Source organism: Sphaerodactylus townsendi, linkage group LG10 (assembly GCF_021028975.2).
Source record: "Sphaerodactylus townsendi isolate TG3544 linkage group LG10, MPM_Stown_v2.3, whole genome shotgun sequence".
Taxonomy (NCBI): domain Eukaryota; kingdom Metazoa; phylum Chordata; class Lepidosauria; order Squamata; family Sphaerodactylidae; genus Sphaerodactylus; species Sphaerodactylus townsendi.
In genome coordinates, this window is record NC_059434.1 from 36985851 (window position 1) to 38139283 (window position 1153433).

Below are 1153433 nucleotides of genomic sequence, written 5' to 3' on the forward strand. Positions count from 1 at the left end.
TGTCTACCAAGCTTGTCACTCTAGCAAAAAAAGAGATTAATCTGGCATGACTTGTTTTTCAGCAACCCATGCCGACTATTTGTGATCATAGTATTCCCTTTTAAGTGCTGGCAGACCATCAGTTTAATGATCTGCTCCATAATCTTCCCTGGTATTGATGTCAGGCTGACTGGATGGTACCGTAATTATTGGGGTCCTCTTTTCCCGTCTTTTTGTAGATGGGGATAACATAAGCCCTCTTCCAATCCACTGGGACTTCTGTTCTCCTGGAGTTTGCAAAGATTATAGCAAGTGGTTCTGAGATCACTTCTGCCAGTTCTTTTAATACCCTGGGATGTAGTTCATCAGGTCCTGGAGATTTGAATTCATTTAAAGTCGCCAGGTGTTCCTGCACTACATTTTATTTATTCTGTGCTGAATTTCTCCTACTGTATCTTCTGTGTCATTTCCCCTTGGATGAGTAATCGTACCCAGTAGATTTAATTTGAGTTAATGTAGACAACTAAGGAGATTGTTGACAAAAATCAAAGCATTAAACAAACACATGCCTAAAGAAGCTGTAGCAAGACTGATTCCGCAGAAATGTGTAGGTTTTTTTTACAAAAAAAAAAGCTTTTGGTGCAACTGTATAATAAACCCACAAGTTAAAATATTTATTTTCCTCACCTAAAAAACAAGGAACCCGGGATTAAGATATACATAGGATACCCAGATTTATCCCTAATAAAACCTCTGAAATTTATACAATCTTTACAGAAACATACAGTGTATCAAAATCTGCATAAATCAAATTTATAAAATGTGTAGAAATGCATAGTGATCAACTTACAAAGCAAGGATATGGAAACTACTTTTTAAAAGCAGGTTACAGTAGGAAAAGTCATTTAACAGTTTAAGATGTCTTGTAAGATTTGGAATTTAAAAATACAGATCCGTATTCACAGAAAGTATTGGATTTTAATGACATTGCACACCCATTTAACACAAACGTGCACAATCTATGTGCAATTTCTTCCACTTATGCATAGTAATGTGATTAAATTAAACTCTAAACAAAGAAAATGAATCAGTTTTCATATACACAACTAATGAGCATCCCCACACCCTTCATTTCCTAATGTAATTATTCACACCTTTTAAAAAGGAGGCCAGAAAAGACTCAGGCCAGAAAAGATCCTAGGCCTTATGTTCCTGGCCTTTGTAAGGCCAAAATTCTGTGTTCATGAAAGTGTTATTTGCTACTTGGAACTGAACCTAAGGGGGGGGGGGGGGGGAGAGACCTTATAATGGAAGCATTTCCATTACCTCTTTTTGAGTTCTTTAACCTTCATTCACAGAATTATGCTATTGAAGCCAACGCGTCTACTTGTGATACCAGTCAAATAGGAATTTAGTTTCCATCTAAAATATGCAAAGTCACATGCACAGATATCCAGCTGAAATCAGTGGAATGGTTTGTGTAAAACTGCTTACAGGACCCATGGTCCAATGCAGCATGCTTAGATGGAAATCTGTCTGGGATTGTGTCCAGCAAATCACCCTTCCGATAAAGTCTTAAAGTAGGCTTAGCTTTTCACATTGTTAAAAATAAAAATTTAAGATTGTAAAAAATAAAAATTTAAGATTACCCTAAAAGCAAAAACCTTTTGCACAAACATTTAGGAAACCATTCCCTAGTCTGAACGTCTTAAGACAGTTCTCTTTTCTTTCCACGCTATGGCACAATTATGGAATTTGGAATCACAACACCTGAAAAGTGTCAACATAAATCTCAGTGTCAAAAATACTTATAATTTCTTTCAAAGACATGAGGGAGAATGAGTCCGACAAGGATGCTTTTGTACAAAATAATCAGTCTGGCCCCACCCCCTGCCCATTTCTAGCATATGTATGATCCTCTAACTTGATGCATCCACTTTGCACGCTGCCTGCTAGCAAAATAATTGCGAAAGAAAATGTTTCAGTTCTCCAGCCAACTTCCCTTTGTCACAAGAAAAGTGAAGGATGAGATCAATTTGATTCTTCTGTGTTATGAAGATGCTGATATATTTCAATTCTGACAAATACAGAAGATTTGTAAGGCTTTGATACAGCAGGAAAGTTAGTCCTGTGTTTTAGCTGTAATTTGGAGTGCTTACTTCCACTGAATGCATAAGATAGTGCTAAGTTTCAGCTTGATATTGCAATACGAAAGATATGAGCTGCTTTGATGCGATTTCACACAAGTGGTTCATGGATTTAAGTGCTACCCAAGATCCAACCTTCTTTAAAGATCCTGTTGGAGTAACAGGATCCCTGTCTTGGGTTCCTCCTGCGGCATTCATAGTAGCCCTATACAGATGATGCTGATCACAGGGAGGGAATATGCACACAGACACTTTCTTCACACATTTGAGCTCTACAGAAATGAAGCCCAGACACATGCCCGGTCTTCCACCCCGTGTGATCAGTCAAAGCATGGATAGATAATCTGTGGCAAGCTAATAAGACTTGTGCCTCAGCAGGTTATTTTATCAGGAAAGAATATGCAGAACTCTAGAGAACATGGCAATATTTTTTTCTTTAAGTGTAATGTGGGCAATACCAACTCATCTAAGTTCAAAAAGGAGATACCTCAGCATGCCCAATACGAGAAAACAAACAAAAAGCTTTCTTGTGGAAAAGACAGAATTAAAATTAAAGAGGCACTAAACATGTTGAAAATTCACCTTTCAAAAAAGCAGCATGACTGTGAAAGAAGGCCACCCTGGCTAAAAACCTGTGGCAGTGCTTATAATATGTAAAATCAAAACAACGTACAACAGGTTGATAATCACCACGTTATAGCAAAATCTGGTTACTCCAACCTTTTTCAAGTGTGAGTGTGTTAACAAACAAACAAAAAACTGCCTGCAGACCCCTGAGTGTAATCCCAAAGAAGACAAGAATTGCTTGGATCTGAACCCTTCACCTGTGCATGAGCATAAGGCACACCTGCATGCACAGGAAAGGTGCATATGTTGCTAGCTCTCCTGTGGGCATAGCCCCTTGGACCCCTGAGGGGCCTTTGGGGAGACCCAAGGAGACGTTGCCAGGAGGGGTAGAAGAAAATTCCCCTTGAACAAGCAGAAGCAACTACGTTTTTTTTCCTCAGATCTAAGCATTTGCTTTTAACTTTGTTCCAGTAAATATGGAAACACAGTCAAAAGCACATTAAATTATCGCCTGTTTAAAACATCTTTTAAACAAAACACACACAAATAAAGATGTAAACATCTATAAAGTTTAAGGTAAGAGCAGTTTTGTAAACATTAACTGCAGATGATAAATCTATTGAAGTTCATCTCTGTCCTTCATCCAGATCAAGAGGTTCTGGGCTCTCAGCTGTACTAAGTTAATCATTGCAGCAGTTTTCAGGCTATCTTCAGTCCTATATGAATTAAATTTGTCAGTAGGTAGGTTCCGGGCTGTTCAGTCTACACGCTAAGGATATTGTTCATTTCCCATTTTTGTGTTGGTTTGCTAGAGTCACAGTCTGAGATGAACACTTGATGCAGAACCTCTGAACGGTCCAAACATTTCCCTGAAGGAATATGGGTAAATCTATGTAGATTCTGGAAAACAAAATCCAAGCAAAAAGTTATAAACGACGAAGAAATTTCTCAACAGTAAGTCGTTAATTTAATTTAACTGTCTCATGGAAACCATGTTAACTTTACTAATTTAGAAACAGGCTAGGATCCAAGAATTGTGAAAACTAGTTATGGGAGCACCAAGAGGGCTTTAATTACTAAGGGGTCAGTGAGATGGCTTTTGTGCAGCATGCAAGGCAACTGAGAGAACTTTCAACAGCAGTTTGTGATGTAACGGGCCACTCTGAAAGGTCATTCCATTCTGAAAGGTTCTTGTCTCAGTGGCTCTGTGGGTCGTGGATGTATCTTGAGAGTCATTGTGCTGCACGGGCTGGATTATTGGACCTGGATATGGGAGAAACAGGTTTGAATCCCCACTCTTCCATCCAAGTTCACTGGGTCAGCTTGGCCCCATCCCTCTCTCTCAGCCAAACCTACTATCTCATGCCTGTTGTTGTGAGGTTAGGTTAGAATAAAAGAGATCAATGCTGCTTTGGGTTCCAGTTATGGAGAAAAAAATCAGGTATAATTAATAAATAAATAAAATTTTAATCCCAAATTTATTGGTTGCTACTAAAATAATTTCAAGAAGATCTGTGAGTGCCTTGGCCATCGTGCTGCAATCAAAGAAGCACATTCTGTTTTTGATCAATGGTATTATCTTGCAGCAGGACTTCAAAAGGATATTCTGGCATGAAATTGCTGAATTAGACGTCTGACACCAGTTCCCAAGGACTTCACTAAGTACTTGGAATCCCTCGGCCTTTACAGGTACCATATAGTCTGCTCTGTAAGATAGGGACCAGCTATATTTACTCAGTTGTAAGGGAAATGCACACTGCACATGGATTTCCTTTCTCATCAATACATCCAGATTTCTGACTGTCTTTTTCATTCCCCCTCCTTTTCCCCTGGCTTTCAGGAAATCCATTTGACTCCTACATCTAAGCGAATAAGATACCTTGAAGTACTGCCACTCCTTGTATTCGTTAAGATTGCAGTGTGTAATCATGACTTTTGATCCATCTGGTCCTTTTGTCAAGCACTGATCATACTGCATAAGCTGATTTGCTTCATTGATTCTGAACAGCTGACATGGGAGAAAAACACTGTTCAAATAATGAAATATTTTGTAACAATTAACACTGAAGTAGTACATGGATACTTTCGTGACAAGACAGACAAGTAAAAATCCAACCTACTATGACTGAAAATGCATAAATTATATACTGTCATATAGTGCATCCTTTAAATCAAATACAAAAGCCTTTTCCTCACAAATGAAAGCAATTTATCATAACCTTGTTTCCAGTTTTTCAAGTTTCTCATGCTTTTTTGGCAGATGGTTCGTCGATCTTACAGAAGTCCACATTCATTCTTTTTATCATGTCATGTAACATGGGAAGTGGTTCTATTGTTCCGTAAAAGGATGTTTCTTGCATCAACACCCCTAACAATCACCTCAATTCCACAACTTTGACAGTAGAGCAAATAGCCTACCCTGGAGAATAGAAGACTGCAGCAGAGCAGCTTACTAACAGAGGAGAAACATGAAGCTGTAGCCTAAACGTTCTCTTCCAATCAGCAAGCAGACGGCCCCTTCCAACTAGGGAAATCAGTCATGGGTTCAGAATGGGCCCAATGAGATGGAGGCCTGTGAAGGTCTCCTCTCATGTGGCTTACTGAGTATTTCAAAAGGCATCACCGCACATGAACTGCAGGCCTGCCTTGTGGGCAGTTGAATCCAAAACTGTGTTGTTGACTAGGTAGGATAAGTAGGTTCTAATTTCACTGCCAACTGACCAGTTTCTGCCACTGACTTGTTAAATTTAAAATTAACCATCAGCAATAACACACTATCAATTTGGTGGGGAATATATCAACTGAGGACAAAAGTTAGATCTGAGAGAATATTTATTCTAAATAGAAAGGGGGTGGGTGTGGATGAATATTTTAAAACAGAATTTGGGCATCACCTAATTCAAAGCATCTTATACAAAATTGACTTACTTGATTTCCTCCCATTCTATGGCATGGTCCAAGCTCTACAAAGCCTCCATTGGTGTGCCCCATGCTATCTATGCAGTAACCAGTTTCATAGCCTCTAATCTGGAATATAAATATACATAGCTTATATTATATTACAACTTCTAGCTACTAAATTCTAGTTTTGTAGAGTTAAGTTTGTTCCCTCTTTGCGCAAAGAAATAAAAGCAAAATAACAATAAGGCTTAAAGAGAGATTTTCAAACAAGCTGTAGCACAATTACCCTACCCAAAATTATTTTTTTAATGGAAGGCACTGCATGATATACAATCACTACAGTACAGGAGAGAAAAGGGGGATTATACAAAGTGAGTCATCTACTCTAGGCAGGCGTTTTTCTACATGCACTGAAAAAGCAGCAATCACATAGAAAGGGTAATTCCCTGCCCCCCCCCCTTTTTTTTTGTAAGATTGCTTCTCTTTAATGTTATTTACTGTGTATATTTGACAATTGTTAAGAGGACAATTACATGCATCGTTGAATCGTTCAATGGACTTGACTGTACCTGTTAGATTTACTGTAGAATTTGCTAGCTACATATGCACTTGTGCTTCTTGCCTATGGTGAAAATTCAAATCTTTCTGTTCCTGTTCCGTAAACTAGGCCTTTCCTGCTTGGTGTGCTTCAGCGCTTATTGATTTCTTTGGTTTCCATCAAATGTGAAGATTGATGGATGAATCATGAATCGTGGCTCCTGAAGCCCTTTGAGCTCCTACCTCCTCAGCACCAAAATTAGATTCCTTCAGGACCACTCAAGTTTTAACTGAAGACTTCTGCTGGCTTATTTCTTGCACATCACACTATGATATTCTAAGGGGGAGTGTTGTGATCAGCAGAAGCTGTACATTTGCAACAACAAGAACGTTTGGGTGAAGGTTTGGAAACTCAAAACCAGTCTGGCAAATACGCACATATATTATTTGTGGAGGCAATGGTACAACTGTAGCTGTTTGTTGGCATTGTTAGAACTTTCTCCGACATGATAGTGCAGTTCAAAATAGGAACTGCACCCACAGAAGTCAATGGGCTTGATAAAGGTTATAACTCTCCGTAGGATTGCATGGGAAGTCTCTCAGCCACATTCCACCCCTTTTTCATAGTTAAAAAAACAGAATTGGGTGCTTTGTAAGTTCTGGGCAATACACAGATGCAAACATTACTTTAGAGACTGGAAGAGGCCTGCTTCTAACAGGTAGCTCAGATACATCTTGTGATCAGCTAATTTCTTCAATACATGAATTCTAGGAAATATTGTGCAAGAAATTTCTGGCAAGGAAATAGCTATTTAATAGTATTGTTCAAGGAAATATAATTCCTCATTTAGGACAGATCAAATAACAGCCATTTGGGTATCTTGGCTCACCTGTTTGAAGAAACATGTTTTCTAAATGTATTCGTTGTTTTATGTCCCCTGACCCTTAGCCTGCAACCATAGAGATTTTTACTGGCTCCAGCTGTCTGATTTTGATACTCTGCATCTTGAATTATAGCATCTGCATCTTGAATTATAGCATTCATGGCATCTGAGCATGGAGGCCCCTTTCCCAGTGCAGGAAAGTTAGCTACATGATTCAAAGATGCTTTGAGACCTACAATTCTCTGGTCCTGTTGCCACCATGCCTCGGTTTGGGGTTTTCTTTCTATCTCCCTCCATCTTGACATGGAACCAGTTTCCTTTTTATAGTTTTACAGGCCAGATTTTGGCCATTATCACATCAAAAGACTGGAAATTGACAGAAGAAATAGGCCCCCGCCCAGAGGCATGCTGGGGGTAAATGGTGCCTGGAGACAAATTTCTCTGGGTGCCCCTTGGGGGCGGGGCTCTGCCCCCTCGCTGCCACCCTGCCCACACCGCACCCAGCCAGCAGCGGGCAGTCCCTGATGCCCTCCCCTCTGGGAAGGCCAGAAGAGACTGCGGTCCCCGACCTCAGAGAGCTACTTTTATAAGCACTGAGGCCGGGGGGCTCAGGGACGGGGCCACACCCCTACCCATCTCTGGGGGCGTGACCACGCCTCCCCAAGCCCCACCCTCAGCCTCAGCGCTTATAAAAGCAGCTCTCCATGGCTGGGGATTGCAGTCTCTTCTGGCCTGCCCGGAGGGGAGGGCAGAAGGGACTGCTGGCTGCTGGGAGCCCTTCCGGCAGTGGGGGAGGGGGCACGGAAGGGGGCCTCCTCTACCCTGCCCATGTTGATGATGACATGGATGGGGTTGAGGGTGCTCGGAGACAACTGCAGCAGGAAGTCCTGATGCCTCGTCGTCTTTGAGTGCCCTTGACCCCGCCCATTTGTCATCGACATGGGCAGGGTCAAGGGCGTCTGGCTCCACCCCCACTGCTGTCTTCCTGGTCACATGGAGGGACGATTTTGCATCCCCATGTGACCAGAAGAGTGGCGCACTGGGGGCAAGGGGCACCCCTTGGCCTTGGCAAATATGCCACTGCCCCATCTAATCTCATCCCAAATAGCCATTCCAGAAAGAAGCTGAGCCTCAGCCAGTATCAGACCATTAATCAGACAATCAGTGTCCTTTTAATATTGTGAGCCAGCTTTCTCTGACAGAGAAAGAAGAACAGCCACATCAGCATATCCCACAAACAGGTCAAACTGCCCCTATCATGTAATCTGAAATGCTTGAATTGTCTGCCAAGGCTGCTCCAAGAATTACCTCCTCTCTACCTGGAGACCTTTCCTCCGTTTCTTTATTCAGAAATATTCCCAAGAGGTCCCTGAATCATCCTCTTCCTTCTCTTTGGCCGATCATGTAAAATGCCTAACCCACTCTCTTCTTTCAGCACAGGGCGCGGGGGGGGGGGGGGGATCTTTTGTTTTTGAAGCAAGCTGTTTACAACTGAGGCCAGAATCTGCTTCAACATTTGCTGCCACAGAAGAGTCCTATTCTGACATAAGCAATGCTTGTTTGCCTTTCTTACCCTTAAGGTTACTTTTTTTTGTAACCTTAAGGTTGTTAGGATGCCTAGAGCCTGATTTGGGAATTTTACCTTCCCTGACCTAAAGAAATAGGTAGATTTAGCCAGTCGCGAAGCTACAAGGGGATAGGGGGGGCGCACACAAAATTGCCCCCAGGCCCCTCCACCTTTCCCCGCCCCCCCCCTGCAGTGCGCCCCCTGCGGCGCCCCCCCAACCCTCCTTTCCACACTTACCTTAGTTCCTATCCTTTTCCAGAACTTTTTCAGGCTGCAAAAGGCCTGTTTGCATTAAAAATGGCCTGAGGAACTACAGTTCCCAGGAGATCTTGGGGCTCACAAGGTCTCCTGAGAAGTATAGTTCCCATCAGGTCATTTTTACTGAGAACAGGACTTTTGCAGCCTGAAAAAGTTATGAAAAAGGAAAGGAACTAAGGTAAATGTGGGAAGGGGGGAAGCGGGGGCGCTGCGGGGGGGGGAATGGGGGGGTAAAATTAGTATGCGCACCGGACGCAGTTTGGCCCAGCTACGCCTCTGGATTTAGCCCTTGCTCTACTTCACTATCCTTTTGAGCAGAGTATGATACACATTGCAAGAGTGCTTGGAATACATGTTTTCTTTTAACAGATCTTCTGGAGTTTAGTACTGACTACCTGAGTTTGCTAAATGAGTTTGCTAAAGGAAAAGCTGCTTGTGGTGTTTTTCTTATTTCTGTTTTCACTCTGACCAGACTCTCAAAGTGTGTTTCCAGCTTGTACTGGTATCTTGCAGCATTGCTGAAGATCCCTTGTAGCCCTTTGTTTCTTCCATGTGTTCAAGCTACTTGTGTGAACAAAACAGGCTAGCCTAATTCAGAATGATATGTTTCTAGTGTACATTTGTTCACCTTTGTCATATATTAATAAATAGTGAAATGGTAAGCACATAATTCCCAAGCTGATGAGCTGGAAAGGTAGACAGGAGATATCTGATTATAGCGCCATATCTCTCCACAAGCAGTCAACAAAATGAACAACTAAAAATGCTTCATTTTTGTCTCCAAAAGCCTTCAAGGATAAGTTATGAACACAAAAATAAGTCTATTCATTCCTGAGAAGTGTTCATCAGTCATATGTTCAACAAGGAGTATTTTATCCTCTTTAAGTCCATACAAAACTAAGAGATTGAAAAAGATGTGAAGCAACGTTTTTACAACTTTCTGCACTGCTAGTGTGCTTGTATCTGTCTTTGATATTCACACAAATGAACAGCAACAATAGCTCAAGCACTTTATGAAGCTCAATTCTCGCAAAACAAATAAATCTGACAGCAGTACAGGAACTTCGTGTTGAGATAATAATCATAACCATCTGCAAAAATGCCTCACAGATCTGAAGCTTTAAATCAATGAGTTACATTACATACAGATGCTAGCTAGACTTCTAAGGATCAAACTGCATGATACATTTGGCCAGAGGCGGCGGTGTCATGGCTCCTCTGAACTGACTCACTTTCCCTACAGCCACTTTCCCTACAGCCAAATGACCCAAAAGGCTCAGGGCCCAATTCAGAATGGGACTATGGCATCAGGCGAGGTCTCCTCTTTCAGTTTTCCTGAACAGAAATGGCACTGCAGTCTCAATCCAAATCAAGCACTTGGGCAAGTAAGTTTCCCACAGCAACCATGTGACTACATAGAAAGTGAGTCGGGTTGGGGACCCCCCCCCCCCGCCCCCGCCCCCGCCCCCGGTCATGGATAAGCATACTGTTTATTTTAGCCCTAATTCCTATAGGTAACCTGAACTGATTTGAGGACTTACCTCACCCCACTCCACATTTTTTGGTGGTAAAGGATAGTGTGATGTGATATCATAAGCTATTTCTTCCATGAACCATTTAAAACCTTTGCACTGATGATCTTCACGAAATTTCTTCAGTTCAGATATATCGCCAAAAGCTAGTGCTTTCGTCTCAGGACGACTAGCATAGAAGTAATCTTTGTATTCATCCCACCAGACCTCTACAACTCTGACATAGTTCTGTAAAAAACAGAGCAGAATTCTAATGTACCATATTAGCAAAAAACAAACACATTTTACATTAATTACTTTATGTATCCCCATTTCATTTTGGGAGTGTACTTCAGGAGGAGAATTTAGTTATTCTAGGATAGTTAACCCCAGAAAGTTAAATGAAAATTTTTCAAGAGTTATACGTCATCACCATTCTGGCATTTTAAATTTAAAATACTATGGTATTATAAAATGCATTAAATAAGACAGAATAACTGTGTGACACACACCAAGTGAGCAGAATCAGTTTAATTTTTGGATTCATTGACAGTATTTACTAGACAAGATCCTTTGATAAATACTCATCATTAACATGAAAGAAAGAGAGCTGTATATTTTAATCCATGTACAGACATAATCCTATGAACACTTACTTGGAAGTAAGACCTACTGAGTTCAATAGGCTTTATTGCTGAGTAAGTGTGTATAGGATCACAACCTGATACTTTTAATTTAGCCATTGAAGAGAATGGTGTTTTAATGACACAGGTCTCACTTTTAGAGTGGGCGATGATCCAACATACGCTGGAGGTGGATTCCCTTGCCATCCCTGGAGACGATAAATGTGTCCAACACGAGAACAAGGAACAAACAGCAGCTTCCCTCCACACTGCCAAATCTGTAAATTAAAACAAAAAGTAGATTAAACATTCACAGAGTTTAGAATATCAAAAGACAGTGGTAAGTAACAAGCTATTGACATTGAAAGCGGGTGTTAGCAACTACTTCTCAAGTCTTTCAGCATAACATGGTCCCATGGTATCACATTCAATGCTCTTACATCTTATTTGTGAGGATAAAATGTCCAATAATTAGCGCATAGCATTAATAAGTAGTCAAGACTGAAACAACTGAATTTCAGCCAATTTCTGGTAATGTCAGCATGCAGCATTATAGAAACCTCTTTCATTTAACGTTCTTATAAAATTGAAAGGATACAAAAGTAACTGAAGAGGGAAACAATCTAACAGATCATGTTAGTGTATCCATTAAGGTATACATTGAAATATTAAATAACTATTCATTTGTGCACATTGAGTAATTTTAACTGCAACTTTCTACATTTTTGAGTGTGTTGTGTGAACCTTTTAACTTGAAATAAACTCAGATTTAGTCTCAGCCTCAAACCTGTTTTCTTTATCACAAACAGTTAAACAAAATATTTACCTTGGGACATTCCAGAGTTTATCAAAATGAGCACAGACCCAAGATTGCCAATATGTATTATTATATTATTTCATCATCGCATGGTAGAATGCAACTATGGTTGAACTTATAAATCAACAGTTTATTTTTCAATTATCTAATTCACAATTGCACTGCAAAACAGGTAGAACATTTAGTGTTCTTTACTATGCAAAGGCCTTAAGTTCAGAGCAGAAATGAAAAAGTGGCATTTTCTATGATTTCTCAGAGAAGAATATAAGCGCTTGGGTCCAGATTAACACTTCCTATTTCTCCAGGATCATGATTTGGGGTCATTTCAGGCCACTGTGTGTGTTTGTGGGGTGGGGGGGACTGTGCTTGTACCCCGGGAAACATTAGTCTGGATCCAACACAAGGGAGCAGATAACAATTGAAGGCAAGTAAAAAATACAATATGGAGCACAAAGAAAAAGGGAGCCAATCCCCCCCCAAAAATACTTGTCTGTATAACACTACACAGGAATGGGACTATAGTTGAGATGACTGTGCTCCAGTCACTGGACCAATGAAGAACTGGGTTAAAAGTAGATTTAGGTTGAAAGTATTGAAGAATTAAAGTTTCATTCATTATTTAGGAAGGAACGAAGACACTTATTTTTAATTAGGTAGCATTGCTGACCTTGTATGATATTTCAAAGTTTTCACCACCCCAGATTTGTAGACCTGGGTCGTAGAGACCTAGTTCAAAAAAATAATCACGTTCAATGGCAAATAATCCACCAGCCATTGCAGGGGATCTAGGAGAAAGAAAACATAGTTCATAAGGCATGGCTGTGAAACAGAAGTGCCTACATGTAGAGGCATATACATCTTTAAAAATATATAAAGCAACTAGACATTGTCTTAGATTGGAAAGAAATTATAAAGCTTTGTTGTTGGCTAAAAAAGGTTGAATCAGAAGTTCTGGCAGTAGGCTATGATTATCACAGTTTTGAAATAGTAGCTATCAAAGGAAAAGACACATGATGGTCAACTGCACAACTCTTTTCCCTTTATGTTTTTAGACAAAGCAGAATTGGAGGCTGCGATTTAGAAAACAAAGAGGAATAGGCAGAGGGTCTGCTTAGCCTTTAATGTCGCCCACGGTGAAAAAGATATGGCATCCACTCATTTGTTCCCACACAAGCTAAGATTTTTAGAGACACTCCCTCACTAGCTGATCATTTCCTTCTCCACTGCAGTTTTCAAGGCTGCTCGGCATTAAAAATACAAAAGCTTTTACAGGAAACAATCCCAAAGCTTGAGTGTCACTTAATGTTTGGCCCTAAGGTATTGTAAAGGTATTTTATTTTTAGTTCAGCAACGTTGTACAAAGCAATTTTCCTTTAAAAGATAGTCATATCACGCTTGTTACCATTATGGTTGTGAAGAAATGTTTTCATATTAGGCCCATAAATAGCCTTCTTCACACAACATATGCATATAGGAGGAGAAAGGGTTTCTGCTCTCCCTCTACATACATTAGCATCTACCTACATATGTGGTTGAATGAGTGCAACTGTGTGCTCAGATCATAATAGCAGAAATCTAAATGAGAACATAGTATTTGGTTGCATGAATCAAGGTCTCCTGAACTTGGCTATTCTGCGGGTCATTAATGTGATAATTCTGCTGAATACTGAGATAATGGACTGGAAGTTGGTGGGTTCGTGGCAATATTGTGCCTTTCAAGGATGAATCGTAGCTAAACTTGTGTATACATGTTCAAGGGGACCTGGAAATATATATAGCAAAATGCAATTCAACATCTACCTAGAAGATGGAATTAAAGTTGGAATGCATGTCCAGGATGCAATTACATGTTTTATCTCCACATTCAAGCTCCAGTCCTCATACCTATTTAACAGGCCTAAAAGTAAGCCAGGCTTCTCAGATCCTGCCCTTTGTCAATTTCAAAGTTTGTTTTACTCCCGCTATTGTTTAGCAATTGGCATCATTTTTAGGTATTCTGCAACTAGAAAATACCAGGCGTACCAAGTACAGCAGGTAGGTGTGCATAAACAGCCTTAGATAACTCCTCTGCTATATGACTATGCTAGGAATACTTTTAAATAAGTATACTTGGTTAAAAGGAATCAATTAAAAAGACAAATACAGCCCAATCCAAAGGGGAGGGGGGAATCTGCTCTGCACGCTGGCTATGCCAGCAATTTGCCCTCCCTGAGGCACTTATCCCCCGGCGGAGGGGTGATCTTGCCAGCATGCCACCACTCCCCAGCACTGGAACGCAATGCTGGATGCCGCATCAGTGTCTCAGCACCACTGACATGGGGGGGGGGGCAGGGAGGAGTTGGTATTAGTCGGTTCCCTCCTGGCCTTTGTCAGCATTCTGCCGGTGGGCCATGGACTGCACGTAAGCCAGCCTTCTGGATGGTGTAAGTCCAGTGCGGCCCATTGAGGCTTCTCAGCAGTGTAGGGACTTTTTCATTTCCCCAAACCACCAGGAAGCCACTTTTGTGGTGGCAGCTGGATGGATAGGACTAGATACACTTTTTCCTTTTCAAGAATTCATTCCAAAGGCCATTTGAGCATTTCAGCTCTTGGAGTTTCAACTATACTTGTGATGTGTAAAGTCAACTTGAACATTTTCACATCAAACTCTTTCCATGAAACCAGAAACTAAGTTTGTCGTTTGAATAAGTTTGTACATCTCCCCTAGAGTTCTAAATCATTGAGAGGTGTGCCTGTGTGTCTTTATGGAGGAGTCAGTGAAGACAGCTACAAAACATTAGCACATAATATGCTATTCCAGGCTTTTATTAAAAGCAGCCTCTTAGAACACTTCTATTATACATGTACCTTTTCAAACTTGGGCTCATTCCGCACATGCAGAATAATGCACTTTCAAACTGCTTTTAGTGCTCTTTGAAGCTGTGCGGAATAGCAAAATCTACTTGCAAACAGTTGTGAAAGTGGTTTGAAAACGCATTATTTTGCATGTGCAGAAGGGGCCTTAGATACAACCCCATGAAGAGAGTTGGGAAAGTTTAAATTCATCATGGATTGTAATGTTTACTAGAAATATAATTTCTTTTAAAATAATTTATATTATGCAATTCCATGTTTTATCGCAAGACTCAAGCATTTCTGGTTCTTGCAGCACTCAGCATGTTTGGTTAAATTTAGGTGGAAGTATACTGGTCAGTATTAACACATTTTTATGTTCTTTCTCCAAAATCATGAGAAGCAGGAATTGTGCTTGAAGAAGTAGAAGATGATTTGTGGAAAGTCCGATTTCAGCATGCAGAACATGTATTGCTAAGTATGCATTGCTGTTTTTTCCTTGTTAGCAGTTGTTTTATAGTTGTGCCAGAATCCTAACAAGACATTTAATTCTGTAACGGGGACAGCATTTTTATTTTCAGTGTCTAAAACTGTCCAAAGCATAATAATTTCTTGGGAATATTTTGGAAATGTTAGCGAACACACCAAAAAGTAGGGTCAACAAATATCTAGACTCTCAGAAATTGACATTCAAATAATACAACATTTAAGTTAAAGTACTTCTGGTTGCAAGGTTAGTTAGTCAAAGCAGAACCACTGCTTCACTAGTTTAGGGAGTGGGAGAATGAGGAAAAAATTCAGGATTTTCTAGACAAATATATTTTGTTAAAAAACACATATCATTAATGAACCAAAGAAAATGGACAGGGAAAAACTGAAAAAAAGAATATTTCCCAAATAGAACTGGTGGCAGCGTTCAGGTAATATATAATTATTTTCAGTACATCTCCAACTATCCTATTTTCAATTGTCAATTCAGCTAAGCAATACCCTCTTTAACTCACTACTCCAGTTAGCAAGAGCTGTAGGCATGCATGGGAATCAGTGGGCTTAGATCTGAGCAACTCTGCATATTACAGCACTGTTGTGAGTATGTGATTCATAAAAAGCACACTAAGCAACTTCTGCAGCTATTCCAAAAGGCAGAAAGGTTTAACATGAACATTCATCCTACAGTTTACTTAGAATGCTACAGCATGTGGCAGAGAGGAACAAAAGAAGTTAGTGAAGCTACATTAGAAGAGCTGGCGTATGTATTAGTAGAACGAATGATGAGCGTCCGCATCCAATAGAATTGGCTTAAAAATCTGCAGAGTCCATGCAAGTATTTAATAGTTCAGGTACATCCTTAAGAAAAGGAGAAATTGGTAAGTGGTTTAGTGATTACCGATACGGCTCAGATTTTGTCTTTCTCAATGCCTTCTCACGTTTGGTCAAGGGCACCCTCTTCCAGAGCATACTCCAATCCCATGCTCCTCTAGCAAACCCATCTTCGTCACCACCCCCTTGGGGTACAATCTGATAAGTGTTGCCATCTATGACATCTATAAGCGGCACAGTGCATGTGGTTCTGCAGGATTATGGTGGCGGTGAAGATGAGAGCAGGTACATGACACATTTAAACGAACCATGGTTCATGGAAAAGAAAGGGGGGAAAAATGAAAGGATTTAGATAAACATGAGTTCTAAAAACAACAGGAGGAAAACAACATTCTTTACCGATATGGCTCAGTTTTATATTTTCTTTTTGCCTTTTCCTTGTGGCTTAATGGGATGCGTTTCCACAGCAAGCTCCAGTCCCAGGCCCCTCTGGCAAAGCCATCTTCATCCCCACCTTGCTGTGGTTCAATGGAATAGTCATTCCCATCTATGTAATCTATTAGAGGCACAGTGCATGTCGTTCTGAAACATTCATGGGAGGGGAAGAGACAAGTTTCAACTGTCTAATCCAATCAGTCAGCTGCTACCTTTTGTACTTTATTCTAACTAGAGCAATACACTACAACAAATGTGCTGCTTTTCTTACAAAAGGAAGGGGAGCAGTAAGGTAAGAACCCAACAAATTTAAATTATTAAAAGTATAAATCCATGGCAAAAGCAGAAATAGCAACAAACCATTCAATCTCTTCCTTTTTCCCCTGACAAAACATTGTCAAAAAGAATGATAGAAGCCACAAGTTTCTTTTCCCCCCCAAATATATTTTTGTACAACTAAGAGCAACATGGTTGTTGACTCCTGTGGGAAGGTGAAAGGGAAGAAATGACTATCTTTTTAGACAGGGAAAAAAACCTTAATTTGTGCCATTTCTTTTTTTAGGTCTGATGTGAAGCTAAACACTTTACCTTTCCCAATATCAATATTTAGCATATAGACAATAAAAAGGAGACCTGGAAGCTCACAATAATACTATTACCTGTCTCTAGATATAGGAGCTATTAGTGGTGCATACCAGTTTACTGCCACCTCACAGTGGGCATCAAGGTAAATCAAAACCTATAAAACAAAGAGGAAAGGATATTTCAACTCAAGATTTCCTTACAGAACACAAATTGATCTACTCGAGTATTTTTCATTTTATGTTGGAATCAGTTTATCACTTTCTTTATATAAACTCTATACCAGAGTTCCCAACCTTTTCAAACCAGTGGGCACCTTTGTAATTCTGACACAGGATGGTGGGTGCAACCCTAAAATGGCCGCCACAGAAGTTGGTGAGAACCACAAATGCCTGGGGATGAGATTATACATAATTCTAATAGTGACTGTTCAACATTTCAGGCAGAATTTTAATTTAATAGGATAACTTTTAAAATGAACTCATGCAGTAACTGAGTGAAGATCCATAAACTATGGCAGCAGCTGTTATTTAAGCAATTTAAAATCTTCACAGCCCATCAGAAGCCTGCTTTGCGCGCGCACACACACACCCACCCTGAGGATCCTGTCCCTTAAAAAAACACTTGGCAGCAGTGGCGAAGCCACCAGGGGATAGGGGTTGCGCCATGCACCAATCACACCCGCCCCCCCACAGCACTCCCTCCCCACACTTACTTTAGGAAACCAAGCAGGCTGGAGAACAGGCCTGCCTGTGTGGGAACTACATTTCCCAGGAGACCCTGGGAAATGTAGTTCCCACCAGAACAGGAAGGCCTGTTCTCCAGCCTGCACGGTTTCCTAAAGTAAGTGTGGGGGGGCACCGTGGGGGGGCATGATTTCCCCCCCACAGCACCCCCCCACACACACACACTTACTTTAGGAAACCGAGCAGGCTGAAGAACAGGCCTGCCTCTGTGGGAACTACATTTCCCAGGAGACCCTGGGAAATGTAGTTCCCACCAGAACAGGCCTCCAGCCTGCTCTGTTTCCTAAAGTGGGGGGGAGGCGCCAAAAAGCCAGAGTGCGCTGGGCGCACTCTGGCCCAGCTATGCCTCTGCTTGGCAGACATCAGCAAATATGTCAGCGGGCACAATGGATTTCATGGGCACTACATTGGGGACCCCTTGCTATGTACCATTGTGCAATGTAAAGAACAGTTATTGAAATAATCAATGGCTTTAAGATCAAGTTCATAGCAAAATTCAGACCACAGAAAGACAAGTGTTTTATTTAGCAAACATTTTCTACCTGTCCAAGTTTAGCCTTCTGGGCTCCAATGCTTCTAGCTTGAATTAAACCTTCTCTCCGTTCATTTCGAAAAATCTTAACAAGGCCATTCCACTGCTTAATATAATCCTCTAGTCTCTCTTTTAAGTGTGCTATCAAATAATAAAAATATATGTTATAAATTATATCACTTTGTGCTTGCAATACAATAAATATCACTGACTAAATATGGAGATGTTGCAGACGCCGAGGATCTTAACCACTGTTGGATTTATTGGACAATGACAACTGCAAGCTAACTTAACAGACACTTCCACATCACTTGCATTTCTAAAAGCCATCCTGAGAAATACAAAAGATGTATGTCTTTAAGGCCAGATCTGAAAATGTGACTGGAGAGACACAGGTCTCATGCTTACAACTGACCTTTTTGGCAATAAAAAGGAACAAGCCTTCAGTCACTTTCCAGACACTTCCTCCACATACCTTTAAAACTTGAGTATGAAAATATAACAAAAATTGCCTTTCTGTAGTAAATGCTCAGTCCCTCTTCTAACATTCAAATTTGAGGACCTCAGCTCATGCTCTTACGATAAAAAGTTGGACTATGAAAGTCTGAGGCAATGAAAATGCAAGATTGACTGATGAAAGATCTATGGATGCAGAGGTACACTTCTAATTTTGTACCCTATGCCTGACTTGAATGTAGGAAAGCACTGTGTGAATAGGTTTTTGGCCATGAAAGCTACTGTGATTCAATTACTTCTCAAATGGGGTTGCAACGGAACTTCTGTGCTTTCTCTGAATAACAGTAGTCTTGATTAGGTATGAAATCTCAAGCCTACAAAGTCATCATTACTATTTGGAAAGGAATAGCAGTCTAATATGGCAAGAAATCTCAGTTCAAAGGAAGTTAGAGTCAGACATTTGTCAAATCCTTCAGCACTTTATTTTTCTTCATTTAATAATCACTGAGCACTTTTTCAAATAATTTCCTAGGAAAATTAATGATTTTTAATACAGCGAGGTGTGTCAATTTATTCATTTTCAAAATATTAACCCATCACACTAATACATTTGTATGAAAAATGTGCTACAAACTCAATTATTTATGTTACATATTACCTTTATTGCTGAAATCATCAATCAGAACAATTTCAGCTAAATACTTCCTTGGTGTTCTTTTAATGACACTGTGAACTGTCCTCATGAGTGTGGACCATCCCTCGTTATGGAAGACAATGATAACACTGGAGGTGAGTAGGTTTTCATCATAATGCCAGAACTTGCACCTGCAAAAAGATAACTATGTTATACTTCAGTGTTTTTCACATATTATCTGGTGCAAAAGGTGAATATTTTCAAAACCATCTATAGTGAACAAAACCATGTAGATCTAGTAACTTGGATTATTAGTTCTATTTCTAAAACAACACACCACAGCTACTGACAATAGTTTTGTCTGATTTATCTAGTATATTATTCTTGAAGCAGTGGTTACTCAGAGTAGACCACCTTGTAGGATGCAATGTAGAAAGAACTGACAGACACACAGTCACCAGAGCAGTTCTATTTATTGCTATCAACTAACAAAGTGCTTCGCCAGACCACAGGTGTTTTCAGGCACACCTCTCTCTGTTGTCTGTGCTAACTATATACATGTAGAGCCCTTTGGGGATGGGGCGGTATACCAAATCAAATAAATAATAAATAATGTCTGGTGCCAATCAGTTACTCTTGCCTTATCAGGTTTGCACACGGCACACTCTGTGCACTCAGCACCAATACTGCACACGGCACCAGTTTGGAGGAGGGTACAACTGTCATTTAGATTTTGCTCATCTAAACATTTACACATGTTCTAACAATTATTGCTATAGAAAATCTACTATTTTGAATTTTTCGATTTTTAGAAAAACCAACAAAATTTTCATCAACAGCTTCTGGAATACGCATATTTTATTTTATTAATTTTATGCCTTGCTGTCACCCAACACAAATCAGGCTTAAGGTGACTTCTGTCTTCTGAGCAGAATCTGGAAAATACGACATTGGAATAGAAATGTAAATGCATAGTAGACTACGGTTTCTTGAATTTCAGGCCCCTTTGAAATGTTTTTCCCCAAACAAAACAGACAGCATTTCTATGTATATTGTAAATTTTCAAGGATATGATTATTGTTTGAGGGTGAATAATTTTGGGAATAATCTATAATGTGTTTAATGAGAATTATTAACAAGAGCTCAGTGTTTTAAGTGTTACAGAAGCTGATATCCAAAAATATTAGTACTCTTACAGTGAATGCAGTGATTTTTCCAAATACTACTTCCTTTTGTTTTAATACAAGTTTGTTTTCCAATTTAATCTTCTATTCTTCTAAGTTTTCAGATGGTGAGAATTAAGATGCATGTGCTAAAAGAGCACAGGGTGAAGCAGTTTGTGACTCTCTTCAATAAAGCAGTTTGTGACTCTCTTCAATAAAGTTATTCTGTAAGATAGAAGGACTATTTATGTCTGGTTCATTTAGCATATTGTCACCCCAGGGGACTATTGGTCTGGTGAAATTTGACAGGATAGCTGAGGACCTGATAGCTAAGCATATGGGTTCATGGTTTGTTTGTTTTTAAGCCATATTGCTTTTCTTGTCTACTTGTTCTTTAAAGGCATTTTCCCCATCTTTGGATAGAACTACACCTGAATGCAGAGCTACTACAGAAATGTCCTCTAGGGGGACCTTTCGATCCTCCATGGTTTCTGCTAATAGGTTGTAAAAACTTTTGGGTATGGCCCCTGCTGAAATGTTGCTGCCAGGGTAAGCCCATTCTGCTTTTATTATTTTTTCAAAGATTTCAGGGAAAGAGCATTCTTGAGTGGAATTTGCGGCAGTTTTAAAGTCTCCTGAGTTCAGTTTTGGGAACTTAGAAGTGCTTTATTCAGTTTTCTCAGTTTGATACTTGAGGATTGCAACTACTTTTTTCAGCAGTCTACAGAAATGTTCTTGTTGAAAAAGCCTGGAGAAGACATCACTGAACTCTGACTCCCTCGTGGCGCCTGGCTGCCAGATCTTTCCCCCTCTTCTTTATCTCAGAGGGAGCTCTACACTATCGTGGATTGTTCCAATCTTGATTGAGAGGCTTGGAAAATAGCACCTGTTTTTTGAGTGCCTTTTTGCTGGGGGGAATTTTAGTTTTGCAGAAGGCTTCCTCATTGGAGGCATCTTCATCTGATCTATAACGGGGGTCAGGAGAGAGCCTGTGTCTCTTTTGCCTCCTGAGCTGCCTGGGGGTTGATTGCTCTTCCCCTATGTCTGAGCAGGGCAATCTGGATAACTCTGGGGACACGCATCCCATTAACTGCCAGCCTCCTGAGCAGCAGAGGCGTAGGTTAAGAGCAGGTGAATTCTAATCTGGAGGAACCGGGTTTGATTCCCAGCTCTGTTACTTGAGGTGTGGAGGCTTAAATGGGGAATTCAGATTAGCTTGTGTACTCCCACACATGCCAGCAGGGTGACCTTGGGCTAGTCACAGTTCTTCAGAGCTCTCTCAGCCTCACCCACCTCACAGGGTGTTTGTTGTGAGGGGGGAGAGAAAGGAGATTGTAAGCCCCTTTGAGTCTCCTATAGGAGAGAAAGGGGGGGATATACCAGTTCCCCATACTGACTGCTATCACCTACTGATGTCTCAGGTTACATTATCAAACAGCGTGACTTAGACACTAGATAAAAATTCTCTCTCCAACTTTAGTTATGTAGAGAAACAGTGACATCCAGTGGCTCTCTAAACTAATACAAGCAATCCACCTATGTCTATTTTCCATCCTATTTTATACAGCTCACTAAAATAGAAATAAGAAAAGGCTCCATGTGTTATTGGCCCCGTGTAGTTAAACTTCATGTAAGATGTATTGTCGAAGGCTTTCACGGCCGGAATCACTTGGGTGCTGTGTGGTTTCTGGGCTGTATGGCCGTGTTCTAGCAGCATTCTCTCCTGACGTTTCGCCTGCATCTGTGGCATGATCCTCTGAAGATGCCAGCCACAGATGCAGACGAAACGTCAGGAGAGAATGCTGCTAGAAAACGGCCATACAGCCCTTCATGTAAGATGCCGAGTATTGTATATAAAAATATGAACAAAAAAGCCAAATTAGATGTCAGAAGCTCAATCATGTCTCAGACTGAACACTGCTGTATTAAACATGATATGACTGTTTCCCTTGGGGCATTGTCTTTCTCCGCTATATGTTTGCTACATCTTTCCCAATTGGTAGCAGGTGCGTAACATTTATTTTCTCAAATGGAACTTTGTGCTGACTATAGGGAAAGAATTGTCTACCCACCCAAAACAAAATCTGTAGAATCCAGCAATGGTATTCTACAGGCTGGACAGTTCTCTGTCACTTACTCCTAATGTAAATATACAAGGGTTCAGAATAATCAACCCTCGTGTAGACCAAGCTTCAAAAAGATGCCGAACATTACCCTTCATCACTATTGAGCATCTTTGCAAAACAAAACAAAAAAAAAACTGTCAGGTATACAAATTAGAAGATCTGATCATTACCTATGAGAGCCACTTATGAGCTGACATGTAGGATTTTCAAGTACATGTAGGATATTAATTTAAATTAAATGGAAAGAACAGCATTTCTGAATGGGAAAAGGAAAACTTCAGGAATGCAAGATACATTTTAAACAGCATTGTGTTGTAAAGTTAGATGCACCCTGCCATCTAGTGACATATCTTTAGTACTGCTAAGACACAAAGTGAAGGTTTAGAACAATACTCGAACAACAAGAGCCTAATCACTCATTCTGAAACAGCTTGTTATTTACTGGTTAATTACTGTGTATTTTTTCTGTCAAGAAAGAAAGGAAAATTCGTAGTGAGGTAGGCAGGCACTGGTTTGTATATATAAGGTTGCAACAACTTTCATCAATTCCCCCAGGATTTAGTAGAGCCCTCAAAAAAGGTCCTGGGACTCACTACCAGAGAGTGTGTCTGTGTTAAGTACCACCAAGTCAGTTTTGACTTATGGCAACCTTATGGATTAATGACCTTCAAACCTTCTTGTTGACAGCCTTGCTCAGATCTTGTAAACTGAGGGCCATGGCTCCACCTCCTTCAATCCATCTCATGTTGGGATTTCCTCTTTTCCCGCTGCCTTCAACTTCTCCTAGCATTATTGTCTTTTCCAGTGACTCTGGTCTTCTCATTGTGTGTCCAAAGCATGACAGCCTCATTTTAGAGTCATTTTAGCATTTAGGGACAGTTCAGGCTTAATTTGATCTAGAACCCAGTTATTTGTCTTTTTGGAAGTCCATGCTATTCATAAAACTCTCCTTCAATGTCCCATTTCAATCAAATTTCTTCCTGTCAGTTTTCCTCACTGTCCAATTTTCGCACCCATGCAAAAGCAATGGGGAATATTATGGCATGAATTATCTTGATCTTGATTACCAGTGCCATATTCTTACATTTAAGAATCTCTTCTAGCCCCTCTAATTTCTTGGTTGCAATCTCCCTGAGTAACACCATGCAAACGGGAGCCTTGGTTAAATGCATTTATATACTGTACTGTCAACTAAAAAAAATAAGGCAGTGTACAAGAATAAAATATTACATTATTAAAATCAATTATAACCCCAATATAAACAACAAGTGTAGCAACAAAGCAAAATAAATAAAAACCAATTTGATACATAAATATATTATACATCATTGTTGGAACAAAAAACGTGTGGCTTTTGCCCAGCTCATATAAAGGAATAGCCAGGTCAGATGCCTGAAAAATAAAGACAGATACTGCCAGACGAGAGACTCTCATTCGCTCAGTGCATACACACTGCAGTACAAGGCCTGTTGCTTACTGATGGTTAAGTTGTGAGTATGCAACAAAATACGTCTAAAGATTATGTTCCTTTTACAAGGCATCTTGAAATACTGAAGACTTACTAGCAGTTATGCATAAACTCACTCCCTGACATTTTGTGGCTGGCTCTGTCTTCTGCAGCAACCCATTTTGTGGTTGTGCTCACTATCTTGTGTCTGAATTCCAAAGGTACCCATAGGCCTAAAAAATGTGGCGACCACTGGATTAGGGCATCTCACAAAGATTAAGAAGTCATGCAATACAAATCACCCCCCTCCCTCCCTAAGTTGAGTGGGCTCCCTTCCCCTTGAATTTCAGCTGGAACACAGACTTCCCAAACTGAAGCTAAAGCTGCTGACTTCATCATCATGAAGTATCAGACTTACACTAAAGCTGTAAATGCAAATATATAGGAAAAGCTTCACCCCAAAAGAACAGCAATAGGAGACTCATATGAGAAAAGCAACAGCAACTGTAGCAACAGTTTGCAGTGTTGATATCTTTGCCCACAATGCAAGATACTACAGTTATCTAGTGATTTTCTGACAGCCAAATATGATAGTTTCCATTTATCATGAAACATGAGAGAGATAAACACAGAACAAAAACATTGCATTAGAGAACAGCAAATATACAGTCTAAATGAAACACTGATAACATTACTCCAAACAAATTGATAACATTACCCTATGACTCCTCTGGTAGCCAGGCATTTCCTTGGCCCACTAAACCACCAACAGGAATCTCACTCAACTCTGTCTGGGCTCTAGCAAGTTGGGACATGCCACTGGGCATGCAGCCTGGAGCTGGTTAGGTGCCTTCAGGCTGATGTACTCCAACCCTGTTTTGTCAGGGCCATGATTGGCTGCCATCTCTCCAATGGGTCCCCCAGTGTTAGGGCATGCTGGTGTGGTACGTTTTTGGTGGAGCCAGCAGCCCCTTGGGAGTAAGTGCAAAATTGGAAGCACAGACACTGGACAAATGCATTTTATAGGAAATGGAAATAAGCCCTCCTTCATTCATAATGAAAGAAGTCAGACTGTTTCATGGAAGGCCAGGAATCTATTTTACAAAAAATAGCTTCACACAATTTCAACACTATGCCACTCACACATGCAAATCCCCACAGCTCAGCTCTATGTAGGAATGGGTAATGGCACCTCCACAAAACATACATAGCAAATAACTGAAAAATTCAATGTACAGATCAATTTCCACGTCTCTGCTTACTTATTATCGCCAGATGTGCAGTTATTATTAGAATCTGGCTACAAGTTCAGCAGGTAGAGAGAGCGTTGATTATATATAACAGATGATATATAAAAATTTACCACCTGCTCTGCAAGTGTTCACATGCATATAAATAAATACATTCCGGAAAATGGCTGAGCCTGCCAACCACAAAACAGACTTTGACAGAATACAAATATTGTATATAAATAAAATTCATTCAGAGGAGGGTGACTGGGACTTATTTATTCAGTCCGTCAATATGAAATAAGCCAAGATTATATTACCTGTGAAAATGCATCTTGCAGACACCTTACTTAGAATTAACAACATGTGTCCAACCATTCTTAGGATGGGGCAGTGATTTCTGTTGATTCCTCCCATCCACTGCAGACCCCTATTATATTGTTCTTGAGAGTCCAGTGGTCTTTAGAAACAAAATAACATGTAGGGGAGAAATCAACAGAAATTGCTGTTCACTCTTAAAAAAAGGGCACAATTTTTCTTAACCACACGGCTGGGTGTTTTATAGATGCCTCCACTACTGATGCATACTAGGTTATTTTCCCAGTCAAACACGCCAACTAAGAAAATATATACATTCCTCAAACAATCAAGAAAAAAATAAAACATACAAGGCACAAAAATCGTACTGTCAACCACACACAACAAAGGTTCTGTGAAAATTATGAATGTAAGTGATTGGTTTCCTGTCGGTCAAAGCATTGTTGTATTATGCAGGAAGAAAAGAACAGAGCTTAAATTTTTAAGATTTCTGATAGCAAGAGAGAAAGGGAATAACTTGTATTTCATAACCAAAACACAAAACATAGTCTCCATACAATATTTACCCCAATATTTTTGCATGACAGAATGAGGGTGAAAGAGGAGCATTAAATGAAACCATTATGCTATTTTGTACTGATTTCACTCAGACAGACTGCATCCTGTATTCAAAAAGTCAGAGAACAAAAGGCAAAACAGAAGCATAAGTTAAGCTAGCAACTGGCTGATTATGTTCCCAGCTCGCATATTGGAAAAAACAGACAGTTGATTCTCAGCAGCGATTGATGATGATAGTGGTGTGGTTACTATAGCCTGGCAATGTGTCTTATGGAAGTGACAAGAGCTGTATGGTAGTCTTCAAGAGCGAGAAATCAAGGGACAAGAGACTGAAAAGTCTTGAGCGGCAATAACCATTTTGTGCTGCCCACTGCAGAAAAAGAACTTCAACTTAAATGCGAGTCAGGCTTAGAAAGTTGTAATGTATTATTTATTGTTCGAATCCTTGCCAGAAAGGATATCATCTTAAATAAGGAAATTAAGTTTGAAGCACTGGGATGTGATCAGGCTACAGTGAAGCACATTTAAATCCCATTGATTTCAATGGGAAAACTACACTGCAATCCTAAAAACTCTCTCCTGATAGTAACCCCGTTGGATTACTGAGTGGACTTCCATCTCTCCTATAAAGTGTTTTTTAAATTTAATTAGATGTAATAAGTTGCCTTTTTAATAAGATTTAATAAGAGCCCTTTTCAGGTTTGGACTGGCTTACAATATTTCATGATACAAATTACAACATTAAAAATGACAAAATTATCTATATCTACATTCGACATTCATGGCTGTCTCCAAGATGGTGAAAAACAGTAACAGATTTCATTGAAGGATTAATGGTGGACTTGATGGAAAGGGGAAGGGGTTTTTAAGAAGTGCTGAGCCATAACTGAACTGCATACCCCTATTTTCCTGTTTAAAGCAACACTCCATGGCATCAATATGAACAAGGTATTATATAATGCATGAATGCTAAACAGCACTGTCAGTCATATCCTCCTGGGAATACAAACATTTTCCTGGAGCGGAGTGCACACACAGAGAAGTAAAAGTGAATTAATGGGGTTCCTGTTTCCATTGGAAGAAAGGCAATGTAGGAAAAAAAAACAAATGAGAGTAACAAAAGAATGAATACCAAGAATCTGGTAACACAAAGGGACAATATTTATCACAACAAACATCTGAAGAAGGTAGAAGCAGAACAAACAATCTGCACAAAGTTGTGTTTGTTATTAGAATGTGGAAGGAATGAAATAAAATTTAAAAAGATTAGATAAAGCATAAGCCTTAATAAAAAAAGGAATGAAAATGGATTAGTTTAATTACACTCCAGGAGTTAAATAAAATATGCACGAGAGCTGCTCATTCCGTCCTATTAAAAATGCAACCCCCCCCCCAAAAGCTACCAAGGCAGAAGGGTACTTACTCTTCATCACGCAAGTCATTAACAGTTCGATCGAGCGAGATCATGTCACTTGCTACCATGTTAAAGCCAAACTCTTTAATACTGGCTTGAACCGATTCTTTATACTCTGGTCCTAAAACATATGGCTTGGCTTCCTCTCCAGGGCCACCTACAACTCCATGGGGCTCAGGTTCTTTGGGTTCAAAGTTACCAAGAATTCCAGATCGCAATATGGGATCATGGTAGACAAATGTCTGTGGCTTGAATGTGAGATACTGTCGTTGCATGATGTTTTGCTGATCGTTATTGCCACCAGCATGAGGATTTCCTTCATTTTTGGCCTTATTCCTTCGCCTGATTGATTCCAAGTCTACTTCCACCCCTTCGACGTGAGGCCACGGCAACACAGGCTTGAACTTGTCGATTCCGGGACCCAGCCCTCGGTCTCCATTGTTTGGCAAGAGATTACTGGAATCTTTGTCATCCTAGAAAAAGGGGTGGATGATAAGATAAAACAAAATCATTAACAAACTTTCAGACATAGCTTCGACTCTCAGTACCCTTTTGGCTGCGAATTCTGAACTTTACCCACCAAAGCAGCTTACGTCATTATCCTCTCCTCCACAACAACCCTGCGGGATGGATACATTAGGCTGACAAGAGTATGACTGTCCAAAAGTCACTGAGAGAGCTTTCAGGGAATAAAAAGGGATTCAAGCCCAGGTCATCCAGTCCAACACTCTTAACCACTACACCACACTTGCTGTCCCCATTCACATCTGGCTTCTTAAGCCCCATTTGTTCTGATGGGTTTTCCTGGCCTAATATATCCTGCCTTGCTCAGTGGCATATTGTTAAACTTGATTGTGGTAATTTAAGTAGGTTGTTTGATCTAACAAACTTCTAGAATTAGTTACCTGGTCCTTAAATGACATTCGCAGCCTTTGTAATCCACCCTGCCTTTCAAACATGGCCTTGATAACTTGCCATGTGTACACAGTCTAGCAGCAACTGTTTTATATTCTCTGCTTTGAAATGCTACGAACTTTCAATGTGACAGCAAAACTAACAGGAACAGAGGAGGTACCATTCTTAACACTAACTAATTTTTGTGTAAGTGTCATACTTGCGTGCAAAGTGCAACCGACCTGAAGAGTTGTAAATAAAGTTTTCACCATACTTGTTAGATTTATTTGCAGTGCCACCAGAAACTCTGAAATCAGGATTCCTGTACACTCTGGACAGAGGAAAATTTTAAGAGCATACAGGCAGCTCTTCTTTAGCATTACATATTTGTACTGCAGAGTTCAACCCATGAACAGAAAGGCCTCTACATCAGAGCAGAGGAAAGACCTTTGTTAACTATTTCAATATTTGCATCCTAGTTTTCTCTCCAATGCAGAATCAAGGTGACTTACAGCATCATTCTCCTTCCCTTTGTTTTCACCTTACAACAGCCATCCTGTGAGGCAGGTTAGGCTGAGAGATTGTGACTGGCTCCATTTCACCTGGTGAACTTCCACAGAAGAGTGGGGATTGGAACTTAGGTCTCCAGGATCCAAGTCTGGCATTTAAACCACAACATAGTGCTAGCTCCCTTACTTCCTTACATCATTTGTGTACACTGCCTCTGTAGAAAAGAGGATGCGATCTCATGTTACGGATCATTCAAAATTAAATTCTGCATCCACTAGGTAAGCCATTCTTGGGGATTAGACATACCACAGGAAAAAACCTGTTCACTTAGCTGTTGCCATATAGACAATCCTAAAAAAAGGACACTACAACAGTGCAGCAGTGGCGTAGTGGTTAAGAGCAGGTGCATTCTAATCTGGAGGTACCAGGTTTGATTCCCCGCTCTGTCGCTTGAGCTATGGAGGCTTAAATGGGGAAATCAGATTAGTTTGTGCACTTCCACACACGCCAGCTGGGTGACCTTGGGCTAGTCACAGCTTTTCGGAGCTCTCTCAGCCCCACCCACCTTAGGGTGTTTGATGGGGGGGGGGAGGGCAAGGAGATTGTAAGCCCATTTGAGTCTTCTACAGGAGAGAAAGGGGGGATATGAATCCAAACTCTTCTAAGCTGTGAATTAGTATTTTTTTATTCATGAGTGCGTCTTGGAAAGTAGCAACTTGTTCATTACTAAAAGGCATACTACCTTATATTGCAGTTTAGAACATAGTAGCTTACTTGTCTATTTCACTCAATAGTACATCAACTGTACTGTTTTCTTCTGGATCTAATTCAAATTGTTGGTTAATACCTTTAAAGACCTTCACAGCCTAGAACCCTCATACTTCCTAAACCCATCTCTTGATACACTCCCATATGCCAGCAATGTTCCTTGGACAGCTTTTCTTTGTAGAAGAATAATAATATTGCTTTTCTTATTCAGCCACCTAAAATTGCAAGGAACGTTCATATAGCTCATTTATGGTTAGCATATCAACCAAATATTCATGTCAGGTAGTGATGCTGTGTGAGCGTTTCATTACTTTTAAGTTACAACAGCAACGATACAACTGGTGTGGAAGCACTTGGATTGTATAGGGCAATATTTGCCTCTTAAATACATACAGCTTTTGCTGATGGTTTGAAAAGATTAAAACAATGTCATAGTTTACAGCTGAAATTACATGACACTTCCAGAGGTTGCAGTGATTCTCAAACAGATCCAGTTCTATATGTCTGAACTCATCAAAAACATGACAAGAGACAGTCAACTATGACAAGAATGCAGGAAAAACATGATCATAACTGGCAACAGATGCAGAAGATGGCCTATCTATGATTCTCTATGGCCCTTTCCGCACAGGCCTCCGGGCGCCCTCACGCTGGCAAGAATTTTGCCGGCGTGGGGGTGGAGGCCGTTCACACGCAAGCGTGCGAGCGGCCCCAGCAGAGGCCGGCTCAGGAGAGGCGGCTCCACATGGAGCCGCCTCTTCCCTGTCCCTCGCTTACTTGCCTTGTCCCCGTCGTCGCCCTGCTGTCTTCCTAAGCCCCGCCCATGCTGCCCTCCGACCTCCAGGGGTCGGAGGACAGCGCTTAGGAAGACAGCAGGTTTACCCACGGGACAAGGCAAAGGCCAGGAAGGGGAAACAACGGTTCCTCGCGTGCCGCGACCGGCCACGCAGGAACATGCTGTTGTTTTCTCAAAACACCCTTTTAAAATGGGTGTTTTGAAGACTGCCTTGACGCCACCCTGAGGGAGGAAGGGGAGTTAGGTCAGGCGCCGCGCCAACAGCCGCCGCCAGAACGGGCACTGAATGCGGCGTTCAGTCCCTCCCAGGCAGCCATGGGGTCTCGCAAGGAAAGGCCTATGACAATAAGGATCTCAGCTGTAACATCGTGAGAGACATCTTTTAATTTAAGTAGCTATTACTGACTTACTTTAAATATGAATAATGAAATAACTTTCAGAAAATATATCAGTGAGAAAGTGAGATCACAAGCTGACAAAATTGATAAAAGTTGCAATGTACAAGTACAAGGAAAAGACGTGACCATTCGCTCTCCCTTCCTCACATGGAAGACTTTGGTAGAACTTGTGGTCACAGATGAATGAATTCTATGAAATGGATAGACGCTCTATACATTTCCGTGCTATCATAGCAAGACCTTTTATAGTATTTATACTCTTGCTAGAATTTTAATTTTAAAACATCACTGTTACTTTTATACAATGCAATACTGAACTTTACTATTTATTTATTGAGACTGGGATAAATTCACATTAGCAGTTCCGTACTCATCACAAATGATGAATCATTTTATTTGGCTGACTGCTTTGAATCCCCAGCAAATGACAATTCCCATGGCTGCCCAAATGAAAAACCGCAACATAAAAGTACGAGCACTTACATACTTTTGAAAAAAAAAAGATCTATTTATATGGTACATCTTACTCTTATCTAGGCAAAGGAAAACACTTTTCAGAACGTGCTCTCTAGAGATTTTGTAGTAGTAATTAAAAAAAGAATAATCAGCATAAATCTTACAGGCTGAATATTAGTTTCTTTACAAGAGCTGTTCCTGTTTGATACACATAGAGCACATACTGGATCATACAACAATGGATTAAAATGAGCAACACCATTTTCTCAATCTAAGAAATATATAAGATAACAATTATATATGAGCCTCAAGTATTTTTGACAAAATCTTTGTTGACATGACAGTTACGGCTTGATAGGCAGCGTCACTGGGAGAGAGGAACTACCACTCTTGTCCAAGGAAGCAATTTCTGGCCAAGATTCTTTCAATGTTATTTATGTATACTGGCTGAAGTCCCAATTATATACTTAGATGTGCTGGGAAATAAGTAGCTACAATAAAGGTAATGAAGAATAATCTTGTGTCTAACCTGTTGTGCCGGGTCAATGACATGGGCCAATAAAAATGTCATACAGGTAGAGCAAGGCTATGTTGCATAAGAAATAAACTGATATGGCCTCATAGATGATCACAGAATTATGAAGCAGGTAGCAGCCATATAGGCCATCTAATCCAACCTCCTGTTCAATGCAGGATCGGTCTACAATATCCCTGACAAGTGTTTGTCTAATCATTGCTTAAAGACTGCCAGAGAGGAGAAGCTTCTGTGATGAACAGAATAAAGGCAACTTTCAGTCCAGGCCACTCTTTAGGACTGGCAGTTGCAGTATTATATGGCTCATTTCCTTCACCACAAGCAGAGACCAATGCCCACACTATGGTCAGGTATACATCACCAGGTACAACTTTGTCCTCTAATGTTATGTCAACAGGAAAAGCCATACTGTAGTTAAGCACAGTGGGGCAAACCTGGAGAATTAGCCTGTATGAAGCAATAAACTCCACACAGTGTGTAGTATATCATAAATATACATTCCTACACACTACCAATTTGGTTTTTAAGACTTTTAAGATCTTTCTCTTCCACAGCTGTTTAAATCCTAAGTACTCTTTCAGATCCAACAAGATATGGATTGACTCATTAATGGAAGCCATGACCCTTAGTTTGCAAGACTTGAACAAAGCTGTTAACAACAGGATTCTTTGGAGAACATTGATTCATAAGGTTGCAATAACTTGACACACATGCTTTAAAAGTCCAATGAAAGTTGTGCAGACACTTGAACACAGATATCAGAAACACAGATGCAATCATCCACACAATGGTATAAGTCACATTCATTATGACAAGTTGGTAAGACCAGCAGAAAATATCGCATCAATATTAAAAGAATTCCCTTTGATTTTTTTCTCAAGATTACTGATGTCTTTGCGATTCCTCTCTACAACATCCCAAAATTTCTATTTGCAGATCTATTTTTCAAATGTTGAAAGGCACTTCTAGTAAGTTTCCTCTGTTGTTTATGTGGTATGTGTATGTGGGCACATGGATGTTCAAACATAGGGATATAACTTTGAAAGAAAACAAACCATGAACTCTCTGCATTATACTTCCAAAATAATGAGTTATTTGACAGAGTGTACTTATAAAATGGGGGGGAGGGGGAGGAACCCCTAAGCTTTGTTCTTTCTTTTGACTTACTTCATCTGATTTTCCAAAATCTTAGCACATTTGTTGCTTTAATAAATCAAATGCACTATTGATGATACTATCTATTTGCTGGCAAGCAAGGTGTTATTACTCAACTTCACATCCCAGCTGTCAAAGAAGGCCACTTATGATTACACCTCATCACCCCAAAAGACTGCCCTGACAAAATGTTTGCTGCTTTTTCAGCATAGCTTAAAAGACAGCTGGCTAGAATCCACATCTTAACTTTCTCAAACGTCTCAGTAGCACTGTACTTTTTATGATACTTCAATAAAACACATCTCTAATGAATGCCACCCAATCCCATTTCAATACCAAAACCTTTACTGGCATAGTAATATCTTGTCAAAATCACCACGTTAAGAAATTAAAATGTTCTATAGAAGATCTAATTTCCATTGCTTTCATTAAAAACAAGCCACATCTAGAGTTCTCTGGTGATTAAAATAAAAAAGAAGCTTTTGGACAATCTCAATGTCTGAAGAAGGGTGAAGATGGTTTAAATGTATCCCCAGGTGCTGCACTCAGACATCAGTATGTAATTCACATTCAAGCAGAATGTGAGAAACTGTTTCTGGTCAGTTGGAGGCACAAGGACACAGACTTTGATCTGCGAATATCGACCAGTTAACATTATGAATGCCACCCATAACAATCCATTTGTCACTATAAAACTGAAGCTAGTTGCATGACATTTCAAAGTTATATGTGTTCAAAAGGTGTGCAGATTCTAGAGCTAAACAGAATAGTGAAACCTGAGGTATAACACTTGCAAGTCACTAGTTCTGCACATTATAAGCAGACAGGAAATCTAATCCTGTTTGATAAACCAGGGGTCTGCAACCTGTGGCTCTCCAAATGTTCATGGACTACAATTCCCATCAGCCCCTCTCACAATGGCCAATTGGCCATGGTGGCAGGGGCTGATGGGAATTGTAGTCCATGGTTATCGAGGTCGCAGGTTGTGGCCCCAGCATCCGGTAATACTGTAAGAGTTTTCAAATAAAACTAGTAACTCATTACCCACAACGTAATCTGACATCCTGGGTTTGGTTTATGGTATCTGTCATAGCAGGCTTTTTTCCTGCCCTTTCCACTTCGCTATCAATCTCTTTCATCCTATTTGGCTATCCCTGCTATTTCTGATCCCATTCCATTTTTTTCCTGCACTGACTTTTTAGCAAACATTCCCATTCTCTCCCTCCCCCAGCTTTCTGCCCTCTTTTCCCTGCAGACCTTTTCTTTTTACCTTTCCTTTACCTACTTCAAGCTTTAAAAAATTCTCTCTCTGAATATTTCTTTCACCCTACATGTACAGTTAATTTTGAATGTGTTTTGGGTTGGGTGCAAACAGTTATGTTTAAAATGAACATTTATTCTCATTCTGGACTCAAGAAGACTCGGCCCTGACCTGAAAGCCTTCCATTTGTATGGTAGTTCCCTGCATAGGCCAAAAGGTCTTCATAACCACATAGTCCAAGGTCTGAGCTGTTGTACTAAAAGTAGGCTCTAGAACCTAGTTCTACTTAAATTGCACATCACAGTCTATAAAATGTCTCCATATAGTGAAATCAGTTAAACCTGCAACCCATTCATCAAAATTAGAGCTCAAAGCATCAAGCAATTTATTCTTCATGCACCTTTCGCTACAGCTGTTTTCCATTTGCAGTGCAGGGAGGTAAGGGTTGTGGAAGAAAATCTAGAATTTACTTGGGTACAGATAGGTAAATTATGCAGCTTTTGTACAAATAAAGTGACTATTTGACCTGTGGATCCATGGCGGCTGCACACCAATGATTTCACCGCTCTGCCGGGGCACGTGCAGAGGGGCAAAAAATTTTCTTGCAGAACTTAAGGTACTTTACAGCATATGTAATGAAAGAATTATAAAAACACAATAAAAACACACACAATATAAAAATTATAAAACCTATAAAAGTCACAGTTCAAAAACTCCAAATAGGACTGCCAATAGCAAAAATTAAGTCAATCAAAATATAGTCCCAAATAAAGCGGTCTTCAACTGCTTTCTGAAGATCAACAATAAGGAAGCCAGGATTTTTACTAATATTCATCACAGCTAATTGTCTCAGCATCGTAACATCCCTATGAAATGATAATTATTAATCCATTTTACAGGTATGTCACCAATGAGATAGTGATTTGCTCCAGGCTGCCATGGTGAAGAGAGGCAGTATCTCAACTCTGCTGAGCTCAGACATATATAATATGGTTAATAGGAGGGGACCCTGAAAGATTCCTGAGGGAGGGCAAATCCACTAACCCCTACTTCCTCTTATCTGCCTTTCCCCCCCCCCCCACACCATCCCAACACCAGCACCTGCTTCCCCTGTCACCATAACCTCCTCTACCCTCACTCTACCATTGCCTCCAGCCTCTTTCATCCCCTCCTCCTTCCTCCTTCTGCCTCTCTCTGCCCCTTCCCCTGGAACTTCACAATCTTTTATTTGTTTTTTAATGTCTGATTGATTAGGGCTTTCTAGCCACCCCATAGTGTCTACTGTGATCTCAAAATCTTGGCCAGTGTTTTTTTAGGGGAGGGGGTTAAATCCCCCATTTTATTTTTCACTGCTGGGTTGTTGTTGTTTTTTAAAACCTGAGGATTTCTCTAGGTTTGCAGAAACATCTTTGCTTTCTATATCAGGTCCCATTTGTTGACTTGAGCTCATGTTTTGCCTTTTATCACCATCAAAGAACAATATATTCACCTACAGGTGTAGCTGGGTGCGGTTACATGCTGCAGAAAAATCTGGCAGCTCCAATAACACTGTTCATTGTGAACCTAGAAAAGAGAGGCAGGGAAGACAAATGAAAGCTATTATTCCCTGCCATAAGTAAAGGTCAGGTAAGAGGATCTTTCTACGGTTTTAACTAGGAACAGAAAAGTGTGCATAATTAGCACACTATTTACATAAAATGCAAAAAACTGGAGACTCCAGGACTGAGATTTGGGGATATTATAGGTAAGGTGACCAGATTTTGCTAACACTGAGTAAAGTGGGACACCATTGACCTTCGCTACCGGCCAAGCATAGACCTACTCTGTGGCTCAGGGATCCCCTGGAGAAGCAAAACATGTCAAGGGAACTTGACACCCTGAGGCACTCGGCTTGTTTCTCCGCTTAACCCCGGAAATGGACTTTATAAGAAAAGGATTAGCTTCAGATCCTTTTTTTTCAACATACCTTAACTTTGTTCAGCAGAGCTTGGCAGCCCTCTTAACATCACTCCCGTGAACCTCGCTCATGAAGCCCTTTCTTCTGGGCGCAGAGGGTGTAGCTTAGGGGAAATGGAGCCCAGTGCAAAAATCTTGAGTTTTCATGCGTTTCAAATCCTCTGTGGACGGCTTCCCCAAGACCAAAGGCCGCTTCAGCCTCCCTGTACACTATGGAATTCAAAGAACAATTTTTTGCACCGCGGTCATCTCAAAGTCACAATCAACATTATAGAACATGCCGCGAACTCTTTAAAGCCAAATCTTGAAACATTTATGTCTCCAGAAACTCCACAAATCTTTGAGCTCCCTAAGGTTGAGTTTAGTCATTGAAGTGGAGTGATGCTGCTTTTAGGTGAGGTGGTTGGAGGAACTCCACCCTGAAAGCAGCATCCACTTTTAATTTGCTTGTTTTAGATTTAGAAGAGTCCTTTCAGATTCCTCCTTTTAAATCCAAAGTTTAAAGGGAGAATCACCTTTGGCTCAGTTCGAGTTAAACAATATTAGAAAATGCCATGCTGTTTCAGGGTAGATTCCCCACCCACCCTGCACAAACAGCACTCCACTTCTTTCCTAATGTTGGTTGTTATGTAGTTTTCTCCAGGCTTCAGAATCCGTGTGATCCCTGGTATGACTTGATCTTGTTTCCCTAATGTTTCACTCTGCATCTAAGTGCTGCAGCATGCTTCAGAGGTAGAGTCAGCCAAGAGAGAAGTCTGTTTGCCACACTCATTTGGGGTCCCAGACTTCTCTTATTACAGACCCTCTCTGTGATGCAGCTTCTGAAGGACATGCCAGCCACAGGATGGCAGGCTAAAACATTAGGAACTGAAGATTCTACCAAACTCACCTACATCGAATAACGCCTCAGAACCATCGGACAACCAGTTGAATCCATCCTTGTGGAAGCTCTCTCAACACATACTTTCAATTTTTTTTTTTTTTTTTTTTTTTTTAATCTGAGGGAGCTCCAGATTCCTCCTTTTAAATCCACCTCAAGAAAGGACCAATATCTGGGGAAAATTGGAGTGGAGCTCTGTCAGTGTAGAACAACAAATGGTTACAGTACCAAAATTTTCCTCAGGTTACTTTCAGGAGACTATCTCTGATGGATACTCAATTTCAGGTTTAGTGAAGCTCTTGGTTCAGGGAGTCCAAAGTTAGTGGACCCTGTGCAAAAGGGTTCTTCCCATTCCCCATTTGTTTCCAACTTCTGGAGCTTGAATAGGTAAACCATAAACCATACTTAAATTCTCAAACCTGGGTGGATATCCTGTGCAAGAGCTCTATCCCACAGTGATGATACTCATCTCATACTTCCAATTCCAAACTCCATTGGCTGGGTATCAGGCCTAAGGTGAGTCTATCCTGATGGTGGATACCACCCAGGGTTTCTGGTGGAAAGTTTGGTCTCAGGAGTCCAGTTATGGACCCCTGTCAAAGGGAAGCCTCCATCTTCACTATTAAAGCTCCCATTGGAAACAATGGGGAATGGTGGCATTCACGGGGTCCTTTAAATCCTTAATAACTTTGGATCCCCTTGAACCAAACTTCAACAAATCTTGGCTGATATCACTCAGGAATGTCACCTGATGGATAAACCTGAAATTTTGGTGCCAGCCTATTCTAAACATTGCACTCCCTTGCAGGCCGCATACTAAAGAAAAAACACTAAAATATTTTTTTAAAATGCATTATTTTGAGGGTTTAAGCAGCCCCTTCAAGAGGGTGATAAGCCTCGTGCATCGCGAATAATTCCCCTCGGTTCCCCTGGTGGCTAGTGCCACTGCTCCCTAGTGCCTCACCAAATCTAAGGCTTTTCCCTTCTTCAGCATCACTTCCCTCATCATGCATTGAGTCCCCTAATTTCTGCCTGCTCAGTGGATTCTAGTGTATGGAACTGATATAGTTCTGAGGAATGCTATCTTGGAGATTCCTTGGTCTTTAACTTTCTACCTGGAACTGATGTAACCTTTCTTCCTCCAGGGCTACACAACCTACAATAAGCAGATTGCACTGACATCTTTTCTTGTCCCTCCTTAGGCAGGACAAAAGTGAAGCCCTTTGAAGGTTTCTTGTCAAACGCTTAAAAGTTTCCTACAGCCTTTGGCTACATAAAGCTCCCCAGTAACCAGGGAGTTCTCTGGTGAAACATGCATAGGAGAGAAACCTGCTGGGGCACTAAATTTCTAAACTTGGATGCTTAAATATACAGGCCAATCCGGGCCAGATTCCTAAGGAAAGGGCCTTTTGGAAAAATTGGTGCTGGCATTGAGCAGGCTCTCTCCAAAGAAGTCCTGAGTCCCCTCCTCAGACTTCACAGAAAAAAAAACACAAGAATCTCTTTTGTGGTGGGGGGCTGTGGGTGAAAATTCCTGATGCTAAACCTGATGCTTAAATATACAGGCCAACCCTGGGCCAGATTCCCACACAGAAAAAAAAATCCCCAAAACTTCTTATTTTTTTGAAGGAAAAAGCTCTCTCTCCAAAACTCCTCAAGCCTCAACTGGGTTAAACAGCTCCAAGGGTAGCCTTTGAGAAGGGACAGCCATTCATATGGCTAGCTTATTTCTAAGCAGAAAACTGGAAGGGGGACTCAAGCGAAGGTCTCTCAGTACCAAACAGTCGAGTAAAAAACATAAGAAAAGAGCCTGGGCTGGATCCAGGACCAGAGTTCCATTCTAGTCCAGCACTCTCTCTGCTAGCTCGTAAGAGGGCTCCGCCCACCAGGTGCCTTTGGGAGCTCACATGCAGGATGGGAAAGCAATGGCCTGCTACTGCTGCTGCTCCTGAGCACCTGGTCTGCTAAGGCCTTTGCAATCTCAGATCAAGGAGGATCAAGATTGGTAGCCATAGATCGACTTCTCCTCCATCAATCTGCCCAAGCCCCTTTTAAAGCTATCCAGGTTAGCAGCCATCACCACCTGCTGTGGCAGCATATTCCAAACACTAATCACGTGTTGCGTGAAAAAATATTTCCTTTTATTAGTCCTAATTCTTCTCCTAAGCATTTTCAATGGATGCCCCCTGGTTCTAGTGTTCTGAGAATAATAATGGAAACTCTTCATAAGCTCAGAAGCCTTCACTGAACTGGGTCAGGCACCATAAAAGCAAAAAAGCAAGAACTGAGAGTCTCTGCTAAGCTAACATTTAATACTAGCAACAATCCAAAGTCCCCCCCACCCACCCATTCAACCAGCATCTTCCAGAATACCACAACAGAGACCTTGGTTTAGAACAACACAAACGAGAAGGAGAATTATTTTAGCAGTCATCACCTATGAATTGCCATTGAAAGACACAGCAATTAAGACTGGAAAAGGGCTAAGAGAAAACGAAACTGGTTTTTCCCCCAGCAAACAACACAAAGCGCCCATGAATTTCACCACTCCACCCCCCTCCTCTCAACTCCCAATCTTTCTTACCCTCATTGGGGAGATTGTGAGGAAGTTCTCTCCCTCTCCTTCCATCCACCAGCAAGCAAAGCAGCCGAAGGAAAACCAGAGCGGAGATCCCAGCCCACAAAAAGTCCCGACTCCTGTGCTTGCTAGGCTAGCTGTGGAGACTGGAGTGAGTCGTCAGGCTCCAAGTCTCTGCAGGGAGGGGGGGAAAGGGGTGTTGAGCAGTCAATTGCTCCTTTTGCTTAGGGCTGCTCAGGGCTCTCACCGTTGATTGCTCTGGCCTGGCTGCTGAGCTGGCTGCTGCCAGCTTGGCGAGGAGCCGGAGGCCACAGCTGAGCAGCAGACTGACGAGGGGGAAGGGAGAGCGGCCGGGGAGAATTTTGCGCCCCCCACGTGACCCATAGCCGTGCGCCTGGTGCGTTGGGCACCCCCTATCACCGTCACCAGCACGAGACAGCCAAGGAGAGCCAGCAAAAATCTGGACTTTTTAACAAGGCGGAGGGACGCGGGAGAAATTGTTAAAAATCGGGTGGGTCCCGCCAAAAGCGGGATGCCTGGTCACTATAATATAGGATAATCCTAATTACTGAAAAACTATTTTGAGGTCTAAGTATTCCTTTGCCCTCATCTTAAATGCCATGTATTACAGATCATGATTATTCATTTCAAAGAATTCTATCCATCAATATTTATACGTTTTACCCTACCTAACCCAATAAGTGATCTAAAATAGCTGATAACAAATAAATATAGTCTAATACATCAATGATGTCATTTTAAAAATCTTTCCCTAACAATAGTGTTGGTGTTTGTTACAGATAAATTTACTCTTCTCATTGCCAAACAACAGCAGAAAATACTTTTATCAGAAATGGGTATCTCATGAGTTTATCATACCAACCTAACAAAGCACTCCACCCACAACTAAAACGGGTAGATCTACATTCCAGGGACAGGCAACTATCATTGTCCCATAAGAATAAAGTTTTTTTAAAAAGATGATTTCTTCAGTTACCATATGAAGTCTGAGGTCAAGAAAGCAGATTGTCCTGGTGTAACAAAGGAATAGATAGAACACTCCAAAAGTCTGAGCAAACAGATGCTCTTTAGCAAACTGCTGCTATGTAAGATATTTTAATGATTTATTCATACATACATGTAAAATGTCCTAGGAACATGTTCCATGTCTCTCATTCCATAGAGACAAGTTTTTGCTTACTATACACGTGCAGGGGTCAAGGAAGTGTTTTCCAGACATTTCCACAGCTAACATTATATATTATATATTTTTTCAGAAGGAAAACCATCTTCTGACAATAAATGACAAAAAATCTGACAATAAATGACAAAAAATCCAAAATTATGGTATTTTCCAAATGTGCTAAAAACCAGACAAAATTTGGATAATTGGTATACGTAAATTCCAACAAGTAAATGAATTTGTGTACTTAGGAATAGTTTGCCAATCAAATATACAATGTTGAATGCTTTCACAGCCGATTCAACTAGTTGTGGTGGGTTTTCCAGGCTGTGTGGTCGTTGTCTGGTTGATCTTGTTCCTAACGTTTTGCCTGCATCTGTGGCTGGCATCTTCAGAGGTATCACAGAGGGAAGTCTGTAACAGCCCTGCCACAGCCAAATATACAATGGTTTAAACAAAACAGAAAGCAGATTTAACACAATTGGCTTTAAGGAATTTTTTCTATGTTAAAGGTGCTCAGTATATTCCATATTTTAAAAAGTTTAAAAGACCTTGATATTACCACATATTCTATATGGTTCCCAGATTTGGTTTCAGGGTCCACTCACTGGCGTAATGCCCATTGGGCAAGGTGGGCAGCTGCCCAGGGCATCACCTTGTGGGGGGCATCAAAATGCTGGGTTCGTTTTTGGGTATTTTAGCGGTTTTCCATTTTTGGCCTGCAGGGGGCGCAGTGTTTAGGTTAGCGGCACCAAAATTTCAGCGTATCATCAGGAGACTGTCCTTATGCTACCCCCCAAGTTTGGTGAGGTTTGGTTCAGGGAGTCCAAAGTTATGGACTCCCAAAGGGGGTGCCCCTATCCCCCATTGTTTCCAATGGGAGCTAATAGGAGATGGGGGCTACAGTTTTGAGGGTCCATAATTTTGACCCCCCTGAACCAAACTGCACCAAACTTGGGGGGGGTATCATTAGGTTAGTCTCCTGATGAGACCCTGAAAGTTTTGAGACTGTGTCTTCAGAAATGTGCCCCCCACAGCCTGCAACCCCCATTGACAGCAATGCAGAAAACTCAATGCAGAACAAAGATTCTTGGGCAAATTTCTAGGATGTTCCTGCAGGGGTGCATTTTTGGATGTATCGGCACCAAAATTTCAGGGTATCATCTGGAGATGATGGCACCCCCCAAGTTTGGGGAGTAGCATAAGGACAGTCTCCTGATGATATGCTGAAATTTTGGTGCTGATATGTCTAAAAATGCACCCCCTGCAGGCACCAATGTCCTGGTGCAAACAATTTTTGGTCATGGTGGAGTGGCCGCCCATGGGAGGGGGCATCCAACTCAGGTTTTGCCCAGGGCTACAGTTTGCCCAGGGCTGCCTCGTTACACCCCTGGGTCCACTAGAGCAACTTTTAAAAACTGCAATTAACCTTCCTCCATAAATTACTGGTCCTTTCATCATAATAGCAGGAAGAGCTACGGTTGCAAACCCTTGGGGTCCACCCTCCAAAAGTGACTATTATAATAGGAACTGGAGCAAACTGCCACCCTTGGAGTCCATGCACTGACTGCTGCTCCATGGAGAAACAGGAGCCAAATGAGAGGGGAAACTGTTCAATTCAATCTAATAATCAACTTTTTGATTTCACATTCCAAGTGCAACCTGGAGATATTCAGACAATAGAGACCAGTTTCCCTGCTGGGAAAGGGCTGCTTTGGAGGAAGAACCTCATGGAATTATACCTCATTAAGGTCCTTCCAGTCACCAAACCTTGTTTTTCCCCTGACTCCACCCCCAGAATCTCCAGGAATTTTCCAACCAGGATTTAGCACTCTAATGTAACCATTAGAGATCACACTGAAATGTGTCATAGATGGTAGGAGCACAGTTTTCTCTTACCCATCCCCAAAAGCCCCTTCTAATAACACTCATCCTTGAGGTATGGGAGATCTTCCACAGAATAGTATGAAGAGGGAACTGTGAGGGGGGGGGGATTTGGAGAAATCATCCTCTCCTGTGCTTACAGATCTGTTTGACAATATCTAACCCACTGACTTCTAAACTAGTCACAGTCTGACGCCTGTTCTCATCTTCTCTGTTCTTCACATCAATACACTTTTCAGAGGTGAAAATTTCATATTTAAGTAGCTGGGCTGAGAATAACAGCACCGCTTATTTTAAGGTCCAAGGTTGTGCTGCCATAGCATGATAAACTGGAGGGAGGCGGGTGTCGACATATAAGAGTGGGGAAAGCATCTTACATGTTTGGCAAGTTCCCATGGAACAGGGGCTTGTGAACATACCAGATGAAGCAATCGAAAAGAATGTAAAATATTATTTATCATAAACCTATCACACATAGGCGAGCCATGCCAGGGTTAGTGCTATGTTTCATCTCAAAACTCAGCAATGGAACAGACAGCAAAAGATAAACAAGCCAACCGAGAGACCCATCCATCCAATAACAATTGTGTTGCCTTTCATTGTACTATTTTGATCTTTTAATTACACCTCCTATCTGTGGAGATAGTCTCTATGGTCCAGTGCTACTCATTTTGCATATTTAAAAAAAAATCACCATGCATTTGCTTCAATTGCGCAGTCAACCTCCTTGTTCATTTCATACACAAAATTATTAAGCATCTCTCTTCAATCTAAGCAAAAGACAGGGAATCCTCTTATGTCTAGTATCAAGGGCTCAAGGTCATACGCAACAGCCATCTGCAATATCTATCAGACAGACAAAACATGGAAGGACTTAATGTGCAACATCTGTATTAAAAGACTAATATCACAAACAATGCCACAGGGTTTTTTCAGGTAATATTATTCTGAACCTCACTGTTAAAAACTGCTTCCTGCCTCATCTGACATTCAACACTTCTTTGAGACAGTACATATGTTTAAAAATATCTACTCTAATTTTTAAGAATCCTTCAATGAATGAGGAATAGGGCTTATAAATAGACTTCACAAAAGCAAGCCTTCTGGGGAAGAGTCGTTATTCTGTGCTGTGACAATTTAAATAGTACTTGAGAGACCTTGGTAAGTGGACATTTGGCAGCAATCTCAAAAGAACATCCTAGCACCTATAGATTCCTTAACAATTCTCAGTTTGATCTCATCTCCCCCTCCGATGTTGCCAATATCCACAGAAAAGGTTACCTTCACCTTCCGTAAAATGTACTATAACCATACAAATGCAGGCATACAGAAAATTGCTTACAGAAAAGTCTTCTGTCAATAATTTGATCTCTGCAGAATGCTAAACCTAAAGGCAGAGATATAGAATGAAATCCATGGCTTGCTAACATGGCCCAAGCCACATAGCCTTGAAAATACAAGGATAAGTTATCAGAGGACTCTTGCTGCATGCTGGTGATCACACATTCGCTGAACTCAGATGGCACTCCTTAATGCAAAATGACAGGATCTATGTCTTATTTTATCAAATTCCAGACAAGGTTTAGAGAAGCCTGATAAAGTGTTTAGCCTTCTCAGCAGCATTAATACAGTCAGCGCCAACAAAAACTTTCAGAAATAACAGAACATTCGATGTAAAAGAAAGCTCCAGGGAATGTCCGTTCCGAGTTCAAATTTGACCTTAGCCATCAACAGACTGGGTAGCCTTCAGCAGGCCACTAGCTATCAGCAGCACACCATCCATCTGTAATACAGTAATAATGGAAGCCTTTAAGGAAAGCACTATATCGATACTAAGTATTATTAATTAAGAAGTCCTTTTGCTGTCCCCATTTTCAATCCTTTTTAAAGCAAGCACAATGAAGCATTTGGTCAAGCATTACCATACATTAAAGTTTATACTGCCAGGGCCACAAATAAGTTGTCTGCCTGGGGTTGTGGAGCACCACAATTACACCTCCCGGCACCCACACCTCACCATATCTATACCATAGATTTTACTTCTGGGTCAAAAAAAAAATGGTCAGTATCAGTTTTTTTTTAAAAAACCTCTATAAACATAATAATCACATTTCCATACTTGTCATGTGCCCTTAAAACCACACTGCTGGTCAATGGGATTAAAAACATATCTGGATCTAGTACTCGGGGGTGAGATGTTAGCTACCTTTCAAATACAGGCTAATGTCAACAGAACAAGATCAGTTATACAAAGCAAGATCATTTCACTGTTTTGAGCCTGTCTGGGCAGAGACACTCGCCAGAAACTCGTGGGGCTCTGAAGCTGCCTCTAGGAAATTGTAGATAAACAGCCTTGTTCCATGGAGGTTTTCCCAGGCCAGAGCTGTGTGCAAACTGGGAAAGGTAGGAAGACTCTGGGTACAGCTTTCTCTTCCTCTAAGGCCTGAGACTAGAAGAGCTATTCCTCCAAGTATCTGCTTTTAGGAACAGCAGTGGCGCAGTGGTTAAGAGCAGGTGTACTCTAATCTGGAGGAACCGGGTTTGATTCCCCACTCTGCCGCCTGAGCTGCAGAGGCTTATTTGGGGAATTCAGATTAGTGTGTGCACTCCAACACATGCCAGCTGGGTGACCTTGGGCTAGTCACAGTTCTTCTCAGCCTCTCTCAGCCCCACCTACCTCACAGGGTGTATGTTGTGAGGGGGGAATGGAAAGGAGTTGGAAGGAGAGAAAGGGGGGATATAAATCCAACTCTTCATCTTCTATTGTAGTGCCTGTCTGGCTCTCCCACAGGCCTGGGTAAGGTTAGAAGATCTTGCTGCCTGTCAGCAGGCAAAGAAAAACCTGTCCCCTATCAAGGGCAGAGCAAAGCAGTATCCAGTTTCTCAGCCCTGCTCAAGCACACAGCAGACAGACAGACAAATTGCACACAAACACCGCTCTTCCCCTTCACACCAGCTGACAAGAGTTATCTAGCAAGGAACTCTTAGCTGTTTGTTTTTTGCTGTGCAGGCTTGGGGAGTCACTGAAATCCTGTACAGACTAGTAATTAAACCTGGGTGGTAAGAAGGTGTTTTCCCTGGCAGTTAAACCCATTCAATCAAGCTGGCCATTGAAAAAGCTATCTAATTATTATCTAATTATTTACCCAGACAGACTCTTTTTCATCAGTTTTTCCTCCTCTCTGCTGTAACTTGATCAGCAGATCAAGTTTTCTTAATAGAACCATCCTTTGTATGTTTACTCAGAAGTAAACTCCACAGACATCAATCCAACAAGGGTTTGTGGGTTGTGTGTGTGTAGGAGAGACAAGGAAAAAAAAACCCAGAACCCTGGTGTATCACTCTGATTGTCCTTCAAGAAAATCATTGTGATGAACAGCACCCAGTTTTTCATGAAAAAACGTTACTGTTCACATGGTGCCTCTCTGAAAATCACCCCAGTGCGTGTAGTAGGCGGATCACTTGGGGAAAAGAGTCTGTTTTTTTTTTCTTACTTATGTAACAAAAGATCCAGCACACTCTTAGGGTTTTCATTTACATCAAACCATTCCAGCAAAGTACCCACATTGCACAACAAAAGTTTTCCAAATCAAACATAGTAGTCCAAGAGAGAAAGGTGAGTGGTATGTTAGGCTGAGAGACTGAATGCATGGCTTTGCGATGCATCGGTTTGTGGTTCTGCTAGATTCGTTTCTGGTTTGTTCTTCTGGGCTTGTGCAAGTTCTTGGGGTCAGAGATATTTCTGTTGACATATGGTGGCTGCTCATAGGCAAGCCTCTTTTCTTTTCCCCTGGAGGAAAAGAAACAACAGGAGCCTGGGAAAATATTGTTGCTCCAATTTCATTTAAGTGGAGATCTTTGCAGGGCTTGGAGGGGAGTCAGGTTAGAGGCACCAAATTTGCAGCACCTGAGCTGGTGACTCTCCTCTGAAGAACCCTTCTGAGGAGCATTACCAAAAGAGCCGCGAACGGTATCGCTACCTGGAAGCAAAGCCACTGAGCAAAGCAACATTTTCCTGCCTCCAACTGGAAGCCACGTAACTTCTCCTATATGATGTGATGATTGTGTAGTAATGCACCGGCTGACCTACGCAGCACCGCGGCTCTTCCAGCGCTGGAACACCTACTCCTACGCCTTCTCTGGTCGCATCATCCGCATCTCTAATTCTCATTCCTATGAGTCGGGCCGAACCAGTCTGGTCTTAAATACCGGGCTTAGGGACAATGGTCTTGCCCCAAGCGAGTGAGGGCTTAGGTCTTCAGACGCTTTATCAGCCTTTCCAAGATCGTGACAGCCAGGTGAGATCATGCATCGCTACGACATCTCCCGACCTCCTGGCTTCCGGAACTCCTCCCGCCCCTCTTCTCGAGCAGAATCCCAGCGCCTTCAAAGGTGCCAGGAAATCCAGCATCGCGAGACTCGCCAGGAACACGGACTTCCGCTGGCCCCGCTTTGCCGGGCGACATCTCCACCAGATAAGCCATTCCCGCTGCCCTGGCTCGCTTCCGCGCCTGACCACGGGTCGACGCTGGTACAACCAAAATCCTCGAACCTCCAATTGCCTACCGCCGCCTGGGAAGCGCGGTAATTCGGTCCGATCGGGCGCTGGCCCAGACCACGCTGCATCGCTTGTCCTCTGATCGGGCGATCCAGAGACTCGGCCCCAGGACACTTCCTCTTCAGTCCGAATGGAACACCGGTGAGTATGGGGAGCCGGGTAAAAGCAGGCTTTGCGACAAGCACGCTAACGGCAACTGTTTAAATGCGCAGGGTTCCAGAAGAGAGGGACGCGAACTGGTTGATGAGATCAGCTCAATGTCCATGGTACCCAGAGGCAGGACATTGAATCTTTAAGGACCGGGGAAAAACATCGGGTGCACTCTTCGCACAGAGCCTTGCCGATAAGTTACCGTTACTGACGTATTAACGTTATGTCAGCATTAGCCTGCAGAGACCTATGGCTCCCTTTGCCGTAGGGCCGCCTCCTTTCGATCTTTTCACTCTTCAATTTCAACTCCCCGAATTTCTATCCTCTAAAATTGGAATTTCAGTCCTCCTTCTGCCCTTTGCTCCTCCATTTATTTCTAAATTCTCCTGCTCAGCCTCTCCCTTTGCTCTGCCTCATTTTCCTCGAAGCATCAAGACTCATTGCTTATCGTACGCTGGTTTCGTAAAACTGCAGAGCGATTAGCCACGATTCAGCATGAGGAAAGAAAACCCTGACGGAAGACGCATTTTATATTCTCGTGACTGTGCCCTGGCCCATTCTACAGATAATGAGGGGAGGATGGCATTGTTCAAGCGGGTTGTCGAAGTACCGGCCTTTAAGCCATAATATCCTCACTGAGTTCGCAAAGCGACATGCGGACGAGGGAATCACTTAGCCCCTAATACGGAGAGGCAGGCATGCTAGAGGCAACGCGAGGAATCACTTAACGGTTCCGACGACTGGAAGACCACCTTCCGCATGCCCTGAGCCCTGCACAACGCCAGATCTGGGAGAGCGAAGTTCACCAGCAATGCTTTAGCAGGGCAGTCGTGATCCGGGCGGCCATAATCACAAGAGATAGCCAGATGGGTTTCCGATGCCTTCAGTAACTCCTAATAATCAGATTGTCCTACCTGGAGGCCACTCCGCCTCTGAGTGCGCCATGCTTGTCAAGGTCTCCCTAATCTCATTGGCTAGCCCACGAGAGTTTTCCTCCCTATTGAAGGGTAAAAGCCCTAAGAATTAGATGCCGAGTTTGTGAACAGGCTCCAGGAAGCCAAGAGGCAGGTAGATAGCTAAGAGGCTCCTTAAAAACGAAGCCCTCATGCGCTCGCTAAGAAGAACTCTCCCACGGAGTGCCCAGGAGCAATCACGGCCTGGGCAAAGCACCCTGAACTGGCCGACATGCTTAAGGCTTGCTAGATATCGATCTTCCGCCTCCCACCTCAAGCTAGCCTCGGCCGCGAGCACTTCCACCGCCAGGGACAGCCCTCTCAGGATGATTGCTTTAACTGCGTAGGCCCGGACACTTCCGAAGGGAATGGTGGCAGCCTGGGGGCCGAGTAACTCCCTATGGAGGAGGGTCCTCCCCAAGAGGAGAAGGCCAAGACCCGGTGCCCACGATGCCAGGAGAGGCGTTTCCATTGGAGAAGCGACTGCCCGCCGGGAAAACCCCCCGCGCTCATGCCTCCCAGCCCAGGACCAAGGAGGAGAATACTAGAGCAGACCCAGACACCAAGGCCCACGCCCCAAATCACTCCCCACTCGTGGCATCTCGCCCACGCACTCCAGCCTATCTCTTCAAGTTCTACATTTATGTCCTTGTCGCCTCTCAACCAGTATGGCGACCCTATCCCTACCGGGACTATTGGGCTGGCAGGCGCCTGCGCCTCCGCTGAGCAGGAGTGTTCATCATTCCCGAGTAATCGACTCCACGCATTCAGGGACTCCTAAACTTCATCAGAACTTTGGACGTAATCTTTCCTGAGGAGCATTTTACCGGAACCAGCAGCTAAGCGCATAGCTGAATCCTCCTGCCTCTATGCGCTTGCCCGCTTCACCTAATAAAGTGCGCAAAGCTCACTTTTCAGGAGCAAACATGGCGAGCGCCAGCACTAATTATCAGCAAGTGTGGAAACATCTCCATCGAAGCTCCTGCCTGCATCTGGAGCTCGCTTATAGAGGGATGCGGTTTAAGGGCCTGGTAGACACTGCTGATGTGACTGTCATCAGGACAGCTTTATGGGCTCACCAGTGGCCGCATCGAGGCTTTAAGCCCCTCATCTGTGTAGAAAATAAACCGCCGGTGACGAAGCATCCGCTCAGCCACGGTCCACAGCCTAGACTGGAGCTACAGCTCACGGTAATGCCTCTATCGTTTTGGATATCCATGTTAATCTCTGGGGAAGAGGACTCATGAGCCAGGTCAAAACGACCTTAGTCTGGGATGGATAATCCATCACGCAGGTCACTAACTTGATTGTACCCGAATTGCCTTCAACTTCCGCAAGGAGCCTGCCCCTCCTGCCTCCTCCCCTTCCATTCTTCAACCAGGCAGGAGGGCCAATTGGCTGACTGGCTCCTCCTGACAATCTGGGCCCATCCTGGTACCGAGCACTGCCAGGATAGGCCCCAGGTTAAAAGGAGGCCGCGACCAAATTCACTCCACAACCCGTTTGGGCCTCCAGTAGTCATGGTATTATAGCACCATCATCACTTCTAAGACGCTTTGGGCTCTAAAACCGCCTCTTTAAGGAGTGGTTTCGCATGCATTTCCCAAGATAATTCGGGATCACAAAATCCTAGCACTATCCAGCCCTATGTACACAGGCTTTCATATCAAGGTCAATACATTTCCCTTTACAAGGAAACCTCTGCATGTGGAGTCCTCTGCCTCCAACCGCCTCTAATTTTGTTCTGACGCACTCCATCCCCAAAGAGCTCCAAAGCCCTCTTTCAAGACTACTGATTAAGCATGCATACTCCATATTCTCTAGGTCCAGCATCCCTGCCCTAACTGTCAAGCCTGGCTCAATGGTGGAGAAAGAGGATAGGCGGCTCCCCAGCAGAATTGCATTAAAGCACGCAGCTAAAATAGCCTCTACATTAAACTCTAACTCAAATAAAACTCCGATCTTGATCTCCTGGCCACTTACCTGCTCTAGAACCGAGCCTGGCGGGACCCGCCCCTCCCATAAGCACCTAAAGGAAGGGGTAGTGTTTCAGTCCTTATTCCTACAGGTCCCCTGTGGATTCCAACTCGCCATGACGGCCAGCCTATGGAATGGCGCCTAGGAGGAAATCAACTCATCCTAGATGGAGCATTATCTCTGAAGGATCCCAGTTGCTCACCGGAACGCTGAATGACGCTTCAGACGGCGTCCAAAGGCCTGGATGACCTGGGAACGCCAAAGCAACCAAGCTCAAGAGCCGCTGGCGCCAGCAAGGCCACCCTTTAGACACCCGGAACCTCTGTGCCGCCTTTGTAATCACCGCCAACTCAAGGCTACTCATTCTTTACTCCAGTTCTGCTGCCTCCTCTGCCGATGGCACCGCCACCCCCCTGACGAGAGCTTTCACTCAGACTAACATCTGGGAGCAGTTTGCTGCTGCCAGCTAACGCCTTCATCTTCTGCCTGGGCCAGTACTCTAGGAGCCGAGTTTGCTAAGCTCCTGCCTGCTCCCGCTTGCAGTCTCTGAGACTTCCTAGCTGGAATCTGGCTTAAGCCCTCCCTATGAATGCTTCATCCATCAAGTACTCTATGAGCGCTGACTGGGACTCCGCTGCCCAAAACCCTCCCGACCGGGCGCGCTCCTTGTCACCAAGACTGTCGCTAATCACGTAGTCCAACACCGCGCCTCCCCGCATCTCCTCGCTGGATGAGACGCAGGAACTGACCCGGCCCAGTATTCCACCGTTCGCTAACTGGAACTGCACGCGATACAGAGGACATTCTCTCTGCAATGGAACAACATCTTGCTCCCGAAGGGTTGGTTCTGGACTTTATGAGAGAACTTTCAGCTACATCCCTCTCGCCCTCTGCCGGGACTCTCTGTTGCCTTAGTCAGCTTCACCATCGTCTCTGCCTCAGGCTCTCAGGAGTCTGGCGCCACGCCTCCACTCTGCCCTCACCCTCTTGCCGAGCGATGCGTTGCCCTCTCCGGCCGGAGTTCGCCTCGCGAATCTCCTAGTGGGAGTCCCCTGATCGCTTTCATAACGCTTAAGACCATTGGTCAGGCTGGCCTGCCCCTTGGCGGTCCATCAATCCTCCTCCATATGCTCTGGATGCTCTGGCCTCCGAAAGCAGCAGGAATCCTCGGGCCGGGTTTTAATTCCTAGATAATCGTACGCTTACGATTACTTATTGTTGTTTGGCATCACCAAGGTTGTGAGAATGTGCTATTAATATAACGTAGTTGTTTTAATCTCTCTGATAACTCCTAAATTGATTCATATATGAAAGTGCGTGAATTGCAAAGGTTGTATCCAGCCCAAAGTATGATGTATTGCCCTGATTGCGGTCAGCCCCGGAGCCGCTGCCGAGGGATGGTTGCGCGCTATCATACAGCTCTGCATTGGTTTGATTGTATGCCTCATCGCCGTGGGTCTTGCTTCCGCTCACGTATCTAATATTGCCTGTAACGTGTAAGAAGCCCTCGGTTCTCCTGCCCCGCAACCAGTTCTCCCAATGCCGTACGCTTGCGCCCGGGTCAACTTCACTCAAACAGCCGAGGGGACAAGCGCCCCTAAATCGCCTCAGCATTTCGGCCTCCTTCTAAAATGTAAAAGGAGGAGATGTAGTAATGCACCGCTGACCCAGCACCGCGGGTCGAGCGCTGGAACACCCACGCCCTACGCCTTCTGGTCGCACCGCACTTCTACCTCTCATTCCCTATGAGTCACGGGTCATGAACTGTCTGGGCCTGGTCAATTGCGGACAATGGTCTTGCCCCCCAGGTGAGGATTAGGCCCAGACGCCACGCCTCCACGTATCGTGGGTGAGATCATGCATCACATGATGATCTCCCGAATTCCCGCCTCCGAACTCCTCCGCTCCTTCTGCACGCTCGAGAATACAATAAAAGGTGCCAGGAACCAGCACGCTGAGACTCGGCTAGGAACACGGGACTCCTCCATACCCCGCTGCTGGCTAGGGCTACATCTCCACCGATGTTATCTCCGCGATTCGCCTCGCTTCATGCTGACCACGGGTCAATTTGCTCAACATTGGCCAACTAAAATCTATGGGAAACTTTTATGGGGGGATGGGGTATTTTTCAAGGTAGAGATATCAAATTTGCAGCACAGTTGCAGGTGAGTCTCTTTAGAAGAACCATCAAGGGGTTCAATTCTATAGGGTCCCAAAGGGGCTAATACTATCTTCCATTGGAAACAATAGTAAACTCCATTGTCGAGGTGAGGCACTTTGGGTGCTCACAGAATTGGATCCCTTAAGTCAAACTTCACCAAACTTGTGGGTTCTTCTAAGGATAACAACCTGAAGCTATGCTGCAAATTTGGCGTTTCTACCTTGAAAAATAGTCCCTTAAGACCTGCAAAAAAATTCCCATAGACTTTAAGGGAGTTGAATTTTTTTTAGATATCTGCAAAAAGCTGAAGAACATCATTTACCAGTATAGGTATGCAAATTTTGTTGGCTTTTCTGAACCTCTTGGGATCCAATATACCCAAATAAAAAAAATTGAAAAAATGGTGAATACCCTAATTTTCTTTAATAATAAAGTGCTGAAGGTTTTCTCTAAGGACAATCACTGAGAACCTTCATGGGATTTTCAAGACAAGAGACAAGCAAATATGATTTGCTACTTCCTTACTCTGGTATGTTCATTACCATTTTTTTTAATCTTGGAAAAGACCCCTTCTGTAGTGCAGGTAGGAGGGGCAGAAAAGACACCACGGGAACTGGGTCAGAAATAGGTTGCCATGCTCCTGTGGGGCTGGGGGACCTTCTGCCCCAGTATGCCTTTCTTGATGCTGCTCAACAGAGAAACAACAAGCAAAAAGAGAGCAACAAGAAAAAAGTAGGGAAATGCGGAGGGGACTGTCAGCATCCCAATGTACTGATGTCACTTCCAGTTTGGCCAGAAGTCACTTCACTGTACCACTAGTGATATTCTAGCATTCAATCCAAATGGTTAAACCACAGAGTGTTGGTCAATGTCTACAGTCACTAGCAATGCCCAGACATCACTTCAAGGTGTGCCAGAAGTCACGTCAGCGAACTGCCAGCAACAACATTATGTTTCCGATGAGAATCTCCTCCCCCAACAACGCATCTCCTACCAACTGCCAGCCTACTGTCAATCCTAGATACCATTTAGAAGCCTTGCTGCCATGGTGTTGCATTGACAGCTGAAGGAACACAGGTGTTTACGTAGGGAAACACTGCCTTGTAGCGTCCTAAACACTGCATCACGCTGGCAACATGGAGGAGGGAGCAGGGAGAGCACAGTGTACCCACCAAGATTAGCTGCAGCTCCAGCAGCATTTAGCCCAGACTCTTCTCCCTAGACTTGCTGAACGTGAACTAACTGCACAGCTGCCAAATTCTCCTCCCATTCTCAGCCCAGCAGGACTCTGCTAATCCTTCCATAGCCAGCACTTTAACTTTATTGGGGAAGTAGGGAAAAAAATTAACCAAGTAATGTTAAGGCTGAATTCTTCTGGATGACTCACTTCCTGATTTCTGGAGGTACAATTGCATCTGATGCACCCAAGTTAATTACAGGCAAGACTCCTGCAAGACTACATGTGCGATCGTTCTTGTATGAGATTTGCTCAAGTTCTTATGTTCAAAAATCTGAACTACTGAAAAGACGCTACTACAGGAAGTAGTTGTTAATTTACTTTTTTTTTTTTTACAAAAAATGACTTAAAACTAAATAACAATCCAAATAAACATAAATTATGGATTATTTTGAAAAATTAAAAATTAACAAAAATTAACAATACTCAAGAGCATATGGAGATGATCCTAAAACCTCTAAAGTTGGGGTGGCCAACCTATGGCCCCTTCCACACAGGTAAAAAACAGCAGTTAAAGGATGGTAAAAGCACCATTTCAAGAGAGAACTTCGCACAGCCACCGTTGCTGCAGTGAAGCTGCAATGCTCTATTTTTCCGAAAACGATGTATAGATTCTTTCCAAAAATGGCGAATTCTCTGCAACTGGCGCTGAGCGAACGGCCGGGCAGGAGGCGCTTCTGCTACAGCCACGCTTGCATTTTTTGGAAAAATCCATTTCAGCCTCTCCAAAGAAATAGCTAAGCAGGCACACAGGGTCGACTAGGGTCCTCAACGGACAACAACGCGGCTGAAACGTTGGCCATGTGTACATTCCTGCGTAGCTACGCAGAAATGAGTGGCCAAAAAGAAAAAGAAAGTCACACAGCCATGCGAAGTCTCGCAGCCCTGCCAATACACTTGCTGTCAATGGGAGGGCCGGCTGTGCGAATGGATTGGGGTGACACTGGAGTTTACACTGTTTACACAGTGCTGTATTTGGACCATGCAGAAGGGGCCTTAGGTGCTCCAGATGTTCATGGACTACAATTGGCCATGCTGGCAGGGACTGATGAGAATTGTAGTCCGTGAACATCTGGAGCACCATAGGTTGGCCACTTCTGCTCTAAAGCCTAACACAAGATGCTGTTCTCAGAATTAAACTTATAAATGGATTTGCAACTATATTAGCTGTAAAGATGTTCAAATGACAGGTAACCAGTCTTACACTTTTCACACAACAATGCAGATAGTTAATTCCATCTGTATTCTGTATTGAATGGAATCCTAGGGCAGTATGCACGGAATTGCAACCATAAACTGCTAGGCACTAGATCATAGTTCATTTAACAGCCCATAGGCCACACACCAATGTTTGTTTGTTTTTTAAAAAAACTTTGACAACAAACTGCAAAACAGAATTTTGTCACATCTACTCCACTAGAATTACATTTTGGAGAGCTCAGATAGCCATAAATGTAGAATTTTTCTGCACTATTGAGGACATGCCACTCTGCAACAGTTTTAAATCGCTAAAAACAATTCCAATTACAGTTTCTCCTGCCATATTGTTTTAGAATAGTAAATACATTTCATTACACATTTTAACATTTACTGTTAGCACTGACAAACTGTTAACAGGTAAAATAAACACTGGCTGGGATCCAAAGCACCCTGCTTATAATCAGCAGGTGGTTTGACAGGCAAACAGGAAGCTACCATCATACAGTAGTGAGTCTTGTTCTGGAGGATTTCTTGGCCTTCAGAAGTCACTGGGGAGCAAGCTATGGGGGTTAATGGAAAGAAGGCTCAGAAGAATTCCACTGTGAACCTGGACAGCCTGTGAACAGTCCTTTGAATTCTGGCTATTGCCACACTGTGGTGGCATCGCAAATAATTAAAAAGTATGCACTTAGAGCTCTCTTCCTTATTTCATTTGCCTCCTACCCTTCCTCTAGGATTTTCTAGTCCTCAAGTTGTATCCTCAACCTGTGGCATAAGATACTGACTGGCCCAAGATCATATAGCGAACTTCATGGCCAAATTGACATCTGAAGCCAGGTCTCACTGGCTTGAGTCTGCCAATTTTGCACACTTTAAATTCATTGTGTTCAAAACCAGTTGGTAACACAAACCACTTCCTTGCATATTCCTGTTTCTCTGCTCCTCCCATTTCAGATCCATTTTAGGCAGCAGTGGGTGGAGGAGAAAAAGAGATCCGTGCCAAGGGGCAGCATGACTTCCACAGAGGCCCTGGGAGTGTTACTGCAGCAACCCTCCGACAAAGACCCACAAGCCTAGCCTTTAACTTTAGGAAACAAATGAAACATTTTGATCACAGCAGTCTTGCGCAAAGCCTTTTCTAGCAGCAGAACAGGAGCTTTCCAGCCTAGGGCTAAATATAGATGATTGAGGTGACAAGAAGGTCATCTCCTACACACCCAACGGTAAGACAGCCATCACTGATACACCATATAGGTAGTTAGGAAAGAACGCACTATAATTGTTTTCTATTTCAGACCTGTTCTAACATTGCTAAAAAAAAAAAAAATCCCACATGAGACTTCTTACAAATGACCCGGGATGGCTTTCACGGCTTGAATGCAGCTGAAAGTGTGAACTCAGGGAAACACGTAAGTAATCCTGTTGCTTTTGCCCGACATTCAAATTTAGTACAGTCTTAGTGCTGACATTAAATATCTTGTTTTGCAATCATTGTCAGTGTTTCGTCATCTGTGTTATCCCTTCAAAATTACCACAAAACCTCACTGCTGTATTAACCGAAGAGCACGAGTATGGTAGCACCTTAAAGACTAACAACCTTTCTGACAGGGTAACCACTGGATGTGAACTGGATGTGACCACCAGGATTACTGTCTCATTACCAATGCAGATTTCTCCAAGTCTGCTACCCCTCTGTGAACCACACCTAATCCAATAAAGTCTGCTGTTGACATTCACCTGCAACTGACAGTTACATGCTATTACCATTGGGTGTCTGAATTCACTCTTCTCTGTTTAAGGACAGAAGAACTTGCATTACAGCTGTACCTGAAGGAGTGACTCATACCCTGCCAGAAATTTTGTTGGTCTTTAAGGTGCTCCTGGACTCTTGCACTTTTCTGTTACTACAGACAGACTAACATGGCTACCCATCGTGATCTGCCTGCTATATTAGCAGACAGCATTTTAAGACAGCAACAGAATAAATATATGCTGCATGTAATTACTGTGATGTTATGCACATAATGGATGTAGCACTGTGGCACAGAGCGGTAAGCTGCAGTACTGCAGTTGCAAGCTCTGCTCACGACCTGAGTTCAATCCCAACGGCAGTCGGTTTTAGGCAGCTGGCTCAAAGTTGACTCAGCCTTCCATCCTTCTGAGATTGGTAAAATGAGTGTTTAGCTTGCTGGGGTAAACTGCAGCCAACTGGAGAAGGGAATGGCAAGCCACCCCATAAACAAAGCCTGCCTAATAAATGTGATGCAATGTCACCTCTTGGCTCAGTAATGCCCCGGTGCTTGCATAGGGGATCATCTATGCATGCAATAAGATGCTTGTTAAAAATGCAATCCTATATTTTATTTCCACAATAATATATGACAGTCAGTGTGGCGACAGCCAATGTGGTGTAGTGGTTAGAGTCCTGGACTAGGACCGGTGAGTTTCCAGGCTCAGATCCCCACTCTGCCATGAAGGCTCACTGGGGACCTTGGGCCAGTCACACACATGCAGTCTTGCCTACTTCAGAGTTGCTGTGAGGACAAAATGGATTACAGGAGAACACTGTAAACTATTTTAGCTGTCTCCTTTTCAAATTTCTGGTACAAATTAAAGTTATAAAGAAATAAGCTAACATTTCTACCATTTGCATCCCCTTCCTCTTCTCTCTCCCAATATAAATTCTTACTCCAGCTTATGGAAATAATTCAAAATCTTCCATAACAGAAATGTCTTCTCTCTACCCAAGCCCTAAGCATTCCTATGGATAATCTGCAGTGGCTCACCTATGCCTATGGGTAGTGAACTGTGGCTGTATAGAAAAGCAAAATCAATTCTTCTCCAATTCGCAAAAACTTCTGACTGGCCGCCTAGGAGCAAATCTTATTGTCTAGGCAAATAGTCAGCAGCTATTTACGAGCCCGCCTTGGTTAAACTAGCCTTCAGAAACACTTTCCATGCAGAAGACATTCCACTAACCTAATATCAAAAGCACAGAGCAGAATTTTTCTTCTCCATTCACTGCTGTGCAACTCTACCTATTTTTATAAAATACCATTATTAAAAACAGATTTCAGCTATTTCCAGTGAAAATGTCACATGGCTACATTAATACCTCTTCACACTCAGGGAAATAAAAGGAAAAAAATACCCAGAGTTTCAAACAAATTAATGCGTTTTGCAAAACAAACTCTCCCCGTCTGCATCCCTCAAATGATCACTAGTCCTAGATCTACAACCAAAGGATCACCTATATCAGCTTTTTAACATACAAACTGTTTTACAGGGTTTCCCCCCCTTGTTTGCCCCAACAAACTGCAATTTTTATTTAAACCTTTCCGACTCTAATCCTCAGCTGAACAAAAGCAGCTCCTACCACAGATGGTCATAACAGAGAAATATTTCAATTCCTATTTTCAATCTATATTAAACCAAAACAGCTTATTCTAATCCATAGTGATTCCCTACAAAAGGACACAGAACTGTTGAATCTGCAGATCTGTTTCCTTGTCCCGGCCTCATGGAGTAGCATGTTTTCAAGCTGCCAGCAATACACAGTTAGAAAGAAACTTTTGCAACCAAGGTAATCAGCTGTCCAGGATTTCACAAGCCATCCAAATGTCAGAAAGCAGTGATTTATAGACTTATTTGAGGCTTGTTCATTCTCCCCATTTTTAAAAAAAAAATATATGGAAATATCATCAGTAGCAAGTTTCTTGTGGGTGTGACCTCTACCCTCTCAATCAAATTCCTATCAAAGCAACTGGAATTCTTGTCCCATTGAAAAGAGGTTATTTTTTTCTTGTGAGCCTATTGGTGAGGTTATTTTTCCTTGTAAACTAATTTCATGGCACACTGCCCTCCAAAAGAGATAGTTTCTGTTAAACAACTATTTTTAGAGAATAGTTTTGTCACACTGAATGCTTATTTACAACACATCATATACAATCCAGCACAGGCCACAATCTGGTGTTTCACCTACATCTTATTGGATTGGACTGCAGCTATGATCAGCAAGTATAATCAGTGCTTTCCTTAAAAAAAAAACCCTAAAGTTCACCTAGTTAAACTTTAGGTAATAATCATGACTATTAAGGCTTTTACTGCCCGATAATATGCATCCTAGCCAAATAGATCCTGTAAATGAAAAATGTGATGGGACTTTTCATATCCTTCTATTCAGATTTATATATTGAACGGTGATCTTGTGTCATGTCGAGGATTATAAGGAAAGAAATAAAATGCAAGTTATTCTGATCATAGTTATCCTGAAAGAACTGGATTCCAATTTCGGGGAGCATTCAAGGCATCAAGGTTACAGCCTCACTGGTGACAGCTGAATTAGGACAGCACAATAGAGTTTGAGGACTGTGGTTGTTATAGTAGCAGTTAAGACTTTTCCACAATTCTGCACTAGGATGGAAAATCCGTTGTTGTTTTATAAGCCAAAGCAGAGACATTTCTCTCAGAGATCCCTAGGGCTGAATCCAGTCAACTGTCTCACTCAATCTAATCCAATTGTGTTCTCCTTACTATAGTTCTCATCCCATGTGACTGTTAACCATGCATGTTTCATGATCCCCATTGTAGCTTGGGAGGTTTTTTTTTGGGGGGGGGGGTAGTCAGCTGAGACTCCCCTATTTCAGCATTGGAAATGCTGGCGAGATCTAAAACTGATTACATTTATCTTTGGTGCAAGAAGTGGTTTGTTTAACATCCAAATTGCTGCATTAAGGAAGGGGATATGCGTACAACCACTGACAAAGGACATTCCAGCACATAATATTCTCTACAAAATAGTTCCCTCTCTCCCCTTCAGACTTCCCAAAGAGTGATTTGTGTTGGAACCAGCAACCTCTGGTATACAAAGATGAAAAGGAGACCCTACAGGGGCCCACAAGAGGGCAGTTAGATAGGATAGTAAGGTCTGCACCTTCTCTCCTGTTCAATATCATTCCTTGTCTATTTCAAGATTGCTACTCTGCTTCTGCTTGGCAGTTTCATACTTACACTTTCTCTTAGCAAGTGATGTAGTTCAATGTGCCTCTCCTCTTCACTATCAAATATGTTAGTTCCTGAATAAAGCTTTATCTATCTAAAGGCTGTACACCCTTCCTGTGTTAATACTCTGCCAACAATTGGAACCTCAACAAGCGATATATCCTTGAAATGCCAAGGGGCTAACATATGCTTAATGTAGCACCTTCAGTCAAGGGGCTAACATACGCTTAATGTAGCACCTTCAGTCCCTAGCTGAGTTGCGAGAAAAGAAGGCAAACAGTTTTAAGCATTGCTGAACAGTAGAGACATAAAAAACATATTCAATTAATAGTCCTTAAAGAAGAACTATAATTTACCTAACAAATATTCTGTTCAATGATGCCTCAGTAAGGATAAGTCTCCAAAAGCCTTTTACTTTCCAGCTAAAATAAATCTCCTGGCAGGATAGAAAACAGTCTATTGGGTGTGCATTAGAACTTGGACCTTGGGAAAGAACTGAAGCTTCGTCCTTCATATCTCCTATTAAACAAGCAAAGTAAAAAGGGAGGTACCTCTCTGTAATTAACCAGTTATGTCCTGGGTTTAAATCTTCTGTCAGTGACACTAGTGCAGGTGCACAAAAATCTGTAAAAGTTAACTCACACATACATGAAACTAACTTGTATGCTCCTTCAAATACTAAACCTCAGAGTTCTTAAATCTTTAAAAGATAAATTTGTAGTCCTTACTAATATAAGCACGATGGATAAATGGGAAACTGCATCCATTTATTTAAACTGCTTAAAATCAAAAGGACAAATAAAATGATCTCAGGAGATACTTTGAATTATCATGATTCCAAAGCTTCCTCATAACAAATTAACATTCGGGCCCTGTAGCTCTGAGCTTCTTGACTATCCCAAGCAGCATTTAGAGAAGAACTGCTTAATAAAAACTGAATACTTCACAAGATAAAGTCAAAGTATTCTGGTTGATGTGGCAACAAAGACCATTGATAATCTCATGACTCCTACATACTTGTACATGTTCTGTTGTGCATTAAGTTATTAAAGTTAGCAGGGCGGTGCCATTTAATGAACAACTTGGCCAGTCCTGCTCTGATTCTAAACACATAGTTGAATACAAATCTTAATTGAGACATTATAGAACAAGGCGATTGCTTTCAAGGAGCTTCAGACAAAAGGAAAAAAAACTGTGTTCAACTCTTTCTACAACTGGGCCTTAGGATCAAAACATTTCCTGAGGGAGTCAATTCTAAAGGTGCTGATCTGCATCAAAACCAACCCTCAGGAGATAAAGAACAAAGTATGTCCCATTAGGAGTTAAATATTGTGTTAATTACATTGGCTGCGTGTGCTTGAGTTGGAACCTTACCATTAAGATTAAAAATCAGAACATATCTTCACCAAATAACCACCATAAAAGAAGCTAAATCCAGCTGATACGCAAATGACCATGCACAGTAACAGGAGTATCGAGAGAACCTGTGTGTGTGTATACCCAAGTGAGCTAATTTGTTCAAGAGGAAAAGAATCACATTTATTTCAACTAGTTCTCGCACATTTATGATAGAAGAGAATTTTTGCTTTCCCTTTCCTTTGTCAAAATTGTCAATTAAAATAAACAAACTGCAAAGCAAAACAGGTTCTATTTCTGCATCTTTAACAACGTTATAACACAGAGAAATTTAACTCCAGGTTTGGGGATCTACGCTGGAACAATTTCTTCATTTGCTGAATTTCTGTATGTTAGACCACTATGTACAGTAGCATGACAAACAAAATAGGTTACAGTCCTAACTAAAGGGTATTAGCATAACAAAGTTTATACTTTGCATATATGCATATTAGCATATACAAAGTTTATATGATCCTCTGAAGATGCCAGCCACAGATGCAGGCGAAACGTCAGGAGAGAATGCTGCTAGAACACGGCCATACAGCCCGGAAACCACACAGCACCCAAAGTTTATACTCAAGGTTACTCAGTACTACCCAAATGGGTTTACTCAGGTCCAATGAGATACCAGCTGAGCAAGTACTGCATGAACCCAGTAGTTTATTTAAATCAGACCTTGGATTCTTCATGTGAAAAGTTAGCACAGTAATTTACCAAAAACAGACATAGGCAAGGCATTATATTAAAACAAGTCTCTGAACAAGTGAGTAAGCTCTTCTTGTCTACCAAGCATCACACCAAAGTCAAGTTGTCACATTCATGCGGTCAGGAGTAAAATTTTCCTTAATCCTTCTCATACACAGAGTTGGCTGAATTGGGCTTATTTACAATCCAATGCTGGCAAACATCTATGTGAGAATAACTTTGCAGTATCTTTAAAATAACACATTTTAACAGAACCCCATTTTAAAATTTTGTTTTGTGGACCTGAAGCCCATTTCATCAGATGGGAGGATTTTAATCTGCCAGCATTACCAAAATTAAAAAACCCCACCAAAACTCACTAGTGATCTGCCACAGGAATATACAGTTACCAGACTCTGCAATATGAGAAAAGAGCGAATGGCCCCTGCTCGCCCCCCTCAATCTATGGGGAAAGGGAATCATCCAACGAGCCAAGGGAAAGTGGGCTGGTGAAATCCCAGGAGGCTCTGGGTCATGCCACTCTCTCCTCCTTCTAGCCTCCTCTGGGGGTTCATATGCGACCACTTACTCCCCTTCGAGGAGAGTCCCTCCTAATCGGGGCGAGGAGAGTTTCTCCTAACCCCTCCCCCCAGCATCTCTAAAGGCACCCGGACGATGTACAGGTGCGACGCCCGCCCCCCAGGGAGCGAGAGGTCGCCGACGGAGCCCCGTCCGAAGCCGCCAGCCTCCCCCTCGCAGGCCTCGCCAACGCCACAGGCCGCAGCCCGGGCAGGGACAGTGACAGCAGCCGCGACCTGGAGGGGAGGACTCTGGGGCCTGGAGGCTCTGGAGGCAGTTTGCCTATGGGAGGGCTTGCCGCTGCCACACTCTGCCTTCCTCTGCACCTGGGAGCCCCCTTCGGCAGCCTCCTTGGGATCTCAATTCCCCTGACCCTGCCCAGAGGGCTGGGCTCCTCGGCACGAGGCGAGAGCGACGACCAGAGCAGCAGCAGCCCCAGGAAGGAGCCGATCAGCAGCACAGCGCGCAGGAGGAAGCCCAGCTTCAGCCGCATCCTCGGCCCTGGCCCGGCCCGTGGACTCTCCTCCTCCTGAGGCCAGTGTGCTGCCTCGTCCCTGCCCGCCCCCACCCCTCCTAGTGCCTTGCTTAAGTTAAGCTGCTCCTCACTTGCGCCGAGCTCTGCGTGTGTGTGTGTCCCCCCCGCCTCCCCTCCTCCCGCCGCCTCTCCTCCCTCTGCTAGGCAGGCGCCTGGCGCCGAGCCCCGCTCTTGCTCTCGCTCCCCTCCCTGCAGCTTCACTTCTCCTGCCTCAGCCTTCCCCGCTGCTGTCTTGTGCTGCAGCCGCCGCCCCCCCGTTCCCGACTCCTGCTGCTCGCTCTGCTCCCTCCCTGCAAACCCGCAAACTTTTTTTTAAAAGCTCCTTCTTCCCCCCGCTCTCCTTTCCTCCCAGCCTGGCTTTTCTCTTTCTGCGCTCTCGGCGTCTCCGGGCTAATCTTCCAGCTCCACTTGCGAAAAAGAAGCAGGAAGTCACCCCTAGGAGCGAAGGCTCCACGTGGCCGCTGTGCAGCCTAAAGGGCTGTTTCGGATTGACTAGAGAGGCTGCCTTTTTTTGACACGTCTCCTTAAAGAGGTGGATTTGTCAGAGTAAACCTGCCACGAGCTGTGTAAATACCTGGCTGCTGCTCATGGCTTTAGCAAAGTGGGAAAAAAAGATCAGCAGGTTTGCCTGGTTTCTCCGTGCAGGTCTTTATCTTGGCTGGGTCAGGAGGAGGCAAAAGTCCTATAATAGGAGGTGCAGTCCAGAACTAACACTGAAAGAAGGGCAAGAAACAACTGGGCATTGTAAACAAACGTGACAAGGAAAAGCTGGCACAGGAAATCTAGGTGGTCTGCATTGTAGCAGCCTGTCAAATGTAGCTGTGTGTAACAGTGTAATATGAGTTGCAAGTCTGGCAAAAGCCAGATGTCCAAAAGGAAGATTGATTGATTGGAATTGAGAGGTCTCAGGGCAGCTTACAAAATTAAAAGCAATGGTAAAACATAATTGTATAAAACAATAATGAAAGTAATGGTTTTACCCACCCATATACCCTCCCCCTTCCCAGACTGGCAGCCTTTAGAGGGGGCATCGAGGTGATCAAAGGCCAAAAAAATGGGTCAATAGGAAACTATTTGCCAGATGCTGAAGCACATAAAGGGTTGGCGCCTGACCAATTTCCACAGGGAGGCTGTTCCATACTCCGGGGTTAGCCACAGAGAAAGTTCTCCTGCATACTCCTCCCTCTCCCCTTGACAGGGGAAGGGACCACAAGAGAAACCTCATCCCCTTGACCTCAGTGTTTGGGCAAGTTCATATGACCGCAGGCGCTCCTTCAGATAGGTGAGTCCCAAGCCATTAAGGGCTACAATTGGCCATTGGTGGTTTTGCCACACTACCATAGGGTCTGCACTGGGCACTAAGGAGCGCTGATGGACAAGACAGGGATAGGAAGGATCCTTAGGCAGATGCAGAAAAATAATGCATCAGTTACTTCCTTTAAGCCATTGATGAGTGGGACTTACATATGGTTTTGCACACCCACTCACTTTTGTTGATATCCACAATACATTACTGTACTGATCCCTGCAAGTATATAAGTGGGGCTGTAGCTCAGAGGTAGAGCATCTTCTTGGCATCCAGAAGATCCCGGCTTCAGTGCCCAGCATGTCAAGTTAAAAGGATCAGGTAGAGATGACATAAAATCCTTCATCCTGGAGAACCACTGCCTGGTTGAGTAGACAGTATAGACACTGATGGACCAGTAGTCTGATTCAGAAGGCAGATTTGTGTGGCATCTCAGTAGGTTTGCTGCAAATGGCACAGCTGAAATGAAGGACTGTTGTGGGGAACTTTCTTACTTCCTTTTCTTAACAGCTGCTGCTTTATAAACAAGTCTTTAAACAAATAACTGAATCATAGAGTTGGGTGTATTTCTTTGACTCATTTACACCTAATGCTTTGCTGTAATGGCAGAAATAGCAAAGTTGATTTTAAATTAGATGTGTGGGAAGGTTCAGCCACAACCTGTTCTTCATGCAGTTGTAGTCAAGAGGCACAAGTCATGCTTGAGACCTGATTGCCTTTGTGGTCTCTTCAAACTCTATGATTCTATGACTGACACAATAGTATGTTTATTGTGCATGAAGTAGCATTGTTGCTGACTATGTCATGTCTTGAAATTTATTATTTGGAAAGTCCAGTGGATTTGCCTCAACTAGATGATGGGCTCCCTCCCCCCAAGGTGGCTGGGCCACAACCAGATACTGGGTCTCCTCCCCCTTCTCCCCAGGGTGGGTGGACCCTGACCAGATGCCAGGCCCACTCCCCCTCCTCCCCATCTCCTCAGGGTGGCTAGGCCACTGATAAGTGCCCCAGAGAGAGCAAATCCACTGGTGCAGCCCTGCATTGCTTCCATAGGTGGATTCAGCCCCTCCCCCCCCCCACACACACACAATTAGGTTGTGTACAGAGCACCTTCCAAATTAAATTTTTCTGTTCCGGCAGAATTACAGTTTCCTAGTGCCCTAATTCTTATATTGCAACAATAGTCAATTATTACTCCAGAATGTTAGAATGAATGTTGTTCTAAAATTCTTCTCACTGGCATTAATAGGGAAGGGGAGTTTTGGAGGAAAGAGGTTGTATTGGATGCATGGGTGTGAGAATATTATAATTGTTTATGTCTAGCATAAAATAGTACATTCTAGGAACATTTGTCCCATTTTCCACTTTTTGCACGTTTGTTTCCTCTTTTCTTTAACTATACAGAAAAATGTGGAGTTACAAAACTGTGTTTAGTACAAGGGTACAGTATCTTCCAATCTGGCTATAGAATGGCCAAATTTTATGCTCAAATGCTTTGTATTTACTTTTGGTGTAAAACAAACCAGTCAAAGAAAATGGATATTTACTGAGGAGGAGTCACTTTTGCACATTAAATAGCACTAAGTAACTAACTAAAATGAGATCTTGTGTTGGTTAAACAGATGAATGAAGGGGGAGAGAAACATGAGTATATTGAAAATTGTAGGTTTAGACTGAAGTTTGAAGACTGAAGTGCAATAACTTTGCCTACACTCTTTTTCTTGCCAGTAGGGGTTATCTGCAGGAGAGCATGCCACATGCAGTAGCTGAGCCAATTCAGCAGAAATCCACTAACAAGACATTTGTTTCTTTTACATGCACATTCCTATGTCAGGCTATGTCACTTTAAAACAGACTACTGTTTTTTTCCTCTTACCTGTGCCAACAAATATATTGACACAAGCTGTCATATTGACAAATGTATTGACACAAGCTGTACTGGATCTAAACGTGATACAAGAAAAGGTTGACATAAAGAACCATTGCACACCAACTTAGACTGGTTTGTGTACACAGATTTAACCATGTCTTAAAACTATTAAAGTCTGCGAATAAATGTATCACATGTATTTTCTGTGAGGATTTAAAGGATTGCTGGAAGGATTGCCAAATGAAGAAATTCAGTACTAAGATTTTTTAATGTGCTGCTGAATGATTTTCAAATGGTATTGTAATCATTAGTAATGCTGAATTTGGGAACTTGTTGTAATCTAGAGGTGAAGTATCCCTTTCCTAATTTCCTAAGCCATTCAAGTGTACCTTCTGTGCAGAGGAGGTAGCTAAAAAATCGCTGTAGTAAAATATGCCTCTTGTCTTGCCAACATTGAACTAGAACTCCTTATAAATGTGATGCTATAGTTTAAAAAGTCAATAACATTTTATGTTGCATCAACAGGAACATTGTTTCCAAGATTTAAGAAAATTATTGTACAGCTCTACATGATACTGGTATGACCTCATTTAGATTACTATTTTTAGATCTGGCCACCAGAGGAAAGTTACAAAGATACTGAAGAGTTTACAAGGCAAACCTTATGAATACAGGTGGAAGGAACACAGTCTACAGAACAAGAAGATTAAGGAAGGAATACTCTCACAGACTTCAAATACTTAATAGAATTTCAGAAGAAGTGAGACAACAGCAGCATAGTTCACACAATCTAACAATAGTAGAACAAGAAGCAAACAATTTAGCCACAGGGAGGAAGATTTAGGTTCATGTTAGAAAGAATGCCTCTGCTGTAAAAAAAAATCATTAGTGGAAGCGTCTATTGATTCAGGCCGTGTTTCTCCACAGTAGTTTTGAAAAAAATGTTTTTGTTGGTTTTATTTTGTGTATCATCAGCATGTCTTGCTTCCCTGAGCAAGACTTGGGTAACCTACTGATTCTTCCCTAACCCTCTGTTTGTTTGTGTTTGTTTTTTATTGCTCTGTGATATACCATGCATTTTCTACTGAGTGTGGGCAGAATATATGTGCCCTAGACGTGTTTCCATGTAGAAGTCTTTATTTACAGTCAGTGACCAAATACTGTTTCCATATGGATGAGACCTACTTTCCAATTTGGCCCATGTTTGCGTTGCCTGAGCCCAAAGTTTGTGAATCCCGGTTGTTCATCCAATATAGCAAATGGTCAATGCAAGTGGCCAGTGGCAAAGTTACAGGGCTTTTAAGACAAGTTTGAAAGGAGTACCTTAGTCCTTGAGTATGATGGCATCGAACAGTTTTATTGAAGGGAATAATTAGCAGGGTCATGGTAATATTGAGTTTACAGTAATAATACTTCAACACTAAAATGCTCACACCACACTAAAAATAGGCCAGTTGTCCACAAACACTGTGGAGTATGTATCACTCAAGAAGGGGAAGCAACAAGCCAAAGAGCTAAGCAGGTCACTGGCAAAATGTCTAAATTCAAAGCAGGAGTTCCACGTTGTCTAAACAGTCATAGTTGCCTGACCAGCTGAGCACAGTACAAGCATACAACAAGTAGCATGCTGATTACTCACTACCCAGACTCAAAGCAGTAGCCAAAGTACAGATGCAGAGGGAAGCATGTAACTTGCCAAAATGCACAGGAACTTCAGTTTGGGCCCAGATCCTATCTTGAGTTACAAGGCTGGTTATGCACAATGTGTTTACTGTGTGGTACAGGTGAATGTCAGTCGCAGCAAGATTTCTTGCATGGGCATATTTCTTCAAGGCCTTCTTTCACTTTTCATTCTCTCCACAGCAAGCGAGACCACTTCTACCCCAATTTTAATTTTGCTTTGCCTCCAGAGTGGGCAGATTTGCCAGTGAGCTCAGCTTTGCCCTGGACATCTTCTTTCTGCCAACAGCCAGCCTTTCCACTCCCTCCCACTGCTATCCACACTTTCCCCTTGCCTTCTTTCCATAAGTTGCTGGAATTCCTTCCAAGGAAGTCTAAAAAAAGAAGTTCTAACTCCATATGGGCTTTTGAGCCAAACATTACATGCCAACACCCTGTATCTTATTGACATGAGCATTGAGATTATTACGGTATATCTCAAGTGCTTGGAAATAACAAGTCTCTGTGTTCCCACAGCAGCAGAAAGTGAGTGGAGGGGGGCGAGACTATCAGCTGGAGCACAACAACCCCTTTAGCAGCATGTGGTCCCAGGAATTGTTTTCCCCTTTCATTTGGGCGAAAGTGTGTGTGTTATTTTTGGAACAGTAATATCGGTAAAAGTGCAGTTGAAATACTAAGCCAGCAATCTTGAGTATAAATTGTAATTAGATCTGTAACTTTAAGAATAAATGCCTGAAGGCCTGTGCCTTTAAGAATAAGTTGATGGGCAGAGTAAAGAGAACCAGGCCAGGAGAGTTCTCTGCAGAAAAACTGTGCACCCAGGAGGCAGTGCTTCCTTGCATGTAAACAGAGAAAGATCAGGAGAGCCCTCTACAAGCCCACTGCGTAGAGAGGAAGAGAAGAAGAAGGATGTGTCACTGGTGACCAATATTAAATTAATTCATGCTGTAATATTATTCCCTATTACTGTGTATGGCTGTGAAAGCTGGGCAATGGAAAAAAGCTGGTAGGAAGTGGGGTTGGGGGAGAGTTTTACGGATACATGGATTATCTAAAAGGACAAATACCGTATATACTCATGTATAAGTCGACCTGCATATAAGTCGAGGCACCTAATTTTACCACAAAAAACTGGGAAAACTTATTGACTCACGTATAAGTCAAGGGTGGGAAATGCAGCAGCTACTGGTAAATTTCAAAAATAAAAATAGATGCTTGCCCTCCATCTATTTTCCTGCACCACACACGTCTCCCAACCAGCTGGCCAGCAACTCACTCCTGAGCACTGCTAGCCAGCCTCCTTCCCCAGGCAGCACCAGCCTGAACGCGTGCGTACACAGCCCCTGCCTGGATTGTCCCACCACCAGCCAGTCTCCTTCCCCGGGCAGCACCAGTCCAACCGCCTGACGCTAGTACCAGCCCCCGCTCTGGTTTGGTCCCAGCTTTATGGGAGGAGCTGTAGTGGAGGTGTCTTGGTAGCTGCGTGGCACTGCTTTCGTGGCACGCTTGCCCACAAGACCTTCTTGCAAACCCTGACCTGCTCTACACACAAGCAAAGGTGAGGGGGGAGCATCTCTTAGGCTGCCCTTGTGTTAAGGGTTGCAGGTGGGAAAGGCGTCTGAGGGGGGCTTTTTTCAGGGCTGAAAAACTCGACATACGCGAGTATATACGGTAAGTGGTTTCTCAATCAAATCAAGCCTGAATGGTCCCAAAGCTAAAATGACTAAGTTGAGGCTATTGTACTTAAGTTACATTATGAGAAGGCAACCGTCACTGGAAAAGACAATAATGCTCAGAAAGACTGAAGGTAGCAGAAAATGAGGAAGACTTCACATGAGATGGATTGATTCTGTAAAGAAAACTATGACTGTTAGTTTGCAAGACTTGAGCAAGGCTGTTAACGATATGACATTTTGAAGGACATTAATTCATGCCATGAGTTTGAAGTGACTTGTCAGCACTTAACACACACAAAAAGATAGGTTTGTTGCCCTCTGAGGCTGTCTTCATTTCTAGTGACTGTCATGAAATCATGCAAAATGAATTCCATTCCTGCTCCTCCTCTGCTGGCTCTTAGTTGTGTTGTAGAAGCCCAAATTCACTCACTAGGCTTCTCATAATGGACAGATAAGAATTGGTTGTGGTTACCAAAATGAAGGCAAATAGAAAGGCTAGCAAAATTGAGACTTCACAGCAACATCCTGTATTGTTTGATACGGCAATTCTGCAGTGTGAGAATTGCCAACTGGTTGCCAACTGACCGGAGAACAAAATCCTGTCTCTTTATTACAGGTTCAATGGGATACTATTTGCCTCCATAGCATGAAAAGCTTTTGCTGCCATCTTCGCCCACTGAGCTCCTATTAAAGAGATAGTTTTTCCCCCTTCCAGGCACTGTAAAAACGATAAAATGTATAAATATAAACATTAAATTGAAATTTGTTTATTTAAATCTTGCTATGCTGCTTCTCTCCTGTCCAAGGAATTTAAAATCTCAAGATTAGGTTGTTTATAAAAGATAAATTAACACTCCAGTATCACAACGTTTAAAAAACCCTATTTGAACAGAACTAAAATGTGTGTGTGTGTGGGGGGGGGGAGGATTCTTCTGGAAGACCTATAATAAGGGGGCATAATAGAGCATCTGGGAAAGGCAATTCTGGAGTTTAGGCATAACTATTGAAGACACTTTCATGCAGCTCTCTGCTTAGGGTATGTGTGAGTTCCCAGATAGCCTTTCCACACAAACTCCCCAAAATGTTTCTAAAATGTTTTCAATACAAATCCTGGCTGGCATTTTGTGATTTTCGCTCCTTTTATAGTACATTGTTGATTCCTGCCATCCATGCTTCACAGCTTTGTGCTGTGATTCTCTATGCCTTCTGTGCAGCTTCCAATACCACCACCACCACCCCCAATGGCAAACAACAGAAATAACAAAAAGGCTCCAAAAATAGGAGAGGAGGAATGGAGACTGAACACAGAAAATGGCACTAAGGAAAAAGTCCGAGATTGCAGAGAGGCTTGGAAAATGTTTTAAAGAGATATGCACAGCAACTGAAGATGTTTTAAAACCTTTCCGCCTGAAAAATCATTTTAAAAGGGGATTCATTTTAAAAGGGGATTCATTTAAAATGTTTTGAGGCCTGAAATAAAACATTTGGGGTTTAAAACAATGCCAAACTCCATGGAGGAAATGTTTTACGTCCTGCCTCAAAAAGTTTTAAATTAATTGTGTGAATCCAGGCCCAGTGGTTGATGTCTGAGCATGGACCAGTGCATATGGATAGAGGTGATCCTTCAAAAATATTGAACCCAAGCCATTAAGTTCTGAGTCCATCTTCAAAAGCAGACTCACACAGAGCACATTGCACTGTTCCAATGTGGATGTCACCAATGTGTACATGACCTTTGTTCTTAATAGAACCATCATATAGATTGATGTCACTGGTGCCTAGAAATGATTCTCTTGGTTTTTGTCATGGGAATCGTCAGTATTTGACTCCTTTTGTAGGTGGGGAACAAGGGACTGCCCAACTAAACACAGTGATTTGGTGGCTAGTGCAAGCTGGGAAACTTTGAATTCTGTGTTTGAGGAAGCTTTTGAATTCCTCTGGGCAAAACCTGATGCTGAGTCTGGGGAAGCCTTTACATTAATGCCCTCCCCCCAATGTCATTCTGCCTGTCTCTTTAGACTGTTGAGATGCTGCATTTGGAACATTTTTTTCAGTCTACTTTGATTTTGCCTGACAACCACTTACAGTTTTGATCCTACACTGTACACAATCCTACATTTAGTTCTTCTGCTTGATAAAGAACAAAGCAAGCCACCCAAGCAATCTAATGCAGCTAGGTCAAACCTGAAGAGTTTTTCATTAATTTTTTCAGTCAGAAGCATGTGTTCATCAGTGCTTACCATGAATGTGAATGAACTATCTTACTTTGAGATAATACAACCTTGCATCTACAGATTTTTGAAGTTTGACTTTACGTTTAGTAATTTTTAGCTATGCAGCATTTCCCACCAAGAACGGTGGTAACTTCCATTTAGGAGCCAGAGCCTGTTGAAGCTCTTGTCAATCCTAAGACTGAATTTTTAAGAGGCCAAAATGCATGCATGCTTAAACAAAGCCAGTCTAGAACTACTCGGAATCTGTATGGTGTGGAATGCCTCTTACACATTATGATCTTCTCCTCTTGGGACTCTGGAAGCAACAGAGAAGAAGCTGGCTGGGGACTCTGTCTAGACTAGAGCATGACAGCATGTTTATTTTGTTATTTGATTAGCGGTTAGCTAAAGAGGGGTGGAGTTCGTACAGCAATGATGGTGATGGTCATCTCATTTTGGAGGCAGCTTCACCCAAACCACGACTCATGCTCTACTTTGTTTTTTTACCATATGGGTTGCTGTGCAATCAGGTATGAAATCTGCAACAGAAAATCTTTTCCTGTTCAGTTTTCCAAAATCTAAGCAAGGGGATTTTTTTTTTTTAAAAAGCAATCTGTAGATACTTCAGCTCCCTGTTTTGAGTTTCAGCTTCTTTAAATCCTGTCTCTCCCTATGGCCACTTCAATATCTCTTGTGGCTTGTCTTAGTCTTCAGTTAAGGATAGCTAAGCAATGGAGTTTGGATTTGATAATTCCATTTTTCTCTCCTAGTTAAGTTTAGTCTCAAAGTTTAATTTTACAAACTCTGAAGAATTGTGACTAGCTCAAGGTCACCCAGCACCCTTCATGTGTAGGAGTGGGGAAACAAACTCAGTTCACCAAATTAGAGTCCACTGCTCATGTGGAAGAGTGGGAAATCAAACCTGGATCTCCAGATTAGAGTCCACCATTCTTAACCACTACATTACACTGGTTCAAGAAGTTTTCACATGTGTTTTTGCTTGTGGGCCTCACAAACCACAGGGTTTTGTTTGCTAGAGCTGTATATAGATTGTATATGTGTCATACATGTAGTATTGCAGGATTTGACAAGACACCAAGAGATAGCTTGACACTGAAGTGTTAAAATAGCTTGAAAATGCAGCTAATGAGGGAATACATATCAATGCTTGATATAAGCGTGATAACAATAAACGTGATATAAGCATGATAACAATAAGCGTGATATAACAATAAGTGTGATAACATGATAACAATAAGCATGATAACAATAAGCATGATAACAATGCAAATGTAAATGTTTGCATCCAGGCTGCACTGGTTAAGATATTTGTTAAAAGCAAGCTATATTTGGGTTTGGCCAAAAGAATTTTCAGGGCAGAATCTAGAAATAGAAATAATGTATACACATTTGTATTTGTTTTGCAAATGTTGCTGGCAAGTGTGGCAGGATGACTTTGGCATAAATGTGTTCCTTTTCAGTTGACTCATCTTAATATAAAACAAGCAAACAACTGCCAATTTCTAGATACAGGCTTGTTTTTATCCCCTCTGAACTGTTGATTTTGGTATTCTCTGTTTCAATTAGTGGCCCTTATTATTTATTATTGTTTCCCTTGTCTTGACAGAGGGATTATAATCATTTCAACGTGGCTAATGAATGAATGGGAAGTTTGTCTAGTTTCATTTTAACTTCCATTGATTCTAATGACGGCATCTTTTGTTAAGATAATATTAAAATTTGCACTTCAATACTGCCTTCCATTTGTGAAAGCTCAAATAGTTCTGCAAGTATTAAACAATCCAGTCTCAAGAGTGGAGGGTGAAATGTTATTCCCCTCATTTTGCATCAAGGAAAAGTGCTGTTGCACAAAGTAGAAGCCAGTCACAGAAATAAAGGCTGGAATCCATTACTGTGCATCAATTACATTAAGCACACAAGGTCCCTTTTGTGCTCTTGGCCCTCGGCTACTATGTCCATGTAGACTCTTGTGGACTGGGCTTGTACCTGGGCGCCACAGCAAACAAGTGAACTTGAATGGACATTATGTTGCATCCCTCTTTTCAAGCTTCCTCTCTTCCCCTGTAAACATAAGCTTGGAAATGACATTATGAGAAGAGGATCCCATTACCTGCAGTGCTGCAACCCTGAGTCCCTGCCCTCCATCAGCCTCTATTCTCTCCCCATTTGTGGCAGATTTGTTTTTGTTGCTTCATTTCCTTTGCTAAACCGCATACTCCACTCATCACTGGATGATTCTAACGGGATATGAGCACCCCTTTATCCCTCGGCTGCAATTTTGGTCACGGGGTCACGTGGGTTTCTGCTTCTGCAACGCACTCTCACACACAGACTGCAACCACCATCATGGAGCTGGCGGGTTATTGCACAGGCAGAAGTCGGGTTCTCGGGCTGGTCTTAGCCTCCTGCTCACTCTAGCACGTGGGCTCACTCTCAGTCAGTTCCAGCTCTCAGTTCATTAGCAAGCTCCACCTCCCTTTGACCGGAAGTGTGCGTTGCCTTCTGGCCAGGGTCGGGATGTGGTTGCACAGACAAACCCTCCTCCCCTGCTGCTGACTTCAGCCAGTGGCCACCAGCACATGAAGGGAAAGAAAGGTGAGCAGGCCCCAGGAGGAAGCCCTCACAGCAGCTGCCTCGTCAGCAGCCCTGAGAAAGGCTTTGTTTTTAGTCCCTCCATTGTTTCCCCCACTCCCTCCCTCCCTCCCGCCCGCCCCAACAGGGCTGAAAAGAAGTTGGATTTTGGGACCTCTTACGTAGAAACCAGCCTTTGGCTGGATTGGGTCCTGAGTGAGCTTAAAGGACATGTTATTGTATTGTGGGGTGGAGGGCAGGGCATTAAAGGCCAACTATTTTTGGCTGTTGTGGGTTTTCCAGGCAGTTTGGCCCTGGCTGGTCTGCGAGTTTTTGCTATTGCTTTCGCCCGCATTTACGCCCGTGGACTGAAGATGCCCCAATGCCCGGGGAAACCCACAACAGCCTGTTGATTCTGACTCTGGAAGCGTGCAAAATACAGCCTGGTGTTTTAGGATTAGAGAAATCCGACAATACATTCCAAGCAAGGAGAAAACGCTCATTCCAAAGTGTGCGTTACTCTCTGCTCCAGGCAACTGGCTTCAAGCATCGATGGGAAGCACCTGGCTGGGGGGGGGGTGCCCTCCTTCCTGAAGCAGCTGGGATCCCGAGCACAAGGCTCCAGGCGTTGCAAAGGCAGAGGCAGGCAGAAGCCCCAAACTCCCTTTCAGTGCCAGGACTCTGCCCTGGAAATGGCCCTCTAATAAAGAAGAACGAGCCTCTGGGCATGTGCAGAATATGACCAGTCAGAGTGCTGCTGGCATAGAGCGGGCTTCTCCGTTGGCATAAGTGGCTCCGAGAAGGAGAGGAGAAAGACAAAGGACAAGCTCCAGGGGTGGGGTGGGCGCCAAAGTCCTTGGAGAGGTGGGCTCAGGTTTCTCATGAGTTGGAGGTCGGGAGGAAGTGAATCCCCTCCCAAGCCCAAATGAGTGAATCCCTCCCCAGCCTCCCTTCTCTCTCTCTCTCTCTCCCCCCCCCCCCCGCAGCAGCACATCTGCAGATTGTCACTCAGCAACGGTGCTGATTTCCAAATCCGGGTGCCTTATTGTTGTAGGAACCTCACCCCCCCCCCCGCCTCATTGTGTGCCCCCCCCAAAAGACCCGCCTTGATGGGTTTACTTTTCTTATTTTCCAGTTTTGTTTCCTTGGATTGGTTGCCCGGCGCATCAGGGGGGACAAAATGCCCCTTCCTTTGGATCTGAAAGCCAGAGACGCCCCGCTGGCTCAGCTCCCAACTTTTTCCCCATCCGTTTTTTTTGCGGGGGAGGCACCCTGTTAGTCTGTTGCATCAAAGTCAAATAGTAAAAGAAAGCAGGCATCTAGGGGCACCTTATGGGGAGAGCCTAATCAAGACTCCTCTGAAGTAAATCCCAAGATCCCTTCTGCACATGCAGAATAATGCACTTTCAGTCCCTTTCACAATTGTTTGCAAGTGGTGTGATGTTCTGCACAGTAAAATCCAGCTGCAAAGTGCACTGAAATTGGATTGAAAGTGCATCATTCTCCATGTGTGCAAGAGGCAAAATGGTGCAATGGGCTAAGCCTTTACTCCCAGACAACAGTCATTCAGATCCCGGCAACCAGTCCAGTGGGATCCACTTCCAAGTTGACTGGTGTTAGTGAAGCTATATAAGTAGACAGACACAGGTCTTGGTGGTTATAAATATCTAAGGTGCATTCTTTCAGGCTATCACCTTATGTTCACTTACCTGCATCAGGAAGGCACTGGAAAACCACCCGGTTAACAGAGTCTGCCTGGTAAAGGTAGTGATGTGATGTCTGTTAATGAAAGAAGAGTGCACCCGCCAGCCCATCACTTCTCCCCCCTCCCCCCCCAAAGCCTTCCTGCTTCCAGGGCCAGGGGCTCCAGCTGAAGGGGGAAGGTTTGTTGTTGTGGGGGGGGGGGGGGGGGAGTGATGGGCCAGCAGGCACATCCTCTGTCATTCTGAAGAGAAGAAACCATTTTTTGTCTTGGGAGGGTTAAGCAGAGACACATGAGCAGGTGCTCTGTTTTCCCAAAGACAGATTTTTCCCCTCCCATAAAGACCAACAAAAGCGGCACCTCCTGTACTCATCTGATTTGGGAATTAAAATGACTCTCTTCCCACCCTGTGCTCATCCTTCTGCTATTATCTGTGCTCTTTTACACATAAAGACAATACTGAGTTGTCATCCTGGGCTTTTTAAACACTAATTCTGTACAGTTAATTGTGGAGTCCTCTGTTGGTTAGGACTGTGAGAATTTTTTTGCTGGATCAGATGAGCTCAGTCCTCTGCCTCCAGTGGCCAGATACTGTTGGATAGCTCAGACACAGAACGCTATAGCAATGACTATTCTGTTTATACCAAGTGTGTGTTTAATCAGAAGAATAATTCTTCTGAACATAGAGGGTTTGTTTCTCCATTATTCTGCCTAATAGCTTGGTTGCTGCACATTCATGTTTTACTTCCTTTTATAAGCATAAAAAAAACATAAGAACGAACCTGCTAGACTTCCAGACCAGGAGTCCCATCTTAGGTCCAGCACCTCTGCTACTCAGAATGGTGGCCCACCTTAGGTGCCTTTGAGAGCCTCACATGCGGGATATGAAAGCAATGGCCTCCTCCTGCTCCTGCCTGCTCCTGAGCACCCTGGACCTAGATGAAAGCAAAAGTTTCATCCTAAAACATCTTGTGGCAATGAATCCCATAGAATATTTTCTTACCTATCTGCTACATTGTAAATCCAGTCCCTTCCTCTAAAAGAGCTGACTGTGGTTCTCCCTCATCTGGTGAATACATTTCTCTCTTGGCCCACCCAAAGGTTACCTGAAAGTGTGAAGTGAAGAAGAAGAGTTTGGATTTATATCCCCCCCTTTCTCTCCTGGGGAGACCTCAAAGGGAGCTTACAATCTTCTTGCCCTTTCCCCACTACTAGCAAACTTAAACACCTCCTGTGAGGTGGGTGGGAACTAGAGAGCTAAGAAGAACCCTGTGGACTAGCCCAAGGTCACCCAGCTGGTGTGTGTAGGGAGTGCATTGAGTGCTGAAATTTGAATTCCCCAGATAAGCCTCCCACAGCAGAGCCCCGAGGGGGGGAACTCCCAGGAACCTGGTTCCTCCTGGGGATTCAAATGCACTTGCTCTTAACCTACTAGTGCCACCTGCATAGGAAGTAGCTTTGTTTGTTAAGTTGGCTGGGGGGAGGGGGAAGAGATGTAACAGTTTTAAATCGAATTTAATTTAATTTGAGTACACCTGATGGCCCATTGTTCCCCACCCCTAGATTTGGAGATATGAGGAAAGGGGAGTGGGCACCACACAAAATGACAGGCATGGATTTTAAATTTCAACTAAAAATACTGGAAAGGTTGGAAGATAGCTGAATCCTTTTTTGCAGATGTAAAAGGTGATGCTTTATGGGTTTTTCACAAGCACTTAGTGTGCCACCTATGTGGAAGAAAACTCTGACATGACAGGAAAACCCAGTGGAGGGGCACTTTGGTTAGGTTGAACTAACTTCTTGGAGGAAAATCCTGTCCCTTTATTAGAGGCTTAATGGGTTGCATGTGAAGGTTAGTTGGTAATGTGATGGTGATTTAGAAATGACCTGGTAAACCCATTGTTTGGTCAGGGAGGGTGGTTGTCTATATGGGGGGGGGGGCAACCAAACTCTACCTTTGTCCCCTGGCTACATTTTGCCTAGGCACTGTTTCCTGATAATTTGACCCATCCACACTGGTGCAGCAACTGAACATAATTTGTTTTCTAAGACTAGCAACGGGGGTTGCTGGTGGTAAAAAGGAAAGAGGCAGATGTGGGAAACTCTGCCTGCTACATATTTTGAGAATCCTCTCTTGGCCTTGCACTCTATGCATAAAATATTATAGTTTACACCCTAAGGCTTTTGCAGTACATGTGTGCAAGGAATTCCATCTGTAATGTGTGCACAGGAAAGAGAATTAAAAGTGGAGTGTATTATGCCATCAAGTCACTTCTGAACTTACAGGTAAACCTTCTTTGATGAATTAATGTGATCCCCAAAACATCCTATTGTTAATTAGTCTTGTTTGGTCTTAGTAAAACCTCTTTACTTGAGTTATTAATCCATCCTCATGTTGAGGCTTTCCTCTTTTTCCTACTGTCTCTCAACTTTTCCTGTTAGCACTATTTAATTTTTTTTCAGTGAATTTTTACATTCCTCATAAACCCATGTTTTATATATCGTGAGCAGTGAATTCTCAAATCCTACCATCATTTCCTAGGAGTAGGTTTGAATTGTGTGATCTGGAACTCTTCAGTGGGTGATTTCTTCTGGCCTTCATTGCCAGGATTTTGCTGCTTATTTTGAGTTCCCAGCTGTGCTGTTCTTTGATTTAGCATAGTGTGTGGCCTGAAAATTCTCAATGATGCAGAGAGGTGGGATTTGTTTAGCTTCTCTGCATTTTATATCTTAAAAGTCTCAAGTGGGCTCCGGCTATGCATTTAATCTCCATTTAAAAACCATGCCATGGGACTATCATAATTTGGAGGTTGAGATTTGTTCTGCTTTCCTGTGCCTGTCAACATTAGCTGTCACATGCTTCATAATATCTCTAGACATGTAGTCACCATGTCTCCTATTTCTTCTCTGACAATTTGGTAAAGATCCTGTTCTTGTATGTTGACATTCCCCTTGCTCTCTGGAAGTTCTGAAAGCCCACTAAACTTCTTTTCATGACTCTAGTGCCTTCTCTCTCAGCTTTCCTTAATTCCTCCTTTCCTGCAACATAAACTCTAGCTCACCCTTTATTTCCCTGTTCTGTCTCTTTTTATACTCTATATGTATTTTCTTCACTCCTGGAGTTTCTCCTATATAGACCCTTCCCCAGTCTTGTCAGTCTTCTTATTATTACTGTGCAGACTTCAGGGCATCTAGGAAAAAAGAGAAAATGTTGTAGAGGTTTTAGCTACCTGTTATATTTTGAACGGTTATTACTGGACAGAATGTTGAGCTTCAACATATGCATGAGGAAGAGGCTGTAGCTCAGTAGAAGAGAATTTACTTTGTATGTAGAAAGTCCTAGGCTGAGTTTCAGTCATCTCCAGTTTTTAAAAAGGGCCATGTCATAGTTATTGATGTGAAAGATCTCCACTTCAAACCCTGGCCCCTTCCGCACACGCAAAATAATGCGTTTTCAAACCACTTTCACAACTGTTTGCAAGTGGATTTTAATGTTATTCCAAAAGACAGCTCTTTTCAGCAAGAGCACTGAAAGCAGTTTGAAAGTGCATTATTCTGCATGTGCGGAATGATCCTCTGTGACTTCCAAAAATGTAGCTACACACAAAGTTACTTGTTTATCTTCCTCTCATAGCAACCAAAAAGACAGTCTCTAGTCCTTTTTACGCAAACGAAAAATCAGTTCAGAACTCAAATCTGAAAATTCAGGGCAATCCAAAAGAACATGATCTATATAGTTTGGAGGCGAGCATTCTTATACTTCCAGTGATGTTAGGAGGATCGACAATTCCTCACTCAGCCCCTGCCAGCATGGTCAATACCAGCACATGGAGTGGCAGAGGCTGATGGGAATTGTAGTCCATAACATCTGGAGTGCCAAAGGTTCGCCACCACTGATATAGAGTCAATCTGATTAGTACCACATCTGCAGAATCTATTAGAATATGGAATACCATTAAATCTTCCTAACAGCACCTCTGATGGTGAGGCATATATGCCCTTCTATATCTTGGAAGAGATAATTCAAACAGGAAATTTGGCATTTTGTTGGGAAAAGAGTGCTAATTGAAAAGGATGGATATACTCCTCACAATCTAACTAGCATACTCTAATAATCAGGATCCCTCAGACATCTTTTAATTGATTGACTCAATTCACAACCATTCATAGGTCCAATCATATCACTGATTCCATAGTGCACTATGGAATCTATCCTGAAATTATCCTGAAATACTGTCTTGTATTTTGTATTTTTACTGATATGCCTAATAAAGGTCAGTTGAAGTTGATAATGTCCCATTGCAATAACTTAAATTCCAAGTATCTGTCCCAGTCACTTGTGACTAGCATAACTAATCCAAGAAGACTTGATTCTAAATTTTATTTCTTAGTGTTGTAATTTTCAGAATAAATACTCTCCATCAAGATCTTGCTTCAAAAGTCATTTCCCATTCTTGCTTTCCAAGATATTCCTGCTATACACCTTAGGATTCCCAGGAAATATTATCTGTTACTACAGTAATCTGAACCCCTACATCATACAATAACTGCCCCAAAACTTTGGCATCGGATGCTTTTAACTGTTGCAGGAACATGGTAAAATCCCAGTACTTCCCAGTACTCATGGCTGTTTTATAACAGTTCAAACACAACTTTCAAGAAAGATTAACTTGAAATACATCTGTTAAATACTTCAGTTGCTCTAGTTGTTGTTATTTGTTATCTGGCCAGCACTTCACAACTGGGCCATAGTTTTCTGAGTTGAGGATAACGGGGGAGAGAAGAAAAGAAAGCTGAAAATGAGAGGAGAGATGAAGATAAAGGCAGACAAATGTAGATTGGATTGTTAGTGGGAAAGAGGAAAAAGCAGAAAAAAGGAGAAACTAAGGAGTTCAGTTCAGTTTTATTACGGCCATTAGGCCAGCAAAAAAGAGCAGAGAAGAACAAGAAAAAGGAGGAACAAACAAAAGAACAATCGAATTTGCACTGAAATCCACGATACAGAAATCCACACAAAAAATATCATCAGCTTGTAGCATTCTTACGGTCACCCTCATGTGGTCTGGCTCTTGGTCCCAACATTTGGTTCTTTTTCTCTTACTATATGCCAGCATACAAAATTTAGCTACCTGCTGAGATATAAGAGAAACTCGGTCTTCCAGCAAAAAAAATTCTTCACAAGTGAACCGAAATGTCGGAATTGAACGCTTGTGAAGTTTAAATTCCTCTCTGTACTGGATAAACAATGGATGAATTAACGCCTCCCTTTCCCCTTTATGGAGTTCACAATGCAATAAAATATGTAATACAGAGTCCACTTCCCCTGAGTTGCAAAACAATCAGTTTATAGTCTCCTATGTCAAAGGATTTTTTTTGAAATCCTGCCCATTAGGGATTGGCTGGATGGAAATGTACAAACGGGGTCCCTTTGAAAAGGCCCAGCCGCATTTCTACGTGAGAGGATGTGCTATGGCTTTGGACAGTGTAAGGGGCAAGGGAGGACCTCTTTAAATGGATAGATGAAGTTGTGGGGGAGAGGAACATAAGATGCTTCCCTTTTAGTCCTTATGAGTCCCCTACTTGTCAAGATATCTAATACTCAACACGGCCTCATCTGTGGATATTTAAATTTGTAGATCAGGTTGCAAAAATCTGAAGACTTTTAAAAATGGAAGGTTTTTTAAAATTCCTCCCAAAATAAACATACTATTAGCAGGGCGAGGAGGAGAAGAAGAGAAGAAGAAGAGTTTGGATTTATATCTTCCCTTTCTCTCCTGCAAGGAGACCCAAACGGGCTTACAATCTCCTTTCCCTTCCCCCCTCACAACAAACACCCTAGCCCTTTCTGCACGGGGCCAAAAACAGCAGCCCAGGGACAGAAAAACACTGAGGTTTTTGGAAAGCGGCGCCTTCCCATCAACGCGGTGTGAAGGCACCGAGCTCTCCTGTTCTCTCTCATCTCAACTCCTCGGTCCTCCAGCGTCGGGTCTGAGGGAATGCTTTGCTGAGACTCTGGGCTCTCTAGAGGCCGGAGGGCAGCATGGGTTGGTCCCTGCAGCCCTCCAGACCGACGCTGGAGGACAAGGTGAGTTTGGGGGGACGCAGAAGAGGCGGCTCCATGCTGGGGCTGCTCACATGCTCCCATGCGAATGGCCCCCTCCCCTCCACTGGCATAAGTCCTGCCGGTGGAGGAGCCCCCTTTCTGCTGTGCGGAAAGGGCCCCTGTGAGGTAGGTGGGGCTGAGAGAGCTTCAAAGAACTGTGACTAGCACAAGGTCACCCAGCTGGCATGTGTTGGAGGTCACAAGCTAATCTGGTTCACCAGATAAGCCTCCACAGCTCAAGTGGCAGAGCAGGGAATCAAACCTGGTTCTCCAGATTACAGTGCACCTGCTCTTTACCACTACACCATGCTGGCTCCCTACCACCAGCTAAGCCTACTGTCAGCTCAGGCCCTGTGGCAAATGCTAGCTCTGCCACTGTTCCCATCCTCTGAAGACTGGTGGGGAAAGAGGAGGGGGAACTGCTGTTGTCCCCCACCCCCTGTTATTAATTTGGCAGCCCAGCAAGCAGGCAGGTGGAGGAGGAGGAGGAGGAGGAGGAGGAGGAGTGGGAGGTCAGGAACCACCAACTCCCCCCACCACCACTGATGAATGCAGGCCCAACAATGGCAGTGGGGGAACAGGTGGAGAGCCAGACAGGCAGTACAGGTGTGAGAGAAGTAGGTGTGAGAGTGAAAGAACACTGCTGACAGCATCTCTCCCCCCCTTTTTCATTGGTGAGAAGATAATTATTTTTATGCTGTTGTAGCAAATCTTATGCAATTTTTTAACTTGAAAGTAAATCCAAGTGAATTGCAGGGTACTTACAAGAAAATGACACCTAGATTTCCCACACAATTAACCCAAGAAAAGTTTGAAATAACATTGGCTAGGAAGGAGGAAGCGAGATTGCCTACCAACTCTCATCCACCGTCCCAAGTATGGGAATCTCACATTTGCAGAGGCATACTGGGGTAAATGGCACCTGGAGACAAATTGTCTTCAGGCGCCCCCCCTGCCTGCGGGTGGGGCTCCACCCCCTCGCTTCTGCCCCACCCCATGCCTGGGGATGGGGCTCTGCCCCCACTCTGCCATGTCCACATCGATGATGACTTGGGCGGGGTTGAGGACGCTCAGAGATGACAAGGCAGGAGGACTGCTGCCTCATCGTCTTCGAGCACCCTCGACCCCACCTATGTGTCATCAACATGGATGGGGTCAGGGGTGCTCAGAGATGAGGCTGCAGGAAGTCCTGCTGCCTTGTCATCTTCGAGCGCCCTCAACCCTGCCCATGTGTCATTGGATTATAGGGCAGAGTCGGTAGGGCGCCTTGGCCTCCCACTGTCATGTCTTCCCTGGTCTACATGGGGGTTGATTTTGCTTCCCCATGCATGGACTCTAGAAGGAGTGGCTTTCCCAGGGACAAGGGCTACTCCTTGTTCCTAGGCAAATATGCCACTGCCACATTGAGATGATACAGTGAAATGATGACATCATGATATTGTTACTCCTTGATAAGTTTTAACCAGTGTAACTGCCATGATGTTGCAGTTATGATGGCATTAAAGGAGTGTACTTGGGGGGTGACCAGTTATGTCAAGACACTGACCTAATACTTCCACTTGTGCAGAGCTCGATTAGTTGAAGTGTGGAGTAAGGGCAGTTGATGCTATTGGTGACTACTGGGTGAACAGTGGTAGATTATAGGTTAAGAACCACTGGACTGATGCCTTCCATTCCTGGTTCATGGAGGCCTGTCATGGTTAGTCACTGACCACAGGATTGCTAAGAATGCTGCTACGTTGCTTCTTTATCACTGCCATTATTAAATAGTCCTTTTGGGGGGCGGCTGAGAGTGTCGGACAGCTATTAGCAATATCAAACCAAGTACTGGCATAGCTTGCTATGGGTTTTGCATTTCTAAACATATTTTAATGTCATTAACAAGCCACCCTGTTTTGCTGTAATCCCCATTTTTTTACTTTGTAAGAGTGTCATATATCTAATGAATCACTAATACACACCCCTGTTTTGCTGTCATTACATTAATGTTGCAACATGTTTTCCATTTAGAAAGAACATTTTAAAGCTCCTACCCATCCCTGTATTATGAATGGGCTCTAAGTTTAATCAGCATAACACTTGAACCGTAAACAATCTTGGGAAAATTATGACTAACTGCAGCTTACTTTCAATTTATTATAGTCCTTTGAGTTACTAGTCTTTAAGGTTTCTAAAGGTTTGAGTTACTAGTCTTAAGTATAATTACCCTCGAATGGGTTTGTCATATGTGTATTTCAGATATCAATCAACACACAGGCCCTTTTCAAAAAGGATGACAATTACAGCGTAGGCTCCTCACACTTGATCGTATCAGCACTGACAAATGGTTCCATATTTCAGTGTTCAAACTCAGGCTTAAACTAGATGTTAGAACGTTTAACAGGTTGCGTGCAGGGAAGCCAGCAATTCCACAGGAGCTTTAGGGAACTGCATTTTAAAGACTAGAAGGGGACTAATTCTGTTCAGGATCACTATGCTGGATTCCGCACAGCAAATGTATATCAGGTTGTAGTCATTATAAAGGGAACTGTTTTCCTTTTTCCTGTTCACATGTGTGCCGTACAAGCAGAGACTGGAGCCCATGGAAACAATCCAGGTTGCTTTCATACTTTTGCACAGAGATGCTTCTCTCTCTCTCTCTCTCTCTCTCTCTCTCTCTCTCTCTGAGTATTTTTCCTTAGTTAAAATGGCCAGGGGCATTATTTGACATTTTTGGACCTGCACATGCAGTATTCTTTATAAAATGGAGCAAGTACTGCCTCTCAGGATATTTCAGCTCAGGAAAATACTGGGGAGGCAAAAACCCCTCCTCTCCCTACATCGTGGTCTCAAACAGAATTGGCTCCTTGCAACTTTTTAAGAAGGCAGTTCCCTGAAGATCATTAAAAAGTCTCACTTGGTCCTGTCTCTTTCAAGGAAGTAACACTGGCCAAAGAAAATGTAGCCCTAGGACAGGATTGCTCTAAGTATGTCAGGTTTGACCCATGCTGCATTTACTAGGTCATTGCCTCCAGTGGAGGAGTCTGCTTGTAATGTCATGGTGTTTTTACATACAAATGTAATCAAGGTATAGCTGATTAACCCCATTCCTTCTTCCCAATACAGTCTAAAGAAGATCAATAGTTTGGCTGAAGGGTGAGTGATGGAGTCAACATCCCTGCCAATCAGCAAGGATTACTTACTGGCTCAGTTCAAATTCCTGATAAGCAGTGTTGTCAACTTTTTATTTTTGAGCCACAGTAATTCAAGGCCCCAAAACATCATCCATTTACAGAAAGATTGGTTAAATCTGCAGGTGGATCCAATGCTCTTTTTCTCCTTTCGGTTGTCCCTTTGGATATTTCCTATATGAATATACAAAAAATATCTTACAGGTATTAAGGGGGGGTCTACTTGAGATATCTAGATGATGTTTATGGTTTTTTAGGGATATTGGCAAGTCCCGAATATCACCAAAATATCTGGGAATAGCAGGTAGCAGACAGTTCTCTCAGGCAGTGGGATTAGTCATTAAGGAGATCACTTGAACTGCCCAACCTATTATGATGATTCTCCCTTTTCTTCACAGATCTCTGAGCATGTCAAACCACAAAAGCCAAACCAAACCATCTGCCAGCAAGGGACACTGCAAGCTAAGCAGAACCAGTGTCAAGCCACAGAAGCCAGGCAGAATCAAGGGCTAATGCATCAGTGTGCCTTGCTTAAATTGGATTCTTGGGATTGTGTTTGGTTGTGTTTTGCTTGCCACATTTCTCCATGGTTCTGCTGAGATTCTCTGGTTTGATGTTGGTTTTGTCTCCCTGTTGATTCTGTTTGCATTTGGAGGCTTTTGGCCTGTAGCTGCTCTTGTGTGTTTGGCTATTTGTTTGCATTATTGTGGAATTCAAAAACAAACAAGCAAGCCCTGAATGCTGAAGGTATATGGGGGACATGAATTACCTGAAAAACCAGTTTCTGTATCCTTCCCAAAACCTGAATCGAAAAATGCTTAATTTTTTTCATCACTATGTTCAGTTTTTGAGATACATACTGGTGGAGTAAATTCTGATGTCAATAGTATATTTTAAAAAAAGCTTGTGGGCATATCTAATTTTTCCAACTTAAAAAAAACCCTGATATTGACTCAAGGAAAAATAAGATGGGGCAATCTTTTAAATGGCCATTCAATCCCCGAGCTTTTTAGCTGCATTCAGACATCACAACAGTCTATTATTAAGCCAGGATGTGGAAAAACTCGGCTTGTTGCCAGCCTTGTGAAAACACTTCACTTTTCACCCCTCTCCTTCCATTCTTGGCAGTATACATGACAGGAATGCTACTGGCATATGTTGGTACAAAAACCTGGAATTCAGTCATTGCTCCAGCATGTTGTGTGGCCAAATGTTCTTGGAATTTCTGCCTCCTTTTGAGTTTATCACACAAACAAAAACAATCCACATATTTTGTTGCTGTGTCTTATAGCCATGATACTCTAATGTTTGGTTCATGAGTCTAGATAGATTTATTACCTGCTAGGCTGTCAGCAAGTAAAAATCAATATGGATGGCTTGCTGGTATTAAAGAAGAATGTGAAAAAATCTAAGCAAAACATAGTTTTAAAATGGAGGTTTAAAAACAACAACAGAAGCATTCTTCATGTTTATCTCTCCTTATACAGAAACATGCATTTTCTTTCTGGCAGGTGGGTCTCATTAAATTGACTGCTGGCTCCTGAGCCTGGTTTTATGAACATATATTCCTTTGATCTGCAAGGCACTTTTTAAAGTCCTTAGGTTGCAACTGGGCAGCAAAATCCTACAGATTGGCAGCACAAGTAGTGGCTGATTCTACTGCAACTGCAGCAGCATTTTAATCTAGTAGATAAAACCTCAGAGGACAGTTGATAAATTAGACACCAGCCCATTGATCTTGACACAAATCCACACATGGTTTGTGGATTAGGAGCATTGGAGGAGCCCTGCTGAATCAGCCCAGTGGTTCATCTAGTCTAGCATGCTGTTTCACACAGCAGCAAACCAGTTATCCCAGAGGGCCAGCAAATGGGGCAGAGGGGCCAAGGCCATCCTCTGATGTTGCCTCTTAGCTCTGGTATTCAGACTTTTGCTACTTTACATCTTGAAGTTCCCTTAAGCCAACATGGATAATAGTCATTGATGTACCTATCCACCATGAGTCCATCTCACCTAGGGTTGCTAACTCCAGGTTGGGAATTTTGGGGCAGTGGAACCTGGGGAAGGTGGGATTTGGGGAGAAAGGGGATCTTGGTAAGGCATAATGCCATGGAGTGCACCCTCCAAAGCACCTGTTTTCAGCCGGGGAACTGATTTTTATTGTCTAGAGATCAGTTGTAATTCTGGGAGATTGCCAGACCTCACTTAGAACCTGGCAGACCTAATCTAACCCCGATAAAGTCATCCATTCTTGGCAGTGAATTTCACAACTTAATTATTTGTTAAGTAAAGAATCATTTCCTTTTGTCTGACTTGAATTTATTGTCAATCAACTTAATTGAGTGTCCCTGAATTCTAATATTATGGGAGTGGGAGAAAAAAATTCTCTAAATCCACTTTCTCTACCTCATGCATAGTTTTATAAACCTCGTCATGTCTCCACCCTGATCCTCTCCCCACCCCCTAACCCATGAAAACTCACAGACTCTTTAGCCTTTTTTCCTAGGAAAGGTGCTCTTAATCATGTTTGACTCCATTAATCCCACTGAAATGACACTCTTTCTCCCCAAATAATGTTCCGCTTATATCCACAGGCCAGCCTCCAAGGCTTGTGGGTGCCTCCACAGGATGAGATCTATGTCCATGTTCATATCTACCTTGTTAACAGTATTCCCTGACATGCATTATTCAACATTACCCTGTTTCCTGTTTGAGATTCAGGGAAGTATTGAAGCCACTGTTTATGCATGGAGCAGCATGTGTTGAATAATACCAGTGGGCCTTCAAGTCTACTTATCTATATCTACCAGTGGGAAGAATCGGTGATCACAGGATGCATGTGATGTCATTTGTTCCCATCAGCCATTATTTTAAACCTCTTGCCGACTGTACCCTTCAGCTCCTTTCATCTAAGTACAGCCGTACAGCAGCCCTTCATTCACCTTTTCCGCACAATTCATGGCCATATTTATTTCTCTCAGATCCTCTTCTCAGCAGTCTTCTTGATGAAAAGACCTTATGGCACATGGACATGCGCTAAATCAAGATTACTTTTGAACTGGAATCTGAAGGATGAGATAAAATAGCTGGATCTCTCCTTTTAAAACAGGATTGAGACAATGAAAATCTTTGAGCTATACAGAACATACTCAGTTTTTTTAAAAAAATCTACAATTCTGTTTCAAACGGAAGCACCAACTTGCAAGGATGATGATAGTAGGGATATGCATTCATTATATCCAATTCATTATATCCTTACCTTACTAATATTTTCAGGGTGTTTTTTCAGCTAAATATATATCAAAGGGCAATTTATTTATTTATTTATTTATTTATTTATTTATTTATTTATTTATTTATTTATTTATTTATTTATTTATTTCGATTTTTATACCGCCCTGTCCCCGAGGGGCTCCGGGGACAGGGCGGTATTCTACACGAACTAACAAACACTGGTGCAGGGTGTTATGTAACCCATTGGGGCATGGATTTCACACCAATGCCCCCAAAACTGCTCCCAATAAGCCTGCCCCATTTTATTTTCCCCAACCCAGGTTTTTTTTTAAATAGTTAAACTAGCAATCCTTTTGAAAAATCCCATGTTGGAGCTACTCCAGAGAGAACTGCCTGGCAGAAGGCTCTTTATTTCCCTGGCTTCCACTGCATGTCCGTGACAAGAATAATCCGACTGCCATTGCAACTGCACGGAGGTCCTCTTTCCTGTTTTTTTTTTTTTAATTTGAGGGTTGCATCTGCATAGCTATACAGGTTCAGTCGGTTATATCGTGGGATCATCAACAGGGCTGTGGGGGTTCATTTCTGCATGCCAGCATAGCTACACATGTTTTGCTGGAAACTTTTTTTAAAAAAGAAGCGTTTCTGTGCGAAGGCACAACAGCAACCCCGATTGTTTCTGTGGCCTTCAGTTGCTGCCTGCACAAAACACAGGTGAACAGGAAAGCAGGTTCCTTTATCAATACTGTGAGCTATTATTCATTTGCTGTGCAAAGAATCCCCCATGCTGAAAAAAAGATAAAAAAGATTCTAGTTTATTTGGGATTATTTGGAAATGTGAATCAGCAGCTGTTAAAGGGCTCTAAGGTTGCCCTATGCTTTTTCCTTTGGGCTCATTTCCAGGGCAGCAGGAGGAAGGGGGCATGAGGCATTTCTCACATTAGGAGTTAGCTGCACTATTTGCTCAATTATAGCTGTTGTTTTACAAGCTATTTGGCTTCAAATTTGAAGCTCAACAACCTTGTCCTTTATTAGCAGGTTCCCAAGGAAACAGTAAGAAGGAGGAGGGAGGCAGTGGCACATAGGATTGCACTCTGGAGGTCTGCTGCTGCCTGTAAGCTGCATTGGAGTCTGCCTGTAAGCTGCATTGGAGTCTGCCTGGAGAAGATCATCAGTCATTGACTAGTTTGAACAGATTGGTTCTTTTTAAATTTATGAAAAGTTTTCTTTATTTTCACAGTTGTTCTTTGAGCCTGGAAGGGAGCGAGGGCCTAGTTTCTATTTGTTGGTTTGCTTTTTTTTTCTGTTGAATTGCTTGCATTGTGGTTGAACTTGGGTGGGTTTTTTTGTATTTTTTGGCTTGTGGCTGAAGGGGGCTCTACTTGCTTTTTTAAAAAGAAAAGTCTCACTTATTCCCATCTTTGCTTTTTTTCCCCCTTTTCTTTTTTAGGGCCTCGTGGCAGGGCCTTGTTGCTTAAAAGAGAATGCATTTAAAATGTTTTGAGGCTGGAAATAAAATGTTCAGGGGTAAAAACAATGTGGAACTCCATGGAGGAAACATTTTATTTCCTGCCTCAAAACATTTTTATTGAATTGTGTAGAAAAGCCAGTGAGCAGCAGGAAAGAAACACAGTGGGGCCTTTGGGGAAAGGTAAAGAAGAAGACCAGAGATAGAAGGAAAGGAGAGAGCTGCAGCTTTCCCCACACCTGTGCAGAGGCCTGCTCCTTACCACCTTATGCCACGCTTGATCTCTGACTGGGGTTGTGCAATGAAGAAGCTTCACAAGGCCTTCTTCATTGAGGCTGCTGTTGGAGCTCTACCTCCAGGAGTCCCTTTTCCAGCTGTTGTTGAGCCTTCCCAGCAGCAAGAGGAGTAGTAGCCTGAACTGTCATTTTGGGTGAGCTTGGAGGATGAGAGTGTTCTAGCTCTACAGCTCACCTCAGGGACCTAGAGGCTACTGAAGGAGCTAGAGAAGAGACTGGTGCCCTAGTCTCCTCCCTGATCCCTCCAGAGTCCAGCAGGCCTTCAAAAGACAGACAGGAAGGAAGGCCAGCGGTGGTGCAAGAAATGGAGATACATCATAAGACACTGCCTCTTAACCCCTTCTCTCACAGGCATCTCTTTCTGTCCCACAATATATATTTTTTCTGCCATGTGCTCTTCACAGGAGGCAACTCTATCAGTGCCCGTAGCCACTAGTCAGTGTGGGTTCTCCTACACCTTCATAGTCTGGATCTACTTCCAACTGATGTAGGATCTCCAGTTTTCCCAGTGCCATCTCTGTAGGGTTGGGAACAGTTGAGGGACCTGGCTCATCTCTCAACTACCAGCATCAGGAACCATCTTCTTCTGGTGACGGAGAGGGTCTGATGGGGGTAGCCATGAGGCCACCTGCCAACCAAAGAAGGTGTAGGAAAGAGATGCCAAGCATCTCTAGTGGAAATGTTCAGTGGGGTTGGAACTAGGATTCATAAGATTTGTGAGACAGTAGGCACAGAAGAAGGCAAGATAGTTGCTGTAACCCCTTATCTGTAGTTGAAGATGTCAGCTTCGGTGGCTTGCTCCAGGATTCATATCCCAGGTACACCATGGTGAGCAGGAACATGTGGCCTCATTGTATAGGGCTGCCAGGGATTATGTGAAGTTGTCCTGCACTTCCAATAAATGTGGACAGGCACCAGCAGCTCTGCTGAGAATTTTGTGCCTCTAGCTTAAAACATAACCCCCCACACCCCTGGATAACTTACCCATGGAGCCAAATAAATTATAATGGAGCCAAATAAATTTGAATTCCCAAAAGAAAACCTAATATGAATATCATACAGTTATTGGAATTCAGGGATATCAAGAATACCAGTATTTTTTTGACTCCAATATACCCAAATCTGAAAAATATGCCCCTTGTTGATACTGAAGGGATGAACTTTGAAATGGGATAGTGTTGGACACTAGATTTTAGACTTCTATCATCCATTTAGTACTGGAGCAAACCATTCAGCCTCTTCAAGTGTGAAGCCTGTAACTGCCTAAGTCATAGTATCAGCTGATGCCCTGTCCACCATTTCCCCTTTTGTTTGGAGAGAATAGTGTGTATGTGAATTGGTGGTGGTCGCAGGGCTGAGGCAACTACTTCATCCACAGAACTGAGGCAACTACTTCATTCTGGGCCCCTTTATTATTTAAACCTGTTTTCCACTGTCAGGAAATCAACTGGAACCTATTACGTGGCTGAATGGCAAATCTTCTTTCTGTTCAACATTTGAATGTCTATGATGAAAATCCTCATTCTATTGAATACTATCACTGGGATTTGTGTTACAGATTGAATCCTAAAGAGGTATTTAGGTCAGTTCTGTTTTGCACAAAAGTCACACGAGGAAGCGATGCCGTGCACCATGCATTCCCTGATCTGTCACTATGTGCTCCTCCACTTCTCTTTTTTTTCTCAATGGAAAGCAGCCATTTCATTAGAAAGATAAACTTCCCTGTGATTGTTCTGAATGAGAAGTCTAGCAGAGGCTCTCTTCTTGGCTACTGTCCCAGTCTTGCTTGAGACATTAACCACAGGACATACATGAGGATGTGGTTCAAGGACAGCCTGAGACAAAATGTGGTAGTTACTCTAAAAGAACCACACCTAAGTTTGTGGTGTTAAATTTACCCAATTGTCAAGTATTATCACCCTTGCACCAAAAAGGCACAGCTCCAGTTTCCCAAATTGTAATATGGAACAAATGCTGGGACAGCTTTGGCAACATCATTTCTGAGCTGCCAGCATATTCAGCTAAGCGGTCAGTCAAATGCTACCATCAGATATGTTTCTGCAGGCCCTGTTCTTTTTGCATTCATAGATGGAGGCTGATATCCACAAATCAATGTGATGCTAAACTAGAGGATCTGCTTATGTCTACATCCCATGACGTTTTTTAAGCTACAGAAATATGCCTTCCTGCTATTATCTAGACTAACATCATAGCATCAGAAGGATTTATGCATGTGTTTACCATCAGGAAAGGATTGTTTTATATCTGAGAATTCAGAAGGGGTTTAATCATCTCTATGCCCTTCTCTCTGCAGCAGCAACGTATGCTGGCCTTCCCTGCATTTTATTTTTATGAAGCAGTTGAAGAAGCATATGAATGACAGAGCAATGCACACACAATAGAGTAACTTAAAAGCTCCTGCCAGCTCTCAGAATATTTTTTTGTGATTATTGCTGGGATGATGCAGTTATCTCAGAGTGTTTTGGGGTGGAGGCTGATGGCTGGTTTTTGGGTGCAGCTGTGTCACATCACAGAGAGGTGGAATGACCAGTTTTGTAAGGGGAAGAAAAGGATTCTGGTATCTGGACTTTGCATAGGTAGTGTGGTGGATCAAATCATCAAAGAGCTCTTCAGTAATCAATGCCATAATGTCTCAAAAGGGGGCAAGGGCTGCAGTTCTGTGACAGAGCATCTGCTTTGCATGCAGAAAGTTGCAAGTTCAATCCCGACATCTCCAATCAAAATGGTCAGGCGATGTAAAGGCCTCAACCTCAGACCCCAGACAGCCATTGACAGTCACAGTAGTAATAGAACTGTGATTACAAACCTTTTTTCACTTGTATACCACTTGGCAGCCCATTTCCCTAAATTGTACCCCCATATTTGAATTGAAAAGTTAATTTTAAAACAATAACAAAAACTGCAGTTTGTAGAGAAAACATGCAACAATTACCTCACAGGACACTGCAAAAAACCAGTCTGTGCTTGAATGTTTTTAATGTGGAGAAGAATGAGAGCCTGTGACAAGGTGCATGTGTGCTGCAGGAGCATGTTCACCAAAATAACAAAGTTAGGGAATGCAAGCTTTCCTCCATGTTAAATAAAAAGTAAACCCGCACCACCACTCCTCATAACATTAAATTAATTTCACAATTTAATTTCACAATGTAGGAGTGGGGAAACAAATGCAGTTCACCAGATAAGAGTTTGCCACTCATGTGGAGGAGTGGGGAATTAAATCTAGTCCTTTAGATTAGAGCCATACCAGCTGACTTTGGTAGATCAATGATCTGATTCAGTAGAAGGCAGTTTTTGTATTCTTGTGTAACTAGCATTTTGGCTGAAGTTTCCATCAGAATGGATTCCCCAAGATATATATCTATCAGCCCATCCCACATAGGGGGAGGACAGATTGGGCTGTGGAACCATAGAGGGCCACACTGCACTTTCCTCCCTACTGATAGTGCAAGGAGCACTCCACTGGTGGCACTGGCAGTGAAACGTGGAAGTCCAGGTGGCACTGGCAGTGAAACGTGGAAGTCTAGGCCACCACAGAGCTCTGCTGGCATCCTGATTGGACACTGGTGTGTGAGGTGGATAGACTGGAGTGTTTTTTGGGGCTGGGGATCTGACATTAGCCAGCTTCCACGGGGCATTTGTGGCCAATTGCGCTGCAGCCTAGGTCCTAAACTTATGCTACGTTTTTGGGTGGTGTAAGTCCATGAATTATTAGGGGGGGGGGCTTTCTGGTGGTGGCAGCGAGGGGAAGGTTGAGGTTTTTTCTTCCTTCACCACTGGGAAGCCCTCTGGAGGTGGCCGGGTCATGGCAATCCTCAGGCTGAGGACTGGGCTGTAAGTGTAAGACTGACTGTGCTTTGGTGGTGTGTTCATTCTTGTTCTAAACACTATTTGTATGCAACAAACTATGAAACTTCTGTTTCTTTAGCATGTCTGCTGAATCTTAGACTGGATAGCAAGAGCTGCAGTATGTCATCCACCTGCATCAAAATGAATAAAATTCAACACATTAAAACATCACACTCTCTTTGCTTATCTCCCAGGACTGTTGAGAAGATAAAATGGAGGACAGGAGAACAACATATGCTGCTTTAGGGAGAATGGTTGGGTGTAAATTAAGTAAATAAATGAAAGCCTTTGACAATACATTAAAATGAATAGCTTATTTCATACAATTGTGGTTGATCTAGGAAAAATATAATCTTTATAGATTAGATAACAATAGTGGTCAGTTCAGCTAAAATTGACTGGATAGTAACCCTGATAGTCACATGCACTTTTTGCTTGATCATTGATTAACGAGAACTGTTTGTTTAAAATGTGCTGTCTTTTTCCTGTGAGGAGGAGAAAGCACCTGTTTTTAATGTCTACCAATTATATATCAAAATCACAACAACCCAAACATTTTTGGTTGCATGTGTGATTTTTGTTTTTCTATGGCACCTTCTGTTTTGAAAATATATCAGAGAAATCTCAAGAGTTATTTTTAATCAAAGATTTTTTGTTGCATGTTAAACAAGTCAGTTGTCAGAGAAAACCCTTTAAATAGCTTCAGCCGTTGGCTTTTTGAATTGAAAAAAATTACAAATGCAAATGGGATGCAGATTGTTTTACAGATTACTTATGTTTTTCCCCTGGTGTGTTGTTTAGAGAAAGGAGATGCGATTAAAAATACTCAGGTTGCGCGTCTGCATTTCTTTAACTGTCAAATGTCAGCAGCACTGTGTCTAAGAAAGAACAACCTTTCTACACAATGTGAAACATTTTGCCTAAATGATGAGCAGACCTGAATTTATTGAAGCATTCTTAGACCATTTTGCCTTTGACCAACTAACTGTAACTGGATATTTGTCTCATGGTCCCTTGAGAAACTGGTTAACCTGTTCTTACAGCTCTACAATCTCACAGGTTTTGGTACGGCTGAGTATATTTGTAGCAAATACGCAAAGCATATCCAGAGATGGATACCAGAGCTATCGGTACCAAAGCTGTCAAAGGTCACATAGTAGGATCCAGCAAACACAAAGTAAAGTGAGAAATGGTGACAATGGAAAGAAATGGGAACTTTGAAGTAAAAATACCATTTTTCTCTAAAAGTTTAACACAAAGCATGAGGACTGAAAGGAAGGTCAGAATCTCACACTGATTTTCGCCACTTCCTTAATGAGAAATGGTGGCAATACAAATGTAGCTAGAAAAGCAAATGTGGGCTTGGGGCAACCCTAGTTCCACTTCAGCCAGCCCATGTTAGTGATAGAATTTATCATTTAGAGGCATTCTGTTATAGGGAATAGTGTCAAGGATCTGGAAATTTGTGGACTTGCCCTGTGATCAATTGACCATAGTCAGTTATAGAAAGATGTTCTGGTTTCTCTTTCTTTTAGTTTTCAAGCCATTTTTACTCTGGTAGTCTTTATGTGTGGGCCCAGGAATATTACATGCCAAGACCTACCCAGCATCCTAGGATGTGAAAATGTGTTGCAACCATATTGCAGGGTGGTAGCTATTTAGGGAGCTGTCCAAGATGATAGCAAAGACATAGAAATAATGCCCAGTTTAGCAGATTGGAATTTCAGTAATATAAGTGGCAGACACTACTGATGCCTGACCCAACCCTTTGATTTTATGGTTTTAATTTTGTTTTGTATTGTTTTAATGTTTTAATTGTTTTAATTTTGAATTGTAGTATTCACATACTACGGGCTTTGTAGTTCTAAAGGTCAAAGAGTGGGGAATAAGTTAAATCCATAAAAATATGCAGAAAGCAGAGGTTTCATACATGGAGATGTATTTGTATTTATATATTATGGTATTCATATTGTGTACATGAACTTACTGTTCAATACTATGTGGTATTCTAAATTAGACATAGGCAAACTTTTCCATACACTATCTGTTCTGTTGCTGACAACACTTTCCCAAATGCCCAAATAATTATTCACATAAAATTGCTACTCCACAGCTACCACTAATTTATTTGTATCTTATACAGGGAGGTCAGCACATACCATTTAAAAATAAATTGAGTTTGAAATGCATCTTTCTGAATTTGATTGTGCCTCTATAGAGAATCACTTCCTCCAAATATCATGGCTTCCTCGTGTAGTCAGCCAGGCACTTCGGATTTATGCATACACCTGCTCAGTTCTTATGTCTAAAATTACTTTTCTTTTTTCCCACTTAATTTATGATTGCTTCAATCACAGCCCTTTCCTGTTGTACCCGTTCAATCCTTTTGAATTACCTCCTTCTTAACGTATAAATCTTCTGTAACTCTTTCCTTTCAAATCCTCACAAATCCGTCTTGCCTTTTTTCCCTTAAATAAATTAACTAATTGTTAGAAGCGTCTCTAGCCCTTTTGAAATCATGTTTCTAACTGTTCTTTGGTATGTTGACTTGGAAGGCTAAGTAGCTTTTCAAATAATAAGATTTGCATACAAGGCTCCCATGTCTAGCTTTGAAGATTGGCTCCAGTTAATAACTTTGGCACAAATCAGTTTGCTTGCTGTGGTCTTTCATTGAGAGTGTGCCCACTGTGTGGAAGATGAGCAAGGAAGGTGTTTTTTTTAAAGAACTCAATAACATTATTTGGAAGAATGCAGGACAGAGACCAGTTTTTGTGGATACCGGGACGTTGTTTTGTGGCAGACATGTAGCTCTTTAAAATACTAGTGCGTAGGGTTTTTTTGGGGCAATGTAAATTTTGAAACCCAGTTGAAGTCTACATTGTAAGTAAATTATAAAACTTGGGTGTATCTGGTTATGCCTTGGAAATAGTAAGATGATAACTTAAATCAATGAAGCAGAATAGAAAATGGCTGCTGTGAGCGATGGAGGAATTTGGGTTTTCTAAGCTATCTATGTTGCCAGCCTAAGCAGAGTTCCAGCCTTCTAAGTCAATGGGCTTAGAAGAATGTAACTTTGTTTAGGATTACAGTGCTAGTTAGGTGCACCATTGTTCTTCCAGTCTAGCCCTGAGACTCAATGACTTGGAGTCCAGGACCATGTTCTGAGTGTTGCTTCATTCCAGCCACAGTACAGCTCTCTCTTTCTGCTGCTAGTACTTTTGTTGATCGTGGGCAAATCATAGTACTAAAAGCTGAGAGAGTGAGCTGCCCTGCAGGCCAAGCAAAGTGCATGCAGAATGTGGCCATAGGATCCAAGCCGATGTTTTTAGTCAGTGCTTTAACATCAAGAGAGTAGAAATATGCCTCCAAGGAATTATTCAGATGTGTCCAAAGTTGACATGTCTGCCATCTGCTACAGAAATTAGAATTTGCCTCATCTAGATTCTTTAAAAATCTGTTGGATTTTGCCCAGCACTGGAAATGAAACAAGTATGGCATTATGACTGAAGCCCATAATCTGTTGTACTTCCCTATTGTATGGAACATCTACCAATCTGCGCCAGTAATCTCCAGAAACATGCAGGATGTGTGTATTAATATAGTGGGTATTAACACAGAAAAATGGCTTAAATGAAAGATGCACCCCCTTTCATGTTTCACTTGGATATGTGCAAGACCATGTGCAAGGTAGGAAAGAGGACTGTTTTCTCATTCCCCTCTCCTTGTCAGGCTCAGTGAGGCCTACAGGACACTGGCAATGTTCTATTAGGTTGCATTTGTCGACAGAACCACATTCGGCACCCTTTAAAAATATATCAAGAATTCCTAGCCAAATGGCTGGATTGTCGTGTGTGTTTTAATGTCAGACCCATAAATCATCCTTGATATGGCATTTCTAAACATTTGCAGTGAGGGAAGCATATGCTTAATAAGTCACTCTGCCCTGCTGAAATGAATACTAAGTCTCAAAGTGTCTGCTTAAGATGGGATCTTGTCGTTTTAGAGAGCAGGCTTGCCTACAGTTTGTTTGCTTTAGTTGCTTCCTTTTCCCTCATCAGTGTCATTGCAAATGAGTTTATTTCACCCTGAGGGGCTTGCTGGCTCATATGCCAAAGATCATCTTGTTGCTGATGTTTGATCCTGCCAGCTGGTCATCCGGCATTCAAGTGGTCTTTATTAACTCTCTCCAGTGTGACCATCTGCAGCTCACCGTGTCCTGAGATTTACCACCAGAGTATAAATTTCCCAGCTGAAACTAGTTGCTGATTGCAAATGCAGCTTAGACTCAAATAACATTGTCTTTATATCAAATGGTCAACTGTTCAGGGGCTTGAAATATTCTGGCATGACATTTTGATGTGTCTTGGATATGAATTCAACTGCAGGCAGTTAATAGATGCTAGAGACCAACCCACAGGCAGAGGAAAACATCTGCAGGGTGGGGTGAGGGAAGCAAAATCAGTACCTTTCCCCCAAATTAATACAAAAGTGGTATTTTCCTGAGAAATATGTGATGCAGTCTATGTGATTCAGGATAATGTACCATCATGGCTAGTATATACACTGCCCTGAAAAATGTGCATTTGTACTAGCTTCCATTGTCATGTGCAAAATACATGAGGAAGCAGGTGCATCTTTGCTGGACTGAGAATGGAATATGCAGAGGGGTGATAAAAACATGGTTTGAGGCTCATATCTTCTAGTGCTGCACATGTAGTGCAATCACTGGATTAGGAAAAGCAACTGTTGCCCCCCTAAACACAATAAGAGATAACAATGAAGAAGCAACGCAGAGTGTAAAAACACACAAATCCAAAATGCTATCAAGCATCAAACTGTAATGAGGAACTACATATACAACAAATATAGAATGTGATACATATTTAAATCCTGGAACATATATACGGTATGTTGTAAAAGGTGATACATATACATACGGACATAATGATTTACAACATGTATATTACTCAGTGTTTGAATTTTTGTCACTTACATTTTGAATAATCTGTCTTTGATACATATACTGGTCTTTATTGTAGTGTATGCAGTATGACACTCATTAGCATTTTGGATTTTGATTTCCAGCTAACACAGTCGGAACAATCAGCACTGAGGGTGCTGGTTGCTTGTTTGTGGGTGGAGGGAAATGAATCCAAATTTTTCTTCCTCCAGGGCATGGTTGGGACTGTCCAAGCTGGTCAAGCCCAGTCACCTCGAGTGTCAGAACAGTGTGTTCAGCTATGGCATCCTTGGCCAGAGTTGGGATGATGTCAGCGCTCCACCTTGAAACTTCTCCAAAGTAAATTATTTTGGAGTTGTACCCTAAAGTAGTTAGTTTGGCAAAACAGAATTTTGTGGTGTCCTTTGAGTTTGCAGCTTTCTTTGCAGCCAACCTAGAGATCAGATCTTTGCTGATGCAAAAATTGAGATCAGGGCCATTGGAAGTATTACTGTGTGTAGAAAGAAAGATACTTTCAGCCTCAACCATGGCAAGTATTTGCATGGGAGACCTCTAAGGAATACCAGGGTCATGACAGGCAATGGCAAACCACTTCTGACCATCTCCTGCCTGGAAAACGTCATCAGGGGTTGCCATAGGTTGAGGCAGCTACAACTTATCCATCTAGCCTCCTCCATTCTATTGCAGTCCACTCCATTTTATACCATCCCTTTATTACATAATTTGATCCTCGTACCATTTAGTTGAAAACGTCTGCTATCTGCATTGTTTTCTGTTTTTAATATTTTTTAAATCAGTGGATCTTATTTATTGTTTTGTAATTGCTGGAAGCTGCTCTGAACCCGCAAGGGGAGGAGCAGCATACAAATCGAAGTAAATAAATAAAAAATCAGCTGTGTCTTGACAGCAAAAACACACACAAGGAGAACACTGACTTGCCCTAATGATCCAAGCACCACCACGTCTCGCTGACAAGCAAGATTAGTGGTGGTGTTTATGCTCTCTTATATTCCACACATTTGCAAGTTCTCTGTATAGCATTCTAAAGAGTGTATTGCTATAAAACATGTCCCTGAGACTTTTTTTAAAAGGGAAATTATTCACTCAGGTCAATGAATGCATTTGATATTTCAAGAAACCCTGCCAGACCTCTGATCACCACTTCAGGTATGGAATCTCTGCTTTCATGTATTCTTTAAAATGCAGAATTTCCATGGCAACAAATGGGATTTGATATAAATGCATCAATTGAAACATACTCCTGAAATAAATGTGGATAATCCTGAAGCCGGGATGCCACATGCTATGAGTTCACATTTCTTCACTTTTTCTGTCACTTAGAAAATATCCTGTATTGAATATAGATGTAGTATTTATTAGTGACATTATTAAACTGCTGGATGCTTCTTCTTGCATGCCGTTTTAATCACTATTTTATTCTAACTTATTTACAAACTTTATCCCCTGCCTTTCTCTCTCTGCATGAAAATGAGGTACCGGTAGGTATAGTCCCTCAAGTCTCATCGCCACCATTAACTTAAGTAATATTGCCAGCTTGGTGTCCAGTACCTGTAAAACCACACAATAGGTTTTCCTCTCTCAGAGGCCCCTTCCGCACATGCAAAATAATGTGTTTTCAAACCACTTTCACAACTGTTTGCAAGTGGATTTTGCCATTCCGCACAGCTTCAAAGAGCACTGAAAGTAGTTTGAAAGTGCATTATTCTGCATGTGCGGAATGAGCCAGAATTTCAACAAATCGCTCTTTTGTCAAAAACAACCATTGTGCCTAAGTATGGCTATAATCTCATTCCTTGTTGATGAAAATGTTAGTTCTGCCTCAGGTCCATCAACTGAGTTACAGATGATTCAGTGACATAATCTATTAAGAACTTCAATAATCTTCCTAGTTCCAGTGTGGTGTAGTGGTTAAGAGCAGGTGGATTCTAATCTGGAGAACCGGGTTTGATTCCCCACTCCTCCACCTGAGTGGCAGAGGCTTATCTGGTGAACCAGATGTGTTTTCGCATTCCTACATTCAGCTTCACCTACCACACAAGGTGTCTGGTGTGGGGAGAGGAAGGGAAAGGAGCTTGTCAGCCACCTTGAGTCTTCTTACAGGAAAAAAAGGTCCAAACTCCTCCTCCTTCTCTGAAGTCCTCTTTCTCAGTAGTCATATTCTTCCATATTCTTTCTACACACAGTTATACTTCCAATGGCCCCGATTCCAACTTTTGCATCAACAAAAATGTGCTCTCTAGGTTGGCTACAAAACTGCAAACTCAAAGAAAAGCCCAAACTGTCATTCCAGTAAGGCTTGTAGAGAATGAGTTCTGTTGGTCTGGAACATCAGACTTTCCCTCAAGAGGTAATATGGCTTGAAATGTCTAATCAACATGTTGTTTCTCAGTCCATAAAGTAAAAGGTACATCCCTGAATGAACACATCCTTCCTTTCACTGAGTGCTTCTTTTTAAAAATAGTTCTTGTGGTGCATGCAGATGCATTTTTTTGAAAAGCACTTGCAGCATTTTTCCTCTGTACATTCAAAACGCTTTAACAGTCATCAGCTTGATGTACTTCTGTGTTGTACTTCTTCCTGTGCTTTAGGCATGCAATCCACTTTTAAAAAATAACTCTTTTGAAGGACCATATCCATGTTTGTCTGGTTTTATGCTTTTTCAGGGTTTTCTTTTCATTCATAAAACAGCAGCAATCCTGAACTCAGTTTATAAAGACTTGGAAAATTTACTGGACAGATTGGGGTTATGATAGTTTACACCCTAGCCAATTGGTGCACTGTACAGTAGGCTCTTCCCCAAATGCACAAAGCTGTTTTTCCTCCAAGCTTTATTCTGAAGAGAAGATTAAACATATGGCCAAGATGACATCATTTCTCAAAGTATAATTGTCTGGAGCCACCTATCAACTGGAGGCACCTGTTCCATGTCTGGAGGAACCTAAAGTTGAGTTTTCACATTCTTCTATATAACATCTATATAGTGTGCAAAACATTTCACCTCTGTCTAGTGCAATGACTGCATCTTGCTTCATCTGACATGAATGCCTTTTTGCAGGCAAGACTTATTGGATGATTTTTTCATCTCAAAAAGTGCTAATGTTTTCAGCTACTGAGAGGTATATCCTTTCATGCTGTTGCTTCACAGTGTCTTCTGTTTCTCTGTTAGTCATGTTTGGATTGAAACTTTTCATATTGGTTATGGCAATAACGTAAATATAAACTGTAATATTGAATTTATTTGCATCAAAGTCCATGGATTCTAATGAGCCTGGGGTAAGCAATGTTGTATGGTCCTATCACATTACTTTTGGACTGTTTCTTCCACATGAGATTCATGTTGGTGATGGCATGTGGTTTACAAAATTCATAGTCCAGATGATGCACATATGTCTTAAAATTATCCAAGGTGAAGAAAAGTCTATAAAATGATTGCATTTAGCAAAAATTTTGGGGTGCCCCATTGCATGCACAGTGTGACAGCAGGATTAACTGGAAGTATGAATTCTCCAGACAGAAATTTTTGCTTGGAAAAGTATGAAGTTCCTAAAAGTTTGAAAATAAGATAGAAGAGGAAATAAAACACCTACTACTGGTTACTGCAATTCAAATATTTAATAAAGGAAAGCCCACCATGACATGCAATTCCAAAGACAAGTTCTCTGACAGTAATCATACGCCTAATTCCCATGGAAGCCTAACCACGCAGAGAGAGAAAAAAATCTACTGGGTGGGGGTAGATACGCAATGCTGGACTACACCTTTCTGCAAACCTGGGTTAATTTCACCTCCCCTGCCTATTAGCGAGTAATGCCTGAACTTGTGCAAATATCAAAAAATATTCTGGGTGATTATCCAGCAATGCTGAAATGCCCAGTGAAAAAGAAAGCAAGGCAATGATCAGGTGAGGAGAAGGGGAAGAAAATGGGCAATTGGATGGGATGAGGAGGTAAGAGGAAAAGAAGAACAGAATCACAGTAAGGGGGGGGGGGAGAAGAAGGTGCTAGTAAGGTGTGTATGTGTGTAATAGGATTTGCCCCTCCCACAGAGTCTTCCACTTTTTGTGATTTTTTTGTTTTGTTTTTGTATATCCCTTCAATAAGCATGGTGTGGCTGGGCAATGTGTGTTCTAACAGACCATTTGAGTTATTAGTTTGCTGATGACAGCCACTTTGCTATGTAAGGCACTCCAGGCTGCCCTGGTGGGGGTTGAATGGTATTATGTTCTTTTGTCTGAGGGCCTAATCAAATATTATGTTTTCCACATGAGCCAGCAGGATGTGGTGATTGTGGACATGAGCAGAAACAGCAGCTTAGGTAAATCACTTGGTGCTGGTCTGAGCAGGGAGCCACTCTGAGACATGGCACTGGGCAGTGTGAGGTCCTTGCACACTTTCTGAAACAGTATAGCTTATAGCAGAAGGTTCTCAGCTCCCTGCTGCATTCACAAACACTATAAGCTGCATTTGCGCACAAGATAGTCCTGCCACCACATTTGCTTTGATTGCAAAGTTCTCCTCCCTTCTCTGGACTTAGTGCCATAAGCTGTCCTTCAGCACTTTGACTCTCACCATTCCCTGGCAGTCCACACTGCATGATCAGCAGCATCACATTTTTGCTGCAAAGGGCAACAGGAAATAATATGTATACAGCTGTTATGTCTCAGTCCAGCATGGCTAGGGACTCCTCAGATGAGGATTCAAATGCAGGAGAGTGCACTGGCATAGCTATGGGGGGGTATGAGAGGGCTGGAGCACCAGGCACCACTTCTTGGGGTGCATTGATGGCCACTTCCCTTGTAACTACACCCCCATCTGGAACTCCCTGAGGAGTTTATGACAATGTCACAGTTGAAAGCCGGCAAGCAAGGCTTGCTCCCCCTGCAATCTCCATGTGGTGATCGGAAACAAAGCCAGCTGAGCTCACTCCACCCCCATCTCCAAATGGAGGTTGGTTGGGTCCAGCTGGCTGGCACTACACTCAATATCCACATGGAGATGGAAGCGGCAAGGGCCCATTTGAGCTTAGCCTCAGCCAGGCTCAGACTGAAACTGGCTGATGTTGAGCCTCTAGTTTTATACTGTTGGCCCCACCCTCAAGCTTCACCTCCAATCAGGAACCCTACAGTTTATAGCAGAATCCAAGCCTGGCTTAGGCCAAGCTTAAATGGGCCCTTGCTGCTCCCATTTCCACATGGAGATTGGCCATAAGGCCAACTGGCTGAACCTACCCGATCTCCACATGGAGATGGGGGTGGAGCAAGCCTGGCTGGCCACATTCCCAATTTCCACATAAAGATGTGGGCAGGACAAGCCCTGCACCCCTTCAATTGCACCCCTGTCCCAACAAGGGTGAGGTACATCTGTGGGATGGGCACGCAGCACCTGGGTTAGCTCTGGGCACCATTTTAAGTAGCTATGCCCCTGGGACCTAGGGCCTGATTCCACAGTAGTTTCCCCTTTCTACACATTAAGCTGCTAGGAGACCTTGGATCAGTCACAGTTCTCTCGAATTCTCTCAGTCCCATCTATCTCATAAGGTATCTGTTGTAGGGAGAGGAAGGAAAAGAGTTTGTAGTCTGCTTTGAAACTACTTACAGTTAAGAAAAGTGGGGTATAAATCCAAACTCTTCTTCTCTTCTATATAAAACTGAGGAAAGCTGTCCTACAGACATGTTGAACTTTGCATTTTATATGTTAGGATGCATTCCAAAACAAATTAGTATTAGTTTCACCCAGAATGTTTTGTAGAATGTATTGGGTAGGGTATCTGGAGTTCTGGATCTGGAGTTCAGAATGTGCTGTGGCAGGTACTTTCTGGTTTGAGGCCAGCTCAGTTGAATTGTGCCCCTTTCCCTGTAAAATGCAAAGAAAAGAGTGGGAAGCAGTATTTTGATCAACGAAACAAAGTGGCATGTTGAAGGGCTAATCCCGTCTCCTCTCTGCATGTGTCCTCCAGACTGAAAACTGGCTGCTTAAAAGAGATCTTTGTCATGCCTGTTTAGGCCTTTTAGTTTTATGGGTTAGATTTACGGTTTAGATAAGAAAGATTCTGATAAGAAATAATGCCATTTGTGCAGAAGAATTTTCAAGGTATAAAGTGTTTTGATCTATGGTATCTTATCTAGCTAGCACAAATTTTAAGAAGGAGCTGCTTAGTACTCATTGCTGATTCACCCTCAAGCTACCCTTGCAGAATGTCTTCTTTGTGAACCATTTGGAGATTTATTGTCTGCCTTATGAACAAAGATGATGCAAGAAATGGGAAGATAATGATGGGACAATGAATGCAGTGGCACAATCATTTTTCTGCAGATGTCATGAATTCTCCACAAAATATTTTTCATCCCAAAATAATCCTGTGCAAAGGAGAGAAGAAGAAAAAAAAAGATAGAAATGGGAGTCTCAGTGAGGGAGGATTTAAAGCAGCTTGAGTGGCCTTAACCCATTTTAGTTCATTCCTATATTTAGCTTTTCACTCAGTCTTTGCTGCAATTGTGTTTCTCTTTTATCATTACACAGCAATAACAGTGTGTGTGTATGTGTGCGCGTGCGTGTGTGTATCTCTGGAATGTTCATCAGGGGATTAAAAATGATTGAAAAAATTCATTTTCTAATATCCTGGCATCCATCTGTACTTTTATATACCTCTATCATTGTCTTTGAAAATTGAGCCCAGTTCACTGATGTCCGTTCAAGTTTTCTTGTCATGGATAAAACCTTTTTTTTTTATTTGCCAGGAAATTAGTATTGTTAATAGTTGTTTTAAACTGGTGCAGGCTAGCATGGAGTAGCAGTAAGAAAGTAGACAAACTAAAGCACGAGTAACACGTAAATGCATTGAACCTCCTGACAGACAGTACTGATAAGAAGTTTTAAGTTTCTTATCCCTGGTTGTGATTCTAAAGATTTGCTTTAGCTATAATTGTGTAATTTCTTATATTGCTTGACTTTTTGATATGACTCTGTAAAAAATATTCTTCGTGACCTTCTCTCTGAATTTATAAGTATATACACCTTCCTTTTATAGTTACAGCTTCATGCTTCTGACAAAGAAGATTTTGGCCTACGACATCATACGCCACAATAAATGTGCTAGTCCTGTTGTTGGAGTTTACTGCACAAAGAAGTGGCTGGTACACTGATTAAAGGGTCAAAACGTAAATGTTTTTAGGAAATACATTTAGGATAGGAAAGGAGAGATAGAATGCTTCTATCTTTCTAACTTTTTTATTACTTCTGAGAAGAAGTAGGATATTAGACATGAGAGTATCAGTCTAAGGACAGACAAGAGATGACACAAAAGGACAGTCACTAATTTCACAGCCATCTCCCAATGACCACTTGCCCACTTCCTGCTGGGTTTTCTTCTCAGTTCCTTCGCTCATTAGACTTTGCTACATCTAACACTTATACAAGTTGTTATTTATGTCTTCTGCTTAGTTTCTTGCCATCCACTCATCCCTATGTATTGCCATGACTGAGCATTAAAGATTGCCATGACTGAGCATTAAAGGCTACTTTATTAGCACCAGTTACTACAGCTGGGCAAATCCTGGAGTGCAGTTGTCAAGACAAGGGGATATTTTTGTGCTCTCATAGTGGACAAAGAGACCTGTGGTAAGCTACAGTACTACAGATCAACCTCTGCTCATGAACTGAGTTTGATCCAGTCACATTACCACAGGGCAGAGGGGCGCTGTGGGGCCAGGCCCCTCCCCGGAAAATTGCCCTACACCCCTCCCTCTCCCCCTTGCTCTGCCTCGCCAGGCTTGGCAGCAGCTGCTGCTGTGCACCCTTTGTGGCCTGTAGCAGCCTGGTGGGGACAGGCCGTGGGGTTGGGTGGCTGCCCAGACAGGCTGCTTTTTCAGCTTGCTGCTCTTTGCAGCCAACTGAACTAAGGTAAGTGGGGGCAGGACGGGGTGCAGAGGGGGTGCATGTGGCAGGGCCTAGGCACCATTTTGCCCCAGGCACCATCCCCCTCTCACGCCACTGGTTTGATTCTAACAGAAGTTGATTCCAGATAGCTGGCTCAAGGTTGACTCAGCCTTCCATTCTTCTGAGGTCATTAAAATTAGTACTCAGCTAGCTGGGGGTAAAGTGTAGACAACTGGAGAGGCATTGACGAATTACCCCATAAACAAAGTCTGCCTAGTAAATGTTGTGATGTGACATCACCCCATGGGTCAGTAATGACCCAGTGCTTGCACAGGGGGCTATCTTTACCTTTACCACACTGGACAAAACAGATCCTGAGGGCTGCTTGATCAACCTGTAATTCTTCTCCTTAGCACATGAGAACTTATTGCGTAAAACTAGCAGTTATCTTGTAATATAATCTGCTTTCAAACTGGGAGTGACCTCTTGTTCCTGTGAATACTTCCTTGTTGGAATTCAGTAAGCAAAGGTGTGTTCTGCAGTTCTGTGAATGGAATCTGTTTTTTTGCTTTGCCTTCTGCCGTCTCTAAAAACTGTGGGGGAGGGAGCGGCAGTGGCAGACTGTCACATTTCCTACTTGAAAAGACATTTAAAAGCATGCTGAAAAGTACTTTAATTTATAGCTATAAAAATAAATACCATATCTGCCCATTCATTTGATTTTCAAATAAAAGATTGCCAAAAATGTATTCTGTCATCTGACAGAACATTTTGTATTACCAAACTTGCAATTCAGTCGTTTATAATGTTCCTGTGTTGCTGCTTAAGCATGGAAAAGTTACATTTTCCCCCAAACTACTTACAATATCTTATATAACAGTGGTTGTGCTGGCTCTCCTGAGGGGCGGCATCTCAAGGGCTTCTCTGGAGACCTGGTGCAGTACCAGTGGTTGAGGTAACCACAGAAGAAGGACTAAGGTGTAGTTGATGCTATACCCCAGTAAGGCTAGAACACCCGTACTAGGATGCATGCACAGATGCTGCCAGCACAGGCACAGAATCAGAGACATATGAAGTCAGAGGACTTTGAGTTTGTGAATGAAAGGATCTCATGGTGGAAAAGCTGATATCATACAAATCTCACTCTGCTACCCACCCATCCTCTTCCAGTTTGCTACAGCATCCTTAACATTGTTGCTTTTGTAAAGAATTTATTTAGGCAATCCATTGGGATACAGTTTTTTGACAGCTATTTCCATTCTTTAGCATAAAGGGGTAGCAGAATCTCGAGTGTTTGATAGAATGACAGGAAACAGTGTTCACTGGGGTGAAGGAGAGCATCACTTCCTAATGTGAAGACCACAAATCTTGGGACTGCAATAATGACAGGTTGCCACCGTATCTTTACTATAACTTGTGATGTGATCTGAAAAGTTTGAAAAGATTAAAAGTATTCAGCAAGTTGAAAATACTTAAGTGTTACCTGGTCTGTGCATTTGCCCCCACAAATCTGTAACTATGGTTTTTGCAGAGTTTGCTTGTGTGTATGTGGGCTACAGTTACATAGATACAGATTGTGTGGGGAAATGCATTGTGTGCTTATGGGTACACGGGCTATAAGTAGGCCTTTGATGACTGGACTATTGTAAAGTTATAGTTGTTGTTTACTGGTAACTGAAGTTGGCAACGTGCAAATGTAGACTTCCTTTCTGGCTGGTATTGGGTATTCTCCCACTGCCAATTCAAGCCTGAAGAGACAGCAGAACTGCAATGACCCAACTTCCTGTCCTGTTTGAAGCTTGGCTTGCTAACTGGGTTGGAATGCTGTCATCTGTAATGAGGTTGAGAGAGTTGAGTGTGCAAATATGTCTCTTTTTTAGATTTTTCTATCTAGAGTAACCTACAGACTTTATTGAACTGCAAGTCATGGCAAGGTTTGATGACACAACTTGCCACCTCTCCGGATCCTTCCCTTGTATGGCATGCTTCTATGTGGGTGGCAGAACTTGGAAGAGCTGGCCAGGTGCAATGCTCTACTTCAGGAAGAGAGCTGGGATTGCAGACTGAGCAGAATGGGAGAGGGATTGAGACACTGGCCATGCCCTAAGATCTCCCTGCTGAATCATCACCTGCAGGAAAGCAAAACAGCAAAATGGCAACTGGGTACAAGGACTATGCTGGGCTCCACCAGGTCTCTGGTACCCTGACAAGGTCCACAATCCCGGGGATCTTTGCATGTCTGGGAACATTGTACGAGGGGTCATGGTCCTTGCCTCTCTCACATGAACACAATGCTGGGCTTGGGTGGGAAGTGTCATTGCCAGAGCAGTGCCCTGTCTCATGTACGGGGAATGGGAAGCAGGTTTGGGTACCCTACCTTGCTTACCTATCACTACATTTTTGCCCTTTTGGGTTGAATCTCTGGAGCTGGAGTAGTTGTGAGGATTCTGCAGTGAGACATTAGCCAGACTGCCTTGGGTGCTAGTGCTAAGTGTTGCCCAGTTCTGCTAAGTGCCCTCTCTGCTCTTTCTCCTAACAACAGAGTGTCATGCTGCTCACTTTAAGTTCACATGGCAGTAAAATCCATGACAGAGTTCTATGCCATGCACTCTATCTAAGGAGTTCTGGGGCATCCTAGCTGAGGTTTCTGTAGTGATTGGCTGCTGGGAAGGTGGTTTGGCTGCCACAGGGGAGGGGGTGAATGGTTGTGCCCATAACTGGCAATCTGTACTCCTCTGGGCCTTTTGGGCATGGCCATACCAGTGGGCGTGGCAGTTGAGTTTTTGGCTTGCATGGGCACCTATGGGCTATGCCATATTTTTCTCCCACTGATGATGTGAATATTTTTGAGCTGAAACTGTAGGGAGCCAACAGCCTCCCATCATGACCCTGGCTGGCTCATCTATGCCACTGGTTCACCAATGAGCTGCTACCACAGGGCTGCATTGGGGTGCTGCCTCAGTATAACTCTAACTTACACTGGCATATCTCTGACATACGCCAATGTAATGGCTAGTCAGTTCTGTCAGCATCTTCCCCCTCCTTAGGATTGCACAGTTAGCATTCTCCATATGTATTTCCCACTTGAAAGCAATAAAGAGACCTATTATTAAAGCTACCAGAGTCTTCTGAGTAAGACTGAAAAGTGAAAAAAAAATCCTTAATTTTCATTCCTCAGAGGATATTACATGGTGGCAGCTTGCAGAAGGACTTCCAGGTCCAAAATCCTGTATTACATAGAAATGATGACACAGCTTAAACATCCTACCTTGTGACAGAACTGGAGAAAATGGGAACAGAAATTAAGACTGTATCCAGCATTTACAAAAACTGAGAATGAATCAGAAGGTTATACAATCTGGGTAATGCCATCCTGCATTGGACACAAGGCAACAGAAATATGCAACAGCATGCTTCATATCTATGCAGACTTTGCAAACAAGGTTGTAGCAGAAGCCTTTGCTGCACTCAAGAATTATTGTGAGTGCAGAAAAAATCTATCAGTTTTTGAATGTTTCCAGTCCTGGCAACTTCTTTGTGATAAAAAAACCCCCGTGGACTTTATTTTTACTACAAAGCTCAGGGTGAAATCTCAGCACTTTGAATTTGGAAGTTCCACAGACTAGATGTTACGATACAAGGTTGTCTCCAACATTTCAAACACCAATTTAAAGGAAAGGCTTCTGTAAAACACCAGTTCAACCCTCACCCAAGCAATTGATATTTGCAGAAAAAAAGCTCAAGCAACAGCAATAGCAATACAACACAGACATAAACAACCTAGGTACTTTTGCAAAGAAAGAAAGCTGCTAGGGCATTCCTACCAAGCAGAAGTCTTTTCGAGTGCTAGGAGCAATTTCTGCAAAACATGTGGCACGTCCACAAGCCCAGGCAGTGTCCAGCTTTTGGAGAAACTTGCAACAAATGTGCAGGAAGGAGTCGTTTTGCAAAAAGATGCAAAGCACAACACACACCTTCTCATCTTGCTAAAGATATGAATGCTCTACTCATAGGAGCAAACGCCAGCAAACGAAGCATGTGGGGAGCCCAGATGATGCTTAGAATAGCATGGTCACTGTGGCTGGTTCACCAGTTCTTTTCAAGCTAGATATTGGAGCTGAAGTCAATCCAGTCCCCCAGGATACCGCAGAATGCCTGTAAGGCAAAGACCAGAGAACAAGGACAACATTTCACACTAGCTGCTTTTAGGGGTGCAAGAATCAAACTAAGAAGTGCCACTGTGGCTCTCTGCAAGAATGATTCTGCCACATGCAGTCTCACATTCTGTTTACAGACAAAGGGGATACATCATTATTGGTCATTATTGGTCAGCTCAACCTTCACTGCCCTTGCAACTTGATCTGGCACATAATGATCTAGTGCTGCATTCTCCTCTTTGAAAAGAAAGACCTTTCCAAATATGATTCTGAGGTTTTTAAAGGTCTTGGGTGTTTTCCAGATGTACATAATACCAGTGGTGGGATTCAAATAATTTAACAGCCGGTTCCGAAAGGACTCAGTGGTGGGATTAAAACCAGTTCTCTGAACTAGCTACCGGTTCTATGGAACTGGTGCGAATAGGCTGAATCCCACCACTGCATAATACTTATGTAGACCCCCATATTACTGCTGATATGCACTGGTGCAAACAGATCCCATATACTATCCCTGCTCTTGTCAAATTGTTCCTAAAATGTTTTGCGGTGAAAGAGTGACCAGACCAACAGTGTGATAATAACTAAAGAACAAAATGGGTTGCTTAGGCTATTGCTGACACTTTGGGGATTCCAACAAGGCAGTCTAGTGGCAATACTTTCCATCATCTACAGTATACTCTGTCTCAGATAAAAATGTTAGTATGGTCAGTCGAGGTGCAGCGGTTGAGAAAATTATATGCTTTCACATTGGAATATAGTCCCCAATGAATATGAGAATTATCATCCATTTTTAGGTGCTGCATTTGTCAAAACCATTATTTTGTGTATTATTGAATATGGTACTTTGAGACAAGAGCATTTATAGTTTATTGAATGACTATCATTGAACTTTCAAATGGATTGGGGGGAACAGAGATAAATGGGCACTAGGATAAAGGCAGAGCATTCTACAACAAAGAAGATCTGACATGGTGAATTCTGTGGAGAAATATACAATGGTCGGGAAATATACAGTCTACTAACATCTTTTTGTGAAAGTATAGAAAATGTGAAGAAGAACCTGTGAGGTTGTTTTTTTTTAAAACTATTTACCATCCTGGATTAAAAAGATGGCTTCCAGAAACTGGCTCTGGATAAAGAGTCTGCAGAGTTCTGCAGTTTCAGCCTCCGATGGGGGAGATCTTTTGACATTAAGTTTGCCAAAATGGTCTTTCAACAGAAAACTCTTAAGTGTTTTAAGGGTATCCCAGGTGTTCACCAGAGAAGCACTACTCTCAAGCTTTGCTCCTCATTGGATCCTAGCTGTGAGCCACACGAGTTTTAGCCAACTCATTGCCATTAATTCACCAAACAAGTTCAGAAATGGGAGTGGGATGGCCGGCATTCTGTCCTCTCCGCTAAAACATATTGGTGGCTTTAAAATAGGATTCAGTGGAGCAGTGTCAGTAATATTCAGACAACTGATAATGAGGTTGCAATCATATGAAGAGGCAAGGTGCTGTTTTAATATTCTTCTGTGGAAGAAGTAGAATAATTTTCATCATTTGGCAATATTTTCCTCCATTGTAACTCATTATGTATCACACTCTCCAGGTGAGGAAGAGTCTTCCCGATCACTGCTGTGGCGTTAGGAAGAGTGGTTATTTTCTTTTTAGCTTGACCTTTTCGAACAGCAATGATTGTCCCAGCATGACTCATTATCCTGCATGGAGGAGCACTCAAACCAGCTATGACTGAAACTACTGGCTTGGCATTCAGGCCAGAATTAACTTCCTTTGAGATAGTGGCAGCATCCTTTTTTGGCACTGCCCCTGACCTCTCCAATCAATATAATCCCCTCTCTTTGAAGATCACTCAGGAAAGCATCAAGGCAATCGATAAAATTCATTCCACTGGATGGATCTCCTCCAATTTCAACCCAAATAAACAGCCACAATCAAAACTTTCTGCAGCTGATGAACAGCTTGGGCTGTGCCTGTGTTGCAAGATTTCCAATTAAATGTTGCACACTGTTCCTTTCAGTTGACATTTATCATTGGATTTATCACCTGCTTTTCATCATATTTATTAATATGTAATGTGCATTTTTCTTTGACCCCTGTCTGCTCAAGCTAAATAATTTCAGTGTTCCTGTGATGGTTCATCATTCTTAGAGATTATTTTTACAGGTCAGTCTCATGACAGATATGAAGCTACTGGAGTTTTCCAAAATTGTGCTGGCGTTTGATTGCCAGTAGGCATGGAAAAAATGTCAAACTCATATACTCATATTTCACATTGAGATGGTTTCTCCACAAATATGTGCAAGGAGAATGAAGATGGAAACACTAAGGTTCTTATTCACTTTTTTTTTTTAAGTTATTTATCGTCTGCCTTTCTCACTGGGACTGAAAGTGAATTAAATTGAGTGAGTCAATACGATCAACAGGATTGGACATTCAATAAACAATGAGAAAAGATCCTCTGAAGATGCCAGCCACAGATGCAGGCGAAACGTCAGGAGAGAATGCTGCTAGAACACGGCCATATAGCCCGGAAACAACACAGCACCCAAATGAGAAAAGATTTAGGTTGTAGAACCAACCACAAATACAAACAAACAAACAAACAAACAAACAAACCTGAACCCTGGCATCAGTGTGAACATGACACATAAAATGATGAAAGATTACATAGCAAGATCCAATTTACAGCAGATTATACATAGCAGTTTTGACTGGAATCCCTAATTGGTTGTCCAAGTAACTCTGTGAATCATTAGCACAGTGCTGTCCTATTGCCCATATAGAAAAGCCCCTATGGATAATTCAGTTTTGCATATGTTGCAGAAAGTTAAGAGAGTAGGAGCCTTCCTAATCTCAGTCAGACCATTTCACAGGGAAGGCACATATATGGGCAGTTGTTGATTTTGAAGGTTGGTACCTGAAGAAGGCCCTGTTCAGATGAGTGAAGCTGTTGTGGTAGACCATAGGGCTGTTGATGGTCCAAGGCCATGAAAGGCTTTATATGGAATAGCTAATATCTTACATTGAGCCAGGTACCTGATGGGTAGCCAGTGGAGTGACTGCAGAAAGGGACAAATAGACATGCTCCATCTAGTGCCTGATAATAGATAAGCAGTGGTATTCTGCACCAACTGGGATTTCTGAACTGCTCTTGAAGGAAGATCAATGTACAGTTAATTACAGTAGTCTAGTCTTGATGTCAGTATGGCATGGATCCAGGTGGCCAGATCAGCCATGTCAAGGAAAGGGATCACTTTTGAGTGGGAATGAGTTGGAAGAAGTCTTTATTGCATATATGATAATTTATTAATCCAACAATAATATTAGATCCAGTATAACCACAAGTCACTTGACTGGGTTGGCAAGGGTCAGATTAATCTCATCAAATGTGAAAACCACAATATACTTCAAGACTTCCACCTTCCCAACCAGCACTACTTCTGTCTCTCCAGGATTTAATTTCAGTTTATTCACTTTTAGCCATTTCACCACAACAGTCAGACAGTGATTTAAGACCTGTACCACATCACTAGATTTGGACAAAGATATACACAGTTGTGTATATTGATGACCACTAGCCTCAAAATTAAGGGATTTATATAAAGATTGAAGAGTATGGGGAATAGGATTGCACATTGTGGGACCTCACAAGATAGGACCCACACTGGTGAGAATTAGTCTCCAATAGCAATATTTTGGGTCCAGTCCATGAGGAATAATTTGAACTAGTCCAAAACACAACCCCTGATGTTGCTTCTAGGTGCCTCAACAAAACTGCACTCTGTCAAAGGCAGCAAATAAATCCAGCAGGAGCAACAAGGACCAACAAACAACCTTTGTCTGCATTTAGATAGAGATTGTAAACTAAAGACACTCGAGCCATCTCAGTTTCATAGCCTGGTCTGAAACCAGGTTATAGGGCAAATGAGTTATCCAAGAAGATCTGGAGTTGGTCTGCTACTGCTCTGTCAAATTCAGTCACTTCACCTAGAAAGAGCAGATTAGAAATAGGGTGATAATTGGCTGCATCATTTTTGTGAGGGGATGAGGTTTTAGTAGTGGATGGATAGCCACTTCCCTGGAGCAATGGGAAGGAGTCCTGAGTTAGTGACTGATTTATAATAGATACCAAGGATTCATTGATGCATTTTTACATGATTTTAGAAGCCAGGATGGACAAGGGTCCATGATATAAATAATGGCCCAGTAGTTTATCAGCACCCATCATGAAACTGGGTTACAGTGGTCCATAAACAGAACAGATGGTGTATTAGGCATTTCTTCCAGTGGACCTATGTTTCAGTCAGCATCTATATCACTCTGTATTCTTGATATTTTATTAGCAAAAATCTTCATAAAAGAAGCTGGTCCTGATACAATGAAGGTTCAGTTTTTGGAGTCAGCAGATGCCATGTCACCTTAAACAACTGGGATGGTTGAGAACTATTTGATGCAATAGTAGCACAGTAGTAACATTTCTTAGCTGCTGTCACTACCTCTCCATAGGTTTTACAGTAAGCTCTATAACATGATCAGATAAGATCAGTGCAAGTTCTCTCCCATTCTAGACTTCTCCCAGTTCTTTTCAGATCACCCTGCTCAGTGGCAAACCAAGGGGTTGGGTTTCATCCCAAGAGCTTCTACTGCAAGCTCAACAGAGTACATATCTGGAATTCTAGAATCCCTAGAGCACTCTGGAATCCAGTAGGATTCATGAGCCTTCATGGGCAGACCATTTTGACAGGTTCCCTCTTGTGTGGGGCGTTGATGCCACATTGACCTTGGTTTTGAACAGGTGGTGATTTGGATTCACCTGAAAGTTTCCACAGATTTTCATCTGCAGAGTGTAACTTTCTTTCCTCCTCCTCCTCCTCCTCCTGCTGCAGCCCAACATTCACCCCAAATTCTGGAGGATATTTTTTGGCTGCAACAAGAGCATAGGGAGATGAGGTGATGCACATGGAAATTCTTCTGGCCATGGAAATACAGTGGTAGATCCAAACTCTTATCTTTAGGCATAAAAGCCCCAACTTGTCCTGCCTAATTTTTAAAAAAGCACCCTTGGCAATTGTTGGCAACAGCCTGTGCCTGTCAGAGTTAAATTTAAATGCTGTAAATGACTGTTACTATCCAAACAGCCAAAAAGACATTTAGCTTTCATGGAACAGTTCCCAAGTAAAACAGATGATCAGGAGGTGGGAAGAGGATGTCTGTATTGAGCCCTCTGTCCCCAGCAGGTTAGAAGGATTGAGAACTCATCGGAAAACAAGAAGGGAACAATAGATGAGATGGTGGAATTTTCAGAAAATGTGCTCAGGTTAACATGAGAGATACCACAGGAAGTTCAAAGGAGTAATGGGACATTTTAAAGGCTAACAGATTCACACCTCTTCTATGAGATATTAATTTTAACACAAAATCAGAAGAACTTTCCCATGATGAATTCCCAGGATTGGGGATACAATGTAGATAGTTTGCAGCATGGTTGGATGTGAATCATCTGACAAATACACAGTAAGTGATAAGATGGGGGATTGGATGGCCCAGGCCAGCATGTGCTCAACAGATCTCAGAAGCTAAGCAGAGTTGGCCCTGGTTAGTATTTGAGTGGGAAACCACCAATGAATACCAGGGTCACTATGCAGAGGCAGGCAATGACAAACTATCTCTGAGGGTCTCTTGCCTTGAAAACCCTACATGTCGCTGCATTTAGAAAGAAAAAGAAAAAGAAGTGAAAAAAGATGGGAATTAGGAATCTTTGCAGGCCAAGTTGAGAATTACTTTTAGGTCTCTGTCTCCATGACTGCAGTGAAACTATTTGCCAGCTCCAGCTAATAGCTAAAATGCTTCCATTGTGAGTTTGTGTATAAGAACAACAGTACCAAGATAAAACGTGCATTGATTCAAATCACTCAAGCTTAAAAACCTGATAAAGCAAATTCAATTAAAAAGAGGGTAGGGCATGCATGCAAGTAAAGCTCAGCTGGCTTCTTCACATTCCCCCAGTAGTCTGTCAAGTACAAAGAACCTGACACTTTCTAGTTCCCAAGCAACATTTTGGTCTGTAATTTCCTCTTCTATATCTGAGAAATAATTACTGTTCCTGTTCTCACTTACTTCGTGCATGCAAGAGCACTACAGTATGTGCTTCCAATTTACAAGCAGGTAGATCATTAGATAATGGAGTTATGTTGATCGATACTATTTATTGCAAGTTTTTCAATATATTCAATTGAAAGGCACAATAAAATCATTGAAAACAATTAAAATCAGTTAGGCAATAGGTAAAACATACAAAAGTTGCCTAAAACAATAAATAGGTCATTTTGGTAGAACATATAATAGTAGCTAAATATTAAACAGCAACCACAACAACAAAAAGTTTAAAAAGAGGCAAGGTGTTGGCCAATGACAACATTCTAATATTTTAGGATGGAAGAAAAGGCGAGCCTTTCAGTACCTTTTCCTGGGGAAATAAAAACATTTTTGACCTGACATCTAAACGATAACTGAGCCCTTTGGGGGTAGGGCGGTCTATTAAATGTAATAAATAATAATAATAATAACTTTGTGTGAGGTGAATCTCTGTGGGGAGGCGTTCAACAGAGCCACCACTGAGAAAGCTATCTCTGGTGGCCACCTTCCTAGAAGTTAGAGAGAATGCCTTCCTTTGCAGAGACTTCCTTGGTGGTTTTCTATCCCTGATTAACTTCAGAGATCTGACATGATAAGGCTATTCTATGCCACCTTTCCTCCCATCCTCAAAAGGTACAGGCACAGAAAATAGGGTTATGATGCTCTTATTTGCAGAGTAAGAAAATTGGAAAGGTGAACATGCCCACCAACTGGTTCCCTACCTGTCTCATTCAGACTTTACCAGTGATTCAAACAATGGTTACCTCCAGATTAACCTAATGTAAGGCCACATAGGGCTACCCTTGAAGATGCTTCAGAAATTGCAATTCATCTAAGAATATAGCAGCTAGATTACATTGATAGGAAGATCCGAGAATCCAACTGAGAATCCAACCAAGGTTAAGGCAGAGAAGTCCGGCCTAAAGCTATCAGGTCAGGAGAACATGATGTGTTCAGGGGAGTCAGTGTAAGTAGGGCAGAAAGAACAGTGCCTACATGCCGAGGGATGTTTAAGAACTGGCCTTGAAGTAAAGACGATGGAAAGGAATTGATCTTGCTCTAGAGAATGCCCATCTGAGTTTATGGTTAGAAAGTTGGTTCAGATAATGGGCAATACAGAGCTTTTGGGGAATAATCCCAAAGTACAAGGGTGAACAGGAACTCTGTGCCTTGTTCAAAAGATATTGATATTCCTGCTCAAATAATTTGTTTTTTAGTTGAAGATAAACCTCATTGGCAGTGAGCATGAGCAAGGAGTCCCAGGCAAGGCCCAATGAGGAGATCTTAGCCTTGATTAAACTACCATGTTTTGGATTGCATCTGTAAAGAAATTCAAGCAGTTGATAATAGTCTCCAATCCCCAATTCTACCTCCTTTTCCAAACAGATTTTAAAACTTCCACAATGTTTCCTCTGAAATTGTTGTCTTAATAGTTGATTTTAAGCTACTTTGATCTTACTCTGATCAAATTTCTTTAGGCTATGAATTCTTTAAAAAGATAAATGCTTTTGTTAGTTTAATCAGCTCTGCTTCTCTTTTTCCTCTTTAAAGGCTTTGTAATTTATTTTAAAGTTGACAGGCGACTATTTTTAGATTGTTCTAAAATGAATCAGATTTTTATTTTAATAACATGATCTTTGTTCCAATTTATTTCTTTGTAAAGGGTGGCTGAGAAATCATAACTCCTCCTGCTTCCTTTGGGACCTGGTGCATATTTTTGCCCTGGCATTGTTATTCACAAAACATCATTGTTTAAAAGCAATCACTGAGATATTAATCAAAGCAAACACAATTGAACTGCCTATAAAGAATTAAGCTCAGACAATTGAGTAATTGTAGTGATTAAAATGGCTGTCAACCTGATAGTTATCTTTCATGAACTGCTGATATTTTTGGTTAGCATTTGATTACAGGCATCTCTGCTGCTGCCCAGAAAAGCATCAATATGTTATCTTAATGGCAGTTTCTAGCCACCTATATTTTTAAGGGTATTGATAGCAAATGCTTGCTTAATTGAAGCTTCAGGCAGGAAAAATGCTTCAGTAAAGAGGCACGTCCTGGAAGAGTACCAAATTTGTCTTCCAATTCTCACTAAACTCAATAGTAAAAAGGGCTATTAGATAACAGTTTCCTTCTCACGTGATAACAGAGGAAGGAAGGGGAAGGGAGAAAGAAACCCTCCAGCATCCAGACTTGGCTCCAAACGTGGGGCTTCATGCTGTGACTAATGTGGCTCCAGTATTCATTCTGCGAGCCTGTTATGTGCAGTGAGGGGATTTGCACTGTGACAGAAAACCTAATACCTTACTAGGGCATCACCTTGAGTTTCTGGGATCTTGGGCTGTTGGAGTTTACATTAGAATTACCCATTCACTTCCATTTTACATTGGACCATCTTGGCAGACTTAATCCCTTTTTGATGGAGGTCATTCTGGTTTAGATCAAACCACCTATTAGTCATCAAAGTTCAGAGCCATTATCAGATATCTGATGGTGGTAGTGTAACCCCTGTGTCAGAATGGGATGACCCAGAAAGGGGTGGAGTCTGAAAAGAAGCAGAATGCTGCAGAACTCATGAGGTTGGAGGAAGCAAGGCTACCAGGCTGGGACCTTGATTGATTTTATTAAGCCCTTAACACCTTGTTTAAGGTAACTGCAATGTTGTGGGGAACTAGTGGGAAGGGAGTTTATTTTTTTTTTGCTATATTTTAAATGTTAGAATTTATTGTTTCAGGGTTTTTGTGTATGTAAATGGTGAGAGTTTTTCTGGGAACCTTCATCATCTTGAATCCCGTTCACCAAGCCTTTGAAGTCTTCAAAACCAACCACCAGCAAAGAAGAATTGGACTTGGCAATATCAGTAGACTGTAAATATAAGGACTTGAAATGCAAACCTGAACAGGACCTTGAATTGTAAATGTTGAATGTTGATGTTTAATGTTATTTGTAAAGAGAAGTAAACTGTATTTGTTTAAATTTGGTTCTTTGCAACTCCTTCCAAGTACTGCCCCACAGAACCCACAAGCTGAGGTTACAGTAGGACACTATTTTCTATGGCTCTGATAGACAATAGGAGTCTCTGACATCAGTGATGGAACTTTGCATGGAATTTGTCAAAGCAGTTCAATCCTCAGGTATTAACTTAGAAAAACCAAAGATATATTTTTTCTCAGGCCAAATTCAGAGGTTCTTCATTTGGTAGACAGCATATTCCCTTGCCCTTGCTAATATTTAAAATGAGAGTCATGACCCAGCTACTATGCTTAACCCCAATTTGGATCCAGATTGTTAAACCTTCTATTGCACCTATCCAATACCTTCCTGCATGTCCTTTTTGGAACATCTAGAATGGTGAATAGTCTCATTGGCATTCAACTAGAAACAGGTGTGAACGAAATTTCAACTCAGCTTGGTCTGCTGCAATCAAGTTCTGGCTGTCTCTGTCTCATTCCCTCCCAACTATGGCGAGCTGGTTTCAATCTCCTATTCAAACCCTTGGAACTACTTCTCTATAACCTATTTATCTGAGCTGGGATTAAGCAAAGTCTGTGCAGTAGTAACAGAAAGTCTGAAGAGCTGGACTAGCAAATGCTCATAAGCTGATGCCAAGCGAGTCTGCTCACCTATTTATCTGGGTTTTGTGCCTTCTATTTTCCTATAATAAATCTTTATCCTATTTTATGGTTCCTGCTTTATTGTAGGTTGTTCTCCTTAGCCCGTTTTAACACACTCCCTTTAGCAGAGCTAACCAGTAGATTTAGGGGAATCCCACAATAGCAGAGGTTATGTCCCTGTAGAGCTCAAGGTGTTGAATCCATTACACATTTTTTGTTCTCTTCCATGATTTATGCAGAGCAAAGAGTAATTATGTTAACTCCGCTTGTGGCTACCTATCCAGCCTGCTCTGGGGATTGTTAAACCCCCTTTCAGGGTCTGATGAGAGGACTACAGAATCAGGGGCAACGTTCATCTCATGGGCACTAAAACATGACATAGTCTTGAAACCATCCTGATTGAGTGAGTTCAGAGGACTCATCTAATTTTGATAGTGGGCTTATTAATATTTTACTTAACTTTTAAAATGTATTAGTTCCATCCTTTTATGATGTCAACTTTTGAATTTGAAATGTGTACTACTACTTATTGAATTTTATTGAATGCTTTAGGCTAGCCTCAGTAAGTTCAACAACCTGTTGTGCTTTATGGTCTATTTTATTCAGAATAAACTACAAATTGTAGCTAAAGCAGACTGTCATTCTCAGAAGGAGGCTGGCTTAGGTCTGGCTTCATTGACCACAAATATTTAGACATTCGGGATTTTCCCTTGTCTTCCGCTGAAAACAAGTCAAAAGGAAGTTGGGTAGGTGTTAAACCCCCACCTCTTGTTATTGTGAGAAACTTTGTGTATGCTTTGAGGAACCTTACAGCCTAGATAATATGTGTTAGCTTAGTTGATTCAACTGTATTGCTTTTCATTTGACCATCTGTATGTTGTTGTTGTTGTTGTTGTTGTGTGAATTCCCTGCAGTTTGTTTTTGTACCGCCCTTTGAAATACAACTACCCTTTTTCTTTTTTCTTCTCTCTTTGATAATGAACCTTTTTATAATGACTTTTTAAAGGCTTTACTTAGTACAATTTGTTTCTCTGGATATTTTTGTTAATCTCTTCTGCGCTAGATTGTATTGGTATTACGTAGTTGATTACAAGGTATTTTTAAAGGGTTTCTATGCTGTTATTTCATTATTGCTCTAGTACTGTGCTGGAAGAATACCTTCTCAGCTGGTCAGGCTAGATATTTTCAAGAGGTCCTGAGTGTGGGGCCTGGTTACCAGGGTGCTTTTCAGGAAACTCTTGGTTGAAGGAGTTTCCTACCAAGCAAAGGCATTGTTTCCCCACTTCCCACTGTAATATGCACAATGATCACTTTCCATTTTGATGAAATGACTGTCACTAGTCACTTAGAAACCTTTCTCCCCACATATACATGAAAGACAGGAATAATGTTTCCTTTTATTCCCAATATAACTTCAGTTAAAGAGACAGCTTTATGGATTGGTATGATTCAGTAACTAGCAAATGTTTGTATTGATTTATAAAGACTTTTAAGGCCTGGAACTGATCATCTTCTGCAGGTATTTGGAGGCTCATGATAAGTATAGCTTCTATCCTACCACTCTTCTCAATGTTTGAAACCTTCCTCCAGCCAAACAACCTTCCTCTGGCCCCTTCCGCACAAGCAGAATAACACACCTTCAATTCACTTTCAATGCACTTTGGAGCTGTGCGGAATGGCAAAATCCACATGCAAACAATTATGAAAGTGAACTGAAAGTGCAATATTCTGCATGTGCGGAAGGAGTCTCAGCTGGACATTTGGAGTCCAGAGACAGGCACAGAGTTGAATGCTTGACCCAGCCTAGTTGAGCCCAGTGCTGAACTGTGGAAGGAGCCTGGCCAGATCCAAGTTTATACTGCTGACTCCACCTCCAAAGTCCACATGACCTTCAGAGGCAGGCCAAGCCCAGAATTGAATTGTGACATTTATCTGGCCAGGTCCAGTGCTTTGGAGGCAGCACGCACAGTTCAACGTTAGTTCCAGCCAGTTGGCAGGCTGAATAGGCCAGAAAAATAGCCAAAAAAAAAAAAAAAAGAGCAAAGCATTTTTCAGGATTTGATTTTTGGCTTCCTTTTTTGGCCACTTTTTTGGATTAAAAAACCCTGAAAAATACCAACAAGGTATTGTGGGTGGTGGTGGTGGTGGTGGTTTGGGTTTACTGAACACAAACTCCTAGTGAACAGCAGCAAGTAGCCAGATCTAGTTAAGCCATGCAGGTTGGGTGGTCTCAAGTAATCTAGGGGTTATTTTCATCCCAAGGGCTGAAAAACTCCATGTGGGACCTGGATATTTCTCAAAATTACATCTCAACTCCAGATCATAGAGATCTGTTCCCCAGGAGAGAATGGCTGCTCTGGAGAGTAGACCCTATGGCATTATATTTGGCTCAGGCCTCTCTTGCCCTACATATATACTACCAAAATCTCCAGAAATTTCTTGACAATTCTAGAGAGGTCTGGCCAGAGAATAAAATAGGTCTGGAAAAGACCCAGCCCCTCCCGCTGCCCTTTTACTCACCGAAGCCCTTCCTGGAACAGTGTGATTGCCTAAGAATGGCCACTGAGGGAATCAATTTGTTAAAACTACCAGTGCTCCTTGCACTTTGTTTTAAAAAACCTCTTAATGATGATTTTTTTAAATTTCACATTTTTTTCTGCAAATCTGGGGTTATTTTCAAGTTTGCAGAAAGATTTGTGTTACACAGGCCACAGAGAGAAACACATCTTATCATAACATACCTCTGAAGATGCCAGCCATAGATGCAGGTAGAACCTTAAGAGCAAAAACTACTAGACCATGGTCACACAGCCTGGAAAACCCACAACCACCAGTTGATTTCAGGCACAAAAGCCTTCCACAACACATATTCTTCCAACAATTCCCTCCATATCTTAATGAATGCAGTTATGAAACAATAAGAACAGAAGTGTAATTTTATTCCTTGTTAAAGAGTCTTCAGTTGAATCTAATAATTTATAGGCATGTGCTCTTAGTAAATCCTATAAGCTTGTCATTAAAATGTTATTTTGAGGAAACAGCATTTTCACAACGTCTAAAGCCTGCTCACTGGCTAGCCCCATTTGGGTATTTTCTCATATTTTACAAGATCTATGTTACTGGATATAAAATATTAAAATGTCTTTGCTACTCATGCTCATAAAAATAACATTTTTCATAAAAAGATATCACTAGCTAACAGAGTATTGTAACAGATGTTTACCAGATTTATTTTGACTTACAGGAACAGAAGAATTTGTATTGTGGAAAGACAGTTTCAACCCCAGACTAGCTTCCCCACTTCATAATTTCTTTTGTCTTGTGATATTTCCTATTGGTTTACCTTTGCACCTCATGGGACATCAGCTCAGTGGTTATTTTGGGGACCAGGTGTGCTTATGAAATGTATCTAGCCTCTGAAGTCCATGTACACAGTTTCTTTCCACTGGTTCCTCACTGGTTCCTTTCTGGCAAAAAATATTTACAGGACAGTGTGCGATCTGCAGTTTGGCAAATATGCCAGTTGGGATGTTTCAGATGAAAAGTATTTCTGTTCTGTCCTTTCTGTTCTTTCCAGAGACATTCCTTGCACTTCCAATTGTGTATCACAATACTGAACTGTGAACATCTTCAGTGGAATGCGCCCTATGCCAGGAATGAAAACATTTTAGTCGTTTTGTCGTGGTAGCTGTTACATGACTAACTTTTCTTGCATAGTTTTGCAATCTGAGAGTTTAAGGCCTATTCAGCTGTCAACGAACTCAGTTTGCTCAAAGTTACTTTCATCTTGGATGGTTATTTAAAATAGTTACAAAAAAGATTAACTGCTTTTTAAAAGAGATTAAGAGTTCATATTGGCCTTCTTATCTTGCTATATCAGATGTGACTCATATGTACTTGCTGACTGGATCATTTGCACTTGTGTTGATTATCTCATGTTTAGATAACAACCAATCACTTATTGAGATATTAATCACATGATTATGATAGAACAGATTTAGAGAAAAATAAGATTGATAACTTTCTATAAAAATGAACTATTGTGATAAATCAGATTTCTTTGGATGGAAGTTTCAGAAGAAGGCTAGGTGAAATTGCTGGAAGAATAACTTGGGCTTTGTGATAAAAGTGAGTATTCACTACTTACTGATTAAGCAATTCTAGGAACTTTGAGAATTTTAGCACTTGTTTTTATGGTAATTGTAAGGTTAATGTTTTACATGCTTGTATTTCCTATTGTCTTAGGCCTGTTCTGCATGGGTCAATAAACACGGGTTATGGACGGTTTAAAAACTGGGGGTTTTTTTGAGGGGGGGGAGAGAACTTCACATGGATCCCACCCCTAAAGCGAGCCTTTCCTGTGTTATTTTCCCCAAACCAGGTTTTTCGAGAATTGCATTATTTGCAAGTCTTTTGAAAAATCCCAGGTTGCAGCCGCTTCTGAGTGAATGGCCGTGCAGGAGGTGCTTTATTTGGCTGCACTTTCCTTTTTAAAAAAATTCCCAACTTACATCTGCATAGCCACGCATGTGCAAATGGTCATATTATGGTATTGTGAGATGTCAGCATGGCTGTGGGGGTTCATTTGTGCATGCCTACGTAGCTACACATCTGTCGGAGGTAAATAAAAAAAGATGTATCTCCATGCGAAGATGCAACAGCAACTTGCAGTTTCCATGGCCTCCAATCACTGCTTGCATGGGTGCATGCAAACACAAAAACAGGAAAATGGATTACCGTATTTTCCGACGTATAAGACAACTGGGTATATAAGACGACTCCCAACTTTTCCACTTAAAATATAGAGTTTGGGATATACTCACCATATAAGACTGTGGCCAACCCACCTACCCCTTCCTGGGTGCTGGGATCCCTGGCCTCACCCCTGTTGTTAGGGGGTGGACTAGCTGTGACAGCCTTCAAAGCCACAGCATGCTAAGTTGTTGGGTAAACCAGCACACCCAAGCCTGTCTTGCCTGGCACTGCTGTCCCTGAGAGAGAGAGAGCATGTTAGCTTCACAGATCTCTTCCCCTTCTCTCTCAGTCCCTTCCTCCTTCCCCTGTATATGGTCTTCTCCTGCCTCTTCCTTTCTCTCCTTGTCTCTCTTTCCTTCTCTCCTTCCTACCCTCCCCTCTTCTCTCCTTTCCAGCCTCCCCATATTCAGCCGTCCACTTCCCTCATTCCTCTCCCTTCGCGGCCCCACCTTTTCTTCCTCCACACTTTTTATCCCCTCCTGACTCTGCACCGCCAATAAAGACCCCTCCCCTGCTCTGCCCCACCTGCCTCCCGACCTCCTCACCCATCCAGCCAGCCTCGGTGGTCCCAGAACCCTGCCTCCCACTTCATCACAGGCCTGCGTGCTCACTCGGGTGGCACCCGGCCCGCCTTGTCAGCAGCACCTGGCTCCATCCTCTCGGACCTGCCGGTTCCCGGCCCAGGAGAACGGGAGGGCTGGCTGTCTGCCACCTCCCCTCCACGTGCCTGCGCCGGCCTGGACCTGCTGCAACAGGGTCCCGCTGGCAAGTCTGCTGAGTCCGGCCAGTCTGGAGAGGGGTTGGTACCCTCCGGCCAGTCCAAGGTGGGGAACCCCTCCCGCGAGTCCAGGGAGGGGAGGTTCCCTGCTCCCAGACAGCCGCATATGGTGGGGATACGGCCGTGGCTGTTTTTGAGCTCCTCCCACCATATGCGGTGACTGCAGATTCTCCAGTCTGGCTCGGAAGTTTCAGCACCCGCCCTATAAGGCGACACACAGTGTATAAGACGACTCCCGACTTTTGAGAAGATTTTCCTGGGTAAAAAGTAGTCTTATATGCCAGAAAATACAGTGCTTTATCCTGACTGCAACCTGCTATACATTTGCTGTGTGGAAAGCACCTTACATAATGAAGAGAACTTGGCATATCAAGGAGCCTGATCAGAGTGCTGGTGCTGGGCCATTCCATCTTCTGGGAAAGCAAGACAGCAGAGACGCAGTTGTGACTTTATCCCTTGGCCTGTGTGCAGTGATGGTGCCTTCACAGAATGCTATGGAACTAGCTCCTGCCTTCTCTTCACCAGGTTTTGAGTGACGGCAACCATCTCAATGTTTTCATCCTGCACCCAGCTAAAAATGAGGCTAAAGAGAACAGCCTTAACATCAAGAATCCTCATGGACTTAATAGGATAAGATCTTTTCCTGCAGACCATCATTGCATGGTCAGATTTCTTGCAGAGAAGACTTCTGGAAAGGAGCTAGGAAGGCAGTCTGCATAGGGCCAACATGAATAAAGCAGTTTGCATTTGGGTATTGGAAGAAGGCGGGTATACAAACCACATTAGTTTATCAAGCATAATAGGCACGACAGTATGTATCTCTCTACTGAGGGACATAGATCTGCAAGATGTGGTAATCAGCAGGTGGGGCAAGGGGTGTTAAACTAGGTTAATCCCCCCTGTGTATCAGACTTCGGGTGCGGTGATCATGATATGTATGGATGTTTGGCATGCACCCAGTCACATCTGAAACTGTGGAGGGTGTTTCTGGAACAGTGCATCCCTGGCTGTGTGGTGGAGTGCAGCTGGGAAGGAGTGGCCCATGGTGATGAGTAACATCTTTCTGAATTTGGTAATTGCAGTGTCTCAGGTACAGGGTCTAGGGCTGGGCCCTTCTCAGCACATTGTGTGCAGGTGATGCTAAACAAAGCTAGCAGAAGATGCTGGCTGTGTTTGGGGTCAGAATATGTCTGCCAGAAAAGGCAGCCTTGGGCAGGTTGCCTTAGCACATTTAACAAATTTAAATGATGCAGATAGTTTTATTAATTAAATAAACTAGTAAAACCCAAGCTGTTTTCTCATGCTTCCTATGATTGGGTGCCTGGGGCGAAAGATAAAAGTCTCTACAGGTTTCAGTTGGGTTTCCTGATTATAATTCAAAGAACTGAATTCACCCTTTATTAATTTGTATTACCGGATCTAAAGGTTGATAACCACCCTTTAATAGATAAATCCTTTGCTAAACAGTTTACATTGGCAAAGCCTTTAAACAATTTTCAATCCAAATTCTCTAATTGGACATGGGAGCATAACCTCTCATCACACTCTGCCTATGGCCGCACAGAGATATGGCCATATCAGTGATTTAGAAGCCCTGGAAACTGAGGGACATTTTCCTGTATCATGAAGTGGATTTAAATGACTGTGGATTTTACCATGCTACGATCAGTCAAAGGCAAGGATATTTTGGGTGGCATACTGCAAAATGGTGTTTGGTTTAGTGGTGGTTCCTCAGGCTCCCTGTTTGGCTGACTAATCAGCTGAATCCCATATGAAAAAGATCTTGCCAAGTGATGGTGGTGAAGTCTCCCACCATAAATTCTGGAAGAACTATTAATTGGCATGTGTGGCAGCAGACCTTTCCTTGATTTCCTGTTATGAAATTAAAAGCAGTATTATTGTGATTGTGCAGTGTTTCCCTCCCTTTCTCAACAAACCTGTAAATTTTGCTTTCCCATTTCCTTAGGCATTCCAGCAAGAACTTTTTGGCATGGCCAAATGTTTATATCTAATACCTGAGCCTAAACTATGCCATGCTCTTTTACTTGCAAGATGCAACATCCTTCTTTCTTCTTTGAGGCAGGGGAGGGAACTGAAACTCCCTCACCATGAAAGACTGTGCATCTGCAAAATGATAAGTCAAGAAACAGTTGATCATGTGCTACATCATTGCCCCCTGTACAGTATTGCTAGGTCTAGGTTGCTGGAACCTTTATTATTGGGTAGCAGTGAACTTATTGAGCAAGAAAAGACTGTATTTCTTTTAAATAATGAAGTTACAGATGTTCTTGAACAGACAGCTAAATTTCTTTGCTTTGTAATTCTTAAACATTCTTAATTATATAATGTTAGTTCTATGGTTATTTTAATTCTTGTTGACTGTCTTAGTCTGCTATGGATAAGTTTTTTAAAGAATAACCTCCTACTTTCCCTGGTGTGGGCTGTCATCTAACTCAAGTGGTGGCCCCCCGGAGGTGAGAAGAGATTTGGAGGGAGGGAGTGCATCCCTCCCCCTCAGTCATGTGATCCTGGGCAGGAAGAGCAGCTAGTCCAGGGTTGTAACTGGGGGAAGGGGAGCACTCAACTAGCAACTATAAGCTCTTACAAAACTAACTAAAATGCTCCACAGCTGGCCTGCACAAGTTCAGTCCCATGTGTGCCTCCACAGAGAGACACTAGATGAACAAACAGTTACAGTGAGCAACATTGTTTTTTGACCACATTCCAGAAACTTTGTTTGCTTAGAAACCATATGGTCTTTGTTTGCTTTAAACCTTTCTGTTCCTTTGACAGCTGGCTTATCATTTTATTCATTCATATACAGTTTAACTCTACAGTAAGGATCTATGATGCCATAGCCAGCATAAGAGAATAAGAAAAGGCTGTGGGGTCAAAGAAGATCACAATAAGACTTTCAAATAGAATCAGCTGGTTTGACTCAAAGTTACTTATGCTGACTGTCAGTGTTGTCACATAATATCTGAAAATCCTTACTTTGGTATGGGTTTGATATAGCATTAACCTAGGAAATATAAAAAGTCAAATAAATGGATTGAATTTCAGTAGTAAATATTCTCCTTTGATATTGTCTTGAGAAAAACACGAAAGTTTGGAAGAACCTGGAATATCTTTTGGTTTGTCTCAAGGTGAACACTCTTGTCTGTTCTCACCAAACCGTTTTCCAGTAGATATGTACACCTATTAACTGCCCATTTAATGATTTCACAACTTTTAGTCTACAGTTGCCTTTTAAACATGATTTAAGTAACTCCATCTGCTAAAGATGTATCCAACTTTCATCCAGATACAGTAGATAATTCTTATAGAAAACGTATCATAAAATGTTTGGCCTGCCAAAGGAAAAAGAATTCTGTGGCAAGGATCCAAAAATGACTCAGTTCCACATGTCCCTAGGGATGTCAGTCTTGTATTTCTTGAGAGCAGTACACAAAACCATGTGGCAAACCTCATTTGAAACTGAGGAGAATTTGCAGTTTAAGACATGGCCCTAGCATCTCCCATTCAAAAGAAAATTAGTCGAAGATATCACTGGATACAACGAAGACTCTAGATGTGCCTGTATTGGTTTTTGGGATTCTGGACTTTGAGTTAAATCAAATGGATATCAGTGGATGATTCCCCATGGTCAAAAAATCATGTGATACTCATGGTAAAAGTCCCGGTTTGGGCAAGGAGTCCTCAAGGCTTCAGTGCCCAACTCGGCTCCATCCCAGCCCTGGGGAGCATTCTCCCCCTCATCCCGCATTTTTCAAAAACTGGCAAAAGGTACACCTTTTTGAAAAACATGGGCCAAGGCCAGAGGTGGGATTCAGGGGGTTCCGAAGGTTCTGTAGAACCTGTTGTTAAAATTTTCTTTTTCACTTTTTTAATACTTACAATATTTTATTAAGTATTAATATTTTTAATACTTAAAATAAAAAAGTGATATTAAAAATATTTTAAAATACTTTTTAATAGTCATTATTTGAATCCCACCACCATTGGAACCTGTTGTTAAAATATTTGAATCCCACCACTGGCCAAGGCCGCATTGGTGGGGAGGCAGTAGAAGAAAATATGGTTCATTTTTCCCACCCTAGGAGGCACGCACCAATCAGAGTGCAGTGGGCTGGGCACAGTGCGCGCAAAGGGTTTTTTTTTGCTGGTCATGGCTTTGTAGGCATGAACCTGCAAAGAGAAGGAGAGGTAGTGCAGAGTGTGCATACCAACAAAGCTGCACAGTTAAAAAGTTAAAACATAAAACTTCCTATGTTTCTACAAAGCTGTGCAACCAGATTTAAGAAAAAAAAACTTCCTCAAGCAGAGCAGAGTCACGTTCCTGCCCCAACACAACAGCCAATCGGAAAGAGCTGTAGAGCAGATCACGGACTCATGGAAATAGTTACAGTTTTTGATTAACTTTGACCTGCTCAACAGATGCCCGCTGCGGTAGGGAGGCAGAGACCGGGATGAAAAGGTGCTGTATCTTATGGAACTGGGGGGGGGGGGGGGCAGGGAGAGCCATAACTTACATTGATCTAATTTTTCCCAGTAAAGAATCTATGGAAATAAGATTGGAGAAGTATGGCACATCTTGGAAATTAGAAGGCAAACCTGTATAACTGTAGGCAGTTTTTACCATCAGTGTCTTAAATGCAGAGCACATTTTAAAGACAATCTGTTTTAAATGGTTTTTCTCCCTACAGAGTGAACAGAATAATGGCATAAAGGCATATGTTCAAATGCTTTAACTGAACTGGGATTAGTAAGACACCCATTTGGAAAGTTTATAACTCTTTAATGAGATGGGTAAGAATTTTTTAAACTGATGTAGAAGTATTCTGGGGTTTCTGCTCTTTATACAAGCAAACATAAAACACATTGGGGTGATTGCTATGTAATTCAGGGTTCTTAATTCTTTTGGGGCTTGTTGGAAGAACCTTACAATGCTACCAACCTTGACAAAACAAAATGGCTGGAGTTCAATTTTCATCTTCACCATTGTCAAGAAATATTTTCTTATTGTGCTTGCTTTTTAAAATACACTTTATATTGTTTCTTGTTCAGAGCTCCTAAAAACAGATGAACATACTGCTGTCAAGACAGACCTTTTCTGCTTAAGGGAGGGGCGGGGGAAGCATATTAAAAAAACAAAGAGATCCTTGGCTCCAATACTGCCCTGTGAACATGTCATTCTTACTTTCTACTTACTCTGAATAAACAGCTCTGCATTTTTTCCCCAGCACATTAGCCCTGAGCCACTTGCAGTAAGTCTGCCAGTCACAGTAATGCAACCCAGCTGGGGCTTACTACAAAGGGAACACCTGTCCACTGTATAATAGACCAACACCACCATATTCATTGCACTGAGCTGGTATACAACCATTTTTAAAGAGTCAACACGTCAGAGAAATCAATGGCTATTTTATCAGTGCCTATCTATTTGAAGAGATGCCATTTGAAACTCTGAAAACAATTCTGAAGAGTAAACACATTTCACAGATTTAAAGGGCAGGTCATCTATAAACTGAGTATCGACACATGAATTGCAATCTGCTATGCAGGCAACCAGGCATTGCTTCTCATACCCGTGGTGACTTGAAATCATTCCCACCAGTCTCAAATCATAAGAATGGCCATTTGGTTATTATGTTGGGCTTTGTGCAGCAAAATATCGATCTTGCCAAGTCAGTCACTGGGACGTATTAAAGAGTTGCGCATATTGCTGTGGGTGGGGGTGCAAGGTCTACTTGAAAGTATATCTGCAGTACAATCTAAGTCCACTGAAGATAATAAGTTTAGAAGGGTGCAATTCTGCTTAGGATTGCACTCTTACTATAGTTGAATCAAAATAAAATAGCCCACAATAGGTGGTTTGTAATTCTATTGTACATTCCTCTCACAGTTCTAAAGGACTATGTTTCATTTTAACAATAATCTGCTTTATTGCTGCCAGTCTTTGCTGACATGGGATTAGAAAATATGTACAAGGAGATGACAGCTCTGATGAATTACAGGTTATAATGGCACATCAGTACCATGACCCTGTTTGAGTAATAATAAGAGAGGAGTGTCCAATGGAACGCCATTGTTTGTGGAACTCAAGAAAATAATTACCGTAGGCGTCTGAAACAGTTGCCATAGAATGAAGCAGGCTTAAGTCCACAGAACTCAATAGATCAACATTTGCCAATGATGGCAAATGTATCAAGGGAAATCCTAATGAGGATCAGATGAATTAAAAAGCAAATCCTAGGCTTTGGCTGAAGACACCATGACTCCCGTCAATCACTTTCTCCTGCCCATTTGCTATGCCCTGTTCAAACCAGAAAACAGTTCATTTTTTAAAAAATCTCAGCCATAATGTAACTGCTTTGAGATGATGGAGTAGGGTGAGGGGAGCATGTGCACTAACTTTTACCTTCTGTAGTTTCTCTTTAAGGAAGAGTCTAAACTTCTTTCTTCAAGCTGCATTGTTCCTGTTATGGTTCAAGAAGGCAAGGCTTGGGGGATTCTGAATTGGCTCAAAATTTGGTGTTGACCTCCATTCATACAGATCAGTACCAGAACTGCAGTAGTGGTCACTGTCATTTGTCTTTTGAAATTCCTAACAATGATTGTCACTTGCTTATCTGAAATCCCCATCCTACTACCAAGGAGATTCTAAAAAAAAAAATGATCTACAGAAAAATAATATGGATGCTAAGACAGATACCGGATTTATCAGCTCAGTTAAGTTGCTTAATTTACATTAACTTCCATACAAATTCTGTCATCCTGGGTGCAGGATTTTGACCTAACTTGATAAATATGTCTCACTGGGACTTGGAAACAAATCTGTACTTGTTGAAACTTATGAAAGATTTTAACATCCTATCATAGGGATGGCGAACCTTTTCGAGACCGAGTGCCCAAATTGCAACCCCAAACCCACTTATTTATTGCAAAGTGTCAACATGGCAATTTAACCTGAATACTGAGGTTTTAGTTTAGAAAAAACGGTTGGCTCCAAGGTGCACGTTACTCGGGAGTAAGCTTGGTGGTAGTCAGTGACTTTGCTTTGAAGCAACTGTGCAACACTTTGAACGGGTGAATCACGACCCTAGGAGGGTTTACTCAGAAGCAAACCCCATGCCAGCAACCAAGCTTACTCCCAGGTAAAGGATCACACTTTGGTTCTTCACATGAAAATCAATTGGGTTTAACAGCGCTTAACAGGGTTACCTACACTGCTTCCCCTAAACTAGGTCTTAGGTTTAATGCTAATAATCTCCCTGAAATAATTACACTATTATCACATGACGAACTCTGTGCACGCATGCCCACAGAGAGGGCTCTGAGTGCCACCTCTGGCACCTGTGCCATAGGTTCACCACCACTGTCCTATCATATGCATGTGAGTGCCACAGATGGCATTGATCTCTTCTAAGGTTTCTTTCAGTGATATCCTAAGCAGAGTTATACTTTTTAAACCCATTGACTTCAGTGTGGTTAGAAGGGCGTAGCTCTGCTTAGGGATGCTCTATTGGCCACCTAGGGCTCATGCCTGCATTGTTTTAGGCAGATTTTTTTGCTCCTACTCTGGCACTTCCTGCCCACACAAAGCTGATGAATTTGCCAAAACCTCTGGCCAATTATGCACCCATGTCACATTTTGCCTTTTTCAGCAATAAATTTGTGCTGTCGCCATGACTTGCTGCCTATGGGTGTTTCCACATCTACAAAGTTTGCATAGGGAATTAGCATGGTGAAGTTGTACTGCATCTGTGCAGATCTATGTCTGGGACACATGTACCTTATATTTCCCCCTCATACAACCTCTAGTTTCATTACCTAAAAGCCAGCTTTTTTGGGGGGGGGGGGATACAAAACTTATTAAACATATTTTGAAGGAATGTAACATTAATATATGGATACATTGATATGAAGGTCTTTTCTGACAAAATGTTTAGAACATTTTCAGAATGTTTTTGATCCCCCTCTTTGCCACAATGTTTGTCCACACTCACCTCTTCCAAACATTTCATTCTTTTTATTGATCCATGCATTCATTGCCCTGTCAAACTGTTAAATCATTGCTTCGTGTAATCATGGGTTTACAAATTTACCCATGCGTAGAAAAAAGGAGAGGAGGAGAGGAGTGAAAAAACAGCCAAAATGAAGAAACCCAAGAGACAAAGGAGAAAGGAGAGAGGGGAGGGACATGAAAAAATGGCAGGCCAGGCTCCCAGGGGGAAGTTGAGTGAGGGCACAGGGGCTTGAGAAATGGCTGGCTTTTTGGCAGGAAATTTAAAACATTGATACATTTATTTATTTAATTAATTTGTATACCGCCCTCCCCCGAGGGGCTCAGAGCAGTGTTCAACAATTGTATATCTAACGTTTAAAATCAGCTAAAAACAATCAATCCCCACTAATCCCCATTGTTGCTATATTGATACACTGATGTTAGTGCCAGTGGGAAACGATGGATTCTATAGTATGGATGAAGGCGGTGGCAAAAACACTTCTCCCATGCCACAATAATGGGACTTTTTCTGCTGGGAAACTGCTTTGATCACACACAAGATTAGGGAAACTTGGCAAGGGAAGTAAGCTTTTTCGCCAGCAGGATTGGCGGTGCCCTACAAACCTGCTGCTGGGGACAGTGAAAACTCTTAGTGAAAGTTGATTTCACAAAATAAGCATTTCTGTAGTATTATGTAGTGATCCACTAATGGTTGCTAATTGAGCAAAGGGTTTCAAGTTGGGATTGGTGAGATTTCCTCCCAAGTTGGTGCAGACATGGCAGGCAACAAGCTCTCCAGGTTTGGCAGAAACCAGCATGAATCTCCAGACTCCCAGACAAACAGAGGTCTTATGGTTGTAGTTCACAGGTATTTGGCACATTTTTCACATCATTATTGCATCAATATATAGATGTATTACAAATAAAAGAAAAATAATAAAATCCATTGTAAGCCACTCAATGAGTAAAAAGAACAATAGTGGAGTTTGGAGGGAACCAGTAGAGCGTTATCCAGAAAAGTGGGAGCAGGGTGGGACGGCGCAAGTATAGGAGATACTGTTATTGATGGGGAAAAGGAGCAGAGGGGAGGGAGTAAAAACCCCAAAGGAGGCATTACACATACATCCTTGCGAAGTGGGGGAAAAAAAGGTCAGATATTACCAGCATCTGGAAAATGTGGGGCTTCCCCTTAAAAAGGCATGATCACTTCAGAGCAGCTGCACAAGGGAAAATTGAACCTGAATCATATATTGAATCTGTTGCATAATTAAAAATCTGATTTGAAGCAAAGGCTGATTGAAGCGGGGAATATATCTGTATCTATACACACATATTTGTGTGTAACGGGCCTCTGATGTGCTTGCTGTTACAAACCTCTACTACCCTGTTTCCCCGAATAGAAGACATCCCCTGAAAATAAGAAATAGTAGAGGTTTTGCTGAAGTGCAAAATATAAGGCATCCCCCGAAAGTAAGATGTTTCAAAGTTTTTGTTTGGAAGCATGCCCGACAAACAGAACACAGACAAATAAGACATCCCCTAAAAATAAGACATAGCGCATCTTTGGGAGCAAAAATTAATATAAGACACTCTCTTATTTTCGGGGAAACACGGGATGTGGACTAATAGTATGATGTGGAATGCCATGTCCCATTTGTGGCGAATGAGTAATTTGTGGCAAATGAGTCACTATGGTGATTTTCTCACTGGCGAGTAATCCTGGGATAGTCACCCAAAATATCCAGGTTCCCTCAAGATCTCCTCACAGCTGAACAGATCTCCTCACAGTTCAATCCCATTTCTGGTGCTCCCTCCACCCTTATCACGGGATTTTCCTGGACCTGCTTGTATATGCACATTTTTGAAAAAAAAAACACTCCAAAGGGAGCTAATAGATGGGGGTTACACATTTGAGGGTCCATAACTTTGGCCCCCATGAAACAAACTTCACCAAACATGGGTGGTAGCATCAGGAGGGTCTCCTAAAGATACTCTGAAATTTTGGTACTGCTAGCTTAATAATTGTACCCCTGATAGCATGCACCCCCCCAAGGGGTAGGCCTAGATGTCTTCACTAAAAACATGCTGCAGTGAGGATGTTGGAACCTGGATAAAAAGGTGCCGATTCTTTTGAAATTTGGTTGTATCTAGATTAAATTTTCAGTGGGAATTCGGCCTATGAGCAGAAGAAAGAAGCTGTGAGCAGATGGGTTGGCAGTACCAAATCCAGCATTCTGAGAAGTCTCGACTGCAAAAATGTCCCAACACTACTGCTCTGTAAAAACAGTGTTGCAGCACCTTAAGAAACCAGTACAAAATGGCTCTTTTCTTAAGTGCATCTTACAGTTAAGAAATACAACTTGCTCAGAGCTAACTCAGTGCTGGACATATTTGAAAGTGAAAGATGCATTTTCTCCATTTTCTGCTGATTGCAGTATCTGCCTCCTTGGCTCCTTCAGTTTGCAGTTTTTGTTTTCAAGTACAATCAGGCAGTCAGAGGATATGGGCTGTTAATTTTAGAAGTCTCATTTTAGAAATCAGGGCCTGAATGGGAGTCTTGCTGGAACTGTACATAACTCTTTTGAGGTTTCAAAATAAGAAAGGCAGGATCTAAATGTAATAAACAAGATTTGTCTGTTCATTTATTTCTGTTAAGAACAATGATTTCCAAACCATTTTTAAATCTCCTCCTCATAGGGTCAGAACATGAACCACACTGTTTTTTGCTGTAGAAACAGATGTTAAGAACTAATCAGAACAAGACTATTCTGGCTTGAACATACTATTAAAAGACTCAGTGCTTCTCAGTTGCAAAACCATACCATTTCTCTTCCAGCTTCTTATTTTCCCTGACTCTTGGACAGCTTTTAATGTTCATTTACTGCTTAGCAGTGTACTCTCTCTGCACATTGCTCATACATATGCAAGTATATATCCAAAGAGAAGATCTCTGCTTAAAGGTGCATTCAAGATCTTGCCACCTGCTCAGCAGTTCTTCAGTGATACTTCACACAGCTTCCTCACATGAAAAAATAGACTAGCATTCGCTTTGCATGTTATTGGGGGATAGGGTTACCATCCTCCAGTTAGTGTCTGGAGATCTCTTCTACTACAGGCCACAGTTCACCTAGAAAAAATGGCTGCTTTGGAAGGTGGACTCTATGGAATCAAACCCAATTAAAGTCTGTCCCTTAACTCCCATGTTCCCCTTGCCAAATCTCCTGGTTTTTCTTAACCCACACCTGGCAGCCCTATTGGGGGGAGGACATTCAAATGATTAAATTTCTCTTCCATGCAAATTTCATAAGATGTACTATGTAGTTCTCTTGATCATGAAACTTAGTTCCCAAAAGCAGTCTTCTTTTCAGGGAAGCATGACCTTTGAGATGTTTATAGAAAACACAGATGGTAGGGAGCAGCACACGTACATCCCCCCACAGTCTGTTAATGCTAAATGTATGGTATTAACAGAAAATGGAGACAGTGCCCCGCAATTTTAGCCATTGCTTCCCAGAAGGCCCAGCTAATTTCCTGGAAACTTCTCAACTGCTTGAAACATTTTCCTCCTTCCATAGTCATTCCTGCAGGGCTACGCAAATACATGTAGACGCTCAAGACAGTACACCATTTCTTAACTGGCCACAAGACCACCTTGTCAGATTCATCATGCCCTTTCTGCTGGTGACTGCATTGATCTAAATCAATGCAGGAATCTTATAATAAAAGATTCCTGAAAAGGAATGTAGACTTCCCAGAGGAAATCCTTTTAGGCAAACCTTGCTTTGTGCTGCTATTATAAGTCACGTATTTCATTTTTATGGTAATGAACGATGTGACCACCTTGCCATTTTCGGCTTGTCCTATAGATGATGACTAGGTATGAATAATTGCGGATGATTGTTCCATAGCACTGTGTAAAATGGATGGGAATTTTTTATTTAATTGCTTTGACAGAAATGATTTTTTTTCTTCAACTGCAGAAGAGAAATGGTAGTTTGACACCTTACAGTCATTTTCATGCTTCATTCAAAATGCAACTCTAAAATTACTCTTACATTTAAAAAACACCATTCCCATTTCAACAGTGAAAGGAATGCAATGGGGTGGTTCTTCTATTTTAATTAACCCTCATAAATTTGACTTTCTCCAATGGGTGAAATGATACCAGAACATACAGCTTGTCCTCAGTTCTGGAACACTCACAATATCCCAGAGGGCTTGCTAGGACTACATCTGTGGTATATGCGGTTTCCCACAGGAATCATGCGTTCTGTGAAGCCCCCCCATAAGTAATAGCAACTATTCATAGCTACTCACTATAGCAGGGTTTGACCTGAGACTCTAAAACTCTGTTTTACTTTATTAACATGGAGTGTATTGAAACATTCTTTAAATAAAGTTTTCCCTTGACCAGCAAGGGAATTGCTAACTGGAAAGACCTCAGTAACAGCTGGTGAAGTCTCTCAGCTAAGTTCTTCAGATATCATCCATCCTCAATGACAGCCTGTTAGCTTTTGCCCTGGCATTTCTTTAATCTTCAGAAGTGGTTTCCTGGATCTAGGAAACATAATTTCTGACTCCTTCAACCCAGATGCTGGCAAGGTGTTGTTTGCAATCTGTACAGAACAGTTTCCTCTTCCTAAGAGCTGGTTTTGCTATTAAATTTTGCTAAAACAGTCGTATTAATATGCTCAAAAATCCACTGTTGAGTTTCAGATAAAGGATCACATCTGTTCATGAAAATCTTCTTCTCTGCTGGGTTGCAATCTATGCAGCTGCTGCTCACTGGATGGAATAAAGTTTTGTCCTATGGGAATAAAAACAAAACAAAACAAAAATTAAGAAGCAAATGCTGGCTGATTAAAAACTGCCACTGTATTCCGGAACATGGATTAACGCAACTCTAGTCAAGCTTCTTTTAATTTTGTATAGTTTCTTTGCACAAAATAACTCAGAATGTGAGGGGAACCACCTAGCTCCCATATCTATTTCTAGTGAATTGTGGGGTTAGGTGGTTGCCTAGGTAAGAATTTTCTTAGATGCAAGGAACAAAGAGCTCTTTCCCCTCAAATGCCATGCAGGGAGGTTCAGATTTTCTGCTTTCTATAATCATTACTCATGTTTAACATACACAATCACTCTCTGTTGGGTTAGTTCTTATGAGATGTGCTTAGAGCAAACACCCCTAACCAATCCAAACTGGGCTGAATGGTAATTTGCAGTGGTGTAATTCATATGAATATCTTGTAGCTGCAAACATGATGCAATCCATCAGCAAGAAAAGCACAGTTTTGGACAAAGCAAAAGTATACAACAGCCTTTGGAAAATGGGTTTCTGTTTCCACACCCTGCAGCATAGCTATTGTCCAATCATGTTTCTTCTCTTCTTTATATTTTCACTCTTGGCCTCACGTTTCCCCAGCCAAATCTGTGCCTCCAAAAGCAAAAATTGCTTTCAGCAACCAGCCTTACCTGACCAAGCCTTGTAACATGGCATTTATTTATTATATATGTATAAGTTGCTTTTCAAATACAAGAAGCTATAAAAGGAACTTATAAAATGAAAGACTGCATTAGCATATGTTGAATACTTCTGCATTTTAACAGTTTCAGACTGGAAGACTTTGCCCACAGGAATTCTATAGAAGATTGTAAAACAGAGAGGAAGACACTAACTTTGAAAAGCCAGTTACATTTTGAGGTCTGATACGTTCAGTTTTATTCTGTGCACAGTGCTATCCTAAGCAGAGTTTTGTTTTCCTGAGCCCATTCACTTCAGCAGACATGAAAGGCCATAGCTCTGCTTAGGATGCTGTTTGAATGTCCCAATGTCAGCCAATGCATTTCCAGTGCACTTTGCTACTGGATTTTACTGTGGGAAACAGCAAAATCCACTTGCAAATAACCTCTAAAATGTATTAAAAGAAGGGCCTTTCCCCACTTACTGTAACCCCCGCGCTACTTGAGAAGAGTAGCGCGGGGTTCCTCCTCCCTCCCCACGGCAGGGGCGGCCACAGCGCAGCTGCCCCGACGCTGCCGCTGTCGTGCCCCCTTAGCGCGCGGCATCCCGGACGCTCTTCCGAACGGCGCCTTTTGACGACCCCGCACAGAGCGCGGGGTCATGGGGATGCCTGGGTGCGCGCCTGGGATGCCGTGCGCTGAGAGCAGCGCGCGGCATAGGGGAGATGGAAGGGAGTGGGGAAAGGCCTGTAGACTGAAAGTGCACATGTGAAATAGTCGTTTCCATCTTGGCTCACAAGCCTGACTGTGCCAAGGAAACTTTAACATTTCTATAAAATAATTTAGGTACATTTGTACTGCTTGCAGAGTCATGAAACTTCACAACATATTTCATGCTATTAGTGCTGAAATACTATATTCATGGTAGCAGAAACCTACATGCTTTAAATTGATGCTGTGGTGGTGGAAAACGCCATCAAGTTGCTGCTGACTTACGAAGACCTTGTAGGGTTTTCAAGGCAAGAGATGAACAATGTGATAGCAATCCTGGACTTCCTCAGTGTTCTCCCATGCAGGTACTAACTAGGGCTGACCCTTTGAGCTTTTGTGATGCAATAAGTGGGCTAACCTCGGTCACTGAGGTCAGCGCAACTGATCCGGTATATTATTATTAGCAAGAATTGTAATCCAGAAGAAGGCAATATGCCTGAATGTCCTCTAGAAGCCTGACTTTTTTGCATTTGTATACTATCATCCACAGATAATCCTGAATGTTGAAAATATCTTTTTTTTCCTTTTACAATGAAGGTTAGTATTCTTCCCCACATTTCAAACATTAGGAAGTTCAAAACCATCATGCTCAGTGAATTTCATTGGGTAGAGACTATGTGGGAGAGGTAGCCATGCATTTATAATTTCATAGATAGCAGAGTGATCAAGGTATATAAAGGAGTCTAGATGGTTAGTTGAGGTTCCCTGACTCAAGTAATTCTAAGTCCAAGCAGTGTGTCTTAAAGCATGTCTTAAAAACTCTCCTCTCCCACTGCTTCCACCGTCCTGTGTCCTAGTTGCAGTTTTCTTTGATGTAAGAAAAAAAGCACCATTCCCAAATTAGTTTAGGTGCTAACTACCAGCAGGATTAAAATCTAGGATGTTGTTGTCTATCTCCCTTGCCACATCTTTTTTATGGATCCCAAGTACAAAATGCTTTGCTTGGCACCACACTTGCCAGATGAGCATCAAGGGGCAACACATTCTGTAAATGAGGTATACTAGGTAGCCCTTGAATAAGGAATGGTGATCGCCTATAGATGCTTCTTGCACTATATAAGAACCAGCACAGCATTTGCACTCATGAGTGTGATGACCTGCAGTTCAGATGAATGAGCTGCATTGATTTCAACAGGGCATAGGTGCAAGAGCTTTCTCAGAATCTGACTCCCACCACATAGTGTGGGTTGTCTTGGAGAAAGGTCAGTTTCTGAGAACCAAAAAGACAATTGGGGGAAAAATTAGAATACTTTTATTTCAAGAAATGAACATGTGAATTTTCAGGCAGCCTGTCCCCCCCCCCCCCCCCCGCCAAGTTTTAAAATGAATCCACGTACATATGCCAGCTACAAGATGTATTTGGCTCTGTACTTGAAACTCCACCCGCCCCACAGTCGATTTTGATAGAAGCAGAATGAAGCCCATTTGGAAGAGTAGCAAACTGTGGCCTTCAGTATAATTTGCCCTTTCACTGCTGCGATAAAAGGTGTGAAGAAATGATGAGCAAACTCCTGTAAGTTGTAGTCATTTCTGGGAAGGGGAAAGAGACTTTTTTCTTCTTTTTCTTTTTGGAAGGAAGTCAAATTATTTCAGAAATATAACCTTTCCCAGAAGATAATGGACCTGCAGGCAGGCCTGGGCAGTTCACATAACTGGTAATGAGACAAAGCTCCTTTCCCCTCGTCTCGGTCATTGCTTTAACTATGGCCAAGGTCGTAGTCAACAAAAGCCATTATCTTCTGACGGCTGCAGTCATTTCTGTGAAACGAATTGGTAGTTGCAGTATAGTCCCAATAAGGCCAGATGTCGACATGATAAAACACACCATTACAATTGATATTCGGTCTTCTCAGAGATGCTGAGGGTGGGATTCACAAGACACTCCTAGGCATATTCTCAAGGTGTTTCCAAGAGAGCTTGATCTAATAGGTCTAGATGGAGAATGGCTGGATTTATTGCTTTAGTGGGATAGCAGTTGGTGATTGGAATGTACCCGGAGGCTGGATTCCTTTTAACCCTTGCATCTGCAGCTCTTTGTATGGTAGCCCAAGCCATTTACAGAACCTTCATGACTGGAACTCCTCATAGCATCAGCTCTACCCTCTCCCACTTTTTTAAGCATCCAAAGTAGAAGTATTCCACACAGGGATTCTATTATGTGGAAGTAAGAAATCATGTGAAAATCAAGAAATTGTGTAGAAGTCAGTTCCACAAATGACCTTACTGTATAGACAATCACCTTAAATATATGGGGATCTAGCTGTCTGTAGAAAGGTTTGTGGAGAAGAATCAGTCCTGACCTGCATAATCTCTGCTCCTGTATTGGTGCTTCTGCTTCTGGAAAGAGTCTGCTTTTTGTCTTACTACCACTGCTGAGGCCAAGACAATCAAAATTGCCATTGACTTTGGCCAGGGAACAGCACAATTTCAATTAGCCCCCTCCTGTGAGGATTCTAATTGCCACTAAGCCCCATTATGTCCCCAAACCACCTTTGCTATAGCTATTTAATAGGAATTTGGTGGATTATACACTGCTGCTCTGCAGCAAGGAAACATTTCCTTCATGGCAGAGATTTCCTTGCAGACACACTCTATATTGTGGTGCCACAGACCCCAAAAGCCCCATGGTTGGTGAGAGCAGGAAACCCTGATGCCTTCCCTCACTTTGGGGTTTTCCCTCCTTCTATTCTCCCCCCTTTATTCCTCGCTCCCTGTTCTGTGAGGGAGGGACAGAGGGAGAACTGTCAGTGAGAAAAAGATGAGGCAGACGCAGCGGCAGCAGCAGCCGTGAAGGATGAGCCAGAATGAGCTGAGCAAAACTGCTGTGCTCCAGCATTAGCAGAGCACGCCTGGCAGCCAGTTTCTCCACTGGAAAGAATGGAGAGGAGGGGCCTCATCAGGGTGCACAAGCAGTCCACCAGTGCTCTTCCAAGGCCAACTGGATCTGCTTCTTTTGTTTCAAAAACACAGCAATATCGATATAATAGCAATTTACAGGGCGTTAACAAAACTGGCAATCTTGCTGCTACCGGGAGTGACCTGGAACTGGGGGCAGGGAAGCTGCGCAGCAGGCAGTGTGGCACGTCCTTATGTGTAAACGGAGAAATGGGAGGAGACCCCACTGCGCAACAAAGAGTCCCAAAGAAAGCATTCCATACATAATGGGCTTTAGGATGCCCAAAAAGGCTCAGGCTGCAAATTGAACCCACATGCAATAAATGTTCATGAGGTGATGGATTTATTTTAGGCACACATATTATACATTCAAACTTGAGACAAAATTGTTAGCTTTTATTAATGCTTGCTGTGGCTTTCATTCAGACAAGTCTAATAAACCAACACAAAATAACCCCTTAATTTTCCTAGTTATCCCTTAGCTGCACTTACATTAACTGCTTTTTCTGTATTGACGACAATTCTTTCTCAGTCTACAGAGATCTATTACAGCCCTTAACAACTATGTCTGATAGATTTGTCTATTCCTTCCTAGCTCAGCTGTTTTTTCTAGCTGCTCCCCACTCCAAATTTATTTATGTATTTAGAAAATGTACCTGCTGCCTTGCCAGGGACTTGACCAAGATGGATTATATATCTGTATATATCTAATTCAGTATTTGGCCACAGAATGCTGATCAAAATCTACACAATTGTGCCAGAGATAGCTAGGGACTTTTCACTACAAAAACCTTAAATGAAAAGAATGGGGCAGTTAACTGCATTTTATATGCCCAGATTATATGAGTTATGTCTGTACATCTAAGGAAAGAAAAATGGTGCCAAACAACATTTTAAGAGACTACTAGTGGGGCCCAGCCACGCGTTGCTGTGGCAATTGTCCTTCTCATTACAGTCCGCAACCCACACAGATATCCATGCAGGTCCAATGATCCCCAGCATAGCCTTTTGAGAGCAGCAGTGGCGTAGTGGCTAAGAGAAGTGCATTCTGATCTGGAGGAACCGGGTTTGATTCCCAGCTGTGGGTTTGATTCCCAGTTGTGGAGGCTTATCTGGGGAATTCAGATTAGTCTGAGCACTCCCACACACACCAGCTGTGTGACCTTGTGCTAGTCACAGCTTTTTGGAGCTCTCTCAGCCCCACCCAGCTCACAGGGTGTTTGTTGTGAGGGGTGAAGGGCAAGGAGATTGTAAGCCCCATTGAGTCTCCTACAGGAGAGAAAGGGGGAATATAAATCCAAACTACTACTACTACTACTACTACTACTACTACTACTACTACTACTTCTTCTTCTTCTTCTTCTTCTTCTTCTTCTTCTTCTTCTTCTTCTTCTTCTTCTTCTTCTTCTTCTTCTTCTGGGGTGGTCAAATGGAATTCCTCTTTCCCTTTTCAGTTCACATTATTATATGGTGCTGGTTTGGTTTTTAGTATAAGGTAACCCTTTCCATTCCACAACGGAACTGTCCAGAGTGCGAATCCCGCTGTCCATGAGGCTGGTTGACATGCACAGCCCTGGCTTGGGTAAGGCAGAACTGGGGCAAGCAGGCTATCCCAGTCAGGCTGCAGAGGCAGGGTGGTGAGGCGCTCAGATCGAGGCCAGCTCCCTGGGTTCTTAAAGGGTCACATGCAAAAGAAGCGGAGCCAGTAGTGTTGGTTCGCCCCCACCCCACGGATTTTATTAGAAGAAAAAGGCAAACTCCAGTTTGCTTTTAGTAAAAGAGAGCTGTGGCGAATATGGGTGAGAAAGTGGGTAAGTGGTGGTTGGATGTGAGAGAGGGCAGAGTGAGGTGTGTGAGGATGAAGTGGATGTGTATGAGAGTATGTGTGTTGTGTGTTAGTATTGGGTGAGGCACAGAGAGTGAAAGTTACCTGCATGTGTGTGTGTGGGGGGAACCCCACCTGACGTCTCACACAGCAAAGTGTGTATGGGTTTCACTTCCACTCATATTACCGACCAGTATTACCTATTTACCATTTTCACTGCTCATCTCTGGCCATCTCTGCAAACATTCTAAGGGCATACCAAGGCCTCAGGTCATGGACAGGCTGCACGAACATTCTAAGGGTGACAGTTAAAACAGAGCCTGCTTCATGGCCTGGTGCGCCAGGAAAAAGACGTTTTACCTGGCTCAGGTATGGTCTTTTGGCTATTTGAAGGTCCAATTACCAAATTTGGGTGGGAAGGGAAAAGCTGAAGGCCAAAGGGTGGAAAAAAGACAAGACAATGTAGCTGCTAGGGGTAGAGTAGGAAATAAAAATGGAGGACTATGGAGAGCAGATGAAGGTAGGTAGATGGGGAGAAGGGCTATAGGAACTGCGGATAAGAGAAGGAGGAAAAGCTGAAGGCTAGGGGATGAAGAAAAGGAGAGGCTGTGGAGTTGCCAGGCAGAAGGGAAACAAAAAGGCTATGTAGCAGGGAATATAAGAGGGGAAATGGGAAGACACCTGCAACTTCTCCAGGATTCCCCTGGTTGTCAGATTCTGATTTGATCAGTATGAGCAATTCATAACACTTCTGTCACAATATGATTAAATTAATCTACCTAATAATTTTACACATCAATGCTTAGAAGGCTTATCTTGTGAATACAGTTTCTTGTGACTCAAAGAACTTTTCCAGTATTAACAATTGGCTTCTTTTCTCTGTGTATGGTTAAGTGCCTCATTTGGATAGTACATTTCAGTTTCTCAAGGAGACTGTTGGATTGTTAAACATTTCACAGAAGCAATTACTAGACTATTACAAATTTATTCAAACACAATTTAAATACTAGGACACTGAAATTATTTATATCTGTGGTGGGGAAACCACCAAGACTGAGAAATGTAGGGAATAAAAGGTTTCTACATGAAAAGTAATTCTATTTGCTACATAAACTATATAAATGTTCTGTAGATGTCACTGATAGGTAGAAATGAATTAAAGTAGCATTCATTTCAAGAAGTCTGGATTATTTCTCCTGAATTTCTTAGGTCAGGGCTGAAATGTCCACAGTATGAGAAGTTTGACATAGTAATTCACATGTCTACAGAATTTGCTTTAGCATAGTACATTCACATTCCTAGTATTTTAAAAAGTTGCATGGTCAGGGGTGAAACTATAAAAATATCAAACCTAACATAGAAGCACTAAGTTAATATGTCTGTGACTCAGATTTTCCAAACTTTTTGAAGTTGGCAATGCAACCCCTGAGAGTCTATGATGGCCATAGTAAACAGATTGTATTTCAATGATAAAAGTGATTTACCCATACTCCTTTGTGGGTTGTCAGTACAACTCCCTACAGGTTCCTGCTCAGCTTGCATCAGCACTGAGGGGTCTTGAATCCACACAGTGAGTCTCCCTGACCAGCTTTTTACCTGATGGAGCTCTTGCAGATGTTCCACAATGCAAGGATTATTTCTTTTGCCAGCATGTTTGGTCAGCCCTGCTATCAGAAATCTCCTAATTCACCACTAGTAACCCTTCCGAGGATTTATGCTTTCAGGCTAGGGCCAAACTGTTTGAGCACCCACTTTCTGGCAGCATTTTCAAGCACGAGCTTGTCCTTTCCGCATACATTCCCTCTGACCTTATGCTATTTTCAGTTGCTATCTTTTACTTTGAACAGGTATGATCTTGGCTTTTCTTCATTCTAATACCAGCCTAGCCTGAACTCATCAGAAGCTAAGCAGGGTCATTCTGGATTAATAACTGGATGGGAGACCACCAAGAGATGCCAAAGTTGTGCAGAGTCAATGGCGAACCACCTTTGTTAGTCTCTTGCCTTGAAAACCCTACAGGGTCGCCATAAGTTGGCTGTGACTTGATGGTACATTATACACATACAACACTAGTAGTCAAGTTTCTAGAGATGGACTATCCACCAGGGTGCCTGACTCTGGACACACACACACACACACACACACACACAGAGAAAAGTCTTTTCCCACTGGTGGAAGACAACAATAGATGGAACCAGATGAACTTCCCCGGGGTGGAAGTTTCAAAATACTGGTATCTTGACTAAGAAGGCCCTTTCTTGGGTTACCGTCCATCTGATGTCAGATGACCATAAACTCAGTGACAGTCCTGGGCATACTATAGCAGTTTCGTATTCCGTAAAGCGGGCATGATAATAATAATCAATGTTAAGGGATTGATGTAAGGAATGTTCAAAAATACTACTACACACATAATGCATTAACAAAAGCTATGGAAAAGCTTTAATAGTGTGAGACAAACAGAAAGCTTTCAGCTTAGACGAAAGAATCAATTTACACATTATTTTTACAATGGTTGTGGCTCTTTGCTGCATCAATTTATAGCCATAAGTGTTTTGCTTAACTGTATGATTTGAAAAGATTGATTGCTGCCAATGTTATATAGCATTGACTATGTCAGCATTTCTTTTATAACAACGTTTTTTGGGAAGAATTTCTCACTCAGAAATATAGATTTTTGTCTTGGAACGAGAAACTTCATGTACTGTCTCAGCTCTGCAAGTGGCACAAATAAATCAGCGGCGAGGAGAGTGCTTTATCTAGCAGCAGCTAGCGTATGCTGCATGGTTGCTGAATACCCTGTTGTTTCACTGATCATCTGCTAAGTTCCAAATTAAAAGGGTGATGGGCCAGGATCAGAGGACAGCGCGAAAGCTGCATTTGTCACACACGCACCCCTGGTACATTAGGCACCAATGAACTGTTGCAAGGCATTGAGCTTCTCTCCAGCAGCTTGGATAAGCTAGGAAATAAATTGACTTTGGTGTTTTGAACAAGAGGCTGCAGGTGGAGCAGACTGGAGTCAGATCCTTATCTGGCATGTATGCAGCTTTCTGCACTGACTTCAAATGAATTGTGCTAACTTGTATTATTTGAAGATCCAACACTTATCGTCTTGCTGGCCTGCAGATTGCAGCTCATTCTGGATGAGAATCCATATCACTTATAAGTCTATTTGGTGCTTCTCTGGCTGCAGTGCAAACAGTAAACCAATGGGTAAACCAAACACTCAGAGAGTGAGTGACAAGCTATAGAGTTCCTTTAAGATAGAATTCCACAGAAAAATTATACGCACACAGACATATATATAGGGCTGTGGGATCTGTAAGGGCATCAATCTGTAAGGGCAACAGTGATTTTGAAATGGAGAGGGCAAGCCACATGTATGTATGTATGTATGTATGTATGTATGTATGTATGTATGTATGTATGTATGTATGTATGTATGTATGTATATGGCTTGCCCTCTCCATTTCAAAATCACTGATGCCCTTACAGATTGATGCCCTTACAGATCCCACAGCCCTGCACTTGATTCTAAAATTCAGAGGTCAGAACCATTTCCCCACTTCTCCAAATATCCATCATAGACAGACAGTTGCATGCAAAGGGGTACTAAATGATCCTATGATGCCTGTAGTCTATCACTGATATTCCCAATGCGTTCTGTCTTCCTTCTCTGAATGAAAAGTAGCAGAAAGAACCCTAAGAGCTGATATCTTCACAACCATCTTCAGTCGTTACCATAAAGTAGGCATAAAGGGTGCCAGAATATTACACGATCCTCTGGGTGGAGCAATGTTTATATTTTTCAGCATTGGCAGACATGAACTGATAACCTCAAAAATTTGGTTTTTCAGGTCATGCATACTGAAGCAGTAAAATACATGTGTTGGTGTGTTCACATAACATGGGGACCATGTGTATTGAAAGGATGTGTGATTTCACCTTACTGCTGATTGTTAATAATTAAAAGCAGCGCATGTCCTTGACCTTTAACTCTCAAGGTTCCTGGGAAAGGGAGTGCTTGTTAATCTAGTTAAAGTAACATTTTTATTCTGCAATTGCACTGATGAATGCTAGATCGCACATCGTTAAGGCCAAAACTGTGACCAGGATTCAGGCTCACTGATGGTGCAGCCTTTGTGAGATACAAGTTATTGTAGAGACGTGTATACAGGTGAGAAAACCTAAGCAGAGATTAGGAAGATAGCTCTGCCATCTCATTCTCTATGTCTGGCTGCGTGCATGCAGAAGGGTAGAGCAAGAAAAAGCCCTGGGGGAATACTTCACATGCAGGTGTGGCTATCTTCTTGTACAGGGATAGGCTACCCCAAGCATGGGTCCCAACAGTGACATGGCAGACTATTTTCCTTGGCACCTAGGGTCAGATATTCTCCCAAGTAATGGAGGCACTTAGCAGGGAGGAAATTTACACATGGTGTAAAGTTTGAGTAACTACCAAATTTAATTAGTTGGAAACCCCCATTCTCCACAAAGGCCAGATAACAAAGCTTGTACTGTCATTTGAAATGCAATTGGTTTCTTGACCCCATTATCCTTGAATTGTAAATCGCTAGTCTCATTTAGTATGCGGAACTGAGCTTTGCGCTGTTTTGTATGTCTACCAGTTGTAATCCTTTTAAAAATATTAAATCATATTGCTTTTCATTGGGAGCTTTTTTTGTAACTTATTTCCAGTGCTGCTTTTGTTTATTATTATTATTATTATTATTATTATTATTATTATTATTATTATTATTATTATTATTATTATTATTATATACATAACAACACAGCACAAGTGTCTGGAATTCAACTCTGAATATCGAGTTGTTGTTGTTGTTGTTGTTGTTGTTGTTATTGTTGTTATTATTGATTTCACAGCTGCCAGATATTTAGCTGGTTGTTGGCCTTCATTACAATTTGAGCCTTACCCAGAGGTCTAGGATGGCCCAGGAAGTTGTAATATATCAGCGTAGTATTCGTGCAGATCCCAGCAGGGCTGCCTTCAGAATTCGACATATGTTAATTTTGTCAATTCGAAGATGTTTCAACTGCTGCCCTAGTGTTTTGGGGATGGTGCCCAACATGCCGATTACCACTGGGACGACCTCAGCTCATTTGTGCCATAGACACTGAAGCTCAATTTTCAAATTGTGGTATCTAGTGACCTTTTCGTGTTCTTTTTCAATGACCCCGCTGTCACCAGGTACTTCTAAGTCGATGATGGTCACTTTCTTGTCCTTGATCATGGTGATGTCTGGTGTATTGTGTTTCAACACTTTGTCCATTGGGATTCGAAAGTCCCTCAAGATCTTGACCTTCTCATTTTCCATTACTTTATCTGGACAATGTTCCCACCAGTTCTTAGCTGTTCTTATGTTGTAATTCTTGCATAAATTCCAGTGGATCATCTTGGCCACTGATTTGTGCCTCTATTTGTACTCAGTCTGGGAAATCTTTTTGCAGCAGCTGAGGACATGATCTACAGTTCCATCAGCTTCTTTGCACATCTGCATTTTGCATCATCCGAGGATTTTTCAATTTTGGCCTTGATCGAATTTGTTCTAATGACTTACTCTTGAGCGGCTAAAGTCAGGGATTCAGTTTCCTTTTTCAGAGGCCCTTTCTGCATGGGCCATTTACGGCGCCCTGGGGACGGCAAAAACGCCGTCCCTGGGGAGCCGTTCGCACAGGCGGTGCTGTGAAAACGCAGCAGCGCTGACCTGGGTCCCCTCCCCCTCCCCCAGGGTGGCGTCAGGCCGCCTCCAAAAACTTCCCTCCTGGAGGGAGGTTTTTGGAAAACAGAGCATTCCCGGCGGCGTGGTGCGAACGGCACCGCCGGGAACACGCTGTTTCCCCTGTCCCTCTCCCACTCACCTCGTCGCCTTCATCGGTCGGAGGGCAGCGTGGGCGGGTCTTAGGAGGCCAGCAGGGCGACGAAGGCGACGAGGTGAGTGGGAGAGGGACGGGGAAGAGGGAGCTCCATGCAGAGTCGCCTCTCCTGCGCCAGCCTCACCGGGGGCCACTCGCACGCTCCCGTGTGAATGGCCCCCACCCCTCCACCGGCAGAATTCCTGCTGGTGCAGGGGCGCCCTTTTGCCCATGCGGAAAGGGCCAGAGTTCCAGTTGTTAACCACAGCCAGGTCTTTTCATTGTCCACCTTGTCTTTGATCTTCTCCAGAAATTGGCCATGCAGTGCTTTGTTGTGCTATCTGAAATAAGCTTTCAGTCCTTATTTTAATCAAATTTTTCTCTATTCTTGTTTGCTTTTCTGGGTCTTCAGCAAATGTCTGTTCTTCACTTCAATCAATGCCTGTTCTTGACTTTCCTTTACATAATCGGCCAGTGCATGCTTCTCCTCTTCCACTGTTTGCTGTACTTGCAGTAAGCCTCTGCCACCAGATCTCTGCGGAAGGTATAATCTATCAGTATCTTTGCGTGGGTGTAAAAAATGGTGCATTGTCATAAGCTTCTGAGTTTTTCTATCCAATGCATCCAACTCAGCCTGTGTCCAGTTGATGGTTCCCACAGTGTACTGATGATGGGTATGGCCCAGGTATTGATGGCCTTGATGGTATTCCTGCCATTTAATTTAGATTTCAAAATTTTCCTGACCTTCGGTGTGTTTTCCCTGCTGATGACAGTCTTCACTTGCCCGTGCTTGATGTTCAGCTGTAAAATGCCCAGGGATTTATAAACTGCCTCCTGGTTGCATTTGATGAGTTGGCCATCAGGCATTTCAGTCCCATCACTCTCGGTGATCTTGCCCCTCTTTATTGCCACAGTATTATTACACAGTATTATTGCCACAGTATTGCCCCTCTTTATTGCCACTTTTCCAGGCCAAATGCCATTGAAATATTTGTGCTGAATATTCAGACTGTGTTCACTAGTGACTGGATTTCTGTGTCTGATTTCCCATACAGCTTCAAATCAGCCATGTACAGCAAATGTGAGATTTTTTCCCGAGTCTTTGGCCATTTGATAGCCCAGCTTTGTTTTCTTTAAAATTACTGTTAGTGGGATCATGGCAATGATTAACAGTAAAGGTGATAGTGAATCATCTTGGAAAATTCCTCGCTTAATGTTGATTGTTCCGAAGTTTTCATTTCTGACTGTCAGTTCAGTTTTCCACTGTCTCACTTTAAACGACCAAAAAATAGGCTGTAGATTGGGGGGAGGGGACTGCAGGCAGGGGACTGGGCGGGCTGGTGGCAGATTTTCCTGCCTACTTGCTTTCTCTCAGTGCTTCTCCTGGTGCTTCTCTCACCTCTGCCAACTCACTCTGGGGTCACTGTGGCTGGGCCTGCTCCATCACCTCTGTGTTGCTGTCCCTCACTGCTGTAGCTCTTCTGGGCCTCAAAGGTGGGTTTTTCTACCAGACCAGATTGGATGTTGGAGGTGGTGGGAGTGTTACCTAGCTTAACAGTTATTAATATATTTTTCAAAGTAGCGATGGGGAATAACTCGGCTTGGCAGTGCAAGAGACAGGCTAGGTGGGATCTTTTAGACAACTATACCAGAATTGGCTTTTGAAACGTTCTACAGAGAAGGCAAAAGAGACCAAATTGTAGTTTTGAATATTTTTATATAAGTTTTGGTTGCAAGCAATCATACAGTGAGACGTTAAGGCTCAGGGAGGAAAAGATAGGTTTTGGATGATAGAATAGAAGGGGAAGCAGGGGACTTATAAGTTACTTAAATTCAGCTGAAGAAGTTCTTGAAGCAGGCAAGGATCCCTATGCCAGCATGGGGACCCAAGCGAAGGAGGATATATCGCGTCTCAAACCAATGTGACCAAGAGAGGTTCAGGCTAGTATTGAGCACTGAGGCTTGGGTGTGCAGTATTTTTATACCCCCTTGTGCAGGTAAGGCGGGAAATTCAAACTTAGTTTTCGTTTCTATGCAACTGCTTTGGGTTTCCTTGCTGGACTTGCCGGTTTGAGCTAATTAGTAGCTCATCTACTGTTGCTAAGTGTTGGCATAATAGAGTCAATTGTTCTTGATTACATCAGTGAAACCTTGAATGGTTTATGCAGAGGTACTTCCTAAAGTCTCTGCCTAGAGTATTCCAATTTGGCTGAGGCGTTTGTTATCAGGAAGGGATCGTTTTGTTAGGGAGAAAATACAAAGAGATACTACAATCTCAGGGCAGGATGTTCCTGTGCTATTTGCATAGCTGCAACCATGGCAAGGTGTGGTATCCAGGAGTTCTACAGATTCCATTATGTTAACGGAATGCTCTGGCAGGGTAGGATAATCAAGATGCATGTCCTCGTCATGATGCTTCCAGATTGTATCACTGGAGTAACTCATAGATCTAACTTTTGCAAACAGACCGTTTTGCCTTAGGCTTGCTTTCAGCTTGGACACTCTGCTATTCACCCATACCAACATGGAAACTGGCATCTTATAGCACACTGTGTAAGAAATAATATGAAAATCCAATATTTCATAAGGCAGGGGATGAAGGCCATGCTAACAGGAGGCTGAAGGTAGGGGGAAGAAGCTGGAGGGTGGTCTCAGGCCCAGTGGAGCAGTAGGCTGCAAAGCATCACTGCTCTGTCAGGCTGGGTCTGCGGGGATAGTGGGCAGGAGAGGGGCAAGCAGGAAAGTGGTTGTGGATGGGGACACTGGTGGTGGGCCCAGTGGGAAGGGTGTCTTCCTGGAAGCCTGGTCGCTGGGCCAGGTTTGCTGCTGAGTCAGTGGAAGATGTGCGGGTGAGTGGCTGGAATGTGAGGGATGATCTTCCCACCAATGGACGTGTAGATTAGGGAATAATATATGATAAGATGATGATGATGATGATGATGATGATGATGATTATTATTATTATTAAGGTTGGAAAACATACACAGATCAAACGAACAAAAAGAGAGAAAAAACACAAATGACTCACATGTCTGGAAGTGCTGCAAAGGCGAAACATCTTTCAGAGAGTAAGTGCCTCATACTGTGTTGGAGGCAATCCATAGAAATGTAATTTTAACCTAAACAATAATTGCTCTACATGAAGTCACTCGCTACTGTATACAGAAAGGAACTAAAGTCTCCAAAAGTTCAAGTTTCAGATTTTTAAGTATATACATATATTGTGTTAAGATGGCATTGAAATAAATGACTTTTGCTGAAACCAACATAGTTGTCACTGTTAGTTGCTAAAATCTCAACATAGCTAATCTAAAATGTCTCAAAACATCACCAACCTTCCTATAGCTCCAATGTTGGTTGCCTTTCATACCATGACAGTCATAAAGTGTAACAGAACTACTGTGTGAAACAGCATCAAAGCAGAATTTCCTGGTGTGAAGAGGCTCTCCCGGACGGATGTCTTCTCTCCAACCAAAGGTGAACAGCTAAGAAAAATATTCAAGTAAAAGAGTCATATGTGGCCTTTGAACTGAACTGGCAGAAGGGAAGTAAAGGTCGGAGCTGAGAGAAGGGGCATTCTGTGATATAATCTAAGGGCCAAAATGACTGAAGTCAGTGACCTATACCCTGTTCCACATAAAGACCTAAGTAAAAGTGTAACCTCACCTGCCATTTTTTTCTTGGCCTTCCTCCATGTGCTCCACACTCCCATTCATCTAGTCCAGACTAGGCTGCAAAGAGGAGAGAGGCCTGGAGCACGTTGGAGGGTGGGGGCGGAGGAAATGGCAGATGAAGTTCCAAATTTACTTAGATCTTTATGTAGAGCAGGATATAGCTTAGTTAGGACTGCATTGTTGGTTATTGTTGACACAGCAAAAAAAAAATGAACACCAGATTGTTAGCACAGAATTATATGATTAAATATTCTTCCATATAACAATGTCTTCCACACATAAAACTAAATATTAGAGTGAATGCTTCTAGGCTAGCCTTCTCCTTGAAATGTTCATTTGCGTTACATAGGACCTTGTTGTTGGGACAGAAAATCAGTCAGTCGTGGCAAATTACACCTGTAGTCTCAAGGGGTATAGCCCAGCTACTGGTTACCACTTCAGTCAGAACTAGGCCTCTCAAGAAGCTGCTCTCAGTTTGGCCTGGATAGTTCATTATTACAACTGATCTCCAGGACAGATCAGTTTCCCTGGAGAAAATGGCTGCTTGGAAGGTTGGAATCAATAACATTATTGGAATCAGTGACCCTGCTGAAGACCTTCTATTCCCCAAACCCTGCTCTCACTAGACTCCAGCCCCAAATCTCCAGGAATTTCCCAACCCTTATTTACTTCTTTTATAGCTCACATCTTCCACTGAGATGCAAGGCAGACGACAAAATTTAAAAACAGTCCAATCAGTCAGCAACGAGCACCAAAATCAATGCTGGAGGACTTGGAGAACCAGTATGCTATATCAGTTAGAATACTGGGGGACAAAGATATGAATCCCCACTCAGCCAGGGAAGCTTGCTGGGGGCGGGGGGCAATCATATATTTCCTGAATTGTTGTGAGGATAAATGAAGGGGAGGAAAGTGATGCAAAGTGCTTTGGTTTTCCCATTGTGTAGAAAGGCAGGATATAAATGAAATAATAAAAAAGAGAGATCTCCAGTGCAGATAGGTTATTATCACCCTTTTTTTTCCAGTTCAGCATTCCTTCATTGTATGGGAGCACTGTGGGATGAAAAGCATCACCGTGTGCCTGAAGCAGTTTCCAATAGCTTCTTCTCTTGTCCTGACTTCAAACTCCCTTAGATTTTTTTTTTAAAAAAGTGAGACTGAAGTTTCCAAGTGTGACCGACTTTTTTTTCATTCTGAAGGTGCTGTACGTTTTCATTCTGAAGGGGCTGAATTTCATTCAACCTTCTTCAAATTGTGCTGGGATCTCTCAAGGCTACGAATTGTCAATTTAATTTGTCTCTTTTGTCATTTCTTTCTCCAAACCAGAGCCATAAAACTCACTTAGTATCCTCACTTCTGCAGCTCCCGACTCCATTACAGCTCATCAGAGCCCTTCATGTGGTAGTTTGAGCCATCACAGAAGTTTATGGCAAAGAAGCTGCATCTTGCTCAGTTAGGTGTTGACTAGAATGGATCACAGAGCACATCATTTTCAAACATGATGAAAGAGGGCTTAAGGCCCTTCATGGGTAATTCAATTTACTCCCAGACTAACAGGGGATGCTTTAAAGAGGGGGAAAAAAAGCTGTGGCAGTTTAAAATTAAAATGAGATACAGTTAAGAATTGATTAGCTAGTCAACCTCTTACTATTCCATGGGCCTTCTGGACAAGCCATTTATAGCACGGCATTAGCATAGCTAATACACAGATGCTACTCGTTTGCCACACAGATTCAAGTGAGTGCTTCTCCTGACAGGGTGGTCTCATTTTCTCAGCACTCAACTTGCATTAGTTTGAGGACTGTAAAAATGAAATTATTCCCTTGGCTAGTGTGTCCATTATTATTAAAAACTGCTATTAGCAAAAGTTAACATCTGGAATAAGCTAACATAAATTCTTTTATATAATTAATGTGGCACTTCAAAAGGGGAAAGAGAGAAGTACCATCCCATCTCCTCTCTGCAAAACCAGTGTTTATCATATACCTAACTAACCCATCCTCATTACCCCACATCCTGCGGCTATGTTGAACCAGCTATCACTTTGTGAATGCTGTGCCTCATTTTGTCATTAGCATATACAACAAGTCAACTCAAGATGGCACCTGTAGTCCATTAGGCAGCAAGACTCTTACTGATCTCAACTGTTGCATGATTTCTTTAGCATTGAAGCTAAAACAAAACTTATATGGAGAACTGATAGGCTAAACTATATTGACGGAGCAGAACTCAGGTAGGGACGACAACACTGCAGGTGCCACAGGGTTGTAGATGTGCATGAGCTCCCAAGATGCACTTCCTCATATAGGGGTGAGCAGCATATTAGCTATTTATTGAATTCGTTAATATACCCTACCTCTCTCCTCAATGAAAATTCATGGCAGCTTATAGCATTTCCCTTCATTTTTTCCACACAGCAACATTGAGATGTAGGTTAGATTGAGAAGGTGTGATTGACTCAAGGTGAATTTTGAACACTTGACAAATACTTTGAAGGCAAATGGATGAATACTGATTTCAAATGTCAAGTGATAACTGTTCACATTAAAATGTGGTTCGTTGCAGCTGCATCCAAGGGGTGAATGTGTTTGCCCACTTAAGAATGGATGAAATACTTTCTCCTGGGACTGACATGGGAAGCATTGCTCTTGGTGCCTATTTGTGCTTATGTGGTCAAAACAGATTGGTTATGAAGCATAGCAACATCATCTAGAGTGTGGAAACTGACTTCTGGAACTGCAGTAATCTGAAGAATAAAGTAAACCAAAATAGATGTTGAATGGAGACACAAGTGAACAGGCCATAAGAGTTAACATTACCATCATGCATTTTTTCAGGAAACATTTTCTAATCCAAAAGTACTATGTTAGCCTGCAAAACTGAAATAGCTGAACATTCAGCACAGCCTGATTTATGTTTTTTAATCTCTTCCCACAAGCGATAAACTTATTGTTCAGGTTATCTTATGCATTATTTTAGAAGTCCAGTACAAATACAGATTTGCATAGCTTCTTTGGTACAATAAAATCCTCTGTAGTTTTAGTTGCTTAATTAAAGCTGAATAAATTGAAAAAAAACAAAGCAGACTATAATATTCAAAACCTGAAATTCATTTTCAACTAATTTGAATTGTAAAGTGATTATTTTGTCCATCCTTCTCCTCCATCCCACAGTCTACTTTAATCTTGGATAAGCTCTCCATCCTTAAAGGCTTTTGGAGAAAAATCCATTAAGTTTTCTATCTTGTTCTAGTCCAGGGTGAAGATCTGCTTGTCTAGTGCTGCTCTCTGCTGACTATTATTGGAACTACATAATTCAAATTACCACCGTTGAACAGAGATGGAAATCCTACATTTGACAAGACAAAATGCTTCTGAAAATATCTGCAGTGTTCCTGAAATATAGTTTCATGTCTACATGTAGCAGAAAGAAAATCAAAGATTTACCAAATTTGGCTGCAGTTAATGGAATTGGTCTCTTGCTTCAATTACTATGCCTGACAATGAGGTGTCTCAGAATCTGTTATGTATGTGTGATTAAATCTAATAATGACTGTTGTGTAACAATATTTCTGTCTACAGATGGTTTAGTGCTGCTAGACACCGCAAACTAAAATACGCTTGGGATTGTTTTTTGTTTCCTGGAGACAGATTGGTTGTATGTATAAAGTATTAGAGAATAGGTGTCAAACTCATGGCCCTCCAGATGTTATGGACTACAGTTCCCATCATCTCCTGCCAGCATCATGCTGACATGGGATGATGGGAACTGTAGTCCATGAAATCTTTGACACCACGAGTTTGACACCCGTGCGTTAGAGAGAGGAAAATCAAGTGAATGGCCAAATACCTGCTCATGTGACCACGTCCGTTCTGAGCCATCCTTCACGCAGATATCCAGCCTGAGTTCAGTTCCTGTGCCTCCGTGTTTACTGTCCACACAGAGATTTGCTGCCACATTTCGAATCTGCCAAATGAATTAGCTTCAAAATTATTTATTCTCATATATATCTATATCTAATAATGCCTTTATTAAATCTAATAATTAAATCTAATATTTTATATATACCGGTATGCTTTTCTCCACAATGGGAACCCAGAGCACCTTACAACATCACTCTTACTCCTCCATCCTTACAAATAAAATTCTGTGAGGTAGGTTAGGCCAAGAGAAAGGGACTAGCCAGCATTCATGGCAAAGTGGGGATTCAAATCTAGTCCTCCCAAATCTTTACCTGACTCTATTACTACTAATGATGCATTATGGAAGAGCTTAGAATGATACTGATTTTTCTGAATGTGGAAGAGAGACAGAGAGATGAGCAAGTAGGATCTCAGTCTTGCTCTAGTCGAAATTAGCTTGTTAGAGATATCAGCTGTTTTTGTCTATACAGCATTGTAAACTCCCAGGCCAAGTAAGAAGTTAGCAAGTTAATTTACATTATTTGTGCACCATAGTTGCAAATCTCAGTTCTACATATCCCAACATTCTTTGGAATAGCAACAGGAGAGCATTTAGCCATTGCTTTTCACAATATGGATCAATATATATGTAACATGAAGTGGCATCAAGCAAGCCCACTGCAACACTTTATAGAAGGTGAGATTCATCAGATGAGGACTGATTCATACAACTATTTTCTACTTTAGTGCAGTGTAGTCAAGTTCAATATACCACTTCAGTCATTTCTCATTCATGGGACTGGTTCGGTGAATTTTCCCAATGAGAATCGATGCTCAAGTTGACATTCTGTAATTGACTCATTTGCTGATTATGCACAATGTGCTTGCTGCGTGATAGCCAGATTTTTTGTATGGACCTGTTTTTTAAGTCCCGCTTTCATTCTGCATTCTCTCTGCGGCAAACAAGACCACTTTTAGCACATCTTTTAATTTGCTTTGCCACCAGACCAGGAAAATTTGCCAGTGAGCACAGTTTTGCCCTGGTTCTTCCTCTGCCCACAGACTTCCTTCTCCATGGTACTGCTTTACACACCTTCCCCCTTGCCCCCGCCCGCTTCCATATTGCCAGCTGCTTCAACAGAAAAAGCTCACTCATACAATGCTGACCTCTAATTCTCTTGATATTTTTAGATATTGATATAAGAAAGCTTGGAAATAACAAGCCTTTGTCCTCCAGCAGCAGCAGCACCAGCAGCAGGAAGTGTTGTGTGGAGGGGAAGGGAAGGGTTCCTTAGCATCCTGTAGTCCAGGGAATTGTGTTGCCTCTTTCATTGGTGTGGGGTGGGGAGATTACTTTTGGAACAGAAATATCAATGTAAGTGCAGCTTAAAAGGCTAAGTATTGACTACTGGATATAATTAGATCTGTGCCTTTTAAGAATCACTTGATGGATGGAGTTAAGAGAACCAGGCCTGGAGAGCTCTCTGCAGAAAAATGATGGAGAAAGGAGGGAGTGCCTCCTCATGTGTAAACAGAGAAACACTAGGAGAGCCCTCTGCTAGTCCAACGTGCAGAGAACAATCCCAAGATAAGTGTTCTATGTGTAATTGGTCATTACCTGAGATGAACTGATAGATTGATTACCTTGGGAAACAGGACACTGGGCTACATGGACCATTGAGCTGATCTAGCAGAGTTACGCTAATGTACTTTTATGTGCTTTGAATATGTAAGTTCATTTTGGTTTTAATTGTTGCTATGAATTGTTCATTATATATTTTATTAGGTTCTATTAAAACTGTTAGCTATCTGGGTGGCCCATATTGAGCAGAAAGGCAACATGCATATTTTGTAATAACAAATAAATGAAGAACTATGCAAGTTGGGAAAGACTGTTTTGGAATCCTAGGGCAGTTTGTGGTCTTTCTGTAAAATGTTTTAGTTGCAATAGGCAACACACTCTGAAAACAACTTGAACACTTCTGAGAACTTCAACATGAGCTTCTCATTTCCCTAACTATTTTAAACCCATCCCAAACACTTCAACCCTTTTGGGGGGAAATGAAATGTAATAAATACAAATGAGTGTTCTGCAGTTAAAACTAATGATCCACAACATCAACGGATCATACAGTGAGCAATGTAAACTATTCTGTCTGCTATTGAACTCAGCATGACATCCCAGCCATTGTCCTTGTTAAGCAAATTTGCCTTTATTTAGAATGAGAAATATTTTTGCTGAGAATGAACAGCAAAACTGTCAGGCTAACACAATTTAAAGTTTTGCTTTGATTAGATGGAAACACAACTATGTTTGTTACCCTGTACTTTCTAGGACCAAAATCTTGATCCTGCTGTCAGCTTTCGTGACTGGAGACTTAAAATAACTGTGATGGATCCAATGGTTCTCTTTTGCTAAATCAGGAATCTTTCATCAGAAGCAGAATTTCTCTTTATACAGCGAGCTGTTGGAGCCAACTACCTCTCATGTTAGATTTTAAAGTCACTAGCATATTCATAAAAGTCCCTTCCAAACTCTAAAACCAATGAATGCAACTAGCTGAGGTATAAAACTGAGCTAGCTATTTTCAGTACGGTCTTTCGGGTACAGGAAGCTCCAAATGCCAGTGTGTGATTGATACACCTGCCCTAGGACTGATTGATTGATTGAAGTGAAACTTGTGCACTGCCTTTCTTTTTCAAATGGACTACCAAGGCAGTTAACTGGTTAAAAAGGTATAAAAAAACATTGAACCGAATAAGAGTTTTGAGTCAATCTGCTTGGGATTGCTCTCTATCTCCTGAAAGACATGAAGTAGTTCTCTGACATCAAGCTTTGATGTCTAAAAGAAATGTCCATATTCAGAGGTGGCATATCTCTGAATTCCAGATGCTGGGTATAAACAGCAGGGAAGGATTGTTTTCTTTATATTCTCATTGAAAGTTTCCAGAATGACTTGGAACAAATGCACTGCCAGATGAGATGGACCTTTGGTCCCGGCCAGCAGGGCTGTTGGATTTTTATCCATCTATCTAGGACTAGCAGAACACACTGTTATTCTGTTGTTACACATGCCCTTATTTTTAGACAGTACAGTAACTCCTGTAGAATGTATATTGAAAAAGAGTATCAGAAAGGGGAAGAAATACATCCAGGAAAAGTGTTACATTTCCTAAATGTGCTGTGTTTACTCAAGAGAAAGCCAAGATTTAATGTAAGACTGTCGCTTTAAAAAGAAGTGTTATGCACAGAAATCTATTTATTACTGGACACAACTGTAACTTGTTTGCAAATGTAAGATGGACACATCTTTGTTGATGGCATATGTGTGAAAAAACTGAGCTGTGCATTTGTGTAAGGGGCTTAAGAGCAGAGACGGCTGGTTGCAGGAAGCCTAAGTTCTGTCTGCAAGCAAAGATCAGACCATGAAGTGGTTAACCAAAATGATGGATTCGTGAGTGTTTTCAGCCTGATTATTGTTAATTGAAACACCAGCTTATGTGGTATTAAAAAGAATACCGTGCATCTGTTGATGAATGCTGATGTCCAGCATGGCAAACACTAGCTGAAGCTTCTTAACTGAAGCAATTGTCAGTGGGAAAAATATGTCTTAAATCAAGTCAGAGCTATTGCTCAATTAAATCATCTATTCAAATGATGCATTGTCCTTGAGTACCGAAGTTGGTGCCCCAATTCATTGTCAGGGTCACAGCAGTGCAATCCAGCCTCATAAAAGGCTTCCATTCCCCTTTCACGTAACAAAGCATCAGTGGCTTGAATGAACAAGTGTCTGTGTTGCATTAGGTAGCTCTTAGAGAGTGCAAAACACACAAAAAAGGAAGGTCACTCTTGCTCTCTACATTTAAAGCAGTATGGAGACCGACTTAGCTACAATTATTATTGAGAAAGAGAGCAATGCACATTTCAGACATCCACATTAATACACTGTGTCTAAGACGTCACCTTTTAAACTATTATCTAATAAGTTTCTTTTTTAAAAAAGAACCTACTTATATGCAAGGTTCTTCATGCAAACTATTAAACGAAAGAAGGCACAGAATAGAACGAGGTCAAGACCAAACTCTGCAGCATAACAAAACAGAAAATGTGCAGTTCAGAAGGACACTATTTTTGGTGGGAATGGGAGTGAAATAGAAGTTGTGTGACTTTCAAGAATCTTTTTAAAATACTGATTTTATACCAACTAAAAGATGGGCTGAGATAGAGTCATTAAAGCTGTGGAGGTGATGTGGAAAAGGACTCACTTTTTGCCTAATAAAGAACTTGTCAGTTATTCGTTCCTATGTGGATTACTTCATCCACTTCAGAAGTTTCTTTTTTTGACATTCCCATTATTGCTATATCTGATACAAACCCCAAAGATTAAGATCAAGCGGCCTCATTTTATTTCAGTTAGCTCTAGAACACTGGTGAACACTGCTAGAAAAATTGAGCAGTTAGGTAGTGGGGTTGCAATTTGCCTTAATGGGTCTGGACATCTTTTAAAGCAAACAAGAATGACTATTCTCTTATTTCATTTATATTTTGCTTTTGTCCTTAATGAAGTCCCAAATTGGCTTGCATAGTTTATCTCTCCTCTGTTTTACCTCTTCTCCTCTTCAACAATGCTGTGAAGTAGATTAGGATGACTGAGTGACTGGCCCAAGGTCACCAGCAAGTCTCCCTGGCAGAGTGGGGATTCAAACCTGCGTCTCTCAGATTTTAGTATAACACTATAGCCCCTTCACCACACAGTACATGATAGGAGCTGAAGATCCTGAGGGGGAAAAAAAGGCCACAACATATTTTTTTCACACTTTGTTGGATGTGGCTTTTGCTCACTATGCAACTTATGTTCTTATGTTCTTAACTGAGACCTTTTCTGTACACTTGAGTTACTCCTAATTTTCTTGATCTGTTTGGGCAGGGTTCTTCCGTGCATCTACCTTCTCTGTGCATTTTGACAGTTATGAAGTCAGTTTATTTTCTTTCACACATGGCTTAAATAATAAGACTTTTCAAAGGAGGCACAGGCCAATTAAACCAAGATAACAGCAGTAAAAAAAATCTGGGGGTGGGGGTAACTTTGCATGGATTCCGATACTAACACGGATCCACGCCATGTTTACCCCCCCAACCCGGATTTTTCAAGAATTGCGTTATCTGCGATTCTTTTGTTTTGACGTGGCTTGCAGGCGCGGCCAAGCGAATGGACCATGGCCCATTCAAACAAGAGAATTGCATATAATGCAATTCTTGAAAAACCCTTCCCTGGATCTCATCTGCGGAGCCATGCAGGGGAAATGGGCTGTACCATGGACTGGGGGGGGGGGGGCGACCCTGCCTTCACAGGCAGGCAGGGAAGAAAAAGGCTGGCAGGGAAGAAAAAAAAGCTGCGCCTTCATCTGAAGGCACGTGCCCTGGCCAATGTGAAGGGGCCGGGGTGAGGGTGGGTTCATGTAACCCACCTTTTTCTGATTTTATTGGCCTGTGTGGAAAGAGCCATTATCAGTTTTGTTACTGGTGATGTCACATTATTCCAATTTTTAAAAATGGCATGAAAATATCATTATATCACTGTAGTGTTTTAATAACAGCTACAGCAGCTTCTCTGAATCCCCAGTTTTCATTTTCTTTTATAAAAGTAAGTCACCATCTCCTTCCCATGTGGAGTTATAAGGAAAAGGAACATCTCCCTGAGAAGAGCTGGAGACTTACTTTAAAAAAAAAAAGCTGGAAATTCAGAAAATCCACTTAAGTTATTACACCAGAGACATGGCTGGGCCAGAGTGCGCCCAGGGCACACTCTGTGTTTTCTGCCCCCCCTCCGCAGTGCCTTTCCCCCCACCCCCTTACCTTAGTGCAGGCTGGAGAAGCGGCCTGTTCTCTTCAGGCTGAAAACGGCCTTGTGGGAACTACACTTCCCATGAGACCCTGGGGCTCGTGAAGTCTCCTGGGAAGTGTAGTTCCCACCAGACCGTTTTCAGCCTGAAGGGAACAGGTCGCTTCTCCAGCCTGCACTATTTTACGAAGGTAAGTGTGTGTGTGTGGGGGGGTGCTGTGGCGGGGGTGGTGGGGCAATTTTCCGCCCCCAAGCATGCGCCCAGTGCAATGTGCATCCCCCAGCAGCTCTGCCTCTGCATTACACTACTACAATGATATATTGATATCTTAAGGTCTTTTTAAAATTGAAATCACTCATCTTCAGGAAAGTGGAAGAAAAGGGAGTAGTTTAATGTTAAAAGTCCAATAATTGAAAAGTGGGCTGGAGGAGGGTGGAACAAAAAACCAACAGAAACATACTATGAAAAAAGCCAACTCAAAATACTTCCAGAAAAACACTGAGGTAAAGTGATCTCAAAACAGCCAGAAAAAAAATGGCCGGGGGGGGGGGGGGAGGGAAGGAGGGAAAACCAAAGGCAGACAAATCAGGAGATAAACCAAAGCATTACAGGGGTAGAACCAGTGAAAAGCCCCTTGTTGAAAAGCCCCGAAAGAGAATACGAACACTCCTCCCACATAACCACTAGCCGACAGGATGAACATTCCAGTACCTGTCTATATTCCAGTTGTGCAAAACTATCAATTGTACATTCAGCTCTCCAAGCTTCAGTAATCTGTCAATCAGGGCACTGTGGAGAACAGCAGTGGATGAGCTGAAACAGCCTGAGTAACGGCCAGGATGATGCGTTGTCTACTGCTTACTATTTTATTTCAACATTCTGTTTTTTTTTTAATTTACACCCCTCTTTTCTCCTTGTGGGAACCCAAAGTGGCCAATCACATTGTCCTCCAATCTTCCACCTTACTCTTACAACAGAGCAGGGATGCAAACTTACTGTCACATGTCTTGGTCTGCTAGTCTAGTCACCATGCCACACCAGCTAAAGGCCAGCTGGAAATGGAACAATGGGGGTCTTATTGAGCCTGTGCTAACCTTTCCATATGTGTGCTGCTGTGTCCATATGGGGATGGAATACATGCCAAGTTTTTTTTAAAAAACTGAAAGGAGTGATTCTCATTCATAAGTAAGAAGGGTAGCAATGAACTGAGTTTCTTTCACTTCACATCCCTATGCAAGCCATCTGCCATACTGCATTTACCTCCAGTGATGAAAAGGCAAAACAGGAGACCAGATGGAGCATGTATCCTCCAGCAAAGCATGGTTGGAACCACAAAGAAATCCAATACCTAGAGGTTACCTCAAGGACAAACTTGACAGTTTTTAAAAGTCTCTTTAGTCGTTGCAAGAATGTATACTGCCAAGGAATTGCTAATTTGTACTAAAGGGATTTGAAAGAAGAAAAATTAAATTTCATAGGCAGTTTGCACATTTACTACTCAGTTGTTATTGAAAAACTGCCCTCAAACTGGCACAGAGAGCCAGATTGATAAATATCCTTTCCAAGTGGAAATGGAGAATACACTGAATGACAATTCAGGTTGACATTAACAAATTTCTACTGGTTCAACTGATTGAGAATGTACTAGAGAAGTAGTGAAGAGGAAATACATTTCCTCTCTTTTTTCAATGAACTATTATAAAATTTACTGATTGTCAAATGCTGTTTATCATCAAAATCACTAAGAAAACCCCCCAGTCACAATACTGGACTGAAACCACAGGCTTTAGAAAGCAGGTGTCAGGAAGAGAGGCTGTTTAGGAGACAATCTCACCAGTGGCCACCATTTAGATTTAGACAATCACATTTCCAGAGCCAGGAGAAGACGTTCCTACATTCTTAGGACTCAGTTCTGCACTGGAAGTGCAATCATCCATCAAGTGGAATGCACAGGAATCAGACAGCAAAGGAAAAACTTAATTCCTTTTTACATTGTGCAACAAAAATTGAGAATGTGTGCAGAAACATGAATGTGTTTTGAAATTTTGAATTTTTTTTGAAAAACAACAACAACAGTAGGAGTTTTCATGGCATGCCAGACAAGTCAAAGATCACTGCTGCCTGTTTCACAAAATAAGTCATGCTGAATCAAATCAATCGTCCATCTAGTCCAGCTTCCTGTTTCTCACGGTGAGAGTTACTCCACCATGTACACCATCTTTTTTTGTATCTACAGCACACAGGGAAAAGCAGCTTTAGCCCCACCCGTGCCCTATTTTCACATCTGCAAACTGCCCCATTGGACTAGCTGTTGTGGGTTTTCTGGGCTGTGTGGCCACAGTCCGGTGGGTGCAAAGACTACCAGAGCATGGCCACATAGTTAGTTGATTCTGGTCGAAAAAGCCTTCAACATTACACTGCCCCATTGTGGTTGATGTTGTTTCTGCTATAAAAAATCATGCCATGTGCATAGCTACATGTAAGTTTCATCACAGGGCCAAAAGCGGCCAACAGTTTCCGGATGCAAAAACAGCAGGGAATGGGTGGGAGTGGTCTAAAGTAGCTTCTCTGAGTGCTGCTGATCAGAAATGCAAATGAGCTGATGTGCATCTAGGAAGCCTAGAACTCCAAGGGTGATACAAAGTCCTTGAGTTGTTCCCCAAGAAACTTAAGTTTACAATGTGTAGATGGAGCTGTAGACTCAACAGGGAAAGAAGCAAGCATCTGACATTTGTTCTTGGGCCCGTGGACTAAATCATGGGTCTGCAACCACATCTCCGGAGCCGCATGCGGCTCTTTCAGCCTTATACTGTAGCTCCACATAACCTGGAGGCCCAAGGGTAGTGTGGGCGTGTCCCTCCAGCCCTCCAGAGAAGCACTGGAAGGAAAGGTGAGTGGAGGGGCTGAACCGGAAGTGGCTCTGTACGTGAGGGTGCTGCTTTTCGTGTCCCCTCTACTCACCTCTCCTTCCAGTGCTGCTCTGGAGGGCTGGAGGGACACTCCCAAGCTGCCCTCCAACCCCTGGAGGTCGGAGGGTAGTGTGGACATGTCCCTCCAGAGCAGTCGCCATCCCCCTCTGCCATCCCTGCAGCTGCCATCCCCACTCTGCCCCACAAAGCAGGCAGCTGCTTGCTCTGTCGGGCAGAGGGGCTTTCCCTGCCCGGCGCCTCTGCCTCCCACAGTGCGAGAGGCGGTGGCACCAGGCAGGTTGTAGCTGCCATTCCCCCTCTGCCCCACAGAGCAGGCGGCTGCCTGCTCCGTTGGGCAGAGGGGGTTTCCCTGCCCGATGCCTCTGTCTCCCAGCGCTGGAAGAAAAGGTGAGTGGAGGGGCCAAACAGGAGGTGGCTCCATGGGGAGCTGCCTCTCCGGCTTGGTAGATCTTCTGGTCGAAGAAAATGGGTCCAAATAGCTCTTTGGGTGGTAAAGGTTGCCGACCCCTGGACTAAATCATTATTTAATCATTACGACCATGTGCATTTTCCTTCGTCAAATATTTGCATGACTTAAACAAAATATATTGAGTGGGCAAATTAAAATGGAGAATTCTAGATTGTTTCCACTTGGTTTGGAGTATCTAAGTAGGTGTCCACATATGCCTCCTGTAGCATCTTCTCCATGCGACAGCCGTGGGCATGTAATTATGTCGGGAAATATACAACCTGCATTCAAAAAAATAATTTCAGCAGCTCTTCTGACTCCAGTTCTGCATCATACCTTATATTTCCTTGGGAGCTACTGGTTACTAGTTAGAAAAAAGCTAGTAGGCTACATGTACAGACTGACTTCATATTTACTATTGCAGATTTTTTAAAAAATAAAATGTGTTTCAAATGAAACTGTGACATTTAAAAAAACTGATTGTCAATTGCTGATTGATGTGAAACCACAAGATAACTAAATATTTTTGTTGCAGATTCTGATTGGAGTAAAATTTCTATTTTAAAACATTTTTTAATGCAAAAATGGGCAAAGCTAGGAGGGAGCTGACTACAGATCAAGTCATTTCTTGCAGACAAAAATCTTTCCATTTTTGTTCAGATGCTAGAAAGTGCACATAATTTGGTAGCAGAACATATGATAGTCTGTAAAATCAAAGAAACCCAGAAACAAGTATCTGTGCATTGTCAAAACGAGTTTTCTGGTAATGCAGTATGGTGTCAGAGAGTATACAGATAATTATAATGGATTGTACACATTTCAGTCAGACAGTTCCTCTTTTCAACGGCTGCTTTGTAGGTGGTTCCAGTTGCTACCAGCGCCAATGATCCACTAGCCATGCAAGTCAGAACTAATTTTGTGAAAGCTTTATCATAACAGCAGCAACCTTGCTGGAAATGCAGCAGTGCCATATATACTCGGAGGCAAAGGGGGGACCATGTTGTTCAACTGGGTTGTATTAAAGACATATTCCTCACCTCTCCCCAAGAAGCAGGTGGGGGCTCCACTGGTGGAAAGTATTTAGGGACATCCCAAGCCACAGCAGCCATGTACCACTTGAAGTCTCTGCACTTCAGGTGCTTTCGAAGCTCCTTTTGGGCTGACAGGTCACCAGTGGAGAGATGTCTGTACTCAGGCCGCCTCTGGTAAACGTACTCTGCGAACTCATCCATCCATGTTTCTGCCACGCGCTTCAGGTTCTGAGCAGAAGAAAGTAACAGTCAGACAATTCCTGAAGCTTAGCCTGGATTTTACTATTAGCACCCATGTGAAATTACATTACGCCATTCCTTATAGTTTTCGGATGGCTGTGCATTAAGCAACAAAAGCTTCTCACATTTAAATGCTATTAGGAGCATGATAAAAATCAGACTGATGGCTTCATTCTCCATTTGTAAACACTTTGTTGCAATTACTGAAAGGGATTTAATTAACTAGATACAGTAAAGATGTGGTTAATTATTTCGGCAGGATTTTACACCAAAGATCTCTCACTTTTTACATGATTTGATGAGTCAATATTCCATAGTTTCTGTTCAGAAATACTTAGTGTTTAATGTCTATTTATTAAATACAGTACATATTTTTATGTTCCACAAATTGCCTTTAATTCAAAGCCTAAATATACCTGATTCTGCAAAGAGGATTTGGAAAACAAGACTCTATTTTTCATCTCCAATAGAACATAAATCACAAGTCATTACCCTGTCTAATATGAGATTTTGCTTGTTGTATGCTGGAATGCAATACACAATATTTCATATATTGAGGTTTCAACTGTTAGATATAAAATATCTCTTAATTTTTCCCTGTAGTCATTTGGATGGTTTCTTTAACCCTCTTTGGCTTATGAAAGCATAGGTTTCATATACCTTAATGTGCAACAAGAGTACAACAAAAACCAGCCAAATAAAAAGGTTTTAACAAACATGGGTTAACTTTTCATTAATTGTAGGAAGATAGCATTTTAACCTTAAGCAGTGTGAAAACTTTTTTAAAAATCAATTTGCCTTCAGAAGCCAAAGACTTCCTTTGAAAGGGACCTTAAACTCTACATATACCAAATTTCAACATTCTGATTATCATTGATTGCAAATAAATGATTTTGTGTCCATCATTTCAAACAGAGAAGACTAACCAGTGTACATTTGCATTTTTCTCTAGTAATCAAGATGCCTTGAACTGTTGTATAAAATACAGTTCTCAACATTCAGGTGGTGACTGAAGATCTCCCTCTATTACAGCTGATGTCAAGGCAAGAGGAATCAGTTCATCAAGAGAAAATGACCACTTTGGAAGGTGGGCTGTATGATAGTAGCTTTAATAAATATATATATGTAAAAAAGAAATTTCCAGGCTTTTACGTTTCAACACAGGAAGCCATGGGACCAAAAGCAGAAAAAAAGAAATGACAGATGATTTCTACTGAACACATTTGTCAGAAAATCTAAAATTAAATCTTAATTGTGCTATATTATTGTGTAATGTGCCAGTCTTACATTGTTTCGGTATCTGAGAAATATGTACAGTCACCATTTAACATTGCTCTAATATCAACAGTGTGTCTGCCATAACAAAACAACAGAAATGAGGGTATGTCCCCACCTACACGGTCCATAGTCTTTATAAGGGTAAAACAGAGGCATTTGGAGAAGTTGGCCATTGACCGCCAAGTCATGTGAGGTGCACGGGAGAACTATACTGCAAAGTAAAGTTAGGTGCTTGGGAAGAAACATTGCTGAGGAAATGGGACCTGGCAAGAAAGAGAAAGTTGGGCCAAGTGGAAAGGAAAGATGCAAAGTGATATAATACTTACATTGGAGGCTCAGTGATACATATTTGGGTGCCATTATGCAAATACAATTCACAGACTGACATCAAGAAGCAATAATGCTAGTGAATACATCAATCCCTAACAACTTCCAGTCCAAAACAAAAGCTATAAAGATTGCATGAGCTAATGTGGCTTAAGTGGATTACATATTTCTGTGTATTTTCATATTTCAATTTGGACTGTTTTCTCCTGTGCAAAACTGTCCTTAATACCATTTGCCAAACAAAGAGCAATTTACAGGGTGTGCATTTTTGCTTTGATAACTGATCTGAAGAAAGCAGGATTGTGCTGCATTTTTTATTACACCTAATTTTCCTTCTTTTGTGATTCAAAGATCTGCCTACTTATCAATTGTCATTTACTATATAGAACATATTTTCAAGAGGCTGACTTTTTGTACCCAAGTGGATCATTCATAAAGTACATATACATGAATGGGAAAGGAGGGGAAGTAATAAAGTAACAGCAGTTTATGTAGGGTAGGCAGATGAATACTTGTTGAAATGTGATGTGACACATATATATTGCATCTCTGGTAAAATAGTTTAGTAGATTGCTATTTAGTGGGCTGTTTCATATAGCTAAAGGCTGCCATATGATAGGTATCAACAGTCCCAGACAGGATGTGGGTGGCCCGATGAACAGAGACCTCTACATGGGGTAGTGACTACAATTTACATTACTGTGCATCTTGAAAAAATACTGTGGTACAAATTGTGGTGTCTGTTGTTCATAGGGAATCATACTGCTGAAATCTCCATAAAATCTAGAAGAGTTATGAGATTTCAGGCAACTTTAGGTGTTTCAGGAGGCCAAAACATTTTGAGGCTGTAAATATAACATTTTCAGAACATTTTGGGGTTAAAACCATGCGGAACTCCTTGGAGGAAATGTTTTATTTCCTGCCTCAAAATGTTTTATTTTGGTTATGCAGAATGGGCCACCAAGTCTCCATTTTTTCCTGAATACCAAATGATCAAATTTAAGGCGTTTTTGCAGATATTTTGCTGCTAGGTTTGTTAAAGTGGGTTAAATCTGGTCTGTGTAGCTTTGGAAACAAGCACCTTTTAGGATGGACGGGAATCATTCACATTTTTTTTTCTGGATGCTGTGCTGCAGGATTCAATTGACAGTTAAGCAGAAAACTTGCGAAGTGTGCCTGGCAAAGTGAGCTAAGAAGTGCAACAGATTTGAACCTGATTCATAAAATAAATAAGCATTGCATTCCTAAGCTTGTATATTCAGAAGTAAATTCATTGGGACTTACTTCTAATAAGTGTGTTTAGGACTGCATGCCAGATCTTCAAGTTAGTAGCTTGGGGAGAAGCCCCCATGCTTCTCACATTGTTTTTTTTCCTCACAGGACTATACCTGCAACTCACACTCCAATGAAAATTGACACAGACTGCTATGATATGGAGTAATCAGGAAATCCTCCTAAATCAGCAAGTTTGGTCACAGTTCAAGAGGGTGAAATTCATCTGAGTGTCTGGCCAGTTCCTGCATTTCATATTCTGAGCCAGCTACCGTACGAAGGAGTGTGAATTACAGAAGTGATATCATAAGTATTCTTTATCAAATCAATGCAATGCAAACTCACAATCACTCTTTTCAGGCTCTTCAATGTTAAAAGGTGTATGAAAGAGTTCTGTTTCAGGCACTGTTCCCAACATAAAACCAGAGATTCTTCCAGAGTCTTCCATGACACTATAGCACAGGTGTCAAACTCGTGGCCTTCCAGATGTTAAGGACTACAGTTCCCATCACCCCTGCCAGCATCATGCTGGGAGGGGTTGATGGGAACTGTAATCCATAACATCTGGAAGGCCACGAGTTTGACACCTGTGCACTAATGGGTCTGTGGCCCTTCTGCACATGCAGAATAATGAACTTTCATAATTGTTTGCAAGTGGATTTTGCTATTCCAGTCAGTAAAATCCAGCTGTAAAATGCATTGAAAATGGATTGAAAGTGCATTATTCTGCATGTGCAGAAGGGGCCTGTGGGATGATCTCCCATTCCTATGGAAGCAGATGGGTCAGTTATAGTCTACAGTCGGCCCCTGGCAGATGTTTCATCATAATGATCCTTAACGCTGGTCCTGTTTGCACTTTGAAACAAAGCTTTGTACCTAAACCTCTAACAGCTTTCAATTGTCACTTACTCTTGCAAGGCTGGTACCAGATGGGACCTTGTAAGGGACATACTTCCTGTAGATGTGCCCAACTCTTGAACATGGAACATCAAACATGCCACCTCCGCACATCCAGACCTGAGGCAGAAACAAAAAAAAAAGGAAGGAGGTGAGTGACCATCAAGAGAAGCTATTTTTGGGGAAGGTTCATGGGAAACCAAAAACTAGAAACCCAGAATATGTGTGAAAAATCTATACTTTTCTGTACTTATTCCTCTGAGGCTGTTTTCGCACAGCCAAAATATCCCAGGGTGAGCAAGAAAAATACCCCTGTGCAGCCGAGAATTCTACATGGTTCCTGGTGCTAAAGCAGGCCTGCTCCGGTGTTGCCCCATGATATTTACTTTAGCCCGGTATTTTCAAAAATCGCCAGTTTGTAGGTTCTTTTAAAAAATCCTGGTGTGATCCTGTTTGTGCCTGCTACCATGCAAAAACAATTGGGAGCAGGACCAGTTTATTTTTCCCATCCAGCCACCTGATCTCCCCACCTGACTTCATTCAAGCTGCCACTCAAAAGCAACAGCCAATCAGAATGCTGGACACCAGGCATGCTCAGATATGCTTCTGAAGTAAATACAGAAGTTCCAGGCTCGAGTGGAGCAAACTGGAGCATTTCCTTCTGGTCCTAATTCTGCTCCTGGGAAGAACTGGGGAGCCTTGCAGAAGAAGAAACAGGGAGAAATTAGACATGGTATGTAAGACCTTGTTTCAAACCTGGTATAATTGTGCCATGAGGAAACGGCCTTAGAATGACTCTGACTGGGAAAAGGAAGTGTAATTGCTTTGAAAGATAAAATGTGTTCTGAAAATAGGTTACTTAGAAAACCCCCAGAAGGCTAAATAAACTATAAGGCAATAATTAATACAGTTATTAAGGTTGGATTCTATTATAGAAATGCAAGGCCTTGCTCCAGGAATTTCTAAGGCAGAAAAAACTGCAGAGAACCTTGTGACTAATCCCTTGCATTGCCTTGCAGATCAGTGTAATGTCTTTTGCAGTTTACAAGCATCATACATGCTATGGCCTTTCCTCGCTTTTCTAGAGGTAAATGTTTGCACCTTTCAGAAAGAGAGAATAGAAAAATTGAAGAGATAACAAATGATGCCCAAAGGACAGTGCAATTTGCTGATTGCATTTGTTCCTGAAAATTAGAAAAATACTTGCACTGAGGTTATTTTTAATCTAATGAACAAAAGTCTGATTACTTAAGAGATCAAAACAAGCAGACACTTTGCAGATGAAACTGTTAAAAGTTTAAAGTCAAATAATCAGGTGCGTAGCTACAGTTTCCATTATAAACTCAGCGGTTTGATGTCTGAAGACCAATTTAGATGCAATTTCAATAAACAAAGCTCAGCGGATATCTACAGTGGTTGGCCCACTGGAAAGAAAAAAAAATCTCACTTCCTCACGAAACATTCAGGTTAGTCAAAATCAAGGTAGTCAATGAAATGAGGCTTCTTTGACTGGTCTGTGCTTCTCACAGGGTTGGTTCATGCATAATATTCACAATTGTCCAAGCCAGGGTTGGGAAGAACAAATTAAGAATGAACCTTGTCTCCATCATCCACTTGTATGCTCACACTGAGTTACTTTCTGTTACCTGAAAATCATAACTTGTAACCTCTGAACTAGGCAGCTATGGTGTAGATATGTCAACAGAAGCAGAACTAGAAGCCACCTTCAAGAACAGTATGTTTAACTAGCAAGTAACTAATTTATGCTGAGCACATGGGGGGAGGGGTATCATAGGAGGAAGAACCTGAGCACAAGGCTTCTTCTCAGTCCTCTAAGTGGCATTAGTTTCTCTTCATCTTTTCTTTCTCCAATACCTGGAGATAGTCACTGCAATATAGAGTTTACTTTGTCTATCACACTTTTATTCCACTCCTTTGATGACAGAACTCAGAGCAGTACAGCTTAGAAACCAAATCCTAGTTGAGTTTCTTGGGGTGGACAGAGGTTTGTTGCGATTTGATGGCACTTAAAATATGTAATTAGTTTCCCATCAAAGTAGATAACAGAGGTTCAGTGGCAGAGCTGTGCATCTTAGATGGTTATTTAGACCCATATTTCCCTATCAAATTTCTATCCCCTTCTATCTATGTAGATCAGAAGCTGGCAAACATGGCACCATTTCATTGTGTCCCCACAGAAAATCAGTGAATAGAACATGGATCAGTGGATGGAACATAGTCCTATTGTGGGCTTCATAAAAAGCAGGGATCCTGACCCATTGTTGTGTATCCACAATAAGTATTGCAAGGATAATTTAAAAATGCCATATTGATCATAAATCACAGCAATAATGTATTTATTTTCTTGAGGCTGCATAATATCACAAAAAACCCCATACAACCTGAAATTTCTTTTGGAAAGGTGTTAGAGACACTGAGGAGATAGCAATTAGGGAAAAAAAACATTTGGCATACATGGTAGATATAAAATTGAAGCACTCTGCAGTGCACACTTGAGGTGAATTTCTTCGGGTAATTGAAATGAATTTCAGACTGGGTTGTTGGACATTTAGCAGCTGTTCCTATTTGTTGATTAGTTTCAGCAAGGTCACACAGGCTTACTTTGGGAAGATCATAGCTCCTTAAAAATCATTTTGATGTCACCAGGCCAACATTGCATGGAACTTGAGAAAGAATCTCGATTTAAACATTTTTTTCTGTGTAAAATGTTACAGACCTGACAGGAACTGTGCTGTGTGAAGCTACCAGACTGAATTGCAGATATGAAATTCTAGATAGTCTGCAAGAGTGAGCTGTAAAACTCAAATGCCATCTTTTATATCAACAAATCTGCAGCCAATATAAATAGCAGTGAAAGATACTTTCCTAAGCCCTGTTTAGAATACAAGCGTTTTTCTACAAGATAATCAACTACGCAAACAACTGTGAACCACATTTGGAACATATACACTAAATACCACATTTGGAACATATACACTAAATACCAAAAATACCATATAGAAGGAAAGGAAATTAAAAGGAAACTTTCAATAAAGGTGTTGGAAATTCACCCTCAAGCTCAAAATTAGCCACAAACTCATCAAGATAAATCTCTGAACACTCATTTCTGAAGAATGAAACAGAAAAACAATTTACCAGCATTTTACCAGTGCAAGGCCCCTTTTGCACAAGTTGTTTACCTTGTATTTTAGGAGGCCTTGATCTCATTGTTTCCTGCGACATTTGACTACATGCCTCCTCTCCAAACATTCTCCAACTGTTCTGTCCTGATAAGTTACTATGTTTCTGTTGTCAGGCTACATGTAATTACATGCCCAGCACTCCCCCCTTTTTTTGCACATGCTATGTATTGCTGATTCGTTGATTCAATTCAACAAACCATTGAGCATACAACAACAAAAAAGAAAAAAGCAGTAAATGCTGAAAATGAAGTGAGATTAGGGATGGGAATGGGAATAGGGTAAAATGGTGGACACTCAAGGGGAGATAGGATGATCACACAGGGAGCATGGGCTTTTTGGAGATGTGGGAAAGATCAAATGGATATGTTCACACTGTTAAGGGAAGGTAGCTCAGAAACGTTTCAGGAAAAAGCATCAGGGTAAGAGGAGTCTTGTAAGCAACAAAGTAAAAGTTGTTTGGAAATGTTTCTGGCACCAATCTGGGGAGGGGGTAAAAGTGTGGAACTCCACAGAGAACCTGTTCTATTAGTGGGCTGGATACAAGGTGGAACACTTGTGTGGGAAGGGCCCAAACTGTTCTTGTTTCAGAGATTTCATTCTAATATGCTTCATTTTGTTATTATATATCTTCATTCTTGTTAGCCCAGTGCTGTGGGTTTATATTGCTGTGGCAGGAATATCTCTCTCTTCTCCCCATGCCCTGGTGAGGATGTCAGGAATCCTGAGGACTCCATTTCCCAAGATGCACCAAGCTGTGATGGCTTGTACACATCTAGGTGCCAGGAGAGATTTGAGAGTTAGTCTTTTGTCACCCACCTAGCTGTTGGCTCACTGGACATTTGCTACTGCAAATGTTAACAGCTGCCCACTGCCAAGGAAGTGCAGACAGGTCAGAAAGAAAAGAGATGGTTTCCATTCTATGTGACAACCTTGAATTGTCTATGGAAAAATGTCAGGTTTTATATAAACAAATGTACAGATGGCATTTGTTCATTAATTATTCTGTTTAGTCTTCATTGTCCACATGAATGAAACAAGTTAGGCTTTTCTAAATTTCATTTTTTTTCATTGTCTGGAAACAGATGCATATCCATACTTTTCCACAATAACCCTTGAACAGTAGATCTTAAGCAGCTGCTAAGTGCATTTTTATTTAGAAGTAAAACTATCAAAATATATTGTCAAAGGCTTTCACGACCGGATTCAACTGGTTCTGGTGGGTTTTTCGGGCTGTGTGGCCGTGGTCTGGTGGATCTCGTTCCTAACGTTTTGCCTGCATCTGTGGCTGGCATCTTCAGAGGTGTATCACAGAGATAAGTCTGTTACACACTGTGTCCAGGGAGAAGGGAATGTTTGGAGTATATATTGTCCATGTCCCAGGGTGGGGAACCAATCAGTAAGTGTTTGGGTGGAACTTGTTATGCAAAGATGTAGTTGATAGTATTGTATTGTGGGTGGGGCTTAACAGTCCAGGAAGTTATTCACATTTTCATGCCCTGCAGCAGCAGCAGCAGCAGCAGCAGCAGCAGCAGCAGCAGTACTGGTGAATGCAAATCCTGTGTTTGGGTGGAGTCCATTGTTCATGAACTTAGCATGCTCTTGGGGTTTGCTTTTGGTGTTTTTAAGTACTGGTAGCCAAGCTTTGATAATTCTCAGAGTCTCTTGTTGAAGTTGTCTTGGTGTTTGTGAATTTCAATGGCCACCCTGTGCAGTCTGACAAAGTAACCTTCTGAATTTTCCAGAATTTCAGTGTTTTCAAATAAATACCAAAATATGATAGCACTGTCTTCCAATATATCTTTATGCCAAACATGAAGTGAAATCAGGCCATCCACAAGCTAAAGGTCACCACATTACACAGGAGAATGTCAAAATATGCATAAAAATATGGTGTGGTAAATTACTCTTAAGAAAAAGGACAGCCCACTGGGGCCAAAGAACTGAATATGTTCCAGGAGGCCCAGAACACTGAGAATAGCTGAGAAATAGGAGCTGTAATATTGCTAATGATCTGAGGTGTTTTAGACTGAAAATAACTTGTGGTTGGAAGAACCACTGGATTCCCTTCTTTCAATAAAACCAGCAATCAGCTGAGTGGGAGGAAACACTTCACTCATATGAACGAAGCCTTCTTAAAGTAGCATATGGGTAAGATTGACACCTGCCCAAACAAGTATACTCTCTGCTGTGGCCCCCATCTTGTGTCTGGAAACTTTAATAAAAATGAAAGCTAAAGTTGGGAACTCTAAAAGAGCAGTGATTCCTAGGGGTTGCCCCTTTTCTGTGCTGCCTAGTTAATTTGTCCCTGTTTTTATGAGTATGAGCTAGTATAAGTCAAAGAGCATGATCTGGCATTAATGAAATGTGGATGAGCATAAAAAGACAACAATGAATAACCCAACCTCAACAGCACAGTAAAGGAACCGTGCATGCATGTCATGTAAGTAATTAAGGCTTCCTTTTCTCTGAAAATGAAACAATACCAGGTGTGAAGGACAGTTTAATATTAGGAATATATTATCGTCCCCCTGACCAAAGTGCACAAGAGGATTCTGAGATGGAAAAAGAAATTAGAGAGGCCAACAAAAACAAAAATGTAGTGGTAATGGGTGATTTTATCTATCCCCATTTAAACTGGAAAAATGCATGTTCAGGTCATAGTAAGGAGAGAGCATTCCTGGATATGCTAAATGACTGTGGCTTAGAGCAGATGGTTGTGGAACCAACCAGGGGAGAGGTGATCCTAGATCTAATTCTATGTTGGACCCAGGACCTGGTGCAGGAAGTCAGTGTTGTTGAGCCGATAGGGAACAGTGACCACAATGCTGTCAGATTCAGTATCTCAGCATGCGAACAAGTGGCAACTACTAATGTAGTTACATTCGCCTTCAGAAAGGGAAATTTCTCAAAGATGAGGGGGATAGTGTGCAGGAAGCTGAAAGGGAAAATCAAGAGAGTCAAAACTGTCCAGGATGCTTGGAGGTTATTTAAAAACACAGTAATAAAAGCTCAGCTGGAATGTGTTCCACAGGTTAGAAAAGGCAGCACCCAGTCCAAAAGAAAGCCACCATGGTTAACAAGAGAGGTTGAGGAAATTATCAGAAAAAAGAAAATGTCTTTTAGAAAATGGAAGTCCAGTTTGACTGATGAAGAATATGAGAGGGAACACAAATGGTGGCAAAAGAGAAGCAAGTTAGCTGTAAGGGAGGCAAAAAAGGATTATGAGGAACGCATGGCTGCGAACATCAAGACCAGCAACAAACAGTTCTTCAAGTACATCAAAAGCAAGAAGCCAGCAAGGGAAGCAGTAGGCCCATTAGATGACAAAGGAACAAAGGGTGTGCTAAAAGATGGCAGGGAGATTGCAGAGAAGCTGAATGAATTCTTTGCATCTGTCTTCACCCAAGAGGAGGTGAGGAAAATTCCTGCTCCTGTACTACGCTTCTTCCGGAGAGGCGAATCCGAGGAACTAGCGAAGATAGTGGTAGACAAGGAAGAAGTTCTGGCAGCCATTGATAAAACTAAATGTTACCAAATCCCTAGCCCAGATTGCATTCAATTCAAGAGTTCTTAAAGAGCTCAAGCATGAAATTGCTGATCTTCTCACTTTAATATGCAACTTATTCCTGAAATCAGGCTCCATCCCTGAAGACTGGAAGATGGCCAATGTCACACCAATCTTTAAGAAAGGATCTAGAGGGGACCCGGGAAATTACAGGCCAGTCAGTTTGACATCTGTTCCTGGTAAATTAGTAGAATCTATCATTAAAGATAAAATTATTAAACATGTAGAAAGCAAGACCTGCTGAGAAAGAGTCAGCATGGCTTTTGCAGAGGCAAATCCTGTCTTACAAACTTACTAGAGTTCTTTGAGGGTGTAAACAGGCATGTGGACAGGGGTGAACCGGTGGACATTGTCTACTTGGATTTCCAAAAGGCTTTTGACAAAGTTCCTCACCAGAGACTGTTGAGAAAACTCAGCAATGAAGGAATAAGAGGGGAAGTCCTCCTATGGATTAAAAACTGGTTGAGAAACAGGAAACAAAGAGTGGGTGTAAATGGGAAGTTCTCACAATGGAGAGATGTCGGGAGTGGTGTCCCCCAAGGATCCGTTTTGGGACCAGTGCTCTTTAACCTATTCATAAATGACCTGGGTGGGTAGCGTGGTGGCCAAGTTTGCAGATGATACCAAATTATGTAGGGTGGTGAGAACCACAAAGGATTGCGAAGAGCCCAAGCGGACCTTGATAAATTAGGTGAGTGGGCTCAGAAATGGCAAATGCAGTTCAATGTAGCAAAATGTAAAGTGATGCACATAGGGGCAAAAAATCCAAACTTCACATAAGACGCTACAGGGGTCAGTGCTATCAGTCACAGACCAGGAAAGGGATTTAGGCGTCTTAGTTGATAGTTCCATGGGAATGTCAACTCAATGCATGGCAGCTGTAAAAAAGGCAAACTCTATGCTGGGGATCATTAGAAAAGGAATTGATAATAAAACTGCAAAGATTGTCATGCCCTTATATAAAGCAGTGGTGCGACCGCACTTGGAGTACTGTGTCCAGTTCCGGTCGCTGCATCTCAAAAAGGATATTGAGGAGATAGAAAAAGTGCAGAGAAGGGCAACAAGGATGATTGAGGGACTGGAGCATCTTCCCTATGAGGAGAGGCTGCAGCGTTTGGGACTCTTTAGTTTGGAGAGGAGGCGGCTGAGGGGGGATATGATTGAAGTCTACAAAATTATGCATGGGGTAGAAAATGTTGACAGAGAGAAAATTTTCTCTCTTTCTCACAATACTAGAACCAGGGGGCATACATTGAAAATGCTGGGGGAAGAATTAGAACTAATAAAAGGAAACACTTCTTCACGCAATGTGTGATTGGTGTTTGGAATATGCTGCCACAGGAGGTCGTGATGGCCACTAACCTGGATAGCTTTAAAAGGGGCTTGGACAGATTTATGGAGGAGAAGTCGATTTATGGCTACCAATCTTGATCCTCCTTGATCTGAGATTGCAAATGCCTTAACAGACCAGGTGATCGGGAGCAACAGCCGCAGAAGGCCATTGAGTTCACATCCTACATGTGAGCTCCCAAAGGCACCTGGTGGGCCACTGCGAGTAGCAGAGAGCTGGACTAGATGGACTTTGGTCTGATCCAGCTGGCTTGTTCTTATGTTCTTATGTTCTAAGATAATTGAGTAATCTTTACATGATTCTCAAGCTCTATATAATCGGATATGTTTGCAGGAAGAAATGGATATTGCTTCCTTTTCGAACAGTGGCTTTTACCCACAACTCAAATGTGGCTCTCTGTCCTGAGCTGACCTGCAGAGCCAACATGCTCCTTATGATTAATGCGTACTATTTTTATGGCTTTGCCACCAACAAAAACAATATTTCTTACCGCACATAAGCATCCTGGCTATAATAATGACAGATCCTTCTGAGCTAACTGCTTTCACTTTATGCACTTGTGGGGGAGGGCTGTTATTAATTATTTGCATAGCGATTGTACTAGCCTTTCTCAAAGTCTTAAACTGTTAGGAGATAGAATTAGCATTTTTATGTTGTTTATTGTATTATGCTAATGAAAATATATACTGACATTTCATTGCCTTTGTAATTGGCTTCTGCTAAATGGCAGTGCTGAGGTAGGACAGATAAGGGGAGAGAGAACGTTTTGGCATCCTTCCAAGAAAAGTTGCTGCAGCCTCACTGCGAGCTGATCTTGGTTGCTGTCTGACATAGGGACCTGCATGGGTCTTGCTGTACGGTAAAATATAGGTGTGAGCAGTGGTGGGATCCAGCAGGTTCACACCACTTCGGCAGAACCAGTTGTTAAAATGGTTCTTGTAAACAACCATTTGTTAAATTATTTAAATCCCACCACCAGAACCAGTTGTTAAATTATTTGAATCCCACCACTGGGTGTGAGGCTCCAGGTCCTACCTTGGCATAATTCTTTTCAGGCATTTGACATGGATGTCCAGTGCAGCTTTAAAGTACAAAATAACATGTGAAAGAAATTTCCATACATTTTCTGTTTCTAATTAACCACAGAAATTAGCAGGGATGTTCCAGTAAATAGTTGAATCTTGTCACTTGTTACAGGCATCAAAATTCTGTTGTCACACTAAACAATCAACTTCCACCATCTGTGGTTAAATAGGAATGATGTATTTACAACAGTGGCTCATTCCACACAACACAAATAAAATCTCTTGGAGCATTTTAAAAAGAACTGTTTTCGCTTTTTAGTTTGCATAGTACTTTTTAGTTTGCAAAGCATTTTGATTACTGATTCCATTTTGACTGCCAATTCTGCACACAGGTCATTTTTCCTTTTCACATGTTTGTTTTCAATGAGAGATCCGCAGAGCTACAAAGGATATGAGAACTGATTGCGATTTTCATCACATTGCAACTGATTTGACCCTAGCAGTGGCTTTCAAGGCAAGTGAGAAGCAGAGTTGATTGGCCATTGTCTTCTGCTGCAGAGTCTTCCTTGGTGGTCTTCCATCCAAGCACTGCCTGTGCTTAGTTTCCAAGATCTGATGAGATCAGGCTATATACCATGATGTTTTCCCTCCATCTGTGCTAAATTAGGAGGTCTGTAATAGCAACTATAACTTAACTCTTGCGTTTAAACATTTTGAGGATTCTTTTAGCCATCATATTATTTTCTAGAAGAGCATTTTATTTCTAGATCCAAAGAAAAGTGGAGACAATTGCTGAGAAGTTTACTAATATCTTCTTCTTCATATGATTAGCATGCTTATTAATAGCTCACAGAGTCTATACTAAATTGATTCCTGGGCTTCACTTATGTCTTATCTTTATATATTTCGAAATTAGCACATCAAACCGGTTTCTCTTACATATGTAAATATGGGACTTAAGCCGTCGCTTCATGGGGGTTGTTTTAAAGCTATGCCATAATCGTATTTAGCCTGATTAGCTTTAAACAATATTATTTGAGGAAAAGTATTACAAACTATTTAACTTAACACACACACACTCTGTAGTATGGGGAATTTAGGCTCTGATTCTGATCCTATTTACTAACTAATGTCTATGTACCAATAGTTTGCTCGGCAAGATTGATTCTTCAATATTCAATGTTTGAATATTCGTTATATACAATTACACAAAGCTAAGGTTCTGTGTGGTCCAGTGGAAAGGCATTCATTGTGACTTTTGAGAACTGCAGTTGCAGTCCTGTCACAGATATGGACTAACTATGTAATCTTGTGCTTTTCCTTTTCCACTTAGTTTTAATGACCCAAATGAAAAATTAGAATAATATTCCCATGCTTCATCAATTGTGAGACTTTAATGTGAGCTTATAAAACAGGTGACAAGTCTTTAATTAATAAAAAATGGCTATACTGAAAGAATGAATATATATTTGTCCTATCCAAACATATATATAAAAGCACTTTGAACATATCAATGAACAAGGCTTCTGTACTGACAGTCACGAAAAATCATTAGACATTGGTAATGTCCCCAAGCAAATCCATCCAACTCACTAGTTTTGCTTGAGAACAAGAAAACAGGGTTCCCCCAATCAAAGTTCACGGTAGATTACTCCATCCCAGTTGATGATTTTTTTCTGTTGAGTTTCTTGGAGGAAAATAATAGACATTTTCATTCCAACCAACAAGGGAATAATGATACTCACCTATTTTACAACACTGTTGTAAGGTTTGAGATAATGTATATGGAGCACTTTGTTCAACATAATCCACTGCTGCCTGTGGCGCTTCCCCTCCCTGCGCAGGACCCTCGGGCGTGGGGACCTTCCCTCCCTCCCCGTCCTGGGGGTTGTCCTTCCCAGAGATGTCCTTATCCAATTGGCCCAAGGGGCCAAGAAACGATTTTGCCCACAGGGCGCCTGATGGTAGAGGCTGCCCTTCCCTGGTTCCCTAGTTGCCTTTTCCCAAAGACACTCTCTGCCAGGCTCAGCCCCGCCGCAGTTGCCTCACTAATGGCCGAAGCTGCCTAGCCCCTGAAGTGCCTCGCCCAGTTGCCTCACTGGACGAGCGGCTGCTGTTTTGCGGAAGATGGACTCGCCACACCCTCTTCCCACCCTCCTTCCAGGACCTGACTCCCACATTCACCAGACTGTGCCCCTCCCAAGTCACCCCGCTGCAGCGGCAGCTCTCGAGCTCTCCTTGGCTCTTCCTTAAATCCCCTTGCCTGCTTCAAAACCCTTCCCCTCCCCAGCTGTAGCCTGTTGATTCTGAGCCGAGCGGGCTCAGCTGTGCTCTGGGTGCGGCCGGAGCCACAGCTCCTTGGTTCTTTCTCCTTTAGCTTCAGTTCTTCCTCCTTCGGCTTCAGGCCACAGCTCCTTGGCTCTTCCTCCTTCGGCTTCAGTCCGGGTGCGGGCGCCGCATCCGGACACTGCCTTTCTACTAATATGTAGCATTCAGTAAAGTTTACACGTAAATACTATTAAGACAGAAATAAAAAGGCCCAACAGCCCACCCACCCCAATTGGCCATTGCACACATTTCCCAAGAATAGCTGAACAGAAGGTTAAAACATTGATCACATTATGCACAACGTATCAGAAAGAAATAATCCTCCAAAAATGTGGTTACAGAACAAAATCTGGGCAGTACCTAAAAGAGGACAAAAGGGAAATAGGTGAGCATCCTTGAGAAGAGAATTATTTTTAAAAGCCCCGTTTCCCATAGTTACCTGCCTAACTAAGTAGGGATACCTCCAGTGATGAACAGCTGGGAAGGTTCCTGTTGGAGAAGAGAATCCTTTGGGTGCTTTGAACACTCCATAAATGTACAAAGAATTATAAATGTAATTATTTACTATACTCACAATATTATACTACCCATATTTTAGACAGTTAGATTAGATTAGATAAGATATTTAATTTATATACCGCCCTCCCCCCCATGTGTGTGACTTATATTAAAGACACATTCTCTGACCACAGAATAAAAACCTAAAATTAGAATTATGTTTACAAAGCCTTTCATTACTATTGGACTTATTATTTCCTAAACATACACAAAGCCTCTGTGTTTCTCATCTCTCCTTGTCTAAAACGGCACTCGTGTGTGTGTGTTTTGTTCTCTTTCTCCCTTACTGAGCCCTCTATGACCCTATAAGGGAGAGATTATTTCTTTTAGCAAATATTACAAAATAGTACTGAAAGTTATTTCAAAAGGAGAACAGTGAGGAGCTGAATGAGGAGATATGGCTCCAAAGAATCTGTCACTTGAACAAAACAGGGAAGACAATTTAGTGTCAGAGCTCACAGTATGATTACCATGGTTTCTGGGCAGAGAAGAATGGGTCGCCTGGCAATTATATTCCTACCATTAACAAATAACATGGAAATAGGAAATGAGATAAATACAGTGTTCAGGTTTCCTGTCAAAATGTGGAATGCAAGAGATCACTTTCATTTGCCTCCAAAACGACCCTGCCTATGGAGGGTACACGCTGAGGGGCGCAAAGCAAACAGTCCATTCAGTTAGCTTTTGACATTCAGTTTTGTTTTCTTTGCATGCAGAATTAATTCAAAGTTACATGACACCAGTTTGGTTCATGTAAGTAATTTCTAAGTCTGCTGAAAATGCCCTCCAATACATGTTGGCTGTCAGGAATGGACACAACCCCTGCCACTGTCTGTGTTATTCATTCACTTCATTTTTTTAGAATGTGTATTAATAAAGGAGGACATAGTTTATGCTCTTTTATGTTTGGGAAAAGAAACTAAGTTTGCAATATAACCAATGACTAGGGCTGCTGTGTCACCCGGATTAGCAAGAGACCTCCCACTGGCAGCTCTTTTGCCCTGCTGCCACTTGGTGGGTCAGCAAGGGGGAAATGGAGGCAGGGATCACTAATGATGTGGTAATGTCACTTGTGGTTTGACCCTCAAGTGATACTACCATGTAAGGGTGACGCACTAGCATTCATCCATCATTCTATGGTTGTGTCATAAAGTTTGAGATGAATGCTAGGGTGTTGCTGTGACATCACTTCTGGGTTGCACCAGAATTAGTGTCACCATGTCATTGGTGCATAGCTGGAATTATGTGATCACTTGCCAACAAATGGCAGCTGTTGGTGGGTTCACTCACAGTGGTGTCTTCTTGCAAATGAAGGAGGGAATCTGGAGGAATCAGCTGAAAGCCGAGGGGCTGTCTCTTTCCCAGTTCCCCAATACCTTCCCTGCTTCCTTCCCCCCCACTCCCAGTTTCCCCCTCTCTGCATGCTTGGAAGGATTGGCTGTATTTTCTGCTGGACACTCTAAAATGAAGGACAGGATTGCCCACTGGGAACACTGGGAAAGGCTTGAAGGCTGATTGGATCTAATGGGAGTCAGGAGGGCCAATTGACTTGGATGGGCTGCATTGAAATACATTACAGCACAAAAAAGTTGAAGTGAAAATGCAAAATGGATTTAGCATGAAGGTCAGATTAAAGCTGCCAACTTCCAGGTAGGGCCTGGAGATCTCTCACTATTACAACTGAACGCCAGACAACAGAAATAAGTTCCCCTGGAGAAAATGGCTGCTTTGGAGAGTGGACTCTATGGAATTAGACCCTACTGACATCCTTCACCTCCCCAAATCCTGCCCTTTCCACTAAACTCCACTCCCAAAATCTCCAGATATGTTTCCAACAGAGAGCTGGGAACCCTAACCCAGGTAGACTGCCCTGGGACTGGAATAATGGCCTGCAGAATGGAATGAAAGCCCCTGGGAGTAGCATGAGTGTTCTGGGCCTGGAATGACATCCTCAGGGAACAGAAGAAATGTTCCAGGATTGGAATGATGGCCACTAGGAGTAGAAGAAGTATCTGTGCCTGGAATGACAGCCCCCAAAATAGAATGACGGTGCCCAGAAGTAGCAGAAGTGTTCTGGGACTGGAACAATGGCCCCTGAGAATACTAGAAGAGTTCTGGGCCTTGAATGACAACCCCCAGAATAGAATAACAGCCCCTAGGAGTAGTAGAAGTGTGTTGGGTCTGAAATGACAAGTCCAAGGGTGTAATGTGATTGAAATCAGTGCTCTGCACCTGTAATCACAAACCTTAGGATGGAATAAAATACACTGATTTCAATCATGGGCACTCATTCCACTCTGGAAATTGGAATTGCTGTATTGGAATGGAAAAGTGATGAATGAGAACCATTTGATCATAGTGTTAGACATGGATCTCTGAGGGTAGGTTTAAAGAACTCAACTCTCAGCTTTTATCTAGGCTGTTGACCAACCACTATAGTTTTTTCTAACCTAAGACTTCTTTTGAGATATTTATTTAAGAACATTAGAACAAGCCAGCTGGATCAGACTAGAGTCCATCTAGTCCAGCTCTCTGCTACTTGCAGTGGCCCACCAGGTGCCTTTGGGAGCTCACACGCAGGATGTGAAAGCAATGGCCTTCTGCGGCTGTTGCTCCCGAACACCTGGTCTGCTAAGGCATTTGCAATCTCAGATCAAAGAGGATCAAGATTGGTAGCCATAAATCGACTTCTCCTCCATAAATCTGTCCAAGCCCCTTTTAAACTTAATTTTACTTAATTTTACTTCATTTGCACCATGTCTTTCTTACCGACAGAGACTCAATGTGTGAAAGGGGTCTACAAAAACCTGTAACTGGCCAACACTGGTAACATCACCACATTCCATCCATGTTTGTGATAGAAGTGATATCATGGCATTGGCACAATGCTGATAAACAGGAATCTGCTCCACCCCTCACCCACCAGTGTCTCCCAGAAGTTGCCAGCACTGGGCAACTGGGCCCTAACACAGGGCTAGCAACCCTAGGAGAGGTGATTTTGATGCCAAAAATGATGGGAGAGGAAAGCTTGTAGTCCCTCAAGGCTGTAAAAGAAATCAGTGAACTAGTATCCAAGATTGTGAGTCAGGTCCAGTTTGGAAATTAAAACAGGAAAACAAAGATGTGAAACTATACCATACAAAAATAGTGTGCACTGTGACAAAACGTTTGGACAGCTTACCTTGAAGGAGATTTCATACTGCTCCCCACCCCAGATTTCTAAACCTGGATCGTAGCCACCAAGATCCCAAAACCACTTTCTGTTAACAGCAAACAGACCTCCAGCCATAACAGGGGATCTGGAGAGGGAATATAGCAAAATGTAAATGAAGGATATCATCGTGATATGGAAAAAAAATGACAATCTATTTTGACAGACACTGCCATGATGTTCATTTTCAGCTTTGTATGTATGGCATGGCTCCCATCAGTATACAACTCAGGTACTGATGGTTTCACTCATGAAAAATAATAAATCTTCCTTCAGGCATAAATAGATTGGAATAAGGGACAGGTTCAAATTCAAACAAAGATAGCTCATGGTGAATCATGTTCTAGCGATTAATGGCTGTAAGTTGTATTATCCACTGAGTACTCACGGCTTTTAAACTTTATTAACTTTAAGAATATTGACAGTCTTTTCCTGTATATGAATAAATTGATCAGCATTTTATTGAATGTTTTTCCTCAGGTATTTTGATTTCTGCTCTTCTTTTCCATTTCCAGCCAAGGTAAGCTAATTACAGCAATGCTCTTTTGCTGGCCTTCAGCATCAACATAATCAAATATGATGTTCACTTAGTACACAGATGAGCTTGTAAGAGAGAAGCTTAATAAAAAGATCTGTATTTGCACAAGAAATAAACCTGAAGAATTCTGGGATTTCACAAAAGATCTTTTATTCAAAACTCTTGAATGTTGGCCCAGACAAATATGTACTTGGTCAGGGCTATCTCTTGTAATTTGAACAAGACAAACAGATTCAAAGGGATAATTATTTCACAATGGCATCAGGATAAAGTTAGATATTTTCATTTATTTATTTCAGTTTACAGCACAGTGATAAATATCATGTCCTTAGACCTGATTAAGTACTATGAAAAGTGCAGCTAGATGCATAAGCTAAGTCAGCCATGGTTCAAGGCCCTACAAATAGCTCCCTCCCAAAACTACTAAGTGTGAGGGGTTTTGAAGATGCAGAAAGACATGGGCACCCATTGTGATCAAGTTCTCTCTTCTTTCCTGGGGAGGGATCAATACTTGGGAAGATCCCTGCTTCTTTGGGTAACCTGGAGAAGATAATGCCCATCAGGTCCTATCCTTCATTTAACCTTTTTTCCCTTTGCCCCACAGATCTTCTACCTTCTCCTTGACATTCCACATTGAACCCCACCCCTGCTGGTGTCAGCTTCTTCCCTCCCTTTGCCCAGTTGTTCCTCTTTTGAGGAGTGCCGAGCTAATCAGGTTGCCTTAGCTGAGCCTTCTGGGGTTGCCACCTGTGGGCACAGACTGGCTGACAGGACATCATCACCAGGAAGGTACAGGACTCCTAGCCTTTGGTTAGTTAAGAGAGTTAAGTCTTCATTGCTGGGCTGAGTTGCTGCACAGCAGAAAGGGTTAACTATCCACTATCACAAGCACCGGGCTCACAACCCAAATCAGCCTTCCTCCACACCTGCTTTTTAATGTTTTATGAACATCGGAAGATCCAACCACATATATAAAATGTAGCTTGACTCTCACTCACTTCAAACTCCACTAAACAATTCTACATTGTTACTAACAGCAGTGGGTATTGCCAACTCCATTCTGGGAAATTCCTGACATTTGGGGTGGACCCTGGGAAGACTGGGGTTTGGCAGGGAGTTCACCGAGGATGTGATGCCACAGAGTCCACTGTCCAAAGCAGCCATTTTTTCCCCAGTGAATGGAGCTAATCTTGGTTTGTAGATTGATTTATAGTTTTAACTGGTTTTGGAAGTTATCATGGTAATTGATATTTAATGTTGGAAACTGCCCGTAGAATGAAAGGGAGGAGCTGTCTAGAAATTTAATAAAATAAAATAGAATAAGTCTGGAGATCAGTTGTAATTCCTGGAGATTGGCAACCCACATTAACAACCAGTAAGTTGCCAGCAGAAAACAAATCAGTGGAGTAGTATACTGCTACTCTTACAATGATTAATGGACACGTTTAGAATATTGCATGCATTTTTGGCTCTCGGGAAAGGATTTAGCAGAGCTTGAGAAGATCTACCGGATGGAGAGGGTGATTAAGGCTGGAAAGAAATAATTGATCTTTCAAAAAGGTTGAAAGTAGAAGGCTGATGGCATGCACTGTACACTCCTTTCTTAGACCACAGTATCATTTTAGGTCAGACAGGTCTAGCAGGTACTTGTTTGAAGCACAACAAAAACCTATAGGAGTCGTTTGGCCAGACATTTTAATGAGAACAAAGAAAGAAGTGTTCCCATCACTATGCCTGTGTCCTTTTCATATTACCATCCAGCTGTGCACAATTAAATTATTTTATTTATTCATTTATTTCATTTTTATTTTATTTTATTTAATATCCTGCCATCCCCAGCCTAAGCTGGGTTTAGCTGAACATGCAGGAGTGAGCCTGCACTCATTGCCTACCCACCCCTGACCTCTATCCTTTGCATACTGACTAAGCTGTGTCTGTGGGAAAAGAATGCATGTGCATCAATCCAGCTTTGTACACACTATAGAAGCCTTTCAAAATATAGATTTTAAATCACATGTGCAGGACCCATTTAGATGTCACAACATGATATGATTAAGTGAAAACCAGACTGTGGTTGCAAACTTCCTTCTTCCACCACTCTCCTCCTCTTGCATGTACAAAGCTTGATTTAATACTTCCTGGTTTGATTAAGCTCTGGTGTGTCTGACAGGCAAATGTAGGTGCTCTGGAAAAATCAAAGGGTTTCTAAATTGGTACTGAAACTGATTTGGCAGACAAACTCCAATTTATTGGATGTCCTGCATTTGCCCCGGATAATTGACTGGATCTTGATCAGATCAGGAAGCTTTCAGTGAAGCTCTGCATGTAAGAGGAGGTGGTGGAAGACAGAGGTAAGTAGTTCAGCACAATACCAAGATGGGTTTATAACTGACTGGACCTCAGTTAAAACTTGTTGTGAGATCTGAATGTGACCATGCAAGTGCAATGCCACTCCCTCCTCATATGCTCAAGAAACACAGTTGGAAGATAGTGTGAAATGAGCCCAAATTATCTGTGAATAGGGTTGCCATATGGTTTCAACACAAATATTGAGCACACTTGATAAAAAATCATTGCCCCCTCCCCCACCAGATGATATGGGATGTTTAATGACAACATTCTACATTGCATTAATAAAATAATTACAGATCACAACGAATCACATTACCAATTACAAATGAACAAATTCAAATAGAACTGGCCCTAATTTTCACTGTACCAGAATATAATAAATTAGTTCAGCAAGATAAGTTAACTACCACTAAGCAAGTATCAGCCCAATCCAAAACAGGCTGGGGGATGGGGATAGCGCCACTTTGGCACTGCCCCGCCCTCTCCAAAAGGCTTTCCCATGGTGCATAATTCCCAAAATTGTAAAAAACCAAAAAAACCCACCCCCGCCTAAGAATCCCTCATAGAGGTTACAGAGTTACACCTCAAAAAAGTGGCTATCTTTGTCACTGGCTTCAATGGTGCACACTGTCTAGGCGGGCAGTAGAAGCCGACTATGGTCAGCTCCACCCCCTGGCCCACCCCCAGAATGCCACGAGCCATTTTGTGCTGGCAGGTCTGGGGGCAAGTGTCTGGGTCAGGTGCCACAGAGCTGTGTGATACCTGCCCCCCAAGTAAGTAGCCCCCCACTGGCTCATTTGCTCCTTGCACCAGCAAGGTGGACACCCATGCCAGAACAGAGTGCACCAGCTCCTGAGGGGATTTCCCTCCCTCCCTGGACGGGGTTGCCCATCATCTAAGATTCAGTGAATGAAGAAGACTATAAATATGCTCAGCACTGATCCAGATTTTCAACAATTTGCCAAAGAGATTTAACTAGGCTAGAACATAATACATTCTACAGTAAACATATTTGGGGAGTTTTGTGCTTGGAAGTTAATTCCAAGTGTGTGGGGGCCCAATTTGGATCAGGACCATGGTGCTTAAGAGTTATTTTGTCAACCTGTAATGGCCCTGGGGAACTGCTATTCATCTAATTGGGGACATTAGGCCTTGATAACATGTGAACCTATGCTCAACCTTGCACAGGTACAGTGTTCTTTGCTACCAAGATTTTTCCTGTATATGGTCTAGTTTTACAAAACAGTTTATGAAAATAAATTTTAAATCAATTTAATATTAATAATATTGATCAGTATTAGGTCAATTTAGTAGGTGCAGTATCCATTAGAAAATGTGACAGTAGAAAACAAACACCTGTATTATGCTGTATATTCATTATTATTGTTGTTGTTAATGCAGGCATACACAGAATAGCCTTGCCCAAGGTTTAAGTCCACACCCCTAACTTTCTGAAAGTAAAATATTTTCTTCTCTTGTCAGTGCCAGGACAAGAGAGAAGCCATCTTAAAGGAATTTTCCAGCTATCTAGGGTTTTTACAGTTCTCTGGTTCTTTGCAAGTGCCCGCCATAAAGGAAGTTACTTGTCCAAGTAATCTATTCAGGTCTATTAGCTAGGCCACAAAGGTCAGCTATAATTGGGGAGCCTGCTTTCACCCTAGAAAGCTCCATGGACACCAGCCAGTGATTCGTTGAGGAAGTCAGGTTATGGCTACCAGTTTTCTATAAAATATAGGCTGAGGCCCATTCAACACAAGCCCCTGAAAACGTTTTGCAAACTTTTTCAAAACTTTTTCAACCCTCCACCCCTGGTTTGGCTGCATTAACCCACTCAAAAACACTTCCTGGTCACCATTTTGTGGTCATTCCATTTTTAAAAACTTAGATTCCTAGCTAATGCTGCAATTCTCATGCTGAGATTCTCTGGGGTCATGTCCACATAGAATTTCATTCTTTTAAACCTGCTTTCTATGTATTTCAGTTCACCTAAGCTGCTTAACATTATTTTGGAATATGTTACAAACATAGATCACATCTTACACGGAGCCAGCTAGTGGCCTACCCTTTGCCAAGCCACATTAAGGTCCATATTGCCTACTCTGACTGGCAGCAATTTTCCACAGTCTCCCATAACAATCTTTCAGATCACCTACTACCTGATCTTTTCAAAACTGGAAATACTAGGGACTAAACTGGGCAGTTTCTGCAGGGAAATGAGAAAATCTGTGACTGAGCTGCAGACCCTCCATCATTGACATAAGGCAAATACCCCTGACAAACACCATTTGCATGTGTACCTAGGATTCTCTCTATCTGCTGCCCTTGTGTAGACTTTTAAGACCATGCCAAAAGGAACACTTCGTATGTAAAAAATAAAAATAAAAATAAAGTTCTAGCTAAGAGAAAGCTTGTGATTTTTCACCAGACCTTCAAGATAAAGTTCAACTGCCAACTGCAAGCAAGGCTAGCAATTTTCCAGCCAGATGATCCATCTGAGTTGCACAATATCCTCCACCCCTGTCATGCTGCAAGCCTTAAGAAAGATAATCATAGCTCAGTAAGCCCCATCAATATTTTCATGAAAATGAACTCTGAATATACAAAGACTGTATTTCAGGAGGATTAATATCCAATTACAACAATATCTACCCTCACTGCAGAGGGGAAGTGAATATATCAAAGGACTATCTTCCTTGCCCAGGGGGCTCGTTTGGGTTTGTTTAGGATTATAGGTGGCTCATTACAATTTCATGAGCGATGCTAAAACATGCAGAAATATTTTGCCAGCTTCTGCTGAGAATGGCTCCCTGCAAGTAGATCAATAGACAGATGTCTGATTCTTCTCCATAAGACTGGGCTCTAAAACCAATTCAAACACACCTAAAGTAAAAGCTTATCTTACTGACTGTCATTTTCAAACCACATCTATGTATATTTTGCTTTCTGTCCATGATGATAGTCTTATATCTGGATCAGGTCCAATTAACATAAGGAAGAAGCTGTTCCAAAGAATCAATCAAACACATCACAAAGAAGGTGCGCTGCATAGCCAGCCTTTGCTGGGAGATACCAGAAGAAAGGAAGACTTTGAAACCTTTTCTGAAAGCAAACAAAAGCCCACTGCACACTTGGCATAGATGGGGATTGAGAGACTAGGTCCAAATTTCACAGTAACTCCATGGAGATATGAAACATTGCCTTAAATAGACAGTTTCCTGTTCTTCAGAGTTGGAGTATTTCAGGACAAGTCCCTAATATCCTAGGACAGTGATGGCGAACCTTTTTGAGACCGAGTGCCCAAACTGCAACCCAAAACCCACTTATTTATTGCAAAGTGCCAACACAGCAATTTAACCTGAATACTAAGGTTTTCGTTTAGAAAAAACGGTTGGCTCGGAGGCGTGCGTTACTCAGGAGTAAGCTTGGTGGTAGTCGGTAGCTGTGCTTTGAAGCAACTGTGCATCTCTTCCAACGGGTGAATCACGACCCTAGGAGGGTTTACTCAGAAGCAAGCCCCATTGCCAGCAACTGAGCTTACTCCCAGGTAAAGGATTGCGCTTTAGTTCTTCGCATGAAAATCAGTGGGGTTTAACAGGGTTATCTACACTGCTTCCCCAAAACTAGGTCTTAGGTTTAATGCTAATAATCAAGCCCAGCAGCCCAGGCCAGCCTAGTTGTGCGGGGGTGGCACTCTGTTTGCGCATGCCCACAGAGAGGGCTCTGAGTGCCACCTCTGGCACCCGTGCCATAGGTTCGCCACCACTGTCCTAGGAATTTGCAGTGCCCTATGAATACGCCCTTTTCAAAATGAAAGCACAGCTAAAGAGTCAGCACATGCCCAATCACCTACTAAGCTGTTATACTACAGCAATAGTTGTTTGAAGAATGGGAAATCTTTACTGATGGGAAATCTTTGGAAGAGGTTTTATGTTTAGTAATGCAAGCCACAAATAAAAGTAATTTGGATCTCTCATTAACAACAGTGCCTAATATCAGCAGCTTGAAGCTTACAAAGTCATTTACTGCATGATCCTAAGCAGAGTTACATGCTTCAAAGCCCACTGACCAATACACATGGAAGAGTACATTTTTGCTTTGGACTTCACAGTTGCAATGAGAAGTGTATTTCAATGTCTGGCCAGTGCTCCTTAGTTTAAACCAGGTTTTAATTATGAACAATAGGCAGGACTCTTAAAATTTGTTCATTTTATTAAATATCAAAAGCTGTTCTAAACTCTACTGCAAATATTTTTCAATTGCATCTTTGTGCATTGCTTTCCCATGGGTGTCTCTGTTCATTTACCATTCAGACAACCCACTCAACATTCCTGCTGGATTGGTAGTGATGGTGGAGAGCAATGTGGCTTGCCTCTGTAGAAGCCTTGGCTACTTTGCCTGCCTGATTTCCATAGCTAAGCATAAACCTGATGAAGTGTTCTAAACTGGATCAAAAATACTTCGCATGCTCTCACTCTTCTACCTGTGAGCTGTAGTTTGATGTAATAAAGTACTGAGCAGGTGCCAATATGATGAATACTGATATCCAATAAATGCTTCCAAATGCAGAAGCACAAAAGCATTACATGTACTTGAATAATGTATGCATGTGTTCAGTGCTGTCAAGTCACTTCCAAATCATGGTGACCCTATGAATCAATGTCATTAACGGCCTTGCTCAGATCTTGCAAACTGGGGGTTGTGGCTTCCCTTATAGAGTCAATTCATCTCATGTCGAATCTTTCTTTTTTCTTGCTGCCTTCTTGTTTTCCAAGCATTATTGTCTTTCCCAATGAATCTTGTTTTCTCATAATGTGACCAAAGTATGATAGCTCCAGTTGAGGAATTTTAGCTTCTAGGGACATTCAGCCTTGATTTGATCTAAAAGTCACTTATCTTTTGTTAGTTGGTTACCTATCGAATTCCGAATCATGTTCAAGGTGTGGGTGTTGACCTTTAAGGCCTTACGCGGCCCGGGACCCTCGTACCTTCGGGACCGCATTACCCCATATGTCCCAGCTCGTCCTCTGCGATCAGCAGAGGCGAATCTACTGGAGATCCCTGGCCCCTTGATGACGCGGCTGGCCTCCACACGGGCCAGGGCCTTCACAGCCCTGGCACCGGCCTGGTGGAACACATTACCACCAGCTATTCGGGCCCTGCGGGACCTTGGAGAGTTCCGCAGGGCCTGTAAAACCGAATTATTCCACCGGGCCTTTGGAGAGTCCAGCCGCCGATAATGCCCCCCCCCTGCTAGTAGGGTCCCCTAACATCATTGGGACCCCTCCTCATTTTGGAAGAGGGTGGTATATGGGTCTCAAGGGCCCTATTGTTGAATGTACCTTTTTTTACATTTTTATGTTTTTTGTATGACTTTATGTTGTTCACCGCCCTGAGCCCTCCGGGGATAGGGCGGTATAGCAAGTTTAATAAATAATAATAATAATAATAATAATAATAATAATAATAATAATAATAATAATAATAATAATAATAATAATAATAATAATAATAGTTCATGTTATCTGTAAAACTTTCCTCCAACCCCACATTTCAAAGGAATCTACTTTCTTCCTGTCAGTTGATTATAAATGATTCCCTACCTGTTTTGGTTATATGTAATCCAGAAAAGCAATGACTACCTGGCAAGCTGCCGTATTGAATATCATCAACTGAACAGGCTCAAAATTATTCAAAACGCTGCTATTATTAAGTTATTCAATGTTACTGAATCTTCACTAGTTTCATTTGGAAGAAAAGGTATGGGAAATTCATTGTGGTCTTTTTATTATATTACTTGAATTATAAATACTCATGGTAGGAGGCAAACAGACACTAGTAAGAGGAAGTAAATATGTTACCCTGAATTATAGCTTCATAGTGACACCATTCCTACAAGCGAACTGCCTGATCTATGAACATCTGCAGATATTAAAAAACATAAAAGTTATTTTATGTGAAATCCTTGATTCCCATTCAGAGTCACTACAGGAAAAAACTAGAGACTCATTCACAGTAAACAAATAGCAGAGTTCGCATTCTGAAAAAATTAGTGCCACTAGTTTCATATCTATGAAAAACTGTGTGAGAAAGGGACTAATACCACATCCCGCAAGTCCACAGCTAAAGCTAGGACTGTCCTATTAGTTCTCAGTTCCTACTGTGATTCTTTCTCCACTGAAGAACAAGACTTCTTACATCCTTTTGTCATGAGTAACATAGTAGCATATGATTCTGGATTTCTATACGACAAACTTTACAAATTTCTTTCAAGATAAACAATTTTTTGAAAGCTGGATTTTAACCCACCTCAATAAAACTGCATTCTCAGACAGATTATCTTTTTGGAATACAACATTATCATCTCTAAAACAAGATTTATGTTACATGGCATATATTAGCAACATTACATACATTGGATTTGTAACAAAAGCAGAAAGAATAACAATTGTTTGCTTCCATCTCTCTCCAAACCCATTGTCGCTGGATTAACTCGAACAATGAAAATAAAGTAGGCGCAAAGCTTGAATAACTTGCATGTTTTCATTGGAGGAGTCCTTTTAAATCGAACTGTGCAGCACATATTCTCAGATAGAGTTGGTTGGCTTTTCTCGGGGCTCTCCAAAACCTGCACATTGTGACACTGATCTAAGCTGACAAGGGCCTTGCATTTTGCTAAGTGGATGAGACATTCAGTTAATGATACGGCCTGTGATCTATCAGGGAGTAAAGGCAGTCAATGAATATTACTTCTTTGATCTGTAATGTGGTCAAAGACTAGAAGGCAGCCTCTTTTTCTTAGTTGCCCCATCCCCAGCTAGGGGAAATTTTGGGAATAAAAGATCAATTTTTAAATATTTCATTTTGTTCTCAGTCTCCGGAGATTAACATGGCCATCAGAAGCAATTATTTGGTGGCGAGGCTGGAGTCTAAAGCTCAAGCCATGCCATGGCACTGCTGCACAAAGCAGGCCAGTTGGTTATCACTGGATAGCAAGTCCCAGAAAACGCAGTAATTAGGTTGTAGAAAAGGCAGCACGGAGGATGAGAATGAAAAGGTAACTAGGTGGCCTGAAGTAATTTGGCTTCCGGAGATGCGCTCCCACCTTCCTCTTTCCAATTTTATTAAAGCTCTATAATGCGCTGTGTTACGCTCTTATGGAAGGTAATGGGGAGGCAGGCACTTAACTGTAATGAAATTAGATTCCTCCTCCTCTGCACCAGAGGCACAATGACATTTTCTTGTAAAAGCCATGAAAGCTGTTTTTAAAACTGAAAGGGACAGAAAAACACTGGAAACCACTTTCCAGCAAAGGATGAAGGAGCTGAAAGCTGATGAGGTTGAGCACTTTATTGTCCTGAGTAGTGTCTGCTTTTTATTTGAAGTCGCTGTGGAGAAGGGTGGGCAACGCTGTCAAAACTGAAGGAAATGAACCTTCTTGTTTTATCACCCCACAAAAGAGAGATTGTTTTCCCATTCCCTCTAAATCAAAAATAAAAAGGGTCTCATTTCGGTCATAAAAATGAAATGAAAGCCATCTCTCCACATTTACACAGGCTCATTTGGCTGGATGGGGAACTATATGGAAATGAGTTTTCCTAATAGCATGCCTTATTAAAAGGAAGTCAGATAGAAGAGCAGAGGATCAGTGTGGTGAGGCCTGGCAAGTGAATGCCTTTGATCATTCTGCAATCAGCATGTTAAGGTATTTTGCTTCAAGATATCCATTATTCCAATATATTTGACTGCTAAAGTCAAAGTTAGTCACACCCGAAAATCTGTCACCTCAGCAGCAGAAAAGCAAAGGATGAGCCACTGGATCGCCAGCAGTGGGACATGGGACATGTCATATCCTGGGGCTTGGAGCAGTCTCTACTTTGCATCTTACTCCCACCCCCACCCCCATTTGTTAAAGAAATATTGTAGATGTCAGGATTTTTTTTTCCCCAGGGAAAGGAGAAGAAGGGAAAAGCACAGTAAGAACAGCTGTTGGACTTTATATGAATTCCCTGGCCTTACATTGTGCTGCTTAGGAAAATGTATCACAGGAAGGTTTCAGGATTGTATGAAGGTGTGGGCTCAGCTTTTCAGTGAATCCAGAGGACAATGTCAGCTGGTGAATTTGATTCCCGATAATACTGGATTAAGATGTAAATTAAAAGGATTATAAAGAATTAGGTTAGTAGAAAGGCATTCAAGTTCTTCTTTTTGAACTTCCAGAACAAGGAACAGCAATCCACATGTATTGTATTCTGTTCCACAGTGTGTAACCATGATATGTATTATTGCCCTCAATTCTGAGTCCCTCCACCATTAACCAATCAGAACCCTGCCTCTTATCATCTTCATGGGTGGGAATTTGAGAATGGTCTTCTCTGTTACGGCATCAAAACTTTGCAATCCCATTCCAAGGAGATCTGTCTGTCTCCCTCCAGAAGGTGAAGACTTTTTTAATTTCAACTGCTGTACCCCCCAAAATGTTTTTGGGCCTCCTTTTGTTTCTGTATGTATTTTAATTGAATTATATATATTTTAGCTATATTTTCATTGTTTAAATATGTAATTTTTTAAAAAAGTTCACTGCCTTGTGCATTCTGATTGATGAAAAAGTGGCATAAAAAGTTCTAATTAAATCAATATAAAAATGTCAGTCTTCATTTTCTTGTAACTGTGTGCCTTTTGACAGTGGTCAGTAGATCTTTGGTGGGGAGATGTCTAATCATGCAAAGGTCAGGCATGCCCACATTTATTTGAATGTATCCAAAGAGTTTGACAAATGATTGTCTCTGTGATCATATCCAGCAAGAAGGGCATGAGCCAAACCTGTGGTCGATCAAACATCCCTGACTGAAACTGCTCAGGTGCTGCTTTTTTCTTTCAAAGTCTCACAGAAGGAGACTTGAAGAGTCAGAAAGAGGTGGGGTGTGATTTTGATAAACAAACCTCTCCTTGTTCTATCACCTTGATCCAAATCTCAATTCCAGCCACCTGAGATGTAGCTTTAAAAGATGGTGGGAGATCTGTGATCTCTATGCCATCTAGCTTGACCCTCAGCAATATCTTTTGCAAACCCTTGTGCTGTGTGGCAACATCAAGGCAAGGCTAACATTCAAAAAGGCAGGTGGAAAATGCCAAACAGGAATGGATTAAAAGTAAATGAAAATAATTTGCAATATTATTAAAGAGCCCTATTCAGAATGCCATATACCAGGCTTCCATCTTTCACTGGAGATTGAAAAGCAATATAGTCAAAACTAAGTGGTCTTTGGGGCTCAATTAGACTGGACTCTTGACAAGGCTTTCCATCTTTTATGAGTATAGCAGTCCTGGAAGAGCAGGACCTTGATTAGTTGGAAGACTCAATGTCTTGGCAATGAGTAATAGAAAGACAGAAACAGAGTGCATTTCCTTGAAGAAACATGAGCCCTGAAGAAGTCAGCATTCTGTCTCTGTCAGTTCTGTTCCCAGGAAAGAGACAACAACTACAAGCAAATCTGACATAGTGTGCTCTGTTTTAGTGATTTTCCTCCTCTCGTACATCACCCTGTCGGCATCAATATCCTTTGGATACCTTTCCCTGCTTATTATTCTGGGAGTGGCACACAGTCTTGAATTTCCCAAGGTGACAACTCTGCACAGTCAAGAGCTCCCTGTGTAGAGATGTAAAATGAAAGGACCTCCCTCTGTCACTGTTGAGAAATTCATCATGGGGCTTGATTTCAAATTCCTGCTGCACTGGCAAGATTAGCAAGCAATGCACCATGGGGGATGCAGGAGTCTCCTCCTGTTTAGGTTCCATTTTTGAGATCAGATGAGATAGAATACCCAGGGATCAGATTCTGGCAAATGGGAACACAGCATCTAAACGGACGTGGGAAATGAAAAAGAAAACTCATTATTGTCTGTAACCTTACACTTCAGTGGGATTTAAAAGCTACTACACAGTCTGTTGTGAAACAAGAAAAAAAGTGATAAGCAGCAACAGACCAACTGTTTTCTATGAAATCATGAGAATTAATAATGTGCTAGTCACAGGTGCCTGTATCTGTCAAACACCAGCTGAGAAGATTCCATCTGTGCCCCGTGAGCAACAATCGGAACAGAGTTTTTAATGTTGTATTCAGAAAAGTTAACCTTAACATAGGAGGAGGATGTGTACAGAGGAGAAAGCAGGGACAAAACAAATGAGATAGACAACCGATCAGCTTTTTCAAAAGAACATTTCTACCCCCCCACCCCCCAACCCTATGTTCCAAAAATACTAGATAGCCGTTTGGGTGAAGTTGTGCCTCACACTTGCTTTCCTCATTTGGGACATCCCATAAGGGACTTGGGAGGGATCAGTAGAAAGCCCAGCTCAGTGGCTGGTTGCTGGGTCTCACCACCGGGTGGTGAAAGAACCATTCAGAGGCTCATGGCTGTGTGGATCCTGGGTTTGCCATTCCCCAGGCAGGGTGAAAGAGGAAGACATACTGGACCAGGACAAGCTGCCCAATGCAGGGATACATCTCCCTGGTGCGCAAGTGCTCCTGCGGCTGTACTCAATAAAAGCTGTGGTCTAATTCCTTCCAACTTAGACTGTCTGATTCATCCACCTCAAAAGCTGTTCCCCTTTTCTAGACCCTGGGCTGCAAACTGATAGGAAGTAGACTCTGCTCTTGAAATGAGGTGGAGACCAGAAGCAGCAGGAAAGGGCTGTCACCCGCATGCCTAGCTTGTGGTATCCTTGAGAAAAATGTTCTGTCCTTCTCTTTTAATATCAGACAAGACAATTTCAAATACTTCAACTCAACATGTAATTGTACCAGAATATAGATAGAGAGCCCTGAGTCTGGTCAATGCCTGGATGACAGGCCTCCTGGGAATGCCACATATGCCATCTTGGATTCCATGGTGTAAGAGAGGTGAGATTTAAATGTAATATTTAAAATAAGCAGAAAATGCATTTAGGAAATGCTAGCATGATTTTAGATCATTTCAACCACAGATTAGATGAATTATAGAAGTTATTCAGTAATCAGAAGAACAAGGAGCATTCATAGAGTGAAACAAGTCTGGCAACATTTTTCATCATCCAAGTTACATTCTCCTCTCCATGAAGAGAGGCCATTTGACAAGTGCTACCAAAGTGCCTGCAGAAAATGCAATCACCTGAAAGCTGCTATGAGTTGTTTGTTGTATTGTCGAAGACTTTCACAGCTGGAATTTACAAGCCATTGTGAGTTTTCCAGACTGCATGGCCACGATCTGATAGTTTTAGCTCCTAATGTTTTGCCTGCATCTGCAGCCATGGACAGAAACACATCTCTTCTCAACCTTTTGGCTAATATCATGTATAATGTGTAATATCTTACCATATACCTCTAAAGATGCCAGCCAGAGATGTGGGTGAACCATTACAAACTAAAACTACCAGACCCTGGCCACACAGTCTAGAAAACCCACAAAAGTCAAACAAGTTGTTTGCTTGCAGGGTCTCATCCAATAAACCTTCCTTTTTTTAAAAAAAACCAGATGGCCTCAAAATACCCCCCAAAGTGCTTAGCAGGCCAGCATTATGATGCATTGAACATCAAAGGTTTACTCCATGGAGCAATCTCTTTGTGATTGCATTTCAAGTGACCATTTTGATGCTGCTTATTGGAGAGCATCAATCCCAAAGTCTGTGTCAGGGGAGGCATTCAATATAGATCCTGGCAGAACATGCATAGTTAAGAATTAAAATATCAGCTATAACCATCTGTAAATGGACTAATTATCTATCAAAGATCCCACGTTTTCATAGAATGTAAAAAGTACCTATTTCCAGCTATGGCTTTCTATTTTCTGTTTGGATTGTTCATCTTTGATTTTTCAAAAGTGGGAAAGTGTATCTGAGGGATGCTGCATGACCATAATCAGTGAAGATGAATGTAACCTGTTCCTAATGCATACATTTTTTCTAAATTAAAAACATTATTATTGCCATCCATGCCTAATGCAATGCTCTTTATATATAAAAGGTAAAAATAATATTTGCCAGGCGCCCGACTTGAAGGCAATTGAAGATGCTGTCTCCCACACACGATCAATTTATCCTGGCTATATTTTACTTAGCGTTACTGATTGCTATTTTGAATCTTAATTTTTTTTTTAAAAAAAATAACACATTGTGAAATAAAAGCTTTTGCACTTTGGCCTGCTTAGCAGGGCAGCTATAACTCCCAAAGTCTAATTGCTATGCTGGTCCTTCTCCCCCTCAGAGACACAGACCCTTAATAAACTCTTTTAGAGATTTCTGAAACCTGCATTCACAGCAAACTATTCTAAATTACGTTCCTTGACTGTGTTAAATAACTGAACAAATCACTAAAGGCTGTTCTTTATTACAGAAAAAGGTCATTTTCATAGTAAAATGCACAGAGGTTTGGTGTGAATTAATTACACTGGAAACATCTAACCCTTCAGAGAACATTTATCAAATACTACCTATGCATAATTGGGGTTGATATTTACCTTCCACACACCATGCTATTTTGCCTCTGTAGCCTATTTGGCCAAACTCTATAATTTGCAATAATTGGCTTGGACGTTAGTTGCTTGCAATACATGGTATCATGATGCCTGGGTATCCCTGGCGGGCTTCTTGCGTTCAGTTGCCTGGCATTCTTCTTTGGGAAATATTGCATTGCATATGCATGCAGTTGATCTTGCTACTGCTATGTTGTAAATTTTTTAGAAGTGCCATATGTTAATGGATTGAAATTCAGCAGGTTTCACCTCACATTAGTTCCCATTAAACTATTTTCTGATATTATACAGGGTAAGATTGTGCAACTGTTGTCCAAAAGGCAAGCATACAGTTACTTGATATACGTCATGTGTAGCTAAACTGTGATCAGTTCTAATCACTGCAGCAGTTCTGGAAAAAAAAATCATGCTAATCAGATATTCCACACAGGCAACTACAGTTAATGGAAAGATTTGGCAAGAAAATCTAATCATACTGTGCACACAAATAATGATTCATTCTCACATATTCTGTTTTACTAAATGTACACAGAAAAGAAGACAACTGGCTACACATATTTTGACTGAAGCTTCAAAAAAGAAAAATAGCTGAAAAGACTTCTTAACAAATGTCCAACATCAACACAATGAAGGAATCCTCTTTCTGCAATTTCAAGCATGCAAAAATAGTGGCATGACAGTAATTCACTCTTTCTGCAATAGAAGATAGTTATATAGTACAAGTGAGGACTGATGAAATTCACAGTGGGGAGTTCCATGTCCCATTGCTGACCCTGGCATGGCTCCAGGCTCCCCAACCACCTGTGAGCCTACCTGCAGAGGCAGTGATGAAGTCTGGGAAGTGCTGTGGGCCTGGTGGGGTTTCCTGTGTCTACCACCACTGAGACTGGGGGCAGAGTGGCTCCTGGCATCTGCTGCCGCCACAGGGACCAAAACTCCCAAGCATCTGCTGCTACTGCAAATAGGCCCAAAACAATTCCAAGGGTCCATTGCTATGACCAAGCCTGGTGCAGGTCCTAGCTGTCTATCTGGAATTTAAATTCCCCAAAATGTGTGTTTTAAGATTTCAGATCTTCCTGCAAACCTGAGGGATTCCCGGCCCTCCAAGTTTGTAGGAAAATCTGTTTAGTGTCTGTGTGGCCCCAAACCATGGATTTAAACATCCACTTATGGGGTGGGTGGGAGACACATGTTGCTATTGCACATGTTGCTATTAGATATTTAGATAAAAACTCTGTAAAATGAACACATCAATAAGAGGTTTATGGATTAAAGAGTTCCTCAGTTGACTTACTTTTACCAACTTCTCTGCTTTCCTTCATTAACTTATTCTGTTGCTTCTCACAAAAGCTGCTTTAAGGTGGAAGTGTAACCCATGCCATTTTAGTATTTTTTGGTTTTGTTGGATCTTAGGGCCCAGGGGATAAAAGCTCATTGAGCATGTGCAGTTGGTAAGCTTGCTTACTTATTACCATCTGCAAGGGCCCCACACTCCTCAATTGATCTGGCCTGCAGCAGGAGAAGGAAGGCCTACAGCTTAATTGAGGGAATGACTTATTTTTTTACAGGCCCAAATTGAGGGAAGACCTGCAGCAACTACATCAGATGCAGAAGGCCAGATGAGAGAAAGAAGACCTGCTTGATTAATAGTTTGGACTTTATTGCTATTTTTTCATTACTGGACACTGTTAGTGGTGGTAACTGTTCTGAGTGCTTTTTCTTAAAACAGCACTGAAAATTTTGTACAATTGAGTTGTGCTGTATATATATACTCACTGTATATTCACTATTATTCTTAAATGATAGAAAGTTGTGTGAAGATTAAAAGTTTGTTAATTTGTTCAAGCAATTTCATATTGGTTTGTTAAGCCACAGGGTGCTGTCATATATTATTTCCTAAGTCTCCAATGGAGATTGATGTGGCCAAGGATAAGTAGGTTACAGAAGTGATACTACATAATTTCTCATATTATCACATCATTTCTCACACCAGTACCAGTACTGTCAGCATGGTTGATAGGGTCATGACTCTTGCAGTGGAATCCAAATGCAATCTGTCTTTATTTTCTTTTTGACATTGTCATCATGATGATAAGGCTTAGTAGTAGTTGATTTATGTGATTGGCTTTGGTTCTTAGTAAAATTGAGTCCAGTTTTTTTAACCAATATGGTGTAGTGGATAAGAGCAGGTGGACTCTGATCTGGAGAACCAGGTTTGATTCCCCACTCCTTCACCTGAGCAACAAACCCTTATCTGGTGAACTGGATTTGTTCCCCCACTCCTACATTCCTGTTGGGTGATCGTGGGCTTGTCACAGTTTGTTCAAAACTGTCTCAGCCCCACATGACTCACAAAGTGTATGTTGCGGGGAGAGGAAGGGAAATGACTTTGTAAGCTCCTTTGAGTCTTCTTACAGGAGAGACAGGAGGAATACAAATCCAAACTCTTCTTCTTAATATTGGAATTAAAACTGGTTTTGATGGGGAAAATTTCTGGGTAATCATTGTCTCATTGGAAGTAGCTGGTTGATAGGCAGTGTTGAAACAAAGCTGTGATGTCGTCTGGCAAAATCTGGCCAATGACTGCAAGTGTGTCTCACTGGAACTCTGATGAACTCCAGTGGGACAATGATTACTATGAGCAGACAAATAGGGTAGCCATGGGAAGCCCCCTCAGCCTGGTGATAGCCAATTTTTACATGGAACATTTTGAGAAACAAGCCCCCAAAACAGCACCCAGGAAACCTGCAACCTGGTTCCGATTTGTGGATGACACTTTTATAGTCTGGAGCCATGGTGAGGAGGAACTGCTGAATTTTCTGGACCACCCAAACATCCAATTTACCATGGAAACTGAAAAACAAGGAAAACTGCCTTTTTTAGATGTCTTGGTCTTTCGCAGACCTAACCATCAATTCGGCCACACAGTATACAGAAAACCCACACACAGAGAAAACCCACACACACCGGTATCTACATGAAAACTCCAACCACCACCCACAACAAAAAAGAGGTATAATCAAAACTCTGATAGATTGTGCAAAATGAATTTGTGAACCTTATCTCCTCTCTGATGAAATTAATCATCTAAACTGGGCTCTGCAGGCTATTGGCTACTCCACAACAGAAATAAGAAGAGCTTTAAAACCAAGAGAAACCCAGAGGACTGAGGAGAAACAGCCCACCACAGGAAAAATATTTCTACCATACATCAAGGGAATCACAGATCAAATAGGAAAACTGATGAAAAAACATAACCTACAAACCATCTTCAAACCTACCAGGAAAATACAGCAGATGCTATGTTCTGCAAAGGACAAGGGAGACCCCCTCACTTCTGCAGGAGTCTATTGCATACCCTACAGCTGTGGAAAGGTCTACATAGAAGAAGAAGAGTTTGGATTTATATCTTCCCTTTCTCTCCTGCAGGAGACTCAAATGGGCTTACAATCTCCTTGCCCTTCCCCCTCACAACAAACACCCTGTGAGGTAGGTGGGGCTGAGAGACCTCCAAGAAGCTGTGACTAGCCCAAGGTCACCCAGCTGGCATGTGTGGGAGTGTACAGGCTAATCTGAATTCCCCAGATAAGCCTCCACAGCTCAGGCGGCAGAGCTGGGAATCAAACCCGGTTCCTCCAGATTAGATACACGAGCTCTTAACCACCCACGCCACTGCTGCTCCTAGGAACCACAAAACACATAGGAACCACAAAACACAGCATTCAGACTCGTATTAAGGAGCACAAAAGACACTGTCGGCTTTACCATCCTGAAAAATCTGCAGTAGCAGAATGTGTCCTAAACAAGACTGGACATAATATTTTATTTGAAAACACTGAAATTCTGGACAGTTCAGAAGGTTACTGTATCAGACTGCACAGGGAGGACATTGAAATTCACAAACATCAAGACAACTTCAACAAGAAAGAAGAGACTCTGAGAATTAACAAAGCTTGGCTACCAGTACTTAAAAACAGCAGAATCAAAGCCCAAGGACATGCTAGGTTCATGGACAATGGACTCCACTCAGACACAAGATTTGCATTCACCAATACTGCTGCTGCTGCTGCTGCTGCTGCTGCAGGGAATGCAAATGCAACTACAATGTAAATGGACTGATAACCCCACCTGCAATACAATGCACTCAATCACAACTTTGCATAGCAGTTTCCAGCCAAACACTTACTGATTGGTTCCCCACCCTGAGACATGGACAATATATACCCCACTAAACATTCCCTTCTCACTAGATACAGTGTGTAACAGACTTATCTCTGTGATACACCTCTGAAGATGCCAGCCACAGATGCAGGTGAAACATTAGTAACAAGATCCACCAGACCACGGCCAGACAGTCTGGAAAACCCACCAAAACCAGTTTAATCCAGCTGTGAAAGCCTTCAACAATACTACAGCAACATGTTTATTATTGTACTCCCATTGCAGGGAAGTCCCTCCTTTTTTCCTCCTTTTGTGTGTTGCACATCTGCAGCTATGCAGGTGCAGCTGATAGGATTGAGGGAGAATTGACATGGCTGGGGGGATTCATTTCTGTAGCCTGTGCAGCTTTACATATGTTGCAGGACATTTTTTTTTAAGTGAAAAATCTCCATGTGAAGGTGTGAAAGCAACCCAGATCGTTCTGTTCACTGCCTGAATAGGTGAAGATCACACAGGTGAATGGGAAAAGGAAAAATGGGTTCCTTTATAGTGAATACACTGGTTATACATACACTGTGAGGAATCCACCTAGCTCATTTCCTGTGCTGCCTGTTACACTGTCAGAAAATGAAATCAGAGACATAATCTGATATGAGGATTTTCAGCCACTCTAGAATGTTGGAAATAATTGCATGGATTCAGAGCATTTGTTATATTTATGACTGGGCATGGTTCAAGTTAAATTGCTATTAGTAAAGTTCCACCTACCAATTCAACACAAACACCGCAATGTAAATAAAGTGTGGAAACTAAGACAAGTGAGAAACAGAGATTTGGCTCTACTTTACTTGCTCAGCAGATGGTATTACCAGTGACATTTTGTGTCATTATTACCCATCCTTCTCTTTATGAACAGATCTTTATTTGTGAGTTGAAAACTTATCAGAAATGTAGTTTGTCCATATATTTTATGAAGAGTTAACTTCAATAACATTTATTTAATGTGCCAAATAAACTTATAGATTCAAGAAAACATGTCAGCAGTTTGCATTTAAAATACTACTAATAATAATAAAAGTAATTAAAATATTATTGTTTTGTGAAAATATGAAGTGTAGAAGTATTACTTCATTAGTCAATCCCATTTAGAAAATGTAAACCTCTGTAGGTTAATAAGGGAGTGTAAAGACCGTTACACATTTTCCATCCTGGTTAGAGATGTACAGCAAAAAGAAATAAAGAAACAAAAATCAATATTTTTCATATTTTAATATATTGGAGCAGAAAAAAAGTATTGGTATTCCTGGGTTCTAAATACTGGTATGGCATTCAGATCCATTTTTTTCCTGATAGATTACCCAATGGAGAATCTTTAAGGCTGGGGGTGTTTTAAAGGTAATGGCACCAAAACTGCAGGAGAGCTGCTGGTTCCTGTTCTTTAAATAATCACTAAATTTAAAGTCAATTGTACTAAAAGGTCCAATTTTATGGGCCCCTGAACATAGTCACCCCAGTCATCTCTTACTGTTTCCTATGGAGGGAAAAAAATTCTATGAAAATGCAAAATTTGAGAATCTTCTTCATTGCAATAACTTTCTTAAGCCCAACCAATATAAAACTTGAGAATCTGAATCCATGTAAAACTTGACAACCTTAAACTATGTAAAATATGAGAATCTTGACCTATCTAAAACACAAGACCCTTGACCTGTGTCAAACCCATGAATCCATAAAAAATACGAGCACAACGCAAAGTAATTTCAGTAAACAACAAACTTATAAGACCCAAAAACACTTGAAACTGGCAAAATCTTACCTAACACAGTTTGGCAAACTGATAAAGCAGTCTAGCAAGCCCCAGGGATCAAGACTAACATTGCTGTGGTAACATGACAAAACTTAGATCCAGGTTGGTTTAAATCACTCCCCACTAACTTGCATGGAATTAAGCAAAATAGTTTTATTGAAGAAATTCAGTAGAACTTTAATGCAAATCAAAGAACATGAAAGTCACTGCAGACTAATTCAGCCAGAAAAATCAGCAATAGCAGAACTTGTGATAAACCAAGCTGGGCACAGAATATTATTTGAAAACATAGAAATTCTGGACCACTCTGACAAACACTATGTCAGACTACACAGAGAAGTCATTGAAATCCACAAGCACATGGACAGTTTCAACAGAAAGGAAGAAACCATGAAAATGAACAAAGTTTGGTTACCAGTACTGAAAAAACTAGAATCTAGACAATGACTAATGAACACCACCCAGACACACAATTTCTCCAGGCAGTAAGCAATCAAAGGGCTATTGAACACCACCCAGACAAAGGATGTCTCTAGTCAGCGAGCAATCAAAGGGATCAAAAGGCCAGGCTACTACTATGTAGATGCCCTCACTAATTGATTATGCTTTCTTCATGGTTACTCAAATGCTAAAATGAGTGAATCCCACTCAACACATGCAAATCAAGCTTGCTAATCGCACCCTTTACATTTGTTAAAACAAACAAATGGTTTTTTCTCCCACCCTCGACTCCACTTGTTTTACTACCATCAGATCCTCTGAAGATGCCAGCCACAGATGCAGGTGAAACATCAGGAGAAAATGCTACTAGAACACGGCCATACAGCCCTGGAAACCACATAATACCCCAGTGATTCCGGCCGTGAAAGTCTTCAACAATGCAGTTCAGTATAAGTTCTTTAAAATGAAGCATATAGTTCATTAGAACTAGAAGGCACATAAAATAATAAAAGCTAACTCTCTAACTGGCTTGCTTACTCCTAACAGCAGCAATACTGGCTCTTACGCTGAAGGATGATGTTCCAGAGTATACAAAGAGTAGGTAGGTGGAGGAAAGGAACATTTTTTTCTGTATTATAGTCTATATTATGCAGAAACTGTTGGTGATAACTTCCTGATCTTCCCAACCTATCACAGTGCTGTCTCCAGGACATTTTCTGGAAAAGAGCTTACCCTTTCATACCAGATTCACAGCAGAACTGTATGGACTAATTACCTTGCTGATAAATAGGTTATGCTCTTACCTGACAATGAACCTTTTATTACTTATAATGTCTCACTTTTTATTGTCTCACTTTTTGCTTCGGCTGATGAAAAAGACAAGGGCCAAAGTAGTTCCAAGGAGTATGACGTGATTTGGATTTTTATTTGTTTTTGTAGATTTTTGCATTATCTAACATGTATTATTTTAATTACTTAAATCATGTGTTTTGATTTTATACTTTTGTGGGTAATTGTAATAACCTGTGGTCAGAAAGAATGAATATGACTTGACTAATTATCAGCTTTTGGGATGACCTCGGGGGTGAGGGGTTGGCTGACACTTGTAGAGCAGTCTGAATGCAATGAGGTGAGAGTTTAGCTGGAATTTTCCCCTAAGATGGCTTCTCTCTTGTGACTGGGAGACATAGAAACTCAAGGGAGAAAAAAGGGAGGAAAAACTGTCTGGGGAGCCTGCAAGGACAGACTCATGGCATTTCCAGTTAATCTTGAATATTTCTGGAATTTTTTGGGACCCATTTTTCACCATTCTGAAACATTCCAGATATATTTAAGAGACTTGATTATATCTGAAATATACCAATAAGGTGTTTTTGGGTATGTGTAACTTGTTTATACCCAAGCACACATCATCATCATAAAATAAAAATAACAAAAATAAGGGAATTAGGATGACAAGTAAGACAAGTTCCCCCGCATTTTGTCATGGTGAGATGATTTTGCCCACTGATAGGATGAATGGTTTGTCTGTTTGTAACTTGCTGGGTTAATGGGAGGCTCCCTTAGCTATTACCACCACACAGATCCTTTAGCATCACGCTACTCTACTTGTTATGATTCCGGTGAATATTTGTGAATCACTTTTAGTGACACTTTCTTATCTCAAAAGGCATGTTGGGTTGGTGTTCAGTTGCTGTCAGGGGCATTGAAAAACCCTGAGAAATCCAATAATAAAGGCCTTTTGTGTCAGGTCAAACAGAAATATTCACACACACACACACACACACACACACACACACACACACACACACACACACACACACACACACACACACACACACACACACACACACACACACACAGAATTGTTAAACCGAAAGAGGTTCATTTACTTACTTGAAACTATAGGACAAGAAACAACAAAAGTCCAAAGCTATACAAGCAGAATAACCATTTCCTTAAAGATGCCAGACGGCTCTCCTGAGACCACTTTCCTCCCTTGACTGGATATTCAGTACTGCAAGCTAGAATTGTAAAGAAGCAAACCTGTAATGGAGTGGATCTGTGACAAGAAAGCCAGAAAATAATATTCTGGAATCTGGACTTTTCATTCCACATCCAGTTAACATAACTGTAGACCTTGACTAATGATTCCGAGGAAGCTTCCATTCCTACAATCTTGGGCCATTTTTGATTTGTTAACAATTGATGAACAATAGCACCAGGAATACTTCAATCAATTTTTTTTTACAAATGTATTAAATGCATTCAGTTATTCAAAATGAATTGGCAATTTGTTTTATGTTTTAATGTTTTAATTAATACCCTAAATGATTATTTGTCTTTAACAGGAATACCATAAAAAATTTCAGACTGATGATGGTGAAAGATGTCACAATATGCCTTTGACATCCTGTCAAGTGTAAGAAAAGCTACACATGCTAATCCAGATTGGGGGGGGGACTCTGCAGCAGTGGGGGCCAGCATGATGATGGTGGGGGCTCGCTGCCTGTAATGGTTTGGGTGGAACAAGAAGGAGGGCAAAAAGGAGGCTAAACAGGCTTTCACCACACTTTATGGTGGTGTAATTCTGTGGCTGCGAAGTGGGGCATTCCTGGGCTGGAAACCCAGTGGAAGCACCAGCATAGGGGCTACCTACCACAGTGGAGTGGGCAGACATACTGGTATGGGGCCTGAGTTGCTCCCACAAACTGTTTCCTTCCTCATCTGCATTGGGCTCATAGTCACTAAAGCCAAAGCAAGAGCAGGAGGGTAAGGGGGGAGTGGCTAACACACATTCTTGATCAAGAACTACTTTACAGTCGGTTGATCCAGAGTACTTTGTGGTGTGAGATGCATGCTCAGGCTTTCGCTATGGCAGTTCATAACTCTGTGCGTTCCAGAATAGCTAGTCAGTCCACAGGCTAAGCATTTTTTTTTATCCAGTTGCTAGACTGGTATAGAGTTGCTGCTTTTGAGCAATATGAATCATTTCACAGGTATTACTAGTTTGACCAATCACATGCTCATTTCCTCCAGATATGTGAAAAAAACTGCTGATCTAGGCAGATAGAAAAGAATTCCTGTGAGCCAAGAAACAAATCATGACCTTCTGGTTAACACTGCACTTGACTTAAACGCACTGAAAATGTACAAGGAAAACCAGAGTCTCAAAGCATGTTTCATTATCAAAAGCCCTTTCCTAATAGTATTCTCCCTAGCATACTTCCAGTTGGCAAGATAATATCTGCAGCAAGCCATCAGCGTAATGTGCTAAAGCTCCTACCATCTTTAGAGCCATCCACAAGATGAATTTCTATAATCCCTTCTTCAAATATCTGTACAATATTGTGAGATAGATATAAAATAAATGTTCTAAAAATACATGCTTTCTATCTCATTTACACTAAGTTAAAGGGATGCTGTCTGGCTATAACTTTACCAAGAAATAAAGTTCCCTTTTTCTGAGACAAATGGCAGAGATAATTCAGAAGTTGAATAATTCCTAAAAATAAAAAAAAGACTTTGAACGTCTAGCTCCATCACAGAATGTTATATATTCATATGAAACAGTGAACCAAAGGCAATTCCTCCAGCCCTGAGAGAATGTTCAGCAATCTTGTTTGCAAAGAACTAAACAAAAAATATGCTAATTTCAAACCTTGGTACAACCCATATCCCCCTTAATTCCCCAGAAAAACCCCACATTGATTTTAATATTTATGGGCTGTAGTATTGTTACATTCAGATATCTGTACACACATACTTCTGTGCTTATGGCCTTCTAGAATCCTGCACTGGGATATAAATTTGATAATGCATGCAGGTCTATGCACATTACCTTGACTGTTCATTCAGTTTAGTTTTCCCTACCCTGCAGTCTGTTTTGTTCCTGCTTCTATGGAAAGAAACTGGTTGCTCCAAACAAGCTGATATTGTTGGAAGTTATATTTGCTGAATGGTAATGAGTAGAAGAAATGTTAAGGTTGAGTCCTTGGGTAATCTGAAGTATGTATCTGTTTAGACGGAATGAAATACCACAGTTGAAATTAAGACTCATTCCGCACATGCAGAATAATGCACTTTCAAACTGCTTTCAGTGCTCTTTGAAGCTGTGCGGAATGGCAAAATCCTACTGTTTCACCTGCCTTCATGGCTGGCATCTTCATAGGCATGTCACAGAGAAACACATCTTACTATGACATGCCTCTGAAGATGCCAATCATAGATGCAGGTGAAATGTTAGAAGCGAAGTCTATCAGACCATGGCCACACAGCCTGGAAAACTGACAACAGCCAGTTGATTCTGGCCATGAAAGCCTTTGATAGTATCTATTTTCAAGGTTGCTTTCATTGTGGTGGGTCCAACCATTCTCCAAAAAGCCTTGCTCTATCCTAAGGAGCCTTCTTCCAATTTAAGTATAGTAGTACCTTGGAAATTGATGCCTTCGGTGATCGCCGATTGTCAGGCTCTGACTTCCACACTCGAAAGTTGTTGGAAGCCTCGGCTTCCGTGACTATGCAAACACTGTTGTGTGTGCACAAATGGCGTTGCATGTATGCAAACAGTGGCATACTTCAGAGTACACGGTTTTCAGTGTTTGCCGGCCGTTGCCGGACTGATCCAAATAAACAGGACCAGACAGTGCTCCAGACACCTCCACAGGACACTGTTCAATAGCAGAATCCAATTCTTTGCAGATCTGAATGACTTTATCCTTAAAGTGCACAGCAAAACTGTCACAGCAGATATCTGGGGGCATTTGGTTCTTCCATGACTTGGGATTGCTCAGTTCCCTAGGGCACATTACAGAAAAGACTGTCATATCAACTTAAAGCAGGGGTCCCCAAACTTTTTAAACAGGGGGCCAGTTCACTGTCCCTCAGACTGTTGGAGGGCCGGACTAAAAAAAACTATGAACAAATTCCTATGCACAAATGATTGTAAAATGTTTGATTTCACCTTTCAGCCTTTCTATCATGGTCTATTTTTAGAACAGTGACCAAAATATGTCAAGTATAGGGTGGGCTCCAAATATTGTTGGGGAGGCTGTGGAATACCTTCCCCTGTAAAAAAAAAAGAAGCAGAACTTTCCCAATGAACCATTCCATCTAACCCAGTATCAGGTATCTTCCTGGGTTCTTTCCTCCCTAGCAGCCAGCGAGCGATTTGCCAGCCTGGCTGATGCCAATGGGAGTGAGGCGGAACAGAAAGCCTGAGAGCAACACATGTTGTAGCTGAGAGGGAAGGGCGGAGCAGGCGTTGCCACATGTAAGGTTTCCAACTCTGGGTCAGAAAATGCATGGAGTGGGGTGCCATCATGTAACTGCAATCAACAGCCGTTGGGGCCGGTTCCTCCTCTCCCTCGAGCCCCCACTGCACATGAATGGAGCCATCGCCGCCATGCCTGGCGGGCCGGATAAATGCCTTCAGGGGGCCACATTTGGCCCCCGGGCCGTAGTTTGGGGACCCCTGACTTAAAGACTTAGCAAGCCTATATTTGTAAACGTCCGCTTTATTAAATGAACAAACCCTTAGTTGCTAGTAATATATATGCAAAGGTAAAGGCAAAAGAAAGACAGGTAGATGGTTGTGGTGATGGTGTTATTATTACAAAATGGGACCAGAAGGAGCAGATATGCAAGATAATAGCATCACATATTATTATGCAGGGCGCAACTGAGAGAGAGATCCAGTCAAAAAAGTAACTGACCCAATCAGGATGGATGTGGACCACTCCCAGCAGATGAGCAAGATGACTTGCCTATGTTATCTGGCATATATTTGCATGAACACCACAAAATGTCACTGTCGACATTTTGAAACCCTGTGGTTTTTTAGCCTGGAGCCCCTTGGTTGTCATTTTCCCCTCCCTCAGAAGAACAACTCAATAGCCAATTGTCAAATATTTTGCTAAAACAGACGTATTTCATGGCTTACATAAAACCAAAACACCCCCCTCTTGTCCTGTTGTTAATTGTAAAGCCAATCAAGGAGAAAAAACACTTTTACATGGAAATCTATGGCTTTTTTTAGTGGACTTTAGCTGGCAGGATATTTGTTTTCTTTACCAAACCAGCACATTAGTGATACCGCTCCAAATAGGGTGTCCGTTTCAGCCCTTGAGCCAAAGGAGCAAGGAACCCTTTTCTCCTCAAGCCAGAGGAGAAGTGGACAGACAGATTTCCCAGCTAATAAGCCACAGCCGAATTTAAAGAAAATACTTTGGCTGATTCTGCATGGGCCAAAAACAGCAGTGTGAAAATGGTGTGAAAACAGTATAAACCCTTTTACACCATTTTAAACCCTTTTACACCATTTTCACACCGTTTTCACACTGCTGTTTTTGGCCCATGCAGAATCAGCCTTTATTTCTTAAACCAGCATAGGTCTTGTCAGCACCAGGAGAGCTGCCCTGGACTGTTGAAAGTCCAGGGCTTTTAAGGGGTTTCGACTGGCTATATCAAAGCAAATGCCATATACATTTCAAAGAGATTTAGGATTGCAACAGATTATCACACGTCAAACATCTTCAGGAGCTCCCAACCATCCAGGATGTTCTTAAACAATGTAAGCTGTAAGTGTAAGACTGTCTGCTCATCTACATCCTGATTGCTACATTCCTGCATCGATATCAGCGTTTTTATGGTACTCTGTATACAAGTGATAAGACCATTATGTTCTACAGTGTGGGCAAGAGGTGTCAGACCTCTGGGCTGTTTACAGGAATGTAGGGGTATCCAGGAGCTGTTATCATTCTCGCTGCCATGGGTAAATACATTTGCTAGACAAAGGGGCTCCTCTGGGTCTGACGGATATATGCGGAACGGATATATGCGGATGTAGCATCTAAAACTATCAGCAAAAGAATGTGACCTGTGGTCTTATAATTCAGTCTCTAGCTCTGGGGTATTGCTCACATTAGCATCTCACATGTTCCATTTCCCATGCGCTAAATTCTCATACTTATAGAGTATTAAGGTAGCAGCCACGTGGGAAAAGAATGTCTGAGCCTATAGGAACATGCAACCTTCCAGTGGTTATGTATATGAAGATACGTAGGCTTTCCATGCAGTTCCCAGCATCTCCGGTTTAAAACATATCAGGCAGAACAGCTGAGAACAACCTCTTTCTTTCTGTAATAATTAAAAAGACGAGATAAATGAATGGTCTACTTTAGTGTGGAAGGACACATTTTTTACCTATTGCATTTACACACACATACACACAACACATACACACAGACTCTTCCAGTAAGCTTCATGGACTAGTCAGTGCCTATTTTTCCTCCTTCACACAGCTATGACCTCAGGATCATTTGTATGACGGATTTTCTGATTTTAGTGGACAAGAACCAGATTAGTGTTTCAGTTCAAAGCTGGCCAGCTCTATGCAGACAATGGACAAGTGACTATTCTTTCAATTTAATAGACTTTGAAATCTGATGTGAAATATTAAGACCAATAGAATATTTCCAACATAGCTTTCAACTAAATTTCACTGTTTTTTACCAGTAGGTGGGGATACAAGCCTAGCAATTTGCCACCTGAAAGCTTTCTAGGTTTATTCCTGCAATTGGATATGTGAAAATTAATTGCGTTTAGACTTCCTTACAGTAATTAGATTAGGAAGGTGGGCTTTGCCTTCAATTTAAGCCTGTAAATCATGCATGGCAAATATTCTGACACATTACAGAGCCTTACTATCCAATTTAAAGTCCTGTCCTGATAGAAGGGGGAGAATAATACCACGTACACAATTCAGAATAAATTTATATGTAAAGTTGTTAGCTTTCTACCATGCAAAGGGCATTCAGTTCTTTACAATGGACAACCTAAGCTTAGTGTAATCACAAATTAAAACATGTAGTACACACAGACTATGAAGCCTGGAGCTTGGATATTTGAAACAGTTTACATAGTTCCAGTGTGGTCTGGCAACATGTCTGGGAGACCTATGTTCAGCTATGGCTGCCATTTACTTATTACTATTAAAATGTTTGTAGACTTCGATCCATTACTGGAATCACAAGGTAACTTACAATAGATTTCAGACATTACATAAAATAATGACACCCCAAATGTCCCCAAACAGAAATTAACCAGAAACCCCAAACAAACAAAAAATTCCACAGTTTTTTTAATGAAAAAACTCAAATAAGGAATTACTGAGCATTTCAAATAGAAAAGCCACTTACGATAAAATAATTAGGTTGGCCACAAAACCAGCAAGTGTGGGAGGTGGGAAGAGAAAGAACCATAAATTCTGCACTGAACCCCTCAGAGGGATATTAAAAACAAACACCCAACTAATCAAGTAATTAAATGTGATTGTTACACAGACTTGAGTGGGACAGTGAAAGGCACAGCAATGATGCCATTGTTTAGGGCAGGGGTGCCCAACTCTGGCCTTTCAGAGGTTCATAGACTATGATTCCCATCTGCCCCTGCCAGCATGGCCATGAACATCTGGAGGGCCAGAGTTGGACACTCCTGGTCTAGGTATCAGATATGCAGGGCTACAGACAGTCCCTGATGCATTTGATTCTACCCAGATTTGCTCTCTACGCACCAGTCTTGAATCCTGTCTAACCAGTATGCACTGATGGTGTTCTGTTCACTTCAACACCCTCCTCATCAGTTAGGTCCAGATTCCAAGGCCAATTTAGGAGAAAAACTAGATGCTGTTTTTTTGTGTTTGCATACAAGTGCACTCAACTGCTCCCCATAGTCACACACATGAAAATAATCACACTTGTGGAGAAATTTGCTTCTAACTTTAGTATTACTATTGATTTTATGGGGTATGGGGAAACATGCAAGCCATGGGATTTACACCTAATCTAGGGTGTAAATCAGACTGTCAAACTGAAGAATAAAACATTATACTATATTGTATTGTCAACATGTTGAAGATGGTTTCTGGGAGAGAGGAAAGATTACCCATTCTAATCGGAGAAGGGTAACAATTCATTGAGCAGATGCAGGGCGTAGCTGCAATGGGGACATCCAGGGTGACTTGTCCCAGGTGCTGCCATTGCAGTCACATGGGGAGGCGGGATGGGGGCATTTCTGGGGCGGGAGGTTGCACATGTGCAGTTCATGCTCTGGGTGCAGTTCGCCCTCCCTTCATCACTGAGCAGATTCCAAAAGTCTCAAGGTCAATCACAGACATCTCCACTTAAAAGATCTCAGAATAGCTTCTGCTAGAGGCTGGAGAAGTATGGTTATGTGGAACAGTCTAAGGCTACATGGTTCAATATGGTTGGTCTTAGCTGAAGACAGATTCGTGTTCAAGCTGATAGCATCAGTCACCAAGTAATAACATTCTGTTTAGTAGTATATACAAGAAGCGTGATGATCACTGGTCATCATGTAGTTAGTGTAACCCACAGTTTAACCCTTAGCCTCTTGGTGGGAGAAAGTGTAAGGATCTCAGTCGTTCTTGTTTCCCTTACAGCCTAACGTGGCCTTGACGGAGATTCTTTTGGCCGGGCGTCCGGCCAAAACCTGCACCAACCTTGTGAGAATGCTTATCTCGCTTTTGCATAGTAGAATTCCGTTCTCATGAGAACGGGGCAGGGGGGATGGGTTAGTCAGCATTATAACCTGTTGTTTGAGCGGGGTTGCTCATTCCTGCCATGTCGTGTGTGTGTGCTTTCCAGGATGTCTGAATAAACGGACTTATAATCAAAAGCCTTTTTATTTCTGCTCTTTGGAATTCCTTACAGAAAGGAACTCAGCTATTGGTTCTGGTGGGGTTTCTGTGCTGTGTGGCCATGGTCTGGTGGACCACACAGCCCGGAAAACCCACTAGAACCAGTTGAATCTGACCATGAAAGTCTTCGACAATACACTGAACTTCGCTATTTTCTTTCTCTGTCTACAAACCACTGCCGACCTTACTGTGGAGCAAGGGAAAGGAAATCTGGAATAAAAGTACTTTTTAACAAAGGGGTTTAATAGTTTACCATCATATCTCATTGCATTTTACTGAGAGGTGTATATATGGTTGCTGAAACACATATTAATATGCAGTGGGGTTGGCCATTTGTTTTTTAACTTTGTCAGTGCAGTAGGTATATAAATCATGCCACTTTTGAAACGTTGCAGTTTTAGCCAAATATTTTGCTAAATTGAAAAACCAACACTCCAGATGGGGTGACATGAATCTTTTACAGAATTGGTATAAACTACCTATTAAAGTGATTACAAATTCAATTTTCTCCATATAGATTGGCTCAAATCACATTTAAAAGTTTGAATCAACTAACTTAAATCAATATGTTATTGGCAATTCCAAGTTGTTTGGCCAAGGGAAACAGGGTAACATGTCCGTTCCCTACTGATTTTCTTCCATTTACATTTTAGCAGAAAATGTGTTTGACTCAAGGGCTTCTCCAATATAAACAGCATTTATTATTGTTATTTTCCTCCTTTTTGCCATCAAGTCACAACTGACTGATGGTATCCAAGTAGGGTTTTCAAGGCAAGAGATATTCAGAAGTGGTTTGCCATTGCCTGCCTGGTGTTCCTTGGAGGTCTCCCATCCAAATACTAGCCAGGGTCAGGACTGAGAGTGTGTGACTGGTCCAAAGTCACCCAGCAATGTATACACATACATGCATAATATCTGTCCTTGCAAGAGTAAAGCCACTTTTCATGTGTGGTTAGTACGGCCCTGCATTGACATCTAGGTAGTTCATTGACAGAATTCTGCAAAATTCTCCAAACTTCTGCAGAGATGCTTTTCCAAAGACTATGAGGAGTTTGTCTCTCACTATCAGTGCATAACTAGCTAATACAGGACAATGAAGACTTGCCAGCCAAAACCACAATATTTATCATGAGAGTTCTGTATCACATAGCAACCAGTTTACTGCTTTGACGCGCTCAAAATTAGCCATTGGCGCACATGTGTTGACCTGATTCTATACCAATTGCTTGATATATGAAAGTATCCCTATATATCCTTTCAAGTTAATGGAATGTAGCAAGGAATTGACAGCTCTGGAAAGAAGCAATTTATTTTTACTTAGAAAAGGAGAGAACAGAGTCATAGGACCATGGAAAGCAGAAACAGAAGCTGAGAAGCTTCAGTGCCTTTCCCAACATATCAGCATTCATCCAAAGGGCATGCTTCAAATGGAAAGTTTTGAAAATTTTGGAAACAGATTTCTACATTTAAATAAACAAATGTCTGTGTTATTTTTCATTTATATAAATATAATTCCCTGACAGTGCTATTTTAGGCTCTTCTATTTTACCAGGAGTAATATATTATGTTTGTTTCAACCACCGCATTGCCAGGTTTAATACAATTTCAGGAAACTGATTTTCTGCAACCCTCACAAATACATGCGTTTTGTATCCTCTGCTATCACCCCAAAATTTGGCACATGCCAGGAATTGGTACATACAGTGACAAAAGAAGACCTTTAGCATCTCAAATGATATAGCAGGATATTATATTCAATAAAGCACAGTTTTTAAAAGTGAAACTTTGGCCGTTTCCGCACAGGCATTTAATGGCGGCCTGGAGACGGCAAAAACGCCATCTCCAGGCCGCCATTCGCACAGGGGGCGCAGCTGCATCGTAGCCGCGCCGCCCTTGCGCCGCCCTCACGCTGCGAAGCTGGCGTTTCCCCAGAGCGCTCGGAAGCGCTCTTGTTGGGGAAACGCCGCCTCGAAGCTGCTGCCGAGCGAACAGCAGCGGCTTCGAGACGCCTCCCCCACCCGGCACTTATCTTGTCCCTTGCTGGAGCAGGCACGCAGGGCCAGGGGGCGTGTCCCCAGGCCTCGGCGATGTGCCGGAGGCCCGGGGACATGCCGGGTCGGCCAGGTGCCAGTGCTCCGTGGCGCCCGCTGCCCGGCTGTTTCCAGGACCGTCTGTGCGGACGGTCCCAGTGTCGTCGGGTCGGCGTCAGAAACGTCGACCCGGCCGCTTCCACATTCGTGCGGAAACGGCCTTTGTGATGAACATCTCTTAACAGGCTTACAAAAACATCTTTCTCAGAAACACTAAGATGAGGAATGGTAATATTTTATCTATTGATAACACACAGCCTTGTCTCCTGTCCTAAATAACCCTGCTTTGGCTCAGGAGAGTTGAAGAAACAATGTCCAGTCTCAAAAGCACCATTCTTGAGCAAGGTGACTGAACTAGTGATGGCTGAGAGCCAGCCTGGTATAGTGGTTAACAGTGGTAGACTCTAATTTGGAGAACTGGGCTTGATTCTCCACTCTTCTACATGAAGCCTGTTAGGTGATCCTGGGCTAGTCACAGTTCTCTCACAACTCTGTCAGCCCCACCTACCTTACAAGGTGTCTGTTGTGTGGAGGGGAAGGGAAAGAGTGTATAAGCCACTTTCAGATTCCTTATGGTTGAGAAAAGTGAGTATTAATCCAGACTCCTCCTCCTCCTCTTCTTCTTCATGGACAAAGCAGATTATTTTGATCCTTTACAATCTGCTTTCAGGCCTGATTATGAGGCTGAAATGGCTTTGGTCAGCCTGGTAAATGATTAAATATATTTCTGAACTCCCATTCTGGTTTGGACCTGGGCAGCATCATTTAGTGGTGGTTGCAGTCATACTTCAAAGATAGGTTTCAGAGTGTGGTGCAAGGAGAACTGCTTTGGCCCCTTGGCCTCTGCTCTATGTGTTCCCACAAGGTTCCATCTTGTCTCTCATGCTTTATAACATCTAGAAGAAGCTGCTGAGGCAGGTCGTATGGAGATTTGGACTGAGTTGCTACTGATATATGGATAACACTCAGCTCTATTTTGTATTTCCAGCAGATCCCAAGGAGGCTGTGGAAACTGTGAAACAGTGCCTGAAGGCAGCTTTGGGATGGATGTAGGCAAATGGGCTGAAGGTTAATCCCAACAAAACAGAGGTGCTATTGGTGGTGGGAAGATCTCATCCAGAAACAGGCATAGTCATATTCTGGATGGAGTTACACTTCCCCTAGAGCAGCATGTCCATAACCAGATGGATGCAGACCCAGCAGTCTTCTATTGGTGGGCTGCTTCTATTGGACAAATAAGGAGGCAGAAAGGATCATGCCACTGTAGTGCATGTCATACAGACCTGGGTGCAGAAGCTTAGGAGGGCAAAATGGCCCCTGGGGTAAAATGGTGCCTGCCCCCCCGCACACCTCCCCTGCAACCCCTCTCAATGACCCCACCCCCTTACCTTAGTTTCTCTCTCTTGCCCCTTACTTCCTCTCTCCTGCAGCCTGGGTGAATTACACTTCCCACCAGGAAGTTCCTCTCTCCTGCAACCTGGTGGTCTCCTATGAAGTGTAGTTCCCACCAGGCTGCAGGAGAGAGGAACTGAGGGGGAACTAAGGGGCAGGAGAGAGGAACTAAGGTAAGTGGGGTGGGGTGGTGGGGTGGTGGAAGGGGGATGGTGAGGGGGGCAGGGGGTGATTTTCCAGCCTCTGGTGCATGCCTGGTGCACAATGCCCCCATGTCCCCTTATACCTCTGCCACTGCCTGGGTGGGCGAGTTGGGGGGCCCAGTGCTTACCCAGCGCAGTGTGCAGCATCTGCCTGGGCTAGTGGGGTTGGGTGGTGAAGTGGCTGTGATCCATAGAGATTCCATTATCCTCATCAGATGACCCTCCTGCCCTGTGGGAGAGTTTGTTCTTGGTGCTCAGCCAGAAGGACAAATTGGGACTAATGCTGGTGTACTACTCACCCCACTGCCCAGCTTCCTCTCTAACTGAGCTGGCAGAGGCAGTCACAGAGGTGGTGTTGGAGGGTTCCAGTATAGTGGTTCCAGAGGATTTCAATCTCCATTTCAAGGATGCCTCTGATGGTCCAGCTCAGGACTTCATGGCTGCCATGGCAACCATGGGGCTGTCTCAGTTTGTTTCTGGCTCAACACACTCAGTTGCACATGCTCTCAACCTGGTCTTTGTGATGGGGTGGATTGGAGGTTATGTTGCAGCCAGAATGCTGACTGAAGTGGGTTGTAAGAATCATACCACTCCAATCTGTTTTTTTTGTATTCTCTCACTAATTCTTATTATCTCTCTCCCTATGTGATTTCATGTATGTGTATTTGTGTTCATGTTTTGTTAGTTCTAAATATTTTATATGTTTTTGTATTTTAAATGTTTTTATGTTTAAAATGTCTTCATGTTTGAAATATTTTAATGTTCACTACCTTGGGAACACTGAATTGAGGAGGAAAAGAAATGTTTAAAATAAACAAAATAAATATTCAACAAGCCCAAGAAAGAAATTATGCTGCTCAATTCACCAAGGATCAGTACAGAGAAGATCAACCACTGAGCACTGCCTGATTCTGCAACGTTTAATTGAAAAATACTTGTCTAAAGGCCCAACTTCATTATAAGCAGCCTTCATGGACTTAAAGTTGGCCTTTGATTCTATCTCAAGGCAAAAGCTTTAGGAAAAATTAGAGTCCTCCACTATAGACAAAAGGCTAAAATTTCTTATTCAAGAACTGCATGATTTATCTTCACTGCATGTGAGATACAGTCCTAGTGGCCTACTTTCTGATTCAATAAAAATTCATAAAAGAGGCAGACTGGGTTGCCTGCTAGCCCCTACCTTGTTTAATTATTGCATAAATGGCATAGTCAATCACCTGAGGTTCACTGACTGCCATCCCCCAAAGCTGGTCACATGTCACCTCTCAATATTATTGTATGCGGATGATGTGGTCCTTTTATCTCCCTTGGTCTTAAAAGAGCGCTAAACTCTCTTATAGAATACTGTGATAATGAAAATCTGGTAATAAATTATACCAAGTCAAAAATGATGGGTTGTGGTACACATCCAGAGAATCTGGAGGATGAGAGAAAATGTGATTGCACAAGTTGACAAATTTAAATACCTTGGTCTAGTGGTACAGGCCTCAGGATCATCTGCAAGGAATCTTAATTTACTAACTGAATGTGCTGAAAGGATGCTACATTCCATAAAAAAAATTCGCTGTAAGGGAAGCTATTATGTGCCTGCTGTCTTAAAACTTTACCAAGCCAAAATTCTGACCCAACTTACATATGGTATGTACTCTAATTTCCATCTGAGCCATATAAGATGGAGAACATTCAAACAAAATGGCTTAGAGCAATTTTCCAGGTCCCTACAGGTGTATCTAACACCTTTCCTGGGCCTGGAAATTTTTTATTGTCAGCTTACCAGTACACTCAAATCATCAAGGGTTTTAGCCCTTATTAGCTCAAGACTCATTCTTGCCTACTTGGCTATGTGCAGTTAATGAGAAGCTAAACAAGATAGGCTTTTCACATAGTACCCTTTTGTCTCAAAATGCTATCTCAGCTAAACTAGTTCTTAAACAAAGGGTGCAAGACTTGGCAAGAAACAAGATCTCGCAAAAGTTCCAGGTTTTATGCTTTCCCTTCCTCAAAAATATGTTTTGTTCCCATCCCCTTATTTATTGAATTTAGATAGCCAGCCGCTTAGAAGAGCTTTCACTTTAGCCAGGGCGGCAGCTCTGCCATCAGCAGTATTGGAAGGCAGATATAAGAGAATAGCACTCTCAGTCAGAATTTGCTCTTGCGAGTTGGTGGAAATAGACACCGCCAGACACATTCTTTTACATTGCCCTCGTCTAAAAGATGTGAGGACAAAGCTGTTAGTTCCCTTCCTTAATAAATTTCAATATTATCAAGGAAAATGTTTGGAAAAGCTGCTGGAGAATGAAAATCCTAATATATCAAGGTGCATTTATTTAGTGCCTATGTTGTCAAAAGTCGCAGGCAAGTCACTTGATGGTCTTTTTATATGGTGGGAAATATTTTTGTAGGTAAAAGCTTATCTGATATATATTTAGCATTATATCATCACTATAATCTACATTGCCTTTTTTATATGCATTGGAAAATGTAGTTTTAGTTGGAATTTTAAAGGATTGGGGTTTTTTTGTTGGTCTGACTGTTAATAATAAAGTCATGTCATGTCCTTTTATATGTGTTTTATTTCCTTATAATGCATTAACAAGAGATCCACATTAAGCCTAATATTATTAATATTTGTATGTAATGTTGTGGTAGAGTATTAATAGACTCATAATATTTCAGCTTTTCTTTTTCTTTCTTAATGAAACAACTTTCCCCCATTAGTAACATTTTGCTGATATTATCTTTTATGTGTATTTTGTTTTTTGACAGCTCATTAAGTATTCATCTATTTTAATCATGTCTCATTTGAACTGTATGCTCTAACATCATGAATAATTTAACAACATCTATTGTATTTTATTTCACTTTCTTTTTGCATTGTTTCTACTAGCCAGATATTTTTAAAAGCATTTTAAAAAGTAAAGGATGTGTTGTTATGTGTTTTTCAAATCAATGGGTATCATGAAATGACTTATTGGATAATGATTTTTATCAGTGATATGATCACCACATGAATGGATAAGAACATAAGAACATAAGAAAGAGCCTGCTGGATCAAACCAGAGTCCATCTAGTCCAGCACTCTGCTAATCACAGAGGTCCACCAGATGCCTTTGGGAGCTCACATGCAGGATGTGAAAGCAATGGCCTTCTGCTGCTGCTGCTCCTGAGCACCTGGTCTGCTAAGGCATTTGGAATCTCAGATCAAGGAGGATCAAGATTGGTAGTCATAGATCAACTTTTCCTCCATAAATCTGTCCAAGCCCCTTTTAAAGCTATCCAGGTTAGTGGCCATCACCACCTCTTGTGGCAGCATATTCCAAACACCAATCACGCATTGAATGAAGAAATGTTTCCTTTTATTAGTCCTTCCCCTCCAGCATTCTCACAATCATTAGCATTCCAATTTGGTCATGGCACCCATGCCCTTTGAGTGTGATAGATAATGCCTAGAGAAGCTGTAGGTATTTGGTCCTTTGTACATCATTATCGTCTGTGCCCTAATAAAGCTGGAATTAGGCCTTAATGGCCAGACAGTGAAAGAGGTTTCCTGGAGGAAACATTTTTTTCCTGCTAGATCAGTGAGTAATGTGTCTAAATATTCCCTGAATAGTTTCTACCCTATAAAAGACAGAATAAGGAGATGGGCATGGTGTGTGAGTCTCAGACTCCAGAATACGGGAGAAAAGCGATTCTTAGCCAGAATGTCTGAGCACATAATGCACACAACCAGTCACGCAAACCTCATGTCCTTCCCTCCCAGGTAAGAAGTAGACAAAGAGAGTTTGTTAGTGATTAGGCTGACCTTTCTCTTCCTCTGAAACTGAACTGTCAGTTCATCTAACCAGAATATAAGAACTCTGGCAAAATAAAAGCTTACTGCAAAGGTCAAGGGCAGCACAAGGAGAATAAACATTTATTTTTTCACAGCATTTTCTAACTTACATTCTATAGGTTGTTAGATGATGCCGCCAATAGACACCAGATTGCAGTGTCTTTCGATTAAGTTGTTGCAGGCTACTTTGAGTGAAGAACAGAGCTCAGTTTTGTCATGAGAAAAGAGATAAAGCTCGAGATTAGAGTTACTGATCCTGAGAAATTCAGCTGGTTTCTCCTACTCACTTTGGAGCACTTTCAAAGGGAGAATCAAGTGGAAGAGCCAGTTCATGCTTACAGAGTCTTGGGAACTGAACAAGAGAGTGACGACATTATGAGAAGCAGACAAGCACATAGTCTTGCAGGACTATCCTATGCAGAGTGACACCCTTCTAAGTCCATTAAAGCCAATGAGCTTGGGAGAGAGTCACTCTCGTTTAAGACAGCAGCATAAATTATCTTACTGAAGTCCTGGTCTGCATCGTGGGCTAGAGGTCATGTTTGCTAAGAATCCTTTTTGGAAATTGTTTTCATTTACTAAGATGGGGTATGTTTGACAAGGGTCTTGGACCTTCTTGTGTTGTTAATCTTCGCTATGCATAATGGAACAGTGTAGAGTCAGCAGAACCCAAAATGAATACCAGGAAGAGATATAAGAGTATGAGGCTATGATTATATCATATATTATTATATTAGATGTGGTTGTTTTAACATTTGTATGGTAGTGAAGTATTTTTATGTATGTTTATCAAAGTCCTTTTGGCTCAACAGATGATATTTAAATAAAATGTATTTGTATGTACTGTGAACATGTATTTTGACAATGTCTCTGTAACACAATTTACATGAAAAGGTTAGAATTATGAAAGGATTTCAGGGAGCCAGTAAGACACAAAAGATTTCCACAGGACAAAAAAAGTGACGTGGGATTTGTTCTATGTATCTAGCAACACATATTTAGAAGGCAACATTTCATTTAATCTGATAACACTGTATCCAGTGTAGTTTTGGAGTTTGGATTTCTGTCTCATTTATGCAGTCTACATAATCATAAAGCAGATACCTGTCCCACCTGACCTTAGTCATTATGTTGGCCACCACTCATTCCGGGCAACCTAACCTCAGCTTGTAGTGTGATTAGATCCTAGACTGTGCAGGTGGAAATAATAAGAAACATGATCATGAGAGGTTTGTACTTACTCTTCTTAGGGTTTTCTTAGGAGAAGAAGATACAGCAATCTATTCATCTATTACCATGAGGGGTAATTCTACAGTTTTATTTCCTTACCACTAAAATCTGGATTAACTGTTTTCTGAAAACAGATGGGCCAAACATTTGCAAAGTTCTATTCTTCACTAGGTTGATAGGTGATTGCAGGGTAGGAGACTTGAGCAGCTTATAGGATTGCAGGACACATCTGAGTTTTAAGCATATGTATCTTAAAAGAGGGAGCAATCCTAAACAGATCTACTCAGAAACATAATTCAATGGGTCTTACTCTCAGGAAAGTGTTTCTATGATTACAGACTCCTGTCACGTTCTTAGATGGTTGGGGAGAGACTAGTGCTTCCTTCTGTTTCCTGTGCATTCATGAGGGAGAAGCATATAGGCAAAGCTGCAACAGGGTGGGGGTGGGGGGTGCTGTGCCCCTAGTGCGTGTCATTGGGGTTACGTGGGAAGCAGAAAATCACCTCGTGCCCCACCCCTTCTCCCACACCTCTCATGCCCCCCACTTACCTTAGTTTGAGTTTCCTACTAAGAGTTTGCTGCGACCTTAGAAAAAGCATCCTACTGGGAATTACACTTCCCAGGAGACCTTGTGAGCCGCATAGGTGTTTGGGCTTGCAAGGTCTCCTGCGATGTGTAGTTCTCACCAGGCTGCTTTTTCTAAGGTGGCAGCAAACTCTTAGCAGCAAACTCATGAATTTATAGGACATCTTCGGTACTAAGGTAAGTGGGGTGTGTGTGTGTGTGGAGGGCTGGCACTGTGGGGGATGGGTGGTGGGGCCAGGCACCATTTTGCCCTGGGTGCCATTCCCCCTTCCCCCAGCACGGGAGAAGCATATACATTCGCTTATGAATAGACTGTCTGTTGTATGGTTAAACTTCTTCTGCTTTCACCTGTTCACGTCAATGTTGAGAAAGCAGCAGAAAATTCAATGAAAACAGGTCCATCCAGGCTTCCTTCTGGCGGGGCCTCTGTCTTTCAGGCTGCTGGCTCAGTGTAATAGAAAGCATAGGAATAAGCCTCTTGGTCAGGAAAGATACTAACTATATAGGGATGCTCTTCTCACTGACAGCTACTTAATGGAAGGCTTCTGTGGACTATGCCTACCTTAGAGCAGAGGCTGCTCATCTCTTGGGGCACTTTCACACATGCAGAATAATGCACCTTTGCAGCTGGATTTTACTATATGAAATAGCAAAATCCACTTGCAAGCAATTGTAAAAGTGTATTGAAAATGCATTATTCTGTATGTGTGGAAGTGCCTTAGGTCTACCAGAGCAAACATAACAGACTAATCTATTACCAGTGACAAGTGGGTGACTGCAGAAGAGGTGGAACAATCCTAAAGGTGGCCTTTCTTCTTTCCTACGTGTCTCCCTTTTGTTTGATCTGGTAGCAAAAGCCGTATTCTCTCCAGTATTATTGGGGATAACTTAGAAGACAAAAACAAACAAACCCACAAACCACTTCCTTTGTCTTCTCTTCAAACCATAATTAAGCACTGAATGAATAGTATGAAAAATAACTGGATTGTTCAAAGCCGTTAAGTTTTCACCTAAAACTATTTTTCTTGAACAGATTACAACAAAAGCGGGAAATTAACTCCAGACCACATTTTCTGTAGCTGGACTCTTGTTTCCACCGTAATCAGGAAGCAATCTGCTAGTTGAGTGGCAATGTGGATGTAAGTACAATACAAAGTAACAATTCTTATTTCGGGGCCATCAGGACTTCCCAATTGTCTACAATCAAGCATTTCTGCACAGCAATACGGTGTCCAGTAGCTCCCACTGGCCATCAGCTGCCAAACAGGATGATGGCAAAAGGGTAATTTAATTCTAAATGTTACCTGCTTGGTTGGGTGTGACGTTCAGCCAGCTGCCTGGTCCTGTCACAGCAGAAACTTTATCGGGCAAAATGGCTCCGATTGTTCAGGCAGAAGCAAGACATACTCATATAATTTTCTTGGCTTACCTCCTCTTCAGTAATAGTTGGGCAGAAAGAAAACTAGTATTGCTTTTTGTTTTAAGGGACGAGGCTCTGATTGTGGTCTCTTTTCAGCAGCCTATCACATTAATGCTAGTTGTGACCTACATCTCTTAAAGTATGAGTTGTCTGAGTTATTCCTAAGCAAAACATAAACAGCAATTGCAGCATCCATCCTCCTAAAAATTAGTTACCCATTATACTTGATAACAGAGGCAAGTCAAAGCTATATATGCTTGTCTTTGAAGAAAATATTTTTGAATGAGCCAGATCAGCCCATACATTTTCCTTTCTTATAAGCAGTCCTAACCTTCTGCCAGTATACGGCAGATCACAAACATGATCAGTGGCAATTCCTCTGATCAAGATGGACAGAATAATCCCTACTTTGGTTATAGGAACTAGTGTTGACCATAATTTTGATCTGCTAATTCAAGCATTACCTTCCTCCAGCAAACATGAATAAAACTTGAGAGCAACTCAAGAGTCCTTCAGTAAGGGTGTGACAGAGATACTGTGGCCTCAGACCAGGAGCTGGGCCTTTAAACTTGGGCTCCACTGTTATTGAGCACCTTCCTTGGCCTTTCCATGGTGCCGTGCTCCCTACCTAGGTATCCTCACCTCTGCTGCCTGTCAGATCTCAGTCCTCAGAGCTCTGCCTGTGCCTGCCTTGCAGCCTCATAGTGTACTCTGTCACCCCCTCAGGCTGTTGTGCCTTCCTCTTGCTCTTCCTAGGCCTTCCAGTGAAGCTACTGCCTCCAGTATGATAGGCCTCAGCTTTGTTGTTTTGATTATTTTGCTTCCTCTCCAGCCAAGTGCAACTTCCTCAGTGCCTATGACTTTTGTCTCTGCACCTCCTCCATCAGCTCACTGTTTTCTTTTAACTGTGCAGCTTGCCAACACAGATTCTTATTCCCCCTCCCACAGTGTAGCTTCATCTCCTGCAGCCCAGCTGTATTTTCTTTCAGTTGGGCTGTGAGAACCTCTTGATACCACTGAGGCTTTGCAGGCCTACTTAGGTGGCCACACAAGGGAATAAAATTAACTGTGTTAGTCACCCCTAAATACATGCTGACATCGGCACCACCATGTACTGCAAAATGAACTGTTCATATAAACAGGCAAGGATATATTTTCTATCAAAGAAGCTAGAACCATCTTTCACAAGTGTTAGTCTTGGTTGCATTATTTATTATGTGTGTATTATATATACAGCCTTTCTTCCCTTACAGGGTTCCTGGAAGATCTACCATCCAGGCCTTCATCCTACTTAGAGCGGCCTAATTTCAGCAGATCAGCTCTATCAACTGCTCTCAACTATAGTTTTACAATAAATACATCCCCAAGGAAATAATGTATTGATTAGGGTTGCTGGTTCAGGGTTGCAAAATACCTAGAGGTCTAAGGGGTGGAGTCTGAGGAGGGTAGGTTTGAAGTGGGGAAGGACTTCAGTGGGGAATAATATTGTGGGGATGGACCAGAATGTCTATAAATTGTATTTGATCAAGAAATATGGAAGTCATATGAACCAAAGATATGAAGAATCAAAATGGAGCTTCTGTATAGTGACTAGCAAGACTGCTTGTTTGCACCAGGTCAAAAAGGCATGTTATAAGCTTGTCAGTGAGTATGCAGGCAAGCAAAGATAACATCTTTAAGATCTTGTCACTAAAGGCCAACGTGACAGCAGACATATGCATTTTATAACTCTGTTTTGGTTAGAACTAGAAATGAATGTGATTAGTTAATAGGAAAAAGTGTTTTTCTATATAATGTTAAATGAACACAGAAATGATAATGAGTGATTCATATTTACTTGTATTTTACCATAATTCTATTGTCTTAGAATCGAAGGTATAATTGTTGTTAGAATCAATATTTGTAAATCATTTGAAGTTAAATCATTTCAAACTGGGAGAAAAGGGAAGTTTTATGATCCTAAAGAATGTATATCAACCTGCATGCCCTAGGGATATATCTCTCTCTGGGAGCAAACTTAGAAAAACAGGTTTTTCTTGGAAACAAGAAAGGCAGAAGTTAGTTTTATTGCTGCCCTTTGCATATGGGTAGAGGGCCACGAGCTAACAGCATGCAGCGTTTGAATAACAGAAGGAATGTAACATGTAGAATAGAGGCTGTCTTGATGTGACAACGAGACAGATCTATCCAATAAGATTTTAAGGTTCATGCTTATAGCACGTGAAAGGGGTATGGATTATGTACGTGAAACTTAAGGGGATGAACTGTGTGACGTCTGTATTTCTGTATCTATAAAGACTAAGGTCTTTCGTATGGTGGGCGTGTCTCTTTCGAGAGCCACTCGGAAGGGTTTACCTTCTGTAACTTTCTAAATTTTTGTGTCTATAAAATTGGTCCTTTTGTATGAAGTGGGGGGTGCCTCTTACTTAAGGGGACACCCTGGTCAGATACTTACGCTGTCCAGTAAACTTATCTTCTGTTTCAAAACTGCTTCTTGGGTGTTTTCTAACTTAGTCTTAAACTAATTCAGCTGTGTAGGACCAGAGACGCGGTCCTGGCCTCACAATATCATAAACTCCACCTTCCAAAACAGCCATTTTCTCCACATGAACTGACCTCTGTCACTTGGAGATCAGTTGTAATAATGGAAGATCTTCAGCCACCACCTGGAGGTTGTCAAACCCATCAATAGTGCAAAAGCTACTTAAGCTAGACTGCTGATGGCCACATGCTGGAAATAAATTTACAGTTAAACTGTGAATATCGAGGTGTGTACTTCTGGCCAAATAAATCACTTGTAACACATTTCATAGGATCGTGCACAATTTCTGTCTGCACAGAGATTGTTCTAGTTTATTTTCCAGTCCTAAAATACTCCAGATAGAATTTTAAATTTCTACTTGGTCTGGTTAAGTGAATCCAAAATCTTCTTTAAACAATACTGTCAACATAGATTAGAAATCTGCTTGGGATTTCTGAAGGAAAGTCAGAAAAGGGAAATGTTTTGAATAGCACCGGAACTTTTTCTTATGTTTTTAAAGGGAGAAAACCTGATTTTTAAAGAAAAAAATCATTCACAAGCCTCTAGGACAATGTAATCGAATTCCATGTAAGCCTAACCAGAGTTACATCCTGCTAAGAGCCAAAGAAAACATAATAGGATCCATGAGGCTGCTACAAGGATGGCGCTGCCATTTTAAAGTCATTTTAAAATGCTGCAATACAATACAAATGCAGCCTGGTTAGCTTATTCCTTCCCCTGTGCTTTTTGAAAACATGTGAGATGGGGGAAAGAGCATTGTGCTATGGCCCTCATGGCATTTTAAAATGTCTTTAAAATGGCAGTGCCATCCTCATGGTGGCCATGAGGATACTGTCACATTTAGTTTGACTCTAAGTCCATTGAAGACAGTGAACTTAAAACAGTATAACAGTAAAACAGTATAACTGCCCCACCAGTCTGAAACACCAGCTGAGTTTCAAGCAAGCCATGAATTGCTGACCTTGGGTCATGCCAACATGCTCAGAAACAACAGTTTCCTGCTGATACTCTCTGTTGTCCACTGCTACTCTGAGCAGTGGCAGCAGTGATGTAGGTATAGATTTTTAGGGGGGGGGGTTGGGGGCATGACCATGCCTCCCCAAGCCTCACCCCCAGCCTAAGTGCTTATAAAAGCAGCTCTCTGAGGCAAGGGATGGCAGACTCCTGTGACCCGCCCGCCCCGCCTCCCCCACTGGCTGGGCTCCCAGCTGGCAGCTGGAAGTCCCTTCTCTCTCCCCTCCAGGCAGAGGGGTAGCTTGGGAAAATGAAGCTCAGTGCAAAATGTGAGGTTTGCGCACCCTCCCCCCCCCATGGGCGACTGCTGTGATGCTGGAATCCACCCCCAAACAGCATCACTTTCAATGGTGTTTAAATTAGGGAGCCCAGATTCTCCTTTTAAATCCACCTTAAAGGGAGAATCTGGGTCCCCAGATAAAACAATATTGAAAGTGATGCTGTCTTGGGGTGGATTATTCCCCACCCTGAAACAACATCACTTTCAATGTTTAAGCTGGGGACCTCAGATTATCCCTTTAAATCCATGCAGAAGGGGGTGGATTTAAAAAGACAATCTGGGAAAATTTGGGGGGGTGCCTGCTGTCAGGGGTACAATTGTTAAGCTAGCAGCACCAAACTTTCAGGTTATGTTTGGGAGACTCTCCTGATGATACCACCCAGGTTTGGTGAAGTTTGGTTCAGGGGGTCCAAAGATATGGACCCTCAAATGGGTAGACCCATCTATTATTAGCTCCCATTGGAAACAATGGGAGATGGGGCACCCCTTTTGGGGGTCCATAACTTTGGACCCCCCAAACCAAACCTCACCAAACTTGGCTGGTATGATCAGGAGTGTCACCTGACAATAGCTTGAAATTTTGGTGCTGCTAGCATAAAAACTGCCCCCCTGCAGGCCAAAAACCACAAAACACTTTAAAAATACAAAAACCCACAAACAGGGTGGGGTGGAGCTTCGGACATGCAATGGGGGGTGGGGATTTGAACCTGAGAACCCCCCCCTTACCTATGTCCTTGAGTGGCAGGAAACAAACAGAAATATTGATACTGTCCTCTGTGTGGATGCATCTGGGTATAATATGGAAGTAATAATGCATAGGTCTTGGAATTACCAGAAATGCTATGATTATTCTACAGAGTTTGCAGAGATTCCTAGAGCTACCCATCATTACTTCTGGGTTGTTCCGGGTTGGCACAGAAGCAGCATAGTGATGTTGGCTTCATCCCATGCCCTTCATGTCCTCGCCTCCCAACACCTGAAACACCTTTCTCTGCCTTTCTTCATTTTTTTCTCCCCCTGTCCTTGTAATGAACATGTAGCCTGATGAAGAAACTCAGAAGTTTCTGATCACTATTTAGTGATTGGGCGGGGGGGGGGGGATAATGTCAGTATTACAGGACTTCTATAAAACATAGGAAGCACAATGAATAAAAGAGATTTCATTGGAAAGGGGAAAAAAGTCTTTAGCATTAAACCAAAGAATAAGATACAGAACAGCTATTTTAGAACCATGTTAACAACTTACTTTTTTCTATTTTATGTTGGTAATGGAAACCGGGCAGATCAGCAGTTTACATTAAAAAGATTCAGGATTCATGTTCTCAGAGTGCCAAGAAACAATCTTCTTGGAGTCCATTAACCAAAGGCACATCAAACATTGGGGACAATTACATGTTTGGACCTTGCAATGAATACTTTAACCTTGAAAAGGGTTAAATGGCCATTAAAGCCATACTGCTGGTATGGACAAGAGGTTAGTCCTTTATGTCCTGCTGTTTTTCTGATAGAAATTGCTTCACCTGAGTTGCTAGTAGTGGGGGGGGGGAGAGAAAAACAGACCCCCCCTATTTTATTTTTTTCCTCTACTGGGGCTAATAGCAGCTTGTGGGGTAGGGAATTTATCAGAAAAAAAAGCACAGACAGGATAATGTCCCATATTGCAGTGTTGTGGCACCAATCCAAATTCCACCCTATAGCTGTTTTAAATGACCCTGAGTTGACTTGAGTCACATTCTGATTAGGATTGCATTAATCTTATTGCACTGAAGGTTGAGCCAGATGATCAGTGAGGCTTCATTCAGCACTATGACCTTTTAGAAACTACCATCAATTTGTGAAGCTTAATCTACAACAGGCGGTTGCTGTTTAGATGTTATGCAATTGCGCACTTGCTATTTTATTACAGCAGGTTGGTTTTATAGAGTAGTGCAAGGCCATGAAAGCCAAAGTGCCTGGGGAGGCATTGATTGTTCTTGGGGCTTTAAACCAAATATAAAAAGTTTTAATCTCTTGCTTAACTTTCACTTTTCTGTCCTCTGGGACTTAAGAGTAACTTCCAATTTTAGACAAAAAAATGGATATCTGAGACAAAGAAAGCTGTAGACCACATTGTTTTTTCTAAGAAAAACCCTTGATAATCTCATACAAATGCACTGATCATTGCCATTCAAGGCAAACATGCTGTTTGTGGAAGTCTGAGATAAAATTTTCCTCACGCTTTGAAACTGTGAGGCCGTTTATGCATGAAGTGCTTACCTCACAGCTGTATACTTTACAGCGACTTCCTGCAGTTTTTTGTTTAAGTGGGAAAAAACCACAGGCAATCTGATCTGCCATTTGGCCTGGCCCTCCCACTTCCTTGTTCGATTCATGAAGAAACTGCTCTTGTGTGGCCCTAGAAGCCCCTCCCCCAGGAGGCAGTGAACCCAGAAAGAAAGTGAGTGATGGGAGGGACAGCAGATGCAACCCTTTGTGTGTGCCCATTGGACCATTGCTGCTGTGCCCATTGGACTACTGCTGCCAAAGTTTTAACTATTATTAGTAAGTTAGTGTAGAACTCTTAATCAAGTGTGTTGTTTATGATAAAAAGGGGGTGAGGGAGAAAAAAGTTGTTTCAGGGTTAGGATATGGTAGAAAAGCTGTGTTATTGTGCTGTTACCCTGTTAGATTGCCTGTCGATTATCAAATGGGCCACAGAAAATAAATTGAAAAACAAAAAATGTGTATTAAGAACACCCAAAATATGATAAAATGTGATGCAAGATTCCAAATATTCATGAACATGCTTGGAAAAGGAAATCTCCTTGAAAAGAAAGTATGTTCTTCATGGAATATTTGCACGGCAAAACCTCAAAGAAATATAACAACCAGCTATTAATTTACATTTGTTGTGACTGGCTTAAGTTGATTTGGTTACTTGGTGTGTTCTGTAAATTTAATTTACCTTTAACTTCTTTCTCTGTGTGTGCCTGCACTTGTTTTGCAATTTCTTCTTTTCCATGATGTCTTTCTAAAATTTGTCCTTTTATTTTATAAAGAAAAAAAGGGTGGGAGGGAGAGTTGAATAACTTTTTCCATTCAAAGGCTGAGAATTACCAGCTAAATATCTCAGAGTTGGCAACAGCCCTAAATCAGCTAAAGTAGTAGAACCAGTAGAGGTAATAAGTGTGGAATGCCCAAGTCTCATTTTCTAGATATATTCACAAAGTGAAACATTCCCCCATACTTTCAGGCAGAAGATTTATGTAAAGACCCACACTGTGATGTCTGATATTTAAAAAGGAAGAAAGAGGTAATCTAGTCTAAGAGTTCTGTATATTTTATAATTCAGGTGTCTGGATAGCTTTTAAAAAGGTTCAGTGATTTACCTTAAATATACATTTGGGAATGCCATTGCAAGAATCCATAACAGATAATAGGTCTCAAACAGAGACCTATAACTTCATTCTGGATTTTTATTTTTCAGCTTAAGTACCACTTATGTGAAGAATTATGGATTCAATGTGAAAAATACATTTCTCTCAAAATTGTTTCAATTCGGACTACACAGCAGGTCTAAAATGTGTCCTGATGTGGACAGGATGGTTGGAACTGCAGCTAGAACTGCACCAAAGCTAAAACAGCAACAACCACCTTTCTTCCATTGTCACTGTCCAGTAATCACATTCTAGTGTTTTCTATGATTTCTTCCCATCTATTTTTAGACTTGATTTAGGTCAGTATTTTTTAAGCTTTGGTGCAATCACAATTCTAACCATTCTGTCCACATGGAGACTACCTTATTAAAGTTGTCCACATGAAGACTACTTTATTAGAGTTGCCCAGGATGATGATCCCTTTAAATTTGATTCTTACCTTGTTTTATTTAAAACAGTGGTGGCGAACCTTTGGCACTCCAGATGTTATGGACTACAATTCCCATCAGCCTCTGCCAGCATGGGCAATTGGCCTTGCTGGCAGGGGCTGATGGGAATTGTAGTCAAATACAAATACAAATACAAAACCTTTAATGGCATATAAAGAGTGGTAAAATACAAATTATGTTAAAACCAATTGACTAAAATTTACACAAAGGTTTCACTCTTGATCCAAGTGCCTTTGTTAAAAACCTGGCAACTGATTCTGTAGTGTGGGGATGATGGTCACTTAGCAAGTATGAAACTATTTCCTTGTCTGATCTCACTGAAAATTTCTTCAAGATGGCCTCGAGAAAAAGCAACCGATAGACTGCCAAATCTTTACAATGAAGGAGCACATGTTCAGTTGTTTCGGGTAGGCCCGCTGCACAGGAACAAGTCCTGTTCTCCTGTGGGATGCCATGATATCTGCCTCTTGTTTGGGCAGTCGGTAGCACATTAAGCCGAGCAAGCATAAAATATCTACGGAGATGTGGATTGATTAAATTACTCATATATCTTTATTAACCTTTAATAGGCATAAAGTTACTAATATATTTAGCCATAAAACCCGGCAATGGTGGTGAAATGCCATAAAATGTGGGAGAACAAGTTCTGCAGGCTCCAGCTGTGAGAAGCTGCCCTTCAATGTCAAGAGTGCGTTGTTTCAAAACTCCGAAAGCCTGTCTTTCGTCCATCAGTAGGAGTTGGTCAAAAGATACACCTATGTTGTTTATTTGATTGATAATTTTGGTGTGCCAGGTGGAGTGGAAGTGGTCGCTTAACAGAAGATATGTCAGACTGCCCGGGAGGGCTCTAAAATGAAGGCGAAGCCAGTATTTAAACAAAGAAAGCCAAACCCGGGAAAAAATTGTCTTGGCTCGGAATTGTAGTCCATAACATCTGGAGTGCCAAAGGTTTGCCACCACTGATTTAAAACAACTTCTGCTAAGATCATTTTTTTTGCTGATTACTGGGACGATGTGGCATTTCTGAGTTAGTTCTTAATCAGTCCTTGTTTGGAAGGGGGGGGGTTCATTATTGCTAATTGTGCAATTACACAATTGAATTGGATGTTGGGGTGGTGCAATTTCACTGTTTGCCCCATGTGCCATTTTCTGTAGATACTCCCCTGTGTACACTTAATGCAAAGGAGACCACAAGTGCACAAAATCCCTGAGAGTTTGAATGATGTCTGTGTACACAACAAAAGGATTCAGTGATTGCTTGAACACAAACTATACATTATGTTTTTTCCGAGGATCCCACATGTTGGATAGAGAAGCATGTTCTAAGTTCAGTACTTGCCAGGACATATATGAGCCTCTTTGGATTGGGACCACAGCACTCAGAGAAAGGGGGATCAGACCCTTCTCTCCTGTATTGTTTTTCTATCCTGAAATGGTCTCCAGAAGACACTATATGCTCTGTTGTGGAAACCTAAGATATAGCTTGTCTGTGCACACATGCAGCTTCCTGAATGGGGAACAGTGCCGTTTGCTTCATTTCAAGTTGGGTGCATGGGGGAAAAGAGCAGAAAAAGGAAAGTCTAAGCTCCCTCTCCCAATACATGGTTCCAATACAAATTGGGCTTCTGCACACCTGATCGGGGACATCGCTAGAAAAAAATGCAAGAATACCTATGGGTAAAACTGCATGGATGTGAATGAATCCTGGATTACATACTGAACTGTTTCATAGTTCTGATCTTCCTCTAATCCTTCCTCTGTTTGCAAAATCAGATGAGAGGGTATATGAAAGGAAATATATGTATATATGCCACTGTTTTCTACCATTTCTATTCAGCCATGTTCCCTTTGACAGCTCTCACCAAATCTTCTCCTCTTGCTTTATCAGAAGAGTTCACCAAGAATGGAGAGGAAAAATGCTTCCAATAGGTTTGTAGTGTCATTCATTGAGACCAATTAAAATGCAAAATAGTGTATAAGCTTTTGACTGTTTCAGGCCCTGATATTAAGCTTTCTTAAGATTTCTGAAGAGAAAATGGCAGTGTCCAGCTGAAAATATAAAAACCAATTCATCAAATGTCTTTCTAGCATTAACACACACACACACACACACACACTCCTGAATTTTTCCTCTGTAGTGGGGAGGAAAGGAGGATTAAACAGCCTTACTCCCAGGGTATCTTGGGCTGTGTCCACATACTGAAGGATATTGTGCTGTTGTTGAGCTATAGCAGTCATATGCAACTGGATCAGCTTGTTCACGCTGGATAATCCAGTTATGAATGACTGCTAAAATGTAGTGATAGTGCAATATCCACTGTTGTGTGGATGCATCTTTAGCCGACAAAACAACTCTCAGGAAGGGAGGAAAGGAAGAATTAGGGAATTACATGGAATATAAAATTTTGCCATGATCCTTGGTATCAAAAGAACACACAGCCACAGTCAAAGAGAACTTAGTCGTGATCATCACATATTGTCAACGCAACTATCTTCTATTACCAAATCTTTGACATTAGCATTATTATACTAATAGGATGAAAGGAAGGCTTGTAGTTATAATGTGTGCCTGTTGACTAGTACAGAAATTGCAATAAGTACAACTAGTGTCTATGTCCAGCTCATTACACTTGTGCTACTTGGTCATGAATATGGGGACATTTAATTGAAATGAACTTGATCTGGTTTAGTTCCTCTGAAGGGAACAGAAATGAACTGTTTTTTGACTCTTAGCATTCAATGTAACTGCACAGTAGTTTCAATTCATAACTCCATTTCCAGACCCTTGATACCCTTTCCTGTCATTTCATCAGCTGCTCCAGATAAATCCCAGCTTGTCTTTCAATGTTAGAAAAAAATACAATCAAATAAAAATGGACTTTACTTTGCAGAGACTTGGGAGATTGTTACTGTGAATTATTTGATCCACACAATACCAGGGATAAGAAGGGGGCTTATCCAAGATTATTCACAAATCAGCTGGATACCCTTCTGCATTATACCCCTGCGTTTAAATTACAGCACTACGTATACAGTAGCAACACCATCAATCATGCATAGGACCAATGCTGGCAGAAAGCAGCTCATTTTTTATTCATCTGTGGCATCGCTCTCTAGCAAAGAAATAATAAACTAATGTAGTAAAGTGAATCGGCACAGATACACTTATTCCCAACTCTCAGCCAATTTTTCTTTCCTGCAGACTGAGCTGAACTTTTGCAAACTGGATTCTTCCTTGTGTGGGCCATAGCAGCTGGCCACTGGAGATCTTTACATCCATCCCCCAGATTCCACATCCTGACCTTTTCTACTCCTGTTTGTTGCTCTCTTCTTTTTGCCTGCCACCTCTAATTTGAGGTTAATTGCCCGAAGGCCCTGCTGCAACCCCGTTTTTCTCTACTGCTGTCTGTTGTATCTCATTCCTAGGCTTGCCTTTGTTGCTACTTACTCAAAGGGGTCACTGGGATCAGCCCTCTGGAGCTCTGGTGGAATTGGTATTCTTTTGTAGTACATCTCCCAGTCAAAAGCTCCACGCATGGCATCCCCTGCTTGTGCCTCATAGCCAAAGTGATTGTGGTCAATGACATCGATCATGGGACACACAATGGTTTTGTGGTTGAGCACAATTTGATCTGAAAGATGAGAACAGAAAATTATAAAAGAAAAAGCAGGTTTAGTCAAGCCATCTAGCGTATTATCACAAAATGAATATCTCTCTCTCTCTCTCTCTCTCTCTCTCTCTCTCTCTCATTCTCTCTTTCTCTCTGAGCTTGAAGACTGTCTAGGTAGTTCCCTATGGCCCTAAAGACATTTCAGTTTTCAAATCTGCATCGGGCTTCTATCTGAAATGGGTTGGATGCACTCGGTCAATGATTAAAAGCAATTATAGTCCTTCAAAAAGAGTCACATCCCAGTGGGACCCACACAAGTCAAGTCATCTATATTTCTGTCATTTTGCTGTTCTAAGCTGTCCCCAATCTGTCATCTAAGAAGTCAGCTACTAAGCAGTAACATAAAATGAAAACACTACTGATTTTAGCTTCAAGTGAGAGCAACAGAAACATTCTGGGAAAATGCTGCCCATTATGAATATCCTCTCATGTAACTTAGCTTCTGCTCTGATAGCACTTGAGGGCACTAAGTAATTCTCTTTTGAAAGGCCCTTCAATTGCATCTTGACCTTGGTCATTTTGACCTTTATGCATTGGTGTCCGCTGTACTTTACAGTTTGAGATATCTTAATTATATACATACAATCTAAGGCATAAAAGGGACAAATACACATTTTCAAGCACACATTATCCAAGTACTTTCATGACAGAGACAGTTTTAGCCACATATAGGACACCCTCTTTTTGGCATGAATTTTACATTGGATGATAACTAATTTTTTAATAGTTACTAATATGCTTTTAAAAGAAAAAAACTTTGTAGTAAATAAATAGTCTTTTTGTCTTAGTCTTACTTATCTTGTCTTAGCCTTAGCTTACATGGTTGATTTTCTGTTGTTTATTGTCTCTACCATAATCTTTGGCTTGGTGACTGTATCTGTTAATTATTCAAAGGGCTCCTCTGGCTTTATATAAACCTCAAAAAATTAATGTGTGAAGAACCATGGAGAAATATAAGGTGTTCATTAAAAAACTGGAGACCAGTCAAATGCATTAGGAAAAGTGAAGGTCATCATTTTACCACTTTGATGCCCTCAATAGATACAACTGCTTATTTGTTTCTCTCCTTGAATAGTGGCATAAGTGCTGTAATGGACCTAACTTTTCCAGAGCCTTGACTACTACTTAGAATGTATAGGAATTTAGCTTCTGCTTCACTGCATTATGCCTAGGCATAATGGAGCTTTGCCATTTCTTTGAATCTTTCTTCCTGAGTTTGCTGTTCTAAAAACAGTGGTGACTAGTTTTCACTCTGGAGATCAAGCTAATGGAATGTGGAAAATCCAAAAGGGGAAAGTTCTTCAAATGAACAATTTCATATTTTTTCCAGCTTTCTCATGATGGTACCCATGAGATAAAGACAAAACCAAAATGTTATAACAGATGTTAATGACATTCTAGAAATATATCAGAATCATCAGATTGTGTAATTCGTATCTTCCTTGATAGTGGTGCCTCATTCTGAGCTCTAGGAACATAGTAGACTATTAAAAAATTGAACTGATTGAACTGAAATAAAGAACATTCATATTTCCCAATTTCTACTGGAAGATCAGGGTTGCAGCAGATTTTTTAGTGAACCTGTCTGGCATATACCTTGTTTGACACTCCTTATGAGACTGTGAGCTAAACAGGGATATATGCAGATTGTACTGAGCAACTGGAACAGCTGCCAAACAAGTTTTCACTTGTTTCACAGCTAATCGGAAGATCATCCAGGAATTGAGTTCTTATCCACTCTGGTTCCTCAGAAAAACAGCCACACAGTGAAGTTAGAAAAAGAAGCTTTTCCTTCATTTCCAAACTGGATGGGGACAAATGGAATGTTTTGAAAGTCTGCATTGCAAAAGGTAGAGACAAAAAGGCTCCTTTCCTTTTCTCTGTAGCTCAGGTTTGGGGTGGGGAGGAGAGAAGGAAAATTAGCTGGGCTTCTGATTATTCCCCCCCCCCCCCAAACACACACACCAAATCCGTTGCATTCAGAAAACCTGGGTGGCAGTTAAGTTTTTAGGATGGGAACTTGACTTTCAGAGGAACTTGACTTTTTGCCTATCAGCTGAGAGTCAGCTCCTGGTTCCCCTTCCCTAAAACACTTTGCTGGGCAGTGGGCCCTAAGCAAAATTTCCCCAACAGGAGATCAGAAGCTCTCTCAGCACACCCCTTGTCAGCTGTGAGTCAGCTTCCAAAGACTGTAAATACTCACAAATAGGTTCTGAACAGTCAAATGGCCTGTTGATTAATTGGCTGCCTGATCACCACTGGAGAATGGAAAGTGGGCTGAACTGGCATGTGTTCAAGCATCTCTATGAAAAATAGTGGCAAATTATCTCTGAACAGACCCAAACATTTTGGATTAATGTTTCCTGAAAGAAGGTCAAAGAGCCACCTATAGACCATTGGCCCTTTTTGCATGGGCCATTTGCACGGGCAAAAACACCGTCCCTGGGCAGCTGTTCGCACAGGAGGTGCTGCTGGATCGCAGCAGCGTCGTCCTGGCCGCCCAAGAGCGGTGTGAAGCTGCTCCTAATAACCTCTCGCATTGAGCAAGGTTATTCTAAAACACTGTCTTCCCATTGGCGCGCTGCAAACCACACCACTGGGAAGACGGCGCTTTCCCCATCCCCTCCACTCACCTCATCCTCCAGCGTGGATGCAGGGGGGGGGACGCAGAAGAGGCAGCTCCGTGTGAAGCCACCTCTTCTGTGCCGGCTTCTGCGGGGTTGCTCGCATGCTCCCGTGCGAATGGCCCCCACCCCTCCACCGGCATAATTTCTGCCACTGTGCAGAAAGGGCCAAACTCTCAGTGCTGAATCCTAAGCACATTTAATCCCATGGATGTCCTGCCTGGTAATTATGCTTATGTTGTAGTCTAGGAAGCTTTACTTTCAAGTTAAAAATCCAAATGAACTGGTGACTTACAAGCAAAGGCATAATGCTGTTGCTGGGTCCCTCTGGGACCCCATTTTAACTTAACCCATTTAATTGGTTTTTGAAAATGGATCACATTTTCTAATACAACAAATGTTGCTGCAGTGCAAGTTTTGTCACATTTAGTCCATGTGATTGATTTTGAAAATGGATCACATTTTCTGGCCACGGGAATGCAGAATCTGGCTCTCTATATGTAGTATGGGAATTTAGAACCTCGCGGCTCTCTCAGATGTTCAGGAACTACAATTCTCATCCCAGCAGCCCCTACCAGCATGTAGCCAATTGGCCCATGCTGACGAAACTTGATAGGGTAATTCATGGTTCCAGGCAGAACATCTGGAAAGCCTTGCGATTACCCCTGTTCTAATATAACATGTTGTTGTAGTGCAAGTTTTAATGTCACTTACTAAGTAAGGGAGGTAGCCAGTTCACATTGACTTCACAATGTGAGTCCAGGAAGGTTAAGACTTCTCCTTTAGCTATCGATGCTCCAAGTAATCTGGTGCGAATGAGCCCTTCTCGTTTCTTGGTGCGCACAATTCTCACTTTAACAAACCGAGCCATATATTCCTCCAGCCTCTCTTTCAAATGTTCTATAAAAATAAGGGGAACACGGAAACACAAGCTGTGAAAAGCTGACCCAAGAACACACGATGCAACACATCATCTATATGCTGCTTAAGTCAGCAGCCTTTTCCCCCCCAATTTAGTTCATTTAGTGTTCCTCATTATTTGCAAGCCTGTTCCGAGACACTTCATAAATTGCAAATGTTCTTTGTTTAAACACACAGAGCAAGCGACTGACATTTTACACCTTTTCACGGCACATTCACTGTTGGCAAACTTCCACCTACCATATAATCACAGCCAAAATGAATGCAAGAATCCTCTGGTTCATGCTGCCTGAGGCCAGATGAACATTCTGGCATATGGTTTTGTAAATGATGCCCTTTCCAAGTGGGCTTTTCTCTCATATTAATTATCCGAAAGATGCATGAAAAACATTTTTTTTACAAAATAAGAACTGTGAAGTCAGCATTACTAAAGGGCTCTGACAAGTAGGAGCATGGGGGAATCAACTTTAGAGCAACATCAGCAACTGGCCACCAGCTTGCAGTAAATGAACAGTTGCTATGGCTTTTCTGACTAGGATCCTGATTCTGAAGAATAGGGAATGAATGATTGTTTAGTCAGTCTACCCATAGAGTAATATCTTGAAAGTAGATCACATGACAATACCCCATGCCATTCAATACCCTATGCCATTCACCATAGGTGACAAAGTTTAGATTTGAAATAAACCATCATTTTCTAGTATCAGGAGAGAGGGATATAGTGTCTGGACAAATTTTCTAAAGCAGCTATATTGCTATGTAGAACTGAGAAACTCAACTGAAATGAAATGACCATTAAATCTTTGGACGACAAAACATCTAGGCTATTTATTATTGGCGGAATCTGTTCAGGAAAGCTTGCCATGACAATATAATATTCAGAGAGGATGGGTTCATTTATATGCTGGGATACTGCATAAATTTTCCTTCTGAGGAGAGGCTGGAGAGAAGGAGGGGGGAGGGGAGATCAGTCAGTATTTAGGTTTTTTTCTGCAACAAATGGCACAGCTCAAATGCAGAACCCAGAGCTCTTTTCAGTAAAAATGGAAAGAAGGTACCTAATTTGTAATTTAAGAGGAAAATATCTCATTCTTTTCTGCACATTGTTTATTAAATGAGGTAATAAATCATAGCGCTGATTCATGCCATGCATCTGCCAGGTTATAAGTTGGCACGGAAACTGACAAATAAAGAGTTATGCAAGAGAAGGAGCTTTTTTAGGCTGTCACTGCTACAACAAGCAATGATAAAGGGTAGCATTATGCTGCCTCTACTGATAGTCTATAAACAAATTCTCCATTGTAACTTTTTGTGTGACCCTCTTTATCTTAATTTAAAGCCAGCAGGAGTCTACAGAAGGAATAGCAAAGAGGTAGTCGTGTCCCTACTCCCAGTAATTAAGTGTGCCCAAGCATAATACTCAAATGCTTTATTCAACCACCCAGGATGCACTGAAATCAAGGCTGCTCACCTTCTTGCTCATTTAGAGGTGCCAACTTTTTGTTTTTTTTCCAAAAAAGAATCTTTGCCTTGTAATGGCTCCAAGTCCAGAAAATCGAAATAAATACATCATGAAGTGATAGTGAGAAATGTGCATGCTAAATTTCTGCTGGTCATGAAATTAGTAAAGACCCAGATGTAATGAGAAAGAAACTGGTTTCAATCACATTTGAGGTCCTCATAATTGCTTAGAAATTTCTGTTAAGCTGACAAATTGGGTGGGTGTATGGATCTTATACAGTAGTCTTTTTATTATCATGTGCTGTTATGGAATATATAAACATTTTCAGAATCTGCTGAGCAGTGCAGTAGCCAAGGCTGTGGATGATGTTCAGTTATTCAGGAAGGTGCAAATCCTAGCGGATTGGGCACAGGTGCAGGAGTATCTTTCTAAATTTTGTGAATGGGTTGCAACAGGTAGCTTGATGAAAATATTGACTTGCTGTACAGCACTGATGAAAAAAAACAAAGTCCAGACAAGGGAACACTAGGGAAGGGAGTAGTAATAATGGTCAGTGCTGTAATGCCTTGGTATAGAGTTATGGTGTAACTTAATTTAGAACACTGTGCTTTGGAAGATGGGCTGTATGGCATTATACCCTAATGAAGTCCCTCCTGTTTCCAAACCCTGTTCTCCTCATGTTCCACCCCCAAAATCCCCAGATAATTCCCAACCTGCAGCTGGCAAGCCTAACCACTCTGCTCCTCTTGCATGTACAGAGCTTGATTGAATACTTTGTTGGCATCACAACTGAAAAGGATGACATACATACTGGTGGGTCAAAATATTCTTCAGCCCTTAAATTCTGCTGTAAAATACCATCACTTCAGAAACAAGAATCTAGTGATTCCCAGACACAGGATAGCTTTCATTGTAGCCTGTCTCCATGTTCTTCTGTCCACACTATTAGAAGGGAGACTCTGTGGTGTGCCACTTCAGGAGCCCTTGTGCCCTTGCTCAACTGGGGAAATTGCAATAGCTGAACATGCACTGACACTCCTATAATGACCTTAGATATATATTTCTTATACTCATCCTCCAAAAAAATCTTGGGACAGTTGGAGGAATGCTTTTTTTTTGTTTTTTTCATCCCTTTGTTTTTTCCCCAGACCTTGAATCTGATTGCCAGATTCCGTACAGCTGCCACAGTCCACCAATGTACAGTGCTGAGTCACTGACATATATGTGCTTTCGTGAGTGTGTCTGTGTATGTATATATCCTGTCAATGCATGGCCCATGAACATAATAAATTATTGATTGATCTTTGTGTTGAACAGTCCAAACCAGAGTGAGCAGCAGTCAGGGAAGATCCCACTGTCATATTGCTGCACAACCTCCAATGGGCCTCTTGGCAGCAAGGCAAAAAAATAAGGGGGAAAAAACCAGCTGCTGAAGAAGTCCCATGGAGGAAAATGGCCAACTAAAGTCAACTCTACCCCTGGGAACATACCAGCCTATCTCCCCTTGCACTGGTGTCTACTTGGACACCAGCATAGCATCACAGTAGTGCCCACTTCCAGGTTTAGCTGCTGCAGAGCTTTGGGATAGCCAGACACTGACATCTTTGCCCTCTCCACTGATCTGGGTGCCCCATATACCAGTGGAGGGGGCAAATGCATCTGCACAGCCCTTCGCCACTCCTGGATGCCGCCCCCCCCCCCCGGATTAGGCCAATAGCGTATCTGCCATCAACATAACTTTAAAGTATAGTATTACTAATCATATACCAATGGCACTCCTGGAATCCATGTGTGCATGTATAAAGTGATACCCTTTTGTAGCTGGCTTATGGTGACCTCATCAAGAAGCTTTCAAAGCAAGTGAGAAGCAGGGGTGGTTTGCCATTGCCTTCCTTGCAGGGTCTTCCTCAGTACTCTCTCTTTCAAGAACCAAACCTACTTAGCTTCTGAGATCTGACATGCTGGGCTACATTATTCCACCTTCCCCCCCCCCACCCCAGAATCCACATACTGAAGACATGTTAGTGATCACCTGTAAATATTTGATATTTATAGTGAGTACCCAGCAGACTACATCCAGATCAGAGGATAACAAGGCCTCTTACTCCTTTCATCATTAGGACTACGTTTTTGACTTTAACAGAAGTGCAGTTAATTAAGAAATGAAATATATATCTTCATCATTGTGCCTGTTGTGAAGGATTTGGAAGCATTTTAAGCTACAAGCTTCTTGCACAGAGGCAGGGGAAATCACTCTCGAAATAAAAGAGAAATGCTGAGAAAGTATCTGCTTCTCAACAGAATCAAATTGCTACAAAGGATCTAAAAGCACTCTGCAAAAAACAGTTCAATGTGCAAAATCCCCATGAAAGTGCAAGTTCTCTGGTTTTTGATAGAGATAAGAATCGGTCAGTCAATTCTGGTGTATTTCTTTCCCCTTGGAAGAATATAGATCAGTATACATTCTACGACAGCATTTTCCAAAAATAGTCTTCTTCATTAGAATTCTCTCTAATTGGGTACACAATAAAAAGGGGTCAAGCTAGACGTTACGTACAGATCAAGGGGTTATTGATTGATTGATTTTTAAAAGTGAAGATTTCCATGAGGCTTCAGTTGGGAGGAGAAAAATGGTCATGGAGGGCACTTTCATTATGGGCTCTTTTTCTGCTCAAACTGAGCACCTTCCTGCTTTGATTATGGGCACAACAATGAAAAAAATAATTCCTGCATTAGGAAGTGACTTTTTGTTACACTATAACAGCAGTCCTGTTCAACTTTGTGTGAGGATGCCATGATGGCACTCTACATAAGAAGCAGCCTAACAGAATTTGAGAAATGCTTTGTTATTCCCCATTGTTGTAATTATAGGAACCACGCTCAGTCCCCACCTCAGCTGTACAAAAGGAGTTTTTGCCTCTGTCCCTGTTAGTAAAAGAAGTTTTCTTTTGCCACGGCTGATAGGATAGACACCGTGTATGAACAGGCGATTGGCAGGGACCTCCTGCATCTTGGTGAAATAGACCACATCTCCTGGCTCCAGGCTTTCGGTTGCAGTATCCCAGCTGATATACTTTTTTAACATGGTAGAGCTTTGATGCAGGAATGTTTTGTACTTCATCCCTAACTGGCTGCGGTTCCTTTCACACGTGCAGATTAATGCACTTTCAATCCACTTTCAATGCACTTTGCAGCTGGATTTTACTGTGCAAAATAGCAAAATCCATTTGCAATCCACTTGTGAAAGTGTATTGAAAGTGCATTATTTTGCATATGCAGAAGGGGCCTAGGAGTGATGGGACTTGGTTGCTAGAATGAAAGAGAAAAATATGCACTGATGTAATTATGTCACATGATGGTTAGGCCTTAACTGAGAGCAGAGAGCAACAGTAGTATGAGTCAGTACTTCCCCCTGCTCCAAATCAGACCCTTGGTAAGTACCCTGAGGCCTCTCTAAAAGAGTTTTTCCCCAGACCAAGCTGTCACTACTGACTGGCTCAAGGAGAATTGGCAAAGGGAATGTGTTTGGGCTGAGCAATATCATCATACCTTTAAGTTAATCATCAGGATTTAGCTGGGTCCTTTTCAGCACATCTTTAAATGTGCAAGGTGATAAGCACCCATGTTGTGTTGTTTACCTGGGTAGCTAGGTACAGATCCATGAGGGTCTCTGGGTGATAGGTAAAACAGAACAGGAATCCAGGGACACTTTAAAGAGCAACAACATTTATTCTAGCAGAAGGTTTTGTGTGCCAGAGAACAGTTCATCATAATAGTGCAGATGCATAATTGTTTAAATCCATCACACTGATTTATATGCCCAACACCTGAAATGGAGTGGGATGTTATAAAGAGATGTTGTTTCAAAAAAAGATCCAATCTAAAGAGCAACTAGTTCATTCAACATAGACATTAGCCCCTATCAGCTATTGTTAGGCAGAGTGTAACTCCTGATACCAAGCAGAGCCATGCACACTTTAGGAAGTTACAGATGTATGGCTGCAGTAATTAATTTCCATGGTGTAGTGGTTAAGAGCGATGGACTCTAATCTCGAGAACCATGTTTGATTCTCTTCTCCTACATATGAGCAGCAGACTCTTATCTGATGAACTAGAATTGTTTCCCCACTCCTACATATGAAGCCTGCTGGGTGACCTTGGGTTAGTTACAGTTCTTCAGAACTCAGGCCAACCTATTTTACAAGGTGTCAGTTGTGGAGAGAGGAAGGGAAGGCTTTTGTTAGCCTCTTTGAGACTCCGGACATCTGAGAAAAGCAGGGCATAAATCAAAACTCTTTTTTCCTATAGGTGCCCTGTTCACATTTACAATGCATTCATGTATATCCTGCATATATGTCCATATGTCTGTGTCTAAGAAACAGCCAATGCCTGTTCATTTTACAGGTGAAACTTGAGATGAGTACTTGGATAAACATAGGGCTTAAATCTCATGTTGAGCTGTACTTATGTTGAGTGTAACACATAGATTATTCAGTGCATGTACAAAGAAACTCCATACATGGATTGTACATGTGTTCACTATAATTTGTGAACAGGGCTATATAATTAAGAATTCAGGGCTCCTGTCAATTCCTTTTCAATAGTCCACAGCAAAGCTGGAGCTGTCCAGAGATTCAAGAGCAGAGTCTGGAGAAATCCACTCAAAACCCTCTGCAGGGAGCTGTCCAAGGTGATGCTCAAACAGTTTGACAGTTCAAATCAGAAGAAATTAGGTCTCAACTGGGGATTTCTAGAGGGAGCTAACAGCTGCATCTTTAATGCTGCCAGAGTAGCAGCTCTAACCTGGCCAAATGTACAGTGTCATGTTCTCTTCATGAACCGGACTGGCTTGCCTTATGCCTCAAACTGTCACGTATGCACTTCTCCATCTGGTCAAAGCCTCTGCTTGGACTCACTACTTTTTTCGTATTGGATTTCTGAGGGAGATCATACTAATTCTGGAAGCAGAAAGACGTACTTTGGGGCTTTACATTGCCCAGTAGAATTTTAACTGAAGCCTAGGATTGTGGAATGGACACGAGGCCTTTCCGTGAGGCCTTACTCTGGAGATTTCGATGCATGGAATATCCTGTGCAGTGGGAACTGTGGAGAACAACTCTCGCTCTGAGGAGTCTTCCATCCCTGTCAAAATTAAGCCAGAGCAGGCCCTGATATTGGTGAAGCAAACCTTAATATACATAATTGGAAGGCTGTGGAATAATGCTGTAAAGGACTGTATTGTGTATCTATAGAACAAGGTAAAACTACATGTTACAAAACAGACCTGGAGCTCCCAGTCAGTGTTTGCTTCATAATGTTAATTTTGGGCATGTTCAGAATATAATCCTTGTAGGGGATTGCTGAACTCTTTATGTGCCCCACAGTCTTTTATTGTGCTATTTACAGAACTCTTTAGGTGCCCCACAGCTTTTTGTTATACTATTTACAGCCCCCCGTCCCCTGTCTCCACTCAGTTCCAGACCAGAGAAACCTATTGGTGAACATGGTCTGGATTCATTTCTAGATGAGAATCTGTATGCTCAGGAGCATTCTTCTTCTCTTCTTCTGCAAACTGATTCATCTTAGCAATGCCCTCTTTTACCTTTGCATCTATATTAACCATCAGACATTTATTTGAGAAACACAGGTTTGCTCACAACAACATGTAGGTCTGCCCAAAGGAAGCTTACACAGGCATGAGAAATGCATTAAAGTATTAGAGTTGGCAGATATAGCCAAGCTAACCTCATTACTCAAAGAAAAGACTTAATTAAGTTGTTGGACAATAGGAAACCCTTGATAGAGTATTTGGATAAAATAGAAAAAATAAACTGATGATTGGTGGTTTTGAGGGTTAAGGATTGTTAAAATAAGAACCAATAGAAAAAAAATGAAACTTTTATTTGTAGTACCTCTAAAGATCCAATTTTACCTAGGTGGTTAAAGACAAAGTGGTAAAAAAGTTACTTTTAGTGTTACTGTTCAATGCAGAAGAAACTGGGACTCCTAATGGAATATGTACTTTGTACTTCGGTGAATTTCTTTCTGTGTGTTTCTGGTGATATAAAGACTTTTAAGTACTAATAAAATGTTAATTAAAAAAGAAATGCATTCACAATACTCTATTAGTCATTTTTAATGCATAGAGCTCTATTTAAATACATGGAAGGAAGGGCAATTTTTTGTAATCAGACAAAATTGTTGTGTAATCAGTTGTGTAATCAGACAAAATTTGTAAAGTGCTTTCATAACTGAACCTATGGATGCAATTGTGCAAAATGTTTCTAACAGTGAAGGAGTACTTGAATGAAGCTGATTAAGCAATCTTGGCAATGTGGATCTCCAGCTGTTCGCAGAGGCTGTTGAGTTGCAGGCCGGCCATGCCCCCTCTAACCTGTTATTATATAATATAATACTATTGATATATCGATAGGAACCTCTGGAAGGAGCCAGCAACATGGAAGGGAGGGTGAGGGGAAAGGTGTGGATAACATTGGGAAGGGGAGTAGGAGGACTGGTTGTGGGTAGAGGGAAGAAGAGGTCCAGGGCAAAGTTGTACCAACTGGCAAATCTGCCCACTCTGACTGTGAAACAAAATCAAACTTGTGCTAGAACTGGTCTCACTTGCTGCTGGAAGAATAGAAAGTGAAAGCAGGGCTTTAGGTAACATGTCTGCACAAGAAATTTTGCAGTGATGCACATTTGCCCCCATTGCCATGTGTGTAATCAGCCAGAGAATAATCCAGTCAAGTTAAGCACTGCAGTCTCATTTATTTCAACAGAAGAGATAAACATCCACTTAAAATATTCCAGTGAAGGAATGTGGGACTGAAAAGTGCTTACTTTTGACTGGGTTGCACCCTTAGCCTTTAAAAAAAAATTACCAACTGAATATTAAGTTTTAGGGGGAAAATGTGAACAGAAACAAAAGAATATTATCTCAAACTGTCAAGAACAAAACAAAATGAAATGTGACTGAAGTGGTGAGGTGGATGCATCCTTACTCAATTGTTTTAAGGAAAGTTGAAATGTTGACATTTCCACTTGGTCTCAGTGTCCAAAAAATGCTGCAATGTCTGTAGGTCATATATTTTCTACCCCAGGGCAAGTATATGGAAACAAGGAAAAAGCACAGTAAGAATATGTTAGCAAATGAGATCGATGGCATCCCTGCAGGTGCCTTTACTTGAGAACAATTATACAGCACAAACTGCCTCATAAATTGCTCTCCAAGGAATATCAGTTTTAATGTGCATAAGCATAACTAAACTATTGTGTAAGCTATGAATATAGAGGTGGCATGATTTTCTGTGATAGGAACAAATACGTCATTAATGTCAAACATTCATTGCTAATCACTGTTAACACCAATGTCTAAATAGCATCAGAATAATATAAACAATGGTAACTATTTCAAATTGTTCTTGACAATAACATACCAACTAAACCCAATTTTACATATTTATGACATTGTGAGAAGTCACTCAAATTTTGCAACCTGTCATTAGGCTGACATTTTCTTTGCTTTGCCTGAAAACCTCTCTGACACAGTTCTGATTTCCCCCTCTCTCTAAAACCTACCTCAAGCTATTCCTTGCTTTGTCATAGATTTTCTCCATATCATTCATTTAACCCTTAAAAGACAACAGCATATAAGTTAGAACCTATTCCTATTCAACACCAACAGCTAGGAAAGATGCATAGTAGCATTTTAAGGGGGGAATGCCCTGTTTCCAGTGAACAATACCACATCAAAATCTGAGCACCATTTCTAAGTTATTTCTAAACTCTACAATTATTTTAATTTCCACTGAAATTTCTACAGAACTTTTAGATGAGCAGGACTAATTGTCTTCAAATTTTGGAGCAAATCCATGTGCTACAAAGATATCATTAGACATTGTGTTGTATTAATTTCCCTTTTTTTTTAACTTGTCAGATTTCCCAGAAAATGCAGGGGCCCTCTCAAGTTTGTAGAAAGATCTCCTTTCTCTCTACATGATCTTAATATATAGATTTAAGTATTTGTAGATGGCACTATGTTGAGAACTAGATATATTAACTACACTCAGCAGCAATCTTATTTCACACTTATCTGGGAGTAAATATTGGTGAATACAGTTGGACTTTCTTCTGAAGACATGTGAATAAAGATCAGGCTGTTAGCTGTAGTAGTCAGATAACTTTAGGAGAGCTGTCCGCTTTGGGTTGGGTGGAGCCTGAGGAGGGCAGGATTTGGGGAGGGGAGGGTCTTCAGTGGGGCATAATGCCATAAAATCCATCTTTCAAAGCAGTCATTTTCTCCAGGTAAACTAATCACTATTGGCTGGAGATCATTTGAAATCCCAGGAGATCTCCAATACCTGGAGGTTGGTAATCCAACACACTAGTGATAGATAGGAAATAGCCAGGGATAGCAGCAGGCAAAGATCATATGGAAGAGAGGAGGACAGTAAGATTTGTGAACCATTCTGGGGGAAGGGCATATTCATTATTCAAACAGGTCCTGATGCCATGCAATAGCCCTAAGTAACCACCTTACTTGGCTCCAGTGGTCCCAAACTAGTGAAATGCTGTGGTGCCAGGACATTTCTGTCAATGCAAGAGGCTGTTCTGCTGGTGGAAGAGTCTTTTCTATGGTTGAAGGGCTCCTTGTGCCAGAAGAACAGAATGGTGGAAGCCAATCCTGTGTCACGCTGATTCAAATTAGCAATGTCACTGAAATTATTTCCTTTGTTCAGAATATGAACTTCAGAAACTATTAATGAACGTCTTATATACAAAGAGAACATCATAACCGAAGTCTTCTGCCACTTTGATTTCAAATGAACTCTCCACAAATCTGCTTACCTGGCTTTTGGGGCAATGGTGTAGAATTAGCTAAAGAGGGAAATTTCTCTTTCTTCCTCCTTCCCTGCTCCCTCTAATGTCAATTGCCCTGAGAAAACTTCATTTCTAACTATTTCAGATGCCAGGAGATAGGGGGAGGAGGAGGAGTGTGGAACTTCAGAGCAAGACATTGTCATCTCTTTTGCTTAGTTTCTGTCAGATAATGTAATTCATTAATGGGTGAGATAGAAATAGGGATAAATCCAACCTCATCATATTCCTAACAATGTCATCAGAATATAATGGTTTGCGCATTAATGTTTTCATTAGAAAAAACCAAGCTATTTTTTAATTTTTGTTTTGGTTCATCAATCTCCAATATGTTCTGCATGTGTGTGACCAGTCATGAATTTGAATCTATATTATTTCGAGTGCTTGAATTATGTTTGAAACAATGAATATTGTATTTGACTACTTATCTTCTGCTGTGCACAAAAATATCCCGATGTTCCCTTTCCTGTGTGGCCTACAATTGTAAGTGCAAACCCTTTCCCACTTCATTGAATCATTTTCAATATAGCTTCATCATATCAGGAGCACTCTAATTAGTTTCTCATTCATCAAAATGGCAATCTAGGGAGACTTGTCTGTATCTTGATTGCTGCTACGTTGTTAACTGATTTCTCACTATCATTTCAGGCCTAGACCAATCCTTTAACTCAGCATGCAAACCAATCGGTAAAATAGATGCACGTGCTCTTGTGAGGATATAAAAGTCTAGAAATATAAAAGTGACAGGACTTCTTTCAAAAACTTACAGTGACTAAAACAAAGAAAAGCATTCAGTTCCAAGCAGATGGAAACAATCTTTTGTAATCATTCATACAAACTGGTTTGAGTATGTAGTAATTGTGAATATTTAGGGTTACGAGAGCCGGAATAGTGTCGAAGTTAAACATTGTCAGTCTAGGATCTAGGAAACCCAGATTCAATTCCCTGCTCATGCCATGGAAGCTTGCTGGGTGACCTTGGGCCAGTCACACACTCTCAGCCCTGACTCTGGCTAGTAATTGGAAGCAAGACCTCCAAGGAATACTCAAGTCATACTGCAGAGGCAGGCAATGGCAAACCACCTCCAAATATCTCTTGCCTTGAAAAATCCGTGGGCCACCCATAAGTCAGCTATGACTTGACTGCAAAAAAAAAAAAAAGAGAGAGAGAGAGAGTTATGACTGGTTTGGTTAGCTACAGAACTAAATCCATCTCAAGTTTTTAGTATTGTAATTTAAAAGAACAAAGAAGCCCAAGGACGTGTTGTGAAGAAGGCATCACGTTCTCAGTTCTCGACACTGCTATGATTGAGCTTTTCTGCTTAATGGGGTAAACACTGATACCTAATTAAGTATCTTCTAACAATAGTGTTTTCTGTTAATCAGACAAGAATTCCATCTATTTTTAAATCACTGATCTTATCTTCTTTCCTCCAATTATTAAACTTATTAAGAATCATTTTTTTAAAATCAATCACTGCTCATCTCCCTCTTCACTACACCCTCTGGTTAGTCATCATTCTGGTTAAAAAGAAGCCCTTAGCCTTTCGGGGGAAGGTGCCCTATAAATTAATTAAATAAATAAAATACATATCTGAGAAGCAGGAAGAGATATTTCACAATGCTAAATAGGCAATGGTGTCTGCAATCCCAGAGTCTTATTAAAATTCCCAGGCAAGCCGCATATAGGCTACATCTTCTCCCCCTTTGACCCAATTACCAACCATTAGAAGACTGGGAAGACCAGAATTAAAATTTCCACTCAGCCATAAGGCCCATTAAGTGACATGGGGCAATTGTAAGGTTCATGCATGTCACCTAAGATCCTTGGAGGAAGTTCAGGATGAAAATGTGATTGGTTTTGGGTTCTAGGATTCCTACAAGTCTCTGTTTTCAATTAGAAACTATTATTTCAGAGACTATGGTGTTTTGCTGAAAAACACAGATCTGGAGGCTTAGCACCTATAGTTTTAAATATACCTCTGCTAAATATCAGTCATACTACCAAGTCATTCAATTTCACTGTTGATTTCTCATATGGATGTGGGGGGGGGGGGGAGCTTAAATCAGAAGTGAATAGGTAATCAGATTTCCAGCTGCATTACAGAGGAAAAGAGGAAGTTTCAGGGTGAATCATGACTTGAAAAATCTAAGCAGGCAGTGGAACATTTGCTGAACTGTCATATTTCTTTCATCAGAAGGCAAGCTTTTGCCTCAAAGGCACCGAATAAAATGGGGGATCTCCGGCAGGAAATCAGTGAGAGAAGATACAAGCCTTTATCCATTAATTTCTGTTTTCCAGATTCTCATCTGAAGGGGACAAACTTGCTGAAGAAACAGGCCTTCAAGGTGAACAGCTCCTTGACCTCTTTCATTGAGATTACTGTTTCATGATTAATTGTTCTATATGAAAATTAGCAACTAAGCTAAACTAAATTGTGCTCTGAGAATCATTCTACGCTCAGGTGCATTCTGGAAATTTTTTCATGTAATTAGAAATGTAATTAGAAAAGGTAAAGGTGCAAGCACTGGATTTCTGACCCATGAAGTGACATCACATCATGACCTTTATTAGGCAGACTGTGTTTATGGAGTGGTTTGCTGTTGCCTTCCTCAGTCATCTACACTTTACCCCCAGCAAGTTGGGTTCTCACTTTACTGGCCTTGGAAGGGTGGAAGGCTGAGTCGACTTTAAGTTGGCTACCTGAAACCAACTTCCATTGGGATCAAACTCAGGTTGTGGGCAGAAACTGGACCACATTACTGCAGTTTACCACTCAGGGCTCATATCCATGTAACTGAGGTAAAATTCTTATTGAAGTTTATGTACCAGGAAAGTTCTATAAAGTCATATAACCTGGTGTCCAAGTTCCTTTTTCCTGGAAGGGTTATTCCCTGCACGAGAATTAAAAGACCCCTATTGCAGGGCAGGGTTCACCTGGAAAATATGCAAGTTAATGCACCTACAGACACAAACAAACAAACAAACAAAAACACATATGTGCCAGACTTTTATTTTTACACTGAAACAAACTATAAATATACTTAAGCAAAGTTCATTTTCTACAGACTTTGTTAATGGGCCACTAGTGCTTATTTGGCATCAGTTACTTATTTTATGTTGCGCTGAATCGAAGAGACTCTGAGCAGCAGGTCATTCTCCACAGACAATTTATTTCATTGCTTTGCTTTTACTGCAACTATCTGTGAAAATCCCAATTCACATTGGTAGCAAATAGGATTAAAAGTTTTAAGCTTCGAAGTTCAAGAGACTTGAACCTCTGCATCGTAAACCAAATATGCATGTCTTCTAATGACAAAAACACAGACAAATCTACTCATTATGTGTATACACAGCAGTTCTGCATGAGAATTGGCCAAAAATGGCCTCTCCTAGCTTTCTAGAAAGGAGGCACAAACAACAATGTACTGTGGTTCACTAAGCTGGGTGGTGAAACAGCCCTTTCTCTTTGGCTTCACACCCAGCAGGCCACTAGTTTGTCTTTCTTTAATGGTGGAAGCTGTGTATAATAAAGCCTTAACACAACCACAGGTCTTGAACTCCATGAAGTAAAAGTATTTGGAGAAGGAGGTTTTAAAAGGAAGTGACTGACTGGGAAAGCATTGATGTCCCTTTTTCTCTCATAGCTTCTCTGCTGTTAATGCATCCTGGCAAGGGCATTTTACCATGGAGGAGGGGGTATGACAGGATTTTTTAAAAACACATTACAGGATAGGACCAGAATAAAGTAAAGACTGGGGTATTTTTCCAGTTCTATATTTAAAAAGGCTGGTTAGACACTGGTTTCATGTTTTAATTAAAAAGTAAAGAATTTCAATTTGAGGTCACATTTGGTTCAAAAGACTTGAAACATAACAAACCAACCATCCTATGGTACCCTAAAACCTTTTAAGAATATTGTCACATTGTCTTATTACAGGTCACTTATTCAGATGCAAACCAAATTCTATCTAATCCATGAAAGACGATGGGCTGGATCCAGCATTACAGCTGGAGAAAAAGACCGCAATAGACCCTTTCACCAACTCAAATTCATTGTATCCATAATTCACAATTCTGTTTGCAGAAGATGTTCTGAGCATTATAATATATAGAGAGGAAAGGGCGTGTTCCACAAGATCTTATACAAGTGAAACTACGCTATGTCTGCTTATGTTTCTGCTTGCATATTTCTGGAACCAACTCTGGGTAAGAATAAATCTGCAGATTTTTAAAGTGTAATAGAATTCTTAGTTATTTTTACTAAAAAAAATAATAACATTGATATCACATGCAGTGAAAAGTTATGAAAGTAATTTTGCCTCTCTGTCCAGTAACCACTTGTATTATTTTGTCATTTAATGATCCTACTTTCTCTGAATTCTTTGCCTAATTCTAATGTATTTAGAAAAGCAAACTGAAAAAATATTTTTGTACATAAAGTGTTTGTCTTCACCTAAAAAATATGTCCATTTTTATATAAAACTAGCGGGGCCCGGCCACGCGTTGCTGTGGCAATTATCCTTCTCATCACAGTCTGCAACCCACAAAGATGTCCATGCCAACTCCTCATGCCACAGACATGCTGTACGAACATTTTAAGGGTGACAGTTAAACACAGCCAGCTTCATGGCCAGTTTTACCTGGCTCAGGTATGGACTTTCAGCAATTTGAAGGTCCAATTACCTGCTCACAACAGGGAGGGATGTCGTGAAAATTTGGGGGTGATCCATCCAGCCGTTTCTGCGTTAGGGCATGAGTAACAAACTCATGGTTAGTTTTTTATATATATAGATAAGTTTATTTGTAATCATTTGCTCCTTGAATTTCTATTTTCCTCCTTGAATTTCTTTCTTTCGATATTGTATTTTTGCATTTGTTTTTCCAGGGGAGTTTCTCTTTTATTTTATTCATTTGATAACATTTCAGGTTTTTAAAGAAAGGCTTGTTGCATTTTTTATTCCTCCTTGAACTTTTCTCTTTAACTATGCTGGCATCATCCTTTAGGACCTTTTTGTGTTTTTCCCCTAACCTGCTTTTGTCTGATGTCACGCGAGAGCCTGTTACTTCGACGGGCTGCCCTACCCTTCCCAGGGCAAGCCAGCCTCGCTGGATCGTCTGTGCATGCACCCGAACCGGTGCGGATGCGCAAAGAAGTGCCTGCAGCCGGCCACCCTCACCCGGCCCAGCGAACGGCCTGGCTGCCGGGCCCCACCCCCCGCAATGGCGGCCGCGGTTAACCTAACCGCAGGCCCCTAACCTGCTTTTATTGTAGTAATTTTTAAAAGCCTTTAAGCATCCTGAAGGAATGAACCCTCTGAATTTACTTTTCATTCAGCAGGGCCTTATTGGAAACCATAGCAACCAGATGCTAGGGACAACATATAACACTACCAAAACTCTACTCAGGGAGGGGAGGGCAGAACCCTACTCCTACTGTCACTGCTTGTCAGCACTCTGGGCAGTGGTGGGGAAAAATTGTAAAAAAGCCTACTATGTAGCTCCCGGAATCACCAGAAACTCTATGACAGAAATTCTATGGCAAAATTGCTTCTGGCAATTACTAGAGCTACCTATGTCATTTCAGATTTTTTTACATGAAGTGACATGATACTGCAGCCAATGTTATGAGCCCACATATGCCCCCATTTACAGCCCCCCAGCTGGTTCTCAGGTGCTGCCTAGAATGCCTGGCAACTCTAAACAAATGGAATGACCCTGAAACTTAATGTAAGAAGCCTATAAAAAGTAATGAAGAAGAATATAATATAAAGTTATGGAACAGTGCAAAGTGTAGCCTAGAACAATATGAGCAAACAAGATCATTGATATAATTCAGTGGTTTTCAACCCTCCTAGTGCCGCAACCCTTTAATACAGTTCCTCATGTTGTGGTGACCCCCAACCCTAATATTTATCCATTTTACAGAATGAGAACACTGATGCATAGAGTCTTAGGCGACCCTGTGAAAGGGTTGTTCAACCCCCAAAGGGGTCGCAACCCACAGGTTGAGAACTGCTGATCTAATTGATACTTGATTTCAGTGGGCATTATTCACTTCTATAAACAGGCATAAAATATCCTCTTCAAGTATTTAAGTTTCTGCACATATCTTCCAGGCTTCAGAAAGGAATAACATGCAGAGCCAGTATGGTGTAATGGTTAAGAGCAGGTGGATTCTAATCTGGAGAACCGGGTTTGATTCCCCACCCCTCCACCTGAGTGGAAACTTATCTGGTGAACCAGATGTGTTTCCACACTCCTGCATTTCTGCTGAGTGACCTTGGGCTAGTCACAGTTCTTCAGAACTCTCTCAGCTCCATCTACCTCACAAGGTGTCTGTTGTGGGGAGAGGAAGGGAAAGGAGCTCGTAAGCTACATGGAGTCTCCTTATGGGAGAGAAAGGTGGGATATAAATCCAAACTCTTCTTCTTCTCTTCAAAGTATATTGTACACTTGTGAGTATATTGTACGCTAAGGTTATATCTTAAGTTGACAAATGACAATTAGACAATTTTTTAAAATAATGTATCCAGCTGAATTTAATGGCTATTCCGGTGTATGAGATTATAAATTGCTTATGCAAAGTGATATTTTGCTTCCAGGCACAAGGGTCTGCACAAATCCATTTGTTTAAGTTGACATTGCACTGAAATGAATTTTACTTTGGGTAAAGTAAAATTCTTCACCCAGGCATAATGTTGTATGCTTGCGTTTTGAAGAAACTCAGCATATGTGGGGAAGCTGTAAGCTATGTAACACAACTTTTCTATCTATTTCAGCTTTGTTTGAAAGTACAGTTAGTTTTCAAAACTGCTTATTCCAATAACTCTGCATTGGGACTCTATTTCATAGAGAAGCTTTACAGAACATGATAAAACAACAAAGTCAGCATGACAGTATTTCATCTGTTCTATCACTGCCAATATTATTCTAATTATAAGAAGCTCAGCAGCCTAAGTCTACTTGTTTTTAATATATGGGGGTCTATCCAGGGACACAATTCACTATTCTGTTAGCCTGGAGATCCAATTCTTACAATAAGTAAAACTGAGAGGGAAAAAATGCCAGCCATTTGCTGGTTCAAGAAAGGATGCAACCTTTCTGTCTTTTAAAAAGATTGAAAAAGAAGACAACCATGAATAGAAACAGTTAATACATTTGCTTATAAATTCCCCCACCCAGACCCTTTTTGGAAAATTAGCCATGTATGTGGTTGAGTCGGGAATTAATCCCCCTCCCCCTTGCTGGACTTTGGGCTATGAGAAACCGATGGAAGCTAATGAAGGTAATATGACTGAGTTTTCTGGATCTCTGGACCTTAGATATGACAGGTTAGTGAAGATTGACCATGTCCTGTGCTACAGACTAGACAAACAAACAAAGAAACTCTGTGTCAACTCTTGTGTTAAGCCCAAAAATCCTCAATACAAATTAACAGGGAGCATAAAGTTAAAAATTGTTATGAACTGTAAGATAATGGTGAAAATAGTTCTGATCAATATTTTATTTATTTTTGTACTTTGGTTGTATATACTTCATCCATTCCACTTCTATAAAAGTTGCTTTTCTGATGGAAATATTTGCAACAGAAACACATTTTGAATTAATATTATAAAATAATTGAAAGAAGGCTTACTAAATTATCTGCAATGCATTTGAATCTAAATTGCCCCTGCAGTATAAAGGAACTGAAACAATTACCCTAAGAACAAATTGGCTAAACTAGAAAGGATGCTATTCACTGAAATTATCCATTCTCCATAACATGACAAATGGAGTTTCTTTGAGGAAGGAAAACTGAAAAAGGAGCAACATTCACTGACTAGGTCTAGAGGTGCTCTTCTAGTGATGCAATTGCTGATAGTTGCAGCTATTTCAAAATAGATATAATCACTATAAAACCACTGTGCAAGAATCTCATTAGATTACATGGTCTGATTAGACTTTAAACTTGCTGCACAATCTAGTGAATGTCTTCTAAACATTTCACCAAAGGTATGCTGAGTACTTCAGAGTTATCAGCTGGCAGCACCCTCTTTTTCATGAATCTCACATTTTATTAGCTTTCTTTTCATCAGGTAATACAGGAACAGGCAGCATATCTGGAAACGAAGAACACTGGGAATTAACCATGAGCTGGGGAAAGGTGAGAGGGAACATGGCAGTTGGTTTGTATATTTCAATCTTTTCATATTGCTGGAGAATTCCAAGATACCCTGATGGGTATGTTACATTTGTTCAGTAATTTTCTTATTCTCTGATGAATAGAGGGGGGAAAATCTTAAATGACTCTTTCAGATCTCAACATGAAGAAGGCTTAGAAATCACAACACTGGAGAAACACAATACATTTGGATTTCCATACTTCAAGCCTCAACTCTGACATTTTTCCAGTGAATAAGAATTTAGGGCGGTATGTAACAACCACTGTGCCAGCACAATAATGTAAGTAATTGAATACTGCAGGCATTAGACACCATGTCAGGATCTTCTGCCAAACACCCAAGTGGACTGTCACCAGAAATCTGATAATAGGTATAATTTCTGGACACACTGCTGTGATAGCTCACAAGTCCTCTAGGTAACACAATCAGTTCATGCTCTAAGGATATTTTGGACACTGTGGACCTATCTATTCTCATCCATCGATATACTATGTATACAAGTCTGTTAGCTGTCACAGTAGTATTAGAACTAATTCGAAGGATGGACCTATCACTTTCCTCCAGGGTAAATTATTGCACAATTAAATATGCATTTTAACCTACATTGTAACAGGCTCATACTATGGAGCTACTACATTATAATTATTTGTGTGATTTCATACAGACAGTTAGCTACTTCATACTTACCCTGGCCCCTCGTAAGAGCACTTTGTGGGCAGTACTATTGGCTTACATAAATTGTGAGATCATGGCACTACCATTTGGAACCATGTACTTAGCCTCCTCCATGAAGCACTGGATCTTCCATATGTATGTTATCTGGACAATTTGAGTAAGTGAACTGGACCACACACTGTGCCTTTTGAAAAAGCACCTATTCATTTTTGGAATGGTTGCATAATATTGTGAAATACCATTAGCTCAACTTGACATATAAAGTAAACATAATATGAGTTATAATGATTAGGGCTCACTTTGTCTACCTGAAAGGAGTAATGTGGGAGGTTAACAATATATTCTGGGTTTTACAAAGAAGCTAACATTTCATAGGGATACTCAGAATCTACAGTCAACAGTCATGGTAGTTTCACTGCTGTTCTCAAAATCGTTGCATTTTAAAAAAAAGTAATTTAGGCAAAGTTATAAACAATTTTGAAATCGTATCACACAAAGGCAATTATAAAACAAAGACACAAAGGTTATAGCATTTTTTCTTTTCTGTTTGAAGTAAAAGTCAAGTTATTTAAACATTATTATTTTTGTTGTTCTGTGTTGATATTGGATTACTGAAGACCACTGACATTTGAATTTACTCTGTATCATTCTGTTATTCAATAAAAATGCATACTAAAGTTCTACTACTGTGGCATTGATTCCTAGCAAAAAACAGTGGCATATTGTTTAATTTATGTATTTTGTTGCCTCTATAGAAAACATGTTCAAAGCTATTCACAAGGTAAAACCTTATATAATCATAAAATAGTATAAAATCACTAATATCAACAGACTATTAAAAGTCATTAAAGACTATTAAAGAGTGATCATGAAATAGGTGTGCTGGTGGTGGAAAGTACAGTTGAGTTAAAGCTGACTTTTGGAGGCTCGGATTTCAAGGCAAGAGATGTTCAGAAGTGGTTTGCCATTGCCTGTCTCTGCATTGTGATCTGGGATTTCCTTGGCAGTCTCTCATCCAAATACTAACCAAGCTTAGCTTCCAAAATCTGAGAAGATAAGGCTAGCCTGGGCTATCTAGGGCAGGACAGAGATATCAGTAAACTTTGTAACAAATGAACACATTTATATGTTCCTTAATAGTTAATAGAGATTTCCTTCTTCCAAGCCTTAGGTCAAGGTTGAGCAATTTCTTATCTATCTTTTGGATCTAGCAGGAATAGAATTGATCTTTATTATTGAACAATCTACATTCATATGCAGACTGACTAACTCTTTTATGCGGGGTGGGGAAGCTTTCATGCAAAACATGATGAAAACAACAATCTTTTTAGGATAAATAGTTAAAAGGATACAAAGAGTCAGAAATCACCTAGGAAGAAATTATCCTTTTGGGCAATATGTTTAGACTGAATTTCCACAATTTGTCATTTTTTGTAAGAGTAGTTAAACTTGACAGGATTAAAGAGGTTTCTCATCTCATTGTAAAGTTTCTCTATTCAAAAGCGATTTAATTCTCTCTTAAATAATAAATTACATTTGGGAACTGGAATAATATGTCACTTGAAAAAACCCTCTTAATAACCCCAATACTTTTTTTCATCATTCTGAGTAGACAAAGGGGTGAGCGATGAACAGGAAAAAGCATGGAGAGAGAAAACAATATCTTTAAAATCCAGTTATTCTCAGGATGTTGGAAAGCTACCCATATCTGTAGCTACATCAAAATAGAAGAGGTTTTCTGGATTAGAATAAATACTTGGTCTGATGTGATTGCCAGCGGTTGCTGGGATTCACAACCAACCATCCATAGTACTAAGGATTTAATCATTCAAGAAGTGTGGCTGAGCTAATGGAACTATAGTCTCCAGTGGTTTATATTAATAATAAAGAGGTCTGGAAGATACAAGACGAATTTTCAGGTCAAAGAACTGAGATTTACGGGTGAAGCAGTGAACAACTGTATATAAATGTGGACAGATGAATGTTGCCTTCAGGGAGATGGTAGTGTTGGACAGCAAACTTATGTTATACCTAATGTAACAAATAAGATAAAATCAGTGGGCAGATGTTACAACATGCTTTCTCTTCCAGCTCTTTCTCTCACTGACTGACAGGTTTAGACATTGTGTTATGGAGAGAGGTAAGTGCTGCCCACTCAGATAAATTTGATTAAATTGTGATCATATTTAAAGTCAGTGAGATGCCCATCATTATGATGACTGACATTCATATCTTTTGGGTTTCCTGGGGTCCATGCCAAGAAATTCATTGCACAAACTCCATGGGTCCCTTTGCTGAACAGTGAGCACATGGTGTCATGAATGGAAAGGTTTGACTTCCAGTACAATGTTTTCCCAAGTACAGGTTCCATTATCTCTCCCGCCCCACCCCCGCTTCCCTGCTAAGCCATTCAGTTCAACAGAGGACTATAGAGGGCTGTATTTCATCCCTGGATCAATCTTTCCCTGCTGACCAAGAGGCAAGAGTCAGATCTCACTAGCCTATTCAATTATACAAACTTGAAAAGTATGCTCCACCCAGTTCTTTGGCATTCTCCCACCTTTAAATATCACAGCTTACATTAGAAACCTACCAGTCCCCTCAGTATTATAGAGCTCTTACGCTTGCATGTTTGAACGCTGCATCTTTGACAATCTTATCTGGGAGATACCATATATCTGCCTGATTGCCCCTTATTGCACTGGATTGCCCCTATTTTAACTAGCCTAAAAGATAGTGTAGTCCCTGCTTGTTGGTAGATAGAGATCCAAGGATCACACTTGCAGTGGCCAAGTATTTCTCTGCCACATTTTCCATTAAAAAAGCTCCCTATCTACTGCTCAAGATCATTAGATCAAAGGAGCTTGAAAGAAGGAAAGGAATGTAGATCGTTTAACAAAGATTTTGGAGTTTTCCACATTATAGGATGTTCACAGTGCAATCAATTTTGGTGCTGATATGTCTAAAAATGCACCCCCTGCAGGCACCAATGTCCTGGTGCAAAAAAAATGGTCGTGGTGGAGTGGCCACCCATGGGGGGGGGGGCATCCAACTCAGGTTTTGCCCAGGGCTACAGTTTGCCCAGGGCTGCCTTGTTACGCCCCTGCCTGTTAGTGACCATGTGGTGCATCAAGGGAGGGGAGCAGGGGTTAGGACTGGGGTCTCGGCACATTGTGTGCAGGAATGATAAAGCCGGCAGAAGATGCTGGCCCAGATTCGTGTCTGGCTGGGTGTGCCCAATAAAAGCAGCCATTGACTGACTTTTTAGCAAGGCCAGCCTACTTAAATATGTTAGCATATTTAAGAGTATGAGACATATCAGTTTATTTAAATAATAAGAAGCAGAGTTTGAATTTATATCCCTCCTTTCTCTACTGCAAGAGACTCAAAGGGGTTTACAATCTCCTTGCCCTTCCCCCCTCACACAAACACCCTGTGAGGTAGGTGGTGCTGAGAGAGCTCCAAGAAGCTGTGACTAGCCCAAGGTCACCCAGCTGGTGTGTGTGGGAGTGTACAGGCTAATCTGAATTCCCCAGATAAGCCTCCACAGCTCAGGTGGCAGAGCTGGGAATCAAACCCGGTTCCTCCAGATTCGATACATGAGCTCTTAACCTCCTACGCCACTGCTGCAGTTTAAAGTAGTTAAACTGAAGCTGTTGCTTCATGTTTGCATTTGTGGAGTCCCTGGGGCTGGGGTAGGCCATTACTCATATGAATTTTGCTCTAAAACATTCACAGATGTTTGAGGATACTTCTGCACTTTTAAACTTGTCTGTTTCCTGGAGACTAGCTGATATTTAAAGAAAATGGACCCTCTGTGCTCCACTGTATTAAAAAAATTCATATTACAGCTCTGGAAAGAAAACGACTACTTTTTGTACTTCAATGGAATGAGGACCATACATCCTTATAAGTATTTGAACATTCAGTATGTAGACAACTATTGTGAATGAACTTATTTTTAAATATTTGTAAGCTTATGTGTATACCTGCAGCCACTGTCATAACTTTTTATTTCTATTCAATATTTTTTTTAAAATTGCCTGAAACTTGATGGAAGGCATCATGGTGTTTGAGTCTTCAATTGCAGTTTGCAATGGCATCCATCTGCAGACACCCAGTCATAATGGAGTCTATTTCTTCCCCATAGAACAGGATTATAATCAAGGACTATTAAATAGTGGTTTAGAAACTCAGTCTGTGGAAAAGAATCATGTTATCACATTTGGAGGTCATGATAAATAGAAGCTTAATTGAAAGCTTCTGAAACCACCAAGCTTCTAATTAAACTCATGGGAAGGAAGACATCAGCAGAGCAACAACCCGGGCTTGTGCAAGCAGTGAACAAACAGAGGTTTGTTCATGACATCTGAATGCAGCTGCAATGTACGACTGCATTATCCTCTGAAAACACTGTTTTAGCTAATTGGTGTGGTGAATTCAGCTTCACCCTCAAATTTGTGCATAAAAGTTCTGGTCAACAGAAAGCATTGCTCATGATTCTTACCCAGCAGAAACTAGGCTTACTATGTGTGAATTAGATGATTGATTTCGGTGAGCTCACGATGTAATTAAACTTTCAAAGTTGATTTTTGAATTCAAAACTGGGACATTACCTGGTACCAGAAAACTGGGAATTGCCTTCTTCTGTAATGTCATATTCAGATGAAAACTAGCTAAACTTTATTCTGACCTACCAAGCATCTCAATCATTTTTATTGTCTCTCTGTGTGGCTGTCCATAAGGGGAAAAACCTGTAGATAGTCTGTCCCTATTAATCCTTTCTGACAATCCCACTCTGTTTCCATTCTTCATACCTCCATTCCCACAACAGTAACACGGTGGTCAATCAGAGGCTTATGTAACTCACAAGTCACAAAACTAACAGGGAAACCCTAAGGGAAATACGCTAAAGATGAAATGTCCCTCAGTAAGTCAAAGCAGAAATCAGTGGTTCTGTAGATGGAGCATTTTTTGTCATGCATCTCACAGCACTCAAATGCAATCTTTGTATTATAAATTTTCAATTTTTCATCTATGCTCCTGATGGAACAGTAGAAGTAGCATGTGTATGGCATGTGTATCACTGGAGCAATACACATGCCATATTCCTGGCAGAGCCCTTAGTCATGACTATGTTATTCTTTGCTGCGTTTCTGTTCAGAAAACTTGGGCTTGACACCACTTCGTTTTATAAAATTCCATTGTATAAAGAGCAGTTCCCCCCAAAAAATGATTTTATAAACTTTGAAAATTCCTCTCAATCCAAAGTGCTTCAAATACTTTGTGTTTTCTAGCAACTTCTTAAATACAGTGTTCACCATTTTCTACCAAGCTAATAAAAATTAAAAAAATAAACCTGACTTTGCTTTATTTTTATCATTAATACCCTGTGCAGAAATCTCAGGCTTTTGGATATATGTGGCTGTTACTAAAGGATATTTTCCCAGTAGATGAAACCCAGATCATAAAGCTATTAACATGACCTCCCGAGAGAGGTGTGCTGACATTTAACTTTCAACAGGAAGGCACTTCCACAGTGATATTATTGAAGGTTGAATTTAACATATAAGCTGCTATTTGTCTACATACCACAGAGATATGCAGTGAAGCAGATAATGAAAAAAATAAAAAATAATCAGAATAGCACCCAGATAGTATTCCTGCTGTCTAGAAAGCAAAACAGAATTTATCCAAGTTGTATTATCTCTGCATTCAGACCAAGACCTTAAGAAACAAGCTATTTCTATAGTGCAAAAGATTTGGTCTGTTGTCATGGTTAGAGTACTGGAGTAGGACTGGGAGACTCATCTTTAAATGTGCACTCAGCCATGACGTTCAGTGGGTAACCTTGGGCCAGTCAGCCTAATATACTTCACAAAGTCACTCAGGATAAAATAGAGGAGGAGAATCACAAAAGCTGTCCTGAGTTCCTGAAGAAACAGCAGAATTTTTTTTTAAATGTAACAATTAGGACTGGATACCACCCTCACCTCTGCCATTTACCTAAACAGGTAATGCAGGTGCTTCATGATGTGCAGGTGAATCTTGAGAAAATAACCACCTTGGGGCCTGTGAGATTTGCAGCAACTCAGGCCATTTCCACACGGCCACGATTGGGGTTGGGTCGGCATATACGACGCCAACCTAACCCCCCTGAAACAGCCGGGAAGACGGCGCCACGGAGCTGTGGCTGTGGCTGTCCGGCACGTCATCGAGGCCTGGGGACACGCCCCCTGCCCTGCGCGAGTGCTCCGGCGTCGCAGGGTAGGGGGGCGTGTCCCCAGGCCTCGGCGATGCGCTGGACGGCCACAGACACGGTAGGTGGAGGGCGAAAGGGGGGGAGGGCGCCTTTGAGCCACTGCTGTTCGCACGGCAGCGGCTCGAAACCGCCGTTTTCCGAAAACCTCGCTGGGGAAGCGAGGTTGGAAAATGGCGGCTTTGCGCTGCTTGGGCGGAGCGGCTACAAAGCAGCTGCACACCCTGTGCGAACGGCTCCCTGGGGACGGCGTTTTTGCCGTCCCCAAGGCACCGTATTTGGCCCGTGCGGAAAGGACCTCAGTGGATAAGAAAAAAGCCAGTAAAAAAGAGAGGCTGGCTCATTAATGCTCTAGGAATATAATCCTGCTGATTGGCAGCTACCTGTTTTAAAAATCTTGGCATTTTATTTTCTCACATCTTTAAAATGAAAAAAGAAATGGTCTTTCTTTAAGACTGAAGACAGGGACACTAAACTGGTCTGGATAAAGCATAAGTAAGCTGGAATTCTTTTACCTAAAAGGGGTACAATCCATGGGAAGGAGAAAGGAAAGAACTGAGGATGAACTTTGTGCGTGTCCTAATTTTTAGACAGCAGCAGAGGAGAATCTATTAAAAAAATAATTTGGGTGGTAATTAATTAAGCAATGATTTCTGGGAAGGAAAATAATTTAGAGGAGGATTCCTCTGTACAGTAGTGAGTCAGTAGCTTAACAATTAGGTCTTTGCTTTTCCATGTTATTGTATGTAGCAGGTGGTATGCAGTGTATAGAACTGGGTTGGGGTAGAAAGAACTTTGGTTAGGTGGAGGCAAGCCAAGCACAGGAGTGTTTAGATTCCTCTAGGATTGGCACCTCTGGACAGGATCTTCACTTGAGATTGTAACCATGCAGCTCAAAACAAATCTATACATGCCCACTCATATCCTACTGTGTTCAATGGAGCTTCCTCCCAGGTGAGAATGCACAGGACTGCATAATTGCTACATGGTACTAAGAAGATTTCATCTTTCTAAACCAGCTGAAGTAAATAAGCTTAGATGGATATGTCTGCTTAGGAGTGTTCTGTGAAGTGGCTCTATTAGTATTAGCTTTAAAGCTCTGTCCATCAATTTCCTGCTAGAAGCTATATTTTTGCCTATTTAAGCTGTTTAACCTGTACTTTTTTTTGTAAGCTGCTTTGGGTTCCCACTGGGAAGTAAAGTGGGGTAAAATGCCTGAGCAAATAAAGGCTAAGCAACAGAGAAATTAAACAAACAAAATGGACAGAGTTCAAAGGGAAGCAAAAACCTGAAATGTTAGTACTCTGCCACATACTAACAAACAAGCACTTTAACCTTGCAAGATAACAACAAAATCAGAAGAAATGATATGAAAGCACAAACAGAAATCTACAAAATCTGCTTGTGATGAAAAACTAATTTGGTCATCATTACATCAATTAATTAAGTCTCTATTAAACTTGAGACTTTACTGATGCAGACTAATTTTGATCGTGTAAAAACAGACTGACACTACTTTCTCAAGAGAAAGCTAAATTTAGTTCTTCAATTTAAGTGTTATGTATTATATCTCAATGAGGATAAAATGAAAAGGATAAAGACTACCCAAGAAGGATTGATTGAGCCAGTTCAGTTTTCCAGCATAGCCCAAACTGTAAAGCTTGTAAAACATTCCTCCAGTGGACGAAGGGGAGAAGGGGTATAGTATTTATTTATGTTATTTTTATTCCATTCTCCAGCCACAAGTTGACTCACAAAGCAGAACCTGATTCTGGTCCAAATTGTGAACTTTAATACAAAATGTTCCTGGAGAAGGAATTCTTAGCTGGATGGACTGCTGGATGGACCTTCTGATGGTATCAGAGGTTGAAGCTGGAGAGGAGGCCTCAACTGGAGCTGGAGCCTGCTATGATGGAACAGTGCCTGGCTCGCACCTCCCCTACTTCTGAGAGCTACACTGAAGATACTGTTGTGGAGAAAGGGGTTGTGTCCAAATAAATACCACAGATGCAGAGATTAATTTACCAGAAAGAATCCCATTATGAACATTTGTCAGGAAGTGCTTAGATCTGAACCAGTCTGAAAGATGGGGAGGCATCATTGGGGCACATTAATATTGATTTTCTTCATGCTGCATAATACTGTATTGAAAAAATATATATACACTGTATGGTATGAACATGGCTTGGTAATTTAACATGAGATGCTTTCAGTGTAATTCTATGCAGAGTTACTCGAGTCTAAGTCCATAGACTTCAACAGATGTTGACTTCAGTAATTCCTCATAGGATTGCACTGTTGGTTAGTAAAATAACTGAAGGCCGGTTATCTTACTAGTGCTGCCATGAAGCAGTCAAAGGCCAGTGTCAGAACTCTGAGCCTGTGTTCTTCTGTAATCTCCCGCTATCTTGCCAAGCAAACTTAAAGAACTAGGGTTCAAGCCTGTGCCCTTCAGGTTCTTCACAAGTTAAGGAACTTAACAGAATTCAGCACGATTAGCCAACAGTATTTTGATAAGACAATTTCTCATGAGGATTCCACACAGCCTGGCGTGATCTCTAGGTTTTGCCCACACTAAAAATTTAATAAATTTTGAAACTCCTCCTCAGGCAAAAACATTCGAGGAAGAGAGCAGGGGAATAATAATGTTTTGATAGCACTAGAAACATTTCTGAAGGAGGTTCTGCACATCCCTGCCATCAGAACATCATCTTAAGAACAAATAATTAAAAATACATAAATACAGCGATGATTTTGTAGGATCTGGGTTCATTAGTTGCTACTAAACTTCAGTCAAACTGCCTGCTGAGTTACTTCAACTTTTTGACCATCTGCATTGTGCTCTAGGCAATTTACACTCTTTCCAAGAAACAGCACCTCATCCAAGTATTTGAAGATATGTAGCTTTGACTGACATAATCCTATATAGTAGAAAGCCAAAACCTCAAAGTCAGTGGTGACACACAAGGCTTAGAAAGGTCTTTCTTTATCTTGGAAAGTCAATTCCATATCTAGTCAAGCAACATGTCTTATAAGACAGTAAAGCCAGTCTTTTTAAATTCTAAAATGTGTCAAAAAGACACCCCTAGATAGACAATAATAGAATCATCCAGAGATTTAAGCATTATATACAGAAGAAGCAGAAAAGTAGAAAAATATTTTTACAACAAGAAAAAGACTTCAGTAGGTTGTGCTACTAGTTAGATGCTGTTAGATGCTGACCCTGAGGCAAGGATAGAGCAGCTATGAGCAATTATTTATTCATCGTGTCACTAGGGAACAAAGGAAACTTCCAAGGAAGCAACAAGCAAGTCTTCTACAATGGTTTAAAATGGGTCCATTCCACACAGCCTAAATAAGACATACTGGAAACGCTAAAAAGTCATCCTGGGAAGGCACTTGGCACAGGTTTCTTCCCAAAACATCCATATGACATCTTATTTTAGCTCAAGTCATCTTTTTTGAAGCATGCTGTGTGCCTTTTCCCCCTAAGCTGCCTGCAAGACGTCTCCTACCTGGCTGCATGAAATGCAGAGGCATCTATTTTTTCCTGCCTGACTGTTTTGCTTTATCAGTTTCACCCTCAGCTTGCATCTGACATTTTGTGTGCAGCTGAAGGGATTCTCCCTGCTGCCATTTGCTGAAGGTTGCCCCAGGATGTTTGTTCTGCAGACTCTGATTCTGGGAACCTTTTCATCCCCCAAAAGTACACAATTATAGTCAGCTGGTCCTGCCGATTCTGGCAATATAAAGTTTTCCTATTTTTAAATTCATTTTGGAGGAGCTATCTTCGAAGATATGCAGACACACATGAGAGAATCTTAGCCGCTTGGAGGACTCCCATTGAAAACCATTGGAACTGCAGAGGACAGGTCTACTGCCCATTGAGAAGCATTGTTTTTTGTGCTGTGTTGAATGGACCATGGATTTCAGCTGACAATCTAGGTGCACACTGCTTTTTTTCCTGTTCTTTCCCATCCACTTTGCTCAGTAGAGGCTTTGAGGCAATGAACCAAGTATTTTTGTAACAGGCAAAGTTGTGTGTCCAAAGGTTTTCATCAGGAGCACAATTTATCTCTAGATCTAAACACCAATTTATCCTTGTAGACAAATCCTTGCTAGAATTTGGCCTTTTATAGACTGGTATTAACTGATATCATTAACTGGGACCATAAGTTAACTATCACAAATATTTCCTTAGTGCCTCTCCCTCACAACAGAAATTTGTCTGAGGCAATTTGAGCTTCTCTAATTTCTTTGGCTCCAGATTCCCAAGTAGCTCCTCTAAAATAAAACAGAATTTGGGATTCCATTGCCCAGAATCCATTTTAAGTAATTCAGCTGCAGTCACTGAAGTCATGCTGAATGACCATAAGGGTTTTAGAAATACTGAATAAAGATCTTGGATTTTTACTACCGAATCTGATCAGAACTGCTAGAAGGAATGAGACTGAAAATGCTACATGTGGTAAAGGTGGAATCACGGTAGCTTTGTTCAGTACACCATTATGGGTAAGTGACTGGGGATAAGCCTGGTGACTATGCCCCTTGTCTTTCAGCCCAATCCTGACTGGGATGGTGGAGGGGGGGCAGTACTGCTCCAGTTCTGCCCTGCTCCACCTCACCTCCTCCAGAGAGATTTTCTGCAGTGCAAGAAGCCCTAAACAGTTAAAAAAAAGCTGAAAATCTCTCATCGTGGAGAACAGAGATTTGCCACAAAAATCCACCAGTGGCTCTGCCAGTGCAAGAGGTCCAACCAGACTCTGGAAGCTGACTCAGGTCAGCTCCCGCCCTGGAATGCCCCCAAAACACCCCTGGCCATACCAACATGGACGTAGGTAAGGGGGGGGGGGTTTCTCGGGTTTGAACCACCCCATTCATGTCCAAAGCTCCGCCCCTCCATTTGTGGGTTTTAAAAACATTTTAGTGCATTCTTGGTTATTGGCCTGTAGGGGGCACATTGTTTGGGCTAGCAGCACCAAACTTTCAGGGATTGTTTGGGGGACTCTCTTGATGATACTAACCAGGTTTGGTGAGGCTTGGTTCAGGGGGTCCAAAGTTATGGACTACCAAGGGGGGTGCCCCATCCTCCATTGTTTCCAATGGGAGCTAATAGAACAGGGGTAGGGAACCTGCGGCTCTCCAGATGTTCAGGAACTACAATTCCCATCAGCCCCTACCAGCATGGCCAATTGGCCATGCTGACAGAGGCTGATGGGAATTGTAGTTCCTGAACATCTGGAGAGCCGCAGGTTCCCTACCCCTGTAATAGAAGATGAAGACTACATTTTTGAGGGTCCATAACTTTGGACCCCCTGAACCAAACTTCACCAAACCTGGGATGTACTATCAGAAGAGTCTCATATTGATACCACCCAGGTTTTGTGAAGTTTGGTCCAGGGAGTCCAAAGCTATGGACTCTCAAAGAGGGTGCCCCCATCCCCCATGGTTTCCAATGGGAGCTAATAGGAGATGGGGCTACACCTTTGAGGGCCATAACTTTGGACCCCCTCAACCAAACTTCACCAAACCTGGGTGGTATCATTAGGAGAGACTCCTAAAGATACCCTGAAAGTTTGGTACTTCTAGCTTAACCATTGCACCCCTGACAGCAGGCATCCCCCAAATTTCCCCAGATTCTCCTTTGAAATCCACCCCCTTCGGCATGGATTTAAAGGGAGAATCTGAGGTCCTCAGTTTAGAAGAAGAAGAAGAGTTTGGATTTATATCCCCCTTTTCTCTCCTGTATGAGACTCAAAGGGGCTTACAATCTCCTTGCCCTTGCTCCCTCACAACAAACACCCTGTGAGGTGTGTGGGGCTGAGAGAGCTCCGAAAAGCTGTGACTAGCCCAAGGTCACCCAGCTGGTGTGTGTGGGAGTGTGTACAGCACACATCCCTGACCTCGGAGAGCTGCTTTTATAAGCACTAGGCCAGGGGAGGGGCTTGGGGAGGCATGGCCATGCCCTAGGGGCGGGTGGGGGTGTGGCCCCACCCCCGAACCCCCCCATAAAAAATCTATACCTACGTCCCTGCATACCAACACTACATTTTGTGCTGGCATGCCTGGACAACAGAGCCAGTTTCTGGGCCAGGTACTATGGAGCTGTGCAGCAGCCGGCCACCTGGGAAGTTGGCCCTCCACTGGCATAATTGCCCCTTGTACTGGCAGAAAGGGGATTTCTACCAGTGCAGGTGTGTGCGAGCTTTATATGTGCATTTGCCTCCCCCCCCCCTTTCTGGTTGTGCTTTCCAACCCACTGGAAGTTGTATACACAAAAAGCCAAAGTAAACATCTACATGTGTGATCTATACTCTAGAGAAAAGGAGGAAAAAGATTTGATGAATCTATATGTGCTCAAGTATCATGTATATGCTTTTTCATAGAAATAATCCCTACTCTCTTTCTCCAAGTAATCGTTTCTATTCAGAATATGTCCTTGACCAATGATGGTGTTCTTCCTCTAGAAAAAAACTGTGCTACAAGTCTCCCGAAATATAAACATGACATCTTAATGATCAGCAGCAGTGTCAGATTTAAACTTCCCTTTCTTTCTCTCTCTCACACATCGCTCTGAGCTAAGGAAGGCAATTGAGCAAATGCTCATGCTGAGTATGCTCTTCGTTTTGTTTACAAGCCTGAAAACCCACAGCAGTTTTCTAGAGAGAGGAAATCAAGAGGTTTTAATATTTATGGAGCCATGAATATCACTGATCATTGTTGTCCTCAAGTTCCTTCATGTACCCTTAAGGAAAGGAAAGAAATGTGATAGTCTTTGATACACAGCAATGGCTTCAGCACAAAAAGGGTTATCTTGGCATTTCTGCTCCCTGAAACAGTTTGTACAGCCTGAAGGAGGATCCACAGAATTAAAAGCTCAACAACCCTATTAGGGAAATGTTGGAAGCTTTTTTAGGTCTCCCATACTGTTTGCATAGCACAGTGCATACTAATCCAATTTCAACCAACCTATCAATTAAAAATCCTATAACATAGTGCTTTTTTAAGAGTTAGGAAGGCCCCAAATGCTTTCTTTGACTGATCATCTCATACACTCAGATCTTATCTGTAGTCTCATACACTCTATGCATTGGCATAGAGATGGAAACAAACAGAATCATTAAAAGGATATATTCACATGATTATTTCTGGATTTAGAGAATTCAGTATATTCAATTCCTTCAGTGAACAAGAGTAGAATGCTTTGACTGAAACATTTTTCAGATCTACTTGAATATCTGTTCCAAGGCCTGTGCTGTTCTTAAAAAACTCTTTTAGTTCAGGAATTTTTCAAGGGGTAGTATGGCACCTACTGATTTATGTGTGGGCTATCAGCATGAATACATCCAGATAATTTACAAGATATTGATATAAAAAATTTGGCTTGCAAATCTCCTGCCAACATCTTGATAGCCTTTGAAACTATAAGTTCCAAATAGTAAGACATTAATAATTCAGAAGATTGCTTGCAAAGCACTAAAAATAAACGTGGATACTTCTGTGGCACCTATTTCAACTCACCATGTCTCGGTTCTCTCTGAGCCGGAGATGTATTAGCTACCTTTTCTTTAGCCTGCTACCTAATGTCTGTGCCACATTACTACCTGCATAGCATGTATACCCTGAAATTGTTTGATCGGTCAAAATACCTATGAGCTTTGTATTGATCTATAGCATCTTTTTAAAAAATTCGGCTTTTTGATCCACAGACCCCAAAAGACGCTGGTGCCATCATTCAAACATTAGGAGCTATACAGTTTTGTTGCAAAAAAAAAAGGGCACTGAAACATGCAAAGCAACCTTCTGTGTGAAAATGTATCATACTTGCATCTACAAATGATTGGATGTTTTACTATAGTAGTTAATTGTATATGAATATCCACAGAGTTGTGAACAACTTCTATAATATAATAACAGTCCCTTATCCAACCATATGAGCAAGCAGCTACAGAACCCCATGCATGTAACCCAAGGGTGTTGTTGTGGATTGCTTATTTAAAGATGGATGAACGTTATGCCGAGTCCTCAGATGCATGGGAAGGAAATGAAAGAAGCTCTGCCAACACATCTCTGTCCTTGCTCACAACGATGCTGCCTCAGAGTGCTCATATACACAGGTCTTCTACCTGGCCTCCATACACATTTATATTGAGTCATGAGGGTAATGTGTTGGATCCAGCCAGCTTTCCCCACACACACAGTCTCACTAAAATTCCCCCCTTACTACAGCCCCTGTCCTAGATAGCTTTTGTCTATGCAGGTCTCATAGCCCAGAGCAGAGTCTCTTGGGTGGTCCAAGAAAGTCCCATCCTTCCCTTCTCACTAGTGGAAAAAGTGGTTGGATTCAACCAAATGGGTGAGATTTCACTGATTTTCAAAAAGGAGGAGGGAAGGTGGCAGGATGACAGATCTCATCAGATCTCATAAACTATGCAGGGTTGGTGGCTGGATGGGAAATCACCAAGGAAGACTCTGCTGAGGGAGGCAATAGCAAGCCATTTCTGCTTCTCACTTGCCTTAACCCACTTGCTGGGAAGGCCTTAAGCTGACTGCAACTTGGCAGCACTTGCATATGTATTAGGTGAAGCCCTGAAACTCAAGATGAAAGGAACTGCTTCTAGTTTAGAATGCAAGATAAGGAAAGAAGCACAAAAACATTTTTCCCCTCCAAAGAATTCTGTGGCAGCACAGAGTGAACAGGAAGCAATCAACACTCAGTTCATCTGGCACTCCCCTCTGCTCAGTGTACAATTGGATTCAGTAACTTTTGCTGCTGAGTGATTTAGGCTAGATAGGAGAAAATGTACAAGATTACTGCTGTCTCTTTATATTTAGGAGACCAGTCATGGATTTTTCTGTGCTTGCACCACAGAGGCTGTTCAGAGGCTAAGCATTTACTGACTGTATCTGTCACAAAACCACTTTGTGAACTTAGGGTAGATGCTCACCACCCTTTTGCTAAGGAGCAGTGGTGGGAAATATGGATAGTCCCAATGACTGTCAAGTTTGCATGCAGTTAATGAAGTTTGCGAGAAAGAAAAACACCCAGATAACTTAGGTTACAGTCTCTCAGGTGCCACTTGTTTTCACTTCTCCTGCATCCACCCCACTTCATCAGAGTTCATCTGAATCTTCCATTAATTATTTGATTATAAATGTCTTTAAAAAAATAAAATACACTTTCATGTCTAAGTGGTTAAAAGTTTAATTTAAAAGCATCAGACGGTGGCATACTTTTAGTTTAAAATAAACCTCCGAGATGAGGTTAATTAAACCAAATTCTGGGTCACAAGGTATACTCATCAGTACTTAAATGGTTTAAAATTATGAGGAGACTAACATGCTCTGTCTTGAGGCCACTTATTTTAAATGAAACAGAACTCTGTTTATTGGAAGCTATTTGTGGTATTATGCACTGCATTTGCTGGGGAATCTCATTCTGGCATTCTGAAGTATTTTTCACACACAATTTTATACTTAAATTGGTCTGTATTGCAATGTAAAAGCTGAACTGACTAGACATGCATGCTCAATTATCTTCTACATTTGGTTTCATGCAAACAACACATTTGTGCAAAAAAAAGAAAAAGAAAATATTTTTATAATCACATGGAGCGGCCTCAAAATGAGTCAGATATTGGTATACCAAGGAAACTAGTATCTGTCCCAGCACTTTTCCAGGGTGGGTCTTTCACATCAACTGTTACCTAATTTAGGTGCTGTGCGGTTTCCGGGCTGTATGGCCGTGTTCTAGCAGCATTCTCTCCTGATGTTTTGCCTGCATCTGTGGCTGGCATCTTCAGAGGATCCTTTGAAGATGCCAGCCACAGATGCAGGCGAAACGTCAGGAGAGAATGCTGCTAGAACACGGCCATACAGCCCGGAAACCACACAGCACCCAAGTGATTCCGGCCGTGAAAGCCTTCGACAATACATTGTTACCTAATTCTTTTAACTGGAGATGCTGGGGACTGAGCCTGGGATCTTCTGCACACAAAACACATGCTCTACCACTAAATTATACAAAATGAATACTAACAAGAAAGGTAAGGAGCCCTTACAAGAGTTCAAAATACATCACATATATAATTCTAGTGATTGTTACAATGGACCTGAAAAATAGATTAGTATTATTACCTCCATACTGCAGATGTGAACTGAGGCTGAAACTCAGGCCCTTTCCGCACATGCAGAATAATGCACTTCCAATCCACTTTCAGTGCAGTTTGCCGCTGGATTTTGTTGTGCGGAACAGCAAAATCCACTTGCAAACAATTGGGAAAGTGGATTGAAAGTGCATTATTCTGCATGTGCGGAAGGGACCTAAGAGAAAAGCTGCTTGCCTCATGACAACTATAGAATTCTTAGTGGTGGTACTTTAAACTGGGGGCTTAGAGTTGGATGAAAACAGTTGATTTTTCTACAACTATAGAATCTCTAGCTGCCTACAGAAGTGTGGGGAGCCAGTGTTCTCCTGTGTTAATATGAAAATCAGATACATACCACTCCAAATATAAGTGCAAATGAATAATAGTAGAATACCTTTATTTTGTGCACTACTGAACAGTCTGGCAAAGTATACATCCTGCCTTTGAATAGATATGTGGTCATATGGGAGACAGTGAGGAACACAGTCATTTCAAAAACACTCAGTGCATTTTTACTATGTAGCCCTCACTAATCTGTGAATTAATTACATAGAATAGCCATAAATGGATATGTCCCTGTAAAAACTGGAAGAGAAGTAGACTGCCAGACTGGGTTCTCATATGGACAAAACTCAGACTATTACTAACTTTGCAAAATTAGAAATGGAACTTATAAGGGCAATGATAGTAGTTTTTTTCTACAGCCAGTCAGCTATTTCCTTCATCCAAAAAGTGCTATTGAAAATATTCCTGAAAAATTTACCTTAATCTCTGCCCCCCTGACAAATCTGACTTTGATCTCAGTTAATGCAGTGGGATGGCTTGACAGTTCTGTAAAGCTGAAGGTCTAATCTAAGAAATTGAACCTTTGATCTTTTAAATAGGGACTATACTATTAAACAATAATGCTTTCCTCTGGTGTTTTGGGACATTACCATATATACATTTCAATATTTGGTTCAGATCCAGCAAACTTTCGCAAAGACTGTTTGGTACCTTGATGTGCCAATGTCTCCCCAACATATATCACTCAGTTGCTTAGTATATTATGAAATTCATGCTAGAATTTTTGTGAGAACAGCTGTTTTTTGCAGCTTCAAAACCTTTTGTGATTAAATGGTTTCTTATTTATAATTCAGAAACATGGGCTGAGCTGATTCATGCATTTTTAACCTCAAGACTTAATTAGTGTCATTCTGTCTGATAAACTACAGTAGACCAGTCACAATTAATTCAAGATCCAGCAGGTCAGGCTCTTAACATAGTCTTGATACAGCTGTCCCACTGCGCCTTGATTGCTCTGTGGTTCATGTTCAGCAACAATTCTTGTGATAACCTTTTCCGGTTTGACTGGATGAAGGGCAGAAAAGTAGCCTTCAAGAGGTAACTCTTGTAGCTTGGTTAATAGTTGAAAGAATTGCAAAAGTGTTCTTAAGACAGAAAGAAATGGAGAATATGAAAAAGAGAGAGATGCTTGGCTGAGTTTGAATGCTCAGTTGTAGCACTATTTGTGCACTTTTCACCGATCAGTAGTTAAATGAGCTGAAAATCATATCTTCTGTAAAAGGTGAGGCCTTTTAGACAGAGGAAAGCACCCAATGTATCGGGTTAAATTTAAGGAGAACCCAGGGAAACTTGGGTTCAGATACCCACTCATGAAGCTCACTGGAATGCCTTTGATTAGTCACCTTTCATCCCTAATTACCCCACAAGGTTGTTTGATGATTTCAGATTTTTCTGAAAACTTCACAGGTAGCACATGTTTTGGAGAAAAGTCCCCTTTCTCTCAGCATGGATCCAATCTGCTGATTTAGGTATCTGCAGATCTGCCACATATGTCTGACAGAGATGATAGATAGATAGATAGATAGATAGATAGATAGATAGATAGATAGATAGATAGATAGATAGATAGATGGATGGATGGATGGATGGATGGATGGATGGATGGATGGATGGATGGATGGATGGATGGAGGAAAGTGCTAGGATTTTTGAAAGATTTTGCTCTAGCAGAATTATGCTAAGTGCATATACATTTCACAGTAACAGGCTTAGTTGTTAAAGATTTTAATAGATCTCTGACAATTCCTAAATAGCACAAACAGTTAATGTATGTTCATCAAAGGACAACTGAAGGAAATTAGATCCTACAAGGCTATTAACCAATTTATGCATTAGCTCATCGTATCTGGATGAAGTGCACAATAAGTGTTGCGATCTGTTTAACTTGAACTTGAATACTTAAGATATCTGTGTTTTAAAATACACATATCCTTTACTTGTTAAGCATGTGTCTCTGTGTGGGCTTAACTCACTTCATGCATTCACAAGCTTTTTGTCAAGTTAGATAACAAAACCTATTGTATTTCTGCTAATCTGCTGGCTGCCATAGGTGAGGAATCTAAAGGGGATGGCAATATTGGTATGGTCTCAAAGTGAAGCAAAGAGTACAAAGTAACTGTATGTCACAGAAGCATATGACCAAGACCTGAATAAAGATCTTCAGTAGGGCTGTGGATCTCCTACTAAATTATTGTTTTTCACTCTGGCTTTTAATTAGGAATTTTAGCTTATCAACTTTGAATTGGTCTGCCTCTGCTTTATGAGTAGTTTTTATGCTGCTTATGTCTAATGACTTGTTTTTAATGGTTTTATCTATACTGTGGTTTTTAATTGTAAACTGCTGTGAACAAGACTTCAAAGAGGTGGCACAGAAACATTCTAAATTAATAAACATATACTTTAAGTAGCCATGAGAGGCCAACTGGGAAAGCATTGTGTGCTTTCTCTTTCCCCTTAGATCCTTCACTGCCTCCAATGTTTTCTTGAATTAGGAAGGTATTAAAATACACTAAAATAAAAATTCATGTCAGCATTGTATTGCTGAGTAAATGTTCCTTTTAATACTTTCAATGCAAGACATATGCCAAATTAAAATGACGTAAAGAGGGTATGTTTTCTAGATATTTTCTTTAAAGACTATAATTTTACTGCCAACTAAACAAAAACCCTAACCTTTGCTCATCTTCGCAAAATCTGTAAATATATCCTCAAAATGGAAAAGTCCAAAGCCACAGGCAATATTTATGTATATTAATCATTTGGTGATAAATCTTGCCAATAAACCTCAGTCATTGCTGTACCACCAGAATCTTGCTAAGGGCTCAGTTCACATGCCATAATATTCTTCCGCACAAACAACATTCTTAAGCTTATAACAGAACAAGGTGCCAGGCAGTAAGTTAGGCTGCAATCATTCTCCCTGATGACCAGTTTTGTATGCAGAGGGAATTTTTTTAATAAGTGGGACATTCAGTTATGTGGGACTCGCCTCCAGTCTGATGTGGTACAGCCCAGACATAACTTTGCTACGTAAGACAGAAAACGGCTTAGGAAAACAATAGTGCAGTCCTAAGAAGATCTATACTAGGGATTCCCAAAGTGTGTAGTATTGTCCTCTGGGGGCAACGGAAACACCAAGAGGGGCAGTAAGGATTTTTGAGGCAGTAGGAGGGCAGGGATTCCTGGGCCAGCAGGTGGGGAAAAGGTCTTGCCCTTCCATACTTGTCATTTGGTGACTGGTGAGTTTTAAAGGAAAAGCAGCAGCAATCTGTGTAGCTGGACTGGAAGGGGAGCAGTGACCCACAGTAAAGAGCCCAATTGTTATTGCTTTGCAAGACAAGATGTTTTTGCAGCAACACACTCCTTATTGTGTAGATCCAGGAGAGAGTCAAGGCAGAGAGCCCCCTCACTGCTTTACAAGGTAGGATTGTTTTTCAAAAAAGAAAAGCAGCTCTCTCCTCACTGTGTAGCTTGTGGGGGTGTCTTTGGGTCTCTCTCTCTCTCTCTCTCTCTCTCTCTCTCTCTCTCTCTCTCTCTGTGTGTGTGTGTGTGTGTGTGTGCGTGTGTGTGTAGCTAAGGGAGAGGGCAGCCAGGCTGAGAGAGCCACAGGGTCAGGGAGCTGCTTTGCAAGGCACACTGTATTTTTTAAAGGAAAAAAAGTAGCCCACTCTTTGCAACATAACCCAGCGGGGGGAACTAAGGCCGTTTCCGCACAGCCCCCCAGGTGCCCCCACGCCGGCAAGAATTCTGCCGGCATGGGGGCGGAGGCCATTCGCACGCAAGCGTGCGAGCGGCCTCAGGAGAGGCCGGCGGACGACAGGCGGCTCCGCATGGAGCCACCTCTGCCCCCTTCCCTTTCCCACTCACCTTGTCCCTGTCGTCGGCCTGCTGGCCTCCGAAGCCCCACCCACACTGCCCTCCGACCTCCAGGGGTTGGAGGACAGTGAGGGAGGGGCTTCGGAGGCCAGCAGGCTGACGACGGGGACAAGGTGAGTGGGAAAGGGAAGGGAAACAGCATGTTCCCGGGGGTGCCGTTCCCACCACGCCGCCGGGAACACGCTGTTGGGGCAAAAACAACCCTTTAAAGGGTTGTTTTTAGGGCGGCCTGACGCCGCCCTGGGGGAGGGGGAGCAAAGCCAGGTCGGCGCTGCTACGTTGCAGCAGTGCCGCCTGTGCGAATGGATCCCTGGGAACGATGTTTTTGCCGTCCCCAGGGCGCCATAAAAGGGCAGTGCAGTAACGGCCTAAGGCACAGAATCTTATTGCCACAGGTTTGCAAGGCAAGATATTTTAAAAAAGAAAATAAGCAGCACTCATCTCATTTTTCAGCCTGAGGAGGGGCAAAGGCAAAGAGCCCCGTCACTGTTGCTTTGCAAGGCAAGATTTTTTTAACAATGAAAAGCAGCAGCAGTCTCCTCACTGTTGTTTTGAATTTACACTAAATCTAATACCAAGAAAGTGGTGTGCCTTCTTATATATGTGTGTGTGTGTCTGGAGGGGGACAACGACAGACCAGGGATGTGGAATGGGAGCCAAGGGGGCAGGAGCCCGAAAAGGTTTGGGAACCATGGATCTACACCTTTCTAAGCGCATTATCTCAGAGGGTTTAGACCAGTGTTACACTGTTTAGGGCTGCATTGAAAGTCTATAAAGAATTCACTGCAGAACCATATTTCACACTGCCTCATTTGCTTTAACACCTGTCAGTTTCCTCTGCAGACAGCACAAAGCTGGATGTAAAAATGATTGGGTTATTTCTGAAAGTGCCTCCATGAAAGGAGAACTGGCTGTTCTTACCTTCTCTCTACATTTAAAGGAAAGAAAAACTACGATTTGGGACTCTTTTATCACAGCTTTCAAAATCTAGTGATTCAATATTAATCCACAAAGAAAGGCAGTTAGGAGTCACACATCAGAAGACTGACAGCCTCAGCAATAAACACCATTTCCTTATGAAGGTTACAGTTGACTGCAGGAAGAACAAAGCTTAACATTAGCACAGCAAGAGCTTAGTGATTACTGTAAGAGATCAGGCAGACAATTGCTGTGGTGGTTTTCTCTCTCTCTCCCCCCCTTTATATATTTTTTTAATCCCAACAGGATAATTGTATGACAGACTAACATCTGTAGGTATGCAATAAGATAATAAGGGTAATCAAATCTCATACTTCAAGGTGTGAAATAATCACTTAATGATCAGAACAGAATTCTTTCTACTCCCATGATTGGGCATTGCTTGAATTAATTGTAGGTTGCTAAGCTGAGACTCTTTTGGACTGGGCGTCGTGGTGTCATGAATAGTAGTAGCTTGTACTACTCAATTCAAAACCTGCTTTCCGAGAAGCAAGTCCCAGAGAATTCAATGAGACCTACTTTTGAGCACTGGAAATTCTGAAGGTGGGGTGCTGCAGCTGTACCTAGTTAACTTATACCTGACATTTTCTGAAGAAGCGGATCCCTCCCAAACACTGTGGTACAAGCAGCACATCCATCCATTTATTATATTGGCCTTCCTTTTTCCAGGGGCTCAGACTGGTTGGTGTTCATGGTTCCCATCTCGCCAACCTTATTTTCATAAATATCCTGTAAAGGAGGCAAGGCTAGTGGCCTTTTTCAGCCTTTCAAGATCTGAGACCCATCTTTATATCTCATGTATGTTACCCACCAAGTTGAAAGTATGTAACCAGAAGTCACTGACCATTTATGCACATGGTTTCTTTTGTATTGATCTTAAATTCTCTTCTGGTAGGATTCTCACTTATGCACATGGTTCCCACTCTTTGGAAATCACTGGGCTCTCAGATCAGAGAATCCCACAGTTTCTAAAACTTGTTAAAGTGCAACTTTTCCCTCTCCTTTTGCAGGGAAAGTGAAGGAGATCACTGTCCCAACCTTCCCCCATGCTCACGACAGTAATTTTTCCATTCTTCAGGCCACCATTTCAGAAGGATCAGAAGGGATCTTTCTTTCTTTCTTTCTTTCTTTCTTTCTTTCTTTCTTTCTTTCTTTCTTTCTTTCTTTCTTTCTTTCTTTCTTTCTTTCTTTCTTTCTTTCTTTCTTGCCTACAGTCTACCTGAAATTGACATTAAACTGACCAGGTCAAGCAAAGTAACACCAGACCAAAGACAGTAACCCCCACCCCAAGGCAACCTCCCCAAATGGAGGTTGCATGGTGGAAAAATGAGGAAGTGTTGGTCAGGAAAAACAATAGCTCGGCTCAGCGAGGGACACTTCACAGCAAGAGAATCCCTGTGCAAAAAGTGGGAAAACCCCACTCTGAAGCAAACAGCTGCATGATATGCAATATATACATAAATGGCCACAGTAACTTGACAGGAAGAAAGGGAGCCAGACTGATGACCTCAATAATGTTAAGACCATTGGCAGCAGAGATGAAAGGCAAGTACAGACCAAGAAGTGTAACATTGTGAGCAGCAAGTCAAGCATCAAGACGGCGGAGGAATCCTTTCCAAAATTGTCAACCAACAGCAGCTGGGAACTTTTGTACAAAAGGCAAAGAGAAGATACTGTCCTTCTTTTCACCCCAACAGATCTTGCTACTCTTATTTAACCCAGTGGCATAGCACAGAAAACAATAATCAAGGGAAGAGCAGGAATCACACCCTTTGATCACTGTCACAGAGCATTTTCCGTTTCAGGCTGTTTAGGGACTACAGGTCAAAATATATTGCTTTCTTCTTTTCCCATCCTTTGTAACTCTGTAAATTTGTTATTGTATTCTTGGAACCTTAAGGAGAGAGTAAGATATACATTAAATAAATGAAACTGGTTTCATAAAGTTGATCAGTAGACCTCTCACCTTATTCAGAGAACCCACACTGTTTTTTAATGAATTCACTGCATGGCTTTGAATATGACACCCATGAAGTGTAATTTTCATTTCACTTTAGAAGATGGTAAAATTCCCACTGTTTCTAATCAACTTAGCTTTCACCTAAATGCATCTGTAAAGAAAACTAAAGTTATCTTTTTATTTTACTTTACCATAATTGTACCTATCCAGAACTTGGATCTTTCAGAAGAAGCATACCAATTATGCCTATCAAAATGAGAAAGAACAGAAACACTGTTCATTACCTGCTATAGGCCAGCCTATTTGCATTGAGACCAATGCTTGAGTCAACTCTGAAAGGAAGCACTTGTGGATTGTAAAAGAAATGGGCTAAACCTGACACTTCTGTTTGGAGACAATGCTGCTGCAATTGATTGTGCTTTGGTGTGTCAACTTTCTTCATGACTTGAAATTATTACTTCTTTCTCTGTTGGCTTTATTCAGCTAGAATACACAGACCACCATCACCCGCCTGACCTTTTACACTGCTGGATACAGGCAGAACACTTAAAGCTGTTGCTTCTCAAGGATCTCTTGACTCCAATACATGATGTCCTTTCTTTTTTTATATTTAGGGGAAGAAAAAACTTCAAGGACAAAGAAGGGGTGTGTGTTTTCCTCCCAGCAGCAACTCTCTGCAATGCTATTATGACTTTTTGCCCCTGTCATGTTTTTCTCTAAGGACACCAGTTAAAGTGAAGGTAGCAATCATGACACAACTTACATAGGAGTTGTGCTACTGGCAGAACTCAGAGCACTTCAGAGTAAACTGCTGCTGTATAATACTCTGTTTCTTTGTGCTTCACACTTCTTGTCTGATACAAGCTATTTGTTCATCTGAGTAGATTAGGGTCCCAGAGAACAATAATGAATAGTTTCTATTCCTTTTCTGTCAATTTTCTCCCAGTATTAAGGCAATTTGTTTTTAGAGCTTTGCAACCTTGGTCTTCAAATTACAAATGGTTATACATTCCCTTCCATTTGCTACAAGGATTTATTGGACTTTCATTTTTCTCACACACAAGTAAAATCTTAATCTAAAACTGCACATCCCAGTGTCTTTTAGAGAAAAGATGGAACTAAAGGCATTTCTTGTGCTGCCCTAGGTTATTTTCCTTACCTGTCATCATTTTGTACGTTTAATGCAAACAATGATACTCTAAAACAATGGTTGGCATGCTGTATTGTCACAAATGAAATACAGTGCAGGACCTGTGTTGTGTCCCGTCTCAGCCGACACCACATAGTCTGTTTGCAACAATGCATAAGCTGACAGGAAACTGAATAATATCACAGTAGAACCTAAAGACAAAATACTTTAGCAAAATAACACAAATATTTGTTTTAGAGATGTTTGGGGCCTTACAGCTATATGGTTGAATGCAGCCAATTTTTAAAAATCAGTCTAACCCCATTTTCCTCCTTATGATAACTCCCAATGATCATCAGCATAGGGCATTTTTGTGGAGAGCAGAGACCCCGATCCTCCCGTTTCAGCAGTTGAAAGGCTGCTTGGATCTCTCTCAAACTGTTGGCTATCCTGCTCTAGACACCTTCCTCCTTCACACAACCCAAGAGGGGCCAACTTCTCTTTAAACACTAAGCTATGGGAAACCCTGGAACAACAGATAATGTGGCTGTTATAGCAAGAGTTCCTTTTCCTTCTCCCCTCTTATTGTTCCCTAGGTACTCTTGGTCCCCCAGAGGATCTCTCTCTCTCTCTGTGTGTTTTATGAAAGTGAGGATGCAGATACAAAACTGATCTAGCACCAGTCACTCACCAGTCATGGGAGAATGGTGTAAGACACTTTGGGTCTACTTTGGGGAAGTAAGTGTAGTATAAACGAAGTACCGGTAATATAGAACCCTTCTCTCCTATCACCACTGGTCATAAAAATGGAACTCACCATGATCACAGGTGAAATGTAGCCTTTGACTCTCTTTCTAAGACTCATTAATCCCAACATTTGAAGAGCTTAAAATGATTACAGTATGATGTTTATAATTAATTCAGGGCAGCAGACTCAAGGTCACTCACCACACAGTGCCCTGCTCAAGCAATGCAAAAAAGGTTTATTTCTCCACTCTTCCACAACACATTATGGATGAAGTACAGTTCCTAATATGCATTATTTTGAATGTCCTTCAAAGGCTGAGTGCATGGAACCACACTAGGAAAGTTTATGCTGTATTAATTTACATTCAAAATGTATTGCGTATGTGGAAAATGAGGCATAGGGCTGGATCTAGTCTAAATTTTCTGCTAATAGAAGGCACTTTGTTCAGTGGCCAAGGATGTGTCTGCTTCTCCCCCTGCAGCCAATTTATCTCCCCAAAACACTGCTCCTCGAGGAAGGACACCCTCAGGAATGGCATGAGGGATCTGTAGAAGGAAATAGGCAGGAATTATACCTCCCCTTCAGTTAGCAGAAAATTTAGTGGGGCTCCAAATCATAACCATTATCAGGAGTACATTTTCTGAACAGAGCTAAAACAGAAAACATGACCCTCTTATATTAATGTTTGCATATGAAGGCAACACAGTTGAAACCTTTGCTTTACAAACCAACATTAAAATGTACACCGCGTAGAGTTCCCATGATTGTAACAATAAGAGGTGACTCAGCACTAGAGAATAGCTACAGCTATAAATCCCTACCTTTAAAGAATGTCATAAAACGACACATCACCTGGGGAAGGGGGAAATGAGCAACAGAATACCTTAACTGCTGAGTTTACCTGAAGACTGATAACCTTGGTTTGTTAACAAGCTTTTGAATGTCTGCAATAAAATATTTATTTAGCAAGAAGGGACTTGCAAAATTTTCGCTGAAGATATTTTTTTCCAAGTATGTTTACAGCAGGACCTTTTTGGTAATGTTTTAAATACCTTGTGCCCAATTCATGGACGGCACTGTAAATCTTTTAAGAAATTAGATGTTATTTGTCTAAATGCCATTTTGATTGATAGGCACTCCTAAATACTAACTAATGAGACAAGGATCGGGTAGATTTTTAGAGGAAATACTGCCATTCATCAAATACAGTATGGGACTCTTGTTTTAATTTCATTGTAGCTGAATGCAGAAAAGGTATGACTGAGTAGCTGAAAAGTCACTGTGGAACCAGACTTTCTTGCTATCTGGTTAAAAGCTGAAGTAGTACTGAATAACAAGTAACACCAGATTGCACAATAAACAGAGAGCTTGAATCAGTGCTTCATGTATAAAACATTCCTTTGCACAGTGATGTGGAATCTTTTGGGCTCAGTGTGTCAAAAATTTAGACAATGCCTAACCTGACTCTGCTGGCATGTCACTCCCCCAAACAAAAGGGAAACAATTCTTTACATTTATCAAAAAATACAGTTCGATCATGTGTGATGCCAAGTATTATATAAAGAAATGTCAAATAATTTCAAAAAGACTCAAACGGGAAGAATAGCTGTTGTTGAGTGTTGGTGGATGCTGGTGTGTCACCCAAAAATGTTGTGGTGTGTCCCCTTTAACACGAATGTCATAGGTTCTCCACCACTGCCTTAGCAGATTTTTTTTAAATGAATGAACCTCCTTGACCACTGTAGTCACCTTCTGAGGTCCTGCTTTGAACATCCCTGCCCACTGAGATTAGGTGAATTGCAACTCAGGAGAAGGCCTTCTTGGTCGGGGCACTAAAACTCTGGAACTCTCTTACTAGGGAAACTTGTCTGTTCTTTTCTCTTGACATCTTCCACCAATGGGTGAATTTGTTTTAGTATGATTTAGTGTTCCCTTAGTGATTCTTTCTCCCCCCCAAAGTTTTAATTGTGTTTTTTGTGTTTTTATATGTGTATTTTAGCTCTGGTTTGAATAATTGTTAACATAAAGAAGAGGAGTTTGGATTTATACCCCCCTTTCCTGTAAAGAGACTCAAGGCACTTACAAACTCCTTTCCTTTCCTCTCCCCATAACAGACACCTGGTGAGGTAGGTGAGGTTGTCAGACTTCTGAGAGAACTATGACTAGCCCAGGGTCACCCAGCAGGAATTTAGGAGCAGGGAAACAAATCTGGCTCCCCAGATAAGACTCAGTCATGTGGAGGAATGGAGAATTAAACCCAGTTCTCCAGATTAGAGTACACCTGCCCTTAATCACTATTCCACACTGGTTCTCATGAAATGTTAGTACATATGTTTTTAAATTTGTTAACTGTCTTAGTGGCCCTTATGAAGGCCAGGGCATGAATTTTGTAAATAAATAAAAAATAATTGATTCCTCATATCATAGAATTGTCCAAATGGTCTTCTTACAAAGTTGTACATTAAGAAATAAAACCTATAAAAGGAAAGGAAACCTATAAAAGGAAAGAGTATATTTTGATGTTGGAATTTTGTAAGGAACTAAGGACCATGAAGATCATTTTTCTTAGATATAAAAATGTTCAAAAAGGGAACTTAAGCCTACAGCAGTCTTTTGAGAAGCATGATATAATTCCTTTCCCATGTCTGGTAACCATTTGTGTTAAAAGGTGCTCCATTTTAGAGAACATTTGTCTACTTTTGTTTTTATACTTTCCAAGCAATATTATGCCTATCTTTTAAAAAACTGTAGTTTCACATTTAGGCTGCCCTTTATTAATTATGATTAATTATACATGAGAAGATAACCTCAGGCCTGTTCAGAACAGAAGATAAATGTTGTCCTTAGAGGAAGGATGAATGTTATAATTAGTACCACAAAATCATTCTGATATTAAATCTCGATCTGTGATTTGACATTCACTTACAGGTTAAGTGGATAAAAAACAGATAAAAACAGATTTCTCTTGAATAAGAACAAGACAAAGGCTCAAGAGAAAGAATACCAAAACTTGAACTTACCATTTCTGATGTAACCTTTTATTTTCCTACAACTATGAATAATTAATTGTTAAGTTTAGACTTGTGAAGGGGACTGTAGATTTGTGATGTACTTATTATATTTATGTTGGCCAAGGCTTTTGGATGTGACAATGCACATCAAATATAAAAGGTAATATAATATTGTCTAGTCTGCTGCCAATTAATATCTGCCTCACAAACCTCTTTCTGTGTTCCATCTTCAGTGGTGAGGCTGATGCCAACCAGAGACAGGGCATTTTCAGTGGTGGTGCCTAACTGATGAAATGCCCTTCACCTTGAAGATCCCCTGGTACCTACATTCCTTTCTTTTAGGTACAAAATATTTTCTACATATATGTCTTATAATCTTAGAAAGGCAGAAAATCATCAAAAAAGAGGTTTATCTGCATGTAGACTCATTTTTCAAATAAGAAACATGGTAGGCACTTGTTACCACAAGCCAAAAAAGTTGCTCAAGTATTTCTTACTTTTTCAATTGTATGACTTCTACCACATGGCAGAGGTTTGATCTCAGACTCATTCCAGGGAGAGAAAAGTTAATAAAAAAAGGAAAGAAGAAAACAGGGGGAAAGAATGGACGAAAAAGGGAGGGAGAGAAGCCAGCTGATGTAAACCACTGCTGCCCTCAACCATAGGCTTGATGGAACATCTCCTGCTCACCCTGTTGTGGACAGGTGAGTGCAGCACTTGGGGAAGGGAATGGGAGTTGCTGCCCTGGAGATATAACATTCCCAGGCCATTTGAGGCTTTGAAGGTCAGTACCAGCACTTTGAATCTGATATAGTATTCAATCTGGAGCCACTGCAGCTGGTGGAACACTGGTTGTATATGTGATCTCCAACAGGCTTCTGTAAGGAACTGCACTTCTGTGTTCTGGACCAGTTGTAACTTCCAGAGTGGCTTCAAGAGTAGCATGACATAGACTGAATTACAGTAGTCTAATCTAGAGGTGACCATTGCATGGATCACTGTGGTTTATCAGGGTGGTACAAATAGGGAGTCAGCTGCTGAACTTGAAGAATATGGGAAAATGCCATCCGGGCAGCATTTGTGTCCTGGACCTCCAAAGAAAAGGAGGTATCCAGAGTTTCTCTCAGACTTGATGGAACACTATTAAGAGTAGGGAGTGACTTCTCTGACCTGGGTCTCCTTGACCCAGCCACAGGACCTCCATATTCAGATGACTCTATTTTAACCATTTCACCATGGTCTCCAAACACATGACAAAAAGTTCTGGGATGGTGCCTGACCAGCCATCCATGAGCAGATACAGCTAGGTGTCATCATCATACTGTTGACACCCCAGTCTGAAACTCTGGACCATCTGGGCAAAGAGAAGCATATAGATATTACAAAGCACCGGGGAGAAGATCATGCTCTGAGGGACTCCACATACCAGGGAGTGTCATGGCACTAGATTCCCCTAGCTCATCTTATGTTCTTAACCCTGGAGAAAGGAAATCAGCCACTGAAAGACTATCCCACATAGCTTAATATTAGTGAGGTGGTAAGTGAGGACATTGTGATTGAACATGTCAAATGCTGCTGAGAGATCAAACAACAGCAGCAGTACTGACATACCCCAATCTGTCTTCTGAGATCATCTGTGAAGGCAACCAGCACAGTTTCTATCCCATTGCCAGCTTGGGAACTGAACTGAAATGGGTCTAGAGCCAATGTGCCTTTTAGGAAGGGCACCACTGTTCCACCACTGCTCTCTCATCTACCTTACCAAGAAAGATCGGATAGTGGGTAGTAGTTGGCTGGATGAGAAGGGTTCAGAGATGGTTTCTTCAATAGTGACTTCACCACTACATCGTTGCTGTTTGTGACCACAGCATTTAAAGAGAAGAAGCTTCACCCCACCCCCACCCATGCAATATGTTTGCATTTCAACTTGCTCCATGGAGCTACTACTGGATTCATTGTGATAATTATCCATCCCCACATAAAGCATGTGATTTTGCAAAGAAACCAACAGTAATTTCATGGATGTTCAATGGTAGGGTCTGAGAATGCAGAAAAACATCAACTAACCACAAAAAACCAAACAAAATGAAACCCCAAAAGTAGGGGTGAAGACTGAAACTACTTCCCCCTGCACTGCATTACCAAGTGCTGAAAAGCATTATACCTTTCTGATATAAAACTACCATCCCTCATGTGACATGAAATTCTAATGTTGTCCCCAAAACACGTATTAAACCTTTGTAACATGTAGACTGGTCCATGATGTCATTTTGTGTGGTGTGTAGATTACAGAGAACTTGTGGAATATCTCATAACACCCCTGGCACAGCTCATGTTATGCTGAGCTGTGGTGCAGTCAAAAGTCATACGACTCTCTCCCACCCATTCTGCCTGCTCCAAAAACTCAATGTGACATGAATGAACCAGTACTATGTTCCAGTCCTATGTGTGTTTCTGTGGAGAGAAATTGTAACTATATATGAAATAATGGTAATGATCCATGCCAACATTTGTCAGCCTCCAATCCTATCCTAGAAAGGAACACACAAACAGATGAATAAAAATTAAGCAACTAATGTAATTTTTTTGCACTGTTACCCTACGTAGGAAGTCTCCACTTTAGTTGGGAGAATTTGCTGGAAACAGAGACCAAGAGAGGGTAACTGGAATCGATAAACTATGTATACCAGGATAGTCAAATAAGCAGGTAGTTGTATAACTAAAATATGATTTTATTAAAGAATAAAAATAGTAAAATAAGTATCTTTTAAGCAATGAACATAATAAAACATACAAGATATGGTTAAGAGAAAAGGGAGGAAGTTGGATAGGGTTTCAGGGACAGGTGATAGTTCCCAGCCTTGAAGGGATATCCAAGGAAAGCAGCACTAAGCAGGAAAATGGCCAGAATTTTCCCCCCACACACATGAGCACACTGCTACACACTGTGTCCAGGCAGACTTCCCTCTGTGATACACCTCTGAAGAGACCAACCACAGATGAAGGCGAAACATTAGGAACAAGGTCTACCAGACCACAGCCACACAGCCCGGAAAACCCACAACCACCAGTCATTTATAATGGCAGCAATGTTATAAATATGCTGTGCAGAATGAGACTTAGGGTGACACAATGGGAACTAGTTAGTTCCGTTGTCAAACCAGGCATACTTTAGGGTCAAGAGAAAAGTACAGCAGTAAACCATCTTCTTGCCCAGAATTGATACATAAGATGGATCCCAAACGCTGAGAAGCATGCCAACCATTGTGAGGAGCAGTGGTCTTTGTCCCTGTGGCACTGCTTAGCAGGAGGTGGGGTCCAATTATTTACAGTACCATTAAATAACAAAGTGCATTAAATAACCACATGTGCAAAACACATTCATGTACACTACACCTTTTAAACATGTACAACACAGCTTGCAATGTGCCTTACAGGCATCTTTACACTAAAGCGAACACTAGCCCTGATCACAACTGGTAGTGAATGCATGTACCATCTGTGCACAGCATACATTTGAATTTTCTTCATACATGCACTGAGCAACTTCCATGTTACATTCAACGTATGTACAGCTCAATATTGATTTACACTCCACATTTATCCAGGAACTAATCCTCAGTTTCATTTGTCAAGTAAACACACACTGGCTATTCCTGGCAAACAGATATCCATGCATTCATTATACTATGTGAACAGGGCGACTGTTCTGCTGTTTGAAATTAGGAGAACAAATTTGCACACATTTGTAATCTGGAAAGTCAAAAATACCCCTGGAACATACACATTGTTCGCATTTTCAACTCACGCTTGACCTAACCTCTTTTGTTTAACAAAGCCCATTAATCAAATATATCCCAGAGGCAGCTAATGATCTTTCAGAATTCTAATAGAAGCAGAAAGTCAAGGACAGCACAAATTGATCCACATCACCTATGCTATTAGGTCCCTGTGCTGACATTGCTTCTTCTACCCTTCTCTGAGCTGCAGCCCATCTGGTTAGTGCAGGCTTGCTATTTTAACAATTAAATAATTTCACGAATGGACTCCCAGCAGACTGGCTAATAGCTTCCATTTTAGCACAAAGTAATATACACTGTGTTGCCTACAAAGCTGTTGCAATAATGATTTTGTTCTTCTCATGATACACTTATTATTCATATAAGGAGTTCTTTACTGATCTTTTCAGGTTTTCTCTTTCACATAGGCACAATAGCTTACATTCTTGATGTCCTGATGTTAGCTTGTTGGTATACTTACAGTGCAATCCAGAGGAAGGAAGGTCAAAGGACTGTGGAATTGACATGAACCCCCCCCCCCCATCACTGGCATAAATGCCATTCCACATGGCGTAAGTGGCATCTATGCTAGGGACAGGGGCAGTGGTGGGATTCAAATAATTTAACAACCGGTTCCGGTGGTGGGATTCAAATAATTTCACAACTGGTTGTTTACAAGCACCATTTTAACAACTGGTTCTGCCGAAGTGGTGCAAACCTGCTGAATCCCACCACTGGACAGGGGGTACTTATGCTGGTGCTGAGCAGTTGTGCAATTATACGTTGTCCAGACACGAATGTTTCCATGGCTCTAGTGTTACTCCAGTTCAGGAGCCCACACCCATTGGGCTGCATAAGGCACTTGTAGGGAGATTGGTGATTTTTGTCTCTTTTCTAGCTCCCTGCACCTCTGCAAACTTCTTTAGAGGCAGAAGAATGTGTCATGCCCAATTGTCGTGAATCTACAACCCCCCCACCCCGACTGCAGTGCCACAAACTTCCTACCATTCTCTACTTAAGAGCAGCTATGCCTTAAGAATGTGGAAAATCCAACGTGTTAAATTCCGTTATGGTAACAGTGGTGACAGATCATGCATCTGTTTTAGACTACATTTTTTCAATGAATCGGAACCTTATTCAAATGGTGATCATTAACTGGTGAGCCATGAATGGACCACTTTGGCAGCAAAGTAATTCAGAAGGGCCTTGCCGATGTGGTTCTAAGTTTCCTAAATAGGGACTTCCTTGGAAGAAGAAGAAGTCTTTATTTATGGTCAATGACCAAATATAATACAAATCTCCAATATAGCAAAACATATCTACAACAAAACAGGAAATGCAGATCTCTCTCCAGTACTTCAGCACTATCCATATATATATCATTGTACACTGTAAGCATACCAAAAAGCACAAAAATACTAAACAAAACAAAAGTAGCTAAGTGGGATGCCATATTCAGATCAGTTTTTTCTTTTTTCATAATGAATAAACATAATTTTGCTACTGGTTTACTAATATTCTCCTTCTTATCCTGTAATAGTTTTTCACAACAAACTTTATCAGAACAATATGTCATATTATGTAACATATGTGATAGGCATTTTTCCCTTGCCTCCTCATAAAGGGGACATTTTAATAACACATGCTCTATAGTTTCTATAGAATTCAGAGAGCAAGAACATAACCTTGCAGCATAAGGTATCTTTTAATATTTCCCTTCTAAAACAGCAGAAGGTAAATGTGCACTTCTTGCAAGAGTAAAAGCTCTCCTTAGATCTTTGTTATCCGAGTAAGTTAAGTAAAGAGCAGGGGTAGTGATACATTTCTGTGTAGAGTAGAGAGGAAAATCTGAATATCTTGCCAGATCAATCTGTTGTGATACATCTTTAATTCTTTGGGTAAGTTCAATTTTAAAATGATCCCAGTTTGTTATCATATGGGTGTTATATGGAAACCGCATTTATTAAGACACCTCTCCATATCTTGAACCCACCTAGGTTTATACAAATCTTTTGCTAGAAAAGGCCAGAGACCATTGAATCAGTGTGTAACTTTATTCATTTATATGCCGTTATTATTATCTTATCCTTCAGGCTCATTACTCCTGTTTCAAGCCTAATAAAAGTATTTGGGACTCCTGGAGGAAGTTGAACGATTGCTCTTAAAAATTTGGACTATAGCTTTTCCAGCTGCATCATACTTGATTATGCAATCCCCAAGTGGACACAGTATAGAACAGTGGTTCTCAACCTTCCTAATGCCATAACCCTTTAATACAGTTTCTCATGCTATGGTGACCCCCAACCCTAACATTTATCCATTTTACAGATGGAGAACACTGATGCAGAGAGTCTGAAGTGACCCCGTAAAAGGGTCGTTGGACCCGTAATGGGTTCCTGACCCACAGGTTGAGAACCACTGGTATAGAAGTTGTGTCAATATTTTAGCTTGATATAATTAGTGCTGCTGGTACATAGAAACCCCCTGTTGTATGGAAGAACTTCAGCACTGCATATATCGTCTTTTCTACACGTTCAGTTATCATGTTACAGTGAATAACATGCCTCCCTGAAACCTGAACCACGACACCTAGATACTTAAATTGGATGTCTTGTGCACTTTTGGATCACATAGAGCAAGGCCTAATTCCTAGTTTCCAGCATATCTACAATCCAGAAGGAGGAAAAAGGTGTTCAATGCTGTATAAAAAAAATCTATTGATGAAGTCAGAGTTCGCACATGCAACTAAATTCATGCTTCAACAAGGACAGACGCTTCTAATCTGTACCTATTACCTTTCTGTAACAGTCCTTCAATAATAATATGCTACAGGTAAACTGGTATTAAATGATGCAGTCCAGTCCTAGGACATAGTACCCATGAGGCTCAATGGGACTCATGCAGCCTCTGAGCGTTTCCCCACTTACTCATAGCCCCCTGTGCTGCGCGCTACTCTCAGCGTGCGTCATTTCTGGCGCGTGCCTGGGCTTCCCCACGACCCTGAGCTCTGCGCGGGGTCATCAAAAGGCGCCATTTTGAAGAGCGCCAGGAATGACGCGCGCTGAGGGGGCGCAACAGCGGCAGCGTCGGGGCGGCTGCGTTGTCACCGCCCCTGGAGTGGGGAGTGCCAGGGGACCTCACACTACTTGGCTACAGTAGCACGGGGCTGAAGGTAGTGGGAAAACGCCCTCAGTTAATGCAGTCTCAATTAATATGATGCATATATTTTTTCTTTAAGTATACATATTCCTGATGATACAAAAATAATGTAAGGAATATTGTAGAATCTTTGTCTTCACTGTATATACCCTCACCCACTGACCCAACCTTGCACATAACTGCAGACTGCCAAAAAGACAAATAAGCAGGTTCTCAATTAATAAGCAGGTTTTCAAGCCTGAACTCCCTCAGAAGCTAACATAACCCAATTGAAGCTATTGTGCTTTGGTCATGTTATGAGAAGACAAGAGTCACTGAGAAAAAAATAATGCTAGGAAAAGTTGAAGCAGCTGGAAAAGAGGAAGATCCAACATGAGATGGACTGATTCAGTCAAGGAAGCCCAGTGGTGCAGCTACAATGAGGACATCCCACTGAGACTTGTGGGAGGCGGAAAATCCCCACACTTCAGGCCTTGGCCCACCTCTTGGACATCAGATGAGCCAGCTGTGGCACAGAGCAGCTGGGCACCACCCATGCAGACCTCTCAGAAAATGGCCCCCCACACAAGCAGGCTGGGAGCAGAAAGCAGCGCAGCCATGGCTGGAGCGCCCAAGGTGCGGCCGCACCGCTTCCCACTCTGAGCAGGCCTGCTGAGCACTCCTTGGCACTGCCCCGCCAGGCTGCCCGAGACTGTCGCTGGCTCAGGTAAGTGGGGCACCGGGGGTCATTGGGGGTGCAGGCAGGTATCACCATTTTGCCCCATATGCCAGTTTTCCCCGCTATGCCTCTGAGAAAGCCACAGCTGAACAAGATCTGTGCAAGGCTGTTAATGATAAGATATTTTGGAGGACATTATTTCATAAGGTTTCCATGAGTTGGAAATGACTTGACAGCACTTACACATACACCCACACTCATACAGACACACACAGAGAGATTCTCCATTTTTAAGTGTCACAATTTAGACTGAATGACAAATAATGGAAGCTTTAAATATCCTTCATTCTTAGTACTTCATACATTTCATAAATTCATCAGCAAGTCAAGTGGAAGATGGATAAGAACTTGCCAGCTAGAAAGAATAACTAGTTGTACAACGAATCTGAATGGTGTGACTAATTCCAGCATTGAATGAATTGGGTTGTGCAGGAAAAATCATTCAGAAACATTCTACACCTTTCCAAACACAGTAGGAAATAAGGAATGTTAACTATGCAGTGCAAAAAAAAAGGGAAATATTTCTAGTCCATTTCCTATGCAGAAAATCTATTCTGCACTCAAGTTGAAATTTGTTTGTACATTTAAGGAAAAATCAATAAAAACTCAGAAATGAACATTCACCATTTCGTGTCCTAGGAATATGAAATATGGATGACATTTTTAAAATGTTGGCTACATTGCAAGATAGAATTAACAACATAAAGTACAATTCATCAAGGAGGAAATTAAATGGATGACATTTTTTTACTTACATTACAAATGATGCAAAGAAGATAACAGAAATATCATAAACCAGTCTGCCGTTCCTCAGCATAAGTTTTGTGGTACAGAAATACACATACTGTGTGCACTGCAGACAACATGGACTGTTAAAATTCCATTAAGATCTTTGAGATAAAGGAGATTTTAAGTTGATTGCAGCTGCTGAAGGTCTTAAATCCAGGTTAGGGCTGCCAACTCTGGGTTAAGGAATTCCTGGAGATTTGGAGTGGAGCCTGGGGTTGGTTAATTCTCAACATGGATAAATTTGTGAATACTTAAATCCAGAGACTAGAGCCATGAAGAGATGACATATCTCTCTACAAACCTGAAGAAAGTCTGTTAACAGAAATACATTAGGAGAATAAAGCCTCCCAAAATAGAAGAAGTAGCACCTGTAGCTTTAAGAAATGAATGTCCTCAACTGCCATTGCTAGGCAACCACAACAATATTTCCAGTCTTCGAAACTGTCAGTTAAAGGCATGGGGTGGAGGGTCTCTCCAGGAGTTTTTTGTCCTTTAAGGGAGGACTCTTCAGGGCAAGCCTCAGCAGCAATCACTGGGCAACTTGATAACATACCACTTGCACAACAAATATTGGGTTGATTTTGGGCTACTGCTCAACCAGCATCAGCAACCCCACAAAAGCCAGTGTGGTGTAATGGTTGGAGCAGAATCTGAGAGACCCAGGTTTGAACCCCCACTCTGCTGTGGAAGCTCACTGTGTAGTTCTGGGCCAGTCACATACTCTCAGCCTAATTTGCCTCACAGGATTGTTAAGAGAAGAAAAGGAAGAAAAGGAGAATGACGTAAGGTGCTTTGGGTCCCCACTGTGAAGAATATGGGCATATAAATTAAATAATAAATATAACGAAAAATGGTTGGCAGATCAAAGATGGGTTGGCAGGTGGGAAGAAGGAAAGGATGTGCAGAAAGATTGCCAGAAGGAGGAAAATAGAAAATAGTGTGGGAATACAGGTGAAAATGAGATACCCCTGCAAGTCTTTGCAGGTTCCCCATTGCACAGTTGGCATTGGCACTGCACAACTGGACTATATTTTATCTTGGTGGAGGTTGTTGGGAGGGGGCTGAAGGAGGGAGAGCTGAAGACAGGGGCGCAGATGAAGGTAAATTGGTAGGAGAAAGGGAGAAGAAAAAGTGAGGGGCTATATAGGACTTTCAGGAAAGAGAAAAAAAACAGTGAAGGTGAAAATGAGATGCTCCTCACAAGTCCTTGAGGATCCACAGCTTGTACAGACCTAATTCTTGTTCTTCTAGCTTTGCTGCGTTCTGCAATTATATTATCATATAAATATTCAGTCTAGGTAAAATATACTTAATGTTTTTTAGAATGCAGCCTTTGCCTACTTTGACATTTGGCTGAATTAGTAGTGCTCACTGCCGTTAGTGGCTTTATAACCAGTGGATTAGATATACAGATTGAATGGCTTACTTTCATGAAGGTCTTTAGGCTGCAATCCTAGGCACATTTTTCTGAAAGTTCACTGAAACTTACTTCTGAGTACACAAGCACAGGGTTCGATTGCTTGTCATTATGGGATGCAATATTACGGGAAGAGAATGCAAATACCTATTACTTTAAGGTGCTAAAAGCTCTTGTTGCAACTGGCGAGTCCAGAAACAACTCTAGTGAATTCAGTATATTATAACATGATTAACCATCTGCATTAACCTAAGTGCAAAAATAACAAGTGTTTCAATTAGAGAACTATATTGTAGACTGCATGGAAGTAATTTAATATAAAGCAGTTTCTAGAAAAAAATGGAAAATAATCAAGTTATAATAAAGACAGCAGAAAAGTGATGTGCACAAAATGGAAACCATGTCATGCCCAATTAATGTCCCATGGTAGCACCGCCATTAGGTTCCTGAATACAGCCCATGGAAAGGCATACTAATAGAGTACATGAGATGTTAATTATATGTAGCAATGTTTATAGAGCTAACATTCACATTTATATGATCAAACCACAGAGATCTGCTAGCAATTTATTTTGAAGATTTCACCAAGGGCTTAAAAAAAGTATTTCCCAAAATATCTGATGAATTTAGTTACATTTCCACAGCACTTAATATATTTTTCTTTACAAGAAAAATGCTCCTGATTTTGTGTTACTGCTTTGGGCTGTCTTCTGCCCTACTAAACTTCTGAAGTCTCCATTTTTCCTAATGAGCACCAGATCATTAATGTAATAACAAACATGAAGTGGAGCACCAACTTAAATTATGAAATTCTCTGAGTTAATTGAAGACAATGTTTCACACATTTTTTTTTCTTTCAAGCAACATGATATAAAAGATTGTTATGTAAACTTTGGAATATTTGAATCTTCCATGTTACTAATAACCCTTTTTACCCTCCTCTCACCAATGCCAAGCTAATTATTTGTGTTTTCTTATTATTGTGCTTCATAAAGCAATGTGTCTTTTTGTCACATTCCATGGAGGCTGAGGTAGACTCACATTTATTTTTCAACAATGAAGATGCATCTGGTGTGATGAGGAAGAAACACTTGTGATAAGGAAGAAACACTTGGATTAGTGCTTAGTTCTTCAACACATAAATGTGTGGCTAGTAGCAGCTGCCCAACTAAATTTCAGACTTTAGCACTACTTAATTATGGGTGATATTGAAAAAACACACATTACATATGTGTACTCAGTATCTCAACAGTAGCTGTATAAACATAGCCACATGAAGATCTAAAATAAATTTTCCAATCTCTCTGAACAGTCCTATTTTTTCGAAGTACATCTAGCTTGCCTGAAATATCCTAAAGATAATCACATAATTAAAAATATTACTCAATAAATACTGGAAAGTCCTTTCAGTTTATTACTCCATAGAAACAAGAGAAGAATAGTGAGTGAACTGGCTACAATCAACTTTCATGATAAACCATGGTTTAATTACTCACTGTGGTGCCTGAATACATCCTGCCCTACAAACTGGTTGATTGCTGAAGTGGATTCTTAATGATTGTTGGTACCTGGTTTATCAACTGTGATTTGTCATGGCATCTAAAAGTGCAAATCTCAGAGTGCACAGCCCTTTTCAGTCTGCTGCATTCAGAGATGAATGCACTGAGCAACAGCAGACTTATAGCAACATCCAAAGAGGGAGCTGAAGCAACTTGGGGGAGTAGCGTGAAGCACCCTGACAGATTAGTTCTCCCTGGAGCACTTACCCCTGCAGAGAGGCAAAGATGCTGGTGGCCTATCGGTGCAGTGGGGACATTCCAGAGATATTTCTGGGGGTGGAGACAATGTTAGTCCACCCTGACTTCGCAGGCAACTCCACCATAGCCCAGGGTTCTGATTTGTGCCACAGTTTTCATGACATAAGTCCATGAAACCTATGAAGAACTTTCCAGCAACGGAGGGTTTTTTCTGTCTCCCCACACCACCAGAAAGCCTTCTGGGGATGTGTATGGGGCTGCCCAACAGTAGATTTTAGTTGTGCTTTGGATTGTGTTGTTAAAATGTGATTAACAATTTATATTGCTGCTTGAGGTAAGTAGCTAAAATCCTCCTAGCTTTACTAAGTAAAAGAGTACAAAATACTTTTATTGTGTGGAAAAAGTTGGCCATAGCCATTTTATTTTACAAAATTGGTTCAAGAAAAAACAAAGCGTATGGCGCAGCATGGGGGTCTGATCTGTGTGCTGGGCAGCCCGAGTGCTGTCCCCCAGACACCTACATTTTCTATAGCACGCCTGCTGATGGAAAATGAATGCACGCTGGAGCAGCTGTGAGATTCCAGATGGGCGGCTGCCACTTCCTGAAGACTCCGTTGCTGCCAGGCGGAAGCTCCCACTCGCCAATCTGGAAGCAAGGTTACCCCTTGGCTTGCTCCGCCCCAAACCTCATAAGGAGGTTCCAATAAAGCGGGTATTTCACCCGCTGACCCAAACTAAAGATCAGTCCCCCATACGCAATCCGCCAATCCTGTAACATAACAAACATGCATTAACAATCAAACAAACGGGGAGGGAGGGTGGGCGACTCGCGTGCTCAGGCAAATGGGGAGGAGGCTAAGGTGGGCCCGGCCTCATATAGGCCCCCTGGCCCTCCTCCCTGGTGACGTCAGGGCGCCCAGCGTCACTGCTGTGCGCCTGAGAGAAACAGAAGCCTCGCGAGGGACGAAGCCCGCGAGGCTGCTGGGAAGGCGGCAACCAACAGGAGGCTGTCCCTTCCCCAGCATCAACGGCGGCCGCCGATGAGTCACGGCCGCTTTTTTGCTGCTTGAGGTAAGTAGCTAAAATCCTCCTAGCTTTACTAAGTAAAAGAGTACAAAATACTTTTATTGTGTGGAAAAAGTTGGCCATAGCCATTTTATTTTACAAAATTGGTTCAAGAAAAAACAAAGCGTATGGCGCAGCATGGGGGTCTGATCTGTGTGCTGGGCAGCCCGAGTGCTGTCCCCCAGACACCTACATTTTCTACAGCACGCCTGCTGATGGAAAATGAATGCACGCTGGAGCAGCTGTGAGATTCCAGATGGGCGGCTGCCACTTCCTGAAGACTCCGTTGCTGCCAGGGGCGGAAGCCATATAAGCCCACGTCTGGGCAGGTTACCCCTTGGCTTGCTCCGCCCCAAACCTCATAAGGAGGTTCCAATAAAGCGGGTATTTCACCCGCTGACCCAAACTAAAGATCAGTCCCCCATGCGCAATCCGCCAGAGAGCTGGCCTCCAGCTCCCGCCAACGCCAATTAATCCCTGAGCCAATCGCACAATTCTCCACGTATGCTATGCAGCCAACAGTCCATTCCCTAGGGAGATAAGTGAACCCCGTCATCTCGATAAAGTGGGGCCAGCTTATGTGTAATGTCCCAATGAGCAATGCACCGACCCCCTAATGATTGAACAAATCTCGACACTGCACGGCAGGTGTTAATTCTGGCCAAGTCCACTTGCTTCGGACAGATGGCGCCCCGCCAGCTGCACCTCTCCAGCAGCTTAGACCAGAACAGCATGGTCCCTGGAAACATTCCACGGATCAGTTCCAGGTCTTCTCGCATCTTATGAAGTAATGAAATTCTTTGGCGCGCCGGTAGATCATTTTCTCCGAGGTGAATGATGAGGGCATGTGGAGCCCCAAAACGATCCATCTTGTCCTGCAGCACGGGCACAAGGGCATCCCACCGCATTCCTCTGAAGCCGAACCACGAAACCCGGTTCCCTGGTGGCAGACCCAAGTTCCATCCCCATCCAGATGAAGACGCGTAGCGAGATGCCCAGTGGATGATGCTGTGCCCAACTATCCATATGCGCCGAGGACCTGGAAAAACTGGAAAAACAGGCAACTTAAGGATGCACGAAGGGCCTGATGTAACCCTTGTAAGCGGTGGATCGCCATCTGCCTAATGCCTGAATGCGTTCAGCTGGCCATCCTAGGGCAGCGGCTGTGGATGCCACTCCAATTCTAAAGGAGTGAAGGCCAAAGGACATGTGTGGCAGGTGAAGTCTCCTAAGACACATCCAGAACACGCTGGCCAACTGGTAGCGGGACAAGCAGGTCCCATCCTTGTGTATGAGCAGCGGGCCTGGGGTGTCAGGGCGTGCAGCTAGGTAAGCCTCGGTCAAAGAAACAGGGCAGGGGAGGCCTGACGGGGTTGGCCGGATAATCACATCTGTGCCCCTCCCTAGTTGGTCGGTTTTTGACCGGCGAAGGTGAATGTGTAAGGCTTGGTCAGAGATGCTGATGTCATCCCATGCTACAGCTCTGCCTGAATTATCATGGCGGGATGTTGAAACCAGTTCACTACTCCTAAAAGCCCTGAAGAATGCCAAGCCAAAGGCCGCCCTGAACAACAAGGTTTCAAAACGGGACTTGCAAACCAAGGGGAGGGTGGACAGGATCTTCCTAAGCAGGGACAGGGAAACAGGGCGCCGACCGTCCTGTTTGGGGGGGGCCATCCTGGCCCACCCTTTTATGGCCTGGCGGGCAGTGTAAGAGCAGGATGGGTCGGGAAGAGAGGAGATTTTGCAGTGAAACGATACTGCCGCCATAAAGACGCGAAGCGTCCGCGCCGACCGTCCTCCTCGCTGCAGGTGAGCCAGGTATCGCAGGATAGCTTCTTCCGAATAAGGTGACTTGTGCCTGCCCAACGACGTCGAGTGGAATTCCAGGAAGTTCTGCAGTCCCCTCTGGTAAGCCCGGCGTGTCGCTGGTGCCAATGATTCCCTGATGCCCATGGCCACTAATCTGTGCCAAGGTTCCACAATCCCTGAGGAAAGAGGTCAGGGTTAGCTGCCGCCCCTGGGGCCAAAGCCCGGAATTTGTCCATGTGGAATCTGGAAAGGGCGTCAGCTATGCCGTTATCCACTCCTGGCACGTGCCTGGCTGAAAACGAGATGTTATTAATCAAGCAGTTGGCTACAAACCTCCGCACCAAACGCATGACTCGCTCAGAACGAGAGGACTGCTTATTGACTACCTGGACCACTGCTGAGTTGTCACACCAGAACAGAACCCTGCGGTCTCTAAAGCGGTGCTTCCACAAGCACACCGCCACTAGTATGGGAAAAAATTCTAAGAAAGTTAAGTCCCGCAGGATTCCTGTCGCCTCCCACTCCACCGGCCAGCGTTGGGCACACCAATGACCTTCGAAAAAGACCCCAAAACCCAAGCTTCCGGAGGCATCCGACTGCACCTGTAAGTTAGAATGTGCGTAAAGAGGGGACTGCCATAATGACACCCCGTTGAAGTGTTTCAGGAATTCAACCCAAATTGACAAATCTGCCTTGATACCCTTGGTTAAACGGATATAATGATGGGGGGCCGTAATCCCCCTTGTGGCCTGAGATAAACGGGCACAGAATGGGCGACCCGGAGACACCACCCGGCAAGCGAAATTTAGGTGACCCAAGACCGCCTGCATTTCCTTGAGGGTGCATTTACTGCGCTGCAAAAAATCCTGCAGGAGTGAAAGGATTTTCTCAAGTTTATCCGGTGGCAGGCTGGAAGTGCCCCTCACGGTGTCCAATGTGATCCCTAAAAAGGCTAAAGAAGAAGTGGGGCCCTCTGTCTTCTCGCTCGCCAAAGGGATGCCCAGCTCTGCCGCCAGCTCCATGAAAGCCTTCAGCCTGTCAGCGCACTGCGTTGTGCCAGCATTTCCTATGATCAAGAAATCATCCAAGTAGTGTGTTATATGTGGAGAGGAAGCCCGTCCCTTGGCAGCCCATTCTATAAATGTGCTAAAGGTCTCAAAAGCCGCACATGCCACAGAGCACCCCATCGGCATTGCTTTATCGACGAACCATCGGCCCTGAAACTTAAAACCCAGCAGACAGAAGTCATCGGGATGTATGGGCAGTAGGTGAAAAGCCGACTGAATATCACACTTTGCCATCTGTGCCGCGTGGCCACAGGAGCGGATGAGGGCAATAGCATGATCTAAGGGGAAGCATACCTGACAGAGCTGACTTCGGGGTCGTATGCCATCGTTCACTGAAGAGCCCGTGGGATATGAAAGGTGGTTTATCATTGAAACTCCCCTGAAGCGTCTTCTTGGGGACCACCCCTACAGAGGGACACTCTAAGGTTGGGCAGGGGAGGGGAAGAAATGGAGCCAGCTGATCCTGCCAGCTTGTAATTTAACTTTTGTTAATCTTATCCTCCACCACCGCGGGGCAGATCCCTGGTCGATTTAGGTTTCCACGCAATCCGTGGGAACTGCTGGGGCCTGCGTAAGGGAATCCCTAAAACCTTTGGTAGAAATCCAGTCCAGTAAAAAATTGAGCCGCCAACTTGTTGGGGTAAGCCTGCCTACAGTAAAGAGGGATCATGGCATGGACCTTGAACAGGGGAGGCTGACCCAAGCCTGTGAGGAGTCCCAAGTTCCCCCGGCCTCCGCAGCGGTGGGGAGGAAGGCCAGGATCTCCCCGACCCGCCATCCTTCCTGTTGTTGGGGCCGGTTGTGGGTCGGGCGTTCCGAAAGGGCAGGGAAGGCTTTCCCTTCGGGCAGCTAGTGCGTGGATGGGGCCCCGCGCATCACTCGCAAGAATGCTCGAACTTGCACTTAGTCCTGAGGCATTTCCCCCCGTTAAATTCCCAGCACACTAAACGGCCAGTGCCGCGGAACATGGGGCGCTTCCTATTGGCGGGCTGTTGGGTTTTTACGTTGGCCTGCACAAGCATGGTCCATGATTTGTCATGGACAAGATGCCACCTTGTCCTATACGAGTTGGAGGCCATCTTCCTGAACTGCTCATCGTATCCTATGGCCGCCGACTCCCAAGCCTCGCGAATGCGACCCGTGCCCTCAGCACGTTGTTATAGTGTGCCTGGAGCTGCCACGCCCTGAGCGGGTAAGCCGCTGATATGAGCATGGAATATTCCCCAAAGCCTGAAAGCCAGTTGTTGAAGGTCCGTTCCACCCTTGGTGGCCGGGAGCCCCGCTTAGAGGAACTCCCTGTAACCTCCTGGGCCTCTTCTGGCACTACAAAATCAAAAATGTTGACGTAATAGCCCTCCAGTGCCCCTTTCCCCTAAGTTTCCTCTGGGCAGGTGCCACCCCGGGGGGTCCTGAAGCATCTCGCCATTGGACAGGACTGAGTCCCTGGTCCGGCCCCATCCCGCGTGGTAGGCCCTAGGGATCTAAGATCAGCGCCCGCTATAGGCCAAGGAGGGGTGGTAAGGCAGGGATGCCTTCCCTTGACACCCAATAAAACCCATCTGCCTGAGCAGAGTCCTCATCTGAGGACCACTCACTGGATGATGACGTGTCCCTGTGCTTCCTGGATGAAGATGTGTCCCTGTGCTTCCCTGGAGCGTCTGCGTGAAAGCTGTGCCTTTATGTTTCCCGATGGGCGTGACCGCTGAGGGTGCTTTTGTTCTTCTTCTAATTCGCTGTCCGATGAGAACTCTCCAGTCTCTCCACTGTCGACCTGGTCAGATAAGGAAAAAACCTCCCCTTCCCTGGAGTCCCTAGCCGCATGGTCACTAGTGCTGGGAGCGTCTGAATCTGGTGCCTGCTCCTGGGCGTGAGACCAATTCCCGCCCTTGGAGAGCTGCATCATGGACTTGGCCATATTTCTCATAAAGAGAGGACCCATACTAAGAAAAGGGTTGTTGGCTGACGAGCGTGGGTTAACCCGCTTCCCTTTTCGGCCGCCCTTGTGATCTTTGGGCTTCCGGGCAGGTGGCTGAGGCGATAATGAACGAGTAGGGCTATTGGCTCGCCTGGAAACCCGAGCGTTTGAGCTGGCCCTTCGGGCTTTGGTTCCTTAGGACCGTCAACTGGGGGGCAGCCCTGGTGGCCGTAGAAAAAGAGCCCCCATACCCCTTTCCAGAGCGGGTGAGAAGCCGTGGCACCCGCTGGGTAGGCGCTGTAGCCTGGGCGCTCTTAGCTCTTTTGGCCTGGCTGCTCTCTGGGACCTCTGTTGGGCTTTCCCTTCGGGCTCTGAAAAAACCATCGGACGCACCCCCCTTCTTAGGGGCCTTGGACTTCTGACCCTTTGCGGGAGCCATAATATGTGAGGATGTCGCGAGAATTTTTCCCAAGTAAAGGCGATATGCAGGGCCAAGCACTCTCTATCTACTGCGGCAGGGAGGGATAGCAAGGAGAACATGAGGAAAGGGTTAGGACATAGAAACCAAACAAGTTCCTTACATGGGTAAGCAAGCACCACAAAATGTTAAATAAGATTACCCTATCCCTCCTGGAAATGAGGGCAGTAAGAATGGAAGCCTGAACGGGGGGGGGGGGGCAGGTGAGGAAGGCGCAAGGCCCCCCGCCGCCGCCCCCCTTGACTGTCGGGGCCGGCCAGGAAAGCCGCAACGGCGGCTGTCCACGGCCAGAGGCGCGAGGCCCCCGGCCGCCTCCACACAGTAGCCGGCAGGAAAGGCCGCAATGGCGGCTGTGCGTGGCCGGGGCGTGAGGCCCCCGGCCGCCTCCCACGGCGCCGGCAGGAGCCGGAGGAAGGCTGCTGCGGCGGCGCCTGTGCGCAGCCGGAGGCGCGAGGCCCCCGGCCGCCTCCCCACAATGCTGGTGGTAGCCGGCGGAAAAGGCCGCGGCGGCGGCGGCTGTGCGCGGCCGGAGGCGCAAGGCCCCCGGCCGCCTCCCACATTCCCGGCAGGAGCCGGAGGAAGGCCGCGGCGGCGGCGCCTGTGCACGGCCGGAGGCGCGAGGCCCCACGGCCGCCTCCCACATTGCCGGCAGGAGCCAGAGGAAGGCCGCAGCGGCGGCGCCTGTGCGCGGCCGGAGGCGCGAGGCCCCCGGCCGCCTCCCCCTTCCCATTCCCGGCAGGAGCCGGAGGAAGGCCGCGGCAGCGGCTGTGCAAGGCGGGAGGCACGAGGCCTGTCCCGCCGGCCCCCTCCCCCCCGGAGGAAGGAAAAGACCCCCACTTACCTTGTTGCTGGCGAAAGCTGCTCCCGACTCGCGTGCTCAGGCAAATGGGGAGGAGGCTAAGGTGGGCCCGGCCTCATATAGGCCCCCTGGCCCTCCTCCCTGGTGACGTCAGGGCGCCCAGCGTCACTGCTGTGCGCCCGAGAGAAACAGAAGCCTCGCGAGGGACGAAGCCCGCGAGGCTGCTGGGAAGGCGGCAACCAACAGGAGGCTGTCCCTTCCCCAGCATCAACGGCGGCCGCCGATGAGTCACGGCCGCTTTTTTGTATTTGGAACCCAGAGCAGAAGTGGTCCAGGAAAAATTTAACATCATGAATAAACTGGAATACAATACAAGCACTCAACCGACTTCTGTTCCACCTACACAGCCCTTTTCACTTTCTTTTCAGAGATATGGTCTTCAATTTAATTAAAAATCTGAATATGACAGCAAATATTCAAGTTGATTTTCAATTTCACACCCAGAGACTAAGCTACGGAAAATGCTTCATAAATTTCAGTCATTCCAAATAGGATTTTAATATTTAAAATGTGTAGTTACCCACAACAGTTGCGTAGAATGAGGCTTTTGTTGTGTGAATCTACAGTTGCATAATTTATTCCTGTTTAGGAAAGATCAGAAATGCTCTGACAAAAAAGAGAAATAGTAGTTTTGATGCTGTCTTAGAATTTTGTTCATAACATTCAGTGCAGTGATACACAGTGCCTATAAAGTGTACAAATTTGCCTTTATGAAGCCGTGCTACTGACTGATTTGGAAATGTGCAGAAAGAGAGAAAAGAAACACATTCTGTGTGAATGACCAGTTACTGAAATCTTGGAATATTTCTTGAGTTCTGAATCAGAAATGCATGCCTTGACAGCTCACAGCTCACAGGTGTTGCTGACAGAAGCAAAAGATAGAAGAGTTCTTCTCCCCCTTAAAAAAACTCCCCCTTAAAAAAAGAGTTGTATGATGTTTAGTAAAAATAGAGAGATGGTGAAAGAGCTTATCTGCATCTGAGTCTGTCCCATTCTCATAGATTTCATTTGTGCTAATTTCAAGAGAGTGTGGTTTCGCTGTCCTCAACCTTGTAGAGGGCATCAGGGTAGCTTCCTCTTCCCAGCACCTGGACTCTTATCTAAGTGGTAAAAGGTCACAACTCAAGCAACAGCACAGTTATTTTCCAACTTAAACTATTCTATTGTAAGGCTCAATCCCAAACCTGTGTGTAAGAGAACAAGAAGCTACACTAAGGGATTCATTCTTGACATTTACAGATCTCTGTGCTTAAAACTCAACTGTGAAATGAGCAACACTCACTGAAAGAAGAGATGATCATATAAAAAGCAAAACTGCTCTATTGATAGTCACCTTTGGCTTTCATTGTTAGTGACGGTGCTGGGGGAAAGGCGCTAAAAGGAATATCTGCAACACAGCACAATAAGACTCGTAACAAAATTGTTAATTTTAGTATGCACCAGGACAACAAATTCAGTGTTGTTGAAATAGAATGCAACTGCTTAGATTGTTGGTAATAGTTTAGACCATAGAAAATTTTTCTCACCCTTGTCATCAAAGATTGAAAAGTTAAAAAAAAATCTACACATAGCAGTGGTGATAGCCTATTAATACTGAAGTGAAGAACTATATTCACCATCTTTGTCATGCTTAGGTGTAGCAGACAATGCATTCTCTATCTAATTGCAGTATTTTAGACTGCTGATTTAATATAATTACAAAAAGGGGATACATTTCATTCTAAAGAGAACATTTCTGTATCCCCCCCCCCCCAAAAAAAAACACATTTGTGGATCCATCACAATTACTTTTCACCATGCTTTCAGCATCTTAGATGTGTATAGTTAGCTGCCATTATTCTGCCAACATTCCTCAAACTCTTTAATTCATGTACCTTTCCCTCAATGCTTTGTTTTTGTTGAACAGAGAAAAAGTAGAAATAATGGCATTTCCTTCCAGTCCAACTGCACTTTGACTCTGTTAATGGACTTCGTTTCTATTTAGGCAGAAAGCTGTTGTTAACAATAATATCATGCTGATATTATCGTATGCCTTCAGCATAAAGCGTTTCAGGTGGTTTCTACAATTACACTGAAAATCCTTTTATACAACCAAGTGTCATTAGCATTAATAAAAAATGAAGCAAAGATTGGCAAATCAGGTTTGGAGAATGATTTGAAAATATGAGACGGCAACATCCCCTTATGACCTCCTTTTGATTTTACTTTACTGAAGTACTCCATTTTGCTTGAAAAACTGTGTTTATATACCTGAGCATTAAGTGCTTAAAAGCCTCTTTCACTATTATGATGTCACAGTAGCATCACTTTCAAATACATATTGGAATATGTCATGATTAACGCTCAAGGCAAAGTATAGGTCTGCATGAGTACAAGTTGTACCTTTACCCTACCTGTATGCACCACAGCTGCTATTCCTGAATCTCTTGTTCTGCTTTCAGAGGATAGATATTGGTAAATGCTTAGGATGACTTGCTATCCCATAACCGTTCTAAATAAAGGACTTGGTTTAAATACTACTATAGTCTGTCTCAGAAAAAAAGATGTCAGTATGGTTGTATATTCCTCTGCCACAGAACTCAACATGCCAAACTTTCTTTGTGGTAGAAAGATCTGCTTGGGTCCTAAAGCCTACCTAACCGGGCTCCCCCTTCCACCATTTTTGACATTCCGTTTATTAATGTTCAGTAATGTACAAAATAATGGTTTGTGTGAAAATGAATGATTTTTTAAAAGCATAATTTATTTATTTTTGTTACAAAACATAACAACATAGCAATAGAGAGTAGAAAAAAACACAGAAAGAGAATAGTGACATAAAAACACAAAAGATGAATCTACAGTAACAATCAATTAAAAAATCATAACGCATATACAGAAAATAAAGGAAAAATATAGAAATCCCCCAAAAAGAGAGCAACCAGAAAAAGTGAAAGTAAAAAATCATGCCCAAAGCTCCACCCCCCGTTGTGGTTTTTTTGTATTTTTAAAATGTTTTTTGGTTTTTGGCCTGCAGGGAGCACAGTTTTTAGCACCACAATTTCAGGGATTTGTTGGGAAACTCTCCTGATGATACCACCCAGGTGTGGTGAGGTTTGGTTCAGGGGGTCCAAAGTGATGGACCTCCATCTCCATTGTTTTTAATGGGAGCTAACAGTAGATGGGGCTACCCTTTTGAGGGTCCATACTTTGGACCCCCTGAACCAAACTTCACCAAATCTAGGTGGTATCATCAGAATTGTCTCCTGCTTATACCACCCAGTTTTGGTGAAGTTTGGTTCAGGGGGTCCACAGTTATGGACTTCTAAAGGGGGTGCCCGATCCCGATTGTTTGCAATGGGAGCTAATAGTAGATGGGGCTACCCTCTTGAGCACCCATAGCTTTGGACCCCCTGAACCAAACTTCACCAAACCAGGGTGGTATCAGAAAGAGAGTCTTCTGAAGATACCCTGAAAGTTTGGTGCAATTGCACCACTGACAGCAAGCACGCCCCAAATTTCCCTAGATTCTCCTTTTAAATCCACCCTCTTTGGCATGGATTTAAAGGGGGAATGTGAGGTCCCCACTTTAAACATTGAAAGTGATGCTGTTTCAGGGTGGGGGATAATCCACCCCCAAACAGCATCACTTTCAATGTTGTTTTAACTGGGGACCACAGATTTTCCCTTCAAAGTGGATTTAAAAGGAGAATCTGAGCTGCCTGCTTTAAATACAATTGAAAGTGATGCTGTTTGGGGGTGGATTCCACCATCACAGCAGCCGCCCATTGGATTTTGCACCGGGCTCCATTTTCCCTAGCTATGCCTCTGCCTGGAGGGGAGGGCAGAAGGGACTGCTGGCTGCCGGCTAGGAGCCCAGCCAGTGTGGGGGGGCAGGGCAGGGGAGGGGAGTCTGCCATCCCTGGCCTCGGAGAGCTGCTTTTATATGCACTGAGGCTAGGGGTGGGGCTTGAGGAGGCATGGCCATGCCCCCAGGGGTGGGTGGGGGCATGGCCTCACCCCCGAACTCCCCCATAAAAATCTATACCTACATCACTGGTTGTTACATTTTTATGATCAGGGTCTGGCCATCAGACTTATTAGAATACAATCCCCCCTGCAGTTTTATGACTTTAGGAATTTTGCATTTTACAGGAATTTACATGGTCTTATTCTAATCGCAGGTACAAAACATGCAGAGCTATTTTGCTTCCCCACCCTGCCATAAGAAACATTATAAATCCAAATGGCAGTATTTTTTTTTACAATACTATCTTGGTATAAAACCATGATGACAGAAAATTATAAAAGTGAGACTCAATTTGTCTGAAGAGAGTAGCTGACAGAAGGTATGGCTAAGACTAACATTTGTACTGGACATTTTTTTGGTGTTTGTTTGCAGCTGGCTTGTGCTGCAAAATAAGGTACTCCTGACCTTTTTGAATTTTTCTGAAGGATACATTAATCTTGATCTTGCTGACTCAAGAAACAATAAGAATATTACTACGTCTTGGTTATTTCAATAGTTGACTGTCAACAACAAGGTTTATGAGTGTGATGAATGTGCATTCATGCACAATAAGGAAAAGGCCACATTAGCATGGAAATTCAAATTTTAATTGTTCTTATTTTTTATTGATGCTTGGTGAATTGGCTCTGTAAAGACCCATTTTCTCCGCTGAACGGAATTTGACATATAATCTGGCTGTATAAACATTTTCAGAATAATTATAACACTAATTAATGTCATGGAAACATAAGGAAAAAGAGATCAGCCTGAAATTCTTTGGTTTGAAACACATACCATTACATGTTTATGAAGGGAAAATGGCCACATGGAGCATAAAGAGGAGAACAGCCAGTCCCGCCAGTCTCTAGTTCTTCCTTTGCAGAACAGAACAGATGTTTTAAAAAAACATACAGATTTCCTATTTCTAAAGCTTACAGGGAAATCCTATTAGTTTGGCTTATCTTGGAGGAAAATATATATTTAAAAACTAGATTCAAGTAAGTAGTAAAATTGCTTGAGCTCATAATAATTCTTTCAGGGTATTAACTAACAGGATTCAGATGATGAATTGGGGATGAGTGTTTTAAAAATCAGTTGGTCCAGAACTGATGACATAAAACCCAGAAAGGAGATGAAGAAAGATCAAGAAACATCTTTGGAATTTACCTCACCCTTAACTCTATTCACACTTTCAGATGCATGTTGATCGTCCCAAGGCGTGTTCCTGGGATTTCTGTTTAGGAGAAGGATATTAGCTCAGATGGCTGAAGATGGAAAGTGGGAGGTCAGTCAGGGTATAAAAGAACCCTAAAACTGACAGAAATCCCTTACCCTTGAAAAATCCATTCTTAATAATCCCATTCAATTGACTTTCCTGAGTTTATGCTTTTATTGCAAATTTTAAGTCCATGGAGATGGCTTGAACCAAAAACTTCTTGCAGAAAACCCAAGCTTGTATCCTTCCTCTGTCTTTCCCTTTTACAGACATGAAGCTGGTGGTGGAATTGAGGTTGGCAGAGCACAGAAGAAGAAAGAAGGGTCATGGTGGAGAAAGGGCCATGGACAAGGGCAAGAAGCCTCCTTTCTTCCCTTTGTTCTGACTTGCCTCTCAACCACAAGGTGTGTGACTGTGATTGTGTTTCCATGTGTGTGCAGGTATTTGATATGTGTGCATTTAGATTACTATGAGAGAATATGTACTGCCGCAAAAGTTAGATCATGAGCCAAGCAGTTGATGCTGGTGCACCGCCCCCCCCCCCCCAGGCCGTTTGCATGCTGTCCTGTGAATGGCGCCGGTGCCCCAGCAGCCCATGGGGCCGCCTTCGCACAGGGCCTGCTGCTTCAGGTCCCTTCTTACCTTCTCTTGGCTGCTGTTGCTCTGCAGAGGCCAGGGGACCATACCCTCATGGCCATGGCGATGCCTCCGGGGCCAGAGACCAGGAGGCATGTCCCCTGGGCTCTGCAGGGTGATGGCAGCTGAGAGAAGATAAGAGGGGAACTGAAGCAGTGTGGGGAAAATGGGGGTGTCCACCCGGTGCGGTTCGCTCGGCACCAAGTGGACACCACCATTTTCCAAAAACGCCAGTGTGGGGAAGGTGGGCTGTTATGGTTTTGCTCTAGCTGCTGCAGCTGTGTGAAGTCCTCCCCCACAACAGCATTTTTACTGACCCCACACCGGTCTTTAAGGCCCATGCGGAATGGGCATTTGAGTGGCTGGGAGGGTTTGCAGTATGACTGGAAAGCTTTGGCAGAGGGAAGGACAATAAATCTCCAGGCACACTTCAACTTCCATCCTCTGCTCATTAACTCTAGCCCTTGCTTGTTGAACTGAGATTTGCACTTTTATATTGTTGCAGAAGTTGCTTCTGGAAATTGCCTTTTGTGCTCTATGATGTGAAACTCCCCTTCCAGGGAGATATCAGGCTTACAAATGGAGCCTTTTTAAATTTGCTAACAAAAAAGTTATTAGAATATTAGCCCGAAGGAAAAACTTGTAAAGCAGATGGTTGTCAACAGCCAACACACCATTCCCAGATATAGCTCAACTTTGTTATTCTGCTCCTGGATTCAACAGATGAGGCTCAGTGTTCTTCATCCCTTAACATTATTATTAATTACCTGTCCAGATTAGCAGCAGAGATGTGTTTAATTAGCACATACAAGTGTTGAACATTGCAGGAACAGAAATACAATTAATCTTTTAAAACCTTAGAGAACTAATATATAGGATAGCCTAATGGGGAAAAATAAAGCTTAATGATGCAAAGTAAAGCACATGGGAATATTAGTATTATCAGAGAGAATAAAAGATAGACTGTGATATTAAACAAGAGGAGACTAATTAGCATTCTTTTGCATTTAGAATACGAAGGTGAAAATCCAAGCGTAGGCCGTTCCATTCTAGCTTAACTAAAGGATTAGTGGTTATTAAAGTTTTTCATGTTACTTATGTAAGTTTTTTTACACTGCAGACAAAATACTTGATGTTTTGCCAGTGTCATATTCTTAACTATATTACGCTTTACACTTTACAATGAATACCTACACTGAACACTGCAGTCTGCCATAGCATGTTGAAGGCAACTGTCTTAGATATAAGTGGAATCACTTCTGTACCTACTAAAATACATCTTGTGCATTTTTCAGTCCTTTGATGTGAGTGCATCTTTAATTTACTGTCAGTATTTACCTTTTTTCCATTGTCTTTCAATATGGCCTCTCCTAGTACAAGCATTTTAAAATACACAACATATTGCCAAAAAAAAAAATCATTTACACAGATTTTTTTCTAGGTTTTGCAGATGCAGGAGTCCCTTACAGACCATATGTTCTGGAGAAGAAAAGTGAGAGAGAGGATGACATGCGGATCTTATCTGTGGTCAGATCCATGTACTAAGATCAATTCTGGAACATGTGCAGATATCTGACAGTGAGTGAGAACCTTCTAGCTAACTTCAAAAGTAGTTAGTTGAAGCAGTCAACTTAATTATAGAGAAGCTTCTCACATAACATGTCTACTGAAGTTTGTTCCAGGCCATAACCAGAAATTTTATCACAAGGGGGCATCTGAATACAAGAGAAAGGCAATGGTTGTAGGGCTGCCAGGTCTCCATCATCTCAAACCCTTCAGTTAATTGTGTGGGAATTGATAATGTCATGGGTTGAAACCAATCACTTCATATGGAATAACAATATAAATGGTAGTACTTCCACAGATCACTAGGTATTGTGCAGCATTTTGTGAATACAGGTATTCACAACCATGTGGCTAATTATCAGACCAAAAAAAGTGGAAACCAATGCGAAAATTAACAACACATTGAACTTTTGTGCACTTACTCCTTGCTTTGAGGCTGTTTGCTTTGTAATGACTGGGCTGGAGTACTCACAGGCTGTGTCCGTATGGGCCAAAAAAGCTGGTAAAAGGGCGGTAAAAACAGTGCTATAGGCAGGGAGTGATATAGGCAGAAACAACGCCGCAGCAATGCGGCAATCCTCCAGCGGGCCCACAACAGTTTATTTGAAAATCGCTCACTGAGCGTGTCTTTTCAACAACGGCACTCTGCAATTGGCATTGTGCAAAGCACCTGCCAAGAATTGATGCCACAGAGTCCACCCCCCCCCCCCACAATGGCGGCCTACACTGGCCAATCCTGGTGCTGAATGGCATGATGTTTGCAAAGCGCAGCGGTGCGAAGCACCGGGGTTCAGCCAAAGCGCTACCTGTCTATGGAGCGCCCACCCATGTGAACGCTCCATTGCTGCAGTGTTGCCAATAACACTGATGGCACAACACTGTAATTGGCTGCGCAGAAATGGCCACATAGTTCTCATGTCCAATCAGCAGAGACAAGCTGGTCCATAAAACAATAGTGTTTATTTGCAAGGAAAGCACCTCTTACAACCATCAGCATTAGCCACAGGAACTGGAAACTGAAAGCAAGACCTCCCCAGTAGGACCAAACCATCACAAAGGTAATAGGGGAGGAGCAGAGTCTTTTTTGCAATACACACCTACACAATGAATGTATTACTCCAGCAGAGCCCCTTTTTTTTATGCTACGTGATTTTTAAAGAGTCCTTTTTTCCCTATATAAAGTACTTCTGCCTATACAATGGGGGCAAAAGTTCAAATCCTGCATGTCTTGCTGTTTTCCTGCAAACTCCCACCCCATCCCTTGCTCCAACATTAGACCATCAGAGTTTTTTTAAAAACACACCCACCCACCCACACACACATACACAAAAAAGAAGCCCTTCTGATCATTTAAATTTTATTATATTTAGACGCTGCCCATGCCTGGCCATGGCCGGGCTTGGATGGCTAACAACAAGTAAATAATACAAAAACATCATATTTAAAATAAACTAAATTTTCTATCTAAAATATCTTCACAGATTATGATACATCATATACATTCAGCCTATAAAACTCCCATTGTCTAACAGGGGATCAATATGTAAACAGGAAGTGGGTGCACTATTGAGATGTATAACTGCAGACGCTAGTTGGTAATTAACTCAATGGTAATGATACTATTAGTGACAGATGGTCAGTGGTCAGGAGGCCAGCAGGATGATATTACCACAATGGATGACCTCAAGCAAGGGTCTGGTGGACCAGGGTCTTACAGGCTCTGTGGAATTGGTTAAGATCCTGCAGGGCCCTAGTGTCAGTTGACAGAGAGCTCCACCAGAGAGCTCTGAGAGTTGTCAGTCTGGAGACATAAACATTCCAGTTCTCCACCAGCTTATCAAGAGAACCGCTGATAGGCTTTGGATCCTGCGAGGCTTTCTGGAAACCACATGGACCATGAGTTTCCGTGAGTGGGCATACATAGGCCCATCATCTAGACAGGGGGGAATGATAATATCCACCTGGGCCTTTAGAGCAAAGTGGTCTGATCACAGCACTCAATCAATAGACTGCACTAAAGGAGAAAACCTCCCAGATAAACATCACTACCCCTCCTCTTACAGCCCTTAGACTGAGACTGGTAAATAACTGATAAACCTGATGGGGTTAGCTCTTTCAGGGTGACTGTTTCACCCTCCCTAACCCAGGCCTCAGTCATACACGCCAGGTCCACATTTTGCACTACTAGGTAGTCCTGTAGCATTATGGTCTTATTATTTATGGACCTGGTGTTACACTACACCAGTGTCAGAGATGAAAGAACATTTATATTGCTCCAGATTGATAGCAAGATTTGCCATTCGGTAAAGTCACACCTGCCATTTTCTTCCCTACAGCACTGAATTGGGGAAAAAAGGGTGGGCGCAGCTTTACCAAAAGGCAAGTCTTGCTACTAGCCATCTGCAGTGCTCTTTTATCAAAAGTTGATGCTTGATACTGTTCACAATCATGGTTTTGATGAAGGTGGCATTTAAATAAGATGCTCTAACACTGAAAGAGAATTTGCACTATTTTAAAATGTGGAAACCTGCTGCTGCAACTTCTGCCACAGCACACATGACTATATTGCCATCTTTCCCTGAGAGAAAGTACAGATATCTATGTCTCCGGTTTCATTCAGTTCAGCCTCAGAGACTAAAAGAACTCTCTCCATAAAAGTGGCTGAGAGGTTGGAATATCATTTGTGCTTTTCCTGCTTTGTAAATTGCAGGCTGCTGAAGAGGCACATAATTCACCAGTTGTGGCTGATAACAACTTATCCTTATACTCTAACATCTTTTAAAGGAGCTTTTTTCTCAAAGAAAGAAAAACTAGCCCACAGAGAAAGAGTCTCTGAAGAAAGTTTTCACAAATCCTGTTGTTTGTAGTGGCAGATAAAAGAGAACTGATCAGAAAAGTGACATTCCTCCCTTGAGGAGGAGCTATGACTTAATGGTAGAACATCTGCTTGGGACGCAGAAGGTCCTAGGTTCAATTCCCAGCACCTCCAATTAAAAAAGATCTACTTGAGACTCTGGAGAGCCACTGCCAGTCTGAATAGACAATACTGACTTTGATGAACCAAGGATCTGACTCAGTATAAGACAGTTTCATGTGAGATGTGTGCAGCTGAGATCACTTCTGAGAGGAAGTTATTTTCATGTATAAAAGGCAACTTCGGACGTTTCCAAATCAAACCTCTGCATAAACCTCATGCCCATCACTGTGATCTACAGTGACTACAAAGAAGAATTCACGTGATGTCAGTTAAAAAAACAAAACTGTTACTAGTGTCAATAGAGTTTACAAAGCCATAAAGGAAAAAGAGGTAGGAAGCAGCATTTAACTCTGTTATTAATGACCCACATTTTAAGTAATAGATAAACTGGATGAAATGTGGAGATGTGTAAAAAAACAAATCACTTATTATCCTGGGTGCAGACTGGTCGCTGCAGAGAGAAATCCTAGGTTTTGAAGACAGTTACAACATTTTTTTTTCTTGCCATGTCTTATCAGAACTGATATTTGGTCATATGTTAGCAACTGGTATTTGTTCCTTGCATCTGGTACACAACATGACCCAACAGTATGCACAATAATGATGTTTACTTGTGCAGTCTGTAATATTGTCACAATTATGTCAAAAACCTCCTCTTGGCCAAATTCCCATTTTTTAATGAATTTGCTTATGGTTTAAATATCCATGTATTCTTAATCGTGCTGTCTTTATCTTAAATTCTAATTTTCCTCTATGTTTTCCTACTTCATTTTGTCTGCATGTGGCAATCACAGATGTGCTTTACGCTTTTATCTGGATTCTTAGTGATTTGAAAGTGTGTACTCAGTTGAACTTTTACAAAATATGTATCACAACTTTCATGCTCCATGAACACACAGGAGAAAAACTGAGAAATAAACCGTCTGATTATAATCCTGCCTCACAAACTGCTCATCAGAATTTACAATGAACATGTCTGAGCCACAATTAAGTTGTGAATTGTACCTTAATGTATGGATCAAAATACTTTGAATGGATGCCAGAAACCCCCTTGTAACCAGCACTGCAGCTTAAAGTGGGATATGTATACTATCCTCTGCTGGTATAATTCAGTAATCTATCTACTGCATTCAGTGTCAGTTTTTCCAAACACTGTTCAAAGTATCCACATGGTACAGTTAGACTGCATTTTCCAGGGACAGAATCAGCTCATGTACTGCTTAAAGACATTCCTGATCACAGTTGCCACCTGAGAGTTCAGCAACAAAACCAGATTAAGGAGCACTCCCAAACTATGAACTTCACTTGTGTTGTGTCTCTGTGTTGTGTGTACTTAGGTAAACTTATCCAGAGCAGTCTGTCCCTTTGTTCCAAGGCCCACATAATCCTCCATCATCAATAATTCAGTCCTGTTTGGAGTAGTTTGTTTGCTGGTGTTCAATTACTGATTCCAGGCACTGATTCTAAAAGTCTACCAAAGGATTGGAATTTGAAGAATAGAAAAGACAGTGCAGGGTGTCATCAGCATACTGATGACACCAGGCTACAGCTGCTCATACAATCTCATCCTGTGTTTTAAACAACAAAAAATACTGCTTACTTATAGTGAATATTGTCGACTGTGAGGTTCAATGCTAAATAGAACAATGTTTAGTATTGTTTAGTACATGATGTTTAGCATACAATACTTTAGAGTGTTCAAAGCATTTGACACAGATGATCTCAGTGTTCCTTACAATCTTACTAAAAATTCTGTGTTCCTACATAGCCAACTTCAGGCTGAGGAGGGAGAAAATGGCTTTCTTGACGCCACATAATAAATCAGTGGTGGATGCTATAATTTGTATAAGATTTTTTTTAAAATATATAGTTTCAAACAGTTTAGCAGTAACAGTAATAAATAAAAATTATGGCACTTCAAACAGAAACAAATATATTGTGCCATAGGTGGACCTTAGTTCATTTTACTGGATAAAATGGGGTATTATCCATTATTTATTTTGCAGTGATAAATATTAGTTAAGACCAGGGGGGACCGGAAGAAATTTGCAAGGAGGCACAGAAATGTTGATATGTTCCAACTCTGTGTACTTATTGTTAAAAATGCACAACGAAAAATGTATGGGACCCCATTAAAATAAAAAATGTTGTACTTTCTTAAGAGGTTTTACACACACACACACACACACACACACATTAGTCATTTAATATATATTATGCAATTGAGATCATTGTGCTTCTTAATGAACCAATCTCATCTATGTGGTAAATAGATTTTATCACTCTTTAGAGAGCACTTCTGCTATTTGCTTGAAATTGGGAGGCCATGGGGAGAAATTTCAGACCAATAAGAAAACAGATGTTTTAAAGAAATGATTAGGCACTGAGTATTCTGAAACTCTGAAGATGAAAAACCCACTTTGCTTAATATTTGGCATTTAAAAATAATATTGGCTTTCCGTGCCAATAATACAACAGGAAATTCTTATAAAAATGCAGATAACTCATTGACAAAGCAAAAAATTATTGACATGTACATTTTGTTGAAATGTACAAAACAGTACAAGAGCTGAAGAAAAAAATGTATATACACAAATGTGGAAAATAATGACTTTTTCTGCACAGAACATTTAAAATGTGCAAATATTTTGAAAAGAACAGTTGGGGGGGGGGGTTGTCTGCATAGCATGGAAAAATTAAGTGATTCTAGCAACTATGGTTCTTCCCTTTTAAAAATGCTGTTGCATCTTCAAAGTTATGAAAACTCAATATTCAAACCCTTGTGTTGTGTACTAGTGCACAACAATGGCAGAAATGGCGGGCAGTGAATAGCATGGGAGAGCAGCAGAAAAAGATGGGCAGCAAGTAGTGGAGAAATAAAAGTGAGACCTTCAGAATTGGGTGAGAAAAATAAAATGGTTTCTGATCTCCGCATAGCAAACAGGAAATATTTTGAAAATATTCTGGGAAAATATTCTGAGAAAAAAGATCACTAGTTTAGCATTTCCAAATAGAGCTGTTTTGGGCTAAAACAAAACATTTCCAAAACATTTGGGGCTGAAAGTGTGTGGAATTCCTGCAAAAAGTGTTTTATATTTCTGTCTCAATATGTGTTGTGTTGTGTGGAAAGGGACATTTTGAACCACAAAAAGTCCAATTTTAAAACTTTAAGTATCAAGTGACTTATCTAAAAAAATTAAGCCAATGTCAGAAATGCGAACAGTGATAACAGGTAGATTCTGCACAGCATATGTATAACAAGTTACAGTCATTATAAAGGAACCAGTTTTCCTTTTTCCTGTTCACAGGTGTGCCTTTCACCTGTTCATGCAGTACCTGGAACCCATGGAAACAATCCGGGTTACTTTTGTGCCTTCGCACAGATGCTTTTCTCTTCTGATTTTTTTTTCCTGCAACACATGAATAGTTGTGCAGGCATACAGAAATGAACCCCTGCAGCCATGCCAATCATCCCACAATATGATCGGCTGCACCTGCGTAGCTGTGCATGTGCCACAAACAAAAAAGAAAAAGGGACCTCCCTGCAATGGCCGGGCAATAATAAACATGCTGCTGTAGATTCGTCGTACTCACTGCCATGGGTATGTCAGGGAATCTGCCCACAACCTGCTGGATGATCTGCACAGAATGGCAGGTTGGTGGATTCTCCCTGAGAGTGGACGGTATAGAAACTAAAGTGAACAGGTGGAAGAGAAGAAAATTAAGTGTCTCCTGTCTGCTGAGTTCTCGCGGGAGCTCATCCAATCCAGGACTGTGCAAAAGGATCACTGGTTTAGCGATCTTTGAAAATACTGGGTTGAGAATAACAAAATGGGCAAAGCTTATTTTGCGAATAGGACCTGTGCCAAGTCCCCCATCACAAAAAAAAAACTCCTACACCCGCTGTATTTGATCTGTGCAGAATCCACCAGTTTAAATAAAAAGCAAAGAAATAAAAAGCAAAGAAATCACACGCAACGTGTGATTGGTGTTTGGAATATGCTGCCACAGGAGGTGGTGATAGCCACTAACCTGGATAGCTTTAAAGGGGCTTGGACAGATTTATGGAGGAGAAGTCAATATCTGGCTACCAATCTTGATCCTTCTTGATCTGAGGTTGCAAATGCCTTAGCAGACCAGGTGCTCGGGAACAGCAGCAGCAGAAAACCATTGCTTTCACCACCTGCATGTGAGCTCCCAAAGGCACCTGGTGGGCCACTGCGAGTAGCAGAATGCTGGACTAGATGGGCTCTGGTCTGATCCAGCAGGCTCTTTCTTATGTTCTTATGTTCTTAGTTATTTAATATGCTTGTTTAGTATCTTTTTATTCTCATCCTTTCTCCGAGGAGCTCAGAGTGGTATATATTAATCTCACTTCCTCCATTTGACTTTCATAAAGTAATTTGAAGTTGGTTAGGCAAAGGGGAAGGGGAGAGAAAGACCAGCCCAAGTGAACTTCCTGTCAGAATAACTATTTGCATCCCAAAAATTCAATATGACTATACCAGGGCTACAAAAAAACTCATTATAATCCTGAATATAGTGCAACAAATGTTATGACCATTTAATATTTCAGTGCAAGCTAGTGTAATTGAAACAATAGAAACCATTTACATAGACTGAACAATGTAAATATGTGAGTAGACCATAGCTCATGGGAGATCAAGTGTCTCTTAAGCAAACATAATCCAGATGAGTTTCTTTTTTGCCCATTTAATGGAATTATTAAATCCACTTCTTCCATAAAAGTTTTAAAGTCTTGTCTGCATTTTCATAGGATCACCATTCTCTTAAATATTCTTCATGTTCATGATAAGTTCCTTTATAATGAGGTTGTCCCATCAGCACTGGGCTAAGTAAAATTGCATACTCAGTACAAATTTTACTGAAGAAATGGACTTAATTCCATATAATGGGCAAAAAAGGAACTAGGTGACTCGTCTGGACTATGTTTGTTTAAGGGACATTAGATCTCCCATGATCAATGGTCTAGTTGCATGTTTGCATTGTTCAGTCTATATAAATGGTTTCTATTGTTTCTATTGCACTTGCTTGCACTGAGCCCAGGATTAGTCATTTTTGATTTTTTTGATTGCTTATGCTAGACTATACCTATTTTTCTTTGCTTTGCTGTTCCATTTGCATGGCAGAATATGGATCTGACCAGGATCTTCCAAATCCCAGACCAACAATCTAGCCACTAGAACAATTTATTTGAAAGATCTTCTTAGCTCAATATTATTTTTGCCGTAGCTGCTGTAAGCAGAATCATTCCATAGTCTAAATTATACATAATAGTAAATCAGGACCTGTGAGGACAGCAAAGCAGCACAAAAGGGCCACCCACAGACCTTGTTCAGAGTATAATAAGGCTGCAACTCCAGGTTGTGAAATTCTTGGAGATTTGGGGGTAGCTGGGGAGGGCAGGGTTTGGGGAGAAGAGGACGTCAGCAGGGTATACAATGCCACTCAGTGCAGCCTCCATAGCAGCCCTTTTCTCCAGGGGAACTGAAAGCTGATGCCTAAAGATCAACTATAACACTGGGAGATCTCTAGGCCCCATTTTTATGTTGGCAGCTGTGTCAGTGTGTTCTCAAAGAGTGAATACAATAATTCTCACACTCAAAATGAGCATCAGTGAATAAATCAACACATCTCTCATCTTAGACCTGAAAGCCTCTCACTTGAACACCATGAAAGCATTCTTATACAGCACATGGAAGTCTAGAATTATTCCTCATTGCAATCAACATTTCTATAAAAGCATTCTTCAAACAGTATTGTTCATATATCTGCAGCACCATTTCATGTTTTCCTTTCCTAGATGTTAATCAAAGTTATTGGATTTTGATATTTTTATGTTGCTGTTTCATTATGCGCTGTCTGATTCAGGACTTATTAAGTGATACCACTTATTAATAATGGCACTGCAGTTTCTGCAACAGTAATAAAAGAAGTTATTGGAATTTGACAAATAGCATCTTGCATTCATCAAGTAGATTTGTTCAGAAGATGCAATTTGGAGAAAGATGTGTTCCGTAAGTCCATCATAAACAATGGGATTTACAGGTTTAACAGTGTGCTTCAATCTCCTTGCTTTAAATGAAATTTAGGCATGCCTAACTCTCTCAGGATTGTGCCCAAGACCATTCTAACACATTAGAATATAAAGAGTATAAGAAGAACAGTAGAAGAGTATAAGAAGAACAGTACTCCCCCCAGTAGAACAGAAAGAGAAGGCAGAGGGAGTTATTGTTAGGATGAGAATAAAATCTTTGAGCTAAAACCCACACAATATTGAGACAACATGCTAAAAACCTGACATGGCAACTAAGTGTATCTTTAGAACTTTTTGTGTAGCTCTCAAACCAATTAACTAAGACACAAGCCACTGAGCAATCACAAAATGCAAACAAGTTAGGAGAAATATGTCAGACCTGTATGCTTTGCAAAGCAGGTTTATGACCCATAGCAATATTATGATCTTCCCACTGCAAGTAATAAGTAATTTGTTACAATTAAATTGTGGAAAGAATCTCAGCTTTTCGGTTTGTAATAAGAGAGAAAAGATGCCAAGCTAGCAAGACCAAATGGTCTCATGCCCTGCATGCAGGATATTCAATGGTCTCAGTGGGACCATACTTTGAACAAATGCACCAAAGTGACCATTTTAAAGTTTAGTTGGCACAGCTTTTTTGTTTTTTGTTTTACTATTCGTGTTTCATTGAAGCCCTCTGTAAATACTCTGCTAGCATTTCATTCACATTATATGGGAACTATCTGATTTGGGCAAATGGAAGCTGTACCCATGGAAAATGCACATATTGCCCTTTTCACGTGAAGCATGTACTGTACTTCCGAAAGGTGCAGCTGGTGTCTCCTGCATAACATCTGCAGAGGGCTACAGACTGTAGTGTAACATTGCCAACAATCAACTTTCTTCTAAGTTAGAATTTCTGGTATCTGTTCTTCACATTATGTCAACCTTGAATACCTTGTGGGACAGGTTCTAGCTACCCTGTTATGAGTAATTAAAATGTTCCTTCAGTTGAATGCTGTAGTTTTCAGTCCATAGTAATTATATTTAGAACAAAAGAAAACCTGGAGATAAACTGAAAGACATGCTGGTATTTTCCCCCTTACTTCTTTTTGTAATTGTCCTGTTTTCTAAAGAAAACTATTTAATTGGTTTTTCCCAAACACTATTACTAAAATCAAAGGAAAACACTAATTGAAGGTTCCAAATAGGCCTCACACTGTTGTTTGAGGCAGTACGTGTAGACAACTCTTTTCATTTCCTTCTGCATGACCACCTCTGCTAAACCCAATACAGCTTTTATCGGTATGGCCACAAATGATTAGAATAAGGCATTTCCCTAAGAAATCTGTACAATACAGACTGAAATGGACTTTCTAAAAAGCCTGTCAAAATACTGAAGCTCTTCCAGTCTGCACAGAAATGATAACTTTGCCTGGTATAATGCTGAAGAAATTACAGGCCATTTTAAACAAGGTATACAAATCAGCAAATGCCTTCCTTATTACACTGTTCATCATGTTTCTTTTCAAGTATATACGACTACAAGTATGCATGTGTGTCAGAGAGTGCAAAAGAGCACAAAATGAAGGACACTAAGCAAAACTCCTAGTCAACAACTAATGTTTACCAGGATCTATATTTTTCACTGAGACAGGGGAGAAGAATTAATGTTGGCTTGGCTCACGCACAGGCTCCCACTCAACTGAGACCTTATTCCTCAACACAGTCAACGGCAGGGTTGTCAGTCAGGCTCTTCAGGCCAATGGAAGCAAAACTGGGGGGAAAGTGCATTGTTTCTTCTAATTGTACCTAGAAATGACATTACAACACTCTATAAATTCCCTAATCTCTATGGTAAGAACCATAGAGATTGGGGAAATTTCCAAAGCATCATGATATCATTTCTAGAAACACTCTCTGCTCAGCATGGAAGAAAAGTGTCTTTAAGTAGCAATTAACATAGTTCCAGTATAACTGAGGGCAAACAACACATCACAAAAAGCTGAAGAAATGGACCTGCTTCCATGAAATGGGAGAAAAGTTGACTTGTTTAGTCATTCTGCTGTTATGTGTATTGTTTGGACTTCTATTTTTTTAAAACATATTTTATTGTATTTTGTAAATGACATATAATCATGTACATATAATGAAATTCTATATCTTTTCCCTCCCTTTAACTGATCGTAACCCTATAATATAAGCAATGCAATTATAAACAATATATACAATAAGTATATACAATAATACTATTGGAAGAGTTCAACATACTACTATTCGATAATAAAAATATATAAATAACATATAAACATTGACATGCAGAAGAAAGCCATGTCTTTTTCAGAAGATTGATTATGACATTAGGAAAAATAAGAATATCTAATTTATAATAAGCTGTATTATAAATACTTGTTTTCTTAAAAAAACTATTTAATTGTTTTTTCCCCAAACACTATTACTAAAATCAAAGTTTGAACTTCTGTTGATGTCTTTGTGTTAAGCTGCTTCTAGCTGGGTTTTGCGGGCTAGATTCTTGGATTGCATATTGTGCTTTAACAACGTTTTCAATATTGCTACCCTTGATGCAGAGTCTGGTTGTGCTTTGGGATTAGATTCATTCAGGATTTATATTTTGATTCATGTCATAATTTTGGTTTAGTGTTTGGTTGCCTTGTATTCTGATCTTGTCTGCACACTACCACTGTTTGCTACTTGTTCAATATTTCAGCAAGCAATGAACAAGTCATGAACACAGAAACAAGACAAAACACCATTTGGCTACCTAAAAAATATCCCACACCAATCTTCAGGCTGGAAGCAGGCCATAAAAAGCATAAAAAGTAAACAACTGGACCCCTCAGTAAAAAGCCTGATTTGTCCTGGCACCTAAAGGACAGTAAGATAGCTTTCAGTGAATCTCAAACAAAGGGCATTTCAATGGAAAGGTGCCACCACAAAGAAGTCCTGTCTGTAGTTAGAACCCACCTCACACCTGCCAAGACAGCAAGGCCGGGGTAGAAGATCTTGACTAGCACACTGGACAGTAAGTAGGATTGCTAACTTCCAGGTGGTGGCCGGAGATCTCCTGGATTACAATTGAACTCCAGCTGATATAAATTCATTCAGCTGGAGAAAGTGGCTTCTCAGCAGGGTGGCCTCTATGATATCATACTCTCCCTTTTCAGGTTCCAACCCCAAAATCTCCAAGTATTTCTAATCCTGGAACTAGCAGCCCTAACAGTAAGATTGAAGGCAGTCCACCAAGATTTCAGTTCCCATATGGTTAGGGTCTTAAAGAAAAGAACCACTGCTTTGAGTTGTGCCCAGAAACAGCCCAGGATAATACAGCCCTTGATTGAGTTTCAATTTACTGGCTCTGATCCACTGCATTCCTTTCTCTGTGTACCTGTACATGACTTTTACAGACGTACATAGCTAGGTATCATTTGTGTACTTGAAATTCTACATTATTTAAAACACAAGGGTGCTGCCCAAATAGCAATTGCTCATTTTATTATTCCCCTTTCTCAGTAATGTTTAGTACAACCCATCTCATATTGTGTCATCATAGTACAGTACATTTTCTCACTCATCTGAGTGAGCTGAAACATACACAATGTCATAATCCCAGTTTGAGGCAGATTGTGTTCAATATTACTGAGAAGAGAAAGACTCAGGAGCAAACATTTGCCTCTTGGGGGTGGGGACAGCTCCCTAGTTTGGGTTACAGGTCATAATAGCCTCAGCTACTCACTGAGGAAAAACTTCTTTATCTTTCTTCCCTAAGCCAGGCTCTGTCGGAACTCTCCCCATATTAACTTCAGCTAGTCACTGAGGTAGATATAGATGTCAACCAATCCAGACAGACAGACAGATGAAGAGGTTTCTATCTTATCAACAAATCACAGCATTATTTTTCTTTTCATTTGTGCAGCAATGGTAGACTCTCCTTCGGGGGTTGGGCGGTCTATAAGACTGAGAAATAAATAAAAAAATAAAATTATTTTAAAATAATCATTTCTCAAGTCTGCAGTTTGATGACTTGACCCCCAGTGCCAGCAACTGTCCAATCTATGGACTTGAAGTAGAAAAAAAACTGTCTGTAGAAAAAAAAGTTACATATTCAATGACTTTGATTTTAAATTTATACAGTGCAAGTGACTAAAGATCATCTAAGCCCTGCCCTGTGAGAAGAAACCAAAATATTTCCTTGTGTAATTATAAGGTCACAGAAGGGGCTGCCAAAATGTCAGCCGCTCACATAATCCCTCAAGGATTATTTTAAGTGAAAAACAAACTAACAAAGACATTCACAACCAGCTGCACTCAGGAAGGTGTCAACATTGGCAGTACAATACATGAAAGCATCTGGTTGGATTAACCTTTTACATCTTTGCTGTGGAATCATCCAAGCAGTAGCTGTTATCAGCCCACACAAAAATTTAAAAATTATTTGTAACATTGGCAAAGTGAAAGCAGAAGTTGAAGGATGTGGGTGGGGGAAACCTATTTCAATATATCAAGCACTGATAGAAGTCCATTAAGATGAGAGTCTACCATTGCTGCACAAATGAAAAGAAAAAGTTATCATCTTTTATAAACACAGGCCATATAGAAGGCACCACACTGATCTGAATTGGAAACCTATCTTTATAGAGCTTTTGAGATAATGAAATGAAATATCTCCCCCGCCCCGCCATCTGTGAACTTTCAGTGTGCTTATTTCAGATCCAAATGTATAACTGTGACATAGCTTTTGTTTCCAAGTAGTGGAATTGATGGCCCATTATGCACAACACAAATAAAACATCTTGCAGACATTTTAAAAAGAACCATTTTGACTTTTTTGTCCACATAGCAGGGGAAAAAAGCATTCCAGGGGAAAACGGTTCTTTGATCCCCAGGTCTCACTTTCAGTTTGTGTAGCTTGTGTCCACCATTTTCTGCTGCTTCAGGCTTCTCTGTGCTCCCCACCATTTACAAAAGGTTCCCACAGATGTCTGCTCTGCAGCTCATCCGCCCACCATTTCCGTTCGTAAAATACGCAAATAAAGTTAGTTTATGCTGCCAGTTCCATGCACATGTCATTTTTCCTTTTTTGTTTGTTTTTAGCGGGGTGTCTTTGAAATTAGCTTTGAAGGACACCTAATTGAAAACAAAAAAGGAAAAAGAAAAATGGCATATGCACAGAATTGGCAGTGAAAACTAACTTTATTCATTTTATTTACAAACAGGAATGGTGAGGCAGATGCAAGCACAGCAAATATCCTTGGGAACCTTCTGCAAATGGCGGGTGGCATGGGGAAGCCAGAAGCAGCAGCAAATGGCAAGCTTGAGCTGCACAAACCAAAAGTGAGAGCTGTCACAAGTCAGGTGGGAAAAATAAAACGTTTCCTGCTCATTGGACAGCAAGCAGGTCATGTATTCAAAGTAACTACAGCAAAAAACTCTATAGTTAGCATTTTTGGAAAAGTCCATTTTGAGCAAAAATAAAACAATTTCCAAACATTTTGTGGAGAAAACTGGAATTCCACCCCAAAATGCTTTCTTTTAAACATCCTGAAAATGTTTTTTTGTGTTGTTTGGAATAGGTCCATATCACAATAATTAAATTCTGTAACCAGCAGCTATATGATGTAGGTCACATAGTAATCGTAGGGTGAAACGTGCCAGTGCCTGAGACTAACCTGGGAACTGATCCCACAATCTGCTCAACTCATATAACCTGGTATCATATTTTAGAAGTATGGAATGGATAAATCATCACACAAATAGCCACTAAACACATATGTATGTATATGTATGTATATATATGAATGAATTAGGACTTTTCCCCCCTGTAGTCCTGGACTAACATGCCTCTGCAGTCAAACTGTACTCACCACACATGCAGCAACTGTTGCCCTACTATATCTGGAAACAGTTCTGTAAACAGTTATGTTGTGAGCCGCCTCGAGCCCTTCAGGGTTGAGGCGGCCTATAAATTTAATAAATAAATAAATAAATAAATAAATAAATAAATAAATATCTAGTGCCAGTCGTCCAAACCATTCCTAAAATCTTGTTCACATATTTCATATACACTCACACTTGTCACACACACACATACATTACATACACACAAACTTGTTAGTTCAAGATTACACCTGGTGAATAATTGATGAGACCTTCCTTTCAAATATATGTTTAGCCTCAAAAACCACAGCATTCTCTGTCCTATCTCGTGGACCAGTTCATTAAAGAGAAAGCATGGAGTGCATGGATTGATTCCTGTGTACCTTCGGAAACTGAAACTGGTGTTCTGTATGTTACTCTGTGATTTGGGAATCATTTCTGATCCTTGAGGACTATATGAGATTAAGGTCATAGACTTTAATGGACAGGTGTGAGATTTTAATCAGCCTGAGTTTTGGGATTGGGTAATGATTTTTTAAAAATTATTTTTGTTTGTTTTTTAATGACAGTGGTGAATTTGATGTTGTTTGGTTTGAAATTTTGCTTTCATCAAAGCAATTTTGCTTTGAAGAACCAGGTTATATGTATTTAAATTAAACAAACAGCAAATCACTTTGAGCTACATATATCAATAAAAAGTGTTGACAGGAACTTCCAAAGGGAAAACCACTGACAGAGAAACAATGGAAATAACCCCAGCACACTAGGATTGGCCACATGGAGTTGTGAGATATTAACATCATTGCATTCTATTCAAAACATTATGCTCCCAACCACAGTGCTACATTGCTGAAGAACTTAAGACATCTGAACTACCAGGTCTCCTGCTATGATGAAAGATCTCTCACTGGCAACCCCTGCTACCCTGTTGACTGGCAGGAGAAAAATAAACTAAAAAAAATGCCATCAGTCAGACAATGTTACACCACTACCAGAGAAAACCTGAAAGTAACATCCTGCCTTTCTGACTGGCAATGCTGCTTATAATAGTCCCAATGCATTTTGTAGCACAAGAAATAAATTCCTTTATGGAACAAGCACAAGCTTAAACTGCATTGATTGAACTTAATTAGCTACAGCCGGAAATCTTTTTATGTTATGTTGAATAAGAATTTGTGTAGTTCATTTACATATCATCTGTAATAATCTCCACTTTAAATAGTTTACTAAACCATAAATTAATTATACAATTTTAGAATCAATTGAAGTGTAAAAATGAGTTTAGAGAACAAAAGTGAACACTTTAATAGCTGGGAAATAGTTTGAATGGAACACTTAGGTTTTTTTTAAAAAGTACTTATTGTTCTCTATAGTTAGAAACAAACCAATTGTTAATGAACTTAACAGTGCAACACCAAAGAAAACCAATTGTTGTAAAATGACAAGATGTAGGAAGTTGGTGCTTTTTGGTCCAGGATATTCTTTCTTTTTCTTTATTTAAGTTCTTTTTTGGACAAGTGCATTTTGATATCTATGAAAAAAATAAAAAAGGGAACCCAGAACTGAAAAATGGAAGTTCAAATGGGAAAAAAACAAGTAAGAGCAACCACAATATTCACCCATTTAACCAGAATGTAAATCAAAACTATAGCAGTGCATTTTTGTTTAAAAAAAATATTTCTCAGGAGGATTTAAAGGGAACATTCCTTGGATTTTTGCTCTAGCTGACTCTTTTTCTTGAGTGAGCAGTTATATAGAAAATTTCCTCAGGAAAAGTAAAGGAATTATCAATTTTCTTCACAGCAAGATTACTGCTATACATTCAGAAGGGAATAACACATTATCTGTCCAACCTAAAGTTGCTACTAATATTTTATAGTACATTACATAATCAGTTCGGGTCCTAAAATCTTCAAAACCATTGAACGGAAGATCCTTTGGTTGAATCCAGAGAGGTTTTTCTCATAGTCTCGCCTTTCCCCCCTTATTATAGCATCCGTTCTACATGTTATTTGTACATGAAGGTATCATGATTTTTCAGCATAGTCTTTTTAATGGTCAAAGAGTAGGGTTGCCAGGGTATACTGGTTGGGGGCGTGGGAAGCGGGGGGGGGGGGGTTGCAGGCACTTATCAGGAGGAAAGAAAAGCCCAGACTGGCAATGACAGCAACTCAGTGACATTACTTCTGGCATGCACCAGAAGTAATGTCATCACATCACCAGTGATGTGGGAATTCTTTGATTTTTGAGCAAAAACTCTCTGGTAGAAGTCAATTTTATTACAGAATTTCTACCCAAATAATGGAGTATCCCTACCTTGTTGGCAATGTGATGGCATCACTTCTGGTGTGTGCTGGCAGTGTCATTGCCATGTTGCCAATGAGGCAGGCCTAGGTCTCCTTTTAAAGCCTGTAAGTCCCATGTTAGCCAGCTGATTGACACCAGGGGAAGGGCTCCCAGACTAGGAGATTCCCCACTTCCAATAGGGGTCTGGCAAGCCTATCAAAGAGAATCATTCATTCTTTTTTCATCAGCAGAAAATCCTATGAAATCCAACCCCTTGAATCTTCTCCTGAGTTAAGGACTGGAGCCAGGTGTACCTTCTTAGAGAGATAGCTGTAGCAAAATTTGAAACTAAGTCTGATATATGCTTTTTCTATATTCATTTCCTGTTAAGGCATCTTAATTGCTTCAGTCAGTAAGATCCTGCTCTCCCATGTCTTATTGTGTTGTACCAGATTATGGCTCTGTAGCTGCTTACCTATTATGTAGAATTACCTCATGTTCACAGAGCATCTATGCTTTCTCAATCAATATTCTTCCCTCAGCCATCTTACATGGCAAATACAAGAGAGTCTCTTTTTGTGATAGGTACTGCCCATGTAAGGCTGGGGGCATGAACACTTTACACATGTATGTCAATTTTACTTGATGCTGAAGAATGTATTTATTACATCTTTACCGTGTAAAGCTTGGAGTTGTTCTGTTAACCACAATAAGGACTTGCAAACAGCTCATGAATACTTATCAATAATGTTATTGATCATTTTTAAAAAATGCTTCACGTATTGCTTCTCTTTCTGAGTAACCTTGTTTTAGTGGATTGTATCTACTTGTTCTTTATTCTCTTTTAAAAAGTTTTATAATTTTTTATAATGGAGCATCCCTACCTTGTTGGCAATGTGATGGCATCACTTCTGGTGTGTGCTGACAATGTCATTGCCATGTTGCCAATGAGGCAGGCCTAGGCAGGCCTAGGTCTCCTTTTAAAGCCTGTAAGTCCCATGTTAGCATCACCCCATACGTCCCTACACAGCCTCTTTGATCAGTTGAGGCCAATTTACTGGTGGTCCCTAGCCCCTCAGCGATGCGGCTGGTCTCCACACGGGCCAGGGCCTTTACGGCTCTGGCCCCGGCTTGGTGGAACGCTCTTCCTCCAACTGTCCGGGCCCTGCGGGACCTTAGTGAGTTCCACAGGGCCTGTAAGACAGAGCTGTTCCACCGGGCCTTCGGAGGATCCAGCCGCTGTGGTGCCCCGCTTCTTTGGCCCTTGACATCTGGGCCAACTGCCATCTATTGAGACTCGCCATTCCTCCCTTTTGGGGGGGGGAGGGAACTTATAATCAGAATGCTGGACGCCACGCCTCCCCTTTATGGGAGGGGAGGGAGCTTTTAAAATAGACCGTTGAACGCCATTTACTTTATTGGGTTTATGGTATATCTATTAGAAATAGTTTTATGGGTTTATCGCTGCTTTTAAAATGTTTTAATTATCCTACATTGTTATTCCTATGTTGTACACCGCCCAGAGCCCCTTGGGGATGGGGCGGTATAAAAGCTTAAGGAAATAAATAAATAAATAAATAAATAATTGTGGTGTGACAAATGCCTAATTAAGGTGATGATTGATTGTACCACTTTTCTCCTCAATGGGGAACCAAAGAAGTTTACATCATCACTCTCCTATCTTCCATAGTGGGGATTCAGACATCAATCTCCCAGATGCTGGTTTGACATTCTAATCATTACACCATTCATTTGGCTTTGCAAAGCTTCTATGACTACTGAATTTGCTTAGAGAGAAATGGACATCTATCCTGCTTCATTATGTACCCTGCGTCATTTTTATGATTTGAGGATAGAAATTAAGTTGGTTTTAACCATGGCCCTGCTATGATATCTAGAAGCTCTTGCATAATAGGAAAGGGTAATGCAGAGGCCTATCTAAAAAAATGGTTTCCGAGGCAGAACCTGAGTTTTCTGCCTGCCCCGTGGGTAGCCGTCCTTCCCCACCTCCCTCTCTTACTTCTCCTTAAGCTTTTCCCCAGGACAGGAAAGGGCCAAACTTGGCAATCAGGTGTATCGTGTAAACCCAACAAAGGCAAGAGAAGCTGATGAAGAGGAAAGGGGGGAAAAATCAAACACACAGAGAGAAAAAGGCAAGCCAGGTCTGCTGCTGCCAGCCTATTTACTGCCTTCCCTCTGGAGTACGCCCAGTCACTGGTGTGCCCTTGCCTGTCCACTTATCTCAGGGAACTCAGAGAGCTGGCCAGCCCAGAGCACCTTTGTCTCGGCCCCGGGTGGGCCCCGGGTGTCCATGGGGCCCAGCCAGGCAGGGCATGTTGGTGGGGTCTGCAGCAGCTGGGTGCGGGGAGCACAGGAGAAGCACCACGGAGGAACAGGAAGTTGTGCCTAGGCCTTGGATCACCAGCAGGCAGGAAGGGAGGGGCCAGCTGGCCAGTGGTAGGGTGGGGGGCGAGTGGGCAAGGGCCCAGCAGCAGCAGCTTTCTCCTCGAGGGGCAGGTGGCAGGGAGAGATCAAGGCACACAGGGCTGGCCTTACACCTGGGCAGGTCCTGGGGGGAGGAAAGGGGCTGTGTGGGCGATTTTGCGTCCCACATGACTGAATGGGCTCTGCCCAGGGAAATATGATACCATATTTCACCATGGCCAGTACACCCCTGGGTGGTGGGCTAGATGCAGCAGGACCACAGCAGGGGCCAACGGGCAGGCGGAGAGGTGCACAAGGTGGGAATGCAGTGCACTGGACCTCTGGCTGTCTGCCGTGTCTCCCTCATGGACAGCCCTGAGGAGGCTGACTCCTGCCGCTTGGCTCGGCCTCATCCGCCACCTCCACGCCCTTGCCTCATGTGCCTGAGCACTTGTGGAAGCAGGCGGCCGGTTGCCAGAGGGGCTTCCTCCGGGCTGTCCATGAGAGAGACACAGGAGACAGCCGGAGGCCCGGTGCGCTGCCTTCCCTCCTTGCACATGGCTCCACCCGCTGGCCTCCACCGTTCTCCTCCTGCGCCTGACCCAGCTGCCCCTCAGGGAAGGAGGCAGGGAGGGAGGGAGAGACTGCTGCCAGGCCTCGCTTTTCCACCTCAATGGCTTACGCCCAGGACATGTGACCCCATGTGTCACCATGGGTCCTACGCCTCTGGAGCAACAAGTTCTGTGGATTGCACCCTAAACAGCACGTGTAACATGTAGTGCCAACAAGTCATTTCAGTTTCCAAAGCATTGGCCATTCAAAGCAGTTGTTCAAATTATGTTTTAAGCCTTCTTTTGGGGATACAGGGAGGTTAGTCTTTTTGATTGCGTTATCTGGTGATGGACCAAAAGTGGTGTCACAATCCAACAGCTGGTAACTGGCATATTACAGTATGTTGCTTTTAGGAGAAACCATAGATTTTTTGGCAATTCCTACAGTGGACTGATGCCTCCTCCAGGATTCTCCCAAGAAGTGACATCACACTGTTGTCTGATGCCATTTTTTTAAACATTATTTTTCTTCTGCAGGCTGCATGAGCAGTGGTGGGAAATGGTAGCTGGGGGAGGGGAATCCCCCACCCCCAGCAAGAAACTGGCAAGCCTATCTAAAAAGGTGTTCTGTGGCACAAATTATTCTGCCTCGTTTTTCTGTCCTCATGAACAATTTAAATGTTGCTGCCTTTTACATGGAGGTCACTGAAAAGCTTTGGTGTAATGGTGTCCCTGAAAGGGAAGGAATCTTGATATAGCCTGATCGCATCAGATTTTGGAAGCTAAGTAGGGTCAGACACACACACACACACACACACACACACACACACACACACACACACACACACACACACACACACGGAGGGAGGGAGGGAGGGAGGGAGGGAGGGAGGTGTTCCTTGGAAAAGATGCAATATTTAAATGTTCATCTCCTGCTGCCATATAAGAGCCTCAGGAGGTATAACAGCTCATTGTAGCATGCCAAGACATATAAATGCTCTTCAGCATCCTTGGCATGGAGGCTGTAACGTTTAAATCAGATCCTATAACAGGCTGCTTATTATGTCGCTGTGAACATGGCAAAAACTTCCTGTTTCCCATGGAAACCAGACTTCTGGATCTCTGCCTATTTCAATGAAATAAATAGCCACTGTTGAACAAAAAAGCTACTTTTTAATCTTGCAGCGTTACCATATTACTTACAAGACGACAGCACACTGAAATAATAGATCTGGAGATTAAATAATGAATGCTAGCACCAAGCGAACAGATCTGTGAGGTCGTATTTCACATTGTGATGGTGTTTCATGCCAAAACTGTAATTTGAGGCAAAAAGAGCACTTATAAATCTGGAACCAATGTGCCTGCCTTTCAAGAACAATGAAATGATGAAGAGTGGCTCATGGTTTCATATAGTAGTATAAAACTGTTAAGTCTCAGCTCAAAATGGAAAGAATATAGGAGACCATATTCACTACAGAAAATGCAGGTGAAAAAATGCTAAACCTTACCAAGGTTTTTTTTTTTTTGGTCTTTGGTTCTTGTAAAGAGAAGAAAGGAAAAGGACATCTGTATTACTTGGATTTAGCATCTCAGGCTACTGCTCTCTTATCAAATGCTGGCTTATATAACTTCTAGCAACACTTGGAATTACTGTAGGGGCCCAATATTTCACTTTAGCACTGCGTCTTTGGCACATGAAAACACAGCCATGCCTTTCTCACACACAACTTAATTAAAAGAGCTTAGCTGAACTGTATCTAGTCTAATCAGAAAAGTCTACTGGGATGTGATATAGATTCAGAGAAAATCTCAGCTGCATGTATTTATGGCTTAGAAGAAATGAGTTTTAGGAAAGAATAAGGATTCTGATAAAAATGGCATGAGGATTTTGTTCAAATTCATTTTATTATTGCTTTAGCAAGGAGGGCTTTAACATAGCCATATTGCTTTCTTTGGCCATACCAGACTCCAGTTCTAAGAGAGGGAGAAAGAACAACAACACATGGGCAGAAACTCTCATCTCTTGTATAATTTTCTTTTAGAATTAAAGTAATAAGCAATTAGTGTTGAATTCAATTTATATTAGTTCTCTTTTTTTGAGTCAGGGCTATTAAGGACTAGTTTGAAATCCCAGTAATGCAAAACACAACATAATTGTTTCTTCCTGCAGAAGTGCTGAAGAAAATCAAAGAGAATGAATTCTAGTGGAAACAATGAGCAGTATCCATCACCCTTCCTCACATTACACTGACTGCTCCATATAATTTCATTTCAGATCCATTTACCATAAAATAAAGAATTCTATTGTCTGTGCCAATACCATTTCTCTTTATATATGGAATATATTTAATTATGCAAGGTCATATCTGAAGAGATAAAACTCTCTGAAGAGAAAGAATTTGAACTTTTCCATATCAGACGGATCCTCTTGCCATAAAAATGAGAGAATTCTGTATTATGCTAAAATTACATGATATTATCCTGAAATGACATGATATGTCTTTATTTTTCATCTTGCACATTCCTGGAATTAGGCTGGGGGATAAAAGAAAACGAATGGTTCTGAGAACTGGCTGCTCCAAAGAGTAGACTCCCTCATTACTCATTCTTTTTAATTGGCAGTTCACAGCAGGAAAAGAAAGAATATGCCCATTGCATTAGGAGATCAGAGTTATGACCTTTCCTTTATGATGTAGCATAAAAAATTATGGCAAATTATAACAGCTGTTACGGATGTGTTAAACCTGCCAACATTCTGTTTGTGCTAAAAGGTTTTCTTCCAGTTTCTAAATTTGGAGAGAATTTGTCAAGCATTCAAATATTCAAGGCTTTGAAACACCCTTCTGTCAGACAAGGATGTAACTATTAAGAATAGTATTAAAATGACACAAAAGGGTAAAAAAAATAAAGATTTATTCCTGATATTTTTGTCTTTGGATAATATACGTTTCCACTCACCCACTGAATGGATGAAGGACAATGGAAGCAGAAATGAGTTACACTCACAAATAAGAGCAGGGTTTTTTTAAAAACACAAAGGCTATCAGCCTGTCCAATTAAAATCCCAAAGAGAATTGCCCTGGAATCTGTTGTCATCTATCACCTTTTTAGAAGGAAACAATATATAAATGAATTGTTCTTTACAGACTGATGCTTGGCTACATTAACTTTGAAAGAAAACACACATAAATCAATACAGAACCTAATTGTTTGTTATTAGTGTAATTTCCAAAACGGATCTATCAAGTACTCCTCAGGAGGTAAGAAGTGGTTGCTTCACAAAACTGCCATTAGTGCGCATCACAGAATGCCTAAAATGCACAGATGTGATGCTGTTGTGCCTCTATGCACATATTTGTGTAGCAGTTTAGACTGTTATTGACAACTTGGTTCCAGAGAATCAGACTACAACCTTACCCTAAGGCCATTTTCATGAACAATGTTTAAATCAGCTGGTGCATCTCCCATATTTGTAATTCAAATGAAGAATTTAAATTGGCTACTGACTAGTGCTGTCAGTCACAGTTCAGACAGGCAGTGAGTCTGGTGAAGGGCAGGGGGGGATTGCTTTGGAGGTTCAGATTCCTTGCATATATCCATGGCGCATTCCAAGGGAGAACAAAATTGCAAGCCATCTTGAGAAGGGTTCAACACATGGTGTTGCCTTTTGAGGCCTTTAAGTCAAAGCCCTAAACTCAGGAGCTCAAAGACATAGGCTCATTCCGCACATGCAGAATAATGCACTTTCAAACTGCTTTCAGTGCTCTTTAAAGCTGTGTGGAATAGCAAAATCCACTTGCAAACAGTTATGAAAGTGGTTTGAAAATGCATTATTTTGCGTGTGCGGAAGGGGCCTTAGAGTTGACAGCTCCTGGTTGAGAAATTCCATGAGTTTTTGGGGAAGAATTTGGTCTGCAGCCTGGGGAAGGCTGGGTTTTGAGAGATGAGGGCCTTCAGCTGGACAAAATACCATAAAGACTACCCTTCAAAAACAGCCATTCTCTCCCAGAGAACCAGTCCCTGCCCATGGAGATCAGTTGCAATTCTGGGAGTTCTCCAGGCACAACCAGGAGTTTAGAAAACGTACATTTTCCGAGGAAAACCATGTAAGCAAGAAAATAATAGGGAAACTAAAGAGAAAAGTTCTATGAAGATTTCCCCAACTATTCCTTGCATCCTGTAGGCTGAGTTTGGGAATGGAAGGGGATAGATAACTTGTGTAGACTCCAGTTGAATGATATAAAATTACTGAACCCTCATTTATTTCTTCCACCTCCTGCCCTTCCAGTTTGCTGCTTATGCAAAACACTGTGTTCATTTACTTTGCTGGTGTTGAAAGAGACTTAAAAGAAATAAGCTCTTCAGCTTCCTGATTCTCCACCCCAAGTTTGTACCCAGAGGTACAATAAAGGACCAGAGGGAGTGTTGGGGCGTATCTGGACTATAGGTACCCCATATTTATGCTTCATGTAGCACCTTTGTCTTCTCCTTGCTCCTTCTTAACTTCCCTTTGATGGACTCCTTCAGGATGTGAGGAAAGGGTCTTGCAGAGGCCCTGCCTCACATACTCCAAAGCCTGCTTTGGAGGAAGGGAAAAGGAGAGAGATTTGTTGGAATGGGAAAAACAAAAATTCTGGTGGAGATGTTAAAGGGAGTGACTTCCTTTATGTCAGAAGAATACCCAAAACTAGCCCATTTCGGAAACCCTAATTTTATCTCAGAGTTCAAGAACATTTTCAAGAGTTTTAACAACAATAGACCCTTTAATATTTGCTTTGTGGTATTTTGCTGTTGCAAAATTGGATGAGGAAAAAAAAGCAATTTAGAAAAATATTGGAAAAAATGTTAAGCATGCACAGCTCTGTTGAATCTCTCCAATAACTTGATTAAAATAATAGGGTGGTCAGCAGGCTTGTAATAATTCATAACACTTCCCAAAGGTCTGCTTTGCATCTTAGAGAGATCAGTAATAAAGACGTTTTCATAGTTTTGAACACAATGACAGTAAAGCACCAGCAGTCAATGTAACTGGAAGTGCACCCTGAAAGCCAATGTGATGTAGTGGTTAGAGTGCTGGACTGCAGTTCGGGGAGATCTAGATTTAAATCCCTACTCTGCCATGAAAGCCAGTTACACATACTGCCTAACTGGCCTCAGAGGGCTTTGGCGAGGATAAAATGCAGAACAGAATGATGTAGGATGCTTTCTTTTCCCATTGGTGTGAATGAAGGTATGAATGAAGTAAATGAATAAATAATATCACATTCGCCAATAAGTTTTGCTGGAATGATACATACAAAGTTCTAGGGGAGACATAAAAGGGAGCGGCATGAGATTTAAGAGGACCAACGAGATTCAGTAAATTAAAACCCTGTTCTGTCCAGCAGAAGAAACCTTTGAAGTGTAAGATGTTTGACATCATCACACTATCATCTGTGTGTTTTTTCAATTGTTCATTTTTAATATTGTTAGATAAAAGTCAGACTGTACTCACCATATGTTACTATCCCTAATACCATTTATTGTTTTTGTGTTGTAATGCTGGAGGGGAGGGGAGGGGAGGGGAGGTGGCAATAGAGCTGGGCAGACTAGCAAGAGACTCTGCGGAGACAGGCAATGGCAAACCACTTCGGCTTCTCACTTGCCTTGAAAGCCACTTGTTGGAGTTGCCCATATGTTGGTTGTGACTTGATGGAATGCATGTATGTAGTAAAAAAAAGGTAAAGAAAGAAAAATTTGAAATGGAGCCATTAGAAAAAGAGGCTGAAAATAAACCCTAATACATACTCATCGATACAATGCTTGTCTTTTGAAGACTGTGTATACTGTTAATAGTTCTGGTTGCCTCAACCTGAAAAGAATCATTGCAGAAAAGGAACAAAGTTGGTATCTAAATTATCAAAAATCTGTAACACTTTTTTAGTTTGGAAAAGATGAAGGCTAAAGAGGAATACACCTTTAAAATTATGATAGGAATGCACAGATATAAAAATTATGTGTAACATTTATATAGAATTTCAAGTTCCATGGGCAATATTTTATTGCAGTGCTGGTTAGTATTATTTGAAGATGACCCGAGGTCACAATGACTTTGGTGAGAGGAAAGTTGGGAATTGCTTGATTTATAACCCAATCTTAACAAATGCTGTACTAGATCATAGGTCATGGAAATATCTTCCTAATATATTAAAATAAGCTGGGAGTACCCTAGCAAGGTCCTTTACAGTAGATTCAGGACAGGAGAGGGAACACAAAAAGATTTGGTCACACAATCTTGAAAATATCATGCAAACCATTACAATGGGATCTGGTCATGACTACTAGTTTAGCTTCATGGAGGTCAGGTCTCTCAACAGCCATCAGCTAAGATAATTGTAACATGTAGAGGCTATATGCAGAAACATTTTCTTCTAAATATTGATTGCTGTGACAAACCACATGGTTCAGCTATCTCCCTCAGGCCCTACTTTTGAACTTCAAGAGCAATTTACTTAACTGCCTTTGGAGATAGAAAGCAGGACAACGATAATCTTCATCCTATCCAGCAAGATAGCTTTTATGTTCTGTTTCCAGAGTGATTAACCACAACTTAATAACCCCACTCCATTGTTAAGTTAGTATACAAACCATGAACTAGGCTAACTTTTTATCATTAATTCCGTTTATATTTTCCTTCATGTTCTACATCCATCTCAAACACTATAACCAATATCTTATTTTCCCTTTAATGAATAAGAACCAATAAAACTCTGTTAAGCAAAAGCTTGCATGTTAGTGACTGATGTTATTTTGTTTGGAGAAGTGTGTGATTATGGCTAACAGTTTTGCCAACGGACTGAACCCCAAACAAGAACCTCCATCTGTGAGCAGAGCCAAGAAACAATCAAACAGCCGAAACCACACACTTTAACCAGGACAACATTTCCATGGTCCTTTCTGTACAACCTTTTTAAGATGTCTTGGGGACTTCTTAAAAAAGGCAGTACATGTAGGTGCAACCAAATTCAAAGGTACATACAAGGATTGTGTTCTGTTTTCTACATTATGATCTCTTTCATGTAAAGATTAACGTGCATCAAGTTGCTCCCTATCCTTGATGTACAAATGACTCCAGAATTACAGGAAGACAAGCAGGGAACCACAAGGATTTGTGGGGTTAATTTTATTGTTCCCTGCCTCTTCTTCTTCACACTGTTTCATCTTCCTAGCATCCCCCATATCCTCTTCTCTTTCTCTGGTTCTTTCTCTCCCTCCCACTGGCTAACCCACCTTTCTTTTATCTGCTCCCCCCCCCCGTCTTCAGATCTCTTTATTATTCATTTGCTTCATATATAACCCACCTTTCTTCTTAGTGGGGATCCAAAACTGCTTACATTATTCTCTTTTCTTCCATTTCATCATCACAAAAATGCCATAAAGTGAACTAGGCTGAGAGAAAGTGACTGTCCCAAAGTCACCCAGTTTTCATGGCAGAGTCAGAATTTGAACCTGGATCTCCTAATCTTACACTCAAACCACTACATCACACTGGTTCTCAGTTTTCCATCCTTTTCTCCAACTGGCAGCCTCTTCCTGTGAAAAGTCTGGAAAAGTTGTAAAAGTTATATGGCAACAAATTGTCCATGTTAGTTGTGTGGTGACCACTGCTGGACTTAACCACATTGTAAAAGTTGTATAGAGAATTTCACAGAACTGGGGTGAGTTATGCGGCATCAAGCCACTGTTGCATTTGCGTGAGTCATACAAATAGCATGGTAGCAGGTTGGCCAGTGGTTGCTGCTTGGTCTGGCCTGATGAGTCTGTCCTCCAGGGCAGGAGGGAGGAGTGCAGGGGTAGATTGGGATGCCCAAACAGCTCTGAAAGGAGCCCTCCCTGTTTACTGAAAAAAAACCCCAAGGTTGGAAAGTTGGCAATATTGCTGTGATTCTCTATATGCCCCTACAACAGTCACTGAGTTTTCTTTTCTTGAAAGTATAGGCACAGCACGTATTATTTTGAGGGGATTTCCCCTCTCCTTCATGTTTTGGAGGGGTTTAAAAAAAACCTGGGGCTTTGTCTATGAATCCAGATACAGCACCATGCTGAGAATTAAATATATTGATTTGTGCTGGAGTAAAACAGAGAAAGACAATAGTTCATCCTCTAAAGAGTATTCCAATATAAACTAAGTATCTGGATTTCAACCCAATGTTTTTTTCTCCAGCTGAACATCCTTCTGAGTGAGACTGGGAAATCTCAGTGGGAAATCATATTTTATATATAATTCATCCATCTAAAAACTTCAGGCAAAAACCACATGGATTCTCTTAAGCAACTGGCCTCCAGATGCTAGTAATATGCTGTGCTCTAAAACTTCTTAAATATCATGAGAATAGAATTCCATCTGCTTCACAAGTTGCCGATGCTGAAAGCAGCAGCGATGTCAGCAGATTATTCCCCCTGCGCTCCACACCTTTCTACCAGTATCTGATTATTTCCATTCTTACATGTAGTGCCCTACAATTTATGTAGACTAACACAGCAGCCACACCATGTGCAAATGAGATAATTGCTGCATTCTTTGAGAATCCATTTAAGAACACTCCAACCACAAAATCAGTATGTATTAGTGAGAAGCCAGTCAGGTGTCTCAATAGTTTCAGACTAAGTACTGTTGTGAGCAAATTAAATGTAGCAGGTGTGATTATAAGGTTTTCACACAAAGGACACCTTATTTTTCCAGTAAAGGTTCAGTAAATATTTGCTTTCAGGGCCTGATTTATTAAAGCACTTGGCTGCATGCATAAATTAAAGAATATGCCTACCTCTGCACCTGTTCAAAAGAACATGTGACTAATCTTATTGCAATGAAATGCTTTGCTGAATAACTGCTTTGAAACACAACTACTTTTTGGCTTCTGACTCAAATAGCCAAATGAATTCTATAAAGAAACTTTTTAGAAGGCAACTTCATTATTTAATTAGTTGTTGCACACATGGAATGCAGAAGGTGAGGGTTCGACCTCTATCACCTCAGCAAAAAATAAGGCAGTAGTTGAGCTGAAAAACGTGAGATATAGTTATCAGCCTCTAGATGGCGCATAGAGATCTCTTGGAGAGAGTGATCAGTTCACCTGGAGAAAATGGCGGCTTTGGAAAGTGGACTATAGCATATACCCCACTGAAATCTTTTCCCTCAAACCATGCCCTCCTCAGGCTCCACCCCCAAATCTCTAGGTATTTCCTGAAACTGATAACCTGGAACTGATAACCTGGAATTGACAACCCTAACCTGAGACCTTTGAGAGCCACTGCCAAGTACAATTCAAGACTTGACAAACAGAACATGGTGAGGCAATAATGATTTGGAAGACCTATTAAAACTACTGTTTAAACTACGGCTTAGCTATTAGGGATAAAATCTCATAGAAACAAGCCATTCCTTCATTTTCTGGTCAGTATTGTTCAGGTGTGCAATTCATGGAAGGGGGAGCTGCCCTTTCTATTGCACATGATTATTCTTCAGGAACGCCTGTACCTACCTCCGCCCTTGCTTTTTGATATCCACATCCTGTGGAATACCCATCCTGATCTTATGTGAGATAGTTATCTGACAGTTACAAGGTCTTATAGGAAACTCCTGCTGACAAGGAAGGAACCCTGATGCTTTCATAAGAATGGCAGGGTGATGTGTTCAGCAGGAAGCCCGTCAAATAGAGAGTAGCATTGATGCAGTGGTTGTACAACACATCCTTCAAGGCAACTGCACCTAGTCCTTAGAGAAACATATGCTATGTCCAGAACCCAGCAAGGCATCCACTCCAGCCAGATAAAATAAACAAAGAAGATAAGGTTGCCAGTCTCCAGATGGGGCCTGGCAATCTCCTGCTGTTACAGTTTATTTTCAGGCAATTGAGATTAGTTCCCCTGGAGAAAATGGCTGCTTTGGAGCATTGTACTATGCTGAAGTCCCTCCCCTCCTCAAACCTCACCCTCCCCTGGCTCCATCCCCCAAATCTCCAAGTATTTCCCTACCTAGAGCTGGCAACTCCACAAGAAAGACAGAGAAGGCATTTATCATTCTTGAATCCAAAATATTGGGATTTCTATTTTAATTAATCCCTCCAAGAACAGATATTAGGTTATTGCATTAAGTGAACTCCCATTTATTGGCAACTTTTATTTCTTTGTTGAACATGTGACAGTAACCTTTTGTTATTTACAGAGAATCTTTCTGTGAGGGTGTACCAGTCTATTTTAAAGAACAGAGTCCCAACACCCTGCTTTTTATTCACAAAAGTACCCACCGGATACAAAATCTGTCAAGGGATCAGAAAACAATCATTACAGGGGATATTTATGTTGCTGCAAGAATACAGATGGGAATAATGGACTGATCTGAGTACAAAATCATCTATGGAAATAAGATGGTCTGCGATCATTTACATATCTCTTGGGATTCAATAATAAAAGATGGAGCTAAAAATGAGCCATATTTTTTTTACATCACCAATACATGAAGCAGCTAGGTTAATGTTAGCACCATGCATTATGATACAAGCAAAGAAGCAGTTAATTCAATAGAATTAGAACTGCTGAATCAGCCAAGTCAACCTGAGACTTTTGATCATCTTAAAAACAAATGTTTTGTGGCATAATTTTGTGGGTCAGAGTACACTTTCTTAGATGCATGAACTGTTATTCTTTCTGTCTCACATGCATACAGAAGAAGGGAGAGGACGTTATTGCAGAGTAAAGTCAAAAGGTTTAACAGTCCTAGTGTTACATTAATATGTACAGCACAACTGATAAACTATTAACAAACAATTCCTTTTCTTTGTGAAAATGCTGGAGTAAAAAGTCTATGTAAAGGTCTCCAACAGTTATGTTAGCCTAACAACTAGAGCTAATTCACACACAGGAACTAATTGCTTAACTTCTCAACATGAACCTTTTCCAATGCATAGTGGGAGAACTTACTTTCCAATGCATAGTGGGAGGACTTATTTTGAACTGGACCATAGCATCAACAAAATAGCTGCCATGAAGATTTAGATTCCCCTCATGAAAGCTTTTTTTACCAAAAATTATTAGGACTTGTTGTTGGGAAAATGCTGTTAATTTTGAACTTGAGGTTTAGCTTAATGGTTGACTAGAGGTTTGGATATTTCCACATCAAAACTACCTGGTCCCTATACTGGTATATCATAACAAATATATCTCATCATCATGTTAAATGATATCTCTAGCGATGTTTACTGAGATAAATATAATCCAAACTGCTTCTCTGGAAATGAATTAATCAGCATGCAAAATATACTATAAAATGATTTTTGTGAAACTTCAGGCCATTATATTGCCTTTAAATGTACAGTATTTTTTGTCATTTAGAATAGATTTAGTGCCTCTACTCTTAACCTTACATCAATAACACTTACCTGGTTGCCTATTAAAAATCATTTTGCAATAATCAACAAGTCTTACAACGGCAGAACTACATATTCAATTAGCTCCTCCAATCAATAGTTTCTCATTAATTCTCCTTTGATTGTGCTTCCTTTTACCAATAGTTCCATTACTATAATTACTTACAGGAATAATTTTCATCAAGCAAAGAGCAGACAAGAACTGTAAAACATTAGCACTTTCCTAATTAAGACTGATATTAACACCCAGTTTCATTAGACACTTAAAAGAGCAAAAAGAGATCAGTGCCCCAGGGCATATTTGCTTAAAATGGCACCCCACCCCCTGCCAGGTACGAGTCACAATTGAAGGTTGGTGAGCCAGGCTCACCTGAGAATGGGTCCAGTCTAGCTCACCCCACTGGAGATTGTGAATGGCTAGCTAAGTTTTAGTTTCATACTGCTGGCTGTGTCCCCAAGCTCCATATTGGGTTAAAGGTGGAGCTTGGGGGCAGGGGCAGAGCCAACAATATAAAGCTAGCAGGATGAGAGCGGACAGCTCCAGTCTGAGCCTGGCTGAGGCTTGGTTTGGATCTAGCTCTAAGCTGCAGGCTGAAGCTTACAGCTAATACAAGCCTGATCTCACCCAGGCTCAAACTGGCCTTTGCTGCTCCCATCTCCACATGGAGATTGAGTGGGGAGTGAGCCTGGCTGGCCCCACTCAGGTGAGGCTGGCTTGCTGGCCTTCAATGTGTCCCAGTTTCAAACTCCTCAGGGAGTTTCAGACCAAGGCATAGTTGAGGGGGATGGGGGTCACAAATGCACCCCCAAGAAGTGGTGCCTGGGGCTCGAGACCCCCTACCCCCTAGATACGTCAAATCAGAATCTCACGCATTGCACTGTCCAATCTGCCTGGCTGCCATTCTGCAGAAAAAAGGTGAGAGCTATTTGTATCCCAGTCAAGCCATGGAGTCGATCTGAATGATTTTGGAAGAGCAGTGGTGGTAATAAAAAAATGTCTCCTACCACTATTACTGTATAGGGCAATCCAGAAGAGTTATTCTGAGTACTTTTTAACACAATATGAGCTTAATTATTCAAAAGACTTTTATAAATCTCCCCCCCACCTTCATTTTGTATGGCTCAACATCATGAACCTGTCAAGACACATTTCATAGGCATGGTGGCTAAAATAAGTCCCATGTACTCCAGATATATAGCTTAATTGAAGTAAAACAGGGATATATTTCCACTAACACTATCTCTGTAGATATTCTAGATCCATTTCAGTGAAGTGTAACCTCATTGGGGAAAAAGTGGGGTATAAATCTCCAAAATAAAAATAAATACATAATGTTAGACATTTGTCCAAAGAATGATTTAGTGGCATTTTGTCAAGAAGTAGATAAGTGGAGTGTGTGCATGTTGATTCCATTGATCATTAGAAGTTTATATGGAAACTTGGTTTGATATGGAGAAAGTTATCTTACTGATCTTACTGCTACCTGTTTGACTTCTGGACATTATTAAAAAGGATGAGGCTCTAGTAGATCTAACCAGCTGGCTGAAGAGGAGGAACAACCAGAAATTGTAAATTGATGGACCACAACTAGTGGACAAGAACATATAGGGATATATGGTCCTTTAGAAATATGTGTCCTAGACTGCAAAACCCTGTAAAGGTTATAATCAGCACCTTGAACTGAACTTGGAAAAAAAAAACTAGTAGCAAATGTAGCTGCTTTAAAATGTATTCCAATTGGCCACTTCTTACTTGGAGCGCATGTGGAGTCTGCCAGCCAGCATTGGGGTGTGTGGAACTTTTTCCCTGTGACCAGCATGGGGAGTACGGCTGCACCATGGCAGTGCCTTTGTACATGGGCAGCGAGGGGGCTGGTCAAAGCAGTGGTGGAGGCAGAGCAGGGCGAGTGCCGCATAGAATTGCCACTTGGATATCTGGACAGCAGCCCAGCCTGGTGGAGCTGGGCTGAGGGGCACTTGGCGGCGGCCCAACCAGATAAGTTGGGCAGGGTAGGGGGCACAGAGGTGGGGGAACCTGGAGCTGTTTTTGCTCTGGGTGCCATTTTCCCCCTATGCCTCTGGTAACTGTACAAATAAATAAATAAATCCAAACAAGCATTGTCAACATGTTCTTATATTAATGACTATCTGAAGTAGAAGGTTCAGATTTGTTGTTTTACTAACAGCTAACACAAACCACTCTGCAGAACAAAGAGTATTTTCTGAGATGTAGCATGAAACTGTAAAATCCAGAGATGAAGACTTACTGTAGGAAACAGTTTTTGAAACTTTAAGGAAAGGTAGGAGGACCCATATGCTGTTGGCAGGTATCACCTAGCAATAGGCAGGGGGGTGGGTGGGTGAATACGGTTTACCAGATGTGAAATGATGTAGTTAGCACAATGATGTCACAATGATGTAAGACCTGCTGGCCAGCTGGATGACACAGGGAGAGACGGCCCAAAGTGCCATGGGGAGGGGAGTGCTGTGGGGAGGGGGCCTAATGCCAGGGATACTCCACCCCTGACAGGGATTTGACAACCCTAGATCCACAGTAACTGGAGTCATGGAGCAATAAATTAAGTCAATACCAGTCATGTGACCAGGGGAAATCTTAGTAATTTTAACTAAGATTGTAATATGCATCAAGGAAAAAAATAGGCTTGAGTGGAGGGAAAGTGAAAATAGAGAGGGATTGTTACTGGATTGTCTCTACTAAGTTAAGCGATGTGGATATGTTTGTGTGTGGCAGGAGAGGTGTTCAGGGATTCCACCAAAGGATTGGGCAGCATGTTTGGTCAAGGTCACAGAGAAGTCCAGTAGAATCAGTGGGCGATCTCTTCCTCTCAGCTATCTTTATCACAAGCAATACAAGTTTATGTGCAAACCAGACCAGAAGCCAGAATGATCCATCTCACCCAAGAGAAATGAAGAACACAAATCAGGGTTTTTTTTAACAATGCAATTTTCAAGATGAAAATGAAAAGTAAATAAATAGCTGCAACCCAAAATATTTACACCATTCATTCTGCCACGGTGTTAGATTGAATGTAGAAGACTGTTTGAACATGCATCTGGAAGCTCATTTGTCCAACGTGTTTTTGCTAGGTCTATAGCAACTGATGCATATAGTCTAGCATTTATATGCATAGGAATACGTATCAACATTTTTTTCCCCAATGACATAAATGTATCCTTATTTTCAGCTTCAAGTTGTTCCGTGCATATAGGATAAAGACAAATATCACATTGTCATATTCATTTCAAACTAAATAGGAAGTTTCACTGCTGCCCCATTTCATTCATATGCAATTGGAATTCATAGTTTGCAGCTGTCGGCTCAGCCTAATAGAGTTTAGCAGGCAGCGGATATTATGCCTGCTTTGCACATTATGGAAGACGAGCATTTTCAATGTGATGTGTGCAAGGAGCTTGGCAGGGGCATGCATGGCTGGCCCCATATCAGAGAGTGCACTGAATATATTATCTATACACAGTGTACATGTGAAACAAAATTGAACACACAGGGCCATCAGTTTACATGTATACTACCTCAGTTCTCACAGGGATGGTGCCTGATTCAACTGTGGCATGTGTGGATAAGGAGCTCCAGCCAGTACCATTTTCCTGACTTGAAACAGTCCTGATAGCTACCTTTTGGATAGTTGAGGAAACCCATAAGTTTCCCTCACAATAGTGTTTTAATTGAAAAAATGGCAGATAAGAGAAGACTGCCACCTCTTCTCTACATGTGCCACAGCTGCTGTCTGAATCAGGTGCCACATGTACAGGAAGAGAACTCAGAACTCACATCGGAGTGTTATACAGGACACTGGTTGTGTGGTCCCTGAACCTGACCTGTCCAGTCTGTAGCATGTAAAGACGCCATTTTTGGGTTTGTTTGTCCTGAAGCCAACAGTTATAGTATTTATTTATTAATTTGTTTCTTTATGGCTAACCCTGAAGTTGTAGGGTTAGAAAAGCTCCATTTTCAATCCACTTAAAATGCAAAATGGTAATCAAATGTTAAATTAAATTTTGTTCGGGGAAAGGCTGTTCATAATAAGCAACATTTTCCCCAATTCAGAAGCAGCTGAGTAACCCAATGGTTCTCCAGAACAGCATCACTTCTGCCTTCATGTGAACAGAAGCATGGATGAAATGACACAGAGTTTTTCAGGGAGGCATTTCCACAAAGTTGATGTCACTGATGAGAAAACATTGTTACGGCCTTAACAGGGGTAAGGATTTTATTAAAGGGATTCTCCACCAGCTGCTAAACATATAACAGCACACATAGGATTTTAAAAGTAGCAAAGGGGAATGAGCTCTCACGTTGGCAGCGAGAGGGGCCGAGAGGGGATCTTTTAGACTGAAGGAATTCTAGCAATGGATATTCCACAGAGTAGCAAGAGTCCAAATTGAGTTTAAACATTTTATATAAATTTGTTCAAAAATACACACGCACAGTAAGACATAAGGGCACATACATTCAAGTTCCTGGTATATAAAAAAGGTTTGAAACATAGATTGGATGATAGAGAAGGGAATGGGGGTTGTTGTGGGGTAATACTTTACCTAACGATTCTTAGAAGGGTAGAAGTAGAAGGCAGGGATTCCATGCCAGCACAGAAACCCAATGAAGGACGAATCCATGTCTCAACACCACAGCAAGAGAACATGTGGCAATGAGCCAAAATGCTGCAGGTGAACTACACTTTTATACCCTTTTGCCCAGGAAGGGGCGGGAACAAGCGAGTTTTAAGTTTTATTTTTCTAAATTCTCTGGAATTTCCCATGCTGGACTTGGGGGTGCTGAGGTCATTAGTCAGCTCGTCTACTGCTGCCAAACCCGAGACAATGGGGCCAATGAGTGCTCTTTAGATTAAGTCCAGGAAGCCACAGAATAATGGCTTTGCATGCAGAGTAACTCTTATTTGGCAGAGACATTAGATCAGGGATAAGCAGTTAAGAGTGGTTTTAGGAGAGTCGCATGAGCAAAGTGGAAGAGGAAATGCAGAGAAGCAACCCTTTGTTGCTAACTTGGTTTCTAGAAGAGATAGGGAAGTGCAAGGGTGCATTTGATAGCAAGTTGGCTTTCCATATTCTTTGTCTTTAACAGTATCTTTTTCAAGGTGAGGTAATCAAGCTCATGCCCACAAACAAAGAATGAGACCTCCAGGTTATGCAGGGAGTTACTCTAATGCATTGATTAGATTCTTGTAAAAGCAGACCTGTGAGCCCAACTTTGGACATGCTGCTACCTGCATAGAGAAGTGTATGACAACTGGCTTCTGCCGATATGATTTTAAAGCAGAAATATATATAAATAATATTCTGTGGGTCCTTTGGGTCGTTACAACATTGTCTGTATAGCTTCAGGCAACAGGGACTTGAGTGAGATGAGTCTTTAATGATCTGAATGCACAGGTAGAAACATGGGACCCGAGCCAGAGTCATAGCTTTTAAAATAATTAGGTATATCCACAACACAGCTTCTCCAACTGCTGAGCTTCTAAAATTGTCAATATGGAATAAAACTATAATTTAAGGAGTGCCCTGGAAAAATTGAAATAGGGCAGGGTACCCTGCAGCTTAATACAATAGAAGTTCTCTGAACAGCTCATTCTGTTTGCCCAAAGAATAACTGGGTTGCAAGTTCTCCAGCAAGGGGTACCTTGACCAGGGGAAAAGCATTAGTTGACCAAATATGGCACTTGGGAGATACATTGCTCTGTAACTGTGAACCATCAATGTAATAATATTATTGTATACTCAGACATCATACATGGGTGTTCACTTGTTTTTCCCAAGGTTAGGACAAATGAACCTCTAAAAAGAGGCAAGAACTTCACTTGCAAAGGGGTGTAAGAAGTATGCAAACTTTCAAATAGTAGAAGTACTACTGAATGATTAAGAACTTTTGAAATAGATAAGCTGCTATTATAAAACAGTTTTTTTAACCCAAGACAAATAAAATGACATCAAATGAAGTCTAAGGATTCATTTCTATAAAACAAGCAAGAATAAACATGAGGGAAAATACCTCCAACACACATTTCTAATTTGGACAGAAAGTGGTACGATCATTAAATAACTGCTTGAATCAATAACTGCTTGCTCTCAGACATATACTTTTCCCATCTCAAAATACTATACTGTATATTCATATGAATAAAATTTGAATAATTTGACTCAGCATCTTTTTAACTAGTCTATAACATGCTATGTTTTAAAATATTAGAAGTTTTGTCTCCATCAGTATAATCAAAATACCTGTTAAATATCCTTTACTGTATATAAGTTTGAGAAGAATCTCCCACAATTCTATCCACTTTTCCATGAAGTTCTACCACAAGCACTGCAGCTTTTATTTCAGGGCATGTTGAACCAACAATTCATGTTTTGTCATTGGCTGGCAAACCAATAACAGAAACTCTTGTTTGTAAACGATTTACATGCTATGATTTGGGCTATGTCTTGACATGAAGTCTCAATTGATAAAACACAGCTATGGGTCCTTCCTGCACGGCACAAGACAGACATCTTGGGGACGTCTTTAAAAGAGTCACATCCTCATTTTTTGTCTGGAAAGCATGGACAAAAAGGCATCAGAGGAGAAAGAGGCTTTTCCCCCCTGCCCACCAATTCCTCCTGGCTGAATTTAAAGGTCTCATGCTCAACATTTTATGGTGCTGCAGTGCTCCTTTGTGCCTACAGCCATTTACTGAAGGTTTCCCTGACACATTTGCTCTGACACTAGCATTGTTTGTGAATTGCAGAATTTTAAACACCTGTTATCCTCAGCTTTATTTTGTTTAAAACACTCTTCCATCTTCCTCTGGTTGTGAAGATGGGGAATTAGGAGAGGAGACTCATAAGTGAAATAGCCTAGGGCCTCTCTTCATCTCAATCTGGCACTAGATGTAGTGGAACAGATGTTCCAGTTAGTATGCAAACCTTGAACTTAATCCGGCACTCTATCTAGGGCCCTTTCCGCACAGGCAGGAAAGAGTGCCCCAGGAATGCTAAAAACAGTGTCCCTGGGGAGGGGTTCTCATGGCTGCCGCTGCTGCATCGCAGCAGCGCCAGCCTCACAACCCCCGAGTGGTGCGAAGATGCTGGTTTTTTGGAAGCAGTGTCTTCCAGTTCGCATGGCAGAGGCTGGAAGGTGCCATTTCCCCCCCTTTCCCGAACGTCTTACCATCCCCTCTGGCCTTCCAGCAAGTCGGAAATGGCCTGAAGCCATTGCAGCTGGTGGAACACCAGTATAATGTACTCCCACCACAAGAATCCTCTAAGGATCCTTGCTGCCACATTCTGGACCAGCTGGAGTTTCCAGAACAAGCCCAAGGGAAGCCCTGCATAAATTATGGTAAATGTTAGTTTTTAACCATGATTCTCTGTATGGCCTTTCCATACCATTGCGACGGGTTGGATACGCCTCCGCGCCCGGCAGAATTCTCGCTGGCCGGCGTGGAGCGGAAGACGCTGGCATGGAAGCATCACGGGCGACCTCCAGACAGGAAACCAGCAGACGCCTCTTCCCCTTCCCGTCCCACTTCATCGTGTCACGTCATGCGGCCTGCTGGTTACCATGCTTAGCCCGCCCGCATGCCCTCCGACCCTCCAGGGGTCGGAGGACAGCGCATACTTCACGGCCAGCCAGCGGCGTCAGCGCAACCAACGGTGACTGGGATCGGTACGGTGGTGAAATACGCGTTGGCCGGTGCTGTTTGCACCGCGCCCGCCGAGAACCACGCTGTTGAAGGAAAAACAACCCTTATTACCAAGAAACAGTTGTTTTCAGAAGCGGCACCGAAAGCTGACGCCGCCCTGGGGGAGAGGGAGCGGAGTCAGGTCGGCGCTGTTGCATTGCAGCAGCGCCGCCTGTGCGAATGGCTCCCTGGGGACGGCATTTATCCCGTCCCCAGGGCGCCATTAATGGGCCGTGCGGAAACGGCCTATGAGACAGCGGGTAGAAGTCACATGCATAAGCCCAGAAACAAGGTGCATTCATGAACATTTTGTCTTAATCATGGTCAAATTTGATGTCCAAATGCAACCAAAGCATATCTTCCAAAGTGAATTAAAAATGGCAGCTGGCCAGATTATCTTTCTTCATTTTTAAAAAATACTACTTTCACAATGATCTCAAAAGGACAAGGAGAAAGAGGCTAGGTTTTTAAAATAGCAATTTCCATGCTTCTTTGTTTAGCTATCTAATTGAATTTTTAAATCAAAAAAAGAGAAACATTAAAAGAATTATTGATTCTTGTATTATACCAGAAAAAAATGGATTCTTGCAGTGGGGGACTCTGCCTTTAGCTTCAGGCACCCCTGAAGCTACTGAACCAGGCAGCTGAGAAGGAATGATGAGTTAGCACTTTGATCCCCACCAGGAAGCCGCTGCTTTGTTGATGGGGCCTGGGGCATACTTGCAAGACCATAAAAGAAATCTGTGAAAGAAATCTGCAGAAGGCAATCATAGCAAGTTCACTAGTTGTGTACTGCACTGTCTTTGGAGCCACTATTTAAAGAGGCAAAAAAAGAAAGAAAACAAAATATTCCTGCTGTGCTTAGGTAGTCCACAGCTTTGGGGTTGGGGTCTACAGGAGAACACACCTACTGCTATGCTTTGCACTTTTAGAAATACAATAGAAACTCAATGGAAAACAAAATATAGGTGGATATCCAGGGGAGCCAGATGGTCTTTGGCAAGATCTTCTGCACACTGTCATTGAAAGCGATCTTGCAGTAGATTTAGGACTATACTTGTCCACCGGTGACAGCTCCCATATGGATCTTGCAGACTTGGAAAAAATGAACTAGCCAGCAGAAAACAGAATTAATCCATCCCCTCTTCGCCCCTTCTTCCAAAGGGGGATCTGGGCTTCATAGGGGAGCTAGTTGACATTCATTCCTGCTGGCATACCTCAACTTGCCTCTCTCTGGCCCCTTCCATACATGCAGAATAATGCATTTTCAATCCAATTTCAATGCACTTTGCAGCTGGATTTTACAGTGCGGAATAGCAAAATCCACTTTCAAACAATTGTGAAAGTGGATTGAAAGTGCATTATTCTGCATGTGTGAAAGGGGTCTCTGTCCCTCAACACTGGTGGTCCCACAGGTTGTGTTCTTCACCAAGGTAAATACAACATAGGACATGGTTGTCTGTCCTAGTCATCCTGGCCCCACAACAGGAGCACTTTTTAAACAATGGTTTCTGAGACATCTTATTTAAATATCAGAAAACGAAGGATATTGTAGGAAAACATCAACAAAAGTGCCAACAAAAAGGCTGAGGAAAAACTCACAGACTCCAGAGAGAACAATCTTCCCAATCTGGTGGCAAAGAACAGACTGAGGGTAGGGGAGCACCACCCTTGGAACACATTTGAACAGGAAAACGGTTGTTGGTATACGCCAGATGGGAGAGCTCCTCTTTAGTGCCTACTGACTTGAAAGTTTGCTAGAAAAATCTTCTTACCAACTGGTCTGCACCTGCACAATTCCAGTGCACAGTTGCAATGCACAGAAGGCCAAAGATGAATAGGTGTCAGGCCCAAACGTTTCTGTTCACTCAGGATTTTAACCAAGGTAAGGATTTGTTAAACACTATTTAGTTGGAAAGCTATTATTTTAAGCTGTCAATGGTCTGTTTTTAATGGTCTATTTTTAAATGGATTTTAATTAGTATCTTTTAATGTTTGGTTTTTATTATTTTTATTTTGTAAGCCACATCAAACAGTTTCCTGGAGAGATGGCATATTTTTTTCCAAAATAAAGAAATAATAATGTTGCTGAACAAAGTTGTGTGGTTAGTTAATGATTAGCTGTAGTTTTGAGAATTTAATCTAATGTTTTAAAATGGAAATGGAATTTTGTCACTTACCGAAAAGAAAAAAAGTCAGCACATTGAATGAAATATGTCCCCCCCTCAGTAAATGGATTTTTATAATTCTGTAACTGTAGTTACTTAAAGTGATAAATTAGGGGGTGCACTTTGCATGGAGGATATACTGTGATCCACATTAACCAGCATGTTCTTTCCTTACCTTTAATCTTGAAAAATCTATATAACTACTTACAGAATGACCTCTTGAACTCCAGATGACACAATGCACTGAACCATTCTGCTTGCAGCCCGATTATTAGTCATAAAAGCATTTTGTATACTTCCAACGACTTCATAAAACTATCACTTAATTACCAGAATAGATGTAGCATGTTAAGCACTAAGCCACCTTGCTATTGAAATTTGACAAAAAAATTAGATCTGACATAGTATTAATATTTCCATAAAGCCCTAATAAATATTTCAGTTTTTACATTTTGTAATGTTGAATGCCATTTTTAAATCATCACAGGTGAATTATAATGACCCTGTAGGATTTTCAAAGCAAAAGATAATTAGAGGTGTTTTGCCAATGCCTGTGTGTGATTTATGCTGAAATTTATTTTGTTTGAAGGATGACATGAACAAAAGAAGGGTGCTTTTTATACTCCTATATACTTAATTGGAACCTGTGGAACAAACAAAAGAAAATGGGTTTAGTATTGTTAATTTTGAATTGTGTATACAAAATAGTGTATACTAGATTTAGTGTATACTAAATTGGCTTTGGGAACCTAAAGCTATTGGTGCAAAATGGTATCTACAGTGTCTTCAGGTGCCCTCCCCACCCCCAATATTTGGTATGGAACATGCAGGTGGAGCCTGGAGATCTCACAGAATTATAACCAGAGTTGGTCGATACCAGAAAAATTCAGGCCGATTCAGATTTTTCTTGGACTAATAGATTCGGATCGGCTGAGATCCGAATCTGGCAGATTCAGACATGTCTGAATCTCTGGGAATATCCGAGAAATTTGGATGCGTTTTTATTATTTTTTTGGTGTTTTTGCACATTTTGGCCTGCAGGGGGGTGCATTTCTAGACGTATCAGAATCAAAATTCCAGGGTATCATCAGGGAACTGTTTTGATGATACCCCCAAGTTTGGTGCAGTTTGGTTCGGGGGGGGGGGCAAAGTTTCCAATAAGAGATAAGGAGATGGGGCTACCCCTTTGAGGCTCCATAACTTGGCCCCCCTAAACCACACTGCACCAAACCTGGGTTAAGTGCTATAAGAACCTCGGCCTTTCATTCTCCTATAACCTTTCATGGGCAACCCATAGGAAGGTTGCTCTCCTTGCTACATCAAACAGTATGTCAGCATTACTACGTTTCTTCTACAGCTGGGGCCATTCCTTTATCCCTCCCGCCCTCAAATTTTTCAATGCCAAACTCACCTCGAGATTGCTTTATGGAGTCCCAATTTGGATTCAAGCTATTAACCACTCTTTGAATTCCCTTCAATCCATTATTTTCATAAAATAACTGGACTCCAAATTGTGTGCCCTATGCAACCCTTTGTCTGGAGTTAGGTCAAAACTCCTTGGAATCAGTTGCTTGGCTGAGGGCATTTAGATTCTGGCTGCAAATCCATTTTCTCTCAGACTGTAATTCCCTGGTCCACCGTCTGCTCTCTGACACCCATTCCAACCCTTGGTATTCCATAATCGAAGAAAAAATGGCTTCTATTGGACTGTCAGTGGATTTACTTTGCCCTTTGTCCTATTCAGAAGCCTATAGAAAATTAAAAGATCAACTATTGGATAGAGAGTTCTCTACCCTAATCACCGCAGCCAAGAAAACATGCTCCCCCCTGTATTTTTCTCTCCCATTTGAACAGGGCACACTACCTGTATTGTTTAATAAATCCTGTTCAAAGGAGAGCCATAATGCTCGCCAGGTTTAATGTTATGATTTTTGCCTTGTTACATGGCAGATTTAACAAGCAAGAAAAGGCTAAAAGATTGTGCCTGTGTAATGATGGTTCAGTTGAACCTCTGGCCCACCAATTACTACACTGTTTCAGATTCAAGGAAATCAGATCCAAGTATGTGAATCTTAATCCTTTACATTTACCCAAACTCCCCGATGTATTTAGATTACACCACTTGCTGGACACACTTGCTGGACAATCCTGATCCTTCTCTCTGTATGATAGTGGCAGACTTTCTCCTGGAAATTACTAAATGCCAGTAGATTTCCCTCCACTTAACATTTATTTCCTGTACTGTATATGTTTTTAATCAGTTTTTTTTTACTATTGTTGTACTGTCATCTATGCCAATAAAGGCTTGCTTGCTAATTTTTTTTCAAACCTGGGGGGGGGGGGTTCATCAGGACAGTCTCCTGATGATACCCTGGAATTTTGGTGTCACTAGCTTTAAAAATGCACACCTGATAGGCACCCCCAGAAATTTGCCATAGATAGTGCAATTTCAGTGCAATTGCCACTGTTTAAACTTTGTAGAAGATTCTTTCTTTGTTTGTTTGTTCTGCAGCAGTTTTGTAGCAGTAGCAGCATATGACGGCAGAGCCTTGTGTTGCTGCATTATTCATTCAGAGGCTTCAGCAGAGGCAGTGGCAGCCGTGACTGTGGGTGAGTGGGGTGGGGTTTTTTTGGAAGGAGGTTTTTCTTTTGGGGGAGGGTTTTTTGGGGTGAGGGTTTGCAGAGTGGCACTGGCAGTGGGCAGGTTTCTTTTCCTTGCTGGTTGGGATGGAGTGGTTGGGGGCGGTTTTACTTCCTCCCCTTTTTTGCCATGGGGTTTGGAGTTTGGAGGGGTAGTTTTGGGGGGAGTTTTTTTGGGGGGTTGCAGAGTGGCACCAGTGCGAGCAGGTGGGTGGGTTGGGGTTTTTTATGCCTGGCCGAGCCGGTTTTTGGCACAGCTGCCGATTCGGATCAAACAGGATTTGGATGGCTCGGATTCGGACAACGCTTGTCTGAATCCATCCGAATCAGCGCGGTCCGAATCTCCAATTCTAATTATAACTGATTTCTAGACTCCTGAGATTAATTCCCATAGAAGAAATGGCAGTATCGAAGGGTGGACTTTATGGCGTGAGTTCTTTCTCTTTTTGCCAAACCAAATCCTAGATTGTCAGCCCAAGATGATGATATCACTTTTTATGGCCTCAGGTTTCCTTGTCTGCTGTACTCCTTGACAGTTATGACTTACCCTACAAATTACTTCTTGGCAAGGTATGTAGCTAAGGAGCAGGCATGGTCTGGAGTTTGGTGTGGCACATAAAAGTTGTGGCCTTGCAAATTGGTTGATCCATCAGAGCTCCCTTCCTTGCCCTCAGCATAAATTGATTGAAAGAAAGCAGCCACAGCTATTCTGGAAACTGTTTCTGGAATGCTCCTGATGAGGTCATAATTGGGCCAGAATCCCACATTGAACTGAGTCTAGTCTGGTCCATAGCTCGCACAGAGGCTGCTAACCTGGCAAAGCCCCTCCTTTCTGAGTTTGTTTCCTTTGCTGCTCCTGCAGGATGGTTGTGGATCCTAGGGGGCTTTTGGTCCTGGTTAAGGCTGGATAGTACTTACTTGCTCCAGGATCTGGGAGAATAGGGTTGCTGGTACAAGATTTGGAAATATCTGGAGATTTTGGGGAAAAATGAGGGGGTACAGTTTGGGGAGGAGAAGGACTTCAGTGGAGTATAATGCCATGCACTCCACCTGCCCAAGTTACCATTTCCTCCAGGTAAACTGATCTCTGTTTCCTGGGGATCAGATGTAATTGCAGGATATCTCCAGCCACTACCCGTAGGTTGGCAACCATAGGGAGGGGCTATGGAAATTCTGGTGGAGAAGTTTCAGCTGCAGGCTTGTTGGGAGCAAGTTCTGGAAAAGATGGGTCAAAGTCTTCTACTATGCTGGCATCTCACCTCAGTTCATCCCCAAGCCCTATTTCTGGCTCTCTGGGTTCCTCCACAGGAACTTCTGAATCACATTCCAGATCAGTGACAGTCATGATGCTTGATATCAACTGCAGTTTCTCATCAGAAGTCACCCTATCCGTTGGTCTGGAGCCAGCACCCAATTTTTTCCCGCTGGCATCTGGAAGGGCCAGCAGGGAGCCAAAGTAAGCATGGTCTCCATACTATAGTATTATACACACAATACAGTATATTTATTTTTCAAATGCCAAGCACTGTATTAGGGTTATATGTTGGATTGGCAACAATTCTGTTCAATTATAGGAATAGGTAGGAATTCTATTGATTAATAGAAAAATGCAACTCATTATACTTGCACAGAGAGCCAGCGTAGTGTCATGGTTTGATCTTGGACAGCCAGGTTTGCACTTTCTCAGCCTAAGCTACTTCACGATGCTTTCTGATTATAACATGGAGAATTATGTGAGCTGTCTGGGTCTTTGTTAGGCAGAAAGTTGGGGGATAAATGAAGTAAACAATAATAATACATAAAGGCATAATTTCAGTTGTATTCCATATATCAGGGGTAGGGAACCTGCGGCTCGAGAGCCGCATGCGGCTCTTCTGCCCTTGCACTGTGGCTCCACGAGCCGAGCCGCCGGCTTCATCCTTGCCCGCCCTGCAGGCAGCAGGGCGGGCACATCCATGCGCTTCTCAGAATGAGCGGAGTAAAAGGTTAAAAAAAACCCATATATATTTAGTGTTATCTTTATTTTAAATGTCAAAAATTATTTGCGGCTCCAAGTGTTTTCTTTTCCTGTGGAAAACGGGTCCAAATGGCTCTTTGAGTGTTAAAGGTTCCCTACCCCTGCCATATATCATGAAAACAGGTACATAGTTTGGGCTACAACCTAGCAGTGAGCAAGTCTGTGATGATGTGAGTAAATAGATTCTCATTTTGAGTTGTGAGTGTTAGATTGTTTGATGATGATGTTGTTTTAATTAGCTAAAGAAGAGCCCATTACCAGCTCTTGAACTGTGACTTGGTAGCACTTGTTAGTGGTAGGGTCACCACATTAGAAGACCTAGAATCACTGGTGGGCTGATGAAGTGTTGGGCAAAAATGCTGAACGGCACTTTTGCTGTAATATGTACCACTTTATGAAATTGAGGATTATATGCTTTTACAGCCTTTTAGAACTGTCATAGGTTAACAGACTTCAGCATATTCCTGGCAAGTACTCTGCTCTTTGGTTTCTGTTTAATGTTAAAATCTGCAATGGGTAGGAAAAATACACTTAAAGGGGAAGTACAAGTTGTGGTCAAAAGGTAGTAAACCTGGGGATTAGATTAAGGCTCTGCGTTGATAGATACGAATTCTGTACCATTTTAGGAATAGATGGGAATTCTATTGATTATAGGAAAGGGTAATTCATTCTGCTTACAAAATGAATCAAGAAGTACCAGTGGATTCTAGCTGTAATCTAACTTAGTTGGGTTTGGAGTATGAACAGATACTATTTTGAGGCAAACCCTTTTCTGTAGCACCTCAGTATGTACATTACTACACAGATTTTTACTTATTCCATAAACGCACTAGTGGACTTTCCTCCAAACGTAGTCAACTGTGTAAAAAGCTATGTTGAATATCCAAGATGATAAGAATCAGCAGGACACTGAGCCCTCCTGCTTAAGGGAACTAAATTAACAGTGCTTGAAGAAGATGGGAGGGGACCAAACATTACTTTTAACAGAGGAGAGAAGAAAGTGCTGGCTACCTTCTGTTAATCCACCACAACAAAAGATCCTGTTGCTCTCAACACTAAAACAAATTTCTGCTGTTGCTGCTTCACATACTTCCATTAGTTGTCTCTGTTATTGCAAGTCTGAACTCACCATGACATCCAGCTCTACAGTGCACTTGATGTCCATTTTCAGAAAATGATACAGGAGGAGCAACACATATTCACATTTTTGTTCCATGTGAAATCACTTAAAGTGACATAACTGAACGGGGACAATTTCAAAATGGGAGGGCTCTTCTCATTGGTGGATTCTGCGCAGCACAAATATAACGTCTTTAGGACATTTTTAAAAGATTTGTTTTGGCATTTTGTGTTCCTACAGCGCAGGAGAACACAAGCATTGTCAGCCAAAAGGGATCTTTTTTCCTGCCTGCTTCATGGAATTCTTGCCAGTTTTACAATTTCCTTCTTCTTGCAGCTCATCCATTGACTATTTCACTGCAAAAAGTAGATGAATAAAGTTTGTTTTGCATAGTGATCTTGCGCATGTTTCCCCCCCTTTTTTTGTTTTGAGGGGTATGTTTGGGAAGCTACAGCAACACAAATATGTGCATATTGCAGCTTCTCTAATCATGCTGCCGCAGCTTCGCAAGTATCCCCATCAAAACAAAAAAGGAAAAACAATGTGTGCATGGGGTCATTAGGCAAAACAAACTTTATTCATTTTTTTACAGTGAAATAACAAATGGATGAGCTGCAAGGGGTGGAAATGAAGGTAAGACGTTTGGGCGGGAGAAATAAAGCGTTTTCTGCCTGTCTGCATTCACTCAGCAAGCAGGAATCATCTTCAACCTTGGTTAGGGGGAAATGATAGCTAGTTTAGCAAATTTTGAAAAACTCAGGCTGAGAGGAATATAGTGGGCTGAACTCATTTTGGGGAAGAATGAGGTTCTCTCCAAAAATGCTTCCTGTAACATCCTAAAGACATTATATTTGTGTTGTGCAGAATCCACCACTGACATTATCTTTTCAGCTGTTTTTCTACAGTAATAAAATCCTGCAATTTTGACGTATATTAATATTGCCAATAATCTTCTGTTCAAAGCTGAGAAATATTAATATATAAAAGCATTAAAGATTCACACACACATGAATAATGTAACTCTGCCATGTTCCAGCTGCTGAAATCTCTTTGAGAATACAACAGATACTCAGACACTTAACAGGCAACAATTTCTGAAAATGTCCTGCTAACAGAAGACCTATTCATTTCAAGAGGGTTTCAGCAGGGAACATGCCCATACATATTCAAGACCCAAGTATTAGAGCTATTCTGCTTTACTAATGCATCTATGAAGTTCCTCTAAATACATTGTTTCTTTACAGTGATACAATTTAGGACAAAGGGAGCACTAATTTGGAAGAAAGCTTTGCCAGGAAGTGTCCTCTAGCAGACTTTCAGATTCTAAACTGCTTGTGGTTTTCTCACAGTTGTTTATGCCAGTGACCAGTACAATCACATGTACAACACTTAGGCTGTTTCTGCACAGACGAGCGAGCAGGGGTGCACTGACATAGTTGAAGTCGGTGCACCCCCCGGGGCCATTCGCACGCAGTTCTGCAAACAGCCCTAGTGCCCCAGTGGCCCATGGGGCCACCTTTGCATGTGGCATGGCGCTTTCCCCTCCTTACCACCTCTTGACTGCCGTCACTGTAGAGAGCGAGGGAACATGCCCCTGTAGCGATGGCGACACCTCCACGGACGGAGGCCAGGAGCTGTGTCCCCTGGCTTCTCCACAGAGAAGCCAAGAGGAGGTAAGGGAGGGGGGGAAGCGGCACAGGTAAAATTCCACTTTGCATCTGATGCCATTTGCTCGGCACCAGGTGGAAGTTTCTGCTTTTCAAAAAACTCGCTCATTGAGCGAGTTTTGAAAGCAGCGTTTTTGCACCATTTGGAGGGGCGAGCATGGTGCTGCTTGCTGCAATAGCGGCAGCTGTGCAAACAGTGCCCCAGGGATGGTGGTTTTATCATCCCTATGGCACTGTTTTCTGCCCATGCAGAAACAGTCCAAGTTCACATGAACAGCCTGCAAAAGAGCATCCCTCATAATCATGCTGAAAAACAGGATAATATCTTGCCGAATTCACCTTAGGATATAATACCACATGTGTCTTGAATAAATAACAGTTCAGTTATAAGAGGAAAGGATTCTATATTGCAGCCCAGGGCTTACTCTTAATTCCTCAGTGCTTGAGCAACTGGGTTGCCAGGTACCCCCCTGACAACCAGCAGGGGACGGGGGTAAAGGAAAACTTACCAGCAACAAATTGAGGCCTAGGTCTCTGTTGCTAGTAGTACATTAACATCACTTCTGGTGTGCACTGAAAGTGATACCATCTTGTTGATGCAATGAAGGGAAGCTTTGGTGTTTGTTCAAAAACTGTATGGTAGAAGCTGTTTTCGCCATTTTGAGAAAGTGATGCTGGTGCATCACCAGTTTCTGTTTGTTGCTGGTGAACTGTCAACTTCCATTTGTTGCTGGTAAGTCACCACCACCACCACCACCACCACCACCACCACCACCACCACCACCTGCCACTGGCTGAATGGCACCAGGTGGAGTGGTCCAAGAGCAGGAGATGCCCCAGGAGATGCAATCTTGGAACCTTATTTAGCAGGCAACATACCCAGGTGCTGTGGTGAAGCCACAAGGGGGCCAGGGGGTGCATCGTGCACCAGGAACATGCCTGGGGGCTTAAAAATCACCCCATGCTCCTTCTCCTGTGCCCCCCGTGCCCACCACGCTGTTCCCCCATCCCCTTCCCATACTTACCTTAGTTCCTTTTTCTGAAAAAGGAACTAAGGTAAGTATGGGAAGGGGGAAGGGGGGACAGGGGGGTGCCGCAAAGGGGGGCGCCACGGGGGGGTATGGGGGATGGAAAATGTGGAAAGCGCACCGGGTGCAGTTTGGCCCAGCTACACCTCTGCCCAGGTGTTGTACTACAATAAATTAACATAACAAATAATAGGGCAGAGATGCAAGAGAGTTGTTTTGTAAAACTTTACTAAATAACACATTAATTTACACTAAATATAGGAACAGCTAACTCTGTCTACGCAAGTGCTCAGTCTGGGTATCTGTGCAGTCTTTCTGTGCCTATGTATCTGTCTCTTCTCTTTTGCTGGAAGAAGAAACAGAGCGATTTTTCCAAACACTCGTGTGGTCCTAGTCATGTGACTTCAACAGTTAACTCTTGTTTGGCTGAATGAAGAAGGCACTTGTAAAAGCCAAACACCAGGTCTGTGTTATATTGAATACAAGAATACTATACCACATCTTCTGTGGCTGTAAAAAAAAAATAAAGAATAGTGAATATGGATCCTCCATTTTTATGCTACTACTCAATGGATGAGGGGACACATCAACAGGCAAGCTGATACTTCAGCTTCAGTTCCAGTTGGGAAATACTGAGCTCCTTAATTTCAAGGGGAATGAATAAATGATCTGGTGCCAAGAAATCTGGTTTGCTGCTTTGACAAGTTCTTTCCTAACGGGACAGTTCTTTCCTAATGGGAAAGTCTGATAAAATTTTTAGATCTTATTTGATGACCTCCCATTTGGTGTTCCTTATTAACAGCCACAGGTGGATGAATTGATGCATTCAAACTGGCACCTGTTACTTCACTAATACACATCTCTCATTCTCCCATGCCTCTGGAAATCAAAGCTATAATTCCCACAAAGATAAGCACATACATGCCTTATGCGTGCTGTATGTGTAAGTTGCTGTCAGGTCACAGTCAAATTATACTGACCATGGTCTGACCACATTTTTAAGGCAAGAGATGAACAGAGGTGGTTCCCAATCCAAGTAGTAATCAGGGATGACCCTGTTTAATGGCCAAATTCTGATGAGATCAAGCTAGCCTTGGTCATTCAGGTCAAATTCATGCATGTACTGAAGCCTATTACAAGTCATTGTCACCCGAGGGGGGGGGGCAGCACTGCTCCGTAAAGGAATACTCCATAAAGCTTTTTTTGGTAATAAAATTGGCCACAACTTGTTTTATTGAATGCTGGCAAAGGAAGTGAAGGCACAGCATAAGAGATAGATCCTGATCACTGGGCAGCACCCTTGTTGAACCCAATGAACACCTTCCCCCAGGCCAGTGCTGGGGAACTAGAAGCAGCATGTCAGTGGGAGCCAATTGGGCACTGGTCATTAAGTGGATCTCCCTTTTCAGATAGGGGGTTCAGGCCATCCAGCAGTTCCCACCTGGGCATGCAGCAATGAGGCCTGTCCCACCCCCAAGGCCCCTTAGGGGGCCCCCAATAATGGGGATGCAAGCACACAGGCTTCCCACCCCAAAGGATTATAGACAGTGCCAGCCATACATGCACTCTGGCTCTGCCACCAGTCCTCTTCATCAACCCATGCCAGCTGGCCTCTTCTAGTCTTGCCCTCTGGGTGACAAGTGTTTGACGTGGCTAGCAGTTTCCAGCCTGCCTGCTCCAGGCGCAACAATGGCGGCACAGGGAAAGTCTCATATCGTGCTTATTAAATGGTAGAGCTGTTGACACAAGAAAAAAGAGGGGGATAATTTATACATCTCAGCAGGCATTTGATTTGTAAGGTAATCATGCCTAACCTTGAAAAATCAGTTGTATTGTTGCCAGAACTGAGCTTATTCAGCAAAGTGTAAACTATTTGCTTTAGAAGAGCATGCAAGGAATCAATAGTGGCTGTGCAAAAAAAGTCACAACCACATTAGCCTGAATTCTGCAAAACAACATTAGAATGGCAGGGAAACTGTCACTTGCATGCATTTCTATTGCTGTTAACAAACAAATTGTCCCTGACAGAGAAGCAATCAAAGGGATTCATTATATAAAAGCCTTGCCAAAATACTGAGTATTACATTAACTACTCTTTGATGTTTGACTTATTAGCAGAGTTGGCACACGACACCTTGTGAGACTCAAAAACTCTACAGTGCTTCAATTTTGGCAACTGAAGAGGTTCATTCCATTCCTTATTAATTCTAATAATCCTTTGTTTGCTTCTTCTGAATCCTTATCTTTATGAAGCCAGGTTTTTCGCAGCACCTCAGATTTTTCAGTAAGAAGCAGCACATCAAAATAAAGAGAAGAAAAGAAAATGTCTGCAAAGAATGTGACCAAGGATGTGTATATGCAACTGCAGGAAATCACATTAAGTTACCTGGCATCTTCTTGGATGAACAGAAACCAACTCACAATAGTGCACAACTAGAATCACAGAGAGGGACGACAGGAAGATGTCAACATCATCCAGAAACACAAACTCCCCCAATGCCCTCTCCAGGGACAGCAGGGGCCAACCATTGTAAAACACCCCCTCAGCTGTGCTCCGCCCGAACACTCTCTCTCTCACCTGCTTGCCACACCTACTATCAAGTCTCTTACATTTTGTATTCAAAATGTAAAAACCTAGTAACAGCCAAACAATGTTTAAAATAAAGTTTAAAATAAAATAAAAAAACCACCACCAGCAATATATCATAATGGCATTTGAGCCACACTGGTCTACACTGGTGCAAAAATTAACATGGGAAAATTTCCCCATGTTGTTGCATTGAACTTTAAAGGGCCATCCATCCTTTGAAAATGAACCTGTTACCAATATAAATGAATAATTTAAATCTATTTTATTTCATTGCAAATAATCAGAACTGTCAAAATTCTATTCTATTGTCCTATACATTCACAAATGCATTCACTAGCTGTTGATTTCAGTTAATAATGAGAAAGAGATAGAAACTGTCTTCCTTTCTGCAGCTACAATGATATTTATTGGCTGAAGTGTCATCAAAAGCAATAACCTATTGTTAGAATCACTGAATTATATTATGACTGATTCAGTAACCAATTGGAAAATGTAGAAATAATTTCATTCAGTTTCATTTAACATCAGCAACTTTTTAAATATGGGAGCTTTACAAATAATGAGCGTTCATTTGTCACTTGGGTAATTAGATGTTAACATTATGACTTGAATCAGACTGCAATAGGGTTACTTGAGCCAAACAAACTCATTTCGATATAACAGGAAAGAGAATCATGATATGCAATAGTCTGAAGCTATAGTATATTGCTTTTGCAGTCTTATTATGCCAACAATGAATTGTGGATACTGCGCTTAAAGGAAGTAAAAGGACAGCTATCTTACATTCTCATAGCCAAATCGGGCAAATCTGAGGATACTTAAATCCAGTGATTGGAACTATGAATGGGGAAGACAGCTCTTTTCACAAACCTGAAAAGGTTCCCAGGTTTGCAGAAAAATTTGATTCTTTTTTTTAAAAAAAGAAGTTTAAAAGAAGAAGAAGAGTTTGGATTTATATCCCCCCTTTCTCTCCTGCAGGAGACTCAAAAAGGCTTACAATCTCCTTGCCCTTCCCCCCTCACAACAAACACCCTGTGAGGTAGGTGGGGCTGAGAGAGCTCCGAGAAGCTGTGACTAGCCCAAGGTCACCCAGCTGGCGTGTGTGGGAGTATACAGGCTAATCTGAATTCCCCAGATAAGCCTCCACAGCTCAGGCAGCAGAGCAGGGAATCAAACCCGAAAAGCTCCCAAATGTTAAAAGGTATGCCCTAAATGGCTGTTGTTAGGCAACCACAGATTTCAAGCTTGGTTCTGTCAGAAAAAGCCAGGGGAGGTGGTGGGACCTTTTCCAGGCCTATTTTTGGTCTTTGAGAGTGGACTCACTGGGACCAGGATTGCTCCAAGTTGGGAAATTACTGGAGATTTTGAGGTAGACCCTGAGGAAGGCAGGGTTTGTGTTGAGGAGAGGCCTCAACCAAATATAATACCATAGAGTCCATTCTCCAAAACAGTTATCCTCAGTCATGGGGATAAGCCACCAGGTGTTCCCGTTCTACTAGCATAAACATTGAGGCTGAATGAGGTGAATGTGTGAAGCTGAACAGCAGCTATAACACACCACTTTAGCAGAGGTGGGACTGGTAAGCTTCTTCTCATTCCTCCACTTTGCAAGTCACCATTTGTATACATATCTGTTAAATCTGCAGATTGTTTATCCTCTGCCATTTCTCCTCTCTATCCACTACTAGCCTCCTAGCCCTTCTTTCTGTTGTATCTGTCACTTTCAGAATTTAGATCGTTGGGCCTTTGGGGACACAGACAGTTTATTTGTTTATGTTAATCTGTTCACTGAAGCCATGTATAAATAATGAGATATTTATTTATGTACATGAGTATGCTCATCTTTTAATAGCACAGCAGTATAGTAATGATTTAAGGCCAGGCATAATGAGCTCATAGCTCTTAAGTGAGCTGGAGAAAAGAAGGCTGACCTGTTAAATTTACAAACTTTATAAGAGAAATGGAAGTATGAAAAGGCATGTTAGACCTGAGAATTTCAGCCCTTAGTCACAGAATGTGAAGTGAATATTCTAGAAAGTATCACTGAGGTTGTTGTACTTTGGTCACATCATGAGAAGATAAGAGTTGCTGGAAAAGACAATAATGCTACGAAAGATTGAAGGCAGTGGGAAAAGAAAAGACCCAGCATGAGATGGATTGACTCTATAAAGGAGCTGCGGGGCTGGGCTTAAATATAAGTCCGGAGGCTGCGGGGCTGGGCTGTCTGGGCTAGTGAGTGGCACTTGGTGAGAGCAAGCAGGAACAGGGCAATTGCTTGTGCTTTGCCACAAGGGCTCACTTGCCTGGCTACTGGAAGAGCTTTCTGGCATATCCCAGGATCCCATTGGGAATGTGAGCCCAGAGCTCAACAACTGGGCTGGCCAGGCTGCGGCTCGGCTAGCAAGCTGTGCTTGGCAAGAGTGAGTGGGAAAAGGCCAAGTGCTCATGCTTTCCTGTATGGGCTTACTTACCTAGCTCCTGGGAGAGCTGTCACGGAAAGGAAAACTTGCTTGGGGAATGTTGCAGAAAGAGTGGGCTGCAACTCAGCAGAAATGAAACTGACATGATTTAAGGTGGGAAGATCAGGCAGTGGGGTGGGAAAAATAAATTGGTTTTGCTCCTATGGTGTTCGCACAGAAGTGATTCAGTGTGTGATTTTGGAAAAGATCGACATTTTAGTAGTTTTTGAAAAACCCGGGATGAGGGAAATATTGCGGGACAAACCTGCTTTAGGATCAAGAACCATGAGAACTTCTTGGCCAAACCGGGATATTTCTCTTGCTCCATCCAGGATTTTTGGACTGTGTGGAATCAACCCATGAGTCAGAAGTAACTTGAAGGCACTTAACAGACATACACACAATACCAGTGAATAAAACTTTAAAAGCTGTTACACTCCCAGTAAATTGCTCATTCCGCACCACACAAAATGTCTTGCAGATGTTTTTAAAAGAACCATTTTGGTTTTTCTAAATCTACATAGTATGGGGAAAAATGTGTTTCAGGGTAAAATGGTTATTTTATCTGGCCCCCATTCCCACAGCTCTCACTTTGGGTTTCTGAGGAACTCGTGCCCACCATTTTCTGCTGCTTCAGGCTTCTCTGTGACCCACTAATTGCAGAAGGTTTCCATGGATGTTTCCTCTGCTTGCAGATCATCCATCCATCATTTCGGTGTGCAAAGGACATGAGTAAAGTTAGTTTTGACTGCTGATTCCATGCACATGTCAATTGTCCTTTTTAAAAAATTAGATATCTTCGAAACTACAAAGACATGAGAATCACAGCTGATTTTGATAGTGAGTCTTCATAGCTTCGAAGATATTGAAAACAAAAACAAAAAAAAGGAAAAATGACACGTGCATAAAATTAGTAGTCAAAACTAACTTTAATCATCAAGTTCTTTACACACTGAAATGGCAGTTGAATGAGCTGCAAGCAGAGGAAACAGATGTGCGAACATTCTGCAAATGGCAGGTGGCACAAAGAAGCCTGAAATGGCAGAAAATGGCAGGCATGAAAGTAAGAGCTTTAGCAGTTGGGCGGGAATAGTAACATGTTTCCTGTTTGTCCTCACAGTAAGCAGCAAAAGTTTTAAAAACAACTTCAGAATTCCACCAGAATTCCACCACAAAACTCTTTTTCAAAAAAAAAATATCCACAAGATGTTTTGTGTGGTGTGGAAAGGGTTGATGTTTTATATTTCATACCGTTTATATTTTATCCAGGAACAATTTAATTCTTCCAATCAACTACATCTACAGTGAGTATAAAGAACAAATGGTATGATTTAGATCCAATCGGGCTGTTTAGCAGGTAAATGGGAGCGTTCATCACAACAATCACCACAGGTGCAAAATCAGCAGCACTCTTCCTAGATCATGCCTCCTTTTCTTCTCCTGTGATTCACAGTTTGAAGGCAGAGGTAATTTGCCAACCATCATCATTTGAGGAGAAACAAAACAAAACTGGGAAAGGGAGAAACATTGTGGAACTGTCCATAGCTCTGGAGAGGAATCTAGCTTCGCAATTTTTGCCTCCCTGTACTGCAAGCTGGGCATTAAACTGTGAAAAATGAATAAAATAGGTATGGATTAAAACACTGGCAGGGGGAAGGGGGAATGTTCCTAACCATGCATGATTGCTCACTCGAAGTTATTGAAAATTCCCCATTACCTTGGGTAGCAGATGGCAGCAGCTTTCAGTTTAGCACTTATGGCCAATCATGCTTATCACCCACTTTCTACAAAGAATCTCGAGAATCAAAGCGATGAAGGTGACTGGATGACTAGCCATAGACAAACATGCATTTCTTCATTTGTGCAATAAAATGCAAATATTAATGGACATCAATTGCTTGATTCACTGTCCACCATTCATTCACGTAGCCAATTGCATGACAGGGCTATGAACAGAGTAAGCAACAAGATAGTGATGAGGTAGCGAGTTAAAATGGTCCGTTGCTGTGCAGGGTCTGCTGTCCTATTTACTGTCCCCTTTACTCTATGCCTTTTATGCCATCTGTCTACTCTGAGTAATATAAAAGAGAGGTTGGCCAAATTATTAATTCAAAAGATCATCAATTCCACAAGCTGACTGCTATCAAGGGCCACTCATTTCATGGGCATCATCCCATTTTCTTTAATATGTGTCCTTTGCACCAGTAGTTTCCCACTGTGAAAGGGGCTTGTATTTGGGGCAATTGAAGAAGTATTACCATTTTATCTTTTTGATACGTTCAATTATATTATGATTTTTTGTTCTTTGTTTTAAAGAAAAAGGACTTCTGGGGGAAACATGCTTTAAGCACTGTCTCATTGCAACATGGCCAGCCTACCCATACCTTTAAACATTTTAACATAACAGTCAGATGGAACTGCTGAGCTTTATTTAATTTATCCCAGTCGTTGGCAGCTGACAGTGCAGAGCTGCATGCCATGCCCAGCTCGGCCAAGCCTGGCATGCAGCTCCGCATGGTCTGCTACCTCTGAACCCCATGTGAATCTAGGAGACAGTGTTGCATGGTGCAGAGTTGCACGCTAGGCTGGTTGAGCCAAGCCCAGCTCTGTGCAACCTGCTGCCTTTGAGCCCCACATGTAGTCCAAAGATAGCAGCTGGTATGACAGAGCTGCTGCCTTTCTGCCCCATGTGTGGCCCAGCAGTGGTGGTAGAGTTCTGTCCACCACTGGCCACCAGGTATGTGGTGGGGGAGGAGAGAGTCTTTTTAAAAATTAAATTAAATGGCAACAAGACCAACATGGCACAAAATGCTGAGAAAATGAGCACTGTTTGGATTCTACTTCTCAGCTCCCTTTAAATGCTGACTTTGGGGAAGGGGGGGAGAAAAAAGTCATAGCATCATAAAATCATGGAGTTTGGAAGGGGTCATACAGGCCATACAGGTTCGATGCAGGATCAGTCTAGACCATTCCTGACAAGTGTTTGTCCAACTGCTGCTTGAAGACTGCCAGTGAGCGGGAACTCAACACCTCTCTAGGTAACCAATTCCATTGTTGAACTACTCTTTCCATAAAAATGTTTTCCTAATGTCCAGCCAGTACCTTTCTGCCCATAATTTATATCCATTATTGTAAGTTCCATACTCTGCTGCCAACAGGAACAGCTCCCTGACCTCCTCTAAGTGACAGCATCAATCCCCTCTTTTCAAAAATTCCGTCAAGGTGTCACAGAGCTCATTGTACATGGTTTGTGGGAGCAACCAAGAACTGGCTAGGCAGGCAGCCCACATGATGGTTGAGTCCTGGTTGAGGCCACAGGCATTTCTGGGACCTGACAATTTCATGGAGTAGAAATTTTGAAGCAGGGGAGTGACATATGGAATCCCTGTTATGAAAATTACTTTTACCCATTTCATCTCACACATCTCACAAAAGTTTCCTTCCTATGGGAAAAGTAGTCAGACCTATCTTGTATATTATTTCAAATGCAGAACGGCAAAGACTTTTATCTTTTCACTTTGGATAAACTGGCTGTGCTACTAATTTTGAATCTAGTGATTTTTCAGTAATTGAAGCTATCAGATTCCAAATTATATACTCTTATGTAATACACCATGATGAAATGGCCTGTAATAGCTCTCTAGAATTCTTTCCTAGGATTCGGCCAAAATGTGATAAACTACCAAATTGGCATTACGAGGAAAGAGTACTGCTCATTACATGCTAATGCAGCATTTGACTTTGAAGTTGAATGCCTCTCTTTTAAATTGACCAAGAATTCTGATAGAAGGACAAAACACTTAACTGTAATCATCCAAGGTGCTGCATTCCATGTACATTCATACTTCAACACTTTTACAGTGCAATCCTAAGCATGCTTATTCACAAGTGCAATGGGACTTGCTCCCTAATAAGTGGGTTTGAAACGGCAGTTTTAAGTGCATAAATTTTAAAAAATGATTCCATTTGGAAACAATCATTTTATCTAATTCGCAAATGGTTTGGAATGTCCGACAACTAACCCCCAGCCAATGGGTGTGCAGAACTCCCATTGGTTGGAAGTGTATCCTTCACATTCTAACCACCCTGAAAGCCTTGCCCCCCACCCCACATCTCCCTTCCCAGTTTCACAAGCCATGCAGGGCTTGGGAAACAAAAGCTGGGGGGAAAGCCCAATCCATCATGCAGGGCTCAGCTAGGATCGGGGCCCCTTCCATGTTTTCCATGTTGTGCAGGGTTTGGAAAACAGGGGATGGGGAAACAGCCTGATCTTCCGGGGGGGGGGGGTTAAGGTTTGGGCTGTTTTGGAGAATTGGGGCCCCTTCCCTGTTTCCCCTGATTGGGGCCCACTCCCATGCAGGGCTTAGCTAGGGTCAGGCTGCTATGGGGTATTGGGGCCCCTTCCCTGTTTTCCAAGCCCCGCTGCATTTGGGAAACTAGGAAACAGCCCTCTCTTGCCTGCCCTCCCCCATCATTTGGAGCCCATTTTATTTCATTTTAAAATGGGCTTTACTGCTAGTGTAAAATAATGGAATAGCTACACAGTGAGCCATCATTAAAAATAATAATAGAAATGCTTTTCTTATTGTTTTAATTGATTAAAAGATCATAAAAAGATCATATACAGAAGAAAATGTGATTATTTTCTCAGAATAAATAGTTACATGCACAAGTCATGGTATTTAGATTGAGTAACTGTGATTCTGAAGCCCAGTACAACTATTTTGAAATAAAGTCTGCATAAGTAATGAATTCCTCTTTCTCATAAATATCCCCCCCCCCCCGTAAAATAATTGGGATGGCTATGGTTACAAATTTAAAAGAATGCATTTTGTCGATGAAGTCAGTTCAAGATGTTCCTTCATCTGTGAAAAAACCCTACCCATCATGGGCCACAATTATATGAGAAAGTCAAGGGTCTCACTTTGCTCTAACATTGGCAAATGCCATTCAGGGTAAAGGCTATTATAAAGAAGGTATTCAATTATACAAACTGTGTTAATTATAATAGGAAAGGAAAATCATATATGACTTCTAAACTGATCAATCTATAATTTATTGGAAGCGTCAACTAAGATCTGCTCATTTAGTTTAGCAATCTATAGAAGGACTTCAGTAGACATAACTTGTTCAGACAGGAGTATCACCTATAGACAAAAGTTTGAACAATCAATGCAAACAGTACACATAAACAATAACTGTCTCTTCATCAGCATATCTTAGCAAGACAATGAATATACATTTATTATCTCTGAAAACAAAGGATGTATACGCTGCAGAGAAAGACTCTAGGGTAATCTGTCAATTTCCATGAAGAAGAAGAAGAGTTTGGATTTATTCACTACCTTTCTCTCCTGTAAGGAGACTCAATGCAGCCTTTTCCTTCCTCTTCCACAGCAGACACATTAAGAAACAGGTGAGGTTGATAGAGTTCTGAGAGAACTGTGACTAGCCCAAGGTCACCCAGCAGTAATGTAGGACAGGGGAAACCTGGTTTCACCAGATAAGAATCCACCCTTCATGTGGAGGAGCAGGGAATCAAACCCTGTTCTCCAGATTAGAGACCATCTGCTCTTCACCACTATACCATGCTGGCTGTCACCATGATGGAGATATTGCTGTTTGATGGGTATAGATCTTGATCTCAACCTTCTCTGTGATCTGTTATGCACTTGTGGTCTGCCCTGTGGTGAGCATACATTCCCTTTGTGTCAGATTTTCCATTGCACACAGGTTTTTTCCCCTCCCAAACTCAATATACTGCAGATCCAATAATCTCAGTTTCTGAAAGTAGGAAAAGTATAATTTCACCCCTGCATGTGCAGGGAAAGCAAAGCAACATACACTTGCCTTGCTTTGGGTTTTCTGCTCTTTTCTACCCTGTCCACACATGAGCACTCCCTGACAGGCATTTCTGGAGGATCAATGGGAACCTGTTATTAAAATTTTTGGATCCCACCACTGCCCGCAACCATCTGTTGGACCAGGAGGCCTCAATTCAAAATTTTAAACCTCGGACCAGGCAGTGATTTTTGACACTGTAGAATTTACAAACAAGGAATTCATGACAACATGAGTCCAGTTACAAACAGAATCTGATTATATTGGAATCAGTAGCATATATTTTTGTTCCTTCAACAGAAGATTTAATGATATACAGAATACACAGACTAGATGTTATATTCCATCAAAACTTTGTTTTCAGTTTACTGAAGTGTTGCGGTATCTTTATCAGAATGTCACATATGACGTATATATTTCATACATATTTAAGATACCATCTCACATTTATTTGTATGCTTGAAGGAATAGATCTATTTATTCTAAAAAGTAAGAATCTTTACGTACACTTTTGTCAACACAATGTTCATGAAGCAGATGTCAGAAGCAGTGATGCTTTCATCAACACATCTGTTAGTTTGAAGATTGCATTCATCAGCAACTTGGGAGCCAGGACTAGATTTAGATTTTAATAAATTCAAAATGTAGGACAGCTGAATGTATTACATTTCTTCACATTTTATTTTTTAGATATATTAGCACTTCTAAAATATTTCTGTCAGGGGGAAAAAAAAGACCAGAATGCTTAAAAATTCAAAAACTATAGACGGACGATTTCTTCAAAACTGTGTAGTGGGATATTACTGCACTGTTCCCAAGGGATTTATTTTACTGTACTTAGACTGTTACAACTTTGATTTGCAGGTTTGATGGTGCTATCAAATTCAGCAAGGCTTGGTATTTATGTTCCATGAAGGAAATTGACATTTGACTTTAAAAAAAGTTCAAAGTATATGAAAAACCTTGTTGCTGATTATTTTTACCATCAAGCAAGTAACCTTTGAAGATCTATTCCCAATAGGAAATTCTATAAAATGAAGCTTTGCTTCATAACCCTGCTCAAAAACCTTTTAACCCCAAGGACATTATTTATAGAAATTAAAGGAAAGGTTATCATTTAAATCACTACTCAAAATGCACAGTACAAAAGCAATGGCAGGGTCAGTGCAGTTGACAAAAATGCTTAAGCTGCAGTTGGCAAAAATGCTTAAGAAAAAACAGGCAAACAGAGTGATAAGGCTCTCTAAAATGAACTCATTTGTGACAAATGAGGCTTTAAAAGGCTTAATCTGAAAAGCTGTAGTTTAGCCAGAGCAGGAGCACCAAGTGTTAACCAGAGCACCACCTGACTGACTGGCTGAGATGCAGTAGCCAGGAGCCACAGAGAGTGTGTGCTCGCTTATTTAAAAGCAGAAAAAGTCTGTTGGATTGGGATATTTTGAATAGATCAGATAGATTTGAAAGCCGTTTGAGAGCTTGTGTGTCACATGGATCGTGTCAGTCCTCATATTCAGTCAGTGAGAAATCATGTCTAAAAGCAGAGAGAGCCAGAGGAAGACCAGCTAGGGGGTCAATGTTCTCAAAGAGATCTCAAAGACTCTCAGAGGAAGGATCCTTGTTTTCACTAGGAAGTGGTGGGGACATTCCTTAGACCACTCATGAGGAGGCCACACCTAAACACTGAATTGGAGAGTCCATGAGGATGTGTTTAGCATAACTGGCAGAGTTAAGTGTGGGTTTAGAGAAACCCCAGAGTTTAACCTGTCCCAAGCCAGTGTGAGTTCCCTTTGGAGTTAAGGGTGGGTGTTTTAGAAGCATGTTCAGGACCATGCTGAAAAGGGTTTACCCTAAATAGAAACACCTGTGCATGTGTGAAGTTGCCGTCCGAGGGTGGGAACTTCCTGGGTGGGCCCTTTCCCAATAACCACACAACACTTCTGCTGGGAGAAATCAATTGGCCATAGCCATTTTATTAAACAAAACGGAAGCGTTAGGCCTAGCATGGGTCTTGATCTGATTGTGTCTGCATCATGGCGAAGCTCCCACGGGCAGATGCCTTGTACTGAGGGGCTCTGCTGGGTTGACGCTCCTTGCAAGAGGTGTCCCCCCTTTTGCCATGTTTGGCAGGGCGGTTGCCTGTTGCCGCCATCGAAAGGAGGGGGGAGATAGCTCCCTAGCTCCCTTCCCCTGGCCCTTCCAAATCAATACCCATGTGCCAACTGCTGCTGGCTATGACAGGAGAACATGCATTCACAAAACTGGTAAAGATAGGGAGAGGTGGGCAGGCAAATCATCGGCCGGCCAAAGCACATGGCCGGCACAAAGGAGTGCTTTCAAGGCTAAGTCAGCCCTCCCACTGTCAGTAACGTTTGCCCTGGCCTGACATAGCTAGGGCTCTACTTCTGCCCTTACTTGGGCAGTAGCAGCCAGCTCAGGTCCATCTATCCACCCCGAGCGGCAACTGCAGCCCGTGGTGATTTGCAGCTGTCTTTATCTGAAAACTGAAATTGCCATATTTAAGTGAAACTGCATTTGATCTGTAACCTCTAAGTAAATATCTGCCCAAAGAAATCAGAAGTACTTAAGTAACTCTCTGTGACAACAACCTGAGAAGAAAGCTTGTAGAATAAAATATAGTTTTGATTTAGCTGTTAAAAACCTTTCTTAGTTCAATTTTTACATCAAAACTGGTGGCAGCTTGTTATTAGTCTTCCTGCCAGGATTTTTGACTAAAGGGCTTGGGGTGTGCATGAGTGGGGTGTGCCTTGGCCAACTGCAGCTACCAAACATCCACCCCCGCAACCAGCTTCCTCCTCTGCCGGGCCTTTGTCACTCTTCAGGGAGTGTGAGGTGTTGCATAATACAAGTTTTCAAAGGCAGGAGCTAAATTAATCAGATGCACGAAATGGAAAGTTATGTGAGTTATATTGTTCGTACCACACCATTGATTCAATTATTTGAAACTAATACCTTGCTTATAAAGTTTCAGTACACTCCAATTAGAGATTCTCCTATTTATGTTCCATCATTTCTAGCATTTGTATTGTCGAAGGCTTTCACGGCCGGAATCACTTGGGTGCTGTGTGGTTTCCGGGCTGTATGGCCGTGTTCTAGCAGCATTCTCTCCTGACGTTTCGCCTGCATCTGTGGCTGGCATCTTCAGAGGATCTGATGTTGGGAAAGCAAGTGGAGTATATATATCTGTTGGAGTGTCCAGGGTGGGTGAAGAAACATTGTCTGTGAGTAACAAAGAAGGCAACCAGGTCAATAGTTGAGGGCATCTGAATAGAAGTAAGAGTAACCAGGTCAATAGTTGAGGGCATCTGAATAGAAGTAAGAGTAACAATGAAGTCTATAGCATGGGAGCAACAATGGAGATAGCAAGGTCACTGGTGGGAGCATCCGAATAGAAGTATCCCGGCCTTTGTTTCCTTTGTCTATGGTCATCCTATGTTTGTGTGGAGCTGGTTAGACACTGTCTTGACTCTAGTATTTTTCAACACTGGCAGCCAAGTTCTGTTCATTTTCATAGTTTCTTCCTTCCTGTTAAAATTGTCCATGTGCTTATGGATTTCAATGGCTTCTCTGTGTAGTCTGACGTAGTGGCTTTCAGAGTGGTCCAGAATTTCTGTTTTTTCAAATAATATTCTATGTCCAGGTTGGTTTTATCAAGGTGTTCTGCTATTGCTGATTTTTTTCAATATTGGCTGAAATAGTCTGCAAGTGCCTGTCGTGTTCTTTGGATAATGCGTGTTCGTGCGCTTCGCGCTTGGTGGTTCCGGTAGACTTGTCCACAGCTGCATGGTATGTGGTAGACTCCTGCAGCAGCTAGAGGATCCCTCTTATCCCTTTGGCTGAACGTAGCATCTGATGAATTTTCTTAGTGGGTCTGTAGATTGTTTGTAGGTTGTGCTTCTTCATCAGTTTTCCTATGCGATCAGTGGTTCCCTTGATGTATGGTAAGAACACTTTCCCTCTAGATGGCTCTTTATCTTTGTTCATGTGGCTTGTTCTTGGTCTTGCAGCCCTTCTGATGTCTGTATTAGAGTAACCATTAGCCTGTAGAGCCCTGTTTAGGTGATTCAATAGTATTCAACACGGCCATACAGCCCGGAAACCACACAGCACCCAAATTTCTAGCATTAATTTATCTTATTATTTCTGCTGGAATTCCAATCCTCTGGTTTTCTGCTTCTGTCCTTGCATTTCTTGATAGTTTGCCTGATTTTTAAAAAATCATGTGTAAATAATATTTTAGTACATAAATATCACTATTCAACATACCATAATATTCCATATGTGTTTGGCTGAATGAACATTCCATACTATTCCCACCAAATACATATTTAAGTATTTTATTGCATCATTCTGTAACAAATGAAATAAGAGGTCCTTTTTGACATGTCTTGCTGCTGAGTCGACAGATTAAATTTGAAAGTAGAGAGTTTCATGCAAATCCCTATGCATTTTGCATTAGCAGAAGGGATAAGAAAAGATAAAAAATGGTGGCAGACCCAACGTCTAACAATCTTGTGGCAACCAATACTATGGAAGCCTTACTTCTTAGTTGTTAGTACCATCCGAAATGTGCCGCTGCACAATTTTAACACCGCATCTGGCACTAAATCACCATGCACTTTTATTTTGTGTCAGTTCTTGCTTTCTCACTCAGAAAAGGAACATGGTCTCTAATGTTATCTGTGGGTCAATAAATCATTGCTACTTGTTATACGTTTAAAATATTTATATACTGCATATCTTTCATCCATTCAGAGTGGTTTCCAGATATACAAACAATATCATAAACATAACATCATAAACATTAAGACCAACCATGATTCAAACAATTAGTATAACATCTAATTAATTTATGAATACTTTTAAAAATCCCCGTGTTCCTTTTTTGTGAAAGATGATAAGGTGGCTCCAACCTTCCTCCTACGTAAGTGATGCATCCTTCAGTGGAAAAACTATTTTAATTGGAAGCTGGAAGAAGGCTACAAACTTAGTTCAGTGACGTGGGACGACAGAAGTAGGATCCACTCTGGCACTTCCCATGTTTCTCTAAGCAGCCCATGCTAACTGATTGAGGCTGCCACTGAAAAAGCCCAAGTGTGAGCTGAGCCGAGACTGCCTTACTCTCCCTTGGTGTTGGGACTGTAAGCAACTCATAATCTAACTTGCTATAATCTAACTTGCTATAATCACATCAAACCTTAGTCTAGGAAGTACATATTGATATCTTGTAAACACTTCCTGTTGCATATTCTGTGCTGGCAACCCAGTCACCAGAGAAGCTCCTTTCTAGAGATGTCATTCAGGGGCATTGATCATATTAGACAAACAGAGCTCACAATGCTTATACAAATCTTTTCATCCCTGCAAACAGAGCTGTCACAACCTCAGCTCAGCTGTTTTATCAAATCATACATATTCATGATTGTTAATGCCCCTTAGCTCTATTCATGCTATGACTATGTAGAAGGCCAGTTCATTAGCTGATAATATTTAATCATATTGGAACTGTCACTGCATTTCTATTTTTCACTAAAATAGAAAAGAACTTTAATCAGATGTTTGAAGTCTTATGCAGGACATTTAAACAAGTAAAATTTTAATAATTTTTAACACAACTTTATTGAATACAATTTTATTTTTTTAACCAAACATGTTCATTTTGAAATGGTTGTTCTTTCCCTTTACAGGGTAACCGACTGTTTACACAAACAGCCCCAGAAACTATTGTTACATTTCTACAGATAGTTTTCTATGCAATATGTGCTATGTCAATTACCCTTCTAAAGTCATCTAATAATATCTATCTTCTTAAGGCAACAGGCAAAACAGTTTCCCACACAGGCCAAGAATGATCAGCCCTAATCTTCCAGACAGAGATCAGTCTACTGAAATGAGATTATTCAATACAGTTTCAATAAAGTTTCATATATGGGGCAAAACAAGCTTGGATTTAATTAAGGTTTAAGATTATGATTGCCAATATCTGATATTATTACATTTTTGCCCTGAAGAACTCAACTGACATCATAGAGTAATTCACTGAAACCGGAAAATCATTCATCAGTTATGAATTTCTACTTTGGCTCCAAGAACAGATGTTCTAAAGCACAGGTGTCAAACCCGCGGCCCTCCAGATGTTATGGACTACAGTTCCCATCATCCCCTGCCAGCATCATGCTGGTAGGGGATGATGGGAACTGTAGATCTTAACATCTGGAGGGCTGTGAGTTTGACACCTATGCGAATGGTTCACTATCTTGCCCATAGTTACATCATTAAGGCCAGTCACAGTGTAAACATAAACAGATTCACAGCTTTTGAAACCCAGTGGGCTTGTAATTCTTGCCTTGTCAATCATAAAAAGAATGAGGAGTGAATGAATTTGTGTTGAGTGCTATCAAGTCATTTCCAACTCATCGAGACGATGTGAATTAATTACTACAGAATGTTCTATTGTCAACAGCCTTGCTACATGTTCACAAAATACAGCCTAAACCCTTGCATGTTTACTTGGAAGTAAGTTCCACAATTCAAATAAGCTCTGGCCGGGATAGGGCAGGGTATAAATGTAATAAATAAAAATTAATAGGATGTACTCCAACATGTCCATGTACAAGATAATACTCTGAATACTCTGTATCATCTCTTTTTCACTCATGGCTTAATATGCAAATGTTTTTTTTGGTCAAAAAAAATTGCATTTATGTATTAAATTATAAAATACTTGGTAAAATACTTGGTATTAATGAATGATTTCCACCTGCTCAGTGACTAATAGACATGGCCTAAATCTCCCAAAGCCACCTATGCAAGAGCATCCTAAGGAGATAGCATCTTAAATCCAAAGAGTTCTGCTCAAGTACTGATAATTCTCTGCTCCGTTTCCTTCTCATGCCCTCCCCCAAGCCATTGCTGGACTTGAAAGATGTTCAGTAATAATTAGCAGTGTTGGGCTTGGAAAATGCAAAAACAAATGAGCAGGAATTACAGACCTCTAGTGTAAGCAGAAAGGTCTTCCACTTGCACAGGGGCCATTTGAGATTCACATCATTAAACAAACCATAAGGACTATGAAGAGATAACAAGTTAACCAGGAATTTTTTTATGGTCAATCTGTGTTAAACTCACTGTAGTCGACCCACGCGGTCAGCGTAAGAACGAGACGAGACGCGGAGATAACATCTGGTGGAGATTGCCAGCAGCGGGAGACCGGAGGTCCGTGTTCCTAGCGAGACTCCCGTCTGCCGGTTCCTGGCACCTTTTATTGTTACTCTATCGGGGGCGTGTAGGAGGGAGGACTGGGGGGAGTTCCGGGAGAGCGGGAGGTCGGGAGATCATCATGTGATGCATGATCTCATCTGGCTACATGCGGAGAGGAGCGTACGCGTCTGAGCCTAATCCTCACCTGGGGGCAAGACCATTGTCCCTGCGCCCGGTGATTGAGCCAGACAGTTCATGACCCGTGACTCATGGGGGGATGAGGAGTGGGGGTGCGAGCGCGACCGGCAAGCGCCTTGAGGTCCGCTAAGGCGTCCTAACGCCTCTGTTTACTAATACGGCACTGCTGGGTCGGCAGTGCATCACTACATCTCCTCCTTTTTTACATTTTAGAAAAACGGGGAGTCGAAACGCTATAGCTACGATTTAAAGGGACGCTTGTCTCCTCCGCCGTTTGGTCAAGCTGGACTAAGCTGCTTGTGTAACATTAGAACTTGGGTTGCGGGGTAAGGGAAATGCGAGGGGCTTCTTACACACGCTACAGGCAATATTAGGACACGCATTGAACCAAACAAGATCCGATAATAAGGCACACAATTAAACCAATGCAGTTTCGTACAATAGCACTCAACCGACTTCTCCCGGCAGCCAGCTCCAGAGGGCTGACCACCAATGGGGCAAAACATCATACTTCAGATTAGGATACAACTTCTTTGCAGCTCACGCACTTTCATGTGGATCAACTGGGGAATTATCAGGAAAGATTAAAACAACACATATTATGTACATTCTCACAACCTTGGTGGTGTAACAACAAATAAGCAATCAACAGCGGCACTTTATTGTTCAGGGTCGCTTGACGAAAGTTCCCGCTGCTCGGAGGCCAGGGCATCCAGGAGCGGCGCAGGTAGCTGGATGGACTTCTGAAGGGCACAGGCCACGCTGGGTCAATAGTCTTAGCATTGCGGAAGCGAGTCCGGGGACTCCCACCGGGCGAAGTCCTAAGGGAGACAAACTCCGCTTCGGAGAGGGCGCACCGCGTCGCCCCGGCTGGTGAGTGGGCTCGAAAGGCAGAGCGGAGCCGGGCGGCGGCGGGCGCCTCGGCTCCCCGGTGGAGCCTGAGGTAGGGACGATGGTGAGGCCACTAAGGCAACAAAGAGTTCCGGCAGAGAGTCGGGCGGGGATATAATTAAACGTTCTCTTCCCGCGAGGTCCAGAACCAGCCCCTGGGGAGCAGGATGTTTCCGAACACGGGGGGAATCGTCCTCCATGTGTGTGCAGTTCCAACTGGCCGAAATGGACGAATGGGCCCGGGTCGGTCTCTTCGCTTGGGCTGCACGCCTGCGATGCGGGCGCAGGTGTTAGATCTGCGTGGTTAGCTTACAGTCTTGGTGACAAGTGGGAGAGAGCCAGCCGGGAGGGTTTGGACGACGTGGGTCCCCAGTCGGCGCTCACAGAGCATCTGGATGGATGAGGTGGCATTCATGAAGGGGCCCAGCCCAGACTCCCGCCAGGAAGTCCCCGGGTGCTTTGGCAGACGGGGAGCAGGCAGGAGCTTAGCAGGCTCCCTAATTCTGTGGGTACTGGGCCCAGGCAGAAAGATGAGACGCTGGCAGCCGCAGCAAACCCGCTCCCAGATGCTGGTCTGGTGAAAGCTCGCCAGGGGGTGGCCGCATCGCCATCGGCAGGAGGCAGCAGAGCAGGCAAAGGATGGTGGTCGCTGAGTTGGTGGTGATGATTGCAAAAAGCAGAGCGCGCACAGAGGTTCTCGGGCGTCTCGGGGTGGTCTTGCTGGCGCAGCAGCGTTTTGTGGGCCTGGCTGGTGGTCGCCGGACGCCTCCCCCCCAGGTCATCCGGGTCTTTGGGCGCTACGAATGGGCGCTCCTGTTGAGATCGCTGGGCTGATCCTCTAGAGAGGCGCGCCCATCTCCGGATGTGGGGCTGGTTTCCTCCTGGCTTATTCCATGGGTTGGGCCTGTCGTGGGCGAATCGGAGTCCACGGGAACCTGTAGGAAGAGGGACTGAAACACACACCCCTTTCCCAGGTTACGGGGGGGGCCGGGTCCCGCCAGGCTCAGTTCTAGAGCCGGATGGCGGGAGATTGGGATCGAAGTTAGGTGCTTAGATTTGATATGGGAAGGAAGTTAGGCGTCGAGCTCTTGCAGCCTGTGAAGGTTGCTTTTAATGCAATCTCCTGGGGGCCTTCTGCAAATGCCACCTCTCTCTTTAGTTGTTTGACAGGGAGGGCAGGAGGTAGGCGACCCTGGTGGGAATTGGCTTCAGAGCGTCATCAGGGTGCGTCAAGGCGAGGGTCCGAGCCTCGAGGGGGGAGGGAACAGGCGGGTCCTGGGGGGATTGTGGGTATGCATGCTTAATCAGCAACACAAAGGGGGCTTTGGGAGCACCCTTTGGGGGGATGGGTGCATCCAGGGAATGAAGCAATCCGGCAATTAGGGGCAAATTTCTCGCACACACAAAGGAAAAAGGAAGGGGGGGGTTTCTTTGCAAGGGAGTTGCACTTACCGTGACCTTGGTGGCTAATGCAGGAAGCGGGATGGTGCTAAATTTTGTGATCGAATTATCCCGGGGGGTTGCCGCCCGCCGAGACCGCTCCTTAAGGGGCGGCTTCGGCCGAGCGTGGCAAACACCACCCACCCAAATCTTGAGAGGATCTGTGTTTGCAGCAACCCCTTGTGGGTATTAGGGGCATAATGGCGGCAGCCCCTTTTTAAACTGGGGCCTGTCCTGACAGTGCTACGGTATCAGGACGGGCCCAGATTTTAATCCAGGGAGGGCCAGTCAGCCAATTGGCCCTCCCGCCCTTACTGGTCGAAAAAACAGAAGGAAAAGAGGAGGGGAGAGGGAAACAGATTTCCTGCGGAAATTAGAAAACAATTTCGGAGGGCCAGATTGGGATCAACGACCTGTGACGGCTCTACCCGTCCCAAACCAGAGTCGTTTTGACCTGACTCATAAGGTCCCTTCCCCAGAGATTGACATGGATGTCCAAAATGATGGGGCGGACTGTGAGCTGCCGCTCGAGTCCTGGGCTGTTGACCGTGAGCGGGCGGATGCTCCGTCTCGCGGTTTGTCTCCCCCCCACCCCCCAGATGTGCGGGCAAGCCTCGGTCGGCCACTGGTCGGGCCACTCGGCTGCTCTGATGACGGTAACATCAGCGCCGGTGTCCACCAGGCCCTTGAACTTACATCCTTCTATGGTGAGCTCCAGATATGGACGGGAGCTCCCGATAGGTGTCTCCACCGCTGCGACGGTGGTGTAGGCTGCGCCATGTTGGCTGCTGGGGCTCGTAGCCTTTATTGGGTCGGCAGCGGGCAGCGCATGGGGCAAGAGAATCAGCTGAGCGCAGCTGGCTCCGGCGGGCAGTTCCTGTGGGATGTTTGTCCAGACCTGGAGGTGGATGGGTCCTTGGTGCGTGGAGTCGATCACTCCGGGGACGATGAACAGTCCCTGTTCAGCGGCAGAGGCCTTTGGCAGCACTAGCCCAATTGTCCCGGTAGGGATGGGCTCGTCATACTGGGTTGGGGCGACAAGAACCTCGTGGGGGAACTTAAAGGAGATGGGCTGGGTGCATGCGAGTGAGATGCCACGAGAGGGGGGTGGTTTTGGTAGGGGCCTTGGCGTTTGGGTCTGCTCTAGTACTCTCCTCCTTGGTCCTGGGCTGGGGAGACGCCCGGGCGGGAGTTTCCCGACGGGCAGTCGTTTCTCCAATGGAAGCCCTTCTGGCAACGTGGGCACCGGGTTTTAGGTGGCCTTCTCCTCCTGGGGGAGGACCCTCCTCCATCGGGGTTGTAGGCCCCCCCACCGGGCTGCCTACACTCCCTTCGGAAGTGTCCGGGTCTGCCGCAGTTAAAGCAGTCATCCTGAGACTGTCTCCCACCGGTGGAGAGTGCTGCGGCGAGGAGGCTAGCTTGGTGGGCGGAGGACCCGATGTCCTGGCAAGCCTTAAGCATGTCGGCCAGTTCAGGATTTTTGCCCAGGCCCGTGATTGCTCTGCGGCACTCCGTGGAAGCGTTCTCTTTTGCGAGGCGCATGAGGAGCTCGTTTTGGGCCTCCTCGCTATCTACCTGCCTCTTGAGCGCTTCCTGGAGCCTGTTCACAAATTCGGCATAGGGCTCTTGGGGTTTTTGCCGGATGGAGGAGAAACTCTGGGTTGGCTGGCCGGCATTGGGGACTTTGACAAATGCCTTATAGGCGCACTCAGAGGCGACCGTAAGGGTGGCCTCAGGCAGGACAATCTGATCGTTGGGATTGGCAAAAGCATCGAAGCCGTAAAGCTGAGCGGCGGTGTAGGCGCCGCCAGAGGTGGCTGCTCTGTTGAAGCATTGCTGGCGGAACTCACTTTCCCAGACCACAAATTGCGCAGGGCTCAGGAGCATGCGAAAGGTGGTCTTCCAGTCATCTGGAACCATTAGGTGGTTCCTTGCGATGGCTTCCAGCATGCCTCTCACGTAGGGGCTAGTGACTCCTACGTCCCGCATTGCTTTGCGGAGCTCGGTAAGGATGTTATAGCTTAGGGGGCGGTACTCGACAACCCGCCGGATGACGCCATCCTCCCCCTCAGTATCTGTGAAGTGGATGGGGCACAATGCAAGAATATCGGCGTCGTCTTCCGTCAGGGTTTCTTTCTTCTGCAGATCGTGGCTAATACGTTCTGCAAGAGTTTTGAAACCCGCGCCATTACGTGGCGCTGACGGAGGTGCAGTGGCTTCGGAAAATGAAGGCGGAGCAAGGGGAGGGGGCGGCCGAGCCGCGGGAGAGTTTGAATTGGGTGAAGGAGCGAGGGGGGCAGAAGGAGGACAGGCGTCCAATTTAGTGGATAGAGAAAATTCCGGGGTTGAAATTGAAGGTGGAAGATCGAAAGGAGGGCGGCCTACAGCAAGGGAGCCGTAGGTCTGCAGGCTGATGGCGACAAAACATTGTCTCCACGTCAGTAGCAGCGACATCGGCGCGCGAGGCTCTGTGCGAAGAGTGCGCCCGATGTTTTCCCAGTCCTTAAGATTCAATGTCCCCCCCTCTGGGTACCATGGACACTGAGCTTCAATCTCCTCAACCAGTTTGCGCAGCTCCCTTCTCTTTACGGGGACCCTGCCGCATTTCGTTAACGCTTTCAGTTCGTCAACGTGCTTGTCATAAGCCCTGCTTTTGCAAGCTCCCATACTCACCGGTGTTCCGTCGGACGAGAGAGTGTCCTAGGACGCGTGTCTCTGGATGCGCCGATCCAGAGGACAGGCGATACCGAAACGGTGGTCCCTGGATGCGCCGATCCAGCGGACTTCGGTATCGCGGCCCTTCCCCAGGCGACGGTGAGCAGGGTGGAGGTTCGAGGATTCCCGGGTTTCGGCACCAGCTTGTAGTCGACCCACGCGGTCAGCGTAAGAACGAGACGAGACGCGGAGATAACATCTGGTGGAGATCGCCAGCAGCGGGAGACCGGAGGTCCGTGTTCCTAGCGAGACTCCTGTCTGCCGGTTCCTGGCACCTTTTATTGTTACTCTATCGGGGGCGTGTAGGAGGGAGGACTGGGGGGAGTTCCAGGAGAGCGGGAGGTCGGGAGATCATCATGTGATGCATGATCTCATCTGGCTACGTGCGGAGAGGAGCGTACGCGTCTGAGCCTAATCCTCACCTGGGGGCAAGACCATTGTCCCTGCGCCCGGTGATTGAGCCAGACAGTTCATGACCCGTGACTCATGGGGGGATGAGGAGTGGGGGTGCGATGCGACCGGCAAGGCCGCAGGTCCGTTGGCGTCCCAACGTTCTACTACGGCACTGCTGGGTCGGCAGTGCACTACTACACTCACCATTTGTGTGCTAAAAATGTAAAACAAATAGATGGCTCCTTACTCTGTGTCTTCAGATGTCTCTTTCCAACATGAAAACATCACTTAATATTAAGAAAAGCAAAGATACGCTTGGGAGTACTATCAGAACAGATGGACTCATGGTGGCAAAGGAAACACTTTCAGAATATATGTATATATAACATAAACCTTAAAAAAACTTAAAAACTTTTTGGTCCTGATGATCAGCAGACAGTGTCAGAATCATAGATAGGAATAAGTGTTTACTACTGAATCAACATGTAAAGAACTAAATAAGAAAATTAAATTGTTTTCAGAAGATATCCAAAGTTGTCAACAGTTCAATTTAAACACTTATAACAATGCCAGATAAGTATCTGTGTTAGTCTGTTGCTCCACCATAAGCTCTCATGAGTCAAAGCTCAGTTAATTGGATACACTGAAGTCCATGTGTAATGCATCTGATGAAGTGAGCTCTGACTCATTCTCATTCTGACATAAATGTTGTTCATCTTTAAAATACCACTGATTTTTATTGTACAGTTATCCCTTCCCCATTGCGGTTTGAGTCAGCATAAGAAATTAAATGAGAATTTTTGGAGAGTTTTATGGAAGCCACAGACAACACGTGATGGCCAGCAGACAGCACAGAGAAAGTTTAGAAACTCACAAATGCATGAAATATATGTGTAGCATTGTATAATATCAACATATTTTATCTTTTAATACCATAAATATGCACAATTGCTTTTAAAATTAAAATAAAATAAAAAGAAATCAGACTTGTTTTCTGGTACAAAGAGAGGACCAAACATTTTTAATGCAAATTTCCAGATTCCAGGGGGCACCTCATGCCTAAAGACGTCTGTGAATTATCACGAGATACAGTTGCTGCTCGGGGTGTGGGGAGGTGAAACCAGTGGATGCCGCCCAGGTAAGGGCAGAAGGGGAAGAGGGCCCATGCCTGGCAAGGACTAACGTCAATGGAGGAAAGGAGGGGTGAACCAAGACTTCAAAGGGGCTCGCCCTCCTTTGTGCCAGCCATGTGTTTGCTGGCTGACGATTTCCTGCCCGCCTCTCCCTAAAACTTTCTTCTATGTTAATGCATGTTTCTCTGTCATAGCCTAGATAAGTTGGTGGTTTGGCGCATGGGTATTGATCTGGAAGGGCGAAGGGAGCTAGGGAGCTAGGCCTTCTCCTTGGGAACTGCGGCAGCGGCAAGAGGCAACCGCCCCTGCCAAACAGGGCCAAGGGGGGGAACACACTTTTGCCAGAGAGCCTGGGCCCCACCCCCAAGCAGAGCCCCTGAGTAGTAGAGCTTTAAGCATCAATCGGGTGTCTGGCACTCTAAGGGCGGAGCTTCACAGCACAATGGGGCCGACCCGTATGACCAGATCCAGACCCATGCTTAGCCTCACACTTCCACTCAATAAAATGGCTATGGCCAATTTATTACTCCAGCAATGGAGTGGGTTGTGTTTTTGGTAGAGAGTTTCGCACAAAGGAAAAATGGGTCCACCCTCAGACAGCAACCCCAGCGATGTGGAAAGGATAACTGCATACAGTTTTTATTGTATACAGTTATAGCTGCACTCTCTGGAATCAACAATAAACTAACTTCTACAATACAAGAAAAACTTTAGAAAAATATTTTGATTAAAGCAAGAACAGGAACAAATACAGAATAAGTGGGTTTTTTAAAGATATTTTAATTTTTTTAAAAGATTTTCTCCCCAATAGAAACCTAAAGCAGCTTAAACATCATTGTCTCTTCATTTTATCCTCATGACAACCACCCTATGAGGTAGGTGAGACTGGAAGAAAACGATGGGTCCAAGGCCACCCAGTGAGCTTGCATGATAACTGGGGATTTGAACCTTGTTTTCCCAGATTATGGACCATTGGACGGCTTGGGCCAGTGTCATATTCACGCTCAGCACACATGCTGCATATAGCTTATTGTTTCAATAGCATGAGGTTTTAGAAAGACTTTAGAACAGAAAGGGTCCTGATGGTCTGTATAAATAACATTAATGTGCTTTGTGCTCATAAATATTGCTCAATACTACTACAAAATACTCCGTAATTAGGATACACTGAACAGGGACCAATACATTACCGAAACTTAGGAAACTGATTTAGCTAAAGATAGCAAATGGCAATAATAGTTGTTTAATCAGGACATCATTAGCATGAATTCAGTTTAATGGGGACACATTTCCGTTGTGCCAAGTGCAGTTTAAGCAAGCAAAATGTAGGCGGGGTGTAAGAAACTTTTATCATTTGATCTGCAGACATTTTTAATTAAAGGTGAAGTAGCAGAACTTTGCAAAGGCATGCCAGAAAAAAACAAAGTGCAAAAGGTCTGTCAAAACTTCCTCCCTTCCTGTTTTATTCCTATCGTTCCTTTTGACACAATGACCTTTTTTACACTTATTGTCTACCTCACAGTGAGCTTACTTTTCTTTCAGCTTAGATTTTCCACTATGCATTCATTTTGGCCTCTCTCAAACTCACCTCAGATCAGCAAAGCTGCACGTTTTTCAAAACCTGGTAAACTGTAACTTTCCCCCCACCTAGCTTTAGCTGCAAGAGGAATCAGGAAGCGTTTCTCTTCCTCCAGGTTTTGCCGCTGCTGCTCCCACCTTCCCTCACCCAAGTTTGTCCAGTTTAAGCTGCCACTAGTTCAGGATGATCAGGAGATGCTTTTTAAAACTTTTAGCGAAGGTCTATTGCAAGAGCTCTAGCCTTCTTTACCTTCCTCTCCCCCCTTCCTTTCTGAGGCTTATGGTTACTTTTTTTCAAGTGGTATCTGTCTTACCTCCCTCCTGCCCCACCCCACTTCCCTCCCAAGCCTTGTAGTTACTTTTTCAAGCCACATTGTGGGTGTGTACCATTCTCTATCACTTAAGATTCCCCTTCCTTCCTTCCTTCCTTCCTTCCTTCCTTCCTTCCTTCCTTCCTTCCTTCCTTCCTTCCTTCCTTCCTTCCTTCCTTCCTTCCTTCCTTCCTTCCTTCCTTCCTTCCTTCCTTCCTGCCAGCCAGCCATTGTCAGCATTTGTTTCCCACAGAGGTTTCCTCTGCTAGCAGCTCATCCGCTTGCTATTTCCATTATAAAAGTACATGAATAAAGTTAGTGCCTGGTGATCCCATGCACATGTCATTTTTTTTCTTTTTTGTTTGTTTTGAGGGACTCCTAATTCTGAAAAGGAAGATAATGAAGGATTTTTAAATGGCACAACATCAAGGATCACTGGTCTATTTTAATTAAACATCATTTTGGATAAACATAGTTTAGGGATTAGAGGACTGTGTGATTTAATCTTTTCTTGGATCCTTACTGCAGCCTGATGCTTGAACAGACCATGTATTTTTTTAATGCATGTTTATTAAGGTAAAGGGGAACAATGGCTGAGTTCAAATGAAAGAGCTGAAGTGAAATTGCTCAACATTTCAAAGATGAAATTGATTGTTAGCTGGTACATGTTGTGCATCATTAGATCCAAGTTATGCATCATTAGTCCATTATAAGTTAAAACTATCAGACCATGGCCTCACAGCCCAGAAAACTTGCAACAGTCAGTTGATTCTGGTCATGAAAGCCTTCAACAATAGATCTTACCAGGAGTTTTTTTGGGGGGTGGGGGCGGGGGGGTGTTGCTGGGTAACATTGTTAAGACTTCCATGCCTTGGTTATTGTTAATCAAGGGCAGGGAGGGTCACAAAAACAGACTTGAAAAGAAAGGATGGAAGCAGAGATGAAAAGAGGATAAAAGAAGGACAGTAGATAAAACCGGAAGGGATGAACAGAAAAAAGCATGTGGATAGATAGGCAGGTAGGTGAGTGGAATAAAAGGATGTGGGGGAGGCTGCAGGTATGGATAGAAAGAGGGCAAGCTGAAGACAAAAAGGAGGAGAGAAGGAAGGGGGAAGGGGAGAGAGTGAGCAGACTGCCAGAGGAAGAGAAAGTAAAATAAAAAATAGTGTAGGAAGCAGGAAAGAATCTTTGCAAGTCTTCTGTTTGTATTGTTGAAAATATATAGCATACCGTATGTATAAGGAGAGAGGCCTACCATGTATGGGGAAAAATTAATAATGATTGGAATCCATAACATTTCCATAGTATTCTGTGATACCTGTTAATTTACAAATATAGGCTTGATTTCAACTTGTGGAGCCCAAGGATGGGGACAAAATCCTTGGAGAGGTTAGACCTAGCACTTGTGCTCTTGACACTTTGTCCTTCCTGGCCAACAAAAACTGCTAGAGGAGAGCTGGCTGAGTAGGCAAGGGGAATGGCAAATGCTTACTTGAGGGTGGAGGTTAGGCCAAACAAGTTCAAGAAACAGTGATTAGTACAGGGGGTTTTTTCATGCAGGGGTTTTTTGGAGGGAGGGGGAGAACCCTCTCTAAGCTCTATTATGGTAGAGGACTTCTGGCCAGTCTCCAGTCTTTCATTCTTGAGAAAGGGGCTTGAGTGCTTTGTTGATTCTCAATTCCAGGAGATCTTGGAAGAAACTTAAACTTAATTCTGATGAGACAGAAGTTCTCTGGGTTAGCAGAAAAGCAGCCTGGGACTTGAGATCTTACCTGTCTTGGATGGGGTCAACCCCCCCCCCCAAAAAAAAAACGACAACACCAGATTCACACCTTGGGAAGGCTACTTGACACAAAAGTCACCTTAGAAAACCAGATAGCTCCAGTGGTTTGGAGTGTTTTTGCCCAACTTTGGCTGGTGCATCAGCTGTGTTCATCCCTGGCTCAGCCAGATTTAGTCACAATGATCCAAGCCTTAGTCACATTTACACTGGACTATTGCAATGCCCTTTATTGGGTCTATTCTTTAAGGGTGTTTGGAAGCTACAGCTAGTGCAGAATAATGAGGCTAAATTGCTAGTTGGGGCCAGCTATCTGGAGCATGTGACACTGCTATTATAGCAATTATAGCAATACTGATCCATCCTGAGTTGAAAGTATTGTTTTTGACCTTTAAAACCCTACATGGCTTGAGACAGGATATGTAAAAGACTGTGTTCTCCCATATGTTTCTGTCAGGGAATTAAGAGATGCCCTCCTGACTGTCCTATCAATCAAACAAGTTCATTTGGTGAGTACATGAGAGAGGGCCTTTTCACTGGCAGTCCCACAATTATGGAACAACCTTCTGAAGGAGATTCATTTGACCCCCTCAGTTTAAGAAACACTGGGTTAAGTTTACTAGCAGTCCTGCATTGTAATTTTAAATTTTGGGGTTTCAGAAAATGGGTTTATGTCTTGTACCTATGTTGTAAGCTGTCTTGAGTTCCATAAAGAAGGAAGATGGCTAATAAATGTCTTAAATAAATTTTAAAATAACAAAAACAAATTGTGAATGGGATTGTAAGTGAGCATCCAATGCTAGTTTTTAAAGCAATGCAAGTTCCTCCAATCTTGGGAAGAAACATAACATATCCTTGGATCCACTTTCTTGTCAGCTAGCTGAAGATGCAGACCTTCTTTTGTTCACTGACTAAGCTCCAGTAGCTAAATTCTCTTAATCCAGAGGAGCATACTTGGAAGCTGAACAACATTAAAGTTCATTTAACCATCCAATATGTAGCCAACCATGCCTAATGAGGTAGCAGCATTAGCTATAACCCCCCACCCCCACCCCCCCAAAAAAGAAGTCAGTGATTATATTCAAATAGGAGGTTTACAACAAACAAACCAAACTAATGTTTGGTGATAATTTATGGCATTAGAGCAAAACACTGTTCATGATCTATGATTATGTCTAATGATATGAAAATTAAGACAAGTTTTCACCAAGTCACTTCCAAGTATAAACCATCTTCACAATGTACAGACCAGCTTCTTTTGTGACAACACCCAACCATTCAGACAAGTATGGGCATAAAACATATTTGGAGAAAGTTTTGAAATATAAAATTGAGGATGGAACAAAACTTACAGTAGCATTCTATACATGGCTATGGATTCTGTTTGGAATCCTTCAGCATGCTTCAGCCTACTCAGCCAGCAGAATTTTAGAATAAATGGAGCTTGATACAGAGACCAAAGATTAATTGCTCATGTCCTGTCATTCTCTTATTTTCTCAGCTGCAAGCCTAGCACAAAGTATTGATTTGGAAAAGTTCACACTGGATGTAATCATAAGCATGTAAATCTGGAGACTAAAATTAAGCCATTGATTTGGTAAAGTTCACACTAGATGTATTTATAATCACTGAAATCACTGAAATTAAAAAGTTGAAAGGCATTTAAATTGATGAAAATATATTGTACCAATGGGTCATGCCGATATTGTACTTGAATGGTGTTCCAATAGGGAACCAGGGTAAGGCAGAAGGAAAATCTTCATGGATGTTCTCCACAAGGACAAACCTGGGAAGAACTTGAAGAGCAAGAATCACCATCACACTACACTTGCTTTCTAATCTAATGTCGAGGCTTTAAATTTGACCCATGTTGTTCTTAATAATAATATATATTACTCCAAAATAACGCAGATCAAATCTGCAACCATTTGACAAGGAAAATATGGTCATGAATCATACTTTTAAAAATATGCTTAATTACAGATAGTTAGGATGTCTTCATGCCCTTACTATTAAACTAAAATTGGTAATTGCTATTTTTGATGGTGACAGTTTTGATGGATTAGCCCATTGTTTTGTTATCACCAATTTTCCTCTGGTTTACCCAAAATTTCATAGATGGGATCCTAGAAACCTGTGCTGTTAACAGCAGTGCTTTCCTCTGGTGCACTTTTCCCTGGAGCAAAAGGACCTTCCATGAAATCCAGAAGAAGGTCCCATCATTAGCGCTACAGATTTGTGGGATCCAATCCACTTCTATTAATTTTAGTGGATACTTATCAATTCTGGTAAACAAAAGTTCTCTAATCCTTTTCTCAGTTTTACAAGACATTACACTGGGGTGTGTTCTGTTGTACTGGTCATTGACTGTAAATAAATGATTAAAATGATTATTATATTGGGGTGTTGTGTGGTTTCCAGGCTGTATGGCTGTGTTCTAGCAGCATTTTCTCCTGACGTTTTGCATGCATCTGTGGCTGGCATCTTCAGAGGATCTGATGGCTCAAAAGACCAGAGATGCCCTCACTAATTGATTATGCTATCTTCATGGCTATTCACATGCTAAATGGGTGGATCCCACCAAATATATGCTAATCAAGCTAATTGCACCCTTTACACTTGTTAACAGGAAAATGGTTATTTCTCCCACCCTGGACATTCCACAGGTATATATACTCCACTTGCTTTACTACTTTACTACTACTCTGAATATGCCAGCCACAGATGCAGGTGAAATGTCAGGATAAATGCTACTAGAACATGGCCAGCCAGGAAACCATAAAACACCCCAATGATTCTAGCCTGCGATATTACATTTATTTCTTCTTAAGAAATCTATTTCCAAGCTAAGCAATCCTGGTACAACTGGTTGTTGTGGGTTTTCCGGGCTGTGTGGCCGTGGTCTGGTAGATCTTGTTCCTAACGTTTTGCCTGCATCTGTGGCTGGCATCTTCAGAGGTGTAAGTTCATGGACAATGGACTCCCCCCAAACACAGGATTTGCATTCACCGATACTGATGCTGCTGCAGGGAATGCAAGTGTGACTACAAATGTAAATGGACTGATAACCCCACCCGCAATAAAATGCACTCAACCACACCTCTGCATAGTAAGTTCCACCCAAACACTTACTGATTGGTTCCCCACCCTGGGTCATGGACAATATATACCCCACTAAACATTCTCTTCTCACTAGACACAGTGGCTGTTTCCGCACAGGTGGATAACAGTGCCCCAGGGACACTAAAAACGCCATCCCTGGGGTGGCATTCGCACAGTGGTGCTGTGCTCGCAACGTCCAAGCAGCACAAAGACGCCACTGTTGAACCTCACTCCACAAGCAAGGATTTTCAACAGTGGCGTTTTCCACCCGCTGCTGTGAGAATGGCAGCAGGTGAAAGGCGCCATCCCCCCCGCCTTCCCTGAATGCCTTGCCTTCATCTCCTGGCTTCTGGTGCGTTGGAGAGGCCAGGGGACACCCCCCTCCCCGGCCTGTAACTCCAGAGCTGTTGCTCAGGCCAGGGGTGTTCGGGTATGGCACAGCCTGTGCTAAGGCTGCGCCATCGCCTGTGCCCCTACTGGGACTGTCCGTGCGATGCCGATGCACCCCTGCTCAGCGCCGTGTGGAAATGGTCAGTGTGTAACAGACTTCTCTCTGTGATACACCTCTGAAGATGCCAGCCACAGATGAAGGCAACTTTACCTATATAAAAGGTATGTACTTCATCTGTTGTTCTTTTTTCCACCTCACTATAAGCTTTTTGAGATGGGAATGTCAAAAATTACACATAAAAGTGGGTCATATTATTAGTATGCGGTAGTTTGGCAGTAGCACATCTTTACTGCGTAAACAACATCTCAGGTTCAATTCTTGATTTCCAATGAAAAGCATCAGGTGAAACTTGACAAGAAAGTCTTCTGTCTGATGACTATACTAGATGTGAAGGTTTCATCCCAGCTGCCATAAAAATGCAGCCACCATTTAAAAGTCATTTTAAAGGAGGTCCCAGTCCTGATTGGGCATGCAGTACAATAGGCTGAGGTGCCATTGTTCCCCAACACTGTTTCAAGTGCTTAAATGGCCATTCCCTTAGCAGCTCTTTTGGCACTTGAAAAGGACAAGGGAACAAAAAGGATTATACTATGGCATTTTTAAATACATTGAAAATAGCTGCAGCATCCTTGTGGCATCATCAAAAACACTGTCATGTCTAGTTTCACCCTGAGACCAGGAAGCACAACTGCCAATCTACGAAGACAATACTGACCTTGACAGACCAATAGTCTGACAGTATACAGCTTCATGTATGTTTGAAACAGTAATGTCTTTTAATTCTATCCTACCATTTTCTTAATAACCACTCTTCACTTTGCTGGTCGTAAATAGATTGACCTGATGTTTTCCCAGAGTTCTCCACAAAAATGCCAAGGTTTTTTCCCCCCACATGGGTAAAACTAATGCATTGTGAAATGTAGTGCACTAATGCAACTGGGGTTGTAACCTATTCATAGAGCATCAGTGTGTTTTTGAATACTCAAGGGCTTGCATGCTCTTCTGACCTCATGATTTTCCCAAAAGGTCCATGTCCCCTCAATCCTATTAAGACTATCAGAATTATGAATGACCAAATATTTATGCAAGTGGTACACAAGTAACAGACTAGAGGCTGAATTATTTCTTTTTAACATAGGTTTTTCAATATTAACTGTGAAATTGGAGGGGTTCAAAATCAAACAAACAAACCCCAAAATGAAACATGCTTTCTTTCTTTGTCCCAGCATATTTCGCTGAAATTGCTTGTTAAACAGCAAGGTTAAGTGAAACATGCTCATGATCTGAAAGGATCTGAACTGAGGTGCACATGAACACCTAAACAAAGCTAGGTTTCAACAGTTGTAAATTAACAGGATCTGCATGAAGTGATCAAGGCAGAGTAAATCTCCATGCCCTGCAGGCGTGCTCTGTACCCACCCACCTGTAATTAACATCCATTGTTCAGGTTGGTGAATAGGTGACTGCTTGAATAGGTACATCTCATCAGGGTGATTGGCTAAAGCAGAATGAAGGAGGGATAGAGGCCCTTTCCGCACAGGCCATTTAACCATAGCATACCAGTTCTATACTGGTCACAAAGCCATGATTTACTGGATGTGTGCATTCATTAGTATATATGTTATTCCTTTGCACGCACACCACTGTGAACACCACATTACAAATATCAGAAAAGAAAATCTAGATTCTGTGAGTGTCAGTGTCCATGCATGCAGCATGCCAAAGTGGATGTGTTGATAGGCTCCAACTTATTCAAACAATAGAATGAAATTGGCAAAAATGAAGAGATTTTCTGGGGAGAATAAAGTGACAATATTCAGTTGCAGCCAATAGCTGCAGTCATTTGAAACAGCTTCCAGACAAATTACATGTCCAAAGTACGACTGATATGTTAATGGAGCTGCTGAAGGCCAACGAGAGGGGTTGTCAACCGATTTTGCTTCCCACGGCTGTATTTCTAAAAATGTCACTGTGATATCCAAATTTGTGAAAAAGGGAAATGGAAAAACTAAAATCAAACTGCATTTCTTCAGCAATTACATGTTTGAAGATGTAATAAATGCTTCTGTCTGCAACTGCAAGGATGGTAGCCCAGTACTGGGCAGCATTCCATTGTTGCTTTTGTTAATGCAGTAATGAAGCATTGCAACACTGGAGCCAACCTGGCATTAGCAGTTAACAATACATTTGCTGCAAGTGCACTGCTGTTTGTAATTAGCTCTTCATTACACAATCAGGCTGATTTAGAAAAACTCTCTTATGATTTGCTCAGCAAATGAAGCAATATAATTACACCTCACTTGAAATCAACAAATTAGACTGCTGTTTGCAATTGGCTGTATTACCTCCTATTACCACTCTGGCAACTGCAATCCCGTTGCAGCCTTTAACACTTAAATAAAAGAATTCTAATTAAGACATTGAATATACTATTAACATTGCTAGAAGAATTCTATAGTGGTCAGAATTTTTGTAATGAAAGGAGGAGTCAAGAATTGTGCTTGAGGTTTCTATCTAACGTAGAATTTTAGCTCCTTTTAACCTAAGTGGTAGATATTTGCAAAGAGGTGAAGACAAATGCAACCAAGCTATTAAGTTTATCGTTTATATAGAAAGTTGCCTCCAAAGTCCATCATGGTCACATCTGATTTGAGAGGAATCAATTTTAAAAAGGATTAATCAAGAGAAAGTTGAAGTTAATAGAAACATCATAAGCACATCTTCAGGATGCTACGAAGCTATTTCAAACTACAACAAAAGAAGCTCATACAAGAATGTAAATCACAGATTCGGAAAAGTTATCAGCACAACTGAGATAACACCTTAACCAGCAAAGTAAAATATGTCATAAAGGTTTCCTTTAAAAATGTAAGTCCATGCATGATGGCTTGAAAATGTAGATTCTCCATGAATTTTTTAAACTACATTTCCAAGCTACAATGCAGCAGCAAGTTCCACATGTTAACTGCATGTTATGTGTACTTAATTTTGCCTATCACAAATCTACTTTGAATCTATCATGAATCTACTTGGCCTATCATGAACCTATTTTGCCTATCATGAATCTATCATGAATCAACATTCTAGAAGCCATGACTGCCTACATTCATATGAACCTACCTGACCACTATAGTCATCTTCTGAGGCCCTCCTTCAGGCGTCCCCACCTTCCAAGATTATGGCATCAAGACTGTTGAATAGCAGGTGAGGTTGGAGGTAGTGGGTGTGTGTGACATCCCAATAGCGTGCTTTTGTGTGTGGTGTGCGGCAGGGGGCTGTCCTTTCCCTGATGTTATTTAACATTCACATGCAGCCTCTGGCCCAGCTGGTTTGGAGCTTTGGACTGGGTTTTTACCAATAAGCAGATGATACTCAGCTTTTCCTGTTGATTGAGGGCCACATGTTGCCACCCCTATTGCTCTGGCTCAGCATCTGAATGGCTGGATGAAAAATACAGCTGACTGAAATTTAATCCATCGAAGATGGAGGTCCTGTGGCTGGGCCAGGGGAGGGGTGGAAATGGCAGAGGGTTTCCAACTGCCATGTTTAGATGGTGCGGCTTTAACCCAGGTTCGTCAAAAACCTGGGTGTGACCTTGGAGCCCTCCCTATTTATGGAGGCCCAGGTCACACAGATGGCAAGAGTTGCTTTTTTCCATCATCGCCATGCCAGACAGTTGGCCCCATCCTTGTCCTGATCAGAAATGGCCACAATGATCCATATGATGGTCACGTTCAGGCTAGATTACTGTAACTTGCTCTTTGCAAGCCTTTTTTTGAGGTTGATCCAGAAATTAAGATTGATCCAGAACACAGCAGCAAGGCTCCTCACTGGGACACTGGTGAGGGCACATATAGCACAAGTACTGCACCAACTGCACTGGCTGCCAACTGAGTTCTGGATCATTTTCAAAGGGTTGGTCTTTAAGGCCTTGAGTGGTCTGGGGACCTCATATCTTCAAAACTGAATCCTCCCTTATCACTCAAAGGATGCTTCAATTGTCAAATTGTAATCTCCCGCTGGTCCCCAGTCTGAAGGACATTCAGGTGGCATCAACCAGAGCAAGGGTTTTTTTGGTCCTGGCTTTGGCCTGGTGGAACTTTCTGTCAGCTTACACTGGAGCCCTGCAGGATCTTAACTAGTTCCATGTGGCCTGTAAGACAGAGATGTTCTACCGTGCTTTTGGTTGAGGCCATTCCATGAGTCAACCATCCATATGAATTAGCTGATCTCCTGAACCCATCCTATATCTAGTGCTATATTCATAACATCGTGTGCACTGTCAATCTAGTGCATTAGCCCTCTCCCTCCGCTTCTCCTTCCCCTTAGAAATTGACTGCTTTAAGGTGCAGAAGATTGTTTTTAGACTTAGGATTTATATGGTTGGCATCCATATTGGATGTGAAAGTTTTACGGAGGTGATATTTATTGTGTAATTAATTGTATTTTTATTTGTTGTGAGCTACTCTGAGCCCAGCTGCAATTGCGGGGGGGGGGGGGGGGGGGAGTGGGATATAAATGTAATATACATCAATTAAATAGAGATTCCATTTGAAAATCCTGTTTTTTAAGCAGGAATTCTGCCAGCTTGAGATAAAAATCACAGTTTCATTCCCAGCCATAATAACAAAATTTGGAAGGATTATTATAGTCAGTTAAAATTTATGCATGTTTCTGAATCTCCTGTTTTTAAATGGCATAAGTACACAAAATAGGAATGATTTAAAAATGCTGGAATAGAAACAGCCGAGTAGGCAACATGAGTAACAAACATGAGAAAAACAAAACAGCTCATGATGACAACAAAGGAAAACAAAAATAAAAAAGACAGTTCACAACTTCCTTTATTCATACTATATTAATTTCAGTGGAATGTATTCTGAATGACAAACAACTCAAAGAAGATACAACAGAAACAAAAAGAAGATACAACAGAAACAATAGAAACAAAATACACTAATTGTACCGAGGCTTCCACAACCACAGGTACAGTATTCAATAAAGACAAAAAAATCATATGGAAAATTTACATGAGTGTAGACCAGAAAATTTATGTGGTAGTATACCAATCTAGCTGTACAATAAATGACAGAGCAATTTGAGGAATCAATTTGATGAGCCACCTGGTTCCCACTTGTTTCATATATGTACATCTACTTCTTAAGTCCAAATATGATGCTCTTTACAATGCTGGGACACCTTTAAATTAATCTAAATGCTCCATAAAAAAACAGCACAGAATCCAAATAAATAGGCATAACACTAAGATTGATAGATATTATATAATTTAGCCATATTAAAATGTTTGAAATAAATAATACATTAATTTTGATGGGACTTAGAGGAACGTGTGCTGAGGGTAACACCTGTGAGCGATTTATATAATGTGAAACAACACTACTGGAATATCATTAAAGAAACAGAAAGAAAAGACACACTAGGGTCATTTCTGCACAGCCAATTACAGCATTGTGCCATCAGTGTTATTGGCAATGCTGCAGCAATGGAGCGTTTGCATGGGCGGGCACTCCGTGACAGGTAGCGCATCGGCTGAACCCCAGTGCTTCATTCGGCTGCACTTTGCAAATGGCATTCTTTTTCCCCCAGAGTAGATGTCACGGGCGTTCGTCTCCAGGATTGGCCAGTGTCGGCCGCCACTGTGGGAGGCAGGCTCTGCGGCACTGATTCCTGGTGGGCATTTTGCATGATGCTGACTGCAGAGCACAGTTGTTGAAAAGACACGCTCAGTGAGCGACTTTCAAATAAACCATTGTGGGCCCATGGGAGCATTGCTGCATCGCTGCATCATCATTTCTGCAGTGACGGACGTGCAAACTCCCTGCCTATAGCTCTGTTTTTACCGTCCTTTTACCGGCTTTTCTGGCCTGTGTGAAAACGGCCAGAGAGATAATAATATGGAGTATTCTGAGATAGTCTGATGGCTGCTCCACACAATCTTTTAAGTATGCATGAACCTGGAAATAATTTCTACAGATTTTGGGGTCATGTAGTGATGAAACAATTTGCTGTGATCCAGAGTCATAGTGAGGGGGAACTGCACCCAGGGTACATGTGTACCCTGAGCCCCTGCCACACCCCCGCCCAACCCCAACCCATCCTGGAATGTCCTCACCATGGCCCCGCACTGGTGGGTATGTGGTGCACGACACCCCCCAGCTCCCTGGGCGCTGCGCCACTGCTGTGATCAGACTGGACAAAATCATTCCATCCCTTCCTAATGTTAAATATAATACCTTATGAACATAAATGCAATAAAATTTGCTGCAAATGCTGTTTTCTTGAACATCTGACAATTATACAAAGGCTAGGATCCAGTGATGTGCAAGAAGCAACATAAATGGACATAGTGCAGTTTTACTTGCTCTTTTCTCTCTATCTGTTAAAGTGTTCAAAATTAATCATGGAAGATCTTGCACAAGTGGAAACTCAAATGGAGATACAGCAAGTTTGACTTGGAGCATTTCCATTTGCACAAGCAGAAAATTTGCACTGGATCCAATCCAGTGGTAGGATTCAGCAGGTTCGCACTACTTCTGCAGAACTGGTTGTTAAAATGGTGATTGTAAACAACCACTTGTTAAATTATTTGAATCCCACCACCGGAACCGGTTGTTAAATTATTTGAATCCCAACACTGATCCAACCCCTTATCTAAAGCACAAACTTCAAGTTCTGTCTCTTTGTCCTTAGGTATCATCATTGCAAGTCAAGAGATGAAAAAGCACACTGGAAAAAAAATCCTGTTATTTCCTTTCCCCTGATTTTAAGTATCTTTCAGGCATGCTCAACAAGAACAATGCTGGTCTGCCTGCAAATGCTTTGTATGAAGATAAGGTTGTCTGATGACTTGAATGCATTACATGATGCTAACATATGCATGGCATGGAGCCAAGCCTTAACTGGCTGTTTACTTTTTTAAAAAATGGAATACGTAATTATTTCATTTAGATTTACATAAAATTGTTCAAGGTAAATTATATTTGAAACATAAAGATAAGCTGTAGTGAATATGTGATAGTCTGCAAAGCATCCTTCATAAGAAAGCAATTCAATCCTAGCTGTTTATCCCCCATCTCAAATGAGAAAATACCAAGCCGGAAAGCTAGGTGGCAGAATCGTTTAATATTCCAAGAGTTTTTTCACTTTGGAAAATAACAACAATAATGAATAAGGTTATAGAATCAAACTACAGTATACCTTGAGACAAGTAATCATGATTAACTAACTCTGAAGAGACAGAGATCTAGACGAGACTGGGAAGAGGCTTAACTAGAAGGAAATGCTATTTACTGCAGAGGGACAGTTCACACTCTATACCCTGTTGCATATAAAGACATAAGTAAAATTGTAAAGTCATTCACCATTTCCTTCTGCTCTCCCCCTCCACGTGCTTCATGCCCCCCACTTGTCCCAGCCTGGTCTGGACTAGACAACACATGGGGGTGAGGAGCATGTGGTGGGGGGCGAAGGCAGGAGAAAATGGTGGATGAAGTTACAATTTTACTTAGGTCTTCTTGTGGAACACAGTATAGTTTAGGACCTAAATGTGCACATGTTAGAGAGAACTGGGGACTATCTTGAGCAAGCTTAACAACCCTCCCCCAATTAAGTATGCGAAATGTTGTATGGATGGGCAATGAGGCACACATTGTTAAATGTTAAATGTTAGATGTTAAATTGTTAGATGTGAAAAAAGCATTGGGGAGAGGGTCACTTCCTGAAAACCCCACACACCAATGAGTGTCATGGTGAGACCCTTTCCCATAGTGCCACCCTCTGTCCCTGGAAAAATGAAATCAGCTCACTGTAAAACTGTCCCACATAATCCAGTGTTGGCAACGTAGGGTCAACTGACCATGGTTGATTGTGTTAGATGCTGCTGAAAGGTCTAACAATAATATCAATGCAGATGCATCCTGATCCAACTGTCGGTAGAAATCATCTGCAAGGATCTCCATCCTGCCACCAGACTGGAATATAGACTGTAGTATAGTGGGTCTAGAACCAATGCATCATACAGGAAAGCCTGGAGCTGTTTCACTGCTGCTGGTGCAATTAACTTACCCAGGAACAAAAGGTTCAAAAGTGGGTGAAAGTTGGCCAGAATGTCTAGTGTTGGTTTCTTTAGAAGTGGCTTCACCACTGCACCCTTCAGCATTCCAAGGAAGACGCTTGAACTTGATAATATCTTCCAGGGAAGCTTGTACCTATCCTGCACTGGTCTTAACCAACTAGGACAGGCATGGATTAAGGATGCAAGTGGTGGATTTAACAGTGGACAGGACCCTATCTATATTGGCGCTAGAGAGCCATCTGAATTTGTCTAACGCAGGACCTGAAGATGACCAAGGGCCCTCTGGTTTGCTCACTATATTAACATTGGTGGAGAGGCCATGGGTAAGCAACAAGACTATATTTGCAAAAAAGCTCTCAAAAGCCTCACAATAACCAGATTTCTAATTTTGTCAACCACATATTTGCATAACAATTATTGTCCTAAACAATTGTGCTGGGCATGAGCTTGCAGATGCACAATAAGTTTTCTTTTTGGCCTTCATTGCCACCTCATAGATCTCATAACTGACTGTATAGGATGTTATTGCAACTTTATCTTGAGTACATCACTAAACTCATTCTAATAGTTTCAGATCCTGCTTCTTAATTCTGGGGTAGGAATATATTGGAGAAGATCTAGGAATCTTCACTATTTTTCCTGATCTCTAGAAAGCTTCACTATTTCATCTGCATCAACTCTAAGAAATAAAAAGAGTTGGCTGAGGGTTGCCAAACTTCAGGTGGGGCCTAGGATTTTCCAGGAATTACAACTGATCTCCAGAATACAGAGATTAGTTCCCCTGGAGGAAATGGCATTTACAAAAGGCAGATTTTGCCAGAAGCCTTTGGATGAATTCCCACTGAAAATTTAATCTAGATACAACCAAGTTTCAAAAGAATCGGCACCTTTTCATCCAGGTTCCAACATCCTCACTGCAGCATGTTTCTAGTGAAGACGTCTAGGCCTGCCCCTGGGAGGAGGGGGTGCCTGCTGCCAGGGGTGCAATTGTTAAGCTAGCAGCCCCAACATTTCAGAGCATCTTTAGGAGACCATCCTGATGATACTACCCAGGTTTGGTGAAGTTTGGTTCATAGGGGCCAACGTTATGGACCCTCAAAAGTGAAGCCCCCATCTCCTATTAGCTCTCATTGGAAACAATGGGGGATGGGGCACCCCCTTTGGGAGTCCATAGCTTTGGACCCCCTAGACCAAACTTTACAAAACCTGGGTGGTATCAGTAGGAGACTCTCTTGATGATACCACCCATGTTTGGTGAAGTTTGGTTCATGGGGGTTAAAGTTATGGACCCTCAATGTATAGCCCCCATCTCCTATTTGCTCCCATTCGAGTGTTTTTTTCAAAAAGGTGCATATACAAGCAGGTCCAGGAAAATCCGGTGTTAAGCGGGGTGGGGAGTACCAGAAACAGGACTGATCTGTGTTCTGCGGTTCAGCAGTGGGGAGATTGCGAAGAAACCTGGATATTTCAGGTGACTATTCCAGGATTATTTGCCACTGGGAAATCACCCTTTGTAAGGCTGTACTGGAAAGATCAGAGAAGGGCCATTAAAGGAACAAATATCACTGATTATTTTGGGTTCCTTTTAGGAATGCTGGTATCACTGGAGTTTAAAATGCCATAGGCAGAATTTAGAAGGCAGAGGAAAAGAATGAGGCCATAATGAGATGGGAGAAGGAAGCTACAATGGAGGGATCCATAAAAATCAATCACTGGCCCTGATAAGTAATAATCAGTGAATAAAACCCAGAAAACTCTTATAGCAAAAACAAAGTCTAATTTCAGTCCGCATTGGTACAGTACCCCAAGACAATCAAGGCAATGTGAGAGAATTATATTTCTCTATATGGACTTCACAACAAAAAATTTATTGAGAAGGAAGATGTATTAAATGTTGCTATCCAGCAGCATATTTGTATTCAGTACAAAGCAAATAAGAGATATTGGTAACAGCAAGTTATGGGAGTGGAGATTAAGAAATATTTAGAAGTGGAAGAACGATTACATTCATGCTACAATTTCTTTTATATCTTATTAGTGTATTTGATTTTTTCCATGACTTTCAAGTTTGTTCATGACCTACAAATCTGAATCCTCCTTGTCAAACTAGTGAGAGCTATAAAAAGACCAATTAAAAGACCTGAAAATACTCAGACGATATATCAGCAACTAGGGACCACTTTGCGTCTCTTATTGAGGGGTGGCAGAGAGAAGAGTCCGCAGTCCATTTTCACAAGATATCCTCAGACCAAGCCACCATTCAGTATCTATTCTTTGACTTTAAGAAGGTCTTCATGAAGACAAAAGGAAGGAGAATGTAGAATACCATGGAGATAAAGTTGTAAAACAATCAAAATCAGGCTTCTTAGATAGGACATCTGCAACTCAGCGCAGAATCAGATACACAAGTATTTTGAAAACAATGGGTTTAAACTAACTCACTGACTTGTTGCACCATGACTAGTAACTTGATCTAGTCTTTAAGCTGGTTAAACATAGCACAGAGGGTAACAGAGTGGGTAATCCTATGATCCTTCTATAGCAAGTGGCTGTTTCTCCAACACTATCACTAGCAAACACATTGACAATCCTATGTATTCCAAGCAGCAGCAGAAACGCCAGCATGACAGAATAAGGGGAAAAGCCAAATTAGTATCACAGATATCAACTCAACATGTTCCTGGTAACTTCACCACCAGTTGCCAAGTATCAAGTTGCACAGAGATGACACCCATGGGCACGAAAAGTACTAACCAAGGCATGGTGGAGGCTTATAAATAATGGCAGGCCTTCCCTCAGACAAGGGTTGATCTCCTACCTAGCCTCACAAATATTGCCAACTTGCCAAAACTACCCTTATGCCAAACCAATAAACAATGTCAGAAGATGTGCTCTTGCAATCACAACACCAAGCCAAATCCATAACCAGAAGGTAGAAAGCATGTATGGAGAGGGCTTCTGTGGATAACTCAATAGACTAGAGTACTGCAAGAAGGAACAGGGAATACAGACAACTCTAGTCATTAGAAAATGTTGATCTGACTCAATAAGGCAATATATTGTCTTTCAGGTGTTCTGCCAGCATTACAAATTCAGATAAAAAAAGGGGGGGGATGTAGGACTCAAACTTCCTACTCCATAGTGTAAGTTCCTTACCATATAGCCAAAGATAGAATCCAAACTCATGATAGAGTGTCCTCTATCTTGAGACCCAGAGACATCACCATACAGACTGGAACTAAATGGGTTTAACACATAACCAGCAGTTAAATTGTCAGCTGTGGCTTTGCTGATGTCTTATTTTATATTACCTTAGCTCAGTGGTCCTCAACCTTCCTAATGCCGCAACCCTTTAATACAATTCCTCATGCTGTGGTGACCCCCAACCCTAACATTTATCCATTTTACAGATGGAGAACACTGATGCAGAGAGTCTTAGGCGACCCCTGTGAAAGGGTCGTTCAGCCCCCACAGGGGTCCCGACCCCCAGGTTGAGAACCACTGCCCTAGCTTCACATACTCGGAACTACTCTCAGCTGAGGGAGATTTATATGTTAAGAATGGTCCCCAACTTAGACATATAGCAGTGCCTGTAAGTGAACAATATACTATATGAGGTTGGTACATAGTGGATAATTCTGTGATTTCTACTTTGGAGTACACCCACCTCATAAGTCTCTGTATTCTTGTATGAATTCCTAATCCCAGATTACAAAGATCAATGATTGCTTATTTGAGCACTTAAATGTACAATTTAGCTTAAATTTAAATTCATACTTGGCTAACACCCACCCAGAGGCGAATTCTGCATGGCCCAAAAACAGCAGTGTGAAAATGGTGTGAAAATGATGTAAAAGGGTTTAAAACGGTGTAAAAGGGTTTAAAACGGTGTAAAAGGGTTTACACCATTTTCACACTGCTGTTTTTGACCCATGTGGAATCCGCCAGAGTTTCATAGTTATCTACATATGGGATTCTGATGTTCCCAGTGATAGTGCTGAACATATGCTCTTGTGGGGGCTAAAAACCTAAGTGTAGGGAGGTGAGTGGTATTTTTTGGAAAGACCCTTAATATTACTCTTTTTAAAAAGCTTGTTAGATGTTGTTTTCTTCCATTGTTCTTTCTCACTGTTGCTGTTGTAATGCTATATTTCTCCAAGGAGGATTTCATTCCTCTTCTTAAAGAGGACATGAGGCAGATACAAGTCACACAAGACTGCAAAATGAAACTGACTTGGAATGAGGCAGTGGCTTCTCCTGCACTGGTTTCATGTATAATCATCAGAATGGCCTCCTGTCAGCTGCGATGAGGTGGTCACCCTTATATCTAACCTAAAACAAGGGAAAGCGCCAGGCCCTGATGGCCTGCCACCTGAACTCTTTAGAAGATTCCCGGAGTTCTGGGCCCCTATTTTGGCTACCCTGTTTACCAAAATTAATAACAGTGGCTGTATCCCTAAGTATTGGACTGAAGCTATCATTGTACCTCTACATAAAAAAGGTGATCCATCAAATCCATCTAACTATGCGCCCGATAAGCTTTGCTTTCGAGGTGGCTAAGTAAGAAACTTTCACGCAAAGGTACCTTATGATACGTCTCACTGCCTGGTCCTCTTCAGTGCTAGGCCCGGAACAGATAGGATATGCCACAGGTAAATCCACCCTTGACCATTGTCTGGTTTTAAATCATTTGGTAGAAATATTGCCACCCCAAGGGTGGGAAACTCCTTGCAGCTTTCCTAGATCTGAAATGTGCATTTGACTCTATCCTGAGAATCAGCTGTGAGGAAAAAATCTCGACAGCTTTGGGAATAGACCAGAGATTACTGTTTTCTTATTCGGCCAGTTGTATTCCTCAAACTACCTGTCAAGTTCGTTGATGATCGTAAATGCTGGCAGCCCTAACTTCACTCTATAGTTTCTAACAAAGGGAGTCAAGCAGGGTTGTAATTCTTGCTCCTCTCCTGTTCAATCTTTATTTAAAATCGACCTTGCTCCTCATTTATCTCCAGACTGAAAGTCCACGCACCCATTTTGGGACAAAGACCCACATGTGCACTGCTCTAATGTTACTGTGTTAATGTTACTGTTCCTCACCGGTCCAAGGTGGAGCCTGCAAAGACTACTTCAAGCCTTTTGCGACGTACTGCACAAACAGCTGCCCTGTCGATTAATTACAACAAATCCAAAGTGCTGATTTTTTCGAATTCAAAAAAACTCAGCAAGTGGAAAATAAACGGTACATTGATTGAACAGGTCCATTCAAGCTGTACAGATATTTAGGAATCACCTTCCACCATTCCTTTCTTTAACCTGGACCTCTCTACTTATCCACCAGTAACTCTCAATACAGAAGTAAAACCAAAGTGTTGGCTATAATATCCAGATTTTTTCACACCAGAAGGCGGTCAATTTTTTCCCTGCCGCAATGGAAGTTTTTTCAGTTAAACTACCTGCCACAATTACTTTACGGAGCTCCAATCTGGGGAGCAAAACCGCTGAGAAATTAGAGAGTGTTCAATCTTTGTTTTAAATTCGTTGCTATTGGGTCTTCCCAACTCAGTCACGTACCAAGTTCTTTGTTTAGAAACCGGAGCCAAGACGATTTTTTCCCGGGTTTGGCTTTCTTTGTTTAAATACTGGCTTCGCCTTCATTTTAGAGTTCTCCCGGGCAGTCTGGACATATCTCCTGTTAGCGACCACTTCCACTCCACCTGGCACACCAAAATTATCAATCAAATGAAACAACATAGGTGTAATCTTTTGACCAACTCCTGCACTGATGGACGTAAAAGACAGGCTTTTCGGAGTTTTGAAACAACTGCGTACTCTTGACATTCGGAAGGGCAGCTTTCTCACAGCTGGAGCCTCGGCAGAACTTGTTCTCCCACATTTTATGGCATTTCACCACCATTGCCGGGTTTTATGGCTAAATATATGAAAGTAATTTAAATCAATCCACATCTCCGTCCAGATATTTTTATGCTTGCTTTCGGCTTAAAGCAAATGCTACCGACTGCCCAAACAATAAAGAGGCAGATATCATGGCATCCCCACAGGAGAACAGGACTTGTTCCATGCGCAGCTGGCCTACCGAAACAACTGAACACGTGCTCCTTCATTGTAAAGATTTGGCAGTCTATCGGTTGCTTTTTCTCGAGGCCATCTTGAAGAAATTTTCAGTGAGATCAGACAAGGAAATAGTTTCATACTTGCTTAGTGACCATCATCCCCACACTACTGAATCAGTTGCCAGGTTTTTAACAAAGGCACTTGGATCAAGGGTGAAACCTTTGTGTAAATTTTAGTCAATTGGTTTTAACATAATTTGCATTTTACCACTTTTTATATGCCATTAAAGGTATTGTATTTGTATTTGTATTTGTTGTATAATCATCAGTCTCATCAGTTATTGTTTCCACTCTGCATGGCTGAATACTGTCAACACCTGCGAAGAAATCCTCCAGTCACTGAAATGGACACCGTTCAATGCCAAAAAATGTTTTCTGAAAGTTCCCTTCCTTTCTACTCATCCAAGTCCAACAATTTCAAATAGGAAAGAAAAAGAAGAACTGGGCTTAGAGAAACATCATCATGGTTAGCTTTCCAGGAGTATCAATAGAACATCCCCTGGGAGGCCTTCACAAGTACCGTATATACTCGTGTATAAGTCGACCTGCATAAAAGTTGAGGCACCTAATTTTACCACAGAAAACATATAAGTCAAAATTTTCAGCACATTTTTTTGTGCAGAAAAAGCCCCCCTTGACTTACACGCGAGTGAGGTGTATTTTAAAATATATTTTAGGGTTTTTAATTTGTTGGCCGCCAGGGAGCACAGTTTTTAGGCTAGTGGCACCAAAATTGCAGACTATCATCAGGTGACACTCCTGATGATACCAGCCAGGTTTGGTGAAGTTTGGTTCAGGGGGTCCAAAGTTATGGACCCTCAAAAGGGTAGCCCCATCTACTATTAGCTGCCATTAGAAACAATGGGGGATGGGAGCACGCCTTTTGGGGATCCATAACTTTGGACCCCCTGAACCAAACATCACCAAGAGCCTGGCTGGTATCATCAGGAGTGTGACCTGATGATAGTCTGCAATTTTGGTGCCGCTAGCCTAAAAACTGTGCCCCCTTGGGGTTTAACAAAGTAAAAACCCTAAAATATATTTTATAATACACCTCACTCACGTATAAGTCGAGGGGGACTTTTTCTGCACAAAAAATGTGCTGAAAATTTTGACTTATATGTGAGTATATATGGTAACTCTGAATGTAGTATTCAAATTTTATTGTTTCATTTTGATACAACATTAAGAAATGCATTTCAAAATGTATACATTCAGTGAGTCCTGTTGGAGAAACAAATGTGATTAAACTTCAATGTTAGTTCACCATTCTTTACTTCTTCAGTACTGAACAACATCTAATATAAAATTGGTTAATATGTAAATAAGCTCAAATGGGACCCACAATTGAATTTTTCTTTCCCATTGGGATGAGTCTTCATTCATCTTGGAAGGCCTTAAAAGAAAATAAAATTCATGATTGGTTGGCAGGGATCCAGCATGGTATAGTTATTACAGTGATCAATCTGGACCACTGTGACCAATCTGGACCTAAGCTTGAATCCTACTTGGGCCACTAAATTCACTGGGACACCTTTGGCCAGTGAGTCTCTTTCCGCTTGACCAGCCTCACAGGAACCCTTTCCATACAAACATACAAACAGTTTGAGGAAATAAGACATTTCCTCTATGCAGCTCCACACCTTTTTACCTTAAAAACATTTTATTTCCAGTCTCAAAATGTTTCAAATGAGTCAACTTTTGAAACAATTGTCTGGTTGAAATGTTTTGAAAACATCTTCAGTTGCTGTGCAATCTACTATGTTTCCCACACTTCCCTGCTTCCCTGAACTTCCTTCTCAGTGCCATTTTCTGTGCCACTCAGTTCCCCCTCACCTGTATATTTGCAGCATTTGTTCTTTTTTGGGGGGAGAGGCAGGGCAATCTCCGAAGCATTGGGCATTGGAGGAATATAGTTAGAGACTCCCAGACCGCCAATAAATGTTTTAAATAATTTTACATTTGTTGGGCATGCATCACTGTTCCCTGGAGTATATGAGGAGTACAGAATGTACCATAAGGCTGCAAAACACTGAAGCATCAATTCAACACAAATGTTTTTAAAGGAAAAATCATGCAATGGAGGCAGGAATTGTTTCAAAGGGTGAGTGCAAATATACATCATTGTAAAGGGAGGAGGACTGAATACGTTTTAGTGTCAGGAATGGCACCAGTTGATTGAGGGCCATTCCTGACTCCAAACAGATATAGAGCACAAAGTGTTAAGAATGACAACTGAATGAGGGAGTACTTCCGCTTTGCTGTTGCTTGATCAATGTAACCAAATCTGTGATATGGTAATGGAACTCTCGCCTATTGATCTTTCTCTATACACTTGCATATGTAGATAACTAGGCTGACCCCTGCCAGTTGGCCTCGGGGAGAGATGAGAAGTACTGTTACTCTGTGGGGGATGACTGCCAGGTAGCTCTATCTCTTGGGGCACCTAGCTTCAAAACATCTCTTTCACACATTCTCTGGGAAAACGGGAAGGGGGAAATCCAGGAGAATAAATATATGTGTAAGCCAAGTCCTGTGTGCTTGCTGCCTTTCAATAAACACTACTAATCAAGAATCCAGAGTCCATTTATTGACTACAGGTCCAAGACCTAACATTTAGAAACATTTTAGGGAGGTTGTGCAGAAAGTGTTAAGGTGTTCTAAGGAAGGAATAATGAAGCATTCTCATCTGGGTATTTCACCTTGAGCTCCTTGGAGAAAGGGTAGGATATAAAAGGAAGGAATTAATTAGTGTTTGGGGGGAAATTCCTAAGAAATGTTGTTGTCTTCTTAGAAGGATCCTACATTTGGCAATTGTATTATTAAGGATCACTTGAAAATACTCTATTTGTTTCGAGAGTATTACAATATCAGTTCTGAAGAGCACTTCATGCATTAAAAAAAATACCGTGTCAATTATAAGGACATTATGTTCTCCTTATATTACATAAAAACTTGTGTGCTTACCACTGTATCCACACAAACACTTATGCTGTTATTTGAGAAGCAATAATATTTAATGCACTGCTCCACTGTAACTGTATTGGAATTATATTGCCATTTGAAGACTGCCCTCTAGAAGTATCCTATTTGCACCAAGGAGTACACACTTATTTTTATAATGTATCTAAGTAAAACCAGCTGTACTCCTTTACCCATTTATATAATGCTGTGGTGCTTTAAGGATATTTTGGCTTTTATTGCTTCCTGTGGCTACCATACATCTGTCTTTTTGCTCAAATGTAATGCCTTTATAACAATCTATGAAAGGCAGCAACAAGAAGAGATTCAAGTGCAAAAGCTGCAATCTGCAAGCAAAGCAAAAGATCTTATTGGAGTCATGACAATACTATAGAAATTTTAAATGTAGGACAAACACAGAAGAATGTTAATCTGGGGAACCACCTAAGAGCCTCTCTAGAGATTTAGAAGCTATTCTACTCATATTATGTTAACAATCAGACATTCTCTTGAATCTTTAGAATATCTCTTGTATAACAACAGTACTATCTATTCAGCACAAGGTTTTCCTTCTTATCAGCTTGGGCCAGAATACTCTAGCCAGTCAGTTCAATGAATCAGATACTCACCCAGTTTACAAGAAGAGTGAACTATAATTGAGCAGGATTGTGTGGTTAGAGCAGAGGCAGGGAGGTGAATATTTAGTCTATTTTCTGGGTATTAATTTGTTTTCTGTATGGAAAATCTAATAAAGCTAAACTATGAATCATGCCTAATGCCCTCAGTCACAGAGTCTGAGATGAGCAAGATGCATCTCAGAGAATTTAGCCAGATAAATTAAAGAATCCCTATCCTAATTCTGAAGAGGTTTATTAAACACTACACAATTCCTATACAATGACTTCCAGAGCTGTCACCATTCAGCTTGGCTGGAGTTGCTACTGTTTCTTAAAAAGTGTGCTTTGTTTTGCTGGTGTGGTTTTCTGTCACACAAAACAATATCAATTGAAAATACACTTATATTTGAATGAACAAGTTAGCAGGCAGAGCAAAACTGTTGAACAGGCAGGTCAAAATTCCTACAATATACATGAATAACAAATTTTTGCAGATTTTTCTTGTGTGGAGCCCAAATTTTCAGTCCATCCACTGCATTTTATACATTAACGTTTTCCTGTTCACATTTCTAGGCAAAACATTATTTGCACATTTCTTTTCCCCTGAGCAGTCACAGTTCCCTGAAGATCTATATGCACCCTATTTTAACTCCGGCAAAACAAGTATTTATAGTAATTACTTTTAAAATGATCATGACTGCATGTGGTTACATGGGAAAATAGCATTATTGGTTTAATTGAAACATTTCAGAGAAACAGCATACACAAAGCTGGTTATACTACAAAAATAATTCTCTCTACAGGGTGTTCTTAGTATCTCAGTAGAAGTTTACTTTGATTTCTAATTAAATAAAAACAAGCAGATAATTGTATAGGAACCTGAAAGCCAGTGCCTTGCGACAACATGATTTAATACCCGAGAAGCATATCAATCTTATTTTAAGCTTCAGAGCTATAAAATGATTAATGAATCTTTGGAGAGATCATCAGAACTAAAAACTATGTATGTATATATCAGTTATTTATAGTATGTATAGTACATATGTATGGTATATATCAGCGATATCTTCTCTATAGTGTTTGAAAAAGCATACTGATCTTTCAAAAACCTGCCTTATTTCAGAAACAGCTTTCCTTTTTCTTCTAGAGGACAGCCATACTGTACAGCAGTAGGACAGCTAGATTCAAGTCCAGTAGCACCTTAGAGACCAACAAGATTTACTGGATATAAGCTTTCAAGAATTAAAGCTCCATTCATTTTATCTGTCAAAGGGTACTTTGACTCTCAAAAGCTTATACCATGGAAATCTTTCTGAGCTCTATGGTGCTAGTGGGTTCAAATCTACCTTTATCTTCCACTAAATATAAACTGAATCTTGCATGTGGAAGATCCACATGTGGACAAAAGGTCTTGGGATTTAGCTATATGCACAATTTGTTTTAAACAATTTATACCTGGACTTCCAATCTGTTGATAACCAAATTATTTAGTATAGCTTAAAAAACAGTACAAGAAACACAAAGGACACTGAGATGTCACAGACAATTTGCAAGGATTTTCCAATTGTATGAATAGGCTCCATTCAATGGGGATAAATCTCTAACTATCTACAACATTGCAGGTAGGAAAATGTCTTTCTTATTTTATGCTATTTGTATTGCAGATATTTTCCTCAAGGAACAATTAAAAAATTAGAGCAAGTGCCGTGTATTTCTTGGCCAAAGGGGGGGGGGAACTATTTAGTAGGAAAATCCTTGCAAATTGACTATGACACCTTAATGTTTTTTTGGAGGGGTTTATTTAAAATTATTCTCTCATAACATAGTCAAAGTTATCACATCAGCTACAAACTGAATACCTTTAGAACACACTATGATTCCTTTGGGTAACAGTCCAACAAGCATTACATTTACAGTTGTAAACCTGTTGCCCTAAATCCCTGGGCTGCATGATACCAGTAATGGATAACAACAGGTAGCCTTAGGTCAGGGGTTGGCAACCCGTGGCTCCGGAGCCTCATGTGGCTCTTTTGTCCTCGTACTGCGGCTCGCAGCAGCGACGCAAACAATGGCATTGCAAACTTGGGACATGGCGAGCGTGCCTCCCTCCCTTCCCCACTCCTTCCTTCCTTCCTTCCTTCCTTCCTTCCTTCCTTCCTTCCTTCCTTCCTTCCTTCCTTCCTTCCTTCCTTCCTTCCTTCCTTCAGCATCTTTCCCCCTCCTTCCCTTGTCTGGCACCTGGGAAGGAGAGGAAAGGATGCTGGAGGAGTAAGGAAGGAAGAAAGGAAGGAGGGGTTGGGGAAGGAGACATGCTCGCCGCGTCCCAAGTGCAACTTGCTGTTGTTGGCATCGCCGCTGCTGTCCATCCCACCCACTTGGCTGACGGCAAGGCTTGGGGAGGTGGGCCAAATGGCTCTTTGGGTGCTAAAGGCTGCCAACCTCTGCCTGATGTAGATCTCCATTGGCATCTCAGTCAATACAATATGACCATGATGTGGAAGGGTATTCGTAGCCCACCAGTGGCACTTAAAGACTCACAGGGATCCCTCTTGCTGAACTGGGGAGTTTCTTTCAACCAAATTGACACCATCAAAACTTTAATGAAGGAGGAGGATCATATTTCCATGCTTCCCTTAAAATGCTTGATGCTTTTGCATGAGATGAAAACTAGAAGCTACAACATGAAAAACCATGACGATTTCATTCCTTGTTTTTCCTGCCACCAGACAATAAATTTTTCAATTATGCCCTGCCCTGCATTTGTCCACATTTCATTCTCATTGCAGCTATAGATTTTTTTGCTCACTTTATTAAAAAAAACCTGTCTCAGTGAATACTATATTTCCCTGGTTAATTCAGCTTACTTCTAGTTGTCGCTACCTCATATACATCATTATCCTAGTCTAACTCTTCCCTTGTAAAATAGCCAGCATACCAAGAAACAAAGTACCTTCTGGGATGCAGATTACATCACTGACTCTGACTCTTTACCTCACCCACCAAACACTTTGTCACGATTTGTTTTGACAGCTACTATATCTTGCCTTGCCTAAAGATAGAAGCTCAATTGTGACCAAATAACCCTCTTCTTTTTGTGGAATATTCCACTTGTGGGTCTGCTCTTGAAGACCCATGCTCACAGTGGAACATTCCACAGGAAGAAGGGGGTATTTGGTCACAATTGAGCTGCTATCTTTCGATATAGTCCTTTTAAGGAATTCAGGGGGAAAAAACACTGACCAAAAAGGATTCTTCCCTATCTTCCCAAAGCTTCTGAATTAGACATACACAGAAATAATCTGGCCTGCAACCCTTTGATTCACAGTGACTTAAGCTAAGTATTTCAATTAGTCCCTGCATTTTCTAACTCTTAATGCAGCAACAGATTCAGATATATGGGTCATCATTATTAGCTATGCTAATTCCTTCCCCTCTGCCTATTAAAGCACTTGCAATATTCATGAAAGTTAAAATAACCTATATTTGGCCTGTGACAACGTAGCAATAAATTATTTCTTGTGAAGTTGTGATAAGCTTGAGCTTATTAAGGATCTTAGCACTTTTCTCATATTTTGAAACACCAAGTTTCTGGGGGGTGGGGGTGGGGAAGTGTATATCTGGTGTGGATGTGTGTGCATGGAGTTTGAGTGTGTGTGTGTGTTCTGAATTAAGACATAGTTACAGTAGTTCTGACAAGATGTAGTTCTGTTTTGTTTATTATAAACTAAAGTGTCTTTCCAACAACATTCACTGTAAGAAAGGTGAAACAGATTCATAATTAACTAGGCTTCAGTGAACATGACTGTCCATTTCACAATAGCCTCCCTTAATCTTTTCTCCAGGCGATTCCTTGCTTGTGGACAGGTAGGTCATTTGAGAACAGGGGATGCCATTTCATGCCAGCTGAGGTAGAGTACTTGTAGTGGCTTTGGATTAGCCATAAGCATTATTTCAGGATTCAATGGAAAATCAGGAATTTCAGTAGCAGAGGCAAGATTCTCAATAAGATTTAAAAATCTAACTGATAGCTGTATGCTACTTTTTGGACAATTTATTTTATGAGCATTTGATGAGGTTAATGTTTTACACCTTATAAAGCAATGCTATCAGTACTAGCTATGCATGATTAGATGCACATAATTGTTGATGACAATTGACACTCCCTTGGTTTGGATGTCATAGTTTATTTTAACTGGTTAAATTTTGAAACCTGAATTCATGGCCAGTAAGTACTGGGTGAAAAATCAGTATTAACCACAAAATAACTCTAGCTTTCTAATGCCCTGCCCAGTGGTGGAAGGGCCCCTGGGATGCTCAGGATTGGCCTATAATGTTAATTTAACATGTGAGAATAGATAAAATTGATATTATACAACCATTGTTCTCCAATTTCAGAAACTGTAGGAAGGAGGGGATCCAGTCTAGCACAAGTAGCTCATGAGACCCACTGGACAGATTCTTTTACAATCCTGCTGAAATCCATGTGTATGCTATATATTTTAAGCAAATGTTTTCCAAATGTGAAGGAAATAATCTTGCATGGATTTCTCATTTGTACTGAGGGCAACATCAATAGCATTAGAAAGCTGGAGTTATTTTGTGGATAGTATTGATTTTTCACCCAGTACTTACTGGCCATATATGTATGCAGTGTTTGACTCACAGCTGCATGCTTCACAGTGGCTTTTCTCCATTGTTTTCTATTTCAATGGGTTTCTCCTGCTGCAAAGCGAACATAGCTGAGCCAATCTGTCTTTTTGCCCACACTCCACAGGGGGAGGAATTGCTGTTGTATGGGCAGGGAAAGCATGGGAAAAACCAAAATGAATGCTAACTTCCTTTCTTTCCCTGTGAAGTGGGGATGAGGATGGCTTGTGTTTTTCCAGGTTTCCAAAACTGCAGGGCTTCACTGCCGTGTGGTGTGGTGAGTTTAGGAGGGGTGGGGCATGTGTGTCACCAAGAATCTGACCCAAAGGGAATGTACGCTCACTGTGGGACAGAACACAAGTGCAAAAATGGCCTCTGTTTAAGCTAAGGACTAATTTGGAACCAAACTAAGGACACTGTAGGCCAAAATTAGATTTTTGTAACCAAGTTCTATACCTTAATCAGCTAATACTTATTTGTGAAAGAAGAAAATAATAACATTTTAAAAATAATTTCATAAATTTTTGAGAGAGGTATCTGATATTTTATCATTATTTTGCACCCTATTTTGTTAAATCAATCATGAAAGCTTCAGGGTAAGCTCTAAATAAATATACGTGACAGATTTTGTTGCAGAGGTTTGTTGCAAGAGGTAAAGAAATGACAATACCAAAAGTCATTCCAGGGCATTCCATCAATATCATCTGTTTGCTGCCAGTATTGACTTTTTACTTTTATATTTATGTTTTCATTCCACACACAAACACACAAAAAAGATACAAAGCCAAAATAAATAAAAATGAATGGTTACCGAGTTGATGAGAAAAGAAAATTAAATGTTACGTGTGGGACAAATATCAGAGATGTAAAACCCTTAAAATTTAGTGATTAAGAAAGGGGGAGCATTTCCATTTTAAATACAATTTACTCTGATTTATTGGGGCCTATCACCAAACAATTTACATGGCCACTTTTAATTCTCATACCAAGACAGTGCATACACCCCCCCCCCCAATTATTTCTGCAAATCATAAACATAATGTTAATTCCAGCTAATAAAGTAAGCAGATTAGGAGCAGCTCTTTATATTTCAGAACAATAATTTGTATGCATACATGTTAGTTAAAGGTTATGTTCCATTTTTCAACCCAATAAATGAAAGTGAGTGTGTTAAATGTGATCAGCCCACTTCCCACTTAGGGCACTCCTATGAATTAGCAGCCCTGCTTAAGACTTGCAAATGAGGGGCATGACTTCCTTAATAGAATCAATCCATCCCACATTGCTCTTTTCCTGCTGTCTTCAATTTTGCCTAGCACACTTGTCTTTTCAAGTGAGTCTCGTCTTCTCATAATTCGACTAAAGCACGATAGACCCAGTTTAGTCTTTTTGAGCTTCTATGGAGTATTCAGGCTTGACTGGCTCTAGAACCCACTTATTTTTCTTTTTTGTCAGGCCATGATAGCCATAAAACTCTACCCCAACACCACATTCCTGAAAGGATAGTCACAATTAAAAAAGAGATCTACCTAAACAAAGACATGCATGCTGCATCCAACTGTGATGAGAAAAATACACCACTGTATAACAAACCAATGTAAAACTGATCTTTCACAAGGGCAGCCACAGCATACCAACTGATGAATCTCATTATCATAAAAATATAGCCTACACAGCTAAACAAATCTGTTCCTTTTTTCAAGATTTTTTCCCCCTCTTGTAGTGCCATTTAAATACCATGGGTTCGATTTTTATTTTCCTAACCAGGTCTCTAAAACGCCATCAAGTGTGTCTTAAATTAATTATATGTCCTACATGAAATACAACACATTTCTTCATAGATTTTTCAATCAGTATAGTTGTTTTATAAGATAAGAACATTTTGTACATGAATTCTAAATATACAAATGAAGATCCACAAGAAAATTGTGGGAACAGCCATCTCATTCCATCTGTTTTTGCTTCCTTCACTCTTTTCCCTCTTCCTACGGTCCTTCTCTTACTTTCTCTCTGTCTCTGGTAGTCCATCAGTTTTTTCTTCTGACTCAGCCCCCAACCACTGTCATTCTTTCTCAATTTCTTGTATCTGTCCTCCAGTGTCATCTGTCTCTCACACACATTTAGGCGGAATGGCTATGCTGATTCAGGAGGCTTTCTCCTACAGGGCTCTTCCCACTTTGGAAATAACAGGCATTAACTGCATTGATCTGGTGTAGAATGCTGAGGAAAGTTTGACTATCTGGTTGGTGTACTGCTTGCATAATGCACCAGCAGATACTCTACCAAGGCTGTTGGAGGTGGTGGCTGGCTGGGCCTTGGAGTTTCCCAGGCTTTTGGTCCTGAAGACTTGCAATAGCCATGTGGATGACACTACTTCAAGTTGAAGTCCAGCAAAGATGGAGGCCCTGTGGGTGGCCTGGAGGGGGAGTGTCAGTTGCCAACTCTTGACAGGATAAGCTTGTTGGTGCACTGACTGTCAAGCGTCTAGGCATATTCCTTGATGCGTCCCTAATGATGGATGCTCAGGTGAATCATGCCACTCGTGTGGCACTTAACCATCTTCACCAGGTGCAGTACCAGGTCAAGTTTAAGGTTTTAGTATTAAAGTACAAAGTCCTAGAAGGTCTGGTGCCAACATACTTACAGGACCATCTATCCTGCTATGTTGCCTGAAGGATGCTCAGTTCATCGAGAGAGAATTTACTTGTAGTCCCTCGCCCACAGGAAGTCTGACGTGCCTCCATCAGGGCTTTTTCAGCCCTGGCCCGGACCTGCTGGAAAGTTCTGTCCAGTGAGACCAGGACCCTGCAGGACCTGATGCAGTTCCACAGGGCCTGTAAGACACAGTTGTTCCACCAGGCAAATGGATGAGGCATCAACAGTTACCATCTCTGGCCTCCTCCTCTACTTTCAGATTTTTTAGCTAGTTTTCAGTGACATTCTGGATATTTTAGCACCATTAATAATGTTGGAGTAATGTATGGTTTGAATTTTTTTAAACGTTTAATATTATTTATTAGTTTGACTTTATTGTGCACATGATTTGTTAGAAACTGCCCCAAGACTAACCGGGGAGAGGAGGTGAAGAAATTTGATTAAATAAATAAATAAATAAATAAAACAACCAATAAGGTAGCACCATTTTGTGCTACAGCATGTAAAATAAGGGAAAAGGAAGTGGTTCATTTTTAAACAAATGTATTATCTTACTTTAAAATATATTTTAAGTGGATTAATACTTTATGAATCATATGTCCTGTAAGACTGTAGGGTAATACTCACTGTCTTTGCTTTGTTTGCTGATCTTGGATTGTAATAAATTAAACTGGATTGAATTGAAACTGACAAGAGCTTTCATATTATATTACACTCTTGAAAAAACAATCTAAAAACAATCCAATCACACATTCCTTTGGATAATTAAGAGCTGGTCACAGATTTATGTCTTCTACATTGCATTACAACCTACATATGTATGGGCTATTACAAATCGACTGTTACAAATGCATCCAGACGAAATGTGTGATTTTTGCTGATTCACCTTCCCTGCTGGAGACAACCTTTTTTTAATCCTATCCTTTCAAATCTTTATTCCATTCTCCAACACCTTTCCCATACCACCTGAAATTTAGATGACCCAAGAATCTTTAACCTGTCTTTATGTGCTCTTCATATATATGCAGTGAGTTAGGTATTGGAGGTGGGGGAGAAAAGGGAACAGTTTATGAATGTCTGGAAAGTGGTTTTGTAACATAACCCTGCAAACAATAAAGATATATTTTTTGCTCCACCAGAATCCTATCAAAATGATAATCATGTTATTTGAGCAAATGTGTAAATAGGATATCACAGATCATTAGCATTTCAACTAGCCCTGAAGAAATATTTTTTGTCTTGATATCTGCACAAGAATAAAAAAAATGCATAAAAAGTAAAGGGAAAAAAGATAGAGTGGATATGACCTTCATTTTGAAAAAGGCAGAAAAAATATGGCAGAATTGTCTTCCATTAGGTATGGGAAGAGAGTAATCAAAAAGAAAATATTGTAAGTCTCTCCCTCCAGTAAGCTATAAAAGCTCGTCTTGGATGCTTCGCAGAACCAGTCCAGATCCTCTAAGACCATGGTGGTGAACCTATGGCACTCCAGATGTTCATGGACTACAGTTCCCATCAGCCCATGGTGGCCATGCTGGCAGGGGTTGATGGGAATTGTAGTCCATGAACATCTGGAGTGCCATAGGTTCACCACCACTGCTCTAAGACAAGTTGAACCTCTCTTCAATAACAGCTAGAGGGTGAAGGTGAGATCAAGGAAGGTTCCCAAGCTAATTAACATCTTTGAGAGGTTTATTTTGGCCGAAAAAAAAATATTACCTCCAGTAACACAAAAAACCTTGTATACCTCTAATACATGTTTTTCCACACTATATGCCATTTACATTGGCCCTTTCCGCACAGCGGAAAGGGCAACTCTCCACTGGCAGAAATTATGCCGGTGGAGGGGTGGGGGCCATTTGCATGGGAGCGTGCAAGTGGCCCCGCAGAAGCCGGCGCAGAAGAGGTGGCTTCGCACGTAGTCAGCTTTTCAGTATCCCCCCCCCCTCTTCCTTAGTCCTTCAGCGCCGCTCTGGAGGTTAACAGGGACCTCGGCTTTCACACTGCCCTCCGACCCCTAGAGGTTGGAGGGCAGCGTGGGCGGGTCCCTGATAGTCTCCAGAGCACGCTGGAGGATGAGGTGAGTGGAGGGGACGGGGAAAGCGCCGTCTTCCCAGCGGTGTGGTTTGCACCGTGCCGATGGGAAGATGGCACTTTAGAATAATCTCGCTAAATGAGCGAGGTTATTAGGAGTGGCTTCACGCCACTCCTGGGCAGCCAGGACAGTGCTGCTGTGATCCAGCAGTGCCTCCTGTGCGAACAGCTGCCCAGGGATGGCATTTTTGTAAATGGCCCATGTGGAAAGGGCCAGAACGTGAACAATTTTTCTTTGTGAGAAATGGCTGAAGAAAATTTTAGGAACTTGTATTAAACTTTTAGCAATACCTGAGGAGGAGAGACTTGCATATTGCACAAACCTATGAAGGGTGCCTGTGTTCACTCAGCACACAGATGCACACTGATATCCCCATGAAGTCCCTGCTGGTGGAAAATAATCCACTGAATACCAACTGTGCCCACTGATAATAGGACCCAGTACAGGCACTGGAGATATGTTGGTATTATGCTTCCTGTCTCAACAATAGTGAAGAATACCATGCTTTGTGTCAACAAAAGCTTTTAAACATCAAGGACAATTCTTTGTAGAAAATATAACAAGTACATGTATGGCAGTCATTAGAACCTGAATAGAACCTGTGCGGAATCCACCAATGTAATCCAGCTTCATACTTTTTATTTATTTATTTATTTATTTATTTATTTATTTATTTATTTATTTTTATTTATTTATTCGATTTGGTAAACCGCCCTACCCCCAAAGGGCTCAGGGCGGTGCACAACAACAACAATACAATAAAACAAATCGAATAACCCCAGTCAAAATACAAAGCCATACAACTATAAAACTATAAACTACAGCAGCAGTAATACTTGCAATAAATAATTGAATTAATAATAGAATTAATAATAGAATTAATAATTATGTATTTATTTATTAGTTTTTATAGACCGCCTAATCCACAAAGGGCTCTAGGTGGTTCACAATGCAATAAAACCCAATACATTGATTAAAACATCTAAAACATTTGAAGTTCAGTATGCAGCATCATATCGGTGGCACCTGGTCTTAAGGCCGGCCTTAAGGCTGGGAGGGGCTGGCAGCACCCAAGATGAAACCAGTGGGGGCACTGCCAGAGATGACAAAACCATGGCAGGACCTCACAAGGGGGCAGTCAATCCGCGGCCAGCCTCACCAAAAGCCTGGTGGAACAGCTCGGTCTTACAGGTCCTGCAGAACTCACCAAGGTCCCGCAGGACCCAGACAGATCGGGCAAGAGCATTCCACCAGGCTGGGGCCAGGGCTGTAAAGACCCTGACCCAGGTAGAGGTTAGCTGCATCATCAAAGGGCTGGAAACTTCAAGCAACTCTGCCATTGCAGAATGCAGCGGCCTATTCGGGACATACGGTGTAAGATGGTCCCGCAGGTATGAGAGCCCTGAGCCATGAAGGGCCTTGAAGGTTAATACAAGCACCTTGAAGACGATCCGGAATTCCACTGGAAGCCAGTGCAGACAGCACAGCGTGGGGGTAATATGATCTTGATAAGTACCCCTTGTAAGAAGCCGAGCTGCTGCATACTGGACCAGCTTCAACTTCCATGTCAGTCTCAAGGGAAGGCCCGCATAGAGCGAGTTACAGTAGTCCAACCTCGAGGTGACTGTCGCATGGATCACAGTGGCCAGGTCAGCCTGGGAGAGGTAGGTGACCAGCCGGCTGGGCCTGGAGAAGATGAAGAAAAGCTACCTGGGTAACATGGGCCACCCAGCCCTCCATAGAAAGGGAGGAATCCAGGCGGACCCCCAGGCTACAGGCCAGGGAGGTCGGGGCCAACATGACCCCTTCCAAAACCGGCGGCTGAAAATCCCTAGACCTCTCACCACGGCCCAGCCAAAGGACCTCCGTCTTCGATGGATTGAGTTTTAACCTGCTCTGCCTCAACCAACTAGCAACCGACTCCAAACAATGCTGTAGAGCCACAGGGGCAGAGCCCCCCCTCAACAGAATGAGCTGGGTGTCATCAGCATATTGGTGACAACCCAGCCCAAAACTCCACACCAACTGGGCAAGGGGTCGCATGTAGATATTAAATAAGATTGGGGATAACAAGGCCCCCTGTGGCACCCCACACTGAAGTGGGTGCCATTGGGAGGTCTGGTCCCCACACCACACCTGCTGACCCCTATCCTGGAGAAAAGAGGCAATCCACTGAAGGACTGTGCCCCACACCCCGGAAGCAGCCAGGCGGTGGGTCAAAAGGTCGTGGTCGACCACATCAAACGCTGCAGTAAGAACGAGCAATATTAGCAGCGTCAATCCGCCTTGGTCCAGCCGCATGTGGAGCGTATCTGTGATAGCGACAAGGACGGTCTACATCCCATGCCCAGCACGGAATCCGGACTGGAAGGGATCGAGAACCATCACAAGTCTTCTTAAAAATGAACATTGGATTAATATACCTATTTCCTATCTTTCACAGAATTATTTCTCCCCCCAAAGGTAGCCTATTTGTCCTGCCAGTCTGTACTGTTTCGAAAGGTAAAGGTAGGGTTGCCCTCAGGACCACTGGGATGAGGACTGCAGACATCTGTGCCACATAACACTGGTTCTCCTTTTTGCTGCTCCATCAAGTAAGAACAGGAACCTGGGGACCAGAAGCTGCCTGTCACAGCTGGCAACTTAGCCTCTATAGGCAAGTGAAATCCACAGTGGAAAAGGGAACTGCTCGCATAGACTAAAAACGTAAGACTCAAGCTATTGTGCGAACATAACTTGTGAAGTAATCATGTTGAAGTGATGCTCTAGGATCCCACTGATCCGGCATTTATTTTCATTTATTTATTCTCCCATCACCCTACCAAGCAGTGGGGAAGGAAGAAAGCAGGGACTGCCAGCAGGGGATCTTCCACTATAGCATCCCTACCTGGGCAGTGAGGCAATGGTGGACAGAAGTGGTAAACTTGCTCACTAATAAGCAAATCTACACACATATGCAAGCCAGGCCTTGTTTTGTTTCTCCCCAGTTCTCAAAGGCTTTTCTGCTAGAACAATTAAATACTTTTAGAAGATTTATTTCATTTACTTTTGAATCTATTTTAGGAATGCTCAAAAGTTCCTATAAAACAGCAAAATCAGCTTCCTATTTTACGTGGGCAAGGGTATGTATTATTTGGTTGGGTAGCATTTCATTTTCATTCAGGCAATGAACACTAAAATACATCTTCTTTCCATGCAAGACTAAAAAGCATTACTTCTAACTGGAAGTTTCTTCTCAGGGATTCAGGCCACAATATATTTCTCTAGATAATGAAAATGCAAAAATAATAGATAGTTTCACCTTTTGATTTGGAATTGTTCAGGCGTTGTATCAGTAAATGAATATAAAGTTTTACAAGCTGTGAGAGAAATCATATTGAAATTACTGGGACTACACAAGCAGCATGTAAAGTGAAGCATTCAAAGGCTCTTTACCTACAGTCTTTCTAGAATGGCTACAAGTGCTACCAACTGCTATTACTCACATTCCTACCTGCCTAGCAACCTGGGCCAAAGGGGGACAAAACCACAGGATGTACATTAACAGTGAAACTACTAAAAATTTGCATTACACAATCTTAAACCATTTAAAAGTCAAGCATTGTACTGACGATGACAATTTTATAAGTTAAACTGTAAAACTATTGATAGCAATTAATCTAGCATTTTTAACGTGAATTCCTTTTTCATCTCAGTTATACGTTGGAAAAAGCGATTCAATGAAGTGTTTCACTGATAATCTTTGAATGCTGAGTGAGATCTAGTGGAATTTAAGAGGACATTGTTATAAGTCTTTCACTCTCCAATCTTCTTCTAGACGCTCACACTCTTAAATATTCTAAGCCATTTTTTTTTTAAAAAACCCTTCTTAGGAGGACATTTGCAGGGTCATCAAAGAAAACTGGATCTGAGCACTTTAATACCACAGCCGTTTCCTGCATGAGGACTATGGAAATATCTACTCAGAGGTGGTATGATTTAGCAATAACCCTTTCAAACAACAGGAGGGTGCAAATCTGTTCATACTGGATTTCTATCTTTTATTTCCATGTGTGCAGAATGATTCCCTATATCTGTGTTCATTAGGAATACAAGAAAGTTCAACTTTCTATGTTTGCTAGGAATATAGGAAAGTTAACCTTTCTCCATTTATGAACAATTAACATTGAATTTGACTAAGTTTTGGAACTTCTGGCCTGCCCACCACTTACATGTTGCAGGAGTGGGGGAGGGGCTGAAGACAGCGGAAAGGTTGAGCCAGCAACAGTGACAAAGGTATTGTAAATACCGCCCACTGTCTTTTCTTGTTTCTTTCATGCTTAGAATGACTCTAGGAGACATGGAAAAGAAGTTTCCCAATCCCAACCGAACTTAGAAGTTATTCTGATCTGGAGGCCTGTCTTCTATTCTAAGAAAAGCAGAATTTTGGCCACTAGGCACATTGGGAAAAAAATTGGTCATGCTGGGGAAAGCCAGCAAGTTGGCAACCTTGGATGTAGCATGTGATTGGCCAACCTACAACAATGGAAACTTTTTTCCTGTGGTAAGAATTATGCCCCTCTCTTCTGTGTTCTTTAGACTGGTCATCTTGGAAGAAGAGAGAAAATTATATAATTTATTTCAAAGGGCTGTGTATGTGTGGGCCATGAAGTCACAGCTGACTTATGGCAACCCTGTAGGGTTTTCAAGGTAAGAGCCATACAGAGGTGTCTCCATCTCACACTCCAGGTATTCCTTGGAGGTCTCCCATCCAAATACTTGCCACAATTGAGGCTGAGAAGATATGACTGGCCCAAAGTCTCCCAACAAGTTTCCATGGCAGAGTGGGAATTTGAACGTGGGTTTCCTGATGCTGGTCCATCACCTCAAATACTATACCACAATGGTTTCCAAAGGACAATAGTGCCATATTTCATCTTGTCTATTAATTTGTGCCTCTGTTTCCTTCCAGGCAAAAACGATGAACAAAAAAAATATCTTCTTGAGGTCTGTTCAAATGCTACAATGCTATTATTCACAATACATCTGTCACTAAAACCACAAACTTTTCAGATAGTACATGAAATTGAGTAAATAGTAAAAAGAGCCAACAAAAGGGCTGAGAATTATTGAAGAACTTCTGCTAACATGACCCTTGCTGCCTCCCTTCCCTCTTGTTAACAGGAAACAAGAAAATCAAATTGAGAAAACTACGAAGATGTTCTCAGGATTTTCCCTTTGATGTTTCTGCAAAAATCTCATTAAAAGTTTGTAAAACATTTGTAAAATGTTTCCCATTCCCCTATTTTATTGGCACTCAACCCCTTGAAATGATACCTGGCCACCATTTTTTTGTTTTTCCACAAATAGAATAAAGGGAAAGATTTTCAAATGAAGTCAAATTTTTCAGGGTCAGAAAAACAGACTTGAAAATTGATATTATGAGCATGAGTACCCACTTCTTTCTTCCATTTCTGAAACAACACTGCCAGTTCATGTTTTCATTCTTCAATCATTACAGTATCCTGACCTCCATTGTACCACTCTTCTCTTTTCAGCATAGGAGAGAAGTGCTCGGACCAGAACCTGTATAATTTACAACTGGGTTTACTTTTTAACAAACCCTTGTAGCAGCACAAAATAAATGTGAAAGAACACTAGTAGTTATGACCCTTAAGGCAGCTTGGTCACTTTAAGGTCTTTTCTACCATGTTTCCAAGATGATAATAAGACATTTCTTCCTTGTACTTCCACACATCTCCCCCCCCCCCCCCCCCCCGCCTTCAACCTTTGGTTCCAGAAACATTTCAAAGCAGCTTTTTCTCCATTATTTGTGAAAACCATTTTTACCACATTATTATTTGCTGGACTGTTTCCATGCTAACTTCCCTCACAGTTGGATTACATTTAAAACAATTTTTCTTTCCCACCAAAATGTCAGGCCATTATCCACAGCCTCTTTGTGGTCACCCGGCCTCCTCTTTGGTGCTTACTCTGCCATTTTTTTTGTCCCTCTCCTCACTGCTTTTTCTTCCCTCCTCTTAATTTCTAGTTTCTTGCCTTTCTCCTTCTTTCCTCCTGTTTTGTGGGGCCATCAAATCAATGACGCTTTGAATAATTGCTGCTGCCCATGACTGAAAACAAACAAACAAACAAACAAACAAACAAACAAACAAAGGAAGGCCCCCGGAAACAAAGTTTGGAGGACAGAAGGGCGGACGTACTTTCTCTAAAACAATGGGATTGAGAATATCTTTGAAATGGGGTAATCGTGGTATGCAGAAATGGCCTAATTTCTAGCAGACCAGTTTCAGAGTAGCAGATTAAGTTAATTTTCCTATATCCAAAATATTTATTACAGTATTCTGGATAGAGTATTATTGATCACTAAGTAATTTATATCTAAAGTTTCTCACACACAAGCTTATTCAGCTAAGCTTAACTTGATCCTTTTTTACTCCAACATGCACATGAAATGGGTTTCTTTGGGCTTACTAGTAACAGCACAGCACTACTGGTAATAGCAGATGGGGAGCCAGTCTCAGGCATTTTCACCTTTCACAAATTTAATCATGTCTATATTATTCAGTGGGGAGAATTTGTTTTTATTGGTAAACTTAACATAGAGGATAAAATTGATTGACCTTGGCACTTTTAAATGCACATGTAATTGTGTTACTGTCTTTCTAAATTAAAGAAGGTTGATGGAGTGGCTCAGGATTCTCAAGTGGAATGGATGAGTGATTATCCCTTCTAGATTGCAAAGAACTGCTCTCAGGAGGCGCTCTCTGGCTAAATTAGGCTGACTTTTCACTGCTGCATGAAAGAAACTCACACTTCACATTTCCATTCTTAGAATCTCGAGCTTGTGCCAGCATCTGATACTAAACTAGACTATCTAAATATCACTAGATGACCACAGATACAGTAGCACATCAGGAGTACATACTTTCAAAAAGAGAATGCTTTATCAGAATTTAAATAATGTTTCCAAGCTGCAACAGTTCCTGAACATGCAATGGCAAAAGTACACATGTAGCTGGCTGCCAATTATTGTCATCAAATCCAACCCCCTGCAATGCAGGAACACACAATCAAAGCATCCCTGACAGATGGCCATCCAGCCTCACTTTAAAAGCCTTCAATGGGGAGTAGAGATGAAACAACCACCTGTGCATCCAGATCCAGATTTCCTTCCCAGAGCCTCAAAATCTCTTCTGGTGCCCCGAAAGCTACGTACAGTGTCATTTGTTCCCATGTGGATTAAAAGGAAGGGGTAGAACCATAGAATCATAGTTGGGAGAGATACCCCAAGAGCCATCAAGTCCAACCCTCTGCAATGCAGAAACACAAAATCAAAGCAGTTCTGACGGATAGCCATCCAACCTCGGTTAAAAAACCTCCAAAGGAGACTCCACCACACTCTGAGGTAGTGCATTTCAATGTCAAACAGCCCTTACTGTCAGGAAGTTTTTCCTGATGTTTAGGTGGAATCTCTTTTCCTCCACCTTGAACCCATTACTCCTGGTCGTAATCTCTGGAGCAACAGAAAACATGCTTGCTCCCACACCAACATGACATCCCTTCAAATATCCAAACATGGCTGTCATGTCACCTCTTAACTTTCTCTTCACCAAACTAATCATACCCAGCTCCCTAAGTTTCTCTTCATAGGGCATGGATTTCACAACTTTCACTATTTTGGTTGCCCTCCTCTGGACCCATTCCAGCTTGTCAATATCCTTCTTGAATTGCGGTACCCAGAACTGTACACAATATTCCAGGTGAGGTATCACCAATGCAGAATAGAGAGGTACAATTGCACCCCTCTATCTAGACACTATACTCCTATTGATACAGCCCAGAATTGCATTGGCTTTCTTGACCACCACATCACACTGCTAAGTCATGTTCAGTTTGTGGTCTACTTACACTCCCAGATCCCTTTCGCATGTCATGTTGTTAAGTCAGGTGTCACCCATCCTATTTCTGTGCATTTCATTTTTTCTACCTAAGTGTAGTACATTACATTTATCTCTGTTGAAATTCATTTTGCTTGTTTGGTCCATCTCTCTAATCTGTCCAGGTCATTTGGAATTCTGACTTTGTCCTCTGGGGTGTTAGCTACCCCTCCTATTTTGGTGTCATCTGCAAATTTGACTATCATGTCCTTTTTCCATTATCCAAGTCATTGATGAAAAAAAATTGAATAGCACTGGGCCCAGGACAGAACCCTGTGGCACCTCACTAGTCACTTCTCGCCACGATGAAGATGAGCCATTGATGAGCACCCTTTGAGTTCGGTCAGTCAACCGATTAGCAATCCAACTAACAGTAGCATTGTCTAGTCCACACAGTGGCATATCTGCCCAGGGACAAGGGGTAACCCCTGTCCCTGGAGGAAACAAACCTGGTCACATGGGAGGTGCAAAATCAGGGCCCCCCACATGACCAGATGCCTTCAGGAAGATGACAAGGCAGCAGGAAGTCCTGATGTCTTGTCATTTTTGGGCTCCCTTGGCCCAACCTACCTCATGGGAGCAACAATGTGGGTGGGGCTGAGGGAGCCCGAAGATGATGAGACAGCGGCAGTGCCCTGCCCTCCTCCTGGCTTCTGCCCTTCCCAGACCTTGGGGAGAGCAGGAGTCAGTCTTGATGGAACTGTGGGAAGAGCAGGGCACCTCCCCTTTTACCCCCTCCCCCTTCAGGCCCCACCCTAAGCCCCAGCCCCAGTCTCCATGCTTTTAACAGCACATCTCCAGAGGTTGGCAGTGGCTTCTGCTCTCCCCAGGCTCTGGGGAGTGCAGAGGCTGGGCTGCAGGGAGCCGGGATAGGGGGCTTGGGGGGCTGCCCCTGAGCCTCACCCCTGGGCACAGGAGGAGGCGCCCAGAGAAGGCTTGTCTTCGGGTGCCATTCCCCCCCCCCATACACCTCTGAGTCCACATTTCACTAGCTTACTTGCAAGAATATTATGGGGCACTTTGTCAAAAGCTTTACTAAAATCAAGGTATGCTATGTCCACAGCATTCCCTTCATCTACCTGGGTTATCCAGAGCCCAGTCCAACTACACAAGGATTAGCTGTTATATTATAACAAGGGTCTTATGACTCTTTGAATGATTGACAGACATATTATCCATCCATCCATCCATCCATCCATCCATCCATCCATCCATCCATCCATCCATCCATCCATCCATCCATCCATCCATCCATCCATCCATCCATCCATCCATCCATCCATCCATCCATCCATCCATCCATCCATCCATCCATCCATCCTACCTATGTTTGGATAGCGTTATCAAACCCAGCTTTAAAAATTCTTGGAGAGGACGGTGAGTAGATGGCCAGTAGAGAGAGTTAAATAGTCTCAAAAATCTGTGTTTCTTATAGTAAATTCATTCCGTATCCAACCATTTGGGGTGGTCTTTTGTTCTTCTTTTAATTAATTTACAGTGTCATATTTTTCTGAATATCTTGGGAGTCCTGCAGCTATGTTGAAGCATCAGCCTTGTCTGTTTTGCTATTTTTTAATTATTCCTAGAATGTGTTTTCTACTTTGCTACTAATAATGACTATATTACAATGCATGAACCTAGGCATATAATAAATATGGGGCACAGTTGACCAGATAATCAGGATAAGCATGACCAGAATGCCCTGGATGAAACTAGCCCAATATCATCAGATCTTGGAAGCTGAGCAGCATTGGCCCTGACTAGCATTTGGATGGGAGACCACCAAGGAAATCCAGGGTTGCTACACAAAGGCATGCAATGGCAATCCACTTATGAAGTCTCTTGCCTTGAAAACCTACAGGGTCAACAAAAGTTGGCTTTGACTTGATAGTACTTTCCACCACCATCTTATCTGACCACTTAAATCAGAATGAGTAGGACCGTATAAGCAACCTGTTGAACTCTTTTGGTACCAAGAAGGACAGCAGGCTCCTCTATACAGGGTTTTTTCCCCTTAAAGTCCAATTTACTCAATTAAATATATTCTGGGGGACAAGTGGGGAGGGGAAGTTAGCTGATATCTAGCTGGTCCTTTTAGAGTGCAGACCTGAAGCCGAGCTAGAGAGGTATGAAATGGTGCAATGGCAGTTAAAGCAAAGTAACTCTGGTGGTAGTAAATTGTACATGTATATGTGCATGCATGAACATGTGTACTTGGCTTTGGGACAATATTTTAAAAATGACTCTCAAAACACTCTTATGTATGACATAAATATACTCTCCTTTGCTCTAGATATAAACTCAAGATTGAAATGTCTGTGCATTCCTGGCAATGACATAATGGAATCGTACAATTCCACATGTCACTTTGTTAACTGAATAAAAAAGAGAGGACTGAGGTTGCCTCTGGTAATAGTCATATCATTATATAATATCACAGCCTTTTGCTTTTGATTTAGTGCAACAGAAGGTACATGTATAAACACACGGAAATAATGTGAGATTCAGAAATCTCCCACAATATCAGGGACTCACCTCCAGCGACAAATGTCTGCTGCAACCAGATATATAATCACAAAACTTTTAATTATATCAGAAGAAAATATGCTTGTTGAAGACCTGAAGCCGAGCATCCAGAAACCTACATCACATCAATAATGTATTGATCAAAGCAGACGTCTGCAAGCAAAATAGTTCAGGATTCATTTGCAATAAAATAAATCACACAATTAATAATTCGAGGAGAGGATTTAGTACTTCAAATCTTTATCTCTCAATCCTGAAAATATTCACTTTCTGATGAGTACCACATCTCATCAAATGAACCACTGTTTTGGACAAGTCAAATCAAAACAAATATTTCATTAAAATTTGAAAAGGCAGTGATTGCAAATTTATTCCACTTAAATGAAATCTAAAATACATAGTGTTAGCAGGATATAAGGACAAATAAGAGAGCTAGGATCAGTATTGCTGCTAAAATATTACATGAGATACGTTGTGGTTTCATTTTATGCTGCTCCCTTCAGTTACAGGGCTCAGAGAGATCTCTTCAGACCATGGACCATTATGTAAAGCACAAATAAGGTGTCCTGGGGATGTCTTTAAAAAAGCTATCTTCTCTTTTTCAGACAGAATGGACAAAAAAGGAGTCAGAGGAGAAAGAGGCTTCCCCCCTCCATTTCCTCTTGCCCAAGTTTAAAGCTCTCACACTTGACATTTTGTGGGGTTTGCCTAAAGTTTTCCTGGGATATTTGCTCTGCAGGCTCCACTTTTCAGCCCCAAAAGTACATGGTTGTACTCAGCTCATCCTGCCAATTCCAGCAATATATAGTTTTCCTGTTTTTTAAAAAATGTTCGATGAGCTGTCTTCAAAGACACGAACACACGATATGAAAATTGGCATGGATTCTGAAATCATGTCTGCGTGTCTTCAAGGACAGCTCATTGAAAATGAAAAAGGGAAAACTATACATTACTGGAATCAGCAGGACAAACTGAGTACAACCGTGCACTGTTCAGGCTGAAAAGATGTGCAGCAGCAGAGTCTGCAGAGTAAACATCCCAGGAAAACCTTAATTAAAAAGCTGCAGATCCGGAGAATCCCTGCAGCACCACAAAATGTGCGAAAAGCAGAAAAAAACTTACCAGACAGCTTTAATAGTCAAGCAATAATAATAATAATAATAATAATGATGATGATGATGATGATGATGATGATGATGATGATGATGATGATGATGATGATGATGATGATGCGGCATCTCCTCAGCTCTGCACAGCAAAAGAAGATGACTTCCAGATGACAAAGGGGAAAACAGTCAGTAGTTTTGTGCCCTCAAAAAGGATGGTTTGAGCAGAAATAAGGCATTCAGAGGACATCTTGGGGAAAAAGCTGTGCCAAGTTCCTTCCCGAGACACCTTCTCTTCCATCTTCAGGATGTCTTATTTGTGCTGTGCATAATGGAGCCTAATTATCATACATCCTGGGAACCTACTAATGTACACTACCCATGATCCTTTTGATATACGTACTTGCCACTTTGTCAGAAATGGGAGTCACGTGTATTTTCTGCTTCAGTTTACAGAAGCAGAAAATACACATGGTTCCCATTTCAGACAAAATGATGACTATGCATTTTAGGAGGATTACAGGCAATGTGTGCTTCTGGTACACGCAAATGGATATTCCCATATGTAATGTGTGAGAAAGGCTTAGGTCCCTTGGAAAAATAATCCACAGTATAAAGGCATTTGCACGCTGGCTGACCAGTCCTCTAGAAAAATGCAAACAAATATTATGTATATTACAGAGCTGATGGTCAGGTGAAATAATACGTGTGCATGTGAATAAATGACAGAGAAAGAAATTCATAAAACCCAGTTTGCATCTTCTGTGAAGAATTCAGCAGTGTATGTCAGCAGTTGCAATGCTTTTTTCATCCAATTAATGAAATGTCCAAGTGGAAAAAAACTATTTCAGAGTGCTGTAATGAAAGACACAGCTGCTTGACAAATGGGGATTGCAAGACTACTCACTAGGCATCCACTGTTGACAGGACTGGCAGTGCTAATGCAGACATTAAGGAAATAACAAAAGAATGGCTTGCAAAGGTCATTATTAGCATAGAATCAAAGGCTGCATTTCAGGCTACTCTTGTGACCACCATGGAACAGATTAATCCCTCTAAAAGCTGGCTAAACCAATTATGCCAGAAGACCTGCCTTCTATCAATTAGACTTTATACTGTTTTGGAATGCAGAATGGGAAAAAAAAAGAAGTAGAGGCAAATCTGGACAGTCCATAAGTAGATGCTTACTAAGAGATATAGAAGACATGCTGAGCAAAACCTAAGCAAAATGTCATCTAAGGTTAATATCAATTCAGTGATACTGGCAAAGTTGTACAAAAAATGTTAGGTCATAAAATCCAGCTTGTAAATTATCATTCAAAGCTGGTGGCAGTGATGGAGGCTGAAAATCCTGTATACCAAGGCCTTACACTGAGGTACAAAACCAATTGCTTGTTTGGCTCATGCATTATTTTATGTCACCAAAACAGTGGGTCCTATTTTCAGAAAAAAATGCCACTTTTTAATACAGCTTTAACTATATTTTCATTTAAATATATTACAATTTGAACTAATGCATTGATTAAAAATATTATCCAGAATGCTCACCTTATCTCATTTAGATTTCTTCTTGGTGGAGCAGGTCTTAGATTTGATTAATCAGATATACTGAGATAACAAGCATACAAGAATACTGGAAATGCTGGAGCCTGTGGTTCTGTTTTATTGGAATAGTAATACCCAAACTGTCAATCTGAGTATGGCTTACTGCCTTGGGTACAACCTTTTGACCAGATGGGTGATTCTGAACCTACACTGTATTCAACTGGCTGCAACAATTAGGTAAATCTTTATTACTCTGAAAATAGTATGAAGATGAGGAATGATTGCAAACTAATATTAAATCAGTCTCCATGGATACTGAGGAACAATGGGTAAATGGGGGGGGGCTCTCTTCTTTGTTTCCTTGAACATTTATGAAAGATCACTGAAATCTGATAAAAGATCATCAAAACCCAGGGAGAAATGAAAGACCTGAATTAGGATGAAACCATGAGAATCTCAACACCTCATTATCCTGTGTGTGTTAAACTGCTAGAGCAATACTTTTTGTTGAGCACACCACTGAGACTGATCACACAGCCCAAGAATTTGCCAATACAGCCTGTACTAAATTGGCCCTATCTGAGTTATTGACCAAGCTTTTAACTCAGATGCATAGAATAGCCAGGCAGACTAATAGCTTCTTTGAATGAGCACAAAATAAAATGCATGGACCTCATCAACAGTTGTAGTCATGAGATGAAGCATACTGGGAATATCTGTCCAAACTAGCTTCCTGTCACCAATAAATTTGTAAACTTTCATTTCAGTAATTACCAATTTCCTCTCTTCCCATGAGCATGTAACAACTGCCCGCAGACTAGCTCTGCCCACAAACTAGATCTATTAATCTGGAGGACAGTCCAATTTGTACGCTCAAAGTTCACATGCATAACTCATCTCTCCCACAGTCATGCTTCTTGACATACAGACAGCAGTCAGAGTGTAATTTTGATTGTCGTTCTTCCATTTCACAGATATGCTATGCAAGGTAGAAAAGAGGCTGAATTTGGGAGGGGAGATATATGCAGGGAATTTACACTGCTAGAACTTTCTTCATTGCTGCTTTAAAATACTTTACCGTGGAGATGCTAGTTGTATGTGTACCTTGCCACCCCTCGCACAAAATAAGCATAACAATGGGTATGTATGCATTCGCCCAAACATTCCCCTCCTACCCTGATATTAAGGGAGAAACACCATGGGTACAGAGATTGTGTCTATGTCTAAATTTTCATTGTACTTCATATGTGTGTGAAGAAATGCTGTGAAGGATCTCTGCTGAAGTATAGGATTAATCTGAATAACCTGACAAAAAATTCTTAGTGGATTGGTACTACTCAAAATATCCTAAATGCTTGCTTAGCCTCTCTCCACTTTCTCCTTCCCCATCCTCAGCCCCATCTCTCTTGTATGAGTCCCATCAAGATTTTAAAAGGTGCACTTATTCTCCAAGGTTTCTATTATCTAAATGCCAAAACTTATTACTAATATTATGCGTGAACAAGCTAAAGATTTTTTTCCTGGTCTGACTGCTAAAGCTCTGGAAAATCAAGGAAAACAAAATAACAGTTCTTAAGCAGTTTGGCAGAATGGTTGGTGATATGCACTAAAACATTTTTCTTGTCTGTCATCGAAGGCCCTTTAAACGTACTTCAGTGTTAGCATTACAGATGAATGCAAAGTAGGAAATTCACAACTATTTCCTTCATCTATTTTTGCAGACCTCTCAAGGTGCTAAACATTTACCACCTTGCTAAATAACTGAATTCCTAACTAGGTTGTTTGTCTCTTGGCAATTCCTCCCTGGCAGACTTTCAAAGAAAAAGTTTTAGTAATAAGGGATCTGATGAAGACAAGTCTGAAACACTCTGAAAATATTTTAAAGGATGAGTATGCTGCAAAGTTCCTCCTCCCCCATGTACAAGACCCTCTTGAAAGCAACAAACTATTGGTACAAAGTTTCTCTCCTTGATGTAACAGAAACTGAACATTTACACAATGGTTTCCAACTTGCATTCAACAAGCCAAAGCCATTAACTTCCTCCCCATGTAGTAAACACACATTAAAAGCCCATCTGTATGTGTCACCATAGTAACATGCTTTTGCATGCAATGCTAGTAGAAAGATTTTTTGTGTTGCTGGAATGTTATGCTGAAGTGTAGACAGTAGAGATAATCCCCCCCCCCCCCCCCCCCCAAGTCTACAGAGTGCAGAGTCCTGTGCAGATAATAAGTTCTAGGAGGTGTAACTGAACAAGTATTCCAAGGTTGCTTAAAAGGCAAGTTATTTTTAGTGATAGCAAACTGGGAGCCTATGGAAAATTTGTGAAACTCTGTCTCAAGGCTCTCAGGCCCAGTTTATATAACCAACAGACTAAAATAGTAGTTATTTCAATGTACTACTTTAGATTGCAGTTGGGAAATCATAGGGCTGAATGCTTCTCCATGAAAAAATTCTCCCAGTATCAAAAAGAATGTTAGTGAAGATGACAAGGCCAAAGCTTTCTCCCAAATGTGCTAGTTTTCTGTTTTCAGGGAGACTTTCAAATATTTTGACATCAAGGAAATGTACAGATACTGTATATGCTCCTTTTTCCTCTAGAAAAATCCACTGGCATGATGCAACACTGTCTTATATTTCTCTAGACCCAAACGTCTTTGGTCACAGCATAGACACTATCAAGGGGGCATTATTTACTTCCTTACTATATAACTGCCATTAAGCTACATTCACCTATTCATCAAAATCCATTTTGAAAGAGGAATGACGGCAATGAGAAACTAAGGAAGACGCATATGCTGCAACTCCTCTTGAGCTTCAAACCTGTGAAATGAAATCTCTTCTAAGATGCACTCTACTGACATCTCTCCAAAGGCTTCTCGCCATAATTTGAACCAGATAAGAGTTGAGGCTTACCAACCAAGAACTAAATCAAAAATTCAATTTGTCTTCTGTTCTACCTATCAATTTTCCTAAGAACCATATCAGTCTGTTTGGACACCAACAGGCATTCTGATCAACTGCCAGAAAGAAATCACATACCACCATCTCACCTGCTTGAGCAACTATGAAAAATAAAAACCAAACACCAAGCACAAAATAGTCTAACTGGAAAAAAATCAATGCACATTTGTAAGAGAACAAACCCTATTGAACTGTGTGTCAAACATGAAACAATGGTGGCCTGAGCCATCAATTCAAAGCATGAGGAATATTTCATTTATGCTTTTTAGCCACTATGAGAAGACAAATGGAATACTATCTATTCAGATTACAAACGAATGATTGAAGGAAAAAAACGATCAGTAGATGAAGTCTTTTAAAAAAATCATATCTTCCCCGCTTGCTTTAAGTAGGTATACAGAAAAGCCTGTTTCAAAACATGCTTACTTGCAAGCTATTTTCATTGAGTTCAGTCAATGCTCTTTAGATTCTAAATCCCATTGAAGTAAACAGGATCCAGGCTGCCTTCCTAAATCAGAAATTCCATTGAATTCAGTGATATTTCTTCTAAGTAAACATGTCTATAATTGACCTTAAAAGGTTCTCCAGACGGTCTAGGCCCATGGTGGCGAACCTTTGGCACTCCAGATGTTATGGACTACAATTCCCACCAGCCCCTGCCAGCATGGCCAATTGGCCATGCTGGCAGGGGCTGATGGGAATTGTAGTCCATAACATCTGGAGTGCCAAAGGTTCGCCACCACTGGTCTAGGCTATCCCAAACATATCAAAAACACACAAACACACACATACATACCAAAGTTTGCTTGCCAAACCTCAAAGCAAAAAAATAATAATACGGACATTCTAATGTAAATTCTGATAATAGGGTTAAATCAAACTGTCTCATATAATAAAATATCAAGTAAGAATCCTGATAAACAGCTCCCAAAAGGTCAAAGTGAATAGGTTTTTACTCAGGAGAATAACAAGAAAAAAGGTTTCCTGCATTAGTTGCTTGTAAAAAGGCATATCTAGTGTATCAAAGAAGCTGTGCAGTTTTAGGGAAAGGATATAAGAGACCACAAAACTTCTTTTGCCCTTGGTACAAAATGTATCAGACTTTGAGTGAAAACTAACTGAACAATCTAACCATGAACTTCTAATTGGACATACAGTTTGCAAGCAAATCACAACAAAATGGATCTTTCTCTTAAGGGAAGACAATAATTATTGTTCTCATTTATGAGCAATCTTCAACAGGTGAAAATATTAATCCTGATTGCCTTACCTCTGTCACTGAAGTCATCCACAAGAATTATTTCTGCTATCAGGATATCTGGAGTCCTGTTAATAATGCTGTGTATGGTTCGCAAGAGAGAAGTCCAGCCTTCATTATGAAATGGGATAATTATGCTAGTATTCGGAAGCTTCTCCAAGTATACCTTGTGCTTACAGCTGGGGACAAAAAAAAATCTCCATAAGAATGTAAGAAGATGACCATGGTCAGTACCAGCCTCCCAATCATTCTCTCCAATTAAGCTGTCTATAAGTTTGTATAAATTGCCCATAATATTAAATGCTGCTAAAGAGTATTACTAATATTTCTTTCCAAAGGTGTTTTGTCTGAGATAGTCCTTGGTCTCCTGTTGGCCCCATCTTTCTATTATGACTATTATTATAATTCCTTTCTTGTAACTGAATGTTAAATACATCAGAAAGTAACAGCTTTTATTTCAGATTATCATAGTTCTTTGTACAACAGATTATCATAGTTCTTTGTACAACAAGCACACATTGGTTTTGATTATTAGAGCTATCTGTTTTACATCAATTTACTGACATCAGTAAATCAGAGCTAGCTATGGGTCTTCACTCATCATCTAGTTATACACATTAGTGTGTCTGGTTACTTAGATCTGTAAATTCCCCATAACCATGTTCAGTTGTTTATTTTGGTACTTTTCTGTGTCATAAAGGAGTGGCTTTTGGACACACTAAAACAACACACTAAGCAAACTTTTGGACACACTAAACAAACAAGTTATCTATTACAAAATTTAAAAAACCCTGCAATAGTCATCCTAAACAGAAAAAAGGCAAGCAGAACATGGGGGTGGTGGGAAATCAAAGTGAGAGAAATGGTCTCCCCAGTCAAAGGGCCACTCACACTCTTGGTTTTCTGATATAAATTTGGCCTGGTTGTGCTCTGTCTGATTCCTTGTGTGTTAAAAAGATCACAAATGACACAACATGTGACCTGGTCTTTCAGATTTGGGTTTTACTTAAACTATGGGCAGGGATTCTAGATTTTTTGTGTAGAATCAAAAAACCCTCCATAGTATCGCCTTTATTTTTTAATAAAGTTCACTGAGTTCAGAAAAGTTCACTGAAACTACCTGTGGTGCATAATTTGTTGGTCCAGTTACTGATATGGATTGATAAAAGTTAACTGGATTCCAGTTGGTTTTCATAACCACATTAAAGTGATGGCTTAGGACATTTACAGCCCTAAATCTTCTGGGATCAGTTTTCTCAAGAAACACACTCCATGTATTCAGTGTATGACATTCTCTTTCCTGAGTCCTATCCTTATCAACTTTCAAAACAATCCCATATAAGACAGATATTATACTGAGTTATAAACTGATTTTTGGTTAAGCTCCTAGTTTATTTTTCTAGGTTGACGTTTCATATTGTTCTGCTGTTTTCTCTCTCTCCACTGTTGATTAGCTATGGATTTCTTTTGTTATTTCTGTGGGTAAACATCTATTTTAAGATTTTTATTGATAATGCTCTGTGGTTCCATTGACTGAAAAGGAGAGTATTAAATAATTAACATTGGTCAATACTTAGACATTACCTTTTTTTTATTCTACATGATTAAATAACAGAATAGAGGAAGGTTCCCCCCATAATATTTATTAAAATGATACCTTACAGAATCAGAAGCAGTGTGCAGATCAAATAAAATGTCTAATTCACAATTTAAAAACAAATTAAGGAAGAGAATGTGCAGTTATAGTTATTCCTTTCATATAATTTCTAACGGTTTAAGTACTGGTTTTTTTAAGTCAACTGTCACAATTTTTATGATCTAATATATTCTTAGAATTTTGAATAGCCAGGAAATGTTTGTTGTTTCCAATAACATGCAAATACGACAAGTCATAACTACTGACCCAGAGAAGTACTGCTATATGCTCTTACCTCTGTGAGGATGTGCAGTGCTATTAGATGCTTTATTTTCCCTATGAATTTATATTTAAAAGGATAGGCTGACACTAATGCAACTCCAGAAATGCAACTAAATATCCAGCATAAACAGAACCATTAAATGTAAAGTGTAACCACAAATATGCCTCTGGAGATGAATGCTCGTACCAGCAGCCAGTGCAAGGGAACATCCAAATGGAATGACATAAAAATCGTTCATGAACTTCTTAATTAGGAACCAATTATATTTATATAATACCAACCAGAAAACTGCATGCTCAAATGTTCATCATTATACAAGTATGTCATACACCATTTCAATAGTGAAGCAATGCAGAAACCAAGTAATGAACAAACGGGATATTTTTTACTTGTAATGGCTTACGAAATTGATTACATACAACATACTCAATCAAAACACAGAAATTCAATAGCAAGAGAACATCTTTCTTGACTGATTTGCTTTTAGTAACTTATGCTGACATCAACAAATAAACTACATTCATCCATTGTCTTTGCCCAAACTACAACTAAGAAGCTGTTCCAAATAATGAACGGCTTGCAGTTATGCTGCCTGCTGGAATTAAGATCTATGTATATCACAACCTGAAAAATCAACTACTATGAACTTCCTGAGCTTAAACTGAAGTAACTCTGCATCAGGAATCACAGGAAATTGTTTAAGATGTTCCTAATCAGATTGCTTTTAGGCTGGTCTCTGATTTTATTCTTGGCTTTCCTATAAGTTGTATGGTCTTTATTGCCATCTGTATTTTAATTACTTAAAGTGACTGGAGAATAAAAGCTCAGGGAGTAGGGGATAAATGTTCCAAAAAATAAACTTACTCTCCAATATAAAATAGCTCCTCTCTTTGACACCACTTTCCAAGCCAAGAAAACTAACATGGCATTTGGACCTCATGAAAGCCTGGAATTAAACTGTGGTTCCACACAAACATAAGTTGTTGCTATACAAACTACCAAGCTTAAAATCTGATAAAAACCTTCCAGTTTGACCAAGCTTCCATTCATCTCTGTGTATGAATTGACAACAATGAATTGACAACAATGAATTGGAGTTTGTTTATGGTATGCAAACTGAGAATCTAAACTGGAATTAAAGTGAGGTATACAATCCCAGACTTTCTGGAATACCTCCATAATTCACCGGGTACCTGGATTTGAATCTCTTAGGCCATTTATGCAACTGTGGTTTTCTTTACTTTGAGTATACATTCTCTGGATTTGATTCTAGGTTACGGCCTTGTTTTCCCTGTTTTGGCATTCAGCACTGCTGTCAGATCAGAGAATCCCTGCAGTTTCTGAAAGTTAAGTACAACTTTTTCCCTCTTCCGTGAAGGAGAAAAGTGAAGGAGATCACCACATGCTTAGCTTTCCAGGGGTTTTCTTGCTTCTTGCTACCTTCCTCTGCCCAGGCCACAATTGTTCCTCCCACTCTTCAGGCAATCATTTGAGAAAGACAAACTTTTTTTTAAAAAAAAATAATGATTAAGGTATATTGCTGGAGTGGTCAACCTAGTGAAATTTTGACTGTGTTAGTTTAGCAAAGTAACGATAGACCAAAGACCAAGGGGAGAGATGGAAAACAACATCCCCAATGGAGGAGGTGGGCTTGACAGGCAGATTCCCCACGGGCCACTACAGTGGCTCCCCATCAACATCTATGATGCTGGTGAAGCCCTGGGGCCACTCGCACACTGAGGTGCAAGTGGCCTCAGAGTGGCCATGGCCAACAGATGCTCCTCCACACAAAGGCTCCTTCATTTTCTTTCCCCACACTTAGGCTTTTTCTGCATGGGTGGGCGAGTGGGGGTGTCCCCTGGCCTCTGTACAGCGATTGCAGCCAAGAGGAAGTAAAAGCCAGAAAAAGTGATGCGGAGAAAAATGCCACCTTCCACCCAGTGCCATTCGCTCAGCACCGGATGGAAGATGCTGCTTTCCAAAAAAAAAAACATGGCTCTTTGAGCGAGTTTTGAAAGCAGTGTTTTTGCGCCTTTTTTGGGGGGGTGAGCACAGTGTTGCTGCATTGTAGCAGCAGCAGCTGTGTGAACAGCACCCCAGGGATGATGTTTTTACCATCCCTAGGGGGCTTTTTTCTCCCTATGTAGACACAGCCCCTCCTTCTCTCCCTGCAGTCAAACAGCAGCGTGGGCATGCCTCCCTGTCCCTGTGGAGCTTAGCAGGGAGAAAAGGTAAGTGTGAGGAAAAATGGAGGCGCTGAAAAGCGGCACCTCCAACCTAGTGCCGTTTGCACAGTGAGGCAGGGAAATGTTGTTTCCCAAAGGCTTCGCTCATTGAACGAGGCAGGAAAACAGCATTTTCGCCCACATGGAGGTTGCAGCCGTATGAACAGAGCCCCAGGAATGGCATTTTTACCGTCCATGGGGTGCTATTTTTGGCCTGTGCAGAATCCAACTCGGATAAGGATATTTGCAGGAGAATAACCTGTGTAAACAAAACAAAAAACGGGGAAGCAAAGAATAGTGTAAACAGGAAAATTGACTGCTCTTCAACCCCAGGATATTTTGCATAAAGCTCAGCCAGGATATTTTGCATAAAGCTTTTCACATAAGAGACATGACATGTGTTAGTGAATTGTAACTCACTGCATTTGTGTACAAGTGGTGCTTAAATGTTCTTGTTGTGACATATGAATGCAGCCAGTCATGCTATTTTCTTGAAATTTGAGAAGGTGGACAAGAGTTCAAGGTAACTCACAATGTGTAGTAAAAGTTTTGGCTTTAATCTGACAAATAAATTTTGAAGGGATGCTTGCTTTCACTATTGGGAATCCAGGGTCTGAGTTGACAATTTTCATTTTTGCAGGAAATTTTTAAGCCTGCAGTTCATTCTAACTTGAAAAATTAAAATTAAACTCAGGCTTCAATAGCTATTAATATCAGAACTTAAAAAGATGGGATTTTTTAAAAAAACTGCCACAAAAAAGCAAAAACAAAACACCAGGTTGACAGAGGCTCTTTCCACACGGGTGGAATAGTGTGCTTCAGGGATGGCAAAAATGCCATCCCTGGGGAGGGGTTCGCACGGCCGTCACTGCTGAGCAAGGTTTTTCAGAAGCAGTGTCCCCGAGTGAGGTTTTTCAGAAGCAGCGTCTTCCAACCGCTGCCGTGCTGCCATGCGAACGGCAGCAACTGGAAGGTGCCATTTCCCCCCCCCCCCACTGTCCCTGAACGCCGTACCTCTCCTCCTGGCTTCCGGCATGTTGCAGAGGCCAGGGGACACGCCCTCCTGGTCTGAGACTCCAGAGATGCCGCTCCAGTTTGCGGGGGGGTGTCCCCTGGCCTCCGCGATGCACCGGAAGCCAGGAGGAGAGGTACGGCACTCAGGGATGGTGCAGCCTGTGCGAAGGCTGCGCCGCCGCTTGCCATCCTGTCAGGACCGTCTGTGTGAACAGTCCTGGGGGGTGGGGTGCGTCAGCATAGTTTATGCTAACGCCCTCCCACTTGGTGCCCGTGCGGAAAGGGGCAGAATATAATTCTGCTCTCTCCATTGTTGGGACATAATGTAATCACAGGTTACAAAAAAAGAGGGTAATTTAGTTTATGGTATTATTTTATTACAAAGTTACCAAGGCTTCTTGGTTTAAAAGATGAAAATAGAGATAATTTCAAATGTCCTTGTTGTTTAAACCAGGTAAAATTTTCATCTCCCTTGAATAAAATTATATGATTAAAATAATTTGCACATGAAATCTTCCTACAATGAATGAGAGTAGCTATTCTTAGATTGCATTGAATTCCAAAATCAATACCCACCCCCACCCCCCTTAGGATTAATACTAATGGCTTTTCTATTAATTCTGTGATAGATATGATTCAATATAACCTCCAAATTGATTTTAACTTGTTAAAAGTACTTTAAGTTACTGATTCACAAACCACATCCACTGGAAGAGTCTTTTTAAAAGGAACGGTGCGGGGAGACACTACTTCCAATGAGCTGATCAGTGTCATAACAGTACTGAAATAACATTGGTCCATCTAGAGTACTGTTGTCATTCTGACTGACACACATTCTCCTAGGTCTCAAATAGAGAAAAATCTTTCCCATCAACTGCTATCGCTGCTATCAGAGATCTTTTTTACTGGCAACATTGGGACTGTATTAATTCATGTACTTATGTTCCTTCTAGCCTACCTTTCCCCTGAAGGACTCAGGAGTGCACCTTGGATCTTGTATGTGGGATTGCTATAGCAAACCATTACTCCTTTCACTTGTGAAAACTCATGCAATACTTTATCTCCTTTTACATCATGCATCAGTTCAGCCCCGGGTGCATTATTTTGTACACTGAATGGTTGACTACAGAACACTCTTTTGATGCCTGCTATTATTATTTTATGTAATATGTAAACAATACAGTAACAGACAACATCTTGCTTGAGTCCTTTGCACTTTGTTGGGTTTTGTTAGAATCTATTACAAGCTAAAGTTTTGAGGATTTTTAAACCAATCTCCAAAGATGCATAATCAAGCAAAAGAATGTCATCTGTTGGTTTCAATAAAATAAGGGAACAATAATTGTGTAGCATCATCTCACCTTCACATATATAAGCTAGTTCCAGTCATACTCTGTTTAGATGGAATCAGCTAGTCATGGGTGAAACCTGGCAATTGGTAATAGTAACAGATTTTACCAATATGTATGTTGGATGTGAAATAAACATTCTTCACAGGATCTTCCCTTACTGTCAGAACACACATCTTGAAAAGGGCAACAATTAGGCGTGCCACAGACTTCACAGTAAACTTGATCCGCAGGAAAACACTTTTGTCAGCCACAATCATTCACAAGCCAAGCTTCAGACCTCACAGTAAACCTTCTTAAGCAGCTGTTGAACAGCTCTGTGGCTTGATTTGCTTCTATATGACATGTGAAAATGATCTCTTTCAGGGTCAGGCAATTAAATGATGTACATTTGTGTGTGTTGGGTGGGGGTAAATTATCACTCCCTTAATGTTGTGTAAAAATATGCATGTTCAAACATGGACTTAAATTAACACCAAATAGTAAGCTTTTTTTTTAAAAAAAACACTGACTGTGTTTATAATCACTGGCTGAATGCCTGGTTTACTCTCTCTCTGTTTAAATTATTGGCTGCCAAACAGTGTGCAGTGATGATGGGTTTGAGGGTTGGGGAACTAGGACTCCTATTAGACTCTCATTACACATGTATGAAAGTCTGCAGATTGCAATGTACTTTACTATTGGAATACATGGGACTAACAGGTCAAACAAGCTGCTTTAAAACAGCCAAAGTCATCGACAGGAATTTGGCTTCCTTACTGTGAAGAATGTGACCCAAACCAGCAGGAGTTTGAGCATCTCTGGTTACAACTGCAATCAATGAAATGCTGCTCTGAGGACCTTGAGTACTTTGAAGAACAAGAAACTAGGTATGTGTTTACAGGTCACAGGACAAAGACCAAAATACAAATGGCTTCTTGACAGAATGATCCACCTTTTTAACTGAACATATAACGTAGGCTGTGCTTATGTAACCCATGCCATTTTGTTGCAACTTTTATGAGTTGGCATTTTCTGTAAACTGACTGTTAAGAAATATTGTGAAGAACATTTTGAACTAAACTGGGTTTTTAAAAATTATGGGAAAGGGGGGCAGGGAGTATTGGCACTACTTCAGTCAGTTTATGGAAAATGCCAATCCATAAAAGCTGCATTTTGGCTTTGTGGTTATAGCAATAATATTTTATGCACATTATGGGAGACCAGTGGCAGAACCTTGGTCAACTCCCAGATTTTATGCCTTCTAGACATACCAGCAGACTTATAAACTGCCTTTCATAATAAATAAAATCACAAAAGCCGTGGAAAATAGTGAAGGAAGGTTGTCCACAAAACATATAGGAAACAAGGAGAGAAAAAAGAAACATTGCAGAAACTCAGAGATCATAAAAGAGGACACCCCCCTTAACAATTTCCTATTTTTTTTTAAAAAAAATCTTAGAATCATAGAGTTGGAAGAGACCACAAGGGCCAGGAAGTCCAGCCCCCTGCCATGTAGGAAGACAAGATCAAAGCATGTTTGATAAATGGCCATCCAGCCACATTTTAAAAATATCCAAAGAAGGAGACTCCACCGAGACTCTCCGAGGCAGAGTATTCGACTGTCAAACAGCCTTTACCATCAGGAAGTTTTTTCCTAGTGTTTTTAGATGGAATCTCTTTCCCTGAACTTTGAATCTTCTAAAAGAGCTTGCTGCACAAAATCAGAACAAAGTGGAGGAAAGTACAACTTTAAATTTTCATGCAGCTGTTGTCAACACATACATTCCTAGCAGAAGGCCTTTTTTTAAAAAAAAAGGGAAAAAAAACCTCTGACCTTTTCTTTCTCTTTATCAAGGGGACTACAATACCTACCTGAAATCAAACTAGTGACAAGCCCGGAATGGAAAAGTAACAGCCTAAAACATTTCCAAGCAAAGATTTACATAGTAATTGTCTCAGTGTGTCAACATATTCAATTTACAGTGGCCAGCTTCAGTCATAGCACATTTCTATTCCAATCTAGTCTTGTCAGCTGAACTCGATAAAGCAGTGATAACTGGTAATTTCCACAACCATTTGACAGGTCTGCAAAATTAGCTCAGAGGTGGGGACAAGGAGGGACAGGAAAATAACGTCCAGAGGCAATGGTGGCTCACAGCTAAGCAGTCAGTGGGTACAAACATTGCTGAATGCATTCGTAACAAGCAGACCAGGAGGAAGTAAAAATGATCTTATAAGCCAGAGTATTCAGACTGAAGTTGATTTTTGAATCATATGTGTGCGTAAAGTGCCTTCAAGTTGCAGCTGCCTTATGGCAACCCAGTAGGGTTTTCAAGACAAGAGACTAGGGCTCCTTTCAAACTGCTCTTATCATCCATTTCAGCAACAGGTTTCTAACATATATATTTTTGTCATGTCAGACACAACCATTTGGGCTTCTAGCTGCTAATGGATTTATCTTTTCTGACAAAGCCACTTGTGCCCTGTTTGCATCCTGGGGCTGAGCCAGTTTTTATGAAAACTATGCTTCTGAATTGCTGCAGTGTACTGTTTAAATTATTCTGAAAGGACCGCTTTCCCCTACCTTTTCCACTGCACATTTTTGGGGATTAAAAAAAAAATGTCCTGAGATTACTGCTACGGCGCTGTAGGATCATAGCAAACCAATGCATCTGAATACCGGTGATAACGCTCTGACTTGCTATATCACCAGCATTCAGATGCACTCGGCTGCTGTGTTGTTATAGTTCTATAACAGTAATCTTAGAAGGTTTTTAAAACAAGCCAAAAATAAATAAATAAAACGTGTTCCCCTGTGAGTTTTGGTATTCCAGCCATACATGGCTGTGTAGCTAATTACCTTTCCACTGTATGGAACCCTAGTTTTAGAAGAGCACTTACTCTGGCTAGATTTCATGTAATCCCTTCTGCTTTCCCATATGGCAGGTATGATCAGATGGTAAAAGATAGGAGATTTTGTTCCAGTGGTTTGGGTTATATGGAAACCCTGGAACATACTCTTTTCCACCACCAGAAACATGCTCAACTGAGGATGAAATATAAAAACTCTTTATTTGCTAAGTGCTTGGGCCTCTCGGACCTCCATAAGATACTTTTCCTTTTAAATAATGAGGATCCTGCACATTATGCACTAGTTGCAAATTTATTATTAGATATTATAGAGACTCAGTGAATTGATTACAGTTGCAAATTGTATTTTGACCTCTTGTTATTATTTTTGATTTCTTCTATGTGACCCTTTTCTTTCTTTTTCTTATGCCAATAAAGCCTTACTTGACTAGACCTGACTTAAGCCAAAAAAGAACATGCTGCTAAAAAAGGCAGCCCGGGGGGGGGGGGGGGGAGGAGCACACAGCACTGTTTGAAATGGCCAGAGCACTTCAGAGAACTTTAGGGATGTCTCCTTATTGGATTGGAATCAGGTATATGGAACACTTATCTCTGAATCACTTGACTTGGAATTGGGTCAACAAACAGGTAACATCCACTTAAAACAGTAATCTGAAAGGACACTATTAGAAGTGGTTTGCCATTGCCTTCCTCTGCAGAATGATCCTGGTAGTCCTTGGTGGTCTCCTATCCAAGTACTAACCAGAGCCAGCGCTGCTAAGATGATGAGAGCAGGCTAGACTGAGCCATTTAAGTCAGGGTTTTGAATCATATACTCTATCTGAATTTGTTTGTAAATCACCGGTTTTAGTAATTTTAGTAATTTACATTAATGACCTTATTAATCTACTTTATTTGTGATGAGAAAGTAACTAATGGAGTTCCTTAAATGAAAAACAAAATCAGTAAAAATCAGGAGCAGCAGTGGTGTAGTGGCTAAGAGCAGGTGCACTCTGATCTGGAGGAACCGGGTTTGATTCCCCGCTCTGCTGCTTGAGTTGTGGAGGCTTATCTGGGAAATTCACATGTCTTTTCCCCCATTTCATTCTGGAAACATTTTCCTTCATTTTCCTTCTTTTCTCTTTCCAAACACTTTTACTGCCATGTTTTTTTTCTGTTTCCAAGTCACCCCGTCAAATACTTGGTCCTTATCCACACCCAGGGAAGTCAATCTCTCTATCAGCCATTTTCTCCTTTCCCTCATTCTCCATCTTCAAAAGGATTTTTTCTGTTTTGTTATATCAAAATAGCAATGTAACACTGAGGCAGTCTTAAGTAGAAAGAGTGATTGTGATGTTAATTCTGGAGTAATGGAATCGTAGAGTTGGAAGAGACCACAAGGGCCATCTAGTCCAGTCCCCTGCCTTGCAGAAAGACATAATCAAAGCACTTCTGACAGATGACCATCCAGCCTCTGTTTAAAAACCTCCAAAGAAGGAGACTGTAGCAGGTAATGGCACCTGCAATAGTGGGTCTTTTGGTTTCCATTCTATGTGGGGTAGTTCTCAATGGTAGAAATGGAGGCTGAGGCCCTTGTTGACTACTGCTGCAATATAGCTGCACAGTAGTACTAGAATGCCTCCACAAAAGAAAGAAAAGGGAGAAGGTTGTTTTTCTGAACCATGAATGGGACTCCATCACCATTTGGAATAATACATTTTCAACAGTAATGTGTGGAATAAATGCAACTGAAGAGGCAAGTGAAGGGGTGTGGAATGGTGTCACGGAAAATATTTCCAATACACAAAGTTTGACCATTGGGAAAATCTGTGGTAAGCTGTGCAAGACTCTAGAACAACGATGACGAACCTTTTCCAGACCGAGGGCCCAACTGCAACCCAAACCCCACTTATTTATCGCAAAGTGCCAACACAGCAATTTAACCTGAATACTGAGGTTTTACTTTAGAAAAAACGGTTGGCTCTGAGGTGTGCGTTACTCGGGAGTAAGCTTGGTGGTAGTCAGTGGCTTTGTTTTGAAGCAGCCATGCAACATGTCAAATGGGCGAATCATGACCCTAGGAGAGTTTACTCAGAAGCAAGTCTCATTGCCAGCAACTGAGCTTACTTCCAGGTAAAGGATAGCACTTTAGTTCTTCCCATGAAAATCAGTGGGGTTTAACAAGCGCTTTACAGGGTTACCTACACTGCTTACACAAAACGAGGTTTTAGGTTTAATGCAACCAATCTCCCTGAATTCATTCATTCATTCATTCATTCATTCATTCATTCATTCATTCATTCATTCATTCATTCATTCATTCATTCATTCATTCATTCATTCATTCATTCATTCATTTGGATTTTGTAGACCGCCTCATCCCCAAAGGGCTCTAGGCCAAAATACAATAAAAAACAATAAATTACTTAAAAACATGACATTATTATCACACAGGGGGCTGGCGGGGTAAGGGAGAGGGGTGTGCAGGGAGAGGGAAGTAAAACTTTCACTTTCCAAAACCCAAAACCCGCTTCCCTTCCCTGCGATGAGACTGGCTGCCTCCTCGCATGGAAGGGAAGGGGCCGCCTCTGGAATTCCAGGCACTGGTGCCCCGCTTCCCTTCCCTGCAAGAAGACTGGCTGCCTACTCGCAGGGAAGGGAAGGGGCAAGGGAAGAGGCTGCCTCTGTAGCTCCAGGTAGGGGTGCCCCACGCTTCCTATTTCCTAACAGCATCACCTCAGCCAACAGGAGCACGGGGGGGGGGGTGTTGTTGTGCAAGGGGATGCACTTTTCCTGGGGCAACGCACAGAGGGCGAAGGCATCCCTTGCCCTCTGCCCACTTGGCTGACTGCCTTCTCACAACTGCCTGTATTGAATCCTGCCATCAGATCCAACAATAGCAGCAGCACTGATCCGCTCTGGTCCAGTAGTCTCCAGAGATCAACTGTGAGAGCAACCAGAGACATCTCCCATCTCACAGCCATCATAAAATATGCCATTAAAAAAGCATCATAAAATATACCATTATTACACCCATGAATGCACATGATAGGAGTTAGACAATGTATATTTTCATGTCATGTGGACCTGCAGCAAAATAAGGACAGAAGAATGTTGATGGCAATTAAAAGTTTTATTCCGTGCAAATGTCACCTACTAAATTTGAGGATAATTCTGAGCACTACAGTACTCTTGGCAAGTGACAGAAGAACACTACAGGTTGCAATGGGTTCTAGTTTTCCAAGCAGGTTCATGATGGAAAAACTGTTTACAAGGAAAGGGCAGATACCATAGTGCTGACCTATTCCCAGTAAAACACTGTTGACAATGTCCTGCTTCGGAGAATATCCTAAGAAATGTCATGGCCCATGTGACTAGCAGTGGGTAAAAAACAAATTAGGAGCAGATATATTGACAAGCACAACAGAAGAAAGTGGCAGTTCAGCCTCATTTTGTCACTAATGATTTTCTGCATTGTTTCCACTGGAGCTGTTTTAACACCAATATAAATCGGGAGCTGATGTGCAGTGCATATTTATCGTACCAGAATACAAGTGAACGTAATGCTTTGTAACTGTGTATTAAAATTCCATCTAAGTGAAAACATCCCCGGTCAGTGGGAATTGCTGAAGATGATTTCAGTTGACCTGGGGTTAATAAGGCAGAAACAAAATATGTTAAACTAACTGACAAAAGAAGTCTTAGGCAGAGCTCTTCCACATCACCTACGTGCCTGGTTCCTTTAACTGGGGATGCTGAGGATTGAACCTAGAACCTTCTGCATGCCAAGCAGATGTTCCACCACTGGATACAGCCCCTCATCAAATAAACAATGCGAAGAAGTGATGCCATCCAGCAAGCATGGCCCTCTACACACAGCTGCAGCATTGGTATGGTAACAGACCCCTCAAATGAACTCAGTTAGCTTCGTACGATTTTCAAAGATAAACAGAAAACTCTGAAAATAGAGCAAACGGTCATAATCAATGTTTTAGAAGTTTCCTTGAAAGGGAAGGGGAGTTGGAGCTGACTTTCAGAAAACCTGGCTAGAGTCAAGTCCGCATGGAAAAGATCCATGCTGCACCAAGCTTGCCTCATCAGTCCATTCAGTCAGCTTCCCGTTCACAGAACACCCAGGTTTCTTGATTCTAGAGGAAAGGGCTTCGTGCAGGATAGAACAAGGAAGTTTCAAGGTGTTCTCACTTTTCAGAATTCATCAAATGATGCAATTTACAACTTAATTGAAAGTTTACTTTTTAATTTGGGGATAAGCAGAACAATAGCACTGTGATTACTGCTATGTATGAATACTGATAGGCTGTTTGGTATCCCTGTGTTCCCATCTCCTTCATCCTTTTCTCATTGTTTGGAGCACAGACTCAGAGTTTTTAGCATCTGGCGTTATATTCTAAGACTAGCAGATGGCATTATTCCAATGTACGTTATTTTAAATGTATGACCTGTGTGAATTCACTTGCTTTTCTGTGTCAGGGGTCTCTGAACCTGGACTAATTTGCTAATTGGTTAGATGTATAACCAATATAGCAGTCCAGATACTCTCAGACAATAAAGATTAAGGATCTCCATCAGTCTTGAAAGATCAATTGTCCACATCCACATGAGTCAAAGTGGGGCTGTATCGAATTGGAAGAGAGAATTTAACCTTCTAACCCCAGTATTCCCATGCAGCAATAGTGTTTTACGGGGGGGGGGGGAATCAGGTTTCAAAGCCACTCCCCTCTTCAAAATTACTATTAATGGCCTGGTGAACCCAGTTACGATTATACCATACATGGTTTGAAGGAGAGCTATATCTAAAAATGGAAACTGTAGGTATGGGAGGCTGGCCCATGAACTGATTTGCTTCAAAATAAGCAACAGAAGAAAACGGCATTATTTTGAAATAAATAACAGCCCCAGCTCGTCTGCCAGATGCCATGAAAGCAGTTTGCAAAGGATATTTAATTAGTGTGTAACAGGAGGATAAAAGAAGACGCAGACAAAATTTTCCAGCTGAAGAAGTCAGGCTGGAAGCGAGCCATAAGCATAACCCTTCTGTATAAACAATTCATTTTTGTACAGGAAAAAAACAACCTTTATTGTGCATTGCCAAAGCTCAAAAGGCATTAATTTATTTGAGCTAAAATGTTATTTTAAGGTTAGAAATGCAGATCACCTTCTGGTTTGACAACCAAATTCCAAACAGTGTAAATCTGTCCTTATACTAAGAAGTGATCCAACTATAGGCATAATAGCTAAATCTGATAACATTTTCCACCCACAACCAATGCAGCTGGCAAGCATAGGCTGTACATGTGCACACCATGGGGTACCTGTAAGGATCTGAGCTGCTGCATTTTTCACGAGTTGGAATTTCTGAAGCAGACCCAAGGGTAGCTCTGAATAGAGTGAGTTGCAGAAGTCTAATCTGGATAGACCATTGAATGGATCACTGTACCTAAGTCAGACTGGGTAGGTAGGGAGCCAATAGCCTCACTTGGCAAAGATAGTTAAAAGTCTGGCAAGTCATGTGGGTGACCTGAGCTTCCATGGTTAAGGAAGCATCAAGTATCACCGCAAAATCCTTGATGGATGGCGATGTGTGCCATCAAGAGTTAGTAATTGGCACCCTCTGACTGATCCCTGCTGAGCCAGCTACAAGACCTCCATCTTAGGTGGATTTAGTTTCAACTAGCTCTGTTTTAACCATTTCCCCATGGTCTCCAAACAGCTGGCCAAAACATCTGGGGCAGTTTCTTCATTGCTGTCTATCAACAGAAATGGTTGGGTGTCATCAGTGTAATAATGATACCCAAGCCCAAAACTGTGGAACAACCTGGCAAAATTGCACATGTAGATGATGAACAACATTAGGGAGAGAATCTCCCCTTATGAGACTCCACACACCAACAAATGGCAGGCAGAGAATCTCTCTCCAATTGCTACCCTCTGACTCCAACCTTGGAAAAATGAGCATGCCACTGTAAGGTTGTCCCACAAATCCAGCATTGGCAAGGCGGTGGGCCAGGATGTCATGATTGACCAGGTCGAACTCTTCCATTAGGTCTAACAATGACAGCAGTGCCAACCAGCCTCAGTTCAGATATCTCCAGATATCATCTGTGAGGGTGATCACAGCCGTCTCAATCTCATAGCCAGCATGGAAACAGGACAGAAATGGGTCTAGGACAGATCCTCTAGGAAGGACTAGAGTGGTTCAGCAGCTTTTGTTGTCTAGGGGGATGTTTGGAAAGAGGCAAAAATATGAGCCACACTGAAATCTGGTCAAGTTCCTTTGAGGAGAGAATCATATAAGCCAATAATTCTTCTTATTCTAAATACAAAGACTGTCTCCTACCAGGGACGTAGGTATAGATTTTTTATGGGGGGGTTCAGGGTGGGGCCACATCCCCACCAGCCCCTAGGGCATGGCCACACCTCCCCAAGACCCGCCCCTGGCCTAGTGCTTATAAAAGCAGCTCTCCGAGGTTGGGGATGGCAGACTCCCCTGCCCTGCCCTCCCCTGCCCCTCCCCTCTGGGCAGAGGCATAGAGGAAAAATGGAGCCTGGTGAAAAATCTGAGTTTTGCAGGGGGGGCCCTGGGCAGCAGCTGTGATGCTGGAATCCACCCCCAAACAGCATCACTTTCAATGGTGTTTAAACTAGAGAGCCCAAATTCTCCTTTTAAATCCACCTTAAAGGGAGAATATGGGGTCCCTAGTTAAACAACATTGAAAGTGATGCTGTGTTCGGGTGGATTATCCCCCACCCTGAAACAGCTTCACTTTCAAAGTGGCGTAGTGGTTAAGAGCAGGTGCATTCTAATCTGGAGGAACCGGGTTTGATTCCCTGCTCTGCCACTTGAGCTGTGGAGGTTTATCTGGGGAATTCAGATTATCCTGTGCACTCCCACACACGCCAGCTGGGTGACCTTGAGTTAGTCATAGCTTTTCGGAGCTCTCTCAGCCCCACAAACCTCACAGGGTGTTTTGTTGTGTGTGAGGGAACAAGGAGCAAAGAGATTGAAAGCCCCTTTGAGTCTCCTACAGGAGAGAAAGGAGGATGTAAATCCAAACTCTTCTTCTTCTTCTAAACTGAGGACCTCCAGATTCTCCCTTTAAATCCAATATGCTGAAGGGGTGGATTTGAAAAGGAGGAATCTGGGAAATTAGGGGGGTGCCTGCTGTCAGGGGTATCTTTAGGAGTCTCCTCCTAGTAATGATACCACCCAGGGTTTGAGTGAAGTTTGGTTCAGGGAGTCCAAAGTTATGGACCCTCTAAAGGTGTGAGTCCCCATCTCCCTATTAGCTTCCATTGGAAACAATGGGGATGGGGCAACCCCTTTCCCCAGGAGTCCATAGCTTTGGTCTCTCCCTATGGAAAAACCAAGGGAAGTGAGGGAACCTCGCTGGCTCTCAGATGTTTCAGGAACTACAATTCCCATCCCAGCCCCTACCAGAGGCTGATGGCTGATGTGAATTCAGGTCCCTAATTTTATCTGGAAGCCATGAGTTCTACCCCTAGACAAACTCCCCACAAAACCTAGAGTGGTATCAATAAAGAGACTCTCCCTGATTAATACATCCCACAGGTTTGGGTGAAGAGTTTGGTTCAAGGGGTTCAAAGTTCTGGGGACCCCTCAAGGGGTGTAGCCCCCCATCTTCTAATGTTAGCTCCCATTTGGAAACAATGGAGGATGGGAGCCACCCCAACTGAGGAGTCCATGGCACTTTGGACCCTCCTGAACCAAACCTCACAAGGAAACACTGGGTGAGTATTATCATCCCAGGAGAGTCCCCAAACAATCTCTGAGAGAAGTTTAGTGCTGCTAGCCCAAACCAATGCTCTCCCCTGCAGGCCCAAAAACTGAAAAGAAAAGCACTAAAATATTTTAAAACCCACAAGCGAGATTGGTAGACTTGGGACATGAATGGGGGGGGGTTCAAACCCGAGATTATCCCCCACCCTGAAACAGCTTCATTTTCAATGTGCCATAGTGGTTAAGAGCAGGTGCATTCTAATCTGGAGGAACCGGGTTTGATTCCCTGCTCTGCCACTTGAGCTGTGGAGGTTTATCTGGGGAATTCAGATTAGCCTGTGCACTCCTACTTGGATAAGATACTCTGTAATGATCAGGCAAGAATTGTTTCTACAATACTTCTAGGAAATGTGTGGGTGGAGCCTGGGAAGGGCACAGGAGGAAGGGAGGGACCTCAAAGGGATATAATGTCATACAGTCCACCTTCCAAAGCAGCCATTTTCTCCAGAGAAACTGACCTTAGTTCTTTGAAGATCAGCTGTAATACTGGAAGATCCACAAGCCCCCACCATCCCAGGAGGTTAGTATATTTAGAGAACAATGTTGCTCTCTCTTTAGAAGTCCAGATGCTGTGGTATATTTATGTGTCAAAAGGTTACTGAGTTTTAAATTACATCAGAAACTGGCCTTATACTAATATACTGTCCTTATACCAATATTTCAGCTGAAGAAATGGAAGGAAGAAAATGGAGAGACAGAAAACTACTATTAAATATACTGTGGAAATATTTAGGTTTGCCAACCTCCAGGTAGGGCCTAGAGATCTCCGAGAACTACAATTGATCATCAGAATACACAGATTAGTGCCACAAGAGGAAATGGCTGCTTCAGAGGACTGACTCTATGGCATCATATCACCACCCAGCTCCATCCGTTCCCCAAACTCTTCCCTCCCTAGATTCCACCCCCAAATCTCCAAGAAGTTTCTAATCTGGTCTTGGTAATCCTATGAATTTGACTCATCCTAGAGATGCCAGCCTCCAGCTGGGATCTGGGAATCTTTCAGATACAATTAGTGTCCCCACTAAAGTCAGTCAAAGGAAATTTGAAAAAAAAAGTCTTGCTTTCTGCTATGTCTTCAGAAATCAGGAGTCGGAGGAACAAAACATGGTACTTTATTTCATGGTTGCTCCACACACAAAGCCTAAAATCACTCTGCAGCTGTGCTCAATATAACACACCTACTGATTACCAATTCCAGTGCAACAGCTGCAGACTCTTAAAACAATACAGTACCTCACAATCAATACAATACATTACACCCCTTCCTCCTAACTCCTGTAATAATCTGGTGGGGATTCTCTTCGGCACAGAGATCGTCTCAGCTCCACGCTCTCAGCTCCCTAGGTCTGTGTTTGTTCCTGGTTCTGCAAAACAGATTGGACCATTTGCTGTTTCCTTATCACTGCATACTCCATCTCTAAGCCCCTAACGCCCCAAATTCCCTCGGGGACAATTGGACTATTTACTGCTTCCCTCATCCTGCAGCTCCATCTGCCTAAATATAGCATCCCTAGATTCCCTCGAGGGACCAGGGGCTCCTGATCTACTATTGGACCACCAGCACTCTCTCTCTCTCTTTCTTACTTATGGGCAACATGTCTGTGGATCCACCCGCCCCTCTTCAGTTTCCACCCTATGAGAGACAAAGGGGGCCCTGTTGGCTGTCTCACAACTGCTGGGACCCAGGATGTCTGGACCCTGCTCCATAATTGCCCGGACATACACCGGTATGCGTCGCTTATCAAATGTCGAGGTGCTTTCTTGCACTTGATCTTCTTTTAGGTGGACTGAGTCATCCAACTGAATCCGGGATGCATTTGGTCCAGCAAGCTAACAGCGTTGTAAAGTTTCCGATTCATTAGCTTATCCGCATGGGACTCACTCCTGTGGCTGTGCATGGCGGGTGTTATGTGCTGTGTTAACAAAAGAATTAAGCCAACCGGCGATTGCCAATCCCCTCTACTATTTGCTGCAATGCATCGTGTCCTTCGTTTATGCATACCATCCTTTCTGCCTGCCATTCGCATAGCTTGGATGAAAGAAGGGGCCGAAGAGGTAACCTGGCCCGAATAACACCATTGTAGCCAGGAATACTCTAAACTCTTTGGATACAAGCGGCTGTCCCATTGCTATCCGATACCACCCATTATCCAGGAGGCCCGTGGGTTACGCGAAATAATAACTACGCCCAGTGCCCTAATTACTGTTTGTGATGTCATTGGCATTACTGGCACTACTTCTAGCCATTTGGAATATGAGTCCACTACGATGCCAGAAACACCTGGCCCAGGAAGGGCCCACCACCAAAATCAATATGTATCCTTGACCATGGTCTTTTTGTGGACTCCCATTGATAGGAAGGGGCCTGAGGTGGGGCAGGTCAGCGTTATCTGACACTCCCTGCACCTGGCCACCCATTCTTCTATTTCACTATCCATCTTTGGCCACCACACATGGCTTCTGCACGGAGCCGTAATGCCTTCATTCTCACCTATTCGAGAGTGCCCTACATGCCTACATGTAGGAGCCTCCAGCACCCTAATCCTTAAAGCTGCTGGGATCACTACTCCTATTTCCCCACAGTAAAGCTTTTACTTGTGGACAGATATCTCGTGCTGCCTCATTTCCAAATGGTCTGAATTTTTCCTCCTAACTTACCCAATGGCCAAGCCTTCCATACCCAATTCAAGGACTTCGAGGGCAAACGCACTTTGGGTCCTTAGCCCGGTGACCTTTCTGCTATTTCTGCAGCTTGCACTGGAGGCTCTGATAACTTGATTCCAACATCAAAACCCCTCAAAAAAATGGGGAATTAGTCTTCTTCCTCCCCTTTGTACTTACTGGCTTAAAGCTGACTCAAGCATCTACATGATAATTTTTCTTTCCTGACTGGTGCATGCAAGAGCATAATCATATGCATTCAGGAACATTTTACCCACATGACATTCCACCTAGGGAGACAATATCTGTGCTGGTGTCGCAGGCTCTGAGGAAAATAATCCCAACAATGACTTATGGTCTGTAACAATCACAAATGAAAGTGCAGCCCATACCGCGTGTAATCATGTGAAACTTCTTAACCCTTCAGCCACTGCTACTATTTACCTCCTTATCTATTTCTTGGCCATTAATTACGGCTCCCGTTGTAGACAACGTTCTAGAATATCGCCAATGAGTGGGAGCTTCCAGCATATCCTCCAATTGATGGCTCAACACTTTCTGCTCAACTCCATGCTGGGGGAGGCATCACCGTCGATAATTAGTGGTAAAGCCACTCTCATCAGAATGAACCAATGCGGCTTTCTGATGACGAAAGCAATCTTTTGACATCTCGGAATGCTTTCTCATGTACTGACTTGTCCACTGCCCACACTGCCAGCTTATCTAATAAAAGCCAGTTGCAGTGGCTCTGCTCACTATTGGCCTTATATGCTTTAAGAATGAATAGGTAAAAAATTTAGCAATCCCAAAATGCCTGTAGCTCTTGCTTTTGACTGTGGTGCTGGGAGCGTCCTGGATGGCCCTCACCTTTGCTGATGTCGAGGGTGGATTCCCCTTGCATCAACCATGTATCCAAAAAAGTCTACTTGGGCTACTCCAAGCACACATTTTTTTAAGCTCGGCCTTCACAACCCTACATCTGAAGCACTTTTTTGCAGTGCTTTTTTCATTACCACGATGTCTCATCAGTTCCTCCCTCAGCTGCACCCACTATCAAGACATCATCAAAATATGGGTATGACTCCTGGCAAGGATTTCTTAATATTTCTTCCATCCAAACTCTGGAAAATCCCAGGAGCTACACTCACTCCAAATTACTTAGCAGCTTTACTCTAGATATGCCCCTGTGAGGTCACTATACGTCCTGGGCTTCTGCGAGTGGCATCATCCACTTCCAGCTGTTGGGTATGCCTCGCGCTGGATATCTAATTTTGCAGAAACCTTTCCCCCCTGCTAATGTTGCTAACAACTGACTGACAAACTGGGACTGGATACAAGATGTTTCTGCAATGCCTTGTTAATTGATGCACTTATAATCCGCGCAAAGAGTACACATCTCCATTTGGCCTTCAGGGGTCCTGGTGGAGTTTCCTATTTTGCATTTACCGCACTGGCTCCAATATTCCCTGTTCCAATAACCAATCCTAATTCTGCATCCACTTTGAAGCATAAAGCAAATGGAATCACAGCCATTGATTTTTGGAAGCGGTATTGGGGTACTGAAGGATCAAGATACAATGATATAGGTGGACCCTTATACCTTGCCCCAGTCCCTCAGCAAACTACACTCTTAAATTCTTCCGCTAGCACCTCTCCATGTTAACTTGCTAACCTCATGAATTCCAGTAATTGCAATTCCCAACCTCGAACCAGTCCAGCCCCAATAGGCTTGTCAAGCATGCCTTCCTTCCACTATTAACAATTTGCAAAACATCCATCAGAAGCTTATATGATATTTCACATGGACATTACACATGCCAACCACCAGGTACTCCATGTCCTTGATAATCCGTTAGTGGTAAAGTCACAAGGGATCTAATGTCCGAAATCATCCTCAATATTAGACCAAAATGTCTTATAAGTATCCACGCTGTAAACTTGATGGAGAAATTGCTGACCCAGAATCCACTTCCATCACATAGGGACATCCTGGATCCCTCACAGTCACCCGTCAACTTAAGCTGGATCTCGGGTTTGCCGTGGTTTAATCCTACATCAGCTTCGTGAACACCCTCACACTGCTCAAATTTGGGGGTTAGCAAGAAGCCAAGCCAGCTACATGGGGACAGCAAAGGTGCATCCACAGAGTGTGTAGCAGATGAGCAGGGGAACATGTCTTCTTGGTCCTTGATGCCTTTTTTCTCTGCACACTCTCCCAATGCTCCCCCAATGTTTACAACAGAAACGGTTGTGCCTCTTTAGAATTTACACCTTTCTCTCTCCATGAGACCCATTTCCACAACTCAAACATTTCTCTGTTGACATCCTCCCTCTCTGTTGGTGGTGGTCTCCCCATCTTCGATACACCATGCTGCAGTCTCTGAATTTCACCATTGCCAGGGTCTACAGTCCACTGCCAGCTGTTTGCAGTCTCTGTGGGCTCCTGAAACAGCCAGCTCTCCAGTAGAGGCTGCAGCAAGTTCAAAATTCAAAGGCTTCTTGGTATGCCGTTTGGAAAGTCAAGTCTGTCTTTGCCAGCAGCAACTTTGCAATGATGCCTCTCTCCGGGCCACAAAGACCAAAGCGATCCCTTAACATTTTCTTCCAAATTGGAGAAATTGCATTGTTATTGTGCCAACCGTCGGTAGGGCTGCAAGCATAATCTCAATGCTTTCAGACCCCTCCTGATCACGTTTGTAAAAAACACTCCGATCTTGCTGGCATTTCTGACGGTTGGGGAATGAAATGGCTCCAGCAATGCAGTCAATATCTCCTACAGAGTGGCCGTTGCTGATAATTCCCTCGGTGCTATTAACACTCTGGCGAGGTCAAACACCCCTTCACCACAGAGGCTCAAAAACACGGCTCTTTTCCTTTCTGGGTCTGTTATGCCATTAGCCAGAAGATAAAATTCCAACCGGGCCTCATAACTCTGCCACTTCAAAGGAAACTCCAAATTAAACTGTTCCAGCTGCCCTTGAAAGGCCATAATTTACTCACATTCCACGCTTCACTAAAAACCTCCCAAGACCTTTCATAAGTTCATCCTCGTCGCCAATATGTTATGTCTTCAGAAATCAGGAGTTGGAGGAACAAAACATGGTACTTTATTTCATGGTTGCTCCACACACAAAGCCTAAAATCACTCTGCAGCTGTGCTCAATATAACACACCCACTGATTACCAATTCCAGTGCAACAGCTGCAGACTCTTAAAACAATACAGTACCTCACAATCAATACAATACATAACACTTTCTAAATAGAAATATGACAAAATGAATGACTTCTTTTTCAGTCCATGACAATTTTTATCTGTACTTCATAACTGAAATATTGGCACTGTCTACAAGGGATATTTATAGAAAATAAAAATATGCTATTAAAAAGCAGTATACTACACATGCTAGGCTGTATAGTAGTAGCATTCTTCATCACAGTTCAGAAACCTATTGGTTTGGACCCAACCTGCTTTTCTTACCACTGCTCTTTGATCCCTCATAATAACCACCATGGCTTTTTGGAGGGTGGGGGTGAGGAAGGACTGTTGTTCCTTCTTACACATGTGAAAAAGCTGATAGGATGCAGCCCAGTGCATTATCTATATCAGGGGTAGGGAACCTGCGGCTCTCCAGATGTTCAGGAACTACAATTCCCATCAGCCTCTGTCAGCATGGCCAATTGGCCATGCTGGTAGGGAACTGATGGAGTATTCAGGCTATCTGAGAGAAACCACAGGACCCTGATCCTATATATATAAAATCTAACAGTGTGTTTGTCCCTGATGGTCTCTCTCAGAAGCTGCTGGACGTATAAGCCCCCAAATTTTCTGGGACGTCCCTCCTGTTGCGGGCAGGTACTTTCGGACCTTCAAATCACCCGAGGATCTATACCTGAGCCAGGTGTTAAAAGCGTCTTTTCCTGGCGCACCAGGCCATGAAGCAGTCTGTGTTTAACTGTCACCCTTAGAAAGTTCATGCAGCCTGTCTGTCTGTGGCCTGAGGGCTTAGAATATTCGTGCAGATGGGCAGAGATGAGCAGTAGAAACAGTAAATAGGTAATACTGTTAGGTAATACGAGTGGAAGTGAAACACATACACACTTTGCCGTGTGAGACATCAGGTGGGGTCCCCCCTCACCGCATGAGTAACTTTCACTCTCTGTGCCTCACCCACTGCTACCACTGGCTTACACACATCCAGCTCATCCTCCACACACCTCACTCTGCCCTCCCTCATCCAACCACCACTTACCCACTTCCTCACCCATATTCACCACAGCACTCTTTTACTAAAGAGTGAGCTGGGTTTCCCTTTTCTTCTAAAATCCCACCCGGGGTGGGGGCAAACCAACACTACAGGCTCTGCTTCTTTTGCACATGGCCCTTTAAGAACCCAGGGAGCTGGCCTCGATCTGAGCGTCTCACCATCCTGCCTCTGCTGCCTTACTGGGATAGCCTGCTTGCCCCAGTTCTGCCTTACCAAATGGGACTATGCGTGTCAAACGCCCTCATGGACGAAAAGGTTAGCACTCTGGACAGTTCCATTGTGGAATGGGAAGGGTAACCTTATACTAAAAATACAGCACCATACTAATATGTGCATTGAAAGGGAAAGAGGGATTCCATTTGACCACCGCAAAAGGCTATGCTGGGGATCACTGGACCTGCATGGACATCTGTGTGGGTTGTGGACTGTGATGAGAAGGACAATTGCCACACCAATGCATGGCTGGGGCCGCTAGTCTATATATATAAAAATCTATCAGTGCGTTTTTCTGCTGACAGGTTATCTCCCAAACTACTGGACCGATTGCTTTGAAATTTTCACACAATGTTGCATTTGAATGCGGCCAGATTCCCATACTGTTTCCACACCTCCTGTTGTGTACATGTCACAACTGTGCCCGTTATTGTGTACATGCCTCACCTGTGACAGTTGGAACCACAGTTCTGTTCCGCAACAGCACCATCCGCTGGCTGTCAAAGCAACGCCCTCTGATACAAGGGAAACAACCATGCCTTCCTTGAAAACCACTGCCATCTGGAGTGAAAGGGATGGGGCAGGCCATCTGGACATGGCCCACCACACCTAATGAGGAGAATGGGAAGGTGAGGGAGGGTCCAGGGGTTTGCTGGACCAAACGCTCTGAAATTTGAGCACAACATAGTTCATGCCTCCCGGTGTGTTTTAAGCTAGATCAGGGGTCTGCAACCTGTGGCTCTCCAGATGTTCATGGACTACAAATCCCATCACCCCTGCCAGCATGCCAATTGGCCATGCTGGCAGAACTGATAAATTTGTAGTCCATGTTATCTAGACTACAGGTCGAACTCTAATATGGTCTTCGCAAGGGAAGGGAGTGAAAGGGCCTGTGCCAGCCACTTGCAATGGCCCACCCACCCTAGCAGAGGAAGGGGAACATTAGGGAGGGATGGAATGAGGTTTCTGCCATGAGACGGAGGAGAGATGGAGGTGAGGGGTCCTGCCCCTCCCTCCCTTGCAATCATTGTGCAATGACACATGTTGAACCATTTGCTTCCCACTGTTCTTTTCCACTTCACCAGACTTAGCCACAGCAACGCGTGGCCGGGCCCGCTAGTTATTACATAAACAAAGATAGGATGCAGTCTAGTGCATTATTATTACATAAACAATTTGTCTTGCTTCCATATCAGTGGCGTAGCTTCTGGTCCCTTCTGGTCCCTTCTGAGTGGATTTAAAGGGAGAATCTGGGCTCCCTAGATTTAAAAAAATTGAAAGTATTATCCAAGGCTTTCACAGATGGATTCAACTGGTTGTTTTGGGTGTTCTGAAAACATGTGGGTGGTCTGGTAGATCTTGTTCCTAATGTTTTTGCAGCCTGCATCTGTGGCTGGCATCTTCAGAGGAAGTATCACAGAGGAGAGTCTGTAATAAAGAAGTCTAAGACCTGATGTATAACAGACTTCTCTCTGTGATACACCTCTGAAGATGCCAGCCACAGATACAGGTGAAACATTAGGAACAAGATCTACCAGACCACGATCACGCAGCCTGGAAAACACACATCAACCAACATTGAAAGTGATGCTGTTTGTGGGGTGGGTGGGTAATCCACCCTGAAACAGCATCATTTTCAATGTTGTTTTAAACTAGGAGACAGATTCTCCCTTTAAAGTGGATTTAAAAGGAAAATCTGGGCACTCTAGTCTAAACAACATTAAAAGTGATGCTGTTTCAGGGTGGATTCCTCCACACACACACACCCCAACAGCATCACTTTCAATGTTGTTTCAACTAGGATTTGTGAGTTGGGGCATGTTCTATAATGTGATTGTGACTTTGAGATGACATGGTGCAAAAATTGTTCTTTGGTCACAGTGGGGGACGGTGGCCTTTGGTCATGGGGAGGCCATCCACGCGAGCATAAAAACTCCAGATTTTGCACCGGGCTCCATTTCCCCTAGCTACACCTCTGTTCCATATGCTTCTTTTTTCCCTTTTAGTTCCACACTTCTTTTCTCTATTTGATTCCAGAAACATTTTTCCTTCATTTTTCTCCATTGTTTCACCAAGAACTTTTACTGTGATTTTCTCTACCTGTTTCTGAGCCAGCTTGAGAGTGCAATCTCTATTTCTCCACCCACCAAACAACTATTCCTTATTCATGTCTCTGTTCAGTTGTCCAACTTCCCTTTCAGTCAGTTTTTCTTCCCCTCAACCTCTGTTTTCAAAAGGAATTTTTCTTTTTCATATAGCATTAGTTTTGTAACACTAGGGCACAGACACAAGCCAAGTCGATTGGATCAGCTTTGTCAGCTGTATCTTGAATTAGCAATGGGAAGCCCTGTCCAAATGGCCAGGCAGCTGGCCATGTCACCACAGCCATGAACCCTTCCAGAGAAGTTTTCAAGAGCATGCTGGGTGCGGGGGGGTGGGGCGGGAGGGGGGGAGGGGATTGCAAAGAGAATAAGCCTCCCTGTCACCAAGAACCTTCCATGGGGCTGAACAGAATTACACTGTCTTTTCCGCGACTTAAGTCTAAATTAACTGCTGCCAACATAAGGCAGCAAATGGTCAGGAGGGAGTGGACTGAAGATGGCTCATCCACCAGCCACATCTACAGAGTGTCTCTGCAGTGGCAGCAGAGGTGCAAAAACACTGCTGCAGAATCCAGAGTCACATCCCATCACCAGTCATATCCCATCACCACACCCCAAGGAAGGCAAATCTGTCTGCAGTTTCCCCTTCCCTCACCCAGGTCTCCGTGTCAGATCCATCTGCTGTTCCTCAAGAAAATCCCGGAGAACAGTAGTTTTATTATTGATGGACCTGGCATTTATCAACACCAGTGACAGAGCAGGGTTATTAAGTCTCATCCTGCCACCCACATGCTGCAGGATAGGGCTCAGGTCAGACAGAGAGCAAGCATTACCACATCTCACTCTCTATCTATAGCAGGGGTAGGGAACCTGCGGCTCTCCAGATGTTCAGGAACTACAATTCCCATCAGCCTCTGTCAGCATGGCCAATTGGCCATGCTGGTAGGGGCTGATGGGAATTGTAGTTCCTGAACATCTGGAGAGCCGCAGGTTCCCTACCCCTGGTCTATAGTATAGCCTGCTCCTACCGCTATATGTGCCTTGCCCTATAATCACTGGGATTCCAGATCCCATCCTGGCCTCCACATGGGGAACAATACAGATAACTCAAACCAATATTACACATGTCCCTCTACACACACTGATAATTTAAAACCTATTGTTCAAAACCTAATGTTTAAAATCTATCATTTAAGTCCCTGGAGCAGCTCACTCACACCATCCTCATCAGCCCACTCCACCTGCAGCATACATTCTTTACCAGAAAGGAGACCTCTCCCTAAACAGTCCCTGTGCTGTGAAGTTATTCTTTTCCAAGCATTTTCCACTCTGTCCAGCAGTGGGCAATAATATGGAGCCCAGCGTCACAGTGTTATAAATGAAACTGGGCTGCCAGTCATGGGGGTGGGGAGGGAGGATCAACCTGAGAGTGCTTTTTCATTGGTTGCCCTATGTGCTACCATCAGTAAATGGCTGATTCAAAATACAATAGAGCCCAACGAATACAAGATGCTGGGATTCTATGAATGAGTTTTCAAGCATTTTTCTCCTTTTAAGCAGCTGCTGCACAGGACCCTGATTCAGATCAGGACCACAGCAAAAGGAGCATCGGGATTTATGCAGTGGTGGGATTCAAATAATTTAACAACTGGTTGTTTACAAGCACCATTTCAACAACCGGTTCTGCCGAAGTGGTGCGAACCTGCTGAATCCCACCACTGGATTTATGCCTTTCCAATCCAAAATAGCTCCATGGAGTTGCTATATGGGTTTTGAACAACAAGCTGTATTGCCCCAAGAAGAAGAAACAGCACCTTTGCAGAGCCACAGAAAGCTCCACATCATGATCATGAAACTAACACCAGGCCCACATACCTCGTTTTTAAAAGAAAATAGCTCATTTAAGGAACTACCAGAATCTTGTGTAGTTTCCATGAATCTCTATGTCCCATGAGAGACAAAGAACATAAATGAAGTCAAGGGAGTGAACCAGATAGCTGGAGGGGGAAAAAAAGGTTATGCTGACAGAGAGTGACTAGCCCAAGGTCCGTCAGTAAGCTTCCATGGCACAGTAAGTATTTGAATCAGGGTCTCCCAGATCCTAGAACAGTGGTTTTCAACCTGGGGGTCGGGACCCCTTTGGGGGTCGAACAACCCTTTCACAGGGGTCACCTAAGACTCTCTGCATCAATGTTCTCCATCTGTAAAATAGATAAATGTTAGGGTTGGGGGTCACCACAACACGAGGAACTGTATTAAAGGGTCGTGGCCTTAGGAAGGTTGAGAACCACTGTCCTAGAACAACATTTTAACCACTATACTATGCTAGCCCCATATTCATCAATGACTAGCATTTTGTATCCTACAACATCTTGAACACATTTCTTACCTTTTGTCCAGTTTATATATAGTTTTGTCTAATGAGAATATTCATAAACTCCTCATTAGTGCAACCCATCATACAAAACAGTTCAAAGCACCACAAACTGGCACACAGTTTTATGCTAATATAAACAACAAAATAGTTGTGAAATTGTAAGAAACAGAATAACAAATCTGATGTTTTCAGTTCTCTTACATACCATTTGGAGTAGATTTTTGTCAGAATAAGAACTCCTACTGACCAAGTCAAAGGCCAGCTAATATTGGCCCTTGCCATTCCCTGACTTGCTACCTTTGTATCTGTGTGCTGAAACCACATATTCCGTCTATACTGGAAGTCTAACCAATCCTCACAGTAAACTCACTTCTAAACACGAAAGCTTAAACCAAGAATAAAACTTTCACTTATCCTTGCCAGCAAGAATCATGAGCTTACTGTTAAGGTAACTAAATTTGGATGAACAGTGTAATATTAGGAAAACTGGTGGAAATCATACTGAAGGTTTTAACTACAAATTTTACAAGATATTTTAAAATTACCGTTTGAAATTGTCTTTGGGTGATTTTATTTGTATTTCTGAGATATGGAAACCCTTTATATATTTTATTCAACAGTATTTGTTTGTTTCATGAACTCTTTATTTATTTGTTACAGGTGCAAGACCATTAATAAAACATAGCAAGACAGATAGTGGCACAGGATCAATATAGCTACTTTAATTGTGAACAATGCACTTTTTGCACCTTTGCCCATTGCTGCTGATTTTTTAAAATTGATTTTAAAAATTGATTTTTAAAATTGATTTTTAAAATTGATTTTAAAATTTTAAAATTTTTAAAATTGATTTTTAAAATTGATTTTAAAAAATTCATTTTAAAAAAAACCTGCCTACCAACTGAGGGTTTACTTCATGCATTTTGTGTATCTTCAGTGTATCAGGATTTTATGCAGAAATTGTATTGCTGAAGTAATGCTAATTTCTTAATTGCTGGTCTAAGACTGTAAATAAAGTTATTTGATTTGAACCAAGAATAAAACTTGGTTGGTCTTAAAGGTGCTACTGGACTCAAACATTTTTTCTAGCGAAACTCATTGTCTTCCTTTGCTCCTTGCTTCAGATAGATGTAAATTAAAGAAAACAACTAGAGCCACAGCAACTTCTGTTATAATTTCCTGTTAAATCTGAATTTTTCTCCATAAGAATGTAAACTAAATGAAAGCATACAGCAAGACAGTCAATTGGCACACTTACTTAGGATGTCGGATGTCTGGCAATGAGCGCTCCAGGGCAATGTTGTTGCTCACAAAAATATTGAAACCATTTTCCCGGTAAGCAGAATCATCATTGTCTTCTTCTGTGAGAGGGTACGGCTTTCCCTGTTCACCTTTCCCTGGGATGGTAGGGAAAAGAAAACATATATTACCAACCACTGGTATTTGAGCATTCAAAATATATTTACAACTTGTATTGTAGATTAATAAGCAATAGTCCTGGGGTGGACAACATTTTGGCAAGCATATTATAAACAAAGGTCCAAGTAAGAAATGGAGTCACTACAGTGACCATGCAAGCCCCAACATAAAGTAAGGCCAATAGTCTCCTGAGCCAGGGAATGAGCAACAGTATAGATAGAAAGGTAAACAAAAGTGTAGGCTTTTAATCCATTAACCACTTACCCTGGAGCTGTTTGCTTTGGAGTGGGGTTTCTATGCAAAGCAGCAAGCAAAGCTCAGCTGATCCACCATGCTTTTTCTGAGCATGCCAGCTTTTGAAAATCAGTCCCCACAAAATCTCCTGCAAGGAAGCCCCTTCCTCAGCTCAGATAAGGCACCAGTGGTATATCTGCTTAGGGACAGGGGGTACCCTCTGTCCCCAAGTGCCACTGATCTGGTCACATGGGGGCACAAAATCGGCGCCAATGGTGCCTTGTCATCTTCTGGCACCCTCAGCCCCACCCATGTCATCATTGACATGGGTGGGGCCAAAGAAGCCAGAGGACCCCCCAAGCCTCATCCCCCTCCCAGCTGCCGGCTCCCCCAAGCCCTGCTTCCCTCCCGGCTGCCAGCTCTGTGCCAGCAGCTGGCAGTCCCTTCTGCCCTACCCTCTGCCCTTCGGCTCTGTGCCAGCAGCTGGCAGTCCCTTCTGCCCTACCCTCTGCCCTTCGGCTCTGTGGCAGCAGCTGGCAGTCCCTTCTGCCCTCCCCTCTGCCCTTCGGCTTTGCCAGCAGCTGACAGTCCTTCTGCCCTCCCCTCTGCCCTTCGGCTCTGTGCCAGCAGCTGGCAGTCCCTTCTGCCCTCCCCTCTGCCCTTCGGCTCTGTGCCAGCAGCTGGCAGTCCCTTCTGCCCTCCCTCTGCCCTTCGGCTTTGCCAGCAGCTGACAGTCCCTTCTGCCCTCCCCTCTGGGGAGGACAGAAGCAAATGGAAGGCTCCATGTTTTTATAAGTTTGGGGGCATGGCCCTGCCCCTCAGAGGTGTGGCCCTCCCCTCAGAGGCATGGCCCCACCCCCAGGCTTATAAAAGCAAAGGGCTTAGCACAGAGCCTTCCAGCTGCTTCTGTCCTCCTCAGAGGGGAGGGCAGAAAGGACTGCTGGCTGCTGGCTCGGAGCCGGCAGCCAGGAGGGGGCAGGCCTCAGGATGTGGGACCAAGGGTAGGCCCCGTCTCAGGTGTAGCAGGACCCCCCAGAGAACAGATGTCTCTGGGTGCCATGATTCTGTGTGCGTCTCTGCACACATGTGTTTTGTTCAGTGTCGCTTTTTTGCTCTATTTGCATGTTAAATTGATAGAACGCTGGTGTTTAAACAAAAAAGCCCTTTCTACATTGCTTCATTTGCATGTTAAATTGATAGAACACTGGCATTAAAACAATAACTAAAAAAAGCCCTTTGACCGTCAGATGGGGAAAGCAGGGAGATGAGAGAAAAGCCAATGAGAGTGTAAAGTAGCACCATCTCCTCCAGTTTTCCCTCTGAGCAAGGCGGGAATTTGAGCTTTCCCCACTCCTCAGAAATGAAGGGCTTTGGGGATCTGTGACCCCCTGGCAGCAGAAGCAAGTAAAACTTGTGTGCCGCAGGAATTCAGTCCCGAAGGAAATGTACGCTCATCATGGGCAGAACACAGATGCATAATAAGCCCTCATCCTCTGTCGTAGCAAAGCTTAGAGACTTTCTTTTTCACGTCCAGGCATGCCATGAAACATGTTCTGTACAGCATTTCTTGGATTGATTTTATCATTTCTGCTAGCTTTCATTAATGATGATCTTTGGAGCTGTTAGTGTCCTTTGGAGGTCTTGAAACTAAAACGATATAAATATTTCAAATGAATGAATTCATTTCTGCAGTAGTTCTTACCAGGTTATGTTGTAAGGTGAAAAGATTTGGTGTTCTGAAAGGGTTTTGCTGCCAAATGGCTTACGTTAATGTAGAGACAAGAATGGAAATTGGTTAAGGTGATTAAGTGGTATCTTTTGTTGGCCAAAAGTGATCTCATCCAACAGGCATGCAAGGATCAGGGTCTGAACTTAACTCCACCTATTAATGAATAAATTAAAATAAATGGTGTTTTGTACCGGGTTGGTCTCTAGTGCCTAGGATGCAGCTGACTGCATTTAGATAACAGAGGTTGGATTTTATATAGACATGTGTTTGAGTGTTGTACTAGCATCCAGGAGACTCAGGCCCGAATCCACATTCTGCATTGGAAGCTCACTGAGTGACCTTTAGCCAATGAGAGTAGTTTACCTCATAGGCTTGTTGTTGTAGGGATCAAATGGATGGAAATAACAATGTTGCAAGATGTTTTGAATCCCCACTGGAAAAAAAGTAGGGGATATAATTGTAAATAATAAATAAATATAGGCTGGAATTTATGCATTTCAATTTTAGAGTTTATAATTTAAGCCTCTAAAGAGACAAAGCTGTGGCTTTTTATTTTCTAAACCAGGTTTACTAGTTGCTTCCTTGTACTGAAGGGGAGTCTGTCGGGATGGCCTGGTTGTTGGGGGCAGGGAGCTCTGGACTGCCCCCAAATGCCATGTGAAAGTTTTCTTCTTGCTTCTATGTGAAAGTATTGCTGTGTTGCTTCTTGCCTTCTTATCTCTCCACTCGCACATACCTTTGTCTGTAGTGCAGCTGTGGAATTGTAGGGTGGGCAGGAGATGGGTTTGCTGATTGCTTTATAGTAGTAACGGTTCTGCTGGGCCCAGCAGAGCCATCTTGACACTGTGCAGGACTTATCTTACCTGCAATAAAGAAATCTTTGTTCTCTAACAAGTGTTTCAATTGACTGGTAAACAGATGTTCAGACAAGTCATTAGGTGTTCTGAACAATAGTATTTGGTGTTCTAATCATATTAAACCCTCTAAAAGTGTGGTCAGAAACCAGATTTTGAGGTGGCACTGGGAGGTGGTGAGCCCAGCTGCATTTCCTTCCCAAGGAAGGAAATGCTTCTGTCCCTGTAATGGAGGTTTGATATGCATAGCTTTTCTTAACAGGATCATTTGTCAGTTGTTACAGATCAAATGGCTGTTTAAAGGACTTCTGCAGAAACCAATTCAACAGTTGGCAACTTCAGAAATACTGCAGAACCACTCAAGGGGTGTGTGTGTGTGTGTCTCTGTTGACCTGCTGCTAGCTGGTGCATAATCTAGAATTAATCTCAAGCTTTGAAAATGTAAATATCACCATGTTTTTTCAGCTACTCTCAGGCCCCTTCTGCACATGCAGAATAATGCACTTTCAATTCACTTTCACTATTGTTTGCAAGTGGATTTTGCTATTCCACAAAGTGTATTGAAAGTGGATTAAAAGCGCATTATTCTGATGTGCAGAAGGGGCCTCAGTCTTGCAGCAACCTGCTGCATTCCAGATAGAGTTAGGGAGGATTCTGATATTCTTCTGACTTCTATATTTTCAAGGAAAGATGCTCCATTTTTTTGTTTGTATCGTCATTCCAAGAGAGCCTCTTAAAATTAGTTTTTTCTTCTATCACCAGGCTGCTTAATTAAGTCTGTATTACCATCTAATCACAAAGTTACAAATAATTCACTTAGGATTCTTCCAAACTGTCATCAGAGCAATTCCAAACAAGTCTAGGAAGGCCCATTTTATTCATTGGGGCTTACTCCCAAGGAAATATTCTTAGGACTGTAGCCTTAAATCTCATCTCTCCTCCCCCCACCCCCAACTAGTTGAAGAGCTAAAAACCTTCTGCTCACTATTTGGTTGATCTAAATCCAAAGGGGTTTTTTGTTGTTGAATTTTTTCTATGGACCAACATGGCTGCTTACATTTTTGTCAGCTCTAGAATATACCCTATATTTTGCAGCAAAACCCTCCTGTTTGCTAAATGAATTACAGCTCAGTCCTAAACTTTGCTAAGTCCACAAACATTCTTGGTTTTTACAAAAATTGGTTCATTCTACACAGCTGAAGTAAGACATCCCGAGGATGACATCCCCCTGACATCTTGGGTGTGCGAAATGAAAAGAAGAAAAAGAAGAAAAGTTTGGATTTATACTCCACCTTTCTCTTCGGTAAGAAGATTCAAGGTGGCTGACAAGCTCCTTTCCCTTCCTCTCCCCACACCAGACACCTTGGCCCCTTCCGCACACGCAAAATAATGCGTTTTCAAACCACTTTCACAACTGTTTGCAAGTGGATTTTGCCATTCCGCACAGCTTCAAAGAGCATTGAAAACAGTTTGAAAGTGAATTATTCTGCATGTGCAGAATGAGCCCTTGTGTGGTAGGTGAAGCTGAATGTAGGAATGTGGAAACACATCTGGTTCACCAGATAAGCCTCTGCCACTCAGGTGGAGGAGTGGGGAATAAAACCCGGTTCTCCAGATTAGAATCCACCTGCTCTTAACCACTACACCACGCTGGCTGTCACCTCTTTTTAAGATGTCCTACAAATGTTTTTGTACCGTGAGGAATGAACCATTATTTGCATACTATTTTTGCTACATTAAGAACTAGAAACTTAAAAACCCAGTGGCAAAAATTATCAAATTTTTGAACAGCATCAGCATCAGTCACCAACTCGCCTCCTTCCTTTCTCTGTCTTGCATACCAAACTCAAAAACTTCTATTTGCCCCGTCATGCTTGCTGCATGAACATGCCTTTCTGTTCCAACAGAGAAGGAACAGCAGGATCTTGAGTTGCCAAGCAGCAGAGCAGATGGTGTCCCATCAAGTGGTCCAATCTGGTCAAGGAGGCTATCACTTGGAGATTCCTATTTTCAGGTGAAAACAACAGATGCTCCAAAGAGCAGCCTTATTATTTGAAGTATCTTTATTTGTAACACTGCAATGAAATCAAGCGGAGAAAGACAATCTGAACATCTAGTTTAGATCTGTTTAAACCAACAAAATAATCCTGGATTAAAAAAATATATTTTTTTTTGCTTGAACTAGAAATGATTCTTCATTTGCATCAATTCCTTATTCACAGCTAGCTTGTTTTTTGTTCATAAGGAAAAAAATATTTTAAAAGCATCTACTGCATAGCCAGAGGATACTGTGGATTCAAAGATGCCGGAGATCATGGCTTTCTTTCTCAGATTCGCATTTCTCTGTGAGGAGAGGGAGCACAGTACCAAATGCTTGTTTACTGATAGCAGAGTACTGCTTTACTTCACAGAGCCCTAAAGATCAACAATAAGTTACTATTAGATTTTAATAACACAAAATAAGCCGTATGTTCTAATAATTCAGCCCAAGAACCTTTCCTGTTTCCTGTTCCTCAGTATGTACTCTAAGCAGACCTCAGACAACAACAATCAAGAAGTTTGGTTAGCAGATAAAGGGAATGTGAAACTTTGTAGCATCAACAACTTTTATGACTGCTCTGAGCCTGTGATCATGAGTCTTTCTTATAACTGATCTACTTCATTGATCTGTTTGTCTTGCTGTATTTTTTCACATAAGAGGTGATGGACAGAAGGCTGTCCTGCCTTTGAAAGGAGAATCGACCACTAAGATAAGCCCATATGAGCATTGATCCAGCAGCAAAATACCTTTGAAAAGGTGTACAAGCTGTTGGAGGGAACACAGTAGAGGGCACTGGCGTAATGCCCATTGGGCAAGGTGGGCAGCTGCCCAGGGCATCACCTTGTGGGGGGCATCAAAATGCTGGGTTCGTTTTTGGGTATTTTAGTGGTTTTCCATTTGTGGCCTGCAGGGGGCGCAGTTTTTAGGCTAGTGGCACCAAAATTTCAGTGTATCATCAGGAGACTGTCCTTATGCTACCCTCCAAGTTTGGTGAAGTTTGGTTCAGGGAGTACAAAGTTATGGACTCCCAAAGGGGGTGCCCCTATCCCCCATTGTTTCCAATGGGAGCTAATAGGAGATGGGGGCTACAGTTTTGAGGGTCCATAACTTTGGCCCCCCTGAGCCAAACTGCACCAAACTTGGGGGGTATCATTAGGGCAGTCTCCTGATGAGACCCTGAAAGTTTTGAGACTACCTTCAGAAATGTGCCCCCCACAGCCTGCAACCCCCATTGACAACAATGCAGAAAACTCAATGCAGAACAAAGATTCTTGGGCAAATTTCTAGGATGTTCCTGCAGGGGGCGCATTTTTGGATGTATCGGCACCAAAATTTCAGGGTATCATCTGGAGATGATGGCACCCCCCCCAAGTTTGGTGCAGTTTGGTTCAGGGAAGGCAAAGTTATGGACCCTCAAAACTGTAGCCCCCATCTCCTATTAGCTCCCATTGGAAACAATGGGGGATGGGCCCCCCCTTTGGGAGTCCATAACTTTGGACTCCTGGAACCAAACCTCACCAAACTTGGGGAGTAGCATAGGGACAGTCTCCTGATGATATGCTGAAATTTTGGTGCTGATATGTCTAAAAATGTACCCCCTGTAGGCACCAATGTCCTGGTGCAAAAAGTTTTTTGGTCATGGTGGAGTGGCCGCCCATGGGGGGGGCATCCAACTCAGGTTTTGCCCAGGGCGACAGTTTGCCTAGGGCTGCCTCGTTACGCCCCTGGTAGAGGGGGAATTGAGTTCCACCTCAATGAACTGAGTTCTGCTTCAGGTCTGGCTCAGGAAAAAGAGAAGACAGAATGAAGGATTGATTTGCCTGGTAGTGTGGCATAGTGGTTTGCCTCTGTTTCTGGGAAGGGAGTGCTCAATTGTTAGGCATGTCCCAAATGATGGACTGACCTGGATCCATTCATCTATATATAGAAAAAGCAAACCGTGAGTTTGTTCCTGATGGTCTAGCACAGGAACTGCTGGGCCAATTCCTCTGAAAATTCCCAGCCACTGTAGTCAGCCAAGCAAGAGTGTTTTTAGATATTCACATACCTGAAATTTCACACCTGGCCCAGGTAAACCACCTTTTTCCTAGTGCTCCATGGTGAATGACATGCAGCTGGCTGTGTGTAACTGTCACCCTTAGAATGTTCATGCCCTTAGAATGTTAGCTCAGATGGCCAGATATGAGCAGTGGAAACAGTACATATGTAATAATTCAAGTTGAAGTGAAACACATACAAACGTTGCCGTTTGCGACGTCAGGAGGGGTTCCCCCCCACACGCAGGTACCTTTCACTCTCTGTACCTCACCCACTACTACCACACAACACACATACTTTCATACACATTCAGCTCATCCTCACACTCCTCACTCTGCCCTCCCTCACATCTCACCACCACTTAACTACTTCCTCACCCATATTCCACACCCATATTGAACAAGTTTGAATGTAAGAGACAGCTGGAGAGAGGGAGACGGAAGGGACGAAGGGTGAGGCATGCAAGGGAAGAGAAGTGAGGGAGGGGAGAGAGGGAGGGGTAGCATGCAAGGGAGGGAGGGAGGGAGGGAGGGGGCCCAGAATCTGGATATGACCCACCCACCCTAGCGGAGAGCGAGGGGAGGGAGGGAGGGGGAGGGGTGGCATGCAAGGGAAGAGAGGGAGGGAGAGGGAAGGGATGGAGAGGGAGGCATGCAAGGGAAGAGGAGGGGAGAGAGTGATGGGTGGCATGCAAGGGAGGGGAGGGAGGGGAGGGCCCAGCCAGCCTAGATTGCCTGAATACTGAAGTTACAGTTCAGAAAAACAGGTTGCCTCCGAGGCACGTGTTACTCAGGAGTAAGCTCGGTAAAGCAACCATGACATACTTTGAATGGCTGAGTCGCACCCTCAGAAGGTTTACTCAGAAATGACACCCATTGCCACCACCCAACCTTACTCCCAGGTGAAGGATCGTGACCAGCCAGCCTAGACGTGTGGGAGGGGCGCCTTTCCATTCCCCCCCCCCCAGGAATGCGGTTACACACATCAATGACATCACACAGTATCAGGCTGCGTGTTTCCATGAGCATGTACTGCTGGCCTCTGCAATTGATTTGATGCTACTGTTCCTTTCCCATTTCACCACAATAACCCACAGCAATGAGTGGCCGGGTATCACTAGTTGGTCAATAAAAGGCTGTTTGTCTCTGAAAGTATTGTAGAAAAGTCTAACTACTTTCTGAAGTCATAACCATAACCTGAAACAGCAATTAGTCTGAGAGTATCAAGGTTATTTCTTGCAGTGACACTGATAAGCCAGTGTACTGTAATGGTCAGCCTGTCAGACAAGGATCTGGGTAACCAAACTCAGATTCCTGTCTACTATGTAAATTTGCCAGGTGTGCTAAATATTTTTTGAATAAACTCTGCATAACCCTGAGGGTCCTGTTTTCTGTATAAGTAGCCCCCTCACCTAACACTCAGTGTTTAATATCTCTGGACACCTGTCTGTTGATATTGTCTCCAATGCATTGCTTCTTCCAGTACTAGTGCAGATCGCTTAGCTCTGTTCCTCAGACCATTCCACTCCAAGATAAGGTAGTATAGTCCATCCCCAATTCCTCTGCTATTCCAAACCTATCCCCTCAATGCTGTTGCATTCAAGGACTGTGGGTGTGCTCTATTGCTTTGATTATTGTGTGCCTGTATGTTTATTATTTTCTTTTAATACATTGTTAAACTTATTTCACTCTCCTGTAAATTTCTGGCAAAAGCAAGTTTTTATAAATATAGTCAACAAATATTATGAGTTTACCTGGCCACTTGCTAAGCAAAAGGTCTGCTCTTGCTAATTACCCCACTTAAAAAGGGATAGACCCCCACCACTTAGGTAATCGGCAATCCAAGGCACCTATTCCTCTCATCCCTCTAACAGATCTGATCCTGATCTATGGCAGAGTCTGCCCTGAAGATTGATGCTCTCTATTTCTTCCCCACCCCTCACTCCGATTTAGCACATTGTGGAGTGGCTAGCATAATGCAGTCCCCTGAGATAATACAACAGCAGTTGCAGATACCTTGATGGGGACAGTGTATACTTGTCAGGGGACAGTGTACGCACCAATCCTGATCCAGTGGTTTAAAGCCACTGTGCAAGGGAGAATCAGATGATACTCATAGAGGTGTATATGCTTATGCAAGTTCACTAAGTCCAATGGACTTACTCATGAATATACATAGCATTACAGTTTGTCAGATAGCTGTGATAGGGCTTTGAGGTGGAATTGGTCTTTCCTTGGAACTTAACACAGTACACTAGAGATTTGCTGATACAGAACAGATGCTCACTTAAGGGATCTGAACTAGAGCAACTTTTGTCTAAAAGGAAGACATTAGGCACAGCAGAGGAAAGGAAAGCTTCCTTGTTTGATGTGCAGAAAAAAAAGGGAGAAAGGATTAGAAAGACAAGAACATTATTATCTCAAGTTGGTACAAGCATACAAAAACAATAAAAAATGGCAGCCTATCAGTCTGAGCCGCACTGTTGCCAAGTATGTTAATTACAGAGAACAGAGTAAGTTGACTCAAAAGGGAACTCCACAAAGCAATAATAGGTACACGGAACTCCTTTAAATGTATTGTAGTATCTGCATTCACTTGATGGCCAGGAATATGATTTCCTGTTCCAAAATGGTACATCGTTTGGTTTTGAAACAAGGAAAACTTTTTTTTAACTTTCTGAAATTAATGAAGGACAGAGGGATGTGAAATGGCTTGCTCATTTCTGAATGGGAGACCACCAAGGATGATTTTGCAGAGGAATGCAATGGCAAATCCTCTATGCTTATCACTTGTCAGTCCCTGATAATCCCCCAACCTAAAACAGGACAATTCCACTAATTAAGGCAGCAATACCAACCCAAATGCTTGGGCAAGGGTCATCGTCATGAGCTACAACCCAGGTAAGTCCAGGAGAAGTTTCCATTTCAGATAGTGATATACCACAGAGATGTCAATAGGTGCTATGATGGTCTATATCAGTGGTTCTCAACCTTCCTAATGCTGCGACCCTTTAATACAGTTCCTCGTGGTGACCCCCAACCCTAACATTTATCCATTTTACAGATGGAGAACACTGATGCAGGGAGTCTTAGGCGACCCCTGTGAAAGGGTCGTTCGATCTCCAAAGGGGTCCGATCCCCAGGTTGAGAACCACTGGTCTATATCTAGTCTTCTGCTATCTTTATGGCCTGGCTTACACATTTTTAATTGAACTGGTTTTCCCTTTTATATTTCAGAGCAAAGTATAGAACTCACAGAAATACCAACAGCCACAACAATATCTGCTCTATCCAAAGATAACCAGTTACAAATTTCACTTCTTATCAGAAGCAAAGACTGTCAATTATTCTACACTTTTTCAGTTGTGTGCTTTATGTCAGTTCGACAGTAGGTTTGCAACACTGTGATTCAGAAAAAGGCACAAGTCACAAGTTCACAGACACTTTTCCTATCGGCTCCTGAATTCAGGAGAAACCCATTCCCAAAGACAAGCTGAGTTATCCTCCTGTCTGTTATCTCCTGGATAGTGGAGCTAAAGACTTTGTAACACCTGAAAGAGTAGCAATAGCCACGATTGATTCAGTGCCTTTTGTCTTACCACTGCTGCCAACCCCCTTCTCCAGAAGTCAAAAGAGATAACGTTCCTTATCTCTTCACTGTCCCTGTTCAGTAAAAATAATGTGGCAAACCACAACTGGCTTACAGGGCTTACGGAACCTCACAAAGTTACTTCTTCTTAGGTGAATTCACAAATCAAACTCCTATGCATAGCTAGCTTGCCAGGCTGTTTTTTTTTTTCAAAAGAGGTCTTGTGGGAGTGAGGGGATGAATGGTTCCTGGACAAACAGCATTAGATGGGCAGTAGGTTGGAAAGTTGCCTCATGACAGAACCCTCGATCTTTGACATAGCTTTTATAAATTCCAAAACTGCGTTGAACACAGAAGAGTCACATATGGGAGAAAGGGATGCTTCAAACTGATATCCAGCTTGTAACTTCATCTAATAAAACAGATGGGATATATTTCATTCAGACCTATTGTTTCTTCTTTCCTAACACTTGCAGGCATTAGTCCTCAAATGTTTTAGATCTAGATAGGATACTGCAGCTACCACCAAAACCCTTTCTTTGTAACCAGGGCCCTTTCCGCACTGTGGAAAGGGCGCTCCTGCACTGGCAGGAATCCTGCTGGTGGAGGGGTGGGGGCCGTTCGCATGAAGCGTGCGAGCGCCCCCCGCAGAGGCTGCCATGGGAGAGGTGGCTCCGCATGGAGCCACCTCTTCCGCGTCCCCCCGACACTCACCGTGTCGTCCTGCGTTGCCCTGCTGGACTACTAAGACCCACCCACGCTGCCCTCTGACCTCCAGGGGTCGGAGGACAGCGAGGGAGGATCTCAGCAGTCCGGTAGAGTGCCGCAGGATGACGAGGTGAGGGGGGACGGGGAAACAGCGTGTTCCCGGCGGTGCCGTTCGCACCGCGTCGGCGGGAACATGTTCCCAGGAGGGAGGTTTTTTGGGTCGGCCTGACGCCGCTCTGGGGGAGGTGGAGGGAAGCCTGGTCGGCGCTGCTGCGTTTCAGCAGCGCCGCCTGTGCGAATGGCGCCACCGTTCGCCTGTGCGAATGGCGTTTCAGCAGCACCGCCTGTGTGAACGGCGAAAGGCGAAGTATTTGAGCCGTGCGGAAACGGCCCAGGTGTTGTGTTAAAGAGAGTAATCCAAGGAGGTCTTCTTAGATTGAATGCTACTTAAGTACATTTATCGAGGCCTGTTGTTAAGAAAGTGTTCTCAGGTTCCTAAGATGTTTTCCATGGTTTACTAACTTGAAAGATTGCCCTATTGAATGTTAGGGTTGGTAGGAAAATACCTTTAAAATCATGACATGAAACATCTCCCTCCATCTTTTTTGTGTTTGTTTTTGCAGAATTCTTATGCCACTATGTATAAAAAAGTTTGCATATTGCTTTGTGTAATTTTGGTTGGTACTCATAAAAGTTAATGTGGGTTATTTTTTGTTTTTTATTTTGGATCAGCATGACTACAAAGAACTTTGGTTTGCTTCAGATTCTGTACTGCAAGTTATCTTCAGAAATGCATTGGGAGTATACAGTAGAACTACGAAAACAATCACATATTCCCAATTCATTAGGAACTGCACAATGATCTCCCGAAATCAGTAAAGGAATGAGATGTACTAAAGAATATAAACATAGTTTAAAGAAAGATTTATTTAATCATTGGAAAATAAAGTGTTTTAGAACTTCAAAGGAAAAATAGAATTGAAATTGCTTTTTATCATCATTTGATTCCATCATCAGAAGTTATGACATAAAAATATGAAATGAACAATGCATAAATCAGCTGCCTAGTCAAAATGACCTATTACAACTAATAAAGCCTGTTTGATCAAATCTTGTTGCTTAATTCATCACTTTAGGAACTGCAAGAACTACAGCTATATTGGGCAGCAGAAAACAGAGATACTAATTCTTAGAATCTGTTCTAGTCTGTGCATTCCACTGTGTGCTTTGGCCTTGAAGTAATACAGGCAGAAGAGTTGAATATTAAGGTTGTAAACACACAAGATGGAATATCAACATTCCATAAGGGCAAATAAATACACCCCAGACGAAGGTCAAGGAATGAGTAAACGTTTATATAGTTAGATTGCTCATTTTGATTCTGGTGGGTTTTCCGGGCTGTGTGGCCGTGGTCTGGTGGATCTTGTTCCTAACGTTTTGCCTGTATCTGTGGCTAGCATCTTCAGAGGTGTATCACACATGCAGGAGAAATGTTAGGAACAAGATCCACCAGACCACGACCACACAGCCCAGAAAACCCACCAGAACCAGTTGAATCTGGCCGTGAAAGTCTTCAACAATACATTGCTCATTTTGTTTGAGAACTGATAAGTCATTAATCAGATGCCTTTAATGCAGTGGTGGGATTCAGTAGGTTCACACCACTTTGGTAGAATCGGTTGTTAGACAAACAGTTGTTGAATTATTTGAATCCCACCACCAGAACTGGTTGTTAAATTATTTGAATCCCACCACTGCTTTAGTGGATATACTTTTTAATCCTAATCAGACACTGTTACACCACTATGTTTTTTAAAATCAGACTTTGAATTCAGTCCTACCAAAATAAAGTAATTCTAAGCCTCATTAATAGAACAGTTGCAGTGCAATTCTTGCCAGATTTCCACACAAGCAAATCACAATAATTTCAATAGCACTTATTCCCAAGGAAGTATACATGGAATTGTAACCTTAAGCTTTAATATTTCCTATTGAAGTTAATGGGATGGAAATTTATTTATTTATTTATTTATAATTACATTTGTAAAGAGTTGAACTTTGCAAGATCATACTACAGTGTGAAAAAAGTCCATCTTTGGAATGTGCCTTTAATTCCATATTAATATATTAATATTATCTGAAAGAGCCTAAAAATAAACAAACGGGAGGGGTTTAACTTTCAATTCCACTTATTTAAACCCTTTCTCAGTTATTAAAATTTGTTCCCAATGGTCTACCTATAAAACTCATCATGAACATATTTGTGTACTATTTTTTCTCAAAGCATATTGTCTTTGCCACTGTTTTATTTCCAATTTATATGGCAATAACTTGCTATGCACAGTTGATGATCAATGGATCTATAAATCCTTGTTTTAAAGCCCTCAAACAAATAAATCAATGCATGAACCACCACCACACTTCAGTTACTACGATGGCAGTACAAGTACATTTTTGAGAACAAAAGAAGACTTAATCTTACTCCTAATACTCACACATTGTAATGTAAAATAGGAAAACAGGAATAAATGCCTCCGGTATAGTGTGTCTGGTGTGTCTGGAATGCCAGTGTGTGCAACGGGCGATAAAGACCCCTACATGTTCCGATATAAGTCACAGCACTATCACTGCTCCAAAAAGCCTGTATTCTCAGCAGCATGCTGAAACTAATCACAGCTTTGTAGCCAGGGGATGCACAGTGCATCTTCTATTTAGCCTAGCTACTTATCACTAAATTCCACAACTGCTAGAATGCTTCCCACCCATCCTGCATTTAACATAAGAATAGACTGGCAGTCAGTTGCTTCCCATAGCCAAGACTTATAAACAGCAAACAAATAACCTGGGGAGAGGGTTGAGAAACACACACACAAATTGTCTCAAACATTATGCACATTTGCAGTTCGATTCAATCACGGGCAGACCTGGTAGGAATTGGAATTCAGTACCTGCCCAAATCATTTGAAGAAATTCAGGTTTATGGAAAGAGAAGGAATAGAGGTTGTGCTGTGTAAAAACACAAATATAGGTGACATACATAGGAGGGACTTGGTTTTTGTAACAGTGTGTCTATAGTAATTAACAGGTATCTCAAAACCAATCTGGAAAAGCTGAAGCCAGTCTGTCCCTCATTCTGAATAAAATAAGTTTATTGTAATAGATGAAAGTTGCATGAATACAGTTTGAGACAAACAGAAGCCATGGTTCCTAAGGGACTCCTAACTTATCTACGTTGAGTATTGTCAAGTTTCCAACTTATGATGACCCTATGAATTAATGTCTTCCAAAATGCCTTAGCATTAGGGTAACAGCCTTGCTCAGGTCTTGTAAACGGAAGGACATGGCTTCTTTTATCAAATCACTCCAGCATGGTGTTAAGGGTGGTAGATTCTAATCTGGCAAACTGGATTTGTTTCCCCACCTCCACATGAAAAGACTTACCATAATTTATTCGGCTCAAACCATGACAACTGACTGCTCACTTGCAGATTTGCCCCTCAGCCCTGTACCGATCCCACCAGCTGACTTCCCTCCATCTTTGGATGGAGTTGTAAATCTAACAACAGGCACATAGATTATTTTGTTAAATAATGTTAAATAATATGTTAAATAATGTTAAATAATATGTTTAATAATGTTAAATAATTATTTGGTGCCACACCAAGACAAAGTTTGAAGAAAATCCATACATTTCTTTGTGCCCACACAAAATTTTCATGCACTTAAACATTTCTAACTTTACTTCAGAAGTGATACATGTAGCATAAGTTATATGTATGAACAGGCAGACTTACAACCTGACATACAGAACATGCTGGGGAGCTGTGTTAGTCTGTAGTAGTAAAAAAGAACAAAAGTCCAGCAGCATCTTAAAGACTACAGAAAATTCTGGCAGGTTATGAGCTTTTGTGAGTTACATCTTAGTCCACCTGAGGAAAGAATGCCGAAGGTACCATCCTGCAAATGACTAATAGCAATCATACTCTGATAATTCTCTCTAGTCATTCCTGATTTGTGGAATGACCTCCTGATGAGATCAGAAACGTTCGAGGAAACACTTTTACAACAAGGATTAGAATGACAACAAAAAGGGGAAATAATGTGGTCCATGTGGTCAATATAGTACTGAAACAAGCTGTTAGAGAAAATGCCAATTTTATCTCAGGACAAAGATGAGCTTGAAAATGTGATGTATATTACACGTAGGGTTATCAAATATGAAAAAAAAAATTAGGGCCCCTTAGGCATGTATGGGCTGTCAAGTTGTAACTCATTTATTGTAACCCATCGGCTGTCTGCCGGTGTCCTCCCAGGGTTAGAACTGGATGTCATCTACCAAATTGTGAGTGGGCTGTATCACTACTGTTTTTATTGATTTATGTATTTTAATGATGTTATTCGATGTTTTTGTATTTTGGTGTTTATTGTCTGTACACCGCTCTGAGCCCTTTGGGGGAGAGAGGTTTATTAAGTTGAATAAATAATAATAATTATTATTATTATAACCCCAGCAAGAGGCTTTCAAGTCAAGTGAAAAGAAGAGATGATTCGCCATAACTTCCTCAGCAGAGTCTTCCTTGGTAGATTCCCATCCATGTACAGACTCTGTTAAGTTTTTGAGATCTGACAAGATTGGGCAATACCATCACACTCCACATCCTACTAGGCCCACTCCCCATTCCATAATTTTGGCATGTTCAGGTTGCCATGGAGGGAAATGAAAATTTGCAGCCAATGAACCTTTTACACAGCTAGCGAAAATACCACAACTCATGTTTCTCTTGCATTTGTTTACTGTATAGTCAATTAATCTTGGATTTTCTTACAAATGATACATCTTGGGTAAAAAAGATATGTAAAGACCTGAAACTGACATTCTGAAAAACTGCTTTGGGATTGGTTAGAGGAAATCAGATGCTTGAAAACGGATTTCTAATTGAGGCTGGAACACTTACCTGGCAGCAACTCTGGCTAAACTTTAGTTCTGCCTTGGAGCTAGAGATGCTACTGTCAAAAGAACCGCAGCTTGCCGACTGGCAGTTGATTGGCTTTAAGTACTGTGAATACTGATTATGCTTCATGATGAACTTAATCCTCCTTATGCTGTAATAGTAGCTTGGAGCTACTGTAGCAGGGATATTCATGCTTGCATTATATAGCAGCTACTAAATTATACCATTTTTATTTCGGTTTATAATGTTTATACTCCACACAAAAAATTATTAGCATGCTTAAGTATACACATATTCTCATAGTATAGTTTTATATGAAATTAGGCAGATTTGCATAATCATTAGCATGATTTTAACCTCTTATCTTCTAATTATCCTTCAGTATAGATATGCCCATTAAACTCTTTGCATAAAAATATTCCCATCATAAATACAGTATGCATCATATAGACAGGTTGATAAAAGCTAGTTTAAGGGGTAAGTGTTAAGAAGGTTTGCCTTCAAAACAAAATAATTTTCAACTGTATTAAAATTCTCCAGAATCATTTATTTTATTTGACTTTTAGGCTTCCCTTCTTCTTATGGGATGCCAACATTAAATAAAACAACAAACAACCAGTACAAAAAATTAGTACAACAGTGAAAATTTGTTTCAGATGACCTGACGATCTTGAATAGAGTTCAACTGCAGTTACCTCTGATCGACATTCATACCAGATATTAGAGGCTAGAGACAACAAATTAAATATGGAAGGAGTGGGGAAAGGGGGGAAAGAGAAGGGGAGAAGGAGACCTGCAAGTCCTACAATGTCAGAGTTTCATTTGACAAAGCGTCCCACCAGGCTGGAGCAGGACTAAAAAAGCCCTAGCCCTTGTTGAGGCCAGCCAGACAGGTTTTGGGCCAGAGATCACCAGCAAATTGCTTCCGGTTGAGCACAATGCTCTTTGGGGAACAAATTGGGACAGGCAGTATATCTTAGAAGTCTGTCAAACCATTCCTTTTCTCATTTGGTTTGACCTTAAGTGCTACATCAAAATAACCTTTACCTTTAAGCTTGAACTCAAACATGGTTGCAAATTGCTGCTAAGTCAGATCTATCAAACCTACCTCAATGAATTTTTGGACTCTCAGACTCTTTTTGCGCTCTTGCGCTGTGGAGATCTTAAGGTAAGAAATGAGGAAGTTAAGATAGGTGACAGTTTTTCATCACCTGTTGAAACTGAAAATAAAAACCTGCAGAACATCTTACTGACAGCACTTCTGGCTACAAGGGAGTAGTATAGAAAAGTCTCACTGCCTCAACATTTTCTTTGTATTGGAAGGTGTTGCCCAGCTCAGTGGTTTAAAACAGTTTCTCCTTGCTGTATGTCTTTTTACAATTAACTAGTGGTCTAGAGCCTATATATGATTATTTCAGATCAGTACGTGAAATTCAGCCTGTCTTGTATCTGCAGCTTCTGGCCAGGTGCATTGCTCCTCTCTGCAGCTAATTTCCTTTCAAATATTTTTCTATTGGACTTTTATTACTCTCTCCTCATTGCTCTTGATTGTACCATGCTTCATCTTACTTTCTTTACCTTAGTTTGCTGTCTTCTCAGGTTCTTCCTTCTTCCTTCCCTGCTTCCTTATTATGCCTTTCCTTAGGGAATCAGATGCAGGTTTTATTAAGCCTTTATGAGACAGCCCCAAACTCAAGAACATGATACAGAATTCAGACTAGAGCTGTTTAAAAGCTCCCCCGTATTCAAAATAACTGTATTGGCACAGAGTACTGAACCATAAACCACGACAAAAATCCCCCCCCCCCCATCTATTCACTATTTAAAAAAATGTTTCTAATGTCAATGCGGTTCTTGGCCTAAATAACAGTTATAACACAAGGCAAAACCCAGCTGTGTAATTTTAAGTCACAAGTGTGCTTTCAATGAGATACATAACTAATTGCAAAAAAATGTCCAGAATTCAGAATGATTTGGCACAATTGCATCAGAAGTCCATCTAACGATGTGCTACTATTTTTGGTACAGTGACCAAGAAGCAGCAAGTGGGGGGGGGGGAGGCGGGCGGGCGAGGCTAAGCTATTTTCACCATCTGTCACTTTTTATTCCACCTTGTCTTCATTCTCTCTTTGCATTTCAGTATTCCCACAGTCAAAACGTCACTGTATGATATTTAGAAGGTCAACTATTTAAAATCACTATACTGAAATCTACATAAAACCCCAAACAGATTGCTCCCTTAGCACTTCTGCCAGTCACTGATAAGCAGCTGCCTATACAAAGCAGCCAGACATTCTGGAAGGTGGAGCAACTGTTGAATTTCCAGCTGATGGTCAAGATCCTCTTGACAGGAACTCTGAATTGCTTATAGGCCATCTGGGAGGCAGCTGATAATTTGGTTCCTTCTTAAAGAAGGAAGCCAGTTAAGGAAAGAATGCCAGCAGAAATTTCCAGGTTGAAAGGAAGACCATTTGACCTATTTTCCCCTCTGGTGGCAAACCTCAAACTCTTTTAATGTTGTCCATGGTGGTTCTATGGGATACATTTTGGGATGTATCAGGGGAGGCAGGAAAGTCCTGCTGTACTGATGGAAATCCCTTCAAGACCCATCCTCCTTTATGCTGAAGTACCTTCTGCTCATGGGTCCAACCCATTGCATTACCCTAAAGAACAATTTGAGAAAATGTAATAGCTAACAGTCCATGCCATACTTGCTGGTATGCTGACAAACCAAGTGTATATGGATGTATGACATTGCCATGGTCCACCCAGGCTTGCCAAGTCCAGGACTCTTCCAAGGAGGAGTCAGATGGTGGCATGGTGCTCAATCTCCAGCTGGCAGTAGTGGAGCTGCAGGAGGAGATGGCCCTTGTGGGGTCAGACTCAGGGTCACAGCTGGAAATTAGCACAAAGGCTGTGCAAGTGGACCACGAGCCACAGCCAGGGACCATCTCAGAAGCTCCTCAGTCTCCTGGCACCAGACTGGCTGCAGAGAGTCTGGCTTGATCCTCCCCTGCACAGGCCCATAGTCAGCAAATGGATACATGTTATTTGGTCATTGACCGTAAATAAAGTCTTCTTCTTCTTCTAGTCAGCAAATGTTAATGGGGGGGGGGGGGACGGGACAAATGAGTAGAGTGGTGTCAATCCATCATTATTTATTATTTATGCTTGATTATTTATTTATCAACTTTGTGCTTGAGACTCGAGTTGGATACATGTTATAAAGCAAAGTAATCAAACACCATGAGGGATCTCATAAGCAATGCAATAGATCTAGGATTACAAAAATGGGAAAAGTGCAAACAAAACCATTCAGGTGCTCGATGTCACCCGCTTCCTCCCAGGCTTTTAAAATTAGTATCGTTCAGCATTGCTAACTGCTAATTCTGTTCTAGCCAATTGCATAGAGAAGTCACATTCGGAAGATTTGTAACCTTAGCTCCTTCCTTTTTTACATAGAGAATTTACACTTGAAAGACGCATAATGGCTTTCACAACCATCCAAGTGTTGACTGGAGGGGCATGACAAATGATTGATGGGCCCAGCTTCTTTTTGCCCCACAATGGCTATGGGCCTGTCCCTGCATCTCCCAAACCCCATGAGTGGCACGGGAGAAGGCTGCACTGCAGGAGACGCAGCACACACCTGGCAGCCCTGCACTGTCCCAACTTTAACAACAAAGAGGAGTGTCTGCAGGAACAGGGTCGATGTGACAGTCAGCTGCAGGCTCTCTCCAGCTGCTTGGACACTGTACCGATAAAAGGGGCTGGGAAACAGGAGGCTGCATGAAAGCGATGAGTTTGCTTACTGTTGTCCTGCCTGTGTTTGTGCATACTGCCTAGTTTGTTCTGACTTCAGCCTCATCTCCTGGAATCATGTCGGAAGCCTACTGGTGTTGCCTATACCTTAGCGGCTCACTTGGGTCCCCTGGTAAGAGGATCAGTTATGAATACTGCACAAAATAGTCTGGTGTGTCACTGTTTAGCATGTGTGCTGGGGGGTTGCTGGTCCTCGTTCTAAATTATTCCAAAAGTTTAATGCAAGAGCATATGTTTTAAAAAAACCCCAAAGACTTAGAGACAGGGATGACATTAGTGTTATCACAGAGTTGAAGGCAGAATGAGAAAACGAGCATTTTTATGGTGTGTACACCCAGCCCACTTTTGCCTCAAATAAGTGTGTTAGGCAGATTTTTGTATCACTTCAAAAACCAGCTAAAACCCAAAGTGTACAATAAATTAGATCTGCATCAAAAGGAAGCAAAACCAGACATTGTTCAATTTTCTTTGCAAAAACACTGACCAAATGGACCATGCTCTTTCTATGTGACAACAGAATCTGAATATATATGACAAAGACTCTCAATGAAGTCTTTCTGATTTTTTACAAATTAAAAACACAAGTAGAACCCAAGTAGGTAACAACTCATCAAATTCTAATTTACCAAAAATGCATTATACTTCGAGTTTCTGAAGTGTTGAGTGAAACATGCTTTTAAATGGGACTGCACAAACTATACCTATTAGAAATATTGTTGCTTCCATAAAATATTCCACTTTCAATAACAATTAAGGATTAGTGCTACCAACACTATCAGAATGCTGCAGCACTGTCAAATTTCACAGAGCTTGTTTGGCTTTGGCAAATTAAAAAAGAAGACCAAACCCTCCCCTCTTCCACGTTCAAAACAATGAGGATTAACCAAAGCCAAGAGACCCTTTGAGTTATAGTTGTTGTTTAGTTGTGTTATTCTGTAATAGGAGTATAAGAGTTTTATGGTAATAAGCATGAAAATAATCTAGATCTCTGCCATTTTCATGTTTTTAAATCTAGAATGCTAGTATCACTTAAGCCATGCCCAACACCTTTGTGCCATATTAGTTCAAGCTCTTAAAATCATACTTGGTACATTATTTACCGAGAATCTAACTTTTTCTATGGAATACAACAGTGCCTCAATGAAAATATTTGATCTGTTAAATTTTTTAAAAAATCTTGCCTATTCTCAAAGGAATCGGGATGGCATTCCTTCTCTGCCATTTTTTTGGGAGGTAGATTAGCCTGAGAATGAAAAGAGATGGGAAGGCACATATTAGCGCTGTGGGCCAGTGGAAGCATGACCCCTTCTGCCTGGAAGTGATGGCATCGGGACATGAATCTCAGAGGTTGGTGGCTGTCTGCAGATGTGAAGAGACCCATAACTGAGCTCCTGATGCATTCAACTGTTTGCTTCAACATTAGTTTGTTGAGTGACCAATTTCCCTTCTTAATGGTGGTCTTGCTGAGACAATCTGCTTTGATGTTGGCTACTCCCTTATGTGATCTGATCGGATGGAAAGTAAACAAGACTCTGGCCAAGTGACAATCAACATCACCTCCTTCTGAAATCTGGAGAGCTTGGAACTCCCTTGATTATTTATGTGGGCCTTCACAGCTACATTGTCTGTTCGGACCAATACATGAAATTGCCTTGGAAGTGAAGTTGGAAGTGAATTAATCCTAGGCCAATGACCCAAAGTTCCAAGATATTGATGGGCAGCTGTGACCATTTCCCTTGAACAGGAAGCCCTCTAGGTCCCCACCCCACACACGCAGGTAACTTTCACTCTCTGTGCCTCACCCACTGCTACCACACAATACACATCCAGCTCATCCTCACACACCTCACTCTGCCCTCCCTCACATCCAACCACCATTTACCCACTTCCTCACCCATATTCACCACAACTCTCTTTTACTAAAAGTGAGCTGGAGTTTGGCTTTTTCTTCTAAGAAAATCCACAGGGTGGGGGCGAACCAACACTATAAGAACATAAGAACATAAGAACTAGCCTGCTGGATCAGACCAGAGTCCATCTAGTCCAGCATTCTGCTACTCGCAGTGGTCCACCAGGTGCCTTTGGGAGCTCACATGCAGGATGTGAAAGCAATGGCCTTCTGCTGCTGCTGCTCCTGAGCACCTGGTCTGCTAAGGCATTAGCAATCTGAGATCAAGGAGGATCAAGATTGGTAGCCATAGATTGACTTCTCCTCCATAAATTTGTCCAAGCCCTTTTTAAAGCTATCCAGGTTAGTGGCCATCACCACCTCCTGTGGCAGCATATTCCAAACACCAATCACACGTTGCGTGAAGAAGTGTTTCCTTTTATTAGTCCTAATTCTTCCCCCCAGCATTTTCAATGAATGCCCCCTGGTTCTAGTATTGTGAGAAAGAGAGAAAAATTTCTCTCTGTCAACATTTTCTACCCCATGCATAATTTTATAGACTTCAATCATATCCCCCCTCAGACGTCTCCTCTCCAAACTAAAGAGTCCCAAACGCTGCAGCCTCTCCTCATAAGGAAGGTGCTCCAATCCTTCAATCATCCTCGTTGCCCTTCTCTGCACTTTTTCTATCTCTTCGATATCCTTTTTTGAGATGTGGCGACCAGAACTGAACACAGTACTCCAAGTGCGGTCGCACCACTGCTTTATATAAGGGCATGACAATCTTTGCAGTTTTATTCTCAATTCCTTTCCTAATTATCCCCAGCATAGAGTTTGCCTTTTTCACCGCTGCCATGCATTGAGTTGACATTCCCATGGAACTATCAACTAAGACGCCCAAATCCCTTTCCTGGTCTGTGACTGATAGCACTGACCCCTGTAGCGTGTATGTGAAGTTTGGATTTTTTGCCCCTACGTGCATCACTTTACATTTCGCTACATTGAACTGCATTTGCCATTTCTGAGCCCACTCACCTAATTTATCAAGGTCCGCTTGGAGCTCTTCGCAATCCTTTGTGGTTCTTACCACCCTACATAATTTGGTATCATCTGCAAACTTGGCCACCACACTACCCACCCCTACTTCCAGGTCATTTATGAATAAGTTAAAGAGCACTGGTCCCAAAACGGATCCTTGGGGGACACCACTCCCTACATCTCTCCATTGTGAGAACTTCCCATTTATACCCACCCTTTGTTTCCTGTTCCTCAACCAGTTTTTAATCCATAGGAGAACTTCCCCTCTTATTCCTTCATTGCTGAGTTTTCTCAACAGTCTCTGGTGAGGAACTTTGTCAAAAGCCTTTTGGAAATCCAAGTAGACAATGTCCACTGGTTCCCCCTTATCCACATGTCTGTTTACACCCTCAAAGAACTCTAGTAAGTTTGTAAGACAGGACTTGCCTCTACAAAAGCCATGCTGACTCTTCCTCAGCAGGTCTTGCTTTTCTACATGTTTAATAATTTTATCTTTAATGATAGATTCTACTAATTTACCAGGAACAGATGTCAAACTGACTGGCCTGTAATTTCCTGGGGTCCCCCCTAGACCCTTTCTTAAAGATTGGTGTGACATTGGCCATCTTCCAGTCTTCAGGGATGGAGCCTGATTTCAGGGATAAGTTGCATATTAATGTGAGAACATCAGCAATTTCATGCTTGAGCTCTTTAAGAACTCTTGGATGAATGCAATCTGGGCCAGGGGATTTGGTAGCATTTAGTTTATCAATGGCTGCCAGAACTTCTTCCTTGTCTACCACTAACTTCGCTAGTTCCTCAGTTCACCTACTAATAAGCTTGGTTCAGGTGCAGGATTTTCCCTCACCTCCTCTTGGGGGAAGACAGATGGAAAGAATTCACTCCCTTCTCTTAAATCTCCCTGTCATCTTTTAGCACACCTTTTGTTCCTTCATCATCTAACGGACCTACCGCTTCCCTAGCTGGCTTCCTGCTTTTGATGTACTTTGAGAACTGTTTGTTGCTGGTCTGATGTTCGCAGCCATGCGTTCCTCATAATCCTTTTTTGCCTCCCTTACAGCTAACTTGCTTCTCTTTTGCCACCATTTGTGTTCTCTCTGGTATTCTTCATCAGTTAAGTTGGACTTCCATTTTCTAAAAGACATCTTTTTTTTCCTAATAATTACCTCAACCTCCCTTGTTAACCATGGTGGCTTTCTTTTGGACTGGGCGCTGCCTTTCCTAACCTGCGGAACACATTCCAGCTGAGCTTTTAAGACTGTGTTTTTTAAATAACCTCCAAGCACCTTGGACATTTTTGACTCTCTTGATTTTCCCTTTCAGCTTCCTGCGCACTATCCCCCTCATCTTTGAGAAATTTCCCTTTCTGAAGGCAAATGTAACTACATTAGTAGTTGTCACTTGTTCGCATGCAGAGATACTGAATCTGACAGCATTGTGGTCGCTGTTCCCCCATCGGCTCAACAACACTGACTTCCCGCACCAGGTCCTGGGTCCCACATAGAATTAGATCTAGGATCACATCTCCCCTGGTTGGTTCTACAACCATCTGCTCTAAGCCACAGTCATTTAGCATATCCAGGAATGTTCTCTCCTTACTATGACCTGAACATGCATTTTTCCAGTTTATGTGGGGATAGTTAAAATCGCCCATTACCACGACATTTTTTGCTTTTGTTGGCCTCTCTAATTTCTTTTTTTCCATCTCAGAATCCTCTTGTGCACTTTGGTCAGGGGGACGATAATATATTCCTAATGTTAAACTTTGCTTCACCCCTGGTATTGATATCCACAGTGCTTCTGTAGAGGAATCAGCTCCCCCTGTATTGTCTATTTTATGTGACACTATGCTCTCTTTGATGTAGAGGGCCACCCCACCCCCAATACGCCCTGTCCTATCCTTCCTGTAGAGCCTGTAACCTGGGATAACAGCATCCCACTGGTTCTCCTCACTCCACCATGTCTCTGTGATGCCCACTATATCAATGTCCTCCTTCAAAACTCTGTACTCCAGCTCCCCCATTTTAGGTCGAATGCTTCTACTATTAGCATAGAGACACTTGTATACTCTGTCTCTGTCCCTAACCTGGGATTTATGTGTTTTGCCCTCTAGCCTTTTGTAGACACTATCACTTATCACATTGCTATGCTCCTCGCTTGTATGTGGTTGATTTAGAAAAACCTCTCTCTGTGTCTGCATCCCCATGGACTCTGTATTCCGAACCGAAGTCACCTCAGCTCCTGTCGGCTTTCCCCCAAAAGAGGATCACTACTGGCTCCGCTTCTTTCATCACTACTGGCTCCGCTTCTTTTGCATGGCCCTTTAAGAACCCAGAGAGCTGGCCTCGATCTGAGCGCCTCACCACCCTGCCTCTGCTGCCTGACTGGGATAGCCTCCTTGCCCCAGTTCTGCCTCACCCAAGACAGGACTGTGCGTGTCAACCAGCCTCATGGACAGCGGGATTCGCACTCTGAATAGTACCGTTGTGGAATGGAAAGGGTTACATTATACTAAGAAAACAAGACACCATCATATAACAATGTCAATTGAAAGGGGAAAGAGGGATTCCATTTGACCACCCCAAAAGGCTATGCTGCAGATCATTGGACCTGCATGGACATCTGTGTGGGTTGCGGACTGTGATGAGAAGGACAATTGCCACAGCAATGCATGGCTGGGCCCCGCTAGTAGAATGATGTAAATGCTAATTTGTTTTTAAAAAGGAAAAAAGAACCTGTGGCCCAGAAAAGGGAAAGATCGGGGAAGGAAACTGTAGGCAAAACTGCCATGTAAAAGTCTCATTGCCACTATGCTGTGTTGGCAGTAGCACCAGCAGTGGGGAAACTACACAGGTGTTCTCGGGTATTCAATGCATTTTATATACTGGTAGCTAGTCAGAGCACCCACAACAACTTTCATCACAAGAATTAGGGGTCACGCTCATTTTGCAGATTGTATAGAAAGGCTTTTAGTAGTGAAGCAGACATACATGTAACTATTCTTAAATGATCTTTGCACATGAGACATGAACTGTGTTTGTGAAAGGATTCTCACCATTATGTGATTTTGCCCTTTTTAAAAAAAATATATGAATATATTAAACAGTTTCTTAAACAAAACATGTAATCCTTGTAAATTTCAATCTTGGGAAGGTTACAAGTAAAAAAACCCCACCCAAATATTTTAGATTAAAGCTGATTTTTATTATACTCTTGCTGTGATGCTCCAGCAGCACAAGAAATGATTGACTTCTGTTTTCTGCAACAATAAACACTGCTTTGAAGATGATAAAGTTAGGAACAAGGTTTTAGAAAATGCAAACAAAGCTGATTGCTCTAAACAGCTGATGTTTTGAGTTTATGAGCAAGGCAATTGATCTTGTGAACTACTCCTTCGTTTATATTTCAGTTCGTGTTCTAAGAATTATTACTATTATTTTTTTCCATCCTTCCTCCAAAGAGATCATGCCATCTCATTTTAACCTCACAGTGAAGCAGGCTAGGCTGAGAAATAAAAATTGGCCAAGATCACTGTCATAATCCTAAGCCTAAAGAGGAGGGGGAGGGAAGCATTAGCTTAGCACTCACTTGTCCATTTGCACCAGTGCTCTATCAATAATCTAGCAATGATTTTTTTAAAAAAAAGAGATTTCAATAGTTGGATTTATAGCAAAAGTAATGCAAAAGTAAAAATACAAATACTGCGCTAATTCACTCTAAACATCCTACCTGCTCGCATGGCATCCTTTTGAATACTTTCATAGTCATGCCAGTCCTTTCTTTTCAAACCATCTGTCCAGGTATAGAGTTGTCCATCTCCAAGCCCCATTGGGAACATCTGCAGACAACCAGAAAAGGTATAATAATCAATTAAATGAAACAATGACAGTGTGTAGTCACAATTTCAATTAAAACATCAACTCATGCAGATGCAGAGTCACAGAGTTGTGTGAAAAGTGGGCTAGACTGCAAAGTGGGCTAGACTGAGTAGGTTACTACATGGGAGAGTAGTAACCTACTCTGGGGAACCTGTGAGAACCTGCTGGATCCCACCTCTGGTAAACATGGAAGTTCTCCCATGTACTTTCATGGAGGCAGCAACTATGTAAATCTGTCTCTTGGAAATGTTCATGGTGCACTGACTAGAACATTAGGCTTGAAATTGGGAAACCCAGATTCAGTTCCCCCAAACAATTGTGAAGCTTTCCATATGGTCTTGGAAAAATCATATCACTCAGCTTAACCTTCCTTGGAGTTGCTATAGGTATATGATAAGCGGACATTTGGCACCCAAACGCCTGAGAGGAAAGTAATAAACAAACTTAACAGAAAATCAGAATCTGAGGTGTGTGGCTGTGGTCTGGTAGTTTTTGCTCTGAATGTTTCACTCCACATTTATAGCTAGCATCATGTCATGGTGAGATGTTTCTGTCTGTAGCACAGTCATGAATTCTTTATTGGTTTTTACAACCCTTCCACCAAGAAGCTTGAGCTGACATCTATTGTTTTCACCACCAATATTTTATTATCATAGAAACCTGCAAAGTGGGCTAGACTGAGAGTGACTAGTCCAAGTTCACACAGTGAGTCCAAAGCAGAACATGGAGTTCAGATCAGAGTTTTCTCAATCCTAACCTAATGAACTAGTCAGCACATTATTTGGACTCCCCCTGAATGGAGAACTATTTACAGACAGAGAAATACAAAGTTTTTATGGAAGCTTTTTCATATGCATTTTGTATATACAAAAAGATACAGCATAGGATCCAAGACTATGAAAGCACCACATTTTGAAAGCCGACTAATTTTTATCAATTGATAAATATCTAAGTGATTTAAATGAAATGAAATAACACTGGCAACAGATCATTCTGTTTTTTAAATAAAAATACTAAACAGTATTTTGAAATGGGCACATTGAACAATTCTATATGGCCTTGTATAGAGTGTTGAAGCTCCACTTTCAGACTATTTGCACCATCATCTATTTTTGAAGTGTCAGCAAAAACCTCTTAAAGCCAGCAATACTAAAATGGATGTCAAACTATTTTCAGGATCAGTAGTTCAAACCAGCCCTTCTGCAACTAGAAAGGGAACACAGTCAGTTCATTTGAATAAAGAGTATTGGGACTCAGGGTGGCTTACCCAAAATATACTTTAAATGTTTCCTGAACAGGTTCAGAAATCCATACAAATACATGGAACAACTTAACATGGTTTTAGAAGATATCAAACACAAATAATCATAAAAGCTAGATAGGCCTACCAGTCTAAGCTCTAACAATGAATATTAAATTCCATCAAATCCTTTTCTTTTTTTAAAAAAAATCCTGCCTTGTGGGATTTTCTGATTCTAATATGGAAGATGACTTTCTAGCATCCTCTGAAAATCTGTTTTCTGCACGAGTTGTTTATAACATACTAGCGGGCCCGGCCACGCGTTGCTGTGGCTCAGTCTGGTGAAGTGGAAAAGAAAGAAAAGGGGAAGTGAACGGTTCGAACATGTATCATTGCACAATACTTGCAAGGGAGGGGAGGGGCAAGTGGCCCCTCACTCCCTTCCCTCTCTCCTGTTCCCTTGCAAGGCACCCCGCCCCATCCCTCCCTAACGTTCCCCTTCCTCTGCTAGGGTGGGTGGGCCATGTCCAGGTGGCAGACCCTGCTCTTTCACTCCCTTCCCTTGCAGGCGAATTACCTAGCATTAAAACCTGCTGGGAGGCATGAGCTACGTTGTGTTCAAATTTCTGAGTGTTTGGTCCAGCAAACCCCCGGACCCTCCCTCTCCTTCCCCTTCCTCCGCTAGGCTGGGTGGGCCATGTCCAGATGGCGGGGCCCATCTTTTTCACTCGAGATGGCAGCGGTTTTCAAGGAAGGCATGGTTGTTTCCCTTGTATCAGAGGGTGTTGCTTTGATGGCCAGCAGATGACGCTGTTGTGGAACAGAACTGTGGTTCCAACTGTCACAGATGTGGCAGGTACACAACAGGAGTTATGGAAACAGTATGGAAACCTGGTCGCAAGCGAATGCGACGTGGTGTGAAAATTTCAAAGCAATTGGTCCAGTAGTTTGGGAGATTACCAGTCAGCAGAGAAACGCACTAATAGATTTATATATATAGAGAGAGAGATTTTACCTCCAAATGCTATTTTTCTTTTAATTCTGCACAAATTTTCCATAAATGTTTTCCCTTCATTTTTCCTCATTTGTGTAGTCCCAAACACTTTTACTGTGATTTCCTTCCAATCCATTTCTGAACCAGCTTCCCTTGAGTGCATCATGTTAAAATAGTCTTTATTTCTCTGCCACACCACACACCTGGTCCTTATCCATGCCTCCTTGAAGTCACCTAACTTCCCTTTCAGATACTTTTTACTCCCTCCTCCTCCTCTGTTTTAAAAAGATTTGTTAAATCTCTTTGTCATATCATTAGCATATTGCAGTAGGGGAAAGACACAAGCCATAACATTGACAAAGATGTTTATATCAGCTTTGTCAATTTCATCTTGAATCAGTGAGGTAACATTAAGGTAAAGATACAGTGTTTTGGAGCAAGTGAAATTGATCAGGGAAGTTTCTTTGATAGGAGGAATGTGACAAGCAGAAGTGTATGGCCCAGGGGGACATATGGGGTCTAATGTCCCCGAACTGCGGCCATTTAGTCACGTGGGGGGCAGAAAATCGCCCCCACACTCCTCCTCCTTTCCCCACTTCTTTATGGCACAAAATGTGATGTCTTGGCAACCCCTTCCCTGGAGCAAGGCCACTGGTGTGCGCCAAGGCTACCAGGTTGAGTCTCAGTGCCGCAGTCCCTGAAACCAGTGCTAGTGCGTTTCATTCCCTTCCCTTCCTGGCCTTCCTTCCACTCTCCCATTCCCCACAAGTGTTGGGGCGCAAAAAGGCTGCCAGGTTGAAGCTCCATCTGGCTGCCCCATGCAATCCCTTCCTTTCCTCCATGTCAGACCACAACATTCTTCCCCATTGACGATGTTCCCACCTTTCTCCTCAATCTCCTTTCCCCCTCCACACAGTTTTTTCTTTCCCTCCATCCCCCCCCCTTTCTCCTCACTGACAAGGTTCCTACCAGAGGAGGGATCCAACTGGATCAACCATCAGTTCACCCCCACACACCCCACACTGTGTGCCCCCTGCTTCCCACTCACCTGGCTACTGCACCCCTAGTCCCCCTTTCTGATGTTGAGCAGGGGGAGGTGAGGGAAGGTTGCAGCTTCAGGGGAATGACTGTGGCGTGGTCTTCAGGGGAAGACCAGGAGGCCTGCTTGAGCACCAGCAGGGCAGGCCACCCCGGCAGGCCATGCTGCTTGCATGGCCCCATCTATGGCTGGCCAGCCCCCCCTTGGTGATGCGGTCTTCAGGGATGGCCTGCCCTGCTGGCACTCCCCTGAAGGCCATGTGCCATGGCACCACCCCCAAGGCAGCCACTGATCGGGCTGCACTCCTCTGGGCTGGCAACCGAAGAAAGATTTTCTTGTCCACATTTTGGGACTATGACTAGAAACACTAAGCAATTTATTAAATGCTGTAAGACCAGGGGTAGGGAACCTGCGGCTCTCCAGATGTTCAGGAACTACAATTCCCATCAGCCCCTACCAGCATGGCCAATTGGCCATGCTGACAGAGGCTGATGGGAATTGTAGTTCCTGAACATCTGGAGAGCCGCAGGTTCCCTACCCCTGCTGTAAGACCAAAAGATAAATAGCACAGATGCATGTATTTAATAATATTTTTCATTGCTCTGGCAATATTTTAAACAGACAAATCTTTCTCTACACAGTTTTTGCCCTGTGTCATAATTATTTGCTTTCCTTTGATTGCTTGAAATATTTTGGGGTTTTTTCTCCTCCGGTGGTAAGAAGCTTTGTTTAACTATTCAGCAAATTCCCTGAAGATTTTCAAATTTCCCCAGATACTACAGCAATTTCTACTGCTCACAATTAATGTGCCCAAAGCCTGATTTCAGCCAGGAATGGTAATCATAATTTACAGAAAAGAGTCAAAGATTCAGGAATGGGTTTGTTTACTTGTTCTTCTACTTACTGCTTTCATTCTGACAGAATGATGAGATACCATGCACAACCAGTTACTTAAATTAAAGACAACCAGTTACTTAATTGTGTTTATGATTGTACTATACACACAAATCTTGTATGATAAGGATGGGCAAAATTAATTAGAATTGCAGGAGATGCATTTCACTTGCTTCCGCAAACTGCTAATGCTTAGAAGTCATGCTTTTCTTCATGTAATATATTAAATGTTTCTCTCTGAAGATTTATTTATTAGTTAATTTGTTGCGGGGGGACACACTCAATGATTAACTTCAATCTAAAATTTAAAAATTGCTAAAGAAAGGCAAATGTTTAAGGAAGTTGGGTTTTTTTGAGTCTTTATTTAATTAAAATCATGGTGCAGCTTAGTGGGTCAAAGTAAGAAATGGTCATCACGAGGGAAAGGGGTCAGAATTATGTCCAGCTTCACTGTTTACTGCTAAACTTTAATCCAGCACTTCTGCAAAGATTTCTACGCCTATGCAAATTGTACACATGTAGGAATTTTGGGTTAAAGAACAGAAAGCATTCATTTAGGAAGTTACATTTACTGGAGAGAGAGAGAGAGAGAGAGAGATAAGCTTCTAGCTACATGGCTAACAGGAAGAGAAGGGGAAGAAACAAATCAGTGTCAGAGTTATGGGGAGGAAAAGGACAAAGCATTTAGCAGATCAAAAATAAGAGAAACACCCATATACTGCATTAAGAGCTGACTTATTTTGTACCTCTGATGATGTGTATTATAATACCTCCAACTCTAAATGCATTGACAGTCCCATGATTTGGCTATGAATAGGCAAAGTGTCCAGCTATTGTCTAGCAACCAGTGGGAAATTGGAAGGTGTAGGCATGGGGGACACCAGTATAATTTTTAGGTCATCATACCCAGGTTAGGAAATACCTGGATATTTTGGAGGTGGAGTCTGAGGAGAGCAGGGTTTGCGGAGGGGAGGGATTTCAGTGGAGTATAGTGCCATAAAGTCCTATTTTCAAAGTGGACATTTTGTCAGGTGAACTGATTTCTGTTGCCTGGAGATCTGTTGCAATCCCAGGAGATCTCCAGCCACCACCTGGAGGTTGGTAAACATAATGTCACACAATGACTATTATTTTACCATAGTCTTTTTGATAAATTCTTGAGCTGTTTGATTTTACTTGGCCTAGAAATGGCATCAATTCAATTGTTGCAATTGTGATTTTTCTATATTTTTTCTCCCTTTAGCCTTTCCAGTGGAAATGGGAGTTTGACTTGTGGCAAACTTATGGCAGGAGACTCGGTAAGCCTCGGTAAGCCTTTTTACTGTCAAGTCACAGTTGACTTATGGTGATCACATAGGGTTTCCAAGACAAGAGACATTCAGAGGTGGCTTACCATTGCCTGCTTCTGTTCAGTCAGAGTGGTCTTTTTGTTTTTAGATGTCATGAATTTATGTACTTGAGATCCGCCTCTTCTGGTCAGATTCATGGCTGTGCTCCCATTTCCCCCATCTAAAGCTCACTGTGCTAGAGATCAAAGAAGTCCCACGGCTTCCAAAAGCCTCTTAAAACTTGATGCTCCCTCCTTCTGCCACCCACCCAACAGCAGTTCCTCCCACTCTCAGTCACTAGAGCAACCCCAAAGGGTTTCGATTTTTTTAACAGAGAGAAAAAAAGGAGCAGGCAACAAGAGAAGTGGTGGGTAAGGAAGATGGCAGCGGGCTTGATTGAGAAAACTTTGCAGTAGGAGAATTCCTGGTTTGAACTGAAAACCACAGAAAAAACCCTGCGGAAAAAAATGCTACATGCATATCAGGCCTTTGTTCAAGACTCAGATCTTGGCAAAAAGAACAATTCTGTTCTTCAGTCTTGTCAGAAAGCCCAAGGTTATATGCCCCCAACCTCATCTGACAAGCATGAGATAGTCTCTGAAAAAGTCCAGGCCAAAAGATAAAACCACACTATGCTACACTGTGCAGAGAACTTTGCTTTTTCTGCTCTGAACAGTCTCTATTAGTCCCTCCCGTGTGTGTGTGAGATTGGTATCACAGTTACTTTTGGAGCTTTATCTCTGTCCCTTAATTTTATAGAGGAATTAAGTACAGTGACCTCAGAAGCCATTTCTGAAGAGGAGAATTCAGACATAATCATTCTTCTAATGAGACCTGTTGGGGGAAAATGAACATTAGTGACCCTTAGGGGATTACATTTAATGAAATGTTCCTCATGAACACACAGTAGGAGACTTTTTCTTATTCAGGGAGCCTGGAGCGAGTTTCCAGGAATTTCTCAAAACTTCAGAGCTGTGTTCCAAATGAGGAATTTTAAATTAAGGGGGTGTGAAAATGTGAAACTGTCTGCAGTTCTTAGCTACCAATTTCCTTGTCAGCATCTGAACATCCAGGAGGCCTTCCCTTTTGATGTTGTACTGTCGTGTAATTGGATTATTTTAAAGCATTTTAGAAATGGTTTCCTTGACTTATAGTGCAATCCTGAGCAGAGTTATACCATTCCAAGCCTAGTAGCTTGAATGGGATTTAGAAAGGTGGAACCCTTTTTAGGAGTGCACTGTTAGTTGTGCCCAAGGGCAGAGAAATTTGTGTCTAGGAAACTTGGTTCTAAAATGCTATTTGTGAAAAAAAGTGTAACCTTAATCACAATTCCTATTTCAGAGTGCATAAGAAAACCAAAACCTCATAATTAAACAAAAATGTTGCTACATTGCATTAAAAACAAGTGTTTTTGATATTTTGTACTATTTGTTCTTATTCTTAAATGAAATAAATAATGCTAGAGAACAATAGGCATTGTACATAGCAAGCTAATATGACTAAGTATGACTAAGCAGCCAGTTGAAAAGTGTTGAAAAAGGAAACACTGGCCATTTTAAGTTAGCATGACAGAGACTCCCTTTCTAGTGGCTACAGAAAATAGAGTTGTAGCAAACAACATTTGCTTCTGAACTGCAGTATTTCTTGCCATGTGTGTTTTATGGGGCTTCTGTCTTATGGTGTCTGTATGAATTAATGACCTCCAAAACATCCTATTATTGGCTCATTCCGCACAAGCAGAATACTGCACTTTCAAACTGCTTTCAGTGCTCTTTGAAGCTGTGTGGAATGGTAAAATCCACTTGCAAACAGTTGTGAAAGTGGCTTGAAAATGCATTATTTTGTGTGTGCGGAAGGGGCCATTGACTGGTCTGGTCTTGCAGAGCTTATGGGTTTCTTTACTGAGTCGATCCGTCCTAATATTAGGTATTCCCTCTTCTTTTCCAACTATTTTAAACTTTTCCTAGCTTTGTTATCTTTTCCAGTGAGTTTTGTCTTCTCATGAGGTGACCAAAGTAAGATAACTCTTTGTCAGAATACAATTTTTAACTAGTGCTTACTGGATCAGTCAGGACCAATGTAGGACAATGTTTCTATGATACCTGGCACCAGAAGTATACAGAAGTAGCATACAAGTAGTTTCCAGCTAAAAGTAGACAAAATTTTATTTAACAAGTAAAGGGCCGCAGGACAGGAGGGTCGCCCTGACGATGGCGCAGCTCTGCGCCGTCGTCCCAGCTGGTTCTGGGACCGTTCATGCGAATGGTCCCAGAGGGGTCGGGTTGGCGTGGGATACGCCGACCTGACCCCTTCCGCCTCCATGAGGAAACAGCCAGAGTTCCAATGTGAACCAGGCTGGTGAAATGTAAGAGAAATAGTTCCCCACCATTGCTGCCTGATAGTTCATATGGTCCAACAAAGTTTCAAAGTCCTTTTTATATTTACAAAGGAATTTCTCAGCCTTTAAGATTTCAAGAATACAGGGGTTTTTTGCCTTTGTTAAGAGAATGACACCATCTCTGGGATCTGCCATCTAAATGGTATGTTATTTTTTTTCAAACTCTCAGTCAAAAATCTGTAACATTTCCTTTTCTTTAAAATTCTGAATGGTATTTCCTTTAATATTATAATTTGTTTCCCATCAACTTTCAAGTTGTTTGCATGCTGTGTCTATAATACATGGTTTCTCACAGTTCTGGAGCTAAATTGAATATGACAATCTGTTAGGTTTTGAATTTTAAGTTAATAAGTGGACTCTATGTTGTTGATTAGTAGTGTTTATTGATAAGTGTCAGAGTATAATGGACATGATTCCATTTCCCATGAGACCAGAATACCAGGAAAAAATCTAATTGTCTACAAAACATATAAAGCCATAAGATAAAGATCAAAGAAAAAATATCCCAAATGACAATAATAACATACAACAGACTGATTACATATATATTTTAACAACGTTGATTTATAATATTAAACAGTTACAATAAAATAAAAATACATCTCAATCACCTATACAATCTCCCTGAAACAATCTCTCGGTCACTTTCTTTGTTTAGGAAAGTTGGAGTTAATATGAAAAACCTTGTCAATTTCTCCCTGCATTTCTTCCTCCTTTACTCCTGTAAGTTGTATCAATTCTGTTATCAAAAGTTGTTTGGTAACTTGGCCCTTCAAATTCAGGATTGGTCTAAAGAGCAGAAGGTCTTCTCTTGGCCACCTGGTCTTTTAATCTTTCAATCTCTTCTTTTAGATGTACAATTTTTTTAATCTGCAACAATTTTTTAAATCTGCAATTTTTTAAATCTGCAAATCTGGTTATCAATTCTTGGAGACACATAATATTTTCAATCCTGTTTGTTTTCTCATCCACTTCTTGCAATGTTATTATATTAGCCTCTCTTTTTTCATATCCTAATATCCCTGTGTTTGTCACTGTTCATTTATTAACATCATCCAATGTGGTCTGTTACTTGCTAAGAATCTGAACCAGGTCTGCTACAGTAGGTTCATCTGATATATGTGTCAATTCTCCCTTTTGCACACTTGGTGAAGTAGAGGGTGAAATTGAGTCGCTCTTCCTCAACTGTTTAGAATCTTCATTTTTAACCAAATCTTGCTTTGCAGCCATCTCAAAATCTTTTAACTTTCCCTTCCTTAAAGGGGTTGTAATCAAACTTCAAGTCTAAATTCTCCCAGTTTTAAATAGAAACAGTCTAAATCACTTTGTTCTTTCTCAAAGCCTTCCTGATTTTTTTTTCCTGCTGTTCACTGTCACTGATCAAAAAGTCTGGGCAGAAATATAATTCTCAGCTCTTTTCCTTCTGTCATTTTTATTTCCTTGTTAAATTCTAAAGTTCTGTGTAACTTAAGGTCAATTTTTTTCCTTCAGGATAACCACCTCCTCTCCTTTTTTCCCACTGATAGTCTGCTACTGCTCAAAAATCAGATATTTACTTCTTCCATCCAATTAAAACCCTGGAGTCTTGTAAGTTCCAAAAACAAACTTCCCTTGCCATTAATCTTCTCCCAATATCTCTTTAAACATTCTGTGTTTTGTATTTATAATTTCTTATCAGTTGTGGATTCCTTCAGTCTCATTATTACAGTATATTGCTTTTTTAAACTGAGCCTGGCCTTGTGCTGGGAAAGGGAGGGATATTAAACAAACAAACAAATAAAATAATTAAAAATGCTTGGCTGACTGAATACCCCAATGGAATATGAATCCAGGATAACCAAAGGTCCTTGCAGCTCTGGACATAGATGAGGACTGTGGTTGGCAAATATAATAACCAAGGCTCTCAGAATCTTTCTCACAATGTAATTTTCCGGCTAATTGAACCATAAGCCCAGAAAGGGCCAACAACCCATTTCATTGTCAGTAGCAGTGAGTCAATCCAGCCACCATTGCTAACAGCTATAGTGTGTGGGTCTTTTTAACTCTTGGCGGAAACACAGAAATTTGGGAGAAAATTGAACTTTGTAAAACACTTACTTTCTTATCAAGTCTAAACTACTTTTACTAATTGAAGTATATGAAATGTATCACTTATAACTAAGCTAATGTGGAAAATTGTACTATTTTGGAATATTTATGGAATTTAAAAGTCTAAATATATTTACTTTCGATAAGCAAAAATATAGCCAATACTTGATAAAAAGTAGCAAACTGTTGTCCCCTGTGGTATTATAGCACATGTCTCTCTCATTTTTTGCCTTCTGACAGATTGGTACAGAACACTTTCTGTAGTAAATATAAGAAAATGTGTTATTTCGACAAGAACTTTCTCATAGTTACAAAACATAGACCTGCCAGCATATTTGAATGTTAAGCTAAACTTTACAACACTAAGAAATCCAAACTTTTAAAATAAGCATTACAGTTAAACACATTATAACATATTAATTGTTGTCAAAATATATATACATTTAAACAACAACAAAAACCTGGATCCCTGGCAAATGGTGGCCTCCATGCTCTCTTTAGGAGTCTTTTGAGTTTGAGGTGTTATGGTCTCAGCAGGTGGCCTATTTCAGTCCTGTGTGTCTGGATATCCAACAAACTCAAACAGTACCTTTTACTCCAGATAAAACAGAAAAGAGGTGAATGATGAAAGCTACTTTGGATTTCTGTAAGGGGGAAAGTGGGGGTATTATAGCCAGTAAGTGAATGCATGAGAGGGAAGGTTCTATGGAATAGCCTGATCTCATTAGATTTCAGAGGCTAAGAAGATTAGACACTTGGATGGAGACCACCAAGGAAGACTCTGAAGCGAGCAAAAGTGACTTGATAGCATATACATACTTAAGTGAGTACATAAACCTGTGTTGTATTTTTCCCTGTGCAGGGCAACACACTTTATGCAAAACCCCTGACATAGAGACCTTTTCTGGGTAAGACATTGGCTTTCTAACAGTTCCAGTTTTTAAGCATTTTTAACCAGCACCAGACACTACATTTCTACCTCACAGGTTGACTATGAATAATTCAAACCCTTCTGTTCTTTAGGGCTGCATGTTGAGCTTATTGGAAGCCCTGCAGGCACAGGGAGTATGAACTAGATAGGGCCCACTGACAGCCCTTAGTAAATAAACTAAAAGAAAAAGAAAACGTTTACAAGGTCTACATCAGGGGTCTGCAACCTGCGGCTCTCCAGATGTTCATGGACTACAATTCCCATGGTGGCAGAGACTGATGGGAATTGTAGTCCATGAACATCTGGAGAGCTGCAGGTTGCAGACCCCTGGTCTACATGGTTGGATGCCAAACACTAGTTTTGGCTAGAGTTCAGCAGCCTTCGTGACAAATACTAAAGCATTTCAACAGCTTTTCTTTATAGATTTGCTTAGAAAAATAATTTTATTCAAATCTTCCAGTGATGCATACTGTTTGGTCAGATATAAAATGCTCAAGAAAGATGCAGATGAGCGTGCTGAAAATGCTGCTCGAGCAGTGTGTTTTATGGACTATATTTGAGTGAATATTATGTTTATGGCCTTTCTTAGCCAAACAATAATTTCAGAAAGACATATCAAAGCACCACTTGAAGAATAATAAATGTGTCCAAACCATCGTCAACAGAAAGGAATTACAGCTTAATGCAGGAACAGTTATTTGCCAGAATATATTCTGTGGAACGTTAATGGTGATTTTATTTGTGGATTACACTTCCATGCTCCAATAAAGGCAAATTTTCTTCAATCACAAATTTTCTTCAAATACATGTTAGCAGTATTCTAGCCTCCCTTAATAACTGAAGTGCCATATCTGCGATGTTGAGTTTCTGGACTGTATTTACATGGCAACTGCAGTCAGTGATAGTGTTTAAAGCTTGTACAATTTATGGTTTGGATATTATGATATCGTTCTATTCTCAACTCTCTCTGGCTAGTGTAAACATTTTCTTCGACTGCAGTACTCCTATCCTATTCCGCTAGCATTTCTGCAAATATAAGATCAATGTTGTTAAAGGAGACTTTTTGCACCAAGAAGTGGTTGTGGCAAAAGAAGCAAGCACTGCAGTGGATGAAAGCCTCTGAGAAGGTCAGACAGAAGCAAAAAGGGAACAATGTCTGTTGGCCAGGCCCAGTGGGTGCTTGATGACCTTTCTCTTGAACGGTCCCAGGAGGACAGCAAAAAGGGAATGACAGGAACAGCTGTGAGCTACATTCAGCTTGCTGTGCAGTCTTGTTTAGACTATATTGTTGCAGTCAGTTTCACAGTACAATCTTAAGAGAGTTACTCCAGTCTAAGTCCATTCATTTCAGTGGGCTCAGACTGGAGTAATTCTCCTTAGGATTGCACTATTAATCAATAATTCTGTGTTTTGCCTCATTTGTGATCAAGGTGGCAGAAAGCATCATGCACATACTAACTAAAGAAGTGAACTTCCTAATGTGCAGCTGTACACAAAATGGTTGTTCTAAATCAGATATGTGCACTTTTAATGAGAAATATGTGCCATTCTGAATAGGGTTTATTACCAGAGATTTTGGGGATTCCTAGAGAGTCAACCAGAAGTGGTGTCACTTCTGGATTCGGATCAAATTTCCTCTCCAATTTCCTCTTGTTCCACTGGCAGGCAAGTGACCCTGGAGCTGCACAGCAAGTCAGTGGCTCAGGTAATGCTCAGGATGGTCAACCAGTGTGGCCTAACTCAGGATGGCCCATGTAGGGCACAGAAAGCCCTTGGGCTTGCCCTGGTTCTGAATCACTGAGCAAGCCAAGGAAGGAGTTCAGCAGAAAACAAAATGCTTTTATTGGACACACAGACCCACATCATAATAATTTTATTGTCCTTCTTGTGCTACTGGAACCTTCAAAATGTCATGGAATAAATCTTGGGTTTGGGGTTCTTATTAGCCTCATTCTTATCAGCAAGACAAAACTTCAGTAGTAAATAGAGACATATACTCTGTTCAGAACACCTTTCCTGATTGGGAAAAAAGATCCACAGTATGATAATACATATACTGAGTTGTTGAGGGATAGGGATGGCTGTGACTTCTCAGTAAGAGAATAAGAGAGACAGCCTCCAAAGCATATGTACACAAACATACTCAAGGGGAGGCTGACAAAACCAGTTGCCTCACCTATTGGTTGTGGAGACCATTCTTTCTCCTTTTGGGTTTCTACTAGTGAAAAAAAGAATGGAGATTCAGTTTGACTGTCCCAGAAAAAAATATGTTGGGGATGATGGGGCATGCACATACAAACACCATGTAGAATTGAAACTGTAATAATGAAAGAAATGGATGGCATAAAAAACCGTCAGGATCCAACTCAGAGTGATCCTCTCCTTTGCTTTAAATGTTATCATATACCCAATTCTTATTGGCCACATTGCACTGCCAAGGCACTTGAAGATAATTTCATTATGATGTCATGTAACCTATGAAATCCAGTTGTGTAATGAACTCTGAAAGTGAAGGCCAGGCTTCCAATCATCAACCTGTCATTTTTTATGCTAATATCTACATTATGCCACCAGCTTGTGTAAGTGCCTAAAGAACTACTCATAACATCTCAGTTTTGCCTTCTTCTAGTTTCTAGCTGTTGTTCTAGCAAAAGATGTTTAAAAGATACAGGTTGTATCTGGCTGTGTTCAAAAACTGTAATAGTGATTGGTATCACTATTCTCATGTATTTTTTAAAATCTCTGAAGTTCCTCCCCATCTATGTTCATTTTCCCAGTCCTTTTCTGAATCCAGACATTGTCAAAATGTCAAATGTTAAAAAATAGAACTCTTGGAATAAATTACACAAATATATTGTTGGACCTCATAATCCAATCTCAACTTCACCCAAGTGTCAGAGAACGGCCCTCAACCAGCTGAGACCAGGACTCATCCTACTTGCAAGAAGTCAGGAGCAAGGGTAAAGCAGGCACATGGCTTGAACTCAGACATGTTAGTCAAAACAAAGGAGATTGTAGAGAAGCTGTGGGAAACATCGGTAACCAGCCAGACTCTCTGACTCAGGTAGAAGATACTGTTGAGGTCATCAGCCATGACTGGCCTGAGAGACGGTTCACTGACTGGGAACAGTTTTCACCAAGACATAGCTCACTTCTCCAGGGGGAAGAGACAAAGATATTGTGACTGGACATACCCAGGAGTGGTGGATGAGGTGACCACAGTCAAGCTGGAGGAAGAAGCAAGGATATTCATCTGAACTCTGCGAGTGGAAGGGTAGTTTGAGCCAACCATAGTTAAGGCAGACAGCTTAGAGTAGGGAACCCCGCTCTCCCTTCCCACTTCTGAGGCTGGTGATGAGCTGCATCCTTCCTGACAAATACAGCAGAAGGAGGAAAGAAGCCCCAGTTGGGGGCTGGGAGTGTGGGATCTCACATATATGCAAATTCATACAGTAAATTTAAAAGTATTCAAAGTATGTACATACATCCCAGGATATATTTAGTCCATGCTTGTTGAATAAAATGTTAATGTACTCTTTGTACTATGTACATTTGTATAGTGTTATTAGTTCTCGGTATGAACATGGGGGGTGGGGGTGGAAATAGCAAGAGGAGACAATGAGAATAATAAAATGTACCATTTCTGACACATTTGTGATGATTTGCTGTTCATGGTATAGTATGGCCTTAATACTAAAACATATGACAACTAGTGCAGCTTTTCAGACTCTAAGCCGATTTTACCATATATATCTTTTTTCTTTCTTTGTTTGCCCATCTTCCTGATTTTTTCCCTTCATCTCTCTCTTTTTCTTTTCTTAAAAAAATGGAGTGGGGGGAGCAAAATAATGATAGTGCTGCCTGGTGGGTGCATGCCCCACAGTTGAAGATTGATATTATAGATTAATCACACATGCATCTTTGTACTCGCAGTATCCAAGTGTGGCTCGAAGTATACATTTGAAGTTAGTTTAATCACAAGAAAGCTGTTGATTGCCACAGTTCCCTAGTAGGAATGAAACACGATTACACACACAATTTTTTTGTTTGCTTTTTAGTGATTTTCCAAATTCCCATAATGACATATTCTCGAGCCATTTGTTACATCTGGTAGACATCTGCAACTAGCACATTTTTAAGTGGTTTGGACCAGGTGGGATTACCAACACAGCAGCGTTACATGCAACGTCTGCTTCACCATTTGATTTTTTCATTAACCTGCAAACCCTGTGGGATGCCAGTCTAATAAAGTAGTACATGGATTCAGGAGATCCATCTCCTCTGGAGAAGATTTAACATCTGGTTCAATTACAGAGAAATATGATGAGCCAAAAAGGCGTATGATTATCAAACAGACTTACTGTTGGATTTTTATTAGAATCTTCAGAGAAGCCAAACATGGCTCCTTTACCTATGACATTTGAGGAATGAAGTTTAGCAACAGCTGTGATTCAGTGAGTAATTAATTCGTTTTAATTTTGCTTCATGAAGATACATATTTGAAGGGACTTGATCAGGTAATGATGATAATGTAACAGGAAACTGAAATTCCTAACACACACAAAAAAGTTCTTCATGTAAGGATCTCTGCCACTTTTTCTCCTCTGCAAAAGTGATCAAATTTTAGTAAGATGTTCATATTAGTTTAATTAATGTTTAATTAATGTTTAAAGTGTAAAATTACAGAGAAAGCTTGCATATTAAATAGTTCTGAAGTGTTTTTGCCGAGCAAGTTACTCAGGAGTTTGTTGGATCCAAGGAACTGTCATACACATGAACATATATATGATGGGCAATTACTGCAGATGATCTGATTACACCTTTCACTAACAAGGGCTGCTTCCACATGCGGGTAATTTTCGGTGGTAATCTGACTGCTGATAAAATTCTGTGTGAAACTGCCTTTGCTTCCCAGTTCCAGACAGCTCTGGGTAATATATTTCCCTGCACTGTCAGATGTGGTTTTCCTTTCATACCTAATGGACATTGACACCCTTCTCTCCACTGTGTTCTCATGTGATTCACAGGACTCTCCACCCAACATATTTGGAGCATACATAATATGGCATCAAAATAATCCAATACCTTAAAACTTCTGAAAACACATAGTTGCAGACACCTCCAATGATCCCTTCTTCCCACCTGGAATGGCAAGCTCAGCTGTTAAACACACACACACACACACACACACACACACACACACACACACACACACACACACACACACACACACACACGTGTCATGCTACATAGAAGTATGTAAAAAAGACTTTTAAAAACTTCCATGTCTTTGCAGACTCCTCCACTGATCTCTTACCTCCCTAAAAGGCACTCCGAGATATGGGTGGTTCTCTCTTTTTAAGCCAGCATTAGTAACACTGCATAGGAAAACCAACAGCAACTCCTCCTCCAAGGATCTCCTCCCTTTCATCCAAAGTGTAGTCTAATCTCTACTGTTAGGTTAATTTCTGCAGGGGTCTGGCACCTTGTAATCCTCAACAAATGATTGCCGCAATTGACTATCACTTCGCTGATTACACAGTTTCTCCTACAGACACAAGAAAATGCTCCTCCATATACCTGGGTTTTCATAAGTTTAAAATAAAGCAGAGGCTTTTCTGGATTTTTTGGGGGGTGGGGTGGGGGAATTCAAATTTGTTAATGGTCCATACACTTATACACAGAGGTGTAGCTAGGGAAAATGGAGCCTGGTGCAAAATCTGAGTTTTGTGCTCCCCCTTGGGCAGCCGCCCTCCCCCCGTACGCCCCTTCCCTTGATCTCCTGGCTCAAGCATTTGTGGAGATCTGGGCAAACTAGGTCTTTGCCACCCTTCTATTCCCATTTTTCAGAGAAAAAACAAGAGCTGAATAATGAACCTTTGCGTACTTATTCAAAATGAGGGGTAAATAGAAATTTATCTGATTGTTTTTAGTTAGTGTTAGCACCTGTATATTAATCTAGAACCAACTTACTAGTCTTTTTGGTGGTCCATAATATCCGTAACACTCTCTTCCAACACCACATTTCAAATAAATCTTCTCTCTTCTTGTCAGCTTTCATCACTGTCAATTTTCACATTCAAACATATTAACAGGCTCATAAATTGATTTAAATATGTTAGAAGAAATCCCTATCCTAATATCACTCTACTTGAAACTGGGGCAAGAACAGATAACAACTGGTTTACAATGTCAATGTGAAAGAGGCCTGTGTGAGGGGATTCCAGGTATTGGTATTCCAGGAAGCTGCTAGACTAATACAATGTTTTAAAGTATTTTTTTTCCTGCTGATACTTCAAAACCCAAAATCTGCAGTTGTTTTATTTATGTTTGAGTTCCATCAGCAGGAACTGGTCCATAAGTCAGGAAGAGTGTGATATACCACTTCACTCTTCATATTTCTTTACTATCATCCAATAGAATCAGACTTTGTCTGTAGAATACAGACCACAGAATACAGACTTTTTCTGTATTTCCCTAAGTCTATGAAGATCTTGCACACAGCAAGGCATAGCCATATTGAAGAGTGAAGTTCATTTAATGTTAATCAATAACAAAACCCAACAGCCATAGGCAATGCTGTGTGCCAACTGAGCATCCGCCATAGAACATGCCCATGAAACCTCTGCCACACAGGATGGCTCCTGGAACAACTTGTCAATGCATTCCTTAAAAGTTTGAAGGCCTGTGAAGCTTACCAGCAAAATCATACCGAACAGTCTGGCTATAAGAGTTCTTCAATACACCTCCAAATCGGCAATTACGATGGTATTCCATAGCGGCAGCACTGATATAGTTATCAGTTTTTTCCCTCTTTCTTTCGCTAAAGACCAAATTAGATGTGTTGTGGCAATCATTTGTATGCCAACTCCACTCACATATCAACTTGGTTGTTCAAAGGTACTAAACCTAAGCTGGGATAAAATACACATGGCTTAATGAGGTTACTCACATACTTCTTTAATTGCAAAAACAGTGCCCATACCCATTTTACCTAATAAATATACACCTAGTTTTGCCCTAAGCAGTGGCTATTTTTTTTTACTTCTGAGATTTTCTGTGCCATTAATTTATCATCATTTAGTTTAATGTTTATTGCCCTGACATTTACATTAGCAGAAATAATTAACCCAGCAATCAAAAAAGGGCAGCTTTTGATTTAGGCTATGACATCTGAATGATTCAAGGTTATTTAATTTCTTAAACTATGATAAACTTGAGGCTGCTACGTTTTATATTATATTATATTATATTATATTATATATTTATTTTATATTCTATTTTTATGTTATATATTAAACCATGTTTTTATTTTATATCTATGTTGTGGTGTTTTGTTTAAAAAACTCTCAGTAATATTATCTAAAATGCAAGTGCTTTTAATAGTCATCTTTCTCTGTTGAAGAGAAAGAACGGTCAATTTTATCATACTGTAAAGTGCATTGCTAATCATACATTGTCTACTTGGATTTCCAAAAGGCTTTTGACAAAGTTCCTCACCAGAGACTGTTGAGAAAACTCAGCAATGAAGGAATAAGAGGGGAAGTCCTCCTATGGATTAAAAACTGGTTGAGAAACAGGAAACAAAGAGTGGGTGTAAATGGGAAGTTCTCACAATGGAGAGATGTCGGGAGTGGTGTCCCCCAAGGATCCATTTTGGGACCAGTGCTCTTTAACCTATTCATAAATGACCTGGAAGTAGGGGTGGGTAGCGTGGTGGCCAAGTTTGCAGATGATACCAAATTATGTAGGGTGGTGAGAACCACAAAGGATTGCGAAGGGCTCCAAGCGGACCTTGATAAATTAGGTGAGTGGGCTAAGAAATGGCAAATGCAGTTCAATGTAGCAAAATGTAAAGTGATGCACATAGGGGCAAAAAAATCCAAACTTCACATACACGCTACAGGGGTCAGTGCTATCAGTCACAGACCAGGAAAGGGATTTAGGCGTCTTAGTTGATAGTTCCATGGGAATGTCAACTCAATGCATGGCAGCTGTAAAAAAGGCAAACTCTATGCTGGGGATAATTAGGAAAGGAATTGAGAATAAAACTGCAAAGATTGTCATGCCCTTATATAAAGCAGTGGTGCGACCGCACTTGGAGTACTGTGTCCAGTTCTGGTCGCCGCATCTCAAAAAGGATATTGAGGAGATAGAAAAAGTGCAGAGAAGGGCAACAAGGATGATTGAGGGACTGGAGCACCTTCCCTATGAGGAGAGGCTGCAGCGTTTGGGACTCTTTAGTTTGGAGAGGAGGCGGCTGAGGGGGGATATGATTGAAGTCTACAAAATTATGCATGGGGTAGAAAATGTTGACAGAGAGAAATTTTTCTCTCTTTCTCACAATACTAGAACCAGGGGGCATTCATTGAAAATGCTGGGGGGGGAAGAATTAGGACTAATAAAAGGAAACACTTCTTCACGCAACGTGTGATTGGTGTTTGGAATATGCTGCCACAGGAGGTGGTGATGGCCACTAACCTGGATAGCTTTAAAAGGGGCTTGGACAGATTTATGGAGGAGAAGTCGATTTATGGCTACCAATCTTGATCCTCCTTGATCTCAGACTGCAAATGCCTTAACAGACCAGGTGATCGGGAGCAACAGCCGCAGAAGGCCATTGTGTTCACATCCTTCATGTGAGCTCCCAAAGGCACCTGGTGGGCCACTGCGAGTAGCAGAGAGCTGGACTAGATGGACTTTTGTCTGATCCAGCTGGCTTGTTCTTATGTTCTTATGTTCTTACATCTAATGCTTAAGGGTTCCTCCCCTCTCCTATGTGGTTTTCAAAAATCAACCAGGGGACTATACCTGGGACTAAGGCCCCTTCCGCACATGAAGAATAATGCACTGTAAATCCACTTTCATGATTGTTTGCAAGTGGATTTTGCTATTCCGCACAGTAAAATGCAGCTACAAAGTGCATTGAAAATGAATTGAAAGTGCATTATTCTTCATGTGCAGAAGGGGCCTAAGACACAGTTTTCTGCAAATTGGAGGGAATTAATCCAAGTTTGTCCAAAATTTAGAAAAGTTTTTAAAAACAGATTTAAGGCTAAAAATCTTCCAAAAGTAAAAAACACCTGCAAATACACAGATGTCGAGACACCAGGTTCCTCAGAAAAAAATTAAGGTAAATTGGGTGGAAAGCGGGAACCAAGACAGAGTGAACAAAGAAAGGGTAGGGGCAAGCAAAGCTTCATAGAGGAAGTGGGGACAGTACAGGAAGAAATTTTCTCTCCCCTGTGAGTCTTCGCAGTTTCTCACCATGCATTATCATAAAATACATATATAAGCTTATTTTCAGAAATATTCACAGATACTTTGATAACCAGCTCATGAAATAATAAATCATAAAATATTGGGTGACAAATGATACGATACATCATGAACATGTTATACTTTCCTGCACCAACCACAGGAGTTTTTCCTCACATTTTAAAGTGGTTAATTTACACATTTGATGTAGAACTGTATTATATACACTAAAACATGAGTTCAGAAAAATCTCCTAATTTAAATTTAATTTAAAATTTAGCAATAAATTAAATTGTAATTTTTATCAGCTCTATTCAAGTTCAACCTTTACTAGGCATAAATATCAAGAAGTAACATAACAAAGTCACAATTAAGAACACAAATTAGGATTTTCTAAGTGACAGCACCAGCAACAAATATTGGGCTGTATTCCCTAGAATCTCGAAGTCATTGCTGTTGAGTAATTTTTAAATACAAGCTTGGGGTGGGGATGTTACACATGATTCATGATAACAAGGCTTCTCTCGATAGATTATATTTTCGACGAAAACATAAAATGTGTTCTAACGTTTCAACTTGGGTTGGACAGTGTGGGCATACCCTATCTGCTACGGGTGACTTGCCAAACCGACCTCGTAATAGTGCAGGGGAAAAGACGTTACATCTGGCTCCCGTGAGAACCCAATGTTGCCTGGGCTCAGCAATCTGTGATAGATATGTGGCCATCCTACCTGCCATAGGATTGATGCCAAGAAATAGAGGAGAGCATGACGATCTTGCTTGGCTAATTAAGTACTGCTGTTCTTGATCGAGTAGTCTAGTTAAACTGGATATAGAAGAGATAGAAAAAGTGCAGAGAAGGGCAACGAGGATGATTGAGGGATTGGAGCACCTTCCTTATGAGGAGAGGCTGCAGCGTTTGGGACTCTTTAGTTTGGAGAGAAGATGTGTGTCTGGGGGATATGATTGAAGTCTATAAAATTATGCATGGGATAGAAAATGTTGACACATAGAAATTTTTCTCTCTTTCTCACAATACTAAAACCAGGGAGCATCCATTGAAAATGCTGGAGGGAAGAATAAGGACTAATAAAAGGAAACATTTTTTCACGCAATGGGTGATTGGTATTTGGAATATGCTGCCACAGGAGGTGCTGATGGCCACTAACCTGGATAGCTTTAAAAGAGGCTTGGATAGATTTATGGAGGAGAAGTCGGTCTATGGCTACCAATCTTGATCCTCCTTGATCTGAGATTGAAAATGCCTTAGCAGACCAGGTGCTCAGGAACAGCAGCAGCAGAAGGCCACTGCTTTCACATCCTGTGTGTGAGCTCCCAAAGGTATCTGGTGGGCCACTGCAAGTAGCAGAGTGCTGGACTAGATGGACTCTAGTCTGATCCAGCAGGCTCTTTCTCATGTTCTTATGGCTCAGTTAAAGGCACAATTTTATTTGTATTGTCAGAAACACTGGGGTGTTGTGTGGTTTCAGGGCTGTATGGTCGGGTTCTAGTAGCATTTTCTCTTGACATTTCACCTACATCTGTGGCTGGCATCTTCAGAGGTTCTGATGGTAGTAAAGCAAGTGGAGTATATATACCTGTGAAATGTCCAGGGTGGGAGAAAGAACCATTCGCTTGTTAGCAAGTGTAAAGGGTGCAATTAGCAAGCTTACTGCCTAGAATGGTTGGTGATGTTCTGGGCGGTGTTCACTAGCTCTTTGACTGCTTACTGCCTGGGTGGTATTCATTAGTCAGTGTCTTGATTCTAGTGTTTTTCACTACTGGTACAAAATTTTCATTTTCATGCTTTCTTCCTTTCTGTTGAAATTGTCCATGTGCTTGTGGATTTCAATGACTTCTCTGTGTAGTCTGACATAGTGTTTGTCAGAGTGGTCCAGAATTTCTGTGTTTTCAAATAATATTTTATGCCAGAGGCGTAGCTCCAAGTGGGCACGGGGGTGCGCGACGCACCAGGTGCGCGCCTCTGTGGGGGTGTGGTGAGGGCATTCCAGGGGCATTCCAGGGGCATGGCGGAGTGTTCTGGGGTGGGACAGGGTCGTTCCAAAGTTGGATGGGGTGCAGGACACACCAGTGCACCTGGCGCTTCCCCCCCTTGCTACACTTATGTTTTGTGCCCAGCTTGATTTATCACATGTACTGGAATTGCTGATTTTTCTGGCTGAATTAGTCTGCAGTGCCTTTCATGTTCTTTGATTCATGTCTGGGTGCTGAGTTTGGTGGTCCCTATGTAGACTTGTCCACAGAAGAAGAAGAAGAAGAAGAAGAAGAAGAAGAAGAAGAAGAAGAAGAAGAAGAAGAAGAAGAAGAAGAAGAAGAAGAAGAAGAAGAAGAGGAGGAGGAGGAGGAGGAGGAGGAGGAGGAGTTTGGATTTATATCCCCCCTTTCTCTTTTGTAGGAGACTCAAAGGGGCTGACAATCTCCTTGCCCTTCTCCCCTCACAACAAACACCCTGTGAGGTAGGTGGGGCTGAGAGAGCTCCGAGAAGCTGTGACTAGCCCACAGCTGCATGGTACATGCGCTGCAGAAGTTAGACGATCCCTCTTATCCTTTGCTGAACATAGCATTTGTTAAATTTTCTAAGTGGGTCTGTGGATTGTTTCAAGGTTACATTTCTTCATCAGTTTCCCTATATGATCAGTGATTCCCTTGATGTATGGTAAGAACACTTTTCCTCCGGGTGGCTGTTTATCTTCTTCCCTGTGGTTTGTTCTTGGTCTTGCAGCTCTTCTGATGTCTGTAGTAGAGTAACCATTAGCCTGCAAAGCCCAATTTAGGTGATTCAGTTCGTCTTGAAGGAGGTGGGGTTCACAGATTCTTTTTGCATGATCTACCAAAGTTTTTATTGTGCTCCTTTTTTTGTCCTGGGTGATGATTGCAGTTTTTATGTAGATATCTATCAGTGTGTGTAGGTTTTCTGTATGCACTGCCAAAATAACTACATCCAGGTTTGATACCATTCAGCTTGAGCAAGAGCCCACTTCCCAGAACCAGCTGCAGAGCACACTGGGTAACACAAGGAGGCAAAGTCGGGCTCAGGCATACTAGTAAGGTGCCACTGCCTTACTTGTTGTACTGACTGATCCTATCAGGGTTTTGGGGGGAGAACGGCAGCCTATTAAAATGTTAATAAATAAATGAACAAACTGCTTGTGCAAAGGCACACAGGTACAAATCTCAATGCGAATAAGTGAAATTTAATACATGTGAACTTTATTTGTTTTAGGCCGGACGCAGGTAAGATTATGAAGGCTCAGAGATATCATGGTTCCTGGTTCCTGACCTCTATTTTCCACTATCGCTGTATGCACGTACTTTCTATAGATACATTTTTTTGAACATACAGTGATTGAAACTGGGGACAACAACAAGCTGTTGTTCCCTTCCACCAGTATTCATGGTTCTCTGTAACATCTGCTCGGGGCTACAGCTAATCACAACTGAAATGCATTTCCTGATGCCTTAGAAGCTAACCCTGAAGATTTGCAGTACAAGCTTTAATCAAACAAATATGGATTTGAATACATTTGGGATGTGGAATAATTAATGCCATGCTGGGCAGCAAATAAGGTTCATTTGGAATTTTTTTTTAACAAATTATTCATTTTACCAACTAAGCTATCACTTTGGATTGGAAAAAAAATGATCATAATTTTGCTTGCAGTGAGTGTCTCTTCATTTTGCAAAAAAATATGTGCTGGACCTAGGAATTCATTGCTGGATACCAATTTAGTAGATGTGCTAACATGTGACAAATTTTATAAGTAAAAATTAATATTCCATTTTTGGAAAAGGAACGTTTTAAATAATGGTTGCACCAAAGGCAAATGGATTTAAATGTATGTATCATTTTCAGACCTCTGTGAGTTCAATCTAAGCATTTGCAGCTTGCTGTAATCTCCATTCTCTAACAGACTTTAATTTTAGAAACCATTGGCTGTTGAACAAAGAAAATAAAATAATTGTCAGATTTACATTGTCAGTGTGCCTCATTGAGGCTTGAGATAGAATATGGTTTGATATAATAATCACTCTAAATTCAACTGGCAGAAACAAATTGTATCATTCACCTTTTTGAGGATAATTTTGTAGTTTGGCAGGGAAAGTCATTATATAGGCCACAGTAAACTGGATATTACATACTCGGCACACAAAATAGTTAAATTGCTTATTCTGAAATCTGTGGACTCAAGGGGGTTTAAAATATGATATTCTTTTTTAATATAATATGATATTCTTTTTTAATATAATATGATATTCTTTTTAAAAATTATTCTTAGCTCAGACCCTTTATATAAATGTGGACAGAACTAGACCACTGGCCAGTTTCTGATTCTTGATCTACCAAAGTTTTTTGCATGATCTACCAAAGCATGATCTACCAAAGTCTACTAAGTTACTGGATTCTGCCCAATGCTGGATTAGATGGTCCAGCAAGGCAATATTTATATTATTTTATTTACTTCTTTTATTTATATGATATTTATATTTAAAAAGATAAAGGATAAAGGATAAAAGCATATGCAAAATGAAGTATACCAATTTAAAATTGCATCAGATATAATAATGTCCTTAAAATCCAATTTTTTAAAAAGGAGAAGGCTATTAAAAGAACCAAAAGAACAGAACAATATAGTAAAATGACTCTACTGGGAAAGATAAAAACATCTTTATTTGTCACCTAAAAGCTGCTTGTAAATTTGGTACCACTGATGCCAGCAATGCTAATGATGACTTATTCAGGTGTGAGAGGCAGGTCAGGAGGTCAAGGGGACCAAGAGGGACCACAGAATTTCCTTGGGTTGCCACTTTAGCAGGCAAACATCTGCTGCCAGCCCCTGCTGCTGCACAAATGAGTGGTGGGAGAAAAAATGGAGGGGAGGGAAAGAATTGTGTGACACTGCTATGCCATTTAAGGACAATGTGCTAGGAATTCCCTCCTTTTTATCAGTCTGCCCTCACCCACATTGCTGACTGCCAGTTCAGGGTTGGCAACCCTACCACTTGCTTTGGGAAAAGCCTCCCTCTGCATTTCTTGAAATGGAGCACAGAAGAAGATAGGGTAGGAAAAGAAAAGGTGACAGAGTAACTAAAGGTAAGGTTTGCAGAGCAGGAGTAAGAGAAGAACAGGGAAGGAGGGAGAGAAAGCAGCAGGAGAGACACGTAAAGATCAGAGATGCTGATAGACAAACCAAGGAGGCAGAGGCCACCCCACATGACCGAACGGGGGCCTGCCCGGGACATTTATCCCCACCCCACCTTATAGTAGCTACGCCACTGGAAAAGGATACTGTGGAGAAAAGTCAGAGGCAGTAACACTGGTTCTAGGACCTATTCCAGGTGCAGAGGAAGTGGGAGAGTAAACTAGGGCAGGAACACAGGGGTTGTGTCCCACGAAAACATTTTGTGCCTGAAAGCAAAATATGACTGGGGTGTAACAACGCAGCTAATATAGTTCCTATACATAACAAAAGGGACAAGAGTGACCCCACAAATTATCATTCCATCAGTTTGCTGTCAACAATAGGCAAGATTTGCGCCACTTTTTTGTATTCTGAGCTTTGGAAGTGGGTAGAAATGTAATGCATGAATCAGTGGCAAATCACTGCTAAAGAGATACGTTCTGTTATTCCAAGCTGTTCTACTGTAATTATGGAAATCCCAACAAAGAATGCCAATGTGGTAGCGATTGACCTGAGATTCGCACAATGCCATTGCTGGAAATGGGGGAAAGATAGCGTATGGAAAAGTTAAAGCCAGAAGGATTGAAGGAATAGATTGGGTTTAACTTGCACATTATATGGGAGATATGTGATCAAATTTCCAAGGGTATTTGCTGCCTGAGGAGGGGATGGGTAGCCACTGATCTGCCAATAATCATGCTAGGCACCTTTTTGTGGTAATAGAACTGGCCACAGCTTGTTTTATTGATTGCTGGCAAAGGAACTAGAGGCGCAGATTGGGGGATGGCGCCTGATAACTGGGAAGCACACTTGCTGAACTCATTTTGTTCACTGAGCAGCATGTTTGCTAAACCCAATGCACACCTTCTCCCAGCTGGAGTTCTGTGGGAACCTGAAGCAGCAAGTCATTGGGAGCCAGTTGGGTGCCGGCTGCTAAATGGATCTCCCCTTGCTGTTGAAAACAATCCTAACATCAAATGAGGAGGAGGTTCCAAAGTTCTAAGCCCATTCAAACCGATGCTGATACTGTATCTAAGCCAAAACAATAACAGTATGCTGCACTAAGCAGAATACTGTGATTAAATAAACAGAATCACATAAAACAGATTGCATGCCATCCGAAATTGAGATGGAACATAGTGTTGATAGATACTCTGCCTTTTAATTCATATTTCTCTGTTACGAGCTTTTGATGGGAACTAAAATGGGAACTGAAACTTACTACTCATTGAACAGTGTTACTGTAATTGATGCAGCTTGAGACACTGAACCTTCAGATTACATTAGTCTTTTCTCCTGTTACTTACAAAGAATCTAATGAAGAGCCTGGCTAAGTGTCAGTTGTTATCAGTGCAATGGGAATAGTGAGTCTATCAAGCAGTGCTGCATTTCCAGTTAGAGGCATAATATGATCCAAAATGCAAAACCTAATACCCACATCTTAATTTTTTTTCAGGCAACCTCTAAAAACAACTGCTGGGTTATTCCCATTGCATCTACTACTTTCCTTCCTCAGAGAAGAGATTTAAATGGTTTTGGTGGCATCTTTAACTTGCAGGGCCCTACATAGGAGCCTTGGAGCCTTGTTCTTAATCCAGGGCAAGAAGAAGAAAGAGGACTTCTTTTCAGAATCTGCCTTTTGTAATATCCTACATTTTATGCTCCCCCAAACTTTACAAACAAACAAAAACAACCGGCAAGGATTTGCTACATTTGTTTCAAGGACTCATACTCCTGGCACCAATCAGTACTCATATGTCTGCCCCCAAGAAGAGTTTTAAAAGCATGGTTGGAGGAGCCCTTCTGGCACATAAGCAGCAGTAGTCATTGCTGTTATCCATACACCCCTTTTATGCCCCTAGGAGGGATTCTGTTGGATTTCTCATCCCAGCAGTTTTCAACTGAAAATCCCAGAACTGAAACACTTGACAGAAATATAAGTCAATACAGATAGAAGGGATTGTTTGTTCAACCATAAGGCTAGGAGAGTTTTCTGTGCCCAAAGATAACTCAGTGGCCCATTTGGGAAACAACATTTGGGAAACAGCAAATGCTTCAGTTCTGGTGTCTCACCATGGAAGTGAAGAGATGCATCATATGCAATGAATGCTTGTGAATCTATACATTTGCATATACACAGTAGTGGGATTCAAATAATTTAACAACTGGTTCTGGTGGTGGGAGTCAGATAATTTAACAACTGGTTGTTTACAAGCACCATTTTAACAACCAGTTCTGCCAAAGTGGTGCAAACCTGCTGAACCCCACCATGGCATATACATATCCCAAGTCCACTTTGAATCCCCTAACAGGCACAATGTGAAGAAGGCTTTCTGTGGTCAATATTTAGCATATGAAGTTTCCAAATGCTGTTCCTTTACCTGATAACCACTTAAAAAGTGCTACAGTTTTATATTATTAGTCTCCCCCACCCCCTAAATTCATCAAGCTGAACTTTTTAAAATGCCTTGGTTCTGGTGAATATGAAGATTAAACTGTCATCATTCAGACAGCATAGGGTTTTTTTTTCATTTGAAGATATTAAACATTAATGAGGTCTCAGGTTTAAAGATATTAAAATAAAGCATCAGGCTGATGTGAAATAGCACATGCTGGAGGGAAGAGAGTGCATGAGAGATGCTAATAAAAGGTACAGTTACAGAACTGCATAAAGTCCAAGCACAGAAAAGGGTAAGCCAGCAATACAAGTGTGATTAAAGTATCAGGTAATACATCAAAGCAGCCTTTCCACTAGCAGTTCAGATGTGAAATACAGAGAACTAATATAATGAAAATGTATGTGCCATTCCAGGGCAGAATGGAATGTCAGAAACACTACTTTTTTTCCCCTAATGTGTTAGGGTTTGGATTTATATGCATACCTCACATCCGTTCTTCACTTTGACTGCATACTATCTAGTAGGTCCTAAAGACAGAATGTCAGCAAGAAGTTTGCAAGTATAACATGTCAGCACCCAGTTTTAAAGTGCTTTCACATACCATCATAATCAAATAGTGAAGACCAACTCTGTGATTCAAGACCAAACTAGATGTTATAACATCCAAGAACCTATGTTTTAATGCTGAGCTCAGTCATTTAAAAATGCTGCAAGGGCCCAACCCTGCAGTCCTCCTTCACTCTTTCAAGTGTGTGTGTGTGGGAGGGAGGGAATTATCTGGTTCTGCTAGTTATCATGTTCCCAAGACATATTTCTGTTGGGGAAAAACTAAAACTACAAATTTATTTCATAGTTATGCATGAATCATTTTCATGCAATAAGCATTTTCTAAGTTTGTGTCTATATATAACAACTCACTTTCTAGATACTTTAATCTCATTCAAGGATACCATTGGTCTACTTTAACTCACTCTACATGGGCCTATCTTTGTCTTTGATCTGGAAACTGAAACTCATACAGAATGCTGCCGAAAGGCTGCTTACTGGGGCAACCAGTCGTGATCATATAACATCGATTCTTAAACATCTGCACTGGCTGCCAGTCAAGTTCAGGGTCATCTTCAAAGTTCTGGTATTGACCTTTAAAGCCTTACACGGTTTCTGACCTGCATAACTTTGTGATCGCAGCTCCCCACATTGCCCTCTAAGGCCCCTCAGCTCATTGGAGGGGAACCTTTTGTTGGTCCCCAGTCCAAGATATATTTCGGCTGGCCTTGACACAAGCCAGGGATTTTTCGGCCCTGGCTCCGGCCTGGTGGAACAAATTACCAGCTGAGGTTAGAGCCCGGCAGGAACTATTTCCATTCTGCAGGGCTTGTAAATCCTGGTTGTTCCACCAGACCTTCTCCACCTAGCCAGTCGGTACCAACATCTCCTCTCAGCCTCTGGAACGGGGGGGGGGGGGCAGGAGAGGGGAATGATATGGTACCCTTTTAAGTCACGATCTATTTTTTATAATTTTTTTATTAATCAATTGTTTTAGAATGTGATTGGCGTTTTTTCTAGTTTTTACTATTCAATTTTTTATTTAATGTTACTATGTTTTTAACTTGTAACCTGCAATGAGCCATCTGGGAAAGTGTGGGATGGATGGATGGATGGATGGATGGATGGATGGATGGATGGATGGATGGATGGATGGATGGATGGATGGATGGATGGATGGATGGATGGATGGATGGATGGATGGATGGATGGATGGATGGATGGATGGATGGATGGATGGATGGATGGATGGATAGATAGATGCCCATCTCACAAAAAAAAAGGACAAGCAACAGCCTCCAGTGAAGTCAATGAGATGTAACTCTCCTTAGGATTCCACTGTATATGTTCAAGTTTGGAGATTTGGGGGAAGGGAGAGTCAGAACAGAGTGAAACATATATTTTTCTCCCCTCAGTTGCCTGCTAGCACTAACATATTGTCAAGCAACAGAAAAATAAAGTGAGATTGTGTGGAAGAGGGATGAGAGGGGAACTTTTAAGGGACAAACTATCACTGCTGAGTATTCCTGATGACATCATTGAGTACAGAATGGTGTTCTGGGAACTCTGAGCACACATGAACAAGTTTGTAATAAAATTAACTATGTTTATCCATGCTAATTCCTACGAAGAACCTGGTAGAACTCACCCATCTGTAGTAAAACACCACATTTTACAACCTTACAGTTTTTATCCACAGCTGGCTGAGGTCCTGAACTCTGAGGTACCTCAGCAGTTAGCTTCCATTGTGGAGAAGGTCCCTAGGATAAGGGACAGGAAGAGTGTGTGTGTATGGGGGTACTCACTGGAAAGGGAAGGGAAAGTGTGCCAGCATGATGTGGGGTGGAAACAGCCTTTAAATTGGGAAGTTCTTCAATAGCTAGGGAGGAAATGAGCTGGAGGGCGCTCCCAATTGCTAGAGCAGTCTAGGCAGGCCAAGAAAGGAAAAACAACAACTCAGCCCTCCCCTCAATCCATTCCAAGGTCAGGGATCGCCTCCCAGGAGCTGAGCAGTATGACAGGAGGGGGGTGGCAGATGGGGCCTGCAAAGGAGCTGCCTTACATAGCTGCACTGACTGCTTTTTTGTAGGATTGGAAAATACCTGCAGGTTTTGGACTGTAGCCTGAATAGGGAGGGCTTGGTTTGGAGAAGAGATTTAAAGATATATAATGCTGTAGAGTCCATTTTCCAAACCAGCCATTTTTTCCAGGTGAACTGATCTCTGTTAACCTGGATATCATTTGTAATCCCAGGAGATCTCCAGTCAACACCTGAAAGTTGGCTATCCTACTTTTTTGCCTATGCCCTGGTGTGCGTGGCTGGTATGGGAGAGGAGAGAGATGTGAAGAAACTGAAAGCTCTGGCAAACTGTGAATAAACAGCAAAAAGAAACAACACAGGCTTCCTACTATATGGGTTCCCTTAAATACAGGTCAGGCATTTTGAGAACTCTGAAATCTAGGGTGAATTTCATATGAAGATTTTTTGGAAGCATCTCTAATTCCCTGTGCTAGTTTTCATCTCTGAACAAGAAACTGCATCATGGGACAGTAATGATGCTACAGTTCAAACTACAACAGTTTGTCATTCAATATGCTGGAAGGTGAGATGTGTGAAGTAGCAAAGATCATTAGTGGTGAACTTTTAGTTAATAAAAGGATGGCAGTCTTTATCTTATCTTCATCTCTTAATTGCTTTTTCTGCTATGCCCTTTTCCCTGTGCCTTTGGCAGACAAGCTGTACTGTTTTTGACCTTCCACTTCTTTTAATACAAAATTTATTATTTTTTTCACAAAACTTTATAGCAACAAAAAAAAGAAAGGAAAAAGGGAAGAAAGAATGAATAATTACAAACTAATACAAGCCAAAGATTTTTAAAAGTGTACAAAAAGCCCAAAAATAAAAGAAAAAATATAACACCCAAAGAAAGCGAGAGTGGGAAACTACAAGAAGTGGGAGTGAGAAGACAAGAGATGCAGCTTCGAAAAGCTGAACAGCTAGCTTACATACTGATCCTAGATTTTATCAAAGCTAGTGGGTCAAAACCTAGTTCCCCTGTCAAATTAAAGGTCCCCAGTACTTTCCTGGGGAGGTTAGAATCAGACCCTGTCTGCTCTTTGCCAGCAATTACCACTTTCAGTAATGTGTGACAGAGTACTCCTAGAAGCTCAATTTATTCAAAGCACCATCTTTCCCGAAGTTCTGCCCTTCCACTTCTTGAAATCACCACCAACCCTGAAATTTTAGATTTCTTACTCTTAACATGTTTTCGATCTGATTAAAAAAATTCAACCAAACTGGAAATGGGAAGGGAAGGTTCTTTGAAACCAGCCACAATTCTACAGTTCAGAATTTTTCTTTTTATGGAAGTCTCAGCTATACTTAACAGTTGAAACATCAGCTGTGAAAACAACTCAAGCAGGGATAAAGGAGGCATTATATCACAGTGTGCACTGAAACTGAATGCCCGTGGAATTTCTAGGCCTGCTGGTAGAACAAGCCCCAAATGGAATGGCTCTATAGAATCCATTGGCCACTAATACTGGAAAACCTCAATTTAGTCTGCATCTTTTATGGCTTCCCCACAGTTCCCAAGCATTTCAAAGGAGAAGTGTGGAATGATAGAGATGATATATTGTGTGCACAGGCAGTCTAGGTAAAACACTTTTTTGTGGCAGGAAACTATCATGAAATGGACATGATATCTAAATGATTTCAATAATACTCACTGATATAACCTGTGACTTACACAAGACCATTAGAAGCACCCTGATAAAGAAGATTAGTGGTCCATTAACTCTAGCATTTCACACAGTGGCCAATCAGTTGCCCTGGAGGACAACTAACCATGGAACTGCCAAAATCCATCTGGAATTATATCCAATGCAGAATTTGCTAGTAGCTAAATGCTCAGGACCATTATATACATTAGTTTCTGAGATTAATGTGTGTATATCCTTGTTCATAGAATCTATTTGAAATGTCGGTCATAATCAACTACTCTATGTGACAAACCCCAAGTAAACAGCAATAGTCTGTAGTAAGTATCCACTTTTTAATTTAATGTGCTCTATCTATCAATATTTATTAGTGTTCATATCTACCCGTGAATCTGTAGCCAACCGATTTGCAAATCTGTCTGCCACAATTTTGGAGGGCATTTTTACACATATCAGGATGGAATCACACCTTATGGGACATTCTTTAACAAAACAAGCTGGTGAGAGTTAGCCAGCTAGCTCAGCAGTCGAATATCAAGCCATGCCAAGAGTCCTTTTGAAAACAGAACAAATCACCTAAACAGTCAGCACAGTTTAAGATTAAGTACAGAAGCAATTTCAATAGCCAACTCAAGACAAATTACCTCCAGAGTACCTCAGTGACCATCAAACCAATAAGGATCTACTCTTCTGGCTCAGCAACTGTATTAACAATGGTCACCTATAAAGGCAATGACCATTTAGGACATAGTTAGCAGTAGACCTGATGTGGTAACTATGCATCGATTATATATCATTAATATATAATTAATATTACCATATCACAACCTGGTGCCATCTGTGGATACTTAAATTCTCAGATTTATTTATTTTATTTATATTTTAGATTTCTAGGCCGCCTCTTCCCCGGAGGGCTCGATTGGGGCTGAGTAATTAGAAAGAAGATTTCCCATCCAAACTTAGGAAACCTCTGAGTTTGGCAGAATTTTGTTTTTTAAAAAGCTTACCCCAAATAGATGAAGGTATTTAATCAATCCTTCAATCTATCCAAAACGAACCTTTATGCACTTACAAAGAACCACTTTTGCCAGCCCCACCTCTCCTCAGGACATCTGAGGCAGTAACACTGCAGACAATGGAGCTACAGGTAGTGGTGCAGAGGCGAAAAAAATTACCACAAGTTTTATTATCACTGCCTTTGCTCACCAAATTCGGAGGCAGCTATGTTGTGTGCAGGAGAGAAGGAGCCACTGCCCACTATGCTGCCAAAAGAGGAGCCACCCCCACTGTAATACCTGTCCCCACTTCCCTCCATGACATCCCAACCACCAAATCTTTCTTGCTGCAGCTATGCGAGGGATGTGGTGGTGATGCCAGCAGGTGGGATCCAAATAAGTGTGTGAGGGGGTAAGGGAGAGAGGCAATGAGGGGATGAACAAAGAAGAGAGAGGGAAAAGAGAATAACCAGAATGATGGAGAAAGAAAAGTGAGAGAAAAGAGGAAAGGAGCGACAGTAGGTATGGAGGAATAAAAGAGAGAAGGTGTGGCAACAGGTATGGGAGAGAAAAGGACAGAAGGAATGACAGTAGGAATGGGGAAGTCACTTTAACATAACTTGCATTATGTTTTTGTGGCTCCTACTGAGGTGCAAACTCCCCACTCAGAGAATTTTCAGTAGTCTAAGAATTCCCTCTAAATTTCTCTGATATTTTGCCTGATCAAGGAATTTAATTTTGAATACATTTCATCTGGAGGCAAGCATGGAATCAGGGGTGCATAAAAGCCCATGAGAAATGGTACTACTTTTTCTATAAACATGTTTTGCTTTCCTCAGTATTCTTTAGGTATTTTACCAAACACAATTCTCAATTCCCCTTTAGAGAAAGGGGATCCAAAGTTGTTTTTGTTTGGATCCAAAGTTGTTTTTGTTTTCCCATTCCCAGGAGCTACTTCTGTTCTTGCAAGACAGATACCCTTTACCTCCACTGGACACATTGGACACAGTGTGTAACAGACTTCCCTCTGTGATACACCTCTGAAGCTGCCAGTCACAGATGCAGGCAAAACGTTAGGAATAAGATCCACCAGATCACGACCACACAGCCTGGAAAACCCACCAGAACCAGTTGAATCTGGCCGTGAAAGTCTCAACAGTTCCCACCCTGTTTCCAAGAGTTCTTCAGGTCTCAGGAATGCCATTTCAAGAACTCCAGTACACACAGTGGTGGGAAAGATCCAACTGATCTTTGAGATCCAGTCCTAGTAATGTACAGAACCTTTCCTAGTCACCTAAGTGTGAACTTTTAAAATCACCTTGAACTTTAATTTGAGTGAACTCTGATGGAAACTCTCCTTGGAACTGAATATACTGGATAAATTATATAAATATGTGTGTGTGTGTGTGTGTGCGCGCGCGTGTGTGTGTGTGTGTGTATTTGTGTATATTATAATCAAGGCAGACTTCCAGCAGAGATTCAAATTCCTTACCAGTTAAATCTTACTGGTACAGGAACTTTGAACTGGTTTGAGGAAGTCATCTGGCTGTTTAGCATGGCCTTTCAATCAAAAATTTACAGTGGCTGAGCAAAACTGGAAAGTTAAATCTATTACTGCTCCAGCATTTGCTCTGTGGGACTGACATTTTAGTAGTTCTTTGAAATGCTTGAGGAAAATTATTGTGCCTATGCTCAAATATAGTCAATGTAATTATTCAGTAAATGCAAATTTACAGACCAGTGAGTAAACTAAAGTACCCCTGAGTATTGCATATAAGAACCCATCTGTTCACATTATTTGTAAAACATTTCCTCTAGAGATCTCCAGCCTGAGGTGAATAGAATTTGGCCAACAGATGGAGGTCAAATTCCTATGATTGCCAGACTTCTCTTGGAGCACCTGAATTAGCTGGGAATGTCCTAGAGCATTTTTCCATCTGTTTTTGGTGAAACTTCATTGTTCATCCTGGTGTCGACTCGACGTGAATCATTTACAAGGAAAAACATCAAACAGCAAAGGCCATAATGTGCTCAATTAAATTAATGTACCTGAGAACAAACATCAGTCTGCCATGGCAGAAAAGAATATCGCTTTACTGTGGTACTTGTGAAGAACACAAAAACTGAGCTCATAAGGGAATATAATTTGCTTTACAATTCAGTAGTTAAAAAGGACACACACACACACACACACACACACATATATATATATATATACAGATGTGTGTGTATATAGTAAAGCCCATTGTGCTGAACAATACTATGGGCTCTAAGCAGTTGTTGGCGGAGAAAACAACTGCAAGGCAGCATCTGCTTAAATCAGTAGGGAACCAAGCTATTTGGCACCAATCACTCAAGGTTCTCTGGAACGTGTTACTTGGGAAAAATTCAACTTGTTTGTATCACTAATATTAGCTCTGTTTATATTTCAGGTCTGTTTTCCCATCTAAATTACCAAGGAGACTTTGTTGAAAGGAGTGGAAGCAGGCTGCAGAATGGAAGGTGAAATGTATCTAAATGGCAAAATGATCTCCAGGCCCCACCTGGGGGTTGGTAAGGCAAGGTCTGAATACACATAACAGCACACTAGAGTGCTGTGTGGTTTCCGGGCTGTATGGCCGTGTTCTAGCAGCATTCTCTCCTGAGGTGTCGCCTGCATCTGTGGCTGGCATCTTCAGAGGATCACAGATGCAGGCGAAACGTCAGGAAAGAATGCTGCTAGAACACAACCATACAGCCCGGAAACCACACAGCACCCTAGTGATTCCGGTCATGAAAGCCTTCGACAATACATAACAGCACACTTTTCACACTTTTTGTGAATAAATGTATGTGGTATACAAAAAGATATCTATTTGTGGTGTCAAAATGGGAGATTTAATATATTTAAGTTGCAAAGTGACCTCCAGGCTCCATCTGGAGGTTGGAAAGGCATGATGAGAATGCAAAGAATGTTTTTTTTTCCCCACACATATAAACATTTTGGATACTCATCAGTTCACCTCTGGGAGCAATTGGCATTGATGAGCATTGAGGAGTCTCATGGAAAGTGTTGTTGGAGGTTTTGTTGTCTTCTTGTTCTTTGGGGGCATGGGTATGCACATGGGAGATTGGGGTGCTAGTCATTGGCAGGCTGGGTTTTTTGTTTGAAAGGGGACAGTGCATTGTGGGGGGTCAGAATGGGTGGTTGCTTTGTCTGGGAGTTGAGAAGGGCGTTCATGGGGGGGATTGGGGTGCTTCTTGTTGGCTGGGTTTTTTTACTTGGAAAGGGGTATGGAGGGTAGTTTATTTATTTATTATTTATTTATTATTAGATTTTTATACCACCCTCCCCCAGAGGGCTCAGTTGCTTGGTCTGGAGGTTGGGAGGGGGAAATGTACGTAGATGGGGGATGTCTGACCAATGGGCATGCAGGACAGTTCTATGTGCCCACCGGTTGAGGGTTCGTCATTGGACTAGTCAATTACACACACACACACACGCGCGCACACACACACACACGCACGCACACGCACACACACACACACAAATACCCAAAACATTAAAATCAGTCATATTTGGGGATTGGAATTATCTTATAAATAACAGAAATTGGAATTATCTTATAGAACAGAAATTGGAATTATCTTATAAATTAAAGAAATTTAGTGGCAATATATCGTAAATATTATGATATGACAGAATACAATGTATCCAGATGGCAGTTTTCTTGGATAAAAACTGCAGCCTACTTGATATGTTACACATAATATTGAAACAGTTATGGTTGCTTCTCTGTACCAATTTGAAGAAATATAGGCATAGAGAAACATCTGCCTGGGCTCCACACTGAAGAGCTGTAGGCTGAAAACTCCACTGGGCTCTGAAACTCCCCAGGCAATCTTGCATAAGTCACAGTCTTTTTCACTCCTGTCTATGTCATGTGTCATCTAAGGTCCTTTTAAGAAAAGAGTGAAAGAATCACTAGAAGAACATTTTAAATTGGTTGGCAGTGTTCCTTGGAGTAAATGCAATGAGAAAGCTGCATAAGCTTCTGCAATGTTATGGAGATTCTAAGTTATCTTACCTGGGCCGTAAAGTTGTGAACAATGAACTAATAAAAAACAACAGCAGCATCCCAGGCTGAACCTAGAGAACAGCCATTTGTAAATGCCTTAAAGAGTAGGCCATTCAAAACAGGGGTTTAAAGTAAACACCCTAACTCAGACTACAGTCAGGTTCTGAGTCAGCATAATTACATATTACATGGAAAAATATGTTATTGAAGGTTTCAAAATATTTTTTAAATTAAAAAAAAAACAGCAATGGGCAAAGAAGGGATCTTGATAGGGGCCACGGTCCTAGGACACGGCAGTTCTACCACTTCATTTCCTATAGAAATTGCACCTCCCAAAAAGAACACAAACAGACACACTCATCTTACACCCATCTTTGAGATCTGAAAATATCAAGACCCAGTCAGTTTACTAAAAATACAGACTATATATTAACTATATAGTTAACTTTGGGATGAATCCAAATTAGAAATTTTGTAACACCTAGCTTGATCCAGGCAATTCCACCTATTCTAATTATGTGCAGAATAAACAATTAAGAGGCCAACCTGAGAGGCAGAGGATCAAAAACTTCTTTTGCAGCTGTAAGAACCCACAAAATATGGGTGCATGCCTGCAAATTTAATATCTTTTAGTATTATTGCTTTAAAGAAAGTTTAATCCTTTCCCCCCGCTTTTTCTCTGCTGATGGCTTCCTCACTATTTCTTCCTGACAATTTATATTTCCAAATGTATTTCATTGTCACTCTGATGCCCTGCTGCGCTGTAATTAAAATCTGCACACTTGGTAGAGTCCATCATATTATAAAAACAGAGGAAGAAATCTGTCGGGGATGAACACTGAACATTGCTAATGACCACATCAGTTAGTATCATCTATTTTAGTGATATCTACAACCACATAATTTTCAGAAGAAGCCCTTCCTGTTCATATCTTCTAGAATATACTTGGTCACTGTAACAGAGGTAGCAACAACATGGATTATATGGTGTAGCCTGACCTTGTTAGATCCCAAAAACTAATCAGAGCGGGTATTTGGATGGGAGACCACCAAGGAAAACTCTGCAGTGGAAGGCGGTGGAAAACTATGTCTGCATCTCACCTGTCTTGAAAACTCCTTGCTGGGGTCGACAGAAGACATTTGTGACTTGATGGCAGTTTTGTACATACATACCTGTGAAGGTGCTCAGTGATGCCAAATTCTGCCTTTCTTAACATGACTGGCCTAAAGATATACCCCCCTCAAAAATGCTGTCAAATTTGGGATGGTTCCATACTGAGGTCACTCTCCATAAAGTGGTTAAAAGATAAGCTGTACACAGCATTACAATGAAGGATCAACGCAGGAGGATATAGTGTATTCATTTTGCAAATTTTCCTATCCACACAGGAGATGGTTTTGTTCCAATTCATTGGCATTTGTACTATTATTTTAAAGCTCTACTAAGGGTTTGCAAAAAGAAAGAAAGAAAGAAAGAAAGAAAGAAAGAAAGAAAGAAAGAAAGAAAGAAAGAAAGAAAGAAAGAAAGAAAGAAAGAAAGAAAGAAAGAAAGAAAGAAAGAAAGAAAGAAAGAAAGAAAGAAAGAAAGAAAGAAAGATAAAATTCAGATTCAGGTCTAATGGACCTGATATTGTTCAGTAAACCTGGATATCCCCAAACCTCCATATCAGGACTCCAACGACAGCTCCAAAGGACTCAGAGCTATCTGAGCCCCATTCTGAGCCCAAAGACAGTGGGTGGCCTGCAGTTCTATCGCCCCTCTGACCTCTGCATAAATACTGGAGCCAGGGAGCAGACTGAAGAGAGTTTGGATTTGTACCCCCCCTTTCTATCCTGTTAGGTCAATCAAAAGGGCTTACAACTCCCCACACAAGACACCTTGTGAGGCAGCTGGGGCTGAAAGAGTTCTGAAGAATTGTGACTAACCCAACACCACCCAGCAGGAGTGTAGCAGTGCAGAAACAAATCTGGTTCACAGCAGGAGTGTAGGAGTGCAGAAACAAATCTGATTCACAAGATAAGACTCTGCCACTCATGTGAGGCTAATCCTGGCTTGCAGTTCTGCCACGTCCAAGCCCTACATGGAGCCTGCAGCTGGCAGGAGGCTTGGGCAGAGTTAAACAATGAGTTCAGCCAAGCCCAGCCCAGCTCACAGCTCTGCACCACCCACCATCTTCCCACGAAGTCTAGAGCTGGCAATAACAAGGGAGAAGATCCTTCATTCAATCCCTGACATCTTCAGTTAAAAGGATCAGGTAGCAGGTGATGTAAAAGTCTTAAGACACTCTGGAGATCCACAGGCTGTCTGAGTAGACATTACTGACCTTAAGGGACCAGGGGTCTATTCAGTATAAGGCAGTTCCATGTGTCCATTGCTGTCTCAACTTCAGTCCTGGTTTATCATGGGGGAGGGTTCATAATCATAGCCTATTTACAAGCTGTTGTAATGTTACAAGATAATGTGTGCAAAGTATTTTGAGACCTGAAAGTGCTATGCAAAGGTAAACATTATTCCTAAGAAAAATCATGTATGCAACTCTACATTTCATCACCTTGGAAATATCTACAAATATCTACAAACACTTTTGTTGACCAATAGTCTTCACCTTGAACTTTTCTTAAACTCCACTCCAACATACAATTCAATCCAAAGCCCACATTTTTATAACCCAACATTAAAACTAATGGTAGCTATGTTAAGACACTGAATAATCTACCCGAATCTTTTGCCCTGTTACTGTTGATTTCCAAGTGCAAAATCTGGGCATAGGAATGAAAGTGTGGAGAACTCATATAGCATACTGGTAATATAAAGAGACTGCAGAGCATCTGTTTTCAGCTGCAAGAAAGAGTACAGCAATTGTCACGATGCTTTCTAGAACTATGGGTGGGTGTGACAGGCAGGAGAAAGAGTTGGCATGCATATTTGTGCATGTGCTGATTTAAAGTGAAGGGATATCTTTCTCCTTCTAGAAATACAAGAAAATGATGGTATGATCTCATTTTCTGGGGAAACTATTTTCATGCCCTTCAGCAAGTACCAGCTAGTATTTAGTCTCTCATCTATGACTGACAACCTAAGGTCTATTGAGCATTGCCATCTGTCAGATGGAGAGCTACTTAACAAACAAATGGGGAAGGGTAGCATACTTTCGCACAGAGTTATCCCATGAGTGTCTGCACATGTAGTGCACAGAATCACACGACAAAATACCTCTCCAGCTTCAATTGAAGGAATAGTGTGCTTTGTTTAACTCCTCGAATGTTTGATCTGCTTGTATACTATTGAAATTGACAGTTTCTTTGGAATTGTTTTCTTTAGAGCTGTGCCCAGTGTACGTGGTATTGCCCTGCCCTTCATACCCCACTGTATTGAAATATGGATTTCATATTATTATTCCTGCAATATGTACTGGCAGATGCCAATTCTCATATTTATGTGTGTGTGTGTAGCACCACCTAAAAGCAGGCAAAAGGCAAAAGGTCCGTTTGCAAGATTAGATCACTGAATGAGTTACTCCAGTCAATAGAATCTGGAAGTCTCATAGACCATGGACATGCATCTTGAATACCACACTCCGCCAAAGCTGCTGGAACACAATGACTCTAGGCTACTCCCTGTCACAAGGATTTTACATTTCCTCTGACTTTAGATACAATCTTTCTTAAAAACAATCCCTTCCTGATCCACTCAAAGCCTCAGCCAAATTTGAATACCTGGGCAGAGTCTTTTAGAAGATACTCTGCTCAAAGCCATTCAAGGCTTTCCTGATATGATCAAGGAACAATTGGCTATATTATCCCAACACCTAGAAACAGTAGATGAGTCTTTGATTAGCACAAGCGCAGCTATTCCAGCATGGGAAATCCCAAAGGATCCAGGAAAACGAAACTGAAACTTACTGTTTCCCGCCCCTACCTGCACAAAGGGGTATAAAAGTACTATGCACCCTAGCCTCAGCGCTCTTTACTGGCTAAACCTCTCTTGGTATAATTGGTTGGAGGTGCGATATATCATCCTTTGCTTGGGTTCCCATGCTGGCATAGGATCCTTGCCTTCTTCCAGACTTCTTCAGCTGAACTTAGGTAATGTATAAGTCCCCCGCTCCCCTTCCTACTCTATCATCCAAACCTATCTTTTCCTCCCTGCTTATATCATTTAGGAACTGTGTGTATGCTTCTCAATGTCTCACTGTATGAATGTTTGCAACCAAAAACTTATATAAAAATATTTTAACTACAATTTGGTCTCTTTCGCATTCTCTGTAGAATGTATCAAAAGCCAATTCTGGTATAGTTGTCTAAGCCTGCCTCTTGCACTGCCAAGCTGAGTTATTCCCCATTGCTATTTTAAAAAATATATTCTAACTGTTAAGCTAGGCAACAGTGGCATGACCATTTTCTGTGTAAAACCAGCATTGTCAAAAGGTGGAAATGGTTCCTCAACTCATCCACCACCACCCTGTTCTCTGAATGTTTGTGTCCACATCTTCCTGATTGGCACTTATTTCGTTCCTGTTCCCTCGTCCTCAAAATGAGTCTTTTGATGAAAAGTGAATCCAGGGAGCTAGGTGTCATATGTAATATGTCATGTTATCATGATACGCTTTGGCCAATTAGAACTGGCTGCATGGCAATGTCACAAATCATTCTTGCATTGTATGGCCTTCACTTTGACTGGGTGTTAAGAATCAGCAGAGAACAGTGACATTAAGAATTAGCAGAGTACAATGACATTAGTTTGAGAACATTTGCAGTTCCAAATCACTGATTATTTCTGTTAAAGCCAATTCTAACCTGGTAATAAAAGATACAAGGAAACTTCAGTGCAGAGGTTTCATTCCTCATAGGTAAGAATGAGGCCCGGCCTTTCTGTAAGTAGCTTAATCTAGCTGAAAAGGAGAACCATAACAACAATTTAGGCATTTGGAAATCGAAGAAAACCTCCAAGTTTGCTTTAAAGTCTTTAAAAATCAAATGATGGGATAAATTTTCTCAACATTAATAATAGCAACATTTATTTAGCATAAATGTCACACACATATGTACAAAAATCCTGTGTTTGGGAAGCCTAAAGTTGCTTTATCGATGATAGCTACCACCAGAAGAGCAGAAGGTGAGGGGCAAGAAAGCTGGGCCCTTTCTGTATGGGCCAAATGAAGCATCCCAGGGACAGCAAAAATGCCGTCACTGGGAGAGCGTTCACATGGCCAGTGTTACTGCATCACAGCAGCGCCGCCCTGCCTTTCCCCGGGCGGCGTGAAGCCGTCCCTGGAAACCTCGCTCACTGAGCGAGGTTTTAAAAAAACTGCATCTTCCCTGCGGTGTGGTGCAAACCGCACCACAGGGAAGCCGCCCCTTTTTCCATCGCTCCCACTCACCTGCCTCTCCAGTGTCGCCCGGGAGGACTGCAGGGACCCGATCACGCTGTCTTCTGACTTCCAGGTGTCAGAGGGCAGCATAGGCGGGTCCCTGCAGCCCTCCTGAGTGACGCTGGAGAGGCGGGTGAGTGGAGGAAGGCGACTAAGAGCCTCTCCGGCTAGGGAGGGAGCCGAGACTGCTCGTGCGAGCAGTCCCCACACCTGCACCCGGCATAAATTATGCTGGTGGAGAAGCGCTGCCACAGCTGTGCAAAAAGGGCCCTGGAGTCATACCTTGAAGAATGTTGAGACAGAGGAGAGGAACCAGGTAAGGGAAAACCACAGTTGATGGTACAAGAATGCGGTGGGGGTGAGGAAAGGCTCCCATTTTGAATTAATTATTTTTGTTACATTAACTGCACATTTTATATCCATCAGACGTGGGCTATTTCTGATTATAACTGAATATCTTCTCCAGGAAAAGTACAGTAACTCTTGTGTTGTAATCTATCATTCTTCTTAAGTGATTTTTGGCTCATTGGATGCAACTATCATCACAGATAAATTTCACCTTACTGAAAGCATCAATATTCTCTCTTAAAGATCTAAATTTATAAACAAAACAGCCATTAACTCAAATTTCTTCTAGTCAAAAACATTTGTTTTTCCATAACTGCGTCCTAGAATGTATTAATGGGCGCTGAAACTGAGCATGGAAACTGGCTGTAAAATTGCCAAGGATTTATTTGTAAAGGAGCTGTGAATATAAATAAAAATGTTTATCTGCTGCATTTAGTTTAACTCTCATCCCACGATCAGTTCAGCTATGGAAGCTTGCTTCGTGGCATCTACCCTTTCGAACGTACTAGGAGGGAAATAGGGATTGAAATTAAGAAACCCACTTCTCCCCCTTTTAACATCTAGATTATTTGCTGTAGTTTGCAAGTATCATAGGACATGTTCCTTTTTATTGTTATTTTAACTCAAGGCTATTAATGATACAGATCTGTATTTCTGTATTTGTTGCAGAAATACACACAGGCAAATATGTGAAGATGATTTTGGTCCCTTGAGAAAGTCATCTGTCTTTTAAAGCCAAGTTTCCATATGCCATTGTGAAAAAAATAGTATTTGGACTAATTCGTATTACCAGTAAAGAGTGAATATGGTTAACTTAACTTAACTGAATATGGTTAACTTAACTCATTATACACATTTCCTAAACTAGTATTACTTTTTTGGTTAGGAGATAAGTCACCTTGCTTTGAAATTCTACATTCTACATTAAAATTAGATAATTTTTGAGCTTCTATGTCACTTTTACATCATTGCAGCCGAAGCTAGTGGCTGCTGTTGGCACTTGCTCAGAAAGGGATTACTTAAAATCCTTAGTTCTGTTATGGACTACAGTTCCCATCATTCCCTGCCAGCATGATTCTGGCAGGGGATGATGGGAACTGTAGTCCATACCATCTGGAGGGCCACAAGTTGGTCTTGAGGAAATTGTCCTGCTTGCTAAAACTGACTTGAGCTTTTTAGTGAATGGGAATGTGATTTACAGAACAATACAATAACTCTTTGAGTCCAACTATCATATTTTCAAGGGCCGGAAAGTCACATGTGTCCAAAAGGCAGGACATGTATCATGTAAATGAGATGTTTAGAAAATCAAGTACATAAGTGTTGAAGGGAAGCAAAGCCTTCCAGCTTCCTATTAAAGAGGAGAAAAACACTTTCATCCTGATCAACAATCAGCAATCCAATCCAGTTAAAAAATACTCAGACATCCCAATTATTTTAAGAATCCCATATGCTATCAAAGGCAGCAACAATGTCGTTGGGAGATTTTTTTTTTATAAATGTCAATTAAGTACCTAGCTGTTTTGAAAATTCCAGCACAAAAAATGAAAGAAGAAAATAAAAGTGAAAGGGGGAAAATTAAGAATCCTCTACTTTTCAAAAAAGCTTTTTTTTCAAACGCTTGTAGATGCTGTTCATAATTGGTGATCAAATTATAATTCAAGCTATGGGAACATCACACAGTCCTAGGGGAACATCTGTCAAAGGTTCAGAACACAGATTAAAGGATTAGTATGAAGAGATCAGATTTCTACAGCTGAAGGGGAGAACTTTAGAACCTACCAAATCCTCCACTTTCCGCATAACTTATTCTCCCGCCTTCCTATATCCAATGTTATTCTTGGTTTTGCTCTCATCATTTTCCAGTCAATTGCCCCAAACTATACTGTGAAAATTCAGTCCCAGAGAATTAAAGGCAGACATCGAACAGAATTTGGTGCAGACATTTTTTAAAAATTAAAAATGATGTCTTGGGAGAGGCAGATTGGGAAAAATTGGTTACAATATCATAGGCTTTCAGTATAGTAGAGAGCTACCAGCTGGAATAGTAAGCATTTGAAATAAAAGTGCATTATAACTATGAATAGGGCTGTATATGCTATTATTGTACTTAAATCAATTCAAAAATATTTCAAGAAGATCTCCAGTAAGACAGCAGTCATTATTTCTAAATAATAAATAAAATATAATTTATTTTTAAGATAATCAGACATTTACCTCTACATGAACCGTACATGAATAGTTGGGCTTTGTTTTATTTTGAATTACTGCAGTTGAAATATAGGTGCAACAATCTTATTGAAATCAGATACAAGGAATGATAATGCACAATTTTGCTCCATACATTGTGTCATGCATCTGACCTCCCTGAATTCATTAAGCCAGATTGTTGCTGATATTGGGAAGAGAAAACAATCACAGGTGGACAATACTGATTAGCCCTGTAATAACTCTCATTTTTATGTCTTCATTTATATTAACAGCATCCGAATTTGGCATCTCTAGTAAAAATGCTGCTGCCTGCATCAAAAGTTAGACTGCAATATTCCACCAGGAAGTGGTCAATTATTATGTTCACCTCTGTGCAATCTTTGAAAGGGCCAAGATACTACCAAGAGGGGAAGAAGGGGAATCCTGGTGTTTTGAAAACCTGTCTTTAGAGCCCTCCTCCCCCACACCCAAAATATTCATTGAGAAAGAGGCAGAAACAGTTTCTCACTCTCTTCCATGCCCCACTGGCCCTGTCACAACAATTCAGTGGTGTAATCTCTCTTTCAGTGACAGCACACCTATGAAATATATAAAGGGAACCAAAATATAGATTTGCAGACATCTGCAAATTAAATGCCTATGCTTCCATCAAAACATCCTGCAGAAACCAGAAACCATGAAGAGTGACACTGAGGATTTGTGTAGTTACCAGGACCCAGAATTATAACCTAGTTCAAAGTGTTACAGGGTTTAGAATTCTCAGTATGGTTTCAGTGTGCATTTTTATGAAGCGCGCACTGAATCCCAAATACTGAGCTTCCATATAAGGCTAACTTCAAACTTTCATATACCTGATATTAAATAACAAAAAATTCTTTCAGTATCCTGCCAGGGGCACTAAACACTCTGACTAATAGCTTGGTCATACTTTTATTATATTAGATGTTAAGATCCGTGGACCAGTAGGTGGCATAAAAACCTTACCTTTAAAGCAAAGAATGGGAAGTGCTACCTTCACAGTATGTTGTAGGCCTGATTCTGTAGTGTCAGACAACTCAAGCTCAGACTTGCAGCATGAAGCCACAAAGGGTTACTTAGATATACCAGCTGGAGTTGCCAACCTCTAGGTAGTAGTTGAAGATCTCCTGCTATTACAACTGATCTCCAGGTGACAGAGATCAGTTCACCTGAAGAAAATGGCCACCTTGGAAGGTGGACTCTATGGCATTGCACCTCACTGAAGATCCTCTCCTTCCCAAACCCTGCCCTCCTGAGACTCTACCCCCAAAATCTCCAGGTATTTCTCAACATGGAGTTGGCAACCCTAATATCAGTGAAGCTAAAAAGATTTTGATTGGACCAAAGCTTTTTAAAAATTTCTATTTTTTAAAAGAGAAAAAAGGATCCTTAAAAGAGCCTTACCATTAACATAAATGAAAGAATTGCACTTCCATCTCATCCCTCACTTACTATACGCAGAACTGGACTGGAAGTTTGGAGTTGGATATCTTTTTAATTGATTTTTAGTTATGAAAATAGGGCGCAGGTAGGGACATCCAGAGATTTGGTGATAAGCAGACCTTTCTCGAATCTTTTCTAGTTCTTCATGTGCATGGATATTAAAGAGTCCCAAACCATCAGTGGGGAAACTCATTTTTGATTTTCTTGCATTTGGCAGGCAGTTGAATAAAGTAAACATATCTCCTGAAAGAAAAAGTTGCAAGACTTTGTGAACTTTAGACACCAACAGATAATCTGTTGCTTAGACAACTTCACAGTCATGAAGGACTTAACTATTTTCCTTTTCCCCCTAAGATCAAAGCAAGATGAGGAGAAATCTGTTCGCATAAGAATAGCTGATAACACCTATTATAGCCTGGTAATTGATACTGTAAAGGTCAAAGCTGATTACATGTAATTTTTCCTAACTAACTTATCTTCTCTGTCAACAGGAGCAGAAAGGAAGTAACCTCCCCGCTTTGCACTGCAGCATTTCTACTACAATGGGATGGGCAATAGGAAGATAAAGAGGATGCTTCATTTCTTCTTCTGAAAGATGGTATATCTTTGGTTCTATGGTGATGAGGGGGTAATGTTCACATCAAATCATGAAACATTTCCAAGACTGGTTGTGCTGTATAGAAGATTTATCTTCTATTTGCAACAAACAAGACTGCCTCTTAACAAGAGGATCTGGTTGGCTCCATTAATGCTTGTCTCCAGTAGTGTGTCTGCTTAAAGAAAACATCTTTCAAGTGGGGAGAAATAGATTTTGGGTCTAGTATGAGAACAGACAAAAATCACAAGATGTTCCAAAGAAGCTTCCTTCTTCTCTGAAGAAGGAAGAGTCATACTGCCTGGATCACTTAAGCTTTTTGCCCACAGAGCTGATTTGAAAAATGTTGTCCTGTCATTTTGCTTAAGAAGTAAACTGTTCACAGACTAGGTAAGGCACCATGTTGTCCTTATCCCAAACACAACAAGTACAGGAAATGATTGGCTGAAAGTATCACCTTTGCCTCACGTTGTAAACACAAGTTGAATAATGCCTCTGTGCCATGGACAAAACAACAAAACAAACAAGCAAACAAAAAACAGGTAAGCAATTAATGATAGGAAAGAAAGCGATTTTTTTCTGGCAATGACTAACATGGCTTCTTATCTAGAATTTATCCAAAGGATTTTTTCTTTTCATTGAATAAAAAAATACAAAGAACTCTCCAAATATTTCTTCTCTTAGCAGCGGCAAAGAAAGAACTGAGGATCTACACCTTCTCTCTTCCTCATGTGACTCAAAAGTAGAGAGCAGGGAAAGTACAGCCTACTCAGACACTTTCCAGAATTTTCTGCAGCTGTTCTGAACATAGTGTGAGTGTACAGACACCATGAAGACAAAGCATCAAAATACAGGAGACTATCAAGGAAGTCCAGAGTCGTTAAGCATAGTCCGGCAATGTCAAACCCTTTCTGTTAGTATCTTCCCTGAAAAATAATTTTGAAAATCTGAACTATAGCATTGTTTCTGACATACAAATGTCAATTTTGGCTTTTTTTACTTTTGTCAAATAATTAAAAAATAAAAAATAAAAGTACAGAATCTGTATTTGCTAATGTAAATTGATACCATTTTCTCACATGTTCTTAATGTTGGGCTTAGGAAACAAACTGAAGACCTGCATAAGATACTTACAAGTTGTCCAGACATATTAATCTCTCAAGAAACCATTTTTCAAATTTATGAACCTTAGAGACTTCATGGATATTTTTTATTCCAGTGCGTACATGCTAATAAATTAATGAAACCATAAAAGACAACTGTATGAAGTTGTACGAATTTATAAAAGGATTATAATGGTTTTCAGAGTACGACAGGGAATGGATGATATAAAGCCATCATTACGTTTATGAAAATTTTAACTTCAGTTATCCATTCTAGTATATTCTTTTGATTTACTGGAGCTCCAACCTGAGAAGAAATCTTTTAAAATAATTTTTCCATTGCTTTATTCTCACCATCACTGTTTTACATCTATTACAAACAACTTTATAGAAAAAAATAACTACTATTGGTAAAAAAAGTTTGGTTGATGAAGGGTTAAAATCCATTTAGTAAGATATTTCATTAACCAACTGTAATTAAGAATACTGAATAATATGAGTTTCAGGGAAGCTGTCTGTAGCATCAGATTAGGGCCTTTGATTAAGCTGTATCAAATGTCCTTATTTAGTGTACAAAATGTATAAGATTACAACAATATTCTGCAAGTTACCGTGCCCTCTATTTCAGTCACACATGCAGAAGCACAGATAGAAGCTTACTTTCTATGTTACAGATATTGTTCAAGTGCAAAAAGGATGGGAATAAAAGTAAAATGGGATTTAAGTAAGATAATAGAGAAATGTAAAAATTCTGCAAATAGGATGTATACCAACGTTAACTAGTACTTTGCTCTCCCAGCAAAAGTTATAGCCATTTTTTATTACGCTTCTAATTAACAAAAAATATTACATCTTACCTCCTCTAATTGGGAGTTTTGTTCACTGCTCGAAATACTTCCCTGGAGTCAATGTGTTATTTAAAAGAGTTTCAGAAAATTGTATTTTCTGCAGAAGTTGTTACAACTTGATTTCTCATAGACAGTACAAATTGTCTTGTAGGGAAATTGTTCTGTTAATGGCACCTGAAGGTAGCCACTAATTTGAAAATAAAAAAGGATTTTATTACCTTTTAAGTTTCACAACACTCTATGACCAGCTTTGTAAGGATACCTACTAATGTGGGGACAGAGCAAAAAATAATGCCCCCAACAATCTTGGCCAGTCACTGCCAATGTCATATGAAATCATCTCTATCTGAATCTACTGGAAGTGTTTTAATAATAGTTCAATATTCTTGCTTTAAATTATTTTCAATAAATTTATAAGCAGAATTTCATTAGAATTTTTAAAATTGCAATGGATATCATAAAACTTGGGGAACTATTTTTGTCACTTCTCTATACCAATTTGTCTCTTCTTTGCTAGGGCTATAATCTTCAAAAATCTACTCTGGCCCATGGATGGAGTCTGGTAAATGACAGTGTGTCTTAGGACAGTTTTAATAGCAAATTCTAGAAGTGTCATTGCAATATTGCACAGTACTAAACAGACACATCCTTCAAGCTCACTGACTTTAGCACTGCACTATTCAGTCCAAACTAGATGCGATCTGACCCATAGACACCACCACCATTTCAAAACCTAATGAGGTGATTCAAAATGCCAAAGGGGCCTGATCCTTATTGAGTTCACAGCATGGCAGGAAAGGTGCCCGTGTCCCCACCTCCACTCCACTTTCATGCACCAAAACATTATGATAAACATGTTTCTATGGGAAGGCAGGCCAGAAGCCATAATTCCGCTTTCTCTACATATATGACCTGTTAACATTTGTAAAGTGTACCATACTAAGATGTCTTTGATATGTGGCATATCCTGTTTAGTAATGAATTCTAAGAGTCCTGAATAATAGCCATCAGTCCTAACATTAGTGTATGGCTCTTGATCTCTAATTAGAATTTAATAATAATAGTACAACACCATCATTATATATGTACAAGATACATAGCACATGCATTTACACATATCTCTCATAAGCGAATGCAATCTTAAGGAGTGGGGGAGGGCAGTGGTGGGTTTCAAATAATTTAACAACCAGTTCCAGTGGTGGGATTTAAATAATTTAACAACTGTTAGTTAACAAGCATCAGTTTAACAACTGATTCTGCTGAAGTGGTATGAACCTGGGGGAGGCTATCTACTAAATGTACAGACCAGTTATAGAAGTTTTTTTAATCCATGTTTACTATGTCATATTGTCTATGCACAATATTCACAGCAGTCATGAGAATGTGCAAATTTCCAAATGAGTAATAAAACAGCAAAGACTTAATAGCATCACAGTAAGTTATGACAATGGCAATAGATTCTCTGTCATTTTTTTCCTAGCACTGACTAATATGGCTATTTACCTATAATTTAGGACTGAGGTGGCTCTTACCACCCAGAAACAATTGCATTTTTGTTTTTCCGAAACAACTGAGATTATTTCTTTTGAATTCATATTGTTTCAAAGAATCTAGCTCACTACAGTCATATGTTATCATAAGCATCATGGTTGCTTTCTGCACTGTTGGGCAGATTATTGTCTCTATGGGTAGTGTTCATGGTCTTAATGGCAATTATCCTCTGAGAAGGCAGGGTGTCTTGAAAACAGGCTGTAAATATTGATTTAAAGCTAAAAAATAATGTCTCGCTGAAGGCACTTGAGGAAATACACTTTAAAACCTATTCATATTAAGAATTAAGAACTGGTTTTGACTCATTTTTAATTATTTAGAATGTTCTATTTTCATGCCGATTTAGGTCTCAGATAGCAGTTCACATGTCAAGACGCTACAGTAATTGGCAATATGTTAATGCAAAATGTTTTTTCTTTTATTTTCAGAAAGAAAATTATCTGGATTATGTTTTAATTTTGATGTCACATGTACATGGTATACTTCGTTTTCTTTGGTTTTTGCCATGCGCTTGCCTCAGGTTTCTGAGGTGAAGCTTCTGGGGAGTCACCAGCTCTATTTAGCTACCATTCAGCTATTTTGAGCAATCTCTGACATGAAGTGGCATGTGCCATATTCTCTGAGAGGCAGAGGAAGGGAGCAGGACAGAAAGCAAAAAGTGAGCTGAGGGGGTTGTCCTTAAATCACCCTTATACAATGTTTCAGGAGAGTGTACAAGGTGAATTGGTGGCTTGACTGGGAGCAGGGGCTTCAGCAACTAGGTCTCTGTCCCCAGAGGCATAACTAGGCAAAACTGCGCCTGGGGCGGCCTCTGAGTTTTCCGGGGGGGCCCCATGCACCACCACTTACCTTATCCAGCAGTTATGACGGAGCTTTGGGTGGCCATGGCAAAGGGATCCATGGGGGGGGGGGCAGAAAACATGGAGGCCGCCACCCCCCTTCTGCTCCATGGAGCGGGGCAGAGAAAGTTTTCCCTGCTGGGGCAGCAGCTCCCACAGCGCGAGAGCAGGAAGCCCACAGGAAGGCCAGAGCGTGGAGCTTAGAGGCTTCAGCGCCCCTCTCACTCTCAGAGGGAACTTCTGAGAGTGAAAAGGGCGCTGCGTGCAGCCTCTAAACTCGGCGCTATGGGCTCCCTCTTCTTTTTAAGCCAAGAAAGGTCCGGCTTAAAAAAAGGAGGGAGCCCAGAGCTCCGAGCTTAGAGGCTTCAGCGCCCCTCTCACTCTCAGAGGGAACTTCTGAGAGTGAGAGGGGTGCTGCAGCCTCCATTACCTGCAACAGTTGTGTATGTTTTGGCTGGAGGATGTGGGTAGATGTACCTGCAGCAAGTGAAAGTGAAAGTTGGTTGCTCTCTTGGAAGAGAAGGTCCAGCAGCTTGAGGCACAAGTATCTACTCTTCAGCACATTAAAAAGAAGGAGGGTTTCCTGGACAGAGTGAAGCAAGCAGTACTGGTAAAGTGAAGGAAAACTTGGTGAGCGTAGAATTGAATCCCCCACACCCAAACTTCAACAAACTTGGATAGTTCTTCTAAGGAGAATAACCAGCAGCTGTGAGGCAAATTTGGTGCCCCACCTAGAAAAGTAACCTTATCGGAACCTGCAATAAAATCTCCAGTACAGTACAACTGTAGCAAAACAGGAAGCCCCATGTAAGAAAAAATCTATCTTTTCCCCACACATAGCCCAATTATACATGGCAAGGTTTCCGCAACTTCAAAGAGAATTGGCGGGTGTCTTAGTTTTGGGACATATTTGGCATTATTATCCACTGCCCTGTTTGCAGCAGGGCAGCCATGGTTCATCAGCTGGCTTTTTGCTTGCTTCCAGGGGGTGGGGGGATACATGTTTTGTGTGATTTAATTTTTAATATAATCTTTATTTTTTCTTTAATTTTATCAATAGATTGATATATTTGGCATTATTACTGTTTGCAATCTATCAATAGACCAATATACTGACATAAAAAGGTGAACTATTAAATAAAAGTCTTGAATATGTCATCTGTACACTTTGCCTGAAGACTGATTGTCTTTTATGGTGGGAAGTGAAGGGAGGGAAATGAAGGGAGAAATGGCGTCATGCAAACTGAAAAATAGCAAAAGAACAATGTGAGCTGTTGTTTGCTAAGCTTCTTAGGTTCATGATCCTATGTCACCCGATGCACTGTAAACCCAAGCTTCAAGACCAACAGGCATTTCTCAGTATGGTCTGGAATCACTGATTTCTTGTGTATAAACTATGAAACTGGAGACATCCCAGTTGTTGATCAAACACAGGGATAAATTGGGTGTTTGAACTGATTGACTAGTCTTATTATTTTTACTTTTTCTACTGTTAGTATCAATTTATCAATCTGTAGTTATTTAATTTTTTATAAAAAGTTAAAGATCTAAAGATCTAAAGATATGCAGGAACAAGGAGGCCATGGGTAATAGAAATGATATGGCAGGACAAGAAGCAGGAAGTAGTTAGAAACAGAAGAGGGGGTGGGGGAAGTGTGCAAAGCGGCACAAGGGAGTAGGAGGTAAGACTAGGTGGGCTGGCTATGGGTGCAGGGAAGACATCTAGGGAAAACCTGTGCCCACAGGCAAATCTGTCCCACTCTGGCAATGAAACAAAATTAAAATTGTGCTATAAGTGGATTTGCTTGCCCCAGAGAGAGTGGAAATTAAAAGCGAGGCTGGAAGAAATGAATCTGTACAAGAAATCTTACTGCATTGTTAGTTTGTTTCTTTATTTATTTAATCCAATTTATATGCTTCCATTTGCCTCCACCATGCAACAAATACCTTGTGAGTAATCAGTCACAGGTTGCCACTGAAGCCTGCCTGATTCTCCTATTAGAACTGAGTGGGCTCCATTGTAGCCTATGGAAAATTTCTGGGACTGACTCTGACGGGTGCATTTTTCAAGGTAGAGGCACAAAACATGCTGGGTGTTTTCTCCTGAGAAGAGTACCGAAATCTGATGAAGTTTGGTTCAGGGGGTTCAGTGCTATGGGTCCCCAAGGAGTTGCCACCATCTTTCATTAGAAAACATAGGAAACAATGGGAGATGGGAGCTGCAAGACCCATAGCAGTGGACCCCCTGAACCAAAATTCACCAATCTTGGATGCATTTACAAAAAGTATCTCCTAAGGCCGCCTTGCAAGTTTGTGTCTCTATCTTGAAAAATGTGCCCCCTACAGCTGGAAAACTGCCAACCCCCCCCCCCCAAATTCCCCATAGGTTCTAACAGAGGCCGTTTCCGCACGGGCGGAATATGGCGGCCTGGGGACGGCAAAAACGCCATCCCCAGGCCACCATTCGCACAGGGGGCGAAGCTGCATCGCAGCCGCACGGCCCTCGCACCGCCCGACTGTCACACACACAAAGCCTTTATTGGCATCATACAGTAAAACAATTTGTCCCCCCACCACCCCCCGCCCCCCAAACCCCCCCTCCCCCCACAAGCCCCGTCCCCCCCAAAGCCCCCCCCCCCCCACACGCCCGCCCCCCCCAACCCCCCCCCCCCCCCCCCCCCCCCCCCCCCCACCCCCCCTCCCCCCCACCCCCCCCCCCCCCCACCCCCCCCCCCCCCCACCCCCCCCCCCCCCCACCCCCCCCCCCCCCCACCCCCCCCCCCCCCCACCCCCCCCCCCCCCCACCCCCCCCCCCCCCCACCCCCCCCCCCCCCCACCCCCCCCCCCCCCCACCCCCCCCCCCCCCCACCCCCCCCCCCCCCCACCCCCCCCCCCCCCCACCCCCCCCCCCCCCCACCCCCCCCCCCCCCCACCCCCCCCCCCCCCCACCCCCCCCCCCCCCCACCCCCCCCCCCCCCCACCCCCCCCCCCCCCCACCCCCCCCCCCCCCCACCCCCCCCCCCCCCCACCCCCCCCCCCCCCCACCCCCCCCCCCCCCCACCCCCCCCCCCCCCCACCCCCCCCCCCCCCCACCCCCCCCCCCCCCCACCCCCCCCCCCCCCCACCCCCCCCCCCCCCCACCCCCCCCCCCCCCCACCCCCCCCCCCCCCCACCCCCCCCCCCCCCCACCCCCCCCCCCCCCCACCCCCCCCCCCCCCCACCCCCCCCCCCCCCCACCCCCCCCCCCCCCCACCCCCCCCCCCCCCCACCCCCCCCCCCCCCCACCCCCCCCCCCCCCCACCCCCCCCCCCCCCCACCCCCCCCCCCCCCCACCCCCCCCCCCCCCCACCCCCCCCCCCCCCCACCCCCCCCCCCCCCCACCCCCCCCCCCCCCCACCCCCCCCCCCCCCCACCCCCCCCCCCCCCCACCCCCCCCCCCCCCCACCCCCCCCCCCCCCCACCCCCCCCCCCCCCCACCCCCCCCCCCCCCCACCCCCCCCCCCCCCCACCCCCCCCCCCCCCCACCCCCCCCCCCCCCCACCCCCCCCCCCCCCCACCCCCCCCCCCCCCCACCCCCCCCCCCCCCCACCCCCCCCCCCCCCCACCCCCCCCCCCCCCCACCCCCCCCCCCCCCCACCCCCCCCCCCCCCCACCCCCCCCCCCCCCCACCCCCCCCCCCCCCCACCCCCCCCCCCCCCCACCCCCCCCCCCCCCCACCCCCCCCCCCCCCCACCCCCCCCCCCCCCCACCCCCCCCCCCCCCCACCCCCCCCCCCCCCCACCCCCCCCCCCCCCCACCCCCCCCCCCCCCCACCCCCCCCCCCCCCCACCCCCCCCCCCCCCCACCCCCCCCCCCCCCCACCCCCCCCCCCCCCCACCCCCCCCCCCCCCCACCCCCCCCCCCCCCCACCCCCCCCCCCCCCCACCCCCCCCCCCCCCCACCCCCCCCCCCCCCCACCCCCCCCCCCCCCCACCCCCCCCCCCCCCCACCCCCCCCCCCCCCCACCCCCCCCCCCCCCCACCCCCCCCCCCCCCCACCCCCCCCCCCCCCCACCCCCCCCCCCCCCCACCCCCCCCCCCCCCCACCCCCCCCCCCCCCCACCCCCCCCCCCCCCCACCCCCCCCCCCCCCCACCCCCCCCCCCCCCCACCCCCCCCCCCCCCCACCCCCCCCCCCCCCCACCCCCCCCCCCCCCCACCCCCCCCCCCCCCCACCCCCCCCCCCCCCCACCCCCCCCCCCCCCCACCCCCCCCCCCCCCCACCCCCCCCCCCCCCCACCCCCCCCCCCCCCCACCCCCCCCCCCCCCCACCCCCCCCCCCCCCCACCCCCCCCCCCCCCCACCCCCCCCCCCCCCCACCCCCCCCCCCCCCCACCCCCCCCCCCCCCCACCCCCCCCCCCCCCCACCCCCCCCCCCCCCCACCCCCCCCCCCCCCCACCCCCCCCCCCCCCCACCCCCCCCCCCCCCCACCCCCCCCCCCCCCCACCCCCCCCCCCCCCCACCCCCCCCCCCCCCCACCCCCCCCCCCCCCCACCCCCCCCCCCCCCCACCCCCCCCCCCCCCCACCCCCCCCCCCCCCCACCCCCCCCCCCCCCCACCCCCCCCCCCCCCCACCCCCCCCCCCCCCCACCCCCCCCCCCCCCCACCCCCCCCCCCCCCCACCCCCCCCCCCCCCCACCCCCCCCCCCCCCCACCCCCCCCCCCCCCCACCCCCCCCCCCCCCCACCCCCCCCCCCCCCCACCCCCCCCCCCCCCCACCCCCCCCCCCCCCCACCCCCCCCCCCCCCCACCCCCCCCCCCCCCCACCCCCCCCCCCCCCCACCCCCCCCCCCCCCCACCCCCCCCCCCCCCCACCCCCCCCCCCCCCCACCCCCCCCCCCCCCCACCCCCCCCCCCCCCCACCCCCCCCCCCCCCCACCCCCCCCCCCCCCCACCCCCCCCCCCCCCCACCCCCCCCCCCCCCCACCCCCCCCCCCCCCCACCCCCCCCCCCCCCCACCCCCCCCCCCCCCCACCCCCCCCCCCCCCCACCCCCCCCCCCCCCCACCCCCCCCCCCCCCCACCCCCCCCCCCCCCCACCCCCCCCCCCCCCCACCCCCCCCCCCCCCCACCCCCCCCCCCCCCCACCCCCCCCCCCCCCCACCCCCCCCCCCCCCCACCCCCCCCCCCCCCCACCCCCCCCCCCCCCCACCCCCCCCCCCCCCCACCCCCCCCCCCCCCCACCCCCCCCCCCCCCCACCCCCCCCCCCCCCCACCCCCCCCCCCCCCCACCCCCCCCCCCCCCCACCCCCCCCCCCCCCCACCCCCCCCCCCCCCCACCCCCCCCCCCCCCCACCCCCCCCCCCCCCCACCCCCCCCCCCCCCCACCCCCCCCCCCCCCCACCCCCCCCCCCCCCCACCCCCCCCCCCCCCCACCCCCCCCCCCCCCCACCCCCCCCCCCCCCCACCCCCCCCCCCCCCCACCCCCCCCCCCCCCCACCCCCCCCCCCCCCCACCCCCCCCCCCCCCCACCCCCCCCCCCCCCCACCCCCCCCCCCCCCCACCCCCCCCCCCCCCCACCCCCCCCCCCCCCCACCCCCCCCCCCCCCCACCCCCCCCCCCCCCCACCCCCCCCCCCCCCCACCCCCCCCCCCCCCCACCCCCCCCCCCCCCCACCCCCCCCCCCCCCCACCCCCCCCCCCCCCCACCCCCCCCCCCCCCCACCCCCCCCCCCCCCCACCCCCCCCCCCCCCCACCCCCCCCCCCCCCCACCCCCCCCCCCCCCCACCCCCCCCCCCCCCCACCCCCCCCCCCCCCCACCCCCCCCCCCCCCCACCCCCCCCCCCCCCCACCCCCCCCCCCCCCCACCCCCCCCCCCCCCCACCCCCCCCCCCCCCCACCCCCCCCCCCCCCCACCCCCCCCCCCCCCCACCCCCCCCCCCCCCCACCCCCCCCCCCCCCCACCCCCCCCCCCCCCCACCCCCCCCCCCCCCCACCCCCCCCCCCCCCCACCCCCCCCCCCCCCCACCCCCCCCCCCCCCCACCCCCCCCCCCCCCCACCCCCCCCCCCCCCCACCCCCCCCCCCCCCCACCCCCCCCCCCCCCCACCCCCCCCCCCCCCCACCCCCCCCCCCCCCCACCCCCCCCCCCCCCCACCCCCCCCCCCCCCCACCCCCCCCCCCCCCCACCCCCCCCCCCCCCCACCCCCCCCCCCCCCCACCCCCCCCCCCCCCCACCCCCCCCCCCCCCCACCCCCCCCCCCCCCCACCCCCCCCCCCCCCCACCCCCCCCCCCCCCCACCCCCCCCCCCCCCCACCCCCCCCCCCCCCCACCCCCCCCCCCCCCCACCCCCCCCCCCCCCCACCCCCCCCCCCCCCCACCCCCCCCCCCCCCCACCCCCCCCCCCCCCCACCCCCCCCCCCCCCCACCCCCCCCCCCCCCCACCCCCCCCCCCCCCCACCCCCCCCCCCCCCCACCCCCCCCCCCCCCCACCCCCCCCCCCCCCCACCCCCCCCCCCCCCCACCCCCCCCCCCCCCCACCCCCCCCCCCCCCCACCCCCCCCCCCCCCCACCCCCCCCCCCCCCCACCCCCCCCCCCCCCCACCCCCCCCCCCCCCCACCCCCCCCCCCCCCCACCCCCCCCCCCCCCCACCCCCCCCCCCCCCCACCCCCCCCCCCCCCCACCCCCCCCCCCCCCCACCCCCCCCCCCCCCCACCCCCCCCCCCCCCCACCCCCCCCCCCCCCCACCCCCCCCCCCCCCCACCCCCCCCCCCCCCCACCCCCCCCCCCCCCCACCCCCCCCCCCCCCCACCCCCCCCCCCCCCCACCCCCCCCCCCCCCCACCCCCCCCCCCCCCCACCCCCCCCCCCCCCCACCCCCCCCCCCCCCCACCCCCCCCCCCCCCCACCCCCCCCCCCCCCCACCCCCCCCCCCCCCCACCCCCCCCCCCCCCCACCCCCCCCCCCCCCCACCCCCCCCCCCCCCCACCCCCCCCCCCCCCCACCCCCCCCCCCCCCCACCCCCCCCCCCCCCCACCCCCCCCCCCCCCCACCCCCCCCCCCCCCCACCCCCCCCCCCCCCCACCCCCCCCCCCCCCCACCCCCCCCCCCCCCCACCCCCCCCCCCCCCCACCCCCCCCCCCCCCCACCCCCCCCCCCCCCCACCCCCCCCCCCCCCCACCCCCCCCCCCCCCCACCCCCCCCCCCCCCCACCCCCCCCCCCCCCCACCCCCCCCCCCCCCCACCCCCCCCCCCCCCCACCCCCCCCCCCCCCCACCCCCCCCCCCCCCCACCCCCCCCCCCCCCCACCCCCCCCCCCCCCCACCCCCCCCCCCCCCCACCCCCCCCCCCCCCCACCCCCCCCCCCCCCCACCCCCCCCCCCCCCCACCCCCCCCCCCCCCCACCCCCCCCCCCCCCCACCCCCCCCCCCCCCCACCCCCCCCCCCCCCCACCCCCCCCCCCCCCCACCCCCCCCCCCCCCCACCCCCCCCCCCCCCCACCCCCCCCCCCCCCCACCCCCCCCCCCCCCCACCCCCCCCCCCCCCCACCCCCCCCCCCCCCCACCCCCCCCCCCCCCCACCCCCCCCCCCCCCCACCCCCCCCCCCCCCCACCCCCCCCCCCCCCCACCCCCCCCCCCCCCCACCCCCCCCCCCCCCCACCCCCCCCCCCCCCCACCCCCCCCCCCCCCCACCCCCCCCCCCCCCCACCCCCCCCCCCCCCCACCCCCCCCCCCCCCCACCCCCCCCCCCCCCCACCCCCCCCCCCCCCCACCCCCCCCCCCCCCCACCCCCCCCCCCCCCCACCCCCCCCCCCCCCCACCCCCCCCCCCCCCCACCCCCCCCCCCCCCCACCCCCCCCCCCCCCCACCCCCCCCCCCCCCCACCCCCCCCCCCCCCCACCCCCCCCCCCCCCCACCCCCCCCCCCCCCCACCCCCCCCCCCCCCCACCCCCCCCCCCCCCCACCCCCCCCCCCCCCCACCCCCCCCCCCCCCCACCCCCCCCCCCCCCCACCCCCCCCCCCCCCCACCCCCCCCCCCCCCCACCCCCCCCCCCCCCCACCCCCCCCCCCCCCCACCCCCCCCCCCCCCCACCCCCCCCCCCCCCCACCCCCCCCCCCCCCCACCCCCCCCCCCCCCCACCCCCCCCCCCCCCCACCCCCCCCCCCCCCCACCCCCCCCCCCCCCCACCCCCCCCCCCCCCCACCCCCCCCCCCCCCCACCCCCCCCCCCCCCCACCCCCCCCCCCCCCCACCCCCCCCCCCCCCCACCCCCCCCCCCCCCCACCCCCCCCCCCCCCCACCCCCCCCCCCCCCCACCCCCCCCCCCCCCCACCCCCCCCCCCCCCCACCCCCCCCCCCCCCCACCCCCCCCCCCCCCCACCCCCCCCCCCCCCCACCCCCCCCCCCCCCCACCCCCCCCCCCCCCCACCCCCCCCCCCCCCCACCCCCCCCCCCCCCCACCCCCCCCCCCCCCCACCCCCCCCCCCCCCCACCCCCCCCCCCCCCCACCCCCCCCCCCCCCCACCCCCCCCCCCCCCCACCCCCCCCCCCCCCCACCCCCCCCCCCCCCCACCCCCCCCCCCCCCCACCCCCCCCCCCCCCCACCCCCCCCCCCCCCCACCCCCCCCCCCCCCCACCCCCCCCCCCCCCCACCCCCCCCCCCCCCCACCCCCCCCCCCCCCCACCCCCCCCCCCCCCCACCCCCCCCCCCCCCCACCCCCCCCCCCCCCCACCCCCCCCCCCCCCCACCCCCCCCCCCCCCCACCCCCCCCCCCCCCCACCCCCCCCCCCCCCCACCCCCCCCCCCCCCCACCCCCCCCCCCCCCCACCCCCCCCCCCCCCCACCCCCCCCCCCCCCCACCCCCCCCCCCCCCCACCCCCCCCCCCCCCCACCCCCCCCCCCCCCCACCCCCCCCCCCCCCCACCCCCCCCCCCCCCCACCCCCCCCCCCCCCCACCCCCCCCCCCCCCCACCCCCCCCCCCCCCCACCCCCCCCCCCCCCCACCCCCCCCCCCCCCCACCCCCCCCCCCCCCCACCCCCCCCCCCCCCCACCCCCCCCCCCCCCCACCCCCCCCCCCCCCCACCCCCCCCCCCCCCCACCCCCCCCCCCCCCCACCCCCCCCCCCCCCCACCCCCCCCCCCCCCCACCCCCCCCCCCCCCCACCCCCCCCCCCCCCCACCCCCCCCCCCCCCCACCCCCCCCCCCCCCCACCCCCCCCCCCCCCCACCCCCCCCCCCCCCCACCCCCCCCCCCCCCCACCCCCCCCCCCCCCCACCCCCCCCCCCCCCCACCCCCCCCCCCCCCCACCCCCCCCCCCCCCCACCCCCCCCCCCCCCCACCCCCCCCCCCCCCCACCCCCCCCCCCCCCCACCCCCCCCCCCCCCCACCCCCCCCCCCCCCCACCCCCCCCCCCCCCCACCCCCCCCCCCCCCCACCCCCCCCCCCCCCCACCCCCCCCCCCCCCCACCCCCCCCCCCCCCCACCCCCCCCCCCCCCCACCCCCCCCCCCCCCCACCCCCCCCCCCCCCCACCCCCCCCCCCCCCCACCCCCCCCCCCCCCCACCCCCCCCCCCCCCCACCCCCCCCCCCCCCCACCCCCCCCCCCCCCCACCCCCCCCCCCCCCCACCCCCCCCCCCCCCCACCCCCCCCCCCCCCCACCCCCCCCCCCCCCCACCCCCCCCCCCCCCCACCCCCCCCCCCCCCCACCCCCCCCCCCCCCCACCCCCCCCCCCCCCCACCCCCCCCCCCCCCCACCCCCCCCCCCCCCCACCCCCCCCCCCCCCCACCCCCCCCCCCCCCCACCCCCCCCCCCCCCCACCCCCCCCCCCCCCCACCCCCCCCCCCCCCCACCCCCCCCCCCCCCCACCCCCCCCCCCCCCCACCCCCCCCCCCCCCCACCCCCCCCCCCCCCCACCCCCCCCCCCCCCCACCCCCCCCCCCCCCCACCCCCCCCCCCCCCCACCCCCCCCCCCCCCCACCCCCCCCCCCCCCCACCCCCCCCCCCCCCCACCCCCCCCCCCCCCCACCCCCCCCCCCCCCCACCCCCCCCCCCCCCCACCCCCCCCCCCCCCCACCCCCCCCCCCCCCCACCCCCCCCCCCCCCCACCCCCCCCCCCCCCCACCCCCCCCCCCCCCCACCCCCCCCCCCCCCCACCCCCCCCCCCCCCCTCCCCCCCCCCCCCCCCCCCCCCCCCCCCCCCCCCCCCCCCCCCCCCCCCCCCCCCCCCCCCCCCCCCCCCCCCCCCTCCCTCCCCCCCCCCCCCCCTCCCCCCCTCCCCCCCTCCCTCCCTCCCCCCCTCCCCCCCCCCCCCCCTCTCCCCCTCCGCCCCCCCCCCCCCCCGCCCTCCCCCTCCCCCCCCCCGTCCCCCCCCCCCCCCCTCCCCCCTTCCCCCCCCCCAACCCCCCCCTTTCCCCCCTCCCCCTCCCCCAACCCCTTCCCCTCACCCCTCCCCCCCCCCCCCCCCCCCCCCCCCACCCCCCCCCCCAACCCCCACCCCGTCAAAACCCGCCCACCACCCACCCCCCCCACCCCCCCCCCCCCCGACCACCCCCCCGCCCCCCTCCGTCCCACCCCCCCCCCCCCCCACCCCCCCCCCCCCCCACCCCCCCCCCCCCCCACCCCCCCCCCCCCCCACCCCCCCCCCCCCCCACCCCCCCCCCCCCCCACCCCCCCCCCCCCCCACCCCCCCCCCCCCCCACCCCCCCCCCCCCCCACCCCCCCCCCCCCCCACCCCCCCCCCCCCCCACCCCCCCCCCCCCCCACCCCCCCCCCCCCCCACCCCCCCCCCCCCCCACCCCCCCCCCCCCCCACCCCCCCCCCCCCCCACCCCCCCCCCCCCCCACCCCCCCCCCCCCCCACCCCCCCCCCCCCCCACCCCCCCCCCCCCCCACCCCCCCCCCCCCCCACCCCCCCCCCCCCCCACCCCCCCCCCCCCCCACCCCCCCCCCCCCCCACCCCCCCCCCCCCCCACCCCCCCCCCCCCCCACCCCCCCCCCCCCCCACCCCCCCCCCCCCCCACCCCCCCCCCCCCCCACCCCCCCCCCCCCCCACCCCCCCCCCCCCCCACCCCCCCCCCCCCCCACCCCCCCCCCCCCCCACCCCCCCCCCCCCCCACCCCCCCCCCCCCCCACCCCCCCCCCCCCCCACCCCCCCCCCCCCCCACCCCCCCCCCCCCCCACCCCCCCCCCCCCCCACCCCCCCCCCCCCCCACCCCCCCCCCCCCCCACCCCCCCCCCCCCCCACCCCCCCCCCCCCCCACCCCCCCCCCCCCCCACCCCCCCCCCCCCCCACCCCCCCCCCCCCCCACCCCCCCCCCCCCCCACCCCCCCCCCCCCCCACCCCCCCCCCCCCCCACCCCCCCCCCCCCCCACCCCCCCCCCCCCCCACCCCCCCCCCCCCCCACCCCCCCCCCCCCCCACCCCCCCCCCCCCCCACCCCCCCCCCCCCCCACCCCCCCCCCCCCCCACCCCCCCCCCCCCCCACCCCCCCCCCCCCCCACCCCCCCCCCCCCCCACCCCCCCCCCCCCCCACCCCCCCCCCCCCCCACCCCCCCCCCCCCCCACCCCCCCCCCCCCCCACCCCCCCCCCCCCCCACCCCCCCCCCCCCCCACCCCCCCCCCCCCCCACCCCCCCCCCCCCCCACCCCCCCCCCCCCCCACCCCCCCCCCCCCCCACCCCCCCCCCCCCCCACCCCCCCCCCCCCCCACCCCCCCCCCCCCCCACCCCCCCCCCCCCCCACCCCCCCCCCCCCCCACCCCCCCCCCCCCCCACCCCCCCCCCCCCCCACCCCCCCCCCCCCCCACCCCCCCCCCCCCCCACCCCCCCCCCCCCCCACCCCCCCCCCCCCCCACCCCCCCCCCCCCCCACCCCCCCCCCCCCCCACCCCCCCCCCCCCCCACCCCCCCCCCCCCCCACCCCCCCCCCCCCCCACCCCCCCCCCCCCCCACCCCCCCCCCCCCCCACCCCCCCCCCCCCCCACCCCCCCCCCCCCCCACCCCCCCCCCCCCCCACCCCCCCCCCCCCCCACCCCCCCCCCCCCCCACCCCCCCCCCCCCCCACCCCCCCCCCCCCCCACCCCCCCCCCCCCCCACCCCCCCCCCCCCCCACCCCCCCCCCCCCCCACCCCCCCCCCCCCCCACCCCCCCCCCCCCCCACCCCCCCCCCCCCCCACCCCCCCCCCCCCCCACCCCCCCCCCCCCCCACCCCCCCCCCCCCCCACCCCCCCCCCCCCCCACCCCCCCCCCCCCCCACCCCCCCCCCCCCCCACCCCCCCCCCCCCCCACCCCCCCCCCCCCCCACCCCCCCCCCCCCCCACCCCCCCCCCCCCCCACCCCCCCCCCCCCCCACCCCCCCCCCCCCCCACCCCCCCCCCCCCCCACCCCCCCCCCCCCCCACCCCCCCCCCCCCCCACCCCCCCCCCCCCCCACCCCCCCCCCCCCCCACCCCCCCCCCCCCCCACCCCCCCCCCCCCCCACCCCCCCCCCCCCCCACCCCCCCCCCCCCCCACCCCCCCCCCCCCCCACCCCCCCCCCCCCCCACCCCCCCCCCCCCCCACCCCCCCCCCCCCCCACCCCCCCCCCCCCCCACCCCCCCCCCCCCCCACCCCCCCCCCCCCCCACCCCCCCCCCCCCCCACCCCCCCCCCCCCCCACCCCCCCCCCCCCCCACCCCCCCCCCCCCCCACCCCCCCCCCCCCCCACCCCCCCCCCCCCCCACCCCCCCCCCCCCCCACCCCCCCCCCCCCCCACCCCCCCCCCCCCCCACCCCCCCCCCCCCCCACCCCCCCCCCCCCCCACCCCCCCCCCCCCCCACCCCCCCCCCCCCCCACCCCCCCCCCCCCCCACCCCCCCCCCCCCCCACCCCCCCCCCCCCCCACCCCCCCCCCCCCCCACCCCCCCCCCCCCCCACCCCCCCCCCCCCCCACCCCCCCCCCCCCCCACCCCCCCCCCCCCCCACCCCCCCCCCCCCCCACCCCCCCCCCCCCCCACCCCCCCCCCCCCCCACCCCCCCCCCCCCCCACCCCCCCCCCCCCCCACCCCCCCCCCCCCCCACCCCCCCCCCCCCCCACCCCCCCCCCCCCCCACCCCCCCCCCCCCCCACCCCCCCCCCCCCCCACCCCCCCCCCCCCCCACCCCCCCCCCCCCCCACCCCCCCCCCCCCCCACCCCCCCCCCCCCCCACCCCCCCCCCCCCCCACCCCCCCCCCCCCCCACCCCCCCCCCCCCCCACCCCCCCCCCCCCCCACCCCCCCCCCCCCCCACCCCCCCCCCCCCCCACCCCCCCCCCCCCCCACCCCCCCCCCCCCCCACCCCCCCCCCCCCCCACCCCCCCCCCCCCCCACCCCCCCCCCCCCCCACCCCCCCCCCCCCCCACCCCCCCCCCCCCCCACCCCCCCCCCCCCCCACCCCCCCCCCCCCCCACCCCCCCCCCCCCCCACCCCCCCCCCCCCCCACCCCCCCCCCCCCCCACCCCCCCCCCCCCCCACCCCCCCCCCCCCCCACCCCCCCCCCCCCCCACCCCCCCCCCCCCCCACCCCCCCCCCCCCCCACCCCCCCCCCCCCCCACCCCCCCCCCCCCCCACCCCCCCCCCCCCCCACCCCCCCCCCCCCCCACCCCCCCCCCCCCCCACCCCCCCCCCCCCCCACCCCCCCCCCCCCCCACCCCCCCCCCCCCCCACCCCCCCCCCCCCCCACCCCCCCCCCCCCCCACCCCCCCCCCCCCCCACCCCCCCCCCCCCCCACCCCCCCCCCCCCCCACCCCCCCCCCCCCCCACCCCCCCCCCCCCCCACCCCCCCCCCCCCCCACCCCCCCCCCCCCCCACCCCCCCCCCCCCCCACCCCCCCCCCCCCCCACCCCCCCCCCCCCCCACCCCCCCCCCCCCCCACCCCCCCCCCCCCCCACCCCCCCCCCCCCCCACCCCCCCCCCCCCCCACCCCCCCCCCCCCCCACCCCCCCCCCCCCCCACCCCCCCCCCCCCCCACCCCCCCCCCCCCCCACCCCCCCCCCCCCCCACCCCCCCCCCCCCCCACCCCCCCCCCCCCCCACCCCCCCCCCCCCCCACCCCCCCCCCCCCCCACCCCCCCCCCCCCCCACCCCCCCCCCCCCCCACCCCCCCCCCCCCCCACCCCCCCCCCCCCCCACCCCCCCCCCCCCCCACCCCCCCCCCCCCCCACCCCCCCCCCCCCCCACCCCCCCCCCCCCCCACCCCCCCCCCCCCCCACCCCCCCCCCCCCCCACCCCCCCCCCCCCCCACCCCCCCCCCCCCCCACCCCCCCCCCCCCCCACCCCCCCCCCCCCCCACCCCCCCCCCCCCCCACCCCCCCCCCCCCCCACCCCCCCCCCCCCCCACCCCCCCCCCCCCCCACCCCCCCCCCCCCCCACCCCCCCCCCCCCCCACCCCCCCCCCCCCCCACCCCCCCCCCCCCCCACCCCCCCCCCCCCCCACCCCCCCCCCCCCCCACCCCCCCCCCCCCCCACCCCCCCCCCCCCCCACCCCCCCCCCCCCCCACCCCCCCCCCCCCCCACCCCCCCCCCCCCCCACCCCCCCCCCCCCCCACCCCCCCCCCCCCCCACCCCCCCCCCCCCCCACCCCCCCCCCCCCCCACCCCCCCCCCCCCCCACCCCCCCCCCCCCCCACCCCCCCCCCCCCCCACCCCCCCCCCCCCCCACCCCCCCCCCCCCCCACCCCCCCCCCCCCCCACCCCCCCCCCCCCCCACCCCCCCCCCCCCCCACCCCCCCCCCCCCCCACCCCCCCCCCCCCCCACCCCCCCCCCCCCCCACCCCCCCCCCCCCCCACCCCCCCCCCCCCCCACCCCCCCCCCCCCCCACCCCCCCCCCCCCCCACCCCCCCCCCCCCCCACCCCCCCCCCCCCCCACCCCCCCCCCCCCCCACCCCCCCCCCCCCCCACCCCCCCCCCCCCCCACCCCCCCCCCCCCCCACCCCCCCCCCCCCCCACCCCCCCCCCCCCCCACCCCCCCCCCCCCCCACCCCCCCCCCCCCCCACCCCCCCCCCCCCCCACCCCCCCCCCCCCCCACCCCCCCCCCCCCCCACCCCCCCCCCCCCCCACCCCCCCCCCCCCCCACCCCCCCCCCCCCCCACCCCCCCCCCCCCCCACCCCCCCCCCCCCCCACCCCCCCCCCCCCCCACCCCCCCCCCCCCCCACCCCCCCCCCCCCCCACCCCCCCCCCCCCCCACCCCCCCCCCCCCCCACCCCCCCCCCCCCCCACCCCCCCCCCCCCCCACCCCCCCCCCCCCCCACCCCCCCCCCCCCCCACCCCCCCCCCCCCCCACCCCCCCCCCCCCCCACCCCCCCCCCCCCCCACCCCCCCCCCCCCCCACCCCCCCCCCCCCCCACCCCCCCCCCCCCCCACCCCCCCCCCCCCCCACCCCCCCCCCCCCCCACCCCCCCCCCCCCCCACCCCCCCCCCCCCCCACCCCCCCCCCCCCCCACCCCCCCCCCCCCCCACCCCCCCCCCCCCCCACCCCCCCCCCCCCCCACCCCCCCCCCCCCCCACCCCCCCCCCCCCCCACCCCCCCCCCCCCCCACCCCCCCCCCCCCCCACCCCCCCCCCCCCCCACCCCCCCCCCCCCCCACCCCCCCCCCCCCCCACCCCCCCCCCCCCCCACCCCCCCCCCCCCCCACCCCCCCCCCCCCCCACCCCCCCCCCCCCCCACCCCCCCCCCCCCCCACCCCCCCCCCCCCCCACCCCCCCCCCCCCCCACCCCCCCCCCCCCCCACCCCCCCCCCCCCCCACCCCCCCCCCCCCCCACCCCCCCCCCCCCCCACCCCCCCCCCCCCCCACCCCCCCCCCCCCCCACCCCCCCCCCCCCCCACCCCCCCCCCCCCCCACCCCCCCCCCCCCCCACCCCCCCCCCCCCCCACCCCCCCCCCCCCCCACCCCCCCCCCCCCCCACCCCCCCCCCCCCCCACCCCCCCCCCCCCCCACCCCCCCCCCCCCCCACCCCCCCCCCCCCCCACCCCCCCCCCCCCCCACCCCCCCCCCCCCCCACCCCCCCCCCCCCCCACCCCCCCCCCCCCCCACCCCCCCCCCCCCCCACCCCCCCCCCCCCCCACCCCCCCCCCCCCCCACCCCCCCCCCCCCCCACCCCCCCCCCCCCCCACCCCCCCCCCCCCCCACCCCCCCCCCCCCCCACCCCCCCCCCCCCCCACCCCCCCCCCCCCCCACCCCCCCCCCCCCCCACCCCCCCCCCCCCCCACCCCCCCCCCCCCCCACCCCCCCCCCCCCCCACCCCCCCCCCCCCCCACCCCCCCCCCCCCCCACCCCCCCCCCCCCCCACCCCCCCCCCCCCCCACCCCCCCCCCCCCCCACCCCCCCCCCCCCCCACCCCCCCCCCCCCCCACCCCCCCCCCCCCCCACCCCCCCCCCCCCCCACCCCCCCCCCCCCCCACCCCCCCCCCCCCCCACCCCCCCCCCCCCCCACCCCCCCCCCCCCCCACCCCCCCCCCCCCCCACCCCCCCCCCCCCCCACCCCCCCCCCCCCCCACCCCCCCCCCCCCCCACCCCCCCCCCCCCCCACCCCCCCCCCCCCCCACCCCCCCCCCCCCCCACCCCCCCCCCCCCCCACCCCCCCCCCCCCCCACCCCCCCCCCCCCCCACCCCCCCCCCCCCCCACCCCCCCCCCCCCCCACCCCCCCCCCCCCCCACCCCCCCCCCCCCCCACCCCCCCCCCCCCCCACCCCCCCCCCCCCCCACCCCCCCCCCCCCCCACCCCCCCCCCCCCCCACCCCCCCCCCCCCCCACCCCCCCCCCCCCCCACCCCCCCCCCCCCCCACCCCCCCCCCCCCCCACCCCCCCCCCCCCCCACCCCCCCCCCCCCCCACCCCCCCCCCCCCCCACCCCCCCCCCCCCCCACCCCCCCCCCCCCCCACCCCCCCCCCCCCCCACCCCCCCCCCCCCCCACCCCCCCCCCCCCCCACCCCCCCCCCCCCCCACCCCCCCCCCCCCCCACCCCCCCCCCCCCCCACCCCCCCCCCCCCCCACCCCCCCCCCCCCCCACCCCCCCCCCCCCCCACCCCCCCCCCCCCCCACCCCCCCCCCCCCCCACCCCCCCCCCCCCCCACCCCCCCCCCCCCCCACCCCCCCCCCCCCCCACCCCCCCCCCCCCCCACCCCCCCCCCCCCCCACCCCCCCCCCCCCCCACCCCCCCCCCCCCCCACCCCCCCCCCCCCCCACCCCCCCCCCCCCCCACCCCCCCCCCCCCCCACCCCCCCCCCCCCCCACCCCCCCCCCCCCCCACCCCCCCCCCCCCCCACCCCCCCCCCCCCCCACCCCCCCCCCCCCCCACCCCCCCCCCCCCCCACCCCCCCCCCCCCCCACCCCCCCCCCCCCCCACCCCCCCCCCCCCCCACCCCCCCCCCCCCCCACCCCCCCCCCCCCCCACCCCCCCCCCCCCCCACCCCCCCCCCCCCCCCCCCCCCCCCCCCCCCACCCCCCCTCCCCCCCACGCCCCCCCCCCCCCCCCGCCCCCCCCCCCCCGCCCCCGCCCCCCCCCACCACCCCCCCCCCCACACCCCCCCCCCCGCGGGGCCCCCCCCCCCCCCCCCCCCCCACACAACCCCCCCACCCCCCCCCCCCCCCCCCCCCCCCCCACCCCCCCCCCCCCATTTTCTTTTATGTACACTGAGAGCATATGCACCGGAGACAAATTCCTTGTGTGTCCAATCACACTTGGCCAATAAAGATTCTATTCTATTCTATTCTATTCTATTCTATTCTATTCTATTCTATTCTATTCTATTCTATTCTTAACAATCACTCCCTTCCTGATCCACTCAAAGCCTCAGCCAAATTTGAATACCTAGGCAGAGACTCTCAAAAGACAATCTGCATAAAGCCATTTAGAGCTCCCTTGATCTAATCAAGGAACAATTGACTCTATTATCCCAGGACTTAGAAAAACAATAGATGACCTACTAATTAGCTCAGACCTGCTATCCCAGCATGGAAACCTAGAAAATCCAGGAATAGAAACTTACTTTAAAATACAAGAATAGAAACTTACTAGCTCCTGCCCCAAACTGCTTACAGGTGTATAAAAATACAGCACACCCCTGTTCCATACTGCTGAGGCTGGTTCTTTACTCTAGCGCTAGCTGGCTAACTAAGGCGAGCTTGCTGGCTTGCTCCAGCTCCTTATTAGAAGTTGGTTCTTAATGCTGCTGGCTTTTGCTCCAGCTGCTGCTGGCTCAAGTTCTCAATGCTGGCTCAAGCCCTCCAGGCTGGCTTCAGCTGCTGCTGGCTCCAGCTGCTGTTGGCCCCCACTCTCCATGCTGGCATAGGAATCCCTGCCTTCTTCAAGATCTTCTCTGAAGAATTTAGGTAACGTATAAGTCCCCTGCTCCCTGTGCCAACCTATCATCCAAATCTATATTTCCCCCCCCCCTGTTTATATCTAATAGGAACTGTGTGTATGCTTCTTAACGTCTCACTTTGTGATTGTGTGCAACCAAAATTTATATAAAAATATTTAAACTACAATTTGGTCTCTTTTGCATTCTCTGTAGAACGTTTCAAAAGCCAATTCTGGTATAGTTGTCTAAAAGATTCCACCTAGCCTGCCTCTCGCATTGCCAAGCTGAGTTATTTTCCCCCATTGCTACTTTAAAATTATTATCAAAACTGTTAAGCTAGGTAAAAACCCCTTGGGACCTTTTCAGGTTGGAAAAATTGTACAGCAGGAAGGCTGAAGCATCTTCTTCACATGTACAGCAGCCTACTCTTAGTCAGGTACTTTACACACAGGAACTGAGAACACACAACTCATGTGTGCTTGTGTTATGTCTGACACAGGATAGAGACCAGACCCAACCTGTGTACTCTGTTAAGGGTGAAGATATTGGAAGTGATCTATGATATTTCTTCTCCATCTCCAACCATTAGCCATCTGTAGGTATACTACTTTCTTTAATGAGTGTACCCCCCCCCCCTTGCTGTCCCATAGGTCTGCAATACCTTCTGTAAAACCTACATTGCCTGGCTCTGGGCAGACACAGGGCAAGGAAACTGGTTTGGCTCAGCATGAGCTGCCACAAGGTAGAAGGAAGCTTCAGCACCTGCTCTAGCCATAACATTGCTTCTGAGCTAGAAGGCAAGATGTACTTTTTTGGGCCAAAGGAAGCTTCATCACCAGCACTGGGCTAAGGATTCCACAACCTCCATCCAATGAGGTTGCAGAGTCCTCCTGGCTTGCCCAAGTATCCAGCCCAGCAAGGATACTTTGGCTAAGCTTAGCACTTCAGAATCCCTCTATCTGATGGTAGCCTGACCACAGCCATGCTAAACAAAAAGGCATTCTGGACTCCACTGGAACTATCATGCCCACTCAGGAGCTATCATGCTCCCTGCCTAGATCATCTTGGCATTCCATAGTTTGACTAGTTTTGCAACAGGAGTTCCAACCTTCCTAATTAGGAAATGTACTTAGATATATGTATACTCTACTTTTCTTCCAAAGTCAGCCTGTAAACTTTCAATAGCAATCCAAACATGGGCCTCTCTTAATTCAACACTTTAACCATGACATAGATAGACACTGGGAAGAGAAACAGATTCGTTGTCCTACAAAATCAGCAGGAACACCACCAGAATGTTTTCTTTTTCACTTTGAAGTAACAGATTTATTTTCATTTGTCTCCTGCTTATTACACATGTCCCTCACCAAAACACAGATTCTTTGAACAGGTTTTTAAAGCTCAATATTTTTCTTACAGAAGGTAAACAGCACAATGAAGTTATGTTACACAATGGAAACACCACCAGAAGCCTGTAAGCCTGTAATGATTACCAGGTGGCAGAGGTGGGAGGAGGAGGTTAATAACAAAAAGAATTGTAATAACTGTGAATCAGTGTGCTTGCAGTTCTGTAGTAAGGTCGCCATCCTCCAGGTGGTGGTCGTGGGGGAGGGGGTGTCTTTCACCATTTCAACTGACCTGCAGGTGACTAAGTTTGTCAGGACAAAATGGCTATCTTGGAATGTAGACTCTAAAATACTATATCCCACTGAAGTTCCTCCCTCCCCAACCTTCCTCCGGCTCTGTCCTCAAAATCTCCAGCTATTTCCCAACCTGGAGCTGGCAACCCTATTCTGTTGTCATAGCCCATTGAACTAACTAAGGTGAGCCCACAAAAATGCTTATTTCAGAAACTGATCTTATAAAAAGATTACAGCTTGCTTGCCCTAGCTTAGAAAACGTTAACGACAAAAACTTCTGTGTCAGTTTCAGAATACTGTATCAGAATTTCAAGATACATACAGGTCACACTACTCATCTCCAAGCTAGTAAATTGGTCCATACCCTTGGAAGCAAATGCCATGGAAAGAGCAGACATCCTGGCCTTAAAAGAACTGCTTTACTTCTGCTATGGCTTAAATTGAGCAAAAAGCTGCAATGATAACATTGCATAAATATCCATTTTGCATAAAATTACTATATGCTTTTTTATGCATGAACATTTGAAGATGGAAAATTTGATCAAGGAAATATTGAGGCCTTGCACACCATTCATATGTTTGTACAAGCCTGACAGGCATTAAACAAGAGAGGGGGTGGTCAATGAGTGTGCCAGCCTTGTTGCCCACTTGTGACTACATATGCTGGATCTTCCCATATGTACAGCCTATGTTCAGGGAGGCTCCATCCTTGTGATTTTAACTGAGAAGATGCACATAGGTGTGGTGCCCATATGAGGCAAATATGCACAAGCAGTGGGAGGTGAAAACTTAGTCATTGGGGAGGGGGAACATCCATTGCCTTCCATACTCACAGACCCTCCACACTAATGGCATGGATAAAGGGGACATCCTTGTTATTTCATACTTTCCACTTATTCTTTCACACTATTAGCCTTTCTACAAGCACACAGGAAACAGCCTAAAATAATGATTATTGCTTGTTTCTCCGATGTCAAATCATCACTGACTTATGGCAACCCCATAGAGAAATTCAGAAATGGTTTGCCATTGCATGCCTCTGTGTCAGGATCCTGGTATTCCTTGGAGGTCTCTCATCCAAATACTAACCAGGATCAGGGCTGAGAATGTGTGACTGGTCCCAGGTGCTAGTAATTAGTTAAAAATTTACAGATGACATGTAATACCCATCATCAAGCTGAATACATCTATGCAGCATCTAACTTGCAGTAAAACAATTATGACTGAGTGGCAGAGCATCTACCTCACCATTCAAATTGTCAACAACTCACAGTAGTTTTGTTTCGGGTCATACGGGTCATACAAAGCCATCAAATTGTATGCTTAACATTATACTCAACCTACACGCCAATCTTAATATCACAACTTGGTTATAAATAACTGACCCACAAAATATCTCTCCAAAAATTGGACAAAGTAAAAAATAGTTCTTGCCACATTTTCAAAAGTAGTTCAAGTCATATATAACTGGGAGCTACTAGGTATTGACAAAATGAAAAGGAGGGGAAAGACCAATTCTGTGTACTTGCCAGGGATGTCCTGGAACTGTAATCACCAAGATTAGGAGCCAATTTGGGACTGAAGCAGAAGCTGGAGCTAAAGTTTATTTCTTTATTATTTAATACATATTTATCCCACCCTTCTTTTAGGAGCAGTAAACAACGTCTTCCTTTTTTCCATTTTCCTTACAACAACCTGTAAGTTAGGTTAGGTTAAGTTAAGAGAGTATGGCCCTTTCCGCACAAACATTTTGAATCATTTTGAGGCAGGAAATAAAATGTTTTCCCCAAGGAGTTCTGCATTGTTTTTACCCCCTTTTGTTCCAAAAACATTTTATTTGCAGCCTCAAAACATTTTAAATGAATGTTCTTTTAAAACTAGTTGAAACATTTTCAACATTTACGTCCCTGTGTGACCTCTTTAAGACATTTCCCACACCACTTTGCCTTCCTTGAATTTCCTCCTTGGCACCATTTTCTGAGCTCACTCTCTGTTCCTCCTCACCTGTTTTTTGAGCATCCTGAGCATTTCTGCAAGTTTTTTTTCTTTTTAATGGGTCTGTGTGAACAAAGTGTATGTATTCCTTAAGTTTACTTAGACATCATTCATCCAGTGTGGCAAACATTTGGTCTTCCTTGGTATTCCTTGGTAGGCCATAAACAATGCAACCTTTTGTTTCTAATTGAAGTTGTAAACTGTGTTTGTGTTTACACAAACAGAAACTGGCTTTTGCAATGGCAACATCTAAAACCTGACAGATAGGTATTAATCACAAAAAAATGATGGGGGGGGGCATCATCTGCCTTTTCCTGCACTAGAGGAAGAGATGCCATAAAAATCATGACATGATACTTAAGATTCATTCAGGATTCAGACTACAGACTTAGAGAGACTTGCTACATTATAAAACTCAATTCATGCTTTCAATTGTATTGCTTTTTATATATTTGGAACTGTTTAGAGCTGAGAGAGAAATCTGTTTGTATTTTCTTTTCTTTTGTTTCTTTCTAATAATTTCTTTAAAACTCAGCTGTTTGAGAGTATCTGGACCAAGGACCCTGTTTCTCAGTATGTTACAGGAAAAAGGGAAACCTCCCCTTATTCTTTGGGGGGGGGGGATCTTTGATGCATTGAGTATATAAGGGCATTACAAGGCATTTGAAGCACCGAGGCATCAATTAGAAAATGCACTGAAAAAAAGGGAGAAATCACAGAATGTCAGCCAGGAATCATTTTGAGGTGTGGTAACAGAGGTTTGAAAATGTTTTAGAAATGTTTGGGGGAATTTGTGCAGAAAGAGCTAATATCTTGACCAAAAAACCCCCCCAGTGAATGCGGGTTCAATTTGGATTTGTCAGATCCTAGTTCAGGGGTAGGGAACTTGCGGCTCTCCAGATGTTCAGGAACTACAATTCCCATCAGCCTCTGTCAGCATGGCCAATTGGCCATGCTGGTAGGGGCTGATAAGAATTGTAGTTCCTGAACATCTGGAGAGCCGCAGGTTCCCTACCCCTGTCCTAGTTCAACACTAACCACTGTACTACAATATCCTCAGCTTAAACTGTAGTTGCAGTCAAGAGCAGAACAGAAGACTGATTTCTAATATCTAACCTATCCCAAGGACTCATACTTCCTGCCTATCACAAGATGTGGACTTTGCAACCTGAGAACAATTACAGGAGATTTGCCTAATACTCAAAAAATGGTGTATCTGGACCAAATTTGTATCCTTTAATAATATTATCTAGCAGATAATTTGCTACCTTTATCTTTCTGATCTTTTAACTCGTATCAAGAGATAAATGTTCACCACTTAAGAAACACTGCACTAATTTGTATGTCATGGCACACATTCATCTCTTTAAAGTGTTTAACAAAAAGTCAGCTCTAGTGTAAAGCTGTCACAAAGCAGTTAGATAGTGGCATACTAGTACAGTTTCTCCTTGACAATTTGTTTTTAGCTATTTCAGATAATTCTGCCAGCTTTCTCAAAATATTTATACAAGAGATGAGAGTGAACCAGACTTATGCTTACTTTTATAAGAGAAAAGGAACATAAATGGCATTAATTTTCTTCACAACACATTTATTATATTCTGCTTCTTTGCTCAGAATTGGCTGTTACCCTCATTTACCCTCAGGCTCTCTGTCTCTTTTGAAAAGAATTCAGCAAGTTCCTACAACCACCACTGAGCATTTGAATTTTCTTTGTTTTGTTTTTTTAAACTTCTTCCATTGTGAATTCTGCTGAGATTCTTGCACCACCTTTTAAGTAAATTAGTTCTAAGTGTCTGAGATTTAATTGCTAACTTGATCGAATACTAATGATGATTATGTTGAGTGAGGTTTATGTTGAGTGAGGTTTGGGGCTACTCCGCACATTCAAACATACAATGGTAATATGTTTAACTAACAAGATCCCTGTTGGAATAAAAAGTCAAGCATCAGATAGTCCCTGCAGCCTCTTCTGTGAAAAGTTTCATCACATAAGGCAGGTGATGGAGGACTGGGATTGGAGGAGAAAGCACAACAGAAACATACTTTCTCCTCCAAGTCTGCCTCCCATACCACCAATCACCTGACCATGGTACTTGAGCTTGGAACAGAAAGTCTACTTTGTCTGCTTGAACCCTCTCCTCCACCACTGCTGGCAAATAAATAGAGGAGATGGAGAGGACAACAGTCTGCAGTGGCATAGCTACAACCGGGACATCCGGGGACAAATGCCCTGGGAAGCCCCTGTTGAGTCAGATGGGGGGCAGAAAATTGCCCCCATACTTCTGGCCTAGCTGGGCCTGGGCACAATGTGTGCGTGCCACCCGGGCAGGCCTCGGTCATTGGCTGGCCTTGTGAGCCATGGGCATACTCTCTGACTGCTACCTGAGGGGGCGGGCCGAGCCAGAGGGGGTGGCGCAGTGTCTGCAGGCACGGCACGGGACTTGGAGGTGCTGCATGCCACCATGCCCCTCCACCTTTCCCCCTCGCCCCATCCCACCAAGTCCAGCAGAGGCCACTGCTGGGCACCCCTGCCCGGCACACCTTGTTGGGCCCACCACCGACTAAGATAAGTGGGCATGGGGAGTGGGGCATGGGAGAAGGGTGAGTGTAAGGGGTGGGGCACAGGATACCCATGGGGGGCAGAAAACTCAGACACTGCCCCCATGCTCCATTTTCCCTAGCTACGCTCCTGCATGTCTGGCATATTTTCATTCCAGATAAATTCCACTGGTGGCAGGGGGGAAAAGAGCAGGAAGTGCCCAGAGACATTCAGGCTTCCACTAGCTAGGATGCTGTTGAGATCTTGTGACAACTGCAAGATGATATCCAGTATGTTTGATTGCGCTGTGGGGTTTTTTTGAGACTCCCATGGCAGCATGATGAAGATCTAAAAGTTTTTTAGAAACATGTGCCCTTTTCTGTACCAGACTCCATTTTGCAGATTTTTGAAATCCCGAGGGCCTAACTCCAAATTACATTAGACCAGACACAGCATTAAGCAAAATGAGTCTTCACAAAATGCTTCTGTGGGGTGGGGGTGGGGGGATAAGGGACCACAAGGAACAACACGAAAGGGGATTTGCAGCAGTAAGGATGAATCAAAATAAATTGACAATTTAGTGTGGATGCAACTTGGATTTTATAGCCCTTATAGAGGCAGAAAAGGTTTATACAAATAAAGCCAGTTAGAAATTTGTGATCTGTGAAGCCAACCATGGCAACATTCCAGACAATCATACTGTAACTAATCGGTATATTTTCCCCCAGATTAGCACAAAGATCTAATAACCAAAGCAAGCTTATGCCTTATATTTTTCTCTGCTACAAAGAACCCAAAATTTATTTTATCAAAACATTCAAAGAACTGGAACTACTGAGAAATGCGCTTATACAAATTTCACAGATTTTCCAGCTGGGAGTGATACACATAGTATTCTGTTCTATTAGTTTGCACTTCGTATTAAATTTCAAGGCTCAGTAATTCAAGTTTGATTTTTGTCCACATGGTGCTTCTTACTTTGGCGGGACAGGGTCCAAGGATGCACCAACATTTTAAATCTGTAAAACTACACGTTGATCAAAAGTGAGGAAAAGGAAAAGGCTGGTGTGCCTATTAAAGACATTCAGTGTTAATCTATCTGCTGGCCCATCCTTATATTGTTCTGGGATCTCATACTGAGCATGGACTCAATATTACAATCCTAATTCATAATTAGGTAAGGGATGAAATGAGTCAATGACACCCATTGGTTGGAAGTATGTCTCTCAAATTCCAACCAGCCCCCTTTCCACCTTCTCCTGACCGAGGCATAAGCCGGACCTGGAGGCAAGGGCAGAGGGAAGCTGCCCTCCCTGCTGGACTTGCCAGCACCTTTGCCATTGCCCTCCATCCTCCCCCCGACACCAAACAACAGGTTGGGCCTGGAAGGGAGAGCAATGGGAAGTCTGGCACCCCCAAAAAACCAACCCATCTTTTTTGCCATATTTTAATTGCTTTCCCTATATTATAATGAACATTCAGAATGAAAAGATATGTTCATATCACCTTCAATATTCAGCCAGAACAATTCCTAAGCACTATAGAGAGATGAAGAGCATCCAATATACATTTTAATTTAAAGCACTGGAAAAATGTTTAGCTCCTGATCAGTGTTATTAAAGTCAAACTATTTATCATTTAATTACAACGCAGACAATCTAAATTATAAAATTTCTCCATTTGTTCTTTATTTCCCCTGACACTAAACTGATGCAAGAAAGAGTGGCATGGAGCCTACTTAAGTACATGAAGTTGCCTTATACCAAAGTTAGACCATTAACATACAAAGGCCAGTATTGTCTTCTGTGACTGGAAGTAAATACATGAATGCATGAAGCTACCTTATACTGAATTAGATTGATAGTCCATCAAAGTCAGTATTGTCTACCCAGACTGGCCATCGTTCTCCAGAGTCTCAGGTAGTCTCTGTGTGTGTGTGTGTGTGTGTGTGTGTGTGTGTGTGTGTGTGTGTGTACACACACACACACACACACACAGAGAGAGAGAGAGAGAGAGAGAGAAAACCAGTCCCTCAGATATATTGGCCCCAAGTCTCAAAGGGCTTTAGGTAATAACTAGTAATTTTCATCAGGCCCTTAGGACAATTGGAAACCAGTACATGACCCTGTGGATATGGAACCAGTTGATATGTGATTGTCACTATTTTATGTATACTTTTTTTCCTTTTAAAATATTTAATTGGATTTTCAGTTTTTATCCTCTTGTTGTTTTCCTTTGTTTGCTTTGTTTGTATTGAAAGAAACAATAAGACGACTGCTGTTATAAGTTCAAATTCCACTTATTCACACAAATGGGTTGAGACAATCCACCCCAGCTAAGGCTTCAAGGTAGCTCCACAGAGCTCTGAATGGTTTTGTTTAGAGGTCTGTTGTAAACACTAATCATTAAAAATGATGAAATGGAATACACATTTGTATGTGCAAACCATATGGCACCATGTTCTTACCCATGCAAAAGTGTCTGGATTATGCTTTGTTTTGTAGAATATTTTTGGTGGCATGATAAAAACAGCCACACAAAAACAGCTACACAAAAAGAAGTTGCCACATAGAACAGCTACAATGCTGATGTCTGATTATGTGAAGTTAGCCCATGAATCACCAACAATATTGTTTTCTCTAATAAAGGTAAAGATAGTCCACTGTGTGAGCACTGAGCACCAGGCCATTACTTACTCATGGGGTGACATCACATCACAATGTTTACTAGGCAAACTACGTTTACAGAATGGTTTGCCATTGCCTTTTCCAGTCATCTACACTTTTTTCCCAGCAAGTTGGGTAATCATTTTACTGACCTCAGAAGGATGGAAGGTTGAGTCAACCTTGAGCTGGATACCTGAAACCGACTTCAGTCTGGATTGAACTCAGTTCGTGAGCAGAGCTTTGACTGCAGTACTGCAGCTTACCATTCTGCGGTTTTCAATAATACAGCTGGGAAAATGTTAGGATTGGAGTGTTCATAATCTTCCACATACATGCGGTAATTATTTTTGCTGCTCATTGGTGTGGAATATTTCCTTGGTGTCTGTATTGTTCACAGGACAACCATTTAATTCTGTTTAATTTAAACTAAAAAAACTACTAAACTGTAAAGTTTACTAGGTGGATTTAAATATCCATCTCTTATTCAGAGAAACTGCACATGGAAAAGCTGAACCATAAAACGAGACTGGCTTCGGATCCTAATAGTCTCAACGGCATTAAACAGAGTGTCAGTCATGAGGAATATTTTAATCCATCTGCTGCCCCATCATTGCCTTATGTTCACAAAGTCTAAAATCTAAATCAGGTTTTTAAATAGCCTTAATTCAAAATGGAGATATGCTGCACCATCCCATTTAAACCTTTTGGCCCAGCAAACAGCTCAACAACTGGAGCTGTCCAGGAAGTAATGAGAGCATAAATCAAACTCTCTGTTCTCACTTTAAATAAAAAGGAACTGTCAAGGGCATAAAAGGGATTATTTACAACACTGCTGACAGGTTATAGGTTCTTAAAGTTTTACACCATGTAATGTAGTAAGTAAATCAAGAATATTAGCCTCCAAATTCAGAAGATAGTTCATCTGCACGGAAGATTTGTTCTGGTTAGGATTTAAACACAACTCATTTACCTGAAAACACAAAACAAAATTTATAATTGCTTGGCCTAAAAACATAAACCTGTTAACAAGATGCAAGATTGATCTCAGTTGTCACTAAGGGGCTTATTGACACACTACCTCCATTTTGTTCACGTCTCCTTTAACTTGATGCTTCCTCATCATCTACCCAAGTGAACAAGTTCTGGCCATTCCAGAATATAAGGCAGAAAGTCAGCAGAGGAAGCACTTATCTAAATCATGCTAACTGGACCTAAACCGGCATGGCAGAGAATTGTCTGGAGAAACCTTACTTTGACTGTTGCTTGGTATGCGGATCACTAATCAAGAAAACCCTGTGAATAATCTGTGTTTTTTCTGCCACTAGCTGAACATGTTTTTGTTATCATTTCCATTACTAGAAGCAAGGATCTGTACTCATATTTGAATCAAGCTCCATTTAATTTCTCACATTTATTTACAAATTTTATTTATTTATTTATTTTCAAATTTCTATCCCGCCCTTCCCCCAGGGGGGTCAGGGTGGCAACAACTTTTTTCAAAAAGGCACAATAAAATCTTATTAAATATATTTAAACAATAGAAAACAGTGCTAAAAACTATTGTTCAGATGGTGATTTACAAAATTCAGAATTCAGTATTCCTGTCGCTGGGAGGCCAAAATAGCTGTTAACCCAGCTGGCCATTAGGGAAAGCCTGGTGGAATAGCTCCATTTTACACGTCCTGCGGAAACTACTCAAGTCCTGCAGGGCCCTGATCTTAGTTGGGAGAATATTCCACCAACTCAAGGCCAGCCAGATGGTTTTTGGGCCAGGGATTTCCAGGAGGTTACCCTGCCCTCCAAAGAGCAGAGGGACCTGTTAGGGCAGTATGGGGAGAGTATGGCTTTAAAGGTTAAAACCTGAAGATAACCTGGTGCTCGATAGGCAGCCAGTGAAGGTGGAAGAGGACAGGTGTGATAAAATTGAAATATTTATACCTTGCCTTTCCCTTGCAGCTCAGGGCAGTTTCCTATTCCAACAAACAAAAAAACAATATGGTAAAAACCCATTAGGTCCATTCTCCCAAAAAAAAAGCCTGCAGCTTAAACCTATTTAGAAATAATAGAAAATCAGATGGACTTAAAGTGCCTCCTACTAACTTGCAAGGATGGCCCCTCCTCATCTCAGAAACCACATTCCACAAGGAATGAGCCCTTATTGAAAAGGATCATATCCTTATAGATGACAAGCAGGACTAATTGCCCAGCTCCAATTTGTGCAGTTTGGATTGAAGTGCCTTCTAAACCCCATGTTTTGGCTCAAGTTGACACTGCCCAAAACACAACCTCCTAAAACCATCCTTTTAAACCTTATTTGGAATTATTCCTATGCACATTGAACATCCTGTCTTTCCACAGGCCAGTCAGGATATACAACTCTGTCCCTTTCCCCTATTTCCATTCCTGGAAAGGGAAGAATCTTTGTTCTGGTTCCTCTTCTTGCCCTGTAATCAGGATTAGAATAATTATCCAAACTAACCTTTTGCCTGGCTCCAAGTTATGCAGCTTCATAGCTACTGATGACATACAATTCATGGATAACCTAGCTGGTGCCAGATAACTGAACTTTCAGGATTTGTGGCTATATATTTCTCTCTGGCAATACTTTACTCTTGTCCTCCACAGCCTTTCACTTCCCTATCTTAGTGGTAAGTTGCTTCTTCAAGTAACGTATGTACCCTGTTTCCCCAAATATAAGACATCCCCGGAAAATAAGACGTAGTAGAGGTTTTGCTGAAGTGCAAAATATAAGGCATCTCCCAAAAGTAAGACGTAGCAAAGTTTTTGTTTGGAAGCATGCCCGACGAACAGAACACAGAAAAATAAGACATCCCCTGAAAATAAGACATAGCGCATCTTTGGGAACAAAAATTAATATAAGACACTGTCTTATATTTGGAGAAACATGGTATGTATGTATGTATGTATGTATGTATGTATGTATGTATGTATGTATGTATGTATGTATGTATGTATGTATGATATTTATGTGCCAGCCTCCAGAATGTAAAATACAATTTCTATTAAAAAATTTAAAGCAATATCTGAAAGCTCTACAACAGATGATGATTAAAATCTCACATAATGCAAAACAGAAGCCTGATTCATGATTCACACATGTAAAGAAACATGCATGTGGATCAGCCGCTCAGTCTGTGAAGCTCCAGACATCCTCTGGAACTGCTGCATTTGGAACTATTTGCTGGATTTAAAAAAAAGAATACATTTTTTTTTCTGGAACACACTAATTCCAATGTTTGACAAATGTTAATGCTTTAAATTACATAACCCTGAACCATTACACACTCACTTTTTGAACTGCTACCATCTGGTAGGCGATACAGGACTATCAAATCTAGGACAAAGAGGCTTAGAGACAGCTTTTACTCTAGAGCTGTGGCTATGATAAACTCCACGGCTTCATGTTGATGTGTATGGGGCTGTGTAGGGATGGGTGGAGGAAGGGGGAAGTGAGGATGATGTATGAGTCTGAAAGTGTATGAGTATGATGTATTGTATGAAATTGTATGAGTATGATGTATGAGTCTGAAATTGTGTGCATCGAGGAATGCTGCTGTAAATTTCGTTGTGCGTGCACAATGACAATAAATGCTTATGCTTATGCTTATTATAATTTATAAAATTTAAACTATTACAAATACCATAAAAACTAGGAAAGGGAAAATATTGTACCATTCAAAAGAGCTAAGGTTTTTAAACACCCACTTTGCATGGTTCCTGCATTTCACACTTTCTCCTATATCAGCACCTTACCAAATGTTTCTGCTATAAATGCAATTGTTTTTCCCCTTAAAAATCAATTCATGAGAAATTTTTGGACCGTCTGCTCTTATCAGATCTATAGGTTACTCTCAAAATAACTTACTGTGGGACTTATGCCTCCATCTGTATTTTTTTTCTAGACACAGGTAAACGACAGATAAACCCAGTCAAAACCAACCAAACAAAACCACCCAGACAAAATCCAAGTACTGCATCATTTTGACACATTTGTTGTTCAGCCAAAGGGGGCCACTATGCAATTTCTGATATAATAAAAGTTTGTGGTATTTGGAGCTTAATGAGAGCTCTAGGCTACTGCAATTGCTAATGTACGTCTGCAGAATGGATGCTGTGCTGAGAAAAGACCAAAGGTGTCTCTTTGAAAGGGCAAAGAGCAAAACCTGAATGGGGAGGAAAGAAACCTAAATGCAAATACAGCCATCTCACTGAATCTTTTGCACAGCATCATTAGAAAGATGTGGGGAATGTTGCCAGTGACAAGTGGCAACTGCTGGGTCAGTCAATTAAAGTGGCAGCACTGATAAGAACTTCTTTCAGATGTCAAACTCAGTATAATGATGTATGGGAAACTATTCTTTCTTACGAGCCTGTAGCTGCAGATCTGAAATGCAACCTTGATTAAAGGTCTTATTCAAAGCAGTATTATAGCCTCTGATTTGGAGAATTGATACAACCAAGAAGAAGGCATACAGGTTTCAAATTCTAAAGGAATTGAGAGTAAATACTTGTCTGATGCGCAGACACACATACAACAGGTGAGAATCAGCAAAACACCACTTCTTTTCATGCTCCAGAAAAGCATAAGATGCTTCCAATTACATGCCAAGAGGCTATACTTTGGCTACCCCCTATGCAAATGTCAATTGCCCAGTAAATGAGAGAATACAGGCAGCGGGAGGAGCCAATATGAAAAAGGACAGCTGTTGTGGGTCCCTTGAGGAGAAAAGCAACTAAATATTTGTCCTTTATAGTGAATATGTGAGCATTTCCTAAAAGGATAACCTCAAGAACATTTTTGATCATGATCAATGTTTCTAGGGCCTTGAACAGACAAGAGCTTTTCTAAGAACACTAAGATAGAAGCATTCCAAGCATGAAGCTCCCTAGGAACAGTAGCTTTCCCAAGGCACCTGAAATTGTTTGTAGAGAAATTATTCACTGTGGAAGCTACAAGTTACTGGATTCAAACCCCAAAAAGAGAAGAAACATGCGTAAAATGCAAGTCACATTATAAGAGCATCAAAGACATATTATGTACCAAATAATTATTAACAATGATGATGTTACTACTGAAAAGCTGCCATAGACAAGTTCTCTATAAGAGCCCAGACCTACTCATTTACTTTTACTTGTCACATCATTCACTGCCTGACATATAAGGCACAACCTTCTGGCTCAGTTTTGTGACAGGTTAATCTTCATATTTAGTGCTACAAAAGCCAAGAACACGGCTGTGCATTTGGGAGGATGAAATATCCTTGGAGCCCTTCATTCCAGTCACTAAGATGCAACACTGCTGTTATTCCTAAGGATGGGCAGCATGAGGCCTGTGGATGATCCTGCAGAGGGCACTTGCATACAATCAGGCTAAAGGTCAAAACAGATGCCACAAAGATGATGAATTGCTGTTATTCTGCAAAAGCTAAATTGCAGTCTTACATGTCCCCAATTTGTGCAAGGGCCAAATAGAAAGGGGAGAATCAACACATTTCACTCATTGGAACTGCTGCCCTGCTGTCCGCTGTGCTGTTATGGCACTTTAAAAAATTGACACAGGTCCTTTAAAAGACTCATCTTTTTGTTCTGTTGAAGTGCTAACAACAGCACAGAGAAGAAAGTTAGGGTCACACACACTGGATTAGGGCCAAACACACACAGGCAGTTTGGCTCTAAGAATGCCCAACCTTCATTTTATTCTTGCACAACAGGGGCGTACCTAGGCAAACTGGAGCCCGGGAACAAAACCTGAGTTTGATGCCCCCCCCACCAGCATTTGGGCAGCCACCCTCCCTCACCATGACCAAACAATGATTTTTGTACCAGCTCACAAAACACCTCCCACTCCCAGCAAAACATACATGGCTCTCTCTCCACCAACTCTTTTCCTAATTTCCTAATCACAACAACCCTATGAGGTAGGTTGTTAGCCTGAGAAACAATTCCAAGCCAGTGCAAGTGGGTATTAAGCATGTAAATCTCTCACAAATCACCCCCAGCAAAACATTTACCAAACAAATGTCAGCATCATCTCTCACAAAACACCTCCAGTGGAATCCACCCCCAAACAGCATCACTTTCAGTGGTATTTAAACTAGGGAGCTCAGATTCTTCTTTTAAATCCACCTTAAAGGGAGAATCTGGGGTCCCCAATTAAAACAAAATTGAAAGTGATGCTGTTTGAGTGTGGATTCTTCCCCACCCTGAAACAACATCACTTTTGAGGATTGGAGATTCAGATGAAACAAATACCAAATTTGGGCACATTCGGACAAAAATTGTCTGATTATGTCCTACTCAAATATGAACAAATGCAAATGCAAGGTATTGGGGGTTTAGGGGGGTATTTTTGGTGTTTTTTCGGCCTGCAGAGAGTGCATTTTCAAAGCTAGTGGCACCATGATTTCAGGGCATCATCCAGAGACTACCCTGATGATACCACCCGAGTTTGATGATGTTTGGTTTAGGGGCAGCAAAGTTATGGATGCCCAAATGGAATGCCCCCATTCCCATTGTTTTCAATGGGAGCTAACAGGAGATGGAGGCTACCCATTTGAGGGACCATAACTTTGGTTCTCCTGAACCTAACTTCACCAAACCTGGGTGGCATCATAAGAATAGTTACCAAATTATACCCTGAAATTTTGATGTCACTAGCCCTTATAGGCATCCCAAGGAACCAGCCAACTTTGCTAAAGTTTGCCTGGGATGGCTGAATGCTGTGGGCATCAGGTTCACCTTCAACTCGGTACCCACATCATTTTCCTCTTCCACACACATTTTAGCAAATTTGGCTGGTTCCTTTCAGGAGACTCACACTAGCAGCCCTACAGGAAATGCCCCCACCCAGAGCAAGACCCCTACCACAGTGCCTCCTGTTGAAACCTCTACCACAGATCCAGCTGGTCATAACAGAAAGCCTCAATGAAGTCTATGGTGGGAAAAGTAATTTTTCCCACCACAGAATTTGCTGAAGAGCCTGGCAGATCCTGGGGGATTTCTGAGTGTGCAAGCACTGGCTGCACAATTTTGAAGATAGAGGCGGCAGACTTTCAAGGTGGCTCCAAGCAGCCTCCTGGTAATAGCATCCAAACTTGGTGAGCTTTGCTTCTGGAGTGGCGGGGGGGCAAGTTGAGAGAGTTCTGAGATAACTGACCCTGCAGGCTTTCATGTACAGGAGCGTGGAAACAAAACAAGCCTTTTGGGGGCCCATAAAATTGAACCCCCAGAAGCAAAGGTCTCCAAACCTGGATGCTATTACCAAGAGCGCCTCCTGAGCCACTTTGAAAGTCTGGTGCCTTTATCTTCAAAAATGTGCCGCCTGCCTACACACTCAGAAATTCCCCATTGGCTACAATGGAGCAAAGTCACTGCAAAACAAAGAATCTTGGGCAAATTTCTTGGGATGCCGGTAAGGGGTATATTTTTAAAGATAGTGCCACAAAAATTTCAGGGTATCATTTGGTAACTATTCTTATGATGCCACCCAAGTTTGGTAAAGTTAGGTTCAGGGGGACCAAAGTTATGGTTCCTCAAATGGGTAGCCCCCATCTCCTGTTAGCTCCCATTGAAAACAATTGGGATGGGGCACCCCCTTTGGGGGTCCATAACTTTGCTTCCCCTAAACCAAACATCACCAAACTTGGGTGATATCATCAGGACTGTCTCTGGATGGTACCCCGATATTTTGGTGCCGCTAACCTTAAAAATGGGCCCCCTGCAGGCCAAAACATAAAAACACAAACATTTTTACAAACATACAAACAACCCTGAAATGTTGGTGCCCCCCATGTGACCAAATGGGGGTGCCCGGCGACATAGGGTACCCCCTATCCCTAAGCAGGTATGCCACTGTTGCACAATCATCAATCTTGTTCATCTAATTCACAATAAGACTTCCATCTGTGAATATTTAAATCCAGAGATTGGAATCAGAGGAAAATATGACAGATCTTTCTACAAACCTGAGCAGAGTCCTAGGTTTGCAGAAAAAATCTGAAATGTACTAGGAGCAGCAAGGAACTTTCAGTTTCCATTCCACCTGGCTTTTGCCCCTTTTCTCTGCCTCTAGAAATAGAAAAGACACAGGTTGGGTATATTTTGTGGGTGGGTCTTTAGACAAGTCCAATCTTGGCACTGTCTTTGCAATTCTGACAGGAAAGACACACAAGTTGCTTGAGTCAATCACTCTTCAGAATAAAAACATATGGTACTTTTCATGCACTCCCCATTCAAAATAAAAAAAATCACTCTGAGCCTTTATGTCTTCTCTTCATCTGAATCAAACCTAATGGTAGGTGTGATCATTCTTTGATACAATTTATTAGGGATCATTATTTTTTCTTCTTGCAGACATTTTATCATAAGAACATTTACCATTTCAACTTTAACATTTTAAGTTTTCAGAAGTCCCCTTCCTAAAATGATGTGGTCAAACCAAGTATCACATGTCTTGATGGCTGCCATGCTGCTTTCACAAAACTTGTCTTTAAGCTAAAAATTAACTGCCTTAGATTCATACTCAAATAATTTGTGTACTTTGCCCTTTGGTTTCTATTAACCTCAGGGCTTTAACCTTTCAGAAATTATTTAGCATTTTCTTCCTGCTGTCTCCACAGACTATACAGACAGCCACAAAACACAATGAAATTGCCTCATCTCTCAATTTGTATTCTTGAGTCCATATGACATTACCAATCTCTGCAGTAATAAGACTTCATAAAAAAAAGGTCAAAATTTGCCATTGGCAAAGAAGGAGCTCAGCTTGATAACTTATAACATACAATGCTAAGCACCTCATATATCTGCTACTATGATTAATGACTTATTGATTACCAATATGCAAGCTCACTACATTTGAGAAAAAACCCTTCATTTATTTTTCATAAGACACAAAAGTCATTTAGATTAAGTTATCTTCCAACACCATTCCCTTTCTCGATTGTTTTAAGTCTCGCTCAGAAGAATCAGTTAATTTATTTGAATGAATACTTTTTTATGTTCAAATACTGAAATGGAACATGAGCCCTGAAGTCAGAAGTCTGTCAGAGTTTCCTCCTTAAGACTAAGTCTCATAGATCATAATCGATGCATTAGCCTAAAAAATGTGTTTGTTTTAGGAAAATCCCGGCATTAAATTGCAAATAACTATTTTCATCTCCAGAACAGTTTGAAAAGTAGTTCCATTTAAGTCAACGACAGAAACTCCTTATTTTTTTCTGATCAACGCTTGTGCTCTTTCATTCATTCCTCAGTAGCACTGATTATGACACTATTCTCATTTCTTTTTTAAAAAAGCAATTCTGCAGTTCTGAGAAAAGTGTTCCAAAATGTACCTAAGATTTCCTGCTATCTATGAAGCAGGATCACTGGGGTAAATGTATGTGGGTATGACAGCACAACCCTGTAATCCCAGAAACATGGAAAAATAACTCCATTATCTTAAATAAGGTTTCCCAGTTTTCTCCAAACACAGAAACTAATAAAAATGGATTTATGGGTTCACTTTTCCAGTAATCCCAGGGTTATAGAACTGCATACATGTGAAACCAATTATTTTGTTCCATATTTGGAGGATATCTGGGAACTTCAGGATAATCACTGAAACACTTTCTCCATGATTTTGAGATGGGGGTGGGAGGTATGGCATTACACACACAGAGAACAAACAACATTCCTTACTACCTATAGGGACAGCACATGTCCCTATTTATTTAAAAGCAGAAAGAGGGGGGGAAAGATGAAACACTAACTGAAATCTGTGAAATCCCTCTTGATTGGATACTATTATTGAAACCATTTCATCATTTGGAAGGGTGGAAAATCTGAAGCAAAAACCAATATAAGAACACCGAATGATCCTGCTTAATTATTTTGTAATAAGTATTCTCATGCTTAGAGTGCTTTTCCATATTTATTCATAAAAAGGATCTCTGGGCTCTGTGTGCATTATCTACCATCTACTTATCTCATTACCACAAATGTTTCTAGAGGAGTTGATCTGTTGCTACTGTCTGAAACAAGTATTTAGGACAGAAAATGTACTGCGACAAAACGTTCAGAGAATTTCCCCACAGAACTGCATTTGCTAGAAACACAGAAGTGCCATTTGGCATTCACTACCTTGCCTTGTTTTATTAGAGTATAAGCATGAAGACTGTTGCCCAGCTTGAATTTATGCATATTTTCCCCATTCTGGAGATGTAGTATTCATTAGACATCCTTAAAGTTTTGGCATGAACCTGATCAGCTGATCTTACCTTGCTTGAAATCATTGTTATACACAAGGAGGGCCCATTAGGATTGCTTTCATGTTGTCTTCTGAAGTCTGTTTTCAGCACAGCACTAGCCTTTGCACCTGCATAGTAGCCTTTTACGCTAAAAGGCCAAGTCATTGCAGCTAACAACTGCTTTCACCTTGTCCATGAACTAAACCATGTCATTTACTGAGAAGAGGCAATATCCCTGAAGTTATGGATAGGTCATTAAACCAACCAACTTTGACCTCTTCTTGTGCTTGCATATGCATCCTTTAAACAACTAACATCAGAAAGGTTGCATGGTTTGCTTTTTGCCCTACACAGCAACTGCAAACAGTGACTGAAAGGTGAGTTATTTTCATAGAAAGACATTGAAGGCATCTAAGTAGCAAGTCACAACTATAAAATCTAAACTTTCCCCCCCTTTTTTATTATGTGTCTTATAAGAATCAGACATAACAGTAGACGAAGTGAAATGGGTGCCTCAAGAAAACAATAATCATTTTAGATAGCAGTGTAATCACTGTCATCCAAACAGCTTGCCAAATGATCAGTTCCCAACCTCTGACCAATGAGCATTAAGCAAGCTGAACTATGAGGATTCTAAGCCATCAAATGACAAGCCACAGCCCCTCAAAGCAAGAGCTGCCATGTTCATCTGCCCTGCCTTCTGCGTGGCAGCTGTTGTTCTGAAAACCATTACTACTTGCTTCAATAGGTGAGTTCATAGTGGTTAGCAAGATGCAGAACTAGTACTGCCAGTTCTCTGACTATCTGATGGAAATGATACGTCCCCTCCATCTGTGATAGCAGCATCCATGCCCAAGGAAAAAAAGAGAAGAAAGCTAACTTCATCCTTTCAACAGCCCCAAGGTCAATCACGACCACACTGAGAAGACAGTCTATGGTGCTACTATTGTAGAGGTGGTCCTCTCAATGTTTCAGCAGTTACCCAAAAATGTGAACCCCTGACAACAGGAAACAGGAATGAAGTTCAAGAGCAATAAAAGAAACTAAGAATGTAGGAACACAATAATTCTTTGCCTGAGCTTGGCCTAACAGCTTGCCTGCTGTTTCTGGAAGTTCACCTACAGAGATGAACTTGTCAGAAGCTCAAAAAAAATAATGCAGTGAAGACTGACTTATGAAGGCAGAGTAATTTCACATATATAACAACCAGCATGTTCATAAACTGTGCATAGTTAGAAGAAATATGATTTGAGCCACAGGCAAATGATGAGAACAAAATAGAGCTGCCTCATAGCTTCCGCTGATATGGCATTGTACATCTAGGGCCGTGTCAATGAGTTATATGTTCCCGTATCTGTTTTTGTTATATTTGTCCTTCTTCAACCTATTCCTCTAATAAAGTGCTGAGTTAAATTAGAATATATCTGATCAGGATTTCTAAGGCTTCTTTTCTACCATCACCAGTGTAGTTATTTAGTTGTTATTCACCCTAGAGACAAATACAGTCAAAATTAGTTTCCTAAATTCCTATTCTTGTATATTCCAGGGTTTACATATTTTATTTTTTTAAAGTATCAGCTCCAATGCAGTTTGCATTCTGTTCTAAAAACTTTGTCACAACATTGATATCAGAAAAGAGCTCAGCACAGATATGCACTCCTTCAAAAATATACTCTACCATCAAAGTGTAACACAAGATAAAACAGGGTCCTAAGTGCCAGAACAGAATGAATTGTATGTGTATGCCTGTATGTGAAGTAAATATAGCACATTTGCTAACTTCCATTCACAAGTTACTTTCTCAGCAATGACCCTCTATGGCCACTTCCGCACATGCAGAATAATGCACTCTCAATCCACTTTCACAATTGTTTGCAAGTGGATTTTGCTATTCCGCACAGTAAAATCCAACTGCAAAGTGCAGTGAAAGTGGATTGAAAGTGCATTATTCTGTATGTGTGGAAGGGACCTATGAGAGGCAGTGTGTCTTAGTGGTTAACAGAAGTGGACTCTAATCTGGAGAACATGGTTTGACGACTCCTCCACATGAGCAGTGGACCCATATCTGGTTAGCCAGATTTGTTTCTCCACTTCTACATTTTTGCTGGGTGACCTTGGGAACAGTTCTTTGGAACTCTTTCAGCCCCACAAATTGTGAGGAGAGGAAGGGAAAGGAGTTTGTAAACTGCCTTCAATCTCCTTATAGGAGAGAAAAGTGGGGTATAAATCCAAACTTTTCTTCTTTCCTCAAGTTCTTCAAAAGCTGCTTTACAACCCACAGTAAATTGACTCATGCCTTTGCCAGAACAACCTCTTTCATCAGAGGAAGAAGTCACTATCACTGAAATAGATCTATGAGACTGAAACCACAAGTTCAATGCTTACATAGGACTGAATACAGGTAGAAGGAGCAAGGCTGGTAACTGGGATCTTCTCCTGCAGATAACCTACACAGCCATGTGGTGGAAAAAATGAAAGTGACAGCATTAGTACTGCCTAGTTCAGGCTAGAAAATTTCTCAAAATTGAGGGTTCTGGCTAGAGAAGATGAGGTTTGAGAAGGAACCTTGGCGAGGTATAATGCCATAGAGTCCACCCTCCAAAGCAGCCATTCTATCTAGGGGAACTGATTTAGGGATTAATTGTGCTTTTAGTAGATCTATAGGTCTTGTAGGTACTGCCTGGCAACCAGTGTGGGGGAAGGAATGGGAAACTTACCAAAGGTAAACTTTGGCCTCTGGAGTATGCAACATAGGGCATAATTTCCGGCATGCACTGGAAGTGACATCATCATGAAACTGAATACCACAAGGACACTGATATTTGAGCAAAATTCTATGGCAGTAGTTGTTTTAGAATTTGAATTGGATTCATTGGAAAGCATATAAGATATTGTAAAATGTACAGGTCATAGCAATTTCTTATCAGTGGTAGGGGAAGGGTGCGTGACACACCGAACACATGCCGGTGCGGGAGCATGATGGGGGCATTCCAAGATGTGGCGGGGAGGATGGGGCGTGCCAGGGCCTCAGAGTGGACGAGTGCCCTGGGCACAATTCCCCCACACTCCGGCCCTGCTTCTTATTTTAGGGATTTTAAATATATTTATTTCCTTTCTGGCTGATCGAATATTTTTCTGCAGTTTTTCATGTTCTGTGCTGCTCAGCTACATAGTCTCTTCCTATTCAGTACTAGTATGCAGAAACTAACTTCTATGTATCTCCCATGAAAACAGTCTTTCCTACCAAAAATTCATAAGCGTGTAGAACTAACTTGCCCAGTTTTTGACAATATTAAATAAACATAAATCCTGTTCAACTGCCTATGGGTGTGCATTGGATAGCTCTAATGATTTACTGCTTAGAAAAGCAGATATAAATGAACACTGCTTATTTTAAATAATGGATAAGATTAATTTAATGTCCTATAGAGACAATGCTATAAAAAGTAATTTTGTGCTTTAAAAAAAATAGTGTATTGCAGCGTGCCCTGTATGTAGTTTCACCATTAACAGTCAGTATCTTATAAGGGCATTAGAATAATTCTATGGAAGAGAGAGAGAGAGAGAGAGAGAGAGAGAGAGAGAGAGAGAGAGAGCAGACCTGTTAGAAAGAGACTGTCAGAGTGCAATCATGTTACTGTATATGGATGACTGTCAGCTGGAAATCACAGGTCAGGTTCCACCCTGATGAAGCTATTCCTCTAGTTGACAACTGTCAAAGACATCTTGGGAACCCATGAATATTCAAGTGCTGTTCAGTGGCACATTTGGCATTTTGAAGCCAGGAAAATAGAGCTCATGAAATATGGAAGGACTGTTCCATGTCGCCTTGTAGCAAATATTTCCATTAAGATGATATATGGACAAATTCACACCTTCATCTTCTGAGAGTGCTCTACTGTATTTTCAATCAGTTGTATTACATTTGCTTTGAAAGCATTACAGTTGGTCTACATTCACTATCCTGATAGGAAGATCTCTGAGGCTTGTGTTATAGCCAGTGTGTTAAATGGCTCTTAATATTGATAGATGGAGACTCAAAACATGTGCACTTTTTCATAATGGAGTGGAATTCTCTGCTAAAAGGAACTTTCTAAACCCAGGATATTCTCTCTAAATTACCAGCAGCCAACCCAGTGGCACTCAGCTTTTCAGCTTGATCATTCAGAATATATAAAAACACTGTATGCACAAAATCAAAATCGATTTTATCCACGCTAGAGGCCCACAGTTCCAGTTGATTTAGGTTGTCACATCTGCTGCGTTAAGTGAAGATAAAGGAAAAGTATGGCACTTGACAGCTTTAGATCTTCTTGCTTAGCTTTATTCATGCACTATAGATATGGATACAATTTTAGAGACTGTTTAGAAGTTGAATGTTTATTTTTTACATTGTAAAGGCCTTCAAAATTGGTTAAGAGAATAGGTATGTCAAATGTAGCTATATTTCAGATTTCTCAGTAAAATAAAACAGGAGCCCTTGGAGCACCTTCAATACTGAAAACTTTAATTTCAGAATATTTTTTTTTGGTAAATGAGAAATCCTTTTTTACAGATTAAACACTGTTAGTGTGCAAGGTGCCACTGAATTCTTGTATTATTCTGCTGCTGAAATCTATGACAGCTGTGAGGTGTATTATGTGCTGCCAAGTCACTTCCAATTTGTGGTGGCCCTATGAATTAACAACCTTCAAAAATTCATACAATGAACAGCCTTGTTCAGGTCTTGCAAACTGAAGGCTGTGGCTTCCTTTATTGAATCCATTTATTTCATTTTGGATCATTTTTCTTTTCCTTCAAAATTTTCTAGCATTATTTAAAATTGTTCTAGGCTTTCCTAGTGAGTCTTGTCTTCCTATAATGTGACCAAAGTATAATAGCCTCAGTTTAGTTATTTTAGCTTCTAGGGACAGTTCAAGCTCTATTTGATCTAGAACCCACTTATTTGTCTTTTTGGTGATCCATGGTATTAGTTCAAGTCTCATCCAACACCATATTTCAAAGGAGACAACATTCTTTCATTCATTTTTACTGTTCAATTTTCACACTCCTACATAGTAATGGAGAATAATAGCATATGAATTATCTTGATTTTGGTTGCCAGTAGAGTTGCCAGCTCCGAATTGAGAAATACCTGGAGATTTTTGGGGTGAAGCCTGAGGAAAGCAGGGTTTGGGGTATGTTGCCATAAAACTCACTTTCCAAAGCAGCCATTTTTTCCAGGTGTCACAAGACCATGAATGGGGGGGGGGGGTCCACACCTGTCTTATAAATCCTGGGGTTTTTTTTCCAGATACTAAAAAATCTGCTGAGTGTTCAAAGATTTTATTTAAAAAAACAGAAAACAAGAAAACATTCTGAAACAGATATTTCTCAGCTAACAGCACAATTCCTGGCAGGCTTTATTTCAGACCTGGGCTCAGGAGATGCTTTCTCCTGCCTGGCTTGGATTAGAATATCCTTTGTCCCCTCTCCTGGGTTTTCAGGTAAACTCAGTTTCCTGGCCATGCTGCAAACCAGTTCTTTTTTCTACCACCCTTTTGGCTACTAGCTTCCTTTTGGGTACTTTATTCAAAGCCTTTTGGTTTCCTATCCGGAGATCAAAGGCCCTTGTCAGGCTAGTGTGAATTTGCTTGATACTGTAACCAGAGCAACCTCTTCACACCAGGTGAACTGATCTCTGGCAGATTCTGCATGGGCTAAAAACAGCAGTGTGAAAATGGTGTAAAAGGGTTTAAAACAGTGTAAAAGGGTTTACACTATTTTCACATCATTTTCACACCACGGTTTTTGGGCCATGCAGCATCTGCCTCTGTCTTGTGGAGATCAGAGGGTATCTCCAGCTACTACCTAAAGGATAGCAACCCTAGTGGCCAGTGAAATATCTTTATATGTAAGCATCTTTTCTAGTTTCTTCATGGTTGCCCTTACCAGGTTCTTCATCCTGTAGCTACCATTTTGTGGCAGCAATTTTGTTGCTGCACCTCCCAAATTTTGTTGCTGCACCTTTTGCCCAAATTCTCCAACAATATTTGATTCTATTTTGTTTCCTCTTTATCCGGAAATATGAAAGATTATCTTAGACACTTGCCATGATTGTGAAAACTCAAATGAGAGGGCAAAAGGAATAGACAGGCATGTAAGTCTGATCGGTCAATGAGCACAAAAATACAACAAAAACTGTACAGATAATAAAATCTCAAGCAGCCACAACTTATAGTATTTGAATCATCCCCATCATCAATTCATCTGCTATGATGTCAAAAAAGTTTGGAAGTTAGTGCAAAAGTCCTATCCCATGCACTGATGAGCTACTGCTGTATCACGGAATGCTCATGTACATTCATGAAAAATTAAATGCAAACATACGGAGACTAAAGTCTAACAGTGCAATCCACAAGGGAGGGGTCAAAAGTGCTGAGGGGGCACTATGAACCCAGAACCAGCATAAACACCATTGTGATGGTGTAAGTGGTGCCAAGTGCCAGGGCACAAATGCCAGTCTCAAGTTGTGGCAGTGCATGAGCACCAGCACAGCCACAGCAGCTGCACGCACAGTGTACCTTCAGCACAGGGTGCCAAAGGGAGTTTGCAGCTGTCATTAGTCAGTCCCCTGAACCCTTTTGGCACTGGAACACCCACATTTTGGGCACAAACGTATACCAGGGAAAATGTAGGTGTAGCCCATACAGCTGCAAAGAATGATTAATCAGGGATTGGGAAGCATCTTGTCAGGTTGCTGGCCACACTATGCTACTAGATTTCTTTAGCTTAACATGCCTTAAAGCCTTTAAAATGTGAATTGTGGGATGGGAAATTAGATGTCTCTCAGAAGATACACTGAAGCAGCAATTGTTCTTCTATCACAAATAAGCTAGAATCTGCTGTACAAATGCTTTGTCAACTCAGTGCTTCTTAAGAGGGTCAGAAAAGGGTGTTGTGACCTTAAAAGGTCAGGTCTGACAACAGGAAAGTCAACTTAGCTTCATCTGTAAGAATCTTTTCCACCTTCTGGGCAAATTCTCTCAAACTGAGTCCATAGTTATGCTCTGGCAACATTAAAGCAATACAGGTAACATCCAAAAGATAAAAACGTAAACAGAAATACTAAAGGCTCAGGTAAATTATATAACTATAAAATACTTACATGTAAATCTTGAAAACATCACAGCAGTCTATGTTTTATCTGCAGATTATGAAAGACTAGCAGGCCAATTCAGAGAGCACAGCAGCTAGGGACAAAGACTCCCAGTCTGCACTCCCAGTCTAACTCCAAAGATGTTTCAGGTAGCATGAGAAGACCAAAAAACAAGGGAGAAACCCTGGCCGCTGAGGAAAAACAAACAATGCTCAAACTAACTTATGCCACACTGTCTGGTGGGATAAGTCTGCGGCCAGGGAGCGGGGTGTTCCTGGACTACAAGCATTTTTTTTACTGGGCTACAAGCCTGGCAAAAAAACAAGTCAGTCAGCTCTATCCCCGGGAAAACCCCCAGCCTGCCCCCCAACTGTGCTGACATGGACACATTGACCAAGCTGTGGGGGAGTGGGCTCTTTTGGGTCTACTCACCTGCATGTTTGCCCCCTATGCCAGAGTGTTGGGCACCCACATCAACACAAGCTTGCACCATTTCCAAGACTCCATTCACCCCACCCACCCCTCTCTGGCTTGGGCTTTATTAGTGGGAATGGTATGGGCAGTATTACAGGGCTAGTGACAGTGGTCTCATATTACAGAAATACTTTAAACATTCTCTGAAGGGGGCTTTCTAGAGAAACAATGACCCTACAAATGTTCTTATTCCGGAGCTAAGATAAAGGAAAGAGGTTCTAATCTGCTGCTGAATCAAATTGGTTTATGAGTATCCCCATCACAGTTTAGTTAGAAGTTGAGGATATTTAAAAACCATTTCCAGAATAATATTTCATTATAGATTGTTGATAGTTCTGCTCCATCCATTGAAAGTTGCATTATTTTGGAAGAAAGTGCCCTGTACTGTTTGTCTAAAAAAAAAAAAAAACCTAAGAGACTGCATTCTTTCTGGTAAAGACATATTAGGAAAACATTCTAGAACTCCCTCTACTCTGTTATTGACAGTTCAAAATCAGATTCAGTGGTATTTAAAAATGGCAGGTGTGCACTACATTGTATATTAATGTTAATGCATGTCCATCCTCTTTTTCAATTTATAGATTTAACTTCTCATGCCCAGGAGTAAGGGGATGAAAATGAATGCTAACAAAATTTTAATTGAAATCTTAATGAGATTCCTCAAAAGCAAGCTAACGAGAAAATGAGGATAATAATTTATCAAGGACAGAGACTAGAAAAAAAGAACTATCTCTGATAGACTGTTGGAGAAAATGATGTGTATGTGTGCACTGTCAGTGGTAGACATGACATTACAAACAAAATATGATTCAACATTTTCAGCATATGTACTTGTTAATAAAACAAGAATTTGGTCCTTATTTGTATGCTTAATAATCCTGAAATTGCTTTTGCTCAGGGACATTAGATTTAAAGTCATGTATGCTGTTGTTCCTTTTTATCCTCACAACAACCCTATGACCAGACCAGGGCCACCCAGCAAACTTTCTTGACAGAATGTAGATTCAAAACTAGGTCTCGTAGATTTTAGTCCAACAGTCTAATCACTACACTATGTTGTTCCTCAAATTTTTCTCATATGAAAAGTTAAATTTTATAACACTTGTTATAAGTCTAAAAGAAGAGATTATCACATTCAAAATACAATAAACTGTTAGTTTTTGTTCAGCCACATTAATGCGATTGTTTCACATTTTAAATACCATAATGAACAGGGTTCAGAAGTAATTCATATTGAGTTCAACAGGCCTTACTTCTCAGGAGGGTGCAGATGAGGTCTGGTTAAAGAACAGTCTGTTAACTGAACTGGCATTTCACATTTTCAGGGAGAAATCCATCATGTTGGGTGTCTGGTTAAGAGGATCATAAAGCTGTTCTCTCAGCATGAGACTGTCTAGGTTTTGGCACTGCAGTCCACTCAAAGGTCAGGAATGTTACAGTGCTAGACTGCAGATACACCAGAGCAGATGTAGCCTGACTCTTCCATACCTGTATGACAGTTTTCCTTGCATCAAGGGTAAGACAAGACTGAAGATGAACAAGGACGGAGCATGGGTTAGTGGAAACTGGCAGAAGCTGTACTCACAGAATGTTTAATGACGCTGCTTGAGAATAATTGATTTTCTTTCCCAAGAGCCTGGATATAAGGTTTGTTGATCTTTGCAATGCATTCAGGCTTATATGTTGCCAAAGTGAACAAGCATTTAATAAAAGGGGAAATAGATTCTATCTGTACCTATTTAATGAAAGAGAAAGTAGACTCCGGTTGTTAGAAAATAACATTTCCATCAAATGCAATTTAAACAATATGTCAGTTAGGAGACATCTGGTTATTTTAATTGGTCAGCTATCTTTTGACATTATAGGATAATCAGCAACGGTTACTATATTTCGCAGTTAGAGTGGATATATGTATATGAGAGAGAGAGAGAGAGAGAGAGAGAGGGAACTGAATTAATTAATTAAGCTATGGGTAAAGTTATGAACACGCTTAAAAATTCTGGCAAACATGTGGACTAAACAAACATACCTCATTCAAACTGATGGTGTTAAGAGAATTTATCTTAAGTTGTCTTTATGCAGTTTTCCCTGAAATTTTAACTATCTGTTTCTCTGATAAGGAATTTGGGATCCATTTTCATCAAAACAGAAATTCAAAGAGAGAAGAGACTGGAAGGCAGATTGTGCAGAATTTCAGAATTTCAGAATTTCATCTGGCAGATGTCCGGATACAGGCAATGTTTTATCAACCCTTCCTATGCTCCTATGGTATCTAATACCAAATAAACATTCCACTGCCTGTAATGATTCTACTTCAAACTGTCTCAATTGCATGTAAGGTAAGCTCCTCATCAGATTGCCTCAGTGCTCCCTGGTGAAATTTTGTTTCAGTTATTACCCTGTTCCAGGCAGCTTTGCACTTGGCAGTAGCCACTTGGTATTTGCAGGTTGTGGTTGTTTTTGCCTAGTTCCAGAAAAAGTATATCTTAGGAAAGGGAGAGGGAGCAATGTTAGGGTCACTACACTGACTGATTTGTAGAAAATATGGAATAACTTCCTATTCATCCTGTCTTTGCCCCTGCACAGTAGTATTCGTGCTTTAAATGACCAACATCCAGTTTAAAAAATGCCTGCTTTTTGGGTAATCATCAGTATCAATTTCAGAACTGACTTCAAGATGAGCAAACACTGAAACATTAAGTAGTAAGTCTCAGCCAAAAAATCTCAATCTAATAATTTGAGGCAATAGCAGATGGGTAGTATGGCAGTGGAAGAAGTAACAAGAAAGTCAAATTGTGAGATAAAGCACAGTAATTATGCAAATACATTACTTTGGCCAGTAGATTTTAGATCACATACCCTTAGCAGTTTCATTACGAGATAGAACATATGCTAGCCACACGTTAGTAAACTGTTTAAATAGTAATGATTTAATTAAGATAAACAAGCTACCAAATATTCATTTCCCTGTCTAGTCAATATTCTTTTTAAAAAGTATATAATGTATTCACATAAAGTAGCTCCAAACATACAGCTTTTTAATAATCTTGCTTGCATTTGTATAATTGACAGGGAGAAACTAAAATATGAATATTTAGCTAGGGGTGTGCAAAAAACAACAGTAAAATTTAGATTATGATAGAATTGACCCAATTTTTTTCAGGAATCCAGGATATTTCTGAATCCCTACATTGAAAAATGCAGGATTTCTTTAAAAACTCAGGTCTATTAGAACTGAATAGAAAATTTGCCTCCCCATTTCTACCCCCATCTCCTCTCACTTACCCAAACTCTTGGAGGGGGGGAGCTGCCTCCAAATCACTTGTGGAACCCAGAGTATGTGGTAGTGGTGCTCTGTGCCCACCCCACCTTTGAGTCTCATATGGATTCCAGAGGCCACAGCAGTGGAGTTCAGCACAGAACTGCAAGCCTGGCTTAGCTGGTTAAACCAAGTTTGCATATTTGCTCACTGGAGAGGGGATACTTTAAAAAATGATGGCAGATCAAAGTGGTCCAAATCATGCCAAAAGACTGACATGAATCAGAATCTGCTTTCTCACTCCCTTTAAATTGCTGTCTTTTAGGGATGAAAAAAACTTCCACAAAACAACAATAAGTTTTTTTGTTCAATAAGGTTTTTTTATTTTGTTTGTTTGGTGAATGCACACCCCTATATTCAGCAACAATGGTACATTTTTCCAACATGAACAGAAAGAATCGGAGTGCTCTGCTTCTCTTCCAAAGGCAGATTTTAATAGCAACCACACAAATATTCACTCAAGAAGGTATGAAGTGACTCCTGCCCTTCTAATAAAATAAAATTATTGGTATGAAAGGCTTCTTATATATCTGAATATTTTAATAATTTATTTTTAAAAGTCAACAGTAGCTGTAGGCACAATTTTACAACTAAATGACACGAACAATGGCATAGTGAGGGTCACAGTCATTCAGGCTTTGGGAATTTTCGAGGTCATTATTTATTTCATAATATGCTAAACAGTAATGATACATTAAGAAATTTATAGGAAGGGCCATGTATGTCGTCTGAGAGAGACTGTGCTTTAAAAGACCTAATGGAAACCTCAGTAAGAAGCACAGGGATTTTTAACGTTTAAAGCATTTGAAAATATTTTCATCCGCTAGATGTAAACCAATTTTGAAAATAATTCATAATCCTCAAAGGCTAAAAGATACTATGTGGATCTGTGATAGTTTGTATCAGGGTAATGTCACCTTGTGTGCAGCTGGACCACACCCCTGCTGGGCAAAAGTAGCCAGGAGGGCCTGGAGTCATGGGCCACCACAGATGGTGAGCTTGGCTCAGAGAGAGGAGCAAAAGGAAGAAGAGGATGAACGATCACCTCCCAATATGAGTTCTTTCTGTATAAGAAAGTGGGGTGGGGAGAGTATCACCAGAACGCTGCACCACTGCCAATATCCAGGTCACCCCTAAAATTAAAACCATAGTTGGCAGCACCAGTCAGAAAACTGAAATGTTAATTAAAAAAAAATCAAACTGTGAAGGTTTGGAAGCTTTTTAAAAAGAACGTCTTATTTTCTACCTTTGCTTTTCAAACAGCTTAAATGAAAGCTGGATCACCTTTGATGGCAAATTCTTTATTATCAGTTTTCCTGCGCAAAATACACACACACACACACACACACACACACACACACCTTCCACAGTATCAAAGAAAAATCAGAAGCACAAGTAATTCTGTATATAATCCTTTTTTCTAGGACAATAGTGTTTCTATAATGATGATTGCGCAAAAGCCATGCCTTACAAATGTGTTCCAGACAGGGGCAACCAAAGCAATTTATAGTGGCTCTTCAACAGGCTATGTAGTTTGTAAAAAATAAAATATCAAAACTCTTAACAAATTATACTCAACCATGTAGCAAGTGGACACCTAAGTAACAGAAGCAGAGTTAGAGCCAAACTGAACTTGATGACAGTCTTGCAGCCACCATAAGGACAACACCACCATTTAAAATACTGAGGGCTCCATCTTGATCAGACCACAAGTAGACCACTTTTTTTTCTCCCCCAACAGAGTGCTTTTTTTTAATTGCCAAAAAGCTGCAGGCCCACCCACGGTTATTTCAGCACTTGAAAAAATACAGAGGGGACAAGAGCACCATGATGTGGGCCTGATTTGGATCAGATCCTCGCAGCATTTAAAAATGGCCACCACAAGGATGCCATCACATTTAGTTTGACCCTTAGTCCCCTACTCCACCCTTCTCAGCATGCTTTTTCAAATGCCAAAAAAGCTGCAGCCCCACCCATGGCTGTTTCCGCACTTGAAAAGGTATACAGACGTTACAAGAGTGCCGTGCTCGCAGCATTCAAAATAATCACCATGAGGATACCATCACTTTTAATTAACAGAGGAAATGAGAGTACTCTTCATTGAAAATTAAACAAGTACAAGATCAATGCTGTCAAACTCCCTCCACCTTCCCAATCCTGCACTTAACAATTGGCAGTCCCCATTCCACTAGAATTGTGTTTGACCCATTAATTATAAGCTTCCTATATGAACCACTGAAAAAATATCACTTTTCCTTCCTGAGGCCCTTTCTGCACAGAAAATGTATAGCAAGTTCAAGTCAGAATAAAGTGACCCATTTTCCTGTTTTTGCATTCGCATGCATCTGTGCAGGCGGCGATTGGAGCCCGCAGAAACAATGTGCATTGCTGTTGCACCTTCAGATGGAGGCACATCTATTTTTAAAAAATTTACTTCCCACCAATGCGTAGCTATGAAGGAATGCATAAATGAACCCCCACAGCCATGCTGACATCTCATAATACCACGATACGACCCTTTGCACCTGCGTGGCTATGCAGATGTAAACCAGCAATTAAAAAAACAAAAGGCAAGTGCAGCCGAATAAAGTGCCTCCTGTCTGGCTGTTCGCTCACAAGCAGCTGCAGACCAGGATTTTCAAAAAGACTTGTAGATAGTGCTATTCTTGAAAAAAACCAGTTTGGGAAAAACAACACAGGGCAGACTCGCTTTAGGGGCAGGATCTGTGTGATCTGTGTGATCCCCCCTTCACACAATTGGTTTTTTTTACCATCCTTAACCCGTGTTTATTGGCCCATGCGTAACGGGCCTAAGAGATGTAATCAATTCAAAACATTTTAGATCTTGCACATTCCCATGATTCTTAGGAATACTAGCATACAGATATGATGGAAGCCACACACTGCTGAAGCCACTGAATGATGCTTCCATGTACTTGGTCTATTGTGACACTGTGGTTCCTGGCTGGCTCCTAAAGTGTGATCTGATTGCCTAAATTGGTTGGTTGTCTCATTATTCAGAAAGAAAGAGTTTTCATCTTTCTTTTTTTCAAAACAGTTGCACAAAAAGCCTTTTCTGTTCCAATCCCAGGGTACTTGATTTTGCTGCCTCACTGCACAAGTAGCCACTTGGGGTGCTGTGTTGACAGGGCATTGCATAGAGCATGCCTAGTCCTGCCTTAGTGTTTATATGGATCTCTAGGTTGTTCAAAGCACTTTCATTATCTGACTCATTTTCCCAATAATCCTTTAAAAAAGGACAGTACTGTTATTATTTCCATATTGCGAATGGGAAAGGGGGCTGACCTATTGAAGCTTGCCTAAGACCACTAAGTGAATTCCTGCTACAAGTGCAATTTGTAAATGATACATGCTGGCTCATTAAACTACATTAGCATGGAGAATGGCTTTGTATCACACTACATTTAGTTAGAATATATCCACCTCCCATCCCAACTTTGCATCATATTCAGAGCTGATTTCAAGAACTCTAAACCTCTGTCTTCTGACTCTGCCTGTTAGCATACAATAAACAAACAGTCATTCAGTAGTGCAGGACTCGCATATAACTTCCCTGACACGTTACCTGTGACTCTTCCCAAATGTGGTACCCGCACCATATTCCAGGAAAGTGAGCAAGGTTCTTCTCCAGTGAACTTTGTGGTTGGCAAGCAGTTGAAAGATTGTTGAGACTAGTTGTGTAGATCAACAAATAGTAGGATGTAGCTCTTATCATACTACCTCGATAAGGATCATCTCAACTTTGCAAATTTTCTCCCATTGATTTACCAGGTGTGCAGCCTATGAATCTGCACTATTCCCAGTCAAACCAATGATCCAACTTATATGGTGCTGTGTATTGTGATCACCATGCCCTCAGGCAGAGAAAAGTCCTTCCTAATATTAGTTGCCCTAAATCCTTTTAACTGGAGATGCCATGGTTGGACCTAGAACCTTCTCTTCTACTCGCTTTTGGCCCAGCACTTACCCTCTCACACACAAATTGTATTTGTGCACTGCAAAACTGATCAGCTTTTCCAGTTGTGGTTCTAGATTACAGGTTTCTCCACCCCTTCTGCCAGATCTGTCTGGAGACAAATGCCTCAGACTGCCAAAAGCTTGTGGGTTTTTGTTTATCAATCACTTGTCAGAGAAATATCCACATCAACCACAGTTGTTTCTTGTTATAAATGAAAATGCGTCTGTAAACTAATGATGCCAAGTAGAAAAGAAAAATGGCACGCTTCCTTCTCAGGAGAGGTAGGTAACAAAGACAGCATTTTTCCAACAGAAAATACAAAACAAGCCTTAAATCAGGGTGCTGAAAGGTTAACAAAACCCCTACAGAAAACAGAATGTCATTGACTAATTCATTCTCAGGTTCCTGAGCCTGTATCAGTTTGACGTGCTTCTACCCTGGGGTTAATCCAAAGTGAAGCTGTGTTCTTATCCCTACAGCCGATCAATCTCTCCCATTTCTAAGAGGGGGGAATCCTGTAAGTCACAGTCTTTTTATACACCCATCAGGCAAGGGGAGGAAAAAAAGGTAAACTTGGCAAACACTGCCAGCTCAGGGAGAGCATTAATCTTAATAGCAAGTTATAATTAGGGACAAGATATATGAGCAGACTAAAAGCAATAAATAACTTTGAACCAGAAAGGCAGTTAGATTTAAAACCCAGAAAAAGAAATCAGTCAACACAAATTCCTTTGTGGGAGCTCTTTGGTGATACACACGTTGACTAGTCCAATTTGAACGATCTCTCTTTTCCCTTGGATACCAATTACTGTGGATAGGCTCAGGGTTCTTTGGGCTTAGTGATAACCAAGGAGATCATTGTATTTCCAGTTTAAACCCTGCACCAAGCCTCCAAGAAAACAGCGGATTGAGAACTATGACTGAGATAAACATTTTCTGTCATTCAATGATCACATGGCAAATGCAGCACAAGTTGCTAAATTCAGCATTCCATGATTTTCTGTTTTGTTGCAGGTTTTTTGGGCTATGGGGCCATGGTCTGATAGTTGTCACTCCTAAAATTTTGCCTGAATCTGCAGCTGGCATTTTCAGAGCCACAGATGCAGGTGAAAGATTAGGAGCAACTATTACCAGATCATGGCCACACAGCCTGGAAAACTCACAACAGTCAGTTGATTCTGGCCAGGAAAGCCTTCAGCAATACATTTTCTGTTTTCGTTAACCCACACACATACAAACATACAGCAGGTTTGTATAGCTCATTTGTAGAAATGAACACACACAAAAGGTGGGTAGGATTCCAAGCAGAATAGTAAATTGTTGCACCCGCTCAGTTGTTAACAGTGAACACCTGCTGAACTAGAGTTCATTTCAGGATGTTACAATCAGTTGTACTGGGATTTGGAATGCTGATACTAATTGTTATACCTCTATGTATCCCGTTCCTCAATACACCAGGTCCATAACCCATAAAAGCTAGTTAATTTCTTTCTATTTTTAATCCAATGATACTAAAAAGCAGATGAGCAACATTGGGCCATATGGCACTTAAGAAAAATAATCTCAAGGTTTATGTACCTTATGCAACATTATGGATAAGTGATATATCATTTTGGCATCAAAGTTAAAGGAACTTTTTATTTTATTTTTTTTAAAGCAACCTTTTAAACATAATGTTCCTCAAAGACCTTCTGGGAGGAAATGGAACTCTCGTGTCTAGAAAAGTCAGTCATGCAGAACTAAAGGAAGCTGCTGCCAGCTGTTGGTAAACAAATCTAAAATGTGCCACAGCCTGTATTTAATCAAGCATCATAACTCAGCATGAATATAAAAGTGAAGTGGGATAATAATTGTGATGTTATTTAGTGTTTTTGTGTCTACAGGCATCAAAGTAATGGCACATGAAAGGGTTTTTAAAAAAGTTTGTTCAAATATGTGGTAAGAATGCATCTGGCTTGGGTGGGGAAAGCAGGGGAAAGAATCCTACCAATGGGACGCTCACTAGTTTACTTGTTCTTCTTTCTGAAACCATTCCCTTTTTCTAAGCTTAAATTTGTCTCAATTATGAGGATCTAATGCCTACACAATAGTACTTTGTTATAGTACAGGGACCTAATTTTAGTAAGCCCAAATAGCAAAAATCCCCTGGGCTGACATGAAATCCCTCCCCCGGCAAAGACCATTTTCATTTCAGCTTTCAAGACTGAAACAGCACCTCCGTTTCTTTGTCAGTAGAAAGTTGGAACCCTTCCTTATTTGCTAACTAATAAGCTGGACTTGGTTCAAAGCCATCAAAGATATAAATCACTATTTTAAATCACCCAAACATACCCAAAGCTCTTCTCAGAACCAAGGTACTTGAAATATACATTTATATTAGAAGTGTGACTATCAAAGTGCCTTCTGTTCAGGAACTTTTAAATCAAGTTCCGAGTTAGGTGAATTCAAGTTTTTATTTCAGCCTAAGATTTGAGAGGGCCAGATGTCAGTGATTTTTTTTAGTTTAAAAACATGTTTTGTAAACTGTACATAAATGTGCATATAATAACATTACATATTCTGAAATGCACAAAAGTGCACTTACCTGTGTTTCACAAAAATGGCAAATACAACAGTAACACAGAACTGAACATTTTCAGATTATAAGGAGAAATCACAGGGTGGTATCAGTTCCCCTTTAAACTGGAACACACATGTATATAGCATACCAGGTTACATGCAAACTCTTGTTCCCTAAATCTAGTTTGTATGTCCAGGAAAGATGTTTCAAACATGCAATCCATCATCTTTAAAGTGGTACAATTGCCTGGTCATCTGAAGTCTGAAATTTTTAGTTCATACAAAAATAGAAGTATCCATTATATATACCAGTGATGGCGAATCTTTTTGAGACCGAGTGCCCAAATTGCAACCCAAACCCCACTTATTTATTGCAAAGTGTCAAACTGGCAATTTTACCTGAATGCTGAGGTTTTAGTTTAGAAAAAAACAGTTGGCTCCCTCTTCCTCCGCCCCACCCACTCGAGCAGGGGTCAGCCTGGTCTAGCCTCCAGCAAGTCCTGCGCGCACCGCTCTGTGCCTCTCTAGCATCTCTGCCTCCTCTGCCCCCCCCCCTGTCAGGCAGCAGCCACCCAGAGCACAGGCACCAGGCCCACCAGCCAAGTCCTTCCTGCTCACCGTGGTGCACGCACGTCGTGCTCAGTGGCCCAGGCCAGCCTAGATGTGTGTGTGGGGTGTGTGTGTGATTTTCCCCCACATGACGAACTCTGTGTGTGTGTGCCCACAGAGAGGCCTCCGAGTGCCACCTCTGGCACCCGTGCCATAGGTTCGCCATCACTGATATATACCAACAAAAAATTAGCTGCTCTGCCAGCATCCATTCTATAAGACTTCCTTGTTCACTGTAGTTAGTGACAACTCTGAATCTTTGGCCTTTACCACACAAGCTGTTTACAACTACTCTTGCCACCAAATGCTATGTATTTTATTTGAATTTTACACTTTTAAAAAAATGGTCTTCATCATATCAAACTAGTGATTTAGTGTTGAGACAGACATAAGAAGCAGAGGCAATTGGATCAGCTTTATCAATTTTATATTGATCTAACAATCAATTGATCTGACTGTATCCACAGTCAGGAGCAAGTGAAATTGACAAGAGACTGCTGAAGTAACAATTGCACGTTACTGCAGCTCAAATTTTGCCAAAAAAAATGGGGAGGGGTGTGTGTTTTCCTATGTGTTTCTGTGCCTTCAGGTAATTGTCCCTGCTCAAAAATGGGGGGGGGGGGCTTTCATTTTTTGTGTGGGTTGTTCTCAATGACAGAAATGGAGGTTGAAATATTTTTTGCATTGTCAGTTCAATGTAACAGTAAAGTTATGTTAAAGTGCCTGCACAAAAAAGGGGTAGGGTGGGGGTGGGGGGTTGAGGGTTGTTCTTCTGTATCACAGATAACAAGCCACTAATAACCCATTAGGAATAATCCATTGACATCAGTACCGTGTGGAATAAAAGCAACTGAAGTGACAAGGGGAAAAACAATCAGGGGAATGGAAGTGTGTGGAATGATTTCACAGAAAATGTTTCCAAAACACAAAGTTTGATCACAGGAAAAATCCGTGGTAAGATGTGAATATGGAAGGTGCCTTTGTCCAGGCCAGGTAAAGATTTTTCATGTTCTTTCTTGTATAAATCTGGCATTCGATTTCTGGAGTTTTTAATCATAACTAATACAAAGCCAAGCTCTGCTCCAGACTGAAAATAAAAAGAAAATACTGACTGTTAGAATCCCTGTTCTGCTAATAAAGCATAGCACTTTAGGATTATTCCTAGATCCAGCATGTAAAATGGAAGCTGTAGAATCTTAATTGGCATTCTTTCATAGCCTTACATTAGATAACCATTTCTTTTATGAATAGCAATGAGAACTGCTGCAAAGCTAAATCTGCACACACCATACCTTGTTTAAGGAGATAAATTGTTCTAATAATTCTTGATTTGTCACAGCTTCACAACAATCCAGTCAAAGATACATTTGTACTCGAACAGATTCGGTTCTGTTGAAATTTAGGTCCGACTAAAATACTGCAGTCATATTTCTCAAAAAGAAGAAAAGCAATTGCCTTGTTTTGGCAATTTCCTCTTTCTCAATACTGACAATATTCAAGCAACTTCTAAAAAAGTCAGTTGTGCAGAAAAGCGAAGGAATTTTTTATAGAGTCACTGTGAGTTCAAAAATATATTTAGGTTCAAGCATGATGAAGACTTGTTTTATAGTCTTTTACAAGGTGAGTTTGTTTATGTTTGCTTGTTTTCAAAAATCCTTTATTCAGATACCAAGGATACTCAGACAGTATTGTGTTTGACGACAGGGTATTTTCTTTTCTTGTCTGATGTCACATTGCCATCTTATTTGGTGGGAAACAGATAAATTGTACAATAAAATGAAACTGTCAGCCCCATAAAAAGCTTTCCTTAGCACTGGTGCTTCTGTTACCACAGTGGCATGTCCTCTGCTTCTGTGTGGTTCCCTCTCATACTGCTTTGGTAGCATATCGCTAGAGAAATCAAGGAGATGGTTATTTCTCCTGTGAGTGCTGTCAAGTCCAACAAAGAAGAAATAGGATTTTGGGGGGAAGACATTGGCTTGAATCTCCACTAGCATTTCTGTGGTTATGAGGACTCTTATTTGAAGAGAATGGTTTTCCCACCTCCTCCCTGTCCTAGCCTGATATGCTTCATATGCCCCTGAAATCTTATTCTTGGTGGACAGAACTTTGGAGAGTATTTTATAGAAAGAGAGGGGGGATTGTGCTGCACAAGTCCTTGTACTGCAGAAACATAGTCAGATTCCAAACTACTTTCTCCTAGATCAATTGTGTTGCTGCTTCATTTCTCACCACAATTGCAACTGCAATCATTTTTTTCTTTTAAACTTTTGTGTTTTTTTTTTCATTTTCAGTATTTCATCTGTTTGGATTTTTAAAAGATATATTTTTAATTTGTTTCTGTTGGTTTCAATGGGAAGTCCATTGCTAGCTGTAATATCTGTTGTTTTCTGTCAAATTACTGTGGAATTCTCAGGGATTCTACCCTTTTACTGATAGGATAATCCCTGCTAGAGAGATGGAAGAAAGGGTTTTTCTTAGAGGTATGAACCACTTTTTTCAGATTTTTTGTTTTGTTTTTTGGTTTAAGAGTTTTTAAAAAGCCAAACTCCCATAAAGGTATTGGGGGGGGGGGGCGGGGTGCCTCCCAGATTTTACAGCTTTTTTCAAAATGTTTTTGGTCTTCTAAACCTGATCTCCCAAAATTTTGAGCTGCAGAGCTGCATATGGACTTTTGGCCATGTGGATTTTGGAGGCAGCAAAGACTCAGAGCCAGGCTCCTATTCCTGGTACCTCAGGGTCATGGTTCACATCTGTTAGTGGTGAGGCTGGACTTAGATCTTAATAGTGAATTGACAGAACATCTTGTAACTCATTAATAAAATATCACAAGGCTACCAACCTGAGATTCTCAAGAACTATGAAGAAGTCCTTGATGAACTTGTGGGGTGTCGGTGGTGTTGGTGGTGTTGAAGGACTGGAAGGTTTCCATTCACATTGATCCTACAGTAAGACCTAAATTTTTCAAAGCTCCTGCTGTGTTTACAAGAGTTATATAGTAATAACTGCTTTACCACAGTAAGCAATGGAAGACCTAGAAACAATCTCTCACCTTCTGGAAAAGGGCAGCACTGTTCCTGCTTCTACAGAATCTGAAAAGCCTTTCACGGATCATTGAAGGAGTCAAATCAGTGGCAGAAATGCAATGCTTAGAAACGAACTAGCACTTAAGTGGTGATACAGACATTCTCTTTTCTCTTTGGTCAATATTCCTTTCACTTACAGGATAGGGTCTATGAACCTCCCTTGTCCCCCTCCTAATGTCTTCATTAAATTGAAACAACATCAGCTAGAACACAAAAACCCAACAATTCCTCCTAATTATTTATGAATAATTTAGTTTCATAATTGGGTTTCAGAAGAAAAGCTATGCTGATTGACTGCTATCCAACTCACTATCCATAACAAGAAACATCCACACTAAGAGAAACAAGGAGGTAAGAACAAAGGCTGAAAAAAAATCCTGAGATCTTTCTGAGAACACCGGAAGGAAATGTGATATTTTAATACCATTTGGAATCAGTTTTCTGGGAAATACTTCCATAAATTAGCCTCTTATCTGAGCTGGACTAAAGTATTAGAAAGGCAGACCCTGCTTGTGGCCTCATTTCTTGTTCAGTAGTGTAATAGCCATAAAGGCTTAAATGGAAGCCCTGAAAACCAGTCTTGATGGTCCAACAAGAAGTTCCACAAGAAACCCAGGGTTAAGGAACCTATTCATTACTGCACCATCACAAAGTAATACGGGGAGGTTGGCTTAGATTCTGCTCACTCAGTCCTGGTAAATCTAATAGATACTTTATCACTCCTGTGGCATACTGAAGTAATCTTGAAGCACCTAAACATCAGAGGGATTTTACTCTGGCATGATGCTGTGTCCTCCCTTCAGCTGTCCTTGAAGGCTGATAAAGGAAGATTTCTTATCAGGAGAGACAATGTCCCTATGAATCAGGGGCGTAACGAGGAAGCCCTGGGCAAACTGTAGCCCTGGGAAAAACCTGAGTTGGATGCCCCCCCCCCATGGGCGACCACTCCACCACGACCAATTTTTTTTGCACCAGGACATTGGTGCCTGCAGGGGGTGCATTTTTAGACATATCAGCACCATAATTTCAGTGTATCATCAGGAAACTGTCCTTATGCTACTCCCCAAGTTTGGTGAGATTTGGTTCAAGGAGTCCAAAGTTATGGACTCCCAAAAGGGGTGCCCCATCCCCCATTGTTTCCAATGGGAGCTAATAGGATGTTCCTACCGGGGGCACATTTTTGGATGTATCGGCACCAACATTTTAGGGTATCATCTGGAAACTGTCCTTATGCTACCCCCAAAGTTTGGTGCAGTTTGGTTTAGGGGGTCCAAAGTTATGGACCCTCAAAGGGGGTGCCCCATCCCCCATTCTTTGCTAAGAAGATGGGGGGTACCCTTTGAGGGTCCATAACTTTGGACCACCAGAACCAAACTGCACCAAACAGAGAGAATATACATCATCTCCAGATGATACCCTACAGGAAGACCCCAGTGCCGATACATCCAAAAATGCACCCCCTGCAGGAACATCCTAGAAATTTGCCCCAGAATCTTTGTTCGGCATTGAGTTTTTTGCATTGCTGTCAATGGGGGTTACAGGCTGTGGCGGGGGGACATTTCTGAAGGCACAGTCTCAAAACTTTTAGGGTCTCATCAGGAGACTACCCTAATGATACCCCCCAAGTTTAGTTCAGGGGGGCCAAAGTTATGGACCCTCAAAACTGTAGCCCCCATCTCCTATTAGCTCCTATTGGAAACAATGGGGGATAGGGGCAACCCCTTTTGGAGTCCTTAACTTTGGACTCCCTGAACCAAACCTCACCAAACCTGGGGGGTAGCATAAGGACAGGCTCCTGATGATTCACTGAAATTGTGGTGCCGCTAGCCCAAAAACTGCGCCCCCTGACGGCCAAAAATGGAAAACCACTAAAATACCCCCCCACAAGGTGATGCCCTGGGCAGCTGCCCACCTTGACCAATGGGCATTATGCCAGTGCTATGAATCATTCCCTATCCCTGTGCACAACTTCCCAAACACTGAGCAGAACGAAGCCGCCTTGGAGAGTTCCCCCTGATGAGCAGCCCATTATCTAGACAACACTAATACAGTGATTGTGCAACTGTGCGCCCACATGGCTTATAGCAGTGATGGCGAACCTTTGGCACTCCAGATGTTATGGACTACAATTTCCATCAGCCCCTACAATTGGCCATGTTGGCAGGGGCTGATGGGAATTGTAGTCCATAACATCTGGAGTGCCAAAGGTTCGCCACCACGGGCTTATAGGGAACATTGTTTACATCCTTACGCAAGTTCCTTTATGTTCTTATACCTTTCTTGTGTTCCAAAAAGCAAAAAGAAAAAAACCCTGGCCACCAGGAAGCCCTCCATAGGGCTTAATGGAGTTACATCACACAAATGGTGGAAATTGGCTTCAACCCTGGGAATGTCTGAGCCCACCCCCACCACAGTCTTCATCAGGTAGTCCAAGCTCAATGCTAGTGTTGCTGTGCAGGTTTCAGGTTTCACCACCGCAGAGTTGTAGGGTGGCCAGAAACTGACACTTTTGTTTCCTCTGCCAGTGTGGGTGCCCACTATGTTGGTGGAAGGGGTAAACATATCAGCACATCTCTCTTCTGCTCCCAGAGGCCATTCACCTTCCATCTGTATTGGGCTGTCTGATATATATATGATATATATAGTTATTGTTTTCATATATCTTATTTTTAATTGATTGTATTTTATCTACTTTATGTTGGTCTAGGACTGTGTGGCTGGTCAATGTTCCCTCCTTTGTTTGCTACATTGTGGATGAAAGTGACCAGAGGAAGGGAGATAGTTGTAAGGGGGAAGTGTCAGGTGAGGGAATAGCATGTTGTCTATTTGCTTTTCTGCTGGAAAACCATGGACTCCTCCTTGGCTCTTTGATGTGACTGGTGAAGTCTCAGCTCTGTGTTGGCCACCAAATAATTTACCATGATTCAAAATTTTATACTGGGATTAGAAAATTTTGGTTTGTGTGACATTGGAGACAAGACTAGGCATTGAAAAAATCATGTTGTGGTATTTAAAACAGAAGATCCCATGTATATCCCCACCTTTTTGAGTGCAGGTTTCATTTGCCCTAATGCTACCATCTTAAAGCACAATCTTTCCCTTGTTACTTTATATTTTCCTTGCTTTAAAACCTCTTCTCTTCCCTCTTCCTGAAGCAAGAAATCAACACCCCAATAGTTCTACTTTCTATTCTGAAGTATCCCCCTCCAAGCTGCTGTTCTCTTGCTCTAATTTCCTATATTTCAGCTCTCTATCACTCCATCTGCCACACTTTATATTACTTCTATTGGTCCATCTACTATCTCAGTACCTATCACACACTCAAAATCCTTTTCCAGCACATACATACACAATCATCAGCCATCCAGTTTCCCAGTACTCCTGCTTATGCTAAGCATTATTTTTCTCACTGTAAGCCCATTTGCCTCCAGTTTTTCTTTTTAGAAGCTACTGCAGAATAATACACAATGTGTGTCTGGTTGTGTGTGTGTGTGTTATTATTATTGTGTGCGTGCGTGCGTGCGTGCGTGCGTGCGTGCGTGTGTGTGTGTGTGTGTCAGTATAATATTGGGGGCTTAATACTTTAAAAGAAAGCAGCCAGGGCATGATCTTTTGGGGAAGTAACAGCAAAACTTCAATATGCAGTGAACCTCAAAAAGTAGTTCCCTGTTATAGTCTGCTGTGCCACTTAAAGCTTTATGCAAAATGAAGAGATGTCCCTCTGCCTAGGTTTTAGTGTAGGCTGGAAGTTGATGGGGGAATAGTGGCTGCTTGGTTAATGGGGCAAAAAGATTCCATTTATTTCAAGCTTCCACAGGGGTCACAACCGCATCCAAATGTTGGGAAATGAAACTATTTTGCATGCTGCAAGAAATGAGAAAAGGCATGGCTTCATCATGGGGATGAAAAGGAGCTGGTTAATGGACATGAAAGCTTCCCCCACCCCTGGTCTTCTTGTTTCTTACAATACACATACTTCCCAAACAAATTGCCAGCAATCTGAATGTTATGTCCCTTTCTTCCCCCACATCATTCAGGGATCTTTTCTGTCAAGGAAAACCCCCCTAATGTAATAGAATTTCAAAAGCCCTGAAACACAAGGCTACTATATAGAACTATTGTAGACTCTAATAGCAGTCATTGAGTCTTTAACTTGAGTTTCTGGGGAGTTGTTTGCCATCTAATCACAGCCAACTAATGGCTTCTCCATAGGATTTTCAAAGTAAGAGAGTCCAAAGGTGGTTTGCCATTGCCTGCCTTTGCTTAGCAACCCTGGACTTCCTTGGTTTTATCTTGCTTAGCTTCTGAGACCTGTCAAGATCAAGCTAACCTGGGCAATCCAGCTCAGGGCTTTAATTTGAAGTTCTCATTTTCCCTTGTTTGTTCATTGCCTTCCCCAATAGTAAGAAGTTAGGACAATATGTTGGGAAGTTAAGAGAATACATTATTGTAAGTATTTGTTAATTTAATTTATACCCTGTTTTTATGTATACATTTTAACAGAACAGTGATAGTAACTGTACAATCAAAAAACAAAATAAGAAAGAAAAGAAACCAGGATCAATTAAAATTTAAAAAAGCCAACAGAGCATGGGAAAAATCATTGCTCACCCAACATACTTCAAATACCATCTCAAGTGCAAATCAATGTTTGGTAGAATAGCATTGGGTTGAATCCAACTAGCTTTTTTACTAATGGAAAAAAGGAGAAGATGTCTCCTCCTTTGATCACCAAAAAGGCTATGCTGGGGAACAAGGGACCTGCCTGGACAAAAGCAATGTGGGAGGAGGGGGATTGGTTTTGATTAATTGAAAAATCGAAAAATTACATGTGCTCAGAATCAGAAAGCAAAACTAACTTTATTCATGTACTTTATACATTGAAGTGGTGGCCAGCTATGCTGCAAAAAGGGGAAACCTCTATGGGTAACACAGCAAATGACAGATAGCATGGAGGATTTCAAACAGAAGAAAATAGGGGATGCAACAAAAACAACAGGAAATCAGGCAGGAAAAAATAAAACGTTTCCTGCACTCCACACAGAGAGCAGGAAACGTCTTGAGTCTCTCTTGGGGAAAAAAAGATTGTTAGTTTAGCATTCTTTAAAACAGCTGAGTTGAGCAGAAATAAAACTTCCTGAAGATTTCTTGGGGAAAAAGCTGTGTGGAGTTCTTCCCCAAACTACATCTTTTAACATCCTCAAATGTCTTATTTGTGCTGTGCAGAAAGAACCAGAGACTCAGAATTCACCACACTCAGTTCATTCATTCCAGATTCACAGTAACAGAACAGCCCATCCCCCATAAACCCCTCTAAGTAACTCCACCAACCAGCTCCAAAAACCTTGACGTGTTCCTCTGGCTTCCATGTCCTTTCCCATCCTGGACAAACAAGTGTCAGTTTCATCCTGCAGTTGGGTCTAAGGTACTCATCCAAGGACTAAAATGATCTGCTGCACTGGTTGTCCATTCATTACTAGCCACTATTAGGGTTCAAGGTAAGGTGAAAATAAATTTTTATTTTATAGGACAATATGACTCTTAGCAGGTTTCTTGCACACTGTCACAGTGCAGCTGGCCTGCTAGAAGCAGAAACCTGACAAACAGTAAGGCAAGCACCGAACACCAAAATATTATGCTGACACTAGCATTTGAGGAAAGAGAGCTCAATTTTCCCCTATCTCTTTTAAAGCTTCTAAAATTGCTGAATGTCATCCACACAGTGCTATAAAAAGAGTGACTCCAAACTTTTGACATAGTGCTGAAATCAGAAAAGAGTAGAAGGGCAAATTCTAAGTGAGTAACCCATTGGCTAAAAAACTTGGCAATGGCTCATCATAGATCATGGCCCAAAATTGCTTTTATGTTAAAGGTACATGCCTTCAGCTATCTCTATGGCTGCAGACTTATATTGCCATTTCATAAAGGAACAAAGTGAATGGCACAGGTTCGTTTTAATAGCAGGCCTGCCTAGATGTCCTGTGGAGGTGAAAAAGTAGCTATTTGTGGGGAAATAATGGTGTGACTCTAGTAAAATGCTTCTTTGTTCCTTATATTCTCACAGGACTTAAAGCTATATATAGAATGAATGGAATGAATGGTGGTTGAAAAGCTTTGTGTTCACAAAGAACTACCCTGATTAGGTACAACTGTATGAAACAACGTAATGTTTTCTGGCCATTCAGACAGCAAACATTCTCCGCAAAATGTACATATGACATAATTAACGCTGAAAGCCTACACTTTTCGCAAGGGCTTCAGTACCTGATAGGTAATGTAGGTAAGGAGGGATATATATATAAATGTACTGAATTCCCTGCCACTGTTGACTTCTATTTTAGATGGCTCTGAAAAGGGTTACCCGAGTTCATAAGTTTATCAATAAATATTAGCTATGACAACTTAATAGAAGCTGTGCGTTTAGAGGCAATATACCAGTTTCAGTGAAAAAGACAGACTATAAATAAAGGAAATAAATAAATAAATACACAGCAGGGTGTGGCCTGACAAGCCAAAAGCAAAGCTAGCAGCAAGTGAGGTGTAGTCAACCAGTCCAGGGCCAGGGCAGGTAAAAGGTAAAGGTGTATTCGAAAGGAGTTCAGAGTCAGGGCAGGCAGCAAACATAGGTGTGGTTAAGGCAGTCCAGAGTCAAGGTACAGTCAGGAGATCAGACAGGCAATCTGGGAACCAGAGGTCAGAGGAAGACCAGGCACATGGAGCTTACCAGAAAGTATACTCGTTGCACCCAGGCAGAGCCAAGCCCAAGGCAGGGTTTATATAAAAAGTCCTGACTAATGAGGTTAGGATCATGCAAGAGCTCAATCCTCTTTAGATGCACATGCCTCCATCTCATAGAGCCTTCTGCCATACCTTGTAGCAATGCAAGAACATCTCTGTAGCTGTAACCTCTGTCTTTGCCGCCTTTGAGCACCTGTTTTGTTCCTTGGCTTTTCTGAGATTCCTGAAGGCTTTCCCAGGTGCATGGCATCAGGTACCCTGCCTGAGCTTGCAAGGAAGGGCATACAACTGATTCTGCTGCCTGCATTTCCTTGTGAGGAGTCTACCCTGAATGCATAGTGTCTTCAGGCTCTATATGAGAATCCTCAGTGCTCAGGTCAGTGTCCAGGGGCTGGCTCATGACAGCAGGGTATTCTGTGTTTTTCTGGGCAGCTTCCTAGACATACCTCAATTTGTCATTTATTGGAAAGAGGATGCTAGACTAAATAAGACTATGATATCATATGGTGTGCTATTTTCACTAAAATCAGAGTAGCAATATCACAACACAAAGACAATAATTATCACAGCCAAGTCAGGCTTAGCTGTGCCAGGGGACTCTGAGGAATCCTCAGATGAGGAATTAGACAGTGGCATCACACCCTTTCCTCAGCCATCAGAGGCACAGAGGAAGACAAGACAGTTCATGCAGGACCAGATTCACAACCTCAGTCAGGCCAAAGCACAAGCCCCTCAGCCCCTCAGCTCCAGATATGGGAAAGTGTATGGAAATTCAGCAGGCTGAAAACGTTCAACACCTCTGGCCTCTCGTCCTAGGCCTCTCTTCTTCAAGGAGACTGATAAGAGTTTGCCGGTCAGCATGACTTTTCCCCTCTTGGTTTCTTCCTCCCCAGCCACTCCGGAGAAGAAAGGGCTTATATCAGCCAGGGTCTGTAAACAGCTTTTTCTACGTTTATTTGCAGCAGTTTAAAACAACAAAGAACAAAGTCAAATAAAATCAATCCCTTTCAGTATACCGAGTAAACTTTCTCAAAAACTCCAGCAGAGCAGAAAAACCCTCCTTATTACTGAAGCATCCACCAGATTCCTCCCCACCTCTTCTGATCTCCTCTCCATATACTTTCTTTGATTAACCATCGTTTGCAGCTGCTCCTATACTTGTTAACTACTGCAGATGTTTTTAAACTAGGTGGAGGCTCATGAGCTACAGGCATGGCTTCAACTAGTGATGTTCTTATTGGATTAACAGTAGCTTTTCCATACAGGAAGTTAACAACTCTAGAGGGCTGTTTTCCAAGGTACATCAAATTTGAAGAGTAGCTGCAGGTGACTCTCATCAAAAGAACCTTCAACTTTGGTGAAATTTGATTCAAAGAGACCAATTTTATGGGCCACCAAAGAACATACCCCATTTTCCATTGGAAACTGGGTACACAGTTTTAAAGCCAATCAGGACAAATAAATAATTTCAGTCTCCCTTTCTTTCGAAGGCAGGCAGGCAGGCAGGCAGGCAGGCAGGCAGGCCCTACAACCAGTAGTGGTTCCAGTGGCGGGATTCAAATAATTTAACAACTGGTTGTTTACAAGCACCATTTTAACAAATAGGTATGTTAATATTTTAGAATTGTTCCAAACATAACACAACATGAAAGGCAAACCCAAAGGTCCCTGGTGACAACCTGTTTGCAACAGCTGCCTGGTGCTAAATCTATGCCTTCAGATGAACGTAACCAGTCAATCACAGATAAGGCTGAGAAGCTGAAACAACCACTTTCACACTGACAAACAGTCTTGCCACAGACACGCATTAGTGTAGTCTGGTGAGTACATGAAAATAGGCTGCCTCACTGTCATAGCTCTGAACTTGTATTTGCTGAAACGTATGGGAATCACAGCAAATTCTGAGAACTCTTGGAACCAGTTGCAAGCTGTTTCTGTCTTGTTGCTACAGGTGGTTTACTGTTACTCACCAAACTTCAATATTTTGGGGGGAAATTCAGGATAGCTAAAGATGTATAAAACAAATCTGAAAGTTGAAGCAGTTATATGTCCTAAAACAACATGGGACGGAAGATCTTGCTGCAGTTCTCCAGTTAAATTTTTTAAATTGTGTCCTCTGGTTTATGTTACCTTTTATTCTTTCACCTGCAGGCTGCTTCAATCTGTCCTAGTTTGTCAACAGCCTGGAGGAAATCATATTCTGTCCCTTTAATAGAGGCTTACTGTGTAGAAATGGGAAAGTGAAGCTTTTCATGGTACAAAAGTAATTCAGAAGATCAGAAGGAGGTGGGGCAGAAACTACACCGATGCTTCAGAGGAAAACTCCAAAACTTCCATTGAGAACAGAGCTCTCTTTAACCAGCAGCTACAGAAGAAGAATAATACTATATTTCTTCTATTAATCAGTTATCACTATATCACTTTGTGGCATCTTAGTTGTTCAGCTCTCTTAGATTTGGTTAGATTTGACAAGGGACTCATTTTGGTAATGTGGTAATTAAGATTTAAACAGATGTCAGCATTAATAAGAGACACAAATGAGATGTAGGGAGATGAATTGACTGTTCTAACTAGGCTGGCAAGTTTGCCATTACTAATAGCTATGGATGGCACAGATTCAACAACCCTCTGGTTTAGAAAGTTTTTGGCACACTCTTCTGAAATTAAGCTCATGAATACTAGTAGCTAGCTATAGAATATGAAGCAAATAAATGTAAGGGGGGAAATATAAGGAGAAGAAACTGGGACTTTTGTTTTGACAAGTAGATTCTGAAAACAAGGGAGGCAGGGAAACAAAAGCACTGAGGCATTTAAATCTGGAGATAAAAATAATGCCTCGTTATAAGGCAATTATGGAAGGACTTTCCCCCTTTACATAATTTCTAATATTGTGCAGTAACTTCATCATTAATACACATCACTGTGAAATGGTTCTGTCATTGTAAGTTTCACAGGCATCCTACTAAGCACAAAAAAACAAAGGACACATTGTTTATTTTATCCTTTCACCTTAGGACAGAGTTCCATAATGACATGATCTGATGTTATTCCTCTATTCCTGAATTACCTTGTTTTTTCTTATCTATCCAGAAGCCCAGCATGACTTTCTTATGTCACCCTTTCCAGAGCAGCCTGAAATGCTCCCCAAAATCTTGGCTGGAGAAGAAATCTTGTTTCTCTGTACAGAGCTCTTTAAGTGGAGAATTTCCTCACAATCATAACAAGCTTTTGGCCATGCCATTTCAGAATTTCCCATCCATCAAGATGGAGATTCTGTTGCTCTTTTCACTGGTTTGGTTGCCATGAATTTGCTCTGGCGCTCACACCTCTAGACATGGCTATATTTCAGTTAAGATAGCTATACAAAAAAGGGAGCAAGTTATAATGTTTATAAAGTTTATTCCTCCAAGGGACTGTGCTTTATTCAGTTGGTATTTTCAATCTTGTTTTATTGTTTCTCGCAGTCTAAAGTTTTTCCAGCATCATCCTAAACATCTCATGCCTATCTAGTAGAGACTTTAAAGTGGAATTCTGCACTTTTACAAGGAAGGGAGAAGATGCTTTGCTGCTTTACAACTTGTACCATTTCTTTCCAGTTTTTAACATGAAAGCAAGTGTAATAGCCTCTGATCTGATAGACAGTGATAGAAAATACAAACTAAAATCAATCAAATATTTGTGCAAAATACATGGCATTTCCACACAATTCATTTAAAACATTTGGAGACAGGAAATACAACAGCTTCTCCATGAGGTGTTTTTACCCCCAACATTTTATTTCCAGCTTCAAAACGTTTTAAATGAATATCCTTTCAAAGTGATTCTCTGGCTGAAATGTTTTGAAAATTTGCTGTGTGATCTATTGATTATATTTTCCATGCTTCCCTGAACCTCCTCCTCAGCACCATCTTCAGAGTTCACTCAGTTCCCCCTTGCCTATTTATTTGCAGCATTTAGCAGTTTGTTCTTTAATGGGGGCGGTTAATCTTTGAAGCACTGAGTATACAAGGAGTAATGAATGCAAGATGAGCACTGAAGCATCGATTCAACATGAAATTTTAAAAAGAAAACAGAGGAAAAATTGCAAAATGGCAGCCAACAATCATTTCAAGAGGGGGTGTTGGTGTTGGTTAAAAACATTTTACAAAACATTATACAAATGTTTTTTGGAGATTTGTGCCCAAAGGGCCACTGTGAGCAATCTTAGTGATTCGCAATGACAGAAATTTCCCTTAAACTAAATTACAAACTGCCTGTCTTAATGAACCATGACTTCCATCTTGTGTAAAGACTGGCAACATAGCTTTCCAGCAGAAGGAAGCAAGGAAGCAAGGAAGCAAGGACAATTGGATCAGGCCCTCAAATCTCAAGCAAAATGAGATTCAGTCAGAGGCGTATCTTAACTGTTCAGCCTCCTTTCCACCCATCACTCCACTCTGCTCCAGATGGTCCAGTTTCATACTGCTGGCTTTGCTCCCCAAAGCTCTGCCTCAATAGACAGGTAAACTTCAGAGGCAGAGCCAGCAGTATAAAGCTGAATCCAGCAAGGCTAATCCCAGCTTCAAATCACAGGCTCAACCTGGCTGGGCTCAGCATTGAACTTTCGGCTCAGCCTTCTGACTTTGCCCCCAAAATGCATCCTTTAAAGTCAGGTGAACTTTGGAGGGAGAACCAGTAGTATAAAGCTGGACATGGCCAGGCCAAGCAAGAAGTTTTATTCTGGGCTCAGGGAAACTGGCCAGTGCCTAATCAATAGATCAGCTCATTAGAATATGACCTCAACATCTTGTTTACATTCAAACAGATAGTTAGCATGACTGGTTGAGACAGTCACTTGCAAATCCCAACACTCAGCCTGGCCAGGGCCAGTTTTAAATTACAGGCTGTGCCTCCAAAGTCCAAGTTGAACCAACCAAGCTGAGAAGGACATGATGGGTTTCAGTGCTTGTCCTAAGTGTTGTTCTCCATATATATGCCCCTGGATTAGTGCACCTTGAATAATTTTAATTTTATGCATCAGTTTACAAAAGTCAAAGCAAATTGATGGTTGAACTGACATTACATTAATATTCTGCTTGATTGACAGACCATGGGCCATATATTAGCAAGAGCGACATATGTATGTTGTAGTCCCAAACAAAATCTAAATGAAGACAAACTGTCTGAATGAAGGCATCCTCATAATTCTTCATCACTAAGGTACCATTTGCAGAGTGGCACTAATATTTAACAAGAATACAGATCCCAAAGGCATCCGAAATCTGGTTCTTTAAGCATCTAGTTGGGTGGCCCAGAATACACTGATGTTGTCAGATCTCAGAAGCAGGGTTGGCCCTAAGTAGGCTTTGGATGGGAGACCATCAAGGAATATCAGGGTCACTACACAGAGGCAGGCAACGGCAAGCCATCTTTAAACATCTCTTGTTTTAAAAGCCCCACCAGGGGTCACCATGTTGGTTACTACTTGATGACAAAGGAAAAGAATGGAATGGGAAACAGGAGCTTCTCATTTCCTCTCCTTTCCTCTCCTTTCTCCCCATAGAACAGGTGAGTATGAATAAGTCAGAGAACACAACCATCAGTACGTGGCTGATCTGCTCTCTAACATTTCAGTACACATTGGCCCTTTCCGCACGGGCCATAAACGGCGGCTTGGGGACGGCAAAAACGGCGTCCCCAGGCCGCCATTCACACAGGGGGCGCAGCTGCGTCGCAGCCGCGCCGCCCTCGCGCCGCCCGCCCGTCCCGACGCCAGCATTTCCCCTGTGCGCTCGGAAGCGCACTTGTTGAGGAAACGCTGGCTGGAAGCCACTGCCGTGCGAACGGCGCTTCCCCCCTCGCTCCCTGTACTTACCTTGTCCCTGGGCCTCCGGCGCGTTGCCGAGGCCCGGGGACACGCCGGGTCGACTGGGCGCCGGCGCTCCACAGTGCCGGCTGCCCGGCTCTTTCTAGGACCGTCCGTGCGGAAACGGCCATTGAGTTTGTGGAAGTAGGAACAAATATTTCCATGAGCCTTCCTTTTCTCTTGAGAATAAAATGCATGAGGCTGATTTTTTTTCCTTTTCTGGTCACAATTTAATTTAATATAAAGACTCTCCATAGTCTGATAAACCTTTGTATGATGCCTGTCAGATCAGTTTCAGAGGAATAATGCAAGTTAATCTGTAGAAAAAAACTCAGAAAAAGCTCAATTTCCTTAGGTGCTAAGGGATTTATAGGGGCATCAGAGGAACCAGACTGCTGCCTATCAAAGGTGAAACAACACTGTATCTGTTAATCTATGAGATGTTTCAGGAAACTTTTTCACTTCATTTTACAGACAGTGAAGTTAAATTGCATGCAAAATACATGGATGGCGGACAGCAAACTGATCTTTCTCTTGATTAGACAATTTAAGTTGTGTACATCAAAAAATTAACAAAACCCCCACAAATCATATCACTTCCAGCAATTTTTGAAATCATTTTTGAAAGCTGTCAAATTTTATGCTACAGGACATCTGCTAGTAATTAATCACATTACTAAGAAACATATTTGATTTTATTTCACATGCTGTTTGAGCTATTGAACTCAAGGGCCTAGTTTGATACCTGTACTTTAGTTTGCTTCATGTTTTTAAAGCTCTCTTTCCCTCTTCCTCCCCTTTTTTTCACTCACTTTTTCTCATTCAACAAATATTAGGATGTTAGAAACTTACAGTCACACAACAAGAACTTAAGAAAGGTCCTTCTGGATCAGACCAGTAGTCAATTTAGTCTGGCATCCTGTCTCACACAGTGGTCAACTGGTTACTATACAGGGCCAACAACAGGGCCTTTCCCTGATTTTGCCTTGTGGCACGGATATTTGGAAGTTTATTGCCTCCGAATGTGAATGTCCTTTTTAGTCATCCTGGCCAGTAGCCATTAACAAACCTGTGCTCCATGAATCTGTTTAATCCTCTTAGAACTTCACTTCATCCTCAAATGCTAATAATAGTGAACAGTAGAAACTGATGCTGGAAATCCACCTAGTAGCTATTTCAGAAATGGAAGTTCCTCAGAGTCCGAGATTCCCCCAAAATAAAATTTCTATGACATTTCTGAAGAGAAACTATATATGACACTACTGTGAAAGAAAAACCTGGTTACGCTTAGGAGATGCTTTTTCGAAACCACATCCTCATGCCATGAAATCCAAATGCCACTGAGAGCATGCCTCCCCAAAATGGAAAGACTTTGTTTTGCAAAGGGTTTTTTTAACATCCTTTACATCCTACATTTACATCCTAAAATTGTCACATTTTTTCAGTGATTGTTGCAAAAGGATGGCGTGTACAAAGGAAGGAGCATATTCCTGCTTTCTGAGAAACATAACTGACATTCTCTTGCTTTAATCCAATCAAGTATAGTTGATCAACTGACGTTACATGTGATGGTGATATACTTTTGTGTTTATGTAGAAAGGAACATCCCACTGAAAATAATGCAAGTGCAGGTAAATGGCATCTGCATTCAGATGCAGAAGTCCATCACATTCTGCTCCAGATGGTCATGTGTCCAGTAGCAAATAGAGCCACTGGCGTAATGCCCATTGGGCAAGGTGGGCAGCTGCCCAGGGCATCACCTTGTGGGGGGCATCAAAATGCTGGGTTCGTTTTTGGGTATTTTAGTGGTTTTCTATTTTTGGCCTGCAGGGGGCGCATTTTTGGATGTATTGGCACCAAAATTTCAGCGTATCATCAGGAGACTGTCCTTATGCTTCCCCCTAAGTTTGGTGAGGTTTGGTTCAGGGGGTCCAAAGTTATGGACCCTCAAAGGGTAGCTTCCATCTCCTTAGCAAAGAATGGGGGATGGGGCACCCCCTTTGAGGGTCCATAACTTTCGACCCCCTAAACATAACTGCACCAAACTTGGGGGTACCATAAGGACAGTTTCCAGATGATACCCTGAAATTCTGGTGCCGATACATCCAAAAATGCGCCCCCTGCAGAAACATCCCAGAAATTTGCCCAAGAATCTTTGTTCTGCATTGAGTTTTCTGTATTGCTGTCAATGGGGGTTGCAGGATGGGGGGGCATTTCTGAAGGCACAGTCTCAAAAATTTCAGGGTCTCCTCAGGAGACGGTCCCGATGATACCCCCCAGGTTTGGTGCAGTTTGGTTCAGTGGGGCCAAAGTTATAGACCCTCAAAACTGTAGTCCCCATCTCCTATTAGCTCCCATTGGAAACCATGGGGGATGGGGGCACCCCTTTTGGGAGTCCATAACTTTGGACTCCTTGAACCAAACCTCACCAAACTTAGGGAGTAGCATAAGGACAGTCTCCTGATGATACGCTGAAATATTGGTGCTGATATGTCTAAAAATGCACCCCCTGTAGGCACCAATGTCCTGGTGCAAAAAAAATTTGGTCGGGCATCCAACTCAGGTTTTGCCCAGGGCTACAGTTTGCCCAGGGCTGCCTCGTTACACCCCTGAATAGAGCCAGGTCAGGGCAACAGACTTGCCACAAAGTGTGATAGACAATGAAGCACCCGGTGCATCATAACAAGGTAGGCACACTCTCCTGGATGACCAGAAAAATGCGCCCCCTGCAGAAACATCCCAGAAATTTGCCCAAGAATCATTGTTCTGCATTGAGTTTTCTGTATTGCTGTCCATGGGGGTTGCAGGATGGGGGGGCATTTCTGAAGGCACAGTCTCAAAACTTTCAGGGTCTATTTCTTTGCCACTGAAAACAACTATTTCTTTGCCACTGAAAACAACTGCAGATTGAAACAGCCAATGCCTGAGAACAAACACAATTGCTGCCCAAACAGTGTAAAACAGATGTTTTGTAAACATCTGCACACAAACACTTTGGCAGTGAAAATAAAATATCATGAAAATTTGGAACCACCAATAAAATAGAATAGCCAAACAATTTTAAGAAAAGATAAGTGCTTCATCAGAAAGTCTATACTGTACTACTGAGACAAAGAAAAGCAGAATACAACTAAATTATCTCTTTCATGGCTCCCTGTCCTATCTTTTGTACGAGCAAACCTGCTGTTGATGTCCCTTACCTTTCGCATTGAAATTCTGCATACACAATTAAGTTATTGATATAAACATTTTTTTTTGCTGAGCAGCTGCTGTTCTTTGTATAATGCACTCTTTCACAGTATTTTTTCTTCTTCTGCAGAATTTGGTTGCCTTTCCAGACTCAATTTATAATTGGAACCTACATATTCTCATATTAGTGATTAGATTTTAGTGTTAATTGTATTTTATTTTAATAAGATGGCATTTAATTTTCATATTCCCACTTGAATAGCTGTGGTGTACTTAAAAGTCTCTTCTACAAAAACTAAAGCGTAACCTCTAGCTCAGCAACTAAGACAGAGCTACCTTCTTGTCCAAAATGAGTACTTTGCGTGACTCTGAAACTCTGTATAAGGATTTGCCTAGATCTCTGGTGAGGAGACATCAATGATTGCCTCTTCATATCACCACAGCAGAAAAACAAGGCAATGGCTCAGTGAGAACTTAAACTGTAACAGAACTTAAACTATAACAGAATGTAAATAGGAACTTGGATTTTTAAAGAAAATAAATCAAAGAAATAAGAAAATACTGGATGAATACTTTCTTCAAGCAAATATAGCGGAGCCATGCATTGTGGGTAACAACAACTTTTCTTGAGGCAAATCAAGAGAGCAGAATAAAGACTTCTGGAGGGAACTCCCTCCCACCTAAACCATGTATTCTCCAGTAAAGCCCATCACACTGTGAAAGTCTACTTCCCAAGTATTTGCTGAAAACCTGGAGCCAGTATGTGGAGACTACTGACAGTGAGTTTGACTCCAGTGGATTGTATCCCCACAGAGTAAAACTTAAGACAATTCACCAGGAACAGGTCAATTTCAGCAGTATCTCCATACACATTAACCAATGTATAACCTATAGTAAATGAGTTTGCATCATTATACCAATGAAAATTTAATAAGCATGTTCATAAACTCATTCTTAAGAAGAGAATTAAATATTTATAGAATTTGCTTCCAAGTAGCAGTGCAGGAAGATCTACTGTCAATAGTGTTGCCAGTTCTGGATTGCGAAATACCCAGTTGCCCTGGGTGGGAGGGAAGCACCACGCCTTAGGTGCACACTATTGGGGCCCCACACCCCTCCCCTCGCCCCGCCTTGCCAGGTCTGGCAGAAGTTGCTGCTGGGCCAGGCCCAGTGGAGCCACTGCTGGGCACCCTTGCCTGGTCCTTCCCCACCAGCCTTCCCCACCTTAGAGCAGCCTGGTGGAGCTGGGTTACAGGGCTGGGCAGCAGCCCAGTCAGGCTGCTTTTTCAACCAGCTGCTCCTTGCAGCTGGCGGAACTAAAGTAAGTGGGGTTGCAGGGGGGCCGTGGGAGCCCATGGAAGGCAGGGGCCAGGCACCATTTTGCCTTGGGCACCATTTTCCCCTTCTACACCTTTGGAAATACCTGTAGGTTTGGGGGCACAGCCTGGAGAGAGCAGGGTCTGGGGGAGGAAGGAAGGAACTCAGGAAAGTATGATGTCATGTATGTCAACCCTTCAAAGCAGCCATTTTCTCCAAGAAAACTGATCTTGAACATCTGGAAATCAACTGTTTCCTCATGTTTCTTTTATTCCGTCCGGGTTATTATTATAAATGTGCTTTATATTTCAACCAATTTACAGGATTATTTTGGGAGATAATTTCTGCTTCTCACAACTCCATTACATACTGACAAAACTTCACACTTGGCAAAGGTGGTAGTTATATCTCATTAGTGCTTTCTGTTCCTTTTCTGCTGCAGTTTAGCTCAGTAGACCCAAAATAGATTTTGTTCAGTTCTACCTTTTTACGAGTTCTCCTGACACAAAGTGCAAACACACCCTATCACACACTAATCCTCTTTTACTCACTTTCTTTACAGCTTAGCTCCTCTGAATTATTTCTTCAGCTAATGCTGTTCTTAAACAAATCTCTTACCTCCTTACTCCATCAGAACTTGATAATTAATACATCCTTCTAAATAATCTATAGAAGACTAAAGACAGATCACATATTTTTGGGAAAAATTATTCCTTGGAATTTATACATTTATTCAAAATGTAAATTACTTCTGAGAAGGAAAAATATTTGATTTCTTTTCATTGCCTCTCAAAGAAGTGCAACACCTCAACATAACTCAACATTTGTTTTAGTACCCCTTAATAGTTTGAGTTTGAAGGATGCATTGACACTGGTGAAAATGGGAGAATGAATGAGTACATCCCAGTTGTTAGTAATCTGAGACAGAGATTGATTTCTCCCACAGCAATGATGCCACTGATCAACCTGACTTGAGAGGATCATTTTGACTAAATCTTCATCAGCAATATCAATCTAGAGGCTGCAAATCATGTGAGAAGGATTAACAATCTTTTGCTTAAGGAGCTGCTGCACTAGGCCTGACTAATAGGGTGGACCAGTAAAATAATTTGATTAATGACAAAGGACAAAATGTGTGAATATTCTGAAAAGAAATTATTCCAGTCTATATAGCCAGTGTTCCCTTTTGAAATGGAACTTTATAAGTCAAAATGTTTCCAGTCCTTAAAAAACAGGATTCTTATTAGGGGTGTAAACCATTTTTTCAGGTATTTTTCAAGTTTGGGTTTTGATAAACCTGGAAATTTTCAAAAAGTCTACTACCGCATTCCCTCCCCAAAAAAGACAAACCACCACACCAGCACAGGGCTTCTTTTCCTTGCTTTTTTTGGAATTCAATTTTTTGGGGGTCTATTAAACCTCAGAGTTGACTGCCACCTCCAAAACCCAGGTGAACTTCAGAGGTGGCAGCGGCAATGCAGAGCAGATTGCTTGGCCTAGCCAGGACAAGTTCGGTATTCAGCTCAGCATTTGACCAGCATATAATGATCAAAAGCAAAAAAAATTACTGCAGATAGCTGCCAAGATTAGCTAGAATATCTAAATGGAACTTGCATGTTCAGGCACTGTATGCATCTGAATACAAAATGCTTAGGACAAACAACAGGTGACAACTATCACCATCTTAGTTTGCATATGAGCTTCTAGCTGGCCAGTGAAAGCCAAATAAATCTTTGATACAGAAAGGCAATTCATCTAAAATAGCCAATGGTTCAATAGTGAGAGTGCTGCAGAGAAGAAATTGTATCTGTTGAATATCTTCTTAAAGTGCTGTTATTAGAGACACAGGAGTTCTCTTCAGTTTAGACATCAGTGAACCAAGAAAAGGAAATGTTTCTTGAATGAAATGTTTCTTCAATGAAAGGGTAATGTTTCTTGGCCTAGCATTCTAATTTCTAACCTATTGTTCAAGGTGGATATGATTGTATCTCTGCCGTAGAGAAGCATTATTTTTTCTTCTGTTTTACTGTTTTTATTTCATTTGAGTATGAAAGAGGACGTGTGCATATAGTCTGAATACACAGCTACTCATTTAAAACGTATAGCCATCTAAAACCTTTGTAGTTTAAATGCTGCCCCCATCCCCAATTAAACTCTAGTTCATCCTAATTCATTTTACTTCTTTACTTTTGAAAGCTTTCATTAACTCTGAAAAAATCTCTTCATGCAATTCATTTTGTGAGGCTTTTTCCCCTTCACTTCAGAAAGCTTTCATGGATATGAAAACAAAATCAATCATTATGGACTGGTACTTGTGGTGCTCTGAACAATATCAGATCAGAGTCTGCACATCTAACTAAATATATCCCAGTAAAATATATATATTTCAATTTTCAGTTTCAACAAGGACATAAAAACAGGGAGCAAATCAATAAGAGAAAAAAGGCCTTTGGGTTAATATTTTTTGTAAAGGCCAATTAGGATCTACTGTTTTGTGTTCTTTTAAGAACCAGAGAATTTCTACATTCCTGACATGTCTGTAAGAGCTTCACTTTTGGCAAGATGCCACAAGAGGATGCACAAGTGTGTTAAGTGCCTTTTACCACACTTCCAGTGCTTCAAAAAACAGAAGAGTCATGGACAAAATGATCATGGTAAAGCCTCTCAAAATGGGTAGGGGAATATCAAACAAGACCTTGCTAGTATATAGTATATATCAAATAAGACCTGGCTAGTGTATACAGTTATCCTTTCACATCACTGGGGTTAGGGTAGGCTGACCAGACGTCCCGCTTTTGGCGGGACAGTCCCGCCTTAAAACAACTTGTCCCGCATCCCGTGGGTTTTTTCAAGTGTCCCGGTTTTTGGAAGGCTGCTGCACTGCCTTCTGGGGTGCAAGGCAGTGCAGCAGCCTCCCATGCGCAGCTGCAGGAGCGCACGGCCTTCTGGGGGGCAAGGCAGTGCGGCAGCCTCCCGCGCGCGGCCACAGGAGCGCACGGCCTTCTGGGGCGCTCCCATTTCCCGCCCTGTGACCGGGCAGGAAATGGGAGCGCCCCAGAAGGCCGCGCTCCTGCGGCTGCATGCGCATGCGGCTGCAGGAGCATGGCCTTCTGGGGCACTCCCATTTCAAAACGTAGCACTGCACTCCTGCGGCTGCACGCACGGCCACCTGTCATGGTTTACAAAGGTGACCAGATGGTTAGGGGCACAGTGGACTGGAAATCCAAACAAAATGTTTTGGCCCTCCATTCATACTAAAAAATCAGTTTGATCTTTTCTTTTCTTTTAATTTTAAAAAATAAATAGTGTATATTTATGGTATTAAAAGATAAAATATATTGACATTATACAATACTATACATATATTTTATTTATTTATTTATTTATTTATTTATTTCGATTTATTATACCGCCCCATCCCCGTAGGGCTCTGGGCGGTGTACAATACAATGCACATATACAGATAAAAATGCACGTATACAAGTAAAATAACTAAAACCATTAAAAGCAGCAGTAAAATAAAAACTAGTAGAAAGATTAAAACTAACACGCAATGGCGTCCGACAGATCCATTTCCAAACCCTCTTTCAGGGGGAAGATCAGCAAACCCCAGATGGCAAAGGCACTGATGTAAAGGCCATGGGGGGGGGGCACCATCAACCGCTGGATCCTCCAAAGGCCTGGCGGAACAACTCCGTCTTACAGGCTCCCTGCGGATTCAGTAAGGTCCCGCGAGGGTCTTCGGACAGCTGGTGGGAGAGTGTTCCCACCAGGCTGGGGGCAGAGCTGTAAAAAAGCCCTGGCCCGTGGTGGAGGCCAGCCGTATCATCGAGGGGCCAGGGACCACCAGTAGATTGGCCTCCGCAGAGCGAAGAGGCCGATATAGGGACATGTGGGGCGATGCGGTCCCGGCGATACGAAGCGTCCCAGGCCGCGTAAGGCCTTAAAGGTCAGCACCAACACCTTGAAGATGATTCGGAACTCTACTGGGAGCCAATGCAGCTGGCGCAGCACAGGCTGGATATGATCCCAGGTGGCACTGCCTGTAAGCAGACGCGCAGCTGCATTTTGGACCAGTTTTAACCTCCGAATCAGACGCAAGGGGAGGCCCGCGTAGAGCGAGTTACAATAGTCTAGTCTGGAGATGACCGTTGCATGGATCACTGTGGCCAGATCGGTCTGGGAGAGAAAGGGGGCCAGCCGCCGGGCCTGGCGAAGGTGGAAGAAAGCAACCCGGGTTATATGGGCCACCTGGATCTCCATTGATAGAGACGAATCCAGGTGGACCCCCAGGTTGCGTACGGAGGGGGTCGGTGCCAATGTGACCCCCTCCCACACTGGCGGCTGAAACATCCCCCTCTCCCCCTCACGGCCCAGCCAGAGGATCTCCGTCTTCGATGGATTCAGTTTTAACCTACTCTGTCGCAACCAACCAGCGACCGCCTCCAAACAATGCTTTAGAGCTGCAGGGGCGGTGGCTGTTCCCCCCTCCATCAGCAGAATGAGCTGAGTGTCATCTGCATACTGATGACAAGACAGCCCAAAACTCCGTACCATTTCTGAGTTTCTAAACTTTTTCTGTATCATCTGTTGGCCCCTGCACATTCACTGTGGCTGCGCAACTCCCCCCCTAAAATTTCCCTTTAATTTCTTATGTCGACCTGCAATATATCAATACTGTGATGGGGAAAGTCACAATGTGGAAGGGATAATAGTAGATTGATTCTTAATTTATGGCAAATAACCAATAATTAAAAAAATTGACAACTGGAGTACAAAGGGATTAAATATAAATATATCATTATATATATATATATATATATATATATATATCTCATTATAAAAATAAAATCAATTAAAATCTTAAAATAATTAAATTTACAGAGGCATTACAAAACTTTCTCACATACAGTTTTTCCTTAATATTCTTCAGCTGTTCCACCATTGTTCACAAGCCTATTGTATACTTACTCTAGCATATTTCCAAAACCTAAATCAAAAGGTCATCAACATACATTACAGTAATCATTAACATTATATGATGAATAAATGCTGGGACAGAAAGAAGGTTGCAACTCACTTGCCCACCAAATGTCTATGGCTGATTTTGCATGGACAGCAATGGGTTCATGGAACCTGTTTCTGCTGCCTCTGCTGCCATCTGCACAGCAGCTGCAAGAGTCAGCCAGGATCTCTGGGATCCTGGAGGCAGAAGGCAACATGGTTTGCATGGAAACACTATGTTTCTGTGCAATCCATGCAGCTGAGATCCCCCCCCCAAATCTCCCCCACCACCATCGCAGCTGCCTATTAGAGTATACCCTGGGGGGTGCCTGGGGAATCCTGGGGAATCCACCATCATGGTGGAAGAAAGAAGGCAAGCAGGAAGCAGGAAGCATTTGCAACCCAGGAGGCAAGCAGGAAGCGTTTGCAACCTAGGTTTACAGGGGAAAATTAACAAAATTTGCAATTTTCATTAAACCTGGGTTCTGGCCACTAAAATGGGTTAGCAGCATTTGGGGGGTGAGTTGTGTGGGACCTCCCCCCTCAAACACTTTTTAAAAGGGCCTCAACCCATTTTAATAGACCCATGCAGAATGGATCTATACTGGTTCAGCATCATACTTCGTAGAGCTCAATAGTTTGAACAAGTTTACCTCAGATAATGATTAGGCTGGTACTGTCCACAAGAGTACAGTAGTTATTTGTCCTCTGAATATTTCAGAAACTACAATCAGTTTTTAGGACTCTCTGGAAAGATGCAATACTTAACAGGTATCTAGAACAGGTATCCAGGAGACCATTATATTCTCACTTGAAAGATATTTTAGGTATCTGAGAAGCCTATATAGTTGAAATACAAATATGTGTGCCCAACTGCAAGGTCTGGAACCTGGAACTGGCAAAGAGAGGAAAAGCATTACTATGATTTTATACTGACAGGATCGATTATGTTTACTCTGTTCCCTGCCTGGGTGTTCTAGAAAACATCCCCTACACTAGGAAATTTTACTTTTTCTCTTCCTTGTCTTTCAAGAGTTCTGGATCTGGAAATTCTCCCTTTCATCAGCATTTTCAGCAAATGTCAACAGGAACAGTCATTATGTCCAACTTGCACAAGGAGAACTATGAATTACTTTTGGGATCTGGTAAAGTCTCTCAAAAAGCACATGGGAATTTTAAGAGAGACAGTCTGTAACAACTTGGCAGCAGCATTCCTGATAAACAAGATGAGTGTGACTGTATATTAAATGATATAAAAGGATGATACAAACTGTACATGAAGGGATATAACAAATGGATTGTGGGTTCTCTTTTCTCTCTGCAGTTGCTGCCACTTCCTCAGAAGATGCTGTTTTGAGTTGAGAAGACTCTTGAAATAAGCTGGGATATGAGGTGGGGCAGCACTATGAAGGGAAAGCAGATAAAATCACTTCACTCCTCTTTCTTGTGAGCTCTTATGTAAACAGGCAAAAAAAAGTGTGCATGTGTGTACACTGAGGGGGAGTATTTTTGCTGATTCCCCTTTTTGCTACAGCTGGTAATGCTCTTGCAGCCCCTCCTCTTCTGTTACTGAGAGGAAGGAAAAGGAGAATGCTGCAGGCAAACAGGAGATCTGCTTTACAAAACTAGTGCCATATAGTTTTTCCATTGGATCTAGGTCTTTGTCTGGCCAAGGAGATCAGCAAGAGTTGAGAGAATTTACCTTGAAATTGTGTGTGAACCATGGCCCTACAAAACTCACCAGCAATGTACAAATTTAAGTGGTCATTAGCATTGTGCTGCATCTGTGAATTAACAAGGCATACTCTCTGTAAGCTTATTTCAGAGTTTAACCACAGTTACACACACTACAAACCATTTCTGAACTTGCATTACAAATTTATTTTCAGCCGTGAAGCCACTGGCACTAACAAATTACTATATATGCTCCTCATTACAGTTTAAAATTGAAGGCTCCCACAATGTCAGAGCTGATCAAACCTCTACCAGCGCCTTTCTATTCCTTGCGACAAGTGCCACGGGCTAATTCAGAGCAGTGCTCTTTTTGTTTGTGACTCTTGCTAGTTCAGAAGGAAAACCTGAATATCCATCCTAGTCACTATCCTTTCAAAAGGAAATTAAATCTTCTTTTTTAATCTGAATAGTCTTGTGTGCCCTTCAGAATAAACAAGGACTTGAATATTTCATTTTGCAGTGGTTTTATAGCTAGAGCATCAGGAAGTCAACTTGTACTACTGGTGTTATGCAGTAAAGGATTGATATCTGTTCTTCCAAAGTTCTGATGCCTGACTCATGTTAGGGAGTTCTGATTTGATACACTTGGTTTCAAAGCTTTGAGTGTAATTGATTTGTTACCTCTTGAACTGGATGTAACTTGGAACTAGAACCATTTGAAACAGCTCTATCTCTAATACAGAAGGCAGGATGCACTGTCATCGCTGAGGAATTTTCCTTTCCCAAAAGTCTATTTAGATTTTTTTTTAATTCTTGCTTTTTGAAACATCCAGTCTGAGGAAGAATTCCTCAAAATTCCTCAAAAGCTTGCACAGTTACTTACTATTAGGTTCAACCTAATGAAGGGTCTCATTTAGATGGTGTTCTTTTTTTTTTGGAAGAGGAGGAGATACTTTTAGACCAGCACAGCTGCTAACAATTTCTTTCCCCATAAAATCCAAATCTGAAGTTTCCAAGAACTACTGAACAAAACTCACTAAACTTAGGGAACAAGACTGAGCAAATCTACTCAAAAGTAAGTTCCATTTTATTCACTGGGACTTACTCCAAGGAAAGGGTTCTTTGAGGAAAGGATATTTAAAACCAGTATTTTGCATTAAAGCTATGAAAAATATCTCAGATCATTAAAACAACATTTTATTTTTATTAACTTTTTTGATACCACACTTTTTTGCAATGGGAACCCACAAAATGGCATATAATAATCTTCACTTCTCTATGTATTCATCACAACAACCCAGTGAGGTAGGTTAGGCTGAGAATGTGCAGCTGTTTAAAGTCACCGACCAAACAGCATAGGCAGAAAAGGGGCATGCGTGTTTCTTCACTTTAGAATACCTGGTGTCCTTTCCAAAATTCCAAGGAGCAGAAGCTCCTCTGTGTCACTCGCCTCCTACCCAGTGACTTAATGCAAATTGCTTTGACACATACATAAGCTGTAATCAAACTACAGAAAAAATGTTCTTTGTGGAAGCAAAGTACCACATAACTTAGTAATAGCTAGAGCCATCAGTTGACTGTTAACTGATTAATGAATGTGTTAAAATTAAAGAAGCATACAGATACTAATAGCAAGTATGGAGGGGTTTTTTTTTTCTTTTGAGATACTGATGAAGTACACAATATGTTCAGAAAGAAGGGCCATCTGAACACATCTTGCCATGGCATTTCTCTGAAAATGCCAGTCATGGGTGAATGTGAAACGTTAGGAGCAAAAACTACCAGACCACAGACACACAGCCCAGAAAAACCACAACAGCCCTTCTTTCTCAGCAGTTCTTTTTTGTGTGTCATTTCTTAGAACATTGGCTCTCCTTTAGGGCAGGTACACCATCTCAGAGGCACAGCACCTGGTTTGCATCCAGGAAGTTCTAGGCTCGGTCGCTGGCATCTCCAGTTAAAATTTTCAGGTAACAGATGACATGAAAAATCTCTACCTAAAATTATTACCAATCCATGTAGATAATACTGTGCCTGAAAAACCAGTGATATGACTTGGTATAAGACAGCTTCTCATATACAACAACATATTAAAATCAAAACATTCTTAAAAGTAAACATAAGCCCTTAAATTCCAGCCCCATTAATTTAAACGTGCATTCACTGAGTAATCAACGAACCTTTTGATATATGGATAAATTAACTACATATGCAATCCTACAATTCAGGAGGATCTTAGGGGGAAAAAAGAATCAGATCCCAACCTCAAACTTACAATTGTACACATGTGAAATAATCCGAGTGACAGACACATGAATCAGAACAACGGTTCTTTCCTGACTGATAAAGAAATGGGGAAGTGAATTATGCATCTTCTGATTGCACTTCTGGTGTAAAGCACAAACAACTTCTAGCAAGTGCAAGATGCGTAAACACTTTTGCATCCAACAATTATTCTTCTCACCCCAACAAGGTCTCTTTCATACCTTCGAGTAAGATGAAAGAAATTGCCATTCTTGCTGCACCACTGTAACCTACAGAGCAAATCCAAGAGGGCAGTGGAAAGTACCACACACGTTAGGTGCTTGACTCACACCCTGTAATTCAGGGCTTTACACATTTTCTCAAAACACACCTCTCTGGGCCATGCTGTAAGAGTTCTTTTATATCTCATTAATCTAATGTAGAGGAGTCAACCAGCAGGAGGCACATGAGGAGGGTACATCAGGAGGGAAAAAATGAGAGCAGGAAATCCTGTGTTTAGACATTCAGTTAGACAGATTAATGTCAATGCTAGCTACAGTTGTACAGCACAGATCCAACTATTGTTATTACTAATGTTAAACTGGCAGCTCAATCCTGAGGGGAGAATGAATGCACTCAGGCACTGGCATACCTCTGAGGTATGTCAATGTAAGTGCCACTTATGCTGGTACAGGGCACCAGACTTTCCACTGCTCTTGGGCACCGGTGCAGCCCAAAAAACAGTTGCACATCAATACAACTAAGCTCCAGCAAGGTTCTGGGAGGTTCTGGGAGCGTGGCCAAAGTTAATTTAGGCCCTTTCAGCCTAAGCATGATCCATCAGTGGCAAAAAATTATGCCAACCAAAAACATAGCGTAGCCCATAGGCACCAGTTGTACTAAAGATCAACTGCCCTGCGGTCGTGGCCACACCCATACGATTTGAAGCAGCTTATCTACTATGAGTATGACTAATCATCTCCCTGCCCTGTGGTGCCGAAGTCCACTTCCCAGCACTTAATTGTGCCCCAGGCCTAAAAAACCCCAATCAATTATCTAACAACTCCTGAGGTGTGGTGTGCAGCACAGGACACTTTTTCTCAGCTCCCTGTGGACTTTGAGCAAGCAGCAAGGCAGTTTGGTGGTGGTAAGAACACAGAAAATGCACTTAGTATTACTGGTTGAGCACTCTGCACTAACACCCAAAAGTTCACACTCTGTCCCTGACCTCTCTCATTTCAGAACCCTAACAGATATCTCATCTGTGAAGACTTGATCCAAAAGAGCAGCTGTGCACTGATAGGTAAGCAGGGGCCTGGTTTGCAAACCTGCTTTCTTGTGGCTGGGATCCACCCCAGAAATATCACCTCACACACCGAAGCAAGGATGTAGGTAAGGGGGGGGGGGGTTTCTCGGGTTGAACCCCCCCCCCCCATTGCATGTCCGAAGCTCCACCCTCCGTTTGTGGGGTTTTTGTATTTTATTTGTATTTTAGTGTTTTTTGGATGTTGGCCTGCAGGGGGTGAAGTTTTTAGGCTAGCAGCACCAAAACTTCAGGGATTGTTTGAGAGAATCTCCTGATGATACCACCCAGGCTTGGTGAGGTTTGGTTCAATGGGGTCTAAAGTTATGGACTCCCCAAGCAGTGCCCTCATCCCCCATTGTTTCCAATGGGAGCTAATAAAAGATGGGGCTACACCTTTGAGGATCCATAACTTTGGACCTCTTGAACCAAACTTTACCAAACCTAGGTGGTATCATCAGGAGAGTCTATTACTGATACCACCCATATTTGGTGAAGTTTGGTCCAGGGGATACAAAGTTATGGACTCCCAAAGGGAACCAAACTTCATCAAATCTAGGAGGTATCATCAGGAGAGTCTCCTAAAGATGCCCTGAAAGTTTGGTGTTGCTAGCTTAATAATTGCACCCCTGACAGCAGGCACCCCCAAATTTCCCCAGATTCTCCTTTTAAATCCATCTCATTCAGCATGGATTTAAACAGAGAATCTGAGGTCCCCAGTTTAAACATTGAAAGTGATGCTGTTTCAGGGTGGGGGATAATCCACCCCAAACAGCATCACTTTCAATGTTGTTTTAGCTGGGGACCCCAGATTCTCCCTTTAAAGGAGAATTTGGGCTCTCTTGTTTAAACACCATTGAAAGTGATGCTGTTTGAGGATGGATTCCAGCATCATAGTGGCCGCCTGGGGGAGGGGGCCCACAAAACTCAGATTTTGCACCAGGCTCCATTTTCCCTAGCTACGCCTCTGCCCAGAGAGGAGAGCATAAGGGACTACCAGCTGCCGGCTGGGAGCCCATCTGGTGGGGAGCAGGGGAAGGCAGGGGAGTCTGCTGTTCCTGGCCTCACAGAGCTGCTTTTATATGCACTGGGTCCGGGGGTGGGGCTTGGGAAGGCATGGCCATGCCCTGGGGCAGGTGGGGGCATGGCCCCACCCCCGAACACCCCCATAAAAATTCTATACCTATGTCCCTGCAACCAAACCCAGTAGTTTGGTGGTTGAGTAGAAACAGCAAGAGAAACAGCCTCCTGGAACCATGGCCCCTTAGACACTGCCAGGAAAGGGGGTCCAAATTCTCAGCTCTGCACTGGGCCATAAGTTCATTCTTTTTTCAGGCTCCGCCTTGGACTGTTTGTGGGGAGAGAGGCTGGGGAAAGTCCCTTCATTCTAAGTGAAGTAGAATGTCTTTGAACTCACAGTCCTTGAACTCATTCTCTTGCAAGATCAGAACCCTGTGCAGAAGCTGCCACAGTGGATGAATCATTAGCAATCGCTGAGCTCTTCAATGCAAGACAAGTGACTGTGGTTTGGATGACACCAATCTGCACTTCGAGGGAAGAGAGATTGTAGTGGAATTCTGGTACTGAAAACAAGGTACTGAATTTTGGGTCCCCATTGGAGAGAAAGGTAGAATTTGAATACAGAACGTGAAGTAAATAAATGTGTACCTGCTATAGGAAGAGTGGGGGGTTTTTTTGGAGGAAGATATTTGTGGAAGTATTGCTGTGGAGACAGAGGATCACAAGGTCCCCAGAGTCAATGCCTGGGAGTGGGGAAAGCACTGGTTGGAAAGGTAGGCAGCTGATGCTGCAGCAAAGACTTGGAGTCTTGCTGGGATCGTGGGTGGCACCCAAGTGGAAGCAGCTGGAGACCTGCCACAGGGGAAGGACACTTTCTCCCATGACAAAGAGGAGTTGACAGTGTCTGTGGCAGCAGCTGCTGAGCACCTGGAGGAGATGATGGATGCCACAAGAGACATTAAAGACAGCCAGCTGTGCATCCAGAGGGAATGTACTAAATGAATAACAAGATTGCCCATTGTACTATTTTTGCAAATTTATAGAATTTAGCAACTCAAATACATTCATATTCTATATGAAAAAGTGCAAGCATACTCAGTTCTCAGAGAGAATTGCAAACTTAAGTACTCTGTGCTATATTTGGACATCTATCTTTAATTCTTGCTCTTTGAGAGGTAAGGGAAAATAATCAATAAAACAATCAATCAATCAATCAATCAATCAATAACCTTTATTAGGCATAAGTTAAAATTTTAAAACATGGATAACCAAAAAAAAATTAAAGTCAAGTGACTAGTGTTTTAACAAAGCCAAAGCTAAGAACTTCGTTACATCTTCAGTTTGTTTAGAACAGCGATCATTAAGGAGAATCTGCGTCTTGGCTGTAGCAAAGGAAAAATAAATGTCAAGCTAGAAAACAAATTTTGTAATATACAAAAGTAAGTGTGCTATTTGGACACAATCTGTTCATAGATTCATAGTAGGTAGGACTGCAACCATGTTTGGATATTAAGGTAAACTTTACAAAACTGAAAATACTTTACTCTTTAATAATTTTAAGCACATTATAGCAAATTAATAGTTGCCATATTGTCGAAGGCTTTCACAGCCGGATTCAACTGGTTCTGGTGGGTTTTCTGGGCTGTGTGGCTGAGGTCTGGTGGATCCACCAGACCACAGCCACACAGTCTGGAAAACCCACCAGAACCAGTTGCCATATTCTTTACATTTAAACAAAAACATGGAAATATTGTATAGGTCTACAAAGAGGTGTTTTTTGTTTGCTTGATTTGTTTGTTTTAGTGCTCCCCAATTTCCTCTGGGGGATGGAAAGTGGCTTTGTACAGCCTGATCTCATCAAATTTAGGGAGCTCAGCAATAGTGGTACTTGGTTGGGAGACCCTCAACAGAGGCGGAGCTACCAGAGAGTAGGGGTGTGTGTATTGGTGCGAGACTGGAAAAGTGGCCTGTTCTCTTGAGGCTGAAAACAGCCTGGTGGGAATTACACTTCCCAGGAGACCTTGTGAACTCCAAGTTCTCCTGGGAAGTGTAGTACCCACCAGGCTGTTTTCAGCCTCAAGTGAACAGGCCGCTTTTTCCAGTCTGCACTTTCAGGTAAGTGTGTGTGTTGGGGCAGGGCGCCGGGAGGGTGGAAAACTCAGAGTGCGCACCAGGTGCAGTATGGCCCAGCTATGCCTCTGATCGTCAAGGAAGACTCTTGAAAGGAAGGGAATGGCAAACCACCTCTGCTTAATACATGCCTTGAAAGCCTCATGCTGGAGTCACCATAAATTACATAGGTAATATCCTCTGGACGGGGGACATTTTTTTGGGACCTTCTTATATCTAGTGAACACCTAACATTTTCCCTTGGCCTCCCAAAGCCTTTAACAACAACAACAACAACAGAATGAAGTCTAGGATCCTTTTTGACAGTCTTTAAGGCATCTCAACTCCATTCATTTTAAAGTGGGTGGGGTCCAATCAATTTCTTCACAGATGAATCAACTTAGGATGGCTCTGTTAAAATCAGCCAATGCTGATGACTCTTGCAGTCATTGACAGTACTGCCGTTAGAGTTAGAATGTCCTTCAAATTTACAAAATACTTTCAAGCAGTGGTTCCTTATAGAAGGAGGGGTGGGAATCGAGCTTACATATTTTATTTCTTCAAAGGAATGGATGAACCATTAAGGTAAGGTAAGGGCACTTGTTCTGGCAATGGATGGCTATTTGCATTTGACAAGCACTTGATTGATTTTCAGACCAAATAAAAGGTGATAATTACTTTGAGAACCACATTTCTTAGGGCTGCCACTTTAGCAGGCAGTGATGTTGACAAAATGAAAGGGCAGGTACATGGTTTGTTGATTTTTCTTTGTGAAAGAAGATTTACTGATGGCTTACAGTGGCATCCTAGCAAAGTTGCATCGTTCTGACAGATCAGCCATGAACAGAGGAATACCAATCTCTGTCCATTCAAATCAATGGCATTCCACTGGAAAAATACTGCATAGGATTGTACTGAAAGCCTTCACTGGACTCAAAAGAGTATAATTCTGCTTAGGTCAGCCCATTTATTATGCTAAAAAATGAAGGAAGACAAGACCCTTTTTTTTCTTAAAAGAACAGCAATCACAGTTGCAGCTAGTTTGCTTTATTCCAGTTGGTGAAAACTATCAAAGATGTTTCTTAGACCTTATTCCTAAAATAGAACATAAATGTTATTCTCTGTATTAATAGAATGGCAAATGTGTGTCAAAGTAGTTTTTAGGAAAGCTAGCAGAGGTCATTAGACATTATTTCCCCCCCAAAAGATCTGCATAATTCCTTGCAGTTTCAGAGTTTGACTTGCATATTCTTTAGGAAGCCAACAAGCACATCAAAATTACAGCATTTGTTCTTTTAGAAGTTTGAAAGGGGTTTTTCCTCCCTAATTTGCTTCAAATGTAGACTATTACATGCATAATGCAATAGCTCATAAATTGTATAAACACGTCTATATGCAAATAGAGCTAGAGGTTTTCAACACATATTATTCTATTGTAGTAAGAGAAAAGACAGGCTGTGTAAACTCCCCTGATTGTCTCTGAAAGAATTACTAAAGATGTAGAGGCTTGATGCGCTGACAGATTGTGAAATACTTTAAGAGACAGAAGGTTACTAACTGTCAAAATAAGAACCATGGCAGCTGGAGTAATAAAATTTCTGGAAATTTTGAAAGCATGGAGAATTTTTTTTTCTGTTCTCCCCCCAAAACCAGAAAATGTTAGGAAAAAAACTGAAATATATGCAGTACTAAACCTAACCAAGTTTTACTGCTTTAACAACATAAAATGCATCATTTCTAGTGTACTAAGCACATAAAATTGCAATATTAGATAAATTTATGGAATTTAAAAATTATCAATGCCTTAAGTTTGTACAAACAAAATTGCAAAGGTACCAAATTAGAGGGTCCATAAGACTTCGGAGGGGAAATCTCATCTCCTTCCTCACTGGCAGTCACTGAGTTCAGCACAGCTCCAAGTCCCACTACCTATCTTTGAGGCTGCCCACAGCAGCAGCAGTGTCTGGGAGCCATTCTGAACCTAGAGGCATCTGATGGCCCCACTGGACCCAGAGCAGCGATTGGCTTCCCAGTATGGCTCACAAAGGCCACCACTGTAGAATCGTGGTAAGTTGTCTGCACGTACAACAAAACTTTTTATTTGGGGGGAATTTAATCCCCCCAATGTAATTTTTTCAACTATCAGTTTTTTTCTGAAAACCTGTGGGGTTATCCAGGTTTGCAGGAAATTATATTTAATGTTGGTATGGCTCCAAATTACAGATTTAGATATCTGCAGATCAGGGTTACATGTTGTGACAGACTGCACAGAATAACAGAATTTAAAGCTGCAAGTCTGTCTAAAGAAAAAAATGTTATGTACAATTCAGAGTGGGGAATAAGCCTCAGGAACACGGGAAACACCTGATTGGACATGGTATCCAGCACTCTGATGGGTTTAGAAAATGGATGAAACAGAGAGGAAGAAGGATATTTCTCAGACGATAAAAGTTTAAGATGATTTTGGATTTTGGATTCCTAAGTGTGAACTGCTTTAACTGTGCTAAACATCTCTTCTGTGATGAGTATTTCAGTCAGTGTATGAATCTAACTGGTTATACTGTGGGGCAAGAATTCTATCTAGTCCAGCACAGTTATGGTTTAAAAGTTGGGTGAAGAAAAGAATAACCAAGACTCAGGTGTAAAGAGAAAAAAATATTTTTACTGAGTAGATCCAATATCTATCACAGGGTGCTCTCTCTCTCTCTCTCTCTCTCTCTCTCTCTCTCTCTCTCTCTCTCTCTCTCTCTCTGAGAGAGTCACGCTCAACCAGACAAAAGACCGTAAACCTTCAAAAATGCACATATCATGATTTCCTTACATACCCTTCACTTTAAAATCAAATTTGCCAGTTTGACTTTTTAACACAAAGCTGGAATTTTCCTCTGTTCTTTGGCTTGTCGTCCCTTCCATAAATAAGGCAATAAAACTAAGTCCAGCCTTCCTGGTTTCAATCAAGATAACCAGTTTCCAACATTCCTGAAGAGGACAATGTCCAAAGAGAAACCTATCCAGAATACCATGATTTCACATACATCTTATTTACTAAAAAGGTGAAAATGATTGTAACAATGTAGTTTCCCTAGAATACAACCTATGCATACCTTTCATATTCACTATCATTTCAGAGTTTAATTATCTCATCAGATTTATCTCTAACCTTTGGCATCTTCATTTCTGTGTTTATTAACTTAGTCCCTCTTATCAAGTTGAGGATGCCTTTAGGTCTACAAGACATGCTCTATCTCACGTCTTTAGTCCTATACCAGGATGTTAGAAATTCCTTAATGATATGATAAGATCTTCCCTGCTTTGTAACTTGCTGACCAGTTACTTTTACTACTGAGACTAGAGTCCAGATGCTCGGGAGCAACAGCCGCAGAAGGCCATTGAGTTCACATCCTGCATGTGAGCTCCCAAAGGCACCTGGTGGGCCACTGCGAGTAGCAGAGAGCTGGACTAGATGGACTCTGGTCTGATCCAACTGGCTTGTTCTTATGTTCTTATGAGACTCCTTGATTTTCAGTTTATATAGTTCCCTTATTCTTTTATATCAATTATAATATTCAAGCCTATTTTTCTGTTCCTATAATACCAATGACCGTCTGAGTTGTATGTTAAAGCAATATAATAACCAGACTGACAGAACTGGTAGAGGTTTATTGGAGGGTCAAAGCTGAAGAGAAAGAGCAGACTCTTATAAAAGGGTCATATAAATAAACCAGTTAGGAACAAATCTTCTAATGAAAGAAGAATTCCTGGTATCAGTTTGCTGTACGTGCAGACAACTTACCATGATTCTACAGTGGTGGCCTTTGTGAGCCACACTGGGAAGCCAATAGCTGTTCTGGGTCCAGTAGGTTTCTGGGTTTTTTGTTTTGTTTTCCTCCGGAGAGTTTTGGGTTTAGTTTTGGGTTTCTAACGATGTGAAGGCTGTTTGTGAGGGTACTGCCTATAAGTACCAGCCTGTTAGAACCTGGGTGTAAAAGCCAGAACTATGTTAAAAATGTATACTATCTAAAATAACATCTAAGCTACTGAATATGAACTGAAACTGAATAAGCATTAAGAAGCCTACAACCAAGTGACTAAAACCAAGAACTGATTATTCTGACCTACATTCTTGTATATTTCTCCTGCCTTATTTTTCCTTCCATCCAAGTTATCTCCTATTCTCATCTCCTCTGTTAATAAACTTTAATTCTGTTTTATTTGAATCTTATTTTAGTGTCTTGAGTCACTATTATTTTAGTGTCTTGAGGGGGGGTTTGCCAAAAAGTAAAACAACAGGGTCCTTTAACCTTCTGGGAGATTTACATGGCTGAGCTTAAGTCCTTTATTCCATCATACTCTACCACATCAAGCAGTTCAGTCCCTGGAACAGGTGGGAAATCTTACAAACCTAGACAGAGGCTCATTCCGCACATGCAGAAACTGCTTCCAATGCTCTTTGAAGCTGTGGAATAGCAAAATCCACTTGCAAACAGTTGTGAAAGTGGTTTGAAAACGCATTATTTTGCGTGTGCGGAAGGGGCCAGAGAGTGGTTTGCCTGCCTCAGTGTGTTAGAAAGATGAGGGGGTCAATTGCACATGACACTATTAGATATATAGATACATAAGAGAAAATGCCAAGCTGATGTACCCTATGCTGTCTTAGTACATGTACCCTAATTTTATCTCTCTGGTTCGAGAGACAGCGCAGTTCTCTTTTAAAGATTTTGGTGCAGTTTCTGTCTACCTCCTTGTTATTTTTTTTGTCCTTCCTGCAAGGTAGAGCAATAAGTTATTTTTAAAAACTAGTCTGTAAGTAAATGTGTCACAGTGGTTTGACGGACAACAGGTCAACCACATCAGGACAACAGAAGGCATGCAATGAAAGCTATGCATACTCCACTCGTGAAGATTAGATATCCTTCTGGTGCAGAAATGCATTACAGATATAAGTGTCATATATTATGTCTACAGAATACCTGTAGCACTTCACTCATTCTAAAATAGAAAAGATTTCATAGTCTTTTTAAAAAATACTCAAAATTTTCCATATTTTTCACCAGAAGTTTTTTTTAATGTATTGGGGGGAAAGTGGGAGAAAAATAGTTTTTTTCTGATTTTTAGATAGCATTTTTCTAGGCCTTTGCATCTCTAAATTTGTAGGGTAAATGAGGATAAGACAAAATATTATGGATTCAGCAAGATTGGTTTTCCTTTCTTCTGGTTTTGCCATACCTACAGCAAGAGACAGGTAAAGAAAAGCTTCTGAGCTGCTTGTGCTCTAGTTTTGTCAGAACATTCTATATTTAGAAAAGACAGCGTTAGAAAGTACTCTTGTGGAATCCTAGATATGTAGAATTAAACAAGACAGACTTTGAGAAGATTAATTACTCCCAGAAAAATAAAGCAATATTGTGAAAGTCAATGACATCATAAAACCCCAAGACTAATGCATGTGATCAGAGAAGATAGGTGAATACTGATTGCTCAATCAATAACGAATCATTAAAACATTATTTTCTGAAACCATGATGCATAATGTTCCAAAACTGGACTCATTATAAATGAAAACTGTTAAAACAATACAAAGGAAAGCAGAACAACCAACCTGCCAAACTTAATCATTCTGATACAAAACTCCTAGTTCATTCATTCGCCTAGCTGGGACTAATTTTTAGTAGAAGCCATATTTTTAATTGAATAATGGCAAAAGCATCAGTGATATTACTTCTGCCAGCATATGCATTGTGAACCAAAACCAGACAAAGGTTCCTTAATTTTGTACCATCTATCAGTAGATGCACATAAGTAGATTACCCCTCCATAACCTTGTAGGAAGTTCAAGCTGTATAGCTGTGCCTCAAAGCAACTGTGGTGGTATTCCACAAAGGTTAAATCTCTATATTGGACAATGTCTGAATCATTACAATAAGTGCCTTATTATTATGACCACGCACATATTGAACTGTAACTATAATGAGAATACATCAGCTTCAGTTGGGCCCACTTGCTCCAGTGCAGTTAACTCAAATTTGATATAATGAAGGTATGCATCATTCTGGCTTAACTTAAAAAAAAACAACAAGTACACAGTCCCACAAACCTACAGGATGATGAAATTTTTGGCTTGTCTCATAATGCTCTTTTATGCCCCCACCTCATATACAGAATCAAACTCCGCTCCTTGAGCAGAACACTTCCCATGGTACCTGAGCCTAGTATTTGTTGGCAACAGATAGATCTTGTTCCTCCCTCTTCTTGAAACATATCTTACCATAACCCCATCCAGAACAGGAGGTATTCCAGTTCCTGGGTCAAATTTTCCCCTGACCAGTAGCACATCTGTTACTTGCATTGTTGACCACCATAAATGACAGAATGTAGGAACAGGTTATCAGGCGAAGTGAATACTTGAGGACTCTCTTCTGTATATTAACTGAAGTAAAAGCATGGCTTTCTAGAAATGGAACATATTTTTAAACATTGTCTCATTTATCTGAAGGATAGTTACTAATGAATGTCGCTTTATAACCTTTATCAGCAACTTTTTAAGGATATATCTCCTCTCCGGGAATAAACAGATTCATGTGACTTGGGAGAACTGATATACGTGGTCACCATTTACAGAGGGCTGAAACTCTAATTTTTGTACCCACATGTTCTAAAATGTGGCTTCCATGGAAAGGAACTGGACTGCTTTCCTGCAGGTATAAGTAGTCAGCGCTGAAAGTGTTTAATGCAAAGGTTATTATTTAGAATTCTTCAGATAAACGTAAAATATGAAACAGGAGTTTCTGTGGAAATTAAGTAGATACAAATTCTGGATCCAACAGGAAACCCACTGATCTCAATAAGATTTGGGAGTATTTAACTTTTTTGGCTTACTCCAATATGATTATATTCTTGACAATGGTCATGGTTATAGTTTCCTTTCTTTTAATTTTGACAGTTAATTTTAACTGTTACTTTGTCCACTTTTGCTGTAATATTCATGGTTGAAAATCCATATAGCTTTAAGAATCAGAATAGCTGCTAGAAATTGCAAGCCTTCTATCAAACACACATTTGTGCCTATTTTCTTTGAAGGATGTTAACAACAGAGAGGATCTATTGTAAGGAACTGTAGGAAAGAAAAAAAATAATACATACATAATTTGCAATGACTAACAATAGATCTTATACTCACTCTATTCAGTCTTTAGGGAAAACCATTCTCCTGCTCAATTATCCATTTTTGCTTAACGATGATACTAGTTGCTGATTCATTGTAACTCTATATTATTCTGTTCCATAATGGGTTATTTAGAAATAAGTGCATATGGTAAAATATAATATAACTGATTTTTTTTTAAAAAAAAATAGCCTATTCCATCAAATATTTCAGCTACACTTACTAAAAATATTTTAGGCTCAATTATTTTTCTACTGTGCACGGAATGATGAGTGCTCACAGAATGTCATATTCACTTAAGAAGAAAAGCATAATTGGGTTGGATAAAAACCTATTTTCATGATTAGATATGTTTGGCTGCCCAATTGAGACATCAAAATGAACTATTCTGGAGTAGGGGAGATGGTAAATTATTTTTAGCACAGAACTTAAAAATAGTGTATAATGAGATGATAAACAGGTAAGTAACAACAAGAAAAAATGAGGTAAAAATGAAATGGGAGCAGCAATACTGGCATTTAGTGGGCTTAAAACATCTGTTTTCTCCAGGTGAACACCTGGAGATCAGTTCTAATAGCAGGAGATCTCCAGTTAATACCTGAAGGTTTGCAACCCTACCCACAGATGTACTTTTCAGATAAGAAGAACAACATTAAAAAAATTATATAAACAGAAACACAAGAAACATGGAAGAAGTGCCTTTGAAATTAGCCTTTTGCGTGCTAAAGATTATGCCTTTCAACACAGAAAGCGCTACAGTTGCTTTCATTATTACTGCTATTTGATTCTGTGTTGTAGAAAAGCACAATTTCATAATAGAAAGAAAATGATTTTTAAAAATTATGTTCTGATTTATGTTGGGCTTATACTGACATACTTAAATAAATTATTGTGGAGTTTATTTATTAAGCCTTGGAAATGTTGATATATTTTTGGTATTCCCTCAATTCAACACTATATTTAGTTGATTCTAAATTATTTCTTTTCCTATACATTACCATTTATTAACCTAATAATAGTAAATGCATACCAGCACAGCAATATAATACACTATCAATTATCACATGTTGTCAATTTCTAGAACTTGAGCCATCAATGAATACTGCACTGTCTTTTCTGCAGTGGCCAACGGAAGGCATCACTATTCTTTCCAACATGAAAGTTTTTCGAAGATTTCTTCAGATCTTTTTTTTATTGAACATAAAAGGAAAAGAATAATCTTTTCAAAAGTTTTTTAGAAACAAGAAGGAAAAAACCTGAAGAGTCATAAGGGAATTCACCAGCATGACAACCCAAAAATGAATATATTTCCTGAGTGGCCTCTTACAGACAAGCTAGAATGCGCAAAAATGCACAAAAGGATGTATGAAACTGATTCATAGATTGACTAGCTCTCCCAAGGTTCCCTATTAAATCTTTTCCATCCACTGAGGGCAACATCCCAGTGCAGTCTATTTTGAAATATATTTTACCACAAAAAGTCACATGAGACTTGGAGAAAGCCAAACTTTCTCTGCTTGTAGAAATTAAGCAAAAAAAACCACTCCAACCCCCGCCCCCAAAGTATATATATTGGGAATCTTTGATTATTCTGTATGCTGTTGTTTTAAAACATATTGACACAGATTATTGTTCCATTATGGTAGATTTGTTCTCAAGCTGACATAGCTTCCTTGGAAATACATGCTCTTGTCCTAACATTCTCTTTCACTTAAAGAATGTACTTCTTCCTGTTGGTGATTATCATTTATGTAACTGTATTTTGCAGCAGTGAAGTGCGCGTGGGAAACAACATGAGGCAAAGATAATAGAAAAAAAGCTTACCTTATTGAAGGCAGAATCATATCCATCGGATTAAAAGGTAGAAAAGGTTAAACTAAGGAACACTTAACTACAAGAGGTCGGCAAATCATAAACATGAAAACATAAACATGAAAACAGATACATGAAGCTGCCTTATACTGAACCAGACCATCAATCCATCAAGGTCAGTGCTGTCTACTTTGACTGGCAGCAGCTCTCCAGGGTCTTCTGGTCCTTTCAACTGGAGATACCACAGATTGAACCAGGGGTCTTCTGTATGCTGAACAAAGGCTCTTCTGCTGAGCCACAGCTCCACTAAGTGTCCAAAATCATTAAGCAAACACCAGCCACAGGAGAAGGAGATTTGTGCCCATTTCTTTCTCTCCCTACTGCTGCCTCCCGCCTCCATGATAGTCCCACCAATCTAAAATTTCAGCAGTCACAGAACCTTGCAGCAGAGAGAGGAGGTGTGAAAGTTGCCATATATGTAGCACAATTCTGTCCAAACTGCAAGGATCTAAGTTATATTGGAGTTTGGGGAGTGCAGATAGTTAGCAAGCATCCAGTGTTAAGCTCATGCAATTAACCAACTGAAAACCAGTGGAAAGTTGGTTTCTTCAGGGAACCAAAGCTTAGTGTGTCAAAGAAACAGAAGCAACAATGAACTGAGAATTGGTGGGAAATCAGCCCTTTTTCAAGTAAATTTCTCCCATTTATTGTATGAGTGCACAGTCAATGCTGACTCTGCCTCAGCACAGTAATGTAACCAACTGTAAGAGCCTGTTAATGGTGGTTCAAGGGAGAAACAGAAGACGATGGCAGGAGATCCTTGATAGATACTCTGAGTGGCTGAATTTGGTTCTAAGCACTGGGGAGTTTTTTTTAAATTTTTAAATCAACAACATTTCCTCCATTCAATTTCTCCATTACCCATCTGATATTTTTCCATTAGAAATAACAAGAAAAAATTTCACAAGTTTGTTTTCTCATGTAGATAGGAAAGATGAGCAATTTTTGAGAGGAAGATGGTATGAGGGAGAGGGATACCTATCTCCTAGCACCACCACCACAAGAGCCGTGTTCTCAATCTGAATCATACCATCTCATAGCTATTAGCTAAAGAAAGTTGAAGGTCTGGTGGATTATTATTTTGGACCCAAAAGATTTATGGAAGAGATCTGTCTTCCTCTCAGAAGAAAATATTCATTCAGCAGCCAAGTAGCGGCCTAGGCTCATCACAATGTCAGGAGTATCAATTCCCCAGCTAACTGCCAAAACCCAAGAGCAATATTCAGCTACAACTTAATGAGAGAGCAGGGAATCTAAAGTTAGTGAGCTCCATTTTATTTCTGAAGTGCAAATACAAGTAAGAATATCATGCTCCTCTAAAGTGCCTTTCATCAGAGATTCCCAGAATACTTGAATTGTAATTATTCAAATTTCTTCACATGTCTCACAGTGCTCATTACAGAAAAGGACAAACTGAAGAACAAAAACTTACCTAAAGTCACATGAATCAGTGAGCTCAGCTGGGAACGTGACAAAGTAGTTCATTCAACTCCCAAACTCCTATTCCGACTGTTGTACCTATGCAAATGACTGTCACTGAATCATAGAACTGTGTAGTGGCATTATGCTGCCATGTCCAATAATGACCACACATTATCATTATGACACAAGTGTGCTAACATTTTAATGTTCTTTTTTTTTAATGTTCTTAATAGTCATGCAAATGAACAGATTATCATCTCACCCTGGCACCACTGCCAAGATAAATGGTTAAGTAATGCTATAGGATCAAGCTTTTTTTAAAAAAAAACCCTCTTCTTTTCATTAAGCAAAGTACATTTACAAGGTGGCTTCCTTAGCCATCTTCCTTATTTGTTCCATGTCATGCTTAAGAATTTATTTTTATTTATTTATTATTAAACTTATAAACCGCCTTCCCCCAAAGGGCTCAGGGCAGTGAACAACAAAGTAAAACAATAAAAGTCTAAAAATACATACAATAAAACCTGAATAAAACCATACTCAGAATAAAATACCATAAAAGGAGCAATATTGTAACAGAAGGCAACAAAGCCCTCACCCTCCATGCCCACCAGAGGCCTAGATGGAATGGGGCTGATAACAATCAACCTGGCTGGCCAAACGCCTAGCAGAACAGTTCTGTTTTGTAGGCCCTGCAGAAACTTTGCAAGTCCTGGAGGCCTGGTCTCTCTAGGAAGCCTGTTCTGCCATGTAGGGGCCAGGGCTGTAAAAGCTCTGGCCCTTGTAGAGGCCAGCCAGATGTCCCTCAGGCCAAGAACCACTAATAGGTTCTCCTCTGAGGAGAAGAGGGACCTAACGGAGCAATACAGAGAGATGTGGTCCCTCAGCTTTGTAGGCCCAAGGCTGCTTATAGCCTTAAAGGTTAAAGCCAACACTTTGAACATGATCCGGAACTTGATGGGCAGCCAGTGCATATGGTATAGGACCGGCGTAATCCGGTCCCGGCTAGATGCTCCAGTGAGGAGTCTGGCTGCTGCATGTTGCACGAGTTTCAGTTTCCAGATCACAGTCAAAGGCAGGCCAGTGTAAAGCGAGATACAATAATCAAGCCTGGAGGTGACCGTTGCATGGATCACTATGGTCAGGTCAGAATGGGAGAGATATGGAGCCAGTTGTCATGCTTGACGCAAATGGTGGAACACTACCTGGGCTGTCCAAGTGACCTGGGCCTCAAGTAACTCCCAGGTTTCTGACAGACAAGGTTAAATGCAAAGCCTCGCTGTCTAGTGTAGGCGGGCAAAAGTCCACCGGTTGCTCCCCTCGACCCAACCACAGGAACTCTGTCTTTGCAGGATTCAGCTTCAGCCGGCTTACTCTCAACCAACCAGCCACAGCCTCTAAACATTGCTGGAGAGCTCCAGGGGCTGAAGATGGGTAGCTCTGCATCATGAACACAAGCTTGGTGTCATGCGCATATTGGTGACTCCGCAACCCAAAACTCCAGACCAAACTTGCCAGGGGATGTATGTAGATGTTAAAAAGCATCAGAGAGAGGATCGTCCCTTGCAGCACTCCACGAGTTATGGGATGATGCCTGGAGTTCTCTCCCCCCAATGTCACCTGCAGTCCCCGGTCTCGGGGAAATGAGGCCAGCCAGCTCAAGGCTGACCCTCTGGCTCCAATATTGGTGAGGTGGTGGACCAAAAGGTCATGACCTACAATATTGAATGTAGCAGTGAGATCTAACAACAGCAGCAGCCCCGAACCACCACTATCCAAGTGGAGCCGAAGTTCATCCATGACATCGACCAGTACTGTTTCAGTCCCATGGTCAGCATGGAAACCGGACTGGAAGAGATCCAATACATTAGCATCATTCAGGAACCTCTGAAGCTGATCCGCCACTGCTCACTCAATTATCTTACCTAGAAATGGAAGGTTCAAAACTGGGCAGTAGTTGACTGGATCGAATTGCAGTTTTTTCAGGAGTGGGCAGACAACTGCCTCTTTAATTGTGCCAGGTGTGAACTAGCAGCTATGAACTAGCAGTTGCATTAGAGGAGGTAAAATACACTCTCTTCGCTTCCTTCACAGCTGTCTTGTAGGATCTCATAAACACCTGATAGAAGTGTCTTGTCCCTTCGTCGAGAACCCACCGCCACAGTTGCTCTAGTCATCTCAACTCCCGCTTCATTCTTCGCAGCTCCTCGGAATACCAAGGAGCTGGTCTGGCCCAGAGAGAGTGCCTTGGAGCTACAACCTTGATGGTTTCAGAAAGCCTAGTCTCACAGCTCTCTACCAGCTCATCAAAGGTGTTGCTAGTGGGTGGGATCTCCCGCAGAGCATCCTGGAACCGCTCTAGATACATTAGTCTCCGTGGGCGGGCCAAAATATGCCCATTGCCTAGGCAGGGAAGCGTGGGAGCATCAATCCGAGCTTTTAGGACATAGTGGTCAGACCACGGCATTCTATCAATAAAGGATAAGCCCATATACACACCTGCCACGAAGATTAGGTCCAGAGTGTAGCCTTGTTGGTGCATGGGGCTCCCTGTATTGACAAGGGATAGGCCTAGCGTCGCAATGGTTGACACTAGATCAGCAGCTACCAAAGAAGAGGTTGAATCAACATGGACATTAAAGTCATCCAACACTAGCAGGTTGGTGTGCAGCAAAGCCCACTCAGAGACGATTTCAAGGAGCCATGACAGGCTGTCTGCCAGTGCGCTAGGCGACCGGTACACCAGCAGAATAGTCAGTCTCTCTGAGGAGTCCCAACAAACATTCCAATCCATTGATCGACAGGACAGGGGACATCCTGAAGGAGATGGAATCTTGGACAAGCATTGCCAAGCCACACACACCCAGCCCTGTGTCCAAGATTGTTGGACAAATGTGAAACCATCTGGTGTGAGGTCACTGAGGCCAACCATCTCCCCCTCCCTCGCCCAGGTTTCCATTATGCACACAGGTCCACAGCCTGATGTTTAATATAGTTGCAGAGGACGGCAGTTTTGTTGGAGCTCACATTCAACAACAACAGCAACTTCGGAGCAGGGTCTGGAACTCCTACCACACAACCTGCATCTCTTGGGATAGGCCATAGGTCAGACAAGGAGCGAGCATGACCATATCTCCCTCGGTGTCTCTGATATGGCCTAGGCCTACTGCTATATCTCCAAAGTATGTCCATCATGCTGTCATCTCATCACTTCAGGAGACATAAAAAATCATCATAATCTTTGCATGCATATTCCTTTGAAGCATACTAACACTAGAAGATATCAAAATGACAAGGTTGACCAGCAATTGTCCCAAACCTGCAAAGAGATGCAGCTGAGTTCTATGCTACATTTTAATGTTTTACTCCAAACAGCAACACACCATCATCAATTTACCAGTGCATGACCCTGTATTGCAACAGTGTCGAAGTCTTCGCCATGGTAAGTGTGCGCTGTGTAGTGCATGCTGGGAAGCTATTTCAGAGTGTTCAAAAACCCAGACTATCTTGGAAGAATCCTTTCTAGATTCGACAAGCCAAACCAGGATTTTGTGCAATTGCTTTAGTTCGGTGTGTATCAAAACCACACAGAAAGGAACCTGCAAGTGCTACCATTGCTAATCTTGGACCCTGAGAGTATTTGCTATCAAGACACACTGTGTTAAGGAAGAAACTTCACACTGCTAAAGTCACAGCTTGCTCCTAATTCACTGCTTTGTGAAAAGGCCCTTCTTTAGTGCTTTATGGTTTGCTGTGAAAGGGAACAGCAGGGTGCAGATATTAAAGCATAAAGGCCGTGTATCCCATATGACAAAATGATCTATGCTCAGTAGAGCACACAGTAAAACAAAGAAGATCCAGACAGATCATATCCATTGGTAGAACAGCAAAATAAGAGAAGCAGGAACACAAATTTGGTGCCATCAAAAGTGAAAGAGAACAGAAAAGCATTTCCAAAAACTTCAAAAACTGAGTATAGTCTGTCCTATTTCAGGCTTCTTCAAAGGAAACAATAATTCAAAAGCAAAATATAAATTCCAGGTGAAATTCAAACAGATCAGACATTAAAAAGGGAAAAGTGCAGATTGCTGAGTGAGCCATCAATTAGGTTTTTTCTCACCAACTGTTCTTCAGAAAGTATGAATGCTTGGGCGAATCCTTTGGTCAAAAGACACCTGAGATCATATACTATTTTCTACCTATAAAATACTGCCATATGCAAACTTGAGGCAAAGAAAATAGAAATGTGAGCAAGAGAGGTAGTTGTTATGGACTGCTGAAGAAGGGTTAATTTTAAAGTGCAGTTCTATGAAATAAAGGGAATATAAGGAGTTAACCTAGAGCGCCACCTGATTGGCTGGCTGGCACTGCAGCTGTCTTTAAAAGGCCAGGGGTTGGGTGTTCATGAGGCAGAGGAGAGTTCTCAGAGCTGAGAGAAAGAGAGAGGAGGCTGGATAGTCAGTATTTGGTGAAGGACAGGAAAACGTCAGTCTGTGTGTGAAACATGAACCTAGGTCCTAGAGAAACAGCATCACAGGGACAATACTTAAAACACACGGCGGGCTTGTTTATAGATCTCTGCAGAGAATGTACCTAGATATGGGACACTGAAGTCTCTGAGGGTGTGTGTTATTTAATTGGAAGAGTCAGGAGTAGATTTCCTGGTGGAAAACCCCAGAGCCTGCTCTGTGAAGCCCAGTGTTCCACTCTTTTAGTGGAAGGAGTTGGAGATTTAAGTATTTGTCTGTAAAAGAAAGATTTTAAGAACATAAGAACAAGCCTGCTGGATCAGACCAGAGACCATCTAGTCCAGCACTCTGCTACTCACAGTGGCCCATCAGGTGCCTTTGGGAGCTTACATGTAGGATGTGAAAGCAGTGGCCTGCTGCTGCTGCTGCTCCCAAGCACCTGGTCTGCTAAGGCATTTGCAATCTCAGATCTAGGAGGATCAAGATTGGTAGCCAGAGATCGACTTCTCCATAAATCTGTCCAAGGCCTTTTAAAAGCTATCCAGGTTAGTGGCCATCACCACCTCCTGTGACAGCATATTCCAAACACCAATGACACATTGTATGAAAAAAGTTTCCTTTTATTAGTTCTAATTCTTCCCCCCAGCATTTTCAATGTATGCCCCCTGGTTCTAGTATTGTGAGAAAGAGAGAAAAATGTATCTCTGTCAACATTTTCTACCCCATGCATAATTTTATAGACTTCAAACATATCCCCCCTGTTAAGGAAGTTTAGTTGAAGGAAGTTTTGTTATAACTGAGTCAAAGAATTGTCTGAAACAACTAAAGGGTTTATCAAAGTATTCCTGCCAAAGAAAAAGAAAAGCTTAATTATCTCTTTAACTTATTTTCTTGTAAATCTATAAATAAATGTTCCACCTTTGTTTGCTTGTTAATAAGCCTCAATGAGTCATTTAAGAGTGCCCAATATTTGGAGGGAAAAGTAAAAATCCCCTCACAGAGCTATCTATATATGCAAGAGGTGACAGAATAAGGCTGACATGATCTCCTGAAGAGCCTTAGGTGTGTGCCTGTTTGGTCTGGTCTAGCCCGCCATTACAAGTGCCATAGGGCATAGAGAAACTCCTTCCTCTTTTACAGTAGTACTCAAGAAAGAAAAGATCTGCTCTGAGTAGCCTCTAAAATTCATGTGAAACATACTGTAAGAGTACTTCAATCTGAGAAAATTAGAAACATTGTGAATAATTGGCAATAAAGAATCATTTTAGCAATAATTGGCAATCAGCTGATGAAATCATATCTTCAGGTTGTTCAGGCTGCAAATTAACAGCAGTTTTACCCAGGCAGTATTTATAAAGTGATATCTTTTAATATGTTTTATTAGCCCATATGATAATTTTTCATGTCCCAGTACCTTGCTTTGTATATTTTGTGAGGTGAACTATGTCTTATTAATAATTTTAAATCACAATAAAAAGGAAATAGTTAATCACTCTGATAAAGTACATCTCAAGTAAATCATTCAATGTCATGAGCACACTCAAAATGTCTTACAAGTACTGGTAAAACATAAGACAGTAATTTCTGTAATTGGAAGAGGTTTGAACTGCACAAAAAATACCACAAACCATAAAAAAGTTGAAGTAGCTCAGAATAAGCTTTTTGGACCAATCCAGGAAAAATGTGAACACATGAAGCTGCCTTCTACTGAATCAGACCCTTGATCCATCAGTGCTTCTGCAGGTTCTTGTGCTTTCACATCACCTACTGTCAGACTATTTAAATGGAGGCTTTCACATCACCTACTGGGACTTTCTATATGCCAAGCAGATGCTCTACCAGTGTTCCAAGACCCCTCCCCAATCGTGACCAAATACTGATACAGTAACGAGACTGCAACTTCACTGCAAATAATCTACTATGTCATACAGCCCAAAATGAACACGTGAAGTTCAGAGGCGAAGCGAGGGGAAACTCCACCCAGGGCGCGCATGCGCACTGTGCCCTTGCCATGGCATCACCCACCCCAGCCTTACCCTGGAATGCCGCCACCATGCCCCCTCCACAGCCTGGCCACACCGCCGCCACGCCGCTTGGGGCGTTGCGCCCCACCCCATTGACACTACACCTCTGATGAAGTTGCCTACTGCTGAGTCGGACCATTCGTCTTCCTTTGTCAGCACTATCTACTTTGACTGGCAGCAGCTCTCCAGAGTTCCAAGTGTAGCATAGTCACTATGAGAGGTGGATTCTAATCTGGAGAACTGGGTTTGATCCCCCACTTCTCCACATGAATAGCAGAGTCTTATCTGGTGAGCCATGTTGGCTTCCCCACATCAAGCCTGCTAGGTGACCTTGAGCTAGTCAGAGTTCTCTCATAATTCTTTCAGCCCCACCTATCTCACAAGGTTTCAGTTATGGGGAGAAGAAAGAAAGAAGTTTGTAAGCCATTTTGAGGCTTTTTACGATTGAGAAAAGCTGGCATAAATCTTCTACTTTCACATCACTTACGATTGGATCCTATTTTAAACTGGAGATTCTGGGAATAGAACCTGGGATCTTCTGCATGCAAAGCCGATGTTCTACCACTGAACCATGACTCCTACCATAAAACTATTTTGCTAAATGTGAAAAATTTAGGACCTTTCACACAAAGGACTACCATGAACATTTTGGCCTTTCATCCAAGTCCCCAATGAAATAATGGGATATGTTTGGTTTCAAGTAACTGTTTCTAGTGCCAGGAGGAATGCATAAAGGTCTAGTCAGTTTGTAAAGGGAATTCACAGAGGGTCCAGAATTTCGTAAGGCATATAAATCTTCCTGGTGACAATGGTAGTTTCTTTATTTCACATGAAGGTTACAGCTGGCATTATTTTTCATCTTGTGTTTAATTTATTCAGAATTGAGGCAAAGTCTTCTTTACAGTTTGGTCAAGGAAAAATTGCTGATGATTAAAAGATATGCAGTGTGTCTCAGTATTAGCCTTTCAATGCAAGAAATGCATGCCTTTTTGAATATGACATGCAGTGTTTAATTAACAAAATTAGATAAGCCAAAATGTGAATAGAATTTTTATTAATGTTGGAGATTTTTGTACTGATAGTGCAGTGCCACACAAAGCCAATATGATGTTCCTTGCAAAACCTCTCTGCAGATTAAATATTTCTTTACCTCCAAACCTGTAGGTTATATTTCTAACATTATTAAAATCATATTCCTATTACCCGTCAACTGATTCTCAGGGAATATCTATACAAGAGTCTTAACACAAACTACTCATGATTCAAGTCCTTTATTACAATGGCACTTATGGTAAGATTTTAAACATTTTGCAGACAATTTTGACCAATGTGCTAAACGTAATTTATTTTTTACAATTTGCGGGGGGGGGGGGGGGTGTTCATTGATGTCACATAGGCAATCATTAGATCTTCATATAATTCGGATAAAAAGCATTAGGCTTTATTTCAGATTATGCAAACTAATGTTCTCTGGTGCAAAATTTATTGGAAAAATGCTTTCCAACATATTTAGATGTTTACTTGAAACTTTGAAAGTACATAAGTGGGAGAACCTTTATAAAACAAGTGAACCAGAATGGCAATATGCAAATATATTTTCTCAACATTTTACAGTAATTCATTTCTCTTTTTTCACATTGTTAATATGTTAATTGTGAGTCTATCTTTCATAATTAGGGGAGGAATGTCTTAACTCAAAAAGTTCTGAATGGTCCTATGTGTGAGAAAGACTCTTAACTGCAATCAAATATATCACTTTCTGCATCACATCTCCATCACATCTCAGACACATCCTCTAGTGTGGATTAAATGGTCTAATCTGGTACACCTTTACCTTATTCCATAACATTTACTTTCAGGGCATACAATCATAACTTACTGTTTCAGTCAAGCCTACATATTGATTGGCTTTTCATATTATCCTCCACCTTAACTCCATGAGACCACCTAATATAAAAATGCAATTTAGGGCCATTTACAAAACAAAAGATGAGAGCAGAGAGAGGGAGAGTATACTCACTATGATACCACCATAGCTCAGTGGAAAAACAAAGATTCAGATCCACAACAGCACTTGACTAGACTATGAAGGCTCTTCTGTGATTCATCAAACTGCCTTTAAATACAAAAATTCTTATTCACTGACATTCCTTTTAACAAAAAAACCCCACAATGCTCTCTGACCATTAGCTGTTTCAAATAATAATGCCTAGCATGCAAAAGAACAGAGAAAGACTAAGTAGGGGGCAAGTAAGTGGTCAGTTAGAAGGCTGCAAGGTTAGAGATCTTTCCATGCTTTTGTATCAATTCCTGTCTGCCCTTAGACTGAAGAAGAAGAGGAGAATAAGAGTTTGGATGCTGCTTTGCCCAACCATAAGGAGTCTCAAAGTAGTTTACACACTCCTTTCTTACCTCTCCGCCCAACAGATACCTTGAGAGATAGGTGGTACTGAGAGAATTCTGAGAGAACTGTGACTAGCCCAAAGTCACCCAGCAGGCTTCAGGCAGAGGAGTGGGAAAACAAATCCAGTTCACCAGATAAGAGGCTGCCACTCATGTGGAGGAGTTGGGAATCAAACCCTGTTTTCCAGATTAAAGTCCACCATTCTTAACTACTACACCATTTGGCTCTTTCAGGTCTCATTTCCCTCTCCTTTTCAGAAGTCCCTTTCTCCTCTCTATTCTTAATCAGTCAGACAGCAAAAAAAATGCTCCCTGTTTCTCAGCTTTCCAATCTGAAATGTAGTTCCCTAATATACATTTAACTTTATCTTTAATCAGTCAGTCTGCTACTTCTCTGTATAATTAGCACTCTGCCAATATTAGCATTTCTAGTTTAAAAATGTTCCCTTTATGCGACTCAAGTCTGGACAGTTGAGAGCTATATTGAACATTCCACAACCCAAAGGAGGGGTCCAGGACCACTTTTAACATGCATCCTCCCCACCCCACCCCTCCGTTTTGTCTAGAAAAGTTCCCCAGGCTTATCTTCCACCAATGAGGAAGTTTCTCTCTGAGCACCCTTGGATTCTACTGTTTTTCCCGAAGCTGGGGAACAAGATAATTTGGGGAAATTCTGTGGTTTCAGTTATAGGAGATGGAACTAGAGATTATCACAGCTAGTGTTCTGCCTGCCATGTCCTCTGAATTCAGCTTCCCTTTCTTAGCCTAGCTGTGCAGGGCAGCCTCCATGGACTTTCTCCACTTAAGATATCTACTTTGGTCTCCAGCAAGCATAACACCAGTTTGCTTCAACCTCTCCTGGTTTGTGAAGTTCTATGAGGTTTGATTACCAGCTGACCAGGTGCTCAGGCCTTTACCCGAATCAGGTTAAAAATTAACAGAATGTAAATGTATTAAATACATAAATTTCATCAAAGCACCATATCTATCCAATTTTTTCTTCTTTCCTCTTCCAAACCATTCTTTTCCAAAAAGCTTGCCCTTCTCGTGGTGGCATCTCACAGGGTCAATTCCTCAGTCAGCTGCTTCCAAGTCAGTTCAACTATTCCCATTACACTAACGCTTTTTAAAAATGTTATTAAGCCCATGAGTCAGTCATGTTGAATTCTTCATTTTCTGCAACTTTTCTTTGCAAAAGATTTTGTGTGCCCTGAATAAATTAGTTAGGCTGTTACATGTTTCTGTTGGTATTTTATTTTCTACACTGTTCTCTAAAACCATACCCTTATTACTCCCACAGCGATTCTCTTTTTGTTTTTATGTCTGCCACCAGGTTATCCAAAAACATCAGCATCTCTACACGATTTACTACTTCTTTATTCAGCTCTCTTGTGGAACTATTAAGATTTTCCTCCATGTGGCTCCGTTACTTTTTGTTCACAGTGCCTTTTAAATTTCCTCACTGGCTTGAAATCTTGATTCTCTTTTATCAAATCACCTTCCAGCATCCTCACTTTTAACTTCCAAATGTTTCTTTACAACATTTTCTTTCATAAAGTACTCCCCCACAGTGCTGCTGCCAAACCTTGAAAGCTTTTTGCAATTCTGCTTTTGGAATAATGCTTTTCTCACTCTTCATGTGGCTTATTTAGGGTTGAGTGTGCTGCTTCTGAACCATCTCAAGTTAGCCAAGCTTGGCCCAACTCCTCCTCCTATGAAATCTAACAAGACACTTTGGCTCTACTGAGATTGTGATTCAAGCAGCTGTGGAGGCTTTTTTGGTCCTTCTGCCTCCATGTGCTGCCTGAAAGCCCTCTGGAGATGGTGGGGTGATGCAGGGGCATCGCTTTCCTGCCTGCCTCTGGGATCTGGATTTTGCTGTTAGAAGGTTATAATTCTGCACTGGAAAAAAAACATTTTACATGGAGTAAATTCCACCAAATAGACCAAAGAAGATCATACAACAGTATGGTCTTATGAAGATGTCAATTCTTCTGAAGATGTCAGTTCTGGACTGTCTCTCTCCCACAGCTGAATCCATACTGCCAAGCACATCTAACCAAGAGACAGCATCCCTGCACCTCCACTGGCATAGCAGGGACAGGCCAGGGGCATGGTTGGTCAGCTTCTTCCCAGTCTTTTGTCCTGTCACACCAGCAGCTGCAAGCAATGACACTTTTGGGTGGCATGCACCTACTGCAAGCAATGGGAGCTTCTCAGTGGCGGGAAGGCTGTCATGCTTATGAAGTCTCCACATGCTACTGGGAAGCCCCTTCAGGAGTGGCAGGGTGGCGGAGCTATGGCACTGCAATGACCAGCCCAAAATTATGAATAGGGCTGCTCATGAGAAATCTGGCTGGATCCATATTGTGGAATCTGGCACAAAACAGGGTAAACAAGAAGTATATATCAGAAAATACTGTTTGGAAGGGACTGTTTGCACATTGTATCTATCTTCACTGGTAGATGATACTATTGTCATTTATACATGCGTAGTCTACATTTGGAGGTTAACCAAATGTAAATGAAAAGTCATAGAAAAAACTCACTTAAAAGCAAAGATTGCAAACCAACTGCTGCTCAGTCACATGATAAGTGTTATGTGCATAAAGGCCTATATCTTTTAGACAACAGTAATCTCCTGAAAACTATGGGGAAACTGCATCCAAAACCTGATTCCAAAGCCAACTGAATTCCAAAGCCAACTGATTCTGAAGCCAGCTGGGAGAAATACAACTAACGTTCATGAGTATCCACCTGCCAGCTCTGCTTTCATCTGTTCAGGACATTCTTTCAGGTAAAATTTCAGGTAAATTGGCTTGGTATGTTTCTAGCATTGTTTCATTTAACATTTTATGGATGTGATGAGCATTTGCTGACAATTAGTTCAGATTTTTTTAGAGGATTATTGACTGAAAAATGAAAGTTGATGTATTTGTATCTCTGGGGACATGTAACTGCCCTCAGTTGAATCTGTACTTCAGTAAAATCCCCAGTTGTCAGTTATATTTCACTACAAAAATCCATACAATAATTTGGGATGAGTGGATGTAAGCTGTTCTGTCATCTTTCCATGGGCCAGCTCTTTCTTGCCTCCAATTCTACATGCCTCTGGCTGACTTTGGAGAATTTCTGAAAATAATATTTTATTGGTAAATGTGCAGATTACCACAGTTTTCAATTCATGTATTTTCTCCCCATCCAGGTCAGTACATTTGTGAATTGATTTACACCTGTGCCAAAAAAAAAAGAATCTTGATCTGATCACAGTATTCAATATGCCTTTCTATAGGCCTTTCCTCACTTACTTTAAGCCCCGGGCTACTTGAGGAGAGTAGCGTGGGGTCCCCCGGCACTCCCCACGAGAGAGGCGGCGACAGTGCAGCTGCTCCGACGCTGCCTCTGTTGCGCCCCCTCAGCGCGAGGCATCCCTGGAGCTCTTGCAAAGGGCACCTTTTGATGAGATTATATGAGGGGCGTGGGGACGCCCGGGAGCGCCAGGGATGCCGCGTGCTGGGAATTGTGCGCAGTGACAGCGGCCAAGGGAAAAGTGGGGAAAGGCCCTATGACATGTTTTTGTCACTGCACATGTGGGGTGCTGCGTAATTAATGGCAACCTGTAAAAGGATGAAAAGGCAAACCAAGAGAACAACATGGAGAAATAAAGAAAAAAATACTAAGTCATCAGTGTCACTCAACAGTCAGGGTGAAATTACTTACAGCAATAAAATTCAGATTATAAGAATTTCAGATTGTTCAGATTATAAGATTTCAGAAATTCAGATTATAAGAATTTCCTAAACTGCCCAATTCATAATTTTATCACACGAGACATGCAAATGTTTCAAACACAGTTTTCATCAGTCTGTCTCTTTTACACACACACACACACACACACACACACACACACACACACACACACACACACACACACACACACACACACACACACACACACACACACACACACACACACACACACACACACACACACACACACACACACACACACAGACCTCTTATTTTAATAAACAAGTTAGCACATACTGTAATTTTATATTTTTGGACTCTGTCAGTCCTCCTTGATCAAAAATCAAGCCACTTCATCTCATCTCACAACAATGAGCATGATCTAGGGGGAAAACACCTCTAATGCAATTTTACCTAGTTGAATTTTGATTGTCAGTGATACTCTATCCTTCACCCTGCTGCCTCTTCTGAAATTCAGGGAAATATTTTAGCAGTCATTTCCATTAACTCCAAAGATTTACTAGACCGAGGGACACCATTTGAAGCATTATTTACAAAAGACACAATTTTTAAAGAAGTAGGAACCTATTATATATTGCACCTTCTTTTTCTGACACAGAAAAAAATGCAGATATTTTCATTTTCATTTTTAAAATGGAAAATACTATTGCTTCATAAAACCTCTAACAGATCACGATAAAATCAGTAGTGCTGGGAAAGTCTGTAGTTCTCTTAATTGAAAGTGTTTATAGGGTAAGACAAAATTGACCTTTTCTCCACTGGAATCAAGGCCTGCTGAGTTTACCTGCAAACCACAGCAGTTATTCTCAGTGGATTGTTTTTATTTCATTCTGCAGGAAACCAGCACTCAATGTGGCTGTAACTTAAGCAAGAGCATAGCTTTAAAATGTGTAAAGACTTAAGGAATGTTTCTGTTAGTTGAACTTGGAACATTGCTATCTTTGAATAGTAGACTTTCTAGCCTAGCTTTAGGTGAAAAATTACTACACCTTAAATCAAAAACCAACAACCACCACCACCTGATCTGATGCAAACGACTATTAATAATCATGAAATATACACTGCATCCTCTGACAGTCACCCATCATCCTTTGATTGTAACCCTGTTCCTATTCTCAACTTTCTTCCTACAAAATCTTAAAAGAAGTGAGAAAGAGATTTGCAGAATGTTTTCCTAACTTCCTCCCTGCATCTCTCATTTGCTTCTCAAAACTCAAGACTATAAAAAGTTTAGGACGTCAATACCGTTCAGCTTTACCACTCACTAGAATGCCTTAAAATCATTTTAGAAAGTGGATTTCATGCAATGTTATCTGAGTACTGAGTCTGGATTGTGTGAGTCCAATTACCAACATGGATAAGGTGACCAGATTTTAACACTGGTAAAATGGGACACCATTGACCTTCACGCCCCGCCGCCAGACCTACCCAGGCTCTCAGGGTCCCCAGGAGGCACAAAACATGTCAAGGGACCCACGATGCAATACCCGTAGAGGCACGCCTTCTTCCGTTTAACCCGAGATGGACTGATAAAGAAAAAGGATTAGCTTCTTCCAGATCCTTTTTTCAAATACCTTAACTCAGCAGAGCTGCAGCCCTCTAACATCACTCCCGTAACCTCATTAAAGCCCTTTCTTAGGCACAGAGGTGTAGCTAGAGGAAATGGAGCCTGGTGCAAAATCCTGGAGTTTTACTGCCCCACCCTGTGGGACCTGGCTTCCCCAAGACCAAAAGGCCACCCCTCCCCCCACACTTATGACCAAAGAACAATTTTTTGCAACGTGTTATCTCCAAAGGAGTCACAATCACATTATAGAACATGCCGCAACTCACAAATCTGAACACATGCCCCAACTCACAAATCTGAGCTCCCTAGTTGAAACAATATTGAAAGTGATGCTGTTTGGGGGGGTGAGTAGGGTGGAGTGAATCCACCACTGAAACAGCATCACTTTTAATGTTGTTTTAGACCTAGAGAACCCAGATTCTCCCTTTAAATCCCACTTTAAAGGGAGAATCACTGGGCTCCCTACTTTAAACAACATTGAAAATGATGCTGTTTCAGGGTAGATTCCCCACCCACCCCACAAACAGCATCACTTTCAATGTTGGTTGTTGTGTGCTTTCTCCAGGCTGCGTGACTGTGTTCTGGTAGATCGATGTTCCCTCAATGTTTCACCTGCCTGCATCTGTGGCTGGCATCTTCAGAGGTGTATCACAGAGAGAGAGTCTGGTATACACTGTGTCCAGACTTCTTCTTATTACAGACTCCTCTCTGTGATACGCCTCTAGAAGATGCCAGCCACAGATGCAAGCCCGAAACGCTGATTAGGAACAAGATCTACCAAACCACCGACACACGGCCAGAACGCCTAATGCATAAACGACAACCAGTTGAATCCCATCTGTGAAAGCCTTCAACAATACTTTCAATTTTTTTTTTAATCTATGAGAGCCCAGATTCTCCCTTTAAATCCACTCCAGAGAGGGACCAATATCTGGGGGAAAATTGGTGTGCCTGTCAGGGTAGCAATGGTTAAAGCAGTACCAAAATTTTCAGGCTACTTTTCAGGAGACTATATCCTGATGATACTTTCACCCAGGTTTGAGTGAAGTTTGGTTCAGGGGAGTCCAAAGTTGTATGGACCCCCCAAAAGGGGTTCTCCCATTCCCCATTGTTTCCAATGGGAGCTAATAGTAAACCATAAACCATACTTCACCAAACCTGGCTGGTATCAGCAAGAGTCTAACCTGATGATACCACCGTACTTCACCAAAACTGGCTGGTATCCCAGCAAGAGCTCATATCCTGATGATACCACCCAGGGTTGGTGAAGTTTGGTTCAGGGGGTTCAAAGTTATGGACCCTCAAAGGGAAGCCACATCTACTATTAGCTCCCACTGGAAACCATGGGGAATGGTGGCACCCCTTTTGGGGGTCCATAACTTTGGACTCCCTCAACCAAACTTCACCAAATCCTGGCTGATATCATCAGGAATGTCACCTGATGATAACCTGAAATTTTGGTGCCGCTAGTCTAAACATTGCACTCCCTGCAGGCCGACAAAGAAAAACACTAAAATATTTTTAAAATGCATTTTTGAGGTTTGGGCAGCCCCTTCAGGCATGCGCCCGGTGCATCGCACACCCCTTCGGCCCCTGGTGGCTATGCCACTGCTCCCCAGTGCCTACCAAATCTAAGGCTTTCCTTCTTGCATCACTTCCTCATCATTCATTGAGCCCCCTAATTTCTGCCTGCTCAGTGGATCTGTGCATGGAACTGATAGCAGTTCTGAGAATACTATCTTGGAGATTCTGGTCTTTAACTTTCTACCTACTGATGTACCTTCTTCCTCCAGGTTTACACAACTACAATAAGCAGATTGCATTGACATCTTTCTTGTCTTCTTAGTAGACAAAAGTGAAGCCTGAAGGTTTCCGGTCACGTTTAAAAGTTTCTGGCCTTTTGGAAGCCACATAAAGGACAGGAGTTCTCAGAAACATGCACAGGAGAAACCTGGGGCACTAAATTTCTAAACTGATGTTTAAATATACAGGCCAACTGGCCAGATTCCAAGGCTGGTGGCCTGGTGCTGGCATTGAGCAGGCTTCCAAAGAACTGAGTCCCCTCCCAGATCACAGAAAACACAAGAATCTCTTTTGTGGTGGGGGCTATGGGTGAAATTGATGCTAAACTGATGCTTAAATATACAGGCCAACTGGCCAGATTCCACACAGAAAAAAAATCCCCAAAACTTCTTATTTTTTGAAGGAAAAAGCCCCTCCAAAACTCAAGCCTAACTGAAACAGCCCAGGGTAGCCTTGAGAAGGGGACAGCCATTCATATGGCTAGCTTATTTCAACAAACTGGAAGGGGGACTAAGTGTAAGGTCTCTCAGTACAACAGTCAGTAAAAACATAAGAAAGAGCCTGCTGGAACAGACCAGAGACCATCTAATCTGGCACTCTGCTACTCGCAGCGGCCCACCAGGTGCCTTTGGGAGCTCACATGCAGGATGGGAAAGCAAGGGCTTCTGCTGCTGCTGCTCCTGAGCACCTGGTCTGCTAAGGCCTTTGCAATCTCAGATCAAGGAGGATCAAGATTGGTAGCCATAGATCGACTTCTCCTCCATCAATCTGCCCAAGCCCCTTTTAAAGCTATCCAGGTTAGCAGCCATCACCACCTGCTGTGGCAGCATATTCCAAACACTAATCACGTGTTGCATGAAAAAATATTTCCTTTTATTAGTCCTAATTCCTCTCCTAAGCATTTTCAATGGATGCCCCCTGGTTCTAGTGTTCTGAGAATAATAATAGAAACTCTTCATAAGCTCAGAAGCCTTCACTGAACTGGGTCAGGCACCATAAAAGCAAAAAAGCAAGAACTGGGAGTCTCTGCTAAGCTAACATTTAATACTAGCAACAATCCAAAGTCCCCCTCCCCCCCCCACCACTATTCAACCAGCATCTTCCAGAATACCACAATAGAGACCTTGGTTTAGAACAACAGAAACGAGAAGGGGAATTGTTTTAGCAGCTCAAGTTCATCACCTATGAATTGCCATTGAAAGACACAGCAATTAAGACTGCAAAAGGGCTGTTGCATGATGAGCTAAGAGAAAACAAAACTGGTTTTTCCCCCAGCAAACAACACAAAGCACCCATGAATTTCACCACTCCACCCCCCTCCTCTCAACTCCCAATCTTTCTCCCCCCCCACCTCGTTGGGGAGATCGTGAGGAAGTTCTCTCCCTCTCCTTCCATCCACCAGCGAGCAAAGCAGCCAAAGGAAAACCAGAGCGGAGATCCCAGTCCACAAAAAGTCCCAACTCCTGTGCTTGCTAGGCTAGCTGTGGAGACTGGAGTGAGTCGTCAGGCTCCAAGTCTCTGCAGGGAGGGGGAAGGGGAGTTGAGCAGTCAATTGCTCCTTTTGCTTAGGGCTGCTCAGGGCTCTCACCGTTGATTGCTCTGGCCTGGCTGCCGGGCTGGCTGCTGCTGGCTTGGCTTCTTTGGGATGCGGAGGAGCCGGAGGCCACAGCTGAGCAGCAGACTGACGAGGGGGAAGGTAGAGCGGCCGGGGAGAATTTTGCGCCCCCCATGTGACCCATAGCCGTGCGACCGGTGCGTTGGGCAGCCCCTGTCACCGTCACCAGCACGAGACAGCCAAGGAGAGCCAGCAAAAATCGGGACTTTTTTACAAGGCGGAGGGACGCGGGAGAAATTGTTAAAAATCGGGTGGGTCCCGCCAAAAGCGGGATGCCTGGTCACTATAAACATGGACCGGGCAGAATGAACTTTAAAAAGTAAAATTTTTAATTTGTATGAAGGGAAATATGATTTTTTGTAACATGATTAAAAGGAGAAAGCATCTCAGATTAACAAAACTGGAAAAGAAAAATGCAGTGCCTTTCCTAGCACAGGTCGCAGTGCGCACTTGGTTCCAAACATCCTTTGTTCCCCAGTCATCTCAAAATGGCATCTACTGCATGTTATGCAACTTCAGGCAGCCATGTGCAGCACCTAATGGGCACCGGGAATATATCTGACTTCCTGATTTATAATGGAGGTATCGCTGTTTTCTAAATCTAGTGTTATCATGCTGATTTAATTATATGTTACAGCATGACTAATGTAATGTGTTTTTCATGGAGATGCTCCTAAAGACAACTTGGGAGCTTTAACAGGTACAGAATACAGTCGTCTGCTATTTGGAGCTAGCTACAGCAAGCATATGCCAAGCCAAAGCAATGAAGCACCTTCATTCATAGCAAGGACATCTTTCAGGACCAAAAAACCATATCCAGCCAATGTTTCATGGACTGTTATTGAAATTAGCATTTTATTTACTACTGTTTTAATAAGGTTATGAAATAGTTGTGTGGAAAGACTTTACACAACAAATTATAGCCAAGAATGAATATTTATGGCTTTGTTTCATTCATTAATGGCTGATTCATTTGACTGAAGGTCTTAAGTCAGGCCATGCTAAATTATTCCTATATAATCTCATTATTATTAGTATATGTATGTATTTTATCTACTTTATTTCTAGATTTATAATTAGTGCCTTTTAATTATTTTTTCAAGGTTTTTAGTCTCATCCCTGTCATTAAAAGTACATATTTTCCTTCAATATAATCACCACCAAGAAGAATTCTGCCATGGCTAAAGTAATCCTCTGATCATTATTCTTTAATAAAAATGGTACTATCTTAGTTCTATCAAGAGACACTGAGTTCCTTCTAATATTTATGGCTAACTTATCAGTGGCTAGAAAATGGAGTTTGTAATAAAATAAAAAATAAGGCCATCTTATTTATCATAGATTCAATGTACTCCACTATATGTGCAATATAGGATTTCCTGACTGCTAAGGAAATACCACCCATTGCTGATACCATCCCTTCTTTTATTAGTTTTCTAATTTTGTGCCTGCACTATCCAAAAAGAATTTGACAGGGAGCTGATTCTCTACTTCCTTGATGTGAGAAAATCTGTAAATAAGCAATTATAGAGCAATCAAAGCCTGAAGTCCTTTTTTATAAATGTGACAGGACTATCTTTTAAAATCCTCTTTCATTTCCCTAAGATTGCCAACTCTGCAAATAAAAAAAAGTACGGATGTGCACCCAAAGAAAGATTGAAAAGATTAGACTTGTTTATTTTAGAAAAGAGATGAGAATGTGATCAAAACTATATCAAATATTGAATGGTGATGAGAAGACAGGTAGAGGGCTTAGTCTTCTCATAACACAAGGAAAAAAGGGAAATTAAGAACTGATAAAAAAAGAAAATTACATTTCCATAATGGTGTTGTCAGATTGCGGAAATCACATTGTAGGACACCAGATATTTGGAAAGATTCAAGGTAAAAGAAGACATTTTCTGCAAATGACAGAAGATTCTTTATGAAAAGGTATGTGCCATACAAAACTATATTTTCCTTAAATAGCTGCTTGAATTTCAAACTATAATGCAAGCAAACTTTTCAGTAATAGAATAATATCTTCCATGCTTACCTCTTATAGGGCCTTTCCAACTTACTGCTGTGCAAGGAACGTACAATCTTTAACTCAGCTGCTGAATTGACCCTAATATTTTCCCTGTAAACTGGAATGCAGCTTCAACTGAAAATGAATTTCCTTCACACTTTCACCACAAAGCGATATTGTTGGGAAAACATTATAATCTTCTATGAGGCTTCACAATTGGTTACCGAGGTTGCAAAAAGTGTAATAAGCACCTATTAGTTAGTATCCATGATACCATTGGTGATAAGCAAATCACATCCTCTTTGCTCACACAGAAGTGCAGCTCATTAAAATGGTGCTCAGAGTGAGCCCTGGGCACCATGCCCCCCACAGCAGTGCCCACCATGTTGGGGAGCACAGCTGAGCACCAGCAAGCAGGACTTGCCCTGCCCCAACCTCCACATGGAGGTTGCGAGCAGGGCCAGCTGCACTCAGCCCACCCAGTCTCCATGTGGAGGAGGCCAGTCAGCTAGCTTCACACCTTATCTCCACATGGAGGTTAGGAGTGTGGCTATCCAGACTCACCCTGCTCCCATCTCCACCTAGAAACCAGAGCAGCAAGGACCTGTTTGATCATGACATTAGCTCAGAAACTGACCAGAGAGCAAAACAGTTGAGTGGGAAACAGCCTTTTCCCCCCCACTGACATCTCTGATGTGTGGAAAGCACCCAGAAGCTGCCTCTTTTTAAGACATTACCAGACATCTTTGTTTGGATATGCCAAGAGAAAAGACATCCCACAAATGTCTTTTTCAGGGTATGTTTTTGAAACAGCATGATAGGAATTCACATGGCACATCTGTTGGTGGATTCCTAGCACATCTCTCCATATGGCAATTTAAAGGGTTACCAGTCTCCAGATTTTTCAAAATTCTTTGTTCCTGTATGTATAACTTACTGCACCCCACATCAACACAAAAATGTACATATGTTCACACATATTACCTTCACAGCACTCAAGTGTACAAAGCAGAGTGAGATGATTGTATTTTCCTGTCCAATCCATTCCCTTTTCTGTACTTTACATGATGGGATACCATCCAGATTCCCCAAATCACTTCTGCAATGAAATACTCAGAACCATACAAAGAAACTCTTTGTGAAAGTACTATATGCTGTACAGCACAATTAGGCAATTTATTTAGAATATGCTTCTTTTGAAAGCCACATTTTGCAAACTGAAATAGTCACAACTGTAAAAGTTATCAGTTCTGTGTCTCACCTGAATATTCCTAGGTGATTAAAAACAGCAGCCCTATTCTATCCCTCAGCATTCTGTAAGACCGAATTATTAATCACGTCTCCTGTGGCACTTGCAAACTATCTTTCAAGCCTGCTAGCACTTGGAAAGTGAACCTATCCTTTACAGAAGCCACTGCCTTGTTCCATTGGGGCTGTTTGTCAGTTTCTCCACAGTGACACTATATCACGTTGTAATGCACTGCACCGTAAATCACAGTCTAATTTACTTGTCACCATGTTGTGACACTTGGTTAAAAATGCTTTTTAATTGCAACAATAAATTATGCATTAACAATCCTTCATGGCAGGCTTAATACTACATCAGAATATTTTTCGTCCTGGGCAAAATAATACTGAACAATGTTGACACTAAATTTGGAATGAGGTTTTAAGAGATATATGAGGAAGAGGGTGCAGTGGTAATAAAATAGTGAGCAAAGGAAAAATTTCTCCACTCTGGCTTCCCCAAAAGATTGTAAGAGCTTTGGCTTTGCTGTATAGCTCTAGACAGAATTGGAATTCTGTCCAAGATAGAATCAGGCAGTTATTCAGGTAGTTGTATGAGATTTCCAGTTTCTGGTGGATAATGTTCCCTTGCCAAATTCAACTGCCTCTGTACTGGTAGCCCTGGTGCTTACTAGTACTTGTTTTCATTTCTCATATTCTGTTTATCAAAGGCAGTAGTGCCAAACCCATAAACATTCTCCACAATAATCTTGAATTTTTTGGAAAAAAAATCAGTTCCTGAACTTCAAGGTTCCTTTTCAGCAGTTATTTAGTATGAAGTCAAAATCTGTATTTATTGTTTAATTGCTGCTGAATTTTAATGAGTTAGATTTTATGTTATATTGATTTACTGTTCTGGAAACAGTTATGTTGTGAGCCGCCTCGAGCCCTTCGGGGATGAGGCGGCCTATAAATTTAATAAATAAATAAAAGGAGCTATCTTGCTAAAAAAAATCATTACTACATAAAGCTTGGCAAAGTAAACTGCAGAGGTGAATAGAATTGTTCAAAGAACTCCTATTAAAATAGATATACAAGGTCTGGGTAGATCATACCCTTAGGTGACATGCTGGGGTACCTACCCTGACATTTTTTTTAGAAGCGCTCTAAGCTAACATTTCCATGACCTTTGACTAAAAATTCTGTATTTTTCAACTTCTAGCATTTTAGGATGATGACCTTTTATGGTTTTTGTTTTGTTTGGGGGGTATTTCAGCATATAAAAAATAATCAAGAAACAGTCAAAGAGATCATAAGATTTTCTGTCTCAGTCTGTCACATCTATCAGCTCATCTGATTTAATCAAAGGATAATTTCAACATAAGCATTTTAGGATATATTGAAGACTGATAGTTTATGTGTTTTGTCTTTGAAGTCTGTGACCTACTTTTGAAAAAACTAAATCATCCAATAATAAAACTGTACCAGATACTGAAAACTCTGGGGACTCTTTCCTCCCTACACATTCCAGTGCCCAAGACTAGTAGAAACACAAGTGGGGATACAATAGGTTTGTCTTAGCACAATTGGCTAATGTGATATTTTTCTTGTGTTTCCACTTGTACAAGAACTCTAGGCACAAGTGGAATTTTCACAGGATCCAACCTGTGAAAAAGAACCTTGAGGAAAAGAACCCTGAAAACCTTGTGAAAATAAGAATCTGAGGAATTTGAGGTAATTTCTCCAACTAGCATGAAAAACAAGCCAATTCTGGGATCATGATGTCTTGAAATTCAAAATGACAGGTCTGTATCATGTGGTCAGCATACATTGCATGACTACCCTACATCTGGTCACATGTCGCTTTTGGCCTGACTTTGTAATTCTGATAGAGTATCACAACTAAGGCAAGGAACTACTGTTGAGTCAATGATATAGTGAATTTATTATGGCTATTACTTCTTCATGAAAGTGCAAGAGTAGTGGTTACTACTTCAACATCAGCCACTTCCTCCTCCTCATTTAGAGACTATGGTAGCCACATTTCGATATGGACCAGCCTACTTGTGAGTAAAACTTACAGCAGTTCCAGTTGTTTCTAGAACACTCCAGTTGTTTCTAGAACACTTACATTACATTACATTATTTAAAGGCTGCAAATATGCAATATACATATTTACATAGCACAACATAGCTTTATAACCAAATATCCCTCAAAACAAAATGTCAGGTTATCAGCCCAGCAGAGGAAAAGATCAGCATTCCTCCTTCGATATAAAAATTAGACCTATATTCTACTTTCTGCATAAATGGGGCAGATATGCAATCAAATAAATGCTGTTTTCACTATTGTGTCTATGTTGGTCTAGAATTATTGCCCTCTAATAACTCTGTGCTAATCTAAGTGTGGCACTCTCCCTCCCCCTCCTGCGGCTGGGGCTGACAAGCCGTCCCACTGTCCCTTTCCGAGGTGTTGGTCTCCTCGTCTGCAGCCCCGGTCTTTGGGGCTCCTAATGAAGTCAGCTGCCTGAACCACAGGGTGCCCCCTGAGGGGAAGGTGCCCTCCCTACCGGCTGGGCTCGCCCTACGCGCGTCTGGGGTTGGTAGCCCCTCCAACCGGGGGACTGCCGCCCCTTATCGAGTCAGTCTTTCTTTCCTCCTCCTCACGCTTCCCTGGTCCTTCCCCGCGCTCTTTCTCTCCTCTCCTCTTCGCCTCTCCGTTCTCTCTCCCTTCTCTCTCTTCCTCCTTGCTCTCTCTTTCTCCTCTCTCTTTCACCTCGCTCTCTCTTTCTCCTCTTTCTACCACCTCTCCACCTTCACTCCCTTCCGCCTCTTCATCCAGCCACCCTATCGCTAGCCTCCGTGTCTCCTCTCCCACCGCTCCTTCCCCGACCGTTCCCAGCCTCCGCAGCTCCCTCCCACGCCCTGTTGCGGCCAGCCTCGCTCTTCCACCCTGCCTTCCTTTTTCAAGCCTCGGCCGGGCTCCTGGGGCGTGCCTCGCCTCGTTCTCGCCCCGATCGGGCCCGGCCGATGGCTTCAGCAGCTGCAGCTGCGGCTCCGGCCACAGCTGCGCCTCGTTGCGGCCGTCTCCCGGCCGCGCTGGGTCCTCGCCGGTGTTTCTTCGGCGGGGCCAGCCCCCGCCGGGTCCCGCTGCCACGGCTGCTGGCCCCGTCCCTTGGCCGGTCGAGGAGTCACCAAGAGGCGAGCTTAGCCCAGCGGCGAGCCTCGGATGCACTAAGTAAGATATAAATGTCAAAATAAAATTACAACTAACCTGTTCAGTTAAAATGCAAACAGTTAATATGTGCCATCCACATAAGGTATTAACAGTGGTGGTTTGCCATTACCTTTTTCTTCCTTTATGATCTTCCCTCCAAGTAGTGACCATATTTACTTATTTATGTCTCACAAGAACGGGCTAGTTTGGGCTATTAGGGCTGTTCTACTACTTTCACATCAGACTAAAATGAGGAATACTGATCTGAGTGAGCCAGTGTGGTGAAATGGTAAAGTGCAGGTGGACTTTAATCTGGAGAACAGGGTTTGATTCCCCACTCCTCCACATGAGCAGAGGACTCTTACCCGATGAACCAGATTTGTTTCCCCACACACTTATGAAGCCTGCTGGATCACTAGCCATAGTTCAGTCAGTCACAGTAGCGCTAGTCACAGTTCAGTCAGTCACAGTAGCGCTAGTCACAGTTCAGTCAGAACTCACTCAGGCCCACCTGTCTTACAAGGTGTTTGTTGTAAGGAGAGGAAGAGAAAATGAGTTTTTAAGTTGCCTTAAGACTCCTTACAGGAGAGAAAGGTGAAGTATAAATCCAAACTCTTTTTCTTCTGCATGCTCCCAGTAAAACACTGATATTGTTCAATTTTCTGTTCAAGTCCCTCTCATATATGAAATCTCATATCTCATAACAGAGGTAGAAATTTTCCCCTGCAAGAATTTGAGGCTGCTCTTTTGGGTCAAGTTTGTACTACTTCTCTTCCTTCCTTAACACAGTTACTAGCCCTCTTGGATGAAAACTGGCAACAGGATTGGACAACAGAGATACATGGGAATGGTGTCACAAACACCCGCAATGGCATTTCCAATTGCATAGCCAGAAAGACAACACAGTGTCACATGTTACATTTAGTGTTTCTTCCAAACTGTATACAAACCATAAAAATCAGGTAATTCATACAGCATCAAACAACAGGGCAATGTCACTTCTAATTTCCATTCCAACTCCATTTCCCACCTGGCACTCCATTAAGTACCAGTGAAAGAAAGGAAAGTGCCATCAGGAGTTCCTCTGCTGGTACCAGGCACCTGGCAATCCTAAATCTTAACTCCAATCCAAGCCCACTTTAGATCACACATAAGCTATGGTGCTTCTGCTGTCTACTCCATAGTGATTCTTTTTTACCCTCCTCCCCAACCCAAAAGGCATTTTGACTAGTATAGTCCTATGATCACAAATCAGTACAAACACATAGGAATAATTCAAATTCAGCAACATCTCTATGCAAAGGTTGTAATCTTAGCTCATTTGAAACCCATTTGATTTATAGTATTGACTATAAAGGTATCATGATATCTCAGTCTAGTGAAAAATGAATCTTTGAAAGAGGCAAATAGATCTGTCTTTATGATGAAAGATTCAAATAATAATATTATTTTTTATATTTCTCTCCCAGCAGTCACACCAAGTGTTTTTGAAAGAGATTCCTGTCAACATTATCAGGAGGGCTGCATTACAAAACAACCACACACACTACAGAGTTTTAGTAGAAAAAGCTGATGTAAACGTTTTTTTCAAAACCTTTGTGTCAAAAGGAGGATCAATTACATCTGTATGTATGACATACCACTCCAAGAGAGCCATTTGCAATGATACACCATTGTGTAGGCTAAGAGCACATTATCACCTGGATAAGGCTTAATTCAAAAGCTTATAGGCTCCAAAAAACTAATAATTGACATAAGGTGACTTTCTGGCTACATGTGAATTGCAACAATTGACATGAAGCCTATCAAGTATACAAATACTTAAGTTCTGTGACTCCAACAGCATTTTTAAACAAGCTGTGACATTGATCTAGTGCAAGAAAACCCACTAAAAAAGATAAACTGCCTTCAAAGAAGTATTTCCAGAAATAATTGCACATATAAACTCAGCAAGTTACCATCTTTTAGACTTGCTATAAAACTTTTGAATGGATAAAATGGGAAGTCTGAAAATTTCTGAAGAGAAATTCCTAATTTTGAGCAAACTATTATTTGTTGTTGATGTTACAGCTGATTCACACGAGTAAGTACCTTCAAATTACCTGTATATACTCATGTATAAGTCAACCCGCATATAAGTCAAGGCACCTAATTTTACCAAAAAAAACTGGGAAAACTTATTGACTCAAGGGTGTGAAATGCAGCAGCTACTGGTAAATTTCAAAAATAAAAATAGATACCAATAAAATTACATTAATTGAGGCATCAGTAGGTTAAATGTTTTTGAATATTTATTTCAGAGAAAAACAGTAAACTAGCTCTGTAATTGAAAAAAGGGTCAACAAGAACAATATGGTCTCAACAATAACTTTAAAAGTACAAAAACCTTAGCTCAATCAGCAATCAAGCTAAAACACAAGAGTTAAAATCCTTCAAAACTGGATTCCTCATCATCATCTGTATGTCCAAATGTAACCCAACTCAGATTTTAAGAGGGATATTATCAGAAATGGAAAAGGAGTTCAAGTCTTTGCCAGTGTGATCCCACCTTGTGACCCTTAACATTCACCAGACTTACAACAAAAGAAACTTTAAATCTGTTTGCTGTTTCATAAACAATAGTGTGCAGTATAACAATGAAATATGGCAAACCAATACAGAAACAATAATCAACATATAATTGTTCTGGCCTGCTATGCAAAACAGACTAGCAAGGTCTCAGTCCTTTACAGTTCTCTCTAGCTGTATACAGATTCCAGTCCTCTTAACTCTGTGAAGTTGACTGGCTCCAGCTACAAGCAGCACCCATTATAACTTTTTATAACAGGAAACCAAAATACAAACTAATAGTAAATCAATATTAACACAATATCCCATTCTCAACAATTAATACAAATATTCTCATACCTGACATAGTTCTTAACAGTTCTGAGAAAATAGAGCCTTTTCTTCCTTATGTGGACAATCTGAGCTCATTAGCTCCCCCTATAGGCACATACAGCAAATACTGTACGTGCTTGAGTATAAATCGACCCGAATATAAGTCGAAGGAGGATTTTTTCAGCATAAAAATTGTGCTGAAAAAGTCGAGTTATACACAAGTATATATGGTATGTGCTTTCATTCTAGTGGAATAAATCATTTTTATAATCATTGGGGCCGGTTCAACTTTTTTGCCATTCAAGTAAATTTGCTGGCCCCTCATCCATTAGCTCCTAAACTGCATAACATGGGTTCATAGAAAATAACTTTAAAACTCCTAAGATAGAATACCTTATTCAAATATGTAGTATACATTTCTTGCAAGAAATCATAGCTCCATGACAGAATACATTTCAGTGTATGTTACAATTGCTATTTTCCATTGTAAACAAGAAAGGGTTTTATGGCACCTTAAAGATTAACAGATTTCTTGGGATAGGATTTTCTATTATTTCCTTACACACATGTATATCCATAAACCTTCACAGAACTGTTGGTGATCCCTGGCCCCTCAATGATGCGGCTGGCTTCCACCCCGGGCCGGAGCCTTTACAGCTCTGGCCCCTGCCTGGTGGAACGCTCTTCCTCCAGCCACGCGGGCCCTGCGGGATCTTAATGAATTTTGCAGGGCCTGCAAGATGGAGCTGTTCCACCGGGCCTTTGGGGAGCCCGGCCGCTGAAGCCCCCCCCACTTTCTAAAATCTGTGGACCCTGCTGTTCCCCCTCCCTCTTCTTTCCTCCCCCCCCCCTCTTTTCTTAGGGGACTATGAGTAGGACACCATCGGTAATTTTGATAGATGCTGCATTTTAATGGGGGTCGATTTTAACTTATAGAGCCATATTTAATAACTATTTAAAATTTTGATTTTATTTGTGCTCTATCTATTTGTTTGTTCGCCGCCCTGAGCCCTTCGGGGGAGGGCGGTTTATAAATATAATAAATAATAATAATAATAATAATAATAATTTTCACAAAAACTGTTAATTTTCACAAAAGCTATAAAACTGTTAATCTTAAAATGTCACTTATCTCATTTGTTTTTGATGCAACAGACTAACCCAGTTACTACTCTGAAATCTGAGGAGCCAGATTCCAACCTGCCACCTGCATTGCTCGTTCCATATCCTTCTTGCCTCCAGTAAGAAACTGGAAACACAGCAGCACCCATCAGTTGGCTAGATTTGGCTAGCACCAATTGGTTGGCTAGATCAGTTGGTTTAAAGACTTCCAGTTGCTCCAGTTGTAGATATAACCGCCATATTTCTGTTGATCTGCATCTATTCCTCGTAGGCTAAATATGAATCATCCAAAGAAAAAACCTTATTGGAATTTTTTTTGGGGGGGGGATTAATTTACCAATCAACAACCCAGGCTATTCAATGGAGCCAAATAGCTTGGGAGCTGATAAAGCTGATAAAGTCAAACTTGATTTGGCTTTATTGGTTTTTGGAGAGTGTGTGTATGTGGGGGGGGGGGAGCGATGAACACTCAGATCTTCTTGCTTGCCCAAACTTGGGAGATGGAGGCTGGGGGTGGGGGAGAGCAGTCCCCCTTTGCAAGATCACTGCCCCCACCTTCAGGGCTTGGACAGCAGAAGCAGAGCATGCCAGAACCTGCATGCAAGATTGCCCTTCACCTCTGCTTGGACAGCAGAGGGAGGGGAATAGTGGACATGATCCTACATGTGGGGCTCAGCAGCCCCTCATTCAAGATCATCCCCCACCTATTCTGTTCATGCCATTTGGGGCTTGAACAGTAAAGGTGGGGGGAGAAATGGCCTGATCCTACATGCAGGGCTGAGCAGCCCTACATGTAAGATCACCCTCCTGCCTCTGCTGTCCAAGCCCCAAAGAGCTTGGACTGGAGAGTCTGGGAAAAGCGGGCTATATACTGCATGAGGGGTTGATGAAAATCTGTCCCCCGCCGGTGTTGAGAAGTACCAGTGGGGAGGCAGTTCTCTCTTTCCATTGTTTCCTCTCACTGAGTTCTCTCTTTCCATTGTTCTCTCTTTCCGTTGTTTCCCCCCACCAAGGGGAGAGGAAGAACTGAAAAATTTTGGGGTTTTTAAAATTCAAATATTTTTGATAAGAGTCTAATAAAGTTTAAAAAAAACACAAACACAAACTTTACCAATAGTCTTCATCCGTTCTCAAGCCTAATCATCAACTAAGACACCATGAAAACAACAAAGCAGAAAAGACAACAGGTTCACAGCAGAAGAAAATCCTATTAATATACAGAATAAATAGTTTGAGGAGAAGGGACAGAATACAGATAGGGTCAAAAGGATGATGGGATAAGCAGTGCACAATGATTTCCACAACTTCTTATCATGCATAACCTTATCCTGACACATCTAATTTCCTCTGTGCTTTTGGTTACCCTAAAGCAAGGGAAGAATCTAGTGATCATTTGCAGCAGCACTGTTCTGGTCTCATACCACCAGCCTGAATTAGTGTCTCAAAAACCTTAAGAACACCTCTAAAAGGACCCATAACAGAAATGATGTTCTTTTGTATTACAATTGAATACAGGCACCAACAACCAGGCATAGATAGAACAAATAATAAACTTGCTGAGTCATATTTGTTCCCAGGAAAGGGGTGATAACGCTCAGACAGAAACAATGAATCAATGTTGGGAAAACAGAATTTAACAAGCATTGCAGCCCAGCAGGAGTGGATCAGAAAATGCTGAGTTCATTAATATAGATAAGCATGCACAACAAGAGCATGAATACATGCCAAAAGTTAAATAAAAAAGAGACTTCAAGATCAAAACAAAATAGCAAAGGAAATTTCTCAAATTTACAGAACTTATGAAAGAACACCCACAGACTGCTGAAAAGGGGAATTGCATAGAATATAAGCTTTGTTGCCATAACTGTAGTCCTACTGGGAGAACCAAAGAAAGGTCTAACAGGATGGACAAATTTGACAGATCGGGTACAATTCATTTGGGAAACTCACCAGGACAATCCCAGTGAAAATGAATAGAAGGTAATCTGCCACACAGTGGACTGTTGCCGCTTCACTTCATTTCATTTCTAAGTTCTCCTCCAGGCAACGCAGTACATAGGGTCCTGTGAGTATAATTCATTATCTATAAACACACTCAAATCTGTGAAAATCAATTGCTATCAATATTGGTTTTGTGCCAATAATATTTAATTAGTAATGTAACAAGAATGAAAACAGCAGAGAAACTTTATGCTTCTTATTTTTAAAAAAGAAAATGTGCAGTTGTTATGGCTCTACGGATATGGAACCACACTTGCCAAACTGAACAAGTATTTCTAAGTTCTTCCTAACATCCACAAATATCTGCTAGACATATGCCTTCCCATTCATCCCATTTTGAAGGATTTTGAAAATTCAGAATAGTAAGCTGATGCTTGGAATACACGTGGTGGTTGAAAAATGTTGCTCTATTGTTTTTTGGAAAGTGACCCCAAGCAATGCTACAGAAGTATTGAAAACCTAATTCATGTCCTAAAGTCTGACTCGTGGAAAAAATGTTTTAAATCTTTGTCATGAGATTCTCTGGAGCCCCTGTATAGTATGTTTGACAATTATCATGAGAGCTTATATACCTAGTTTTCACTGATAAGTGGGGAAAGAGATGAAGTCAATGTTTACTTACATTCTGACCACAGAAGTGAGTACATATATTGCCAACAAATGAAGACATCATGTTATGCTTCCACAGTGGTCCTCACTCTAATCAGGCTTGATCCACCCCTGCTTTTTCCTCTGAAACTGCAAAGCAGTTACTACTGGTGCATATGTAAGCCACCTACTGTTTTCTTGATAGTGCTCAGTCTTCTACTGACACTGCTTTCTCCCTCTCTCAGGGGATTCTAGAGTTGAAAGGATTATATAATGCATTTCTGAGCCCTTCGGGGGAGGGTGGTCTAAAAATGAAATAAATAAATAAATAAAATAAAAAGTGTGACTTCTTTTTACTGCATAAGTAGTTGCACCTACCAAAGTTCTTTCATCTACAGAAAAATGCTTTATCTTTTAACTAGTAAAGATATCCTGCCCTTTTTCACAACTCAAAAACCTAGAAAGTTTATAACGCAGATTCTCAAGTCTACGTAGGAGCAACTTTCCACAAGTCAATGACGCTGCTTCAAAGTTCAATGTTACTGAAGGATCAGGAAATCAATCGAATAGATCTTTCTAGTATGCCTAAAAAGCAACTAGAAAGCAGCTATTTGGATTTCAGCTACCCAAATGGCTCTCCCAAGTATCATTAACAGCAGTTTTACACATAGGCATTAAATAAGAGTAGCTTTACTGATCACTTTATCTCCAAACTAGATAAGGTTCACCTGCATAATAAGGACCAGGGAAAAAGCTGGAAATCTGATCAAGTGGCCATGAAGCACTTTGATCTGTTTTGAATCTGTGTACAACTGATAATTCAACCCCAAACAGACTGGCACCCTTCCACACCTATTGGACTTAGAAGGGTGCAGCTTGGCTTGCCGGTAATTCAGCTGTGGAAATATCACTCAGTGTGTGTGTGCGTGTGTGTGTGCATGTATAGTTCATAAAAGTAAATTGCAGTCAGAGCAACAGAAAGTGACTGAATGTTTCCAGTCATACAGAATTATATTTACTTCTAATCTAATTTAAGTCGGCAAATATTAACTAACCAAGTAAACATCTGTTAAATATCATTTAAAATATGGCATGTATTGCAAATGTGCATGATTTCATAATTTCAGTGAATAACATTCATTTGTTTTACACATAATAATGAAAAAATGGAGCTAGAATCAGTGAACTATGAGTCCTATGCCCTCCAAATGCTGCTCCTGAATGCTTTGGCATTCAGAAATATAGTGGGATGCAGTGCCAGGGATTGGATCAAAAAGGGGAAGTCAGCAGAAATTGGTCCCGCTGCTGATATTTTTGCTCCATTGCAGAAGGAGAGGACAAATTGCGGCAGATTCCAGTTTTAGATCCCATTTTTCCCAAGGGGCACTGAGATCTTGGGATGGGGACACAGCCTGTGTTGTTGTTTGCAGCATAGTTGAGAAAGTAGACAAATCAATGCCATCAACTCATTCTGTTCACAATACATTGGTCCAACTGATTACTTTAAATTTTCTTAAGTTATATTTTCAAGCATTTTCAAGACTGGCCCACTGAATATTTGCATAGTCCCATGTATTTATAAGAGACCTTGAAAGAGTACTAATAGTGAATTCCATCTATTGTATTACTACATCTTACAAATTGTGAGTGCCTTTTATAACGATCTATGAGATAACTACTCAGACTGTTGTTCCCAGATTACAATGGAAGGACCATGGACCAAACACATGATAAACCAAATTTACAGCCCAATCCAGCAGCTTGAGTGAACAAGGAAAGTGCTGCTGCCACACCCCTCCACAGCCCCCAAAGGGATTTTTGACAACACAGGATGGGGGAAAAAAAAGAAAGAAGGAAAACCAACCCCCCTCCACACACAAACACAGACCAAAATGCTCTCCATAGATCTATGCCACCCTTGGAGTCCAGGCCTGTGGCCCATCCAGAAGCAAAGCTGGGGTGGAAGCTCCTGGTCATGACCCTGGAACTCCCATACTCTGCCAGCAGGGCTAGCGGTGGTGCTGGGTGTCCCAAGAGGTAGCAGCAGCCACCTGTCAACAGATTTGCCCCTCCACCGGTGTAAGTGTCCCATGGAGGGTATTTCTGCTGCTTTGGGGTGTGCTGCCTCCAGAACTCCATTCACTCTCCCCACTCTGGATTGTCAGTTTTTCCACTGTCATAAATCCACATTCAGAAGAGTTTTCCATAGTGTGATAAAACAAGGCTAGCTAGCTACAGAGAGTCATTCCCTAGGCACAGTGTTCTTTGGGCTTAGCAGAGGTCATTGTGATCTTGTACCTAAATGCACCATATGAATATTAAGATTTGGAATAGTACTTTTGAAAGAGAAATGACATTCCTGTTTTGATGGCTTTTTCAGCTAATGAAATGTTATACATCATGGTAATTTTCAGTGACAAATCACTACAATTACCATAAGCATTTAGGAAAATGGCAAATTGAATTTACAAATATCGAACAAATATGTAACTTAAAATTTTCATGGATTATTTTGACTAATCCATTTTGTCTTAGCATATGGTAATTTACGAAGATAATAAAAGCAAGGCGATTGGATCCAGCCAATGTTCACTCAACCTGATCTAATTCTCCTCATTACAGCCACCATCCCATGAACCCCAAAGGAGATTCCATTCCCCCTTTTCACTAGTGGAAATGTTGGTTAGCTCCAGCCCTTGGTAGTTTTTTACATTATTTTATTCAATGGCAATTACTACAAATGGGATAAAAGGAAATACATTTATTTTTGTGATGGGATTTCATCTTGTAGCAAAGAGTACCTGGGTACATGAGAAATTCTGTAAACTATCTCATGCAGGAGAATTCACTAGACTTGAGGATCAGTGTTACAGAATTGCTGAAAGATGTTCATTTGTTTCCCAATCCAGAAATCCTGGTAGAAAAACTTACTGCACATAAGTCATAATGTATAGTGAGGTAGACCTCAAAAAACAGATCAAAGGATCATAGAAATTAGATGCCTTATGTGCAGATTTCCACAGGTGCATCCCCATGTACATGCTCAGACAGACAGAAGTGCTGGAGGACTATGCAGGATCACAGTTTGCGGCTTTATAGTGTGAGGATGGGCCATAGGCCTAAACATTGTATTTGATATTAAAGAAAGATGGATTAATAAAAATCAAATGATTCAAAAGGGTTTTCTCTCTCTAGGCCAAGCTTGTCAGCTTGTCAGCAGTCACACACTGATCATGCAGGCAAAGGAAAGATAATATCTATAAGATCTTGTCACTAAGGACTAGAGACATGACAGAAGACATATATCCAAGACCTGATTGTCAAAACCAGCTATATGGGATGCCTACGTGAAATAAACATAGCAATAAAGAAATCCAATGTTAGAATAGAAAATAATTTGATTAGTTAATTGAAAATGTGTTTTTCTATATTTTAATGAACACTGAAATGATAATGAGAGATTTATATCTACTTGTATTCTACTACAATTCTATTCTACTAGAATCACAACGTATATTTGTTAAAATCAGTTTTACCTTTTTAGAATGGAAAGAAACTTTATGATTCAAACCCAGGCCGTTTCTGCACAGGAATTTAATGGCGGCCTGGAGATGGCAAAAACGGCGTCTCCAGGCCGCCATTCACACAGGGCATGAAGCTGGGCATCGGCGAGTCGCGCCGCCTCTCGCGCCGCCTCGCTACAAGAAGAAGCCGGGTAGATTTCCCCAGAGCTGGAAGCGCTTTTGTTGGGGAAACGCCGCTTCAAAAGCCGCTGCTGAGCTTAACGGGCAGCGGCTTCGGAGATCGCCTCCCCCCCCACCCGACGCACTTACCTCGGCTCCCCGGGCCTCCGGGCAGCCGAGCAGCCTAGACACGCCTGCCCTGCCCTGCCGCTGGAGCAGGGCGCGCAGGGCCAGGGCTGGTCCCCTGCGGCTTCGGTCGATGGCGCGGAGGTCCGACATGCCAGGGTCGGCACGGGCATCGGGTGCTTTGCTGGCGCCGGGTGCCCGTTTCTTTCCAGGACCGCCTGTGCGGACGGGTCCCAAAGGCCGTTGCCGGGTCCGGCCGAAACGCCGGACCTCGCCGCCTTCCGCATTCTTGTGGAAAAGGCCCCACCCTTAGGAATGTATGTGAAATCTTTTTAGCTTGGAGAGATTTCTCTCTCTGGGAAAAAAAACTTAGGAATGTGGGGAAAACTGGTTATCTTTGAAAACCTGAAAAACAGAATTCAGTTTATTGCAGCCCCTTTACATATGGGCAGGGAGACATGAGCAGAGGACATGCAGCTTTAGTGTGACATGAAAGAAATAGGCAGACAAGCCAATCGGATTTTAATGCTCATGCAGAAAGCACGTGTGTGGGAAATGATTATATGGGTGAGATGTGCAGGTATGATTATGAACTATGAGGTATGTATTCTTGAAAACTATAAAAGACTAAGGTCTTTGTACGGTAGGGGTGACTCTTATAGAGAGTTACCCTGTGTGTGAACTATCAAATTCAGAACAGTAAAACTTCTTTTTGTTTAAAACCTGATTCTTTGGTATTTTCTAACTTAAACTCAACTGCGCAGGACCAGATATGCGGTATGACCTGACAATAGAAACATGCAGAAACCTAGAGGACTGATGTATCGCTTGACCCTTGATGAGCTAGAGACAATACCATTCTCTGATCAATTGCAGTGGTGATATTAAAGCACAGCAGAGACCTAGTCAGGAAGCTTCCCTTCAAGCAAATCACCATGGTGGTCAAAGGCCAAATTAGTCTTTGCATGCTAATGTATGATACAATGTCCTGATAGTTTTTTTCAATCTAATACACTTGGCAGGTCAGTAAAACTCAGAAGAAGAAGTAAAAACAGGGCCACTGGGCTCTTTCCTGACCTGCTATTTCCCCATTCCAAACAGCAATCTTCAATATGTTTCACCTTAAAACACCAAAATAGAGAAAAGCCACAGGGAAGAGGAAATGTTTGGATCCATCCAAGCCTTTACTTTCATTAAGTTGTGAAATATTGTTAGCTTCTAATGTTGCTGAGCCAGAGAACCTTGGTACCTTGCTTACTTTACTACAAAGCCATTAAAGATGTGCATAAAACCAAATCTTGAGATTTGTAAAATCCACATCTTTATCTGAGTAGAACAGCAGTTTCATATCTGTATAGTACTCATGTGCTTTAAGGCAAGTATTTTCTCCCTCAAAAAACCCATTATTTTCTGTAACTCTGCATTTTCTTATTGCATATCCTGTACAAGTTGACAGCAATTCTGATGTACAATTCTAACGTATTGTATGCTTATAATAAATAGGATTGCAAAGCCAAAGAAAAACTCCTCTTGTGTCTAAATACCTGAATACTTCCAACACTTGATAAATAAAAGGAGAAGAATGGGAAAAAGAATCCAGGCTTTTTCAAACCCTCTGTTCTGGTTCTTTCTTTCACCACCATGAGGCTTAGGGATATTTTGGTATGGAGGACTAAAAATCCCTCCCATCACATAGATTGCCTCTCCATCAGATAGATTATCTAGTATTAATAAAGCATGACACATGATTGACAGATCAAAAGAAAGTGTTGATTAATATGATTCTGATTAAAAATGGAAATAATCCCACAAACTGGGGCTATACGGCATCAGGCATTCTCATAGAGTAGATGTGATTGATATATTGTCAGTCCCAGTTCTTAGTGCTTTTTATACAATTGTTCTTTTTTGTGGGTTTTTTGATGAACTTTGGTGTGTGTGTGTGTGTGTGTGTGTGTGTGTGTGTGTGTGTGTATTCATTCATTCTATGGTTCATATCCACTTTGAATGTTCATATCCACTTTTTATGTTATTATGACAAAAAGGTGAGATAAAATTTGGCTAAATAATTAGATATTATCACAAGAGAAGGATGACCTCCTCCAGCCCACCTCCAATTTAATATTGAAGAAATCAAGTGTTTTGCAGATAGATCATCAAACAGCTCAGTTATTAGAGCTCAAATTCTGAGCTGTCAAGAGGGCCCTATCACTGAGCTGTCAAGAGAGCCCTATAAGCACTTCCCTGAATTTTCCTTCCCCTTATTTCTTCCACCTCAATCCGAGTTATCTGCCTTGTTCCAATCTGATCCAAAAACCTTTATTAGGCATAAAACCAAAAGTACCGTATATTCCAAGTACAATAACAGGATCATTGTTACACATCATGTAGAACACAAATTAAAAATGTGGCAACTGCTTCAGAAATTTCTACATTAGTGCTGTTCAATAGCTTAGACATTTTTAGTTTGTCTGAGAAAAACATAAATTCTGGAGGTAGTAAAGCTCCCAGATTGGTTCTAATATAATTATACCTCGAACAGTAAAGCAGGATATGAGAAATTGGGTCCATAGTGTTGGGACAGTACCAACAACACTGCTCACTTCGTGGGATGTTAAGGAAACAACCTTGAAGGTAGACAGAGGGGAATGAGTTGCACCTTGCTCTGGTCATGTCCCATCTGCACTTATAGTTAACAAGCTGTTCTAAATATACAGCAGAGCTAGATTTCTGAATGTCACTTCTGCCTTACATAGATTTCACCCTTCCAAGCATGTCTGGTGTAGGATTATCTGCAATTTAAAGAAATACTGCTATTTCCTTTACTTTGGTCACAGAATATGCATAGGATACCAACAAATCTATACACCACGATAAGCAGACTGGACAGTTTTGTTTGAGACTGTGTGGCAAGTCCCAACAATGGTACTACCATTTTAAGAATATTGTACCAAAACATTCAAACAACATAACTACCAAGGATTGCTGAGGACCAGTAAAAGGGTAGGTTAAGGGAATAACCCACATGGTTACTATGCACACAAACTAGAAACTATATTTATTTCTGATTAATGTATTTGGAACCGAAGAATGTGAAATCTTGTTGATGTGGGAAATGCTATTCCTGAGATGTTCCAAATACCAAATTTAAATGAATAAAGATCATAAAAATCCCATATATCGAGAATTAAATGGCTGTATAGCTTTCCATATTGACAGCAACTGGGTGTATACTCTGTTTCAATCACTCTTTAGAACCCATTTTCTTCTTAAGGAAACACTAGACTACTATGATTGTAGTATATAAGACAGGGAACTTCAGTACCTGAGTAACATTAAAGTCAATTTTCATTGTCAGAATTCTATTGGCCTTAGAAATTGGAAATTATTTCTCTTCACTGTAGATGCATGTTAGAAGTGAAGCTTTAGAAAGAGAAGGTTTTCCTCTTTATACTGCTGAAATATCTGCAAACATAATCCTGCTTTTTATGTTCATACTATAAATAGTTGCAACAAATGATTTACCACTACAGCTTAACATTTTACAGGAACCTGTAACAATTTTTTTCTTTTATGATTCCACATACCACATTATTTTGGAAACCTCTGCACCTTGATCAGTTGTGTTGGAGTTGATTTGGTGCTTTCATGTGCTTTCAGAAAGTGTTCCTTAAGGTATCTATTAAATGGCATGCAATCTATATATATAAAAATCTATCAGTGCATTTTTCTGCTGACAGGTAATCTCCCAAACTACTGGACCGATTGCTTTGAAATTTTCACACGTCGCATTCGCATGCAGCCAGGTTGCCATACTGTTTCTACACCTCCTGTTGTGTACATGTCACAACTGTGCCAGTTATTGTGTACATGCCACACCTGTGACAGGTGGAACCACAGTTCTGTTCCTGCTAACAGCGCCATCTGCTGGCTGTCAAAGCAACACCCTCTCTGATAGCTAAGTAAGTGGGGAAACAACCATGCCTTCCTTGAAAACCGCTGCCATCTGGAGTGAAAGGGATGGGTCTGCCATCTGGACATGGCCCACCTACCCTAGCGGAGGAAGGGGTAGGTGAGGGAGGGTCCGGGGGTTTGCTGGACCAAACACTCTGAAATTTGAACACAATGTAGCTCATGCCTCCCAGCGTGTTTTAAGCTAGGTAATTTGCCTGCAAGGGAAGGGAGTGAAAGGGACAGGGTCCACCACCTGGACATGGCCCACCCACCCTAGCAGAAGAAGGGGAGGGATGTTAGGGAGGGACGGGGTGGGGTGCCATGCAAGGGATTGGGAGAGAGGGAGGGGAGCGAGGGGCCCCGTGCCCCTCCCCTCCTTTGCAAGCATTGTGCAATGACACATGTTCGAACCATTTGCTTCCCCTTTTCTTTCTTTTCCACTTCACCAGACTGAGCCACAGCAACGCATGGCCGTGCCTGCTAGTTACTACTATGGCTGGCAGAGAGTTGATTACCTGCATTCTGTCAAATGCCTTGAATATCTCCTGATATTAAAAATATTTCCAGAAGCCCTCAACAAATTCTTCAAGGACCATTGCGTAACTCAACTGCCATCAAAATAATCATATCTACAACTTACAATCTTTACAAGTGGCTACTGAATATTCCTGTTGTTCATAAGAATGCACTCATAGATGATTCTCATGAAGAAAATGTTACACAAAAACTCGGTTGTCTTAATTTGGCAACCAATTAGTGCCAAATGAAATGGTATAACGCTGCTAAATAGTAATGATATTACAGCCAAAGAAAATGTAGCAGTGTCTTACCACTGCAAGTTTAAACTGAAGATGGCTGGAATTAGGGTGACTTTGCGGAGACTGATAGAAAATTATGCTCTCTGTTTTCAGAATCTGCTTGCCTTCAATATGTACCTAAAATTATTACATTTGTCAAGAGTAGAATTTTTTTTTTGAAAGCTCCAATTCCAACTCTTCTGAGAGATCAGGGATTTTCACTACTGGAGAGGTCAGAGACAAGGAATATTGCGAGCATAGAATACTGTGAAATAAACTGCACGAAGTCCCATAGAGTTCTTAACCTTCAGGTATGTTTTTTCCAGAAAACGCAGGGGATCATGGTAAGATTATGAGAAAATATCATGAAGCCCCAATATGGAACATCATAACATAGTGTGTAGTAACAGCTTGGGTTTTTTTTACTGTAATTTTTAATTGTAAGCCGCCTTGACCAGAACTCTGAAGAGGCAGCAATATTCTAAATAAATAAATATTGGCAAGCCTTTGAATCCCAGCCAGTATGTTGGATACTACATAATCTCAATGAACTTTCCACATCATAATCCATTTACAGAAACAGCATTTCTTTTCTTAATGCTTCTCAATGGATGGTAGATATGTCCTTCTTGGTCCCAATATTTTTCAATAGAGTCCTAGGAGCAGCTAAGATTATGTGTATCTGCAAATCTTTGAAGGAAGCTCATTGAAGGTTTTCAAAGGGGAGGTCATTGAAGGTGTTCAAAGGTTTTTTTAAAGGGAATCTATATATTGCTGGAATCAGCAGGAGTACAACTATGGACTTTTCAGGCTGAAAAGACATCCAGGATCAGAGCATGTACAGCAAACGTCCTGGCACAATCTTCAGCAAATGGTGGCAGGGAGGATCCCTTCAGCTGCACACAAAATATCAGGCACAAGCTGATGGTGAAACTGATAAGAGAGCAAAACAGTCAGATGGGAAAAATAAGACACCTCACGAGCTCTGTATTCTGCACAGGCAGAAAGGAGACGTTTCACAGGTGACTTAGGGGGAAAAGGTGCACTTTGAAGCATTCACCAAAGAAGACACTTTGAGCTAAAATCCTAAGGTCTTGGGAAGAAAGTTGGGCCAAGTGCCTTCCCAGAATGCCTTTTTAGTATTCCCAGGACCTCTTATTTAGACTGTATGGGATGGATCTATATTACTTTAGTAGAATTACACAGACTCCCTGAAGGACTAATTTGGCCTGCTATGGATATGCATTTCTTAGCTAACAATGCAGATGAAGATTCTCCTCTCCCTACTTAATAACAACTGCATTTTATTATCCCTCTCTGTGTCTTTCTCAAGCTATGATGAGAAGCTTTGACAAGCACATTTTCTTAATGGATTAGACTCAGGAATCTGACAAAATACATTCCAGCAACAGAAAACTGAGAGCTGACACAATAAGGTTAGGCAGTGGCAACTGCTTAAGGTTTCCACAGCGCACATTCTACAAAGTCAGTCTGACAACTGTTTGGAGTGTTGCCAAACTAATGGAAGAATCTGACAACACTTAGTTGCTTAGAGTCCAGAGGATTGACTTAATGCTCACTCAATACAAACCTGCTCCTGCTCCTGCCAAAAATCAGCAGAAAGGGTGCTTCAGACTATTAGTTTGACACAGCAGTTAACAGGAGGAGACTGCCATCAAATGGGTTTTTTATTTTTGGGGGGCAAAATGATTGGTTCTATGAATGACTTGACATACATGAAGGAGCTTGTGACTTAATGCAGATTTGTTAACCCAGTTTCCATAACATCTACCAGGATGTGGAGAGTTTTTACTTTTGGGCCTCACTTTCCACAGAATGAGTAGCCAAAATACAAGGGCAGGAGGAGGAATGAACTAAAATTGTGACCATCCAGTCAGGAGGAGAAATGTTACTGGATCAAATGAGATGACACATTAATTAGATACTTAAAATTACAATGCCAATTGGAATCATTCTCTATTTTCTCCTTCCTTTCATTTTAAAGAACTTAATCCTTGATGTCTTGTTTCTGTTGTGTCTTTGTGCTACTCTCAGGTTCCAGGCCTCTCGCAGAACCTGCTTCTTTTGGATAATGACTGAAATCACCAGAAGAAGGCCCTAGTGCAGTGATGGTGAACCTTTTCAAGACCGAGTGCCCAAATTGCAACCCAAAACCCACTTATATATCGCAAAGTGCCAACACGGCAATTTAACCGGAATACTGAGGTTTTAGTTTAGAAAAAATGGTTGGCTCCAAGGCGCACGTTACCCGGGAGTAAGCTTGGTGGTAGTTGGTGGCTTTGCTTTGTGCAACGCTTTGAATGGGTGAATCACGACCCTAGGAGGGTTTACTCAGAAGCAAGCCCCATTGCCAGCAACCGAGCTTACTCCCAGTAAAGCACAGGTACCAGCCCTCCCAGCCGAGTCCTACCTGGTGCACGCATGTCATGCTCAGTGGCCCAGGCCAGCCTAGATGGGGGGGCCAATTTTCTTTTCCCCCCACATGACGAATTCTGCACGTGTGCCCACAGAGAGGGCTCTGAGTGCCACCTCTGGCATGGGTGCCGTAGGTTCGCCACCACTGCCCTAGTGCATGCAGATTCTTCCTGTGTTTTGTTCTTCCAAGCATCTGCTGTCACTCCCCGGAAAGAAACAAAGGGCTAAACTGTGCACCTCCCCCTTAAAGTAAAGTGCTTGTCAGAGTTTGATTCAGCAGTTTACTTCTAACAGCAGCCACTCAAAGAAAGCTTTGAGGTAAATCCCTGCCCCTCATACACACAAACACACACATTAAGGTGCAGTTGGGCAGTCCCGTCATACCTTGAATTTTAAGTATCTCATTAGTGTAACATCTCATTTGCCTTGTGCCTGAAGGCATATGTCCTCAGAGACCAAATGTTTAAGTTTAGAATTGAAAGGGAAAAAGGCGATTAAAGCAGATTTTAGAATTGAAAGGAAAAAAACATATTTTTGTCCACTCCCACCCCACTGTCCACTCCCCCTTCAGCTGACCACGTTCTGAGCTGTCTAACACATGCCGGTCCCGCAACACCAGTTATCACCATTTCAAGGCTCTCGAACAGCTGCTGGGAAAGCTTTTACCACCAGTATCATCTGCTGATGTTATATAAGTCCAGACCCTTTCCCCCTTTCAAATTAAGGGGGATAGAATGTATTTTATTTATTTATTTATTTATTTATAATCAAATTTATATACCGCCCCTCCCCCGAAGGGCTCTGGGCGGTAAACAACACAATCATAACAGCAATAACATTAAAATCCCAGTTAAAACAGCGAATTAAATAAAATTACAGCGGCATCCAACAAAACTTCATAAAACGTAATACACCCACCCTGGAAATGTCAGTCATGGTGCCCCAAGTTCTACTGCTGAAGTTACATTTAATATGTACTTTGCTTAATGTGTACTTTCCAGTCACAATTTACTCAAGTAGAAAAGAATCCAGCAGTACCTTAAAGACTAACAATTCCCTTCTATCAGAAGCATGTAGTATACAGGCCAATTGGCCATGCTGGCAGCGGCTGATGGGAATTGTAGTCCATAACATCTGGAGTGCCAAAGGTTCGCCACCATGGACCTATAGTAACCACTGCAAACAACATTAAGACCAGGCAGTGGGGGAAGGATAATTTTATTGGCTTTATGGATGTATATTTTATGCATCTGGTTAAATGAGTGCTGACTCATGAAGGCTTATGCTGAAATAATACTGTTAATATTTAAAGTGTCACTAGATTTTTCTTTAAATCTGCAGCAACAGACTTGACAGCCAGTGTGGTGTAGTGGGTAAGAGTATCAGAAAGTATTAGTCCCTGGGAGACCCAGGTTCTAATCCTCATTTGTGCCAGAGAAGCACACGAGAAAACCTTGGATCAGTGATACACTCTCAGCATAACCTGTTTCACAGGGTTGATGTGAAACTAAAACAAAGAATGAGCTAAGTCATATAAAGTCCCCACTGGAGAGTAAGAGACTGACAGAGGTGTTTTGTCATTATTTTTCTCTAATATTCCTTAGTGGTCTCTTATCCAATTACTAACCATAGTCAACCCTCCTCAGCTTCTGAGATCAATTGTTTTACATTTTAAACCATCATTATGTAATGGCTTGTTTCATCTCTCCTATTTCTCTGGTTTCACCCACAAATTAATATAAAGATTGAGAATGTTGCCTGGCTACCACAGCCAGCATTGGCATATTGAATATATGCAAAATATTCCCAAATCATGGTCCTCCTAGAATGATGATTGGAAGACAGTTGCCTAGTAACCGCAAAAAGACATAATTGAGACATCATGGTCAGGTAGGCCTTCGTTCCAGAAAGTCATGGCTCTTAAAGAAGCTGCAACAGCTCCGGGAGTACCAGACAGAGGTGAAAGCTACCAGGGGAGGAAGCAACTAGGGCGAACATTTCATTTTGGGAAGCACAAACTTGATGGAAACAGCCTTTGTATCCGGAAACAGGAATGATGAGTCCACTCATCACAGTCAATTATACTTGACATAACATCGTTTTCTAAATCATGCTGCTACATTGTTTGGAGTCATCTTGGTAATTATTTATAGAAATCTTCAAAATTGGAATGTTCCTCAGAATTGTAATGTTTCACTAGCCTTTACTTTTTTTCAAGGAATGTAAAATAATCCAACAGGACAGAGGGATATGCAAGGAAGCACATCAGAGCAATAAAATAAAAAGACCTGAAAGCTGCCACATAGAAGATGACAATTCAGCCAAACAGAAATAGAATATGTCACTTTCTGAATCTAATTGGAGCATCTCAGTGCAGCGCCTCTTCAATTTCATACTCCAGCTAACATCTGCTTAGACATTCCCAAGGTACTTCTCTACAGCTATGCCTTAAAACAGCTGGCAGGGTTTTCTTTTCCTCTCATTAGTGGGGTAGCAACACAAACATTTCTTTCATCCATGAATCTTGAAACACAGTTCTAAGTATGAGTGTTTATATCTTGCTTCTTACTACAGGAGGAAAAGAATGGGTCCTCTGCTACTTGAGTTAACCGGGTTCAAAGATGCCAATTAATACATTCAGTCCTTTAAGCATTTTGCTTTGAACGATACATGTCATTCTTTTCAACTACATCTGAACAGAAATAGTCCGATTCCTCAGAACTTTGTGCATGAAGCAGAGCAGCAGAGTAGGTCAATCTGATTAAACATTTTTTCCCCTGAAATTAAAGTGGTTTCCTTTTTAAGTACTTCAAAGCTTGTGATTAAGAACCAGAGCAAGTGACACTCTAAATTCTGGCTCATAAATGTCATTGAACACTTAATAAAAACTGCAGCGGTTTTTCGATCTAGGTCCCCTGAAGCAACTACAGTTTCTTGCTTCCTACTCAAAGGCCTAAATTCTTATTTTTAAATATGCTATTTCAGAGGAAAACTCCTTTTTTAAAAGAAATGCAGAAAGAGAATGAATGGTACAGAGGAAATTAAGTTTCATCTCCAAGTGCTACCACTTCTTCATGCTGCAAACTAGGCTTAAACAGAACAATAGACTCTAAAAATAAACATAATATATAACTGTATCTCAGGCAATGTCAAATTCAATGGAAGAAGAATGATGAGAGTTCTTCAATGTGAGTTTTAATGAACGTTCTTCTCACTTGATTCCATGTAAGCATCATTTATTTTTAAAGCAATTGGTCACAGCGTTCTGTTACAATAATCCCATCTTGACTGATTCTGCCAAAGAATAGACCAATAAAGAACAATAATATTCCCAAATTGGAAGCCAATAATTCAAAAATCTGTTGTCAGCTAAAATCAAGTGCAGTTTGTTTGAACTACTTATAGAAAATAAACCTTCATGTTTCAAGGGACTGGGTTGTTAGTAGAAAAACTTTTTCCTAAGGGAAAAAGATTTGTATAAACAGATTTATTACAGATTTGTATAAACCACCAGCATACCAAGCAATGCACTTTATTACTTGTACCCTGCAGAATTCAATTTCATTTATTTTATGATATTTATATGCTGCCTTTCCTTTTGTGGGCTCTGGGTGGCTTCCAACATTTAAAATATAATTTTAACCAGTATCCTGCTGGTTTTTATATGTTGGAAGTTACTTAGCTAGTGATCATTTCACTAGCTTTTTACTACCATGTAACTGAATGGCCCAAACTGGTCTGATCTTATCTGATCTTGGAAACTAAGCAGGGCCTTGTTAGTATTTGGATGAGTCCACTTATCAAGACCATCAAGAATTTCCTGGATCACTATGCAGATGAAGGCAATGACAAACCACCTCTGTAGTCTCTTGCCTTGAAAATTTTACAGGGTCAACTGTGATTTGATGGCACTTTACACACATACAATTGGATTATAACCAGTTCATATGTACATTCACATTATTTGATCTACAGTATTTCCACACTAGAGATTGGACTTCCATGCACTTGTTGTGGCACATTCTCTGGTGCAAAACACCTTCTCCCAATGCAAGAAAAGCAACCTGAAGCAGAAGAAAGTGCCTTGCACTGGAAAAAGGCATCACCTTTAGTGGCTCAGATCTATGGGATCCATCCCTTGTTCAGCTTAAGTTTTTCAAATGTCTTTATTCACAACAGAGTAACACAAGTGAGAGTTCTTTTTTAAATTTTAAGTTTCGCTTGCAATGTCTCCTTCATATATACAAATCACATGTGTTGTCTCAGTCACATGTGCAAATGCTGTGGCAAGTCAGTTGACTTTAATGAGTCATAGGGACTTTATCACTCCAATCTTGTTCCACCAACAAAGGCTTCCAATTTACCTCCAAGTTCAATTCAAGGTGCTGGTATTATACAGTTTGGGCCAGCATACCTTAAGACCCACCTTCTCCCATAAAAACCTAGCCATCCAACTCTGTACATCATGGGAAATTATGTTTTGATGCACCTGCCATATGAGGCTAGACAGGTCTAGGGATATAAGCTTCCAGCTGGGACTTGTGGAACCTCTGGAATTACAGCTCATCTCGAAACGACAGAGAAAAGTGTTGCTTTGGAGGGTGGTCTCTATGACATTGTACCCCATCAAGGTCTATGTCCTACCCAGGCTTCACCACCAAATTTCCAACCTGGAGCTGGCAGCCATACCCCTACCACCAGGGGTGACATGGAAACTTAGACGGGGAGCAACCCAAGAAAGGTTCATCTCAGTTGTGGTGCCAAAATTCTTGAACTCTCTTCCTAGGAAGATTCCTTTAAACAAGTAATGCTGGAATCCACCCCCAAACAGCTTTATTTTCAATGGTGTTTAAACTAGGGAGCCCAGATTCTCCTTTTAAATCCACCTTGAAGGGAGAATCTGGGGTCCCCAGTTTAAATAACATTGAAAGTGATGCTGTTTCCCCCAATTGGGGGGGGGGACTGGATTCAACACCATAAAATGTGTTCATAGCAGTAATAAAACATTTTGAAAGCATTTTGAATTTTTTTCCCAAAAAGTATTTCTGCTGTGTGACATAGCTCTTTGCTGTGTTCAGATTTGTGAGTTGGGGGATGTTCTACAATGTGATGGTTACTTTGAAACGACCTGGTGGAAAAAATCATTGTTTGGTCACGGTGGGGGAGGGCAGCCGCCCATGGGGGAGCATCAAACTCACTTTTTGCCCAGGGCTCCAGTTTGCCTACGTATGCTACTGCTACTGCGCATTTGCCCCTTGCACCAGCATTAGGGGTACCTGCATCAGTGCATGTCATGGCAGTTTTTGTGTTCACACCCTCAGCACACCCTCATGCCACGTCCATGATTCATTCAGCCCTCTGTGGATTGCACTCTAAATGTGAGCATGTTTCAAAAATATGCACTAAATGTGAGCATGTTTCAAAAATATGTACTATAACCATTTTTTATTTTCACTATTTTTATTTCAACTTTTAAAAAGGAGTCATCTTTTTCTATTTGAGGCAGTTTTCTTTTCAACTCTTTTCCGCATTTGCTTATTCAGAAAGTGAGCTTTGGCCTCTTTGAATTAGCACATTCATTAAGAGCAGCCAAGTAAACAGAACCTTTTAAAACCTAGAGTCATCTGCAATCAGAGGAAATTGTAAACACTAATTTTAGATTTCAAGATTCACCTGTTTTTTTTGTCATTCATTCAGGTATGTATCAGAATGCCAACACAACAGTTCTGCTTGGCCGCCTGCAAATCATTCCCAGTGAATCAGTCCACATATTAAAAAAAGCTGGGTCAGTTATTCAGACCTTTATTGCAGTAAAATCAAAAACGCTTCATGTTGTCAAACTTCATGTTTTCAAACTGGCAACTGACGGGAAGGGGAAGGGGAGTGAGGAAGGGGAGGGAGAGGGGTGGCATGCAAGGGAGGGGAGGGAGGGGGCCCCGACATCTGGACATGGCCCACCCACCCTAGCGGAGGGAGGGGAGGGGGAGGGAGGGGTGGCATGCAAGGGAAGGGGAGTGAGGAAGGGGAGGGAGAGGGGTGGCATGCAAGGGAGGGGAGGGAGGGGGCCCGGCATCTGGACATGGCCCACCCACCCTAGCGGAGGGAGGGGAGGGGGAGGGAGGGGTGGCATGCAAGGGAAGGGGAGTGAGGAAGGGGAGGGAGAGGGGTGGCATGCAAGGGAGGGGAGGGAGAAAAATATTTTCTGTACAGAGAAAAATATAACAATCTGTATCTGTGATTCCATTGCTGGGTTAGAAGTTTCATCTCAATAAACAGTTGTTGCATAAAGTTTATTGTCCAGAGTAACATCTGTCCAACACAAAACTCTTTAGAACAGTAAGAAGCATTGGAGAGAAGTCTGATACGAAGTGATTTGTAAAGTTAAACAAACTGCGACATGGGATCTTCAAAACATGTACAATTTGATTTTATGTACTATTGGAAAGAAAAGGTGCATTTACACCAGGGATCAAACAAACATGGGCAAATCTTTACACCTCTGCACTTTTACAGTTTTACAGTCATTGAAACAGACATCTGGATGAGTGGATTGAAAACAGCTGCTGGCAGCACATCACCTTTGCAATGCTGACGATCTGTACTGACACAACTGGGATGCTGCCTTTATTCGAATGGATAAAGTACCCTAAATCTAAACTACAGTAACACATTTTTTAAAAAAGAGAACAAATGTTGAATTATGAGATCTAGATTCCAATCTTATCCCTGCCAAGTGACACTTTTCCGCCATCAAGTCACAGCTGATTTACACGACACTGAGAGCTTTCAAGGCAGGAGATGTTAAGAAGTGGTTTGCCTTTCCCTACCTCTACACAACAACTACGGTATTCTTTAGTGGTCTTCCACTCAAACACTAACCAGGGCCAACCCTGCATAGCTTCCAAGATCTGATAAGATCAGTCAAGCCTGGACTATCCAGGTCAGGGTATTATGGGTACATACAGGAGCACTGCTGACCTGCATCTTCTCCACATCTCCCCAGTAAAATAGTTGTAAAAGCAAATGATGCAAAAGGAACACAGAATTACATTCCATATTTTGTCCAACTAAATGTTCCCAGGGTATATGAGGTGGAGAGGAGACAATGCAGAATCAGGGTCTCACTCAATGACCTTAAGTGCGCCACATGTCTCAGCTTCAATCTCCAACAGGAGGCTAATAATACCAGGCTACTTCACAGGGTGTTAAAAATCACTATCAGTATAAACTAGGCTGACTGATTTGGCAAAGCCAAATTAGTAAAACAAAACACACACACCCCTGCAAAGTTTTTGCACCTTTGGATAGAGGAGGGGGGAAGGGAGAAGTAAGCTGGGGCGTCAGCAGCATAACTGCACACACTACTGTTTGTATAATCAGGGAAGATTTTATTCCCTGGGATATTTCAAGTCCCCTTTTCCTTGTTCTTCCTCTTCTCTAAAAGATTTCATAATTGACTATTATTGTGTGTGATCTTTAAAAGTTCTGCATTTCTGATTTGCTGTTGTTGTGTTAACAGGTTTTTGGGGAAAACTTTTTAAAGCTTGTAGTTAAATCTCTTCCCCCCCCCCGCCCCAAAAAAACTGGAGCCCTGGGCAAAACCTGAGTTTGATGCCCCCCCCCCCCATGGGCGGCCACCCTCCTCCACCAAACAATGATTTTTCCACCAAGTCGTTTCAAAGTCACCATCACATTATAGAACATCCCCCAACTCACAAATCTGAACACAGCAATGGGCCATGCCACACAGCAAAAATAATTTTTGGGAAAAAAAATTCAAAATGCTTTCAAAATGTTTTATTACTGCTATGAAAACTGTTATGTCTCAAAGAGTCAGGAGTCGGAGGAACAAAACATGGTGCTTTATTTCAAAGCTGCTACTCACACATAGCCTAAAATCACTCTGCAGCTGTGCTCAATATAACACACCTACTGATTACCAATTCCAGTGCAACAGCTGCAGACTCTTAAAACAATACAGTACCTCTGAAGCAATCAATACAATACATTACACCCCCTCTTTCCCCTAACTCCTGTGTAATAATCTGGTGGGATTCCTCTTTCGCTGAGATCGCCTCAGCTCCCCGCCTGGGCTAATCTGAGTCTGTGTTTCTTGTTCCTGGTTCTGCAAAAAACAATTGGACCCTTTGCTGCTCTTCCTTATCCTGCATCTCCATCTGTGCCCTTTAACGCCCCAGGTTCCTCTGGGACAGATTGGACTCATTTTTACTGCTTCCTCATCCTGCAGCTCCATCTGCCCTCTTTAACGCCTCTAGATTCGGAGGACCTGGGTTCCTTACCAGATCTACTGTTGGACCTGGCACTCCTCTTTCCTTACTTGGTCAACACATGTCTGCGGATCACTGCCGCCCCTCTTCAGTTTCCACCCTATAAGACAAAGGGCCCTGTCGGGCTGCCTCTACAACTGCTGGGACCCAACCATGGACCACTGCTCCATAATCTTCCTCGACATACAACCGTATTTCATCCCCTATCAAATGTCCGAGGTAGCTTTTCAACTTTACCTGATCTTCTTTCCTCGCGGGATCTATCATCAACTGAATGCGGGATGCATTCGGTCCAGCAACGCTTGTAAGTTTCCGGATTCATTAGCAACTCCGGCAGGACTCCTCCCCCGGGTGGCTTGATGCACGGTGTTATGTGCTGTGTCAACAAAAAAAATTCGGCCAACCGGACAGTGCCAATCCCCTCTACTATTCGCTGCAATGCATCGCTTCTGTTTGTCACGCATCTCATCCTTTTCTGCCTGCCCATTCGTAGCCGGGATGAAAAGGGGCCGAAAGGTAACCTGGCGAATAACACCATTGGCCAGGAATTACTCTAAACTCCTTGGATACAAACGCTGTCCTGGCATTTATCCCGACATACTCAATGTATCCGGGGAGGCCATGGGTTACGCAAAATAACTTCTACGCGGAAGTGCCCTAATAACTGTTTGTGATGTCATTGACATTACTGGGCACTACTTCTAGCCATTTGGAATATGAGTCCACTCAATGCGATGAGAAACACCTGGCCTTGGAAAGGCCCTGCAAAATCAATATGTACCCCACTTGACCACGGGTCTTTTGTGGACTCCCCATTGATAGGTAGAGGCTCTGAGGGTGGGGCAGAGGCTAGCTGTTATCTTGACACTCCCCTGCACCTGGCCACCCATTGCTTCTATTTCACTATCCATCTTTTGGCCACCACACACATAACTACGGGACCCAATGCCTCTTCATTCTCACTATCTCCGGGGTGCCCTACATGTAAGGCCTCCAGCACTCCTAAGTAATCCCAAAGCTGCTGGGATCACTACTCTATTTCCCACAGTAAGCACCCCTTGTGGACAGATATCTCGTGCTGCTCTCATTCCAAATGGTCTGAAATTTTTCCTCTAACTTACCCAATGGCCAACCCTTCCATGCTCCAATTCAAAACTCTTCGGCGCGAAGCACTGGGTCCTTAGCTGACCTTTCTGCTATTTCTTGCCGTTTTTCTGCACTGGAGGCTCTTGATAACTTGATTCTCCAACATCAAAACCTCCAAAAGTGGGGAATGATCTTCCTCCTCCCTTTGTACTGGCAAGCTGACTCAACGCATCTACATGACCACAATTTTCTTTCCGACGACTGGTGCTGCAAGACATAATCATATGTATCATTCGAGGAACATTGCCCCACCGCGAGCATCTCTAGGGGATAATATCTGTGGTGTCACCTGGCGGCTCTGGGAGGAAAATAATCCCAACAGCCGCTTATGGTCTGTAACAATCATAAATGAGTGCACTTCATACACGTGAATCATGAAACTTCTTAACCCCCCCAGCCACTGTATTGCTAATGCTCTCCTTTATCGAATTTTATCGCGGCTAGTAATTTACGGCCTCCTCCTGCGTTGTAGACAACGTCCTAGAATAATACGCAATTCGGAGGCTTCCTCAAGCATATCCTCCAATTGATGGCTCCAACACCTGCTCCGCAACTCCATCACGGGGAGGCATCGCGACGTCAAAATTAATGGCTTCCTCTCATCAAAATGAACCGATTAAATACACTTTCTGGATGGACAACAATGCGCTTGACATCTCGGAATACCTTCTCATGCTGACTTGTCCACTGCCACACTGCCTCGCTTATCTAATAAACGGTGCAGTGGCTCCGCATTGTGGCCCTATGCTCTAAGAATGAATGGGTAAAAATTTAGCAATCCCAAAAATGCCTGCGTAACTCTTTGCTTTTGACTGTGGTGCTGGGGCATCCTGGATGGCCCTCACCTTTGCTGATGTCCGAATTGGATTCCCCTTGCATCTACCATGTATCCTGCAGTAAAACTCTACTCTTGCGCTACTCCGGAACATCAAACATGCATTTTTCGCGCTTTAACGCGAACCCTACATCTGAGAAGCACTGCAGTTACTTTCCGTCGCACCACGTAATTCATCACGTCTCCTCCCTCAGTTGCACCTCTGTACTCATCAAGACATATCATCAAAAATATGGGTATGACTCCCGGCAAGTTTCTTAATATTTCTTCCATCAAGCTCTGGAATATCCCAGGGAGCTTCACGCTCATCTCAAATGGCAGCCGCTTTTACTCTGAATGCCCTGGTGAGTCACTATCGCCTGGGCTCTCTGGCGAGTGGCATCATCCACTTCCAGCTGTTGGTATGCCTGCGCTAGATCTAATTTTGCAAAAACCTTTCCCCCCCCCTGCCAATGTTGGGCTAACAAACTGGATCACTGACAAGCTGGCACTCGGAATTAACGGATAGTTTTCTGCAATGCCTTGTTAATTGTGCACTTATAATCAGCAATAAAATGCGCACATCCCCATTGGCCTCTTCAGGGGGTCACAATTGGAGTTTCCCATTTTGCATTTTACCACTGGCTCCAATATTCCCTGTTCCAATAACCGATCCTAGTTCTTGCATCCACTTTTTAGAGCGCAAAGCAAAATGGAATATGCCGTGGATTTTTAGACGTATTGGGGGTACTCTTAACAAAGGATCAAGATGCAATGATATAGATGGACCCTTATACACTGCCCTGTAGTCCCTCAGCAAAACACACTCTTTAAGAATTCCTCCTAATACTCAGCACCTCCTCCTCCCCATGTCAACTCTTGCATAACTCCTTCATGAATTCCAGTAATTACAATTCCCAACCTCCCAAACCAGTCCAACTCCCACAGCCATAGGCTCAAGTCCGCCTTCCTTCCACTATTAACAATTTCTAAACATCCATCAAACATGATAAGGATATTTCACATGGACATTAAGCACATGCCAACCACAGGTAATTTCTATGTCCTTGATAATCTGTAAGTGGGTAGAAGTCACCAGCGATTGAATGTCCAAATTCATCCTGTGGGCAAAATGTTTTATATAAGTGTCCCATGAAACGTGATGGAGAATGCTGGACTCCAGAATCCAACTTCCATCCCACAACAAGTGGGACATCCTGGATCTTCACAGTCACCCGACCCAACTTACGCTTGGATCTTTCGGGTTGCACGTGGTTAATTACATCAGCCATGGGCGTAAAACACCATCACACTGCCTTCATGTGGGGGTTGGCCAGTCAAGCTGAAGCTACATGGGGACAGCAAGGTGCATCCACAGAGTGTGTAGCAGAGATGAGCCGAACATGTCTTCTTTGGTCCCCTGATGCCTTTTTTTTCTCTTCGGGCACACTCTCCCAATATGCCCCCAAGTAACGTTTACAACAGAAACATTTGTGCCTCTTTAAACACCCTCATTACACCTTCTCTCCTCATGGGGCCCACCCACAACCTCCATACAGTTCACTGTTAACATCGTCCTCCTCGGTTGTGGTGCTCTTCGCGTCTTCTTTGCACCATGCTGCAGTCTCTGAAGTTCTCCTTTTCCCGGGTCTACAGTCCCACTGCCAGCTGTTTTGCAATCTCTGTGGAGCTCCCTGGCTTGTCGCGACTCTCCCGAGTAGAGGCTGCAGCAAGTTCAAAATTCGGAAGGCTTCTTGGTATGCCGCTTTGAAAAGTCAAGTCTGTCTCTTGCCAGCAGCAACTTTTGCAATGGTGCCTCTCCTCAGGCCACAGACCAGACGCATCCCTTAACATTTCTTCCAACTATTGAGAAATTACATTGTTAAAAGTTGCCAATCACCGTGAAGACTGCACACATAATCTGCAATGCTTTCAGTCCCCTCACTGATCACGCTTTATAAAAAACACTGCGTCCACAGCTATTTCCTGGACGGGTTGGGGAAAGTTCGGGAAATGGTTTCCCTTAATGCAGTCAAGTATCTCTACAAGCCGTGATTGTTTGCTGATAAGAATCTCGATTGGCTTAATCAATGCTGAGGCGAGGTCAAACACCCCTTCACCACAGAGGCTCCAAAAACCACGGCTCTTTTTCCTTTCTGGGTCTGTTATGCCATTTTGCCAGAAGATAAAATTCCAATCGGGCCTCCATAACTCTGCCAAAAAAAGCTTCAAAGGAAACTTCCAAATTAAACTGTTCCCAGCGCTGCCCTTGAAAAGCCATGAATTTACTCCCACAGTCCTTGCTTCTACAAAACTTGCTAGACTTCGGTCATTATAAGTTTTATCCTCATTAAGCCACATATGTTATGTCTCAAAGAGTCAGGAGTCGGAGGAACAAAACATGGTGCTTTATTTCAAAGCTGCTACTCACACATAGCCTAAAATCACTCTGCAGCTGTGCTCAATATAACACACCTACTGATTACCAATTCCAGTGCAACAGCTGCAGACTCTTAAAACAATACAGTACCTCACAATCAATACAATACATTACAAAAACATTTTATGGTGTTGTATCCAGTCCCTCAAATTGGGGGAAACAGCATCACTTTCAATGTTACTTAAACTGGGGACCCCAGATTCTCCCTTTTAAGGTGGATTTAAAAGGAGAATCTGGGCTCCCTAGTTTAAACAAGTGATGCTGGAATCCACCCCCAAACAGCATCATTTTCAATTGTGTTTAAACTAGGGAGTCCAGATTCTCCTTTTAAATCAACCTTGAAGGGAGAATCTGGGGTCCCCTGTTTAAACAACATTGAAAGTGATGCTATTTTGGGGTGGATTCTCCCCCACCCTGAAACAGCATCCCTTTCAATGTTAAAACTGGGGATTCTCCCTTTAAATCCATGCCAAAGGGGGTGGATTTAATAATAATAATAATAACAACCTTTATTAGGCATTGAAAGAATAAAAGAACGAAAGAAAACAAGCACTGGCAGGAAGGGAGTGGATTTAAAAAGAGAACCTGGGGAAATTTAGGGTGTGCCTGCTGTCAGGGGTGCAATTATTAAGATAACAGCACCAGAATTTCAGAATATTTTCATGAGACACTACTGGTGATACTACCCAGGTTTGTTCAAGTTTGGTTCAGGGGATCCAAAGTTATGGACCCTCAAAGGTGTAGCCCCATCTCCTATTAGCTCTCATTGGAAACAATGGGGGATGGGGGCACACTCTTTGGGAGTCCTTAACTGCAGGCCAAAAACAGAAAAAACACTGAAAATACAACATCCCCCACAAATGAACCTGTAATTTTGTCACCCACCACAAGTTGGTACCCTGGGCAGCTGCCTGTGGCGTTCCCCCCTTGCCCAGCCCTTTGGGCAGTGTGTCCTTCCCTCCTCCCTAACCTGGGGGTTGGTCTCCCCAGACGATGACTTTCCCAATTGGCCCAAGGGCCAAGAAACCACCGTGCCCACAAAGCACTGGGTGTACTGGCAGCCCTCGCCCATGCCACCCTCCTCCTAGTAGGTCTTCTTGCCTCCCTTCCCCTGTCTGGCTTGAGAGTTCACACCCTCCCTCTCTCTCTTCCTTGTTGCTTCACAGGGAGAGGAGTTTCCAGGCATCACAGGGAGAGGTGTTTACAGCTTGTGTGAATTACTCCCACCCTGTTACTGCACAGGGTGGGGACTAGCTTGAACCGGGGTCTAGGTTCTCAAAGGAGGTTTGGGCTACAGGGTCCTCTTCCCTCCTTCCCACTTCCCACCATTGAGCTGTCCCTTTCCCTTGTCTCTTCACACCACCACCCACATTCCCTGCTGCTGCAGCAGATCCAGACTCACCCTTTCCCACTTCCTTATATACCTTCTGCCTTCTCATTCCCCTTCCTCGTCCCAGCTGCTTCTCCAGCCCATCTTCTCCAGCCGCTTCAGCTGTGGGCAGGCGGGCCCTGCCTGGTCTGAGCTGCTTCTTCAGCCCATCTTCTACAGCTGCCTCAGCTGTGGGCTTGCTGGGCCTAAGCCTCCTCTCTTCCCTGCCTTCCCCTTTGAACAAGGCTTCTGAGGCCTCTAAGGCCTTCACCCTCCCTGCAAGAGGCTCCTCTGCAGCCTTCCCGTCTCCCGCAGTGCCAGCTGGTGCGGGACTCAGTGGGGTAAGTCCAGGTACTGCAGCCGAGCCCGGACACTGCCCACTTTGCCCAATGGGAGGAACGCCTCTGTTCTTTCTTGAGTGTTGAATTTTTCTGCTATTTCTTTCTTGAGTGTAGGATTTTTGATGGGATTTGTGGGATTTGTTGCTGTTTGAAGGTTTTTGATTATGCTTTACCTACAGTTGAATCCCCCACCCCCACCCCCACCCCCGTCGCCTTTTCCCCTGTCATTTGTGTTTGTTGGTTTTGTGGTTGGTTTTGTTGTAGGGTTATTTTGTTGTTGTTAAGGATTACCTGATATTACCGGCTAATATCTGAATTTTCCTCCACAACTCTTTTGGTCTTTTTCCTTCATGTCAGTACTGTATTTTGCGGGGTTTTCTTTGCTTTCATGGCTGGTGTTGTTGTGGGCTGGGCGGTCCATTAGTTTATAAATTTTTTGGGAGGAGCTGTTTCTCTGCTGAGAAAGGTGGAGTAGCATTGTTGTTGTAATGTTTGTGAGTTCTCTATATTTGAGCCACAATTTTCCAAATGGTAAGATTTAATTAGAGGCTTGTTTTAAAAGGACTGATAGGGTTTGTTAGAGTTTCATTTAATTCAGTGCTGTAGGGTTTCAGTTTCCTTCTTAATAGGATATTATCAGGTTCAAATAAGAGTGAAGGTTCTGGGTTTCCAAATAGTTAAATAGTGTAAAAGTAACCTTTTTGGATTCAGCCCCACCACAGGTTAAGGTGGGCAGACTTACAAACTAACTACTGTACTTAGGCTTCAGAGTTTTTACAGCACCTCCTTTCAAGTTCAGGTGGTCTCATCAGGAGCATCTCCCAAGGCCACCCTGACAGTTTGGTGCTGCTATATTGAAAAATGATATCCTACAGATGCCCAGATTCTCCTATTGAACAGATTTGGCTTACAGGTGGAAAATCACAAGGACACCAAAAAATTCCCCATAGGCTGAAACAAACCCAATTTTTGTCAGTTTTTTTCCCAGGAAAACTGAATATTTTTCTGAATCAGATATTTGGATCTTTTTGGTTTCCTAATACTTTGGAAGCCTGAAAAAAATTAATTGGAATTTTACCAAATTTTACTGTTTTTTTAATTTTTCTGTTATAAACTACTATGTAGTTTTCCCTGCAGGAAGCATAAATATTGTTTGGTTATTAAAACAAGCTATTGAATCAAAGGAAGCACATGTAGGGAACAAAGGAACTAGGTCAGATTGGAATGCATAAATAAGTTCAGCTCACGATGTTCTAAACAAAGGTGTGAAGAGATCTCATTTGTGTTTCTTCTCCTCCCCCTTCTTTAAAACATCCAAGATTACTCTAAACGAAAGTGTATGAATATGGAGGGGCAGAGTTACCTAGCCTAATTTAATGCAATTCCTTTTTTCCTTAGAAAGAACCATCAGTCACAACCCAGTTGAGGGACACTTTATTGTTACACACTGATCGTTTTCTTGTAGTTAGTGATAGCAATTACTGAAATGCCATCAGAGAAGATCTTTTACTTTCTATGAACTCCATAGTGACAAGCAGTTTTTCAAAAGACACCTTTTAAAAAGCAGAGCCATATCAATGCAAAGCTTTGAGCAACTGTTTTCAATAGGTTCTGAATAGGCACTAGTTCCTGAAAGACCAGTGATTAGTCACATTTCTGTGATCAGATCTCCACAAGTACTCAACGAAGAATGTCTGGAATTCAATGTACAGCCACTTCACTTGTCCTTGTCACCGATAATTTGAGGCGGGAGGAATCACCAGGGGTTAGACATATAGACTCAGAATATAGTCTTGGAATACTGAACAGTTGTAATAAATTGAGCATGTGCAAGATTCTTTTTCCCCAAATACCTTCCCTAAACAACCACACCTAGAACTGAAAGTAAGGATGACTTCCAAGCACTTCCAAGAATAGTAACTATAAGGAGTAGCTATGAGAGAGAAAGACATCCTTTGATCTTTAGCCAGAATGAATACATCTTTACCCAGAATGAAGACACCTGCTGCTCTTTAACTATTTCTATTAGCCACTGGGTCTTTTTTCTGCAGGTATTCTATATAGTCCAGCACTAGTGTCTAAGGTGTGAGTCAATTGGTTCTTGGCCTGCAGCTCAGCAGTCTGGAAGATCCAGAAGTGAGACTCTAATGGAAGAAATAATTGAAGTAGCACTGCTTGTCCCCCATCTGGTGGATGAAGACAAGGAGAACTACCTAATGGGAAGACTGGGATCTCTTGCACTGGGACAAAGGAGAAAGTGGGTGTGCAACTTTGTTGTTTTCGTACCAGATAAAAGCTGGTTTCTCTAACCTAGGTGAGATCTGGATTTCTGTTTGCTTTATATTTTCCTTAGACCCAGATGGGTTTGGAAACTAGCATAGTGAAATTTAACTATGAATTTTTCTTTACTTTTTGGTTCTTTTGCCTGCTAATAGAGAGATGTGGGGGTGGGGAGGGTTGGGATGTGCTTAGAGATGGTACCATGATTCATAGTATGTGGGGTGGGAGGAGATATAATGGTGGGAGAAGAGCAGGCCAGGCAAGGGAAAGATATGGCAGACATCTGCATGCTGTTGCCCCTTCTGGCACTTCTTCCAGCTGAAGTGATGCTGAAAGTTATATTATCAACCTTTAGGCCCGTGGTGGCGAACCTTTGGCACTCCAGATGTTATGGACTACAATTCCCAACAGCCCCTTCCAACATGGCCAATTGGCCAATTGGCCATGCTGGAAGGGGCTGATGGGAATTGTAGTCCATAACATCTGGAGTGCCAAAGGTTCGCCACCACTGCCTTAGGCTATACAATCCTGGTGCTAAAATGCAAGGTCTACTCCAAATGGGTGTTTTGGGTGGGGGCAGTTCTGACCCCTTGCCACTTCAATTTATCCCAATTTCCACATGCAGTTTTCTGCATTTAGTTTGCATTTCAGGTTCCCCCACCCCCCAATTTATTTCCAGTTCTTTTGAGACCATTTTTACCAAAACACCTGTGGTGGTCCTGCTTTACGTACCCCCAGAGGTTTACTGCCTCTCAATGTAGGAGTTCTTTTTAATTACCATGGCTAGTAGTCTCTGATAGATCTATAATCCTTTACCAGGTTTCATCCCCTTTTAAAGCTGTCTATGCCTGTGGCCATCACCACATCCTCTGGGAGTGAATTCCACATTTTAGTCACTTGTGTAAAGAAGTATTTCCTTTTGTCCATGTGGATTAATCCAAAAGGAACCACAGACAATTGCAAGCAGGTCGGCAAAGGAATGATAAATATATGCTTTGCTGCAAATTGGCATGCCTGACTGAGTTTCTAGATGCTCATGCCAACCCAGTTCCACTCAACTGACATGGTCATGGAAACTGGTGATGAATCTGAATTGTGCCCTTCACCCCCTCAACACACAGACTTTTTAATCTATACAGTAGCATAAGGCTTGATGTTCCATTTTAGAATTCTTCACATCAAGGAGAAAAATCTGCAATGGAAAAGATCTTGCAAATCTGAAGCAACGATTCCAGATTGGAACTCAATTGACCATCATTTGAAGAATTGCTTCACAGATGCCAAATGGCCTGGTGCAATCTTCAAGGGAATGGTGGAAATTATTATTTTAACCATTCAAAATTAAAGTGAATCAGAGATTGTGGGGGGGAAATCAAGTCACTGAACTGCTGAGCTGCTGTGAAATTGCTGAAAGCTGATGAAATAGGGACAAATTCTGTCACTTTACACCAGCTGGGATGTACACAGAATGGAACAAAAATGGGCAGGGGAAGGGAATCACAATGACTGTGATACACTAAGACTGTGACTGTGATATGTTAGGATTATATCCATTAAGTATTAACATCGCCTAAGAATACTCTTTTTAGTTTCAGAGAACTATTGAAAGTGACAATATCTTCTTTCTGCATGCACGTTTCAGTAGAAAACACCAATTTTCTGCCAGCTGAAGTCGTATTTTCATACAAGGTTGGGAGAAAATTACATTAAATTGAAAATGTCTTGCTTTGCTAGTAACACTGAAGCAAAATCTTTCACTAGGTTTGTCAGATATGAGAATTTTTTAAAGATGACCCATCTTCCTAAAGGCAGCCATACTAAGATTCTCAGACCGATATATCTCAAACCTTGAATACACTAGCTTATATCCTGCAAGATCTGCAATCAGAGCTCACCGTGACTGACTGACTTCCCCCCCCCCCCACTTAAACTACTAAGCCACATCAATCACAGTAATGCTCCTGGGGGTCAGAGACACTTGAACAGCTTAGGGGCAAAGTGGGGATCTTTGGTACCAGGGCAGAATTGGCAGACATTGTTGCCCTCCATAAGCTAGAAAGTTCTCTCCCATCACTTAAAACAAAAGTAATACAGGCCACTAACCTGGAAGTAAACTTTTGCTGATTTCAGGAGATATGTTCACAACTGACTTTCTTGAATGATCAATCACTTGTGAACACTGTCATTGAGAGACAAAGTGGAACAGAATGCTTACATTGCAGCAATTATGGTTTTACATTCAAAATTAAGATATGGGAAATGTATGCCTACTCTCAGGGAAGCAGTTTCAGTGGAAGAGAGCATTTAGCCTGTACAAAGATACCAGGCAACAATCTACAGGAGTCAAATTTATAAATGGGCAGGACTGTTTTTTTTAAACAACTTGAAAGTAATGTTGTGCATAGAAACATAAATTGAAATTCTAGTTCATAAAATTAAAGCACAGGTAGCCAACATGCCCTTGCTGAAAAATTAATTCTACTTGAGTACACACACACATATTTTTTTATCAAATGACTCTTGTACTGATAAAGGAATGGCAGTGCTGAAAAAGGAAAGTAAGCAGTGATGGAGGATCTGATTCTGAGCCTTAAATATGCAATGACACCATCAGAATGCAGCAATAAGGGCAGGTTTCCAGCAGCAGTGAGAACGTATCAGGAGCTTCCTCAGTTCAAACAACTTTTTAAAACATATTGTCTCTATTTTGTGACCCATAAAGTAGCAAACCATTCTTTATCCTCACATGGTGCTGAGTGATCAAAATGAGCAACATGAACAAGGTTACACAGAGCCGTAGTGAGGGGGAACTGCGCCCTGGGCACACATGCACCCTGCGTCCCTGCCACGCCTCCACCATACACCCCTGCCCCTGCACTGGTACGCACATGGTGCACTGCGCATCCCCACCCCCTTGGTGCCACACCATGAGGTTATGTCAAGATTCAAATTCAGTAGCACCTTAAAGACCCATAAGATATGCAGAGTGTAAGTTTTCAAGAATCAAAGCTTCCTTCATCAGATATGACAAAGGGGGTTATGTCTAATGTAAGAAGAATGAACTATACCTAGGCACTGTAAAATTTAAACCATCTCCCTTCTCCTGGACTGCATTTTCTGTATCAGAAATGATACATAACTGCAACAACAAGCGAAAAGAAATGTTCCCCTGCAGCACAGATGAAAGCGTGAATGTATATTTGTGTGTGTGCGCGTGCTGCCTCAGGCTTCTAAAGAGCAAATTTGTTTTATTTGTACTTGAAATATATTTGGATAAATTAAATATGGTCTCTGCATTTAGTGCACATGAAATATTTAATGGCTGCACTCTTAAGATCTTCTCCATCTTGAAATCTCCATTTTAATTCTCTCAAAACCATTACCTTAGTGCAGATGGATACATGGATAGATTGCTATGAATTGCCCTTGAAATCTCATAATATTACAGTTTCTGAGGAAGGCGGGAACAAACTGACATGTTCCATATAGGAAAGTATACTATTTTACTCCTGATTCCAAAGGCAATATGTTAGAGCTGTCCTTAAACCTTCTACTGCCAGTTAAGGACCAGCTCTTTAATTTACCTGGATACTTTCTGGTGGGCTACTGCCCTGGAAACCCAGTGTCAACCAGGGGCAAACTCAGCCAAATGGTCCCTACCAGGCAGGCCATGTCACAAGGTTCACTCTATTCAGACTACCATCACTGTCAGCCGTGGTTGCAGTCATCTGCAACAAGAAGAGCAGCTCTAGGTCCAGGGTCTTTTTAATGTTCCAGTCTATGCCTGCTGTCACAAAACCTAACTTCGCACTTGTTTGAAAAGAAGGAGGGGATAGCACAACAGAAGGTGGATGATACACTAAGAATTCTGAGATTAGAACTAAGCCAGTGTGATGTAGTGGTAAAGAGCAGAACCGGGTTTGATTCCCCATTCCTCCACACGGGCAGCAGAGTCTTATCTGGTGAATTAGATCCCCCCTCCAAATTGCAGCTGGGGGGCCTCGGGCTCGTCACAGTTCTTCAGTACTCTTAGTAACACCTACCTCACAAGGTGTCCATTGTGGGGAGAGGAAGGGAAAAGAGTTTGTAAGCCCCTTTGAGTCTCTGTACAGGAGAGAAAGGGGGTATGAATTCAAACTCTTCTATTTCTTCAAATGCCAAACCAAAGCCTTAATGAATAAGCACTTTGACCAATTTCCAAAAGGGAAAAATTCCTCATGTTGAGAATTCTATTGATTATTTCTGCATTGGTAGGCATGCTCTCTTTGTCAAAATATCAGTTTTTAAAATTTCCACTGGTTATTGTCAGGAGCCTTGTAAGTAGCATTCTGGTTAGCATCTGGCAAAAACTCTGTCTAGTTAGCATATGTCTTCAGAATGGTAATTAGCAGATATTCCAGCCAATAACCTATACTGAGGAAAAGAGATATTATCTTGTATCCTTTGCCAGTTTAGTTCCACTTGGCTTCCACTAATCAATTTTGCTACTAGTGTCATCTAAAATGCCACCCTTGATTCCAAACTGATTCTGAAACAGACAAAATGTATTTTTACCAATATACTGCAGAAACAACAGATCATCCTATTCAAGACCAGGTGTGTGTGTCACAGAACTTAACCTACCCTTATGCAGATATGTAGAAAATATGAACATTTTACCTGTTTGATACTCACACCTAATCCTGCTCAGTGACTCAGTCCCTGAAAGTATCTCAAATACCATGTCATCTTCTTTCCTAGCACTGATTGTTCCCATTCTTCTCATTTATATATATTCAGCATCCTATTGATAAGTTTATTCATCCAGGTGTTTCTGTGTACGTATATTGTATATATGACAGTATGTATTTGATAGCAGGAAGTAGGACTGAAGTTCATCCATCAAAAATGTCAGTAATCCTATTGGCCTTTGAAGCTTTATTTTTTCCTCTTTCTTTTAGTTATTTATTGATCTTTACTCAGCCAGCCATATTCCCAGGATAATTCCAAAATTCTCTCCTGACTTCCAAGGTATTCCACATTAAGTGAATTTTTGGGTGTTTAGATTTCCAATTAAGGGAGTGAATGCCAGAATTCCTCAGCCAAAAATATACACAAATGTGGTTGTTGCAGGTCATTATGATTTTCTGGGACAGCTACTCAAATTTGTGATTCTTAGGCCTTATGAAAACATCCCCTGAAAAATCTGTGTATATTTTTGTATCCAGCTGTTTCTCATCATTAGCAACTGGTATCTTGTTTTTCTTTGATGCTGCAAACTGCCCAGGCAGTGCCATTTATCTCTTCTGGGCCAGAGAAGTCACCTTCTGACTAGTATGAGTATCACTTGTATGGCCTAGAAAGGGTGACTTCCAGCCAGCCCAAGCCAAGCAGAGGGTCTGGGAGGGTTGCAAGTCTGGTTGTCTCATTTTTCTTTACTTTATCCTTTGAATGGGGGGAGGCATTTTTTTTCCTTCTTAGTTCACTGTTTTGCCAGTAAGAGGGGGGGGGGGCATTTTTTCAAGGGATAGTAGAGTTAAACCAATTTGCACTAACTCCTACAATTCTGATGTAATTTGGCTTAAAAAAACTCCACCTCAAGTCTCCCCTAGAGAATAATGAGACCCAATCATTTTGTAATCCCAGAAATCCCTGAATTCTGAAATGATACTGGGTGACCTGAGTCAAATATGGAAAATACCGTGATTTTTCAGGGCACATAGCTATTTGCAATTATACTACTCTTCCTTGGTCATCACTGGTAGTTGCAGAAAAATGCTAAAACTCATTTCAATACTGAGCAGAGGGTTAAACAAAGAGAAGGGCAAACAAAGAGAAGGGCAACAAGGATGATTGAGGGACTGGAGCACCTTCCCTATGAGGAGAGGCTGCAGCGTTTGGGACTCTTTAGTTTGGAGAGGAGGCGGCTGAGGGGGGATATGATTGAAGTCTACAAAATTATGCATGGGGTAGAAAATGTTGACAGAGAGAAATTTTTCTCTCTTTCTCACAATACTAGAACCAGGGGGCATTCATTGAAAATGCTGGGAGGAAGAATTAGGACTAATAAAAGGAAACACTTCTTCACGCAACGTGTGATTGGTGTTTGGAATATGCTGCCACAGGGAGGGTGGTGAGTGGAAGCCCCACGCCCTAACCTGGATAGCTTTAAAAGGGGCTTGGACAGATTTATGGAGGAGAAGTCGATTTATGGCTACCAATCTTGATCCTCCTTGATCTGAGATTGCAAATGCCTTAACAGACCAGATGATTGGGAGCAACAGCCGCAGAAGGCCATTGCGTTCACATCCTACATGTGAGTTCCCAAAGGCACCTGGTGGGCCACTGCGAGTAGCAGAGAGCTGGACTAGATGGACTTTGGTCTGATCCAGCTGGCTTGTTCTTATGTTCTTATGTTCTTATTATTCTTCATCATTCTACAAGTTTCCAGACTTGCAGAAGTTCACTTTTCTGACTTCCAAAAATAGGAAACAGCATTTTGATACAAGGCAACTAGCCACATTGGGGTACCAATACAGAGGTCAAAGTTCAAATTGCAATTATCATTATCATAATTATTAATATACTGCAATCACTCTGACAGTTCATCCCAGGCATACCCAGTTAAAGGATCCAAGATAGCAGTAAATACCATTTCCTGTTTGAAACCCTGGAGAATCGCTAGCAGAGTGGATAATATTGACCTAGATGGCCTAACTCATCATAATCTAGCTGCATACTTCCAGAGATGTAAATCTCAGTAAACTTGGCAAGGCCCTGTTATTCCAGCAATCTAAAATCTGCAAATGAAATTAATTTGAATCAAAGGGATGTCAGATCATCCTTTGTAATTACATTGTGGTCCAAAGCCTCTTTTGGGTTTGCCTAGGAAGGGAATATCAGTTCAGAGCTCTGAAATGATATCCATTCATTAAAGGATTCTTATCATAGCAGCTGCTAATTCTTAATAATCAAATAGCCCATAAAGGTCCATGACAAACCAGTTGATTTTAACAGCTGCATAGTTTTCCCTTCTAAGCCAAGGCCACATTTCCTTCTCTACTCTCATTTTTGAAAAACAGAATAATAAAGTGACAATCTTCTACTAGACTCCCCTCTATTCTTGTGTTCTAGGATTTGCACAGTTACTGTCACCAGGAGTACAGGATGACATGAGAGCATGATTGCTTTCCTCCATGAAGGCCAGTTAAGCTTTAATTAAATTTGTCTGTAGTTAAACTCAAGAGAAATCATGAAATTAAGATGCCTACCTACAGGGAGCACATAAAATCATAGATCCATCCGATGAATCCATATCTAGCTATCCGTCTGTCTGTTTAGCTACATATATATAAAGAAAAAGATTTATGAGCTTTCTTCAGTATTTATCTGTGCAATTATTACTACAAGCAATTCTTCCACAAGAAAGTTGTTGCACGGTCTGACAAATGTTTTAAAAAAGTCATATGCATACTCTATTCCTATAAGATCATTGTTTAACTACATTTATGATACAATGATCAGACTTTGTATACTTATAGAAAATTTTTGAGGATTTCCTATTTAAATTATCTTATGATATACAGTTTCCTAGAGTCTTCAGAATAGATGTTAATGCATTTTCCAATCACATTAAATTTTGGTATACTAAAAGATGTCCATTTGTGAAACAGCCCTGTCCTTGATTTTCATGGTACTTGTATCTTCTCATTACTTTGGAGATCTCTACAAGATATGTCATGTTCAAATTTACATATATCTTACCACCACGTCTAGATAGCTCTGAACATCTGCACGAGAATCAGAAACATGTGTTCCTTCAGGGCGGTCAGCTGAAGTTCACATGGTAAAGCCACCATCATATTAAAAATATTAAAAGAATCTGGTTACCTAAATCTCAGGCTACAAAAGTATAAAAGAATGGAACCATTGGAAACTTGCCTTACAAGCTGCAAAAGAAGGAACAAATCATAAATATTTAGTTCTGTGGACTGTTGTTAAAACTTCAGGTTAAACAGGTCCGTAGAAGGTATAGATTGGCAATTTGACTTACGAGGAAATTTTCTGGTTGAAGGCTACTGGGTGATGAGCAGGCTCAGCCAAGCTCAAGCACTGTCAAAGGTACTTGGGTCGGACCCAGTGTCAACAGTGGGCAAACTAGGCTTGCCATTTGCTTGTTACCAATGTGAGAACCCCTGTTAGCACTTTACTTCCTGGGCTGGAATTCATTGAGGCATCAGGGGGAAAAGGAGACAGGCAAAAAGACATCAGTCGATGCAGCAACATTGCAGGATGCTCTAGGACCATGGTGGCGAACCTTTGGCACTCCAGATGTTATGGACTACAATTCCCATCAGCCCTTGCCAGCATGGCCAATTGTAGGGGCTGATGGGAATTGCAGTCCATAACATCTGGAGTGCCAAAGGTTCGCCACCACTGCTCTAGGATTTACTTTAAATTGTGGTTTTAACACAGAATTTCAGATGAATCTTAGAGCTCCCCCCAACAGGGTCATGTCACATTCAGTTACATAGCTGGTTACAATTTCTCGTGTCATGTAACACTAGGTTACACAGCTGGTTACATCATCTTCTCCCTGCTGTTGCCAACTGTCAGGTGTCACTGGAGGAAGCAATAGGAAAGCCTACTCCCATTGATGCTGCCACTTTGGTATCTCCTAACCCATTTTAACTTCCCAGTGTGCCACTGACAAGATAAAGAAGAAGAGAGACTGTAAAAAAAATTGGTTCAATCTAGGCTTGGTGCTTCAGTAAACCTGAGAAAAGCTGTATTCACCTTTCTGAGTTTGTTTTGGGACTGAATATCAAAACATGAAAAAAAAGCCAAGCCGAATAGTGAAAAACCCAATAATCCAAATAGGGTTTTTTAGCTATTGAAACTTTAAGGGACTTATGTAGCCTCCAGAAAATCCTCTTTAAAACCTAGAACATTTTTTTTTAAAATCTGGACACTCTTTTTCAACTTCCCCCTTTCTAAATCTTTCCCCAAAACTTCACCAAACTTAGGTGGTTTCTTGTGGGAGAGTCACCAGCAGCTGTGTGGCAAATTTGGTGTCCCTACCTGGAACAACCGCCCACCAGAGACTGTTGAGAAAACTCAGCAACGAAGGAATAAGAGGGGAAGTCCTCCTATGGATTAAAAACTGGTTGAGAAACAGGAAACAAAGAGTGGGTGTAAATGGGAAGTTCTCACAATGGAGATATGTAGGTAGTGGTGTCCCCCAAGGATCCGTTTTGGGACCAGTGCTCTTTAACCTATTCATAAATGACCTGGGAGTAGGGCTGGGTAGCGTGGTGGCCAAGTTTGCAGATGATACCAAATTATGTAGGGTGGTGAGAACCACAAAGGATTGCGAAGAACTCCAAGCGGACCTTGATAAATTAGGTGAGTGGGCTCAGAAATGGCAAATGCAGTTCAATGTAGCAAAATGTAAAGTGATGCACACAGGGGCAAAAAATCCAAACTTCACATACATCGCTTACAGAGGGTTTCAGTGCTATCAGTCACAGAAAGACCAGGAAAGGGATTTGATGGGCGTCTTAGTTGATAGTTCCATGGGAATGTCAACTCAATGCCATGGCAGCTGTGAAAAAGGCAGAAGCTCTATGTCTGGGGATCATTAGGAGAAAGGAACTGATAATAAAACTGCAAAAGATTGTCATGCCCTTTATATAGCTTAAAAGCAGTGGTGCTGAATTTCGCGCCCTTGGAGTATCTCGTGTCCAGTTCTTGGTAAGCAGCAACACATCTCAAAAAAAAGGATATTGAGGAGATAGAAAAAAAGTGCAGAGAAGGCAGCAACAAGGATGATTGGAGGGACTGGAGCACCTTCCCTATGGGAGGGAGAGGCTGCGAGCTGCTTGGGACTTTCTTTTAGTTTGGGAGAGGAGGCGCTAAGGGGGGATAATGATTGGAAGTCTATAAAAAGGTGTATGCATGGGGTAGAAAATGCATTGACAGAGAGAAATTTTTCTCTCTTTCTCACAATACTAGAACCAGGGGCCTTCATTTGAAAATGCTGGGGGAAAGAATTAGGACTAATAAAAGGAAACACTTCTTCACGCAACGTGTGATTGGTGTTTGGAATATGCTGCCACAGGAGGTGGTGATGGCCACTAACCTGGATAGCTTTAAAAGGGGCTTGGACAGATTTATGGAGGAGAAGTCGATTTATGGCTACCAATCTTGATCCTCTTTGATCTGAGATTGCAAATGCCTTAACAGACCAGGTGATCGGGAGCAACAGCTGCAGAAGGCCATTGCGTTCACATCCTACATGTGAGCTCCCAAAGGCACCTGGTGGGCCACTGCGAGTAGCAGAGAGCTGGACTAGATGGACTTTGGTCTGATCCAGCTGGCTTGTTCTTATGTTCTTATGTTCTTAACAACACCCCCACCAGAGTCATCCTCCCGCAAAATCTCCAGTACTATGCAGTTGAAGCACAACAGCCAGCTCTATGTAAGTTTATGGTGTGAAAATTGGGAAGCTTTTTTAACACACTTTTGGGTGCTCTGATGTTTTGCAACTTTGCTCCATTGTAGCCTATAGGAAATGTTTTGGGTTTCTGTAGGGGGGATATATTTTAAATTAGAAGCACCAAAGTTGTGGGGTAGCTTTGGGAGTCATTCTTGAGAAGAACACCCAAGTTTAATGAAGTTTAGTTCATGGGGTCCAATTCCTTGGTCCCCCAAAGGGCATGCCTCACTTTCATTGTTTCTATGTTTCCACTGGGAGATGAGGATATCCCCTTTCGGGGTCCAAAGAATTGAGCCCCCTGAACCAAACTTGAACAAATTTGGAGGCTATTCTCAGGAGAATCTTCCAAAGTCACCCTGCAAGTTTGGTACCTCTACCTTGAAAAATACCTCTCCTCGCACACACAAGGACAGACCCCTCCCCCAACTCCCCATAACCTGAAATGGAGCTTAAACAAATTTCAGGAAAATCCAAATATATTCAGGATTACTGATATAGGTATTTGAAGGATTTGGACTTTACCAATAATTTTAAAGCCGAAAAACCCTGAACCCAAATTTTACCTAATATTTTTGGGTTTGATCAAGCCTAGTTCAATCTAACTAATCAGAAGAACACTTTTCAGCCAAAAGAAGATCACCAAACTGTTCAGTGGAAAGCCAAAGAGAATCTTTATCTACTCTGTTCTCTGAATTTCTGATGTGACAAAGGTTATGAATTCTATTTGATACTAAAAAGGATGGTACTGTTCAAATTCTGCACACAATTAAAGTTACAGCGTGCATAAGCACCACCCCCAAGATCTGCTGAACAAGCTGTCAAGTTATAATGACTGTATTTCAGGGAGGCGATGGCATGGAATAGATGAACTTGGTCCTGAAGATCACCCGTAAAGCAAGCCACGTGACAGCAGCATCCATCTTGATTTCAGTTGTCATAAAGAGTTCTACAGTGCTTAAGGAAAGTTTGTTCCACACTTCAGTTTCTTGAGGAATTACTTTACAAAATTTTCAGCAAGAAGTATTATACCTTACTAGATGACAACATATGTAAGTTAAACAGTGATGCAACATAATAGGCCAGCAAGTGCCTTCAGGAAAGTTGGCTCTTGCAGAAAATACTGTACAGAACTGGCAAGGATGTAAATAAGTATTTGAGTTGCACTGCATTACAAGTAGCAGGTCAGAATGACATTGGCCCAGTCAGCACTTTTTCTTCATGCAGCAGATGAAAAGACATATTTAATAATCTGCAGCGTGATGATAATACAGATAAGGAAAAATCAAATTTTGATTAACAGGTTTGATGCATATTCCTGGAGTGAACCTGAGAACTTGGAACTGTGCAAATAAGTTATTCAAAATTATTTAAGGCATTTTCAGATGACATCTCAGGGTGACTGGTAGGAGATAGGGCACAGGTTTGTATGTATGGGTCAAATCCACTGATCTCTTCACATTCGTTACAGGACTGGAATAGAGGTTGCTGGAATAGAGACTTTTTCTGCACATTCTTTTCTCCTCCATTTTATCTTCATAACCTTCCTATTAGGTTGTTGAGACAGAGAGCATGTGTCTGGTTCAAGGTTAACCCAGCAAGTTTCCATGTCACAGTGGAAACTCAAACATGGATCTCTTAGATCCTAGTGTGAAACTCTGACTACAAAAAGATCTGCCACCCAAGACACACTTTCTGTGAACCCCATTTTCAGAGATAAAGCAGGTGGTGACCAGAGACACAACCTTTTCAGTGGAAAGATCTCATCAAAGGTTGTCTGACACCTACACTACTGCTTTCCAGATATTAGGCTGAAACATTTATTTTTTGTCCAGGCTTCTTTCAACTTCCATGGTCTGCTTCTGGCCTGTTTTATGGATATTTCTATGCTGCTGAATAGTTTAAATTTAGTTCCATTCTCCCAAATTGTTGTTTCATGGCTTAATATTGACATTTTATGTTGTTAGTTTATACTGCTCACCATATTGACAGCTTATGTTGTTGTTCACTGGCACACTTTTAAAAATTCATGTATGGTCATAGAATGGTAATATATGTATCCAAATATTTTTAAAAAGTAACAAGTCACAAAGATATTATGCACTTGCTATCTTCTTTCTTTGCTGTATGTTGAACTCAAACCCCTGCTGTTCCAGCCAGCTGGACAGGTTCAATCACTTTCTCTACCATGTCCCTCTTCCCTGAAAAATTAAGTCTGCCACTTAAACCACAATTAGGTCTTCTTCAGAAGGAAAATAATACCAGAAACGTGGTTGAACTGGTTGATATTTCGAAGTGTCTGTCACTACCAGTCATGAAAGTGTTAACTATCTGCTTGTATGTAAACAGGATGTTGAGGTCACATTCACACAACCTGACCTATTGATTAGCTATTGGCCAGTTTGAATAGCCATTGCTTACATGTTTGTGAGCATGTATATCTGAAGTTATAAAGTTAACTTGCTTTCTTTGATCTCAGAGACTCAGAGTCAGTTCTAACCATGTGCTGGAACAGCTGTCACAGTATAGTATTTATTGTTTTATCTCCATGTTACCTTACCCTTTTAGCTAGTAAACTTTTATACCATGCAACTCGCTAGCATCTGGGTGTTTATTGGTATCTGCTAAATTATGCTAATAATGTATATAACCAACAATTTGGATCATGAAGAAAGAACTAAGGTGCCCAAACAAGCATATTAAAATTGAGGGTTCAGGGCCTCTATGCTTAAAAGAGCAGTTGTTTGTCAGGCAAAAGCTTTTTACGGGTTTTTCTTTATGACTAAAATTAAAACATTCATCCAAAACTCTTCAGAATGTGAGACTTATGCCCATTTCAACAGAAATTCTCAACGGACATAGAAATGTTTGACGACTTTGAAAGCTACGATGTCAAACTACACAAGAAATCCACTGAAATCCACAAACACTGGGACAGTTTGAACAAGAGCGGCTGTGAATCACCACGGCTGAAGTTGCTGCCAAGGAAGAGCAGGATGAAGCCCCTGGCATCCGCCCTAGTAAGAGCGGATGGGGGGCCTCCCAGCCATGCCCCTTGAGGGCAGGCGCAACGTCACCCAGTGGGAGACCTGCCAGAGCCTACAAAAGGCCGGCTCGGCCTTTGTGCTGACCCTGTGCTCCGGCCGGCCAGCAACTTGCCCGCCCACTTCTCCCTTATGTTTTGGTGATACGTTAATGAATGCTTCTTTGTCACAGTCATTCAGCAGTTTGGCGCATAGGAATTTCTCTGAGGGGCCGGGGGAGGAAAGCTAAGGAGCTCCCCCCCATTTTGGTACGGAATGCTATGGCAAGAGGCCAACTGCCCAGCTAAGCATCACAGCAAAGCTCCAGTAAGAGGCCAACTGCCTGCTGGAGCTCCACGGCAACGGCATCCATTCAGCCACCAGGGGGCAGCAAGAAGAACAGTTTGCCCAGGGGGCACCCCTGAGGAAGGGCTGCCCAGTGTTCCAAATCAGATCAAAATTCCATGCTGCGCATCCCGCTTCTTACTGCGCAATAAACGGTTGGCTATGGCCAAGTAATTTATCCCAGCCAGGAGTGTGGTGTGGTTATTGGGTCAAGGGGATCTGAGAAGTGGTGGTCCCATCATTGGGCAGCAAAAAGGAAGAGTCTTTGACGAACCTGGCCACCGGTGTTAAAAAAAATACTGAAACCAAAAACCAGAGACATTCAAATGCAATTGCAAATTAACTTCACCCAGACACATACAAAGGCAATTGCAAATGTAATTGGACATGCAAATGTTTCTTATACAGACACACCCTTTAGGTGGATGAAACATATTCTCTGCCACATAATCACTCCACGTGGTGAAACAAAGAAACACATTACCCTGATATGCTTCTGAAGATGCCAGCAACAGATACAGGTAAAAGGAGCAAAATCTACAAAACCACAGCCACACAACCCAGATAACTCACAACAGCCAATTAATTCTGACTGTGAAAGCCTTTGACAATACATTGATTCTCACCACAAGCAAAGAATTGTGCCCACAGTATTTTGTTCTAAACCTTAAGAATATCCTTCCTAAACAAGAGACCTAAGTGATTGGCTGTAATGTGTGCCTAGTCACATGCACACAGTTATATTTTGAAGTTATAAAACTTGCTTGTATGTAACTAGGCATAAGATTGCATTTTATTCCATTAGTGAACATGATAAATGACATGATGGGGGAAATGCAACAGAACAGTAATTGGCATTCAAATACTTTTCAAAAATTCAAGTTCTCTTAAGAGACTACAATAGTTGCCACTTATAACCATCCCTGCAGACCTCTCCCAAGGATGCTATTCTTTAGGGTCCTCTAACCTTTAGGAATAAAGCATGGATGGCCTCAGAGGGCAGTATCTGAAGGGAGAGGAATTGACAGAAATCACTGTCCCCTCTTAAGTAAACTGAAGTACACTTAAGGTTTTTTTAACCTTGTTGTTAGACGCACGCCAATAAAACTATTTTTTTTAAGGAATCTTGAGGAAGGACTTCATAGATCAGTGGTTCTCAACCTGGGGGTCGGGACCCCTTTGGGGGTCGAATGACCCTTTCACAGTGGCTGCCTAAGACTCTCTGCATCATTTGTAAAATGGATAAATCTTAGGGTTGGGGGTCACCACAACATGAGGAACTGTATGAAAGGGTCGTAGCATTAGGAAGGTTGAGTGCTACTGTCATAGATCAACCTTCAAAAGAAACCAAGGCCCATAATGTATAACTAGAAATTTAAAACAGGAATGTCTTTACAATGCTACAATATGATCAGACTGTTGAATAAAAAAATGGAAGTAGATCTGCATTTAAGTAGACTTTTACAATATTTGTTTCAACATTTGCCAGTATTGCTTCATAAAATCTTCAACTCAAACACAATATTTCCCAACCCCTTTCAAATACCTTCAAATACATTAATAAAGAAAGCAGAATAGAAGACAGGTTGCTGATAAACGTTTTGTTAGCCCATCCTAAAATCAGTATCCCAGGCATATTGGAACACAATAAGAATCAGACGTCCTCATAACTCTAATTTTTGACATTGTGGGGGGGGGGGGGGGTCAAGTTACCAGCCTTGTCCAACCACACTTCCCACATTTCTGGATGTGAACTGTTTTCCCCAGCTAGGACTAGGTTCCAAAAAACTGTGAAAATAGCTTCTTGAAAGTTGACCCCATGGGAACAATTAAACTTGTTACTGTCGAGCAGCAGCCTAGCAAGGCCCATGGCAGATTACTGTTGAAACTGAAGACAGTTTTGATAGCAGTTTGTACTCAGGCAAGGGGGCTGTTCAAAGAACAGGAATTTTAAAGGACCACTGACAGGCAGGCTCGTTCTTTGAATCTAAACAGTTCTCTGGATCCAGCTCCCAAACTGTACTTGAATCTGTTCAAATCTGACTGAAGTAGGTTTTCACTGAAGAGTAGATCATCTCCAGAAGTTCTGAGAAAATCTTTGTTTGTCATCAACTGTTGAGAAGTAGCTTTAGATTGCCTTCGCTTCAGAGTGTAATTATTTTTAATGTAAAAAATACTTTTCTGTATGCTGTACAAGTCAGTGAAGTTTTACTCATATATTGTTCTGATGGTTACTATGTCAGTTTTAGATACATCAAATAATTTTCAAGTCATTTTTAGTGGTCAGTGCACTTTGCTATTATTTTAGTGTTTTTAAAGTGCCTTCTTTATTTAATGTTTTCAAAGTTCTTGTATAATATCCACTAGTTTTATTTATCAATGCAAAAGTCCCTGACTTACAAAGACTTTGAGACAAAAGAGATTGTCTCAGAAATTGAATCAAGAGGAATGGGAAAAACCTAGTACAAGTAAATATCATGAGACAAACTAGTTGAGAACAGTGGAATAATATTTGGGGGGAGCCTCTGATAAGCCATGGAAGCTACAGGGAAACATTTAGAACTAATTGAAAAAAACATTGCTTCCTGCTGCTTTTATTATTACTGCTACCTTGTTGGCATTTATTTCTGAAATTAAATAACTGTTGATTCTCATTTTAATTACAATGCTATCTTTACATATTTATTACATTTCATAGTAGACTGTAAGTTTCCTAGAGAACTTGTGTTATGAAATGGTTTATAAGGATCACTATATTTATTTGGAAATGCTAAGCAAGTCCATATGCTGAGGATAGCTGTGACTGTGGTGCAAGATTCTACAAACCCAAGCAAAACATAAGGCTGTAGAAAAGTCGGGTTCCGGTAAAAAAAAACATTAATTTGAGGATAATAACCTTACGCACAAAAAAATTAATTGAGCAATATAGGAATGAGCATGCACTGCAAAAAGCACGCTGCTGGAGTACAAAAATAATTTTGAGTAGTAACCCAAAGTAGTCCAAGAAAACTGGCAATAGTGATGTGATACTCGCCAGGGCAGGAATCATATTGAAGTGGTAGCCAGTAGGTAGCAGCAGCAAGCCTGAAGTGAGGGGTGTGCTAGGGGCAGGGGGGGGGGGGGAATCCAAGAGTTTCTCCTGCTTGAAATTGATGAATAGCAGAGAAAAAATGGCTAGATCATATAGCTCACATTATTTACTGCTCCTCATACTTTCCCAGAATAAGAGCCAGTGTTGTATCTGATTAGGATCTATGAGACACAGGTTCAAATCCCAACCATGTTACAAAACTTGCTGGCTGACCTTGGGCTAGTCACCCTGTCTCAGCTCATCCTACTTCATATTTCTAGTGACCCAATTTTGGTGGGCATTCTCCCACTTTTGCTGTGGCTCTCCTGCTGCTATCTTGTGAGTGTTGAAGACGGTGATATCACAGACACAACACTCCACAAATGCCCCAAACAGCAATTGTCTTTGCTATAAAGATTTAAGGAACTTCTGAAACATTATTATTGCATTATGGCCATGATGTCACTGCCAGGTTCTCAAAGGAAGTGATGTTGAAAGCACAGTGTACTGTTTTTCAATGGTTCCACATATACCCTGAACACTCACAATGTTAGCAGGAACCATGTTAGCAACTCTAGGTTGCTTTGAGGATAAAATGGGAGAGAAGTGAATGATATGCATCACTTTAAGCTTCTTGAAGGAAGGGTAGGATAGAAATGTGGTAACAATGCATTTGCTTTTTCTCAGAACGCTAAGATTTAACGGAGAATAACTGGCCATTCTATATACAAATAGAGTATGCTACATGAACCAGTGTGTGTCTGTGTGTGTGTGTGTGTGTGTGTGTCACAAAAATTCAACATTGCGCACTCCTACAAATGTAATTCTAGTTGTACTAAACCATTCATGTTTTTAGCAACATAAAATCCAAGTTCAAGAGACAGTTTAATTAAAAGGTGTTTAATTTGACAAAAATAATCTTTTGATTTGATCCCCCCCCCCCCCGCTGCATGGATTTCTTGTCAGTTTCACAGTAGCTCCCTCCATTTTGTGTGCTGCAGCAGATTCTTCAGGAACATTTCTCATGGAGGTTCACTCTGCTTGCAGCTCATCAATGCGTAATTTTGCTGTAAAAAGTGGATGAATAAAGTTTGTGTTGCCTAGTGATCCCGTGCACGTATCATTTCCCTTTTTTGTTGTTTTGAGGGGGATGTCTGCGAAGCTATGGCAACACAATTAAAGAAGTTACAATATGCACATATTTGTGTTGCTGTAGCTTCACAGACAATTCCCTCAAAACAAAACAAAAGGAAAATGACATGAGAATGGGACTGCTAGCCAACACAAACTTTATTCATCTACTATTTACAGCCAAGTTGTGTGCAGATGAGCTACAAGCAGAGGAAACCTCTGTGGGGAATCTTCATGGATAATCTGCTGCAGCACACAAAATGGTGATCATGAGCACAAGAAAGGAAAGCAAGAGGTTTGGACAGGAGAAATAAAACATTTCCTGCCTGCTTGTGCTTTCTCAGCAGGCAGGGAACGTCTTCAACCGAGGTTAGAGAGGAAAAAAAAGCTAGTTTAGCAATTTTTGAAAAACCTGGGTTGATAGGAATATAATGGGCTGAAGCCGTTTTAGGGAAGAGAGCTTTGTGAAGTTCTCCCCAAAATGCTTTTATAACATCATATTGATGTTATATTTTTGCTGTGCAAAATCCACCTTTGTATGCATCTGTATGTCTGTGAGCACATGTCATCAAGTCACAGCTGACATGGTGATTCTGCAGGGTTTTCAAGGGCAAGAGATGTCAGTGGTAGTTTGACACCGACTGCCTCTGTGTGGGGTGAGAAAGTTCTGAGAGAACTGTGTCTGGCCAACGTCACCCAGCAGGTCTCATGTGAAAGAGTGGATAATCAAACGACATTATCCAAATTAGAGTCCACTGCTCTTAATCACTATGCCACACCAGTTTCATTTTACATTTTCTCTTTAAGGGAAGCCATTTCCACTAAACCTCCTTTTGCTGAAGACCCCCAATTTAATTAAAAATGTATCCCAGATCCAATCCATTTTTTTTAGAGTTCCTCATAACAGTTGTCATGTACTTTCTGGATCAGAGCTCTAATGCATTAAACTAAATTTTTATGCAGATAAGATTAATGGTAAATATTTCTGTTGCCTCTCTGCCTCTATACAAACTCTACAAACTTCAACAAATGCTTTTATTAGCTGGATTTATTTGTTATATTTGCATCCTTAGAGAAAGGTAATTACAGGAAGGCACATACTGGAGTTCTCAAGTGGTTTTCACCTAGGTAACAGCGAAGTCAGATCCACTCCTATAAGTTCCATAACAAGCAGAAGAAGAAGAAGGAGAAGGAAGATGAGGACAAGTTTGGATTTATAGTCTGTTTTTCATAATTGTAAGGTGCCTCAAAGTGCCTTAAGCTCCCTCCCTTCCTGTCCCCACAACTGACACATTGTAAAGTAGGTGGGGCTGAGAGAGTTCAGAGAAAACTGTGAGTACCCCCAAGGTCACCCAGCAGGCTTCATGTGGGGGAACAGGGCAAACAAACCCAGTTTACCAGATAAGGGTCCACTGCTCCTAACCACTCCTAATCAATTCATATATGGGTACCGCAACTGCTGTGATTTATCTGTTTCCTGAGCCACTCTTGATAATGTTTTAAGGAAAGCAATCCCTTTGACAAGTTTTATTATCTTTATTTTATTTACCCTGCCAAGTGTCATGACAACATCTTATGTCATAATCACATGAATTAGAGAGATCAATTATAATTTCAAGAGTACCAAATGGTACCAAATGGCAAACCTCTAAGCAAGAAAAAAAGGCCACTTGTATTTCTAAGCACACAAAAATGTTTAAAGTTTGAACATATTTAAAGTGGGTCAGTATGAGCTACTGCACAAATGCAGGAAATATAAAAAAACTAATTTAAGCATAAAAGAGTTAGCATTGTAGCTATAGCAAAAGTCGTCTGAAGAGTAAGAGTCATTTTTATCTCTCCAAATATGCTGTTTGATAATATCCCTGCAAATTAGTAAGTATTAAATTAGCCACAGGAGGGCTCCCTCTAGCAAACTGAGCACCACAGAAACATATTGCTAATGAATAAAAATAATAATTGGTGCTCTTAAGGAGCAATAAAAGCTCTAGCATTTTAAAAGTTGCTTACTCAGACTATGCTGCAGTCTATGCATACAACTGCATCCATTTTGTTTGTTTAAATATTTCACTGTAAAAAAACTCTACATAGTCTGCAGATGTTAAAGCTAAGCATGATCAAGCTGTCTTCACAAACAACAAAACACATGGGGTGAGAGTTGCCAATGGCTTGGAATTACCTGGAGAGGGTGGGAAGGAGCTTTGTTTCAGTCCCAGAGCATCATATCAGCATCATGTCAGCTATGTGGCATCACTTATGGGGATGTGTTGGGAGTGACACTGTGCCACTGCCAAATTTTTCCTCCACTGACCAACCAAGTGGTACCAAGCAACAAAGAGAAGGCTGGGTAGTCTCCCATTATGGGGAACATATCTGGCTGAATGGTTCCATCCAGTGGTGGGATTCAAATAATTTAACAACCGGTTCCAGTGGTGGGATTCAAATAATTTAACAACTGGGTTTTTACAAGCACTATTTTAACAACCGGTTCTGCCGAAGTGGTGCTGTGAAGAGGGGAATTGGAATGCTGTCCATTACACATGACACCTGTTGTTGTTTCACTGTTTTGCTTGTGTTTCTGTGTTATCTCTTTGCTTGGCGCGTTTCCCAGACTGGCCTGGTTTGGAGTGCAAATCTGTCTGAGAGGGTCGGGCCAGAATTCTCTTGAAGTCTTTTTGTACTTTGAAGTCCATTCCTCTCAAGGACCTCAATGAATCTAGCCATTTAATAAAGATCTCTTTCTACTTTTCAAGAAGAGTCTGGTTGTCTGACTTAGTTCGTTACAGGTGCGAACCTGCTGAATCCCACCACTGGTACCATACAAATACTTACAGAGACAACACTGTTTAGCTTCCAAGATCTGAGAAGATCAGGCTAGCTTGAAACATTCAGGTCAGGCAACAAGTAAACTACACCATTAAAAACAAATCCCAAACAGTTTACTCGCCACCAAATGTCCACTGAAATAAAAATATCTTACACACTCTCCTGAGTACAGCAAGTTTAAGGAGCCTTGCACATCAACTGTGGTTGGCCCTTCCAAAGAAAAGATGGACCACAGAAAAACCATGTGACCGAATTATTAGTTATTGTTGACAATAATAAAACATAATGTGTTTTAAGTTCTGCAAGGAACACTCTGCAAAGGCAGCATGGTATAGTATTGTGGGGTAGGAACATTAACTGTCTTCTGTTCAAATAATGCACAATCACACAGAAAACATTTTTTAGCCCAAATCTATAACACAATGGACAGTTGCCAACTCCAGGTTGGGAAACTTCTGGAGCTTTGGGAATAGAGCCTGTGGACGCGAGAGTTTGGGGAGCCTCAGTGGAATACAATGTCCACCATTCAAAGCAGTCATTTTCACTGGGGGAAACTAATCTCTGTAGTCCAGAGACCAATTGGCTGAAGACAAGTTGGCAACCCAGAAGAAGGGCAACCTTAAGTTGTCGTCTGAATGATAAAAATAATGTATAAAGTGTTTCGAACATTTAGGGCCAAACTAAAGGACATCTATGCGTTGATCTGGGATCATCTGCTGAAGTTAGAGCCAATTATGTTTTCAATTTTCAGTGGGCCAGTATCCATTACCTCTTCATTCAAGTAGCCTCAAGTGTGAACTGGAGCTTGTTTGCACACAGCACTTTCTAAATGAATTTATCCTGTAGAACATCTTTTTTTCCAGTAAGTCTGTTACATTCTCAGAGCTGAGTTCCTTATCACGCCCAGCAACATCTATCCTCCTTCCTTCCATTTTTGTTTTTCCCTTTGCTTTTTTCCAGCCTGAAGTTCAATTCAGGTGGAATGGAAAGCTTGCTCACTACTAATTCTCTAGATGGTCACGATAAAGATTGCCATTATTGGTTTGCATTTTTAAGCATTCCACAGCTACTTCCAGTTGCGCTTCTCGATCATGAAAATTATATGGAAAAATTGGGACCATCTTGTCTTTGCTGCTTAAAATCCTCCCAGAAAAGTGTTATGTAGCAATCAGAGCGATGGGCTAGAGGTAGAAAAAAAGACTTGGAGATTTGAGGGATGGAGCCTGAAGAGGGAGGGGTTCAGGTAAGAGTGGAACTTGAGCGGGATATAATGCCATAGAGTCCATCTTCCAAAGCAGCCATTTTCAGATGAATTGATTTCTGCCACCTGCAGATTAGTTGTAATAGCTGTAGCAGATCTCCAGCTACCACTGGAGGCTGGCAACTCTAGCTAAAGGGAAGACCCAGGTTCAAATTACTTATTCAGCCTCAGAGCTTCCTGGGACAATCAGTTTCTCTTCACCCAACCTACTTCACAAGGCCATTGTGAGCGTAAAACAATGCACATTTCTTTGTGCTCTTGGGAAAAGAGCTGGAGAAAAACAAGACAGATAGGAATACAAGAAGCCAAGGAATATGATTATCTAAAAGAAGATGGTTCTGAGTTAGAGAAAGAGAGGGGGGGAAGGAAGGAAGGAAGGAAGGAAGGAAGGAAGGAAGGAAGGAAGGAAGGAAGGAAGGAAGGAAGGAAGGAAGGAAGGAAGGAAGGAAGGAAGGAAGGAAGGAAGGAAGGAAGGAAGGAAGGAAGGAAGGAAGGAAGGAAGGAAGGAAGAAGGAAGGAAGGAAGGAAGGAAGGAAGGAAGGAAGGAAGGAAGGAAGGAAGGAAGGAAGGAAGGAAGGAAGGAAGGAAGGAAGGAAGGAAGGAACTGCAATAATGGACCTATAGTCATAAAAATGAGATCACTTGAAAGCCTAGCAATAGTTAGCAAACATAGTCAAGTTACATTCTGTAATAATATCTTCTGTATACTGTAGAAGAGCTATATAAAATAAATACATTAAAAACTTATTAGAGATTCACTGAAAGGATTCTGTCAAGGTTACCAAGCCATTAATGAATCACTGGCAGATTACTCAAAAAAGTGGTAAAATAAGAGAAAAATCAGAATATGAAAGTAAAATCCCAAGTCCCTGTCTTGGGAATGTGCCAGATAAGATCTTTGAAGGCATTTTAAATTCTTTTGTATTAATGCTCCTGTGACAAACAAAATGACAAAGAAGAAAAGAGTCAGAATAATTTTTTTAAAGTTAAAAATGTAAATAGTGCTCAAAAGCACCAATCAGACTTTACAGGGTAGTAAAGAAAAACATTAAAAACCACACTGTCTTAAATTTCTCTGGATTCCATGGTGACTGGTTTATAAAGAACAGGAAGCACATTAATTTTAGTTTGAAACTTCAGATGCTATAGTCTGGGTTATCATTTTCCTAACAAACAGCATTTTAATGAGTTCATATACTTTTTTTACACAATAATCTTATTGTATAATAATCCTTATTTGGGACCACTTTGCTTATTACAGTTAGTTAATACAATTATTAAAGCTCCTTCATATGGCATGTCAACACATGATCTACATTACCAGCTTAAGAGCACTGCTGGATCAGGCAAAAAAGACCTATCCAAAATCAGGTCCTGAAAACAATGCTCCTTCTCCACAGCCCCCATCCCCCAGGAAAGACGTATGGTCTCTGAACAGGAATGTTTCATTGTGGCTAATAGCCATTGATAGACACAGCTGCCAATGGGTTTATTCCCCTTTAAAGTAATCTAAACTAATGATAATTGCCAAACTTTGTCAGGAAAAATTTCACCTGAAGTAATAACTTGGGGGTGGGATGGGGTTGAATCACTGGATAAGCCCAACATAGCTAGATGAGGTTGGAGATCCATGAGTGGATCCCCAGTGTCTTTACATTTCTGTTCACAAAAGATGCTTGGGGGAAGGACCAATGTGGAGAAGTTCTTACAACTCTGCTGCCTAGTAAGATATTTAAAGAGATCTGAGATCCAGCAGTAATCTCCAAAGCCTCGTCTACTTGTGCCTAGAGCTATCTCATTACAACATCATGTCTGCCCAAATTCTATTTTTCTCCCCTAAACTAAAAGTGTTCCTGCATTCCTTATAGGGAAGATGATCAAAATCTCTATTCATTCTGGTTGCTCTTTTCCAGTTCTACATTATCTTCTTCAAAACAAGGCAAACAGAACTATATGAAGTATTCCTAATGCAGTCACACCTTTGTACACATAGATACTAAGACACCAGTGTACATACAAGCACTAAGACACTGGGCATGGAAATCACCTGTTAGATTATTTCCATACCTATACTACTCATGGACTGCGTCAGCATTTCATATTCACCATCACCCAAAGATCCTGGTTAATCACATCTTTGTTTGGAGTTCTTCAATCTAAATGTGAAATTTGGATTTTTTGCATCAGTCAGTATCACTTTTCATTCACTTCCACTTAATCTTATTTGACATGTTATTGACACTTGGGGAAAATGTTTTAGAGATCCTCAATTATTGGGAGGGGGGGAGATTTTTACCTTAATTTGGGATTATCTACAAACATGGATAATCTGTTGATAACATAAAAAACACCTGACACATATTTAAGTCAAACAACACTGGTCACAACACAGTTACCTGGGGAATCACATTACACCATTCCCTCTATTACAAGAATTGTCCATTTACTCCTAAGCTCTGCTTTCCATTTTTTAAAGCAGTTCCCACCACATAAGAGAATCCTTATTTCTGATTATTGCTAAATTTAATCTGTGGTGAGAGATTTTGTCAAAAACCTCTCAGGAAACATTATATAAATGCTGTGAGAGTGAGGGGGGGGGGGGGGCATCAAGTTGCAGCCGACTTATGGTGACCGCAGCAAGAAGCTTCCAAGACAAATGAGAAGCAATGAGTGGTTTGCCATTGCCTTCCTCTGCACAGTCTTCCATGCAGGTTTCCCTTACAAGTACTGACCCTGCTTAGATTTGAGATTGGGTTACACCATGTTACCTTCCCTCCCTAAATGTCTCCTACTGTTATTCAAAGGTATTCTTACACCCAAACAATTCCATAATATTGGTGAGACACATGTTCCCCGATAGAAGACATGCTGTTTCTTCCTCAGCTAGGCTTGTTCTTCAATATACTTAATAAATCTAGTATTAATAATAGTATCCACTGATTTATCTGAGATAAACATTAACAAGTCTGACTTTTCAAAAAAAAAAAACCCAAAACCCTAGGAAAGTTTGTTCTTAAAAAAAAAATAAAGGTGAAAAATCAATTTCCTCAGTTATGTCACAATTCTATGATAAGGGGAAGACTGTGGTTGCAAATGATAATCTACTGAAATTACCAGAATTTAACAATTCTTAAGAAAATGCAATCTGGAACCAATAGTGAAAGCATAGACCTTCCAATGACAGTAAATCATTCTGCCCATCAGTGACTAAATCAATGCACTATATTTATTCTACATTAACATAGCATATGAATACAAACGAATTAATACAAAAGAAATACAAATGAATTTCAAATACATCTAAATATTAAAAACAATGTATAGTACATATACTCAGAGTTTCTTTTAGGCAAGAATGGCAAGTGGTTTCCCGGAGCATGACAGACCTTTAACCCTCCACGGTTTATTTATATGTTCTTTATTGCTTTTATGAACTATATTGCATGTTCAAAAAAAAAACCCAGCTGTTTTGTTTATAGCTTTTTTCTTCCACAACAAAGTTTAAAGACAACAGTCAACGGATTAAATCCAACCAGCTTTTCTATCACAAAAAAGGAAAAATAGTTCTCCTTTCACCACCAAAAGGACTGAACTGAGATCTGAATCAGCAAATTGTGGATTAGGCAGGGGCTGTAGAAAGGAAAGGAATTGGACAAGACTGAGCAAAAAGCTGGCTGAATCCAACCCTGAATGGTTTACAACATTTTTAGTCAACATGTCAAAATCCACAAGGTCAGTTAATGTTCCTTAGACATAATTACACATTCATTTAAGTAGTATGAAGTAAGCCATCAATGCTAGAGTTAGGGAAATCAGTGTCAGTGTAGTGCCACATGTTTTATATGCTACACAAGACTTCAGCAAAAATGCACTCTATTTTTTCTGAGACTCCATATTGCAGTTACAACTGTGACCTCTAAGGTGTAGATTCTATGGTATATTCATCTCAAATGGATGTTCCATTTTTGCACAGCTCACATTCAACACTATTCAAATGAAAGCCTGTTTCAATGAAATTTAAAGTTCAACCTAGCAATTTCCTTGGCACAAAGAAGGGTTCCCACCACTTCTTAAAGCATATATTTGCAAAATATGGATAAACGATATCATATTTAGGAACTAAGAATTTGCTGCATTCTGGTTCTGGCCCTCTGATTGCACCTTAAACTATACAGCAGAATTCAAAGATTAAAAAACAACAACCTAGAATTAACAATGGAAAACTTATCGACAAAATGTACACTGCTAAGTCTCATCTTGGCATAGAGTTTCCATTTATTTAATAATTACATTCATCTTCACAATTATTAGAACATTGAATTACAGTTCTCAGAACTAATAATACTTTTTGTGATGTTGAGGCCAGTTTAAAATTCATAAGGCCTTTCCTAGATGTTACAGAGGAGTTCAGTGACAACTATCTCCCGTGTTTCATTTTTAAAGTTCAAATGAACCACCAGAGGGGAAAGATTACATCAGAGAATTAGTTCTGAGGGAAGTGGCTATCTCCCCCAGTCTCATTTTTCTCAATCTAAATTGCTACCCAAAGCCACTGCTTACCACACACACACACAGAGAGAGAGAGAGAGAGAGAGAGAGAGAGAGAGCAGTGTTTAAATTTAAATCAATTTAAATCAGAGGCATGGCGGGGGGGGGGGGGGGTGTTTAACAACTCCTCTGCCAGAAATCCTGACCATGAATCTCTTTAATTCGTATCTCATTTGACCCTTAGAGAGGCAGTCAATTGACTCTCATGTAGAGCCAGGAACAAAGTTATTCACATAATGTGAGTTCAAAAGATCTACTACTAGCAGGAATTCTTCTATTCTACATGTTTTATCAACTTTAAAGTTCATTCCTTCACTGTCCAGGCACTGATATTTAAACTGGCATTTGCTTCTTCACACATTTGTTGCTCCACAACAAATCTAAACCTCTTTTCCCTGTTCAAGATAATGCCAAAGGTAAACTGAAAACAAGAATTTATGAATCAGTCATTTACAGTGCAATCCCAAGAACAGTCAACATCCTTCTAAGTCCACTTGAAGTCTGTAGTTTTAGAAGAACATAGCTCTGCTTAGGATTGTACAGTTTGAAGAACACTTAAATCATCATCAAAAAAAGACTAAAAAGTTATTCATAATCAAATACTGCCAAACAGAACAACCTCTTTTTAGTAAAAATACATACAACTTGTATTCCAAAGTCTTTACAGTCTTGCAATGGTTTTAGACAGAGGGTTGATAAAATAAGTGATGAATTATAAATGTCAGCTGTGTCAAAAAAAATCCCTTGATTCAGAACACTTCATAACTTTTTTTTGTCGATATACATAAAAAGGTCTATAGCACATCTTCAGAGATGGCAGTCAATGATTTGTTTTGCATTAGTGTGTCTTCTATTGACCAAAGTATTTCAGAATCATTCACTACATGGGAACGATAAAGGACACTAGAGTGATGGTCCTTGAAATTAAAAATAATAATAATATATCAGTTGATACAGGATATAATTATATCCTGGTATCAGGATAGTGTTTACAAGATAAAATATTTCAGTATTTTGGCACTCCTTGTCCCAATATATCTCTGACACATTTATAATCTAAATGAAAAATTACACAGTTAAAATCATGGAAGCATTCTCAAAAGAAATATAGCCTTTCCTAATTTATTAGTAGCAGTGATTTAAAGATTTGCATTAAAGCAACTCTCTAAAAGGCACTTAATTTAATGCAAGTCTTATTTTGGTTTACGAGCTATACATAAACTTAACGAGTCAAAAATTATGACAAAAATATAGGTTATGTTAACTGCTGTTAATCTCAGATGAAGAAGACGTCCATAAAGTTGAAACACTTAAGAGCACATTATGACATAGAGCAGATAGAACAGACTAATAAGTGTGTGGCAGTGCACCTTTGCATACAGAGTCTGATTACATCAGTACCACTCAGCAAAAAGGAGAAAGGGGTCACTAAAAAGAGTTCCCATCAAGTTCTAAACAGGAAAAGCAAAAATGACTGTGCTGAACAGATAAACTATAAAATAATAAGGTTCAAATCTGCAATCAATCCAGTAGCCTTTTGCAAGTGGACATCTGTCAGAGTAACCTACCTTATCAATAGTAGTGAAAAGGAAAAGAAAATAAGACTCACAAAGCACCCTGCACAAACAAAAAGTCTACATAAATTGCTACCAACAATAATGCATTCAAATGTAACACAGCTATATTTATCAAGGTGCTTATTTCGACAATCACATTCAATTATCACACCCACATCATTACTGATAAGCAGTGTTTCGATTAGAAACAAACTTCCAGTACTCAGGCATACTAATGGTTTCTCCGTTTCGAAACTTGGGCATCAAATTCAGTCCTACTATAGACAATAAAGAATGCCTACCGGCAAAGGTGGAGAACTGCATTCAGTTTCTCAGTTCGACTCAATCAATGTTTGAGCAAGTGTTTTTTCAAGATCTCCAAGTCCAGTACTATTACCACATTACAACTTTCTCTTACAACATACAGCCTGTCCCTTTCTAGATCCCTTGGACCAACCTTCCTTTATTTGCAAGTTCCTTAGCATGAGTTCAGCATTTTCACAGGAAGACTACCAAGTTAAAACAATTTCAGCACCCGGGTTAGTCCAGCTTTTATATCAACTATACAGATGTTGTAACTTGCCACTTGACACATATAACTCGCTTTGCACCCTGCCATTTGGGATCTCATTCCACTTACCTGCTGTTCTCCCAGCTCTGAAGATTTCACCAGATGTTTTTCCCTGTATAAAGACCAGAGTCCAATGTTTGGCACGAAAATCAGAGTCACGGTGAACAACAACATCATTTGCAGAAATCTCTTCTGTTTCCTCTTCATGGCCAATTGAAGTGGATGTCAGAGAAAGGCCAAGGTGATGGGTTTTCTCTTCTCCCTCCCTGGCGATGGAGGAGGCAGGCTTCTTTTCACCTCTGCCTTACTGATTCACCCCAAAACAGCGAACAGAAACTTCAGCTCTGCAGCCAGCTTGGTCACCCCTTCACAGGGGGAGTTTGTAATCTATGGATCCAAGGCAAAGACAGGAGTTACCCCGTGCTTATCTCCCGCGCTGCCTGTCAACGACAGCCCTGCCCCATCATTCCAGGAGACCCTAAAAGCCTCCCCCCTTTCACACAAACCAAGGGAGTCAATATGATTGGCTGCTGAGCTGCCGCTGATGATGATCAGAAGTTACAAGCAGCAATGGGGGGGGGGGAGGGGGAACGGCATCCTTTAAAGAAGAGGAAGTGGGAAAGATGAGGGATGCTCAATGGTCATATCAAAGATGGGCAATTGGCAATGGCTCAGCCAAGCTTCTTTCCAGCCAGGAAACGGATCACAAGGTGAGCTTGACCTGGGACCTCCCCAGGATGAGAGGACTCAAACCCACTCTCTCACACATCACCATCTTTTTCCTTGAAAGAGCCTCCCCCTTTCTCTCCTTCTCTTCAGCATCCTCCCTGGCAGAGGAAAAGCGCCCTGCCAGGATACAGTTGGCATGACTTGTAATTCACACACACTCACACACGCACGGCAGAGGACAAGACGCTGGGAGACTTACCCTTCCTGCACACTATGGGACTATGACAGCTTCCAAGTGAACCTGGATGCGAGAGGCAGCATTGCTTGCATATGCTGACACCCCTTGTGTCACCCAGGGAAAGGGGACTGCTAGCTTCCCCCAGCCCCATAGTGAAGGAGCGGTGCAAAAAGCTCGAAGTGAGCCTGGAAACATCCCCATGGGTCTCTCTCTCCACACTCACCCACGCACCCACTGGGCTACAACCGCCCCTTCTCCCCCTCGAGCTCTCTGCTTGCCCTGTCTTTTAGCCAGGAGATACTGGCTAGGCTAGGGGGAGACTAGCACGTGTAGTAGGCACAATTCGGTCAAGGGATGGGAGTGGAAAGGAGTGACGCCCGCCTTACACCAGACACTCGCCCATCCGTACACACGAGCAGAAATTGAGGCATTGGTGGGGGAGGGGGCGTCGCCCTCAGCCATTTCCCAACCGGATCTGTGCCCCCCCCCCCCTCTCACCTGATCCCCCAGTCCAAAGCTCCGCGTCCCAGAGAAGGAGCTGCGGGGAAAGGGCGATGGTTTTCTCCCGGGTTCTTTCTCCTTCGCTCCTCCGGTTCCTTCATGATCAGCTGTGCACAGGCGGCGGCGGCGGCGGCGGCAAAGCAGCAGCAGTAAACTGGCTCCTTCGGCAAGAAAGGAGGAGGGTTGGGAAAGGAGGAGGAGGAGGAAGAGGCTACTCCAACCGATCCGCTTCCCGGGGCTGAGCAGGACCGGTTTCAGCGCACAATTGCCTGGCGGTAGCAACGCCCGGAGCAGCCGTTGCCGGAGCCGCTGCCTCTGCAGGTGAACGGGGAGTTGCAAACCCGGGCGCTAAAGGCACGCGCTGGAGGGGTGCTTGGCGCGTCATGGTCCTGGGTTGCAAGTTGGAGCGGCTGCGGAACAGAGCGGGCAAGGCAAAAAGGCCAATTAGCCCTCAGGCTGCTAGACGTGGGTCAAGCTTGGAGAAACAGCCGGCAGTGGTGCTCCTTTAGGCTCTCGGTTTGGTCTCGAGGTCAAAGTCAGGGCCCGTCTTCCCCGGAAATGCTAATTAGACCATAAGCCGTGCCTGACGCACAAAATATCACTGAAGTTAGTAAGAAGTAACGCTGCACCTGGGCTGTATTACAGGTGGGCCCTTTGGAATACTCCTTCATTCCACCACCACCACCACCCCCCCAACAAAAAATCTACTGCAGGCTGAAGGGGACCACCTGCTCTGCTTGTTGTGTGGCCTTATTTGAACTTGGCACTGATGGGACAGAATATCCATGCGACTCAGCTAGAATCTAATTTAAAGTGGATCCTTGGCCACTGTGCAGCCAGTGGTGGGGTTCAAATAATTTAACAACCGGTTCCGGTGGTGGAATTCAAATAATTTAACAACTGGTTAATTTAATAATTTAACAAGCACCATTTTAACAACCGGTTCTGCCGAAGGGGTGCGAACCTGCTGAATCCCACCACTGTGTGCAGCCAATACTAGAATGCTTGAGATCCATTAGTGTTGCACAAGTGAAGTAGCCCAGTTTAAACACGATTCTAGGCCTGTACAAACTCCCATGTATAGTTCTTATTTTCTTGTCTGTGTCACATTTAAATGAAGTGAGAGGGAAGGAGCTCCCCCTTGACAAATCCATTCTGTAAGGGGAGTTTTCCACAGGATCCAAATTATTTTGAATCTTTGCGTCAATAAATATTTTTATGATTAAAATATGAAACAGACACATCAGCATTCTTATACGAAAATAAAGCAGGAGTCCAGCAGCTATATAAAAATGAACAATTTATTCCATCTTAAGTTTTTGTGAGCCAGAGCTCACATTATCCAATGCATCAGATGCTGGTCCAAGTAGATGCCCTGGGCTCCTGTTTTATTTTGCTGCTACTGATGAACATCACTACTTATCTGGAATATAGGGTTTGCTATGAAATACAGTAAGTTTTCCAAGTAGATTTAACTCAATCATAATAAAAAGCTTCTCTTAGATTTGACCAGTAGCATAATGGGTGTCCAGGAAGTCTGCAGAATTGTCTGCTTTGTAAGATTACAAAACAAGCCTAGGCAAGCATGTCTAGGAAATTTTATACGGAGCACAGAGCTAGGCTTGAAGGCCTACAGAGGTCCTTCTATGGGTCACATATCCATGAAATCACTGTGAGTAAATACTGATAACCATTTTCCTAATGTTAAAAAAGCATCTCCCCATCCCCTTCATGTATACTGAAACTCAGTGCTCATTTTTTTCCTCCAGTAGTCTCCAAGGAATGTGGAATTGTACCACAGAGACACACAGTAAAATGATTAATTGTTCCCAGGAATGGAAACTTCAGGACAGCACTCACACAGAGAGACCATTTGGGGAGCTTTCCTACTGTCATCATAACATTATTTTAGGCCTAGCTCTAAAAGTATGTGGTTTTATAAGGGCCACTTCAGTCCCAGTAGCATGGTTGTCATTAATACAGCCAAACTTTATATTAATGATTTGATAATTCAACAAAATGGCATTAAACTATCTATTAACAGCCTAGTGTAAAGGACTTTGTTGTTAAACATGGCACCTGAAACAACCCTAATAGTATCCAGCATAACCAATCTCAATTTTTGTCAATTAATTTTTTGTGTGTGCACTCTTCAGTTCCCTACATATCTTACAAGCATTTTTGCTTGATTATAACCATATACCTGTTCATAGTTGACACCTCCAATACAATATATTATCTCAGAATTAAGGCCTGTTTTATTCAATGTGAAGCCCATCCCATAAGCAAATCATGGCCCATTATGCATGGAACAATTACCTTGGGACTCTTAGCCGCACAGTGGGGCTATAGTGTGGGTTCTTGTATTTATCTGTTAACACGCAAAGACCCATTCTCTGCCTGCCCTACAGCTTGCTCTCTGAAGTCTCAATGGGTCTCTGTTTTTCCTAGTTCTCTTAACTCCACCCATGAACTCCTTCTTAAAGGCACAGATCTTATCACATCTGTAGTTGAAAAATAAAGGCTAAAGGCCTTTAAATTACAGTTATATCAATATTCTAGTCCAGGCGTCAGCAACCTTTACCACCCAATGAGCCATTTGGACCCATTTTCCATGGCCCCAAAGATCTACCGAGCCGGAGAGGTGGCTCCACACGGAGATGCCTCCATTTGGGGCCCTGCGCTCACCTTTCCTTCCAGCACTGGGAGGTGGAGGCGCTGGGCAGGGAAACCCCTCTGCCCGACAGAGCAGGCAGCTGCCTGCTCCATGGGGCAGAGGGGGGATGGCAGCTGCAGCCTACCCAGTGCTGCTGCCTCTCACGCTGCAGGAGGCTGTGGCGCCAGGCAGGGAAACCCCCTCTGCCCAATGGAGCAGGCAGCCACTTGCTCTGTAGGGCAGAGAGGGGGTGGTGGCTGTGGCCTGCCCGGTGCTGCTGCCTCTCACGCTGCGGGAGGCAGCGGCGCCAAGCAGGGAAACCCCCTCTTCCTGACAGAGCAGGCAGCCGCCTTCTCCATGGGGCAGAGGGGGGATGGCGGCTTTGGGGATGGCAGAGGGGGGATGGCAGAGACTGCTCTGGAGAGACATGCCCACGCTACCCTCTGATATCCAGGAGTCGGAGGGCAGCATGGGCATGTCCCTCCAGCTCTCCAGAGCAGTGCTGGAAGGAGAGGTGAGTAGAGGGGACACAAAAAGCGGCACCTTCACGCATGGAGCCCTTCCATTCACCTTTCTTTCCAGTGCTGCTCTGGAGGGCTGGAGGAACACACCCATGTTACCCTCTGACCTACAGGCAACGCAGAGCCGCAGAATAAGGCTGAAAGAGCCGCATGCGGCTCCAGAGCCACAGGTTGCAGACCCCTGTTCTAGTTCATCCCAAACATGTGCCGGCCAATGAGAGAAGTAAAGCAATTCCCTGGATACACACTGCTGAAGAAGGGGACCATGTGCTAGATCCCTCCCCCTCCACTCTCTCTCGCCCTGCTACTGCTGCAGAAGAAGGCAGAATCTTGTTATAAAATAGAGGTTTATTTGAAATAAAGTTTTAAACAGCCCTCCAGATCATCAGGGAGGACAGAAGTAGAGTGGGGGGCATGTGGTAGAGCCAAAAAGAGAACTTGCTTGTACTGTTCCTTGCAAAAGCCAGCTCTCTGTTATTATTATATTGAGGTATCAATATCTTGTTTCCATTTAGAGAAGCAGGAAGGAGCCAGCAACAAAGGGGTGGCAATGGCAAAGCGAAGGAGTGGGAAGGATGGAGCTAGGTAGGCTGGTCATGGGCACAGGAAAGATGTCTGGGGCAAAGCTGTGCTCACTGGCAAATCTGCCCCTTCTGGGCCAAAGCAAATTAAAAGTCATGCTAGAAGTGGTGTCACTTGCCACAGACAGAATGGAACGTGAAAGCGACGCTCGAGGAAATACAAGAAATTGTGCTGCAATTGTGTCTCTCAATCATGCAGCACACGCCTTGTGCTCATATCTCCTTAAGTTATTCCAGTATAAAAAGATGGTACAGGAACTTTTATTGTGACCTTCCAAGAATCATTGAAAGTGGATTAGCACATTTCTTCCTAAAGGAGTACTGAAATGAATCTCCCTGACCTGGCATACTCACTGCAGATCCCTCTATTTTACTGGAACTCCTCTTAGTATTCATTTAATAGATGCAGCTAGCTGGAGTTCATCTGTTCTGGAATGAAACTAGGAAGACAAAGAAGTTTTTTGCATGGTGATTGACAGAAATGATTGGACAGAATAATTTAAAAGTTTTTTTAAAAAAACCCCACCAAACCCAATGTTGCCACTATATAATGGAGTTGGGTTGGATGTCATCTTGTTACAGCCTCTTTCTTCTGTGTGGCAAAAGCCTGATGTTGACAGCTTTCCCATAAGGACTGAAAGATGCAGACATATGCTGAGGTCCTGAGACAATTCTGAGGAAGCTTTTGATCCTGTTAATCAGTATGGTGCATACAGGTTTAGTCAGCAGGAGTCAGTTTGATCAGCCTTGCCCTCTGGAGTCTTTCATGAAAAGGGAAACATTCTTCACAAATCCTCCTCTGTTTGTTATGCCATTAAAAAGAGAAGGAAATACAGCACTGAGTTATTGAGGACATTATGCTTTTGTAGTAAAATGTTATATTACTTTATTTCTGATTCAGATAACTAGGATGTAAAGTGTAGTATCAATTAAAGTCACAGGATTACTACTTTGACTGGCAAAAAAGAGTTAGAATTGAATTTCAAAATAGGGTTTTGAGAGTACATGGAGTTTTCTAAAGAATAAAACAGTTTCTCCATTGCAGGAAGTTGCAAACAGTTCTATGTAATGCTTTTCCATTGTTTAAATTTTCCTTTATTATTCTGCTCAACAAATGGGAGTGAAGGATAATTGCGGTTCAATGAATTCATTTTTAATTCTAACTTCTAAACTAGACCCAGTCCTTAGCTGGCAGCAGAAAGCTAAGACACTAAAGTAACAAAATGTTGACATTTATTTCTGATACCTTTATATTTACCTATATTTAAAGGACCAATTGAACCTGGCTCTTTGTTTCCAACTCTGGCTAAGCAGATACCTTTGTTTAATTTGCTTTACTGAAATATTTTGACTGAGGGCCATTTCCCACTTACCCATTGTTGTGGGCCAAAGGGAGTCTACCCCAGGTTTGTTAGACTCCGCAGCTTTTGAGCACGGAAAAGTTGTTCCCCACATCATTTTGCTCTTCAGGAAATCTTCCCTAAAGAACGCGGGGTCAGAATTGCAGCATTCCCCAAGAGCACGTGTTCTGCAGAGATCGCAGCCAGCGGAGGACGGGTCTTTGTTTTGATTGGCTGGCACACCGTTTTGGAGATCAGACTCTTTTGTCGTTGACACGTGCACACGTCATCATAACGTTGCTGGTCGCGTTTTGTCCACCTCCTGTTCTGGCTTCTGATTGGCTCGTTCCCCAAGCGCGGGGTACTCAAAAATGTTGCTCCTCCGACCAGGTCCAAAAATGATGCGCGCTAAGGGGGCAGAAAAGCACCAGAATCGGGGTGGCCGCATTGCCGTCTCTGGTGCCGTGGGGAGCGCTGCAGAACCCCGGGTCATTTTGCCAGATTGGCCCACAACAATTGGTAAGTGGGGAAAGGCCCTGAGAGACTGAATCTTGATAAATGCTTCTCCCTTCATGTCTAATGGTAATATTTTTTTCTCTAATGGCTGATTTCATAGAACACTCTGAATGAGTTACAGTATCCCATTGGATCCTCCAGTCATTCTTCATATGATTTATTTGCTCTCTATAGATCTGCAGGGAATTCATGAAACTGAAGAATATCAAGTCAGAACATTGGCCCATATACATTTCAACTAGTAGTAGATTCCAGGCAAGGATATTTTCTGAAACCCTTTCAGCTGGAGAAGCCAGCCATTGATATATGCAAAATGGGTACCTTCTCTAAACTGTGGTCCTCCCTCATTTGCTCAAGTAAACAAGAAGTCAAGGGATGTAGCAATTCTCCCCTTGAGGATCATGGGGACGGGAGCAAAATTCACCCCTCAGTGCTTCACTGTTCTTGCTTTCTCTTATCTGGAAAAACTATCACTGATAGTTTTATCTCAGTTGCATGGAGAATGCAGTTAGAACCAGAAATAAGTTTCCTATTGAAACTGCTGGTGACAAAAAAAAAATAAACAAATACCTGTACTGGATAATTTTACAAATTATAAGATTAAAACTAGAACAGACCAAAAACCTAAGCAAAATTTTTATGGACATAGTTGTTATTAATTCCTTGATAGGTCATTGTATGAATCTTAGTTTGCATTCATACGGAGCATCTGTCTTTAGAGATGACAACAAAAGTGACAATACATGACATGGAAGTTAAATCTGAGAACAAATTAGTCAGAAAGAGTACAGATTCTGAAGAGGCTTTCTATGCTGTAACAGAGCCTCTTGCATAAGAAAACAAGATTTCCATCATCTAGATATTGTTCTGTTAATCAAACATCTCTTTGTGTGATCTGTTTCATTAAGAAAACTGTCAATAGTCTTCTTGCTGAACACATAAGAGTTGTCATTACTCAGTTTCAACATTGTAAGGATGTTCCCTGTGCTAAAGAAAATCTATCTACCTTGTTTCAATGACACACCAGAAATACTGGTGTGAAAAAGCAATGAGATAATGAAAATCATAACATCTTAGAGAATGTGAAGCTAATACCTTATTCTAAACTTGGATGCACATTAATTGAACTTTTACTAACTAGCATGCAAGTCACATATCTTTTGAAAAAGCAATGAGCCAAATCCCAAAATCCTGAATCTGCTTTGAGCACAGAAGCTTAGTTCTACTTCTAACACTCTAGGGTAATGTAAAAGTGTCCCTTTTTCTGTGCATCATTGCCAGTCAAGTTCAAATCTTTACAAAAACCTGTGGCTGTCCAAGTGTGACCCTCTAAAAGAATTCTGCCAGGAGGCATACAGTTCAATCCTAAATGAAGTTTCAGCCTTCTAAGCCTATTGACTGCAATAGACTTGGATGGGTGTAACTCTGGTACAGTTGCACTGATAAAGCCTTCAATAAGTTCTTTCTTTCAAATCACTGTAACATGTGTAATAGTTTATCGACTAATAGTAGGCTGACTCAGATGACAAACTGGCCCATTATATAGTGGGTAGCTCAATGGAGAGATAGGGATGTGCAGCTAAAAACAGTTCAGTTCTTTTTTTTTTCAGATTTGGATTTTGGGAAGGGCATAAATACCAGTATTCCAGATTATTTAATCCCCCAGTACCAGTTTGGTATTCAGTTTCAGGGCTGGGTTTTTGGTTTTTTGTTATCTTGAATTGTACTGTCCCAAGTTTCAAGTGAACTGGACTAAAGTTCAGTTCTGGGGGCCACTAAACAAGGTAGCCTCAGCCATCCTCCATTATTTCTTAGGGAGCAAAAGCTCTCATGCTTTCTCCAGGACAAAGAACCACTTCAAAACAGCATCCTAGCAGAGCTACAGGCAGACATGGAAAGCCAACACATCTAACGTCAAACCAGAGATTAAAGTCAAGCCAATTGAAGCAAGGGAAGGGTTAATATTTCCAGCCAACAGAACTAGCTTCAGACCAGATAATCCCAGCACAACCAACCTATCAAGTGCCCCCTAAAGTGCCTCTTCCTATGTCCCCAGGAAACCTGCAAAAAGCACACCCCCTCCCAAGTTTGGAGTTTCAAAACTTTGGCCACAGTTATTCTCAAATATTTCCCAGAATGTTTGAGATTGGGATACTGGCACTGCCAAAATTCTACGATATCATTCCAGATCACAAATATATTTGTATCAGAGACATCCAAGCACCCCTATGTGGAGATTACATGATCTCCCCACCTGAATGATTAAGTGGCCCCAGTTCCAATGCAGTACATTCTGATGCACTACCATATTTGATGAATGTGAATTCTGTTTATGAGGTAAATCTTAGATTAAATGCCGAATTTCAATCACATATATGAGGTTTACCTATGGCTATAAAACAACTTGTGTGGATGCCACTGGCATCAGACAATGGCATCAGACTCGGAAAATACATCACGTGGGGCAGGAGTTAAGATACATTCTTCACTGCTTCCCTCCACCATAAGAAGACTAACGTACCATGTGACCTGGGCCAGACCTAAGTCAATAAGTTAACATGCCATTTAATGTCATGATTTGTTTTACATCTCTGAATTTCATTAAGAATCCATAAAGAGCTTCAATATAGTCCCGAACTTCATTAACTTTACAGTCTTGTATTTGTTGTGAAGGTTTAGGATACTTCTTTAACTTTTGGAACCTTGCTGTGACACAGTAAAAGCACCAGGGTTTATAAATCATAGTTACAGAATAAAACTTGCTTATAGTTTGCAAACTCCCTCAGAAAACATTCTTCAGCAAAATCTTCAAAGTATAGATTTTAGTCATTAATTTCCCACTTGGTAAATAACTGTTTCTAGCTAGCTAACTTAACAATAAAACAAACGTTAGCAGACAGAGAGAGAGAGAGCACACGATTCACATCAAAGGACATAACACCAACTGGGAAGCAATCAATTCTACATCAAAAAGGATTTCCCAAACTAAACATCGATTGAAATATATGACCATTTTAGTTCAGCTAAAATTGACTGGATTACCTAATGCCATTGACCAAGATATTAATGCTAAAGACTTTTTTTCAGATTTTGTCACCATTAAATACAATTCCAAATTGTTTCATGGATGATGAAAAACTACTGTTTCAGTTGATGATTTCATGATTTCAAACCTATGCCACAACACAGTTTCCAGTTGCAAATGAGTCTGACTCCGTCAAGAATAAAGAAGAAAAATATATCCTTACCACACTGTACAACCAAAAAATATGAAATACACATCCTAGCATTTTTTTTCCAGGATGATAACTTTACTCACACACCCAGAGGATATACTCATGCTGGAGGATCAGTCTAGTCTGCCAGGAAGACATTAAAGTTTAAACACACCTTTGGTCTCTTAAGATCATACCAATAAGAGCGTTCACATCTTGAATTATCTTGTTTCCATGTATTTATGGTTTCCTTATTGTAAAATAAAAATACCCTGAACATGTAATTGATCCAAAGGGCAACAGCTGCTAATATTGTTACATTGACTTACTTCAGATTTATCGTATTACAGGGTTAACACCATTGCCTTGTAAAATGCTTAGCTAAAATGCAAAAGCATTATCCCACGAAACCTGGAAATAAAAAAAATAACTAAAGTGAAAAAACCTGAATGGTTTGACCTCACTAAAGGTGTCACAAGCACTAATTATTGGATGAGACTAATGCAGAGTTACCAGTTCATTTGAAATGTTCTTTCCCATCTCCTGTCTCTTCCCTTTACTTTTTTTGGGCTAAATTTCTCATTCCTGTCCTGTGCTTGAACACCCCCACCCCCACCCCCATATTATGAGCAAGCAGGAATGGCCCTATTAGAAAGCAGGTGGAAGTGAGTAGAATACCCAAATAGCGGAACAAAGAGGTAAGAAATATGAGGTAGAATAAGCTGTAGTACCCCAGACTACAGATACATCATTTTTTGTATGACTCCTTCAGGTAGAAATAATACTGCACGTTAAAAAAGGTAGCCCAGTTATAAGCTAGTGTACTTACTGCTTTATTATTACTTTTCTTGCAGCAGGTTTTCTCACAAAAGAGCCTTCTGAAATATCATGCTCCATCTGCAGTTAAAGGGGTACAGTCTAGTTGTGTGTGTCTAAAATGTTCTCAAGTAACTGCTGACTTATGGCAACCCAAGGGGCTAACAGAGCTGGTTTGCCATTGTCTTCTTCTGCCTAATGACCCTGGGTTTTGTTTGTTTTTTTGGGGGGGAGGGCCTTGGTGATCTATCATCCAAATACTAACAGGGCTAGCTGTGCTTTGCTTGTGAGATTTGACGAGATCAGACCAGCAGACCTCAGAAATTCACCATCTCACTACCATGTTACACAGTCACTTCCAGGGCTACATTGTACAAGAGATGACAAAGAGGCACTCCTACAGGGGCCCTGCATTAGATTACAGATAAAGCCGTCCTGTACCCATAGAGTACTTTAGCCATCTCACAGCAATGTCTGTTTACAATTCTCTCTGTTTCTACCAGAACCTAAAACTGCTTTTTCCCTCGTACTCAGACACACATCTTCCCCCTCTCTTCAGCTAGAGGGACAGTAAACTCTTGCAAGTTCTGATGTGTCTTTGAGGAGCCATTTCTGATCAATTAAAATAAACGGAAACTGCTTTCCTTTCGACCTGAGCTCTGGTTAACTAGGCATGTCTCTTCAATTCAAATGTATAAGATAAACTGGTCTACTGTAGCCAGAGTCCAAGCTCACAGCACCCACCTTTTTCTGCTGTATATGTAAATATTGCTTCAGATTTTGGTATAAATGGTGACAGTTTTATCATTACTGCTATAGATGGATATTTGCTGTTTGTGAGTAAATAAGCATAAAACTGCAGAAAGATTAGCACACAGATGAAAAGCATAATGAATGAAAACACATTAAATAAGCAAATAGCATTAAATTATCCTTTGGAAACCAGCAATTAAGTAATAGACCAGAAGAAAGAGAACGGAATCTGGGAAAATGGGGACAATACTAATCATTTCAAAACCAGAGGAAATAATTGAAAAAGAGGGAAGACCCAGTACCAGACAATCCTCTAAGGGGAGGGCATTTCAAAGTCAGAGTGCCACAACTTACAAGACTATTTATTATTGCCGTCCACCTCACCATCCAAAAGAGAAAAAAAAGGAGAGAGACAAATGAAGGCTTGAGAAGTTCTCAAAGAACTGGTTTTTGACTGTATAAGCAAATGGTTGCCAATCATTCTTATCAGAGAAAAATATTGCCCGGAGGTGGAGGGGTGGCACTTTTGGAAGCAAAAAAATTTCTCCTCATCACCAACTGTATATGGCCTGACTCTTCTATAACAGAGGGCCTCAGATGGCTGCTATATGTCCTTGTGCACACTGAAATCTACTCTATCTCAGAAATCTTTATACTAGACAATCCCTTCCTTCCCACACATACATAATAATGGCCATTTTGCTACCAAATAACGAAATGTGGGGGCGGCATTTGAGGCTGGAAATGTATCATGGGATTGTGTTAAAGATGTCTCATCAGAAGCTGCAGCTGCCTTGTTGGGAAACACATGACAAACAGTGACAAGTGTTAAATGCGCTGAGACTAAATTTTTGTGACAAATTACTATAGAATTTAGAAACAGTTAACGAGAGTGCATAACAAGAGGCTATTAGCAAGTAAATATGATCCAAGTTAAGTAAGGTGAGATTCTGTGAAGTCTGTCTAAAAGCAGTAGAAAGGTTTTGTAGGTTTTTGAAAAGTGGGACCTAGAATGTGCTCAAATGATTAAAAAAAAATCAGGGATGGTTTCTAGACAAATGTGATTAAGAAATTTACCTCTAGACAACTAATTCATAACTAGCTTAAGGCTGAACACTTGCTAATTCTTCATTTGATCTTGGTTTTCAAATTAAGCCATCAAAAAGTCTCAGTGATGTCAGGGAACCCTGCCCATCATGGGGATCCTATTTGGGTGGAAAGGCAGAGCAGTTATATTTTAAATAAAAACAAATCAGTGTATATATTATTCAAACACTATTCCTGGGGTTTTCACATGCTTGAAGATATTTACTGGTTGGAAAATATTTAATGCTTATCATAGTCCTTAGTCTTCCAAACACATTTATTAGGAGGGAAAGGAGTATGTTTAGATTTTTTAAAGGTTGAAACATAAATAGCATAATTAATAGCAAGATTCATGTGATACTGTGAGATGTGAAATACAGTAAGAAATTACAGCTGCAGTTACACAAACCAGCTCCATGGTGGAGCCAAAGGTATCCCCTTCACAGTTATTTCTCAAACACTGAACAAGAAATATTTAGATAATATACAGTTATTGTCCATTAGGAGACACAGAGTTGGAAATTTCTGGTTGTTTTGATGCAGGATGCATGAGTGTTTGCTTTTTGCCACTAAAAATAAGATTGCAACAATTAATTAAAATTGATTTTTTTTCCAGAATACTGGATTGCATGTAATGAAATTTTCATGCTGTAGTATAGAGAACTATATTTGCAAAAGATATAAAAATGCCCGAATACAGTAAAGTTCACATTAGAGAATTTATACACATTTTTGATACAATATCGATTGCGCCTTGCATTGCTTATAGCTATTTTATTTTAAATGGCAGGTGGTCAAAGTTAAATGAAAATATCCACCAAGATATTTTTTTAGAAATTGGCTCTTGAAAAGAAAGTGCTTTTACAAAATCATTCATGGCTATAAAGTTGGCACACATTCATGGCTATAAAGTTGGCACACAGTAAAAACCGATTGCTCAAGCTTATTTATATGGTCACCTGTGTATTTTACTTTTTTTAATTAAAAATTTATCATCTTCCAAGATATATTTCCATGAGCTGGAGCATGACTGAAGCAAAAACACATAAACAATTAGATGTTCCCTCTTCAGAGGACTGTACTGTATCTCACCAAAATGAAAAAAAGAAAAGAAAATTGTAGCTTCATTCGCCACATGGTGAACCATCTTTATTTTAGAATGCTCCATTTGGGTTCTAGTGCCCATCTAATGGAACTAGGTAGGAACCAGGACCCAAACAAAACATTCTAAGGCTGATTTTGCACAGGAAAATGTCCCATGCTATATCTGGGCGTGCAACTGCCATGGCTCTTTTTATCCTACTGTTGACTTCGCCTTGCTACCTGGCTCTCCTCCACTTGCAACCATGAGGCCTTTAGCAATGTCTTCTACGAATCACACACCCCCGCTTCTACAAATCCTGCTCACTTTCACCAATTTATTTGACTCTGCACAAAACTGGTGCTGGGAATTGGTGCCCTCCCCCCCCCCCACTCTAAACTTTTTGCATATGCAAGGGAATTGCTGTCCTCCTGTTTGCAGTGCCTTCACACGCTGCTTCTCTGCAAGGTTTCTCAAGGGTTTTGCAAGGTTTCTTCCTTCATGTTTTTAATTCCAATGCAAGGTGGGGAAAGTGCCTGTTCATTGGAGGGTTAGGCCAGAGTATTGAGGAAGGAAAAATGACCTCGTTCTGCTGCCAAGGAGGTTTCTTGGCAGCAGAAGCCACTGGAGCAACAGAGGGGCATTCCATAAGATCCCCAACCTTTGCGATTCTGGAAAGTCCCATAGCAAAGCCACTGCTGCAGGGTGGCGTTGAGGAAACAGCATGCCAGACATCTGTTGGTGCAGTGGGTGCAGTGTCAGGTGTTGTGAATGCCCATTGCACCAAGACATTCCCCATGCCAACAACGGGGCACTTTTAATGTTCAAAATCAGCCTAAAACAAAGATGGTTCAACATTTGGCGAACGAAGTTACAATTTTTTTTCCTTTTGGTGAGACAGTAGTTAGTTCCAAAACAGGAGCTGACTTCTCTGTTGAAGTGAACAGTTCATTCATTTCACTCCACGTGTACTTCACAAGAAACAACAAGTTCAGCACTGAACTTTAGGATATGGCCTTTGAGATAAGATTTTTATTTGCATTCCAGCTTTGAAATTAGGGATGCTATTCTTTGCACCCAAACTTCCTTTTCTATACTTAACTGCATCCAGATATTCTGTCACTGAAATCACTCACCTCTTATATTTTCACACCCACATGGGAGCACTTTGTTACAGTAATTAATTGACTCCTCTTTCTCTTCACTGACAGAGATCAGGTTGTTTTTTTCCATCAGTGTTTGTTTGAAGCAATTAGCACTATTACATCATGACAACATACCACAACTCCACTGTTCCCACACACTTGTTCTCCTCAGAAGGTGAACTGTGTTGTCATGGATTCCATACAGCTTTAAACAATTTTCGAGTAAATAGTTGCAGTTTTTTATAGTTGTCTTGGATTCAACCAGCAATGTTATATCAGATACTTCAAGGTACAAGAATGAGGGGGAAAGAATGATGTTCATTTCAATAAACAACTGGCAAGTTTGCCAATGAATTTTGTCTAAAACGTCTAAAAATTTGTTTAAAACGTCAAGGTCACCCGAAGCATCCTTGGCCTTCACAACAGATCTCGTCTGGTGTTTCCTCCACCAGATATCACATGGACATATCACCTTCTAGTTAAAATTGTGGCAGTTTAGAACAATGGTAATAGTGTAATGCCAGCAATGCTAAAAATATTCCATACATTTTAAAAAGGGCAAATGCAGCAAACAGCTTAGAAACTGGCAACTGGAACTATTCGTTCACATACCAAAATTCACATCATCCTGAAAATATAGCGATACAATAACATGAATATAGTTACACAAAAATAATAACGCACGCGACAAAGATTGCACCTTTTCCATATAAGAGCAAAAAGAAAAAGAAAATCAACAAAACAACTCCTTGAAAAAGAAAAGAAAAGGAGTGGCCGTGGAACATTTGGTGCCCAGAATGTGTTGAAAAGTTAAATACATCTAGGTAATACTACCATTCTCATGCTTGGATACATTAATGGGAAGGTTTATGATTTAAAAAAATGGAAAATGCATTGTAATAACTGTAAATCATGCAGAAATTAGAATGACAGCTCATAGGGTATTATCAGGCACAATTGCTAAAATGTTTCTGGAATTCCATTTATTTCAAAGAGACCAGGACCTACCCAAACTGGGGCAGGAAGGAACACTTTTCATGAAGTTGCATAATTCTGTCCCCACCCCCACTGAAGCTGTCTTCTCAATTTGTGAGAAGGATATTCTGTAATTTTTTGCACAAGAAGGTGCTACTGAAAAAAATGAATGTACAGGGCACATTCAGACAGCCTGAACACCTGCTGTCCTTCTCTCTCTCACACTCACCCATACACACAGGCAAACAGTGCCCTGTACATGGCATTCTGGTGGTTGCAATTGTTCCCCCTGTAAGCCTCTCCAAAATCCTGAATTATGCAGTTTTGGCATCACTTTTTCATTCTGTTATCTCTTCCTAGGAATAGCAACATTATGCAGCCAATCAGATTTCCTGAGCAAGCATTGCCTTCATTCTCAGTTAACTTCATTTGGCCTCAGTGAAATAATCATACAGAGCTAATTGATTAGTAGCATGACAATGTCATTGTCGGACAGAAGAAGGTTGAAGTAGTAGCTGACCCCAGGACAAGTACAGAAATGATAAGCTTTTTGTACATCTTTTCGGTATTATTTCAGAAACCAGAAAGCCTATTTTCTATGCCAAAAAAGGTTGATTGAGCCCATAATTTAATACATCATGAATGCTTTTTTAAAAGATCTCAATTTGTCTATAAAGCACTTCTCTTCCTGTAAATGTGAAAGAACAAAATTGTATGAACATTTCAAAAAATAAGCCCGCACGAGCTGACAAACCAAAAAAGAATTTCAAGTTATTAAGATATGATCCAGAAAATCTTGCCTCAGAAGCTGGTAGATAACGGATGAGGGCCAGTACAGTGAAGGATTGTGGGAAGAAGTATTCTACCCCTTCAGTATCTGCTGATTTTCTCCTGCAAAGGCTTCTCCTAGATTTCATCCAGCTTGGCTCATATCACATTTTGGAGACAGGACAGGAAAATGAGATTGTGTGAAAGGAGGTTAATACCCAGTCTACCTCACTAAGAAAGGCCGCCATAGATCTCTGTATAGCTTCAGAGACATGAATGAGATGCCAATGGCTTGGAGCATTTCCACTTTTGTGAGTACCAATGGCCACTTTTCCATTTTAGAAAGAAGCTTTGTTGTTTACAGGTGGATTTCACAAATTTAAAAGCCTTGTTTTTTTAAAAAAAAACCTTTAAAGGAACAATACACCTAGATCTGCAACATAACTTCACTCTGGGATGAATTTTCAGCAAAGAATTTATGGAAGGAAGAGTGTTTTACCTTTCTTTACCTGCCAATTTCTCCCTATAAAACACTCTGGCCCCTTCCGCACACGCAGAATAATGCATTTTCAAACCATTTTCACAACTGTTTGCAAGTGGATTTTGCTATTCTGCACAGCTTCAAAGAGCATTGAAAGCAGTTTGAAAGAGCATTATTCTGCATGTGCAGAAGGAGCCTCTGTGTTTCCCTGGTAAGATCTCACTTGGCCCCAAGAATCTTCTAATAGAATTTTGATAACTTATTCTCATTCTGATTGCTGGCAGAGATATCTTTCTAGCGCCTTTACAGTGGTTCAGCTTCAATATGCTTTTTTGGGTTCAGATCCCTTGGAGGATTTTATTTATTGAATGTTCTCAGAGTCCCTGAACTTCAGCTTCCTTTTATATTTCCCACATATACCTTCTATGCATCTCAATTTTTCTGTTCTGTCTCAAAAGGAGATTTTTTTCTTTAATATTTTATGTCCGTGGTCTCTTTTCTGTCCTCTCAAATATAATATGTTTGGGGAGTAGACATTGAGGGTTTCATCCTTTTTTGCTTTTCAAGACTTTTCTCATGAGGTTTTTCAGAAAGTCCTTCAAGCAATAGTTCTAGGATTCTTGCAGTTCCTCTTCAGCCTTAACCTACATTGCACATAAGGATTTTTTTTAAGGATAGAAAACTTTAGTAAAAGTTTGCTTTCTTTGGTATAACTTTTTCTCTTATGTCTGTCTTGTTGCATTTTGTGATGTTTAATAATTTCAGTAAGGGCTTAAAAGTCTGTTACCTATAGATGGCTGATGTTTTACTTATTTCTATGGCTGAAAAATCAAAATTGTAAAAACAAAAGCATTTTTTCATTGATAAAATATTTAGAATTAAAACTAAAACATCAACTAAAGAAAAATTCAGATTTGGCAGTTCTTCCTCAAGCAAACCACTTGAAGAATTTCAAGGGAAGCCAAAATCATGTTGCTCAAACTAGCAACATTTCTCAAAGAAAATCCCTAAACCCCCTTTACTTCTCTACCATCCAAATGTTCTTATAAATGAAGAATCTTAAGGGTACAAAAGTCTTATTTGTGAAAATCTGAGAAGAATCAATATCTTTCTCTAACCTTGACTCCCTGGGTGACATGTACCAAATCACTTCAGCCTATATTTGAAAGAGTAAAATTTTCTAAATGTGTATGACTCTCTAAAAGGCCTTTATTTTTTTCAGTAACTTATTCAATCATGTACTTTGCACAGGTCAACATGACTGATGCAGATGAAGCAAAATTAACTACTTCCATATCATTAATAAAGCTTCCTATTGATTACCTTTCTTACCCTTCTAGATGGCTACCTGTTTGAGGCAAGATCTTTCTTTTTTCCTTTCCTTCAGTTTTGTTGAAATTCATTGTAGCACTAGTCTGATGCAGACATATAAAACAAGACTCAATTGTCTACCTCACTGGTATTTCAGTTTATAATTACATGGCATGTTATGCATGTCTCCTTTTTATTTGAAAAGATGTGCATACTACATGGACCAAATGAATTTTTAATAATTTGATATCAGTGTTTACTAGGGTTGCCTGCCTATCAGCCTTTCAGGAAATGCAGAACATTTCTGATTCACCATAATAATATTTTATTAGGGATTGTTCATTTTAATTTTACATGAAAAATGTACCCCACCTTTCTTATGCCCAGTGCTGCTTGCATAATCATAAGAACATTTTTCTTTGAAAATCTATTTGTCCACTTAATCAACCATTTTTAAAGGCAGAGAAATTGTTTGTCCAAATAATTAATTTGCATGTAGGGTAATTATACCATATTTATTATTCAAAAATGTTCTGAGATAATTAAGTTAATTGAAGTTCTTTTGAATACATCCCATGATTACAGCTATGCTAGTGTACCTAGAAAACTTTCTTATAAAATGATTTAGAATTAGAAATTACTTACCGGTAATTGGAAATCAGCTTGGGGGGAGTATTTCAGATAGATTATTTAATATCTAGCACTGATTGCAACTGGGCACTTGTACAACTCTTAGATCTTCAGGCTTTTCTTATACAACAGAGCAAGAAGAAGAGGAAGAAGAGTTTGGATTTATACCCCACCTTTCTCTCTTATAAGGAGACTCAAGGTGGCTTACAAACTCCTTTCCCTTCCCCTTTCCACAACAGACACCTTGTGAGGTAGGTGGGGCTGAGAAAGTTCTGAAGAACTGTGATTAGCCCAAGGTCAGCCACCAGGAATGTAGGAGTGCAAAAACACATCTGGTTCACCAGATAAGCTTCTGCCACTCAGGTGGAAGAGTGGGGAATCAAACCTGGTTCTCCAGATTAGAATCCATCTGCTCTTAACCACTACATCACACTGGCTCTGAGGTTATCTTTATTTCTGAACAAAGCCTAGTGTGTTGTATTGCTTCATAGATCCCTAATGTTTAAAAGATTATTTTGAACTTATTACCACATAACCTTCTTCCAAACTGCAAATGCAAAATTGTCTACTGTTATGGGATTGTCACTTAGGAAGCATTTATTCAAAAATGTGATGGGTTAAACACATTTGCTGCATTGGGATGCTTTGATTTTCAGAACATGTAATCCAACCATTTCCACAATACTTAGTGATTACCGGTATGTTTGTTTTTATGTGTTGGGACACCTGAAAACCTAGATCCAGATGAAAGAACCACAAAGCTGCTTCTGTGAGCCTGGGTGACTGGACTCTCCCCCCCCCCCCATTTAAATATCTGCCACTAACACTCCTTGGAAAGTGCACCTCCATTATAGAGGGGGTTGGGCTAGCCACAGAGACCATGCTGTTACAAACTCCATGGTCAGTGTATCAGCAATCTTACGCTTTTTCTATAACAAGGGCCATCAATTTGTGCCTGCAGCATTAAAAGTCTTTAACACCAAGGTGGCCCAGCAATTATTATACGGAGTCCCACTTTGGATAGGCTCCTGGTCTAACACAGCTGAGCGAGTACAATCTCGCTTTTTATTTAAACTTTTGGGCATGCCTCACTGCGTGCCTTACGCCACCTTGTGCCTCGAAACTGGGCAACATCTCTTAGAGACAAGAGCATGGCTTGCCACGCTCAAATATTGGCTGCGCATCTGTTTCAACCGCGATGCAGCCTCCTTGTCATATAAAGCCCTCAAGACTTCTTGCCACTCGGAATGGTGGGGCATTATAGAAACAAAAATTAACAAATTAGGCTATTCTTTGGATTATCTGGCCATGTTACCATCTAAAGAGATTTTCCAGCTTCTGAGGAGAAGGGAGATTGCAGAGAAGCTGAATGAATTCTTTGCATCTGTCTTCACCCAAGAGGAGGTGAGGAACATTCCTGCACCTGAACCAAGCTTCTTAGGAGGCGAATCCGAGGAACTAGCGAAGATAGTGGTAGACAAGGAAGAAGTTCTGGCAGCCATTGATAAACTAAATGTTACCAAATCCCCTGGCCCAGATTGCATTCACCCAAGAGTTCTTAAAGAGCTCAAGCATGAAATTGCTGATCTTCTCACTTTAATATCATGCAACTTTATCCACTGAAATCAGGGAGCTCCATCCCTGAAGACTGGAAGATGGCCAATGTCACACCAATCTTTAAGAAAGGATCTAGGGGGGACCCGGGAAATTACAGGCCAGTCAGTTTGACATCTGTTCCTGGTAAATTAGTAGAATCTATCATTAAAGATAAGATTATTAAACATGTAGAAAAGCAAGACCTGCTGAGAAAGAGTCAGCATGGCTTTTGCAGAGGCAAATCCTGTCTTACAAACTCACTAGGAGTTCTTTGGGGAGGGTATAAACAGGCATGTGGACAGGGGGGTGAACCGGTGGACATTGTCATACTTGGATTTCCAAAAGGCTTTTGACAAAGTTCCTCACTCAGGAGACTGTTGAGAGAAACTCAGCAATGAAGGAATAAGAGGGGAAGTCCCTCCTATGGATTAAAAAAACTGGTTTGAGAGCAAACAGAGGAAACAAAGAGTGGAGTGTAAATGGGAAGTTCTCACAATGGAGAGATGTCGGGAGTGGTGTCCCCAAGAAGGATCCGCTTTTGGGACCAGTGCTCTTTAACCTATTCATAAAATGACCTACTGGAAGTAGGGGGGTGGAGTAAGCATTAATTTGTAGCCAAGTTTGCAAGATGATACCAAATTATGCTTAGGGGTGAGATTTGAGAACCACAAAGAGGATTGGGCGTAAGAGCTCCAAAGCGGACCTTGATAAATTAGGTGAGTGGGCTCAGAAATGGCAAAGTCCTGCAGTTCAATGTAGCAGGAAAATGTAAAGTGAGAGTGCACACAGGGGCCAAAAATCCAACCTCCACATACACGCTACAGAGGGTCAGTGCTATCAGTCACAGACCAGGAAAGGGATTTAGGGCGTCTTAGTTGATAGTTCCATGGGAATGTCAACTCAATGCATGGCAGCTGTAAAAAAAAGGCAAACTCTATGCTGGGGATCATTAGAAAGAGGAATTCGATAATGAAGAACTGCAAAGATTGTCATGCCCTTATATAAAGCTTAGTAGTGCGACCGCATCTTGGAGTACTGTGTCCAAAGTTCTGGTGCCAAGCATCTCCAAAAAGGATATTGAGGGAGATAGAAAAAGTGCAGAGGAAGGGGCAACTTAAGGATGAGTTAGAGGGACTGGAGCACCTTTCCTATGAGGAGAGGCTGCAGCGTTTAGGACTCTTTAGTTTGGAGAGGAGGAGGCTGAGGGGGATATGATTGAAGTCTACAAAATTATGCATGGGGTAGAAAATGTTGACAGAGAGAAATTTTTTCTCTCTTTCTCACAATACTAGAACCAGGGGCGACATTCATTGCCAGAAAATGCTGGGGGAAGAATTAGGACTAATAAAAGGAAACACTTCTTTCACGCATAACGTGCTTGATTGGTGTTTGGAATATGCTGCCACAGGAGGTGGTGATGGCCACTAACCTGGATAGCTTTAAAAGGGGCTTGGACAGATTTATGGAGAAGTCGATTTATGGCTACCAATCTTGATCCTCCTTGATCTGAGATTGCAAATGCCTTAACAGACCAGGTGATCGGGAGCAACAGCCACAGAAGGCCATTGCATTCACATCCTACATGTGAGCTCCCAAAGGCACCTGGTGGGCCACTGCGAGTAGCAGAGAGCTGGACTAGATGGACTTTGGTCTGATCCAGCTGGCTTGTTCTTATGTTCTTATGTTCTTAAGGCTGTTTGACCAGGAACATCAGATCCTACTTGAAAAGGCTGCCAGGACTTGCTCTTCTGTAGCTCTAGGTATCACCTACACTGGTAACAAGGGGGCTCAATACCTGCACCAGATAATCATGCCCAGGCTCCATAGAGCAATGATGTTGGCCCGTTGCAATGCCCTTCCATCAGCCGTATCAACAGGGAGATTCACTAAAACCCCTCACCACCAAAGGCTATGCATATGCAACGGGAACTGTGTAGACTCTATAGATCATATCTTACTTTATTGTCCACTTTACACAGGACCCAGAGTCAAATACCTGTCACCTCTGCTACTCAAAAAAGAGTATGCATCTGACTGGCAAAAGATTACCTTTCTGTTGGACAGCTCCAGTAGTGATGCAAACGATGCAGTCACCAAATTTTTGGATTTGTACATAAAACAGCGCTTTAGGAGCAAATCCTGAACATCAGCCTTCCCTACCTGTACATTTATTTTAGCTTCCCTCTACTTGGTTAAGTGGATCTGTGTATATAATGTTGTTATACCAATAAAGGTTCCTTGTTTGTTTCCACTCCTTGGAAGATTAATTATTTTGGGGAGATCTGGCTGTGCTGTTTTACCATGTTGGCAAAATGTATCTTTATATTGCATCCTTTGCTAATATGCTAATTTGCTTAACACGTTTACACTCCAAAACACAATTAAGCCAATATTATTTGATGGGGGGGGGGAGGGGGAATTCTGATTTTTCCCAATATGTCATTATAACTGTTCTAGTAGCTGTGGAGTTCAGACTAACTGTATAATCCAAAAGGGGAGGAAGGCTGAAGCTGCAATGGAAGCAGTGGAAGGTTTATGCCAGCGTCCATGTCCCAGGGCTGTGCAAACTGGCATAGATGCCATTGCTGAAGAACATACTTTGACGGTTGGCTGCAGCTCCCAAACCTGGAAGCTGCCTCCTGAGGTGGCTAGCTGCCACCACAAATGCTCACACAGGAGTGGAGGGTAGCATTCTAGGGGCATTCCTAGGGGCATTCCTGGGAGTGCGCCCTTGAGTGGCACAAACTGGCATAGGGACAATAGGGTTAAATTGGTCCTTTAGGGTGAATAGCCCTAGAGGCTAATAGCAGAAGACTTGTAAAACAAGAGGGAAGCATCAAATCTGTCAAACTGATCCAGTAGGGTCCAGTAGGAAGTGGAAAGGAAAAAGACAATAAGAGTAGAAATGGGAAAGGAAAAGGAAAGGGACAGCTGCTGTAAGATCATCACTGCCTTCAATCATAGGCCCAGCAAAACATATATGTCTTACAGGCCCTACAGAACTTAGCCAGATCCCATAAGGCTTGGGTCTAGTTTGACAGAGAGTTCCACCAGGCTGGGACCAGGATCAAAAAAGATGGGCTTTAGTTAAGGACAGCCAGATATTTCTTGGGTCAGAGACCACCAGGAGGTTGTTACAAGCTGAGTGTAATGCTCTTGGGGGGGGGAGGGGGGTGTAGGATGGTCCAAGACCATTTAGGACTATAAAAGATTTGGTCTGCAATCTGGAGCCAGTGCAGCTAGCAGAGCACAGTTGTATATGAACTCTTCAATGTGTTCCTGTAAGAGCACATGCTACTGGACCAGTTGGAGTTTCTGGACCTACTTCTGGGTAGCCCTGAATAGAGTGAGTTACAGGTAGTCTAGTCTAAAGGTAACTCTTTCATGAATCACTGTGGCTAAGGCTCTTTCTGCATGGGCAGAATAGAGCGCATCAGGGACGGCAAAAAACCCCGTCCCTGGGGAGGGGTTTGTATGGCAGCCGCCGCTGCATCGCAGCAGTGCCGGCCTCACCACCCCAGAGTGGCGTGAAGACACTGCTTCTGAACCTCGCTCCCTGAGCGAGGTTTTTCAAAAGCAGTGTCTTCCAACCGCTGCCGTGCAAATGGCAGTGGCTGGAAGGCGCCCTTCCCCCCCCCCCCCCGTCCCTGTCACCATACCTCGTCTCCTGGATTCTGGTGCATTGCAGAGGCCAGGGGACACGCCCCCCTGGCCGGCGACTCCAAAGCCACCGTTCCAGACTGCGGGGGGGGGGCTATCCCCTGGCCTCTGTGATGCGGTGGAGATGAGGTATGGTGACAGGAATGGTGTAGCCTGTGTGAAGGCTGCGCTGCCGCCTGCACCCCTACCAGGACCATCCGTGCAAACGGTCCCGGGGGGACTAGTAAGCATTGTTTATGCCGACGCATCCCCACTCGCGTCCTTGCGGAAAGGACCTAAGTCAGGGTGAGACAGGTAGACAGTAAGCTGCCAAACTGTATTTGTGACCAGGGCCGCCTCCATATTTCCCAGCAAAATATTCAATATCAATGAATTACATGTGTGGCTATCAATTGTAGGCATGCTCATTCTATATATTTCAAAATATTTCTTACCCTAAATGGAGAAGTACATTGACCTTTTCCTTTTCTGGTCTGAAAAAGCTCAATTGTAGGGTCAGCACTGTTAAGTTTTACACCTCTGATTCTGGATGGGAAGGGAAGCTGGCATAATATAGCCCAGTCTTGTAAGATCTCAGAAGCTAAGAGGGTTCAGTGCTTGGATGGCAAACCGTCAAAGAAGACACTGCAGAGGAAGACAATGGTAAACCACCTCTGCTTCTCACTTGCTCTGAAAGGTTCTTGCTAGGATTTCCATAAGTCAGAAATCCAAATGAGATTTTACAACAAGATGTTGAAGCGTTTTTCAAGTTACAAAGTTCTACCAATCTTCAACGGTCCCATCTAATACATTTAAATGAAGAAATAAAACTTCCTTATTCGCATGGGTTAGTTCAAGGAGATAGTGTTCTATTTTATGTTATATTTACAGACACACTATGCTGCTTTAATTCTGCATTTTTATATTCTAAAGCTGCTATGCCACTGTGCTAATGTGCTCAGAGAAGCATCTGCAATATACAACTGGCAAAGACTTGCTAGGCTTCCGAGGAGTGTTTTACTGACATGTCTCCATTAATATTGTACCTCAAGAATTTTTGGCAGTGAGCCATTTGTATTAGGGTTTTTTTTGGGGGGGGGATTATAAGATTTAATAATGTTTGTTGATGTGTAACAGAAAGTAAAATTGCGTAGTGTGGGCTTTACCCCCTTACAAGATGATCTCACATTTTTAAAAATACGGTTGCTTTTGAAATTAAAATTGTTGCCATTCCCTTCATTTTTAGACTGAAGGTAAAAATAAAGGAGCAGAGGGAACAGAACAAAGGAAGCTATCTGTGGTAATTCAGCTGTGTTCCCATTCTTAAAGTTAAATGAAATTATAGCTCAGAACAAAGGCAGACTCTTCATGCTCTTCCTCAAAGGAGTTTGGGCAACATCCATGCAATTATTTCATTTTTATTCTCACAAATGTCTCCTGAGAAGCAGGTAACATTGAGACAGACTTTCTCAAATTTCATGGCTGAGTAGGGATTTGACACTCATCATCAAATTCAAGTCCAAGATGCTAGTGAACATGACACTATCTCTTAAAATGAGTCTTTCTGAACTACTTTCATATTTGCTGGTGTGTTCAAGCAGTAATGCAAAATCGTTTAGGTCAAGAGTTATGGTCAAGTTTGATGCTCTGGGAAAAGTTCCTCCCTGTCCATCCCACTTAGCCTTACACAACTCACCATTTAAAGATCCCATATGACAAATTCCTTTGCTACAGGGCACTGGCATCACCCTTTCAACCATTGCACTAATTTTGGAAATTTTTAAAAAGGTATAGAACAGAACAAGGATTCTTAGCCAGCAGTCCATGGTGAACTTGCAAACATTTTTGTTCCAGAAATTACATTAAAAATTTTTTGTCATGATAATTGGTTTGTTGCTCAGGCTAGGACCCCTCAGTGAGAAAGATGGGCTACACATGAAGTAAATAAACTAAAAATGAAACAAACCCTTGGCCCACAGTGAACTGTACACTTCTATACTTTCACCTTGGCGGCATTTTCCTTTGTTCCTCTTACCAAAGTGTTTATTTACTCGGCATCCTGGCCACTTCCACTGGGTGTTCTTTCTGGTTCCCATAAAATAATAGGCATGCTATGCGTTACAAAGCATTGTTTGCAGCAGCTAAATTCCACTGTAAAGTTGGAAATGTTTTCCTACTGCAGACTTGTTGGACTGATAAATAAGAAAGGGCTTGAAAGACTGGCAGGACTCATAAATGAAAATGGGAGGTGAGAAGCAAAAAGATAAACCAATGACTGATCAGCTAGAAAGGGCTGTAGCCAATTGCTTCTCTAGCATGGGGGGTGGGGGGGGACTGTTTAAGCAAACCTTAGATCCCTGAGATAGTGGAGCAATCATTTTATGTTTGTGTTTACTACACATCATGATGCTTCTGGCCAATTTCCTAACAGCTCAGTTACTTGCCCGAGGCCTCTCAACAGGGTACTTGCAAACCTTAACATCTAAATCCCACTTTTGAACTCTACTTTGTAGACCCCCATTTCTCCCATCTTTATTTTCTGCTGCGCTTTTTGCCTACTCAGTAGACTTTATTTTTTTCTTCTTTATGTAGCGTGGCTTATATTATTGATAGAAAGGATTTAAAATGCATCCAAAATGTGTCAGCAGGAAAACCACTGCAATAACATTATGAATTATTAAGCAATTTTCTCTTAAACACAACTAGGATTGATAGCAGCATGTTTCTTTAATGTTTGGTTAAGACGGTGGCCTTTTTAAAAAAATGCCAGATTATTTTAAGGGTTAGTCAAGGTTAGTAGTTGGGCCAGATCCTGGTTTGATCACCAGAGTTTCTGAAGTTGTAATGTATAATATTCAGTAACCCCAAAATTGGCTTATTATTATAGAAAACAAAAATGATCTAGAATTAAACCATAATGAGATCTATATACCTACATCAATGAACATAATTTCTGTTGGGAAATGACTATATTTTGTATATTCATTTTTATTTTAAGAATGTATATGTTGCTTTCCTTCTTTAAAAAGCTTCCAAATCAATGCACAATGGAATCATTGTTAAAATAACATAAAAATAAACAAAACTCCCACAATTCCAGCAAAACATTATGCATGGAATCCTGTAAAACAAGAGAAACAGCAGCCGGTTTGGAATATATTGGAGAATAAGAAGGTCTTAATCTGGTACCAAAATGAAAATGATGTTAGTGCTTCATTAATCTATTTGAAACACCTTTCAAAGGTGTTTGGAAGCTGCAACTAAAGCAGAATGCTGCTTAGTGTCAGATACAGGGAGCACATGATCCCAATACTACAGAAATTACACTGGCTACCAATGTAATTGCAAGCCCAATTTGAGATGTTGATTTTATCCTTAAAAGCCCTTATCTCATAGGTTCCTGCTTAGAACTTGAAATCACAGGGAAATGCTCTTCTAATGATCCCACCAAACTAAGACCTTTGTCTGCTGGGAACACAAAAGAGGGACTTTTTAGTGGCAGCCCCAGAGTTAGAGAATAATTTCCCCAAGGAAGTACACCAAATCACTTTTGATCTTTAGGAGAAAGTTGGAGATAGTTTTATGTAAGACGGCATGTAATGGAATAGGGGACAGAAAGACAGAAGGGTGATAAATGGGGCACAGAAAAAGAGAATGAGGGAGAAAGTGACAGGCACAGGGGACCAGTAGCGGAGCTACAAGGGGACAGGGTGTGCCGTACACTGGGCGCACACCTGGAGGGCTGGAAAATCATCCCCAGGCCCCTCCCCCTTCCCCCACGGCGTCCCCTTGCGGCACCCCCCCACCTTCCCACACTTACCTTAGTTCCTTTTCTTTTCATAGAACTTTTTCAGGCTGAAAAAAAAGACCTGTTCACAGTACAGGTTAAAAATGGCCTGAGGAACTACAGTTCCCAGGAGACCTTGGGGCTCACAAGATCTCCTGGGAAGTTCTCATCAGACCGTTTTTAAGCCTGAACTGTGAACAGGGGCAAATCTAGGCAAACTGGAGCCCAGGGACAAAATCTGAGTTTGGTGCCCCCCCCACCTCCACCCCAGGTATGGACGACCACCCTCCCACACAATGACCAAACAATGATTTTTTGCATCAGCTCAAAAAACACCTACCACCACCAGCAAAACATACATGGCTTTCTCCCCACCAACTCTCTTTCCTAATCGTGTCCTCACACCTCAAACCTTTATGAGGTAGCTTGCCAGGCCTGAGAAAACAGCTCCAAGCCAGTGCAAGTGGGAATTAACTTTGGGCATGTAAATCTTCACAAGTCACCCCCCCATCTGAAGGTTTACCATCAGCATCATCTCTCACAAACACCTCCCACCCCAGCAAACATACATGGCTCCCTCTCCCACCACACTTTCCTAATTGTGTCCTCACACCAACCCTGTGAGGTAGGCTGCTAGCCTGGAGAACAGCCCCCAAGCCAGTGCAAGTGGGAATTAACTTAAGCATGTAAATTCCTCTCTACAAGTCACCGCCAAGGCTTACTTCAAGCAAACATCAGCATCATCTCTCAAATCACCCTCCTACCCCAGCAAACAGGCATGGCTCCCTCCCACCACTCTCCTAATTGTGTCTTCACACCAACCCCTAAGGAGGTAAGCTGCCAGGGCCTGAGAAACAGCCCAAGCCAGTGCAAGGGAATTAACTTTTAAGCATGTAAATCTCTCACATGTCACCCCCTTCTGAAGGCTGCACGCTAAACGGCCAGCATCATCTTCAGTTCTGCTGCTACTTCTGGATTCCCTGCTCAGCTTGCCTTTTCCTGTGCCTGCTGACCCCGGCTGCTGGGGGGAAGGCTTCTGAGTAATGACACACTTAATTTAAGGTGAATAAGGCATGCTGGGTTAGAGGGAGGGGAGGCGGAGCTCTCCCCTGCCCCCTGGACACTCCAGGCCACCGTACAGAGTGGGCGGGGCTACAACAGGCACTGGGAGCAATCGGCTGCTTCAGTGCCTGCTTTCTAGTGCTTGCTCAATCCCTCGCTGTGTAGGAGGATGTTTTGGCGCCCCCCACGTGACCTCAATCGATGCGCCCGGGGACAAGGGGTACCCCATGTCCCTAGGCAGGAACGCCAGTGACTGTGAATAGGCCTTTTTTTCAGCCTGAAAAAGTTCTAGGAAAAGGAAAGGAACTAACGCAGTGGTGGCGAACCTTTGGCACTCCAGATGTTATGGACCACAATTCCCATCAGCCCCTACCAGCATGGCCAATTGGCCATGCTGGCAGGGGCTGGTGGGAATTGTAGTCCATAACATCTGGAGTGCCAAAAGTTCGCCACCATGGAACTAATTTAAGTGTGGGAAGGGGGGAAGGGGATGCCGTGCGGGGGTGCCGCAGGGGGGGTCATGGGACGGAAAATATAGACTGCGCATCGGGCACAGTTTGGCCCAGCTACACTTCTGCAGGGGACAGGGAGTAAGAGAAATCATGGTTGGAGGGAGGAAGAGTAAAAATTATGGGTAGGAAAGGAAACAAAAGCAGGGGGGGAATGGGATAGCGACACCCACAAGTTTCTTGTGGGTCTCCAATTTAAAATATTTTTTGTTATTAGCTCTGCAAACCACCTTGAGTTTCTCAGTGGGGAAAGGTAGTTAACCAATGTTAATCAGTCTGTAGTTGTATTCTATGCTGTATTCTATGCCTGCTCCACTGAGAAGGTTGCCAACACTTAACATCCCATTAGCCTGAGATATGTGTGAGGGCAACAATCCCTGAGAATCTCATCCAAATTGGGTAGATGGAAAAAAGGTACAGATGGAAATACTTTTCTCATTAAAGCCAATGTAAATGTGAAAAAAATCAGAATAGAAATAACATGTTATAATAAAAATATTAAATAAAAATATAATAAAAAGTCAAATAAAATCCAATGTTTTGCCCATTCCGACTAACAACCTAATATAATAATCAAGTGTACCCTTCAGTATAACAGACAATTGGATTAAGGGTACAGCACTGCCATCTTTGGTGACCATCATTGTGAAAAAGAAGAAAACCCCCACAGACTTCAGCTTCCATTTGCTTTATTCACCTGAAGTGGGAGAGTTTGGAGGATAGGAAGATAGGACAATAATATCCGAAGAACTGTCTTTCCTCATATGAACTTACCTAGGCACTTAAGTAACCTTTGGAACTCTTCACCGCCGACCCCTGTCTGAACTGAAGTAGGTGGTTACCAGAGAGCCTTTCCCATGATTATGGACTGCCCTTTCACTGAAAGTCCTCCTTGCTCTCTCACTATCTGTTGTTGGCATACGGGAAAGGTGATGCTCTGTAGGAGGCCCTTTGGATTGCTAATTGTGACTGTGAACTTTATTTTACTTATTATAGTGGTTTTATCACCCGTATTTTGATTCTGTTGGCTTTTAAACACTTTTACTGTATAGTATTATTTTTAATATTTTGTTCTATACGTGGCTCTGTTATTTTTCATGCAACCAAGGAATAGATATGGTTTTTAAGTATGCAAATGCAAGAGAACTCTTATTCTGTATCATGCCTTCAGTGGTCAAATGCAACTATATGAATCTGAGTTCCATGCTGACAGTGGAGTGATATAGCAGTAACCCTTTCATCTCAAACTCCTTGCCTTTCACACAAATCACCTGTGCATCCTTCCTGTATATGGGCATTGTACTCCTCACTTTTAAACAAAATCATGCCACTTCATGTAGATTTATTTAAAGTCAAATAGTTTTAATAGAATTTACAGAACTAGAGATTTAGGGTATGCACATTTTTTTCTGATATTTATTAAGATCCAGTTTAAAAACATGAATATTTTTGAAAAGGCCAAAAATGCCAAACTCCCATACCAGCTTTTTTGATTGGGAGGAGGGGTCTTTCAAACGCAAACTTGAAAATTTCAAACCATAGATCTGACTGCTCGGTTCAGCCTGGCATTCAGCTCAGCAGCTTCTGCTGCCTCCAAAGTGCAAGTGGGCTTCAGAGGTGGCAGGGGAGAGCTGAATGCTGGGATTGGCTGAGATAAATGCTGAACCCACCTCCCCCACCTCCTCTGAAGTCCAAGAGGGCTTCAGACATGGTGGGTGAAAGCTAAATGCCAGGATCAGCTCAGCCAAGTCCAGTATTCTGCTCTGCACTCCTGCTTCTAAAGTCCATGTAGACTTTAGAGGTGGCAGCATTGGAGGCATATCAGGAGGAATGGCGCCCGGGGACAACAACTGTTCCGGGTGCTCCTCTGTCCCTGCTGCACTCAGGGGCGTAGCTTGAGGGTGGGGTTGCTTGGATGGGGGTCCACCATCCGAACCACCCCCACCTCCCTGCAGGCCACCTCCTGCCCTCCCCAGGCCCTGGGGAAGGCAGAAACCAGCCTGCAGCAAGACAGGGGGAGGGGCAGGGTGCTACAGTGGGCAGCCCAGAAACCAGCCTGCTACCATGGTGTCCATACGAAACTCCCCCAAGACCTGCCCCAAGGGCCTAGGAGGAGAAGGAGGCAGATGGGTACTGTGGTAGGAGGAGGTGCGGGAGAGGGGGGCTCCAAGCCATACGGCTGGGCCTGGCCTCACGTGCCAGTGTGATACCCTGGCGGGTGAGAGGCCTCCCTACCACATGGTTGGGCTGACCTTGGGCATCTGTGAGCAGCGCCCCAGTGTGGGGGGAGCTCTGGGTGCCGGCCAGGTCACCACACTGCGGGAAAGGCTGGGTGTGGGGACCCAGCCAGTGACCCCATGTCCTTATAGGTTGTATGCCACTGGGCAGCATGAAGCTGAATGATAGCTCTGACCCTGTGTGGCCCAGTCTTCTGGATGTGCTGAAACCACAAAACCTACCTCTAAGGCCGTTTCGGCACGGCCATCGAGGCGCCTCCACGCCGGCAAGAATTCTGCCAGCGTGGAGGCGGAGGCCGTTCGCATGCAGGCATGCAAACAGCCTCTGGAGAGGCCGGCAGACGGCAGGGAGCCGCCTCTTCCCCCCTTCCCTTTCCCATTTACCTCTCGTGTCGCCGTCCTGCGGGCCTCCTCAGCCCCGCCCACACTGCCCTCCGACCTCCAGGGGTCGGAGGACAGCAAGGGAGGGACTTAGGAGGCCAGCAGGACGGCGACACGAGAGGTAAATGGGAAAGGGAAGGGGAAACAGCGTGTTCCCGGCGGTGCGGTTCACACCGCGCCGCTGGGAAGACGCTTTCCCATCAACAACAACCCTTGTTTAGGGCGGCCTGACGCTGCCCTGGGGGAGGGGGAGCGCAGTTGTGTTGCAGCAGCGCTGCCTGCGCGAACGGCGGCCTGGGGGCGGCGTTTTTACCGCCCCCAGGCCGTCGTTTTTGGCCCGTGCGGAAAGGGCCTAAGTGTTTTTTAAAAACTACAGCCACACAGTTCAGCTTCTCACAAAAAACACACCTAACAAAAAGTGAACCAAACCAGAGCAAACCACAAACTTCTCCCAAGTCATCAGGCTGTGCTGTTCCTTATACAGAGCAACAGAAGGTGTTCAACAGAAGGTATTGGTTATGGTTAATCATGTCTAAGCAAAAGCCCAGTGATTGTAAAGAAGACTGAAACAGGATAGGGGTCCAAGTGTCCTTTCTTCTCTCTCTCAGTGGCTGATTCTGCATGGGCCAAAAACAGCAGTGTGAAAATGGTGTGAAAATGGTGTAAAAGGGTTTAAAACGGTGTAAAAGGGTTTATACTGTTTTCACACCGTTTTCACACCGCTGTTTTTGGCCCGTGCGGAATCAGCCAGTCTTTCTGTCTCACTTTCACCTTCCCAACAGTTTAGTTTATGTGTATGTATGGAGGCTTCACGCCACTTTTAAATAGTTAAAACGTTTATCCAAAAGGCTGCATGCCCTTGTGTCACTTGTAATTGTAAAAAGCTTCTAAAATATTTGTCATGGGTTGCTATGGGCCATCACATCATTTTTAAATGGACAAGTAATTGTACCAGGCAGGGGTGCCCAGTTGCTGCAGCTCCTATGGTGGCTATACTCCACTAACATAGAAGAACACAGCCAACTAGAGTCTTGTGATCAAATATAATGTGGGGTGATACTGTAGTGGCCAAATTGTACTTCCAGAGCCAGCTCAGTGGAAAGCAATGATGTCACGTGGAATTTGCTATCACAGCCTTGGAGAGAGCAGAGGAAATAGCACAGTTCTTTCCTCCATTGTCTCCTTCTTCACCTTTCCAACTGTATATGTTTATTCCCCCTTTTAAGCCACCCCTTTTCCAGTTGGAAATGCAAACATGAAAAATGGAAAGCAAATCACTATTTTCTCAAAGATGCATAGAATTTGATAGAAATAGAAAAAAAAGAGATAAACGTAACGTAATTTGCTAGACAGCCAGTACGGCGTAGTGTTTAAGAGTGGTGGACTGTAATCTGGAGAACCGGGTTTGATTCCCCTCTTCTCCCCATGAGCAGGAGACTAGCAAGCAAGGAGTCTAACAGGCAAGATTTGAAGAAAATATTTACCAATAATAGTAAAAAAGTGGAAGCCATTTGAAACTGCTTTAAGCTGAGTGCTGTGCACAATGTTTATAAAGTAAATGTCAGGCTGCTTTCACACTTATTTCATGTATTCTGTGAGACTGTGCATAAAACCTCCTGACACTCATATCATCTCTTGAGTTTTGCATTATTCTGCTGTGAGCCCTTTCTGTAGAAGGATGTTGCCAAAGCCTCTCCACTCTCTCTGGAGAGGCTTCTGTCTCTTTCCAGGATATAAAAAAGTTTTGAGATGTTAGATATGCATCCTTATGGAATAAACCAGCAATGTCAGAACATGCAACTGGTCAATCATTTTGGCCCCAGGCCATTGTGAAGCTTATGGGAAATCATGTTTGCTGCGCATCAAAGAGTATTTATTTCAACATGCACTTGGATCAAATCCAACATCTATAAAGGAGCATACGTTGTTTGTTTTGTGGCATTCTCTGTGATTATGGTCCCCTTCCTCCTGCATCTTCGGTATACATAAACTGTCAAAAGAGAGATTTTTGCCTGCTTGCTTCCATCTTTTAAAAAGTGCACAGTTCAATTCTACAAATGTCTTACATTCAAAACTTTATGAACAAAATTCTCTTGAGTGTTTGTTAGCCAGAAAGCCAACATTAAATACCACAGTAAAAGGCCTCTCAAAGGCTGTTTCCACAAGGCCACTAACACCAACAGCACAACGCTCTAATTGGCTGTGCAGAAACAGCCGAAGATTCATCAGGGAAAAAAATTCAGTACTTTTTTGTGAATCAGGAAAGCTCTGGTTAGCTTAGTTCTTACAAGAGTGGACAATCTACCAAATTTAATGGAATGTTTTTGAAGGATTTTTACATGGATTCCAGTCCTCCACTAATTAGTTTACTTTTGTACTTTACTTTCTTAAAACATTAATAGCTGTTTTCTTCCTGTTTTATCTTTCTAACAATGCTGATGTATCCAGACACCACCCAGCTTTGCAGAATGCAGCTTTTTAACTTCCCCTACCTATGACAGTTCTCTGAGCCCCTCCTAAAAAAATTATTCCTGGGTGGCGTGGGGGGGGGGAGGGGCTTGTCAGCAGACTCCATGGAAATGAATAGGAGGTAAAGTGAGGACCAGCAGTGGGAGAGGGAAGTCAGTGGAAATTTCTGCCCTGAATTCTGAAAATGGAAATGATGTTCTATCAGAGAAGCTACATGGTTGTGTATATATTACTGTCGGCAAAACAGACATTATTCTATACCCCCATGCAAATTATTTTTAGTGCATGGCCTGTTATCATAAATTTCTAACCTGATGGATAGATGGTTCACATAATTACTTTGGTCACAAACACACACACGCGCGGGCGCGCGTGTGTGTGTGTGACCAAATTAATTTTATATAATGTTTTTTAGAAGATACTGCTGAGAACAGTAAGTCTAGTGATTATTTGGAATTCTCAGAACACATTTGAAGTTATATGATATGCAAATTCTTCAAGATTAGGAACATTTTAGATTCCAAATGCATAATTTAAATAGAGGAAAATCTTCAAATGCATTATGAGAAGTCATATTGGAGAAAACTGATGAAATGCATTCTGAATAGGATTCATGCCTTAGATCATCAACAACTTCTTTTGCAGTTATGATTTGAACCTTGCGTATGAGTCATGCAATTTATGCATGCTCACCACTATGCCTCCAGCATTTATAACCAGGCATACTTTGAAATAATAATGAAAAAGATGCTGTTAGCAATGTTTTGTGTTAGATGAGCTGAGTATCATACATTAAAACAAACAATTAATTTGTTCTGCTTTGCTGTAAATCAGCTGGGAGTGTTTGCTGCTTTTAATTTGTTAGAGTTTTACTCTTCCACAAATCAAATTAGTAATCATGTATCTTGTTAGGTAGAATTCTAAGAAAGCTGCAGTTCATGGGCAGTTAGGCAGCACTGCCTGAGCTCTTTCTTGCTGCTGGGGGTTGGCTAACCCTAACAAGAAACAATCGCCAGAAAAAGAGAGTGCCTAAGGATGGGAACACAGCAGACATGACAATTATACATTCTATGAAACTCATCAAGCCTTCAAAACCATGTACTTTATGAGTACATTTGGATCCCAGCCATACAGCTTTAAGCTCTTGATTGTGTCTCATTATGTAGCAGCGTCAAAATAACGGGAGAGAGAAATATCCTAGCTACACAGATATTCATGCACAAATATAAATTAATCTTGGAAAGTCTTACTTGTACAAATAGCAATCCTTATATATATATATTCTACATATATATATATTCTACATATATATATATATAATATATATATTCTACATATATATATATATATATATATATATATATATATATATATATATATATATATATATATATATATATATATATATATATATATATATATATATATATATATATATTCTACAGTATATATGGGCTTTGCTCACCCATAGGTATTTAGATGACAGGGCACCACGGGATGTTTATTTGAATGAAGCTTTCACAATCTTCCTTGAAAAGTAGCGATATTCACTGTCAGTCTTTGATATGAAATTGTGGAATTTTTCAAGTTGGGTGTGATATTTTTACATCGTTGTGGAATATATTAGCAGAGCATAAAGTAACCCAAAATTGCAAGCCCAAACGTATCTCCTGTTAGGAATAACAACTCTGCAATTGACTGCAATGTAATAATCCATAATCCGTTATAATCCATTCCATCCATTCCAATAGAGGCTACTCTCAGTTAGGCTTTATGGCTGGGGCATGTATTAACTCCTGTAAAACAGTGTTTTCCAAATCTACTCATCTTTGGGGGAGGGGCAGGACCAGATCCTGCATCCAGAGTTTTATATTCCAGAATCTTTATGCAAAATACTTATAGCAAAACTCAGGGAGGGGAAAGGGGGCTGCAATTTGTTACCTTGGGTTCTTTCCTAGTGACACGAAACCTCTCGGTAATTATTTCTGCTGGCATACAAACTGAAGAAAACACACACATACACACAAAGGTCTTCTATCTAAATTAAAACATGCTTGCTTAACAAATACAGCAGCCAAATCGGAATATGCATTCGCAACTAGTACCTTTAACAATAATTGTTTGTTTTTCTCCAAGAGGATTCTGAACACTGTCCTGCTGAAGCTTGGTGCAGCTTTATTTTCTTTGTTGAATATTGATGACCTCCTGTAGTGGCATCTTTCCTTCTCATGCCATTATGCAGTCTACAGGATATCAAGCTCTGCATATTTCCCTAAATATTTTGCTGAAGGTCACTACTGACATCTGGAAGACAACACAGATAACTTTACGTTATGCTCCACTTGCCAAATATGAAGGGCGAAACCTCACCTTTCCGTAACAATGATGCTTGTTACAGATTTTGGAGTTTTGTGCTTTACTATACAGACTTAAGCAGAATTACACCCTTCTAAGTCCATTGTAGTCAGTGGATTTAGAAGGGAGAATTCTGTTTAGGATTGTACTGTAGAATTATCTACAGCTTGCTCTTGTATTTCACAGATGAAAGTAGATACACATTTACAATATCCCTATACTCCAAAGAAGTCCTCATTACACAATACTGAAGGTTTTCGTCCAGCTGCTTTATGCTGTACTCATTTTTTTTTATTTTTGCAGTAGCCTCTGCACTATTTCAAAATCAGGACTGTATATTTTTTTTTCTCTGTGTTAAATATAAACGAGAAAAATACAGTCATTTTCTACTCTGTTATCAACAGTTCCAGGTAGACCAGCTAGGTCACTATTTGGAACCCTTCGAAGTTGTGTGTGTCATTAACGAAGTGACTGTAGAGGGTGAAATGGCCTAAAACTTATAGGATTCTGCACCTTGTATTTCATTCCAATCTTCTGGAATGGGCACTGCCTGCCAACCGGTGGCACCCAGAAGTGAATGTGCCTCCTCCTCTCCTTGTTGATCACCAGGAGCACCATGAAGTTACCTGTGTCCTGGACTCATGGTTGTATTGTGACTGCCTGCAATATGTGGTTGCCTGAAAACATTTCCTGGTGCGGGAGAATGAATAAGTTGATGCTTCTATTGTTTGGGCTCCCTGTTTGATGTCTGAGTTCCATCACAAATATCCTCTTCATCCTGGAGGTCCCTATTTTATCATTGGGGGGCATATGTCATGATCAGCCCACGTCTGGTTTGATCCTGCCATGAATTTCCCTCCAGGATGTGTCTTCTCATTCTCCCCCTTTTCATTACTTGGGTGTATTTTCTCACTCTTTGTTATTTGGTTTCCCAGGCACTGCCTTATCAGCTCTTTTGGCACCTGCTGTTGTAGTTCTGTCAGTGGTTCAATATAGGTTGTTTTGATCCTTAGGAAGGCGGTCTTGGCTAAGAATCTTGTCTCTGGACCATGGGACTGGTAAGGGGCCATTCTCCTCTTGGGAATGAGTAGTCAGGGTTGGTGTTGTGTGACATGGGGTATAACTTGGGATAAAGTGTTTGCTGTCTGTTGTTGCCTTAGTTTTAACAATAGAAGTCTAAATGCTTATTATTCCTGATGCTGTTTCATAATAAAGATATCATCTGAACACAGAGTCTCATTATGGAATAATCCAGGGGCACAACAGTGAGGTATCTTGAGGCTGTGGTGAAATAGCTAAGGTTGACTAAAATTAGATCCAGATGGTGGTCCTGTGGCTGGGTTGAAGAGATTTAGGATTGGAGTGCCAGTTACCAACATTGTTGGGAAAGGGCAGGTTAGAAACCAAAACTGATATAAATACATTCATAGTCCTCTTCCTAAAGTTTTAAAATTTTATTTGTCTACTTTTTCCCACCTCCATAGCAATATGAATAATCTCACAATTATACTCTAAATAAATAATTTATAAAAATGAAACAATCATAAGCATAAGATGTAAAGTAATGGAGACAAGATAAAATAGAAAAAATAATTAGATTTAAAAATCAACAAACATACATGTGGTGTGGGAGAGAAATTGCATCTTGGTCCTGAATTCATTTGTATGCATGTACAGAACATGTCCATTCCATTCCAAAACCTTTATTAGGCATAAAACCGGTGTGTGTCACGAATTCCAAATACAATAAGAAGGTCATTATTGCACAACTTGCAGTAGTACAGACCATGTATTCCCATGTATTCCTGCATGGCTCCTGACTATGCAGACATTCTGCACATTCAGTGAAGGCAGAGTTTGCAGAACATGTATCTTTATCCTCATTTGCAATATCTGAGAAGAGGTTCTATACTTCTTTGTCTTTCTGTGCCAATAATTTTATTGATGGGATGTGAAAAAGTGAGGAGGAAAATAGATGGCTGAAATATTCCTGAAAACAATATGTCTCCAACATATTGTATTTCCTGTATCAGCTAATTACTAGGTTGCATGACTGGATCAAGCTCAATCAAGATCAGAAGTCAAAACCTAGCAATTATATACAGGATTCCCCTGCTGATGTGAACAGGAAACTGTTGGCAAGCAGTCAAACTTGCTTTAATTTGGACTATATTGTCAGTCAGAAGACATTTTTACACAATAGAAAAGACATTAGAAAGTGGTGATTGCTCCCATGAAATGTTCTAAAATATGAAGACCAGCCAGAAGTTTCATATAATACAGAATTGTGATTTGTTCATGACACTTGCAGCCCAATTCACAGCTCTGGGCTGCTGAGAACGGCTCTGCTCCCATGACGCCCTGCCACCTCCAGAGGGCATTCCAACCACCAACCCCAGGCTGCCATGTTATTGGATGCAAAGCCAGGGTGGAAGCCAACCAACATTGGCTGCACCTGGGAAATGCCTCCAGCACACCCCTACTGTGATAATGGGGCTGGTGGCAGGAAACCACTGATGCAGTGCCCAGCACCATGTCCAGACATTCTGGAGGTCCATGGGATCCACAAGCCAGCACTTACCCCTCCACTGGGGTAAGATTCTCCTGGGTAGGCAAATCTGCTAGTGTGAGTCTGTACCACCTTGACAATTCACACACCCACACACACAGAGATTGAGCTGTTACAGTCCCTGGATAATACGTAGAATATGTTAGAGTTATTATAGGTATATTGTGGAGAAATGTGCGCATCTGTTGTGCACAGGGAAGATGAAGATTGCACTTCAGAATCTCTAAGTCATTTTAGCAGAATGAGGCTTGAATATAGATCAATGTAATACAAACTCACTGAACAACTCTTTCCTTGAAGTATATTTGTAATACAGTTGTCTGCTGAATCAGTCACTCTGAATAAAGCACGCTTTCAGGGTAACATCACTTGGATAGCATTTATCCTTCAGTTATACCACAGTTGCTTTATTTGCTGTTGAAACAGCCTACATTTAATACATAGGTTTTTATTTTAAAAGCCAAAGAACTGTGGATTGATTATGCCTAAATCATAATTTGTCTTAATTTACCCCTCGCACACACAAAAGAAAGTGAGTCAAGGAGCTTTAGGAGTAATGGTAACCAGGAAGTATTAATAGGTCTACTGCTACTAAGACATGCAAAACTGGTGTGTTTGTGTGTCACAAACCCAGGGAAGTATAACTTTACACAATGGAAAGCCTTGTTCAATACATGTATCTCTGATTATTCTACTATGTTCCATTTCCTTTTTCTTGCCACGTCTGTGTTCGGGCCTGATGGCACACATCTCACTCTTTCTGCTGCAGTCCTCTATCCCCCAATGGACAGTTCAGTGCCTGTATACTTTTCTTTTTTAAAAAAACACACCTGAACCTCTCTTTATGGGAGAAAATAATCAGATGGTGACTCTCCAAGCAGTCCTGTGGGGCCTCAATGGCATCAGGACATACTGGGTGACCCCGACAGAAGTAAACATGGCCAGATTGGGTGTACGTGTGTACCACTGGATGCCACTGGAAATCAGGGCTCATTCCAGCCTCCCATGCTATCACAGGACAGCCATGGGCAAGAAAGAGAAGGCGTATTTACAGGTAATTTGCCATAAGTGCTGGTGAATTAGAAGATAAGATGATAGATAACCTTAGTATATTACCCCAACAATGAAGTAAAACCAGAAAATCGGTGGGATTCCTGAAATAAATCAGTGGTGCAACCTTAATAGTGACAATTAAGCTACAGAACTTTGAAATCTGTACAGTGTAGAAACTTCTAAAGGTCTCTCTTCAGCACTGGCATTTTACTGAAACACCATTTATAATTAGCAAGGCAGAGGTGTCATTTTTACCAGAGACAATAGAAACTCTGAGATATCAAGAATGAAAAACACCAAAGCACTAGACCTGTCAGCAAGATTATTCATTGTGATAAAGCAACTCTGGTTATTACTGGCGCGTACTACAGATCTGTTTTATACGCTGTAACAAAAGAAAAAATATTTTTAGGACTTTTCTTGTATGCTTTTCTGCTTTGTTCATTGAAGCCTGAATTTGCCTGTCCCCTGTGGAAACCTATTTTTCTTGTCCTAACAAATAAATTATTTATCATTTTTCTTCAAGTAAATGGGCAGTGCAATTGGGGGAAGGGGTCACTGCACTGCAGCTGGGGATGGTACAGTCACAGCGTAACTGCACCACTTCCTAAGAGGCTTGCTATTGCATGGCCATCAACCCAACAGTGATACTTCCCTACCTCTGTGAAAGTGCTGAATGCAAAACAATAAGCTGTACCACTGTTTTTGCCAGCATCACAGCAGCAAATGGAGACATTCCTGGGCTGAAAGAGCTCAGGAAACAAACTGATGCAGCCCCCTTGCCTCTGGGAACACCCCCTTTGCCACCTGCGCAAGCTCCTGCTCCAGAACTGTGCTTCTGCCATAGCTGCATGGTGCTCCTGCACTGCTCTCCATCACCGGCATATGTGCCCTGCATGTAAATGCCTCTTCTGCCAGCACAATGTACATTTACACTAGGGTTACACTACTTCCTCAGTGCTTTCACACCCAGTAAATTGAAGCGTAAATACCTATCATCATTGTCTTTCTTCATATTTGTTTACTTCTGATTTAGTTCTTTTTTTTTAATTGACAAGAGTTCCCCCCACCCCCCTTGTTGAGGCTTTTGAAATATTCAAGGCCAAAGGCTATTCTGGAGGTTTTCATTGCTAGAGTATTGATTTTACATGGTTTTACTTTCATCTAAAGTATGCAATGATAGAAAAATAAACTCCTTCACATAACTGAGAAACTGTGTATTAATAAATTCCATCCCCTACATTAAAAAAAGTTTCCCACTGCAATTTCCAGTAGAAAAATAGAATGGACTTACCGGTACTTATATTTTATAGACAGATGAATGTAGATGTAGAAGGCCATTAAAGATTGCAGTTTCCTTGTTTACTTTTTTCTGCATTTGTATAGTTTGTAAACTTAACAAAATGCTGCCTCTGCTTTATTTTGGCCAACACAGTTGTAATGATTCTGACCCTATTTTCCACTCCAACAAAAACAAAAACAGAGTAATCAGCTGACACGAGTGTTCAGCATTCTTCTTTTCAAATCTCATTTAATTTTATTGTAGATTTTCTTTGTTGTAACTCTTTTTAAGTTTATAGAGCAATTAAACTGTCTTCCCATTTAGGGGAAGGGGGGGAAAAAGGAAAGAGGCAGACAGTACAATCCTAAAAAACACTTCCCATTGAATAGACCTGAACACGATCCTTAATAAACCTGTTTAGGATTGCTCTCATAAGTTTGCTGTAAATGATGTAATAATTTCCACATTATCTTTTCATTTGGGTTAGAAAACATTTTTGTTGCCTTATGCTCAGGTTTGGTATGATCATAGGGGACTTCACTGCAACAGCTGCCCATGTTTTGTTATATAATTATTTGTTTTAAATATCTATAAACAGCACTGTTTGAAAATTAATATATTATCACTCCTAAAAGCAAGGATCCCAGACACAAGTTAAGACACAGACTAAAATGGCAGTGTGGCTTAAATTAAAACACCAATTTAGCATTAAAAGTAGCATTAAAAGTAGCATAAACACAGCATAAAAGTTCCTCTGCCAAAATAGCAGGCCGTTTCCGCACAGGCCTCTGGGCGCCCTCACGCCGGCAAGAATTCTGCCGGCATGGGGGTGGAGGCCGTTCGCACGCAAGCGTGCGAGCGGCCCCAGCAGAGGCCGGCTCAGGAGAGGCAGCTCCACATGGAGCCGCTTCTTCCCTGTCCCTCGCTTACTTGCCTTGTCCCCGTCATTAAGCCCTGCTGTCTTCCCTAAGCCCGCCCACGCATGCCCTCCGACCTCCAGGGTCGGAGGACAGTGTGGGCGGTGCCAGGGAAGAACCAGCAGGCGCTTAACGACAGGGACATTAAGGCAAGTGCCGAAGGAAGGGGAAACAGCGTGTTCTCGGGCGGTGCCGTTTGCACCCGTGTCCGCCAGGGGAACACGCTGTTTTCTCAAAAACACCCCTTTAAAGGGGTGTTTTTGAGGACGGCCTGACGCCACCCTGAGGAAGGGGAAGGGCAGCCAGGTCGGCGCTGCTGCGTTTCAGCAGCGCCCGCCTGTCTTGGCGAACGGGCGGCCTGGGGCGGCGTTTTACCGCGATCGTCCCTGTGGCCACCCGTTTTTTGGCCACGTGCTTGAGGGGAAACGGCCACAGTTACAACTGGGATGGCAGTCACAGTAAGCACCTGCTTTTAGCAAATGAGAGGATATTAAGTGAGAGGTGTTTGGAAAGACGGTCTCCGCTGGTCACCTTGAGTTGCCAGCCTCCAGGGTGGGGCCTGGAGTTGTCTAGAACTGATAACTGGTCTCCAGGAAACAAAGGTCAGTTCTCCTGGATGAATTTGGCAGCTTTGGAAAAAGAGATTTAAGGCATCACATTCCTATTGAGCCTCCTGTCTTCCCAAAACTTCACCTTCTCTAGGCACCATCTGCAAATTTCCAAGAATTTCCCAAACCAGAAGTAACAAACCTACTGACACTCTGGAGACACCCTTTCATTTTTCTTCCTTCTCTGCAAAGGAAATTTAGTACCAACTTAACCACCTTTGCTTAATCACTTGCATTAGAAACCGCAACAGGCTTTGCTATAAGTCAGCTACAACTTGATGGCACTTTTTCGCACATATCTTGGAAGCAACCCCACATTATATGACTTTCTGTCTGAACTCTGATTTACCAATGGTTTAAATTCTGAACTATGTCAGAGTACATAGGAAAAAATGACAGGTAGATGGGCAAGAGGTAGAGTGAACATATATCTTACACCTAGTCAACTCATTAGTCCAACCAGTTTAGTATTTCCTTCTGTGACTAGCAGCAGTTCTCCAGGGACTCAGGCAGAGAAAAGTTTTTCTATGTTGGATTCCACACAGCATTATAAATGAACCTGTTTTCCTGTTTTCCATTTGAGTGTATTCCATTTATTCGTTCAGGAAGCGATGTGAACCCATGGAAACAATTTGGTTGTTTTCATGCCTTTGCACAGAAATTCTTCTCTCTCTTTAAAAAAATTGTAAATGCATGTGTGGCTGTTAAGGCATACAGAAGTTAACTCTTGCAGCCATGCCGATTGCCCCACAATCTGATTTGCTGTACCTGTGTACCATTGCATGTTCAACACACAAAATTGAAAAAAGAGAAAAATGGCCTGTCTTGCAGTGACCAGATGATAAGGAATGTGTCACTGTAGATTTATGAGTGCAGTGCAGTCATACTCACCACCATGGGGAGAAAACGTGCTTGGGGAACTTACTGTATATACTGGCGTATAAGACTACTTTTGAACCCTGGGAAATCATCTGTAAAGTCTGGGGTCATCTTATACGCCAGGTACTGAGTGGGTGGTACTGAGCAGGTGGTACTCTATATTTTAACTGGAAAAGTGGGGGGGGTCGTCTTATACCCCCAGTCGTCTTATACGCCGGTATATACGGTATATAGTGGTGAGTGGGCAGAATCTTCCCAATATAGCAGATGGCAGCAGATACAAAAGTAAAAGGATGAAAGAGGGAAAGCGAGGGGGGAATTGGCCAGTAGGCAAGAAGAATGAAAAAACTTCTGCCTGTTGTGTTTGTGTAGGATTGCCTTCAATCCAAGATTTTGCAAAAAGATTGCTGGTTTAGCATTTTTTTAAAATCCAAGGTAGAAAGGAATATTATGGGCTCATCAGTGGTAGGATTCAAATAATTTAACAACCAGTTCCGAAAGGACTCAGTGGGGGGTTACACTAGTTCTCTGAACTAGACAAAAAAATAGCTACCAGTTCTACCGAATAGGTGTGAATAGGCTGAATCCCACCACTGGGGCTCATGTTCTTTTTGGGAAGAGACCTGTGTGAAATTCTTCCAAAACACTATTTATAATGTCTTGAAGACATTATAATGTTATGCATTATTATGTTGTGCAGAATTTGCCTATGCTTGCTAACCAGAAATATAGAGATCTTAGAAACTGAAACTGAAGTCTTCTGCATGCAATGCAGTAATGGGCTTTCTCCATTACAGTACTCTTAACAACACTCATTCTTATCTTAGAACATTTCCAAAACCATGGTTTTTTAATGTGAAAACCTCTCCTTAAAATATGGTTCAAGGACTGCCAAAAATGAACAGTTGATACTAACTTCAGTGAGTTGTTTCAAAATCATTGACTGTTCCTGCCATTAATTTCATTAGTTTAACCAATAGAATAAAGGCAATATTTCAGTTGCTCCTGTCTTTTGTAAAACTGTTCATTGAATCCATGTATATGAAGGAGTTAAGTTTTTATTGGCAAACTTTTGTCTATGTAAAGTGCTATCAAGTCGCAACTGATTTATAGTGACCCATAAGGTTTTTAAGGCAGGAGACTAACAGAGGTGATTTGCCATTGCCAGGACCATCCAGGTCACAGAACTGGGAACTTTAGTTTCCCTGCCCCTTTTTTTGAAAAAAAACACACACAAAAATTACATCTGGATTAAAAAAATTGCATCTTACAAAAACCAGACTGAAGTAACAGTTTGATGAGATGATTGCTAACCTTTCAAAGCAACAGCAGACTTTGTCCACACAACTGTTCTTACCAATGTCTACTTTCCTAGTCCAGAGCCCAAAATTTCAAAATTTGTTTAATTCTTAAGTATTACACAAGATATTAATCTTAAGAATTACATAAGCTGAATAATAAAAGCTATAAAAATAAAATTGAATAGAACTGAGCGCAGCCAGTTTTAACTATCACTGTCCTCTGAATGTTATTTTAGGAAATGTGAGGGTTTTTAAAAAGAAACATTTTAAATGGAATGTATTATTTTGAAGCGAAGGAGTCAAACTACTTGTGCCAAATGCAATCCTATTCTTTATAAGCAGAACAACTTACCAGGAAGTTCTCTTGTTCACGTCCAACTGAAATGACTGAGAATCACAACTGAGAGCCCACTATTATTCAGCCAAATTCAGGACCATATGATAGTACCTGCAAAGGTCAGGATGAGTAATAAATTTGAAACCATGGCCTGTTTTATCATAATATTGAAGTCTAAATGTCACATCGCATGGGAAAAGGTCGATTTTAGCAAGTCACATTCAGACTTTTTTCTGAGGTAAATCAATTTTGACATAGACTATGAGTAAATATTGCAGGGCATATAGAAGAATAAATATGACAGTTCCAATTATCTGCCCCAATGTTCATCCAATGATAACAAAAGGCATTATTTGGAAGACAGTTGAACTTTAACAGTCTTTAGTATAGTCTTTCGTACAGTCCTAATAAACTATTACACTCCAGTAAATCCACTGAAGTCAACGGATTAGAAGGGTATAATTGGTGATGATTGCACTGATAATCTTTCCAGGTTAACAGATAATTTGGTGCCAATAGTCAAGTAAAGCACGAAATAATCACATTCTAACCCTCTCCTCAATTATTGATTGGGGCATTCTATAAATGAACAATGCAGTTCTGCTTCCTTCATGCACAGATTAAGATTATCCATAAACTTTACTGAAAGCTGGTAAAATGTGTCATCTACTTTCTCTTATCCACTCATCTGCTTTCTACTGTTTCCTTGGGCAAAGCTCCCAGTTTATGCTAAATATTAACTATGAATAATATTTTTCCTATGCTTATATACAGATTTTTAAATTATATATTCCTTTTTGAAAAATCTAAACATTGCAAAGTATCCATTAATGTCACCAAGTTTGGCATTAAGATGTACTTATGTGTCTTATTTTGAACTCATAATTCATTCGGCTAAAGGAAGTAAATTAAATGGTTGCCTTAATCTGTGGTAGACACATTACTTTCCAAGGCGTGCTCTGGAGTCCCTGTGGTTTGTGCTTCAGCTTCAGATGGTATGTATATGTTTGTGAGGCATGATCATTCAAAACACTATGATACACACACACACACACCACACATACATATGTATACATTATATATACACACACACACACATAAATATGTATACATTGTGTGTGTGTGTGTGTGTGTGTGTGTGTGTGTGTGTGTGTGTGTGTGTGTGTGTGTGTGACAGGCCTTTTCTACAAATGGAGGGAACTCACACAGCCTGCTTTGATTTTACAAGAAGAGAAGAGTTTGGATTTATACCTTAACTTTTTCTCCTCTAAGGAGTCTCAAAGTGGTTTTCAATCTCCTTCTGTTCCTCTCCCCACAACAGACACCTTGTCAGGCAGGTGGGGCTGAGAGAGCTCTGAAAGAACTGTGATTAGCCCAAGGTCACCTAGCAGGCTTCATGGGTAGGAGCTGGGAAACAATCCAGTTTACCAGATAAGAATCCACCACCACTCATGTGGAGGATTGGGAAATCAAACCTGGTTCTCCAGATTACAGTCCACTTGCTCTTAAGCACTACATCATGCTGGCTCCAGATTTCTTTTAACTATAGACCTTCTCCTCAGTTGCATGTGTTCTTAAGGTGGCAAATGTGCAGGAATGGGTTGACTTCTGTGAAGTAAGTTGTGTGATATGCAAGTAGAATATGGAGACCACTGAGGCAGAATTAGTATATATTCAACAATGAAGACTTTATTTACAAGTTGGTTTCAAGGAATAGATCAGCAGCACAGGTCTCCAGATCATTAGAGAAGAAACCTGGCAGGCACCCCCATACAAAAGGACAGGCAGCCAGCTGCCCCATAGAGCTTTCTTGGTGGCATGGAGAGGCTTGGTGGCATGGGGAGGCTTTCTTGGTGGCATGGGGAGGTTAAAAAGCCTCCTTGCTGCCAAAAAAACCCTAATGGGCTTCCAAGACTTACACCACTGTTTAGATGTCTAAGTCTGGATTTCTGGCTGCTGGAAGAAGGAGGAGGAGGAGGAGCAGAAGAAGAAGAAGAAGAAGAAAAGAAGAAGAACAAGAAGAACAAGAAGAAGAAGAAGAAGAAGAAGAAGAAGAGGAGGAGGAGGAGGAGGAGTTTGGATTTATATCCTCCCTTTCTCTCCTGTAAGAGACTCAAAGGGGCTTACAATCTCCTTGTCCTTCCCCCCTCACAACAAACACCCTGTGAGGTGGGTGGGGATGAGAGAGCTCCGAAAAGCTGTGACTAGCCCAAGGTCACCCAGCTGGCATGTGTGGGAGTGCACAGGCTAATCTGAATTCCCCAGATAAAGCGGCAGCTTTATTCCCACAGCTCAAGTGGTAGAGCGGGGAATCAAACCAGCTTCCTCCAGATTAGAATTCACCTGTTCTTAACCATTACGCCACTGCTGCTCCTAAGGTGGCTAATGGCCATAAGGTGGCTAATGCCCAGGAAGCTGACTAATGTAATAACCTCCCCTGACCATGCCCCACCTCACTTTTACTATGCCGGTGATGGTGGCAGGGGCGCTGGTTCGGCAGCACCATATCTGGCACTGCATCCCAGTACTGGTGATGGTTGCTGTGGCTACACACTGGCGCAATCACTCCTCTGCCAGGGCAAGTGCCCTGGAGAGGACACATTTGCCGGTGTGACTGTATACCACTTCCACAGGCAGATTTGCCCCCCACCCAGATGGACTCTAAGGCCCCTTCCGCACATGCAGAATAATGCGTTTTCAAACCACTTTCACAACTGTTTGCAAGTGGATTTTGTTATTCCGCACAGCTTCAAAGACCATTGAAAGCAGTTTGAAAGTGCATTATTCTGCATGAGCGGAAGGAGCCATAGACACATAAATGTAAGTTAGTTATGGTTTGAATTTTCTTTCAAGCACAGACAATATTTTGCTGATAGTCACTAGGGTAAAAACTCTGACACATGCAAGAATCCATACAAGCCTTCTCCTTCCCATGGGTCAGACTAAATAGTACAAGGTCTGCTCATTACCAGAGACAGGCCTAACATTTGTATACTCCATTCTCTCCTGGAGACTGAGCCATACCACTCTGACACATTACCAGATAGGGATGCCAGCCTCCAGGTAGCACCTGGGAATCCCCTGGAATTACACCTCATCTCCACACTACAGTGATGACTTCACCTGGAAAAAATGGCTGCTTTGGAGGATGGCCTGTATGGCACTGCACCCCACTAAAATCCCTGCCTGTTCTCACCTCTGTCTCCAAATCTCTAGGAGTTTCCCCACTTGAATATAGTAACTGAAACCCCCTCCAACCCCTGCCAGTGGCAAGGTAGTCATCCCCTGGCTACCCTTCTACCAGGCAGAGCAGCTCCTCAAACTGTCTGCTTTTTTGTTGAGCCAGACCTGAACTATCACAGGTCTCTTCCCTGAAGCAGAACTGAACTCCTCCTGCTGAGCTTCTTTCCAACATTTTATCCCCCTTCAAAAAGCTGTTTGGATGCTGGAGCAGCATTGCTATAGCTCAGCTGAGTAATTATTTCTTTTTCTTCATGGGTAGGACAACCTCCTGTCTGTCACAGTAACACTAGAGCAGGGTTCCCCAACATAGGCCGTTTCCGCACGGCCCATTAACGACGGCCTGGGGGCGCTAAAACGCCGCCCCCAGGCCGCCGTTCGCACCTGACTCTGCTTCCCTCCCCCCAGGGCGGCCTCAGGCCGCCCTAAACAACAACCCTTTAAAGGGTTGTTGTTGGGGAGGAAGCGTCTTCCCGGCGGCGCAGTGCGAACCGCTCCGCCGGGAAGACGCTGTCTCCCTTCTGCGCCCCACTCACGATGTCCTCGTCCTCGTCTGCTGGGCGTCGCAGCCCCGCCCACACTGTCCTCCGACCTCCAGGGGTCGGAGGGCAGCGTGGGCGGGGCTTCGACGCCCAGCAGGCGACGATGAGGACATCGTGAGTGGGGCGCAGAAGGGAGAAGAGGCGGCTCCGTGCGGAGCCGCCTGCCATCTGTCAGCCTCTGCTTGGCTCGTTCGCATGCTTGCATGCGAACGGGCTTCCGCCCCCACGCTGCCAGAACTCTTGGCGGTGTGGGGGCGAATGGAGGCCGTGCGGAAACGGCCATAGTGTTTGTGGGTGACCACTTTCCTTGGTGACCACTGAGCTTTTCAGAAAGTGGGTTGGGGCCATTGTAAGATAGGGATAGTTACTGGCTGACCTCCAAATGAAAGGGATTTCCTTAGTCAGTATATGGTTCAATTCTCCCTAAGGCTCTCCTTCCCCAGAGGTCTGAGGAGAAAGATATTCCATTGGGCTCCACCCCCTGCAGAAAACCATTTTGGGTTTGGCTCAATATCCTATGGAAGCTTATTTTGGGGTGGTGCTCACTACCCTCTCTCAAAATTCCAAATGTGCCTGCAAGCTCACCCTGCATTTGACTATGCAGTTGTAGTGTACTTTTCATATTTGCTTTCCTCTTCACCTCTATGTTTGGTTCCATGCAATCTGTGCTGGCTCCAGGATTCTTAGGTGTTTGGGGAGAGGGCAGTGAGGATTACATTACCTGTATCATTGTTAATTGCTTACTGCAAATTCTTATGCTGTTGTTCTATCTGGCCTTGCTTTAATGATATTGGTCTGTTTTTAAATGCTTGGGTTTAAATAGCTTTTTAAAAAAATTCTGTGTTTTAATTGGTTTTATTTTATTATTTTTCAGACACCCTGAACAGATATCCAGAGAGGCATCTTATAAGTTTTCTAAATACTAGGATGTTATTACATTGGTGGGACTCTCTAGGGTTCACACAAAACTCTATGGTTTAACCATTCATTGGGTGAATCCTTAAGTGTTGCTCTGACATTATGACACTAACTAGTTTTGTGGAGAAAGTGAGCTGTCCCTTCTTCACAAATCCTCCTACTGGAATCTAAGTTACACCTGCAAACTTAGACAGGTCATGTTATTCCTTCACTCTGCTTGCACCTTTTTGGGTGCTGCGTGCAAAGTGGGAGCAAGGCTGTTATTTAAACTCCAAATTTGTTGTCAGACTTCAATGCTTCAGCAAATGGCAACCTTGTCGAAATCGGAGTTGGGCTGCAAAAAGAACCTGCCCTTGCTATTTTTTTAGGAGCTGGCTTGTTTTGAAGTGTTCTATGTGTTAAGATTCATAAGAACTTCTGTATATATCCTCAATAAAAATTATAATTTATCACTATCTCCAACTCAGAAGCAACTACATATTTCTTTGAATCTGGTGATTTAACAGGAGCTTATTGTCATGTGAGACATTACAGGCTCCATTACTTTTTAAGTATTGGTTGTTAAGGCTCCAGTTTCCCTTTAGACTTCCTTCTCTACTACCATGTTCAATCCCCAGATATTATAATTACCTCCTTTCCCCCCTATATCTTTTGTTTCAGGAAATGGGGGACGGGGGATCCACATCATAAATACACAAAATCAATGAAAATAAAGCTTAAGTGAGCAGTTGTGTCTGTGGCTCAAAAACGTTAAATGATTTGGATCATATCACACTATATATTCCAGAATCCCTGGAGGTACCAGCCAATTATCTGTGCTTAGTGAGATTTAGGATCACAGATGCATGCCCATTGCTTATAAATGGAATTTATTCTCTCCCTTGTGTTTTATCTGTTTTGCAGTTTAGCAAGATACGCTCTACTCTCCTGTGGATACCACTGCCGTGTTCAACAAAAATAAATGTTAACAGTGCTCAGTGTAATGTTACTACTGAGTGTAATGACACTGCTAGATCAATAATACGCATTGATGTGAACGCTGGCCTGGATTGCATGGGCATTATTTACTCTAGTGCTGCTCAGATACCTTGCGAGCTTAATAATTCTGTGAGAAGCTAATTCATCATGGTTGAAAGAATACAGGAATTGGATCCTGTTTATATTAGGATTCATTGCTCTGATTGTGGAATACTTGGAACCTTCCAGTTGTTTTATAGCTTTTTATGATGCCTGGATTTTCTTTTTTTTTATTTAGGTTTATTAGTGGCATAAAAGAAACACAGAATGCTTAGATACAGGACACTTCCTTTACTGTCGTTATGTGGTTGATGAGACTCCCTGGGAGTCGTTAACTTCTTTGGGGAAAGTGCTCTAAAAAGACTCAGGCTACCATTGCTGCAGCTATATTCTACTAACTGTAACTTGGGATCATGCAAGAATTGTTTACAGCTGTTATAACTTCTGACAGGTATGGGAGTGGGTTATACCATCAGATGGAAGGGGACAGAAGGATCCTACGTTCAACCTATTGCAGTTGCGTGGCTATGTAATACTAAATACTGTTAATATCTAGTATTATGAGAGGGAAATGGTGGGTATTTACATTCATTCTGATGATCACCAGTGGTCGGTCGTTGTAATTCTCCTTATTTACTCCTACACAAGAATATGCACAACCAGTAAAGAAACTGTATTTTTCCCCTCAATGCTGGAGACATGTTTATATGTATCATGGTAATGTGTATGTCTTCCATATTTAAAATTAAAAAGATTCTCTCAGACCATCCTTTCCATATCTCATTTGACAACCTTATATATTCCCTCTTTTCTTCCCAATAGTTCTTATTTTGCCCCAAGCCATTCTTTGAGATATCAGTCATCTATTTTAATTCTTGGAAGGGAGTTCATAAGTTTCTGTGTCAAAATTTCTTTGGATGCATGTGGGTTACTTAAATCTTTTTATTTATTTGAAAACTAATGTGAGGGTGTAGTAGTTAGAACATTAGATTGTGGAAATTTATTTGCCATGAAACTTACTGTGTGACCAGTTCTGTGGTCATGAAACTTGCCATGAAACTTACTGTGTGACATTTGCTGTCAGTCTAAGATAAAACGGAGCAGGAGCAGTTACAGTAATGTACAGATATGTACAGATATGTTCATTTGGGTACTATGATGTTTCTTGCATGGTTGAGAAATTAACATTTCTTCCCATCTAATTTATTTGCTGAAGTTTTTGTTTCGATTTGGTTTTTTAAAAAATATTTATGTATATTCATCATCTGTTTGTAAGGTCTCTGTTCACAGCAAGCATGTGTCAATTTTTATGTAAAAATAGCAGCGGAAAGGCTTATTTACTTTTCTTTGCAATGACAAATTATGCATGATTGGAGTTTTTGTTTTAGCTTATTCTTGTCTAATTATTCTTATTGTTCAAATCTTGTGAGGAAGGTGGTGCTGAGAGAGTTTGGAGGGAACTAACCCAAGGCCCCCCAGCAGGCTTCATGTGTAGGACCAGGGAAACAAATCTAGTTCACCTGATAAGAGTCTGTTGCTCATGTGTAGTAGTGGGGAATCAAACCCGGTTCTTCCGATTAGAGTTCCCCTGCTCTTAACCACTACACTACTCTGGCTGTCAACCAAACCTGTTCTTTCCCTTCCCTTTCCACCAAACCCATGCCTGAATTATAGTTTTGTCTTTGAGGCTCTAAGGTCAAGGTTTTCATTGGTGGATGAATGTGCAAAAATATCTTGGCTTGGAGGTCTGCAGCAATTTTTTAATATACTATTTGGTGGTGGAAAGTGCTGTCAAGTCACAACTGACATGGTGGCTCAGTAGAGCCTTCAAGGCAAGAGATGAACAGAAGAGTTTGCCATTGCCTGCCTTTGTATAGCAACTCTGGACTTTTTTGGTGGTCTCATATCCAAGTGCTAACCAGGGCCAACCCTGCTCAGCTTCCAAGATCTGAGCTGATCAGGCTAGTCAAAGTAATATATTTATAAATATGCAAACAGAGCGTGGGAGAGACAAAGAGGCAATCCTGCAACATCTGACACACTACTTCACATCACGGGGGGGGGGGCAGAATGGGGGCAGGAGATAACCTGCACTACAAGGTATTTTAGCAGACTCACAGAGCCTGTTCCTGCTTTTCATTCTGTCTGTTCTAGGCTCAGAATTGCAGTTTCTTTACACACCTGGTCCCTTTTGTCAGGACTCTCCTTTTCCAAGCTCTCACTGCTACTTAACAGACTAATCTCTTAACAAATGGCATTTTGACAGGGAAAAAAAGCCTTAGCCAGTCAGTTTTCTCTTCCATCAGTAAACAAACAAACAAAAATGAGTGCAGCATGTAGCCCTTCCCAGGGGGTGCAGACTGTCAGAAACAAGGGCTTATTGCAAAGAAGCTCAATTATCTTGGCTGTATCCACTGATCTCTCAGCAAGAAAGACAATGTTTGTTCCAAAAGAAAAAAAAGTTGATCTAAGATAGACAGGTTTAAATTATTTATTTATTTTAAAAATAGCATGTGCTGCAAAAGTAAGAGTGCTAGCGCAAATCTCTCCTCTGTTCAAGTGTAGACTTTCACCTTTTCCAGATCTTTTTTCCCTACAATATGGAGTTCTGAGAATTACCGTCAAATAATTTTGGCAGCAAAAATTAGTTGATTTTCTTGAGTAAAAAATCCTCTGAGTAAAAGATCCACTGATGCAGGTGAAACGTCAGGAGAGAATGCTGCTAGAACACAGCCATACAGCCCAGAAACCACACAGCACCTCAGTGATTCCGGCCATGAAAGCCTTCGACAATAAGTTGATTTTCTGCTGGAGCTTGCAGATCATCCTCTCCCTCCTTTTTCACAACTTCCTTTCTGAAAGTTATACCACCTGCATGAAGGCAGGTGTGATGGCACTGCACAGGTAAATAAGATTTGGAAGGGCAGCCAAACACAAAGAGCAGTCACAGAGTGCAAGAGAAAAAAAAACCATCCTGATTCCGTAAGCTGACCTGTGCTCCGATTGGGGTAGCAACTAGCTAACTAATAGTGAGGAGATATCTCTCCGAGAGGGAAAAGACTGACAACCTTTTGGTTTTGGATTCCTGTGTGTTACCATAAAGTCACTTAGCAGTGTGTGAAAATCTACTTTGAGAGTATTTCAGTCAGAGAGTGAATCTTAACTGAAATATGGTGTGCATCTGCTGAGAGCAGAGCTGAAAGTTTATTTATTGGTTGAGGCGGAGGTAGAATAGTGAGAGAGACTTTCCACAATGACCATAAATAAAGGGTGAGGGGAATATATCTTCTGGGAGATAAAAGAAGAATTGCTAAGCTGGCTAGGAAGGGAATGATACTCAAAGGAGAATTCCCTGTCTGGTATATTAGTGATCTGCTTAACTTACCTCACAAAGGAGGTCTCAGTAAAGTGGGTGTTTAACAGTGTAGAAACTTTGTGTATTGAGAGAAAGGGTACCAGTGTGTTAGAACTTAAAATATTTTTTGAATTCTTTAAGTCAGCAACATCTAAGAGTAGCTCAAGTCAAAACTACACCTTCATAAAAAATATAACATCTAAAAAATATTCAGCCCCATCCAGTTTGGGTGGGTAAGTGAGGACGGTGCCAGTCCAGTGCTGCCTTGCTCCCTCCAAAGGACTTTCCTGCAGTGCAGGAAGCCCAAAAACAAACAAAAAAGCTGGCAAAAATTCCTCATAGGGTATAATGGAGATATGTCATAAAAATGTGGCATATCTGCAAGGCTGTATCCGTTGGCATGCAGGGGCTGGTTGGGCAATGGAAGCTGACTAAGGTTGGTTCCACTCCCTGGCCTGCTCCCAGAATGTTCCAGCCTTTCTGCATTGGTAGATCTAGGGAAGGATGGCAGCTTCCATGTTGGACACCACAAAACCGCATAAATCATCCCTCTGCTGGCATATTTGCCCTTTGGCCAGCAGGATGGACACCTGCACTGGTGCAGGACTGTACTGGCTCCAGAGGTGCCCTCCTCTGGATTGGGCTTGAAAGGTTGATAAAATCCTGTGGCTGTGAGAGAAATCTGCACATCTTACTCCTGCCTGATTTCCAGCTGCTGATTTTCTTCATAATTTCAACTCTGTTCAATAAATTTTCCTCTAAGTTTGTTTGAACCTGCCTCAGTTTTCCAGTGCAATTTTTAATGGGATTTGATTGAAAAGAAGAGGCATTCTACACCTTAGGGTGGGACAGAATTAGAGCTATAGCCTGAAATCATCAAATATTACCAGAAAGACTATTCAGTCCCGAGGGGCCCAGAAAGACAAAAGGTGGGTAAACCTGCCTCACAGAGATAACAAGATGTAGAGTGGCAGTGCTGGTCACCCCAACAGGAACAGCAATAATTCAATTTAACTTCTTTCCATATTCAGGTAACATTCAAAGTTGCTCTCCTGTCAGCTACTGATGTAATAACAATTTAATTTCATTGTAAGAATACGATTGCTGGACTTTATTTCAGTTTCATTACCTTAATTCCAAAGAGCTTTATTCGTAACCAGATTTGACAGGAATCACATGAAAGGGTTTAAACAAATCTATCTGAGAGCCAGCATGGTGTACTGGTTAAGAGCAGGTGCACTCTAATCTGGAGAACCATGTTGATTCCCCACTCTGCCACTTGATCTGTGGAGGCTTATCTGGTGAACTAGATTAGTTTGTGCACTCCAACATATGCCAGCTGGGTGACTTTGGGCTAGTCACAGATCTTTGGAGCTCTCTCAGCCCCCCTACCTTTGTTTGTTTTTGTGGGGGGCAAGGATGTAGGTAAGGGGGGTTCTCGGGTTTAACTCCCCATTACATGTCCGAAGCTCCGCCCCTATTTGTGGTTTTTTGTTTTTTTACTGTTTTTTGGTTTTTGGCCTGCAGGGGGCGCAGCTTTTAGGCTAGCAACATGAAAATTTGATGCTTTGTTGCGAGACTCTCCTGATGACACCACCCAAGTTTGGTGAGGTTTGGTTCAGGGGGTCCAAATTTATGGACTCCCAAAGTGGGTGCCCCATTCCCCATTGTTTTCAGTGGGAGCTAATAGAAGATGGGGGCTACACCTTTGAGAGTCCATAACTTTGGACCCCCTGAACCAAACTTCACCAAACCTGGGTGGTATCATCAGAAAAGTCTCCTGAAGATATCCTGAAAGTTTGGTGCTGTTAGCTTAACAATTGCACCCCTGACAGCAGGTACCCCCCAAAATTTCCTCAGATTCTCTTTTTAAATCCACCCCCTTCGGCATGGATTTAAAGGGAGAAACTGAGGTCCCCAGTTTAAATATTGAAAGTGATGCTGTTTCCGGAAGGGGGAGAATCCACCCCAAAACATCATCACTTTCAATCCAGACCCCAGATTCTTCCTTTAAGGTGGATTTAAAAGGGGAATCTGGGCTCCCTAGTTTAAACACAATTGAAAGTGATGATGTTTTGGGGTGGATTCCAGCATCTCAGCGGCCGCCCATTGGGAGGGACTCAGATTTTGCACCAGGCTTCATTTTCCCTAGCTATGCCTCTGACTGGAGGGGAGGGCAGAAAGGACTGCAGGCTGCCAGCTGGGAGCCCAGCTGGGGGGCGGGGGGGCAGGGGAGTCTGTTGTCCCTGGCCTTGGAGAGCTGCTTTCAAAAGCAGTGAGGCCATGGGCAGGACTTGCGCAGGCGTGCCCATACCCCCAGGGATGGGAGAGGGCATGGCCCCATCCCCAGAACCCCCCCATAAAAAATCTATACCTACGTCACTGGTGGGGGGGAAGGGAAAGGAGATTGTAAGGCCCTTTGGGTATCCTTACAGGAGAGAAAGGGGGATATAATCCAAATTCCTCCTCCTCCTCTTCCTCTTCTTCTTCTTCATGTGAGGCAGATTTCAATAGTTTGATTTACTTTTTGTGATAACATACCTACTATTACTAGAATGTGTTTTCAGTAATTATCAACAGTATTCTTTGCAGGAGAAATACTGTCACTGATGTTTTCAAATGTCCTGTTTTTATGTTCTGTTATCTTGGATTGTATCCAAAAGATTAGAAAGGCAGGTAGAATGTGTGGAAAGTTGCATGGAAATAGTCATGAATCATGTCTTGTGAGTTCCAGGAGATTCCTTATCTTTAACTGTAGTTACTGAATACATTTAGAGAAGTGCTGCTTACTAAGAGCAACACTTTTTTTGAAATAGAAAGTGGTGCATCAAATATTGTGTACTGCAAAACTAGACTTTGCATTGTTTTAATAAATATTTTTGTATCCTACTTTTCTAGGATACAATATCAATATAATATTGATCCTTAGGGCAGCTCAGAATAAAGGTAGAATCATAGAATTATAGAGTTGGAAGAGACCACAAGGGCCATCAAGTCCAACCTCCTGTCATGCAGGAATACATAATCAGAGCACCCTAGACAGATACCCATCCAGCCTCTGTTTTAAAACGTCCAAAGAAGGAGACACCACCACATTCTGAGGAAGTGATTTCCACTGTCAAACAGCCCTTCCTGTAAAAAAGTTCTTCCTAATGTTTAGATAGAATCTTTTACCTGCACCTTGAGTCCATTACTCTATGTTCTAGTCTCTGGAGTAGCAGAGAACAAGCTTGCCCCATCTTCACCATGACATCCCTTCAAATGTCACCCCTAACCTTCTATTCTCCAAATTAAATATACCCAGCTCTTCTCGTAGGCCATGGATTCCATTTTTTATTATTTACCTTTCCCTGAGCCCGTTACGGCTTGTCAATATCCTTCTTGAATTGTTTGGATCAAAAGGAATGGATAATGGTCAGTGGGCTTGACAAGTCTTGTCAGCCTCTCCATGGCATCATAGATTTTTGCCCTAGGACCCAGAGCACATGTAACAGCACCCACTCCCACAGGGAAGACAGAGGTCCCAAAAAGGGAGTGAAGCCTGTTGCTAAGAGTGGATGTTTGGGTAGCTGATTTTGTTGGCCTAAGGCTCAAATCATGCACACATAGGCCTTTTAAACAGAAAATCCTGTCAGGGAACACTAAACTATAGATATAAAGCTGCCACCAGAAACTGAACCAAATGGAATGTATAGAGAGGCTCTTGAAAGCTTAAACGCAAAACCTGGATTTTTATTTAACACACTTCTCTTAGGATGTTGGTTCAGAGAGGCACATAAGCATTACTTAGGCAGATATTTCTTAATGGTTACAGAGCAGTTTCAGTAAACTTGGCTGTTAGTGCAGACTTTAGGGTAAACCATCCACACACGGTCCAGAACCCTTTCATCTCCCACCACCTAGGCCTCTAGCCTCTAGTATATATATGCCTGATGGTGGGCGTGCTGTCAATATGGTGTTCCATGATGGTGCATGTTGGTGCTGGAGCACAGGAAACTGTACAGTTATTCCACATGGGATAGGGATCCAGGGCTTATAACTGCAGGGCCCAGCAATTAAACTTCTACCTGTGTCCTTCAAAGTGTTTGGAATCATAGATTCCTATAATAATAAATCCAATGTATCAGCAATTCATTAGTCCCAGATTTGGTTTCATTTGAATGTATTTATTTGCATTTTTGTCTTGGGCACGTGTGTCAGAAAGGGGGACAACTGTTCTGATTAGCTTGCAGAAAGACTCTTCCACTTGATGGATGGAATATTTTATTGCTTACTACATGACTGTATTTTTATATGTTACAAATCATTGATGTTAAATATGATATATTCACTAACCCAATACTTTGTCCTTGTTAAGAGGAAGGTCATTGTATGCTTCTGAAACACATAAAAAGAAAAAAGCAGGAGCCAAGTGTTACAGCAGAAAGTGATCAAGTCACCCAACTGCATATTACCAGTTATTTTAAAAACTGGAACCTAGTAGAAAAGCTGAATGGTGAAACCAATTGCTTATTCAAGGCATGGTTGTCTTATTGCTTCTGGGGCATCTTTGGATTGGAAACTTCATGGCTTCCCTAAAGTTTTCAAACATTCTAGCCTTAATTATTTTGTCCATCTAACTACAAGTGTCACTGTGACCTGGATGGCCCAGGCTAGCCTGATCTCTTCAGATCTCAAAAGTTAAGCAGTCAGTCCTGGTTAGCACCTGGATGGGAAATCACCAAGGAATACAAGAGTCACTGTGCAAGGAGAAGGGAATGGCATACCACCTCTGTTAGTTTCTTGTTTTGATAGCTACCTGCCTTGAAAACACTAAGTTGGCTGTGACTTAAAGGGCTTTCAACGCACAACTACACATGTCAAGCATGTTTAAGTTCAAAGTAAATACATGTTTAAACCTCAACCTGGTGTCAGGGTAGAGACAATACTAAGCCCATTCTTAAGCCTCCATATTTTCAAGCCTAGCTTCCACCAGCAAAACTATGTTTTCACAGCCATTGGGTGTCAGAATATAACTATCCCCTCTTTCCCACATTGGTACCGGCTTTCCCCCCCATCTAACCACAGCACTTCCATTTGGCCTTCCCCCCAGACTCTGCCCTTTTTTCTTTAACTCTTCTTCAACTCTATTTTCTTTTTCAATTTGATTATTTAATTATGGTAAGAGGGTGGAAGTCTGAGTCAACCTTGAACAGTCCTGGGATTACTCACTTGCAGGTGGTGGCTGAAGATCTCCTGCTATTACAGTGGACCTCCAAATGACAGAGATCGTTGCACCTGGAGAAAATGGCTGTTCTGGACTCTATGACATTGTGTCCTATTGAAGTCCCTCTCCACCCCAAACCCCACTCCTCAGATCCCCCCTCTCACCAGGAATATTTCCACTTATTTCCCAGACTGAAGCTGGTAGCCCTAGCCAGCAACATGAAACTGATCTCTTTCTCACATTTCTCACAGTGTTTCTCACATTTTCTTTCAGTTGTGAGCAGAGATAGCTGAGGATATGGTAGTTGCCAGGAGGAGGGAAACAGGAAATATTGTAGGGAAAGGGACAAATGAGATAATGAGGTGCTCTATGCAAGTTCCTATAGGCTCCCCATTGCACAATTAGACCCAGCCTAGTGTCTGGCAATTGCAACTGGGCCAGAGTTTTCCTGGAAAAGTTGACAGCTTGAGGAAAGGAGAGAAGACTGAAGACAGCAGGCAGATTCAGATTGTCTGACTGGTGGCTGGGATGGAGAGAAGGAAGCAGGAAAAGAAAAGAGGCTATGTGGGCTTTCAGGGGAGGAAAAAAGAAATAGAGAGAGCCCCCCAAGTAACCTGCTTGTCTTACTTATTCCTAGACTCTATTATCAAAATTAATATTCTTAATTTTTTGTTACTTATGAACATACACAAATTTTTGGAACAAATCTGTGATTCATTTTTTAGTCATCCATTGAAACTATTGCTCCATAAAAATGCTATTTTAGGGGGCTTGTGTTTATAATGGAAAAACCATTGTACTATGTTTTGGGAAATCTCTGTTTCTAGGTAATCTGTATGGCACTAGTTAGCTGTTCTTTACTTAGCTATGCACTCTAGAGAAAATAAGCCTTCTCTAAAGAATTCTATGTAGCTTGGATCTAGTATATTACTGCTCTACACCCAAGATCTCATTAGAGGAAGACAAATGATGATGATACAATCTTTCTCACATTATATTTTCCTATTCAATACATAATGAGTAATAAATTTATGTTACTAACCAAAGTAAATGACATAATGATCTCCAATTATATATATGAGCTAACTGTAAATGTTCAGCCTGAAATAACACCCAAATGTGCATTCCTTCAAGTATCAGAAGAAGTCATAAAGGGATATTCTGACACTTGAAAGAAATTCAGGTTCTCTTCCAGATTCATTATGGATTTGAGCCTTTTTCAGATAACATATTCAAGGTGAGTGGATATGCATGAAGATGGGCAGAGGGATTGCAGTGGGAGGCCTGCAAATATTCACTTGAAAGGCCTCATAGTACCTATTCATATACATTTAGGTGCATGTAGGTCTATATTCTTGTGCCCTGGAACATTATTTCCTATTTTATGTTGCCTTGAATTCAGTAAAGTAGCAAGGTGGCTCGTAAATGTTTTTAATAAACAAACTTTACTATCCCAAATTCTTAATTAGCATGCATTAAATTGTTTGTAACTAAGCTCCATATATGCACTATACATTCATAGATCATGTCCCCTATATATGTTCACCCATCCTTGAAATGTCACTTCTACAGGTTTTTTTCTGCTGTCTGTTCTGACCCAGTGGGATCAGTTTTTAACCCCTACATATGCTGGCAATAGAGTGCCTGTTTTTTCTGGGGAATCATGAAGCCCTTCATAGTTTAGAACCCACACATCTGAAGGACCATATTTCCCATATGCACAGCTATTATGGTCACTATCTAGTTGACTCCATTGGACAGCTATCAGAGCTTGTCATTTTTTCATGGCAGTTTTCTCTTTGTGGAATGGGCTCCTTGATTGTTGACCTACTGACCAGTATACATAACATCAATAAATTCAGCCATTGTACAAGAAGACAGAAGTGGAACCAGGAAATTGCAGGCCAGTTAGCCTAATATCTATGCCAGTCAAATTACAGTAGAAACTGTAATGAAATAAAGCATTATTAGGCACATAGCAAAGACCATTGAGGGAAAGCCAGCATGACTTCTGCAAAAGGAAGTCCTGCCTCACCAACCTTTTGGAGCTCTTTGGGATAGTGATCAAGCATGTATATTACAGTGACCATATTGACATTATATACTTAGACTTTTAAAAGATTTTTGACAAGATACTTCACTGAAGACTGCTGGGTAAGCTTGGCAATCATTGGATAAGGGGATGGATTTTCTTGTGAACTAAAACTGGTTAAATAACAGGAACCAAAGAGTAGGAATAAACAGTTCTCTCAGTGGACTTAAGTAAGTAGTAGGCTCTCACAGGGATCAGTATTGGGGCCTGTGCTATTTAATTCATTCATAAATGATCTGGAACTAAACATGAGTAGTTTAGTGGTCAAGTTTGCAGTTTATGCAAGATTATTCAGGACAGTAGAAGCCAAAACTTATTGAGACATGCACTCCTTACTGGATTGATTCAGAGTTTCGGACTGCGGTGTCACCAATATGCAAAGGATACCCAGCTCATGTTCACAATAGAAGGCCGTCTGACCTCAGTCCCTGGAGCTCTCCAGCATTGCTTGGAGGCCATGGCTGGTTGGTTGAGAGTGGGTTGCCTGAAGCTAAATACAGCAAAGACAGAGGTTCTGTGGTTGGGTTGGGGGGAGAAGCCAGTGAACTTTTGTCTGCCTATGCTGGACAGTGAGACCTTACATTTAGCCTTGTCTGTCAAGAGCCTGGGAGTGACCTTGGACCTGGTGTTGTCACTGGAGACTCAGATTACTTGGACTGCCCAGGTGGCTTTTTGCCATTTGCAGCAGGCATGGCAACTGGCCTCGTAGCTCTCCCGTTCTGACCTGGCCACAGTAATCCATGCAACAGTCACCTCCAGACTGGATTAGTGTAACTCAACTCTACACTGACCTGCCTTTGTTCATGACTCAGAAACTTTAGCTTGTTCAACATGCAGCAGTTAGGCTCCTTACTGGAGCATTGAACTGGAATTGGATTACACTGGTCCTGTATCATCTCCACTGGCTGCCAATCGAGCACCAGATCATGTTCAAGGCTGTGAGTGGTCTTGGACTTGCATACCTGAGAGACCGCCTCTCCTCGTATTGCCCTGCTAGGTTCCTCCATTCTTCAGAGAAAAACCTGTGGAGGTCCCTGTCCTGAAAGACACCCATCTGGCCTCCACGTGGGCCAGACCTTTCACAGCCCTCGCTCCTACCTGGTGGAATAAGCTCCCTAGGGAGATCAGGACCCTGTGGGATTTACAAGGTTTCTCAAGGCCTGCAAGACAGAGCTATTCTGCCAGGTTTTTCCATCTGGCCAGCCAGGTTGATTGCTACATTGATTCCCATATTACCATCTTGACCTCTCGTGGGTATGGGAGGGGGTTGGTCTTTGCCATCTATTGCTGTTATTGTTGATTGTTTCATTGCATTATTGTTATGGCTGTTTTGACTGTTTTATTGTTTGTCGCTCTTAGCCTTGTGTGGAAGGGCGGGATATAAGTTGAAACATAGAAATAAAATAAGAGTTCCAGGAAAATCTCCACAAATCGGGTGAATGGGCAACAATGTAGCAAATAAAGTCCAGTATTCATAAGTGAAACATGATCTACATTGGAACAAAAAAAAATTTCTAACTTCAAGTATTGACTAATGAGGTTTGAACATGCTAAGAGTGAGAGGGAAAAAAAACTTCAGGTCAGAGTAGATATCTCAATGAAAGTGTCATCCCAATGCTACAGCAGTGAAAAAGGCAAACTCTTGGTTGGGAATTATTTGGAAAGAGATTGAAAATAAAGTAGCCAATATTATAATGTTGTTGTATAGATATATGGGGCAGCCTCATTTGGAATACTGTGTACAGTTCCGGTCACTGTATCTCAAAAAGGACATCACAGATCTGGAAAAAAGTACAGAATATGGCAACCAAGATGTTAAGGGGGTTGGAGCACCTTTCCTATTAGAATAGGGTGAAGAGTCTGTGACTTTTCAGTTTAGAAAAGAGACAAGTAAGGGGGAACATGATATAGATTTATAACATTATTCATGGGTTGGCAAAAAGCTTCATTTCTCCCTCTTCCAAAATACTAGAACTTGAATTAGGTTATCCAATGAAGCTGATGCACAGTAGGTTCAGGATGGAGAAAACAAAATAGTATTTCAGTGATTAAGTGTAACTTGCTGCCAGAAGATAAAGTGATGGCCTCAGGTACAGATGGCTTTAAAAGAGGATTCATGGAGGATTGGTCTGTTACTGGTCATCGTGATTAAATGGAACCACTGCATTCAGAAGCAATAACCCTCTGAATACCTGTGTCAGGAAACAACATCTGCAGAAGGTCTTAGCCTTGATTTGCCAGAAGATCTTGGCCTCCAGAGGAACTGGTTGGTCACTGTGTGATACAGGATGCTGGACTAGGTGGACGACTGGTCTGACAGCAGGGCTTTTTGTCTGTTCTTATGATTATACTAGGGTTCTCTTAGTCATTTTCTCCAGATTAACAGATACCCTTAAAGGTTACTCTTTGTTTTTGTATCTACCTGCAGCATGTAGTTGTTTGTGTAACGTCTCAAAATCCCTTCCATGTTTCTACCTGTGGCACATTGTGGCTGGGGGCTGCTGGATGACCTAGTTTCTCTTCTTGTAACAGCTGGAATAGATGCTCTTGGTGGTACAAAATGGACTTCATTTCTCTTGCAGCTCTCAGATTCTATGATGATAAAACAATAGTTTGATAGACTTTTCAGATGTTACTTATTGAACTACAGCTGCTAGTTTTCCTCATAAAATAATATTTTTTGGAAAAGAAAATCTATTATTACAATTAATTTGAACATCCCTGGGGGCCCACATCATTTTCTTCACACTTAAATGCACACAGTCCATAGTTAATCATGCAAATTTGCTGATAATTGTGTTATTTATGGTAGCCATATGAATGTGCATGATAAGGAGGGAAAATTATACCCAAAAGAATGCTTAATTGGATTTGGAAGGCTCGCAACATAAACAAAAAGTGACGAAATTTACCTAACACTTAGACTATTATTATATTCAAACCCAAAGAGATACATTTCATAACTGAACAAAGAAGAAAGGTGTGATCCTGTGCAATTTTGGTACTCAAAAGATTTTTCAAACCTCATAATTTAGCATTCATTGACATCTTTGCATGGTTTTATGTCTCCTCTGAGACTAAAGGCCTGTGTGCACCAAGACAATAAAAAGCCTCTTATGGTTGTTGATAATGCCCTCTTAGGAAATAAACATAATATTTTCTAGTTTTGTTGCCAATCTGGTCCCACTTCAGAAGCAACACTACTCTATCATGAATGTACCTTTCAAGGGGTCAAATGAATGATGGGAAATTGTTTTTCATTGGACACAATTATATTTGTGTAGCATCATATTTGCATACTGCAGTGACTTATGGTCACTTCAATCTAAGCTCAAGATTGTCTTGACTGAGAAATGATCACAGCAGTTACCCATTCAATTCTGTCACCATACAATGGGACATTTCTGGTGTTTCTTGTTTAGACAACTGGCAAAAGATGAGTACGACCAAGTACCTAGATTTTGTGTAGGATAAGTCTAAAACCTCTCAAAAACCAATACCGAAGGAACTGCATGTAGTTCCCAAATAGACACATATAAAACTAGCTGAATTAACTTGAGGGTTAGGAAGAAAACTGTCTAAATTGCTGCCATTTTATATTGTAATTTAACATCTTGCTGAATCAATTTGGGACATTTTGCAGGTATTTTGACATCATACTGAATCTTCCACTATTGGCAGATGTGGCGCCTCCCCTGACTGCCCGTCCCCCTGGGGCGAGTGTGCCGTCCCACCTCCCTTTACCTGGGGGTTGTCCTCCTCAGATGATGTTTTAAATAGTCTCGCCCACAGGGCCCTCAGCTTCTGGCGTGCCCTGACACCCTTCCTGCACCCTTCCTGAACTCCTCCCCTCACTCTGTTACTTCACTGAGTTGCGAGGGTTGGTCCATCTACCAGGCTTCCCACCAGTCTCCCTCCCCTGTTGTACCCTCACAGGGTTGGGGCTCAACACAGGTCCCCCAGCTTGTTCTCCTGCACAGCTGGGCTGCAGGACCCTTCTTCTCCCTGCCCTCCTGGGCTAAACAGATTTCTCTCCCTGACTCCTCACAGGTCTCCCTTCCATCCTCTTCCCTCAGCCAACGCCCCTAAGCATCCTTTTCCACTCCCTAATATTCCTTTCCCCCTCCAATTCCCCTGTCACATCCCAGCTGCGGTCCCTTCAGATTCTCTCCATCAGCTTCAGCTGGGACTAGGCAAGCCTGGCCGGGCTCAGAGCCCTGCCCCTTCACTCCTCTGTCCTGGTGCATCTGTGCCGGCGGGCCGGTCGATTGACCCGTCGAAGGATCAATGGGTCAGGAGATTGGCCCCTCGTTCGGTTCCTGGGTCTGCGCGTTGACACAGCAGGGAGGCGGTGTCTTGCTCGAAAGGAGGGGCGGTGGATTGCTGAGGCCGCCGGCCGGCCGGTGCAGCACCATCTCCTCCAGGAGAGTCGGCGTTGCCGCGTCCTCCTGCAACTTTGTTCCAAGTCCGGGCGCCGCACCGGGGCTCGTGCCCGGACAACATATGATACCATTTATTCGTGATGCTGTTCTTAGTATTTCAATGATGACTCTGTCTCTATAGGCCAATGAATAAATTTCACATGTGTGAATGACTGTCACATAGTAAGCAGAAGAAAATATCCATATTTTATAAGCACATACTAAGGCAATGTGATCTTATTTTCTATGCTTAAAACCTTGAATATAGTTATAGAAACAAATTAAATGATGCCTAGAAATCCAGTTTCCTAGGTATGCAAGTATTTAATTTTCAGATTCATATATGAATACAAATGATTTACTTGGTCTGTTTTTGGCAGATATTAGGAATAATGCCCATCACTCAAAATACTTTGTCATGCATGTAAGCTGAATAAATTTTCCAAAATATCTAGAGGCCATGCACAAGTATTACATTATTTAAAACTCAGAATTGTAGGTTGCTTTAAAAAAAGATAGGAACATAAGGCTACTATTATAATTACTGGAAAGTAGGCCATGAAATAGGGATCCTAATTATGGGACCACAAAACATACTTATGCGGTCATTAAAAGTTGATCAGTCCAAGTGTGTAGTAGTTGTTTTGGCATGTGTTAATGAGCCTTTTTAAATAAATTACTTAAATCCATAAAATGATGACATATTTCACTTGACTAAAGTTTTCACTGACCTGCTGCCTGCCCATGAACAGGGCGGCCTACTTCAGTTCATGGGGAACTCCATCATGAGGGAAAGGAACATTTTATAATATTATGAACCTTCCCCTAAAACTTTTAAAATAAAATTTAACTTTTATTTGCAAACTGCATTTCAACACAGGGACCCAGCAATAAGAATAAAATAAAGAATAAATAGAATTGAAAACCTGTTATCTTTTTGTGACAATTGAGCTAAAAACCCAGGATGAGAGAAACCTTACTATGCTGCCTTCGCAGACAGAAAAATGGTTCACATGTGAACAAGTAATATGATAAGAAGAAACACTTTGGTTTGAAGGAATGTTGACCCAAAGAGAAGTTTAAAAAATAGAAACTAGAGCAGTGGTGGCAAACCTTTGGCACTCCAGATGTTATGGACTACAATTCCCATCAGCCCCTGCCAGCATGGCCAATTGGCCATGCTGGCGAGAGCAAGTGTATCCACTGCTTATCTCGAATATAAATTCTCTCCTACAAGGAATAAAGGAATCAGCCATCACCACATACTTCTTGATGCTAGCCCATGCTGTCCTTTCATTTATGGGGGTAACAGCCCCTTCATGCACCCCAAACCCTAAAAATTAATTAGGACAAGTATGGGAGGAGGAAAAGTGGATTTTGGTGACATGATAAAGTGAAATCCAGAGAAAAGTATTTCTAGAAAATCATGCTTGCCTTACCAATGCTTTCACCAATAGTGATTGAAAGTGATATTCCATTAATGCCTGTAGAAAAGATTGTTTAAGAGTCAAAGTGAGGAAATGATCTTAAAAGGAAAAAGACTTGTCATCATTAAGACCTCTTCCACACATGCAGAATAATGCACTTTCAATCCACATTCACAATTGTTTGCAAGTGGTTTTGCTATTCCGTGCAGCAAAATCCAGCTGCAAAGTGCATTGAAAGCAGATTGAAAGTGCATTATTCTGCATGTGCAGAAGGGGCCTAAGATAATGTTAGGAGGTTTTTCTTGTACCCTGTGAAGTGTTTCCAGAAACTGAAATCTAAAAAAGTTTATTGAATATTTCATATTACTGCTCTGTAAATGGCAGTTCAGTCTTTGATTTCCATGCACTTGACATCGTTGGGGAATTCTTCCCCAGGGCAAACAGGATTCCTCAACAACAGGAATCCACTATGCACATCCTTGTTGCTAACATAAATGTTACTAATTCTATATCATCATGTCAAAGAAACTATTTCAAAACCCCTAGTATTAATACATTGGGGTTTTTTTGATATCTTATATCCTATGATATTTCTAATCAGAGCCCTTATCTGATTCCAAAAAGGTACAATAACTATGTTCTTGTAAAAGTGTATCATATTCAAGTTTTCAGAAAGACAGCACCAACACTTTGCCATATGTAATACACAAATATGCTTCAGACTTGGCTGTGTGTGTGTATGTGTGTGTGTGTGCGTACAATCTTAACTGTACAATCTTAACTGTAAAGACTTTCATTCTGTCATGACCTTCTCTGACCCACACAGTTACTCTGACCCAGAACCCTAGGTGAGGAGCTAAGGTTGGTTACTGTGGAGGATCAGCTGCTGATTCCTCATGGGCCAAAAACAGCAGTATGAAAATGGTGTGAAAACAGTGTAAAAGGGTTTAAAAATGGTGTAAAAGGCTTTATACTGTTTTCACACTGTTTTCACACCGCTGTTTTTGGCCCCATCTTTCAGCCAGAGCCTCAGGAAAAGGCAGCATTGTAGAGCTGATTGCAATAAACACCTTCTCAGTGCCAAAGGATGTGAGAGAAAACTTGCCATCAGCCCCTGAGATAATCACCAGGCCTCTGACTGATAGGACTCAAGTCTGGCCTTGTAGATTCCCAGGACTTTCTTCTAGTTCACAAGAACACTGGCAGCAGAAGACCTGAGGCAAAGTGGCACAGAGGAGGTGAAGTTCCCGAACTGGCAACCTTATCTGTCATTGTAGATCATTTAATACAGCACAGGTTGCCTCTTCCATTCTTCCTCTACTTGTTGTCTTTTATATTAATAATTCAATTCTGTTTTAATGCTAATCAATAATCCTTTATGCCACATTTTATTCACTATAGTCCTCATTTGAAAATACTGGCAGAACAATGGTCGATAACCGTCCATTTTATTTACTACTTCCTCATGATGAAATAATATTTCCTATCACCCAGTATTCAAATCTTATTAAACTACATTTTTGAGATCATCTTATGTTTCCAAATGTTACTGGTACAGAAAAGTCTTGGCTATAAATTATTGAAGTAAGTGGGGCGGGGGGAGTTCTGGAGATAAAATGCTCTTAAATTTCTTCCAGGTTATCAGTACCTCAGAGAGAGTTAATGAGCACTGTTTTAATTTTTCCATTTTCCCAGTACCACATACCAGACAGACTTTACTTCTTTCAGTTGTACCCATACCCTTTATTTTTGACAAAGCCATCCTTCCAAATTAATTAGTTTATTTAAAGCATTTCTATGCTGCCTTCCTACCCTAATAGTGTTCAATGCAGCAAACATTGAAACAGTATTTAAGTACATATAAAATGGTTAAACAATTCAATAAAACATATAAACATAAACACATGTAACACAAACCAGGAGGAAGGCTATCATGAATGTGGTCAGTAATTCAGGAAAAAAGTTGTTGGTCTTAACCAAGAAGACACTGTGGTACCCACAGTCAGAACAAACCTGGCCACTCAGCAAAACATGCCAAGAGATCCAGAGGAGAACAACCTTGAAGGACAGTAAGAAGAAGACAGTGTGCCATGTGGCTTTGTGTAGATTAGAAGTTGTCCCATTTTCACGAGATACAATTTATTGGGGCTCAGGTGCTGAAGTGTCCCAGAATCACAGCCATGTCCAGTTTTACAGAAGTGAAAATATGATTCAAGAATGGGAGTATTGGTTGAAAGCCGAAAGATATTCATGTATATGGGGAACTTCTAATTACTGTTTTTAAATGGGCTTTGAAAAGTTAAAAAGTAGTGAAAATGAACCAGTATCTTATATTTTAACAGTGAAGTTGGTGAAATCTTTGGATACTTAAATCCAGTGACTGAAGCTGTGAATGAGCAAGACAAGAATGAGCAAGAATGGGCAAAATCTGAAAAGGAGCCTAGGTTTGCTGAAAAATCTGAAAAATATATATTTTCAAAAAAACCAAACCATTGAGGGTTTAAAAATCTGAAAATGATCAAAGGAGCACCTGTAGCTTTAAGCAACATATTCCCTCAGTGCCTGTAGCTGGGCATCCACAGTTTTCCAAGACTTGGTTTTGTCAGTAAAAGCAAGGAGCAGGCACAGCGTTCTTCCCAAGCCTATTTTAGCCTTTGAGGGAGGGCACCTTGGGGTTAGGCCTGGCTAGGGTTGCCAGCTTCATGTTGGGAAATTCCTGGAGTTTTTGTGGGGAAGTCTGAGGAGGGCAGTGTTTTGGGAGGAAGAGCCAAATATCATGTCATAGAGTCCGCCCTTCAAAGCAGCCATTTTCTCCAGGGGAACAGAATGATGAATGATAGAGAAGGAGAGAATGAGGCAGGGAAAGGGGAAAGAATATGGGAGTTGCCAGGAGGAAAGAAATAAGAAAAAGCATGGAGAAGCGGTTAGAAAAGTAAGGTTCCCTACTATGATGTTCCCTACTATGTAAGTTGGCCTTTTCCAGTGGTTAGGACTATAGTTTTCCTAGGTAGAGGCTGCCAGGAGGTGGAGGAAAATTTAAGACAAAGGAAAAATTTAAGACAAAGGGACAGATAAAGGTAGATTGACTATTGGGTGGGGAAAGATATAGAGTTGCTAACTTCTGGTTAGGAAGTTCTAAGGCACGTTCCGCCGCGGCCCATTTATGGCAAACCTGGGAGTTGCCAAAAGCCCCAGGCAGCTGTTGCGCTACAGGCTGCAGCGACTGACTCTTCTTCCCTCCCCAGAGGCGGCGTCAAACCACCTAAACAACAACCCTTTAAAGGGTTGTTGTTGAAGCGTCTTCTTGGCCTTGGTCACGAACCGCGCCGCCAGAGGCGCTATTTCAAATCCGCCCGCACAGTGTCCTCCTGCATTAAGCCTGCGAGGCGTCGCCCAGCCCGCCCACTGTGTGGGCGGGGCTGCGACGCCTCGCAGGAGTCCGGAGGCGGACAGGCTGCGCTGCCCGCTACCGTGGTCAAGCGGCACCAGAAGCGGCTCTGTCTTGAGCCGCCTGCCGAATCTACCGGCCTCACGCTTCTCCCGTTCGCATGCTTGCATGCCGAAGCAGACTCTGCGCCCCCACGCCGCCCGCTTGCTCTTGGCGATAGGGGCGCAAGGAAGCCGATCTTGGAAACAGCCTAAGAGATTTGGAGGATGGGGTTTGAGAAGAGTAGGGACCTCAGAAAGGTTTAACACCATAGGCTCCACTCTCCAAAGTAGCCATTTTCTCAGGGAAACTAGGGTTTCCAACCTCCAGGTGGGACTGGAAATTACCCAGAATTACAATTGCTCAGCAGCTGACAGAGGTCAGGGAAGTTGTTGGCATTCCTAATGCTTTCGGTTGGCATGAGATTTAAAGCAGATATTTGTCCAAGCTCGGAGTTCATGCTCATTATTACTTCACCAGATTTCACTAGAATTCTTTAATGGTTAAAGGAAATTAACCGAACTTACAACAAGCTATGCTTTCATTATCATGAAAGCACTTCTTTTGAAATACATTCGTCAGCAGAACTTTACCAGTGTCTCTAATGAAAAGAATTGGCTGGATACTTTTTAATACTTGTTTGATGGAGAAAAAAGAAAGAGTAGCATGAATAATTGGTAATGATGAGCTTGATAGCTACCCCTGTAGCTTTTGATTAAAAAGAGATAAAGCTGTGCTTTATCTTTAGATCATTTCTCATGTTATATATTTGAGGATGAAAAATCAAAATTATACAGTTATTCTTAAAAAAGCATGGGAAGGCCAGAAAGATAGAAATGGCAAATAAATTAACAAAATGTGAATGTTGAACTCCACAGCATTTGGTTTCATTTTGAAATGTATTTATATAAAAATATTATCTGACTTTTTCTCTCAAAGAGCTACTCCCTCTGCTCCTCAGGATCTCTAGCCACCTTAGTGCTAAAAATAACTTTTTACTGATTCTTTAAAAAATATTGGTAGCATTTCTGAGCAAAAAGGAGCTGAGCAAGCTAATCTTTTTGGTACATCAAAGGTAAGTGCATTCCAAATGGAACTCCCCTGCATTGTACCTGTCATCTCATGATAGCAACATCACCACACAGGATTACAATAGAAACATAATTTGAAGACCGTCGGGTTGGCTGAAAATATATGTGACAGAAGTAGAATGTGTCAACTGAATCAGCTTTACTAGGTAAAAAGAAATGTATCATCCTTGGACAACCTAATCCACAGCCCAAAGCAGTAGGGGATAGCACTGCTGTTGCACCACCCCACCACCTCTACAGGACTTTCAGCTGGCATGGGGAAGCAATTAAAAATGAAAAAACCAAAGGAGCAGCCACCTCCACCTCCCCTGGATGCCGCCCTGCTGGCCCAGAGGCACCCCCCAGCACTTCCCTTTCCTGGCCCCACTTACAACGGCCCAGCTCACTACATGCCCCCGGATGTATGGCCAATTGGGGAACGAATCCTGGCCCCTTCAGTGGCTTGGTGGCTGGCATGGCAGCACATGGACCAAATCACAGCCGCCACCTTCCCTCGTGTCCCCTGACCAAACATTGAAAGAAAGGCTTAGCAGCCAGGTAAGTGGACAGCAGGGGACGGGTGTGCGGGCACGCGGTGGGGGAGTGTGTGTGAATCGGTGGTTGATTTATTAGAATCCCACTACTGTTTATTACACATAGAAGATATGATGAAAACCTATGGGAGGCCATGGCACAAGTGCCAGTGATTCAAGTACTAGTGCTCAGCACTACCTTCTGGAATCAGATAGCCGGATAGGAACAGAAGCAGTGCAGCATATATTTCCAGGAACCATCTCATCCAACCAATCCATAATAATGCCATGGTTGATGGTGAGAGCCTTCTAGAGGTGAAAGGCAATCAATAGGGTTGCATTTCCTTTGACAATTATCCATCAGGACATTTATAGCTGTTTCAGTTTCAAAACCAGGTCAGAGCAGTGTTTTGAAATTAGTCAGTGCCATCCAAGGAAGCCAACTTGAGCAATTTGCCTAACAAGAGGATATTTGTAATTGATTACGGTTGTTCAGATCTCTTGAGTTTAAGGAAGGCTCGTTAAGGGGGACTTCACAACTGCCTCATTCAAGGCAACTGGAATATTTCCCACCCATTAAAGATCACCACTCCCTGGATGCTGTAGGGAAGTTTCCTCTAGCCAAAACCAAATGAGATACTGGAAAGAGCTATTTACATCATGTTGTAAAACATATGTGTTTGCCGAAAGGGTTTATTTGAGGTTGGGACAGATTTAAATGGTGGCTGGAGAGAAAATGTGAAAGAGCCTGCTAGCTTGCTAGGAGGAACTGAACAACACCTGGGTTCATTCTCCTCTATTTCTTACAGGTATTTGGAAAGGAAGTGGGGAAGAACCTGCTAGCTGGTTAGCAGCCACTGACTAAAATCTTAACGTCAACGGCAATTTCCACATAGGTTGAATGCTTCTAAGGAGTGGGATTTTCCCTCTCTCCCCCTCAGTACTGTGTTTTCCCCAGTTTTTTGCTGTCCTTTGTCAAATCTGTTTTGCTGTGATGTTTTGGGAAATGACAGGAAAGGTGGAATGGCTGCTATGTGGACAGGAAAGTTTAGATTTGTGGCTGCTATGCATCTCTGAATATACATTTCTTTGAAAGAAACAAAATGGAGCATGAAAAAGTCTGCAGTGGAGATATATTCCTTTGAATATGGGTCTGCACTCGTGTTCAGTTGTGCTTTTTACATATAGACTTTTACCTTTGATGATCAAACTGCGTCTGAAAGTAGCCACTATTCAAAATCATGTTTTATATTGTAGAAGTGTAATACAGAGAAAATTCATGTTGTTATGGCAACAATAACTTGGAAAAGATGAATGGATTAAATTTTTTAAAGTGTTTTTCCTATAAAAATTCAAAATAATTCTGAATAATAAAATGGGGAAAGCAAAAACGTTCTCAATTGTACAATGTGTGCTATTTTGAGGTTACCCTTTTATACTCTCAAATTAAAATGACATTAAAATGACAAATACTAAATATTTGGGGAGGGAGGAGGAAAATGAAAAAATATATGTTTAATATGCGAACAGAGTCACATATAGTGCTGGATGTGAAATTGTCTCTACTTGTTTTGAAAGAATTGAACACAAAAGATAACACTTATTTATTTTGATTGTAGTGTCTCACACTTCACCTTGAGACAAAACAAATTGAATAACCCCCGGGTGCCATATTATCCCAGTATCAGATTATTTCAATATTTCCATATGCAATGACCATTGGATTGAGCACTGTGATACGGATTAAAGAGACATCAGCTATGTTACAGTCCAAATTGGTGCGATCACTGTGGCAATGTGTCCATGGGGAAGATTGTGTTGGAATCTTTATCATAAGTTATTATTTATTCTGTCTTGTTGGTGCTTAAAAACTACCAGCAAAAACTTTTCACCAGCCCAACCCAGCCTGAAGCTGATGCTCTGATTCTTCATTGGCAGAATTGGAGTACATAATTGCAAACATAACATGTGATTTTCCTTCTAGGACTGCTGCAATCCAATGCATACATTCCTATTGCTCTGGCCATATATGTTTGCATGACTAGAATCTGAAAATAGATTCAAACCAATCATTGTCAGGTGGTGAGGCTGTTGTATTTTATGTTGGGCTTAAAATAAATCTGGGATTTGTTCATAACCAGCAGGCTTTATTGTCTTTTTGCTATCTCCAAGCCCTACATATATACATATTAGCATCTGTGAACTATTAGCATCAGAAAGGTATAAGCTGAAAGTCCAGAGCTCATGGCTGCTGCTCATTGGGACTCTGCCACCCAAATGGGAGCCTCTGCCACAGCTGCCCGATGCTCTACTTCTCCCCTCCCCCACTCATGGGAGGCTCTGAGGAGTTCCATGGTGAAGACACCAGGCTGATGCAGACCACTGCTGGCCCATCCCAAAGGTGTCAGGAAGCAAGGTGGGTGTGACTGACAGCAGGCAAGGAGGGGCAGAAAATAGGCGAGCATGGGGCTGAGAGGCCTGGGCCCTCCTACCAAGGCCTAGCATCTGGGTCTGCCAGCAGCAGGCAGGCCACACCAGCACTGACAGATAAGAAGGAAGAGCAGGCTAGCCTTGCTTTTGCAGGACCTAAAAGGGAGGTAGGGTTGCAGGCTGAGTTGCCACTAGATGCCTGGGATGGGCCAGACAGATGGCCTGTGGCCCAATTACAAGATAGAGGGAGGTCTTCAGAGGGCAGGAATGCAAGGGGTAAAGGAATTAAAGGGGGCTAGAAGGCAGAGGTGGGGAGGGAGATTGAGGAGTGAGGAGAGAGAGGGAGACATAGAATAAGTCAGAAAGGAAGAAAAGAAGGGAGAGAGAAAGGTAAAAAGAGACAGGTGGGGAAGGGTCTCACAGGCTGGGTGAAAGAGCCTCAGCCCAGCCCAGCCACCTGTAACTGTCTGCCCTGTCTGACACCAGCAATGGGTCCTGGTCCAGGGTCTCAGGAGGAGGAGTGAGCCAGAAACATCTGGTGGGAGCATGCACAGGCCAAAGACCACCTAAGTAAGTGGGAGGAGGGATGACACACTCAGCAGCACCAGTCCAGAAGAGGGGACAGCTCCACACTGGATAAGAACAAGTATTTTGAAGTTCAAAAACGTTTACCTGCTAATGAAACTAGTGGATGAGTGCACATCTGTCACCTGAGAATGAGTTTAAATCTCAACTCAGCCATAAAGTTAAATTATCTTGGGCCAGTAACTTTCTTGCAGCCTAACCTCTCTCCCAGGATTGTTGCAATAATAAAAGGAAGGAGATAAAACAGTATGTACCCACCCAGCCACCCCAAGTTCCTTGGAGTAATTTGGATCATTCACAAACAACTAATTTAAGAATTCACCGAATATTACAAGATGGCATATAACTTATTCTATACGATCAGATATCCAAGTGCCATTAATTATTAAGTGAAGGAACAGAAAGGCAATGGTAATGAATTATGGGGGTCAGGAGTTTCTGCAACAGTTAAGAGAAAGTTAGCTGGTGCCAGTGCTCTGTGTTGGACCAATTGGCTTGAAACCTCTTTGGTTTAACTATGCCTGATATTTGTATACTGTCCTTAGGCACTGACTTCCCTTGTATGCACCCCTGTTTTAAATGGCAGACTGACAACACTTACTCCACAGCCTCCATCACTGGTTTGTTCCAAAGTGATGACCAAGGACTGAACTTTCTAGTTCCACACAGATCTTTAGCTCAGACCAGTGTTTGGTCATACTTCTTGCTAACTTTTATTTAATCTCAACTGCAAAATAGTGTCATGTTATTTATATAATCAAATACCAAAAGACATTTTCAATGTTATAATGCTTTTAAAAAAAAGACGTAGAGTCTTGATTATTTCCAGCATAAGTAATGAAGAAATGATTACCAAGTGCTTTTTGGAAATTCATGCAAGTACAAGAGTAAAGAGTATTTCTCTTTGCTGACTCTTTTGTTTCCCTTTTCTCTTTTTGAATGTACGATTGTGAGGGAAAATGTTCTTCACCCCATCAGTATGACTTGTAGTAATTTATATTTTCAGCTGCATCTTCCATAGGTTAAATTTTCCACGGTTCTGATTGAACATTATGACTCAATCATGGAATAAAGAAATTTTCAGAATACATAAAGAGATAATAAAAAAGGGAATAGCTATTCAGAAAAATAATTATATAATCTTGGCTGAATTGTAAGGTACATGCTTGGAATAGCATGGTATGTTATTCCAAGACAAAATCCTAAATATTATTATTCAGATTATTTGGAATCAGCATTGTTCTCTTGCTAGTCTATTTTTATGTATGAATACCATGGCTCAAACATGCAAATATATAGAGGGCTGTTTTGTAGTCTGCTGTTTATATATGCTTGCTATTTTGAAGTTATTCAAGAATTTTCATTAACTTCAACATTTGCAGAATATATTGGAAGCCTGAATAAACTGCTGAAGCAGTGAATGCCAGGAACAGCAAGGAAGTGCCTGTAGACTTGGTGAAATAAATGACGCGGAAATTAGAAATGTGCATGCCTTTTTAATGAATTAGCGTAGACAATATGATTAGTATGACCATTTATTTCAATAAAAATAGGCAGATTTTGGTTTATTTTGTTTTACTTAGTACATTTGCCCTAACACTTCACAGCTCAGAAGGAAAGAAGAAAATCCCAAATGCTAATATCAGGAGCTAATATGAAGTGATTTAATTGGTTGCTGCTTACTGTTTAGCAAGTAGTACATTTTCCTCTTGAGTGGCTGAATTCTTGGCTTAGACATACAGAATTGCTCGTGTTTAACTTCTATCACTGTTGTTCAGTCGCAGTCTAATGACATGACATGACAAAAGGCACAAATATATGCCTTATTCGAAATGAATGGCTTTTGAGAAAGGTCACCTTGTGAATATGTGCAAGAGAAGATAATTCCAGCTCCGATACAAAAGTGAAATGAAGAAATGAAAGCCACAATAAGATGCAAAAGAACAGTAGCAAAGCAGTTAAACTATGGCTATGTATATAAGTATTTCAAATTGGTAACCCACTGTTTTGTACTTGGCACCACTTGGTGGACTAGCTATACCCAATATAACTGTGATTTCACTGTGCTGGTTCACCAGACTTCTAATCAAATATACAAGCATGACAGTTCTTCTCTGGAGTTGAACATACAATACAGACCACCATTATGTTAACTGACACAAACAAATAACTTTAACAATATTTGCCTATATTTATACTAATAGCATAATTTTGGTAACAGGCTGAAAGTGTCATATTAAAAGTGCAGCATTACACTCCCAATCCCATGTAGAAAAATATAGTTCTTCTTAATCTGGCACTATTATTTTGCAAAGACACAGCATAAAAGAGAGAGACAGAATTGAAATTTGAACTGTTCTATTGCTGCCTGTGGTGGAAGCAACTTGTTTTGCATGGCAGACCCTATTCCATCCCAAGCCTCTACCACGGTTGCCACCTTTTCCTGGAAAAGGCTTGCTTTCTCTCTCTGGGTAAACCACTGCCACTCTCTGACTGTTTGAGGAATTGCCCACTGGAGAGGGTCAGGGCTCCCCAACTTTCTTTCCAGCTCTGAGGCCTAGCCTTGGTTTCCCTTGTTTTCCCTCTCCTGGGTTCCACAGGGCAGATTGGAGGCCCTGGAGGGACAGCTGCTTGCCAACTGCTAACCTTCCTCCTGATGCCCTCCTATTCCAATAGCGCATCCACAATGGTGGAGGCCTAAGTGGTACAGAGAACTGTTCCCCACATTTAAGGTTCAAAAGTATTTATTAAAAATAGAATGGTTACAAGTATGTTTTAGCACTGCACCAGATCAAGCAAGGGTTTCCAAAACAAATAAGATATAAATGCAGTTCCTCTTCCTTTCTCTAAATATACCCTAGCAGTTGTTACAGTAGGGTGGGCCTTTAAGCTTAGAAGGTTACAATTCCCACAGAGTTCCCATTACCTGGAAGACTGGGTCAGCTCCTTGGGTGAGCACATGGTCCATAAATGGCTGCTGCCTCCAAAGCTCAGGCAGAGCTCTGTTCTCTTCAGTGGCCCAGCAGAAAGAGAGCTCGCCAGTTTTACCAGTTCCCAGGCCCCACTTCTCTCTCATGGTCAGTCTGGGTTATCTTTTTTCCCTAGGTCAGACAGATCTTCCTGATGTCCCTCTGGCATTTTCATGTCCTCCAAATCTATGATACCTGCTTGAAGAAAGGGGGGGGGGGAACCATTTCTTCACACTGCCCAGATTGTACTTTCATTCTCTAGTTTAATTCCTAGATTGCCACAAAAATATATCTTTTTCAGTTTAACAATAATGGGTAGGTTGCAAGCTCCAAATCCACTAGATATTTCCAATATATTTTTAGAATTATATATTTCACTTGATATTGCTTGTTAATTTGTTCTGTTTCATAATAATACACATCCTCTAATAGTTTATCAAATGTTTTGTTTTCTTGATATGGCAGTAGGAAAGGAATACTGAACTCTTCCTACTTCCATAGAAAGTAATAAAGGTTGTTTGTAACTGCTCCCAAAATGAAGGCATGATGTCTAAATATGTAGGTTATTATTATGTTTTTGCCATCAAGCCACAGCTGACTTGTGAAAATTCTGTAGGTTGTTCAAGACAAAAGATGCTCAGAGGTGGTTTGCTATTCCCTGCTTCCACATCTTGACCCTGGTGTTTGTTGGAGGTCTTCCATCCAAATACTAGCCAGGTTCAGGGGACTTGCATCTCCCAGCTGCTAGTATAACATCTTAACCACTTTACCATGCTGGTTAAATTCAGTTTTATTAATGGTCAATCTATATCAACATAATGCTGCACTAAAGTTGCTGCATCCTACCTAAAGCCATTGATTGATTAGTTTGGGACTGGCCTTGCATCGATATCTGCTTAAGGTGCTTGACGACAAGTCTTACAACAGCAACCTGTAATATTCATGCTGCATTAGTTGTGCCCTAACCAATCCAACAACAGGTCTAATTATAATTAAACCAACAACCTCTCGAACAACATGGAGCAGGTGAAAAAAGACCTTCCTTCAAGCAGTCACCATGTCCAAATTCCCATTCTAGAGTGAGTGGGTGGGTGAGCTAACTCTTTATCTTATCCATGATCCCCATCTACAGCACATCTACCTTAGTCATAACCACAAGTGTTTGGGCAAATCTCCCAAGGAAATTCAAATACCTTCAGTTTCCTCTGACCCTGTACACTTCTATAGACATTATAGAAAACAGCTAGAGACTACATAGTTTGTACTGACCTCCAGAGTTATATCATTTTGGTTCTTCAAAATAAGTTGGACTGGATGGACTGCATGTGATTTTTCAGCTTTTTAAATCCCTCCCCCAAACTGCCATTTTCCAAGCTCATGTGGACTTGGAAGCCAGTAGAGGGAAAGAGCAAGTGAGAAATCTCCATGCCATGCTGGACAAACTCAGTGTGGCATGGAGAATCTGTTTCTTGCTGACACTTTCCAAGCCCTCTGGGGCTTAGGAAACACCACGTGTGGAGTGGTCTCCCCCTGGCATTTCCCAATCCCCCTAGGGTTTGGGACATAATGCCAGGGGATGGGGGAAGAACTGAACAATTTCAGGTTCAAGTTTTTTACCCTGAAACATTTCAGTAAATGCTGAATACAGCTGATGGATATTGGCTTTATTTGGCATTACTGGACCTTTCTGGGTCAAAAAAACCTCAACCCAGCATTTATCGATAAAAATTATCAGTGCACGTGCCTAGTGGGGATTAGGAAGAAGATAAGAAAACCAGTGAACAACAAATTATTGGAAATATAATGATTTCAAATAATCATCATGACAAAAGGCTCTCTTGGGATGAGTTTGACTGCCCTGGAAGTGCTATTTTAAGCCGGAAAACTGAAATTAGTGAATATTTATTACAACCCTACAGAAATAGTAAGAACCCAATTATAACTGGATTCATTGCTATTAATTTCCACTTTTATGATATAACATTATTTGCATTTAATATTTTGTATCTCCAGTCCAACCATTAGCTGCCATTTGCAGGGCCCGAAATATCAATGAATGTGATGACATTGCACTACATTTGTACGTTTCTTTTCTTAGATATTACCTGGTGGCTGTCATGTCTTTCCCATTATGTCTATCTATCTATGGATATAATCAAATATGAATGCAGAGAACTACAGACAAGGAGCTTGTATTTCTTTGAACTCAAATAATGCTTGCATGTAGCATATCGGTTGGTACAGGATACAGAAGACTAACAGAGTCTGAATTAATCATTTCTCTAATGCAGGCAGTTCCTTTGCATCACAATTGAAACACCTTTTGTAGGCACAGCATGGGAGCAAAATACTTCTTATGCTCTTGTGCCTAGCTCAAGATCTGTTCGAGTCAGCAGTTCTCTTAGGAGCTAACTTTACAGATTAAATGAGGGTGGCTATTACAATATCTTTATGGGCTTTGCACAGCTGTATGTGTCAGTTGAAATTGGTTTTATCCTTTGAGATTCTTCTAGAATGTGGAACAATTTCCTGATTGTTCTGTAAACTTGTTATTGTTTTTTTTTGTGTGTGTGATCTAAATGCCATTTGGAAAAAGAACCCGATGAATCTTATTTTCACCCGTTTTATGCCTCTGTGCTTTTCTTTCACTTTAAATATGGGAGTGGGTATGGTTATTTTTTGTATCAATCTACATATTACATGAGTGTCACTTTTTAAGTGTTTATCCTCTGCCCTCTCTGCGATTTGAAGCAAAACTAAAACATTTTGACATGTTTAATTTGGAAAAAAAGATCATGAGGAGACACAGTACAATGATAACATTAGGCATGATAGTGTGAAAAATGTTGTATGGAGAACTTTTTCATTCCCTCCTATAAAAATAGTGTTACCTAAATAAATTGATTAGAAATGAATTCAGAACAGACTAATGTTAAGTCGTTGTTCATACAGCTCAACATTAACTTATGGAAGTTTTGTTACAAGTTGGGGTATGACTATTAGCTAGCCTTAGATGAATTAGGTGAATTTATGATCTATTAACAGCCACTAGATACGATAGCTAGTGAAACTTAATATTTCAGAGACAATTGAGTGCTGCTCATATAAGCGTTGTTACAGGATCTGGCTTGGCTTCATTATGTCCATTAGACTTCTTGTAGATCTGGATGGTAATATACAGTATACAATATGGAACCTGTATTGGCATATAAGTTTAAGTGAAGTTATTCTTTAAAATGTAGGCACAGCAGATATAAGACAGTCAACATTAAAATAACCATAGTGCTGATAATATCAAGTTCAGACTGCTTAAGAATTACAAAGCAAATAAATTTAGCTGTCTGTTCAAGAACATCTGTAACTTCATTATTTAAAAGAAATACAGTCTTTTCTTGCTCAGTAAGTTCACTGCTGCCCAGTAATAAACATTTAACAACCTAGACCTAGCAATATTGTGTGGGGGCAACAATGTAGCACATGATCAACTGTTTCATGACTTTTCATCTTGCAGATGCACAGTTTTTCATGGTGAGGGAGTTTCAGTTTCCTCCCCTGCCTCAAAGGGGAAGGAAGTATGTTGCATCTTGCAAGTGAAAGAGCTTGGCATAGTTTAGGCTCAGGTATTAAATATAAATATTTGGCCATGCCAGAAGTTCTTACTGGAATGCCTAAGGAAATGGCAGAGCAAAATTTACTCACCCAAGATATCAAGGTCCAATACTCTTGCTCAAACAACTTACTTTTAATAATGAAGAGCAGTTCATTAGAAGTAAGCATGACTAGGGTATCAACAGGGAGACCCAAATTACATAATTTACCTTCAATGTGGGTCCACCAGTCTGTGGTGTGTAGAAAAGATAACGCCTTAACTGAGAGGCTAGTGTCGCTGTGATTAAAGCACAAGCGAATCCAAAATTGGAATGTAACACACCAAGCCCTAGTTTCCAGTAAATGTTGTCCAGCTTCGAGACACAATACGGCATAGGGCACTGAGTGAGGGAAGCTGTTATATACAAAGCAGCTGGTAATATAACAATCCTGACTTTTACCATTCATTGGTGGCTTGTGGAATCTTTACCAGAGATGTCATGTATTTAGGAACAACTGTGGCATTTGTGTCTTAGGTGACTCTTCTGTTTGAAATGAATTCTTCTAGTCATGATATTTAGCTGTTCCTCCTTCCTTGGTTTTTTTCTACTTTCCACTTGTATTTCAGAGATCTCTAACACAACAGTAAACAATGTAGACTTTGTGACTCATTTTTGAGCAACTACAGTCACTACTGGTCTTTAATTTAAAGGTTAACTTTTCAGCATAATACTGTCGTTTTCTTTACCTTTATGAAATGACAACTCTTTAAAAAATACTTCCCATATGGTGTATGCATTGCTGAAATCCCAACAAATTAGGCCAACTGCAGTTCCTTTTGCTACAAAAAAAATTATCTTAAAAATTATCTGATTACCGGCAATCTTGCATGCTCTACTGGTATGAGCATGTATGGCATTACATCCCATTTATCATTCACTTTTGTGCTTTTGATTGTTCTGTCCTTTAATATTTGCTTCAAGTTTAAACTTTGAAAATACACATATATAGCAGAGCAAGGAAAAGAAAGAAAATTCGGATATGAAAGAAGAGTGGGAAAAGAGACTAAAGGAAAATGTCTCCTCTTGCTGTTTGTAAATGACTTGCACAGTTATCCTCAGCAGCGTTATGCCCTCAAATAACACATTGACTTCAATGGACTTAGGAGAGTGTAATGTTTCCTGAAGTGGTGGGAGTTTCTTGCTTTTAGAGTAGTGTGATAAGCTTTTGCAAAAAAAAAAATCCACAGGAGAGTAAATAAAGTTTAATGACTTTGTTTTGGGATAATGGAAATACACAAGCACACCTGAGCAATCCACACTTAGCTCTGGCAAAAGAAAAACATGTGTTTTGGAACATTATCAACAAACAAAGGTGTCTGGAGATATTGAACACTTGCTACTGGGAGAGGGGCTTCTTAAAGGGAAAAGGGGAATATCAGGGTTATGCACAGTGGCCCTTAATTTCCCAGGACAAAAGGGAGTCCCACCTTTTCAGGGAAAGACAAGAGACAAACATCATCCTTAGTGTGTTGGATCAGTAATCTAATGGCTTGAGACATTAGCTTGATGGGCCAAGCTTGGGAGTGCCTGAAAAAAGGAAGGTAACCAATTAATTACAGCTATAGAACATCTTGGCAGGAGCACTTGGGGCAAAAACATTAATAAGTCCTTTGTCATTACAGGGTGTACACTACAGGGCTGGAGATGGGAACACTCTTCAGGGCAGAGCTATTGTGTTCACTTAATCCCTTCAAAAAGGGTATGAGAAAGATATTATGCATGGCTGATTTGGCAAGGGCAGGTCCCAACAACCTTTTATTGTGATCTTGTGGGTATACTAGCCAATGCAGAGATTTGGCACCCCAGGCATCCCAAGAGGCATCACTGTCTTAAAACAGAGCCCCCACCCACCTACCCACCCACCATGGATCAGTCAAACAACAGTAACTGCTTAAGATGGCAGTGGGTCAGCTAAAAGGGGCAGGTGCACTGGACTCCATCCAAAGGCCAAGCATAGATAAACTTTCTCAGAGAAATGAGAATCAGAGTTTTTGCTTGTAAAAACAGCTTGTTTATCAGTGGTGCCTTGTGTATGCATGTTACTGTAATATCTTTGGGGATTTATTTCCTAGTTTGTTTTGTTTTAAATGTGTAGAATAGTCCATTCATGGAACAAGGTCAAAGAGGGACCAAGTTCAGGAAGCTCAAAACTCATGATTGGTGCATCCTATTTGTTTAATTATTCCACCCACACCATCTACACATTATTATTTGAAAAAAAACCCTTCCTTTCTTTGGTCTCTGTGAAGGATCTTTACACACAATACACTCACATTACTGGTTGTAGGAAGCAATTGAATACTTCAGAATTATTCCCAAGAGAGAAGATTCTTACTTCAAAATAGCTGCTGGATCAGGTGCTCCATTACAATTCAATGACTTAGAGTATGGATTCTTGGCTACATGGCCATCATTGCTGATCCTGATTAGGTTCAATAAAAGAAAACATTACCAAAAATGAAACACACACTCATAGAGTAGCTTACTATAGTAGGGGAGTAGTACACAGTACTATTTGCTTTATTTGTTCAGGCAACAAAGTATTCTTTCATAAATTATACTTGCATTCACACAGCTTACATAAATTTCATAGCAATCAGTGAGAGCATCATTAAGAGTTAGGTTTCAAAGTAAACATCTCCCACACATTGATTTACAAAGCAGCTGGCTCTGAGCACCTGGTCTGTTGATAACAGACTAAATATGCAGAAAGTCACTTACTTCACCAAGTTGGACAAGAAATGGGGAGGGGGTAGCATTATGAATATACATGAATTACAATGATGTACTTGGAAAGATTCCACAAAAATTACAATACATAACAATTATACTGAGAATCAGTGTGATATAGTAGTTAACATAGTCTTTGTAATGTTCCAATAGGAGCACAGTACAAAGAAGGTACTTGATAACAGGCCTAGACACACTTAAATAATTTTTAAAATAGCCCTGAATAAGGATAGTAATATGTCAATATGTCTGGGTTTCTACATTGATTCCAATGCTATGTTTTCCTGTCTCTCATGTCCCAGAATTACAGTAATCTCTTTTGAAGAAAAAAGAAATATTTCACATGTGTGCCACTGGTTACTTAGGTCTGTTTAACTAATCTCAACAGATATACTTTCTCATCCAAAAGCTGTGTGCAGTTCCTCTCAAAGAGATTGGCTGAAACATCACAGTAACAGATAGAGGGCTATGCTATAGGACAAAAAAAAAGTTGTTATATTCATGTGACTTAATTGTATGTAGCTTGTCCATGTATAGATCCAGGCACAAAAGCTACTGATAACTATTGCCTGTAATATTATATTCTGCCTGACACAATAATCTTTCAAAAGCATCAGTCTATTTCATTGCATAACTAGAGTTGCAAGGTCTCCATTGGCTGCTGGTATGAGATGGGGGTAGAGTTGCTAAATCCAGGTTTGAAAACTCCTGGAGATTTGGGGTGAAGACTGGAAAAGACAGGGACTTCAGTGGGATACAATGCCAAGAAGTCCATCCTCCAAAACAACCATTTTCTCCAGGAGAACTGGTCTTTGTAGTCTGAAGAAAAGCTGTAATTCAGGTTGATCCCTGGCTCCCAACTGGAGGCTGGCATCCCTATGCATGACTGTACTAGTGAGGAGCCATGTATATGTACACAATCATTACTTGTACGTACAAAACTAGCAAATCAAGCATAAGGTTGATATTCTTCCTTGGCATTTAATTTTCTTCATGGAGAGATTTTTTTTAATGAAGGAGCTATAGGAATGCTCACCTGCACCCTGCAATTTGAAGTGATAAAGTCAGTTGTACATGTGAAGTATAAAAAAGAAGGACTTGAAGGTGTAGTGAACTACACAAGTACAGTGCATTTCTCTGTAAAAATTTCAGAAACTAAAAAAATGTAACAATAGAGAATTCCTACTACATCTTTTCCAGTTTGAAAGCAAGATAATTAAATTTTATAAGTGAAAATATCAAGGAAAGCTAAGAATTTTGGAAGCAACCTTGTTTAAACTAGGGAACCCCGATTCTCCCTTTAAGGTGGATTTAAAAGGAGAATCTGGGTTCTCTTGTTTAAATAACATTGAAAGTGATGCTGTTTCTGGGTGGATCCCCCCCCCCCCAAAAAAAAACCAGCATCACTTTCAATGTTGTTTAAACTAGGGAGCCCTGGATGTGTTCAGATTTGTGAGTTGGGGCATGTTCTATAATGTGATGGTGACTTTGATATGATCTGGTGCCAAAAATTGTTTTTGGGTCATAGTGGGGGAGGGTGGCCTTTTGGTCCGTGAAGGGCGCAAAACTCAGATTTTGGACCAGGCTCCATTTTCCCTAGCTACACCTCTGTCAGGAGCCAAGGGGACCCATGTTATGTCAAACATAATGGTTACAGAAATGAAAGGAACAAAAGTGCATGATGTTCTGAAACCTGAAATGCATAAGGAGACTAACAGTGAAAAAACCCAGGACTGACTGATGTGTTTGTGTATGTGGGTGGGGGTTTGGGATGCCCTGAATGTAAATTGCTAAATAAAGAAAAAAAGTTCATTTACGTGAAGAAAATAGGGCGTGTCATGTCTGCTCAAGAAGGTATCTTGGAATCTGTTTATTTTAATCCTGGTGAGGTGGGGAGTTTAGGTGGCATTGAAGCGCTGTATAGGACGGCTTATATGAAAGATTATAGACAAAGTAGAAAAGATGTAGCAAAATGGCTTTTGGATCAAGTCGCTTACACTATGCACAATCTGGCCTGGATACATTTTAGAAGGAACAGGGTGGTTGTAGAAACTGTGGATTTGCAGTGGCAAGCAGACCTTGTGGACATGCAAAAATATTCTAAATACAACGCTGGGTACAAATACATCTTAACAGTGATAGACATTCTGTCAAAACATGCTTGAGCAGTGCCACTCAAGGATAAAATTGCAGGAGAGGTGGCTGGAGCTTTCAAAACTATATTTGCAGAAGCGTGCCACCCTCAAAAACTGCAGACTGATGGGGGGAAAGAATTTTTGAATAAAAAGTGGTGTCGGTGCTGCGGCAATAAGGCATGAAACATTTTACAACTAGAAATGAGGTGAAGGCTGAGGATGTTGAACACTTCGACAGAACTCTCAAATCATGCGTGGCATTATTTTACAGCTAAGAACACTTTCAAATATATTAACGTGCTGAAAGAATTGGTGAGAAGTTATAATCACAGTTTCCACAGGACTATTCAGATATGCCCTGTAGACATTAAGTCTTCTAATGCCCTGGCTGTATGGAGATGTGTTTACGGTTCAAGCTCACGCACTCTTCAAAAACAAAAATTGCACATTTATTTAGGAAAGGAGACCATGTGAAGGTGTCCAGAACAAATGAGGTGTTTGAGAAGGATTATGAACAGTTGTTCACAGATGAACTTTTTATTATAGACAGAATAGATGGTAGGGGGCAGAGGCCTATGTTTCACCTAGTAGACTTTCAGGGAGACGAGGTCCTAGGGGGCTTTTACCAAGAAATGCTCCAGAAAGTTATTAACTGGGAAGACTGGGTATATAGGATTGAGAAAATTATAAAAGGCAGGTAAGGAAGTAAGGAAGTAAGAATTTGGGTAAGGAAGACAGAATACTCTTTTCTCTTTTGAACTAGAGGAAACTGTTCTGTCCATCAGATACTGTGGGTTAAATTATTACTGTACTTAAATAGCATATGGAAGGTAACTATTAACATTAAATTTTTACTGAAGCAGTTAAATTTCCAGCAAAGTCACTGCAAAGAGTAGATTGAAACATTCTTTATATACAGAAGTTTATATATGTATTTAAAAGCCTTGGTAGCAAATGATTCAGAGAGATTTCATAAACTTAAATATACATGCTTAAATATATAAGATTGTGAAAATGCTGGAAAAGAAGAGTTAGAAAAATAAAAAATTGTAATCATAATTGAAATGTGACATCGTTCTGTCTATGGGAAATGCATTACCATGTGCTGTCAAAAAAGAAGCAAACATTATTCTTTTTCCCATTTGATGGTTATGTGACTCAAAGGATTCCTTTGCTGTTGTTTTATTCTGTTTTTATATCAAGCCTTAGGCTCACAACATTTTGAAGCATTGTGCACCCAGTAAGGCATATCTCTTGCCCTCAGACACAGACACATTAGCAACTCCTACTGTTCATAAGAGTAACAGCAATAGACAAAAATAACCTACCACTCTAATGGCGTCAGAAATATATTATGTGAAATAGTACGAAGAACACTGATAATAAACAAATCCAATAACGGGAAGAGTGGATAAGTTCAATAATAGCTGACGTGGAGCAAAACAAGACAACCATACAAAAATACATGCTGAAAAAGACTGCATGAGACGATCTGGAGCCCTTCCACACATGCAGAATAATGCACTTTCAATCCACTTTCACAATTGTTTGCCAGTGGCTTTTGTTATTTTGCATAGTAAAATCCAGCTGCAAAGTGGATTGGAAGTGAATTATTCTGCATGTGCAAAAGGGGCTTGGGTTTTTCCCATTTTGCAGAATCAAATCTGCTTTATCAGCAGCAAAAATATTAATCCTGCCCACCAAAGGGAATATATAGCCTCTAAAAATAATAAATATATAATAAATATGCCTAGGTCATAGTAAATAACAATGCCTGTAAAAAGGATAACAATGCAATATCAATAATTATATAGTATAATTTCTAAGTTACAAAATTATAGTCCAATAAATACTACATTTTAAACTACCACCAGCATGTAAAAATACTTTCAATTATAAATGGCTGATAAAGAATCCCAACATTTCATGAGGCTAGGCAATTAGGACATGTTCGCAAAGGTTGTTCATGCTTACAACAAAAGTGCCAGCAGTATAAGTACTGTAAAATACAAACAGCTGTTTGATTTAAAAGGCAACATGATATTAAAGATATACAAATCATATATGTGAGCTCTAACCATCTGCTCCTGTTTTCTTTTTCTTTGCAGGATATGCTTGGAAGGGAACACCCCCCAATCACAAAGACAAATATGAATAAATAAACAATATCCTTATTTTAAAAAATCAAGTGAAATTGATCTCATTATTTAACCCAGAGGGATGGAGACTTTTGAAAATGTGAATGAGCTTAGCTTCTATCCTAACTGTTTATAAACAGACCCCTGTGAGGTAGTTGAGGCTGGGAGAGTTCAAAGAGAGCTGTGACGGGTCCAAGGTCACCCGGCAGACTTCATGTGTAAGAATGAGGAAAAAACATGGTACACCAGATTAGAGTTCACTGCTCTTAACAACTGCACCACACTGGCTCTCCAGGTTTTTAATGAGATGATTGTATGGGATCAAATTTTAGCACAACATGTACTTGTTTGTTTGGTTGATTTATATTCTGCCCCACTGACCAGAGTTAGGTTCAAGGTGACATACAACATATTTTAAAACAATTTTTAAAATACATAAGGTACACGATCACTTAAAACACAAGATGGCAATGAATTTGAGCTTATGAAGAAAAACCAGCTCAGCTTGGACATAAACTTCCATCAGAGCTGTCTGAGCACAGGCTAAATCAAGGGGGATAACATGGAGGAAAACTTGACTTTTAATATTTTAATTGGGTAACTGGTATTCTTAAATTGTTGTGGTGTAAGCCACCTTGAGCAGTTTCTGGAAAAGTAGCACACAAATGAATAAATACCATAAGTAAAACCAATGCATACTCCCTTGAACTCCTTTGAGGAAGAGCAGTATATGTTTTATGAAATATAAAGAAGAGATAATTCTATGGCTCATTTCCAAAGTACTGCATGCAGTTACAGTTGGGCAATGAGTACTGTATCTGTTCACAGACAATACAGTGAAGGTTTGGAGAAAGGAAAAGGAGAGAAAGTGCATTAATGAAGAATCCCCATAACAAAGATCAGGCTGGTACACTAGAGGATTCCAGTAGGAATAGCCTGTTACCCTGCTAGGCTGCTCACATGTGAATGCACGTTACAGGAGACTTGAGGATCCAGCCACCAAAGAGGTTTTTTGAAAAACATTATTCAATTTCAGTGTCATACATATATGTTAATCAGAAAAGAGAGCTGACATTCGATAAAGAAATATATCATGGAAAGATATAAGAGCTTAGACCAGTCTATCATAAGAAGATTAATATAGTCATTTGAAAATGTACATTGCAGTATTTCACAGCTGACAATGATCCTCAGCAGATGATCGTAAGAATTTATCACAGTAGGGAGCTGTTAAAATATCAGTATGGGTATAACATCAAAGATCATTTTCAAATGTCAGTAACTTACAATGTTTGCTTGAAAACATTACATGTATTCCATAAGCCTAAACAAATGAGAAAAGGTTTTTAACAAATCTGAATTTAACAAAGATTTTTGTCCCACTTTGTGACTTCTAAAAATGAATACTCAATTTGAGTCCATTCAAACTACTTTGCTCTTTCTCCTTTCATTAATTCAGGAAGTATATCTTTAAAAGTGAAAAGACTAGTTATTTCTAGAGTGAGAAGTGGCATGAGTACTCAATGAGTGGCATGAGTACTCAATTACCTAGTGTCTAGTACTTTTGGTACTCCACACGCTATATACATCTTCATGTAGAAACAATAACTTGTGAGGCACCTAATACTGTTCATGTGTTTTCCCTAAATTTTTTACCTTACATGTGATCACTGTTAAGTCCTAGCAACCAGCATTTCCCCAAGACAAATGAGGAAGTATATCTCAAACTGAGTAATAGAGTGTGGGAAAGAATGTGTTTTACTCTGTCTAAACTAGCCTCTTGCCAGGCCTTTTTTGCTGGTCCAGTTCAGCTCTTCCGAATCCGAAACTTTGTTCTTTAAAGGAAAGTTTGGGAGCATGATGGGTAAGTTGTCACCTGCAAGGATGATTTGCCAGGGATGAAGAGAGAAGGTAATTTATTCAACACAGTTGTTTAATTTGTTGTTGAAATTTAAAAACAACTATTCTCTAAAGCATTGCATGTCAACGTAGTTTGGCATATAAACGACAGCTATACCCAGGGTGCTCTTCAAAGTTTCACAGAGAAGACACTGGATTTTAATCAACCAACTGGTAATAAATCCTGTTTTTATTTTATTTGTTTACTCATCTTCCATATCTGTTTAATCATCATCCTTAACCCATCTTCCATATCTATGTTAAAATCTCAGTTTCAGAAGATCATAAAATATCTAACAATGCTAATGCAGAACCTGATTACGGAAACGAATTATATTTAAAAAAAATGTCTGAATGTAAATGGTACAGGCTAGTCCAGTATTGACATATTCTGGAAGCTAAGCATGGTTGATCCTGGTTAGTGTTTGGATGAGAGAGCACCAAGGAATGCTAAGGTTGTGTGCACAGGAAGGCAGTGGCAAAACCACTTATCTTTGTCTCTTGCTTTGAAAAACCTATAGGGTTGTCATAAGTTACATGCAACTTGACAGCACTTTACACACACATACAAAAATTAGCAGTCTACTCAGTCACTAAAATAAAAGGCCGATAGGTAGTCGTCTGTAACCATGGTGAACTGGAGAGCTAAAATACCCCTGGAAAAGCCATCATGGTGGCCTTCATGGTGGCCTGAGGTTGAAAGGTGAAGCCTAGCAAGCCACTGGATAAAGGGCAGAGCCTACCAGGCCATGTGGCACAAACCTGTAGGCTGTTCATTGGTAACAAGAATGGGAACGGAGTGCATCTTCTCTTGTTGTGTGGACTCAGAAGTGATTTTTTTCTACCCTGTCTCCAGAGAATTCAGGGCAGCATTCAAGGTTCTCACCTTCCTCATTTTATTCTCAAAACAACCCTGTGAGGAAGTTTAGGCAGAGAGAGAGGTGCAACTAGTTCAAGTGTACTCAGTAAACTGAGGCACACTATACAAGCACTGACAATCACTGGTAATTAATCCTTGCTGTTGTTGTGGAATGAGGCAGAATCCCTACCTGAAGTTCACTTCCCCACAAGGACTTACGTTTTCTGTCATTTATATTTATGGGGCACACAGTCTTTGGACACATTTTCCTTTCTAAATGTTGTCCGAGCTTTCTAAATATTATGAATACCATATAACACATACTTGTCCATCTTGAACGTATTACCTATCAACCTCACTGCTTGCCCTCAAGATTTAGAATTTTGGAAGAAGGAAAAAGCTCTATCAACTCTTTCTACCTCATGAACAACCTCTTTCAAGCCTTTATTTAAAGAAATGTGTTCCAATCCCTTAATTGTTTGGGTTGCTCTCTTTTTCCATCCCTGCAATGCCCTTTTTCAGCTGATAAAAGCCACTGGGTTTAAGCATGCTTAAGTCTGCCATGGATTGTGACTGCCTCTAGAACTGTTTCTGGTTATTCAACTTTAAAGCATTTCTGTAAAATGACATGTAACAGAACCTGCGTAAATGTAAAAATGTCCAAATGTAAAAACATACACAAAAAAGATAAGTGTTCTCCATGATTGTACTTTGTAAAAATATAATTGCTATTCAATTACACTTCTTCTGACCGAATGAAATTACTTTTTCCTTGTAACAGCATAACTATGATGAGATATTGTTCTTAGCTTCCCCCCCCCAATATGTTGTTATAAGTAATAGGCTCCTGAACTGATTACCAAGTACTGTGGTCACACTATACGGGCTCTGACAATCACTGGTAATTAGTCCAGTGGCAGAAGGTGCTTGAATGCATATTCATGATGTTGCTCAAGATACCACAGGAAAGGGATCCCAGAGCGATGGTCACATTGACTGCTGGTGCTAAAGCTGTTTTGAAAACCATGCAAAAGAGTATTGTCTGAGTGAAATGATTAAGTAGTTTTTCATGTCCGGGATGTTCATGCATGACTATCCCATCCATATGCATAAGCATAATACATTTCCTGCTGTCATTTTCATACATTATTGAACTGAACAAAACTCAATAAAATGCAGACTCCATGGTTCACTTGTCAACATCAACTCTGCTTTGCACAGCCTCCTCTTGCTAATTCAGCTGAATGTAATCTTTCATTCCCCAAGTCAAACTATTGCTTTAGATCTTATTGACCAGGCCACAGTAATTTTTATTAAATAATAGGGCTTTGATTCTGAAGAAAACTTCTGTCATTTATTTAATAGGGCCAGCTTGGATTCTCCTTTTGGAAAACTGGGTTTGTACTAGGAAATTTGAAAAAAAGTCCTGCTTGTGCTTGATAATTTTGGATACATTGTAAATAACCATTCACATTCTAATTACTTTATCACCCAAATGCGGTGCTTCTAGGTCTTGGGCCTAAACTAAGTTAATTTAATGACCTCCATTCTCCATGAAAAAGGGCAAGCAACTTCCATATTGGCAATGAGAGGTGAGATATGAAATTAGGACAAAATGTTTGTTAATATAGAGTATCAGTCATAAGTTTTATACTTATTGACTTCATGAGGTCACCACTAGGAGTGTGCAACTTTTTTTGAGGTTTGGGTTTTAAATACCTGGATATTTTCAAAATATCCGGAAAAAAACCACTCCACCGAAAACATTATTGAGGAAAAATTGTTTTCCTCGGCTTTCTCCAACTTTTTCTTAATTATTGAGACTTTTAAACCTTACCCCAAAATAATTCTGAGTTGCAGAGCTGAATGTGCAGATTGCACAAAAAGAATCTGGAAACACACAGTGCTCATGGAAAAATAAGCCAGGGGATTTCTTGAAACTTTTTCAAACCCTCCCCCTTCCCCAGAACATCAGCACATCCCCAGAGTACTCTAAATTACTTTCATGCCCTTGTGTTACCTGGTTGAGCCTATTTTACAAACTAGACAGGTTGCAGCATTAAATTCTGTTGAACATTGCAGAAAATATTGTGACATGGTAGAAACTAAACTAGACAAAAAGGAGACTCCTTCCATTCTGTAGCCTGGTATGACAAATGAAATCACTTGATCACATTGTACTGTAAGACATCTTCATTATCTGATCATGTTGAAAAGGGCCCTTGAAAAATTCCCCTAGAACTTCTATGATTTCTATCCCACTATTAACTTGAATATAAACATTCTATTTCAGGGTCACTTTCTGGATGTGTCAGGACCAAATAATGACACCTTATACCAGATGATATTATACCTTGTACATTCTGCTTCCAGCTACTAACCCGAACAAATTACATGATCTATTCAAGCCTACAAAATAATTTTGTTTGCTCCTTTCCTGCTGAGCCCTTACGGGGAAAGTGGTATATAAATTGAATAAATAACAACAACAACAGAGGCAGATGCTGTTAGAATCTTCATCAGGCATTCTTAAAACATATTCTCAGGGTCACCAGTTACAAGACTGACCCAGAAGGAAGAATTACAGGATTCCACTACTAACCATTGAAAGTTCTCAGCTCAAATCTCTCTTGTACATCATTAAGGTTCTCCAGACTATCTTGGAAAATGATCACCTTAAATGAAAGGCTTGATCTTGCTTATAGATAACCCTCTGTCCAACCTGAGGTAGGTACTCTAGTTTCCAGCAGCAATGGATCACCTAAAAAATATACAACTCAGGAACAAAGCTGTGCACAAATTCTGTCCCCACATCTATTCCATCGTCATCAGCATAGGACTAACATCAAGGTAATAGGAGCAAATATGCCAACAATGTCCTTTTACATAGGCTGAATAGGTCCATCTTTAAGTAAGAATGTACATGAATACAAAATATTAATTACATGTTAACGATCTTTAACACTCAAGAGAGTACATGGAGATTCAGAAACCTGCAGGTGAGCACTTTAGTCTCATAGGATGCTCCGTAGAAGAGCTGAACTTAAACATTTTAACATTTTGTTTCAAAGGCAGACTCTGGTGTAAAGCTGCTGAGTTGAATTTCATTAGCAAATGTGACACAGTGAAATCCTGACTTAAGCAATGCTGGTAGAGGCTAGCTCCTTACAGGAACTAATTGTCCTTTAAGTATTTGCTTCCCCTATTCATCTTGCTGTGCCTATTCATCACTAGTGGCACCAGGCAGGAGGAGGTCACATCCATGCTGACTGGATCTTGTATTCATTTGATTAGATCTTGTATTCATTTGCACACTGCATAGTAATGTGCCAGTCCAACTGCTGTCTGTTGCATTACCTGGCCTTTTACATTCACTTTTTGCTATATTTTTCTTCCCTCTATACTAACGACATAAATGCCTACCTTTTCATGCCTCTGCTAAAGTGATTTCTGTCTGCAAATGCCTTTGTCACAATAAATTGGATCATCTTTAAGGCCCCATAAAGCTCTTTGTGGTTTTTGTGGCAATAAATCAATACAGTTACCCCCTCAGGAATTCATCAAAATTATTTGGTCAATTTGCAAGTAGTAATACCTTGTATAAAGACTGCTTCATTTAGTACTGTTTGTCCTGGGTGAAAATGTGAGGAAAGGGAGCTGAGTAATGGCTGCACAGCATGATTCACCCTGTTGGGCCAAAATATACCATTGCATATAGGATGAGGGAACCTCCTAATCACATCTGAGACATATAAAACACCTACACATATGAGAAACAGACGTTCAGTAGGCACTGTGGGGCAGACAGAGATGATAGCTGCAGTTTCCTCGGAGAAAGCCTTGACATGGAAGGTAACCTGGAAATGTTTTTCAGGATGCTTCGCACAGAACTTAACAGAAGTGGGCCATTGTGGTCTGCTCTTTGCATCAGATTCTCAGTTGCATCAGATTCTCAATTGCACACACATTTTCCCTGCTCCAGGACTCACTGCATCGCAGATGAAAGAATCCCACAGTTTCTGAAAGTGGATAAAGTACGGCTTGCCCCCCTGCCTTTTCAGGGAAAGTGGAGGATATGACATGCAGATTTTCTCATTCCTTCCTGCCTTTCCTTGTCCTAGTTCCACTATTCGAGATTGATTGGAAGGGATTCTCTCTTTTTTTTGTTTTAAGTCTGAAAGTCTATCAGTAAAGGACCATGCCAGCAAAGTAACTGTGATGATTGATCTATCTATCTTTAATTGAGTGAAATAGTACTAAACCAAAGATGGGGTACTGGGGTGGGTGGGGAGGTAGGGAGGTAGGGAGGGAGATACCAAAAGGGAGTTGCGAGGCAACCAAGACAGCAACAGGCGGGCAAAATGGCTGATCAGCTTGGCTCATCTAGGGATGCTTTGCAGCTGCAGTTCCTTTTGGAATGGAAAACTACTGAGAAATCCTACTACAAAGCATTTAGTAAGTGCACAAAAGCCCATGGTCAGCTGAGAGTTGCCATCTTTCCCATTTGCTGTCTTATATGTCATTCCTATATGTTGAATGGCAACATTGTGAACATGTTCCCTATACCTAGGTACACTCCATGCTAACAAGTGAAAAACATTTTTTTAAAACCCTCATGACAGTTAGGAATCAATTCACGAGTAGAAGCTTTTGGAACTGCATTACTGAAAGTTAAAAGAAACAAATTATAGTACAGGCTTTGTTATTCAGCATTCATGGGAAATAGGAGTTGTCATTCAAATATATTAGTTATTCAAGCTTTGCATTATCTTAAGGCTACCGTCCAATCACATTCCTGCCTTCCTCCCATGCACCTTCATTATTCCATTGGCTCACTGATTCCATAGCTGGCTTGATTCTCCTTCATATAACCCTAACCCCTTTGTGCCCTGGGTGCTGTTCTGTGTGGCTGCAGGTCACTTGAGATTTCTTCTCCCCACCCACTGACTTTGCAAGCCAGTCTAGTCAATCCAGATGCCAGTTAACCATGGTTGTGGCTATTAAAATTCCAAATAACTAAGCTTGCACTTTAATTAGGGTTTCATGAAAATAATGTTTTCTTAGAACACCTTTGCCATTTTTGCAGGAGATGAGCCAGCACAATTTGTCTTGTCTTTGAGGTAAATATATCAAAGGCTGACTAGGAACTCCCCCATGAGTTTGAATACTTCATCAGCATCATGCACCCCAAAGCTTCAGTGCAATTAGCTTTCATAAATACCTGTTTGAGCAGATTCCAAGAATATATGCTATTTAGTGTTTACATCTTTCTTTAGAGAAATGACCCCAATTTACTCTAATTTTCCTTTGGAAGCCAGTCAAATTGGTTCTGAACTTTCCTGTGTGTGTATGCTCATTAACAGCAATGTTCTGTTTTGTGCACTGATTGCTTTGAATGATAAAAGGCTAATTTTATTTACATTTATTAAATGCAAAATTACTTTGTGATTAGGTGAGGGCAGAGGCCAGGCAGCATATTTCACTAGTCAGGTCAACCCTGATGAGCTCAGCTGGAACAGTGTACATTTTGAATTTTTACTTTGGATTTTGTTTGAGAAAGAAGTTACTCTTATACTAAGTTGTACCAATCTATTTATTTGTGCATGATATTGTACTGCATACACTAACATGGCATGAGACTGACATAAACCATGTAAAATCTCTTCAATTAAAACATAGAGGCTGACATATTTCACACAGACAAATATCACAATGTTCAAGTAAAAAATATGGTTTTTAATGTAATGCTTCACTTATATAACATAATAAACAGAAAGGGACCTTGATTATAGGAGGCCCTAGCAAGGAGCAATAATTCTTGGTTTTGAAATCCAAGCCCCAATCAGAAACATGAACCAGGCAATCCCATAGGCATAGATTTACCCCCCGCCCCAAACCATCTGAAGACATGTGAATAATGTGTTTGACTTCCTGTAAATATGATCTGTCTCCACAGCACAATTTTATCTCCATTCTAGTTGTACTATTCATCAATGGGAGAAAAATCAGTCATGAAATTCTTCAGATGACAGCTGTTCTTCCCCTTGAGTAAGGATGGGTGAGAGTCCCATGAATAGCTTTTCACTATTTGCTAGAATTTTTCTTGGCAGATATCTTAGCTGCCAAAAAAAATTCTCTTCATTTTTAGATCCCTTATACTAGGTTAATTTTTTTTACTGCAGCAATTCAAACTATTCTATAAAGACTACACAACAAATATACCCTGTGAGAGACTGATCAAAGCTGAAAATCAGGACAGCCATTCATGAAAATTTATGTTTCCATGGAATCCAAAACAATTAAGAATCCTGCTGTTGATGAAGGTCATTCTCATCCTAGAATTTAAATTGAACATTTATGTTGTTCTTTTTTTCCTCATTTTTATTGAAATACCTGTGCATCCTATGTTACCAGCAGAAGAGAAAAGTTGGAAATAAGGATTCCAGTGGCAGTGTGTGGATCTGGTCTTAAAGGTGAACATTTGTCTTCTCTATTCCAATAATGTCATAATGGATGAAAGAACATGTGAAATATTTCCTATCAGTGTTTTTCTAGTATTAAATATAGCCTGTGGATATAATAGTGCCCCTGAGGCTCTCACTTCAGTGACTGTGTTTTGATCTTGAATCCCCTACAGAAACAATGATACTCCTCACAGTAACCAAATCTGACTCCATTATTAGAAAATACCAACATTAAGTATTTAGTTGAAAGATGTGTGGCGTAGGAGGTTAAGTATTCGAATATTAAGTATTAAGTATTTAGTTGAAAGTAAGTGGCGTAGGAGGTTAAGAACTCATGTATCTAATCTAGAGGAACCGGGTTTGATTCTCCGCTCTGCCGCCTGAGCTGTGGAGGCTTGTCTGGGGAATTCAGATTAGTCTGTGCACTCCCACACACACCAGCTGGGTGACCTTGGGCTAGTCACAGCTTCTCGGAGCTCTCTCAGCCCCACCTACCTCACAAGGTGTTTGTTGTGAGGGGAGAAGGGCAAGGAGATTGTAAGCCCCTTTGAGTCTCCTGCAGGAGAGAAAGGGGGGATATAAATCCAAACTCTTCTTCTTCTTCTTCTTCTTCTTCTTCTTCTTCTTCTTCTTCTTCTTCTTCTTCTTCTTCTTCTTCTTCTTCTTCTTCTTCTTCTTCTTCTTCTTCTTCTTCTTCTTCTTCTTCTTCTTCTTCTTCTTTTGATATACATTTTCTCACCTTTATGCATAACCCAAGTGAATGTGTCCATACTGACATACCTCCTCCACTGAAGCAACTAGAAATAGCCCTCGTTCCTCAGAAATCAAGACAATATCACATGTTTACATTCCATATTATTTACTGTAGACATATACATCTTTCATCTGTATTCCCAAATCATGCATCTGATTCAGTTTGCAGTTTGCTTCTGTAGTTATTTCTGCCAATATACCACTCTGTATCAGTAACACTTTGGAGTCTGCACCCACTTTGGAGTCACATGCCCACTAGGGTAATAGGAACCCATAGGAACAAAGGAATCCTGCTTAAGTGAATTGAATTAACATCTAGTAACCACATTTTTTCTTTCTTTTTCTGCCTATGCCTCCATCTCCTCCAGGAGCTCAGATACACCAATGTACCCTAAGATTTGATGATATTATTATTATTATTATTATTATTATTATTATTATTATTATTATTATTATTATTATTATTATTATTATTATTATTATTATTATTATTATTATTATTATTATTATTATTATTATTATTATTCAATCAATTAATCAATCAATCAATCAATTAATTTTATATACCATCCTTCCCCGGATAGGGCTGCCAAATACAGCTTGGAAAATTCCTGGAGATCTGGGGCGGTGCCTGGAGAATATTAGGTTTCAAGAAGGAGGGTTTGGTGAGGGATCTCAGTAAGGATATGTTGTCATGGAGTTTGCCCTCCAAAACAGCTATTTTCTCTATGGTAACTAAGAGGGTTGAGCAATACTGAAAATATTTGGTAAAATTTGGTTTTGGACTTATTCGGGCATAAAATTATCTGTATGCTCGAATAAGATATCATATTTGGTATACCTGAAATATCATATTTGGTATACCTGAATTGTTAATTATTATTGACTTGTTGGTTTATTGTGGGGCTAGTGAAATTTGTATTGTTACTTGTTCAGCCCTACTGTACTGTATTATTATATTACTGTTTTTTATTATGTTGTGCACCACCCTGAGCCCTCTGAGGACGGGCAGTATATAAATTATCTATCTATCTATCTATCTATCTATCTATCTATCTATCTATCTATCTATCTATCTATCTATCTATCTATCTATCTATCTATCTATCTATCTATCTATCTATCATCTATGAATGAATTATTGGGGTCTTCTGATTTTTTTGTATTTTATGATGTTCTTTCGAGTTTTGGCCTGCAGGGGGCGCATTTTTAAAGCTAATGTCAACAAAATTTCAAAGTATCTTTCAGATTCTCTTCTGATGATACCATCCAAGTTTGGTGACATTTGGTTTAGGGTGTTTCCATTGGGAGCTGGGGGCTACCCCTTTGAGGGTACATAACTTTGAATCTCCAGAACCAAACATCACCAAAATTGGGTGATATCATCAAGAGAGTCTCTGGAAGATACCCTGAGTTTTTGGTGCTGCTAGCTTTAAAAATGTGCACCCCACAGACCACCCTTGGAAATTTCCCATTGGCTGCAATGGAGCCACTTCAGAAAACAGAATCTCTCAGCTCTTCAGCAAGTTCTATGGTGGGAAAAATTAATTGTTTTTTCTACCATAGTCTTCAGTGGGGCTTGCTGTATTGCCCAGTTGGCTCTGTGCTGGAGATTTTATTGGGGGCTCTGGTGGAGGTCTTGCTGTGGGTAGGGGCACGTATTTCCTGCAGGGCTGCTGCTGAGTCTCCTGAAAGGAACCAGCCAACTCTGCTGAAGTCTGGATGGCTGGGCACTTGTTCTGTGGGCAGTGGGCACCAGCTTCACCTTCAATTGGGTGCTCCAAACAAATTTCAGCAAAGTTGAGTGGCTCCTTTCAGGAGACTCACCAGCAGTACTGCTATCAGGATATCAGTTGTAATTTCAAGAGAACTCCTGCAGGTGGGTAAACTACTGGGTTCCTGGGAGACTACATTTTTCAGGGCTTGTTTGATGTGTAGATACTGCTGTAACTGCATCCGAAGTATTGGAGAGACAAAGGCAGGGAAAGAGATACTGGTATCCTTGGTCACTAGTGGAAGTTATGAAGTAAGGTTGACAGACCCAGGTTGGGAAACTCCTAGAGATTTAGGGATGGGATCAGGGGAGAACAGAAACCTTCAAGGGGAACAATTCCATAGAATCTACCCTCAAAAGGAGGGTTCTCCTTTTCAAGTATAATTCAGTGAAGAACTAGGAGGTTTAATATGGAAAGCAAATATTGCAAGCCACTATACCTCTAATTCTGAAGCTACAGAATACAATTATGTCAGCATCTCTAAGGAAGAGCCTCACATTTAGTTTTGCAGTTCAGGTGCTGCAACTGGTGCAGACTGAAAATGAGACCCAGACAGCCTGCTTTGCTCACATCACTGTTATCTTGAGTTTGACCTGAGCCATCACTTAGTCAACTTAAAGACAAAATATGTAAGGATTTTTAGGCCTCAGGCTGCTGCTTCCTGGAGTAATAAATTATGTAATGGATTTTATAATGCAGGCAAATGGACAATCGATGTAGATAATTACATTTTTCTATGTTTTTATCTAATTCAGGATATGTAATTCGTTTACTGAGATTTATGCATTTTCATGGTTGTATTCATGCCAAAAGTTATTTCAGTGCTAAAAAAGAAATTGCAACTTGAATGTTTTATAGAATCCAGACTGTGAATGGAAAAGAGGAAACCCAAAGACATAATTCAGAGTTACTATAAATAATAATAGGCTGCAGAAATATGCTTATATGAACAAATTACAATGCCTGATTTACAATGTGCCATACAAATGTATTAGCAACAAGCTCTCATTAAGAGAATATTGAAAATGGCACTGTGTGTACTTTATTTAAATAATTTTATGTATCAGTATTATGCCATTCAAGACTGAGAGAATTAAAACCATATTATAATGAAAAACATTTTCACCTTCACAGTTATTTCAAGAGTCAGTATCAGAATACCATACGCTAAGGCAGCAGCCCAGACCCGAGTTTTCAGATGGGGCCACTGCCATACCTCGATCTCCAGCTTTCCTTCGACTCACTTTCTTCCTACTTGCAAGAGCCCCACAATCCACAGCTTGCAAGAGCCCCACAATCCACAGCTTTAAGCTGAAAGTGCTGTTCAGCATCATTGGGGAAGAGCACAGATAGTGCATGGCAGTGATACTCCTGTGTTGACTTAGGACTGAATGGGATCAAAGTTTTTAGCATTATTTGGTAATTGTAAACACAGTAAAATTGCTATAGCACACACATATATCAACATAACAAATTAATTCTTCCAAATGTAGGCTTCCCAAAGGCCTGTATACCATGAAAGAATGCCTCCCACTGTCTGTCATGAGCCCTCTGATGCAGAGCCTGAAGACACTATGCATTCAGAGTTGACTGCTCATGAGGAAATGCAGGCCACAGATCCAGTTCTAAGCCCTTCCTTGTAAATTTAGGCATAGCCTGATGCTGTGCAAATGGGAGAGCCATCAGGAATTTCAGAAGAGCTGAGTAATGACCCAGTTACTCAAAAGAGGCAAAGACAGAGGCTACGGCTGCAGTCAAAGGAGAAGTACTTGCATTGCTGCAAGGTATGGCAGAAGGCTGTGAAAGACTGAGCAATCTACATCAGAGGAGGATTGAGCTTTTGCAGGATCCCAGCCTCATTAGCTAGAAGTTTCTATATAAACCCTGCCTTGGATTTGGCTCTGCCTGGGTGCAATGAGTGTACTTTCTGGTAAACTCCATGTGCCTGGTCTTCTGCTGATTTCTGGTTGCCAAACTGTCAAAGTGAACATAACGTTGTGCAAGCCACCCCCTGAATTCACAGCAGTTGGAGAAGGAAAGTGAAACAAAATTTTGGTGCAAAAGGAACCATAAATGACAGGTAGAAGTTGTCAGCAGGGGAAAACTGCCCTGAGCCCTTTGGGGGAGGGCGGTCTAAAAGTGTGAAATATAAATAAAAGATAAATAAAGAAATAAAACAGAAGGCTGTATACTACTCACCCATATTTCTATCCTATCTCCCTTTCTTCTTGTTGGTGCACCGTCTTGTGTTGAAATAATAAGGAAGTAGGATGGTGATACAGGAGGGGCACAAAAATGTCCGATTTTCTTACTGGGAGCTTCCACTGGCCACATGCTCAAATTGAAAGAGAATCAAACATTAAACAAGTATTGTTTTCCAGTTTATTCCAAAAACAAGCTAAACTGAAGTCACAGTGTGGCAAAGTAGTTAAGAGTTGTGGACTTGAATTTGGTGAACTGGATTCATTTCCCCATTCCTCCATATTGAACCTGCTGGGTGACCCTGGGCTAGTTGCAGTTCTCTCAGAACTCTTTCAGCCCAACTATCTCACAAGGTGTCTGTTGTGAGGAGAGGAAGGGAAATTAGTTTGTAAACCACTTTGAGACTCCATAAAGGTAGAGAAAAGCAGAGTATAAAAGCCTTCTTCTTCTTAGCAGCCATGAGACACATTTAAGTTCAATGAGGAGAAAAATGTAGAAATGAGTTGCATACTACAAAGAGGCAGGAAACACTGTGAGCTTGAGGGATGCAAGTTTTATCACAGATTGTGGCAAATAATCATTTTCCCCACAGTTGCAATTCATGCATTATAGGAAAATGTCAAGAGGACAGAGGAATAACTTCTCAGAATATATACCGTAAATATGAATGCCAAATTTATTTTGAATTAAAAGAAATATCTATTGATTATGGGAAGCCAAATCCCATTGACTTTCAGTTAGCCATTTTTCAGAGTTATGAAACATAAGGCAAATTCATCTGAAAGACAGGGTTGCTGGGCTGGAGAATCCGGCTTGACATTTAATGTCTATTAATGAGTGGGAACTTGGGAAGCCAAGTCCTTTTGCCAAGTCCCTTGCAACATGCACTCTTTTTTCACACCCACCAGGGAGCAATATTTAAGTTGCAGTACTTATGGCAGGGTGGAGCAGATGAGCAAAAGGACACTAGAAAGAATTTGTACCAATTATGGTTTGGATCCAGCCAGCTTTTTCATTCAACCTTGATCAGCTTTCCTTCCTAGCAGTCCCCATACCATGTGGCTTTTACCCATGCAGGTTCTTGATTATCAGAACAAACATTTTAATGTTTGAAGGGGGCACCATCCTCCTATTTTCAACTATGGAAAAGATGCTTGGATCTTTGGTAGCAACATAACCCACAGATAACCAGTGTACTGGAAAGTGAAAGACAATATCAGATCATCCAGATTGCATCTTTAAATTCTGCTATCTATCCCATAATGAAATTAATGTATGAATCAGGATGTTAACCGCTAAAATTTAAGAGATGACATAATTACCAGATAGATAAGTTTTTCATTGATCAGCTATTTGTCATTTCCAATGGTAGTCGACTTCTTGACTGCAATATTTGACATAATTCATTTTCAGTAGCCTTACTGAGAAAACTTTTCATAGGCCGTTTCCGCATGGGCCAAAAACGGCGGCCTGGGGGCGGTAAAAACGCCGCCCCCAGGCCGCCATTCGCACAGGCGGCGCTGCTCAAACGCAGCAGCGCCGACCTGGCTGCCCTTCCCCTCCCTCAGGGCGGCGTCAGGCCGCCCTAAAAAACAACCCTTTAAAGGGTTGTTTTTGAGGGAACAGTGTCTTCCCGGCGGCGCGGTGCAAACAGCGCACCGCCGGGGAACAGATGCGCTAGCTCTTCCTTCCCTTTCCCACTCACCTTGTTCCTAATGTAATGTCAGCTCTGCTGGCCTCCGAGAGCTCCACTCACTCACTGTCCTCCTCGACCCCTGGAGGTCGGAGGGCAGCGATGGCGTGGGCTTCGGAGGCCAGCACAGGTCAATAACGGGGACAAGGTGAGGAAAGGGAAGGGGGCAGAGGCGGCTCCATGCGGAGCTGCCTGCCGTCCGCGGGCCTCTCCTGAGGCCGCCCGCACGCTTGCGTGCGAACGGCCTCCGCCCCCACGCCGGCAGAATTCTTGCCAGCATTAGAGCAATTGAAAGCGATGTGTGAAACGACCCATACTGTTTTGATGCACTTGTTCTTTGGTCACTTTTCTCTGGTTGTGTGGCAAAAAACTACCATGCAGCTAGTAATGCTTAAAGCTGCCCTACCCTCACATATTTTACACACAACAGATCAATCTGCATGTGTGATCATCGTACCCCACTGTGTAAAGGGTAATGGATATAAAATCTTCCTCCACATGACTCTTTCCTATGATCCCTCTCCCTAAATGCTTTTTATTTCAACCAAACAAAGTACGTGAGTTCAGCAGAGGAGAGAAGCATTTGGGAAGACAGATTGAGGGTGCCAGGATGCCACTACTTTCCCCACTCATGCATCCCTTTTACTGTAAACATGTTAGATTTTGTTTAGAATTATGGATCTGCCCAGTAGTGTGTGTGAGTGCAGTTTATAGAAACTTCTCAAGAGATAAAATGTAAAAAGGTAAAACTTACGTTTATTCAAGCATCTCCAGTTCACAGCTTGATTCCAGGAAAAAGGTAGATAGAAATAAACCCTAGTGTCTAAGAGAATACTTTCCCTATGAATAAGTGGGCACTCTACCGCGCCATCACGTGTGTGCAGGTGGGAGAATGCTACAGTGGGAAAGCCGCACTGTGGCAGGCTGCCATTGACCATGCGCTCAGGTCAAAGGCTAGGACAGAAGTGAAACCAGCATGGGGAAGAAAGGAAATTAGTGGGCGGTCTCCTGGCCCAGACAAGGAGGGCAAACAAGAGAGGCAACATCACAGTTAGAGTGAGATACACAGTACCCCCGGTGTCCAAACATGCAGAAGTTGCTTATTCCAACAAAAAGTTGATTCCCATGCCCTTCTTTTTATATAATTGGTGATATTCTAGTCTGATGTCGGCATCCAGATTAGCTGAAATCAACTATATGAACCCTGATGTGTAAGTCCCTACTTATTTAGCAAAGTAGATGGCTTCTAAAGATAGAGGCTTCACGGTCATGGCAATTACAGAGCTCCTTGTATGATTTTTCCTTAATAATGGATTTCTGAATTTTTGGCATCAGCTAAAATGCTTCCTTTAACTTAGGCTTTTAGTTACCCCTTTGTATATTTCTTATGTGAATTTTATTCTGGTTTTGATTGTGACCTGTACATGTTTGTTCTTCTACACTGGTTTTTAATGTGGGTTTCAATATGTTTCAATATTTAATTACTGATGCTTTATCATGAACACATGAATTAGACCATTTTTTCAACTCAGACTGGTACCAGCTCTCAGGTTTTAAGGTCTTTCATATTTACTGCTACTGCCCGATCCTTTGAATAGGAGATGTCAGGGATTGAACATAGACCTTTGACATGCAAAGAAGATGCTCCAGTACTGAACCATGGCTCCTCCCCAGCAGATCAATTGTCTGTTCTTGGTTTTAATACTCGTTCTGTTAATTGTTTTATGATTGGTTTAATATACAAGTATTTTGTTAGAGAATGGAACAGTCTCAATAGCTGCTACACTGAGAATATGAAGTCTAAATATTTTAAATAAATCAGCTATTCCTCATATCCAGTGTGGCACTGATCCAAAGATTAGATCAAGGACATTATCTATTACTTACCCATTCTCTAATTTGGATACTACTTCTGTACTTCCCAGTGGGGGTATGTGATATTTGGGTTTATTTCTCAAAGCTGGGTTTCAGTAATAGCTGCCAAGAATTCCAATGCAAAAAAAAAGCTCTAACAAAAACAAACTAGGGCATCTTCTGCAGAAGCAGTTTGTAGTAGGAGGGCACTCTTTTTCTCTGAGCTCCATTCCTTGATTTGATATTTTATGATACATTCCTTAGAGGCATTTCTTGGCAGTGAAAGAAATGTGCATATCATGTGCCATCTACAGTTAGACTGCAATGGATAATTACAGAGGAGAGAGATTGTTCATATTGTAATTAGCAGGGATTCCATGAATCATAGCAAATAATTAGTCAGTATAAGTAGTATAAGTCACATATATTTTTAATTAATGATCTATATGGCACTGCCAATGACAAGGTTCGCTAGACTGCATACCAAATATTATTTTATAATGTTTGTTGTAGCTCATTTTTAACCCATCTTGTTAGATTTTCTGCCTTGTTTTTTATTGGTTTTTAGGGGGGAAGCAGCAGCAACAGCAGCAGCAGCAGCAGAAGGCCACTGTTTTCACCCAGAGGCATCTGGTGGGCCACTGTGAGTGGCAGAGTGCTGGACTAGATGGACTCTGGTCTGATCCAGCAGGCTCTTTCTTATGTTCTTATGTTCCTCCCTTTTTTGCACATTAAAATATTATTCAATGGAAAACTGGCTCCCATCTGGGTTTTCATTCAGTGGGTCTACACGCAGTGGGTAATTTGTAAGAATTTGAGATAGTGTCATGTTTCATTGTCTGAATAGCCAACAGGCTGAAACAAATGGACTGGCCAAAGTATACCTTACTCCTAAATTTTGTTATTTATTTACTTCATTTATTCTCTGCCTTTCTAACAAAGACTCAAATTATTAAGTAGTAAAGATTTTCAGTTGGATATTAAGCCATGAAAACTTTAGCCAAAAGTGCCTTTGTTTGGATAAAGGACTATGATCCCAACTAGCAGTAAAACCCATTGTGAGGGGAAATGCAATGGGTTCTTGTAAAGGATGAGGATGAGCAAGTACGTTCTCCCACAATGGGCTTTACTGCTGCTTTATCCCCTCCCCCACACTGACTTGCTTCCTACCTATTGTTAATCCTAGTATATGGATGTTGGTTTTCTGTTTGAGGTAAGGGAAGATGACCGGAGGACTGGGAGGATATTTGGGGTGTGGGAGAGTGTAGGGGGAAAGTGGGAGGCATGTACCAGGTCCAGGGGGGAAGGGTGGCTTGGCACTCATGCTCCACCAGGCCTGGCTTGGTCATTGGCAGAGTGGAGAGGGTGTATGAGGGAGTGGGGATCCTTGGGTTGGGCCAGCAAGGCAGCAGGCAGCAAGCCAACATTGCCCCACTGGGTTTGGGGTGGGGGCATGGAATGGGAAAGCTTGAAGCAAGGAAAGGGTGGAATGGGGAGGTTTGAGGAGGACAATGGAAAGGGGAGGCTTGGCCTGGGTCAGTGGGTGGCAACCTGGCAGTGACCTGTCAGCCCAGCTTGCTGTTTGGGGGCTGGGAGAGGGTAGACAGGGAATTGAGAAGCTTGGGCTGAGCTGACTGGTCAATGAATTGCAATCTGTTGTTGCCTCACCAGCCCAGGTGCTATTTGGGTGCTGGAAGAGGGTGGGGGAAAGAATGGGGAGGCTTGGGCCAGGGCAGTGAGGCAGCAGACAGCAACCCACCACTTCCCTGCTGGCTGGCTGGCTTGCTGTTTAGGGGGTGGGAGAGGGAGGACAGGGAGTGGGGAGACTTGGGTTGGGCCACTGGGCAGTGAATGGTGACCTGCAGATGCACTGTAGGGCCCAATTTGATCTGTGGGGGTGAAAGACAATGGATGAGGGAATGAGGAGCAGTGGGAGAGTGGCGAGGCAATGGGGAGGGTGCTGGTGGGCCCAGTGGGGAAGGTAGTTTCCCATCACTCTCCCCACCAGGCCACCTTGTTCCTCTGTTGTGGGAAGGTGGTCAGAATGTGATGGGCCAATGGACATGCAGGACTCACTTTGTGAGACCAGTGTGCCCGTTGGTGGAAGTGCATTGTTTTCACGTTCCATTCCTTATGAAATTATGTGTAAGGATTGGATGACTGGGGAAAGTTAGAGATAAAAATGTGTTTGCCATGGAAAAACACTCCAAATTAAAACAAATTTTATAACTACAATAAATATTTTAATAACTGATTTACAAAAACAAATCAAGTTTTAAAAAAGAAAAAACCTTTTTTTAAAAAAATGTACACGTACTTAGTTGGCACACAGTAAATAAGTACTGAGTCATGATTTGTGCCTGAACCCAGAAGTTAGAGCTTCCAGCGGCAGTCCCTGAACCCTGCCACTCCTCAGTATGACACTGGCAGGGGCTGGGGAATGCTGAAAATTGCCACCAAAGCTATCACATGATGTTAGTTCTGGGGCAAACTGTCATCACATGATGTCATTGGGCTGCTACAACTCTCTAGGATTCACTGAACTGCTTATATTAGAACAATGTTTGCATTGTCCAAATTGTGTAAGATAAAAATGACGCAGCACTATTCAAAACTTGACTGAAAAATGTTATTAACAATTAGAGCATGTAACAGACATTCTGGCCGTTTCCGCACGAATGCAGAAGCAGCCGGGTCGGCGTCGGCACGGACGGTCCTAGAAAGAGCCGGGCAGCCGGCTCTGCGGAGCGCCGGCGCCCAGCCGACCCGGCGTGTCCCCGGGCCTCCGGCGTGTTGCAGAGGCCTGGGGACATGCCCCCTGGCCTTGCGCGCCTGCTCCAGCGGCGCAGGGCGGGGGGGTGTCCCCAGGCCTCGGTGACGCGCCAGAGGCCCGGGGACAAGGTAAGTACAGGGAGCAAGGAGGGGGGGAAGCGCTGGGAAGCCGCTGCCATTTGCACGGCAGTGGCTTCCAGCTGGCATTTCCCCAACAAGTGTGCTTCCGAGCACACTGGGGAAACGCCGGTGTGGGGACAGGCGGCTGGCGCAAGGGCGGCGCGGCTGCGACGCAGCTGCGCCCCCTCTGTGAACGGCGGCCTGGGGTTTTTGCCATCCCCAAGCAGCCGTTTATGGCCCGTGCGGAAAGGGCCTCTGATTCTCTTTATGCCCCTTTGCACCATAGAGAATTACAACTGATCACCAGACTGCAGAGATCAGGTGCTCAGAAGCAAATTATCAGATCAAATCTGCGTTGGTCAGATATTAGTGTTCCAGTTATAGTCTTGAATGAATGGATATTACATTTGTAGATTGTGTGATATTTCAATGTTGGATCAAGCCAATATTTTCACTTGACCTCACTCAGTTCTCTGTCTTACTGCAGTCCCTGTCCCTTGTGATATCTGTCACACCATCTCATGGAAAAGGTGAAAGGATCCAGCCTGCTTGAGTTCTACAACAAAGGAAACTTGTTCGAAGAAAACCTCTTTGAATTCTTTATCCATTCTACGTTACCACATAGTAGGCACAGTCTTTGAAATCTACTGCCTATTTAATTTTGTAGATAGAACAGCTTTCATGAATTTAAGGGGATGCACATCAAAAATTTTGAAAGTAAAAGAAAAATCTCTGCTCATACTGGAGCACCATGCACACATTAGAAAGTACTCTGATGGCTAAAGTATTCTGGGTTGAATCTGGGTAACACATATGGTAGTAATGGGAATGTTTGGCTCTCAACAATCTTGTCAATAAGAAACACTTTAACATCAAAAAGTTCATGGGTAGGGACTGCAGCATTCTCTCTATCTGCCCTTATTTTCTCATAATCCTGTTCTCCATTTTTTCTTCTTGTAGCTTTTTGGAATTTTTGTGAGGAGAAAAGCAAAAGGTAAACTATGATGGGAAGAGATTGGAGGAAACCATTTTGCCATCAAAACTATTTTGCCATCAAAACTATTTCTATGGGACTTTTGCAGATATGTCACATCTAGTTGGGCCCTGAGTCATGGATTACACTGGGGACATTGTCTATGACTTATTCATTCCATAATTCAGATGTCACAGGTTGCATGTGTAAATTCTCATAAAAGGATTGCATTTGCTATTCCTAACAGAGGTAAGTGCTATTTGTATCAATCCCAATTTGCCTTATCTGGGTGTCAGTGACTGCCATGAAATCATAATGCGAAAGCAACTGAGCATCCTCTCCAGAAACAGTCTGTCATACTTTGGCACACTTTTCTCGAAGCTCCATTTCTTGATTGACAATTTATGGCACATTCCTTGGAGGCATTTCTTGTTTGTCAGAGAAACATGCACAACATATCCTGTCTACAATTAGAGAGCAATAGATAATTAGAAAGGGGAAAATGTTCATATTTCAATTAGTAAAGGGAAACCTAGCAAATAAAATCAGGTATTGCAAGTCAGATTTTTTTTTTAATTACAGAATCATATGTCACTCCCACTACTAAGGTTTGCTAGACAACATGTAGAATCTGATTGTGTAATTTTTATCACAACTCATATTTTAACTAGTGCTAAGAATATCTTTTAATGTGTTCCTTGATTGTTTCCATCTAGCCATTCTTAAAAGAATGAATTCAGCTGTTAGAAACATTCACTAATTTTCTTCATCTGAATGGTTTTGAGAAGGTTGTAGCTTGGTCTTTAAGCACAATTGGAAATTAAACCTCTTAATGGGAATATTCTTTAGAGCTAATATACTTACATGTCTTCCCTGAAATATGGAAATGATAGTGCGGGGAGCCTTTAAATTAGACATGAGCCTTAGGCAAGCATCTCATTGCAGTTATACACGTACAGATTAAGAAAGAGCTTTCTTCCCACGAATTTGCACACTATATCAATGTATCTATGCATCTTCAAAGTACATAACAATTTAACTGGTTGTGAAAACCCTGTGGAGGGGATAACAACAAAAAACTTATTTCCTACTAAAGCAAATGCAAATTACTATCAGTTTGTCTAACGACCCCAACACATAGAATATAATAGTGATGGTGAATCTTTTGGGCTCAGTGTGTCAAAAAATTTAAAATAATGCCTAACTTGACCTTGCTAGTGTGTCATCCTGCCCACCTCAAACAAAAAAGAAACAATTCTTAATATATTCCTATGCACCGAGCCTTTTAGGGAAGAACAATGAATGAATGAATGAATGAATGAATGAATGAATGAATGAATATAAAGTCAAATAATTACTAAAATGACTCACACAGGGAGAATAGTTGTTCTTGGGTGTTGGTGAATGCTGGTGTGTCAACCAAACTTTGTGGCATCTCACCTTTGACATGCATATTATTGGTTCACCATTTATGCAATATAACAATATTAAAAACCCAAGCAATGTATTAATAAACAAATGAGTCAAACCTAAACCTAAATGAAATTTATATGCACATCCCTAATAATAACTCCTGGGTTCAGTTTTAAACACATGGGAAGAAGCCAGGGATTCAGTTTTTGTGGTGCTGTAGTGAGGCATCCCAAAAGCCAAAAGTAGTAAGACATTCATGGAGTTCACTGAGAATAAGATTGTTTACAATATTAAGATTTTTATGAGATTGGATCCACTTATTCAATTGCAATACTTGCTAACATACCAAAATAGCAATAGAATTCTATTCATTGTGATTAACTTAGATTCATTGGCCTGGCCACTGCCTGGTGGAAGAGTTATACACAGACCTCCACCCCCCACTCCCCAAGTCAGCTGAGGTAGTCATTGAAAAAATTCCCTTAGGATTGTATTTTTTAAAAAATATATATATTTAATCATTTTAAAAAGGTAAAAATACAAAAAAGATTGGTTACATTCAACTCCCTCAGTATAGATCACAAAACATATAATTGTCTGCACCTAACTTGATAAATGTTGCATATCTTATTTAGATTATCAAAGTGTAAAAATCATAAATTCATCAAACACATACAATACTTACGTTAATTCATCTTAACTAACTGAACTTAATGCAACTACCTTATTTTAACTGCTTACCGTATATACTCGCGTATAAGCCGACCCGCATATAAGCCGAGGCACCCAATTCTACCTCAAAAAACTGGGAAATTTTATTGACTCGTGTGACAAATGTACTTATCCTACATTCAGATTACAGGGTGGACCCGCCCCTTAAAGAGTTAAGCCCTGGCCAGCCCTGATTGGCCAGAGGGAAAAAGGCAGAGTCTATATAAACTGTCAGCGCTAGAGCTGAGGGGTTCTTGCTTTTTAGTCTTCGGACTGTTTTGGCTCTGTATGAGCGTTTTGTGCCCTCGGGTACTTTTGAGGCAGAGTGAAGAGCATCCGCGCAGGAGATCCTCTCACTGCCAAGTTGAGAGGATTTTAGGAAATTGAATCTTTCAAATACCCCTGAGTTTGGAGGAGTGTGTCCGCCCTCAGGTGTTTTATTTTGTGTGTGTGAGGGAAACCTCTACCAGTCCAAAAGTCGGTCCTCACAGTGAACCTCAGTCTTGGGAGGCCCAGCTCCTGTGGCAGAGAAGCCAGATTTTGGGAGTGTGGGAGAGGGAGGCTGTTGTGCCTGAATCCCACCTCGGGCATTGTAGGGCTGGAGTTAAGTTTTATTTTTTGCAGGAGGAGGAACAGCGGACTGAGTATTTTTATGTTTATGAGGGAGGGTCAAACCTCCACAGTAACATCTTTGGTGAAACATCTGTTTGTGAAACAAAAACTTAAGTGAAGTACAGTGCCTGCAACCATTAAGCATGAAAACAATATTTCTTTGTAACCGCTAAGCTTTAAGAAACAATCTTTATTCAGCAACCGTTAAGCTTAAGCAAACTCTCAGCAACCAATATGCTTGTTTCCTCTCCAGTTTACCTGAGAAGCCTCTGTTAAAGTCAGCAAATAAAGTTTTCAGTTTTTTGTTCATCTTATACAAACCTCTCCAGTCTTTATTATTTTTATGTCTGTGTCTGTGTGTTTCCCAGTCAGGGTGGTGGCCGTTAAAAAAATCAGTTTGAGTGGGCTATAAAAATAAAATTTATATTTTGGTGGCAGCGAAAAGCAGTATATATAAGCCCCTTCCTTCACAACTCGCGTATAAGCCGAGGGTGGGAAAGATCCATCAGGAGGCAGGGTGCTGAGCAGGCAAAGGAGCCACAGCTGGAGGAAAGGAGCGCCCCAGAAGCCTTTGGAGGCTTTTTAAGGAGGGGCGAGGCGGCGCACACGGGTCTGGGGAGAGGGAAAGTGGCTGAAAGCAGGAGAAAGGGAAGCTGAGAATGCCTCCTCCCCCTCACTAACTCATTGCAGGCTCAAAGTTTAAGGCGTTGTTTCAGGAAAGCTGCCGGCTTTCTAAGCTCTGAGTCTACAGGGAAACTGCCTCTCCAGGCAGCCTGTCTATCGTTTTCTTAAAAGGGCAATGCTGCAGCTGTGCCCTTTTAAGAAAATGATAGACAGGCTGCCTTGAGAGGCAGCTTCCCGACAGCTTCCTTGAAACAATGCCTTAAACTTTGAACCTGCAAGAAAGAAAGCATGAGTTAGTGAGGGGGACGAGGCTTCGCCACTCATAAGTAAGCGCTGTGGCTCTGCACGCGGGGGAGGGGTGACCCGCATATAAGATGAGGGGGGAATTTTTCAGCCTAAAAAAAGGCTGAAAAATTCAGCTTTTTACGTGAGTTTATATGGTATCTTAAATAATAGAAATGTACTTCTCTAGTATAACTTTTAAATCTAGGTTTCCATTTAATATTTAACCGATGAAATCAAAACATCATTGTTTTTATTAATATAATTTGTCCACGGTTCCCAATTTTTCTTATATGTTTCGTAAGGTCATTTCCTCATCTGATGTGCCATTCTATTCATAGTATATAGTTGTTGTACTTTATTTCTCCAGGATTGTATTTTTGAAGGACAGATTTTTACTGGAGTCACTCAGTTCACATGAATGAGTGGCATCTATTCCCTGGTTCCACCAAGGGAAGATTCTGATTGCTAATACTCCGCAAGCTTCCCTTCCTGATCATTAATTTTGCACAGCATCCCCTGGAGTTCTATTCCCACTCTAAACTCTTTGGTTGTTTGTGCCCGCTGAAGTAAAGATTATTTGTCGTTAATTTTAGATTATTTATATCTTCCCTTGAGGGAACCATTATATGCATGGTCTCAGTATTCTGATCATGTTATTTTCTCTAAAACGTTGTTTCATGAACATTAGATGCATTCATATGGAGTGCCAATATCATAGCTTTTCTGATTATGGATGGTGCATTAAAAAAAATTTTTTTTTGGCTGAAATTACTCCAGTAAGGATGCATACACACACTATGAGTTATCATTAAAATGCTGAATGGCAGTTTTAGTGGGGGAAAGGGTTGTTTTTTAAAAACAAAACTTAGGAGTCTCCTACTATCTATCTACATATACAATTTTAAAACAGATAATACATTGAAATGTGCACCTAACATTGACTGGATGACAAATGAACAAACACAAGTCTCTTAGTTAGCATTTAATGTAGTGTCATAAATCTATATAAATCAAGCATCTAGACACAAAATGTCAGTCTGCCATTTATAAAGTTAATGACAAAATAGCCTTCCATGCAGAGTTTTAAAAATGACACCCAGGCAGCTAGTGACAGTTGAAACGGAGCTGATATAATTGTGTACATTTTAACTCTTTCCATAGAATAACAGATTTCCCCCCCATCTTTTTCCTGGTCAGAGAATCTGACAACAACTTGCTACTTAACTTTGGAAGTACGTAACAATAAAATGATTTTAAAATTATCTCAGTTGTTTGCTTCCAGAGTTGCTGTAGAAGTCTTTGGCCATGAAAATAAAGAAGTTCTTCTGATACCTCAGACAATAACAAACTCATTGTTTGTATCTTTGGGTGCACATATATTTATATAAATATATTTATCTTCCAAACAAACATAACACTTGAAGCATCTAATGAACTGGGCTCCAGATAATGAAAGTGTTTGTCACAATAAACATGTCTGTTTTTATGGACTCTCAAAACTCTTTGTTATTTCAAAGTTAAATTAAGCTTGATATATTACAAATGTAACATTTATGATTAAACTTAAAACTTAACTGAGTACTTTCAATGTTCTAGTTACATACCTTGAGGGAATACAGAATGGCAATTACACAATACAGGATACAGAATAACAATGAAAGCTAATTTCATTAAAACTTTAGGGCTGACTTCTTTTACCTAAGGAACTGACTTGTGTTATCTAACTTCTAGACAGTTCCCAGATCTTGGGGTTTCTTGGGTTTGTTTGTTTGTTTGCTACTTCTAGTATATGGCTGGTTCATGCTTCCAATTTATTGATAATTACTTGAAATGGGAACCAAATAACAACAGATTAGAGGAAAGATTTTGAGAACTGAACGAAATATCTGATGGAATCCTTCACATTGGAAGTCTCAGGTCACTTCCATAGAGGTTCCTTAACATGCTGTGGGTTTTGAAGTTAAATGAATGAATTTGACAATTTCGTATATCTTAATCATAAAATGCCCGATTAATGAAGACTTAATATGGGTTTTCCAAAGCCTGTTTTGTTGTGAAGGCTTTTTCCCTCTGTGGCATGTGTCTTCAGAAGCCAAGGTGTATTTAAGGCGCATATATATGAAAAGGTCTTTTCCTAGCATTTGAATCAATTTAGCTTAATTTTAATGATTAGACTAGAATATGGGAAACCCAGAGCCACAGAAGTATTGGGTTTATTGTACACACTCAGCCTAACATACCTCACAGGGCTGTTGTAAGGATACAGTGGAGGAGAAGCAAATGATGTAAGGTATTTTGAAAATCCATCGGAGGGAAAGGTGAGGAATAAATGAAGCAAATAAATAAATATTAACAATTGTAAGGCAATATCAGTGCAATCCTATGCAGAGTTACTTTACAGGGAGGCCCTTGGGATTCCATGATATGGCACTTGATCTGACATAGCTGCTCTTCTTCTGACATCTGATTATGTGGCAGACCAAGACATTTGCACAATAGCTGAGGACAGGTTGAAAAATACTGTGCTATGCATATTTTACACTTAAATCCTACAATAGCATACCAGTCTACATGTATTAACAGGAAGAGGAAAAGAACATCATAAGAAAGAGCCTGCTGGATCAGGCCAGAGTCCATCTAGTCCAGCACTCTGCTACTCGCAGTGGCCCACCAGGTGCCTTTGAGAGCTCACATGCAGGAGGTGAAAGCAATGGCCTTCTGCTGCTGCTGTTCCTGAGCACCTGGTCTGCTAAGGCATTTGCAACCTCAGATCAAGAAGGATCAAGATTGGTAGCCAGAGATCAACTTCTTCTCCATAAATCTGTCCAAGCCTGTGGAAGCATATTCCAAACACCAATCACACGTTGCGTGAAGAAATGTTTTCTTTTATTAGTCCTTATTCTTCCCCCCAGCATTTTCAATGTATGCCCCCTGGTTCTAGTATTGTGAGAAAGAGAGAAAAATTTCTCTCTGTCAACATTTTCTATCCCATGCATAATTTTATAGACTTCAATCATATCTCCCCACAGAAGTCTCCTCTCCAAACTAAAGAGTCCTAAATGCTGCAACCTCTCCTCATAAGGAAGGTGCTCCAGTCCCTCAATCATCCTTGTTGCCCTTCTCTGCACTTTTTCTATCCTTTCTATCCTTTTTGAGATGTGGCGACCAGAACTGAACACAGTACTCCAAGTGCGGTCACACCACTGCTTTACATAAGGGCATGACAATCTTTGCAGTTTTATTCTCAATTCCTTTCCTAATTATCCCCAGCATAGAGTTTGCCTTTTTCACAGCTGCCATGCATTGAGTTGACATTCCCATGGAACTATCAACTAAGACGCCCAAATCCCATTCCTGGTCTGTGACTGATAGCACTGACCCCTGTAGCGTGTATGTGAAGTTTGGATTTTTTTTGCCTCTATGTGCATCACTTTGCATTTAGCTACATTGAACTGCATTTGACATTTCTTAGCCCACTCACCTCATTTATCAAGGTCTGCTTGGAGCTCTTCTTTCAAGCATCCTTTGTGGTTCTCACCACCCTACATAATTTGGTATCATCTGCAAACTTCTGGCCACCACGCTTACCCACCCCCCTACTTCCAGGTCATTTATGAGAATAGGTTAAGTGAGCACTGGTCCCAAAATGGACTCTTTGGGGACACCACTTCACCTACATATCTCCATTGTGAGAATTTCCCCATTTACACCCACTCTTTGCTTCCTGTTTCCTCAACCAGTTTTTAATCCATAGGAGGACTTCCCCTCTTATTCCTTGATTGCTGAGTTTTCTCAATAATCTCTGGTGAGGAACTTTGTCAAAAGCCTTTTGGAAATCCAAGTAGACAATGTCTACTGGTTCACCCTTATCCACATGCCTGTTTAAACCCTCAAAAACTCTAGTAAGTTTGTAAGACAGGATTTGCCTCTGCAAAAGCCGTGCTGACTCTTCCTCAGCAGGTCTTGCTTTTCTACATGTTTTATAATTTTATCTTTAACTAGCGGGGCCCAGCCATGCATTGCTGTGGCTTATTGTGGTGAAATGGAAAAGGAACAGTAGCAGCAAATCAATTGCAGAGGCCAGCAGTACGTGCTCATGCAAACACGCAGCATGATACTGTGCGATGTCATTGATGTGTGTGGCCGCATTCCTTGGGAAATGGAAAGGCACCCCTCCCACACATCTAGGCTGGCTGGTCATGATCCTTTACCTGGGAGTAAGTTTGGTTGGTGGCAATGGGTGTCGCTTCTGAGGAAACCCTCTGAGGGGCGTGACGCAGCCATTCAAAGTATGTCAGAGTTGCTGTACTGAGTTTACTCCTGAGTAATGAGTGCCTGGTTTTCTTAACTGTAACCGCAGTATTCAGGGAATCTAGGGTGCCTGGCCCCTCCCTCCCTTCTCTTGCATGTCGCCCCTCCCTCCCCCTCCCTTCCTTCCCTTTCCCTCCACTAGGGTGGGTGGGTCATATCAAGATGCTGGGCCCCCTGCCTCCCCTCCCTTGCATGCTACCCCTCACTCTCTTCCCTCCCTCACTTCTCTTCCCTTGCATGCCTCCCACTCCGTCCCTTTCCTCTCCCTCCCTCTCTTCTCTTGCATGCCACCCCTCCCTCTCCCTCCCTTCCCTCTCCCTTGTGTGTATGTGTAGTCGTATCTACGAGGTCCCAGGGAAGAGACGACACGCGGAGATTTCATCTGGTGGAGAGAGCCAGCAAGCAGGAAGTGCGGGATCCCGTGATCCTGGCAACTCTGCCGTGTGCTAGGCTCTGCCTCCTTTTATTAGGGTTTACAAGAGGGGGGGCAATGTGGGCGGACCGGGAGGCAGGAGAGCGGGAGAGCGGGAGATCATCATGTGATGCATGATCTCATCGGGCTACTACGTGCAGGAGGAAGCATCCACGTCTGGGTCTAATCCACACCTGGAGGGCAAGAGCCCCCTTTGTCCCTTTGTCTGGGACATCAGGTGACCGTGAGTCAGGCATCTCATGACCTGTGACTCACGGGGGACTGGGGGGTGGGGGAGCTTGTGCGCCCAGAAGGCCGTGAGGCCTGCACCGGCATGCCAGGGCGCTCTTTCTACTTGCTTCTGCTGGGTTCTCGCTGGCTCACCCCTACATCTCCCTGTTTTCTAAGTGTTTTAGGAAGGAAGCCGAATCAGTTGGGGCAATTTAGGGGGGATGCTTGCCTCCCCAGGAACTCGCTCAAGCTGGCTGAGCTGTTTGTGCAACATGAGGACCTGGTTGTGACGTAGGGGAAAGTAAAAGGGTCTCTTACACACATTATAAGCAAGGCTGGAATTACATTACATAGAAAAGGCTTCAGCAATAAGGCATACAATCAAACCAATGCAGAATTGAACAAAAGTATAGCATCTTTGATTGAGCCCTCCGGGGATAAGGCGGCCTATAAGTTTAATAAAATAAAATAAAATAAAAAATAAATCTTGCAACTCACGCACCTTCATATGAACTAACAACAATAAGCAATCAATAGCGGCATGATTATCTAAGGTCACTTGACGAAGCTCTTGCTGCCCGGAGGCCAGAGCATCCAGAGCAGTCGAGGTGGAAATGATGGACTTCGCAAGGGCGCAGGCCAGAATGGCCGACAGTCTTGGAGTTACAGGAAACAAGTCCGGGGACTCCCACAGGGGAAGTCACGAGGGAAACATACTCTGCCTTGGGAAGGGCAGCCGGCCGCCCGGCGTGAGAGTGGGTCGAGGGAAGGGCAGAGAAAGTGGGCGACGCTTCAATGGGCTCCCAGGGCGGAGCCTGAGGCAGGACGATGGTAAGGCGGCTGAGACAGCAGAGAGTCCCAGCGGAAAGATGAGCCGGGATGTAACAACAACAAATAACATAACTTCTAAAATCAAGGCATGCAATAACTTCAACGATCAGTTGGGTTACAGTAACAATAAACATTACAGCTAAATCCATACATAAGCTTTCGATGATGTAATTAGAAGGGAGGGCAAGCCCTTGGCTGCATAATTGTCCAGCAAATGCATGGCTTCTTGCTGTTTGACTACCAAAGCTGCAGGAGCAATGGTAAAAGTTAGAGTCCATGGTCCGCCAATTTCTCAAGAGCCGTGAGGGAGAGCTACTGATAGTCTTTAGGCATTGCAGGCCTCAGGGTGACTCTCACGAAAGCAAGGCTGTGAGAGAGGGCATGTTCCGAGCAACAATCAGGTGGCTGGAAACATGCTGAGAGTTCCGTTAACCTATCAGGTGAAATGTTCCTTGGCTGCAACTTCAAACTTCAGCCAGGGGGGGGCTGCAGAGAGGGAGAGAGAATGGCTTTTACTGTAGATGAGGGGCAGCGCACACACAGCTGCCAACCTCTGGAGCCACATAGCTGGCTCCAGGGCTGCCATTCCTGGGGGGCCCCAGCAAGGCTCCGCGATCTTTGTGGGAGAATAGGTGTGTTGGCTCCAGAGAGAGATTCTTTCCCCATCTCGGGCTGAGGCAGGGCGGCAATCGGTTTTTCTCAATAGGGCTGCAGCTTTCCTCGGTTCCTTGGATTGAGTTGGCCCCATCGAGCTGGAATCCTGTGTGGAAGAGAAAAACAAGCTTAAAGGCTTTTTTCCCCGGCTTTTTTTTTGCCTTTGCTGAGTTAGTATATAGAGAATAGGTACTTTGGATATGGTCTGCTGAGTGAGACCTTGATTGGGTCTTATAGGGGACTACTCCCCTTTCTTTCTGCTCTTGTTTCAATAATAATATTCCAGTGATCGGCTTGCAACATTCAAGGCATTACTACAGGAACACATGACACAGAGGTAAGGTCACACTCCAGGTCGGGTGCTTGTTTGCAAGAAGCAGTCCCCAATCACCATCTAAAGTGTGGGTTTTTTGAAAAGCAACGTAAAACAATCTCACAATTATGAACATATCTTAATAGAGGCATCGCTACATAGAGAGGATATAGAAGGAGAAAATGCAGGAGAACAGTTCCTGGGCTTAGCGGTTTGCCTCACACGACGGCAACTCTGAGAGGGGGGTTTTGCAAAAAAACCTTTTATCAAATCTTGTAGATCAAGAGGGTGGGGCGGTTAGCCTCCCATTTGAGAGAATGCAAAAAGCGCAAATGGTAAAAAAAAAGAAAGGGAGGGGAGGGCTTGGAAGTTAACCTTACCTTTGCCCTTCTGTAAGGAGATCCTAGCTGGTTGGAATCTCGCTTCCCTATCCTCACTGCTGGAGTGAGACTTCAGTGTGAGAGGTGGGGGCTGAGAGGACCCCCCCCTGGCACTGTGGACTAGCCAGGTGGCACTCCAGCAGAAAATGTGGAGCACGGAAGTAACTCCCTTGGTTTCACATATAAACTCTGTGCTACGCCAATCCGGCAGTGTAGGCTCAGATAGACAAAGCGAAAAGCGTTCTCAAGGAAAAAGCGGCAAGAAGAACTTTGAGGGTTTAAACTAAGATAGAGGTAGCTTGAAGCAGATTCCAATGGCATCCTAGGGAGCACTTCGCTGTGCCCCTTTAAAGGCTGATACCTATAATGGGTGAAACCTTTTCAAGGCATAGGCAACACATATAACTCAGAAGGAGGAAAACTTTTAAATCTCTAAGCACAAGAGTATAGCTTAGAAGCTAATGTGAAAAGTCCCCCCTCATGGAGGGGAAAACCTCAAGGGTCACCTTTTAAAGCGCAAGACACACAGAAACATACAATGAGCATATACAATACAAATGAGGTGAGGCTTTGTGCAATCTGTGACTCCAAGATCCTTCTTCAGGCATCCAGTGAGCTTTAGTAAGCAAGCTGAAAAGGGAAGTGTGGTTAGTCTCTTCTAGCTCTGTAGGAGGTGTATCCAAACTGGAAATCATTTTATTGAGCACACAATGGGAGCACATATCTGGGAGGAAATAACATGAGCTGGAAAACATCCTGCTTCCCTTCCCCCCCCCCTTTCCTGGGGGGGCGGAGCCGACGGCTCTCCTTTAAGTGTGAAAGAAAGGGGTTTAGGTGAGAGTCGATGGGGATTGTCAGCAGGCCTTTTGTTCTCTATGAGCTTGATTCCCGAACCGGCTCATTCTGGTCTTCAGGAGGCACGCATCGCTGTTGGATTTTGCTATAGATGGTTGCCACCGCTGAATTTGGGGAGCTTACTCTCTGGGTCCCCGCGAGAGGGCTGTCCCTTTGCAGGTGGCTGTGATCCTGCTCTCCCGGGGGGGTACTGGACTCGATTTCCCTGGTACTCGGGAGCTTGAGCTTCAGGGCTTCGTATATGCCTCAGAGACTATGAGATCTGGCTTAAACCTTGCGGCGGGAGGGGGCCAAGAGGGCTTCTTCTTTATGATCACGCAACGACAGGGTGTGTTCCACGGGAGGTGGAGACTCTCCCCGTCAATGTGGCCAGCTGCCAGCTGTTCTTCTACCAGCTGATGCATGGCGGCTAGCTTTTCCTTGGGTAGCGGCCACTGTTCCACCCAGACGGAGGTTTCTGTGACCCACGTAAGGGGGAGAGCGGTGGGGGCGGGCTTATTCATTTCAGTCACGGCTGCCTCGACCTGGCCCTTGGGATCCCCTCCCCACGAATCAATGTGGACGCCCGAAAAGACGCGGCGAACTGTGAAGTGCCACTCGAGCCTCGGGTGCTGGCGGGGGCTGCCAGTGGACGTCCCTGCTACCACTGCAGTGGCGCTGACGGGGCTCCGGTGATCACCCGGGCTCCTATCGGGCCAGCAGCGGGTAGCTTGTGGGGCAGGAGGATCAGCTGGGTGCGGCTAATTCCGCGGGATGGCTCCCGTGGAGGGCCTATCCCCACCCGGCTGCGAGTGATACCCTGGGCCGTGGAGTCAGTGTCCCCTGGAATGACAGACAACCCTCGCTCAATGGTGGAGGCCTCGGGTGAGGCTAACCCGACCTTTTCCAGGAGAGTGGAATCGTCATACTGGGCTGGGGCAACGAGAGCCTCACAGAGGGGCGTGGGTCTCGGTTCTTGGGGTCGTCTTAGCACTCTCCCCCCTGGCCCTGGTTGGGGGGGGGCTGGCTGATCTTTTCCCCAGGGACCCTCGTCCCCTGGGGGAGAACCCTCCCCCATCAGGGTCGTAGGCCCCCCCACCGGGCAGCCTACAATCCCTCCGGAAGTGTCCCCGCTTGCCGCAGTTGAAGCACTCGTCTTGGGCTGTCTCCAGGCGTGGAGAGTGCTAGCGCGCTAGGAGGTTGGCCTGATGGGTGGAAGATCCTCATATCCCGGCAAGCCTTTAAGCATGTTGGCCAGCTCCGGAGGTTCTTTTCCCCTAAGCCTACATGATTGCTCCGCGGCACTCGGCTGGAGGCGCTCTTTGGGAAGGTGCAGGAGGAGGTCGTGTTGGGCTATGTCATTGTCGAATCTGTTCGCGAGGGTCTCCTGGAAGCCTGTTCAGGAATTCAGCGGAAGGCGCCTGAGTCTTCTGCCGGACGTTGGAGAAACTTTGGGCTGGCTGTCCGCAGCCGGCACTTCCTCACAAACGCCTTGTAGGCACAGTCAGAGGCAGCCTTAAGGGTATTCTCCGCAGGACGATTCGCGCGCTGGGAAGGGCGGCCTTCTGCAGCCATAGAGCTGCACGGCAGTATAGGCATCTCGCCAGAGAAGCTGCCCTCTGCTTTTGCATTGTTGGCGGTATTCGCTTCCCAAACAAATCATATTAAGCGCAGGGTCTGCAAGAGCATGTGAAAAGCAGTTCCTCCAGTCCTCCGGAACCATCACGCGGATTCGCGCGATGACTGCTTCCCAGCATGCCTCTCACATAGGCTGGTGATCCCCACGCCCCGCATTGCCTTTAAGCGGAGCTCAGTGCGAGAAGACATTATAGCCTAAGCGGGCGCATACTCGACTTCACCAGCTGACGGCGCCACGCCCTCCCCCCACGCGGGTCAGTGTAGTGGGCTGGGCAGACGGGCTAGGAGGTCGGCATCGCTCTCATCCGTTGTGGGGTTTCCTTTCCTCTGCAGATCGGTGGGTAATACGCTCTGCTAGAGTTTTGAAACTTCCACGAGCCATTACGTGGCGCATTGACGGAGGTGTGGTGGCTTCAGAAACGGGAGGGGAAGTGCAGGAGCAGAAGGCGGAGCAAGAGGAGGAGGCGGCCTGGCACAATGGTAGAGCACGAAGCCGGAGAGTTCGAATGAGAGGAGGAAGCAAGTGAACGGGAGTAGGACAGGCCCTGTTTAGTGGATAGAGAAAAAATTCCGGGCTTGAAATTGAAGGTGAAAGATCAAAGGAGGGAGATCCATGGCAAAGACACCATGGACTCTGCAGGCTGATGGCGACATAACACTGTCTCCACATCAGTAGCAGCAACATCGGCGCGCGAGGCTCTCTGCAGAGTGCTCTCGATGTTTTCCCCAGTCCTTAAGATTGAATGTCCCCCTTTCTGGGTACCATGGACATTAAGCCTATCAATCTCCTCTCAACCACCCCATTCGCACAGCTCCCCTCTCTTAATACCGGAGACCCTGCCGCTGCTAGCCCTTTCAGTTCGCTTAACGCAGCTTGTCAAAAGCCGCTTTTACAAGCGCCCATGCTTATCGGGTGGTTCGGGATCAGACCAGAGAGTGTCCGAGAACGCAGATCCCTGGATGCTCGGATCCAGCCGGATGGTTGGTACCAGGTGGGTCCTCTGGATGCCTCAGGATCCAGGCGGACGCATCGGTACCGGAGAAGCCTCTTCCCAGGCTGCACGGGTAAGTCACGGTGGAGGTTCGAGGATTCCCGGTTTCAGCACCAGCTTGTAGTCGTACCCACGAGGTCCCAGGGAAGAGACGACATGCGGAGATTTCTGATCTGGTGGAGAGAGCCAGCATGCAGTGAAGTGCGGGATCCCCGCATCCTGGCAACTCTGCCGTGTGCTAGGGCTCTGCCTCCCTTTATTAGGGTTTACAAGAGGGGGGGGCAATGTGGGCGGACCGGGAGGCAGGAGAGCAGGAGAGCGGGAGATCATCATGTGATGCATGATCTCATCGGGCTACTACGTGCAGGAGGAAGCATCCACGTCTGGGTCTAATCCACACCTGGAGGGCAAGAGCCCCCTTTGTCCCTTTGTCTGGGACATCAGGTGACCGTGAGTCAGGCATCTCATGACCTGTGACTCACGGGGGACTGGGGGGTGGGGGAGCTTGTGCGCCCAGAAGGCCGTAGCCTGCACCGGCATGCCAGGCGCTCTTTCTACGGTTCTGCTGGGTTCACGGGCTCACCCCTACAGTATGTGTGTGTATGTGTTTCGCTTCCACTGGAGTTACTGCCTATGTACTGTTTCCACTGCTCATATCTGGCCATCTGAGTGAACATTCTAAGCAGCACGAACATTCTAAGGGTGACAGTTACACACAGGCAGCTGCATGTCCTTCACCATGGAGCGCCCGGAAAAAAGCGTTTTACCTGGGCCAGGTGTGAAATTTCAGATATGTGAACATCTAAAAACACTCTCGCCTGGCTGACTATAGTGGCTGGGAATTTTCAGAGGAATTGGCCCAGCAGTTACTGAGGTATACTGTCATCAACAAAAACACTGTTAGCTTTTTATATATATAGATGATAGATTCTACTAATTTACCAGGAACAGATGTCAAACTGACTGGCCTGTAATTTCCCGGGTCCCCCCTAGATCCTTTCTTAAAGATTGGTGTGACATTGGCCATCTTCCAGTTTTCAGGGATGGAGCCTGATTTCAGGGATAAGTTGCATATTAAAGTGAGAAGATCGGCAATCTCATGCTTGAGCTCTTTAAGAACTCTTGGGTGAATGCAATCTGGGCCAGGGGATTTGGTAGCAATGAGAACCATGTGACCCAACAACATTTTTGGCTTTGACCCAAATGGGTTATTTTAGTTATTCGTTTGTTTTATAACCCACCTTCCTGCATCACAATGGACTCAGAGTGGCTTACAACAATAAATTAATGCAACAATAAAACATGTAACATAGTACAATATCAGTTTCTTGGTGCCTCAACCAAAAAATCACAAGCCAATTCTGAGGGAGGAAACATCGAAAGAATAAAGGAAGGGTGCAAAAAAATAACTAACAAGAAAAGTGGGAGGAAAATGAAAGGACAAGAAGAGGGAAGGGAAAAAATGGGGAAGGGGTATAGGTGGTCAGCTAAGATGGATACCATCACTGTCCCCAACAGTAGACCTGGTAGAATATCTCAGTCTTATAGGCCCTGTGGAACTGAAGCAAATCCTTCTAGAGGAAGCATAAACACACAAGACTAAATCACATATCAAGATAGGAGCAGCAAAGACCCTTGGTTTGTAATGCCATGGCCAGACATATTACTACTTGCCCAGGATGGCATGAGCCTTCACACTCAGCGTTCTGTATGTGCACAGCAGGACTGTGCCCCTGAGGGACTACGTACACCTCCCCCTTTCTATTCATGATGACTAAGGCAAAAATCTCCATAATCTCAAACTGGAATGTCCATAATACAACCATCTTCCTGAAACTAAGCAGATCTTATTCTGGTCATGGCCTGGATGGGACACCTCCAAGGAGTCCTGGGCATGCCCACTGGAGATCCATTATAAAGAATGGTGAGGTGTAGTAAATAAATAAAGTCTTAAAAAATCTGTGTAATTCTATGAAATCAAGGAATATGTTTCTACTGATACAACTTCATGCTAATATTATGAAATTTGAAAGCCCTTTTTGGCCTGAATTGTAGGGGTCCCCAATCCAGCCAATTTATCAGTACTTTTGGAATACTGAGAACAAGAAGAGGATTCCACAACAAAATAGCTGCCATTGAGATTGAATTGAAGCATACAATTTCTACAAGTTCTTCAAAATGTTAGGAGGTTTCAAGTCAACATCCTCCTACAATAGAGGCTGCTGTTTCCAAATGTTTCTCTGTAAACATAAAGATGGTGTATTCTGGATATAAGATAACTATTTTTTTTAAAAAAATTAACTGTATTTTCCAACATATCTGGTAAACTGTTCTGTTTGTTGTAATTGCAATAAAACACATTTTTAATGTATGAACTGGGTTCCTGAATGAAAATTGAGCTAGAGAGTTTTGTATGTGGGTATGGGAAGATCTTCAACAAGAAAAAAGAAAGCACTAACAATCATGACAAGCAAAGCAAGATGCAACTGAAGGCAGTACATTGTAGTGATTCAGAGAAAGGGCACTTTGAATAAGCTCAGAATTAAATTTTCCCTCAGCTCTCTTTGTTTCATATATAGTTTTCACCTTAATTATAGGTTTATGCAGAAGAAGAAAGTTGTTTAGCTGTTTCCCACACTTCACTCTCTGGTTGCTTTGAAGCCGGTCTGCTTTTATTGTTTTTCTTCTGCTGTATTTTAAGGTTGATTGATACTTAACTGAAATTGTCTGAAATTTTACATGGATTTTATTTTGGTTATCCTTCTCATGGACCTTTTGACTAATGGCATGGACTAAAAATATTTTAAATAAATCACTATATATAAGGCTCTATAGGTATGTTTAAAGAAATGTATACTTTATTAACACTTAACTAATATTTCTGCAGTGCCATGGTGGGGGGGACTGGGGCCCAGGGCAAAATAGCACCCATGTACCTCCCACACCCATGCCCCCTAACACACCTCACTAACATTTAAAAGTTAAAAGAGCAGCCTGCTCCAGTTCACAGGGACTGCTCTGGTCTGTGGCGGTGGTCTGAGGGGAGGGGTGGGGGAGCAATTCTCCACCCCCACCCCTGCACCCAGGGCATTTGTGTCCCCCACTCGGTGGTAACTCTGCCTATGTATTTCTGCTTAATAAATTTAAACAAGTCACTTATTTCTGGGGCCCCATGTTCCCCAGTTGGCTGTGGTATACACAGAAAATTGGAATTCAAGAATATTGAATTTGACTTGCTTTGTTTCTGTTGCTTGTTTCAGTTACCTTGTTCTCCAAAACCAACTATTTCCATGTTCTTGTACTCCCCACTTCCATCTTACGGAGATTTTGTATCTATATTATCTTGGGCTAATCATAATCTTCCAGGCCATATCACTAGGTTGTTAGATTTTTCTTCTAGGTTCAGACATAAATAGTCATGTTCTTATTTTTTTTCTGAGCTGGGGGACATGAAAAGACTGATTATTTATTAAATTGCTAAGTTGGAATGGAAAGATCAGTTTTATTTTATCCCTGAAGTTTCCTTTACTGCATCTTTTAGCTAGCAGGAGTTTTCTGATTTTGTTCCATGTTAGGATTTTTTCCAGTCTTTTGCTCCTCTGATGAGAATGTAAAACTCTGCTGCATATATGTTAACCATTTTGTAGAATAACTTGGACTCAAAGTGTAAAGTGTAAAAAAAACACACAAGAACATGTAAAGCTGTATTATCACCCTTATGCACCCTTATAGCTAAATACCACAGGGTTGTAGGTCATTACAAATAAAACCATCAAAACTCCAGCAGGAAAACAACCAAGACAAGGCCAAAGATCCAAGGGCACTGTAGCTTGTTTACTTTGAGATTCCAAGCTACTTGCCATGATGGAATTTTTGCTTAACTTGCTGGGGTGAACTTACAGGGGTGAAAACAGAGAAATAATACACAGAAAGAGAGGTTTTACATTTTTGTAGCAAAGGGAGACAACAGAATCTCCAAGTGTGGCAGAAAATCCACTTGCATCTTAGCTAGTATTTTTTTCATGAAAAATAATTCAGGCATCCAACAAAACATATTAACCAACCAAACATATATAGCAATAATGGATACAAACATACTATCATATTCTGAAAGATTCCACACCACAGAATACTTCACTTTCTATCCCTTTCTGCTAAACAACTAACTAGTATATACATTCACATTCCTACAGCTGTTGTTTCACCTTTTACAAGACTTATTCAAAAATAGGAGAATGTCTCCTAATCATTAGCTCCAAGCAAGAAAAGCTTCATACCCCTTAAAGAACGTAAAGATTATTTTGTCATGGGTTGCTATTTCCTTCAGGTGAAATTTTAGGCAAACTACAGCAGCAGACCCATCCATAATACTGAGACAACAGGCATATGTTAGATGGGCCTAGGCCAGGGGTAGGGAACCTGCGGCTCTCCAGATGTTCAGGAACTACAATTCCCATCAGCCCCTACCAGCATGGCCAATTGGCCATGCTGACAGAGGCTGATGGGAATGGTAGTTCCTGAACATCTGGAGAGCCGCAGGTTCCCTACCCCTGGCCTAGGCCATTACAATGTTATACTTTAGTTATTGTGTACTGGTTTCTGAAGAGATTTCTACCTTTTGTTGCAGCTACCACATAAAATATGAAGCATTTTCTATAGCACTGAGGACATGTTTCCAAACAAATAGAAAGCATAGATTCAGACTTGATGTTGTCCATTTATATATTTACTAGTAGTGAAGCCCATTGTGCTAAACAATACAACAGGCTCTAGGCAGCTGTTGGTGGCAGGCACAGCCATGAAGCAGGATCTGTTAAATTAGTAGTGAACGTTTTGAGATTTCTTTGTATACAATGTTTTTTGTAAAATATTATTTTCAGAATGGGGAAGTAAATTGCCTTGTTCTGGTCCATGAATAATTTGCACTTTTCAATCAGCAAACAGTCAGACTCTTGACAATGCAACATAAAGCTGTCCATGGTTGAAAACTGATTCTGGTAAGTAAATGCCAACTTTTTTCTGTGTTTGACCTTGAGATTTATTAATGGTAATAGCAAAGGCAAGTTTTACTGGGAATTGTTGTCTTCTTAAAGTAAATGAAGGGTCAGTATTGGTAGGTGTGAGTATTATACATGGTATAAAAACAATTTCACCAGATGCTGAACCAGTTAGCACTTCAGAAATAATCAATTGAGGTTTTAGTTCTTTAACTAAGCTGTTGATGGAAGGTTTCACAACCCAAGTCAAAGCAGAGTTTAAACAGCCATTTTCTCCAGGGATCTGGTTCCTGTGGTTTGAAGATATGTGGTAAGGAGCAGCAGTGGCGTAGTGGTTAAGAACAGGTGCATTCTAATCTGGAGGAACCGGGTTTGATTCCCCGCTCTGCCCCTTGAGCTGTGGAGACTTATCTGGGGAATTCAGATTAGCCTGTGCACTCCCACACACGCCAGCTGGGTGATCTTGGGCCAGTCACAGCTTTTTGGAGCTCTCTCTCAGCCCCATCCACCTCACAGGGTGTTTGTTGTGAGGGGGGAAGGGCAAGGAGATTGTAAGCCCCTTTGAGTCTCCTACAGGAGAGAAAGGGGGGATATAAATCCAAACTCTTCTTCTTAATATCAGGACCCACCGGGAGGTTGGCAAATTAAACTCAAGTCACAGCAGGGTTTAAGCAGCCATTTTCTCCAGAGGATCTGGTTACTGTGGTTTGGGTTTCTGGAGGGAAAAATTATCTGAAAAAACAACTGAAGCTTCACTAACAGTTTGGCCAAGAACAGAGGAGTGGTTTTTTTTGGGGAAATATTCTTATATTGTGGGGCATGTGGTGGCCAGGGAAAGCATTTAGAGGCATCCAGCAATGACAGGTAGGTATTGAAGGGTTTGGGAAATGTTGGAAGCTACAGGGAGTATTGGGAGGCATTGGTGGCCACAGGGAACATTTGCAGGCTTCAGGGGTGACAGGTAGATTGTGGAGGCATTGAAAAGTGTTTGGGAGTGTTCGGCGGACATAGGGAGTAATGGGAGGCATCTGGTGGCCATAGGTAGCATTGGGAGGCATTCAGCACTGTGGGTAGGGTCTGGAGGCATTGAGGCAGATGGAGAAAAAGGAAGCAAAGGAGAAAAATGGTGTGGGAGAGTTGGCCAATTTCTGCGAAGGACTCAAAGGGCTTGGATACAAATGAGTCCTGCACAGCAATTTGTTGGGTGTTCATCACTGCAATGTTCCACTGCTTAGACAATTATAAGTTAAGATTAGTGATGAATCTCTATCAGGAGACAGAACAGGATTTTTTTCCCATATCATACTGTTTTTTCTTACAGCTGATGCCTCTATCACTTTCTCTACAGAATTGAACTGCGGAATATATTTTAGAGTGTGTTGACCTGCAGGAGAAAAGTTAATTTTAAAAGCACAGGTCTGTCTGAAACAATGCATTGTTTACATTCAGAGTAAAGGCCTTGAAACAGGAGCAGCTACCTGATTGGCTATGGCATCCTACTCTCTGAATGACCTAATGCTTAGATGATGCAGAGGTAGAGGAGGTTAACTTCCTGACATACCAATTCAAGAAACTTTTGTTATTTAGAGTTTCTAGGGTTAAGAGCTATCATGTCTTTACTGTGGTTTAAAGCATAACATCTCTGAAGGGGGTAGTTCAGTCAAGGTGTGACTGAATTTACTGATAGCCGGTTAGCTGTGGTAAAAGCAGTTATACAGACTGAAAGAATTGGTGGAGGGTTTATTGAGAGGTCAAGTTAAAGGGCCATATAAACCAGTGAGGAATATCTTCAAGTGAGGGAAGAATTTCAGTGTCTCACTTATGCCCCTTTCGTATGGGTCAATAAACCCTGGCTGGGGACGGTTAAAATGTTTTGGGGTCGGGGGGGGGACTTTGCATGGCTCCCACCCCTAAAGCAAGGCTGACCTGTTTTAACTCCCCCATATGGTTGTTAAAAGAACCACGCTATCCGTGATTCTTTGGTTTTAATGCGGGATGTAGCCGCTTGCAAGTGAACGGCTGCCTGGGAAGTGTTTTACTTGACCACGTTTCTCTTTTTGAAAAAGTCCCTGCCTCTCAGCAGCATAGCCACTCAGCAGCATAGCTATGCAGGGGCACCAGGACATCAGCATGGCTGTGGAGGTCCATGCCTGCCTGCCTGCCTGCATAGCTAGGCAGCGGAGGGAGGTGAGTAGTAAAAAAATCTGTGCCTCCATGCAAAAGCATAATGGCAACCAGCATTGCTTCTGTGGGCATGCTGCGCAGGGCTGCCTGCACAGAGGCATGCAAAAACAGCAACAGGAGCCTGGGTTACTTTATCTTGATTGCAACTGACTCTGCCTGTGCAGAAGGGAAGGGCTATTGGGTTTTGCTTTGTGTTTCCTCAGTAGAGCATTTTATATTTTAGTTGAGGGTTTTCTAATTGTGAGGGCTGATTGCGGGTACTTAGTATACACACCAAGTCTGTTAGAGCCCTGTGTGTGAGAGAGCAAGCTAGTAGCCAGTGCATCTTAAGTTTAAGGGATTGTACCATCTACGAAACAACTATATAACATCTAAGCTGAACTGTAACTGAGAACTGAGAATAAGTATTATTAAGTCTGTGCTTGAAAAACTAAATACTAAATCTCTGTGCCAAACTCTAGTGCATATATATTTCTCATGCCTTATTTGCCTCATGCATTCCATCTCTCCAAGGTATTTCATCCCCCTTTCCCATCTCTTCTCTGTTAATAAACCTTCTATTCTGTTTAGGTTTAAAATATGTCTCAGTATTTATTTTGTGTTCCTTATAGAGGGGTTCACCTAGAAAGGTTTAAAACAATGGGCATCCTTCACCTTCTGAGTCAGTTACAGGGACTGAGGGAAAGTGGTTTTATTATAACATATGCTATCATATTTCTGAAGCACTTCAGTCTCTGAAGGGAAAATGCAGGAAAAAGAGAGGTCAGTGAGTGGTTTCCAAGCCTAAAGAAGTTAAAAAGTCATGGAGGTCCATCACTTAGAGCCGTGGTGGCGAACCAATTGACCATGCTGGCAGGGGCTGATGGGAATTGTAATCCATGAACATCTGGAGTGCCATAGGTTCAACACCACTGACTTAGAGCTATTTCCCATGGATTTGGCCACTGCAGATATGTGTGGTATCCAGACACCAGTGTGTTTGCTCTCTTAACTGACATGGGTGCCCCTTATGCTGGTTGAGGGGACAAACATGCCAGTGGGGCCCTCTGCCACTCCAAAAGCTGTTTGCCCCCCATCTGCATTGGGGACTGTATATAAGGGGTATTCCATTTCATCAGATTGGTCTTGCTCACATAGATCATGAGATGCAGATATCTCTCTATGTGTTCATTAAATGCAAAACTTCTAAGGATTTGTATTTAATTTTTGCTTTCATTGCTGTATCATCCCCCTGTCAATTTTTGTATTTTGCGAATATATTTTTAAAAGATGGGGAAAAAAAATCAGCCAACCTGATTTCCTTTTATTGTAGAGCTGGGGACTGATATTTGCCACAAGAGTTTTACAAAATGACTTCCCCTCCTCTGGCATAAAAATGTTATCAGATAATGCTACACCATCATTCCGTAAAGTAGGACTTATGTAACAAGATGCTTTAGAACTGCACGTAAATAATTCTTACTGAGTCGTGCAGATCTCCTAGTATCATCTTCTGAGAGTCATTGATTATTTTAGAATGCATAGTCAACTCTCAAGGAATGGAATTCAGAAAGAAAAAAAGTCATTTTTCTCTTAAAAATGCCAGAAAAAAAGGAAGATGGGAAACATGTTATTTTAATATAGTATGAGTTCAGGTCCAGCACAAGCCCAAACTTAATTTTGGAAGAAGTACCATATTATATCATTGTAATGAAAAATATATATTTAAATAGGTGAGCTGGACTTTATTTTAGTTTATCATATTTTAATATTGATTTATTTAGTTGTCCAGACCTATTTTGGTTTTTGAGGGAGGATTCACTGGGGCCAGGCTTACAATTGTCAGCTCCAGGTTAGAAAATTGTGGTGAAGTCTGAGGAAAGAAGGGATTAAGGAGGGAAGACACCTCAGCCTAGAGTCCACCCTCCATAGCAGACATTTTCTCCATGAGGACAGATCTCTGTGGTCTGGAATTCAGTTGCAATTCTGGGGACAACCAGTTGCCACCTGGAGGCAACCCTAGGCCTGGCAGCAACCTCTGAATGTCTCTATACCATCTGGTTTGCATGACTCAACTAGATCTGACTGCTTGCTACTGTTCAAAAGAAGCCACCCTATGAAAGCTAGTGTGGGGTAGTGGATAGAGTTTCAGAGCAGCATCTGGAAGACCAGGTTCCAGTCCCCATTAAGCTATGAAAACGCACTGGCTGATTTGGGACCAGACACACACTTCCAGCCTAACTTACCACACAAGGTTGTTGTGTGGATAAAATGTGGAGGAGACTAATGTAAGCTGCTTTGGTCCCCACTGTGGAAAAAGACTGTAGCTTTCCAAGATAGAGGCTGCAGGAAAATGTAAAATAGGGAGTCAGATAAAGGTAAATTGGCTGTTGGGTGGGAAAAAATAGGGTTGTAAAATTGGGAAAATTTCCAGTTAAGAAAATTCCTAGTGATTTGAGAGGTGAAGTCTGGGGAGGATGAGGTTTGAGAAGGAGAGGGACCTCACAAGGATATAATTCCACAGACTCCACTCTCCAAACCAGGCAGGTTTTATCTTGAACTTGTTTTATGATGTATGGCATTTTTGTTGATTTTATTGTTCTATTCTGTTGTTCACCGCCCTGAGCCCTTCGGGGGAGGACGGTTTATAAATCTAATTAATAAATAAACTAAAAATAAAATAAATTTCCTCCAGTAGGACTAGTGTTGCCAACCTCCAGGTGAGAGTTGGACACAATGCAGAGTTATAACTGCTGTCCAGATGGCTGAGATCCAATCCCTAAAGCTGGCAAGGGAGGGAGCCATTTGTCATCGAAACATGATGGGTTCAGATCTGACAGTAAGAAGGTGGAAGAAGGTTGTTGTTGAGGATGAAGAACGGTAGGGAAGGAGACTTGGTGTTCCCACTGGAATGGAGCTTGCCAATACATTGGTGGTCTAGGTAAGTAAAAGATACTATTGAGATTGAGAAGGGCCCCAATATAATTGGGCTGAAGGTTCACCTAGTCATGTTGAAGCTGCTTGGAAGGAGGAGGCTTGATGATAGGGGGAGCAGGTATTTCAACCACTTCATCATTCTACTTCTCTTGTGAAGGAAATGAGGCTCAGTAGCTAAACAGACTCATGGTGAGGGAAGGGAGTTGCAGCCTTGGATTGACATGGGGTAGTATATAGACATCTAGTTTCTTTAAATGAAATGAAGTCCTCAGGGCAAGATGAATTACATTCAAGGATACTAAAAGAACTCACAGATGAAAGTTCTAAGCCTCTGCCCATCATTTTGAGAATTCTTGGAGAACAAGTGAACTGCCAGAAGATTAGATGTGGGGAAATGTGGTCCGCACCTTCAAGAAGGGAAAATGGGATGATCTAGGTAGCTACTGACCTCTAAGCTTGACATATATACCTGGAAATTTTTTAGAACGAATTATCAAAGTCAGCCTTTGATGGTTGTGATTACTAAGAGCCATTACAGATTTCTCAAAAACAAGTCTTGTCAGACTAACCTCATGTCCCTTTTTTTAAAAAAGTTACTACCTTGAAGGATCAGGGGAATACTGTGGGCATAGTTTATCTTAATTTTAGTAAAGCTTTTGATAAGGTTCCATATAATATTCTTGTTGACAAGCTGATAAATTACAGTTTGGATCCTATTGCTATTAGGTGGATCTGTAACTGGTTGACAGATTGAACCCAAAGAGTGCTGGTTAATGGTTCCTCATCTTCTTGTAGAGGAGTGACAAGCAGAGTGCCTCAGGCATCTCTCAGGGGACCTGTGTTGTTCAACATCTTTATAAAAGGTTTGGATGAAGGAATAGATGGGAAGCTTATTAAATTTGCAGATGATACTAAATGGGGAGGGGTAGCAAACAGAGTTAACATACAGAATCAACTTGATAGACTGGAACATTGGACTAAAACTAATAAAATTAAATTAAAGGAAAAATACAAAGGAAAATACAAAGAAAAATTAAAGGAAAAATACAATGCATAATTATAAGATTGGAGAGGCTTGTTTTTGCAGTAGTATGCACAAAAGTAATCTAGGGGATCTTAGTAGACCATACACTGAACATGAGTCAGCAGTGTGATGCAGTAGCTAAAAAGACAGATGCAATTTTGGGCTTTATCAGCAGATGTATAGCATTCAGATTGAAGGTAGAGCGGGGGAGCTCTATCCTCTCGCACTGAGGAATCCTCTTGCACTGAGGATACCCCTTGGGGAGGTGGGGGGCTCCTTGTAGTGGGTGATTCGATCATTAGAAATGTAGAGAGTTGGGTTTGTGAGAGGCGTGATGACCGCATGGTGACTTGCCTGCCTGGTGCGAAGGTTGCGGATGTCACGCTTCATCTAGTAGATAGGCTCTTTAGGATATGGTGCTGGGGTGGACAGTCAGTGTCAGTTGTGGTCCACATTGGCACCAACGACATTGGGAAATGTAGCCGGGAGGTTCTGGAAGCTAAATTTAGGCTGCTAGGAAACAGGTTGAAGTCCAGGACCTCCAAGGTGGCATTCTCAGAAATGCTCCCCTGCTCCACGCCAAGAGGGCTTAGCCAGGGCAAGCGGAGATAACAGGGTCCTCAATGCGCGTGGATGAGAAGGTGGTGTAAGGCAGAGGGTTTCAGATTTGTCAGGAACTGGGGAACCTTTTGGGACAAGGTAGGCGTTCTGCCAAACGGACGGGTTTCAATCTTAACCAAAGAGGAACCATTAGCTGCTGGCGCTCAACCTTAAAAAGGTGGCAGGAACAAGCTTTTAAATCCGATCACCGGGGAAAGTTTTACAGGAGCCTGAGGTGACTTCTGTTCGGAATAACAATACAGTATCTATGGGGATGCAGTCAGAGAGGGAGGTTTTTTCTAAATCAACCATACAGCTAAGTTGCTTGAGGAAACATAAGCAATGTGCATGTGACAAGGGATAGTATCTTTGCCAAAAGCACTCTGAGGGTAAAGCACATAAAATCCCAGGTTAAGGACAGAGACAGGGTATTACAGGTGTCCTATGCTAATAGTAGAAGCTCTATCTCGCACCGGTAAAATGCGGGAGCTTGGTGGAGTATTTCAGAGTTTTGAAGGAGGACTCTTTGATATAGTGGGCATTACGATGAAGACATGGTGGAATGGAGGAGAACTCAGGCGTGATGCCGTTATACCAGGCTATTGCAGGCTCTATAGGGAAGGATAGGACAGGGCGACATTGGGGGTGGAGTCGCCGTTCGCATCAAAGAGAGCATAGTATCAACATAAAATAGACAAGGCTGCGGAGCTGGTTCCCCTACAGAATCACTCGTGGATATCAATACCAGGTGTGAAGGGACAGTTTAATATTAGGAATCATATTATCAGCCCCCCCCCCCTGACCAAAGTGCACAAGAGGATCTCTGGAGATGGAAAAAGAAATTAGAGAGGCCAACAAAAAACAAAAAAATGTAGTGGTAATAAGTGATTCTTTAACTATCCCCATATAAACTGCAAAAATGCATGTTCAGGTCATAGTAAGGAGAGAGCATTCCTGGATATGCTGTAAATGACTGTGGCTTAGGAGCAGATGGTTGTGGAACCAACCAGGGGAGAGGTGATCCCCAGATCTAATTCTATGTGGGACCCAGGACCTGGTGCAGGAAGTTCAGTGTTGTTGAGCCGATAGGGAACAGCGACCACAATGCTGTCAGATTCAAAGCATCTGCAGCTATGCTAAATCGCGCAACTACTAATGTAGTTACATCCGGCCTTCCAGAAAGGTGAAATTTCTCAAAGATGAGGGGGATAGTGCGAGGAAGCTGAAAGGGAAAATCAAGAGAGTCAAAACTGTCCAGGATGCTTGGAGTGTTTTCATTTAAAAAACACAGTACGCAGTCAGCCATCAAAGCTCAGCTGGAATGTTGTTCCACAGGTGCTAGAAAAAAGGCAGCACCCAGTCCAAAAGAAAGCCACCTATGGTTAACAAGAGAGGTTGAGGAAATTATCATGAAAAAAGAAAATGTCTTTTAGAAAATGGAAGTCCAGTTTGGCATGATGAAGAATATGACAGGGAACACAAATGGTGGCAAAAGAGTAAAGCAAGTTAGCTGTAAGGGAGCGGCGGGCAAAAAGGGGAGCTATGAGGAACGCATGGCTGTCATGTAACATCAAGACTCAATACAGCAACAAACAGTTCTCTCAAGTACATCAAAAGCAGGAAGCCAGCAAGGGAAGCGGTAGGCCCAAGTAGGATGACAAAGGCGAACAAAGGGTGTGCTAAAAAAGATGGCAGGGAGATTGGCAGAGAAAGCCTGAATCGAATCTCTTTCGGTAATCTGTCTTTCACCCAAGAGGAAGGTGAGGGAGGGAACATTCCTGCACTCCTGAACCAAGCTTCCGTAGGAGGCTTAATCCGAGAAACTAGATAAAGATAGCTGGTATGACGTTAAAAGGAAGTTAAGTTCTGGCAGCTATTGATAAACTAATATGTTACCAAACTCCCCTGGCTCCAGATTGCATTCACACTCCAAGAGTTCTTTAAAGAGCTCAAGCATGAAATTGCTGATCTTCTCACTTTAATATGCAACTTATCCCTGAGAAATCAGCGCTCCATCCCTGAAGCACTGGAAGATGGCCAATGTCACACCAATCTTTAAGAAAGGATCTAGGGGGACCTCGGAACTACAGCCGCCAGTCAGTTTGACATTCCTGTTCCTGGTAAATTAAGGTAGAATCTATCATTAAAGATAAAATTATAAAATATGTAGAAAAAGCAAGACCTGCAGAGAAAGAGTCAGCATGGCTTTGCAGAGGCAAATCCTCGCTTACAAACTTACTAGAGTTCTTTTGAGGGTGTAAACAGGCATGAATGGATCAGGGTGAACCGCATGGACATTGTCTACTTGGATTTCCAAAAGGCGTTTTGAACAAAGTTCCTCACCTGAGACTGTTGATGGAAAACTCAGCCAATGAAGGAATAAGAGGGGAAGTCCTCCTATGGATTAAAAACTGGTTGAGAAACAGGAAACAAAGAGTGGGTGTAAATGCGGAAGTTCTCTACAATGGAGAGATGTAGGAGTGGTGTCCCCCAAGGATCCGCTTTTGGGACCAGTGCGTTTCTTTAACCTATTCATAAAATTTGACCTGGAAGTAGGGGTGTGGGTAGCGTGGTGGCCAAAGCGTTTGCCAGGAGATATGGCCAAATTATGTAGGGTGGTGAGAACCACAAAGGATTTGCGAAGAGCTCCAAGCTGACCTTGATAAATTAGGTGAGTGGGCTCAGAAATGCAAATGCAGTTCTAATGTAGCAAAATGTAAAGTGATGCAATATTTTAGGGGCAAAAAATCCAAACTTCACATTAAGACGCTTACAGGGGTAAAAGTGCCATCGTAGTCACAGACCAGTGTAGAAAGGGATTTAGGCGTCTTTAGTTTGATAGTTCCATGGGAATGTCAACTCAATGCATGGCAGCTGTGAAAAAGGCAAACTCTATGCTGGGGATCATTAGAAAAGTGAATTGAGTAAATAAAACTGCAATGCGATTGTCATGCGCCTTATATAAAGAATATCGTGGTGCTAATCCACACTTGGAGTACTGTGTCCAGTTCTGGTCGCCGTGATCTCAAAAGCAAGGATATTGAGGAGATAGAAAAGTGCAGAGAAGGGCAACAAGGATGATTGAGGGACTGGAGCACCTTCCTATGAGGAGAGGCTGCACGCGTTTGGGACTCCCTCTTTTAGTTTGGAGAGGAGGCTGGCTGGGAGGGGGGGGATATGATTGAAGTCTACAAAATTATGCATGGGGTAGAAAATGTTGACAGGAGAGAAATTTTTCTCTCTTCTCACACAATACTAGAACCAGGGCATTCACTGAAAATGCTGGGGAAGAATTAGACTCAATAAAAGGGAAACACTTCTTCACGCAACGTGTGATTGGTGTTTGGAATATGCTGCCACAGGAGGTGGTGATGGCCACTCAACCTGGGTGGTAGCTTCTTTTTAAAAGGGCTTGGACAGATTTATGGAGGTAGAAGTTTCCATTTACTGGCGCTACCAATCTTAATCCTCTTTGGATCTGAGGATTGCAAATGCCTTAACAGACCAAAAGGTGGACGGGAGCGAAACAGCCTGCAGAAGGCCAGTTTAAGTTCACATTCCGCTACATGTGAGTCTCCTTAAAGGCACCTGGTAGGCCACTGCGAGTAGCAGAGAGCTGGACTAGATGGACTTTGGTCGGATCCAGCTGGCTTGTTCTTATGTTCTTATGGAGCGGAACTAACAGTTATATAAAGCAAGAACTGCCAACCCTAGTTCAGTATGAATCTGGCTTCAGCTCTAAGCTGGACTCAAGCCTGACTGAGGACAGGCTCAAATGGACCCTTGTTACTCCTGACCTCCACATGGAGATGGAGGCAGGGCAAGGCCAGCTGGCCCCAATCCCAATCTCCATGTGGAGATTGAGAACGGGGTAAGCCCTGCTCACCTCTTTTCAACTGGCTCCCTCCCCCAAACTTCCAGAGCTCAGGACAGGATGCAGTTCTTATGGGGACACAATCCTGAAGTGTGCCTCTATGAAGTGGTGCCTGGGGCTAAAACCCACCCCCAATCCCTAGCGACACCACTGATTAACAGTATTTTTGCTTCGTTTATTTAATGGCCTAGTTGATCCCAATAATCACTATTTGCCTTAGTATTTATTCCCACTGCAGTATCTAGTATCTCTGTTTTTGCTTTTAACTGCATTCTGAAGAAAACTTTGAACCTGACTCATATCAATTTTGTATTTTATTTTTACTTTCCTCAACTGTTCTGCTAAACAAGGTAAAAGTAGATCTTTGGCAGCAACCTATATTCTACTACCTATACTACTATAACTCCATTTTGTCTTGTACCACAGTGAGATAACCTTTCCCCACTTACCGTTTTCAGCTTTACACAATATAGGAATACTGTCTTTTTTGGCATCAGTTTCTGCTTCTGCCCTTGACATTGACTTTCTCCTTTTTATTTGCTCATTTCAATAATGAAACATTACAAATGAACATTATTTTCATTTTTGCTTACTAGGTTTGCTGTATTGATTATCTTAGCGTTTTCCCTCAAACTATATTGCTTAATTCTTCTTAGTCCGTTATGAAAAGCGAAAATTGCTCCTTAGCACTAATACTAATTGCCTGCTGCATTCCTTGACATCATATCTACACTATTTACTCACTAATCCCTTCTTCTGTGACCTTTATGTAGGTTTGGATTCTACAGATTGAGAGTTGCACCCTTAGAGGTAAATTTCCCCTCCCCTCTTCAAATATCTCATGAACATTGAAAATGGGATTCAAGGTTGGAAGAGCCTGCTACACAAAATTTTGTGTGGCATAGGGGGCTGCACTTAGAGGAACACCAGATGAATTCATCCCACCCCCTTCTGCCAATAGAAGGTTTCTCCACTGTGAAAGATGGTAGAAATTATTTTTGCTTTATCCCCCTGAATTACTGCACCCTTCATCCCAAGCCACATAATTTTGTTCATTACTTCCTATCCTGTGCCATCTTCAGGGGTTGTCGGTGTGCATGTCAAAGGGAATAAGTGGGAAAGGAAGTTAGATGGAAAGGAAAAAGGGGGAAGGCATATTGGCTTTCTTGCCTTGTGTTTGTAGCTCATCTCATCCAATCCTTAAATTGTAATTTTTAACATTTACAATATTTGTCATATTTCCCCTTCACAGTAGCTCTTATGATAATACTCTTTGCACATAACTAAAGGAACAAGAAATGGCCAGGGCTAGTGCATGAGTCCATGCCTTAAATATTTATATTTCTAAATGCTGAATTACATTGGGGTTTGCTTCATCATTTTAAAACCTCCTTTCCTTTACATCTTGAATCCTTCTTAGACGTCTATGTTATTTTATAGATCTTTCATTATTCTGACCTCTGTCCAAGTCATCTTTCACAATGACTTCAAAAAGAGCAAAAAAACTTTTCCATTCCTCACTTACTTCCTAATAGCCATGAAAAGTTGCATTACCTTGCAGTTTGATGTGTAATCATTTTCATTCCATTCCCTTGCCTTTCTCCTGTTGTCATTATGCCTGGCATAACTTCAGATGGTAAGGTCTCAAGCCTTGTCTTTTACTTCATCTTCTAAAGTGCAGGCAGTAAGTGATAAAAGTACAAACCAGAATGATATGTACTAGATCTTACAGATATTGCTGTTTCTTGTCCTATAATTCTTTTCAGGCCTTGATGTAAACAGTCTGCAAAAGCAGGCTGCTGAGGAAAATGAATAGGCTCAAGAAAGTGAATGTTCAAGTCTCTCCCCACACCCCTTTTCTCTCAGTTTGAATCAATTGGAGTATTTCCATAGATAGAAAGATTTCTGACTGCAGAGCATCACCTCCACCTTCCTGCTGCAGACACTATGCATTTTCTGGTGTCCCCCTTCCATCCTGAGCTACATGAGGGCATTTTGAAATGCAGACAAAGTGGGAAGCAAGACAGTAAAATGCCATCATTAAAAATCTTCCCATCAGCCAAAATGTTGCTGTGAAACTAAGCCATAGTCTCCAATGAGTCCCCAAAGAGCATAATAATTAAATTAGTGAATGTGGTGGAAAGCTGATAAGAACACGGCATGCAATTTATTTATATTGTATATATAACATTTATATCTCACCTTTCCTTTAAGTTCTAGACAGCTTACAATAATAATAAAAAAGCAATCCCCAGTTAACCCCCAAGATAAAAGAATGAGGCTCATCCCCAAGGAATGATACTATAAATATTATAGGCCAGCATAAAAAAGAAAATATAATAATGGTTCATTAATACCTGCAACATCAATACTCACAGCACTTAAACTATTCACAATGAAGATGATGGAAACAAAAAAAGAAAATGGAGCATATCCGCCCCTATTAAAGAGACTAAAAAAGTAATAACTCATTATTTCTGGTTTTATGTTTGTGGATGTGAGCAGCAATTGGGCAGCCTGCCAAGTTGGTCTTGAAGGGTGATAAGAAAGTCTCCTAACCCCTCACATGGACTCTGAACACTGGCCTGTTTATCCTATTTCCACCATGGCATTGTAGAACAAACAAGTTCTTGTACTTCCTCAACAAATCTAAAGTATCATCCCTAATGAGTAGCAATGTTACTTAAGGGGACCTCATAACTCTCATATCTGCCAATGCTTCGCACAAATGATGCACAAGGGATGCGTATTCAGGATGGGGCTGTATTGGATCAAATGTCATTTCTTCAGGGCTTTAGTAATCCAGCCAAGCTGAACAAACATTTGGACACAACTGTTTATATATATGTGATAATAAATATCATTAAAAGAACATCACCAGACAGCATAAATGGCTCTTCTAATCAGCCTATGCTGGATAGAAGTAGGAAGGTTCAGAGAGTGTATGACTTTTCAGGAATGGATGGCAGTAAGCCAGCTGCTGAATGGTGCCAAATATCTTCTTCAACTTTATGTAATAAATATGTCAAAAAGAGCATATGTTTGCTTGAGGGGTATACATCCTGATTCAGAACAATACATAGAGGTTTTGACTGTCCTACTCTAAGTTTCAAAAATAAATAAAATAAGGCTTTGTCATTTGCCAGATGTGGTCCACATAAGCCCAGGTGGTGATCTGTCATTGAGGTCTTTGTCTGGAATAACTGTCACGATAATCATATGTGACCTAATTTAAAGAACTGATCGATGGTCACAGTGGACTGCAGTAACAACAAACCAACAGAGAAAGGTCACTTGATCAAGGCACAGTGTCAACAGTACTGAGAAGCTGATCGACATCAAGTGAAATAGACCTGACACTCTTGCTAATTGGGAAGGAGACAAGATGTTGTTCCTGTTTTGTCCCTTTTGAAGTCATTTAAAGTTTATGGAAATGCATTAAACCTAGCAACCGATAAAAAACCCATAAAAGTTAAAATAATAATAATAATTATATTATTTTGAAAATGAATAAGAAAACTAATTGTAAAAGTTACTGGATTTTGATATTTGGTTGTTTGGTTTAGATGGCTTAAGGAGAGTTCAAATGCAAAAAAAAGGGGTAGAGATTCAAGAGATCATGAAAATTATAAGGAATGCTTCCAATCAGCAGCACAACCGTACAATCCAGAGGGACTGGTGCTGGTGGAGCTGGCATGTTGGAGGTGGTTTCATGCTGCCTCTAATGAACCGACCCAGTGGTGTGGGGCAGGGAAAAACTAAAAAAAACCCTCTCTGCCACTGGGATTTCCTCAATGGAGCCCTATGCACTTATGCCACCGAAAAGGACAGAGAGGCAAATCTGCTGGTGCTCAATAGCTGCGGCATCCTGTGATGGGCAGCTGAGGTGTCCAGACTCATGTTGGCACTCTTATATTACCCCAAGTTGTGTCAGCATGGTGGGGGCATTACGGGGGGGGGGCAGGTTGACCTTAGCCTCCAGACCCTGATTGGTTCCATGCACCGGTAGAGACACTGGCAGATATATGGCACAATTTTTATGATGTATCTCTATTCACTCCTATGGGGCTTTTGATATTATTCTTTTTACATTTTCAGGCTTCCTGTGCCACAGGAAAACTCTTTGGAGTGGGTGGAATGACCCCAAAGCAGCAGCATTCTCATCCACCCATCAGCTTTGGATTGGGCTGAAAATTGTTTTATGTTTGACTGACTCCACCAATGGTACATTATCTCAGTCGGTTCATTTCAAATATTGTCACTTTTATTGGTCATCCCTTTTGACTCATTTGCTGATCACAACCTTACTTGATATTTTAAAAAGAAATTGCCTTCAACAATGAGAGTCAAACTATTAACATATTGGAACTACAAGAGATTTTCATGACCATCAGAGATTCTCATGCCTTCTTTCTCTAAACATCACACAGTTCCAGATGCGTTAGGTGGGGTACACTGTGTGGGCTTCCCCATGGTGACCAAGGGAGAGAGTTGATATTAATCAGTGAAGGTGCCAATAATCTGGACATGTGCAAAAGCCTTCTGAATGTTCCATTAACAAGAAGTCTTTTGCACTTATTCAGGATTAAACCAAGACTGGAAAGCCTCCTATAATTAAGTTTGGTTTTGTCATCTAGAAAAACATAGAGTTATGTTTTATTACTGAAGAACAAAGAATGAGAAAGCCTAGAGGCACAACTAAGACAGAACTTCCCTGGATTTTCTGAGCCAGGACCATAGGCCAACACTAACAGTGAAGACCAGTATTGACTGTCAAGGTCAGAATACATTCTAGAGGTAGCAATTCTAGAGTCGCATGACTGAATGGGTCTGCCAGTCTAATTCCAACTGCGATCCATTTCAGGTAAACTGAAAATGGGAAATTGCAAGGCATGAGAGTATGCCTCATGCCTCCATTAAAACACATCGGGAAGTTCCTGTGGGAAAGAACAGCATTCCTTGAAGGTTCTAGTGCTGGTTTGGGATTTTCTTTTAAAGGAACTCCCTTTAAAGGAATTTTAGGCCCCTTCCTCACACGCAAAATAATGCGTTTTCAAACCACTTTCACAACTGTTTGCAAGTGGATTTTGCCATTCCGCACAGCTTCAAAGAGCACTGAAAGCAGTTTGAAAATGCATTATTCTGCATGTGTCGAATGAGCCCAAGTTACAGGTTATCTTTCAGGTTATTGTACATTTATTTGCCTATTGCATCAAAACTAAAAATGAAGAGGAAAAAATGCTCAGTATAGCTTCCTTTAATGTTAGATGAGATGGCATGGGGAAAAAAATCAAGATGGGATGCATTTGAACCTTTCTAAAATCAATACAGGCATAGTCTGTCTTTGCAGTGATAAGGCAGGGAGATACCGTCTTTCCACTGAGGCTCAAAGCAGGAGAAGTCACAGGTTGAAGTATAATCAAAAATTGTCTCCTAATTTTTTTTTTCTGGGATAAAGCTTCAATCGATGGTCTTGGAGTTTCAGATTATTTATCAAACTGAGAAAAGCTGTTCCAAGCAGCTAGGACTTTCTAATCAAATATTGACAGATGAGATTTTCAAAGTGATAAAAATAGATTTAAAATCCAGAGTGATGAGTATCATCGTCTACCAGTTAAAGTCTGATATAAAGTATGTGATATATAAAATGTAATGTATATATTTCCTAAATATAATAATGCTTATTTAAAGCCTATTTAATGCTTATTTAAAACAGTAATGTATATAATTTCCTAAATATAATAATTCTTATTTCAAGCCAAGCAAAGTCATGTTCAGTGTACCTGATGCAGTTAATCTTTTCCTCCATAATATTTTTAGATTCACTACATACAGGACTCCTAGGGGTCTGTTTAGAGATGGAAGGTTTGGAGACACATGTGAATAGTAATATTAGAATAACGCATAACAAAACTTTCTTTTAAAATGGGTTTAAGGGATGGAAGGATACATGTGAATAGTGATATTTAGTGGAATGCATAACAAAACAGAAGTTCATATTGATTTAATTTGTATTTCAGTTATAATTCTTTTTGTTGTAATATGCACATTTATGTTGTGAAGGAAGTTTTTTATATACCATCTATCAGTCTGAAAACTGATTACCAATCTGGCTTTTTTTCCTCAGCTGAGAGGCTGTGTGCTTTATACCCTGTGTCCTTGGGAAAGGCAGAACTATAGGTTTAAACAAAGAATAAGTAGGACGAACTAGTAAGAGAGAGGTAAAAGGCAAAGGAAAATAATGCATTTTGCATTATATATAGTTCCTGGTTCATGTGCTGTATCAGACTATATAAATGAATATCAAGATTTATTAGCCTTTACTGTCTTGTACTGACCTTGTTGCTGTGTTTTTACCAATGTTGGGCTTATAGTAAACCGTTAAAGATCAATAAATCATTGTCCAATAAACTCGTGGCAATAAGCGTTTTCAGAGCCTATATATTTTCTAAGAAAATAAGTTAAATAAATTAGATTTGATATTGATTTCAGAGAAGTACATGGGGCTGCACATTGGAAAATGTCCTGTTTCCATTTTGCGCAGTCTGGTTTGAGCTTGTATTGCTGCTAAGCTGGTTCTAAATACACTTGTCAGTATTAAACAGGACAGGGGGAAGATGCTGTTTGTAATCACTAGTTTTCTCATAGAATTTGCCAAGACCACAATATGCAGTTCTGGATTAAAGTTATATTGAATACTCAACCCAGTGTGGTTTCAGTTAACAGCTGTGGTTCAAGTATGCATATTTTTCTAGCATGAACAATACATTCATACTACTTCCCTCACTGTTTTTTTTTAATTTGGTGAAAATCACATACAAATTTCCATTACATATGACTGAACTGACAGGAGTTTTAACTACATTTTTGAACAGTAATAAATATATCCCCCTACTACAGCAGTGTTTCAGCCACAGTTTCAAAAAGACCGTGGCTTACTATGAATAGGCTTATGTAATGTAGCTAACAATTATTAATAATGTGGTATTGTAGTAATGTTATCACATTCACTATGTGCTCCTTGGATGGCTGGAATCAAATTAAGAAGGAAAGAGAGGTCCTGCATAAGAAAAGTCAGTACAAAAGCAGACCAAATAGGAAAATAGTGGCAATCAAAGAATGAATTTTCACAATTTCTAAACAATCACAGTTTCTAAACAGAAACTGATAAAGATCTAAACTGATAAAAGATCTAGCCAAAAACCCTTCAGGCTTCCTTCAGTTCCTGTTTGCTCATGTAAACCTTTCACAAACTGTTCCCCCCATCATGCTACTTATGCAACAAGCTGCTCTCCTCTCACCATTAAGCTCTTTAAGCTCCTGCAATGTCCGCCTAAGTTCAGAATATTTCCTATTTTCTTTGCCACCAGTTTGATGCCACACAAGTTCCTCTCCTCCTACCATCCCCAGCAGGATAGCTACATTAAACCATCCAATCCAACTCTGTTTCTTTGTACAAGGAGAAGACCTTTTCTGTTCTGGTACCCAAGGGGATGAAGATTCAGGGTTGCTTAGTATAGTGCTAATTTGGTTCCAACTATTCATTACAAAGCAAGACAATGGCGATTCTCAGTCGGGGTGAAAAGAAGTTGGATGGCTGAAAAATAGATGAATTTTCTACAGCTGAGCAGTTGGAGCACGGTGAGGGAGAGGGAATTTCCTTCTCTATTAGTAGATTGTAGACTGCCTACCTTCTCTGGTGGTACTGATGGGAAAAAAACAGGAAAGGGATGGACCCTCCTTAAGTCAGTCTGTGAAGGGCAGTTTATATATCTATAGTTAATTATAACTAGAATCCCCTTAGGAACATGACATCCATGTGGCTCTAGTTTGAAATGCTAAAATAAAGTATCTTATGGGCAAAGGAGGAGATGCAGGAAGAAAATTAAGGTTGGAACTCATCTCTGATGAGCAAAATATGACTTTTGTGGTTCTGAACTCAGGATTCTAAACTACTGATTTGGAAATGCAGGTTCAAGAGTTAACTCTGAACTGTAATTGTATGTACACAAACATGTGGCCATACCTTCAGATTAACATGGGGAATTAGTTTGTTTATTTTTGCAGGGCATAGAAAAACTAGGGTCTTTTACCTAAAGAGGTGGCTTTGAGTAGCAAGTCTTCTGTAAGAATAGGTTGACCAGAGACCTGATTTAGAACAAATACAGAGTTTATTGAGAGATTTGGTACAATAGTAGGGGGGATTTATAATTAATCCCAAACAAATACTAGTGGTACTAAACCAAAGCGCAGACAAGATTCATGATTTCAATTAATATAGCAACAATAACCAAACATTCAGTAGAGCTTCATTCCGATTTGGAGCAGGAAATAATCTTTGAGCTAAAGGTGTACCTGTGTGGAAAATGAGGAATAGTGATTTGGAAAAGGGTTTTTGCTTATAATGGCTGGCACCTGCTGTGTTGTAGTGGCATTAATGTGGTATGACAAACTTTGGAGACAGTTTGCTTGGGGAATAGCTGAAATAACACGGACAACATTTTTCTCTATTAGATTAAGTGTTCAGCAGAATTGAGAGTTAACATGAAAAATCTGAAGGAGAAACCATGTTCATGGAGGGAGGTCAAGCAGCTCTTGTCATCCATTGACTCTGAAAGAGTGTGAGTCAGATCCATGCTTGTGTAACAGATCCATGCTTCAAGATGAGCAGGTAGTGCTGCTAAGGCATCCAAGGACATTCTGCTAGCTTTCTAACATCCTACTTGTTCCCAGAACAACATGCTGCTAAACATGCAAGATTTTTAAAAGAAATGTTATTGATTTCCATGGAACAGAGAAAGGATACACATGAAATACTCTGATCACAGCAGTTGAATAGCTGTTTTCTCTGACAGCTACCTTTTACTAGTCTGTACAAATCTATTATTGTAGTCTGAGATAACTTACACAACCCATCTGACAGGTCTCTGTACACAATTGTCTCCGTCTACCTGCCTCCACATTGTTGTTAAGTACAAAATAGGGACACAGAACACAAAGAGGACAGGGGACTATCAATGGGGGTGGATTTAAAATAAATTATCTCATAGATATAACTTGATTAATATGTAGAACAACAAAAGTCTGATGGCAGCTTAAATTCTATCAAACTTATGATGTACAAACTTCTGTGAAACAGAGGCCATCCTGCCAGCACATGAAATATTACATTAAATTGGCATATATATTTACTCAGTGTGCATATGTTGCAAAAATAAATCCTAGCCAGTGACTATGAGTCACTTGCAGCTGTTGATGATCACTCTTGTATACAGCCCCCTTATACAGCAGTACTTCAGGAATCCTGAAACCATGTTTTGGAAAGAGCTATCACATTAAGTTTTCCTTGAGCATGGAACATGAACACCTTTTCCCTCATTCATTAGCTACAAGGTAAATTTGGCACAGGGCTGATGTCCAAGAAACTGTCCTTCACAGGAAAGCCAGCATGGCATAGCAGTTAGAGTGACAGATTAGGACCTAGGATCACTGAGTTGAAGTCTCTGTTCTTCCATTGGACCTTGCCAGGTGACTTTGGGCCTGTCACACTCACATAGCCTAACATATCTCACAGGTTTGTTGTTCTATAAGGCAGAGCAAAAGGTATAAAAAAACAACTTTTAGTCTCTGTTGTGGGTGAAAGCAACACACACACGAGCATAGGCATTTTTAGATAACATTGATTATCTAAAACATTGACTGCAAGAAGGCTGAACCCTTTGCTTCTCTGCCTGTTGAATTAGCTGTTACCACCTGACCAGGAGATGGGTCTGAGGTGTGGTGCAATTTTCTGTGATTCATGTTGGAAAGGAATCTAAATATTTTAAATAAACAAATGCATGCAAATCATACCGTGAAATTTAACATAGCAGGACTATTATCAATCTAACTGAAAAGTGAACACTCAGAAAATTGTTAGAGAAAAAGAAATAGTTTGGGAAACATAACACTTGCCTTGCAGTAGAAGAGTTACCAGACTGGAGTAAAAGCCATCTTACCATGGTATTTCGAAGCATGACTTATGAGAAGGTAATGATTTATAATAAGCAGTAGATTTGCACTGTTTGCTGTTGGTAGGCAATACAATGCTGGACGTCTGTGTGCATAGCATATGCATGCTGGAATTAATGAAGCAATAAGCTTGTGCTTCTGGCAAGCGCAGGAGGTGGTTCGCTTGTTTCTCATGAAAGAAATTAGTGTTTTTTGTTGTTGTTTTGCTGATGCATGTTGCAAAATTAGCAGGAAGGCTGTTCCATAGCAAGAGCATGAAAAATAGTCCCTGAAAAGCCATAACAATGAGGGATGAGAAAAACCATTTTTGAAGCTGTGCCCGCTATGCAGAATCAGTTCCTTCTCCTTGCTATATGTAAAACTTAATAGAAATAGTGACTTTCCTGTGAATTAGTAGACAGTATGGCCTTCAAGTCCAATTACAAGGTATTTCTTTGAATCAGCAAATCAAAAGGATTTTTAATTTTAAAAAACTGAGAACAGCAACGTTTTTCAAGAACTCACTCTGAAAAAAGGTATCATCATAGAAAATCTTTATATTTATAACAAATATTTCTTGCATTACACATAATTGAGGGAGATTTGCATGGGTGAAGGGCTATCAAATAGTTTTCTATCCAGGGATTTGATTGCCTCTCAATTCTAAGTAGTAAGCGCCAGCACAGTGCTACTTTATGTCTCATAATGTAACATTTCTCAGAGGTAAGGCAGCATGATATAGTCCAGTCTCATCAGATCTTAGAAGCTAATCAGGGTCTGTACTTGGTTGGGAGATCACCAAGGTCTACTCTGCAGAATCAATGCCAAATCACCTCTGCTTCTCACCTTTTTTTGAAAACCTCTTGCTAGGATCACCCTATGTTGGTTGCAACTTAGCAGCACTTATGTTCATCTTTAGTATCTCTAGGTGCATCTCCCATCCTTTGAGGCATTGGCTCAAGGACTGCAGCTAGTTCCAGTGGCGTAGGGAGTGAAAATAGTGCATGGGGCAAAATGGTGCCAGGCACCACCCCCCACTCACCCTGTGGCACCCTGCTCCCCTCTTCAGCACTCACCCACTCTCAGATTAGAGAATCTCCACAGTTTTGAAAGCTCTTTAAGTATGAACTTATTTTTTCTTTAAAAGAAAAACAAAGGAGATTCCAATGTGTTACCATTTCCTTGAGTTTATTTGCTCCTCCTTTCCTTCTCCTGCTTACCCCACATTAGTTCCTCTCACTCTACCAGCCATCGTTTCCAGATGACCAAAAGGTATAGGGAGGTCCCCTTGCTAGCTTCTTTAAATTTGTTTTGCATTTAAAGTCTATCACTGGAGCAGGAAACCAGGGCAGTGAAGCTAGTAAAATTGACAAGGCTTTTTCAGTGACCTATCGCTAGGCAAAAGACACCACCCCCCAGAAAAGGTGGCAGTCAATCTCTTAAATGAAGGTTGCATGGCAACAACAAAGAGGTAGGGGCGGGCAAAATGGTAGATTGGCTGAGATAGAAGGCAAAAAGCTGTTGGGGGGGGGTGGGGAGAATGCTTCACTGTGAAGCAAAGTTAACAAACTGACTACTTTTCAACTGTGGGGTAAGTAGGGCACTCATAAATGGACTCCTACAAAATTTCCCCCCAACATTTCAATGTAAGAATGAACTCTGGCAGGTATATTTCTTTGCACAAAGCTGTTCTCAATCTTGAAATGAATGGAGCACAAAAGCTATGGAATGCATGGTAAAGCTGGGCTGCATTTGTGCTATGGTATAGCTAGGGTTGCCACCTTTTAAACTGGTCTTCTAGCTGTCTTTTTAATACCAGTTTGACCTATAAGCAATTATCAGATGATGGGCCACTGGCAGGTTGTCAGGGAGATAGGAACAAAATATTAAGTTGACTGAGTGGCTATAGGCAGTAGGGTTGTCATCTGGCCAGGGGGTGGGGGAGATAAATGTCTTGTCATTACAGCAGAGGCTTAATGGGCTACTATTTACTAGGTGATAATTACTTCCAAGTCATGAAAAGCTTCAACTGTCCTTTTCTATATATTTAGCTTCTATTAAAACAATAGGACATTTTTCTCCAGACCAGTTGGAAACCTTAAATATAATTACCAAATTATGTAGGGTGGTGAGAACCGCAAGGGATTGTGAAGCAATCCTTTATAAAGCAGACCTTTATAAATTAGGTGAATGGACTAAGAAATGGCAAATGCAGTTCAATGTAGCAAAATGTAAAGTGATGCAAATAGGGACAAAAAATCCAAACTTCACATACATGCTACAGGGGTCAGTGCTATCAGTCACAGACCAGGAAAGGGATTTGGGCATAGGTAGAAAAAGTGCAGAGAAGGGCAATGAGGATGATTGAGAGACTGGAGCACCTTCCTTATGAGGGGAGGCTGCAGCATTTGGGAATCTTTAGTTTGGAGAGGAGACGTCTGAGAGGGGATATGATTGAAGTCTATAAAATTATGCATGGGGTTGAAAATGTTGACAGAGAGAAAATTTTCTCTCTTTCTCACAATACTAGAACCAGGGGGCATACATTGAAAATGCTGGGGGGAAGAATTACGACTAATAAAAGGAAACATTTTTTCATGCAACGTGTGATTGGTGTTTGGAATATGTTGTCACAGGAGGTGGTGATGTTCACTAACCTTGATAGCTTATAAAGGACTTGGACAGATTTATGGAGGAGAAGTCAATCTATGGCTACCAATGTTGATCCTCCTTGATCTGACAATGCAAATGCCTTAGCAGACCAGGTGCTCAGGAGCAGCAGCAGCAGCAAAAGGTCATTGCTTTCACATGGTGCAGGCCTAGAGAGCAAAAGTGGCAATCTTATGCTGGTTCTTTAGGAAATTAAAGCTGTCTCATGCCCTTGTGTCAATTTGCTTCCCATATAAGCATTTTATTTTCTAACTGCCTCTTCTCCTAAGTGGATAACTATTCCATGCCGCAAAATCTCATCTAGTGGTCTTTAGGGTGAAACTTACTATCGGCTCCTGAGCCAGCTAAAGAACTGAAATGATTGCTTTTTGCTAGGGTATGTTTTGATTGCTCTCCTGCATTCTTCAGGCTGTTCAAATCAAGGCAGCTGATCCACCTTGCCTTTATAAACCTACAAGCCTGAAGGCTCATGTTTCCTGTCAAAACCAGGAACTTGGGATTGTACACAATTTTCCCCTTCTTTTGTTTAATCTTGCATTATATTTCTAATAGCAATGGTACCACCATGTGGTTCAATACCCTGTAATAAAGTGCCAGAGCAACTCTCAGGTCAGCAGAAAAATGAAAATGGGAAATCAATATCACAAAAACAGTGATGTCTGTGTGACCTCATGGTGGTCTAGCTACCTAAGAACTTCCCATAGTGGGGTTGACCAGGTGATCAAGGAAGGGAAATCAAAAGAGAAAATTGGCCAGGAAAGGAAAGGATGCTAAGACCAGTGAGTAGGAGGTAGAGAAAAGAACAAAATAGAATGCTGAGGGAGATTGAAATTAGATCCACCACAAGAAGAGAGGAAATGAATGGTAGCAGGGTAGGTAATAGGGTTGTCAGTCTCCAAGTGGTGGCTGAAAATCTCCTAAGTTTACAACTGATTTCCAAGCAAGTAGAACAGTTCACCTGGAGAAAGTGGATGCTTTGTAAGATAGACTCTATGGCCCTTTCCTCACGGGCCAAAAACAGCGCCCAAGGGACGGCAAAAGCGCCATCCCTAGGGAGCTGTTCGCATGGGGGGCGCTGCTGCATCGCAGCAGTACCACCCTCACTCCCCCCCAGCGGCGCAAAGCTGCTGTTTCCCAACCTTGCTCCCCGAGCGAAGTTTTCCGGAAACAGCGGCTGGAAGGCGCTATGTCCCCCGCACCATCCCTGAAAGCTTACCTCATCTCCTGGCTTCCGGCTCATCGCAGAGGCCAGGGGACACGCCTCCCTGGCCTGTGACTCTAGAGCTGTTGCTCCAGCCTGCGGGGGTGTGTCCCCTGGCCTCTGCGATGAGCCGGAAGCCGGAGAAAGGCTGCACAAAGGCTGTGCAAAGGCTGCGCCACTGCCTGCTGCCCTCCCGGGACCGTCCATGCGAACGTTCCCAGGGGGGTGCGTCGGAGTCTTTTACGCCGATGCACCCCTGCACCGTTGCGGTGCGGAAAGGGCCTATGACATTGTACCACACTAAAGTCCCTTCCCTCCCCAAACCTTGCCCTCCTCAGGCTCCACCTCAAATCTCCAGGTATTTCCAAATCAGGAACAGGTAATCCAAGTAGGGTGGACTTCACCTCCCTTGCAAATTCATGAATAGTCAGTTTGTTCTAATTTTATTTCCCTTCAATTCAATGCCCTTTTCAATTCATTCATCTTTCATGTAGCTACAGTGTAATATCCCTGCATGCATTAATCTCTTTTCAGGATAGCACCAGGGCATTTTCCAGTGGCATGTTTTTCTTTTCCCTTTAGCTGTCAAATAACAAATATTTTCTTCAAATTATTTACAACTGGAGGCTGACAGCCCAATTTAGAGGGAGGGCAGACCCATCTCTGGAGCCTGCAAAGCCCTGTGCCAGCATGGGTGTCTGCTCCACCAGTGCAAGGGGCAAATGTGCCAGCAGAGGTGTGACTTACCTGGGTAAGCGCCATGCAGCTCTGTGGTGCCCAAGCCAGCATTTGCCATCCTTCCCTGGGCCTGCTGGCACAGAAAGCTCTGCTAGCATGGCTGGGGGGAGATTCTGTGGTCAGGCCAGGGGGTGCAGCTGACTTTAGTAGTCTTCCACTGACTTAGTAGGCTTCCGCATGCCAATGGCCTTGGAGATATACCATATTTATTGTGGCATATCTCCGTTATTCCCTATAGGGGATTTTTGGTGGCTTTTTTTGTTTGTTTTTTGGGCTTCCTGCACTGAGGGGAAGCCCTTTGGAGAGCGTGGGGTGGTATTCCCATCAGCCTGATCCGGACGGAGCTGTTAATCTTCTAAAGTGCTTAGTTTCCTTATGTGACACAATAAAAACAAACAGCACAACATGTCCAGGAAATAAGATAGCTATAATATGTATTTTACGTAATACAAAATTAAGACCATACAGTCCAAAAGTCACAAAACAACCTAAAAATAACTTAACTGTACCAAGACTATCATAATCAATATAACAAAGGCCCCTTCTGCACACGCAAAATAATGAGTTTTCAAACCACTTTCACAACTGTTTGCAAGTGGATTTCGCTATTCCGCACAGCTTCAAAGAGCACTGAAAGCAGTTTGAAAGTGCATTATTCTGCATGTGCGGAATTAGCCAAGCTGTACCTGTTGAATAAATAGCTATAGAATGTACACGCCTTACCACAGATATTTTTCCCCATGAAGCTTTTAAGAACTAGCTAAAAATGTTTGCATTTTCAAGGATTGTTTTCAAAACAATTTTGCCCATAAGTATCAAAAAATAAAATGAAAACAAAATTAAACATCTGGATGTCTCCATGGAAGGAGAAAAAAATCTCCAATTATTGTGCTGTTGGCAAAATGTTTCACCAGTAGATTAGGAGCCTCCAAATCATCTTATTTGAAAATGGTTTTCCATGCAAATACCTGGATCAAGATGATCTGAAGGACTTTTTTTTCCAGATAGAAGGTATTTTTTCTGATAGAAAGCCTTGCCTGGGCTTTTGTTGTTTGAGAACATCCATATGTGTTAACAAACCAGCACTGCCAAACATACCACTGCATTGGCCCAGTTTGCACCTAATCTGTAAACAGGACACTTATTGTCATATTATGATTGTGCTTGCTGAACAAGAGAGACTGGAGGAGAATGCCTGTGGCAGTCAGTCAAGTTTATGAACATGTCAGAGCTCATCTTTCTGACAGTAGATTTTATTAGATCAATGGTAGCCCATCCTGGGATGATACTTTAGTTTCCACCACAGAAATAGCTAATTAGGGAAAAGAAAAGTCCCTAATGGTTTCATATTTTTTTAATAACTAGCAATTATGTCTCTGGGAAATAAAGTTACAATTTTAATGCTACAAAATGCTAAAACTTTTTATTCAATAACTTCATGCCAGTTCTTGGGTGGTGGTGGGAAATGTACCCAGGCTGTGACAGCTGAAAGAGCCACTTTTGCATGCCGCTGGGCCTGCTTTTTTGCCTACCAATGCAGAGGATTATATGGTGGTTCAGAAGTCCAGAAGGTTGTTGTGCTGACAGCTAGCTGCAGCACAGCAGTAGAAGCAAGAGCAAAGTCTAGGTCTGTATATCCTTGAGACAAACCAGTAGGTCCCTGATCTATGCTGGCATAGCAGCCAGTTGGCTTCCTGTGCACTTACCTCTCTCCCTCCTGATAGTGATATTATAATTTTTACTCAGTTACAGGAATTCATATGAAAAGACTACTAAGCTCCATATGATAGGAGATTCATCTTCCTATGTTTTATATAATTGCTAATAGAACAATTTCTCAAATAACCTGTAAAAAAAGATTGAAAATGATGAAAATTGGACAAAACTGTCATTATCTTCTTTCACATCCTACCTTCTTTCATCTCAGAAATGAAAAAGAAATATTAAAAGCTGCCCCAAATGCTTCAGTTCTTCTACAATGTAGAAAGTTTAAAGGCAGGTGTCTTAGTTTTTTTTTTTATTTCCTGACTGGAATATTAAGAAAAATTGTAAATGTGAGAGAAGAAATAGCACAGAAGTAATATTACCCATGATCATATAATAATTGCTTCTTTAAATACTCTCATGTAAAATTTATGTTTATTTCTCATTAACACGATTGCTTACGGCTAAGTGTTTTATTTGGTCAATCCATTTTAAGATTATTTTGATGAACTGAAAAAAAACTTGCAAAGGCAACCAATCAACTGCATTGACCTGAGTATATAGGCCCATATACAGTTGCTATACAGAGATGCCTATGTGTCCCCCTGCCTCCCCCCCCCCCTTCACATTTGGTTCCCACTGCTTCACTTAGCAGGAGCAGGAGGAATGGGATCTGAGGCTGGACATTTCTGAGTACACCATATTCTTGTATTTTCAGTGAGGGAGGCAGGGGATTCTGATTTCATCTGGCCTGATGGTGGACACATCTAACATAATTGGTAAGGATTCCCCTAGGGCAGTGGTGGCGAACCTATGGCACGGGTGCCAGAGGTGGCACTCAGAGCCCTCTCTTTGGGCACGCACAGAGTTCATCATGTGGGAGGGGGGGTAATCGCCCCACCCCCACATCTAGGCTGGCCTGGGCCGCTGGGCTCGATTATTAGCATTAAACCTAAGACCTAGTTTTGGGGAAGCAGTGTAGGTAATCCTGTAAAGCGCTGTTAAACCCCACTGATTTTCATGCAAAGAACTAAAGCGTGATCCTTTACCTGGGAGTAAGCTCGGTTGCTGGCAATGTGGCTTGCTTCTGAGTAAACCCTCCTAGGGTCAAGATTCACCCATTCGAAGAGTTGCATGGTTGCTTCAAAGCAAAGCCAACAACTACCACCAAGCTTACTCACGAGTAACGTACGCTTCCGAGCCAACCATTTTTCTAAACTAAAACCTCAGTATTCAGGTTAAATTGCCATGTTGGCACTTTGTGATAAATAAGTGGGTTTGGGGTTGCAGTTTGGGCACTCGGTCTCAAAAAGGTTCGCCATCACTGCCCCAGGGATTATGTGATTGCTTATTGTTCTTCTTATTAAAATGCTGACATAACTCTATAGTTATGCTAGATTTGAGTCCAGTAACACCTTACAGACCACAAGACTTTTTTCGGTATATGCTTTTGAGAATCAAAGCTACCTTCATTAAATACAAGTAAGAATGGTCATCCCTGACAATGTAGATCTTTTGCAAACCAATATGGCTATGCTCTGAAACTATACTCCTTGTAATTACATAGTTCTCCAAATTTAGTACTTTGCTTTGCTTATCTACATATCTTTTCCTGCTTTTTCTTCTATTTTTATATGCTAACTATTAAAGATTAAAACACAAACATCGTCTCCTTCACTCACTGCTACTACAAATCCCCTTCCTGAGGTATTGCCCAAGTTTGCACCCATTCAAGCAAAACAAAATTTCCACTCCTTGGGTATCTGGAATAGTCACATGGACCCACAGGTTTTCAATAATAACATAGCAAAATAGAAGATTTTTCTCTATATAAAATTTATTTAGGTCATAGTCTCCTTTGGAATACATCTTGCTGGTAAATTGCAGGAGGGATATATTATTCTGTTACTCAGAATAACAATTACAGGGACATTTTTAGAAATAGTCTAGACTAAAATATATGGTAGTTTTAGTCTAAAGGGGAAAATATCCTTGATAAGAACATTATTAAAAGTTTCCACCAAGATGCCCAATTGTTCTCTATTTTTTAAAAACCTGAAAGTAGCAAGAATTAGGTGCCAGGTTTGTATTAGATTTGGGGTGTCTGTGCAGGAACCTCATCTGCCTACAGAAGTGAGTTACTTTTTAAAAAGTTGTCACATCAGCTTCTACAGAAGGATACAGATGAGTAATCACCATGTACTTGACTCAAGATATCTGCCTTCCAAATATATAATTATTGTGTAATTAGGTAATGTCTGTGTATTCAGCACTATATTTATGTGTTAGACAAAGGTAGACAAGAAATGCAATTGATCACAAGAAATCAATATGCAGATCACAGGAAACCAATAGGCATACAAGTAGATTCTTTTTGTTTGCTTGGTTTTATGCATCATTGAATAAGTATGTTACATCAAATTTGAGAGTAAGGACTTCATGCATCATCCAATGTCCTTCCTTCTGCATGCTACATTTTATCCTTTGCTTGATGCTCTTATGATCCCTAATCCAGGTATCATCATATAAAAGAAATGGTCCTAGTTGAATGAACATCAGCACCATCAGCACAGGACTAAAGGAACAGACAGGCTCATAAAAGCACTTTAAGATATTTAAAATTAAAGTTTCTCAATATTGCAGTGGAGCAGAGAGGTAAGCATGATAGAACTACTCTTTGTTATCATAAAATGTATTCCAGGCTGGAACTTCAGTATTAGTACCTGGGGTGGGTGGATTGGAGTGTGACAGAATTTAAAAGCTCAATAACTGTGAAAACAAAGGAAGCCAGGAGTTACATAGCTCTTAGTATCAGACAAATTTCTGTTATGAGCCCATGAGACTCATCCATGACATAGCACAATAGTCAAGAATGTTCTTAATCAGGGAGATGCGCCACAGTTTCCTTCATCTGAATTTGTTTGACTCAATCACCTCCCTTTTCAGTCTGCTTCTTGCTTACTGATTGTGAGTAGGATACAGATTCTTTGGTAAGCTATATGGATCCATCTGAGCAAATTCAGACAATCTAGTTTGTATAATTAAGCTGTGTTCTTACACAATGAGACTGCTTCTTGCAGCTACTCTCCAATATCAGCCATCTGTCAGCTGCTGCTGACTCCAGTTTTTAAAAGTTACATTATAAAAAAGAAAAATGATATTTGAGATTTATAAATTTTTAAATTGAAATTTTTCCACATAGGAGTCTCTGTGTGTGTTGGTGCCTGCTCAGAAATCCAGACTATTTTACAAGCGGTATTTGTGGTCACTTCTTGAACAAATACCACTGACCCAGAACGCAGGAGATGCAATCTAGCCATCTGTGCAGGTGCAAAGAGAAGATAACCTGTGAATGATTCTGTGCAATACAGTTGTTCAATCTAATGCTCAATCTAGGGCTTTAGGAAACGTTGCCTCTTCTCCAGTAAAATTTTATGATTTAATTTTTTGAATGTGCAAAACTAATGATGAACTGCAACAATCAGGCCCTACAGTAGTATAACCTACTAAGTGTGGGCAAAGCTGTTCAAAATGAACTTGTCCAGGAAATACTGAGGAGATCTTAGCAGGAGCTCACCTTTAAGTTAATCAAGGGAATCTCAGCAGTGTAAATTTGCCTGGTAACAAGTTTCATTTTAGCATTCTCAGCATCCTTGTTGCATTTTGAGTACACAAAAATATGCTGTCACCACAACAAAAGTGGATGGTGTACAGGCTGCACACCACAACTGAGTGACAAAAGTGTGATTGCGCATGAATTATATAAGTACACTGACGTTATACAGGTGAATAATGACTGTTTGTTTGTTTATTTTGCTCTGTGAACCAAAAAAGCAGGAGCCGGAATATTAAAGAAATCAAATCTGCTGAGTTCTGCTCAGTTTTGAACCTCTGGGGATTATCTGTCCATGGTATTGTCCATGGTTGTAAAAAAGAAAAAAGTTTTTTTTTAAAAAAAAAGTGTGCAAAGGAATACAGGCACTGAATACTGTGTATTGTAGCCCAGGAAACACTTGACTGCTACTATTATTAATGGTTCTGATCAAGCCTTGTGTCAGAACCTCCTTTAACCAGACAATTGAAACAGTTGTTGATGAACAAAGATTTCTTTACTGCAGGTAAGATAAGTCCCGTACAGTGCCAAGACGTCTCTGCTGGCTGAGCAGAGACTGATATTTTAAAGCAACCAGCAAACCCATCCCCCCGCTAACCATACAATTCCACAGCTGCACTACAGACCAAAGTATGTGGCCTTCACTAGCTAGTGGAGAGATAAGGATCCAAGAAGCAACAGAACAATATTTTCACACAGCAAATTCACACAGACCAGAGCTCCCTTCCCCCAACATCCAGGCCAACCCCACACCTTGCTTGTAATGCTCCGATCAAATTGTCTAGCTTGCTTGTGACCAATAGTTCAAGGAAAGTGTTCTGTGACTTCACAGATCTGAATTTGTCACATTCATCTATACTACATTTGTTTACATAAAGAACTCTGGTAGCAGAAGGTCCAGTTCCAGACTGAGTCCAGATCAGCCCACTATCTTTGGGCATCCCATCTGTTCGGCCTTGTTTCAGGATCCAAGTATGGGTTTGAAATGTCTGTCTTAATCTAGTGCTCCTTTTAGCCTTATCTGCCACCCTTCCACTCTGCTATTTTGTTCTACCATTTACAAACCGAGCAGAGAATGAAGAATACTTTATCTCTGTAACAAAATGTATTAGGCTTGCATGAAGGAAGCAAGATCTTCATTCTGGGATAGGTGTTGGTCTAATGAGAACATGCATCTAAGCACATGTGACACATTAGTGGGTTTGGGATTATGGGACATTTTCAGCCTATTCCATAAGGCCTCTCTTCATAATGCCCTACTCCTAATCCTCTCTAATGCATATCTGTTCTATTAATTAAAGTCAGACCACTGTTTCAATAAAGATTGTAGATAATCTCTAAATTCCCATTTATCTTGAACTAGTTGCAAGAACACAACATGTCAGTCTTCCATAAAGTATTAAAACAGATAGACACAACTTTCAGAAGGAAATAGCCATTGTTTAGTGTTAGAGATGGCATCTGCTGTTGGTTCACCATTTATTAAAACATGACAAATAGCTTTCCAAAGGAGACTCTAAAAGCAGTGCAAAAGTTTAAGGTTAATATTTGAAGGGCAGAAAAGCAATCTGTAAAAGTTCTACAGTTGACGCTTTTGCCTTATATGAATATCACAGAGTAAAAATCAAATAAAACATTTGATACAATTATGGTTTGTATATCAAAGTCAACCTGTATGACTTTGTATATAAATCAAATGTATATTAAACCTAAAAAATCTAACACAGAAAATAAATTTTCCAACTCATTTTCCCAAGACTAATCTGGCATATTCTTTTTCATTTTCTCTTTAGGATATTTACTATTAGATTTGATGTCTGTGTTTATCATATATAGAAACTTTAACTATAGTAAATATGATGATCTTAGCTATGATTATTAGTGCAATTGGGGGGGGGTGTGCAACTGCATAGAGGTGCTGTGACTCCAGGACTGGCACAAATACCACTTACATTAGCTTAAGAGGCACATATGCTGGGGTTGGGGAGCCACACAGCAGTGCAACATCCAGGGGCCAGCGCTGCCACAGTGACAGTTCTCTTCCAGTACTGGAGCTGGTGTTAAATCGCGTCCCAGGCTTCAGCCTGGTGACGTCATTGCGGCGGGGGAGGAAGGAGTGCAATGCCTTCTCCCTGCCGACCGGCTAAGGCAGTCATGTGGCGTGGAACTGCCATGTGACCAGGGCCTAGCAGCCTATAAAGGGCTGCGCCGGCAGCGATTGGCCTCTTTCAAGGCCGCCTTCAGAGAAGGCCCTCCCTTCCCTCCCTGGTAGTATGGTTATTGGGTTTTACAGTTATGTTTTGTTGCAGTTCACTGGGCAGTTTTGGGCATAAGAGCACATCCTATTTGGGAAGGCAGTAGCTTGCATGCCGGACCTTCCCACATTGGGGGGCTCGATATGAGGTCCGAGGTGGTGTTAGAGCTCTTGAGGGCAAGCCTTGGGGCCGCACCGAGAGCTCGCTGCCTGGCAGGAAGGGGTGTCACAAATTGGGTTTGCATCCATGTGGCATCTAGTAACTTCCTGTTCCAGTTTCCTTGGGGGATGTGCTAGACAGGGGTTCTGTCTGAAGGGCCTAAGGGGTCAGCTGGGGCTGCCCTATAACCAGGTTCAGCGGTTCGCTGCCTGGGGGCCAGGATATGCTCTGTTATGCTCGCCCAGCTTCAAGGTTATTGTTATATGTTAAATAAATTGGGCTGCGGCCGACTTCTTTTCCAACAAACATATGTTATGGTTTCATTAATGGAACGAATCTCCACACATCCGCACGCAATTGTTTGTTTTGTTTTTCATTAGATTTTTTTTCCCAATTCTGTTTGGATTTTGGGGGAAGGTATGATTTCTGTATGAATGGTTGTAAAAATTACTGGTGTAAGATAGCTGGTTTATCTCATTGTAGCAGTACCCTGCTTCAGCACTGGCTTAGCTCTATTTGTTAATCTATCCCATCCCGTAATGAAGTTAGCACACAAATTGGCTGAATAAGATTTCTGTGCATTCCTTTAACAAATTTCCATCATAAGAAAAGATTTGAGATAAAGTTTATGATAATAGCCTGCTGTATTGTGCTGTAGAACTGCAAGTCAAGCAAATACAGGGCTGTTTGCAATGCATGGTTTGAGGCCCAAATTACTCAACATGTTTATTTGATGATGTCTCAACTTAATCAGAAGCTGAAGTTCTAAAAGTTCTCCTATACATGATCTGTATGTTTGGTGAGGCATTCATACAATAAAATCATAGGACAGCCTTTTTCTTTTCCATTAATCTTTAGTGTCTATTTTATTGATTCTGTAATATTCAAGTGATAAAAGTTTTCCCTCTCTGTACTAACTTGTATTGCTCCATATAAAAAATGATTAAGACATTCCCTTGTTTAGTCACTGAAAAACCTACTGCAATTGCTAATTTATTGTCTTGTTCACAGCTGCTGTTATATCAAGATGTTAACACAGATGATGCATTATTGCGGAGAACAGTATGTCTTTCTTTTTCATGATTTACATCCTTTTTGTCCCAAGGACTACTAGCCATTCTGCTTCTCAAACACAGACCTTCACAAGCTGGATTAGCACCAGGACTATTTCCTATATCTCAAAAACCACGTACTTCCTGAAGCCAACCAGCTTAATTTGCTTCCTTCTTCCCTGTTCACTCCCATGTGGCAGGTCCTATTTTCTATCTCCCTTCTTTCTACCTTCTTGACCAATGTTATTAAACTTTTTGCAGTTACTCAGTTCTGTGTCTTGCCTTTGTCATTCAGATTTCTTTCCTTAAACTGACCTTAACCTTGGCTTCTGGAATATATACCCATTGTATAAATTAGGCATCTCCTTTAGGCTCCTTCTTATGACTGGAACATCTGATCTTGCAGAGAGTACCCAAGAACTACCAGATAATGACATTTCCTATCTATAAGGACTGTTTGTCAATATTGATTAGTAATGCCTAGTACCCAAGTCACCTTATCTTTCACAGTCAGTAAAACATGGTCCACAGTAAATATGTGTGCATGTCTCTGACAGTAGCAGATATGAGCCCAAAACTGCACACCATTTTTCACAGATGACAATGATTAATAAAGGGACTTGAAACCAATGTCTGTTGTATAAATTCCTTAGACTTATATTGTACTATTTTCCTTGAGGGACTGCAAGGCACTGTAGAAAAATGTAGACGCAATATCTGGTCACTTCTACATTTTAAAAAATTGTTTTCATAACAGTACCAGTGTTGTAAAATTCTTGGTTTGCTCAGCTTGTTAACAGAGTGTGTCACTTTTTCAGCTTTTGAGGAAGTCATTGTTCCAAGCCTCCTCCTTCTTGATATCAGACTTTTTGCAACAAGTACAAGGAAAATAATGGGGGTAACTTGAGACTTTTGCTACTGTTTACATTGCCCTCTTTGCAGGATTGCTATTGGCTTGAGCTTGAGCTGACAGGTGGTTTAGAGAACCAAGACAAACAGATCTTCTTCCCGAGCCTTTCTCGCCGTGTGTCTGCCCACAGGTAGACAAAAGAGAGACACCAGTTTTTAGTGGTGGCACCTTGTCTTTGGAATAGCCTTCCCCTTAATGCATGCCTGGCGCCTGCATTACTACTTTTAGTGGGGAGGGGGAAGGATTTGGGGGGTGGGTGGGTTGGGTTGCTTTTATTATTGATAATTCTTAAATTGATGTTTTAATGACTTAATTGTATTGGTTCTACTTTGGAAGCTACCTCAATCAGATCTCTGGCACACCATTTTTTTTTTATGAAGAAAGCTCCTTTGAGCTGGTCTCTGCAGAGCTGGCATATAATTTCCATAAATAAATACATAGAATCCAGAGGCAAAAGCCATGTTTCTGCTTGTACCAACTGAATGAACAAAATAACAGCTGCAGTATATGCAATTTTCACAGTAACTTGTCTTCACTCAACTGTTTCAAAGGGATAGCCTTGCTACTGAGGCTTCCAGTACAGCACAATAGAAATGGCAGGTTTGTATACAGTTGTCATCACCCTATCAGGGCCTTTTCAGGAGAGTTTTTTTAATTGGTATGTGAATATAATTATGGTACGTGAATATAATTATGATCTGTATATCCGTTCTTTGAATTCCTATCCAAACTAGGAAAAATCTAAACTTCTCCATCGACACCGCAGTCATCCAGGCTTTGCTGCAATCTTTCAAAAAGAAGATCAGTACAGCAAACTCACAATGAGAAGAACAAACTATCTGATCAACATCCGCATAACTGGCACAAAAAAGGAATAAAAATGTACAAGTATATATATATACTTGCAACAATTCCCACCAACATGAAATACAACAATGTGAGCTAATATAACTTAATGAAAGTGAATATGTACAAAAAAAACAAATAAATAATTACAAAGAAAAATGTTTTTGATATTGTGAATTTCAGTCAGAAATCCAACAGGTAAATATAGTTTCAATGTCCAATCTTACCCAGGAGGTAATCTGCGTACTCTCATACCATATATCTAACCTAAAAGAAAAAATGCAATAAAAATAAAAAAACAAATATTAATGAGCTGTAGTCAGAAATTCAACAGGGAAGTGTAATCCAATGTTAATATACAACTCGGATTACCACACTCTGTACCATATGCTGTACTATGCTTAGAAACTGGTCAGAACCTACTTGAAACAAGAGCATGGCTGAATACATTCAAGTATTGGATCAAATTATGTTTTAACTCTGATGTGTGCAGTTTAACATATACTGCGCGCCCAGACCTATTTGCCTCCGAATGGTATCAACTTCTCAAATCAAAAATTTACTCAATAGGTTTATTACTTGAAGATCTCTTTATGCTGTCACCCAGAGAGATTTTTCAAACCTTAAAAAGCCAACTTCTTGAACAGGAATACTATAGCCTGTTGGGGCAAGCAAATAAATCATGCTCACCTCTCTCTGTCAGAATAATACTGGAACAGGGGCACATAACCAAATATCTTGAATTATTAACTGAACCCCAACAGAGATGGATTATCACAAGGGCCACATCCAATACTTTCCCATTGGCCATTACAAAGGGTCGTTACTTATCCATCCCTCTCCAGGATTGGGTTTGTCCACACTGTAAAAATCCAGTGGAGACTCTTGCTCACATTATTCTTGACTGTCTGAGATATGTGGGCATTAGGAATTTCTCTCCCAGGCTGGCCCTAGACAAATCTGAAAGAGACTCTGACAGTTCTGTTGTGGAGCTTCTGTTAAACCAGTGATTCTTAGAGTGGGCGCCACCACCCCCTGGTGGGTGCTGCAGCGATCCAGGGGGGCGGTGATGGCAACAGGTAGAAACATTAATACATATATCTTTCTGTTTAATTGCTATTAAAATTTAAAAAAAATTAATTTCCAGGGGGCGCTAAGTAATATTTTTTCTGGAAAGGGTTTGCAAGTGACAGAACTTTCTAAGTAATGTATACTGCTATATACAGTCTTTCTGTCTGCATTTTGAATGTACTCCTGATTTGTACTTCATAAATATCTGGTAACGCTCTACAGCCTATTTTAAATGCTTAATAAAGGTTGTTGTTGTTGTTGTTGTATCCTGTGTTTTAAGACAAAAAATACATCTTACTACTTTTCACAATAGAATTTTCTGAACATTATCTTTCTGAACATCATAGAATTATTTATATTCCTGTATAGAACCAAGTATATTAAATCCCTCTCCGTACGATGCTTTTGTTGAAAATGACTAACTAAAGGTTCATTCAGACATCCTAGTCTAATATTAGAATAATGCTCAATACTATTACAAGATGTTTGTTGTCTGGATTAGAAAATTTCAGACTTTCTAGCTCAGGTAACACTATCCATGTCAATTTGTTTTAAGAACTTATTAACAGTTTTATTTATTTATTTATTTATTCAATTTATATACCGCCCGATCCCCAGGCGGTCAATTCAATCCCAGTTCCAGGATGTACACATTATATTCAAAGTGCATGCCAAGGCTACAGTTTTTCACTGCCACTATGTATGAGATGTGAAAGGATTCTAGAGAGGGATACATGGGCGATCCCTTTTCCATTCCTCCACTGTTCTATGGGTTTGTTCTCCCTGCACTCCATTACCTCAGAATGTTGATATAACTATAAGAATCTCCAAAATTAATTTCAGAACTGGAACAGATGGCTTATAGTTCCTGTAGTTATTGTTATTGTATGTATGATTGCAGCACGATGCTTTGTATGCAGTGTTTTACCTATGGGTGCATGCAGTTAAGCATGGTTGACCACCACACAAAAATAATTCTGATAGTATGGTCAATAAAAGATTGGCGAGGGAGATTTTTTTTTTGCAGGAGAGAATTAACCAATGCTGAACTGGAGTGCATACATGCACAAAAATAGACAGGTACAATCACAAATATGATCACATCAAGTTTCATCAGAAATATATATTTTGCAGTGTTTCATCAAGGCATACATATGAAATGGTAATGTAGATACCAAAATAGATATGTTAATATGGAAAGGAGGAAGCAAGGATAATTTTTAGATAAATAAATGACAACATGGAATGGAAGAAGCTGAAAGGTCTCACAAACAGCATATGCAGACTTCATCAAACAAAATTTGGAGTGTTAAAGTATCACTTCTATGCTGGTTTATCTTTGCAAAGAAGACTACATAATTCCCATCTCTAAAACACTGGGAAAAAATCAGTTGGAGATAATTCAAAAGCATATTTACTCCAATAATACTCTCAATATCCCCTTGTAGCTGTGCACTGTAGACTAAGATCACCTGACAGGACAAACTGTTTCTTCAGGGAATTCATCTTCCATTAACAGTTGAAATCCCCCTGATAACCTTCCAATAAACTCTGAGGTTCTCTAAAAATACAAATACAAATAACTGGCTGAGTCAAGGTTAGGTGGGTGATGGGTAGTGTGTTGTTTGTGTGTGCTTCTAGAGAATAGGAAAGCTGTTGTGTAATGTCTGTTGGTGCCAGTTTATAATGTCCTGATTCTGAATTTCCTAAGAATATTTTTTTCAGCTTGTCCTAGTTCATTAATTAGTTAATTATATTAAAAGTATCTATATCCCATCTTTCTATAGTCCATATTCAAGGCAGATTACAGAATAATTATTTTGAATGAAGTGACAATGAACATGGAATAAATACTAAGAATTTGCAGTATTATCACCCATCAGGAATTGTTGCTTTCACTGCTTCCAGCTATGAGAATCAGGAGATAAAATACCTTCAGGTTGTTCTCTAACTCATCACAGTATAAAAAAAAAGAATACCATTTGTGATTTCGTTCCATGGGAACATTACTAAAGGATTCTGTTGTGGCACTTACCTGGCTTTTTCTCATGGCTATAAGCACATGCAGGGGGAAAAAAAACAGGAAGTGATGTAACTGAAATGTTGCCTTAAAAATGATAGCCACTGTTCTAACAGAGATCACTGTCTTTTGGTCCTGTGTCCACATAATTTTTTCAGAGTTAATGGTGTCCTGCTTTATTCAGAATATCATTCAATAGGTATAACTGATTTGGTCTTGACTCAGTTTGTTGGGGGTCACATCAAGTGCATTATATCCCCCAGGCAGCTAAAATTTAACTGCTCCATAAAAGTATCATGATGACAAAAATCTCATAAAGTTGATATAAATTTAATATGAATGACCACTATTCTGGATTTACCCCCAGGTGGTGGTGAAATTACTTTTTTTATTAACAGCTTTTGGGGCGATCTTACTGAAGAGGCACATTTGAATTATAGTACAGTATGTTCCAATTTACATAAGAGAGGATTTTAAATCACTTGAAATCCATGGGAAGTTGACATGCCCAGTGGAGCGTTGTTTGCTCTGTCCTGTAATAGGCAGGTAAATAATTAGAAAGTTCTTCTCTGTGTTTTGCGGTACAGTGCCCACTATTAAGGGAACAATACTCAGTTATTGGAAATAAGGACAGTTTGTTAACAAGCCTGTCACGTACTGAGTCTAGTTTTTACATATTTGTTGGGATTCAGGTTTTTAAAATAGGAGGGAAAATAAATTATGAAGTGATCATTTTTTGAAGCAGGATTTACCTACTAATAAAAATCATATTAACACATGGAAATGGCAACATTGGGAAACGCGTTATAGAATTACCTACTACAATAGTAGATCAGCCCCATTGATTCCATAAAATCAATATGTTAGATGCCACAGAATGAGTGCAGTGTAGAAGCCACAGTGATTCCATGGTACAAGAAACAGAGCATGTGAGACAGTGACCTCTCACTTGTCAAAGTTAAGCATTCAGGCACTGGTAGGAATTTTTTGAATAAAACTGAACATTTTGCGTGAAGGTGGCCAAAAGTAAATGATGGGAGGTTGTTGCTTGAACTGATGGTAGCTTCTTTGATTTTGATTTTCTGGAAGAAGGAGGGGGGAAACCAGGAAATTGGAGGATATGATATGGTTCACTGAGAGAGCGTAAATGACCAATTTCCTTTGGAAACATAGCAATGACATAGGCAATCTATATATATAAAAAGCTAACCGTGTATGTGTTGATGACAGGGTACATCAGTAACTGCTGGGCCAATTCCTCTGAAAATTCCCAGCCACTATAGTCAGTCAGGCGAGAGTGTTTTTAGATGTTCACATACCTGAAATTTCATACCTGGACCAGGTAAAACACCTTTTTCCTGGCGCTCCCTGGTGAAGGACATGCAGCTGCCTGTGTGTAACTGTCACTTTTAGAATGTTCGTGCTGCTTAGAATGTTCACTCAGACGGCCAGATATGAGCAGTGAAAACAGTACACAGGCAGTCACTCGAGTGGAAGTGAAACACATACACACACATACACACAAGAGAGAGGGGAGGAAGGGAGAAGAAGAAGAAGAAGAAGAGGAGGAGGAAGAGGAGGAAGAGGAGTTTGGATTTATATCCCCCTTTCTCTCCTGCAGGAGACTCAAAGGGGCTTACAATCTCCTTGCCCTTCCCCCCTCACAACAAACACCCTGTGAGGTAGGTGGGGCTGAGAGAGCTCCGAGAAGCTGAGACTAGCCCAAGGTCATGTGTGGGAGTGTACAGGCTAATCTGAATTCCCCAGATAAGCCTCCACAGCTCAGGCGGCAGAACGGAGAATCAAACCTGGTTCCTCCAGATTAGATACACGAGCTCTTAACCTCCACTGCCACTGAGAGGGAGGGGTGGCATCAGAGATGGGATCCAGCAGGTTCTCACAGGTTCCTGAGAGTAGGTTACTAATTATTGGTGTGTGCCAAGAGGGGGGTTACTAATTGGTGACTTTGTCACGTGATTTTTGCCTTAGTTATGCCCCTCCTCTCAGAAGTAGCGCGCAGAACTTGAAGCAGTCTAGCAGGAGGTGCACCGGTGTGCGTGGCAGCCTGCGCCTGCATGCATTCGTTTCCCACCCAAGGACCGGCGCAGCAGCTGTGTCCTTGCCACAGCCCTGCCCAGGAATGCCCCGCCCCTGGAATATCCAGCCACACCCCGTTGTGTCCCACCCAGCCCCATTGGCGCTACGCCACAGTTTGAATCCCATCACCATGGGAATCTCTTACTAAAATTTTTGGATCCCACCACTGGGTGGCATGCAAGGGAAGAGAGGGAGGGAGAGGAAAGGGATGGTGGGGGAGGCATGCAAGGGAAGAGAAGTGAGAGAGGGGAGACAGTGAGGGGTGGCATGCAAGGGAGGGGAGGCGGGGGCCCAACATCTTGATAGGACCCACCCACCCTAGCGGAGGGAAAGGGAAGGGAGGGAGGGGGAGGGGTGGCATGCAAGGGAAGAGAAGTGAGTGAGGGAAGAGAGTGAGGGGTGACATGCAAGGGACGGGAGGGAGGGGCCAGGCACCCTAGATTCCCTGAATACTGCAGTTACAGTTAAGAAAACCAGGCACGCATTACTCAGGAGTAAGCTCAGTACAGCCACCATGACATACTTTGAATGGCTGCGTCGCGCCCCTCAGAGGGTTTCCTCAGAAGCGACACCCATTGCCACCAACCAAACGTTTTCCCAGGTAAAGGATCATGACCAGCCAGCCTAGATGTGTGGGAGGGGTGCCTTTCCATCCCCCCCAAAGAATGTGGGCACACACATCACTGACATCGCACAGTATCAGGCTGCGTGTTTGCATGAGCACGTACTGCTGGCCTCTGCAATTGATTTGCTGCTACTGTTCCTTTCCCATTTCACCACAATAAGCCACAGCAACGCGTGGCCGGGCCACGCTAGTCTATATATATAAAAAGCTTTCCGTGTATGTGTTGATGACAGGGTACCTCAGTAACTGCTGGGCCAATTCCTCTGAAAATTCCCAGCCACTATAGTCAGTCAGGCGAGAGTGTTTTTAGATGTTCACATACCTGAAATTTCATACCTGGCCCAGGTAAAATGCCTTTTTCCTGGCGCTCCCTGGTGAAGAACATGCAGCCTGTGTGTAACTGTCACTTTTAGAATGTTCGTGCTGCTTAGAATGTTCACTCAGATGGCCAGAGATGAGCAGTGGGAACAGTACATAGTAACTCGAGTGGAAGTGAAACACATACACACACATACACACAAGAGAGAGGGAAGGAAGGGAGGAGAAGAAGAAAAAGAAAAAGAAGAAGAAGAAGAGGAGGAGGAGGAGAAGGAGGAGGAGGAGGAGGAGTTTGGATTTATATCCCCCCTTTCTCTCCTGCAGGAGACTCAAAGGGCCTGACAATCTCCTTGCCCTTCCCCCCTCACAACAAACACCCTGTGAGGTAGGTGGGGCTGAGAGAGCTCCAAGAAGCTGTGACTAGCCCAAGGTCACCCAGCTGGCATGTGTGGGAGTGTACAGGCTAATCTGAATTCCCCAGATAAGCCTCCACAGCTCAGGTGGCAGAACGGAGAATCAAACCTGGTTCCTCCAGATTAGATACACGAGCTTTTAACCTCCACTGCCACTGAGAGGGAGGGGTGGCATTAGAGATGGGATCCAGCAGGTTCTCACAGGTTCCTGAGAGTAGGTTACTAATTATTTGTGTGTGCCAAGAGGGGGTTACTAATTGGTGACTTTGTCACGTGATTTTTGCCTTAGTTATGCCCCTCCTCCTCAGCAGTAAGCCAGCAGAACTTGAAGCAGTCTAGCAGGGGGTGCACTGGTGTGCGTGGCAGCCTGCGCCTGCGTGCATTCGTTTCCCACCCAAGGACTGGTGCAGCGGCTGCGTCCTTGCCACAGCCCCACCCAGGAATGCCCCACCCCTGGAATACCCGGCCACACCCCGTTGTGTCCCGCCCAGCCCCATTGGCGCTACGCCACAGTTTGAATCCCATCACCATGGGAACCTGTTACTAAAATTTTTGGATCCCCCCACTGGGTGGCATGCAAGGGAAGAGAGGGAGGAAAAGGAAAGGGACGGTGGGGGAGGCATGCAAGGGAAGAGAACTGAGAGAGGGGAGACAGTGAGGGGTGGCTTGCAAGGGAGAGGAGGCAGGGGGCCTAGCATCTTGATATGACCCACCCACCCTAGCGGAGGGAAAGGGAAGGGAGGGAGGGAGGGGGAGGAGTGGGATGCAAGGGAAGAGAAGTGAGGGAGGGGAGACAGTGAGGGGTGGCATGCAAGGGAGGGGAGGCAGGGGGCCCAGCATCTTGATATGACCCATCCACCCTAGCGGAGGGAAAGGGAAGGGAAGGAGGGGGAGGGGTGGCATGCAAGGGAAGAAAAGTGAGGGAGGGAAGAGAGTGAGGGGCGACATGCAAGGGATGGGAGGGAGGGGCCAGGCATCCTAGATTCACTGAGTACTGCAGTTACAGTTAAGAAAACCAGGCATGCATTACTCAGGAGTAAGCTCAGTACAGCAACCATGACATACTTTGAATGGCTGCGTTGCGCCCGTCAGAGGCTTTCCTCAGAAGCGACACCCATTGCCACCAACCAAACGTTTTCCCAGGTAAAGGATCATGACCAGCCAGCCTAGATGTGTGGGAGGGGTGCCTTTCCATTCCCCCCCCCCAAGGAATGCGGGCACACACATCACTGACATCGCACAGTATCAGGCTGCGTGTTTGCATGAGCACGTACTGCTGGCCTCTGCAATTGATTTGCTGCTACTGTTCCTTTCCCATTTCACCACAATAAGCCACAGCAACGCATGGCCGGGCCACGCTAGTTATGTAATAAATGTGGGTCAATTTTTTTCAGCAGTGAAACAATCACACTATAGCATTGGCATATGGAAAGCTTCATAATGGATCTATTAAACCTACCTGGATGTATTAATTTGATCATGTACATTTGCCTTATTCAGTATTCAGAAGACCAGGGACTTCTAAGCATGTAAACCAGAAGGCACTGCAGGTTAAAACAGAAGGTGAAGAGCTGAAGTTCCTTCTTTGCACAAAATAACAGAAACAACTGAAATAAAGTCCTTCTAGAATTTGCTTTAGAATTTTCTTTCTAACTCACCATAAAACCTCAAATGGATTTACATGTGATTAACCCAAGGTAGAGTGGTTTATTATACTGGATCAGTGAATACAGTTATAATAAGCACCACAGTGTTCAAAATGAAAAACAACAATATTTTGGTAGAAGGTTTACCACTACACCCAACTCTACATTGGGTGTGTATTGGGTTTACAGTGATTTGGATTCAAGGAGGACTCACTTCTTTTAAATGAGGAGTTTTGCTTCAATGGAAGAAGGAGATTTTCATCAAAGGAAGCATCCTTAATTAACATCGGAAACACTTTGATTCAACCTATTACTATGGGGGGAGGGGGAAGCATTACTGGGGAGTTTTGGGAAATGGGCATCTGAACGAAAGCACTTGTGAAGTACTCTGAGGCTTTGTTTGAGGAGAAAAATGTTGTCTGAGAGGGATTACACATTTTCTTTTTGCTTCTCCCAGATAGGGAGACCAAATTTGACAGATGAATCCTTGCAGCTCCGATAGAGAGTTGCGAGCTTGTGATCCCAGTGAGAACAGTGAAGTAAATGTGGGCTACAAACAGCCCATAAGAACTGCCTCCCACCTTTTTATTTACTTTCACTTCTGTTCTTTTCTTTTTAATATCTTTTTTCATATGGATTCTCCTTTCCAATAATTGAAAAGTTGGCTGAGGTGAAATTATGTCTCGTTTCCAGCTTCTTGGGAGTTGTGTTGATAGAGAGAGATAGCTAAAATCTATGCCAATGTTAAGAACAACAACAAAATCTGCCAAGAAAGTCCTAAGGTTTACAACTGTGCTCAGTAGCTGCAATTAATTGCTAATTTGCTAGTTTGTGAATTGTAGTCCTCTCCCAAGGGGACCCTGGCTGCTCTGAAAACAGTCGAAACCGGCCTCTCTTCTATTAGGGTGTGTGTATATCTAGCTGTTCTAAAATGATGGGTGGGGGAGGGGTAACCCCAGAACAGCTAGACTAAAATTGTTTAGCAGTCAATCTTATGCTATCTAATGATCCAACATGGCTTGCTTTTCTTACTAATATATTATCCCAATACTCAATCCCAGAAAACGAAAATACTGTATTTTTTAATTTATTTGCTTATCATTTGGTGGGAGTAGGCAATTTTTTGACCCAAGTCCCAGAAAAATGCATCACCATCCAACTGTAAAAATGTAATACTCCTACCATCCATCAGTTTCTTCAAGAAGTTCTTAATATGCAGAGCTTTAATTTTCTCCTGTTGTGATCTTTTGGTGGGATAGAAGATAGCGATGGGATAAAACTGTCACAAAAACAACTTAGGTTTACATCAGCGTTCACCTTTTCAAAAATGCCATTTGGCACCATTATTTCTATTGGCTTCTTCTTCTTTATTACCATGCTTTTTCATGGGTGGCAGCTTCATCTTTTTTCTTGTGGTCATCACATGTCCATCACATCCAATCAGGCCCATGCCATGAGTGTTTTCAGAAGTACGATCAATATTATATGGCCAATCATATGTGTTGGTGTCACTGAGGGAAAGTGAAAACAAATGACAATAGAAGCAAGAAGAACTATTTCAGAAATAAAATATCATTGAAAATGAGAGGCATTGCTAGGCTGAGATAATATTTGTGAAAAATTGTGAATAGCTTTTCTTCAGCTCTATTACTGGGTAGACTATCACCCTACTGAATATTTGATAGCAGTGAAAATAAAAGCACTTTTTAGACAAAAGCATGCTATTAAGATAACCCTGGGACTGCCTGCGAAAGTACAGCTTATAAGTCATTCTACCCAGCTAAAAAAACCTCAAAGCCTAATATATCAGTTTTAATTCAAGGTGACCTCCTGCACTTCACTGCCTTATTCCCAGATGGCTGAAAATATTGCCGCTCCTCTTCTCTCTCAATGTCAAAAGTGCTGTATATGAATATTATGCCAATTTTCAAATTTCCATTGACTCCCAGTGGGAAAGTACATGCATTATCATTCCTGTCATACAGAATATTGGATTTTCTGCTTATTAGACATTGAAGGAAATCTCAATAGATTCATTTTTTATTCAGGTACGTAATGTTGGTCATGGAGGTCAACTTCCTTTTATGCCCAGTAGCTAAGTGCTGAAGCAATTTTCATAGGAAATATTGTTGATCCCAGTGCTGGCAATAGCTAAAAAATATTTCAGGTAACTACTCTTTAGAATTATTTACTGTATAATTTGTAGTTTTCTCACTGGGAACTGTGCAAGGAGAAACTATACATACATTTTTCCTGGGGAAATATTTCAGAGAAGGGAAAAGGCCTGATGATGTTGCACACAGTTCTGTCCCAGTAGACGAGTCATCTTGGCATGTAAGCAGATAACTTTTATTTCAAATCTGTAATTTTACATTTGTTGATCTAGCAAGCTATCAACTAGCTCTTTCTCTGATTGGCCTGTGTTTCCAGCTTCCATAGCACTCGCCTCACTTTTATTTTAAATTCAATCGCAAAGGGCAGACAATTCAAAGTGAGACCCAACAACTTGTTCTGAATGTGTATTTACATATTTGGGAAGATCAGCCAAGCACAGCAGGTGGAACTCTTGGGATGCCAGGCAAGAAGCGACCTTGCAAGTCCTGGTGCCATATCACCCCCCCCCCCCCAATGCTATGGCCTCAGAAAAAGTAAAGTCGCAAGGGTGGATAGACAGTCAGGTTCCCTTCTCTGATGCTGCTGGGTTGAGGTTCGTCTGGCAGCTGCTCACGGACAGCAAACAGGATCCAGGTAAAGGAGACTTGCAGCCTGCTTGCAACCTGCTCTTGGCCAGCTGATACTGGCAGGAAGAACCAGGCTCACTGCGGGCAGGTGGGTGGGCACCATAGACATGGCGCATGAGAAAGTCCAGCTGATGTGTAACTGAATTGGATGCCAATGTTGTATAATGTTGTATAATTAAAATGAATGCCAAAGTATTTTTACTTTCAAATGGGAGCAGGAGGAGAGCAGAGTTAGGTAGGCACTAGGAGCCAGACAGAGCATTCTCCAACAAAGAAGGTCAACCTATCTTCTTTTTGCAGAATAGAGTATAATCAAAATTCTGGAAAAATTCCAGAAATCTGAAAAAAAAACCCAGGCTAATCAGAGTGTACCACCCCCCCCCCCCTCGTGGTTCCTCAAGACAGTGATGGGAAACTTGAAAAACACTGTATAAATGGAAGCTGACATACAAAGTTCTAATCTGTCAGTTTAAATTTTTAGCTCTGTTTCCTAAGAAATAGTCAAAAAGTCACATGATCAAGAGCAATACTTTACACCTGCATTTCCTTGCCAGTTGCCTAGTAAACATGAGTGAAAAATCCTTAGCAGGAATAGCTTCTGTATGATATTTTGCAGAAGGAGGGTAGGGGACACAGCCATGATCTTTTATTCAGCCTTATGTGGTAGACAAACAATGGTGCCTGTATTTTTCACTTTGGGATAATGAAGTTGAAACAAATCATAGATTTTTGAAATAAATCTTGTTGTTCATCCTAACATATAATTTGCTAAGGGATGGAATGTCAGGAGGACAAACCCTCCACCTATTGGCAAGCAGGACACACAAAGTACTCACCCATTGGTGGGTGACATTCCATCCCCCCTCCCACCTTTCCCCAACTCAGGAGGAAGCCCGGTTCTGCCAAGGCTACCAATGCCCTCCCAGTTCACCCCACCCTTATACAACTCCCAAAAGTCCAGCCCAGTTGGCGGGGCAGCAGCATCTTGGTGCCTGCTGTTCTACCAGGCCCACTAACTCCCACTGGTTCATTCCACCCTCCCATAACCCCCCAAAGCCCATCCAGTGGGGCAGCAGTGCCTTGGCATCCACTGCTTCACTGGCATTTCCAACACCCTTCTGGTTTTTCCCACCCTCTCACAACCACCAAAAGGTTTAGCCCAGCGGAAGAGGCAACAGCACCTTGGTGCCTGCTGCTCCACTGGGCCTGCCAACACCCTCTTGGTTCCCCCACCATCCAAAGCCATCCAAAGCCACCCAAAGCCAAGCCTGGTTGATGCTTTGCCAAGGCCACCTCCTAGTTCCCACCACCAACCTCAACAGCCCAGCCTGGCTGGTGGAGCAGCGACACCTTGGTGCCTGTTGCTCCACTGGGCCAGTCAACACCCTCCCAGTTTCCCAACCCCAAGCCACACTTTCCCATCCAAATTTTAAAGGGCTAGTATTCCCACCCAAATTTTAAAGGGCTAGTATTTTCAATGTGCAGTAAACTAGTAAACCTGGTCATCAGAGCCCGGAGGCCATCCCACTAAAAACAATGGACCTTTAAAGGAACATTATTTTCAGTGGGAGATAAGACTCCTGTTTCTTCTGTTTCAGTTGTGAAAATGCTTAAAGCCAGTGCAGAAAATATCACTTCAACAATTCTCTTAAGCTTTAAATCTCACTTCTATGTGATAAATCAACAGCTTTCTTTAAAACAAGGAGTTCAGAGTAATGGATTGCCAGTTTCAAAAGAACCCTCTTGATTAATCTGTTTCTTCAGGAGCCTCCTTCACAGCCAGCTAGATTTACATCATATAGCCAACTTGAAGTATCAAACACATTTAAAAGAAAAGTGGTTTGGAATCAAATTCTTAGTGATTTCTATGGCTTTTTTTCATTGTAGAAATGTGCTGTGGTTTGTCCAGGAGTGTACTTCTGTGGGGCTCCTCACCCCACTCATAGCACCCCATGGCTGTTCAGTTCTTTCTCTGACTCAAGTCATGGCCAGTATGGGAAGCCCCAGCAGCTTTTCACCAGCCTGGGGCTTTGCCATAAGCACCGCAAGCTCTTCCAAGATCTCTTCCACACATGTGAGGGAAGCCTCCATTTCCTGCGTTCTGATTGGCCAAATCTCACTCTGTTTCCTGCGTTCTAATTGGCCAAATCTCACCCTATTCCACCCACTCACTGTCAATATTTTATTTTTTAAAACTTTTTATTTTTATTTTTTTTAATCGATGATTCTCTCACATGCACAAGTAGTTTGCCAGCAGAGAAGCCAGTGATTCTCTTTCACGGAAACTCCTTGTGCATGCAAGAGAACCACAGGCCTCCCTTCAGAAAAATGTATTGTGTGTGCAAGAGAATCACCAACTTCCCTCCTGGCAAACTCTTTGTGCATGGGAGGGGGGAGGCATGGATTCTCTTGTTTGGTGGGGCAGACCAGAGCATTAAGGCAGGAAAAATGACCCAATGCTGCTGCCGTGGAGATTTGCACGGCAGGGACACTTACGGAGCAACAGTGGGCATTAAAAAAACCCTCCATTTTTGCGGTTCTGGAAAGCCACGGAGCAAAGCCAATGCTCCAGGGAAGCACTGGGGCAACAGTATGGCAGACACACTGCAGCAACAGGGACAGTGCAGAACTCTCCATCGCATCGGGGCATTCCCTGTGCCAACAGACAAGCAATTTCGCTGTGCAAAACAGGCCTATGCAGTGGCGGAGATACAAGGGGATGGGTGTGTGTGCAAAATAGGCCTATGCAGTGGTGGAGCTACAAGGGGAATTGGTGTGTGCCATGCACCTCCAGGCCACTCCCCCTTCCCCCTGTGGCACCCTCTTGCGGCACCCTCCACTCCTGTTCCCACACTTACCTTAGTTCCTTTCCTTTTCCTAGAACTTTTTCAGGCTGAAAAAAAGCCTATTCACAGTACAGGCTAAAAACGGCCTGAGGAACTACAGTTCCCAGGAGGCCTGGGGGCTCACAAGGTCTCCTGGGAAGTATAGTTCCCATCAGGCTGGAGTGTGCGTGAAAGAGAATCACTGGCTTCCCTGCTGGCAAACTTCTCATGCATGTGAGAGAATCATCGATTAAAAAAAATAAAAATAAAAAGTTTTTAAAAATAAAATACTGATAGTGAGTGGGCGGAATGGGGTGAGATTCGGCCAATTAGAACGCAGGAAACAAAGTGAGATTCGGCCAATCAGAACGCAGGAAATGGAGGTAAGTGTGGGAATGTGGGAGGGGGTGCCACGGAAGAGCCATGGGGGTGGAAAATATAGACTGCGCACCAGGCACAGTTTGGCCCAGCTACACCTCTGGGCCTACGTCTTATATTAAACTACACCAATTAAAGGAGAAGGCCAGTAATTGGAATAGAGTCACTATCATGTCAACTGGCCTCCTGCCTTCATCATCATTTTTTCGAAGGAGAAACTTCTAACACCACTTCTCAACCTTTTTAAGAAAAATATCCTCTGCTAAATTTGGAGGGCTGGTAAAACAACTTGGAAGTGTTTGGGAAAAGGGAATACAAATGATTTATTCAGGAAGTTGTGGCCTGGTTCAGAAATTAAATATCTTCATAGGTTGCCAGATAGTTATTTTGCAATCCATTGTTTCAGTATCTCAGGAGAAAGTGTTCATTGTTCAACAGTGGCTTAGAATACTGGCATTCATGTCTTTCTATTAGTTCTAGTGTCATACATGTGCTTTGAAAAATCAGTGGGAAGGGGCAATTCTGAGCTGGCAAATGGCTAAGAAGAAAAACAATTTGTTTATACATTGTTACTCCATCTGATTTGAAGTCATTTACAGCTACTTTACATAATAAAATAAAACCCTCAGGAAAAAAAGAAGTACCTTACCATTGCCCTTTTCTTTCATAATTTTATTGTGCTTACGCATCTGTATCTGGCTACAATCTGGCTGTCTATTCCCTGTAAATCTGTTCCCTGTATGTATTCCTAATCTGTACATAATTACTATTGGCAGAGTTGCTGTGATGTCACGGCTTTAATATTCATGGCTTTAATGGACAGGGAAGTAGTTACATCATTGAAGCAGATGGTCAATTGGATTGAAATCTATTATTTCTGTTTGCTTTTATCCAGGAATTGTCTTGCTATCTAATTAAATAATTTGAGGCTACTCTTTCATCCCTAGGGTTAAATGTTAACTTCTCCAAATATGCTTTCTCCCTTATAAAAATGAATTGCTATATTGTTATCAGCAATTTATTCAAAACTATAGTAGAAATTGATGCACTTTTTGCTTTCTTTTGCATCTTTCACAAGTATGATGTGAGATAGTGGAAACATCTATGATGTTCTAAGAAATATGAGTGATTCCACATTCAAATCAGTGCTTCATTACACGTCAACAGTATAAATGTATGACTGCAAATGTATCTTCCCTTGTATTACTTGTATTTTGTGGTAGAACCTTAGCAATTTTCAAATACGCTGTTTTAAATTTCATGTCAATGAAACCCTACTGTGCTTGAAAACAATGTTAAATGTTTCATTAGTATGTATGATCTTTTTCTATATTCATTACAGTTAAGCTATCCATTACTTTGGATAGCAATAACACTACCATATTTGAACTCTGGTAACACCATAATTAAAATTTTGTTTTAGATGATTACATGCAAAGGTAACACAGGGAGAGGCAAGAATGAGATTTCAGTCAATGACACCTACCTCACAATGGGCTTTATCACTATGCCCATTGTAATTGATAAGCAATAGAGGTGGACATGACAATAATATATGTAAGGCTAGCAAATGAATTTTTGAGCCAATGAAAACAAATAATCCTCTATATCACTGCCATATGCAATGAAGAAGGCACATGTAACCAAATTTTGTTGTTTACAGTGCATTGGCCAGTTGATACTGCAGAAATTGAAGAGACGCAGAGTGAATGAGATGTTAAGAATGTATGAAAACAGTAACGACTTGGTCCACTTTTAATTTGTTTCTTAGATAACTCCCTTGAAGCTTTGTAAAGCACTTCATATGTCACACTTCATGGACTCCTCCTCTTGGGATGTGTTGTTGAACATTTAGGAACAATTGGCATTTGGCTAATTAAACTGTAAGCAACACTATATATTACACAAATGCAAGTCTGCTTCCCAAAAGCAGTTTCCCTTTTACCATACTATGTAATACCATAATATGTAATCCAAAACAACCTCATGTCCTGACATCACTATGACACAAGTTTCCTTCTCCATAGCAACCAGTGTTGTGGAGTGGAGACAAGAGAGCAAGCATAGGCTGATTCTGCATGGGCCAAAAACAGTGGTGTGAAAACGGTGTGAAAACGATACAAACCCTTTTACACCGTTTTAAACCCTTTTACACTGTTTTCACACCACTGTTTTTGACCCATGCGGAATCAGCCATAGCCAAGATGCCCAATGGTATGGAAAATTAAACAAGATGATAAATAGGAAGGAAAGATCTTGATAAGGTGATATTTTCAGGCTCAACCCCATTGTGGCTGCTTCCGCACAGAGGCGGAAGCGGCCAGGTCGGTGTAGTCCACGCCGACCTGATGCCGCTGCGGACAGTCCCAGAACCGGCTGGGACGACAGCGCAGAGCTGTGCCGTCTTCTGGGCGACTCACCAGTCCCGCGGCCCTCCGGCACGTCGCCGAGGCCAGGGGACACACCCCCCTGCCCTATGTGGCCGCTCCAGGGTCTCAGGGCAAAGGGGCATGTCCCCAGGCCCCGGCGACGTGCCAGAGGGCCGCAGGACTGGTGAGTTGCCCGGTGGGGGGGGGGAGGCGCTTGGAAGCCGGCGTTTCCAGAAAACTACGCTGGGGAAGCGTGGTTTGGAAACACCGGCTTCGCGCCGGTTGGGCGGCGAGAGGGCGGTGCGGCTGTGCAGCAGCTGCGCCCCCTGTGTGAATGGCACCCAGGGGACGGCGTTTTTGCTGTCCCCAGGCCGCCATATTCCGCCCGTGCAGAAAAGGGCCTGTGATGTATGTCTTGAATGTCGAGGTTCTTCCTGTGTTTCCAAGAATAGCCAAGAATCTGGTTCCATTAAAATAAAATACAACTCAGTCTACAGAAAATGAAGAACATGAGAGAATTGAGCGTTGATCCAGTAACTATATGGTGCCAAACACAAATGCCCTCACAGGCACATTAGCTGGAGTCCACTTTTCGAACTGGCTGGATCTCCCAAAGACCATCTAGGACAGGAGTAGGGAACCTGCGGCTCTCCAGATGTTCAGGAACTACAATTCCTATCAGCCCCTACCAGCATGGCCAATTGGCCATGCTGACAGAGGCTGATGGGAATTGTAGTTCCTGAACATCTGGAGTGCCGCAGGTTCCCTACCCCTGATCTAGGAGCTTGTAAAGCCATTTGTGGTTCTCTGAATGCATGGATATGGGATCAGGATTGGACCTTGGGTTCACATGCTCCCTTAACCATTCTGTACTCCAATCCACTCTTATTCCTCCTAATCTCTTACAACAGGTAGAGTTGTACTATTACTATGCAAGTGAAGCATAGTAATCCTTATTTAGTTGACATCACATACTTTTTACTTAAAAATAACACAGCGAAACATGGCTTTGCTTGTTAGAAGACAAGAATGACTAAGTGAACATATGCCAGTGATAGAAAATAGCTGAAATTATGTAAAGACCACTCTAGATGTATGCATGTAATTCTCTTGCTCTTCATTCAAAGTACTTTGGAAACCAACCAGTTGTCAAAATGATATATTTTGCTTACAGTAACTGTCATCAACTATCAGCTTTTATTTCAATGCTTCTATGTGTCTAAATCTGTCCTATGATTTTCATTTCTTGGTTTCTTTTTTTTGTGAGTGGCAGGTGTACCCTGTAATGTAAAATACAATCATGAAAATTAAATGTAAACATATTGGATGTGTATGCTTCATAGACCATCTGCTATGGCACAAGAAAGCTACTTTTAGGAGGCAGCAAAGCAGAGCAAGCTGGGCTCACAAGCTACATATGGTGGTAATGAAATAGCTGCTGTTTAGAGAGATCTTTGAGCAGCTTGGAGGATGTGTATTTCTGTTGCAGATAAATGAGCCAGCAAAACAACACAATGCTTTACTTATTTATGCTGGAACAGAATTTATCATCTGGCAATAGAGCTATTTTTGTAGTAAAATTATATGTTTAAATCACTGGGGGACTCTAAACCTTGAAGGGACACTCTCCAAATGTAGCTTTACTTTACCTCTCTGGCTTTGTTGCTTATGCACAAAAAGACAATGCCCTACCTCAGAAGAAATACAGGATATCAACAGCGGACAGAATTACACACTTATACAACCATTGTTAGTAGGGATAGAAAATAGAAACTTTACTTAGGATTGCCCTGCAAATAGAAGAAGGCTTGGCTTCCTTTAAAAGAGCAAGTGATGCAGTGAATACAATCATATATCTTCACATCACTCCAACACTTGGTGCTCTCCTCTCTTTTTGCTTTCCCAAAGTCAGGAGGAGAGTAGCATTCCCTCTAGTCTAGTAAATACACTCCTGAAAACATCCAGTTTTGCTGAAAGGCTCAAAAACATGCATTACAATTGGCCAGAAATGTCTCTTATTTTCATTGGGATGTTATTGTTGGGTGACTGGCATAATGAAAAGATGTCTGAAATACTGCCATATGGTACAAATTGGTATTAGGAATGTATTAAGCTAATACAAGATGCTTCATGAACAGTGATGACAACAACCATTTGTAATTTTGTATGTGCTTATCAAGCAGAAGCAAAGTCTTTGCCAAGCAGCTTTGCTCTTTTAAATTGTTACGAATGCCTGCAAATGCCAAACGATGGGTGGCATTTAATCATCTCCATTCAAAGGGTTCCAAAGGAGCAACTTTTAATAGCTCCCTGGTATCATTAAGCACATCAATTATTCAGTTGTAACCTTTGGTGAAACACATATCATGCTCTGAATTTATGAAGATTCATAGGATGCTAGCACACTGGCATCTGTCACTCAAATGGCAAATGAATTAAACAGTCATTTCCCCACATTGAAAGTGAGCCGTAATTCCATTATGATTTGTTCATTTTGATCTCTCAAGAGTATATGCCCTCTCTGTGATTATGTACTTCTTTCGCCATGATTGAAATATGAATGATTATTCTTGCAGCTGACAGTTTTATTGATGAAGATTAAAACAAACTATTTTTTTTAACGCCACAATAGCATCATATATCCTCAGGGCATTCTTTTGCTACCAATAGGTAGAAATAGTAAGAAACTGCTCAACAAGGATTACTGGCCAATGAATCTTTGTCGTTTCAATTTCACTGTTGACAATAGAAGCACATCTTGACTGACTCAACAAAATTCCATTTGTTTTTGACAAGTCCTGTACACTCATTACAGGTTGGACCAAGATAAGTAAAATTCTCCAAGGCAGAGTTTTAAGCACAAGTCAATTTTTCATTAGGGTTAGAAGGTTTTTTGAGCTGTGTCCTATAGGCTAGCTCAGAGTAGAACCCCTCAGAAGCTTACCAAATCAATCTTTGCAGGCTTTTGCACAACTGCTGTCTGATCTGTGATTAGCATACAAGCTTTGAACCAAAAAACCCAAACCAAAATTCCCCTGCCCCCAACCCAAGGTAATGCTTATAATTTCATTGTTGTTTGCTTGGGTGTATGCCAAAAGATTCTCTGTCATTGAACATGCACAGTTTGTCACAAAGCTCATGAAAATTCAGCTCAGCCTACAGGACACTTCACTTATAAGTATTGCTGTTATGGTTGACTAGATCTCGTCATTCTACAGAGGATTGATGGCTGTTCAGTAAAGTCTACTGGACCATGACCTCACCTCAACCATTGTCCTTTGACTTTTAAATGTCTCCACCAACAGGGATGATGTTTAATCATATACTGGGTAACAGTCAGGCTAGTGTTGAATCTATTTCCCATTTAAATATAATCCACAAACCAGAAAGCTTTCAGTCAGCATGAAAGTGAAAGCTGGTCCTACTATAATGATACAGTGTGAAGCAATATTAAATTTTGGGTATACATTTCACTAGAATAAAGAAGAACATTTGATCAGCCAAGAAATACTTGACCAATTCATGAAGTCCATTAATGAATCATGAATTATAAAATGATTTAATTTACTCCATGTGTGACAGACATGCATTTGTTCTAATTATAAACCCATGCCAGTTATTAAAAAATAATGAAATCTAAAGGAAATAAATTCAACTGGCATATCAACATAGAAGATACAGGGCTGAATTCTGCTAGGTTTTTCCCTCCTCTCACTGAATTCTCCTCTTTTCTGCAGCTCCTATTCCACATGGCTTTTATCCATTCAGGTCTCATAAACACAGCTTTTGGTGTGATCAACAGGGACTCCATGGTCTCTTTAGCGATAGAAAAGCTAGTTGGATCCAACTCATTATACATTTTTATAAATGTCGTGATGGACAAAATGCAGGGCAGTTCTTATTGTTCTTAAATGAGAAAGAAACTATATGGGCCCACACATTTCTGTAGGTAAGCCATATTTCTGTAGGACCTTTGCTCTCCAATCACAACATTATTCAATTAAAATGTTAGGCTGCTACTTGTACAAACAGTGTTCTTCGCAGTCAATTGAGAGGTTAACTCAACTGTCACTAACAATTCAGTCTGCAGCTTCCAAGAACTATGCTATTAAACTGGTAAACCATTTTTTTTCTGAATGAAGTACCTTAATATAATCTGAAAAACTGTTGTTGAATTCTAGACAGCAGAGATCTGTCCTTCTGAAGCAAATGACTACACCAAAGAGTGGATTCTATATCATTATTTCTAGCTGAGGCTTCTCCCCTCCACAAAGTCTGCCTTACTCAGTCTTCATTACAACATCTACAGGAATTTCCCAACCTGGAGATGGCAATCCTAGGTCAGGCCCCCATGAGTCCTCCCTCAAAAACCAAAATAGGTCTGGAAAGGGTCCCAATTCCCTTTGCCTGTCTTTTACTAATGGAAACTGAAACCTTGAATGCTGTAGTTTCCTAGCAACTGCCAGAAAACTGTTGCTTTAAACTACAGGTGCTCCTTTTATCATTTTTGGGGGTTTATACCCTCCAATGTATATTTTTTTCAGATTTCATATTTTTCTGAAAACCTGGAGGCCTTGTCAGGTTTGTTGAAAGATCTGTCTTGCTTTTTCACAGGTCCAGTCACTGGATGTAAGTATCCAACAATTTGGCTGACATCACTATTAAAATATAAAGTAATGAGTGAGGAAAACCAAGCCTCAGTTTAAGCCAGGATAACACAAGTTTAATTTCTTGAAGAGTTTTAATTCAACATTTTTTGCATTCTTTTATTTTCTCAGTGTTTCTTCCCAGAAGAGAATGTCGTTAATAAATCTTAAGTACTTGACAGGTGTTAATGGGCAGGAGCGTAGGAAGCATTGCTTTAAGTCAGCTATAAAAATGTTTGCATACTACAGTGCCACATGGTTGCTCACGTCTGTACCATTAATTTGAAGCGATAAACTTTTATCAGATTCAAAGTGCTTGTGGTTGAGAACAAGAAAAAGGCATAAAGCTATACAACATGCTTACAATATCATCAGCTACGAGGAAAGATAGGTATATCAAAGGCTGCAATTAATCAAATATAACATTTCATGTTTTTCATGTACATTTGGTTTCATGACTCATTGTGCAGATGCCTGGACAAAACCAGCCACATCTCCCATGCTGTAAGAGGCTGGCGGCACTGGCCTTTCTACCCCCTTTTAGGCCTCAGAAATAGATGAGAGGTGTGTTTAAGTCGCCAGGTCCTCCATAATCTGTTGGGGTGCTACCTGTTGTCTCATCTCTCTCTGGGACTTTCCAGCAGTGACAGAATCCTGAAACATTTTTTTTCTTCTTAATTACTGATTTTATGACAAAAGTTATAAACAGCAGCAGTAAGAGGAACTCCATCCCCCACCCCGTTCCTCTCTTGCAAGTTCTCCTGGCCTCAAGTGCATTCTCCAGTGTTGCCAGGCACGCTCTTGTGACTGAAAGACATACTGCATTTGGGAGGCTTAAGTGGGCTGCCTGATGGTTTGTGGGTGTGGTCCCACCACCTAGTTCAGGCCTTGCCCCAGCATCACTGAGGCTATCACCAGCATGGCTGAGCATTGAGCCAGGTGGCTAGCCCCTCAATGAGGCATGGCAGTGGGATGTCAGTCCCCAAGAGGGTGAATGTTGGCAGGAGGGAAGCCCAGAGCCAGAGGATCCCAGGGCACAATGGCAATTTTTGTGCCCCCACCCCACTAGCACTGACCCGATTGGAAGAGCTGGGTCAACCAGGGGAGGTGCCTAAAGATAGAGCTGACCTGCTGCCAGGAGCCCATCTGAGCTACCTCCTTCCCTCCCCAGGCCCTCAAGGGTGGGGCTTGGGGATAGGGGCAGCTCAGAAGGGCACGTGGTAGGAGGCTGGCTCCTTGGCTGCCCACCGCAGTGTCCTGCCCCACCTCCCTGCAGGCTGATTTCTGCCCTCCCCAGAACCTGTGGAAGGAAGGAGGTGGCTTGCAGTGAGGTGGGAGGTGGCTTAAACAGGCACCTTGGCAGCTGGCCAGCCCATGAGCTGGCCTGCCACTGCAGTGCCTATCTGAACCACCTGAGCCCCACCTCTGAGCATGGGTGGTGGTGGTATGGGGGCCCAGAGCAGATGTCCCTGGGTGCCATTTCCCACCAATATGCTTCTGACAGATTGATTAGATAATAATCATACTTGTTATGCTTGCTAATAAAATAGCATCTATATAGGCTTCAGTGAGAGATATAATTCAATAGAAGCCTTTGGCTCATTCCGCACATGCAGAATAATGCACTTTCAAACTGCTTTCAGTGATCTTTGAAGCTGTGCGGAATGGCAAAGTCCACTTGCAAACGGTTGTGAAAGTGGTTTGAAAATGCATTATTTTGCGTGTGCGGAAGGGGCCTTTCATACAGTAAAGTACCTGGAGGAGTCTTGTGTTAGAAGTGTGTCTGAGAACTGTATTTAAACAAAGTTGCAGTAAATCAGATATATTGCAGGCATGCAACAAATATGAGGCTGCTAGAAACAACTAGGAGCCGCATGGTATAGTGGTTAAGTGCTTGCACTGCCACTCACATGGTCAGGAGTTCGAGCCCCCTGTGGGTCAGATATCCTGGCAGCTGGCTCATGGTCAACTCAGCCATCCATCCATTCCTTGGTCGGTAAATGAGTACCTAGCACACAGCTAGGGCGTAAAGAATCGCTGGGGAAAGCAATGGCAAACTACCCCACAAAAATGGCTTGCCTATGAAATCACTGCTTGCAGTGGTACCCCAGGGTCAAACACAACTGAAGGGGAAACTTTACCTTTACCTTTAGAAACAACTGCCTTGTTTGTCCTTCTCCTTTCTCTACTAGAAAGAAATATCTACCAATACAACATTTAGGATATGATGTTATCATGTTTTCCCTGATCTCATAACCATTGGCCAATGAAGTTGAGAAGAAATGGGAAACTTGGAGTATCATGCCATTAAATCATTCATTTTATATCATTAGAGACAGAAAAAGACAGAAGGAAGAATCTGACAGCTAGCAGTTTAGATGATTGTTAAACAATAATACCTAGTTCTGTACTTTGTTTTACCTCAACCTAACATACCATCTCCTAAACTCCAGGTGCTCTGTTAATCTCCATCACACTGATACCATTTTCTGCTATTCACTTTGCTATTGCCCTGCTTGTTCTTGATGGACTGTTATGGTGACTTCTAGTGCAATCCTAAGCAGAGTTGCATACTTCTGAATCCATTGACTTCAATGGATTTAGAAGGATGTAATTCTGCTCAAAATTCCACAGTACCCATGTCAAGAACTATTCAAGAACTATTAGTAATTAACCTTGGAGTTAGCAATACTGTATTTATTTAAAAAGAACTTTTCCTTCTTTCCTACTGTTCTTAAATTAGAGCCCTCTCTCTCTGCTGTAAAGTTAAATAACTGTTCTTTATATTTTTTTTTACCACAGCTGGTCTGTTGAAATCAGCATTGCTTGTCACAGTCTTTGAACTTGTGTAGTCAGATTCCATTTATTATTCTGAGTGGTGGGTTAGAAAGAAGCACTAATTGGAAAGAAGTAAAATTGATCCACACTATTAATTGTGGGGAGGAGCATTCTATCACCAAACATAAAGGTCAGGCCCTGTTTAATTAAGCACAACTATGACCTGAACCAAGTGTTAACTAATTGCCAGTGTGGTTTTTAAAGAAAGGCACATGGCATAAAATTCATATTTTCTTTTCTATAAATTACTGTGATTTCATTATCAACAACAGAGGCTAATGTCCACAAATCAACTTAAATGCCTCTTTAAAAACTAGCATTCTCTTGATTAACATCACCCACATTCCACATCTTCCTCTGTAGGATGATGATGATGATGTTTGGCCTCACCCCATTTTCTAATGCTGCAGTGGGCTGCTGATAGCAACTTAGCTAGGGCTGTGCTAACTTAACCCTTTTCCATGGAACTGCTGTTTGCTGTTGCTGCTCAGGGTCTTCCTGCCATTACTCTGTAGTTTCTCCAGTTTCTAGCTTCCTGGAGGTCCCTGCTCCTGCTGGTAAGTCTAAGAGCAGGGCAGCTGGTTGCAGGAACAGGCTGACTGGTGCTGGGAGGCAGCCCCATCTCTAGACAAGCCTTTAACCACTTTAACTCCCAAATGTGTCTCAAACCCACTGGTGTGACTTAAGATAAGGATGTTGAAAGTTGAGGCAAGATATTTCCTCTCATCTTTTTTGTTGTTGTGGTTGAAGATACATTTTAATCCCCAAGTTCTGTTACCTTTAATTCTTCATGATAGCTTTATACACACCACACTATATGAATACTATATTTCACCCAGTTTACACTAATTTCACCTCAGTAGTTAAATATATGTTGAACAGGCACACAACACCTGCCTTCTCAAGTTAAAATCACATCAAAGAGAAATGGTACCAGCCAGAATCTAGTTCATAGTGAGAAAGATGTAGATTACAGTGCTTACTTTGTCTTCAAGTGAAAACAATAAGTATAATTTATGAAGCATCACCTGCAGAGCAATAAAATATTAATGTTCAATGTTTTGGTTACCTGAACTTTACAGAAATATATTATATGACTGATATAATGGTTGAAATAACCTTTGGTTTTTCCATCCATAAAAGTTCATTCTGTCCCCACATATAAAAATTATACAAATTTGTTGTGAATCCATGGGACAACAATCTTTTCAGGTCACTCCACTTGTAATTACAACTAATTAAAATGTGCCAAAGAAAGGATAGAAATTTATCTCTGCTCATTAAACCTGTAAAGACTGTGTTAATTAGATGTCAGACTCAGTAACTCACATAAATGTTTGCTGCCAGTCTAAATTTAGGGAGAAGGGGGGGGGGGTTAATACATTTAGAGACATTTGGTTCCAGAGAATAGTTTTATATGTCTGGCCTATGTACTGGGGGTTAAGTCTGCAGCTACTCACAGAATTCCTATGCAGCATTTTGTATTTCTTCATTAACCAAGTTTCATAATACCAGTTTCTGAAATTTCCTAAATATTGACTGACTTCCAGTACTAAATCTTTACAGACTATCTCAATTCCCTGTTGGATACTTTTTCTCAGTCCATAATACTTCAAGCACTTTTTAAACAACGAATTTAGATGGTTAACAGTACGCTCATGTTGGGTGCAGAATTCAAATAAGGAAATTGTGTCACACCGTGCATCATCAGCTGAGGACTAAGAAAGTCATGACTAAAATTGTGATCCTTGAGTGTGAATTCTCTTGTTCAGATTTTGTGTCCACTACAAACAGATGAAAAACTCTTAGCCTTATCTGGGACCAATATGACAATGTGGTTGCATCAGAGCAGATTAAGGTTAAATCCAGGAAGACTGTGGCTGGGAGAGTGTGAGAGTGTGAGAGTGGGATTTTAATACGGACCGTGAGAACTGTGCTATTTTAAATCGCCTTCTGTGCATGTTTTAAATGTTGAAATGTTTCAATGTTTAAATTACGTAAATGTTAAACTGTTTTATGATTGTGTTTGAATTATAGATGTTAGCTGCTCTGAGCTTGGCTTTGGCAAGGTAGGGCGGGATATCAAATTGAATAAAATAAATAATTAAATATAGAGACAATGTTTCTGTACTTTACAAGACCACTGTAAGGATGATCTATGTATAGTGTTTTTGAACATTTTGTAATTCTAAATATTATGATTCCCCACCATATACTAACCATGCCAACAAATTTTTAAAAATCAGTCTGCCCAGGAAAATTCAAGTATCTATTGTGATCACAGAAGGCACTTTTAGAAGAAATCTTGGATGAGTTGTTAGAAGATAATTTTTTTACATTTGTTAGATATGTTAATTAGCTTTGATCTTGCTCTATACTTAGTAGATAAATTATTCACAGAGTACCTTTATGTTCTCTATAACCAAAACTTGTTGGATAGAAAAAACTGGGAATCTAGAAACATGCAAACTATTTCAGAATGGCAAAGGAAATTCTTATGCATTGTGGAAATGCAAAATTTCAGAGAGGTGGTACCAAAAAAAGAAAAAGAAAGTAATGGAATATATGTAGCAAGAAATGTTTAGGAATAAAATTGTTTCTTTTTATTAGCTATTGGAGTACCCATAGGAGCTATTGGAGTGCCCATAGGGGAAAAATGCCTTAAGATGATTAATCTTTATAACTTTATAACTGAAAACATAAATTAGGAATTATCTGATGCTAGTCATGTTGTTGGATAACTTCCTACAGTGCTGAGAATGCAATCTGTGATAATAATTATAGATGATGTTATCTGATAGACTGACCCTGTGACTGATCAATGTCACACTTTATACATTCCCATCATTTCTGTGCTGAGCTTCAAAGCACAGTGGAGAAATCTTGTGATTGAATTTTTCGATGTATACTAAAATGTTACTAAATCAAGCTGGCCAACTATTCAAAGATGATGTAGAATAACAGTAAAATATTGACACATACTAGAAAACTGGAAGATGTGTTTATCTTATTGTTCTTGTAATGTTCAAACATATAGGGGCATATGAATTGAATGGAAGATACACTAAGTGAAAACTATTCACAGAGACAAATGAAAATGTACATCATCCCCTCAGAGGTGGACACATGCAAATAGCCAGATACATAAAACACTCCACATTGTGCAGTGAAGAGAAACACACTGTGGCATGCCTCTGAAGATGCAAGCCATAGATGCAGGCAAAAGTTAGGAGCTAAAACCAGTGATCTGGAAAACTGTGATCTGTACTTATTTAAATAAAAGATGTACATCTAGCATTTCTACATAGATATTTGAAGAATAACTAAATGCCTTTTCTGAAATTTCTGAAAATATCTATTTTTGAGTGAGCATATAACTTTGTAAAGGAGCTATTCATAAAAGTCTCTTGCCTTATTATGTCTTTTCTCTGTTCATTGTTTTCAACAAGGTTATCCCCTGTGGTGCAGCTGTAAAGTGATAGTGACTGATACTCTCTAGAACTGATTATAGTCAATAGCTGCAGTGAGAGGCAATGGTGAACCATTCTCACATGTCAGTTACCTTCTATCATAACTTATTGAGACCAACAAATAAATCTGTCATATAGATTGAGGGTGCAGCTGAGCAGGAGCCTGATAAGAAACCAGGATGTAAAAGTACAAAATTCTGGAATAAGTGGGACTGTTCAATTCAGTTAACACCATGTTTATAGAGGCAATTATTTTCCACAGCCTTAATAATAGAAGTGGGAAATGCACATTTTTTAAAAAAAAGTATGTCAATGCATACAACATATGTATGCGTACCTATAAAGCCATGTGCAAAGCAGTAAAACTAAAACCATAGAAGGCTGTGTGAGCCCCCTCATTCCATAGAAAAGGCCTTTTGCAGCATCCCTTGTGGGGGAGGAGGTACAGAACCATCAACATACATAATAACTCATGAAGTCTGAAATTTGCAATGTTTGGTTGCAGTGGTGGCTGGTGACCAGTGCAGCTTGTGGAGCAAAAGACAACAAACAGTGGGCAGAGCCAGAGCAAATGGGGGAGAAAGCCAAACAAAATTGACTGTGATTTTGCCCCCATCCCTTTCCCTTGCATAACTGGAACACTCAAGGAAAGTAATCAGTTTTTAACATAACATGTACACGAATTTAAAAAAGATTCTTACTTTGGTTCAGTAGGCTTGTGTGTTGTCATATATGATTCTTTTTTGAAGGAGATAGTGTGGCCAATGCCACCCATTCCAACCACCTCTCTCTACAAAAACCCCTCCAAACACTTGGTAATACCCAGTGGTGGGATTCAAATAATTTAACAACTGGTTGTTTACAACCGATTCTGCCGAAGTGGTGCAAACCTGCTGAATCCCACCACTGGTAATACCACACAGGCTTGTCTCTCAGTTCTGTATTTTATTATTTTATAAACATTATGGGAGTTGTTAATAAAAAAGCTACAGATTACAATTCTGTGTATGCTTGCTTGAGAATAAAACCTACTGAACTCCATTTACTTCTAAGTAAATAAGCATATGATTGGCCTGGCGAGTCAAAAAGTGTCCTGAGCTGGTGAGTCAATAAGAGTCCTGAGTGAACTCTTTCTGACAGTGCAATCTTATGAAGAATTACTCTAGCCTAAACACATTAACTTCAGTTGACTTAGACTGGAGCAAGTCTGCATAGGAATGCACTGTAAGGATTCTTCACCCTTTTCTAACATTGTTCCAATCAGAGAAATAAGCTTCCTTTGAAAAATAATTGCAGATTGTACATTTTTAGGCTAGACCAGCCCCTGTTAAACAAACAAATGTATCATGCAAAAGAAGATTGCTCAACCAGGCCAACCAGTTGTGCTTTAAAGAACAGACAGAAAAAGGGAGTTCATTGTTATGGCCAAAGATGATCTGCAGAGATGATTGTTTCCTGGCTCATTTGGCCTGGTGATGGAGTTTTCAATTATGTTTTACTGCTACAATTGGACTCTGGAAAGCAGGTTCTGCTATTCTTGTGAGTCTCTGATTGGTCAATAAATTCCATAAGAATTCATTGACCAAGGCTGTCAGTGGGTTTTTTTATTTTAATATATCTCACCCTCTTTCTATAGTTTTCCATTGGGCAGTCATAGATTTTGCCACAGAAAAGAGTCTGTACTTTTAAGAATAATGAGTGGGGATTCCTCTTCCTAAAGTGCAGGGGGCAACTTTACGGAGGGTCAAAAAGTAGGCTAGAAAACTAAGGAAATTTTGTGTACATTTGGCCTTTTCAGATCAAGCGTACATTACCTTGGGGTCAGACATTAGCTTGGAATTGTGCACATTCCCCCCCTCTTCAAAACTCAATGCACCGCAGATCAGATAAGCCCTGCAGTTTCCATGAGTAGGCAAACTGTTATTTCTACCCCCTCCCCCTGGCTGCACAGGGAAAGTGGAACAGAACAGTATGCATTTTGCTTCTTTTCCTTTTCTCCTGCCTTCCTCCACTCATGCAAAAGCAGTTCTGCCAGCATTTCTGGGAGTCAATACACCTCCTTTTGTTTTGTTTTGTTTTAATTTACTGAAGGAGCAATAGATCACAGAAATATCCCTTTTTTAAAAAAAAATTGTAAACAGGAAGCAAACAACCACCTGCATTGGGAAACATTCTCCTAAGTGGGCAGGTAACATAACAGCTAGGCATGGGAGAAGTTGTGTAAATGAAGAAACATGGGAAGACCCCCGCATGGCCATACTGAATGATTGATTAAACATGACCATCTGCAAGCCCTGGACCAGGAGTAAGTTCAGTGAAGCTTTTATTTTACTTTACTTTTACTGTACTTTAGGAGGCAAGCAGCAAAAAACTGAGCTTGGTGGGTCACTGACTTTTTTAGCTTAATGACCCAGATACTCTGACTTAGTTCAATTTGAATTTTTAGAAATGATCCCTTTCCCTAATGGTATGGTGCCTTGGAATTGTAGAAGCATACTGTATTCATTTTTTCAGCACCTCTCAGCTTTGTGTACTCAAGCAAAGTGCCTTGCTTGCCTTGCCTTTGTTACTGCTGTTCTTTTTCACAATTCTGCACAGGTATAGCACACAGTGGACCAATTAAAGCCTTCTGTATACCTAAGGCTTTGGATCAAGGCACAGATTAGACATTTTCCACTGTAGCAATACAGAAGGTGTGATCTAGCATACTTTCTACATATTTTGGAAAAGAATACTTTCTTCTAACTTCTCACTGTGGTTTTTTTGGAGGGGGGACCCACCAGACATGTAAACACCCGACAAAACTCTGAAAATATATTTGTCTTATGTTATAGCCTCATGCTCTACTCCAACAAGCATAATATTAACTGTTAAAATATAATTTGAATACTTTTTAAATTTTTATTTACTGAAATGCCAGTCTTTAATTTGTAAATATGATTATATTTGAAATGCCTTCAGTGAATACCAACAGTACACGGGATTTTTTGTTTGAATTTTTTTCAATAACTGGATGATTGAAGATTCAAACAGAACCCCTGAATGGTAAATTGTAAATTTCCCAGACATTTCCATAAACAGTAGGCATCGATTTTAAACAATTAACTATGAAATCCATAAAAAAAATTAAAAATCCATATTTTATTCCCATTTTATTCTATCATTCCACAAATTGTTCACAAGTATTTCCCTCTGAAAAATTAACATGAAGACTTAAATTTAGTTCCATTCCATTGGAAGATTAAAATTTAGTTGCATTAATTTAATTTAAAAGGCAATTCAAGTCCTCTTTTTGCATTAGAAGAAAGAGTTTGCAGTTATACCCCACCTTTCTCTCCTGTAAGGAGACTCAAGGTGGCTTACAAACTCCTTCCCCTTCCTCTCCCCACAACAGACATCTTGTGAGGGGGGTGGGGCTGAGAGAATTCCAAAGAGCTGTGACTAGCCCAAGGTCACCCAGGAGGAATGTAGGAGTGTGGAAGCCCATCAGGTGCACTAGATAAGCCTCTGCCACTCAGATGGAGGAGTGGGGAATCAAACTTGGTTCTCCAGATTGGAATCCACCTGCTCTTAACCACTACACCACGCTGGCCAAGACATGTACAAAAATGGAGACACAATAAAATACCAACAAAGGAGGACTGGATCTTGAAAGTCACAGAGTATTCAGAAATGGCAAAACTGATGTCTCTATTAAGAGACACTAATATGGATAACTTTTTAGAAAACTGGAAGCATTTTATGAACTACCTTTTGAAAACCTATTCAAACAGAGAAACAATAACAGGATTTGAAATATAAAGGAAAACAGCAGAACTTATTAGAACATTAGTAAACTTTCAATCAAAGTCAAGATAGCTGGAAGTCGTTGTAGGGTGTGTAATGGGTTGCATTTTATGTTTTAACATTTTTGTTGCTGTTGTTGTTGGTGTCTATGTGTTTATTTTTTCATGTGAAAATATATTATTGAAAAACAAGATGGCCAAGACATTTATTTATCAACTATAAAAGCAAATCAGTAATTTTCAGTGAAGGCCAAATCACATACTCGTTTGCTTATCCCTTTCTTGCTATGGCTGATGCCCTTGACATCACTATGTCCTGACAGCATAGCCTCAGCTCAGAATGGGAGTTTACAGCACTCAGTCCTTCTACTGACTCAGTCTCCTTCAAACAATTTGAAGTGGGAACCATGCTTCCTATTGGCTGACTATCCATTTCTTTCATAGCATGTTGCATGTCCTGCATGCCTTATAGAGTCCTCTGCTGTTTCACAAAAGTTCCAGTTCTCATGAGATATCTGAAGTTGCAGAATTGTCCCAACCCTTGACATAGCTGCCAACCATCTGAGGAGGCACCCGGGTTTTAGTTTTCCTCTCCATTCCCCCCCCCTTTTAAAAAACTATATCTAGCAATCCCCAAACAATCCTTAAACAGACAGTTTTTTGAAACTTCTCTGGTATTAGGATTTGCTGGCTACTTTTTAAATGATCCATTTTTTTTTCAATTCAGCTTTGCCAAATGCACACTCCTATTTCTGATGCACCTATTGTGGTGGAGTGCTCAGGAAGGTGGGCTGTCTTCTCTTTTGGAAAAGAAAGAAACAGTGTTAAGTCAATAAGAAAGAAGAGACTCTGAGAATTAACAAAGCTTGGCTGCCAATTCTTAAAAAACACCAGGAGCAAAGGTCAAGGGCATGCTAAGTTCATGGACAATGGACTCCACCCAAACACAGGATTTGCATTCACCAATACTGCTGCTGCTGCTGCAGGGAATGCAAATGTGAATCACTCCCTGGACTGCAATACAATACTATCAACCACACCTTTGCACATAGCAAGTTCCACCCAAACATTTACTGATCGGTTCCCCACCCATTTCTACCCCAATAAAACATTCACTTCTCATTGGACAGTGTGTAACAGACTTCCCTCTGTGATACACCTCTGAAGATGCCAGCCACAGATGCAGGCGAAATGTTAGGAACAAGACCCATAAGACCACTGCCACATAGCCCGGAAAACCCACCATAACCAGTGTAAGTTTCTTTCAGGGTTAATATTTTCCGCAAAGTTTATTGTGAAGGTGGAGGCATTACCTTTTCTCTGATTTCTTTATATATGCCATATTATTTGTGAAAAGGCAATGGTTTGTACTCTAGCACAGAGGAGTTCATAGGGTATTGAGGAGGAGAAGGGAGTTTACCAGGGTGAGAGAAGCAGATACCACTGGTAATAAGGCAGAGAATTGTGGATTAATAGTCATTCTCAAAGGCCAGACAACAATAATTGTTCAAACATAGTTTTAATTGCGATCTAACAACACAGTTTGGTGAAGACAGAATGGGTTTTTGTGAAAACTACAAGACAGTACAATCCTAAGCAGAAATGCATCTTTTTATGTCTATTGACTTCAATGTATCAAGGGTGTGACTCTTCTTAATGATGTACTGAAAATGTTCAATCTCAAAAAAAAAGTTATATCAACCACACCAGGTGATAGCAGCCCATACATAAAGGAAGATGTACATTATAGCTACAAACACATGTTGACGCATTTCCTTTACATGCATAAGGTTGATATACATATGTCCACGCAAGAATACTTTCTTTTCATATCCAAATTATCTGTGGGTTGTTAAATGAATTTTGTACAAGGGAAAAATATTCAGCTTCCTATTAATGAAGCTATGCATAATATATGCATCAGTAGCAATTAAGCCTAATATTTATATGTGTATTGTGTTTCTGAAAGAGTCTGTTGATCCATATGTTTGGAAAATAGTAGAACCCTATTATATACAGAGAAAGACCTCTGTAATGAAATTGCTCCCTGATAAGTGCACACACTTTTGGACCAGGTGGGCAGGCAGTCCTGCGCAAATCTAATTTGTGCTTTCACTAAGAAAATTGAAAATGCTCATTACTTGCAGCACTGTTCCAAGGATGCAAGCCTCATCATATGAAAGTGATGATTCAGCAACCCTCATTTATCTTAATTGAAGTTCATCTTAATCAAGTTCCTGTCTGTCAGATATAATGCTGCTTAAAACTAAGGTTCTTAGCATAGTCATATGGGCCACAAAAACGAACATCTATCAAGAAAGAATCTGAATTAGAAAGATCGATTCTGATAAAAATAGAGAGGAAACAAAGGGAAAAAACTATCTATAAATTATAGTCACACACCAAAATGTCAAGCATCAAACCATGCTTTTGTAAACTTGGAGTATGATCTGCAATTAAAGCTTCCTATGCGAACATGCCAGTAAAATGAATAGTAGCTGCACAATAGCATAAGAGAAAATTTCTTTAAAAAACCAGTACATGACAGGATTTTGGTCAGGCCCATACCTTTTTAAAGACTCCTAAGTAAACTCAGCATTCATTGGATAAGAGGACCGGACATCTTAGGGACTGAAACTGGTTAAAATACAAAAGGCAAAGAGTAAGAATAGAGTGAAGTGAGCACTGGAGTGTCACAAGTTTGAGTGTCATTGTTCAGGCTTGTTTTGTTAAATGTGTTCGAAAATGGATGTGGGTAACTATTTAGAGTGGTGAAAACCAGGTCAGATGGTTAACAGCTCCAAAGGTGATAGATCTGCTGATAGATTCTGAATGGGTGCATGCTGAAAGGGAAAGAGACCTTGGGATTGTAGTGGACCATGCAGTGAATTTAATTTCATGATCTTTCTATGCAATGTCACATGATGTCACAACATCACTTTCAGTTTGTTCCTAGAAGTGATGTCATTATACTCTAGAATTTGGCCCTTATATATGGTTTTTACCATAGAGATTAATGAATTCCCACAGCATTATCATGTTTTTTTCTGAGTACAAGCCAAAAGTGATGTCATGAGGTAGTGTGCCATCACTCCCAGTCCCTGCTTTTTTCTCCCTTTAAAACAAATAGTCCCAGCAGGGCATGGCACCTGGGTGCAGGAGCTTGCCCACCCACCCACCCACCCACCCAGAAAAAGGACAAGCCCGCCCTAACACACATCAATAATCAGCTGGTCTTTGTCATTGAAACATACGACAGTAACAGTGATCTCTGCCAGCATTATGCTAAGATGTTATATGAGAAATTACATTACAATCAAGGCTTGAATCTTGCACCTTGGTTGAAAAGCTGAGAGAGTCTAGTGAGCACGAACAGCCTACTTCCTAGATTTCAGTTCTGGCTTTTTTAAGGTTTCAAAGGCAGTTTTTGGTGCCTGTTATATAACTTTGTCTCCCTTGGTGTGCTTTCAAATGAATCCTTATGACTGTTCTATATTCTGCAGGCTAATGAAAACCAATGAAACCTAATGACAAATGTGAAAACAACACTAAAGACTTCTCTGTGGGTGCAATGTTTGAAAAAACTTCAAAGAATGAGAGGCAGTTGTTTCAGAAAGGAAACAAAATGGTCAACTTATTTTCTTAATACCTCTTTCAAATGTAGTTACCGGTGTTGTATACTGACAAGAAAATGAACACTAAATTTTAATATGAAACATATACACGTTTTAATATTGTTTAATGAGTCTTTATGGAAGTCTGCATAGCTGGGTTGACCTGTATAATCCAAATTACATGATATGATCAATATTTTCTCCTCCTTCACACTTCTAATACTCTGTATAGGAAGCATTTATTTTACAGGCTACAAGTAGTCTGATGAATAGATGATCCTGAATTTCTATTATGCATTTCATGGCAGAATTTGCTTCTCTTCACCACTATGGAATTTGACTGGACTTTCATTGATTTCCCATTCAGGATTTGTACCCTTCCATTTTCCACTGCTTTAAAACGATGAATTTTTTTAAAAAAAGTTTAATGGAGGACAGGTCCATTAATGGCTACTAGCCACAATCACTATAGAGAACCATCATATCCAAGAAACAGTTAACTTCCTCCCATACTTTCTTTGTTGACTTTCTGGACTAGTTGGTAGGTCTTTGTGTGCAACAGAATGTTGAACAAAATAGGCAATTGTTCTGATATAACAGGGTTCTTCTTAGTTTGCTATGGAGCACCACTTTACAACTGTCCTATTAAGTTTCATATATGATCGTCATAAAAGTTTCTAAAGACAAGATTATAATTCTTATTAATTAATAATGAAATTCATGAAATGTATTGAAGATTAAAATCATGGGTAAAAGTTTGAGTACATCCATTTAAAAGGCAAATGCTACTATTCTGGTTTATAACATAAGGATCATATCAGCAAAACTAATATAATTGTACAAGGCTAAAGCCTCAGAAAGGTTTCAGCTTCGAAAGTGCCAAGAATGTAACTGCAGGTTTTTCCTGCAGCCTTCATTATAAATTTAAATAAATTGCAGGTTTTGGCTGGCTTGGTCAATTAACATATTATAGGACCTTGCTCTGGCTCTCTTGTGTGGATTTTCAAAAGTTATTTTATCAAATTAACGCTTGTAGAGAATGTAAGAAAAAGTAGCTGCTAAAAAGTAGCAGCAGTAAATTAGATACTGGTGGTAAATTAACTAGCTAGCCCAATTTGAAAACAAAAATTACACAAAGTCATCTAAATTTTAGGTCTTTGCCAGGGAGAGAGAAGGAAAAAGGAACACATATTTTTTTGGAGCTCAGGAAAGTAGTCTGAGTAAAGCTGACAGTTCTGGGCCTGGAAATCCCTGGAGATTTGGGTGGAGACTCTGGGGAGGACAGAGCTGGGTGGGGGAGTAGTCCATCCTCCAGAGTTGTCATTTCCCCCCCAGAAGAACTGATCTATGTCATCTAGGTATCAGTTGTAATTATGGACAAATTTCAGGCTCCATCTGAAGGTTAGTAACCGTAGTTCTGAGCTGAATCCTGAAACATAACATTAAGGATTTCAATCAGCAATTATAATTTAAAAGAATATGCAAAATATAGTTTGCAAAGTATATTTGGGACTTAAATATTTATTTGGGACTTAAATTTATTCGGGACTTAAATATTTCATGAAGATCTCTATTTTGGCTTTGTCAAACGTCTGATGCCTGGGGTGAGTTTCTTACTTCAGTTGCCCTTTTTTGTTGACAAAATGCACAGAGAAATAGCTAAACAACTTGATCCTTTTAGAACATTTTAATCAGTACAGCCCTGTACATCTGCAAACCATTTGTACATCTGTAAACAACACCCTCAAAGTACAGCCAGTTAACGGTGATTGAAGGAACCATTTTTAAATGCTTGGGAGAGATACACCCGTTCACAACAGCCAAATGATGCCCCTGAGGCTGCTTTGTAGCTTCAAGGTGGGGAGATGGGCCAGAAAGCTGTGTGTGTGTGTGTGTGTGTGTGTGTGTGTGTGTGTGTGTGTGTGTGTGTGTGTGTGTGTGTGTGTGTGTGTTTGCTATGGCGGCAACTATGCCTCATGGCAACATGGAGGAACCTCCTGGGCAGAGGCTAGGTGGGATTGTAGGGTGGGCCCTTGGAGGGCCTGGGAATTGTATGGCATAATACCCTGCTGTGGTCTCCTTCTCCCCCAGCACCATCCACCTTCAAATCTCCAGCTAGTTGGCAATCTAGTATTGGCAATCCTATGTGATAGGCTGAGGAAAGAGACAGAAAAGTGTGAAAGTGCTGATAATAAGTAGGTTTAGAACAGAATTCCGGCAGTGACCCCTTCCAATGCCTCACATCAGATCTTTAGGAATTTTAGCTGTTCATTATAAAAAGGACAACCTCCTGTTATATGCATACTACAAAGTCTCTAGCTCCATCACTTTGCATTGCCATCTTTCCATCTCCAATTGTAAACCAATATCCTATGTCAGAGACCAAGGAATCATTCTCCTCCCACAGCCCTGGACAAGTCCTTGATATCCTGACTTCTTCCCTCCCTATTCCAAAGCCAGTTTCTATTTTGAGGGCAAATTCTTTGCCTTCCTCTATCTTTCCCCTCTATTATTTGCACAAGTGTCTTAGTCATACTTCATCAGTGCACTACTGATGCATTACATATTTGGAGCTGCTTTTTAATATATTGATTTCATAATGGCAAAATGTATTTTTGTTCAGAATTTCCAGAGTAACTATGAAACTGGCCAACAATATCTTGTGGTTTTGGCTGCACAATGAAGAAAAAGTACTTTGGCAAGACAAGACTATTTTGGGTTAATGGGAGCACTGACTTTTGGGTAGCTGTACCTTTAACCCTAGGAGGTGACTAACTGGCATAAATGACTCCCTTCTGCTTTATGAGTTATAGTCAGAGGTGGGATCCAGCTGGTTCGCACTGGTTTGCCTGAACTGCTAGCTAAATTTCCTGTAGTTTGGAGAACCAGTTGAACCAGGGAAGGGGGGCCGAGGGAGCTTTCAGATACCTGAGCAGCTGGGTGCCTTGCTGAGGCTTTCAGAGCCTTGGAGCAGCCTGGCTGCAAAGGTGCCAGGCTGGTCGTGGCTCTGAAAGCCCGCTGGAGCTGAGGAGCAAAGAGGATTTCCAAAGCCACTTTATGGAAAAAGCTGCTGCCTTCCCTGGCCTCCCCCCTTCCAACATCAAACTTGGGGGGGACAGCAGTCTGGTAAATGGGGGAGAGGAGGGAGCAAACCGGTAGATAACTATTTAGAATTCCACCACTGGTTGCAGTTATAGAAACGGCATAGCTGTAGTGATCCAGGGGCCATGTAATATCACCTTAAGGAACAACACTAGCCAGTGCAAGTTGAGTCAGAACACTGGGGGCAGGGATGATAAAATGCACTTTGAACATGATTCAACTTCTGTAGTGAGAATGTATTTTCCATCATGTTTTTGTACTTTCTGTGTGCATATGTTCAAATAACAGGGGCTCATGCATCAACAATGACAATACTGAATCTTGCAATGAAAGATCTAAAGTTCTAAAACATTATCAACATTAAAATATACATTTAAACTCCTTTTAAAATATGTTTAATACAAAAAGAGTCAAATTAATTCATTAAAGACAGTGTTAGGACCCCAAATAAGCATAGGATTAAAAAAATTAAGATAAAAATGCAAATAAATATTTGTGTAGGTGTTTTATGCACATGCACACTTATAGAGAACATACACACATATGACAGAGGGAGGGATTTCCCATCCAAATATTAATAAAGTGGGGTGCCTATATGGCCCTCAGTGCTATAGTCAGAGGTAAAGTTACACGATGGCACATCACATTCACATCATATCCAGCCAGTTAAATAAGATAAGCACAATACATTTAGAAATGTTTTTATACTAATTTTCTCAGATTTAGAGGGTCCATAATGTTTCTGTATGTATTTAGTATTTATTGTTTGAGCCATTGGCTATAACAATACAGAGATACATGATAATGTTTCTGGAATACATGGAAGAAGAAGAAAAAATAAACATTTAAAATAATGCAGAAGCAGTTATCTTTGAAGGTATTAGTTTTGCTATGTTTTCATCATTCAACAGATTAGTTTTAAAGGAGGATTTTTAGAAAAATTCCACAAGAATCCAGTTCCTTGTGAAACCTTTAAAAAAATCTTCAACCTCAATCATTTTGCGTACTGGAAAACACTCAAAAAATGTTACAGATAATATTTTCAAAATTCTTGATTTAATGCTGGTGGGATTTTTGCTGATATGATTATGTTATCCATAACATTTTATGACCTTTTTACTATTTTAACATTTTGTGTGTTTTTTTAACTAGGGTTTTGAAGTTCCAACCTCCAGGTGACGTGTGGCATTCTCTTGCAATTCCAACTGATTGCCAGATGACACGGATCAGTTTCCCTGGAGAAAATGGCTGCTTTGGAGGCTGTATTTTATGGCATTAGACTTACTAAGGTTCCTCTCCCAAAACACCACTCTCTCTCGACTCCATCCCCAAATCTTCAGGAATATCCCAACCTGGAGGTAGCAACCCTCTTTCCACTGCTTTTTAAAATTCTTCTAAAAGTATTGTACAGATTATGGTAAATCTTGTTGGATTCCTAGGAAAATGACCCGGAGGCCTGCAGCAGCAATGGAAGGGCTGGGGGACTTAAACTGGTATCTACAAATCCCCAAAATGAAGGACTGGCTTTGCACAACAGACAAATAATGATAATAATAAATGTATGAAAGCTGCATTGTCAAATGTATGAGACTTGGTTTGTTGCACAAGCAAGATCCCTTTTTTAAGCCTTTTTCAGATATTACAAAGGAAAAATTAATCTTCTGAAAAAGGATGACAAAGAGCTGTTTAATCCTGGCACTTGGGGGAACAAGTTATTAGGATAGGTCTTACAACCTTTTGAATGTTTTAAAGAGGTACATCAGAGATGGCAGATCTCATGTATAAAAGAGATTTAAAAATAGTGTCTAAGTTCAATTTGTGTTAGCTATTCAGCTCACTGGATAGTAGAAAGAGACAAGAGGATACTAGGGAATTGGATTTGCCTTCTTTATTTCATAATGCAGTGGAAGAAGATGGATTTTGAAGAAGTGGCAATGCTTTGGTGTACAGATGTGAAGTTATTTTTCAGATGGAAAAAAATCAGTAGACTGGAGAAACAGTAACCCCCCCCCCCCCCCCCGTCTTTGCTTCCAGTTGCCAGGCAATCCTACCTGGAGTTGACCAGGAATTACAACTGATCATATACCCAGATGAAAGAGCAGAAGGCAGACTCTATGACATCAGATTTGCTAATCGCTACCCTTGCCCAACTGTCTTCTCTAGGTTGTGTCCTCAACTTTCCAGAAATTTCTCCAGCCAGAGGTGGCAACCCCAACTGAGAGCAAAGTAAACAAAAACACTTCTCTTTCTGTAATGTTCAGAATCATCACCAGATTTCAGACACAATCCTAGGGGTGTCTTCATAAATGTGAGTTTCAGACATGTGAGATTCAGACATGCCAAAGGAATAGGCTCAAGATGCAAATAAATAAGTAAACACACACACATACGTACATAAAGTTATGTATGAAGGTAAGAACGTAAAATAAAATTAATTTTATGTTGCAACTTCTAGACTGACAAAAATATCTAATATACCCTAATTATTGTCTAATAACTATTTACAAATATTCCTCTGTCTGGTGAGTTGGATACATACAGCTATTAGAAGAAAAGCTTCTTATGTTTCTTTGACATAATTCATAGAAAATAGAAGTAGTTCTTCATTGATTTGAAATGAATAGCTCAATGTGCACTTCAAGGCACTGAGCAATATGCTTCCTGCTTTCACAAATAAAACAGATGTTAAATTATGCATACAATAGAAAATGATTATTTATTAAACTAGATCCATCCTGTGATGTCTTTAAACATTTAAAATCAAGCAAGGAGGATTGGAAATGATTGTTGTTGAAGGGGATTATAAAACTTTTGCTGCATTCTTTAAACTTCTAGAGAACGGTCAAAAATGCCCCAGAGCTTGTCCTTCTAAGAATATTTATTTATTTTTAATTTGCAGTTCACCAGTTTCACAGAGATCCAAAGTTGTAAAGAATCACAGAGCCCTGTTTGTGAAAACAAGTAGTTGCAACCTAAAACTAGTTTTATACCTCCTTTCATGTGTTTGGTAAGTGATATCCTTAACCTTTAAACAATACTGTAGAAGAATTTAAATAGTCTGTATTTTGTTTGTATTCAGAGAGACTGCTTAGGAATATGTAAGCTAACACCTATCTCATTCTTTAAGAATACTCATTCCAGAAGGATCAAAGCTATTTCAGAGATTATAAGAGTCCAACTGTACAGATTAACCAGTTCGACTAAGCTTTTTAAATTCCTACAGTATTGCAATTGCAGAAGACCATTGTCATCTCAAGGAGTTTGCTGATAGACCACAATTTCTCCATTTGTCCCTGAATTGCCTTGCAGACCAGAAGTCTTGCAAACACAAATACTTGTCTGTACTTGAAATGTAGCTCCAGTTACTGCACTGAACTAAGAATATGTGGTTTATATCTCTGTCTACCCCAGGGGTAGGGAACCTGCGGCTCTCCAGATGTTCAGGAACTACAATTCCCATCAGCCTCTGTCAGAATGGCCAATTGGCCATGCTGGTAGGGGCTGATGGGAATTGTAGTTCCTGAACATCTGGAGAGCCGCAGGTTCCCTACCCCTGGTCTACCCAGTGTGATGATAAAGGGAGTAACATGAAAATAGCACAGTGATCTGTATTGGTTGCTTGTCACATACCACTGCTAATCAGTTAACATTGGGAGAATTTGATATGTATTTATTTATTTAGACTATGTCTATGCCACCTCTTTAGAGTCCTGCTTGAGGGGCTTACAATTAAAAAAACAGTATAAAATATGTCAGTAAGAACTCAAGTCACTAGAGCAGCATGAAAACTATCAATAAAACAGAGCAAGCTATTTAAAAAGCTAAGATCAGTTATGTATTATTACAAGAACAGGCAAAATTAATTAATTGTAAAACTCGAGTAACTCTGAGACTGGAACCTCAGCACAAACTGAAAATGAAGATCAGTACTGTGCAGTTGGACAGTTCCAGGTGGTCTGCCCGTTGTCATTCTCCAGAGGTTCCTGACAGCGTACTATTTTCTTACATTGGTTCTTCTGTAGATGTGATTTTCTTCTGATGTTCATCTTAAGCTACTTAACAAAATCTATTTTCCTTTACCATTTGTGTGTTCCATATCCCTTAGAGGAAAACAGTTATTGTCCTTTGACAATACACTTGCTCAATGTAGTAGCACAATCGGAAATGGAAAACCAGGCACAGTGGGTAAATCTTGAATCAGCATCATGCACTGAATCATACAGATTGCAATGCCTAAGTTGACTATGTGGGATTTTTTAACAATTGTATTTCATATAATTTTAAACGTGCTTTTAATATTGTACCCTGCTTAGGGACTCTGGTGATGGGCAGGAAATAAATTTACAGAAATAAATAAAGGGGTCAGACAGTGATGCATTGGATACATCTCTATACAGAAATGTGCCTGGAGTTGCAGTTGTACACTCTCTTGCTTTACAGGCAGACCAATTGACATCAATGATTATTCTTCTGAATAAATTTAGGATTGATTATTGGTGACAATACAGTAGGTAAAGCAAGGGGCATGAAAACTACTATCATAGCTCCAACCCTGACTGAACCTAAACATCATATGATAGTAATTCATATGACCTTCACACTGTGAACATCTTGAGTAACCAAGAGCATGTCTCCTTCTTGTTGTCACTTCTTGGCAACCTGGTAAGGTATCTCTGAGCTACAAAATGTCACATAATTCATTTTATACAAGGATCTCCCAAATTAATTAATGGAAAACAAATGAAAGAGCAGATCATGTAGCCATGGTCTGATACAGTATGTATGCATGTATGCAGGCAGGCAGGCAGGCAGGCAGGCAGGCAGGCAGGCAGGCAGGCAGGCAGGCAGGCAGGAAGGAAGGAAGGAAGGAAGGAAGGAAGGAAGGAAGGAAGGAAGGAAGGAAGGAAGGAAGGAAGGAAGGAAGGAAGGAAGGTCGGTCTCTCTTTCTCTCTCTCTCTCTCTCTCTCTCTCTCTCTCAATGGCTCTAAAGCTCTGAATTCTTCCTTAGTTTGAATTCCAACAACTTATCACAATACTTGAGACAAAGTGACAGGACATTTGATACACACCCACACAGTCTAAAAAGTTACGTAAAAAAATTACTGTCTTTCTTCCTCCATTTCAACTAAACTATTATCAATCTTTTGGCATCTATCACTAGGCAATGCTAAATTAGCCATATACTTTGGAAAAAGCCATTAATGTCATATGGATACCTTGTGAAAACAAACTGCTGTGTATCTTCCTATGTATCCTCTCCTTGAATGGTGCCATCAATCAAAATTAGATGGTGAGTTTCATGAATTGCATCTGTGGGCAGTCGACAAAGGTCCATGCCTAATGTAAAATGAACAGCAATAAATGTAATGGGGAGCTAACCTTGCTCCGATCACCTGTGAAGCAGCATTCTTTACAATCTCACTGGAACACATAATAAGACAGTTAGAAGAAGCCTCCTTATTATTCCTTTGTATCAGTGGTGGGCTTTGAAGTTTCACAATTTCAGGAATGTGAATTCAACTGTCTCTTTCAATAAAATATCTCCGTAGCGGGCATTTTACAACAAAAGGATATTCTGCTTTTAAAATAAATTTCTTGCATAGCACTGAGGGAGAAACTGTGTTTTATGTTTTTTGTAGAAAATGTATTTTATGTTTTTGTGTTATAGAAGCATTTGAAGCCATTCTTGTTACCACACATTGTTTTCAAAAAATAAAAAATGTTCTTACAATGCAGAGTTAGACCCTTCTAAGTCAATGGCTTTAGGAAAGTATGACTCAGTTTAGGATTCTGCTACAAATTACCCACTAACAATTATCACAATGAAACCCTGCTGTGATATTAATATTTATTTTTATTTATTTTTCTTGCTTTAAAACCATATTGGCAAAAACCAGTTGCCAAGAAGCACTCCTCTGGGTGTAGGTAGCCGCATGATCACATGACCACAAGCTAAAGGTCAAAACTACTTTAACAAAAACTGAATCAAGATAATGAGTTACTCTTGGTAAGCTGGAGGTCTCATTTGAGTCAATAGCATGCTTGATTACCACACCTTGCTATAGAAACTGTTAAAGACAAAGGATATGGAAAGACACCTTGCCAGCAGATACTGGATTCTTTAGTTTGCATTGGAAACACAGGTCAGCAGCAAATACTTACTGCTCTGCATTTCCCTTCCTTTTGTAATGGTTCTCCCAAAAGCCTTTACCTCTCCCAAGTCTAAAGGTCTCAGCCAAAATCTGAATATCTTGGGCAGTGACCCTACAGGGTTAATCTTCATGGGAGCATTGCAGTCCTCCCTCATTCAGCTTGATAATGTAATTTGGCCCTATTGTTACGGGGTTAGTGAAAGGTGAGCTGACTCATCGAAGTCAGCACCCCAAATCCAGCACAAGTAAAGTAAAGCAAAAGTAAAGCTGGCTCTGATTGGTTCCTTTTCCCGCCAAGGAACGATCTACCCTATAAAAGTTCAGTTCACCTGGAGCTCATTGCTCATTGCCACATGTTCCTCTCTTGGTCTTGTTGGTGTTGAGACATGAATTGGTCCTTCACTGGGTTTCTGTGCTGGCGTGGAATCCATGCCTTCTACTTCATCTACCTCTAAGAATCGTTAGGTAACATACTATCCTGCAAAAAACCTCATTCCCTTCTCTATCCTCCAAATCTATCTTTCAAACCTGCTTATATACTAGGAAACTTCAATGTATGTGCTCTTGTGCCTTACTGTGTGTATGTATTTTTGAACCAAATTCATATAAAACGTTTAAACTCAATTTGGACTCTGTGCTTCTCTGTGGAATATCCTTTGCTAGAATTCCTTCCCCCTAGATATAGTCCCAAAGATCCCCACGGCCAAACCTCTCGCAGCCAAAGTGAGTTGTTTTTATTCCCCTGTGCTACTTAAAGTTCTAAACGTGTGCTGTTATACCCTTAGCAGCTGGTGGAGAATCCTTATCCCAAATCCCCTTCCCCTGTTAGGGTCGTAACAACAAGTACCTTTAGTGACTAACACAGCACTGTTTAAGCATGTATATAATGCTTTTGGGATCTGTTTTCCAAATATGTATTTCCATTCTTGGAATGCAATTGCATATTTCGTATATGTAAACCACATAGCAATTTATTACAAAAACTACATCTTTGTGTCAGAGTTTATAAGGGTGTCCTTGTTATTGAAGAGACTGTTGAACAATAAAAAATGAGACCAATATAAAAACCTGGTGAGACAGGCAATATTATTGTACAAGTGGATAAGTGTGTGTGTGTGTGTGTGTGTTTTCCAAAAAATATTTTTGGTATGAACTAATATTATTTGTATCTGAACCCTGTGTGTGTGTGTGTGTGTGTGTGTGTGTGTTTTCCAAAAAAATATTTTCAGTATGAACTAATATTATTTGTATCTGAACCCTGTGGTTGACAGTGGACCTGTACTGCCCATTTAGAGAGAGAGAGAGAGAGAGAGAGAGAGGGAGAGGGAGGGAGAGGGAGAGGGAGAGAGAGCGGGAGAGGGGGAGGGGGAGAGGGAGAGAGAGAACACACAGCTATAAATGGGCAATACAGGTCTACTTTCAACCACAGGGTTCAGATACAAATAATTGTACAAATACAATTGGTCACTAATTGACCCTGATTATTTCAATTAAAAAGTTAGCCACTGCCTCATGCTGACTTGCAACGTTGCTATTTAACAGATAGATACTTTTCTGTGAATCTGGCTGTCCCATCTGTACTTGGTGCTCTGGTAACAGAAAAGATAGGTATTTTGTCCTCGCTTCATTGAATCTAGGACAGTGTAGCATTAGAAGTGTTACTGATTCCACCAGATTTAGATTACAGGAGCAATGTCTCTCAATCATAGGGACTCCTCTAAATATACCATAAAGTATGGCTGATGGTAGTGCATTCAGTCTGGCAGTGGAATATGCCCTCCTCTGTTTAGGGTCCATTAAAATATTTAAAAATGAGGATATACAACCCTGTTGAAATGGTATCAATAAGTACAAGGGAGAGCACGTTCTATTTGCAGCAGTGAGTAACTTGAAATTCTAATGCAAATAGTCTATTTTTCATACAATTATATACTTCCTGATGTGGTGACATATTAAATAGTCCAAAGTAAACCCCGAATCACCAAGTTTGTCTAATATAAAAGTGATCCATCTTTAATGTTGTGACTATTAACAGCAAGTAAACCAATGAGAGATAATCTTGCTGATAACGAATTCTAAGCCAAAATCTAATTGTTCAAAGCCAAACAATTGTCTTAAGTATCCATTGACTTGTTTCCAGACAAAGGACCACATATGGCACACAGTTTGGTACCCCTATGATTTTATGTAAAAAAAAAAACCTGAATGGATCACCCTTAGGGAATGATTGATTTCCTTGATCCATATTGGAGCACCATAGAGCAGCTGTGCTTCAATCTTGGCACTGAAATCCCTCAAAACTAGTGGAATAAATTGATTTCCCCTAGAATAATGAAATTGTGGAATTGCTTTAATATTAGCAGCAGTGGCGTAGGAGGTTAAGGGCTCGTGTATCTAATCTGGAGGAACCGGGTTTGATTCCCAGCTCTGCCGCCTGAGCTGTGGAGGCTTATCTGGGGAATTCAGATTAGCCTGTACACTCCCACACACGCCAGCTGGGTGACCTTGGGCTAGTCACAGCTTCTCGGAGCTCTCTCAGCCCCACCTACCTCACAGGGTGTTTGTTGTGAGGAGGGAAGGGCAAGGAGATTGTAAGCCCCTTTGAGTCTCCTGCAGGAGAGAAAGGGGGGATATAAATCCAAACTCTTCTTCTTCTATTAGGCTGTTTCCGCACGGGCGGAATACAGCGACCCAGGGACACTAAAATCAGTGTCCCTGGGGAGGGGTTCGCACGGTCGCAGCTGCTGCATCACAGCGGCAGCGGCCTCGCAACCCCCAAGCGGCGCAAAGCCACTGTTTCCGAACCTCACTCCCTGGGCGAGGTATTTTGAAAACAGCAGCTTCCAGACGCTGTTGTGTGAACGGCAGTGGCTGGAAGGCGCCATCCCCCCTTTCCTGAATGCCTTACCTTCTCTCTGACCTCCCAGCACGTTGTCCAGGCCTGGGGACATGCCCCCCATGCCCTGTGACTCCAAAGCTGTCACGCAGGGCAGGGGGCGTTTCCCCTGGCCTGGGGGACGCACCGGAAAGTCAGAGGGCAAGTAAGGTGTTCGCGTGACGGCGCAACGCTGCACCATCTTTCCTGCCCCTACTGGGACCATTCGTGCAAACGGTTCTGGGGTGTGTGTCGGCATCGTATACGCCAACGCACCCCCTGAGAGTGGCTGTGCGGAAACGGCCTTAGAGTTAGCCAAAGTGAGAACACATTTCCAGTTGGTTGACCAAGAAAGGTTATGGCTAAACCATATCACTATATATCTGAAGTGTTATTCTGTTCAATTTGGTGATGTTATATTATCCAAGTATACTTTTTTTAACAAAAGTATCCAAGTATACTTTTTTTTAACAAATACTAAGATTTTTGATTTGCCATAATTGACTTCTAATATATTAGACCAGGGGTAGGGAACCTGCGGCTCTCCAATTGGCCATGCTGGCAGGGGCTGATGGGAATTGTAGTTCCTGAACATCTGGAGAGCCACAGGTTCCCTACCCCTGTATTAGACTCACAGAAGGAAAGAAATCTATTCAACAGTCAAATCAGGCAAATTTGAGAATGGGATAATAGAACAATGTCATCCATGTATAGTAAAAGTGGAATATGATTACAGCCTAATCTAGGACTGTGCCTCTTTTCTTCTGAAAATGCCGGTGCCAGATCATACATTTAAAAATAATAATAGTGAAGCCAATATAGATTCCTGTTTAATCCTACGATTAACAGGAATAGAATTAGTCAGGAGCCCTTTATATGGATCTTTTACATGGCAAGTTGTCTGCAAATATAGTTGTTTAATTAAATGGAGAAGAAGATCGATATTCAAACGTTTTCTCCAGAGTAACTATCTAGACACAGAATCGAATGCCCCTTTAAGATCCAGGAAGGTCACAAATAACCTAGATCAGGGGTAGGGAACCTGCGGCTCTCCAGATGTTCAGGAACTACAATTCCCATCAGCCCCTACCAGCATGGCCAATTGGCCATGCTGACAGAGGCTGATGGGAATTGTAGTTCCTGAACATCTGGAGAGCCGCAGGTTCCCTACCCCTGACCTAGATGAACTATTAGCCAGATGGGGAATGATCCAAAGTAGACTTGCCCTTGCACAAGCCCACCTGTTCTGGGCTAAGAATCCTCTTCTAATTTACCCAGTTAGCTAATTTGGTGTAGAGCAATTTAGAGTAAAGGTTACTCATAACAGATATTAGGCTAATATCTGGTTGATAATTGGATGGAAGAAGCTTGCTACATAGAACAAGGAGCAAGGAGAAAGGCATGGGTGGCAGTCCAAGTGAGTGGGAAGGATAGAGTTAGGTAGGCTGGCCATGGACTGAGGGAACATGTCTGGGACAAAGCTGTGCTCACTGGCAAATCTGCCCATTCTGGCAGTGAAATTTTTTTAAAATAATGTTGGAAGAGAGAGAGAATGAAAAACTGCAGAGAGAATGAAAAATGAAAGTGGGCCTTGAAGACAAATGTCTGTACAAGAAATCTTGCTGTGTCTGATGCAGCAAACACACTGTGCATAATAGACCATAGTTTATCGTGCTCCACACAGTCAAAGGCTTTGCTGTAATCTGTGAAACACAAGATGATTTTCTTTTGAAATTTTCTTGTATGCTCTTGTAACCAATATACATTTTCAATATAATCTATATTGCCTCTTCCTTTTCTGAATCCAGCTTGAACATCTTGAAATTCTCATTCTATATGTGGTAACAGTCTTTGATGTAAGATTTTGAGCATTACTGCAAGAAATTAATCCAATAGTTGCTGCAATCTTTGATATCTCCTTTTTGGGAACTGGAATGTAAATTGCCCATTGCCAGTCTGTGGGCCATTGTTTTGTTTTCCATATTTGTTGGCATATTCTTGTTATGATTTTGATGGAATTGTTTCTGTGGATTGGAAAAGTTCTATTGATATCTCATCTGTGCCTGGCAATTTGTTCTTCCCAATTGCATTCAATGCAGCTTTCACTTCACTTTCTAAAACTTTCTAAAAATTCTACTTTGAAGGAATCTGACATTCTGTCATTTCTTAGTTTATAAGTGCATTGTTCCCATTTTTTATTATTTCCTGTTCAGTTAATGTTTTTCTTCTTTTTTGGTTCTCTTCTTTTGCCCACTAAGCCTTTTACCACCCTATAAGTCAGTAAGTAATTTACTTCAAATGTCTCAAAAAACAATTTTAATTACAGTTATATTTTCTGATATTTCTCATCATGTTTAAATGCTGCTGGAACATTATCAAACTGCCTCCAGAAATATATAATCATCTTAGATTGACTGTTTCAGCCCCAGTATATTCCTAACAAAATAAATGATTGAGATATATGCTATGTTCTTTGCATCATGGCTGGTATTTTTACAGCACTAAATGTATCGCCTTACTTGTAATTAGGACACTTCTTAAGAATCACAGCATCTAATTCAGTGTGGCATCAGTTTGACAGGAAGATGACAATTTGCTTTTCCCTGGACAAAGGCAAAATGCAGCTGCTTTTAAAGAAGCCAGCAATTCCAACTTAATGCCAACCACTTAGCCAAGAAAAGCTGTCAGAGGAACATGTCACAATTATAATAACTACTGAGATGATGTCACAAATGGAGGAGAAACGGAAAATTAGGGAGCATAAGATTGAAGAGGGACACAAAAAACAGTGCAGCTAAATGCTCAGTATGTACATCAATATATATTTTAAACATGCATCTTGCTGACCCCCAAGTCAGCAATGGCGTAAGCATTCATGGACCTTTTCTTTAATTACGTCAAAAACTGCATTTCAACTCCTGCCCATTCAAAATAGCTGGCAAGAAGGTGTTTGGAGCAGTTTTATTGTCTGCAAACTCTGACATTCCATCAGCCTCTATTTTTTAACTGTATTTTGTTCATCATAGCTGCAGCCCTAAATCTACCAGTTCAAAGAATACATTCCTTGAGCTGGATCCTATAGAAAAGCTCATTCACTGAGTTAGAACAATTTTTCCCACCTTCCCCCACTTTGTTCCAAAAATCCTTCCTGAGGGTCAGAAAACATTCAAGAACAAAAATGCAGTATGAGCACTAAGAAGAGTTACTCCTTTCTAAGCCCAGTGACTTTAGTGAAGTAACTCTGATGTATAATACATAGCTTCAGTGAGCAGCTGGAATAGGACAAAAATGGAGATATTCAGCTGCCCCTTTAACATACTTAATGCCAAACAACAGATTACAGCCTGAACCTCCATCTTTCTGGTATCAAATAGTGTTGGGTGTCTTCTATGCCTGCCTAGTTTTATTGTGAAATTCAGTCACATTAAGCAATATTAATTATCTCAATAGGCATCTTTGGGTGGGTTGCAAAATAAGCAATTAACTAGCATTTTAAATCCTTGCCCAATTGTGTGTGAATTTCATGAATGTGTAAAAGTATATTTACCACCACCATGTCACACACCCAAAACTGTATCCACATGAATCAGAATTGAACCTGAATAATGGGAACCGAAGGAGGGGGGAAGGATTCCCATATCCCACCCCCACCCCAAAAAATGCTGGGTTAGATCTACCAGCAGATTTCCAGGAATTGAAGGAGTTTCCATCAGTGAACTGCAACTTTCTCATTTCCCTCTACTGTAGCCCAGAATGCCCCAGAAAGGCTGATATTGGGAGATAGTGAGACCCCCCCCCCTCCAGAAACAGCATGAGGGAAGTCTGCCATGGGAAGAGGAAATCACTGAGAATTGCCATCGTTTTATCTGCAGGAATTGTCTCTGGGAATAGTTTGAACTTATAAAATAAGTCTTGGAGTAAAAGCTGCATGGAGGAAACCAGCATCCTACTATGAGATTTATGACCAGCTCTTCTTTTTTTTGTTATCTGAGTGTAATATTCCATTTTTGAGGGCCATTTTCAAACTAACTCCCATTATGGTGAGAATCCTGTGCTGTCACTGTGGCCTTTTCCACACAACAGAAAGGGCGCCGGGCACCTCTCCACCGGCAGAAATTATGCCGGTGGAGGGGTGGGGACCATTCGCCCAGGAGTGTGCGAGCAGCCCCGCATGGAGCCGCCTCTTCTGCGTCCCCCCCACTCACCTCATCCTCCAGCGTCGCTCTGGAGGCCGCCAGGGACCCACCCACACTGCCCTCCAACCCTTGGAGGTTGGAGGGCAGCATGGGTGGGTCCCTGATGGCCTCCAGAGCATGCTGGAGGACAAGGTGAGTGGAGGGGACGGGGAAAGCGCCGTCTTCCCAGTGGTGCGGTTCGCACCATGCTGATGGGAAGACGGCGTTTTAGAATAACCTCGCTCAACGAGCAAGCTTATTAGGAGCGGCTTCACGCCGGTCCTGGGCGGCCAGGATGGCGCTGCTGCAATCCAGCAGCGCCTCCTGTGCGAACAGCTGCCCAGGGACAGCCTTTTTGCCGTCCCTGTGCCGCTGTAAATGGCCCGTGCGGAAAGGGCCTGTTCTTCTCTTTTAGGGCTTCATTGTGGTAAACTCGTAGCATTACTTGGGATTCTCAGCTCCAAGAGCTAAATTTTTCAATGGAAATGTGCTTCCTTTTGATTGAGCTTTGTTTTCCTCAGAGTAACTTGTTTTGGCACGGTAACTTGTTTTGGCACGGTTCTGACACTCATCTTTCTTGCTCACTGTTCGGCACACATTTTTGGCAGGTACAAGTATGTACTTTTCTGAAGATGTGGTGCAGAACCTGCTTGGCATTCTGCAGCTTCATGTTTTAATTGTAGCATATCAGCCCTGAGAGGTTTCAGAGCTGTATATATTTCACCTCATATGAAATCTTGATTGCTGAAGCTCTCTTTTGGATGTTTTCTCATTCACGTTCTGGACCACATGCTCAGATAATAATAATAACTGTCTCTTCTGTCAGTGTAGAGAGGTAAAATGCATATGAATAAATTATTCTGAGTAATGTATTTTTCATACCATTGAGAAGAAATATAATTTCCAGAGCCCATTTTAACAAGTATGATTTATCTTGGCATACTTGCAATGCTCACACAGCAAGTATGTGAAAGAAACCATCTCAATAAATAATAATACTTGCATTTCCTCTATGATGAATCAATAAAATAAATAAAATGGACAAGGCTCAGAAGATTTATTTGCACATATTTTGGCATATGCAGAGGTAATCTTTTGTTCATTGTTGTGTCTTCAGAGCAGTCCTTCATGGGGACACTGCAGGCACAAACCAGCCAAGGAGCTGTGACCAAAAAAGCTCTTGGTTTAGCTATGGCTCCTCATACTCTTACCAAGTGCATGTTTGCTGTGGTGGCTTTTTTAATGTCCAAAGGCTATACCTGAATGATTGGTTGTTTGTGGCATGTTCCCGTCATTCCTTGGAGTCGGATTTGACTCTAGCCACTCAGACTTTGGCCTATCTGGGGTTGCTTGTTAATACCAAAAAGTCCCACCTACAATTTGCTTAAAAAAATTGAGTTTATTAGTGCTATCCTTGATTCTGTTTTGCACAAAGCTTATCTCCCAAGGTTATATTTTGAGGCCATTCAGGCCCTAACCAGGGTCTTCTATAGAAACAATTTCAAAAAGCTATCCAAATCCAGAAGTGGTACCACCTGTGAGACTAAATGTAAGGTTTCTAAGGTCTTTTTGATCTAATGTTGATTCTCAATCATATTAACTCTCTATACAGAGAGTGGCCCTTAAGTCCGCTTTGTGGTGGATGTCTCCAACTAACCTCCTCAAAGGAGTCCCCATGGGCACTCTTTCCAATGACCTCATCATCTTTACAGATGCTTATAGGATGCACTTCCTCCTCTAATTCTCTTCAGGCGTGAGGTCACAAGTCAGAAACTGAATCTAAGGCCCCTTCCACACATACAAAATAATGTGTTTTCAAACCACTTTCACAACTGTTTGCAAGTGGATTTTGCTATTCTGCACAGCTTTAAAGAGCACTGAAAGCAGTTTGAAAGTGCGTTATTCTGCATGTGTGGAATGAGCCTAACATTCATATAAATCTGCTAAAAGTCAGAGCTCTGAGGAACATTCATGCATCTCTTTCAGACATAGTCACTGGAAAACATCTGCTTATCGCCACAGACAATGTGGCTGCCAAATGCTTCATCAACAAGCAAGGCCAGTTTTTTTTTTAAAAAAAAAATCAAGGTAGCATTTATTTACCTTTCTTCTCTGCATGTAAAACATTGTAAAACATTGCAAACTCTGCATGTAAAACATTCGTTTTCAAACATTAAAAACATTAAAAATGCATAATGCTGGAAGTCCAAAATAAATTTAAAAACCTCAACAACAGAATAGACTTAACATGCAAACTTTAAAAACAATATTGTAAAATAATCCAACAAAGACCACAACATTAGAATCGGAGAACCAAACCGCTGGTACAAAAACCTTCAGAATTTAGTGGGTTCAAAATCTAGTCCCAGGGCAACTCTCACAGACTTGAGCCCACATTTCCTTTTAATTCTCATGCATGATTGGTCAGACCATTCTCATACAACATATTTTACCATTTTCATTCATCCGATGTATACCCCACCCTCCCCTGTTGATTCTCTTGCGCCATTTTAATGCAATTGTTGCAAAAATAATTTAATGGACACATGACTGAATAAGGGTTCTTGGTGCACATAGTATGAACCAGCCATGAATTCTGAAGGTAATTCAGAATGATAGTTTTGCCACATACTTCCCCCCTCCTTTAATTTGATCAGATGCTACAAGCAGAAATTCAAAAAATGGTGTTTGCAGGAACAAGGCTAGTGCATATATGAAAGAATGGGTAGGAGAGATTCCCATGTGCCTGATTTTTAAGAAGCTTTCATACTTTTTTCTAAGTCTAAAATGAAAAAAATGGTTTTCAGTTCCAAAAATCCATATTTTTCCACTGTGCCTTGTCTTCCTCTGCTGTAGTGAAAGTCCACAAACTTTGAAAAATAGGTATTGAAATCTGTGTGGGTTTGGGTGTGAGTGTGTTGTGGTGAGATAAAAAGAATGGACAGGAGAAATGGGCTGCTCTAAATTCTTTTCTGTAGACAGAACATTTAATAGTGATTGACAACTGGAAGAGCTTGCTATCTTTCTTGCCATGGCCACAACCCTTCTATTGATTTTGTTTTATCCACTCTTTATTGATGTATCCATTACAGAATTTCTCCAGAATTGTGCTCACTTTCAAAACACCCCCCAATCCACATGAAGGTCTAGGAAAGAGCTGCAATATGAAGACACGAAAGCAAGATCAAAAGTGTACGAGTACGTGTGTGTGGTGGTGGTGGTGGGGTTGTAAGATTTCTTCAACATTTCCATTAAGACATTTTAGCTTTTTGATGTTCACAAGGAAAGCTGTATGCAACTCTCTAGGTACATTAAGATTCTATTCTGTACACATAGCAATGGATTGCTATGCAGTCTCTTGTCTGTCAGAGAATGATGGCGAACAGCTAGGGGACTATTGAATCATAGAATCAGAATTGGAAGAGACCACAAAAGTCATCAAGGTCAAATCCGCAGTCTGCACGATTCATGTAGTGAAAAGGTGGGAATAACTCATTTATCTTACGGTAAAAACACGCTGGTTCAGAACTGTCTAATGGATATTTTCTGTCATTTGGATTTCAACTTCACATTCATATGCCAAACATTTCACAACCATGCACACATTTGGGCACCTGTGCATATTTCATCTGGAAGAAGCATCTTTATGCATATAGGCATCCTCAATAATTAGGGTACGTTGCTGTTAGAGTGTGTTACTCAGTAATTAGGGTATGTGGTCCTGTTTGGTATCTCCTCATCTTAGCAAGGAAATAACAGCTGGCAGGAGGAGCTGGGCCTTTCTTACTATTTTCCTAAAGTTCTGGACTCATATTCTAAATAGATACAACTTTTGTCTATATGTTAATCTTCAGGAAGTAATGCTTACTGAAGAGACTTCTCGGAACATTTCTCTATATCCTCTGATATTTCACCAATGAGAATAGTAATAAACATCATCAAGGAAGAAGGCTTGCTTTAAAAAAAGAAGTTGTTCCCACAAGAAGCGCAAGTTTTGATAAAATTAACGTGAGAACTGAGAAGCATATGCTTTTCTAAATATTTCGCAGGTAGGAAATTGGCCTGTGAGGAGGCTAGGCTGATGTATGACAAAGAAGGGAAAAGACTGCTAAAGAAACTTAGTTGTAGTAAAGCTGAAATAATTATTTATATCTGTCTTGATTGTGAAATAGCAGTTAGATCCTGAAAAGTTGCTGGCACATTGTTAGGTCTCAAACCTTAATCCAATAAACAGACTCTGTGTTGTTGATCAGTAGCATTTACTGATGAGGCATCAAAGCACCAAAGCCTGGCAAAACCAGTTCTGACAGACCTGGCATTTTCCACCCTCTTTATCTCAGTGCCATTCCCCCTCCCCCACTTTCCCAAGAATTTGTGAAAAAGTCCCCAGAGCTGAGGCACCCCAAGGTCGACAACAGATAGTGAGAAAAGGTCACCTGGCTTCCTGCCTCCATGAAATAACAGATGTAGTTCAGTCTCCCATAAGAACGTAAGAAAGAGCCTGCTGGATCAGACCAGAGTCTATCTAGTCCAGCATTCTGCAGTGGCCCACCAGATGCCATGGGACCAGGGGAGCCTAGTTATCTTCAAAGTATGTGAAACCATTAAGTAAAAATCAAGGAAAGAATGCCCCAGGTGTCAGTGGTAACATATAGCAGGCTGGTTACATATATATTTTAGCAGCACAGATTTGTAGCTTTAAGCAGTTACTGTGAGGCAGGAATGCAACTCAATCACATAGATACAATTTCCCTGACACACATCTTCAATTTGAATTCGCAATGAGTACATTATACCTGTGTGTAGCCAAATAAATTCTCACTAGGAGTCATGAAGTTATACTGGATCCAGTGGACCTGTCTGTCTCTGATCAAATTCTCAATGTGGAAACAAAGGCCACAGAAATTGATCTCCAGACAGACCACCTCTACAGACCAAACTCCACCTCTAATGTATCTGAAAACAAATAACTATGTCTTATATGATTTCCCCAAAATACAGGACACAATAGCCGAATCAAATTCTAACATTCCTAAATGAATGGAAGCAGATAAAACACCTTCTTGAGCATTGCTGATTGGCACAACAAATGTGGTGATACAGATTTCCTTACCTTTTAAAAACAATATGATATAATTATCCTCCAAGAGACATGGCTGTTCAATAGCTTTGAATTAGAGACTTGTACTACTATTCACCTGCTGGCTTGCAAATTTTGCTCAAAAGAATACCCTACAGCAAGCCTAGGAATTTTAACAAAAAATACATTCATAAATAAATCTACACAAATGCATTTACATTTATTCTGACAAATGTCTACATCCCTTCAACCACATCAAATGAACCAGAATCAACCAACTGGGAGTCCGGGACCAACTCTCTAACTACATTACCAATATTGTAGATAAGTATCCCATGACCAAACTTATGAGTCTAGAAGACTTCAATGCAAGGACTGGAGCCCATAATATGGCATTCAGTTAAGTGATGGGCTTTGATAGCAACTCTCTACCTTTTTCTTTATCTCTATCTCAGATCTCAAAAGATCAAATAATAAACAAGGCTTGGCTATTTTTAATTGGACTTTGTACAACTCTCAACCTTCTCATCTGAAATGGTCTAACTCAATTTCCATTGACCAATGAGTTCAGAAATGTTTTGACAATTTAGAGCAGCTTGAAAAAGAGATGTTTCAGTCCTATGTGAAGAAGGGGAGCTGCATGTCTTGTTTCTCTGTTCTAGCTTTACCCGCCATGGTGTGCTAAATATCATGATCACAAATGTCTTGACTATTCCCTTCCACCGTTATTTGGTACAACGCATCCAACAAGAAGAGTTCAAAGTTTACAGAAAAGATGGCAATCTTACTTGGCAGTACTTTGTCTACAGTAGTTTGATCCAGTCAGTTCAAAGCATTTATCACAGCTCACTACAATTCCTCATTAAATGTGCAAATTTCCACATGAAAATTTGGCTTAGCTCTCCTGTCTAGAAATTGATTCATTAATTGTTCCGCAAAAGATGGATGAGGGTGGTCTAAGCATTTAAAGTTTTATTGATTAGAAATCTATCAAGATCCAGATGGGCAGAACATCCATGAAGCATTAGAATGTGACTTATATATTTTGAAATAATCTCAAGTATTGCCTTTCTTGCTTTAAAAAATTCTAATGGGAACATGCCATATTTTTTTTAAAAAAAAAGTTCAAAAGGCTGTTTTTTTAATTAAGATAACTTATTTTGTTATAGCTCCTAAGTAACCAATCATTTGGCTGGATCATGGCCAACTAAATATCCAAATATTCATTTCAGTAAAAGCCTCTACATGTTTAATAGGTATCTTTTATTTCCACGTCAAATTATAAAGATTGGTTTGGAGGATGACTTCTGTGATTAATAAATTTCTGTATAACTATTCAGAAGTGTGTCCTGATTAATGATTCTAGATTAGCATCACTCATTTTGGTGAATCATTTCAATCACGTGATTCAATGCACAAAATTCTTTACTGTTCTTATTTTGTTTATGCTAAAAAAAAATTCTATGAGATATATTAATTGTCTAAACAACAATGAGCCAAACAGGAGAACTAACTAATGGAGCAATATGGAGTAGGTAGTTTCAGAGGTATGTCCCATTTTATTCAGCAGAGTTTCTCCTTGGAAAATATTCCCAGGATTGCAGCCTAAGCCACCTGCAGTGCAATCTCCTGCAGTTACTGCAGTCTAAGCCCACTGAAATTAATTCATAGGACTGCATTCATAGTGAATATAGGACTAAATTAATCAAATGCATGCAGCAAGATTTATTGATTTCTTGATTCCTTTTTACTTAGATAAAGGAAGCCTCCCCTCTGCTGTAGCAAAGTTGCCTCAGCAAAAAGGCTGCAACATTTAAAAGTATTTAAGTGCAATAAACTTGTACTGTGGTGATTGGTTGCCAATGTCCAGATGGCATCTGGAGATCTGCTATTACAATTGCTGCAGACAACATAGATCAGTTCCTCTGGAGAAAATGGCTTCCTTGGGAGGGGGTAAACTCTATGGCATTATATCCTGCTGAGGTCCCTCCTTGTCCATCCTCTGGGTATTTCCCAGCCCAGAGACAGTAATTCTATATATGAGTGGAATACTAAGACCAATTCATATTAGATATTTGCACTTGTACCTGGGAGGGATAGCAGAGCCCAATGTCTATGCATGCCTCATCAAATGTGAAATGCACACATTTTTAAAAGACAGTTGTCCTGGTACAATTAACTAGGAACAGGATTTGATCCTTTCCCAGACTGCAGTTATTTGTGTTTTAAGGAGTCAAATACCCCAAAAGTGCATGCTTGGACTTTGTTTTTGTAACCAGGATTAAAAATGAACTGACATGAAGCAGTTGTTAGAGCAGAAAGAGAGAATGTGAAAACGGAATTAAGGTTTTAAATAGTGAGAAGAGAACAACAGTTTTCTGACGGACCTCCATATGAAGGTATGAACAGCTTTCCAGTTCTCACCTGAATAAGTGTCATGAAAAAAAAGAAGAAAAGCCTTCCATAAACTTAATTCCTACTGATTCCATGAAGCAAACTGAAACAGAATTTGCTTTAAAGTGTGGGTTACCAAATTTTGACTGCAGCCTCTAATTCTACAATAATCCAAATTGCTTTATAGATTCTCATTCTCTGTTAACATTCCATTGTTATTTAACAATATGTTCATACCATAACTTTCAAAAAGTTCCAGTGAAGCACTTGGAATGTAAAAGAAGTATCTATCAATTATTTTGAATTACAGAGGACCTGATATCAAATTATTATCCTGAGGAATAAATATGAAGCCTTGTTTATCTTCTTGTTATATTACCCCCAAGCTTCTGAAAGTTCCCACAGCTCTTATAAGCAGAAAAGCACTCTACTTCCAGTTAGCTAAAGCCTATGATCCTTCTGGATCCCCAGGGAGTATTAGTCACAGATTTTAGGCTATTCATCTGAAAATAAATGTATGCGTTGCTTCCATTCTAATCATCTGCATATACATACATATTTTTACCCACAAGTCAATCATTCCTGAAGTATTTACTTCTCTTGACAGTGCATTGGGAATGGCATTCAACACCAATGTGCATCAAAAATTCTCAAGGCAAAATCCAATGTGATGAGTAAAACGTAAGCAGTGTGTACAGTGGCTACGGCTGCCCCAGCTTCAGGATTGACAGTGCTCCTTTCCATTTGGGCTTTTCCTAATTTGCATCAATGGAATGAAATGAGAGTCTACCCTTCCACATAAAAGGGGGGAAATACATTTTCGTTAATTACAAATGAAAGACATATTATAAAGGAAAGTTCTCTTGCACAACAATAATCATTGTAATGAACACAAGTAGATCTAGAGAGTGATTATGTTTCTTCACACTTCCCATTCATTTCAATCAAGCTTGAATGGAAAGATTTCCAATACATTAGATTTCAAGCATCCTTCTGTTTCATTGAATATGAACTGAACAAGCTACCCATTCAAAGGAATTCAATCTGAAGTAGTCTGGAAAGAATGAATGGCCCAGGTAAAGGGCCTAGCCCATGATCTTGCCCCATTGAGGGTGATAGGCTGTTGTGTTGCTTTCCTGAGTGTTTCTTTTGATAGAGGAAAGATAGAGGAAGGAAGGAAGGAAGGAAGGAAGGAAGGAAGGAAGGAAGGAAGGAAGGAAGGAAGGAAGGAAGGAAGGAAGGAAGGAAGGAAGGAAGGAAGGAAGGAAGGAAGGAAGGAAGGAAGGAAGGAAGGAAGGAAGGAAGGATGGATGGATGGATGGATGGATGGATGGATGGATGGATGGATGGATGGATGGATGGATGGATGGATGGATGGATGGATGGATGGATGGATGGATGGATGGATGGATGGATGGATGGATGGATGGATGGATGGATGGATGGATGTTTCAGCGGGGAGGTTGGTTCAGCTTTTGCCAAATACATACCTCTAATGCTAAGAATCATGGAACAAAAAGAATATGAAATGGTTTATCATTGTGTATTTAATGCAGTGTCTTCTCCCACATACAAGACATGTGAGAATGCACTTGTGCAAATATTTGTGATCTAGTTTAGACCATTTCATAAGATGACCTCTTATCACCAGTAGGATCAGGCAGCCACAATGGGCAACCAAGCAGCTGCTACAAAAAGAACAAAATACTGTTTTATGATTATTTGCCCTAACTCTTCTGGATGGCTGTTATGGGCTTTCTGGGCTGTGTGGCCATGATCTGGCTGGGCTGCACATGTAGAGGTCATGGAACAAGCCACTGGTTGCATTCTGAATTGGTTCTTTGTCCTGAATATAAGGAACATTTTCCACTGACAGCGGAAGGAATGCATGTGTTCAAAGTATCTGTAATCCATTTTAGATCAATTGATCAAGAGCAAGCATTTTTTTAAAAAAACACACATTGTTGCTGCCATCAAATTGAATCCATCACTAATTTTATGTTGTATTCACAATAGTATTTTCACAAATGGGGCTACATGTTCCATTTGTGAATTTTCAGATTGGTGAACATGTTAAGCAGTCATTTGAGTGACCTCCAGTAACTAACATATAGTAATTACCATTATTGGAAAAGACAGTTCCAAATCATCACAATCCCATTTTCTTTTCATCAAAGCATACCTGTTTCTTTCCTTTCTTTTCATTCTCCTGGCATGATCCTTTAGCAACTTCTCCTACCATTTCCTGTCTTGCCATTTCCTATCTAAGTATTTCACTGGATCAACCAACTGAGCAGGGAACTTGTAAATTAGATAGAGGAGCAGTATGATTACATCAAAGACGTGCCATCTCCAAAGAGACCCGCCCAACGGCCCTGATTCTCTCCTCTTACTAGATATCTCATTACCAGCAGACAAGAACAAGCAACCTTCAAGCTCAGACTTGGATGGCCAAGATGCATGTGCAGCACCCTTCCTTGAGCTGGAAGTAGACAGATGGTCAAGCCGAGTTCTAAATAACGCCCAGGCCGGGAAAAAAGCAGGAAAATCGTGGGCACAAGAACTTGCCGAGCTCCAATACATACCCTCTCCTTCTACACAAGCAGTCCCAATGGAGTATCAACCATCAACGGCGAGGCCCTGCAAAAACCCTCCTGCCGATGGAAACGGCTGTATCTTCCATGACATTGGAGATAACCTACAGAAAATCACACCCCTCGATTGACTATCCAGAACCCCAGAACCCCGGATTCTCCGTTGCTTTTCATGGAATATTGCTGGCTGGCAAAAGAATTCCAGGGATGAGGACCTCAAAGACTTTTTAACCACTTACGATATCATCTTTTTGCAAGAAACATGGTCCTCTGAAACAATTCTCTACAACGGCTTCAAATCATACGTGCTACCGGCAACGCGCTCCTCAAAAAAGGGCCGTTTGAAAGCTGGACTCTGCTGCCTTTATTCTAACCATCCAGACCTTAAGTGTACCTCTCTAACAACATGCCCACCCCTGGCTCAAGCTGTTCTACTTACAGTGGCACAATCCAAATTAATAGTAGTTAATATCTACCTTCCGCCAAATGTTGATCATAAAACACTCCCAGCTCAATGGGAAAGAGTCTCATCCTATCTGGAGGAATTAGAGCGCCAACACCCAGAGCTGGATTTGCTTATAGTCAGAGACCTTAATGCCAGAATTGGCCAAACAGATCCCACTTCTCAGCTGCCTCTGACATTGTCGCCCAAAACAACACCCATTTTGCCGAGGGTATCTCAAGACCCCATAACAAACAAAAGCGGCCATGAACTCATTAATTTCTGCTCAGCAACAAATAAAATAATCCTCAATGGGAAATTTCAACAGGATTACCCAGGCAGCTTCACGCATATCTCACGCAAAGGAAGGAGCGTGATTGACTACATGATCGCCTCACCCAATCTCCTTGATTCCATATCCTCCTTTCAGGTGATAAACAGAACGGAAAGTGACCATTTACCACTGGAACTAATCATGACTCTTACCTCCCCAACAACAACTCATGCAAATCCTCAACCAAAGCCAATGTCTTCCATCCTGGCTCCTTGCACCAAATGGTCTTCTAGGTGCAAACTCGCCTTGGAAAATGCAGGGTTCGAAGGATTACTGTCAGAGTCCCTCAAAAAAAAAATGTCTGACACTCCCTCCTTAGAAGGATCTCTGTCGGTGTATGAATCCCTATCATCTTGGATAAAGGCTACTCTTCCTAACAAAGTGCCATACTCAGCCGCAGGACAGAAAACATCCAGGTGGTTTGACGAAGAGTGCTATCAAATGAAAGCACACCTCAGAGTCCTCCATCGTATTTTCCTAGAACATGCGACTGCCAGATCGTATGACGAATACCAACAATTCAAAACCCAGTTCCAGAAAGCCCTGATTATAAAGAAGAGGCAATTGGTGCAAAAAAACTGGGCTGATCTGATTGCTACAATCAACGCCAAGAACACCAAACAATTTTGGAACCTCGTTTCAAAGGGCAGCTCTTGCAACTCTACCGCATACACCTCGGCCTCCTCTATCACCCCTTCAACATGGTGGGAGCACTACAATAAAATCTTCTCTGACCCAGATTCCAATCAACCCGATGTGGAGCTACTTGCTCTTGAAGACCTGCCCAGATGGCCTCGAGTCACTACCACCGAGGTATTCCGCCTTATTAGAAAACTCAAACATGGAAAGGCCCCTGGTCCGGATGGCCTATTCCCTGAAATCTTTACCAACTATGCCGGAAACTGGGCTCCTATATTGGCGAAACTTTTCACATCAATTGATAATAGTGGCCAATTACCCCAAGATTGGACCAAAGCCACTGTTGTTCCAATTTTTAAGAAAGGAAATAATGATACACCTTCCAATTACAGGCCAATCAGCCTCCTATCTATCCCAGGGAAACTGTACGCGGATCACCTCCGCGAGAGACTTCTGGAATGGGCCATTCCTGTACTTGGTCCTGAGCAAATCGGTTTCATCAAGGGCCACTCCACGTACGACCACTGTGCGGTACCAAGGCACCTCGCCGAGAAATATGGAAAAACCAAGAACTCTGGACTATATGCTGCATTCCTCGACCTGAGGAGTGCCTTTGATTCAATCCCCAGGCAACTTCTTTGGAACAAACTAAGTGCTCTGGGGATAGAGAAGCGCTTACTTCTTCTCATCCAAAGACTTTATACTGCCACCACCTGCAGCATACGTTACAATCCTACCGGCTCATGCACCCCCGAAATAATTTCTAATAAGGGTGTCAAGCAAGGTTGTGTCCTTGCCCCTCTTCTCTTCAACCTGTTTCTACAGGACCTTCCAAATTCCCTTCCAACCGCTCAAGCTCACCCTCCCATCCTTGGCAACGTCCCCTTGACCACCCTTCTATATGCCGATGACACGGTATTACTCTCGCGTACCAAGATAGGCCTGAAACGTCTACTCCACGCCTTCGCAGACTACTGCGAATGCAATCAACTTACAATAAACTATGAGAAGACTAAAACCGTGACATTCTCAAAAGCATGGAAACCAGCAGCATGGGCTATCAGTGGGAACAGAATTGACCAAGTCAAAAGTTTCAACTACTTGGGAATCCGTTTCCAATATAACTTGAATTGGACTGAGCAGTACAAGCACATCTCCCTCTCCACCAATCAGTGCGCGGCAGCAATTAGGCGGTTCTTCTACTCCCAAGGGGGTCAATGCATCCCAGCAGCAGTGAGAGCCTTTGAAGGCAGACTGATCCCAAAAACCTTGTATGGCGCTCCAATCTGGCTAAATCATAATCTAAAACCTCTTGAGTCTATACAATCTAGCTTCTTTCGCAAACTACTTGGAATTTCGAACACCGTGTCATCTTTCTCCTTATGTTCGGAATTAGGTCTAAATCTTCTCGAAACACGTATATGGCTCTCCTCGCTTCGATACTGGCTGCGCCTCCATTTCCAACCAGAACAGGACAGCCTAACAAAGCGAATGCTTTCGGATTCCTACCTCTCCACTTGGAGTCTCCTGATCAAGGAAAAAATTAATTCATTAGGCTTCGCTTTAGACTTCTTCATAAACATGGACGAAGCGCAAATAGTCAAACTTCTGTCACTAAGGCTACTCGACATCGAAAATCAACTGCTATCTACTCAATACATGAAGGGCATTTTACCGGAGGGTTCCCACCCTCTTCCCTTCAGTAAAGGGCTACCAAGGTACTTTTACAATATTTCTTCACCATATCTCCGACGTACCTTTATGCTAGCCCGACTGAACGCCCTACCGTCAGCAGTCCTGAGTGGCAGATTTCTCCAGATCCCATACCAACAAAGAACGTGTCCCTGCTCACAAAAAGCCATTGAAACAATCGAGCACATCCTCCTAGATTGAGAACTATATACTTCATCCAGAAGACAATATATAGACCCACACACTGAGAACTATGCCTACTCACCAGACAAGGTCAAATCCTTCTTTCTGCTTTGTGATCAGTCTCCTCAGAGATCCCTAGATGTTGCCAAATTCCTGGCGCTGGCACAGCAGATTCGCCACAGATTTTAGTTTATTTATTTATTTATTTATTTATTTATGGTTTTAACTGCAGGAAATGTCTGAACCTACTTATTTTAACTTGATTTTCCTCAACCTCCCTGTTGTATTTTAAACTTATGCCAATAAAAAGGTTGATGATGATGATGATGATAGAGGTTAACAAATACTTTAAACATTTATGAAGCACATGTCATACTGTTCGAACTGGGCTGAAAAAACCCCTCAAAATGCAACCATGGGATCACTTTTGAGCGACCTGCTTGAGAACAACAAACAAACAAACAAGAAAGGAACACAGACTTATACTAAGGTTCTCTATCTTTAATGGAACAATACATTAAACACAGCTGTAGTTTAATTTTGCCCCATTATTTTTATAATTCAAACACAACAATTCAAAATATTTTCCCTATCAAATGTTGATTAGAAGCAGTTCTATAATGAACAAACTTTTATAATAAATGTCAAAACATATCCATTACTTGAAAGATTGAGGGTTTTTAAAAAATATTATTCTGCAATTCTGTCTGGACTGTGACATTCTATTCACTAGGAAACTGCATTGAAGCTATTTAAATACAGGGAGCTTCTTTATTGCACCATATCTTAATCTGTCCAATGTGTCCCCTGAAGGCAGTAAAAAATAGATGACTCTTAAAACTATTCTAAGGAAAATACAGCTTGGCTATAGAGCAGTGCTTGGATCTTTATGGTGAAATGCCAGCCAGATTGGCCTTTAAGGGTTTCACTTTATTCCTGAACTTGAATTTTATTCTGTTAATTGATGCAGCTTTCAGTGTGGAGTACAATCTCTTTGCCTTCTAGGAAATGCAAATGATTCAGTACAAATCCAGTCAGAAGGTTCTCCTAATCAGCCAAGTGTTGCAGAAATATTTAGCAGCCTCAAGAGGGGGAACTAACAGCAAAGTTCTACAATATCATTTCTGTTTTAACATATTTCCTATATTTATCTTCAGCAGTGACTTATGTGGTGATGAATTGCGAACATTGTTGAAAAAGTAAGATATATCTTGTGTTCCTACCAGAACACATCAGAAGAACTACATTTGGTTCTAGTCTCCTTGCTGCTGAAATAGCACTACAATGGTCTCTGTAGCCACCACCTAATGCCCCCTGCCAAGGGCTCTAGATTCTCCATCTCTTATTTACAAGAACTCATTGGCAAAAACTGTTAGTCTGCTAGCAACTTGACCCACGAACGACTGCTCTTTGTATCCCACCCTTTTGTCCAAGCAGGCAGCCGCTTAACAGAGATAAAAACAACATATAATTAAAGTCAGTCCAGCTCATAAAAATGGCAAAATACATACTTTGTTCCAGATGCTGGATTACATAAAATGAAAGCACGGGTGTGTATCCCATTAAAAGTTACAGCTGACAAAAGGATTTCTGCAAGCAGAGCGCAACATTCTCACTTCTCTTCATCCACTACATGCCTCCAAATGCTGTTCTTGAGGTATGGAAAAACCTGGATGGGGAATCAGCAGCAACGCTAGGCTGCCAACCTGTAATAACTGCCTAGTTAAATACCATTGCTTGCCCTGCAGAAAAATCTGCCTCTTAATCATTACACTTCAACCAAAGTCACAAGCACCCAAGTTCACAATTCTGGAAGGCACATTTTCCTGCAAGAAATGCAAAGCTGTTAAGCAATCTTAAATGTAGTGAGTTCCTGAAGAATACTACTTTATACTATGGTTTAAAGAGTTAACACAGTTCTGTACATAAACAGAAAAGGAACGTCAGTTCCCAGCAGTAGCTGCTTATGTTGCTCAATACACCCTTTCCCTCTACTTGTCTTAACATAAAGCAGATATCTTTTTTTAAAAAATTAGGTAGTACTTAGAATGTCACATGATCTTCATATCTAGTATCACGCTGAAGAAAGTGCAAGAATGCAAGTGCTATTTAACACACTTGATAATGGAAACTTGCTGGTGATATTGAGTTAGTCACATGCTTCCTGCTTAACTTTTGTCAGAGGTTTTGTGAAAATAAAATAGAAGAATGGAGAACAATATAGGTATTTTTGAGTTGCTCTTAGGAGGTAGGGATAAATGAAGTAAATAAATAAATACAATTCATAAGATAAAGACTAATGATAATTGCTATGGCTGTCTTGGTAATACCTTGAGTTGAAAGACTCATTCTTGAGTAGAAGAGCTTCCTGGGATCCATTCCTGTGGTTTGGATCCAACCCTGTAAAAACAATCAGCTACAGTAAGATATAAAGTTTGAATATGTCAAACTATGGAAGGGACTCACAATCTGAAATTGTTTCTGTCCTCTCCTAACACTCTCTTATAATCCCCAAAAGCTAATTCTTGGACACCCTCATGAACAACATCCCCCAGGAGACAAAGTGCTTCTGGGAGGTGAAAGAATTGAGAAAAATCAACCCTTTATTGCAAAACCAGTGGTGGAAGACTAGAGGGCCAACATGTGTTGCTTGGAAATTCCCATAGCTAGATTGTCAGATTCTGATGAAACCCAGGTCGAATCCCCACTACCGTCTTAGCCAGGTTTCAGAACACAAACTAACCAGGTTTGAGGGACGACCACCCCGGTCGAATCTCCACTACTGTCTTAGCCAGGTTTCAGAACACAAACGACCTCAAACCTGGTTAGTTTGTGTTCTGAAACCTGACTAAGACGGTAGTGGGGATTCGACCGGGGAGGCTGCCCCTCAAACCTGGTTAGTTTGTGTTCTGAAACCTGGCTAAGATGGTAGTGGGGATTCGACCCCATAGAACATATCCAAGAAATTGTGATAGACAGAGATAGTGAACAATTTCTATACTGGAACCATAATAATATGACTAGGCTTATGGCAGTTCTGCAAACATCACAATAGGCCACTGAACATCTAGTCAGATTGTTCTTATAACCAAAATGTAAGAGGCCATTAACAATATGAAATTTTTTTGCTGATTTAGAAGTACTGTCCCTCAGTCACATTAGCATTTTAAGAAAGGCAGCAAACACTTCTACAAAAATACCAACAATGCAATTCTAAGCAGACTGACACTTTTCTAAGCTCACCAACTTCAATGGACTCAGAAGACAGTAACTGCTTAGGACAGCACCATAAGAAACTGCAACTTGGTGCCCTATAAGTCACTAGCAAATTTGAAATCTTTTAAAACAGAATTTGGAAATATTACAATGCTGAATTCAGATATTGCCTCCTCCAAGTATAGTTACTTAACTTTTGTGCATTGTCTAGATTTTGCCTACTATGCATGCATCTGTGAATGGTATAAACACCTGCTATTTTGCTCAATTCAAACGAATATTCTAAAAACCACTTTTGAAAATATCTTTTTCCATTTGAATAGCAATCTGCTGTGATTAACGTTTTTTGCTGTAGCAGAATCATTAGAGACTGCCAGGTTCCTATTATTTTGTCATAGAAAGATTATACTTTTCAGCCTGAATTGTTCAGCTTTTGAAATTCAAGATTTTCTTTTAACTCAAGTGTTCTCTAGAGGAAAGCCCCAGACAGTTCATACTTATTTCAAATAATAGTTTCAAAAGCAACAAATAAAATGATTGGAATTTTTTTTTAAAAAAAACCCTCACACTGGTTTTCTTTTTTATATACTATAATTAATGTTGAGTAGTAAAGTCAACTTCCCAAAGAAGTTTCGACTTCAATGTAGTTCTAGGTGATTTCTGCTTTATCACTTGGCTTCACTCAGAATTATACAAACTATAGTTCAACCCTTTAAAAAAGCTGTGCATCCATGTGAAAAATCTGATCATTGTATAGCTGAGGATTTAACAATGCTTAGCATTTACAAAGTATGTTACAGTTGTTCAAATACATCACATGCATTACCTCCCCAATCCTCATATGAGGTAGGTCATATGCAAGACACAGCTCAGAAATGCAGAAAGAAGTCGCCATTGTATTACAGTTTTCTGGAGAAATCTGTGGTCCTTTGTTGTGCAATTGTGAAAACCAGTCTGCTTTGTTCCAAAAATAGAAATCACTCGGAGGACTTCCAGAGACTGCCAACTGTCATTATTTTAACAGTCAGATTCAATTTTTTAAAGATATGGAAGTCAGGAAAGTTAGCTTTGATCTTGTCTAGTTAGTTTCTACATGGTACACAATGCTGCAGATACATTTCACATTTTTTTATAATTAGAAGGTATCTTGTTTTCTTCTTTAAAAAAATTCCTCCCACTTCCTAGTCTTGGACCACCAATTTCAGAATACAACAGACAGTCTTGATTTGATTTGTAGTTCACTTCATCCCCAGTATGTTAACGCCAATAAAGCACATTTATGAAAGCTACTTCTCACCAGGGCTACAGAAAGCAAAAAGACATTTTGAAAATGCACAAAGCTTTTGGGAAATGATCTGACTAGATTAGCCATGGATTCACTCAGAAGGAGGGGAACCTGCTCTGTCATTCTGTAATAAAGCCCAGATGAGGAATAGAATGTATGAAAGAGTATGTTTCCATGTGGAACCCTAATTTATCTGTATACCTTCATCATCCCTTTTTTCAAAATATATTTTTATAGTTAGGCAGAAAATAGTTATTTAAGGAATATTTCTAATACTGGCCCTTTCTGCACCAATCATCTAAAATGTTTGTAAAATGTTTTCAGTATCACTCACTCCCTTCAAATGATTCATGGTGTAGGTGTTTCCTCCCCTTTTTTGGAGTTATGAGTTGAATCAATGCTTCAGTGCTTCAAATTTTCATGCTGCAGTTCTCATAACTCATATACTCAATTCTTCAAAGAGTTAAACCATTAAAACACACACACACAGGAATGGTTAAAATAAACAGGTGAGGGGGAATGGTGTGAGCTCAGAAAATGGCACTGAGTAGGAAGTTTGGGGATTGGACAGAGGCATGGAAAATGTAGTAAACAGATCTTACAGCAATTGAAGAGGTTTTAAAAATATTTCAACTAGAGAATCGTTTTAGGGGGGGATTCATTTAAAATGTTTAGAAGCTAGAAATAAAATGTTTTCAGGATGTAAGGGGGGAATGTGGAACTTTTTTCAAGGTTTGTGTGGAAAGGGCCATTGTGTCATGATACCAGTATAAATGATGACAGTCTTTTTAAAATACAATCTTTTACAATCTATAATTCCTACTGAACTTCAATGCATTTAACTGCAGAAGTATACTCTTGTCCTATTTCTCACTTTTCTCTGTTATACAGTTTTCATTGTTTGTATGTTCAAATTTGGATAGGGGTGGTGCTTCCCAATAGATGGTTTGCTTTGTTAAGATCAAAATGTGATTTCATTGTATAAGCTGTTGAGCAGTAAAAACAGACTTCCATTTCAGCAATTCATCCTATCAGTAGAGGTGCTGAATATTAAAGTAGTCAGTAATAATATTTTAAAATTATCATTTCTTTTTGAAAGGAAAGTGAATTAACATTACATTAATTAACAGTGCATTAATTTAATGAGATAAATTTCACTAAACTGATTTATTGACACTTGTGGCCCAATGCATATTAAAACTTAACTCACATGTAATAATCTATCACTGGACTTCAACAGCCATGAGTAATTAGGTGATATCTACAGCTTTCTTAGAGATGGATCCAATTCATATGTTGCTTTATAGCCAGTTTTCATGTACATTTAACTACACATTTGAGAGATCTATTTGCATAAGCAGTCAGAATTTCTAGTTTAGAAGCAATCTGTACTCAGAGAAAATGATCTGCAATTAGATGTATTTTGTATAGTATAGTATTTTGTATAATCAAAACAGTATTTTATATCATTAAGATACTGATTGTCCTCAGTTCCACTGAGGTTTTGCAGAATGTTGGCCACAGACAAACTCTTGATTGGGCAGTTGAATTCCGGTTTGGTGTAATTAAATGTGAATGCACCGGCACAAATGGCAACAGCAATGACATTTACCTAGGTAAGAAAATTACATGTGGCTCATGGAAAGGAAAATTGAATAGAATGGAGCCCTCACAGGGCACATTCTCAGTGGAGGAAAAGCTATCAAGATCAAATAGCATGTTTAGACAATGCTGTTAAAATTTCACCATTCCTATTCAACTAACAGATATAACAAAGATCCTTACATGGACCTTAGTATAAAAAACAAAATTGGAACAAAATGTTCCAATCTCCTCCATTGCCTTAAACAGCACATCAGATGTACCTGGAACCTCAGGATGGGATGAGATATAAATCTAAATAAACAAAATACATATTCTAAAGCATGAAGAAAGGAACAATTAGTTCATAACACAGTTAGTTCTTCATATCCCACAATTATGTATGCCATTTGACCAGAGTTCCACTTCCTTATGGCTAGTCACCTGTTAATGTTAGGCAACCTAAAACCTTTCTGCATTTTTAAAAAATTTGTCTAGATTTACTTTTTTTGCTATATATTTTTCTGCTACCTTGAACATATATGAATTGTGTACACTATCCTACATTTTCAATTCCATCCCTTTCCCCTTGCATTTATTTTTGTTTTCTCTTTCTTCCCCTCGTCAGCCTTTCCATCTTGCTTTGACCTTGCTAGAATTGCTGGTGTCAATGTTTGACCCTGGTTGTACAGACCTTTGATGATTGCCCCTTAAATCTATAGAGGGAAGTCAGGAACATAATCTAAAAGCTTTTGTCAACTTCATTCTGTGTATTAACCTCTTATATTTTTTCCCTATACTCTTTTGTCACTATACTTTATCTCAAGTAATTCATCTTCTTCCCAAAAGCAAAGCAATGGGGAAAGTCACAAGTCAAAGTCAAACAAATGAACTATGAACCTACTAGATGCATGGGTTTGCTTTGAAATAGGAATGTTTGTTTTATCTAAATATTAATAATTGTGATTGGTTTTGTTGAGTACATTCTTGACATTTGTTAGCTAGACAGCTGTCAATATATTTCTGACAGCATATTTCTTTATACTGCTGGTCATACATATATTAGCAGACTTGTTATAGTTCAAAGAGAGTTGGCAACTGCCCGTCTCAGTAAGCAGAGATTACACCACCAATGAATAGTTCCACAGGTTGTTATCAAGGTCAGTTTGATTCAATAAATTGCTACCTCCTTAAAATTAGTCTAAAATCTTTGGCCCTTTCCGCACGGGCCATAAACGGCGGCTTGGGGATGGCAAAAACGCCGTCCCCAGGCCGCCGTTCACACAGGGGGCACAGCTGCGTCGCAGCCGCGCCGCCCTCACGCCGGCCGCCCGTCCCAACGCCGGCGTTCCCCCAGTGCGCTTCGAAGCGCACTTGTTGAGGAAATGCCGGCTGAAAGCCGCTGCCGTGCGAATGGCAGCGGCTTCTCGGCGCTTCCCCCCTCCCTCCCTGTACTTACCTTGTCCCTGGACCTCCAGCGCGTCGCCAAGGCCTGGGGACACGGCCCCCTGCCCTGCACTGCTGGAGCAGGTGCGCAGGGCCAGGGGGGCGTGTCCCCAGGCCTCGGCGACGCACCGAAGGCCCGGGGACACGCCGGGTTGGCCGGCCGCTGGCGCTCCGCGGCGCCGGCTGCCTGGCTCTTTCTAGGACCGTCCATGCGGACGGTCCTAGCATCGTCGGGTCAGCGTCGAATACGCCGACCCGGCCGCTTCCGCATTTGTGTGGAAACGGCCTTTATTAATTTGTCTGTTAACTGGATAAATGCAAAAAAAATCCCACTTAGTTACAAATCTGGTCTTCATGTTTTGCAGAGTCATCTACTAAAATATGTACTTCATACTTTTTTCCATAAGCATTACTGGACACCTTTATTTAAACCATTGCAATCCTAAACAGATGACATCCCTTCCAAGTTAATTTCACTCAATGAGCTTAGCAAAAAATATAACTTTGCTTAGTATTTCACTTTAAAAAGGTCAAGATGCACACTCTCATGAAGAGGCCAACCTTTGACAATTAAGATGGAAATAATCCAGCTAGAAGTATCAGGCAAATGCTAGTAACAAGAAGAGAAACATCATGAGTTGCTGGTTGGTGAAGAGAATTTAATTAAAAAGAAAGAGATCTGTAATACCAACCTTAGTAATAGGTATTGCGTCCAGATGTGCAGAAGTTTCATTTGGTGAATAACCACAGAACACATCTTGGAATTAAAATGGGCCACAGCCCTTTTTATTATTATCAAAGCAGAAGCTGGGCCAGCAAGAGGAGCACATCATTCAGCAGCCGGTCAGCACCCCTGGCTGACCCCAGCAACAACCCCAATCCCTACTGGGGAGGACAGAGAGGTACTGGACCACCAGGGCACTCACCCTTTGTGACCTCTTAACTTCTGGGGTGTCAGGCTCGAATTGCAGAGTCCTCCGTGGCACGCGTCATGAGCCCGCCCCACCCCAAGCCTCTTAAGGAGGCCCCCAACTGCGGGGAGGTCCAGTGCACAAGCTCGACCTCCCCACCAGGATGTGCTCCTCTGCCCAAACTGCTAGGGCTGCGACAAGTAGAGCAGCCACCAAACCCTTTAAAATAGAGCGGGTGGGTGGGTCAGTTTGCTCCAGGCATCGAAGAAGACCGGAGCAACCACGTGTTGCCTAACATATAGGGAGCGTGCTCCACCCTTAAAACTCCTGCACATCATGTGATCAGTCCAATAGACAGTTATTTACAATAGACAGATTGGGGATCTTTTAATATCCAGGAAGGCCCTCTCAAAAGAACCTTTCTTTCTCTGAGATTGGAACTGCAAACTTCTCAAATTGCCAGTTTGGAAGAGATGAGTTTCCTTTATGGAGAAAGATTGTGAGGATTGGAATGACCATTTTGCCCACCTGACAGAAAAGTCCACCTCTCACTCACCTTTCCCTGAATGGATGGTTTGGTGACTTGGAAGGTTAGGTTTATTCAAGAGCTTTGTAGCACTTATTGTGCTGAGGAGCAAGAGTTGCAAGGGTAGAGAAATGGACCAGATATCTTCATTTCAGCTCTAAGTCAGACAATTGCTCAAAATTCAGAACGTGTGTGGAGGAAAGGGCAAAGACGTCATCTGACCTTATTTCTTCTTTACAGTTTAAAGTCTGGTACCTGCACTGTAGATTAATAGCTACAGATGGCTAGGTTTGAAGCCAAGCTTTCTGCAAAAAGCAGGAGTTTGTTGAAAGTGGTTTGCTGCCTTCCCCCTTGCCTCTGTGACTGCCAATGCTCCCCAAGCTACTCCAGGAGATTATCACGAGCAGCATGAGTTGGAAGGGGGGGAAGGATGCTACAGCAAGAAGAAAGACATGGAAGAAATAAACCTCTCTCATTTGAAGAATGAACTGGTCAAATACATGCAGTAAAAACTGGTCCAATAATGAAGAACAATGCTGGGCCTCAAAATTTCTGCCATTGTCTCCCTGCAAAGGGGAAATGGAGATAGAAAAGACTTTCCCCATGAAATCCATTTTTGGAAATGCTTACACATATCCTATCATTTCTTGGGCTTTTGTACATTGAGGTTACTGTACAGAATAACATGGCAATTGAATATTGATCAGGTTGAACTAAGTTGATTGGAACCTTGGGTCAGATGTGCGCCAATATCTATTTTCTTTACTCACTTCAGGTAAGAACAGATATTTATTTTAGTTATCAATTAAAAGAAGGCATTCTTAGCTTGGAAAGGTATTTTAGGCTGAACCATGCTTCATTAACTATATTCAGTGTTTTTTATTTATACCCCACCTTTCTCTCCTATAAGGAGCCTCAAAGCAGTTTACAAAGCCCTTTCCCTTCCTCTCCCCACAATAGACACCTTGTGAGGTAAGTGGGGCTGAGAAAATTCCAAAGAACTGTGACTAGCCCAAGGTCACATAGCAAGAATGTTGGAGTGCAGAAATACATCTGGTTCACCAGATAAGGCTCTGCCACTCAGGTGGAGTGGGGAATCAAACCCAGTTCTCCAGATTAGAATAAACCTGCTCCTAACCACTACACCACGCTGGCTCTCTAAGTAACTCATTAGAAGTAACTCATTAGAAAAGTTCCTGGCTGCTGCTGCTTCAAGGTCACATTGTGAAAACATTCTGCTTATGACATCACAGTATGGCTCTAAGAATTGCTATAGCTTACAATCTAGTGCACACAAGTTTAGTACAAAGGGGAAATATGTAGTGAACAGAAAAATAATAAATTGGAATTAAGTCACCTGTCACATAAGGCCATACAAATATCTTAATCCAAATATAAAAAGGCATTTCAGCCCATAAGAACACTAAGTGAGTTTATTCTTTACATCAGCTAAATCTACAGTTTCTCTTGCTGTGAAAGTCCCTTATTTCCTCTTTATATTAAGTGCTAAGTGTGGTTCAAAATGAAAAAAAAAACTATGTAACACTGGGTAGCTGCTAAAGATAGCAAATCTACCTCAGTTTTGAGTGGTTGCCAGTTTTGTTCTGAAGCAACATTCCAGCAACATCCTTTGGTTCCATTTACTACCCTGTTTCGCCAAAAATAAGACATCCCCTGAAAATAAGACGTAGTAGAGGTTTTGCTGAAGTGCTAAATATAAAGCATCCTCCAAAAGTAAGACATAGCAAAGTTTTTGTTTGGAAGCATGCCCGTCGACCAGAAAATAAGACATAGCACATCTTTGGGAGTAAAAATTAATATAAGACACTGTCTTATTTTGGGGGGAACACGGTATCAGGTTTACATATCCTTATGTAACCTACTTGTCCTTGGCCACATCAATCTCCATTGGAGACTTAGGAAATAATATATGACAGCACCCTGTGGCTTAACAATCAAATATGAAATTGCTTGAACAAATTAACAAACTTTTAATCTTAACACAACTTTCTATCATTTAAGGATAAATAATAGTGAATATATAGTGAGTCTATATATATATACACACAGCACAACTCAATTGTACAAAATCTTCAGTGCTGTTTTAAGAAAAAGCACTCAGAACAGTTACCACCACTAACAGTGTCCAGTAATGAAAGAATAGCAATAAAGTCCAAACTATTAATAAAGCAGGGCTTCTTTCTCTCATCTGGCCTTCTGCATCTGATGTAGCTGCTGCAGGTCTTCCCTCAATTTGGGCCTGTAAAAAAATAAGCCATTCCCTCAATTAAGCTGTAGGCCTTCCTTCTCCTGCTGCAGGCCAGATCAATTCAGGAGGGTTACATAGTTAACAACCTAATATTTAAGAACATTTAAGAACATTTAAGCCTAATATTTAAGAACATTTAAGAACATAATATTTAAGAACATTTAAGCCTGCTGGATCAGACCAGAGTGCATCTAGTCCAGCACTCTGCTACTCGCAGTGGCCCACCAGGTGCCTTTGGGTGCAGGTTGTGAAAGCAATGGCCTGCTGCTGCTGCTCCTGAGCACCTGGTCTGCTAAGGCATTTGCAATCTGAGATCAAGGAGGACTCCCAATTTCCATGACATTAGGGAAATTCTAATATGTTTTCCTTTCTTATTGGGCCCAACACATACTTTTAAAAAAAGAAGTCATTCCCTCAATTAAGTTGTAGGCCTTCCTTCTCCTGCTGCAGGCCAGGTGAATTGAGGAGGGTGGGGCTCTTGCAGATGGTAATAAGTAAGCAAGCTTACCAACTGCACATGCTCAGTGAGCTTTTGTCCCCTGGGCCCTAAGATCCAACAAAACAAACAATACTAAAATGGCATGGGTTACACTAAGACATGATTGCCAAAGGATGGAACATGTGGTGATTACTCATTTCTCAGCCCAACATGCAAGATTGTCCCTGAAAGGGCTGAGACAGGAAAGGTGGGGGAAGATTGCCTTGACCTTTCTTGTCTCAGCCTTTTTGGCCTGGGTCAGCAGTGGCAGGGGAAGCTCCCCCACCACCACAGCCTTTCCTGTTTCAGCCATTTCAGGCTGGGACAGCAGAGGTGAGGAAACATTACTCCTCCCCCCTTACCTCTCCTGTTGCACCTCTTTGCCTTTCTTGTCTCTGCCTTTTTGGGCTGGGACAGCAGAGGTGGGAAAAATTGTCCCACTTGCGTCTCTTGTCTGAGACCTCTCAGACTCCTTGCTTCCTCCTACCTTGCTTCCCAAGGCTTGCAGACCTTGAGAAGAAAGGTAGGAGCTGCAATCCTGCATGCAGGATTGGGATCTCTTCTCTCTGAGATAAGTAGGCATTTGGAAATGAGGTGGCGTGGAGCAGAGCCCAATCCTGGGTGCTGGATAGTTGTCCTGGTGTTGTTGTTGTTGTTGTTTAAAGAGGACATGTCTTTGAAGCTTCACAGCCTTGACATGAGAACTGGCATGGATTCTCATATCCAAAACACAAAACCTTGGAAAACTATCCAGCATCCATAATGAGGCCCTCCCCCGCCCTGCACTTCCCAAAGCTCACAGATCCTACCTTGCCACTGTGCCTGCTTTACTGCTTTACTGCTAGTTTTGTTTAAAAAATAATTCACCAATTTAGTGTATATTTGTCAAATTTCTTGTCTTGTGAACTGTGTTATCTGAACAGTCTTCTAAACAAGTGCTAAGATTCAAACAAGATGAATGAACTGTCAGAAATTAAGTAACATTATTTTCTAAACACTTGTGAGGAAAAGTATAAATTTTTACATGTTGCCCTCTTTACTTTATAAATTGTGCCCTTGCTAAGAGCTGTCAGCTTTAAGCTTGAGTGTGCCTTGAAGAAGAGATGCTCAGCCCCATTGTCTTATTCATCAGTTAACAGCAGTTGGGCTTCATGAATGGGTCTGAGAACCAGTGATTCTAGTGGGTAGGTAGATACATTTGCATTTGTGGATGCTACAAATGGCTGCACTCTTGGGGCAGCACTAGTGAGAGACATGAAAGTGTTATGTTCCTTCGGTGTATTCCTCCAGTGCAGGATGTATGCCTTTGGTACATTGTCATGCCTTTTAGTTAACATTTGAGTAGTCTGGAGATAATTTGTGGTGGGTGTTTTAAGGATGCAGGTGGATAGTGGGGGAAATGATTTCTACATGTTTCATACTATCTGGGTTTTAATCTAAGCCAAATATAGAAGAAAACCAAATATCAGTAAGGTGTAAATCCCACTAAGAATTCCACTACAGGAAGAGATGCTACCAGATACACTGAAAGCTTTGTAGCAAATCCAGAAATGGATTTATTTTGAATTACTCTCATATCAAGATAAAAACTTCCTTTTTGACCTCTAAACTATAGGGAATCCACAAGTAAGGATTAAGAAAAACCTGGGGATTTGTTGCCTAGGATGATTTCTTTTGAAATGGCAATGCGGTTGCATTCTTACTGTGGAAAGAAAGCTCATACTGAATTTTAAAATCATGTGCTGAATAAAATTGAAACATAATGTGTTTTTGTTTAATGTGGTTTTTATCACATTTTGTGTGTAAGAAAATGAATTTGGGAAGTGTTGCAAGAATAATAGAAGAACACATCATAGTTCAGATTTTTCTTTAAATGATATTTATTGAAGACTTGGCTGCCAGGTTTTTGAAGACAATCCACAACTTGCACAAAAAATGGCCTAGGACATTTCATGGCCAGAGACAAACAATTTGAACTGTATGAATGGAATCATTTGGAACAATATTGAGGAATAGGGAGAATACCTCGAAACATGAGCCATTGAAGATTTATTAAAGCCACACTAATACCATTTCTGGCTGCTTGTTAGTGGGTTTTCAGATTAGTTTATAGAAGCTTGCTGATAATGTAGGTTGTATCTATTCACATGTATGGTATAGAGACATGGTTTATATCATAGCCCCATGGTAGACCTGATTTACATTACTAACTCAGTAAGCAGCTAAGCCAGTTACCTATGGTGAAGTTCCCGTGACTTCAATGAGAAATGGCCGGGAAATTTTTGATCCGGGGCATGTTCAGCATTATTACCCACCACCCTTTTTGCAGCGGGACAGGCATTACCTATCAGCTGGCTTTTTGCTTGCGTCCCGTGGGTGGGGGAATGTTTTGCGGATCCTTTATCATTCACACGTGCTTTAATTTTTAATATAATCTTTAATTTTATCTTTTATCTTAACAGATAGATACATCAGTTTATTAATCAATTGATAGATCTATATATTGACATTAAAAAGGTGAACTATTAAAGAAAGGTCTTGAATGTGGCATCGTACACTTTGCTCGAACACTGTCTTTTATGGTGGGAAGTGAGGGGGAGCAATGGTAGTGTGCAAACTGCAAAGCAGCAAGAGGACAACATGAACTGTTGTTTCCTAAACTACCCAGATTAACGATTGTCTGTCTCTCAATGTGCTGTAAACGCAAGCATCATAGCCCATCCCCATTCAAAAACTGTCCCTGCTTGTTTGTATCTTAGCCTGAATGTTCCATTGCAAGATGGAATTCTTCATGGACTGTCTGTGTAACCTATATATATATATAAAGCTAACAGTGTTTTTGTTCATGATAGTATAACTCAGTAACTGCTGGGCCAATTCCTCTGAAAATTCCCAGCTACTATAGTCAGCCGGGCAGGAGGTGTTTTTTAGATGTTCACATTACCTGAAATTTCACACCTGGCCCAGGTAGAACACCTTTTTCCTTGGCGCTCCCAAAAGAGTGAAAGACCATGCAGCTGCCTGTGTGTGTAACTTTGTCACCATTAGAATGTTTGTGCTGCTTAGAATGTTCACTCAGATGGCCAGATATGAGCAGTGAAAACAGCACATAGGCAGTAACTCGAGTGGAAGTGAAACACATACACACATATACACATGTGGTGAGGGAGAGGGAAGGGGGAGGAGAGGGAGGTGGGTGGCATGCAAGGGAAGAGAGGAGGGAGAGGAAAGGGATGGAGGGGGAGGCATGCAAGGGAAGAGAAGTGAGAGAGGGGAGACAGTGAGGGGTGGCATGCAAGGGAGGGGAGGCAGGGGGCCCAGCGTCTTGATATGACCCACCCACCCTAGCAGAGGGAAAGGGAAGGAAGGGAGGGGGAGGGGTGGCATGCAAGGGAAGAGAAGTGAGGGAGGGAAGAGAGTGAGGGGCGACATGCAAGAGAAGGGAGGGAGGGGCCAGGCACCCTAGATTCCCTGAATACTGCAGTTACAGTTAAGAAAACCAGGCATGCATTACTCAGGAGTAAGCTCGGTACAGCAACTGTGTCATACTTTGAATGGCTGCGTTGCACCCCTCAGAGGGTTTCCTCAGAAGCAACACACATTGCCACCAACCAAACTTACTCCCAGGTAAAGGATCATGACCAGCCAGCTCAGATGTGTGGGAGGGGTGCCTTTCCATTCCCCCTCCCAAGGAATGCGGGCACACACATCAATGACATCGCACAGTATCAGGCTGCGTGTTTGCATGAGCACGTACTGCTGGCCTCTGCAATTGATTTGCTGCTACTGTTCCTTTCCCATTTCACCACAATAAGCCACAGCAACGCGTGGCCAGGCCTTGCTAGTACAGAATAAAAATGAACTGATGTTTTGTGGTTCTGTGGAGTAGAAGATTAAGGATTTTGCTATATTAGGGAAATGTTTGAATCTTTTCAAGGTTAACAATTAAAATTTAATATCTTATTTGGTTATCATTAAGGTGCAAGTGGGTAAAGTTTTAAAACAACTATATTTGTCACAGAAGAAATCAGAAGTGTTTTATTTTTATTTGTACATAGTTCAATTTTGTCTGTTATTGGATATTGGTATTACATGTCTTTTAAAAAGTTGTAATAAATAAAAATTAATTAAAAAGGAAATGGATATAATAAGCAGCATGGTAAAAATGTTCTGAAAAATGACGGGAAAATGTGGAATCAAATGGAGGAAAGATCTTGAGTTATTGCGCTCATTAATTTTCTGACATTTATATGTTGTGTGTTTAGTAAGACAATCAGAACCATTAAAGTACTGTCAATAAACTTCTGACATACATCTTCTTGGAGCATTTATGACCAATTGCGTCTATAGTGAACTGGCCTCTAGAGTCAACAGGATAAGGCCCAACAGGCTGCAGTTGAATTCAGACAAAATGGAATTGCATTTTGTGATGAAGGGAGAGAACTTATTGTCAAGACCTCTGTTGCTGGCAACATGTTGAAATCCACTGGAAGAGATGTTATATCACTAGCAATGTGGGGATGTTCTGTTATTTGGACAAAAACCTTTATACTGGAAGCCATTTTTACCATTTCCCCCCAAATACCAGAATGTTGCCGCATTGCTGGTAACATGATGGCAGAACTTTCAGAAAGTACCAGAAATTATGTCAACATGTCACCAGTGACAATGGTGGAGGTCTCAGTTTGCTCCTTGTAAGTCCCCCCACCTTTGGGGCAACTGAATGGAGGGCCCTCAAATCAGGGGCTCACTGTGGCAACGCTTTTTAATACAGACATAATTTTGTTAAAGGAAATGGCAGAGGAAACTGGATCATAATTTTTTAATGAAGTCAAAAACTTGCTTCTTTTAGTAGTATACTGCTTGTGAGGCAGCCATTTTTAAAGCCAGGTATGGTTTTTCTTTGGGGAGGGAAAGCAACATGGTATAAAAGGGAGACCACCAAGGAAAACTCTGTGGAGGAAGACAGTGGCAAACCACCACTGATTCTCACTGGTCTTGAGCATCCCTTGCAGGTTAGCTGCAACTTGATGGCATTTTATATAAATACAGGTGTTCCTCAGCTTTGGTTAAAGATCAATCTCCAGCAATAATTGTTATAATTACCCAGATTTACAGCAACATTTTAATTTCATTTTAGCCCTTTCCACAGTGTAACTCGGGCTCTTTCCGCACGGGCGGAATAGAGCGCCTCAGGGACAGCAAAAATGCTGTCCCTAGGGAGGGGTTCACACGGCCGCCACCGCATCACAGCAGCGCCAGCCTCACCACCCCCAAGCAGCGCGAAGATACTGCTTCTGAATTTTGTTCCCTGAGGGCCTTTCTGCACGGGCGCGAGCAGGGTTGCGTCAGCATAAACAACGAAATCCCCCCCCCCACCGTCCCTGAACGCTGTACCTCTCCTCCTGGCTTTCAGTGCATCGCAGAGGCCAGGGGACATGCCCCCCTGGCCTGCGACTCCAGAGCCGCTGCTTTAGCCTGCAGGCTAAAGGTAGGAAATGTACCGCATTCAGGGATGGCGCAGCCTGTGTGAAGGCTGCACCACCGCCTGCTGCTCTGCCAGGACTGTCCACGCGAACGGTCCCGGGGCAGTGAGTTGGCATTGTTTATGCCGATGCACCCCCGCTTGGTGCCCATGCGGAAAGGGCCTCGGTATGCATGAACCTGTTCCACCCTCCCACCCTTGCACAAAGAAGTTCCCCAGTTCATGAAGTGGCAAATACTGCAGCTTCTTCACACAGGAACAATTTTCATTCATTCATTCATTCATTCATTCATTTATTCACTCATAAGCCTTTATTGGCATACATTTATAAATGTATAAAAGGAGGATAAAGAAAAATACTATTTACAGTTAATAAGATTAAAAAACAAAAATCAATAAAATATATTATTTGCATTTAATTATTTCAAGGAAAAAACTTGCAAGATATTCATTATATATAGGTTCAGGATTTTTCAGAAGACTTGAGATTACAACTGAGACAGAAGAATCTTTGATAAGTAATGGAATATGCATTGCATACTTTTCTCTAACTCCTTCTGTTCTTGACTAATTAAGAAGGGAGTGAGCTAAAGATTCAATCTGTCCTGATTTGCAGGAACATAGCCTATGGTCTTTATCCAATTTGTTGAACCTTCCAGAGAGAAAAGCTGAAGGCAAAATGTTGAATCTGGTGAGTGCCATGGCTTGCCTTTGTACCGGGTTAGTAAGTGTGATTAAATATTTGGCTATTTGGCCTTGAGTATGAGAAATTGCTAAGTTTAAGGGAGAGCAGGGGTTTTTTGGCTATATTTGTCAGTGATTGAAATTCCCTGTCTAGAAGTTTCACTTTTAAAAGTTTGATAGGCCTCTTTAGAAGTAAACATGTAAAGAGCTTCCATCGGGAGGCCAATACTTTTTATTTTCCTCTCAATAATATTACCCCAGCTTGTGGACTTTGCATCCACTGAGAAGGAGCAAATAAAGAAATACGAGTCCTATAATGGAAACCCAGTGATTCCTAAGCAAAATGACTGAAGCGTTCTTAACCATGCCATGGTCTCAGAAAGTGGGTCAATTCATTTCAGGGCGCTAGTGCCGCTGAAGAGAACACAATTAGGGAAACCCATAACTTTATGGAAAATTTTGGATTGCAAGATATTGAAGGTTCAATTGACTACTGTGATCCAAATTGTGAACCCATATACAAGCTGAGCACACAAGAACACTTCTCCCACCTTCTCAAGATGCAAGTATACCTGCAGAGGTCTCTAGGTGACCTCTGTGGCCACGCAGTGCTGAGGAAAGAAAATAAAAATGTTTTCTTCCTGAGCTTGGGACTTTGGAATGGGGGGCGGCCAGAGATTCCCCCCCCCCACAACTGAGAATTTCCCCATCTGAACATGGTAACCCCCATTGGTGGATGGAAGGGGAGGAATTGGACACTTCCTGCTGCCACAATTTGCACAGACAAGAAGGAAGTATTTGAAACCCAGTTACAGGGGAAAGATCACTTGTTTAGTGATATTCATTTAACCTGGATTTGGATCTTTAAAACAGATCTGACTTGTTTGGGAGAGTGTTCTCGGCAAACCTCTGCTACCAAAATGTGTGTGTGTGTGTGTGGGGGGGGGGTGTTGCGTCATTATCCTGTTTTATGTTGGCCATGCAGAATCTCCATTTGTGTGGTGTCCTTATTAGTTGTATTGACTCCATTACTTTAAACTGAAGAAAATACATAGCATCTGTCAATGTGCTTTGTTATTTGAAATGAACAGTTCAGATCCTTGTGATTGATTTATGAAAAAATAGCCAACCATGGAAACAGAAGCAGCAGAAGCAGCAGCAGTAACTCCTCTTTTTTCACTAAATGTCATTCACTCATGCTGAGCTCCTGGAAGTAGCCCACATTTTTGGAAAATGTGAACAATGTCCTTTTGTTCTCCATATATAGCATGCATAGGACAGTCCCTACATAAAGGAATAAATGGACACAAATTGAAACACTGCAACTGATCAGCTGATTTCCTAGCAAATAAATAAATAATTTTTTTCAAAGGGATAAAACGAATTGGGATTAATCAAGAGATTCTCTGTCACCCCCAGACTTCCTCACTCACTATCAGCATTAACTCAGCATGACCTCCCCTTTATAGATGCTAAATATTATGTAGATCATATTTCACACTGCACCTTCCTTGATTAGAGTTTATGTTTATCATATTCTACCAAATTTCTATAGTGAGGGGTACTTCTCGCCTACTCTGTTGGGATTAGTTATAGTTCAAACTCTTATCTCTTTAGCACATCTTCCCACATCTGCCTGCCTGTTGTTTGCTACTCTATGAATAACAGTTATGGATGCTCTGCCCATACAACCGATGAAGTCATCTCTGAGTCACGAAAGCTTTTGTTAAAATAAATTGTACCAGTCTTTTAGGCTCCATGGGCTTCTGCTTTATTTTCAGATAACATTTTCATGAGATAATACTGAGGGTGTCAATGCACAAAATCAGTACATAATTGTGATGAAGAAAAGGGCATCAAACAGTTTAAAGCAAACCCTGATCTTTCAAGGGAAGGACCAGTCAATTCAGTTGGTGAGTATGATTTCAGAAATTAAGGACTGAGATGAAAATGCGCGCAGTAGACATGTTTTACGTGGCGGCGGTGCAATCTTCATTGGACGGTTTATAGAACGTAGCGCTCACCACCTACCGGCATCGGTTCGACCAGTTGTGGATGCGCGTTGGCGTAGATTCCTATCCTGAGCATTAACCTTTCAGCTTTTCCCTGCTTCCAGCTAAATAGATGGCATACACTATTTTTTGAATGTTTGACACTTTTTTCCATCATCATCAAGAAAACCTCTGATCAGCTTCTTCAGCCATTCCCTTTTATCTTTGAATAATAAAATGCATTCTCTTTTTTAGCCAGTGCTTTTAAATGTACATTCTACAAAGACATTTTCATAGAAAAGTCAAGAGAGAAGCGTACAGAACAATGATCAAAGGATTATTGAAAGGTTTGATATTGAAAAGTGCAGAACACATCCAGAAAGGTGCTGAGAGTCATGGGAAGAAGGTAAAACTGTGGCATTTCTCAGTATTACATTTTGTCTGTAGCAGTTCCTTTTAGAGTTTTGTTTGATTTTTATCTCGCAAGTATCTCATGAAATGCTCGGCACCTCAGTGCTATACGGATAAAATTATTTGGTGCAAGAAGACTTCTAGATATATTGGATGCTGAAGCAGCACAAGTGAACTAGACATGTGTGAAATTTTCATTACGAAGTCTCAAACTATATAAATCCTGGGCAGTTTCAAGCTCAGAAAAAGAAAATGAAATCAACTGAGTAACATCCAAAACTTTTAATGCGCCAAAAAGGGGGGAAAAAAGCAGCGGAGCTTACACTCTCTTGGTAAGCAATACTTTTCAGAAAATGAGTTTTTCAGATTGTTTTGTTTGCACTGGAAAATTTTATGCTGAAGTTGTGAGCCTCACATCAGTGATGTTATGGATTTCAAGGTGACAGCATTCACTGTGCTCACTGCCTTCAGGTACACTCCATCTATTATTGCCTCATTCTACAGAAACAGAGGGAATGTTGAGTTGAGTTTCTATTACGAAGTATTGAAAGATCCAATATGCAAAGGATCTTTTTTGCTTTCCAGTAAAACAAAGTATTTGGATATTTGCCTCAACCGGAGTTCACTGGGGATCATTTTCAGGTTGAGAAAACGATGTGGGGAGGACAGCATAAACCAACCTGCCTCAGCAATCTACCTTCCCTCCCACATGTGATTTTTTAAAATTAAATTCCTCAGACTCACATGCAGTTTTGCTTTCATGAGATAGTACAATAAATAACTAGACATATCAGATAGTGATTGGCTTCTTGTATGTACCATGACTGAGCAAGACATCGATTCTCCAAGCATCCTAATAACCAATCAAATCTTTAGAAATCATATAAAGGTCATATAAAGTATCAGCTGCTTTTTCCGATAGTGACATGGACATGTCATACAGTCACCAATTGCTGAATTTCGTTCTGTTTAACATTTATCTACCAATTCAGCTCTTGATGGCAGGTGTACACAAACACCTTGTCATATGCAGGAAGAAATTAAACCTGTTAAAGTTTGTGTATACTCTAAGCACCGATAAGACCTTGTGTCATATGGGCTGAGGTCATACTGTACAAAATCTTCCAGTTCTCTCATTTCTAAAAATGATCTGCTTACCAGCAGAGGATAAATTGTACAGAACCCACTGTGGTTTGCTTTTTTAAAATCTCTGCACATTTCATCATCCTCTCCACCATGTTCTGCAAACAGAAGAATAATGAAACTGTAGCTTAAAACATTAATGTGACCCAAAAGGAGTATTCTAAAACAAAGATGGTCCAGCACATGGCTGGTGAAGTTACATTCTACTTAGTTCTTTTTGTTGAAAAGGGTTTCAGAACATAATGAGGAGAAAAATACCATTGCCCCAGTGGCATTTTGGCTTGACAGGTCATGCAAGATGACCAAAGAGGGCAGAAGACATTAAGAAATTGAGGTGGGGAGTAGTGGCATGCAGTGGAAAGGGGTAATCAGCAAATTTCACTCCCTGGCTTGAGTGTCTTCTGCTGGTCGAAAATATGGCTAGAAGCTATATCACCTACTCTGGGCAGGGGATAGAATTAGATTTACAGTGCTCTATCCCTTCACAGGTACCCCAAAACTACCCAAAACAGAATAAAAAATTAACAACCACTTTGAACCACTGCTTCAAACACCGCACAACAGTTTTTAATATGTATGTCTTATTTTTCTGTCAGAATTCATCTGCAACTCAAATGTTGTTTGGCATCTGCAATCTCATTCCTCTGCTGAGGAGTACTCATTAAAACTATCAAAGTTTGAGTGAAGCCAAAAAAAACACATGCAAAGCATCTCTACTCTATTTGCCAGTAAGAATATATTATGTAGGTGGTGAAGGTTGGTAATCACCTTGAAATCAACATTCCTTCTCTTTCTCTCTCTTCACGAAAATGTAGACAAAGTTGGGACAAGAAAAGAATCGACAGAATCCGAGACGGAAATTTCACAGTTATATTAATTTGTAGCTGAAGTCTATTTCCCAAGTCTGACAACTGAATATTGGTCACCTCAAGTGAAATTCAACAACAATATTTTTCTATTAGGTTGTGCCAGAAACGATTTTCAATTTTATTCAGAAAAATTGGCCAGCTGAGTTACTTGAGTTTTAAAATTATTATCTTTTCCAATTGTGCATATTATACATTTGCCATAGCAACAAGGAAAGTATGTGAACTATTTTACTTTTCATTTCCTTTAATGTGCATTAGTAATAGGCACTGTGCAAATTCCTTTATCTGTCTAAATGAGATGGAAATCTCTGTTGTCATGAATGCACGTAGCCCTGAAATGGTAAAACTTTTTATAATTCACAAACCTTATCTTTAGCTTAGCAAAATGTCTCTAGATAAAAGAACTTCATTAACCTTAAGTCATTTTACATACCATATATCAATCATTTTGGGATAAAAAGATACACTCAAGTTTATTTCCAAATGAAATTTTGTTGAACCTGTCCTGTGATTCCCATGGAACTATCAACTAAGATGCCCAAATCTCTTTCCTGGTCTGTGATTGATAGCACTGACCCCGTAGTGTGTATGTGAAGTTTGGATTTTTTTGCCCCTATGTGCATCACTTTACATTTTGCTACATTGAACTGCATTTGCCATTTCTTAGCCCACTCACCTAATTTATAAAGGTCCACTTGGAGCTCTTTCCATCCTTTGTGGTTCTCACCACCCTACAAAATTTGGTATCATCCCCAAACTTGGCCACCACGCTACCTACCCCTTCTTCCAGGTCATTTATGAATAGGTTAAAGAGCACCAGTCCCAAAACGGATCCTTGGGAGACACCCTACATTTCTCCATTGTGAGAACTTCCCATTTATACCCACCCTTTGCTTCCAGTTTCTCAACCAGTTTTTAATCCATAGGAGGACTTCCCCTCTTATTCCTTGATTGCTGAGTTTTCTCAATAGTCTTTGGTGAGAAACTTTGTCAAAAGCCTTTTGGAAATCTAAGCAGACAATGTCCACTGGTTCCCCTTTATCAATTCATTTCCTAATTATCCTTAATTATCCTAATTATCCTTAAAAGAAAGCTTAATGTATTTCCTCATTTAAAGTATTTCCTGATTAAAATTGGCATCTGGCTTCCTGTTTTAATCCCTTTCACACTTCTTTATCTGAATATGTTACACTAAGAAACCATTTTTTTGGTCTCATAATAAAATGTCCACAATTGGAGCAAAATCATTGCATTCATTTTAATACCCCACTTCAGTTCTTGGGATGGAGTGGCTTTGATGCTGTTATTCTTACCCTAAGAGTTGTAGTTGTGGAAAGAATGAAGAAACAGTAACATTGTCATACAGCAGATTCTACAGCTGCTGGGCCAAGAATGAGAATCTTTTTCATTCACCAACTTTCCCCCCCCCCCCATCTCAACAACTTTTTATCCATCAGAATGGCTGTCTTTTTTTCCCTAAGTGCTCACAGAGCCTGCTGGTACTTTTCAAGAGGAACATAAATCACAGTCCTGATGGTATTTTATTAATAGGTTCTGTGTTCTTCTGAGTCAACCAAGATAACACTTTCAGCCTAGTTACTAATGAGACTGGGCATAAATTGGGGTGGGGGTGGGGAGGGTATAATACTTTGAGTCCAGATATAACTTTGGCACTGCACAATGTAGGCAAGGGAAAGTCAGGTATTACTGACATAGATTAGATTGTATAGTCCCCGCCTCCCCCATTCAGCACCATAATGTATAGCTATATTAATGGCCTGGAGCATATCATTCTTGATATATGCAGAAAATTATAACCCTAACAACACTTTCAAGCATGCTGTAGAGGTTATAATGCCCAACACATTATAAAACTAGCCATATCATCACATGGCAGAGCTGAAACTAAGAAAGCAATTTTTATCTGATATATGCAGAAGTCATTTATTCTGGTTATAATATTGGATTTGGGAGAACCAGTTTCAAATCTCCACAGTGCCAAGGAAATTCACTGGCTGTCCTTGGGACACTGTATTTCAGGCTACCTAAGGGCAGGGGTAGGGAATTTTATTGCCATCTATTTTAGTGTTGGTTTTACTTTTGCATATTGGTTTTAAAGTTTTAAATATTTATATTATTGTGAAATGTTTTGTTATAGCCTGCCCTGAACCTTATGGGGATAGGGCAGGATAGAAATATAAAATATAAATAAATATAAATAAATTAACAGGGTTGTTGTCATGAAGATAAAAATGAAGGAGAAAAGAATGATTGTAATAAGCTGTTTTATGTACCCGTTAGGGAGAAAAGTTGGGCATAAGTAAATAAAAACCAATCAGTCACATTCTGTATAGTATGAGAATAGCTACATTGCATAAATAGAAAGTTTCCAGCCTTATCTCTCCCAAAGTGGTTATCATCTGTAACCTCCCTCAAAATTCTTTTCTGTTCAGTCAGTAGACCCACAGGAACAAGCTAGAAGTCTAAGTGCAGCGATAACTGACAAAAGTTGTCCCACTCCTGTTAAGTGAAAGTGACTAAAACAAGTGGAAAGGCTGCTTTGAATCTAAGCCTCAGTGTTCAAAGTTTTTCACAGGTTTTCATAATAATCTCTACAACAGTCTTGTAAGGTGGGTCATTATTATTGTTTTATCATTTGGTAACCTGTTTATCCATTCTTTCAGATTCAGAGTATTAAAACTATCCCAGGCCTTTGCAGCAACCATGTTAGGTTGCTATTATCAACCTAACATAGGTGGATTCTGCATGGGCCCAGGGAGCAGTCGGACATTGGTGTAAAAGACACCAGTGTAGACCTTGGGTCGTTCATATACTTGTGTGCCTGGGAGCTGCCATGGCCCACAGCAGCGTATCTGCACAAGATGCGTTGCTTTTAAAAAAAACTTACCTCCGTGTCCATCAGGATGATGAGGCATGCCCCTATGGCCCAGGCAATGGCCCAGGGGCCAGAGGGCAGGGGGCGTGTCCCCTCATCCTGACAAAGCTACGCAGGGACACAGAGGTAAGGTTTTTTTTTAAAAAAAAGCAGCATGCCAGAAAACAGCAGCGTCCACCTGGTGCTGTTCGCTCAGCAATGGGTGGACACCACTGTTTTTCAACAAAACACTGTTGCGGGGAAAGAGTGAAGCTTCAATAGTTCGGTGAGTTTCTACATGTTGCTTTTGTTGGAAATCTGCCCAAACACAGTGCTGCTATTATAAGAAAAGCAAGTCCATATTTGTGAATATTACTTTGATCCCTGCCCATTTGGTATAGAGTTGCAGGAGGTCACAGTGAAGAGGCAGATACAGGTCACTCTCTGCTGACTCCTCCTAACTCTGAGCCAAACTAGATGTGAGGCCTAGTACAAGATGTGTTAGGGCAACCAGGGGAAGTATTTAATACATATGAAGCTCCACAATGGGGCACATAGGCACCCTGATATCACTTTATCTTAAAAAAAAGTCAGGACTCTATATCTTCAAACATGCATGAACATGAGAAATTGAAATGGGCCCCATGGAAAAGCTATATTAAGGCCAGATATAATTGTTAAATTATGTTAAATTATGTATAGTTTATAAGAGATAGAAGCTGACCACCTTTGAATATATAGAATGTTTGAATTAATCAAAATTAAGGCTAAGAATATCAGATAGAAAATTGCAGTAAGAAACTAAGGGGAAGTCACACGGGGAACCTTGTCTTATTTTTCTTTTCTTTTCTTGTAGAAGTTTCTCTACTATTTTTACTTTAAATTTAATTGTATTGTATTATAATTATATATTTAGTTAATAATATAGGAGGGGGAGGAATTTATGTTAAAATCTCCTCTCATCTGTATCTATTCCAAATGTTAATAATTTAGCAGAAGGAAGTGACAACCCCTCCTGATTTCTGTACTTTGTATGTTGTTATGTATGATGCACTATTATTATTTTAATATTTAATGCAATCACTTAAATATTTTTAAATTTTTAAATCACTTAAAATATTTTTAAAAATTAATCTGTTTTTCATTTTGGCTCAAGTCTGCTTGAAATCCATCCATCCATCCATCCATCCATCCATCCATCCATCCATCCATCCATCCATCCATCCATCCATCCATCCATCCATCCATCCATCCATCCATCCATCCATCCATCCATCCATCCATCCATCCATCCATCCATCCATTCAATATTCATTCTGAGATATACATGATATGCATGCGTGTGTGTGTGTGTGTGTGTGTGTAGTGCTTTCAAGTCATTTATGACTCATGGTGACCCTATGAATCAGGGTCATCCAAAACATCTTATTGTTAACATTCTTGCTTAGGTCTTGCAACTTGAGGGCCATGACTTTTTTTATAGTGTCAATTCATCTCATGTTGGTCTTCTTTCTAGTTTGATTACAGAGTTCCACTGCTTTCTTTTACCTGCAAAAATTAGTGAAATTGTCTTAAAAAAACCGAATTAGCAGCAAACTAGTCTCTGGTGGCTTACATAAAACTTCTCAAATCCTGTTTTACATCAAAGGGTCTCTGCTCTAAAGTTATTTTAACAAGCTAAAACCAGCTAGAAAACACAGATTCTGTATACACTATCTCACAACTGTAATTTAATTAATAGTACATAGCATTATTCCAGAAGGCAAATCCCTTGGGTCAATACAACCGTTTAAGCACCTGCAACTGTCTAATGATATTAATGCACATAGCATTTGTTATTGGAAAAATCCAAGCCAAGCTGTCTTGATTAGCATCCACAATATTCATTGAGTTGCCTGCAAACAGATAAGGATATGTAAACAGTAGTAAAAATCATCGCATCAACACCAGTATAATTTTGAGAGTCATTCCTTAAAATACTGCTTAAGGAACTCCCCATGAAAACAGTAGGACTGTATTCCAAGAAAGAAGCAGTGTAAGGTCTCTAAATAAGCAAGACACTCCCCAATTTGCAAACAATAGACCGGCAACATTAATGAACTATATAAATGTCTTAATGATGCATAGTTCCCAGACGTCTGCACTGCACCAATAAGTTATTTCTTTCATTAGGAAGTTGTTTTATGTCAATTGGCTTAGGAATGGCAGCAATAACGATGACTGATACCAGGAATCTGCAGGAACTCAATTTCCATTTATTTATTTGTTTGTTTATTAGCCTAGGCACAAATCAAAAATTATTTAAATATTGTATAAATAAATTAATTTTATAAACTAATTAAATATTTAAAATATAAATCGAATGTGGTAAGGCTGTGTAGTTCAGACACGATCAGTACATTTCATATCAAAAATGTTTGAAAGAACTTTGCATATGATTGTTTGAAATTTATTCTCAGTACAAAGAGCTTGTACAGCTGGAGGACAATTACATTACTGAAAACAAGCTTTTCCTTCATGACAACAGCCTTATTGGTTAGCAGAAATGACAGAACGAAATATATAAAGTTAAGAAAGCAATATGGCATGCGTGTGTAAAGTGTCATTAAATTGCAGCCAACTTGTGGCGACCCCAGCAAGAAGCTTTCAACGCAAATGGTTTGCCGTTGCCTTTTTTTTCTCAGAGGTCTCAGAGGTCATGTGGGAAACAGCCACTTTTCCCCTCTGACATCATTGTGTCCTGGAAAACACATCAGAAATTGCTACTTTTTAGTCAAGTCAAAGAACCTTTATTTGCATAATAATAATAGTACAAAGGGTTCATTCAGTTGAATAAGGAAAGAAAAAACTAACATAAGAAAATAAAATGAATTTTTATACATTAAAAAGGGACCAAAAATGGGGAAGGAAGGTATTGTTCAAATTTTGCTCCTGGAGGTCTGGCTTATGTACAAGTTAAGAAATTTGGCAACAGCATCATTTACATTGCTGCTGGGATTGTCTAATAAAAATTGGTTGTACACTGCCCAGAGCCCCTTGGGGATGGAACAATATATTTGATATACAAATAAATATAAATAAAAAAGATAATCTTTTGTAAATTAGATGCATGCTTTTTTTAATCAGCAGGGTTTGTAAATATTTGGTTCTGGGTATGACGTAAAGAGGACAGTAGAGTAGGAGTCTACACAATTTCCATTGCACGTACATAGCCTTTGATGATAGGGAGTTTTGTTGAATCTCCTTGCTAATACAGCTGATGGAAGAGCATTGCAGTGGGCCAGCATCATTGCTCTTTGTAATCTGAGCACAATTATTTGATGAAGGTATTGGGCGCCCATATTTCCAATATAAGAAATGCCCAGCGCAAGAGAAGAGCAAGACCTGGAGGCCTTTTTAGTTAGGGTTTGATGTTCCTGATCAACCAGCCTCTTTTTCAGTAATTGACAATCTCTTTGGATGGGGCCATGGCTAAAGAGTCCAAGGAGTAACCTAACTTAATGATTTTAGATTCAATAATACCCTACCATTCATAGTAACAAAGAGTCTGGAGGGCTTTGTACATCAGAGAAGTGGCATCACAGTTTAAACAAAGGCACAGTCAATATTTGAACGTGGCAAGCCAGGATCTTGTCTCTAAGAGGTGTTGTCCAGTCTCAAGGCACAGAGCGGCATAGGGCACACAGTGGGGCATACCCAAGAGTCTGTATAGAAAACGAGATTGCACTCTTTCAACTGAGTTGGACCAGGAGCCTATCCAGAGTGAAACTCCACATAATAGTTGCTGGGACACCTCGGCATTAAAAACTTTAATGGCCGCAGGTACAAATTGTTTGCCCTTATAAAAAAAGCGCAAAATTGCCATGGAATTTGTAATGGCGTGATCTCTGTGACTGGCCCAGCTCACTCTATAATGAAGATATATTCCCAGATATTTGAACCATTTGACCTGTTCCAACTCATGGCTTGCTAGCATCCAACAGGATGGCTCCCAAGATCTTGAATACACTACAACCTTAGATTTTGGGGAATTTAGTGTCAGGCCATTATTAGTACAATATTCATTACAGGACACCAGTAGTCGCTTCATGCCAATTTTATTATTTATTTATTATTTGTTCAATTTATTAGACCGCCCTACCCCTGAAGGGCTCAGGGCGGTTTACAGGCAACCAAACACAATACATTGCAACTAAAACAATTGAATAATCCCAATTAAAACAATAAATACAAGTATGTGACAGCAAGACTGTGTCATCGGCATATGATAATAGAGGAATTTGATGACAATCTAGGTTTGGGCAGTGTGAGTTTACTGAGTTAAGTACCTATGCTAGGTCATTTAAGTAAGGGTTAAAAAGAACCAGTGCAAGGACGCAGCCTTGTTTTACTCCCCTGGAGATAGATAGCGATCCCTCCTGGTTGCATTTAACTTGGCATGGTGTGTTATGGTGTAAAGCCTTAATAAGCAGAATCAGTCTGTTCTCTACACCCATTTTTGCAAGTTTGACACATAGCTTAACTCTGGGAACAGAGTCAAAGGCCCCCTTAATGGCCAGGAATGCAGCGATTGGTGGCTTTTTGATTTATTACAAGTTTTAATTACCAGTTGATTAATCACCATTATATGGTCAAGAGTAGATTTGCCTTTACTGAACCCTATCTGTTCAGGTCCTAATATCCCGTTCGAGGTGACTCATTTATTCAATCTAGAAAATAATATAGCAAAATGAAGATTTAGCATAGATTTTCCCTGGTATTTATAAAAAGTTAACTGGCCTGCAATTCACTGGTGAAAGATGGTCACCTTTTTTGAAGATAGGGACTATTATAGCCTTTGTCCAGACCTCAGGGATTAAACCATTTTTATTAATCGTTGTGAAGAGGGAGGCTTCCAAGACATCTTATTTTGTGTGTGCAGAGTGAAAAGAGGCAGTTGCCTCTTTTTAAGACGTCTCACAGATATCACTTTTGTGCTGTGTGGAACAGACCGTTGAATGCAAGGTAAGTTTGATTTTTGAGTATGTTTTCTGTGTAAATGGAAGGATTAGTATTTTACCTGTGATATTGGTTCGCCTCAGTGGTGGGATTCTAATCTCTCAACCACTAGTTCGCCTTTCCGCCGCATGCCCCCTACTGTGCACATGCACACACAAATCCCGCCACCCACTTACCCGGCTGCGCCTCCTAGCCAGGGAAGGGGGGCTGCCCGCCAATTGGGCTGCACACCTCTTGGCCGGCTGCACAGCCTTCAGGGGAGGAGGCCTGCTGGTGCCTGGCTGCATCCTGGCACCAGCAGGCCTCCCCTAAAGGCCATGCAGCCTGACAGGCATGCATCCTGATCTGCGACTGGTCAGGCCTGCTGATCAAACCACACACCTCTGGACCAGTAGCACAGCCCTGTCCTCCCTCTCCCAGGGGAGAGGGAATGAGGGGCTTAACAACTGGTTCACTCAAACTGGGCCAAACCAGCTGAAACCCACCACTGGTTAGCATCAGACAATTCCAAAATAACATTTACAGGTTTAAAAAGCACTAAGGTGTGTTTTTTTTTACAAAAATTCTTAGCATATATGTGAAGTATTAAATATTATATAATGGATACACTACAGTTTTGGTCTCAGAGAATAATCGACTCTATGTATAAACTTTATCACACAGAGAAAAATCTATGCTTGAGAATAGTTGTCATTAGTCAAAAGGCCTCAGACTTCAGAAGAACAGGCACATCATTTTCTTCCTAATTAGGTCCTTCTTGAAAGCAGTAGATGTTGATAACATTATTCCAGAGACCCAATGTTCCAAAACGTGATTAAAGTTACAATTATGTTCCACAACAATAGATTTTTATGAAAAACCACCAGTTGAATTTTATCAATAATTAAGCTTCCACCACCTTAATTAAGCACTTAATGCTATCGCAAACACAGGTGTATATGGTTCCCACTTACTCTGCCTTTCAATAGCAATATTATATTTCCCATTATCAGAGGCAGCAAGGAAATGGAAGAAATCAGTCACTATCTTTTCATCCAATTAATATGAGTGAGGATATTCTATCTATCTTAATTAATGTTCATCTCCATAAAGATATGAGTTTTGAAAGTTACACCAAGTTATAGTATCTCCTTGCAAGAAATATTTCCCTATTTTACCAAAAAGTCTAAATACTGGAAGAATGCAGGAGCTAGGATTAAGTGTACCTGGTCCCTTACAAGCAACAATGAAGCCTTTAAATAGGCGCTGAGATCTTCAACATATATCATGCTTCCGGGTCACAAAATAGAGACTGGAAGTACAAGGAGTAGTTCAAATGATTTTAATCAAAAGAGCAACTGGTTTATTCAAGCACTGTCACCTAGCTGAATGGCCTTCTTGAACATGTGACCTCAGGGAAGGTCTTAACATACTAGATTATTTCCAGGAAATATGTTGAAATTATGAGTTCTATCACAGCAACAAGGAGGAAGAGCCTGCCAATGAGCATTTCAGGAGTTCCCATTTCAGGAGTATCCAGAATCTGGATATAACCGAGCTGAGGGGAAAAATCTGGGAAAAAACCCTCCCCCATTTTAGCTTTTTCATCTTTTAATTTTGGGTCAAAGTGCTGGAAGCTCTCTTCCTCTTTCTGAAGCCTTTGTGATTTGGAAACCTATCTTCTTTACCTGTCAGAATTGTTCTTCCTTTTCATGTGTTTTGGAATGGAAAACAGCATAAATACTAAAGGGTGGAAATAATCCCTAGTTTTATTTATTCATTTAATTCATTCCCTGCCCTCCCGCAGCAAGCCAGGCTCAGGATGGTTAACATTATATATCACAAAATTAAAAAACATAATTAAAATCATATGTGACTATGTAGACACACAGGCAAGAAGAGGAGCCATGGCCCCATCAGGCAGTTTGGGACAGAAAGGACAAAAGAAGTCAGGAAATCAGCTTGAAGAAATGTAAACCTTTCACAAGAAGTTTGATGTTTTCCATTAAGTACTTCTTTCATGGATACTGTAAATGAGAGTGCTTAACATTCCAAGCGGTTCAGACTGTACTTCTACCAACATATTTGTCAGTTGTATTACTTGCCTATGTAATTTACTTGACAAGCACAATTTAAATGTTTCTGGAATAAGCCCTGGCACTCAGAACAGATGCACCCTAAATGCAACTCAGAGGTTTTTTTAGGCTTTTAAATGCAATCCATTTGTAAGGATTTAGATATGACCCCTAAAACATTGCTGAGGAAAGTATCATTTGTAAGGAATTTTCTTCCATCATTCATCCACAGTCACTCTATCATATGCAAAATATTTCCCATAAGGGCTGGCAATAGAGCACATATCTAACATGGTCTAGAATGTAAGAATTTTCACACCTGAAGAAAAAAAAAACAATATTCTTGCAAAATCAATTGAGAAAGATCCTTCTTGCCTGAAACACTGGCAAAGCCATATATTCCTGTGCACGTGTTATGGTAATCATGGCAGACTTCTGTTGGCTGTCCAACCACTTAAGGTGGCTTGTCTGACATAAACCAGAGCCTTGGGCTTTTCTTCTGTGCCTCTGGATCTGTTGAATGGGTTCCCTAAAGGAGGGACCCCCCCTATTTTGCAGATTTTCAGGAGCCACTGCAAAGCTTGACTGTTCATTGGGACTTTTGAAGGGGGTTTGAATAGCACAGTGGTGGCGAACCTTTGGCACTCCAGATGTTATGGACTACAATTCCCATCAGCCCCTGCCAGCATGGCCAATGGGGCTGATGGGAATTGTAGTCCATAACATCTGGAGTGCCAAAGGTTCACCACCACGGGAATAGCAGATATCTTTTAACAGGGGAGGGGGAAGGGATTTGGGGGTTGTTATTTCATCCTTGATTTTAGCTGGGTTTTGTAAGCTACCTTGATCCAAGAAGGAAGGAAGGAAGGAAGGGAAGGAAGGAAGGAAGGAAGGAAGGAAGGAAGGAAGGAAGGAAGGAAGGAAGGAAGGAAGGAAGGAAGGGTGGTTATACACTCCTGGGAACCTATAGAATTACAGCCCAACTGTACAATAATCTTAGGGGAATTGAGTCTTCAATTCCGCAAGACTGCATTCCATGATGAGTGAGTAGCCTGCATGAACTTGAATTTCAGATAATGATATAATCATACAATTTTATATTCTGCAAGAAAAAATTCACTTTATTCTCTTTCTGTATCTTTTTTGCTATTCCATGGGGGTGTTTATAAAAGGAACAGGATTGTAGTCTGTTCCAGCGTCTACTGTACTGTTTTGTCCTGTTCTTACTGCATTGCCTTCTAGTTTTGTAATTCCATTTTCTATTTGATATATCATGATTGATATACCATTCTGTTTTGTATTGTTCTTTCTAACTTCTGCTGTCTGGTTAAATTATTTATATTGTGTGATCTGTCTTTACATTTATATTGTGTGTTTCAGTGAGAAAGGTTGGCTATTAATAAATAAAATAAATGTGCTGTCTAACACAGGTGATAGTGGGGTATCTATAAGCACACCTCAGTGGAACTATTCATTGGAAGCATTCAGTATTAAGTTTATAGAAGTAGCTCTTGCCTGGTTCTGGTTACAGTTAATTATCCAGCACTGCTACTTGCAAAGGATGGAGACTAGAGGGGGGCTCGACAATCATGGTTGATTGCAAGGGGAAGATTGTACATCTGCCACACATTACAAACCAAAATTGCAAAGGGTAGCCATTTTTTAAAAGCTGAACTTTGAGCTGTAACTTCTCACCTCATAGTAAAGCAAATATTTTCCAGAGGTGCATTGCTAATTCATTAAACGTTATGGAAACACTGGATTTAAAAAAAAAAACTAGGAGTGATCACTTTATTAATAGTTCCAATGTCAGCGGATAGCCAATTGCTTGGTCTTCTCATTAACCTATTCCTGGTAGCCAAAGACAGCAAAATGCTTATAGGAACCTGACAGCTCTCCTATGCAGGTCTACTCAAAATCTTGCTACAGTTTATTCAGTGGACCTTACTCACAGGAAAATGTTCTTGGGATGGCACTGATAGCATTTAAATTGGATTTCATTCTCATTCCTAGCACCAGCCTGCATAATTTTATCATTTTCCACACAAGCAAATATGAAGTCATAACCCCATTTTTGGTCAACAGCAAAATCTTTAATTTTATCACAAACTTAATTTTATGCTAGTAAAACACAAATTGGATTATAGCTCATTACTGAAGGTCCTTTGAAGTTCTAATTAATGTAAGTAAACTGAGCATAACTGAAATAATTTGCCAAATGTCACTGAAGTGAATGTCTTGTATTTGAATTATTTCCAAACCACCATTTACACATGTAGTTGTTTTTTCAGGGTGTTGAAAAGAACTAGAATTTCACTAGGCAACCACAAAAAATAGTCACATTGCTCCATAGCAAAAGCCAAATAGAGTAACCATGTGATGCTTTTATTGATTTTATTCACTTTACTAATAATCCACTTTTCACACTGAGACAGCTGAAACAATGTAAATAGAGCAGTATAACGCATACTAGCAGCAATGCAATAAAATAGGATTACCAAACCAGAGGGTAGCACTAAAAGACTATACTAGATACAGTAAGCAGTATAATGCAAACAATTCAACAAAACCAGATTACAAAATCCATTAACAGACACTGTGCCTTTCTGCACAACACAAATAAAATGTCTTGAGGATGTGAAAAGAATCATTTTGTGGAGGAACTCTAAACAGCCTGTTTCCCAAAATCTCCTCAGGACATTTCATTTCAGCTCTACCTGGGTTTTTTAAACAATTAAACCAGCCATCTTTTTTCTGAAATCAGCTTGAAGTAATCTCCTGCTTGCCATGTGGAGCTCAGGAGAAAACTTATTTCTCCTGCTCAATCACACAGCTCTCACTTTCTGCTGGTTAATTCCTGTGTACTGCCGGCCATTTGCTAAGTCTGGGACATTTGCTCTACATTATTGTGGCTGACTGCCTTTTTAGTTTATAAAATGCATCGCAGCAGAGCCGGCCTCGCAACTCCCAAGCGGCGCGAAGTCGCTGTTTCCGAACCTCACTCCCTGAGCGAGGTTTTTTTGGAAACAGTGGCTTCCAACTGCTGCTGTGTGAATGGCAGCAGCTGGAAGGCGCCATTCCCCCCCTTTCCTGAATGCCTTACTGTCCCTCCAGCCTTACAGCACATCTCACAGGCCAGGGGACATGCCCCCCTGCCCTGCTACTCCAGAGCTGTCACGCAGGGCAGGGGGCATGTCCCCTGGCCTGTGCGATGTGCTGGAAGGCCGGAGGGATGGTAAGGCATTCGGGGGATGGTGCAGCCTCTGCGCAGGCTGCGCCGTTTCCCCCACACCTACCGGGACCGTCTGTGTGAATGGTTATGGGGGGTGCATCAGCGTCGTTTATGCCGACACCCCCCCCCCCGCAGTGTGGCCGTGCAGAAACGGCCCATGATTCAACTCAGTATTTCCTGCCGATTCCAGCAATATATTGTTTTCTGGATTTTTAAATTTTTTGATGAGGTGTCTTTGAAGACACAGACTAATTATATGAGAATCACATCCAATTCATATTGTGCGTGTCATGTCTTCATATGATATGAAAGTGTGACAAAGTAAATCTTTCCATGACTTATTGTCAGATGAGAGTTTAGAGTCAAGTGTATTATTTGAGACTTCTTTTTATTATATGAAAATGAGATTTCACTTGTATCCATGTTGTCACCTCTTCAAAGAAACAAAAGACTTTTCCTTTAGATATGGTACAAAATACTTCCACATCAATTAACACTTTTCTGTTTTTTTACCACACTACATATATTTTCATGGTGTCCTTCATTAAGAGGGGTTTCCTGAGAAGCTATGAAATTGGAAAACTGAGGCTTCGGAGGACTAAACAAATTAACAATTTGTTTAACAAATTAAGAGAAAGTTTCAGTTCCTTTTGGTTCTTTCCTATTCCTTGATATTATAAATTGTGATGGAAAGAGCCAAATTTGTCCCCTTTCTCATATATGCCAATACCCTTTACACATAGATGGTTTGGTAGAAAAGGTTAGCAATGGCCAATGAGGACTCTCAGAATGCTTGGAGGGAGGACGACAGAGAAAGGACAAATAAAAAAAGAGCTGATTTCTGTTCAGATCTGGCTTAGCAATTTCTTATGCTGCTTAGGGATTTTGGCTTTATTTCCAGTGACTTCAGGGAGAAGATAACTGTTTAGTGTGGTAGGCTGGAGTTACCCATGAGTTAAGGTTCGCTCTTGAACTCGTGTTGAACTCGTGTTGTAGTCTTTCTGATGTATTAGAAAACTATGGGGCAGACTGAGGCCTGTGTTTTGAAAGTTCTAAAAGATTAGAAAACTTGTGGAATAACTTTAAGTAGTTCAGCAGTTACTGACATTCTCTCAATTCAGAAACAATACATGTAATCTGTAATAAATTGTACTTTCATATCCCACCTGCTCCACAAGTTACATTTTATAAATTTAATCTAAAACATCCAAGTTTACTTTCCAGTTTGAGGCTTACCTGGAATGGCTGTCATATTTGGAAATAGCCCCTGTGAGTATTGGCTCTTGTCTCCTCGGGCACATCCCTTCCCTATGACTCCCAGTGTGGGAAAACCGTTGGTGTCTTGGGCTAACCATGTCCCCTTGGTCTTGATTTCTCTGCTGGCCTTCTGGTGGCTCCCTAGTTGATCTGGCCAAGGTGGCTAGTTTTGCTGCTTGGTGGGTGGGACCTCCATATGGAGGCTGGCAATGGCAAACTACCTCTGAATATCTCTTGCCTCAAAAAGCCTATGGAATCACCATAAGTAAGCTGTGACTTGATGGCACTTTCCACCATTAGCACACTCGTGTTGAAAAATTGCAGTGGGATCTGTTTACCACATACATTTTTCTTTGTAATTCATAAAAGATTGGAAAGTTACTTATTCATATCTAGAACAATATTGACAAAAATACTAAGTTACTACTGTTAGTTTGGGTGCTGTGTGGTTTCCAGGCTGTATGGCCGTATTGCCTTCGACAATACATTACTACTGTTAATTCAGAAAGATGTCTCTATTCTATTCCCTCCTCTCACTTATATGAGCCATGTACACAGTATCCAGCCTTTGTACTTGTATATGCATTGTATATGCATACAAAATCATGTGGGTAGCTCAAGTGATTGGTCTTGTTTGATACATTGTTTCATTTGTTTCCTGGAAGCAACAGACTTCCATGCCATATCACAAGTAATTTTGAAAGTCTACTGTATTGTAACAGTTTGTAGATGGCAGGGAGTGGTCTCCTTTTGAAGAAAAATAATTATAACAGTGCAGTTCTAAACTGCATTATACCCTTTGGAGTACATGTAGTCCCCGGGTTCAGAAGGGTGTAATTCTTCTTTGGATTGTCCATTGTGGGTTTTCTGATCTGTTGTCAAGTAGTTTTTGCTGCTAACATTTTGTCAGCTTCTATGGTTGGCATCTTTAGAGGCATGTCATGGTAAGATGCTTTTCTGTTCGAGGAACTGATAAAGAAACACATCTTACCATCTCTCTGTGCTATGGAGAGAAACACATTTTACTGTGACCTGCCTCTGAAGGTGCCAGTCATAGACGTGGGCTAAATGTTAGGAGCAAAGAACACCAGACCATGGCCTCACAGCCTAAAAAAATGCAACTGTCAGTTGACTCCAGCTGTGAAAGTCTTCAACAATACATCCTCCTTGGATTGTATGGCATATTTCCATTGGAGATGTTAAAAACTACTTTTGTAATTCTCTGGGTTCCTGCCACTAACTAAACAAAACATTCAAATAAGTATTGTGCCATGCTTTATATCGCAATTGACCAAATCTTGATAGAACTTACAAAACAAGCACATCTCTGGAAATTATAATCATTATGATTACAAATTAATTCAGCATATTGATGATTTGTGTTTGCAGCAATTAGATGCTTGGCAGTGCAATCTACCTACCCACCTACCTACCCACCCACCCACCCACCCACCCATTCACCCATCCATCCATCCATCCATCCATCCATCCATCCATCCATCCATCCATCCATCCATCCATCCATCCATCCATCCATCCATCCATCCATCCATCCATCCATCCATCCATCCATCCATCCATCCATCCATCCATCCATCCATCCATCCATCCATCTATGGCTCTTTCTGCACAGCGGAAAGGGCGCTGCTCCACTGGCAGAAATTATGCCGGTGGAGGGGAGGGGCCCATTCACATTGAGCCGCCTCTTCTGCATCCCCCCTACTCACCTCGTCCTCCAGCGTCGGTCTGGAAGGCTGCAGGGACCCACCCAAGCTGCCCTCCGACCTCCAGGGATCGGAGGCCAGTGTGGGTGGGTTTCAGCAGCCCTCCAGGCCGGGCAACTGGAAGAACAAATGAAGATGAAAGAGAGATAAACAGCGTAGCCAGTATGGCCATGGTTAGCACCCTCGCCGATAGAAAGGCAGCGCTTTCCAAAAACTTCCCTTGGGAAGGGAGATGGAAAGCGGCACCTTCATGCCACTTGGGCCCGCACAGGACAGCGCTGCCCAGGGAACGGCTGCCCAGGGACGGCATTTTTGCCATCCCTGGGCCGCTGTAAATGACCCATGCAGAAAGGGCTTATCTATCTATCTATCTATCTATCCATCTATCCATCCATCCATCCATCCATCCATCCATCCATCCATCCATCCATCCATCCATCCATCCATCCATCCATCCATCCATCCATCCATCCATCCATCCATCCATCCATCCATCCATCCATCCATCCATCCATCCATCCATCCATCCATCCATCCATCCATCCATCCATCCATCCATCCATCTATCTATCTATCTATCTATCTATCTATCTATCTATCTATCTATCTATCTATCTATCTATCTATCTATCTATCTATCTATCTATCTATCTATCTATCTATCTATCTATCTATCTATCTAAAAAGCCAAGCTTATCATAACTTTTTCTTATTCTTTTACCTCTAGTGCAGTGCTCTTCAACTCTTGGTTGGGTTGGAGGGACCCATCTGCTGGGTACTGAGCACCTTTAGAGCTGCCATGTCTTGCTGACTTTTGGATGGACCTGATTCATTTGTATAGAGAGCACTGATGTGCCATGATGCCTGCAGTGGAGAGGCTCTTCCATGTAATTTATTTCTTGCTATGGCACACTTCAGAGCTCTGCTTTTGCTTACTGTCATGGCAGTGCTACCAATAACTATACCTGTTCAATTGCTGACTGTCATTTAAATGTTAATTGAGCAAAGCATCTGTAAGGAAAATGGAAATAGCAGCTCTGTCCTACCTTTCCAATAATGCTTTATTGAATTAACTGCAATTGCATTTGCAGAAGCCTTTTTCATTTCAGCAACTAAGATCTTATTAAAAGTTAAGTTTTCGCATAATGGTCGAATGATGTGTACCTACCATCAGGATTCTAATTAGATTTTAACGTTAATTTATAATTTGCCAAAACTTATTGGAGATTAAGCATTGTTTAAAGAAAACACCAATTAAATTAATGTTTGGAATCTTAAGAATGATCGCTGTCAAATACCGGCATCAAGAGCTGGACTGATGTTCTGAACATGCAATGTCACTCCTTTTTGCCCCTAAGAGAAACAGGTACTAGTGGTGTAATTGTACAAGAATGTATTTTCATGAACCATAGTACAAAATTCACCATTTAGTGCAGGAGTGACAGACCCCTTCTATCATGCACACACATATGGAGTTCTGCTGTTCACTGCTGCCCATCTCTTCTCACATTTTCTTTAAGACACTTATTTATATGGTAAAACATTTTTTGCTGCATGATTACAACTGTACAGATTTCTAAAGGTCAAGTTACCCAATATATATGAACAATAGTTATGGAATAGTTATGGAAGAAGGAGAGAGATTACTGAATCAAGCCATTTTTTTCTTATTCAGATAACTCACTTCGAATAGCTTTTGTTGCCTGTACTATTAAAAATCTACCATAGGGACACCCTTGTATTTCCCCTTATGATGCAAACAGCACTGATGGGGGAAGGCAATTTAAATCCCAAAAATGACCACAAGAAAAAGATATTAAATCAACATAGCAACAGCACCCTGAACTGAATTCAATCTGCTGTTAATAACCTACTAAAAGTGAGGGGGCCCTTGATCATATTTCTCACCATATTCCCTTCCCCTAGTTTTGCATTTCAGCATTTGGTTGAGTTCTAGAATTCCCCCCGAATAATCATTTGGGGAGGGGCATTTTAGGCTCCAGCTGGAGGGGGAAGTGAAAAAGTCATGCTCTACAGGAGGAAATCTTTCCATCTGCAGAAATACTCCTGTCTGATATCCACTAACTTTGTGTAGTTTTAGCTGTAATTATACAATTTTGCACCTGCAACATCATTTCAGGGGAGTAACAACTTTTATTACCATGCATTTGTTTGCAGAGAAACAGATGGTTTTATTTACTAAGTGATCATAACATACTGTATTTTTGCGATAGTTTCATTCTTTTTCATTTAAATTCTGCAATTATTCCCAGTGTAACTATTCTCACTGACACTGGGTTCTCTCTTCCATTCTTCATGCTGGGAATAATTACCCTGTATTCCCTTGTAGCAAATGATAGTCAATTCATATGGCCACTGGTGAATGATAAATATGTGTTCTAACTAAATTTGCCTATTGCAATTCATTCTTGTATTTAAATTAACGAACGGATAGACTGGATGTCTGATAAAGGTGTAGCCTATTCCCTGTTTCCATTTTTGTCAACACATTGAGTGGCCACTAAATAAAACTATGACTAAGTCTGCCAAAGAACAGAGAAGTTATAATAAAGTGAGAGAAAAGTTCTCCCCTCTCAAAGTATGCTGTAAATAACTGGCAGTGTTGCTCCAACAGTATAAAGAAGAATTGCATATGCATTATTTATACTGTGTGGAGTAGATTTAGACTCCTTCAGACATTCTGTGTGTCTTGCAGTCAAGATGCAATCCTTCAATAATTCAGTTGTCATCATACAAGAAAGTGGGGAAAACAGCAACGAAACCAATTTGCAGAGTTGGAAATACACAACACATAGACAAAGCCAGGTTACTGTTTAGTGTGCATTTGCATTTAAAGGTTAAAAACCAGGGTGCCTATAATTTCAAACCAGGACTGGCTGTGGGAGAACCTATAAAATTTCTGTGGTCATGTCATCCTTACCAAAGACCTCTAGGTAGTGAGGCTTCTGCGCAAACCACGATATGCGTCATACAGACTGCTTCATTTTGCTGCTCTTATATATCAACTATAGGTTACACAGACTCCTTTAGGTCTATATGTGTCAGATATATTCACTTATAGCATATTAAGCCATAGAAAAATATATACATTTAGCCACACAAACTGTATTAGAGCAACTCACAATTCAACATATATGTATGAAATATATGTTAGCTAGAGAAACTAAAGGAGCCTGGAAAAACAATGGACTTTCCTAAAACTGTAAACATGAAAGAATGTACAAGGTAGGGCTAAAAAGAAGATAAGAAAAGCAGAAGAGCAGAAAAACACAGATAAAAGCAAAATAAAGCTTAGTTGGTATAGCAACCATTATGTAATGGATCATGGCACGGTAGGATGTGTATGACTCAAGTCATGACCAATTATAGAGGTAAAGGTGGGCTCAGGGGAAGGAGGGATTAGAAGTGTGATGGGCAGTGTGTAAGTCCTCATGGCCAGCCAATGGGCAAAGGACAGGGAGGAGTGCTTGAAAGACTATAATTAAAGCTTGCAGAAGGCAGCACTTTGAACCTCCTCCTGCCAGCTTGTCAGAGGAGTGTTCCTGAACGTTGCAGCTTCGACCAATAAACCTTGAACCCGAGGAATCTTTGGTATTAGTTATTGAACCAGTTTGCAGAGCTTGCGCTGTGCTTATCATATGTACATTGCTGAAGAACCAGTCAAAATAGATTGAACCCATACCCCATACCTGAATTCTTACCACTCGCCTTTCAGTGCTATGGTAGGTTTCATTGGGATGAAACTTGAGTATGTGCTAGGAATTCCTCAACAAAAAATCCAGTTGTAGTTGTGTGTGTGTGTGTGTGGGGGGGGGTGTTCATGTCATTAGACACAACACAGCAGCATTTTAATTTCCCTTGACCATCTGAGACAATAGCAGCATGGGAAAAGTCAGTCCAGGATGATCAAAATATTAATTTGCTAAAGTTCACCTTCTTTTGTCATTCTTTTACAAATAACCAGTTTTCATTGGTTTACATAGAATTTCCTTCCTAATCTTGCATTGGAATAGACTTAGTGTGACATCCTTTTTTTTGACTCACACAAATTGCCTATTGTCCTTCACAACCTCTGTCCCAAAGACTCAAGGTTACAGGTAGATCAAACCGTCACACATCACAAACCTTCTTGACTCTTTTAAAATTTAGAGAAAACTATTAATATTTCACATCTCTCACACACAGAGACATCACCAGACATGGTAGCCCAAGCCCTCTTTAATAATTGCCCCTTATATATGAGATCTTTGCTTGTGTGTGTTGTGTTTGCTTGAAACAACCATTTGCAATTATGAGAAATATTGTTCTTAGCACTAATGGAAACTGCCACAAACATGCAAGTGATCTCTACCATGCTTCCTGACATCTATTGAAAGATGCTGTACTTGTTTATGCAAAGTCCAATCTTGAAGTCTGATGTCCATAGTATTTGTGACGTCTCCCAGATGTCCCTCTCAATATATTGCACTTGTCTAATACAGATATTCCCAAACTTATTGAGTCGTGGAGCACTTTTCAGAAGATAAATTCATCATGGAGCACAATCATTGCCCTTATGCCAAAGGCACACATGTGCATTCTTGGCTGTTTTTATCCAAGTTGTTAGTCTTTTATTATATATATAACAAAAGCACAAATTATTTCTTCAAATTTTGTAGTTTAAATTTTGATTTAAACTTCATTTTCCCATTGAAAGTCTTTCAAATTTGAACTTCAAATATTGTTTTCTTTAAACATCAATTTTGCACATATGTGTATTTAGCATGAGGGCGACTGTATTTTCAGCTAGCACCTACATAGGTACTATACTAAATGACAACAGTATTGACTATGGAAGATATTTTTAAGGTCTAGGAGGAGAAAGTGTACTGTGCTCTGAGAGAAAAGAAAGCAGCTAGTAATTCCCAGAAAATACAGGATGCAGATACTACAGCTAGACCATGAGACAATGCTGGTTGGCTGCTCATTTGGGCATCAACAAAACAAGAGATAGAGTTCATGAAAGATTTTATTAGCCAAGTATGGCAAAGGACACAAGAGTTTTCTACAAGTATTTTAAAGTATGCTAGTTTGTGAGCAAAGAAGATACAGGTGGGCAAAGCTGACTGAGCTGACACTTGACATACACTTCATTCCATAATACTTACTATTTACACTGCCTCACAGAATGCTGCAGAAGCTAAATAATTTCTATCCAATACTTACCTATGCACAGTTCATGGCTGCAAAGTTCACAATCTTGAGATCTAGTCACATTTATTCCAGTCTCTTTGTGGAGCACTTGGAGATGCCTGGCAGAGCACCAAGTGCTCCATGGAAAACTGTTTTGGAACTGCTGATCTAATATATATGAAGAATGAATTGGACATTCTATTGAGCATTCTCAAGTTTTTTTAAAAAAATGCATTTACTATCAATAAGACATGGTGCTTCAAAAGTCAGCATCACAGTACTGTATCACAGTATCACAAGAGGCATGGTTTCCAGAATTTTGAAATAAACAAAAAAATAAAACCTAGTCTCTCCTCTTGTCTTCTTTCCTCTTCTATCCTTTAATTACCTTTCCTCCTGCCAGTCAAGCCCACAGGTCCAGGGACTGCTTTTTTTCATGCAGGCATCCAATAATTTTCTGTCTTTTCTAATAAAAGGCAGACACCAGGAGGGAAAGCCAAAATCCTGGTTTTGTTGCACTAAGTCACTTGCAGTAACAAAGTCAGGGGTTTAATTGCCATATTAAAGCCTGGAGTTCTACCAGTCTACTGCTGCTTCCACCAACGTTTGTGAAGCTTCAGGTCCTATTTCTGCCCAGGATTTTAAATTGCTGCCTCTAGCCATTGCATTCTTACTACAGGATTAGTCTCCAAAGCAGGCACATCCTAACCTGCTGCTCTACTGGCAAGGAATGCAGCCTCCCTTGTACTTGTCTTCAAATCCCATGGTCTCTGGGCCTTCCCAGCTGTCAGCCATCCTGTCCTGCTCAGCTACTTGCTCTCCTAGGCACTGGCGTTCCTGCCTAGGGACATGGGGTACCCCTTGTCCCCGGGCGCATCGATTGAGGTCACGTGGGGGGCGCCAAAACATCCTCCTACACAGGGAGGGATTGAGCAAGCCCTAGAAAGCAGGCACTGAAGCAGCTGACTGCTCCCAGTGCCTGTCGTAGCCCCGCCCACTCTGTACGGTGGCCTGGAGTGTCCAGGGGGCAGGGGAGAAGTCCCACTGGGCTCCCAGGAGCAGGACTGGGGAGCTCCGCCTCCCCTCCCTCTAACCCAGCATGCCTTGTTCGCCTTAAATTAAGTGTGGCATTACTCAGAAGCATTCTCCCCGGCAGCCGGGCGCCGGCAGGCACAGGAAAAGGCAAGCTGAGCAGGGAGCCCAGAAGCAGCAGCAGAACTGAAGGTGATGCTGATGTTTGCTTGATAAACCTTCAGATGGGGGTGACTTGTGAGAGATTTACATGCTTAAAAGTTAATTCCCACTTGCACTGGTTTGGAGCTGTTTTTCAGGCTAGCAGCCTACCTCACAGGGTTGGTGTGAGGACACAATTAGGAAAGTGGTGGGGAGGGAGCCATGTATGTTTTGCTGGGGGTAGGAGGTGATTTGTGAGAGATGATGCTGATGTTTGCTTGGTAAACCTTCAGATGGGGGGGGGTGACTTGTGAGAGATTTACATGCTTAAAAGTTAATTCCCACTTGCACTGGCTTGGAGCTGTTTCTCAGGCTAGCAGCCTACCTCACAGGGTTGGTGTGAGGACACAATTAGGAAAGAGAGTTGGTGGGGCGAAAGCCATGTATGTTTTGCTGGGGGTAGGAGGTGTTTTGTGAGCTGGTGCAAAAAATCATTGTTTGGTCGTTGTGGGGGAGGGTGGTCGTCCATACCTGGGGTGGGGGTGGGGGGGGCACCACACTCAGATTTTGTCCCCGGGCTCCAGTTTGCCTAGATTTGCCCCTGCTCCTAGGGTTGCCAGTCATAGCTGGCAGGAGAATTTACGAGATAGGGACTCATACCAATGTACAACATCACTGTCAGTGCAAAATTCTAAGTGACATCATAGCTTCTGGACAATAGTCTAAGATTTATCCAAAACTCCAAAGTTAAAACACAGAATTTGGGGTCAATTCTAGAGTACCATGCTGATCTGATCATTTCATTTCTGGTTTTTTCACCAAAAGTAACATCATCATGGCACCAAAAAATGCCTCCCCCCCCCATTCCCTTAGCCAGCCTGCCAAATGGCAGCAGGAAATGGATGGTCCAGGTGGAGAAGTATTTTGATACAGCTACAGCAGGAGAGCTCGTCTCTTAGGCTCATTCTGCACATGCAGAATAATGCACTTTCAAACTGCTTTCAGTGCTCTTTGAAGCTGTGCAGAATAGCAAAATCCACTTGCAAAAAGTTGTGAAAGTGGTTTGAAAACATTATTTTGCGTGTGCAGAAGGGGCCTTAGTGTCTCCTCTTGCCTTCTTTCCTGTTCTGTCCTTTTGTTATCCTTCCTCCTGCCTGTGGCAACAATCCTATTCTGTTTCTGGTAACATAAATGATTTTATATTGACAGAAGACGTTGTTTAATTTACTGCTAGGCTCTTGAGCAAGGAAAACTATTATATTACACTTCTACAATAACAAAACTGAGTTTAAGAACTCTTTATTAACAACAATTCTTACCTTTTTTGTATTGCAAACAAAAATTTGCAAGATCTTTAAATCAACTTTAAAATAACTCTGTCAATTTCAATTCTTATGTAGTTCCAATAATTTTTGGTCTTTTTAAAAACTTCCAGTGCTTAATAGTGGAGCAGTGAATTCTCTGCTTTTGCCTTCTCGTTTTCTTCTCTTTTTGTTATCTAGTGATTTAGACGAATATGATCTGTTCTCTCACAAGAAATAAGTGATAACTGCAAAAAATAAAAACATAAAAATATTATTGATGATGATTTTTGAGCTTCACAAATAGAACATCAGGAAAAACAGACACACAGGTATATTTTTAAGGCGTGCTGTTTACCCAAACAGAGGGACCTCTCTGGTCTTCTCATATATACTGAGCATTTCATGACAAAATGGCCCCAGTTAGATCTTGCAGGAGGGAATACAGAACAGAAAGAAAATTCAAAACACAACAGAGCATAGAAGTTGGCAAGGTTAGTGATTGGATACCCATAGAAACAGACTTAGAGGAAAAGATTTCTTAAGAGTTCAATGAAGATATTGATATTTCTGAGGAAGAATCTTCAGCACCATAAAGATGAATATATTCTCACAGGAAAACTACCAGACTTTTAAGATAGTTGAACTTGTCATGAGAGAAAACTGCAAGTTTAGTTGAAATGGCTGTTTCTGTCAGTATTCCATGGATAGAAGTTGCACAAGAGAACCAAGAGAAGCCAAAAAAAAAATGCTTGGAGAATCAGTTGCTACAAGAATAACAGAAGACAGAAGCCTCCACAACCACAATCAATGCTTTAAAAATGGAATGACATAAAGGAAGGAAATAAATATACTTTGGCTGCTGTTTATATGAGGCTGAGATAAGGGATTCCCTTCAGTAAAAGAGACTGTGTGCCAGGGATCTTAAAAGTGTTGAGATGCTGATGCCCAGGGAGCACTTGGATTTGGGGCATGAAAATATCTATGGTAATAAATAAGTTTTTTTAAGCATGAGGCAACAAAAAGGCATTTTAAAACTTTTATTAATGCAGGACAATGGTTTTCTGGAAATGGTTGCTAGTTAACTAGCTTGTCCTGTCCAGAAACCAACCCAGAGATGTCACCATGCTGCCAGGGGAAGAGAGCTGAGTTGCTGAGCTGCTCTGGCTGAGGACACGATGCTGCCCCTACCACCTGCCCAGTGGCATAGCTACCACAGGGCAGGGGGGGTAAGCGTCACACTGTGCGCACGCCTGGGGGGGGGGCAACAAAAATGTATTTTTGATATTTTTAGTGTTTTTATTTGTCGCCCAGCAGGGGGTGCAGTTTTTATGATAGCAGCACCAAAATTTCAAGATGTTGTCCAGCAACAATCCTGCTGATACCAGCTAAGTTTGGTGAAGTTTGGTTTAGGGGGTCCAAAGTTATGGACCCCAAAGAAGGTGCCCCATCCCCCATTGTTTCCAATGGGAGCTAATAGTAGATGGGGTTACCTTTTGAGGGTTCATAACTTTGGACCCCCTGAACCAAACTTCATTAAACTTAGGTGGTAGCATAAGGATAGTCTCCTGCTTATACCAGCCAGTTTGGTGACGTTTGGTTTGGGGGGTCCAAAATTATGGACCCCCAAAGGGGGTGTCCCATCTCCCATTGTTTCCAATGGGAGCTAATAGCAGATGGGGCTACCCTTAACCAAACTTCACCAAGCCTGGGAGGTATCATCAGGTGAATCTCCTAAAGATACCCTGAAATTTTGATGCTGTTAGCCTAAAAACTATGCCCCCTGCAGGCCGAAAACTGAAAAAACACTAAAAAAAACACAAACGAAAATAAAATATTTTAAAAATAAAAAAACACAAAAACTCTGATTTTGCACTGGGCTCCATTTCCCCTAGCTATGCCTCTGCACCTGCTTATTCCAACTGGAGGCAGCTGAGACCAAGGGCTGCTAGGAAAGGAGAGCTGCTGAGCTTTGGCAGCAGAGGACACAACACTGCCCCAGCCAAGGACATGACACAACCCTTTTTACCTGATCATTCCAATGAAGACTACTCTGATTGAGGGCTGAAGAGATGATCTGCTGCCATAAGAAAGTGGTGGCAGCTTTATTTGGGAGTTGGCCTGGTTTGAGTTGGGTGGAGAGTGATAGTGAGGGAAAGGTGTAGAAGGCTGGGTTCAAGTAGGATTAGTTGTGGCCTAGTAGAATGATAGTATGGTTTTAATAGGATTAGCTGGGTGCAGGAAGGAGTGGACTGGCAACCCAATAATGGGTGGTTGGGTCTGAAAATTGAGGTGTCAGTGGCTGACATGGGAGGTTGGCATGGGGGTTGGGCACTACACTGGGTGGCAGGCTGGTTGTCCTGTTTCTGAGTGGGATCTTAGAGCCCCCAGTTGTTCCTTAGGTGAGAGCTGGGGAACGTGTTGCCATAGAAGGGCTGCAGGGATTAGAGGGGGTGTGGGAACGGTTCAGTGATTGAGTTTGTGGTCATATGCCTGGGCAGGGAGAGTGGGGGGACAAATGGAGAGTAGAATATCAGTACTTATGGGCAGGCACAGATATGGGCAGGCACAGATATGGTGATGGGTAGAAGCCAACTAAGCTTCTGAGAAGGGAAATTAGATGTCTGCAAACCATTGCCTCTTCTGGCCTGCCATTCAACTTCAAAATGAACACAAACAGGTGTGCGGTGTGAAACTAATTAACCCAGGAAAAAGCGCAGCCATTCAACTTGCAGAGTCTTGGGAAACATGTTGACCCGCCCACAGGTCTGTTGTTGTTGATGATGAATGCTAGACAGGTCCAAAATAAAACAACATTATCCATGACTTGATTGTGGATGAGGAAGTTGACCTGGTGTGCAGCACAGAGATCTGGGTGGGCAAGCTGACTCAGCTTTGATCACCAAGCTACACCGTACAACACCAACCAAGGTGAGACAGGGTTGAGGAGTCACTGCAGTTCATAAAGAAGTGTTTACCTCATCAGACATCCCTTCCACACTATAGCTGGGACAGAGGGATTGTAACTGACATGGGGTCATGGAGACAGAGGCTCATTCCGCACATGCAGAATAATGCATTTCAAACTGCTTTCAGTGCTCTTTGAAGCTGTGCGGAACGGCAAAATCCACTTGCAAACAGTTGTGAAAGTGGTTTGAAAACGCATTATTTTGCGTGTGCGGAACGGGCCAGAACGAAGCTGCTGTTGGTTTAACTTGCCACTCAATATTAGCATTCTTTTGCAAGTTGACGGGGGCACTCTCAGAGGTGGTGTTGGAGGTTCCCTGTGTATTGTCCTGGGGAACTTCAATCTCTACTTTGAGCATGCCTCATGTTCATCATCTCAGGAACTCATGGCTGCCATGACAACAATGGGACTGTACATCTCAGTCTTAATGCATGCAGCAGGACATACTCTTGACCTGGAATTTGCCAGTGAGTGGGCAGGGAGTGATCCGTTATGCCATTGTCACGGATGGATCATTGTCTGGTGAAATTTGGACTGAGGCTGCCCCTCCACTGCATGGGTGAAGGACCCATTGTAATGGTCTGCCCTCAGAACAAGCTGGAATCCAATGGATTTCTGAGAGCTCTGGGGGATTTCCCAGCCAACACATCTAGCACTCCTGCTAGATATGTAAATATGTTGTACTCTAAGCACTGCATTTGGGGATTTTTTCTAATGTTCAGCAATTGACAGGCCAATCAGAATTAGCCATTAATCACCATCCAAAAGCAGTCATCAATTGAACAAGAAATTTACTAAGCTACCTTCAGTTCACAGGAATCAGATCAACAGGCAAAGACAATTTTTTTTCATAAAAACCCACAGACCCATTTTTGTATCAAGTAGATACGACATTAAGTACAAGCATCTACATTAATACTCTACATTTAATACAAACCACCCATTGGTAATTTGTACCTGTTAAAACATAAACAGATAAAAGATGACTTGCAGACCAGTGCACTCAGCCAAACTAAGGCCTGTTCCTCCTGGGCCAATAAACATGGGTTAAGGCTGAATGTTCCTTTTAAAAAATGTGCTGGCTTACTTCTGCGTAGCTATGCAGGTGCAAATGGTCATACCGTGGTATCGTGAGATGTCAGCATAACTGTGGGGGTTCATTTTGGTATGCCTGCACAGCTATGTATCAGTGGGAGGTAAATTTAAAAAATAGATGCGCCTCCATGTGAAGGCATGACAGCAACCCACATTGTTTCTGTGTGCTCCAATTGCTGCCTGCACAGATGCATGCGAATGCGAAAACAGGAAAGCGGGTTTCTTTATTCCGACTACAACCTGCTATACATTTGCTGTGTGGAAAGGGCCTAAGACAGTGGTGGCGAATCTTTGGCACTCCAGATGTTATGGACTACAATTCCCATCAGCCCAGGGGCTGTTGTGAATTGTAGTCCATAACATCTAGAGTGACAAAGGTTCATCACCGTGGGCCTAAGATGAATTCCACAGAAAGTTATGTCATATTTTTTCAGCTTGGGAGACAGGCCATTTTTTGATCTTTGACTTAATTGAGAAATAATAAGTTCTGTTATTGCTTTTATTTTTGCTTTATACTTACTACAGGACATCTGCTGGATTCATACACTGCGAAGCAGTATACTGTTGTCTTTTCAACTGTTGTCTTTTCAACTCTTTTCACACTAGACACAAACTGTCTAGTGTGAAGAAAACAAGAATGGTGAAAAGAGGCATTCTCACCTCTCCTTAGCAACTATGTAAGTGTGTCGTTTAGGTGCTAAAATATACCATATTTGACATCTATGTTTTCTAGGGAAAAAAATCATAAAGATCCCTTGTTTCTATGTTCCTTTACTATTTATACATTATGTTGGTATTTTCCCTATTGACCTTCCTCCTAACATCTCACAGTATGTGATGTTTTCAAGTGATGATGGACCCATGGTGCTGAAGTACTAAAAATAATTTGGGTAGTTGATGAAGCGGGTAAATGGTTGCAAACATGTCTACTTTAGCATTAGTTCCACTTCTGTCACCAGCAACAAAATTCGCATTGGTTACTTAAAGGTCTGCTTTCTTCCTTCCTTTTTCACACACATACACAAAAAATGAGCTATGCATCATTTCCTCAATTTTCATGTGAAATTTATTGAAGGCAATAGGGAGTGGAATTTTTAAAAATGTGCAAATATCTAAGTTAGCTAAAATTAAATCTTCCCCAGTGCACCAAAAGAGTGAAGTTCTTCATCAGGTGCTTGACAGCTGACAATTTAGAAATACATTCAATGGGGAAAAGGTAGTAATTGCAGACACATAACTGAGAATGGATCATTATAACTTACCTCAGTATTGGAATGACTAGCAACTTGACTCATATATCCAGTCATGCCAAAGAAGCTGGATTTCAGTGGATTAGATGGGTGCTTGTGGTAATTGCTGATGAGAAAACTGCAAATTGTAATGAATAAGAACCCTTACAAAATTGTAGCTTTCAGTTACAAATCTGATTTCAAATGTGAAGGCATCTTGGGGGAGAGAAAATACAATTTAGCAAATAAATGATAGTCTTTCCTCCTCTGCTTTTGTATTTCAATCCATCTCACATAAGAGGAGGCCTATGATCATACATTTCTTTCAGCAATAGACCTTCAGCGTTATTTTTTTTAAAAGCCCTTCTGGTCATTCTGAAATGGTGGACCAAAGGAGGAACTGTTGTAGCATGGGTAGGGGAAGAGGGAGGAGCAAGAAAACCTGCAGAAAGCTTAATGCATGTTGGTCTATTTTGCTTTCCCTGCAAAATGAGAGGAAAAGTCACACTTTGAGAGCTCTAGTGGGGTGATTGCCAACCAGATGAGAACATGTGTATAACTGAGAATCAAACTCAAAGGGCTCAAAGCAAAGGAGACCACACATTCATAAATGCCTAGTGTTGGATCCATCTGGAATTATGACAAATGGAATTATGTTTGTTACATGGTGTCACCAAAGCCTGTAACTTCCTGATTTTGCAAATGTTGACAGCTTGCAAAGTTTTGCTTGCAATATGGAAACAAGCATTACAATTCATAGTCTACTTGGGATTGTATAGCTGAACCACAGAACAACCCCTCTCTACAGCTTATTCCATTCCCTCCTTCCCAGATCCCTCTTGTTGACCAGCCCCATTTTATCTAGCTGCTGTAGCTGTTGCTTCATAAACCAGGTTCCCAGCAAGCCAGCAAGAAGGCTTACTTTTACTTACTTTTCCCTCCCTCTCCACCTTGAATGAGGTTTCAGCTGTTTCAGCAGTAAAGTCAGGCTCTCTGGATGATCACAGATCTAATGTTACAATACATACAATCAAAATAGTGTTCCCAGAAGTGGCACAGTGGAACAGGAAGGAAGGTAAAAGGATGCAGGGAAAGGCTTCTTGGCTTACAAAGCCCAATTTAAACCTGAAGGTGCGTTATGAGTCTTATCATGGTTAGTAAGGATAAGTCATGATAAAACAGGGACAGAAGGCAATTTATGGCCAGCACAAAGTCTATAGAGGTTTTTGTCTTGCTGGCATGAAATGCTGTGCATGAAGCGTCAAATCTAATGTCAGTGCCAATGTTACACTGACCATGAACAACTTGCAGCCATGTTCTTTTTTCCAGCTTTCTTTCTTAAGGCAATCATGGGACTTTAACATTCTTTTTTTTTTTTGCTATTGCTGTTGAGCATTCAAAGTAGGGTGACTGCATCTGAGATTTGATCTGACTCCAGATTAGGCTGGCTAAATCTGAGATCTGATCTGAATACAGGAAATTAGTGGTCAGAAATGATATATTTGGTTTCGTAAAATAGTGATGATGTTTGCCAGAATATAGATGCTAGTACCATGGGGGAACTATTCAGAAGTTGGGCAACTGGTTTCTGATCAAGGCTATCATATCTGTCATTCCTTTGAGTGACTTCATGCAATGCAGCCCAAATGTATATGGAACTGCTACTGGATGAGGGATGCTTCAGAGATCCATGGATCAAGCCAGAGATTCAATGGCATTTTCCATTATAGTAGTAACATACAAATGCTGTCTCAGCCATGAAAATGCTTCAGGGAAGTGTAGCTCTGTCCAGAAATACATAACTTCACATGTTGTGAATTCAGCATGGCCAAAGTCAATGCACCTAACAAAAAAGCCAAAAAATGATTTGATTTGCCGGATGGACAGCAACATGTGGTAGAAAATATGCTTGGTGATGGGGTATGGCAAAGAAGGTGTGACATGTGTCCTTCAGACTGGGAGGTACACTGAATGGGAGGAGTGGTGAGCCAGAAGAAAGCTGAAGAAAGCAATGATGTGGGCTTTTGGTACAGATGCCATTTCAGCATTTTCAGTAGGCAAACTTCCACCAAAGCTTTATGGCTATATATCTGGAAGTAGTAACACTGCATTGCCAAATGCTCTAGCATTTCCCTAAAACTCTGTGTTAAGAGTTTCCCACACAGTAACATAATTTACAGTTACATAGCCCAGATGATGTTGCTACGTCATGGGACACCATTCAGGTGAGTCTCTACATGCACCCCTCTCCCAAAGTCTCCCTGGTATTGCTAACTGAGGGTTGGCAACCCTAGCTTGGGGTAGTATCCTGGGGAAAGATGATGGTTTGCTGAGATGGAAATAGAAGCAAAAGTTGATGCAGAAAGACAAGATAAGGATTGATTTACCTAGAAAAAAAGTATGTCTCAGATAAAACTAAATGTTACAGTGAATGAGTGGCTGTTGATAATCCACATCTCCTACTTGCCACTGTCCAATAAAGTTTAGTTAAAGAAGTTGGAATATCATCATGTCATGCACTGATCTATATTTGGAACTTCTCTTCCTCTCCTGTTGCTTGTGTGTGTGTGAAGTGACATCAAGTCACAGCCCACTTACAGCAACACAAGCATGGGGCTTGCAAGGCAAGTGATTGAGCAGAGGTGGTTTGCCATTTCCTTTCTCTGCATAGATTTCCTTGGTGCTCTCCCTTACAAGTACTGAATCTTCTTGGCTTCTGAGATCTGATGAGATTTGCGATCTCAGGCTGCCTTCTCTTCCCCTGTTGCTTGAACTCTTAGTATAAATTTACCTTTGGATGGACACTACGGTCCACTCCACATGGACCAGTGAAGCGGCTGCACGCCAGGATAAATGACCCGGCACAGCCCCAGGGCCATTCACATGCTTCCATGTGGTGGCCCTGGAGCTGCCACGGCTGCAGAGGTGTCTCCACACGGAGGCATGTCCTTTTCTTTTTAAACTTCTCTTCTCTTCCCTGCACACTTCCACAGAGATGAGGGGACACCTCCCCCCCCCCACCCCCGTGGCCATGGCAATGCCTCGGGGGTCAGAGGGTAGGAGGTGTGTCACCTCATCCCTGTGGAGCTGTGCAGGGAAGAGAAGGCAAGTTTAAAAAGAAAAAGGACTCGCCTAAAAGCGGTGCCTCTCACCTGGTGCCATTCGTTCAGTGTTTTTCACAATGCAAAACAGTGTTTTTCAAAAACACTGGGGGGAGGGGAAGGACAGTGCTGCCTCATTTTGGAGGCAGCAGCCATGTGAAGTTCTCCCCCAACAGGTGTTTTTACTGGGCTCACACTGGTGTTGCTGGCTTGTGCAGGGTGTGCCTTAAATGCATCTGAAGAAGTGAGCCTTGACTCATGAAAGCTGAAATAAATATTGTTAGCCTTTAACTTGGGTCCTGTTTAATTTTAATCCTAATCCTATGGCAATTCATTGGCTATTGCTTTTAGGAATGGGGTAATGCTGAATGCAGTGACATCGTGTGTATCTTGAAACCAGTGAGATAAAGGTCAGCTGCACCCAAATAGTCATAAAAATATAACAATTCAAATGTATATACATTGGAAATGAGGCTAGATGTATTACACTGGTACATTCTGGGGCTGCAAGGTAGACTGCTATCAAAACTGCGAATATTTTCTGCCTATAAAACTGTTTAATTTATGTCACGAATATAGCTGTTTTTTTTAACATTTTCAGCAAAAGTCAGCTAATGCCACCTTGAGGTTCCTCATGACATTGCAACTTATAGTGGGTAACCAGATGGTATTTAATATCATTGGTCTCATTGATAAACTCTGAAATTTCATTAAAGGGTTAAGCTCAGTCATTCAGACTTTTAACCACTTTCTAATATTTACACAGAACCTGCCATTTTCAACCTGAGTTGGTCTCCAAAGGAATAACAAACTTTTTACAAATTATTGGGAGAGCTTATCAAAAACATAGGGAATTAGTAGAAAATTACTATAAAATGCAACGAGAAGTGTGTGCCGACCCAATCTGAAATGAGTATCATACAGTTTTCAATATATTACTAATTAAAGGGAAAGGCTTTGTGAAGAATTCTAAGGTATGGTTCCTCCTTTCCAACCAAGCTCCTACTGTAATTGGCAAAATTTCTCCAATTAGTCATTAGCTTTCGAGTCCCCAAATCCTGATTTTGGCTAAATTTGTATATTTTATTTATAGTACTTGGGATGGATGGATGGATGGATGGATGGATGGATGGATGGATGGATGGATGGATGGATGGATGGATGAGTACCATACAGTCTGCATTTATGGAGTCTTCATCTCAGCATCTGACCACATGTGGCACAGTGAAGCAGTGGCACCCCCAGATGCAGTGCTTAGAGCATACTTTACTGTCATCCTGAGGGGAGAGACATAGCAAAAAAAATGAAATGGATCTATTTTTACCTTTTTATTGCTATAAAGATAGCAGGTATGACAACAAACTTTCATGCTCTGGTGCTGGCCTCAATGTGCCAGCAGCTGAATGCAAATGTGACTTCAAGGGATTGCATCTGCAATGACTTCCTATTTGCCAAATAATGGCCTGTACTTTTAGGGTCACTTCATTGTAGTTGATGGATGAGGACAAGAGAATGTAAGCCATTTTTCAATATACTAAGAAGGCATTAAGGGCAGAGATTCATCATGCCACCCACCATTTGCTGAGTTGTTTTCCATGGATGTTTCCTCAGCTGGCATTATGGCTGTCCATTATTTCAGTGTTTAAAGTATACACATAAATGTATTGTCGAAGGCTTTCACGGCCGAATTCAACTGGTTGTTGTGGGTTTTCTGGGCTGTGTGGCCATGATCTGGTAGATCTTGTTCCTAATGTTTCACCTGCATCTGTGGCCAGCATCTTCAGAAGTACATTTCTGAAGATGCCGGCCACAGATGCAGGTGAAACGTTAGGAACAAGAACACAGCCCGGAAAAACCACAACAACCAGTTATACAAATCAAGTTAGTTTTGCCTTGAGATTCTGCTCATGTGTTGTTTTTCCAATTTTTTTTGGTTTTCAGTGAGGTGTCTTCAAAGCAACGAAGACATGATATGAGAATCACAAGGCAAAACTAACTTTATTTGTGTACTTTAAACACTGAAATAGTGTGCCAGCTGGAATAGTGTGCCAGTCATAATGCCAGCTGAGAAAACATCTATGACAGGGGTCATAGATTGGCCATGCTGGCAGGGGCTGATGAGAATTATAGTCCATGAACATCTGGAGAGCTGCAAGTTGCAGACCCCTGATCTATAAGAAACAACTCAGCAAATGGTGGGAAGCATGGAGGATCCTTGGTGACTAAAATGGTGACTAAAAGAACCATTTCACTGGAAATGCTTTATTTTTCCATGCTATGTGGACAAAAAAAGTGAAAACAATTCTTTTTAAAATGTCTGCAAAACATTATATTTGTGTTGTGTAGAGAAAGCCAGAGAGGAAGGAACAAACAAGAAAAACTCAGATCCCTTGACTCACAACATTGCATTTAATCTTATTTCTGGATATTATGCATCCAGATGAAAGATGACATTGGCATCTCAACAAAATGTCTCTGTGTAGTCTGGACTAATCTTCTATGTCTGGCAATTCTAAGAGCAACTGTTCAAAGATTCCCAAGGAAGACTGTCTCAGTCTTTGACAGCTGCCACTGAAGAAACTTGGTACGTGTACCTGAATTCATAGTCCAACCATCTGGGTTATTGTACATAGTTCAATCAAATATATTCCAGCATTTTTGAAGCAAAAGCATTATCTATTCAAGAGGAGCAATTAGGTAACCAAATTATGTGACCTTCCCTTACAAATTCAGATTAGTCTGATGTATCAATGTGCCACAAAAGTATCCTGGAATAAAGTTAAGAGCTAGGCATATCAGAAATTGGGCTAAAACTTAATCTTCTTTATATTGTAGAATATTGTAATTCCTGCATATTTAGGGTAGTGGATTCACTGGGACATCCACAAATCAAAGATTCCTTTGGACAATTTGTTCAGTCCCACCTGGTTTCTTTTGCCCAACATTATCTAACTCTTTATCTTCCCTGCCCCAAGCAAAGAATATAACAAGAACAATATAGGTAATTAATATAGGTAGACTTAGCTCTGTACAAAAGGTCACTCTGTGGAATAGGTCTGTACTATAGCTCTGTATTATAGGTTGCTGAAAAACAGAGCTATCTCTTTCAATAAACTATTCATTAACTAGACACCAATTTATGTTTAACTATCAAAACAATGTATAGGATGTTGTGGGTTTTCCAGGTTGTGTGGCCGTGTTCCAGTAGTATTTTCTCTTGATGTTTTACCTGCATCTGTGAATATGCCAGCCATCTATGAAGATGCCAGACAATACATACAACAATGTACGTTTATCAAAACAAATGCACATGGAGTATATCATTCATATTGTATTGTACTTGTGGCTGTGCTGTTGGCTGAGATGGTGTGATAGAATATTCAATTGCTCAAAAAATTAAACCATGTGTAGGCCAACTTCAGTGAGGAAGAAGGGGAAATCCTCAGTTTGAATGGGATAGTAACCTCACTGAGGGCTGGGAAGGCAGAATGAAGGGAACCCTAAAGGCCTGATGCACAGAATCAAAGAATCAGAAATAATGGTGCACTGCACAATGTAGATGGAGGAAAAGAAACCATAGCATAGGATAGGCAACGGAGACAGGAAATCTAGATATGACTGTGCTAATCAGAGAAGGGAAAAATGTTGCTTGGATAAAGTTAAGATGAGACGTACTGTTATGACAGATAAGAATGAGACAGGGCAGCTAGTAAAGAGACTATGGATGATTAATATTCATGTTAAAAATGTTCATACATCAAAATTACCTTGATTGCCTTTCAGCAGATTTTACCTTTGCGTACATTATGATTGCCCTGATGATCTGCAGGCAATTTGGAATGAACAGCATTCAGATTAATTCGTTATGTTTAGTGGTGGCACTCAGCATGATCGTCAGTCAGGTAGACACTGCTAGGTAAACACAAAGAATTAATCTGAATGCTTACTCACAGTCATTGGCTTGCTTAATTTATGTATGCTCCAGGTTCATCATAGACTCATCACCCAATTAATACAAGTCAACATCAACATGGTTGGCCGTTGAAGTCAGGAAGGAATGCAATATAATCAGTGATGCAACTGAAGAGAGGTGCATAATTCCCAGCCATCAGCTTAATTTGGCTGGTAGGCCTTCCCCTGGTATCACCCTAATTCACCTCCTGTCACCTGGCTCTAATCCCTTCTGAGTTAGGAGCTACAGCCAATGTCTCCTCCTTGGCTTCCTATCTCAAGCCATTTGAAAACCCTAGCCAGGCCTTCGGTATTCCTAATTACCCCCCTCTACCCAAGAGCCTTAAAGGGGTGTAGACCAACCTGTGAGGGATCTTATGAACAATTTTTGCCCTGTTACTTTCCTTTACTGTTCCCAGGGGGGAGCTTCCCAACAGCCAGTTGTCAATCATCTAGCTGCCAAAGGTCCATCTGTCAGTTGACACCTAAGTCTTAAAGGGGCAGCTGGCTGGTTGTGCAGCTCTTTATAAAGTGCATCAGTCATCCTAATGGCTGCTGGCTGCTGGGGTTGGACATATGGGAAGCTAAGAAGGAGAAAGGAATGGTATTGTCTCCACTGCCCTCTGACAAAATGTAAGACAACTAAAGAACACATTTCATATGCAAGTTAATTTTTTTTTGTTCAGCGGATGGATGGCCATGTTGGACATCCATGGCAAAACAGTGTGACAACATATACAAACACTGAGCCATCCGGCAAAAATGGCCATAGAGATACCTCACTGCTCCCCCAACTGCATCCCAATTGGATTAAACATTTATTTTATTTTCTGTAAGTAACTAGGATAACCCCTGACCTGGATGACCCAGGCTTGCTCAATCTGATAGAATCTCATAAAACAAGCAGGGTTAATCCTGATATGTATTTGAATGGGAGACCTGTTAGATTTAGTTTAGACTGAGTCATAGATCTGCCCAGTAGTGTGTGTGAGTGCAGTTTATAGAAACTTCCCAAGAGATAAATGTAAAAGGTAAAACTTACATTTATTCAAGTATCTCCAGTTCACAGCTTTGTTCCAAGAAAAAGCTAGATAGAAAGAAACCCTAGTCTAAAGAAATACTTTCCCTATGGACAAGTGGGCACTCTAGCACGCCATCACATGTGTGCAGGTGAGAGAATGCTACAGTGGGAAAGCCCCACGGAGCAGGCTGCCATTGACCATGCACTCAGGTCAAAGGCTAGGATAGAAGAGAAACCAGCGTCTCCTGGCCCAGACAAGGAGGGCAAACAAGAGAGGCAACATCACAGTTAGAATGAGATACACAGCAACCTCCAGTGTCCAGGCATGCAAAAGTCGCTTATTCCAACAAGACCATCAAGGAATGCCAGAGTTCTTGTGTAGAGAAAGGCAATAGCAAACTATCTCTTCTAGTCTCTAGCCTTGAAAACCCTGCAGTGTCACCATAGGTTGGCTGTGACTTGATGGCACTTTTCACCTTCAGCTAAGATGACAGATGAAGAGTGGTAAATGGAAGGAATTAGCATACAAAAAGTAAATTAGATTTCATTTTAATTATTCAAACCTCAAGGGATATTGTTGCTAAACTGGGATCAAGCAACTTGCTGAATAGAAGAGCTTGCTGAATAGAAGAGCTTGCTGAATAGAAGAGCTACCAAGTATCTGTAAGACAGGTGACTTATGGAGGTAACTGCTGGGAATCATGGGACGTCCACAGGCAAAGTGGGATGTGGGCTATCATAAGAATGGGAATTGGAACTGTGATACTGAGCAAGAAAGCTGACTGGATTCAACTCTAATACTTGTTTTGAGTTACTAATTTGGCTCTTTGGGTGTTTGTATAAATTCAGTAAATGTCACTGGAGTCATCCAGGCAAATCTTTAGTTTGCAGGTAGAAGTAGGTTAAACTTCTGATTGAACTTAAACACAGTATGGTCAAATTAATTGCCAGAAGTAGGTGGAAGGAACTATGGGATGCAAACATGGCAATGTCCTTCAAACTTTTTCAAAATTAGTAACAAAATGCCAATTAAAAATTGGTGGGTGAGCTACAGAAAACAATGACCAAGGTTCCATTTTAATAAAATCTCTTAAATTGACTAAAGCTGAAGAAATGTGGTATTTTCAGATGTAAACCCTAAGCAGTGTCTGATAATAATTTCTCAGTGGCTGCCATTGTGGAATAATATCACTATAATGGAATCACAGAAAGGTATGAATTCAGTGTGCCATGTTTCTGAAAAGAATATTTGGATATAACACTATATTACTAGCTACTATGCATAAAAAAGCCAACACTCCTTTTGGTCATATATAACATTCTACAGTATCAATGTAATGTATAAATCTTGCAAGTCTGCAGAAATGTACACCTATACCATAACTTTGACTAGTTTGCTTTTTCCCCTCGAGCCATGCTTTCCCTAAGGGTGTAACTACTGCCAAAAAAATGTCTCTTGGGATATTTTCCACAAATATCTTCTTTTCAATAATCCTGGAAGCTTTCTGAATTACAGTGTTACTTAAGTTTGAATAATTGGTAGACAGATCACATAGCTATGTTATTCTGTCCATAGCAATAGAAAAGAGAAAGAGTCCAAGTAGCCCCTTAAAAATGAACATAATTTCTGGCAGGGTAAGAGTTCTCATGAGTCACAGCTAACTTCTTCAGATAGTAATTGGTAGATAGTGGATATGATCACACACTTTAAATATATCATAGGAGGATAATACAGAAGAAAAGAGAATTATTAGATGAACAGATTACTATAATTTACAAAAAGAAATCCTAAGTATTACAAACAGGTCATTAATAAATGTAGGCTGATAATCAGGAGTTTCTGTTTCAATTGTTAAATAGAACAGTTATAAAGTATTTTTAAGTGAAGGAAATGAGTGTGTGTGTGTGTGTGTATGAGAGAGAGAGAGAGAGAGAGAGAGAGAGAGAGAGAGTACCAGTAGTAATCTGTCTAAATAGTAATTGATGTTCATCCTGCCCTACCACAAAAGGAATTTATTACATAAAATTGTTCACTCACATCCATTTAATCCTCACAGCAACCTTGTGACGCATATGGATTGTCAAGGTCTTGGCTGAAAGGGGATTTGAACCCAGATTTCTCTGGTCAACCATGCTATCCATTCCTAGCTTACTGAGTAGCTACAATACCACTGTTTCTTTCTCTGGCCTGAACAAACTGGGCAAACTGTTGCCTACCTAGCCAAATGCAGTTCAACTGCCACATAATATGACACACCAGGGATTATTTTTACTGCCTGCCTGAAGGAGTAATCAAGAGACCCTCTGCATATTTCTGGATGACTGCAGAATCTTACAGTAGTGATGCAGTATGAACTCGCTCTGAGCACTGAATGCATTTAAACAAAATAGTTGTGACCTACCTCTGAGAAAGAAGCCTCTTCACAAACACTGATTTGGGGACTCCTTCACAGGAAAAAGACACTTTCAGTCTTCATTTAAATAAGGCACAGTTCATTATGGTTGTGCTTCCTGAGCTTCCTGTATTCATTTCTTTTGATGCCCATGCTTCCCAAATAAGTCTAGGACCTCACTGTAGTAAATTGATTCAGAGGCTAGAAAGTCTGTTCTGGGCTATGAAAATAGAAACTGCACTATATCAGATCCTGGAGAGGATGATAATTACTGTAAACCCAAAGAGGAACTATTTTTCTAAAGAAGAACATCAGTTTGGAGATGTATTATTTTTTCCAGACCAAACAGAAACAGAATGTATGGATGAGTTTCATGCATATTTGGTTCCCTAGGTGTGTCCTATGAGTTCAGTAACATATACAAAGATGTGCAAGTGCAAATATTCTATGGAGGCCACTGTCCTCACCCCAGATAGCAAATATTGAAGGATCCAGATTTACACTTTCTATGATTTTAGACATAACCCTTGCCTTTGAGATAGCAGAGTCAGCAGAAGTTCTGGTTCCCAATTATGGATTTGGAATTTGAATGTTGCATTGTCTCTCTTTTTAAGCTGCAATAGTAAACCATGCAATTTGACTCAGTCAAATGACCCCTTTGCCTTCTCAGCCTTGGATAGAAGTCAGTGTAGATTTCTGTGACCTTCTCTCTGGCTCAAATTTACTTGTTTCATGGATATTACAGATTTCCAATAGCTGAATGGATCACTACTGTATCAGCACTGGTTGTCCTACCACAACTGAACAAAGTATTTCCCTTGTTGTGGAATAACACATATAATGAGAATACTAAGAATTGAAGATGCCAAAGACAAAACCATCAAGCAATAAATGTACAAATTCTTTAGGAATTACAGAGCAACTCCACATAATACTACTGATATCCTCCTGTGACTGCACCATTTGGATGTTCACTACAAACTAAATTTCTCACAATTCTGGCTCAAAATGACAAACTGGAGCAAATGGCAAAGTAGCAAAAGAAAGAATGAACGAAAAGGCATAGAAGCACAGAACCATGAAGCAGGCAATCATGAAAAAATGGTAGTTTCTGTCTTAGTGAGTAATTTACATCCAAAAGACAAAATTTCTCTGCTGTACATGTCTTACCCCTAGGGCGAATTCCCACTGGCGATTAATCCTGGGATAGTCCAGGGTTCCTCAAGATCTCCTCACAGCTGAACTGCAGAACCCAGATCAGTCCCGTTTCTGGTGCTCCTCCCCACCCCCTTATCATGGAATTTTCCTGGACCTATTTGTATATGCACCTTTTTGAAAAAAACAATGGGAGCTAATAGGAAAGGGAAGCTACACATTTGATGGTCCATAACTTTGGCCCCCATGAACCAAACTTCACCAAACCTGGGTGGTATCATCAGAAGAGTCTCCTACTGATACCACCCAAGTTTTGTGAAGTTTGGTCTAGGGGTCCAAAGCTATGGACTCCCAAAGGGGGTGCCCCATCCCCCATCGTTTCCCATGGAAGCTAATAGGAAAGGGAGGCTACACATTTGAGGGTCCGTAACTTTGGCCCCCATGAACCAAACTTCACTAAACTTGGGTGGTATCATCAAGAGTGTCTCTTAAAGATACTCTGAAATTTTGGTGCTGCTAGTTTAATAATTGCACCCCTGACAGCAGGCACCCCTCCAAGGGGCAGGCCTAGATGTCTTCACTAGAAACATGCTGCAGTGAGGATGTTGAAACCTGGATGAAAAGGTGCCGATTCTTTTGAAACTTGGTTGTATCTAGATTAAATTTTCAGTGAGAATTCGGCCTTATACAGTCATAAGTATGTAAGGGGCTAGCTCTTATGGGTTTTCCAGGCTGTGTGGCTGTGGTTTGATAGTTTAGTTCCCAACGTTTCACCCGCATCTATGGCTGGCACCTTCAGAGGCATGTAACAATAAGATGTGTTTTTCTCTGTGGCCCAGTGTGGTGTGTTTTGTTCAATATTCAATATTTGTTTTGCTCACCTCTGAGGAGTGGGGGATGAGGTGCATTGCATGTGTCTGGGTGCAGTTTATTTGCAGTTGCATTTGTTTGTGTGTGTGTTCCAATTGTCTGAATATGTTTGACTCATCACAGAAATCAGAGTGAGGTGATAGGTTGGAGAGAAGAAAGGATGGGGGGAAGGAGTTTGTAGTATCTTGTAGATTGTTGAATAGTGTTTGAAAACTTTTCTGCTTTTTTGTTTTGGTATTTTTTAGTACTAGTAGCCCAGTTTTGTTGACTATCTTCCTCTTCTTGAAGCTCTTGGTGTTGGCAGATTTTAATGCCTTCTCTGTGTAGTCTGACATAGTAGCTGCCAGAGTTGCCAAGAATTTCTGTGTCATCAAAGAAGATTCTATGTCCAGCTTGAGTTAGAGCATGTTCAGCTACCGCTGATTTCCTGGGTTAGTTTAATCTGCAGTGCCTTTCATGTTCTTTTATTCTTTTCAGAATGTTGTGTTTTGTTGTCCCTATGAATATTTGTGCACAGCTGCATGGTATGAGATAGACTCCTGTGGAGAAAAAAGAGTCTCTCTTGTCCTTTGCTGACCATAGCATTTATTGTATTTTTGGAAGGGTCTGAAGACTTTTTGAAGGCTGTGTTTTTTCATCAGTTTTTTTTTCATTCAATTTGTGATTCCCTTGACATACAGTGGAAATACCTTCCCTGTGGGGGGCTGTTTTTCCTCAGTTGTGCATTTTTCTCTCAGCTTTATATATCTTCTGATTTCTGTTGTGGAGTAGCCATTTGCTTGCAGAGCTCAGCCTTTGAGAATACAATGAAAACAACACAAAATCACCTAAATTGTTTTCCAATTTGAAATACTAAAAAGACATCAGTCTTCTTTAAATGATGTCTTGGAGTTACCAGACCAAATAATCCTATTCCATGACCCATACCATCAGGTACTATTCAACCGTCTCCATGTAGTGTACTATTGGCCTCCTCCCTGGTTGTGTTGTTATGTGTGTTTCACCTTGCTCCTGGGTTGTTGGGGGGAAGGTGTTTGGGGTACTAGTGAGGGATTCACTTCCCACCAATCATTGTGCAGGACTCACTTCCATGGCTGTCGCAACATTCCATTCCATACAGTATATTACATGTTAGAATTAGTATTATTGGAGCTTATGCCACAATGTGTTCTCAGAATCATTAAATGACAGCAGGTGATTGTCTCAATTATTACCATCGATAAGCTGATATTCCATCTCTTTTTAAAACAAAACAACACAAATTAAATACTATGCTGGGAATGATCATGATTTTTGAATTGGAGGTCTTTACAACTGATTTCCCTGAGTAATAATGACATTATGTCTTATTCTCTTTTGATTAGACTATTTGTGACCCTGAAAGTGATAGGAGTAAGCAAATGTGTGAGTCATTTGGCACTATTATTGCTGCAACCATCTTTATTCTGCTTTTGGCAGGCAGTGGTGTGCACAGTGGAGGTGAATGGATGCTCCTGCCTTTTGGCCAGGATATTGAACAGATGGCTTCTTGGCCTATCCAGGCTTGTGTTTTTTGTGATATGAGGGCAATTTATAAAATGACTATGAATCCCTGAGAAGTAGTAGATTTGATTGAGGTCTGAATATTATAGTCTATTTCACATTTTGAAAATCTGGTGAAGAGATAACTACTATTGTCCTTAAGCTCCATAGCTATTGACATGATGCTGCTGCTATTGAACAACAAAATGTACTTGAACTGGGGAGAAAAGAGACAACGGTGGTTCCATTTGACCATCAAGCTTGGTTGCTATAGTTACCTTGCTTGACAGGTTCAATCTACTGTGTATATTTGGTTTCAGTTTTGCAAGCCATCACTGCTACCACTTATCTTTTCAGCCCATTTTATGATCTTTTAATGATCTTTTTTAAAAGAAAAGAAGGCGAGAAAACATCATTGTTGTTGTAAGATTAAGGTGCCCTGACCTGGATAGTCCAGACTAGCCCAATTCCACCAGATCTCAGAAGCTAAGTAGGGTTGGTCCTGGAAAGTATTTTGATGGGACACCACCAAGAAATACCAGGGTTGCTATGCAGAGGCAGGCAATGCAGACAACCTCTGAATGTCTCTTGCCTTGAAAACCCTGTGGGGTCACCATAAGTCAGCTGTGATTTGAAGACACTTTCCACCACTAAGATTATGGCTCTAATTGCGACCTGAGGGAAGGAATTGCAGCATCTGCATAGAAGGATGTTTAGCAAGAACTTAGAAGAAAACACACTACAACTTTATTGTGGTATAAATTGGCCATAGAAGAAGAAGAAGAAGAGTTGGATTTATATCCCCCCTTTCTCTCCTGCAGGAGACTCAAAGGGGCTTACAATCTCCTTGCCCTTCCCCCCTCATAACAAACACCCTGTGAGTTGGGTGGGGCTGAGAGAGCTCCGAAGAGCTGTGACTAGCCAAAGGTCACCCAGCTGGCGTGTGAGGGAGTGTACAGGCTAATCTGAATTCCCCAGATAAGCCTCCACAGCTCAGGTGGCAGAGCTGGGAATCAAACCCGGTTCCTCCAGATTAGATACATGAGCTCTTAACCTCCTACGCCACTGCTGCTCCTTTAAAATGTTATTGGCCATTAAAATGTTATTGGCATAAGGAACAAAAAGCATAAGGCGCACCATGGGGATCTGATCCACATGCTGGGCAGCCGGAAAGCTGTCCCCAGCACCCGCTTTCCTCAAAACCCACCTGTTTGAGGAAAAACCATAAACCACTGCAGCAACAAGGGGAAATTCCAGATTGGCAGTGGGGCACTGCCTGAAGATTTCTCATTGCTGGGGGCACAAGCCTACTCAGCCCATGCTTGGGTGTCCTGACCCCTGTCTTGCTCCAGCCCAAACCTCATAAGGAGGTTCCACCAAAAGGGTTAGCATGCAGTTTACCCAACCCAAAGAATCAGTCCCCCATGCACAAACTGCCAAAAGAGCCAGGTGGAACCCTGCTCCCACCAAACACTTCTATTCCTTAAGCCCAAGGCTATGCAGCCAAAGATCCATGCCCCAATCTGACAAGTGTATCCCATCCCCACGATATAAAGCCTCCAGCCTATGTGAAATGTCACTGTGTCAGATGCATATGCCATCTTGATCTAGCAACGGGCAAGTCTTTTGCCTGGCCAAGTCCACTTTTTCAGGGGCAATGGTCCTGCTCCATAAGCGCCTTTCCAAGAGCTTGGACCAGAAGATGGTTGTTCCGGGCAAAAGGTCCTTGATAGTCCTCAAGTCCTCCAACATTGCTTGAAGTAGGGTGATACGTTGAGTGTTAGGCAAGTCATTTTCCCCAAGGTGGATGACAAAGACATGGGGAGGGCCCTGTCACCTCAATATGTTCCTAAAAAGAGGCAGCAAGGCCTTCCAACACTCTGATGCCTGTCCACAATATTCGAGCTCCGTTCAGCAGCCCAAGGTTCCGGTCCCATCCAGAAGATGCTGCATAACGCAATGCCCAGCAAATGATGCTGTGCCCAATCACTCAGACATTGATCTTGCCACCTGAAAAAAGGACTGAAGACAGAAAAAAGGAATGATGACAGTGTTAATGGTGTGTGCTGGGCCTGATGCAAGCCGAAGAGTGCCACCACCCCAGGGATTGGATTCTCTCTGTGGGGAGCCTTAGGGTGGCAGTGGTGGTTGCAGCCCCAATGCAAAAGGAATGCAGACCAAAGCTGCCGGGTGGTAGGTGTAATTTTTTGAGGCAGTCGGAGAACGCTAGCTAACTGATGGATAAATAGCAGGCCAGGGTGCTGGGAGTGGGATGCCAAGTAAGCCGCCATGTCTGACACTGGACAGGGGGAGCCCGAGGGAGAAGCCCTCATAAATATGGGGGTACCACATGCTTGCTGGTCAGTTTTAGATTGAAGCAACAGGATGCATATCGATTGGCCTGAAATGTTGACATCTCCCAGGGCGAGCAGCCTATCACTTGTGCCTACCTGAGAAGCAGACACCATTTCACTGCCAGCGTGAATGCAGCTTTAAACAGTAGGGTTTTATACAGGTTTAGGCAGACTTTAGGGAGGACAGCTATCAATTGCTTTGGGAGGTCCCATGTGATGGGACAACAGCCATCCTGCTTCCTAACAGTGGGCCTAGCCCACCACTTGACAGCTTGGCGAGCCAAAAAGGAGCGAAAGGGGTTGGGGCAACCGGAGGCCTTGCAAAAGACACAGCTGCTAAAAACAAATTAGACATCTTAGTTGAACAGCAGTGCACTGAAGATAACCCAAGTAGTACTGCCTCATGAAAAGCTGTCAAGGCCTGGCTCTGGTGAACCTTCTGAAAGTCCAGGAAAGCTTGCAATGCTCCTTGGTACACACGCTGAGTGAATGGGCCAGGGATTCTAGAACCTTCAGAGCTACCCGTTGCTGCCAAGGCTCCAAAGCTTGCATGGAAATGGCTCCGGCTGGACCTTGGCCTTGAGAGCCAAAGCCCAGAACCTCTCCACCTGGGAGCAAGACAGAGTGTCCGCTATGTTGTTGTTCAAACCTGGAATGTGTTGAGCAGAAAACAAGATGTTGTTTACCAAACAACAGGTTACAAATCTCCTGATCAAGTGCATTACCTGCTCAGAGTGAGAGGACTGCTTGTTAATAACACTCACTACTGCCAGATTGTCACACCAGAATATGACTTGCTGAGTTGCAAAGTGCTGCTTCCAAATGCAAACTGTGACCAGGATGGGAAAGAACTCCAGAAAGATCAGGTCAGACAAAATGCCTGCGGCCGCCCAGATCTGTGGCCAGGGCTGGGTGCACCAGTCCCCCCCCCCCCGGCAGTACTAGTATGAGGATTTTGAAATATTCAGGAATCCTAAAAATCTTCATTTCTAATATACCTGAATCTTAATTTTTCCCCCCAAAAAAATTTGCACACCTCTAGCAGTAGGAAAAGAGGAAGACCCAACAGGAGAGGGATTGAGTCAATAAGGAAACCATGATCCTTAGTTTGCAAGACCTGAAGAAAGCTATTAATGAAAGGATGTTTTGGAGGTCACTAATTCACAGGGTCACCATAAATTGGAAGTGACTTGACGATACTTACCACAAACATAGAACGAGCTTCTGAGTCAGGTTTCCAGGTACATATTAAATCACAGCAAAGAAGTAGTTGTTAAAATGTATTGCCGAAGGCTACACACTGGACACAGTGTGTAGAACACTTCTGTCTGTGATACACCTCTGAAGATGCCAGCCACAGATGCAGGCGAAAAGTTAGGAACAAGATCCACCAGACCACGGGCACACAGCCCGGAAAGCCCACAAGAACTAGTTGTTAAAAGTTTGTTCTTTCAAAAATTGACAATTAGTTATGCACTTCAATTCACTTTCAAAAGGACCATACATATTGATACAAATGCTCCTTTTCCTAAACTATTTAGAATCACTGTGCTCATCAACTTGATGACTTTTCATCCTAACATTACTCAGAATATTAATTCTCCACAGGGAAATATTATTTAAAGCACTGTATAGTAGTTCAAAATATTGTCTGAGATTTCTGCACTAATGCTTTCTGCTTTATTCATCTTATTCACTGGAGGGAAAGAAAAGTTTTATTTTGACATTCATACAGTTTCAGGGTTTCCTGATAAATGCATCTCAGCCTGGGGAATTACAGATGCTAACTGTCTAATATCATATTGCTTCCTTGCATCTTTGAGTATTTTCATTGATCAATTATGCTGAATTACAGTTTTATTTAAAACAGCTCCAAATAGCATGGCACAGCATGAATGTTAGGAATCCATCAGTCTTCAAATTGGTATGGCTGAGATGCACATTAATGGAGATCACAGATATCAGGAACGTTAAGCAGCAGTCCGCTTTCGCTGTTCCTCAAATTGTTGCATGATTTATAGTGCAAACCCACACAGAGTTAGACCCCCTCTAAAAAGGAGCAGAGCTAGAGAAAACACACCCTCGACAAGTGCTGAAATTGTGCCCACCCCTTTCCCTGCTCTTCAGCCATATGTGTCTTAGGCGATTTTTACATGGTCAAAATATCCTGGGATGAGCATGTGCAGCTGGGAATTCCACACAGTTCCTGAAGATGCACATGGTCTGCCTTAGCCCAGGATTTTTCAAACATCGCCAGTCTGGAGGTTCTTTTTAAAAATCCCAGTGTGACGCTGCTTGTGCCTGTGCCATGCAAAAACCAATCAGGAGCAGGACTGGTTTATTTTTCCCACCCAGCCGGCTGATGTTCCTTCCTGCCTGATGTTCATTCAAGCTGCCTGATGTTCATTGAAGCTGCCACTCAAAAACAGCAGCCAATCAGAATATGGGATACTGGACAAGCTCAAAAGGTGTTTGCAGCTGCCACTCAAAATCAACAGCCAATCAGAACAATCACTTGGCCTATTTTCCTCAGCACAAGCTTTATTTTAAATCAGTTAGCAGACCTATTCACTAGTTTTCTCCCTTTGACAGCAGAATATTTTAAACCATTAAAAACACAGATCAGTTTATTCCATTCCCACAGCACATACACAAAAACACCAATCGGTGGCAGACCAAGTGACTAACATCCATTTAAGCTGCCACTCAAAAGCAACAGCCAATCAGAACGTGGGACACTGGGCATGCTCAGAAATGCTCCTGAAGCAAATACAGAAGTCCAGGTCATGCAGAGCAAAGTAGAGCATTACTAACCCTGCTCTTGGGCAGAAGCGGGGAACAGCTCAACCCCAGTGTAATTGTGCCATGCAAAAATGGCCTTAACCTGCTCAAGCAGGAGAGCACCCTAGTTGGCCTGACTAAGTGAGGCAGCTGCAGGAGTGAAGAAAGGGAGAGAGGCTCTCCAAAAGCCCCTTGTTATCCCTCTGACAGGGCATCTCTGCAGCAATTCCATAAAAAAGGAATATGCTAACAAATATATTCTCAGGATGGAGAAGAGTGAGAAAATTCGCCCTCTTTTCCCACCCTCAAACACCCACTCTGCCAGCTATAAGGAGAGGGAGGAAGAGGAAAGACAAAGAAAAAAGGAAGGAAAGAGAGAAAGAGAGGATGTCAAGTCCATGAGAATGTGCTAAATAAGAGAGAAACTGTCACCAAAGGAGCTCTTTTTCTGCTGGGTGCAGGTTTTTCTTACCTTTAGGTGAGGGGAGAGACAAGGGCTCATAAGGGCACTGCCAGCAAATGGGCTCTTCTTCTGCTGTGCATGGGTTTTGCTTACTCAGATCATCCACCCCATCCGATCAAGGTAGGACAGGCCACTCATCCCAGCCAAACCTCACAGGTTCCACACAGAGAAGACTGCCTGGGACAGCGGGGCCGGGTCATCCTGCTTACAATCCCAGCAGCTGTTCTAGGCTTACTCCAGTGGACCTCAAACCATTTCTCCAAAGCACATGTAGGGGTGTGTATGTGTGTGTTTAGCCCAACAGTCAAAACTCATGGAACGAAGTGAAGGAAGAAAGGTGTAAGTGGGAAGGGAGCACAGGAAGAGTGGTGGGCACAGAGGTGACAGATGGAGACAGGGTTGGACCATGAGGCACAAGGCTTAAAAAGGGTGGCAGTGGGGTGGGCAGGGTCAGAGCAGCAGGCCATATAGGTGCTGCTGGTGATCATGCTCAGCAGGAGCCTGAGTGATAATAGGAGGCAGAGGCTGCTGGGATGTAGCCTGAAGGAGGAGGCATGGTGGCTTCATGCCTTGCAAAAGGTTGCCAGGCATCAGAGGCATAGTTGGGCCAAACTGCGCCTGGTGTCCAGTGTGATTTTTTCTGCCCCTTCCCCCGTGGCGCCCCCGGGCACCCCCCCATGGCGCGCGCGCGAGCACACACACACACACACACACACACCTCCCCATACTTACCTACGTTCCTTTTCTTTTTTAGTACTTTTTGAGGCTGAAAAACTCGGCCTAGTTACAGTTCAGGGAAAAACTGCCTGAGGAACTACAGCTCCCAGGAGACCTTGGGGCTCACAAGGTCTCCTGGAAAGTATAGTTCATCAGGCAGTTTTTTCCCTGAACTGTAACTAGGCTGAGTAAAAAAGAAAAGGAACGTAGGTAAGTGTGGGGAGGGGGTAGTGTGTGTTTGTGTGCCATGGGGGGCACTGCGGGGGGCTGCGGGAGGAAAGGGGTAGGGGCCAGGGGGCGGTTTTGTGCCCCCCAGGCGTATGCTCGGTGCACAACACACACACCCTGCCCCCTTGGCCCTTCGCCACTGCCAGGCATCCCCAGTCAAGTGGCACCTGGGGTATGGGCCCTGGCTTGCCCAACCCTTGATATTCCAGTGCTTTCAAACCCAGTGACTCCATTGATGAAGAAGAGTGTAACTGGTTAGGATCATACTGTTACCTTTTAGTGCAATGTCCTAGTATTCGTTAGTCTGTGCTTCATACTATATGCACACAGTTTCTCTTCTTTCAATTAGTATGCTGATGGTGTGCCATCCAATGGATAAGAAAAAGTGGGGCCTGCTGCCCTAATGGGTTTCATTCCACTTGTTGAATGAGTTCCAGAGTGCACTCACCTAAACCCTAATGCTCAAATTGAGAGGGTAGGGAAAATTGGGTCCAGGTGAGACTGCTTTGTGTACTGAGCCTGCAGCTTCTTGGAGACAGCATTGGATTCAAGGAAGCTGTGATTGTGGTTGAGTTGTTTATGGTGTGGGACCTACCTTGCAAAGTTCTATATGACTCAGTCCTATCTCCACAGTATTCAATTTCCATGCAAAGCTTTTAGGAGGAATGTTCTGTAGTTTTGTTGTCAAGAAACTGGGTTTCATTTACGGTTTCTTGTTCTCACAAACCTTGTTCAGGCCAAGGGCTATTGTAAAATAATAGAAGAAGAAGAATTTGGATGAATACCTCACTTTTCTCAACTATAAAAAGTCTCAAAGCAGCTGACAAACTTTCCCTTCTCTCCACACAACAGACGCCTTGTGAGACAGGTGAGACTGAGATGGTTCTGAGAAAGCTGTGACTTGTCCAAGGTCACCCAGCTGGATTCATGTGTAGAAGTGGGGAAACAAACCTGGTTCACCAGATTAGACTCTGTGGCTCATGTGAAGGAGGGAATCAACCCAGTTCTCCAGATTAAAGTCCACCACTCTTAAAAGAGCTCTTTTTGAACATCTCTTTGCAGGTTCCATAGACACAATTGTTTGCTGCTGTCCTTTGTACATGTTTGTTCTGAGCTCAAAGAAATCATGTTTGCATTCTGAATCTTGTTCATGTTGCTATGGAATCAGTGCAGAAAGGGAGTTTCTTATTTATTTTTATGGAAAAGAGAGCAATCAAGAAACAAGACATGCATTTTTTTTCCAAATTCTATCAGAATTTGTGAAGAGAAGAACTCATACCTACCACCCAGATGGAGATATGTCAGTGCTGATGACTTCTGGCATGCCAGTCACTCACACTTCTTCATTTGTCCCTGCTATAGCATATGAAAGTAATTCCTGTGACCTCACCTGATATTCCTCCTTAACCCCCTTCACAAAGACCTGCTTGGATGATCTACTTATGTCTTCTGTAATGTTTCTGAGACTCAACCTTTGTGTTACAAGTTAAGTCGGTGTGTTCTTCTATGGATTATGGTTTTATTATAATATATGTGTATATACAAGAAGAAGCCAGCATGGTATATCCTGATCTTGCCAGATTTTAGACTCAGATTGGATGAGACACCAAGGAAAGTGCTCCAGAGGGAGGCAGTGGCAAACCACCTCTGCATCTTACTTGGCATTAAAACCCCTTGCTGAAGTTGCCATAAGTTGATTATGACTTTACAGCACTTATGTATGTATGCCTATATGTAGCAGTCCCTGCACTCCTGTGTACATATCAATGCACCATTATTTAATGTCCATTTATTACTGAGCAATCTGTTCCAGCCTGGATCTACTGGGTTTGACTTCCATAATTTAGACCACAGATGTCAAACTCGTGGCCCTCTAGATGTTATGGACTACAGTTCCCATCATCCCCTGCCAGCTTGATGCTGGCAGGGGATTATGGGAACTGTAGTCCATAACATCTGGAGGGCCTCGAGTTCGACAGCTATGATTTAGACCATAAACAAGGATGCATGTCAACACAGCTGCGAGCAAATGGTTTATTCAACCAAGTGAAACAGTCTATTGAGAAAGGCAAAGCCTGGGAGGATTGTGAACAACAGGACTAGAAATTCTTGTACCTGTATCATTGCCTATTGTAATGCCATAAATATAATTAAGTGGCTGGATGTTTTTATTAAGGGAATGTGTATATTCCAGGATGATTGTTGACCAGTATTCAACACAGATGGTAACACACTATAACACCAGCTAAAACTGGGAGTCAAGGCACTCAAATAGATGGTGAATATAGGCCACAGATACTATAATATTGTTTTATTGATAATAAAAGAATTTAATTATCCAAATTAAAACTTTAATAAGGTCAAGGGTATAACTCAGAAATACAACCAACCATTTAATAGCCTATGTGGAGTTACAAGCAACTAACAAAATAAAATAATTCTGAAGCAAAATTACTGTTGCTTAAGCAGAGCATAATGTCAGAGTCTTCTTCAGCTGTGCCCCGTGGAATACTTCAGTATGTTTCAGTCATCAGTAATGAATTAAATAAAGCCACTGAGTCTTTTTGTCTAGACAGTCATCGCGGTTTCAGTCTAATTAAAAACTGCTGTGCTTATTATGTCTTTTTGTACTGCTTAATCAGTCATCAACAATTAAAGCCACACATAACTGTAAAGTCTTAACTACAGTTGCTGAGGGAACACAACTTTGTGCCATTGGATTATCATGTATTCATGGTCATGTGTAGAATAGTCCTTCATGCTAAATAACTGGGACAAACTCATTGCCCAAAGTGTCCAGCATGGATGTAGAATGGCCAGGGTGGATTGGGACTCCATTGCCTTCCAAAGCCTCTCTAGCCCTTGTCACATCTAGTCCTTGTCACATGTGGCTTAACTTTGTAGCAGCTTTATCCTTGCACTCGTTTAAAAAAGTCCACAGATGCAACTGTGACAAAAAAAAGTATGAGTTCCCTTCAGTCTTCATCCTGATCCCCAAGCCCAGGTACAATTTAGCACATCAGCTAAGTGGGTTGACAGTCCTTTTAAAGCACTAGATGAACCCCAGCCAAGGCATCTATACTTCAGATGACATAATGTATGGTATGAAGCTATGTCTCTCAGGCCTCCAGTTGTGCTTGTTCAGAACACTCAGAATAACTGGAACTCCACAAAAAAGGCATTTAACATAAGCAGCCAAGGAACAGAACAAATAATGCAGTACTGCATAGTTTAATAGACCTCTGTTCAGAGTACCTAATGGTACTCTGAATGGTACGCCAGAACACAAACACCAAAGAGAAGCCCCATTTGCTGAACTGCACCCCACAGAGGTAAGCATCCAGGAAGAAAATCTTTTGTCTTAAGCTGCGATGGCTGTAATTGCACATTCCTCCCCTCCCATACCTACTTCCGTGACCCCAAGGGAACAACCCACTATATGGGAATTCCAACAGAAGTGGAGGAACTGCAAGAGAGACAGAGTGATGTGGTGGTTTAGAGTGATAGACTCTAATCTGGAGAATGAGTTTTGATTCCCCATTCTTCCATGTGAGCGGCAGTGACTGTTCTCTGGTGAACTGGATTTCTTTTCGTGCTCCTACATACAGAGTCTCCTGGGTGACCTTGGGCCAGTCACAGTTCTTCAGAACTCTCTTAATCCCACCTACCTCACAAGGTGTCTGTAGAGAAAGGAAGGGGAAGGAGTTTGTAAACTGCTTTGAGACTCCTTATTAGAGAGAAAGGTGGGGTATAAATACAACCTCTTCTTCTGAAGTATCCATTACTCCCCCAATGTCTGTTCCAGGTCTTTGCAGGTGGCCATCCAATAGTGGTAGATACAAGGATGGGATCCATTCGTATGATAGAATTATTAGTGATTTACTACAAAGTTGTAATCATCTGACCATTCCTATTTGTTTTCACCCAACAATACTTCTATTATATGGGCTAAAAAGGCAGAAATCTGTAAAACCTATTCCAGATTTTGTTGCACAGACATCTCAGTATGCTTTTAAGCAGGAATTGATATCTTACTTTTTCAATTAGAATTCTCTGAACTCTAGAATTCTCTTCACAATGTGGAAAGTCTTCATTTCATGAAAGAATCAGATTCAGTTAACCTAAAGTGACCTCAATTTTGTACACAATAGATATAATTTGTTTTCCTTAACTCTGCCTTTTAACACAGTCACACTTAGATGATTGTTCCCAGTAACCTTACTAAAAACTTAAAAGGGGAACTTTTAAGATATAACATTAGAGCATAGAAGAGCTCATTGAATTGTCAATAAAAATTTTCTCACATTTCACCACGATGAAGAGGTCAAGCTACCCTCTTTTTTGTTCATCATGTATATTACCAAAACATATATGAAGTAAGAAATCTTGGGAAAAAACACAATTTATCTGACAGTCATTTTTAAATGAAACAAGACTTTTTAACCCCTTTCTCACTGCTACTCTTATGAAAATTGTCCTGAAACTTTCCCATAAAAACTTGTAAATCTAGGAAGCATGGAAGAAAATATTTGAATATACAAAAAAAAATAGCTATGGCTCAATGGAATACCCAAACACTGTAGGCATTGTTGACAGTTTTTATAGTTTCCTGGATAATGAATTGCACTTACCAAGGTGCAATCCATAAGCTGTTCAAATGGCAAAATTTACTGACATTTTAAAACAGGTTTACTTGCACTAGGAACAGTATGCCTTAAAGATTTGTACAGCAGTCTGTGTTGCAGTTCATATGATTTCAATGGAGAATATAGATAAATATGCATTCATAGAAAGGCAAGGGGAGAAAGCATGGCCAATGTTTTTTTTTTACATATTTGAGTTTCCACACAAAGGCAGACATGTGTGGTTTGTCTTGTTGAAATTGCTCCTGAAACAACACAGTGGCAACTGAGCTTCCACATGGCAGGTTTCCCCAGTTTTTCCTAGTTCTTTGGCAATGGCCATCCCCATCCCACACCATTGGGATTTCTCTTTTTAAAAAACCTGGTAGTTAAATATAATCTTAGCATTATAAAAACTGGATCTGGTTCCCAGCTTTTTTTTTTAAAAAAAGAAAGTATCCTTTCCCTTTTATTGTGGAGCTATATGGGGAAAGGCTCAGCTCTTTTGTGTATAGAAAATTGGCCATTTGATAGTTCTGAGCTAATAATGCAATTCACCTAACTCTTTGCCTCTAATAGTACCTTGTAAATTCTTGTATACTTGTAGGTGTTTGTGTTCACATGGATCAGAAGGTACCTGAAATTTATTCCACTAAACAACACAGATAATATGATAAGATATCCCACCAAAAAACAAAAGTCTTTTGTAACTCATGATACTACTCAAAACCTACTCCTAAGAACCAGGCGATACTTGGGAACATACCTAAATGCAGTCAAGCTGAGTGGGAAATCCTCTTCTTGTTCCATCTAACCTCCTCCTTCCCTCCTCTGAAATGGGCTATATGTATATAACAGCCAATGGGATTGGAGGGTATTATTTGATCATAATTAGTTACTCACTGACATCTTAAAGCTATATAAAGGACTGGATGCTTCCTGGAATTGGATATAATGTTTTAAATCTCTAAATGTTTTCATATTTTTATGTCATTATTGACATAATTTATTCTTGTGTTGATGTTTTGATTTGTTAGTGGCTGTGAGCCTGGCCATTGGGCTGGGGAGAGTGGGATATAAAGTCTAATAAAATAAAATGCATAAAACAATTACAGGGTATGCAAGAATGGAATACCATACCAGTAAAGTATCTTGACCTAATTCACAAAGAGCATCCCAGTTCACCCAAGTGACTTCCTCATCTGGAATGTTAATTGTATTAATTTTAGTAGAGGGAACACTATGTGTATTTCTTACATGCATCCTGTATGTGGCCTCACACAGGTACGTGTTCTCTATGCACGCTTCTGAGTTCATACAGACCTGTATTTCGGCATGTATCTCTCCCCTTTTCTTTCCAGCTTTTATGGTTGATGTCTCAGGTACCTCATATTAATAGCTATGCCTCCATTCCCACATATTCTGGTCAGTCAGGATCATATAATCATGATGCCATCATTTTGGATAACCTTTTTGGATAACCTTATTTTCTCTGTGCCAGAAGAAACTGTACTTACTCCTTAAACAGGAACGTGAACTCCATACTGAATTTACAGTATGCCTTTACCCTCCAGGGTTCTTCACACCTGCATAGAAACATCACATAATTATCACATTTTTAAATTATTTACAGTAAGAGACTGTTTTATAGAAACAGTGGGAAGAAAGAGTAGAAAGAAAGAGCAGAAAGGCAACTGGCCCTGGTGACATCCCAGTCAAGATCTGGAAGATGTTTAGAGAAAGTGGTGCCACATTCCTAGCATCACTTTTCAACCACGTTACTGCAGAAAATAAACTTCTGGGAGCTTGGGCCATGAGCACAACTGTACCCATTTGGAAAAAGAAAGGAGACGTCTGTGAATGCTCCAACTATCGACCAATCAGGCCACACCATGAAAAGTTTTGAAAGGGTACTGGATCAGAGGCTCAGGAACCATGCAACAATCACATCCAACCAATGCGGTTTTTTCCAAGGAAGTGGAACCACTGATGTCATACACGCCACATGACTATTAATGGAAAGACACAGGGAGAAAAAGAAACCATTGCACATGACATTTTTAGACCTCGAAAAAGCATTTGATCGGGTGCCACATGCACTTATATGGCAAGCACTTCTGCTACATGGTATTCCTGAAGAGTATGTTCAGTGGGTATAATTACTGTATTGTAAAGTCAGCAATCGAGTTCAGCAGGGATTTCACCACCATTCACTATAACTGTTGGCGCTTATCAGGGCTCAGCACTTTCATCTCTGCTGTTTATTCTCTACATGGACACAGTAACAGCTTATTTACAAATGCCACATCCTTGGACACTGCTTTACACAGATGATGTCGCTCTTGCTAACCAATCACACGCAGCTCTTCAACAACAATCACATGCGTGAAACAATAGATTAGCTGATTATGGATTATGACTAAATTTACAAAAAACAGAATACCTCGAATGTGGCCATCAAACAGATGGAATAATCCAAATTAATGGCCAAGACTTTAAGAAGACCACTCAATTTAAACATCTCAAATCCCCGATCTCAGCAAACGGGGATACCCTACCAGATGCTCGATCTAGAGTGAATGCAGCATGGATGAAGTGGCAGCAAACTACAAGAGTCCTGTGTGACAAAAGAATAACTGAACATCTGAAGGCAAAATTGTACACCACAGTTATCTGCCCTGTGGCCCAATATGGAACAGAATGTTGGCCCAAAACACGGAAACATGAACAGACTCTTCTCGCCGCTCCCTCCCTCCTGGGGAGGATTTAAAATTAGGGTTTGTCGGATGCCTCTTGTTATTTTTACTGCTGTTTTTTAAAAGGTTTTTAATTATATTTATACTTGTATTGAGATTTTATGTTGTACACCGCCCGGAGCCCCTCGGGGATGGGGCGGTATAAAAGTATAAATAAATAAATAAATAAATAAATAAATAAATAAATAAATAAATAAATAAATAAATAAATAAATGTATGTATGTGATGGACATGAAGATGCTCTGGTGAATGCTTGGCCTGACTCTTTCCGATCGTGTTACGAATGAAGTCATATGGCAAAGAGTTGGAATTACATCAATTACAAAAAAAACGAGGGAAATATGGCTCTAGTAGTATGGGCACATTATGTGCCTGGAGACTTCTACTGCAAAAATGGCCCTAAACTTTGACCACGGTGGCCACTGCCCATCTGGAAAACCAAAGAAACAGTGGATGGACAGCATTGCTGAAGCCATGTGTGCTGTGAACTTTACCACTGAAAATGCCCCAAATCGAGCTATTTGGTGAAAAAGAAATATCCGTGCTAACCCCCTCAAGGGGAATACAGCCCAAGAAGAAGACTGTTTTACAGAAATCTAACAAGGGTAGTTTGTATTGCAAGACTGTGTTAGTATTATACATATTTAGGGATTGGGAGAGGGCATTAGATATATCTCTCTGCTATTTTTCAAAGGCAAAATTAATCCAATGACCTAATTGTACTGAGGAAATTTAATAGCTTACATTTAACAGCCTTCATACTTTTTTTCCTGCCTTGTTGTCCAGCTGCTTTGTTAGAAAGTCTTCATGTAAACAGCATGATTTATAAATTGGAATATTCAGATGGTGCTATAAAACTACTTTCATTTCTTATTCAACAAAACTGCATTTTGTTTCCATTTTGTTAACAGAAGAGTATTAACCCCCTTCCCAGTTTACTCTTAACTAGTTGATAGGTACTTACCTTAAAGAAATGAAGGCTTGTGATTATTTGACAGCTATATAATTATATATGTCTCTGATGCCATTAATGGAAGGTTAATTATCGTATAGAGGTATGTCATATTTTAAACTTTTGTCAAAATAATGGAAGTATATTGGGCTGAAACAATCAAAACCATTTGATAATGACCTTGTAAGTTATTGCAAGGATATGTAAGGAAGGCATCATACACACACACACACACACACACAATTCTGAAAATCCAACTTCAGTTTTTAAAGTTCAAGCTGCCACATTTGTGAAGTCAATGTGATGCACCAAGAGTGTTTTTCCCCCCCTCCTGGGTACATGAAAAAGTTATGATTTATGATTCTGAGCTTTTGAGATTTTTTTCTCTGCCCTAAAATTAAAAATAGAATATGCATACTCAGATCATAACGCACTCTGATTGTGTTGAATAAAAGATAAAATTATAATATACAGTAATATACATGGAAGAGAATGACAGCATGACAGACTGATACCCAGCACTGGTTCCATTTGAAAGGCCTATTTATGAGACTTTTGTGCTTGATTTGAGAAATGCTCACTGAGCTGAAACATTATTGCTGCTTAAGTGTTTCACTTAGGTAAGCTCCTACATACTGATTTACTTCATACAGTTTTTCTGAACCTGCAAGAGGAGGAGTTAATTGTGCATCTACATTAATGTTTGCGGCATTTTGAATCAATTAAGGAACATTTCCACTAATTAACTTCTAGGAACAATCTGTTTTTAATAGCTTAATTAATTCTGATGCTTTGATTTCCTTTTTTTTCCAGGTATTCTATGTTCAGATTTTCTTAACTGTTGTGGCAACAGTGGGTACATCTGAAATAGATAATTTTAGTAACTGTGCTAGATTACCCATGTATGGGATTTGGAAAATCAGGATGTGAGTTGTCGAGGTCTTGATTTGAGGATTTATCAAGTCTTTGTTTCAGTGCCACACAGAAAGCACATAATGAGATAGTTAAATTATTTTATCCCACTTTTCAGCCAGAATTGTTTGTTGAATGATTCACAAACATCAACAAATAAAAAAAGCAAGAAGCTCATTCCAGTCACACAATATGAAATGTTTTTCATTAAACTCACAAACACTGAAAGAATCCTATGTATAGTGTGGCAGAACTTAAATCCTTCTTTATTGAGCCTCTACTATATTGTCTATCTACAATGGAATTGGAACTTTTTAGAAAGGCAGGTGCATGCACATATCAAAGTTAGTTTAGTCCTGTTGGACTGAAGCCAAGCAAAGTGGTCCTGGGGATCACTTTGTTTTTGTGTTTGATACTGCAGAATATCAAAGTATGTGCACTACTTTATGATTTATACAACACACATTTGGCCATCATGGAACTCAAAGCAGTATCTGATCACAGAATCCTCAGGAAGTTTGCCATACAGGTATTGATCAGATTGGTCTTGCTTTTCTCTATTATCTATTAGCAACCACACTTTAGGAATCATTTCTACTACTTAAATATGCTCTATCAGGTGTGACAAGGTAAAGTGCTGATTTAAAAAAATGAAAATGGTAAAAAACACCAGTTCAGTATCAAAGGAAAGTTTAAAGGAAAAAAGATTTGATCTAATTATTGTGATATTGTTTGTGGACAAACAAGCAATATACAATTTTTATAACATTGTAGTAACAAATGGCATATTTGTAATTACTATCAAAATAAAAATATATACTAAAAAGAATTACAGGAAATTTATCATTGCTGTTATTCTCAACCTTTATTTCAGTGTGGGCTTTTGTGAGACACAGCTCATCACTTCAGATATGCTTTTATATTTCTTATCTTCTTTGAACCAGAAATATTTGTGAGACCAAGCTCAACATAATGATCATATTAAAGCTATCAAAATGTGCTGGCCTGCTCAGTTCAGGGAGTCATAGAATCATAAAGTTGGAAGAGACCCCAAGAGCCATCAAGTCCAACCCCTTGCAATGCAGGAACATATTACAGCCAGAAGCAGGCACAGCCAGGAGAGAAAATGCTTACTGGAAGTCCAGAGGAAAAACAAGTCTGGTGCAGGATCAGAAGCAGCAGCCAAGGATCAAATGTAGGTCAGGTGAGGCCATCCTGTCCAGACTCATTGAGCCCAGAGATAGCAGTCCATGAGCAGGTGCAGAAGAAAGTCAGAGGCTTTCAATGAAGTTGTTCCTGCAATATCAACTTTCCCAAGCTGTCCCTTACACATCTGCTCTGTTGCTCAGTCTCACTCCTGAGAAGACTTAGAGTATTGCCTGAGGCATCTCTGAGCCTCCAGGAGTCCACTGCACCTTTTAGGCTATATTTCCTGCCAGCCATGGATTTGAAGGTGCCTAACTGGTTAGGGGGAGCTGGGGGAGCTGTCCATTCTGGCCCATGTGCCTGGAGGTGCATCTGCAAGTATTCTGACCTCCTGCTCTCGTTGGTCAATTTCACACAGCAAATGGGTTGCAGTCATGATAAAGCAGTGGTTCTCAACCTGTGGGTCATGACCCCTTTGGGGGTTGAACGTCCCTTTCACAGGGGTCACCTAAGACTCTCTGCATCAGTGTTCTACATCTGTAAAATGGATTAAATGTTAGGGTTGGGGGTCACCACAACATGAGGAACTGTATTAAAGGATCATGGCATTAGGAAGGTTGAGAACCACTGATCTAGAGGGTAGGAGAGAAAGAAGAAAAGAGAAATATGGGGAAAGGATCCTGTCTTTGAACCCCCTTTCAGCTTTTTAAGTGTCAGGTCATTTATGCACATCTGGTCTCCTCCCACTCTTTGAGCTTACATTCTCGTATGTTTCGGTAATTGGTAATAATCTGTAATAATCGGCTTCAGTTTTGGTAATAATCAATTTTGGTATGGGTATTAATCCGTAAAAATTGGATTCAGAAATTAAAAATGATTGGTTTTGATAATCGATAATAATCCATTTTGGTATCAGCAATAATCGGTAATAATCAGTTTTGGTAATTGATAATAATCAGTAATAATCGGTTTCATTAATCGGTAATCTTGGGTTTCAGTAATCGGTGATAATCAGTAATAATCTGTTTCAGTAATGGGTAAAAATCAGTAAAAATCAGTAATAATTGGTTTTGGTATCAGTAATAATCGGTAATAATTGGATTTGGTAATTGGTAATAATCGGTAATAATCAGTTTCATTAATTGGTAATATTTGGATTCGGTAATCAGTAATTATCGGTAATAATCAGTTTCAGTAATCGGTAATAATTGGTTTTGGTATCAGTAACAATTGGTAATAATTCAGTTTCAGTAATCGGTAATAATCGGTTTGGGTAATCTGTAATAATCAATTTCAGTAAATGGTAATAGTTTCAGTAATTGGTAAAATAAGTAATAATTGGTTTTGGTATCGGTAATATTTGGATTTGGTAATTGGTAATAATTGATAATAATCGGTTTCATTAATTGGTAATAATAGGTGACAATCGGTAATAATTGGTTTCAGCAATTGGTAATAATTGGTAATAATCGGTTTTGGTATTGGTAATAGTCAGCAAGAATTGGTTTCAGTAATTGGTAATGGTCGGTAATAATCGGTAATAATTGGTTTATATATCAGTAACAATCGATAATAATCAGTTTCAGTAATCGGTAATAATCGGTTTCAGTAATCTGTAATAATCATTTTCAGTAATTGGTAATAATTGGATTTGGTAATTGCTAATAATTGCTAATAATTGGTTTCATTAATCAGTCATATTCGGATTCGGTAATAATTAATCATCGATAATCATCAGTTTCAGTAATCAGTAACAGTCGGTGATAATAGGTAATAATTGGTTTTGGTATCAGTAACAATTGGTAATAATTGATTTCAGTAATCGGTAATAATCAGTTTCGGTAATCTGTAATAATCAATTTCAGTAATTGGTAATAATCGGTTTTGGTATCAGTAAAAATCGCTAATAATTGGTTTTGAATCGGTAATAATTGGTTTCATATCGGTAATAATCTGATTTGGTAATTGGTAATAATTGATAATGATCGGTTTCATTAATCAGTAATAATCGGTAACAGTACTTTGTAATAATTGGTAATAATCGGTTTTGGTATTGGTAATAATCAGCAAGAATTGGTTTCAGTAATCGGTAATAATCAGTTTCAGTAATCGGTAATAGTCGGTAATAATCGGTAATAGTTGGTTTTGGTATCAGTAACAATCAGTTTCAGTAATTGGTAATAATCGGTTTCAGTAAACAATGGGAGATGGGGCATCCTTGTGGGGGCCCATCAAATTGGACTCCACAAACCAAACTTCACCAAGCTTGGCTGGTCTCATCAGAAGAGTCTCTCAAGGCCACCCTGAAAGTTTGATGTTTCTACCTTGAAAAATGTGTTTTCTACAGGTGGAAAACCACAAAAACTAAAAAAAAATTCCAATAGACTGAAACAAAAGCTGATGTTTTTTCAGGGGTTTTTTTTGGGTGGGGGGGAGTGGATGTTCAGGGTTTTTTGATAATTTTAAGGTCAGAAAAACCCAAACCCAAATGTAAACAATTTTTCAAAATATGCTCAAGCCTAGTTATAACTTAAGTGACAAGTTAATGCATGGGAATTGCATGGTATTAGTTTTGTACAGACCAGTCTGGTTTCTAGAAAGTGATTTTGATCATTTATCCTTGTCTGTGTGTGTATGTGAATATGTGTGTGTGAAAGAGAGGCATTTCAGGTCTAGCAGACTAACTAATGAGGAAAACTGGTCCAGCCACAATCACTATCACCCATGTCCATTCATTCATATTCCTCTATCCTGCTAACTCAGATTTGATTTTGATTTGAGGTTTTGAAAGCCTTAGATAAATGCAATTTTGTGTGCAGGGAAAATACATCCCTTGCTTGGATATAAATAGGAAGTAATGGGCAATTCCTTTGGTACAAAACCTTAGAAGGTTTTACAGAAAAGCCAACATGTATTCTGTAGGCCTTACAAAAGCACTTTTCAAGGATTAACAACTGGATATGAGTCAAACCACTAAAAGCAGAAATAAATGGTCATTTTTCATCCCAAGCAAAGGTTAACAGCAGCGTGCTTGAAGTCTGCCTAGTAAGAGCAGTGGTGTTAAATATATTTATTATTGATCCATAAGAAAAGGTAGCAAAATCTGCTGAGGGAACAAAGTTATTTATAATAGTCAAGGCAAAAGGGGCCTTGCAGTAATATATTTAACAATCTTATGCCAAGTATTGAGCATACAGTTATAATTTAGACTGAAAGTAACAGTCACAAATGTTCAAAATCTGGCAATTGTTCCAATAACCCTATTTAAGTTTTTGAATGAGCAATTTTCTTCCGGAATTAGAATCTGCATTTTAATAAAAAACATTTATCTTAGAATTAAAAAGTTGTTGATATATCTTAATTATTTTAGTTTTGGTATATTTCCATATAAATCGAACAAACAGCTAACTATTATATACTATCTTATAATCTATTAAACACTATTAGATGGTAAGAACAGAATTACCGTATTAACTCTCAAACACTATTTTATATTTTATTTCTTTAATTATTATTAATTGCACTTTTATTGTTCCTGTCCTCTAGGACTCCCATCACTATTTTTATTTCACAAAATCTTGAGGAGGGCTACTGAAGAAATTGTTACTGGCTCAAAGTCACCCAATGACCTTTATTACTAAACTAGAATTTGAACCCAGTAGCGGTCCATGTGGAATCTACCTTAGAGTCCTGGGCATCCTGCAAAGAGAACTTCGTTCTGCCAGAAATCAGGAAAACATTGGTAGATAAGCTACAATGTGAGCGTGTTTTCCCCAAGAGTTCTGGGAATACATACCCTTTATTGATCAGGAGCCAAATATTTCACCATGCCACTAACACAGCAGCAACGAAGAGCTTTCATGTAGACTTGTCTTAACATCTTTCCTTCCTTGGTTATTGATGGAAGATATAGGAAAATCTGTTACTGTCAAAGGCATGTTTAGTTACTCGGTTAGTTATATTCCGTGGCATAACTTCTTGTTTTATGAGATAAAATACAGGCTTTCCAGCTAGTCCAAAATGCAAGATCCCAACCCACATGAAATACTTACACTTTATTAACTAAAAGAAGTCAAATGAGAATAGGAGATGGGATAGGTAAAGTAGAATGAACATGGTTTGAAAAGATGTACAGTGAACACAGCTATACCTCCTGCTCTTTCTTTATTTGAAGGGGAAGCATCGCATGAAACTGTGTGGAAATGTTCTTGAGATAAGGGGACTACTAATTCTGCATCTACAAATCCCAGTTGGATTTGTACCTGGATGACTGTTTTGAACTGTTTTTCTGTTGTTACTGGCCACATTTTATGAATATTCTGTTTTATACTTTTTAAACATTTCCGATTTGCTTTTATAATATCCTTTATATATACATGTATAAACAGTGGTGGCAAACCTTTGGCACTCCAGATGTTATGGACTACAATTCCCATCAGCGCCTGCCAGCATGGCCAATTGGCCATTTTCAATGCACTTTGAAGCCGGATTTTACTGTGTGAAATAGCAAAATCCACTTGCAAACATTGTGAAAGTTGATTGAAAGTGCATTATTGTGCATTTGTGGAAGGGGCCTTATACCCCAGAATCAGTGGAAGGGGCCTTATACCCCGGAATCAGCCAATTGGCCATGCTGGCAGGGGCTGATGGGAATTGCAGTCCATAACATCTGGAGTGCCAAAGGTTCACCAACACGGATATAGAATGTTCCTGTGGGCTACCACGCATCTATGCATAAGCTGACTGACTTATTATGCTATTCCAATCAGTGGCCTCCTCCCACCCCCACTCTTCTATAAGAAAAAGATATTTAAGGTTTAAAGAAAGGGGAGGCAGCCAAGTTATAATACAGGACAATCCACATTCCATTTGAGCCATTTATTTTTCCCACAACCATAACTCCAGGGAAAAATTGTGTGTTTGTGCTATGTCAAGTGATAGCTGGCTTAAGGTGACCCAGTAGGGTTTTCAAGGCTAACCACTTGCAAAGATGGATTACAGGTGATTTCATTTAATTTTTGGTGCAGCAGTGAAACAGGTGGTTCCAAATGACCCAGTTCTTGAATGTTGGACAAATAGATTCTGGCCCAGTAGACAATACTCAGCTATGTTCCACAGCCACTGGTAACTTAGGTCCCTTGCAAAATAATGCTATTTGAATCCATTTTCAATGCACTTTGAAGCCGGATTTTACTGTGTGAAATAGCAAAATCCACTTGAAAACATTGTGAAAGTTGATTGAAAGTGCATTATTGTGCATTTGTGGAAGGGGCCTCATACCCCAGGATCAGTTCACAGATTCTGTATCTCAATACGATAATAACAAATTTGTGGAAAGAACACATGCAAACTAGAACTTGGCTTCTTTTTCCTTCTCAATCTTGCAAAAACAAATCCTCCCTAATAATGGTGCCAACTGAAGACTCTTGTCACAAATGGTGTTTCTCCAATTCCCAAATCAGATTCTCCAGTCTAAAATACTTACTTGGTACTGAGACACTTATATGGCCCCAAAGAAAGTAGCTTTTACAAGATCATATTTTATTCAATGCAGTGCATATGGCAGGTAAAACATGCATTTATGTACCCATCAGATCAGGAATAGACAATTAATAGCCACCATTCCCAGATCTCTCCATAGACCATCATTCTAACATGGTGCAATGTGTAAACCCCACAAGTATCAATTATCTGCTTTTTATATGGAAAGCTAGCACTGCCAACCTACCCTTCATTGTCCTCACTCCTATCCCTATTCTCCTGAAACAAATGCAGTTCTGTAAAATAATTTTTATGTTTCAACTCCTCTGACTTAAGAAACTCTAGAAAGCCTACAGGTTCCTGGCAGAGGTGATCCTGGTAGTCAGCGTCAAATGCTACAGAGTAGCTTTTCTATTCCAGGCTTTATAAGTCTTGCAATGTTGTTCAATCTCTGTTTGTTTCTAATGCAAAGTACTGGAACCTGGCAATCAGAAAACAAGATATGGCACCTGCTACTTAATTAGTCACCTCAGGAACATGCCCAATTGTAAATCAATAATTAAACTTAAGACTTGCTAAGTAACTGTATAACCTTCTCAGTTTTGGGGGGGAACTAGAAATTTTCAAGATAAGCTTCAGCTTTGTTGTGACACCAGAAAAGACAGATTCTGTCCCCAGATCATTACTACTACCTATACTGAAAAAAATAGAGAACAGTAAATGTTCTTGATTGAGATCACAGTATATTCACTTCTGGGGCACTAATTTATACAGTGACGTAGGTATAGATTTTTATGGGGGGGTTGGGGCCGAGGCCATGCCCCCACCCGCCCCTGGGGGCCTGGCCACACCTCCCCCAGCCCCGCCCCTGGTCTCAGTGCTTATAAAAGCAGCTTTCCAAGGCCAGAGATGGCAAACTCCCCTGCCCTGCCCTGCCTGCCCTGCCCCACCCTGCCCCCCCACCCCGCCCCACCCCCCACTGGCTGGGCTCCCAGCTGGTAGCCAGCAGTCCCTTCTCCCTCCCCTCCAGGCAGAGTGGAAGCTAAGGGAAAATGGAGCCTGGTGCAAAAGCTGAGATTTGCGCCACTCCATGGGCGGCTGCTGTGATGCTGAAATCTACCCCCAAACAGCATCACTTTCAATGGTGTTTAAATTAGGGAGCCCAGATTCTCCTTTTAAATCCATCTTAAAGGGAGAATCTGGGGTCCCCAGTTAAAACAACATTGAAAGTGTTGTTGTTTTGGGCTGGATTATCCCCCACCCTGAAACAGTATCACTTTCAATGTTAATGTGGGGACCTCAGATTCTCCCTTTAAATCCATGCCAAAGGGGTTGGATTAAAAAAGGAGTATCTGGGGAAATTTGGGGGGTGCCTGCTGTCAGGGGTCAATTGTTAAACTAGAAGCATCAAACTTTCAGGGTATCTTTAGGAGCCTCTCTTGATGATACCACTCAGGTTTGGTGAAATTTGGTTCAGGGGATCCAAAGTTATGGATCTTCAAAGGTGTACTATTAGCTCCCACTGGAAACATCTACTATTAGCTCCCACTGGAAATAATGGGGGATGGGGCACCCCCTTTGGGGGTCCATAACTTTGGACCCCCTGATCCAACCTTTACCAAACTTGGGTGGTGTCAGCAGGAGACTATCCTGATGATACCACCCAGTTTAGTGAAGTTTGGTTCAGGGAGTCCAAAGATATGGACCCTCAAAGGTGTATCCCCCATCTACTATTAGCTCCCATTGGAAACAATGGGGGATAGGGCACCAAACTTGGCTGGAATCATCAGCAGTGTCACCTGAGGATACCCTGGAATTTTGGTGCCGCTAGCCTAAAAATGCGCCCCCTGCAGGCCAAAAACTGGAAAAAAACTTTAAAATACAAAAAAACCACAAACGGGAGGCAGAGCTTCAGACATGCAATGGGGGGGTTGAACCCAAGAACCCCCCCTTACCTATGTCCTTGAATTTATATAAATTGAACTTGTTATGTTTAGTTTGGAATTAAAACTGTATTCCATTGTGTCATATAAAATTTAGTCATTTTTCTTATAAAAGCATGTTAAACTGTGCTTATAAATTTCCTGAAAAATAAGGAAACAAAATCCTTCCCTCTCTCTTTCTTTTCATCATCTGTTTCATTTTCACACACAGAACAGGCATAACTATCCTGCACCAGTGACTTAGAATAAAATCTGAGAGAATTCTTGGAACACTTTAATCACCTAGCTAACCTCAGCATAGCTGACATTTTTCAGTCTTATCACATGAAAGGACTTTGACAGAATGTGATCTGTAATTTTTATTAATCTATCCAGAACTGTTATAACAGTGATGGCGAACCTTTTCGAGACCGAGTGCCCAAATTGCAACCCAAAACCCACTTATGTATCGCAAAATGCCAACATGGCAATTTAACCTGAAGTTTTAGTTTAGAAAAAATGGTTGACTCCAAGGTGTGTGTTACTTGGGAGTAAGCTTGGTGGTAGTCGGTGGCTTTGCTTTGAAGCAACCGTGCAACTCTTCCAATGGGTGAATCACGACCCCAGGAGGGTTTACTCAGAAGCAAGCCCCATTGCCAGCAACCGAGCTTACTCCCACGTAAAGTATCGCACTTTAGTTCTTCACATGAAAATCAGTGGGGTTTAACAGCACTTAACAGGGTTACCTACACTGCTTCCCCAAAACGAGGTCTTAAGTTTCATGCTAATAATCGAGCCCAGCGGCCCAGGCCAGCCTAGATGTGGGGGGGAGGGGTGATCCCCCCCCACACACATGATGATCTCTATTTGCGCGTGCCCACAGAGAGGGCCATAGGTTCGCCACCACTGTTTTATAACATCACAAGTTTCCTCCATTTTCATTTACCCTAGGTAGAACTTATATTCTCACTCACAACTGAAGGAGAAATTTCACCATGTAATCATTAAACTGTGGTTTGTTTGTTTTTAAGTTGGGCATGGTGTTGTAAAAATTTAACCCTGTTAGATTTTAATTTCATTTTGGGTCAATGTGTTTTATTTCAGCATTGAAAATCAAAACTTACACTGTGTTAATGGAATGCATTAATACAGTGTTGGGCTGGTGTTGGGCTTCTACTTGCCTGCTTCTGGTGGGGATTCTCCCACCAATGCTCTTATGCCTCTCTACTCATTCAGCAGAGCAGTTGCGGGGAATGGGGGAAGGGAGCTATGGGGATCAATGTAGTTAAGAACATAAGAACAAGCCAGCTGGATCAGACCAAAGTCCATCTAGTCCAGCTCTCTGCTACTCGCAGTGGCCCACCAGGTGCCTTTGGGAGCTCACATGTAGTTGTGTCATTCCTGTGTTTTACCAAATGTAGTAAACAACTCACATGTAGTTGTGTCATTCCTGTGTTTTACCAAAGAGTTTTAGGGTGCTCATAGAGCTCTGTGATGTCACTTCTGGGTAAGATCCATGGATGACCTCATTATATCAATTGAAGCTTCCCAATACCCCTTCCCAAGTTCCCAGGGGTTGAGGACAGAGGTCTACCAACCCTAATATGGACAAAAGAAGAATGTAAATCCTATGGGTTTACATTGACACAGGTTGTTTTTTGGGAACACAGAGAACAGATAAACCAGGTTGTTATTATCATAATTATTTTTGTGTCTAGCACCATCAACATGCATGATATATGACAAGACAGATTCAGCTGTTCTAACTAACTAAGACTTAATTAGTCTAACACTTACATTTCTAGGTTGGCTGTCAAATATAAAATACTGTTAAATATCCAGAGTTAAATATCAAATGCCACCATCTGTCAAAAGTCTGATGCCAAACAACAGGTGTCAAATGTTAAATATCACAGCCTGTTAACTGTCAGATATCATCAAACATTAAATATCATCAGATATCAAATGTCAAACACCAGTGCACTGAATATTGAATATTCAGTGGGTATTAGAGTTTGCTGTGGAAGATTCTGAGGAATATTTAGGAAGTGAGCCTCTTGGGTCAGAGAGAGAGAGAGCGAGAGAGAGAGAGAGAGAGAGAGAGAGAGAGAGAGAGAGAGAGAAGTTTACCATTTGGACTGATGACAGGGAAGCTGATGACAAGCAGGCCTTTCAAAGTAGCCTGTCCAACTGAGGATGTTTCCTTACCCTAAACCTGGAATAAGATACTAGAAGTCAGTCTCAAAACTATTTTCCTGGGCATGTTCTCCATTTCTTCTGATTTGAGTGCATTTCAACTTAGAGCATTATTTGAAAAGAAATAGTCAGCATCATAAAGTCAGGCTGTACCCACCAGGAGATACATTTTATTTCACTCTGCAGGACCCATTTCTACATAAACATGTTTAGGATCAGGCTGTCAGCCTTTATAGGATGGATGGACTTCAGTAGGACATCTACTCATGAACAATGTTAACATAATGAATAGCAGCAGGCTACAATGGTGGCATACACTGCATCCCCTCCTACGTTGGTTAGTTGTTTGGCAGAGAATGAATGATACGGACACAAGCTGTCAAATGGGGTGCAGCTAGACAATGCCCTCATTAAATAAAGTAATGGTGATACTGATAGCTCCCTGCAGTGCCTCATCATACAGATAAATGGCCAGATATGGAGCCTGACAGATGGTGAATGGCACTTATATAATTGGAAAGTCTGAAACTTGTCATGATTGTTACTGCTGCTGCTGCTGTGTGTGTGCACATGTGTGCATATGTGTATATTCTTCAGTACTGTGAAACATTTTTGCTTGTCTCCTAGGAAATTCTTGTTTGTGCTTTCTGCTCAGCCCCTGCATTGCTACATTTTCTGCAGTTACTGTGGAATAAATAATTGCACAGGTGAATTTTTATATTACACTTTTAGAAAGCATTCTCAGCATATTCATTTAAAGAAACATAAGGACCTAACCACTGTAGCTCAGCTTGCAACATCAAAGTAAACGAGAAGTATTTTAAATTAACATCCCATTTTCCCTTAAGGAGGCCCATTGTCTCATTCCATAAACGTTTTGTCAAGCATTTATACCTGCCTGGGCCCTTGCATTTTCTAATCAACAGCACGAGAAAATGAGTGCTATCTGTTCACCTTACAGCACTTAAACAAATCAATATCACTCTCTAGTAGGTGTTAGCAAATATCTTGGGCTTTATTTGCCTTCTAGCCAAAATGTATTGCCATATTAAAATCTTTGCTTACAGAACCATGCTTAAAAATTTATGATTTAGCTTGATTCCCAGGGATAATATTTATGCAATTATGCTTTGGAAGGGAAAACGATTATTATTATGTATACCATAGGGAGTTTGGTATGTACAGAGAAAGGATGAGGTGTAAATACTTTAGAATACTCTTCACTTAGGACGTCATTAAATAATGCTGTAGATATTGCTAAATGAGTCATAGATAGAAATGTGGAAATTGAGGTTGATACTTGATAGAATTATAGCATACAAATATATTTCAAGGATGTTATAATAATGCCTATTTGTTCTGCAACAAGGGATTTTGGAAAAATGAGCCACTGAGCCACTGGAAACCAAATATCTTCACTTTCATATATATTCAGAGATGTTAGATTTACTGGAAGAATCTAGTGCTTGGAAAATATTTTGTATATGCAAGGAGTTGCGATGTGTGTCTTGGTTTCTCCTCCCCTACTATTTCTTCTTTCCATCCTCTGAAAACTCATAAGCCCTTTCCGCACTGCGGAAAGGCCGCCCCTGCACCGGCAGGAATTCTGCCGGTGGAGGGATGGGGGCCGTTCGCATGGGAGCGAACGGCCCCCACCGCCCCCACCGGCCCCTCACCACGGGGAACATGCTGTTTTCCCCTTCCCCCCCACCTCGTCATCCTGCGTCGCCCTGCTGGACTCCTAAGACCCGCCCACGCTGCCCTCTTACCTCCAGGGGTCGGAGGACAGTGATGGAGGGTCTCAGCAGTCCAGTAGAGCGACGCAGGGGGCGAGGTGGGGGGACGGGGAAAACAGCATGTTCCCGGCGGTGCCGTTTGCACCGCGCCGGCAGGAACATGCTGTTTTCCAAAAACCTCCCTCCAGGCCTGACGCCGCTCTGGGGGAGGTGGAGGGGAGCCAGGTCGGCGCTGCTGCATTTCAGCAATGCCGCCTGTGCAAACGGCTCCCTGGGGAGGGCGTTTTTGCCATCCCCAGGGCGCCGTATTTGGCCCGTGCGGAAAGGGCCTTAGGTTCTCTCCTCTTTTCCAGCTTCTTTGTCCCCTTCCCACCCTCCAGCCCACTTATCTTTATCTGCCCGTCTGTCTTCAGCATTCCTTCCTTCCCTCCTCCCAGAAGAACTATAGCCCAGTTGCACTGTGTTGTACACCAGGCCAGGCCCAGTTGTACAGTGGTGAACCCACAAATACTTTCAAGACTTTCCCCTGTGGTGAACCCACAAAGACTTGCAAAGACTTTCCCCTGTATTCCCTTCCCTACACTATTTCATCTTTCTTTTTTCCCTGGCAACCATTAAATATCTAGCTTTCCTTGTTTCCTTTCCCCCTTCCTGCCTATCCACCCATCAGCCAACCTTTTTATGCCTGTATACAGAGGTAAAAGTTAGTTCCTCTAAATCCTCCTGCTTTATGGACTGACAGTATCCAAATTCAGACAAAGAGACAATTGGTAATATCCATAATAGTATCTAGAGTACTGAAGGAATAAAATTGTTTAGCTTTGGTGAGATGGTAAAGATAGGACTGGATAACAGTTTTCAAGACTCAACCAGCTTACCTTCATCAAAACTAGAACAAACTGTCTTCCTTGCTTATCATTGAAAAGGCAAGGACAAATGGACATACCATACTGCAAGTGAATTGTGTTATAGTGGGTATTAGCATGAATTTCTAGTAGTACAGATGCACTAGAAGTATGGTAGAATTTCTTTCACTTAAGAGTTGAATGTGGCTAGAAGTATTATTGTTCTTCAGTCAACCCATTATTGTCTTCATACAATGGGTTCAGGACCTTAATGAACTCACCTTCCTCCAGAAACAGGGTTGAGTGGCTTCTGCACATTGATGATACTTTACTCAAAATCTCTGGACCACCTTTCCCAGCTGTTTCATGTAAATGCTAATTAGCATGGGGGACAGAATACATTCCTGCCATTTATATTGAAGTGTGCTTTTTATGGTCGTTTGTCAGTTCTACCAGTAATGTATAGGAGGGAAGTTGTAAATGAACTGAAGGAAAAGAAAGCTCCAGCACACGATTCAAGCTGCAATCCTTGTCCATTTGACCTGCAATTATGGATGAGAATGTGTAGAGAACTTCAGAAACAATAAAGGAGTGGAACTGGGCAAATCTGCTCATACTTGCAATGCATATATTAGTGATGAGCAGATTTCCTCAGGATATATCCAAAGCAGTGCTGAAGCTGCTTTACTTTTTTCAGCCTCCTTTCCCACATTCAAGCAAAATTACAGGCTTGGTTGCTGCAATTGGTGAGGGAAGGAGGAATAACAACAGACCCACTGGACTACTAGAGTAATAGGCACATCATCTTCCCTTTAGAGCTTTTAAAATAGGGGAAAGAGCTTCACATGGACACCTAACAAGCTAATCTGAAATCCTGTAGCATTGCAGCAGTATTTGAAATGAGATCTGTGCATGATATGCATGTTAGGGATAGAGCAGAAAGAAACAGGGAAGTACAAGATCCCCTGTGGTTCCCTAATATCTGTCATTTGGATATGTTTAAATAAGGACATACATAATGGGGGTTATGTGTTTATTTCCTAAAGTAGTCACAGATTTGGGTGGGTGATGATATATAACTTTTAGTTCTGTCCTTTACGCATCACAGCCAATCCCTGATTCTCTGTGGGAGAACATGTAACCTCAGCTTGTGGGTTCTGTGGGGCAATACTTGGAAGGAGTTGCAAAGAACCAAATTTAAACAAAACAGTTTACTTCTCTTTACAAATAACATTAAACATCAACATTTAACATTACAACTCAAGGTCCTGTTCAAGTTGCATTTCAAGTCCTTCTAGTTACAGTCTACTGATACTGCCAAGTCCAATTCTTCTTTGCAAGTGGGTTGGCTCCTGAAGACTCCAAGGGCTTGGTGAACAGGATGCAACATGATGAAGGTTTCCAGGAGAACTCTCACCCATTACAACCACAAAAAGAAACCCTGAAACAATAAACTCCAACATTTACAACATATTATTTCATTTCATTTCAACCTTTAATGGCATATCATTTACAACATAGCAAAAATAAACTACTACCTTCCCAGTAGTTCCCAATAATATTGCAGTTTACCTTAACAAGGTGTTAAGGGCTTATAGAAATCAAGGTCCGAGTCTGGTAGCCTTGTCTTCTCCAAAGAGCTCTGCAGCCTTTCTGCTGCTCTGAGTCTCCACCCCCTTACTGGTTCAACCCATTCTGGGCATGGGGGTTACAAACACTCTAGTGTTGCCAGCCATTGGGAGGTTGTGGATTTGTCAGATACAGAAGGGATGGGGAAAGTGAGGGGGGAAATGAAAAATAAGAGCAAAATACTGCAGACAGGGCTCAAACATTGATGTAGTTAAATAGATAGAACTCAAGCACAGATAAGGTGGGAAAGAAGTATAAATTGCCTCAGATATTTGGGCTAATCCCCTCCCCCATGTCCCACCCATAACTGCAGCATGATATTCAGTAGTTTTTAAAATTAGTTTTATTGCCCACTCACAAACATACAATAACCCAAACTGCTTGACCACTATTAATGGAATTTGGTGGATGGTCACTGCTACCAGGGGTGAAGCAATAGTATCAAAATCATGTAACACTTAATGATGAAGAAAATGAATGTACCTGGCTCATGGATGACAAATACAGATAAATGTGAATTAATGAGTTTTGGAAGTAAAAATAAAGAGCATGCACTACAGTTAAATGGAAAATGAACTGCTATGTATTGACCTAAAAAGAGATCTGGGAGCAATTATAGACAAATCCTTAAATCCTCTAGCCCATTACGTGGCTAAATTGGAAAAAAATAAATGAGATGCTGTAATGAATACTAAAGACATACAGTGTAACTCAAGGGAACTGGTATTATATATTTCACTTAATGAGACTCCATCAGATCGCTGGATGCAGCATTAGCCATAAAGAGAGACAAATTCAAACTAACTGCATTTAAGGAATAAATATGACTAAAATCCATTCTTAAACCTAATTGGGAAGGAACTGAAATTGGGGCTTGACTTTGAACTTTTATGGCAATTGTAGTATTTATATTTGCTTTTGGGAATGTCGGTTGTGGTAATGAGTGATCCCTTCTTCCTGTCTTGTATTTTAATTGTTAGTTTTTATGTTGTTAATGTATTTTAGGTCTGGGTTTATTTGTTTAAATGATCTGGGGTGGTGATTGGTTTTAATGGTTTTTTTCTGAAGGATGTGGATTTTATTATGTATGTTTTGAATTTATTAGGTGCCTTGATGGTCTTTCATTGACCATCACCCAAGGATTTTATCAACATCCTGCTCATCTCTATATACATGAAACCTATCAACAGAAGTTGTGTTTTAAAAGCATCAAATATTGGTATCCTTCAAGACCAGGGGTAGGGAACCTGCGGCTCTCCAGATGTTCAGGAACTACAATTCCCATCAGCCTCTGTCAGCACGGCCAATTGGCCATGCTGGTAGGGGCTGATGGGAATTGTAGTTCCTGAACATCTGGAGAGCCGCAGGTTCCCTACCCCTGTTCTAGACCATTAGTGGATCTCTTACTCCATTACAGAGACTTGATATTATTTTATTTGGGATCCTCTGTGTATGTAATGTTCATTGTTTTGTTGTTGTTGTTTATAATATGTATGTTTTTGTTGTTGATTAAGAGTTGTGGTTCCGGTATATAAATGTTTAAAATATTTTCATTAAAATAGATTTGTATAGTTTGCACTAAAGCCAGACAGGTTCTTTTCCTTTCTTTAAACAAGATACTGTCTCTGGCTCACTATATATAATGGCTCACAATATATATATTGGCTCACAATATATATAATGGCTCACAATATATATATTGACCTTGGGCTACTCACAGTTCATTCAGAACTATAGAGAGAGCAAAAGAAAGAAAGAATAAACTGCTGGTATTACTTCCTATTTTACCTATGCAGTTTGAACAGAGTGTGTCCCATGCATATATATGAAAACAAAATTAATCCCCAGGTAAATAGTTAAGCATAGGGTACACATGAACATGCCCATTAAATAATTTGAATCATTGGTTCCAATGAGGGCGTATCAGGTGAAGAGAAAGCATAGCTTATATGTCATGCAACTAGATAGATGTGCAGGTATTCTGCCAAGTTTTACACAAAAATCAATGAAGTTAGCTGGAGTGTAAGTCACTACAGAACATACCCTTTTTAATTTCAAGTAATGGGAAGTATCCAGACAAAGCATGGTTTCAGTCATCTATTGATCTTTGTCATAGCATCACTATGTTACGCTTTAATGGCAATTATGTTTTCTGGCACCCTCCTCTTTCTTTCTTTCCCTCTCTTAGCATCTAAATTGTTGCTTGATTAGTCAACAAGAAAAATCAATATCCTTTTGCATTTCACTTCAAAGCTTTGATTCAATTACAATCGGGGAACTAATCACATGTTGATCTAGTTGCTTCAGTCACAGGAAAGCAGTTTTCTAATGCCCCAATCATTCTTTGTCACTAAAGGGTACTTTTTAGTTCATTCATCACAAGCCTAAATCTACGTTGCCATCACAAAGATAGATCTGCCTTTGACTTTAACGTTATACAATTAGAAATTGACTATGTCTTTTATGTCATATTTGCTCAGCCAGTGCTGGAAACAACTTATCCAGTTCACACAAGACAGTGACTGTCTCTACTGGGTGTTTTTCAGGACCACACGCTCATAAAAATGTGCAATTGACAGGCTCTTGATTTGAATGAGCATAATTTTTAGAGAGAGCTTAGTTACAGCTTATCTGAACACTTATTATGATCTCTGTAGTAGAGAGATATACTTTCATATACAGGAACATAATTTACTTTGCCAAATGAGATAAGGATTTTTTTACCAGTTTCTAGGGTTTTTTATGTCTCTCACTTGCATTTTTGTACTTTATGCTTCTGAATATTTTGCACCCTCAGCATATCCCAGTTGTACATAAATTTCATGAGTCATTTTCTGATTTAACCTAAAAATCTTTTCATTTTAGGTTAAACAAGTGGGGCCCGGCCACGCGTTGCTGTGGCAATTGTCCTTCTCATCACAGTCCGCAACCCACACAGATGTCCATGCAGGTCCAATGATCCGCAGCATAGCCTTTTGGGATGGTCAAATGGAATCCCTCTTTCCCTTTTCAATTCACATTGTTATATGGTGGTGTCTTTGTTTTTTTAGTATAAGTTAACCCTTTCCATTCCACAACGGAACAGTCCAGAGTGTGAATCCCGCTGTCCATGATGCTGGTTGACACACACAATCCTGGCTTGGGTAAGGCAGAACTGGGGCAAGGAGGCTATCCCAGTCAGGCAGCAGAGGCAGGGTGGTGAGGCGCTCAGATCGAGGCCAGCTCCCTGGGTTCTTAAAGGGCCATATGGAAAAGAAGCAGAGGCAGTAGTGTTGGTTCGCCCCCCACCCCATGGATTTTCTTAGAAGAAAAAGGCAAACTCCAGCTCGCTTTTAGTAAAAGAGAGCTGTGGCGAATATGGGTGAGGAAGTGGGTAAGTGGTGGTTGGATGTGAGGGGGGGGCAGAGTGAGGTGTGTGAGGATGAACTGGATGTGTATGAGAGTATGTGTGTTGTGTGGTATCAGTGAGTGAGGCACAGAGAATGAAAGTTACCTGCGTGTGAGGGGGGGACCCCCACCTGATGTCTCACACAGCAAAGTGTGTATGTGTTTCACTTCCACTCGTATTACCTAACAGTATTACCTATTTACTGTTTTCAATGCTCATTCTGCCCATCTGCACGAACATTCTAAGGGCATACCAAGCCCTCAAGCCACAGACATGCTGCACGAAAATTCTAAGGGTGACAGCTAAACACAGCCAGCTTCATGACCTGGTGTGCCAGGAAAAAGACGTTTTACCTGGCTCAGGTATGGACTTTTGGCAATTTGAAGGTCCGATTACCTGCCCGCAACAGGGAGGGATGTCATGTGAAAATTTGGGGGCAATCCCCAGCCGTTTCTGCGTTAGGGCACAAGTAACAAACTCACAGTTAGCTTTTATATATATTTTATATGTATTTAATTATATATATTATATATCCAGCTTTCAGAAGCTGGATATGTTCCCTGCACCACCTTCAATAGAACACTTGTTACCAGTTCTTGTATTTAAGATGCTCCTTATAAAATAAGGTTTATGAGACTTTGAATTTTCTTTCATTGCTGATACAAATGATGAGATCATCCCCACTATAATTTTTGTGATAGACCAGTGCACTCATCTCCTGCCAAGTGGCTTAAACAAATTACCAAAAAAAATGCAATGGTAATTTTTTTAATGCTTGATTTTGGATTCCAGCATAGAAGTATATTACATATTTTATTAGCTCATTTACCACCCACTATGTTGTATTATTAGCTAACTCACTGGCTACAATTTAAAAGTGCTTCTTGTCTGATGTTTGGTTTATATTTGCACAAAATGTATAAGAGGCTTTTGGGGTATGTATCTTAAAAATGCAATAATTTTCAAGAAAGAATTGTCACATAAGGTTTTGGCCTCTGTCTTGCTCCTTCCATGGATAATCTAGTTGGCTGCACCTGTGCAGCTTTGCATGTTGAACACGCAAAATTTAAAAAGAAAGAAAGGGGGACTTTTTTTGCAATGGCCAGGCAATAATGAATGTGTTGCTGTAGATCTATGAATGAAATGGTGGTCCTACTCACTGCTACAGGGAGATAATGTGCTTGGGGGGCTTGTGCAATGGAAGGTGCTCAGAAAATCAGCCGAAGACTAGCTGTGCGAACTGTACAAACTGACAGGCTGGCAGATTCTTTCTGACATCGCAGACAGCAGTGGAAGCTAATGTGATAGGGTGGCAGGGAGGGAAAAAAGTGTTTGCTACCTGAGGGTGGGATTGGTACTGGTCCAAGTCCCAAAACCATAATAATGACACAACACTGATGTCTGTGGGGTTAAAAATTTGGCCATAGTCAAATGGTTTTATTGACACAGGATGAAAAGAAGCATGAGGCGCAGCACGGGATCTGATATGTACTCTGGGCAGTCCGAGTGCTGTCCCCAGTGAAATCTTCCTCCAACCCACCTATTGGAGATACCATAATTGTTGTTTCTGAAATTTGCTGAGAGGTCCAGGAGAATCAACAGAATGGCGTTCACTCTGTCCCTTCATTCTAATGGATGAATCACAGCTTGATGCCTTTATTGCAAAAACACTGGTTGCCTTTTAAAAGTGAAACCAGTACAGTCAGAGAAAGGCAGTAGTCCAATAATGAAAGAGAACAAAATGAACAAAAATCTTACTGCCTTTTTTATTGCAGTTTGTTTAGATGGAGATTTTTTTAGATTGTTTAGATGGAGATTAATTATGATATTTGTCTAACCCAAATCCTGTTTCATATCTTGAGTCTGTTTGCTAATTGTGATTTTGTTGCTTCCCTTGACTATGGCCCTATCTGTACAACACAAATAAAATATCTTCCAAATGTTTTAAAAAGAACGGTTTCGGCTTTTTGTCTGCATAGCACAGACAAAAAAAGTGTTGGAAGGGAAAGTGGTTCTTTTTCCCACCTCCCTGCATGAGCTATTACTTTCAGTTTCTACTGAGCATCTTGCGCCCACTATTTTCATAGAATCATAGAATTGGAAGAGACCACAAGGGTAATCAAATGCAATCCCCTGCCCTGCAGGAATACACAATCAAAGCACTCCCAACAGATGGCCATCCAGCCTCTGTTTAAAAGCCTTCAAAGACGGAGACTTCACCACACTTGGTGGTAATGTATTCCACTGTTAAACAGCCCTGACAATCAGAAAGTTATTCCTAATGTTTAGGTGGAATCCCTTTTTCTGTACTTTGAATCCATTACTCCTTGTCTAGTCTCTGGAGCAGCAGAAAACAAGCTTGCTCCCTCTAACATGACATCTCTTCAAATATTTAAACATGGCTATCATGTCAACCCCTAACCTTCTCTGCTCCAGACTGAACCTACCCAGCTCCCTAAGTCTCTCCTTGTAGGGTATGGATTCCAGACCTTTTACTATTTTGGTCGCCTTTCTCTGGACCATTCTAGCTTGTCAATATCCTTTTTGAATTGTGGTGCCCAGAACTGGACACAATATTCTAGGTGAGGTCTGACCAGTGCAGAAAAGAGTGGTACTATTACTTCCCTTGCTCTAGACACTGTACTCCTATTGATGCAGCCCAAAATTGCATTGGCTTTCTTGGCTGCCACATCACACTGCTGCTCAAGTTTGTAGCCAATTCTTATATTGTGATGTTATAACTTTAAAGATATCTCATTTAAAACAAAAAAGGAGAAAAAAGCCACATGTGCAGGGTTGCAGAATGACACACAGATGAGCAGCAAGCAAAGAAAACTCTGGGGGAACGTTCTGCAAATGGCAGCAGCATGGTGGCTCCTGAAGAGGGCAGAAAATGGTTGGTGTGAGCTGCTCAGTGGAAACTGAAAGGAAGTGCTGGAGGGCGGAGGCCAGAAAAATAAAACATCTCCTGCTTACCCCACAGCAAGCAGGACACATTTTCAAATCAACATCAGGAGAAAAAGTCGCTAGTTTAGTGTTTTCACAAAAAACGTGATTGATCTGAATTAAAACGTCCTGAGGACTTGGGGGGAGGGGGAATTGTGCAGAGTTCCTCCCCAAAACACTTTTTTAACATCCTCAAGACATCTTATTTGTGCTGGGCAGAAAGGACCCATGTTTCTGTCTCTAGCCTTCAAGATCCTGCTTGCTACCTAGGACTTGAGCTTTTTCTGATCCCTCCCATACAATTTTAGTAGGCCTCTAGATCCAGAACTGTATGTTAGGCTTGACTGCAAACTGATTATAATTGTTCAGTACCAGTAAGACTGTAGCTTCTAGTCCCAGAATCCAGCTGCTGGTGTATGAACCACAATGACAACCATGTTCAAACCATGACCTTCCAAACACTAAATGGATACTGTACTGCTCAAAGAGAAAAGGATCTGGATCTTTGCAAAGCGGGATTGTAAAGGTTTCAATGGTGTTGATGGTAAAGTAACCTTGAGTGCATTCCACAGCCCGGGCGATGGGCCAGCTTCATCGGCGGAGACTTTATCTCTGCGCGGGAGATGAGGTCTCCGTTCCCATGGGAAGCAGGAAGGGGGATGGGATGAATAGAGTTATAACCTGTGCTTCTGGCGGGAAGTGTCATTCCTGCCACTGCGTGTACTTGAGCTTTCTAAGATGTCTGAATAAACGGTCTTTTTCACCAAAGAGCCTTTTATTTCTGCTTCTATGGAATTCCTTACATTGTGGCAGGAATCCTAATTCATCTATATTCCTAGTGCAGTGGACCTCTGGTGTCTCGGCATGGAGAGGTTGAATGTTGCTGCGGAAGGTGCGGTAGCCCCCAAAGAGGGCTCCGACCTTTCCCTTCTGGATCTGGAGGAACCTGGCGTGGAGAACGGGTCTCGCTGGTGACTCTCTTTCCCGCCCTCGTATCAGCACCGACCTCTTTACTCCACGTTGGAACGGGACGTGACGCAGCGACCATGGGGACCTTTACATGAGCTCGTTTGGGGCGCTTGTCTATGGATCGAAATCTGTGGATCGGATCTTCTACCGTTTGCTGTGGGATTACAAACCCCTGTGATGCAACCTGTCATGGAGGAGACGGGCCTGACCACCTTTGTCATGCGGCAAACCCAGGAGTCCATTGAATCCATTCCTGGACTTCGTGTATTTTTGGTTCAATGCTCCCAAAGACCCACCGTGGGCATTGCATCAGCCCTGGGGCCCGTCCGAAGGACACTGGGACTCAAACCTGGGATTGGAGGGGTATCGCACAGGACCCGCCTTCCAATCGGACCTCCCCTGATCCTCGGCCAGCCCGCCGTGGCCGTGCACTCTGCAAGGTGCCCCGGGAGCCAACCGGTGGCCTTACGCTGGTGTCTCCGATGTCTGCGGCTTCCCAGGCATCAATTTAAGAGTCCCCGGGTTAAGAAAGCCTGCATTCCCAGCGGATCTGTTCCCTCTCCCATCCGAAGAGAACTGGGATGAGGAAGTGGGGCTTAATTCAAGTAGATGCCCAAGAAGCATTACGTGGAAACCGTGGAACGTAGCCAGCTAGGGGAGGAGGAACGGGCAGGCTGAAGTTAAGCAGCAAGAGCGCTAAAACTCCGCAGAGGGACCAACGTGCAACGCAAAGAAGTCCAACTTCGAAAGTTGGACCGCTACAAGAGATGCGCCTCCAACGGCATTGAGGGGCAGAGAATCTGTCAGTCCATGATATAGGTCCTGGAACCACTCCAGACTCCTGGATTTCGGCAGCTGCAACGCGAAAGCAGAGTTCCAGGAGCCTTGCAATACACGCATAAAGTGAGCTCACTGGCAGCTTTTATTAAACGGGATCGAATCTGGCTAAATTGGAACGAAAAAGCAAGCTCGTGCATGCTTTACATTCAGGATGCATTGACCCGCAAGGAGAGAGAGCGGTGGCATTACCAGAGGGAACTGAGGAGGCAGTGGTGACAGATGCAGGGAAGCCCCAAGTCGGAGTCTATGCTGTTACTAATACTTCGCCGGCCAGGAGGATAACGCTGCTGGAGTCCTGCCGCACCAAACGCCAGCGTGCACCGGGCATTGTTTCCAATTTCCCCATTCCGGCCCCTGTGCAACCGCTGCCCGCCTAAATCTGCTCAACTCCTGTTTGGCCTAACCGCCGCCTACTGCCGGTATGCGCCAAGAGCCGATGGAAAGGGTTACTATAGACCCCGGGATACTCTGCCCGCTTTTGATGGGACCGCTTCCAAACTTCCCTACTTCATTCTTGCAACTTGATGCCCACATGGGAGGACTATGATGATGATTTATACCCGGCCCTGAGCGCCAGTAAAATATCGGGACATCGGGCTCAGTCCTGGATGGGGCAGGTGCAGCTTCTAATTGGTTGTGTGACTCTTTGGGATTGTGGTAAGATGGAAGACCTCTCCCGCGACGGTGCCGCGTGATTCCTCCAAGCCTTCGGAAGAGCGCTGCTTTTCCAAAGATCCGGCCAAATAAGAGGCTTTATCCGCACCATCAATAAAATCCGGTCCAGCAGGGCAACTTCCGCCAATCGCTTGCAGAAATTTGCCTGTGGTGGGAATTTTCGGCGTGCGCGCTGCGGCTGTCGCACCCTCCTCACAAAGAGGGCCTGAACGCGATGGAAATGCCAGTCACTTCTCGGATGCTGTTGACGGCAAGCTGCGTGGAAACGGTGTTTTTAATTCGGGTTCCTCGACTATTAAGCTGATTCGGATCCAGAAGTTGGGATCCCAGGTATGCCTCACCGGCTTTGAATACGCTGCGTGCCGGAGGTCAGCCCACGCCTCAAGCTTCCTCTGCTCACTGGCGCTTCACTAAGACAAGCCTCCAGCCGCCCCACCGAAGTCCACCTTCTGGAGCCGCCGCCCGGCCGGGATTGTGGGCTCCTGTACTTTCGCTGGAGGGACCAGGTCATCCCTAGCCACCAACTGTCCAATAAGAAACAAAACCAGCTTCCAGCCACGCACCCCATCTTGCCAAGTTTTCACCCGCGCCGTTAGGCACGGGCCGCCTCTCGACGGTCCTTATCTAAGAAGCCCGGTCATCGAAGGCGACCCAGAGGAGGGGAAGCAGCTGTTTGCCTTTCTTTCAGCCCCCCATGCGGGACATGGGTCCGGACACTGACGTGGAGTGAAGGTGAAGGCAGCGCTCCCATTACTGTCCAAGCCGCTTCTGGCCAACCTCACTAAACATACTTTCGCATTATACAGCCTCGGCCCTTGTGGATTCTGCCGCTGCCCCATTGCTTATATCGCGCCCCAGGTGGCAGAGGAGCTAGGTCTGGACCAACCTCCTGGCTGGCTACCACCTTATCTCATTTCACCCAAATGGATTCTGCAGCCCTCGGAACGAAAAGCGACCGGCCCAGTTCAAAAAAACATTATCAAACCGCTCTCCTCCGCGGCAATCTCACCATTGGGAGAAAATTAGTTTTATTTTGGCGCTTCAGTGGCCAAACACTCCATAGTTTTGGGGTATGCTATATGGTTATTGTTACATGAAAACCAAGAAGTTCATTTGGAAAAGAACGGATCTTAGAATTCACTGGACCCTTCCCTATGGGTGAACATATACATGAATTGGGGGAAAACCCAACTTCCCCTGACACAATAACTCCCTCCCTGGCTTACATCAGCGGGGCCGCATTGCTCCCGGATTCTATTGGCATCCCACCGCATACCTACATGATTCTAGCCAGAGCTTTTTCAGGGAGCAAAGAATCGCGACTCAGTTGCCACCCCATAGAGACATTACTGGACTGCAAAATCGTTATACAACCAGGGGTTTAACTGCCCAAAGCGTAGAATTCCGCACCGTGATGAGTCCCAATTGAGGAGAAGGAACTTCTGTGACTTCTTGGACAAGAAACCCTCGCTCAAGGGTTCATACGGGACGGGCTACCAAACAACACACACGCTTGCTCCCCGCTTTTATATGGGTTAGTAAACAGATGGCTCTTTACCGGGCTTTCTGACTGCACATAGATTATCGGAGGTTCAAATGCAGGTCTCCCCTGTCCAATAAATATCCTTTGCCTTTGATCAAGGACCTTTTAGATGCATCTTCCGGGGCAAAGGGCTTTATTTTACTAAATTGGACTTGAGAGAAGCTTACTACAAGGGCTTCAGAATTGCTGAAGGCTATGAACACTTGACTGCTTAAATACAAAAGTTTGGACAGTTTGAATAACTTGATAATGCCAGTATTCGGGTTAGAAGGGGGCCCCTGGCTTTTGCGTATTCTTATCAACCAAGTTCTCCATGATTTATTGTACAAGGGAGTTGTGGTATAAATTTCTTAGATGACGCTTTTAATTTATTCACAAACCATAGAAGAGCATGAAACATTGGTTCGGAGGTATTAAGAAACGCTTGCATCGACAACTCTCTTTGCCAAACTCTCCAAATGTCATGTTTTCACCAGGACCTCCATTGACTATTTAAGTTACTGGATCTCTGCACCGAGGGCTTGAAAATGGATCCTGCTAAAATTGACGCTGGTCCTCCAATGGCCTGCCCCCACCAACTGCAGGTAACTCAATCTCTAATTCTGGCTTTGCACATAATTTCTATCGTCGGACTTTATAATTCCCAATTAGCTGAACTGACTCTCCCTCTCTACAGACTCCTTAGTGCAATTGCGCGTAAAGATCCACTGTCCGCCAAGTCCGGGGCCCCCCTTTTCCTGGTCTGAAAGGAGTACAAACAGCCTTTCAACTCTTAAAGTCTGCTTTTACCAATCGGGATCCTATCCTAAAGCACCCTGACCCCAGATCTCTCCGTTTGTAGTTCACGTGGATGTTCTCGGGGACAAAAGCTAACTTGGGGCAGCCCTGTTGCAGAAAAAATAGCCAGTATGGTAGGCTGGTTTCCGTGTGCTTATTGATCGGTGAAATTCTGCTGGTGCTGAACTCAACTGGACTGTAGGGGATAAAGGAGACTGGCGCCATCAAAGCCCAAGTACTCTCCACTTGGCGCCACTGGCTGGAGGGCTTCAGCTAAACACCCTTTCAGGTTTAGGCCGGATCCACCCAAAACCTGGCAGCTCTTCTCCACCCCCCTCTTCAAGATGTCAAATGCAAAACAACTCCGTTTGGGCCGCATTTCTTTTCTCGCTTCTCTCTTACAGTCCATTTTTCCCCGGAAAACCAATAAACTGGCCTTGTAGCTGCCTCGCGCTTACCCGAGGAGGGTGGAGCTGCCTTTACGCAGACATTCCACGCACTGTTCTCTCCCCTCCCAGTTGGGGCTGGCTTTGTCCACCCGGATCTCAAGCGTCCACTCCTCCTCCAATCGCCCATTCCTAGTGCCAGTCTCTCCTTTCCCTGCGGGAGACTTCGAGGGAGGCGGGGCTGCAGCCGAGCCTCCAGCGGAGGAAAGTGATGACTCCCATTGCAGCGTTTGGAGAATGGAGTTTAGCGGAGGGGGGAATGTTAGTCGTGCCTCCCCTCCGCCAGCAGGTTCTTGAAGCCTGCCACGATGCCCGCTTCGGGTTGACATTTTGGCTTTCTAGAAAACTCTGCATTTTGGCCCATGCGTCAGTTCTGGTGGCGCCAGCAATGCGCATAAGGACATTGAGGCGCATATTAAAGGTTTGCTTTCGGTTTGTGTAGAAGCCAAAACCATTCAGGGAAGCCCCTTATGGGCTGTTGGAAAGCCCTCTCCGGTGGCCTCCCGCCCTTGCAGGAAGTCATCTCCATGGATTTTTTTGTATTACAGATGGTTGCCCGAAAAGTCCTTGGCAACCTACGGTTTTGTGGGTGGTGGTGGACTTATTTTCTAAAACAAGCCCATTTTATTCGCGTGTACTTCCATCCCCCTCCGGCTCCTAAGTTGGCACGCTGTTCATTATTCCAACATGTTTACCGCCTCTACATTTCCTCACCGTTAAGTGGTCTCCCACCGCCGCCCCAATTCATTTCAAAGTTCTGGAGAAGCGCTTTGGGGTTGTTGAGGAATGGCCGCCACGGCGTAGCCTACCTACGCCTAAAAGTGACGTGTGAGACGGAGAGAATGAAACAGAACTCCTAGAGCAGTATTTACGTTGTTACACCAACTACCACCAGGACAAGGTAGATGCGTTTAACTCGATTTCCGCTTGCGAGTACTCTATAACAATGCGGTTCATAGCAGTACAAAGAAAACTCCCCTTTGGAAATTGTGTCTGGTGCATCCTTCCCGCCGCTAAGCCTACAACTACCCGCTGACAGCTTTTGGACCCTCCAGAGTTTCAATAACAAAGTGGATTTCATCCCCGCCGAGGGGGGTGGAAATCGGGTCCAGTACCGGGCCATTTTACAACAGGCTAAGGACTCCTGTGCTGCAAGCTGGATAAACACCGCTTCGATTTCCACCGCGTGTGGGCTAGCTTGGGTGTATTATCTACCAAAAAATCTCAGAGACGTGTGCATAAATTTTCCAAACTCTTGGCAAAAGATTCATGTGGGACCTTTTTTTCAGATTACTAAAGTGATTAATGATGTCACTGCCCGCTTTGGATTTGCCTAACTCTCTTAGTAACATTCATCCCGTCTTCCATTCCAGCTTTGCTCCAAGGAGGCTCCCGCCTCCGGATGCTTCTGGCTGACGAAATTCTACCGGAGAGGCCCTCACCGACTATTATTGTTATGGCCACAAGCACTAATGCAATTGACGCCATCCTGGACTCTCGCTTTAATCGCAAAACGCTTGTAATATTTAGTCTCTTTGGGTGGGATATTCCTTCTGGGTATAATCAATGGGGTTTTATTCCGAAAATATTGGCCTTCCCACCCTTATTTCTGCTTTCCAATCACTTTTCCTCGTGATAAAACCTGGGGGGGGAGGGTCTTTAAGGGAGGCAGGAGTGTAAAGAGTTGCCTTCAATGGTGTTGATGGTAAAGTAACCTTGAGTTGCATTCCTACAGCCTGGCTGATGTTGGGCCAATAGCTTCATCGGCGGAGACTTTATCTCTGCGCGGGAGATGAGGTCTCCGTTCCCATGGGAAGCAGGAAGGGGGATGGGATGAATAGAGTTATAACCTGTGCTTCTGGCGGGAAGTGTCATTCCTGCCACTGCGTGTACTTGAGCTTTCTAAGATGTCTGAATAAACGGTCTTTTTCACCAAAGAGCCTTTTATTTCTGCTTCTATGGAATTCCTTACAGGGATCCTTTTCAGGAAGTTGCTGAGGCCAAGGTATCAGACTAAGTGGTAAGGTACAATGGTAGATTGGAAGAAGCATGTGGATGTGATTTCCAAGCAGGTATAGGGAAAGAAACAAAGGATCAGCAGGACCAAAAAACATGAGAAGAGCAGACACAGAGCAAGCAGCAGACATTATGAATAGTACAAAATCCCCTTACAGGGAAAAAATGGCAATGACCAATCACCATTATTAGCTTTGAGCGAACTAAAAAAGCAGTGTATACATAATTTGAATAAATACATAAAATTGATCAAGACAAAGAGCATGTGAAATCATTTGGGCCCATGGCCACTTTTGGTTTTCCTTGAGGGTACAGAAGCTAAAAGAACAGGACTCCATCCAAGCTTCAGAAAGGCCACAGGCCGAACGGTACAGATCTCATCAGAGATTACAGAGACTCATTTGTTATTCATAGTAGCCATTCTTATCTATAGGCAAATCAGTAAGTTTTTAAAAAGCTATTTTCCAAGCTGCTTCTTGAATTATTAAAGTACCTCTGGAGTAGGCCTTCTTGTTTGTTTTTCAATCTATCCTGGAAGATCGTTGTTAATTAGTAGTAGAGGTGGTACATGGGAGATTTTTGATTAATATTTACAGCACAACTAAGAATGCCATATGTTGATATATCTGAATAGGTCAAAGTTGTCAAGATTAATAAATATTCATTAGTTCTTAATATATGGAGACTTTAGGGACTGACATCCACAGCTCAGTGTTTTTTATACCTAACAAATTCAAATAATATACATCTTAATCTTTCTAGTGATATATGACTAAACATGTGAATTGGAAAGTGTGTAGACTGTATCTTGCCACACTTATGAATTTCCCATGGGTGCAAGTTCTATGCATATTTCACTGGGAGTAACTCCCAATGAACACAGTGGAATTTTCTTCTTCTGAGTATAGAGGACTGAATACTTGAAATTATGCTTCAAGTGGATAAGGCACAATAATTTTTCAGTCCAATATCTGAAGCTTCAATATCTGAATAATCATGGCCTACCTTAAAGACTTAAAGACTTATTTTGTTATGAGAAATACATGTTGTACAGATACATACAGTAATACAGCTTTACTGTATAAATGCTGAAAATCATTATTAGAATTATATAATATTGCCAATATAGTAAATACATTCAAGAATACAAATATATGCTTTGTTTATTGCTGTCCTTTGTTGTAAAAAGTCAAGTATCTAATATTAGACATGAATAAATCTGGAGGGTCAGATGAAAATATGTTGTTTTTCCTGAGGAAATTGCTGTGTAAAAATTAAAAAGCAAAACATAGACATGACTTTGGGGAGGAAAATCTAAGAAGAGATTATTAAAGAGCACAGGGACAGAACATTAAAGGGGAGGTTTGGCAAGGATGAGTCTAGTATGAAACAAAAAAGCTGCATGGCAAAAGAGACTATGATAGTATTCATAATATTTCATAACAAACATAAACATAATATTTCATAACAAAAAATCTACCCAATCAAGGTTTTTTTAAAAATGGAACATTTGGACATTTTTTAAAAATGTGCAAATGACAGCTGAATGAGGAACAAAAAAAGTGAAATATAGGAGATGAAGCAAATACCAAAGAAACAAGGCAAGAATGTCAAAAAATAAACAGAAACATTTGTATTATATAGGGTCATGTGTTTTGAGGGCTTCTTAACATAAGATCAATTATAATTAGTTGCAGGAAGATGGATGTAATGTGTTCTATCTTTAAAAAGTTTTTCAGTGCTGTGGATGACGTTAGCAAGTAGACATTCAACCAAATACTAGAAGAAGAAGAAGAAGAAGAAGAAGAAGAAGAAGAAGAAGAAGAAGAAGAAGAAGAAGAAGAAGAAGAAGAAGAAGAAGAATCATCATCATCATCATCATCATCATCATCATCATCATCATCATCATCATCATCATAGTGCCAGTAGGAATTTGGCAGAGCTGGGCAGGCATTGGGAGGAGAGCAGAAGACAACCGGGGGCACAGACCACGAGAGGAAATATAACAAGCCAGGGTGAAAATTGAAAGACTGGATACTGGAAAGAGGATGTAATAAAATTAATAACTTGTGAACTAGAGGAGTTCTTTAAAATTAACAGTAACTCTGTGCAAGACATCAATGTAGTATGGGAGTCTAGTAAGGCCTTTGTTAGAGGGTCATTAGTTCAAAAAGAATGCACCATAAAGAGAAAAAGGAACAAGAAAAGGTTGTCCAGTCTCCCCACTTCTATTTAATGCAGTGTTAGAAATCTTACTTAAATTGAGGTGAAGTAAAACCTTCAAAGGAATAAAAATTGGAAGAGATAATGTAAAATTGAAACCCTTTGCTGATGATGTTTTGTTTGTAGACAATCCCACAGAAACTTGGTAGAACAATCAGGCATCCAACAACAAGAACAATCCAACAAGAAACTAAACCTAAGTATCTATTTAAAAAAAGAATAATAAACTATTTAAAAATAACTATGATAGACTTTGGAAAGAGATAAAGATCAATTAAAAATGGAAAAAAGTGGCAATTTCCCTTTTGAGATGTATTGCTTTAGTAAAGATGATTGTTCTATCTAAATTCTGATATCTCTTCCAAAACATTCCAATTATAACATCACCAAAAAAAATTTGCAGCCTGGAGACAAGTAATTTCTAGCTTTTTATGTTTAGGTAAGAAGCCAAGAATTAAATATACCTTGGTGGATGCAAAAGAAAGAGGAGGATTAACCCTCCCAGATTTAAGACTATACCATAATGCCTGTGCGTTAGTCTGGATAAGAAGTTGGATATTGTTAAATAATAAACAAATTCTCAAATTAGAGGGTATTGATAACTGTTGGGGATGGAATGAATACTATGGTCAACAATCAAAAAGTTTATTGTAAAATTTAAGAATCATGTAATTACAATATGTGATAGATACAAAAATGAACTTTACAGGAAAACAACAGTTTGGATTTCCAGACTTTAATCAGTTCAAAATAAGCAATGCCAGGACTGGAACGAGTGGCCAAGATATAAAGATCTGATTGTGTGGGTCAACAAACAGCCGATATTGAAATCGAGGGAACAAATAAAATCTGGGGAAAACATTTGTCATTAGTTTACATGCTTCCAATTTAGGAAAACATACCTAAAAGATATTCAAGATAAGGGAATTGAACAGTCTTTTAATAAACTTGAGAAAATTCTCTGGGAATAAAAAAAGCAAAATATATAAGCATTTATTTACAACCAGACTTAGAATAGGAGATAATTAAGGAATCAATGATATGGTGCCCAAGATCTGGGCAAGAATACATTGTACACTAAATGGGAAGAAACTTGGAAAAAACATCACAAATTTACACTAAATATAGACTTACAAGAACATTTTATCATAGCGTTTCAGAGATGGTATTTAACTCCTCAGAGATTAGCTAAAATTAATTTAAAAAATTCTCCCACTTTGCTGGAAATGGAAAAAAATTGGCTGAAATTTCCATCTCTGGTGGAGTTGTAATAAGGTCAAGAGATTTTTGGGAAAGATACATTTAAAAGTGCAAGATATTCTGGGCCATAATTTTAAAATGCTACCTGAAAATTATTTACTTAGCATATTACAAGATAACCCTCCAGTTGACAATATTAATTTATTTTTATATCTTTCAACTGCGGCAAGAATCCAGATTGCAAAGAACTGGGAGAATATGAACACACCAAGATGCAAAAACTGGCTGAACTCTCTAATTGATATTCAGAACACCTATAAACTATCTTCTTACCTGAAAGGCTTACTGACGTCTCGTTACGAGATAATGTGGAAAACATTTAACCAAATCTGGAAAAGAAAAAAACCAAATAGTTAATGTAAATGTTTATTTGATTATGAAATCTAGTCTTTGCTCTCTCTTCCTAGTATTAACTGTCAATCTTCTGCGAGTGGAAACTCTGAGTCTGATATTAACAGTCTTTTTTTCTCTTCTATTGTCACTTTCTATAATCTCTTATTTATTTATTTTCTCTTTTTAAATGCATGAAATGAAATCTGATTAGCCCACTTGTGGCTATATAATGAATTCAGTTATGACTACAGTTGTCTATTGATGTATTGTGTCATGACAAGAATTGTCTAGTTTCTTGATATTAGTGTTAAAAATTTCCAGCTGTTGCATGGAAAGTTTCATTTTAATTATTGGGTTTGTGCTACTTCATTATATCCTTGGCAATAATTGTAATTTTTGTAATATCTATTAAAGTTTAATTTAAAAAGAGGAAATTTGTCATAATACGACAATCATTGGGAGGAGAGTGGAAAACAAAATATTCAGCTTTGGAATACCTCAAACATCAATGTAATCCAAGTGGTTACAGTTTCCACACAGTCAACAAACCCAAAAGCCTCCCCCCCCTACTTATGGAACCCAACTTACGCCCTTATCAGGGAAACTCTGGCTCCTTTGCAAAAGTGACTCCAATAGAGTCAGACAGGCAAGACTGCAATTAACAAAAGAAACAGAACAGAAGGAAGGAAGGAAGGAAATAAATAAATAAATAATGTGGGTTTAGATGAGAAGTTTGTTTTGTTTTCATTACAATTATTATGATATGCTTATCTCAGCATGCTTATCTCAACTACAAACTAACAACCAAGCACTTCTCTCTGTTTCCATAATCTAGTCTTCCTCCAGGGTGCATTTTGATGCTCTCCAAAGGATGCAACATAGGCAGTAATGGTTAGTGTGAAGATTCACCATCTCCATGGCATGACAAAGATCTCCCAGTTCTCCTTCAATGCACATCTTTACTTCACTAAGTTGGTGTAAGGATAAAATAGAGGAAAGAAAAATGATGTAAACTGCCTTGCTTGAACTTGAGGGGGAAAGCAGCATGCCATGCCTTGAAAAGTTGTGTGAATTTTCTCTACCTAAATCATCCTGAATTTAAGTGTCTATGAAGATGATATTTTATGTTTCAGTGAAAAACAGACTAGGAACCCATTTAATTGTTAAACCTATGGTGGTCCATCTACTTGCAGTATTTCATGGTAAATGGCTTATCCCTATGGCTCAGCTTTAACAGCAGCTACATAAGCAGTAATTTGTCACTGCATATAAAGTTCAAATAAAGTTGTCTGTGTTTATGTAGTAAGAATTCTCCACATATCTCCTCCTTCACTTTTTAAAGAAGTATCTTTTATGTATGTTTCTAAGTAATTTCATCCCTGTCAGTGGGAGAGGTGTGATTTGAGGTGGGTGTGAAGGTGAGGATAGGGGGAGGATAGATAGGAGTGACTTGGGGTGGAGGGAGGGTGGCAAGGTGAGTGTTGGAGTAGGGAAGGGTTGAAAGGTGTGGCTATGGATGGGGAAGGTGGCAAGGTGAGTTTTGGGTGGGAGAGGGTTGAAAAGTGTGGCTGAGGTGGAGGGAGGGCAGCAAGGTTGAGTTTTGGGGTGGCAGAGGGTTGAAAGGAGTAAAGGGGGTGGGGGCAGCAAGGTGAGTTTTGGGGTGGGGGAGGACTGAAAGGTGTGGCTAGGGATGGGGGAGGGTGGAATGTAGATAGTTGGCATGGGAGGGGTAGGGACCTTTGGCAGGCCCTCTGCAGCCTGATGATGCTTGGGTATGGGAGAGGTGGGGACATCCACAACCTGGCATCTCTTGGGGGTGGGAGGGGGTGGGGGCCCTTGCTGGGTTGTGGAGCACCTGCTCCATGGACCAGCAATGGCCAATGGGAAGCAGGACACACAGGACTTGGGTTCCTGTGCGTCCTGCACGGTAATTGGCTAAGGGTTCATCATAGGATGTTCGAACCTTTAGCCAATCATGTATAAAGATAATTATACTCAGGACTGCACTATATATTGTGTTTTTGCCCTAATTTATTTGTTTGTTTTATTTAAATCCTGCCTTTCTTCCCAATGAGTACTCAAAGTGGTTTAATTCCTTCTCCCTTCCTCCCTTTTATCCTCACAACAAACCCTGTAAGGCAGGTTAGATTGAGAGTCTATGACTGGCCTGAGGTCACCCAGCAAGCTTCCATGGAACAGAGGTTTATTTATTTATTTATTTATTTATTTATTTATTTATTTATTTACTTCATTTTTTCCTCCAATGGTGTCCAATACTTTTCCCCGATGGCAATCTGCAGTGACTTACATCATTCTCCTCTTTTCCATTTTTATCCTCACAAAAGCCATGTGAAGTATCTTATGCTGAAAGTTTATGACTGGCCAGCAGTCATCTTACTCTCCAAAAAGTGCTCTAAAGAACAGCCTTAGACACAGTCCTGAGGAGTCCTATGGAGAGAAAATGACAAGTAATACCATTTAAATATATATATATATATATATATATATATATATATATATATATATATATATATATATATATATATATATATATATATATATATATATATATATATATATATATATATATATACACACACACACACAATACTTCACAAGGAGAAGTATGTATAAAAAAATATAACTCCTCTCTCAGCATCTAGCTTGTTTTATCTGCAGGGATTCTTTTTTAAAACACAAGAACCTTCAATTTTATATGAACACCTATCTACAGCATAATTTACCATGCCATCATATACGTTGTTACTGAAAGCTAGTTTCCAGTGGGAAAAGAGGCATTCTGGTTTTAAGGCGCTGAACAGCAAAACATCTGAGGCCAAATACTGGATAGACAGTTGGGTTATGTGTGATTCATTTGCAGGCCTAAGAGTGGAAGTTCACAAAAGATCTGAATATCATCAGCATATACATTTTTGGGTTCATGTATTCTTTAATTAAATGTATGCAGTCTCTACATTACAGGAATATAAACCTTATAGTAAGGCACATTAGATTATGTTGGGTATTCTGATCAGTGCAACTTCAAAAAGACCAATGATCACATTAACCTTTTGGCAACTGTGTAACAAATTAATCTCTTCCGAAGTTGTATAATAAAACAGTGAAATTATCTTTCAGTGTAATATACCAACATCAGTTTTTCTTTACTGAATGGTTTGACCGTTAAATGAACAAGTAAACTAATCAACAAAGATTTACTGCAGCATATGCATGAAGTAACAAATGCATGTAATAAAACCTTCCTTGACATTTCATCGAAGGAGTGGAGATGTGCAATTACTGAGATGATAATAAGACATTTTAAAAAGTGCTTGTAAATGTGTTCCCAAACTCATTTCAATGTCAAAATCAGTACTCATATTCTATCTAACAAAATGTAAATGAACAGAAGCATCCAATTCAATCTACTGAAAGGCACTAAATTAAGGAACTCTATTTTTTCCCTACTGCCACCAATAAACCTTTAAATTTGGTGTCATCAACATAAAACCAAAGAGTAAATTAGAATATGAAGAGCCCCACCATTACTACCAGGTGTGTGACTGAATTTGTTATAATGCTTGCCGCTTCTTCAAACAATAATTTTCTCCTTCTCTGTGAAAAAGATGGGTCTGGCATTCTTTTAAAAAAATGAACTTGAGTTTGTCCAAAGGATATTATGTCATTAAAGAATGTGATGAAGTTGTCTTCTAGGGAGTTGTCCCGGTCATAGAATTGCCATGATTGACAGGAAGTTCAAACAGAATTCTGTGATTGGAAGTTAGAGCTCTGACTTTTGAGAAAGAGTGGCTGAGATTTACCTTGGTCACTGTTGCTGCCTGGGGGTGGGGTGGAGGGGGGCAGGGTCCACCTGCCAGCATGAGCGAGTGACATTCCTGGAGGAGGCAAGGCCGTGGCCTTATAAGGGCAGGCTAGGCCATCCTGTGTCTCTCCCCCCTCTGAGCATTGATGGTTTTTCCCACTCTTCCTCCCTCATGGGTTTGAGTTTTTTGTTGTTCGCATTCTATTTACAGTTATTGTTGTTGTTATTTGCATTTTATCTGTCACAGCCTGGTGGGTTATGCTTGGAGCTTGATCCATGCAGGGGAGGAGAAGCCTGCATGCCAGCCCTTCCCATTTGGTGGGAACCTCCATAAGAGGCCTGGGGGGTAGAGCGAGCCTGTGAACCACATGCCCAGGCAGGAGCTGCTAGTGGCTCGCAATCCGTGGCAGCAAGGGGAGTTTATCCAGAGACCTGTGCCCAGATGGCTCCCACTATCTTGCTGCTCCAGGTATTGGTGTTTTCCCCCATTCATCAGGCTGGGGAAAATTTATTACTGGGAAACAGCAGACATGCTGCCCCGTGGTCACTGGGGGACAGCAGATGTGCTGTCCAATGCTGAATCCATCCCCTATGCTACGCCTCTGTTTACTTTTGCCAGCATACCAATAAAATGGCTGTGGTCAAATTTTACCCACACAAGGGGGGGTTTTGTGTCTCCTGCACATTTTTGGGTTTCTGGATCAGGACATAATCAGTTTTTAAGTAAAATAGCTCTAAGGTTTATAGAATGATTCCTAAGAGTTTAATGAGTGATAGCTTTGGTGAAAAAGTAATCCTAGACCAGTTTAAGAGAGAAACTGGAGAAGTGTGTTGATAATCCTACAAGTAAAAACACTGTGTAAAAATAACAAGTTTGAGAAACAAATCAGCAACTGCCAAGAAAGTCCTCTCAGCAGAACATAAAGATTCAAATGCTTATATATGAAACACCTTGATACATGTAGAAATACAATATAGCACCTGAACTTAGTCAGCTCTAAGGTAGATTTTGCACAACACAAATATAAAGTCTTTTGGATGTTATAAATAGTGTTTTGGAGAAGAACTTATATTTCTTCCAACCCAGGTTTTTCAAAGATCACTAAACTAGCAATCTTTCCCTCCCCAACTCAGGTTGAGGATGATTCCTGCCTACTGAGTGAATGCCAGCAGGCAGGAAATGGTTTATTTCTCCCACTCAAACCTCTTTCATTTCACCACTCACTCCTTCCATTTTGTGGGATGCAGGAGATTTTCCATGGAGACTCCTCACAGAGGTTTTCTCTGGTTGCTGCTCATCCATTTGTTGTTCTGCTGTCAAAAGTTTGCTTAGCCTAGCAATCCTGAGTACAAGTCATTTTTCTTTTCTTTTCTTGTTTTGAGGCAGTTATCTGCAAAGCTATGGTGACACAAATATGCACATATTGCAGCTTCTCTAGCCACATTGCCTTAGCTTCACAGAGAGCCCCCTCAAAACAAAAAAAAAGAACACTATAAGTACCAAATCACTAGGCTAAACAAACTTTATTCATCTACCTTTGATATCAAAATAGCAAATGGATGAGCTGCAAGCAGAGGAAACCTCCATGAAGAATCTCCTGCAGAACACAAAAAGGCAAGCGCCACTGTGAAAATGACAAGAGCTTTGTGGAACAGGCAGTAAAAAGATCTGTTTTGGCTGACATTTGTGTTCTCCTGTGCTGTGGGAACACAAAATCTCAAAACAGATCTTTTTTTTAACATCCTAAAAATGTTATATTTACGCTGCGCAGAATCCACCAAACTTCTAAATTCCATTCTAAATTCTAAGTACCTTTCCTGTTACTGAAGATGTGCTAACCTGACTTCTATATCTCACAAAACGAGACAGATAACAATTATTTTAAGCTGTATTTCAAAAGCCTCTCGAGTACTAAATATTTTTGTCTATAATATTATTTGAAACAACTTCCTCTGTCATAAACAGTTTTGAAAAACTCCAGTCGTATTTAAATCAAATCTCTGTAAACTGATAAACCACTATTTTAAACAACTTTCCTTGAATATGCAGGCTAAGTGTCATCCTCAATTTTAGCGAAGTTCAGACATTACAGATATTTTAATTTTATAAAAACACAGTCAGAGAGTGATGGAGATTTTTTGTAAAAAAAAAGACAGTAAAGAAATCTATTATCATTTTTGTGTTATCCCAGAGCATACATCTTTATCACAATGGTTTTTAATTAATATATCTGTATGTTTTATTTGCAATGGCCATGCCAAATACGTAATAATATCTCTTTGTAATTTTGAACAGATCCAATTCCTGCAACATCCTGTTGTGCCAGCATGGTGCAATGGTTAGGAGTGGTGGACTCTAATCTGGAGAACTGGGTTTGATTCCACACTCTTCCACATGAACAGCAGGCTCTTATGTGGTGAATTGGAATTGTCTCCACTTCTACACGATACCTGCTGGGTGACCTTGGGCTTGTCACAGTTCTTTGGAACTCTCTCAGCCCCACCTACCTCACAAGGTATCTGTTGTGGAAAGAGGAAGTGAAAGGGGTTTGTAAGCCACCTGGAGTCTCCTTAGAGGAGAGAAAGGTGGGGTATAAATTCAAACTCTTCTTCTTGCTAGATACTTGATTACAATTTTTCTTCTCAGATAAGTCAGAATCACATAAAATGCAAGTTCGCATCAGATTATACTTTGCTAGACTATCATTTCTTTGAAATACTAAGGATTACTAGCAATAAAAAAGCAAAGTAATGATTTTCAGTACAAGGAAGAATATTGTTCTTTAGACCATTCTAATCTTTCCATACTGTTCCAGGAGAAACCTAAACATTTACTCTTTCTTCTCTCCACTGCCAAACAGTAAAACTTAAAGTCAATTCTGATCAGTTTGGTACATCAAGGATAATTTTTGAAGTTATCCAGTGAGAACAAGCATATGTGGAAGTGATGTCACAGCAATCCTAAGATCTCATACTTCTGTCTTGTGCAGGGATTTTGTGAATTTTACCACAAACACATTTGACAGTAAAATTTACCATGTTTAAGGGTATCAGTGCTGGTCTTGGACCACAATAAATAATTCTCTTGAACTCAAAGGTATCATTTAGATGTGAGTCAGTTGCCTCATCTGTTTAATTCACATGAATATCTGCTGAACTTGTTTCCATTGGGTTTTCAAAAGTTTCAGCATGTGCAAAGATGACGCTGATTCTAACTGACCAGTGGCAGTTGGTGTCATGGGGTGGGGATATGGATTAGAAACCTACTCTAAAGAGTGAGTTTCTAATCTATCCCACTCCCAATGGCTGTGTTTACAGAAGTCTGAAACACAGCAAAGTTAGGCATCTGGAGCCTCTGTTTAGCAGGCATTCACATTGTGAGAACATGTATGCACAAAAATTCAATTACACTGCATCATGTTGGAGGAATATAGTGAATCAAACTATCAAATGCTGACAAACAGATCAACAATATATCAGACCACCATAAAATATCAGATCCCTGTTTGCAACTAGTAAATAAGAGGTGAGCTGGGAGGTGTTTGTACATCGCTAGTATGGTGGAATCACATTATCAGCTTCATAAATTCTACGGCTCAGAAGTGCCATCCCTCCTTTAACTCATTAACTCTGAAATATTGTTTGTATTCTAAATGTCCAACTCTAACTATACAGCTAGAAATCATACAACTATAATAAACATCAAATGTAACATCAGAAGAAGACCCCGCATTCAGGCAGAGATGTGGACCTATTTAGCCAATATATGTCTGCCTTTCTGTCAGACACAAAATGTTAGCTTCCCCTAAATTCCTATGCACACAGTGCTCCATTATTCATTGAGAATAATGTAGTATGGTTGCCAAAATACAGATGAAGCCTAGAGTTTTCCCAGAATTACAACTGATCTCCTGACTATCGAAACCCCCTTGAGAAATTAGCCACTTTGGAGGATGGAGGTTGTAGTATCACATCCTTGCTGGGCTCACCCTTCCCTAAACTCTGCCATCCTCAGGCTCCAACCTCAAATCTCTAGGAATTTCTTGACCCAGAATTGGCAACACTAGAATATGATGATGAAGTACTAGAGGCTTCAGTCTTCTTCTTATGCCACTTTCTTGACCTGAGATCAGAGGCGTAGCTGCGCCAGAGTGCGCCCGGTGCACACTCTGTATTTTCCGCCCCCATCATGGCTCCTTGCCCCCCTTATCTTTGTGCAGGCTGGAGAAGGGGCCTGTTCCCTTCAGGCTGAAAATTGTCTGGTGGGAACTACACTTCCCATGAGACCCTGGGACTCGCAAGGTCTCCTGGGAAGTGTTAGATTTCCTGGCTCAGCCAGTCTGGAGGGAACAGAGCCACTTCTCCAACCTCCAATCTTCATGAAGGTAGCAAGTATTATTGTGTGCGGCCCGGGTGCCACAGGGGGATGGGAGGGGGCACCCGGGGTGATTTTTCGTGCCCCCAGGCTCACGCCAGGTGCAATGCACTCCTCCTGGTAGCTCCGCCTCTGCCTCAGATGGCTGCGGAGGGTGCTATTTGCTCCAGTGGGTAAATGTGCACTCATAAATAGAAGTACATTACAAATCTTTCATTTGTAAAGATTTGTAAAGTGAAGAACCAGGCAGCCATTCCCTTGTATGCACCTTCTTGTATGGGGAATGTCTTGTTTTTAGAAGCACTGTGAGTGCAAATTGGAGATGAAGAGCTCTTTAAAAATCACAGGATCTGTGTTAATTGTCAACTGATGAGAGATTCTTAAAATTGCGACATAAATATCACTCCTTTTGATATATATGATTACAAATCTCTCACATCTAATAATCAAAATTCTATAAGCTTCAAAGAGACTAAAATAGATGACTCTATATATAGAGTCAAAAATCAGTGTTGTAGATAATAACTAATTTGGAATCTTTGCAATTTATTTCATGTTTATGTGTATTTGTCTCTGTTAGGTTTTTTGCTTTTCTGCACTGTTCTCAAAGGTCTATCCTAAACAATATCATCTTTTCTTCCCAGGATTTGTGCATAAATCATATTGTGAAATATAAATTTGTGCTTGTAGTCACTCTGCTCTCCGACTGTAAAAATGGGAGGCAATTTTGAAGTCTGTGAACTTAAAACAGAATTTACAGTGCTTGGATTTGAGGTGCATCTGTAGATCATGAGCCACTACTTATCTGCTTGTTCTAGCTGTACATGATGAATTATTAAAATGTACTTGTAAGCATGTAACCATTTAAAAGATAGGTCTTGCTATGGAGCAAATCTGATAAAAAGAACTGAGACAAATCGAATGACCTTGTCACAACACATGCTGAAAGCATTTACACTACAGAGAGGTCGGTTTGCTGCAATGCTCTTTTTCCTTATCCCAGTATAATTTTCCAAACTTCACTGACTCTGATGGTTTTGATTTCTTTAGCTGGCTAAAGAAGGTGTTTTAATTCATGCCAGGATAGAGAAACTTTAAAAAACATAGTATAAAGGGTCCAGAAGCAATTGCGGCATGTGAAGTGTGAATGTGGGATGAAACTGACCAAACATCTTTAATGGTTGAGCGGCAAAAATAAGATGTCTCCTCAGCTCCTGAGCTCCACACAGAAAGAGACAACTTGGAGATTACCGGGGGGCAGGGGGGGAGTGTCTTCAAAATAGGACAGCTCAAGCTGAAATAAAGTATCCTGAGGTCATCTTGGGGGGAAAGCTGCACGGACTTCCTCCTCAAGACACCTTTTTTCAATCCTCCAGACATCTTATTTGCGCTGTGCAAAATAGACTAGCTATTGTTTCAGCTGCAACTGTGATTAATAAAATAAGATGTGATATGTCAGGGAACAAATATTTAATTGAGCAGAGAGATCTGAATATTTAGGAAGGCATCAAGCACAAAAAGGAAAATAAAATTTGGTATATCACCAAAATTAACTGTTTAGACTTAGGAAAACAAGGATTAGGTTCAGGTCATTTTGACTAGGATGAATCCTGGTACAATGGGTGAGGACTGTGTGAAATCTTTTGCTTCCATATGTGATCTACACACAAATTACACTGGCAAATCACATTGGCAAATATGTACAAATCCTTGAATCTGCTGATTGGTATGTCCATGTGATAATTGTCTGGTTGGGAGTCTACTAGTAGTCTCTTGCACTTTCTCCTGGGGTAGCATGGAAGCCACCAAGCATATGAACTATGCCCATCAATTGAAAATGGCAGATGGACAGCATACATATCTAGGCCACAGCAATGATATCTCTCTATGGCCATAGAACTCTCTCTCTTTCTCTCCCAATTGTTCTATATCCTTCTATCTTCTCTAAGCACTTGGAGCATACTAATTGTCATCTGCTCTTTGAATTAATGAACATACAGCTCCAGTCATTATTCTTCACCCTTCTAAAGTTCCTCATTATAATTTATTTTCCCAATGATTTTTTCCCTTCAACATTATTAAAGATAAAATTCAAATTAAAAGTACTGGCATTTTCATCACCTACTAACACAATCTTGACCTTGCAGAGAGAGATGTCTTGCTGGAAATATGTAACTTCTGTTTCCCAACTATTCCCTCTGGATATTGTTACTTTTCAGTATATTTTATCTGCAGCACTTGCATTTACAATATAGAACAAAATAAAGAACAAGGTTCTGATAAATCCCACTAGACCACTCTTCTGTCTGAAGGACAGATTATGGCTGAGGGAAGCTTTTCATATTTCTAAACAGCATGCAAAATATATTTCTGTAGCTCAAATTTTCAGTTGTAAAACACTGAATAATTCTTACACCATAATGTGAGATTTCCAAGCATTATTTTTTATTACTCCTACACTTTTTATCTCTCCTCTGCCTGTCCTTTCTTAATAATGTTTGGTTTGGCCAAGAATGTAAATCCTTCGGGGGGGAAAATAATTAAACAAATGAAGTTGACCTGGCGCAGTAAAGAGGAATTCAGGATGTCACAACTCAATACCTTGAAATCTCAGTATAAGAATTTACTAAAAAGAATAATATCTGATCATGCTAAACAGCTTTGGGGGAAAATAGATTAAGCAGTAAAGAGAGAAAATAGAGTCCCATTTTGGGATTCTTGTTTCTTTTGAGTCCGGGAAATCTCTACAACAGTTTGAAGTTGGAAACATTAGGTATGCATATTTCTCCAAACTCTTTGGGACTTGCCCATCCACATCATCCTCTACAATAGAAAGTGACCAGGCATGTTCCATCGAGATGAAAAGTTTACCAGTCTGGCCCCATGGCAGAGTCTGAAGTCAAAAGCCTTATCAAACATATGGCTTCCAATAAATCACCCGGAGAAGCTTTGATTCTTCCTGATCTCTGCATGAATTACACTCATACTTTGTGTCAATACAAATCTAAGATGTTTTGAATGGATTTCAGACTTTTGAGTGTTTGCTTTTTCCATCCCCAGACTTCAGTGCCATTTAACAGATGAGAGGTGACCTTGGTTACAAAGAGTTGTATGACCGGGTCCACAATAAACCCTCCCATTTGATAAACATTGATAAGCCTTCTATTCCTTCTGTGTAAATTACACTCAGACATGTATGCGAGAATTAGAGTGGGTTCCCTAACCAACAAAATTCTAGTTAAAAAGTTAGTAAAGCAAGGATGTGTACTGGCTCCTTTGCTTTTCAATTTATACATAAATGATACAGTGCAGAGATTATCTGGCCCAGAGTTCATCATAGTCCTTTATATTGGTCAGTGGAAAGTTTCCATCTTACTGTATGCAGATGACATGATTCTAATTTCTCTTACCAGAGCTGGGTTAAAAGGTAGTTACACAGTCTGGGAGATTACTGTAAGGAGGATGCACTTTCCATCAATTATGTAAAAAGAAAGGTAATGGTCTCTAGGAAAAGACCAAAAAAAAATCTCTGGAGTGTTAACACAGTAATCCCATTGAGCAATATAGCTCATTTCAATATCAGGGAATTAACTTCAGTGAGACCTTGGCCCAGTCCACATGAACCTTAACAGCAGTGGTGCCCCAGCATACTCGATGCTGGTGCACTCCTGGGGCCATTTGCACACTTCCGTGCGGGTGGCCCTGGAGGCGCTGTGGCCTGCGGAGACGCCTCCACATGGAGCAACACTGCTTTTGTTTTTTACTTACCTCCTCTTCCCTGCATAGCTCTGCAGAGACAAGGGACACTCCCATGGCCATGGCAATGCCTCAGGGGTTGAGGGCCAGGATGTGTGTCCCCTCATCCCCACAGAGCTATGCACAGAAGAGGAGGTAAGTAAAAAAAGCGGTGCACCGAAAAACGGCACCTTTCTCCCAGTGCCGTTCTCTCAGCACCAGGTGGATGCTGCTGTTTTTGAAAAGACTCGCTCACTGAGTCAGTCTCAAAAACAGCGGTTCAGGGGGGGGAAGCAAGGCACTGTCTCACTCAGGAGGCAGCAGCCATGCGAATGTTGCCCTGGGATGGCATTTTTGTCATTCTGGGGCACTGTTTTTTACCCGGGCAGAATCCGCCCTTGAGTTTGAATGTCCACCTAGCAACTATAAGAGCAGAGCTTCAACCTTAAAGATCACAGGTGCGATCTTGAGATTTTATTATATGAGGAAAGGGTTTCTTGTGGATCAGTCATAAAACCTTTTATAACCAAGGTCACTTCTCATCTATTATATGGCATTGAAGTCTGGGAATGGAAAGAGAAAACACTCAAAAGTCTGGAATCCATCCAAAACTTCTTTCTCAGACATGTATTGGCATTTCTAAAGGATCCCAAGCAACCCTAATGAGGGCAGAGTTCAAGCTCCCTTCAATTAGAGCTTGTGTCCATCTAGCAATTCTAAAATCCTGGAAGAAAAATATTAGAGCCAACACAGACTCCTTTGTCCATTAATGTTTTAAACACTTAGGCTCATTCCACACATGCAGAATAATGCACTTTCAAACTGCTTTCAGTGCTCTTTGAAGCTGTGCGGAATGGCAAAATCCACTTGCAAACAGTTGTGAAAGTGGTTTGAAAACGCATTATTTTGCGTGTGCGGAAGGGGCCTTAGTGAGTAACAATAAGAACCACTCTGGCCTCTTTGACATAATTTGTTACTGTTACATCGTCCCAGATACCTTCTAAGGCCTTCAGCAAATAATACTGATCTGCAAGACTGGGTCTATAAAGGTGATGCCGTGATAGACAGACAGGCTATTTCTCAGTCAATATCTGTCCCATGGTATGGTGTAATTAAAAGAGATCACTCTAGAGTTTCATATCTGGTAAACATCTCAATAAAAAACCTAAGAATGACATTGACCACATTATGATTTCAAACAAAGCCATCGGCTATGCTTAGTGGGAGATATTCTTAAACACCATTGCCCCAATGGGAGCCCAGTCTTGGATAATCTGTCCCTTTATTCAGATCCTAGGGAAAAAATTCCGGATACTTCCCAGGGCACACCCTTTTTCTCATTATAAGAAAATAAGAACATAAGAAACACCCTGCTGGATCAGACCAGAACCCATCTAGTCCAGCACTCTGCTACTCACAGTGGCCCACCAGATGCCTTTGGGAGCTCACATGCAGAATGTGAAAACAATGGCCTTCTGCTACTGCTGTTCCGGAGCACCTGGTTTTCTAAGGCATTTGCAAACTCAGATCAAGAAGGATCAAGATTGGTAGACATAGATAGACTTCTCCTCCATAAATCTGTCCAAGTCCCTTTTAAAGCTATCCAGGTTAGTGGTCATCACCACCTCCTGTGGCAGCATATTTCAAGCACCAATCATGCGTTGCATGAAGAAATGTTTCCTTTTATTAGTCCTAATTCTTCCCCCCAGCATTTTCAACGTACGCCCCCTGGTTCATCATAACAAACTAGCTTTCTTGTTATCTGATACTTACCCCTATGTCTCCAATAAAATGGTGCTTTTTCCCTGGCAGCTAAGAAAATCAGAGCTAAAGAACTTATAAAGAAAGTCATTAACCCAACCTGTTGATTTTATGTTTTAGACTCGTGATGTAAACGGTTTTAATTTGTGTGTAACTTACAGTTTATTGTTCAGTATTTGTATTGTGAAGGTCTACGATTGTATATAATAAACTTTCTCCTCCTCCTCCTCCCTCTCTGGACAAAAGTGCTCTTATTGAGAAACATGATTTAAAAAAAACTAGCACAGTATTTCTTTTTCAGATATGATTAAAACTGTGTATGTGAACTGGATAGATAAGAGGATTAAACCATTAACAAATGTCTATGGGCCTCTGTACTGACACAGTGGCTTATAGGATTTTGTCTGGGGGTTATAGTGCAAGCATAAGAGCACAATCTACCCTTCTATGCTATTTCCTAAACATATGCAGTTGAAACAGTCTCTTCATTTTCTGTTGCTTTGAGATTCTTTGTGCTGCCTGCCATGGAGGTTTCCTCTGCGAAACCTCCAGAGTATTAGGTTTCCGCCTAATACTTCCATGTATAAAATTACATGAATAAAGTTTGTTTTCACGGTCAATTCAGAGCAAGTGTCATTTTTCATTTTTGCTGCTGTTGTTTTGAGTGGTTTGAGCGCACTCTAATCTGCAGAACCAGGTTTGATTCCCTGCTGTGCCACTTGAGCTGTGGAGGCTTATCTGGGGAACTAGATTAGCCTGTGCACTCCAACACATGCCAGCTGGGTGACCTTGGGTGAGTCACAGCTCTTTGAAGCTCTCTCAGCCCCACCCACCTCACAGGGTATTTGTTGGGGGGGGGGGAGGGAAAGGAGATTGTAACCCTCTTACAGAAGAGAAAGGGGGGTATAAATCTAAACTTTCCTCCTCCTCCTCCTCCTCCTCCTTGAGGTCCTGCCCACCTCAAATACTCATAATAGTGGTGAGACAGCTTTGATGAAGTATTTGTTTGAAGGCAAAGAGGCTACATAAACTGTAGCAAATTTTTGTCATTTAGCTGTCAAGAAATGGAACATTTTGATAAGTAAGGTGGACTAATGATTTTATATGCAAAGAGAAGGATTGGTTTTTACCTCTTGCATAAAAATATAATGCATGATTTTACTATGAATTGTCCTTGTTGTATTGACAGATGCTGGTTTATTGACTATAATAAATTGTATGTTTGTATACATAAATTGTATGGATTGGCAAGGGGCAAGGTGGGAGGAGAGTTGCCTATCAGGAATTTAGGACAAGTCAGAAAGTTCTGTCTTCAACTGCAGGGGTTTCGAGCAGTCTGTCTTGCAGGGGTTTCAAGCTCTGTCTTCAACTGCAGGGGTTTCAAGCAGTCTGTCTTGCAGGGGTTTCAAGCTCTGTCTTCAACTGCAGGGGTTTCAAGCAGTCTGTCTTGCAGGGGTTTCAAGCTCTGTCTTCAACTGCAGGGGTTTCAAGCAGTCTTCAGCTCATCAAAAACATGGGTAACCACCAGAAGAGGATGGACATCCAAAGAGTTCGACGATCCGGGCACTGCTAGGTCCAAAATCACAGCTAGCGCCAATCTATACTGCTGTAAAGAGGGGATTGGAATGCTGGTCAGTTACTGCTTGACCAAGAGGACAGAGTAGGCACATGCACCAAATGCACTCTTAGGTAAATAGTTTCCTTTCTCTTTACTAGTGATTCAAATTATTATTCTGCAAGTAATAAGCAAATACACTTTTTAACCTTTCTGTTGAACTGCAACATTGGCAACAGGCAACATTGGCAATGGTTTGTAAACAACGTATGTGATGCACCCTATATCAGGAGGGCACAATCAAATCTTTGTTCATTGGGATTACATCCATACTGTGCCCCCATCCAGAAATATAGTGAATGATCTCAAAGTTGGGAACCTCCTTTGGGGGTGGGTGGTATAATAAGTTCAATAATAAATAAAACTTTAAATTTCATGTTGTATTGCAATGAATTAACACAGTAAATAACAGGGTGGAGATGAGAGCGTATTGTTTTGTAGAACTGTACTTGGTAACAGTAAGACCAGGTGCTCAGGAGCAGCAGCAGCAGAAGGCCATTGCTTTCACCTCCTGCCTGTGAGCTCCCAAAGGCACCTTGTGGGCCACTGCAAGAAGCAGAATGCTGGACTAGATGGACTCTGGTCTGATCCAGCAGGCTAGTTCTTATGTTCTAACAAATGAATCCACACTAAATATAGGAACAGCAAACTCTATGCAAGTGCTCAGTCTGGGTGTCTGTGCAGTGTATATGTGCCTATGTGTCTGCCTGTCCTCTTTTGCTGGAAGAAGAAAGGAGAGATCTTTCCAGAGGCTCATGTCATTCTAGTCATGTGATTTCAACAGATTCTGGAGACACTGGTAATAAATATTGAGTAGGGATACCCACCACTCCCAGTATCAAGTTTGTTGGTGATCCAGTAGTTTTTCCTGATGAAAATAAATTTTGTGGTCAATCATGGAGACAATCCCATATAAGAAATGTCTGATACTACAACAACCTTACTTGTTTTATTCAGAATGAGAAGCAGTCTCAAACCCTTCAATAACTACTAATTGTTAAAGATTAAAATATATCCATTCATAATAATTAACAATAAGGCCATCCTGAAAAATATGATTATCTGCTTAGAAACATTCATATTGTAAGTAGCAATGCAAACAGTAATGGGTTTAATCAAGGGATTAATTAACTACAGCTTTATAGAATCCATTGGTAACGTCCCATTTCTAATCAGTAAGGGCAAAGTTTAATCATAGTGGCTTGTTTTGAGGCTTTTGGGCTCTGGTGAGTTACTCTGATGTCTAATGAAAAAGAAAATATTCATGACAGTTCCTGCTTTGTCCAGTAAATTTTAAAGAACTCTGGTGAAAATGCATTTGGGTTGACCACTAATGGCCACTTTGGAGCTAAATAACTTTCTACAGATTACAGTAGAACTTTAGAAAGGTTTTGGGGGTGGGGGGGTGAACATAACAGAGAGTGCCCTTATTTTTCCGTTGCTTAGTTTCTGCTGCTTTAATGGGTCAAAAAATTGACTTTGTAGGGGAATAAAGCACCCCAAAAGCCATTTACTAATATTGGTATTTGGGTTTTTCAGCTTTGCTAAAAATGTTTTGGTACAATAAACCCAAATCTGAAAAATATTGATAAAATTACTGATTTTTTTTTTGCACAGTCAGTCACACTGAGTTTACAGAACCTAAGACATGTTCTCATTCTCTCCCATTTCACCACTTGACATTGTCTGATCTTGTCCAAGTGACTCTGTGACCAACTCTCAACAAGGTCTTGACATCTATAAAGCACAAGAATGACAACCTGTCAAGTGACAGGTTATTCCGTAGTGTGGTATATGATCTTTAGTCAGATCATACACTGAAGGGTTTTTTTTTTCAGAAAAACCTGAACCGCTTGACTAACAGATTCATAGACATCAGTATATAATATAAGTGACTTTAAAAAAAATTCTGAAAATATTGTTGTCCTTGAAAATACATTAGAATAATAAGGGTTGATCTTGTGAATGTGAAATGCTGTGATGGATAAAGTGAACCATGGGAGGTTCACTCATTTGCAAAGTTACAATAGAACTATTGTACATCATGCTGTACTTGAAGATGCATGTTCTCAGAACAATTCTTTTTGGCACAATATTTAAAGGTTAATTGACTAGCTGGGTTCAAAATCTTTTCTGTGCCAAAAATGATAAGCAGCTCATGTATTGTTTCTTTTGCTCTGGAAATATCTGAGGGGTCTACCTAGTTTAATTCAACTGACAAATTGCTTTGGGAATGAATTGGACACGTCGTATTAAGATACCTGCATTACATTAAATCATTGAACATGCTAATGTAAACAATTATTCCATTAACAACCTTGATTTAAAAAAAAGGTTCAATAGACAGAAAATGAAAGAAATAGTCCAAATGGCTGTTGTGATTTTTTCAGGCTGTGTGGCCAAAGTCTGGTTCTGCCCCCCCTCAGAGGCATGTCATGTTTTTATCTCCATGGCACTGCTAGTGTGCCACTGAGACCCCTTCTGCACATGCAGAATAATGCACTTTCAAAATTGTTTGCAAGTGGATTTTGCACAGTAAAATTCAGCTGCAAAGTGCATTAAGTGGATTGAAAGTGCATTATTCTGCATGTCCAGAAGGGGCCTTACTGTGACAAGCTTTTGAAGATGCCAGCCACAGATGCAGGAAAAACATTAACTGCTGAAACTATTAGAGTCTGGCCACACAGCGGCCCTTTCCACACGGGCCATTTACAGCGGCCCAGGGACGGCAAAAACACCGTCCCTGGGCAGCCATTCGCACAGGCAGCGCTGCTGCAACGCAGCAGTGCCATCCTGTGTGGCCCCGAGCAGTGTGAAGGCGCCGCTTTCCACCTCCCTTCCCAAGGGAGATTTTTGGAAAGCGCCGCCTTCCCATTGGCGCGGTGTGAACCGCACCACGCCAAACGCGCCACTTTCCTGTCCCCCCCACTCACCTCGTCCTCCAGCATCAGTCTGCAGGGCTGCTGAGACCTGCCCACGCTGGCCTTTGACCCCTGGAGGTCAGAAGGCAGCATGGGCGGGTCCCTGCAGCCCTCCAGACCGACGCTGGAGGACGAGGTGAGTGGGGGGATGCAAAAGAGGCGGCTCCATGTGGAGCTGCCTCTTCTGTGCTGGCCTCTGCGCGGGCCGCTCACATGCTCCCATGTGAACGGCCCCTCACCAACATAATTTCTGCCTGTGGATAGAGTTGGCAATTCGGTTCGGCCGAATCAGCAATTCGGCCAGAACCGCCCTGGTTCGGATGGATTGTGGACTGAGCAAGACCCGACTCCATGGTGTATGAAAAGGCTCTGATCCGAACACCATGAGTTCGGATGGGCGCCATTACCAAAGGAACTCACTAAGCAGCGCTGGGTGCGTGCCGGCAAGAGGCTTCCTCCTTCCTTCCATTCATAAAAAAAGTAAGAGAGGAGAGCTGTGGGCAAGCGACTGTTTTATTTACTTTAGAATGAAGCAAGGAAGCCTCTTGCCGGTACTGAGCGCTGCTTTGCTGGTTCCTTCAGGAAAAAACTTTAAGAGTAAGGAAGGATTCCTCCTTCCTTACTCTTAAAATTTTTTCTTGAAGGAACCAGCAAAGCAGCGCTCGGTACCGGCAAGAGGCTTCCTCCTTCCTTCCATTCTAAAGTAAATAAAACAATCGCTTCCCTCCCACCCCCGCCGCTGAGACACCCCTCCTCCCTTACTTTTTTATGAATGGAAGGAAAGAAGCCTGTTGCCCGCACCTAGTGCTGCTTGCTTTGCTACTGTAGACTAGTTCCTTCAAGAAAATACTTTAAGGGTGAGGAAGGAGGAATCCTTCCTTACTCTTAAAGTTTTTTCTTGAAGGAACTAGCCTGTTCAGCGAAGCAGCACTCAGTGCCAGCAAAAGGCTTTCTTCCAGTTCCTCCCACCCAGTTCCCCCCCAAAACAACATCCCAGTCACCCCACCACTCTCCCCTAGTTCAAATAAATATATACAACACCCACTTTCCACCCCACTCGCTCTTCCCCCCCATTCCTCCCCATTCCCCCCCAATCCACAATAAAAAAATAAAAAAGTCTCCACATACCCCAGCTGCACTGCCCACAAGTCTTCTCTCCATATTCTAAGGGAAGACACAAGGCTGGAAGTTAAAGTGCTGCAAAACTGTTATAACCCCCCCCCCCGCACAAACAGAGAATCTCCCCAAAAAATTTACAAAATGTGGTTAAAACAACACTTTAACAAATTAAACTAACAACTTTAACTAAACAACTTTAACAACATTAAGTATGAATCCCCCCTCCCTGGGAGTTTCACACCTTGCCCCAGTAATCTACCTCAACCTATCTCAGTGATGGCGAACCTTTTTGAGACTGAGCGCCCAAATTGCAAACCAAAACCCACTTAATTATCACAAAGTGCCAACAGGGCAATTTAACCTGAATACTGAGGTTTTAGTTTAGAAAAAATGGTTAGCTCCGAGGCGCACGTTACTTGGGAGTAAGCTTGGTGAAGCAACTGTGCAACTCTTCAAATGGGTGAATCACGACCCTAGGAGGGTTTACTCAGAAGCAAGCACCATTGCCAGCAACCGAGCTTACTCCCAGGTAAAGGATCGTGCTTTATTTCTTTGCATGAAAATCAGTGGGGTTTAACAGCGCTTAACAGGGTTACCTGCACTGCTTCCCCAAAACTAGGTCTTAGGTTTAATGCTAATAATCGAGCCCAGCAGCCCAGGCCAGCCTAGTTGTGTGGGGGGGGGGTAGGCACTCTGCAAGTGCCCACAGAGAGGACTCTGATTGCCACCTCTGGCACCCATGCCATAGGTTCGCCACCACTGACCTATCTTGTTTGCATTGCTGTAATGTGTGTGAGTGGGTGGGTGCTCTCTCAGCTCTGTGCTTCAGCCTGAAGCAGGAAAGCTGTGGATGAAGGGGAAAGGACAATTTTAAGACTTGATTCTCCTATGCCAGCCCAAGACTCCTCTTTACAGGAGAGAAGGGGTTGGGAAAATTTCCCAACTCTGCTTTTTCTATTCAGCAGGTCAAACTCAGTCTATTGTAATTGTAAAAATCAGACTGATGTTGACAAACTGGTATAGCAAGTTGTTTGTGAGGTCAGGTGGTTTGGGTGGTCATTCCATCCTATTGTTTTCTTAATGTATTACCATGGCGATAAATGGCTCAAGCCTCTTTGGCCTCTGGGTTTCTGAACACATTTCCATCCCCCAGATGATTTCTCAAGCTTAACAGACAGCACATTACTGCAGCACTTGCCCAGAATCCTATTTTAAAGGATTCTTTCTGGATTGTACAAAACTCAATCTGCCCCCCCAAGTGCTGGTAGTTCTTCCCACCTCATTCAGTGCCAGAGATGGAGACAGTTCAAGCCTCAAAATTGCCCTCCCTTTGGTGACTGGTCATTGAGAGTCTGGCCTAATGGAACAGCCCTGTGCAGAAGGATGAATGCCTGAAAGGTAAGAGCTTGGTTCAAGTAACCAAACCAATTTTGACTGCTAAGGACCTTTTGCTTTACCAGTTCAAAATGGTTAGCTTTCCTGTGTGTGTGTGGGGTGGGGGTGGGGGTGGGGTGGGGGGGTTAAGGGTTTTGGGGCGTGATGTTTTGAATAGTGTACACTAAAATGCATGGACATACAGAATTGCACAGAATTTTAAGTGTTTCACTTCAGCTGTATGGATTCTTAGGTGTGTGTGCATGTATTCTGTGTATGTGTGTATTTTAAGCAGAAAGAGAGGAAATGTGATTGTTTATGGTGTTATAGTCTGTTCTGTGATTGTTGTTAAATTGCTCTCATTCAAGAGAAGTTTGGAATGGATGTAGTGTACCCTACTTTTCTGTACCTTTAATGAATCATGTTCATTATATCTTAAAGCAGTTTACAAGCTCCTTCCCCTTCCCCTCCCCACAAGAGACACCTTGTGAGGTAGGTGGGGCTGAGAGAATGCAAATGAAAGCTTAATGCCTATAATGGTTAAAACACAGGAAGCCAGTAGGCTTCATGTGGAGGAATGGTGAAACACAAAAACCAGCAGGGTTCATATGTAGAAGCACAGATTCTCACAAGCTCTCTTCAGCAAGTTCATTGGTGGTGAAAAGTAATTTGTTTTTGCCCACCAATGAACTTGCTGAAGAGAGCTGTGTGAGAATCTGTGCTCTGGAGTGAACTGCCTTCACTCCATTGCAGCCACTGGGGAATTTCTGGTGGAGGGCTGTAGGGTGCACATTTCTCATGGTAAACCCACAAAATTTTCAGGAGAGTCTCTTGATGACACCACCCAGGTTTGGTGATCTTTGCTTCAGGGGGCGGTAGGAGATGGACCCTACCCTTCTGGGGGCTCATAAGCCCCCTGAAGCAACGGTCACCAAACCTGGATGATGTCATGAAGAGACTCTCCTGAAGACACCCTGAAAGTTTTGTGGGTTTACCATGAGAAATGTGCACTCCACAGCCCTCCCACAGAAATTCCCCATTGGCAGCAATAGAACAAAGTCACTGTTCACTTGCAAAACACAGAATCTTGGCCAAATTTCTGGGGGTGCCTGCAGGGGGTGCATTTTTAAGGCTAGTGACACCAAACTTTCAGGGTATCATCAGGAGACTGTCCTGATGATACCACCCAGGTTTGGTGACGTTTGGGTCAGGGGGACCAAAGTTATGGACAATTGTTACAACAGGAAAACCCAGGTGGCTTCATGTGCGAGAGGGGGTGAAAAAACACAAAGCAGCATTTTTAAAGCTAGCAGCACCAAAATTTCAGGGTATCATCAGGAGACCACCCTGATGATACCCCCCAGGTTTGGTGAAGTTTGGGTGAGGGGGGGCAAAGTTATGGATCCTCAAAGGGCTGGGCCCATCTCCCATTGCCCCATGAAGCAAAGTCCCCCAAACCTGTATGGTGTCATCATAAGAGTCTTCTGATGATACCCTGAAAGTTTGGTGCCGATACCTTTAAAAATGTTTGTCTCACTTCTCCTGCACATGGAGGATCAACCAGAAAGAAGTTACCAAAAAAAATTCTTTTCCAGCTAGTGACACCAAACTTTCAGGGTGTCTTCAAGACACTGTTCTGATCATGCACCCCAAGTTTGGTGCAGTTTGGTTCAGGGGGCCCCAAGATATGGACCCCCAAACAGGTGGCCCATTATCATCCATTGTTTCCAATGGAAGCCAATAGGAGCTATCTTTGAGGGTCCATAACCTGGGCCCCCCAGAACCAAACTGCATGAAACTTGGGGGGAATCATCAGGACAGTATTCAGAAGATACCCTGAAATTTTCATGCTGGTACCTTTAAAAATGCGCCCCCTGCAGGCACCCCAGGAATTCCCCCATTGAAAGCAATTGAAAAAATTCAATGCAAACCACAGAATCTTGGGCAAATTTCTGGAGGCGCCTGCAGGGGGCACATTTTTAAAGTTACAGGCATTAAAATTTCAAGGTATCTTCTTAATACTGTCCTGATGATATCTCCCAAGTTTGGTTCAGGGGAGCCCAGGTTATGGACCCTCAAAGATAGCCCCTATCTTCCATTGGCTCCCATTGGAAACAATGGGTGATATGGGCCACCTGTTTGGGGGTCCATAACTTGGGCCCCCCTGAACCAAACTGCACCAAACTTGGGGGACATCATCAGGACAGTATTCAGAAGATACCCTGAAATTTTCATGCCGATACCTTTAATAATGCGCCCCCTGCAGGCCAAAACGTGAAAAAACAGCAAAAAAATAAAAACGCATCCGAGAATCTCGGATGTTACCGCAAATTCGGGTGTATCCGAGCCTGGCAGGCTCGGATATGGGGGGATCCGACCCCATACACCCAAACTGGACCCGAATCCGAACCTGGGCCGAATTTTTTCCCCATTTACCAACCCTACGGGCCTGTGGAGAAGCGCCCTTTCCGGTGTGCTGGAAAGGCCAGCCTGAAAAACCCTCAACAGCCAATTCTGGCCTTGAAAGCCTTTAATGGTAAAAATGTTCTAAACTGTGATTCAAAAATGTGATTCTTTTGTATCCCAACACACTATGTTAGCTTCTCATACACTCCCCACACAATGTGTTACCTGGGAAGAAGAAGAAGAAGAAGAGTTTGGATTTATATCCCCCCTTTCCTGCAGGAGACTCAAAGGGGCTTACAATCTCCTTGCCCTTCCCCCCTCACAACAAACACCCTGTGAGGTGGGTGGGGCTGAGAGAGCTCCGAAGAACTGTGACTAGCCCAAGGTCACCCAGCTGGCATGTGTGGGAGTGTACAGGCTAATCTGAATTCCCCAGATAAGCCTCCACAGCTCAGGCGGCAGAGCGGGGAATCAAACCCGGTTCCTCCAGATTAGATATATGAGCTCTTGACAGCTTTTTTCCCAGAGATATTTTCCCCCAGAAGATATTATTTTTGTCAGCTCTACAGTAGATGTAGAAAGGGAAGCAAAACAAAAGGCAAAGGGTCCTCATCCTGCATATCTGGAATCAATAGCATACTGGACAGCAGTGGAGCAGCTAATCATATTGCCTGTGTTTGTTAAATAAATTTTTGATTACCAAGGTGTTGAAAGCTGCAAAGTGACATATCTCAAGGAATATGTGTCAATAATATCATTTTAAAAGACTGAGATAGTGCAGTGTGGTGGCAAGTCATGGAATCCTTTCATTCACCTTTAAGATGGAAACTTTCAAAAATGGTGATTACACTCCAAGGGATTGTCTTCTCCTGATGTGCATTATATGGGAAATATGTATTCCATGTGAATCATGTATTATTTCCACCCTGAGAAAACATGCTTGCATGAATAAAAGGATTATGGAAATAGAATCTATAACTCCTGAAGTATCAATGTACTAAGTATATGTGTTTGAGAGAAGAGGATTTTCACTAGGTATAACCAGGTTCAATTCAAGTGTTTTCTGTTTTCAGTGAATAAACACCTTTGATAGGATTACTGGATTCACAGGCATTAATTTCTGTACAGCACACTTTTCTTTTTTTCCCTTTGAAGTTACAAAAATCTACAACATGCCTTCCAGCTTATATTATTGTTGCCTAACTAGGAGCATGCCTAGACATTCCTGTGGCACTTCATGGATTGTTAGCTGAATTTATCACCATACTAGATAGTAAACAAAAGAAATATGGAGAAAGACTTTGCAAGCTGTACAAACTTTCTCCCATTCGTTTCATCACTCTTTACACTGCTCACAACTGATGGATTACACTGCTCACAACAAAGCTGGGGGAGAAACTAAACATAACGAAACCCCAACAGCATTTTTTTTCTTTTGACAGGAACTGTAGCATAGTCATTAAGATTGAATCAATAACTTGGGATTTCATTCTTTGCTCAAACTGACCATGTCCTTAATTTTTCTCCAACATTTTCTGTTACCTTGCATTCATTTTTCCCCCTCATAATATGTATGAATTTCCAAAATTATTTCTTCACCAGTAAATCAACATAATAGATGTTAAGTGTATTATTTCTATAAATACAATTGTGTCAACACATTTCAGAGTACGTTGGAAAGTGAGATATGGTAATAGGAGAAAGACCAGATAAGGGGAAAGGACAACAGACGTTTGTGTGCTGTTGCCCATTCTGGCTCTTCTTCCAGAGGAACCTTCCACGCTATAAAATCCTAATGCTAAATGCCAGGTCAGTCATAGGAAAAACAACAGCAATCCAAGATTTTAATCCTAGATGAAAGGGCTAGCCTGGCATATATCACTGACACTTGGCTGGAGGAGGAGGGAGGAGTTGACCTCTCACAGCTGTGTCCTCTGGAGTATTCAGTGAGCTTGTTTTGGAGGTTCTAGCAGGGGACCACAGCTATCTATACCCTTGAATGAAGAATGGTACACTTCTATCTGGGATGGTTGTCCTTTTCCATCAAGCATGCACATGGAACAGTGAGGGAGGTGGGGGACACCTACCAAATCACCCTGAACCTCAATGGGGTGACAGACGTTGCAGCCAGATCATTGCAGCTAGATTCCCCTCACATCCGATGTTAGGGAGCCAATTTACTCCCTTACTCTTATTTGTGGATGACACCACACTACTTTCTAGTACCCATATTGACCTTGCTCGATGCTTTTGATCCTTCTATCAATACTGCCAATCCAACTCCGTGACAATCAATTCTGATAAATCAAAAGTTATGATATTTTCCAAATGAAGGCGAATATTTATTTTGAGGGTAGGGAATTTTCTTATGGAACAAGTTAAGTCTTTTCACTATTTAGGGTTAAACTGTCAATCAGTGACAATAGACAGATCCAATCACATTCCTTTTCATGGGAGGCTATGCCCTTATGGCAGTGGCATACTAGATATAATATCTCATATTTTAAATTGTCCACTACGTCAAGACATTCGTTCTCACCTAATTGGACCCTTAACAACCAAAGGAAATAAAAACTTGGATAGATTACTTCATTTGTAGGACTCTCTTTCTCACATAGATTTAAGGTGTATTACACTGATTCAGTCAATACAATCAAAGGATGGGACAGTCAATAAACAATGCAAAGGATTAGGGTTGTAGAACCAACCAGAAGTCTAAAAACAAACTGAAGCAAAACATAAGAATCAACATGACACATTAAATTCTGCAAAATTGCATAATAGGATCCTAGTTTCAACTATACACAATAGTATAGACCATATTTCCTAATAATTTTTCTATTTTTTGTGAATCATTTAGTACAGTGCATGTCTATTGGTTACGTAGAATAGCCGTCTTGAAAAATTAAGTTTTGTATAATGTGGAAAACTATGAGAGTAGAAGCTTTCCTGACCTCTTCAGACAGACCATTTCACAAAGTGGAGGCCACAGTGGCAAAGGCAGTTGTCGATTTTACACTTTTACAGGTTGGTACCTGCAGAAGACCTTGCTCCAATGAGCAAAGATGCCATGGTGATGCATAAGAGGAGATTCCCACAGATATAAGGCCATAAAATTTTTGTATATGATAGTCAATACCTTAAATTGAATCCGGCAACTGATGGGCACCCAGTGAAGGGTCTTACACACATACACATGTGTATCTGCAATAGTTGTATAACAATAGAATCTGACAGTAAGGTAGATAGAAATTAATTTGGTATTTACAGGACTCCTACCCAAAGGATTGCTCCCAAAATACTTATTTTCCTTCAGATTTACACTCTGCACCTTGTTTATGGCATTCTAAAACTGGGATGTAATTATCTATGCATTCATTACTTCTGCTTAATTATTCAAGGTGCCCTGCAATGTTATCACATAGTGCTTTCTCAGATTTGTCTTTTCAACATTTATTATTAATATGGATGTGAACTTTTTATTTGATTGGGGAACTGAGAGGCATCTGTTTGAATCAAGACTTATTGATTTTAATTTTCTTTCTTCTTCAGCAAAGAAAGAATCTGCTTTTATATTTATTTTGTAGTAAAAGGGTTCAAATTACTATTTATTTATACAGGTCCACTTATAAAAAGTGCTAGTTATTTCTTGAATTTCAATTGCAATTCCTTAAATAACAATCAGCTACATATGTATATATAGACACACAGTCACATTTCAATCCTCTTTCTTGTTCTATGCTGTTAAGAGCTATTTCTAAGTTTTTGACTCTTCAGCTGGGTGAACTAACTACCTCACTTCAGATAGAATCACTGAATAGCTAAGGATTTTGGTTTAAATAGTTTAAATCAGAATGCAGGATTGAACAAGATTACAATATGGGGTATGGCTTTGCTTTAAATATGAACCCAACAATATAAAAATGACTGATGCAGAATGGCTTTAGATTATTCTGTATGGCTTTGATTTAAGAGAAAACCTTATTCTTGCTAATAGTACCTCAGTCAGCCATCCTTATGATGTGGGCTGCCATATTTTCAAGTGGAAATACTATGAAATAAATTAAAAATCAGTGATATTTTCATAACCATAAAAGTTTATTATCCTCTTGCCAAGCCTGACTATATTTTAGTGTCTTTGAATTAGCTCAGGAACCTGTATACTGAATGAGAACTTTTTAAAAAATGCAGATGCTTGTATCTACTAATATTTATAATACCCTCCTTAATGTAACTGAATTTTAGGTGCCTGCTGTGCCATGCTCAGAGTCAGAGGATTTCAGGATTATACTTCATCATAGCAAAGTTGATAGTGATCTTGAAAAATTCATTCTTACTGCAGAAAAATCATAGCTGGGTTGAGCTGGAAAGGTCACTGTTGAGTTTAGTGATTCTGAGCTACCAATCTTGATCCTCTTTGATCTGAGATTGCAAATGCCTTAACAGACCAGGTGATCGGGAGCAACAGCCGCAGAAGGCCATTGCGTTCACATGCTACATGTGAGCTCCCAAAGGCACCTGGTGGGTTACTGCGAGTAGCAGAGAGCTGGACTAGATGGACTTTGGTCTGATCCAGCTGGCTTGTTCTTATGTTCTTAAAGGCACCTTCCTGGAACAGGCGGGCAGCTTGCATGACATTGGCTGGGTGGGGAGAATGGCAGCTGGTTGCTGCAGTGGAAGGAAGAGAGAGAAAGAGAGTGTGGAGGGAAAGGAAGGGGATCTAGCTCATGGTCCCCTTCTTCAGCAGTCTGTGTTTCAGGGAGTGGCTTTGTCTCCTTTGAACATAGTTTAGGAACTGGTTCAAAAAGCTATAGCTAGGACAACACATCACTCATACTAAAAACGTTTAAAAGATTCCCCTTAATAATGAAAAGAAGGGCCTACTGATGTCAGCTTTACCTTGTAGATTTATCATGTATGGAGGACAAATCCATATAGGAATATATACATACAATTATCATTTCACACAGTGCTCTATGTAATAGATATATGGATTACAGGCCTCCTTCTGTACCCAGAAATATGCATGTACTATAAGTACATGCCAGAACTAATTGTCCCATGTTTTTCCATCTATCTGCAATATGGGAAGTCTAGTAAGACTGGATCAGGGAAGCAAAAGAAATATATGGGGTTTCAAGTTACTGTGTTGAGTGCAAGGAAAAATATAAACTTTAAACAAAGATAGAAAATAAATTGTCGAAGGCTTTCACGGCCGGAATCACTTGGGTGCTGCGTGGTTTCCGGGCTGTATGGCCGTGTTCTAGCAGCATTCTCTCCTGACGTTTCTCCTGCATCTGTGGCTGGCATCTTCAGAGGAAGATGCAGATGCCAGCCACAGATGCAGGCGAAACGTCAGGAGAGAATGCTGCTAGAACACGGCCATACAGCCCGGAAACCACACAGCACCCAAATAGAAAATAAACTTAATTGATGAAATTGAAATCATGTGCTAGCGCTATAATTTCTTTCCATTTAAAAATATTAAACCAGAAGTTATCAAAATGTAGAAAACCAAAGCATTAAATGAAAACTGTTACGAGTCCACCCTCCCAGTTGTGAACATTTTTATATGCTGTGTAGCAGAAAGATGTTTATTTTTCTTTCTTCGAAGTCTTTAAGCAGTATCAGAAGTTCAGGAGTGATTTTTTAAAAAATAGCAATAAAGGTACTCAAATGTAAAGCTATTAAATTTCAAACACTGATGAAAGTTAAAGTTTTTATTCTGATGGCTAAATACTACAGCTGCTAAAAGTAAGCATGCACCACTTTAAAGCAGAAAAGGTAGGTGTGCATTTTCACATGTGAACTGTTTTCTGTAATGTATTGTTGAAGGCTTTCACGGCCAGATTCAACTGGTTGTGGTGGGTTTTCCGGGCTGTGTGGCTGTGGTCTGGCGGATCTTGTTCCTAACGTTTCGCCTACATTTGTGGCTGGCATCTTCAGAGGTGTATCACAGAGGGAAGTCTGTTACACACTGTGTCCAGACACAGTGTGTAACACAGTGTGTACACAGCTCAAAAAATGAAATATATTACTTCATCATTGAAACACAATAAGATTATGAGAAGCTGATGTTCCTCCTAGATTAATTAAAGTGAGCTCTCTTGGAATAATGTGATATCAACTTGAGTCTCCAGAGAACAGCATGATATAAATATTTAAATAAACAAAGAACTACCACAAATGAGCAACTTCTGGAGTTTATAAGCAAAATTAATTCAATGGGTTAGATCGTGTTTTTTCTCTACTAAAAGCAGAGTCTACCACTGGAACAAAAAGCTCTTCCACCAGCACAAAAGAAGAAAATTCTGCTGGTAATAAAATAGAAGCATAGGATACAAACCAATGTCTCTTTAATGTCAATACAATGTTTTACACCAAGAGCTTCCTCTAATAGGCTACAGTACTACTAAAGAGTCTACTTAATGCACCAGCTTGTACCACCTAAGAATTTTTAAAGAACAAATCTCCTTTTTAATTTGTAATGTGTATTAATCTGGATCTATGTACACATCCCTGGGAGTAAGCCTCCCAAGCCACAGTGTAAAAATGCATAGAACTGAATTGTAGAAACTTCCTTAGAAACCTCCTTTCCTTGGAAAACTGCCCAAAGTCCTGACCCGTTTAATGTGAACATAAATTTTGCATGCTGAAGCAAACTCTCCCATCTATAAAATTTTGCAGCCGGGACTACCTGGTGAATCATTTGACACAGTGTGAATCAAAATTATCAGTTAGAAGTGAACATTTCCTGAAGCAGTGGCTGATATTCATTCAGCCTCAGACTGTCAGTAATGGATTGATATCAGCCAGTATAAAAAGTTCACTATACAGAATTATGTTCTGTCTGTCCTTGATCTCACTGTGTTTTATCTACAGCATCTGTTTTTTTTCCTCTTATGTTCTTCAGAAGGTCATTTAAAGCTCTTTTACACCACAAGTTGATGGGAAAATCTAAGATCAGCAACAGAGAAAAGAAGGTTATTAGACTCAATTCATACAACCCATGAAAGTATGGCTGGCCAAAGTTCCACCTATTTTGGATTGCATCTAATGAAAAATGCTCCTGTCTATAAAGAATTTGTGCCGCAACAAATGTGCGTAGTCTTTCAGCTCCCAAGTCTGCTGTTTTACTGCAATAGGCTAACATAAGGATCTCTTTTCACCAATACTCCAATTTTGCAGCTATACATCATGATATTGGTGCCCTGTACCCATTAAGAGGCTAGAAATTCTATGTTTCATCAGCTGAATGGCATGATCAAGGAAGAAGGAAAACCAATTAAAAACTGTTGTTTCCATGATGGTCAGTTTTGCTCTGCCAGAATGAATGAATGATAAATGTGGGTGAATCAATGATAAATGAATCAATTATATATATATGGGTGAACCAAAGGAGATTAACCAGATTAACTAAAGGAGTTTGATGCTTAATTTATTGATATTTACCAACAAATGCTATATTTGGATCACTGGAAAGGTGGCATGTTTCATTTTTCTTTGTAAAAGGAAACACACAGGAATACAAAAACCATAAATTACACAGATTATTCCAAGAATATCTTCTAAAAGAATGAAGAGTTAAGCATTAGCCATTTTGTAAATACGTGTATGTTCCATTATATTAAAGAATCATACAAGTCAGTTTTCAAGTTTCATATTAAAATTATATAGTGAGATGCAAGAAACAAAAATAAATTCAAAGAACAATAATTTCCAAATAACAAGCCAGATGTGTTCCTAAGCAAAGTAGAATTCATGGCATCATTGCATCTTCCTGGTGGAATGGACAGAGGATGTGAATAAATAAATTACCTTGGGGAAGACCGCAGATAAGCCTGTCCTCCACTGTGTAGTCTCAATAATGTGTGATTCAAGACATCTATGCCAATAGAATTTTCAAGCTGTATCATGGTAAAATTCTTTGAAAATGGCCCTATGGAACTCTGCCCCCTGGAACTCTGATTTTTTGAAGATTTGTTGGGGAGAACCCAATTCAATGAAGGCAACTTAACTGGGCAGATCACCCATCAACAGCATGTTCACACAAACTCACCAAACATACAGGGAATGGTTGATTGACTAGAGGTTCTGTTCTCATGATTTTTGAAACCACAGTATGAGTTTATTTCTTAGCTTGATATTTTGTATTGCTTTGTTGACAGAGAGATATGGTTAACAATGGTGTGGAAACCCTGCATCATTTTGGGGGCGGGGTGTTCATGGTGGAGTAGAAGAACCTCTAATCTCTCCTCCATCACATGAGGACTTCTGAAATCATATATGACCGAAGGTTCACATTTCCCCACCTAGGGTCAAGTGACATAGCTATTAGAGTAATCATATCATTCTTCTGTACTCCCAATAAAAATATCTTCCCTTCTGCATCTTAGTTGGTAATAAATCATTTATATTGTTTTTATATTAGGTGAGTTAGCATGTTCCTTGATTGAATACAATATCTAGAAAGAGATAGTGGTTTATTTATTAGCTTGATATTTTGTATTGCTTTGTTGACTCAATGACTGAAGAATTATTTTCCTTTCTTACATGTGGGTTTTACAATCCGAAAACAAGGTCACTGGTTTTTGTAATTTTTTATTCTGCCATCTGCATAACACTTCAAAGTTCTGCTACTCTTGGAGAGCAATAAATGTGAATTAAAAATATGTTTGCTACTTGCATGTACAGTTGGTATCATCTGAAATAACAGGTTTTATTTATGTTTCTATGCATTTTTTCAAGGCTCAGCTGACCTTTTGAAGTAATTGATTATTCCATGTTAACATACATCCTTTTATCTTTCTTGATACTCTGAACACTATACTCATACATTAATATATTACTTTATGTTATCTACTGACATGACAGTTTTCTGTGATGGGTGACTGACTTATTATTCCCTTTCCTCATTCATATACATTCCACAAGAAGACAATATTATTCAAAATGAATGATTATTGAGTGCTACATATCCACTATGTTAGCAGTGGAGAAATCTTTACTGAGAAAGCAGAATATACCATTTCTGGTCGATATGTTTGGAAAAATATTTGAACACAGCCTGGAAAGTTTCTTGCACATTTATCCAAATAAGGATGAATACCATTATTATTATTTTTTGGTGATAGCCCTTTGAAGAAACAAAAGTTAGCATTTGCATACATAAATTATTCTCTCAATCCCAAATTTACATATATTAAAATCTGTCAACTCAGCATTTAGAATCATAGAGTTGGAAGAGATCACAAGGGCCATCCATCCAAACACATAAACAAAGTATTCCAACTGATGGCCATCCAACCTCTGTTTAAAACCTCCAAAGAAAGAGACTCCACCACATTCTAAGGCAGCATATTCCATTGTCGAACAGCCCTAATCATCCAGAAGTTCTTCCTAAAGATTAGGTGGAATCTCTTTTCCTGTAGTTTGAATCCATTATTCTGTCTCCTAGACTCTGGAGCAGCAGAAAACAAGTTTGTTTAAACATTTGAAGGAATGTCATGTTGAAGATGAAACAAGCTTGTTTTCTGCTGCTCCAGAGTGTAGGAGACAGAATAATGGATTCAAACTACAGGAAAAGATTCCACCTATCATGTCAACCCTTAACCTTCTCTTCTCCAGACTAAACATACTCAGCTTCCTAAGTCTCTCCTCACAGGGCATGAATTCCAGACCTTTTACTATTTTGTTCACCCTCCTCTAAGCATGCTCCAGCTTGTCAATATCCTTTTTGAACTGTGGTGCCCAGAACTGGACACAGTGTTCCAGGTGAGGTTTGACCAATGCAGAATGGAGCATTACTATGACTTCCCTTGATTTAGACACTATACTCCTATTGATGCAGTCCAGAATCGCATTGGATTTCTTAGCAGCCACATCTCATTGTTGATTCATGTTCAGCTTATGGTCTACTAAGACTCCCATATCCCTTTCACATGTACTGTGGTCAAGCCAGGTGTTGCCCATGTTATTTCTGTGCATTTCATTTTTTTTCTGCCTAACTAGTACTTTACATTTCTCCCTACTAATTTTTTTTTTAGACCCAGCTGTCTAAACTGCCAAGGTCATTTTGAATTTAACCTGTCATCCAGGGTATTAGCTACCTCTTCTAATTTGGTGTCATTTGCAAATTTAATTAGCATGTCCTCTGTTCCATCATCCAAGTTATTTATTAAAATACTAGCAGCAAAGCCCATTTCATGTGGAAATGAAATGGGCTCTAGGAAAAGGGGGGTATGGAAACCTGTTCCCCCAGAACTGCCTTTCCCCATGTCTTCCTCCCCTGGTAGCCTGCTTGCTCAACCACCAACCCTCTTGCTTGCATTCTATTGCCTGGCACCCAACAAATAAACACAAACAAGTCTTTCCAGTGGTGGGGGAAGGGGACACAGGGGTCGTTTCCCCACTCACCATTTGTTGCCGGTTACTGGTGGCAAATAACCCGGGGTCTGGCTGCACTCCCCACTACACCAGCAGCAACAACACAGTCACCCCGATTCTGCCGCTCTCCTACCCCCTCAGCGTGCGTCATTTAAGATCCTGGATGGAAGAGCACCTTTAGGAAAACCCCAGGCAGCGCGTGGGGCAGTGGGGAAGTCCGGGTGGTGAATTTGGGGTTTGAGTTTCCCGCCACTGTTAGTGACATGTAGCCTTTTGCCCAATAAGGAAGCAGTGCGCACAGCCTTTTTTTATTTCAGGGAGAAGAGATTGTCGTGTATTTGACCTTATGTTGCAACATAGGGTCAACATTTACATAGCAATGAAAGGGAGCACTCACTGAAAGCCTAGTATTTACCCATATCTTCCACTAGGGTTGCTGTGGCTTACCTAGCTAATACAGTGCTTTGCCTGCATGTGCCACAATGGTCAAATCCCCACTACCATCTTAGCCAGGTTTCAGAACACAAACTAACCAGGTTTGAGGGATGACCTCCCCGGTCGAATCCCCACTACCATCTTAGCTAGGTTTCAGAACACAAACTAACGGTCATTTGCTCGTGAGTTCTAGTCCCACCAGGGACAACTAATTTTTTTTAAGAAAAAATAATCTACGAAGGAATTGGGGCTGATTTTTTAAAAGGACAAGTTTTTTTCTGTTTGGGCTGAAAGCAGCGGGATTCTGATGCACTGGTCCCACTGTTATTTAGGTTCACTCAAAACACAGCACAATGAATCCCCACCGTTTCTGTCCCCAGCGTTATCATGAAGCCACAAATGAACAACCAGGAAGTTCAGCAAATTTTTGCACCGCAACGTGCTGGCCAATCAAAAGCCAGCACAAAAAGCAGGGAACTTGGATTGGGCAGCTTTGTGATGACGTGTTCATGTGGGGATGGTTCAACGTTGATTCCAGGAAGGAGAAATAAAAAAAGAAAGAAAGGTTCAGCCTCCAAAATGGGACTCCAGCCAATCGTAGCAGTGACCCGCCCTGCTGATCTCTGCAGACAGCAGGGCCATGGGGAGTGCTGCTTTTAAAAAAACACAGCAGAAAGGTGAGTTTGCCTAATAGACAAACTGCAGTGGGGAACATTAACTCGTGCCCAAAAACACTCGGTTCTTACGAGCCCGGTCTGCCTCCACTTTAATTCTGAAGTGGGGAAATGCCCAGGGTTTCCCAGGCCAGCAACATTCTCCTACAGATACATGTGGCCCAGCACACTGCTGTCACTTTTGTGCCTATCCTCACAATGATATTTTCCATTAAATGTATAGCTTTTATAGATATTTATTCCAATTTGTGATTCTCCATGATGGAATCTGGCAAGTCAGGGTGGAACTCTACTGAGAGGATGAAGTATATCTGTAAGTACGTATTATGATATTTATCTGACAGAACTGCAGCACAGGCTTGTAGAGGCACTGAGAGCGGGGGAGGAAGGGAGTCAAGCCAAACTGAATCTTCCTCTGGTAAAAGTTCTGAGCTTGGGTGGGGCAGGAGTGGGGAAGTTAATCAGAACACAAAATCAGGTGAAAGTGTTGCCTTAAGGCATATTTGTAAGAACAGAGGTGAGACAAGGCTTGATCCATAAGGCCAGCATGACATGGAAGAGGCCATCCCAGTTCACTGGGGAATAGAAATGCACTGAATGTGGCTACTGTCAGGGAGGTGCACCCAGAGGTGGAATCCAACCAGTTCTCACCACTTCTCTTGAAGTGGTTGCTAATTTTTTCTAAGTGCCGATAAGGGGTTACTAAAGCAACCTCCTTGCCCAATAGGGACTGGAGGTGCGTGTGTGCGGCAGCACCACTATTTGAATCCCACCACCATCGGAACCTGTTATTAAAATTTTTGGATCCCACCAATGGGTGCACCCCACCTCACCAGTACCACTGTCTGCCAGGCCTTGAGATGGGTCTGTGAGAACTGCATTTGGGTCCCACTGTTCAGGCAGCTACATTTTAACCATGTTATGACTGCTTGGTTTTGAAAGCATAAAGGATGCAGTCGCTAGTCTGTCTTCCCCACAGTGTATTAATGTGCCAAGGGTTTGTTTGAGCTATGTGGCAGTTTTATCCACAAAGTTGTGGCCTTATTAAGCCTCAGTCATGTCTTTTGTGTTTTTTCTGAGGTGCAAGGTCCCATTTCTGCTTCCCATTTGTTCCTGAAAGTTATGAATGGCTCCAAAAATGGAGGGGCAAACATACTGATGGGCATATGCCATGGCACTCTAAATTTCCTGGATGCAGCACTAGGTGCCAAGTTAGTACTTCTACACCAGGCCTATCAGTGGAGCAGACGTATGTTGGAGGTGGGGGTAGGCCAGAGCCATTCCACCTTGGCTCTGCAAGAGCATGCCAGCATTCTACCCCGACTTTGCCAGCAGTCATTCCATGACCTGGGCCTTGGAGTTAAGGATGGCATAAGTTCATTAAGCCCTACGGAGAGCTTTCTGGTGTGGGAGTTGGTTTTTCTGCCTCCCCATTGCCACTAGAAAGTCCTCTGGAGGCAGCAGTGGTGCCATCCCCAGCCACCTGGGGCCATGGATTGTTTTTCCCTTCAGGCTTTGGTGTGAAGGAATCATTCAGGCTGTATTGTTGCTTTAACATTTTCATTTGATGGAATGGTCCTGAATTCATATAATTTACTTGCAGGCTACAAACTTTAGGAACTCAATAAATATTGCAAGTTTATATAAAGTTTGGTTTAAATCATATGCTCTTTATTGTCAGCAAACATGTAAGTGAATTAGGAAGGTTGACATCCAATTAACACAGTCCTTTGCAGGTTTAATGAGCAGTGATAAATTTAAATCCTTTCTTTGGCACTTTTAAAGAAAGTGTAATTACACACAGAATGAACTAGAGAGATTGTTGTTCCATTGATTCATAATAAATCCCCCCTATTTATTTGTGTTGAGTCAGAAGGCAGCTTCTTTGCAGAAAACATCATAGCTTATTTAAATAATACCAACAGTTATAATAATATGCAATAAAACATTAATTCCTACATTATGCGGGATAATAACAAAGTAAAATGAGCTATAATATGATATTACTTTTTATTTTTGTTATCCAATTAGTATTATCTTGCTTCTGTTTGTAGCCTTTCTTGATATCTTTTGTTAGTAGTAAGGGAAAATATGCCTTTAGTTGTCTAGGCAACATTAAATATTTGATAAAGCATTATTAGGCTTTTAATTAGTAAGAAAAGCTTTCATGTACCAAACCTTTTCAACTCAATTGTTAATGAAAACAAGTCTAAATGATCTTTTTAAAGTATTGTATTCCATAATTTGTGAGGTGTTACTGGTGCGAGTTCCTGCGCTGTTCCATTCTTCGCAGTTTTCCTTCAGGATAGCTGCTTTATTCTATGAGCAAGAATGGCTCAGAAGATGGGATGCTACCATCAAGAGAGAGTCCAGGGACTCCAAGGTATGATGTATGTGGCACCTCCAATGATCTGCTAGGTTTCAATCATGTCTGCAAAGGGAAGGGAAAGAAATCTCTCTCATCCAGGAATAATAATTCCAGATAGGTAGATTAATTTTACTCTGTATCAGCAAAATAGTGCTGCGTGTGTCTTCTTAAAAACTAGCAGCACTTAAAAATCTATTTCAGCATATGCTTTTATGAATCAGAGATCACTTCATCAGATCCATGGAGAAGCATACTTTCATAGGAGATATATTTATACTTAAAGTTATCAGCAAAGGAAAGTGAGAGTGGAAAGATATTAAAAAGAAATGCCAGTTAGAAACAACAAGTCATTGGTGAATTCAATTCATTTAGAGTAGATGAAGACCATTCCCAACTCAATCTATTAACATTTATTACAATCAAGATATCAGTCAACAATTTAACAACACAACTTTACATATAAATGTAAAATTTATAGCCCAATCCAGACAGTGGAGGTGGCCAGGGATAGCACTACTTTTGGGCAGCACCACTGCCTTAAGAGAAGAGATGTGTGGGAATTAAGGAATTATTTCCCCATTCTTGTTGTGAAAGTTATTCATTGTTAGTGATTATGAAAAACCAAATTAAGTTTGTGTTACTCTTTTTTGCAGGATGAAGAATGGAATATAGTCTCATGAGATGGGCAGCCCAATTCAAAAGGATGGTGGTGGTACAGCAGTGGCAAGACAAGGTGCCACTGCCCTGTCTTGAAAGAGGCAATTGGCAGCACAGATTCTGGAGCAGGGAGGAGGAGAAAGCCCATAGTGAAAGAATGACACCACCTTTTTTGGTGGCATAAGTCTGAGCCACTGAAAAAGAGCATTCCCAGGCCACAAGTCCATTGAAAGTCAATTAAAGAATGCCTCCGGAATCCCCCTCTCCACCAGCATGGGCATTTGCAATGGCAGCCAGCCACTGGAGGGGCCAGCTTCTGGATCTGGGTGCTGCAGTATCTGGCCACTGATGCAAGTCCCTTGGTGCTAGCATCCATGTTAGTTTGCACTGTGCTGGTACAGATAACAGCACAACCCTTGTGCCTCTTCTAATGCAGCTTCAGCCCATCTTTAGATTGTACAGTTAATGTACATCTAAAATTCCTCTAATCATTCAAACAATTCCACATATCCAGTTTGCCAGATTCTTAGCATCAGATAATGCCAGCTTTGAATCTTCTGCTGGGGCATTCCCCAAATGTTCTATGATGGTAGCATTTGTTTAGCTGTATGAATTGCCAGAAGACCTCTGTTTATTTAATCTGCACTTCAGGAGTTATCTTGCCAGAATGGTAGTAATTTGAGACTGGGACCTGATCCAGCAAAGTACTTTAGATCATTATTAGCCATAAGTTTAAAGTAAAGAATAATTCATGCGCTTAAATAGTTTAGTTAATCCAACTATGGTGCTGTATATAAATAATTAGCCCACTTTTTAAGTAGACTTGGAGGATTCCATTTCTTTCTCAGTTTCCAAGGATATGTATAAAGGAATGTTTATTCAAATACTTTAATTTTTTTTCAATACAAGCGATCTGAAATGATCATAGAGCAGACTGATAAAGCCAATGTTCACAGCTGAATAACTGAACCTGATGTTTGGGTTGTCTGGGGGAAAATATACTCTGCACTCAATGGAGGTGTTTATTGAAAAAACTAAACAAGACATTGTATTATCAGATTATTTATAGTCAAATAAGATGAGCAAATCAGCACAATTTTCAACCAGTAGTGCACGTATAAAGTAGGAATCTTTCCATTAAAAATTCATTGGCATTAAAAACAAATGAATCCATAAACAAATGTCCCATATTTCTTGGACTGATTTTTAACCATTATCAATTCATATGATTACAGCAGTGTATTAGGAAGGGCTCCTTGAAGTTTGGCAAGTGAAATCAACTCGTGCTTATTCAAAACAAAGAATATTGAGGAAATTGGTGACTACAAATTTAGAGACAATGGCATATTTAAACACCTTTTTTTGTAAATGGTACCTTTCTATGTAGTGCTTCATATGTTACCAAGCACAAATATTTCCTGTTCATTCCAAAGCATACCATATATCTAGCTCATGGTTTTGAATTTAAATGACCACATATGTGTAGGGGATACCAGTTGATAGAGCAGGGTTTGCTTACCATTTGCAAAGACCTGATTTTTCATTGATCAATTTAATAGTTCATCAGTCTGTTTGTGGATGTTCAGCATGTTGTTTCACTGTACAAATGCAATTAGCTTTTTACTCATGAAAGCTTTTACACAATCTGATTGGGTGCCCATCCTTCATAATATGCATCTGATACTGATAATGTCTCAAGACCTGTCACACACTCTCAGACTACCCTACACCTTACAAGGCTGTTGCAAGGAGGAGAGAACAGTTGTGAGCCCATAGGGACACAGAGAGATATAAATAAAGAAAATGAATCAATAAACAAATGTCCCATATTTCTTGGACTGATTTTTAACCATTATCAATTCACATGATTACAGCAGTATATTAGGAAGGGCTCCTTGAAGTTTGGCAAGTGAAATCACCTCATGCTTATTTCATAGCTCAAAGACCATTCTTCACCATTGGAAGGCTACTGCAAGGGCATTGAGGGTTGCAAGCAGAACCAGAAATGGAGATGTGGGACCCAAATATCAGGATTAGGTTAGGCTGAATTAGAAATGGCTAATCTACAGTTGTAACAATAAACTCCTGCTACAGCTTTGAATACAGACTGTTGTTAACAAGCAGCCCATACTCCTAGCAGCATTTGTGCAAGCCTACCCTGGGGCTACCCTAAGCAGGCACTCACCACTGTAAATTGGGGAAATTAGCTAGACAAAGAGAGCAAGAGGAGGTAATTGGGATCGATAAGCAATGTTTACTAGGATTGTCAGGTAGGAATTCTTAAATGAGCAGAGCATTGCACAATTAACAAATTATGTTTTATTAATAATAATTATTGAAAAGAAGGAATATATTTTATTCCGTGTGCACACACACAAAGGATCCAAAGTCTGACAAAGGGTGAAAGTTAGATAGGGTTTTAGGGATGGGTGATAGTTACCAGTCTTGAAGGAATGTCCAGGGGAAAAAGTGCTAAAAAGGAAAATAATCAGAGTGTTGGCCAAGGATGGCGCCGCAGCACCATCTCCAAAGACACAATTGGCAGCATGGGTGGTGAGGGAGGAGAAAAATCTTTTCTCTCCTGGGAAAGTCCACTACCAGGAATGACTTGGGTGGCGTAAGTCTGCACTGCAAAAGGGGGGAGTTCCCAGGCCAAAACTGCACTGGGAGCTGACCAAAGGTGGTTCCACCCCTGGGAATGCCTACAGATCACCCACACCAGGGTGAGCTTTTGTGACAAAGGAGTGCAGCACATATGGCAGCATCCAGGTGCAAATACCACAGTTGCACAGTGCCCTGCCACTGGCATAATAGCCCTTCCACTGCCGTATTTGCCCCCTATTGCAGCAGAGTAGGCACCTGTGTCAGGCCAAGCCTGCACCACTTCCAAAGCTCCATTTGCCCTCCCCCAACTTTGGAGGGCACTCTTAAATACTTAGAAAGAATCATTTCCACAATAATGCCATGATCACGACTGAAAGATATACATATACCATCAGCACTTTAGCTGGGGTTTCAAATCCCTTGGCCGAAGAGATAGGTGGTTGTTCCCTTGCAAAAGGATACTGTCTCTTTGCCATTAGGAATTACTTTAGTGAAAATAACAAAACAAGCTTAATATGTCTACACTGTTTTCTTGGAATCAGTTTACATATTCTGTAAGCTTGATGCAGACAAATTGCAAACAGGCTATTAGGGAAACACACACAGTATTCCTCCATTTGTGAAGGCATCAGCATTGTAAAGTTGTTTGTGTGTTTGCGTGTGTACACATTTGTATCTTTGTGTGGAGCAGTATGCCAAGACTGTAATGAGATGGGCAACCCAGCATGCTTTGCTGGATTCTGTGGGTATTTTATGGCGTTGGCTCAGAAACATTTCCACTTCTTACTTTTCACCTGAAATTACTTTTTAAATAAGTGCTTTAAGAAATATAGCACTGTCTATACAAGATGGCAGAGAGATAAATCTGATGCACATCTGCAGCAACTGGCAATTTTGTTCATTTTTCTTTTTAAAAAATTAATGTCATTCTTCTCCACAGTTTTTCACAATAAAAGATTTCATTTTTAAAAAAGGGGAAAAAATGAAACTTTCCTACAGAATCATTTCAGTAAGAACAGATCTCTTACAAAATGCCTGCCACTTCCTTCTCCTCCTCTAATAAATCAAAGTATCAATCCTTTCAATAAAAGACTGAAGCTACAACTAAAATTAAAATGTAGAGCGTGAGCATATTCAACTTTTTTTAGTTATTTGCTTAATTTGTATAATGTTCTCATTAGGGGGAAATAAAAGGTGGCAAGCAAAAATCAACTTTTAAAAATTGCAGTTAATAATGAAGTCTCCACGTGCTTGTGGAAGGGAGTGATCAAGGAAAATAAATTAATTGTTCTAGAAAGGTAATTGTCATAATTTTTGGTCCCATGATCAAGAAGGTCCTCTCTCAGGTTGCCATCCACCTTAATAATTTTTGCAATTTTATATGCCATTAAAGGTTAAATTTAACTAAATTGAATAACTCAGCCTAGTGGAATTTTCTATCTACTGAACCTCAGGCCGTGCAAGACTTGTTGCAATTCCATAGGGCCTGTAAGACTGAGATGTTCCACCAGGCCTATGGTTGAGGACAGCAAAGAATTCCAATTTTTAGCCCTCCATTTCTTCCTTCTTTTACTTTATTTATTACTGAATGTATTGGTTTTATTTCCCTTTTATTTATTTAGAGTTGTAGACATTGCTTTCCCTCTCTGCTTCCCATTATTGTAGAAGTTTTATGTCATCATCAGAGGGGTTTTTCAATGTAAATAGTATTGAGTCCTGAACAGTAATGTACACTTTTAATTGCTATTATATTGTTGTAAATCACCCTGAGCCCAACTTAGATGGGAAAGGGCAAGTTAAAACTGAAGTAAATAAATAAATAAAGTGCATGCTTTTTCACATTATTAATTCCTCTTAGGAAAACCAAGATGACATTTGTAGAACTAATTATCATCAAAATAATGACCTACTTGGATCAGTGGATTAAAAAGGGTAATTTGATTACATAGTTATTGGATTTAAATTTAGTATAATGATATGTGTGAATGCTGCTCAGAGTTGCTGGTAGAGGTAGAGATATAAAATCACATTTACATTTACTCTACAGATTATGTGATGAAAGTTGAAAAAATGCACATATATTGTTTCGAGATTCCTGTACAGCTTTCACTTTAAACTGCAAATTCTCTATGCGGTACTTAGTCTCATCTGATTAAAAACCAATATCACTATGAAATTAGCTTTTGTTCTGCAAGTAAACTAGAACAGTCATTTTTCAAAAGCTTGTGCTGTATTATTAGTTAGAAATTGTCAATGCTCTGGAGATATGCCACACTATTGTTACTGAATGTCAGTCATTGGGATGATAATGAGAAGCAAGAAACTGAAAACGATAAAAAAGAAAAGAAAAGAAAATGCTTAAGAATCAACTAGCATTATTGTGGTTAGGAAACTAGGAGCATTTTCAAATGTGGTCTATTGTTGGAAACATTACAAAGGCAAAATATATGGGGATTTATAACCTTGACAAAATTAGCACATTATTTAAATCTATGCTGTGTATAAAGGCAAATTGAAGAACTGGAGAATAATGTGAATATTATCCAGCTTCAAAACTGATGTTGTTTTCTAGGGGAAAGAAACATAGAAATTTTAATTCAGTACTCACACAATAAAACAGTAAACAATTTATATCCAGGTGGTATTTGCCTGGTGACCTAAGCCATAGTTGGGACACTTTCAGTGGTATTTGACTCAGCTGAGGGACAAAACTGTTTGTAATGCAGCAAGTGGGGAAGTAGTCCACGTTACCAACATTCTTTTCTAAAGTGGTCATCATCCCCTATCCATTACCTGTTCAGGTACTAGCCACAATCCACTTTTTTGTGGCACACATTTAAAGTAAGGGCAATGTGATACAGAAAACATTGCTTTCACTCCAAATTGATTTCATTTGGCCTCAGTGATATCATCTTCAGCCAGGCTGTACTGAATGTATGGAATTGTGAAATCATCCAGCACTTATCATGATCTCTGATTGGCTAGAATCCATGCATGCTAACAAAAAAGTAGTTAAAGAAACAGCAACAGAAGTAATGACAGCCTATCTCTCTGGGTACTTGAGCACCAACAGGAACCTTGGAGCTCAAGGTGGTCCACAAACTGAGAAGTTCACCAAATCAGGATGTTCTCCAAAACGTGTCAAGAGATGACTGAAGAAGTCACCTTGCAGAATGGCAATCATACTGTATTTGATTATATTTAATTATCTAGTCATCCAAGACTATCAAAGCAGAATGTCCCTGAGAAATTCTTACAAGGTCTACTTTCATGTTTGGTTTAGTGTTGACATTGGCAGAACTGCTCTGCTCAATTTGAGCATTTGTTTGCCCATCACTAAAAAGGATTTGTGGGGGTGGGGGGGGGTGACACAGGGGAGAGAGATTACTATTACTTTGTAGAATCTATAATTCTCTATCAAGGTCTATAGCCACATAGATATTTATTGAAATTTTGCTTCCTATAATGGTGTCTCTTCCGTTACAGTTATAATTTCTGGGTTCACCATCCTCTCTGCTTCGAAGGCTGCAACCTATGTTTAGATTGGTGACTAAGACCCTGGATCACTTCAAGAGTGTGTGACATCCCTAGAGTGGGATTTCGTTGACTTTCTAAACTCATAAAGCTCTTGATGTACCCTAGACACTTGCACAATTTTATGATGCTAAAATCTTACTGTAGTTTTTATTGAACCTTACAAGGCTCACGCAAGGGGAAAAACGACTGCCTCCCCACTAGACTTGGAGATTCGGATGCAACAAATACCAGATTTGGGTGGAATCTGGGAGAATTCAGGCACATTCGGGCAAAAATTGGCCGAATATGCCCTGCCGAATATGAACGAATTTTAAAATTAGTGGTACCAAAATTTCAGGTTATCGTCCAGAGACTGTCTTGATGATACCACCCAAGTTTGGTGAAGTTTGGTTCAGGGGAGCCAAAGTTATGGACCCATCCCGCATTGTTTCCAATGGAAGCTAACAGGAGATGTCCACAAGTCACAGTGAATGCTTGCATAATCCATGTAGAGTATTCACTACCATCAGATCCTCTGAAGATACCAGCCACAGATGCAGGTGAAACGTCAGGAAAAAATGCTTTTGTTTGGCCTGATAGCTACCGTATGTATTCACATTCTTTCTAGTCTCCAACATTTCAGCCTTTCCCAGTTCACTCATCCTAGTCTTATTTTATCATCATTTCTTTCCCTTTGCAGGATGATTTCTGAGTGAAGGGGGAAAGTTGAAGTAACAGTACCTCTCTTGGGGATCATGTTTTTTATAAAATGGAGGAAAGAGACTTCACAGAATTTTCAGACATTCATATCTATGAAATATGACTGATCCCAGATATTTTAAATAGAACCAAATTGAAAAAGGACGAGATCTTCTTGAAAACTGTTGGCAGAGGCAATGATGCTATCCTTGCCAGTGTTTTTTTCCAATGAAAAGAAATGTGTTCAGGTAATGGCAGTATTAATCCAGATAACATTCTTAATTGGCTCCATTGTGTCTCAGTGGTGTGGTTCCGCAGCCAAGACCAATTAATTACCTAGCACTGTGGCATCATCATGTTGCCTATAGGATCCCCAAAAGTCTTGGATCATCCACATGATTGTTCCCAGGAAGAAATTCTGGGATAGTTGGGGTGGTGCTGAAGCAACAGCAGACAGAAGGTAAGAAACAGTGGCAGTGAGAAGGAATGGAAAAGGTAAACACTTGTGTTAGACAAATTATTTATTAGAGTAGTTATTTCAGGAATTATTTTGGCCTGTATTTTCAGCTTGAAAAATGAATAGGTGGGTGTAACGAACTTGCCCCACCCTGAAGGGCTGGCATACAGCAGGCCAAAGGGAGAAGGCCTTAGCAACAGCCAGAAAAAGAAAAAAAGGCTCCACAAGGAGAGAACCGACCTGATTGGCTGAAAAAGGTCCAGTAACGTTTGGCAAGAGCTAGGGGGAGCCAGTGGGCTTAGAGCACTGAGAGGAGAGTGGAGTTCTGATCAGAGTCGGTCAAGAAGAGCAGAGCAGAGTCTGGCAGAGAGGAGTCTGTCAGCTCTGGAAGAAAAGGATTCTGTCTCAGCAGAGTTGGCTGACAGAAGTCCAGTCCCTGTCTAAGCGGTGTATGCTTGACAGAGAGAGGAGGCCCTGACTGGGTGCAGAGTGAAGTGCCCTTCAGGAGCTTGGCGGTTTTAAAACTGCCCAGACCTATCTAGTCTGCCTTGCCCCTGGGTGTATCACCAGAATCACCAGTCTGGGAGAAGCCAGTCCAGAGGCAGGGAAGCCATATTAGGACTAGTGGGAGAGAGGGAGGCCAAGTGTGCCAGAATCTCCTGGGCTTGGACTGTGTGCTTGGGTGTGATCAGTGGGTATTGGAGCAGTGAGGAATAGTGTCTGCGTGCGTAAGGGAATTTATTAGTTCAAAGCTAAATCTTCCCTTAAGAGACACCTGCGTGTGTCGGTGTGCATATGAATCTGAAGTAACATCTTAAGACAAACTTATTCTGAAACCAACAAGCATTAAACCTCTCAAAGTATCTGAGAAGCCTCTGTTAAACCGCAAATAAAAGTTTCAGTTTTTGTTCATTATAAAAACCTCTCCAGTCTTTATTATTTGTCTGTCAGTGTCTGTGTGTCCCCCAGTCAGGGTGGTGACCTTGTGGAAAATCAGTATTGAGTGGGCTATATAGAGGAAAATATATTATTGGTGGCAGCGCAGAAAGTAGAACTTATATATAAGTGGCTTTCGTTACAGTGGGCATTCAGCTCAGCCTGATTTTAAAACAATGTCTATTCCGTATTACAAATGAGTTTTGTTTTTGCTTTATGACAAATGTATTTTGTTTTAAAAGAATACAAACCAATATGTTTCCCTGACTCGTTTATGTTAACTGTATGTAAATACATTCTACAATGGGGTTATTTTTCAGAAATGGCAAGTTGCCATTAGGTTCAAGATGATAAATCATCCGTAATGTGACAATTGGTTGTGAAAATTATAACTGGTTATCATCTCATCATCAATAAAGATTCTATGAGCCAAAGTGTCTCAGCACTAGGAAGGATAAGTGTTGATCAATATTTGCTCACTGGTACATATCCTTTCCTTCACCACCTTCTCAAAGCAAAATTTGAAGGTTTCCATAGTTCTTTCAAAAGATTTATTAGCTTATCTTTCACAGGCCAGTGCGAATTTGATTAGTTTTTGAGCGGATGAGGGTTAAATAACAAACAGGCTTGTTCAAATACTTTTATGGGTACAATCATACCTCCTGAAATATAGACCAGGTATACATTATTTATGTGATAATAGTCAGGGTCACACTGCCAAACCATTTCTGAGAGCCTTGCTCACTAATAATAAAAAAGAGGCATTAAATAATTCAGATGTCATTGAAGAAAAATTGGAGGACTTGTTGGATAAATATCAAAGCAATCTAAATCTACTGTGTATGGAAGACATATTGGGCAATGGAGAGGGCATAGTTATTATTTTGCAAACATTTTGCTTGCACTGCATAGTTTGAGACACCACTGACTGTGAAATTGAAGGCCTTTCACTTAAAAATGTTCCTCACCCCCATTCTGTCATTTCCATTTTTTACTCACAATCTTTATAATTCCATTCCAACTGACTAAAACTGACTAAAACATTGGAGAATTTGCAATGCTGTTCAATAAGATATGACAGTAGTTGAATAGCTGTGTAAATCTGTTCAATAATACTAATGTAAATGAACTATATTTTCCATCACTCTGCAATTAAAAATATGATCCAGTTCTTTATAGGATTGCAACCGAAAAGCAGATGCAGAAAGTGTTGAAGTGCGTGATAATCATTTTCTCTGCTGAAATATCAAAACCTTTGGTAGCAACAAATGAAGAATGCCTTGTTGCATATATTCTCAAAAACCTTTAGGAAAACCACCATTACTATGTCTCATTGTAAATTTACTGGTTCTCTTGTCAACAATGTATGCAGCAAAATCACAGATACAGAAAGGATCTTGAACCTACTCAGTGAAGTCCTCAATTACGCAGAAAACCATTATGCTGGAAATTATTTAAACGATGAGGAAGAATCCCAAAACTGCCTGATGAGGAGGACATACATTCCAGAAGAATGAGAATTTGATCACATTAGAGTGTCATTTAAAGTAAAAAAGGAAAAAAGGAAAAAATAAAACTTCTTAAGCCCCTTGCAGTTTGTTGACCCAAGATCTACCAGCCCACAGCCACACAGCCTGGAAAGCCAACAACAACCAGTTGAGTCTGGCCATGAAAGCCTTCAACAATACAACAGACTTTTAAAAAAAAATTATCAGTTCAATAGTTCATTTATTTATTTGTGGGTGCTCAGCAGGTTGTTTATTACATTTGCCTCCCCAGGAAGAGAAAAAGCCATCCAAGGGGGCAGAGGCACAAAAAAACCACATTGTGTGGGTAAAATTTGGCCACAGACATTTATTGGTGTGCCGTCAAAAGTAAGTAGAGGCACAACATAGGGGACGGATCCAGCACTGGACAGCACATCTCCTATCCCCCAATGACCACTGGACAGCATGTCTCCTGCTGGCAGAGGTTGATGGGAATTGTAGTTCATGAACATCTGGAGTGCCATAGGTTCGCCACCACTGGTATAGGTATTGCCTATGTGTGTATTTGTATTGCTGCAGATGGTGAGACTTACTTGCACAATAAATACACCACGACGACAGACTGGAAAAGGAATGGGCCGCAGCCCGTTTATTGAAATATCAAACATAACAGCAATAACAATATACAAAAGAGCTGGGCGGCAAACGGGTCGCACATCCCATCCCATCATATGGGACTGGCGGGAAGGGAAGCCCCAGAGATAACACTCCTTGCTTCCACCCTCTTCCCGCCCATGCTGAGGAGACGGGTACCAGCTAAGCCCCAAGGCCGCACACAGCCCGTCCTCCTGCCTTGCTTGCTGGGGTGTCGGGCACCGGCTAAGCCCATGGCCGCCTACCGGCCCAACCCAACCCCACTCCCTGGGGTGTCGGGCAGCGGCCCGGCCTGCCTGCCTGCCAGCCTGCCCGCACCACCCCCCGGCCCATAACAGGGCACAAGCCTGGGAGCCCTAGCCGGAAGGCTCGTTCTCTCCCCAGATGTGCGACACCGTTGCAAACCCGCCAGGCTGCGGCAGTAAGACCCCAAAAGAAAACCCCCGCCAACCCAGTTACAGGGAGGGTGGGTGGGCCACGCCTTGCTGGGTCTCGCCGCCGGGAAGGGCGCGGACCGGGAGAGGCGTCTATATATACCCAGGCTCCTCCCGCCAAAGCGGCCGGGAGCCAATCAATGCACCCGGTTCTGCAGCATGCAATTCCTACCTTGCAACCCCTTATTTTGCTGCGCTGCTCACCCCAGCAGCAATGGCTGCCCCTGGTTATTCAGGTGCATCTTATTTGCTATGATTTGGTGTGAGGAAGGAATGGATCTGTAACACTAGGAAGTTAGTGGGTGTGATGCTGCTTTCAGTGTTGACATATTTCAGCTTCCCCACCTATATCTAATTATAAATGACTTGTTGACAAAAGGGAAATCTTTTCTGGTGGCTGGTGCTGAAAGGTAAGTGGTTTGTCATTGTGTAAGAAGAGACGCTGGACCACTGGTCTTATCCAGCAGGATTCTTCTTAAGGTCTTATGTTCTCAAGGTAAATTGGGATAACAAGCAGTTTGAATGGAAGAATGGAGAAGCTGCAGCCACAGTTTGTCAAAACAAATTAGAACTGAATGATCATGTAAGCTGATCCTGGTTTTTACAAACCAGCTACAGTCAAAATCACCTATAGTTTTGTGCTATGTCTGAACCAGGCTTGAGAGTCAATTTCACATATGCATTTTGGCTTTCCCTGCAGTGTGCTCATCCAGCCTAGGTTATGGATTGAGTTAAATTGCACCACAATGGAGGACTCCATCATTAGTGTGGCATACTTCCAATCTACTTCTCCCTAGAGAAGGAAATTGCTTTTACATACATTTCATCTTCATTCAAATCTTGCTTTCCACATTCATTTGCAGCTATTCTCCTCTGCACAATCCACAGTAATATTAAAATCCCAGCCATCGCTATAAAATCTTAATGTGTATTTGAAACCATACCTTCCTGTCAATATTCTGCAAAAATCCCATTGGGTAGATCAATCAAAGGTTCAATCACAGCTTTGCATTATTAAAACAACTATTCACGTGCATGTCATGAGCTGCCAATATTTAATAAAAATTCTATATTAACTTAAACTGTGAGGAGGGTCACTGCTTTCTGGAAAAAGGAATTCTGGATAGCACAATATCTCATGGGAACTTGGAAGCCCTGTTACTATTAACTATTAACTTGTATTCCACTTGCTCAGCTGTAACATATCCACTTATATCAATCAACCAGCTACAGACACGTATTCCTTTATTGGCATATAAAAATAAGTTAAGATTATTAAACTTTAAAATTAATAGGTTATAAAAAGAAATAAAATTAGCGATTGAACAGCTCCATCACTTTCTTGTTTTAACAAGACTTCATTTTTCATATTTGTGATAAAAAGTTGGCAACAGAGCTGGTGAGAACTGGATCGTTATTAGGCAAGAGGAAAGAAAGTTGCTTTTTTTGCTTTGGACTGTTTTAGCATAAACTGCTGGAGTGATTAATTTCTCACACAGGTCATTATGAAGCTGACAGTCTAAAAGTATATGAGAAATAGAATCTGGCAGTTCTTCCCCCACAAGAGCAGAGTCACTTGGAATATGGAACATGAAGAAGAAATCTTCCCAAAAGGACAGACCATGGAAAAGAGTTCAGTCATGAAGGTGCAACTGTGGGAGAGTGAGTCAAGGACAGATAAATAGGATAAATTATAGTTATGATTAATCTGGGCAGCTTAAAATTGGGGGGAACAAATGTTTTGGTTAATGCGGGAATAATGTTGCTATTTCATGATTGCAAATTCTTTGTGTCATTGTCCTCAACAAACTAGGCTGGTTAGACTGAACCAAAAAGTCTATACTAATTTTTTCTATGCCCGTTGGATTGGTAAGTATCTTCTAACATTGAAGACAGGAGACTCATAAGTTGGGAATTGGAGACCACATTCGGCCAATATTTAAAAGTGATTATCCAGGCTCCAGTTTTCACAAGAGTTTGTTTAGTTTCTGCACAAATGGTAAAATAGTTGATATGTCTAGGCATTCCCATTATCTAATGAAGAAAATGAACCCGTGGATATTTAACAGTGCTGTTACAGGCATGGTCCCACACAGGAATTCCATTTAGAAAATGTGGGATGACTTTCGTATTAAAGATGGTAGCTGTAGCAAGAAGAAGTTGGTTTCCTTGGTGGAAGTAGAAATTATAGATTGCCAATTCTGTACACTTAACTAAACTGATAGCTCAGAATCTATGGAATGACCAACTAAAATTGTAGTTTATAAATCAATCTAAAACATAAAATCAGTAGTTCAATTTTAGTCCAAGACATAACATGTATTCCAAGCATTCTTTCAGTCATCATAAGGCTTCCTGAATACGCACCTCATTAACTAAGCCATGTGCACAAGATTTTTGCTTTTACTCTTTTTGACAATTTTAACTTACCTTTCTAAAAAAACCCCAGGTTATAAGAAGAAAAAACCCAGGTTATAAGAAAATAGACATAAAAGCACAGGAGATAACACAGATCTCCAGATAACCTCAATTTGCCAATAGAGACCCCACGGATGTGGTCAAAAAGGATCGATTTGAACCAAATCCACATTCATGATAAATAATGGAAACCAACCCTCACTGTCTTCCTTGACCACATAACCTGTTAAACTGTAACAAGCAGCCAGATCTTGGGCTGATTCCTCATGGGCCAAAAACAGCAGTGTGAAAACGGTGTGAAAACAGTATAAACCCTTTTACACCGTTTTAAACCCTTTTACACCATTTTCACACCATTTTCACCCTGCTGTTTTTGGCCCATGCGGAATCAGCCTTGGACACAAAGCCAGATCTATCCTCCTCTAACATGCCTGATAGTAAGACAATCTCATCTCAGACAGATTTGCATTGCACATTATCAAGATCAAAACAGAGGTAGTTTTGGGAACCCTTCCAGCCACATTTCTCAGGATGGGACAGCAGAAAACTCTCAGATATCTTCCCCACAGCCATACATCCCAGCTTCGTGCTATTCTAGAATGTTATTCTCAGTCACACTGTCATTGCCACAGAAGGACCAACAAAGCTAGGAGCTTTATTGCTCATGCCAGAAGCCATAGACAAGTGAAAAACAAAGGACAGGTTGCTGTCTCAGTGGGAGCCTGCATTCAAAATCTCAGTAGCTGCCAATAATTTCACCAGAGAGATAGAATAGATTGCCTTTCCTCTCCCCACATCATACTTCCCTTCTGTCTCCCTCCAGAGCTATTAAAAACATTTGCAGACTGGTGGGCTCCTGTTTTGGCACATCTATTTACTTTTGTTGATAATACTGGAATTATACCTGCTGCATGGACAGGGACAACTACAGTTCCAATCATTAAGAAAGGGGACAACACACTCCCAGCAAATTATCATCCAGTAAGTCTTCTCTCGATTACGGGGAAGCTGTACGCAAAATATCTACTTGACAAGTTGCTGAAATGGATTTCAGAGAACAATATAATTGTTCCATAACAGATTGGATTCAAACAAGGTAAGGCTACCCTCGACCATTGTTTAGTCCTGAACATCCTGATCTATAAATATACAAAGAAAAACAAATCAAAATTTTATGCTGCCTTTCTTGACCTTAAGGCAGCTTTTGCCTCTCTTTCTAGAGATCCTTTATGGAGGAAACTAATGGGGTTGGATATGGACAAAAGATTGGCTCTCCACAGCAACACTTTTGATCAAGTTAAATACAATAATGATGGGCTTCTCACCCCCAAGATTCCAACAGAAAGAGGGGTCAAATGGGGGTGTGTATTGGTTCCCACACTATTCAACCTCTTTCTTAATTATTTGTTCTCTACCCTGCAGAAAGTACTCTCTCACTGTCCTACTATCGGGAACATGAGAGTCCCTGTCTTACTTTACACAGATGATACAATCTTGCTCTCTCGTACTAGAGTTGGTCTTAAGCGTCTCCTTTCTTGCTGTGCTGAATGTTGCAACATCAACAACTTAACTCTCAGTTATGCTTAGTCCAAGATCAGTGCTTTTACTAGCACATGGTGTCTTCAAGATGGGTTCTCAATGATGTGGCCTTGGAACAGATTAAGTTATTTAAATACCTAGGCCTAAATTTCCATTTTAGAGTTGGATGGTTTGCCCATAGGAATAAAGCTATAGTAACTAGTAAAATTACTACAATGGCAATTGTATGCATTTTGTACAGAAAAGGCGTATCTCCCGACGGCATGAAATTTTTTAATGCCAAAGTATGCCCATTGCTTCTATATGGCGTTCCATTTTGGATCCAGGCATCTAATTTCCTTTATAAAGCATTTGGCTTGCCTCATTCAGTGCCTTCTTCTGCTCTGTCTCTGGAAACCAGACAGTATCTACTTGAAACCAGGGTCTGGTGCATTTAAATACTCGACCCGCCTCTGCTTTACCTGTGAGAGTGACAGTCCTTCATACCAGGCTCAACTTTACTGCATTCCTCGGAATGGTGGACCCATATTGAGGGCCAACTAGAAATGATGGGACGTCTAGTAAACTCCTTAGTTATGCTGTCCTCTAATGAAGTGTGTAGCAGAAGCAGAGATGGACTCTACGATTTAGAGTATCAGAGTCTGATAGATTAGGCTAGTAGATTCTGCTCGCTTTTGTATCTTGGCATTTCTTTGAGGAAAACAAATATATCCAATTGTTTATATTTACTTCCTGAACCCAAACTCCAATGTGCAATCTCCTTGGCAAGATGTAACATCAAGCCATCTTCCCTGAGATCTGGTAGGGAGATGAAAATACCACGCTATGAAAGGTTTTGCATTTATAACATGAATTATGAAGAGTCAGTTCATCATATCCAACACAATTGTCCCTTAAATAATGCAGCTAGGGGAAAGCTCCTGGCACCTTTGTTGATTGACAACAGCATTCTCACAGACCAACAAAGACCCTTCTTCCTTCTGGACAATGGCTCAAGAGAAGTTTCAGAGCTGATTGCCAGTTTTTTCTGTATTGTAATTGCAAAGCGTTCTTAATGTAACCTTGGAAACATTTTAGAATTTTTTATATAGATCCCTATTTTGTTATATGCTTCTCTACAAATTTGTATCTTTTTAAAGTATGTATTATTGTTGTTATCTGAATGCCATTAAAGGTTTCAGTTCAACACAGGATTACCTTCTGATGTCTCCAATAGAGATATGTAATGCAGAAGACACTGGGAAGACATCAATTTATGCAGATCTCTTAAGACAGCTGATGAAATAGGTGATTATAAGTTTGTTTTTCTTTCTCACACATTGAGGCATGTATACGATTGCATCAAGATTCTTCAGTAGCTTTCATTTTACCTGCTCATTTAGCTGAGTGTACTTGAGAGGATTTTGAGTTCTAGCACAGTGGTTTATATCATTCCCTTTCAAACCTGAGGCCATAGGGCATCCCACAGAATATTGGGGGGTTTTAGCAGTCCATCTGGGTCAAGCACAATGAAATTCCCTGCAGATAATCCCAGGTAGAATGTAAATGCTTTAAAAAGGGCTTGGACAGATTTATGGAGGAGAAGTCAATCTATGGCTACCAATCTTGATCCTCCTTGATCTCAGATTGCAAATGCCTTAGCAGACCAGGTGCTCAGGAGCAGCAGCAGCAGCAGAAGGCCATTGCTTTCACTTCCTGCATGTGAGCTCCCAAAGGCACCTGGTGGGCCACTGCGAGTAGCAGAATGCTGGACTAGATGGACTCTGGTCTGATCCAGCAGGCTAGTTCTTATGTTCTTATGTTCTTAAATCAGGAAATGAAAAGGACATGTAAGATTGTAGCGAGATTAAGTGAGAACAAAAAGAAAAAAACTCAGGAAAATAAGTGAATTTTTACTCTTATTTTCACTCCTGTAGCCTAATTTATTCCCAACTTCATTTTGTTCCAGTTTTGAAATCACTTTCCACACCTCTTCCATTACTTGGGAGTTTAAGTTACCATTGGCATATGTCTAATTAGAGCCCCATGCTGGGATACTTCTACAGAGCAGCTTGAAATTGAAATGCCAGCCAGATATTCCATAATAAATTAATTGAGAGAACTGATTAAAACACAATCACTCTGTTTTTAGTCTATGTTCCAAGTTGTCCTTCTGTATGAATGCAGGGTTTTTTCTTCCCATGACAGAAAATGTATGTAGAGGATATTGTTCTGGAAATTATTATGAAGATTCTTCCTATGAGATGATACACCAAGAAAATGTGAAGTTTTTATCAAATATTCAGCATGATAGAACATACATAGAACTCCCCCATAGAGATGTTTTTGTTTAAAAAGCCCTCAGAATCTCCGCCCCCCACACACACACCTTGTTCATGAATAAGGGTTGCACTTGCTTTCTCAAAACATAGACAGCAAAAACCAACACACTGTGCAGAAAGTCTCAGCTCAGAGGGGCTATTTTCTGGATTTGATAGGATTCCCCATGAGTTAAATAGAGTACTGCAGATTAGATTCTAGATAGGTGGATAGGGAACTAGTTAGAGAACTGCACCCAAAGAGTAGTTGTCATTGGTATTTCATCTAGATTGGAGGGAAGTATCCAGTGGGGTGCCACAAGGCTCCATTCTGGGACTGATATTTTTCAATATTTTTTATAAATGATCTGGATGAGGGGTTGAAGAGACTTCTCATTACATTTGCAAATGACACCAAATTGGGAGGAGCAGCAAGCATACCTGAAGATACATACAGAATTCAACAAGATTTCAACATACTGGAAAAGTGGGCAGATGTGAACAAGATGCAATTCAACATGGGTATGTGCAGAGTTCTACATCTGGGTAACAAAAATGAAAAGCATGTATACTGGCAGGGATACACTTCTGGATAAAAGTGTGGGGTGTGTGTGTGTGTGTGTGCGCACATAAGATCTTGGAATATGGGTAGACAGTAAACTAAATATGAACAGTCAGTGTGATGCAGCGGCAAAAAGGCTAATTTAATCTTGGGATGTAACAACAGAGGCATAACATCCAAATTGCAAGATTTCACAATACCGCCATACCCACATTGGTCAGGCCACTTCTGCAGCACTGTGTACAGTTCTGGAGGCCTCACTTAAAAATAATGTGAATAGAATGGAGCAGAGAAGAGATGGGTGAAGATGGTCAGGTGCCTGGAGATCAAGTTGTTTGAGGAACTGTTGAGGAATTTAAGAATGTTCAGTCTGGAAAAGAGGGGGCTGAGGAGTGGCTTGATTGCTCTCTGTAAGTATTTGAAAAGTTGTCACTGTTGGCAGCAGAGGATAGAACTCACAATGATAGATATAAATTCAGGTGGAGCAGTATATTAGAAAAATATATAATAAGAGTAGTTCAACAGTGGAATTGGCTGCCCAGGGAGGTGGTAACCTTCCCCCTCACTATCATTCTTCAAGCAGAACCTGGAGGAACACTTATCAGAGGTTTTGACTAGATGTCCTATATGACCTCTTCCAACTCTATGGCCGTTTCCGCACGGGCAATTAATGGCGCCCTGGAGATGGTAAAAACGCTGTCTCCAGGCCGCCATTCGCACAGGGGGCGCAGCTGCATCGCAGCCACGCCGCCCTCGCGCCGCCCGCCCGTCGCAAAGCCGGCATTTCCCCAGAGTGCTTGGAAGCTCCACAAAAGCTCCAAACTCCACAAAAGCGACGCCTCCCCCACCCGGCACTTACCTTGTCCCCGGGCCTCCGGCACGTCGCCGAGGCCTGGGGACATGCCCCCCTGCCCTGCGCTGCTGGAGCAGGCGCGCAGGGCCAGGGGGGCGTGTCCCCAGGCCTCGGCGACACGCCGGAGGCCCGGGGACATGCCAGGTTGGCCGGGCGCCGGCGCTTTGCGGCGCCGGCTGCCCGGCTGTTTCCAGGACCGTCCGTGCGGATGGTCCCAGCGTCGTCGGGTCGGCGTCATAAACGCCAACCCGGCCACTTCCGCCTTCGTGCAGAAACAGCCTATGATTCTATGTGGCAGAAAGAGCATATTGTGTTTCATGAGAAACTCAAAATTTTGCAACTGGTGTAAATATCCTTAGAATCAATTCAACGCGTTGAGCTACATTACATAGAGCATTATAAGATTTATATCACTGGTATGGGTAATTTAATTAGTGACAAAAAACTCTATTTTAAATGAGTGTCTTCAGTCTGCCAATTGCTGAGCCTGTGATATCTTGGAATGTTAACAACATTCTAATTTCACAGGACTAAAGGGTCTGGAGTTATTGATGGGAAGGAATGAGAAGAGACACAGAGGATAGCTTATGTCTGATGTGTCAGCTGTTTCCCTCCCCCCCACCACACCACTAGTGGTGCTTGTGTCACCCCTTAGGGTCTGATTAGATGAGACATTAAACATAAGTTGAGTTGAGGAAACCCCCACCTCACCTTGTCTTTAACATGTGACTCAACATACATCGTAAAAATACTGGGGGGGGGGGGAGTGGCAAATTGGCTCCCAAACACAGCACAACAACAGAAGGGGATTCATCATTTGCTCCCTTCTACCCTGCACACTTTCACTAACAGAAAAGGGCTGTGGGAGGTGGGTTATTTGTCTTATTGTCAGTTCCACATGTCTGCCCAGGAGACACATGGAACCAGCAGTAAGATAAACAGCTCACCCTCCACAACCCTTTCCTGCTAGCAAAAACCATGAAGGGAAACCCACTGCCAATGCATGTTTGAGATCTGATTTGCCCCCACACTATTTTTAAGATGAGTGTTCGGTCACACATTAAATACAAGTTGGGGTAGGGTTCCCTTAACCCAATTCATGTTTAACATCTCATTTAAGCCCTTAGTGGCTGGTATTGTTATGAGAGGGTTGAAGAGATCAGGAAAATGCTTTAACATGCTTATGTGAGAAGAGAGTCAAGGATAGCCAAATGTATAAGACAAGTACAAAAACATTTTATGGCCTTTTCATGGTATTTTGATGATTGCTGTAGCTTTCTTAAAGTGACTATGAAATTTGGAGTGCTGCATGCGATGAAGGTTAAAATAGTCATTTATAACTTAAAGTGTTTGAATTTCAAACGCCGATGCACTAATATGTTCCCTGATTATAAATGCTATTTTAGTATTTCATGGATTTTAGTTTTCTGTTTAATCAGGAACGTGACAGTTCTGTATTCCATGAATACTTTAAGAAATATGAAAGGAAATGGCAGATGGTTCAGGCCCCAACCCTTACTTGGACAAATCAGTACTAAGCTAATGATTAGGATTACCCACATGAATAAGGTCACAGCCTACTCTTTAAAGATGTGATGGGCAGCAATGGGAAAACCTGCTTTTTTGAGTGCCCTTGACTGCAATAAACCAAGACAGGCAGGTAAGACAGTTGTGGTTTAAAATGTCAGGCTATATTGCACAAACAGATGGCCCAGCGTGTTTCCAACATCCCCAAGCGATTGGTAACAAAGTGCTAGAGAAGAATCAGCCACAAAGTGCAGGGATACATTTGTTAATGAAGCCAGAACAGAGAAGTGTGAACCTAATGCAAGACATGGAAAATGAAAGAGGCGCAATCTTAGATCCCAGTTGGGAAAGTGATTGCTACTTCCTTGCATGCTTTTTGACAGATGAAAAATACTAGGAAGAACTCCACAAATTCATCTTTCTGGTGCCCTCTCCTCTTTGAAGACAGGAGGTAACAACAATGTGCACGAAGAAATTCTGGTTTCAATGACTTGTCCAATCTAATCATGATTTTCATTTTTTTTTTGCAAAAAATGAACAAGATTAAAAGAATCATTTTTCAGCTACATAACCCTGAAACAAAACAGAGGTATGAGACTGATATCAGATAAATGGATAAGAGTAAAGTGGAGTGATATAAGCATTGTGCTATGTTTTTGTGAACTTATTTAACAGAACGGCAACTGAAATGAGTATAGGTATTACAAGCAATGACATCTTTGCCATGCTATGTTAGACTCTTTGAAATACATTGCCTTTCTCCTACCTCTGTCAATCTGAAGTAGTAATGATTTTTTATTTTTATTTATTTATTTATTCTTTGGATTTTTATACCGCCCCATCCCCAAGGGCTCTGATACAAAAGTTTGTGTAACTGGCATTTTTTGTTTCTTCATGCATGTAACACAAAGGATTTGCAGAACACATGGAAACAGTAACAGAATGATTCACATATACTTTCTAATATACATAATTCCAATTCTTAGAGCATTGATTAATAAACTAACAAAATGGAGCTTGGGGCATAAGAAGGGATTTATCAACAAATCTGAACAAAAATCTGAAACTACAAAAATCTGAAACTACAAAAAATCTGAAACTACAAAACTGGGTTCTTAAAAGTCCAGAGTTGTCAGGCGGGCAGAGACAGAGCTGCTTCAGCGCTGCTCCACCCACTCCAAGGGGCTTTCCTATGGTGCAGGAAGCCCCCAAAAGGAGGAAAGACTCACCTGAAACTCAGGGGAAAGCAGAGACATGCAGTAGAAAACATGGGGTATTTCTAAGGCTGGGCCCACCAGTGCAAGGGAGCTAAGGTCAGCTCCATGCCCGGGAACACCCTTTCCATGCCCCCAGTGCAGTTCAGAGCAGCACAGGCATGCTGACAGGGAGCTAGGCATCAAGGCCAAACATTCCAGGGCCTCATAGCAGCCGGGTGCTGGCAAATTCATCTCTCCACCGGGGTAAGTGCCCCAGGGAGGGAAAATCCACTGGTGTAAGCCCTTGCTGCCTCCAGAGGGGGATTCACCCTTTGGATAGCACTGCCCAGCTCCCCCATATAACAGAAACAATCCCTGTAGATTTAGGAAAATAATGTCCCCTGAGTTATCAGTTGGCATTTTGGTGGTTGCTAGCCAACCAAAACACTACTGCTGAGCCTTCCAAGCCTGAGAGGGGGGTGCCTGCAGGAAGTGGGTTAGCAAGTTGCACTCTGCAGACTGAAGTGCTTTCTGTCCTTGGAAATCACCAGTATATTCAAGCCAATATAAAAGTAAGTAAACCTAGTGTAAAATAAAACATGTACATTTATGTTTAACTGGAAAATTCCACTGTTGAAATCAGAGGTTTCTCTAAATGTTATAAATATATGGTTGGGATACAAATTTGCTCAGTTGAACTAAGCAACACTTTTATATGTTCTTCATGGACACAGACTATAAAACATGATTCTTTACATGCACAGTTTCAGAGTGATGTGATTACATTATGAATACATTAAATTATTTAATGTTTTCTTTACTTGGGTGAAACTTATGTTAAAATTCTTGATGGCTGATGGAAAGAGTTCAGTGCAAACCTAAACAGAGTTACATCCTTCTAAGCCCATTGACTTCAGTGGATTTACACAGTTGTAAATCTGATTCAGATTGCATTATAAATTTCTCATCAGTCAATCAGAATGTCAACAAAAGTTTCAGAGAACAACATTAAGAATACTTAGTATGCACATGTGCAAAACTGCTTTTATGTCACCCACTTAAACTAATGACATTGTCAGTGACTGCAGTAAGGGCATTAAATGATGTGACTAGTCCACCTACTCAAGCAGCATTTTGTTCACAGTCTTCTGTATTTGAAGCAATTCTCCTGACAGTTTTGTATGATTGTTGTCCCCTATCTAGATCTACTTGTTTATCTATTTTGAAACATGGACAGCTGAATTTCAAAGTGGCTCTCCTCTATGCTTCTGCTGGGCATTTTAATTCCTAGGATATGATAAGATGCACAAGTGCAGCAGCATCAACAGACATATATGAGCACAGAAATAGAGTAAAATTATTAGGAACAGATTCATGTTTTTTTTTCTTACAAAAAAACTCATAACACCATACTTATCACTGATTTCTCCTGCCTTTGTTCACTGTAAGGAAACAGAGGACCAGGGGGAACATTGTGATAAATTGATTTATTATCAACTTACTCTTGATCAATTAACCATAAACAATTATCCTAAGCCCTGCAACATGGAAAGGTGTCCATAACAAGAGGGCTAATTGCACAGCAGTAAGATTGACAATGGTATGAACAGAGCTTAATACATGTTCAAAGATTCCTCAGTGTATTTGTCTAGAGATCACAAAGTATAAGATTTATGTTTAGAAAACATAATTGTTGGTAGTCTATTTTTAGCATATGAAACTCTTCTACAAACTCAGATGTGGCATCCTCAGCATTTTGTAGACAACTCCACCTGTTGAGATGAAAAATGAATGAAATTACTTCATCTAGCATTAAAGGCAAGATTCTCATTAGGACCTTGCTGTTTCCTGTTTTTCTAATTACCAAAAAAAAGTGCTGACCAGTTTGCTTCAGGTTAGATCTCATCTGAGTCCTGTCTGAAGCAGATTTGCTTTACCTGAATGAGCCCAATTTAAAGCCAGAAGAAGGGAAGAAATCATTTCTGAATTCACTTCTAAGTAATGATTCCACCTCCCAATCGATTCATATATAAAATAAAAGCAGTTTGCAAACATATATTGAACCATGAAATAAACATAACTGGTGCAGTTGTTTACAGCATCAAGAAGTTTGAAATGTGTGACAAACACATCAGAAATTGCACAGACATTCAATCATCAATTTACTCTTGCCAATTAGGGATAGGATTTTGGTTGTCATATGTTCATGGGTTCAGGTCCATCTACGCTTGCAGAACACAGTGCTATGTCAGTAGGGAAAAAAACCTACATTAGTTTATCAATGTCCTTGCACTACAACTCATGATGATCTTAACTCTATCTTTTGTGCTTATTTATTGAATCTGTGACCTTCTTCGTGCATACTACTTACACCATTATGAAGTTTGTCAGCAATCCTCTTCTCAGAACATTGTTTTGTGACTGCCAGGGGTTTTTTTCCACACATGCATTGTAGCAATGTTTCACAGCATCACTGATTCATTGACACCAAAACGGATGGCAGAAAAACATTGGAAATAATCAATTTTAACAGGAGAGGGATAAATCTATGAGGTGAGGTACCCCAAAAAATGGAGAGCAAATGTCAAAATTGAGGTTTGGTGACCACACAGGGGCATTGAAAATGGCCTGTGGTTTTGGCAGGAAAAATAAAATGTGTCAGTATGATTACACTCTAAGATGGATCCGCACATTCAGGCTTGCGGGCTTGCATTGGCTTAATTGATGGCGATGCATGCCCTGGGGCCATCCGCATGAACAGCCCCACAGACTGCGCTGCTGGCGGAGCCCGCTCGGCACAGCTACCCAGCCCCCCGAACAGCTGCCTACCTTTTCCCTGCCTTCCATCGCTCTGAGGAGGGAAGGGGACATGTCCCCTGGCCATAGCAATGGCTGAAGTGGCAGAGGCAAGGAGGCGTGTCCCCTTCCCTCCTCAGAGCAACAAAAGGCAGGGAAAAGATAGGCAGCTGTTCGGGAGCGGCACGGGAATACACCTGCTTCCACCCACTGCTATTCGCTTGGCAGCTGGTGGCAACTGGTGTATTCCAAAAAACTCGCCCCCGAGCAGGTTTTGGAAACGGCATCTTTGTGCCAGGACGGCGCTGCTGCATCCTGTGTGAACAGTGCCCCAAGGACCATTTTTTTCCATACCTGGAGTGCTGTTGTTTCCCCAAGCAGAAACAGTCTAAGAGAAGCTGGCTTGGGAATGTTTCATATGCAAGCAATAGAGAGAAGTATACTGCAATTCATTTCTGAAGAAATGGGCCGTTACATATTAATAATATACCAATAATATTTACACATTCAGCCCCAACTGAAAAACAGATGTCACAAAAAATGGGGAGGACTGAGAGAAACAATTTTTATATAGGAACTCTAGATTTTCTCATCATATTATTTAGCTTTAAAACTATTTTTTTTGCTGAATTTTGTACTTCCATTTTGTCTCCAATGTGCATTATATGCTGTAATAAATTGCACTTCTAGAGCACCTCTCAATTGGTCAAGGAAATATGCAACATAAGCTAAATGTTCTAAATTTTATCCAACCAGGCAGACACTTAGGATGAAAAGGAAAAAAATAAGATTGCCTCAGCACCATTGCTTATCTCATAAAGCCAGAGCTCCAACTAAGATGATTTGGGAAACATTTTTGGGGTCAGAAGATTAGAAAGTCAGAAATTGACTTTTTGGATTAATGGAAGTTTGATTTCCCACCCACCACCACTTTACCTTCACTTGGAGAAATGTAACAAAATAACATGCCTCCGGTTTGCATATTTAATAATATTTAATAATAAGCCTTTATTTGGCATAACAGGTTTGCATATTGTGATGAGCCATATCCACGAGTGGGTGGCAGAAGGAGTAATGAGAGGGGATTCTTCAAGTAGGCTTTTCTTGCAAGGAGAAATGTAACACTGTAGATTTCATTAGTATTATTTCTTCCTGCACAGCTGGTAGCTGTAGCTGGCAGTGTGGTTCCAGTGAAAATTTAGTAAAAACCTGAAGCTATAACAGTAAAAAAAACCCCACAAAAACAATTACAAGACCCATCAAGGCAAGCTATGGTTGTGATGATCATTTAATTTGTGCAGTTCAAGAGATCCCATTAGGCATTATGTTATAAATACTGAAAGAGGATTGCAAGATAACTTAACATGCTGCCTGGTCAGGACCATCACATGATTCACTTCACAGACTTGCTTGGGCACTTTTTTATTCAAGCATTCAAAGAGTAGAAAAATGTTTTTTCTTACTATATCAATTTTGTTATGGCTTGAATTTTGTGAATGTTTTGGTCTCAAGGGACTTGAGACATGCTCAGGGATGAAAGACTATTACTGTTCTTTAGCCACTGAAAATGCTTCATTAATAGGATATGACTGCTAAGAGATTTTTTTTAATCACCCATCAGAGCATGTAGGAAGTAACATCTTTTTAGCTGAGTAAAGAGAGTATGTTTGTTGAAAAAGAACAGTGGAACAGACAGAGCGAGAAGCAGAGTGCTCTGTGTACAACTTGTTAGGGTTTTTTGACATCAAGTCCCATCTAACTTATGGCGACTCATGGTGGGGATTTCAAGCCAAGAGATAGTCAGAGGTGGTTAGCCATCGACTGCCTCCATGTCATAACCCTGGTATTTCTTAGAGATTTCTCATATAAACACTCACCAGGATCAATCCTGCTTATCTTCTGAGATCTGATGACATCAGACTAGCCTGGGCTACCCAGGTCACGTACAACTGAGGGACAATATTTCCTTTAGGGATGTGCAATCACATATTGCTGGCCGTAAAATTCATCCAACTAAGCCATCATTATATCGGGTAGAGAACAACTGTTGGATCTGTTAGCATTGTGAATTGTCAGGGATTTAACACAGATTGGACTACCTGACTCTCTCAACCAATCATATGTATTTATTTAAAAAATTTATATCCTGACTTTCTGTCTTTATGAGGGCCACCTAGGTGGCTAACAATTTAAAACATCATTGACAAAATTATATTATAAAACTATTAAAATAAACTCCTTTCCAAAACAAAACTATTTAAAACAACAGTTGAAAGGACTAAAAATATTCAGTTTATAATGTATATAAAACATTATACATACACATATACATATACATACACATACATATACACACACACACACACACATATATATATATACACACATACGTATACACACACACACACACACACACATATATATATACACACACATGTATATACATATGTATATGTATGTATGTATGTATGTATGTATGTATGTATGTATGTATGTATGTATGTATCTATCTATCTATCTATCTATCTATCTATCTATCTATCTATCTATCTATCTATTTATTTATTTATTTATTACTTAGACTTTTATACCGCCCCATCCCCGAAGTATGCACACACACACACACACACATATATACACACATACATATGCGCACAATAAAAATGTTGTTAGGAGGGATCATTGAGGGAACGCCAAGTGAAAAAAAAAGTATTCTTTGCTGGCAGCAGATGGCTATAGAAGGGGAAAGTCCTTGGAGACTCCAGGGTTTTGGTGCCATGACCAAGAGGGCCCTCTCCCAGGTGCTACCCATCTAATCTCAGATGGTGGGAGACATTTGGTTACTGGGGTGAGGTGGTTTGGGAATGGTACTATTTTGTGACTGATTTGGGTTCTGTGTGGATTAATCTCAGGTTTATTTTGATCTTTTGACTTTTCTAAACTCTTGAGAAGTCTGTTTCTTGTGATGCTGTTTTTTTTCTAATAGCCATTAATTTGGGGGGTTGTTGGCCTCAGTTAGTGGGTAAACTTTTTTTCATCTTTTTCTACAATAGTAATTTTGGTTAACACTACATTTTTCACTGCTTAGATTTGGATAAGTAGGTTCCTTTTGCTTTTGTTAGGTTGCTCTGCAAAGAAAGGCTATGCAGTCTCCCTTCTCAAATGCAACATGAGCTTCCCTCATTTAAAAACTGCTTCTATTTTTCCATAAGATGATAGGCAGGAAGGTACCTAACTAGATAGAATTCTGGAAGGATTTTTCCCCTTTCAGTTACAAAATCTGATAAAACAAAATACCATTCCAGAAAACCAGTGGCCATTTTTGCATCTTTTGCCACTATGCAGAGGTTGTCAAGGTGAGCCGTATTTAAGGGACTATAAAATTGGACTGATTTGTCCAATTCTCTTGTACCTTGGGGAGTCTTTATAATAAAGGCTCAACTAGGTTCCCTGATATTTTAATGGCATGTGGTGCAAAAATTAAGCTCACACAATTTTGTCCTTTTCTATATATTGAAAACAATGGATAGATATCCAGTCCTATTTTAATAAAAACAGAAATGGAATCCAACAAGTCTTCATGATACGACAAGATTTTTGAGAATTCAGAAAACTGATATGTCATACCTTCTTAAATTATGTTACAGATTTAAAACAATTATTTTCCCAGTGCACACCCCTTCTCTGTGTGTGTGTGCGCATGCGTGCGCTCACACACATCTTTTTCTCTCCTCACCCATCTCTGGAGATCTAATGTAGAATCATTTTTTTCTGTTTCATTCCGTACATTTGTAAATGCATACTTTAAAAATTCCTTACATCTACAGTGCTTTTGTAACCCCCATGCTCAGAATGGGTTGACCCAGAAAGGGGTGGAGCAGGAGGCTGCAGAGCTCATGTAGTTTGGAGGAGACAAGGCTACCAGACTCGGACCTTGATTGGTATAAGCCCTTAACACCTTGTTAAGGGTTTTTTATGTTTGTAATGGGTGAGAGTTCTCCTAGAAACCTTCATCATGTTGAATCCTGTTCATCAAGCCCTTGGAGTCTTCAGCAGCCAACCCTCTTGCAAAGAAGAATTGGACTTGGCAATATCAGTAGACTGTAAATATAAGGACTTGAAAATGCAACCTGAACAGGACCTTGAAGTGTGATGTTAAATGTTGATGTTATATGTTATATGTTAAGAAAGTAAACCATTTTGTTTTTAAAATTTGTTGTTGCAAACTCATTCCAAGTTCTGCCCCACAGAACCCACAGATAGAGGTTACAGTTTCTCATCCAAGGAGGTCCAATTCAAGTGAACAATGGCCCTGAAACTTCTCACAGTAAACAGAAGTAGAAAGCAAATAACCATATCTGCATTTGAGGATCAGAGATTATATTCCATAACTGTGGCTGTGCATTACTGACATGACCTCTTAGAAACCAGTGTGTGACCCACCTCATTTATTGCAATAACTATTCAGGTGTTTAAGAGCACACTATCTTGACTTTTAGGAAAATATGTCTCAGAAATTGCCAAAACCATCTTACAAACCTAATGCTTTAAATGATGTAGATTTTTTAAAACACTCACAAAATTCAAAGATAACTTAGAATTTTCAGTTAGGTTCTATCAACCTCCATAAGCTTTATTAAGATGGTCTAATGGTCTAATTAAGTATATTGGTCTAATTAAGTATATTGTAATTATACTTCAGGACACTTTCAACTGAAGCAGAAATAGAATGGCAAAATATATAAAAGGTAAATTAATTGTCCAATGTTGCTTTTTTCTAATATCTGGTTTCAGTTCATTCCCAAAGTAAATCTACTTCCATTAAGATTTCTCAAAGCAGAGGAGATGATCATTGAGCAGTTGCTAGGCACAGTGATTACATCATTAACTATCCTTCAATAAATAATAAAGGCACCCATTATAACCTAATCATGTCTTTCAGCCATGTTCTTTTTTCTCATTCTATCAAGCTTTGTCATATCGTATTTGCAGCCAGACCAAAATATCACCACCAACAACTTTAAAACAGGGAGGATTACCTAACAACTCATTAGCCAGATGCAGCTTGTAGAGTCATCTGGCCTTCAGTAGACCCACCAAATGTTAACTGAAATGCAAGTGTCTAATTGCACGTTGTTTCTCTTGCATGGAAAATATGTAATGAGTCTCTCCATATATATTATGACATTTTAATTCATCGCTATCTAATATGCATTCTGGAAAAGTAAAGAGTTCCTGTCAACCTGTGTCCTTAGGAGATCTTTTAGGAAGCAAGTTCATTCGTTCCCACCCCACATCCTCTGTTTTCTATGCGAATTGCTGAAATCTACATAGAGCAATTGTAAGATCACTTTCCTGAGGCCAAGCTTCATTGAATAGATTTGAGTAGGACCCCAGACAGACCTGACTTCTCATAGCCAGCTTCAAAGTATCATGAAATATGCTCCTTAGTGGACAATCAGCAAATCACAACTCTCCCAGGATGATACACAATTGTGAAGGATTACTTCTTAATAGCATGCAATTAGGTACTTACTAAAACATCTTAACAGCTCCAAAACAGTCCAAATATATGAAGTGTTTCCCACCCACAAAAACCAAACTATTCAGTTGATAGTTCAATACTTTGCAGTTTATTCCAAATGGCAAAATAATGTGATGTTTCCATCCTGCATCATTATGCCCAAATCATTTGTGTTGTTTCAGTTCACTCATATGACATGACTGAGTTTTTGCCTATGTACTCAACATTTTCATTTTAAAAAGTTGAAGTATAAGAAGGAATCTGAAGAAGGGATTAAAGTCTTTAGCCTTGAAGAGAGCTCGGGAGGTTATTTATCATCTTAACTCATGTGAAACTCAAGAATCTATAAATCTCTCAATAAATTCTCAGGCACTAAGAGTGGCAGGAGGCAACGTAAAACCACCCAGGCTTTTT

The 1153433-nt window shown here is 42.1% G+C and overlaps 2 protein-coding genes across 4 annotated transcripts; both read right to left on the bottom strand.

Annotated features, from left to right (window-relative positions):
- Positions 1 to 629: 629 nt before the first annotated feature.
- On the bottom strand, positions 630 to 63278 carry GALNT7 (polypeptide N-acetylgalactosaminyltransferase 7). 2 transcript variants are annotated; one of them, XM_048509518.1, is made up of 12 exons: positions 63103 to 63278; positions 27593 to 28056; positions 19353 to 19519; positions 18249 to 18379; positions 17038 to 17117; positions 16011 to 16193; positions 12459 to 12576; positions 11130 to 11252; positions 10382 to 10600; positions 5622 to 5720; positions 4573 to 4701; positions 630 to 3593 (listed from the first exon to the last, which is right to left on the bottom strand). In XM_048509518.1, the coding sequence occupies exons 1-12, from the start codon at positions 63226 to 63228 to the stop codon at positions 3456 to 3458; spliced, it is 1977 nt and encodes a 658-aa protein (XP_048365475.1). In that variant the 5' UTR covers positions 63229 to 63278; the 3' UTR covers positions 630 to 3455. The 2 variants fall into 2 exon arrangements, with proteins under 2 accessions (XP_048365475.1, XP_048365476.1); XM_048509519.1 differs by lacking the exon at positions 16011 to 16193 and adding an exon at positions 16343 to 16525.
- A 74089-nt stretch (positions 63279 to 137367) lies between these two features.
- GALNTL6 (polypeptide N-acetylgalactosaminyltransferase like 6) lies at positions 137368 to 743004 on the bottom strand. Of its 2 annotated transcripts, XM_048509166.1 has the most exons (13): positions 742709 to 743000; positions 741373 to 741690; positions 503116 to 503224; positions 476335 to 476473; positions 446308 to 446474; positions 245653 to 245838; positions 242092 to 242275; positions 188637 to 188754; positions 173438 to 173545; positions 169418 to 169639; positions 159106 to 159222; positions 154918 to 155067; positions 137368 to 139561 (listed from the first exon to the last, which is right to left on the bottom strand). In XM_048509166.1, exons 2-13 carry the CDS (start codon positions 741508 to 741510, stop codon positions 139394 to 139396), a joined length of 1806 nt encoding a protein of 601 aa, XP_048365123.1. In that variant the 5' UTR covers positions 741511 to 741690; positions 742709 to 743000; the 3' UTR covers positions 137368 to 139393. The 2 variants fall into 2 exon arrangements, with proteins under 2 accessions (XP_048365123.1, XP_048365124.1); XM_048509167.1 differs by lacking the exon at positions 159106 to 159222 and having other exon boundaries at positions 742709 to 743004.
- Between the last annotated feature and the right edge of the window lie 410429 nt (positions 743005 to 1153433).

Bases quoted from the DNA above. Each gene is read 5' to 3' on its own strand.
- GALNTL6 (XM_048509166.1), bottom strand. From the start codon at position 741,510: ATGAAGAGGAAACAGAAGAGATTTCTGCAAATGATGTTGTTGTTCACC. The intron at 446,475-476,334 runs GTAAGTGTGCCA...TTTTGTCCCCAG, and splicing joins CCAGACATCCGACATCCTAA to CTGTAAGCACAAGGTATACT. The intron at 173,546-188,636 runs GTAAGCTGTCCA...TTTCTGCCTCAG, and splicing joins AGTATGAAATCTCCTTCAAG to GTCTGGATGTGCGGAGGTGG.
- GALNT7 (XM_048509518.1), bottom strand. From the start codon at position 63,228: ATGCGGCTGAAGCTGGGCTTCCTCCTGCGCGCTGTGCTGCTGATCGGC. The intron at 12,577-16,010 runs GTAATCACTAAA...TCTTTCTCCTAG, and splicing joins ACAAAATCTGAGCCGTATCG to ATCCCCTGCAATGGCTGGTG. The intron at 3,594-4,572 runs GTATCTTATTCG...TTTGTTTTCCAG, and splicing joins AGGAGTGGCAGTACTTCAAG to AATCTACATAGATTTACCCA.